The sequence below is a fragment of the Anthonomus grandis genome, chromosome 3, assembly GCF_022605725.1.
Source record: "Anthonomus grandis grandis chromosome 3, icAntGran1.3, whole genome shotgun sequence".
In the NCBI taxonomy this organism is placed as follows: Eukaryota; Metazoa; Arthropoda; class Insecta; order Coleoptera; family Curculionidae; genus Anthonomus; species Anthonomus grandis.
In genome coordinates, this window is record NC_065548.1 from 2,970,805 (window position 1) to 4,124,237 (window position 1,153,433).

The 1,153,433-nt window shown below is 33.0% G+C and overlaps 47 protein-coding genes, 12 long non-coding RNA genes and 1 other non-coding gene across 128 annotated transcripts in view; 33 read left to right on the forward strand and 27 right to left on the reverse strand.

Moving 5' to 3' along the window:
- Positions 1–90,473, reverse strand: part of LOC126734108 (protein held out wings) — a 162,888-nt gene extending 72,415 nt beyond the window's left edge. For all 20 annotated transcript variants that reach the window (XR_007659974.1, XR_007659972.1, XR_007659976.1 and 17 more), the window contains exon 1: positions 90,154–90,473. Coding sequence is in view for 4 of the 20 variants with exons in the window: in XM_050437633.1 (XP_050293590.1) it covers positions 90,154–90,280 (127 nt within the window). In the remaining 16 variants the exon portion in view is untranslated. The remainder of the gene's footprint in view (positions 1–90,153) is intronic.
- Positions 35,543–37,875, forward strand: LOC126734106 (kelch-like protein 10). The gene has a single exon (XM_050437630.1). It carries the CDS (start codon positions 35,692–35,694, stop codon positions 37,729–37,731), a length of 2,040 nt encoding a protein of 679 aa, XP_050293587.1. The 5' UTR covers positions 35,543–35,691; the 3' UTR covers positions 37,732–37,875.
- Positions 78,573–132,522, forward strand: LOC126734109 (ras suppressor protein 1). 2 transcript variants are annotated; one of them, XM_050437638.1, is made up of 7 exons: positions 78,573–78,652; positions 126,840–126,890; positions 126,947–127,186; positions 127,252–127,334; positions 127,416–127,497; positions 127,551–127,716; positions 132,267–132,522. In XM_050437638.1, the coding sequence occupies exons 2-7, from the start codon at positions 126,845–126,847 to the stop codon at positions 132,349–132,351; spliced, it is 702 nt and encodes a 233-aa protein (XP_050293595.1). In that variant the 5' UTR covers positions 78,573–78,652; positions 126,840–126,844; the 3' UTR covers positions 132,352–132,522. The 2 variants fall into 2 exon arrangements, with proteins under 2 accessions (XP_050293595.1, XP_050293594.1); XM_050437637.1 differs by lacking the exon at positions 78,573–78,652 and adding an exon at positions 124,454–124,743.
- LOC126734107 (uncharacterized) lies at positions 86,377–90,207 on the forward strand. The gene is made up of 2 exons (XM_050437631.1): positions 86,377–89,123; positions 89,185–90,207. Exons 1-2 carry the CDS (start codon positions 87,443–87,445, stop codon positions 89,352–89,354), a joined length of 1,851 nt encoding a protein of 616 aa, XP_050293588.1. The 5' UTR covers positions 86,377–87,442; the 3' UTR covers positions 89,355–90,207.
- On the reverse strand, positions 110,091–112,330 carry LOC126734111 (uncharacterized). Its single transcript, XR_007659977.1, has 3 exons — positions 112,091–112,330; positions 111,379–111,959; positions 110,091–111,305 (listed from the first exon to the last, which is right to left on the reverse strand). It is a non-coding gene; the product is annotated as an uncharacterized LOC126734111 (long non-coding RNA).
- A 2,800-nt stretch (positions 132,523–135,322) lies between the features above and the next one.
- On the forward strand, positions 135,323–136,419 carry LOC126734369 (coiled-coil domain-containing protein 89-like). The gene is made up of 4 exons (XM_050437961.1): positions 135,323–135,490; positions 135,546–135,762; positions 135,812–136,095; positions 136,158–136,419. The coding sequence occupies exons 1-4, from the start codon at positions 135,387–135,389 to the stop codon at positions 136,360–136,362; spliced, it is 810 nt and encodes a 269-aa protein (XP_050293918.1). The 5' UTR covers positions 135,323–135,386; the 3' UTR covers positions 136,363–136,419.
- LOC126734368 (nuclear envelope integral membrane protein 1) lies at positions 136,391–143,400 on the reverse strand. 2 transcript variants are annotated; one of them, XM_050437960.1, is made up of 7 exons: positions 143,206–143,400; positions 143,026–143,150; positions 142,599–142,973; positions 142,392–142,542; positions 142,159–142,342; positions 141,935–142,096; positions 136,391–136,617 (listed from the first exon to the last, which is right to left on the reverse strand). In XM_050437960.1, the coding sequence occupies exons 1-7, from the start codon at positions 143,285–143,287 to the stop codon at positions 136,488–136,490; spliced, it is 1,209 nt and encodes a 402-aa protein (XP_050293917.1). In that variant the 5' UTR covers positions 143,288–143,400; the 3' UTR covers positions 136,391–136,487. The 2 variants fall into 2 exon arrangements, with proteins under 2 accessions (XP_050293917.1, XP_050293916.1); XM_050437959.1 differs by having other exon boundaries at positions 142,153–142,342.
- Positions 143,401–144,271: 871 nt separating this feature from the next.
- Positions 144,272–146,250, forward strand: LOC126733944 (guanine nucleotide-binding protein-like 1). Its single transcript, XM_050437433.1, has one exon. It carries the CDS (start codon positions 144,425–144,427, stop codon positions 146,180–146,182), a length of 1,758 nt encoding a protein of 585 aa, XP_050293390.1. The 5' UTR covers positions 144,272–144,424; the 3' UTR covers positions 146,183–146,250.
- A 1,827-nt stretch (positions 146,251–148,077) lies between these two features.
- On the reverse strand, positions 148,078–162,476 carry LOC126734423 (uncharacterized). 5 transcript variants are annotated; one of them, XM_050438044.1, is made up of 11 exons: positions 162,378–162,476; positions 161,984–162,311; positions 157,156–157,417; positions 156,917–157,105; positions 150,440–150,565; positions 150,277–150,386; positions 149,956–150,222; positions 149,664–149,898; positions 149,490–149,619; positions 148,404–148,573; positions 148,078–148,345 (listed from the first exon to the last, which is right to left on the reverse strand). In XM_050438044.1, the coding sequence occupies exons 2-11, from the start codon at positions 161,987–161,989 to the stop codon at positions 148,179–148,181; spliced, it is 1,662 nt and encodes a 553-aa protein (XP_050294001.1). In that variant the 5' UTR covers positions 161,990–162,311; positions 162,378–162,476; the 3' UTR covers positions 148,078–148,178. The 5 variants fall into 5 exon arrangements, with proteins under 5 accessions (XP_050294001.1, XP_050294005.1, XP_050294003.1 ...); XM_050438048.1 differs by lacking the exons at positions 161,984–162,311; positions 162,378–162,476 and adding an exon at positions 161,443–161,599 and having other exon boundaries at positions 148,449–148,573; XM_050438046.1 differs by lacking the exons at positions 161,984–162,311; positions 162,378–162,476 and adding an exon at positions 161,443–161,598 and having other exon boundaries at positions 149,490–149,604.
- An 8,518-nt stretch (positions 162,477–170,994) lies between these two features.
- LOC126734700 (uncharacterized) lies at positions 170,995–266,826 on the reverse strand. Of its 3 annotated transcripts, none has more exons than XM_050438419.1 (28): positions 266,534–266,826; positions 260,247–260,354; positions 251,583–251,661; positions 251,408–251,528; positions 251,139–251,356; positions 244,891–244,987; positions 244,686–244,841; positions 238,133–238,278; positions 237,772–238,074; positions 221,923–222,160; positions 217,047–217,267; positions 216,799–216,994; positions 216,653–216,673; positions 208,965–209,174; positions 208,839–208,912; positions 203,853–203,990; positions 203,702–203,793; positions 197,302–197,457; positions 195,632–195,772; positions 195,388–195,509; positions 189,583–189,694; positions 189,392–189,523; positions 189,220–189,343; positions 185,159–185,283; positions 183,683–183,861; positions 173,342–175,460; positions 171,867–172,157; positions 170,995–171,812 (listed from the first exon to the last, which is right to left on the reverse strand). In XM_050438419.1, exons 2-28 carry the CDS (start codon positions 260,342–260,344, stop codon positions 171,686–171,688), a joined length of 6,036 nt encoding a protein of 2,011 aa, XP_050294376.1. In that variant the 5' UTR covers positions 260,345–260,354; positions 266,534–266,826; the 3' UTR covers positions 170,995–171,685. The 3 variants fall into 3 exon arrangements, with proteins under 3 accessions (XP_050294376.1, XP_050294374.1, XP_050294375.1); XM_050438417.1 differs by having other exon boundaries at positions 208,746–208,912; positions 266,534–266,825; XM_050438418.1 differs by lacking the exon at positions 216,653–216,673 and having other exon boundaries at positions 208,746–208,912; positions 266,534–266,825.
- LOC126734703 (uncharacterized) lies at positions 213,409–215,380 on the forward strand. The gene is made up of 3 exons (XR_007660148.1): positions 213,409–213,475; positions 214,614–214,724; positions 215,286–215,380. It is a non-coding gene; the product is annotated as an uncharacterized LOC126734703 (long non-coding RNA).
- LOC126734701 (uncharacterized) lies at positions 253,321–259,775 on the reverse strand. 7 transcript variants are annotated; one of them, XR_007660143.1, is made up of 6 exons: positions 258,690–259,775; positions 256,988–257,327; positions 256,478–256,647; positions 255,118–255,287; positions 254,098–254,437; positions 253,321–253,416 (listed from the first exon to the last, which is right to left on the reverse strand). It is a non-coding gene; the product is annotated as an uncharacterized LOC126734701 (long non-coding RNA). The 7 variants fall into 7 exon arrangements; XR_007660142.1 differs by lacking the exon at positions 253,321–253,416 and having other exon boundaries at positions 254,044–254,437; XR_007660144.1 differs by lacking the exons at positions 253,321–253,416; positions 256,478–256,647 and having other exon boundaries at positions 254,044–254,437.
- A 1,192-nt stretch (positions 266,827–268,018) lies between the features above and the next one.
- On the forward strand, positions 268,019–273,267 carry LOC126734419 (E3 ubiquitin-protein ligase RNF185-like). The gene is made up of 3 exons (XM_050438040.1): positions 268,019–268,222; positions 268,675–268,850; positions 272,636–273,267. The coding sequence occupies exons 2-3, from the start codon at positions 268,681–268,683 to the stop codon at positions 273,036–273,038; spliced, it is 573 nt and encodes a 190-aa protein (XP_050293997.1). The 5' UTR covers positions 268,019–268,222; positions 268,675–268,680; the 3' UTR covers positions 273,039–273,267.
- Positions 273,268–281,652: 8,385 nt separating this feature from the next.
- LOC126733683 (nuclear pore complex protein Nup107) lies at positions 281,653–310,981 on the reverse strand. Its single transcript, XM_050437055.1, has 13 exons — positions 310,816–310,981; positions 310,370–310,665; positions 310,145–310,313; positions 309,964–310,089; positions 305,314–305,436; positions 305,119–305,260; positions 304,851–305,066; positions 300,897–301,102; positions 300,585–300,845; positions 294,681–294,927; positions 282,986–283,389; positions 281,889–282,120; positions 281,653–281,829 (listed from the first exon to the last, which is right to left on the reverse strand). Exons 2-13 carry the CDS (start codon positions 310,659–310,661, stop codon positions 281,722–281,724), a joined length of 2,526 nt encoding a protein of 841 aa, XP_050293012.1. The 5' UTR covers positions 310,662–310,665; positions 310,816–310,981; the 3' UTR covers positions 281,653–281,721.
- On the forward strand, positions 301,241–303,672 carry LOC126733689 (uncharacterized). The gene is made up of 3 exons (XR_007659814.1): positions 301,241–301,443; positions 301,507–301,815; positions 302,896–303,672. It is a non-coding gene; the product is annotated as an uncharacterized LOC126733689 (long non-coding RNA).
- Positions 306,241–309,189, forward strand: LOC126733688 (uncharacterized). The gene is made up of 4 exons (XM_050437061.1): positions 306,241–308,474; positions 308,539–308,694; positions 308,761–308,817; positions 308,905–309,189. The coding sequence occupies exons 1-4, from the start codon at positions 308,297–308,299 to the stop codon at positions 309,141–309,143; spliced, it is 630 nt and encodes a 209-aa protein (XP_050293018.1). The 5' UTR covers positions 306,241–308,296; the 3' UTR covers positions 309,144–309,189.
- Positions 310,982–311,065: 84 nt separating the features above from the next.
- LOC126733682 (alkylated DNA repair protein alkB homolog 8) lies at positions 311,066–325,550 on the forward strand. 2 transcript variants are annotated; one of them, XM_050437052.1, is made up of 11 exons: positions 311,066–312,905; positions 313,236–313,485; positions 322,654–322,860; positions 322,912–323,317; positions 323,371–323,496; positions 324,127–324,283; positions 324,363–324,419; positions 324,830–324,883; positions 324,939–325,050; positions 325,106–325,218; positions 325,276–325,550. In XM_050437052.1, the coding sequence occupies exons 1-11, from the start codon at positions 311,375–311,377 to the stop codon at positions 325,512–325,514; spliced, it is 3,252 nt and encodes a 1,083-aa protein (XP_050293009.1). In that variant the 5' UTR covers positions 311,066–311,374; the 3' UTR covers positions 325,515–325,550. The 2 variants fall into 2 exon arrangements, with proteins under 2 accessions (XP_050293009.1, XP_050293011.1); XM_050437054.1 differs by lacking the exon at positions 324,363–324,419 and having other exon boundaries at positions 325,276–325,549.
- Positions 313,503–325,896, reverse strand: LOC126733685 (venom acid phosphatase Acph-1-like). Of its 3 annotated transcripts, none has more exons than XM_050437058.1 (8): positions 325,742–325,896; positions 318,641–318,780; positions 314,706–314,813; positions 314,410–314,649; positions 314,167–314,361; positions 313,988–314,111; positions 313,720–313,934; positions 313,503–313,670 (listed from the first exon to the last, which is right to left on the reverse strand). In XM_050437058.1, the coding sequence occupies exons 2-8, from the start codon at positions 318,749–318,751 to the stop codon at positions 313,518–313,520; spliced, it is 1,146 nt and encodes a 381-aa protein (XP_050293015.1). In that variant the 5' UTR covers positions 318,752–318,780; positions 325,742–325,896; the 3' UTR covers positions 313,503–313,517. The 3 variants fall into 3 exon arrangements, with proteins under 3 accessions (XP_050293015.1, XP_050293014.1, XP_050293016.1); XM_050437057.1 differs by lacking the exon at positions 325,742–325,896 and adding an exon at positions 322,323–322,473; XM_050437059.1 differs by lacking the exon at positions 325,742–325,896 and adding an exon at positions 322,127–322,150.
- Positions 325,645–352,262, forward strand: LOC126733684 (poly(A) RNA polymerase gld-2 homolog A-like). Its single transcript, XM_050437056.1, has 9 exons — positions 325,645–325,788; positions 325,894–326,286; positions 326,641–326,863; positions 335,008–335,133; positions 335,188–335,365; positions 335,421–335,589; positions 338,778–339,050; positions 339,123–339,278; positions 349,952–352,262. The coding sequence occupies exons 2-9, from the start codon at positions 325,980–325,982 to the stop codon at positions 350,287–350,289; spliced, it is 1,770 nt and encodes a 589-aa protein (XP_050293013.1). The 5' UTR covers positions 325,645–325,788; positions 325,894–325,979; the 3' UTR covers positions 350,290–352,262.
- Positions 326,770–327,815, reverse strand: LOC126733687 (ER membrane protein complex subunit 3-like). Its single transcript, XM_050437060.1, has 3 exons — positions 327,531–327,815; positions 327,216–327,419; positions 326,770–327,163 (listed from the first exon to the last, which is right to left on the reverse strand). The coding sequence occupies exons 1-3, from the start codon at positions 327,738–327,740 to the stop codon at positions 326,903–326,905; spliced, it is 675 nt and encodes a 224-aa protein (XP_050293017.1). The 5' UTR covers positions 327,741–327,815; the 3' UTR covers positions 326,770–326,902.
- A 12,759-nt stretch (positions 352,263–365,021) lies between the features above and the next one.
- LOC126733889 (bromodomain-containing protein 3-like) lies at positions 365,022–455,600 on the forward strand. Of its 13 annotated transcripts, none has more exons than XM_050437326.1 (24): positions 365,347–365,770; positions 365,840–365,890; positions 374,439–374,562; positions 374,928–375,143; positions 379,427–379,547; positions 379,602–379,781; positions 379,855–380,035; positions 384,611–384,894; positions 390,311–390,445; positions 390,822–390,983; positions 395,040–395,287; positions 399,660–399,813; positions 399,896–400,031; positions 401,779–401,955; positions 409,155–409,388; positions 414,010–414,180; positions 414,645–414,764; positions 425,608–425,727; positions 433,302–433,402; positions 436,619–437,071; positions 439,668–439,877; positions 443,436–444,070; positions 447,760–447,931; positions 453,594–455,600. In XM_050437326.1, the coding sequence occupies exons 4-24, from the start codon at positions 374,941–374,943 to the stop codon at positions 453,657–453,659; spliced, it is 4,263 nt and encodes a 1,420-aa protein (XP_050293283.1). In that variant the 5' UTR covers positions 365,347–365,770; positions 365,840–365,890; positions 374,439–374,562; positions 374,928–374,940; the 3' UTR covers positions 453,660–455,600. The 13 variants fall into 13 exon arrangements, with proteins under 13 accessions (XP_050293287.1, XP_050293284.1, XP_050293283.1 ...); XM_050437328.1 differs by having other exon boundaries at positions 374,932–375,143; XM_050437330.1 differs by lacking the exons at positions 365,347–365,770; positions 365,840–365,890 and adding an exon at positions 365,022–365,336 and having other exon boundaries at positions 374,932–375,143.
- On the reverse strand, positions 424,082–558,370 carry LOC126733898 (uncharacterized). The gene is made up of 3 exons (XR_007659897.1): positions 558,152–558,370; positions 449,412–449,545; positions 424,082–424,178 (listed from the first exon to the last, which is right to left on the reverse strand). It is a non-coding gene; the product is annotated as an uncharacterized LOC126733898 (long non-coding RNA).
- Positions 458,282–462,151, reverse strand: LOC126733896 (solute carrier family 35 member E1 homolog). The gene is made up of 4 exons (XM_050437344.1): positions 461,751–462,151; positions 459,430–459,638; positions 459,251–459,379; positions 458,282–459,195 (listed from the first exon to the last, which is right to left on the reverse strand). The coding sequence occupies exons 1-4, from the start codon at positions 462,073–462,075 to the stop codon at positions 458,758–458,760; spliced, it is 1,101 nt and encodes a 366-aa protein (XP_050293301.1). The 5' UTR covers positions 462,076–462,151; the 3' UTR covers positions 458,282–458,757.
- On the forward strand, positions 465,555–487,599 carry LOC126733892 (polyadenylate-binding protein 4-like). 2 transcript variants are annotated; one of them, XM_050437340.1, is made up of 8 exons: positions 465,555–465,983; positions 471,526–471,835; positions 474,385–474,941; positions 478,588–478,791; positions 481,322–481,541; positions 484,845–484,946; positions 485,006–485,136; positions 487,304–487,599. In XM_050437340.1, exons 1-8 carry the CDS (start codon positions 465,867–465,869, stop codon positions 487,370–487,372), a joined length of 1,710 nt encoding a protein of 569 aa, XP_050293297.1. In that variant the 5' UTR covers positions 465,555–465,866; the 3' UTR covers positions 487,373–487,599. The 2 variants fall into 2 exon arrangements, with proteins under 2 accessions (XP_050293297.1, XP_050293296.1); XM_050437339.1 differs by having other exon boundaries at positions 465,557–465,983; positions 484,827–484,946.
- Positions 485,281–493,950, reverse strand: LOC126733894 (odorant receptor 33c-like). 2 transcript variants are annotated; one of them, XM_050437342.1, is made up of 7 exons: positions 488,802–493,950; positions 488,551–488,754; positions 488,256–488,500; positions 488,092–488,191; positions 487,932–488,036; positions 487,722–487,877; positions 485,281–487,671 (listed from the first exon to the last, which is right to left on the reverse strand). In XM_050437342.1, the coding sequence occupies exons 1-7, from the start codon at positions 489,129–489,131 to the stop codon at positions 487,615–487,617; spliced, it is 1,197 nt and encodes a 398-aa protein (XP_050293299.1). In that variant the 5' UTR covers positions 489,132–493,950; the 3' UTR covers positions 485,281–487,614. The 2 variants fall into 2 exon arrangements, with proteins under 2 accessions (XP_050293299.1, XP_050293298.1); XM_050437341.1 differs by having other exon boundaries at positions 485,281–487,877.
- LOC126733890 (actin-binding LIM protein 2-like) lies at positions 494,085–551,804 on the reverse strand. The gene is given in 16 exon segments (XM_050437337.1): positions 494,085–496,272; positions 496,331–496,531; positions 504,652–504,689; positions 505,021–505,090; positions 514,430–514,509; positions 520,161–520,333; positions 532,543–532,774; positions 533,660–533,902; positions 533,964–534,168; positions 537,811–537,879; positions 538,096–538,251; positions 538,359–538,448; positions 546,132–546,364; positions 546,367–546,604; positions 546,657–546,877; positions 551,587–551,804. Coding segments are annotated over 16 exon segments (2,367 nt in total). The 5' UTR covers positions 551,591–551,804; the 3' UTR covers positions 494,085–496,158.
- LOC126733900 (uncharacterized) lies at positions 546,799–547,980 on the forward strand. The gene is made up of 2 exons (XR_007659899.1): positions 546,799–546,919; positions 546,981–547,980. It is a non-coding gene; the product is annotated as an uncharacterized LOC126733900 (long non-coding RNA).
- LOC126733895 (epsilon-sarcoglycan) lies at positions 552,517–565,373 on the forward strand. The gene is made up of 6 exons (XM_050437343.1): positions 552,517–553,096; positions 557,244–557,483; positions 557,536–557,710; positions 564,573–564,790; positions 564,846–564,977; positions 565,032–565,373. Exons 1-6 carry the CDS (start codon positions 552,783–552,785, stop codon positions 565,132–565,134), a joined length of 1,182 nt encoding a protein of 393 aa, XP_050293300.1. The 5' UTR covers positions 552,517–552,782; the 3' UTR covers positions 565,135–565,373.
- Positions 565,356–594,784, reverse strand: LOC126733891 (zinc finger protein 2-like). The gene is made up of 11 exons (XM_050437338.1): positions 594,551–594,784; positions 594,227–594,337; positions 593,912–594,169; positions 589,570–589,832; positions 585,296–585,554; positions 584,897–585,210; positions 576,435–576,618; positions 576,237–576,374; positions 575,982–576,185; positions 575,661–575,901; positions 565,356–565,643 (listed from the first exon to the last, which is right to left on the reverse strand). The coding sequence occupies exons 1-11, from the start codon at positions 594,695–594,697 to the stop codon at positions 565,444–565,446; spliced, it is 2,319 nt and encodes a 772-aa protein (XP_050293295.1). The 5' UTR covers positions 594,698–594,784; the 3' UTR covers positions 565,356–565,443.
- Positions 566,008–568,004, forward strand: LOC126733899 (uncharacterized). The gene is made up of 3 exons (XR_007659898.1): positions 566,008–566,309; positions 566,677–566,829; positions 566,916–568,004. It is a non-coding gene; the product is annotated as an uncharacterized LOC126733899 (long non-coding RNA).
- On the forward strand, positions 579,237–581,455 carry LOC126733897 (uncharacterized). Its single transcript, XM_050437346.1, has 2 exons — positions 579,237–579,694; positions 580,576–581,455. The coding sequence occupies exons 1-2, from the start codon at positions 579,602–579,604 to the stop codon at positions 581,401–581,403; spliced, it is 921 nt and encodes a 306-aa protein (XP_050293303.1). The 5' UTR covers positions 579,237–579,601; the 3' UTR covers positions 581,404–581,455.
- A 9,553-nt stretch (positions 594,785–604,337) lies between the features above and the next one.
- LOC126733870 (uridine phosphorylase 1) lies at positions 604,338–641,207 on the reverse strand. Of its 5 annotated transcripts, none has more exons than XM_050437300.1 (7): positions 641,133–641,207; positions 626,339–626,450; positions 612,969–613,092; positions 608,625–608,786; positions 608,244–608,571; positions 607,990–608,183; positions 604,338–605,174 (listed from the first exon to the last, which is right to left on the reverse strand). In XM_050437300.1, the coding sequence occupies exons 2-7, from the start codon at positions 626,362–626,364 to the stop codon at positions 604,989–604,991; spliced, it is 1,020 nt and encodes a 339-aa protein (XP_050293257.1). In that variant the 5' UTR covers positions 626,365–626,450; positions 641,133–641,207; the 3' UTR covers positions 604,338–604,988. The 5 variants fall into 5 exon arrangements, with proteins under 5 accessions (XP_050293257.1, XP_050293256.1, XP_050293255.1 ...); XM_050437299.1 differs by having other exon boundaries at positions 641,106–641,139; XM_050437298.1 differs by lacking the exon at positions 641,133–641,207 and adding an exon at positions 633,355–633,506.
- LOC126733876 (uncharacterized) lies at positions 634,222–636,942 on the forward strand. The gene is made up of 3 exons (XR_007659894.1): positions 634,222–635,715; positions 635,848–636,075; positions 636,129–636,942. It is a non-coding gene; the product is annotated as an uncharacterized LOC126733876 (long non-coding RNA).
- Positions 641,208–641,396: 189 nt separating the features above from the next.
- On the forward strand, positions 641,397–646,694 carry LOC126733875 (tetraspanin-31-B). Its single transcript, XM_050437308.1, has 7 exons — positions 641,397–641,650; positions 641,708–641,875; positions 642,113–642,222; positions 642,281–642,386; positions 645,972–646,100; positions 646,173–646,266; positions 646,322–646,694. The coding sequence occupies exons 1-6, from the start codon at positions 641,591–641,593 to the stop codon at positions 646,245–646,247; spliced, it is 648 nt and encodes a 215-aa protein (XP_050293265.1). The 5' UTR covers positions 641,397–641,590; the 3' UTR covers positions 646,248–646,266; positions 646,322–646,694.
- A 6,840-nt stretch (positions 646,695–653,534) lies between these two features.
- On the reverse strand, positions 653,535–654,491 carry LOC126733874 (ribosomal RNA small subunit methyltransferase NEP1). The gene is made up of 3 exons (XM_050437306.1): positions 654,248–654,491; positions 653,944–654,187; positions 653,535–653,885 (listed from the first exon to the last, which is right to left on the reverse strand). The coding sequence occupies exons 1-3, from the start codon at positions 654,392–654,394 to the stop codon at positions 653,563–653,565; spliced, it is 714 nt and encodes a 237-aa protein (XP_050293263.1). The 5' UTR covers positions 654,395–654,491; the 3' UTR covers positions 653,535–653,562.
- A 1,151-nt stretch (positions 654,492–655,642) lies between these two features.
- Positions 655,643–723,658, forward strand: LOC126733862 (nuclear pore complex protein Nup160 homolog). The gene is made up of 23 exons (XM_050437283.1): positions 655,643–655,896; positions 656,056–656,161; positions 656,220–656,427; positions 656,483–656,600; positions 656,657–656,846; positions 656,900–657,087; positions 657,141–657,298; positions 664,252–664,497; positions 664,548–664,702; positions 664,759–664,973; positions 694,784–694,956; positions 695,020–695,228; positions 695,284–695,463; positions 700,716–700,931; positions 701,010–701,131; positions 701,804–701,964; positions 709,968–710,241; positions 710,299–710,546; positions 712,751–712,964; positions 713,075–713,257; positions 714,026–714,192; positions 714,251–714,490; positions 723,464–723,658. Exons 1-23 carry the CDS (start codon positions 655,812–655,814, stop codon positions 723,596–723,598), a joined length of 4,191 nt encoding a protein of 1,396 aa, XP_050293240.1. The 5' UTR covers positions 655,643–655,811; the 3' UTR covers positions 723,599–723,658.
- On the reverse strand, positions 718,259–719,987 carry LOC126733877 (uncharacterized). Its single transcript, XR_007659895.1, has 2 exons — positions 718,882–719,987; positions 718,259–718,822 (listed from the first exon to the last, which is right to left on the reverse strand). It is a non-coding gene; the product is annotated as an uncharacterized LOC126733877 (long non-coding RNA).
- A 139-nt stretch (positions 723,659–723,797) lies between the features above and the next one.
- Positions 723,798–775,127, reverse strand: LOC126733864 (KAT8 regulatory NSL complex subunit 1). Of its 2 annotated transcripts, none has more exons than XM_050437287.1 (11): positions 773,148–775,127; positions 771,459–771,676; positions 763,722–764,093; positions 760,288–760,473; positions 755,939–756,195; positions 751,786–751,922; positions 751,632–751,716; positions 748,982–749,362; positions 741,063–741,252; positions 740,765–740,922; positions 723,798–733,779 (listed from the first exon to the last, which is right to left on the reverse strand). In XM_050437287.1, the coding sequence occupies exons 1-10, from the start codon at positions 774,311–774,313 to the stop codon at positions 740,786–740,788; spliced, it is 3,129 nt and encodes a 1,042-aa protein (XP_050293244.1). In that variant the 5' UTR covers positions 774,314–775,127; the 3' UTR covers positions 723,798–733,779; positions 740,765–740,785. The 2 variants fall into 2 exon arrangements, with proteins under 2 accessions (XP_050293244.1, XP_050293243.1); XM_050437286.1 differs by having other exon boundaries at positions 740,765–740,934.
- Positions 775,128–777,205: 2,078 nt separating this feature from the next.
- On the reverse strand, positions 777,206–779,880 carry LOC126733878 (uncharacterized). Its single transcript, XR_007659896.1, has 2 exons — positions 779,814–779,880; positions 777,206–777,670 (listed from the first exon to the last, which is right to left on the reverse strand). It is a non-coding gene; the product is annotated as an uncharacterized LOC126733878 (long non-coding RNA).
- A 2,996-nt stretch (positions 779,881–782,876) lies between these two features.
- LOC126733865 (aminopeptidase N-like) lies at positions 782,877–805,178 on the forward strand. Of its 2 annotated transcripts, none has more exons than XM_050437289.1 (16): positions 782,877–783,315; positions 784,283–784,501; positions 785,798–785,991; positions 786,044–786,275; positions 786,321–786,526; positions 791,259–791,414; positions 791,494–791,805; positions 796,237–796,420; positions 796,476–796,717; positions 796,771–796,934; positions 796,986–797,186; positions 803,823–804,060; positions 804,121–804,360; positions 804,414–804,584; positions 804,635–804,851; positions 804,909–805,178. In XM_050437289.1, exons 2-16 carry the CDS (start codon positions 784,295–784,297, stop codon positions 805,056–805,058), a joined length of 3,114 nt encoding a protein of 1,037 aa, XP_050293246.1. In that variant the 5' UTR covers positions 782,877–783,315; positions 784,283–784,294; the 3' UTR covers positions 805,059–805,178. The 2 variants fall into 2 exon arrangements, with proteins under 2 accessions (XP_050293246.1, XP_050293245.1); XM_050437288.1 differs by having other exon boundaries at positions 782,879–783,315; positions 785,798–785,980; positions 786,033–786,275.
- A 6,038-nt stretch (positions 805,179–811,216) lies between these two features.
- LOC126733872 (homeobox protein engrailed-2a) lies at positions 811,217–835,762 on the reverse strand. 4 transcript variants are annotated; one of them, XM_050437303.1, is made up of 6 exons: positions 835,695–835,745; positions 835,540–835,634; positions 827,649–827,981; positions 827,360–827,596; positions 817,025–817,215; positions 811,217–811,517 (listed from the first exon to the last, which is right to left on the reverse strand). In XM_050437303.1, the coding sequence occupies exons 3-6, from the start codon at positions 827,974–827,976 to the stop codon at positions 811,287–811,289; spliced, it is 987 nt and encodes a 328-aa protein (XP_050293260.1). In that variant the 5' UTR covers positions 827,977–827,981; positions 835,540–835,634; positions 835,695–835,745; the 3' UTR covers positions 811,217–811,286. The 4 variants fall into 4 exon arrangements, with proteins under 4 accessions (XP_050293260.1, XP_050293261.1, XP_050293259.1 ...); XM_050437304.1 differs by having other exon boundaries at positions 835,540–835,644; positions 835,695–835,737; XM_050437302.1 differs by having other exon boundaries at positions 835,540–835,762.
- A 12,491-nt stretch (positions 835,763–848,253) lies between these two features.
- On the reverse strand, positions 848,254–877,577 carry LOC126734205 (uncharacterized). The gene is made up of 29 exons (XM_050437741.1): positions 877,412–877,577; positions 873,071–873,441; positions 872,773–873,012; positions 871,074–871,385; positions 870,834–871,017; positions 870,621–870,777; positions 868,716–868,797; positions 868,473–868,659; positions 868,232–868,415; positions 867,898–868,175; positions 867,661–867,845; positions 867,434–867,604; positions 867,159–867,384; positions 866,794–867,100; positions 863,051–863,308; positions 862,785–862,992; positions 862,481–862,729; positions 857,121–857,341; positions 856,799–857,067; positions 856,621–856,746; positions 856,446–856,567; positions 856,221–856,395; positions 855,972–856,164; positions 855,658–855,922; positions 855,388–855,603; positions 855,160–855,333; positions 848,676–848,822; positions 848,554–848,623; positions 848,254–848,499 (listed from the first exon to the last, which is right to left on the reverse strand). The coding sequence occupies exons 1-29, from the start codon at positions 877,439–877,441 to the stop codon at positions 848,278–848,280; spliced, it is 5,829 nt and encodes a 1,942-aa protein (XP_050293698.1). The 5' UTR covers positions 877,442–877,577; the 3' UTR covers positions 848,254–848,277.
- Positions 877,578–884,973: 7,396 nt separating this feature from the next.
- LOC126733867 (membrane alanyl aminopeptidase-like) lies at positions 884,974–903,876 on the forward strand. Of its 2 annotated transcripts, none has more exons than XM_050437290.1 (16): positions 884,974–885,133; positions 885,539–885,700; positions 885,754–885,964; positions 886,018–886,257; positions 886,317–886,537; positions 892,201–892,469; positions 892,531–892,656; positions 892,722–892,843; positions 894,745–894,919; positions 894,974–895,163; positions 895,217–895,481; positions 895,537–895,752; positions 902,833–903,006; positions 903,068–903,214; positions 903,266–903,335; positions 903,592–903,876. In XM_050437290.1, the coding sequence occupies exons 2-16, from the start codon at positions 885,547–885,549 to the stop codon at positions 903,832–903,834; spliced, it is 2,823 nt and encodes a 940-aa protein (XP_050293247.1). In that variant the 5' UTR covers positions 884,974–885,133; positions 885,539–885,546; the 3' UTR covers positions 903,835–903,876. The 2 variants fall into 2 exon arrangements, with proteins under 2 accessions (XP_050293247.1, XP_050293248.1); XM_050437291.1 differs by lacking the exon at positions 884,974–885,133 and adding an exon at positions 885,196–885,356.
- A 5,920-nt stretch (positions 903,877–909,796) lies between these two features.
- Positions 909,797–911,978, forward strand: LOC126733869 (methionine synthase reductase-like). The gene is made up of 4 exons (XM_050437295.1): positions 909,797–909,998; positions 910,614–910,748; positions 910,799–911,038; positions 911,089–911,978. The coding sequence occupies exons 1-4, from the start codon at positions 909,945–909,947 to the stop codon at positions 911,932–911,934; spliced, it is 1,275 nt and encodes a 424-aa protein (XP_050293252.1). The 5' UTR covers positions 909,797–909,944; the 3' UTR covers positions 911,935–911,978.
- Positions 911,979–919,451: 7,473 nt separating this feature from the next.
- Positions 919,452–921,265, reverse strand: LOC126733871 (coiled-coil domain-containing protein 130 homolog). Its single transcript, XM_050437301.1, has 3 exons — positions 921,094–921,265; positions 920,347–920,988; positions 919,452–920,001 (listed from the first exon to the last, which is right to left on the reverse strand). Exons 2-3 carry the CDS (start codon positions 920,917–920,919, stop codon positions 919,564–919,566), a joined length of 1,011 nt encoding a protein of 336 aa, XP_050293258.1. The 5' UTR covers positions 920,920–920,988; positions 921,094–921,265; the 3' UTR covers positions 919,452–919,563.
- Positions 921,266–921,396: 131 nt separating this feature from the next.
- On the forward strand, positions 921,397–925,897 carry LOC126733868 (transmembrane protein 39A). Of its 2 annotated transcripts, XM_050437292.1 has the most exons (7): positions 921,399–921,782; positions 923,308–923,447; positions 923,501–923,599; positions 923,656–923,887; positions 923,948–924,274; positions 924,333–924,545; positions 925,556–925,897. In XM_050437292.1, exons 1-7 carry the CDS (start codon positions 921,504–921,506, stop codon positions 925,700–925,702), a joined length of 1,437 nt encoding a protein of 478 aa, XP_050293249.1. In that variant the 5' UTR covers positions 921,399–921,503; the 3' UTR covers positions 925,703–925,897. The 2 variants fall into 2 exon arrangements, with proteins under 2 accessions (XP_050293250.1, XP_050293249.1); XM_050437293.1 differs by lacking the exon at positions 925,556–925,897 and having other exon boundaries at positions 921,397–921,782; positions 924,324–924,464.
- Positions 925,898–931,474: 5,577 nt separating this feature from the next.
- LOC126733863 (tetratricopeptide repeat protein 21B-like) lies at positions 931,475–964,233 on the forward strand. Of its 2 annotated transcripts, XM_050437284.1 has the most exons (9): positions 931,475–931,589; positions 931,801–931,949; positions 937,536–939,694; positions 941,557–942,061; positions 942,115–942,284; positions 942,337–942,441; positions 949,761–949,935; positions 950,023–950,244; positions 963,538–964,233. In XM_050437284.1, exons 3-9 carry the CDS (start codon positions 937,664–937,666, stop codon positions 964,191–964,193), a joined length of 3,864 nt encoding a protein of 1,287 aa, XP_050293241.1. In that variant the 5' UTR covers positions 931,475–931,589; positions 931,801–931,949; positions 937,536–937,663; the 3' UTR covers positions 964,194–964,233. The 2 variants fall into 2 exon arrangements, with proteins under 2 accessions (XP_050293241.1, XP_050293242.1); XM_050437285.1 differs by lacking the exons at positions 931,475–931,589; positions 931,801–931,949 and adding an exon at positions 932,668–932,751.
- A 6,210-nt stretch (positions 964,234–970,443) lies between these two features.
- On the forward strand, positions 970,444–972,338 carry LOC126734095 (tRNA-dihydrouridine(20a/20b) synthase [NAD(P)+]-like). Its single transcript, XM_050437617.1, has one exon. The coding sequence runs from the start codon at positions 970,630–970,632 to the stop codon at positions 971,854–971,856; it is 1,227 nt and encodes a 408-aa protein (XP_050293574.1). The 5' UTR covers positions 970,444–970,629; the 3' UTR covers positions 971,857–972,338.
- LOC126734094 (synaptic vesicle glycoprotein 2B-like) lies at positions 971,978–1,007,799 on the reverse strand. 3 transcript variants are annotated; one of them, XM_050437615.1, is made up of 10 exons: positions 1,007,718–1,007,799; positions 989,914–989,970; positions 980,837–980,998; positions 979,819–979,981; positions 979,398–979,758; positions 979,135–979,340; positions 975,326–975,591; positions 975,114–975,273; positions 972,477–972,604; positions 971,978–972,414 (listed from the first exon to the last, which is right to left on the reverse strand). In XM_050437615.1, exons 1-10 carry the CDS (start codon positions 1,007,770–1,007,772, stop codon positions 972,359–972,361), a joined length of 1,614 nt encoding a protein of 537 aa, XP_050293572.1. In that variant the 5' UTR covers positions 1,007,773–1,007,799; the 3' UTR covers positions 971,978–972,358. The 3 variants fall into 3 exon arrangements, with proteins under 3 accessions (XP_050293572.1, XP_050293573.1, XP_050293571.1); XM_050437616.1 differs by lacking the exon at positions 1,007,718–1,007,799 and adding an exon at positions 995,637–995,885; XM_050437614.1 differs by lacking the exon at positions 1,007,718–1,007,799 and adding an exon at positions 990,043–990,125.
- Positions 1,007,800–1,010,777: 2,978 nt separating this feature from the next.
- LOC126734017 (U-scoloptoxin(05)-Sm1a) lies at positions 1,010,778–1,012,433 on the forward strand. The gene is made up of 4 exons (XM_050437527.1): positions 1,010,778–1,010,970; positions 1,011,167–1,011,322; positions 1,011,545–1,011,688; positions 1,011,830–1,012,433. The coding sequence occupies exons 1-4, from the start codon at positions 1,010,916–1,010,918 to the stop codon at positions 1,012,033–1,012,035; spliced, it is 561 nt and encodes a 186-aa protein (XP_050293484.1). The 5' UTR covers positions 1,010,778–1,010,915; the 3' UTR covers positions 1,012,036–1,012,433.
- Positions 1,012,434–1,012,673: 240 nt separating this feature from the next.
- LOC126734206 (sodium channel protein Nach-like) lies at positions 1,012,674–1,028,163 on the forward strand. The gene is made up of 9 exons (XM_050437742.1): positions 1,012,674–1,012,796; positions 1,012,851–1,013,014; positions 1,013,065–1,013,239; positions 1,013,307–1,013,479; positions 1,019,733–1,020,003; positions 1,020,059–1,020,245; positions 1,020,303–1,020,465; positions 1,027,768–1,027,868; positions 1,027,920–1,028,163. The coding sequence occupies exons 1-9, from the start codon at positions 1,012,674–1,012,676 to the stop codon at positions 1,028,039–1,028,041; spliced, it is 1,479 nt and encodes a 492-aa protein (XP_050293699.1). The 3' UTR covers positions 1,028,042–1,028,163.
- LOC126733770 (ras-related protein Rab-11A) lies at positions 1,028,038–1,048,659 on the reverse strand. The gene is made up of 5 exons (XM_050437166.1): positions 1,048,334–1,048,659; positions 1,047,371–1,047,641; positions 1,043,464–1,043,663; positions 1,028,863–1,029,061; positions 1,028,038–1,028,807 (listed from the first exon to the last, which is right to left on the reverse strand). The coding sequence occupies exons 1-4, from the start codon at positions 1,048,371–1,048,373 to the stop codon at positions 1,028,925–1,028,927; spliced, it is 648 nt and encodes a 215-aa protein (XP_050293123.1). The 5' UTR covers positions 1,048,374–1,048,659; the 3' UTR covers positions 1,028,038–1,028,807; positions 1,028,863–1,028,924.
- LOC126733773 (uncharacterized) lies at positions 1,037,107–1,038,968 on the forward strand. Its single transcript, XR_007659861.1, has 3 exons — positions 1,037,107–1,037,376; positions 1,037,706–1,037,992; positions 1,038,248–1,038,968. It is a non-coding gene; the product is annotated as an uncharacterized LOC126733773 (long non-coding RNA).
- A 1,584-nt stretch (positions 1,048,660–1,050,243) lies between the features above and the next one.
- On the forward strand, positions 1,050,244–1,051,061 carry LOC126733771 (MICOS complex subunit MIC13 homolog QIL1). 2 transcript variants are annotated; one of them, XM_050437168.1, is made up of 3 exons: positions 1,050,244–1,050,409; positions 1,050,549–1,050,705; positions 1,050,762–1,051,061. In XM_050437168.1, the coding sequence occupies exons 1-3, from the start codon at positions 1,050,402–1,050,404 to the stop codon at positions 1,050,966–1,050,968; spliced, it is 372 nt and encodes a 123-aa protein (XP_050293125.1). In that variant the 5' UTR covers positions 1,050,244–1,050,401; the 3' UTR covers positions 1,050,969–1,051,061. The 2 variants fall into 2 exon arrangements, with proteins under 2 accessions (XP_050293125.1, XP_050293124.1); XM_050437167.1 differs by having other exon boundaries at positions 1,050,352–1,050,498.
- Positions 1,051,062–1,051,138: 77 nt separating this feature from the next.
- On the forward strand, positions 1,051,139–1,065,507 carry LOC126733768 (programmed cell death protein 2-like). The gene is made up of 7 exons (XM_050437164.1): positions 1,051,139–1,051,389; positions 1,051,936–1,052,108; positions 1,052,165–1,052,301; positions 1,052,358–1,052,498; positions 1,064,353–1,064,555; positions 1,064,613–1,064,848; positions 1,064,908–1,065,507. The coding sequence occupies exons 1-7, from the start codon at positions 1,051,282–1,051,284 to the stop codon at positions 1,065,167–1,065,169; spliced, it is 1,260 nt and encodes a 419-aa protein (XP_050293121.1). The 5' UTR covers positions 1,051,139–1,051,281; the 3' UTR covers positions 1,065,170–1,065,507.
- Positions 1,051,492–1,051,563, reverse strand: Trnaa-cgc (transfer RNA alanine (anticodon CGC)). The gene has a single exon. It is a non-coding gene; the product is annotated as a tRNA-Ala (tRNA).
- Positions 1,059,935–1,061,340, reverse strand: LOC126733769 (mitochondrial folate transporter/carrier). Its single transcript, XM_050437165.1, has 3 exons — positions 1,060,791–1,061,340; positions 1,060,405–1,060,637; positions 1,059,935–1,060,346 (listed from the first exon to the last, which is right to left on the reverse strand). The coding sequence occupies exons 1-3, from the start codon at positions 1,061,234–1,061,236 to the stop codon at positions 1,060,066–1,060,068; spliced, it is 960 nt and encodes a 319-aa protein (XP_050293122.1). The 5' UTR covers positions 1,061,237–1,061,340; the 3' UTR covers positions 1,059,935–1,060,065.
- A 6,714-nt stretch (positions 1,065,508–1,072,221) lies between the features above and the next one.
- LOC126733766 (endoplasmic reticulum chaperone BiP) lies at positions 1,072,222–1,093,136 on the reverse strand. Its single transcript, XM_050437160.1, has 5 exons — positions 1,092,970–1,093,136; positions 1,092,438–1,092,586; positions 1,085,783–1,086,689; positions 1,078,326–1,078,685; positions 1,072,222–1,073,028 (listed from the first exon to the last, which is right to left on the reverse strand). Exons 2-5 carry the CDS (start codon positions 1,092,557–1,092,559, stop codon positions 1,072,447–1,072,449), a joined length of 1,971 nt encoding a protein of 656 aa, XP_050293117.1. The 5' UTR covers positions 1,092,560–1,092,586; positions 1,092,970–1,093,136; the 3' UTR covers positions 1,072,222–1,072,446.
- A 7,604-nt stretch (positions 1,093,137–1,100,740) lies between these two features.
- Positions 1,100,741–1,153,433, forward strand: part of LOC126733763 (protogenin-like) — a 125,306-nt gene continuing 72,613 nt past the window's right edge. For all 4 annotated transcript variants that reach the window (XR_007659857.1, XR_007659858.1, XR_007659859.1 and 1 more), the window contains exons 1-6: positions 1,100,741–1,101,061; positions 1,145,956–1,146,114; positions 1,146,179–1,146,388; positions 1,146,452–1,146,593; positions 1,153,202–1,153,270; positions 1,153,328–1,153,433. The exon at positions 1,153,328–1,153,433 is cut by the window's right edge and continues 97 nt beyond it. Coding sequence is in view for 1 of the 4 variants with exons in the window: in XM_050437159.1 (XP_050293116.1) it covers positions 1,100,995–1,101,061; positions 1,145,956–1,146,114; positions 1,146,179–1,146,388; positions 1,146,452–1,146,593; positions 1,153,202–1,153,270; positions 1,153,328–1,153,433 (753 nt within the window). In the remaining 3 variants the exon portion in view is untranslated. The remainder of the gene's footprint in view (positions 1,101,062–1,145,955; positions 1,146,115–1,146,178; positions 1,146,389–1,146,451; positions 1,146,594–1,153,201; positions 1,153,271–1,153,327) is intronic.
- On the forward strand, positions 1,132,348–1,135,403 carry LOC126733772 (uncharacterized). The gene is made up of 2 exons (XR_007659860.1): positions 1,132,348–1,135,175; positions 1,135,236–1,135,403. It is a non-coding gene; the product is annotated as an uncharacterized LOC126733772 (long non-coding RNA).

Genomic DNA, 1,153,433 nt, shown 5'->3' on the forward strand with positions numbered 1-1,153,433 from the left:
GAGCTTGATACTGACAATTAATTGTTGGAATAATGGATGAATATTTAATTGCCTGGACTATAAAATTTATGAATTAATACTTAGCTACTGGAAAAAATCTCAAGAACTTGAGAATGACAATTAATTGTTTTAATAATGAATCAAGATTCAATTGCCTGGACTTTAAAATCAATACTCAACTGCTTGGACTGTAAAAATTATAAATCAAAATTTAACCGACTAGTTTATAGAAATTATGATTCAATGCCCAAATGACTGAATTAAACAAAATCATGAGTCACGGACTTGATAATGACAATTAAATGTCTGAATCAATATTCAATTGTCTGGATTATAGAGTCAATACTCAACTGCCAGGAATTAAAAAAATGGGGCATCATGAACTTTAAGACCAGCAAGTAAAGTGTTTGAATTATTAATCATTACTCAACTGTTTGAACTATAAACATTGTGAATCAATACTCAACTGACTGGAATTTAAAAAATCATGAATTTAGAATGAGAATCACGGGTCTAAATAATAAATCAATATTCGATTGCCTGCGTTATAAAACTCAACTGACACTAACGACTCAAAAACCAGGAATTATGGTTTTAAGAAAGTGATGATCAAGTACTTGGAATAATTGCCTGGAATATAAAAGTAACGATCGCATCATCTTGACTTGGAAGACTAACAAAATCTGGATGAAAAATCGATACTGAATTTGATTTCATTGTATTGCAGAGAGTCGAGTATTGATTAAAAATTTGAACATCAATTTTCTAAGGAACTATCAGAGACACGCCACGCATCAACTGCCTGGAACAAAAAAGGATGGACTATGACTTAAAAAGGCAATATATCCTTTAAAAAAAATCCCTGTTAGCATTTTTAAGTGCGCTTCTAATCGCAAATTCCACTTTTATCAGGAAATTTATTTTAAAAAAATCTTTCGTCTAGAACTGAAATAATAACTAGAATCTCTTATTAATTCTTTAAATGCCTGCAACAGAGAAGGATGACGTCTCTCTCTGTCCCTGAGGTATTTTAATGTGCGTTTTTCCACATTTTAACAGTTTGACTTCTAGAACCCATACAGGCAGCTTTCTTAGGCAATTTATTTAAAACAATTTATAAATAGTAACAAAAAAGTCTTCTAGACAATTGTGGAACTACCAAAGACAAAAATTGTATGTTCCTATTTCAAGTTTTGCTGTAAAGAAAAAAAATCAATATACTGATTTGAATTGAAATTGATTCACATGATTCAGGCGGCAATAGAGAAATGAATGATAAAATATTCAATATTTTCGTTCAAATGTCGTTAAAGATATTAATGATATTAAATGCACCAAATTCCATATCAAAAATGTAATTTTAAGATGATTTACGTAAGAATTCGGCTCTTTCTTGAGTTGCTATGTTTTCAAATATTTTATAGCTTTTTATATACGTGAAACAATAAGGGAGCACATAATGAAATTGGTAGGAAAGTGGCATCAAAGTTGTCAGTTCCTATCACAGAATTAACTAGTTTTTAGGAGAAAAATTTGAATTCTACGAAGAAATTTATATTTTGCATCTTTTACACTTTTGAATTTATTTTTCATTTTATTCCAATCATTGGAAGTAATCCCTTATGTCTTCTAGGCATCTGAAATCATTTTTCATTATGTCTGGATATATTTCCAGATATGACTCGTTTTATTGCAAGCTTTTGACAAAGATATTTACAAAATTATAACAATTAATAATTTATTCCAGACATTTAAGGAATTTTGAATGTCCTCCAGGCACTTATTTATTTTTTATTTTATTCCAGGAATTTGGCGTCATTTTGTATCCATTCCAAAGATTCTAAGTAATTTTTCATGTGTTTTTGTTTTTGAAGTAATTATTTATGTAATTCCAGGCATTTAGGGAATTATTTAAATCTTCCAGGCACTTTACGTCAATTATTATTATATTTGACAGGGATTTGAGATCAATCAACTCAGCTGCCTGTGCTATATAAATTAGGAATGAAATAATAATGAATCATGACTAAATGCCTTAATAATAAATCACTTATCAACTGCCTAAACTGTAGATAATCATGAACTTTAAGATCAGAAAATGAAGTGCCTGAATCATTAATTATTAATGCTCAACTACTTGAACAGCTTTAATATGATTCCTTTAATCATAGATTCGAGAAAGTGTTGGTCAAGGAATAACTGAATGGAATATACAAGTAACTGACAAAAGTGCCTGGATAGGATATCAATACTAAAATTTATGCCATTCTACTGCAGATAATGAAATGGAAGTTGTTTACATCCATATTGCTTCTTTGTCAGTAAATGTATCCCTTTTTTTTTAATTCTTTTTTCCTTACAGGCAATTGAGGAACGACCAGAGACATGGCACACATCAACTCCCTGGAATGGAAAATGATGATCTCGATATAAAACCATTATTCTTTAGGCCTTTAAGGAAGTTCGTTCTAACTCAACCTAGGCCATTTATCCTTAAAATTTTTCCTGTTAGGATTTTAAAGGAGGGTTTTCCATATTTCAAAATGTCTTTCCAAATTCCAATCAGGCAATTTACTAAAAAAAATTGTTCTGTCCAGGCAGTTGAGGAACTAGAACAAAAAAATAAGTTGGAACACAAAAGGGATGTTCTTTGATTTTCAAGCACATTCTTTTAAAGTTCAGAAAGAGCAACCAGCTGGACTTGACAGGCAATTTAGAAAAAACAAAAAAAGTAATTGAAGGGCTACTAAAAAGGGAGATTTTCTTATTTAAAACACTAAAGCAAGTCAAGTTGCCCTGTCTATAGTTTACAAGATTCAATGATTTTTATGTGCGTTTATCCATATTTCAACTGTCTGAAAAGGGAAGCACAACGAGCAGGTGTGGTTTTCTTTTTCGGCAAAATAAATGTTTCTTACAGGCAGTTGAAGGGCTACTACCAAAGCGAAAGTTAAGATGTCTCTCATGTGTTTTTCAACTGCCTGGAATAGAACAAATTTTATATTCTATTCTATCGTGACCCTAACATCTAAGGTGCATTTTTCCACAATTCTGGCTTGAGAGGTATTATTTTTCAGACGACCAAATAAATATTCTTTCAGGCAGTTACTATGCTATTTGAACGATACACAATTGAAATCTACAAAATTATAATAGTTATTAATTTGTTCCGGACACTTGCTAAGGAATTTTGTATGTCTTCCAGACACCTATTTTTTTAAATTTTATTCCAGGAATTTGAAGTCATTTTCTATTCATTCCAAACAATCTAAGTAATTTTTTTTGTAATTCCAGGCATTTAGGGAATTATTTAAATCTTCCAGGCAGTTTACGTCAATTTTTAATATATATAATAGGCATTTGAGATCAATCAACGCAACTGCCTGTACTGTACAAATTATGGATCATCTCAACTCTCTGGAGTGAAAAAATAATGATGATTAAGTGTCTTAATAATGAATCAATTAACAACTGCCTGGACAAAAGATAATCATGAACCAGAAAATGAAGAGCTTGAATCAGCTACACAAATCATGTCTTAATAATATTTAACAGCCTAATTCTCTCGTGTTTTTCAACTGCCTGGAATATATTAACGTAACCCTAACATCTAAGGTGCGTTTTTCCACATTTCTTGCATGATTACTATGCTAGTGTTACTATAATAAGACATACAGTGACTATGCTATTTAAAAGTTTCAGTTCTGCTTTTGCAATGCTCCCTAGAGCAATTTCCCTTCAGAACACTATCCATAGACCCGTTGCCATATCGTGCAATATTTCTATAAAGTTCTACGAAAATAACTTGGGAAGGAATTTTACTGAAATGTTGTACTCAAAACCGGTATAGCAGATTGATCGAGCAGCGGCGCTGGCATTTCCTGGAGGCCTGCCTGTTTCTCTTATCGGTTATATTTAGTCTGAAAGCACCACACTCGTGCCCCGAGTGCCGTTTTCTTTAACACATGTCTGCGATAGGCCGATTATAGGCAGACTATATTAACGGTTTTACCTGATTTATCGCGTATCGATGGCTTTTCCCAAGGAGAGGAATTATTCAAGTTTTCTTATAGTACTATATACTGGTTTATAAAGTGGTACTGCTTAGTCTCTAATTTACATAGAATGCTTCATATGCATGTTATGTATTTCCCCCCTTACCTAGGACATGTATGGTAGTATAATTCAAATGAGGTATCAGTGACAACACAGTTACGCCATTGGATTACTAATGGAGAATTAAGGTGGATATCATATTTAAAATATTAGTACAAGAGTAAATATTGAAAAAAATTATACTGCACCTGTTTTCGCTGATTTAAATCATCGCTCGTTTAGCATTCAAGTTACACAAAGCCGGCGAAATGTTCTTTTATTCAAATCTATGGTAAATACGTAATAATGCGTAATGGTGTTTAATAGAGTACGTATTTTGCATTTTAACGAGAAAACCTCAAATAATGTTCATTCCGTTTAATGCCTTCATTAGTCATAAATTATATCAATTAAATTGAACATCATTCTGCTTAAAACTCACAACTCCAGAACGTAGAAGTTCAATAATTCGTATTCATTGATAAAACTTGCAACACTGGAAGTGATATACATGAGTTTGTTTTGTCAATATCGAACGTTAATCAAGAAATCAAAGCTGTCAAGTGTCATTTGTCATGGATGTTGTGGATTAAAAAAAGACTGAAAGTCGAAACTCCCCCAATTTGTTTTTGAAAATTATGAATAAAGCTAAAAATTATATTAATTTCTTCATAATCATATAAAGAACATCCAAGAATTACCAATAACCTCAAACTCTTAGTCACGTAAATTTACACGCAGATCCAATTTAATTTTATGTTCGTTGAACTGTTAAACCGTTGATGATGTTCTTGATATGAATATGAACAAACTGTTTGTTTTAAATTAATTAGTGATGTTTCTCAAAAAACAAAACATGGCGCATGGTAAAGTGTCGCGGATTTATTCAATTTAATTTTATGTTATTTGTTGAACTGTTGCGATGTCAAAACGAGTTCTGCAACTTGTGTCGCGCAATAAGAATTGCCGCGGCAAAGTGCGCCATAAAAACCGTCGCCTAGTTGTTGTGGTGGATTGTTAATTAAATGACATTTTTTTTTTTTTTTGAACTGAAACTGAATGTGAAAATTGTCAAAGGGTTAATAAAAAACGCGTGTAGCTTGGGGTGTTTGTGGTGCAATTTGTCCTGGTAATTTTTGTTGCACAACAGTAGTTACGCAATTTGTTTTGACATCGCAACAGTTCAACAAAAATTAAGTTGAATTGGACATTTTCCATTTGCCTTGTTTTTTTTTAGGAGTGTTAGTTTTTTGAGAAACACGTTTTTAACAATGACGTCATTAATAAACTTAAAACAAATAATTTTTTCATATTCATATCAAGAATAATTAAAAGCCTCAAACCCTCATAGTTCTTTAGGCAAGCTTTGCATTTTTTTTTAAATTTATACGCAGCTTGTGTATTTGTTCCAACTAAATTACGCAGCATTATCCAATTTCATGTTTGTTGAACTGTTGGTGCGCGTATACACGATCCGGTTTCAACGGATGCGGTAGAAACGCAGCGGTACCGCATTGGTACGACAACACACAGGTTAAAATAGGAGGCAATACACGTTCCGGTTGTAACGCGCGTTTTTAGTCATTTTCACTCAAATTATTACATTAAATATCTTGTTTTAACATAGCTAACAATTCGCCAAATCATTTTTTAGAAATTCTTTAATAATTGAAAAACATATCATTATACTGCCGAATATTTGTATAAAAATTGTTGATTTTTCTACTCTACTTTCAAAATATGGATGCCTTCAATGTTTATGTTATATTGGCTCTCGTATAAGATTTTCTGCTTCAAGATCACAAGTGATTCTAAGCAATGAAGACATTATCTCTCTATGAAAGTCTCAAAGCATTTAAGTTTTGGAATTTGTCTTAGTGCATATCCGTTTTCAACGCAGTGTGCATCGCGTATATCCCATGCGGTAGAAACGCATCCGTTTCTACCGCATCCGTTGAAACCGGATCGTGTATACCCGCACTTGCCATGTCAAAACAGATTCCGTAACGTGTGTTGCGCAACAAAAATTTCCGCGACAAAATGCACTAAGAAAACTGTCATTTGACTTCAACATAGGTAAATTTATTACCTCAGTAACATGTCAATCAAGAGTTGGAAGTTTGTTGGTCTTTTTTTTAATTTGACTGAAAAACTTTATGTTTAATTACATGTCAAACTTGTCAAAAAAAGTCAATTTCTTAACAAGGACAGCTCAGAATCACCAATAGCCTCAAAACATTAGGCCGTAAATTGCAATTTCTTGAAAATTTATATGCAAATTTTATCCGGTTTAATTTATTGTTCATTGAACTGTTCTGTCTAATAGATTTGCGCTACTTATGTTGAGCAACAAAAATTGCTCAAACAACTGTAATCATTACTCGAACATCGACTTATTCAACGGATGTGAAATATCGTTTGAAGTTATAGGCTTCCCATGTAATAAATTCCTGAATTTTTACTCTTGGATAGCCAAGACTAACCTCAAACTCTTATAGTTCTTTAGTCATAATTTGAAATTTATACGCAGCATAATCCAACTAATTTTTTATTGAATTGTTCTGATGTTAAATAAATTGCTGCAATTAAGTTGCGCAATAAAAATTGCATAAACTGACCTAATCAGTACTCGCACATGGATTTATTCAACGGATGTGAAATGCCGTTTAAAGTTATGGGCTTGCCATGTAATGGATTGATGAATTTTTAATTTTTTTTTATGAAACTGAGATTTTTGAAGTTGATTTTTAATTAAATCTTAAAGCTGTCAACCACAATCATATCAAGGACATCCAAAAATAACAAAAAAGCTGAAACTCTTATAGTTCAAGAAACTCTTATGTTTCTTGCACTGATGTTCTGAAGTCAAAGAAATTGCCGTGACTTGTGTTGCGCAACAAAAATTAATTTACGGTGTTAATTATTATTCGCACGTCGATTTATTTAACCGACGTCAAATGTGTGATTTTCAAATTGTTTTTCGCGTCTTTAGATGGTAATATAGATAAAATTTAATTAAATCACTGAATTTTTCAAAATTTTATTGACTTGTTAATCTTAAACGTCAAAACTGTCAAGGATCTTGATCAAGATTTGACAGGTGTCATTTAACAATTTTGGTATGTCAAAGGCTTCAATGTCACTTGTCATTACGCACTTTCTAACTGATGATTTTTTAAATGTTTCCACGATTGTGAATGGAAATATCCAAAAAAATAAATTAATTGTTTATGCTTAGAATATTGTATTGTATAATTCTTCCCTTTCTAACATCAAATGTCAAAATAGTTAATTAAGAATGGACAGCTGTCATTTGTCATTTTTTTAGTAAGCGCCACCTATCGATGTGAAACTTTAATTGATAACTGTCAAGTCAAATGTTATTTGACCTTACGCGCTTTCCATGTGGTAAATTGTAAATGCAATTTATTTGAAAGGCGTACGCAGCTTAAGCCAATTCAATTTCATGTCGGTTGCACTGTTTCGATATCAAAAAAAATTCCGAAACTTGTCTTGCGCAACAAAAACCGCCGCGACAAATTGCTCCAATTTAATTTATTGTTCATTGATCTGTTTTAATGTCAAATATAAATTTCCGTGACATGCGTTGTGCATAAAAATTTCACAAACAGCTCTAATCATTACCCGATTTATTCAACGATGGATTGCTAAATTGTTTATTTTTTTTATATTAAACTGAGAAAGTTGATTTTTAATCAAATGTTAAAGCTGTCAACCAAAATCATGTCAAGGACATCCAAGAATAATGAAAAACCTCTAACTTTTATAGTTCTTTAGTTATAATTTGAATTTCCTAAAAATTTATACGCAGTTTTATCCAATTTAATAAAATAAATTGCGCCAAATATGTGTTGCGCAACAAAAATTGCCGCAATAAATTGCGAAATTTCCACAAAAATAAAATAATTGTTTAAATTTAGAATATTATAAATAAATCTATATTTTTAAACAATTAAAGTTTTCGAATGAAAATTAATAAAAAAAAAAGAATTTTTTCATATTAAAAAATTTTTTCCCTTTTCAACATCAAATGCCAAAGCAGTCAATTAAGAAAGGACAACTGTCATTTGTCATTATTTTATTAAGCGCCACCTATCGATGTGAAACTTTAATTAATAACTGTCAAGTCAAATGTTGCGCCTTACGCGCTTTCCATGTGATAAATTGTGAATCTAATTTATTTGAAATGTGTACGCAGCTTAAGCCAATTCAATTTCATGTTTGTTGAACTGTTTCAATGTCAAAACAAATTCCGAAGCTTGTGTTGCGCAACAAAAGTCGCCGCGACAAATTGCTCCAATTTAATTTATTGTTGATTAATCTGTTCTGATGTTAAATAAATTAAATTTTTTGAGTTATGCAACAAAAATTGCACGTGTAAACAGCTTTAATCATCACTCGATTTATTCAACGAATGAATTGCTAAATTGTTTATTTTTTTTATATAAAACTGAGAAAGTTGATTTTTGATAAAATGTTAAAGCTGTCAACCAAAATCATATCAAGGACATCCAAGAATAACGAAAAACCTCTAACTCTTATAGTTCTTTAGTTATAATTTATTCAAAATTTATACGCAGTTTTATCAAATTTAATTTTATGCTTCTTGAACTGTTGTTCTGAAGCCAAATAAATTGCCGTGACTTGTGTTGCGCAACAAAAATTGCCGCGACAAATTGCGAAATTTCCATAAAAATAAAATAATTGTTTATACTTAGAATATTGTAAATAAATGTATATTTCTAAATAATTAAAATTTTCCAATGAAAATTAGTAAAAAAAAATGAATTTTTTCATATTAAAGAAATTCTTCCCTTTTCAACATCAAATGTCAAAATAGTCAATTAAGAATGGACAGCTGTCATTTGTCATCTTTTTATTAAGCGCCACCTATCGGTGTGAAACTTTATTTGATAACTGTCAAATCAAATGTTATTTGACCTTACGCGCTTTCCATGTGGTGAATTGTAAATGCAACTTTTTTTAAAATGTGTACACAGCTTTATCCAATTCAATTAGATGTTTGTGTTGACTGTTGCGATGTCAAAACAAATTCAAAAACTTGCGTTGCGCAACAAAAATCGCCGCGACAAATTGCTCCAATTTAATTTCTTGTTCATTGATCTGTTCTGATGTCAAAGAAATTTAATTTTTTAGGTTATGCAACAAAAATCGCACGTGTAGACAGCTTTAATCATTATTCGATTTATTTAATAAATGGATTGCTGAATTGTTTATTTTTTTTATATAAAACTGAGAAAGTTGATTTTTAACCAAATTTTAAAGCGGTCAACCAAAATCATATCAAGGACATCCAATAATAACGAAAAACCTCTAACTTTTGTAGTTCTTTAGTTATAATTTGAATTTACTCAAAATTTATACGCTGTTTTATCCAATTTAATTTTATGCTTCTTGAACTGTTATTCTGATGCCAAATAAATTGCCGCGACTTGTGTTGCGCAACAAAAATTGCCGCGACAAATTGCGAAATTTCCATAAAAATAAAATAATTGTTTATACTTAGAATATTGTAAATAAATGTATATTTCTAAATAATTAAAATTTTTCAATGAAAATTAGTAAAAAAAAATGAATTTTTTCATATTAAAGAAACTCTTCCCTTTCAACATCAAATGTCAAAATGGTCAATTAAGAATTGACAGCTGTCATTTGTCATCTTTTTATTAAGCGCCACCTACACGATGTGAAACTTCAATTGATAACTGTCAAATCAAATGTTATTTGACCTTACGCGCTTTCCATGTGGTGAATTGTAAATGCAACTTTTTTTAAAATGTGTATACAGCCTTATCCAATTCAATTAGATGTTTGTTGAGCTGTTGCGATGTCAAAACAAATTCCGAAACTTGTGTTGCGCAACAAAAATCGCCGCGACAAATTGCTCCAATTTAATTTCTTGTTCATTGATCTGTTCTGATGTCAAAGAAATTTAATTTTTTAGGTTATGCAACAAAAATCGCACGTGTAGACAGCTTTAATCATTATTCGATTTATTTAACAAATGGATTGCTGAATTGTTTATTTTTTTTATATAAAACTGAGAAAGTTGATTTTTAACCAAATTTTAAAGCTGTCCACCAAAATCATATCAAGGACATCTAAGAATTATTTATAATTTGAGTTTATTCAAAATTCATACGCAGTTTTATCAAATTTCATTTTATGTTTCTTGAACTGTTGTTCTGACGCCAAATAAATTGCCGCGACTTGTGTTGCGCAACAAAGATTGCCGCAAAAAATTGCGAAATTTATAATTGTTTAAAATAGAAATAAGTAAAAATAAAATAATTGTTTATACTTAGAATATTATAAATAAATATATATTTCTAAACAATTAAAATTTTTCAATGAAATTTAGTAAAAAAAAATGAATTTTTTCATATTAAAGAAACTCTTCCCTCTTCAACATCAAATGTCAAAATAGTCAATTAAGAATGGACAGCTGTCATTTGTCATCTTTTTATTAAGCGCCACCTACACGATGTGAAACTTCAATTGATAACTGTCAAATCAAATGTTATTCGACCTTCCGCGCTCTTTCTATGCGGTTAATTGTGAAAGTAATTAATTATTAACGCAACTTTATCCAATTTAATTTTATGTTTGTTGAACTTGTGTGTTGCTTGTGTTGTTGCGCAACAAAAATTGCACGAATAACTGTGGTCATTTCTCGCACATCGTTTTATTATATCCGTCAAATGTTGAATTGGACTGTTTTAATATTAAATTGTTTTTCGCGGCTGTAAGAGACATTTTTTAAAATGTCATAAAAACGCAAAACTGTTAAAGATCTCGATCGAGATTTGATAGGTGTCATTTAACAAATGCGTCAAAATTTGATGTTTTTTAAAATTGACACGCAGCTTTATTCACTTTAATTTTGCTGCATCTTGTGTTGCGCAACAAATTGCACGTACATAACTCACCGACCTGCGGTACACTTGTTGCTTTAACCAAGTGGATGTACTGACCTAAAACAAAAAAAAAACAAAAATTAATTTAATTTGAAAAAAAAAATTTTACTTACAATAAATTAATTGAAATTTACAATAAAATTGGGTCACACTTGTAATATGCATAGATTTTACTTTATACGATCGCCATAAATTCTCTTTCTGGCAATTCGCATTTGACATTTATTATGAATATTAATTGACCGAGTTAAATTGTGTGTCCTTAGATAAAGTTCTTACTTAAAAGGCAAACACCTTATTATTAACAATGTTTATTTTCCCATAACTACGAGTCTGAAGGACCGTTAAGTCCACACCACACTTAAAGACAAACATTGTCTCAATTCATTTCGATGCAATTTAACTGCATAAATGTGTCTAGGCTATTAAAAAAAAATCCCAATAATGAGCCTATAAATAGAGGCCACTAGACACGAAACCCCATTATCGAAGAACCAAAGGTCCTTTACCTTTTATAAAATAGTTATTTTTAAAAAAATCGGGTGCAACAGCCTATAAATCCCGAACCAGATTACGGATTCGGGAAGGGATTTTTGTCTTTGAAAGTTTTATAGGCGAGAAATTCTTCGGATTTTTCAAAAATGTTTTCGATATGTTGAACGTTAATTTTCGTGTTGTTAATCGGCCTCAGGGATTAAATTTATAGCGTCGTTTATATTTTAGTGTGACGACTGAATAATATAATTTGCTTTTGAAAGCGTTGTTTTTCTGGTTTATTTTTGTGGTGAAATCATTTTTTTTAAGTTAAACAAAGTACACTAATAGTGACTTAAAATTGAATTGTACCTTTCTCATTTAGTCGGTTTAACCGAATAACGTCTATAGACTCTAACTCTCATCCCTGAGGATGAGTTCAAAACACGTCAATAAGAGACAAAAATCTTGTTTCTTACAGGCACTCCTGGAATAAAAATTTCAATATCTTGACTTATAGTGCATCGATTTTAGTCATTTCATCAAAAAACACTAAACAAGTCATCAGAGTTGTTCATTAATCAATAATTTCCACATTTTGACTTCTAGAATCCAATATATTCACTTGTCAATAAGAGACGAAGTTTTCTGTTTCTTACAGGCATTCCTGAAATAAGAATTCCAATATCTTGACTTATAGTACATCAATTTTAGTCACTTCATGAAAAAAGACTAAACAAGTCTTCACAGTAGTCCATTAATCAATAATTTCCACATTTTGACCCCTAGAATTCAATATATTCACTTGTCAATAAGAGACGAAGTCTTCCGTTTCTTACAGGCACTCCTGGAATAAGAATTTCAATATCTTGACTTATAGTGCATCAATTTTAGTCACTTCATGAAAAAAGACTAAACAAGTCTTCACAGTAGTCCATTAATCAATAATTTCCAAATTTTGACTTCTAGAATCCAATATTTTCACTTGTCAATAAGAGACGAAGTCTTCTGTTTCGTACAGGCATTCCTGAAACAAGAATTTCATTATCTTGACTTATAGAGCATCGATTTTAGTCATTTCATCAAAAAACACTAAACAAGTGATCAGAGTTGTTCATTAATCAATAAATTCCAAATTTTGACTTCTAGAATTCAATATATTCACTTGTCAATAAGATACAAAATCTTCTGTTTCTTACAGGCACTCCTGGAACAAAAATTTCAATATCTTGACTTATAGTACGTCAATTTTAGTCACTTCATGAAAAAAGACTAAACAAATCTTCACAGTTGTCCATTAATCAATAATTTCCACATTTAGACTTCTAGAATCTAATATATTCACTTGTCAATAAGAGACGAAGAATTCTGTTTCTTACAGGCATTCCTGAAACAAGAATTTCAATATCTTGACTTATAGTGCATCAATTTTAGTCACTTCATGAAAAAAGACTAAACAAGTCTTCACAGTAGTCCATTAATCAATAATTTCCAAATTTTGACTTCTAGAATCCAATATTTTCACTTGTCAATAAGAGACGAAGTCTTCTGTTTCGTACAGGCATTCCTGAAACAAGAATTTCATTATCTTGACTTATAGAGCATCGATTTTAGTCATTTCATCAAAAAACACTAAACAAGTGATCAGAGTTGTTCATTAATCAATAAATTCCAAATTTTGACTTCTAGAATTCAATATATTCACTTGTCAATAAGATACAAAATCTTCTGTTTCTTACAGGCACTCCTGGAACAAAAATTTCAATATCTTGACTTATAGTACGTCAATTTTAGTCACTTCATCAAAGAAGACTAAACAAATCTTTAGAGTTGTTCATTAATCAATAATTTCCACATTCTGACTTCTAGAATCCAAGATATTCACTTGTCATTATGAGACAAAGTCTTCTGTTTCTTACAGGCATTCCTGGAACAAGAATTTCAATATCTTGACTTATAGTGCATCAATTTTAGTCACTTCATGAAAACAGACTAAACAAGTCTTTACAGTAGTCCATTAATCAATAATTTCCAAATTTTGACTTCTAGAATCCAATATTTTCACTTGTCAATAAGAGACGAAGTCTTCTGTTTCGTACAGGCATTCCTGAATCAAGAATTTCAATATCTTGACTTATAGAGCATCGATTTTAGTCATTTCATCAAAAAACACTAAACAAGTCATCAAAGTTGTTCATTAAACAATAACTTCCACATTATGACTTCTAGAATCCAATATATTCACTTGTCAATAAGAGACGAAGAATTCTGTTTCTTACAGGCATTCCTGGAACAAGAATTTCAATATCTTGACATTTAGTGCATTGATTTTAGTCATTTTACTAAAAAAGAGCTTAGACTTTTTAAAACACTCATCAACACCAATATCAGATGCAAAATCCCACTCACACAAAGATATCCTACAAAAGAAAAGAGACATCGCCTCATTGATACCAATACCGATGGGTCATTGAATATTGTAATAGTTTTTTAGGTTCTAGGTTCCCGAGGAGACTGTCCATCACCTGACAAGAGTGTCAATCAATCTACAATCTCCTGACGTAGCACCGGTAGCTTCTGGTCTTCCAACATCGTTTTGAGACACCTGATCAGGTGAGCTGGAGTGTATCTTTTTTTGCTTTATTAAATGCTCCTTCTACCTCAAAGAAAAGAGCAAGTTCCATTTCTTTAGAGCGTTTTCAGTCTTGCTCACTACAGACTGAAGTCCTGTTTCCGTCGACTTCCTTTTCATGTAGGCATGCTGATTTCTATGTAGTGACGATTCTGTTGGATTCTCCTCTGTTCTATAATGTCTATAATCCTTTATATAGTCTTCATTAGAAATGAAGTTAGGCTTATTGTTCTAAAGGACTTTAGTTGGCAGTAGTTTTTCTTGTCCTGTTTTAGGATAAAGACTCCATACTAATGAAACATGCCTTATTGCAATGTTGGCCTCGAAAACCTTTTGAGGTAAGAGAGTGTAGTTTCAAGGCTTACGGATCAGCCGTAAATATTGAGTAATTTGCAAAAGATATAATAAAAATTGATCCGGGATTGGAGAAGGAATGATTAAAGCAACTGGCTAATACAGGGTTTTATAGTATAAGTAGCTGATCCTCAAGGGTGTTAATCCCTAGATGATTTCAAGTCCAAATAAATCCTGTATTACTCTTCAACTTCCAGTTTTATTCAGAGATTTGATAAAAAGGTTTTAAATAGGAACTTATCGCATAAGTAGTTGTGCAATCAAAGATTTGCCATACGAAAGACCTTTTAAAGAAAATGGGCTGAGGAAGTGTTTACAGTGGATGTTAGTAAAGTTAATACAATGAAAGCGGATGATGAGTTAAAAGCTTCTGGGAGGACAAGAGAGTATAGAGAAAAAAGGAACGAGCTATCGATTTTTTGGTTTAATTTCCAATTTTATCGATTCCATCAATTAAAAACAAAGAAATCAAAAAATTTGGTGAAGAAATATTAGATCTATGAATTAAGAAAAAAATTTGACCGGGAGATAAATCATAATATTAATGCTGGAAAAAAATTATTGTCTAGGAAGAAAACAACTATTTGGATCTTTAATAGAAATATTTTATTGATTCCAAGGAGTAGCAATCAAAAATTAACGTGGAATTACATATTTTAAAGTGATCTTCTGAGATAATGATCGATTTCCTTATCCCGTTCAAAGTGGTTTTCAATAATTCATCATTAAATGATAAAAACGAGATGCTATTTACAGGTTTCATACTAATTTTAAGGAGATTTTCATTACAATCGATACCGAAAATGTTTCCCGATATCCTAAATCTGGATGATATTACTGGCTGTCTCAAGGGGGCCATAAAAATGAAGGAAGCAAACCCGGAGGAGGAAGATTATTTTTAAAACCGTGACATCAAGCATCGCTTTCAGTACACAATAAAATATTTATTATTGAACGGTAGTAAACCGAGCGACAGTTTACGGCATCGTCAATATTAATGGTTTTTCTAAAATTACACAAAATATTGTGTATATATATATCCTCTATCTTGAATTTGTTTTAACAAAACGTTCAATTTTTTTTAGGCCCTTTTTTACGACATCCGGTATTTATTAGCATCTAAGTTAACGAAGCAATTGCAACATATCCCGAGATAAAATCATGAACGCGCCGACGGCGGAGGCTTTGGTTTTCGTCATTTCCTCATTTCTTTTACACTGATAGGATCTGCTATGTCTATTGTTTAATTTATTAGTTCGCCTTTTACTGGGGTATCACTTATCAAGCGACCACTTTGGTTACACCTTAGAAGAGGGCAAAAATGAGCACTTCAATCAGTGCTAGTGATTTGTTTTATCATCAACTGATTTTTTCACCATTTCCAAGCGTTTCATCTCTGGCAATGGGCATATTATTGATATAGGTTAATATATCAGTTAAAATTAGTATTTTTTTAGTTCCAAGTGCGATTTCTTAGTTTTTTATTTTTTTTTACTTCATATGTATATCCACATGCATAAATACAAGATCTTCAAAAAAAAGACGGAGATATTTCAATGGGTGATTCCTTGTAAGAAAATATGAAAAAAAAGTTTTTATAAACATGGGTCCGGAAATGCATAGATAATTTTTTTTTAAATATTAATTTTTTATTAATAATAAAAAAAATATTTACTCGATTCTTTTGAAATTTGGCAGTATTACTTGCTGTATTAAGAGGCTAAGTTAGCCTTAATTAGATTAAAATTATAAGGTCCAGTGGCATCCCGGGGGACTTAGCAAATAATATTGGCCTTTTTTCAACTTTAATATTTGCTGTTTGATTAAGCATTTAAAAACACAACTTTTTCGCCTCTTGTATTTTTTCGTATCTCACTTCGTTTTCGACAAAAAAAAAACCATTTTATTGAATGCCGCTGGACAAAATTGGTTTTTGTAAAAAAAAAACGGCAACTTCTTTCAAGTACTTTATTGTCGAAAATTTGGTACATGTACACGAATTTTATTGACAAAGCTTCAGAAAATAAATACAATCAAATCAGACTTTACAAAACAAATATAAAAAATTTATACAACATATAAAATGCCTAAAAAAAAATGCAAGAGAAAAATGTTACAAACAAAATCTTTATAAAACAAAATATATGCATGTAGACAAAGGTAGCAGAGATAAAGGGACACATAAAGGTATGTTCAAAATTAAAATTAACAGATTAAAAGCTTAGCATCTACTACACAACATCCTCAGCCTTAAAAAAGTTTTCAATCGAATAAAAGGCTTTTAGAAGCAAATATGACTTGGCGAAAAGACTGAACACTTCTTAATTCCACGCTAATGTGATTATAAATCATTAAACCGCGATATATAAATGAATCTTTGATAGATGTAAAATGAGGAATAGGAAGGGGAATATTATTAATCTGTCTGGTATGGTCGGATTGGAAAACTGTTCTTATTTTTGAATATTAAACATGCAGTTTCCAAAATAAATAATGATGGTAGGGTCAAAATACGGCTCTCTTTGAAAAGATTACCACAATGCATTCTAGAATGGACCTTAAATAAACTTTTGCAGCACAAAAACAGACTGAAACAGATAATTTGAACATGCACCCCAAAATGGAAGAGCATACCTTAAATGCGACTCGAACAAAGCAAAGTACACATCACGAGCAACATCTCTCCCCAGTTCATGAACGGTTGCCCTAACAGAGAAGCAGCCAGAAGCAAGTTTTTTATTTAACTTTATTATATGGTCAGAAAACTTTAAATCTTTATCAATGACTAAACCAAGAAATGCAGAATTGTCTACCATGTCCAATGCGTTCTCACCAAAATCAAGACTCTCAGCTTGAAAATTGAAACCAATAATATGGGACTTTGACATATTTAAGCAAAGTTGATTGGAATCACACCATTGCTTTAATTTCAGGAGATCGGCTGCAACATCTCTGACAAGCTGCTTGGGATCTTTATTCGACCATAAAACCGTTGTGTCGTCAGCAAACAATGTAAAATGTCCACGTATGCTAAGAGTAATAAGATCATTAATGTATGCAAGAAATAGAAGGGGACCAAGAACTGCCCCTGTGGAACACCACAATCCACAGACTCCCTACCAGAAAAGTCACCATTAAGGTACACAGACTGCTCGCGACCAGACAAATAGCACTCAAACCACTTCAGTGCAACACCCCTAACTCCATAAGCAGAAAGCTTCTGAAGCAGTATCCTATGACTTACACAATCAAAAGCTTTGGACAAGTCACAGAACACCGCCGCAGTCGCCTCTCTTCGGACAAGAAATCAAACATAGCGTCAGAGGTGCTTTTCCCTGATAGAAAACCAAATTGTTCATCTCGAAGAACCCCTTCCCCCAGAAGAAACCTTAAAAGACGATCCTTCATAAGTCTTTCAATTAACTTAGATAAAGTAGACAAAATTGAAATCGGCCTATAGTTGGATGGACTAGAACGATCACCACCCTTATAAAGAGGCAAAATTTTTGCTGATTTTAGGCAAAGAGGAAATGTGCCCGACTGAAATGAAATATTAATAGCATCAGAAAGAGCCTGAATAGCACTCAAAGGAAGTTTTTCCAATAAATTCACTGAAATACCATCGTCACTAGATGCCCTTTTCTTTTTCATCGATCCTATAGTGCAAAAAATCTCCCTGGGAGTAGTGGGGCTGAGGTAAAATGAGTTTCCACTAGTGGTAGGTAAAAATTTGAGAGGGTCATAAGTGGAAGAGAGACCCTTTGTGAGGATATCAGCAACCGAACAAAAGTACTTATTCAATATGTCAGAATCAATCTGCACCTCTTGAGAGCCATTACTTCTGGACACAACCTCATTAACAATTGACCACGCTTCGCGTTGCTCATTGGAGGAATATTTCAAACGTTTGGAATAATAGAGTCTTTTCGCCTCACACACAACTTTCCGGTAAACTTTTCGATATCTCGAGAATAGCGACAATACAAAATTATTTATCGGGTAGAACTTTTTTAAAATACCAAAAAATCTAAGATTACGACCGGAAATGCGAATACCAGGAGTTAACCATCTTTTCCGGTCCCTAAATCGATTTTTTAATGGGTGAACGGGAAAGTATCTATCAACTAACTTTGAAAGAGATGCGTGAAATGCAAGATGCGTGAGCATCCTGCTCACAAAATATTGAGTCCCAATTAAAAGAACGACATCCTGCATCAAAAGACCGGAAGTTCCTTGTGCTGTAAATTCTACCCAAATCTCTAGATTTGTATCTTTTTCTGAATGGCACCTGAGCCAGGATGGCATTATGATCAGACAAAGCTGGATCAAATACATTACAAATTACATTCTCCTGTATATTGGAGGCAACATAGTCAATGGTTGTTGATGTGGTAACTGTTTGACTGTAAACTTCCAGATAGTAAAACGTTTGAAAGCGTAGACCGTAGATTGCGGGAAAGAGGTAAATTTTCTTATTTATTTTTCGTGAAGTTTTTGACAATAAAGTCGCTTAGGAAGTCTTGTCATTCCCACCAATGATAGAAGCCGGCCGAAGTCCGTAAGAACGCCTGAGTTTAAGGAGGCAGTTTTACGTGCTGCCCCGTTTGCAGTTTTGCCTATGGTATTACGAAAAAGCTAATAATAACAGAAATTTTAATAAAACTCGGCTAGATTTCGGCATGATGGTACTGTTAATATTCATAATACTCATGTATGGAGTACAAAACTCTCCATGCTTACGTACAATGTCGCCACCAAGAGCAATTTTCTTTAAATGTGTGGATGGGTGTTGTTGGTGACAATTTAATTGGGCCTTTCTTTTTACCCTTAAGATTAAACGGCGAATCTTACTTGGAATTTCTTCAACAAGAATTGCCCGTACTGCTGGAAGATGTTCCTCTAAATGTACATAATCAAATAACTTTTATGCACGATGGAGCTCCTCCTCATTTTGGTATAGCGGTTAGAACTCACCTCAATAACACCTTTGGGGAAAATTAGGTTGGAAGAGGTGGACCAATTCAATGGCCACCTCACTCCCCTGACTTATCCAAAAGATTTTTATTTATGGGGACACCTTAACAGGTTTATGCTAGTCCCATACAAACAATAGAAGAGTTACAACAATAGAAATAAAATTGTAAATGCTTGCGAAGGAGTGAGAAATAGACCTCGAATTTTAGCTCGAGTGCGTCGTTTAATAGCGCATTTACACATTCGTACGAACGACGAGTCGAATCGCAAGGCGAGCGGCGAGGCAAATGTGTAGTCGGTTCACTCGTTATTCGCCTCGTTAATTGCCTTGTCGTTCGCGTCAAAAGCGGTTTTTTATACACGAATCAAAGGAATCGTATCCACGAGACGACATTTGCTTCTACGCACTAAATTTTCGCACTCCGCAGGCATTTTCGCCGATCCTAATGGGTTCAGTAATGGAAAACGTGTAGGCGAATTTGACTGGTTAAAAGCGATCACGTGATACTTTGTTTTGTTTTTGTTTTGTACTCACTTTGCCGTGCAGGTTATTAGTGTTATTAAAGTGGTTACTGGTTATTAGGTCAGAGTTAAAATTGAAATTGAAAATCTACAGGAGGAAATAATAAAAAATTGACGTAGATGAACATATATTGCTGAATTTACCATTAGGCTATACATATTTAGTAGTGCATACTAAAGGCAATATCGAAAATAATGAGGAAGTGATTAGAATAAAAGAAGTGAAGGATAAGTCTTCTGCTGAGGCAAGTAAACAAATACACTTTTTTTTTTTATTAATATTGTTAATTAATATTTATTTATAATACTGTAAAGGCTCTGGTTCACTAGCAAATCAGTTCAGTAGCAAATAGTGCATTGGACTTAATTAAACACTTTTATTAATTTTTGAATTTTTAAAATATTATACTTTCTATAGGTTTGGCTTAAGAATTATGAGCAACACACGAAAACCAGCTGGAGAAAAGCTGCTACATATCCAAATTGTGGAAAAATTAATATTTACAAGGTTGATCTACGTTGCATTCATCTTACAGATAAGAGTCAAGGGAATAAGATCTATACGAAATACAGATTGTCCAGCAAAGCTTAATATTGTCATTAAAAGGTTTGTAATATTTTAAAGCTAAAATCTTAACTCCATAAAAGTGTGGATGCTTTTACCTATGTTTTTACTATTTTTAGGTATATAGCTAAATCTAGAGCTAAAAATGTAGACCATCTTGTTGCTGAATGGCCAGCTATTGTAACATTTAAGGCTACGCATAATCATTGCATTATTAGTGCAGCAGTGTTAAAATATCGTGACATGTCAGATGAGACCAGGGCAAAACTTCAGAGCCTATATTAACTAAGACATAAACAAATAATCAAACTGAAAAACCTGGATCTACCTATGCAGTGGTGGGTTTTAACGATAAACCTATTTTATTTTAGAAAATTTGATGTTAGAAAATTTAAAAGCAAAATTGGATGAATACACTAAAATATATAATCAAGGAAGAGCAAAGCTTTGCAAAACCAAAGATGATAATCACTATTTTGTAATTTTGTGTACTCCAATTATGTCTCGAACTCATCAAAACATAAGTCAAAATCGAGAGTTGGTAATGGTCGATGCTTCTGGTGGAATGGACAAACAGAGACATCGAGTATATTTATTTATAACACCAACAGTGGCAGGTGGCTTGCCACTTGGAGTCATCATAACTGATACTGAAAAGGAGTATGTTTTTGATGAAGCATTACAGGAAATGAAAAATATATTACCCCCTGACTCATTTTATAAACAAAGATACCCTACAGTATTTTTAACTGACAATGACCTGAAAGAAAGAAATCCCTTAAAAAAAAATTTGCTAGTTCTGTGCTTTTGTCGTGCCAATTTAATTTTTTAAAAGCATGTTGGACTTGGTTATGTGACACCAAGCATGGCATTTTGCAATCAAATCGACAAGAGCTATATTTCATGACAAAAAACATTGTTTATGCTTTAAATGTAGAAGAAGCTTTAAAGCACCATACAGTAATTCTTAACAGTAATGTCTCAATTTGCAAAAAGAGAAACTGGTCTTATTAGTGCATTACATACATTTGGTAAATATAGTGGACTTGTACCTTTTAAAAATGGAAAGAAAACAGCACAAAATAAACAATTAAGAAGAAAACATTCCTCATTTATAGGTGTTCAACCTACAGCAATTGGTCGACGAAAGTGTTTAACCGGAAAAAAGGTAATATCAGCTGGTCGTCCTAGGCAAGGTATAAAACTTGTCAATTTACAAGATCACCATTACATTTAATTTAATTCTTTACCTGTTAACAAAAAAACTCCACACAATTTACAAACTGCAGTTTATTTAAACAAAAGTATTGGTATTACGAAATGTAAAAAAAATTAAAATATATTCGGGTTTTAAAACAACGTCTGTATTGCTGATATATTTTAAACATTGTAACTTTTTATAGAAAAATTTGTAAATTCTTAATGATTAAAGTTTAAGTACACCGGACAAATATATTTGTATTTTAATTTGAATAAAAGTTCCTGGTCTAAAATTTCTTTTATTTGTTTACTTATTTTCAAGAGGATTTTACCCCAAATATATATGTAACTATCTAGGAAGGTAGCTGAGTATGTATAGTAGATATAACTACCGAGGTAGCTATATCTATATCTGTCATTTTACATTAAGTAGCCATATTTTTAATAAGTGCATTTCTCTCGCTAAAATAATAATTATTAAATAATAAAATAGTTCCTAAATATCATGTCAGTACTAAACACATATATTATTTTTTAATACATGTATAATATGTATCCTTACTTGCGATATTTTAGGATTATGAATAGATTTCAGTTTCTTTTTGCTATAAACAACTTAAAATGTACTAAAACGTCGAAAATTCGATTTAAGCAACAAACATTTTCCTAATTTCGTTTTTCTCCGTGCGGTGAATATGCGTTTACTTTTTACCAGTTTATTATCATCTTCGAATTTGGACACACACTTAATAAGAATTACACCTTAAAAAAAACAGCACAAAAAATAAGAATGTTAGATTTATATTTGAGCAAAATCGCAATAAGGGGAGAGGGGTCGTAAACTATAGGGTGTATTATATTGTTCAGTTTATTTTGGCATTTAATATGTCCCAGAGCAATATGGGAACATGATGTGCGAATCTGGTGGCGAATATCGGTGAGTTGTGTAAATGCGATATAATGATTCGTCGAGTGAGAACGTGTACAGAAATGCGGATGGTGGACATTTCCAACATTTGTTGTAGTTGTTGTTGCAATAAAAAGCTCCTAGAAATGTTTTTGATTTTTTGTTTTCTAATGCACTCTAATTAGAGCTAAATTAGCCTATTAATACAACAAGTAAAAAATTTCAAAAGAATCGAGTAAATATTTTCTTTATATTAATAAAAAGTTATTATTTTAAAAAAATTATCACCTTGTATCTTGAAAACTGTGCATTTCCGCACCCATGTTTATAGAAACTTTTTTTCATATTTTTTTACAAGGAATCACCCATTAACTCTTAGCGGCGCCTAATTTAGTTGGTAAAAAAATACCTAGTGGAGCCAAAATATTTTTTTTATGAATTTTTATACATTTTTTAAAATTGTAGTAATAAATAAATACATTAGTAATAATAAAAAAATGAAAATCTGCCAATCAGTTTTTTGTTAAATTTGAATAATTTGGTGGATCATATTGTGGACCGCCGCGACACAAAATAAAAAAACTAAGAGTAAGATAACAAATTTATTTAAAAACTCATACAAACTTGGGTACTAAAAATTACGTTGCATCATAACTTTGGAAACACTCTTTACGTTTTCCCAAGCACAAAGGGACTTTACATATGGAACATACCCAATCCGTCCTTATTTCTCTTTCGATTTACAAGCGTTTCTGAGATTAAACCGTTTATGACACTTCGTCTAAAATCTTTAGCAGACATTTTTGGTAACTCCAACCTATTCAATCTTGTAGTTAGAAAGTCTTTGGTCAAATATGTCGACTCCATTCATATTAGAATTATTGTAATCGATTATAGATTGAGGACATGGAATTTCAGTAATTTGTCCACTTCTTTTTTTTCTTTTTTCTACATCTTCTGGCTGATGAAAATTTGATAACATGTGAACACATCGACGGTCTTTCCATTTTGCAGGTAACAATCCGGTACTGCTTGTAAACCATTGCACATCAACTCGTTTCAAATTCTTGTCTGGTTTAAATTTTGGCATATGACGACGATTAACATTTACAGTTCCAACAGCATGGATTTTTCTTTCTTTCAATAGATCGACGCTAGTAACAAAATTATCAACACATGGTCTTCATTTTCTAAGTGTTTTATCAAATTTGTAATGACTCTTGAACCAAGGCACTTTTCTATCTCACCAGTAGGTGATTTTCCAGTGTACAAATCAAATTTTAGGCAATAACCAGTTTTATCAGATAACATCCACATCTTATACCCCCCCTTTGATTGGTTTTTTGGCATGTACTGCTTAAGGCTACTACGACCCTTAAATTTAATCATTGACTCATCAACTACAATCACTTGATTAGGAATTAGGAATTTTTCAAAATTATGAGTCAACAGTTCTAGCATAGGGCGAATTTTATAGAGCTTATCACAGTCTGGGGAAAATTTTAGAGGCATCAGAGAATTATTATTCAGATGGAGATGACTCAAGAGCCATCCAAATCTTTTTTGGGTCATTACTGAGCTGATAAAAGCATCATGCAATTCGGGAGCAGTTGACCAATAATCCTTATAGCTGGGACTACGTTTAAAACCCATTAAAAAATTTATGCCCAGAAAAGCATTAATTTCACACTGATTTGTAGGGACATTAGAGTTTTTCCTACTCGGCATAAAAATTTGTTTGAAACACTAAAGTATCAATAAATTCCTTAGTAATAAACAGTTCAAAAATCATATACGGTGTTTTAAATAAAAAAGTGTGCAAATATTTAAAATTAGGAGCGATTTAACCTCGCCAACGTCCCCCTCCCTCAGGTTTGGCATTATTTCCGAAAACCGAAACCCATTAAAGTTTGAAGCTTTCAATCACCGAACAGCATTAAACCTGCCGGTAATGTGTTTTTCTATTTTCGAATAAAATAAACAAATGCGTGCATTTGTGAAGGCATGCCTGTTAAATCTTTTGTCGATTTTCTGGTACGAGCCAATAAAATCGGGCTTGGGAGAGTACTAAAATTCACTCTCTAGAGATTCGACTTGGTTTTATGGGTTTCGGATAGTAGTAACCATGTGAGGATGAAGCGACGCTTCTATAATGGGAAATTAGTTGTAAGGTTTCGAGAAATTGGATAAGTTTGGAGACAAAATTCTAAATACACAGAAATAAATAAATGTTGGTCCTTTGAGCCGGCTATTACAGCACATTCTGGTCCTGGATATTCTATAATTATGATTCCTTCCTGCGAGTTGGAATTGAAGTAATGATAGATAATCAATCTAAAAAAAAATAGATTCACAAAACAACAATCAATGAGAATGGATTTTGACTTAAAGAAGAAGAAGATGAACGCGGCACTGTAAATATAATTTTGTTCACATTTTCTTGGTGTAAGCTTAAGAAGAAGATAAATAGACAAAACGATCTAGAATAATCGAACTACAAAGCCTTGTGAGAAGAAGAAGAAAATACTAATTCGACATTTAGTACAGGGAGTCAAGCGTGATGGAATAAAGAGCAGATTAGAAGAGGTTCCATTACAGATCATACAATTTGGAAGGGAGATAGAAATGAGCATATCGGATGACTATTCAATTTGCTTAATTTAAAATTTATACATATAATTAATTAAAATAACATTCTGGTCTTTCGAACAGAAATCCCAGTGATTCATCGAGAGAGATAACAAATCTTGATTTTAATCGATTGTATACTTTATTGAATTATAAGGAATTTAAAATTTATGTGGAGTCAAAATTTGCAATGAAAATTTTGGTTAAAAGTGTCTCAAGTATTAACATTATTTTAAAACCAACATTCATTTTTTATGTGACTTCTTAGAAAGTAAGTACTTAGACCTTATTATTTGCGAGGAGTTCTTGATGCAACTTTTCCTAACAGATGGATTGGATAAAGCGTACGGATTGAGTGGCCACCAAGATCGCCGAATATAACCCGTATAGATTTTTTTCTTAAAAGGCTATTTTGGACTTCAAAGTTTATGTGAATAAACCAAAAATAATGCTGATGATTTAAAGCAAGAAATTAGACTAATTAATTGAAAATGTACATTGGAAGTTATTTACTGACTTCAAAAATGCGCTGAAGTAAATGGATAACAAATTGCAATAAATATTGCAAAAATATTTATTTTTTAATGTCGTATGTTTCATTAGTCTATTACGTGAAATTTGACAAACCAGTTAGTTTATCCTGAATATATCGTGGAATTGTAAAATGTCATGGTATACAGGGTATTCCATTTAAAAAAATTAATTCTTGAGGTATCCTATAAAGAAAATTTTTATTGCAAAAAACGCACAAGAATAACAACGCTAAAAGAAGAAATGAATTTGTTCCTTTCATCTTGAATACACTATATAAAATTGTCTAAAACTACATTTTGGTCCTTCGAGCTAAAATTGAAGTAATGATAGATAATCAATAAAAAAAAACAAATTCACAAAGCAACAATCAATGACAATGGACTTTTGACTTAAAGAAGAAGATGAACGCGGCACTGTAAATATAATTTTCTTTGTGTTCCACCTAATTCTAATACACCGTTTAATACCTGGGCGAGTATTCATCAATCATCGCCAAATTACTCTATTACTTAATGTGATTAGCTCGAGTATACATTATGTAAATCGATCAAGACGAGAGGTGAGATAAATCGCTTGATAATAAAAAAAAATTCATTGTATTACAGCATTTTTCACTTAAAGGAAATTTTGACGCCGTACTGGGGATTTGTTCAAAGATTGTCCTTACAGTCCCTTAAGAGATCCATGGACAAAAGGATCCTCTGGATTGCTACATAATATAATGGTTATCGTCTTCTTCCCGTTTTTTTTTAGGAATTGTCAATCTGTTAACGTATTTATCGTTCAAAATTTTCAAAAAATGATGATGTTCTCTTTTGCACTTGACGGCTTGTTATGTTTGTGACAATTGGGAGTACCGAGTGCAATAAAGAAATATATAAAATGTTAAAATTTCCTTAGACAATTAACGCTAAAAGTAAGCAGCATATTGTAAACATCGAAAAACCAGCTGATCCTCCGCGATTCCAGAATGACACAAGTGAGACACCGCACGACGTTTCTGAACACACGTGGAACGTCAGCGAATCTTCCGGAATCATCATGGTTAGCCGAGTATATAAGGAGCCTGGGAGCCAGTTGACAGTTCAGTCGACGTTCGGTTCGGAATATTGGCGCGAGATTTAAATTAGACATAAATAGTAATAGATTTTTTCTGAATCAATTATTTTAATTCACACCTATCGGACTTCAAGAAATTAATATTCCTGGACTGACTGGACCTATAAAAGACACTAATCATGTGAGATATTTAAGATTTACGAGAGATTTTTGACCTAAGTGGTGTTTTCATGTTCTGTGTAATAAATTACAATTTTTCATATAAAAATGTTAGGGGAGACCGAGGATATAATGGACACCAGGATAGAATGGACATGTTTAAAACTCCCGCTTAATATGTATTTGAAGCGCCCTCATATGATAAATTATTGCAATAACTACCGAACAATCGTTTGGCATTCGCAAGGTAGCAAGTTGAGTGTGGTTATTTTCATCGATATTTTCCTGTTTCAGCCAGTCTGTTTGTAACTTTTACGGTAAGTAATGTAACCATTTATTATTTTCTATGCAACACTTTTTAAAATCTAATTATTTTAGTGGTGATGTGCATTATAGAATATGGTTATAAGAAACAAATAATTGAAATTGCTTGTTTAGTTTCCTAGGAAAAAGAATAATTTTACTATAGGGTCAATGAGGGATACAATGGACGGATGTCCATAGTATCCCCTATTGTCCATTGTATCCCCAGAATGTTTTTATTTTTTTATTTATTTTTTTATTTCAGATGGTGAGAGAGTATAAAAAGAAAACCGACAGGGAATTCCCTGAAGGAGATCTAAGAAGAGCTGTAGAGGATGTCTTAAATAATATTGGTAGCTTGCGAAAAGTTTCGGAGAGGTATAATGTTACTAAGTCTCGTTTAGCTATTTATGTGAAAAGGGCTAGAGAACAGGGGATAGAAAATATATCTTTAAAACCAAATTTTAAACATCGTCAAATTTTTTCTTCAGAAATGGAACAAGCATTAGCTGAATATTTACTCAAATGTTTATCTATGTTCTATGGATTAACTCCAAAAAAAACTAGACAACTAGCATTTCAGTTTGCGTCTCGAAATAAGCTTTTAATCCCGGATCCTTGGGCAACACAAGCAATGGCTGGCGAGGAGTGGTTTGCCGGTTTTTTGAGGAGAAATCCAGAACTCTCAATTCGAAAACCGGAAGCAACATCTCCTGCTCGTATGGCGGCGTTTAACAAAACAGTTGTTGGGGAATTCTTTGGCAAGCTCAAAACTGTTTACAGCCGGCATAACTATGAGGCAAGCCAAATTTTTAATTTAGACGAAACAGGGGTTACTACAGTACCGCCTGTTGAAAAAATTGTAGGAAAAAAGGGAGAAAAGCAAATAGGGCAAGTAACATCTAGAGAACGCGGTGAGCTAGTAACCCAAGTTGGAATAATTTGTGCAAATGGAAATGCATTACCACCAGTATGGATTTTTTCCAGAATACGTTTTGACGAGCACCGCATGATCTCTGGAGCTATGCAAGGATCTTGTGAATAAATCTGGCTGGATGACAACAGATAATTTTATTAAAGTTCTTCAGTTTTTCCAACGAAATATCAGATGTAGATAAAAATAACCCCGTGTTACTGATATTGGATAACCATGAATCCCATTTAAGTGATGATGGCATAACATTTTGCAAAGAAAATGGTATTGAAGTTTTGACCTTACCTCCGCATACATCAAATAAATTACAACCTCTTGACCGATCTGTTTTTGGACCTTTCAAGAGATATTTTTCCGAAGCTGCCAATTCTTGGATGATGACTCATCCAAATGAAACTCTTTCTATTTACTCACTTGCGGAGCTATGCTCAAAGGCCTGGGATCGTGCTGCTACACCCGAAAATATAAAGTCTGGCTTTCGTAAAAGTGGAATTTTTCCTTTTGATCGGGACATATTTCAAGAACACGAGTTTTTGTGTTCGTCAGAACGACCTGCTCCAAATGTCTTTACCAATCAATCTGGTGGAAGCTGAATTTTCGCCGAAACAGAAAACCTAATTCCAGCCACTGACGGAAATCGCGCTGCCGATGAAACCTCAATTCCTAGCACTAGCGTTACTGGGACTGCTAAAAGTCCTTTAAATATATCTAACTTTATTACACCAGACAAAATAAGTCCTTATCCAAAGGCGGAACCCCGAAAACCTATGAGAAAAGGAAGAAAACGAGGAAAATGTATGATAGCTACTGACACTCCAGAAAAAGAAGAATTATTGGCAAGAAAGAAGCCTCCTCCAAAAAAGGTTAAGGAGATTAAGAGAAAAGTTCTAGTAGAAAGTGACTCTAGTGATGAAGAGATAAATGAAGAACTAACAAAAGATTCCTCCTCAGAGTGGGAGGAAGAAGAAGAGACAGTTCAGGATACCCACGATGTAGAAAAAGGCGGTTTCATTGTTGTCAAAGTTCCGGGAAAAACACCATTTTCTGGAAGAAATTATGTTGCTCGGGTGGAACGAAAACTTTTCGACGGATTTCAGGTTCGATTTTTTAAAAGAATGATTCCATCAAATCGCTTCAAAATTACAGAAGAAGAATCTTCTTTTGTAACATTCGGAGAAGTAATAGCTGTGCTTCCAAAAAGTATTGAAGTCAAAGATTCGATTTATTTCAACGCAGATTTGACAGAATTTAGTTTAACTTAAATAAACGTTGAAAATTTGTTGCTTCCTAAATAAATATTTACTTTAAGACTTTTTGTCTTTATTAGTTAATGAATGTCCAAAATATCCCCACATCATGTCCATTATTACCCCAGAGCAGGGGATACATTGGACAAATGACCAAAAATGTTTAAAAATATTTTTAAATTTATTTGGATAATGCTATGTAGTAATATATTGTGACAAAAGTTTGTTTATTACATTAATAAAACCTTATGGATAAAGATTTCTTCGAAAAAAAGTTAGAGATCATTTAATCAAATTTGTCCCATGTATCCTCGGTCTCCCCTATCCGTTGAGAGAAATTTTTAGTACTATTGTATAAATCTTAGTTAAACCTCTAATAAAATAATGTTAGTCTGGAAAGGGGCATATAGCAATCATTTAGAAGATTATATTATTAAAACCTATACTTGAGTTTGAGTCACACTTGCAGGCAACAAAGAAATTAATTAATAAGCAATCAAGCATTTCAAGCAACAAGCAAGCATGAAATAAGAAATGGGCACATTTTCTAAAAAAATTCGCAAGATTGCAAGTAGTAAATCGTACTATGTAGTGCGTCTCTTAATTTTAGTGTCCTCCCCCTTCTTATTTTTTGAATGCGTTTATATAAAAATTTGAAATTTACATCATACTACTTTTTGATCCCTAGCTCATTTTGCAAAACTTCAAAATGGCGTCCCGCCGACATTTTGTTGTTTGTAGAGTTTTTGTGGATAAAAAATACAGACTCTACAAACAACAAGACACCTACAAACAAATTACACCTGAACACGTGTAGTAAAGGAAATAAAAATGCGAAAAGTAAGATTTTGAAAAGCTGCCATCTTGCTATGGGTAGAAGTAATGACTTAATATTCTAGGACCATAAAGCATTCAGTGGGAGCTTTCAAACAACGCATGACTCCCCCTTTCTATTTAATTTTTCAAAATGGCGCCTCGCCGTCATTTTGAAAATTTGAATTGTCGTAAGGGAGAGGGAGAAATAGGGAGATAGCATAAGCAATTATTGTGGTATTCATGCTTTAGGGTTGTTTAGTTTCGCTGGTAATGTGTGCTGGTATTTTTTTTATGTATTTTAAGGCTTTATGCACATATAAGTTTCTACATTTAGATGCATGGCTTTGACTGCACCATGATTAATACCAGTTCCAAAGTAAACGGTTTTCTTGATTTTTTTTGTTAATTTAATCCATTTATTAAGGAATTACGTGCATTTTCACTCAAAAATCAATTCGTTTGGTCCTTCGAGCTGGACATGGCATTTTCTAGGCGATATATTCTCATATGTGAAAATTTTTTTGGTGATTCGAGCCAGAATCATAGTGGTTCATCGAGAAATAATAAATCTTGATTTTAATCGATTGTATATTGACATAGAACTGTCTAAAACGACATTTTGGTCCTTCGAGCCAAGTGATGCATAGATAGAAAAAAAAATAGATACACAAACCAACAATCAACGTCGCATGTCTATCTTTTTTTTCTTCGTCTATTACGTATAAAAGAATACGAGATGGTCACGTTAAAAATAACGAGAGCCATCGCAACGAGTTCCATAATAATTAATATTACGCGCTCATTTGAGCGATTCGTCGCGGTTTTTTCTTCACGTATTCCCCAATGACATAAAATTGTCGATGATATATGACGGCGTGGGCGTCTCTCGATAAATTACGAAGCATTTTTTTTAAGCTCCATGTCAAGGAAACGCTGCTTAAGTATAAATGAGCATGATGACTTAAATAAATGAACGCATTTATGACATTAAAACCTTATGCCAAACCGATATAATATTATATACCTTGACTTCGACCGTTCAGGTGTATTATCCGGGGGGGCGGTTACTCATTGGATTGGCGCTGCGCCAAAATCCGTAAATAGTGCGCCCAGTCACCCACTAGCGTTAATAAATCGAACAAAGACGGAAATAATAGGCGGCAACTTAGGCTACCGTAAATCATCATGGTTGTTTAGAAAGAGAAAGAGGTGAATTAAGGGTGACCGAAAATAGCCGATATGATCGTTTGATGTTCCCGAGGGAATCGCATTAAATCGGGATGGCAAGGAACCCCGTATCTAATTGATTTTCAACGGAGCGCGTTCGTTTTTGAGATTTATGGATGGATATTAATGTGTGTGTTTATTAAAGGCTCTTTGACTAGGTTTCCAGAGAGCTCTGGATGCAGTCAGGAGGTGTCTTGAGGTTATTGTCTAAGCTATAGGAGATGAAAAGGAATGAAAAGTAGCATAGTTGTCTAGCCAAAAATTGACAAACTTAAAGTATTTTTACCTATACAGCATTGGGGTCACAAAAATGATGGATATTAATGTGTGTATTTATTAAAGGCTCTTTGACCAGGTTTCCAGAGAGCCCTGGATGCAGTTAGGAGATGTCTTGAGGTTATTGTCTAAGCTATAGAAGGTGGAATAAAAAGTAGTATAGCTGTCAAGCCAAAAATTGACAAACTAAAAGTATTTTTACCTATACAGCATTGGGGTCACAAAAATGGCTGATAATGGTCACAAAAATGATGGATATTAATGTGTGTATTCATTAAAAGCTCTTTGACCAGGTTTCCAGAGAGCCCTGGATGCAGTCAGGAGGTGTCTTGAGGTTAGTGTCTAAGCTATAGGAGGTGGAATGAAAAGTAGCATAGTTGTCAAGCCGAAAATTGACAAACTAAAAGTATTTTTACCTATACAGCATTGGGGTCACAAAAATGGGTGATAATAGTCACAAAAATGATGGATATTAATGTGTGTATTTATTAAAGGCACTTTGACTAGGTTTCCACAGAGATCTGGATGCAGTCAGGAGGTGTCTTGAGGTTGGTGTCTTAGCTATAGGAGGTGGAATAAAAAGTAGCATAGTTAACAGATGAAAAACAATGAAAAATACAAAGTCACGGTCTCACAACATTTACTTAAAGCTACACGTGTTTCGCTCTATTCAGAGCATCATCAGGCCTTAAAAAGCCACTAACGTTGGCAAATCATGTTGTTGATGATGATGCTGTGAATAGAGCAAAACACGTGTAGCTTTAAGTAAATGTTGTGAGACCGTGACTTTGTGTTTTTAATTGTTTTTCGTCTGTTGTATACGTCGGTCTCTTTGTGAAAAATGGATGAGATTTTCTTAGTAGCATAGTTGTCAAGCCGAAAATTGACAAACTAAAAGTATTTTTACCTATACAGCATTGGGGTCACAAAAATGGATGATAATGGTCACAAAAATGATGGATATTAATGTGTGTATTCATTAAAAGCTCTTTGACCAGGTTTCCAGAGAGATCTGGATGCAGTCAAGAGATGGGTCACAAAAAAGTTATTATTTTGTGATTTTTTGTACATTAGAACATTGAATGCACTAGAATAAACATTGGATGTTTCGGATTGAGGCGGAGGGGATATTTTGTTGATAAACATGTTTAGTATTCCATGTTGTCATTGACTACTCAATTTTAACAAAGGAAAATAAATTGATATAAAAAATTATTGAAATTAGCGGAAACTGAATTGCGTTCTTTATTATAAAAGGCAAATTTGTACTATGTTTATACTAATTAATAAGAATAATTAACGTTTTTAATTCGGCTTTTTTAAATCGCCAAATTTCGCTATTTCGCCCGGAGATATTTTCTTGATAAAGGTATTTGGCAACAACGCTCGTCGTTAATGGTGTACCTTTCGTATGGTGTTATATGCAGACACAAACAACGAAACCCGCAACTAAGCCCAAAAATTTCTTCCATATATCTATTTCACTTTATCACATCCATTTTCCCATACCGACATCCTTTTTTAGCATTAAAGATCAAGCCACTGTAACTAAATCAACGTTGCCAAGATACATATACTTTCTAGCCAATGAATTACCATTATTATTTTTTTTCTTCGTCTTTCGTGCAGTTATAGTTAATGGTAATATTGTTAATGACTTTTCTTGTCCTTTTTTTATATGACAATATTTTATGACACTGTCGCCATTGAGGACAAAATACAAGCAAATAATTTTTTTTTCTGTGTTGTGATTTATTAATGCGAATATTAGGAATAGTCATGGCATTTTGTATTTTGCACTGTTTATATATTATTGTGAGTTTTTAGAAGTTTCCTTTATAAGACACTGTTGTTTGCAAATAATGAAACATTTTGTGCGTAATAATAAACAAAAAATTATAATCCAGACTCTCAAAAGTAGTGGGAAAATTAAATTTTTATGATGCTATTTTCAGCCATTGTCTTTACAAATATCGCTTGACTTATATTTATTTATAAAATTTTATTATTTAAGTATTAATAACCGTGTCTACGTTTTTTGTAGCAGGACTTTAAGGATTTATTTAATTTACTGTAAATTCATGGTTCTTTCTATTAAATTTCATGGTTTCTCATAGCAACTTTCAAATGTGACCATAAGTTTTCAATGACATTAATATCTGGACTTTGCGGTGGACTTTCAAGTACTTTTGGACAGGTATGGAGCAACCAATTCTTTACTTTCTGTGTCTCACGCTTTGGATCATTGTCCTGGTAGAATTAAAATTTTTTTTTTAATTCGGAATTTTCGGGCGCTTGCCTTTAAATTCTGCTATATACAGTTGAAATGCTAAATAAGATATAACTTCAATCCTATAACAAATGCAGTGATGTGCCAGTTTTTTGCAAATTTGGATATATTGCGACGCCACTGAAATAAATAAATATTCTCGTCTTGGAATAAAATTCAAATTTCGCGGGTCAAAATGCCTTTAGCGCCATCTGCGGTCATCTTTGATGACGCTAAAAAAGGATAGTAAGATAGATGGATAATAATTTACTGTTGACTTGCGCGTTTCGTTTCTTATCTCTGTTACTAGTATTAAAGTATACTTAGAAGCGTTTTTTTTTTTAAATTAATAATAACATTTAAAACTTCATTAAGGAAGTCTGAAGTGGGTCACGTATATTGAGAAAATAGAAATTCATTTCGTTGCTCTCACAGCTCACATTCTTATAGGTTATAAGTAATATTATAAAAGACAAACAACATATTTGTAAAGTATTTATTGAGCATTGGACAGCATAATTAACAGGAAAATATTGACACAAATGTGTAATTAAATATACTGGTATAATCTGGCAAATTCTTCGCTTATTAGAACCAGTAAACGCAGCAAAAATAACGCGTGTGAAGCAAGCCTAGGGTTTGATGGATATCATATTTATAGTCCGCGCCCGCTGTTATTTAGCCCATATAACGCAGCAGTAGTAAGTATACAATAAATTATCAGTAAATCTGTTAAATTTATCAATTAATGTCTTTAAGACTAAATTTAAGAAATATTTCTTAATGTTGCAATTTAATGAGGTTAATTTTTAATTGATTTGTTATTTATTTTGCTTGAATTTGAGCTCCCAATCTGAGAAATCTGTTTTAAGTGGTACAGGCTTGGAAAGGAAAGATATATATTTACTTTTATTAATAATATGCTTTAGGTACCTATTTATTTTTCATTCATAAATATTATATGTATTTATTGACAGGTCTTCATGAAGATGTGCTGACTGGTTCAGTGGAGTAGCTATTAGACTGCGCCTGTAATATTTTTATTTTTTAGCTCTGTATGTTCTAATTAAACATATATTATTAAATGCCTTTTATTAATTCCTCACTACTATGATGTTGACAAAATTACGAAGTTGTTTATATTCCCCAAAAGTTGCATCAGTTTTTCCTAACTACTAGTAAGTAGAACTGAACAAAAAATTATAACTGACTAAGCTAACCTGGGGGATTGAAAAAGACTAATGGTACACAAACCTTCAATTTCAATTCCTTGAAAACCGATTCAGTATAAAAAGCTGATGATAACCCTTAAGAAAGCAAATGTACCATCAAACAGTATCGCCCAACTTATTCCCTTAAACCGGTCATACCCTTGAAAAAACCCCCCGATTGCCTGACTTCGCGAAACGTCAAACTCAATCGACCTTTGACATACTTCATCCCCATTAATTTCTTTGGTAATCATCCAAAATCAGTATCAAAATTTTTCCGTGATTTTGTTTCCTTCCCCCTGATTGCTGTTCTTAACAAAAAAGCAATCTGGCCTGCAAAAATGAAATGGGAGAGGCGAACTCGACCGTCTGCTCACCGATGGATCTAGATTCGGGTAGATGTATGAGCATCCAAGCGATGCAGGCCCTGTTCGACCTGAAGGAGAGCAATCAGTTATGTGATGCGACACTTATATTAGACGACGGCTCTGAGATCCCGGTGCACAGAGCGATCCTGTGCGCCTGCAGTCCATATTTTAGGGCTCTGTTCACCACCAGTCTACACAACAACGAGAAAAGTCGAGTCCATTTGCCGGGGATATCCTCGGAAATGGTTCACATGCTACTGGTCTACGTCTACTTGAGGAAGTTACATTTGACCGAAGAGAACGTGTACTCGATCCTGATTGCGGCCGACTACCTGTGCATCCTGGGCGCGTTGGACTTGTGCGGTAAATATTTAGAGACGAATTTGAAACCTACAAACTGTATCGGGATTTTGGCGTTTGCCAAGATTCATTTCTGCCAGAACCTGGCGGACAGCTGCTGGAGGTACATCATGAAGAATTTCTCGCAGATCGCCCTACAAAGCAACGAGATTCTCACCCTGTCGCTTAAGGAGCTGCAAGAGATCATCAATGCCGACAATTTAAATGTTAAAAGTGAGGAGACCGTGTGGGAAACCATCCTGCGTTGGATCGACTATTCCACTGAAACGCGAAAAGTCCATATCGTGGAACTGATGAAGTGTATCAGGCTCGGGTTGCTGGATACGCAATTTTTCTTGGAGAGAGTGAAGGATCATCCGTATGTGGTCGGTTGCGAGGCGAGCAGACCGATGATCATTGAAACCCTTAAATTTTTATACGACTTGGAAATGATAACGCACAGAGACGGCGAGGTGGTGACCCCCGAAATCGCTCGTCCAAGGGTCCCCCACGAAATCCTGTTTGCTATTGGAGGCTGGAGCGGAGGCTCCCCCACTAACTTCATCGAAACTTACGACACCCGAGCTGACAGATGGGTCAAGGTCGAAGAGGTCGACCCTACCGGCCCGAGAGCCTACCACGGCACCGCAGTTGTCGGCTTTAACATTTACGTTATCGGCGGTTTCGACGGCATGGACTACTTCAACTCGTGCAGGTGCTTCGATGCGGTACGCAAAACCTGGAAAGAAATCGCCCCGATGCACGCCAGAAGATGCTACGTGAGTACCGCGGTCCTGGAAGATCAAATTTACGCAATGGGAGGTTATGACGGGCATCACAGGCAAAACACTGCCGAGCGATACGATTACAAAACGAACCAGTGGACGCTGATCGCCCCCATGAACATGCAACGGTCAGATGCCAGTGCTTGTACGTTAAATGGGAAAATATACATCACGGGGGGTTTTAATGGGCAAGAGTGCATGCACTCCGCGGAAGTTTTCGATCCTGAGATAAACCAGTGGTCCCTTATAGCCCCCATGCGGTCCAGAAGGTCTGGGGTGTCGTGCATCTCCTACCACGACCAAATTTACGTTATAGGAGGTTTCAACGGAATATCCAGGATGTGCAATGGGGAAAAGTATAACCCGCTGAACAACACCTGGACTGCCATTCCGGACATGTATAATCCCCGCAGTAACTTCGCCATCGAGGTGATCGACGATATGATTTTCGCTATTGGAGGGTTCAACGGAGTGACCACCATTTACCACGTCGAATGTTACGACGAGAAGACGAACGAGTGGTACGAAGCCACCGACATGAACATTTATAGATCCGCGTTATCCGCCTGCGTAATCGACGGCCTACCGAACGTCCAAGACTACATACATAAACATAGAGATCGCTTAATGGAGGAGAAGCGACAGAAAATGATCGCCTTGGAAAACCAACGGAACATGGCAGGGATGGCTAACAACCAGGCTAATAATGCACAAGAGAACATTGCTGCCGCTGTTAATGCTAATATGCAGCAGCTCAATATTCTTCAGCAACTTAATGCCAACTTGAATCCCGCTTTGATGCCAGCAGCTGCGCCTGCGCAAGTACCTTTGGCGCCGGTGCCAAATCCTCAGCCAATGGACGTAGACAACAACGACGAGGATGGTATTCAGTAGTAGTAGTTTTATGTGATTAAGTCCATTCACATTGTCAAAGAAAAATTTAATTAAAAAAATACATAAAATGTCATATATACTCTTGCCCATAGGAAGTTAGTCAGTAGAATACCTAAGGCTGTCATTAATATATTGTCAAAAAGATTGAGGTTTTTTTTTTATTGGAAATTGAGGGGTGTGGATGGCGTAATTAGATTTCACTGCAAAACATGAACAGTTTCGTTTTAATAAAGTTTCTTTAGTAGTTACTAAATAGAGCGATTTTTAAGTAGGGATGTCAGCATCTGCTTTAAGGCAAGATACCTTGAAAAGGCTTGCAGAAGGGCCTTTGGAGCTTAAACATTATTTTTAGAGAATTTCATTATAAATCCATTGCAATTGGTTTCAATAATTTATCTTAAATAGTTTGTCTATAAAACGAGTTTAAATTCCAGGGAGTCAGAAGGGCTACAAGTAACGTGTAAAGTATTAATCTTTGGTTTAAAGCAGCATACCTTGAAAAGTCTTGCATAAGGACTTTTGGGTCTTAAACATTATTTTTAAAGAATTTCATTCAAAATCCAGTACAAGTTGTTTCATTAATTTATCTTAAATAGGTTTTTTAAAAATCGAGTTTGAATTAAAGGGAGTCAGTAGGGCTACAAGTAACAAAAAGACGTAATCTCTGGTTTAAATCAGGATAACTTGAAAAGTCTTGCATAAACCCTTTTGGACCTTAAACAGTATTTTTAGAGAATTTCATTCCAAATCCAATACAATTTGTATCATTAATTTATCCTTAATAGGTTTTATAAAAATCGAGTTTGAATTAAAAAGAGTCAGTAGGGATACAAGTGACGTAAAGTTTTAATCTCTGTTTTAAAGCAGGATAACTTAAAAAGTATTGCATATCGACTTTTGGACCTTAAACATTATTTTCAGAGAATTTCATTACAAATCCATTGAAGTTGGTTTCATTAATTTATCTTCAGTAATTTTTTTAAAAATCAAATTTAAAATACAGAGAGTCAGTAGGGATCAAGTGACGTAAAGTCTTAATCTCTGTTTTAAAGCCAAATTCCTTGAAAAGTCTTGCATAACGACTTTTGGACTTTAACCATTATTTTTAGAGAATTTCATTCCAAATCCTATACAATTTATTTCATTAATTTATCTTTAATAATTTTTCTAAAAATCGAATTTAAAATACAGAGAGTCAGTAAGGATACAAGTGACGTAAAGTTTTAATCTCTGTTTTAAAGCAGGATGCCTAGAAAAGTTTTGCGTAACGACTTTTGGACCTTAAACATTATTTTTAGAGAATTTAATTCCAAATCCAATACAATTTGTTTTATTAATTTATCTTAAATAGGTTTTTTAAAAATCGAGTTTAAATTAAAGAGAATCAGTAGGGCTACAAGTAACGTAAGTTTTAATCTCTGTTTTAAAGCAGGATACCTTGAAAAGTCTTGGATAACGATTGTTGGACCTTAAACAATATTTTTAGAGAATTTCATTCCAAATACAATACAGTTGGTTTCATTAATTTATCTTAAATAGAAATTAAAATTTTCTATTTAAAACAATTAAAAATTGATCAATTTACCCGTGTCTTGCACTTGGTCTATTGGACCTTAAACGTTATTTGAAGAGAATTTAATTTCAAATCCATTGCAGTTGGTTTCATTGATTTATCTTGAACAGTTTTGAGAAAAAAACGAATTTAAATTTAACAGAGTCAGTAGGGAAATCAGTGACGTAAGGTTTCACCTCTGGTTTGAATCAGGATGCCTTGAAAAGTCTTGCATTTGAACTATTGGACCTTAAACATTATTTGAAGAGAATTTAATTTCAAATCCATTGCAGTTGGTTTCATTGATTTATCTTGAACAGTTTTAAGAAAAAATCGAATTTAAATTCAACGGAGTCAGTAGGGAAATCTGTGAAGTAAGGTTTCACTTCTGGTTTAAATCAGGATGCCTTGAAAAGTCTTGCATTTGGACTATTGGATCTTAAACATTATTTGAAGAGAATTTAATTTATCTTAAATAGAAATTAAAATTTTCTATTTAAAACAATTAAAAATTGATCAATTTACCCGTGGTCGTCTCCATTCATTTTAATTCAGGTAGTAATAGAAGAATTAAAAAAGAGATTAAGAAATATTAAACAATTTAAGATTTATAATAATAATAATAGTAGAGCAATAATGAAATGATGTAGAGAGAAAGTAAGAAAATGAAATTTTTTGCTAAATTTATAAATTTATGAATATGAGGGGTTTTAGTTTTAATATTTCAGAAAAAATACAAATATTATGAGGATCGAGGCAGCAATAGAGCAATAAAGAGAGATGTCCAGACATACTGCCTGTACTAAAAAAAATTAGAAATAATTATGACTATACACCAAATCCGACTAATAAGGCAACTCTATAAATAGGGTTGATATTTCTCTCGCCCCATAAACGGGCATAAATAAATACCTTCCAATTCATTATATTATATCCACGATAATAACATGTAAATTACGAATAATTGATAGCAAATAGACCGTGGCCGGTACGATGTCGTCACGTATGTCGCCAAAAATGGAAGCTCACCATTTCGCCAATCCCCTTGCGGGTTTTATTTATTTATACTGGGAATTTTTTTTTAGACTTCTATATTTGGTAATTGTTGTATAGTTGTTGCCATCCATCCTCCATATAGGGATTAGAGAGTTTAGATAACCCTTGTGGCTTCAATATGGATGGATACGTCACTAGTCGTCTTGGCACCGTTGCCATATTACGCCAAATGTACTTAAAAGTGCTATTTACTTAAAACAATAGGCGAGGGGTTTAACAGGAAAAGGAAGTCTTGTTTTATACTGCTTGCATACTAAATACCATTTTTTTTTCGAGCGTCATAAAATTTTACCTAAAGAAGTGTGATACAGGATGTTTAATGGTAACCTCAATAAATTTAAATTAATAGTTTTTAAATGAACCCCCTGTAATTATATCTTATGATCGTTTATAAAACTACCGATATTTGTAAAGCAATAAAGTTAATCTCTGGTAAATTAATCGATCAATTGACAATTTGGGAGCGGTCGTCGATTATCTCATTGATATAATTGCCCTCCCCATATGAGCAATCCGATAAAAATTATTATTTATAATTTATTTAATTTTTTCCAGTTGTTATGATTTCGCCGACAGATTTCCACGATTTTCGGACGTTTTGTTTGAATTAAAAGTGAAAAAATGAGCCAAACAATAATAATAGTCTCCTCATTTTTTTAACCGAGGGCTAAAAATAGGATATTTTGAATGTGTTTAAGCCGGAAAAATAATAATTTTAAAGTGGGTTATTTTTGAGGTTTTCTTCCATAAATAAATGCGCTGCTTTTTAACATTTCTGCGTGCCAAGGTTTCTTTTTTTTTTGGTGAAATTATGCTGAATAATACTCCCTGTAATTTAAACTCGATTTTGAGGAAAAATATTTGGGATAAATTTGTAAAACCAACTTCATTGGATTTGGAATGAAATTCTCTTCAAATAATGTTTAAGGTCCAATAGTCCAAATGCAAGACTTTTCAAGGTATCCTGATTTAAACCAGAAGTGAAACCTTACGGCACTGATTTCCCTACTGACTCCGTTGAACTTAAATTCGATTTTTTCTTAAAACTGTTCAAGATAAATCAATGAAACCAACTGCAATGGATTTGAAATTAAATTCTCTTCAAATAATGTTTAAGGCCCAATAGTGCAAATGTAAGACTTTTTAAGGCATCCTGATTCAAACCAGAAGTGAAACCTTACGTCACTGATTTCCCTACTGACTCCGTTGAATTTAAATTCGATTATTAGTGAAACCAACTGCAATGGATTTGAAATTAAATTCTCTTGAAATAATGTTTAAGGTCCAATAGTTCAAATGCAAGACTTTTCAAGGCATCCTAATTCAAACCAGAAGTTAAACCTTACGTCACTGATTTCCCTACTGACTCCGTTGAATTTAAATTCGATTTTTTCTCAAAACTGTTCAAGATAAATTAGTGAAACCAATTGCAATGGATTTGAAATTAAATTCTCTTCAAATAATGTTTAAGATCCAATAGTCCAAATGCAAGACTTTTCAAGGCATCCTGATTTAAACCAGAAGTGAAACCTTACTTCACAGATTTCCCTACTGACTCCGTTGAATTTAAATTCGATTTTTTCTTAAAACTGTTCAAGATAAATCAATGAAACCAACTGCAATGGATTTGAAATTAAATTCTCTTCAAATAATGTTTAAGGTCCAATAGTTCAAATGCAAGACTTTTCAAGGCATCCTGATTCAAACCAGAGGTGAAACCTTACGTCACTGATTTCCCTACTGACTCTGTTAAATTTAAATTCGTTTTTTTCTCAAAACTGTTCAAGATAAATCAATGAAACCAACTGCAATGGATTTGAAATTAAATTCTCTTCAAATAACGTTTAAGGTCCAATAGTCCAAGTGCAAGACTTTTCAAGGTATCCTGATTTAAACCAGAAGTGAAACCTTACGGCACTGATTTCCCTACTGACTCAGTTGAATTTAAATTCGATTTTTTCTTAAAACTGTTCAAGATAAATTAATGAAACCAACTGCAATGGATTTGAAATTAAATTCTCTTCAAATAATGTTTAAGGTCCAATAGTTCAAATGCAAGACTTTTCAAGGTATCCTGATTTAAACCAGAAGTGAAACCTTACGGCACTGATTTCCCTACTGACTCCGTTGAATTTAAATTCGATTTTTTCTCAAAACTGTACAAGATAAATTAGTGAAACCAACTGCAATGGATTTGAAATTAAATTCTCTTCAAATAACGTTTAAGGTCCAATAGTCCAAGTGCAAGACTTTTCAAGGCATCCTGATTCAAACCAGAAGTGAAACCTTACGTCACTGATTTCCCTACTGACTCCGTTGAATTTAAATTCGATTTTTTCTCAAAACTGTACAAGATAAATTAGTGAAACCAACTGCAATGGATTTGAAATTAAATTCTCTTCAAATAACGTTTAAGGTCCAATAGTCCAAGTGCAAGACTTTTCAAGGCATCCTGATTCAAACCAGAAGTGAAACCTTACGTCACTGATTTCCCTACTGACTCCGTTGAATTTAAATTCGATTTTTTCTCAAAACTGTACAAGATAAATTAGTGAAACCAACTGCAATGGATTTGAAATTAAATTCTCTTCAAATAATGTTTAAGGTCCAATAGTCCAAATGCAAGACTTTTCCAGGTATCCAGATTCAAACCAGAAGTGAAACCTTACGTCACAGATTTCCCTACTGACTCTGTTAAATTTAAATTCGATTTTTTCTCAAAATTGTTCAAGATAAATTAATGAAACCAACTGCAATGGATTTGAAATTAAATTCTCTTCAAATAACGTTTAAGGTCCAATAGTCCAAGTGCAAGACTTTTCAAGGCATCCTGATTCAAACCAGAAGTGAAACCTTACGTCACTGATTTCCCTACTGACTCCGTTGAATTTAAATTCGATTTTTTCTCAAAACTGTACAAGATAAATTAGTGAAACCAACTGCAATGGATTTGAAATTAAATTCTCTTCAAATAATGTTTAAGGTCCAATAGTCCAAATGCAAGACTTTTCCAGGTATCCAGATTCAAACCAGAAGTGAAACCTTACGTCACAGATTTCCCTAATGACTCTGTTAAATTTAAATTCGATTTTTTCTCAAAACTGTACAAGATAAATTAGTGAAACCAACTGCAATGGATTTGAAATTAAATTCTCTTCAAATAATGTTTAAGGTCCAATAGTCCAAATGCAAGACTTTTCAAGGTATCCAGATTCAAACCAGAAGTGAAACCTTACGTCACAGATTTCCCTAATGACTCTGTTAAATTTAAATTCGATTTTTTCTCAAAATTGTTCAAGATAAATTAATGAAACCAACTGCAATGGATTTGAAATTAAATTCTCTTCAAATAACGTTTAAGGTCCAATAGTCCAAGTGCAAGACTTTTCAAGGCATCCTGATTCAAACCAGAAGTGAAACCTTACGTCACTGATTTCCCTACTGACTCCGTTGAATTTAAATTCGATTTTTTCTCAAAACTGTACAAGATAAATTAGTGAAACCAACTGCAATGGATTTGAAATTAAATTCTCTTCAAATAATGTTTAAGGTCCAATAGTCCAAATGCAAGACTTTTCCAGGTATCCAGATTCAAACCAGAAGTGAAACCTTACGTCACAGATTTCCCTACTGACTCCGTTGAATTTAAATTCGATTATTGCTCTTTTCTTTTCAAAATGTCCTGTTTTAAAACAGGGAGTAAAACTTTCCGTCACTTGTCTCCTTCTTACTGATTCCCTGTAATTTAAACTCGACTTTTGAATTTTTTGATTTGTTTATATATTTTAGTGTATATAGGTTTTTCATTTATATAAATTGTGCTTTTAATAAGTGGGGCAAGAAAATAATGTTTAGGTTAAGTCTAGTTTCAATTTATGGTCTACATTTGACAGGATACTTCTGGAACCGGGATGCTGTTTCTGGATTACCGAGACCATCCATGGAAAAACCGAAAATTTTTAATGTTAAGATTTATTTTTTTTTATATAATTTTGATAAAAATTATTATGTTACTTATTTGGTCATTTCAACATTAAAATCAAGTCGAATTTACGTAGCAATATTTCTTTTTTTGTAGACGAATCTTTTAGAAAAGGTATAGAGACGACCACGAGTCAAAGATTTAAAATTCATAGTTGATGGAATCTTCTGATTACCGGAATGAAGAGGATCACAAGTTAATTGGTCACGTTTTTTATAGAAAAAATGATTTTTTTGTGAGCAAGTTCTGACGAAAGTAAACAAAAAAATAAAATAATAAAATTAAAAGTTTCATAAAATCAAGTCGAATTTACAAGGCAATAAATGGGACTATTTGAATTTTTTTTACTTAATATTGATGTTAGTTAGTTAACGGGTCATTTCGAAATTAAAATCAAGTCGAATTTATATTGCAATATTTTTTGTTTAACAAGGGAAATATAGACGTACGCGAGTAAATTGGTATTCTTGTCTAAGACAAAGTTAGAGTGGACATTTGATAATTTATAATAAAAACATCTTTTGATTGATCGCAAGTTATTTGATAAAAGTATATAACTCGCATTTATAAAAAAGTAACATCAAGACGAATTTACATGGCAATAAAGCCGCTGAAGAAAACAGAAGAGAAGAGTGAGATTTCGGTTAACTGGTCATTTCTAAATTACACTCAAGTTGTGTTGATCGGGCTATAAAGTAGACCGGAGAAAACTGTGAGTTAATTGGTCATGTTAGATTTAAGCTTAAACCCTATTTAATTCGAAATTAAAATTAAATCGAATTAACATGGCAACAACAAAATGTATTGTAGGCGAAGTGGAAAAAAGACGACCACGAATAATTGGACATATTTAAGTGTTTTTTTTATAAAAAATTAAAATCCAGTCAAATTTACACGGCAATAAAGTGTACGTGAATCTCTTATTTAAGTGGAATAGAAAAGATCAGCAGTTAATTGCTCATATTTATTTAGAAATATGAAGTTTACTGCCTGGAAAAGTGCTAAAGATTAATTTACATGGGAGCAAGCAAACTGTACTTTAGATGAATTCTTCACAAATGCATTAGAGACGGCTAGTAGTAAAATTCTTATATCAGTGTACTTTTCCATAGTTAATAAATAAATATGGTCAAATTTACTTGTGATTTTAACCATTTCTTTTGGGTTTTTTTAGAAAATATCACCCCAGTGACACCAACACTCGAAAATTTATAGGTTATATTAATATCAAATTCCTTGAGTTCTATTGAGTTGATCTCCTAATAGAGTGATCACTTTTCAGACAAGTTTAATTGATAAAAAAAGACGGCCTCAAGCTGGGAGGTATCTGAGTAAGAAGCAGAAGGTAGATGCCACTTTACGATCGCATATTTCCAAACAAATCCTTGTTGTTCCAATGCAGTAAATTGTATCATTGAATAAATATGTTCCTTAGGTGCGCCGCCACATCAACATGTTTTATTTTTGTAATTTTATTGGTTGCAGTGTACCACATTTAAAAGCGAATAAGTAATAATATAATAGAGTGATTTATTAGGCATTCAGCGCAGTCTCAGCCTCTGCTACTGGTCGCAGATGTGTTAAATCGTCGACGAAATTAGTCATTAAGTCGGCATCTTTGATTGTATAGGAAAAAATAATAACATCCTGTAAAAATATGATAACCTGCAACACAATACTCCACTCTCTAATGATAATGACAAGTTTTATGAACAATGATCCTAATAGTAAAAGAAACATTACGACATCGGTTATAATAATTATGCAATGGCATGGATTTGCCCATATATGCTCGCTAACTAACGACCGCTAATTTGATGGAAACAAAAAACGAATCTTGTTCTAGTTAACCTACATTTTGTTAAATATAATTTGGCCGTGTAGGCTACAATGGAAACATACATGCTCGACCAAATGTCGCATTTAAGCGTTTTTTAATTTCTTCTCACATTTGATGTCTGTGTGTGTTTTTTTTACATAATTATTAAAAAAAAGTTTCTTGATTTATTATAAAATGTCAAGGAATTGATTAACTTGCACTCCAAAATACTTTAAAACACAAGAGCATATTTCTAAATAAATTTGCTCTCCATTTTTATTATTAGTGAACTTTGCTTTTTGCTAAATAAAATTCGCCTTTTTTGCAAACTTTTTAGCTCCTTCTGTATGCTTTAGAAGGGCGAACACTAGATGAAGGTATGACGGGGAATCGTTCGGTCCAATAAACGCCGAGTACTTTTGGCGCCCAACATTGTGGGTTTTGAATTGAATTCTTTAAATTATAAGGATAATTTCTTCATTTAAAAAAATTCCTGAAATAGTTCTTCAATGATTTTATTAGGAGAAGCTATGTTCCAATTTTTAGAACTCTAGCTCTCTTGGTTCCAGAGGTACAAGCATTTTATCTATAATAGGAATTTGGCGCCCAATATTGTGGGTTTTGAATTGAATTCTTTCAATTACAAGGATAATTTCTTCATTTAAAACAAATTCCTGAAATAGGTCTTCAATGATTTTATTAGGAGAAGCTATATTCGAATTTTCAGAGCTCTATCTCTCTTAGTTTCACAGGTACAAGCATTTTATCTATAATAGGAATTTGGCGTCCAACATTAAGAGTTTTGAATTGAATTCTTTAAATTACAATAATAATTTCTTCATTTAAAAAAAATTCCTGAAATAGATCTTCAATGATTTTATTAGGAGAAGGTATGTTCCAATTTTCAGAGCTCTAGCTCTCTTAGTTCCAGAGGTACAAGCAATTTATCTGTAATAGGAATTTGGCGCCCAACATTGTGGGTTTTGAATTGAATTCTTTCAATTACAAGGATAATTTCTTCATTTAAAAAAAATCCTGAAATAGATCTTCAATGATTTTATTAGGAGAAGCTATGTTCCAATTTTCAGAGCTCTAGTTCTCTTAGTTTCAGAGGTACAAGCATTTTATCTATAATAGGAATTTGGCGCCCAATATTGTGGGTTTTGAATTGAATTCTTTCAATTACAAGGATAATTTCTTCATTTAAAAAAAATTCCTGAAATAGGTCTTCAATGATTTTATTAGGAGAAGCTATGTTCCAATTTTCAGAGCTCTAGTTCTCTTAGTTTCAGAGGTACAAGCATTTTATCTATAATAGGAATTTGGCGCCCGACATTGTGGGTTTTAAATTGAATTCTTTAAATTACAAGGATAATTTCTTCAATAAAAAATATTCCTGATATAGATCTTCAATGATTTTATTAGGAGAAGATATGTTCCAATTTTCAGAGCTCTAGCTCTCTTGGTTCCAGAGGTACAAGCATTTTATCTATAATAGGAATTTGGCGCCCAATATTGTGGGTTTTGAATTGAATTCTTTCAATTACAAGGATAATTTCTTAATTTAAAAAAAATTCCTGATATAGGTCTTCAATGATTTTATTAGGAGAAGCTATGTTCCAATTTTCAGAGCTCTAGTTCTCTTAGTTTCAGAGGTACAAGCATTTTATCTATAATAGGAATTTGGCGTCCAACATTAAGAGTTTTGAATTAAATTCTTTAAATTACAATAATAATTTCTTCATTTAAAAAAAAATCCTGAAATAGGTCTTTAATGATTTTATTAGGAGAAGCTATGTTCCAATTTTCAGAGCTCTAGTTCTCTTAGTTTCAGAGGTACAAGCATTTTATCTATAATAGGAATTTGGCGCCCAATATTGTGGGTTTTGAATTAAATTCTTTCAATTACAAGGATAATTTCTTCATTTAAAAAAAATTCCTGATATAGGTCTTCAATGATTTTATTAGGAGAAGCTATGTTCCAATTTTCAGAGCTCTAGTTCTCTTAGTTTCAGAGGTACAAGCATTTTATCAATAATAGGAATTTGGCGCCCAATATTGTGGGTTTTGAATTGAATTCTTTCAATTACAAGGATAATTTCTTCATTTAAAAAAAATTCCTGAAGTAGATCTTCAATGATTTTATTAGGAGAAGCTATGTTCCAATTTTCAGAGCTCTAGTTCTCTTAGTTTCAGAGGTACAAGCATTTTATCTATAATAGGAATTTGGCGCCCAATATTGTGGGTTTTGAATTGAATTCTTTCAATTACAAGGATAATTTCTTCATTAAAAAAAAATTCCTGATATAGGTCTTTAATGATTTTATTAGGAGAAGCTATGTTCCAATTTTCAGAGCTCTAGTTCTCTTAGTTTCAGAGGTACAAGCATTTTATCTATAATAGGAATTTGGCGCCCAATATTGTGGGTTTTGAATTGAATTCTTTCAATTACAAGGATAATTTCTTCATTAAAAAAAAATTCCTGATATAGGTCTTTAATGATTTTATTAGGAGAAGCTATGTTCCAATTTTCAGAGCTCTAGTTCTCTTAGTTTCAGAGGTACAAGCATTTTATCTATAATAGGAATTTGGCGCCCAATATTGTGGGTTTTGAATTGAATTCTTTCAATTACAAGGATAATTTCTTCATTTAAAAAAAATTCCTGATATAGGTCTTCAATGATTTTATTAGGAGAAGCTATGTTCCAATTTTCAGAGCTCTAGTTCTCTTAGTTTCAGAGGTACAAGCATTTTATCTATAATAGGAATTTGGCGCCCAATATTGTGGGTTTTGAATTGAATTCTTTCAATTACAAGGATAATTTCTTCATTTAAAAAAATTCCTGAAATAGATCTTCAATGATTTTATTAGGAGAAGCTATGTTCCAATTTTCAGAGCTCTAGTTCTCTTAGTTTCAGAGGTACAAGCATTTTATCTATAATAGGAATTTGGCGCCCAATATTGTGGGTTTTGAATTGAATTTTTTCAATTACAAGGATAATTTCTTCATTTAAAAAAAATCCTGAAATAGATCTTCAATGATTTTATTAGGAGAAGCTATGTTCCAATTTTCAGACCTCTAGCTCTCTTAGTTCCAGAGGTACAAACATTTTATCTATAATAGGAATTTGGCGCCCAACATTGTGGGTTTTGAATTGAATTCTTTCAATTACAAAGATAATTTCTTCATTTAAAAAAATTCCTGAAATAGATCTTCAATGATTTTATTAGGAGAAGCTATGTTCCAATTTTCAGACCTCTAGCTCTCTTAGTTCCAGAGGTACAAACATTTTATCTATAATAGGAATTTGGCGCCCAACATTGTGGGTTTTAAATTGAATTCTTTCAATTACAATGATAATTTCATCATTTAAAAAAATTCCTGAAATAGATCTTCAATGATTTTATTAGGAGAAGCTATGTTCCAATTTTCAGACCTCTAGCTCTCTTAGTTCCAGAGGTACAAACATTTTATCTATAATAGGAATTTGGCGCCCAACATTGTGGGTTTTAAATTGAATTCTTTCAATTACAAGGATAATTCCTTCATTAAAAAAAATTCCTGATATAGGACTTTAATGATTTTATAAGAAGAAGCTATGTTCCAATTTTCAGAGCTCTAGCTCTCTTAGTTTCAGAGGTACAAGCATTTTATCTATAATAGGAATTTGGCGCCCAACATTGTGGGTTTTAAATTGAATTCTTTAAATTACAAGGATAATTTCTTCATTAAAAAATATTCCTGATATAGATCTTCAATGATTTTATAAGGAGAAGATATGTTCCAATTTTCAGAGCTCTAGCTCTCTTGGTTCCAGAGGTACAAGCATTTTATCTATAATAGGAATTTGGCGCCCAATATTGTGGGTTTTGAATTGAATTCTTTCAATTACAAGGATAATTTCTTCATTTAAAAAAAATTCCTGATATAGGTCTTCAATGATTTTATTAGGAGAAGCTATGTTCCAATTTTCAGAGCTCTAGTTCTCTTAGTTTCAGAGGTACAAGCATTTTATCTATAATAGGAATTTGGCGCCCAACATTGTGGGTTTTGAATTGAACTCTTTAAATTACAAGGATAATTTCTTCATTTAAAAAAAATCCTGAAATAGGTCTTCAATGATTTTATTAGGAGAAGCTATGTTCCAATTTTCAGAGCTCTAGCTCTCTTAGTTTCAGAGGTACAAGCAATTTATCTGTAATAGGAATTTGGCGCCCAACATTGTGGGTTTTGAATTGAATTCTTTCAATTACAAGGATAATTTCTTCATTAAAAAAAATTCCTGATATAGGTCTTTTTTGATTGACTGATGATTGAGATGATTTTACTAGTAGAAGCTACGTTCCAATTTTCAAAACTATGCCTTTCTTAGTTTTAGAAATTTCAATATTTTTAAGGACAAATTTCTTCAACTACCAGGGATAATTTATTAAATTTTTTTATAAAAGGCAAAAACACAAAATCTACAGCATCACAGAAAGATTTAATAAAACGGCAAAGGTTACACGTTTCGCCTGATCAACATCTTTGGGAAAATGGATGAATTTTTCGAGTTAAAAATAGGGGCATTATATTTCAGGTTAAAAAAATCTATAAAACATACTGAAACAACAGTCTAAATGATATATTTGGTGTTATTATGATAAAGCTCATATTTTCAATATTCAATGCGTTTAAACATGAATGAAACAAATTAACCAAAATGTAGTACTTTTGCCGCCCAACGTTGTGGGAAAATTTTGTTAGGCAAAATTAAGTGAATTTCCTTGGAATTTTTTCAATTTGCAACAAAAATTTCTTCATTATAATAAAAATCTGGAAAAATGCTAAAATAGGTATCCAAAAGTTCTAGCTTTTTTGGTTCCAAAGATATCAGCATTTCGTCTCTAAGATTTCAATATTTTTAAGAAAATGTCTGGACAAAATGCTAAACAAGTGTCTAATTATCAGAAAACTTCTTTCGATATTTCTGCTTAAATAAACTCAAATTTGAAAATTTGATATTGCGCACATCTGGATGACTCTGATGAATAACTAATAAAAGTTTGTTCTTTCATTTGATCAAAGCGTAGCAAAAATAAATCAAAAAATGGAATTAAATTATCCACCGTTTTCACGTTTCAATTATTTAGTATAAGATGGTTTATGTAGAAATCAATATACGCCGCATCGGATCTATTAGAGGGTCAATATTTTTCTCGTATTTATAATAGAAAAAATAGCTTTCAAAATTTCTTAATTAAACTCTGTCTTTTAATCTTAATGACATAAAAGTTAACTTAGATTTAAATTTTTATGAAAACCTAAGAAATATGAAATTCAGAACAAAAATGACCAATTAACTCGCTCGTTTTCCACATATTATAAGGTGTCCATAACATACTGAATTGCAATGTAAATCTAACTTGATTTAAGGGGGCTGAGCATAACAAGCTATATATGTTTTTTTCTTTCGAGGAATAAGAAGGTTGTTAATTGACGTTTCGACCTTCATAAGCCCATCCTCAGAGCCCGATAATGTAATACTGGCATAAATAAACCGATTTTTTTTCGCGTGTTTATTTACGGTTGAATTTTCGTCGATTTGGTACAAAAACGACCATTCGCCAGTAGCAGGTAAGTTAAAAATATGCGAACGATAAATTTCTGCTTGGGACCGTCTGTTCGGATGCCAAAATGCATTTAAATTGTTACCAGATTAAAATAAACTATATAAAATTGCAAGTTTTACGCAAAATAACGCATACCTTTATATTAGATGTATTCACAAGAAATTCAGTTTTTTTTCTATCTCTGACTCTTCTTGTTGACATTTCTTATTGAACCCACGCGTGCAAAAAATAATCAAATTATGATGAAACGGTCGAACAGGTTTGACGTTAATTATTACCAACAGCAAAAGTGATTCACCAAGTGGGTGCGTTCTCAATATAAACAACTAGACTCCCCCCTCCCACCCCATTTTTCGTGAAAATCAAACGATAGTCTTACCATTTTTGGTAAGAACGATGGGTGGCAAATTATTATTCTCTTTCTCTTTATTCGAGTTAATTCATGCGCGGTGCAGCCTCCGCACTTGCTTATATTTAAAATAAAAAAGTGACTTTTCTATTCTTTTATGCAAATTTTATATCTATCGATTCATCATTTACGATATTTTTTTTTGTTTCAAGGTTTCTACCGCTCATGAATTATCCGAAATTAATTAAATTGGGTACAAATTATTTGGCATTTTACCAAGAAAATTTGTGTTGGTGATGATCATTCATGAATCATCTGAACTTTATGGTGAAATTGATTTTGTACAATAAGGCACAAGATATCCGTAATGATTTACACCCGAGGTGATTGCTGATCAAATTGGTAAGTATGATTTTGTTTGTCAAAGCAACTGCTCACGAGATATCGCGCTTGAAAATGTTTGGCAACGTCGCAAATGGAAAAAAAAAAACATTTTTTTTTTGGGAAAAATCTTCTGCTAACAAGTACGAATTGTTGGGCAGTTGCTCCGACAACGCTACTCATCGCCTTATATGTCTTACCAGCTTTGAGACACGGTTTTTGGGGTATCATGCTTCACAGAACCATGATGTGATAAGAGCTCCGCTCAAAATTAAGTATGCTTTAATATATAATATGACTGCAGTTTTACTGAAATCAGACCCATAGGAATAAAGTTTTAATTGTTACGTGACTTTAACCCTTTCGAGACTAACGGGACAATACATCCCAAGGCAGATTTTATTTAGACTAGTGGGAAACGTGTTCCCAAATAAGCGTGTAAAAACGCCAGTTCAGTCTTTTTAACGCCCAGGGTCATTTAGCCGTTGTTTGTTTACAAATAAAACAATATAACCTCAATAGTTTCGTACTCGTGGGTGCACGTGGTGCATTTATTTGCAATTTTTAAGTGTTTTTTTGATGAATACTCTGCTGTATATGGTGTTTAATCATGTAAGTACCTCTATAGTACTGATCCTATCACAATAGTGAGGACGAAGATCCAGACTGGACCTGCGAAAGTGAGTCTGCATTTGAAGGCGATAACCAGTCTTCAAGTTCTGATGAAAGCGTCATCGAGACTAAAGGTAACGAGGATTTTTTTGATAATAATATACCAGATACAGTTATGTCCGACATCCCAAATGCATCAGCAAGTCCTCAAACAGGGCCTTCAACTTCATTTGCATTAGACAACATAATCTGGAATTCAGTGCCCCAGAACTATACCCCAAGGATACAACTTCCTATTGCAAGGAATACTGAAATTCTCTTGAGCTCTATAAATAGTCAGTCTACGGAGATTAATATTTTTCCAAAAAGCTTATATATATTTATATCTCAGTGTACTAATGAAAGATTAACAATTTGGAAAAAAAAACTAAAAAAAAAGTTAAGCAAACTGATACTTCTAAAATTATGATGTTGACTGGTGTTATGATTGTAATAGCTTACAACACGCTTCCAAGTTTGAGTTGCTATTGGTCAAAGCATACCTCCATGGGTAATACTGCAAAAAAAATGCAATATCACGTAACCGTTATAAACCACTAATATCCAAATTATACTTCAACAGTCCGGAGAAACTAGAAGATTGCTCGAAGATTTATTATGTGGAAGAGCTTTTAGAGTGTTTCAAGCATATATATCGAAGTGCAAGAGAGGATTCGGTCTATCAGTCTATAGATGAAAGTATGGCGAAATTAAAAGGAAGATCGAGTCTAAAGCAGTATTTGCCATTGAAGCCCATCAAACGTGGAATAAAGTTATGAGTAAGAAGCGACTCTCTTAGCGGTTATGTATATGACCTCGATCTATATAGTGGAAAGCAGGATGGACAAGCAGATGGAACAGTAGGGGAAAGGGTTGTTAGAAAACTCACCAGCTTAATAATGAAATCTGATGTTGTGATCTGTTTCGATCGATTTTTTACATCGGTGACATCGATAAAAATATTGTCATATGCTGCAGTAGGAACCTGTATTGGTACGCGAAAAAATATACCAAAAAGTCAGGATAAATTAGAAAAAAGTGAAGCAAAATTTTTATGCACGAATGACGCTTTACTAGATGGTAGGATACCAAAGAAGTATTGGCAATTAGTAACTGTAATGGGGATCAGCGTACATTTATTGACCGAAAACAAAAGGACGGCCAAAAACTTACTGTCGAATGTCCCGAGATAATCTCCTTTTACAACAAGTATATGGGAGGCGTCGATTTGACCGATCATTTAGCTGGCCCTTATGAATTCGACCGCAATTCTACCAAGTGGTGGAAAAAAGTCTTCTGCAAATTATTAATGATATTAGCCGCAAACTCATTCATTATTTACAATGAAGTTAGGCGTAAGAAGATACCATTTTAGGAATTTTTGATAGCCCTAGCCGAAAGCCTAATTGACCAAGGGAAAAGCAAAGCCCGGATGACCATCAAAGCGACAAAAAACTATGGTGAATGTTGGCGACCATATGCTGATTGTCGAGCAGAAACGGAGAAGGTGTATAAGATGTTCACAAAACAAGGTAGAAAAACGCACAAGAACTGTTTGCAGGGTATGTAGTGTGCCTCTATGCAATGACTGTTTTACCCCTTTCCATATGTGAAATTATGCAATATTTTGATAAAAACTATTTGTTCTACTTATGTATGTCTTTTATTTCAGAGCTGGTGGGATATATTGTCCCAACGAAATGGACTGATAGGACGATATGTCCCACACTAAAAAAAATTAACGCGTTTGAAAAAAAAATTGAAAAAATGACAAAAATCTCTAAGAACCTTTTACTTTTGAAATATGAAATCAATAAGTAAATTATGCTTTTCATGAAAAAAAATAAAAATCCGTCTTGAAAGGGTTAAAAGCCAATACTTAAAAAACTTGCTAAAAATCAATAATTATTTCCTAAATAAACCCCAGATACCAAACTTCAATCAAATCGGGCAAATACCAAAAAAGTTAAAAAAAAAAAAATTACCACATAAAATAATAATACCCATTAAATCCCGATTAGATTTTTTTTTTATCATTAGGACCCACTGTGTTGTAATTTTTGTCTAGCAAAATGCCTTGTATAGACACTGTGTCGCATGAATATTATATTATATTACATGGAAAATGCTAAAACGTCAAACGTTGCCGAATTATCACGGCTAAAAGAACCCGATTTGGTAAAAGATATGCACATATTCGGATTCTCCAGAGTCTCTTGAATAATTCCGTATCAATTTCAGGAGGTTCTGAGCTATTTTAAGCATTTTATCAATGAAATTAGGAAGCAAGTCCGAGCCGATTCATCCACGTTGACGCCATGTTGTCAAAACCACCGTAAAAGTCGGCATTAAAATCGCGCGTAGACGTCAAAATCGACCATTTTCAGACGATGATTTCGGGTATAAAAAAAGGTTTTTACCTTATGATTTGTACATGGAAAAATAGTATAAAGCCTTAGGAACAGTTTAACATCAATTCTGGACCGATTCCAAACGGTTTTAGTAGTTAAATTTCGATTATAAAAAGGGTCTTATTTTGAGTGGAAACGGGCGAAAATCGCCGGTTTCGTTGCCAGGGAGACGCGCACTTGTTGGGTGCTAGACCATATTAGTTTTTATACCCTGCGAGTTCGGCCCGGGGGGGTACCAATATTCAGCTGACCGATTTTTTGAGACCTTTCATGGAAAATTGCATTTTCTTGGAAAATGGTGATATTTGAAACAAAACGGTATTTAGTGGATCATAGCCAGATAAATTCCGCGTGTTTGAGGGCAAAAATGGTCTTCGTAGGTGGCATAGCCATTGCGGCATAAGGCGTCAAAGTCAAAAAATAGTGTAGAGCAAAAATTACTCTACGTAGATGATTGTAGAGTGTGTCGAAAAATTGCTTTTAAAAGGTTCTTTAAATGCTCTTATTCAATGAAACCTCTAAGTGCCGCCACTAAAAAGTTATTAATATTTGAAGGAAAAAAGCGTAAAAAAGGGTATTTTCAAATGAACACTGCTCACCCTGTATAAACGTTAGCGTTAAACTTAATACACCGTTTTATTCGGAAAGGATGCAGGTTTAATTAATCCAAATGAATTTTTTTTAAATTTTGCACCATAAAAATTTCACAGAGAAAAAACTAAAAAAAGTCAATTTTTTAAGGTTTTTTTGATTTTTCTCCCAAAAAAAAACATTTTTAAAAAAAAGTCCTTAATAAAAATTGTAGTTCTCAATGAGGCGCACCTATCTTCTGTCAGTCATTATTTCCGGAAAAACACCGTTAAACCGTCAGAGGGGCTGGAATATCATACATGTCTGAAACTTTGAGCGTTAAAAAAAAAAACTTCCCATGTGCTGAGAACAACCAAAAACTATACAGATAAGGTTTCATCATCTCATTAACTCTAATCGATCTGTTAAATTTCATAATATTCAAGAAACCGCTGCGCGAAGAAAAATTTTTTTTTGACTTTGTACGCGTCCTAGTCCTAAACAAAAAAACAAATGAAAATTTGTAAATAATCAGCTTAAAGCCCTAAATATCTAGATTATAAAAAGGTAAATATCATTTCTCTAATCCAAATAGAATCAAAGTTATAAGCACTTTTGTCCGCCGAGTCCCGAGGTCGTGCGAAAACTCCCAAAAAGAAGCGGCCCTCCATAAGAGCTTCCCTCTTATAATAATTTCTTTGTCCTCCATTAGGTACAACGTCAGAATTCCCATAAAACAGTCGATTCAACAAAATGCCACGATGAAAACAAAACCGCCGTTATGTGAAAGTACTCACCCGTGAATATTTGCAATGCAAATTTTATCTGTGCAGGAACATTATTGTGTTTTTTTTTTGTTTTTCGTGCTATTGCACCTATATACTGACCTGAAACGAAAAAAGAAGAAATTAATACGAGGGTAATCATTAGAAAACCCCATTTAATTAGTATATGGGTATTTCAATGGACATTGACAGAAATGACAGCTACCTTCAAACACCCAGGTTTTATTCGATTCGTAAGAGGTCGAGAATAGCAAACGTCAATTAAATTGACTACGTGTAAATATTCAGACAAATATTGACAGAACTGTTAAGCAACAATGACAGAGAGAACTGACATTCTGCTTGGCCCATTCAGCGTTCTACATGCACGTAAAAAAGAAGAAGAATGAATGACGTTGATGACGTTTTCATTTGTCCATTAATTAATTTCCTCAAATGTCAAAAATATAAATTCGCTACACCCACGAGTAAATATCGTGACATAATCGACACTCTTATATTTTATGTTCATAACCGTGAACGTCATCGAGGATCGGTTTTGATGCAAGAATTGCAAATCCTAATAAAATTTATGGGGATTTAATGATCATTCCAATAATACTGACAGGTATAAACGCGTTATTAATAATTCTCAATAAAAAAATCGGTTATTATTCCAAGTAGCCGATTAGCAAGTGATTTATTTAAATATTATTAGCCTTCCTGTCTATAGTAACCGAGTTAAATAAGAAATAAACATTAATTTATTTGTTTTGAAATCGAATGTGATGATTATTGGCACTCAAAAGCGATTGAAAGATGCATGTGATAGAGAAAGAAAAATCACTTACTTGTTCGTGCAGCAAACTAACCAATAGAGCGGACGTCGATTCATGCAGCACAACCCTAAGGCTGCACTGTCAACTTCAACCCGTTTGACAATTTAATGCATGGTTACGAGTGAGAGAGACAATAGAGAGTTTAAGTGCAGCGACGACGTAGCCAAGATTTACGCACGTTAAACGAGGTTAACGCACGCACGAGTATAAAAATATTTTCTGCGTGTTGACGTAACGTGACAGAATTGACAGCGACTTGTCATTTGTCAAGTGCCAGGCAGGATAATTTTTATTAATTTGTCTTTTATTTACTATTGTTTTTTTAGTAATAGAAATTTAGGATCCCCATCATAACATAACCTAAAACCTAATCCGCACTGGAATCGAGTCGAATCGTGGATGCTCGGGACGTTCCGCGTATACGTACGTGCAGTAAATTAGTCTCGTGGAGCAACGCAGAATAACGTACACCCGTAGCCCGAATTTCAAGCGAAACGTGAAAATGAGTGAAATGCGCAGGCGCGGCATCCTTACGCACGTAGAATTTGCTGCACTTAAACTCTCTAATAATCTCATATAATTTGGAGGATCTTTTATAGCACAAGACGGGCATTCAGTATATATTCATTATTATTTTTTCATATATTTATTATACAAAAGACGCATTACATACACCCTCAATTAATTAAAAAGGAAGTCGCTTATGGTCTAATAGCCCCGAAAGAATCGATATCGGAGAAAGTCATCGAGAATCGGTTTTGATGCAAGAATTGCAAATCTATGGGGATTTAATGATCATTCCAATAATTCTGACAGGTATAAACGGGTTATTAATAATTCCCAATAAAAAAATCGGTTATTATTCCAAGTAGCCGATTAGCAAGTGATTTATTTAAATAGTATTAGCCCTAAAAAACATTTTCTGGGTCATGCAGTATATATACGAACTAATAGAACGGAGATCGATCCATATAGCACAACCCTAAGTCTGTACTGTCAACTTCAACCCGTTTGACAATTTAGTGCATGGTTACGAGTGAGAGAGACAATAACCTCATTTAATTTCGAGGATCTTTTATAGCATAAAACTGGCATGTCACCCTCGTGTGCTTACATTTAAATAAAGTTCAAACCAGTAGTGAACTTCTGACCCGACATCCATTTTCTTCCACGGTATGCAGTATATAAATGGAACATAACCTTACAAAATTAAAAAAACTCGCTCGATAATAAAGTGCATGGGTAAGAGTGAGACAAATAATAACCCCATTTAATTTGGAGGATGTTTTATGGCATAAAACAGGCATTTCACCCTCGTGTGCTTACATTTAAGTAAAGTTCATACCAGTAGTAAGCTTCTGACATCCGTTTTCTCCCGATTTTATCATTTTTTTACTCATCCATGCAGAAATCTCTTCCTCGGTACGCAGTATATAAATAGAACATAACCTCACAAAAGAAGCATTACATACACCCTCAATTATCTAAAAAGGTCGAAGTCGCTTATGGTCTAATAGCCCCGAAAGAATCGATATCGGAGAAAGTAATCGAGAATTGGTTTTGATGCAAGAATTGCAAATCTATGGGGATTTAATGATTATTCCAATAATTCTGACAGGTATAAACGGGTTATTAATAATTCCCAATAAAAAAATTGGTTATTATTCCAAGTAGCCGATTAGCAAGTGATATATTTAAATATTATTAGCCTTCCTGTCTATAGTAACCGAGTTAAATAAGAAATAAACATTAATTTTTTTTTTTTCAAAGCGAGTGTGATTTTTACCATTTTTATAGCACATGAGCAATTGAAAGATGCGTGTCGTATCGTAAACCAAGAAAAAAATTTTCTTGGTCCAAATAGAACGGACGTCGATCCAAGTAGCACATCCCTAAGTCTGCGCTGTCAACTTCAACCCGTTTGACAATGACAATTAATTGCATGGTTACAAGACTTACAAGTAAGATAGACAATAACCTAATTTAATTTGAAGGATCTTTTATAGCATAAAACAAGCATTTGTGCTTACATTTAAGTAAAGTTTATACCAGTAGTGAATTTCTGACGTCTGGTTTCTTCCGATTTCATAAATTTTCCACTTATCCATCTCTTTCTTACACTGTGTGCAGTATACAAATGGGACATAACCTCACAAAAGTAAAAAACCCGCTCGATAATAAAGTGCATGGCTAAAAGTGAGACAAATACTAACCCCATTTAATTTGAGGGATGTTTTATGACTTAAAACAGGCATTTCACCCTCCTGTGCTTACATTTAAGTAAAGTTTATACCATAGTAGTAAGGTTCTGACATGCGATTTCTCCCGATTTTCGCATTTTTTCAGTCATCCATTGATCATTCCAATAATTCTGACAGGTATAAAACGAGTTCCCAATAAAAAAATCGGTTATTATTCCAAGTAGCCGATTAGCAAGTGCTTTATTTAAATATTAATAGTCCTAAAAAACATTTTCTGGGTCATGCAGTATATATACGAACTAATAGACCGGACGTCGATCCATATAGCACAACTCTAAGTCCGTACTGTCAACTTCAACCTGTTTGACAAATTAGTGCATGGTTACGAGTGAGAGAGAAAATAACCTCATTTAATTTAGAGGATCTTTTATAGCATAAAACTGGCATGTCACCCTCGTGTGCTTACATTTAAATAAAGTTCAAACCAGTAGTGAACTTCTGACCCGACATCCATTTTCTTCCACGGTATGCAGTATATAAATAGAACATAACCTTACAAAATTAAAAAACCCGCTCGATAATAAAGTGCATGGGTAAGAGTGAGACAAATACTAACCCCATTTAATTCGAGGGATGTTTTAAGACTTAAAACAGGCATTTCACCCTCGTGTACTTACATTTAAGTAAAGTTCATACCAGTAGTAAGCTTCTAACGATCCGTTTTTAACATTCTAACATCCATACAGAAATCTCTTCCTCGGTACGCAGTATATAAATAGAACATAACCTCACAAAAGAAGCATTACATACACCCTCAATTAACTAAAAAGGTAGAAGTCGCTTAGGGTCTAATAGCCCCGAAAGAATCGATATCGGATAGTCCTCAGCTGGATCCCAGATGGGACAAACTAACTTAACATTTATGGTTAAATTCTCCAGAGCCAACCGGTAAATAATGAGTCACGGTTGATATGCCAAATTTTAAATTGCAATTTAGTGCGTTTACTGGAGGGTTATGCCACCCTAATTGCATACAGACCCGCATCAGGGGCATTTATGTCTCTATAATTATTCAATTGAGAAGTTTATTGATATAAGGGTTGATTTAAAGTTTTGTATATAATTTATGACCAAGAAAAAATATACGTTTAATCCCCCTAATTTCATAAAAATTCTTTTAAGGCACCTAACGCCTCTTTACTATTCGTTTCAAAGAAGACAACGGTTTAAAAATGGTTATCTTATGGTCACCATCTGTGTAACTTTTGAGCTATGAGACCCGTTTGCTAAAGAAGAATTTCATTAAGAACAATTATATATTCGGCGACGTATTTTTAACTTTAAATATTTGTCAATCACACAATCATTTACATATTGTTTACCTAAGCCACTTATAGCAGTCATGTTGATTAAATTTTATATACAGCAGGGTTAAATTTCACGATTATATACAAGTCTTTATCGGACGTGTTATTTTCACCATAGGTTCCATATGAGGGCATAATGAAAAACGTCTTATGAAAATGGCGGTGTGCTAATGTAAGCCACCGCCATTTTGTTTTGCAAACTAAAAAAAGCGCAATGTATAAATAACCACACATAAGATTAAGGTAGACAAAGACAGAAAGCAATATAGTGTATGTACAATTCAGCGGGCGTGCTACAAATAAACGAGTTTATTTAGTTGTCAATCAGATGTACTATAGAAAATTTTATCTATGGAAGCCAATATTGGTTTACGGTAGGATTATACTTCAAAGATTTGTTTGTTGTACCGAAATGTATGTTTAGTAGAAATCTATACGTCATTGTTACCGTACCGGTGGCATGTAAATAGGACTTTTTAATTATGTATTGAATATATGAATAGAACCTCGCAAATTTGATTAATATAACCTCAAAATATTTCGATATGTCACGTCATGTGTCAAATTAATATAATCTTAAAGTGAAATGACACTCGCATCTGATGCGCAACTGTACAAAAAATCTAATGCTTCCAATGGTTTTCAACTTCCACATGAAAATTCTATTAAATTCAAAAATATTCAACTTATTGGTCAATAGATGGGACGTCGAGTCATGTAGCAAAACCCTAAATCTGAACTGTCAACTTCAACTCGTTTGACAAGTAAGTGTTTGGGTGCGAGTAAGACAGACAACAGAAAAAAAATTTTTTCAAATTTTATTTCGAGGATCTATAAACGTTAAAGGTTACCATTTTTAGACGATGTTTTACATGAAACAGGCTGTTTACAGTGTGCTTACATAAGTAAGTAATGGGTTTACCAATAGAAGTGATAGAAGTTTAGTGAGCCATGTACGCAAAATGGTATGTGTCAAAACGCGGATCAAGCGTCAGTTGTGTTAAGTATACTTTGACATTTCATCATGAATCGTTTAAGTAAAGAGCAACGTATAGCTATCGTGAAAAGGTATTACGAAAATGCGCAAGTGGTTCGATTCCTGCACGTTTGAAGACTGGTTCGAACATCTTTTACTTCCAGTTTTAAAAAAAGAAGAGGGCCCTAAAGTTGTTATAGGTGACAACTTATCATCCCACATAAATTGCCATGTGTTGGAATTATGTGAAGAAAATAATGTTAGATTTGTTTGCCTTCCTCCCAACACAACTCACTTAACTCAGCCGTTAGATGTGGCATATTTTCGACCAATGAAGTTAGCGTGGCGAAAAATTTTGGAGGAATATAAATATAAATATGGATGCGTTGTTAACAAATCCCATTTTCCAAGCCTCCTAAAACAGTTAATGGCCAATCTAAAGGAAACTGGCAAAGAGTCTTTAATATCTGGCTTTCGAAAATGCGGAATTTATCCATGTAATAGACAGCAAGTTATAGATAGACTCCCAAAAAAAGATGTGGACGCACTTAAGAACCAATCTTTGATAAGCGACTCTATTTTAGATTTATTGGAAAAACAAAGATTTGGCAAAGGATCTGCTGAACCCAAATCAAAGAGAACGAAGATTAATATAACTCCTGGTAAAAGCCTTCTGAACGTCCGAACACCTTTGGAGGATCCCACACCGTTGGAGCAACCAACAACTTTTGAGGATCCAACACTTTTGGAGGATGACGAGGAAGATAATATAAGTGATGTTTCCGAAAATAACAATATTGCCGAGCTAGAAGAAATGCCGGGAAGCGTATTCACCGACCATCTAGTGTTAAGACCGTAATAAGGATTCATCGACGCTGATTGGTCAAATTTAATTTGAGATGACGTATTAGACGTATGTCGATACTTAAAACTCTTAAACTCGAACTCGTGTTCGTGGTTCGTTTTTCGTTTGTTTGGCGTTGTAGGGTGTTGTTGTTGTTTTTAAAATCTCAAAATGTATGATTTAACAAATGTAATTACGAAACTAAACGAGACCTTTTGTGTTGTGCTAGAGAAGTCCGAAAAAGCATGTGCTACTTTGCGGGCCAACGTTAATTCTGAAGAAGAGGTTCAAGCATTTTTGTTGGTATTTAGCGACATAACCAAAACAAATTGGATCGTACATCATAATGTACCTTCTTCACAAAGGTAGGTGCATTATATTATTCCTTGTCTATGGGTAGGTGCTTGACAGCATACGAATTAATTTGGCTTTTTGTATTTTTTTAACGATTTTTTTATACGCATTCCTTACCTTACTAATATCCTTTTAGAATGGTGTTTCACAAAGCTTGGTTATGTCATCACAGTTGTAAACATAAGTCCATCCACCAGAAAACAGAAAGAAATACTGGATGTAACGCTGCATTGGATATTAAAATCAAATTGAATACTGTTAACACTCGCCGCAGTGATAAATATTTGGCTAGATCTCCACCACTATGTGCAGTTGTGAGATTTAAAATTGAGCACAACCACAATATTAATACAAGTAGTGTTTTAAGATTACTTAGGGTATCAAAAGAGGTATGTGTGGCAGCTGTACCTACTTAGGTATTTATATAATTATATATATATAATTTTATTTGATTTAATTTTTTTAGACCATTTCTATATTTGAACTGCGGTAGCTCAGGTGTCTCGGAATTTCAAAGGTGGTGCAGCTATTCGCGTTCAACCAACTTCTATTACACGATGAAGAAATGGAGTCACCAAGGGCTCAAATAGCTGCTGGACGCCCTCCAACAAAATTTAAGTCTAACAGAGTTAAAAAAAGGCCAAGAAATTTACATAAAAATATTATGGCAAATTTACCCCGTGCCAAATCTCATGGTAGGTAACTAATCAATAAATTGGTAGATGCTAACCTTTTTGTGTATTGATATTATCTAATTTTTCTAATATGAAAATAAGATTGTTAATCAAACCCAATGTTACCTTCTGTGTTGTTATGTATCTTTGCAATATGCCAGAGTTATCTACCTTATTTTATATTTTATTTTCAATGTATGAAATAAAGAAGTTCGATATTATAACAACTTTATTTTATTTATTCTTTTTACAGTTTCTTACAAGTTTAACAAAATAAATCATTTATTTACTGACAGAAGGATCTTTCACTCGCTTTACAACGTAACATTCTTGATCATTGTCAAACTCAAAATTTCATTCTTCATAAAAAGTTGTTAAAAAACCACAATCAATCAAACATTATATTTTTTATAAAATTTCACAATATCTACATCTTTACATCAAAAATACGGATCACGAGCAGAAAAAAGTAGTACCTAGTGTTACAGTTTTTTTTTATGAATGATTAAATTTATCTAGTTATAGTTGAAATTAAATTGAGTAATGCAATCTTATGCCCACAAAATCATAATAATAGAGAAATAATTATTTAAATTAATTAAACAACCCCTAAAATAAAACTCATACTATTCAATTTGTAAATGTTTATTGATTATAATAAGAAAAAATAAAAGAAACAAAATGTGATTCACCCTAAAACCCAAAATGTAACTAAACAGAACACTTCTCGTCATATTAACACAGGTACACAAATAGTTAATCATGTAATGGGCACAAACACTTTATACGGCACTAAATTGTTTTATTTATAGTTTTATTGTTTTTTTTTTAATTTATCACGAAAATTAGTCCAAAATAGTTAAAATTCAACTATAAAAAACTTAAATTAGATGTTCACTCCAAAATTCATTTACCTACCTAATCGATACTCAAATCTTGACCAATCAGCGTCGATGAATCCTTATTACGGTCTTAACACTAGATGGTCGGTGAATACGCTGCCGGGAACCAGTAGGGAAAGGGCAGAAAAGTTGAAAGGTGTGAAATCAGCGAAGAGGCAAAAAAAAAACCACAAAAAGGTCTACGAATTTTAATGAAGAAAGTGATGTTTCTTCTGGAGGCTACACTTTATCTGAAGCAGAAGGGGAAAATTGGGCACATCTAAGTAGTGATGATGAGGCAGTTGAAGTGGGACAGCTACCGGTTGAAAATTCATCCAATAAAATGTATCAACGTGAGGAATTTGTCATAGTAAAATATGATCAAAAATATTATCCAGGAAAAATAATTTCCATATATAAATAATAAAAATGAAGCATAAATTTCCACGATGATTGAGTCCGGGCCAAAAGGTTGGAAGTGGCCGAAAAACGAAGACGTTCTATGGTACCCCAACATAGAAATAATGGAGAAAATTAAAGAACCCGTTTCTACCACTTCAAGGGCAATTTTTGTGGTTTATTTTTTTAGTTTTATTTATTACCTAGAGTATTATATTTTTAAGTTCCTTTTTGTTACCAAATATTTAGTTTTAGAATGTTATTTTTTAGTTATTTCTTTAAATAGGTACATACAGTGGGTATTTGTAAGTTCTTACCTTGTTTGTTTTTATGAATACTCAAAAGGTTTATTAGTACATTTTTTTTACACTTTTTGTGGCCATAGTCACCCATTTTACGCCTTCAAACAAGCCTATCCGTGTTTTTAAGCGTGAGGCCATAGACACCCCAAAATGCGGGGTGAATATGGCCACCATGTTTTTATTTTTTTTTTCATAGATGCGAATATATATATCATAGTTGACTAATAGAAATTGAAAGTAGACATAGCCTTCAAGGTTTTCCAATATTTACCATGGTAATTAGACGTTACTGGCAAAAGTTACACTCATTTGAAGTTGAAAAGTGGCTCATAGTAACCCCGATTTACGGTATCAGTGGTTTTAAAAACATTAATTAAGTTATACAAACAATTGCTTCCAATCGATATTCAAGATTAATTCATATAGAAGAGGAAAATTTGCCTTACGAAAGTTAGGAGCAGTTTTGCACAACCCAAATGAAGACGATTTTTCTATAATATAAGGAAAGTCTAAGGGTTTGGTGAAGTTTTATCATTAATTTTCTTCAAATTCCATATGGTTACAAGCAATTTTTTTCATGTGAAAAAGTAAAGGGAGTGTTTTCCGATTGAGTGAGTTTTTACTTTTAAATTCTGATAAAAGGGAATAATACACGAAAAAAGTACGTCACACTTTCCAATTTAAAAAAATGTATTATTTCGGATTCTTTCAACTATTTTTAGCCCGATTTGTTGTTATTAACGTTAGTCAGGGAGTGCATACAATGAAAATAAAACTCTGGGGAAAACCAGACGTGCTTTTCTACCGCTTCCTTATGGCTCTCTGGAGCCTTTTGATGTCTTTTATGAAACTGGAAAGCAACAGTGGCGGACCCAGTGATTCCAAACAAATTATCGATATCAACATTATTTCTAAGTGAGGAGCAATCAGACAAAAACCGATAAATCCATTTAAAACAATTTTGAGATATTCGCGAAAAACCGATGGTGCTAAATCTAAACTGTTTTATTGGTAATTTAAATTTGCTTTGGGTAGGTGGTATAATAAACATTTTATAATAGAAAATTTTAGGTTTTTCAATTTATTTATAAAAAAGTTATTGCAATTTAAAAAATGGATTTATCGGTTTTTGCTTGAATGAAACAGATTTGTCTACTTTTGCTTGCCCAGTACTAACCAAAATAAGTCTAATCAAACGTAGCATTTTTTTATATTATTTTTTTTATATTATCTTCTAAAAATTATTTAAAAAAAAAAAGAAACACATTGCGCAGTCAAACATATTTAATGAAAATGTTTTTTACCTAAAAGTTTTTCCATAATTTTAGAAAATGTTAAATAAACAAAAATAAATGCTACTACCCTGATAATGTTTAACAAAGAAAAATAAATGATACGCTAATACAGTCCTTTTAAATTTAACAACAAACTTTAAATCAGCATTCCGGCGTCATCCTCTAGACAGTCACAATGAAATTCTCCATTATCATTTTCTTCAGCATTGATTTCGTTGGGCTCGCATAATAAGTTTAGGTACCAGGTCAGGTCTACTTCTTCTTTCCATGCAGCACCAAACTGTTGTTCCATTAAATGAATTAAACTTTTTTTTTCTTGTCAGGAAATGGACGACCCAGCGGAAGTTCATTTAAATTAAATGGATCTGTCTTTCGCGCTGTTAATAAAAGTTGAGGAGTTTAATTTAAAAGCACTACTTTGTAATTTTGATGGCATTGAACTTTTACAATATTCTCTGTCTTTTTTTTGGTTTTCTGTAAGTGTATCCTTTTAAAGTCGGAGATGCCTCTAACTTTTTTCAAACTTCCCTGCAGCTCTTTAATATTATACAACTTCCAATCAATTCCTAGTTGTTTTACACTACCAAACTGGCAATATATCTCACAATATTCTTATTTTTTTACCACTGTTGTATTTTTTCGCAGACTCTTCCACGCGGCCAAGGACCCTATCGGCTGGAAGGAAACTGTGACCTCTGACAGGAAATGTCACCCTTATTTCTTTAAGTCCCGGGGGGGATTTAACTTTCAGCCAATAGTAAAGGGCATGAACGAAATGAGAATTCTTATTCTGCCCCCCACATCCGTCGCAGAATAATCTTAATACCTCAATATTCTTAAGGTTTAGAGTATCTAGGTGTGTCAAAAGTGCAGAACCAATTTTAACTGAACCTCGTCCAGCCTGGTCTTCTGTCCAGATATAGATCGTAGGATCCTTAGAAGCCATTCCAACGCAGCAGAATACATAATAGCTAACTTGATGTGAGTAGAAGGCGTCCGAAATGGGGGTCTTTATTTATAATTCCGGATCTTTATTTATGTACTTCTGGCATTTCTGTAATTTCTTCTTTTTATCGGCTTTTTTTTTTTTTATGGTAAACACAAGCACAAGAGGAAAGTCCTATGTCACTCTTGGAGTGGTGCTTGCGCGAAGATATTTGTGGGCATTTATCTTGAATCGCTGTAGGTTGTATGCGTCGGGAAATATGTGAGGTGGAAGCCCGTTCCACAAAGAAGATGTTCTCCAGATGAATGAGTCCCGATACAGCGACGTCCTTGGGGTAGGCAGGTGAACTCGATGTTGATGAGCCGCAACTGCTAGACGCGTCCTTCTTGCCGGAACAGCCCTGGGTGGAATCAGGCCTGCCAACTTAGAGGAGCACTTACCGTGATAATAACGGTAGAATAAACAGAGATCAGCCACCTTTCTCCTGTGCTCCAGACTATCCATTAGAACTGACTCCTTGTCAGTTCTGGTTTGTCGATAAGACGAATAGCTCTCTGGGGGATTAATCGATAGACTGTATAATAATTAATAAAAATACCAATAGGTATACTTGACTGGCTAATTATATTAAATTAACATGTAATGACAGTAAAGCTCAAAAGCTATATTAAGACTAAAACTATAACAAAATATTCGCATAGAAAATTCAAGTCATACTAAGCACAAAATAATGGCTGAGCACGACGACGGCGGTGTCTGGACCCCGCCAAATGCAGGGACAACGGCAGCATTGTCGGCTTTATTATTTGAGTCTATTAGACTTAATTTATGACTTAAAGCTCGAATCTGATGCCGCCAGTTTTGCATAACAGCAAATGTCAATAAACCAAAAACTAATAATTCTTCACTCTCTTCTGTATAGAATCCAGCAGGTTTAAACTATGCTTGGGTGCAGAGCTCCAGACATGCGAGCAATACTCGAGGGAAGGGCGTATTTGAGCCTTATATAAAGAGTCAGCAGCTGTTCTGGTGTGTATACAGTTTTTTCGTTTTGAAAAGCACTCCGAGTTTTTTGAAAGCCGCCCTGGCGACCTCGGCGACGTGGTCACGCCAGGACACACTGTTGGTGACCTCGACTCCTAGAAGATGTAAAGATGATTTCATTGGCAACGTTTTCCCTGCCATAACCAGCTCCGGGCCACCAAGGTTAGTCTTCATCGTAAATACTGCAGCCTGCGTTTTTTTAGCGTTAAAATTGACCAAATTGTTATCGCCTCACTCCAAGATTGCTCTAATATCGTTGTTGGTTGAAGCTACTTGTTGCTGCCTAAGATTCTGAGAACTTGTTGAACTTAAATGTGGAAATAAGTGTGCTATCGTTCGCAAAGCTGTAGATTGGATTGACAGTGGTTCCTAGCAAATCGTTGATATATATCAAGAAAAGCGTGGGGGATAGAATGCATCCTTGAGGGACTCGAGCGTTAATGTTAAATTTGTCGGAGAGGTATCCATCGACGGCTACTTGGATTGTTCGTTGTTCAAGAAAACTTTTGATCCAATTCAATAATGAGTTTTGTATGCCGATTGAGGAGAGCTTGGTTAGTAGTCCCTCATGTCATACTCTGTCAAATGCCTTGGAAATGTCAAGAGCGACTGAGCGGGACTCGCCGTGCTTCTCCATGGCCAGAAGATCGCCGGTGGATCTAAGCTTTCGGAAGCCGTATTGATGATCGCTGATTAGTCCAGATGATTCCAGATATCTTAACAGTTGTTGGTTGACTGCTTTCTCCATAATCTTCGATATTACTGGAACTAGTGCAATCGGGCGGTAATTGGAGGGCATCGTCTTCTTACCCTTTTTGGGTACAGCTTGCACTCGAGCAGTTTTCCAGCTTGTTGGAAATTGGCCCTGCTTATACGATGCCGTGAACAGTCTACATAAGGGAGGAGTCAATTCGTCTGCACAACGTTTTAGTATTAGGGCTGGAATTCCATCGGGTCCAGAAGCTTTGTTGGTGTCTACGCTTTTAAAAATTTTATTTATAATTCGTTGGGGAAACGAAATTTCTCCCATCGATGAATTCACCCTTGGCAAATATGGCGGTGTTTTGCCTTGCGAGTGCAGAGTAGAATTGGACGCGAAGAGTTTACCCAGTAAGTTGGCTTTTTCCCTTGCTGTTACCGCGATAGAACAACAACTTTGCAACCTTGATGCGGCTGCTACCTATATTGCCTAACAGAAAACAAAACATGTACATGCATGTGTTAAATAATATTTAACAGATTTTTACCTTCCTTGACAGGTATATCCATCTCCCACATTTTTTTCAGGAAGCTGCTAAATTTAACTAGTAAACTACCGAACCTAACAACCACCCAAGTAAATACTTTATTAAACAAGCAACGAAGACTAAACTTATGCGACAATACTGATACCAAAATCAGTAATGTTGCTACCACAACGTTCCTTGAAATACTGACGATGTGACGAACAAACCGATCTTAGGTAAAAAAAAGTTCTCCCCGCTAAACTAGTCTTAACAAGAAACCTAATAATATTTATTATTCGAGCCAAGAATAGAAAATTACCTTTTAAAATATAAAAATATGCTGCACATGGATTTATCGTATTTTGTATGAAACAGGGTAAAAATATCTTTTTTTCATGGATTTAACGTGTTTTGCTTGCCTTTGGTGCCGATTTTAAATAGGATATATCGGGTTTTCGTTGAATCTGATATGGCCAGTCGATGTATCGGACCGAATGTAATAAGATTCAATGGTAAACTCGTTTTAGCCAAAAAATGGATTTATCGGTTTTTATCTGATTGCTCCTCAAGTATAATTTCGGGAATGGACAATAAACATACGTAAGTACCCTCTTTTCTGCCCTCCATAAAACCCAAGCTCTACTTGTTCTATTAAAAAAAAACTGATGCGCCATTTAAAATGGCCAATTTTACGTCAAATTAAGTCACTTTTTCTGGATACTTTGACCGTGTTATAACGATGGACACAAGGGAGGGGTAAACGTACCTAAACAAATTACACGAAGTAAAAAAAAAAAACACACGAAGGCATACGGGCGCGTCCTTTCGTAGAGGAAAATCGTAAAAATAACCGTATAGTAAAGTCGAGTAGCTAAGAATAGGCCTCGGGTGTTGTGTTTGTTAAAGAAACGGCCTGCGTGCTGGCGTCTGGTGTGCATTTCAACCAGGTGCGTGCAACGTGGGGGAGAAAAACCGATACAGCGAAAAATCTTGAAAAATTTAAAATCAATGTTATTTACTGCTTAATTTTTAATGCTTGCTACAACCATTTAGATTGAAATCGGCTCGAAAACGGGACGATTAATATGCGAACACTCCTCGGAAAACATCTTAATCTCAATTAGTCTTTAATAACATATTAATCGTATGCATCGAATAAAAGCGTTTTTATGGCGTTATAAGAACGGATCTTTTAAAGGGGGGGAGAAAGATATCGATATATTTTTAATAATAAAAACCACTTTGATAACATTAGGTTTTAACACTGATTGGTTTTTGCTATTAAGTCATCTTAGTTAATGTGCCGACGGCAAGGATAATGTAAATTATTTTATTTAAAAATTTTCGTCATCTTGTCTGTTATAGCCTCAATAATATCGAAATTCTTACGTAAGATTCTTCTTGTTTACTACAATATCTGAATTACTGCCTGCATGCTCTGGAACATTTTTTTTTTTTTAAATTCAAACTGAGAGGGAATAATCCATAATATGCTGAAACACGCGGTTATGCGTCTACTAGTGTATACCAAAAACGATTATTGGTCATCTCTCCACATTATCTCCTCCCCACACTCCTGATAATCCTCAATCATTGGTTCGCAAAATAAACGCGTTATCTTCGATAATTCCCAAACTAATATTATCGGTGCTTATCAATCAAATACAGGTACAATATTATCGGATCGGGGTCAGATCAGGTTGATGCGTTTATATCGCCCTAAGCCGATCCGCCTAAAGGTTGAAAAAAAAAAGGTCAGTCGACCAACCACTTCTCCACTTATGGTCTCACGAACGTTGATTCTCGTAGTACCGGTTGTCTCCTTTTACATAATAACCATATTTACTTGGAAATCGGGCTTTCTTTCATATCTCTCTAATAAGGTTCACTATTTTTTTTTTCAGGTTATAACAACAAAACGCACACACATTCAGAAGCCGATTTCTCTTTTTCGCGTTTTATAGCCGATTTATTGAAATGTTCACAAACAAATCACGCGTACGGTTGAGTTATGATTATGAATATCTAATTATCAAATGAGTCAAATTTGGGTTTTTGAGGTCACAACCGGCCATAAACGACCATAAACGTACGGGTGCTGCAGAACCGATTTTACGAGCGGCAATCGTCAATATGTCGTTATTGGTTTTGAATCGATTTGGACCCTGATGGCTCTCTTAGAGTCGATTTATCGCATCTTGTCCGTTAGGGTCAAGAATTTCGATCGAGAAAACACTAAAAACTCAACAGATTTCCCCACAAATCCGATTGTTTGAAAAACAAATGTAATGCTCATTAGGGATGATAGAAAATATTAGGAACAGTTGTTTTGGAACAGTTCCAAACGAGTAACGGCTGTAACAGGTATTAATTTAAAATTTAAGAAAATACTAGTTCCAAGATATCAACTATTCCGGAGTTATAGAATATTTAGAATATAACAGATTACAGACGGAACAGTGGGAATAGCAAAAGAGAGAGAACAAAATACCGAAGGAAACTGCCTTTTGGCGTTCCTTTTTTATTCGATCTATGATACGATAATGCGACGAAACACGAAACTCAAAACGGGGATTGGCCGGATTGGGGATTTATTTAGACGAGTAGACGAAAGATAGAACCGTTGGCGTTTGGCGTATTGGTCGATTTTAGCATCAGCATCATTCTTTTACACCGCAAAATCCAAAACTTTATTAATTTTTCATAACCGTTCCGTTTCCCCTTAAAGTAGGTATTAAATTAAATTTTATATCGTGTCAAAGTTGTTTTAACGATCTCGGTTGGAACTGTTATTAAGTAACAGGTATTTGGAACTGTTCCGGAATAGGAACAGGAACGTAACGGAACAGTTCCAAAAAAATACTAGTCTGTATCATCCCTAATGCTCATAACCTCACAATTTTTAAATGTCAAACGTCAATCTGTCAGCCCTGTATAGGGTGTGGTTCCTGTTTCACATGCGGCTGGGCAACGAGGCAACATAAGGTTTTTTTTGTTAAAGTTTTAATCAAATTGTTTGTTCCAATATAGGATACGTTAAATATTAATCTCATTATAATAATAAATACATATATAAATTATTGAAATATTCTTAAATAAGAACTGTCACTTTGCTGTCTAATTTAAACAATGACATCTGTCAATTATAGAAAAATAAGTATGATACTCATAACCTGAATAACCTCACAATTTTTAAATGTCAAACGTCAATCTGTCAGCCCTGCATAGGGCTCCGTGGTCCGTTTTTCACAGGCTTCTGAACAGAAAAGGCTCTCTCAGTTTTTCATCAGTTTTAGTGCAATTATTTATTTTGAGATACGAGACGTTAAATATTAATCTCATTATATTAATAAATACACGTAGAAATTTCTAATTTTGATCTGTCACTTTGTCGTCTAATTGGAACAGTGACACCTGTCATTTGTCGTAATTTATAGGACTTTTATTATAGGGTGTGGTTCGTGTTTTACAGGCGGCTGGACAACAAGGGGTAACCTAAGGTTTTTTTTAATTTTAGTCAAATAGTTTGTTCCAACATAGGATACGTTAAATATTCATCTCATTCTAATAATAAATACACATATAAATTATTGAAATATTCTTAAATAAGAACTGTCACTTTGACGTCTAATTCGAACAGCGACATCTGTCAGTTGTTTATTAAGTGTGGTCCGTTTTTCATAGGCGGCTGGACAAAAAAGACAACTCAAGTTTTTTTTCAGATTTAATTCAATTATTTGTTCTGAAATACGATACGTTAAATATTAATCTCATTATATTAATCAATACACGTACAAATTCCGAATTATTAACTGTCGCTTTGCCGTCTAATTGGAACAGTGACACCTGTCATTTGTCTTAATTTATAGGACTTTTATTATAGGGTGTGGTTCGAGTTTCACAGGCGGCTGGACAACGAGGCAACATAAGGTTTTTTTGTTAAAGTTTTAATCAAATTGTTTTTTCCAATACAGGATACGTTAAATATTAATCTCATTATAATAATAAATACACACATATACATTATTGAAATATTCTTAAATAAGAACTGTCATTTTGACGTCTAATTCGAACAGTGACATCTGTCAGTTGTGTATTAAGGTTGGTCCGTTTTTCATAGGCGGCTAGACAAAAAAGACAACTCAAGTTTTTTTTCAGTTTTATTTCAATTATTTGTTCGGACATACGATACGTTAAATATTAATCTCATTATATTAATAAATACACGTACAAATTCCGAATTGTTAACTGTCGCTTTGCCGTCTAATTGGAACACTGACACCTGTCATTTGTCTTAATTTAAAAGGGACATCTGTCAGCAGGGTACAGGGTGTGGTTTGTGTTTCACAGGAGGCTGGACAACAAGGCAAGCAACGGTTTCTTTTAAATTTTTTAAATTTTTGTTTTTTCAGATTTATTTCAATTATTTGTTCTGACATACGATACGTTAAATATTAATCGCATTAGAGAGTTTAAGTGCAGCAAATCCTACGTGCGTAAGGATGCCGCGCCTGCGCATTTCATTCGTTTTCACGTTTCGCTTGAAATACGGGCTACGGGTCTATGTTATTTTGCGTTGCTCCACGGGACTAATTTACTGCACGTACGTATACGCGGAACGTCCCGAGCATCCACGATTCGACTCGATTCTTGTGCGGATTAGGTTTTAGGTTATGTTATGATGGAGATCATCCCAAACAAAAACAAAGGTGCAAAAGTTTTGTAGTTTGATTATATTAGTTTTGGGTTTTGGTTGCTTAGTTGGGGTTAACTATTAGGTAGGTATCTATAAAAAATAACAAATCAAAACACTACTAATCAAAAAACACAATTTCCTAAATTTCTATTACTAAAAAGCAATAGTAAATGAAAGACAAATTAATAAAAATTATCCCGCCTGGCACTTGACAAATGACAAGTCGCTGTCAATTCTGTCACGTCAACACGCAGAAAATATTTCGCAGAACACCTAACGTTATACTCGTGCGTGCGTTAAACTCGTTTAACGTGCGTAAATCTTGGCTACGTCGTCGCTGCACTTAAACTCTCTATTATATTAATACGCGTACAAATTCCGAATTGTGAACTGTCGCTTTGCCGTCTAATTGGAACAGTGACACCTGTCATTTGTCTTAATTTAAAAGTAACATCTGTCAGCAGGGTACAGGGTGTGGTTTGTGTTTCACAGGAGGCTGGACAACAAGGCAACCTAAGGTTTTTTTTAATTTTAGTAAAACATACACATATACATTTTTGAAGCATTTCTAATTAAGAACTGTCACTTTGGCGTCTGTCAATTGTGTACGGAGTGTGGTCCGTTTTTCATAGGCTGCTGTAGAAAAAAGACAATTTAAGTTTTTTTTTCAGGATTAAATTCAATTATTTGTTCCGAGATACGATACGTTAAATATTAATCTTATTATATTATAATAAATACACGTACAAATTCCGAATTGTGATCTGTCACTTTGCCGTCTAATTGTAACAGTGACGCCTGTCATTAAAAGTGACATCTGTCAGCCGTGTATGGGGTGTGGTCCGTTTTTCATAGGCTGCTAGACAAAAAAGACAACTCAAGTTTTTTTCAGACTTAACTCAATTATTTGTTCCGAGATACGATACGTTTAATATTAATCTTATTATATATGAATAAAAACACACAAATGATTAAAATATTCCTAATTGTGAACTGTCACTTTGCCGTTTAATTCGACATATTATGTCATTTGTCTTACTTGAAAAGTGACATCTGTCAAAGTTTCCGTACATTTTGCTTACTGTTTACAGACAAGGGATCTACATAACTAATAAAATAATCATTTAAAACGTGTTAATTTTTATGAATTTTTTTATTATGCTGATAAAGCGGTCTTTCATCATCTTTTCGAATTAGACGCTAACGTGTGATATCATATAGCAAATGATCGCTAACCAACGAAAAGAAAAAATGAAAATTCAAAACAAACAACGTTCGGTGCCAGTGACATCTAATATCGAAATTATCGCCAACATAAAATGTTGGTGATGTTCTCATGAATTATTCACTGTATGTACGGATCGAATTAAGCGATGATTTAATGATCAGTTTGTATTTCGTTTTTTTTTTTTTTTAATTTCTAATAAGCGCGCGGTTTTGGCTTTTGACGAGAAACATCTGAGCGAGATTGGCATCTTCACGGGTCTTGGAGGTTATTCATTTATCTTTATTTTGCAGCTGGTTCGGTAAGTCATTCTATTAATGAAGATGTTTAGTAATAACATAATTTAGGTATGCACTGCGGGAAATACAAACAAACTAATTCGTGTGTATTTTTTACGATGTGAATATCCAGCAGAAAAAAAGAGGAAACAATCGGACCGTGGCTCCCTCGTCATGCCCTTGTACCTCCAATGAATAAAAAATTCTATGGGAATTCCTTTAATACCTGTTGATGGCCCTTCCACTCTCACCTGATTGCGTGTTTACCTACATTTACAGGTAGATATCGCTTCCACTTGTTGCTTTTGGGGTTTTTGCCCTTTTGTCTAGCCTATAGAAGGATCGCTTTTGTACCTGTATTTTAAATTCTCTCCGTAGGCTGATGATTCATGTATTTTCTTTGATATGCGTTAAATTCTTTTTAAAAATGCAAGAATCTTTTATGTAATTAAAGGTCAATGCAGCTTCCTTTATAATAATTTTAATGTCAAGGAAATTATTCGATTATGTGGGTATGTTAGCGTAGATTTTTATTCAATATAAACGTCACTTTAATTGTTTTATTAGCGCCTTATATAAGAGGACTTTTTAATTAACAATTACCTACCGATGAAATCTCCCAAGCAAATTACAAATCCAAGCACCCATTACGACGTTAAGCAACGGCCAATTTTAGAACGGAAGTCGCGTGATGTCACTTTTCGGGATTTTAAGATGCCTCCGCGTTATTTACTATGCAATAAATAATGAAACTTGTAATAATCATCGTGAGTGCGGTAATTCCGCTCGTAAAAACACACAAAAAGTAACTAACTTTTAACATTCAAAAACTAATTTACGTTGGGCTTGTTTACATAAGTGTCACGCGATGATATGTCAATGTCAAACTTGTCACTCTCGCATCAAACATATAGGCAACTTATAATACTATTATTTTTCTTGATTTGTCAGGAATTTTAGACATTCGTAGTAGATTATATAACCTTAAAATATTTTAGTTACAATGCGGTTCAATGTGCTATCTACAAACCTTCCTGTTACTTAACCTCACTTCAATGTTGCCAAAATATTTGTTATGGAAATAAAGGCTTATTTGTGACAAATTCTGTGCATAGTTCAATATGCTATTAATAATAAATTTAATACAAAGAGAGACGGCTTTCAAAGTGGGTTTAAACAATATAAACCATTATACTGAAAAACAATGACAATAATTATCTAGGTAATTATTAAAACTGGCCAAAAACGAACATTTAATTTTTATTTAAAAACTATTATCGTTAAAGATGTTTTAAGTGTCTCCTTAATAATATGCCTAATTATGGGCACACGTTAATTACATTTCGTGTGAAACATTTTACTTTAAAATCAATTATTTTTATGGAGAGGCGGCAACGTCGCCTCGTTCAAAATGGGCGTGCCTTCACGGTTTACTGGCTCGCCTCTGCACCCAGCCGACTTCTTGACTGACTTCGGTGCGTTCTCGCGGTTTTAAATATTGTTATTCAATTATCATTTGGCCTCTTTTTCTTTTCCTTCAGTCTGCTGGTAGTCTTGATTCTTGAACCCAGTTATTTCTCTCATTTTTTTTCCTCCTTTATTATCCGAGAGAGTACGCGGAGCGATAATGCCTGCATCGAAACAGCAACAAAAAAAAAAAAAAAAAAAGAAACACCGTCTGTGGGTACCGCTCTCCGCTAATTATACATTGTTTTAAGGATTTTTTCCTGTTTGATATTTAGTCTAGTTAGAGCGTAATAAAAGTGATTAATTGTGCCTGATAAGAAACCCGTTTGTCGGCTATAGAATAGATTGTTAAAGTAGAACTTAAACCCGCCATTTGTTTTGAATTATTATAATGTTATCAAGACGCAACAACCGTAGGACGCCATTTTGGATTTTATGCGGCCACCATTACAAGCCCAATTAAATTATTACATTATTGTAAATTCTTAACCATGTTTAATTTCTTAAGCTTATGTAAAAATTAAGTATTTTTTTTTGAATACGCTCAACAAAAACAGTTACAATGGCACGATTTTTATATAGAAAATAAAAGTGAGGTTATTTTTTAAAATTTATTTACCGCCGGTACATTGACAAATGTCAATGACTTGACAGATGACAGTGCGAATCGGTAAATTTTTAAAGATTGCAACTTTTAATACGAAAACGGTAGGAATTATGCACTAAATGGTAAATAAAAGCTAGAAAATTTAGTAGGGGTAAGTAACTGCAATAATACCCTGCCAAATTAACTCTAGAAAGTTTAATTCTTTCAAGTTTCCTTCATATTCACTCCTTCAAGGCTCTTTCAGACAAAATAGGGCTTTAAATTAATAAAGTGGCGGAATATATTTAAATTAATAAACTGGGAGTATATGTGCGGTGTGATATACCCAACCCAACCCAACTCAATCCAATCCAACCCAACCCAGCTCAATTGCTCAAGCACCTCTCATCAAATTTTGCGTATTTTTACAATTTTTTTTAAATGGCCTAATTTTACCCAAAAAAATTAAAAGTGGCGGTGATGATACGATATAATTCGCCGCGAATATATAAATTTTGATAGAACTTAAAAAAAAGAAATTTTAAAAATAATGTACTCCTAAAAATAAATTTTCAATTCAAACAAATTTGTTTTTATTACATGTAATTGACATTTTAAGTAATATGTAATGAAACTAGTGTATAATGTCATGATTATACACTAGTTTTATTCATCATTTTTTATATGTTATGGTAATGAATGACTAAAAAAATACAGAGTGAATTCTCCACTTTAGAGAAAGCCAGACTGGAGACAAGGCTTCAGCTGCAGAGTGACAAAACGCAACAAAACTGGCAACACCACACCTAATCGCGTCCTATAGTGAGTGATTTAGTGCGTGATAGCACCCTCTTCGTGATAAAATTGGACTTTCCGCCACTCTTAGTGAAAAATATATATCGAAATCTACCTACTTTGCAAAAAACCCGACCATTTTTCGTTAGTTTTGACAAAAGCCGCTAAACTGCAGAATTACCATGTTGCCTATGTCCGGAATGGTTTATCATATGAAATTATTTTATCTGAAAGTCTGAAATGATTTTTTTGAAAGTTTATGGGTAAAAATTTTTATTAGTAAGGAGCCATACATTTTCGGCATAGTCTATAGGCCTCCAAGTTCAAATATTCAGAGTTTTTTTTTAACTTTAGAGGAAACACTAATTGACATTTTTTCAAATTTTAATAATATAACGTGTCTAGGTGATTTTAACATTGATATATCTAAATTAAATTACAGTCATGCAACTCAGCTTATTTCTTTGTGTGAAACTTTCGATTTGAAGCAACTTATAACCGAGCATACTCGTATGACCAACAACACTAGTTCAATTATAGATCTTATTTTTACAAATCATGTTGGCATTTTGAAGTCTGGCATAATAAGCTCTACATTTTCTGACCATTTTGGCGTTTTTTGTGAATTTAATGTGAGGGAGTCTATTGTACAACCGCACATTGTATCTTATAGATCCTTAAAAGACATAAACCTAAACAACTTTCAAGAGGATTTGGAGGCTGTTCCATTTCATCTAATATATGAATTCGAATCCATAGATGATAAGAGAGACATTTTTTAAACAATAACTTACTCAAATTGTTCGACAAGCATGCTCCTATTAAAACTATAGTTGTTCGAAAAAAAAAAGATTCTCCGTGGCTGACAGATAATATTAAACTATTGCAAAAATTAAGAAATAAGGCATTAAAGGATTTTAAAACAACTAAACTGCCAGCTAAATGGAATTATTACAAACAGCAGCGATTAGAGCGGAAAAAAGGGCTTTTTATAGTGATAAGTTTGAGAATTGTACATACAAGGACAAGTGGCGTGAACTAAGAAAAATATTGCCATCAAAGCAGAAGCAAATTCCTAAATCTTTTGTAAATACCAACAATTTTAATTCATATTTTATAGATAGTACCAGAGTGACAAATATTGATAATTGTGATGAGTTAATTAATTTTTATGATCAGAATGCACTACCAACCTTAAATAAGTTTTCTTTTCATCCCACTGATTATAATACTATTTCTGCAATTATATTACGTATTAAGTCTAAAGCATTCGGGGTGGATAATCTTAATATTACGTTAATTCAACTATGCTGTCCTTTTATTATACCCTTTATTTTACATAGTGTTAACGAGTGTATTAATAAAAACTACTTTCCCAAATGCTGGAAAGAAGCCTTTGTGTTGCCATTGCCGAAAGTGCATAATCCAACAGATTTTAGTCAATTTAGGTCTATCAGTATTTTACCAACGTTTTCAAAAATTCTCGAACGCATTCTAGACTCTCAAATTCGTAGTTTTCTTAATAAAAATGATATTTTACCACCTAAGCAATCTGGATTTAGAACAAATTATAGTTGTACTTCGGCTATGGCGGACGTTATTGATGACGTAATTCGGGCTAGGGATGATGGTAAAATTTCTGCTCTGGTGTTGTTGGATTATACTAAAGCTTTTGATTTCGTTAGCCACTCAATTTTAAAGTCTTTGTTTCATTATATTGGTTTTTGCTATTAATTTAATTGCCTCTTATTTAAATAATCGGATTCAACGTGTTAAAATAGATAACGACATATCTGATCCTTTGGAAGTTGAAAGTGGTGTGCCTCAGGGTAGTATTTTAGGACCCTTGTTTTTTATCATTTACACGTCTAGATTTTATCTTCAATTAAAGCATTGTGCCCATCATTTTTACGCAGACGACACGCAGTTATATTATTCATTTTTACCAGGAGATTTTAAAATGGCTGAGTTTAAAATTAATCAAGATTTACAGGCTATTTGTGATGTTTCTTCGAAGCATTTATTAAAATTAAATCCTTCGAAGTCATCTATAATGTTCATAGGTAATCGAACTAATGTAAATAATATTTTAAATGGTATAAACATTAAATTGGGGGACGAAAGAATTCCAGTTGTTGACAAATGTAAAAGTTTGGGCCTTATAGTAGATAATAATATTCGTTTTAAACATCACGTGTCTAATATTCTTAAAAAGGCATATCTTGCTATGAAATTAATTTATTTGCATAGACACTATTTAAGTAAAGATATTAAGAAGCTTTTATGTGATTCATTGGTCCTTTCACAATGTAATTACTGTGATGTAGTGTATGGCTGGTGTCTTGATTATGAGGATAGGGGTAGACTGCAAAAGCTCCAAAACTCTTGCATTCGACTAATATTTGGCATTCGCAGGAGAAACCGCATTTCCCAAAAACTTCACGAACTTGGATGGCTTAATATGCATAATCGAAAAATTGCTCATTCTTTAACATTTTTTTATAAAATTTTAATATATCGTAGTCCGCCCTATCTCTATCAAAAAATAACTTTTAGAAATGATGTACACCATTTGAATTTAAGAAGAAATACTATTCTCATTCCGAGACATAAAACACAGTTATTTAAACGATCATTTTCTTACAATTTTGCTTATCAAATAAATTCTTTAAATTTGGATCTGGACCAATTATCAATTTCTTGTAATACTTTTCGTAATAGGATGATTGTACATCTAATGAATCAGCAGGGTATATAATTTAAGTTCTTCTTTTTTAACTTTTTGAATGGTTGTTTTCTTGAATAATTTATTACAATTTTTGGTATTGGGATCATTTTATTTATTTATTTATTGTCTGCAATAATTTTTTTATTTTTTGTTATTTAACCAAAAAATTTAATCTGTTTTTTTGGGTATTTGCAATGTGTATTGTTTTGCTTAATGTTAAACTGTCAAATTTAGAATTTAGAACTCTTATATGTAGGTTTATTAGGTATATGATTAAAGAAAAAGCTGTATTTAATCAGTTATTAGTTAAGCGTTACTGTTAATGAGCGTTACTGAAATTACCATTTTTTTAAAGTGAGAAGTGTGGTGCCACAATGTTAAAGACCAGAATCTGCCATGGCAGAATTTTGAATTTGTAGGCCTTTTATTTGCGTAAATTTATTGCTAGATTTTGTAAACTTGTATTTTTTTTGTTTCTTCTATGCAAATAAAAAATATTTATTATTATTATTACCAGGGTTTAAATTGGCTTTTTGCAAAAACTACAATAAGTACAGTGTCTGAAAGAGACGAAAGTTTCAAAAATTACTTTTTTTATATAAATAAAATTACGACAAACACCCAAATAGTTTTGAGGTTATGTTTTGGGGTGTCAAAATGTTTCTATAGGCCTATTTTAAGGAGGTTATCTACCCATTAAAAATTAAAACGTTCAGTCAAAATTACATTAAGATTTATAAAGTAGGAAACAAATATACTGTATAATATAAAACAAGAACTTCTCTGGTCCATGACTGTGTATCATGTTGAAAAACAGGGATTTTGCAGAAGAATTTTTTACTGGTAAGTTGTTTGGGGTGGGTGGGGGGTGTAAGCGTAGTGTTAATAAAAAACATTTTTAATGCATAAAATAATTGCCTTAAAAGAAAAAAAATAATTTATTAAGTAATTTACTCTCTCAGGTTACATCAGAAAAATTAACTATAATTTATATTATTCGTTATTTCTAATCACTTATACAGAGTGTTTCAGAGCTATGGGATCAAACTTCTGGGGGTTGTTCAGTGCAACAGAAGAATCCATTTGAGTATAGGAACCCATGTCCGGAAATGCGTCACTACGCCCCTACGGCCCTAAGTCGCGTTAAAATTTATAAAAAAACATTAATTACCAAAATAGGATGTGCTGCATTTATTTTTACCTTTTGTACATGATACCATAACAACAATTGTTTAAAATCAACGCTTATCAATGTCAATTCTCAATGTCATGTTTAAAAATTTTATAGCTTACAATTTTTAAACATTTATTGCTAATGGAAAACTATATGCATTTGGTATACGAAGCAATAAACTGCAATGCACGAGCAGCATCGCGGTTGTATCAGGAACGTTATCCCGAACGACAGCATCCTGGATAAAAAGGTTTATTGCGGTTCATCGGCGGCTCACTGAGACAGGCATGTTTAAGACCAAGATGCATGATACTGGTGTTGCTCGAACCGTAAGAACGGTCGAATTTGAAGAAGAGGTTCTTCAGCAAGTTGCCGATGAACCATCAAATAGCACACGTGACGTCGCTAAGAATATGAATACGAGTAACGCTTCTGTCTGGCGGGTACTACACGAGCAACAACTCCATCCTTATCACTTCCAGAAAGTTCAAGGTATGACTGCAGCCGATTATCGACGATTATTAAGCGACGGTATTTTTAATAGTAGGAATAGCCATGTTTGGGACGAAGAAAATCCTTATGCAATTTTTCCGAGAAAACATCAGAATCGTTGGTCTGTCAACGTATGGGCAGGCATTATTGATGATTATTTAATTGGGCCATACCTTCTACCGAAACGGTTAACAGGACCTATTTATTTGCGTTTCTTGGAGGAAGTTCTCCCAGAACTCCTTGAAAATGGTCCACTAAACGTTAGACAGCAAATGTGGTTTCAGCATGATGAAGCGCCGGCTCACTTTGCTGTACAAGTACGCGAGTATTTGGCTCAGCGGTTAGGGCACCGTTGGATTGCCAAAGGTGAAGCAGTTTCTTGGCCTCCTAGGTCACCCGATTTAACGTCTCTCGATTTTTTTCTTGTGGGGACATGTAAAGTCTTTAGTCTACGAAACTCCAGTAGAATCAGAGCTAGACTTAATTGGACGAATAACAGCAGCATTTGAAACAATTCAAAACGAGGGTCAAATTTTTAGTGTAGTCCGCCGAAATCATGTGCGGCGTTTAAATCGGTGTATTGAGGTTGGAGGAAGACATTTTGAACAATTGTTATGATGGTATTATATATACAAAAGGTAAAAATAAATGCATCAGATCCTATTTAGGTAATTCATATTTTTTCTAAATTTTAACGCGTCTTAGGGCCGTAGTGGCGTAGTGACACATTTCCGGACATGGGTTCCTATACTCAAATGGATTCTACTGTTGCACTGAACAACCCCTAGAAGTTTGATCCCATAGTTCTGAAATCCGCTGTACACAGCATGGAAAGCTTTGTCTAGTTTTTATCAAATCAATTTTTTTGAATCGTATTTTTTTGAATTTCCTTAGTAAATTATAAAGTTTTTCCTCTAAGGTAATTATTTTCTGCAAAAAAACCGTTTTTCATTAACCCTACCCTTACCCCCCCACCCACCCCACACAACTTACCAGTAAGAAATTATTTTAAAAAATAATTGTTTTCCAAATCCAATCTAATAACACAGTTTCTTTATTTAAATTTGATATAATTATATATATTTGTATTAATAGATATTTAATACAAAAACAGTGCTATTAGATTGGATATTATGGACGAAAAATTGTGATTTTTAGAAAAAATTCTTACTGAGAAAATGTTTGGGGTGGGTGGGGGATGTAAGGGTAGTGTTGATAAAAAAACATTTTTAATGCATAAAATAATTGCCTTAAAAGAAAAAAAATAATTTATTAAGTAATTTATTCTCTCAGGTTACAGAAAAAATTAACTATAATTTATATTACTCTTTATTTCTATTCACTTATACACAGCATGGAAAGCTTTGTAGTTTTTATCAAATCAGTCTTTTTGAATGGTATATATTTTTTTAATTTCCTTAGTAAATTATAAAGTTTTTCCTCTAAGGTAATTATTTTCTGCAAAAAAACCGTTTTTCATTAACCCTACCCTTGCCCCCCACCCACCCCGCACAACTTACCAGTAAAAAAATGTTTTCAAAAATTACTGTTATCCAAAATAATACGCATGAATGACAGCTGCTTTCGTCGTTAATATCTAATCTAATAACACAGTTTGTTTATTTAAATTTGATATAATTATATATATGTATATTAATAAATATTTAATACAAAAACGGTGCTATTAGATTGAAATTAGATTATTAGATTGAATTTAATCAAATATTTGAGGTATAACAATGAAGTTTAAAAACTGCATACGTAAATCCCGTGTCAATTTTTTTTAAATGCCGAAATTTTTCTCCCTTTCGTAAACAGAATAGTATATGATATACGTATATTCCATAGTTTAATAAACATATTTAACGATAATAATATACATATGTGTTGCTTGAGTCGTTTGTAGAAAAGCCTGTACATTTTTACGGGCCCGGTTTTTCTTTAGGCGGCCTTCTGTTTTTTTTTGCCTAAAATAGGCCAAAGAAGATTAACTTACAATTTCACGATCATAAATGAAGAGTACAGGGAAAAAACGTGCAAAGTCAGTATTTTATAAAAATTAAGATAATACGTTTATGTGTTTGCTTTCAAAGAATATTTTCATATAAGCAATTAATACCGGCAAGAAACGCACTGTGTCACTGGATGTTTGCAGTTTTTAAATAACTATGCAGGGAAAGAACGTGCAATCATGGGCGAAGTTAGAGCCTCAAAAATGGGGGGGCTAAAGCCCCCATCCAGGGGCAGAGTTACACGAAGAGGTGAGGGGGTGGCCATCAAAGAAATGTCCGCCGGAGGTAACAAATTTTTTGGTGGGCACCTTCATTTTCACTTATAAGTCGTTAAAATTATTAAAAAAAAAAGAATAGTCTTAAACAGCTTCTATTCTAATTTGCTGTACTATATACATAATATCATGAATTTCTTTTACTTTTATTTTCATATTAGGCATCCAAGGAACACCTTTCTGAATTTTATTGCAATATCCATAATGTATGAACTATTCTGTATATGTATTGGAGTATATTGAATACACAGCAAAAGTCAAAAGTCGCTAGTTTTTTAAAAAAATTTAAACTTTCAAGAAAAATTTCAAAGTTCAAAATAATATCATTTTAATATCTAATTGTCGGACTTAATTAATTTAGACAAAGTTAAACACGACGTTTCGGTTGGTAAGTATCTCCAACCATTATTATATAAAAATTTTATATTAAGTGTAAACTAACAGTTTACACTTAATATGGTATTCAATTTTTATGGTAACGGTTGGAGATACTTACCAACCAAAACGTCGTGTTTAACTTTGTTTAAATTAATGACAATGCAAATTCGACAATTAGATATTACTTCTCCATTGTCTGCCACCTTCAAAACCAATATCATTTTAATAAAACGCAATAATTCTTCAAAAATAGTAAAAGCAAAATTTATTAAAAATGTCCTTAAATGAAATGAAATCCAATAAAATTATCTTATAACTACTCTAATAAAACTTTTCGATTTCCTTTTTTTAAAAACTCTTTTAAAATTTCATCTGGCGACAATGACTTTGTTAGACCACTTTCAATACTAAGAGTGGTTAGTGCTAAAGAATTAAATCGATCCTGACCCATCGTTGACCTAAACCAATTTTTAATTCTTCTCATTGAGAAAGAGCGTTCGCAGGACGCTAAAGAAATTGGCAAAACTAATGCTATTTGCATAAGGGTATATGCATTTGGAAAAGTCTCTTTTCTTAATACATCTTTAATATCAGAAATGGTAATGTTGTGGCTCTGGCTTTTATTTATGCAATTCCCAATAACGGTCATTTCAGCTTTTAATAGCTCCCTATCGATTAAAAAGGTATCTCAGATTTAGCTAATTTCTGACTTTCGAAAGAAAATCTTATTTTTAGATGATTTATTATATTGTCGAGAGACCTATAATAAATTGAAATTAGCCAAAACTTTTGTGCCTCATTTTTTATCAAAGGTGAATTTAAGAACGTTTCTTCGTGTACTGCGGAAGTGGAAGCTTCAACCACATATTCTTTAAGTCTTATACTTTCTGTTTTTTTACGTTTTAAACAATTTTTTTGGGGGGGCTAATTTCATTTTAAAGAAGGCTAAGCCCCCCCAAGCCTCCCCCTAACTTTGCCCATGCGTGCAATGTCATCGCGATACTAGAAAAAAACGTGTTAAGTCAGGAAAAAACGTGTTGGGTTGAGAAAATTATATTGTTTTTTTAAGCTCGTAGGTCAGTCTGCCGATTATTTTAACTGAGTGAACATGGCGAGTGACACTAGTGGTGACGAATTAGATAAAAAAATATGTGGACTATCTAAAAAACGTAAAATAACTGGTCGTATGTCTGATGTTTCAAAAAAAATACGCTTACAGAGTCATGAAGTAGGGCCAGACTGTCATTGTAAGCGATTTCAGTGCTTTGAAAAAGTTTTACCTAATGTACGGGCTAAAATTATTAAACATTTTAATGAGTTAGGTTCTTGGGATGAACAAAGTGCCTATCTGTGTGGCCTTATTCTTCTAAGTCCTGTTTTCCAACGAAGAAATCGTCGCCCAGAAGAAGAAAGTCACTTCCGGCAGGCTAGTTACTTTTATAAGGTAAGAGTGCTACGTAATGAAGGAACAGTCGACATTCCAGTATGCCTTAAGGCATTTTGTTCACTTCATGGAATTACACGAAGAAGAGTTCAGACTATTCACACTTCACTTCTAGTCAAAGGAGTTGCTCCTAAGGACAACAGGGGGAAACAATCCTATAAACATCGTGCACTTAAAGAAGATATAAAAAACTGTGTTATTTCTCATATTCGTTCGTTTAAGGGTAGGTCTAGTCATTATAGCAATAAAAAGTCAAAGAAAATTTACTTACCTGAAGATTTGAACATTCGCAAAATGCACTCAATGTGTAAATTAAAACATCCAGATAAATCTGTGTCTTACGAAACTTACAGAACTATTTTTTCGACTGATTTTAATATCAGTTTTGGATATCCCCGCTCTGACACCTGTTCCAAGTGCGATGAATTCAATGCTAGATTAAAGTCGCTCAATTTAAGGCTTACCCAAAACATCACTTTGGAAATAAAAGAGTTCCTAAATCGCAAAATAAGAAAGCTTACATTAGAGAAAGAACTTCATAAGAAAAAAACAGAAGCCTTTTATGCTAGGAAGAGACAAGCTCGACTTCAAAGTAGGAAATCAATAGAGATAGAAGCGGTGGCCATGGACTACCAAAAAAACTTACCAGTCCCGAACATAACGACTAATGACGTCTATTATAAGCGTCAATTATCTTTTTATTCTTTTAACATCCATAGACTTTCAGATGCTGATTCAGTATTTTATACCTATTCAGAAGAAGTAGCTAAGAAGGGTTCTAATGAGGTATGTTCTTTTTTAGAAGATTATGTTACTCATCATCTTCCTAGTAGCGTTAAGATTTTAATAATTTTTTGCGACTCTTGTGGAGGACAAAATAAGAACTTTACAGTGTTTCGCTATTTGCACTACCTGGTCCACCAAAAAAAGAGGTTTCAAACTATCAAAGTTGTATTTCCGATTAGGGGCCACTCATTTATGGAGTGTGACAAAAATATGGGTATAATTAACTGCAAATCCAAGACCGAACTACCTTCAGACTGGGTTCGGGTTTTCAAGGAAGCTAGAGTTAAACCAACACCTTATAAAATAGAAGAAGTTAACGACAGCCTTATAAGAGACTGGAGTGCATTTTTGTCTCCTTTGTATGTAAAGAAGTGTCCGTTTTTGAGTCGACCAATAAGAGAGTTGGAAGTCACTGTGAATCATCCAAGAATGATTCTTCATCGTGAAACCTATAATGGATCTTGGACTACTTCCATCGTAACTAAACCAGTCTCCAAACTCATACGAGGCCCACCTTTATCTGAAAAGGAGTTTCACTATCCACCACGAGCTTATAATGGTAAGTTTGTTTTGTAATTCCTTTAAATAATAGTGTTTTTGTTAATAAAATATTTTTTTAGGTAAATTTCCTATTTCAAGAGAAAAATACAAAGATCTACAGCAACTGAAAAAATTTTGTGACGAGAGCACGTTTTCCTTTTACGACAATCTTCCTGTACTACCCGCAAAGAAAATCCCTAAAATGAACAGAAGAGAAAAGCCCGTTAAAACAACAAAAAATAAGCGCTAAACACCAATATAGTAAATACGGTAACATTTAAAACAAAGTGACTTTGCACGTTTTTTTCCTGTTTTTTTTGTACTTTGGTTGGTTTTGTAATAAAATTTAAAAAACTAATTGATATTTTTTAATTTCATTACATAATTTAAAAAGCTAGTATACGGTATAATAATTGTTTCCAAAATCAAAATTTAAACAAAATTTATAGCGTTTTCAAATTTAAAATTTTATTTTCTCAAATTCAATTAATAGTGACTTTGCACGTTTTTTCCCTGTGGTCTTCAAATGTTAAAAATCGGAGATACCTATAGTCGACTATAGAACCGAAGTTTTATTTGAGACCTTAGGACGCGCCAAATATTAAATCATAATTTTTCCAAAACAAAAGCAAAATATGACCCGAAAAAAAAATCTACCGCACCAAAGTCCGGCAACGTCGCCGTCCATTCAAAGGAATTCGCGAAGCAAGTCATATTTTCATTCGCCTTGGAATGGCAGCGCGCAGCTTTTGGAAGTAAACAAATCCGATTTCGGGTCAAATTTCGGGCGAAAACTGGCGCAAAAAACCGCTGCCAAAAGCGACGCATCCCGACAATTTCGAAAAACAAGAAACCTAAACGGTCCCACGCAAAGAAAATCCGATTTAAATGCGACGTTCGTACGTATATACGTACGGATGAGGTCACGTTATACGGTGATATCACATGTTAGTTATAACGTGTTTATTTTGCAAAAAACGCCATTTAAACGGGGTTTTCGCTATTATTTAGCATAGCCCATACATTAAACTAGCAGTAGAGACGCTTACCTTCATCCAGAAGTCGTTCTACATGTAGAAACACATTGGGAAAAGCGGCCAGTTGCTTCCTGTCTTTCAATAACTGAGCCAGGTAGTCGGCGATGCTCTGCGTCGAGGCAGAATTCTGGTCGCACATTTTATTACACTTTTTTTAATTAAAACGCGTATTATTCGGGATATATATGAAAGTTATTCACAATTTTATTTTTATTATTATTAATGCGGTCATCAATTTATATATTCCGGCGTACCCTGCTACAACAACTCGGAACGACGGTTTAAACGCGACTAATAACGCAAAGCTCGGGAATCTCGAGCGACTGCACACCGAGGAGTCAGTCAGAAATAATTATTGTTCTGAAAAGTGGATGCGCACGCAACAACATACACAAGCGTGCGCACGGGGGGGTTGAGGACTCCTCGGGCCTTTTAGGGGTCCCCCATGAAGACTTTTCTGTCTTTTCTTGTCTGCGGAATATCATCATTGATTTCGTCGTTTAGGTGGTACCCCGAAGTGGTGGGTTATGGTTTCTTTATAAGGGTTGCTAAAGGTACCCATTCACATACAGTTTTCTTTCAATTTTAGGACTGTACGATCTGAACTGAAGATTAGAACTTTCATAGGCCACACACAAACGATGCAGCCTTCAGTTTTAAGACTATCAGTTCTTGAACTGCGTTATTAAACGTTTCAATTTTAGTTGGGACATCTTCAAATTATTTTTATATTTATTTTTTAAACACATCAAAATGGTCTAGGGAACACATACAAATATGTTAATATTTTTGAGAAGATTGGAAAAAAGTTAATTATTGCAATTTTCTTACATTATTCGAATAAAATAACAATATAATTATTAACTTTTTTTTGTAGATTATAATTTACTCATAATTTAAGGTCCAAATAAAAATAAAGAACAAAATCCCATTTATTACCGTTTATTAAAAAAAATTATAAAAATAAAAATTTACCAAATACAAATTAAACTAGTAGCCAGATGGTCCACCTTTATTATTAATAACACTTTGGCATCGCCTAGGCATACTTAAAATTAAATTATTAATTAATTCTTGGGGCAACTCCTCCCAAACATGTGTCACAACAAGACGCAGCTCCAGAGCGCTTTGAAAAAAGTCAAATCGTTGAAGAAGTTGCCTTTTTAACCAATCCCAAACATGCTCAATTGGATTAAGGTCCGGTGAGGTAGAGGGGCAGGGTAGAAGATTGATCTGATTTTCCTCAATAGCGTTTCGTACAAGCCGTGCTTGATGTGGTGGGGCATTATCTTGTTGCAACAAAGAATTTGGGCCCAGTTCGCGTAAATATGGAACAATTACAGGCAGTAGTATATTATCCCTATAACTTATGCCAGTCATTGTATTTTCCACAAAAATGAGGTTCGTTTTTCCGTCAAGTCTAATGCCATCCCAAAAGATTAGTGATCCACCACGTTGCCTTACTACTTCCCGGGCATGACGCAAACGACTTTCATTTCCTTCCTCTCTCCAGACACGAATTCTACCAGAATCAGGATAAAATGAAAATCGAGACTCATCCGTAAAAAGAACTGTAGCCTATCTTTCTTGATTCCAATTAACTTGTTCTTGACACCACGTTAATCTTGCACCTCGATTCCCTAAAGTTAACCGAGGAACCCTTAGGGGTCTTCGGGCATGAAGTCCTCTCTCATGCAAACGGTTTCTAATAGTTTGACCTGAAACCTCGACGTTATGCACTCGTGAGAGCTGCTGAACCAAAACAGAGGCTGTTACCGTGGGATTTCTTTGAGCTTGCAAAGTTATAAAACGGTCTTGGGCAGGTGTGGTAACTCGCGACGGGCCTTGATGCCATTCTCTAACATCATTTGTCTCTCTATATCTTGTCCACAAACGGTTAATTACACTGGGAGATGTATCCAAAGCTCTTGCAACGAATCTCTTTGACTTGTTCCTGCCTCAAGCATTCCGACTGCTCTTAGCATTTCCTCTCGAGTTAAATGTCGTTTTTCCATTTTTATTGAATAAAAACTAAATCACTAATTGTTCGGTTGGAACCACAGAAAATGCGATATTGCGTTAGAATTTAAAAATGATAATCTGCGTTATTTCGAGAAAATATGCAAGTAGCAAAAAACGCTGTTCTGGCATGATTTTTTGTACCCAAATATTTATTTTACTTCGTTGTGTAATAATTAAAACCTGTGAGCGTCATTTAAATAATTGTATAATTTTTAATACGTTAAATAAATTCAAAATAGTCCAAAATAAATCATAAAAATAGAATAAACACCTTGTAAAACAACTGGACGCTTGGGCGACTCCAAAGTAGAGATGGTGACGTGTAGACCTGAAATAATAAAAGTAACCTGAGCATACTTATTCCCGTAAAATTAAATAATAATAAAAATATTAATCAAAACTCATTAATATGAAAAATATGAATTAATATGTTTTAAACTTGCTCAGTGATTTTACTTTTACGATAACCATTTAATTCATGTTCACCAACATTTAACCACTTAACTTAAATATCCCAAAATTCATTATTCACCAACTTATTACTTTTATCCGATTGTTAAATGTCCCAGTAACGACAACGTACTGATATTGAATGATATACAATCGTTCAATATGCCAAAACGTGAGCACTACATTACTCACAAACCGTAGCCAAAATGCTACCAAAAACATTATCATAAAACATGAGATTGAGACAGCAATCTCCGATCTAGACCACCTGACGATAACACACTTTGTACTGAGGGGTGCAATGGACACCAAAACGCGAGGGTCCTCTCCAAATACAAAGCCTTGTTAAATACAACGAGCTGTGCAATGGTCCCAGACCAGCTCAGTATCTTAACAAGAAACAATAAACAATCGTCACAACAACACAAGCAAGACAAACAACAATCGGTCATTAAAATATTTCATTAATCACATTTTTAATTAAAAAGGTAAAATATCGGTGTAATCAATAAGATAGAAATAAGCATACTCTGTGAGAACACTCACCCTTTCTTGTAGTAAAACACTACACCAAACCAACACAGCTTATTTCACGTCGCAACACCCTTTATTGTTTTTATTAAATAACTTCACTCTTTAGTGACCAAAACTCGAATGAATTTTATAAACCAAATATTTATCTCACTCTTTTATCGAAACCCATAAAAATAATTCCCGAGGGGAAACGCTAAGTGTAAACCGTATTTGGTTACTTACGGTACCGCTGAGCTAGCTTTAGTTTTGTAAATATCCTGGACCTCTTTTCGGTCAGACCGATAAATTTCATCTTAATGACTAAGAAAAATATTTCAATTCTTTAGAAAATAAACAGGGTCTTACATTCGGTCATCCTGCTATCAACTCGTCTCGAGTTGATCAGCATCTTCAGCATCAGGATCGGACAGAACTACCCCTTCTTCATCACTGCTCAGATCCGACTCACCAGATGAAACTCCACCAGCTGGTACCCAGGGTCGCATACGATCAACCGCAATAACATTTTCATATGTCGCTTTTCGAGTGAGACGACGTGACCCCATCATATCAACTACTATGTAGCGATCATTTGGTAGTACTGTTTTTATGACCATTGGACCGTCATATGGTGCAGATAGTTTCTTGCTCGTTCCTGTGGCAGGTTGATTTTTCATAATCAGGACTAAGTCACCAACTTTATATCTCTTCGGACGCTTTCTTTTCTTATCAAAATATTTCTTTTGTTGTTCTTGAGATGAGGCTATCTTTTCAGCAGCTTCTCTTCTTATTTCTAACAAATTATTAATAACATCCGGAATTTGTTGAACTTCATCAAGTAAAATACTGTCACTAGATCCTTTTGGTGAATATCCAAATAAAAGTTGACTGGCTGTTTTTCCTGTTGATTTATTTACTACATTATTTATTGCAAATTGAATTTTCTTAACGTTATCATCCCAAGTATTTTCTTCTAAGGTGGAAGAAAGAAGAGCCCCTAATATGGTTCTATTTAGCCTTTCCACTTGTCCGTTGGCACGTGGAGTTGCAACAGCATTGAGTACAAGTTTTATATTATTTTGTAAGCAGAAATTTTTGAAATGATAAGCAGTAAAACAACTTCCTCGATCAGTAATTAATAACTTAGGAGATCCATAGGTTGCACAAATATTCTTGAGGTATTCAATAACATATTTTGTTTTAGTGGATTTGACAGGTTGTAAAAAGCAGAATTTCGTAAAAGCATCAATGCCAACAATCAGATACACATTTGATTTTTTACTTTTAGGGAAAGGTCCTAGATGATCAATATGAAACATATTAAATGGATGACAATCTTTTCGAATTGGATAAAGAAATCCTTCCTTTCTCCCAGAATTACGTTTATTATACAAACATCGAATGCAACAAGCAATATACTGTTCCACGTACTTCTTCATCTTTGGGAACCAATAATTTTCGCAAAGACGATATAAAGTCTTTTCTAAACCAAAATGACCAAGCTCATCATGAGCAGCTTGCACAACTCTATGTCTCATACCCTTTGGAACAACCCATTGTAACCCCTTTCCAGTAATCCTATATACTCGACCATCTCGCAATGCATAATTTTTGTATACCTGTCTATCGTTATCGGTTTGTGGAGGTCTCAATAAAACTTGTTTTATTTCATTAATCTTAGAATCGGTAAGTTGTCCAGAGAGCACCCAATCCGCTTGTTCGATATGGAATATATTTAACGTATTTGGTGATTGTTCAGTAGAAGAAGGGTTACGACTCAGAGCGTCCACGTGTTTCATTCGATTGCCTGGTCTATATTTAACATCAAAACGAAATTCTTGAAGTTGAAGCCACCATCGTGCAATTCTTGGAATAATTTGTTTCTTTTCACTAGTTGCTTTTAAAGAATTACAATCTGTAACTACAGTGAAATCAATTCCTAGAAGATAGCTTCGAAATTTCTTTAAACTTTCAACAACTGCCAAAGTTTCCAACTCGTAAGAATGATAATTCTGCTCTGCCCCTATGGTTTGTCTACTATAATAAGCTACTGGATGAAAACGTTCGTCTGGATGTAATTGTAAAAGAATTCCGGCTAAACCTAACATACTCGCATCGGTGTGAACTTCGGTAGGTAAAGTTGGATCAAACAATGTTAAAATTGGTCTTTTAATTAATTCTGATTGTAATTTTCTAAAAGCGTTCATCTCATGTTCACCCCAATTCCATTTAACAGATTTCTTCGTTAATGTGGTTAACGGCTTTGCTATTATAGCATAATCTTTTACAAAGTGCCTAAAGTACCCTGTCAGCCCTATAAATTGTCGCACTTGGTGCACAGATGTTGGGGGTTGAAATTGTTCAACGGCCTTAATCTTTTCTTTACCTGGGCGTACTTCACTTTGACCCACTTCAAAACCCAAAAATGAAACTGAACTCATTAAAAACGAACATTTTTTTAGATTTAGTGTTAAACCTTCGGCGCGAAATATATGTAGGATATTTTCTAAACTGTGAAGTGCTTGATCTATTGTGCTATTATGTAAAAGAATATCGTCTAAATAAACGGCAGCGTAACTAGCAGCAGGTTTTAGTATTTGGTTCATAAATCGCTGAAAAGTTCGGGGTGAATTCGTTAAGCCAAATGGCATTCGGTTAAACTCGTATTGTCCGGAAGGTGTAACAAATGAAGTGTATCGTTTGGAATTTTCTGCGACTGGGATTTGATGGTAACCTGCTTTCATATCTAAACTGGTAAAGTATACACCACCTTGTAACCTATCAACCTGATCATCAATCCTTGGTAAGGGATGGTTATCCTTGATCGTCATTGCATTTAATTTTCTGTAGTCTATGCACATCCGATGTTCCCCATTCTTCTTCCTTACTAGCAAAACAGGTGAACAATAATTGGAGTCTGATTTTCTTATTATATCATTTGCTAATAATTCTTCAACTATGTCCTTTACACAATCTTGCTCGAATCGTGCCATTCTATATGGTTTGTAGAAAAATGGTTGATCATCCTTCAGTTCAATTTGCATCTCTACTGATTTGGCACTTCCAAGTTCTGAAATGTCTTGCGCAAAACAGTCTCTAAACTCTTGTAATAAATTAATCAGTTTTCTTTTATGATGGTTAGAAACTTCTCCAACTATAATTTGATCTTCTGGTAGTAAAGAAAGTTTACAAACATTTATTTTATTTACTGTTTCAGTAGGAGTATAAATTAGACTATTTTCTACACATGGCCACGCTCTAGCAAATATTTTATTTTTACGAAAAATTAAATCATTGTCGGACAAATTAATACACGGTATAACTACACTATTATTTGACTTTATTCGTAAAACTGTATTTGGAACTAAATACTCCCTTCCTTCTTGTAAGCATAAAATTGTTTCAATAAATAAGTCACCATTATAATTTTCGCAATATACCTTTACGTTAGCAATATGATTTTGAGATATTTTTACGTCTTTTTCCAATTTTAAAATTTGTTTATCAGTTTTAAATTCTATATTAATGTTACTAAAGTCGGTATTAATTAAACTGGATTGACTTGACTCAATAAATTTTATGCTATGATGATCTTTAAAAATTACAATATTTGGCAATTCAGTAAGATTTCGTCCAATGAACATAGGTACATTTTGAAGATTATCATTAACAATGTGTACTTTTATCCTTGCTTCCACTTGATCAATTTTAATGTTTATATCTGCTGATCCGAGAGTAGCTGTACGTCCATGACCATACCCATGTAAAACACTAATATCCTCTCGATCACATGGTATTCCAAGTTGCTTAAAATTACTTATCCTAATCGTTGAACAAGAACTCCCTAAATCTATGTAAGCCTTAAATACTGTAAAATTATTAACGTAAACATCCTTAAAATACTTCCTATTATCTTCATCATCGTGGCTGTATGATAGTCATGCTATCGGCTTAAAGTTGGAATCACTTTTGTTTTCACGTTTCTTTTGAAAACAATTTGCTTCAACATGTCCCTGCTTATGGCAAAATCTGCATTTTATATCTTTATTGCCAGTTTTGACAAGACAATTTTTAGAAATGTGACCAGGCTTACCACACTTGTAACAATTGTTATTTTTTTCTTGTGGATAAGCAGAAGTAAAACTGGATTTAAATCTTTTTAAAGTCGAAAAATGTGTCACGGGTTTTGTAGAAAATTTATTGCCACGATCTTTATGATGTGTTGTTATATTAGGATTTCCCACAGTATTTAAAAATTCATGCAAAGACTCAATAGTTTGATGTCGTCCCGATTTAGCTCCTGTTTTCACAACGATGTCATGAATACCTCCAATTATACATGATACTGCATTAGCTCCGTCTATGTTGCATCTACTTAACAAGGCACACTTCTCATAAAAATATTTTGAATAAGTTTCATCTGCACGTTTATGCCTACGTAACATCTCATTAAGACTATCACAATAATCTTTACGATAAGGAAAAGCCTGCAACAATTTCTCTTTCCATTCAATCCAATTCATTTTGACAGATTGTAGTCCCTTAAACCAAACCTCAGCCAAGCCACGTAGCCTACCTAAAGCAAAATAAATTGTGGCCTCTTCACTCCAGTCAAATACTTCCCGCAACTCATCAACTTTTAAACACCAAGCCTCTATCTCCTGATCATTATCTTCGGGATTAAAAATCGGTATAACATCTCCCCTAACAGATGTTTCCGCTTTACGAGAATTAGAATTGCTCTTAAAAAATTCTTCCATCATGTTAGTGAATCGATTAAAATCATTATTTTGATTTTCACCCTGTCCACTACCAGTACTACCTACGTTATTCATGTCATCAGATAATGAAAGATCACGCGCTCGTTTACGACTCATATTAACCAAGAAAAGTATGTAAATGTATGCGGTATTTAAAAATCGGTACTTAAAAGAAAAAAAAAGAAAAACAAAATAAATACTCGTAATATTCATAACAATGCAATACAAACAAAATATTATTATTATTATTTATTTATTTATTTTTTTCTTTAAACCATAAATGTCTACCAACACCATCAAACCTTAGAGTCACGCCCGGTGTTTATTTGTTCTTAATCCCACTTCTGAAAAATTCTGTAATAATTAAAACCTGTGAGCGTCATTTAAATAATTGTATAATTTTTAATACGTTAAATAAATTCAAAATAGTCCAAAATAAATCATAAAAATAGAATAAACACCTTGTAAAACAACTGGACGCTTGGGCGACTCCAAAGTAGAGATGGTGACGTGTAGACCTGAAATAATAAAAGTAACCTGAGCATACTTATTCCCGTAAAATTAAATAATAATAAAAATATTAATCAAAACTCATTAATATGAAAAATATGAATTAATATGTTTTAAACTTGCTCAGTGATTTTACTTTTACGATAACCATTTAATTCATGTTCACCAACATTTAACCACTTAACTTAAATATCCCAAAATTCATTATTCACCAACTTATTACTTTTATCCGATTGTTAAATGTCCCAGTAACGACAACGTACTGATATTGAATGATATACAATCGTTCAATATGCCAAAACGTGAGCACTACATTACTCACAAACCGTAGCCAAAATGCTACCAAAAACATTATCATAAAACATGAGATTGAGACAGCAATCTCCGATCTAGACCACCTGACGATAACACACTTTGTACTGAGGGGTGCAATGGACACCAAAACGCGAGGGTCCTCTCCAAATACAAAGCCTTGTTAAATACAACGAGCTGTGCAATGGTCCCAGACCAGCTCAGTATCTTAACAAGAAACAATAAACAATCGTCACAACAACACAAGCAAGACAAACAACAATCGGTCATTAAAATATTTCATTAATCACATTTTTAATTAAAAAGGTAAAATATCGGTGTAATCAATAAGATAGAAATAAGCATACTCTGTGAGAACACTCACCCTTTCTTGTAGTAAAACACTACACCAAACCAACACAGCTTATTTCACGTCGCAACACCCTTTATTGTTTTTATTAAATAACTTCACTCTTTAGTGACCAAAACTCAAATGAATTTTATAAACCAAATATTTATCTCACTCTTTTATCGAAACCCATAAAAATAATTCCCGAGGGGAAACGCTAAGTGTAAACCGTATTTGGTTACTTACGGTACCGCTGAGCTAGCTTTAGTTTTGTAAATATCCTGGACCTCTTTTCGGTCAGACCGATAAATTTCATCTTAATGACTAAGAAAAATATTTCAATTCTTTAGAAAATAAACAGGGTCTTACAGTTGGTATCTTAATATTAAAGGTAGTATCTATTCCGTATGAAAATATAAATGTATAAAAATTTATAAGGCGAAAAAAACTATTTTTCTAAGTGTTCCTTAGACCATTTTGATGTGTATATATTATGTACGCGACTTGCGGCTTAAAAATCGTGTTTTTTGGCAATTAAAAATTCATATCTTTGGCTGTATGAACGACGAAGCAATAAAATTTGGCATATAGTCTCTCAATATATTGAGCATGATGAAACACAAAACAATAAATTTTTAGAACTTCCCCGAAGGGGGCGGTACTGCTCTAAAGTCAAAATTTCATAAAAAATAAAAATCTCAATTTTTAACGTTTTTAAATAACTTGAAATTTCTAGACCTAAAAGTCTATAACGAATTACATATCTGTATACTTTTTGAGCCAGATCCGTATACAGGGTAAGTAATTATAAGTGAACAAAAGTGAGTAAAAAAAAATTCAAACTGCTTTAGAAGCTAAAAGATATTTTTTATAAAAAAAAGTATTTCGGCGAAAAGACTTAGATTTATAAGGGAAATTACATATTTGGAGCTTTTTTGAGTTCTGGCATTTTCAGTTTTTTTTTAATTTTTCACTAAACGGTACCTATTTCGGAAAAAAAGTTTTTATGAAAAAGAAAGCTTCATTATTTCTCTTTCAAATGCTATATAAACGAAATTTTTGTGAATTATACAGGGCGAGCAATAATTAACTTCTCCCATGAAGGTCCGACCCAAAAATCATATTTTATTTAATAACCTTCTAGTGGCGCCACCTGGACGATTTATTATTGATGATCCAATATGGCCGCCAACAGCAGGTACGTCGACATGTTTTTTTTTTTGGAAGGGTGTCACAGTTTCGTTAAATTTTCAATGAAAATTATCCGGAAGCTGTCAATTAAAGGTACCGTCTAATCAGAAAAACTCTGAGCTTTCCGAATATGTGCATATCATTTGGGAAATTTGTGTATTGCGGCCAGGAAAATTCGGCAAAGTTTTGACGTCTTCGAGAAAATGCCGTATTTTCCACACATTTCAAGGCCAATTCGGGTGGCTCAAAAACAAATTGGCACTTTTTATTCTGTTTTACTGTAATTACTGTTTCTTGCATTGTAGGATGCAATTAATAAATTTTGACAGATAATTGACATTTGAGGTCCAGGTCACGTGACCGTAACTCTTTCGCTATTGATCCTATTGGGATGACATTTGGTATTTGGAGGTTATTTAAGATGCAATTAATAAATTTTGGCGGATATTTGACATATAACACATTATAGGAGCATACAACGCGACTATATACATAAATACATTATGGTTCTTTGAAGTATGATACCCCAAGAACTGGTTCTCTCTTTCCTTGGCATATAAACTTTGACTGACCAGACTTAAGTACACCTGATAATTTGTGTTTTTTTTAAGAATTACGTTATGGCTCTTCAGACAAGTCCCCACGGACCAAAAATATAGGAGCGAATCGACTATACTTGTTTTTAAGGCGGACCACTATTTTTTTGTTTTATTTTTGGTGCCCTAAGAGCGTCGCCTATCGCAACTATTGAATTGAATTGAATTGTCGAAATAGTGGGCTGCCAAGGCAGTTATGCATATAGGTCTCCTAATGGACCCGTCATGCCTCACCGGGGGTTACCAGAGCCTAACGGCCTTAGAGAAACCGATAAGGCTCTCTGGTCTGAAGGACTTAAAGTCACTCGGTACACTGAAAGTGTTACCCAAGTATTTGAACCTGGGCACTCCCCGACTACATGGTCAACGGTTTCATCCTCCTCACAGCACCATCGGCATTCCGGGTCATCCGCAATACCGATAGTATGGAGATGGCTTCTTAAGTGCCAGTGACCGGTTAAAAGACCTGTCACTAGCCGAATTTCGCGTCTTTTTAGGCGTAGTAGATTTTTGGTGAAACAGGCAGAGGGCCCACCTATGTGCGCTTTGGCCTGTCTCATACCAGGGGACTCAGTCCATCTTCGGTGGGTCCACTTGTCCAGCAGACCCTTCATTGAAGCGACCGCAACGCATTTGGCGATACCAACTATGGGTTCCGGCCCCATCGGCACATTCGCGGATCCCAGTCTGGCAAGAGAGTCCGCTTCCTCATTACCTGCGTGGCCAGGTATCCAGACGAGCTGGACCCTGCAGCCAACCTGCACCAGTTTTTTCAGGACTTTTATGCACTCTAGTACAAGCTTGGAGCTTACCTTGGCGGCCGTGATAGCCTTAATGGCAGCTCTGCTGTCCGAGCATATTGATATGACTGTATTGCGGTGTCCGCAGCTGCTTAGGATTTTCTGTCCGCATTTTAACTCTAACATAATTTGACTTGACGATTTGGGTTTATTCATTCTTCCTTGGGGCCTTATTGTTGTTGATGTTTCGGCTTTGAGCGGCCATCATCAATTTGTTTTTTTTAGATGAGGCCCTGTACTTAATATTCAATTTTTTGGAACATCCGGAATCCGTAAAAGCAACGATAATCAAAATGTCTTGGAAAAACATACATATTATCCTATTTTGTATTACACATTGATACTGGCGTAAATCTGTCTCTCTCTCTAACCTATGACAAAAAGAGACAAAAAAAAATTAAATTAAAATCACAGGGCCTGATTTAAAATTAATAAGTTAAACAAAAAGAAATAAAAAACGGTGACCAAATCACAGTCAAGTCGGAATGTAGGCTGATAATGTTCGAACGACCACAAATAAACGTTGTGTGACTATGCTAACAATTAACATATTTGGTCATACGGTTAAAAGAGCTTCGGGGCGTGCGTGGGCGTCTTTACCTGCTCATTATTAAACCACGTCGGCTTTTTTACGTTTGATCTACTCACATTATATACGTAATTGGCGTCGATTCTGCAGAATGAAATTATCCGCAGCGATCAATAAACAAGTCAATAACGAAATCGCGTTTGATCGATGCAAATCAGGTTTGGAGTGCATATTTACCGATCGCGACTTAATTAATATACCTAACACACATTTAGTAGATCTTATATTTGTGATGACTCAACAAATAATAATAATAAGAAATTTCGTACACGTCCAGGAGGCCATATGGTGTTCTTCGATTGATAAACAAATTACTTAAGTTGCATTCGACACACTCCAAGTATATCTGGCGCCCACAAGTGAACTTTTCTTTCACTTACCTAAAATGTACAAGAGGATGACAGAGCGAGTATATGGTGATTTCCGCCAACGGTTTTCTTTTTTCAGAGGAATATCAGTCTGTGTATGTAAAATTTTATTAAAAATGACACCCTGTATATTTTGTCCGAATATATGTATGGACAATTTAAAAGTAGGTCATGAATTGACAGTTTTAACTTAAAAAATGGCGGATGAAATTAAAATGGTGACGTTTCCCATACAGCATCATACGTCCTAGGTACGTAATTTTTATGTCATATTTATGTCTATACGTCGATTGTTATAAAAATAACGTATTTAGTACGTACTTTTGGATACGTAGTTCGTGCGTACATTACTTAGGTCTCGCGGACGTACATACATGGTCCCAAATTCGAGGGTGACCATTGGGTTGGGATCTCGAAAACCGTAAGAGTTACGGGGTCGGTTAAATAGAGACAAAGCTGCGCAATTTGGAGCTTAATAAAATGACGTTTAAAAAATTTTAAAATTCTGGATACTACATGTCCTACAACATGACATAAAAAGAAAATTAATCCGACGTTTCGTTTTTTTTCGATCGTCATCAACTTTATTTTTTCATATGGGTGCCATATGGATTTTCTCATTTTTAAAAAGTATTTTTAATTGCCTTTAAAATGAGGTATCGCACTTACATGTCCGATTATTTCTTCTAGTACTTCCCTGTCATAAAAAAAGCCAATAAGCAGATACTAAAGATTTTTGTATCCCCCAAAAATAATAAATGGGTCAAATTTGGGAATTTCACAATTTCAAACGATGAATATCTTTTCCGCGTTTGATAATCTGGCCGAGTAATCAGCGCCGTTTTATAAAGCGTCTAACGTTCGATTAAATGGGTAACCAGATAGCAAAATAATGAATCGATAACTAATATTTGACAATCTGGCCGCCGTTTATAAAACAACGGATTGTATAATCTGGCCACCACATATAGGGAAGACTCAGGCAAAACCGATATAGTGGACAAAAACGATTACTTAAATAATTTTTACAGATATAGGATTGAAATTTTGCAACATTGCAATTTGAAAACAGGTGTCCGTTTGCCGTTAAAGTTTCACCGATTAGGTAAGTAATATGCCTTTTACTAGTAAAAGTTATGAATGCAGGGTTTAAAATACTTATTAGACTTCTATACAAACACAGATTCCAGTCGAACTATCACATTTTATGCTAAAAAAATTGCTATATTCAAAAGATGAATGATTTCTTATACACATAACCTTAAAAAGTGTTGGCTCTAGAGCAGTGTTGCCACCTATTATATTAAATAGCATAATTAGCGCTCACATAAATAGAAGGCTGTGTTAGACATATTAACTACTTAATATTCTGATAAAATTAATAAAAAATTCGCTGCTTTTGTAAATTTACATTACCTAATGCTTTTGTTTTTTCAGCATTTAGGATGTTTTTTAAGTATAAGCGAAAATCTGACAGAGACGAATCGTGGGATGAAAAAAATATGACTTTGGCTTTAACTGAAATAAATAAAGGAAAAATACCCATTAGGGGTGCCTCAAAGAAATATGGCATATTGCATATCAAATCACAAAAAATCCAATTCTACAAAAAAAAAAGTTCGAAAGATTGTCTCCAGTTTTCTCTGAAGAACAAGAAAAGGATTTTGTAGGTCACCTAAAAGAATTAGATAAACGATTCTATGGATTAACTAAAAAGGATTTCTGTCAACTGGCTTATCAGTATGCAGAAAAAATATTGAGTGAGCAGTGGTATTCCAATTTCATGCAGAGAAACCAAGAGCTTAGTTTAAGAGTTCCAGAACCTACCAGCATCGCACGAGCTTGTAGATTGAACAAATACCAAGTCGAAATTTTCTTCGAAAGTTTAAATAAAGTCCTGGAAAAAGATCATATAACACTGAACAATATATATAACGTTGACGAGACGGGGATCCAGACGTCAGCTAAAAAACCACCAAACTATAGGAACCACTTTTCTATACCAGCCAAAAGTTGGGGCGATTTCATCATCTGAGCGTGGCATTTTGATAACTTCGTTATTCTGTTGTTCGGCGACTGGAAAATTCATTTCTCCAACTTTAATCTTTCCTCGAAAGAAAAAAAAATCCACGATATCAGGACACCAGCTGGAACGTTAATGCTAGTCACAGACAACGGTTGGATTAATTCTGAAACGGAAATGGTGGAAGTTTTTTAAGACCATTACGTGATCACAAATGTCTTCTCATTCTAGACAATCACGTATCCCACCGGTCCTTAAAAGAGGTATATTCAGTGTACTTAGAAATTCCGTCATTGTTTTATAAGTACTACCTTCAGATATTGCTGTCCAAACACAACGATAATTTATTTGGACACGAGCATCTTCATCACCTTAGACTTGAGAGAATAAACAGTTACTAAAAAGTAATCATGATTTTCAATATTTTGTTTACCTTTTTGAGTAGAACAAGTTGCACCGAAACACTATGGTACTGACAAGTGCCTTCCGTTTCTCTTCATTTGAGAAGGCCCAGAGTGAAATTCTGGCTGTGTTTAAATTGCAACTCCATACAAACTTCTGCAAAATACTCTACTTCATCAATTCTGTTACCAGTGATAATTGAAGAATCTGGACGAGGTACTCGTTCAATTTCAACTTTATATGAATTAATTCTGTAATAGAAAATTTATCAATATATTATATATAAGAGACTACTGGTCTTACTCTTCTTGGCTCATGAAAGAGAAACCATTCAATAAACTATTGTCATGAACAGAATCATTCAATGAAAATTCGTTCGTATTTGCCAATGAAATGCTGCAAGATATATTATTTTATTTAAAATAATCTATGATTATATATACTGATTATAATACTGATTTTTCTCGCATACTTATTAATTTTCTCAAAATACGACAATTCAAAAACATCAATTAGACTGGATATATTTGAATCGTCATACATCATTATTGGGAACTCGGGTATATCATGAATCATGGACTCACTAAACAAAAAAAAATCATGTCAGTAATATTCCTTCTGGTTACGTACATTACAACGTCTTCATCATAATGAGAAAATGACAATGGCATTAATACGTTTGACGTTATAGTGGACCCGTGTTCCTCATTAGCCATTCTAAAAAAAAATTCCAAATGTGAAATGAATAAACAAAAACTCTTCGAAAGCTCTTGATGTTGCTGTGTATGTACCATTTAGAACCTATTTTGAAAGAGCACTTGACAAGTAGCAAAAAGCACACCCAGCACAAAGGGTAACCTTTTTTGATATAGGCTCAATATATTTACAGAAGCTTACTTAAAGTAAGCTCAGTATATTTGCAAAATTATTTGAAAAACTTTTATATACATATTTTTTTAAGTTGGTGAAAGGACAGTTGATTTTTGAACAACATGGGTTTTTTGCAAACCGTTCTGTAGACAGCAATCTTCTCACCTATCTTGAATTTTTAAAGAAAAATATGGACAAACGTATTCAGGTTGATAGCGTCTACACGGACTTCAGCAAGGCTTTCGATAAAATTAACATTTCAATTTTGCTAAAAAAACTAGCTTTGGTAGGGATGGGAAGGTTCACAGTCTGCATAAACGGCGTAAACTCCGAAATAGTTAATGTAACGTCGGGGGTGCCCCAAGGATCTCATTTGGGCCCCCTTTTTTTCATAATATTTATAAATGATATATTTAAATGTTTTAAACACTCGGAGTTTTTGCTTTATGCAGATGATCTTAAATTCTATAGACCTATAAAATCACACGAGGACTGCCAGCTCCTGCAAGAGGATATAGAAAGCCCTGTTGAATGCTGTCGGATCAATTGCCTTTTATTAAATATTGAAAAATGTCAGTTTATTTCATTTACTAAAAATAAATTAAAAATCCAATTTAATTATAATATAAATAATATTGATCTTAAAAGGGCTCAAGATGTGAAGGATTTGGGAATCATTTTTGACGAGAAGTTACTTTTTGATAAATATATTAATACCTTAGTGTTAAGTGCGTATAAAATGTTAGGGTTTATTAATAGGCAGGCTAAAATTTTGAAATCCTCTAGATCCTATATTTTTTTGTATTATGCATTTGTTTATAGCAAGCTTAATTTTGGGTGTGTTGTTTGGAATCCGATTTACCCAATTTATAAAGATAGATTGGAATCTGTGCAGAACAAATTTTTAAAGTGTCTTTATTATAGGGATAATTTAAATATTGTTACTAATGACTTAGGTGATATAAGAAAACATTTTGGTATACTTACTCTTGACAACAGAAGTAAAATTTCAGACCTTTTATTTTTGCATAAACTGTTGAATAATAAAGTGGATTGTCCATGTTTGATGCAGGGGTTGAGGTTTAATGTTCCATCACGGCAGTTAAGACTTAGTGATCTTTTTAATTTACCTTTCAGAAATACTAACAGTTGTCAGTCATCTCCACTGTGTAGAATGATGAGATTATCAAATTTTTATAATAACATAGATCTTTTTTTTGAAACCCAGAAAAACCTGAGAGGTGTATTGAAGAGAAAGCTACTATAATTCGTGTCCTAGACTTTGTCTTTTGTGTAGGAATTAGTATTTAAAATTTAATAGTCTTTTTCTGGTTTAGCAATTGTTAAGTGTATTTAACTTTAGTGTTTGCAAGTTTATATTTGCTTCTATATTTATGAGTGGATACTGTAGTGGGTTTACCTGTTTGTATCCTTAAGAAAATAAATAAATAAATAAAAAGCGCCACTCCCAGAAATGCTATAAGTGCATTTAAAAAGACTGCAGGCAATGCAAATTGTGACATTTCTGTTTTTACATATCTTTACTTTGCACCCTTACTTGTGACCGATATTAGCCAAGTCGCTTCCATAGAGACTTCTAGGAGTAACACCTTTTCTACAACAACTGAAGCTGCTGGACCATCCGGGGTACCCAAAGAAGAACTAATTCAAACTACAAGTGGGTTACAAATAATTGTTTCTAACTGACACTGCAAATAAAGCAGCTAACAACGAAGAAAGCCATGCTGAAAGGCCAACTCCATTAAGCCTCAATAAGAACGTTCTTACTCCACCAGAAAAAAGAATTAATGTGATTTCTGATATTTTGAGTTTACACCAAGTTGAATATAAACAAAACACGCGAAAAAGAGAGTCACAAAAGTCGGAAAATTCTAACATCAAGTCGACATCGAGCCAAAAAGTAATAGCAGCGAATGAAAACCCAACAAATAACACTGATTATACACCAGCACTTATTTACCCGAAGCCACCATAGGAAGAATCTCCACAAGACGACGCAATATGTTCAGAATGTGAAGGCCTTTTCTCAAACTCTCGCCCACGAGAAGTCTGGATTCAATGTAATATTTGTCAGAATTGGGCCCACAAATTATGCACCTATTATAAAACAGGCGTGTACATTTGCGACGAATCTAAAGCTAGCTGTCATTAGCAGTCGTCCCAACGAACCCATCTAAAGTTATTTTACCATTCTAGAACGATATTTTACCTTAAAATACCGAATTTTGACTGTTTTTTTTTTACTTTAGAATATAAACTTTATGTTTGTTTTATAATCATTTTATAAAGTATAATACATTTTTTATTTAAGCGGGGGTTTTTTTTGTTTTTTTTTACTATTGGGCCTATTTACCAACTCTTGATCGATTTTGCCCTAACGTGTAATCGCTTTTACCCAGGGGTGCTGGGCAAAACCGATCTTTTGCATGTTTGACAGCTTTCCTTTTGACACCCCTTAAATGTCATCATCCTTTGATAGTTTTCCTTTCAAATATATCTACAAAAAACGTGATTTTACCAGTACACAAAAACTCTATTAAATTCAACTAAGCTAGGGTGTTTTATAGGGATTCAAAATAAGGTGATCGATGCTGCCCGAGTCTCCCCTATATTATGTAATAATTTATACACTTTATGTATGTCTATTTTTTGGTATATAATAAATGATTTCGATTTGATTGATATCCATGGTGGAAACGGACTTTTCCCAATAAGAAAACAATGAGGGTCTTTCAATAATAATTTTATTTGGACACATAAGGAAAAAATGTTGCGTGGGTAGGGTATGTATAGCTTTTCACCTATGGCTGGTTCCACTCTCCTTGCACCTCCGAGTGGTCCGAGACATGAAGAAATTTGGACCCATAAAAATGCTGTTGTAGGACGTACTATCGCCCACTCGGTCCTGAATTTTATATCGGTAGGCGGTTTAATTTTCTTCAGTATTTAAAATGAAAAATTATTTCATGGGAATATTCGAGCAAATGGCGCCTATATAGAGATTATTTGATTTCAGGATTATAGCGGCTCGAGATAACCGTTTATCGGCGGGCACTCGAGTTCAAGTGTATTAGACCAGATTCGGATTTGCTAAACAACTAGATAAAAGGAATTACACTTATAAGCGATTTGATTACTCACTGACACTGATATATGAGTTATTTTGTTCACATTTGAGGCGAAAAGACCCATAAATGCCAAAACGACTGTGATCCCACACGAACTGGGAAAGAGACGCAAAAATGGCAATCGGTGTCCGACATAATAAAATATCTCGATATCGAGAGACGAGAGAAAGAAAAAAAACAGGCGGCATTGGCCGCAACCCATTTTAGTAACCCACTCGAATTGACCTATTTGGGAAATTCATCGGCCCACTGACTACACACAGGTGACCACTCACCACTAACAGTGGCGTACCAATGGTACATCAACAGTCTTCTAAAAATTGCTTTAAATTAGGATCTCGGGAATTGTATTTGAATGTGGCAACGTCGCCGCGATGTCATTTTATGACACATCCATCAAGGAAGCCGTGCAGTCAGCACACCGATCCGCGATATTACCCAGTGTTGCCAAGTTGCAAGTTGTGCTCACCCTTGGTGTAGAGGTTAATAATTAAATAAAATTTCGTATACCAATTAAACCTAAAAAACACTATTTCCAGACAATCCAGACAGGGACGGATCTAAAAAATATTTTCAGGGGGAGTCCATCGAAAAAATCTAAGATTATCCCCTCAAGAATGACCATTTTGTTTTGCTGAGTACAATGTAAGTGCACTGAAAATAATTAGGTAAGAGATGAGTAGTCCCCATACTCCATAGTAACCCAGAGAAAAGTACTATGTATTCTGACACTTCATGGAACACTTGCTATTGTTTGAGGCTGCTGAACTGCCTGAATAATAATCAAGAATATATGTAATAGCAGTCATTTCAACAGATTAAGAAACAAAATGACATTCACTCATTCTGTTGCATTTTCTGTAACTCATTTCTCTGTGTTCAATCTCTGCATTAACCTATAGTTCAGTGGAATGTGTGAAAAAAAATTGTAGAAATATTAAAAATCAAAAACTACTACAGACTACAGTTGAAATTACACTAAAATCATAGTTTTGTATGATACTGCGAAGTACAACAAAATTCGATATATTTTTCATAATTTTATTGCAATGCATAAATCTTCAATATAAATCAGTTTTTTCGATAAATAATTTATGGGTATCGTGACATAAAGGTTGACGTCTTGAGCTTCTAAATCAAGCTTCAGGCCTACGTGAGATAAATAGCTACAATATAATTCAATGATCACCTAGATAAAAATGTCGTCACTCGATGATCATTGAAAAATAAAATGAGTTGTAATAAAATAAAAACAGAGATGGTCTTGTCCAATTCAACCTTATCAATCTCTGCACATTTTGCTGGGATAATATTTTGTTTGTATCTCGTTGCTTTAAAAATCTTGTTTCAAGCTCTTCAGAGTACTTATCCAAAAATGGAATGTAGATTAATCGCCAATAGTACTCTTCAGCATTTCCAGCATATTTGTCCCGATTTTTCTGACGTCCTGCTCGTCGAGGAACCGTCAGCACGGTATCAATCGATTGAGCAATCTGTGTCGCTGATTCAAAAATTTCTCGGAATGTTTCATCTGTCTTTGTAGGCATGTCCTTTATTTCATCATGGACATCCTTCGCGTATTCAATGCATTTACTTAGATCACAATCTTCTTTTTTTAAATTGAGACACAAACTTTTAGTTAATCCAAAGATAGGTTTGAGCACTGCCAATAAAATTACTACTGTGTAAAACTGTGGCGTTCGAATAGAAGCAAGTAGCTCATTTGGCCGCACACCATCCGATTTTACTTTCAGCTCGTCCATTTCGTCCAGAGTGGAATCAATAAATCTTACGCTATGGTAGAACAGGCTAAGTGATGCGAGGTGTTCAATTCAACGCGTTTCGCAAAATTTCGGAAGACGAGTATGCTTGGAGCCAGTCTTCGATTCAAGAATGGTTTTCTTTAAAATTGTTCCAGCCTTGTTACAATTTCGAAAGAAACTGACGGCTTTTTTGACCGTCCCAAGCAGTTGCGAATCGGTGCAATGTCGCATGCGTGACAAATTGTGGTTTGCACAATGAAAATAAGGTGCATCTAAACCTTAATTTTTAACAATAGCTGCACATCCTTTGAACTCTCCACTCATCGCTCGTGCTCAATCATAACCTACAACAAAGATCGTCGTCAGTATTGTATTATTTTCTCCTTTGAAAATTATTTATGACATTGAAGTACACTGAAATGCGAATCACCCTTGCCCTTTCATGTATTGAATCTCAATGCCAAGTTTTTTCAACGATGTTAACAGTGTATTAGCCAGTCCTGCGCCTGTCACATCCTCTACGGGTACAAAATACAAAAAATCTTCTCATATGACAATATGACGTGTTTCCCTGCAACTTTTCATACATACCGGACTCCAATAGAAAATTGTTCTATTCCACTTATATAAGTCGTTTCATCGACAGTGACTGCAAAACACCTCGTCATTCGTAATTATCTCTCGTCCAGCCTCGATAATTTCATTCTGTGTCTTATAGCTTAGATAGTCAAAAAATGTCAGTAATATGTCAGTAATGACATGGTTCTTCTTGTTTTCATAAATAAGCTTGAAGTTGCGCGCATCGGTGTTGGCGTCATCGTGATACTTTGTCGCCGCATGTTCTTTAAACCTGTCTAAAGCCTTTCTCCAATTTTTCCAACCAATTTTGATGAGCGCCTTTGAATTTTCATGGCTGCCTTTCACAACTTGCTCTGTTGCAAATATTATACACGATTTACAATACGTTGCATCTTCAACTGCTGAATATAACAGCCAAGGGTATGTTTGCAACCACGATAGCTGAAATTTGAGATTTTTACGAATGCCGGAAACACAAAAAACGCATCTGGTGTCCATACATTTGCTAGAAGTTCATATTTTTCTACATCGTTCAATGTTCTTCGACGAAACCGTTCCACGTCATTATCTCGTTCTAGCAACTTTTGCGCCTTCTGAAAGTTAACAAGAAATGAATTTTAGACGTTGAGCTCATTATGATTCGGATTTATAATATAAAAAACTCATCACCCAGGTCGAAATATCTCTAGGCATTCTTATACTTCGTCAAAAAATCAATACTAACTTCAAACTTTACTTTATCTGTCTCGTCTTGTTTCGATCTTTTTCCTGGCGTTGATTCTTCGGCTTGTTCAACAGGCTGTTCCGAATTCTCGGATTTTTCATTGGAGGCATTTCTCCAGTAGGAGGAATAGGATTTACCAAGATAGCACGAATACTCCGAAGATTCACACTCAGAAATCACTGAATCGAAATTGCATATACGGTTTACACTATTATTCGATTATTCATTATTTGACTGTTGACAAAACGTAAGGTTAGCGTGGCCTGCCCTGTAAACGTCAAAACCGCAATAGAGGTTACTTCAAGCGCTCCACGCTCGTAACGCCCTCCAGTCTGTTCATTCTTACATGTAAAAGCTTTTTGACATAATGGCTATCTTGCGGACTTGTGTGACATTGGCGCGCTATTCGAATAATGGTATTATAGATAAATCGTAAATTGAGGCTATGAGTGCAAAAACGGACTAACCCCAATATTATTAAGTGCTAAAAAATAGGTTTAAAAAAATACGAAAATGAGAGTGCGCAAAACCCTTTTAAAAAGACATTTTTGTAGATCGGATTAATTGAATGTTCTTGAGTGTTACTTATATTTGCGGAATTTATTTTAAATTTTTGGATATGGCCAATATTCGATTTTTTTATGTGGGTTAGTCCACTCTGCATTTAAAATTGATTGGGTTTTTTAATGGGTTATTATAACTTAAGCTATTATAAGTATTACGTCAAAACCTGTATTACTCGTATTGCCACGAGAATAAATAAAAAAATATAGAAACTTTATTTTTTTATTAAGTAGGTAGTTATTAAATACGTAAAGTTTGTTCTTCTTCAATTGGGCCACCTCCAGTTGCTTGAGCGGATGACCTCAGATTTTTATAAAAATCTTGGTATATACAAGGGATGAATTCCATTAACTCAAGGAGATCTTTATTTTAGCTTCATTAATGGCATTACCATTTGGGTATAAAAGGGGCAGATCCTTAATTTTACTGTGTTAAAATAAACCTCTTCATTATTCGAGTATCCATTTCTATTATAGTAAAAAGATTTTTTTTAGCATGTCTTATGACTGCATGCCAGTCTTGAGGTATAAAGATATGTGGATGGAATTTCTTTTCTTTTTCTATGATTCCGAAATCTTGGTCGGATGGTAAATAGGAATGACCACTTACAAGGAATTTATGATCTATTTCTTCCATGGTAAATAATGGAGATGCAGTAATATAGTTACATATCAATGACATTTTTATATTACGATTAATGTATTCTGACCACCACATTGGTCAGAATACATTATAAGTCTTTTCGATGTAATAAAGTTTTATTGTAATATAAAATACAAAATCCCACCGCTTGCGGCCCCTTCGAAGCAATACTTTCATCCCATACAAACATGAACGAATTATTGCTTCCCATAGCATGTATATTAAAGCAGTAAGTCCATAACTGCCTTTTATAGTAACAATTGCCTGTGGTAAGTACATGTGTAGGAAGAGTCTTCATTAGATCAAAACAGATGACCGCTGCGTTTCCACTTTTTGCCAGTTCAGTGTGTTTTCTTAGGGTGTCTCTAGCACATAAACTTCTTACTTTTAGCAGCACAGTGGACTAACTGAGGATAGTCCACTTTGCTTCTTTAAACTTTTATTAATAATAAAGTTCAATAACTAGTTTAGTGCTGCCATCTCGTAACGAAAGGGAATAGGTCGTTTGGTTCACTGTGCAATAAATAGATTTTAACTTGACGGATAATATTCTATAATACGGTTGATTTTGAATATTTGTGTTCTGTGGTTAGTCCGATATTGCACTCATAGCCTCAATTGTATTCGCTGTATATTATAACCGCTACCTCGTTTTGGAATATATATCTGTATAATAATAGGTATATATCATGGATAAATATTATCATTATTAAAATGATGTAAAAACACCAATGCATGAACACTGAAAATGTTCAGAATGACGAACATGAAAAGGACACAACCACTATAAAAACGGCCATTTGCATTATATTATGTCCAGGTATATTTATACGTTAGTGACACTGTCGCCGACATTCCAACATTTTCATAAAATCTTTATGTATTGTTTTAATGAGCTAATTAGGTCTGGCAAAAGCAACTTTGCCAAGTGGCGACGATTGTCACATAAACAAAAATTGCGTGCAGACAGCAACCTCATGCGACGCTGCCAAAGTTCTTTTTTTTTTTTCGGGTCGGTGGAAAAATTCTCTATAAACACTGGTTACGCGGCGCCGCCCCCAGTAGTGTGGCACGCAGTGTCGAGTCTGTTTCGTCCTGTACCCACTAAAACTCCACCGCTGGGTGGTGCCTTGTGGCTCCCTACACTGCGGTCTGCTAAGAAGCAGTCCTATTGTGTCCCATATGTTTAGTCCCACAGGTTCAATTCTGTAGCTTCAAGGAAGTCCAGGATTGTGCCCAGTGGTAGATTTCTTATACCCTCTGGTGAGGGTTTCTCTTCCCCCAGGAATGTTGCCCTGGTTTGATTAAATGCTTCACAAAAGCACAGTATGTGAAGAGTTGTTTCGTCCTCCTCATTGCATCCCCTACATAGCGAGGTAACTGATTTCCCTAGCGTATGCGGGTGTTTCCTGCTAGACGCATGGCCTGTAAATAGCCCCGCGACCCTTCGCAGTTGTTATCTGGAGAGGCCCAGTATGTTCTCACCCTTCTTGAAGGGTGGGCTGCCTATAAGTTGTTTGGATTGTTCCATCTTTGGCAGCTGTTCCCAGTAGGATTTGTTCTGGTTTGTTAGCCAGTTGCCGATTTCCCTCTTCCAGGTCTTATCGTTGACACAACATGTTGGTTCAGGGCCTACCAGGCTATTGCTGGCTCCCTGAGTTGCAAGTTGGATAGCCCTTCTTGCAGCCATATTCTCTGCTAGGATTATCTCTGGCCTATTTTGCGCTTCGGCGAGGTTCCTGAGATCCTCCCAGCAGCTTTGCACAGTCCTTGACTTAGTCTCGAACTGTTATAGTGCAAGTGTTGCAGCCTGGTCTCCTGTGAAAATTGCGAAGGTTTTGCCTCTTGGCAGCCCTTCTCTCATCAGTTGGACACAGGTTTGTATTCCTATTATGCTTGCCTGTAAATTTGTTGTTTCCAGGCCCAGGTTTAGCATGAGTTGTCTGCCTTGTTGTTCGTCCTCCACCATGCCCACAGCTACCCCGATCTTGGATCGTTTGGTTGCCGTGTGCCATACTGAGTAAACTCTTTGCCTGAGTCTGTCCGCTTCTGTGTCCAGTGGTCCCCTTTTCTCTTTGATGACAAAAGGTTTGTCTAGGTATGTGACCTTGGTTTTGTCTGTTCTTAGGGCCAGGCGCCCAAGGTTCGTGTATCTTGTCAAATAAGGCATTGTGCCCATCTTTCGATAGGATTGTTGCGCCATTTGACAGCAGTCTTTTCGCCCCCGATATAGCTTCAGCCCGTACCACTAAGTGTAGCGGGCTTAATCCTATCAGGTTCTCTAGGGCAGCAGTCGGCGTTGTTGACATCGCTCCTGTTATGCCCAGACATGCTATTCGTTGTGTTTTGTTGAGTATCTGTATTACAGTCCTCTTTTCTGTCGCATGCCACCATATAGGTGCTGCGTATGTAATGATGGGTCTAACCATTGTCGTGTACATCCAATGTACCATTTTTGGTGACAGTCCCCATGATCTACCGAACATTCTCTTACAGTACATAAGAGTTTTCGTGGCTTTATTTGTAGCCTGGATTACATGCTTCTTGAAGCGGAGTTTTTTATCCAGGGTTATACCTAGATATTTGACCTCGTCTTCAAGTCGCAGATTTTCTCCATAAAATTTTATGTTTCTAATGGGCTAACCAGAGTAGTTTTTGTGGGATTTACCCTTAGTTGTTCTTCCTCACACCAGTGCTCGACAGTAATCAGGGCTCTTTGCATTTTTTCGAATACATGAGTCTGACTACCCCCTCGTGTAAGGATGACTATATCGTCAGCATATCCTATAGCGAGGATAAGCTGCCTCTCCAGTCGTGTCAGCAAGCTGTCCGATACAAGGTTCCACAGCAGCGGTGACAGTACGCCCCCTTGCGGTGTTCCCCTGCACACTTTAGCCTTAACCGTTGTGCTGTTGAGATTTGCTGCTACTTTCCTATGATTTAGCATTTGGGTTATCCAGCCGCCAATCATGGGATGTATGCCGAAGTTCTTACACTGTATATAGCCGTGTTTTAATAATAATTCTAATAAAATCCGGATCCGCCACTGTTTTCTTCAACTAATGATAAACAGTATGGAAAACACGAGGGCGTCGCGGTGCTACGTCGCCTACTGGACGAGAACTCCTTTGAAGAAGCCGCCCACGCGCGTGACGTTACCCGAAGGACCCAACTATATAACTTTATCAATGGCGCTACTGCCTATGATTATATTATGCATGTCATAAGTCGTTTCACAAGAAAACACCAACGGCGGATGCTTGAATGAAAACAGATGGTCGTAGATTAATTATTAAATTAAAGAAAAAAAAAACTATTTTATATTGGATTTATCGAGGCCATACGGGTCCGTTTGTTAATAGGAGAATTTTTTTTCGTCTATCAGATATTAATGGCACGCCTACGAGGACGCCTATGTACGAATGTATATAGGCGTCGAACTGCGGCGCCTTTATATTTATTATACATATGCCACTGAAGAAGGTTATTTTGTGAGGTAATGATGATGCTTGCATACGCTTAATATTGGATATGTATAAACTCTTTTAAGAACTTTTAAATTTTTATTTTAAGTAAAATAAATAGATTTGGCAACGCAGTATTCCAAGATGTTTTTGCTGATTGAATGACATTCTGATTAGTTTGCAGCTTGACATAATTTTTAATTGTATGTTTTTAGACAAGGAGACTTTAAATATAAGACAACAATATCATATACACATTACGCATATGATTTGTCGCTATAATAATATATAGTGGTCTCATTTAAAATTCAAATGTTATTTCCCGTAAAACCGGAAGCTACAAAAAACAGCTCTTTAAAATGCATTTAGTTTTTTTTTTTTAATCTGACGTTATAAGGAACTTTTGAGAACCTCCCGGTAAATTGTGATTTATAGAAAAAATATATATTTATAATCAACTAAACCATTAATAACCCATATAAGGTATCCAAGAAAATATCAATCAATCGAATCTAAATTGATTCAATGGCTGTCAGGTTTATTAAAGGAAAACCCCATATCTCTTATATCGATCAAATGAGAACGCCACTCTTATATTGCATTAATTTGCATACATTGAGTAGTACTCTACTTATGAGCTGAGATGCATTTTTGCATTCCATTATATTATTACAAACATGCCATTTAAAACATTAAAAAGCGGCCAAATTGTGTTGCACCCTGCATCCGCCATTTTGAAATTCAAACGTCACATTTACCTTCTGGTAAATTATTAAGCACCCCGACATTTTGTCAGTGATGTCAAAGATGGCGCCCATCCCTTACTTGGACATTAAGATTCTAGACAATTTATTCATAGGTCACGTCCAAATGTCATCAGTTAATATTTATTGGTTCAAGATGACGCACATCCGCCATATTTGAATTGATCCATAAACCTCAAATTTGACGTTTGATCCATAATTGAGTCATGCTCATATTTTGTTGGCCTCCATACGTCATTTTCACAATGGAAACTATGAATTCTACTTGGGATGGGTAAAACTAGCAAGCAAAAATTGCATGCAATTAGAGGTCAATCAAAGTGATTATAACACAATGAATCCTGATGTTAGCGTTTCGAACGTCAAATTCATCATCAGACATTGCTGTTGCTTGGTGTAAAAGATTCTTAAAAATGTTAAAAGGCCGAGAAGTTATGCTCAAAAAATTAATGAAAAGATCAAATCTGATGCCTTTTGAACCTTGGTTGACAAAAATATTAGTAATTGCTCAGACGGTCAGTGGGTGTGAGTGAGTGTAAAGTGAGCATAATTACTCAAAGACTCCTGAGGCAAAAAAAATTTCCTATTTACAACTCAGTCCTAAAGTGTGTCTCAAACTCTCAAGATGTATTCATTGATTTTGCTTATATTGAGAGAGAACATCTTTATTCAGTTAATAAAGAAGCACTTAGAAAAACCTCGCACTATTCATTCCTTACTTTCCAATGTTTCCTTTGAATGTGGAATATTTAGGTGTGATACTTATGTTTTAATACTTTTAATGTTTTTAACACTTTTGGACAAAAAGAAGTAATTTTTCCTCAAAAAAAAAACTTTATACCTGCTACAATTTCATATTCATACATAAAAGTATAATACCGTGCTGACATTGTTACATTTGTTTAATTTAATTCACCTTAAAATAAAATATTTAAAAGACCAAATTAGTCCTTATATCAAATAATATTTTAGTGTGTTAATTCCTGAAGACAATGATAAGGAATTTCTATAATACGGATAATCTAATTCTGTTTAAATTAATCTCTCATCACTTTTCAGCGAACGCATTAACTTCTGTAATTCTTCAATGAATTCAACTTAAAATATCGCGCTTAATAGATCAGGTTTAAATTTCCCGCCGCACGCCACCCAAGTTCGCTCCCCACGTCCTTGTCAACAATGGCGCTGTCAACAGAATTTCTGTCTGATCATTAGGCAACACGCATTTCTGTATATTTGTGTTTTGTGGTTCTAATTACAATTTCGCAATATCTCATGCACAAGTTTTACACATTTTTCATGAGAATTTAAAAACTGTTCAAGGGAATCCAATGAGAGTTTTACCCAAAGTAAAATTGAACTTTGCTGAATGATTTTATATATTAACGAGTCCTGTGAATGCAGGACTTTCAGAGTTAGAAGCATTCATACGCAAACTAGTGCATAAAGGATATTTACAGGAATATCACCGTAGATGAAGGCAAGGAAATTTAAATTTCCGACATTTTGAGCGAAGGAAAATGGAGGTTTAAGAATTAGAACTGAATTGTGAAAACTGTGACATCGATAATTTCAAAATAGAAATGATTGTAATTATACCTTTGTAAAATGATCATCCAAAACACACCTCATTATTAGAAAACACTTCGGTATGTCATAATTGAAATATGTACCTGTCCTCTGCTCTGTTTAGTTGCAGGATAATTGGATGTTTGCACGCTTGTAAAGTAATGATACCTACCGGAAAATCACAAAAAAACTACAAAAAAATATAAAATTAGTTTCAAATTTAAACTAGAAGAAAATCTTGAGGTTTGGCTTGTTTTCTACCCGAAAGGAACCACGTACTTAATAAATATAAATTGAAACTCTATCGTTTATCATCAAAGTTGTATCCTAGATGTTTCAACATTTCTATTTACTGGCAACTAGTTTCGCGACCTAAAGAATACCAGAACAATGGACAATATCCTCTTGCAAAGTCATATTTTATAAGGATATACATATATTTAAGACACCTCCTATAATATACAATATGATTTCATTATTTATGAGTAAATGAAGTGTACGAGTCAGGACTTTTTATTAACTCCATGACAGATCACATGAGGAGCAGAGTTGCAAAACGCAGTTTGTCCAAATTTTCACATTTTGAACTAAAGGTGGCGCAACATTATTTAACCGAATTTCTATCATTTCACATCACTTTGGACGTTTAAATCGAATTTTGTACCATTTAAAATATATTGCAAAAATCCCCTAGACATGCAAAATGCATTTAGTCCATCACCTTTAGACAAACAAAAAGTATTTTGTCCACAAGATAAACAAATCGCGTTTGGTCCAGATGTAAACATGTTTGTTTCATAACCTAATTTCTGTCGGTGTGGTTTTAGTTTAGTTTGGTTTAAGTATTTTGTGTTTGTTTCATAACTTTTTCGTGAAGTTTAAATCACAATGGAGTCTGTAAGATGGTGAGCACATTGTTGGTGATAGTGACCGGGGTAGCCGAAAGCGACAATCAATTTAACAACTAGGGAAAGAAAAAAACAAGTGAGGTGTGAATTTATTTTTTAATACTTATTTCTTTTTGTTATGACTTTATACTATTTTAAGGTATTCAAACCATGATCCCGATTTAGAGCAATTTGATATAGCTTGCAACCATAAAAATAATTCAAATTTAAAATGTCAGCAAGTGAGTCAAGAAGATGTAATTAAACTTCGGGAAGTTTTTTATAGAAAATCCAATAAAACCGTTTAAGATGGAATTTTAGCCAGTTACATTACTTTAGATATACCTAAACGAAAAAGGTGTCGCAAGGCTGATGGAATACCTCACTCTTTTGCAGTAAAATATTGCATAAGTTAAACTAAAAGTGCTCAAATCCCCACGCTGTTATATACATTTATTTTTATTTAAAAAAAACATGCATTTGAATTTTTTTTTACCTATTAAAATTAAATTTTTTTTTAGTTTGAATGTTTCACCAAATTTCTTTTAGGTTTTCGTTAAGCAACAAAAATTGCAGGTTTGTCAGAAGTTTATAATGGCTGTTTACAATGTTGGTCAGAGGAGGGTGAATACCATTTGCAGGAAAGTGCAAAGTGGGGAAACAGTTTTAACAGAAAAAAGGAGAGGGGATAGACGCATTTTTAAGTTTGTGGATAAACTGAATGCTGTAAGATCTTTTATTAGTTAGTTACAAGGAAAGGAAAGCCACTATGGAAGAAAAAAGTCTCGACGGATTTATGTATCATCAGAATACAACATTTTTATACTTTGGCAGTTATACGTATAACAAAAAGGCACCAAACAATCTGAAAGTAAATTACAAATATTTCAGCCGGGTGTTTAGTAAATACTTTAATATAGGATTCTGTCCTGAGTCTCACTACTGATGTCTGTTTAGAAGCTACTGCGTTAGAACACAAACCAAAATTGGTATGTCTCAAATTGCTATACAAAACAAAAGTTATCTACTGAAGGAGTGCATAAATTCCGTGCATCACAATTTCATAAATTAATGAAAGTTGAAGATCCCAATACCATTTCATATTGCTTTGATCTGCAACAAGTTCAGGTATTACCCAAAGTCCAGGAGGCATTTTACGCCCAACAGCTGTCAATATACTTTTTTTGCATTACCAAACTTAATTGTAAAGACCCAGTATTCTATACGTGGATGGAGCACCAAGCAGGTAGAGGGGCGACTGAGGTATCTTCCGCTCTTACATTTCCGACAAACTTACTTCGACGAAAATTTTTTTTGCAGATGGGTATGGAGGACAAAATAAAAATAATCATGTTGTGCATGCTTTAATGTTTTGGCTTTAAACATTTTCATGTGAGCAGATTAGGGACATAGAAATTATATTTCCAATTAGAGGTCACTCTTATCTCCCTGCCGATCGTATCTCTGGATGCATTGAAAAAAGGTTAAGGTCTCATAGTATTATAAAAACTCCAGATCAATATTGGGATATCTACACCAAAGTGGGTGTTGTACAAAAACTTAGAACTGCCTGGCATTTACTTGACATAAAAAAACTTTTGCTGTATCTGAAAAAAGTGACCGGCATTCATTCTTGTCGAAGACTTTTGTTAAAGCAAAAAAGTTCCACCCATAATATTTTGCTGAAAACTGAGTTACTATATCGCAATTCAGTTGAGACAAAAAAGTTTCAATCACTCCTAAAACCACGAGCAAGATTCGATCAAATAGAATTACAGGAATTAGGTTTGGGTCATAAAATAAAGGGAAAAAAAGTTGATAATTTAAAAAATTATTGGCATCATTATCTGGATTAAATTGGAATCAGGATCCAGAATTGGAATGGTTAGTTCCAATTTTAGGAGGCCAGTGTGAGGTTGAAACCAATGTTGAAGAAAGTGAGGACTCTGACTGTAACGATACGGAAGATGTTAATTTCATTTGAGTTTGTTAAAAAATAAAAATACTGCTTAAAGAAAATGGTTCTTCATTTTTTGGTGGTAATTTTACCCAAAAAGTTTTTCCAAATGACAATCAAAAGGCATTTTGTCCACTATAGACATGCAAATAGCATTTTGTCCATATGTTTTTCTAAAATACCAACGTTTCTTTTGCTTCTTCTAGTCTGCCATTCTAGTATTTACTTATCCTAAATTTTCCTAATTTTTTGGTAAAAGCCCTAACTCGGTAAGTAAGACCGATTCGTACCAGTTTTTGATGTTTCCTGAAAATTTACAATTTTGGACAAACCGCATTTTGCAAGTCTGCTCCTCACATGTCAATCGTCAACTTCATTACCTTTATTTAATATATCATTTGTTGGCAGCACTGACAATTTTCAGAGCGACCAACATCAAAAGGTCACAACCATTATAAAAATGGCGGCCACCAGGCAGCGGTTAATTTGGTTATGGTCGCTATTTATTTATTAGCAGTTACCTTTTTTGGTAGCTATTACGTTCCATAAAAAAACAGTCGTCAAATTATTGCAGAATTGTACCAGCACCCATGTATTCTCGGGGAAGGAACAATACTTTTTATGTTTAATGATGACAATGACATGACAACTGACATAATAATTGACGTGACAGATATAACAACGATAGACAGATTACGTGATGGCATACAGGTTTTAAGCAATAACGTGACCATCGAGTATATTCCAAACTTATTAGACAGTTTTCGAAGATGCATATGTTTTGACGCTAACATAGCCATAAACGTTATCTTAGCCGCTGTTTGACAGCTCCCCAAAAAGTGTTTTCGAAATAGGTGACACGTTTACCGCTAACCTAACGGTAGCAAAAAACTTTATTTCCAAGAAATTCGTTTTTTTTGTGATTTTTACTCCTTACGTTTTCTAACCTCATTTTTATTTGATACTAAGCAAACTATAGACATTTTATTAATATTTGGTCTACAATAATTTAATTAGGTAGCCTTATTTAAAAATTGGAAAGTACCTAAAGTTACAATATGATTGACGATTTTGCAGCTCTAGAACCAGACCCCAATTATTATGTATGATGTTTTATTTTGCTGGATCAATATAGGGATGATTTGCTAGGATCTCATCGGATATTTTAATCATTAAATCTGATCCTACTTCTCTTGAATTTTGTCAAGACACTGGAATTTAGATTTGGGTTGGTCGTGGTCATTATTATGCAAAATAAAAAAAAAACAAATTTCTTTTTACTGTTTCCGACAAAAGGAGACTAAATAAACTTGTATTTTTATATATTTGAGAATAATGTGAACAACATTAATGCGCATGCGTTTCACTATGTTTATGTCTATCGTCCGTAGATAGCGGAGGGTGCCGGTAGGGAAATACGTTAAATGACATTTCAAATGTCATACATGTCAATTAGTGGTTACCGGTGATACTTTTTAATGGGGCGCGTTTTTAAATTCAGCAGTCGATCCACCGCTTAAACAAAATTTGCTATTTTCATTTCTAAATTATCTGCTTTCCATCACATAACGTTTCTTTACTATATGATGGGTCCATCAATGATTGGCTGATGGCAATCACTGGTCCATTGTATTTTTGTTTTGGTGGAATGGTGTGATGGAAATTTTGACTTTGACATTTTTTTAACATTTTTTGATTTGACCAAAACAAACAAGATAATTAACTTTTAACTGCATTCATTCAATTTAAGATTTTTTTTACGAAGTGAAGGATGCAAGGGCATAGGGGAAAATATTTTTTCGCACCCTGGCACGTTACGTGAAGTCCTATTAAAACATAACAACAGAGAGGAAATCTAAGGAGAAAAAGTAAACTTGGAAATCAACTAAAAAATCAAATCAAAACAGGAAAACAAAATAACAATACAAAAAAGCGTTACTTTTTCCATCGATTGATCTTCCGTCACAAATCAGCTGTTTTACGTCATCAGTCAAGCAGCTGTCAATCTGTCAACCATATGATGGAATCCATCAAAAAATCCTGCTGAATTTAAAAACGCGCCCATGGTTTTGAAAACTGTCTGACAATACAAATGTCATTAACGTCATTATTGTAAAATTTGATGTACGTCAAAAATCAGCCAATCAGAATCAATCGATCCATCTTGGGTGTCGGACTATTCTGCCCCGCCATATTCAACCTTCATACCGTTAATTTTTGTTTGCCAATATGTGTTTAAGCCACGCCTAAATTTTCTTATACAGTCTTTGCTTGCTCACCGGCAATTTTCACATTTGGAACTGTCATATTTATGCCAATATTAGGTAGTGAATCGATCTACCGCGTTATGAAGATCTTTAGATCCCCTGAATACGTTTTGAATTTCTCATTTATTAAGCGAAAAGAAAACCTGGCACTGGTCCAAACATTCAAAAAAGAAAAACAAAAAAAAATCCCAACCAATCGCGGTAATCCCGTCTTGTAAGCATATCCTCCGTGGAGAAAAATAACGAAAAACCCGCTCATTTCAAACCAGTTCGCGGACGGGTCAACCTCGAGCGCGCGCGCCATTCGCGCTTTTTGAATTTTTGTCTCTTAAAAAACTTTGGAATCGGGTGGGTGCGCGGGCGCCTGCGCCCCTACGCTCCGACAATGGACACCGTCGCGCCTTCAGTTTCCTGTTTGCCCCACAACGCGAAAATGTCGAAGGCGAAAAAAGTGCTGGAGGAGGCCCGGGAAATCCAAAATCCCGAGTTGGATTTGTACGATAAGGGCGTGGCGACCTTCGAGGAGATGCCCGGACTCCGTAAGTTGTCTTTCATTCCTATAAAAAAGCTGGTTTTTACCTTTTTTGGTAGCTTGTTTTGATGTTGTTGTGTAGTCAGACTCTCGAGTGGAAACCGGATGAGTAATGTTTATATTTGGGTTCGGTTGGGTAGGCAACCCGTCGCACACCGTGCTAATTAAATACGCAGTGGTTAAGGCATAGACATTTAATGGCCAAGAATAACATTGGATGTACAGTGGTTACACTATTAAAAATTAAGGACCAAAAAATAACTTTTAAAAAATTAACTTATTTATGTGGGTCGAACAAAGCGTAGTTTTATGATCAGATTTAGTGAACATGATAGGTGCATTAAATTGAAAGTCTCCGTCTCAAAAAATTATTTTATTGTTAGAGTGGTGACACGTGTTTCGCTCCTAAGAGCATCATCAGACCTAAAAATAATGTAAACAAAACCAAATAGAATTACAAAAAGACCTTAAAGTAAAACGAAAAAGTATACCTCAAGAAGGTTTTTTTGAGACTGAGACTTTGTGTTGTTGTCCTTTGATTTATAGGTGCATTAGGTAAAATAATGCTGAGCCGTTATTTGCAAAACACATTATGATAACCATTATGACACCGTTCAAACAATCATATAACAAGTACCATGTAATTTTATACAAAACCACGCCAACCTAAATAACCTAGAACTTTTAGAAATGCAAAGATTTTTTAACAAGGCAAAAGAACATCCAAATTGATTTCCCTGAAAATAATCCTAGCTCATTTTGCGAAATATCAAAATGGCATCCCGCCGCCATTACCATATACTTTGACATTTCATCATGAATCGTTTAAGTCAAGAGCAACGTATAGCTATCGTGAAAAGGTATTACGAAAATGCGCAATCGGTTAGGTTATCTGTTATCGTGCTCTTAGAGAAGATTTTGGCCATCGTGGACGGCCTTCTGAGCTTGCAATAAGGCGCACAATTAATATGTTTGAACGGGAGTACACTCTTCTGGATAATAAGCCACCAACGCGACAAAGAAGTGCAAGGACCGCTGAAAATATCGCCGCTGCAAGAGAAAGTGTTGACGCGAATAACAATGTGTCTGTTTTGCGCCGTTCTCAGCAATTAGACATTTCACCAATGTCTCTATGGCGCATTTTGAAGAAAGACTTAGGCCTACATTCATATAACATGGTTCTAACTCAAGAATTGAAGCCTGCTGACCATGGTTTGCGAAGAACGTTTACCGACTGAGCCCTGTTGCAGTTGGAACAAAATTTCGATTTTGGGAAACAAATCATCGTTTCAGATGAAGCCCATTTTTGTCTTAGTGGCGTTGTCAATACGCAAAATTGCCGCTTCTGGTGTCAGAACAATCCCCAGAAATTAGTACAGGTGCCATTACACCCGTTAAAAGTGACTGCGTGGTGTGGTTTGCATGTCGGTGGAATTATCGGTCCATACTTTTTTGAGGATGCAGGGGGCATACTGTGACAGTCAATAGAGAGCGCTACCGTGACATGATAACAAACTTTCTTTGGCCTGCAATTGATGGTGGAGACTTCGAACAGAATTGGTTTCAACAGGACGGAGCAACATCACACTCCGCTCGAGCCACAATTAATTTATTAAGAGAGAGCGTTTTGAAGATCGAATAATTTCGCGACATGGCAATATCAACTGGCCACCAAGGTCCTGTGATCTTTTTTCTTTGGGGATATGTAAAGTCGAAGGTGTAGTCTAACAATCCTCAAACCATCAATGAGTTGAAAGTTAACATAACTAGGGTTATTCGCAAAATTCAGCCCAACTTGTTAGAAAAAGTGATTGAAAATTGGGTTCATCGTCTAAACGTCTGCCGCCGTAGCCGAGGTGGACATCTTAATGATATTTTGTTCAAAACATAATGTTACATAATAAACTACAACATGAAACATCAATCATAGAAATCAACCAATTCGTTTTTATTTTTCAGCAATTTAAACTTATATCATTCTTATTGGTAGACCCTATATAGATAATCGTGAATCACGTGCAAAGTTTATCTCTAGAAATAAAGTACTTATAACCATTTCTGTATTTTCCTTTTATTTCACATACTATTCGTTTTTTTCTGCAGTTAATATGACCTACATTACCAGACTGACCTTAAGCCACAACCGAATAAAATGTAAGTTATCAACTAACATAATCTATAATAACAAATTTTAAAAAGAGCCTTTCTAGCTGTTCCCCCAGGATTAGCCAACCTCACCAACCTGGAAATACTAAACCTGGCCAATAACCATATCGAAGAGCTGCCCTTATCTCTGTCATCCATGCCCAAATTGAGGATATTAAACCTGTCCATTAACAGGCTGGACAGTTTGCCCAGGGGCTTTGGAGCATTTCCAGTCTTGGAAATTCTGGATTTGACTTATAATAATTTGAAGGAGGACGTGTTGCCCGGTAACTTCTTTATGATGGGTAAATCCGACTAGACATATAGTAAGAAATTTTTATTACTGTGTGGTTTTTTTCCTCTTTTAAAGAAACATTAAGGGCACTGTATTTGGGAGACAATGACTTCGAGAAACTTCCACCTGAGGTCAAAAATTTGAAAAACTTGGAAGTGGTAAGTTGATATAAAAATATATAGACTTTAATACATATATCCTCATCAATGATTATATGATAGTATTTTTTCAATTTTTAGTTGGGTCTTAGGGAAAACGATCTGGTGGAGCTCCCTCGAGAACTTGGTGAGCTTACCAGGCTTCGAGAGCTCCACGTCCAAGGTGCCTGACCCATTGAAAAATCGTAAATTCTTTATTATAAACTCAATTTACAGGCAATCGCTTAACAATCCTTCCTCCGGAACTGGGAAACCTGGATATGTCCTCGAATAAGGCCGCCTTTAGGTTCGAGGGGAACGAATGGGTCCCGCCTATAGCAGATCAACTTCAATTGGGCATCAGTCACTTACAAGAGTATTTGAGGAGCGAAACTTATCGCATGTAAGTTTTATAAGTGTAGATTTCTCTGAGAGAAGTAAAAGATACGAAGATGGTTAAATTGGGTAAAGTTGGGATTTTTGAGCTTAACAATATGCCGTTTAAGATAATTAAAAATTACGAATAGATCTGAAGATATTTGAAAGAATACAAATTTTGCATTATCACTTTTTTCGTGCTATATGATGGGCTTTTTAGTTTTTTTCTTATGGGCATATTATATTGGATTTTAAAATTTGTGCAAAATTACCTTTTTAACGATGTATCACAAATAATATCTATTTTTTGTAAAAACCTATAGTTTTGGAAGAAACTTCATTTTCCGTAGTTGCCTGTGATAAACTGTCATAATTAATATATGTTTTAAATGGATTCTGACTGGCGATCTTAATGTAAATTTTTTAGACCAATCTAATGAATCAAATCGAATGCTTTTTAATCTGTTAAACTCATTTAATTTTAAGATGCACGTGGATCAGCGAACCGGGATTTCAGCATTTTCTTCCTCACTGATAGATTACTTCTGTACGAATTTTAACCAACACGAAAATCAGTGTACAACAATCAATGCCGGTTTGTCTGACCATGAGGCAATAGTGGAATTAGTAAAGCTTAATAGTGCAGCTAATGAGAATAAGTTTGGACGCGATAGACTTTATACTAGAGCTAACTTCCGCAAATTCTTTTTGCTTTGCAATATGTCAAGTTGGAATAATGTATTGACTACTGTTAACCCACTGCATAGCTTTCATCAAATAGTATTAAACAATTTTAACACTGCTTTTCCTGTTGTCAATATTAAGAAACGAAATAGAAAACCTTGGTATACTAAGGGTTTACGAGTATCTGGGAAAAATATGCGCTCCCTTTTTTACATTAGGAAATACGCTATGAACAATGTAACATTTTAAAATTATTATAACAGATACCGCAAGTTTTACAGAAACTCAATCAAAATGGCTAAGTGGACCTACTTTCAAAGGAGGATAAATAATTCCTCCAACAGAGCAAAAGAGTCTTGGAAGATTTTAAATGAGCTAAGGGGCAAAAATAATGTCTTGGTTATTCCAAATACCTTAGATTCCAATGTCCTCAATTCCTTCTACTGTGATATTGCTAGTAACCTTGCAGCCAATTTCTCACAAAAAATAGATCCCAGAAGCTATCTCAGCAATGTGGTAGTAGCCGAATCTTTCTTTTTTTGCCCCCACAAGTGTAGAAGAGCTTAAACAGTTAATGGTTAATATTAAGAATAAAAGTTCATCAGGTTGGGATGGGGTCTCTCTTAAAATATATATTTCTGCTTTACCTCTTGTTGCTTTGCAAGTCTTGGCCGAGTCAATTAACTTTTCATTTATGTCTGGAGTTTTCCCAGAGTGCTTAAAAAGAGCAATGATTGTTCCTCTTTACAAGGGTGGCGATCGCGACTGTCCTTCTAACTTTAGGCCTATAGCGTTATTGCCTACTTTAGCCAAGATAGTGGAACGGCTCGTTAAGGTGAGGATGGTTTCATTTTTAAATAGGTTTGGCCTATTGAGTCTTCAGCAGTTCGGCTTTCGTGAGTCTGTGAGCACAAATGATGCTATCTTTAGCTTTCTAGAGCACCTGTACAACCGACTGAATGTTGGTGAAGTTGCAGCAGCGGCATTCTGTGACTTGTCCAAGGCATTTGGCTATGGTTTCAGAGGAACTGCCCTTGAGTGGTTTCGTTCCTACTTATCAAATCGTGTCCAGGCTGTAAAATTTAATGGTGATATCTCTAAGGAACTTAATATAAATGTGGGTGTTCCGCAAGGATCAGTACTTGGTCCTTTCCCTTTTCTCATTTATGTGAACGATCTGCCACAACTGCAGGTAACTGGCAAATTTACATTGTTTGCCGATGATACCACCATCCTCTGGCACGACTCTGATGTTTCTCAAATGGAGGCCAATATACGTGCAGATTTGTTAAAAAAATAAAAGACTGGTGTGATGCAAATTTCTTGACATTTAATGTTTCCAAAACAAATATCCTTAATTTTAAATGTAATACAAATGACATATGTTTAAATAATGAAGCCATCACCATGCCACCGTTCAGTAAGTTTTTGGGTCTTTCCATAGACAAGTTCCTTAAATTTGAAGATCATATTGTGAATGTATGTAGAAAAGTCTCATCAGGCTGCTACACCCTAAGGGTTATTGCCACCAATCTTAATTTCTCCATCGCCAGATCTGCATACTTCGCGATTATCGAGTCGCACCTTCGATATGGAATTTACTTTTGGGGTTCATGTTCAAATTCACTTTTTAGTTCAGTGTTTGTACTCCAGAAAAGGGCCATTAGATATCTATGTAGGGCCAAGCCTCGTGACTCATGTCGCCCGCTTTTTGTAAGTCATAATATTTTAATCCTGTCTTGTATTTTTATTTTGGAAACAGTTTGCTTAGTTTTTAAAATATAAACAGGAATTCCACTTAGGAAGCCACTATAATACGCGACAAAATTATTTGTTGAGGCTACCCATTCCTCATTTTGAACTTGTCCGTAGCTCTATCATACATGGAGGTAGAAAGCTGTTTAATAAACTTCCACTAGAAATAAGACAACTTAAGACTGAAAAAAGCCTACGTACAAGGACGAAAATATTTCTTGCTAGTAAAGCGTACTATAGTTTAGGTGAATTTTTTAATGATTAGCGTTTAAGTATTTTTCAAAGTTTTATATAATTTCATTTTATTTTAAATCAGTTTCTCTCTATTTTAAATCAGTTTTTATTCCTTTAATGTACAGTCTTTTGGCTTTGTCTACAACTTCTATGTTTGTATTGACAATAAAGCAAATATTTGTATGTTTTGTTAGTATTATAGTACAAAGTGAGAGGTATTTTACTAATAGTTGAAGCAATTCTTTTAATAAGCTTAAAAGTATATATAAAAATGTGTGAGTGGATGAAGAAACTAAAGAAAACTTACCTTATTAGGTATAGATGAGCGATTTTTGCACTACATAAAAAATATTTTGTAGATAAGTATGAACTCTACACGGTAAGTTTCCCACACATACAAGCAACAACTTAGAGAAAGTGAATTTAAGCTATTTAAAATTAATTTAGCTCAAACACTGTATACTGATTATCTGTATACTGATGAAAGTACATTTACGAACTATGGCGTTTTTAATAGGAATAGTAAACGCATTTTAAGCCGAAATAATCCCCGACAATATTGGGAAATTATTATTATTTCAAAAAATTGATCTTATAAGTTTTTCTTTTCAATTTTTGAAGTCCGAATTTATTAAATGTTTGAAATAAATTTTTCTCATATTATTCTAGGCATTTGAAATAACACACCGGTTATCCTTGGACATTAAATTTGTTTCCATACCTCCCGAGTATTTGAAATAATTTTTCTTTAAATTTTATCTTTTTATGGTTTTGTATTTTTTTTAGTTTTAAATTTTTGAAATATTTTTTTAATTTTTCAACTTTTCAACCATTTTGGAATAAGGCTTCCTTTTATTCCATGATTTCGGAGTCACTTTGCACGTCTTCCAGGCGTTTGAAATAATTCTTTATTTAATTTCAGGTTTTTAAGGTAAATTATTGGCGTTTTTAATTTGAGAAATTGACAAGTTTTTCAGGTTTAAGAAGTAATTTTTTAATTATTCCAGGCATTCAAAATAAAGTCTTATGTTATTCCAGGATTTTCGAATCAGTTTTTTACTGTTCAGTTACGTGTGAGTGATTTTTTATAACTTTTAACGTAATTCCGTAGGTTTTCCGAAAAACTGAATTATTTTTCTATTTTATTTTAGACATTTGATTGAAATTTCTATGCCTTCCAAAGTTTTTAATAATTTTTTTATGTTTTCGAGGAATTTTGCGTAATTTTCTATCTTCCAGGCATTTAACGTAATTTTCTAAAATAAATTTGATGTCATCATTATAAATAAAGCTTAGAAAACATAAAAAATAATCCTGGAAAGAATTAAAAACGAACAAAACAAAAAGTCAAAAGAAAAACGTTGATTGTCTGGAAAAACAATTACGTTTATTGCTAATAAATTATGAAAAATTATTCCGTTAACATGAAAAATAATAAAAAAAATACGGGCACAAGTGCGATTTAGCCTAAATGTTTGGGCAGGTATTTATAAAATAACATCATTCCTTGGTTTGTTTTTGAATAAATAGGTTAATTTAGTCTCTTTTGAAATATTTACGGGTGCTTCGAAATCATGAGGGGGTAATCCTGTGCACTATTGTGGTATTGCATTACAAGTATCTCTGTCTATCTTTTATTTATTATTTGTAACATTTATTGACACTGAATTTTCTTGTCAATTTAATAAACAATTTTTAAACGACATATTGTTAAGCTTAATAATCCTCAACTTTGCCCCAATTTAAGCATCTCCAATAGATTCCGAGATCCCCATGTTGAGGGTCAAATTTGAAACCCCCTGTATATAACTTGTTATAATGCGAAGGTATTTTAATTATTTTTTTTATTAATAAACTTTATAGTGTCAAGTTTTGTGTGTATTTATATAATAACGTTTTCAGATTGTATAATCGTTATTTGACCAACAAGCCTCCAGTTCCGCCGCCGTGTGTGGATAAAGCCAAGAAAATTTCTAGGATTCGTTAAAACGTTGCATTTTATTTGTGTTTTTTATTAAAAGTATTATATATATTGTGTAACAGTTGGTGCCTTATGTAACAGTGCCTTAATTGTGTTCATTTTAATTTGATTGTATATTTATTAATATTGTCTATTAACATACATGATTTTTTTTGTAATTAAACAAAATCATTTTAATCTGGTTTTAATTAATTAGAAGTTGAGATCTAATTCCTGGAACATTTTATTAATTAAATAATTTCAAGTGATGTTGTAGCATGCATTTCAAAGCATCAAATTTAGTGACTCTTAGACTTTGGTTGACCAAATTATGCCTCTAACCTAAAAATGTATTGAGGTTCGTATATTAAATTGTTGAGTAAGAAACGCCCCTTTTTGAATTGAACTCTTTGGGTGTCTTTTGGTTTAATTATTTCTTGTAAATAATTGCAGTTAAAGGAAAAGTGCAGTTAAAAAAATTAGCACAAAAACTGTCTCAACAAAACCAGCTTTGATTTCCTTAGTTCAGAACAGCGTGCTTACACTCAAATTCGTCCTCAGAAACTTTTATATAATAAGGTGAAAAAAATATGAAAATATTCCGAGTGTGGTTTCTAAATTATGCCCAAAAATGTTTGGGAATAATTACAAATTTTGATGTTGAAATATGCGTTGCCAAACATCATGTTTGGACTGTGTTTGACTAAATTATCTCTAAATCAAAAAGTTTCTGAGGTCCAACTACAAATGTTGTGTCCACCGTTGATATAACTTAACGGATCGGACGGCAAGAAAAGAAAACACTTTAGTCTCAACAAAACAACCACATTTAATTTATACCACAGGTTGCAAGTGATTCTACCAAATGTTTACTAAAAAACAGTGTAAACAAAAGAATATATCCCGGTATGTAAATGTAAAGAGCTGGTTACGCGAACTTAATAAATATACCTGGACTGCCAATCCATTGAAAAATAAATGACCAGTAGTACTAAGTGGCCGCCATTTTGCGTGATTATGTACTTTCGATGTTGGTCACTCTGACAAATTTCAGTGGTGCCAATTGTAGGGAAACAAAGCAACTAAAGTTTTTGGGAGGTTATGTTTACAAAAACCAAATATAAAATTACATTTAGTTAAAGAATTTAAGATAGTTGCAATTCGTTTACAAATCGCCTAGAACTAGCCAATCCGCTATACTCACAATTGACCATGTTACCTATTTAGAATCAGTCATATCGAGCGATTTTAAAATCCCAATGATGGTTAAAAAACAACGTCAATGAAAAAAATAAATTTAAAAATAATTAAATTAAATTATAATAATTAAAAATAAAAATGTCAGCGTCGTCAACTTCATTACCGTTATTTAATATATTTTTTGTTGGTAACACTGAAAATGTTCAGAGTGACCAACATCACCACTATAAAAATGGCGACCACCAGGCTGAAATTTGTCAGAGTGACCAACATCGAAAAGACACACTCACGCAAAATGGCGGCCACCTAGTAGTGGTCATTTACTTTCCATTGAATTGGCATTCCAGGTATATTTATTAAGTTCGTGGTTAAGTGGTGTCAGGTGTTTACAGGGTAGTTTAAAACCGGATCATCCACTTATTTAAATCGATTAACCGATTTACGATCGCTTAATCGGTTTACGGGTGTTCATACATGTGAATTATGTTAAACCAATTACCACTAAACCACTTTAAGATGCTCGTATAAACTGAATTGTAATTTCCTGTCGTTTAATTTGTTGTATTTGTGAATGTAATGGTTCTAAGGGCTTAAAATTCGTCTATTGCTTCTGCAGGTAGATACTATAAAACTTTCTTATACCCTAGTTCTAAGATTTGAAAAAAAACTATATATTTATGTAAGATAGGTATAATTTTTATTATGTATTATATTATAAAAGTATGTAAAAAATACAGTTAATGCTATCAACTAAATACTTATCTGTGGCTATGTTTATTAGTCAAGAGTAATGCATTTCGATGGGTGTATCATAATCATTACGTGTGCTTACATGTAACATGCATCATATTACGTTTAAACATTGTGTATAATATTTATGTGGTGTAGAATAAGATGATGATGAGTGAGCTAGAAATAGAAATGCATTACTATTGACTTGAAAAGTCTTCCCGCTTTTCCTAACTCGCTATAAATATTGACTTTTATTTTAATAAGATGTAAATCAAAAATATTAGTATAAATGTTTTAAATGAAAGTATATTTGTTAATAAAAAAGATAATCTTAAAAAAAATGTAAGTCATAGCTACGAAACTAGAAATAGAATTAATAATTTTATATAATTGTCTAGGAGTAGTACTACTAATGCTAATTTAAAATCCCTAAATTATTTTGCGTCAAAAATACATAACCTCATACCATATCATAGATCATATATTTTCGAAAATACCCTTATTTTTAATAACTGCTTTTGGCCCTGCTGTCGCCTAGGTGCATCGCTGCTTAAGGATGGAGTCTTCTTGCAAATATTTGTCAAAGTTAGATTGTTTTTAATTCGATGAAATCTATAACTTACTCTGTGTATTTTTCTTATTGTTTTTGTAATCTGACTTTCTTTAATTTTAAGTTTTTGATTTGTAATTGCAGCCCTTAATCCTTAGTATCTGTCAAATCAATCTTGAAAGTTATTATATCTCTGATATGAAAATAGAAAAGTGTACAGTACAAATGGAGGATGCAGGGGTACTGCATTCTCCAAAACTATATTTCCACATCAAATATATCATGTACTAAAAGCATTCATACGACATTTTAAAATGTCTTAAAAACATCCCACATAAGACATCATTGCTGGCCTGTTTCTATTGTCTCAAACGAATATTTTTGGCATATTCCTAGGATGTTTCTGTGTTATTATAAGTTAACTAAAATATTTCAGGCTAAACTAAAACATCTCGCTGGAACACCCTAAATTATATAAAAAACCAAAAAAAAAAAAATACCAGACAGGTTAAAAATGTCAAAACGATCGTGTCATTTATTATGTCCGATATGTCACAACAAGTTTTTCAAAATTTCGAATATGTCCGGGCAAAATTTACGTAGTAGGGACGGACCGAAATCAGCCACGAGTGCGATACAGAAAATCAAAAAAAGCGGAGGCGATCAACTGGAGGCAACTCTCAGGTAAATAATCTCGATAAAACAATAAAAAAATAACCAAAGGTTAATCGTTTTTTAGATATACGGCTCAGCTGGAAAAAGAAAATAACACCCTTAGGGCCGAACTGCACGAATTAGCGATACAAAATGACACGTTACTGCGTGCTTTAGATAAGAATAAGGACGTGTTTGAAAATGACTTTAATAAGCTTCAAAACGAAATAATGGCCAACGAAAAGGAGCTGATCGAGAATAGCAGGAGGTGCGTGCAACAGCAAAAGAAATACCAAGAGGAGGTAAGTGCGGTGCGTTTGTTAGATCATTTAAACCAAAAAAAGTTTCCAGATTGTAAAACTCAAGCAAGAAAACGAATCTCTTATAAACCAAAAATCCCATCTAGAACAAGAACTGACGGAAAAGTTTAAAAGTCTAGAAAGCGAGGTGAAACTATTACAGCTCGAAAACGAGAACTTAAAAGGTAACAATAAAGAGTTCGAGGACAGATGTCTCAGGTACAAGTCCAAATTGAGACAAGCGGTCAAAATTGTAAACGAACTGAACCATATCGTGGCCCAGTACAAATCGAAACCCGAGAATGTATGCGAAACCACTCAGACCGAAAACGTTGTGTAAAAACCCCGATCCGCCCCATCGAAGTCCCCTGTTTTTTAATTAAATAATTTATTTCTAGGATGTACCATGAAAAACCCACCATGGTAAACTGGCCGGCCCAGTGCGGAGACGCCATCAAAACGAAAACGAATTCAAACACGGAAAACATGCTTTTGTCCGACATTTTTTTCAAGCCAAAGTCGTTTATGGATAGCGAGATCGATTTGTTCGCCGTCAAATCGAGAAGCAAAAGCTCTTTAAAAAATAAACCCACTTTACGTTGACTTTATATTGTTTATAGGAACTAAAAAGTTTATTAAAAATATCTTTTATTTCCTTAACTATAATTCACAAATTAGACAGTCTTCAAAGAGAGTATAAATTAAATTAAATATAAAAAAAAGGCTCGCTAACTACTTTCGTCTTCTGACATTTCACTTTCCGTACTGTCGTCGGTCAATTCGCCCCTGATTGACGTTTCGTATTCCAATATTTCTTCGTCGCTTAAGTGCGAGTTTCCCTCCATGAACGATGCAAACCTTAAGAAAAAAAAAACAAAATAATATCATTCCTGGAAATAAACTTTGTTTATCAACTCTTGCTCATTACTAACTACAATCACTTTATAGGGATGTACTTATTATATGCATTCCTCGATATAATGACCACTAAGGAATAAGATCAATTTACTTGAAACTTATTGGAGTTATATAGCATTCTATTGGTAATCGACATGTAAAAACCAAAAGTAAATTGGTCAATTATTTTTGAATTTGTGGCAGTTTTTCAAAGAGTGGTACAAAAGAAATTTACCCTCAAGTTCAAAAATTAATTAAAAATTCAAATCACGACCAATAAACTTGAAACTGACTGGAGTTATAAGGCGTTCTATTGGTAAGGGATGTGCGAAAGCCCTAAGTAAATTGGTCAATTATTTTTGAATTAATGGCAGTTTTTCAAAAAGTGGTCCAAAAAAAATATCCTCAAATTTAAAAATTCATTTAAAGTTTAAATCACGACTAATTTACTTGAAACTTACTAGGGTTATAAGGCATTGTATTTGTAAGGGATGTGCGAAAACCATAAGTAAATTGGTCAATTATTTTTGAATCTATGGCAGTTTTTCAAAAAGTGGTCCAAAAAAAAATTTACCCTCAAGTTAAAATATTCATTAAAAATTCAGATCACGACCAATAAACTTGAAACTTACTGCAGTTATAAGGCGTTCTATTGGTAATGGATGTGCGAAAGCCCTAAGTAAATTGGTCAATTATTTTTGAATTTATGGCAGTTTTTCAAAAAAAGGTCCAAAAAAAAATATCCTTAAATTTAAAAATTCATTTAAAATTTAAATCGCGACCAATTAACTTGAAACTTACTGGGGTTATAAGGCGTTCTATTAGTAACGAATATGCGAAAACCATAAGTAAATTGGTCAACTATTTTCGAATCTATGGCAGTTTGTTAAAAAGTGGTCCAAGAAAAAATTTACCCTCAAATTTAAAAAATCATAAAAAATTCAAATTAGGACCAATTAACTTGAAACTTACTGCACTTATAAGGTGTTCTATTGGTAATGGATGTACGAAAATCCAAAGTAAATTGGTCAATTATTTTTGAATCTATAGAAGTTTTTCAAAAAGTGGTCCAAATAAAATATCCTCAAATTTAAAAATTCATTTAAAATTTAAATCACGTCTAATTAACTTCAAACTTACTGGGGTTATAAGGCGTTCTATTGGTAATAGACGTGCGATAACCATAAGTAAATTGGTCAATTATTTTCGAATCTATGGCAGTTTGTTAAAAAGTGGTCCAAGAAAAAATTTACCCTCAAGTTTAAAAATTTATTAAAAATTCAAATCACGATCAATTTACTTAAAACTGACTGGAGTTATAAGGCGTTCTATTGGTAATAGATGTGCGAAAGCCCTAAGTAAATTGGTCAATTATTTTCGAATTTATGGCAGTTTGTTAAAAAGTGGACCAAGAAAAAATTTACCCTCGAGTTTAAAAATTCATTAAAAATTCAAATCACGATCAATTTACTTGAAACTGACTGGAGTTATAAGGCGTTCTATTAGTAATGGATGTGTGAAAGCCCTAAGTAAATTGGTCAATTATTTTTGTATTTATGACAGTTTTTCAAAAAGTGGTCCAAAAAAAAATATCCTCAAATTTAAAAATTCATTAAAAATTTAAATCACGACCAATTTACTTGAAACTTACTAGGGTTATAAGGCGTTGTATTTGTAAGGGATGTGCGAAAGTCCTAAGTAAATTGGTCAATTATTTTTTAATTTATGACAGTTTTTCAAAAAGTGGTCCACATGAAATTTATCCTCAAATTTAAAAATTGATTAAAAATTTAAATCACGACCAATTTACTTAAAACTGACTGGAGTTATAAGGCGTTCTATTGGTAATGGATGTGCGAAAGCCCTAAGTAAATTGGTCAATTATTTTTGGATTTGTGGCAGTTTTTCAAGAAGTGGTCCAAAAAAAATTTATCCTCAAATTTAAAAATTAATTAAAAATTCAAATCACGACCAATTAACTTGAAACTTACTGGGGTTCTAAGGCGTTCTATTGATAATGGATGTGTGATAACCATAAGTAAATTGGTCAATTATTTTCGAATCTATGGCAGTTTGTTAAAAAGTGGTCCAAGAAAAAATTTACCCTCAAGTTTAAAAAATCATTAAAAATTCAAATCACGATCAATTTACTTGAAACTGACTGGAGTTATAAGGCGTTCTATTGGTAATGGATGTGCGAAAGCCCTAAGTAAATTGGTCAATTATTTTTGAATTTATGGCAGTTTTTCAAAAAGTGGTCCAAAAAAAATATCCTCAAATTTAAAAATTCATTTAAAATTTACATCACGACCAATTAACTTGAAACTTACTGCAGTTATAAGGCGTTCTATTGGTAATGGATGTGCGAAAACACTAAGTAAATTGGTCAATTATTTTTGAATTTATGACAGTTTTTCAAAAAGTGGTCCAAAAAAAAATTTATCCTCAAATTTAAAAATTCATTAAAGATTCAAATCACGACCAATTAACTTGAAACTTACTGGGATTATAAGGCGTTCTATTGGTAATAGACGTGCGAAAACCCTAAGTAAATTGGTCAATTATTTTCGAATCTATGGCAGTTTGTTAAAAAGTGGTCCAAGAAAAAATTTACCCTCAAGTTAAAAAATTCATTTAAAATTTAAATCATGACCAATTAACTTGAAACTTACTGGGGTTATAAGCCGTTCTATTGGTAAGGAATGTGCGAAAACCCTAAGTAAATTGGTCAATTATTTTTGAATTTATGGCAGTTTTTCAAAAAGTGGTCCAAAAAAAATATCCTCAAATTTAAAAGTTCATTTAAAATTTAAATCACGAATAATTAACTTGAAACTTACTGCAGTTATAAGGTGTTCTATTGGTAATAGATGTGCGAAAACCATAAGTAAATTCGTCAATTATTTTTTAATTTAGAGCAGTTTTTCAAAAAGTGGTCCAAAAAAAATTTATCCTCAAATTTAAAAATTCATTAAAGATTCAAATCACGACCAATTAACTTGAAACCTACTGGGATTATAAGGCGTTCTATTGGTAATAGACGTGCGAAAGCCCTAAGTAAATTGGTCAATTATTTTTGAATTTATGGCAGTTTTTCAAAAAAAGGTCCAAAAAAAAATATCCTCAAATTTAAAAATTAATTTAAAATTTACATCACGACCAATTAACTTGAAACTTACTGCAGTTATAAGGCGTTCTATTGGTAATAGACGTGCGATAACCATAAGTAAATTGGTCAAGTATCTTTGAATTTATGGCAGTTTTTCAAAAAGTGGTCCAAAAAAAATTTATATACAAGTTTAAAAATGAATTGCAAATTCAAATCACCACCAATTAACTTAAGACTTACTGAGGTTATAAGGCGTTCTATTGGTAATGGATGTGCGAAAACCCTAAGTAAATTGGTCAATTATTTTCGAATCTATGGCAGTTTGTTAAAAAGTGGTCCAGGAAAAAATTTACCCTCAAGTTTAAAAATTCAAATCACGATCAATTTACTTGAAACTGACTGGAGTTATAAGGCGTTCTATTGGTAATGGATGTGCGAAAGCCCTAAGTAAATTGGTCAATTATTTTTGAATTTATGGCAGTTTTTCAAAAAGTGGTCCAAAAAAAAATATCCTCAAATTTAAAAATTCATTTAAAATTTAAATCACGACCAATTAACTTGAAATTTACTGGGGTTATAGGCGTTCTTTTTGTAAGGGATGTGCGAAAACCATAAGTAAATTGGTCAATTATTTTCGAATCTATGGCAGTTTTTCAAAAAGTGGTCCAAAAAAAATTTATCCTCAAGTTTAAAAATTCATTAAAAATTCAAATCACGACCACTTAACTTTAAACTTAGTGGGGTTATAAGGCATTCTATTGGTAATAGATGTGCGAAAGCCCTAAGTAAATTGGTCAATTATTTTCGAATCTATGGCAGTTTGTTAAAAAGTGGTCCAAGAAAAAAATTTCCCTCAAGTTTAAAAATTCATTAAAAATTCAAATCACGACCAATTAACTTGAAACTTACTGGAGTTATAAGGCGTTCTATTGGTAATGGATGTGCGAAAGCCCTAAGTAAATTGGTCAATTATTTTTGATTTTATGGCAGTTTTTCAAAAAAAGGTCCAAAAAAAAATATCCTCAAATTTAAAAATTAATTTAAAATTTACATCACGACTAATTTACTTGAAACTTACTAGGGTTATAAGGCGTTGTATTTGTAAGGGATGTGCGAAAACCCTAAGTAAATTGGTCAATTATTTTTGAATTTATGGCAGTTTTTCAAAAAGTGGTCCAAAAAAAAATTATCCTTAAATTTAAAAATTCATTTAAAATTTAAATCACGACTAATTTACTTGAAACTTACTGGGGTTATAAGGCGTTCTATTGGTAATGGATGTGCGAAAACCCTAAGTAAATTGGTCAATTATTTTCGAATCTATGGCAGTTTGTTTAAAAGTGGTCCAAGAAAAAATTTACCCTCAAGTTTAAAATTTCAAATCACGATCAATTTACTTGAAACTAAAAGAGAATCATGTTTTTACCCTTAAATTCATCCTCAGGAACTGTCCTGTATTAATGTGAAAAAATTATAAAAATATATTGAATGATCAAAAGTTATGACCAAAAGTATCTGCTATAAAATAAGAAATCTTGATATTGCAAGATGTTTTTCAAAAATTCAAATTTTTTTTTGGACCTTGGCTGACAAAATTAACTCTAACTAAGAGAGTTTTTGACATATAAGAATCGTTCATATCTTAAATTAATGGCAATAAAGTGCCCTTTCTTTGGATCCAACCCTTTTAAAAATATTCAAATTATTTTATTAAAATATTCCCAAGAAAAGTTGATATTTGCTAAGAAAATGAGCCAAAAAATTGCCCTTACCAAAACTGCCTTAGAAAGTAAAATCTTTAACCAAAAATCATGTTTTTACCCTTAAATCTATCCTAAGGAACTCTCCTGCATTAATGTGAAAAAATTATAAAAATATATTCAATGATTTCTAAGTTATGACTGAAAAAACTTTTTTGTTGCAATATGCTCTCACCAAACTGTTTTTGGGGTACAAGAAATGTTCATGTATCAAACCAACCAGCTACCAAAAGGCTTTTAAGAATATTCCAATTATTTGTTTCAAAATAAAGTCTGCTTGAAACATAAGTTTGTCATAACACATCATTGATTTCATATGATGTTTTGCAATAGGGGCACCACCAAGTCAGAAACATCGCTTTCAAGCTACAAAGTCCTATTGAATAAATAAATTTGAAGTCTAATTTACCTTTTTACATCCTTTATTTTCAAGGCAGTCTTCCACTGGTTACACTGGGGACTAGAGCAAAACTCCCTTAATTCAGACAAGGCTTTTGCCGTTTCCCTCACCCCCTGCTCATAGTATTCATCGTTTGAGAGAGGTGTTATTTTTGGTGGAAACCTCTTTTTCCTAAAAAAATTGATTTTTGAGTAGTTTGAATATGCTTGAATTCTTCAATTACTTACCAGTACCTCTTGAATGGCATAACCCACCTTCTAGGCAAATAAGTGAAAATTAAAAGCAATATAATCTGTCCCATCGCAGCTTCTTGATAGTGACTGCTAAAGAATATCATTGCTATCCCTAAAGCTTGTAAGGTCCATTTAATTAGATTTTTTGTTTTTGGGTTTTCTACTGGGCCCCACCTGTAACACACTTAACAACAATGGCTATTATTGATGGGGCGCATTAAAAAAACACTTACAAATGAAACTGAGCGTTCCTGTAAAAACTATGTACCAAATCACATAAATTTGATAAGTCGACATTATTACTTTAAGGTTGTCCCATAATATTTGCAAAAAATAAATTACAATGGTCCAGCCTGCTCCTATGACTCCATACATCAAAGTTTTCTTTAAAAAAAAAAAAAAAATAATAAATACAATAAGAGTAAGTTGGGTTGACTTACCCTGGGAAATATTCGACTAATGAAATAAATCAAAATCAAAAATGAAGCACATATTCCAAAAGACACACCGCATAAATAGTGGAAAATTGTGTTATGGCTCAATGTTGGGGCACTGAGGAATAGACCAACACCAATGACTAAACAGAGCACTTTCCATAAATCAATTCTAATAACTTTTAGGTTTACAGAATATGCATCTCGACTATCAAGTCCAATACAGCTAGTGTTAAACGGGTTCAATTTCATGTTTTTTGATTTTGTAGCAAATAAGTTAACTGACCAGCTGTACTTTTTATCCAAGTATTCTTGGTGGACCTGCTCTGGCGTTGGTCCATCATATTGGTCAAAATTGTCGGTTGGATGCGTTATTTTAAGCTAAAAACCCTTATTTATTAGTGATGAATACTTTCCTAAGAAAATAACTTACAAGGACGCTTTGCCAAATATGTATCACATTTTTTGGCTTGCCCTGGTAACAAAATATTTGCAGTTGCCTGTTACTGTAAGGCGGTGGACTGAATTTGTAAGTTTCGTCTTGCTCCAGATAATGCACTAAATATAAACTTTTATAAGTAAGTTAAACCATTTCTAACCTATTTCGACTTACCGTTATGCGCTCCCAAGAGAGCAGCCCGTGTTAGAATAGGGCTTGTAAGGTAAACTATTAGCAAGGCGTAAGTAAAATTCATTTTTTTTAATTTGTAATCGCGAATTAACGTCTATTTGTTTATAAAATTGTAAAAAATGCCGACTTGTTTGGATTTTTCATTTTGGAAAAATGCCAAAGTGACAGCTGTCAGTGTATTGACGGCAGTGTTGCCAGGTGAAACAAAAAATTTCATGTGGGTAAAGCTAGCGTCCGATCGATTCCAGCAACCAAAATCGAGAACGCAGCATCTGTTGGTTGCCAGCAATTTATTTATAGTCCGCCCTTGCTGTTGTTTAATCAATAAAATTCCCATATCTCCAGAAATTCCCAAGAGGTTTTAATAAGGAACGTTGACGTTTATAAATAACTGTCAAGTTATTGACATTTGACACACACAACCTATTCCGGAGAATCAAACTAATCTCTACAGCGTTGCCTCACTCTCAAATTTTGTATATCAAATGAGGGATCCTTACTAATTAATTTAAAAAAAAAATTAATAAAACTTTTTATTAAAAAAAATTAATATAAAACGATAATGCATGCTAAAATACAAACATTGACCAATAGGAAATTCATTTACAACTTTTATGTTTTCCAAGAAATTCCAAGATTTCCTAAGAGCCGAAACCGAGATTTATTCCTTCCATTAACTTTATTAATAACGGCCGACTTTTACCTAAACTTTATGGACTTTTGTCCAGTATGGCAACACTGCCGCATATCGTCGTACAAAATTGACATATTGGAGAGTTTTCGCATGGCAATGCTTTGAAAATGAAGTCATTTAGTAAAAAGTTTTTTTTTTATTTTTTAGGGAAAAATACGGTTCGTCTAAACATTTTTTTGTTTTAAAATGTTCTATAGACTATATTTAATAAAAATACATAGTCCATATCGTTTCAATTTTAAATATTATTCCAATTGGACAAAAATGAATCCAGAAATCCCCAGATCTAAGGAAGTCTTCCCAAGACTTGACAACACCGACGTTGTCAAATACCAAAAAAAAATAATTGAGGTTATGTTATTATTTATTTACAATATTTAAACGTTCACAGTTGAACATCAGTAACATCGAAACACAAATCTTTTTAAACTCGATCTGTTTAATATCCAACAGTTATTGACTACTTTTATCAGTTTTTATATCATTCCCCGTCTGTGAGTAGCTAAAATGCCGCAAGGACGACGAAAAATGCCGTTTAGCGGCAAAGCAAAAAAAGAGCAAATGAAGGCCCGAAAAGAGAAAAGGATGGTCGGGGGGCGCAAAGTACCGTTTCTGCAAAGGGCGGGGGGCGACAGCGACGCCGAAGAGTCCGCCGGCTCCTCCATTCAGAAGCTAAATTATCAGCCGATTAAAGGCAGAGGTTCCAGACCTAACCGTTATGCACTCCAATTTTTTAAGGAGTCCAATGAGGAGATCAAGCTGAAAAAGGAACAGGCTAGACATAGTTTGAAACCAGTGAAAGAAACGGACCTGGAGATCGATGGAAGTGATTTTTTTGAAGAAAAACTTGAGTTCCCCAAGAGACCTCCGTGGAACTTTAATTTAACTAAAGAAGAACTAGATGGCCAAGAAAACCGATACTTTCATGAATACCTAAAAAACATTGAGGATAATTATGATGTGAAACAGTTAAGCTACTTTGAACTAAATTTAGAAACCTGGAGGCAACTGTGGAGGGTATTAGAAATGTCTGACATAATCCTCTTTATAGTTGACATTCGTTATGCGGGAGCAATGTTTCCCCCTTCATTATACAAATATGTCACACAAGACCTTGGGAAAGATTTTATATTGTTATTAAATAAAATTGATTTGGCCCCAGCGCCCTTAGTAGTTGCATGGAAACATTACTTTGAGGAAAAGTATCCACTATTAAAAATATGTATGTTCACCAGCCTACCGGGGTATAACTTGATAGGGCAAAAGTTGGACAAAGGAGGATTACAAGTGAGGCGCCGTAAGGGAAGAATCCGTATGGCTGCTGAAGGAACACAAAAACTGGTAGAAGCATGTGACTGTTTGGTGGGTGATAAGGTAGATCTCACTTCTTGGAAAAATAAAATTAAAGAAGAGATTCAGGAATGTTTTGCAGATGAAGCTGTAGAAATAAAAGAGTTGCTACACACAAAAAATGAGACAGAGTATTACCACTATGAAAAATATCAGGGTGGAGTTTTGACCATTGGTTGCATAGGGCAGCCAAATGTGGGCAAGTCCTCTTTAATGAATGCCATCATGGGTAAGAAAGTGGTCAGTGTTTCCAAGACTCCTGGACACACCAAACATTTCCAAACCATCTTTCTAACAAATAATGTGAGGTTATGTGACTGTCCAGGCTTAGTGTTTCCTTCTAAAGTTCCAAAACCTTTACAAGTTCTTATGGGAAGTTTTCCCATAGCCCAACTAAGAGAACCGTACACCACCATTAGATATTTGGCTGAACGACTGGACATGCCTATGCTACTAAGGATCCAACATCCCGACAATGACGAAACATGGTCTGCCATGGATATTTGTGACGGTTGGGCTAAGAAAAGGGGCTATTTAACAGCCAAAGCTGCCAGGTTGGATTCTTACAGGGCAGCCAACAGTTTACTTAGAATGGCTCTGGATGGAAAGATTTGCTTGTGTTTAAGACCACCCGGATACACTAAGGAGAAAACATTCTGGCTGCACCATCCAGATATTGAAACAGTAAAGTGGATCCAGGCTTTAACGGATGGAGATGAGGAGGCACACTTAGAAGAAGCTTTAGGGTTTGATAGTGATCATTCGTCCAATGACGAGGGTGTCGATGAGGAGGCACATGATGGAGAAGAAGGTTCCAATGAAGATTCCATCGCTAATGATGATGATGGTGAGGATAGTGTCGATGATATGGCAGTAGTTGCCAACAAGTTTGCTGCTTTAGGTGACTGTAACTAATTTATTATTTTTTTGAGTAGGTACGTATGTTGCTTATGCAGAGGCCTTAATAAATGTTTTTTTGAGAATTTATGATTTTTCCTTAATAGCTCCAGTATGTTTTATGTGAAATCCCTGAAGGTTTATATACAGAACTTTTAATGCCCAGAAAAGTAACTGGTTCATTTGTAAAATCCTCCAAATTCAAATTACGAGTAGTCACAAACAGTTTTTGATTTTTATTAGGATTCATGCTCAATTTATTAGCATAAAACCAATCGGCAACCCTTAACTGCGCTTCCTCCAGGCTCATCTGCAGATGCACAGCCTTTTTCGCCAATGTAGAATCATCCGCAAATAAAATAAAATCAGTACCTGGATCACTACTCTCAAAATCATTGATATAGATCAGAAAGAGTAATGGTCCCAGCACCCATCCCTTGAGGAACCCCATAATCCAAGTGATTGAAATCTTATTGTATACCATTGCAACTTACTATTTGAGATCCACCAGAGAGATATGATTCCATTAATTTAACGCAAGAGTTCTGAAAGAGACACAGTCGAAAGTTTTGGTTAAATCACAAAAAGTGACCCCAGTAAACTCACCATCTTTCATACCATCATTTATTAGATCTATCAATTGCTAATTGCTAGTGTAGTAGATTTTGCATTTCTAAACCCAAACTGTTTAGTACTAAAAAGATTAATAAATTCAAAGTAACCTGTTATTCCAGATTTTAAAGCTTTTTCAAATATTTTTGCAAAAATGGGCACAATTGATATGAGTCGATAATTAGTTAGGTCATCGCACGGACCTTTCTTGTATACAGGTACAACTCTGGAGATTTTGAGCAAACTGGGATAAATCGATTCTTTGATACACATGTTAAGAAATTTGACTAAAGGATACACAATAAGTTTAATTAGTGGGGCATTCATATACCATCAAAGTCCCGACTATTTTTGTTCTTTAAAGATTTAATGAGGTCCCGTAGTTACACAACAGTTATTTCCTTAAACATAAAATGTGTATCAGGCAGATTTAAGTTAGATATCCAATATTCTTCAGCAGTTCGCTCAGACGGGGGTAGACTATTTATAATGTTGGATGCAATTTCAATCAAAAAAAAGTATTAAAATCTTAAGGAGATGATTGTGTTTCTCCTTGTTATTTACTTTTTAAAATATGGCAGTTTACACGTACTACATCCCAGACAGCTTTTGGATTGTAATTTTGAGGTAGTTATCATAGAGGTATCTGATTTAGCTTTCTTTAGACTTTTATAATATGAGTGCCCTAGTTGTGTTTTTAGGTCTTTTAGTAGATCACAGTTATTTTGATTTGCTTGCTCTGATACAAGATTTAAAACCTCCCTTTGGTTTCTTAATATAGCATTAAACCAATTAAGATTCAATTCAGAATTCTTAATATTGAACTGCAATACTTGGGAAAGCTAAATTAATATTATTTTGAAGAGAAGTGACAAATGAACGTGCTTTATGTTCTCTTATGTTAAAATCCTTACATACAAAGAGGCTATATTTAAATGAGATTAAAATTTGTAAAATAAAGACATAAACTGATCAAAGCTATCAGAAGAAGGTCCATAGCAAGTTAAATTACAATTTTAAGCCTGTCATATTATACAGCACACATTTCACATTGCATTTCTAATGGTAAATTACAGATATCACCCCGAGTAATGAAATCTGTTTCATGTTTATTTTTTGCTAAGATTACCACTCCACCATGTATATGAGTACATCTACTAAAATGTGAAAGACAAATATAATTGCGTAATTTGAAAATACTGATTTCATCATATTTCAGCCAGTACTCACTGTGACAGATTAAATCAAAATCAAGACATAAAGCCTTAAACTCAAGATATTGGGTAAATGATAGATAAAAATACAAAACATGTTTAATACAATTTTTCTATAAATGTGTTTGGCGTACAGGCAAGATAAAATCTACAATAAATAAATAAATAAATATAAGATTTCTTAGTTGTTAATATTTAGTTTTTTGTCCAAATCCACTGATGTCCTCATCAGACTGAGACGTCTCCTCTTCTTGGGAATAGTCCTCGTATTCCCCCGACTGTTCTTTGCTGCCAACATCTTCTTTCCCATCTAAATTACCCTCTTCTGGCACATAAATAGTATCCATATCATTATCTGAAATAAAAACAATAAATATTAATGTGTTAACAAGGAGCAACATTGCACATCTTACGCTTTTCTTCAGCCCTGATCTTCATTAAACTACTGTTAACTTTACCTGCTGCTTGCAACTTCGCCAACCTATCAGCAGCCTCTTTATTAGGCAACGAACTGTAAAATGGTTCTTCCTTTTCAGAGCCAGAACCACTAGGCTTGGCATCTGGTTCCACATTATTCTCTGATCTAAAAATGGCAAACATTTAGCCATGTAGCCAGTTGCATTCTTGCATCAAAGTCTATCGATTTCAACAATAGTTGAACAAATTGGTAACAATAGTTGAAATATATTAGCCTTGGCTTGTATTGAATATTTACAGTATTCGATTCAAAAAACTCCATCCATGTTTTAAAGAGTTGTAGCATTCAGAGAAAGTAAATGCATGACATTAACAGGGCATTCTACTTTCCATTCAATTATAAGATTCAAAAACAACACCTAAATTGCTGGGATACATACAATAACCGGCAGGTCCAAATTTCATTCTAGCTATAAAATGCCTGGACACGTTTAGGTCTTTATGCCAATAATATTAAGGTATCTTAGGTACTAAATGCCAATATTTTGAAGGCCTACAAACACAATTCAGTTTGTAAATATTATATGTTTTATTTTTGCCGTTACATCACTAGATCCAAGTGAGTCTAGCATAGGAATTCCATTAATAATACTATCTTTTGCTAGCAACTGTATTTCCTGTGATGGCTGTAATTATGCTTTTTTTCACAGATATTAGAATATATTTTTTTCATTTCCCATATGATTGGATCAACTTTATACAATACTCTTTTCTCAATAATTTGTAGCACAAATCCCGAGTCTCTAACAAAATTCTTCTTGTCATTGTATTGAAATTTTGTATGTACGTATAAATTTATATTAGCATTTTATAAAATGTAAAATTCTGCTCCATTGCCTTCTGCAATTTTTAAGGCATTAATATAAATATGCAAACGGTCATAAGTAATTACTGCTGATTTAAGAATGGTTCTATTCTAAGTTAATTTATCCGTGAAGTCAGGAGATTTTATCGAAACTTTTTGTGTGGAGTACAATCTACTACAGTTACTCGTTTCAACTAAATTCATCTATAAGACTTACCTGGTGTCAAAGTAGCTTTGGATAATTTGGGATTGAGTTAACGGATCTACAGAAGAACTCCTGGAGTTGATACCTTGTCCATTACCAGTTTTCTCTACACTCCCCAGGGAGTATCCTGCTGTAACAAGACCTGCAAAAACGCATAAAGAAAACCAAAAAACAACTCCTAATTACCTAATTTTGCTTGAGCCTGATGCGCCTGCTCGTCATAATTAAAAGAATGATATTCTGGCTCCACGTTTTTATTATTATCATCATGTTTTTCTTGATACTGGTTCACGTAAGCGTTATCAGACTTGACAAACTGGTTGAGGCCCTGAGGCTGTTGCTGCTCATAGCTGGACTGTATGGCTTGTGTGTGTAAATTTTGGCTATTGGGTTGTCCGGTCGAAAAGTGGGCGTTTACCACCTAAATAGCGAAAAAAACACACAATAAACCCAGATAAACTCTCTGGATTAAACATACTTGGTAGTTTTGGCTGTTTGAAAAGACCATATCCTCTCCGCGTTGCTCCAGTGGACTTTGATGGACAAACCCGATATTGATACCATGATTCCCGGTTTCCTGCATCGTCACCCCGAGATTGTTTTGGGCAAAGTAAGTCGTTTGTAAATTCTGGTAAGCCTGAGCGGTATTTTGATTGTTGTAGTGAGTTTGGGCGTTTATTTGGTCCCTATGGGCTGGTTGAGGCGCTTGGTCTGTTGCCTCCGACACTTGATAGTGATGGTTCTCCTGCAAATTGTCGACTAGCATTGCTGTATGAATTTCATCAAATTTATTACTTACCGGTTGGAATCTCACTTCCTGTTGGTGCTGATAATGTGGCTTACGGTACTCCAAGTTGCTAGGTTTGTCTGCTGGGGTGAGGTTTGGGGCTGGAATAGTGTGGATGGGGCCTAAAAAATGATGAGACACTATCGATCTGCTTTTTACTTGTGAGGTTTCTTACCTTTTTCACCCACTTGCTTTATGGTGTTTACAGTCATCGGGATGTTGTTTGTTTGGACGTGGTAGTCGTGCTCTATGGCAGCTGGAATGCTTGGGGACGAGTGGAACATTGGTTTTTCTTGTTTATCTACAATTGAATATTAATTTAATTGCACGACACGAACTATTCATAGGCACACAAACAAGTGACCATTTTCGGTAGAAATAATAGTCAAAATTAATTGGGAAAAATAGTGTCTGCTAGTTTGTGAGTGTAATATTTAGAAATTATACGATATTTTGAACTGGAATTTATCGGTGTGGAAAATTTCGTTTATATTTTTATTTGGCAACTGCGTACCAGATCACACTTTGAAAGCCTCTATACTTTCGGTCAAGTGTATAACACGGTTTTGCTTTTTGCTGAGCTGACTAGGTGGGTGTAGGACATTTATTGTTATTACTGCAAAAAAAGTGGTTGATGGTGTCGCTTGCTCTATTTGCAAAACTAATTATTATCAACAAGTGAAAAACAGTGTATCCAGTGATGATGACCAGTGAGTGACTATGAAGGGACTGGGGAAGCTATATATGGAATTTTTAAGCGATAGCTTTGATGCTTAGACAAAGGAAAATCAACATGTTTCAAAAGTGCTGAGGGGTACCAATCAAGAAAATGCCCCTCTCCTTACAAGAGTTTCCGAGGCGGAATAAAGAGTTTCGAAGAAGTATGCAAGCGGTGTAGAGATAATTAGAACCCAAATAACAACCGAAAAACCTGCTGAAATACTGAAATCATAACAAAATTTAACAATATAAAAAACAAATTTTTGACCTCACGGAATATAAGGGTATTCGAATCAAATATGTTTAAAGTTATGTTAAAGTTAGGTATTATGAATAAACTTAACACACTTAACATGTACATCTTGTAAATTAGCCTTAACAAACTTGACAGTACGGAGGAGGCGATTTAGAGCGAAATTTTTTAAATTACCCGCTTTCATGACGTCACAAACCCATTTCCACTCCCGGTTAGTATTACTCCTCGACATTCAGAGGGGGCAACAGTCAATCGACGTTCAGTATTTTCTATTGGCTTTTATGAAGGTCTCCTATCTAAGAAGTCTATTACCAAATTTATATGAGCAATTAAACCAATTCAGCAGCCAAACTGGTTTAGAGATAATTCAGTTTGGTTAGTGTTTACTTGACACGATTATGAAAGGGATTTCACTTTCACCTTTGCCAACCTAGGAATTAAAAAAAAATGGTTGAGCTGACTAGTTAGAACTAGTTTATTACTTATTACTTACTGAGAAGTTGACTAGTTTAACAAGTACTAAAAAATGATTTTGCAAAAAATTGACGTTTAACCTTAAAATATCTAAACTACTCTAAGGTGCTCATATAAACTTGTAGCTAAACGTGTGGCAAAAGTGTCGAAAACCTTGTATAATATAGTATAAATAGAGTAATTAAGTCAATAGCGAGTGTTTTATTGGTAAACCACGAATCCTAGAGCCGAGTGACGTAGGTATATGTCGGTTATTTATTGAGTCATCCTGAAAATTGAGAGGATTAGAGATAAAATAGCCAATAGTTATTAAAACAAATAATAAAACTACATTAATGTTGAACATGGCCATAAACTTAAAAAAAAAACAAAAAAATGATAACTTCTTATGGGTCCCCCGTTTAAGATTCTGGTCTATCATAATACCCCGGTACTTAATTCCTTTACATGAGTGAATGACATCTGTATCATTTATGTTTATGGAATTAAAAGGTGATCTATTTAGTTTAAAACTAGCTAACCATTCTTTTACTTTCTTAAAGCCCTGACTTCCTGCCATATTCTGCCTTTAAATATTAAGGTTGTATTCACCCTCAGTAGCGGGCTTAGTAAAGTATTTATAGATAAGATGAACAGGATGGGACCAAGAATTGTAGGTACCTTGTGGTATTCCGGTTTGGACACTTTTTGGACTATTTACGAGATTCTTAATTTTGATCTGCTCTAATACCTCAAGAAGTTTTTAATTCTAATTTTTGAGGATATAATTTTAACCTTGGTTTTTTCTTGACGCCTTAACCCTTTAAATTCAAAATACTTAAGACATTAAAAAACTCTACAAAACAGAGCCATAAAGAAAATGTTTTAAGTCCCAAATCTTTATCCCACTTCTGAATTGTTTAAGGCAAACAAAATCATGGACATATACGTTTTTCAAACTTCTTGTTTTATACATAGAACTAGACTCTCGTATTCATACTATGATCACATTAGCTATCTTTCAAGAAGTATACAGCTACAATATACCAGATAAACCAATATGCTTGACTGAGCTGCTGAGAAGATCTGGAGGTCAAAGAAGCCTGCTATCAACAGGACTACAGTTATATAAGCTACCTCAATACCTAAATCATAATTTATTTAAGGGTCAACTGAAACCCCTTCATTTTTAAGGGGTTTTTCTGATAAGAATATAATCATGTTTTATTTCTGACAATTTTAAAGATTAATTACGAACCTCTAAAATTTATTATACTATGTCGTAGCCAGGTTGTTTTATAAACGGCGACCAGATTATCAAACGCAAAATTCATTACACAACTTTCAGAGTCAGAATCAGAGATCTTTAACATTGATGACGTAAATTGTCTTGTAGCATATTGTTGTGAGAGAAGGAGGTAATATTAATGGACATCAAAAGATTTTTAAAGAGATAGTAATGGATCAGGACAAAGAGAATGATAATTTTATTTCACAGACAACGCATGAAATAAATGAGGATGATAACTTTCCAAGTTTTTTGGATAATGGATCTTCTTTAAATATCTCTCTTATTAAATAAATACTTTTAAATACAATTCGTATTTCACCTACAAGAATTTTGAATGATAAAAACTTCACCGTTTGGCTGAGTAGTCACGGTTGTTTTATAAAATGGCTACCAGTGGCGTGTCCAGACTGAAGTCCTGGGGGGTACCATATTACATTCCCACTGTTTTCACCGGTAGTCGATGTAACAGGCACAAATTAGACTCTTTTACAGTTTTATTTTTTAAGTACCTTACACAAATCGCAAATTGCTCAATTTTTGCGACATTGGTAGTTTCGTCTGCCAACACGAAAAAAAAAATGGTGCACTCTTTATATTAGAAATCACTTTTTTTTAAATAATAATATTTCATGCAGATATAATTTCGTTTTATGTTATTAAACTTATTTATGTAGCATTTTTAGCGCAAGTATTAATAATAATAATAATAATAATAAATATTTTTTATTTGCATAGAAGAAACAAAAAAAATACAAGTTTACAAAATCTAGCAATAAATTTACGCAAATAAAAGGCCTACAAATTCAGAATTCTGCCATGGCAGATTCTGGTCTTTAACATTGTGGCCCCACACTTCATTAAAAAAAAATGGTAATTTCAGTAACGCTCATTAACAGTAACGCTTAACTAATAACTGATTAAATACAGCTTTTTCTTTAATCCTATACCTAATAAACCTACATAATACTACATAAGAGTTCTAAATTCTAAATTTGACAGTTTAACATCAAGCAAAATAATACACACTGCAATTATCCAAAAAACAGATTAAATTTTTTGTTAAATAACAAAAAATAGAAAAAATATTGCAGACAATAAATAAATAAATAAAATGATCCCAATACCAAAAATTGCAATAAATTACTTAAGAAAACAACCATTCAAAAAGTTTAAAAAAAAGAACTTAAATTATATACCCTGCTGATTCATTAGATTTACAATCATCCTCCTACGAAAAGTATTACAAGAAATTAATAATTGGTCCGGATCCAAATTTAAAGAATTTATTTGATAAGCAAAATTGTAAGAAAATGATCGTTTAAATAACTGTGTTTTATGTCTCGGAATGAGAATAGTATTTCTTCTTAAATTTAAATGGTGTACATCATTTCTAAAAGTTATTTTTTGATAGAGATAGGGCGGACTAAGATATATTAAAATTTTATAAAAAAATGTTAAAGAATGAGCAATTCTTCGATTATGCATATTAAGCCATCCAAGTTCGTGAAGTTTATGGGAAATGCGGTTTCTCCTACGAATGCCAAATATTAGTCGAATGCAAGAGTTTTGGAGCTTTTGCAGTCTACCCCTAACCTCATAATCAAGACACCAGCCATACACTACATCACAGTAATTACATTGTGAAAGGACCAATGAATCACATAAAAGCTTCTTAATATCTTTACTTAAATAGTGTCTATGCAAATAAATTAATTTCAAAGCAAGATATGCCTTTTTAAGAATATTAGACACGTGATGTTTAAAACGAATATTATTATCTACTATAAGGCCCAAACTCTTACATTTGTCAACAACTGGAATTCTTTCGTCCCCCAATTTAATGTTTATACCATTTAAAATATTATTTACATTAGTTCGATTACCTATGAACATTATAGATGACTTCGAAGGATTTAATTTTAATAAATGCTTTGAAGAAACATCACAAATAGCTTGTAAATCTTGATTAATTTTAAACTCAGCCATTTTAAAATCTCCTGGTAAAAATGAATAATATAACTGCGTGTCGTCTGCGTAAAAATGATGGGCACAATGCTTTAATTGAAGATAAAATCTAGACGTGTAAATGATAAAAAACAAGGGTCCTAAAATACTACCCTGAGGCACACCACTTTCAACTTCCAAAGGATCAGATATGTCGTTATCTATTTTAACACGTTGAATCCTATTATTTAAATAAGAGGCAATTAAATTAATAGCAGCATCAGAAAAGCCAATATAATGAAACAAAGACTTTAAAATTGAGTGGCTAACGAAATCAAAAGCTTTAGTATAATCCAACAACACCAGAGCAGAAATCTTACCCTCATCTCTAGCCCGAATTACGTCATCAATAACGTCCGCCATAGCCGAAGTACAACTATAATTTGTTCTAAATCCAGATTGCTTAGGTGGTAAAATATCATTATTATTAAGAAAACTACGAATTTGAGAGTCTAGAATGCGTTCGAGAATTTTTGAAAACGTTGGTAAAATACTAATAGACCTAAATTGACTAAAATCAGTTGGATTATGCACTTTCGGCAATGGCAACACAAAGGCTTCTTTCCAGCATTTGGGAAAGTAGTTTTTATTAATACACTCGTTAACAATATGTAAAATAAATGGTATAATAAAAGGACAGCATAGTTGAATTAACGTAATATTAAGATTATCCACCCCGAATGCTATTAGAAAATGATTTTTTAAAATAAGGTCTCCTGCGTCAATTCGTAGTCTTAGTAAATCCCGAAGGCCATTATTGCGACCGTAAAATATTATTATAGTAGTTGGATTATAGTTAAGATAACTACCATAGTTACTTATAGTAGTTATCTTAATCTAATTTTTGTTGCTTGTATTTCGCAAACAAAATTTTTCAAAAAACAATTTTATCTACTGATTGTTGAACATTTTGCATAATTTTTTTTAAATTTAAATATTTTAAAACTGATTGTTTGTGATATTCAGTCTTTTCATGCAAAGAAAAGCTTTCCCCGCATTTTCCATGAGCGTAATGCGTTCTTAAATACTTTATACTCTTATACATAACTTTGTCGGCTTGTGTGGCCTACCTATCCCTTTTTGAATAAAGAGCACAAAACTTGCATTATACGCCATCTTCTTGTTCTGAACACACAAGATACTTCTATTGATCTAAATATTTTTGGTTAAATTTTCTTAAATATGTTCATTATGGTTTGGCTGGACCTAGTAGTGGAACCCATACGTTATTTACTGCCTAATTTTTTTTCTTGATTTGGCAATATTCTTTTAGAAACGTTCGTTTAAAGGACAACATGGATTATTAGATGTAGAAACCGATGGTTGTTACTCGAAGCTTAAAGTTACCGATAAATCAATGAGCTCTAAATGGTCATGAGCCTGAGTCGAAGTAGATGGAGCATTAATATTTGTATTACTTGCTGCATTATTTACTCTCTCATTAGTCTCAATTTATTTACTTTTTTTTACAAAGCTCAATAAATTACTTCGGCAAGTAGGGTCCATTCTTTTTCATTAATCGGTTAGAAACTCCAACCCTTAACATGGAAAAAAATGGAAACGGTATATAGTTTAGAGATGTTTTTCAGCGGTCTAAGACTAAAAGTAATTAAATACCAAATAAAATTATTATTTTATTAATACGGTGTGCCTATATTGTAACAAATTGCGACACTATAAACATTGCAGTAATTTATTATTCGCAAGCTTTATACCGTTTATATAATTTTTTTAAAATATTGATTAAAAAATTATAACAGTGGTATTTGTTCTTTGCTCTTCCCTGGATACTCCACCGATGGCTACGACATATAAATAAAAATTGCATATAGTAAATTTCTCTTTTTTTTTTTGTTTATAAAATACTTTTGTAATATATCTCTTTTTTTGAAAAAAAAATCAAAAAGATTTATATTCAATATACTCACGGATCACTTTGGAAGGAACCTGATTTTCTATTGGAAACTGAACGAATTGTTGCGCCTGATGCAGTTTATTTGACGGTGGTTTCTTGTAAAACTCTTTAGGGGGCAATTGAGGAGGTTTTTGGGCTGCCAGTGAAAACTGTGGATATTTCGGTCCTGATACCATTTGGTTTTGCATGTAACCGTTAAAACCTACAATTATAGCTTCGGTAAGTTTAAATCGTAGATTAAAGTAGCCATACCTGGTATGATTTGGGGTTTGTTAGGGACCGGTCTGTTTCCTCTCATAGGCTGTTGCTGCTGGAACATGGGCCTGGGCTTCGAGTGAATGAAGTGGGGCATAGGTTTTTGCAGAGGTTTCCCCCATTTTTTTCCAAATTGGTGCGTAGGGGGTGGCGGTAGGCGAGCCGGTGGTCCGTTTTGCACCATTCCTTTTCTTTTGAACCGTGGGTAATCGGATCTTACGATGCTTAGATATGTTGATAACAGAATCATTAAAATGATCTAGAAAAAAAAGTGAAATTTATATAATAAGTTCAGCATTGATATGGGGGTTATAGAGTATTAAATATATATGTAAGGGTGAGTAAGAAGTCTTCCATTATTGCGTTGCAACCCCACAAAAAGGCAGGATTTTTTTTTGTGTTTCATCATTTTATTCTTTATTTACGGGATCAACCCCATTACAAAACAAAGAAATTCAAATACAAAATAGTATTTTAGCCTAACACCCAATTTAACACTCCATGACTAAAATAATGACTGTATTATTTATATGATATGTTGCTACATTCCAACAAGTAATATAAACTATTAAAACAATAACAAATAACAATCCATATTAGCCCAATAATTGAATAAAATTAACAATAAATAAAAATATGTATATCAAATCATTTACTATTAATTAAAATCCGACATTAATCAATAGCAATTGACTAATTCGCATTATAACAACCAGGTTATAGAAATGACAAAAAAACAGTAATAATAATAGAAATAATAATAATATTACCTGATGACACTAATAGATCTTTGAACATTGAAACTAGCTTAAACTTTTAACTTGCCTCTTAAAACTGGGTAAAGAAATGCCCAATATTTTAACTTCATTAGAATTAATAAATTTAAGTGTCAGTTCAATAGGGGGAGTGGGATGCATAATTAGTATGCATAATGAAATGGTAGTGAGAATAATCTATTATGCCTAAAATTTCTAGATGGTATATTGAAAGAAATTGCACTAAGACTGACCATTCACCAATTTATACAAGACCACCAAATCAGCGTAAACTCTCCTTTGCAATAGCGTTGATAACAACAACCTCCGAGCATCATCAAAAATGTAATGTTGGGAATCCTCACACCAAGCTTAGAAGCTTATATAAACAAAATCGAATAAATTTATTTTGGACCCTTTTTAGGTCAGTACAACAATTTGTGTAAAAAGGCGACCATACCATTGATGCATATTCCAACTGTGACACAACAAGAGACATATATATCCTTTTACAGGTCTCAACAGAAAATTCCCTGCAATTATGCAAAACAAAGAAAGAAAGAAAGAAAGAAAATGTGCTATATTACGTAAGAATAATCTTGTGTACAAGCATCCTACAAGCTAAAAAAACAAAACACAAATACAATTTTAAAAATTGACAAAATAATGAACAAAATTAAACACAAGAAGACAAAACTTTTTGAACATACTTGAATTAAAAATAAAACAATCAATTACTAAATAAAGGTAAACTTGTTGACAAAACTAGAGAAGAAAAAAGGAAAAAAAGAAAACTTTCCAACATGTCCAAGGTTAAAACCTATCATTAAAAAAGTCATCCAGGTTATAATATGCCTTAGCCAATAAAAGCGACTTTAATTCTCTTTTAAATTTCTTAACATCCGATATATGTCTAACACATAGAGGAACATGATTGTAAATTTTTTTACTCATATAAATTAATGAGTTTTTGGTAAGGGAAGACGTAGGAATAGGTAGGAGAACATCATTTACACGACGAGTCAAATGGCCAGTGTCAGAGGGTAGTTTGGGAATTTTGTGAATAAGAGCAGCTGTTTCTAAGATAAAGAGTGAAAAAAGAGTTAGGATTTTTTCAGAAATGAAGAGGGGTTTGCAAGAATCTCTTAACTTAGCAGAACACAGGTATCTAACTGCTTTTTTTTGAATAACAAAGATAATGTTAAGTAGCCCCTTATTGGTTAAACCCCAAAAAGGCAAGCCATACCGAATCCTAAAACCTTTGAGGAGTTAAGAACCAGATTAGTTTATGTTTGTTAAAGTTTAGGTGCTCATCAAACCATCAAGTTAATAATATTACATGACCGAAGAGAAACGCCCTCTACATTGTAAAATGAGTCTAACCTTTTATTTTTCTTGTAGGGAAGAGTTAATGAAAAACGATTTTTTTCGCAGAAAATAATTGCCTGAGAAAAATATGTTTTTTAAGAAAATTATAAATGATAAAAAATCTATGGTTTTTGTATCTATACTTTTTTCACATAACCTTAAGGTTTTCGAGTAAAACTTGAAAAAAACCTATTTTATTTCTTGAAAGTAAGACGTATCGCTATGAAAATTGCAGCAGTTGTGCCATTTTTTATCGCAAATAAGTGGAAATTCAGTTTTTTTAAGATTAGTCTGAAACAATGGCAGGTTTTTTGGTTCTAGACAACTTTTTCATTATCTAGGTTCAAAAATACAGTTTTTAAATTAAAACTATTGGTATATTTATCAACCGTATATGGTCAAGGTATATTTATTAAACTGTAGAATATACGTAGATCATATACGATTCTGTCTACAAAATTTCGGCATTTAAAAAAATTGACAAGGGATTTACATAGCTAGTTTTTACACTCGATCACTACATCTCAAATATGTGATAAAATGTCGCCCACATTACATCTATGCCTCTGTGTAGGATACGATATACTTTTCTTAAACGTATATATCTTATAGTGTAGTAATAGAATATCATACACAAAGAAATTTAGAAAAAAATAGGAAACGCATTAACGTGTATGAAACAATAATTAAACCAAATAAAATATACAAATAAATAGAAACTGAAGAATACAAATTTGCTCAAGACTAACAAGGATGCAGTGGTGTACCTCTTTTTTATTAAATAATATTTACGATAAATCCCTTATGGATACCATTGGTAAAAATTAATTTTTTTCTTTTTACGTCAAAAAATGCCCCCTGATGCATAAAACACATCTACATTAAAAAATCTACATTAGCAGTAAACGTATTTAAAAAAAAAACGCGGGCATTTTATCCGATCTTTATAGTTGAAGTACATCTAATGTAAACCAAAAATAAACGTTTATTAAACCATCGTGTGTTGCTCGGGGTTCATTTTTTGTTCATTTAGTGATAAAATATTTCTTTGAAGGTAATAATGGAGTCTGGACATTTACAAACAAAAAATTGTCCTCTTTTACTGAAAATTGATTAAAAATTAGTCTCTCCCACATAGCAAACAAAAATTATATGTAAATGCTATGTATATTCATAATATCCTGACGTATATACATACATACATACAATGTCTATTTTTAATGCTCTGTTTATTTTATGGATATGAAATAAAGATACATTTGTCACACACTAGGTAATACATGGAATATACTATTAGTATGTACAGTGTATATCCTAAAAACACTAGATATTTAAACTATATCCAAGAGTTATATTCTATAGATGTCTCATAAATATCTATTATATTCTATGTTTCTGTTACATGTATCTTTATAGAATATACAAATGCATTTATAATATTCCAGGATATATAATAAATATTTCTAAGGTATATACCGGGTGACACAGAAAAAAGGGAAGACTAAATAACTTTGTTACTTTTTAAGATAAAGAAATGAAATTTGGTAGATCAATAGAATAGTTGATGTTACTGTAATTTACAATGATACTGTGTTTTCTACTTTTTGTTTTATATTCACAGAAAAAATATTTTTTTTTATATTTTAAAATAGGGTGCCATGCATTTATAGTTTTAATCAAGTAATCACGGAAAAATAGTTTTCATTGTAATATAATAATGGCATCTACCTACTTAATTTTTTTTAAATAGCACATTATTGGGAACAACCACTTTTGAAATGCGGTTTCTTTTTCCCAATAATTTGATATGATTATCTTTTAAATCGGTTGATAAATAAGTCTATAAGGAGAAAAAAACTAAGTGTTGAAAACTATTTCTTGTACAGCAAATACGATGCAGGTGATCCTGGGTTGAATTCTCGACATTGTCATGTCGACAAGAACATGTCTGTTCTTTTTATTGTCTGTTCTTTTTTATTTTTTTACTACTTTTATTACTTTAAAATTTTGTTTTGACCAATCAGGACGACATAAAGACACGTCAAAGTGGCCTTGCTAAAATGACGCCAAGAGACGTCATTGTCAATTTGCACAAAATATCTTATTTATACTTGAACATAAAAAAATAAAGTTAATCTCAATGTGTAATATATATACCTACATAGAATATACACGACATTGTTTGCACTTTCTGGACTTTATAAGTATATACAGTGGATATCGCATAGTGATCGGGTAGTGATTTGAATAGGGCCGACGATCATGAACCGGTAAATAATTTCTCCGAACAATTTAAATAAGATAAATCACTTATTTTAACAGTGATTAATGACGTTTGACGACCTAAAATGCGATTTTACATTTCTCTTTTAAGCGATATAAATAATTTATATACCAGGCCAGTGATTTTATCGGATAGAACATAAGAAATCGGTCGTTTTTTGTTCCTTTAATAATAAAGTAGGTATTTCATTTTTCTGATTGATTTGAATATGGTTTTTCTCTAAACGGTTTAAATATGATAAATCATTTATTTCAACAGTGATTGACCACCTGAATTATGCTTTAAAATTTTATCTCTTAAACGCAATAATTAATTTATCTCGGCAGTGATTTAATGGGGTTAAAAAATCAAAATCCGTTATTTTTTTATATACTTCCGACGATCAAGAATCAAGTGAAGTTATAGAGATTTTACGTACCTTCATTTTAAAACCTCAAATGGCCCCCAAAAACACTCAACAAAAACACAAATAAATGAATCACCGCGCACATTCGTTTCCCACTTTTCTACTCGATCATATTATTCTCCTCTCGAGAAAATTCACACTCGATCACAACATATAGGAAAACTAATGGAAAATAGGTCACAATTTCGGTATTTATATGAAGACGTGAAGAAGTCGCTCCGGCCGGTACTCTTTTACCATTACCGTTCGGTCGTTTGGCAGAGAAAGAAAGAAACACCGCAGAGGAGGGATCGCTATCACTTTACTATCCTTTTAAAGCTCTCGTAGAGAGTCGTTAAGCCTACGGAATATTTTGTTGTTATTATTTATCGCGGACAATGCCAGTGCATTAAGCTAATTGGAGTACCTTCTCTTCGGTACTATTTTTAGTGAGAAGTGAAATTTACAATCATTTCATTCTATTTTGGTAAATAAACCTTCTTGGGAACGACATTTTTTGACGTAAACGTGACAGTTTCAAAACGGCCCCATTTTGGGCAAAAAATTTGACATTCAAGATGGCGTCCAGTATAGGAGTGGCACTCCAAAATGACGGATAGGCGCCATGTTGTAAAAAAAAAATTGATATCGATGATGGCGTCCACTACCAGGAACGTTTCCTCTTTCCACTTGAAATTGTCTTAGTATAAAAAGACTATTCTGAAAAAAAACCCTAGTAACTAATTAATCTATATGACTATATTGCTGGAATTATTTAAAAATAAATGGTAATAATAATGAAAGGATTCATGTATCCATTTTGCTATAATCCTGATTTTTGAAACGACAGATTGGTGCCATTTAGTAAGAAGCAAATTTAACATCCAAAATGGCGTCCATTACCAGGCACGTTTCCTCTTTTGACACGAAATTGTTTCACTATAGAAAGAATATTTGAAAAAAAGAAAAAACAATAATAATTCATTGATCCCTATAAGGATTTTGCTACAATCTAGTGACAGTTCAAAAATAAGGTGATGGGCGCCATCTTGTAAAAATAAGTTGACATCCAAGATGGCGTCCATTAAATGGGCGTTTTCTATTTAAATGAGTCGTACAATATGATAAAAAAATCCTTTTCGCTTGAAATCGCGCTTCGAATGAATTCAAAATAAATAATAATTTAAGAATTCATGTTTTACGAAAATCCAGTGACCTTATTTTTAAAATGACAAATGGTCGCCATACAAGATGGCGTCCATTACCAGGGACCTGTCTCCTTTTCACTTGAAATTATTCTAGTACGGAGAATATTATGAAAAAAAAAATTAATTTATAATAAAAGAATTCTCTTGTATGTATTTTGCTATAATCTAGTGACCTTGTGTTTAAACTGACAGATGAGCGCCATCTTATGAAAATAATTTGACATCTAAGATGGCGTTCATTACATAGACGTTTTCAATTCAAATGACCCATAAAGTATGATAAAAAATCTCTTTCTCATGAAATCGTAGAATTATTTTAAAACAAATGATAATAAATAAAAAATTCAGATATACATTTTGCTATAATGATCTAGTGACTTGATTTTTGAAATGACAGATGGTCGCCATCCAAGATGGCGTCCATTATCAGGGACGTGTCTTCCTTTCACTTAAAATTGTTCTAGCAAAAAGAATATTATAGAAAAAAAAATTAGTAAAAGGATTCTCATATATGCATTTTTCTATAGTCTAGTGACCTTGTTTTAAAATTGACAGATACGAGCGCCGTTTTGTAAAAATAATTTGACATTCAAGATGGCGTCCATTACATGGCCGTTTTCAATATAAATGAGTCATACAGTATGATAAAACATCCATCTCATTTCAAATCATGGCATTAATTCAATACAAATAATAATAATGAAAGGATTCATGTCACTATATTAAACATTTCACCATAATCTGAACACCTGATTTTTGAAATGACAATTGATCAATATAAGTATATAACTGTAATCTAGTGACCTTGTTTTTAAAGTGACAGATGGGCGCCATCTTGTGAAAATAATTTGACTTCCAAGATGGCGTCAGCCATATTCAGAGACGTTTTCGATTTAAATCAGTCACATATCAGTGCAATAAAAAATGAAATTATCTTCATTGAAAATCGTGAGAATATTTCGAATAAAAACAATAATAATTCATATCTGCATTTTATTACAGTCTGGTGACCTTCTTAAATATTTAACCTTGATTTCTATAATCGTCTTTGGGCATACCGCTCGCTTTTACTTTTTGCCTAAAGGCACTTAATGTTCGCACCGTATTTTTGAGGTGAATGTTCGTTATTTTTATGCGGCTTTTATCCATAAAAAGTTATTTAAAATTTTAACAAATTGAGTATATTGTAAATAAAAATGCGGTTGTTTTATTGTAAGAGTGGACATATGTCATTCGTGTCAAAATGACGTTTTATATTTGTTGCCGTTTTCTAGGTAATAGGAACGTCAAGGGAACTGGAAAATTTGGTTCTATATCCGCATTTAAAACTCGACAAGTCGTTAACATTTTGAACTTTTATTTAAATCGAGACTATTCGGTATGCTCTTATCATCACTCAGAAGATTTTGGGTTCTAGTGGCTAAAATAGAACATCTATTAATTCCTGGAATACTCTCAGCAATTCTTGAAAAAATTACGTAAATCCATTTACTAAAAATCGAGATATTGACATTTTTCTCACTGGAGTGGCTGGAAGAAATAAAATAATTTGATACTTATTGGCAACTGAATATCTGGAGTTCTAGTGGCTAAAGTGTTCTAACTATTAATTCCTGGAATACTCTAATGGCTCTTTTAGCACTTTTTAAAAAAATTACGTAAATCCATACACTAAAAATCAAGATATTGACATTTTTCTCACTGGAGTGCCTGGAAGAAATAACATAATTTGATACTTATTGGCAACTCAATATCTTAAGATATAACCGTTGATTGAGAATATGGTATAGAATACCATATATTAGGGACATAATACCATATATTAGAGAATATAGAATATCATATATTCAATCAACGATATAACTATTGATTTCTGGGATACTGGCTTTTAAGTTTTAAAATTGGTGTATGATATATAATAGTCAAAATATATATTAATTGCTCCACATGTATTTAAGAGAGAAATATAACGAAAAATTCTTTGAATCACTTAAAAGAGGCAAATTTTTTTTTATTTACATATAAATAAATTAAGTATTTCAATTGTCTGAATATTTCGATATATCGGAATGGATCTTTCGCATGACAATATTTAAATTGGAGTTAAAATTGTTTGGTAAAATAGCAGGTGTCACCACTCTCGTTTTTGAAGACTCATTAATTTTATATGTCTTATATTATGTGTATCATAAACCTCTTCTTTTTAAAAGAAATTTTTTTTTACCGTAAATAATTATTTTCCTAGATATAGGAAAATATAACCATACCCTAGTCAGCCAAAACATTTAACCATAGTTTTAATTAAAATATTTTTGTCATAACAATTCTTATCCTAGATCTAGTGAACATAGATAAAGATAAAGGTTATTTACAAATAGATCGGAAAAATAAAACGAACGTTGTATATTGATGTTCAGGTGCTATTTTAAAATCTAACTTTTATTAGAAGGTGTATTTAATTTGACCAATAATGTATCAATACATTTTGAGTCTGGCAATCAGCTGAGTGTCATATAAAAAATCATTTTCTCCATATATTATAAGAACAGATTAAAAAATGCGTTAAGTAATAGACTTAAATCATTCATACTTTTGAATATAGAAATATCCCTACTTAATTAAATTCTAGATAATAAATAAATATATTATTTTACCTTTATCAAAGAATGGACTATAGACTTAATGCAGTTTATGTTTTATTATACAGTGATAGGCAGCTAAAACGGTTCAAAAGTAATTGATGCTCAAAACCCCTAATTGAGTAGACACCATCAATCTTAAATGATCCGTTGCACAGATTCAAGTTTAGTAATACGAACATTATTAAGTAAGGAAACCACAAAGGAGCAGCATAAAGTATACAAGCATATGAGCACGAAGAACTTGCCTCAATCGAATTTATTGAGGTAAGAAATAGAAAAACAACGAAAATATTTGATGCAGATCAATAAATAATTTGAAGCGATGGAAATAGACGTGTTCAGAATATCTCGTCAAGGAAGAATCAGAAATGTAGATCTAAAACGATGAAAGCATATTATGCTATGGACCAGAGAATACCAGATATAAGATTACCAGAAAAAAAACATTGGAGTGGTTACAGAGGGTCAAAGAAACAGAAGAACAATTAGAAGGAAGGAGACACAAGTGCTATAAGTGAAAAAATCTTTCAGAATACCTGTACAACGACGTAAGACGTACAAATAAGATGTTTTATAGGGTGATTTAAAAGTAAGCGGCATCCTTCCGGGGGCGCAATCCTTGCATAAAAATATGACAACATATAATAAGATAATGCTTAGCCACAGCGCTGGATAGGTCGTGAAGATCCAGTGTTATGGCCAGCATGGTTTCCTGACCTAAACCCCCTTGATTTTTAATTATGGGCACACATAAAACAGCTCGTTTATTCGCGCTCAATACCCAATATTGATGTTCTTAGGCAAAGAATAGAGGAAGGATTTTAAACAGTTAAAAACAATCGAAGAATTCTTCCACTTTTCTCCAATTTATTATTTAATTAAAATGTTTTTATTTTTTTTTTATATGAAAATGCAGAGTACCTAATTTTTATCAGTAAACATACGCAAATTAAAGTTAGTCAATTTTCAAAATTTTATTGTGTACGGTTTTAAAGTTATAGAGAAAAAATCGTCTTTAAGGTGTCTTATTAAAACGGGAATCCTTTAGGAAGCGTTTGCATGTTATTAAGAATTTTTGTCTTATTTTTACACAAGAATTACGCCCCCGAAAGGATACCGCTTACTTTTGAATCACCTGGTATATATTAAATAACTATGTCAGTTCCGTTTTTACATGGTTGCCTTATTATAATAGTAAAGTTTCGCTTTCTTTAATTATTATATTTTCTAAAGAATTTTAAGAGACCAGAAGACACGGATATTTGTGTGCTCCTTTCAACTTGATTTAACTACTGGCGTTTCACACGCGCAAGATAAACAACAACAAAAAAGGATCCCACTATATTTACAGCTTAATATGTCCCGATTTAATAAAATCGAAACGAAATAAAACGGTTTAAAATATGTGTTGGCCGCACTTACAACCTGTCGGATGAGAAGGTGTCGTTCAAGTTAGAAATCTTCTATGTAGGTTTTTAGATCAGAATTTCGCTTTACTGTCGTCGGTCAACGAGTCTTGGGTGTTTGGAGTTCGTTGATTTAGTTTTTGCAAGTTTCATGAGCAATTTAAATATGATTTTTTTTTATCAACGTCTTGCAGGCAATTGAAGTTATTTTTTAATCTGTAAGGGAGCGTAGAAGTACCAAGTTACCCATTCGAAGATTTCTATAGTGGCAGATCGAATATCCAAAAGAAACTAGGGGGGGTGAATAAATCTGATGCTCATTTTCAAGTCTTTGCCCTCTTCATTATAGAAATTAATAAATGAAAACTTACCAGTATACAATAGAGGCATGGTAGGAACTCATAACCTACACTTGTGAATATGGAATATATACTGCAGCAAAACCTAATACAAGCAAAGATTAAATAACTACACACACAATCATAGCCATCAGATTCAGAAGAAATATACATGGCCATCATAACAGACTCACTCAGTGCCCTAGCAAGCCTATTAAATATAGGAATCTACATAATCAATAGCACCAAAGAATATGCAAGGTAGTGGCATCAAATTAGTATAAACACCAAGCCATATACAGGAAGATAAAGGCAAAAGGGCAATATACAACACCAAATAAAATCCATCAATCTAAGCTTCTTAAATTAATAAAGAGGGATTTATGGAATAAGTGTGGTACTAAAAAAAAATTGAAGCAGGGTATAGGTCAGAACTATGCCCAAATAAAAAGTTAAAAACGACTAATCTAGTACAGAGTTAATTCAGAACTGACTTTTTAAAACAATTAATATAAAAAGGTTAAATCAGGTAAAATGCTGAAATGTTAAATATAAAATAATGATGTGGTAATATAATATGATTACTATTTAGATTTATAAGGAATATGATATATAACTTGCATGCAAGTTGAGATGAATTGTTTCCTATGTTTTTTGAACACCATACTTATCAGTTAGTCACCATGCCGAATGATGACATTATATCATCTGCAAACGTGCTAACCTTTCCTTTTATTGGGATCAAAGGAATGCCATTAACAGCTTTACCACATGGCTCTAGAGTCCTCTACATCTGAAGATCACTGAAGTATTCCTATCAGTTTTTGGTTCAGCACAATTTTTACTTTTTATAAACGATATTATATTTTTTGATTAACACCTGATTTGCAGATGACACTGCAATTTTATGGCATTGCCCTGTCCAACTGTTTAAGTCTTAAAAAGACGTTGATCTTCAAAAGCTTAAGTCCTTGTGTAATTTAACACTGAATCTACTAAAAAAGTGCTTATGCAAAATTTTAATTACACTAAGGGAAAACATAATTATAGGATCTTAATCGTCCCTTTACACTGATTTAAGATCAAATTAGGATCTCGAGGGTATTAGGACCATTAACTTGAAAGGTACAGGGAAAAAAACCAGATATGTCAAAACCAGAAGACGCTTATTTTAGAGTACTAAAACCGGGAAACAAACACCGTAGTCTTGCGTAAATTAGTATCTAAAATATAGCGTACCGAATAAAAACCAGCTTAGTCCAAACGTCCAGGGTGCAATATCAATCGTGCAAATCCAGATGCAATATTCATTTTTAAAAAACGTGCCAGTATTATTGTAACCGCAAAAGTGTGACTTCTTGTTTGTCTGTGTGATTAATAATAAACCATTATGGCTAATAGTGATTCGGAGGGATCCGTTGAGAACAAAATTATGCCTTCAAAAAAAAGAAAGAGAACCGGTCGGATGTCAGAGGTCTCTAAAATGTTAAAGCTATCCACTCATGAATCCACTGGACAGCCTTGTAATTGCTTAAGATTAAAGTGCTTTGAGGTACTTAATGAGGCGCAAAGAGCAGAAATATTGAGACATTTTAATGCTCTGAGCTCTCACGATGAGCAAAATTATTATTTAGCTGGTTTAATTACAGTCTTACCTGTCCAGCATAGAAGACCTCGTCAAAACGAGAATACTGCCAGTTTACATGATGCAAGTTATGCGTATCGAGTTCGCGATGGTGATATTCCGGCGTGTGCCAAAGCTTTTTGTTCCATTCATGGGATTACAAGAAATAAAATAAATTATATAAAGGAAAGCCTCAAACGAAGTGGTGCAGCTCCAGGACAGACGTGGAAAGCATAGTGCAACTCACTGGAAGCTGGACGACTTAACAAAGTTTTAAGGATCGTCAGAGCCACTATAGTCTAAAAGATACAAAAAAGACCTATTTACCAGAAGAACTTACAATCAAAAAGATGTTTAACCTCTTTAAGGAAAAGCATCTAAATGCTAAAGTCTCGTATGAGACGTACAGAACAATCTTTAATAAAGAATTCAAAATTGCTTTTGCATACCCTAGAAGTGACACATGCGCAACGTGTGATGAATTTCAAGTTAAGCTTAAAAGTTTGACTGATACTGATGAAATTAGAGAATTAACCGTTATGAACGAGTTGCATAAAAGAAAGGCTGAGGCGTTTTATTCAAGGAAAAGGCAAGCCTAAAAATCTTCAAAAAAAGCAACAAAAAGGAAGCCATCTGCATTGATTTTGCAAAAAATATTTCAATTCCTAAAATTGCCACTAACGACGTGTATTATAAACGCCAATTGTCTATGTACGCCTTTAATGTACATGTCCTCTCTTCGGGTCAATCTATTTTTTATACCTATCATGAAGGAGAGGCTGAAAAAGGCTCAAACGAAGTTGCATCTTTTCTTCTCCATTTTATCAATAATTATTTAGAAGACGATGTTGAAGAACTGCAAATCTTCTGTGACTCTGCCGGAGGACAAAATTAAAACTTTACTATTTTTCGATTTATTAATTTTGTAGTAAACAACAAAATTCATAATCTGAATGAAATAAAAATCACATTTCATTCAGTTAGTACAATAGGATTGTGGGATTTGAAGAGCCCCTTTGAGGTCCCGGAAGAGTTCGAAGAAGTCATTAGGCATTCCCGCTCCAAACCATCGCCGTTTGTTGTAGTGAGTGTGTTATAAAATATGATGCTGGATTGGAAATAATTTTTAGACACAATATATTTACAAAAATGCCCATTTAAAATCCAAATTTTGAAGGAAATAGTGGCATCATCTGATCATAGCCGCCTTATCTAGACCAGTTTTGTCTGGATTAATACGAAAACGCTTTGACCGAAATTCAGCTTTAAGATGCGGAGAATTTTTGCTGCCCGTTCCGGTATACGCTCGTATACCGGTATATAAGAAAGTTTTAAATAAAAATGAGATTTTGGGAAAAGGAGTATTAATTTTTGTAATTTTTTTACAGGTTCATTACCCATTCCAAAGGCTAAGTTTAACGACCTAATGAGCCTCATGAGGTTTTGCAGTCCAAAAGCCGTGACATTTTTTCAAAATCTGGTTCATCTCTAACTTACTTTATTGTTTTTTTTCCTGTACCCTTCACTTTAAATCAAGAGTAAGTAGTAAACTGAGTCTTAGGCCAATAAATTTAATTTTCTATTAATGTTTTTATGGCAGAACCATAGGTATAGCAACTTATTAATACAGTAATTTTTTTCTTTGACAGCAGATAAGTAATATTTATTTTTTTGTATATTCCAGGGTGTTTTATAGGATTTTGCTGTAAGTGAAGTCTGTAATATCTAAAGAATACTACAAACGTTTTATAGTAATATTAAATGTCCTAATTGCGGCCGAAACACGCGTGTCATTAGTTAAATGGTGTTAAAAATAAAACAATTAATTGACTTTTATAATAATATAATTTATTGCTTTTTATAAAATCACAAACGTTAACATACTCTACATAACAAGTTCACACAGCAAACTCAAAAACCTTTTTCATATTTTTTTTTAATAAATTAATATTTTGCAACAATATATTCCTTAAATTACAAATAAATATATATCTTTGATGAACTTTAACAAAATCAATGATAAATATGAACTTATAGACCTAAAAATGTGTCAGTTTTAAGTCTTCTTTAACGGTTCGTTTTAGAAAACCCATGATTATATTGCAACAGGCCTAAATACATTTCTTATAAACATGAACAATAAATAAACGTGAATAGTCTTGAAATTGATTGAGATTCATGATTTATACACTAAATAGGCTTAAAAACTAAGGATAAGCACCAAATTGTTTGCCCAATTTTAACAAAATGTGTTAGTCAAAGTAAAAAAGAACTATTAAAATCGAGCAAAAATGAGCTATATAGTAACAAAACAGGTTTTACACCCGATTATTACTTAAAAAATATATAATAATCATAAAGCAGTTCGTTTTTGTCGTAATGTCGTATTTCGCCTTAAATTCTAATTTGTATTATTTACTACCCCCTAATAAACCTCTCGGACACAAAAAAAAATTAGAACTGAATAAATTAATATCTTGGCACTGTACTAATGAATAATGAAAACAACAAATTAAATTAAACTGGCTCGGAACTAGTGGGAGACTGTAAAACAGACGAAGAAGCTCCTCTATCGGTAAAAAATTGTTCTCCAACTGTTGGCGATACTGAATTCGATGCTGGTCGATGAACAAAAGGACTGTGCCTACCAATAAAATAAGAACAAAAAACTTAAAACTTAACAACATTCGCGGCTTACCTTTTGGGTATTGCACTGGTCAGCAAATCACTCAAATGATTATCGGAGTCCGAATATTTGGTAACGCTCCGGGGCCGTGAGATTCGACTGTTTAAAGTCTGGTAAGAGCCCGGTAAGTTTTGGTAAGAGTGGTGCGAACCGCCTGCGGGCACGTTCTGGTACGAATGCGTGAAATTCTGCGGATTCGCTGGGACGTTTACGTAGTCGCTTAGGGCTGATGCGCTCCGGATGTAGGGCCGGTACTCTTTTTTCGCGCTGTTTTGTTCTGGGACGTAGGACGTGAAGCTCGTTCTGGAAAATTATCAATTTATTGATATGATCGTATTACATATTTTACAATGTTGTTCGGACTGCCTTTGAAACATCTTTCTCGGAAATATCAAACCGAAAAGAAAATCCTTAAACAGTTGGATAACTCCTGAAATATCATACATTTCTAGCAAATTAAAGAATCTACACTGGATGTACCGAATTAGTAAGAATTCTATCGTTAGAATTCGATATAATGAACTTTTAAAAAATACAAAACAGGATCACAATAACAAATTTCTGCATGACCAAAATGACGCCTGGCGATCACGTAACTTACATATATTCAATTTACATACCAATAATGACATAAATCAATTTAAATACAAAAATTCTTCCAGGCAGTTGATTTTTTTTAGACTAAAATGGATTAGTATGAGGCTGAAATGACGTCGTCATTAGTTACTTTTTGAGCCACTCTTGTAAGGCTCAAATCAAGCCACACACCTTCACTCATTTGACAAATGTCACGTGATGGTGCTGTCAAACCCAAGCTCCTCCTACAGTTTGAACAAGATGGCCGCGGAGAATCACGTATCGGGGAAAAGCAAAAAGTTGTCAAATTCTTAGGTTGATAAAATTATTTTGGAGGTTATTTTTTAATTTTCTTCTTTTATATCGCCTGTTGCAGACGATATAACTTACCCAAGCGTATCTGCTATACTCACATTGAGAATGTTATTTAGAATCAGTCGTATTGAGTGATCCTGTCGAGTCGTGATTTTAAAATCCCAATTACGGTTTAAAAACAATGCCAATAAAAAAAATTAATTTACTTCGTGACAGGTCACACGTCAACATTACCGTTATTTAATATATTTTTTGTTGGCAACACTGAGAATGTTCAGAGTGACCAACATCCACTATAAAAATGGCCACAACCACTATAAAAATGGCGGCCGTCAGGCAGTGGTCATTTTTGGGTCAGCCCAGGTTATTTATTAAGTTCGTGAGGAAAACGAATAGTGGTCGACGTTTTCAATTGTCATTTAAGAATTACATTTATCCACTTAAACATATGCTCAGAGAAAGAAAAATATCCACAGGTAAAGGCATTAAAGTACTTAAACTTTTTTCTTTTAATAAAATAGAATAAGAAGTTCCTTTTGCAACTGTCACTTTTACACCCAAACGAAAAACTCTTAACAAAATAAAAACTAACTAACCTTCTGGTCAAACTGGGGCTTCGATACCTATCCAAAGAGCTATAATCAGGCTTCGAGTACTCTCTCCCGTATTCCCGAGGGTAAAGGTCTAGATCCTTGTACGTCCCGGCGGTAAAACTAGGTTTCCTAGGGCGTTTCTTTTCGTTGAACCTCGTGTAAAAACTCTTCCTCCTTATCCTGTCTATGACCGACTCGTTTTCATCTCCCGAATAGAGGACGTGCCCGTTATGCGACTGAGGTGAATGCAAATCGCTGAGATGATGGAAATCCGAACAGGCGGACCAAGAGTCGCACGAAAGATAGTCGTCCGTAGGCGAGAGGATCGTCGAACTGTCGTCTGTGGTGGCTAAAGAGTGTCTATTCGAACTGGGATCTTCTAATCCGCTTGGACCAGGTTCTGCGGTGGATATTCGACTAAAATCTAGTTTCAAATTGCTCCTGTCCGGCTTTGGATCTTCCAGTTGGGGTTTTGGTTTGTGAGGCTCCTGTTCTAGGTTCAGACTTTTCCTAAAAGAGTTCACCGGTAACTTCGACTTGGCCTTTTCCGGTATCGCTTGTTCGGACGGTTGTTTCGCCACTTTGTCCAAGGTCAACGAGGCGGGACGCTCTTTTTTGGCATCCGCCTCGCTGTTTTCTGTTTCCAGTTTCTCTTTCGATTTCGTTTTATTACTTTTCTTCGCCGGTTTTTTCTTGTCCTGCTCCTCGTACTTTTTATTGAAAAGTCCCAGGATTTTCGTGACGCTTTTTCTGCTCGCTTGTAGCGGTTTCGAGCCTACGGCCAAGTCCTCGACGGATACGGCCCGTTTTATAAGGCCGCTCTCCGTGCAAGAGTCTAAGTGACGCGGAACGCTTTGCTCACGCAGTTTCCGGATCGCGCTGTCCACCATCGAACGTTTCTCGAGCAACGCTTTCGCTTCTTCCGGATCTTTCAAGGCGATATTGTTGTTCCGGAATTTTTCCAGTTTTTTCTCTATGGATTGTAACAGTTTGTTTTTGTGGGCTTTTTCTTCGTCGTTGATCGTTTTGTTGGCCTCGTTTTTGTCTTCTTTGGTTAGTTTGTCTTTTTTGCCGAAGCCTTTTTTGAGTTTGCTTATTTTTGAGGTGGGTTTCGGCTCGCTGCTTGTATCACTTTCTTTAGGAGTTGCTTCCGTGGGAGCGGGGATTTTTTCGGTAGTGTTGCCGTTAGGGTAGCTTTTGGGTCTGGCTAAACGGGAGATTTTACTCTCTTTTTTTACGGGGGGTTCCGGTTCTGGTGCTTTAACATTGACATAGTCGTGTAAAAGTTTATTCGGTGGTTCAGTTACTTCTTTGGCTGGTTCTACGTTGACGTAGTCATGCACTTTTGGCTCTTTGGGTTCCTCCTTGGCTTCCTCCCTGTTTCTAGATTGGCTTCTCAGCCTGCTTTTTCGTTTATCTCTTATTTCTTTTAGCACTTGCTGAGTTTCTCTTTCGCGTTCCTTTTTCTCTTTTAAATAAACGTTATCGTCTTTTGGCTCGTAAAAGTCGGGCCTTAGGAACCTGGAAATCCTCCTGCCGGACGGTTTTCTGTCCACTTTAGGTAAATCAGTGGGTGACAGCTGGTTTGAACTGGAATATCTTGTGTATTTTGAGCTGTAGCTGTCGGTGTCCTTCCTATAGGAGCTGGATGAATCCTCAGTTTTCGATAAGCTCTCGGTTATGCTGCTTTCCGGGCTGTTACCAACCCGAGACTTTCCCCTGGGATAACCAAACTTGTAGCTACCTTTAGGCTCTGCCCCTATGCTTGAAGATCTCACATTGAACTCATAAGAAGGGATATTCGATTTCCTAATGAATGGCTTTGAATCAACGACATCTTTGTCAACAGAAGTCCTACGAGGCAATGTAGAGCTTATCCTATCCACAGATCTACGTTGCTCCACCACAGGTCTTTGAATTTCCTCGCTACTTTTTGAACTTATGGTACGTTTTAATTTCCGGATTTCCAAAGGGGTTAGTTGGGCTAAAAGTTGCTTTTGTATCCTACGTGATAGGCCTGGGGTTAAATAGGATAACGCGCGCTGATCCTCCTCGCTCAAGTTTAATTTTTTCAGATCTAACTCTTCCAAGTTGATATTTGTTGCGTCATCGGTTTGATCATCTGAAACGAATTACCGCGCTTATTATTGATTGTCAATATAGTCTTATAGGCTACAGCATGCAGCAAAAATTCAAAAATAAAAATGCACGTATGTACCTACCTTCGCAGTAATTGTTAGTGTGTAAATTTTTGGCACAAGACTTCAGCTGCGGCATGAAAAAGAAAACAGAAAAAACAATAATGAAATTAGTTGAAAATAAAAAAATCAAAAAAAAAAACAACAACGCATACACACGCACACAGTCGAGTTAGTAGAGCGGACGTTAAACAAAAGAAAAAATAAAAAATAAATGGAAATTTAATGAGGTGATGATGATGATGAAGCGAGTGAGTGGGTCACAATGTGTGGTGAGTGGAGAGTGCCAAGTATGAGGGGTGTGTTTTTGTATTATTTAAAATAATTATTTTTTTGATATAAAAGAAAAGGTTTTTGAGAATTTTCGAAATTTGACATTGACAGTAATTTTTGCAATATTTTAAATAAACTGTATGTAAAAAGAGATAATAGAGTCAAATTTTCCCAAGTGAGCCACTCAAAAGTGAGTTTTGGATTTACATGTACCTTTCGATTTCAAATGATAGTTCAAGGGACGAAAAATTATGCCTTAAAGTGGTTTTGCAAAATATACATTTTTTTATTAGTTATAAGCAATTGAAATTTTTTAACAAAGTTTTTTATTTTGACAATATCTTGGTTGATACTTGAAAAAGGTGAGTAATCTTACACTCTTCACGTTCTAAAATGTTTTGCGCATCATGGGCTTTGTAAATTTAATTGTTTATTCATCACAAAAATTAATTTTACAATAAACTAATACAAAATTATACATGTTCTCATATGTTAAAGGAAAGAATGAAAAAAGAACATTGTTCAAATATCCATAATGAACATTTAAGCAGAAGAAAATTTTTGCTAAGTATGAATAAACAAATACGCCGAGCGTTTCTTTATTGACATTCGAGCGCTCGAATCCCCTTATGTACAGACGCATTACGTGTTGCGGTCTAGACTAACGCAAGTCACTTAATTCCAAGATTCTGCACAAAATCTGAATACTTAAATACAGTTTTACACTTTGATTTGCTGAATATCACTTTTTGTGCAAAGTGAGAAAATTTTACATTTTACTTTGTTTTCATTTACAGGTTGATAACATTGATACTGTCGTGTTTGCTTTATCGTTTTCGTTTCAGCAAATCGAGATTCCAATTTTTTTCGGTGTGTCTCATACTCGACTTTCGTACAAAAATCGAAGTTGATTTTCTTAAAATATCCCCTTACCCAATCATAAAGTTCTTTGGTCGTCGTAATTCTTTCGGTGTTTTTTTTCTGTAAACTAGCACGATATGCGCACCTTTTCACGGTGCCGCCAATACCATCGCACGCCCCTTTGCCGTGTGCAGTGGCGAAAAAGTGCCACTCTGCCGGCATACCAAAATCGCTTTGATGATAACACACATTGATAAAATTGTATTTGTTTTTATACTGGGACCCTGCGCCATCGGAAAAATAATAAATTTTCTTAACACCAATTCGGACGAATTTCTCTTCCAAAAATGCGATAAACTTAGTGTTTTATTCAGATTTTGTGCAGAATCTTGGAATTAAGTGACTTGCATTAGTCTAGACCGCGACACGTAATCCGTCTGTACATAAGGGGATTCGAGCGCTCGAATGTCAATAAAGAAACGCTCGGCGTATTTGTTTATTCATACTTGACAAAAATTTTCTTCTGCTTAAATGTTCAATATGAATATCTGAACAATGTTCTTTTTCCATTTTTTCCTTAAACATATAAGAACATGTAAAATTTTGTATTTGTTTATTGTAAAATTAATTTTTGTGATGAATAAACAATTAAATTTACAAAGCCTATGATTCACTTGATGCGCAAAACATTTTAGAATGTGAAGAATGTAAGATGAAAAATGAAGAAGAAAGAATGTACTCACTTTTTTCAAGTATCAACCAAGATATTGTCAAAATAAAAAACTTTGTTAAAAAATTTCAATTGCTTATAACTAATAAAAAAAGTTATATTTTGCAAAATTATTTTAAGGCATCATTTTTCGTCCCTTGAACTATCATTTGAAATCGAAAGCTACATGGAAATCCAAAACTCACTTTTGAGTGGCTCACTTGGGAAAATTTGACTCAATAGTAATAACAGCATATACGTTGGAAGTTTTGGATCTTCGGTTTGATCAATGAACGAGGTGCACTATCTAGATGCGGAAAAATTAACCGCATGAATAGCTTTTTCAAACGACAAACAAAATGAAGTTGGACATGGATCAGCCCAGATTCAAATACACATCTAGAAAATGCATACAGGGTGTCCCTTAAAGAATGGTAAAGTTAAATTTTGGTAGTTAGAAAGTCAAACACAACCAAGATACAGGGTGATAAACTTAAATGTAATTTTATTTAAATTTGGATATAAATTTAATATTTTCTCTTCGTTTTTAACAAAATTTGGAGAATAGTTTTTTTATGTGGCAAATATATTTATTTATTATTTATTTTCTGCAAAAACATTGTTTTTCATCAACACAACCCTTACCCCCCACCCACCCCAAATATTTGCCCAGTAAGAAATTCTTTTGAAAAATCACGGTTTTTCGTTCATAATATCCAATTTAATAGCACTGTTTTTGTATTAAATATTAATATACATATATATATATAATTATATCAAATTTAAATAAACAAACTGTGTTATTAGATTAGATATTAACGACGAAACCAGCAGTTATTCATGCGTATTATGTTGGAAAACAGTGATTTTTGGAAACGATTTCTTACTGGTAAGTTGAGCGGGGTGGGTGGGGGGATAAGGGTAGGGTTAATGAAAGACGTTTTTTTTATTTCATAAAATAATTGCCTGAGAAAAAAATGCTTTTTAAGAAAATTATAAGCGATAACAAAAATCTATAGTTTTTGCATCTATACTTTCTCAGATCCTTAAGGTTTTCGAGTACAACGTGGAAAAACCCTATTTTATTGTATCGCTATGAAACAAGGCGTTCCATAGGGTTCAGTTCTTGGATCAGTTACATTCATGGCCAATCTTGGAATATCGGCGAAATTTATTCAGTTTGCGGATGATGATGCAACAATTTTGTGGCATGACATAAAAGCAATAACTCTAAATATCGTAATAAACAAAGATATAGTTGAAATTAAGAAATGGTGTGATTTTACCAAACTGCGTTTTGTGTTTGTGAAAAATCAGATTCTAAACAACTTGGATGAAAAAAACTTTTTACATTCATTTATTGACAATAATCTAAAATTTGAAAATCATATTACACAGTTGTGTCGAAAAATATCGATAAATTGTTACGCTCTTAAGGTGCTAGCAGGAGGGGTTGATTTTGAGACGGCGAGAAATGTTTCTTTATATTTTTTTAACTGAACCCTTCAATCATTTCAGGTATACTTTGTATTTCTGCGATACATGCACACATTATTTATTTAGTAGCTTAGTTCTTGTTCTTTCCTTCGTTATTTATATAGCAATCTGTTTGTCTGGTTTACAAGAAATTGAGAAATATGAACACAACAAATAGGAATGAATCAAGCGGTCGACGTGTTCTTGCTTGTGCCTACAAGTTAATTAGAACATTCATATTTGATGGTAAAAAACTCTTTAATCATCTTCCAGCAGATTTAAAAGCTTGAAACTTATTAGAAAATTTATTAAAGAGCTCTTAGATGCAAAAGGCTATTGTGAAATGACTGAATTTTTCTCCGATGGATTTTATTCAAGACTTTTTTGACTTTTTTCTTTTGCATCAATTTAGATATGTTTGTCCAAATAGATATTGGCATTTTTCTCATAAAATAAACGGTTCGACGTTAACGTTTCCGATATCTCAGTTTCTATAGCTTTAAACTTAAAAAAATGATTGACAACACTACGTCCTCCTAAGCAACTTTTCCTTAAAACCAAACGATTTTCGAAAATTTTCAAAAATTCATATTAAAATAGTGCTCGCGACGGCCGCAGCGGCGTGTTGTGAACTACTGACTAAAACAAGGTTATTTTAACAGAAAACGCACACACCAGCAACAACACTTTAATAAACCACAAAATGAAAATTAACACAATTGACATAAAAACACGGTGAATATGCGAAGACACGCCGCCGAGCCACTCGCCGCTGCCCCTATAGTGTTTTTTTTTTTTAATTTCGTTCTTAGGTTACAAAACCTTTTACATGAAAAAAAAGTGCGTATGGATATGAATTATGATGTTGTTTTTTTTTGTGAAAATTAAGCATGAAATTAAACTTCAACGGCCTAGCAAGTATATATGAATGTTTTTCGTTTGACTTTGCAATAAATAAGCGATATATTGACTAATTAGGTGACTGCAGCTTAAATTTAGCATTAATTTTTTTAAAAGAAAATTGTTCTTTTTAACAAAAAACAACCATATAACAACGTCGTGCATGCATATTAACAGTTCAGTAACGGCCTACCGAATAACCTCGAGATAGGGAGTAGTAGTAGTAGTAGTAGTGGTAGTTTTTTTGAGTGTCGTAGGGTGGTTGTTGCGTGGCGGGGCAGCCGGTAGCGGAGGAGAGGAAGGTTTGGTTGGTTAGTTGTGCTGCTGCCGCTGGATGGCAGCAGGTGGCGGCGGCGGTCCGCAGGGCACATGCACCGTCACGCGCACGCGCGCTGCAACACGCAACACCACGGTCATGCCGAGAGTGATTGATGAGGAGATAATTGTTTTATTTTTGAATAATGAATTTTGAAACGATTAACGCAGAACAATTGTCTCGATTTTACCCAAAACTAACAGTAATATAAATAAAGCAATAAAGGAACCTTGTTTCAAATCGGCCTAGCCCCAGCCGACTTTCAGCTATTTGTTTCACTCTATTAGTCTATTAGAACATTGAAAAGCTAGAATTAGCCCTGCCGCACAGTGGAACGGCGTAATATAAAATCAGAAACATACAGAATAAAATTATGTTTATTTTTTTTACGCTTTAATTTGCATTAAAATTCATAGCAATCACCCATTATTATTATTATCGTATTGAAACTTTGGGGTATTGGTATCTTAATGCAGCAAGTTTTTGCTTTAAGTGGAAGCTATCACGAATTTCGATATTTTTTAAATGTGCTCTCAATCAAAGTCTTGGAAGCTAGAAAATTTAAGATGTCATAAAATTTAAGGTCATGCCGAGAGTGATAAAGAGAGATTTTTTTTCTGCACGCGCACACAACCAGTATTGCCAATCCTAACCATTTCGAAACTAATCTATTGGTATTTTCGAGAATCGAATTTATACTTTTTAATACGTATTTATCATTCTCCCTAATAAATGCCAAACAGGCCAAATAACGGTTCTTTACGTGTATCATTATCAGGACTAAGGCAGAATATTAAATCAGCTAAACTAGGTTCTCATTCTAGGTTTAGTCTGGAGTAAGACAATACTTCAAAAGTAACTTCCCAAACAGCATTATACGTCCGATATACCTACATTTTATTGTCATAAAATGTACATATAAATATGTAGAACATTTTTGGATTACTAGACTAACAAACTATACCAAGAACACACGACATAATATAATGTAGTCATAAAAGGATTATTTTATTAAAACGAAATACATTTTTTGCTCATATTCAAATATAAATTGCTTTTCATTTAAATATGGAGCAACATCCTAAAATTTAAAACTGGTGACCAACTGTCAGTTGATAAGGACACACCAATTTCTTCTATAAAGTCCTATAATCTCAAAAGTTTTTGAATGAGTCTTAAATAAGCAATCTGATAATTTCTAATAACCGAATAATTGAGGGTTTTGAGAGGGAGAAACTTTGGTCCCCCCTTAGTGATCAAGGCTTTCGACACTGTGTCGCATAGTAATTTGATTGATAACCTCAGATTCTGTAGGTTGTCATGGGGCCAGTATAGGCCTTATTGCAGGTTATTTGACAGAAGGCAGCTTACTTCTCTTCAGTCAAGACTTTCAGAGGAGAGCTCGGTGTTATGTGGAGTGCCCCAGGGATTTATATTGGATAGAAATTTAAATTTAAACAAGAGCAAAAACATGATTTTGGCGTGTGTGGTTAGAATTATCACAAATTTAAAAAAATTGTTAAGCCCCTACATCAATAATACATACATCAAAATGGTCTAGGGGACAAAAGTATTAAAAAGCAGTATTCTTTGATTTAAAACATGCCTTTTCAACATATCCCAAGCATGCTTGATAAGATTTAAGTCAGGGGATTGCAATACTTGAATATTATGCTGCTCCAAAAAATTTGCTTAAAATTTTTCATGGAATAAGATTAATGTTTCCCAATATTTCAACAGTGATACTAACGCCATGAACATTTAGAGTTCACTTCTTAGCTGCTTGACAGTAATTTTACTGTTTCGTAATGGTTGAAGGCGATTAAAATATAATGTATAGGTTCATTTGCTCTTGCTGAACTAGTATGTCTTTCACACCACCAATCTCTTCGAATCTCTGCCAGAACCTCACTATAGTGCACTTGGTTGAACGTCGCGGATCTTTATACCAACCTGTATCACACCAACAGCCTATAGCTACGATCCTTGGCATATTGACTAGGTTGCAGGCACAATTAAAATAAATTTTTAGAACACGGGCAGCAAAAATTATATGGAATACATTTTTCAGTCGGACAAATACGCCTTGAAGAATTTAAACTATTTATCAACACCAACAAGAATAACTTGATATGACGAATGTGATAAGTCGACCATAGGCAAAATTTGTCACTGACGAATACTTGCCGTATCGTGGTCAGAGTCCCGCCCTAGGTCGGTAAAATTAACGCCAGTCAAAGGGATTATCATTATAAGTACACTAGACCAGTCTATGCATGTATATACTTGTGATTGTGGTCACACGAACTGTAAATGTAATTCTGTCTTTCGGCTAATAATATGTATCGTAGGTAGTAGGCCAATTATAAACCGCATTCAGCGTTTGAAATTTGAAAATGAAGGGGTCAAATGAAGGAGTAAAGTTTCTGGCTTTATATGAAAACAAATCCGTCAGATGATCCACAAAATATTCGGAACATGAAAGCTGCAATGAAGAAAATGATATTTGAAAAGGAAACAGAGAATCGAGTTCGATACTCATTAAACACCTATACCAACTACCACCAACATTTAACTGCAACATTAACAGACATTCTGTGAACGCCATGGCTTTTGTATTAGCATGTTTAGATGAGCTACTTCATATTAGCGTACTTGACTACCAAGTTCGAAGGAACGTCCAACAAATAGTAAACACAATATATCTTTTCACTAATTTTTTCGTTTAGAAATAAAACAGCTTTTTTTCCTTGTCTCGTAGACCATTTTGATGATTTTTTTTCTGTTTGTGAATTCAAAAAAAGTCGACAAACCAAAAATCATCGAAAGGCAAATTTTTAATATAATCCAGAATTTGAGCATAGTATTGTGTGAAATATATTTACGCAAATAATTACCAACCTCTCTGAGTATTCTTAAACATTATTGGATAAAAAGTATTTAAGAAAAAGAACAATTTTTTTGTGGAAACAACTAAAACAAAATACACGAGAAAAAAAATTGAAGCTTTATCAACCGTATAACGAAAACTTGGCATTGCAAGCATATATTTGCATTTTTTTCTTATTTTAGTGAGTACTATCACCCCCGTGACATATCAGTATGAAAATTAAAACCCTATATATAAAAGTTTTGGTGGTTATACTTTTGACTAACAAAATATAAAAAATAAGACAATAATCAATACAATTTTGGAGGGTATGTAAAATCTAAAATAGTTTCTATAACATTGGCCACTATTGTATATATACTACTCTCGGTGGTACTTTTCTTATTCAAATCTCTTCAATCATTAGAATTTAATGCCGACTTTTATTTTCGTAATAAAATCCCAGCTCAGTCACTAAATCTGTTTCAAAAAAAAAAAAATAATAACAAACCGATAACCATCTACACTCTAAAATATCAAACAAAATGCTCTACTAACACAAGTTTACTTAAAACACTCCTCCTTTCAAGTGTTTTAAGTAAACTACTGTGTGTGTGACACACCGAACACTACTTCGTTCACAAACACAAACTAATCTACGTAACAAAAAAAAAAACCCAATTGGGGCCCTAAAAAACAACATTTTCATGAAATAGTAATCATAAGACGAGGGGACACTTACCACCTCTTGGTACCCTAGCGGTGATGGAACCTCCACTGTTTTGGTCGTTAAATACGCTCTCGATGTCTGAGGCGAGGTCTTTGCTTACGCTACGACGCCACGGGGGTCCGTTGAGGCTCGTCTTCGATTGTGTCGATAAGGCAGAGGGACGACCGAAGGTTCTACTTAATGACGAATGCCTGTAAAGGTTTTTTTTCGTTTTACAATATTAAATATACAGGGTGTCCGGAAAAAGGAGGCCAAGAAAGGAGGAAAAAGCCGGCCACGTATAGGGTGGACCAAAATAATGCGACTTTCGTTATGCCATTTTTTTAATTGTAATGCTAAATTACTTATTATAATAAAAATCATAAAATAATAACCCTAAATTATTTGTTCTATGTAACCTCCATTCATTTGTAGAGACATACGAGCCCTCTTTATTAAAGAAAATCTAAGGCTTTGAAAAATATTTGGTCTCAACCTGAAATGCTCTCCAGCTGCAATAATTCTTTCCCTTAAATGATCCTCGTTTAAAATCGACACAAAGTCTTTTATACATTTCCAGACTGAAAAATCCAAAGGTGTGAGGTCGGGCGAACGGGGTGGCCACGGAACAGGAGCATTTCGACCCCGACCAATCCAGCGATTAGGAAATACTTGATGTAAATAGTTCCTAACATTTATAGCAAAATGAGCCGGAGCACCGTCGAGTTAAAACCAACGACTTTGTCTTAAATTTTATATTTATTATCTTTTATAAAAAAAAGTTTTATCCAAATCCTTTGGGAGTTAGAGCCTTTTTCATTTTTTTACCATTTGACTTTTTAATTAATTTTCACAACAAAACCTTAGTTTGTAGAGGCTTGAGACCATCGTCAGTCGATTTAGGTAATCATTGTTATTATCTGGACAAAAAATTATTAAAATCCCTTGGGAATTTCAGGAGATACGGGCATTATATTGATTAAATAACAGGGAGCGCGGACTATAATATATTGGTCGCTGGCAACCGGCATATGCTGCGTTCTCGATTTTGGTTGCTAAATTTCGATCGGACGCTAGCTTCACACACATGGGTTGAATTTCATACTTTAAAGACGCTTCTCCATCACATTCAACAGTGGAGTTATAAAGTTAATAAAGGATATGATTTAACGCTTTTACCAAATGATCTGTGCAATCTTTGGCAATTTGATTGGTGCTTATAATAAACGAACAACCGTAATTTGAATGCGAGTCTAAATCTTTGGCATCATCGAATAAACATTCGAAAGGAAAAAAATCGTTTTTAAATAAAATAATAAAATAACTGAAAAATAGATTAAACCTACCGAAGTAATCTACTGCTTTTACTACGAGTCACTTACGTCGCATGTTCTACACGTCTCCTGTATACAATTTGACAATGCGTGCTTGAAACAAATTAACGAGGTTCGAGTGGTGACAACGCTTTTAAAAATGAAACTATGCCTATTTTAAAGTTTAAATTATTACCTGGTTAAAGGGTTTTCCATCCTATTCCAAAAATTGGTGCCATGATCGAAATTCAAAAGTCTCGAGCTCGGGAAACCTGGCCTCATTCCATCCTCTACGTTTAACCTTTGAGTCAGATCTTTTACCTAAAAAATTTGTTTTAGTTATTTAACATTGTCTTCAGAAGATATTCATTAAAAAAATAGAATAGGAGATATAAAATAGATTGGAGTAAAGATGTATCTATTTAAAGGACAAATTTAAATTTATAGCTAAAAACGGGCTCTTTCAGCAGCAACGAGTGTAATGACTGAAATTAAAAATAATTTTTATGTATCCAATACTTTACGTTATTTTGAAATATTGTAGCGTTTTATTTTTCTATTCCTTATTTTCACTAACGCTCCATTGAAATTTCATTAATTTCAATAATTATATTAATAATTTCAGTCAACTTCTTTTATCGATATTTCTTTAAATTCACACTGTCAATGACACATTACTACTGTAACGCATCACTCTCCTGGTTTTATTATTCATGCTTTCTGTTGACGGTCCGTCACTCTTTTGGTTGGTCTTAATTAATGTTTTCTCTGATTGGATTGACATTGACAGTTCAGGCGAGAGGTGGGGTCGTAACTTATTTAGTCGGTACTGCATCCATTTTTCGAGGACTTGTTCCCGTGTCGCAGGTAGAAGCGCACGTAAAAGGCCAGTTTTTTATTTCCGAAATTTGTGAAGCAGGAAATGGCCAATATGGTTTATAATTTATAGTCCTTAATCTTGTTCCTTTAGGGAACTGTTTATTTCATAATTCGTGCAGGATGCCCGAGATTTTGATGGATGGATAATGAAACTTAGCAAGGTGAGTGTGTCACATTTTGAACGCCATTCAATTTTTATCGACAGTGAATACAATGGCAACCGTTGTTTTAGGGTTTTACTTTTCCGTTTTCCTCTTTATTCTTCTTCAATTGTTGATGGCTGCAGGCTTTTGATTTTCCCGGGAAATTGCTGAAAGCGGTGGAGCTGGAGTCAGAGCTAGAGCTAGTATTAGATATTCCCAGTCCAGATAGCTAAGCTACAAATGGCATACATTCACAGCCTCGATTTTGAAGGCCAGCCGTTCATTTCTTGGAGGAATATACAGGCCAGTCTATTCCATTTATTTAAATATTTCTAACCATAGATTTGTCTCACTTATTTACATTTTTATTAATACATCTTTAAAATCAATTTATTGCTACAAATATTTAATCAACATCATAATTTAATATGTCAATTTCTTATCTATAATTTTAGTTATTTTTTGTTCAGTATTTTTCAGTACCTTTTTTGGTAGTTAAGTAGATATAACTCGGTTAAGGCTGATATGCCTTAGGTAAAAAGGTTCATGAACTTTTCCCTGCGTAAAACAAATATTTACTAAAAACTTGTTACTATAATTGAATTAAAATATTTACTAATAATTGCAATTTATTTTCCAAGTGCTGAAATCTACCTAGTAGTGAAATCATAATTTAAATGTTACTTTTGTCAAATTTATTTTAATCATGTCAACATTATTCATATTTCAATTCATAATAAATTATTAACATTTAACAGATTAGAAAATGAGGTGTATACATAACTTTGGTGTAAATATAATTTGGTTGTATTGTTAAGATATTTTTTTTGCCTCTTTAAATCTACTTTATCCAGGGTCATTTAATTGTTAATTGAAACCTATATACCAATTTTTTTTCTTAGTTTTCTTTCATTCATAAAAAAAAAACTAAGTGGCGCCCTCTTATTTAATAGTTATAATCAAGATTATATTTTTTAATAGCCTATATAATATAAGTGAATAATAATAAGTGAACCTTCGAACAATCCCAAGCCTCCAATAATTCTGAGCTACCGTCTGCAAACTCTTGGCAAAATAGTAACACTGTAAAGTTAACGCCATATGTACATCAAAATATTTAAAAACGATACCTCAAAAATTATTTTGCAATCCAAGCGAGTGCAGAAACATTCTGAATCGATTATGTATTGATTATGTTATCACCAAAATGAAAAATTCTAAAACATGAAGATTGCCAACTAAAGCATCTATTTACTCGAGATCTTTGGGAATTATTAAATTCTGTTTAGAATCTCTAGACTACCACAAATGTATAATTTTGTCAAATAATTATAAAACTACTCCTTCTGCCAATTATATTATAACGCAAATATTAAATACCTAACAATCACTAAAGGTTTAAGATATTAAAGTATTTGAAAAACTTGAGACAACTAAGATGCCCAAAATAAACGTAGTTAACTAAATCCCTTATATTTAAATTACCATGGCTAAAAACGAATGAAAATTAGCACAGGCAGTATAACCAATGTCCAAAAGGCATATTGTATAAGAAATCTTTACGACACAAGGGTGAATTTGGCTATTCTTACATTTCTTTCGGTTTGCCTAGTTAATACCTCAGATGCTTGGAAAAAATCCATATTTTAGGTTTCTGGCCCAGATTCAGAGTCGAGACACAGTGGTCTTTTTAAATGACGCATATTCTCTCTTTCTAAAAATGTATTAAAACAGATTGCTGCTATATCGACGAATTCAGACAGTAATGTACTAATGAAATGCGGTAGAAACACAAAAACGGACTTTTGACCCATTATTTCACATGAAAGTTCATCTCAGACCCATGAATCGTTGGCAATCGTAGTCAAATATTGTCTATTATCTGTAGATTGTTCAACTACGTAAGGAAAATCACTTTTCAAGGCAATTCAGACTGTAATTTACTAATGAAATGCGGTAGAAACACAAAAATTGACTTTTGACCCATTATTTCACATGAAAGTTCATCTCAGACCCATGAATCGTTGACGATCGCAGTCAAATGTGTCTATCGTCTGTAGATTGTTCAACTACGTAAGGAAAATCACTTTTCAAGGCAATTCAAACTGTGATTTACTAATGAAGTGTGGTAGAAACACAAAAATGGACTTTTGACCCATTATTTCACATGAAATTTCATCTCAAACCCATGAATCGTTGACAATCGTAGTCAAATGTGTCTATTGTCTGTAGATTGTTCAACTACGTAAGGAAAATCACTTTTCAAGGCATTTCAGACTGTAATTTACTAATGAAATGTGGTGGAAACCCAAAAATTGACTTTTGATCCATTATTTCACATGAAAGTTCATCTCAGACCCATGAATCGTTGACAATTGTAGTCAAATATTGTCTATTGTCTGTAGATTGTTCAACTACGTAAGGAAAATCACTTTTCAAGGCAATTCAAACTGTAATTTACTAATGAAGTGTGGTAGAAACACAAAAATGGACTTTTGACCCATTATTTTACATGAAAATTCCTCTTAGACCCATAAATCGTTGACGATCGCAGTCAAATGTGTCTATCGTCTGTAGATTGTACAACTGCGTAAGAAACATCACTTTTCAAGGCAATTCAGACTGTAACTTACTAATGAAGTGCGGTAGAAACACAAAAATGGACTTTTGACCCATTATTTCACATGAACGTCAATCTGAGATCCAAAAATCTTTGACGACCGTTGTGAAAGTAAAGAAAATATTTTTTCAAGGTGAGACTGTAATGTACTAATGAAATGATAATTCTGAAAAGGACAAGAGACTTCAATAAAGTTCTGGCATTAAAGTTCTTGAAACCCCCATTCCTTGAAACTTAAAATGTTCCAATTAAGCTTGGATTTCATTGGATAATAAAAATAATCTTCTTCTATTTACTATATGACTATCTGAATTATCTAGAAATTGCATTTTTTTCTAATGATCTTGGAGACTGACGATATAACCCGGAAAAGTGAAAACGGTTTTACTGTAACTGTCTAGATCTTTCGGAAATTGTGTTTCTTTTGCATTATAATTTACCAAATTACGTAGAAAAAACATAATTTTATTTCCATCCGTAAGCTATATAAGAAAGTGGAAATAACTAAGAAATCTTAAATTAACAAAGCTTCATCAGGCCATAATGCTCCTAGGAGAGTCACAAACTTGCTATTCACAAATTTGACCATATAAATCCCTAGTTCTATTGACTTACCCTAGACAACAACGTAGAAAACAAACTTTCAGCCGTTAATATTTCAAATCCGTCGTCGTCGTCCTCCTCGCCCGAACTGACCGAATCGTTGTGGTCCAGGGTGGCTTTCTTAGGCCTTATCCTCCTAAAAACCTCAAATTTAATATATTAAAATTATCCAAAAAAAACGTACCTTAGCCTATGCATATGACGAAAACCGTCTTTTTTCGAGTCTTCCGTGTCGCTATCCTTGCCGAAGGAACTGTGCCTGTGCAAATTGGCGAACGGCGATTCGTCTTCGGAATCTCGATCGCTCAGCAGGGAGCTTAAAAGGGATTTAAAAAATGAAAATTTAAATAATTTGCATAAAAATAGAATTCTTACTTTAGTCGTCTAATGCCACGTCCAAATTTGGGTTTGTTTCTGTTGGTCATTGTGCTGTTTGTACTTGCCGTATCGCTCGGTTCTAAGCTGCCCGCCCTGGGCGTTACATAACCTGTAAATATCGAGATTCGTCATAAATGCTTAGGCTTCTAAAAAAAAGTTACTCCCTACAATTGTTGATGAAATATTCATCATGAGACATTATAACCTCTTCAGACCCCAGGTATCATATATGATACGTTGAGATTTTATTTTCTCAAACAACAAGACGTATCAGTGGCGATGCCCACTGGCAATGCTGTTTATATTTTTTTCCGCACGCGATTTTGACATTTTGAGGTTATAATTTTATGCGGTTTGTTTACGTTTGGACTTGTGTTTCTTGGACCATGGTTTTAAGTAGAAATAAACGTGTGAAATAAAGTATAAAAAAATTAATTATTTTGTTTTGTTTAAAATATAGTTTGTAGCTTGCAGAATTACGATTTAATAAAAAATTGTGAAAAAAGTTAAAATTTCGGATGATTTGGAGAGTTTTAGTTAAGGTATCATTGGTGATACCTTGGGATTCTACCGATTCAGATATATATTATATTATTATTTTTTAGTTGATAAAAACTACTTTTAGTTTTTATTTTTTGATGATAATATTTTTGTTTTAGGACCTTTAACACAAAAGGAGCTTCAAGATTTAGCAGACATCATTGATTTGAACCAGTCGGATATCGGAGAGCTGTCATCAGAAAATGAAGAGGAGGACCTGACAACGCATTTTGCTGAAGATGAAGAAGATCAACAAACCGACTCTTCATCATCAGACGATGACCTACCTTTGTCCCATTTTCTCTCAGCAAGAAAAAAAAGTTGGGGCCGAACTGCTAAGCTAGAGGTACATTCTTTTCCATTTTTGAACGATGCTGCTGATACAAGTACGTAGTAATAAATTACAAGTAAGTAGTAAATAAAGAGTTAGAGTACCCCATCAATTATTTAGAAAAATACATTTCAGACGACTTTTACGAACATATTGCACTTTACACAAACATGAGAGAAGTAAAGGATAAAGGTCCTTCTTTCGAGACTATTTCTGATGAAATAAAAATGTTTTGGAGTGTCGATATTAATGGGAATTTACGGACTTCCAAGAATTCGGATGTTTTGGTTCAGAGAAATGAGGGTTCCCATGATATCTGATAATATTACCAGAGACCGATACTTTGGTTTGCGCTGTCCTCTGAAACTTGTAGAAGATGACAAGATATCAAGGGAGCAAAGGAGTTTAGATTGACAACACCATTTTGTAATGACAACACCAACTGGAATTCCTTTGGATTTTTACTTGTACGAAGGAAAGGGCTCATCACTAGAGTCAGTGCTCACTCCTGTACCAGAGAAGCTTGATATAGGTGGCAGAATAGTACTCAAACTAACTGACACTTTACCAGCTGGTGTTTCAGTTTACACTGCCAGATATTTTACATCTATTCCACTAATAGATGCATTATTGTCCAGAAAACTAACCCTAACAGGAACCATAATGCTAAATAGGCTTCCAAAATTTCTGGTGAAATTCATAGATACTATGAAAAACCAGTTATTGGTGCAAAATCTGAAAGTTTTAAATTTCTCATTGTCTCAGAAACTGAAGTGTCTAAATAATTAACCCAAGTCAAGAATACGGCTGTTGGTTCTGATGGAATACATGTAAATTTTTTAATACTTTGCTGTCCTTTTATTTTAAAATATATTTGTCATCTAATAAATAATAGTATAGCAAATTCTGTTTTCGATATTGTGCCAATACCAAAAACGAATATTGTAAAGGGTTTCAATGACTTAAGGCCCATTTCCATTCTTCCTATATTGTCTAACGTTATTGAACGAGCCCTGAAGAATCAAATTGTAGACTATGTGGAGTCTAAATAGTTCGCAATCAGGTTTTCGAAAAGGTTAGAGTTGTGCTACGGCTCTTCCTAATGTAACGGATGACATTTTTAGATCTATTGATAAAGGTAATTGTACTATTCTGATTCTACTCGATTATTCCAGGGCATTTGATACTATAGATAATATACATACCATAGTATACGTCATTATTAGTCTTGGAATATCTTGTTTTTCATCAGATTCAATCAGATTAATTCAGAATTATCTTATGAATCGCCAGCAAAGGCTGGTTTTAAATGACAATAAATCATATTATCTTGGTGTTAATTCAGGTGTCCCTCAGGGGTCAATTTTAGGACCAATTCTTTTTATTCTATATACTTCCCAATTTCCTAAATTTTTAAAATACTGCAAAATACAAAAGTATGCAGATGATACTCAAATATATTACTCTTTTTCGCCCTCGTTACTGGTTCATAGTTGTCTCTCTGTAACTGAAGATCTAAACACACTATACAAAATTTCTAAAGACCATGCTCTCCACTTGAACCCAAGTAAATCCTTTGTGATGTTTTTTTGGCAGACCTATTGATGTAAAACATCTGATTAAAAGAGTTATATATAAAGATTGGCGATGAGATTCTTTGTTCATATTTTTTCTTTATATTTCTATTATTCTTTTTTCTTCATATTTCTATGTGCATTCAAAAAGGTATAGGGAATCTACGTGCCTTATATAACTCCAAACATTTCCGTAATCAAAAAAAAAAAAAAAATGTATGCGATTTAATGGTTCTCTCTGTTTTGATTCATTGTGATGCTGCTTATGGACCTTGTTTAACTGCAGAGTATTGTGAGAAAATAGAAGGACTTCAAAAATATTGTTTAAGATTTATTCATGGTATTCGCCGTAGACAACCAACAAGTCATAAACCGGAGGCCACCGGGCGGGTAAATATGAAACAGAGACGTTTTATTCATAGATGTGTATTGTATCATAAAATAATAAAGTTAAAGTCTCCTCAATACTTAAAAAATCCAATTCAAGACAAATGTTAATACCCTTAATTTGCGATTCAATGGAATCATCATACCTAGAGATCAATCCGCAAAATTCGAGAGATCTTTTACATATGACCGGGCTAAAGTCTTTAATAGTCTACCCTCTGCTTTATCTCAGCTTTCTCTAACCATATTAAAAACTATGTCTCGTCCTGGCCCCAATCTTCTTGATTTAATAGCTAATTCCGCCAATAATCAAATCTTGTATCCACACATCATCTAGTTTTATGATAGACTATAAAAAATAAATTTTTCTTCTTGAGTTTGTTAGCTTTAGGATCTTTTTTTATTTTACTGAAGGAGTGTAAGTCTACTTCTCCTTTACTAAGTGTATAAATCAGCTGAACAAATTATGTTCAAATGCACTCTTGCATTTTCATTGTATATGTATATACTTATACTTGAATAAAGATTATTATTATTTTAAAAGAGATGAAGTTGATTATGAAAACCATAAAAGAAAAAATTAAATTTAACCTTTAACTGCTCGCACTGGTGTAAAAAATACACCAAATTGGCGCCAACCGCTGCCGATTCCATACGATCACCTTTTTCGGCGTCACCGAGCTAGCTATGCTTCGCTCGATGTGTCTTCCAAATGCAGTGCCAATACGGTTTTGATCGCCTAAGTAGAAGGTCGAATATCCCGAGATTTTTGTCGTGGTGTACAGAATACACCAACGCGAGTAATTATGTAAGTACATTAAAATAATATATTTTTTAGTTTTTCAACAAAAAAATCGTTTATTTTGAAGTGTGTGCATATGTAAATATTATTAGTAATGGATTTGTTTTGAGTATGATTAAATAAAAATTTAAATAAGTCGAAAGTAAAAATCTAAGTGGGAGTACAAGATTACCTCTGTTGGTGCCACGAAGGTGCCTATACACGTTTGTATATTTAATTTATATATTTTTTATTTTCAGGCATCGAATAAAGATAAAAAATCCGAAAAGCTTAACCCAAAATGAATTGGAAGCTGTGGCCCAGGTTATACGTGATACGGATTCCGAAGAAGAAATTGGCGGGGAAGGTGACATATCTGATGAAAATGAAGATATAGAGGAAGTTAAACACAATTCAAACTCCGAACAAGAAATAAGCGAGCAAGAAGAACAAGATGAAGTGGAAGATGATCAAAGTTCAGGCTCCGAAGATGTTCCTCTCTCCGTGTTAGTGGCCAATAGAGAAGGTCAGTATGTTGGCAAGGATAAAACAACTATTTGGTATAAAAGTTACCCTATGTGTAAATCTACTAAACCCAAAAGCAAAAATATAATAAAAATACTACCAGCGCCAAAGCAATGCGCCCGTGACATAACTGATGAGATGAGTGCTTTCTCAAAAATTGTTGATGATGAAATGATTGAACATATCATTCAGTATACTAATTTGGAAATTTCAAAAGTTCGGGCAAATTTTAATCGAGAAAGAAACGCAAAGGACGTTACAAAAACAGAAATGCTTGCTTTTATCGGGTTATTGTTTTTATCTGGATGTAAAAAGCAAAATCACACCAATTTTTTGGAATTATGGACCAAAGACGGAACCGGATCAGAAATATTTCGAGCTTGCATGAATTATCAAAGATTTCTTTTTTTGCTTGCAAATATTGGATTTGATGACAAAGGAACAAGGAACGAAAGAAAAAAACCGATAAGCTGGCCCCGGTGCGATTTATTTTGGACAAATTTGTTTATAATTCAGGAAAAAACTACTCTCTTGGTGAATTTATGACCATAGATCAAATGTTGATTGCATTTAGAGGGAGGTGCAGCTTTGTCCAGTACATAGAGCTCTACTGTGGAAAACAACCAGACGGTCAATACAATCAATTAAACTGGCCAACTGCCATAGTTCACCGATTGTTGGAAGACCAGAAAGGAAGTAACCGGAATTTAACTTGCGACAATTGGTATTCAAGTTACCCTTTGGCACTGGAGCTGTTACAAGATAAAATAACGTTTATCGGGACTCTAAAAAAAAAAATAAACGGGAGCTGCCAATAGAGTTTTTGCCAAATAAAAATAGATTGGTTGGGTCATCCATTTTCGGATTTCAAAAGGATGTAATAGTTTCAAGTGTCCAAAAAAAAATGCGTTGGTTTGATTTCTACTATGCACGACGACTCTTCCATTGACCCAGATACCAACAAACCTGAAATTATATTGGATTATAATATCACAAAGGGGGGTGTGGACACAGTGGACAAAATGTGCAATACGTTTTCTGTTGGAAGAACAAGGAGATGGCCATTGGCTTTTTTCTTTCAGTTACTAAATATAGCAGGAATCAGTAGCCAAAATTTATATAACGCCACTCATCATTATTCTCCTCACAAATACAGAAGACTTTTCCTATCTAGGTATAGAAAAGCTCAAGTAAACGACGCAGAGGAAGAGCGACCCAGAAAAATCAGAGAAAGATGCTTCATCTGCGGCAGAAAAAAGAATAGAGTTACTACAATTACACGCAATACAATACAGTAATACTTTTTGTGTAATATTATTTCTGTTCATAATCATTGATTGTTTGCCAAAAATATGCACTTAAATTAGGCAATTATCTATTACACGTATATTTATAATTCATAGAGTAAATAAAATAAAACAAAAACAAATTTAGACCATAAAATGCAATGGTGTACAAAGTACACCGCGCGAGTAGTAGCGTGAAAAAAAAGTGCGCGAGTAGTTAAAGGTTAAAGATGTAGAGCGAAAGAGATTATAACCCTCTCAAGGTAATTATAATTATAGTAGTGTAATGTTTGAAACATTCAACGAAATTAATGTTGGTATTTTTCAGCAATAATCTAATACTTAATAATTGAACTTGAGGTAAAAAAGGTTGTTTACCTCCACCCTCAACAGCGATCGGTATAATATACTCCCTGGCCGACTTCTTAATGGGATCTCCGATAGCGGATGTGGTTTCTGAGTCGGAATCTTGGGTAGATTGCCTTGAAAGACTGTTGGACCTAACAAGAGAATTAGGACATAAAATATTTGTGTCAAATCTAATTAAATTGATGCAAAAACTCGGTATAAATATAAAGAGTGCTGTTATTATAGTGCAATAATTATTATCTATAATATTTACCTAAGGGATATGTTTGATTTTTGAGTCTGGAACGGTCTGGGCACCGGAGGTTTAGCAGGCGGTGATTGTACTGTAGTTTCCTTACCATTATCGAACGCTATCGGAATGATCCTTTCCTTGGAAGATCTATCGTCGTTACTTCTAAAATAAATAAAAAAAAAAATCAGTGGTGCATTTGACTTATATGTAAATGTGTATACATACAGGGTGTCATTGAAATGGTGTAAAAAAATTCGGGGGGTGATAGTACTCCTAAAAATTTAAAAAAAAGTTCCTATAACTATAGGGTGGAAAATGCATATTAAGGGAGTTAGGGGCACTGAAAGGGTAAATTTAAAAAACGGTTTTTTGAAATTGTAGGCTTAAAAAACGAGATAAAATTTCGAAAAAAATCCTCTGCCATAAATTTTGACCCAAAATCAAATGGTGATACTGAAAAATAATTTGGAAAATCGGAAAGGGTAGTTTTTGCAAGGGTAGGGGGTTAATTCGTGAATAACTTTTTTTAGGTTATTTTCTTCGCAACGTGGGTTCATTTTTTAAAAACTACATACTTTTTCCTACAAAAAAGGTACTCTTGTTGCACATCGCCCAGAACGATGGTTTTCGAGAAAATTGAAGGCAAAAAGTTTGCTCTGATGGGCTGCTAACTGTAAACCAAGTTTTTGAGAGGCGTTGGATAGGACGTGGTGGTCCACAAGCTTGGCCAGCAAGATCACCAGATCTTAATCCATTAGATTTTTACTTCTGGGGCCACTTGAAAACTTTGGTTTACTCAGTGCCGATTAATACTGAAGAGCAACTACGTCAACGCATTATCGACTGTTCCAATCAAATTCGTACAACCCCAGGGATATTCCACAGGGTACGCAGATCATGGAGAAGAAGAGCAGATGTCTGCATTGAAATGAATGTTGGTCACTTTGAACATTTACTATGAATGAATTAAGAAATGCATTATTTTAATAAGGAATTTTGGTAATTGGTTTATTTCATTTTTTAAAGCAATAAGATGTTTTAAAAATCATAAAATTTAGATTTTTCAATTAATTATTTAATAACTACGTGTTTACTTTTGAAACCCCATAACTTTCATAGGTTTATGTTGTTTAACCAGTTAGCAACCCATCAGAGCAAACTTTTTGCCTTCAATTTTCTCGAAAACCATCGTTCTGGGCGATGTGCAACAAGAGTACCTTTTTTGTAGGAAAAAGTATGTAGTTTTTAAAAAATGAACCCACGTTGCGAAAAAAATAACCTAAAAAAAGTTATTCACGAATTAACCCCCTACCCTTGCAAAAACTACCCTTTCCGATTTTCCAAATTATTTTTCAGTATCACCATTTGATTTTGGGTCAAAATTTATGGCAGAGGATTTTTTTTCGAAATTTTATCTCGTTTTTTAAGCCTACAATTTCAAAAAACCGTTTTTTAAATTTACCCTTTCAGTGCCCCTAACTCCCTTAATATGCATTTTCCGCCCTATAGTTATAGGAACTTTTTTTAAAATTTTTAGGAGTACTATCACCCCCCGAATTTTTTTACACCATTTCAATGACACCCTGTATATGGTGCACTCAAAGATATACATATAGACAACATCAAACATATAGACTATTATGTAGATGTGCGATTTGAAAGATAAGACAGGGATCATTAAAAATATGTACCTGGTATCCGGTGTGGCCGCACTAACAGGAACAACCACCTCACTACGTACTTGCGGTCTTGCGGCCTCCACGTTATGCGCCGATTCAGTGTGGAATTCCATTTGAGCTGGTTTCGGTGTTGGGTAATTAATTTGGATTTGGGCTTTGGTTGTTTTCCTGAAAAATCACCAGTTAATAATTATAATAGTCTGTTTATCGGATAAAACAATGTTGAATAAACGTTACCCTTGTTAGTTGGACAGTAAATTATATAGGGTATCCCGTAAGTAATGGTAAATAATTTAATAGCAGAGTCCTTTAAAAAAATAGCATATCAGCTTAGTAATATCAATGCAGGATTGTTTGAGCAATCGATTAAGAAAAATTCATGTATTAGTTTAAAAAATTATTTGGTATTTATTTTTAAACACTTTTTTATTTGTTTGTTGTTTGTAAGTAGTTGAATTTATTTATAAAATCGCTAAATGTAAAGTAATGAAATTTGGCATGGTGGCGTATCTTACTCGCACCTTTAAAAAAGTCTAATACAGTTTTTCTGTAAAATATACAAATATTTGAAAGTATCATAATTTATATGGGATTTTTTATTGCCAGCTTGGCGATGCACCACCCGGTAGTGGACGCCACAGCACAGCAGTTTAAACTTCGTAACTTTTTTAGGGTTGACATAATTTAATTTTTTATTTAAAATATGGATGTGCAAACAGTTTTGGTTAATAACAGTACACTTCAAAATATAAAAATATACAAATATATCATTGTCACAGTCAGGATTTAGGTTCTTGTCAGTTAATTTGATGAATGGTTATAGAATTCAACCTCACACATTTAGAAACGCTATCTATTATCTTTTATTGCGTTCTTATTTCTAGTTTTGTTGTTTACTGTTATTGCGTATGACATGGAAGTCGAAGACTTTGGCCCGCACGAAGTCCAGACTTTAACCTATTAGATTTTTTGCAAATAGCGGTAGATGAAATTAATGGTAAAAATATTAACTCATTTCGAAATGAGCAATTATTTTTAAGATTCGGTGATTTTTCAATAAAAGAATTTTAAAATGTATTGAGACAAATGGAGTTCGTGTGTCAATTTATCATTCGAAGTGTAATAAAGCAATTTAAATAGTTTATAAATGTAGTATTTTTAAGTGCATTGAAAACTTTGTGTAAATATTTCGAGGGGGTTAATTGTGGCTAGATTTTTGAAGTGTACCTTTTTCAAGCAAAACTGTATGCACAATGCAAATTTTAAACAAAAAACTAAATTATTGCCAAGCCAAAAAAAGCTACGCTGGTGGCGCTCTCTATGACATAATTTTAAAGATTTGTCGTTTAAAAAAACCATTGTCCAAATTTTCTTAAAAACGTAAAATTAATGCTAAATTTATGGCCTTAATTGAAAAAAAATTACATTAAGTTTATCATTTCTTCAAAGTCACTGAAAAAACACCCATACTTCTCATGAAATAAGTATTCCTATTAATTGTGATTCAGATCTTAAGTGTGACGATTATTCTTATATAATTACTATTAATCACCTTGCTACCATGAATTAAAATATGGCTTTTGATCAGCATGATATTAATAAAGGCAATGATATTTTCTACAATAATCTCTATTTTGCTATCAAAATGTTTGTTCCGATTAAACATCTTAAATCATTCAAATTTCCTACTTGCATCTTGTTCTTTAAAAAAATACTGATTAACTGATTCTATGGATTATGTTCATGTTTCCACTTTGAGGAATCAATGTAAAACTTTTCGTGATGAATATTTTAGGTCGTTTATAGAAAGATTAAATATTGAAGTTCTCATGAACCTTCTTCATTTTGGATATAGACTAATGAAATACTATCAATAAAATTACCTCAGAAAATTAAAATAAAAATAGCTTCAAATGCCTGGAAAAATGTATATCTTCCAGGCATCTGGACATGTTAATCGTCAGATTTCCTCAGTAACTTTTAAGGAAAAATATCTTCGAGTGACTGAACGAGTTTAGTTGTTATTTCAGGCAACTGGTAAACAGCATTTTCAAATTTTCTCGGAAACTTCATATATAAAAAATATCTTCAACTGCCTGAAAAAATGTATATCTTTATTCCAGGCATCTGGACAGGTTAATCATCAGATTTCCTCAAAAACTTGAAAGGAAAAATAAATTTAACTTGCCAGACGAGTTTTTATGTTTAGTAGGTTTGATTCATACTCTTACGGCAAGTATATGGAATCCGAGGATGCTGGTAATGCTTAAGGTATCGTGAACTTATTTGCCGGGTATTTTAAAACAACATACAGGCAACTTGTGAGCAAGGCTCCTGAATCTATAAGTTTGATTACAGTCTAAATTTAAACTGCTTTCCTTATTTGTTGTTAGACATATATGTATATTTAAATAGAAACTCTTTTTGCCTTGATGGTTCCCATGTGTTTTTCTTAAATATTGTCTGTTTACTCTGAGTAAGTCTTTGCATCACGTTTTCAATCTTTTTTAAATTCCTGATTATTGTATTGTAAGCTTTTTAACACCGATTCATAAAAATGTCGATAGAACTAATATTGCTAACTATCGACATATACAGACATATTCAGTCTGTAATTCTTAAGCTGTTCAATTTTCATGGGACTGTAAGCGTTTTTTTAGTTATCATTAACATGGTTTTTCTCAGAGTAGGTCTACAAAGGCTAACTTTTTGACATATCACTATGATTTATGCTCAAAATAATCCATCTAAAACCTGGAAATCTCTATCCAACATTGGCGTTACGACTTCCAAGATCTACAACTTGCCTTCTCATCTATCCAACCCTGATTCTATAAATAATTATTTTGGATCATTTCTACAGAATGTTTCTACCAAAGGTACTGAAAAAATCAACTTTTACAAAAATAATACATGGAACGAAAACTTATCTTTTAATTTTACTCTTTCCACTACAGAAGCTATCCATAAAGCTATACACTCAATAAAACCAAATGCGCAAGGTACGGATTATATATCTGTTTCCATGTTAAAGTTATGTAGCCCCTGTAACACATATATTTTACATATAGTCAATTGCTGTATTGAACAACAATATTTTCCCAATTCTTGGAAAACAGCAATTGGCAAACCATTAGCGAAAATTAGGAATCCAGCAGCTTTATCGGATCTTCGAATTGTAATCATTTTGCCAGCACTTTCAAAGGTATTTGAAAAAATCTTATACGATCAGATGTATGCGTTTGTGACCGATCATCATATTATTCCGGATAACCAATGTGGCTTCCTTAAAAACTCTAATACATCTACTGCCCTAGCATTGGTTACAAATAGCATTATCGAGTCAAACGATAAGGGACTGGCCAGCCTTTTGGTCTTATTAGACTATTCAAAGGCTTTCGACATTCACTTCTTTGCGCCAAACTTCACTATTACGGGTTTAGGGATGAGTCTGTAAACATTATTTCTTCTTTTCTGAGTGATCGATCCCAAAAAGTTTCGTACAATACACGTTGCTCTGAAACAATGAAATTTCGATCTGGTGTGCCCCAAGGATCAATTCTGTCTCCGCTACTTTTTATATTATATACTGCTGATATTCTTCAATCTACTAGTTACTGCACAGTCACTGCTTTCGCTGACGACACACAGCTTGTATACAATTTTGACACATCTAACTACGTCGATGCGGCGCAGAAGGTCAATCTGGACTTGGAAACTATTAGAACATTATCTTATCAGCATAATCTGCAACTTAATTCAAGCAAGTCAAAACTTTTATGTATTGCCAATAATAAAAACAGCAACATTATTAAGAAAAACGTTGATATTGTCTTAGATGGCTCAAAACTCCCTTATGTTACTTCAGCTAAAAATTTTGGATTAATCCTCGATCAAAATTTACGTTACAGCGAGCACGTTAAGCATTTAAATAAAAAAATCTTTCCTTTCTCTTAAATTAATATACATTCAAAGACATTCGCTTAATTTTAGATTAAAAAAAATACTGTGTGATCTGAGTCTCGTCCTGAGCCATTATTCGTACTGTGATTTTATATACATGCCATGTCTTCGATTAGTAGAAAAAGAAAGAATCCAAAAAATGCAAAATTCTTGTTGCAGATTAATATATGGTATTAAAAGGAATGAACATATGTCACATAAAATAAAAGAAACTAAATGGCTTAACATGTCAAATAGGTGCAAGCTTCATTTAGCAAATTTTGTACACAAGATTGTTACAGTACCAGTATCAACTTCTTCAATAATAAAACTAAAAAATAAGTTTATCCCTAGGGGTAAAGTACATAATTTGAAGATAGGAAATAAAGGATTCTTCACCATGCCTACATTTAATTCTACTTTTTACAAAAAATCTTTTCTGTTTAATGCTATTGAATTATATAATAATATACCTAAAGAGTTTAAACTTTTAAATGTAAATAAATTTAAATATAAATTTAGGGAATATCTATTTCAAAAACAACCGTAGGAGGGCATGTCATCATGTACATTGTACATACAGTCCTTTAGCCTTAGATTTTATATGAACAAACAAGATTCTTATTATTTCATAAAATTTATTGTTTAATCATATTTGATTTTAAATGGGCTCCTGCATCTATAACCTTACATATTGTTTATATATTCTTAATATTAAATTAAAATACGTACTACTTTGTTGATCTCTCCCGGCAAGACTCATTATTGTTATGTTTAACCTATAAGTATTATATTATAGTTTTATGGAATTTTAATTTTATTATTGTTAGTTTAGGTAATTAAAAAAAAACCATATGCTATTTTTTCTTTTTGTGGTTAAGTTAGAGTAGCCTTTAGGGCTAGACTTCGCCATTACTTTAAAATCTTGTATTTATAATGTATATTTATTGAAATAAAAGTCTTTATTATTATTATTATTATTTGTTTAATGCTTTTAAGAGGTCTGTATAGGATGATACAGACTTCTCAACAACCTTTGAACATGGTCATGGCCATCTGCTTAGGAAGATTGAGGTTATGAGCCTTGGTGAGACTTTGGTCGAATTTTGTAGCCGTTTTTTGACTGGTCGCACACAGTTAGTTCGGATAAATAATTATATTTCTAATGGCATTGAAGTATCTTCAAGCGTGCCTCAGGCTTCGCATATTGGCACTATATTTTTAATTGATGCTAATTACATTTGAATAATTTTGGCCAGTGATGTAATAGCAACAGTCCGGAATTGAAAGTGTGCATTTATTTCGTTTGGTTGTTCTAATAAAATTATTAATATACAATTAACAACGATGAACTTAGGTCAGTTAATACAGTTAAAGATTTAGGTGTTCTTTTCGATGCCGAATCAATTTTTTACCGCACATTTTGAAAATGATTAGCAGGAGAGTATGCATAGTCTTGGATTTATTACTAGAAATAGTAGAACTAAAGTTATTATTCTTCATAATTATTACATCAACTATAATGCTATCAGTGTCCAGTCTGATGTGCCTAATCTTGAAATCAGACCGCATTAATCATCGGATATCATTGTAGAAGCAATTCTTTTCAATATCTGTCAAAGAAAGATTAACTCCCAACTAAGAGTTTTTTTCCAGTCACTAGGATTTTGTGTTTCTTTAATAAACATAGCTTGGATCCATTTTCCAGCGGCCTGCGCTCCTTGTATAGTGTTAAAATATTTTTGGGTGAATTTTTAGCTTTATTAATGATTATTTGTTTTAGTTTAGGTTTCGAAGTGTTTATCTTGATAGTTTTTTCGTAATTCTTGTATTAAAATATTATTTTGCATTATCCAATATCATTTCTGTAAACTGGCTGCATATTTAAATTTGTTAATACGCCAAAGGTTCCTTTTAAAGACTTGGTAATATTTAAGGGGGCGATTTTATGATTAATTTAAAGAAAAAAACATTTCTATAAATGATTGTCATAAATGTAACTTTTGAGATACAAATGAAACGATGATATAATAAAATAAATGGAAAAGATTATTTCAGTCTAAAAAATACAAGAGGGTAGAAATAAACTGATGTTTTTCTTGTATAATTTGACAAACTACCCTAAAAAAACACTATTGCCAAGACTAGTCTTGCGTTTTTCAAAGTCCTACCTAAAAATCGAACAAATGACGCTCTGTATCTTTATCGCGCGACTGATAAAATTATCTTTTCATAAATTCTTAAATAAATCAATCGTCCTTTCGATTTCATGGTTAATTACTGTATTCTCAGTTAATGTTAGATTTTTTTTAATATCAACTGATTCTGGTCCTAAACACGTCAAAAAATTAAAATAAAAAGCACAGAAGATCGACTTAAAAAAACTTTTCATCAATACCTGAGAATACAGTAATTAACCAAGATTGATTTTGTAATAATACATTTTCCAAAAATAAAATATGCAACAAACCTTCTGGGTAAAGTTGCGCTCTTCAACGTAATTTCCGCGCTACTGGTTTGTTGTTGTTCCTCCGGCCCTTGCTGTTGTGGCTCTTCTTCAACCTTTTTTTAAAAAGGGTCATTTTAGGACATAATTTTATGATAATTTTAACGGTCCTTACTTGTTTCACCTCAGGCGCAACGGATTTGTTAGTTTCAAAGCAACAGGTGCGCACAAACGGTTTGGGGCCCATGGTTTGGATCGGCGGACTCAGTGGGGCAATCGTGCCGATGTTTCCGGAGGCCGATCTACCGCTCACCTGTAATTAAAGAAGCGGCAACCGTGAAATAAAAGATCGTCGATATCAATTTAGAAAATACATATTTAGGAGGAAGGGGTGTTTGTCTTTTTGTTATTGTTTAGTAAGGAAGTGAATTTGTAGGTAAGGTTATATATATGAGAGTAAATATAACCCTAATCGTTTTTTTTTTATTGCGGACGTTTTGGAAGTTCTTCGATCCATCATTAGGGTACTGTAAGTGTCTAGTTTGATGAACGAAAGCCATATATAGGGCAATAAAAATATCTTAGTTATATGTACAAAGGATTTGCCTGTAACTTAATTTGATCTTCGGATTAATTTGCACAAGAAGTATCAAACAGCTGGTATTTTAAGTGGCGCTCTAAATTGCTGTTTTTAAATATTTTGTTTCAGATCACGTCTAAACTGTTACTGGGCTAAGGGAGATATTTAAAAAAATTGAGTTTGAGAACAAAATCGGTAGACAAAAAGGCACTTTTCAAGGAAAATAATTTTTAAGAAATTTTTACCATAATCTTTGACAAACTGTGACCAATTTTCCAATTAGAGTATCAACTTGAAATATCTTTAAAAATATAAAACGGAGTTTTCTTTATGATTTAGTGAAACTTTGGGGAAATTTGGACGACTTTTAACAGACGTTTGAATTTTTTTGTACTGAAAATCCAAAAAAATGAGCACATTTCTTTGACATCATCTTTGCCGGCCTGTAAAAAATTGTCCAATTAGCATATCGACTTGAAATATCTTTAAAAACCTAAAATGAAGTTTATCTAACGATTTATTGGAACTTTGGGCAAATTTGGACCTTTTTTAAGGAAGTTATGGATTTTTTTGTACAGGAGCTCAAAAAATTGGGAAATTTTTTTGATCATCTTTGAGAGCCTATAAAAAATTATCTCTGAATACTGAACTCTTGAACTCTCTGAATTGAACTCTGTGGAAATTTGGACCATTTTAAAAAAAGGTATTCATTTTTTGTACTGAGAGTCTGAGAAAAAATGGGAAATTTTTATCAACATTTTTGAGCGCCTGTAAAAAAATTTCTAATTAAAATGTCGACTTGAAATATTTTTAGGAACATAAAATAAAGCTTTCCTAACAATTTAGAAGAACTTTGGGCCAATTTGGGCGATTTTTAAGGAAGCAATAGATTTTTTTATACTCAGGATCTAAAAAATTGGAAAATTTTTATCATAATCTTTAAGAGCCTGTAAAAAATTATCCAATTAAGATATCGACTTGAAATATCTTTAGGAACATAAAATAAAGTTTTTTTAACGATTTAGTGGAACTTTGGGCAAATTTGGACCATTTTTAAGAGAATTGTGGATTTTTTTTTGTACAGGAGCTCAAAAAATTGGGAAATTTCTACAATCATCTTTGAGAGCCTGTAAAAAATTATTTAATTAAAATATCGACTTGAAATATCTTTAGGAACATAAAATAAAGTTTTCTTAACGATTTAGTGGAACTTTGGGCAAATATGGACCATTTTTAAGAGAATTGTGGATTTTTTTGTACAGAGGCTCAAAAAATTGAAAAATTTTTACAATCATCTTTGAGAACCTGTAAAAAATTATCCAATTAAAATATCGACTTGAAATATCTTTAGGAACATAAAATAACGTTTTCTTAACGATTTAGTGGAACTTTGGGCAAATTTGGACCATTTTTAAGAGAATTGTGGATTTTTTTGTACAGAGACTCAAAAAATTGGAAAATTTTTACCATTATCTTTGAGAGCCTGTAAAAAATTGTCCCATTAAAATATCTACTTGAAATATGTTTAGAAACATAAAATAAAGCTTTCCTAAGAATTTAGAAGAACTTTGGGCGATTTTTAAGGAAGTAATAGATGTTTTTATACTGAGGATCTAAAAAATTGGAAAATTTTTATCATAATCTTTAAGAGCCTGTAAAAAATTATCCAATTAAAATATCGACTTAAAATATTTTTAGGAACATAAAATAACGTTTTCTTAACGATTTAGTGGAACTTTGGGCAAATTTGGACCATTTTTAAGAGAATTCTGGATTTTTTTGTACAGGAGTTCAAAAAATTGTGAAATTTTTACCATTATCTTTGAGAGCCTGTAAAAAATTATCCAAATAAAATATCGACTTGAAATATCTTAAGGAACCTAAAATAAAGTTTTTCTAACGATTTATTGAAACTTTGGGCAAATTTGGACCTTTTTTAAGGAAGTTATGAATTTTTTTGTACTGAGAGTTCAAAAAATTTCGAAATTTTTATGATCATCTTTGAGAGACTATTAAAAATTGTCCATTTAAAATATGGACTTAGGAACATAAAATACAGTTTTTCCTAACGACTTAATAGAACTCTGCGGAAATTTGCACCATTTTAAAAAAAGATATTGATTTTTTGTACTGAGACTCTGAGAAAAAATGGGAAATATTTATCAACATTTTTGAGAGCCTGTAAAAAAATTTCTAATTAAAACATCGACTTGAAATATTTTTAGGAACATAAATCAAGTTTTTTTAACGATTTAGTGGAACTTTGGGCAAATATGGGCAATTTTTAAGGAAGTAATAATTTTTTTTATACTGAGGATCAAAAAAATTGGGAAATTTTTATCATAATGTTTGAGAACCTGTAAAAAATTGTCCAGTTAAAATATCGACTTGAAATATCTTTAGGAACATAAAATAAAGTTTTCTTAACGATTTAGTGGAACTTTGGGCAAATTTGGACCATTTTTAAGAGAATTGTGGATTTTTTTGTACAGGAGCTCAGAAAATTGGAAAATTTTTACCATTATCTTTGAGAGCCTGTAAAAAATTGTCCCATTAAAATATCTACTTGAAATATGTTTAGAAACATAAAATAAAGCGTTCCTAACAATTTAGAAGAACTTTGAGCCAATTTGGGCGATTTTTAAGGAAGTAATAGATTTTTTTACACTGAGGATCTAAAAAATTGGAAAATTTTTATCATAATCTTTAAGAGCCTGTAAAAAAATTTCTAATTAAAACATCGACTTGAAATATTTTTAGGAACATAAATCAAGTTTTTTTAACGATTTAGTGGAACTTTGGGCAAATATGGGCGATTTTTAAGGAAGTAATAATTTTTTTTATACTGAGGATCTAAAAAATTGGTAAATTTTTATCATAATCTTTGAGAACCTGTAAAAAATTGTCCAGTTAAAATATCGACTTGAAATATCTTTAGGAACATAAAATGACTTTTTCTTAACGATTTTGTGGAACTTTAGGCAAATTTGGACTATTTTTAAGAGAATTGTGGTTTTTTTTGTACAGGAGCTCAGAAAATTGGAAAATTTTTACCATTATCTTTGAGAGCCTCTAAAAAATTGTCCCATTAAAATATTTACTTGAAATATGTTTAGAAACATAAAATAAAGCTTTCCTAACAATTTAGAAGAACTTTGGGCCAATTTGGGCGATTTTTAAGGAAGTAATAGATTTTTTTATACTGAGGATCTAAAAAATTGGGAAATTTTTATCATAATCGTTGAGAGCTTGTAAAAAAGTGTCCTAGTAAAACATCGACTTGAAACATCTTTAAGAACATAAAATAAAGTTTTCCTAACGATTTCGTAGAACATTGGGCAAATTTGAACCATTTTTAAGGTAGTTATGGATTTTTTTGTACTGAGGATTAAAGAGTTTCCAAAATATACAGGGTGTTCAATGATGAGATTAAGAGCTCGGAAATATGTCTTTTTTTAATATAACTTAAAGAGGATGGTAGCATTTTCGGTTATATCGGTATAAGTGGATGCTAACTAGCTTATTTTAAATAGGACATCCTATATATTTTTATTTTTTTATATTATATAATCTGAGGTATACTTTGGTGAAACAGTTTTTGAGATATTGACAGTTAAAGATGTTTTTTATTTATTTGAGGGGCCCTAGACACAAGCCAAATCTTATTTCAGAAAACTATTTAATAAAAGTTAAAAAAATTATTATTACTATTTAAAATAGTATGTGAAATCCCTTTAAATTTTACGTAGAAACTGAATATTTAATAATATATATTGTGCCCCCATAAAATAATGCTTAACACCTATGTAAGATTTAGCAGAAATGGATATATAAAAAGTCTTAAAAAAAGAATCGCCTTCTGCCGCATAAAATCAAATTCCTACTTTAGATACTCCTACTTTTTCTTTAAACACTAAGGAGATAATTTCATTATACAGCTGAGATTTATAATACGGTGTACTATTACGGTAATAAATTGGGAAGCATTTGTATAGTAAGTAAGTCCTTTTCCTTAAGAATTTTTCCATAAAAGATAAGTCCTCAGATATTATTTCAAGTAATTTCTCTTGGCTTCGTTTTACGCTTTTTGGATCGTGGAAAGATTTGTAATTATTATTCCCGGATATAGGAAAAAAGGGTATCCAAATAAGGGCAGCTTCAGTTGAAGCAAGAAATTCAAAATAGCTTTTAGTGCCTGGAAGAGCTAATTTATTACTTAAATTGTCTGTAAGGATTAGGGTGAAATATCACGAAGTAATTTAAAAAAATTAGCCCAAAAAGCCTAAAATATTTAAGAAGCTATTTTAAATGCCTAAAAGAAATAAATTCGATAATTCAAAAACCTTTGTGATGAATAAATATATTGACCACAAACCGACGCCAAAAAACGTTTAAAATATAGCCACCTTACCTATAAATCCACTTTTCTAACTTGTATTTTGCCCGACATAAATAACATGGACGAAAACATTGAACTAAAATACTTACTCCGAACGGTACCGGCGGTTTTCTCATAATGCAGGGCCGAGATTTCGATTTTCTCGCTCCCTCTTTATCTAAAGCGCTCGAAATTATACTCACTGCGTTTTTCACCCTCTCTTGTCGACTCTCTTCCTTGGGAATCTCTTCTTTTACCGATTCCGCCTTGACCGGTTCTATTATAAAACCCAATTAGTCACTAATATAAACCGTAATACCTAGTAGTACCTTCAACTTTATTAATTTTAGGCTTTAAGTCCACTTTTTTGCTGCTCTCAGCCACTTTAGGAGCTTCTTCCGGTTTCTTTTCCTCCTCGGACTTTTGTTTGTCGATCAGGGTCCTCTTGGGGGCCTCGTTTAATTTCGTTTTAATTGGAGCAGTCGACGTTAGGCTCGATTTCCGTTCAAACTCCTTTTTAAATCCGTCTACAGACACACCTAAAATGTCTTATTTTATTAAAAGGGTAATAACAACGAATACATTGAGTGATTTAGTTGTTATATTTGGTTTAAAATTGTTGAAGCAATCGTTAAAATAATGCAAAAAGTATTATTATAGCGGGGTTAAGATGATTATTTAAAAGGTTTTTTTTTTAATTGTACGGTATTTTCTTGAATAAACTTGATCTGTTTTTCACCGCTGTACAGGGTGTATTTCCCAGAGTGTATAGCCCAAATTCAGACTCAACTTTGAGGCAAGATTAACGTTATCTGGACCGCTTTCTGTATAAAGGAACCAACCCACCTAATCACATAACTGAGAAAAATTGGGAAAACTTCTGTATTCAAATAAAAATTCTAGGTTAAAGTTAATTTCTTAATGACTTATTTTATGCTTAGATATGTTTTATATTTACTAAGTTCTGTGGGTTGCTTAAGTTTTTTTTTATAATATGGCAGAAAATAATTATGTTTTTGTGGGTTGGTTCTTTTTTGCAAAATAATAAAACCATATGTTAATTAAATATTTATATTAATTATTCTTAAGAATACATCTTATAATTGCCACAAATAATTTTGGTTAATTACTATCTGTTTCCTCTAAATAAAAATCGACAGACCCACTAAAGCCATCTACGTCGTCATCTATATCTTTGCTCCTATTAAGGTTTTTATAAAAATTTTTGCAATCCTGTGGTATAAGATGTAATACAGATTTTATATCTTGTAGTTTTGGAGCAGAAATTTCCTTACCATTTGCCCACATAGGTATAAAACAAATCTTTAAAGGTATTGGTGTTAGGTCTTCCAACTTGCCTTTTTTTATGTCTACTTCAATGTATACCTCGTCCTCAAAACTTTCTTTAAAAAAGATAGAATGTCGTTGGCTTCTTTAAATTAAAATTTCTCGGGACTTAAGCCAGCTTATTTTTTGTTTGTTAATATCCGTTTCTCTGTTACAAATTGTTTTTTCAATTTCTGAAGTTGTAAAAAAGTCTAAGGATTTCATACGTGTGACCACAAAATTGTTTTCCGTGCGACATTGTTCCATAACTGGAATATAATCATCGGGAAGATACTGAACCGCATGGAAATTTTTCCAAGAGATGTATGAGTCTCTAGTAAAGTTTTCATTATTAAAACCATCTTTATGTTACGGTTTTGCCCTCCGCAAGAGTCGGACCAAAGAACTAATTCTTTAACATTAGGGCTGACTTTTTCCATAATATGCTTAAATAAACAGGAGCCTATTTCCTGGGCTCCGCGGCCTGCTTCATTTTCCAACCAAACGTAAAAGTATCCTTTATTGTCGGATCCACTGTGCACACCTAAATTGTATAACCATAGCTGCCTTTTACAGAATAAAATACCCGTTGGCAATCTTGGTAAAGGTAGGGTTTTTTCAAGGTCAAAGGTCAAACACTCAAACCAATCGGTATTTTTTGCTTTAAGCATATCCTCTTTCATCCATTTTCTTGCATTTTGCCAATTTTTTATATGTAATTCATGTTCTGCTTTTAATTCCTCCTTTTTTTTACTGTCTAAAGAATTATTTATGTTTGCCTTAAATGTATCACAAGAGTTACATGTATCTTTTTTTAAAGGCTTAAATTTTAAAGTAAATTCAGACAAAAATATACAACAAAACTAATTTCTCGGTATTTTTTATACATCAATGGAAGTGTCATTTCTGGAGGCAAAAATTCAATATTAGAATTTGTTTCTCTTCTATAATGACTTTTGTATTTTGGTATTGAATTTTGTTTTTTCCTCCTTGTTCTGATCCTCTCTTATCAGTAATACTACCATTAGTTCTTAATTTTTCCAATGCCGTGTTAACTCTCTTTGTTGAAATGCCTAACGTCTTCATAAAGGTCTCACGATCACGGATCTTTTCAAAAAAAGAATATTTAATCAGTAAAAAGGAACCAACCCACTTGGAACTGTTTAGCAGATTTCTATATTTGGAATTTTTATTTGTTGGTTGGTACGGCCGCGATTAGAGGTCACCACTGCACTGAGGGTTGGATCGATTTTGCAGATTATTTTTAGGTGGATCAGATTTTTAAATATCTCGATTTTTTTAATTTTGTGGGTTGGTTCCTTTTTGCAGAAAGCGGTCCATTTAATATCTAATAAAATGCTAGTATTAAGTTAAATACTTCAGAAAATATAACGATAAAGCTGGAAATTGTAGGTTTTGTTTTATTTTTTTTTTATATAATTATATCTTTGTAGAGAGAGAAATTTAAGAAGACTTTCCTCCTTTTAAAAGAGAGTCGTTTAAAAAACCTGTTTTTCATACAGACCTCTATTTTATTGACCTATATTAATTAATATTACATATTTAGTTTCATTTTTTAAATTAATTTTTTTACACTGGAATGATCACTATAAAAATCAATATTCATATGCCTGGACTATAAAAATTATTAATCAATTCTTAGCTACAAGAAATATTAAAAAAAAACACTAATTCCAGACTTGAGAATGACCATTAAGTATCTAATTAATATTCGATTGCCTGAACTGTAAACATTATAAATCAACTCGACTGATTGGACTGAAAAAAATAATAAATCATGAGCTTAAAAATTATGATTGAAGCGTCTTAATGATGAATCAGTATTCAACTGCCTAGAATATGGACATCAATATTCATATGCCTGGACTATAAAAATTACGAATCAATAATTAGCTACAAGAAATATAAAAAAATCACTAACCACAGACATGAAATTGACCATTAAGTAGTATGTAATTAATAAATCGATATTTATTATTATATTGTATAATTTTGAAATTTCGACTTTTTGACTCAATTTATTCATCTTCGGGCAACATTTTTCACTACTACATTTCAAAACCCGATATATATATATATATATTGATTGTCATGAATATTAATACTATATTATACTATTTATACAATGAATTAAGCATTTCTACGTCGAAATTATTTGCAAAATCCGCGGAGAATCTTGGAAATATTTCTTATAAGAAGCAAGTTGATGATGGTCTCGGAGAACCAAAACGTTGAATTTAAAAAATCCGAAAAATGTAAAAAAGGTTGTGCCAGTATGCTGGTAGTAATACAGACCTGTGTTTCTTATTCATTAAAATTCTTTAGTTTTCAGGCAACTGTTTTTTGAAAGTCTTTTACTGCTTCAGATATGTGGTTCTCTGTTTATTATCCTTTTATTATATTTTTCTCAAATCTATTGAACTCACTTTCAGTCTCATTATTCTCTATCCTTTAAATACAATCTACCTCGTTCTTTAATTTTGTCAAGGTACGGTCTGACGTAACCCAGAAATGACAGTTATTCGAGATAAATGAAATTATTAGGAGTTACTTCCAGGACTTCGAAATTATTCCCTACATTTTCCAGGCGTATTTAAATAAATAAATATTTACCCCAATACATCCTACATATAATTCAGAAATTGATATGCCAATATTTGGGAATATGAATGTAATGTTCCTAAAATATTGGATTGATATATCCCTAAATAGATTCCAGGTAAAACTGCCTGGAATATGAAAAAAAATGGACATCAACTGCTTGAAAAAATTATATATTTAAATAGCGAAGAATTTTAATAGGAAGAGCAACCATTTTCTTAATAGGTCAATATTATCAGGATTTTTAATGATTTTTAAAAACTAAACTAAGTAAATTAAACATGTGCAATGCCTGGAATATAATTTACAAAATATTGTTGATAGAATAATGTCTTATTTCTTTCAGGAATATTAAAAACACTCGAAAACCCAGAATGGTATTATCCAGGGCCATTGAATATATGAAAACATAAATAATATCGTGTTTCCAGGATATTAAGGACGTTTGAAGTCCAGGCATTTGTGTGCCTAGAATAACTCTTTTACTACCTATAAGTCTCTCACAGGTATTTGAGTTACATGGAAAGCCTGGAATAATAATTTAAATACTATTGTGCCTTTTTTGGTCATTTGGAAGTAATCTGATAAGAGGTTTAGACTTTTGTTTTAATTCTATTAATTCTAAAGTAATTCCAGCATTTTATTCCAGGCGTTTGTGTGTCTGGAATAATTCTTTTACTACTTATAAGTCTCTCACAGGTATTTGAGTTACATGGAAAGCCTGGAATAATAATTTAAATACTATTGTGCTTTTTTTGGTCATTTGGAAGTAATCTGATAAAAGGTTTAGACTTTTGTCTTAATTCTATTACTTCTAAAGTAATTCCAGGATTTTATTCCAGGCATTTGTGTGCCTGAAATAATTTTTTTACCACTTATAAGTCTCTCACAGGTATTTGAGTTACATAGAAAGCCTGGAATAATGATTTAAATACTATTGTGCCTTTTTTGGTCATTTGGAAGTAATCTGATAAGAGGCTTAGACTTTTGTTTTAATTCTATTAATTCTAAATATTCTAAAGTAATTCCAGGATTTTATTCTAGGCATTTGTGTGCCTGGAATAATTCTTTTACTACCTATAAGTCTCTCACAGGTATTTAAGTTACATGGAAAGCCTGGAATAATAATTTAAATACTATTGTGTCTTTTTTGGTCATTTGGAAGTGTCTGATAAGAGGTTTAGACTTTTGTTTTAATTCTAAATATTCTAAAGTAACTCCAGGATTTTATTCCAGGCATTTGTGTGTCTGAAATAATTCTTTTACTACTTATAAGTCTCTCACAGGCGTTTGAGTTCCTTGAAAAACCTGGAATAACGATTTAAAAACTCTTTTGGTCATTTTGATGTAATCTGATAAGAGTTTGAGAATTTTGTTTTAATTCTAAATATTCTAAAGAACTCCAGGATTTTATTCTAGGCATTTGTGTGCCTGGAATAATTCTTTTACTACCTATAAGACTCTCACAGGTATTTGAGTTACATGGAAAGCCTGGAATAATAATTTAAATACTATTGTGTCTTTTTTGGTCATTTGGAAGTAATCTGATAAGAGGTTTAGACTTTTGTTTTAATTCTAAATATTCTAAAGTAACTCCAGGATTTTATTCCACGCATTTGTGTGTCTGGAATAATTCTTTTACTACTTATAAGTCTCTCACAGGCGTTTGAGTTCCTTGAAAAACCTGGAATAACGATTTAAAAACTCCTTTGGTCATTTTGATGTAATCTGATAAGAGTTTTAGAATTTTGTTTTAATTCTAAATATTCTAAAGTAAGTCCAGGATTTTATTCCAGGCATTTGTGTGTCTGGAATAATTCTTTTACTACTTATAAGTCTCTCACAGGCGTTTGAGTTCCTTGAAAAACCTGGAATAACGATTTAAAAACTCCTTTGGTCATTTTGATGTAATCTGATAAGAGTTTTAGAATTTTGGTTTAATTCTAAATATTCTAAAGTAAGTCCAGGATTTTATTCCAGGCATTTGTGTGTCTGGAATAATTCTTTTACTACTTATAAGTCTCTCACAGGCGTTTGAGTTCCTTGAAAAACCTGGAATAACGATTTTAAAACTCTTTTGGTCATTTTGATGTAATCTGATAAGAGTTTTAGAATTTTCTTTTAATTCTAAATATTCTAAAGTAAGTCCAGGATTTTCTTCCAGGCATTTGTGTGTCTGGAATAACTCTTTTACTACCTATAAGTCTCTCACAGGTATTTGAGTTACATGGAAAGCCTGGAATAATAATTTAAATACTATTGTGTCTTTTCTGGTCATTTGGAAGTAATCTGATAAGAGGTTTAGACTTTTGTTTTAATTCTAAATATTCTAAAGTAACTCCAGGATTTTATTCCACGCATTTGTGTGTCTGGAATAATTCTTTTACTACTTATAAGTCTCTCACAGGCGTTTGAGTTCCTTGAAAAACCTGGAATAACGATTTAAAAACTCTTTTGGTCATTTTGATGTAATCTGATAAGAGTTTTAGAATTTTGGTTTAATTCTAAATATTCTAAAGTAAGTCCAGGATTTTATTCCAGGCATTTGTGTGTCTGGAATAATTCTTTTACTACTTATAAGTCTCTCACAGGCGTTTGAGTTCCTTGAAAAACCTGGAATAACGATTTAAAAACTCTTTTGGTCATTTTGATGTAATCTGATAAGAGTTTTAGAATTTTGGTTTAATTCTAAATATTCTGAGGTAAGTCCAGGATTTTATTCCAGGCATTTGTGTGTCTGGAATAATTCTTTTACTACTTATAAGTCTCTCACAGGCGTTTGAGTTCCTTGAAAAACCTGGAATAACGATTTTAAAACTCTTTTGGTCATTTTGATGTAATCTGATAAGAGTTTTAGAATTTTCTTTTAATTCTAAATATTCTAAAGTAAGTCCAGGATTTTCTTCCAGGCATTTGTGTGTCTGGAATAACTCTTTTACTACCTATAAGTCTCTCACAGGTATTTGAGTTACATGGAAAGCCTGGAATAATAATTTAAATACTATTTTGCCTTTTTTGGTCATTTGGAAGTAATCTGATAAGAGGTTTAGACTTTTGTTTTAATTCTAAATATTCTAAAGTAATTCCGGGATTTTATTTCAGGCATTTGTCTTAAGTATAAACATAAGTCTCTCACAGGTTTTTCAGTTATTTGGGAAAATTCAGTTGCTTGTAAAAATGATTTTCAATTTCCATTTCTTACATATTCCTTCCAGGCCTTTTAAGCCACTTTCCAGCCTATTCCACGGATTTGAAGTATTTTTTTAAAGCCTTTTTAGAATCTATTATAATTTTTTATATTTTCCAGACATTTAAGGCACTTTTATATTTTTGCCCTTGCACTTCAAGCCACTCCCTTTGGGCAGTCGAGTTTTACTATTGTTTCCAGATTTTAAACCCATTTCCGATCTCATTTGAAGTATTGAATGCTACTTCCAGGAATTATTCCCTATATATTCCAGGCATATCTACTCCAAAACGGTATTAAATAAATACGAGAGTCTCACTATTACATTCATATGTTAAAAACATGTAAATTTATAATATATATCCTATTGTTAATTCATGAAGTATTTTGTCAATATTTAGGAATATGAATAGAACGTACTTGGGATATTGGTTTGAAATATCTCTGAATAGATTTAGGTGAAACTGCCTGGAAATAATATGTATTTTAGTAATTGTTCCAGGCAATTGAAAAGCATTTTTGTGCCTGTTTCAGGCAATTATAGAAATTTTATGTTTCGTTCAGGATTCTATTGAAAAATGTAAATATATCACTTGTTTTAAACAGACTTTCAAATTAATTAACAATAGGACAAAATTATTAACTTTTTTCTAATTTTTTCACCCCAAAAACTCTCTTTTTCTTGAGATTTTCTCCCATTAACAATCCTTATTCTGCCCACCAAAAGTATTAAATGGAAATTTGAGGTAAGAGGTGAGTTTTTTCTCTAAACTAGTTAATATATTTGATATTATGAGTTATTATAGTAAGATGATGAAACAATGAACGTTAACAAAAACTGATTAATAAAATCAAGACGAATAAGCGCAATATGTCACATACCTTGCTGCGTAACCATGCTGTCTATAAAAAAAAAAGAAATAAAAAAAAAGAGTTTTGAGAAAGGAAAATCATAAAAATTATTCAGTTATTTAGAAATGGTGCAAATAGGTTTAAAATAATTCTTTTTTTTTTTTAAGAGGACTTACCAGGAATTAAAATCTTTTTAGGTTTTTCCACTGGGACGGGTTTGGTCTCGGTGGGACTTATCAAGTTTTGGAACTTTTCAGCCGCCTCGAATATTCTCGATTTTCTCCTTTCCACCGGTTTCGTTGGGGTCTCTTGCTTCTCTTGTTTGGCACATGGTTTTTCATGCACCGGGGTTACAGTACCGTTTTCTTTAACCTGAAAATGAACCTTGAGCTTTAGGTTTAAAGGTTATTATTGTTATTAGTACCACCGGTTTTTCCTTTTCTTTCTCGTCCTTTTTAATAATCTCCTCCAGCTTGACGGGTTTGTCGTTGTCATTTTTGTCAGTCAAAATCTTCTTTTTAGGAACCTTTTTCTTTACCGCAGTTTTTTCTTCTAGAGACTTTACTTCTTCTGTTTTATTTTCTGGAGATTCAGCCTTGTTTTCTTTGTCGACTAGGTTTTCTTGACTAGGTATTTCATTTATGCCTTAAAATACGTCTTTTAATTAAAATTCATGTTATTAAAATCTAAATATCTAAACCATTGATGAGTTACTTATTTTGTTGGGTGTTATAGTAAAAATCAATTTAGAAAATACTATCTCGTACGCGGAATTATTGAAAATAAGAAGGAACTATATTTAATATATCTAAATAATCATTATACCAAAATACCTTTCGTTATATTTAATTTAATTTAAAGTTCAACAAATCTTGACTATAATAATTTACTTGAGGTATAATAGATTTTTTTTTTATATACCCAGCAGCTGAGGTTTTATCTATCGAAAGCTTTCAAGACCCTTAAATCTAATAACACTATTAAAATTCTTTCAGTAGATAAAGATAATGCTACTGTTCTTTTACTATTAACACTGATGAAAATAAATTAAATTTATTAATTAATGATGATATGATCAGATTTATAATTTACATAAGACATAAAAACCAATTTTCTGACACTGACAGATTTAAATTAACTCCACATAATAGTAAAACACCACATTTTTATCGTTCACCAGAAATACTTTTTTTTACAAATACATAATCCAATTTATAAAGACCATAAATTAGGCCTGTGTTCAAAATTTTCATTCATTTCTACATTGATACAAAAACAAAAAAAGAATCTTTTTCTTTTATAAATAAATAAATATATTATTCTACTTGAATATGTACATAAAATGAATGTTCCCTTAAAAAAAACATATAGTTAATAATATAAGTTCACCTACTCAGCCTGTTGCAAAATATCTTTTAAATATTCTATCTCCATACACTAATAATGCTGATTCATACATTCCAAATTCTCAACACTTTTTAGAAAAACTTTTTACAATTTCTTTACCCCCATGATTTTTTGGTAAGTTGTGACGTTGTCAGTCTTTTTTACTAATGTTCACAAAATTTTAAATATTGTTAAAAATTAATTAGAGAATGATAATAATTTGGTAGAACGAACAACACTAAGTTAGTACAATTATAGAACTTTCAACCTACTAGGTAAAAACTACTCAATTCCAATATAATAATGAATTTTATCATCAACTTTTTTCAAAAGGTTCTCCTCTTTCACCAATTTTAAATAATATATTTATGGAAAATTTTGAGTCTAAAATTATTAATACATTCGATAAAGAAACCTAAAATATAGTGGCGATATATTGATGATATTTTTTCAATATATCACCCTAACGAAATAGACCTTAATATTTTTTTAAATTACATTAACTCCAAAGAATCCAGTAGAAAATTTACTCTCGAAAAGGAAACTGATGGTCAGGTTCGTTTTTGCTTTAAATCGCAAAACATATTAAGATATCTATTAACGAAAACTAATCTTTTAATGAAAATGTAATATTTAAAAGTCCTGGCACTTGCGGTAAATGTTACACAGATAGAACGTATGTAGATGTAGATCATTACCAAAAACAATTACTGAACATAAATCTTACATATAAAACACCATGATTTTCAAAACTCCAAAATTACACAACCAAAATAACCCTTTCGGCCCCAATGGGACAAATTAATCCCAACATACATTTCTTAACATCTGCGGGGCGCTATCTGTCCCTTTTTTAAGGGAAATAGTCATTAGCGGGTATTTTAAGGTTTTAACAATTTTTCGACAGGCAGCGACACGCTTTTTGGAGGTCATTCTGATTGTAAACGCCGAAAAGCGAGCACGTTGTTGGTTTTTGACACTGTTTTTTTACAAATTTGATAGTTTTTGTGTGGTTTTTGAAGCAATCTGTTTAGGTAAGTTCAGCATATATAATAGCAAAGTATTTTGATGGTTTTTTTGTTTTGGTTTTTGCATTTTGGGTGTAATATTTGGCTATGGGATATATGTGTCCCAGTGGGTTTTCTTATAGGGTGATTTATATCCCAATGGTATTTTACAGTATGTCAAGAAAGAAGTTGACTAGGGCAGAGCTTCAAGATCTTGCTGACAATTTAGAAGAGTTGTCATCCAGAGAAGAGGTGCAATCCCCATATGAAGACTCTTCCTCAGAAGAAGACCCATTCCACGAGTCCGACGAGTTGTATCAGCCCTCGGATACTTCGGACGAAGATAGTGGAGACATTGAAAGTGATGCACACGAGAACCTAACCCAACCCAACGACGGCGTTATTTCTGCTGAAAATTCAGATCAAGAGGCTGAAACTCCTGTTACAACTGGTAATATAATTTGGTCATTATTTACAAATTCCTATGTCCCAAGATTTAGCATTCCAAATGAAAGTCAATTTCAATTGCTGCAAATGCTAGACATATTCACTAACATTTGTCCTCGAAGTTTATTTACTTTTATTGCTGAGTCTACAAACCAGCGAATCAAAATTTACAAAAAAAAAGCAGGTGACTTTCACTGATGCAGGGGAGATTATGATTACTATTGGCTGCACATTAGTTATGTGTTTCAATAAGGTGCCAAAACTTCGCCATTACTGGTCATCGAATACATCTGTGGGAAACAAGGCCATCAAATCGGCCATAACCAACCAAACAAACAGGTGTTTGTTTTTAATATCCAAGCTTTATTTCAATAATCCAGTCAAGCCAGAAGGGGCCAGTAAGATTTACTATGTACAAGAGCTTCTATCTTGCTTCAAATATACGTTTCAGAAATATCGATCCGACAGTACAAGTCAAAGTATTGACGAGAGCATGGTGAGCTTCAAAGGAAGATCTTCACTGAAACAATATATGCCACAAAAAAATAATTTTATGCCTGTGAAAAGAGACCATAATTTTATGGTCTAGATGATGATGCCAAAACAGGATATACATACGATGCAAATGTATATTGCGGCAAGGACGACGTTGAAAGGAGCGGAACTTTGGGCGAAACTGTTGTAAAAAAATTATGTGAAACTATACAAAATCCAAACGTAGTTCTGGCCTTTGATCGATTTTTTACATCAGTCCGTTTGATGGATTCCCTCCAATACCCAGCTGTGCGAACAGCCATTATTACAAAAAAAGACATGCCAAAAAAATTAATCGAAAAACGAAAAATGTCTAGGGATGAATGTGAGTTTTTATCAAATCAAACAAACTCTATCGCGATCAAATGGCAAGATACAAAGCAGGTTATTCTTTTGAGTAACTGCCATACCCCTGATATGACCTGTGTGAAGAGAAAAGACAATACTGGGCAGAGAGTTGACGTACCATGTCCCACTGCTATTGCATACTACAATGAAATCATGGGTGGTGTGGATCTGGCTGATTAGATGAGTGGTGTGTATGACTTTGGCAGAAAATCATGCAAATGGTGGAAAAAAGTATTTTATCGACTTTTGATGATTGCTGTTGTTAACAGCTGAGTAATATATAATGACTTACGTCGTACCCAAAAAAAGATACCCTTACTGGAATTTTTATTTACCTTAACAGAGGACCTAATCAAAGAAGGACAACAGCAAACTTCAGTCAAACTTCGAAGAAACAGTTGTGGAAGGCTGTCAAAGAGATCAAAAGTAATGAAAAATGTGGGTAATCACCTTCCAATAGAAACATCGAAACGGCGAAGATGTGCTCGTTGCGCTCTTCAGAAAAAAGAACGTAGAACCACTACTATTTGTGCAATGTGCGATGTAGGGTTGTGCAAGCATTGTTTTGCGCTTTATCATTCGTCCTAAAATAGTTACCTTTGCGGGTTGTCTTTTTGTGAATAAAAAAAATAAAAATTCTGAAATAGAAAAATGTGTTTTTTTTGGCCCCTAGGGATATTTATAATCCACCTAAAAATCCCGCTGGGATATATTTGTCCCACAATTTTTTGCTCTCCCTGTATAAATATTTTTTATTTTAACTAGTATATATTGTCAAATGATCTCTTAAAATACCATAACTCGCAAAAACATCCTTAAAATTATTAAAAATAAAATTGGGTCCCAAAGGGTTAAAACCATAGAACAAACGAGGCTGCCTCCTCAATTTTAGCAAAGAAACCAATTTCAAAATTACGTCAATTAAAGAAATGTGCATTTATAATATTAAATGAAGACAAATGTATAGCGGTTGATTTTAATAATAATTCATTCTTAAAATTAATTGATAATTTGAAATATGTTTTATTTGTATATTTTCTTATTAAATTATCCAATAAAATAAGTAACTCATTATGAATTCGTCATAACAATAAAGATTCATTATTTATCTCTTAATTTGAGGAATACTGAATGTCACCTTAAATTTGGGAAAAAATTAAAGACATTATTACAAAATGAAGCTTTTTACTCAATGGATGAATTTTACGCTAGACACTTTTAGTCATATTGTTTTGTTTTATACGTAATTTTTATTATTGTTATTCACTGACTAGTTTTGATACATGTATTTTATAAGTTTTAAAACCTTTACCTGTAATGTTTCCTTATTTTGTTTTATAAATATTGCCACTATTTTCTCCTTTTTACAGCTTTGTTAACAACTTTTAGGTTTATAACAATAAAGCAATTTTTGAATTTGATTTTACTTAAACCATTGGTGACACAAAAAGGATTTTTTTAATCTTGCAAGCTCTTGCGAAGTTGCCAAGACTAAGCAAACTCTTTTCAAACTAATAAAACTATTGCGAAACGCTCTAATTTCCCAGTTTTAGTGAACAAAAAAAAAATTTTGCTTACCTTCTAAAAGCTTACCCCCAAGACTCGACTGTGTCCTCTTCACTTTCGAAACTGATGGTGACTTCTTAGCGTTTTCCTTTTCCTTAACTTCTTCCATGATTTCTTGACACGCGGCCCCCTCTATCGAAGGATCGATGTCCATCTCCCTCGTTATCGTTTGCGTTGAAGATTTGTTTAGGGGCGTCACTTCGGACATACTTGCGTCCTCTTGAACCTTCTCTTTGATCGTTTCATGTACCTATAAGAAAAATATGTTAATTCGCCTTAATAATAACACGAATATATTTCAATTCATCAAGAATTTTAAAGGAATCAACCGAGATAGTCTGTTGTAGTATATTTCTTTATACAATAAATATATTATTTTAACTATTAAAGCAATAGAATGAAAGTAGTGGGTGTAAGTGAGTCAGAATAGAATCTAACGGATAAATTAACATTTTATTAAAATTGACAGAATAACTCGCAAAATCCGATGGAGAAATGAAAATCAAAAAGTTGTAAGCGGCAATCTTTCTAGGGCTTACAGTGGATGTCATTACATATAGTATTTTCATAGAAATAGAAAGATTGAATATATGATGTAATCGTTGTGTAATCTTTAATGATTATGGTGAAAATGCAGTGGAGTCGTAGGTTAAGGTAAAATGAAAATCCTGCAGTCTCCCTCCACTTATTCATTAAACATTTAGTCATTTAAAATTCCCTACATGGTTCGGACACAGTGGTGTCCGTCATCAGAGGATAAAAGGTTTAAAATTGGTATTAGCCATACGCCCCAGGGTTTGATTCCATGTCAAAAAAACCCTCTATTTATTATTATTGTTTTTTTTTTATTTTATTATTTTTAATTTTATTTATTTACATTCTGTTGTTGACAAGGACAACACTCGTAAGACTAATATGCTTACCTTTAGGTGTGACCTTACTGGCATTATTCTTGACAGAAATAAATTAAACAATACAGAAAGTTTAAAATTCTTTGGTATCAAAATGGACAGAAAACTAAATTTTGATTATCACATAGGCGCTCTATCTAAGAAACTGTCTTCAAATTGTTACGTTTTAAGAGTTATTTCTAGAGAGTTGGATCAAAGTTCAATTAGAATGGCCTATTTTCCCCAAATTAAGAGTAATTTAAGATATGGTCTTCCCTTTTGGGGAACCTGAAGTGTTTATCTCTTTAAGTCTTTGTTTGAATTACAAAAGAATGTTGTTCGAATTATGTACCATCGTGCCGAAAAAAAACTGGGACATTAAAATTAAGGTAGGGAATTGTCTCCTAATCTCTCCTGTAAATCGCGTTCCTTATGTATATTATGCATATTTACGCATTATGAATTTTTGAAGTCTTATTAAATACATATTTAAATAATAATATTGATACAAAACATTTTTATTTTTCGATATTTATTTTTATTTGGAACACATTTTATAAATAAACCAAAAGTAACTATACTCTATTTCAGAAGTGTATAGAGCAATAAACTGGGGAATTCCGTTCTGTTTGGCTACATTTCGTGGTAGTTCATAGGCGCAGGTACTTATAATATTTATGAATTTAATTTTCATGGATTAAATGCCTTTATTTTGAAAGAGATTAAATACTAAATAAATACTTTTAATCCTTTTGTATAGGTACCTATCTTTTAACTCTTTGTAACATGCAAAAATGGGGTCAGGTAATATATACAGACTATAAATACTTTTAAATCATATTTTAAACGTTAGTAGTCACTGCTACGCTGTAGTGTAATCACAATATTATTATCCCAATATTTAAAAAATGGAGGTATTCAGTCCAACGAAAAGATGTACTAAAAATTCTCCACTATCACTGAGTGAAAAAGTTATTATTTTAAATGTACATGATTGCATAAAACACGATTACCCTAGTTTTACTGTGCAAGAAATTGTTGAAAAATGTTCTCGAATGAGTGGAATTGGAAAGTCCACCATTTTCAAATTGTTGCGGGAAAGAAAAGTAGCAGGTCAAGTGGAATCTCCCAAGCAAAAGCCAGGACGACCTACAAAAGTCCTTGATGAAAATGCTAAATGTATAATTCGAAGAAAAGTTCACTCTTTTTATTTTAAAAAGGAAATACCCACCCTAGACAAAATTTTAATGGAGCTTGGCCGAGATGACAGTATTCCGTTGATAAGTAGAAAACTTTTATGGAAAACTTTAAAAAATATGGATTTTGCCTGGGAAAAGCATAACCGCAAAGCACTTTTACTGGAGAGCGACGAAATTGTTTGTTGGAGACGACAATACTTGAGAAGTATCAAGCAGTACCGCAGGGAGCAAAAGAAAGTTTTTTATCTTGATGAGACGTGGATTAACGAAGGTTATATAGTCCAAAAAATGTGGCAAGACAAAAATATAACCAGTGCTCGCCAAGCTTTCATAGAAGGCCTGTCTACGGGTATTAAAGTACCTTCGGGAAAAGGAAAAAGACTTATAATCACACATATTGGAAGCGAAGAGGGATTTTTAAAAGAAGGTCTGCTAACCTTTGAGTCGACTCGCACAGGAGATTACCATGAAGACATGAACTCAGACGTTTTCGAGGACTATTTTGGTGAAATGATAAAATTTCTTCCGGCTAATTCGGTGGTGGTTATGGATAACGCAAGCTATCATTCACGGCGAATAGAGAAGACGCCAACTTCAAGTTGGAGAAAGCAACAAATTATCGATTGGCTGACTGCAAAAGGTATTGCGTTTGAAGCAAATTTGATAAAAAAAGAACTGCTGGCAATAGCAAACTTACACAAAACTCGTTTCATGAAATACGCCGTGGAAGATATAGCCGAAAAATATAATATAACTGTACTGCGCTTACCGCCATATCATTGCGAACTAAATCCTATAGAACTGATATGGGCGCAGGTAAAAGGATTTGTAGCAAGACAAAACACGACTTTTAAAATGAAAGATGTTAAGCTACTGTTTGATCAAGCCTTTACGGAAGCGACACCAGAGAATTGGCGAAAAGCAGTCCAGCATGTAATTAAGCAAGAGGACAAAATGTGGGATCTTGACAACCTCATCGATCAGACAGTCGATCCTTTAATTATAATGTCAAGAGGTGATGACAGTTCGTCAGATGACGAAGAAGACTGCAATCTATTATAATTTAAAATTGTTATACACTGTTCAAAAAGTGCCAGATCCAAAAGTGACATTTTCAACTGTTTTACTCTACATATTATGTTCAATAAATTTGTGAAAAAAATATATTATTCCATTTAAACAAAAGTAACTTTCTAAAATAAAATAGCATTTAAGTACATTAATTATAAGGTAAAAGGCAAGTCCCAGTTGCACGCCTTTGGCGAACCGTTTTCAATGTTTATCAGTATAAAATATTGGTGGATCACCAGGTACCACTTTTGCATACCTAATGAGGTTTTATTGCTCTACACACTTCTGAAATAGAGTATAATATCTTTTTTGATAATATGGAATAAAAAATTATTAATACTTAGTAAGCGCATCGTCGTTATCAATTACAGCGTGCAAACGTCGTGGCATACTTAGAATTAAGTTTCTGGTATATTCTTTGGTTATTTGGTCCCATGCGTCATCTATCTTTAGGCGTAATTCATTCTGATTTCTAGGGCTAATAGTACTAGCGGTACGCCAAAAGATACTGCATTTTTGATACCAAGGTGCCACTTGGCACAGATGTTCCTTAAAACCATTTAGACGATTTGGCCCGAAGAACACTCGAGATTTTCCGTGTGGGTAGATTTTAGGGGAGTGGGGGTAAAAATTAAGAAAAAAACAAATTGAAAAAAATAAATTTATCCTAGCGGCGAGATCTGGGTGTCAATTTCATATAATTTGGACCCAAGCAATTTAATGGTCTTGCCAAAAATGTAATGCAGATACTGGAAGTCTGTCATAAGTAAGATTGAATTTTGTCTTTAACCAAAACCGGGTCGTGTAAGGTGTCTAAACTTATGTTTTCCGGGTCAAGGAGGTATATAGAAGCCGAGATATAAGCCTTCAAAGTTTGGGTTTTTTCGTTTTTCGGGTATACCCCACCGTATCGATTTTTTTCAAAAAAATATATTTTTTTCGAATTCGAACTAACTATACCAGCACATATCATAGAACAATCCGTTCTCATCAAGTAGATCACGAAAATACCGGGTTATAAGGGAATCCGAGCAGAACTAAGAAATCGAGTATTTTTTCGACCTCGTTTTTGAGGCCAAAAATGGGCATCAAAAATGCCATATCTCGGCTATTATACAAGCTATGACCTTGCGGAAGGTCTTGTTGAATTCAAAATGACAAAACTAAGACAAATCCGTTGGAATTTTCCCGATAGCTCTTATAGAAGCCGAGATATAAGCCTTCAAAACCTTCGGGTTCCTGATAAAATTTAATATTTTGCATTGGTTATAATGCATGAGTTATCTATACTCTATTTCAGAAGTGTGTAGAGCAATAAAACCTCATTAGGTATGCAAAAGTGGTACCTGGTGATCCACCAATATTTTATGCCACTACCTTAGTTGGGTATTAGTTTCAATGTAAAATTCTTTCTTTTCGTTGATTGCAGGTAGTGCCACCCGGTTTTGGGTCAATTTATGAGTTTTGCCCATTGTTACCCACTGATAAACATTGAAAACGGTTCGCCAAAGGCGTGCAACCGGGACTTGTTTTTTACCTTATAATTAATGTACTTAAATGCTATTTTATTTTAGAAAGTTACTTTTGTTTAAATGGAATAATATATTTTTTCACAAATTTATTGAACATAATATGTAGAGTAAAACAGTTGAAAATGTCACTTTTGGATCTGGCACTTTTTAAACAGTGTATAACAATTTTAAATTATAATAGATTGTAGTCTTCTTCGTCATCTGACGAACTGTCATCACCTCTTGACATTATAATTAAAGGATCGACTGTCTGATCGATGAGGTTGTCAAGATCCCACATTTTGTCCTCTTGCTTAATTACATGCTGGACTGCTTTTCGCCAATTCTCTGGTGTCGCTTCCGTAATGGCTTGATCAAACAGTAGCTTAACATCTTTCATTTTAAAAGTCGTGTTTTGTCTTGCTACAAATCCTTTTACCTGCGCCCATATCAGTTCTATAGGATTTAGTTCGCAATGATATGGCGGTAAGCGCAGTACAGTTATATTATATTTTTCGGCTATATCTTCCACGGCGTATTTCATGAAACGAGTTATGTGTAAGTTTGCTATTGCCAGCAGTTCTTTTTTTATCAAATTTGCTTCAAACGCAATACCTTTTGCAGTCAGCCAATCGATAATTTCTTGCTTTCTCCAACTTGAAGTTGGCGTCTTCTCTATTCGCCGTGAATGATAGCTTGCGTTATCCATAACCACCACCGAATTAGCCGGAAGAAATTTTATCATTTCACCAAAATAGTCCTCGAAAACGTCTGAGATCATGTCTTCATGGTAATCTCCTGTGCGAGTCGACTCAAAGAGTCGACAAAGTCGACTCTTTTAAAAATCCCTCTTCGCTTCCAATATGTGTGATTATAAGTCTTTTTCCTTTTCCCGAAGGTACTTTAATACCCGTAGACAGACCTTCTATGAAAGCTTGGCGAGCACTGGTTATATTTTTGTCTTGCCACATTTTTTGGACTATATAACCTTCGTTAATCCACGTCTCATCAAGATAAAAAACTTTCTTTTGCTCCCTGCGGTACTGCTTGATACTTCTCAAGTATTGTCGTCTCCAACAAACAATTTCGTCGCTCTCCAGTAAAAGTGCTTTGCGGTTATGCTTTTCCCAGGCAAAATCCATATTTTTTAAAGTTTTCCATAAAAGTTTTCTACTTATCAACGGAATACTGTCATCTCGGCCAAGCTCCATTAAAATTTTGTCTAGGGTGGGTATTTCCTTTTTAAAATAAAAAGAGTGAACTTTTCTTCGAATTATACACTTAGCATTTTCATCAAGGACTTTTGTAGGTTGTTCGTCCTGGCTTTTGCTTGGGAGATTCCACTTGACCTGCTACTTTTCTTTCCCGCAACAATTTGAAAATGGTGGACTTTCCAATTCCACTCATTCGAGAACATTTTTCAACAATTTCTTGCACAGTAAAACTAGGGTAATCGTGTTTTATGCAATCATGTACATTTAAAATAATAACTTTTTCACTCAGCGATAGTGGAGAATTTTTAGTACATCTTTTCGTTGGACTGAATACCTCCATTTTTTAAATATTGGGATATTAATATTGTGATTACACTACAGCGTAGCAGTGACTACTAACGTTTAAAATATGATTTAAAAGTATTTATAGTCTGTATATATTACCTGACCCCATTTTTGCATGTTACAAAGCGTTAAAAGATAGGTACCTATACAAAAGGATTAAAAGTATTTATTTAGTATTTAATCTCTTTCAAAATAAAGGCATTTAATCCGTGAAAATTAAATTCATAAATATTATAAGTACCTGCGCCTATGAACTACCACGAAATGTAGCCAAACAGAACGGAATTCCCCAGTTTATTGCTCTATACACTTCTGAAATAGAGTATAGCTGAAAATCGCTTATGGTACATAGCGTCCATTTTCGATAACCGTAGGTTATTTTTAATGCCATAAATGAATTTCCTTACCCCAAAAACATAAGTCTAGGCATCTTACACGACCCGGTTTACGTTAAAGATAAAATTCAATGAAAAGTCGGCCATTTTTTTAAAATGGCGGCTTTTGACAGACTGCCAGCATCTGTATGGCATTTTTGGTACTACCATTAAATTCCTTCGGTTCAAATTATATGAAATTGACACCCAGATCTCGCCTCTAGGGTAAATTTAATTTTTTGATATTTTTTTTTTAATTTTAACCCCCCACCCCCTCTAAAATCTACCCACACGGAAAATTTCCAGTGTTCTTCGGGCCAAATCTTTTAAATGGTTCTAAAGAACATCTGTATCACAAAATGCAGTATTTTGCAAGAATTGCCGTTATACCGCTAGCACTATAAAGTTATCTTTATACATATATTTTGCCACTTTACCGTTAAACGTTTTCAGTTGGGTTGATATCAGGGCTTTTCGAGGGCCACGGTAAAACTTGAATTCGTTTTTCGTCTAGATAGTTTTGAACTATACGGGCTGTATGTATAGGAGCAACATGTTGGAAGATAAAATCTTGCCCATAGACTACACCAACCGATGGCATCATAACATTGTTCAGGTTATTGCAATATCCTAGGGCATTAAGCCTTCCCCGCACTATTTGACAAACGCCTGGTCCTCTAAAACTAATCCAGAACCAAATGATTAGTTATATGTGTATTGTTAAGTTTTCATTTAATTTTCATTTAGTTTATTTAGTTCATATTAATTCATGTTCTTTTATCACTCGGTATTTTTTCTTTAGTTAAATTTAATGCCTTTGGTTGACTCACCTTGTTAAGGAAGTATTTTATTTGTTTAAATAATTTAGTTTTTTTTTTGTTTTGAGGCCTTAAACAGTGCGCGTTTCATATTTATTCGAGCTCTAATCGTCAAACAAGCGCAAGTCACCGATCTAAACACAAAATTGGAGGAAAGTCAAAATAAAGTTTCGGAGCTGCATTTAAAGGTAGACAATTTAGAACAAAATTCGAAAGCTAAGCAGCTTAGGCTCTATGGATTAAAGGAATCCAATGGTGAAAAACTAAAAGAAAAAGTCCAGCAAACCCTTGCTGTTAAATTGAAAATAGATGATTTAGATATAGATGCGTGTCATAGAATAGGACAGAAAAATCCGACTGACAGCAAACCGCGGCCGGTAAGAATGTTTTTTAACTCCGTGGCAGCCAGGCAAGAAGTTTTTTTCAAGAAAAAAATACTTAAAGGATCCAATATGGTCGTTGTTGAAGAACTAACAAAACACAAATACCATCTGTTGCAGCTAGCTAAAGAGAAATTCGGAAAAGAAAACGCCTGGTCAAAAAGTGGGAAAATTTATGTAACGAAGGATGGAAAGAGTGAAATAATAAAAACTGAGAAACAATTGGAACAATCATTGTAATTTTTTAGGGGTAAAAAGGTGAAATGCGTTAACTTAGTAAGAATTTTTTATTTCTTTTTTTCTTTGTCACTTTTGTTCATATCCTGTTTTTTTTTTATATATAAGCTTCTGTTTACCTTTATATACTAGATCCCTAAGTTTTTGATTTCGATTTTAAAATTCGTATCAAGTTAGTAGAGTACCTATCCTACGTAGCCAAAAATCTGTAACTTATATCAACCTATCGTTTTTTATTTAAGGGAAAAAAAGAAAAACACTTTTTTGTATTCTTCTCTCATTCTTTGCATAAATACGTTACTGAAGTACTCAATTTAATTAACAAATTTAACTATTAACATGATTACATTTGCCATTTTTTGAAGAATTTCCAAGAGTTAATCGGACTTAGTGGAAAAAAAATGAAAGGATTCTCATTCGCATTTTATAACATAAGATCATTGGTACCTCACTTGGCTGAATTTAAAACATTTTTGTTGGAAAAAAAATTTGACTTTGTTGGTCTGAGTGAGACATGGTTGCATTGTGGTATACCGGACGATGTTTTAAATGTTGATGGTTATAGATTTTTAAGATTAGATCGCAGTGCAGGCAGAGGCGGAGGTATTGGTATATTTATTTCAAATTCAATTGAATTCGAGCAGCTACATTTAAATTGTTCGCCAGTACTAGAGGAGGTATGGCTTAAAATTAAACTTCAAAACAAAAACGTTATAATAGGCACTGTATACAGGCCTCCTTCAGGCTCTGTCTCAGATTTTCTGGATACCCTTGAGAATAGTTTATCACAACTTTATACAAATTGCCATGATATTATATGTGGTGGAGATATAAATATAGACCTGCTAAATATAGAGGACACAAAATCACAGAATTTCAGGAAAACAATAGAACTCTTTGATCTAAAACAAACAATTAATAGTCCGACTAGAATCTCAAATAATAGCTCAACACTAATCGATATTATTTTGGTTTCTACGCAGGAAGCCAGGCAAGATTTTTACGGTACTAATAAAGTAAATAATCTCTCTGATCATTATTTAGTATTTGGTCAGTCTTATTTTAAAAATGTAGTAAACACCTACAAATCTATAAGGTCAAGATGCTTAAGTAAAATAGATAAACAAAGCGTGCTCAACTGCCTGGCTGTATCTCCTTTAAATAATACTTATTATATAAATAATCATGTGTTGAAAGTTGATTTTTTTACTAATACAATACTTAACTTATTTGATCAATTAGCTCCCTATAAAACAATTAACTATAAACATAGAAACCAGCCATGGTGTACTTATGCTGTTCAATGTTTTATCAAGCGAAAGGATCAGGCTTATAACAAATTTAAAAAAAAATAAAACCCCTCTAAATTGGAATTACTAAAAATACATTAAAAACGAAACTACTAGTATTATAAATAGAGAAAAAAGAGCCTACCTAGAACACTTACTAGAGAATAACAATGGCAACGGAAAGATTTTATGGAAAACTCTCAAGAATCTTAATATTTTAAACAAAAAGTCCGGTGATACCATTCCCAACAATCTTAATAACCCGAATGAAATAAACAACTTTTTTCTTCAATTTTCTCAACTTGAACCGCCAGATCCGGACTTGATTTTATTATATACTACTAGTACGGCAAAAAACTTTATTGAGCCTTTTTCTTTTAGATTGACGGATGAACAGGAAGTTTACACTGCCTTATCATCAATAAAATCAAATGCCGTTGGTCCGAATGGTCTAAACAGTGAAATGCTAAAATTATGCTGCCCTCAGATTCTAAATATTTTAGTTAATATTTATAACTCGTGTATTCTCGTATCTAAATTTCCAGACTCCTGGAAAATTACTAGGGTTTTTCCGTTGCCAAAAACTAAAACCGAGCCCACAAACCTTTCAGAATTAAGACCCATATCTATTTTATCACCCTGCTCGAAAATATTTGGAAAAATCTTAACCGCTAGAATAATAGAACACCTGAATAAACACAATATCCTTCCCTTGAGACAATCGGGATTTAGAAAAGGTTACAGTTGCTGTACAGCATTGTTGGACGTGGTTGATTCAATAATGTCAAATATAGACTCTGGAAACTCATGTGTTTTGATATTGTTAGACTACACAAGAGCGTTTGATAAGGTAAACCACCAGGTTCTGTTCGCTTTGCTATTGCATATTGGATTTTCACAGAGTGCTGTCGATCTAATTAAAAGCTATTTATCTAATAGGGTTCAATATGTAGAAACTGATAAGGGATGTTCGGACAAAGGGTCGCTTCACTGTGGTGTTCCACAGGGCTCCGGGCTATCCCCGTTACTATTCTGCATATACACCTGTTATCTCACACATGCCCTTGAACACTGTATTGATTATAGTTTTGCTGATGATAAACAATTATTATACTCTGTCACACCTAATAGCATAGCACAAACTCAACTTAACATAAATAAAGATTTGAATCAACTAGTTCGAAACTCAGAAAAACACCAGTTAAAATTAAACCCTTTAAAAACTAAAATACTTGCTTTTGGAAAACAAAAAATTGACTTAGAAAACCAACTTAAAATTAATTTAAATAACTCAGAGCTTACCTTTGAAAAAAAATCTAGGAATTTGGGGGTAATTTTAGATACAGATTTAAGATTCAGCGAACATGTATCTGCGTGTGTACAGAGGGCGTATGCAAATTTAAAGCTGTTATATCCACATAGGCGTGCACTAAGTCAAAAACTAAAATTAACATTGTCAGATGCTCTTGTGTTAAGCCACTTTAATTATTGTGATGCATTGTATGGTCCATGCCTAACCAAACAGGATAGGGACAGGATACAGCGAGTTCAGAGGTCGTGTTTGCGGTTTGCATTTGGCATAAGGAAGTTTGAGCCAGTAATTCACAAACTCAAAACTTGCAATTGGTTGGATATGGAAAATCGCCGTACATTTCACTCCGCTGTCTTATTCCACAGAATAATATTTAATAAAAGTCCACCATATTTGTACAACAAAATAAAGTTTAGAACAGATGTTCACAACTTAAACCTAAGGTATAGGGGCTTAATATCTCCTCCTTTCCATAAGACTGCCTTGTTTGCAAGATCTTTCTCTTATAATGTTTACCTAATATACAATCATATTCCTCTCGAAATGAAAATACTCACGCCAACAAAATTCAAATATCTATATAAAAATAACTTGCTAACACACCACTAAGTCTTGTTGTTTTTTATTTATCTTTTTTTTTCATACGGTATAGTGTACTTGTGTTTTGGATAGGTACAAACGTCTACTATAAGTATAAGAACTAGGAACTATTAGAATGTTTTAGGTAAAAACAGTGTTGTAATTTACTTGTGTTGAAATTATAAAACTACATACTACTTATGATTTGCTATTGTGCTAACATTGAATCTATATATTAATTTAATATTCTTTGTTGTTAGTTACAGTTACAAAATTTTCACGGAGTTTATTCAATATCAGTTTTACTGCCTTAAACTCCATTTTGCAGTAATACATTTATCATGTATGAAGAATGTATACCAATAATGCATTGTAAACTTGTACTATTACTGGCAAATAAATTTATTTATTATTATTATTATTATATTATTAAACAGTTTAGAGTCGCGACTCAACACCGAAAAATCGCTAGCGTGAAAGTGTAGATAATTCGTAAATCTCGGCCACCGATAATAGAAGGTAAGGTCTCACAACAGCTTTTTCCAAGTTTTTAGTTAATCTCATTAAGTGTTTACAGTCCACTAAATTACCTTTTTTTTCATCGTGAGTTAACTAACTTTTTACTTTTATTTTTTTTAATTGAACTCAGCGCAATTAATCAACATGTATATCTTTCATCACATCTGGTATTAGAAGGCCTGTAAATGCGGAACGTAAAGGTTTTTTTCATTTGAAAATATTACCGTTTCCCATGTTGTTTTGGTGTGCATATTGATGGGCAAATTCTAATCTTCTCTGTTTGTTTGCTTCAGTCAAAAATATTTTATGTGTTGCACAGCAACTTTTAATTTCCGAATTTCTTATCCTACTACGAGCTGTATTAGCAGAACCAGGAAAATGCGTGTCTTCTTTCGCCTTTATTGCTGTTTCAAACGGATTGTTTGTTAGAAAGCCAATTAACTCTCTATCTTGAATGTCGTTTGAAATTTTTGGTCGACCAGGACCTGGATTTCTTACAATAGCTCCATATTCTGTAATTTTGCCTTAGCTAAGGAAACGGTATTTTTACTAATGTCCAATTCTTCTTATAAGAACTACATCCATCAGACGAGTGTATATTATTGCTTTTTGTTGAGGAGAAAATTCAGGCATTTTGAAAGAACGATTTTGTTGACGCGGCTGTCACAAAATTAAATTAACTTTGAAAACATCAAAATATATTATTCTAATAGACCAAGAGATTTAGGAGATTTTGCTGTCCCAGTTTTTTTTCGGCACGATAGTACAATGTTGGATTAAGGGAATCATGTAGGACGGTATTTTTAAATAATAAACTTATGAACTTGCCGTGTCTGATTATTCTTGACAGTGTGTGTTTAGTTCATAGAAAATATAGGCATCTTATTACACAAGGACAATATAATACTCGTCAAGAACAACATGTACCTTTACCCATACCAACAAATGCCCTTGTAAAGGGATCATTTATCTATGATGCAAAAAAAATGTATCACCATTTGTCCTCACGTCAGTGAGGTGTTCCTAATGTCAGTGTAAAAAACTTTTGATTAGTAAGGCTTATTACACCTTACGATGAATTTCTTAATGATCGACTCGTATGAGTAATGTTAAGATTTATGTACCCACCCTATTTTATTTTTCGTTTGTATCAAGTGCTTTATTTATATGTTGTGTCAATTTTGTGTTTATTTTTATTTGTATTCCGAATTTTGACCTATGTACTTAGATAATTTTATAATTTATTTTAGCTTTGTCATTGAGATGTTAATCTTTTAACAATAAAACATGTTTTGACTTTGACTTAATATCACACCTGATTGGGCTTGGACCAGCACAACTTTTACCTCATTTAACCGAAACTATATCTCTTACAGTTTACGAAATCCCCATATATAGCGTTTTAACTGGGACACCCTGTATATCGAGCAAGATTGCGTGTTAATCGAACATACGGGGACAATTTTAAGGAATTTTTGTGAAAACGGTTACCATTTAACTAAATAAAGAAATAACTCTCGTATTATGCCTAGGGTTTCCAGACCGGGATCCCAGGGTCCCGGGACATTTTTAATCCCGAAAATCCCGGGATTGCTGTAGGTCTCGAAAATCCCGATTTTTTGTGACATATAGTTATGAATATTTACTGATAGTACCGCCAACAAGTGTCGAAGCTGAAAGAGCCTTTTCTTCGGCGGTCACATTTGCGACTAAACTTATAGTTGGATCAATGGATCTTTGCGTTCACGTCACTAAACTATCATTCAACTCAACACAATTGTTTCTCTTCCGCTCTCTTTCTAATTTAGACAAATCAAATGAGAAAGAACACAGAACGTAAGTCTTCAAAATACTCGACCTACGGTCGGCGCAACAGTTATGAGTTAGACAAGGACAAACATCCGATCGCATGTCTATGATAAACTTTCAACATCATTGGCTCCCCGTCGGGTTTTAAAATCGATTATTTCCTTCCAGGAGGGTGCCCGTTTTCGCAAAAATGTACTAAATATAATACATTTTTTATATAGAAGTATACTGATATAATATACCGGGTGGCGCATCGAAAACGAAACAGAGCCAATAACGGGCAGTCCATTAACTTTTTAAAAAAACGCTCGGACCCGTCGATTTTATTTTCGAGCGGGACACTTAATAATCACAAAATCACTTTCCCACCTACAAGTGATGGGAAATCTTAAATGGGAAGGGGGGTCGAGTGATACCTCATTGGAAAAGTCTTTTAATTCTCTTTACAAGGGTACTTGGTTTGACGCAATTTAAGTAAGTACTTTTTAAAATTTTCGCATTTAAACCTTAAAAGATAATTTTCAATATTTTTTACTTTATCATAGACTACTAAAGGTACTTTTAAGAAAAACAATGCCAGGCAGTAGGACAAAACCATCAAGTATTATGAAATTATGAGACAAAAAATTAGATCGTATATTACAGAATATTTTGACTTTAAGTCTAGTCATTCAAAAAATTATCGCAAAAACAGATTTAAAAAGAATTTGCTTAAGTGTTAGCTTATAATAAATGTTCAAAATGGCCACCTCCATTCTCCATACAATAAAAAAGATTTTGCTCAAAGCGTTGTCGCACGTTCTGCAATACTTCAGGCGTGATTTGAAGACACTCATTTACAATTCTGCCTTGTAAATCTTCTAACGAAGTGGGTTCAGTCGCATAAACCTTGCTTTTTAAGTGACCCCAAAGAAAAAAGTCTAGAGGTGATAAATCTGGCGATCGTGGAGGGCATTCAATAGCACATAATTATGTAAAAAGAAAAATTTGAATGGAGGTACAAATGTTTTTTGTTTTTTGTCGATAACTTGTTTTTAGAAATAGGACTGCAATAAAGTAAATAATAATTGTTTTGTTTAAAACGCTCATGAAAACATTATAATTATGTCTTAAACCTTTATACAAAGTGTTAAAGCTTTTCATGAGCTTTAAAGGAATAAAGTTCATGGAAATTTATTGTTATATAATATGTATACTGTCTATTTTCGATGAAAATCTTTCTTTATTAAAAATTGTTATTAATATTTTATTGTGAAGTAAAAAAAAACTTATGATAACTTTTATGAGGTCCTAAAAGACACTGTGTATGAAGTACCTTATGTCAAAAACTTGGAATTAAAAATAAATATGTATCTCAAAAAATTCTATGAAGTACCTATTGCATTTATAAGTAGAAAAGACGTGAGTAATTTAAAGAAATATTCTACCAGTAATAAAGAACAGCAGGTTGAAATAGACAGCAAATAGCTATAAATAAATTAGCTGCCCTAAAAGTGACAATATACTAAAAACAAATTTCAAAGAATCGCAGATTTCATCTCTGGCGAAAATCGCCGCCACGGAAATTGGGCATAAAAACCTATTATTTTTTTTAAGTTTAAAAATTAAATGCCGCCGCCACTGATGCTGGTTTGACAACTGATTGATTCATATAAACATCCACCTTGAAACGTGATGACGTAAACGCAAAGATCCACTGATCCAACTATAGATCTCGTTTAGGTGATTTATCTTTAGATACCTTAGTGTTTTTAAGAGCATATTTTATTTTTTATAAACAAAACTAACTGTTTAATTTAAAAATTATTTTGTATTTTTTTTTTGAAGGATGTGTTTCTGTCTCATGTTTGTTTTTAGACTTTTTAGTTAGGTTGTTAGGTAGTAGGTACCTAGGTATGTAATATGTAATACGTAATGTACAAATGTACTGAAAATGTTTTTAGTTCTGAATTTTTAAATAATTTGTTTTCAGTTAACTGCATTTTTATTTGCTCGGGATACTGTTATTACTGTTAAATATTTTATTCAAAATATAATTAGGATCGGTCCCGGGATCCCGGGATTTGGATTTTTATCGCGGGATTTCAAAACGGGCTCCCGATCCCGAAAACTGGAATTTCTAATTATGCCACTTCGTTTGACAAGTTCTACAAGACCTTAAAAAAAATGACTTGACTTTGAAAACCCCTCGGATAAGAAAGAAAGAAGAAAACCCCTTTGGTCTAGAAAACTATAAAACAAACTAAAAAACTTCTATAAATTATTCACCCGCATATTAGTGAATTAAAAAAAAGGAACTGCAAACCCAACTTACGCTAATATCGGCGACGGTGTTCTCCTTAACAATCTTCTCGCGTCTCTTATCGATATTCGCCCGATCGGTACTGACGGTGTTCTCGAGTTTCCTCTTGGGCGTGACCTTGTCCTCGTTAATAAAATCGATAATCCGCCTCTCGGGTGCACTCAGTTCCATTAAGCTGCCCGCGCTCTGCGATCGTACCGGTGCAACCGCCGATTCCGGTTTGGTTTCGTCGGAAACGTCGCCGGTCACGACCAGTTTTTCGCTTTCTAATTGCGGGGCGGGCGGTGCTAGCGATAGTAAAACGTCCAATCTAACCTGGAATTGGTTCGAATTAATTAGGCGTTGGGTTGTTATAATGTCGTTGAATAGTTACGGGTGTTTGGTTGGCCAGTTCTTCGCTGATGTCCAGGCAGCTTAACTCGTAGGTCTCGTTGACCCACCAGTGTGAGCAGATTTTTTCTATGTCCGATCTCTTTTTTGGGTTTACGGTTAGCATGTCGCGTATTAGGGGTGAAGCAGCTGAAACATGCAAAGTCATATTATTAGGCTTTATGGTTTAAACACCGAGATGCTATTAACACAGCTGTAATGATTAAAAATAGATCTCTTTTTTTCAATTTCTTTAAGACCCGCAACCGAGAAAATAATCGAAAGGTACTTTCAATAACTTATAAAATATAAAAAAAGATAGAAAGATATTTTTATTGTGAGGTTATGTCACTAGTTTATTCAGTCTCATACTTTATTTGTTTAATTAATAGCAAAAATGGGGTATTTCGTTAATATACAGCCGTTTCACTTACAAACTAATAATCATAATCAACATTTAGTGCAAAATTACCTTCGAAATAGGCCTATTTTATCCAGTTTACAGACAGTCAAGTGAGACTGATCATGCTTTTTATTTTAGATCAATAATTATCTAAATGACTTTTAAGGATATTTAGACCTAAGCATGTGTAAAGTCGCTTTTGGCAAGAACTAATTGTCTTTCATACATGGGAACTTTAAGCAAGTACTATCACTTTCTCCAATAAAATTTGTAAAGTGTTCCCATCAAGGGAGGTTTCTCTACTAACATCACAACAAGGATCAAACCTGACTTTATATAGGTGAAGTTGCTGGTATTGTAGAACCTCAAACACGTGTCAGGAACGGGAAGAAACTTGGCAGAGAATCAAAAAGTTAAAGGCATACATTTTAAAAGTTTATTTTAATTTCATATATGAGTTAGATTAAAGCGAGATTAAGCGAAAAAAAAAGGCCTGAAAAGAGGCTCCAGTGAGTAGGGACTTCTCCGAAATAGCCAAAGGTGACTAACTTTTATCATTAAATAAACATATTTTTTACCATAAAACCACCGAACAATAACAAGACTAGAAGTCCCACTCTCGGTCGGGTGTTTGAAGTAGCGCTCTCAAATACGAGCCGCCGATCGCAAAAAAACTACGCAAGTGTTCAGCTGTGTCGGCTCGTACGAGGGTAATGCAGACAGTTAACGGCGCATTGGCCATCAAAATAAAATAAAGGTTCACTTACCGGGGTGTTTCAAAAAAAAATCAAACTATGTAATTAATATTATTGTGACCCATTCTGTTTTAGCTGTAGGTATTTAAATAAAAAAGAAAATATTTTAAACTGTTTAATTGATTGAAGATCATAATTATAACATATCCTAAATTATTATATTATACATTACATGCATACATGTAACTAAAAAATAAGAAAAACGACATTATCAGTAATCTTAATCTGTTTCATTGCTGAATAATACTTGTTCTACACTTGTTTGTGTTGCTTTTGTTTCTTTTAATCTTCTAGCCTCACCTGAAATATTAATTTTTTTAGTTTATCTTAACAATAATGTTTTATAACAAATTGTTACAATTCATGAAATAAATCAAGGTAAATTTATCTGTATAAAAAATGAACACACTTACTAGTTTCTCCGCTATTTTGCCATACATTTTTTGACGGGACAGCGTTCTACAGCAGATTTGTTCTTACGGTATTACGCATTAAGGTTTCCTGAGGAAAATGTAATTCGCAGACTCTTAATTTATTACTACATTTTTCTGGAGTCATATTGGTATACCTATGATTATTAACGAATCCCAAATCCTGCTTCCAAAGTTGACATTTAGAAATATCATTTACAATTTCTTTTATACTAATGAATATGGAAAAAAATTAATATTATTATTATTATTGTCTCTCATTTTAATAAAATTATTACCCTCTATTATGCATAAAATATAAATATTAAAAAAATTATCATTCAAAACTATACGATTATATACGATTATACTAAAACGATTCTATAAATTCTTACCTATGTTCATCCCTGGGCCACCGAAACAATGATATTTCTGTCCCTTCTCTAGTCAAACATCCATTAACACAACACATTCGTGGCATTTTATCAGAATCCTTAATAAAATCCCTAATAAAACCAAATCGCAAAACAATCGCTATAACGTTCTAGCACAGTATAGTTCTACCTATAAATAGCTACTCTGTGAGACAACTGTTATACTACTTTAAATATGCTATATCAGACAGCCGGTATATGCATTTTGCCTGAGAGCGACTTCGAGAGACTTAAAAAGAGTAGCGTCCGATATTCGAGTGAGATAGGCATAAGAAGAGGCGGAGCGTTAAGTGAACCTTCTAGTCTTGTTATTGTTCGGTGATAAAACGTATGCAAATTTGGTGAAATTAATTAAACAAAGCACAATAAAGAAATAGTAAGAAAATCTTGGGACCAATGTAAATTGGCCTTTTTCCAGATATTGACACAAAACTTAAATGCTGGATAAACAACACCTTTTTAAATCTGCACTAAGGCAAGATCGTACTTAATAAAAACAGTTTACTTTTTGTTCCTTTTATATTCAAAAAAAATTAGTTTGTTTTTTTGTCCCCATGAATATTTTGATAAATTTAATAGTATTTAAATCAATTTATTTCAAGTCGAAGTTGACCAATTTTTCTAAAAAATTGTGCCATAAATGTGCTTTCCATGAAATTTAGTTTAAATTAAAGGATTTTTTAATGGAGAAACAAAAATTTTTCTTATGATAAAATTAATAGTTTTTGAATCAAGATATTAATAAAATTAATAGTTTTTGAATAAATTTCTTCCAAGTCAAGGTTGGCAAACTTTCCAGAAAAAATAGCCATAAACATGCAAATTTTCGCCTAATTTTGATGAAATTTAGTCTAAATTAAAGGGTTTTTAATGGAGAACAAAAAAGGTTTCTATAAAAAATGTTAATAAAACTAATGGTTTTTGAATGAAACTATTAATGACATCGATAGTACCCACCTAGAATATGGATGTCAATGTACATTCAAGACTTCAAAAGCCAATTGGAACAAGCTAAATAGGGTACAATACATGGCAATCCGAGTAGCTTTAGGACTTATGAAATCCACACCAATAAAAACAGTTCTGTCTGAAGCAGGGAAAATGCCATTGGAATTGAGCCGCAGATGGATATCTACCAAATTTATATCAAAACATATCAACATACTAGATGAAATCATTTACAACATGATCAGCATATATACAAACATTAACAATGGATCCAACTACTGGAAAAATGTCCCACCCACAGCACTAATACGACTAGACCTTATGCTGCAGCACATACAAAGAATACACAAATCGCATCTACTCCCATGCTATGAATTTTCAAGGAATGAGCAAATTGAAACAATACAGTTTATTAAAACGAATCTACGTAAAGAAGAAAACAATAAAAGGAAATTTTTACAAATAATAGAAAATTACACTGACTATACCATATGCTACACTGATGCGTCTGTTGACCCAGAAACAAAAACATGCGGGATAGGAATAGTATGTGAAGATCCGCCTCTGAAAATACACAGAAGATTAAGTGACTACACTCCTATATCTACTGCAGAAACATAGCAATCCGGGAAGCAGTCAGAACCTTAGCCCATCAAAGTAGAAAACTAATAATAGTCACAGATTCTCTTAGCGGAATTCAAGCCATAACAAGAACAGGCATAAATAAGGACACTGACTACATAACCTTAACAACAAGACAAGAAATTCTCAAGAGCAAAGACACAGACATGAGGCTACTATAGGTACCAAGTCATACGGAAATTAGGGGCAACGAAAAGGCAGATGAACTGGCCCAATCCGGAAGAAATCTGGCACGAGTAAACCAACCAAACCTGATTGACTCAAGACGATTTACCCAAGATAGAAGGGTAAATCTTCTAATATATGTGGGAAGAGGAATTCAAGAAGTGGAGACAAGAAAAAGTAAACAGTACATATACACAAATGGAGCAGAAGCCTCGAAAACAACCATGGTTTAGTGATATTGAATATCAAAGTAGGGACATGATAACAACAATGACTAGAATGCGGACCAACCACTGTATGACACCAATTCATTTAAATAAAATAGGAGTAAAAGACAGCCCAAACTGTATATGCGGACAAATTGGAACCCTTAACCACTTAATATTTGATTGTGATATGGATGTGATAAATTGTAAGCTAAGATACGATATGGCAATAAAAAACTTGAATGGCCCTGTAAATATTGAATGTATACTGGCTAGACCCAATTCTAAGACCACTCAAAGAATTATTGAGCACTTATCAAAGACGACATAAAACTGTGAACTAAACCCACATAAAGCACTTTAGTTGATGGCTTAAAGCTGATAGCATGTAACATGCTTGACGCGTGAGAATTTATTTAATCTTTCTAACTAATCTAAACATTTCCATTCCTATTTCCTTTAAAGTTCCCACGAGAGGCATGGACAATTCCAGACGTGTCGGAGAAGTGACACACCTTTCATAAAGGCATGGGCTTGGGCGGCTGTCGAATAACGACATGGTAGCGAGGAAGAAGAAGAAGACATTGATAGTTTTAAAATGAATTTGTTCCAAATCAAGGTTGGCTAATATACCAAAAAAATTGCCATAAATATGCCAGATTTGACCCGATTTTCATGAAATTTATTTTAACTTGAATAGTTTTTTATTGGAAAAAAAGTTCTCTATGAAAATGCTGCTGTGTTTGAATACGAATTTATTCCAAGGCAACGTTTTCTTGACTTGGAATAAATTCATTCGACAATTTTTAAGGGGGAACAAAAAAGGTCCTTATAAAAATGTTGATAAAATCAATACTTCTTAAATCATCAATGTCTGTTTATACCAAGACAATTTCCATGAAATATTAAAAATGAATTTTTATTGCTATGAAAGCTTAAGTAAATTAAAAGTCTTGTACAGTGAAATAACATTATTGTGAAAATCTTTTTTTCAGTTTACTGCCAACGAGGTAACAAAATCGATGGGTGGTAATTTGAATTTGTGCCTACTTTTTTTACTTTTTGTTCCTTTTATATTCAGTAAAAAATTATTTTGTTATAATTGATAGTTATACTGGGTTATTATGTATTTTATTGTATGACCCATCTACAGAAATATTTTTTTTAGTTGTTATTTATGTTTAAAACCTATAATAAAAAAAACCTATATATCTATGTTTCATTTATTTAAAAAAAATTCTGTCGACCTCTGACTTGGACTTTCGACTCGTTTCAAATTTCGTTTCTATGGAACTGAGTCAAAATCGTATAAAATTAACGATCCGTACTTCAGAAAGTTTATTTGGATGGCAAATGTTTAAGCAATTTTTGACTTGGTTTCCATACGACGATATTTGAATGAAGTCGAAAAGCCAAACCCAAATACCATTTAAATACATTTCAAATGAATATTCAGTAAATAAAACACTTGTATTTAAACAATTATAGTGCTTTAAGACAATAAATACTACATCAAATTAAATCAACTGTGGGTTAAGGTTGTTTAAATAAGACTCTTTAATAATAATTTTTGTCACAAAAGAAAATTTTTGAAAAAGTTCATATTAATGTAATTTACACCTAATATTCAGTCAAGATTATACCCATTTTTAATGACTAGGACCTTTCATTGCATTTAACATAGCGATTAATTAAAACCAATGTAATTCAATCATTTCATATTTTAGTTTAATAAAATGTTGATAGTGTTTAGATAAGATCACAATTTACTTCAATGGTTCTTATGTTTGAAGTAATTTTATGTAATTTTTGAAGTTAAGTTGTTCATTTTGATCTCGAGCAGGACGACCAGATTTCGGCAGATCTCTAACATGACCGAATTCTCTAAATTTAGCCTCTATTCTACTCACCACCTTTTGACATATCGGAGGACGATCAGGATGGATTTTATTGAATAATTGAGCAGCTTCTCTTTGAGTACGTGTTCTACCACCAAACCCAACCATGTACAGAATTTCTATTTTTTCTCGTTCCGTTAACTTTACCATCGTGAAAACCGCAACTTTGCTCGTACACTTCACACTTGACAATATCTGTTTGGCGTACAACTGTCATACAGTTTCTATGAAAATACACGGTCACCGGCCAACAATAAAAAAACACGAATGAATGGAATTTTGCTCTGTATAAAAATTCTCAGAGATAAAGTGACTCGTAAGGTGAACTTCAATAATAATGTTTGGTCGTCTTTTTTTCGATAACTGTTGACTTTAGGTATAGGACATGATGCATGAAACATACGTAAAATTCCACGCGAAATTCAACGATGAAATAAAAAAAAGGTGCGTTCATTTGAAAAAATGAAGTTGATGGTCGTAATTTATTTTTGAGCAACGCTGTATATACAAACTTCACGTACAAAAATGCGCAACTTGAAATAAAAATCGACGGGTCCTAGCGTTTTTTTTTTTCGAACACACCCCTTTAAATGGAAGCGTTTTCTGTGTGCAAGAAGTAAATTGAAAATACATCAGAGATCCCTTTAAATATATCGTAACTTACACTACTAAGTAAATAACATAAATAATACATACGGCTCGGTTTCGACGGCTCGTAATAGTCTCCCTGCGATATCTGCTTGACCAGTCTTTTAAAGTTGCTACCGTCGAAAGGCATAGCGCCGTAAACTAACGTGTACAATAAAACTCCCAGCGACCAACAATCCACTTCCGGGCCATGGTACGGGGTACCTAAAAACCTTAAATTAGCTAAAAAAACAAAACTTATATGCTAACGTACCTTTCACGATTTCCGGGGAGGCGTACAGGGGCGACCCGCAAAACGTATTGAGCAATCGGCGGTCGTCGAACACGTTTGATAAACCGAAGTCTGCGATCTATAAGAGAAATAACATTAGAAAAAAATTAATCAAAATGAGAGGCTTGGAGTGGGTGGTTACCCGAAAAAGTACCTTTATTTGTAGAAGTTGGAACAACGGGTCTGAAACGCTTTTATTTTCAGTGATTTTTTTGTTGATTATTTTTATAAAATGATTATCGATTAGGAGGATTCATTCGTTCATTATCAATTAGGATTAATAATTATCGATCAGGAGTGGTTTACTTTATAGGGAGATCCGAAAAGAACTTTAAATTAAAAAACCTTAATTTTTAAAAGTGGACGCAAAACTGAGATTGGAAATTATAGGGGTGTTTCCTTGCTTTCAGTTTTCTCCAAAATATTTGAATCAATTTTGATTGATGAAATATTCAACACCTTCAAGTCCTATTTTTCTCCGAAACAACATGGCTTTTACAAAAGTAGTAGTAGCGGATTTTCAGGATTTTTTAAGTGAAAATATCGAAAAAGGCTATCAGATTGATGTTGTTTACACCGATTTACAAAAAGCATTCGACAGTGTATGCCATAGTCTGTTGACAAAAAAACTTGAAGTATTGGGAGTACATGGATCATATCTGAAGTGGATCAATTCATATTTGGAATAGTCGTACTCAACAAGTCAAGCTAAGGGGAGCAACTTCAAGGGAAATTCGAGTGACTTCTGGAGTGCCTCAGGGATCACATCTTGGGCCAATTTTGTTCCTTTTACATATAGTTTTCCATATACATTAGACGGATGTTTGCTGGAAAGTGTAGACACTTTAAAGGGTTATAGAATGCTAGGTTTTATTAGGAGACATTGTGATCAAATCAGTGATATTAGAACCATAAAATGTTTATACAATAGTTTAGTTCGTAGTAGTGTTTTAGAATCCAACTGTATTGTCTGGTCACCATTTTATAACATACATATTAATCGTATAGAAAGAGTTCAAAATAGGTTTTGCAAATTTTTACTTTATAAAGATAGGTTCCCTTACGAAACTATTTGTTATAACGTTAGATGTCAGCTAGTTGGGCTGCAAACTTTGGAAATTAGAAGAGAAATAATGCCAGAATCTATTTTTTGTTTAAATTACTTAACGGTAAAATGGATAGTTCTTATCTTTTAAATAGGATATTATTAGAAGTCCCAAATAGGGTTACACGTCAAAGGATCCTTTTCTATGAACGACCTCACCGTACCAATTATGGATTTAGAGGGGTAACAGACCAACTAATAAAATTGTATAATACGCACTATAGTTCGTATGATCTATTTACGGGAGAGTCTTGTAATAGTTTTAAAAATAAGGTTATAAGAGAAACAGGGGGATAAGTTAAATAATATATGTAGCTACTTTATTTTCTTGCTTTTTTTGTTTGATTTATAAGCTTATTGCAAATTATTTGTGTTTTTTTTAAATGTTTACATCTTTGGTGGTTTTAAAGTAATTTCCTACCTGTTTTAGTTATTTGGATTTATAATTAGTTTTAGTTGAGGCATTTGAAGTAATTTTTATGCCACCTTTATGTTTGTTCTTTCAGGCAGGTTTTATGTGTCCGAACTTGATTTTTACTTGATGTATTAATCATTAAATGTTTTACACTCAGGAATCTTCGTTCTTCACCAAATTGGTCAAAATTAGATTTTTCTCTTTTTATTCATTTCATTTATTCAAAATGGGTACAGAATAAATTTACAATATATAACACAGAGCACCTAGATATTTTCTGTGTTGACAGTTAACTATAAATAAATAAATACTTATAGGAGAAATATAAGTCTAATATACAAATAATGAGGCAGTCTTTTAGATATTAAATTCCCTAAAAATTGAAGAAAAAGCCTTCGAAGTTTCAAGGCATTTTTCAAAATTTTATTTTATTCAAATTAGAATAGACATTTTATTTTAATTCCTCTATCCTTCTTCTAGTCTTAATTGTAATGAAGTTCGAACATATTTTTAACTGTTAAATTAAAAGAAAGTTTCAGTCATTAATCATTTTATTCGCTTATGTAAAATTTGTTGGAATTCTAATACAAAATTCTCCAAAGGCATAAAACCTTCCAAGGCACCTTCTAAATTGTTATCTATACAATTAGCTGTATAATGTATAAAATAGATGTAGAACTAATGTTTTCAGTTTATAAAATAGTAGAATTATGATGTATTTCCTATTCTGAATTAATTTATTATAGATGCCTTGAAATCAAAGTTTTCCCCTTCAAGTATGTATTTCATGCAAATATGCTCCTTTCAAAGCCACCTCTGGTAAGAGAAACGGTCCTTCCAAGGAATATTCTAATCCAGATGTCCAGGGCTGCATTTTTTAGTAGGCACAACATAACTTTTCACTAAAACTATGCAAAAACGTTCATCTGTAGATATTTCCAGATGATCTTGTACTCCGAGTTTTCTGGAAAAGCCCTTTAGAGTTCTCTAATTTGATTTATTCAATGTAGAACTGAAAGTTTGTTTAAACTTCTGTGTTCTTTTAGTGTTATTGATAATAAAGTTTTAAGTTATTTTCAACTGTAAAATAAAAGAAAATATTTTCTACTAGTCACTAGAGTATTTCCTTTATATAATTTTTTTCTGTAGTTTAAATATAAAATACTCATTGTTCTTTATAGACAAAAAAAATCTTACAAGACCTCTTATTTTGGAGATATATCTCTTTTTAGGAAACATCTGGTAAGCCAAGCGGTCTTTGCAAAGAATATCTTGATCCAGATGTCCAAGATATTATTTTTCAGAAAGGACAACATAACTTTTCTATAGAACCATCCAAAACAGTTCATCTATAGACATTTCCAGATAAATTTGTATTCCCAATTTTCTGGAAAAGCCCTTTAGAACTGTCGATTTGATTTATTAAAATTAGAATGGAAATTTTATTTTAATTCCTATATTCTTTTAGTCTTAATTGTAATGAAGTTCGAAACTATTTTTAACTGTTAAATGAAAAGAAAGTTTCAGTCATTAATCATTTTATTTATTTATGTAAAATTTTTTGGAATTTTAATTTTTTAGGCATAAAATCAGTCATTTTCGTTTCAGACTTTTAAAGGCATTTTTAAAAATTCTGTCACAGGCGTTCAATGGCTTCCAGAATTTTTCCCTATTTCCAGGTTTTCAGGTGTAATTTTTTTAATGTTTAACGTAGTTTTTACGGTCGTAAAAGTCATTTTGGTTTCAGTCATTTTTTATTTTGTTCAGGTATTTAATCTTTCGCGAATTGAAAATAATGTTTCATGTCTTTTAAAATTTAATTCCGTGAATTGGCAATCATTTTTCCTCATTTCCATGGCTACTAAAGTTCTTCATTTGTATTGCCGTCCAAGGGTCACCTAATTCATGTTATAACCAGATAATAAACTAATTATTAAGTTGACAATATTCAGTAATTTTTTAAGTTTCTATATATGCAACATGAGAAATGTTTACACATAAAAAAATATAAATTCAACTGATCTCGGTCTGGAAAACCAACTACACTTGCAGCAATCTAACGACTAGTTAGTTAAAATAACTGTGAAAAAGTAATTAATTAATTACAATATACATGGATTAAAAATAACATTAAAAAAAAATCCAAATTCCTACTAATATGTATATCGCTTACTAATTATAAATAAAGGCTTTTTATTATATATATATATATTTTTTTTGGCACCAGGTAATAGTAATATATTATAGATCTTAGGACCAAGATAATCAACTGATTTGAGATTCAAATTTGTCAGACTATTTGGTATTCTTAAGTTTCCATGTACATTAGTCCTAGTTGAATATAAATGACCAACATAGTTTTTTAACAAGGGTTTTTGATACATGACAGAACAAACATACAATGATCTTACATGTAGGATTTTTTCGCTATAAAGTTGAAATTAAGGTGTTCGTTTATCTTTTCCATATTTATAGCAAAATAATCAAGCCAATCTTTTAGCTTTGCAAGACCTATAGCAGTTTTTTTCTTTAACTTCACTCCAAGTATCGCCTACAAAGACCACAACCATGTCATCAACATAGGAATATTGTTAAACTGAATAGTGATTTGTCCATAAGATGTAATCATCTTTTGGTAATAAAAGCTTATTTTGAACTTGAATTTGAAAATCACCGTATTTCCCTCCATCATTATATTTGTTAAAGCATTTCTATGAAGTGTAAAAAGTAGTGGTCCTAGAACGGTGCCTTGAGGTATGCCCATAAGTAGTTCTGATGGTTTACTACAAGTATATTTTGAACGAATTTTTCATACATTTTAAGCGTTTTAGATTTAATTCCTAGCGTTTTATGTAATTTTTTTTCTTGGAATTAGTAAAGCCGTTAAATCAATTTTCGCATTTTTTAGGCTATACTTCTACGTCTATGGATTGTAAATATTTTTTCGCTTTTTTCAGGCTGTTTTTTCATACCTTTTAGGCGTTTAATGTTATTTTTATGCCTTCCAGGAAATTTTCATACCTTGTCGACATCTTAAATTTAATACCAGGTAATTTTATTTGATCTAAAATCAATTTTTCTAGGCTTAGGCAATAATTTTACATGATTTCCTGAGATTGTAAATATTTTTTCACGTTTTCCGTCATTTAAGAGTAGTTTTTTATACCTTGCGGACATTTGACGTGATTTTTACATCTTCCAGGTATTTTTCAAATATCTTTTAAGCATTTTAACTTTAATTTTTGGCACTTGATGTTTTGGAGGAATTGTCGAAACTGCTGAAAGTTCATTAGGTTCAATTTTACAACCATTCATATAAAAGGAGTATTTATCCCGCCTGTTGAATATACTAGAAATCTGGGCCTTGTAATGGATGTTGCGATGAATTTTCGGCAGTATGTTTTAAAGAAGCTGTGCTCTGTTTACTTTATAATTGAAGAGCCTTAATTCTTTTAAATATGTTCTTCCTGACCATATTAAATACCTCTTGGTGGAATCCTTAATCCTGCCACAGCTAGAACCCTGTAACTCAGTTTACTACAGCTAAGCGTTTTGCTTATGGAGGTCGTAAGTTTGACCACATCACTCTATTATATGTCAATAATTTAAAATACAAACATTTAAAATACAATTTTCGTGTTGACCTCCACTTTGCTATGTTTGTATATCGAATTGTAAAACACAACTCTCCATTTTATCTTACAGAATACTTGACTGCAAGGGGGCACTTTACATAACCTCAACCTTAGAAATGTGGCAAATTTTGATATTCCCTTTTATCGCACAACAAAATTTTAAAACTGTTTTGCTTACCGTGCGGTGGAATTTCTCAATGCAAATTATTTGCTGGTCAGTATTCTTTTAAAAATTAATACACCAAGTTTTTACAACAGATCATAACTTAATTTGTCTGTATATTTATTTTTATTTAACTGTTTACTTCTTATTATTGTTTTTTTTTAACAGTACCGTAATTGTATATGTAATGTATGGTGTTATGGAAGATCGTTTTACACGAATAACACCTTTTGTGTATATATGCTATATTAATGCATAATAAACTTAATTTTGACTTTTTTGAAATCAATTTTCGCAATTTTTAGGAATTTAGAATATATTTTTATGTCTGTTATTTTTTATGTTATTTTTTTTTAATATTTAAAGTAATTTTTCATTTTATTCCAGGCGTTTAAACCTTCCTATAAAAGCCGAATTTTTATGCTTTTCAGACATTTGAAGCTTGTCCTATCTGTCTGTATCTTTTGTATTTCTATAGTAAATACAGTTTTTAAGCAATGATTCATTTAATCCAATGATTCATATTACTACGGAGAAAAAGCGAGAATTCAACTTATAAACCAGCGTCAACGATTTACAAACTTCTACTGAATCAGCATATATACCAATGACGATTATTACTCCATTTGAAGCAATTTATAAATCCACTATAAAAACACTTTATAATTCTATTTTCTGCTAAATGGTGTTGAGCATAAAGAACCAGAACTTATTTATTACTGACCCTAAATTATTATTTGATTTCATATGTGAACTATTATTAAGAAGCCTTAGGTTTATTCCCTTGTCAATTTACTCTAATGCTGTTTGATTCCTACTGACAAAGGCTTAAAACTAATCTCTGATCCTATATGTTTTTATTAAAATTTATGAAATGTTCTTGAAATAAATAATTAATTTATAAGTACATACTTTGGCATTATTATTCTCGTCCAACAGAATGTTTTCCAGTTTCAGATCCCTATGGCAAATTTTGTGTTTATGACAGTAATAGCAGGCGGTAGCGATTTGTCTGAATATCCGACGTGCCTCATCCTCTTGTAAAACCTTCCGTTCGGATAAGTAGTCGTAAAGTTCGCCGCCTGCGGCATACTCCATTACCAGCACCATTTTTTCTCGATTTTCAAACACTAATAGAAATAAACGTTAAAATTCAAGTGTTTGTTAAATCCTCGCTTTACCTTCGTAAATGTGAATGATGTTCGGATGTTGCACCGAAGACATTATCTGAATCTCTCTCCTGATCCTAATAAGGTCCGCGTCCGATTCGATTTTTGATTTCTTTATTGTCTTAATTGCTACCTGCAATAAAAACTAGATTTACACCACACATTATTGGAAGCGGCTTGTTCTTACCTCTTGTCCAGTCTCTTTGTTAATACCTAGCTGCACTTTCCCGAAGGTTCCTTGTCCTAATTTCTTAATAATATCAAATCTGAAAGTAGAAATATTGCAATTAGTGAAGTCACTAGTGAATGATTCTTTAAAACCCTTATAATTTTTGGTTTTATGAGTAGTAGTACCAAGAGTTGATTTTGGGTTTAGATTTATTTTATTCCAAGGCCCGTGAATCGTACAAAATTATCCCGAAAATCTGGAAAAACTTCAAAAACAAATTGAAGCCCTAGGATCTTTAACTACCTACCACTTAAATCGTAAAATAACCTCAAAGGCCTTAATAAACATAAGATAAGAATTATACATCTCTGGCATTCAAGACATTCAAACATTACTTCTGGAAGCTGTAGAAAAATATTTCATTTTCCTTTCCAAGGGAGAGATACTAATTAAATTCAGATACCTGAAGAGGATTAAATTATCTGGAGTAAAATTTAAAATTTTTAGTCTAGAGGGTCTAGCAAAAAGTCCAATTATTCATAACCAGGCAAATATTAAATTAGTCCATACTTGCAGTGCAGTCGTAGACGAACGTAAAATAAAAATCCTACGGTCTACCTCTACTTGTTTATTAAACACCATTCAGTTTTCTAAAGCCCAACATTTTTGAATAATAAATAAAGGGTTTTTCTTGACATGGAATGAAACCCTGGGGCGTATATCTGATACCAATTTTAAACCTTTTATCTCCTGATGATGGACACTGGAATTATAAAACTCTGTTTAATAAACAAGTGGAAAGAGACTGTAGAGAATGCGACTTTTCCACCTTTTTCTATATCATCGCTTTATGTTTTTAATAGTGTATGTATCACAGGGAAATAGTGTTTTAATCTCAAAATTTGTCAAATTATACCCGAAAAACATCACTTTATTCCCATACTCCTCTAATTTTCAGACTGAGATAGGGATATATGAATGAGAGGTCGACTTTTCCACCTTTTCCTATATCACTGCTTCAATTTCTTACTAGTGTTCGGATCGCCTGGAAATAGTGTTTTTATTTCGTAATTGGTCAAATTATACCCGAAAAACATCACTCTATTCCCATACTCCTCTAATTTTTAGAATGAGATAGGGATATATGAATGAGAGGTCGACTTTTTTCACCTTTTCCTATATCATTGCTTCAATTTCTTACTAGTGTTCGGATCGCCTGGAAATAGTGTTTTTATTTCGTAATTGGTCAAATTATACCCGAAAAAACATCACTCTATTCACATACTCTTCTAATTCTCAAACTGAGATAGGAATAAATGAATGAAAGTTTAACTTTTCCACCTTTTCCTATATCATCGCTTCAATTTCTTACTAGTGTTCGGATTGCCTGGAAATAGTGTTTTTATTTCGTAATTGGTCAAATTATACCCAAAAAACATCACTCTATTCCCATACTCCTCTAATTTTTAGAATGAGATAGGGATATATGAATGAGAGGTCGACTTTTTCACCTTTTCCTATATCATTGCTTCAATTTCTTACTAGTGTTCGGATCGCCTGGAAATAGTGTTTTTATTTCGTAATTGGTCTAATTATACTCGAAAAACATCACTTTGTTCCCATATTCTTCTAATTCTTAGACTGAGATAGAGATATATGAATGAGAGTACGACTTTTCCACCGTTTCCTATATCATTGCTTCAATTTCTTACTAGTGTTCGGATTGCCTGGAAATAGTGTTTTTATCTCGTAATTGGTCAAATTATACCCAAAAAAACATCACTCTATTCCCATACTCCTCTAATTTTTAGAATGAGATAGGGATATATGAATGAGAGGTCGACTTTTTTACCTTTTCCCTATATCATTGCTTCAATTTCTTACTAGTGTTTGGATCGCCTGGAAATAGTGTTTTTATTTCGTAAATGGTCAAATTATACTCAAAAAACATCACTTTATTCCCATATTCTTCTAATTCTCAGACTGAGATAGAGATATATGAATGAGACTTCAACTTTTCCACCTTTTCCTATATCATCGCTTCAATTTCTTACTCGTGTTCGGATCGCCTGGAAATAGTGTTTTTATTTACACATCTCGTGAGAGTATACTCGAAAAACATCACTTTATTCCCATATTCTTCTAATTCTCAGACTGAGATAGAGATATATGAATGAGAGGTCGACTCTACCACCTTTTCCTATATCATTGCTTCAATTTCTTACTAGTGTTCGGATCGCCTGGAAATAGTGTTTTTATTTCGTAATTGGTCTAATTATACTCGAAAAACATCACTTTGTTCCCATATTCTTCTAATTCTCAGACTGAGATAGAGATATATGAATGAGAGTACGACTTTTCCACCGTTTCCTATATCATTGCTTCAATTTCTTACTAGTGTTCGGATTGCCTGGAAATAGTGTTTTTATTCGTAATTGGTCTAATTATACTCGAAAAACATCACTTTGTTCCCATATTCTTCTAATTCTCAGACTGAGATAGAGATATATGAATGAGAGGTCGACTTTTCCACCTTTTCCTATATCATTGCTTCAATTTCTTACTAGTGTTCGGATCGCCTGGAAATAGTGTTTTTATTTCGTAATTGGTCAAATTATACCCGAAAAACATCACTCTATTCACATACTCTTCTAATTCTCAAACTGAGATAGGGATAAATGAATGAGAGTTTAACTTTTCCACCTTTTCCTATATCATCGCTTCAATTTCTTACTAGTGTTCGGATTGCCTGGAAATAGTGTTTTTATTTCGTAATTGGTCAAATTATACCCAAAAAACATCACTCTATTCCCATACTCCTCTAATTTTTAGAATGAGATAGGGATATATGAATGAGAGGTCGACTTTTTCACCTTTTCCTATATCATTGCTACACATCTCGTGAGAGTTTCGGATCGCCTGGAAATAGTGTTTTTATTTCGTAATTGGTCTAATTATACTCGAAAAACATCACTTTGTTTCCCATATTCTTCTAATTCTTAGACTGAGATAGAGATATATGAATGAGAGTACGACTTTTCCACCGTTTCCTATATCATTGCTTCAATTTCTTACTAGTGTTCGGATTGCCTGGAAATAGTGTTTTTATTTCGTAATTGGTCTAATTATACTCGAAAAACATCACTTTGTTCCCATATTCTTCTAATTCTCAGACTGAGGTAGAGATATATGAATGAGAGGTCGACTTTTCCACCTTTTCCTATATCATTGCTTCGATTTAATACTAGTGTTCGGATCGCCTGGAAATTGTTTTTTATTTCGTAATTGGTCAAATTATACCCGAAAAACATCACTCTATTCACATACTCTTCTAATTCTCAAACTGAGATAGGGATAAATAAATGAGAGTTTAACTTTTCCACCTTTTCCTATATCATCGCTTCAATTTCTTACTAGTGTTCGGATTGCCTGGAAATAGTGTTTTTATTTCGTAATTGGTCAAATTATACCCGAAAAACATCACTCTATTTACATACTCTTCTAATTCTCAAACTGAGATAGGGATAAATGAATGAGAGTTTAACTTTTCCACCTTTTCCTATATCATTGCTTCAATTTCTTACTAGTGTTCGGATCGCCTGGAAATAGTGTTTTTATTTCGTAATTGGTCTAATTATACTCGAAAAACATCACTTTGTTCCCATATTCTTCTAATTCTCAGACTGAGATAGAGATATATGAATGAGAGGTCGACTTTTCCACCTTTTCCTATATCATTGCTTCAATTTCTTATTAGTGTTCGGATCGCCTGGAAATAGTGTTTTTATTTCGTAATTGGTCAAATTATACCCGAAAAACATCACTCTATTCACATACTCTTCTAATTCTCAAACTGAGATAGGGATAAATGAATGAGAGTTTAACTTTTCCACCTTTTCCTATATCATCGCTTCAATTTCTTACTAGTGTTCGGATCGCCTGGAAATAGTGTTTTTATCTCGTAATTGGTCAAATTATACCTAAAAAACATCACTCTATTCCCATACTCCTCTAATTTTTAGAATGAGATAGGGATATATGAATGAGAGGTCGACTTTTTCACCTTTTCCTATATCATTGCTTCAATTTCTTACTAGTGTTCGGATTGCCTGGAAATAGTGTTTTTATTTCGTAATTGGTCTAATTATACTCGAAAAACATCACTTTGTTCCCATATTCTTCTAATTCTCAGACTGAGATAGAGATATATGAATGAGAGGTCGACTTTTCCACCTTTTCCTATATCATTGCTTCAATTTCTTACTAGTGTTCGGATCGCCTGGAAATAGTGTTTTTATTTCGTAATTGGTCAAATTATACCCGAAAAACATCACTCTATTCACATACTCTTCTAATTCTCAAACTGAGATAGGGATAAATGAATGAGAGTTTAACTTTTCCACCTTTTCCTATATCATCGCTTCAATTTCTTACTAGTGTTCGGATTGCCTGGAAATAGTGTTTTTATTTCGTAATTGGTCTAATTATACTCGAAAAACATCACTTTGTTCCCATATTCTTCTAATTCTCAGACTGAGGTAGAGATATATGAATGAGAGGTCGACTTTTCCACCTTTTCCTATATCATTGCTTCGATTTAATACTAGTGTTCGGATCGCCTGGAAATAGTGTTTTTATTTCGTAATTGGTCAAATTATACCCGAAAAACATCACTCTATTCACATACTCTTCTAATTCTCAAACTGAGATAGGGATAAATAAATGAGAGTTTAACTTTTCCACCTTTTCCTATATCATCGCTTCAATTTCTTACTAGTGTTCGGATTGCCTGGAAATAGTGTTTTTATTTCGTAATTGGTCAAATTATACCCGAAAAACATCACTCTATTTACATACTCTTCTAATTCTCAAACTGAGATAGGGATAAATGAATGAGAGTTTAACTTTTCCACCTTTTCCTATATCATTGCTTCAATTTCTTACTAGTGTTCGGATCGCCTGGAAATAGTGTTTTTATTTCGTAATTGGTCTAATTATACTCGAAAAACATCACTTTGTTCCCATATTCTTCTAATTCTCAGACTGAGATAGAGATATATGAATGAGAGGTCGACTTTTCCACCTTTTCCTATATCATTGCTTCAATTTCTTATTAGTGTTCGGATCGCCTGGAAATAGTGTTTTTATTTCGTAATTGGTCAAATTATACCCGAAAAACATCACTCTATTCACATACTCTTCTAATTCTCAAACTGAGATAGGGATAAATGAATGAGAGTTTAACTTTTCCACCTTTTCCTATATCATCGCTTCAATTTCTTACTAGTGTTCGGATCGCCTGGAAATAGTGTTTTTATCTCGTAATTGGTCAAATTATACCTAAAAAACATCACTCTATTCCCATACTCCTCTAATTTTTAGAATGAGATAGGGATATATGAATGAGAGGTCGACTTTTTCACCTTTTCCTATATCATTGCTTCAATTTCTTACTAGTGTTCGGATCGCCTGGAAATAGTGTTTTTATTTCGTAATTGGTCTAATTATACTCGAAAAACATCACTTTGTTCCCATATTCTTCTAATTCTCAGACTGAGATAGAGATATATGAATGAGAGTACGACTTTTCCACCGTTTCCTATATCATCGCTTCAATTTCTTACTAGTGTTCGGATTGCCTGGAAATAGTGTTTTTATTTCGTAATTGGTCTAATTATACTCGAAAAACATCACTTTGTTCCCATATTCTTCTAATTCTCAGACTGAGATAGAGATATATGAATGAGAGGTCGACTTTTCCACCTTTTCCTATATCATCGCTTCAATTTCTTACTAGTGTTCGGATCGCCTGGAAATAGTGTTTTTATTTCGTAATTGGTCAAATTATACCCGAAAAACATCACTCTATTTACATACTCTTCTAATTCTCAAACTGAGATAGGGATAAATGAATGAGAGTTTAACTTTTCCACCTTTTCCTATATCATCGCTTCAATTTCTTACTAGTGTTCGGATTGCCTGGAAATAGTGTTTTTATTTCGTAATTGGTCTAATTATACTCGAAAAACATCACTTTGTTCCCCCATATTCTTCTAATTCTCAGACTGAGATAGAGATATATGAATGAGAGTACGACTTTTCCACCTTTTCCTATATCATCGCTTCAATTTCTTACTAGTGTTCGGATCGCCTGGAAATAGTGTTTTTATCTCGTAATTAGTCAAATTATACCCAAAAAACATCACTCTATTCCCATACTCCTCTAATTTTTAGAATGAGATAGGGATATATGAATGAGAGGTCGACTTTTTCACCTTTTCCTATATCATTGCTTCAATTTCTTACTAGTCTTCGGATCGCCTGGAAATAGTGTTTTTATTTCGTAATTGGTCTAATTATACTCGAAAAACATCACTTTGTTCCCATATTCTTCTAATTCTCAGACTGAGATAGAGATAAATGAATGAGAGTTTAACTTTTCCACCTTTTCCTATATCATCGCTTCAATTTCTTACTAGTGTTCGGATTGCCTGGAAATAGTGTTTTTATTTCGTAATTGGTCTAATTATACTCGAAAAACATCACTTTGTTCCCATATTCTTCTAATTCTCAGACTGAGATAGAGATATATGAATGAGAGGTCGACTTTTCCACCTTTTCCTATATCATTGCTTCAATTTAATACTAGTGTTCGGATCGCCTGGAAATAGTGTTTTTATTTCGTAATTGGTCAAATTATACCCAAAAAACATCACTCTATTCCCATACTCCTCTAATTTTTAGAATGAGATAGAGATAAATGAATGAGAGTTTAACTTTTCCACCTTTTCCTATATCATCGCTTCAATTTCTTACTAGTGTTCGGATTGCCTGGAAATAGTGTTTTTATTTCGTAATTGGTCTAATTATACTTGAAAAACATCACTTTGTTCCCATATTCTTCTAATTCTCAGACTGAGATAGAGATATATGAATGAGAGGTCGACTTTTCCACCTTTTCCTATATCATTGCTTCAATTTCTTACTAGTGTTCGGATCGCCTGGAAATAGTGTTTTTATTTCGTAATTGGTCAAATTATACCCGAAAAACATCACTCCATTCACATACTCTTCTAATTCTCAAACTGAGATAGGGATAAATGAATGAGAGTTTAACTTTTCCACCTTTTCCTATATCATTGCTTCAATTTCTTACTAGTGTTCGGATCGCCTGGAAATAGTGTTTTTATTTCGTAATTGGTCAAATTATACCCGAAAAACATCACTCTATTCACATACTCTTCTAATTCTCAAACTGAGATAGGGATAAATGAATGAGAGTTTAACTTTTCCACCTTTTCCTATATCATCGCTTCAATTTCTTACTAGTGTTCGGATTGCCTGGAAATAGTGTTTTTATTTCGTAATTGGTCTAATTATACTCGAAAAACATCACTTTGTTCCCATATTCTTCTAATTCTCAGACTGAGATAGAGATATATGAATGAGAGGTCGACTTTTCCACCTTTTCCTATATCATTGCTTCAATTTCTTACTAGTGTTCGGATCGCCTGGAAATAGTGTTTTTATTTCGTAATTGGTCTAATTATACTCGAAAAACATCACTTTATTCCCATACTACTCTAATTTTCAGAATGAGATAGGGATATATGAATGAGAGTACGACTTTTCCACCGTTTCCTATATCATTGCTTCAATTTCTTAATAGTGTCTGGATCAGGTGGAAATAGTGTAGAGATCTACTGATCGAACACAAGCTGTTAGAATTTTTGACTATAAGTCACATGAGATTTCAGTATGCTCTAGTGTTCTACACAAGTCTCACCTGGAGCCTCTGTTGTTTAACCTCTATATAAATGATCTCTCAAACTGCTATTCTTTTTTGATAATAGAGATTCATTCACAGATGACTGCTTCAAGCTTCAGTCAGATTTAGTACAACTTAACGATTGGTGCTTGTATATAATTTAAATGCTGGGAAAAGTTATTTCATATTCTTTTATAGGTGTAGAGAACCTTTGACTCACTCTTATTTTATAGGTGATACCATAATGCTACGGCATTGTAAGTTTCAATTCACATATTCAATGTATTAATTAATTAAATCGTTTCAAATGGGTGGTGTTGTTGAGAGGTATTCTCATACAATAATGAACATGTCCATAAAATTGAAAGGGTGCAACAGAAATTTCTAAGATATGTGGCTTTTCAACAAAATGGATGGACTACCCTATTAATTATCTAGATGAGTTTTATTACCAACCATTAGAGTAATCTGTGATTGACACTGAGTGAATACAATCAAAGGTTCATTAAAACCATAATAAGGTTTCCAAAAAAAAAAAAAAATCAAATAATGCTAATAAATATCCCCAATTGGAAATCGGCCAGTAACTGTTTATGTAAACCGCGAGTGCCAAATATATTTAAAAACGACGTCGTTTTGCTGTTATCCGCGTTATAATCTCGTTACGAGACCTTTTTCTCCTTGTTACACACCTTCCTAATGAATTTTGAATTTTTTCCACGTCCACGACATGAATCACGAAATATAGACCACTCTTTATATATATTCGTACGATTTACCTAGTTTTTAATGATTATTTTTAGAAATTTTGCTAATTTTAGTATTCTAGTTCATTGGTGACGTAGAACACTATTGTTTACAGACGCAGACACTATTAATGAGCTTCTTAACAATATCATAGCAAGAGCTTTTACCTTTGTCTTAATTTCTTCTTATGGTTGTGCTGTTTAACTCCTCCAGTATTCTCGATACCGCTCATGATGTTGTTCAAAGCTGCCTCCTCGACCCCCATTTTGGATTTTCTGAAAATAAAACCATCAAACTTCACTAAAACGCTTCTTAAGTAATTTACCGAAAGTGATAAATGCCAGTATTGCACAGCTTAAGTTTACAGCAAATTTTATGGAAAATATTCTTTGTTTTGCCCTTATGGTACTCGGCCCATTCGTTTAAAAAATATGGGGGGCTTAACATTTCAACAATGGAGCTAAAGTAGTAAATATTTAAATTTGCATAGTAATGATTCGGACAAGTAATTTGAGGAAATGGTCTACACCATCGGGTTCTCAGAATATGGTAAATGTAAATAAGTGTGTTATTTAGATAGAAACTTTTTGCAAGTGTTGTATAATTGACAATGTAGTCCAGGCGCAAATGGAAGCAGCATAATTTTCTCAAGTTCTACCACATTGATGGTCTTGATGTATACTGATTATAATGACTACAAACAGAAACCTTATGTGAGTGTTGATTGTCCATGAGACTAGGTTATGTGCTTAAAAAATTGTCATAAACATGATTGTTTTGATGTGGCATCTGGACTATTATAATGTGCACATCTTTCGCAGCAGAGGTTACTTTAAAGTGTTAATTAGTAATATCGCAATAACGTGCTAAAAACTACAATTCTAAGACAGCTGATTACAATACCTATATAATATGAGTTACACAAGTTTAATATGGTATTGGTACTTGCTTTTTTACATAGTGATTATCTTTTATTTGTAAATTATCAGGTTGTTCAAAAAGCTTCTAAATGATTATCTTGCTGTTTTTCTTACCATAGAATTATTTTTGCCCATTGTTATTGTTTAGATTGTCTTACCAGTGTCTTGAACAGTGTTTTATACACCTTGTGATACTATTGTTATAAAATGTTAGGTATTACTTTAGGTTAATTTACTTTTATTTTATTTAATGGACTTCCAAGAATATGGACTTAAATATTAAAGAATGTCACTCCATGATTTTCAGTCATAGGTATTCTATTAATTTAGAGTTGTGTCTAGTGCGACGGAGCTGGAAATTACGTTGGATTCCAAGATTAGTGTTTCTTCTCATATAATGGTACTGTGTGAAAGTCCATAAAAATGCTAGGTTTCATAAAAAGATACACAAAAGACTTTGAAAGTTGCTTTACTACTACAACCTTAGTGTGTCCTCCAGTGTAATAACTATATTCAACTAATTGAACAGGTCCAACCCAAGTTCCTAAGGTAACACTGCTTTTAAGAGAAACATTCACTTTCTATAATTTAAGATGTATTGAATAATTCCTACAATATGAATTGAAATAAATCCTTTTTTCACTAGGGTAAACTTGCAAACAAGTACTTGGCTCAGTTGGAATGCTTTATTAATCAAAATGAAATAGTGCTCTATAGACTTCTGGATTAGTTGGGAGTTCTTGAATGATCTCATATTAAATTATATTCCTATAGTAGTAATTGATTGTGATAATAGGTACTTCGTATTGTTTTGTTCCTTCTATAGTATAGGAAGAGAGATATTTTACTTCAATTAATGCTCCTTGGTAAATAAATAATTACCTTTTAAAACAAAAAGATAAAACTCCTGACTATCACGGTGTAGGTTCATTTAAGCGGCTGAAAAAAAAATCTAAAGGCTAATGTCAGGTCTTACTATTGGTAAAGTGTTATTTTTAGCCAGGCGTTCACTCGCACCCGTGAATACTTTTCTTTATTTGTATTTGACGCTCGATCGAAATTAAAGATTGTCTGTCTGGATGTATTGTTTCAATCATAAAAGTTACCTACAGGGTTGAAATAAAACTCACTCTCCCCCGTATAAACCCCTATGGCAGCAGATGGTTCGCTGTACCATATTTATGTCCTCAGAATGACTCAATAAACGAACCAACATAAAATAAAAACAGGTTTTCATGGTTGGGACCCTGTTATGACCATTAAGCTGTAAAAATTGTTGCAAGAATCACATGGAACACAATGTGTTTAGTCATTTTTGTAAGTGCTTATACATGCACATTGTTATGAGGATATCAAAATTGATTTTAATACAAGAAAGGCTTTGTTGATGACCTAATAAAATCTGTTGGGTTATCTTGGGGTTAAATATGCATTGAAATTATTTTGTGACACACACTGATGGGTAACGAATATTTCGTCAATGTTTTAACAGCATTAAATTGAATTTTTGATTCATTTTGCAAGAGGCTGATTATCCAACCGAGACTGCCAAGGGTGCTTGCATGGAGAATAAAAATGGAAAACTATTATTGCCTTAATTATTTTCTTTTAAAAACATGTCTTGTGTAAATGCATAGTTATACAATTTTTAAGTAGGTCTATGCATAGATAATGCTGTTTTATAAATCATGCATAATAAAATAAAATATAGTCATAACTGAATGGGGAACTAAGGTTGTGCCAACTGGGGGTAGTGTTTGGGTCTTTAAATAACTATATCTGTATTGAAAGGGTATTTTATTTGCCGACAGTATAGTTTTCAATAGGCCGGATGAGACATTTATTACTAAAGTACCCAGCTAGCACAAACACTAGTAGGAGAAACTATTGAGGAATCTATTATACTATCTAAATCTATCTAAAAAGAAGTCATTTACTTCATAGTAGCCTCTTGCAACCAACAATTTTTTAACCCTTTTCCTAAAGACTCCTTTCCTATTACTTTGCACTTCCTTAATATCCACTGGAAGATGATTAAAAACTTTTTTACCATCAAATATAAATGACCTTTTTATTAATGAGTTTGAAGGCACAGGCAAAATCACATCATTAGACTTTCTGCTGCTATAATGGTGCTTATCTCCCACATTGAGATCTCTGTACTTTTTGTGAATTAAGCACACCGTTTCCAGTATAAATAAAGAAGGCAACGTGGAGGATTTTGTGAGTAATAAAAAGTTCTCTACATGAATCTCTTATACCTACTTTGCAAATATATCTGATAGCCCTCTTTTGCAAGATAAAAATACTCATAAATAATTGATTGGTACATGCACCCCAAAAACACAAACCATACCTCAGATGTGACTCAATCAGTGCAAAATAGGCATTCCTGGCCATACCAAACTCTACTTCTGATGATTTTAAGGGCATAACAATTATACGCCAACTTGTTGCACAATAATCTGATATGACTTTCAAACTTCAATTTGTTGTCAAGACTTATTCCCAAGAACTTATTCTCATTTAAATTATTTAAATCAATGTTTCCAAGGCAAACTCTGCTCAAACTGTATTTAAAGTTCATGACATTTGTTTTAAGAACATTTAAAGTTAGCTTGTTGCAGTCACACCATTTAATTTTGGCTAAATCCCTATTTACTGTATTATTTAGGTTTTCAACACTAACATCATGCCAAAGTACCATTGAATCATCTGCAAATTGAATAAATATACCTTGTATATCAAGGTTTGCCATATCATTTATATATATCAGAAACAAAATGGGACCCAACTCTGATCCCTGTGGGACACCATGTGAAACAGGCTGCTGTTTTTAGGAGGAACCACCTGAGGAAACACTTTGATACAACAAGAAACACTATAAAAACAAAATTTTATGATTAATTTCTTCACCCAGTTATTTTCAGCAGTTATATGTTAGATTTCTTATTTACCCTTATTATATACAGGGAGTTATAATTTTATTTCAGTAATGGGTGGAAAGAATCATTTTGAAACATATTTGAGATTTTATCATTTCATGAACTTATACTTCAAGAAAAGCTGTAAGAATTGTAGGGGTATAAAATGATTGCAGGTCAGCATTCATAAAACTTAATATCCAACCTTGCCATCAGTTTGCATCAAGGAATCTGTTCTTTATCTTAAGAGATTACAAGTTGCATTTTTATTTCACAGTGATATTCATGTGATTCATACGCATTCATTATGAGAACTCTCAAACTAGACACTGTAACAGCATTGTACCATCTTATTGCTGTCCATCAAGGTTCCAAAGTCGACCAGAATTTATAGCTGTTAAATTATTAAATAAACTGGCAAAAAACATAGAATCCTTGCAATACAGCTTTTTTAAAAATGCAGTTAAGAAAAAATTATGCTCCAAAGCATTTTACAGTTTACAAGAATCCCTACAACTATAGAAATCTGCTATTAGATATATATTGTACCCTTTTTATCATTTGTGTCATTGTTTGTATGTTGCGATTGTTAGAAGTTTGTAATTTTATTTTATTATTTGCCAAATTACATCAACATGAAACAGCAATAAAACGGGTACACACATAAGCTGCACTAATTTCCCACTTGTTTGTGAAATTGTTGTCACATTTCAGTAGTAAAAGTCACATTCAATAAAACAGTAACATTTGGGAATAGGACATTTTTCAATACTATAGTCACATGTGAATGACGAAAGTTTTTTTGTCAAGTTTTTGACATCCTTTTTACTCTTTACTAGTAACACTAATACAATAAATAGGCCTAAGATTTTATTTAAAACTTCTCGTTTGGTTATTACTATGGAATATATTTAAAATATCTTTGACCAATAGCTTTTTTGCTTTTTGGCATGTTTATTTTAATTTTTTCTGGTGGTGTAGGGATGTGCTATAGATACTACTACTTATTTGAACTTTATTCTTTTTTACATTCATTCATACTTGTGTGAATACTTTGTATCTTGACATTAATAAATTACTTTACTTTACTTTAAGTGTCAAATGGATTCATGTAATATTTTGAAAGATACACTCCTCGCCAGTTGAAATTCCAAAACAACTTTTAATAAAATTTAACATTTTCAAAAATTTCAGTCTTTTATTACAAATTATGCAGTCAGCTCCGTCATTAAAAATATTTGTATTTAAATTAAAAATAAAATGATCAGAAAACAAAATTAGCTGTAAAATGAAGCAAATTTGCTTTTGAACCCCTCTTATTTCCTTATGTATCTCTCTAAGAAACTGCACAGAGCCTGTGATTTGCACAGGATAAATCCGATTACTAAGTACATATACCTATGAATATAACACATTTTGATGCATCTTTGTTCACTTTCAAAACAAAGATTAGATGGCAGCTTCTCAATGTGGTTTTTGATGAGTATTTGTAACAGAGAAAAATAGTTATTATAATCATACTTAATTTTTTATAATCTCAACCAGAGCTTACCCCATAAGGGACAATTTTTTTTAACTATTCTTATACTATCTTATGTATAGTAGAAACAACAGTCACCCTAAATTAGTGTAGGTTTAAAAGCAATATATTTAAAACCCTTCAAACTTACTCTATGCAAACAATCCCAGGAATATGTTTGTTAAAGTTAATATGCAGGTCCATATACTTTATCCAATTTTCCAGTCCCTTTTTGAAATCTGTATAAATGACATCTATTTGACCACTTTGATTTCTCAAATATTTTGGGTTATTTGCGTTAAGTTGCTTACATTCATAAAACCGAGCTGATGGATTGAAATGGTTTATATACTGCAATGAGATGATAGTTATTAATTACTCTTTATAGTCACCTGTTCTCTAACAGGACATACTCAAGCCTTTTTCCACCTCTAAGGAAATGTCATCTAAACCCTCAAATATAAATGTAATGTTCCATATAAAATAGGCGGTTCTACTCAAGGCATTACATAAAGGGAATTGTACAAGGTGATTAAACAAGGCCAGAAAAAAAAATGTAGGGCATGATTCTTCAATTTGCATGGTGCCATACACACATACCTAGCATATATATATAACCACTTTCCTTACATAAACTTGACTAGTTTCCTTAAATGGCAGTTTTACATGTGCAATGGGTGATTAATTCAATATAGCTGGAAGTCAATACCCACAAACACATACACATGTACACCCACATGTGATAATTTTTCAGTGGGTGGAGACCTATTTTTGCCACTTTAGAAAAAAAAGGTAGATAAACACATAAACTTGGGGTTAAAATTAGAGAATACACCTAATTATTTTAGGTTATATGCTAATAAAAGGTCCTAAAATGGGTAATTTAAGGGTAGAAACGTTAAGCGCTTAAAGGGAACCTCCAAGTTAAAAATCTATTGCTAGAAGTTAGCAGAATCTCCTAACCTAATTTTAAACCTTGATTTTTAAAATTAGAACTGTTAATATGGTGGGTGAAGCCTTTAGTTTGGGAGTTTTTTTTGTTACTTCCTCGGTACAGTCTGGCAATACGTAAAATGTAAATAATTACTCACCAAATATAGATTGTAAAAAAAAAGGTAGGTAGGCGCTACAGGATTCCACCCAAAAGGAACAAAACTGCTGAAAAGGGCACTAAATATTAACTAGGGTAAAGGTCCGGGGTTGTAACTATAGTCCGGGGGAACAGCCGAATGTTTTTGTACGGTTTTTCACCTCACATCACCCTTTTAACAGGCGAAAAATCGAAATTTTCTCAAAGAAACTCTGTGCGGACTGCACGGCAACCGCCATGTTTCTTTACTCGCGTTTAAAAATAAATCGACGATCCGCGACTCGCGACATAAAATTGGAATGTAGTGATTTTTTTATTTCTGTTCAGTATTTATGCGCGTAAGGCGTAATCGGGGCTACTTTTTATTTAATTTTAATTGTTCCACTTAATTAAAATGCACAATGATGTAAATATCCTGGATGGTCAACAATAGTTCTATTTAATAATTAGTGGTGGCAATGAATGAGTTTTTTATCCGCTGAAAATTGTTCGTTACCTTATGTAATTAAGTCTAAATTATTCCATGTGGACTAATTTATCTTGTTTCATTTAATTTTTTTTATTAAAGGGCACCTTTATAGGTGAACAACATAATTATTCAATATCAATAAAGAATTTTAAATTTTCCGCTTTATATTTGTTTTTGTTTTGACAACATTGACATGTGTCAACTGTCAAAAATAATTTAAACAGCTGTTTTTTAAGGTTATACATAGGTATAAGGTGAATAATTTTTATGATATTTTACAAAATTTGGATCATGGTAGAATAATTTGAGTTTTAAATCATTAAAGAGTCCTTTAAATCTGTTTTTGTTGGACAACTTTAACATATGTCAACTGTCAAAAATAACTTAATCAGCTGTTTTTTTAGGGAAATAGAAAGGAGGTGTAAGGTAACTAATTTTTATAACATACGGAAAAATCTCGAGCTAAGGAATAATATTAAAACTTTTAAATAATTAAAAAGCCCTTTATACGTCAAGAACATAATTACTTCAATAAAGAATTTGAAATTTTTCCCTTTATATTTGTTTTGATAACTTTGACATATGTCAACTGTCAAAAATAATTTATTCAGCTGTATGTTATACGGAAAAATCTGAAACTTTGGAAGAATAATAAAACATTTAAATCATTAAAAAGTCCTTTATTGCTTAACGACATATTTACTAAGTCAATTAAGAATTTTAAAATTTCCGCTTTATTTCTGTATTTGCATAGAGAGTTTTGACATGTGTCAAATGTCAAAAATAATTTAATCAGCTGTCTTTTAAGGTTACACAATATGTATAAGGTAAATACTTTTTATAATACTCAGCAAAATCTGGATCTTTGGAGAAATAACTGAACTTTTATACACATTAATATAAATAAAAATCACTTGAATTGATCCCTTTGTGAAGTATTTTCCTAGTTACATCATTACCCTCGCTGATACGTGAGACGACAAATTCTGTGGTAACGTCATGTATGTCATATGTCACAATGACATACTGTCAGTCGGTCACCTGATTATTTACGTTTTTTAGATCCTTGTTTATTCTTTAATAAAATATTAAAATTTGCAGGAAAAACGTAAATTATTGTGTCGAAGCCCAAGAACGTCGCAGAATCGTAATATTGATCTAATTTAAATCGGGTTAATCAACTATTATAAGACACGTCAGGTATTTGAAGCCAACCTAAAGGTAAGTGCCAATCTACATTAAAAAAAATTTATTGGGAAACATATTTTACATATTTTTAGAAGGTTTCTTCCAGATGTTCGGCTTGGTGTCCAAATTAAAAGAAAGTGATTGCTTTTTTAAAAATTTTCTATAAATTTCCTTGTTTTTTAAATATTATTCAAATGTCGATTAATCAGAGTTAGCAAAACGGAGGGAAAGGATTCCCAGAGCAGAGGCCCAAAAGAGTCACAGATTGATTGCGCAAATTAGATCAATTTATATGAGCCGTATTAGACCAATGAGTCACATATAGTCACTGGAACAAATCTTTTAATGCCCAAACTTTAAACACTCAAACTACACAAGGATATTCCAGTATATAAATATCCAGTATTTTATTACAAAAATGTATACCTAGATTGATCTAAAATGCAAATTTACAGTGTTTGATTGATTTAATTGAAATATTTAAGGACATTATGGCGGCGAGTACGTCATCGTCAGCAGATGCAATTGCAGAAAGCAGAGGCGATGAAGGAAACCAAAATACCAGTGAAGACGAGAAGAAAGAAGAGAGTCTTCTAGAATGTAACATATGCTTGGACACTGCCAAAGATGCTGTAGTTAGCTTGTGTGGGCATCTTTTTTGGTAAGGAAACAAGAAAACAACTTACTATATCATCCTTTTGTCTGAGTTAAACTTTTTGTCTGTCCTGATCTTTAGATCTTCAATGTTTGTTTCTCTTAATTAGTTTATCAGATCATCAGTACAAAAATCATTGTCTTAGTAAAATTATTTCAGGCAGAGAAGTAGATATATATATGTTAAAAAAATTGGTAGAAACATTAGCCATATACATTGTGTTTTAGCCACCAAACATTTGCATAAATATAAAGAATTAAAGGATTATAATTTTAAAAGGGAGGTAGGGATAACACAAGGTCACTCGCTTCTCCCAAGGATGCTGTTAAGGCATTTATATATAGTACACAGAAAAAAAAACATTTATTACTTAATTTATTTATGGTTTTTAAATTGATATTTGTAAATCTTTAAAAAAAATGTTAATTTTACTAAATATTGAAGAATCAGTGAGTGCCAAAAGATATTGTATTTTTAAAGGACTAGGATTGTTTTTGCTATAAAGGAATTCATATAGATTATCTGTGTGCAAAAAGTTGAGAGAACACTTAAAAAGAACTGGATTAATATTACCATATTCTGTGACCCCAGTGCTGGCCTGGTTCTTTTTGCAGACTATCACCAGGAAAAGTAAAACACTGAGCGATTTAGAAGGAATTATGAGGGAGATACAGTCAAAGGTTATAGAGTGGTCCACTGCTAATCAATTGAATCTTAATTGTTCTAACACAGAAGTCCTTTATTTTTCCTTACGCTCAGCTTTAGAGAGTGCAAAAACCGTAAAATTTTCATGTTCACACAAAACTTCAGTGGAATGTACATACTGATGAACTGTTTGAAAAAATGGCTTCTCATATGTATGCACTGAGAACTTTGGCTGACATAGTTTCTGAAAATGTACTTGTAGCTGCATAAAGAAAGGCTATAAGAATGATTGCAAAAATTCATTATATAGCAGACTGCTGACAATCTTTTATTAACCTAAATATCTTAATGGTCCCCTGTCTTTTACTACCTATGCTATGTAAAAAAATAACCTAACTTCATATGATACTCACAGAGCTATCCATGAGCATTTCACTAGAAAAAGAAATAACTTATGCACTGAATTTCACAGAATTGATAAAATTAAAACTGCCATAAGTTTATGTGCTCCAAAATTTTTTAATTTGCTGCCGCCTTCGCTAAAATTGCTAAATATAAATAAATTTAAATCTGTTATTAAAAATTATCTAATTAAAAAATGTTTTTATTCACCAGATGAGTTCTTCAGCAATAGTTTCTCAGGCATGGTGTAATTTTGTTTCTTTTGCTAACTAAAATTGTGTATCTTCTTATTCCTTTATATACAGTGTGTCCCACTTAAGAGTTAGCCACCCCTCTAAAATTTTTGTTTCTTGACCAATTTTCAAAAACTTTTTTTTGTTGAATAGATGGTCAAAAATGGAACTTATGAGCCAAGTTCGACATTTAGAGACAGCAGGTCATGGCCTACTGTATTCAAGTTTGAAGTGCGAAAAATCGAAAAGTAGTATTAGCGATATTTATTTTTGAAAAATGGTACTGGATTATTGTTCAGGACCACTTAAAACATAAGTGTACCAAATTTGGTTATGATAGTATACAGGGTGTTGAAATAAATTGGAGACAAATTTTTAAAAGGCGCAATAACATTCTTAATCAAATACGAATATTTTTTAAATTTTTGGCTAATTGGCATGCGTCTTGAGAACACAAAGGTTGGAAATATCCTTCAATAAACAACAATCAATCATATTATCATACTATTTTGGGCTTCACAATAATACAACTTTATCTATACATTTTTTAGTTTTATTTCATTGTTAGGTTGCAATTCACACTTCACTAGTTACTTGATAATGTAATGTAGGCTAAGCAGCAAAAACTTAAAATAATTACCTTAAGGAATTACCTAACACCAAGGATAATAATACTACTAGTATTTTATCATTGCTAAGACTCAAATTTAAAAATTAATGCCACAAAACTAAATATTAGTTCCTTCAATATGTCCTCCATTAATTCTTATACATTTTTCTATGCGTCTTCTGTTGTTTACTACCACCCTTCTTAACTGTACCCTGCTTATTTCATTACACTCTTGTCTAATGCGCTCACAAAGATCATGTAGAGTTTGCGGTCTTGATTTGTACACTTTGTTTTTAAGGGTTCCCCAAAGAAAAAAATCCAAGGTAGAAAGGTCGGGGGAACGTGCTGGCCACTGAATTAATGCACTGTTTCGTCCTATCCATCGATTCGGATAATTCTGATTTAGCCAATTCCGCACTACCACTGCATTGTGGATAGGCGCACTGTCAAATTGTATGTGTAAGTTTCTTGTTTCGGCTAACGGTAAATCATCGATTACGTCACTAAAATCACCTTCCAGGAATCGAAGAAAATTAAGTCCATTTAGATTTTCATTAAATAAAAACGGCCCGATTATACGTTCGTTCAAGATATCGCACCATACGTTAATTTTCTGCGAATACTGCCCTTTACATTGTATCACCCAATGGGGATTTATGTTACTCCACATTCTAATATTTTGAGATGACACAATGCCGTTTGTAGTAAATGTTGCCTCATCGGTGTATAAAATATTTTTCAAAAATGTAGGGTTAACCAAATACTCGCCTTGTAACCACAAACAATATTCCATCCTGCGTTCTTCATCCCCGTGTTCCAAAGTATGAAGGAATATAGGCTTGAAAGGCTGCTTGTTATTTTTCTTCAAACACCACCATATGCAATTTTTGTAAATATTTAAGTTGGCACTAGCAACTGTAATGCTAGATTGCGGATTAGCATTAAAGTATTCAAGAATTATTTGCTTAATATTATTTGCTCGATTACGATGTAAATGAGGACGTACTCCGCCTACTGAACCAGACTGATCAAACCTGTAGTTTATTCTGGCTGTTGTTAAATGGTGGATGTTTTTACTAGGATGTCTCCTGTTAAATTCCGCCGCAGCTTCACAAAATGTTCTAACTCCATCGCCAACTAGCCGCACTACTTCAACTCTTTCGACAAGCAGTCAAAATGAACTAAATGCATGAAAACTTTGACAAACTGTCAGGAACATTTTCTTTCATAGCATACTTGGGTAAAATTCCCACAAATTTTTTTACAATTTTTAACCAGACACAATCATATCTTTGGAATTTAACAAACAAACTCATAAAAAAACAAACAAATTGAGCCCAAAATAGTATGATAATATGATCGATTGTTGTTTATTGAAGGATATTTCCAACCTTTGTGTTCTCAAGACGCATGCCAATTAGCCAAAAATTTTAAAAATATTCGTATTTGATTAAGAATGTTATTGCGTCTTTTAAAAATTTAACACCCTGTATACTATCAAAACTAAATTTGGTACACTTATGTTTTAACTGGTCCTGAACAATAATCCAGTACTATTTTTCAAAAATAAATATCGCTAATACTACTTCTCGATTTTTCGCACTTCAAACTTGAATACAGTAGGTCATGACCTGCTTTCTCTAAATGTCGAACTTGGCTCATAAGTGCCATTTTTGACCATCTATCCACCAAAAAAAAGTTTTTGAAAATTGGTCAAGAAATAGAAATTTTAGAGGGGTGGCTAACCCTTAAGTGGGACACACTGTATCTATCTGTGGATTTATTGATTTTTTATGTGTGTACCATTTGATAAACATTATTCTATTCTATTCTATTCTATTCTATTCTATTCTATTCTATGCTTCTTTACTGTAATAAACACTTGATTTTGTTACTTTTAGCTGGCCATGTTTGCATCAATGGTTGGAAACCCGACCGAACCGACAAGTATGTCCCGTATGTAAAGCGTCAATCAGCAAAGACAAAGTGATCCCACTTTATGGCAGAGGAAACACCAAACAAGAAGATCCAAGAGAAAAAGTACCGCCAAGACCAGCCGGTCAAAGGACGGAACCGGAACCGGGCAACAACTTTTCCGGTTTCGGGTTTGGGGATGGCGGGTTCCACATGTCGTTCGGTATCGGGGCTTTTCCATTCGGATTTTTCACGTCGACTTTTAATTTTGGCGAACCCAGACCGAACATGGCCCCCCACGGTACACCGCAGTATCTGGAAGAGCAGTTTTTATCGAAAGTCTTTTTGTGGATAGCCCTCCTCTTTATCGCTTGGCTCTTGCTTGCCTAGTATCAGGCTCTGGATCTCTAATGTATCCCTATTTTATGTATGTATAGTGATTGTGGCTAAATAATTGAAAATGAACTAGTCAGTAATATATTATTGTGGTGGTACTCCTGGGCATATTTACGCGTTGCGGTTTGGTTCTGAAATAGCAAACGGTTTTTTTTCTGCATTCTAGTTATAGCCTAAATTGTAGTATATGGATGTTATATCTTAAATATATTCATTAAATTTGTTGTGTTTTTATTAAATTGAGGACAGGTTCCGTAAAAATCTAGACTTAAGTAAATCGAATTTGTCATTCCCCTGTTAAATAAGTTACTTTTAAATTAATTATGTTAATCATTGAATGTACTTTAAGGTAATGTGAAAATTGCAAAAATAAAAGCTCATATTTCTTTTATAAAATTATATTGATTCCTAAGTTACAAATGCACCCTATCAAATATTCACAAAAAAGATTGTATCTTTCCTAGCAAGAAAAAAAGAACATTCTTGCTAAGTTGTTGACCTATAGGTAAGTAATATGCATTTTATTTAAGGTTTTTTTACTTTAGATCAACTTAGTATGTAACCCACCAAGCAATTCATCCCATTAACATATACCAATGAGCCAGTTTTAATTTTTGTGTCAAAACATGCCTTAACTTAGGAAGGAATTTGCCCTGTCTAAACAATAGTTAATCTTGGTTAAGTCTACATCCAAAAATAAAACCGGAGCAAACCTTAAAAGAAAATGGTTCAAAGACTATACTAATATTAATCACTAATCACTACTAGTACTCTAATTCTTGCAAAATCATAAGTTTTATTAATTCAGATATACTCTTACAAACACAATCATAAGAACAAAATGACTTAAATCAAAGATATGAATAAAACAATGCCAAAATGGACCACACAAAAAAATGGTGCATACAATACCAACAACACTTAAAGCTACAAGCACCTAATGCCTTTAAATGAAAATCTAGGTGAGAAAGTATATGTCTTTGATCTTATATTTGTCAAATAAATCAATATTGAAAGCTTCCAGTAGCATACACACATCGGTATCTCCACTTTTATGTGTGTTCCGTTGTTTTTGACTTTTTTATGGACATTTTGTGATAATATCATGTAAGTTTTACTATGTTTTCAATTAATTTAATAACACCTTTTTATATTTTACTTACATAGTTTTCCCCACAGATGTAAATAGCTCCGCACGCTAGCCAGTGGCGAAGCGTACGAGTAGACAAGGTAGACACTGTCTACCCAAAATTATCCAGTTATTTCTCATTAATTTATTAGTTAAATTCAAATTTAAAAAAAAAAAAAACACAGAATGTGGTCGCTCTCCTTACTATTATTATAATAGTATCTAAACACCTCATAGGCCAAATGGCGTAACCCACAAAAGTTATATTTTACAGGAGGGTCAAAAAACTTAATAAAGTAATAGTAAAATTTTAGATTTTTGTTGCTAATTTTGTTAAGAAAAAGTTTTATAACGCAAATCCTAATAAAACTAATATTAATAAATAAAAAATTAACAATATTAAAAAAAATGCGGGTTACATTATTTGGCTTATCAAAAAGTTAAGAATATCATCTGATACTTTTTTAGAAAAATTAAAAATATCAGCAAAACAACAAACACAGATCACTCCTTGAGTTCTTACGCTAATATACATGTGAGCATGTGTGGGTTACGTTATATGGCTCCTGACGATTTTGCGCATTTTTTTTTACCTTATTTTTGAATAATATGGCTTACTGCATTTGGCCTTGTTCATGTTAGGTCAATCCTTTAAGAAATAGGGTTACACTTGGGGGATACATCAACTGGCCACTCTTTAAAACGGTTACTTCAAACTTGGAGATTTTATGTTTTTAAATTTTTTTGATAATTTAGTTTTTCTTGTGGGTTACATCATTTGGCCAGCTAATGTATTTTTCGGAGAAGATATGTACTTAACTTAAATTCGGCTATTTTGTAGGTTACGCCATTTGGCCTATGAGGTGTCGATATCTATCTATCTATAATATCTAAAGCGCGCCCGACGCACCAATTAAAATAAAAATGCAGGGCTGACACCCAATTAATGTATACGAGCTCCAGGAAGACACATTGATATTTGTCTTCCGAAATTTGGAGCATCTAATCGAACCATATACGCATCAAGCAGGTGACAGAGGTTCAGCCGCATCAGTATTCAGCCTATTACGTATGCAAAATTTACTCGCAGGAAAGACATTTGAGCTTTTGTCTATCGAAGTCGACCAGCTATTTTATTATGCTCTTGAGGGTTATTGTTTGTGGACACGCTTGATCTGGTCGGCCGCAATACATCTTCAATTTTGTTTTTTGGTGAATCTGCATTTGGCATTTGGTGCGGGCGCGTGCTATTGTAATTTAATAATTAGTATTTTTATTTTTGGGTGTATAGAAAAGATTTTTTTAGTGGATATTTTAGGGGTTATTTATGAACGACTGTTTGATATTGGCAATTGTATTTTAGTTGTGTTTTTTTTGTAAGTAGTATTTATTTTTATCTATCTATCTTTTTATGCTAGTAGTAATAATTTTTTTCTTTTTTATATCACTACATATTTTTCTCTTTGAGTTAATATTTCATTCTCTATTTCATTAAAGAGAATAATATTGAATACACATTCTTTTCTAATTAACAATTTTTATTGTTTGTCTACCCGAAAGAAAAGTTCACGCTTCGCCACTGACGCTAGCTGTGCGGAGCTATTTACATCTGTGGTTTTCCCTTGGCAATGGTTTTTTAACAACCGAAACGCGTCGGGATTTTTGAAATAAAGATTGTGAAGTAGGGGAGACTGGGGTCAATTGTAACACGGGTTAATTGAAACAGTAATCAAAACTTTCTCCGCTACAAGATAGAAACAAATCGCGCGCGTAATATGACCATAATATCGACAACCATTTTCTGGCAGTACGCCGCGGGCCATTAAACAAAGTATACGTACCTAGTGCGAGATTTTGTGTTTTCACGTATCCAAAGTAAGTATTTGCTATATTTCTTATGCATGTGTAAATGAGTCTGTATGTGTATTTGGTTAGTTTGTCGGTTTTCATTAGTTAGGCCATTAACTTAGCTTTATTTTACTTTGGTTTAAATTTGAAATTCATTTTGTTTGTAGTAAATATGGTGTCATTTATTTAAAAAAGTCGTTTGGGGTCAGTAGTAACGGGGACGTTTGTAACGTTTTAACTGACCCCGCCGTTCATTTCTAAAATGAAATAAATTGTAATTGAGTCTGTAGTGTTTTTAGTTTGTTTGTCAGCTTTCATTAGTTAGGACATTAATCTAGTAAATTAATTAGTTTATTTCATTTTAGATGCCCCGTAAAAGAGTCCCGAAAACTGATCGTTCAAGTCGAGATATATCTTTATATGAATCTGCATATGCAGAGCTCAAAAATGGAAGTTCTCTACGCTTAGCTGCCGACCAATTTGGGATCTCTCATGTGTTTTTGTTGAGATACAAGCGAAAGAAAGAAGCTGCGGGGAATACTGAAGGTCAACCACCTGTTACAATAGGCTATAAACCTGCAAATAAAGTTTTTAGTGAACTTCAAGAAACCGAAATGGTAAAGTACATAAAAAGAGCTGCAGACATTTACCAAGGTCTGTCAACCAAAGAAATTCGGAGATTTGCGTTAGAATTAACCATTAAATATGATATATATAAACCGGACATTTGGATTAAAAACGGCCTGGCAGGAGAAGACTGGTTTTCCGGTTTTATGTCAAGACACGTGACTTATCAATAAGAGCACCACAAGCAACTAGCTTAGCCAGAGCAACCAGCTTCAATTGTGCAAATGTTTCTGTATTTTTTAATAATAATAATAATAATAATAATAATAATAATTCGTTTATTAGGACCAACAATATTAACCAAAAATACAGAAATTTCAATGTAATATGTCCTAAAAGGCTCCTCAGACACCTTACAATAGAAGTGTTGTAAGGCACTGCTTAAGCCCAAACACAAATAAATTAAAACTTTTACATTTTTAAATATTTAGAATCTAAGGTAATCATTACAAAATAAGGTAGAGTAACAAAATTGAAATAAACATAATTAAAAATAAATGCAAAATACAAAAATACATAATGGCCAAAGCAAACACATAATTTAAAATCATAGAACCATAAAATACTTAGAATAAATTTAAAATGTAAAACAGAAATACAGAGATATAAATAGAAACACAAAGCAAAAACAGCAAACAAAAACACAAGAAATCAAAAAAAAAAAAAATACAATAACTCAACACCTACCTGGTAAACAGCTATTTAAGAGATCCAATTAGACAAGCTTACCCCTATAATTCAGTTAGAGCCCATTTGTTCAACAATCAGAATTTGTTTAAGTCGTTTTTCAAATTTCAACAGCGAAATGTTTGAAAATGACGGTGAAAATAGGTTTATAGTTTTAGCCGCACAATATGAAAATGATCTTTTAAATATTTCTTTTCGATGTCTAGGTATGGACACTTTATCATTAAAACGCAAAGGTCGATTACAAGCATCAACTCTAAATTCAAGTTTCTCAAAAAGATATCCTGGTTTTTTTGTTTTAAGAATTTTAAAGCAAAATGTATTCATGTGTAGTTTTCTACGATTGTACATGTTAAGCCATTTTGATTTACGTAAAAACGGTGAAATGTGTATAAATTAAACGTAAACATGAATTTTGTACTTTTTGAATCCTTCTAGATTCAAAACTATCAAGACAAGGCCCATAAATAACATCACAGTGATTGAAATGGCTTAGCACTAACGAATCACATAGCAATAATTTAATATTTTTTTTGTAAAAAATGACGACTAGAATAAATAAGACGGAGAGTTGAATAAGCTTTTTTCAATTTTGAAGTTATATGTTCCCGAAACCGCAAATCACCATCTATTTCCAATCCCAAACTCTTGGCATGTTTTATACAAGGTATATTCATATTGTCAATTTTAAGACTTAGGCGCTCCTGGGCAACTTTTTTTGACACTTCATTACCAAAAATAATAAAATTTGATTTGGCAGGATTAATTTTTAAATTATGATCAGCGGAGGTTTGACAAAAATCTCTGAAGGTCAAGGTTTATATTCTCGTTAGCAATGTCGACTTCACTTATATTAAAAGAATAGTAGAGCTGAGTATCATCAGCGTAAAGATGGTAATTGCAAAACTGAAGACTGTCAATAAAATTACAAGTATAAATTGTATAAAGGAGAGGACCCAATATGCTTCCTTGTGGTACCCCAGCAATAACTTGAAGACAGTCAGAAAGCTTGTCCCGATAAATAACCTGCTGTGATCTATTTGCAAGGTATGATCTAATAAGCCGTGCAGATGACATACTAAAACCCATGTAATGCAAAATTGATATGAGAATATGATGATTTACCATATCAAAAGCCTTACTATAGTCCAATAGGATTAAAGCACTTGTTTTCCCGTCATCAACCGACTTAATCGGATCATCTGTAACAGCTGCCATTGCGGAGGAGCAGCCAAATCCTGGGCGAAAACCAGATTGCTTTGAAGGAATGATATCAAACTCACCAATAAATGCTCTCACTTGACCCTCAAGTACCTTTTCGAGGATCTTCGACAGGGCCGGAAGAATGCTTATAGAACGCAAATGATTAAATTCAGTTGGTTTATTAACTTTAGGTAAGGGAATTACATATGCATGCTTCCAACGCTGTGGAAAATAGCCAATTTCAATGCAGACATTAATAATATGCGTGATGTAAGGAATAATACGAGGGCAACAAAGTTGAATTAGGTGGGCATTTATTTGATCAGACCCAAAAGCTTTGCTTTTAATGTCATATATAATTTTAGTGACTTGTGCCTCTACTACCGGTTCAAAAGTTAATATATTTGTTATACCTTCCTTAATGTGAGTACTATAAAAGTGAATTAGATCATTATTTAACGGATGAGTAACCTGTGTTGGATTAGCAAAAAACGAATTTATATTGTTTAGGTTTTCAGTTAAATGTTTAGGAATTCCATTATTATTCTTTGATCTTGTTAAATTAAGTTTCTGCAGCTCTGCCCATTTTTCCTTCACAGTTGAAATTAAAAATTTATCCCTCAAATAAGCCCTCTTCTCAGCTCAGAGGGGCTATAAGCCCATGTTGTATAATTTCTCAATTCTTTGTAATAAGAAAAATGTGCTGGTAATTTTGATTTTTTATACATCTTAAGGCAGTGTTACGTAGGTTCTGTAGGAGTTTAATATTTTCAGTTATCCATGGCGCATAATTTTGTTTATTGCTAGTTTTAAAGGTTTTTATGGGAGCATGAATATCAAAAAGGTTTAAAATAAGAGAATTCAGATATTCTAACTTATCATCCACGTTTGGCATATATAAAATTTCATCCCAAGGACATATAGACAAATCACGACTAAAATCATTTAAATTAATATTCTTTAAAGGTCTATACTTAATAGTTCTCGACTCACATGCTTCTTTTGGAGTATTTATTTCTAAATAGGTGGCAAAATGATCAGCAATCTGAACTGTACTAACGCCAGAAGATTTAACAATTTTTGAATTACAAAATATAAGATCAATTAGAGATGCAGATCTTGCTAAAGTTTTGGATCGAGACAAATTTGAAGCAAAGGATATTTACAACGTAGACGAAACTGGTGTGACAACAGTCCAGAAACCAAATCGAATTGTAGCAAAACGAGGCATGAAACAAGTGGGTGCAATTACCTCACAAGAACGTGGTACACTCGTAACAGTTACGGTGGCAATAAACGCACTAGGAAATTCGATTCCGCCCCTGTTTATTTTTCCTCGACTGTGGTTTCAAAATCATATTATTCGTGATGGTCCACCAGGGTGTATTGGGGCTGGAAACGGGTCAGGATGGATGCAAGAAAAAGCGTTCGTCTTGTTCTTAAAACACTTTCAAAAGCGCACAAATTCTTCACAAGCTCATAAGGTTCTACTCACACTGGATAACCACTCATCCCATATTAGTATAGAAGCTCTAGACTATTGTAAAACTCATGGAATAGTAATGCTTTCTTTCCCACCCCACGGCTCGCATAAATGTCAGCCCCTCGATAGAACAGTTTTCGGTCCTCTTAAGAAAGCAATAAACTCTGCTTGTAGTCACCCTGGTAAACCGATGTCTATATATGATTTACCCGGAATTGTCGCAACATCATTGCCCTTAGCTCTTACACAAAGCAATATCCAAGCCGGATTTAAGTGTACAGGGATATATCCTTTTAACAGAGATATTTTTACGGAGACAGATTTCTCGCCATCTTTTGTCACAGATAGGTTGCCTTCAATCGAACCTTCAGTTTCACCTGCTTTAGATCCAGGCAACAATCTGAATCTGACAGATCCTACTTTGGAAGATACATTTGATAATCCTACCTCATCTACGTCTGTTACCAATAGGTTGCCTTCAACCGAACCTCCAAATGATCATCCTAGTTCAAATCCAGGAAACAATCTGACTGTAACAACCTTAGAAGATGAGTTTTAAAACCCAACGCCATCAACTTCTCGGGGCCTAAAAAATTGTGAAATTTCCGAAAACACCCAAAATAACACGTTATCACCAGAAGTTGTTGGGCCTTTCGGAAAAGCTTCACCAAGAAAAATAAACGCAAGACGAAAGAAAAAGAGGAAGTCAACCGTGTACACCGATACACCGGAAAAGGAGGAAATAGAGAGAGAAGCTAATAAGAAAACACAAAAGGTCAAACGGAATCTGGAAACCGAAAAGAAGGGTCCAAAGAAAATCCCAAAAAAAAGCACCCGTGAGAACAAGAAAGAAGTCATCTGAAAATTCTACCGACGACGAAAGTGAATGTTTTTGTTTGGTGTGTGTTGAACCATTTAATAAAAGTAAGCCAGGTGAACAGTGGATCCGATGTACTAACTGCAAAATGTGGTCGCATGAGGCATGCACACAAGAGCTCACATATTATGTTTGCCATAATTGCCAAAGTTGAACTGACCAAAAATTGAAAGTTAAGCGTTACACATCTATATTATAAGAACCACCAGTTGTTGTTTTTTGTTTTTAAACTTTTTCCTAAGTTTTATTTTATGTTCCTACGTTTCTGTTTAATGTTCCTCCTCATAAGCAGAATATTAGCTTCTGTTATTTTTTTGTTGTTGTTATGAGGCATTTTTTACAGTTTCTATATGATTTTGAGTCTTTTTTGAATAATAAAAGAAAATAAAAAGAAATGTGTTTTTTATTTAATCTATATCGCTTTTGTTACAACTATCCCCATAATGTGTTTCAATTGACCCTTGATCGGGGTCGTTTGAAACATTATGCTCCATCACTTATTTTTATTTGCATATTTTTTTTCGCTTATCTATAGTCAAATTTAACTACTAGGTCAAGTATGTCAAGTTCCCAGCTATATGTTACCTATTTTTTTGATCATATTATAATATTTATCTAGCCAGAAAAAAAATATTTGTACAAAATGGTTCAATTGACACCAGTCTCCTCTAAACCAGGACCCTTCGCCTATTATTTTGCTTTGCATAATGGTACTTCACCCTGGAGCAATCTATGGTAATCACAGACATATAGGTTTCTTAAAAAAGTTATTTATTTCACTTAAAAAGACTAAATTAATAACAAAAAATGCTACACTCTAATCCTAAGCAGATTTTTCATATCCAAAAGGGTCCTTGCCACGCTCTATGAGAGCCATGCTAGCCTCAGTGATCTTCAACAGGAAATCTTGAATTTGCTCTTGAGAAAATTCCTATAATGATTTTTTTATCATGTAAATCGACTTAAAACAAATAAAAATTAAATATCTACCTCGTATAACCGATACCTTTCGGCAGCAATAATATCGGCCAGTTCAATACACTTTTCATACATTTCCGTTTCGTATAAAACCGAGCAAAGCAAAAAAGTGACTTTAGGCAGAATGGTTTGTCTTAAATGGTCGGGTTCCTTAGCTCCAATGAGCCAACCTTCGGGGAACAACAGTACGTTGTACAAAAGACTTTGGGCTGTTTTCGCTAAATGGGTTGTCGTTAGTTTCCACCTAAAAAAGGCACAGGGCTTAAAATAAGACTAAGACAACAGACTCTTTAACGTCCGACTTTCTTGTGAAGCTTTTAAAAAAGAATTCCTTTTTCATTAAACAATTAGCAGTCAATAACTTTTTCCCTCTTATGTGAACAAGTATAAATTATCATTTAATTTACTTCTACAACACACAAACTATATCAATACTTTTAGGTCGTTTACTTATTTTGGACCAATCCCGCTTTTTTTCTCCCTTTGGCATAACCCCACCTTTTAAAACCAATAATTCATTAAAAAGCCACCTAACTAAAACGTGTGCTCTGCAGTTTACGTCGGCCAGTCTGGTAAAAAGATTTCTACTAAGATTAGTGAACACAAGGCCCAATACAATAAATTTAAAAATACCGATATCACAGTGACCGGGTTGGCTTTTGCTAATCACCTCCTTCTGAAATGGAAATCACTGATGAAATATAAAAATACTTCATCAGTGCAATAAAAGTAAAAAACTAGACTTGCTGGAGACAATAGAAATTAGTAATGACTCTCAAATGATTGTTAGATTTCTGGAATGTATAAAGTGATTTGATTGTTTAGTTAAGTTCTTCGTACATACTACATAACTAAACAATTTAATACGAATATTTTTTTATTCTGATTTTGTAAAAGCCACGGAGTTAGAAAAAAATGAGTTTAGGTCTACTGCATTATTTAGTGTTTCTGGTAAAGGATTGTTTTTAGTTTTTGTAAAATTAAGTTTTTTAGCGGTATTCCAAAAATCTTTACCTTTTTTTACGGAAAATTGTTTGAAATATGCCGTTTTCTCTCTACTTATGGCATGTTTAGTGAAATTTCGATATTATAATTACTATTTTTATTACCTCTCAATTTCCGCCTTATACTGAGAAACTTTATGCTGGTACGCGACCTTCTCAGGAAACTGCGCACTTTCCGGCAGCTCATCCGGTTCCGCCGGTTTACACTTAATCTGTTGAAACCACTCGTTAAACGCCTCAGTCGCCTCCAAATACGCTTTATAACTGAGATGCTCCTTTACCACAGCCTTAATTTCCTCGTTACTATCCTCGGATTCGGCTAAAACTTGCGCGACAGCCTCGCTCGGGATTTTACCGAAAGCGAGTTCGGCCGCGTCCACTTTTTCCATAACAAGGAAATTGAAAACGATCTGGTTCGTTTGCTTTAGGAGGTCCAGACGTTGGGATTCGTAGTAGACCAGCCAGTCTATTGCTGAGATTTTGCGTTTATCTGTTTCCGTTAGTTTATGCTAAAATTTTTATGGAGTTTTATACCAGTTTCAAATGCTGATGTATCTCAGAAACTAATAATCGTAGAACCTTCAAACCAAAAAATTTTGTTATAAAAGCGGGCAAAAAAAAATGCTGGAAAATATTTTTAAGATCATTGGTTGGCCCCTAGACGACGTTACAGCTACTTTCAAATTTAAAATTCAATTTTTTCCAAAAACGTACATATTAGTGTACCTTATACCGAACACTTAAGTGCTCACTAGTGTCCATTTTTTAAATCTCTAACCACAAAAAATGCCCTGAAAATAGAGACCTCTTTAATCTCTACACTTCATTACATTAATTAATAATCCCCTTGGACAAATCTGTCCATATCTTGAAAAATAGTCAAAAATCTTTAAATATAATTTAGTGCAACTTGTACAGAACACTTAAGTGCTCACTAGTGTCAATTTTTTAAATCTCTAACCGTAAAAAATGCCCTGAAAATGGAGGCCTCTTTAATCTATACACTTTATTACATTAATTAATATACCTCCTGGACAAATCTGTCCATATCTCAAAAAATAAGCAAAAATCTTTGTATTTAATTTAGTGTAACTTGTACAGAACACTTGAGTGCTCACTAGTGTCCATTTTTTAAATCTCTAACCACAAAAAATGCCCTGAAAATTGAGGCCTCTTTAATCTATACACTTTATTACATTAATTCATATACCCCCTGACCAAATCCGTTTGTATATCGAAAAATAGTCAAAAATCTTTAAATATAATTTAGTGTATCTTGTAAGAACACTTGAGTGCTCACTAGTGTCCATTTTTTAAATCTCTAACCACAAAAAATGCCCTGAAAATAGAGGCGTCTTTAATCTCTACACTTCATTACATTAATTAATATTCCCCTTGGACAAATCTGTCCATATCTTGAAAAATAGTCAAAAATCTTTGTATATAATTTAGGATAACTTGTAAAGAACACTTGTGTCCATTTTTTAAATTTCTAACCACAAAAAATACCCTGAAAATAGACAGCATTTTCAATCTGTGCACTTCATTACATTAATTAATATTCCCCCTGGACAAATCCGTTTATATCTCGAAAAATAGTCAAAAGTCTTTGTATATACATTTGTGTTACTTGTACAGAAGACTTGAGTGGTGCTCACTAGTGTCCATTTTTTAAATCTCTAACTAAAAAAATGCCCTGATTATAGAGGCCTCTTTAATCTGTGCACTTTATTACATTAATTAATATTCTCCCTGGACAATTCTGTCCATATTTCGAAAAATAGGCAAACATCTTTGTATATAATTTAGTGTAACTTGTAAGAATACTTAAGTGCTCACTAGTGTCCATTTTTTAAATCTCTAACCGTAAAAAATGCCCTGAAAATGGAGGCGTCTTTAACCTATACACTTTATTACATTAATTAATACACCCCCTGACCAAATCCGTTCGTATATCGAAAAATAGTCAAAAATCTTTAAATATAATTTAGTGTATCTTGTAAGAACACTTGAGTGCTCGCTAGTGTCCATTTTTTAAATCTCTAACCACAAAAAATGCCCTGAAAATAGAGGCCTCTTTAATCTATACACATTATTACATTAATTCATATACCCCCTGACCAAATCCGTTTGTATATCAAAAAATAGTCAAAAATCTTTAAATATAATTTAGTGTAACTTGTAAGAACACTTGAGTGCTCACTAGTGTCAATTTTTTAAATCTCTAACCACAAAAAATACCCTGAAAATAGAGGGCTCTTTAATCTATACACTTTATTACATTAATTAATATTCCCCCTGGACAAATCCATTCATACCTCTAAAAATAGTCAAAAATTTTTGAATATAATTTAATGTTTCATGTACAGAACACTTGAGTGCTCACTAACCATTAAATTACCATCCCAAGATATTATTTTAATAATCATCAAACATTTCCACATATATACAAGTGTCAATAAGAATTTCTGTCACTTGTCAAATAAACTGGTGAAGGGAGTTTTTAGCTTCAGTGAGAGAAACAGCTGAAAGTCGGCTCTGGGTGTGCCGATTCTTTTGCAATAAGTTTTTGTTAAAAGTCTCGTTACTGCTTTATTTTTATATCAAAAAATATATAAAATATATTTATGCTGTTAAAAGCAGGGAACAAAACTGAACAGATTGGTGGAAACCGCATTCCGATATCACTACTCAAACTAAAGTTATGAAAAAAAATGTAACCATTAAAAAATTTAAAAAATCGTCGTAAATTCCCATTGCCTTAGTTGAGTTGAGAAAACTTGCTTTCAAATGAATATTTATTTAAAGAAAAAAACTAAAAAGAATAGTTTTTCGAAAATCCCTGAAGCGGCGTTGTTTTATACATTTATTTGTCCAGGATCAGGGATCGATCGATCTAATATGAGAAAAAGTATGCACAAGAAAGTATTTGGCAGAGTATTTTGATAATTAAGACACTTTCGGTAATACCAAAATTAAATATCAATTTGTTTCTTTTAAATAGAACACCCTATATATTATTTTATTTTTAGATTCTGTATGAAATTCCAATATAATTATTTAGAATAAAACATGTCATACTTTATTCGTATGGTTAACGAAATTTTGTTTCCTTCGAGAGGTTTAAACATGTTTAGATGCAACTAAAAATGTAAGCACTAAATAGATTCTGAAGAGCCCAGATAGGAATGTAATCATTCTATATCTGATAAATAGTGTTGGCTTTACCATAATAAATCTTAATAGTTTTTTTGACCAGAGATATTAATCGGACACCATTGCTTATACCATGCACCTTAACGTTTTTTAAATTTAACGAATTCTTTTAAAAGAAATTGTGGCTTTGAAAAAGACCGTTTTTTTAAACGTTGCTCTAGTGTCTTCCTAGATGTTCAAAATGGGCGCCATTATGTTCCACGCTGAAATCTTTCCCTTCTAGAGATAAAGGCACATTCGAAATTCCTCTCTAGGCAAGCCATGAATCGCATTTTGAATTCTGAGAATTATATTTTCCCTGGTTGTAGGCCAAGACTGAAAAACTAGATCTTTTACTCTTCCCCAGAGGTGAAAATCTAAAACGGTCAAGTTTTCTCAACTCGACAGAGACATTTTTGTGTTCGGAGATTATTACAATAATATTTTAAAATGCCCGTTGTTGCGAGGTTTTTAGAAATTATTGAATTTTAAATTTGGAAGTAGCTGTAACGCCCTTCAGCGGCCGACCAATAGACTTAAAAATATTTTCCAGCATTTTTTTTTGTCCGCTTTCATAACAAAATTTTTTGTTTGAAGGTTCTACGATTATTAGTTTTTCAGATACAGCCGCTTAACCCTACAGTAAACGCGTCGGGTCTAATAGACCCAGACAAAAATATTTGTTTCTGTAATTCTGAAAAAAAAAGCGCGCCAATTAGTGCGCGCTCTAGTACCTTTTAGTGCTGCACCGCTACGCATTTATCAGTAGTTTTGGCCCAGTCAAGTGAGAAACAACAATTTTATAGTTAATTTCGGTCTCGCAGACCCAACGCGTTCCTTTTGGTAAGTTTTATTTTTATTAATTATTTTGGTTTATTTTAAGATTTGTTTGCTTTTTAGAAAAAAATATGAATGATATTTACGGCTTGTTTGTTTTTACAGAAAAATGGATCTTTATGAAAAAGAGGTACAAAAATTTACCCAACTTTATGAAGAAGTTCCATCTGATCCTGAAAATTATTCAGATTCTGAGGCTTCAGAAGCGGATCCACAGTATGAAATCTTCAGTGATCACCAGTCTGATAAAGATAGGGAAGTCAGATAGAGTAGCCAGTCTGCAGGAGATAGAGGAAGATGAACTTATTGAAGAACCACTTGATGAACCGAGAGTAGGTGGACGTAGTCATTTACAATTAAGTTCAAAAGACGGAATGAAGTGGAATAAAACATGCTTACCTAAAAATGTGAGAACGCGGCAAGAAAACATAATTGTAAGATTACCCGGAGTAATTGGCCCTTCTCAAAGTGCGCAAACTCCATTCGAAACGTGGCAGCTTTTTTTCGACGATGATATCGTTATGGATTTAGTAAACAGCACAAACATATACATATATTGAAAGTATCTCTCAGCGATTCAAAAATAAATCTGATGTACGACCGACAGATGTAATTGAGATGCGCGCACTAATTGGTCTACTTTATCTAGCTGGAGTTTACCGTGGAGTAAGGACATCAATTTTTGAATTTTGGTCGAGGGATGGTACAGGAGTGGAAATTTTTTCAGCAACAATGGCTCTAAGAAGATTTCGTTTTTTACTAAGGTGTTTGCAAATGGATGATATTCATACAAGGGAAGAGCGTAAAAGTGAAGACAACCTAGCTCCAATTCGAAAAGTTTTTAAAGCAGTGGTGCAAAATTGCCAAAAACATTACTCTGTGGGAAAACATACAACAATCGACGAAATGCTGTGGCACGGCCGTCTCTACCTTCAGGCCGTGAAATAAAGAGATCCGGCAACACGGCATAGTTGTCTATCTCCCGGCTCCGTTCCCCACTATTCAGTGTTATTATTTTGGTTATAATAATTTATCGGGTCGAGAGCCGGGGATTCTGCTGAAAAACTTGTTGTATTTTGAAAGTTTTATTTGTCTTTTAATTGTTTAATACTTTAATATCGGTAATAAGTGTTTGTGATCTTTCGCGGTTACCTCTAATCAGCTGTGCATGTGCAATTTCAACAGTAAAGTCCCATTGTTTTGTTTACCTTCAAATAGGCTTATTTACATTTGTTTTTCTTTGGTTTTTAGTGCGGTTTTAAAACATTACCCCTTCCTAGTTACCTACCTAAGTGTTGCTTAAAGCCGTGTACTTATACCTACCCATTCCTAGTTTGCATTCTTTGGTGTAGTCATATTTTAGGAAAACATTGGCAAAAGAAAGTATATAGGTCAACTTGAACTTGAGGTGAAGTTTTATTATAACTAGGTCAGTGTGTGTATTAAAGTTAAAAAAGGCTAAATGGGTAAAAGCCATTCACCGAGCTGACTGGTCAATATAAAAGTTTGCATTTTTTAAATGAGGCATCCAAAAAACTGGTTGCAATTTCTGATATTCAGTCAGATAGCTTTAATTCCGACTATGACCAACAAGAGCGGACACAGGAGTGTAATAATTTAAACAACATTTTATCAATTTTAATTAATCAAGTTAAATTAGTAATTTTAAAAAGGAAATGATACACCTCTGATACTATAATAAGTGCATATAATTTAATGAGGGATTATTTTAATTTACCCACAAAAAGATATCTTCAATACCTCTCTTCCAGTTTAGATATGGCCCCAAATAGTTACTCTAATCCGACTGAAAATGATAAAAGTACCAATGGGTATTTGAAATATTTATCTGGCTTTTTAAAAGATCAAGAAAAAATTGTTTTTCTCTTAGTTGATGAGGTATATGTTACTAAAAGATTAGATTATAGAGGAAAAATTTTAATTGGTGTCGCCTCTAATGACAGTTCATTGGCAACAACTATTTTGACCTTTACGATATGTTCTGCTTTTGGAAATTTTTGTGAAGTTGTTAAATTATTACCAGTACACAATATAAAAGGTTCTGAAATGATACCAGTCACCAAAAAATTTCTTTAGTACAAAAATGTGGTTTTACTGTTTTAGATATAATAACAGACAACCATAGAATTAATCGGTCAATGTTTTCAAATTTAACAAATAATTTAACACATTTTCCGAACCCTGACATTCCCCAAAATAAAATATTTGTGAGCTATGATTTTGTTCATATATTTAAAAATATTATAAATAATTGGAATAGTCGGAATAGGCGGAATTTAAAAAATGATAAGAATACTTTTGTATATCCCGAATTTGACAATTTCAATCAAATAAAGTATGCTAAATTTCAGAACATTAAAGACATCTACAATAAAGAACAAAATCTAGTAATAAAAAAGCATTTAAACTTAACTATAAAACAGTTTATCCTAACAATCTTGTACTTAGCAGACAATATTTGTGATTATTCTACTATTTCTTCATTAAAAGAATATAATTTACATGATACTGCTTCTTTTTAGAGATTATAAGACATTGATGGGATATTGTTAATAATACAAGTACAATTAAAATAAGTGGTGTGCTCCTTTTTATAATATGAATGATTTTCGCATTGAATTTTTTTAAAAGTTCATCTTATGGTTAGATACATGGCAAAAACTTAATTTTAATGGTAAATTAACAAAAGATACTTATTCAGCCCTTCGGCATAGCACTTGTGTTTTGTTAGAAATAATGGAGTACTCCTTTGAAAAGTTTGCAATCTCTTATATTTTACCTGGCAAATTTACAACTGAAAAATTAGAAAAAAGGTTTGGTAAATACAGGCTGTTAGGTGGAAGTAATTACAATATCAGTTTCGATGAAATAAATGCAGAAAAAAAATAAGACTTAAACATATTTTCCGGAAGGCTACTGGTAGCTCATTTTCACTCTCCGAAATACAGAAACATACTGAAAACTGCTGCAATGAAAGTGATCTTGATTGGTCACTTTCACAGAAACTGACTGTGTCAAGTTTTAACATATACTTTTTTTTAGATTTTTACTTTTTTTCTGCCAACCACCATGGGCTAATCAAATTTAAATCCTTTAGATATCTTATTCTGAAAAATTCTTAGACCTCTATCTTACACTTGGCAACACTGCATAAGAGAGCTGTTCACGGCCTGATAAGTAGAGGAGGCCGTGGCTGTGGGCTTTTAGGGGCCGATGTCGTTTTAGGATGTATATACCCAATAAGCTGGCCCGATATGGACTCAAAGTATTCTCACTGACAGACTCAAAGTCTTTTTATACTCTAAATATGGAAATGTATTGTGGCAAACAACCTGCAGGGCAGTATTCAGTAAGTAACAACGCTTCCGATGTGGTTGAAAGGCTGTGCCTACCAATATCGACATCCCGAAGGAACGTGACAATGGATAATTGGTTCACCTCGGTTGAAGTGGCCAACAGATTACTAAATAATCATCAGTTGACCATAGTGGGCACCCTTAGGAAAAATAAGCGTCAAATTCCAAAAGAGTTTTCCAGAAAAGTCAAGTATGTTTGGCTTTACTAAAGATTTGACTATTGTATCGTAGATCCCAAAAAAAACAAGCAGGTGATATTGCTATCGACGTTACATCATGACGATTCCATTGATGCTTTATCTGGAGCAGTCGAGCCAGAAATCATTACTTTTTATAATTCTATCAAATGAGGAGTCGATACTGTCGACCAACTTACCGCAAACTATAATGTTGCTAGAAGTACGCGTAGATGGCCCATGATAGTCTTGTATGGGCTGCTCAATGTTGCTGGTGTTAACGCTCTTGTTATATATAGAAACAATAATATTAATAAAAGCAGCATTGATAGAAGAATTTTGTTGAAACAACTTGGTATGGAGCTCATATTGGACTACATGAAGAGTCGAGTAACCTCGCAATACTTGCCACGTGAAATTCGACAACTCGCTGCGAGGATTAGTGGTACTGAGTTGGTGGAAGTTGTCGAAAACGTTCAAAATAAACGGGGAAGATGCAACTTCTGTAAAGATCGTAAAACAAAATATACCTGCCGTTTTTGTAACAAGTATATATGCCTCGAACATACTGTACCTATTTGTGAAGTTTGCAAAGAAAAAATTGCCATATAAATATATATAGAGGGCGTGTCAGTGAGACGGAGCCTAAAATGTGTCATAAGTTTAATTTTTCCTTCTTAGGTTAACTAAGTAGAATATTGCGATTATTTTCTGTTAGAATATTACCTTTTGTTTGTTCTATTAATATCTCTAACAAAAATTCACAGATCTTGCACCATACGTAGGTATCTTAGGTATTGAAAATACCTGACGCAGCTTATAAATTTTAATTTTTTTCCATGAATGATTTAAAAACGTAAGAATATCAAAAATTTAATAACAGATATGAGTAAATTTAATTATTACTATTTTTAACCTTATTTTTTGGTGTTTACATAACTTTTGCAGCAATCGGAATGACATTTGGAACAATAATAAGGTCTTTTGATTATTATTATTATTATTATTATTATTATTATTATTCGATATCTCTAGACAAAATAGTTATTTTTTCAAACAGGTGATATAATCAAGTGTATAAAAAACTGTCTGAAGCAGATAATATTAAATATTTATTTTTATACCGCATGGTTTTGTTTTATGTAGTCGTCGCTTAAAATAATATTAATTAAATAATTTTATACTTAATCCAAATATCTTCAATACCCCGTTTCATAAACACCATTGGTCGCTGAATACCTTGACGTAGAATATCCAGATATTCATCGTATGATTCTATAAAAAATGTTTGAAGAAAATTTTCGAAACTTATAAAATGAAAATCCTCTAGAGCCTGGTGCATTTTCTGAAATAATATACGTCTTGAATTGTCCCTATTAACTGGCAAAACTGGCAATAAAATCCTGATTTTGTCCATAGGCCAAAATGGCGCCCCAAAACGACATTTTTTGGTATTCTTTTTATAACAGGTATGAGTATGAGTATGAGACTGTAAATCCCTAGAACTGTAAAGTAAGATTTCTTCTGCAGAGGAAATAGTATCAATTAATGCTATCGTCTCTGGTAAATCTTCCCCATTGAAGAATTTGGTCTCACTAGAAGATGGTGCATTTTCCAACCATAACAACATATGAGTGTGTGGACTGCCTCGATGTTGAAATTTAATTCTAAGAAAATAATCTTTTAAATAATATTTTTGTAATGGACCATTTTTCTTTAATTTTAAAGCTGATATGATATTATTTACAAATTTATCAAAATATAAACAACAAATAACAGGATCATTGTTAACTAATTCCGCTTTTGCAATATTTGTCATTGTACCAAAGATGGAATCATCAATTTCATCTTCATCTTCCAAATTTTCTCTAAATTTATAGACACATTTTAATAATGCTTTCCAGTGTATTTCTGAGGCACTGAGTGTTAGAAATACCGTCGGTTTTCCTAATTCCAATACTGCATGGAGTTAGGAATATGTTTGAAAAAAGACTCGCTTCTTTCCATGCTTTCTTTAATAAATTCGCGATCCGTTATATTTTCCCGGGTAATATTTTTCACTCCATCGTCATTGTTCCGGAACATCACCTGAAATGCCTCAATAATTTTTAGGCGCATTATCTTCGCTGCCATATACAAAATATGATTGGGAGTAACACCTCGTCTATCTCTTCGACGAAGTTCGCTAGTCGCCATCATAAATGGAGTAACCCTAATTTGAAATCGTCTTTCATGTCCATAATAAATTGCTGGGAATGATAATTCTTCCGCATGTGCATCAAAAGATAATGCGAAAGGTTTATTATTCTGACCCGGTGCTAGATGTAAGACCATATCCTCCCCCCAAAATAATGTTTGTTGTTGTGTATTAAGTAGTTGTTCAGGAGTTAATAATCTCTCTTGTCCTGTAGATATCATATCTACTTGATTTTCACACGCTTTAATTTCAGACTGATGTTGTGTAAAAAGTAACTCATTTTCGTCTGCAAAACAAAAGGATTCCTGTAAACCTAAGAAGTTCTTATCAATCGTTATATTATATTTTTTATATAATGGCGTATTTGTTAAATATAATAGCCATCTCCGTAGAACGCTTTTTTAAACACATCCCAACAGATAGGCTCCCTTTTGAAGAATGTGACGTTTTATTATTACTGTAACTGCATAATCATCATTAACATTCCGCGGCAGTGATGTTACCATATTATTCACATTGACAGGAACATTTATTATCTGACCAATTAATTTCTGACTACCAGAAAAATATTGCATCCTACGTATTTGCATAAAATGTAAACGAGGTGAAATCAACCGTTCACCAATAGGATTTAATGACGGAAGATCCGGCGGTACGGGCGGATAAATAAATCCGTTTACAGTAGCCAATTGTGGAATTTTGTTTTTTTGACATAGGCTTGTATAACAATTTCGACAGCATTTATAAAAATTACATTCACTTTCTATTTGTTCAAAAATTTTTGAATATCCAGCTTCATAAAGAAAAGGAAGAGCTTTTGCCTGAATTACGCGAATATCCTTAGTCCGCCATATTCTATTACATATACGACAATACTCATTTAGTTTATTACTAAAAAAGATAAGATCAAGATAATAATAATAATAATAATCAAGATATAATGTTCTTTTTTGAAACGCTTTTACATTGATTGCTGTTAACTTAACTAAACTTACGCTATCCGACAGACTATTTTTCTGGAGAGTACCACCATTGTCAGTCGTCTGGAGGGCAGCACCATTGTCAGTCGTGTGCAGTTAAGTCTTCTTCCTATAACGTCGACATTTTAAGGCATTCTTGGATTCAGATTTTTCAACAACTGGATCATTAATTACAGTATCATTATTATTTATCAATAAATTAGCTGGATTGATTTTACCGCGCTGTCTATATTTACGACATTTATTTGCATTTGAGATCCGCCGTTTTATTTCTGCAATTTTTAATTTTTCATTCTTCTTTTGTAACAAATTAGCGGCATTTTCCTGTAGCTTACGTTGCCTATATTCATGAAATTTTTTTGCATTCGATAAGCAACTTTTGGATTGTTCGGCATTTTTTACCTTTTTTTTGTCGCCGTTATATTTTCCACGTAGTTTGATGTTATATTAGAAGAAGTTTCTTCAGAATTATTCTTATTTTCTTGTAATTTTGGTATTTCTTCCGAGCATCTTTCACAATCATTAAGGTTTGGTTTTTTTTTAATCACATTTTTATTTTCTGAAATGACTAATTTTCTTTTTTTATCTAGCTTATTTTGCGGAAGGTCTACAAATGTCAATTCTTTTTCCTTCATCTTCTTTTCCTCCATGCTTGACAAGAACCAACGATATCTTGCCTTACGCCTTATGATAACTTTTATAATCTGCACGAACTCACGAACTAATCCGCTTATTCTTATTATTTATTAAAATAATAAATATGAAGCGATAACAGAGTCTCGGCTCCCGGCAGGCGGTTTCGGATTACGGTGTCGCAAAAAGCGGTGTCGCGACCGACACCAAATGATAATTTTGCATAAAAGCGATCCCAGTAGTATTTTCAATACTAAAAAATTAATTTTTGGATGTACTTACTACACTGTAGTTTTTTTCCTTTGTGGGTATATTAGACCCAACGCGTTCCTTAGTGGTAGATTTTTTAAGACGCGTTTCCTCAAGGGTTAAGTGGGCGCCCGGTACAATTTAATATAGCCTTACCTGTAAATTCCCTGTAAGATCCAACTCTTCGGGTTTATTTCGGATATTTTCGACGATTTGTTTTGTAATGGCCAGGACGTCGAGGCCGCAATCTTCGGCGTATTGTAGCGCGGTCTTTCGCTCGTTTTGATCGGTAATTGTTTCCAAGTGTTTTGCGTATAAGTAGACTTGATTACTGGTACAGAGTTTGCTTACGTAAAATGCTACCAGTTGAGTCTCGTTCATCTCCATTAGTCGTTTTATATACCTTGAAATTATAGAAAGATTAAAACATTGTATAAAATAGAAGTCTTTATGTGCTAATTACCTAATCATTTCAATTGAGGAATTGTACAAAATGTATTCGTTTATCAAGAGTCTAACATTTTTGTTATTTGAAATCTCTCTCCGTAAAAATATATAGTAATAATAATAATAATAAATGGTCTTTATTTTATATTTGATGCAGCCTAGGTGTTTGGCTTAACCAAGTATTCACTTCAAAAAATTACAAATAAAGATTGCAATGAAAATGTTGCATGTAAAATATTATGTAAACATAGCTAAACCTAAAACTATAATATACCATTATTATATCAGCCAACCTACGTGGAGTGTATTTGAGGCATTTATGTTTAAAATGATGGCTGAATAGTAAGTAACTCAATTTTATGGCAATGTATACAGATGGGTTGGAAGTTTTAGAAAAAAATCAACTTTCTGGCAATCTTGTTTTTTGGAATATTATTTTCAAGGTTGCCTCCTAAACAAATTGGGTTGAAATACTACAGAATTTAAAAAAAGACACTAATTTTTTCAGTATGATATAAAAGCTTAACCGCCCAGCAAGGATTACTAAACCATGGGCGCCCTAGCTTTCACCAAATATTAAAGTTTTTATGCGACAAAGAGACGCAGCGCTTCGAGAATTCAAGAGGTCCCAAAATGTACACGTCTATGGTACGAAGGGAAAAAAAACTATATTTATCTAATATATGCGCTGAAAAAAATATTTAAAAAACCTGGAGGACTCTTAAATCATTTAATGTTTGTTCAAATAATGATTTGAATATTCCGGATTATTTACTTAATCCCAAAGAGACATAAACTCATTTGTCAGTGAATTTTTGCAGAATACGTCAAACTGTTCTTCTAAAATTAACTTTTACAATCAAAATATTTTCAACGACAATATTCAGTTTAATTTTAATTTAGCTAGTGTTGCTCAAATTAATAAAATACTAAATGGTATAAAAACAAATGCTTCGGGGGTAGGTGGAATTAGTGCCAAATTACTTAAATATTGCAGTCTCTTCTTGGATGTTTACATTACACACATAGTCAATTGTTGTATAGAACAAAATTATTTTCCTGATCAGTGGAAATTATCAATAGGTAAGCCCCTTCCGAACGTAAAAAATCCAACTAACTATGGTGATCTGACAATAATTAGTATATTGCCGGCTTTGTCAAAGGTTTTCGAAAGGGTTCTGTATAATCAGTTGATTGAGTACTGCGGTGTGAATAAAATTATCCCGGAGACTCAGTGTGGCTTTAGAAAGGATTTGAGTACTGATGTTGCCCTAATTGGAGTTACTGATGACATAATAACATCAATAGATAAATAGTTGTCTACTGCTTTGGTTCTGTTCGACTTTTCGAAAGCGTTTGACACGATCAACCACGAACTTTTAATGGCGAAACTGAAATTTTATGGACGTCTGGATGGTTCGGTAATGTTGATTAAATCATATTTTCATAACAGATTTCAAAAAATATTTTCAAATAATTCTTTTTCCGAAGAAGCTAGAATTTTATCAGGCGTACCTCAAGGGTCAATCCTGGGACCATTATTATTCATAATCTACACCTCAGATAAACTGAGAGCTTTTGCCGATGATACCCAGGTTTATCTTCACTTCAATCATCAGGATTATTTGCATGCATCTTCTTTAATAAACCATGTCCTCACCAGCTTTAATAATCTAATCTTGCCATAATCTAAAACTTGACCCTCTTAAATCAAATGTTATGATTTTTGGACCTAATAAAGATTTTCTTAAAAATAATTTAAATATCTTATTAAATGACGTTTCTCTTCCCAAGGTGGATCGTGCAAAAAATTTAAGCATTGTCCTGGATACTGAGTTGAGGTTTCGTGAATATGTTAAATTGTTAATTCAGAAGTCATTTTTATCGTTGAAATTTTTATATAATAGTCGTCAAGTTCTTAGTTTTCATTTGAGGAAAATGCTTTGTGAGTCTCTGGTCCTGTCCAACTTCAACTACTGTGATTTATTTATGGTGCTTGCTTAGATATTGCAGATAAAAATCGTATTCAGAAAGTTCAAAATGCTTGCTCACGGCTAATATTTGGATTACGAAAATACGATCACATTTCACACACACATTTAAAGAGCTTAACTGGTTGAGGATGAACAGGCGCAGAGAGTTGCACTTAGGTAATTTTTTATTCAAAGTTTTATTAAACCCCTCCCTTCCCTCCACTTTACAGAATAAATTTGTTCCTCGTTTAAACATTCACACAAGAGTGATCCGATTTCCGGAGAGGATGACACTTCCTCGTCATTCGACTGCAATGTTTCAACGTTCTTTTACGTACAATGCCATTAAACACTACAATAACCTACCAACTGAATTGACAACTTTAGATCAGAAGTCATTTAAATCAAAGTTTAAGAAATATCTTTTACATTTAACCTTAAACCCGTAATTTACGCCTTTAATTATTTATTTTATTTTTGGCAATTTTTTATATTTAGCTATTTAATATTTATTTAAATTATATATATATATATATATATTGTTCTTTATTTGGGTATTTAATGAATTTAATAGAGTTAATCTTTATATTTTAACTTAAGTTTATGTGCGTTGAGTAGCGTTCAGTAGAGTAGCTGTCTTAGCTAGACTGCTTCTCGGGTACTTAATTATAGAATGTTATTATTGTTAACTACATTTTTAATAAAAGACATTTTATTATTAAATTTACGATTAAATAATTTTTACAAGCCTTTTCAAAAAAGTTTATACCAACTTTCGATTGTTTTGATTGCTATTGGCAACATATTCTATCTGTTTAGACCATTAAAACATAGTGAATTTTGAGCACGTTCTTGAGAAACTTTAGGTATTGTACTCGATCGCGTGTTATGATCATGTATTTCGGCAGAGAATGTGACTTTACTTAACAGATACTGTGGACCATGACCAATTTTAATCTTATAGACAAATGTCAGTGTATTGAGTAGAAGATCGGTCTCTGACTGGTAACCATTCTAAAGTCTGTAACATGTTTTTTATTGGGTCAATCTTGGCTTACCTAGTATTATGCACATGAAGTCGAGACAACTCATTTTGTTTTAATAAAAAATAATACACTAGAACAATAATTAAAGTGAGGCAGGATAAGTAGATTGTAAATAGTTTTTTTTTTCATAAGCTTAAGAAAGGTAAACATCTAGATAAATAATAAATCCTTTATGAAATCTTCTTAATAATCTCAAGTGCATAACCTTTAAAATTTAAGTCCCGATCTGTCCGTATGCCTAAGTATTTCATTTTTGTTACACAATCTATCGAATGTTTCCCTATTTTTATATTTAACTGTGCCGGTAAGTGTCTGTAAAAACATTCCTTTGCTATTATCATATATTTATTTTAAAGATGTTAACCTTTAAATAATTTAAATTACACCCCTCATAGACCGATTTTAAAATATTATTTAATTTAAGTTGAAGCTCATGTGTGTTTAATGTAGTAAAATAAAATAAAGCATCATCTGCAAAAAGATAAGTCGTGCATTTTTTAACATAATCTATTAAATCATTAATATATATTACATGGTCTTATATATTTATTAACGGAGTCCTATTTATTTTATCCAATGTTTATTTATTAACGGTTCTGCTAAAATATCATTAGATTTTATTACCTGTTTTCTATCTTTTAAATACATATTAAACCACTTCAAAACAACCCCCTCTAAACCTATAATTTTGTTATTAATCTCTTTCTAAATTCTCTATTGAAGGTTTCAAATGCTTTTCTTAAATTCAGAAAAATGGCACTTTTTAATTCGTTTCTTCCCTTTTCCTTCCCTAACTGTAGATTACATTTATTCTATAACTGTTGAATTTTGTTTCAGCCTATTGTCACTTATTATCAATCAGATTCTTCACCTCATCAAAATGCTGAATGAAAGTTCGCACATTTCCTTCTTAACTTGTCACAAATGATTTCCTTTCATCTATATCCTGCATTTTCACGGCTACTCCACCTGTGGGTACTGATTAACAACAAATTACTATTTCCTCAAGCGGCATTGCTACAATTAGCAATGACACATAGACTCTGTGTCATTGTAAACTGCACAGAGTCTACAATGTCTTCTTTTGGCAATGTTTACAGAGTTTTACAGACATAATCCTTACTAGGAACAGCACTACTAATTTTCCTGATAAAGTCCAAGCAAAACCCAAAACGTTCAATTAAAAAAAAAACAGCACAACTAACTAAAGCTCTTTTAAAGATAACTGAGAACTTAATAAGAAACTTAAACTTTCTAGTATTACGGTAACCTTTGATTACTTAAAGGCTTTTGATTTTTTTAAGCCATGACTTACTCATTGCCAAACTCGGTGTTGATTAGTATTTATCATAACTTAAAAATTAATTAATTTTCTCCATAAATATCTTCGCAACTATGTTTAATATTTTGAAAAAGAAAAAATTTAAAAGTTAACCCAAATGCCTGGAATAATTAAATATTTTTTATTTTTTACGCTACTTGGTGATAGGGTTTATCCAGGTATTTAAAGTCAGTTTTATGTTACGCAATATTTTGTGTTCAACCTCCTGGAAAAACTTAAAAATGTTATTTTCTTTTCCAGGCACTTTCTTATGCTTAAATTTTTTTAAATTCTTACTAAACAATTGACCCAATGGGAACCTACGTAGCCCAATGGAATTCTACATAGAATTAGTTCAGAAATCCACTGAGTGCGCATGTTAAGTACATAAAAATCTTTCAAACTACATGAGATCTGGAAATCTTATTTTTTATGAAACTCGAAATGCAGTTAAATTATACATCCCTTTTACCCGGTTGTCGCAGGTACAGGATGGTCCGGAAATTACATCTCTCAAAATTTTTAATCATCTCCCATGACTTGAAAAAGACTTTTCCAACTTTTAAGAGGGCTCTTAGGACCATGTAAGCTGACTGTCCTTTTTATTCGTTGACAGAGTTCTTTAACTGTAGATTTATTGAATAAATTAAGTTAAATTTGTTTCCTTTCATATCTTTGTAATTTTATACTATTTTTATGAGCATTGTAGTTTTTTATTGACAATTCCTATACATTGTTACGATGTCGATGGAAATAAATGATTTGATTTGATTTTTCCTAAAAGGTCCCCATGATTGATCCGATCAACACTTTTACAGAAATCTGTATAAATCAATCAACCTGGATTCTCCACTTAACCACTTAAGTAGCTTTTTTGAATGAACACAACATGAATTATTGAAATGCATTAAAAATAATCCATCTGGTCCAGACCACATCCTATTCTTAGAGGAAACAATAATATCATATATCTCTTGTAGCAATAAAGATACACTATTGAGCTCTTTACCTAAGTAAGCAAATAAATAGCATTCGACAAACATTCTTGCTGCGTCCTTAATATCCAAACTAACCTTGTCATAATAGGTCATCTTGGAAGAAATATTAAATTTGACTGTCTTACTATGAAACAGTTTTCTTATTTTGTCCCTTTCAATATAAGCCCTAAATATTCAATATTGATGAACATTATGCTATCCCCAATCGGTAAATATAAACCTACTATACCTTCCTAACCTAATATTACTTATATAAACGTAAAACGAAGACTTACATTTCTAAAACCCGTTCAACTGCGTCCCTTTTATTCACCTGCCCGATCTGATCCAAAAACAAAACTAAATGCGAGGAAAACCTTAAAAATTGCGTGGATACTGTCGGACTTTCGGACCACTCTTCCAGTTCCTTCAATAAAGCGGGCACATCGTCCAGGATAATATACTTCTGGATAATACGTTCTGGTTCTTTCGATTCGTCACGTACAAACTTATTTTTTGAGGACTCTAGGTTGGTAAAAACATCATTCAGTGACATCCTAAAAAGAACCACATTAAAAAATTATATAAAACTAAGAATATCAGGTTACCTCTGCAACCAATACTCCTCTGGAAGTGGTAAATACTGATTATCTTTGCTACAACAGTCTCTAATTTCCGACTCGACTCTGATATCGATAACAGACTTCATGTAGGCCCACAAACTGTCCTGCCAATTATTGCAAACGGGTAAAATGGCGTTTAAGTTGCCACAAAACGTTCCCACCGATGCCCGGTCATAAGAACTTATCCATTCCTTAAAAATGAAGCAATGAATTTAGACAATAAAGGTATAAAGCCGGGCTCAAACGACTCATACAAATAATTGAATATTTGGCAAGTATACGAGTAAGCAGGTAATTATAATTCACACGACTTGGTAATTGAAGAAATATCAGAGCCAAGGTTACTCGTCAATTTTCAGTTAAAAGTACAAAACGAGCGGGTTTAATTCGTCTGCAGTCATCATGGAAAGTGATACTGACAAAGTTGTTACTTGTGCTGCGTATGTGGTGCTTATTTAAAATTACAACAAAAAATAAAACAAAAAAATAAGAGGCGATGCTGGATGGTGTCTTTAAATAAGAGTAGAAACAGGTACAAAAATAACTTACTTCTTTATACTTTAAAATAGTGAAACTCTACTGTGTGTTTTTTTAGATACAACGCTTCTGACATGTTGCAAGATTTAATCCGCGAACCTTCTGGACAGTTTGAAAATTTTTGTAGGATGTCCGCAGATGACTTCAACTTTTTTTTTAATAAAATTGGTCCACTGATAGTAAAAAAAGATACGAATATGAGGAAAGCAATCCCCAAGAAAGATTTGCTGTTGCTCTTAGGTTTCTAGCTTCTGGAGAAAGTTTTAATAGCCTTTCCTAACTCTTCAAGTTCTCAGCACAAACAGTTTCAACGCGCGTATTTGACGTATGTAATGTTTTGATAACTGTTCTACAGGATGAGATAAAGGTAAGTAATTTTTTTTCGTAATAATTATAAACTATTTTTTTTTTTTAAACTATATTTAAGTTCTCCTGTTGCCATTATTTATTAATCCTGTTTTATTCTATGACTGTGATAGTGATGAGTTGTGAATATCAAATGATAATTATATAAAATAATACTAAGTATAAATTGTTTGAGGTTATAAATTATTGTTATTGTAAATTATGCTATTTCTGTAAAAATGGGTAATGCCCGTAAATAAATAAATAAAATAAAATATGAATATTTAAATTTTTAATGTCAAACGACAGAGAAAATCTTCAATTTAAATCAAATAAGTAAGATTATTAAGGTTATCGTTATCATACTGAGTCTGATAAAATTGTGTCGGAGCTGGTAACAACCCTGTTGATTGAGTGATACACTGTTTGGTTTCTGTATGTATTCCTCCTAGTGGAGATGGCTGAGGATCATAAGACATTGCCGGTGAGTTGGTTGTGAGAATGAAGTTGACTTTAAACCAGAATTCGGTCTGGTCACTGACATAAGCATTTGATCCTGAAGTGGCTGAGAATAGGTGGTTGGTGAAGGTGATTGTGAAGTATAACTTAGAGGGGATTATTGTGGAGGGGATATCATGTAATGTGGCTGTTGACGTAACTGGTTGGTTAATCTTGGCCCGAAATAAAATATTGTCAATATCATGCATGATAGTGACGCGTGTACATTCATCGAAGCCTTCCAACTTCTCAGCTACTAGTTGTCAGCAGACACTGATTTGGTTTTGACTTCTTAGCATTACTGACATTTTTCATAATTTTGTATGCCTCATCCATACGTTGCTCTACTATATCCAAGGGCCTCTTCTTTGAATTTTTGCCTTTAAATGGTTCCTTGAAGGTTTCCTTCTGCAAACTCTTTCTTGAGTTTCTGAATGAACTTGACTTTGTTTATTAGAAGATTCAGCTTCCTCATAATCATTCGTTGAGTTTTCTCCATCTTCAGTAGTAATAACAATCGCCTCTATTTCCTGAAAAAAAATATATATATTTAAAATTGATATGTTTTTTTTTTAAGTTTTACTATTAATGTAATTTTTTTTAGATGCCTAAAACATCGCAAGAATGGAAAGCAATAGCTTTCGAGTTTAATAAAAAATTGAACTTTCCCCACTGCTTGGGCGCCTTGGATGGGAAACATATAGTTATCCAGTCTCCTATGAATAGTGCATCTGAATTTTATAATTATAAACACAATTTTAGTATAGTTTTAATGGCCTTAGTAGATGCTAATTACTGCTTTACATTTGCTGACATTGGGTGCCAAGGACGAATTAGTGACAGCGGTGTTTTCAGAAATACGATTTTATTTAAGAAATTACACGCAGAAAACCTAATGGTTCTCGAAGATGAGCCACTGCCTATGACACATATACCCATTCCATATTTGTTGCAGATGATGCGTTTGCATTAGGACCTCATTTAATGAAACCATTTGCAGGAATTTATGAAAAAGGCACCAAAGAAAGAATTTTCAATTATCGTTTGTCGCGAGCTAGGCGAATAGTTGAAAACGTTTTTGGGATAATGGCAGCGATATTTAGAGTTTTTGGAAAACCAATGCAACTCGAACCCGAAAAAGCTTCAAAAGTAGTTTTGACTTGTGTTTTGTTACATATTTTTTTAAGAAGAAGCAGATCCTCCACACACGTATATACTCCACCAGGAACTTTTGATACGGAAAAGGATGGACATACTGTTCCAGGATCATAGAGGCAAGACCAAAGGCTGGATTCATTTTTTTTGTCACTTTAAAAAATACCAAGAAAAGCTGGCCGCCAAGCGCAAGACATAGGAAATTCATTTTCTGATTATTTTATAAGTGTTGGAAAAATACCATGGCAAGTCAATTACTCATAAATATAAATAAAAAAATCTACTTACCTCTGTGTTTTCTGTAGTCCTAGGCTTATAAGTTCCATGTAAAAAACTTTCCATTTTTTCATAGCCAAACCATACTGGCTTAAAAACTTGAGAAGCTCCACTACCCGTTCCTGAAGTAGCTCTTACTTTACTGAATAAGGGCCGAAACGTGGCCATTAATGAATCTTTCTTTTGTTTTAAATCTTTTACTGAACACTCAATACTAATTTTTTCCTCAATTCTTTTCCATGCGTCCTGTACTTCGTTGCGATTTTTATGTTGTGGGTGTTTGGAAGACCATATAACTGGTTCTTGCTCATAAAGATCAAGAAATTCCATTATTACTTCGTTTGGCTTCCATTACTGAATTCGTATCTATTGGTATCCGCAAAAAGACTAAATAGTAAATAATACCAAAACTAACGTAACCACTTGTCGAAGCGTACAAAATTATACGGCTTAACAAGTCCGGATTCGTCAAAAGCCGAAAAAATACTAAATAATAAATTAATACCAAAACTAACGTAGCCACTTCTCGAAGCGTGTGAGTGCTTAACTAGTCCGGACTCGTCAAATAATCGCGTTTCTTTTGACTCGTAGTATTTTTACCGATAGGCAGCGGGAAAAACACGAGTGCCGAATAATTGTCCACGTAAACTACTCACACGACTTGGCAAGTATTCGCAAGTGACAAATAATTGCCAAATACGCGAGTCGTTTGAGCTCGGCTTTAGAGAATCAAGAAAAGATATGTGACATACCTCTTAACTCCACAGAAAAAACCCTCTCATATATTAAATAATAAGGCTTTTATTGCTTGCTTTTTTCTTTATCCAATCAATATTAAAGTTTATTTAATTAATTATGTTTGAGATAATTAAGGAGAAATAATTGATGCTATTACAAGTATTATATTCCGACCATATCAAAGTAGTGTTAAATGAAAATATCTTATTATTATGTAAATGATTATGCTATATATTTAAAACTAAGGGAAATCTGTACTTCTTTGAAAATGAGAGAAATTATTGTGTCTAAAGCTTATGTAAACTTTGAAATTTTTATTGAAATAAAAGCTTGAATAAGGTTAAATTAATAGTGTCATACGGTGAATAGATGGAGAATCAAAGTTAGTACCTGTTTTGAGTATCTCAGTGCCATGATCTTCCAAATGTCTCTGTTACTGTTCCCTTCGAGGTCTTTTAATTCATTAGAATCCATCTCTTCATACCCATCGTCTACTTCGGACCCTCTATCACCATCAAAATCGTCTTCTTTAAGGTTTGGATTATGAAATAAGCGCCAACCTTCCAAGATTGCCGCTTTCCACGAATGTCCACTCTGTCTTGCCAACTTAAAATAAATTATTGCACAATTTGATCATGTTTATTACATGTCTTTGTACCTTTTGGGCTTCTTCTAGCTTCCCACATCTGATTTCCGTAAATATTTTCTTGCTTAAACGTTTTTCGTCTTCTGTATCCAAATCATGCAGGGATCTCTTTTGGTAATGCGGAGCATCTGGGTCTAATTTATCTACCGTTGGTCTAAAACATTAGGATGAGCAAATGATGGATACATTTTCTTTATTTTCAATAACCTGGAACTTTGAAATGCAATGCTATCAGGTGTCTGTAATTGGTGCAAGGTATTCTCCCAGCCTACAGTGGCATCAGAGAAATGTAATGTTTGGTCATCTTTTTCACAAGCACCCGCCTCTAGCCTAAATTAAATTGATAAATGACTGTTAAACTAAGAATGTGTCTTCTTAAGTGCAAGAGAAGGACTTGTATTCTAGTAAGATTTTAGCTACTTCTCTATTTAAAGGGCCATACAATATAAACATTGCACAGTTAAATGAATTAATAAAAAAAATTCTATGTAGACACACTATTCAGATCGATAAAGGTAGATATATTAATTTAATTACGAACATTTTGGTCTCAAAATTAAATTATAAATGTTCTGAAAAGAAATTATTTAAGATTAAAATTAATTAAAGTAATTAAAATTCTAAATTATTTTAATTAATTTGTTCTAATTAAATTTCTAAAACCACAGGATTAAAATAACAAATTGCACCTAATTTGACTATAACAATCAAATTTAATTTAATTAATTAAGACTTTTTTTAATGTGATCTTTATTAATATACTAAGATCACTTAATCAAGGAAATTTATGTTTCGAATAAAAAATGGATATATATATTAATATATATTAAAACCCTAAAATGCAAGTAACTTAAAAATCCACAGATTTACATTTAATTTCATATGTCAATAGTTAATTAAGAAAATTAAAACCTGATTAATTAAAATTTAATAATAAAAATTGTAATAAATATTTATAGGGTCGCTTAACCAGCGAATGAACAGCACCCAATCAATGAAGAGTGAGTTTAATTTCTTGAAAAATAAGAATATTCGATGGAAAAGCTCTATTATCTCTTTCTAACACGTTGCGCACACATCTTCTTTATAGCGTTCGTTCACTAGCCTCCATTAGGCATTGGCAAAACAGTTTAAAACAAGCGACTGAAGTGTGACTGTGTCACCGCGTGACCATTTTGTGTCTCTATTTTATAATATTAAGGTAAGCATATGTTTTTTTCTAGGCGTCATAGCTATTATATTTTATAAAATAAGTATAAGAAATGCACTTTATAGGTTAATACACACATAATTGTTTTCTTTAAAATAAGTTTATACCTAATACTTTTCTATTATTGAATAATTCCTGCATGTTCAATTACTGGTTTAAATTTTTTTTTAAATATAGTAAATGAACAGTGTGTTCATTTACTGGATTTTACTTAAAATAATTTTTTATGCGAATTTCAACCTTAAACATATCTTACATAGAACTGAACTAACTTGAATAATAGCATTTATACCCAAATGCAGTTAAACCAGTAAATGAACGTTAATAGAAAACGTTCATTTATTGGACGACAAATATTTTTCAGATGGCTACAAAATATTCACGTTTTAAATACACGGAGGAAGCTTTGGATGCAGCAATTAGTGAAATTCAAGCTGCAACTATTTCATTAAATAAAGCTTCTTCTAAATATCGCATACCAAAGTCCACTTTACATAACAAATTAACGAAAAAGGTGCCACATATTCGAAAAATGGGCCCCTCTACAGTTTTGAGCGCTCATGAGGAAACTAGATTAGTTAATTGGATTTTGTCAAAAGCCAAATTGGGATTTCCGATGCATCCCAATGAGGTTAAGGACTCAGTACAAAAAGTCCTTAAAGATTCTCAACAACCAAATAATTTTACTGATGATAGTGCGGATGAAACCGGTATAAGAACGTGTATGAAGTCAGGTTTGGTTCTAGGGCCCTCCAAAAAGTTTAAAAACCTTTACGAGATTGCAGGCGGAAACGAAAAAGAGTCAATTACAGTGCTGTGCAACTATGCTGCTAATGGTGTGGCAGTCCCACCAATGATTGTTTTCCCATACAAAAGAATTCCTAAAGAGCTAGCTCTTTCGGTGCCAAAAGGTTGGGCTATTAAGAAGGTCCGATTCTGGGTGGATGACCAGTGCAATGTTTTTTGAATATATTTTATCCCTGGCTTTTGGAAAATGGCGTTATATTTCCAGTAATTCTTTTCATAGATGGACATAAGTCCCACTATAATTTGGACCTGTATGAATTCTGTGTGGAACACAGAATCATCCTTTATTGTTTATACCCGAACTCGACACACATACTACAACCTTGTGATGTCAGTATATTTAGACCCCTAAAAGTTGAATGGAAATCTGTGTGCCGACTTCATAAACCAAAGAGTTGTACACCAATTACTCGGCACAACTTTAGCATCCTCTTTAAAGAAGCTTTTGATAAGGCTTCTAAACCAGAAACCATTATAAATGGATTCAGAATTTGTGGCCTTTATCCATTAAGCCCTGACTCAGTTGATTATTCAAAGTGTATTTCGACCCGGCGTAATGAAATCTTTAAGAAAAGACCCAGTACCGAATTATGAATAGAAGACTATAAATGTTCCTTGAAAGTATTGGACCATTATTTAAAGGTCAATAATATCACAAATTTGTCCAACAGTGTAGATTCTTTTAAAAAATTTTGCGAAAAAAACGCAGGTGACTCAACAAGTTTTAATGACAGTAGCGATAATGTTGACCAGTTATTTAGCGAGTCTGAGAGCGATATATTTACAGATTCCTTTTTAAACGACTTGCCCCTTGAAATTGACGGAGTTTTATATGAGCCTCCAACTTATCAGACATCACCATTACCAGAAATTGATGTAATTACACCTATTTTATTACCTGGTGTGCATTTGAATTCCCAAATAAAATCATACTGTTTAGAAATTCTTGACACGATTATCGACAATGCATTTATTATTATAGAAGACAGAGAATTCCAATCTGAGTGTATGGCTATTCCAGCCAAAACTCTCCCTTGCAGCGAATCGAAGATTAAAATATTATCCAATATTGTCATTAATCCAGGAAATAAAAGTTTAGATAAAGTTTGGGAAAATCATCTTCACTGGCCAAAGCAAGAGGGTGTATCAAAAAAGAGAAGCCAACGTATTTAAATGCCCTACGCAATAACATCCGATAAGTGGGTGAAACATCATTCTGAACAAGAAAAAAAAAGAATAGAGAAAGAGAATATAATAAAGAAAAGAAAACTGGAAACGACTTTAAAGAAAACGTCAGCTGAAACTAAGAATAATTCAAAAAAGTTGATAAACGGAGTTCGAGAAAATCAAGGTAATTTTAACTATACCTAATAAGAATTTAGAATAAAATGAAATTTAATGTATTATGCTTTTAGTTAAAGAAAAACAAAATGATGTGGAAGCAACCAAGATCCAGGATGTTGATGATGAAAATAAAAAGTTAGCCAGACAAGAACAGAACAAGAAGTTAAAATTGGCTGTTAAAGAAGGGGAATCAGAAAAGTTTATTGATGGAGTTCGAGAAAATAAAGGTGAGTTTAGTAATTATAAAAAAATGGATTAAAGAAATTATAATGTTGATATTTATGTGCTTTTAGTTGTTAAAAAAGAAATAGACGTGGAAACGAAGAGGCCTGACAAAACAAGCAGTAAAAGTAAGTAAATAAATAATGTGTCTGGTCATATATCATATAGATACATGGAAAATATATTTTAATCATATAATGTATTCACATTTGCAGCTTTTAATATTGGAGACTTCATGGTTATAAGTTACCAAAAGAAGAGGTATCCAGGTTTAATAAAAAATATAGATCAGGGTGCCCAAGAATATGAGATCAGCGTTATGGAAAAGATAAAACCAAATTTTTGGAGATGGCCCAAAAATGTGGACCAAATTTGGTATAAGAGAAAATTTGTTTTAGAAAAAATTTCAGAGCCAATATCATCCAAAGGCAGTATATATAATTTAAATATTTGAAAATTAAAAAAACCTTATTAATAATAAACCTTATGTTCATTTACTAGTCTTATAATTTTCATTTATTGGAGGAGTTTGTTTATTTACTGGGATTTTGCGCATTTGTTATAAAAATCGGCAAAATTTTAAAAAAAATAAAGGGTAACGTATCTCTTGTTGTTCATAATAAGAGAAAATTGTCGAGACTTTTGCCTTTAAAAATGTTATAGTACTTAAGTAAATGTATAACTGATTTGACAGGTCCTCTAACTCAAAACTTTTCTTATTTGTTCATTTACTGGTCTAGTGACCCTATATTGGGTAAATTAGAAGTCTAAAATGAACAATGTGGGTAAAATCCTGACATTTATACCCAAGCAAAAAATGCATAAATTTTAAATCTGTTTTTAGTCTTTAGTTAATTAAAATTTAAAAAAATTATATATATTATATTATCAACTTTAGCAAGTAGATTCCAAGTAGGTGTTAAAAATCTACAATTTCCAAATATAATTTCGTTTAAAGGCTACAGTTAATTAGGACACTAAAGTCTAAATTTAATTAATTAAGATTTTAATGACTTTTCACAAGAAAAATAATATATTGAAAAACATGTAAAGCATACAGAGTGAATAAATAGTATTCTTTGAATTTTCTGCTCCAAGAAGCTATGAATGCCATATTTTCAATTATTTAATAGCAAATGTTCCCAAGAACTCATTCAATACATATAGTGAACCTAGACAATACTCTAAGATTACCATAAAACTAGCACTTATAGATACTTGAAAGTCCTTAACTTGACTTAAACCTACACAAATTTTTAAAAAATCTTACTTACCAATCAATAACTAACTGACACTCCCTTATAAGATTATCTCTTTTAAACAACTCTTCTACACACTTCTTCTCTGACTTCCCAAAGTACTGAAACTGATCATCTTCCATATTATGTTGACTTAGAAGCCTGAAAAATTCACCAACACTGATAGCCCTTTTATCCAGATATCTAACAAACTTACCTATCTTGATACAAAATAAAAAGGAGCCTCCATGTGTCCTTTTCTTTTTCGAGCCATTTTTCTTCATCAACTGCATTAACAGCCACTTTGGATGTTAAGCCCTTGACAATTTTTAGGGCATCAGAGCAACATCTAGCGAGTTCAGAAATTGTTTCTAATGTATCTTGACCTGGGAGGCAAAAACACAAAAAAATATGCAACATGGTTTCTCATTAATATCCTTACTAGTTTGTCCTTGTATAATTCCAAAAAACTCAAAATACAGGCTATCCACAGCAGCTTTCCAAGGGTTTTCATTCTGGATAACCCCTCCGGCAATTGTGTCGTCCATAAGTAAATCATTCATAAACTGGCTGCTCTGAAATTGCTGCAACTCGTGGGCCGCTAACGTGATACTCACATTAAAGTCCGGCTCTTTTTTATTAATGGGTTTTTTATATAGGCCCCGGCTGGGAGTAGATAATGCATCCTCAAGTAGACGAACTGATCTACTGAGGTCATCTTCCATTAGGTCCATGATTCTGTAGATGAAATACAAGCCATAGAGACTAGAGTATTAAATTGTAGTGAGTATTTAAGTGGAATTATAGAATAAAGAAAGATTTTGGCAATAATTGGTTGAGGCGTCCCTAATGAATGCAATTTGTTACAATATCTAGAATTTGACTTACCACAATTATAGGCCTAGGATTTAGGCAAAATATTTACTTAAAATATGAAAAAACAAACCGGAGATAAGGTTTTATTCTTTTCAAAGGCCTTCTAACAGAATCAAATCAAACATGAAAAAACGGGTAGAATACATAACCTCACAAAACATCCTAACCTTAACGTCCTTAACCTTAAATAGGAGTACTGTTCATTGTGTTTTTTAGGCTAACGCTTAAAGTTACGGAACACATGATTTAAGTTTGAAATTGGATAGATAACTAAAAAATAAATATACCCGCCAAAAATTGCCCTAAACCGTTGATCTTATACAATCAAAGTTGTAACGCTTCCCTTGTTAGAATACCTTGTTCTAATACAGTCATTGAGCGAAACAAGAGAAATAATAAAAGTACGAACTAACGTATCACTCTAACTTGGCCATTACCATTTAAACTAACCTCGAAAATGGACATTTGTTGTTAGTACAGTTTCAAACATTATTGCATAAATAAATAGAATAAACCTATTTGTTACGTAGACAGAGACAGCATAGGATTCCCGCAACGTCAAATTAAAACCATGTCTCTCTCTCAACAAAAGAAACTGACAAAAAAGCTCCTCAAACTTCAACATATTTTGGAAAAAGAAACAGGAATTCAAAAGTCTTTAACTTCTACAAGACACCTTGCGATATGCAATGCGGGACTAGTTAGTGGGCTAACTGAAGATGTAATATTCGAGCATTTCAGTAAGCATGGCCCCATTAAAGACATCATAATGCTTCCAGGGAAATCCTGCTGTTTTGTATCCTATGAAACCCTACCGAGTAGCGAATCTGCTTATGACACCTTCAATGGTAAATTAAACATTGCTCAAGATGGTAAACCTATTTTTCTACTTTATGTGGAAGAAGTGCCTTTAAATGGAGATCAAAAGGTTTGGGGTGAAACACCTCCAGGTCTAATAATTATAGACAATTTCATTGATGAATGCAAGGAAGAGTTATTACTAAATCTGTGTCAGTTTAACAGTGGAGCCTCTGGCGAAATGAAACACAGGCAAGTAAAACATTTTGGATATGAATTTAGGTATGATATAAACAATGTGGATAAAGATAAGCCATTATCTGATCCTTTACCTAAAGAAACTGATTTCTTATGGACAAAACTAGGACATCTTAGTCCAGAATTTTCAACATTTAAACCTGACCAGTTGACAATTAACCATTACTGCCCTGGTCAAGGGATTCCCCATCATATAGACACCCACAGTGCATTTGAAAACCCTATTGTGTGCTTATCACTGGGTTCACCAATAGTAATGGAATTTAAAAATGGACAAAGTCACATTTGTTCTTTATTACCACAAAGATCTCTGCTAATTATGTCAGGTGAAAGTAGATATGAATGGACTCATGGAATAGTCCCTAGGAAATTTGATGTAGTACGAAATAATAGTGGATCAGGTTTCACATGTTTAAAAAGGGGCACCAGAGTATCGTTCACTTTTAGAAAAGTGCTGCAAGGTGAGTGTAAATGCATTTATAAGACACACTGTGATTCTCATAACAAAGAAACATGCTTAGATGATACCACTGCGTCTCGCCTTGAAAGTTTACATGTTCATAAAGTATATGACAGCATAGCAGACCATTTTAGTGATACTAGACACAAGCCTTGGCCCAATGTTTTAGACTTTGTACAGTCTTTTGACTGTGGTCATGTTATCGTTGATGTTGGCTGCGGCAATGGAAAATATTTAAGCCATAATAAAAAAATTTTTGATGTAGGATGTGATTATAGCTCAGGATTAATTGAGATATGCAATAAAAGGAATTTTAATGCTTTTATTGGAGATTGCCTATCCATCCCTATAAAAGATAATTTTGCAGATGGAGTAATAAGCATTGCAGTTATTCATCATTTGGCTACAGAACAGAGAAGGTTAAAAGCCATTCAGGAAATTTTTAGGATCTTGAACGTGGGTGGTAGGGCTTTGATTTATGTTTGGGCACATGATCAAATTAAGAATGACAAGAAGAGCAGATATATTATGCAGGATAGGAAAAATAGGAAAGGGGCTGATGGTGGGAAGAACAGTTTAGTTAATGGTAAGAGGAATTTTTTATATCTCAGCAGAGTTTTTTGGTCTAATATTTATAACCCTCTGAAATAAGATTTCAAAACCAAATCTTTGGCATGTTTATTGATCAATCTCTGCTTTCATGGTATAGTGAATTGATAGTTTCTAACAATAAACCCTGGAGCTTAAGAAAATTAATTTAAGATTTTAAAACCAAATCATTCAAACACTGATGGCCTATCTACTGATCTATGCGGTCGTGGTATAGTGAATTGATAGTTGCTAACAACAATAGACCCTGGGGCCTAAAAAAATTAATTTAGCTCAAATTCGCAACAAAATGCCTTTTTTTTTCCAGGTTCAACAGACATAAATGTACTAAATGGTATGTTCTCGTTGCCAGTCCATAAAAATCGTACAAACTTCCAAGCGAAAGACGTCCTGGTGCCGTGGAAAATGAAAGATGAGAACCAAAGCACGTTCTTCAGGTTCTACCATGTGTTCCACGAACACGAACTGGAAAACGTGTGTCAAAAAGTGCCGGGTTTAGAAATTTTAAAAAGCTATTACGACCAGGGAAATTGGTGTGTCATATTCAGAAAGTTGAGGTAATAAAACTTGTATAGATAGGAATTGTTTTTTATTTTTTCATTGTGTTTCCATAACATTCCTCATCAGATGAAGGAATAATGCTTTGCAGTATTGCAGTGAATTCAGTTATAGGACAGAACTCGTCACAGCCGTCGATTTTTAATAGTTTTGGCTCATCTTCTGTATAATCTTGATAGAACAGCTGAAATATTTAAACCATTAAGTGAATTATAATGAATATACTTGCAAACCTTCATTCCATAAACATCATCGATCTTATGGACCTCCATAAGCACGTAAGATCCATAAGGGGGCACCTCTGTTATTTTGTGTGCATTTATCGACAATAACAAGCCGGCGATATTAGTTTCATGAGCGGCATAAAGGAACATTTTTTTATGTTTATAATTGGATTCGCCGTTTATTTTGTTTTGGGTGTCTGATATGATCTTTTTCATGAAGTAGCCTTTGAAATGTAATGGTTTTTTAGCAGGAGAATGTTGTATTAGAATAGATTACCTGAAAATATTGTTCTTAGTTCGGTGGTATTTGTTTCAAGGTAATAGTAGTCAATGGCAAGGGAGTGTAATGGTTCTGGATATACTGCTGAGGTCCACTCTTCTAAGGGCAGATTAAGTTCTTCCTAATAAATTGTCTGATAAGTGAGTTAAGTTTGTTCAAAGGTAAGTGAAACATACCTGTATTAAAAACCCAAAATACAAAAGAAAAGCTTTCAAGTATGTCATTTCCTCTCTAGAATAACCCGTATTATTAACGAGGATCTCAAGTGTTTCATTATAACGTGAGGATAAATAATTTTTTATTCCTGGCTCCTCGACCGCTTTATCAAAAGCTTCATTAAAACGGGTGCATCCGATGTAAGAAACCAGCTCCTTAAAATGGGAAATTTATTATTTGAAAGCCGTGAAACATAAACTCACCTTATCGTCAGCAATTTTCTCGTAGTTATAAGGTATGGGTTGCCAATGCAAAACCGGGTTCCATATATTTAAACAACTAGGGGGCCATAGGCCGGCGGTTAACAGTTCCGAAGACATTTTGGTTCTATTATAGTCGGTACTTCTTACATCTATAATGCTCATATTGAAGTTTTTCCCTAAAAAATTAATGTACCTATTTCGCAGGGCAATTCCTAGTTGGTATTCACGTAATTTCCCTTCCTGTAAATTAAAAAAATAAACACACTAATCGTAATTTTCTTAGGGGTTCTACTTACATTCGTTAACTGTCCATATCCGTATGGGTAATAGTTACTTTCTGCATAGTACGGGTTGCTTGGGTATAACGTCGTGGTTTCAGGAGTTCGGTCACCATGCCGGTATAACTAGATCGATGGGATAATGCATTTAGATTCAACGTTAAGGAAATCCTGGGATCGATTTAAGGGTAAAAACGGTTTCTTAAGTTAAGTATTTAGGTAGGTTTCATAGAAAAATTGTACTACTCTTGAGTATCATAATAATATTCTTAAAAGGGACTGAACCAATATATTTTAAGAATATTCCAGTGTCTAGATTTGTAAAATGTTAGGGATTTCATTTATTTTATTTTTTCGCCAACGCGGCAACAACGATTCAAGATTTCCTGGAACCGCAAAATCGTGCCATCGGGACCGTCTCCGTCGTTCGTTTGTGCGATGCCGCCACTTGACTTTAGCCTTTCCATCTAATCGCAGGAAGAGGTTTTCTTTTGGTTCGCGTCATTTACGCACGACGATTTACTTTCGTATTTTTTAATTACGCCACCACCTTGGCATTTTTACTTTATTTTAATATACATATTTTATACAGTCCACTGAAATAAAAATCTTTGATTTAATAATTACACGCGACCTGTAGGTCCAATTACATACATCCAGTGTTGACATTAGTGAACTTTTCTCAAAATATTTTAGTGGATTATTTGAACCTTCTGATACACCAGCTTTAATTAAACCTAGGCAATGTCAGGAATATTTTGTAGTCACCAAAGACGTTAAATCCGCACCTATATCTATGGATCCTAAAAAGCTGTTCCAGATGGATTTCCTTCATTTTTCTTACAGTACTTTTGCGAGCCTTTGAACACCTTGTACAACCTACGTTTGTCCAGCGGCAACAGCTCAAATTGTGCCTGTATTCAAGTCAAATTGTGTTAAAAATTGCAGCCCAATTTCCTTACTTAGTCACTTTGGCAAGCTATTCGAATCTTTACTACTAAAGCAACTATTTTTTAGGGTCAAAGAAGTTATCGACGTTAACCAACATGGCTTTTTCGAAAAAGCTCGGTAATAACCAATACCATTGAAAAGGTCTGGAAACATGTCCGTGTACCAATCGACTTTTCCAAGGCTTTTGATATGGTCCTTCACTAACCGACACTTTTCATAAAGTTGAAGGATTTTGGTATGCACGGGGCACTCCTCAACCTCATTAAAAATTACCTAACGAATTGCTCTCAGTATGTTGCCATAAATGAAGTAAAGTCTTCTTGCACGATCGTAACTTCAGGAATACCGCAGGGTTCTCATTTGGGACCGATATTGTTTTCAATCTTTTTAAATGACATTCGTCAATGTTTCTCAATTTGTAAATATCTTGCATATGTATAAAATTCTTCAAAACAATTAAGCAGGTATCAGATTTCTTTGTCGTGCAATCTGAGCTTTCTAATCTTGAAAGGTATTGTACCTTAAACAAATTATTTATTAATCCAGAAAAATGTTATTCGATACTCTTTAGCAGTAAACCAGTTCAAACACAAATCAAATGTAATGTCAATCTTGGGGGCACTACCTTAACATATGTGGACTGTATTAAGGACTTGGGTGTGGCATTGGATTCTAAACTGCTTTTCAACATTCGTATAGAAAACATTGTTCTAAAAAATCTAGATTTTATATCCCGAATTACAAAGGGTTTCAGCAATCAAACTATGTTATACAATGCAATTGTTAAACTAACCCTAGAATATGCGACAGTAGTTTGGAATCCGATGTATCACAAATATATTGACCAAAATTGAAAAGGTACAACCACAGATATAACTAGCTAACGCAAGTACTACAACTAAATTGCGTTAGCTATTAATATCTGTGGTACAACGCAAGTTTGTAAATATACTAAATTTCCGCTTGAATAAGACATATGTATACATTTTTTCAACTACAGTGATAACGTAAAGTTTTATGGTCTTAGATCCTTAGAGAGTTGTCGAAACACTTCGGATTTAGTTTTAATTTATAAGGTCATTAACAATCTAGTGGACTTGTATCTTCAATTAATCATTCTTTCAATAATGGCCAATTTCCCAATTGTCTTAAAGTAGCCAGAATCATGCCTTTGTTTAAGGGAGAGCTTCAGAATCAACCTCTTCTTACAGACCAATAGCATTGCTTTCCACCCTCTCAAAAATCATCGAGAAACTGGTTAAAAAGAGACTTATGTCATATTTAGCTGAAAAGCAAATTATAAGATCGGAGCAATTTGGGTTTCAAAGTGCCAAGGGAACATCGGATGCAATCTTTTCATTCTTTGAGTCCTTATTTTTGAGCTTGAACAGTGGTGATATTGCTGCAGCAGTGTTTTGTGACTTGACCAAAGCATTTGACTGTGTTAGTCAGGAAATACTGCTGTGGAAGCTTGAGCGGTATGGATTCAGAGGTCTGGCTCTTCAGTGGTTTGGGTCTTATTTGCATACTAGAATGCAGAGTGTTTCTGTGGATGGTGCCCTTTCAAGGGAGCAGCTTGTAACTCATGGTGTTCCTCAGGGTTCAGTTTTTGGGCTTCTATTCCTCATTTATATTAATGACATGGCCAATCTTAGGATCTCAGGTAAATTCATTCAGTTTGCGGATGATTCAACAATTTTATGGCATGACACGAGTGCGATGAATCTAAATACCACAGTTAACAGAGATATTGTTGAAATCAAGAAATAGTGTGATTCCAACAAATTGTGTTTAAATATTTCAAAAACCAGTGTTATGAATTTTAAATGCAATTTAAATAATGTGTTTTTGGAGAATCACATTCTGAACAACTTAGACGAAAATAATTTTTTAGGTTTATTTATTGATAATAAACTAAAATTTGAGGGCCATATCACGCAATTGTGTAGAAAAATATCAGCAAATTGTTATGCTCTTAAAGTGGTCGCAGGAGAGGTTGATTTTGACATGGCGACAAATGTTTATTTTTCTTTAATTGAGTCCCATTTAAGGTATGGTTTGTGTTTCTGGGGTGCATGCACACATTACTTATTTAATAGTGTTTTTGTTTTGCAAAAGAGAGCGATCCGACGTCTGTGTAATGTGAGTATGAGAGTATCTAGTAGAGAAACAGCTATTTATTACTCATAAAATCTTAACCCTTCCTGCCTTATTTATATTGGAATCTGTTTCCCTCGTTTATAACAAATTTTGAAATGTGAACTAACTAATAGGCATGAATATAGCAGTCGACGAGCTAAAAAACTCTTAGTTGCAAAGGGCTATTATGAAATAACTGAATTTTTGTCGGATAGATTTTAGTCATTTTACCTTTTTCTTGCAGGACTTTAGGTATATTCTTTATATTTTTTACACCATATCATTTCGCTAAATTTATTTCTGTGATTCAATTTTTTTTTACAGTTTTACATTTAATAAAATTGTATATTTCGGGAGTAAATAATATCTGTTTGTGTTATACATATTGATACTCTTGACATTACATTAGCTTTGTATGTTTGGGTTCAGAGAGGAACTGAGTCTGTCTAGAAAATTTAAATATTAACGTTAATCCTTATATTTTGCGTAATAAATTAACCTTTAGCATCTCGAGATATTCTTCAAATCATTTTTGTCTACCATAGTTTTAATAATTCTCAACAAACTAATTTCAGTGATGACATATTTTTCACCCGTCTGGCGTCATTTAAGTGCCACTTAAGGGACTCTACCTAATTTGCAAGGAAATGTATTATATTGTCCTCATCTTCTTAGTTAGGTTTATTTCTTGGTGTATTTGTAAGGTTTAGTGAAAGTGTAATAATTTGCAAAACGCTTACTTGTAGTTTGAAATTCACTAAGATATTTTGTGCGTTCCTGTTATTGGATTGCTTAGTCTATCTGTAGGAGAGCCTTGTACTTTCATCTATGAATATTCATGAAATATATTGGGACATACTTACGACATGAACCAATTCCAAAGTAGACTCGTTAGCATAATGAAGCCTCATAGGAAATGCTTGACTATCATTCCAGCTTAGCGCAAAAAACATTACAAGCAGCCAAAAATTCATGTTTTAGGGTATTACGAGTAATTGCTTATCTAAAATAGTTCTATATTAATATTTAGAATATGTGTCATGCCTAGAATTTAATAAGGGGAAAATCTTATATACTTATTTAAACCAGGTTAATGCCAATGAGCGTTAGCCCTTAGCAACCGTCCATTGATCATGAAGAGTTTGTTATTTTAAAAGTCAATAAAACCCTTTCATTTTAAACTTAATAAAATTTGTGGACCACAATATGCAGGCTGTAACATAAATGATGACTATAATTTTAAGAGATGATTCCTTGTAATTTTTTAAGTAAAAAAGTTCACATAAGCTTCGTTTTCGAGATGAAGTCTGTTTTTTTTTTAATAAAATAACTAAAAATCCCTCTTTTTATCGCTTTTTGCGTATCGTGTTCTTCGTTTTCATATGATTTCATTCATATCTCAGCACGTTTCTGACTAAAAAAACTGGAAAAAAACCTTTACCTGAAAAATTACCAGTATGTTTATTATTTAAAAACTTCCAATAAACTAATTGATAAGATGCTATTATTGGAGAATTTTAAGTAGCTATTGCAATGGCGTCGCAAATGCCCCCATTTTTTCTGTGTTTGACATTTGAATCAAACTAAGCAATTAAAAATTTAAAAAAACGTCTTTCAGACATTAGTAAAAAAAAAGAAAATTAATATCCTGTATCTCGAAAATGGAGCGTCTCCGTATATATAATGTTATGAAATTTTACAGGTCGATTAGAGTTCAGGTGGACCTTATCCCTATGGTTTTTGGTTATTCTCAGCATACGGAAAATATTTTTTTTTACGTCCAAAGTTTCAGAAATTTTTGATCTTCTAGCCCTTTTGACAGTTTAACCGTTGATTGAATATTAGGATATTATCAATCAACGGTTTAACGGTATCTTTGCGGAAATAATGACTCCTAGAGATATGTGCGCTTTATTGAGAACTACAAATTTTATTAACAATCTTTAAAAAAAAAATATTTTTTTTTTGAAGAAAAGTAAAAAAAAATGTTAAAAATGCATTTTTTTAGTTTTTTCTGTATAAAATTTCTATGGTACAAATTTTAAGAAAGTTTCATTTAAATTAATTAAACCTGCATACTTTCCGAATAAAACGATGTATTAAGTTTAACGCTATCATTTATACAGGGTGTGATTTATACCCTTTTTTTACGCTTTTTTTCTTCAAATATTAATGACTTTTTAGTGGTTTAGCACTTAGAGGTTTCATTCAATTGGAGCATTTAAAGAACCTCTTGAAATCAATTTTTCGACACACTCTACAATCATCTACGTCAAGCAGTTTTTTCTCTACACTATTTTTTGACTTTGACGCCTAATACCGCAATGGCTATGCCACACACGATAACCGTTTTTTCTCTCAGACATCCGGCATCTATCTGGCTATAATCCACTAAAAGCCTTTTTTATTAACATATTACCGTTTTCCAGAAAAACGCAATTTACTATGAAAAACCCCCCTACAATCATCCAGTCATACCCTCGACACCACGGGTTGACGGATTTACTTCAATAAGTTAGTGGTCCAGCACCCAATGTAAAAGTATAGGGAAAAGGTCTGTGTCAACAAGCCTATGACCGCGTCTCCATGGCCACGAAAACGCCGAAAAAAGACCTTAATTTCTTTAATCGAAATTTAACTACTAAAACCAATTGGAACCGGTCCAGAATTGATGTTAATCTGTTCCTAAGGCCTTACACTATTTTTCCATGTACAAATCATAAGGTAAAAACCTTTTTTATACCCCAAAACATCGCCTGAAAATGGTCAATTTTTACATTTATATGAACTTTTTTACTTAAAAAAAATTACAAGGAATCACCCCTTAAAATTAAAATCCTCACTTATGTTACACACTCTATATTTAAATATATAATTTACTTTCCCCTAATATCAAGATAACTGGATTAAGCCTGAATAAACCATAGAATGGCCACTAATTATAATAGCGTGTCAGCAATTGCTGGACTTAATCAAAATAACGATCAAGTTGTAGCATATGTAGATCTGATTAGAAATGTACATTTAATTGTAACTAAAAACTCGAATAAAATGTCAGTTTATTATTTAGTAAGGGTTTGTGTACACGATGTTTTACGTTCCATATATTTTGGAATTTGCCAGAAGTAGCACCATTCATGGTATCAAGTACACCGCAGATGAGTCCACCAGTGTATGGGAAAGGTAAAGACAAGAAAAATAAATGTTCAGAATATTAACGAATTAATGGAAATGTTCACTAAAAGAACATATACAGTGCGGCTCTTAATTGTCCCCTCTTATGTTTTGAATGCGTTTATATAAAAATTTGAAATTTGGCACACATTATTAGCAACCTAAATACTACCTTTTGGTCCCTAGCTCATTTTGATAAACTTCAAAATGGTGGCGGGACGCCATGCTTTATGGCCTTAAAAAATTAAGTCATTACTTCTACCCATAGCAAAATGGCAGCCTTTCAAAATCTTATTTTTGGCATTTTTATTTTCTTTACAACACCTGTTCATGTCTAATTCGTTTGGAGGTATGGTGTTGTTTATAGAGTTTAAATTGAAATTTGACACGTGACCTTACTTAAACAGGTTGGAAAATGCAGTAGAACCACTGATCCTTAATCCTCATGAATTTGAATTGGAAACAGTTTTTCAACAAGATGGGGCATCGTCTCACTTTAGCAGAAATGTTAGAGAATATTTAACTCAAACTTACCCTAACCGGTGGATTGGTCGTTGAGGGCCTACCGAATGGCCAGCCAGGTCGCCCGATCTTACATCTCTGGACTTTTTTTGTAGGGCTTCTTGAAACAAAAAGTCTACGTCACCCAGCCAGAATCTATCTTCGATCTACGTCAAAGAATAATTGATGCATGTCGCAATATTGATTTTGCCACTTTCCAAAATGTTCGTGAAGAGTTTTCAATGGATTATTTTACTGTCTTGAAGTTAATGGTGCATCATATATTCAACATCTTTAAGTGAAATATGTCGGTGCTATCTAAAGTTTAATTATTTTAAATGGATTTTGAAAGGCTGCCATTTTGCTGTGGATAGAAGTAATGACTTAATATTCTAGGACCATAAAGCATTCAGTGGGAGCTTTCAAACTATGCATGACCGCCCTTTCTATTTAATTTTTTTTTTCAAAATGGCGTGCCGCCGCCCTTTTAAAGTTTTTCAAAATGAGCTAGAGTCAAATAAGTTGTATTTAGGTTTCTAATGATGTGTGGCAAATTTCAAATTTTTATATAAATGCATTCAAAAGATAAGAGGGGGGAGACAATTAAGAGCCACACTGTATATCGTTTAGTCAAAAAAAAAACAAGTTATACAACGAGATGACTTGATAATTACCATATTACATATTACATAAAAAAATTGAATAAATAATTTAATGTATATATTATTCAGTCACCTATGCACTACACATTTATCACAAACATATATAATATATTATACAAACAAAAACGAGAAATTTACAATTAAATGATTTTTACAACATATACTGAAATATTCTTATAATAATAGCTATTATACAATTTTGACTTACCTATGCCTGATGTATGAATAAGTACATATAAGTAATTTTAAAAGGCCCATAAATAAATTTGTTACACTCGCATGACAGTATAATTATTTGATAATATATTTATTTTTTATTCGACTGCCATAAATAAAAATCAGTAATTTCCTTAAAGGCTTAAGGTAGATTAATATGTAATAAATCATTAGATTGAATTGCCTTTGAATCTTCAAATATTTCATCGTCACTTTATAACGCGGTTAGCAATCAATTACATCTATTATCTAGGATTAATTTTCTTTTAATATGTTGGCACTATTATGGTTTAAAAAAAAAAAACGAGGTCTATATTTTACAGGATGTTCTGGGTTCTAGTAATAATATCGAGCCTATCGGTATCGATCTATTTAACGACGTTATTTTGGGCCCGATATAATGACAACCCCACACGGACCCTGATCGAATCAACTGACGCCCCATTGTCGGTTATTCCGTTTCCGGCGGTCACCATTTGCAACCTAAATCCAGCGATCCATTCGAAAGTAGATCGATTTTTGACAAAACTGTAAGGATAATGTCCGTTTGGTGATATTCCTTCAACATGTATTGGTTGTAGGGATGGTGAGGAGGACGCCCTGCAAACCACCAAAAAAGTCATCCTGAAAATGATGAAAACTGGAACTTTTACAAATGGATCCCCTCAGAATTATAACATGACCGAACTGGATGTTGCCCAGGAGGTTTTGAATAGTAACGGTTATCCGGACCTCAATATGATCGTTAAAAGAATTTCTCAAAAGTGTGAGGATATGATTCTAAGGTGTGCTTGGAACAAACAAGTAGTCAATTGCAAGGACATCTTCGAAGAAACCTACACTATCCAAGGGAGGTGCTGCTCCTTTAATTACATTAAAAAAGACTCTTTCAAGCGCACCCTGTATGCGATTTTTTATGGTTTAAGCACAGGCCTAAGGGTTTTACTAAAGCCCGAGTATAATAATAGAAGTCTGGCAGGGGTTACGGTGATAAAGCAACACTATTGGAGAGATTGGTTTATAATTTTAGTGAGTTACAGGTGACCATACACAACCCCGAAGATTTTCCAGGGGCGGACCATAATGAAAAAAAGACGTTGGCTTTGGGGAAGGTTAATTACGTGGAACTGGAAGGTTATAAAAGAAAATGCAGTCCACCAGTGAGGGTAAGATTGATAATAATAATATATAGATGTTTGGGTATATAAATTTAAGATGGTTATCTAAAGTTATTAGTGGCGCAGTCGGTAGCATTCGTCATGGGGAAGTTTGGTGCCCAACTGTGTTGAATATCAAAGATTTCCGTTGGAAAGTGTAACTGTCAATATTTGAAGTGGTTTAACTTTAGAAATATTGACCAGTTGTCAGACAGCCAATATGGCAAGGTGAAAAAGCAAACACATCATAAGAAATTGCCTTTTTTACTAGAAATTATGAAAAGGTGTTATTTACAATAGTCATGATAAAGATAATCATTTAGGGTAATAGTAGGGTATAAAAAAGTCAATATCTCTAAAAGTCATTAGACATGCAAGATTCTGCGGGAATTTCAATTTACTGAGTGTATAGTTTCACATGTGCAAAGTGAAATTATACACATAAACTACGTGTGGTTTAAAAATTTTAGTGACTTGTAGACTGAATTTCCCTAAAACTTTTCTACCATTTAGGACTAAAAAAAAAACGTTCAAAATCACTAAATTTAATAAAATTTTATCAGACCTGGTAATTGGTTGACTTATGGGTGGCTCTAGTGAATGCTTGAATCTATATAATCTCTTCCGTGCATTTTTTAGGAACTATCCATAGAAAAACGACAATGCTTGTTCTCAGACGAACGACGCTTAGATTATTTCGGCAAATACAGTTACTATAACTGTTTGTTTCAATGCGAAGCATTGGCAGTCGTGGAGCAGTGCCGATGCGTCCCATATTATTTCGATTTCATTTACGGTAAGTCAATCAAAAGTGAAAGGAAAAAGCATTAATTCAAGAAATAAAACTTCTCGCATCTAACCGGATTATTTTCCAGATATCGCACCGTGCGTTTTAGGAAATTTACCATGCCTAGAACCGATTTCGAAACATGGTAAGTAAGGTTACAGGCATTATACAGAGTTAGCAAGCATTCCTTGCATTAAGCTTACTTTAATTTTTTTTCTTTAGAAGTGTCACCATATGATTGGTTATATAGTATTTTTTTGCCAAATATATTGTAAGTTACGTCGAGTCATAGACCTTATTGGAATAGTGTTTGGATCGACTGGAAATAGTGTTTTTCTGGCGTAAAGTGTCTAATTATACTCTCTTAGAAGAATATAATGAAAATAATATTCCTTTAACATTATACTATAGAAACTTTACAAGCATAATTTCTCCTGTGCTATTTATGTATTGCTTTGAAAAATTAAGTATAGGGAGAAGTTTTATTTCTTACCTTATGAAATTAAAATTTCCCTCACTCCCAACTATATATATATGTATATGTATTTTTTGCAGAAAAAGCGATATGTAACTCGAAAAATGCCCAGTGTGTGCAAAATATAACATTTGGTAAGCAAATGTACTACTTATAAGGGTGTATTAATATAACTCTCGAGTTTTACAGATCCTTTTAAGGAGTGTGATTGTCAATCAGAATGCGAGGAAGACTCTTACGATATTACACTGGCCTCGGTTAAGTTTATTAATGATTCTTCGGTTTGGATGATGAACACTCTGTAAGCCTTTTGGCACTAAATTAATAATGTAATAATAATTTATCATTTGTTGTAGAGATGGTGAAAATATTGATACAGAAAACTCGATTTTACTTAACGTTTACTTTGCTAGTAACAGGCACACTATTTGGCTTAGAAATGTTATTACGACTGGACTATATTTAGTTTGTAAGTCTGTGTCATATTTTATTATGTTAGTGATAGGTACTAACAAAATGATTTCAGCATCTTTTGGGGGCATATACTCCTTATTTCTCGGTTGCAGCATCATAACGGTCATAGAGATTTTCTACTATTTAATAGGGAAGATTTTTATTCGGAATATGTGCACTGCCAGGAAAATAGATCAAGTTAAGGATAATAAGATCACCGTGAGAGTTTACACTTTGGACGGCGTTTCAAAGAAAATTAGAACTCCTCTAAATAATACCAATCAAGATCCTATATTTCCTTTTATTAATTAAAATTGTGCACTTGCCTATTGCGAAATATATGCGTGTTTATTGAAAAATTGAAGTTTGAAAATACCGCCAGAATCATCTTATGATGTTTACCAAACGTCAAATTGACAAAACGTCAAGTTGACTTTGACGTTTCATCATTTATATTTACTTTTTTATTTTCGTTAGTTCGTGGTTTTTCAAAAAAGAATCCAATAAAATGTTTTATTAATTAATAAATAGATACTTGCCGTAAAACAATAAATCAGCAGATTATACTTAATCGCACCATTTAGTAGTAAGTTTACACTTGAATAATGTAAAAACAGTCGCGGAATTCGGTCCTAGACAAAAAAAATTATCAATTGAATTTCATTTTGCATTCCTGCCGGTTTTTTTTCAGGTCGACCGACGCCTGTAAAATACGGAACAAAATGAAGGTTTAAAATTGCTACAAGCATTTTTTACACGTTAATATATTATAACAAGATGAATATTAAAAATAACATGAATGGCACCGCATTCTTTGATTCAGTAAAATCAAAAGACCAGAAGGTGTCTGGCTTGAAAAAAGGCGAAATAATGGATTCTAAAATGGTTGAAAAAGGCCACTTTAATAAAAGCAGTACCATAATGGGAATGCCATTTAATTTCCTTCCAATCGGTTGTTCAAAAAGTGGAGATGATTACAAAGAGGCAAGTAAAGGAGGTGGGGTTTATCGGCCCATACAGGATGCACAGGAGGAAGAATTGACAATTTTTGAATTTAGGAATTCTCCTTCTCCCACAGAAGATGGTAAGATTAAGGATTTACATAAAACTAGCCAGGTTTTTAAGCAAAATTGTGATCTTAATTAATCTGGGGTAACAAACATAATGAGTAGTTTTCGTAGATTAAAATTCCTTTATTCTTATCGGTGCAGCTAGTGGACTCATAATCTCATTGTCTTATAATGTTCAGACAGTACGGTAATCTTAATTAGTCCATCTTTTTATTAAAAGTAGTGCTAAAAACAATGTTGCTCATGAATGCCTAATAAAATTAACAATTATATAGAAAAATCCTAGGATTTAAATAAATTGTACAACAATTATGTTAGTAATTATTTTTATAAATATTTACAAAATCTTAAACAGACTTTTTTTTTAGCATTGAAATTCCTGCAAGGAAACTATGTAGACCTGAACTGTCAAAGAGTATTTTTCTCAAGCTTCAGTGAAATTCCATCAGAGACTTTTACACCAACACACAACAACTCTTGCCACCAGTCTACTAATGGAAACTTCAAATATCCCTTTAATAACAATTACAGAAATCACAATAATAATAATGTTAACAATAATAATTATTCTGGACACTATACAAAGAACAGGTAAGTCTTATTGATTTTTATATGTGAAACTTACTCTATTTAACAATGTTCAAACAAACAAAATTTGTGTTTTATAATCTGCAATGAATTATAATCCTCTTTACAACTGACTTGTTCTTCTGCAAAAACGTCCATGTCAGAAATCGGTGGATCTTCAAAAAATATATTGAGGAAGTTTCTTAATCCAAATATGTTCAATAGGTACCATGAGCAGGACGATACCCATGAAGGATTCAGGTACTGCAGTTCAATATTTTGTTGTAACATCCATTTAAATGAGAATGTTAGCGGAAAGGGAATCTTAAAAATTAGGCTTTCATATTATAAATTCAAAATAATGGAAACATCTTACCTTAGTGCATATAAATCCACTAAATGTATAAGACACCCATGCTCCAGCAATAATCATTGGAAGATGATTTGTAAAGTGGTCCTTGATTGTGTTAAGAATTTTTTCAGGATGTTGTAGTTCTAGAGGATTAACATGTTCTTGCTGTGGTGGTTTATTTAGAAATCCGGTTTCTGGGTTGAAAGCTCTTTTTCTAACCTCAAAGGCCTATATTATAATAAGGGTATTAAAGCATATACGATTTAAATGTAAATGTCCAGTTACACAAAGGCCTGTTGAAGTAATTAAATTATATGATAAATTAGAAATATTTCTTACTGATTTTGTGATATACTGGTGGTTTTTTAGTAGTAATCTGATTCGCTTATTAGCCTCACTGTCTTGGATCTCCTCTAGAGTACGAACTTCATCATTAATACCTAACGCAATCACATAGTATCGCAGGATTTCTATAAAAAATGTCAGCAAGACTATGGGCAAGAAGACCCACAGCCTGATTTTCGAATCCAGCAAGAAATCGTCGGTCATTTCGGAGAATTTTGAATTTTAATTCTGTTAAAATCAAAAAACTAGGCTGTCAAATTTTGACAGACATGCTGACGTTACTGGTCAGTAGGAATGTTTCTATCCTTGTCTTTTGTATGAGAAAAGACATACTAACAGGCACAATGTTGTTTGTCTCTGTTATTAAATAACTCGAACTCAAATTTATTTATATTGGTATACAATACATCTTGTTTATAAATTAAAGGTTAAATCACTACCTAAAACTCTTTTATACAATATACTAATGGTATTTATCAACACAATGGGTTTTAAAAATCTGTGCAGGTTGGTTATCTACCTATTCTAGTTAATTTCTTCTTATATTTAAAGTTACATCCTATCTCATACATAATATTTGTACTTTTTTTGTATTAAACATGTAAATATTATTAACATTATTTATTAGCAATTAAAGAAAATAGTCCAAAAATTCAAGCACAAGCTACTTTCTAATATCCACTGACCTATTTTGTGTTTTCAACCTTAAATGGTTTATTCCTAATGGAGTCAAGCAATACATTGTAAACCGCAGGACCAGTAGAGTTGCAGAGTTTCTGGAGAATGTCAATGTTAGATTTTGGTTCTTAGCATTATGATTATTTTGATTATATGTTATTCTTTGTCTGTAATACTGAGTACTAAGCATAAAGGGTATTAGAGCCTTTATGTATAACTGTTCTAATGTCAACAGTTTACTCTCCTGGATGAGTCTTTATACTCATGATCTTTATAATGTATTTTTGAGCTATAAAGAAAAAACTTAGAATTTGTTATTTTACTTGCACTGCCCGATATTATTATTTCATAATTTATAGTTGATTCAATCAATGAATAATAAATCATTTTTAATATTTTAAGGGTCAAAACATTTCTCATAAAATAAGCTCATAAAATTTATAAATGAGTAACAACATAATCGACATGTGTTTTCCAGTTAAGCCTTTCATCTAGAAAAATGCCTAAATATTTTAAAGACATTACCCTCTGAATTTTGGCACACTATACATAGGAATGTAAATCCTAAGAGTCTAGTAGAGTAGGAAGAGTTCTTGCAGTTAACCCAAATGTGATGAACTTTCTCTTTTTACTGTTAAGTGACAATAGGCTGTGATCTAACCAACATTTGGTTTTTGTAATAGCAGCTTCTGCATTCTTCACCACAGCTTCCCATGACTCCATCCTGCACTATTATTGCAGTATCGTCAGCAAAACAAAACACTATACCCTCATTGCTAAGAATAGACAAAATATCATTTATGTAGATATGGAATAAGAGATTGCTTTGATGTGGCTTGAGTCATATCTAGCCAATAGAAGGCAGGTGGTTAAGGGCCAACACAGTACTTCATCTGTGCAGAATATCGTCCGGTTCTTGGCCCTTTATTGTTTCTCATTTACATCAACGACCTAGCGTCTGTATATCAGTATTAATGGATCCTTTACGTTATTTGCCGATGACACTACTATTCTGTGGCTAGAAACAAAGAACAATACATTGAAAGAAACAATAAACAATGATCTTAAACTTGGTGTGACGCAAACAAGCTTTCTTTTAATATTTCCAAAACGAATTTTGTGACATTTAAGGGTATTACTACAAATCCGTCGTTGAATGGGGAGCCTATAATGAATAGAGATTGCTCCAAATTTCTAGGAGTTTTTATTGACTCAAAATTGAAATTTAAGACCCACATTTTGCTTTGAAGATTGCCTCTGCATGTTATGCTGTTAGAGTGGTCCGCATAGAGGTGGCTCGAAGTGTGTACTTTGCCCTAGTAGAGTCCCACTTAAGATATGGAATTCAATTTTGGGGCTTCGCTGGGCAGGGCTCACATTAACTTGTATTTTCATACTGATGACGGTAGAAATGATTTATAAAAAATACAAGAGATTAAAAAAGTCATCCATTTTCTCTCTAAGGTGCTGGTATAATATCAAAAGCAGGAACGAAAAACTCTCAAAATCTACAGCATCTATATAATTTAAATAACGGTTACATATGTTTCACCCGGTTAGGGCATCATCAGACCTTAAAAAATTATTAATTTAAAATAAAATTACAATAAAAAATAAGGTTTTCCCTTACCAAAAATAGGACGATACACATACACACACGTAAACGAACTCTAATAGTATACAAACGAAACATTCCAAATAGGTACAAAGATTAAAAATTTTATAATTAATACACATTGTGACATCTACAATAAAACACATTAATTTACTAGAGTGAAGTTAAGTTAGTTGCAAATTTTTATATTCTGATGGTACGGAGTTCTATAGTTGGTTATTGGATGGCGCTGCGTCTGTAGCAATGGTACTCGTTGTAGGCGATGGAGATGTACAGTTAATATTGTTAAAAATAAAATGATTCTGTCCCGTAATTTTGTCGTTCACACATACAAAATCGGGACTTTATTATCTTATTATATATTATTTTATTAATCTCCGTCGTCTCTAAGAGATCGAGCTTTCTACCTTTATCACATTTATGTAGAATTCTGATATTTTCTTCGGGCGGGAAACTGTGTCTATTTTCTAATAAGTGGTTGGCAAAAGCTGACTTGCTCTCTACAATATCGGTGTTAATATGTTTATCAAACTGGGATTTATGTTCTTTAATACGCGTTGCTACTTTCCTGCCAGATTGTCCAATGTACACAGTGGGGCATTCAACGCATTTAATTTCATATATCCCCGATGAAGTGAGCGGGTCCACCTTATCCTTAACCTTAACAATATGACTTTTAAGTGTGTTACTAGTTTTTAATGAGGTAATTACATTATATTTTTGGAAAAAACGGCCCAAGATATCAGAGATTGTACCAAAATATGTCAAAGATCTGTAGGTAACATTAGCTTTAATATTTGTTTGAATAAAATTAAATGAAAGCTTATATTTATTAACAAATTTATTGTATAATTTATGAATAGATTTTAACGGAAAAGAATTGTTTAAGGCAATTTGTTTGATAATATTAAGTTCTTCATTAAAGGCGTCCCTGGAAAGTGGGATGTTGAATAATCTATAAAACAGAGAATTAAAGCCAGCAAATTTGTGGGTTGTAGGTGAATTTGATTTTTCTAGTACTAATAAGCCCAACATATATCTAACAAGATTTAATACTGCCAATCTACGTCTATGCGCCCCAAAGAGTACCCTTACAAAATACTCAATTATATATGAGAGTATTAAAATGTATAATCACTTGCCCCTGGAATGCAAAGTCATGAGTAGTGGCAAGCAGTTTAGCTGTTCTGTGAAGGATTTATTAATTAAAAAAGCATATTACTGCCTAGAAGAGTTTTATAGAGATTTTGTATGTAAGTTTTGAATATTTGACATGTTACTGTATCCATGACATTTTGTTCTTAACTGTATCATTATATTTTTTTTCGATATTATTAAATTTTTGCTTTGTTTATAACTCAATGTTGAAAAACAATAAAGCATATTTGATTTGATTTGAGAGTGGACCCAACACCGTCTCCTGTGGAACACCACTTACAGCATCTCCAATCTTAACACGTTTTGTTCTATCTTTTAAGTAACTTTCTATTAATTTTTATGCAATACCTATTTTATAGTATTAGAGGTAGTGCATATGTGAGTCTCTGCAGTGTGATGTGCTACAGTGTCAAATGCTTTCTTTAGATCCAGGAAAATCCCTAAAACTCTTTCCATCATCCAAGCTCCTAAGGATCAACTCTGTGACTGCACTCTAATTCTTTTTAAATGCATATTGATTCCTGTAAAGTAAGTTTTTATCATGGAAAGACTGCAGTTTGACTTTTATGCATTTTTCAACTAAGCTCCCTAAAAAATAACTGCTCCCCAGGTAAGGATGGAATAACATCAAAAGTAATAAAGTCAGAAAGTCTCTTCATTCATACCTATTAGAACCTCTAGTACATATTATAATATTTCAGACTGGAAAAGTACCACACCAGTTCAAGGTATCCACCGTGAATCCCATCTTCAAATCAGATAAGAAACAACACATGGAAAACTACAGACCTATAAGTACCATTTCTAATTTTGCCAAAATCTTTGAGAAATCTCTGAGAAAGAAAGACATCCTATCTTAATTATAACAATATCAAAGAACCAATTTGGGTTTACCTTTGGTATGAACACAGTGGATGCCATGTATGAACTTGTGGGTACTATAACTGAACATCTAGACAATAATAGTAAGTGCTTTGTGGCATTCCTGGGGCCGTATTTTTGAAACCATTCGACTTTGATTCGCATACGAAATTAGAGGATTTCGCACGAAAAATCGATATTCGTATTTTCGACCGCTTGGTATGCGAACATTTTCGCATGCGGTGTCTCGAATGGGTATATACCATTCGAATTTCAAAGTTCGTGTGCGATTCTGCCGCTTGTCTTGTTTTGATTTTAAACTAGCTTTGTTTTTTTTCTTAATTTGTGAGTTGGTTAAGTTTTTTTGTAGTGTTTTCTTGTTGTTTATTGAAAAAAAAATAAGAATAATCAAATAGCAAGATTAAACAATATTGTGCAAAGAAAAGTCGTCGATGCACTGGAAGAGACTAAAACTCTGGCAGATAGAAGGAATAGGATGTACTCTTCATTTCTTGACCCATTTGAAATGTATTCAGATTCTCAATTTAATAATATAGATTAAACAAGCCTATTACGATGATGTGCTCTTTATGTGCTCCAGAGACTGTGTAAGTGTGTAATATGTCCGCTAGTTTTATCCACAAGGCTTGTGCAGTTTTAGCCGAAAAATGTTGGGTGAATTTGCCCGACTTTAATTCCGGATACTCTTCCATAAATGAAATTAGTTCTTTCTTTCGATCGCTCGACACAAAACCGCAATATTTTTTATTTTTTGAATTCATTTAAAAAAAAAGTCAATTCGCAAAAACTCAAGAAACGCCATGAAAAAACCTCAAAATTCCCTGATGTTTTTAAACTTAAATTTTAGGTTAGGTTAAATCTTTATCGTCTTCATCCCGGTTGACACGGCCTCCAATAGCACTCGACTTTGCTACGTTGCCACTACATTTCATGTTCGCATGCGAATCAAATTTCGAGTGCTGTTCAAAAATGCACTTTTTAATTCGTGTGCGAATTTTGCCGCTCGACTTTGTTCGCATTCGAAGATTCTCGCATGGTTTCGAAAATACGGCCCCTGGACCCTTAAAACGCATTTGATACAGTCTGCCATTCAATCTTATTGGAAGTTCTGGAAAAATATGGTATACGAGGAAACGTTTTGTTACTCTTAAAGAACTACCTGTCAAATAGGGTACAATACACCAAAATTCAGGATACTATTAGCGAGCCAGGGATTGTAAGGACTGGGGTGCCACAGGGCACTGTGCTGGGACCCATACTATTTAATATCTACATGAATGGTATAAATGAGATAGATTTACGTGGGGAGAGAGTATCCTACGCAGATGATACTTCTGTGGTTTTCATGGGAAGATGTTTAATCAAAATTTCATTATGGTCTGGCCTTAATAAAAAAATTTTAGACACCTTTAAACTCGCTCTAAATAGCAAAAAATCAAAGTTCATTATATTTTCTATAAAGGACACCGGTAGACCAGATTTCCAAAATATTAAAGTCAACCATATAGAAAATTCTATTGAACAGGTTGATTCAATTAAATACTTAGGTGTATACATAGATAAAAACTTAAAATGGGATCATCATGTAATATATTAAAAAAAAAAATCGGAGCACTAATCCATAATTTTTATATTCTTAGAGAAATTGTTTCAAGAAAAATACTGATTTTGATATATAAGGGTTTAATTGAACCATTACTAAGATATGGAATATTGCTCTGGGGCGCAGCTTACGAAAACAGTATTGGTGCACTTAAAATTGTACAGAATTCAATCATAAAAATAATGTTTAAAAAACCCAGATTGTTTTCAATTAATGAATTGTATAAAGGTGATGTTCCTATATACATAAACATCATTCTAAACAAACAATTACTAATCATCATCATCAAACCAGGTGCAATTTAAATAAAAATATACTCCTACCTCAAGTAAACCGGACATTAAGTCAGCAAACAATATTTTTCTTGGGCCCCAAATTTTATAACCTATTGCCAAATGAAATTAAGCAAGTAAAATTTTTAAAAAAGTTTAATGTCTTAGTTACTAATTAGAATTGTGAGCTAACATATACTTTATTTAATATCATTTTTTTCTAGTTAATTTCTTGGTTTTTGTAGGATAGATATAATGATCTACATATAATGAATATTATCTAAAATGTGATCTAGGGCCAATCTCTAAAGCTCATTATATATGCATTATATATTATTAACTTAGTTCTGTGTGATATACCTATATATTATAAATTCAGTATTATATTATGTAATTATTAGATACCTATACTAACTACTCCATAGAGAGAATATTTTATGTATATTTAAGTTAATTTATTATAATTTATATTTAAGTAATTGTTTTGAATCATGTGGCATACACAGATACCTCTGTATCTAGGTGTCATTTATGTCTATTGTATTTATATAATGTGCATTATTACCTAATAAATTGAATTGAATTGAATTTACTTATCGTACTTATTAAAGCAATTGGAAACTAATTCCCTATTACGACTTTTAAAGACTGGGACTATATTTGCTTTTTTTAGCAAACTTTGGAAAGACTCCCATACCAAGAATGCAATTAATGCAAACATGCAGCAAAGGTGAAATCAAGTGATTGTGATTCTGTTTTAAGACTTCTGAAGTAATGTGATCCTCACCGCTCTTTACATGATTTGTTAGTGATTTGATTATGCCCATTGGCTCATTTGCGGTTACTGGTGTAAAATAGCAAGACTCTACATGTGACTTGGTGGCTACATGAACATTTATATCGGGAGGTTTTATTTTTTCCGCTAACTCGGGACCTATGTTTTTAAAAAAATTGTTAAACTCTTAAGTGGATATTAAGTAAGGATCTCGGATGGTCTCATTTTTTTTGTTTAGTATTGCCTTAAGGTTATCTTATATATTAGTCACTTTTTTCATTATGTCCCATATTTTCTTGGGATTAATAATGTTATTATGCAATTTAACTTTATAAAAATCATGTGATGTAATCAAATAATTTTATGCCAACCCCAAAAAGGCCGGAATAAAACTTAAAAAATAATTTCTGATAACGCTTGGAAGATAAAGAAAACCTGAAATAAAATCAAAAAATAGTCCAAAAAGTCTGAATCTTATTCTCTTTTAGATATAGCAACAACACCCAATCAAATAACCCATCAAACAATGGCCGACAACCTCACAGAAGACCTTTGCCACAATACAAAAACACCATAGATTTCCTTACTAATAGGGTCAATGGCATCTCAAACAGGTAATAAACGACCTTTAAAAAACTAAATTATCAATAAACCTTAGATCATTTAAGATTTAAAGCTAGAGCTGAAATAATGAAAATCGATCCGCATCCACCGCAATTACTAAACGGAGGACCATACGATAGTCTTAGCACCTCTTTGTATGACGTATTCAAAGTCAAGGCTCAAACAAAAAAATCTTTCGAGAATAAAATTCAAATATGGAAGGATTTGTTCCTGTATATAAGGGTAACATTTCGGCTTTTAGATGGTAAAAACATCAAATTTATTACGTGTTTTTTAGGGTTGTTTAACCAATTACGCTTTATATATTGTGGGGTCGACGATGACGGGTTTTGGGCTTGATTCCAGCGACATTGACATGTGTCTTCTCATTAGGCCGTTTACGGAAGATCCACGATTGGATGCTTTACATCAGTTATATAATATTAAAAATTCTTTGATGAAATGTGGTAAGTTGATTAACAGATAATTAATAAATCGTCACTTTAAAGTTATACTGTGTGCATTAAATCCTTTGGTGCTAAAGATAGATTTTTAAGATATTTAGATGAGTTAGGTTTCAATGCAACTTATTAGGATGCATAAACAAAACTTGAAAAAAAAAGTTTTGTGCTAAATTATTAGGCATGAAAAAAACATACCACTTTGACATATTAACAAAAAATTTTATGTAACAAACAACTTTATCTTTTTTAAGCACTAAAAAAATCATCTTAACACTTTGTTTTTATGAAAGTAAAAACGATATTCTTAGAAATACCTCTAATAAAGCAAACTTAAAACCAAAGAAAAATTATTTTGGAAATATTGCGGTATAAAAAGCTTGGTCATATTAGGGCATCCATCTATACATACTTTTAGTAGCTTGTATTTTATTTCGGGGAATAGATTTGTTACAAGATATACGTAATGGAAGTTGCATTTTATTGCTGATTTTTTTAGCATCAGATCTTTATATTCGACTTCAAATTGAGATTTTGTGAATTTTAAGGCAACGACCTGGCTAAAAGGAACAGATTTGTAATTGTACATGCTTTATAATCTTTAAAATCAGCTTCCTTTAATTGTATAATTTTATATGGTTTCTTAGCATTCACTTTTAATAGAATTCGCAACAAAGATAAAGGTGAATAATATTCAGTTTTTTTTTAATACCCTTTCTATGCAACTATGTACCGAATCAATTTCTTGGTTGCATGAGTAGAGAATTTCATGGTTATGGAATGAATATGTGGATGCTCGTTTATGAAAATAGAAATTGCAGCTGACATTAGAGAGTTCCTGTTTTGCGGAACGCAGCATAAAACCAAAGTACTTAAACCTGGATTATCCGCAAAAACCGCCTCCAAAATTTTCATTAAAGCACTTCCATTAAGCCAAATCATTTCCAGTTCTTCCCATGAGGCCTTCATGCCACAAGGAGCAGTATATTTGCTTGGTGGATGATAAAAGTGCAGTCGGGTTATAGACATTTAGTTTGCTGTTGTAATAAAAATTGCTTACTTCCGCATGAGGACAGCTCAGAACATTCTGTAAGTCAAAGACTAAAAATGTTGTATTTGTATCTCTGTCACTTTTCTTCTTGTTGCGGCATGCATTTTTTTTTAAGATGTTTCTCGTAGCTATTTTTTTTCTCTTTCGTCAACGCATTATTTTGTATTCGCATTTTAACTTCCTCGCAGAGATCGCATTTTTTCGTGAAAAGGGAAGCATTTTCTTCACATCTAAAACCCATTTGAATCTTTAATTTAGGGATAGTAAATGCACATCCTGTGCCCTCTGCAGTCTTAGAACCATCTGTGTAAACCTGTAAGTAGTTTTGAAACTTGTTAAGAGTGTTCATATATTTTTATTTGCCATAAGACAATCTGCAAAGTTTGGTATTAAAATAAGTGGTTCAAAAAGATTGATTCGGTAATTATGGTAATCTATAAAACCAATACCCATTATTGAAAAAAATAATAGATTGAGAAAAATATTTTATATTTGAGGAAAAAACAGTGGCTTACCATTTTTTTCACTAGGTTCTAGGACGCCACTGGTAAAATAAAAAATTAAATTATGTATTAAAAAATAGTACGAGATGAATAGAAACTACCTACTAATTTTCAGAAAAATAAGATTTTTCCTTAAAATTATATCTCAAAATATAATGATTTTCGGATAGGGGTTCATTAGGCAAGCTTGCTTATTTGGAGGCCCCCTACAACTGATATTTTTTAGTCTTACCGATTTGAATAAAAGCTTGCTTGTTAAAATGCATAACAAAACCATAGAACAAAATAAGGTTGTCAAGTACTTAGGAATATTAATCGATGAACAACTTAGTTGGTCTTATCATGTAGATATGATTTTAAAGAAATTATCAATTTATGCCTATGTGATCTGACAGTTACTTATTACTATCGTTATGTCCAGTCATGTTTGTCATATGGCATAATGTGTTGGGCTAACTGTTCTATAAGTGGTGAGGTTCTTGCGGCCCAGAAAAAAATAATTAAAACTATTTTATTTAAGCCTTCGGTCATACATATAAAGCGTAACCTGTCTGATTATTCTTTGTCTAGAGGTACCCACTATGAACTCAGGGTTAACTTAAATTTAGATTTACCCAAACATAAATTAACCAAAGCGGCAAACAGCCCAGTAGTTTTACCAATTAAATTATACAATAATCTTCCCATTGAATTAAAAAAAAATTGAGAAGCTAAATAATGTCAAAGCTTTATTGAAAAGAATTTTAATTAAAAATTCCTTTTATACGGTAACAGAATATTTAAATTGCAGCGTCTCATCCTTACTCCCATAATTCGTATTTGTTTGTTTGTTAAAAGCTGTAGTTTTCTTATTTTCTTAGTCTTTAGTTAATTGTAGATTTTTTATTTGTTTTTTCTTAAGGCCTTTTTAAAAGTTGTATGTTTAGGTCTTATAATTTTATTTAGGACGCATACAGTGTAGAGTAGTAAAATTAGGTAAACAATAATGTAGATATCCTTAATCCGATCCTTATATGAGAATCCTTTAAACCGTGGTCAAATTTTTTTTTGTTGTTATTCAAAGTCGCTCTGAAAGACCCCAGAAGCGCGAAGAGAGTGTCCCCGTCTTAAATTTTCAGATAATTAATATTTTTGGTTAGTGGTTTAGTTTACAAAATACCTTACCAATTTTTTATTTATAAATTTTATGCACAATATCATAGTGTTAGTATTTGAAACATAATAGGAATACCTCGGATTTCAGACACATTAAAAGAAGAGGAGTTGTTGACTTTCAAAGACTACATCCAGCTTATTTAAGAACGTACTTAAACCAGAAGTGGCAAAATGCTTCGGCACAGCCAAAACACCTAAAAAAAGGAAAATTTTTGTTAACAAAGATACAAACTAATGAAATCTTTCATCTTTCTTACTTAATAACTTTATAATTTAGGCTTTCCTCGTGTAATACAATACATTATTTATTGAAAATTAAATTAGAATACGACAAGGGTTGGTACTGATTTGTATGAGTCTATGGAAATAAATATTTGAGTATTGAGTACAACCCCTCCAAGTTTGTCTGACTAATTATGAAACACCGTGTATATAGTAATTTGACCCTTTGGTTGCACCTTAAATCTTTTTATCCTAATTTCCAGGTTTTATAGTAAATCCCGAGCTAATCTTGGCCAAAGTCCCAATACTAAAATTCCAAGTGGCATCAACCGGATTCGAAGTAGACTTAAACTGTAACAATTCCGTTGGAATATTCAACAGCCACCTGTTGTACTGTTATGCGAGATGTGATTGGCGTGTACGGCCTCTGGTTATTATCATTAAATTATGGGCACAGGCCAACAACATCAACGACGCTAAAAATTTGACGGTGTCCAGTTATTCGTGGACGTTGATGCTCATACACTATTTGCAATGTAAGAAAAGTTATTCGACTTTTTTGGGGTAATAATAACGGGTGTTTATAAAAAATTATAATTTTTTTTTAGGTGGAGTTTCGCCCTCGGTGTTACCGTGCCTTCATCATCTGTATCCGGATTATTTTAACGCCGACAAGAACAATATTTCGGATTTTCTTGAAGATTTGGACGTTATGGGGGACTTTCAGTCTTGCAACACCCAATCTTTGGCGGAGCTTTTTATTGGTGAGAATCAATTCATTTAAAAGATCAGTTGAAAATTATAATATTTAGATTATTATATATAAGTTACTGAGAAGTGCCCTCCCTCAGAACCATCTCTTATAAATCTGAGTGTAACTCTGACAGTTTTTGGGCTATAAAAATTCTTCTTATATGAATTTGTTCCTTGGAAAACGCTTGAAAGCTATCAGTAAAAACCTTATAAAGATCCTTAAAATAGTTTTTGAATTATTTAGGATGGAAATTGAATTTTTGGGGAAAAAGTGACTATTAAACATGGTACACCAAGACTGCTGTATCTTATTCAATTTTTCACCTAAATTTATTTTATATATGTACATGAAAATCATTTTGAAGGCTCTCGCTACATTCTCCTCATTTTTTTAGAATAAAAATTAAAACATTAAATTTAGCAAAAAACTCATTCAAAAAGAAAAAAGCTGTAAAAATTACATTAAAACCTACCAAGTAAAACTGATTATCGGCACTTCATTTTTTTCATCCTGCCTGTATATTTAAAAAAAAACGCTGAAATAGGTGTCCATCATTTTAATTGAGGAATCTTTGTACAAATTTTCAACGTTCTAACTTTATTGGTTTTTGAGTTATGGGCATGTTGGTAGGATTTTTTTCAAAAAAATCACATTTTTTCAGAATTTTCTTTTTTTTTCATCTTCTTGTACATTTTTTAAAAAACGCTGAAATAGGTGCCTAATCATTTTAATTGAGGAATCTTTGTACAAATTTTCAACGTTCTAACTTTCTTGGTTTTTGAGTTATGGGCATGTTGGAAGAATTTTTTTTAAAAAAACATATTTTTTCAGAATTTTCTTTTTTTTTCGTCTTCTTGTACATTTTTTAAAAAACGCTGAAATAGGTGTCGAATCATTTTAATTGAGGAATCTTTGTACACATTTTCAACGTTTTAACTTTCTTGGTTTTTGAGTTATGGGCATGTTGGTCGGATTTTTTTTTAAAAAATCAAATTTTTTCAGAATTTTCTTTTTTTTTCATCTTCTTGTACATTTTTTAAAAAACGCTGAAATAGGTGTCTAATCATTTTAATTGAGGAATTTTTGTACAAATTTTCAACGTTCTAACTTTCTTGGTTTTTGAGTTATGGGCATGTTGGTAGGATTTTTTTCAAAAAAATCACATTTTTTCAGAATTTTCTTTTTTTTTTCATCTTCTTGTACATTTTTTTAAAAACGCTGAAATAGGTGTCTAATCATTTTAATTGAGGAATTTTTGTACAAATTTTCAACGTTCTAACTTTCTTGGTTTTTGAGCTATGGGCATGTTGGAAGAATTTTTTTTAAAAAAATCACATTTTTTCAGAATTTTCTTTTTTTTTTCATCTTCTTGTACATTTTTTTAAAAACGCTGAAATAGGTGTCTAATCATTTTAATTGAGGAATTTTTGTACAAATTTTCAACGTTCTAACTTTCTTGGTTTTTGAGTTATGGGCATGTTGGAAGAATTTTTTTTAAAAAAATCACATTTTTTCAGAATTTTCTTTTTTTTTTCATCTTCTTGTACATTTTTTTAAAAACGCTGAAATAGGTGTCTAATCATTTTAATTGAGGAATTTTTGTACAAATTTTCAACGTTCTAACTTTCTTGGTTTTTGAGTTATGGGCATGTTGGTAGGATTTTTTTCAAAAAAATCACATTTTTTCAGAATTTTCTTTTTTTTCATCTTCTTGTACATTTTTTAAAAAACTCCGAAATAGGTGTCTAATCATTTTAATTGAGGAATCTTTGTACAAATTTTCAACGTTCTAACTTTCTTGGTTTTTGAGTTATGGGCATGTTGGTAGGATTTTTTTCAAAAAAATCACATTTTTTCAGAATTTTCTTTTTTTTTCATCTTCTTGTACATTTTTTAAAAAACGCTGAAATAGGTGTCTAATCATTTTAATTGAGGAATTTTTGTACAAATTTTCAACGTTCTAACTTTCTTGGTTTTTAAGTTATGGGCATGTTGGAAGGATTTTTTTTAAAGAAAATCACATTTTTTCAGAATTTTCTTTTTTTTTTTTCATCTTCTTGTACATTTTTTAAAAAACGCTGAAATAGTTGTCTAATCATTTTAATTGAGGAATCTTTGTACAAATTTTCAACGTTCTAACTTTCTTGGTTTTTGAGTTATGGGCATGTTGGTAGGATTTTTTTCAAAAAAATCACATTTTTTCAGAATTTTCTTTTTTTTCATCTTCTTGTACATTTTTTAAAAAACGCTAAAATAGGTGCCTAATCATTTTAATTGAGGAATTTTTGTACAAATTTTCAACGTTCTAACTTTCTTGGTTTTTGAGTTATGGGCATGTTGGTAGGATTTTTTTCAAAAAAATCACATTTTTTCAGAATTTTCTTTTTTTTTTCATCTTTTTGTACATTTTTTAAAAAACGCTGAAATAGGTGTCTAATCATTTTAATTGAAGAATATTTGTACAAATTTTCAACGTTCTAACTTTCTTGGTTTTTGAGTTATGGGCATGTTGGAAGGATTTTTTTTTAAAAAAAATCACATTTTTTCAGAATTTTCTTTTTTTTTTCATCTTCTTGTACATTTTTTAAAAAACGCTGAAATAGGTGTCTAATCATTTTAATTGAAGAATTTTTGTACAAATTTTCAACGTTCTAACTTTCTTGGTTTTTGAGTTATGGGCATGTTGGTAGGATTTTTTTCAAAAAAATAACATTTTTTCAGAATTTTCTTTTTTTTTTCATCTTCTTGTACATTTTTTAAAAAACGCTGAAATAGGTGTCTAATCATTTTAATTGAAAAATTTTTGTACAAATTTTCAACGTTCTAACTTTCTTGGTTTTTGAGTTATGGGCATGTTGGTAGGATTTTTTTCAAAAAAATAACATTTTTTCAGAATTTTCTTTTTTTTCATCTTCTTGTACATTTTTTAAAAAACTCCGAAATAGGTGTCTAATCATTTTAATTGAGGAATCTTTGTACAAATTTTCAACGTTAACTTTCTTGGTTTTTGAGTTATGGGCATGTTGGTAGGATTTTTTTCAAAAAAATCACATTTTTTCAGAATTTTCTTTTTTTTTCATCTTCTTGTACATTTTTTAAAAAACGCTGAAATAGGTGTCTAATCATTTTAATTGAAGAATTTTTGTACAAATTTTCAACGTTCTAACTTTCTTGGTTTTTGAGTTATGGGCATGTTGGTAGGATTTTTTTCAAAAAAATCACATTTTTTCAGAATTTTCTTTTTTTTTTCATCTTCTTGTACATTTTTTAAAAAACGCCGAAATAGGTGTCTAATCATTTTAATTGAGGAATCTTTGTACAAATTTTCAACGTTCTAACTTTCTTGGTTTTTGAGTTATGGGCATGTTGGTAGGATTTTTTTTAAAGAAAATCACATTTTTTCAGAATTTTCTTTTTTTTTTCATCTTCTTGTACATTTTTTAAAAAACGCCGAAATAGGTGTCTAATCATTTTAATTGAGGAATTTTTGTACAAATTTTCAACGTTCTAACTTTCTTGGTTTTTGAGCTATGGGCATGTTGGTAGGATTTTTTTTAAAGAAAATCACATTTTTTCAGAATTTTCTTTTTTTTTTCATCTTCTTGTACATTTTTTTAAAAACGCTGAAATAGGTGCCTAATCATTTTAATTGAGTAATCTTTGTACAAATTTTCAACGTTCTAACTTTCTTGGTTTTTGAGTTATGGGCATGTTGGAAGAATTTTTTTTTTAAAAATCACATTTTTTCAGAATTTTCTTTTTTTTTTCATCTTCTTGTACATTTTTTTAAAAACGCTGAAATAGGTGTCTAATCATTTTAATTGAGGAATCTTTGTACAAATTTTCAACGTTCTAATTTTCTTGGTTTTTGAGTTATGGGCATGTTGGTCGGATTTTTTTTTAAAAAATCAAATTTTTTCAGAATTTTCTTTTTTTTTCATCTTCTTGTACATTTTTTAAAAAACGCTGAAATAGGTGTCTAATCATTTTAATTTAGGAATTTTTGTACAAATTTTCAACGTTCTAACTTTCTTGGTTTTTGAGTTATGGGCATGTTGGAAGGATTTTTTTAAAGAAAATCACATTTTTTCAGAATTTTCTTTTTTTTTATCTTCTTGTACATTTTTTAAAAAATGCTGAAATAGGTGTCTAATCATTTTAATTGAAGAATTTTCGTACAAATTTTCAACGTTCTAACTTTCTTGGTTTTTGAGTTATGGGCATGTTGGTAGGATTTTTTTTAAAAAAACATATTTTTTCACAATTTTCTTTTTTTTTTCATCTTCTTGTACATTTTTTAAAAAACTCCGAAATAGGTGTCTAATCATTTTAATTGAGGAATCTTTGTACAAATTTTCAACGTTCTAACTTTCTTGGTTTTTGAGTTATGGGCATGTTGGTAGGATTTTTTTCAAAAAAATCACATTTTTTCAGAATTTTCTTTTTTTTTTCATCTTCTTGTACATTTTTTAAAAAACGCTGAAATAGGTGCCTAATCATTTTAATTGAGTAATCTTTGTACAAATTTTCAACGTTCTAACTTTCTTGGTTTTTGAGTTATGGGCATGTTGGAAGAATTTTTTTTTTAAAAATCACATTTTTTCAGAATTTTCTTTTTTTTTTCATCTTCTTGTACATTTTTTTAAAAACGCTGAAATAGGTGTCTAATCATTTTAATTGAGGAATCTTTGTACAAATTTTCAACGTTCTAATTTTCTTGGTTTTTGAGTTATGGGCATGTTGGTCGGATTTTTTTTTAAAAAATCTTATTTTTTCAGAATTTTCTTTTTTTTTCATCTTCTTGTACATTTTTTAAAAAACGCTGAAATAGGTGTCTAATCATTTTAATTTAGGAATTTTTGTACAAATTTTCAACGTTCTAACTTTCTTGGTTTTTGAGTTATGGGCATGTTGGAAGAATTTTTTTTTTAAAAATCACATTTTTTCAGAATTTTCTTTTTTTTTTCATCTTCTTGTACATTTTTTTAAAAACGCTGAAATAGGTGTCTAATCATTTTAATTGAGGAATCTTTGTACAAATTTTCAACGTTCTAATTTTCTTGGTTTTTGAGTTATGGGCATGTTGGTCGGATTTTTTTTTAAAAAATCAAATTTTTTCAGAATTTTCTTTTTTTTTCATCTTCTTGTACATTTTTTAAAAAACGCTGAAATAGGTGTCTAATCATTTTAATTTAGGAATTTTTGTACAAATTTTCAACGTTCTAACTTTCTTGGTTTTTGAGTTATGGGCATGTTGGAAGGATTTTTTTAAAGAAAATCACATTTTTTCATAATTTTCTTTTTTTTTTCATCTTCTTGTACATTTTTTAAAAAACGCCGAAATAGGTGTCTAATCATTTTAATTGAGGAATCTTTGTACAAATTTTCAACGTTCTAACTTTCTTGGTTTTTGAGTTATGGGCATGTTGGTAGGATTTTTTTTAAAGAAAATCACATTTTTTCAGAATTTTCTTTTTTTTTTCATCTTCTTGTACATTTTTTAAAAAACGCCGAAATAGGTGTCTAATCATTTTAATTGAGGAATTTTTGTACAAATTTTCAACGTTCTAACTTTCTTGGTTTTTGAGTTATGGGCATGTTGGTCAGATTTTTTTTTAAAAAATCAATTTTTTTCAGAATTTTCTTTTTTTTTCATCTTCTTGTACATTTTTTAAAAAACGCTGAAATAGGTGTCTAATCATTTTAATTGAGGAATCTTTGTACAAATTTTCAACGTTCTAACTTTCTTGGTTTTTGAGTTATGGGCATGTTGGTAGGATTTTTTTTAAAGAAAATCACATTTTTTCAGAATTTTCTTTTTTTTTTCATCTTCTTGTACATTTTTTAAAAAACGCCGAAATAGGTGTCTAATCATTTTAATTGAGGAATCTTTGTACAAATTTTCAACGTTCTAACTTTCTTGGTTTTTGAGTTATGGGCATGTTGGTAGGATTTTTTTTAAAGAAAATCACATTTTTTCAGAATTTTCTTTTTTTTTCATCTTCTTGTACATTTTTTAAAAAACGCTGAAATAGGTGTCTAATCATTTTAATTGAGGAATCTTTGTACAAATTTTCAACGTTCTAACTTTCTTGGTTTTTGAGTTATGGGCATGTTGGAAGGATTTTTTTAAAGAAAATCACATTTTTTCATAATTTTCTTTTTTTTTTCATCTTCTTGTACATTTTTTAAAAAACGCCGAAATAGGTGTCTAATCATTTTAATTGAGGAATCTTTGTACAAATTTTCAACGTTCTAACTTTCTTGGTTTTTGAGTTATGGGCATGTTGGTAGGATTTTTTTTAAAGAAAATCACATTTTTTCAGAATTTTCTTTTTTTTTTCATCTTCTTGTACATTTTTTAAAAAACGCCGAAATAGGTGTCTAATCATTTTAATTGAGGAATTTTTGTACAAATTTTCAACGTTCTAACTTTCTTGGTTTTTGAGTTATGGGCATGTTGGTCAGATTTTTTTTTAAAAAATCAATTTTTTTCAGAATTTTCTTTTTTTTTCATCTTCTTGTACATTTTTTAAAAAACGCTGAAATAGGTGCCTAATCATTTTAATTGAGTAATCTTTGTACAAATTTTCAACGTTCTAACTTTCTTGGTTTTTGAGTTATGGGCATGTTGGAAGAATTTTTTTTTTAAAAATCACATTTTTTCAGAATTTTCTTTTTTTTTTCATCTTCTTGTACATTTTTTTAAAAACGCTGAAATAGGTGTCTAATCATTTTAATTGAGGAATCTTTGTACAAATTTTCAACGTTCTAATTTTCTTGGTTTTTGAGTTATGGGCATGTTGGTCGGATTTTTTTTTAAAAAATCAAATTTTTTCAGAATTTTCTTTTTTTTTCATCTTCTTGTACATTTTTTAAAAAACGCTGAAATAGGTGTCTAATCATTTTAATTTAGGAATTTTTGTACAAATTTTCAACGTTCTAACTTTCTTGGTTTTTGAGTTATGGGCATGTTGGAAGGATTTTTTTAAAGAAAATCACATTTTTTCAGAATTTTCTTTTTTTTTATCTTCTTGTACATTTTTTAAAAAATGCTGAAATAGGTGTCTAATCATTTTAATTGAAGAATTTTCGTACAAATTTTCAACGTTCTAACTTTCTTGGTTTTTGAGTTATGGGCATGTTGGTAGGATTTTTTTTAAAAAAACATATTTTTTCACAATTTTCTTTTTTTTTTCATCTTCTTGTACATTTTTTAAAAAACTCCGAAATAGGTGTCTAATCATTTTAATTGAGGAATCTTTGTACAAATTTTCAACGTTCTAACTTTCTTGGTTTTTGAGTTATGGGCATGTTGGTAGGATTTTTTTCAAAAAAATCACATTTTTTCAGAATTTTCTTTTTTTTTTCATCTTCTTGTACATTTTTTAAAAAACGCTGAAATAGGTGCCTAATCATTTTAATTGAGTAATCTTTGTACAAATTTTCAACGTTCTAACTTTCTTGGTTTTTGAGTTATGGGCATGTTGGAAGAATTTTTTTTTTAAAAATCACATTTTTTCAGAATTTTCTTTTTTTTTTCATCTTCTTGTACATTTTTTTAAAAACGCTGAAATAGGTGTCTAATCATTTTAATTGAGGAATCTTTGTACAAATTTTCAACGTTCTAATTTTCTTGGTTTTTGAGTTATGGGCATGTTGGTCGGATTTTTTTTTAAAAAATCTTATTTTTTCAGAATTTTCTTTTTTTTTCATCTTCTTGTACATTTTTTAAAAAACGCTGAAATAGGTGTCTAATCATTTTAATTTAGGAATTTTTGTACAAATTTTCAACGTTCTAACTTTCTTGGTTTTTGAGTTATGGGCATGTTGGAAGAATTTTTTTTTTAAAAATCACATTTTTTCAGAATTTTCTTTTTTTTTTCATCTTCTTGTACATTTTTTTAAAAACGCTGAAATAGGTGTCTAATCATTTTAATTGAGGAATCTTTGTACAAATTTTCAACGTTCTAATTTTCTTGGTTTTTGAGTTATGGGCATGTTGGTCGGATTTTTTTTTTAAAAAATCAAATTTTTTCAGAATTTTCTTTTTTTTTCATCTTCTTGTACATTTTTTAAAAAACGCTGAAATAGGTGTCTAATCATTTTAATTTAGGAATTTTTGTACAAATTTTCAACGTTCTAACTTTCTTGGTTTTTGAGTTATGGGCATGTTGGAAGGATTTTTTTAAAGAAAATCACATTTTTTCATAATTTTCTTTTTTTTTTCATCTTCTTGTACATTTTTTAAAAAACGCCGAAATAGGTGTCTAATCATTTTAATTGAGGAATCTTTGTACAAATTTTCAACGTTCTAACTTTCTTGGTTTTTGAGTTATGGGCATGTTGGTAGGATTTTTTTTTTTTAAATCACATTTTTTCAGAATTTTCTTTTTTTTTCATCTTCTTGTACATTTTTTAAAAAACGCTGAAATAGTTGTCTAATCATTTTAATTGAGGAATCTTTGTACAAATTTTCAACGTTCTAACTTTCTTGGTTTTTGAGTTATGGGCATGTTGGTAGGATTTTTTTTTAAAAAATCACATTTTTTCAGAATTTTCTTTTTTTTTATCTTCTTGTACATTTTTTAAAAAATGCTGAAATAGGTGTCTAATCATTTTAATTGAAGAATTTTCGTACAAATTTTCAACGTTCTAACTTTCTTGGTTTTTGAGTTATGGGCATGTTGGTAGGATTTTTTTTAAAAAAACATATTTTTTCACAATTTTCTTTTTTTTTTCATCTTCTTGTACATTTTTTAAAAAACTCCGAAATAGGTGTCTAATCATTTTAATTGAGGAATCTTTGTACAAATTTTCAACGTTCTAACTTTCTTGGTTTTTGAGTTATGGGCATGTTGGTAGGATTTTTTTCAAAAAAATCACATTTTTTCAGAATTTTCTTTTTTTTTTCATCTTCTTGTACATTTTTTAAAAAACGCCGAAATAGGTGTCTAATCATTTTAATTGAGGAATCTTTGTACAAATTTTCAACGTTCTAACTTTCTTGGTTTTTGAGTTATGGGCATGTTGGTAGGATTTTTTTTAAAGAAAATCACATTTTTTCAGAATTTTCTTTTTTTTTTCATCTTCTTGTACATTTTTTAAAAAACGCCGAAATAGGTGTCTAATCATTTCAATTGAGGAATTTTTGTACAAATTTTCAGCGTTCTAACTTTCTTGGTTTTTGAGTTATGGGCATGTTGGTAGGATTTTTTTTAAAGAAAATCACATTTTTTCAGAATTTTCTTTTTTTTTTCATCTTCTTGTACATTTTTTAAAAAACGCCGAAATAGGTGTCTAATCATTTTAATTGAGGAATCTTTGTACAAATTTTCAACGTTCTAACTTTCTTGGTTTTTGAGTTATGGGCATGTTGGTAGGATTTTTTTTTAAAAAATCACATTTTTTCAGAATTTTCTTTTTTTTTATCTTCTTGTACATTTTTTAAAAAATGCTGAAATAGGTGTCTAATCATTTTAATTGAAGAATTTTCGTACAAATTTTCAACGTTCTAACTTTCTTGGTTTTTGAGTTATGGGCATGTTGGTAGGATTTTTTTTAAAAAAACATATTTTTTCACAATTTTCTTTTTTTTTTCATCTTCTTGTACATTTTTTAAAAAACTCCGAAATAGGTGTCTAATCATTTTAATTGAGGAATCTTTGTACAAATTTTCAACGTTCTAACTTTCTTGGTTTTTGAGTTATGGGCATGTTGGTAGGATTTTTTTCAAAAAAATCACATTTTTTCAGAATTTTCTTTTTTTTTTCATCTTCTTGTACATTTTTTAAAAAACGCCGAAATAGGTGCCTAATTATTTTAATTGAGGAATCTTTGTACAAATTTTCAACGTTCTAACTTTCTTGGTTTTTGAGTTATGGGCATGTTGGTAGGATTTTTTTCAAAAAAATCACATTTTTTCAGAATTTTCTTTTTTTTTCATCTTCTTGTACATTTTTTAAAAAAACGCTGAAATAGGTGCCTAATCATTTTAATTGAGGAATCTTTGTACAAATTTTCAACGTTCTAACTTTCTTGGTTTTTGAGTTATGGGCATGTTGGAAGAATTTTTTTTAAAGAAAATCACATTTTTTCAGAATTTTCTTTTTTTTTTCATCTTCTTGTACATTTTTTAAAAAACGCCGAAATAGGTGTCTAATCATTTTAATTGAGGAATATTTGTACAAATTTTCAACGTTCTAACTTTCTTGGTTTTTGAGTTATGGGCATGTTGGTAGGATTTTTTTTAAAAAAACATATTTTTTCACAATTTTCTTTTTTTTTTCATCTTCTTGTAGATTTTTTTTAAAAACGCTGAAATAGGTGTCTAATCATTTTAATTGAGGAATCTTTGTACAAATTTTCAACGTTCTAACTTTCTTGGTTTTTGAGTTATGGGCGAATTGAATTTTGGTGATTATTTTCTTAATAGTATTTGTTTATATTGTAGGGAAAAAAAGACACAGAATGTAGTTTAGGTATGTGCATTTATTTAGGCGTTTACACTATTTAGGGATTTATTAGACATTATAGATTAACTGAACAATTGTCCACTCGTGAATTTGACTCTTGTGGGATAAGTTGTATTTATTGAATGGTTCTTTGATTTTCAATATGTTATTAACAAGTTTTGCATTTCAACAATGCTTTATAATACTAATAACTTTCTTCTTCCCAAAGGTTTCTTCGGTTATTATTCAAACTTCGACTTTGGTCAGTTCGCGATATCGGTGCGTGCAGGTGGTCGCCTACTAATCGAAGCCTGTAAACAAGTGAAAGCACCCAAAAACGACCCGAACCAATGGAAGTACCTGTGCATCGAAGAACCCTTCGATTTCACCAACACCGCGCGCTCCGTATACGATATCACCGCATTCAGACACATCAGAGATGTGATTATGGCATCGTATGCGGAATTGGTAAGAACCAAATTATTGAGCAGCGTCTTACCGGTCAAAATGGAAAGCGATTGTCCCCTTTTAAGTTACGAAGGGTTAGATTTTGGCAGTGTGGGTTAGGCAGAAGATTTAAAAAACGAAAAATAGTGTTAATTTTGCTCCTCTTTAATAGGTGCAATATATGTTTAGTGGTTGTGAATTAACTTGTCAATTTTAAGCTCAGAGCACCTTAGTTTATAATAGATTTACTTAATCATCTGGTATCACTAATGCGTTAATACAACTGAAGTTGGGTGTAACTAACTATTTTGCGTTATTAGGAACAAGAGTTTTAGCCAAAAGTAGTCCACTAACTCTTTTTTAATGTGTAAATCTCTTTTATGCCTGATTTCACAACTTAAACTGTTTAAAAGATTAAAATAAGAAACCCTAAAAAAACCGCCCTGTCTTGTGGGATAAAAGAATTAATTTTTTCAAAAATATGGCTTTTCGTGCTCGAGTAACTGAAAAACAATATAATTATAATTATTTTATTAGTGATACCAGTATGAAGAAAAAAATGTTAGTGCCATCATGAACTAGTCCACTGAATAGTCCATAAAGATTCCAAGAAAAAAAATGGGTTATTTCGTACACGTTTGGGTTTCTCTTACTATAATTTAAAAAGTTCCTACAAAAAAAAAATACTAAAAACCGTTAAAAATCCGACCCGTCGGTGAAACATTTATAAAAATTCACTCATCGGGTTATCAAAAAAAAAATTATTAAATAAATATATTTCCATACTTAGGTACTTAAGTCTTGTTCTAATTTTTGTGATCGTATCTTTAAGTGTTGAAACATGTCCGGATCTGTTAAAACATTTTGTGCCCGATTTATTTTTTTATGTTATATTTTTTTGTTACTATATGAATTAAGTGAGGGCATACGATTATGATACATCCATCATACATCAGTTGCAGCAGATTCCTCGGCTACTTGTTTCAAGTGGTTTCTCAAATGTTTTGGACCATGTAATCAAATAGTTATGAAATAATAATATATCCTCGAAAATGTCCTTTTGTCCTTTTTCATCTCCTGTGCTTAAATTATGTGTCCTTTATTATTGATCAGCTTACAGCGGGGCTGTGCTGTAACTTTATATTTTTCTCTCTTTTTGAAAAAAACAACTACGTACATTTAAAAGTTGGACGTTTTCTAGATGGACTGGAATACTTTTTAACGTATTTTCTACCACTTTAAAGAAACCACTTGAAATTACCTTAAATAAGAATTCTTGCAGTAGCTAAAAAAGACCAAAGAAAAACTATAAAAAGAATCTTGAATATAAACAAACATACCAAAAAAAAAAACAACTATAAATGCAGGGTGTTAAAAGGCTTCAAGATTGGTAATTTTAATCCTTAAATTAAATTTAAAATTAAAAAATCATGTAAAAAGTAATACAAGGTAATTTATAACTATATTAGGGTAAGTCCGGGATAGATGCCCTACTTTTTTTGTTAAGTTAATATCTCAAAACTTTTTTTTATTAAAGAAAAGTTATCTAATGTGTGAAGACTGTTATACTAATTAGACACCTTTTCCGGAATATAAAACTAAGAATATAAACTCCTGAGTATCCGGGAGTGTTGCCCTTCAAGACTGGTAGTGATGCCCCACCAAGAAAAACAAGATAATTGTAAACATAAACATTTGTTTTCTTTTAATAAGTATTTTTCATTACACATTTAATTAAAAAATAATAATTAAACATAAAAGTATTTCGAAAAAACAGGGATATAACATTAACAAAATGTTTAAAAAACATAAAAATATAAGAAACTTTTATTTTCTCGGGTTAATTACTAAATTAGAAAAGCAGTATTATTTCTTCTTAGACAAAAGCTTTCCACAAAGATCGCAAACGTTAATATATTTGCTACAATTTTCATGATACCATGTTTTGCAGTACAAACATTGTATCCAATCGTCCTTTTTTTTAGTGGCAGAATATTCTTCTCCGCATCCGGTACAGCATTCATCTTCGCTTTCTTATTCATCAGAATCTTGATATACTATTTCTTCACTACTGATTTCTGAGTCACTGTCACTTTTTTTTTTTAAATCGGTTTTCTTTTGTTTTAAGGCTTGTCTTTTTTTTTTTTTTGGCATCTTATTATCCGGAAGTTGCAAGTATTTAGTTTTGGTCCTTTTTTGTTTAAATTTTCCTTCGAAGTAAGAATTGCAGCAACATTTTGACCACGTTTTCGTACTTTATTTACAGTACTGCAGTCTGGAACAGGAGATAACTCCTGAAGTAGTTTGCCTGGAGTTATTTCAGATGGTGTTTCATTTATGGTTATAGGAACGTTGTGTTTGCTCTGCATCTAATTCCCACAAAACTTCGTTTGGAAAAGGATTATCTGGTCGAGAAGAAGGGCCAGCAATGGGTTCAGCTAACGTGCTTGGAACAAACGGCAACTCCGGCTGAGTACAAACTCTTGCTTCGTCGGATTTTTTTTTAATTTCAGCAGGCATACCGTCATGCTGACGGTTCTCTGCATTTTCATCAATCAAGTACGCATAATCCTGTATGATATCGGGATCGTATGGGCATATGCCTGTACTTTTAAATGCAGATATTGCATTTGAGGTTGTTGCTGCTTTTGCCCAAGCCTCTGATATTAATGTACCAAATTGTAGCCTGCTAATTTTTCGTGAAGGATTTGATTTCATCCATTTATTGCACACGTTGTTCCACGCTGATTTTAGAGATTTAAAAACAGCTCGGTCCAAAGGCTGTAGGAAATGAGTTGTATGACTGGGTAAGCTTAGAATTATAACGTCATTCTCATCAGCATACTCAAGCGTTTCTCCAGAACTGTGATGCGAGGCATGCCCATCTACCAAAAGAAGAACTTTTCCTGGAGGTTTTCTAGGTAAAAACTGCTCTGTTAGCCAGTCACGAAAAATGTCAGAGTTTATATAGGCTGATTTTGCAGACATGTAAACATAAGATCCTGGTGGCATACCATCTTCATATTCGGCTTTTTTATTTTTTCCTTTCATAATAAAAAACTGGCGGTAAAAATGTTCCTTCGGCATTACAACATGCAATCACTGTAATAGTCTCACCCTTTTCACCCGAGGTTATAGAAGAGACCTGTTTGGATCCTTTAGTAGCAATAACTTGTGTTGCTTTATTGCAGAGCTGCAAACCAGATTCATCCATGTTGTATATGTGCCCAGGTTTAGTCATGATATCATTTTCCTGCAAAATGGAAACCAAAAGTTCAAAGTACTCCGTTACACGTGGTCTTGACATTCCCACGCAACAGACACGCCTTCAGATTTTGAACTATGATGAACCGATAATGAACTATTTCGCCTCAGAAACGAATTGAGCCAGTCATAACCCGCTCTCTCACTGTCTACGTTAAATCTATGGTCTATACCAAGGGCTGTGGCAAATTTGTAAGCAATATGTCTTACATCATCACGTGTAGGTGCAAAACCCCTTGACTGAATTTTTTTAATATGCAATACCAACTTTTCCTCATTGTGCTTGCCTAGTATTGAAGATGGTCCTAGGCCTTTTTTTTCGGTATTATTATTTGCCCGTCGGCGGCGCAATGTTCTTGAGGGAATTTCAAAGTTTCGAGAGGCTTGATTGATACCCATTTCACCACTTTCAATAGCCTGTAAAGCCGCAACCAACTCCTCTTTGGTCCAACGAGCCCTTTCTGAGCATTTGCGCTTGTATTCGGTAGGCATTCTGCAAAAAAGGCATACAATGTTTAAAACATACTCTTTAAAAATTTCAATGGGGCATCTGGGATAGATGCCCCACCCCATAGTTTGCGACTACGGTATAAATAAGTTTAAATAGTCTCTTTGACATGCTATTATACAAATACCTTCTAAAATTTTGAAAACGCTTACAAAAAATAAATATTCACAAAATATTATACACTACAAAATAAATATTAACATACCTTAAAAAAAATATACGTAAACAATTTCGGCGATGTTATTACCGGCACTGACTTTCGACATCAACTACACGTGGTCATTGAAAACCCAATCGTTACACACTAAAACAACGCGCCTCTAGCGGAATATATGCGAACCACGAGCCGTGGCCATCTCTCCCGATGGGGCGTCTATCCCGGACTTACCCTATACATTTCTTCCTGACCCTTGAGTTATTATCCTAGAACACCCTGCATAGTGAGATCTCAAGTGATGCATTCACCATTTTTCGGGTGCATTTTATATAATTAATTACGCTTAGGATTTGCAAGCGTTGTGCTTGTTAAAAACTCATCGAAACCTGATACATATCATAAAAGGGGCCGTAATAGTTATATTCTATAGGTAATCTTATAAATAATAATAATAATAATGTTAATTATCGAAGTGATAACTTTTTGCAGCGATATGAGTTGTTCAAAGGTGTTATATGTGATTTTTTTTCTGTGAAGGTAAAAATAATTTAAAAAAAACTAAAAAAAAACCGTTAAAGTTAAGTCAATAATATACTCTTAGTTAAGATGTTTACTTGATGTATAGATGATAATAAAACATCACTTTTTGATAATAATGTGGTAACAATAATATTAAAAGCGTAGGTTTATATTTTCGAATCGGATATGTAGGTGTAGTTAGGTACTAAAAGTGATTTGTTTCTTGATTTTTTGTGATATTTTGTTACAGAGCTATTAGAATTTTCAAATATGTACACCTTAAAAGCTTACTGGGTCACACGTGCCAAAAATACAACGTAAACCCTATTATAATTCGCTCTGGAGTATTTAAGAGAAAACTTAATCTTAAGCAGGTTACATGATATATAATACATATTAAGACAATATTTGTAAAAAATGAACAATAATATTTACAATAATCGAAAATTTATTACTTGTATTCATCTTGGATTACCTTGTTAGTGTTTTTTGAAGTATTTTATTACAATCAGGGGTTTTAGAAACTGAATTCAAATAGTCTATGTTAGCGAACAATTTTACTAATTGCACACCAACCCCAGTTTTTTTTTATTGAATCAATTGTTACCTACGACTTTCTAAAGTATTTAAACGAATTTTCTAAGTTCACTGTATCACAAAAAACATTTTTCTTTAAGTATTAAATTTTGCATTTCTTGCTCTCTAAATATATTAATATTGTTTCCAATGACTGACTATAATAATTAAAGTATTTATAATTTATTTAACACGACGATATTTTCAACAGTATTCGCAGTAGTAGTAGAGTTTAGTATCCCATATAAAACTCTTTTCTCTCGCCTAATATAGTTATTTGCCATTATCGAACTTTTGGGTATTATGTTACTATATGTTAAATAATTTTTACAGTGTGTTTTTTTTCAATAAAGGTCAAAAATAGTATCTGGTTGTTTTATTTTTATTTACGGAATCCATTTACAAAAGTGTTACATAGCATACCCATACAAACATATTCAATTCAATTCAAAACGTTTATTTGCCAATATCAAAAATTACAAAACAGTTGTACTTATGATGTAAGTAAAGTTAGCAAATAGGAATGCATCACGATTATAAAAACCGTTTCTCAAAAGTACCTCTGCAAGAGGCACTTTTAAGTGATACATCCTCAAGAAAAAGCAACAAAAAAGTGAAGACTTGACCCAGTACAGCTACATGAATATGACACAACCTGAATGAAAAGAGACTGGAAAAAAGTCCTATTGACATTCATTTCAATACATATTTAATTGTTAGGCATCATACTGCATAAGCATATTTCTTATGTACTTCTTATACTTATAAAGAGAATAATCTTTAACACAATGAGGCAAATTGTTCCACAAATGAACTGCAACGTAACTAAATGATTTTTGAAAAGCTCCTGTTGTATGCTGAGGAACCCTAAAAATATTAAACCGTCTGGTATTATGGTTGTGTTCATGCACATTGAAGAGTTTTCTTAGATATGGTGGGTTTCCCGACTTTAAAATTCTGTATATGAAAGAGTACATGTGATATTTGCGTCTATTTGACATTGAAAGAATAAATGAAAGAATAAAATGATTGTTAAGATATGGGGTAATATGACTTCTGTAGCAAATATTAAAGGAAAAACGCATACAGGAATTCTGCACTTTTTGAATAGAAGATGAGACTGCCGAAGTAATTGCATCATTGTAGATTACATTACAATAATTAAACAATGATAATATTAAAGAGTTGCACAAAAAATGCTTGGTTTCACTCGGTAAGTGACGCTTTAGATTATTTAAATATTTTAAGCGCATATAAGCAGTGGCAATTTTTTTGTTTATGTGGGCTAAAAAAGACAAAGTATTATCAAAAATAATACCCAACATATACAGGGTGGCCCATCGAAAACGTACCGCAAGGCATTACAGGGTGGGAAAAAACTTTTCGACAAAATCCAAAAATACGTCAAGTATGTCAGGGGGACAACTTTTGACATAAAAACCATTTCAAAAAACTCAACCCTCTAAGCGGGGGTGACATCCCCTAATTTGTTTTCAAATGGGACGGGGGTCAAGTGGTATCTCTTTAAAAGAATCTTGTCATTCCGAGTCACTCGTTCAAGAAATATGGGCTCTTGAAAGTTAAACAATAATGTGTCACGAAAAATGCAAAAAGCGATTTAATGCTTACCATGTTAATCAAGTAAATGCTCGAAGTGCTGTCCGGCAACGTTCATACAGTGATTCAAATTATCTTCAAACCGTTGCCGAACGTTTAGAAGCATTTGCGGTGTCACTTAATCGCGACATACGTAAATAATTCTTCTTCGCAACTATTCTAATGTAGCGGGTGGAGTTTTGGAAACTACGGATTTTATGTGTCCCCACAAGAAAAAATCTAAAGGACCACTTAATTGCGCCCCCTCGTCCTATCCAGCGTCCTGGAAATCTGTCATTTAAATAGTTGCGTATATTTAGTGAGAAATGTGGAGGAGCTCCGTCTTGTTGGAAAATCATTGTATGCGCGGTCCTCTTCTATGATATCTATTAGAGCTGGGTCGATGGCACTTTATAACAAATCTAAGTACATATCGCCTGTTAAATTTCCACAATGGGATTTCCAAAAATACCAGTCCTTCCAGCCTCTATACAACTTCTGTTGTATTAATTGTTGTCAGCCGAATAACGGCAATTGTGGCGATTTACTAAACCATTTATATCGCATTTACACGTTCGCATTCGTGTTTCGCCTCGCAACTCATCGATATTCGCCACCAGATTCGCACATCAGATCCCCAACGCGAAATGACCGTTTCCACATTCGCTGCGAAGTGCGAAAATTTAGTGCGTAGAAGCAAATGTATGATGGATGACTTAGAAGTAGTTACAGCATGTGCTCTGCATCTAGCAAGTATCGATAGATATCTTCATATTATTCGTGAAAAACTTGAAAAAAGACATCGTCGTAGACGATGGTGGAAGATAGCCATTCATCGCAACATCAGATCTATGTAAGTATAAACAATTTTGTAAATCTATTTAGACATTTATTAACTGAAAATAATAGTGCAGTTTGTTTTCATTTATTCAGTTACAGCCAAAGTATTAACTACCAATTAAGTTTTATATTAGAGGTTTTTTTTCAGACAAAGTATGGAAAATATGTTTCTAGAAATGATGTGTGAAGATTCTGGAGAATTCTCAAACTTTTGCAGAATGTCGCCAACTGATTTTAATTATATATTGAGTAAAATTAAACCAATGATTGAAAAAAAAGAAACTAAATGCAGAATACCTATACCTACCAAAGTCCGCCTAGCTGTAGCTTTACGATTTTTTTTTCAAGATTTCAAGTTCGATAATATCCAAAATTGTCACAGCGGTATGTCAAGCAATAAACATCGCTTTCAAGAATACGATTAGTTAAGTCACAAATAGAAATATAAAGTGAACAACAATCTTGTTTTATTATAATTTTTATTACTAATATAATAAAACAAATTACTTACATTATCAGCGTCCAAGGTACTTGTAGTCTGCGCACAGTCATACACAGGCGCCAAAAATTCCGCCATTTTTTGGTAAGCAAACCATATTGGTTCTGGAACCGAACTGCGAAACGTAGCCATTAACGATTTTTTTTGCCTTCAACTCATTAATAGATACATGCAAACTGGACGATATTCGAGTCCATGCATCGTACACTTTTTTCTTGTTTTTATGCAATGGATGCTTCGGATTCCAAATAGCCGGTTCACAGGTTGGTACAGTTCCAGAAACTTAAACACTTCAGCATTACTCCACTCCATTTTTACTAACTACTACTAACTGAAAACAATATAATGTGTTGAAAATAAACGCACTCTTTGCGAACAGAACAGCGATTGTGTAAACACACGTTCGCCTCGTGGATACGATTCCTTTGATTCGTGTCTAAAAAACCGCTTTTGACGCGATCGCTACGAACGACAAGGCAAATAACGAGGCGAATAACGAGTGAACCGACTACACATTTGCCTCACCGCTCGCCTTGCGATTCGACTCGTCGTTCGTACGAATGTGTAAATGCGCTATTAGCAAGAAACACTCGTCCGAAAAACACACATTAAATATGAAATTATTATTGTTTAACGCTCGCTCACTCATAACTTCGCAAAACTGCAAGCGACGATCAAAGTCGTCTTCATTCAATTCTTGCACTAAGCGAATTTTATAGGGATGGAACTTGTATTTTTTTCAATACCCTTTGGACACTTATTCGAGACACACCTGTTGCAATGGCCAATTTTCTTGTTTTTAGCGTACTATCCATTGCAACTTCCCCCAATACTGCAGTCTACATAGCTTCATGCATTTTCAATATTCCTTTTTTTTTATGAACTGAACCTGTTTCGCGAAACTTTGCAACCGAACACAATTCCCGAACAATTTTCCCAGAGAGATGTTTCTCAGGATGCCGTTCATTAAATAAATCCGCGACCCGATTTCCACACTCATTGTTTTTAAAAAAAAGCTCAATAATCTCTCCTCTTTCTGCAATTGAGTACACCATAATTGATGATAAATTTAAAGGTTCAACAATTGTTAAACACTTTCTAACCACAAAACAGGTATTTAGCAAAACTACTTGACCTAATTTAAAGGGGAAGAAAGAAGCCGGATATTTTTATTCACTAAATGTGAAAGAAGAATTTGCCGCAAAAACGACAAGTTCATTTAAAAGGCAAAAAATTGTTTCTCGCATCCTTATCGTTTGTTTACTTGAAATGATTAAATTAGTGTTTCGACTTAAAGATGTGTTCTATGTTCACTCTGGGTTCAGTCTCACTCTCTCAATAAATTTTAATGATATCGTTACACTGTAACATATCATAACACTGTGATATCGTTACTGTTCAACTTTCAAGAGCCCATATTTCTTGAACGAGTTACTCGATTTTTAAAAACTAAGCAGCGTTGTATAGGGAATGGCAAGACCTTTTTAAGGAGGTATCACTTGACCTCCCTGTATATACAGATACAAAGCTATCAATCTATCTATAATGAAAGGTGTAGATGAATTAATTAATTAAAGACCCTATGAAATAATATTTTTTAACTGCCCCTTAAAAGTTGTAATCTTAGAGTCAAAAAAGCTTATCTGTCTCGACAGGCCATTAGCACTTCGAGCCATCCGTGTAATTGGCTCATTAATACCATAATTGGTATGGTAGAATGGGACTGAAAATATTCTCGATTGTCTATTCAATCTGGAAGGCACCCTAAGTTTAAAAAGAGACAATAACTCGGGACAATCTATAGTAGCATTTAAACCCTTATGCATAAAACATAAGTCGAGTAATGACTCTAATGTGGGTAAGTTCAGGTTAACCCACTGATAGTAAGTCCTGTCTCCTGTAACCACTATCTAAAACCAGCCACCCTTAAAAATTTATTTTGAGTCTTTTCAATCTGCTCAATGTAGCAATTATCAAATCAAATAAAGCTTTATTCGTCTAAAACACCAAGGGGTTGTTAACAAAGCTGTGGTAAAAAAAATACATATATATATATATTTCTTTTTGAAAACAATCAACAACTGAGACAATCAATCATTAATCTAAAACATATTAGTGTAACATCAAAATAAATAAATAATAAATAGCACAACACAAATATACAAGTAAGAAATCAAAATCTAAAATATGTCCATTATTATTGCTTAAACAGTACTTACGTTTCAAACTCAAACAATAGACATCACATAGTGTATATTAAAACATAACTAAGTTCAAAAATGCTCTGTGAAGTATTCCTCCAAGCTATAAAATGCCCTTATGAAGCAGGATAGTTTTTACCTGCTGTCGAAAATGTTTATATGTTTGAATCTTCCGTAATGACTGGGGAAGATGATTAAATATTTTTTTGCTCTTGTAAAAAATTGAATTTTGTGTCAAACTAGAAGTAGGTATTGGTAAATTTATGTTATATAAGATGACCTGGTATTATTTAAGTTAACATAGTTAAATACAGAGTAATATTTATTATACATTAAGCAAGCAGTCTCAAGAATAAAAATTGGAGGGAGAGTCAATGTATTTTCCTTTATAAAATAAGGCCTCCATGAGTCAATTCCACCGAAACGCACCCTCTGACACCTATTAGATAAAAAGGACTTTATCCAATTTAGTATAGAATCTCTAAATCCATAAAATTTCAATTTTTGTAGTAGAATTTCATGTGAGACAGAGTCAAAGGCCTTTGCCAAATCGCAAAAAACCACTGCTGCACCCCCAACATTATTAAGTCCCAGGTAAAGTTTTTCCCGCTTTATACATGGCACAATTCCATTTTTTACATAAAGGGTCTTATTAATATCATACTTACAGTTTACAGTATTTAATTTAGAATATATTGTAACTATTTTTATGCGTTTTAAAACCCTTTGTTAAATTTATTTTAATTCATCTGCCAATTTATAATTTTTGGTAAGTGTCTATATCTAAATATTTTAAATGTCCTAAATAAGAAATATCTTGAGAACTAAATTTAAATCAAATAATATTTTAGTTGATGCGTTAATTCTTGAATAAAGTGATGAGGGATGTCTGAGATGCAATATTTTTTTTTCAGCATTTAAGAAAGAAAGAAAGAAAGAAAGAAAGAAAATGTGCTATATTACGTAAGAATAATCTTGTGTACAAGCATCCTACAAGCTAAAAAAACAAAACACAAATACAATTTCAAAAATTGACAAAACAATGAACAAAATTAAACACAAGAAGACAAAACTTTTTGAACTTTTTTAAATTAAAGATAACTAAATAAAACAATCAATTACTAAATAAAGGTAAACTTGTTGACAAAACTAGAGAAGAAAAAAGGAAAAAAAGAAAACTTTCCAACATGTCCAAGGTTAAAACCTATCATTAAAAAAGTCATCCAGGTTATAATATGCCTTAGCCAATAAAAGCGACTTTAATTCTCTTTTAAATTTCTTAACATCCGATATATGTCTAACACACAGAGGAACATGATTGTAAATTTTTTTACTTATGTAAATTAATGAGTTTTTGGTAAGGGAAGACGTAGGAATAGGTAGGGGAACATCATTTACACGACGAGTCAAATGGCCAGTGTCAGAGGGTAGTTTGGGAATTTTGTGAATAAGAGCAGCTGTTTCTAAGATAAAGAGTGAAAAAAGAGTTAGGATTTTTTCAGAAATGAAGAGGGGTTTGCAAGAATCTCTTAACTTGCAGAACACAGGTATCTAACTGCTTTTTTTTGAATAACAAAGATAATGTTAAGTAGCCCCTTATTGGTTAAACCCCAAAAAGGCAAGCCATACCGAATATGAGATTCAATAAGTGAAAAGTACACTGAACGTGCAACCACCCCTCCCAGCTCTTGTTTTGCCATTCTTACTGCGAAACATCCAGAAGATAATTTCCCAGCTAAATGTAAAATATGATCTTCAAACCGAAGGCGACCATCAATGGTAATTCCTAGGAACTTGCAGCACTCTTTATTCTGCAAGAGGGAATTTTCGTCAAACATCAGACCCTGAACATCGCATGGGAAATCTGAAGGTCTTCAAGGATACAAGTCTTAATATAGTCAGAATTTTTATGGCTCCATAGTATGGTGGTATCATCAGCAAACTGAACCACCTTGCCCTGCAGTTTCAATGAACTCAAGTCATCCACATACAGTAAAAATAACAGTGGTCCCAACACTGAACCCCTGGGGAACGCCGCATTTTAGGGATCTAGAAGCAGACAAACGCCCAGACACTGAAACCTTCTGAGTACGATTTGATAGATAGGACTCAAGCCATCGCAACGCTACGCCTCTAAAACCATATTTATCGAGCTTAGATAAAGGTATTCCATGATCCACACAGTCAAATGCTTTGGATAGATCACAAAACACTGCCGCCGATGACTCTCCAGAATTCAAGGACACATAGACGCTCTCCAAAAAGCTAAAAACAGCATCATGAGTCCCTTTACCGGCTTGAAATCCAAACTGATTTGCAGACAAAATGCCATTATGATGTAAAAAGGACAAAATTCCGCTTTTTGCAAGTTTTTCAACTATCCTAGAGAGGGTAGACAAAATAGAAATGGGACGGAAATTACAAGGCTGATCCAAATCTCCACCCTTATGAAGAGGGATAACCACTGCCTCCTTTAAACATGAAGGAAAAATGCCAATATGTAAAGAATTGTTTATGGCAGAAACTAAAGCATTTAAGGCTGAATCAGGCAAAAAGAGTAACAACCTCGAAGATATCCCATCAGCTCCAGATGATTTATAGTTTTTTAGGCGTTTGATTTCATTTTTTACTTCGGTAAGTTCGACAGGATGAAAGAAAAAGTCTTTCTGTACAGACTACGGTATTTCTGATGATATACAAGGATATTTTCATTTGTGGTATATTTGCACAATTTGGTCAAAAAACGGAGGTTTTTAGCAGAAATTCTAAGGCCTCTTGTAACCCATGGTTTTCGTTTCTTAGTTTTAAGCCTCATTTTAGGAAAGCACTGATTGATCTTATCACACAGAACTTGAAAAAATAAAGTAAGTGGGTCAGAAGCCGTTTCAAGTGCATTCCAATTTACCGAAGCGGTAGCAGCAGAAAAAGCATTGAAATTTCTCCTGCTGAAAATTCTTCCCATATAATGAGATGAAGATGATACAGTATTATATGGCATTTTAGCAAGAATAGCTTCATGGTCGGAAATACCAGATGGGAGTACTGTGCATAAAACGTCATCAAAATTTGTACAGAAATAGTCAATTGTAGTTGCAGATGAAGAAGTTATTCGTGTGGGAGAAAGAAGGTGCATTTTCAAGTCATAAGAATTTAAAATACTTAAAAGAGAAGTACGTGGCAAGGTTTCATCAGTGTAGTTGATATTAAAGTCACCAGCCAATATAACCTTAGAGTGTAGGGACAACTGGGATAAAATAGAATCAAGTTTGTCCAGAAACATAGCAATATCTCCTGTAGGTGGCCTATAAACACAAAGAATATATAAATTAAAACGCTTACAAAAAGAAAGAGAGAATTCAAAAACATTCTCTAACAGAAGATTATCATACTTATCAATATTACAAAAAATCGTTTCAATTGTTTGCCTAGCCAAGATCATGGTTCCTCCATGTATAGATTGTTGACGACAAAAATTTGATATAGGAAGATAATCAGATATTAAAAAACATTCACTAGGCCTCAACCAGTGCTCAGTCAGAAGTACAATATCAGGAAAATTACATGTGTCCAGCAAAAGATGAAGCTCATCCATCTTGTTTCTTAGGGATTGTATATTAAGAATAAAGATACTTAAGTTTTTCGAAGAGCTAATTTCAATTTTACTAGTAGAATATGAACATGAATGAGATTCAACTTTCGTGGACATGTCTATAAAAAAGAAGAATCCAATTCACGATCAGTAACTAGTTCAGACTCATTAATTTGATGATTCAAAGACAATTTATTCGATGAAATATTAATTTTAAAATATTTGAAAATATGTGCATGTAATAATGATGCCAAGTCTGAACCAAAGTTACTGGCGTGATTAGACTCCAAAATCCCACACAGATTAATATTATTCTCATGAAAAGTACGATAAAGGGCCTTATTACTATTATAGATAACATTATGGTTTAAATAAGTATAAGGGCTTGTCATCACTAAAGTGTTTGTATCAACATGATTTTGAATTAAATTTTTTAAAACATCAGATGAAGAACAAATTCCATTTAACATTACAATTAACAATTTTAATAAAATGTGGGTATTTCTAAACTGATAAGCGTATTTTAATAATTTTAAAATAAAATAAAATTCTATTTAAATATATCTCTCATCACTCGTCAGTTAACGCATCAACTTCTGCAATTCTTCAAATTGAAATATTGCGCAATAGATCAGGCTTAAATTTCCCGCCACACGCCACCCAAGATGGTTGCCTCCGTCTATGTCAACAACGTCAATGGAATTTCTGTCTGTTCATTAGGCAACACGCATTTCTCTATATTTGTGTTCTGTGGTATTACCCATAAACCGTTCCGGACTAAATAGCATATAACATAAGTGAACATATCCGAACAAATAGAAAATGCTATAAGTAATAAGTAGCTCCTCATTTTCGGTTGCTACTTGATTGACGAGTGAAAGCATCGGTTGCTAAGACGCCTTACAAAGACCCGATACGAACCAACCCGATGCTTCCCGAGTGTAATTTTTCTGGAATTTTAGAAATATTATCGGAATGTTAGGAAATGTAAGGGAAAATGAACGACGTAGGGAATAATTAAACTGTTCTGTACATCAGACAACCCCTAAAATATTATAATTTAATTTAATAAAATTATAGTTTGTATATTTAAGTGGGCTCGAGAGCTCAGTGCGCAGGCGTATTGGGACTAATTAAAACCCCATTTCCCCAAATACACAATATGCCGTAATAATTCCGGCATTTTGATTTTTACCTTGACCGAGAGTAAAAAACAAGACAAAACGCCGCGTAAATCCGTTTAAAATTGAGTTTTCTTGGACCGAAGCGATTTAGTGGGACAATCCTGTGAATTGCCATGTATGCAAACACCAAAATAGGACCCGGTTTCCGACAACCGTTGCGAAAGTTGTGAAATTGCCAGTTCTGATTGACACAACGAACCAGGAACGAAAAAAACAGCCGGAATTTAGGAAATTGTTAGTTTTAGCGTAGAATATTAAAAGCTAACCGCATAAAACGGGAATTTAACAAACAATTCAGACCCAAACGGGGCAATTTCGCGTTAAATAAACGTTTAGCAAACCTTTGCGGCAGTAGCAGCCATTATTTAAATCCGAGGGCATCCGCAATAAAACCCAAGGAAACGTACATTTTATGCCTAAACTGCATAGAAATTATCACTTAAAATGCAATTTTATCAGTATTTCCTTAATTTTAAAGGCTAAAGGGCCGTAATATTGAAAAATTTTCATGTCCGATGTAAAAGCGACAGTCCGACGTCCGCCATCACGGAGTCGTCGCGAGTCAGTCGAATCGAACGAAGCTACTTCGTGAACGTGAAAAGTGAACTGTGTTTTGTGTCTTCGTATTTTACGTGATTCTCATGTGGATTATTCGTTAAAATACGTAGGTAATGTTATTTCGACTATTTGGAAACTTTATTTATCGAAAAGAATGTTATTTGTTTATAAAACGGCAGGTTCTGTGCGAAAAAAAGGAAAATAAATGTAAGCTTTTCGGCAGTGTTAACGTAAGTACCCGCCATGTTGAAGATCTGCTTTTAGAAACGAATTTCTCTTTAGATTCGGGGAAAACTGCCCGAAAATGCGGTTTTTCTCGTCTAGTTTGACGTCTATTACGCTTTTCTTAAGTAAATAAGGCTCGATAAGTTGTTTCCCGCCTTCTAATGCCAGACCCGTTAGCAGCGACCGTTGTTTCTCTCTGATAACAAGCTGCACCTTCTAGTTAAACATTAAACCAGTGCATTCTCTACTTTCTTTGTGCTCGATTTATTCAAAATTTCACTTTTACATTTATGTAATCAACGTTTTACCCAAAAATGCCATCCTAAATAACATTTATGCCAAGCATAGTTTTCAATGCTATAAATCCCATTACTGGGTCAGTATCCACTAGTTTTTATGGCACACTCAGGGTTAATCCATATCAAATATGGAAAACCACTTGGCTTCACCAAAAAAAAAAAACTTAAAATTCATCTATATAAACTTATTGTTTGTATTTACATTAAAAGGGGGAGTGGTCCCATTTTTGAATGGCATTGAATTAGGAAACAATTTATTACTACACAAGTAAACATTAGTGCTGCTGTTATCCTTTCTAGTTGCCAATAGTATTCCAAAAAAAAACATGAAAATTGTACCCTTGTATAAAAAATTTCTTCTAATCCCAATATTTCTTTTAATAACAACAAGCACAGTATCAAATATTATGCTATAGTATTAGGAAAACATTATAGCTATGTTTACAATGGGGGTACCAAATATTTAATACTTGGATCAAATGACATCATGAGGACTATTTTTTTGGTGTAAATGGCAGGGCACTAAAATATGATAGGCGAATTTGATGCTTGCCAAACATGGTTGATTAAAGTTAGTTTTTTTTTTGGTGTAAACACCTAGGACCCAGTGGCGAAGCGTCCCCTTTTTTTAGGTAGACAAACATTGAAAATCTTTAGTTAGAAAAAAATTTGTATTCAATATTATTCACTTTAATCAAATAGAGAATGAAAGCGCATGAAATATTAACTCAAAGAGAAAAATTATGTAGTGATATAAAAAAGAAAAAATAATTACTACTAGCATAAATAGATAAAATTAAATACTATTTATAAAAACACACAACATAGGTATAACCATAACTCCATAAATATCCACTATTTTAAAATTAATTATGGACAAATAAAAGCACAACTAAAATACAACAATGATATTAACTTCACTGATGTAAGCTTGCCATCATATCATACATCCCTTTAAGTATATTGGAATCTTATGACTTGAAGATGCATGTTCTTTCACCCACATGTATAACATCCTCATCTGCAACTACTATTGATTATTTGTGTACAAATTTAAATGATGTGTCATGTAGAGTACTCTCATCTGGTATTTCTGACCATGAAGCCATTCTCGCTAGGATTCCATGCAACACTGTATTTCCTTCATCTCATTATATAGGAAGAATTTTCAGCAGAGCAAATTTTAATGCTTTTTCTTCTACTACAGCTTTGGTTAATTCCAATGCAGTTGAAATGGATCCTGACCCGTTTACTTTGTTATTTCATGTGCTATGTGACAAGATCAATCAGTGTTTTCCTAAAAAGAGCCTTAAAATGAAAAATAGAAAACCATGGGTCACAGCAGGCCTCAGAACTTCAGCTAAAAACCTCCATTTTTTGGCTAAGTTGTGCAAGTTTACAACTAATGCAAACATTATTCTTTATCATCAGAAATATCGTAGTCTATATAGAAAGAGGATAAAAGCAGCTAAGGTTAAATATTATAGTGACCTCTTGAATATGTCCTCAAATAGGCAGAGAGAATGTTGGTCAATTATAAATGACTTCAGGTATTCTCACAAGAAAGTTTCAGAACCAGAAGTAAGACCAAATAGTTTAAATGATTATTACTGTAATATTCCTCATTTATTGCTCAAGGATGTGAATACTAATATTGATCCTCTGCATTATAGTCAACAAGTGTCAGTTTAAAATTCTTTTTTCTTTTATCCTGTTAGCCTTACTGACGTTAGAGATGCAATTAAAAGCTTAAAAAACCATAAATCAGCTGGAGCTGATGGAATATCATCAAAATTACTACTCCTTTTGCCTGACTCAGCATTGAATGCCTTAGCTTCTGCCATAAACAATTCCTTTCATAATGGCATCTTTCCAGCATGTTTGAAGGAGGCAGTGGTTATCCCTCTTTATAAGGGTGGAGATTTGAGTGAGCCTTGTAATTTCTGTCCAATTTCTATATTATCTACCCTCTCCAAGATAGTTGAAAGACTTGCAAAAATCAGAATTTTATCTTTTTTGCAACATAATTGCATTTTATCTGCAAATCAGTTTGGATTTCAAATGGGAAAAGGGACTCATGACACTGTTTTTGGCTTTTTGGAGAGTGTCTATGTGTCCTTAAATTCTGGAGAGTCTGCGGCGGCAGTGTTTTGCGATTTATCCAAGGCATTTGATTGTGTAGATCATGGAAGACTGCTGTCTAAGCTCAATAATTATGGCTTTAGAGGTGTGGCATTGCAATGGCTGGAATCCTATCTGTCTAATCGTACCCAAAGAGTTACAGTATCTGGATGTTTATCCGATTCCAGATCCCTTAAAACTGGAGTACCTCAGGGTTCAGTGTTAGGACCACTATTATTTTTGCTCTATGTAAATGATTTGGGTTCATTAAAACTGCAGGGCAAAGTGGTTCAGTTTGCTGATGATACCACCATTTTATGGAATCATAGAGATTCTGATAATGTTAGAGCCCAGGTTTTTAACGATCTTAAGATTTTATCAGAGTGGTGTGCTGCAAACAGGCTTGTATTTAATGTAGGCAAAACCTTTATTATGGGATTTAAGTGTGACATTCAGGGCCTTATGTTTAGTGAAAACTTCCCCTTGCAAAACAAAGAAAGCTGTAAGTTCCTTGGTATTACCGTTGATGGTCTCCATCGCTTCGAAGATCATATCATAAATCTTGCATCAAAATTATCCTCTGGATGCTTTGCAGTAAGAATGGTGGGGCATGAGCTGGGAGGGTTAGTTGCACATTCAGTGTACTTTTCTCTTATTGAGTCCCACCTTCGTTATGGCTTGCCTTTTTGGGGTTTAAGCAACAAGGGATTATTAAACATAATTTTTGTGATTCAAAAAAAGGCAGTTAGATACCTATGTTCCGCTGGGTTAAGAGATTTTTGTAAACCTCTCTTTATATCTCAAAAAATCCCAACTCTTTTTTCTCTTTTTATCTTAGAAACAGCTACTCTTATTCATAAATGTCCTAAACCTCCCTCTAACACTGGTCATATGTCTCGCCAGGTTAACGATTTTTTCCCTTACCAATCCCTACATCCTCCCTCACCAAGAACTCACTTATATACCTTAGCAAAAAAATTTACAACCATGTTCCTCTATGTATCAGACAAATTTTAGAAGTTAAGAGATTCAAAAAGGAGTTAAAATCACTTTTATTATCCAGGGCATATTATAGCCTTGACGATTTTTTTAATGATACCTTTTAACCTGTGCTCTGACATCATTTTAGTGTTTTAGTTTTGTTTCCTGTTAAATAATTTAATTTACTTCCTCTAAATTCTGTTTTATTGACAGCTTTACTTATTTTTTAATGAAATTTATCAAAAAGATGCTTTTTTTTTCTTAATCTGTTTTGTTATGATTAATTTTGGTAATGTGTGTAAATTTTATGGTAAAGTGTTTTAGATGTTATGTTTGTTTGAAATTTGAAATTTAAACTGAATTTGGAATTTTTTAGTTTTTAGGATGCTTGTACACAAGATTTTGTTGTCTTACGTAATATAGCACATTTTCTTTCTTTCTCTCTTTTAATTGCCAATTTTGAACAGTCATTCATAAATAACCACTAAAAAAACCTTTTCTATACACCCAAAAATAACAATACTAATTATTAAATGCAGATTTATCAAGACAAAACTGAAGATGTATTGCGGCCAACCAATTAGATGCTCCAAATTTTGGAAGACAAATATAAATGTGTCTTCCTGGGGATCGTATACATTAATTGGGTGTCAGCCCAGCATTTTTATTCTTAATTAGTGTGTCAGGTTGGCGTGTCTTAGATATAGCTGTTTAGATACTATATAATAATAGTAAGGAGAGTGATTATATTCTGTGTTAATTTTTTTTTTTAATTCAATTCAACAAATTAATGACAAATAACTGGATAATTTTGGGCAGACAGTGTCTACCTTGTCTAATTGTATGCTTCTCCACTGCTAGGACCTATTTTGAAGTACCAAAATGACATTTTATTAGATATTGGCTTACCAGGTTTTTATTTTTGTACACAAAAATAAAGAAGAAAATACAGAGGACAAGCTTAAGTCTTGAGAAAGAAATTATTAGTTTATTTTTATTATCTTTTAACAATAATACTTTTAAAGATTTACAGGTTATGTCCTTTACATCGAGAGTGTTCAGAGAAGGGTTTTAAAGTTTCTTATGCTTCATGAAGATGGAATATATCCTGTTAGGGGACATGATCATGATCTGATGTTAGGTAGATTTAATCTGCAATCTCTGGCCATGAGGAGAACAATTAATTTTGTAACATTCTTATGGAAGTTGGTCAATAATCAAATAAATTCTCACACTTTCAAAACATTAATTGTAGATTTTTCTGTAACTGGGCTTTGCCTGTTGGAAATAAACTGCTAAATAAATAAATAAATAATTGTTCGTCTAAACTCACTTCAACTGACAATTTGATGCTAGAGATAATCCTGGACTCAAAATCCATCCTTGTAAATAGGGCTGTACTAAATAAAAATAGTCTGTCATTTGATCCATGGACCTAATAGATCCGCGTGTTGTAAATGTTGCTTATATCTGCCTACAGCTTAAGCAATATAGTTTTTCATGTTAAAATCAAAATCATTGGTCAGATTTCTGCAGAAAATCACGTAAAATAATTACTGTTGAGCATCTTTTTATTACCTCCTCATACTATGGCTTAAAAGTACTTTTTTGAATAGTATATTTTCCACCAAAATCACCTGTATGAAGAGTTCTGTAACTTCTTGGAAGATGCTACCACTGTTGCTGACTAAAATTATTATGTAGATCAACAATCACTAATCTAAATAAATAAAATCATTTTTGCGGAAGGCATACAAGGCAAATACCAACTTGATGTAATTTACCCAAAAAAGCAAATGGTATTCTACTTGCTGATGATTTCAAGTGCTTTTTACAGATTGCCTGCATTGAAGACTGTCACAACTTACAAAATGATTTCTCTGATGTTGCTCACTGATGTGACATTCATAGCTTTAAATTAATTGTGAGTAAGTGTGCTTGCATGTCATTTACCCTCAATAGTAGCCTTATTGCATATCTTTAATGATGTGGAACTAAAAAGAGTAAAAGACCAGAAGGAGTTATTTTTTGAAGTAATTTATTTACTTGTCACATTTTGTCCAAGATTGACAGTGCTCAAAAGATTTCCGGCTTTATTGCTAGAACCACTAAGGAGCTTAGCATTGATGTCAGTCTCTGCCTTTTTGATACTTTGAAGTATGGCTCCATGATATGGTCTTCCCAATATAATGTTTGGATAGCTCTGATTGAAGGGGTGCAAAGGAGGTTTCTGAAGTGTATGTACTACAGGAAATTTCATGTTTATCCCCCTAGAGGTTGTGACAATGAACATTTATTGTCAGTTTTTGACAGGCTCTGTTTGAGTAAGAGGAGAATTAAGTAATTCCTGTTAACTACTTATAAGATATAAAATTCTTGTAAGTCCAGAATGTTTTATTTAGTGTATCCAAGTACAAACCTTTACAAAAATTCACCCATTTATAAACTCTGCTATTATTTTAATTTATATGCTTCAGATATAGATATTGACTCGGCAAGCCTCAATCAATTTAGGACACTCATCACAAATAAACTTAAATCAACATCCTGTTTCTCTTAAGTTTTTTTTTCCTGTTGTAAGAGAATTCCAAGTGGCCCTATGTTTTTTGTTTTAACTTTAAATACTCTTAATCTAATTCTAATCATGGTTACCTTAGTATTTTAATATGTGTGCTGTTATGTAGTTAGATATGACTTAGTTGGTACATTTTACTGCTTTAGTTGTTTTTTTTGTTATTAAACTCAAAGATAATTATCTTAACATACCTAGTTGTTGAAAAAGCCATTTGGTAAAAAAAAAAAATTATGGTAGATATAAGATATAAATTATAATACTTTTAATAGGAACCAAGAAGTACAAAAAACTTAAAAAAATATGAAACATAAAAAATACAATAAAATTTAATTCTTATCACATAAGTAACCTAGGTGTAATAAAAATGAAATTTTGTCAATGATGATAAACAGAAATATTAAAAGAAGCATCAGGTTAAATTATCTGCACAAAATTCCTCGCAAGCTATAAAATCGCTTATTTACCAAGTGTCCTTGCTGCTCTCTTAAACTTTTTTGTGCACTTTAGTTGTTTTATATACTGTTGTTTTTTATATGGTTAAAAAGTTACTACTACCTTCAAATACAACAAGTATATTAACTTAGTATACTTTATATTACTTAGTATTTAGGTTGGTATCTGTAGATTTGGCTGTTGATAACATGATTAATAAATAAATAATTAAAAAATAAAGATTTTGCTAAGGCCAATGATAGGTTGGACCATGGAATTAGCTTTATGTTATGGGCTCTCATGAACATCTAATAAAGTTTTTGATTTCCTACCTAGTAGCAGACAGACTTCAATTTGTGGACTGGGATTGGTTTATATATTATCTAATTACATTGCCTTAAGTGGTTTGATTTTTATCAATGACATTTCCAGGAGTTTTGGCAGTGAGTCTCTACTATTTGCGGATGACATGACATTTTTTGGTCTTGTTAAGAGTCACCGTGGCTGCATGCAGCTTCAGGCTGATTTTGATAGGGTTTATGAATAGTGTGAAAGTAAAAGACTCCCATTTATTCCTCATAAATATAAGAAGATGTCAATTCCCAAAAACAAAGCTAAAAAAATATTTACAAATTAAAAGGGTGAAATTAAGACTGGCCTGTCCTAAAAAACCTAACACAACTTACAAATAATGGTGCTATAACAGTCCTACATTTTTTTTTTTGTAAAAATAATTAATATACAAAACAATACAAAAAAACTTGCAGTCAACAATAAAATACTTAAACTAGAAGTAACATACCCACATGAAAACAGTAAACACTTGACCAGAACATATACTGTAGTATTAAAATTGGTTATTATAATATTCCTGAATGTCATAATAGGCAACCTTTTAAATTCCTTTTTTCTCATAAATCTTTCTGATTTTACTTGATAAATGTTATGTTATAAAAAACCTAATAAACCTATAAAGTTTTGCCAGTCAGTAGTTTCTTAGGTTTATGTTTAAAAAGTTCAATAGATATAGCCTTATGTCCCTCCGCAAATGATTAAAGATTTTAATTCCTTCATAAAAGATTGATTTGTGAATTAGAGTGCTAGAGGTATATGGAAGTATTTTTAAATTTACCAGAACCCTTAAATTAGAAAATGATTACAAGTATGTTGGGGCTGTTAGGAAACAGTGTTCAGAGGTTCTCTTCATAAACTCAACACTTTCTTAGTTCTCAATTGGTCTTATATTCTGTGAATCTTCAATATATCTGGCTGATATGAGATTTTGCATTGTTTCTAAAGAAAAAACCCCAATGATGGGTCAGTATCCACCAAAAAATCACTTGATTTCAGGTCAAATGCTTCATTGTGACAGTTTCTTTTTATAACTAATCTTGTTGGAGAAGATTTACTACCTTATACTTATAATTGTATTTTTGGTACCCGTAGTTTATTTCTTGTCTAATACTGGAGCTTTTACCATAGATTTGTTTAGATTCTGTGAGAATAATTAGGCAGTCACTGTAGTTAATAGCTTCCTTACCAGCCAATTTTCCCTTTTAGGTCTACACATTGACATATTCAATACTTTTTGTTGATTTTAATTCTAAATTTATGATTTTTCTAGCCCACAGTAAAACAGGCTTTATTTATTCAAGAAAATCCCACTGTTGTTAAGAATAAAACTATTTTGTCATTGATAATTTTATAAGCAATGCTTTTAAAGAAGTTGTAACTTAGTGGTGAAGAAGGTGAAAATATTTGGTTTGACCTTAAACTTCCATAAGAGTTTTTGTCCTAACCTATCATTGGAAATCAAAATGGAGGAGAGGCCTTAATATAATCCTTTAATGCTTTCGTTCCAAGACTCCAAATAAATAACTTAAATTTCAATCTAATCTCTACTACAACAAAAACCCCTTGATAGGAATAAAATAAAAAATATTGATAATTTCTAAGAAACCTCAGCAAAATCAAATAACATGATTGCCAAACAGAATGTATGAATCATCACCATAAAAATTTTAAAGTAATGAGATTTTTGATAAGATATGGGAACCACAAATTAGTTTTGTGTTTGCATATTTAAATTTAATTTTAAGAAAAAAAGAAACTATGAGTTATACATATTTATTTTTTAAATTTCAGAAACAAGATACCATGAACTTAATTTATTGAAACTTACTCGCTAAGCATGGGATATGCCGATAGTCTGCCGGGATTTTTCCATTGTTCATGATAGAGCCAAAGGGTTGCCTGCTTTGCTGAACTGGTGAGGTTATTTTCAACAACATACATTCAATGAATATGATTTCTGGGCATCTATTCTTGATATCTACAAGAAGAGGCAAGAAAAGTGAACCGATAATCTGAAAAACTCACAAAGTATTTTTATTATTTCAGTTGCTTTGTTTTACTGTGAATAATGTTATAATAAATGACTCTCTTCATTCTTTTTAAACTCATGAGAATCATTTGAACCTAATTAAGTGATAATAATAATAAAGCCTACTGTTGCCACTTTCTCTGATGTTCAAGAATAGATGTAAATATTTAATTTTCATGAAACTTATTGTAACCAAAAGTTTCGGTTAGAAAAATTGAATGATTTTAAATTAACTTGACCCTGTCTGTCAGGTAGGCTAAGGCGATGCAACAGGTTGTCACTGCTGCACAAAATCAGAGTGGCAAGATGAACGAACAAGCCGCCGCGGGCAACGGGGCGGCCGCCGCCCCCGCTCCCTCTGCTACTCCCGCGAGTCGCGAAAACCGCGAACCGCCCCCCAGAAACGAGACTCCCGTCGAACCGGTCAACGGGGTGGTTCAACCCCATGTTGCTCCTCCTCCAGAAAGGTAAGTTCTTTTTTTATCAGTATCATATCCACACATAAGTGTCTTATGTGTGGAGATCTAATTCCTAGTTTTTTAGCTAAGGACTGCTCTGTTGCACTTACAGATCCTCTGGTCCACATTTTTCATCTGATCCTTAACTCTAGTATTTTTCCCAATATCTGGAAGCAAGCCCTATCTTTAAAAAGGGCAATGCTGGAACAATAGAGAATTACCGCCCTACATCCATTCTGTGCAATTTCTCAAAGTTATTTGAGTTGGCTCTTTATAAATTAATTTTTCCCAAGGTTCCAAGGAAGTTCATGCTGGCCAACGATCAATATGGCTTTGTTTCTGGTCGATCATGTACTACAAACCTAGCATTCTTCTCTCAGTTTGTGTGTGAAGCACTTAATGATAGAGGACAAATCGATGTTATCTACACAGACTTTCAAAAGGCTTTTGACCAGATTGACCACTTCATCCTATTAAATAAGGTTGAACTCCAGTTTGGATTCTCCGATCTCTTGATAAAGCTCCTACTTCTATTTAGTTGACCGCTCTCAGTTTGTAGTGGTCGAAGGCTTTAGATCTGCTTATTTTTCACCCACCTCTGAAGTTCCTCAGGGCTCTAACTTGGGCCCCCTTCTCTTTAACGTTTTCGCTAATGACTTGATCTCCACCCTCAATTGCTCTCGGTTAGCATATGCTGATGAGTTAAAGATTTTCCATAGAGTTGACTCTATAACTGATTGTAGTCAACTGCACTTTGATCAGCCTTAACCTTAATGTTTCCAAGTGTAATGTGGCCAGCTACTTTTCGAATCAAAAGTCCAGTTGTCTTTAACTACTCAGTTATTGGAGAGTCTCTGGCAAGGTCTACCTGTTTGAAGTCTTGGAGTCACCTTTGACCAAAAATTTTCTTTTATCCCTCACAACGAACATACTGTTTCTAGAGCTACTCGCATGCTGGGCTTTATTATTAGAAATTGCAAACTTTTTTCAAACACTGCCACTGCCAAAAATCTCTACTATGCATTTGTTAGATCCAGGCTGGACTACAGCTCGATCATTTGGTCTCCCATTTACAACCAGCACATTCACCTATTAGAATCAGTCCAACGGCGATTCCTTAAATGTTTGGCATTTAAGGATGATGGAGTCTATCCTCCAAGGGGTTTTGACCATAACCTGCTGCTCTCTAGATACACTGAACGGTCACTTGCGAAAAGGAGAAAAATGCAGTTGGTGAAATTCTTGTTTAATTTACTTAACCATAAAATTGACTGTCCATCCCTTTTGCAAAGGAATTGCTTTCATATATCCAGCCCAGGATCTAGACAGTAGCTGGGTATATGTAACCTGTTGGAAATAAAGCCTATTATTATTATTATATCCAATCAATGGTTTATTTCCCTATATCAATCACCTAGAAAGCACCACTGAAAATTGCTTCTTGTGTTTATCTTAATAATAACAAATCTCTCAAATTTATTCTGAGCTGAGTACATTGGATGCTTGCAAGGGTCCTGGCCCCGATGGGTTGCCTCCTATCTTACAGCATTGCAGCTTTATTATCTCAAGACCTTTGTTTATATTATTCAATTTATTCTTAAAGACAGGTGTTTTCCCTGACTTTTGGAAATCAAGCTTTGTGACGCCCATCTTAAAGTCTGAATCTGACAGCACTTAGGTTAAGAATTATAGACCAAAAAGTATCCTTAGTTTTATCCCAAAGGTTTTTGAGAGGATTGTTTATGGTTTTTTGGTGCGTCATCTTAGTGTTGTAATTTATGACAGACAATTTGGTTTTATGTCAGGACGGTCTACTGAGCTGAATGTTCTCACTTTTACTGAGTTTGTTATCCAGTCTTTTGAGGAGGGTTGTCATGTACATGCAGTGTATACGGACTTCAGTAAAGCTTTTGACCGCGTCAATCATGCAGTTTTGTTAAGCAAACTAAGCAGTACAGCCTTACCTAGAACCTAGATTACATTAATTAGATAATTTACTAAATTAAATTGTGGTTTGACTTTTGATTACATTTCATTTAACTGTGTGTTGTAACTTATATTGTAAGGTTGTTTGAATAAAGAAGTATTTCATTATCTTGGTGCCTAGGTATTACAAAATATTTGTTTACATCTGCACTGGTGAAATAATGATGGTTTATGAATTTTCAAAATTATTTATTCCTCTGAAAGTATGACTTGTGTACATACATACATTCAATCTTTAAAAGTTCTGCATAAGATCACTTGCAAATCTTTAATTTTGCAACAATTGAATCATCATCCTCTTCATCTAGCATAATTCTGTTAAAGTCACTGTTTTCATTTATTAATGAAAAAGGCGTAAAATTGGTTCCTGACAGATTCAGAGATAGTTTGTTGGAGCTGTACCACCTCTTGGCAATACTAAATCTCTTGAGAGATACATGTACTTCTAGTAAAAGAATTGTATCGTCCGCATAAGATATAATTTTACTACGGATAACTAGTTTTAACAATGAGTTTATGTATGTAATGAAAAGTATGGGTCCCCATATTTGAATTCGTTTCATTTACCCTCTATTAATTTCTATCATTCTAACATTGTACCCCAGACTCCATAAAGTAAAAATCTTTTGGTGAGGAACAGTACCACACACCACAGGCCTTTGCAAGATCTAGGAGACTGCTTGAGAGTTTTTATTGTTGTTAATACTGTCAGCTATATCTTCAGCTTTTTGTAAAGCCAAATTGATTTTCTGAAAGCACATGGTGATCTTTAAAGATCAACTCTTATAGATAATTCTTTAAAGTGGGTTGGTGTTTTACTTGTGTCAACAATTTTATTTATAATGTTATTAGTTTTGCAAAAATGCTATGTAGATAATAAGCTCTTTTTCTGGCAATTTTTTCTATAGTATTTTTTATTTCTTTCAGACAATCTGTATTACTTCTAGGCTGTTCAAACTATTTTCTGTGTAAATTAGAGAGCAAAAATAATTTAAGAAAAATGTCAACGCATTTGAAGTCATTTTATGTTTTTCTGTGATTGGCAATTGAAACTAACATTATATCTAATTCATGCAGTTTTTTTTGCCGTTAATTCAGATAGTCAAAGTTTCAAGCTCTGGGGAATTTATTTTTTTTTATACCTTCCAGGCAGTTGACCCATGGATTTAGAAGCTATTTTCGATTTGATTAGCGCCATATCTATTCAATGATCGGCAGATATATGCGTTTCGTTATATCCTAGTGACAATTTAAAAAAACCTGTAAACAAAATATTTTAATCCAGATAATGCTTAGCACCTCTGTGGCTTACCATGGCATTCTGTGACTTCTTCAAAGGAATAGAATCGTCTATGGAATAAGAGGAAATTCATACAATATTATATAGGGTTATATTTCTCAAACGTACACACTCGTTGAAAGCAAAGGTAATAAATGTGATGTCTTAAAATTAAAATAGGGGGTTCAATTTTGTCACCATTATTATTCCTGTTCTATATGAATTATTTGTCTCTTCAATTAAATTTTGTAACTATATTTCAATGTGCCCATGACATCATATTTTAATATTCTCATGTGGATTCTACATGATAAAAAAGTCGTTTAGTGCAAATTCGTTATTATTATTAAATCTAAAAAAAATCTTTAATTCTCCTTAAGACCAGATAATAAGATTTCTCGGAATGATATTAAATTTCTTGGTATCTACCTTAATAAGGATTTAAATTTTAAACACCAAGTAGAAAAATCTTTGAGGCTTGCAAGTGTAACTTTTTTAATAAGAAAATTGACATATTCTAGTAAAGGATTGTGATGTTATTAATATGGAAAGGATGTTATTAGGACAATATTCATTGAGATGTTTCAGAGTTAATTTTGAAAGAAATTACTTTGTTTTCCAATGTTCATTAATTGCTTATATTTATATTTTTCATTTGACCTGTTTAATAAAATTCTTCTTTTTTTCTTGTGATAACACTAAAAACTGTATTCTTTTACTTAGTGTGTTATTCTTGTTCTGTGCTGGTGATTTCCCAAACGTTTTTGTATATTTACTAATAGGCAGTGATAATATTAATTAACTTTATAATATCCATACAATTTTATTTGAAATAAGTAAGGTTCTACTGTAATATATGATGGTATAAATTGGGATTTTGGATAATACCATTAAGATGAACGTTCCTTATTAGAACAGTGTGTTCTAAGGGTTTCAAAATTATGCTAATCTTTTGGGTGTATTTTATGAAAAAATAAAGTTGAAACTACTCTGTTATTGTATAACTTACACGCAATATTTGTGACAGGCCTGGACGCGTAACCAATCAGTTGCAATTTCTACAAAAAACGGTGCTTAAAGCCGTTTGGAAGCATCAGTTTGCTTGGCCCTTCCAGCAGCCAGTGGACGCTAAAAAACTAAACCTACCGGTAAGCGTTTGTTTACTCGCTATTCGTCATTGATTTTATTTCTTAATCGCTTAGGATTATCATAAAATCATCAAACAACCAATGGACTTGGGCACGATCAAGAAACGCCTGGACAACAACTACTATTGGTCCGGAAAAGAGTGCATTCAAGATTTTAATACGATGTTTACGAATTGTTATGTTTATAATAAGCCGGGGGAGGATGTGGTCGTTATGGCGCAGACTCTAGAAAAGGTGAATATTGCCGTTTCGTTTAAAGCACGACTTGTTTTAAATTAATAATTTTAATTTAATTAATGTTTTCAAGGTGTTCCTTACAAAAGTAGCTGACATGCCGAAAGAGGAGCTGATCGTAGAAACCCAAACAAAAGGTGGTAAAGGGAAAAAGGGGCGAACCAGTGCCGGACCGTCGTTGGTCACCGGTTCACGTGGTAGACCGCCCTTGTCCGTCTCGTCGACGGTCGCAAATCCCATTGCCACGACAACTGGTAAGTTATGACTTCCCGAATTACCAGAAAAACAGACCGTTCACCGTATTTAACATTTTGTATGTCAGTACAAAAAAAAATATTTTATTAATAGCACTAGGCTAGCCTCAATTTCATACGTTGGTTTAACTATATAACAAATAAAGTTTTAATATATTGCTTACATTCCATAATAATTTTTTGGATGCATATAATAATTTTTTAGTGTGAAAAATTGTTTATTATTAATTAGTTTAATATAAAGTTTATTATTGATAAGGGTGTTTGCTGCCACTGATTTTCTACTGGCAAAATTAAAATTTTACAATATCGAGTATAAAAGTTTTTTTGAGAGTTACTTGACAAAGAGAAGCCAGGCTGTTCACCTGCATGATGAACTGGGTAATCTGCTTATGTCCAATTTTCAGCTTGTGGAGACTGGGGCTCCATTCTTGGACCTCTTTTTGTTTTCAGTTTTCACCTCTGATATGGAAAATGTTATAAATAAGTGCCTGTACCATATGTATGCTGATGATATTCAATTATATCTCCCTTTAAGTGAACCTAAAGATTTGATCAGAGCGATTACAAAAATCAATGATGACTTGACTGACATTAATAATTGGGTGGAGCATAACTCTTTGTTGATTAACCCTCAAAAAACACAAGCAATTTTATTTCCTCAAATCAATATAGAAACTGATAATCTCATTATACATGTTAATGGGAGTGTGGTTGATTGGCAGAAAAAAGTAAAAAATCTTGGGTTATACATGGACCAACCAATAAAATTTGATTTTCATATTAATAATGTATGTAGACAGGCCTATTTTAAATTAAAATCAATTCACGAATACAAAAACATCCTCCCTGAAGAAACCAAAAAAAGACTTACAGAATCTCTAATTCTTTCAATTCCTAATTACCTAAACACTGTCTATGGACCATATCTCACAGACTATAATCAATTTAAATTACAAAAAATTCAAAACAGCTGTGCCAGATATGTCAGATGAGCATGTCAGTCAGCATGTTGTGGAACTTTTCACAACCAACATAAAGCAACGGCAATTAGAGCATAAAATCATTATTTCAGTTAAACCAAATTATTTAGTATAAAATATAGTTTGAATATTGCCAGGCATAATACAGAGTTTTTCAGATCGTGTTTCATATATCAAGCAGCTAGTTTATATAACAATATACCTGAGAATCTTAAAACATTAAGCTGTCCCTGTTTTAAAAAGAAACTAAAAGATTAGATCAGGAGTGGTAAGCTGTGATGAGTCAGCCTGTAGTAATTTAGTGATATATTATTTTAAGATATGTTATTTTTTTTTTAATTTTTGTACTGTGCTCAAAGCTTTTAACACTTTAACTGCCATGTGTATCCCATATTATACACAATAGATTGTCCCATATTGCCACGTGTATATTCTGGTATACACATACATTCAACAAATTTTTGCCGCGTGTATCCTCGAGTAGCACGCTTTACGTGCATTTCTTATGGGATATCGTTTAGCATGGCGTGGGGCAATGACAAAATGATACAATATTTTTTTTTTCGATTATTGTATTATTTTTTTTATTGCTTTGAAATAAAAAAACAGTTTTTAGTTTTGACAGTGGAACTTTATTTGAAACATTACATAAAAAACGAGAAAAAAAACACAGAAAAATGTAAATACACTACTGTGAGCCTAATTATTTATTTTAGGCAAAATATTGTGCCTGTTGAAAAAACATTCTAAACACAGAAACTTTTCAATGCATGACTCACATTTAGTTGTAACTTGCTTGGTTTTAGTTATAGCATATTTTCTGTCATGACTATTTTTATTTTTTTGATAGCATATAACACAACGGCTTTTTTTTCTACCTGAATTAGTTTGTGTACTGATGCAGATGGCTGATTAGGTGGAGCAATAGCTTTTCCCATGAATAACATCTTTAGGCACAATTTCGCCTTGAAATCGATAATACCTTCTTTTTTCATCCACACTCATATCAGAATCTTCCTCCCACATTCTACGCAACCTAGCTTGTTCTTCCTCGTATGTGTCCATTTCAACAACAAAAACACCGTATGTGGTATATGCGACACAAGAACTACAACACTGCACCACGTTCCAGACAAAAATCATGAATATTTGCGATTCGCAAAGACAGGATTTTTCCTGTCTAAACCGTGTATATCGCCGTATACACGCGGCGTAGAAAATATATATATATATACATATATATATATATATATATATATATTTAAAATTTCACTTCTACGCCACGTGTATATATTTTATACACTAGCACTAAGGGCATAATAATAATAAAACTAAAATTTATAACATATGAGTGGGTGTTACAGAGCCATTTTAAATAGTTTTCTATGAAAAAATAACCTTGGCGCACGTGACCCTTCCATTGAATTTGGCATGGCAGTTAAAGTGTTAAATATTGCCATGTATTTTAAAATTTGTCAGTATATTTGAAAGTGGATATTTTATTTGTTATTGCCTAATGGCTAAATCTTTATTGGTAATTGTTAAAATCCGCTCTGCGGATCTCTTACCTTTTGACATTTTTGTTAATAAAAGATATTTTATTTTATTTTTTATTGAAATCAGCTAAGCTCTTTGGATTTGATAGACCATCCTCAAGAGCTGCCCTGTGAAAACAAGTAAAAAGATTATGGAGTGACCAAATAAAAAAAATAACAATTACAGACTTGTCAATGATTGAAAGAAGATAACTGGCTAACGATTAAAATCAATTAAAAACTGAAATAAGACATAATAAATCACACAAGTATTGGTAGACAATATTAAAATGTCTCGTCTTGATATTCATCTCGGAAAATTAAGATCATGTTCTCGAAATGTTGTGGTCTATTAATTTTTAACTATTATATTAATGATATCTTCCAAGCAGTTGAGAAGCCTGTTTAATAATTAGAATAAGCAACGTTTTTATTTCAAGTGGTTTTTGAATTCGTCCAGGCAGTTGAGACGTTAAATTAAAACTTGTCAATAACTAAATTCAAATTCTCATCTTGTGGACAAACCATATTCATAATTACAAACTTAAAATATACAGACATTAAATTAAAACTTGTCAATAACTAAATTCAAATTCACATCTTGTGGACAAACCATATTCATAATTACAAACTTAAAATATACAATCATAAAGTTTCAATATGGTTCTATAGATTATGGTCAAAAAAAAATCAAAAACCAAAATAAAACTTACTAATATTTATTTACTAGAAAAACTACAAACATTTTATAGTAATTACATGTAAAGTAAACAATAATTAAAAGAAAGAAGAAAAAAAATTAAAACAGGATATAAAACAAAACTAAACCTAAGTACACTTTTTTTTATATTGCAACCTAAACCATGTCCTGATGCTCAAGCAATTTACCAATTTATTTGGCCTTATACTAAATATGTCAACATCTTCGAAGATACCCAAGACATTATTATAAATCCGTAACATATTATTTTTTGGAGACGTATTACAATTATTTATATAAAATAAATCCTTATTAGTTATTCTTAATCTAGTCTCTTTGGCACCTCAAAGAGAATATAATCAGTTAATTCATAATTTTTGTATTTAATACTGTTCACAATAAAAATATGAATAATACCGCCTGATTCTGTGTTCTAGTGCAAAGCACTTGGATCTCAAAAGTCTCCAACATTGCCCTGTATCATACCATGTATGGATACTACCTGACATACAAAAGTCTCAAAAAACGTTTCTGTATCTTTTCAATCATGTCCGAGTGGTCTCACAGGGGCGTTATAGAGTTTTATTATCGTGCCAATTTTGAAATACCTACTGTTTCATGTCACAAAACCCAAGGCACAGTAAGTCTTATTAAACTATTTCAGTGTAGTGACAGTTAAATCTTGTATTGCTCTTAAATATTACTCCCAAACCTTTGACAGCATTTTTTTTTCAATTTTGAAATTATCAAGGTAGTAATCTTTAATAAAATAGATTGTTTTGCGAGTATAAGTGACCACTGCACATTTTTTTCACATTAAGGGACATTTTGGTATGGAAAAAATGTTATATATTTGGAACTAATTGTAATTTTAACATTTAGATTTATTTTTATCTAAACATAAATGTAAAGAAATATTTACATGGCTAACGTAGTAAAAATTAAACATAACAACATGTATTTTGGTGGAAAATTAAAATACTTTAGATGCATTTATTATAGTGGTTTTATAAGGTTCACTTCCCTTTTTCTTTCTATTTTGGGAATTTATTAGTCAGCAAGGCTTGGGTCATATCCAATTGGTAAACACGATTTGTTTCATTGATAAAATCTGTTGGGCTCATTGGAATATTAAGTAAACGATTAACGTAACAATTAAATATTTCCAGAATAGTGTTTTTCTGTTTGACAAGTAAGTAATTTTTTATATTCGGTCACTCCATAACCATTTTACATGTTATCACACGACGGCTCTGAGGATGATCTAAAAGATCCAAAACGTTTAGCTCATTTAAATTAAAAATTATTACAGTGACATGCGGAACAACAATTAACTGGGATTTTTTTCCTGTAAAAGGTTCTGTAGGCCTGCCTTTGGGTACGGCCCCCCCGGTCACTGTACCCGGTAGTACAGCGACGACAACGATCGCTGCCGCCCCCAATAGCGTGCCCGCGTCCCCGTTGGCGCAAAGTACGACCGTGGGCGCGGCCGCCTCCGCTACCGCCGTCGCCGCTCCCACCGCCGTCGCCGCCGCCGCCGCAGCCCCTCCCAATTACGCCGCTCAGAGTATAGAGACACTCGGGGTGGTGCCTCACGCGCAGCCCGCCGTCAAAAGTAAAAAGGGCGTCAAAAGAAAGGTAGTAAGTCTGGCCATAGTTTTTTCTTCATATTTTATTAATTTTTCTTTGTTATTTTGGTTATTCATCGGTAAATTGTGCAAGCATCGTGTTTCATCATGATTTTGGATTTTTTTTAGAGATGCCTTTTGTCTTAATCTTGATTTGCATATTGAAAGTCAAATATATTTGTTACTTTTAATGAGATACCTAATTAAAGAAAAAAAATCCAATAAATTGTCATTATGCTGAGCAGTTCAGAGTGTCCCCGATTAAGTCGACACTATTGGAATTTTTGTTAATATTAGAATTAACCGATCTTATATCGTTTCTTTTTCTTACTATACTACGAGACGGAAATATTGGTCATTGACATCACAAACGACCAACAAGCAACACAACTAGAGTGGCTAGAAATAATGTTTAATTAATTCCCACTATACAAAATCGCAAAACAGTGACCTCGCTGATCTGGTCGAACGTTGTACTTAGTAAAACTTTGTGCGGCGCGCCGGTGCCAAGTTTATTACTTGTCTTTTTCTCTCGCGGTAAATGGAGCAGCAATCCGACGACCCTTTAATTTTAGCAGAATGGCAACGCCTAGCCAACATACCTGCATTTGTTGCTCTTTCATTCCATAGACGCGTTTGGGGGTTTTATTCTAATAAGACGAAGCTTCGTCAAGTTCTGGTCCGCCTGCTAAAAAAGCAAAAAGGAAATATTTGACTTCTGGCGAACATCAGTTAGTGAAAACTGTATTTATGAAAGCGTTCGTGCTAGAAATCCAGATTTGTCTGTTGAGAACGCGGCAGAATTATGCGGGAATTTAACAAAATTAAGTTCCAGGACAGTTTTTAGATGTCTTAAAGCTAAAGAAGAAAAGCAAGTGGAGACAAGAGGCAGAAAAAAGATTGTGCTAGATGATTACGTAAAATATGTCATTCGCCGGAAAGTGCACAGTTTTTATCTTTAGGAACAAGATACCAACAATAAAGAAAATTAAGACAGAACTTATTCGGGTATACCCCCCCGTATCGAATTTTTTCACCAAAAATTGATTTTTTTCGAAATCAAACTAAGTATACCAGCGTCTTATTTGGGTCACCTAGATTACGAAAACACCGGGTTATAACAGGATCCGAGCAGAACTAAGGGAATGAGAGCACTTTGAAAATCCTGAAAAAGTCGTTTTCGACGTCCGTTTTTGAGGCCAAAAATGGGCATCAAAAATGCGATATCTCAGCTATTAAAAGAGCTACGACCTTGCGGATGGTCTCGTTGGATTCAGAACGACGAAACTAAGACAAAACCGTTGGAATTTTCCCGATAGCTGCAATAGAAGCCGAGATATCGACCTTCAAAGTTTGGAATTTTTCATTTTTCGGGTATACCCCCCCGTATCGAATTTTTTCACCAAAAATTGATTTTTTTCGAAATCAAACTAAGTATACCAGCGTCTTATTTGGGTCACCTAGATTACGAAAACACCGGGTTATAAGAGGATCCGAGCAGAACTAAGGGAATGAGAGCACTTTGAAAATCCTGAAAAAGTCGTTTTCGACGTCCGTTTTTGAGGCCAAAAATGGGCATCAAAAATGCCATATCTCAGCTATTAAAAGAGCTACGACTTTGCGGATGGTCTCGTTGGATTTAGAACGACGAAACTAAGACAAAACCGTTGGAATTTTCCCGATAGCTCCCATAGAAGCCGAGATATCGACCTTCAAAGTTTGGAATTTTTCATTTTTCGGGTATACCCCCCCGTATCGAATTTTTTCACCAAAAATTGATTTTTTTCGAAATCAAACTAAGTATACCAGCGTCTTATTTGGGTCACCTAGATTACGAAAACACCGGGTTATAACAGGATCCGAGCAGAACTAAGGGAATGAGAGCACTTTGAAAATCCTGAAAAAGTCGTTTTCGACGTCCGTTTTTGAGACCAAAAATGGGCATCAAAAATGCCATATCTCAACTACTAAAAGAGCTACGACCTTGCGGATGGTCTCGTTGGATTCAGAACGACAAAACTAAGACAAAACCGTTGGATATTTCCCGATAGCTCCAATAGAAGCCGAGATATCGACCTTCAAAGTTTGGAATTTTTCATTTTTCGGGTATACCCCCCCGTATCAAATTTTTTCACCAAAAATTGATTTTTTTCGAAATCAAACTAAGTATACCAGCGTCTTATTTGGGTCACCTAGATTACGAAAACACCGGGTTATAACAGGATCCGAGCAGAACTAAGGGAATGAGAGCACTTTGAAAATCGTGAAAAAGTCGTTTTCGACGTCCCTTTTTGAGGCCAAAAACGGGCATCAAAAATGCCATATCTCAGCTATTAAAAGAGCTACGACTTTGTGGATGGTCTCGTTGGATTCAGAACGACAAAACTAAGACAAAACCGTTGGATATTTCCCGATAGCTCCCATAGAAGCCGAGATATCGACCTTCAAAGTTTGGAATTTTTCATTTTTCGGGTATACCCCCCCGTATCGAATTTTTTCACCAAAAATTGATTTTTTTCGAAATCAAACTAAGTATACCAGCGTCTTATTTGAGTCACCTAGATTACGAAAACACCGGGTTATAACAGGATCCGAGCAGAACTAAGGGAATGAGAGCACTTTGAAAATCCTGAAAAAGTCGTTTTCGACGTCCGTTTTTGAGGCCAAAAATGGGCATCAAAAATGCGATATCTCAGCTATTAAAAGAGCTACGACCTTGCGGATGGTCTCGTTGGATTCAGAACGACAAAACTAAGACAAAACCGTTGGAATTTTCCCGATAGCTCCCATAGAAGCCGAGATATCGACCTTCAAAGTTTGGAATTTTTTATTTTTCGGGTATACCCCCCCGTATCGAATTTTTTCACCAAAAATTGATTTTTTTCGAAATCAAACTAAGTATACCAGCGTCTTATTTGGGTCACCTAGATTACGAAAACACCGGGTTATAACAGGATCAGAGCAGAACTAAGGGAATGAGAGCACTTTGAAAATCCTGAAAAAGTCGTTTTCGACGTCCGTTTTTGAGGCCAAAAATGGGCATCAAAAATGCGATATCTCAGCTATTAAAAGAGCTACGACCTTGCGGATGGTCTCGTTGGATTCAGAACGACAAAACTAAGACAAAACCGTTGGAATTTTCCCGATAGCTCCCATAGAAGCCAAGATATCGACCTTCAAAGTTTGGAATTTTTCATTTTTCGGGTATACCCCCCCGTATCGAATTTTTTCACCAAAAATTGATTTTTTTCGAAATCAAACTAAGTATACCAGCGTCTTATTTGGGTCACCTAGATTACGAAAACACCGGGTTATAACAGGATCCGAGCAGAACTAAGGGAATGAGAGCACTTTGAAAATCCCGAAAAAGTCGTTTTCGACGTCCGTTTTTGAGGCCAAAAATGGGCATCAAAAATGCCATATCTCGGCTATCGTAAAAGCGACGACTTTGCGGATGGTCTCGTTGGATTCAGAACGACAAAACTAAGACAAAACCGTTGGATATTTCCCGATAGCTCCAATAGAAGCCGAGATATCGACCTTCAAAGTTTGGAATTTTTCATTTTTCGGGTATACCCCCCCGTATCGAATTTTTTCACCAAAAATTGATTTTTTTCGAAATCAAACTAAGTATACCAGCGTCTTATTTGGGTCACCTAGATTACGAAAACACCGGGTTATAACAGGATCCGAGCAGAACTAAGGGAATGAGAGCACTTTGAAAATCCCGAAAAAGTCGTTTTCGACGTCCGTTTTTGAGGCCAAAAATGGGCATCAAAAATGCCATATCTCGGCTATCGTAAAAGCGACGACTTTGCGGATGGTCTCGTTGGATTCAGAACGACAAAACTAAGACAAAACCGTTGGATATTTCCCGATAGCTCCAATAGAAGCCGAGATATCGACCTTCAAAGTTTGGAATTTTTCATTTTTCGGGTATACCCCCCCGTATCGAATTTTTTCACCAAAAATTGATTTTTTTCGAAATCAAACTAAGTATACCAGCGTCTTATTTGGGTCACCTAGATTACGAAAACACCGGGTTATAACAGGATCAGAGCAGAACTAAGGGAATGAGAGCACTTTGAAAATCCTGAAAAAGTCGTTTTCGACGTCCGTTTTTGAGGCCAAAAATGGGCATCAAAAATGCGATATCTCAGCTATTAAAAGAGCTACGACCTTGCGGATGGTCTCGTTGGATTCAGAACGACAAAACTAAGACAAAACCGTTGGAATTTTCCCGATAGCTCCCATAGAAGCCAAGATATCGACCTTCAAAGTTTGGAATTTTTCATTTTTCGGGTATACCCCCCCGTATCGAATTTTTTCACCAAAAATTGATTTTTTTCGAAATCAAACTAAGTATACCAGCGTCTTATTTGGGTCACCTAGATTACGAAAACACCGGGTTATAACAGGATCCGAGCAGAACTAAGGGAATGAGAGCACTTTGAAAATCCCGAAAAAGTCGTTTTCGACGTCCGTTTTTGAGGCCAAAAATGGGCATCAAAAATGCCATATCTCGGCTATCGTAAAAGCGACGACTTTGCGGATGGTCTCGTTGGATTCAGAACGACAAAACTAAGACAAAACCGTTGGATATTTCCCGATAGCTCCAATAGAAGCCGAGATATCGACCTTCAAAGTTTGGAATTTTTCATTTTTCGGGTATACCCCCCCGTATCGAATTTTTTCACCAAAAATTGATTTTTTTCGAAATCAAACTAAGTATACCAGCGTCTTATTTGGGTCACCTAGATTACGAAAACACCGGGTTATACCAGGATCAGAGCAGAACTAAGGGAATGAGAGCACTTTGAAAATCCTGAAAAAGTCGTTTTCGACGTCCGTTTTTGAGGCCAAAAATGGGCATCAAAAATGCCATATCTCGGCTATCGTAAAAGCGACGACTTTGCGGATGGTCTCGTTGGATTCAGAACGACAAAACTAAGACAAAACCGTTGGAATTTTCCCGATAGCTCCCATAGAAGCCGAGATATCGACCTTCAAAGTTTGGAATTTTTCATTTTTCGGGTATACCCCCCCGTATCGAATTTTTTCATCAAAAATTGATTTTTTTCGAAATCAAACTAAGTATACCAGCGTCTTATTTGGGTCACCTAGATTACGAAAACACCGGGTTATAACAGGATCCGAGCAGAACTAAGGAAATGAGAGCACTTTGAAAATCCTGAAAAAGTCGTTTTCGACGTCCGTTTTTGAGGCCAAAAATGGGCATCAAAAATGCCATATCTCAGCTATTAAGCCGAGATATCGACCTTCAAAGAATTGCTTAAAAATGAATTTTTTTATGGTCCACCCTGTAATAAAATTAACAAAAACAATAGACTTAAATTTAGAAAAAATTTGCTTTAAATCGAACCGGACTTTATACGAGTGTGATGTATGGTGTGTTTGTTGTGTTCCAGGCTGACACGACAACTCCGGCGACGACGTACGACTATTTACCATCTGGGGCGGATTCGAACTCCTCGTCGAACGCCAGTAAAATATCGAAAAGGCGGGAGTCCGGACGACAAATTAAAAAACCCCTTCGCACCCAGGTAAGTAATAATTTATAATTTACCTAAATCCACCAATTTCACTTTGTTGGCCAATTAATGGGCAAAACCAGAAGTAAGAATTTTAATTATACGAAATATACAAATCATGAGGACACAAATACGGAAAAGGGAGTCGTATATGTAAAGCGGGAGCTGTGATTTTAAGGCAGCTCCTATGAATTGTTACTTACTGAAAACCATAAGTAATGATTAAAAAAAGAAATAAATAAATTTGTTAACATGATGAACTTTATATATAGTGAGGCAGAAACGCCTGTGATAAAACTTAAACGAGCTTTTTAATACTGAATTTATCAGCGCTAATTCGATTAAATACATTTAAAAAAAATCGTGTATTATTTTTTTTTTTCTTTAGGAAATGGATGGTATGGGGCCCTACGGAGGAGCGGCGGCGTCGGGGGTGGCCCCATCTCCTGCGAGTCAAGCGGCAGCCGCCTTAAAATCTAAAGAGAAACTGAACGAAGCACTGAAGGCTTGCAATGAAATCCTTAAAGATCTCTTCTCTAAAAAACACTGTGTAAGTATCAGCATTAATATATTATTATAAAGTATTCAAGGTTTTCAAGGTTGAAATTCACGTTTTCTAGCTGCAATGAACCAATTAACCTAAATTCTGTTATTATTTATATGGTGTGTCCAGCGTTGCTGAGGAATGTGTTAACGGTTAAATGAGAAAAGTTTTAGGCAAATTGTATTTACAAATAGGCTTTTAAGATGTGTTAAAACGATCAAGGTAAATTTCTGTGGCATTTGGGAGATTTATGTTAACTCCAAAAAATGTTTTTCTTTGTTAACTTCACTAATAGAAATAATTTTTTATAAATTTTTATTTGATCCAACCATGATACGTACAGCATTACTAGTAAGTCGGTTATACTTTGGTAAAATATCGATAAGTCCTATTTGCTTAATATTTGTTTGGTATAATCATGTTTAAACCAAATATCGTAAAAATTATTTAGATCATTTTGTGTTATTCCCACTTACCATATTTCTACCAAAAAAGAAAAATCCGTTTTAATTAGTTGTTTTGTGAATTCTTCTATGTAAGTGGGATATAACATAAATGTAAAGTCCAGTGCAACGATATATTAGAATGGTCACCCGTCAAAACACCAGCATTTTACTTGTCAAACAATGTAAATAGAAGGTGGACGACATTGTTTGGCAGGTGGAATGCTGGTGTTTTGACGGGTGACCATTCTAATATATCTATTTATTTATTTATTTATTTATTTATTTCAATATACGGCAGAGCCAGTTTACAAAAACAAAATAGATAATACAAAATACTAGACAATATAGCAATATAAATACAATACTAGAATCAACAGGGCTAAAAACTTAGCACTATCCAAGGAATGTAGGTTAAAGTGTAAGATTATTTATTTTTGATTTGAATGACCGTGAGCCGCCGGAAAATGGATCCAAACTATTTTCATTAAAGAAACGCAAAGTCCTAGTCGGTGGAGAAAAAAACCCATAGTTGGCCGAATGAAAGGGTAAACGAAACAAAGAAGAGTTGATCCTTCTTTGATAGGTGTTAAAAGGAATTGCTTCCAAGATGGTAGGACAATGATATAAACCATTTAAGATCTTATAAAACGTTAAAGCATCAGAATAATGTCGTCTGACTTCAAGATTAGGAATATTAAATTGGACACTGATAGCATTATAGTCGATGTAATAATTACGAAAAATATTAACTTCAGCTCTATAAGCAAGGGATCTTAAGAATCTTCTTTGTACAGCCTCAAGGTGTTCAATATGAGAATCATAGTAAGGGGACCAAGTTACAGACGCATACTCAAGCAAGGAACGTACCAAAGAGTAATAATGTAATTTGAAACAATAAGGTGAAAGATGTACACTATTTCTAGTGATAAAACCAAGACTACGCATACTCCTGTTAATAATATCCAGAATGTGCGGCAAAAAAGTTAGCTTGGTATCAAAAAGAACACCTAAATCTTTAACTGTATCAACTGACTTGAGTTCGTTATTGTTGATTGTGTATTGATAATTAATAATTTTATTAGAACGACCAAACAAAATACATACACACTTCTTTACATTCAGTTCCAGACTATTGCTATTACACCACTCAGCAACACTATTTAAATCCAATTGAAGTAGCTCAGCATCAAGATATGACTCAATGGCTTTGTACAGTTTAAAATCATCAGCAAAAGCAAGATGTTTTGAATGAACAATTACATCACTCAAATCTTTTATGAACAAGTTAAAAAAGACCGGTCCAATATGCGAACCTTGAGGCACGCCTGAAGATACTTCAATACCATTAGAAATATAATTACTTATCCTGACCAACTGTGTGCGACCAGTCAAAAAACTGTGACAAAACTCGACCAAACTCCTACCAAGGCTCATAGCCCCAAACTTCTGAACCAGATGTTCATGACCAACCCTATCAAAGGCCTTCGAGAAGTCTGTGTACACACTATCGACCTGTACAGACCTCTCAAAAGCACCAATCAAATCATACTGGTAAGTCAACAGGTTAGTCACCGTAGATCTACCCTGACAAAAACCATGCTGATGATCACTAAGCAATCGTCTACAGTGCCACGAAAATCGCACAGAAAACAACCTGTCAAACAGCTTAGGAACTACAGACTGAATACACACACCTCTATAGTTACAAATATCAGTTCTATCCCCATTTTTACGAATTGGCGTTAAAAAGCTTACCTTCCAATAATCAGGAAATTTGCCTGATGTCAAGCAAAGATTGAAAAGGTGATGCAGAGGCTTACTCAGAGTGCACACACAGTTTTTAAGAAAAACAGATGGGATACCATCAGGGCCAAAAGAATGTTTGTTCGGAAGGCGTAAGATTTCATCAAATATGTCCAATAAAGAAAAAGAGATGCGATTAAAACCAGACTGTAATCAAATTTATAATCAGGAGCCTTGCGGACAGGTTGCCTGTATGTAGTTTCAAAATACCTAGCAAATAAGTTTACAATATCTTGACCATTACTAGCAACCTCGGCTTCCATATGCATGCTATTGGGGTATGAATCAGACCTACGTTAATCTATTGATGTGTTTCCAAAATGAAGAAGGATCATGAGAAATTTCAATATTTAATCTTTCAATATATGACCTAAAACATTCATCACGAAGAGTTTTACATTTATTCCTCAAATTTGAAAAATTAACATAATCCATGGGATTCTTACTATTTTTGAATTTTGTGTGAGCAATCTTTTTTTGAATAACAAGATTCTGTAATTTTCTACTAAACCAAGTGGGAAAATTAGATGATTTAAAATGTTTAATTGGAACAAACATCTCAATAGCAAAATAGAGAGCTTTGTAAAAAATATCAATGCATTTATTAATATCCTTCTGATTAAAAGCAGTATCCCAATTCATGCAAGCAAGGTAATTATTAATGGCAACAAAATCACAGTTTACAAAATCATAATAATAAACATCATACTTAAGACTAAAATCACAATTAATAGGAATACTTATTTCATAAGCAGGATGGTGGTTTAATGCCGGTGATAAATTTTCAGTAGCATATGTGACTAACATTTGACAAACTTGAGAAAAACAGATCAAGAAATGTACCAAACAAATTTGGCAAGCCATTCACCTGCTGTAAGATTAAGATAGTTACAACAATTACATAGCACATTTGCAGATGTTATAGACTCAGCCGTCTCAACATGCAGTCCGTTCACAGAGTTCCTCCATACCGCATGTGGCAGATTAAAATCACCACAAAATAGAATATCACAACTAGTATGAACACTCACAATTCATGGATGTAGAGGCAAATTCCTCATAAATTGATAAAGGAGAAGCAGCAGGGATGTAGACAGCACCAAAAATGATATTCTTGTCACTGCATGATACAAGCACAAAGATGTGTTCCAGGGTTGAATCACTGGTCTGTAATAACCTGGCTTTAAAACATTTACGAACAGCAATCAAAGTGCCACCACCCCTTTGCCTCCCTGTATTTGTGTAACTTCGATCCTGACGGAAAATATTGAAGTCATTGAAGTCATTGAATATATCGTTGCACTGGACTTTACCAAATTTTTTTTCCAGTGTATTTGTACTTATCATAATGACTCGTTTATACTCGTTCGTCGTCGATTGATTTGTCAATTGAGACTTCTACCCACACAATTGTTGTAAAAACAAGATCTAAAAAGTGCCCATATGACTTAGGAATATAATTTATTTGTGACATGTTAGCATAATTGCAAACTATGCACAGACAATTAGCTGCGGTTGCTGATTGCAAACTGTCTACACATAACTCTCCAATACACTTTCCCATTCTATATGACCAGAAATTAATCGACAATAAATAAAGTATTGTCTCGGGACAGTCTGATATGATCACCTTAAACTAGTTTAGACAAAATTGCCTAAAACTTGCTCGAACAGTCTCCGAGATCCTATATACTAACATACCAATTCAATACAATTTTTTTTTTAATTTTATAGAAATTCTTATACAATTAGTCGTTGTTGGGGTTCCCTGTAGTAAAATATCGGTTTTTCACCGTTGCGGGCTCTTTTACAGAGTTACGCGTGGCCGTTTTACAAGCCGGTGGACGCGGAACTGCTCGGCCTCCACGACTATCACGACATCATCAAGAAACCGATGGATCTCGGCACCGTCAAGCGGAAAATGGACTCGCGCGAGTACCGTTCCGCCCAGGAGTTCGCCCAGGACGTCAGACTCATTTTTACGAATTGCTATAAGTACAACCCCTCCGATCATGACGTGGTCGCCATGGCGCGGAAGTTACAGGATGTCTTTGAAGTCAAGTGAGTTTTACGGTCGTTAGTGTTTAGCGAAATTAGACGTGGTCTTTTAGAAGCATCTACCAGTTCTAATTATGTACTTTTAGTCATATATTACGCACATTTGTTTACACAAGTCAATTAAATTTAAAGAATTTAATTGTATAAAACTTTAATTTCGAGTATCGATCAAAGTATGTCACAAATCTATATCGCAGTATTGCTATTCACCTCATTCATTAATTTTAGTTCACTAATTTTACATTGTAGACGTACATACTCTAACCACATACAGTACAAATATAAGCATTAATTCCACCATATAAAAACGAAAAATAAAAAATTAAATCGAGCGCCTCCTCATGATGCCACATGCTAGGCATGGATAACTACAGATCCATTCAGAAAATCCTCCATTTTATAGATTGCACTCTTGCATGAGGCAGATTTAATTACCTGGACAAATCTTTTAAACTCAAGCCTTTGAACATTTCTGGGTATTTTATTGAAAAAAAAAGAGGCAAGATAGTCGACACCGATATCCCCATCATTGGGGATAAAATAGGTGTGAAAATAAATTCTCCAACTTACTCTTTATATATTTAATACATATTAAAATGTATAGAGCTAGCAATTTGAATATTCTTTCTGTGTTTGCATAATGACCCCTGAGTTGTAATGAGACATAAAGAAAGAGTGGTGTGCTAATAAGAGTGATTGTCTAGGTTATTCAATTTAGAAAGTCAAGAAATTATTGCGACTTTCCCATAACAAAATTGAGTCACAACTAATGTCTCTTGCCTGGCATATTTCTTTATATTGCTAAACATTCTTTGTGTTTTAGTATCATTCAGTGACATTTCATTTGTGACAGACCGCTCACTTGCCAAATGGTGTCTTACGTCTGTAATTGGTCTAGTAATGTCCAAAAATGTATTTTTACAAAAAATCCAGTTTGTTTCTGTAAGGTGAGATCCAGTAGAAATTCTAAAAATTGTCACGGCACTTTTGACCCGAAATTGGTACAAATGTCACATAGATCGTTATGAAATGATGTCTCTCGTCCGTAATTGGTCTAGTCACGTTCAAAAACTAATTTTTTCAAAAGATCTAGAATGTTTCTATAATGTGGGATATGGCAGAAAGTCAAAAAACGCACTTTTGAGCCCTAAATCAGTATAAATGTCACTCAGAGATCCAGAATTCATAAACGATCGCTATGAAATGATATCTCGCGTCTGTAATTGGCCTAATCACGTCCAAAAAATAATTTTTCCAAAAGATCCAAAATGTTTCTAGAAGGCGAGATGTGGTAGAAAGTCAAAAAACCCACTTTTGACCGCCAAATCGGTATAAATGTCACTCGGAGATCCACAATTCATGGACGATCGTTATGAAATGATGTCTCTTATCTGTAAGTGGCCTAATCGCGTCCAAAAAACAATTTTTCCATTAGATTCAGAATGTTTCTGTAAGGTGAGATGCAGTAAAAATTCGAAAAAGGCACTTTTGACCCATAAATCGATATAAATGTCACTCAGAGATCCAGAATTCATGGACGATCGTTATGAAATGATGTCTCTTATCTGTAAGTGGCCTAATCACGTCCAAAAAATTATTTTTTTAATAGATTCAGAATGTTTCTGTAAGGTGAGATGCAGTAGAAATTCGAAAAAGGCACTTTTGACCCATAAATTGATATAAATGTCACTCGGAGATCCACAATTCATGGACGATCGTTATGAAATGATGTCTCTTATCTGTAAGTGGCCTAATCACGTCCAAAAAATTATTTTTTCAATAGATTCAGAATGTTTCTGTAAGGTGAGATGCAGTAGAAATTCGAAAAAGGCACTTTTGACCCATAAATTGATATAAATGTCACTCATAGATCCACAATTCATGGACAATCGTTATGAAATTATGTCTTCCGTCTGTAATTGGTCTAGTCAAACCAAAAAAAAAAAAAAAAATCCAAAATATGCAGATTCTTTCTATAAGGTGAGATGCGGTAGATCCCGTCAAAAAAAGTACTTTTGATCCTCAAATCGGTATAAATGTTACTCAGATCCACAATTCATGGACGATCGTTATGAAATGATGTCTCTCGTTTGTAATTGGCTTAGTCACGTCCAAAAAATAGTTTTTTAATCCGCTCACTTGCCCCTTGCTATACTTGTTTCTACTTCTTTACCATTCGGATTTTTCATCAAGATTGTAGCATCATCAGCAAATTGTACTAAGTTCTGCCTCCGCCCTAACTAAGATCATTGATATAAATAGCAACCGGCATGAATGTAACACTATTCATGCCAGTTACTCAAATAAGATATAAGAAGCTTGATACTAACAGGATCAAAATTATATTGCTGAAGCTTTGAGATAAGGAGACCATGGGATAAACAGTCAAATGCTTTTGTTAGGTCGCAGAAAACTGCACCCACAAGGCCTCTACATTTAGTGCCATTTATAATCTTTTCAACTAAATAAATAAGGGCATCGGTTGTGGATTTTTTGTCTGACATAAACAGTTTGTGTGTTTCAAAGTGTGCCACAATCCGCAATTTCAAAATCAACTTTCTTCATTAATGGTATTGCTTGGGTCATTAACATTAGAATTTTTTGGCAACGGAATTACTTAAGCAATTTTAAGGCTCAAAAAAAAATTCCTTTTCTTAAGCATTAACGTCAGTCGGTTACACAGCCCCTAACCTCATTATATCTTAGTAAATTGAATGAAAAAGGAGGTTTATTTTTTTAAAATCTTGTGAGTAGATGATTTAATTTTGTGTTTTTATAGAAGTTGCTGAAAAAACCTTGTTTTAGTTTTCTAAATCAAACATCACTTTGGAGTGATGTTTTATTGCAACATGTATTTTTTTTTTCATTTATAAGAAGACCCAACAAGCAGGTTTGAGCTTTTGCCAATAATATTTTTGTTATATGCTAATTTATACTTTCTCATTTTATTTTTATACTTTTTCCTTTATGCCTTCCTCATATTAATAAGGTAACCGGAGGAGAAATTCTGACAGAGTTCAGACAGAAAGTGTAATTTTTTACCCATAGATGTGTGATAGTGAACCAGGGCTTCTTAAGTCCATTAAGATTTATCTCTGAGTGTCTGAGAGACTACTCTAGTCTTTTTCACAAACCTGTTTATAAAAGTCAGCAAAACCTTTCTGTGTAAGGGTAAATTTTACCTCCTTTCCAATACCATATTGCTTGATATCTAATTGCATATATAAAACCACTTTTTTTTAAATTGCAAACCACTACTGTATCTCATACTTCTTTGATGTTCTAATTAAAAAGTTGACCAGACAAATGTTTCTACATTTTGGTTCTTTTATTGTTGTTTTTGTAACTAAATAAATGTATTAAATCACGTAAAATGTCCACATATCAAAGCATCATGAGGAGGGGCAGGACTGTTTAAATTAGCAAACTAGTAGCATTTTTAATGCTGGTAAAAAACCTAAAATTTTAAACAAAAAAGTTCATAATGACTTCTCCTAGGTTACAAATTAATGAAGGTATGACACCAGAAGGCAAACAATTAAATTCTATCGAAAAACTTTATTATTTTTAACATCAACTTATAATGTTACAAAATAAAAATAAAATAATTTTGGGCACGTTTTTCAACTGCTCGAACTGTCTTTTAAGTATGGCCCTACCATCTATTTAGGTTATCTTTTTCCTGACTGCAGTCTTTAAAGCGTCGACGGTATCCTACCTTCGCTTGTAATGTGGTCCTTTAATTAAGCCCACAAGAAAAGATCAAGTGGAGTTAGATCTGGCGATCTGGGAGGCCACTGGATGGGGCCATATGTTCCTATCCAGTGATCATTAAAAGTAGTACTTAAAAAATGATAAGTACCTGAAAATGCAGATGATGTCTACGTATAAGATCCAATTCGTGTAAAAAATTATTCAAGATTTCCATAATAAATTCCACATATCTTTCACCAGTTAGGGTGAAGTACAGGCCAACAATTTTTGAACCAATTATATCGCACCAAACGTTGAAACTGAAAGGGACTCGTTGGATGTACTAACATGTTGGACTTTTTGGATGTACTAACAAACGATTTTCCCTTGATCAATAACGGTGGTGTTCTCTATTAAGCATTCCAGAATTTGATTTCAACAGATTTCTCGCCAATTATTTGCACATTAATATGCATTATTTTGAAGCCAATGATACTAGTTCTTTTGTGTTTCATCGTGGCCCACTTGTCCAATTATCTTGCTCTACTTACTTTTTTAATTTAGTAACTTAACACCTGAATATAAAACATCATAATTTGAAACGTTTTCACAACTGTTCTATAGCACCTGACCAGTTTTCCACGACTAATTGAAATGTTTTCATAAATATTTTTTGGTTTAGATTCGCAAAAATCCCTGACGAACCACTGAACAGGATAAGCGGTACTGTTTCGCAGGAATCCAGCTCGTCCGGATTAGAATCTGAAAGCTCCAGTGATACGGAGGATTCGGAAGAAGAGCGACGGAATAAGCAATTAAAGCAACTCGAAAAGGAGGTGAGCTATAGTTTTAAGTTTAGTAAAAAAAGTGTACGAGAAACGCTCCAAAGGTTTACTTGAAACTAATCGGGTGTTTCAGTTGTCGGCCATGCAAGAAAGGATGAGAAAATTAGTGGAGGAGAGCACCAAACGGAAAAAAGAAAAGAAGAAGCAGAAGATCGAGAAGCCTAAAAAGGGATCGATGCAACCTTTGAATTCAGTTCCAAATAGTACTGGTAAGGTTTTTGTTCATTCTTATTTTTTTAGTTGTATGTTACAAAGTATTTTTTAAATAGTTAGAGAAACTTAGTTCTTGGGTTTATTAATAAGTAAGGAAACTCCTTAAAGTCAGTATTATTTTTAACACTTTTGGGCCTATAATTTGCTTAAAATTGCCCTTACAGTTAAGTGTTTTTCACACTTAAAGTGGGTTTTTAAACCGGATATTTAAGAAAAAGTTTCATTAACCGGGGAATTTCTCAAAAACACTCCACTCAATCTAATCGCACAAATTCGTTAGAGCTGAATGTCAGGATGATTTTCGTTTCTTCAGAATCTGCCATCAAATATGCGAATTTCCAACAGTGTGTCTGTTTCCTGGGTGTTCACCTTGATTTGGGGCCGACATGTCTAGGAGCTAAGTAAAAAAGCTCGGTCTTATTCTGAGTTTAGTGTGTACTCTTGAAAGTATATTCTAGAATGGGGACATTCTTTTTGCCTTATAGAGAAAATGTTTCAGGAGTCTGGGAAGTCTGGAATACAGGCATGAATGCTGTCAGGTTTTTGTTCAGCTGATATTGCCTTGTACTTGGTTTTTCAGCTCCTTCCAAAGGTTTTCAATAGGGTTAAGGTCAGGCGATTGTGATGCCCATTCCAGAACCGAAACCCTATTTTGTGAAAACCATTGTTTAACAATCCATGGCGTACGTTTAAGGTCCTTATCTTGTTGATACATCCACCTTTTAGACATATTTTCTTCGGCATATGGTAGCATGACTCTATCCAAGATATCCAAATAACTTTCTTTTGTCATGGTCTCTTTAATCCAAAATATGGGACCTACTGCATTGTAGGAAAAACAGCCCCGCAGTTTGATATTTCCACATCTGTGCTTAACTGTGCCTATTGGTTCCTAGGATTATATTGTTCTTTCTTCCTCCTTACGAAACTCCTAACGAATATTATTTCATCTGATGCGAATAAGTTGATCTTCATCTCATCACTAAAAAGACTGTTGCACCAATTTCTTTGAAAATTTTCATTAAAAAATATTCTTAATAAATGGCAGTCTTTGTTTTATAGTCTTTTTGCTTAGAAATGGGACTTTTCTGGCCACTTGACCATATAATTTTTGATCTTGCAAACGTCGTCTTCTTATCGTCCTAGTGTAAAATACTTAGGCTTAAGTTTCGCGTTATAGAGGTAGATGTGGCAAAAGGTTGTTTACTGATTTCGCGTACAATAAGCTTATCAGTCTTCCGTGTGGTTTTTCTTGGACGGCCTCGATTTTCAGGCACATTTTCTGTTTTTTTTTTGTGTTTTTTAAACTCTGGAGACTACACAAGGTGATCTTTTAAGCACATTTGCAATAAATGCATAGGATTTATTTTCTTGACTTCTCAATTGCAAAATTAGACGCATATTGACCCCTATTTACCAACGCGATGCAACGATCTTGTTGAATCACAGATTAAATGCCAGAAGAAAATGCGTAGTATTTTATTTGGAAATTCCAACATATAGTAAAGCTAATTCAGTTTGATGTGGAATTTGATATGCACTCTTATTTTTTTGGCCACAACTGTATAATGCTTTCTCATAAGCCTTTTACCGTAAAAAATTACGAATTTCGCGTATACACATCCATTAAATCCTTTTTTTTTTTAATTCGGCGTTTTATTTACCTCCTTTTGTAAATATCGTATTTAAACACAAAATAATGATCATGTAACGGTCGAAATCTGAAAACGAAGCAATAATTAGGCGGGAAGACGTCGACGAATCAGGGACCGGGCGGCATCGGCGGGGGCGGCAAACAATTGCCGACCGCCCCGGATAGCGTCGGCGCAGAGGACGGCGTGTCCGAAACTAAAACGGGCGGCGGGGCGGAACGAGGGGGCGGCGCGCAGGCCGCCACCGCCAAGACGCCCAAAACTAAAGGTAAGGTCGGGTAGAAGGAGAGCCGAAACTGGGTTGTTGGTTGAGGTTTTTATTATTATTATTATTATTATTATTATTATTAAATTAGATTTTTATTTTTACGTTGTTGTCGCATTTAATGTTTTTCCATGGTGGCCACTAGGTGATTGAATAAACCGAGTTGATGGCTATCTTAGAATAACATTGGATAAGCGAAAACTAAATTTTATGTTATTGGCATGGATTACAGTAGTCTTGAATATGCGGAAACGATAATTATGGTATTGATGCATGGAGTCTTGTAGATTTTTATCGATTTCTCTTAATTATATTGAAATAATTTAGCAGTGACGTTGTCTCGATACCAACGACCACGTTTCTAGTGCATGTGACTAGATTAACGCCCCAAAATCTTTCAATTGTAGGCCTTTGACGCTTAGTGTAAACGTATTTCAAGCTTTAAGTGAATCAAAACATGTAATTCTAGCACCGCTTTTATTTTTAATCCAGTCGCACGCACCGCTTCTTCTGTTTGACCTTACTTTCGTAAATTTTGGTTGATTTATACACTAGTGTACTGGTTTCAGTAGTTATTATGTAAAACTTATTGATTTTTAGATGTACGGAGGTGAATGGAAAATATTAATCCCTCAAATCTCTTGGAAAATAAAACATTTATTAAAGATTAATTAAAAAATCGTTACGCAATTGAAGCCTATTTAAAAAATATCGCATACATTCAGAGCAGATCTCGTTTTAGTTCACATAGAACATTGAAAGCTTTTAAATGTTCTAAGCGTATCGATATTCAATTATATGCGAATAGGCGCATCACTTATAATATTGCACTTACAGTAACCAAATTATTATTTTACAGTGTGTATTAGACAAATAGAATAAATTGCATAATAAATAAATGGGGATATTCTCGAAAAAACCCGTCAGACACGTCGATAGGTATTTTTATTTGTCTATTTTTTTAGCACAAAAAAATTGTACAGGGTGCCTCATTATGTAGCAGTGGACAATATCAACTTTCTTATTTTAAATGCGACGCCCTGTATAATTTTTGGATTCTTTGGAATCTTAAATCATTATAATAAAACAGATAAAGTAATCGTGTTCTACAGAAAAACCACTATCAAAATCATGTTTTCCTTTTTATTGTATTAAATAATAACGGAAATACAGGGGGCGTCCCAAAATCCAAAACTTTCAAAATCACTCGGTGGATTGAAAAACTATGACTGTAACACAATTATGCGAAAACCGCAAGGCTCGAGCTCCTATAGCATCCGAGATAACCTTCAAAAGTGTCCAAATTTGGATACCCTGTGCATGAAATATGACCACTGTTACATTTTTTTTTTGTTAAAAAAATAGGTAAGTAAAAGTACCAATCGATGTATCTATGAGCGTTTTTTTTTTTTTTTTAAAAACGTCCCTATTTATTTATTATGGAGTTTATTCCATTTAGCTGATACACACTGAATACTATATTTCTATCCATAAATCACACACACAAGTTTGCAATTTTTACTCTTTAAGAATTGATTTTCTGAAGAGCCATATCAGAGTACTGTCTCAAGTTTGACAAAAACAAAACGATGTTTATTATATCGAAAGCCTTGGAAAAGTCACAAAAATTATACATAAGTGAATCAAACAGCTTTAGAATGCTGTTTGCAGACACTTCTGTCACTTTTATATATTTCCCGACTTAATAACAGGAATCAGGAAACTGTCCTGAAAACGGTTTTCATAGTGACGACAACTCTGGCTTCTTACAGTTATTACTATTATACACTTCCGCGCAACATTAACCGGACAACGAAAATTTGGTTCAAAGTCAATCGCTAATCACATTTTCAGTATTGCATCGATTTTGATATAAAATTTTTTGCCGAGTTTTAGGCCGTTTTTTCGTCATAATTTTTTCATATCGAAACTTCCAAGATTCTCTATTGATTTGTTAATTGCAAGTGGAATTTTACTCTAAACTTTTAAACACCCGGTGGAGAAAATTTACAACCTAATAATGATTCTGTTTGCTGCATTTTCAGGCCCCATCTTAACAAATTGTTTTTTGAAACGAAAAGCACTGCAAGCTTGAAGGAAACAATACAATAATGCTTTAGTAGCAAAAATTTCCTTTTAAAAATATTGCAAACTTGGCTGTTCTGACAATGGAAATATGCAGACACCGTGGCATGTCACAAATATTATTGTCAACGAATTACAGATTTAATTTTGCTGTACATTTTTAGTTTTTTTAAGCGTTTTTTAAGTTATTTTTGAATGTGCGTTTCGGAGCTGTTGCGTAAGCCCTAGGTTTAAAAATGATGGGCCCAAACTGGTTCTTGTTCAAGTAGACCTGAACAGGGAAGACGAAGGGCCACAAACTAGTGTTGTAAAAATCCGGATTAATTCAATATCCGGACAGTATTGATTCGGATGAATTGAAAATTCGGTTTTTTCATCCGGATTAATTCATCCTCTCGATGTCTCGCCCGTTTGGCAAATTATGTCATGTTTCTGGCTCGATGTTCGACCGTCCGGATAAACGTTTTTTATAGCTGTTTTTCGAATATAAGGTATGCATTATGCAACCCATTAGACATTTCGTTTTTACGGATTTCTACATGATGTTAAAACTAAAATAGCCAATTATGTATGTAATAAATGAAGTGTATTTTAAACGATGCAAAATATCAATACGAAAATACTTTGTTGCCGATTGCCGGGTTATTTATCCGGACGATTTAATTCGGATTCTCTTAGCCGGTGAAACGTGGAACTTCGTGGGCCTCGTGCAAGCTCATACAATTATTTCATCGTCGGGCTAACGGACGACGGGTGGCGTGTGTCCGGACGATTTAGATATCCGGATTGATTCGGAATAATTTGATATTCGGATTGAACGGACGATTAATCCGGACTCTTCGCATCACTACCACAAACGCAGTTGAGGATCGATTTCTTCGTCTTTAAATTCTTTGAGAATGAACAGCCTCTGCTCCCGTTAAGGTAAGAAGGCTGACAGATGTTCACGGTACCTTGGTTTCACCTGATACCGTACGAAAAAAGTCAGCGAATCAGAATTTAACATCTCGTGTATCTGCTACAAACAGGTCAGAGAACATTTTATCTTGGTGCATGATAATGCTCGACCTCACATAGCACAAATAACAAGGCAATATTAAATCGACGGTCGAATACATGAACGAGAAAGAATGAATGAAAATGTTATTCAAGCTCGTGTATTTTATTACGTTCTTGACTTAAAACTTCTTTTGCTAAGACAAAAATACATAGTAGACCTTTGCTAGCAGCTTTCTCCAAGCAATGTGTTTCCTCTGAACTCCTTTATACGGTCTTCTAAAGCATTTTGAGTAACTTTAAAAATATCTGCGGATTTTTTTGTACCCCATAGTTTCACTTTGGACAGCCTCAGTTGCTCTTAGCATGTCATTTTCCAACAAAAGGTTGTGCAAGGTTTTATTTCAAAAAAAATATTAAAATGGAAAAAATATATGAAAAATACCATCCCTAGCCAGTTTTGCCGCAACTGTAGCTCTAAGACAAATCTGTCAATAGATTAAAAACATAACTTACAATTCAATTACTTTATAAAAATAAATTGGCTACAGATACAAGCGTTTCATGCTAAATCTTTTGTTAACCTGGTTATTAGTGAACTGTAGAAACGATGAAAATATATAAAAATAAAGTCACGTACCTTAAGAAACACGTTTTCTAAAAAAACTCGCGAAAGCTTCAATATTGGCGCTATACAATTGTTTCACCGACTGGTGAGGGCGCCACCGGATATGAAAATAAGGGAACTACCCGGTTTTGCCTCGCTACCTTTAAGCCAGTGCTTTTTCTTTAAGAATACAGATATCGAAATGAATCAAAGAACAAGTTGTTAAGAGAAGATGGTGCTTGAAAATGCATCAAAAATAATCATTATTCGGTTGTAAATGTGTTTAAAAGTTGATTTTTTATTAACCCCTGTATAATAAAAAATCTGTTGGAAATTTTTGTAAGTTCGATATGAAAAAATGATGATCTTTATTGACTTACCCTCAATATTAAGACGTGGGCAGTGTACCTCTTTTGATGATGATACCACCTTACTATGGCATGATACAGATGCACAATTTCTACTCATGAGGATTTATGCAGGATCAAGACTTGGTGTGACTGTAATTATTTGTCCTTTAATGTAACCAAGACAAATGTTTTAAATTTTAAGTGTAGACTAGAGAATGTGCTTTTAAACACAAATAATAACAAGTTTCAGGGTCTAATAATCACTGCACAACAAATCGAAGGTTATTTTATGTTGACTGAAATATTTTTATTGTTGTTTACTAATTCGAGGCATCTGATTTCGAATCTGTCATCAGTTTTACTCTAACAGCTCGAGTTGTTTAGATATAGCTACGTTCTTCTCATTTATCTTTATTTTTGGTTTTTTATCTATTATAGTCGCGTTTTAGATAAATTATTGTAATTTTCATCATGACTTCGCTAAGAAGGGTCTGCATTAACGATCCGAATTGTTTTTGTTATATTTGTGGTGAATATGTTTTTCAAAAATTTCGATTGAATATGTCAGACTTTGTGAAACGAGCGTATTTAGAGTGTTTTGGTTTTCCTTTGGAAACAGATAACAAGTGCTGGGTGCCCAATATTGTGTGCAAAATTTGTGTTGAAGAATTACGTTTATGGGCCACTAAGAAGAGACTCTCTTTTAAATTCCAATCCCCAATGATTTGGCGTGAACCTTTAAATCATCACGATGACTGCTATTTTTGCGTTGTTAATATAAAAGGAATCAACAAGACGAACCGCTCCAAATGGATTTACCCCACATCAACATCAGCTGTGAGGCCTGTAAGGAGCTCAAAAGATACATCTTTACCATTACCATCTACATCTACAGAAAGTTCTGATGAATTGAATGAACTGAGTAGCATGAGCGATGACGAGTTTGTTCCAGAAAATCTCTTTGAACCAAAACCACTCGATCAAAGTGCACTTGATGATTTAATTAGAGACCTTGGACTATCCAAAACTTCGTCTGAATTATTGGCCTATCTTTTAACTAAAGAAACTAAAGTTTCTTATTACCGCACTCGAGAAAAAGACTTACTTCCCTTTTTCGCTGAGGAGGATAATTTTGTATTTTGTACTAATATTTCTGGTTTAATGACTGCCATGGGCTTGCAGAAATATGAACCAATCGATTGGCGTTTATTTATTGACTCGTCAAAACGGAGTTTGAAGTGTGTACTATTGCACAACGGAAATAAACTAGGCTCCATACCAATAGCACATTCAACTAAAGTTAAGGAAGAATACCCCACAATAGCACTGGTCATGAACAAAATCAAATATAACGATCATAAATGGGTGATTTGCGTTGATCTTAAGATGGTGAACTTCCTTTTAGGACAACAAGGAGGCTACACTAAATATCCTTGTTTTATGTGTTTATGGGATAGTAGAGCAAAATCAGAACATTGGTCAAGAAAAGAATGGCCCTCTAGGGAAGCACTACTTCCAGGTAGTCTTAATGTTATAAATGAACCTCTAGTGCCACGAGATCGTATCATATTGCCACCCCTGCACATTAAACTAGGTTTAATGAAGCAATATGTTAAGGCATTAAATAAAGATGGTGAATGTTTCAAATATATTTCAAGGAAATTTCCAAGTCTAAGTTCAGAAAAACTCAAGGCAGGTATATTTGATGGTCCACAAATTCGCAAGTTGGTAAACGATCCTAATTTCACCAGCTCAATGTCAGAAATTGAGAAGAATGCATGGGATTCCTTTGTTTGGGTTATCCAAAATTTCTTAGGTAATAGGAAGGGTGATGATTACATTGCGCACGTCGAAGAGATGTTGTCACACTTCCAGCGACTTGGATGTAACATGAGCATCAAAGTGCACTTCCTACGCAGCCATTTACACCATTTTCCTGAAAATCTCGGTGACATGAGTGAAGAACAGGGTGAACGATTCCACCAAGATCTTCGAACCATGGAGGAACGATTTCAGGGTCGCTGGGATGCACATATGTTGGCCGATTTTTGCTGGAGTATTCAGAGTAGCAGTTCATTCAAAACTAGTAGAAAATCATATAAAAGAAAATTCCTGAGTGTATAGTTCTTGTAATTAAAAATGTTTGTACGTTGAGTGTATTTTTAATTCCCAAAAATACTCCCTCCTTTTAACTCAAAAACTAGAGCTGACACATATAAACTGATGACATTATTTAATATCAGCATTAAAAATAAGCCTAGAATCATAAAAATATTCCATGCAACATACATGCTGTTGGGCGGTGTAATAGATGACAAATTAAAGTTCGATAGACATATAGAGCAATTATCGCTAAAAGTTGCTTCTGGTTGCTTTGCAATTAGAACCATTGCCAGTCAACTTAATAAACAAACATCAAAAAGTGCTTATTTTGCCTTAATTGATTCCCACTTGAGGTATGGTATCTGCTTTTGGGGATCAGGTTACTTGTTTTGATCTATCTTTATTTTGTAAAAGCGCGCCCTAAGATACCTCTGCAATATTCGATATAGAGAATCTTGTAAAGCATATTTTATTTCTGAAAAAAATTTAACAGCCACCTTACCATCAATATTTAGACTCGAATCTGATTGCTTAATGCATAAAAAATATTCGACAGCAATTACTTCTCAGAATACTATTGTTACTCACTCTACATTTAAAATAAACCTTCCTATACCTAGATCCTCCATGAGCTATCATTCTATTATTTACTTTAGTAAGAAACTATTTAACCATCTTCCATTAGAAGGATTTCTAATTATCTTAAATTAAAAAGGAAAGTTAGGAAAATACTCAGATGAGCTTATTATAGTGTGGATGATGATTTGAGAACATTTATAGCTGTATTGTAATTTTATTCAGTCTCTTACATTTATAAGTTTTATTTTATGTAGTAGATTATTATAATTTAATATGGAAAAGCTTTGTGGAATAGAAAAGCCTAAAATTCGGCAAGAAATTATCAAAACCGATGTAAAACTGAAAAAGTTAATAAGTATTGAATTTTAACCGAATTTTCGTTGTCCGGTTAATTTGACGGGTCAGTGTATTTTACACAAACGCCTTTTGAACCTGTACCCTCCTTAAGAAATGAAAAGGGTGAAAATGAGAAATTCTTTCAGGTATTCGTGGTCCGAAACCGGCGGCGCCAGCACCGACGGGAGCAGCAGCGGGCGGTCCGCCGGCCAAACGGGCGAAAACCGGTCGCACGGGACCGGGGGGCGCGGGGCCCGGCCGTAAGAAGGCCCAACCCGCCCCCGTCGCTCCCGCCTTCGATAGCGAAGACGAGGATATCGCTAAACCGATGTCTTACGACGAGAAGCGGCAGCTATCGTTGGACATCAATAAGCTACCGGGTAAGTTGTATTCATAATAACCTGAAGACTTATTAGACAGTTTTTGGTAGAACAAGACATATTATCGCAAACGCTAATACACATCCTAATTGACCGTTTAAAATAATAGTTTTTGGGACTTCTTAGATAGCGATTATGAAGATCTATTTTTACTCAATGTTTCGTCAAAATGTAGTAGTAACAGGTAGAGTTGTATGGTGCTTTTAATATGACCAATTTTACGGTGGATTTTTTTGCCATCTTACAAATATGGCATTTTTCGTTCAATTTACATCATATTCGAATGCAGTTCACGAGCGAAGAGCCCCAATTCCAAATTGCGGGAATTTATTGATGGTACTGTAGAGGCTATATTATGTAACCCAACAGAAATTTATGAAATATAATACTAGGGATACAAACGCTATGATTGCATTAAATATCAAGAAGTTACAGGTCTAGATGCACTGAAAAAAATATGTAAGAATAATTTTTCTTTATAAAAAAAACATACAAATAGGGACGTTAACACATTATCAAAACAATCTTTATAAAACTATAATTGAAATAGTGAAGAAATAGTCCATACTTGCAGTGGGGTCGTAGGTTAAGGTAAAATGAAAATCCTACAGTCTCCTTCCACTTATTTATTAAACATTTAGTTATTAAAAATTCCCGACATGTTTCGGATAGTGGTGTCCATCATCAGGGGGTACGAAAAGGAAATAGTTCCGAACAAAAGACAAACAGCCACAGAAAAAACTTATCATTTAAAAAATTAATCTAAGGTACACTTAGAAAGGTTTAAAATTGGTATTAGATATACGCCCCAGGGTTTGATTACATATCAAAAAAACCCTCTATTATTATTTTTTATTTTTTTTTATTTATTTACATTCTGTTGTTGACAAGCACCTAACAGTATGCTAAAAAAATTATATTCGAAACTCAAACGTAGGTAACATCTATGGGAGAAGTTGTAAAAGTACCGTGACACCTGATGGTGTGTTACTACAATTTTTTTGGTAAAAGCAAGAGGAAAGTAGAAGGTTCATAGAAAACATATTAGACGGCGCCGTTAACATAATGACTCGTACGTTGTGAAGGAGGAAAGCAACGGATAAGTACTATGTAAAAGAAATTGTAAACGGTAAGAACTATGTATTAAGAGACTATGAAGAGTTAAGAACTTTGCAAGACATATTTATACTATCAACCACAGTTTTAATCCAGCTACTGACTTAAAGCTATTACATTTTTGCCGGAAAAGCAATAAACTTGATCTATTGGAAATACTCGAAATAAATAAAGCTACACAAAACAACCACCATTACTGTGTAATGATCAAGTACATCATTCTGGTACTCACTTTTTCAACTCGTTGTGTCTTAACTCTTCATAGTCTCTGAATACATCGTTCTTACCCTTTACAATTTCTTCTATATAGTACTTATCCGTTGCTTTTCTCTTTCACAAAGTACGAATTATTATGTTAACCGCGCCATCTAATATCTTCTCTATGAACCTTCTGCTTTCCTCTTGCTTTTACCAAAAAAATTGTAGTAACACACCATCAGGTACCATGGTACTTTTACAACTTCTCCCATAGATGTTACCTACGTTTGAGTTTCGAATATATATTTTTTAGCATACCGTTCGGTGCTTGTCAACAACAGAATGTAAATAAATAAAATTAAAAAAAACAATAATAATAAATAGAAGGTTTTTGACGGAATTTTTTGGTAGAGATATGAAGGGCTTTTGTTGAAAATTAAAGCATGACATGAAATAAAATCGCTGCGTGAAGTTTACGACGGTTTTTCATGTCAAGCCAATTTGAAGGTTTCAATTTGTGAATAACAGGGTCGAATTTTCTGATACCATATACAAATCTCAAACAGGCTCTCTGAACTCGCTGCACTCTAACTTAATCCTGCTTGGTCAAACAGGGACCATAAACCGTATCACAATAATTTAAAGAGGCTCAATACAAGTGCGTCTGTTAAAGTTAATTTTAGTTTCTGATCTAATGCATGCCTATGCAAATACAGGATACATTTTAATTCAGTATCTAATACAGGGTGTCAATTTGAAAACTTCCCACCCCTATTATCTCGAAACGGGTTAGGTTTTTATAAAATCGCTAGGACACGTCGATTTTATTATCGAGGGGGAACAATTTTTATGCAGAAATCACTTCGCCTCTTTCAACCCCCTACCCCCCAGAACCTCCCTCTCAAAAATCTTAAATGGCAATAGGGGTTGAGTGATACCTCATTTGAAAGAACTTTTTATTCTCTACATTTTGGCACCTTATTTTTTAAATTTGAGTGCTGCGTTGCCAAGTTAGGGTTATTTAAACATTGTTAAATTACTTATTATTAAACATTATTCCTGTAAGTGTTTTAATTACGTTAAAGCTATGATTTGCATTGAAACATGTTATTTAGGTTAATATTACATTGAAACATGTTATTTAGGTTAATATTATTTTTACTAAACATTTGCATAGCCGTTACAATTATGGTCTTTACAAAAGCACGCCTAAAATTTATTTTATTAACACATCTACTTTAAGAGGTGTTCAAAGTGTTCTCCATTGTTCTCCAAACAAAAATAAAGTCTATTCTCAAATTCTTCCCGAACATTCTGAAATACCTCTTCTGGAATAGCCCTACTTGCCTCTGTAATTCTTCTTTTTAAATCTTCGATATCATCAGGCTGAGTTTTGTAAACAACCGATTTTATGTGCCCCCATAAAAAAAAATCTAACGGCGTTATGTCTGGTGACCTAGCAGGCCATTCTATCGGTCCCCTTCTACCAATCCATTGGTTAGGGAATCTGTTATTCAACCACTCCCGCACTGGCCGAAAATAATGCGGCGTAGCTCCATCTTGCTGAAAGTGTAGTTCGTTTTCTTGCAAAATGTTACCAACTTGATTTTCCAGTTCAGTTGTTATCAAAGGATCAATTACATCTTCAAGTAGGTGTAAGTAGAGCTCTCCAGTTAAGTTTTGTTCAATAAACAACGGTCCTATAACAGAATTTCCAAGAATACCGGCCCAAACATTAATTTTTTGTGGCCGCTGTGTAGCACCCTCTCTGAAAATGTGGGGATTGTCCTCACTCCAGTATCGACAATTCTGTCTATTGACATGGCCGTTTAGGAAAAAGGTACATTCATCACTGAAGCAAATGTTGCTTACCACAATTGCACGAGTGTTTATTAAGTTGGACATAATTTCGCAAAACTCTATTCTCCTATCAAAATCGTCCTCATGAAGTTCCTGTAAAATTTGCATCTTGTACGGATGATATTTATGTAACTGTAATGCTCGTCGTACAGTTTCATGTGACATTCCAGTTAGACGTGCTACTGTACGGAGAGAATTGGTGGGTTCTGCAACGAATGTTCCCAAAATCTCTACTTGAGCATCTTCGTTTAAAACACGCCGACTTGCCCTTTTTTTGTTTCCAACTGAACCCGTTTCATTAAATTTAGCTACTACGTCCAAAATGTATCTGTGACTTACATTACAATTAGGATTTCTATTATTAAAAACTTCTGCCGTTCTTCTTGCGCATCTTCCTTGCTCGCCATAAATAAAAATCATTTCAATTCTTTGCCTAAGCGTGTATACCATAGTAACTAACAATAACACACAAATTATCGAAATAAATTTTAACTGATTTAAATACCTAGTGACATTGACTGGTAGGAAAGTTCACTAAATACTATTTTAAATTTCGGATCATATCATCGAACTGTATTGAGACGAATTCCATTGCAAACGAAAATAAACAAAAAAGAAAAAAAATTAAATGTTTATCTTTCATGACCAAAAGAATTTGTCGGATTGATAAACACTTTCAGTGAGAAATGCACCGGTTCGCTTTATGGTCAAACACGTTCCAATAGAAATCATAGCTTCAACGTATTTAAAACACTTACAGGAATAATGTTTAATAATAAGTAATTTAACAATGTTTAAATAACCCTAACTTGGCAACGCAGCACTCAAATTTAAAAAATAAGGTGCCAAAATGTAGAGAATAAAAAGTTCTTTCAAATGAGGTATCACTCAACCCCTATTGCCATTTAAGATTTTTGAGAGGGAGGTTCTGGGGGGTAGGGGGTTGAAAGAGGCGAAGTGATTTCTGCATAAAAATTGTTCCCCCTCGATAATAAAATCGACGTGTCCTAGCGATTTTATAAAAACCTAACCCGTTTCGAGATAATAGGTGTGGGAAGTTTTCAAATTGACACCCTGTATAACTTCCAGGTTTCGTGCTCTTTGAACACAGCATAATTGTGAATTATTTAATTTTAGTTTAAGTTGGTTTTTTATATCGGTTTTATGCTTCCCAAAAATTAGTACCTTAGTTTTTGTAAACCTTGGGGGCGCCACAGTAGAGAGTGCCTTTGTCCGAGCAGCCTTTATCTGTTTGCACATATTGAACTCTTTCAGATAAATAACTTTATTGGATAACTTTATTTTTATAAGATTTATCTTATCTAATAGTATAAGAACACAAGAATTTCCAGCATCCATTACCGTTAACCGGATCACATTTTCGACCTACCAAAAACTGTCTCTTGGATTATTTGGAACAATTTGAACATGTAAATGTAATTTTTAGGTGATAAACTTGGCCGGGTGGTGCATATAATCCAATCTAGGGAGCCGTCCCTAAGAGATTCCAACCCCGACGAGATCGAAATCGATTTCGAAACGTTAAAACCGTCTACGCTCAGGGAACTGGAGAGTTACGTAGCGTCCTGTCTCAGAAAAAAGCCACGTAAGCCTTATTGTAAGTTCCATTGCCTTGCGTCTGTTTATTACTCCAACGTCTCTTACCACCATAGAAGCACAAGTCTCCTCTTTATTTTATTTTTTGTCTTTGTTATTACGATCCCAACCCTTTTGTGTATAATTGTGTATAATTCGGTCACGGAATTAACTTTTGAATTCAGTCAATACCGTGACGATAACAGACGTATGTAATTGGAACTAATAGATTTCTAAGCATGGTAGAGCTTTGACATAACTTTCATGTAATTAAAAGAAACAATAGTATTTCGTTCGCTTCTTTCATCGGTATGTTCCTTTAAGCTTTTAACAACGAGACGATTTACCTTTGAAGCGTTTTGTTAAGTTTTGCTCATTTTTTTTAAAATTTCATTTTGCATAACATGGTGTTGGATTTTCGTAGGAATTAATTATAATAGGGATTATTGTTGTCGATTAACGTGTGGGTTTCGCGTTTGTTCACAGATAAAAAGTTACCGGGGAAATCAAAAGAAGAACAAATCGCCGAAAAGAAAAAGGAACTGGAAGATCGGCTGCTCGACGTGAACCACAAGATTGGGCCTACGAAGAAAGCACCTAAGAAAGGTAAGTGATTATTGTATCCAATGATTGAAATAGGTATCCAATAAAGGTTTTCAGAATTTTATTTTTATTGGTTTTTGAGTTATAGGTATTTTGTGAAAATTAAAAAACAAAATTCAAAATTCTGTAGTTTTTTAAAAACGTTTGAATCGGTGTCCAGCTAAATTAAAATTTTATTTCCACTGGTTTTTGAAAAATAGGCATTTTGAAAAATTTTCAAAAAAAAAATCTACCTCTCGAATAAATGTTTTTTTTTTTCAAAATTCTGTGAGTTTTTTGGTAAATGCTGAACTAGGTATCCAGTTAAATTATCTTAGGAATTTGTGTAAAAATTTTCAAAATATTATTTGTACTGGGTTTCGCGATATGGGCGTTTTCTGAAAGAGTTTGAAAAAGAATTTTTTTTTTCTGAAAATCCTCGACATTTTTGAAAAACGCTGAAAGAGGTGTGCAGTCAAATTACTTCTGGAATATGTATAAAAATTTTTAGAATTTTATTAGTACTCGTTTTTGAATTACGGGAATTTAGTCAAATTTTTTAAATAAATCGTTCTTTAAAAAAAATTGTTTTTCTCAAAACCTTGACTGAATTTTTTTTGAAATACTGAAATATGTGTCCAATCAAATAATCCGAGAAATTTTCAGGATTGTCTTTTTATTGATTTTTGAGATATGGGCACTTCGTTAAACTTTGGAAAAAAATTGCAAATCTAAAAATATCTTTTCTCAAAATTTTGTTGATTTTTTGAAAAACGCACACGTGTGTAGTTAAATTCTTCCAGGAATTCGTATAGAAACTTTTAAAATGTAATTTAAACTAATTTTTTGAGTTATGGACATTTTGTATATTTTTGAAATAATAAATGGATTTGTTCAAAACTTACTTTTTTAGAAAATGCTAAAATAGGTACAGTATCGGACAAAAATTAAGCGACGCTATAATATTCCTAAAAAACTTTGTGACTGTACCTCGTATAATTAAGAACAATTTTGTAGTATCCGTACATACCCTTGTTAATCGTATTTAAACATTCTTTGCCTCTTGTGATGAGTAAATTGTTGTATGTTTTTATGCATTTTTTCATGGACAAAAATAAAGCGACTTGATCGATATTGTTCATACCATTAGTAGATAAACATCGGTTTTGGTCGGCATCAAATCTATATTTTGTTTAAAAATGCCTTGTGGTAAAAGTTTTTCTATTGATCTTAAAGAAAGAATTATTGCATCGTATAAGATGGGAACACCACAATACGTAATAAAACAAGAACTAAGGGTTTCAAAATCTGTTGTGTCGAGGACCATTCAGAACTATCGAATTAGAGGAAAAGTAGTTAACTGAAAGCAGACGGGTAGACCGAGAAAAACTTCAAAGAAACTTGATACAAAAATTAAAAGGATCTCTCAGGCAAATCCTTTTCTGTCAGCAAAGCAAATTCTGGCTGAAGCTGGGGGGCTCTAATGTTTCCTCTCGAACGATACAGCGCAGACTAGTTGAAGCAGGCTTAAAAGCATGCAAACCTGCCTAAAAACCGCTTCTTAGTAAGAAGAATATTAAAGCACGCCTTCTGTTTGCAGAACAACATGCTCACTGGACACCAGAGCAATGGAAAAAAGTACTTTTTAGTGATGAGTCAAAGTTTAATTTGTATAAAAGTGATGGTGTTCTTGAGATATTGACAAATCTCGGTTTCACCTGCATAGGATATGCTGATGATATCGTTATTATAGTCAAAGGCAGGTATAAGGGCACTTTATACGACCTCATACAAAGAAGCCTAAGCATCACGGAAGAATGGTGCACATCAGTGGGGCTGAGCATAAATTCAGCGAAAACTACTATCGTACCATTCACTCGTAAAAGGAAAATGCAACCCACCAGGGACATCCACCTGGGCGGACAAGTTGTACATACATCGGATGAAGTAAAATATCTAGGAGTGACACTGAATAGTAAGCTTAGTTGGAACAAGCATCTAGAATTCACAGTAAACAAGGCCACTAAAGCCATTATGATCTGTAGGAACCTAGCGGGTAAAAACTGGGGATGCTCCCCAAAAATACTGCGATGGATGTACACCATGATGGTTAAACCCATAATCACATATGGGGCAGTGGTGTGGCATGACACTACAAAGTTAAGTACAGTAAGGCGTAAACTTGACAAGGTTCAAAGACTTGCATGCGTATGCATCACAGGAGCTATGAAAACATGCCCCACAGCAGCACTGGAGGTCATAGTTGACCTGGCACCTCTTCACCTGGCAGTAGAGGGAGCTGCTAAAAGGGCCATGTTCAGATTAGCAAGGGATAAAACGAACAGTAGGGACATTGATCAGAGAGCCTGGGTATCTCAAACAAGATCCATTCCCCTGTTTGATCTTCCCAAGGACGATATAACTCGGGAATATCACTTTGTTAGGAATTTCAGTACAAAAACTGACAGCAAAAGTGACTGGGAAAATGGATCTGTCGCCCGCTCACTTAAACAGAATACTATCAAATGGTACACAGATGGTTAAACTAAAACTAAAACCGAAAAAGGAACAGGAGCTGGAGTATTTGGGCCTGGCACCAAATACTCAGAGCCACTGGGAAAATACACCAGTGTCTTTCAAGCGGAAATACACGCTATAGAAAGATGCGCTCAATTAATCCTGAACAAAGACTACCTCAAGCAGGACATCGCAATCTTCACCGACAGTCAAGCAGCCATAGCAGCACTGAGTTCACATGTCATCAGTTCTAAAATGGTAAGAGACTGTTTGGGCAAACTTAATGAGGTAGGAAAGAGAAATAAAGTCACAATATTGTGGGTACCTGGACATACAGGCGTGCAAGGTAACGAAGAAGCCAATATTCTGGCAAAAAAGGGATCTGGTTCTCAATTTGTAGGACCGGAACCTTTCTGCGGCATAGGAAAGAATACTTACCTATATGAGCTTACAAAAATGGAGGATCAACTCAGAGAAAGCCTCTGGGATGATCATCCAGGGTTGAGACACTCCAAGATGTTCCTTGGAACCCTCGACCCAAAAAAATCTAAAGCTCTAGTAAGTTTAACTAAAACTAAACTACGGATTGTAACAGGATTCCTAACAGGGCACTGTCACCTTCGAGAACACCGCAGGAAACTAAAACTAGAACAGACAGGTGAATGCAGATTCTGTGGGGAAGAGAAAGAGACCCCAGAACACCTAGTAACTACATGCGAAACAGTTGCCGAAAGTCGTGCCATGCACCTCGGTAATTATGAAATTCCAGAAGGAAATATCTCATTACTGGAACCGTCACAACTACTAGCCTTTATTAAAGCCATAGGATTGTACGAAGTAATTTGACTTGAGAATAACATCAAGCAGTAATTAGAAAGGGGCACACAATAGATCTTTTAGGTCGCAGTGAAACTTCACCCTTATTTTAATCTAATCTAATCTAATCTGATGGTGTTCAATATATTCACAGCATAAAGAAACCAGCAGTCTCACTCCGCTCGAAAATGTAAGCGAACTAATAGCATCCTTAGCCATGCCGCAGCCATGTTCTCCGGATGCCGAGCTCACTGTTTATCGAACTGTGTTCATAGGTGTATCGCCTAGTTCAGCGCCGTACTTAGTGACTATTTTAATAGCATTTTTACAAAGCGTAGCGTTTTTTATAAAAACTTTTGTATTAAAAGAGGGGTATGTCAAAAATTATTAATGAAGCAAAATAATTGACTTTGCCAAAGTTTTTAATAGCTGCAAATTTGGCTGTATGGCTTAAATAACATAATTAAGCATCAATTAAAGTTGCAGCAATGTAATATTTTTTTTTTGGATTTTTAAGGACAGTATTTATATTTCTGCCATTTTAACAGTGTTGCCATATTTAAAAGAGTTGTAAAATTGTATAATTTTACTTTAGTTGGTACTTAATAATATAACAAAAATTCGCAGATGTTAGAATTGTTTTGAATTGTTGCCAACTATTTGTCTTTATTTATTGGCCTAAGAGTTTTTATTTGTTTTGAAATATTACTTTATTTGTATAATTAGTTATTCTTAAACTACTATGTAGTCAGATGTTAATCTAAAAGCGTTACTATACAGGGTGTTAATTAAGTATGTACCATAAATTATTTAACAGGCGATTGTTTGAGTAATTTTAAGACAAAAAGTTCATATGAACATAGGTCCGCATGTTCTCTGGCGGTGTTATTTATAACATTAAGGAGCTAATTTACCCCTAACATGATTAAATTTATTAGGTTCAGTGTAATCTCGAACGGGACCTGAAGAAATATTTGTGGCAAAAAAATTGGGGCACCTGAATTTTGTGCCATTTTTAATATCTTATTTGATTTACTCAAATACAAATACAACTTTTTCGTATCTCGCTTATTTTTCGAGAAAAAAAAAAGTCCACTTAATTGCATATCCCTGGATCACACAAGGAATTTGGGGAAAAGTTTCATTTGGAATTCATTATTAACTAAGCAAGATACGAAAAAAATTCAAGAGACAGAAAAGTTTTATTTGTATAATCCACAGAACATAATAAAAATTGCACAAAAGTCAGTGGCATATATTTTAGTTGTTGTTAAATTTTAACACCCTGTATATTGAGAACGAAGAATTTCTGGACATATGTTTATATGAACTTTTTGTTTTAAAATTACTCAAAGAATCGTCTCTTAAATTTATGGTACATACCTAATTAACTTCCTGCACGTATTCTTCTATATCGTCGTTGTTAGATGTAGAAATGCGATGTTTATTTTTGTTTAAATATTTTGTTAATGTATGAACTTTATTTATATTAAAAAATCAATATTTGTACTATGTAGGTATTTTTATTTTACAAGATAATAACATCTAAAAAAATGTTTAAGTCCGGCTCTAGCCAAGGCAAAACCCACGTGGATCGTAGCGAGTGTCAGCGGCATCCCTACTATAAGCAAAAATGCCTCGCCTGCGTTAGTACACATGCACCGAACTCGCTTATTCAAGCCAATGTATTTTTATTGAAGTGCGACTGCTGGTTTCTTTATGCTGTGATATATTCGTCGGTAAAAGACTTGACCCAAGGCAGTAGCGGCTCGTCAGGGGACGCGGGTGAAGCGCCGCTTCACCACAAATTTTAAAAAATTTAAGAGTTTTAAAATCGACATCTTACAATTTAGTTTCTTTTATATTTTATAACAAATTAATTCTTTATTTTATTTGATTTATCAAAATTAGTGTAATCCTATAAAGAATATATTTGTAAAAGTATTCAGAAACCCGAGCGCGCTAAACATATTCTCATAAGAGCAGCGGCGACCGCCACCGCATGTGTCAATGCAGCACAATTAGCAGAAACAATAATCCGCTGCAACACCTCCCCCGCGCTTACGACGGTTGCTATGGCAACGGACGGACAAACACGCGGGGTAATTTACAGAACGGCGCTGCGTATGCATGCCGCTGCCAGGTTCTTATTCTATTGACTTAGTTCTTGTTTATCGGAAGTAAATTCCATCGCGTTCGGGAATTTTTTTTATAAAATGTTGCCGTTATATGACCCAATTTGCATCTTGATAGAAACACCGTTTTCTAGGTGGAAAAACGATGATAAAAAGGACTTTTTAAATTCAGAGGGACCTAAGCCTTTTCTCGATATAGAAAAGCAGGGAAAATCAAAAGATAGAACCTTCGTTCGTAGGTTTAGAAATCAGTGGTACTCTGACTATAAGTGGTTGTGCGGTAGTGTTTATTTAAAAAAACTATTTTGTCTGCCCTGTCTGATTATTGGTGTGAAATCGAGTGTATGGAATAAAGAGGGATTTAATAATTTTGGAAATGTGACAAGAGGTTGTAGTAGACATGAAGCATCTTCGGAGCACATTCAATCTGCCTTGTCCTTTGTGAATTTAAAAAAAAACCTTACAACTATTGAAGACGCTCTGAAGGAAAATTCCAGGTTATGTATAAAACAATTTAACGATAAAGTACTATTAAATAGAAGGTTTATGCAGTTACCTATTCGTGCTACTGTGTATTTAGCCAAGCAAGAGCTAGCATTTCGGGGGCATGATGAAACTTATTCTTCGGACAATCGTGGTAATTTTAAAGAACTTTTGCACTCGTACATATCGATTAGTAACATAGATATTCAAGAGCATTATACAAAGGTATCATCTATTTTCTCTGCCAATTCAAAAACTATTCAAAATTAACTAATAGACTGCATTTCCGATTATCTCGATGAACATATAGACCGCGAAATAAAAGAATGTAATTTTTTTTCTATTCAAGTGGACGATTCAACGGACATTCTTCAAAAGTCCCAATGCAGCATAATAATTAGATTTGTTAATAGTGCAGGGAAAGTGGTCGAAAGATTTTTAGGATTCTTCGATGTAAGTTCGGACCGAACAGCTGATGTTCTTTTTAACTTAGTTACCAAAAGAATAGAAAAATATGATTATCGTTCGAAATTAGTGGGGCAGTGTTTTGACGGAGCTAGTGTTATGTCTGGACATCTAAATGGTCTGCAATCAAAAATTAAAGTTGAAGCTCCACAAGCCGTTTTTGTACACTGTGCAGCCCACCGTTTTAATTTAGTACTCCAACAGAGTTGCAGTACTATACCACAATGTCGTATTTTTTTTGCAAATGTGAATAGTTTTCCCTCATTTTTTCATCATTCTTCAAAAAGAACTTATGTAGCTGATCAGATCATTAAAAGAAGAATACCTACGTCAGCAATAACGCGATGGACATCTAACTCTAAGATTGTAAATGTTATTCATAATGAATGGGATGTTTTAAAACAAGTATTTGCTGAAATTAGAGATGACAAAACTTCGGATCAAACTTCAATAACTCAAAGCGTTGGTTTCTTGAACCACCTCCATGATTTTGAGTTTGGTCTTTTCATCAGCATTTTCAGTGACATTTTCGAAATTACTAATATTCTTTTTGACACGTTACAGAAACGTTCACTAAATATTAGCCTTTGCATGTCACAAATTCAGAACACCCAGCAACTTATTAAAGAAAAGAGAAATGAAAACAGTTTCCAATCATTATTTGATTTCGTGAGTTTGAGAGTGTCAGTGCCATCGAATTATCGTCATGGACGAAAAACTTTGACGACCAAAGAACTTTTTCAAAAGTACAAAGTTCTATATTATGAACTTTTAGATACAATATTAGGACAAATTGATACGAGGTTTCAAGATTTGGAAAAAATTGCTTTTGTTTCGTTGATAGATACAACTAAGTTTGAAGAGTATTCTAGGGATTTTCCCATTGAATCATTAAATAATTTAAAAGACTCTTTCCCTAATATATTTACTGATTTGCCACGGCTAAAAAATGAATTAAACTTCATCTATAATGACGAAAATAACCGCAATATTCAGTTAGATAAACTGTTGGAACAGTTACACGAAAATAGTGACATTTTTAAAGAAGCTGCAAAATTAATTCGTCTAATTGTGACCATTCCTTCTACAAGTGTTTCAGTTGAACGAAGTTTTTCTTGCTTAAAAAGAATTAAAACATACCTACGGAATTCAATGACAAAAAATAGGCTTACTAACTTAGCAAAGATTTCTATTAAAAAGGAACTTTTAAATGAACTTATAAGTGTAGAACCATTTTATGACGATATCATCGATAAATTTGCAGCTTTAAAAGACCGAAGAATAGACCTTATCTTTAAAAAGTAAATAAATACTGCCTCGGATGTAACAATAAGCGTGGGTAAGTGTCTCTCTAATATTAAGTTTTTATTGTGTTTTAAAATTTTGTTTTTGCTGCTTATGGTATATTTTAGGTTTTGCGCTTCACCTCTTCCTAAAGTCACGAGCCGCCACTGACCCAAGGTACTGTAAAACATGGAGGTGGCAACGTGTTAGTGTGGGGTTGTTTCTCTGGCTATATGAAATGGGACCAAATTGAGGGCATTATGGATAGGTTTAAGTATAAAATATATCCTTGAAAATGTCATGCTACCTTATGCGGAATGGAATATGCCACTACGTTTTGTTTTCCAACACGACAATGATCCAAAACATACAGCAAAATGTATAAAAGAATGGTTAATTGAAAATAAAATAGCCATTCTTAAATGGCCAGCCCAATCGCCCGATCTTAACCCGATCGAAAACCTGTGGCAAATTGTGGATAGGCAACTTAGAAGTTAAACCTATAAAAACAAAGAGTACATTTTTAAAGAAATTAAAAATATTGATTAAGATATAATTGATAATTTAATTTCTTTCATGCCTCAAAGGTGCCGCCAAGTAATCGCAAATAAAGGCTTGTGGACTAAATATTAAGGGCGCAATCTGATAATGTTTTCTTTTATTTTTATTGTAAGCGTCGCTTAATTTTTGTCGTATAGAAATATTTAACTTTTCTTTCTCTTTTTATGATCTTGTTTATACGGAAGAATTTTAATGAGTGTATTTGTTTTATTGAGTTTTAATTCTTCTTGTGTTTTTGCTTTTTTAATAAATGAAAAAAACTGTATCGTCGCTCTATTTTTGTTCGATTCTGTATGTAGTCAAATATCCTTGGAATACGTGGAGTCATTTTTAGCACTTTGTTTCTACTTGTTTTTGACATATGGGCCTTTAGCGAAAGTTTGAAAAAAATCAAAAAATTGTTTTCCTGAAACCCTGTATATTTATTGAAAAAAGTAAATTTAAAATTATAAAGTTTGTCATAATTATTTATTATACTATTGTGACATTTTCATAGCTATAACTAAGTAATTTACAAAATAAAAATATCTAAAATTATCAAATTTCACGAAAATAAGTACCTATTTATTTCTAAAACGCAGCTATTTAGGTATAAGAATAAGTTATATTAAATTAAATTTTTCCTTGTATAATGCTGATTAAATCAAGCTACGGGAAGTTAATCAAGATGGTCTCTTAAAATCAGAACTGTGAACTCTAAAAACGACTCAAAACGAAACAGGAAAATTTTTAAAATCAAAGGTGTTTCTAATTATCTTTATAAGCGCCAACGCTGCAGTACTGAAAATATTCTAGACCGATAGAGCGTTGTCTGTTATCATGGTTACCAAATTTTCAAAAAAATGCTACGTACCATGGGTCGTCAATCGCTCTATTTGTAGCGTAATTGAGATTCTATAACACTTCTCTTCAGTGGCGTATAATTACAAATAAATAACCTCAATCTTCTTAAGTATTGCACTTTTTCAAATAAACCCATATAAACCGAACGTATTATTTACTACTCTTTATATCTCAAAAAATCCTAACTATTTTTTCTCTTTTTATCTTAGAAACAGCTACTCTTATTCATAAATGTCCTAAACCTCCCTCTAACACTGGTCATATGACTCGCCAGGTTAACGATTTTTCCTTACCAATCCCTACATCCTCCCTCACCAAGAACTCACTTATATACCTTAGCAAAAAAAAATTCCAACCATGTTCCTCTATGTATCAGACAAATTTTAGAAGTTAAGAAATTAAAATCGCTTTTATTATCCAGGGCATATTATAGCCTTGACGATTTTTTTAATGATACCTTTTGACCTATGCTCTGACATCATTTTAGTGTTTTAGTTTTGTTCCCCACAATTCTGTTCGACTTTGTTATTTAATCTACCTCAGTATAAAATAAACCAAATGGAGAAAATACAAAATAGAGCTATGAGACAAATTTTAAAATGTAGTTGGTGTACGCCAATTAAATGTATGTTGAATGTTTTGAATATGTTGTCTGTGAAGCAAAGGGTTTTATTTAATGTGTATCTGTTTGTTTTTAAACTTAAACATAATTTGTTACCTAACTATTTGTGTAATCGATTGAAGGTATTTAGTGATATTCATAGTTATCATACAAGAAATCGTACAGATTTTATTTTATTGGAACGGTGCAATTCGACCCAAATGCAAAACTCGGTTTTATATAAGGGATTATCTGAATTTAACAAATTACCTGTGATAATAAAAAACTGTGATAATCTAAACCGGTTCAAAAGGCTCCTAAGAAAATGTCTTTTAGATAACTGTTAGTACAGATAGTTATGATTGTTTATTTTAATTTAACAGATTTTAGCCCGTTTTTATTTATTTTATTTATACATCTTAGCACTGTAGGTTTATTCTCGTTTCTTTTGTTTCTCGTCCTTAATATAAATATTTTACATGTTTATTTTTAGTTTTACACATTTTAGCCCGTTTTTAATTATTTTATTTATTATTTGTTAATAAGTTAAGTTTTATCTTTGTTTAATTTTATTGTTGCCCCCTGGTATTTGTATTTGTATTAAATTTGTATTTGTATTAATAATGTTTTTGTTAAATTAGGTACTGTAGGTTTATTCTTGTTTCTTTTTGTTTGTGTCCTGTACATACATTACACTTTTTATTTTTATTTAATTTTCACATATTTACAAATGTTGTTTTTTTTTTTTTTTCTTCTATTTCTACTATTGTAATAAGACTAATAAGGCAAACTTGTACTTATATGTAGCTTTTTTATGTTAAATAAATGCTTTATTACTATACTTTCCTATTAAATATTTTAATTTACTTCCTCTAAATTCTGTTTTATTGACAGCTTACTTATTTTTTAATCAAATTTATCAAAAAGATGCTTTTTTTTTCAATCTGTTTTTTTATAATTAATTTTGGTAATGTGTGTAAATATTATGGTAAAATGTTTTAGATGTTATGTTTGTTTGAAATTTAAAGTGAATTTGGATTTTTTTAGTTTTTAGGATGCTTCTACACAAGATTTTGTTTTGTCTTACGTAATATAGCACATTTTCTTTCTATTTGATCTAACGTATTATAACTGATCGCGTCTCTTTATCTTCGTCTTGCAGATGCGAAAAGTGAAGCGGCCGGTGCCGGTCGGATGTCCTCGTCCAGTTCCAGCTCGGACAGCGACAGCTCGTCCTCGTCCATGAGCAGCAGCTCTAGCGATTCCAGCGACAGTGAAGCAGGTTAGCTCCCGCCTCTTAAATTATCGTTTTAAATTTTTTGGACGCTCTCACTCTCTCTCTCTCTCTCTGTCCGTCTCTACCAACCCTCTCGACTTAATAATACGTGGGGACACTGGAAATACCGGATTCGTACTAAGAAATGTTAATATTGAAAGAGTTTCCTCGGTGCATTATGGATGTTTTAAAGAGAGATATGTACTGTATGACGCGATTTTAAAAAAAATGCTTTTTGGACTTTGCCGTGTATATAATATTATGTAATGGGACGGTTTTAGGTGTACGTCGGTCTGTATAAAAGTGTAGTGCCATTTCGTTCTTTTAAATTATTGATTGTGAAACTGGGAAATAAAACCCGGTTCTCAATATTAGTCTGCGGACTTTTTTTTTTTTTTTAATATAATTTTGGTTGTGAACCAAGTCTTGAGATTGCAATACGTTCGACGCAAAACAGCTAATTTAAGTGGCACACTTTTGTTTTGTCTGCCCAGGATGACCCCAAGTAAAATAAAAGCGATTACATATTATTTTGCTTAAACGACCATCCTGCACAATAAATGCAATAATTTATGAGACAAATCGAACAAACGGTCGTATCCTTTAATGATATTAGCGACGGTAATAATCGTAATATTACCCTAAATTATAGAGACACAGTCTTAATTTCTCGTTTTTTTTTTTTTTTAAGTTAGTTAAGTGACAGTATTGTAAATATCCATCAAACAAATTCGTTTTATTTTTTTTTTATATTATGGATCGGGAAGTGAACATTGGCGTTAAGGTAGGTTGAAAAAGATCTGTCCGGAGATTTATTTGGAACTTAAATTCAAATACTTGCTTGTAAGATTTGTGCACCTTCATTCTCAGCCTCCATTACTAGCTTTGGCACATTTGCATTCGAATTTCTTTATAATAATTGTATTTATGGCCCTTGGGCACCAATTGGTTTTGAAAAATGATTATTTTTCTTCAGTGCACATAAGTTTAAAACATAAAAGCTTAAATCTTGTCTAAAATGAGTGACCAATTAAGGAGTGGTTGACAAAACATGAACATATCCCAAGAAATAGTCATTTCTTACTTGATTGTCAAATATTTTAAGCCAGGTATTCTTCAATTTAATTGTCGACCAATATCTGCAAACTATAGTTCACTTTTCTGTTTTTGTTTTGCTGAAATTGACTACTGGTTACATTTTTCATAAGAGTAATAACAATTCCCCAATTTTTTTTTGCAACAAATTCTTACACTTCTTTAGTGAACGCAGATTTAAAATGTTGTAAAGACATGGAACATTTAAGAAGAGATAATTGATCTTAAATCTTGGACTTCAAATAAGAAGCAAAAAAAGTTCAATTTTTATTCAAGTCCCAAGATCAATATTCATTATTTTGGTCCTATAATATTGCTGAGTAATTTTCATGTAATTTAAGTATCGCAGTTCCATAAAGGGCACAGATCCTATTTGTATACTGCCCTAAGAATATTTCTTGTGTATCTCATTTTTTAAATATAATTTTTCGAAAAAGCGAACACAAATCCACTATTCTTCAACCTATGGTCATTTGGGACATTATTTGGATCTTTTTTCCAGTAATTCTTCCTGATTTTCATACTTCCTGGAAGATGTTTGTGATTTATTTTTCATTTTGCAGAAAGAAACACACAAACACCCACAGTCAGTCAGAGATTTTATCTCACCACTATTCTACAACTTTTGATTCTTTGGGAATCATTTAGGACCTTTTCTTAAAAGCTTTTCGTGTCTCATTTCTAAATTTTGACCAATTTTGCAAAAAGAAATACACGAATATCCACAACAAGTCAGAAGATTTCATCTCGCCACTATATCAAAGCACCCAAAGCTATTCTACAGCTTTAGGTGCTTTGGGAATCATTTAGAACGTTTTCCTGAAAGCTTTTCGTATCTCACTTTTAAATTTTGTCTAATTTTGCAAAAAATAAACACACGAATATCCACAGCAATTAGAAGATTTCAGCTTCTAAACTATTCCTTAACCCTTAGTCCTCATTTGTACCAGAAGTTCACGCCGCATTCATATCACCTGGAAGATTTTCAATCACTTAATAAAACATAGGGACTACAATAGAGACCTCTTACTGAAAAAAGAGTTTCACCCTGATCCAATGCAATATCCAGTGTTTAAATGTGTTGGTCGTCTGGAACGACAAGTCTTTTTCAACCTTAACGCCCGCTACTACGTCCATTTCAACTTAGACTGGAACAAACCCGATTTGTTTGGTGGAACCCGTTTTTTTTCTTCTCTCCTTTAGTTTTAGAATTTGAAACGAATAACTTTAAAGTGTAAACAAATATTAGTTCCCTCGATGGACCGGTACTGAGTGCATTCGAGTGAGTTGGAGAAGCAACGAGCACATAACCAGCCATACAGGTCTTACCGCAACTATCCTACTATTTTTTTTCTCTCTCGTAACGTATAGTATTATTCTTGTCTTTAGCTAAGTTTATTTTACAATTTGCCGGAACGCTACATTTTACTATGCAGACAATGTGTGTGGCGGCTGCTAAGATTCTTGTTTATGTAAATTTGTTTTAATTGGTTATAGCATACGCAGGAAATTGATTATATTATTTTCCAGTAGGGATATGACTTGATTAGAAGCCAAATAAGTTTCTTCTTTAAAAAAATAAATCCTACTTTCCTTTTTTTGCTATAACCAAAAGAAAAAAACTTACATATTTACATCCCAGTTTGTATAAAGCATTGATAGTGGTAACTGTATGGTTAGTAATTGCCAACGCTGGCCTTCCATTCACATTGTTTGCACTCAGGCAGGCTGATATTGCACAGAAATGAAACCCCTAAGTTGGACAAATAAATTTTTGTCGATATAATTATTAAATAATTGTTGCTTTCGTGTATATTATGGTAACGGCTACAAATGAATACTTAAAGACGTCATGGATACGAAATGGTCCATATCAAAAATAGTATTACGTACGGCCGCATAGTATGTATTATATTTTACGTAAACAGCAGTAAGGGCAAGTTTTAAATGTATGTAAATTGTTATTAAACGTTTCGTATTGTAATAATTTATCGAGCAAGGGCGGGTGGGCTTAGAAACGGTTTTGTAAATACGTTTTTTTTTGTTTTGTAATTCAGGGGATTTTTCAGAGGAAATTGAAGCAGTAGTGGACCTGTTAGCCTAAAAGAGCCCAAAAGGGAAAAAAATATGTTAAAGCTTATTTCTTGGCTCATTCGCCGCTTGCTTTATATCTATAATAGTAAGTACAGGTTTAAATAGCTCAGTATGGTTGTACATGCTGTCCATTCACTGTATTCTCGATTTCGTTTTTTTTTTATATAAATATTTTTTATTATGTAGCACTCATTCAAAACTTTACAAATATAATAATATATTATTAATTTTTTCTTTTTTTTTTCTCTCTCTCTCAATCGCTAGATTCCCGTTATTTTTGGCGATGTACATAGTTCTATTGCGCAGTTTATATCCTTAATATCTTGCCTGCTAAATGTAGTGTTCTCGCTGCCGCTGACATTTGTTGTGTACTTCATTAGCTAAAGACAAGTCTGTAATATAAATCTTACTACTCAATATAAGAGTGTTAGTAGTAACTATTGTCTAATAAAATTTATTATTAAATTTATTGTAAGTGGTGATTTTGTTGACCTTTATTGCGGTAAGACCTGAGCACTTTCACTTTTGTGGTTGCCAAATTGGTTACACCTCAAATATTATACATAACATACCAGGGTAACGCACAAGGGAATTTGAGAAGCCGAATTCGGTCAGGTTTGAATTGATTTATACAATAAACGGCAAAAATATGGGACAAATTCAATAAAAAATAAATGAGGGCTGAAAACGCTCACACATGAGGGGCCTAGTATCAAAGATGGCAATCTCCATCATTTTGATTTTTTAGCAAAGCACAAAATTTTGCTATACTTTTATTCTTCTGGATATTAAAGCAAAAAGGCTTCATATAACAGAAAATGGCGAACTACGGCAAATTGTAAAGAAAGTTTAGCTAAATTCCTAACCATTTTAAGAAAAAATAGGCAAAACTGATGGAAAATGCCGTTTTTGATACCAAAACTAGTTGAAATGAAATGCTAAATCTTATATAGTATTTTGAAGAGTTTTTACAAATAATTTAATTTATTATATAATTAAAGAAAACATATTTTTATCAAAATGATGTAACTAGAAAACATTTTGAAACATGAATGAATGAATTATATCAAAATAGAAGGAACTTCTTCAATAAATTCACAGGTGGCTTCTTCAGTTTCTTCATCAACTGTTAACGTAATATTATCTTCTCCTTCTTTAACTACTAGCTCCTCTTGTTTGATATCATTAGAGAGAACATCTTTATAAAATCTAAGCTCTTCCAGGGACCTCCAATTATTACCAAAGTGCTTAGTAAGTAGTTTATCGACATCTTTAAGTTTCAGCGAATTAACTTTTTATAGACCACTTTCTATAATAAGAGGGTCAATCATATTATGAAGACTACATCCTTTCTTTAAAACACTTTTAAATGTTTGCAAATTATTTTTGTAACGTAATTATCCTCTGATGGTAACATTTCCAGTTTTACATTTTTGTAGGATGAACCGTTTTGTATTTTTGAAAGAAAAATGCCATATACCGGTTGGTCCTAAAACACTCGAGATTGTTTCTTTCCAATTGAAAACCTTACAATTTTGACCTAAGTGACTAACTGTGGCGTTTTTTGAAAACAATTCCAAATAGGTTGTTGGCTGTGTTAAAACTTCCAACTTTTTTATCTCTTTTTCAATATTGCCAAGGACCCTATCAGCTGGCAAGAAGGAATGACCAACTACCGGAAAAATTACCTCTATGGTCTCAACATGTTTTGGCCCTTTTGACGAAAACCATTTGCAACACATACGGATAAGAGTAGTATTCTTGTTTTGGCCACTACAACCATCTGCCATTAATCTAACGGTGGTGTCTTCTTATTGGTCAAAGTGGAGAACGACTTATGGAGATTGCCGCGTTTGATTCTTATGCCATGATTGCATGCTATTTTATATGCGGATAATGCCGCTTTTGATTCTCATGACCACCTTTTTTATAGAGAGCTAAGAGTTTGATGTAACTACCTTATTTTTGGTAAAACGTGGAAATTGCCGACTTTGATACTAGACCCCTCACATGTCGATTAATATTTTTGGTTGTGCATTTTTTTTCGACAAAAATTGTGTATACTAATATAGTCAATACCAACTTTCTTATTTTAACACCCTGAATGTGATTACATTTTTGGATTCTACATAGAATCATAAACATTCTGGTGTATGATGTGCCATACTTTTATTCGACTGTTTCTAAGATACGCGGTTTTGAAAATTGCTGTTTTTATGAATTTAAAAGCCTCTAAAACTTATTCTACTAAAAATATTTTTAAAAAAACGGATGTTTCTGTTCTTGCTTTTTAATTCCTTTTTTCTGAAAACATACATATACATGTCAAAAAATATGTAACAACAAATCCACTTAAAATTCTTATAGAAAAACAAGCACTACTTAACTCTGTCTAAAATTGTAAATTGAGCTTCAATATATTCAAATCCTTGAAGAATTATTGAAAAAAATCTAAAATGACAGTAATGGCAAGAGTTGAAATAGCTTGGTTATAGTTATTTTCTATAATTGAGGCGCCCAATTCCAAAACTCTTTAGATCCGTGCTAACCAATTTTACAGGAGAAGAGAAAAACTTCGGATTTCTTGTAAGAACAAATTTTTGTGGTTTAAAATGAAAATACACATTTATGACAACTGTTTATTTAAATATTTGTTACTAAGTAGTAAATTTTTGTTTAAAAGAAGTAGTTATGGACAAAAATAATAGGGATATAACAAGTTTTGCTACCGCACCATGTAACTAAAAAGTTTTGTTTCAGTATCTGTAGGATTTAGGGAGTTTTAAATAAGTAAAAGTTTATAATTTAAAAACAAATATTTTTTTTAATGAAACTTAAAAATTAAATTCTTAGTCCATCGTCTTCTTCCATGGGTTCCATTCCTTCTTCTTCTTCTTCAACTTCTGTATCATAAAGTGATTCAATGGCGTTGTCAATTACTTTTTTATAAAATGTTAAATCGACCTCTTCAATGTTTCTCCACTCTAAACCAAAATGTTTTTTTTAATAAAGCATCCACATCCTTAAGCTTGGCTGGTTTTACTGCACATTTCTTAGGAAGAGGCTCTAAATTTAAGGTAGCCAAGGTTTTTCCTTTTTTCAAAACGGACTTCTATATCCCGAAATCGCTTTTGTAATTTACTTTCCCCTTTACGAACACTGCGAGCAAATCATACACAACATCCGCAAAAACTAAATATTTGGGCAAGCATTTTAAATAATAATATTATTGGACCTTTTTTTCGATCGAATTTTTACTGGAGACAGGTATTTAGAGTTACTTTAAAATGACTTAATTCCAACTGTCACAATTTCTTTTCCAAATCAGCTTAATATGCCAAATAGATCTGTTTGGCTTCAACAGGATGGTGCCTCACCCCATTTTGCTGTTTTGACAGTGGATTGGTAGGAGGGGTCCTACGGAATGTCCTGCAAGATCCCCAGATTTCACACCTCTGGATTTTTTTCTTTGAGGGTGTTTAAAATCAAAATTTTATAAAGAAAGGCCACGCAATTTAGATGATCTAAAATTTAAAATTAGATAAGAAATTAACGAAAAAACTCTTAGCAATGTTTCGGATGAGTTTTCAAATAGACTAGCATTTTGCCAAGAAGTGAATGGTGGGCATTTTAACAACACTTAATAAAATATTTAATTCTTTGAGTTTCTTTTATAATTTTACGTATTACGTATACGTTTTCAGAAAAAAAAAATTAAAAAGTTAAAATAGAAAAATTAATTTCGTTTTCTTCTATTTTTAGTAGAATAAGTGTTAGAAGCTATTAAATTCATAAAAAGCAGCAATTTTCAAAACCGCGTATCTTAGAAATAGTTGAATAAAAGTATGGCATGTAATACTTCAAAATGTTGCTAATTTTGTGTATAAGCCAAAAATGTAATCACATACAGGGTGTTTAAAATAAGAAAGTTTGTATTAACCACGGCTACATGAGACAAATTTTTGTTGAAAAAAAAGCGGAACCAAAAATATTAATCGACGCGTGCGAGAGCTTGTTCGAACACGCTCTCATTTATTTTTTAATAAATTTGTTCCATATTTTTGCCGTTCAATGACGTACGTTTTTGCTTGAAAACACATCAATTGTCATAAAATCGGTTGAAGGGATAAATAAAAAGTAAACAACTTTTCCCTTTGACGTGCCTTTAGTAGATGCTTTTAAGCCTTATACTCATTTCAAATCTGTGTGGATTCTGACATAGGCCTAGGGGTTCCAAGCAAAAAAGTATAATATTCTGGATTCGACGGTGGAATAAATTTAAATCCGGAAAGTGTAACTGGAAAGTCCGCACTCACGCTCGTTGCACTCTCTGCCTGGTTCACAAGGGGTGCGAAATCAGCAGTTCTTTGAGAGCCAAAACAAATTTTCAGATGTCCCGAGTGGTAAACAGACAAAAAAGTCCAAGTTAACCAATTCAAAAAAGTCTCCTAGTTCGGCTGTGAATCAAGGGAATATTGGAACTCAGCTTGTGGTAAGTTTCTTCTCCATTTTACATAATTATAATTTACATACAAGGTTTAGTTAATATTCGGTCGGCAACGGCTTTATTTTTTATTTTTATCTGTTATAATTATTCTATTTGACAATTATTGACATGACAATTATTCTAGTGGAATAGTGCTTTTATTTATTAACATTTTTGACCCTGATGTCCAAGAGAAAAAACAATTACAGGTAACTCAAGTCATACCTCCACTTCTGGTGTTCAGATTGCTTTGATTTTTATTTTAAAAGTTCCTCTGAAACGTTCCTTAGCTTCTATTAAAAGAACCATGAAGCTTTTTTATTCAAACTTTTACAAATTTCCTTTATTTATTTAGAATCTCGTCAAGATAAGCAGGAACTTACACATCACTCATATAATATAATAATTGTATACAACAGTGACTCTAATATTCTACATTTTTGCATAAAACATTTATTAAAACCTATTCATTACTTTGGATGTGTTGTATGTTGAAGTGGTACATTTAGATTTCTTGTTTGTTTTGTGGTGTATGAGTAGAAACTATTTTTTAATAAAATATGACAGTAGCATGAAAATAAAGTAGACGTACATTTAAAATTGAGTTGCCACAATATAAACGTTCAGTGGAATAAATACTCAATATATAATTTTGCATTACACTTAGTGTGTGAAGATAATAATCATCTAATGCACCCCAAACAAGAATACCATATCTAAATATTTTTAGAAATTTTCTCAGCTTATAAAATGTATGAAAGTATCTAAACATCTTACTGAGAACCACAGGCTCGGTTATTTTATATACCTCCTTTATATTAAATACACTATCATTAAAAAATCATTCCTGATAAGGGAACATATTTTTTAAAACACATTTGTAGTGTGAGGAAGCTGATCAAGGAAGCAATCTTCTGAATATCTTGCCGAGCCAAAAGTTCTTAAATCAGCTATAATAAAATGGTTAGACAAAGGTAGATCAGGAAACTGATCTAAGCAATTATATTTCTTGTTAAGCACTGTAAGTAAATTATCCGAAAGGACGTTTGGTTAATTTTTTGTCTAAAGTCTTGTCTTGATTTAAAGAACGGGTATCAACAGGAGATGCTTTGATAAATTTAATAGGGTCACTGTATTGCTCAGTGGACAAAGGTGAACAAGTTCTTTGTGCATTTTTGGATGTAGCAAAGACGTTTGACATTGTCGATCATAAATCATAGTTATGGACCTTTTGGAGAGGAAAGGGCACGATTGAGAAGGAATTTTAAATAAGAATAAATTTTATATTTTGGATGCACTTTTTCAAAAAAGTGGTGTATCTAGCAATTATTTATATGGCATAAGGCAATTATATTGTTAATCTAGAGCCATAAGACTTTAAAAAATGAGATACGCTTAAGGTCATTAGCCACACCTGCTCCAATTGATCAAAGGATTTGGTTGGTTCGTTTCTAAAGATAAACCAAAAAAATCATTTTGACCTTAAGACTGTGAATATGAATATATCGGCAAATTTTTCTTTCGATTTTAAACCTATTCCCAAGGTCTGCATTTTAACAGATTTATAGACTTTGCTAATTACTTAAAGAGCTTAAAAAGCCTTAACCTGAGTCTTATTTTGCTCAAAAATGTATCACTCAACCCTGTCAATTTTTTCAAATTGTGTCCCTTTGTGGAGTATGTAAGTTTAATATTTATTTATATTGTTGAGAGTCCAAACAGTGTGATTGTTAATTTATATGGTTGAGATACTTTTGTCATCTTCTTTTTTTTTAAGTTCTTTGTTTGTTTTTTAGATTTTTTAAAAGGATAACCCAACGTGTACCATTTATTGTAGAATGGATCAGACTTAAAATCATACCAGGAGGCTCTATGTGAATAATTTGTAAGATAGTTGCAATTTTCAGAACATTTTTGAAAATATCATTCGGAGGATTTGGAGCGGCTATAATTTACAATTTATATAAATAATCTTCTAAAAGAAAACTGGAAAAAGAGTATTGTTAGTTTTGCTGATAACACCGCAATTTTTTACTCCAGAAAACTTAGTCGCATGTTAAAAACAGAGACAAATATCAATGGAATTTTTGAATGCTTTTGAAAGAACAAATTAGTGCAAGTAGCCTACCGGAATTTCAATTTTTGCGGACATGAAATGTCACATAAAATGTCATCTCAAGATTAGAAAACATTAAATATCTAGGTATAATAATAGATCAGTATTTTCGTTGGGATCAGCAAATAGAATATAATATCACCAAAATGAGATTTTGGACTCGACTTTAAATCTCTACAAACATTTTTAACGATTGAACTTTAGATCTTCGCTGTTCTTTAGAAAACTTTGTACTAGTTCGTATAAAGTTGTAGCGTCCATAACTATGATTTTATTGCATAAAGTTAAAATGTGAATAGGGTATGGCTGATTAAACTATTTCGTTTTGCTTAGGAATTTGAACTAAGCGAATAATACAGGGATAAATATTTGGATTCTAATGTTTGGAATATATTCGTCTACTATTGGTATTTAGTGTTAGTTTTGCATCATATCTACCATCTGAGCTATGCCCCCATTAATGCATAAATGCATTCACTAAAGTCAAACGAACATTATCAACAATTAATTTTAAAAAATGTTAGACGCGCCGAGCATCGATCATTACATAACTTAAAGGTTTTCTGAACTAGATTGTTCCAGTACCATTTTCCTTATGTATTGGAAATTTTTTTATTAGTTTATGTAATGTATATTATTTATTTATTTATACATAGTTCCGTGGTTTGTTTTCTTAAAATGTATTATATCCAATATCAAATCTGATGCCTCTATTGCTGCCCTTATTTCTTACACTTTGTGCTTCTTTAGGCTTAATATTAATTGTAGCTAATGGTGGATTCATAGTGACACTTCAAGTGCGAATAGGTTAAGTTTTCCGAACATTTGCACATGAAGGTATTTAAGATTTTTTTGAGTCCCTATAAATAAATGTATTTTCTCTTCAAAGCTGAGGTGATAAATCAGGGTTTTGACATTGATCGCCACAGCTTGAGTCAACTGCTATATTCTCTTTTGCGCTATAATGTATCAATTATATTTGTTTTCTATCCACTATTAATAAAATTGTCGCCACATTATTTTATGAACAACTCACACAGATGCATGTAAGATTATACTTTAAAGAACAGGGTTTCAAATTAATCTTGGACCCGTGTATTTCACAGCCGTCAACAATAATCCAAGTACCGCCGCGAAAACCGTCATCGCATCCTACCCCGGTGGCGGTCGTGCCGCCGGTAGTGACGACCACCGCCACCCCGACGGTGAACGCGGCGGTGCCGACGGTGGCGTCCGCCGCCCAATTACCAACCAGTAAACCGGTGTCGGTGACGACCCCGATCGCCGCCAACGCCCACAAACAATCGACCAACGATAAACCGCCGACGATACCGTCACCGGCTCCGGCCCAACCGCCCATCAGCACCGCCGGCAGGGGTACCATGATGCAAACCACGGTCGCCTCTCCCGATAAACCGAAATTGAATATTTTATCGCCGTCGATGGTCGAGGGCGGATATCCGGACCCGTTGGAGGAAAGTCTCGCCAATTTGGAACAGGAAATGGTCAAGAGCGAACCGATGGAGATGGAGTTGGCCGCTATTACGACCATGGCACAGGTAAGAAGCGATTTATTAATTTTTTGTTTAATAATTAGCCAGAATATTTATTTATTTATCAAACATTGTCTAACAGGAAATTCCTAATAAGACAACTTATGCTTGACATATTCAAACAGATGAACTTATATTTTTAACTACATATATATAACTCGAAAAATTCATCCATTTTCCCAAAGATGCTGGTCATTCGTTTCTATAAAAGGCAAAAACACCGTTTCGCCCGACTCGATCATCATCAAACCATAACATACACAAAACACCTGACATATAAATAAACAAAGCTTACAATTGTACTTTACAACTGTACTGTACAACAACACTGTAATTCTTTTTACAATTGTTTTGTTTATTTATATGTTAGGTGTTTTGTGTATGTTATGGTCTGATGATGCTCTAGTCGGGCGAAACATGTAACCTCTGTCGTTTTATTAAATGTTTCTGTGATGCTGAAGATTCTATGTTTCTACATATATATGTTAGGTAGCTTAAGCAGATAAAAACTTAACAGTCTATAAGAACTGAAATGATTCAGAAGCAACCGAAATCCCAAGCTCACAACTCCAGAGTATATAGAGACAGGCAAAAAAAATTGAATGATGGGTTTATATAGAAAGAGAGATTTGATGGTTACAAGGATCATTGGAGTAGTTTTGCTATTAAAAAATGTAGCTATAGTGTCATTGAACAGGTTGATATGATTATTGCTGACTTGAATATTAAACCGTGAGCTTAGAACATTGAATACACTATAATAAACATTGACTGCTTTGGATTGAGCGCAATATCTACACAGGGGATATTTTGGTTGATAAACATGCGTATTATTCTATGTTGCCAGTGATTACCCAATTTTAACAGAAGAAAAATAAAGTGATATAATAAATTATTGTAATTGGCAGAACCTGAATTGTATTCTTTATTATAAACCAAAAGAAAGGGTGAAATCCGTTTAATAATCCAAACTATTTTGTACTATAATTATACTATCAGTAATAATAATTAAGATTTTTAATTTGCCTTCTTTATGTCGCCAAATTTCCACACAGAACGACAGCGCTGTAAATTTTGCCTGGAAATATTCTCTCGATAAAGATATCTGGCAACTGCGCTCGTTGTTTACGTTTGGTTGGTTTTTACCTTTGGTATAGTTTTAGTATTAAAAAGTGTCTGTATTAAAGTCTGAAGTGGGTCACCTATATTAGAAAAAAGGAAATTCAAATCGCCCCTTTCACAGGCAAGTGCGGCGAAATTTAAATTAGCAAGGATGACACCTATGTCATTGCTAATTTAAACTATGATTCGATACAATTATTGGTTTTCTATTACGATAAACAATATTTAGATTACTTTCTCCTGGTGCTGTTTCTGTGTTCTATCCTGACTAATCGAAAGATGTTTTCAATTTGTGTTCTCTCTCAGTTGTTTAGTATTGGGTATAAGTTTGCGTTCGATGTATTTGCATGTCACCTTAAGAGCTGTACTTTAGTTCTCAGTTCGCTTTTCCAAATGCAAACGCTGGATATCTCCATCGATGATTTGGTATACACAGTATTCAATGACCTGGACAGCAATCTCTTTTACTTTACTTGTGGTGTCAGGGCGATTGAATATAATAAAGTTTTTCGAGTGATTTTTTGGAATTCCTAGAGGAAGCAAACAAATTATTATGATAAAATAAAATTATGATAAAGGAACACTAAGTAAGTAAGAACACACGAATCGCTTCTCTAAGGAACGATACTGAGCTTGATATTTGAGTTAAATTCCCATTTAATTAACTTCTAAAGTATAATATAAGTAGAAAAAATAATAAGGAAAACTTATTACTATATTATCCATACCTTATTAAATGTGCAATAGAACTTTTTAAATAGCCATGCAGATTTAAAATTTTGAAATTATCTTAAACGAATAAAGAATTTGTATATTGTATAAAGGGTTTTTTAGATTTATTTCGGTACTGTATACTCTTAGTTTTTTTAAAACTACTTTACATTCCTATGAATTTTTCCATGAATTATACAGGGTGTTCGGCACATAAATCGACAAAAAAATGTTTTGCATATTCTTGGGGTCATTTCAAAGCTTTTTACTCTAATACCTTGGGTCCTAAAAGTTACTGTTACGAAGATATGAATTTTTTAATGTTTTTTTCCTCAAATTACTCGCCTTTAAAACCATATAACTTTTTTATTAGTGACAATAAAATTACGATTTTTGAAAAATAATATTCCCTAATCTATGGTATTTGAATAGTTAACAGCTTTTGTTTCGACTGATTGTCCTAAAGGGACATACGAGGTTTTTTATTAAACAAAGTCGGTTTTATGTGCCGAACACCCTGTATATATGATATAACAATATACTTAATGTTTCTGATGGCTGTTGGGTTGCGTTGCCTATACTGCCAGAGACTTTTATAGGTTCCATCTCAGCCACCATTGAGTCGATTCTCTGCTTAAGAAGCTGATTGTTTTCTTCAAAAATTTCATTTTTATCATCAGTCTCCTTGTTTAGGAATTTTAAATATGTTTTCTCAACTTCGTTAGCCCTAGCAGTATAAACATCCATTATATTTGGATTTATTTTCTAGGCAAAACAACAAATTCCCACCTTAAACACGGTACCAGCGACGATGCCTCAGCATCTCATGTCGATGCCGCCCAATCCTTTGGTCGGAAACGTAAACATGAAACCGTCTTTGGGCGGAATGGGCAGTTTGCCGCCCAATATGAGCGTGCCGCCCCATCATAATCTGCATATGGATCAAGATATGCAGAGTCTGATGCATCAGGTAGGACTGGTATGTATATGTTTGTTACTAACTAATAATATACGGGGCCGGTTCAGAAAAAGATCCTTAGATGTTTTGTAGAAGCAAAGTTCATTAATACTCAGAATCGTTGTTGAAATTCACATCTTCAGTAATTTTCAATGTACAATTTGCATCATCTTCGTTCTGATACTTTATCGACTAACCAATGTGACTAATACAAGCTGTTGTGTCTGGATTGGCAAAAAAAATTCCATAAACAAACTTATTAGATAAAAATTCATATTTATCACTGGAACTGGTTGTTACCTGTTTTACCACTAAATATGGATTTTACGTAGGAACAATAGTGAGAAATTATCACAAAATTTTTCGTCTCGCATTTGTTGAAGCAACGATTTCATAGACCGGGAGATTTTTTTTTAACGAATTAACAAAAAAGTAATAAATCTTTTTTATTTAGTAACTATTCTAATTTTACTTAAATATCAATGATCTTAGGTATTAATTTTATTTTATTTAGGATTGCATTGTTAAAAATCTATAAAATTGTCATTCACATATTATGAAAACCTAAAAGTGCGATTATTTCGAAAATGGTTGCTCCTAGCGACTTTAATAATACAAGGAATTTATTTTGATACTTTTTAAACCGATATACGGGGCTGAACAAAAGTTAGCGTCCTCTACCGAAAACTGTATACGAAATTTTATTTTTCTTTTTAAAAGACTCGTATGTTTTAAATCTCATGTCAGTCAGTATGTCAATTGGTTCAGGACCTATGAGAAAAAAACGATAAATCAAATAATACTTTGACATAGTGTATTTCAGTTACTATTAAAGTTAGGATAAGGCAAGTTGACCTCAATCACATTATTTTGACGTAAGGAATCTACTGATGTCCCATTACCTTTGGGACACTATATACACACTAGGTAGTCCAAAAATATTATTTCAACCTTAGAACATTGAATACACTAGAATAAACATTGGCTGCTTTGAATTGAGCGCAACATCTACACAGGCGGCAGAGGAGATATTTTGTTGATAAACATGCTTAGTATTCCATGTTGCCAGTGATATAATAAATTATTATAAATTAGCAGAAACTTGGACTTGCATTCTTTATGATAAAGCAAAAGAAAGAGTGAAACTCGTTTAATAACCAAAACTATTTAGTCCTATATTTACACTAAACACTAATATTAATTAATATTTTTAATTTAGATTCTTTAAATCATCAAATTTCCACACACAGCGGCAACGCTGTAGATTTTGCTCAGAAATATTCTCGCAATAAAGGTATTTGGCAACTGCCCTCGTTGTTTACTTTTGGATGGTGCACCTTTCGTACAGTATTAATATTAAAAGGATGTTTTGAGTGGTTTCCGTACGTTCTTTTAATTAGTATTAAGACTCCCTTTTTACTAAAAAATGATATAGAAGTATTATTATATAATAATATATAATATTAATAAAAATTTGTAATTAAGTATATTATTATAATCTAGCAAATTTATTGCTGATTCGAACCTGAAATGCCGCAAAATTAATGTATGCAAAAATGAAGGTAGTATCTGGTCGATATCCAGCAACCAAAATTGAGACGCAGCATATGTCGTTTGCCAGCAACATATAGTCGGCGTCCATTATTATTTAATCAATATAATGCCCGTATTTCCCGGAATTCAAAAGGAGTTTTAATAATTTTTTGTCCAGATATTAACAATGTATAACTAAATCCGTTTATAGTGGGTATAAATTGCGACAAACTAAGGTTTTAAAATTATTGAGTTAGACGTTATAAACGGCTATAACTGCCAAAGGATATGGATAAAAAAAACATTCGACTTTTTAAGTAATTTTCACAAAAAAACTTTGTAGAGGTTTATAACCACTATAAATCGATTTAGTTATTAATTGTTAATATCTGGACAAAAAAATATTTAAATTCCTTGAGAATTTCAGGAGATACGGTCATTATATCGATTAAATAGCAGCGGGCGCGGACTATAAATAGGTTGCTGGCAAAAGACATATGCTACGTTCTATATTTTGGTTGCTGGATATCGATCGGGCGCTAGCTTCACAGATATGAAAAAATATCTAGAAAAACAACACAAAGTGGCAACTTCGGATAGATGTATTGTAACATATTGTATTCTACGTTGCCAAGTTGCTTTTTTTTTTCATTAACTTTTTTGTCAGGAATCTTTTTTTATTCTGAAAAATTTGTTGATTACTCTCAAAGTATATATTATTAGTCAGCAAATAAACGAACCTTTTAAAGAGTACATTTTTTTACCTGTTACAAAATGCAACACATTAAAAAAATATGTAGTGGATTAAGAAAATTATATATTGAATGAAAAAATGAAAAGTTGATTTGACATCGTTGTTTGAGATGGTGAACTCAAACAACCTCGCCTATCGTTTGCAGCTACGCTTATTCTACACATTCAATGTTCCAAGATTTCAACTACATATATCGTGGGCTTACTGCAAAAACCCTCTAAGTCCAATTTTGGTCGATTTTAATATAAGAATGCAGCTAAGTCCAAAGTGTGATTGAGAATAGTCTGACAAAATCCTGTAAGTCCATAAAATTTCTTAATGGCTTTTTTCTATACCTCACAAATCGTTTAAGTCCAAAAACCAAAATTTAATACAGCTAAAATACTGTAAGCGCGCTTAATCGATTTTTGCAGACTTTTATATTAGCAGTTAATTAATCTTTAACAGCAAAACCCTTTAAAATACTTCAATGGGTTTACAACACACAACAGATTTATCCCAAAATATAATAAAAAACAGAAATAAGAATAATGAAGGAGAAACTGTCAATTGGCTTAAAGTAAAATGCTTCAGATATGAGAAAAAAAGACCAGGGGTTATCTTGTACAGATACGATCATTTCTCTGAATTTAAAGAAATTAGTGTTTCTGGTAAAGGACGGCCAAAGATGTTGGAAGAAATAAATCTTAAAGATTTATATTCAAAAAAACTTTCAATAGTTCAAAAGAAAAAAAATTGTTTACTGCAGTTATGTAAAAAAGGTGACATACCTGAAGAATTTCATGGTTGGTACAAATCATTGCCGACATCAAAGACCGCAGTCGATTCAGTTCCTGGCTTTGAAAGTGAAGAGGAAAGTGATGATGTTTGAGTAGATTTCATATTTTTCTCCTTTATTTTATTTTAAAGGACTTTTTAATTTGTACCTTTTACTTGTATTTTGACTAAGGAATTAAATCTTATATCTTGAATAATTACTGATATTTATTCTGCAAAAAAGCTCTATTTTTTTCTTCATTTTCTTATATTTTCTGGTAAAAAATACGAATATTTTAAATTGTTTATAGGTTAAGTTTTAGCTTTTATTAAACCACATCCTAAATTCCCAGTTCCATTTTTTTAAATTATTTACTGATTTTTCCATTTAAATATAAACTTTAAACTTAATTTTCTCAAAACTATCGTATTGGGACTTAGAGGGTTCTTGCAGTAAGCCCACGATATGTATTGTAAATCGAGAAATAATTTTTCTTTAAACAAGTATATTTTGTTGAATATTAAATTTTTTAAAGGGTCATCCGCACTCTCAACATCCAACCCATTTACAAAACAACGGCTACAGTATGAAACACGAGTTCCACGACAATCCGCTCACAACAAACAATAACGGCATGTCCGGCATGGGTCTGCCGATGGAAGTATCGATATCGTCGATATTCGATCCGTTACCGAACCATATGAATAACGCGCACATCAAAAAGGATCCGATGATGAAACACGAGGGCGTCTTCGATTTACACGATAAGAAACAACCGTCCCACGGAATGGGCGGCGGTATGATGGCGGACGGACAGAAACCCTCAAATATCGCTTCGTTTGGTGGCGGTGCTGGAGGAATAGTAGGCGGCGCACCGCCGCCCGGTTACAAAATGAAACCGGACGTGAAGAACGCGAGTTCGTGGAGCAGTTTGGCGAGGGCGGGTTCGCCGCAGAACAACGCCGCCGGTAACAGTAGCAAACAACAAGTGATGGACAGTTTTAAGGCGTTTCAAAATAAGGCGAAAGAAAAGGCGGACCGCGAGAAACAGAGATTGGAGACGTTAGAGTTGAAGAGACAGCAGAAGGAGCAGGCCGATAGGGAGAGATTAAGGCAGGAGATGGAGAGACGGAGGGAGATGGAGGAACAGGAGGCCTTGGAGAAAGCTAGGTAGGCAATATTTCATTTTGAATCTATTTTCAAATTGGAAAAACTAGGTTTATTATCAAAAACAGAGTTGTTGACAAAGCCTATATAAAATATGTCTTAATTGCCAATATTACAAGTAACCCCATGTAGTAAACATATGAATATAAATTATTTTACAGACTTCTGCAGAGTGTTTCGAATACAAAGAAGTATTTCTTTATATTTTTATTCTCATACTTCACCTTCTACGGTAAAGTAAAAAAAAAAAAGTAAAGCAAAAATTTTACTCTAGTATATTTATTAAATACTAATTATATACAATATACAGTGTGGCCCAAATTGGGTGTACATGAATAGGTATCTTGGAAACTATGAGAGATAGAAAATTGGTTAAATGGGGAAACATTTTGGGCATTTAGTTACCAATTTAGTGCCGATTTCGGAACGATTTTATCTTTTTCCGATTTTGAAATATTTGGAAAAAATCAAAAAGTTGCATTTTTGAAAAGGGGCTGTATATTTTTTTTTATTTCAACGTATTTTTAAAATCTGTAAAAACATTATTAGGACAACTTTTTAAGGATAACGCATACCTGAACTCAGTTTTTGTTTTTGACGTTCCGGTTCTGAGATTCCACCCTCAACTTCTTTTTTTCTTATGGCGGTCATTTTGTTTTTTTTTCCTAAATTAAAAAAAAAATTCCCTTTAAAATGATGTATAATACTCTGAAAATATTTAATGTTTACGTCAAAAAATTAAATAGTTTATTTTTCGAGTTCGACCATGAATACGGAGGCCATTTGTCGTATAAACAATTAATATCTCTGAATGATTTAGCGTCATTTACTGACAATTCTGCAAAAGATTATTTATTTGATTTAACTCTTTATCTTGTTTAATAGATCTTGTTAATTTTTTGTTCTTGTTAGTGTTAAATAGTTTTTTCGTATCTAGTTGTTTTCGTTTGTATTTAGTAAGTTTTGTTTAAATTTTTAATTTCCGAAAATGGCCATGCGATATATCAGTGAAGAAAAATTTGATATATTGGAATGTTATATTACATGTAATAGGAATGCAAATCTTGCAATCGCCAGATATTTGGAACTGTATCCTGAGAGACAACAGCCAGGTTCATGACTATTCGCTAGACTTGTCACGAACCTTAAAACTCAGGAAAGTTTTGAAATTCCAAAGCCCGAAAATTATCAAAGAGACAATGCAGCTCGCGAAGAAAACATTTTAGACCATTTTAATGCGAACCCAAAACTATCGACTCGGAAAGCTGCAACTGATATGAATATACCAAGGACTACCATTCAAAGAGTCCTTAAAAAAATAAATATCTTTCATATAAGCCTAATATTGTTTAAAGTTTAAGGGATACAGACTACCCAAGACTGAGGCTGAACGTAGGCTACAAGTAAAATTTGGATTTAATGTATGGTGTGGTATGTACGGTAAGTTAACCACTCCACTCCCACTTGTTCTTAGATAATCACCTTATTGGGCCCTTTATTTATAACCAAACACTGACAGGTCAAAGATATTACCTGTGTGAGAGCTAATACCTGAAGAACAAATACGGAGTGATGTGTGGTTTCAACAGGACGGGTGTCCCGCACAAAATACTCGGGACGTTCAAAACTTGTTAACGCAAGCATTTAACAATAAACTTATCGCCAACGCTGTAAATTGGCCCGCTAGGTTTCCAGATATTACACCTATAGACTATTTTACCTCTGGGGATATGTTAAAAATGAAGTTTATGAATTTGAACCTCCTGCGACTCTTGAATAACTAGAGGACAGGGTTCGGAATGTCTTAAATAATAATCCGATGCAATGGCACTACGTACAACAATTTCCAACGACTTGGTCTTCATTAAATCGTGGTCCGATTCCAATCTTTTATGCCTAAATCTCTCAAAAACTAATGTCTTATCATATAAAACGACCATTCCTCAATTTATTCTAAACAATACCGGTTTGGAAGTTGTTGAGTCTGTCAAGTTCTTGGGTCTTGTTGTGGACGGCTCTTTGAAATGGGATTTGCACATAGATACGTTATCTAACTAAGCTAACTAACTAAGCTCGGCATGTTTTGCCATAAGATCAATCTCAAGAGAATTAGGCTTTTTCACGGCCAAAACAGTTTATTATGCTCTTTTTGAGTGACATCTTGGTTATGCCCTTCCATTCTGGGGTACATGCTGCAAGACCCAATTTGAGCGTATATTTAAACTTCAAAAGAGAGCGCTTCGCTACTTATTAGGACTGCCAAGTTAATTTTATAAAATATAAGATCCTTACTCTTCCCTCTTTATTTATATTTGAATCTATCCAGAAAGACCATCCCACGGCTATTCACTAAGGAATGTTGATCATAATCTTAATCTGCCAATTCCACGGTCGGAATTAGTAAAGAACTCTACTTTATATCTTAATACTTTACTTAATACTTTATGCAGCAATAAAAATGCACAACCATCTGCCTTCCGTAAAAAAATCGATGACTACTTTTAGTTGTTTTCGCAATGCCCTAAAATCTTTACTACTGCAAAAAGCCCTATATACAGTAAAAGACTTTTTTAATATTTCCATTTAAAGCACACACACTGGCGTTATTAGCTACCTATTTATTTGCAAAATGTTTGCCTGCTTTTTATTGTATGTTCTATTTTATTGTATGTTTTTTTTTTGAGACTAAGGTTTTTGACAATTTTATACATTTAATTGTGTGTATATTTGTATATAAAAATTATTTTATTTATGTATTTCGACCAAATTGGACAATTTGATAATTTGAACAGTATTTTTGTTTTGTTATGTACCTATTTACTTTGTGTGTATTTTGTATGAGTATTTTTTTTATGTTTATTTGTTTATATTTGTATTTTTTTTCCTTTAGTTTTGTCGATAAAATGTAAATTTTCTGACAATACAGCATTTAATAATAAAATAATAATAATAATAATATAAATAGAAACACCCTGCGCAAGGTAACTAGAAGTGTTTTAAAGAAATGTAAAAAATGTTTTAACTAAAATGGCCGTCATTTTGAATAGTTTCATTTAATATTATTGTTACAAGTAGTTAATTGTTTTATTTAGAAATTACGTAAAAGTATAAGTTAGTAAGTTAATAATAATTGTGTGTATGACAAAATGCCAATGAAAGTCATGGTCAACTCAGCGAAAAATAAACTATTTAATTTTTTTACGTAAATTTTAAATATTTTCATAAAGTATTATACATCATAAAATAAAGTATCATAAATCATTATACATTTTAAAGGAAAAAAAGATCTTTTCAATTTAGCAAAAACACAAAACGGCCGCCATAAGAAAAAAAAAAGTTAAGGATGAAATCTCAGAACTGAAACGTCGAAAACAAAAACTGACTTCAGGTATGCGTTGTCCTTAAAAAGTTGTCCTTATAATGTCTTTACAGATTTTAAAAATACGTTGAAATCAAAAAAATACAGCCCTTTTTCAAAAATGTAACTTTTTGATCTTATCGAAATATTTCAAAATTGGAAAAGGATAAAATCGTTCTGAAACCGGCACTAAATTGGCTAACAAACTAAATGCCCTACAACTTCAAACATATTAATTCAAAGTTTCAAAAACTCAGTGCAATTGATCAAAAACAAAATAATGAAGTGAAACAAACTATATAAATAAAATATTAAAATGAATGTTTTGTCTTAGGCAAGCGGTAGCAGAAAGGGAAAAGCCGCAACAAGCCGCAAGGGTAGAAGAGCTCCGTTCTTCACCAGGGGAGGGCAGTAACTCGCCCGGATCTCTCAGTTCTGGATCGGACCGATTGTCGGATCGGGAGAGGCAAAGGCTGCAGGAACAAGAAAGGAGAAGGAGAGAAGTGGTAAGTTAGAATTTAATCATGTTTATCATCATTTAAACAATTTAACACTCTTTTGTTTATAAGGGTGTTCAAAACTATTGAGTTTCTATTAGAAATTCGTAAATGGTTATTTTAAATTTTAATGGTTATTTTAAAAGGTTAAAAAACCATAAATCAGCTGGAGCTGATGGAATATCATCAAAATTACTACTCCTTTTGCCTGACTCAGCATTGAATGCCTTAGCTTCTGCCATAAACAATTCCTTTCATAATGGCATCTTTCCAGCATGTTTGAAGGAGGCAGTGGTTATCCCTCTTTATAAGGGTGGAGATGTGAGTGAGCCTTGTAATTTCCGTCCAATTTCTATATTATCCACCCTCTCAAAGATACTTGAAAAACTTGCAAAAATCAGAATTTTATCTTTTTTGCGACATAATTGCATTTTATCTGCAAATCAGTTTGGATTTCAAACGGGAAAAGGGACTCATGACGCTGTTTTCGGCTTTTTGGAGAGTGTCTATGTGTCCTTAAATTCTGGAGAGTCCGCGGCGGCAGTGTTTTGCGATTTATCTAAGGCATTTGATTGTGTAGATCATGAAATACTGCTGTCTAAGCTCAATAATTATGGCTTTAGAGGTGTGGCATTGCAATGGCTGGAATCCTATCTGTCTAATCGTACCCAAAGAGTTACAGTATCTGGATGTTTATCCGATTCCAGATCCCTTAAAACTGGAGTACCTCAGGGTTCGGTGTTAGGACCACTATTATTTTTGCTCTATGTAAATGATTTGGGTTCATTAAAACTGCAGGGCAAAGTGGTTCAGTTTGCTGATGATACCACCATTTTATGGAATCATAGAGATTCTGATAATGTTAGAGCCCAGGTTTTTAAGGATCTTAAGATTTTATCGGAGTGGTGTGCTGCAAACAGGCTTGTATTTAATGTGGGAAAAACCTTTATTATGGGATTTAAGTGTGACGTTCAGGGCCTTATGTTTAGTGAAAACTCCCCCTTGCAAAACAAATAAAGCTGTAAGTTCCTTGGTATTACCATTGATGGTCGCCTTCGCTTCGAAGATCATATCCTAAATCTTGCATCAAAATTATCCTCTGGATGCTTTGCAGTAGGAATGGCGGGGCATGAGCTGGGAGGGGTAGTTGCACGTTCAGTGTACTTTTCTCTTATTGAGTCCCACCTTCGTTATGGCTTGCCTTTTTGGGGTTTAAGCAACAAGGGATTATTAAACATAATTTTTGTGATTCAAAAAAAGGCAGTTAGATACCTATGTTCCGCTGGGTTAAGAGATTCTTGTAAACATCTCTTTATATCTCAAAAAATCCCAACTCTTTTTTTCTCTTTTTATCTTAGAAACAGCTACTCTTATTCATAAATGTCCTAAACCTCCCTCTACTCGTAACACTGGTCATATGACTCGCCAGGTTAACGATTTTCCCTTACCAATCCCTACATCCTCCCTCACCAAGAACTCACTCATACACCTTAGCAAAAAAATTTACAACCATGTTCCTCTATGTATCAGACAAATTTTAGAAGTTAAGAGATTCAAAAAGGAATTAAAATCACTTTTATTATCCAGGGCATATTATAGCCTTGACGATTTTTTTAATGATACCTTTTAACCTGTGCTCTGACATCATTTTAGTGTTTTAGTTTTGTTTCTTGTTAAATAATTTAATTTAAATTACTTCTTCTAAATTCTGTTTTATTGACAGCTTTACTTATTTTTTAATGAAATTTATCAAAAAGATGCTTTTTTTTTCTCAATCTGTTTTGTTATGATTAATTTTGGTAATGTGTGGAAATTTTATGGTAAAGTGTTTTAGATGTTATGTTTGTTTGAAATTTGAAATTTAAAGTGAATTTGGAATTTTTTAGTTTTTAGGATGCTTGTACACAAGATTTTGTTGTCTTACGTAATATAGCACATTTTCTTTCTTTCTTTCTTTCTTTCTAATCATTGTCTCGCAAATTACCCTCGTGTTTTTGTTCAAAAGGTAAATTAGAGTCAAGATTTGACATTTCATCCAATGCACTAATTGTCTCCTAAGTTTGAATAATTATCGCTGAAAATTGCTGACCAAGGCAGAATTCGAAAAACCCCTAACTACAAATTTTTGTGAAAAAAAGTTAACTTTTGTTAAAGTTATTGGGGAAAAACAAAAAAAAAGTTTTAAGTTTAACACCCTGTATCTCAGTTAATATCAACTTTTGGATATAGGTAAATATAGTTAAATCGTAATATTTTTACATCAGGAGTCTGTGGTTTTTCCATGTACCATTAATTAGCGGACACCCTGTATTTTCATATATTGTCTTAGTGATTAGGATTAGATTCCTGTTAGACAATAAATAAATTTGAATTTTGTACTATAACACTTAGTAATATACAGTATGGACATTCTTATTTTACAACTTCTGTGTGAAATATAAAATAAATTGAATGTATAATGTATAGGTAGAAAAGTTTATAAAGAACCGGATGCTCAATATGCGCACAAACCCATTTTTCAACACAAAATCGATAGAAAATCCGGTGGCAGAGAGAAAAGACGACCGCAATATATTTTCTCTCGCTTCTTATTAAAGAAACCGCAAGAACAAAGCAGCCGCCGTACTTCGTTTCTTTGTACCTGCTGGGGATTTAAAGCCTATGACGTAGAGATGGGTCAAACCCGCTATTTTTGTATAGCAGTTGCTATTGCTACTGCTCAACTGAAATAGCAGTTAAATATAGCTGCTATTTAAATAGCAGTTATTAAATCAGCTTTATCTGACACGTTACGTATGTGTATGTATGTATATTTATTAATACATATACATAATTTTAATTAAATAAAGTTGATTGTTCTTTTTAAGAATGTTTTTTGTCCCCATTGGTTACACAACTTAATTTTTTGACTTAAATTTTAATTAAAAATTAATCTACGAAAATACGATACTGGATTCAGGATTTTTCCAACGAATTTTAATTCGCACTTACAAACTTATTATACATACAACTGTTAAAAGAGAATATAATTCGAACTTTTTTAAAATTAAATTTTCGGTTTACACGATTATTACATTATATTCGTTTAAAACGGGCTTTAGAATTTGAGAAATAAATTACGGGGACCTAACTGAAAATCTCGGCGATATATTATAAAATATATATTATTATTATTATACATATATGTAATATGAACGTCCTCCTGGCTTTACGATATTAAATATTTAGATATTCCTTGTCACCCAATAACCACCTGTTCCATACCATCATTAATTTCAAAATTTACTCCATTTCGCGTGGAATATGTACCATTTTTCTCCCATTATCTGGGCGCGATGTGCAAGGTCGAAGGCGAAGCACTTGTACGAAAGCAACGACGGCGAAAACAAGAAAATTTTGGTGTCGATACTAAGTCAGTTGTTACAATCGTTCAAACAATTTAATTAATTTTCGGTTTAAAAACCATTGTGTGATAGTGGTGACCCTGGACAGCAACTAAGAGGATCCCCTTTAAGAAGACCACAACTATCTTAATCGGTAAGTGCCCATTTGAGTAGTGTGGTACATTCGTTTTTTACAATTTTCTTACTTAGCAATTACTTACAATTTTCAAATACAGTCCACAACCTTTTCAATTTTCTATTTATGCGTTGACACCACCTCTTTTCCTACCAATAATTGTTATAAATTGCTTTAAACAGAGAAAAACAACAATAAAACACATTTTGTTTTTTAAAAACAAACCATATAAAATAATGTGACCCGAATTCCTGTTCCGGTATATTCCGGTCGTAAAGCCTGCTCTCTCCACCTTACTTGCTAAAAATGCAAAATATCCGTAAATAGTGGAAAATCGCCGAATTGCGTCTCGCCGTTCAGTTTTGCTAATCTAACCAAAATCGCCTCGCTCATTTGCTCATTATTATTTTGCTATTACAGCTGCTACAAAAATAGCAGCTATTTTTTGGGCTCATAGCAGTTACAATTATTTCAAACAAGATAGCAGTTATAAAATAGCAGGTTGCTATTTAGCAACCCACCTCTACTATGACGTAGCCTGAAGGCTTACTCAGTGTCGTTTCGTACGGGAAGTGAGTTAATCGTGTTATAAGGTATTTAAAATCTGTTGTGTGTGTTTTTTTTTTAAGTATAATAGTGAAATAGACTATAGTTTTTTTAGTTAGACTATCCGATTTTTATTGTAAAAGGTAAGTAAAATTGGTTTAAATTGTTCAATTGTCTAATAATTTAAAAAAATAAATGAAAATTAATTACTGTTAAAAATTATATTATTTAAAATATACTTTGATTTTAAGTGACAAAATAATAGGTATTTAACTTGTAGGTATATAATATGTACAGCCTAGAGTGTGCATGTGTATATTAATTTTTTTAATTCCGTCCTAGTATTAGACAATGCAGCTTATCACAATGTGCCTGTAGTCAAGAATGTTACATCTGGAAGTAAAAAACAGGAAATAGTTGACTGGCTCAAGGAACGTAATTTTACATTTGATGCAAAACTCACCAAGACAGAGTTATATGAAATAGTGTCTGAAAATAAAAAAAAGTATCCTGTAAAAACCAAGTTGGACGACCTAATGGAAAAGCATAGACACATTATGTTACGTTTGACTCCATACCACCCAGAGCTTAATCCGATACAAAAAATTTGGGCAAGTGTTAAGAATTGGGTGGCAAGCAGAAATTCCACTTTTAAATTGGCGGATGTCGAAACTTTGACAAGGCAGAAATTTGCGGGAATTTCGAATGATGAGTGGATCAATATTTGCAACTATAGACAACATAGAAAAACAATATTTCGAAAGTCATCACCTTTTTGATGAAGGTTGTAATGTGATCTGTGTAGGTCTAGGCCTGATGATGCTCCGACAGGAGCGAAACACGTGTAGCTTTTAAGCTTTTTTAAGAAATTATATAGATTGGATGAGACCGTGACTTTGTGTCCTTACTTTTGTTTTTGTTTTCGTTTGGTCTCTTAGAGAAAAATGGATGATACGTTTCTATTTTTGATGAAGCATTGGATTCTTTCAAATTTACAGTAAATACAGGCTCATCTGATGAGAAGAGATCGACTGGTCTTCATCGGATGAATCTGATTAAGGTTGTAATACACTATCTGATAGTGAATAAAAATATATAATATGTAAAATAATGAAAAAATAAAACTTTAAGCTTATACCAATTTGTTTCTTTACACAAGTCGTTTAAAATACCCAATCCTTAAAAAAAATGCGAATAAATAATAATTTTCAGCTACCTATTTGAAGTCCTGTTTTAAAAATAATTAGCGAACTGCATCCTCCTGTAAAACTATTTTTTATTAGATTTTTTATGGGCACATCACAATGCTAAAAAATATAATTTTAATTTATCTACATTTTTTTAAACGAATCTCGGAGCAATTAAATTCAAATATATGCATTCTTAGTTGGTATTTCCACTAAATCAAACGCACTTATAAAATCGCTAGCTATAAATATTAATAATTTCAACAAGTGTGCCGCCTCCACTGTCTTCAGACCTCGACCCGATCAATAGAATAACGAGATGCGCGGATTTTGCCACCTGTTGATGTCACCGGTTCTTTATAAACTTTTCTAACTATATTGGCCCAACGTTACCTCTAACCTCCAAAATTAATTTCCAGATGGCCAACAAAATCGACATGAACATGCAGAGCGACCTGATGGCAGCTTTCGAGGGCTCGTTATAGAGTGAATCCAGTAGGTGTTTTGTGGCGTATTTATTTGTAGTATGCTAGGAGATAAAGAACAATGGTGTTTTATATCCGGACTCGTCCGTAGTCGAAGAGTAATTTATTTTATGTTTGTCGGGTTCGACTGGAACCGGGCGTAGGCATGCAATAATTATTGACGTTGGTTCTTTTTTATTATAATTTGACGTGCGAGCTCTTTTTCGGTTGGCGTAAAGCTAACATGCGGTAGCGTTGGCTAGAATATTTAAAAAAAAAAAATAAAGTAGAGCCTAATAAATTATACTATATATTATTATGTTAATATTTAGTAAACTTTGACACTTAACCGACACACCGACTACTAGCTTATATGTGATTATAATTTTTTTACGTAACCTCATTTTTACTTACATTATGTTAATTAAAATGTGCATTCATTTTTTTTAATTGTTATTATTTTGTAAGTATTTTCAAATAACTTATTTTTTTGTTGTTACGAATTTATTTATGGAAACTATTATTATTTATCACGGGGTAAATCGTATTGTACATATTTTCTTTTATTTTTAGTAGTTTAATTGATATTATATTGTATTAATTGGGTTTGCAGCAGGCCCATATATATTACACGTTTCAGTTCATTTATCGGTAAAGTAGCGAATGAAATTAATTAAAACACACTTGAGATACTCAGAATTGAGAAGGGTGTAAGTTATCAAAAAGAGTTTTACTATGACAACTTATTAATACCTACCAATTGCCTTGTAATTCAGTCAAAATTAGTGTTTTAATTAAATTTGTCTGCTACTTTACTCTTGGATAATAATCCGTTGCTTCATCACAAAATCGCGATTGTTCGAAACCGATTTTCCTTTTACAAAAATCGACTGTTTGCCACAACTAATTAACCCGTGCCTGTTGCAGCCCGTTTTATTATATATTTAGCACAAAAAATTGTATAAAAAATATTTGATTATCATTGTAAAAAGTTACTATTAAGGTTAGTTAGAAAAAAAAAACCTTTACTCTTCGACTACTCTCTATTAGGAGCTCAAAGGTAATCACCCAAACGTTTATACTTCCATTTATCCTTGCGTTTGGTTAAACTTTTTTTTTATATTATGGAACATAATAATTTGTAGATTTTACTTACATTGTATATATAAAATTAAAAAAAAACATTAAATTAATATAAATCGACGTTATATGTGTACATACATTTTCTTGGGTTTTAGGTTAAGTTCTTGAAAGAGGCATGTGAGTGGTTTCGGACTGGATATCAGGTTGTTTGTGAACCTGTCGGGGTTTCTTTTTTTTCGAAATGAAGGGATATCTATCTTTATCCAGTATTAAGTAATAATTAAATATAGAAGTAAAAAAAAATAATTAAAATTATGTACTTTATTATACGGCCGCTTTAGTTCGACTGGCTTAGAAGTAAAAATTCAATTTTTTTCGATTTTCTTTTAATTACTAACAAATTACTACCTAGTAGCGCTTTAAAAAAATGAAATTATTTAATTGTACAGGGTTTTCCGTCTAAACTGCATTTACTTCTGTATTTATTATTTAACAAATTCAAGTATCTGTAAAACTACACTAAAAAAAAAGACATTAATATAGAAGTAGATGCAACAAGTAAATAAATGTCATGTTATATAATAAAATTCCTTTTTCAACTGAAACTGGAATGAACATTAATTTTCAATGTTGAACCTGATGTTCGTGTGTCTATATTAAGCCATTAACGATGTAATTTTTAATTGCGGGTTTGGTCGAAAAAAACCAACCCCGCAAACAGAATCATTATAATTCTATTTCTTTTATGTAATTTCTTTAGTTTTTCCGGAACAACCAGCTCGGAAGAATTGTTAATTAATTTTTATTGTCTTTATTGTGAATTTGAAGCATGGGTACAAACGAATTTTTTATTTAATAAATATATTTACATTACCTCAGCTTCGTGTCTTTTATTTCTTATCAAGATATGGCTGACAGAACCCAGTCAGTAATAATATAATGAAGCTTCAGTTATGTAATTAGTGGAATAATAAATCCATAGCAGTGATGTTAACTTTCGTTACTTTTAGGTACTTGTAACGATTCGTTATTTTTGATACAAGTATTCGTTACTTTGTATTAGTGATTTCGTTACTTTCGTTATTTTTGATATTATGAGTATAATGATTAAAATTCATTTAATTTTATTGCTGTTTTAGATATAAACTTATGTACGACGTATGTTCATGATATTGGACAATCAGTTATAGAAATTTTTTTTGCACTTTTAAATCTCCTAATTTTTCCGAATATGCAGTGTTATATTATGATTGTTTAGGTATATTTTCTTTATAGTATAACGATTACGATTAAGCTGTTTTATAATCGCAAAATGATGTATTTAGACCGTACACAAAATGATAAACATTTATTTTATATTTTTTCCTAAGTAGGTATATTTAAAAAAATAAATAAGTGAACGCATACATAAGACAAACTTATATTCATTTAGGCAAATTACTACAAATCTAAACAAAAAAAATAACAAAATGAATGTGTTGGTAAACTCACTTAATATTAAATATAAATTTAATACCATACATTCAATATATGTATAACAAATTGTAACTTATTTCTTAGTAGTCTTGCACAAATTGCATTTGGCTTGTCCTTCGGAAATGACTATGTAATGCAACCAAATAGCACTACGGTTTTGTATTTTCCCTTTTTTTCCATTTCGAAAAATACGCTATTACGTTTCACAGCAAAATAAACAACATGATATTCTTTCTCTTTAGAACGGGGAACGGAGAATCCCAAATACTATAGCCTCCGGCTAATCATAGCCCATATACGAAGTAGGTGAATCCCAGCCAGCAGCAAAAAAAGAACCTTAGACATCACCGGCATCGGCAATCTGCATGGCATTATAATTATATTCTCTTTGGACTGGACCCCGCAACGCAACCCGTTACATTACATAGACCCCCCGTTCTCTCGTCGTAGTCGGTCGTAGTTCATAAAATTTTTTAGACTCTCTTGCATCTCGCTGTTCGGTTCGCATAAATTTGGCTTTTCGTGATTCGTTGTTTGTGGTTAAAGTAGAAAAAATCAGTCAGAAACGAAAGTAACGACATAACGAATAAAAATTAGCTTTTGTATTCGTCACTATAAGTACATCTTAAGTAACGAATACATAAATTTTTGACATCACTAATCCATAGTAGTATGACTGAGTACTCAAACTATCCACTTCACAATTTTTTTTTGAACGATTGTAAACGGTTTTATTAAAAATGAGTTAACAAACGAATTCAATTTTGGCCTGGACAAAATTTTGAGCCTGTATTTAGAGAAATTTGATTACAAGTCTTTTTGATATCTTAACATGTCCCTACAATGTCCAACTATCGAAGGGGAAAAAAAAGGATTTTTCAAATTCGATACATTGCTGTTATACTAGACGTAATAAGTCTTGTGGCAAATTATTGAATGTAGCAAATATACAGGGTGTTTCACTTTTTTGTAGCAGGACTTTAACAGTATTTAGAAAAATTAATTTTAAGGTAGGTTTCTCATATAAATATTGATCGTCAAACTTTTTGTTTCTAAGATACAGGGCGCCAAAGTTTCCCAAAAAAAAAAAGTTTTTATTTTTTAATATCCGAACTTTCAAAGATATTGAAATCAAAATTGGTATAAACAATTCTAGGATGAAGGGTCATAATCGTAAATAATGTCATGTTCCTACGTTGGCCAGTGGCGGAGATATGACTAATTAATAATGTTAATGTGACTAAAAAAGTAGCACGCCACTGGATTAAGTCGATTAAACGATCATTTCTAAATAGTGCATTTAATTGTAAACAAAAATGCCCTCTTGATATTTTTTCGTATCTGACTCCGTTTTCTCCTCAAATTGGGTTGTAAAAATCACTTAAGATTTGAAGATAAATTTATTTCAAGCGTCTAATAAATCGCAACATAGAACAATACCACAAATACTTATAACTTATTTATAACAAACAACAGATTACAAGAACACAACAAACAATTAACAAATTTAAAGAAGGTGTTCGAAATGTGAACCATTTTTTGCAATACATAATTCACATCGACGATAAAAGATTCCATTCTAACTGAGTAAGATTCGTGAGGAGTTTTCCTCCATGCAGTTGAAGACTCCTGATTATCTCAACTCAATTTGTTAATCTTCAAACGGCAAGATCTAGGTGCTATTTGAATTCCTATGCTGAACACAGCAATAATGTGATCCGGCATATGAGTTAGGTTTGTTGAAATGATAAAACCTTTGTGAATATTTGGGTAGACTTAATTTGAAGGGTATGCAATCGTTGGGTTACTGTTACTCAACCACATCTGTGAAAAATGACACTTTAACCAAAAAAGAAGAGGGTGTAAGAGATTCTACAATAGTTCACTGAAAACTTTATATAGAATTGACTAACTTAATGATTTAGGAGTGTATGAAAAGTGAATTTACATGGTAGGAACTAATTCTTACTGAATATATATTTTTTACTTGACAGTCTTACAAGAATATCACCTTTCCTATCAATAATTAATTCATCCTGTTGATATAATGAGGAGAAAGACATTTACTTAAATAAAATGCAGTGTACAGTACTAAATTTATTACAATAATATTTACATAGTTGTTTAATGAAAAGTTCAATTTTTATACAGAAAGTTTTAATTGCTGCAAAAAATATTGCATAAATACTGTTAATATACATAAATGAATAATTTTTTTGGTATGCTGTACAACCTTTGTAATCAAATATAATTAATTATTGTATGTACAATATGGTCACTCAATCATGAATAAATTATATTATAAACTTTCACAATTCAATTAAAAGCAAGATCTGAATTTACTTACCTATCACACTTTATTTGAGCATATTTTGATAAAATACATAATTTCATTTAGTGTCAATATCAATTTGGGATTCAAGACAGCATGCAAAAAAGGTTTACTAATTATTTTCAACCAGTTAAACAATTTCATGTCACAAAAAATTAACCAGATCCAGAAGTTCAAGCTTGTTAAAGCCGAGGCCTTCCTTATCAGTACCTAAAAAATGAAAATTCCTTATGAAAACAACAAATTCCCTTTTGAACGTATAGTCCGTGAATTATAACTGTAATTATTGTTAACACCATTGATATCACTATATCCATTAGCATATCCTCCATTCGTACTATAAACAATCTTGTCCGGATTTTTGATTTTTTGTGACAAAGGCAGTACAGTTTCCTTCATTTCCGAGTGTCTTTGGTCGTATTTTGCCTTATTATAAAACAGGACTCCAAATATTGCCATAAGCATACCGACTACGTTCATGGACGTCACCGGATTTCCGAGTAGAAACAATGAGGCCCCAATCACAAAAATTCTTTTACTACAGTTTGCTACCGCATAGGTAAGTGGGGTGACTAAATGTAGCAAACTGAAAGCTATGATGTTTTGTAGCCAGTTTAGTAAGCCATCTATAAACAGAAGAGCCATGATCCTATAATCTTGATGAACCTAAAGAAGTTTTGTTAATGCTTATCATAATTCTCAAACGTTTTAACAACCTTACCAATGCCTTTTTATTTTGAGTCAGAGTCCAAAAATCTGTATAGAGCCACACAGGTAAGAACATAAATAGTGCAAGTCTTCCCAAAATGTGTAGCAATCTTAAGTGGTGTACTGAAGTGTCTTTTAATACCTGTAGAAGTATTTAAATGATCTGTTTGGGAATGTTTATTGGTTACTTACTTTTTTGGAGAAAATATGTTGTAAAGAAAATCCCGCTGTAGAGACTAGAGCACAAACCAAGCCCACCATATCAAAACTGATTTCTGTTAAGGTAGCCACTGCCACTCCAGAAATTATGGGTACAAGACTCAAGTATACTTTATAAGTTTGTTTTTCACCCATAATTACCCTGGAGAGGATCACTGTGAACAGGGGCATTGTTGCCTTCACTGAAAACAGTTTAAATATCTTAGTTAAAGTTTATATAAAACCCAAGCTCATAATTCCGGAGTATATACAGGCAAATGAAAATTGAATGAGGGGTTTCTATAGAAAGAGATATTTAATGGTTATAAGGTCATAATCATTAGAGTAATTTTGTTCTTAAATGTAGCAGTGCCATTAAACAGGCCAATTTCATTATTGTTGTGTAAAATATTAAACCATGAGCAAGCTCGATATAAGGGTGCATTTGAGTGAAGTTAGTAAGTCTATTTTCTAAATAAAAGTGAATGTGTTTTCTAGTGTGTATAGGAGAGCAAAGAATGTCCTTAAAAGATGGATGCATCAATTATGTCAAAAATTTGAGCTGCACATATTTGAGTCTGTCTATATAGACATTACAGTTGCGGAACCACACAATTGCTGCATAAAATAATTTAGATTTAATTAGGCTATTATACAGGGTGTTTCAGAACTATGGGATCAAACATCTAGGGGTTGTTCAGTGCAACAGTAGAATCCATTTGAGTATAGGAACTCATGTCCGGAAATGCGTCGCTACGCCACTACGGCCCTAAGACGCGTTAAAATTTATAAAAACATTAATTGCCTAAATAGGTTCTCCTGCATTTATTTTGACCTTTTGTACATGATACCATAACAACAATTGCTTAAAATCAACGCTTAGCAACGACAGCATCCTGGATACAAAAAGTTTATTGCGGTTCATCGGCGGCTCGCTGAGACAGGCATGTTTAAGACCAAGATGCATGATACTGGTGTTGCTCGAACCGTAAGAACGGTCGAATTTGAAGAAGAGGTGCTTCAGCGAGTTGCCGATGATCCATCAAATAGCACACGTGACGTCGCTAAGAATAGGAATACGAGTAACGCTTCTGTCTGGCGGGTACTACACGAGCAACAACTCCATCCTTACCACTTACAGAAAGTTCAAGGTATGACTGCAGCCGATTATCATCCTAGAGTTCAATTTTGTCTATGGCTTCTGGATCACATCATTGCACAACCAAATTTTTTACAATATGTTTTGTGGACCGATGAAGCCTCTTTCACAAGAGACAGTATTTTTAATAGTAGGAATAGCCATGTTTGGGACGAAGAAAATCCTTATGCAATTTTTCCAAGAAAACATTAGAATCGTTGGTCTGTCAACATATGGGCAGGCATTGTTGATGATTATTTAATTGGGCCATACCTTCTACCGGAACGGTTAACAGGACCTATTTATCTGCGTTTCTTGCAGGAAGTTTTCCCAGAACTTCTTGAAAATGTTCCACTAAACGTTAGACAGCAAATGTGGTTTCAGCATGATGGAGCGCCGACTTAATTTGCTGTACAAGTACGCGAGTATTTGGTTCAGCGGTTTGGGCACCGTTGGATTGCCTGTGGTGGAGCAGTTTCTTGGCCTCCTAGGTCACTCGATTTTTTCTTGTGGGGACATGTAAAGTTTTTAGTCTACGAAACTCCAGTAGAATCAGAGCTAGACTTAATTGGACGAATAACAGCAGCATTTGAAATCATTCAAAACAAGGATTAAATTTTTAGTGTGATAGACCGCCGAAATCATGTGCGGCGTTTAAATTGGTGTATTGGGGTTGGAGGAAGACATTTTGAACAATTGTTGTGATGGTATCATATACAAAACGTAAAAATAAATGCATCATAATTAGTAGTTAATATTTTTTCTAAATTTAAACGCGTCTTAGGGCCGTAGTGGCGTAATGACGCATTTCCGGACATGAGTTCCTATACTCAAATGGATTCTACTGTTGCACTGAACAACCCCTAGAAGTTTGATCCCATAGTTCTGAAACACCCTGTATAAAGTAATATACATGACAACCTCTGTCAATAAGGGGATATCAGAAAATACAACACATTAAGAGACAATTAAAAAAAATGAAAATCTCACAATGGAACAAACAGGTGAGATCTTGGAAAAGATCATTTCATTATTTGCAGTGTTTAACACCTTAGGAATTAAATCTAAGATTAAAGTATGATAAATTGTATATAATTAGTATTGCGCCTCATGTGATTTTGATTTTTTCTTAGATATGTAACTTAAAAACTAAATTAAATAGTACAATATGTCTTACCAGTATGCGCATAGGACACAGGAACTTTCCAAATACTGACATGACTAAATACACTTGCCATAAACTTTCCAAAAGCCAAAGGCAAGATTAATTTACAATAATAATCCCAAGGTATGTCCACGAACCTTCTGATGCCCCACATATCAAAGAGGGGCCCGCTTAAAACTGTTATGGTAAGCAACTGGACCATGGTCATGGTCATTGGGTAGGGAAAATGGGTTAACACCGTTTTTCCTATGATGTTGTTTGTAGAACTGACTAAGTACCACGATATGCATAATAGCAATACTTTGCACAACCCTTTATTTTGCGTCCAACTTGCCATATTCCGCAAGGGTTGGCTTTTGCCTGTTTTTGTTTTGTTGGCAAGTTGTCAGATTTCGCGAAAGTGAGGTTACGTGTGGCGGGTGTGTTGTCAACTCGAATAAATGTCAAGGTCAGAAAGAACAAAGAAGAAGGGGAAAATGAGGAGGCACAGGCGTGAACGAGACCCTCATATGGAAACAAGTTTTATACTTCCTAAATCAAATGAAATTATTTGACATTCAATTATAATAAAAAAGAACTGATGATATTTCAAAATGGCAAAGGGACGACGTCTTTGGAAAAACTAATTTTTCAAATGGTGTTAAGGCACGTACAGACATAGAACAAAACTTCGTTTCGTAACATTGTTGCGCAACATTTCTTTGTTACGCAGCGAAGTTCGGTGTTTGGATAAACTATCGTGTAACACAGTCGTATAATCTATAGCAGAACATTCTGCCGCTCCATCTTTTTTTATTACAATTTCAATTTGTTTAAAGTAGTTGAGTAGTATCGAAGCAGCAATAATGGAAATTGTTGCAGCAGCATATATTGTTATGCACTATCATGTTAATAACGTAGACAAAAACGACGTTGGTGGCAAACGCAGTTATAGGCTAGTAGTCAAATATTTTTTATCGTATTATTTTCGTCCCATAAAAACAGTAGACTTTTAAGAGCAAACCAGTTAGTATCATAAACATCTGCTGTTCCCCAAAAAAACATTTATGGTACTAGTGCAACAAAATGAAGAAAAATGAACGATCTGATACTAATTAAAATTCTTTTATTTCTAAGCACCTGTACCCGTACCTCGACTTTTCTTAATTTTAGTTTTCTGTCGCGTGAGTGCCGTTAATAGAGAATTTAATTTTTTTCGCACTCATCTACAGAAATGTGAAAATCCTCTGAAAGTATGTGCAAAGTATCATTTCTTATAATTTCAATACACAAGTCTCTGCAGATGCTTGGATTTATCAAGAGGTGCTCAAGGGACTTTTATAATATTTCATCTATTTGTTTGCTCTATTGTGCACTTGTGCGTCCTCATCTAGAATTCAGTTCCTGTGTTTGGTCTCCATACTATAATAATCATATTCATAAGATTGAAAGTGTACAACATAAATTCTTAAGATATATTGCCTTTAAGCAAAATGGAGTACCTATAAATTATCAGGATGAGTTGGACTATCAGCAAATGGAAGCCTCATTGAATTTGAGAAGTCTTGAAACTCGTCGTAGACATAAAGATTTGAAAGTATTTTACAACATTCTTCACTCTCAAAGCTTTTGTCCTGCACTTCTTAATAAAATAGGTCTTTATGTTCCACCTAGGTCAACAAGGCAAGTTACTTCTTTTTACAGCCAAACACACCGCACAAATTATGGTCACAATTCTTTTCTGGCAAGGACTGTTAGGCTGCGGCTAATCAGTATTCTGATGTAATTGATTGCTTTGAGGGGCGCACAGGGTTCATTAAGAAATTAAATCTTATTAATTGATAATGCTGTCTTAAACTAGAACTATAAGGTGTTCTGAATTGTGATGGTAATTGTACCTTTGTGTTAACTATAAGTATTGTCTTTTTCTTTTTTTTTTCTCTGAACTGATTGTTCCAAGTTATAGGTAATCTTTATATTCTAAGCTTTAATTGTATGTTGGGTTAGGTTAGTTTAATCATCCAATTATTATTCTTGTATTTTTTTGTAATATTGGGCCAAAGCCCGTTGATATATTAAATGAAATGAAATAAAAATTACGAGACAATTTTACCACTAACCTAAACTCTTTATTTTTACTCTCGACACCTGTTTCGCTAACGAAAACTTAACTTCTTTTCCCGAAGATGCTAACATCGTTAGCGAAACACGCGTCGAGAGTGAAAATAAGGAGTTTTGGTTAGTGGTAAAACTGTCTCGTAATTTGAGTGTCACACCAAAAGGGTTCCAACCATGGGACTAATTTTATTATATCTGGGATTTTTTTGGGCCCCACAGATGTCTTTGCTTCGGTCACTTTCTATAAAATTAAGAGTAGCTTCTTCCGACCACTCCATATTAATGTTTTAAATTTATTTAAGATATAAAAATAAATTTATTGGCGCGCTCTTGCTACGCATTTTGTTACAGGCTTAATCTCCAACAGATATATTAATTGATTTATTAATTTTTTTTTTACCAAGATAAAGTAAATCTCAACCATAGTTTCATAAAATAATTTATTTAAAAATCATACATAAATATACATACTACACAGATATGATACACCGTTAAGATGGTCCCTCCTAACATACCCGATCTGAAAAGCAAGGAAAACCATTATTGGATGAGGAAAGTAAATAATAATATGGGATATTGTTTCATTGTTTTGTTGATTGAATAGAATTAGGAACTGCCATTGATTTTGCATTGATTTTACCTTGCAGGTCAATTTGGCCTATTTTAGATTTTAATGAATACTGAGCACTTATTAACTAATTGTTTATGTTGTTCAAATCATAAGGATCAATAGTGATAAGAATGTTAATGTCAATCTGGTCTGTCAGTTTTTTTTTTGTAAATTATTGTTGCTAAACCATGGCCTCAAGTTATAGATTGCTCCATAGTTGCAAATTACTTAAACCAATGTTGGTACCAGATAGTACCCAGTAGTTAAACCCAGCAAGTCAACACCTAGGTACTTGACAGATAAATGCATTCCTTAAAATTTGGAGGGAACTGACAATCCTATTTTTAATAGATTCATTCTTTATCTGGTTCTAGAGTATGACAGATAGTTTTGCTTAATGCGGATGTGAAAAGGTAGACCCTATCTTAGCCTAATTTTTTTGTAGTTACTAGTATGTGCTAGGATAGCTTAATTGCTGATTTTCTAAGTAGGCCTAAGAGTTTATAGGGCTCCTTGTTTTTGTTGTGTTAAATAAACCCCAGAAAAGGCCACATTCCATCTTCGGTAAGTTAGCACATGTTACATGCCTAAGTCATTTTCCTATTTTTTTCATCTAATTAATTTCTTATTTGCATGCTTTTCGGTTTAACTCAAAAGAACATCAATGCATCCAACTTTTCAGAGAGCAATTTTATAAAATTTAACTTATTTACCCACACACCTACGCATTCCCGTTCAAACTTGCAAACAGGCGACGCAACATCAGCCCGTATCATATCTTTGAAATGACGCTGAAAAACCGACAACTGATGAGACGACGTAATATTGTTAAGGAATTACGCTGTTACGATGTACCGTCCACACATGTTACGGCAAACATGATGAATATGTATGTATGTACGCGGCTTTATATTATTTCACATAATCGTTGTTTTAAATTTGGCGCTAATTTAGTGATTTCAATATGGCCGTTACGGCTCCTCATTTCTTGTCGGTGTTGCCACATATACATTTATATATATATATATATGCGTCCATTTGACTCAATCAAATCTACCGCTAGGATGCGCACCATGAATCGCAAAAACCCAACTGACGAGACGGCCGTTTTTAGCGGGAATACAATTTCCTGATCTTTCACAACACCGGGAAATAAATTATAAACGTGCGATAAGCCTTACCTCAAGTTCCGAAATAGCTAAAATCAAGTTTCCTTCGGCCGGTTGTGTGATGTAGTTGCCGCGAGCAACGAGAAACAATCTCATACCCAAACGGTAATTTTTGTTCATCCCCAAAAAAAAAAAATTGCGAAAAAAACCCTAAAAAAAGTAGTAGTGTTTTGTGAGTGTAACGTAGTGATTTAAGCAGAATCCGTTTAAGTGTATTTGTTTAGTTGTAATAAAGTTAAGAAGAAAACCGACATGAATAACATCCCGCCGCAAGGAGTCATGTTTCCCATGGGATCCCTTTACGTGGGCGATTTGCACCAGGACGTCACCGAGGGCATGCTTTACGAGAAGTTTTCTACCGCCGGACAGGTAAATTCCTTCAGTTTACACTCACTAAATCCCGAAGATTTTTAATTAATTTTTATCTCAAAGAGGAATTATTATATTTACACCTTGAGCAATTAATAATTGTTTACCTTTGACCGGGTACCAGTAAGTTTTCAAAAGTCACGTGATTTCGGTGTATATCATATAAGGGAGTCGTCACGTGACCGCCGTCATCTGACATTTATTTTAGCAGGTGCACAATTTTGCACCTTTTAATTTAAATTACGAATCTTTTAATAATTTTTCGAAAATATTACGAATCAATAAATAATTTCCAATATTAGCCACAGGTATGCAAGAGAAAAATTTATATATCCATTTGATGCCCCCCTGTTTGGTCCTAAAGACTATTGATATTTTTCATTTTTCATTTGTCAGTTTGTTTTTTTAGGAATTTTTCAGTTGGGGTTGAGATAAGGCATGTGTGTGATGTTGTTGGGGCCTCATCTTTACAGTTTTCCTAATCGAACCATATAAATCCAATATATGCCTTTCACATGTATGTGGTGCCCATTTCCGAGCCTTTGAAGGTCTATACCTTTATTTAAAAATTAAATTTTGGAAATAGATAGGGTGCTCTATGAAAGATGCTTTAGCTCCACAAACAAAAATGTATTATAAGATTCTATTCATGTCCATATAAAGATTTGTAATTGCCGAGGTCTAAGAATATTAGTCTGATATGGTTAATATTTCAACCGAGAACTAACTACTTTTAGCACATGATCTTGTCGAGGTTTAAGGAATGTTAAAAAGAATAAAATAATTTTTTATATCAAATCTTTTATTAAATCCATAAAACATGTAGTTACAACAATACACATTTTTTATTACCTATCTGAGGTGTGGATTTTGTCGGTAAAAAAAATTCTAACTTAGTTAAGTATACAATTAAAATATTTATAAAATTTAAAGCATTCAGTCACTTATCCATTCATGTCATGATTTATCAAAATATTAAATTTAAATATAAATAAAAAGGCAAAACGCGAGTACACAAAAATTAAATAACAAGAAAATATAATATTCATTCACAAATTAACTCATGCACTAATACACAATACTAGATGAGAGTTTCATTTAAATTTTCTCCATATACTCATGAAGAGAATAAAAGGCCTTTTCTTGCAGATATATTTTTAGATCTTTCTTTATCTCTTTATCTGATTTTTCTCTGAAGTTTATTGGGAGTTTATTCCAGACATCTAAGATACTATGTACCACATTTTTCTTAACAAATGTAAAATTTGGTTTACAAGTCTTGAAATTGTTTTTGAACCTAGTATTATGCGGATGTTGCCCTTTCAGATTCTCAAAAAAGATTTTATTGTCAAGGATAAACGAAACACATTCATAGATATAAATACAATAAAATGTTAGGATGTTATGATTAATAAAATATGGTTTACAGGATTCTTGATAGGGTAAATTAAATATAGTTCTCAAGCACCTTTTTTGCAAGATAAGAACTCTTTCAGAGTCCCCCGAATTCCCCCAAAGAATTATACCATATCTGACTCTGGACTGTATATAGGCATGATATGCTGAAAGGGAAGCCACTGTACCCACCTCCTGTGTTATTAGTCTCAAAGCGAAGCAATATCTGGACATATTTGCTGCCACCAACTCAACATGGGCACCCCAATCCAATCTTTCATCCATCATTACCCCAAGGAAGTTAGCTGACTGCTGTGTTCTTTGTCCTTCCAATTTGCACTAGAGAGCTTTCACTAGGCCGTTGTTTAAAGTTTAATATTTGCCCTTTGTTGACATTCAGCAGAAGATTATTTATGCTAAACCAGTCTTCTAGCAATCCAACAGTTTGGGCCACTTGATTTGCATACACTCCTGATCTGTATTTTTGCTGCATATAAGACTTGTGTCATCAGCAAACATAACCATATCATCATAGACATTGGTGACATCATTGGTGTAGATTATATACAGCAATGGTCCCAGAACGGACCCCTGAGGCACACCTTTTTTTATTTCTTTGTAACCAGACTTGAACTGTCTACCATCACTCATTCTGTCAACTACACACTACCTACGGTTTGACAAATAGGACTCTAGAAGTTTAAGGGTAACTCCTCTGATTCCATAGGCTTCTAGTTTTTTAAGCAGTATTGAATGGTCAACACTGTCAAAAGCCTTGGATAGGTCAAGAAAAATTGCCATTGTAGCTTTTCGATCATTCATTGATTTAATAATTTTCTGCAGTGCTTGATATATAGCCCTAACTGTTGATCTGCCTTTTCTAAACCTGTTCTGTAATTCTGTCAGTATTTGATGTTTCTCAAGATAAGTTTCAAGCCTGGTGTATATAATTTTTTCAAAAACCTTGTTTATATTGGGGAGCAGTGATATTGGACGGTAGTTTTTAGGTTCAGAGGGATTGTCTTTTTTGAAGACCGGTTTAACTAGAGTAATTTTGAGAAGTGTTGGATAGGTACCCTGTTGAATTGATAAGTTTATGACATGAGCTAGTGGCCTTGCCAATTGCCCTGAAATCTGCTTTAAAAATGAAATATGAATGTCATCATGACCTGTTGATCTCTTATTTTTTAGTTGTTTTATTGTGTTCTCTACTTCAGTTGGATTGGTAGGAGCCAAAAAAATGCTGTTTGGATGTCTCTTTATTTTGCTTAGATCAATATTATTGTTAAAGTTAATGTCAGGACAGATATTTAAGAAGTAGTCATTAACAGTGTCAAGAAAATCAGATTTAGTATTTGAACATTCCAATAATGATTTTTTTTTGAGACTTTTTGTTTGTACATTTTTTAATTAAAGACCATGTAGCCTTCCCTTTATTCTCAGATATTTTTTATAGTAATTTTTGCTAACATGTCCAGAAATCATTTGATGAAATAAATTGTGTTTCTTTTTTGATGAGATCTTGATGCCTTGTGTTAACCAGGATCTATTCTTTCAGCTTTTTGATTTTATTTTTTTATTGGAAATATTTGGTTGAGCTTAGTATCCAAAATACCTGCCCGCTTATTAAAAGCTTTTTCAGCATCCGCCTCCCCCAGCACATCATCCCACACACAGCCAGTCATTTCAGAACATAAAGCCTGTAATTTAGATTTTGAAAATATTCTCCCCATTTTCCATGCACCAACTTCTTTGTCGGTGTTTAGACTTGTATTAATTGAGATCTGTATTGCATGGTGATCAGAAAGGGCTGTTTTCAATACTTCAGCATTGCTAAAATCAAAAAAGTTAATGAAAAAATTATGTATACATGATATTTTATTTAATAGATTTGGTGTTGTTGTATCAAATATTGTTTGATTAAAATTATAAGAGTGTAAAAGATCCAAAAATTTCTGCTTTTCCATCCCACTCTCATTTAGATTTTTTTCTGGCAATAAATTGACATTAAAATCACCTGTCATCATAACTATCCTAAAATTCTTGAAAGCTGAACATAAACTCTGACACAATTCCTCAAAGACATCAAGAAAAACATTAAAGTCACCAAGACATGACCTATATACACACAGAATCAATAATTGTTGATTTTTATTTAAAATTCCACATACTTCAATTTGTCCTTCAATGCTGTAGTTCTGTATATTAAGCATCTCACTATAATATTTTTCCTTCCCATCTTGGACAAGAACGCAAACACCTCCGTGCTGACTGTGTATTCTCGTATAACAAGCAGTTGGTACCCATCAATGTGGATGAAATTCTCCTCCCCTGGCCTGAGCCAGTGCTCGCTCAGGCATAAAATTTCATAATTTTTGTTAAGTTTATCTAGAGTGACTTCTAAGTCTAATGTCTTATTTCTTATACACTGGATATTTTATGTAAATATTTGAACGTCTGGGTTTATTTTTTATAGTAACTATTTTATGTACAATGAAAAAATTAAAATATTAGAAAAAGGGTGGAAACTGCATTGATATTAATACTATAGTCTTAGAGAACTTATATTTGTTCTATTGACCAAACTTGTTTTGACAGTATCTTCCCACAATGAACTATGAACTAACAAATCATTTCTCTCCTTTCCATATTTTCCAACATTTTTGGATCAATTTGAAAATATCAATTAAATATCTATTTGCAGACACCTAATTTGGTTTTCACAGAAGCATGGGATTTGGGTATGGATTCATTGACTTCTTTTTATGACCTCGCTCAAGTATTTGATTGTGTCTCTTATGTAAACCTTATCTAACAATTAAAACTATACCATCTGGATGTTGATGGTGTGAGACTACTTGAGGTATACCTCAAGGGTTGCAGTCAACATGTTGGTTTTATGAATTGTGTGTCAACTGACAGAAACCTACAAGATTTTGTCCATGTCCTTCTGCCATCACTCATTTACATTAAAGATCTTCTAAATGTTTAATACCTATCTTTTTGCAGTTGATACTAGTATTATTATCCAGTACTCTGCTTCTTATTCTATGTTAGACATGATAGATGATGGCCTTGGAAAGAGCATATAAATAAATCACCTATTAGCAATACTTTTCATTATAAGATCTTCAATAGTCCACACATTTTGTCTGCCTATCATGGTTATTTTTGTCATGCACAGGAAATCACATTAAAGAAATAATTTTTTTTTAAATTATTAGAAATGAGGCTGGTTGGCACAATTTTATTTGAAATCAACTATTCAAAGCTGGAATGATTAGATCAAGAAAGTATTTCTACTAGTTATGTTTTGGACCTACAGGAGATATTTGTAAATTGTGAATGTTGATTTTGTGTTAATGAAACTATGGTATGTAAAAAATGTAAAAAAAATTAAGTACTTTACCAGGATTAACAATTTTAAAATGTAAAACTCCTTTAGGTGGGAGGGACCAGGTAAAAGTTAGATTACGCTCTATCAAATCTTTCATTTTATATAAACTTTACATTTAAGTTTCATTAACCGGTAGTGTACTCTGAAGTTGTCAGCTTAGTATTTAGTATGTTTGATGCTCTTTTTATCTCTTTCCTTATTTCACTCTCAAATATATTAAGACTGACAGTTGCTCCAAGGGTCAACTCATGTCTGAATACTGCTATACTCTGTAAGGTCATAGAGGTACATATGTGGTAGTTGAACTGCAAAGGAGCGTTGTGAGATTGTCGATTGATCTACAGAGTGGATTACAGAAATGATTTTGATAAACTGATGATTCTTAACTTATCTTTTTTTTAACTTTATCTCTTTATTCATTATGAGAAATTAGGTTTACTGCTCAGGGGAGCTGCACTCTTATTAAACACAAAGTGGAAAAAATGTAATATGTACCAAATTTTTGTAAACTTTAAAAAAGTCACAGCAGATTAGAATGCATGGCTGCGGAATATTTTAATAAAATACCTCTAAATATTAGAGTGCTACAGCCACCATAATTTTTATTTAGTTAGCTAGTTTAGTTTCTGAGATCCTTGTTCTAAACATATAAGCTTAAGTACTCTTTTCTAGGGTTTGTAAACTGTACAAGTATTTGCTCCAAAAAAATGTATATTACGGTAATATCTAATAGTCTTTTCTGTATTGCAGGTTCTTTCACTACGCATATGTCGCGACGCAAGAACCAAACAATCCCTAGGCTATGGCTACGTGAATTTCAATAGTCCGGAGGACGCGGAAAGGGCCTTGGACACGATGAACTTTGACCCCTTGAAGGGTAAACCGATTAGGATCATGTGGTGTCAGCGCGACCCCTCCTTAAGAAAATCTGGCATCGGAAACGTCTTCATTAAAAACCTGGATAAGAACATCGATAATAAAGCGATGTACGACACGTTTTCCGCTTTTGGTAACATTTTGAGCTGCAAGGTGGCATTGGACGAGGCGGGTTATTCCAAGGGTTTGTTACAGTTTATTTTTCTTTAGATACATACAAAGTAAGAAAATTACATAAACTCAAAATGTTAGCAAAGGCATAGCTCGATTGTAGAAGTATAAAAGGAAATTTTTAGGTTATTTTGGTACTAAAGTTAATGAAATAAACAGTTCTCATTTTAGTATTAATTCAATTCAGTTGATATCAAGAATTTTCAACCCTTATGGTGAAACTCGAATTATTAATCATAAAATTATTTTTTTTTAATTGTTTTGATTTTATTAATGTCAGAAGTCATATCCTAGTCAATAAGATCCCAGCTCATTCTTCTATATCCCCACTAAAAACACTTCTGGTGCAAAAATCTTTGACCTCTAGGATTCCTGAAGAACAAGCCTTTGAAGAAGGTTGATTTCTTCGTACTTTTACCAGTTTCACTCCCATTAAAAGTTGAAAACTCACCTTTTTGTACCATAACTGCATTAGTGCAGGATTATAAGTGGCATTGGGTTATATCCCAACTTTTTCAAGGTTCTTTGTTTAGTGTCTGGGTTTGTGTTCCCAATAAAAGGCTTAAGATTTTCATTTGGCATCTTGGTTTATGATACTCTAAGACATTACACATGTAATTTTATATAAATATATTCAAGCATACATTGAAGTTTAACCATCATTATACAGGGTATTCTGTTGATCATGTTACAAACTTCTAGGGCAGATGGAAAATGTCAAAAGAAAAACAAAAGTTCATATAAACATGGGTCCGGAAAAGCTTCTAGCAGGGAGCTAGAGCTCTTTGAAAATAACCTTTAATAACTAGTTTTTTTTAATAGCTCCGGAACTACTTTAGCTACCGCAACCAATTTTGGGAGGTAAATTATTGTTAGTACGTTTATTCTTTTGAACCTACTAAATAAAAAAAATATTTACCAGGGGCTTCAGAATCAGGGGGTATTTGGTAAATTTAGGCCCATTTCTTTAAGACTTTAATTTCTGCCCGTTTGGGCATTAGATTATAATGTTCCTATGCTTTTTACATAAAAAAGGTGCTCTTAGTAAAAGTCTGGGTATTCTTCTACTTTCAGGCCTTTTTTTTTCTTGGTATGGTTTTGGTCTACTACTATAAGAAGTAGAAATCTTGTCTCATCTACTTCAACATCAGCTACATTGACATCTACTGTTAAACCAATCCACCCGGGTCCTCTGTTTCAATCAAGCGGCCATCTTAGAGCCATGTTTGTGATGTACAGTGGACCATGCAGTCAGTAAACCATCTAACCAGTAAACCAAAGTTCTATCGATATTTGTTAGCTTTACTGTGGTATATTATACTAAATACTAACTTTAAAAATACACTTTATCACTCTCATTTTTAGATTTCACTACTAAAGTGTTGTTTTGAATATTTTCATAATACTTAAGAGTATATTAGTTATTTCATTATAATAAACCGTATAACTGGATAAATAGGTCTATTTCGAAAGTACTTACGCGAACTTTTATCCCCAAATGACAATATATGAGATGTTCCCATTGTTATGGAACATGTTTTTTACATGTAATATGTATAATGTATAACTTTCAAAGTTAAACAATGAACTTTAGTAACTGAACGAACTAGTGTAAGCCTGAAAGTTTTAATTGCTCTCACACTAAAGCTTGTAATTTAATAGTGGCTAATTGAATAACCAAAGCAACGGTTAATATTTATTTTATTGCTAATTTCTTTTAAGTAAATTATTAGTTACACCATAATGCTTGTACATAGTCTTAGTATGGATCAATATAATTGATTGTATTTATAAATTTCCCTGTCTGTTCTTCCTTGTAAGATTTTCTTTTAGGTTTATGGGTATTGTTAGTGCTTTTGGTAATTTCCTGGTTTGTTGATCGTCGGGATCATTTTACCGAGAAGATCCCTGAAGCAGTCACCTCTATTAAGTCTCCCTCCTCTCTTTCTCTTGGTTTCCTTGTACCCATGTTTTGGACCCACTTTCCATACTTTTACCATCCCTTTTTCCCTCCTGTTATTACCCATTCACATGCAGTATAATAGTGCGTAAAAAGTAATTTGACGTTTATTTCACGTTTAATTAATAATTTGTCAAAAAATATTTAGGCCTTTTTTTACCGTAAAGTAATTTGGTATTTTTGATTTTTAATGCTTTCTTCGGTAGTAGGAAAAATTTTGTATGTTACACGTGTGTAAAATCGCCTTTTTTCATTCATGGGAACCTGATTTAGGGATTTTGAGGGAGCCTCGAATAATGCAGATTTAAGTTCAATGATTTCTAATAATGAAAATCTATTTAAACCCGTTGGGAAAGAAAAAAAGTTGTAAGAAATATTTGGAAAACTACCTGGAAAAGTAAAGAAAATTTAAATTTAAGAGAATTACTCGTTAAATATTAACTGCGTTCAACTGCTTGGACAAATAAAATTAATTTCCAGTGTTTGAGTTCCTGAGTTGAGAACCGTAGGCGAGTGATTTTATGAATGACAAATTTCTTATTCATAAAAAAGGATTATTTTAACATTTTTATTTGTTTTTTTTTTTTTTTTAAATTTAACAGGTTACGGATTTGTGCACTTTGAATCGGAAGAAATTGCCAATCGCGCTATCGAGAAGGTAAACGGCATGTTACTGAATGAAAAAACGGTGTATGTAGGCAAGTTTGTGCCGCGGATTGAACGGGAAAAGGCTTTGGGGGAGAAGGCGAAGCAATTCACTAATATTTACGTGAAAAACTTTGGGCAGCTGATGTCGGACGAGCAGTTTTTCGAGATCTTTTCCAAGTTTGGTAAGGTGACCAGCAGCATGGTGGCGAGGCATCCGGATAAAAGCAGCAAAGGTTTCGGGTTCGTCGCCTATGAAGACCCGAAGGCTGCCGAGAAAGCCGTACAGGAGATGAACGGGAGCGAATTTGAAGGGCGCACCCTGTACGTGGGCAGGGCCCAAAAGAAGGCCGAACGAATGAACGAGCTGAGGAAGAAATATGAGCAGCAACGGATGGAGAGATTTAGCAAGTTTCAAGGGGTGAATGTCTACATTAAGAACTTGGACGATTCTTTTACCGATGAGAGGTTGAAGTCTGAGTTTGAATGTTTTGGGAATATTACTTCCGCTAAGGTAAGCACGCACGATTATTTTTTGAGAGAGCTTTACCGATCCGAAAGCTCATATAACCAAATGTTCATTCATCCAAATGTGTCGGGCGTTTTCGATATCAATTTTCTAGGGAATATTCATGTAGACGCAGTAAATATTGGCAAAGTCTCAATTTCATTTAAAGCGGAAATTTTGTCCAAGCAACATCAGGCTGAGTTACCGATTGGAAACGCTATCGATGTTTATTTGTTGGTTTATTTATTGTACCTATCGCGCAGTATTAAGAAAAAAATAGGTACAACACTTTAAAGTGTAGAAAATTAAATTTAAAGTTTGTTTTTTGATATTTGTTTATAATATCTAATAACTGAAAATTGAGTTAAAACCCATAGTAAGTTAAAATACCTACTGTAGGTATTTATAATACCTACCATATAATAGGTAGGTAATTATTGCGAGTTAAATAACAAGATCGACGGAGCTTCTTTTAAAAAACATTTATTCAAATAAGGTTAACTAGGTTTGCAAACGTATGGTGAACAATAATCCCGAACAGCGAGCTTTCACACGGAACTAATACTAAACTTAACCTAACGACGATCGTATATATAGAGACAATTTACATACTATACAATTTACATACTTACATACATACTATCATGACTATTCTAGGGATGTGACTCCTCAACCCTCAGATTTTTCAACGTCCTCGTTGATGATCTGCCGAAACGTCTTCACTGGAATGACCTTCAGGGAGCTGTATTTCTTCCACTGGTATAGTGTTATACATATACTAGATACTAATATGATACATACAACTAAAACTATAATATAGTGAGTTTCTTTTTGCGGGATAATTTCATCAAAATTAACAGATTCTAAGTCAAATATTTGCATTAATAAAAGACAGCATACGAGTTTTCACCAGTTTTTCTATGATTTTTGACATGGTGGATAGAAGTGATATTGGCCGAAAATTAGAAGGATTCTCCATGTCTTCTTCTTTGTGGACTGGAATGACTTTGGCTGTTTTTAGACAAGAGGGAAATGTTTCTGTTCCCATGACTGGTTAATTGCTTTTACCAGGACCGTTAAGGCTGAATCAGGAATATTGAGAAGAATGTTTGCAGATATGCCATCCTCACCCGAACTGTTTTTGTTTTTTATCGATTTTAAGACGCCTTTTAATTCTGTCAGATCAGTTGGAAAAAACAGAAAGGAGTCTGAAACGTTGACAGCTGGCAAGTAAGTCATTGGATCTACTGATGGAGTCGAGCGTTGTTGGAGATTATCTGCTATACTGCAATAAAAGTTGTTAAGCGCGTTTGGGGAAACATTGGGAACGGAAGCAGGGCAATGAAAGTTTTTATTGCGTATGTCGTTTATAATATTCCAACATTCCTTCTGCGAATTTTGGGACTTGATGAGCCTGAATCTAAAAGATCATCTTGGATTTTTGCAGGGTTTTCCAAATGTTTCAATGGCAAATGAATAGAAAAAATTGATGGTTGCAACCTAGTGGCATCTGGAAGTTGTTTTATAGATACGTTATTTATAGCCAAGGCATATTTGTGATGGTTAATAATTACATCGCACTGACTTTGTATAAGAGAGCAACCTACTATATTTAATTTTTGGAACTGGAAACAGTTTTCGTAAACAATTTCTTCCTTCTTGGCACAGAACAGTAAGGACCTTTTGTACGTTATCGTATGTACTTGATAGTTATTGAGAACAGTCACATATTGACAGTTTTCTGGTAATTTACAGTTAATAATAAGAGGATTTGAACATAACCATTTTGAATTAATTTCTATACAGTTTTGGTACCAAAGGTCTTTACAATAACATTTACTAGGACTAAATAACATTTTTGATTGATTATTTGGGATCGGGTATACAAAATTTAGATTACATGCGTTTTTCTCAAACATTGGGATTTTTATGGCTAAAATTGCCATTTCGTCGAATATTAATAATCCGGTTTTACAAATAAGTGTTAATTCCGAGAGATGTTCAATGGACCATAGGGCATTTTCAGGATAGTGTAAATTTAAAAATTCCCAGATTTCCTTTATTTCATTTACTGTTAAAATCTCTAAATCAAGTAAAGTGTGTGTACTAAGTGTTTTCAAATGTGCAAAAGAAAAAAATCTTGACAATTTTTCTAAAAAAATATTTAACGATGTTATTTGGATGTATTGATCTTGAATGGACAATATTAGATTAGAATACCAGTACCAAGGAGGTTCATTAATCCTGTTCGCAGCGCCAGTTAAATAACAAAATCGACGGAGCTTCTTTTAAAAAAACATTTATTAAAATAAGGTTAACTAGGAGTGCAAACGTATGGTGAACAATATTCCCGAACAGCGAGCTTTGACACGGAACTAATACTAAACTTAACCTAACGACGATCGTATATATAGAGACAATTTTCATAGTCAGCTATAATGACTATTCTAGGGATGTGACTTGCGTTTGAGGTTTAATTTTTGGTTTTAAAGAAAAAGAATGTGTTGATCGAAAATGTTGAAAAGTATAATGTAATGAAGTAGGTATTTGAAGGTGGTAGACAATGGTACGGTGAAAACATCTTGTCGGACTTGCATTGTCTTATTTATTTAATGTAACACGTGTTTTGTGTAAACCAGTTTACACTTGATAACGGTTGGAGATACTTACCAACCGAAACGTCGTGTTACATTAAATAAATAAGACAATGCAAGTCCGACAAGATGTTTTCATGAAGTAGGTACCTACCTAAATAAAAAGATATAAAATTTCATGTTATTTATTATTGTTATTTATCATTTCAAATATATGAACAAAGATATATAGCATATTCTTCAAATCACAAATTTTTCATTTTTCCCCTGTATAGGTCAAAAACTACGGGGGCTATGCAAAATCTGATTACACCATTTTTCGTGTCTCCAAAAAGTCGGGTAGTAATGTGCAAACGGCATCCTCGTATCTATTATAATAATGGAGTTTTCCATTTAATCCCATTAAAAATGGGACACCTTGTATATTGGTTTCTGGAGCAGACAGAGAGATGGACGGCAGATGTCAGGTTCATGTTAAGGCTGTTATTATTACATTACTAACCCATGGACTCAAAAAAACCTAAAAATCTTGTGACAAATTATAATACTGAAACTTTGGTGTTGTGTTGTTCTTAACAGATAAACCATATAAATTTACTATATTACTTTACTATAATATATTAAACCATATTTTTATGTAATATAAAGACGTTTATTATTATTATTATTATTATTATTATTATAAAATATGTTAAAAACGTCTCCTTATTTTATTACTATTTTATACAATGAATTCTCTACATATCTCCCTTATATCATTCAAGTGCTTCTCGAGCGCAGAGTATCGTTCCACAACAAGTCATTGATTACCCAGGTCTGCAAACTGCTTGCAAGTGAAACACACTCATAATATGTATAATAATCCTAATTGTGTAAAAATATATGGGCCGCGGGGTAAAAAAAAAATACGGCAATGCTGCATTTACAGTTCGTACCTGGCGTGTCCATAATTTGTTCCGTATCCCTTTCGAGTTTTGGATGAATGAACATTTTTGGGATCAACGTGGCTTACCCCTATTTTTTTTTGTAGCCATCTTAATTATCTTTTCTTATTACAGGTGATGACCGAGAACGGACGGTCGCGTGGCTTTGGTTTTGTTTGCTTTTCAGCCCCCGATGAAGCGAACAAAGCGATACACGAGATGAATGGAAAAATTGTTGGTTCTAAGCCGTTGTATGTTGCTTTGGCCCAGAGGAAGGAGGCTAGGAGGGCCCTGCTTACTAGTCAGTATGTCGCTAGGGCCCAGGCAGCTAGACAACAAGTAAGATGTTATATTTCAGTTTTAATTCAACAATTTGCAATTTTTTTTATTTTAAAAGTGAGTTAATTAATATGATTATTGTTACTGGAATTTAAAAACATTAGTTCAAATGGTTAGTAAATATGGCCTCTAATATTTTTCAATGCTTGGAAGATGTTAAAAAAATGCCTGGAAGAACTTAAAGACCTGGAAAAGGCAAAAAAAGATTAAAAACGAGAAACGACTTTAGTTGCCTAATATAAATAATTCTGGCACTGAAATAAAATGAAAAATTGCTTCAAGTTAAGCACGTAAAGGCAAACAATTATTTCCAATGAACATGTATCCTAAAATGCGTTCCCTCAGAGCTGCAGCCCGCGCAAATTAAAGAAAATCGATTATTTGGAACTATAAATACAGTTATGCGAAAAATCTTCTGCAATTTTTTTGAGTGCTGATTTTATTTTCTGTCCCAAAGATGGTGTAAATCCAATTTTAGGGGATGATTCAGGAGAGCTTACCCTTGTGATGGCACCTATCTTATATTTTTGATAAAAAAAAATTAAAAATCTAGTCTAGTAGTAACACCATCTAGTTAACCTTAAAAAAATCTAAAATTTTCGTCTCTTGCTATTTTTCGATATAATTAAGCGTTTTCGAGAAAATCACTGATAAACGAAAAGGGAGCATTATTAAACCCGATGAAACTATCAAATTAGAAAAAAACGAAGTGGGTTGTGACTGCTTTCATTTTTATCAAATCAATTTTATCGAAAAAATGCAAAAAACGATAATTTTAGATTTTTTCATGGCTAATTAGATGGTGTTTTAGATTTTAAATTTTTTTATTGCAAGCAGGGTATACGGGCCATCATAAGGGTAAGCGCCTCTAAATTCTTTTCTAAAATTGGATTTACACCAATTTCAGGATTGAAAATGTCAAGACGATCCAAAAAAGTGCGGACTTGCAAATTTTCAAAAGATTTGACGCATAGAACTGTACAGGGTGTCCCATTTTGGGTACTTTTGCGGGATATCTCTGTTATTTTTAGAGACAGAGAGTTGCGGTTTTCGCGACACTGTGCTACTTTTTCGTAAAACTAAAGATGCTGTTAACAAAATTTTCATAGCCCTTTTATTTTTTAAGATACAGGGCATTTTTGAAATTTTTGCATTTTGGGACCTCCGTCGTATCTCCGTTATTTTTACAGTTTTTGTAAAAGTAAAAACTCATTCTTATAGATTTTTTTTCGTAAAATCTAATGGTGTAGATATATATTTTTTTTTTGATTAATAGTTTTTGAGTTATAATCCAAACATGTTTTTTTAAATGGAACACTCTATATATTTATAGTTCATAAAATTGGTCTTTTTTTTACCTTTTCAAAAATCTATAATAGTATGGACTTATTTTTAAAAATACGCAAATAACTAAGAATTTTCTAAATTAAGAATGATTTAATTATCCTAAGATTATAAGTAATTTACAATAAATTTTCAAAATGATTGCCATTGACTTTTAAGCACTTGAAAATCCTGCGTTGTACAGCGTGTGTTGTCGCTGCTTGTATTTGAGAAGGATTTTGTTGACCAATGAAATTGATAAGTCGTTGACGTAGTTACTGTTTACCGGTGTCTTGTATACCATTTGCTTCAAATTACCCCAAAAGTAAAAATCAAGTGGTGTAAGATCAGGTGATCTCGCAGGCCAATCCCATGGTCCCAAACGCCTAAACCAGCGGTCATCCAATTTCTCAAATGACTCACGTGTCACCTCCTCAGTGCAACGAGCGGGTGCCAAATTGGTATTAGCAAGTGCGATTCAAGCGTTAAATTATCCAGAAAATCTTCTACTACTGAGCGCAAAATCTGAAGATATTTATGGGAGTTTAATGACCCGTCGTTACAGAAACTTGCTTTTATTTTAGAAACCGAACTACTTAGATACAGGAACATGATACCTCGTTAGAAAGGGATTTCAATTTCCTTTTAGACTATGTTATAATATACAGGGTGTTCCATTTGAAGAAATGCATTTTTCACGATTTTTGTATCTAGCGGTAAAATCACTAATTTTGACCAACCCTGTATAATGTAGAACAAATTTTTATAGTGAAGACTAATGTACAATACATCCGTAAATTACGCTCATAATTTCAATTTTCTGCGCGTTCCAGTGCCGTAGTAATAAAAATTTATTTGGAGCTATGTTTTGGTCACAAAATAAAGAAAATTATTAATTTCTCGAAAACCACTAAGAATAGGAACACCTTATATAAAAACAATCATAAAGCGATAGCGGATCAGAAAATAAAATAATATACTGGGTATTCCATTTAAAATAACCAAGTTGCTACTACTTTTTGGTATAAGCGTCAACGCTGTATCGCTAAAAATATTTTTAATCGTTAGATCAATAGTTGGAACTCATAATGCCAAATTAAAAAAAAAATCTATTTCCCGTTCTCCGTAAATGTCTTAAGCTACCAACAACAACCATCAATCACCCTGTATATATATATTTTTTAACGGCAACTTTTTGTTTTTCTAGGGTTTACAGTTTGCTGGCGGTCCGCCATTTCTTATACCCGCCGTGGCTCAGACGCCCCGCATTTACGGCCCCACGCCGGCATTGAGACCCGCGCCCCGTTGGCCCGCTTTGCAAACGATGCCACGCCCGAACGGCGCTTTCGGGTTACCGCTGCTCGGTACCGCTTACAGGGCTCCGGCCAGACCGGCACCGATTAGACAACACGCCCGCCCAATCACAGGTACTTGTTGTCTCTATAGGGTGTCCCCTTTCAAATAAGGTCAAAATGCTACAGTATATACCAGTGGCGAAGCGTACGAGTAGACAAGGTAGACACTGTCTACCCAAATTTATCCAGTTATTTGTCATTAATTTTTGCACGTAATTATTTCATGTAATTGGTGAATTAAAATTTTAAGAAAATTAACACAGAACGTAGTCGCTATCCTTACTATTATTATATAGTATCTAAACATGAATAATCCGAAGGCGCCGCACCGATTAAGATAAAAATACAGGGCTGACACCCAATTAATGTATACGAGCCCCAGGAAGACACATTGATAATTGTCTTCTGAAATTTGGAGCATCTAATCGAACCAAATACGCATTAAGCAGGCTACAGAGGTCCGGCCGCATCAGCATTCCAGCCTATTAGGTATGCAAAAATTAGTCGCGGGGAAGACATTCGAGCTTTTGTCTATCGAAGTCGACCAGCTATTTTATTATGCTGTTGCGGGTTATTGTTTATGGACACGCTTGATCTGGTCGGCCGCAATACATCTTCAGTTTTGTTTTATTTATTTATTTATTTATTTTACAATACAAGCCTTACAGGTAAATAAATACCCATCTACAAGGCAGGAAAGACCTTCAAATACATAAATATAACTTATGCTAACTAAGAAAAATGTATATATAACTTGTTACAAAAATCTTCTAAGCTAACTAAAACTAACTAAAAAATTACATAAAAAGTAATAAGAGGCATAGAAAATAAGTAACAAAAACGATCAAAACCTAATGTGCTGACTATAAACCTCAATTTTTATTAACGGAAATGGCTATATTATTTACAAAAAAATAGCTTAATACAAACTCAGGTTACTTGTGGCTTAGTGTTCAAGTGAGCGACATAAGGCTTCCTTTGTAATATTGAAAATGTCAAAATGAGCATCATTATTGTAAATACTACACATGGTATAAATTGGTGAAAATTTAAGTAGATTTGTTCTAGGAGTAGGGAGATGAAACGTGGTATGATGTCTATTATTGAGACGAGGCACAAAAAAATATAATTTTGACACTAATGGCGGACTATCGATTAGATAATTAAGTAATTTATGCAATGTCATAAGAGCAGAAAAGGTTCGTCGAGTTTCTAGGGAACAAATATTAAAACGTTGGAGCAGATCATCATGTGGAAAACCCTGAGGTGGGTATACATTATCACACTTAAAACATAAGTATTTTAAAAAGCGCCTTTGCACTTGCTCTAGATTGTTAATGTGTACATTATAAGCCGGCGACCATATCACCGAAGCATATTCCAATCGCGATCGTACATATGCAAAATATAATGTTTTTATGGCATCTGGATTTCTGAAATCCTTAGTGCTTCTATAAATAAATCCATATGATTTTGACGCTTCTGAGAGTACTGTATCAATATGGTATGAGAAAGACAGTTTGGTATCAAAGTACACTCCAAAGTCTTTAAAAGAATTTGTGCGTATTAATGTAGTCGTATTTAAAGCGTAGTTAAATAATAACGGTTTTAATTTGTTGGTATATGTCATAACATTACATTTAGAAACATTCAACTTCAGACCATTTTCTACACACCAAGCATTTACCAAGTCAAGATTATACTGCAATCTATGACAATCTGCGAGATTTCTTATTTTATTATATAACTTGATATCGTCTGCATAAAGTAAAAAATCGCAATCCAATTTATCACCAATATCGTTAATAAAATAGTTAAACAGTAGCGGTCCAAGCACAGATCCCTGCGGGACACCAGAATCTACATCATAGGAGCTTGACCTTTCGCCGTATAACTCCACGTACTGACTTCTACCACATAGATATGAGCGAAACAATTGAAGAGAGACAGCTGAAAATCCAAAATTACTAAGCTTATCAACAATTAAACTATGATTCAATTGATCGAAAGCCTTGCTAAAATCCAGGTATATAACATCCATCTGTTCCCCATTATCAACTGCCTCAGCAATATTCTGAGTTATAAGCAAAAGGTTTGTGCTCGTAGACCTTCCTTTAAAAAATCCGTGCTGTTGGGGAATAATAATATTTTTGGTTAACGGAAAAACTCTATCGTGAATTAAAAATTCAAAAACTTTACAAAAATTGCAAATTATAGATATAGGTCTATAATTACATATATCGGACTTATTACCTTTTTTAAATACAGGACAAACCTTGGAAACTTTCCATAATGCGAGAATAGACCCCGATAAAAGACAGTTGTTAAACAAAACAAGTAAAGGCTTTACAAGTATATGCCTACAGTCCTTAATAATAAATGAAAAATTGTTTTGTTTTGATGAATCTGCATTTGGTGAGGGCGCGTGCTATAGTAATTTAATAATTAGTATTTTGATTTTTGGGTGTATAGAAAATGTTTTTTTAGTGGTTATTTATGAACGACTGTTCGATATTGTTAATTGTATTTTAGTTGTGTTTTTTTGTAAGTAGTATTTATTTTTATCTATCTATCTTTTTATGCTAGTAGTAATTATTTATTTCTTTTTTACATCACTACATAATTTTTCTCTTTGTGTTAATATTTCATGCGCTTTCATTCTCTATTTTATTAAAGTGAATAATATTGAAAATACATTTTTTTCTAATTAACGATTTTTATTGTTTGTCTACCCGAAAAAAAAGTTCACGCTTCGCCACTGGTATATACGAGAAGCATAAAAAAAGTAAGGACATTGATAGTCGGAAGTGCCTCGTTTCCAAAATACAAGGTGTTGAAATTTTTCAAAAAAAAAAAATTTTTTCTCTCTGTATTAAAAACGCTCGAAGTGATTTAAAGGAACTTTTTTAGGTTTTAAATGATAGGAGGCGGTGAAGATACTTTTTGGGGATTGGCAAGTAATTTTACTATTATGTATAATTATAGATTTTTTTCACTAAATATGCCCCGAAAAAAAATTAAATCGACGAGTCCGAGCGATTTTAAACAAAAAATTTCACGAGATATCGAATTTATTTCTTACTTTACGACTATCTTGTAGAAGAAGTAGCAATTCAAAAAGAATGTTGCCTTTCAGCATCTCCAGGATGTGAATGTTGCATAATATTAATTTTATGGGGATTAAATTTTATTTTTTGGGATTAGAGCTTTCGAGTGCCTTGAATTTTCCTACTAGTAGTTTCAACAAATTCAATATTTTCATCATTTTCCTTCTTTTATAAAGAGAGTACCAAAATGAGAGACACAGTGGTAAAACGGACTCGCTAAGATGAACGTAATTGTTTGCTAACTTTGTAGGTGTGTCCGGACCGACAGCCCGTCCGAATTCAAAGTATACGACCAGACACGGCCCGGATTCACCCATGCCGGACTCGAGGATGGTGCACGCCGCGCCCCAAGAACAAAAACAGTTATTAGGTAGCAGTATTATTTCAATATTATAATGTGTACAGTTTGTTGTATATCGGTGGTTTTAGGGGAGCAGCTCTTTAGGATCGTGGAAAAATTGCATCCGGAGATGGCGGGTAAAATCACGGGGATGTTGCTGGAAATTGACAATTCCGAGTTGTTGCATATGATTAAGAATCAGGAGTCGCTCCGTGCCAAGGTAAAATAAGTTTATTAAAAGTACAGGGCAAAAGTACCATTTTGGTTACTTTTGCGAGGTATTTTTTATTATTTTCTAAATATTGAAGAGTTTTTTTAAGTAACAAAATAACAAACACAAAAAATACTTTATTAAAAAAAAAAAGATAAATAAAATAATTCTTTATTTGCCAACAAAATGATTACAAAAATCACACAGCAACGTCAAACTGAAGTGGCTATATGCTGCCTAATTTAGAAAATAAATAAATTTATTAGATAAGTAAAAATACGAATTGACTAAACTTAACAGTTCAGAAAATTTAGAACATGCCAATAATTGAAAAATACATATAGACAAATCAATAAACTCTTTAAGTGATACAAACACTTAGGTAGGATACACCTAAAATAATACATACATACATATACAGTGCATTTTTTTATCTCGGGTCATAGGGTTTTACGTGTAATATTTTCAACCCCATGTCAGAACCTGTTCTATTTAATCGATAGGATTGAAACTTTGAACAAGTGAAGTTTAAGTTAACAGACTTTAAAAAATCCCATTATTTTGCAAAAAAAATTGCGAGAAACCTATTTAAAATACGTTTTTCTGATGAAAAAGTTTGCTTTTTCTGTACCTCGTAACCTCAATTACCTTTACACTTCAAAGCAGGTAGACAAATATTTGACAGTGACAAAATAATTTCCTCAAAATCTCAAAAATCAACAATAAACAAATAAAACCTTTCAAATAAATTGTTCAAAGTGACCACCAAATTGAGCCAAACAAAAGCCCAGACAGTTGTAGAAATGTATAAACTATTTATCCGCCAAACTAAAACATGACACTGCAACTCCGAAGCGTCCTCGTATTGTAACTATTCAAAATGCTCGAACTTGAAAAAAGCATTCGTCTGACAAGATAACAAGTCTTCCAAATAAATCGATAGCATCGTGTTGCTGCAAATACCACTGCCAAAACAGTTTCATATAGCTATTCCATATGAAATTTGTACGGATGATGTCTTTCCTTTCCGTGTTCTCTTTGTTGTATGTTTAAGAACGAAGGTGAACAAAAAATCCGTGGTCATTTAAATTTGCTTTAAACAAACAGTTCTTCTTTTTCCGGTTATCTAACAATCATAAACTTATATTAGAGATTTTTATAGGCATAACAACTCACTTAGCTTTGGAAACACAATTCCAAAGCTTCTCTTACACATTTAATTTTAGAAAATTGTCATTTATTTGAACAGTAAAACAATACAAATTTGATAGTCTATAAATATAGAGGGTGTTTCATTTAAAAAACTATAAGTTTGGTTTATAATGTTGAGGTGTAATATGTAGGTCATAATTATTTAATCTTTATAAATTAGTACAGAACAAGGTTTGTAGATTAATAGGTTAATAATTTCTTTAAGAATATCAAGACAATGCCAAAAATTATTATAATTTATATTGTTGTTATTCCCACATAAAAACAGCAATATAGTATAAATTAATGATTTTTTTAACGTTATTTTACACATCTTAAAGATAGCAGAGGAGAGAGCATTTTTCTTGTCAAAATTTTCAGAATTAATAGCAATTTTGTCAACCAAAATGTATGTTTTGGGGTATATCATTTATTAGCGAACAATTTTGAGCATAAATTAAGAACCAATCAAAATATGTTTATATTTCCTTTAGATTAACTGAGGGGATTTACCGAAAATATTTAATAACGCTTTTCTGCTTTAACGATTTCCCTAATTGAGGCCATGTTGCCGTTTTTTAATATTCACTATTTTAATAATTCAAAGAAAGAACGATTTTTGTTGCTTAATAATTTCATTTAAAAATTGGCAATGCTCCGGAGTTTTTTTGCACTTAATTTAGGAACCACCGTAGTCTGATGATAAAAAGTTAAAGTTATTATCATGGTCTATATGAATACTGAATGAATTTTTTCTATTGTTGCTACTTTTAGGTAATTTTCAAGGTGAATCTTTATATAGAAAATTACCCTTTAATAATCATGAACAAGTTGCCTCAAGCCCAAGTTTACCTAAAAAGTTTCATATTTAGAAATTGAAAAATGGAATTGAGGAAAAATTGTAGAATTCTTAATGCATTGAATATTTACACTCAAGGAATATTTATACTACTGGCCACGAGTATTATAACTTGTATATCCATAGGTTGAAGAGGCGATAGCGGTGTTGGAAGCCCACAAAGCGAACAAAAAAGGAATGGTCATTCAGGATTAAAGGGGAACCCGCTGGGAACATTTTATTTGATGCCGTCCATCTGTGTTTTTTTTTTTGTTTGCTGTTTTGTTGCGGATGTTATATCATTAATTTATAAGGATTTTCGTTTTTTAGAATTATTACAATGTTATCTTTTTTATTTGGATGACAAAAAGGTCTTTTTTTGTTGTTGTTTATAGAAACAAATGTAAGCCTTTGCTCAATAAATTTTATATCCACTTTAATAATACATTTTTTATTGGTTATTTGTGCTGCGAGGTGTAGATGAGGGTGAAGTATGAATAGCTGGCCTGAAGTATCTGAAAATAAGTGGATAAAAAATGCTTGTTTTGATCTGAGAGAGTCTTACAGAGAGAAATGTCGACAGAGTCATTTTTCCAAAAGATCCAATTGTTAGTACCAAGGGAGTTCGACATTTCAGTATGAATATTTGCATCATATATTTGACTCTTTTTGGTTGTTGGTACCATTTGCTTTGCCATAGCGACAACGGTAAGGTCTCATTCTAAAAACGCTTTTAATAAATGGAATTTGTTCAAGTCTAAACTTATTTACTTACCAAATACATAATTTCATTAGCAAAATAATAAAACATATAGAGCCTGTACGTTGAACTTATTAAGAAACTTACAGCATAACAAACGGTCATCACAGTTAAATCCATCTGAAACTTATTGTGTTTTAAAAGTGGGTTTAACTTAGGCGATCAAATTTTTTACCAGAATAAATTCGCTCATTATTGAGGCCAACTGCAGCGAAGTTTGCAGAAAATCGAAAACCATGAATACGCTCATGCCTGCATTAAAATTGTCGATGTATCTGTTAATAGGAAACGATAAATCTCCACTCTTATGTTTTCTATAGCATTTAAAATCGTCCTTACTTGATAATAACCCTGTGCATGTTAATGCACTTTTTAAAAGTCAATACTGATAACAGTTCATCATCAAGAAAGTTTCCCATCTCTGGTCCAAATTTCCCTTTAAATTCATCAAAATTAATTAAAATATAATGTAAGATTTTCAATTGTCCCACAGCGTATGCTATCAGTGAAAAAATGAGGGCATCAATGTAAGTCAAGAAACTTGCTCCATTCAAGGCCATGGAACTGGAGAAACAAAACGCTCCCTATAAAATGTGAGCGTTATAAACCATTTTATGAATCTTGTAGCTTATACCCAAAAATTACGTTGTACATCAAAAGGTAACGCGACTGAAACCGGAAAAGTCCATAGAGCTACGGTTTCGTTACCGCGTTTCACTATATCTACGACGAAAAAGGGCCTTAGATGGTGCATCAGGCACATTATAACCACTTGTACATACAAGAATTTGATGTTTCTTGCTGTATTAGCCGCCACTCCGCGATATATATCTAAAATCTTTTAAAAGCATTATTAGGGCCTTAAGACCAATTTAGACAGCTCACCGTCTCGTCATTGCTAGAAGTAAAAATCTCATGTTCTTTATCAATAATTTCTTGAATAATATTCCTAAAATGTGGCTTCACTCTCATTATCACCACACGGATAATGGTCACAGTGCACAGCAGGGTCACACAAAGGTTTCTCATTATTTCGTCAATCCTCAGGGTTTCTTCGTGGAACAAAAACAGCAGTTCCACATACGCTCCAAAAATAAATAGGGCAAGATAGCTTAAAGTGACGTTGGAATAGTATTTATAAGCTTTTTGAAAAATCGGGTTTTCAGTGAAGATAAACTGCCACGGAAAGATTCCCAGGAGTGAGCAGCAAATCATTGAGAGGCGGAGCTGCACGCATTTAGGATAAATCTAAAAACGTATGAAATGAGCGATTTTGTGCTGGATTGGATAGCGGAATAGCATATTTCCTTCTTATAACTTACCTTCATTTTACGGTGTATATTAATTATTAGGCCTCAATCAAGCTTAATGAGAATACTGTTTAATATTAGCTAAATTTATAATAAAAAGCCTATAATTAACTTTTTAACCCCAAACTTAATTATTCACGCATTATTTAATATTAATTTAAAAATTGTAGGATTAAGCTTTAGCCAAAAAACTTCCCAATTTAATATTAATAAAGATAAATAAATAATAATGCCCATCTAAGGGCAAAGTTAATTTTTTAATACAGAAAATAAATTATACACATAACACTTTGGAAAGTTGGGTTTTCAGTGAAGATAAACTGCCATGAAAAGATTCCCAGGAGCGAGCATTCATTTAGGATAGATCTAAAAACGGTTTAGTGTAAAATAAAAGATTTTGTGTTTAGAGGGTGCTGAATTGGATGGCGGAATGGCATAGTTCCTTCTTATAATAACTTACCATCATTTCTACAGGGTATATTTCGGTGACACTTAAATTGAATAGTTTTTATAGAAAAAAAATATAGACATTTCTTTCAAGTTTAAATGATGTAGTTGTGTATTAACTAAATTTATTATGAAGACTCTATAATTAACTTTTTAACCAAAACTCAATTATTCACACATTAATTAATATTAATTTAAAAATTGTAGGGTTAAGTAGAGATGTTGTTGAAAAAGTAACTATTCGTTACAGGAGTACTCGTTACTCATTGATATCCGAAGTAACGAATACCGAATTCAAAAACATATGTTTACTTTGATTACTACCTAATACGTATACTCTATACTATTTATACAGCATCAAGCGCAGACCACCGTACGTATGTATGGTGTATATAATCAAATGCGAGTTATACGAAAACATAGTATAGATACGAAACGACTAACAAATGATGACGCCGGATGCGTGCGACGGAATACGTGCAGCAGGTTTTAAAATTTGCCTGTTTCTCTCTCTATCCCTGTATTGCTATTCTTTGAAGCGAATAGCGGTAATTCCCCGAGTTTGTGTATGTATGTAGTCGATTTTAGGTTATATGACGGGTGGTTTATTGTGGGCATTGTAGATTGTGGCTATTGTGATGTGATTTATTTTATTTTATGATTTATTTCTTCTGTTTTGTTTATTATTAAAAGAAAATTGATTTACCTCCATTGTAAATAAAAAAGGTAAGACTAATTTAACAAAGTTATACAATTTTATCATATTTTTTCTTGCAAACATTTTAGATTTAGTTAAGTCAGTACTCAGTAGACTTTGAAATGGAAGGAAAACGAAGCGGGATCTGGCTTCATTTTACAACTCTTTTTGAAGGAAATACAAAATGTAATATATGCGGCTCCAAATATTCTTATAAAGGGGGCTCAACATCAAATTTAAAGAAACACTTGCAATCAAAACATCATACCTTTTTAGAACCACGGCCAACGAGTCAAGGTCGAAATAATAATTATTGTGGTGGTTTTTTGGGAAAGTAATTTATTTTAGTTTATACTTATTATTTTTTAGAAAGCAGCACGTCTACGTCGTCCGCAAAGGGTGCTTCGATAGTATCTGCACAATTACATCGATTGCCAGTAATACCAGAAACTGATACTAAAAACAATTATTTAAGTGAACCTGAACAGGTACAGGATCTTCATGAAACTTTTTCCTCAGCAGGTACATCTATTTCCGGCCAAATAACCAATTTATCGTCCTCAAAAAAAAAGAAAAACTCAAACTTCATTGGTTGGTCATATTATTAGACCTATTCCTCTTTCTAGGCAGCAGTAAATAAATACCCTAATTTTAAATTTAATAGTTGAGGATTTTCAACCCTTTTCAGTTGTAGAAGACACATGTAGGTTTTAGGGAATTAATTAATGGACCTTAGATGGGCATTATTATTTATTTATCTTTATTAATATTAAATTGGGAAGTTTTTTGGCTAAAGCTTAATCCTACAATTTTTAAATTAATATTAAATAATGCGTGAATAATTAAGTTTGGGGTTAAAAAGTTAATTATAGGCTTTTTATTATAAATTTAGCTAATATTAAACAGTATTCTCATTAAGCTTGATTGAGGCCTAATAATTAATATACACCGTAAAATGAAGGTAAGTTATAAGAAGGAAATATGCTATTCCGCTATCCAATCCAGCACAAAATCGCTCATTTCATACGTTTTTAGATTTATCCTAAATGCGTGCAGCTCCGCCTCTCAATGATTTGCTGCTCACTCCTGGGAATCTTTCCGTGGCAGTTTATCTTCACTGAAAACCCGATTTTTCAAAAAGCTTATAAATACTATTCCAACGTCACTTTAAGCTATCTTGCCCTATTTATTTTTGGAGCGTATGTGGAACTGCTGTTTTTGTTCCACGAAGAAACCCTGAGGATTGACGAAATAATGAGAAACCTTTGTGTGACCCTGCTGTGCACTGTGACCATTATCCGTGTGGTGATAATGAGAGTGAAGCCACATTTTAGGAATATTATTCAAGAAATTATTGATAAAGAACATGAGATTTTTACTTCTAGCAATGACGAGACGGTGAGCTGTCTAAATTGGTCTTAAGGCCCTAATAATGCTTTTAAAAGATTTTAGATATATATCGCGGAGTGACCTTCTTATATCATGCCCAGTCGCTTTACATTTACAAAATCATTTTTACCTCAACAATACCAACAAAAAAGGGAGAAACTGAAAGCCTTAATTTCTAAATCCTTTTCAGTAGCTTTAACTACAGACGCTTGGACTTCTCAATATGGTCAACTTAGCTATATTTGTTATACATCACATTTTATAACGGAAAATTGGCTTTTATATTTTTGTTTATTAGAATGCGGAGAGTATGATCAAAGTCATACTGCTGAACATTTAAAAGAAGAGCTATTTAGAGTTGCTAATGAATGGGAAATTACAGAAAAAGTTTGTACTGTAACTACGGATAATGCTGCAAATGTTAAAGCGGCTGTACGATTGACGGAATGGGGACAAATTGGTTGTTTTGCTCACACGATAAATTTAATTGTTTAAAGTGGACTAGATCTTAATGAAATTAAATTTCTGCGCAAAAAAGTAAAAACCATCGTCGAATTTTTTCACAGGAGTGTAAAATCAAATAATAAATTTATCGAATTTCAAAAACAATAGATTGATTGTTGAATCACTCGTTGGAATTCGACATTTTATATGTTTGAAAGATTTTTGAAGGTTCGAGAGCCGCTAACGGCCACGGCCACCATGGGTATTCTTAACCTTAACACTCCTGTCGAAGCGTTGTCCGAAGCTGAATGGCGTTTACTAAATGAAATATGTACCATTCGAGCAAATCACAGTGGAAATGAGCGCCGAAAAAAACGTAACTCTGTCAAAAGTGATAATAATAGTTTTAAGGTTTAAAATCTGCTTTAAATAGATTTAAATTTACGGCATCAACTTCCGAAGCAAAAATACTTATTTACCATTATGAAAAAAAAAACTTCAACCAGATTTTCAGGCATTGAAAATAATAACTTAATGGCGAAATGTGCTTTGCTGGATCCACGTTTTAAATCAAAAGTTTTTTCATCAGAACATAATTTCAATTTGGTCAAAGAACGGTTGAAAACAGAAGTAGCTCGAATGATAGGTGCAGAACGCCGGGATTTACCACGTGAAACTGAGCATCTACTAGAAGAAGCAGATTCCGAAACGGAACAACAGAAAAATCTAATTTGGGCAGATTTTGATAAAATTGCAACTGCGCGAAAAGAAATTGATGCAAAAGCAGCAGCTATTTTAGAATGTCGCTCTTATATAGCTGAGGATCTTTTGAACAGAAAAGAAAATCCATTAGACTGGTGGAAAGCTAGAAAGGCAATATATCCTCATCTTTGTAAATTAGCAAAAAAATACTTATGCATAGTAGCAACATCAGTCCCATCTGAAAGGACATTTTCCACCGCAGGACAGATTTTGTCACAAAGGAGAAACAGGCTAAAAGGTGAAAACGTGGAAATGATCATTTTTTTACATAATAACCAACATTTTTTAAAACAATATATTTTAATTAATAGGTAATACCAAATCAGCATTTTTATTTTTAATTAAATTTTTATTTTTTTTTATATTTGTTATTAATTTTTGTACATGATTATTGTCAATCGATACCGATAGCGGTATTTTACATGCAAATACCAATAAAAGTAACACAATCAGTATAGTAATCATAGTAATCAAAGTAACGAATACTTTAAATGATTACTTAATAGTCGAGTAACGATTAGTAACGAGTAATCAAAAGTAACGAAAATCAACATCTCTAGGGTTAAGCTTTGAACCCTTATTAAGGTCTCCAGAAACTTCACAATTTAATATTAATGCAAGTAAATAAATAATAATGCTCAAGTAAGAGTAAAGTAAATTTTTAATACAGAAAAAAATCAACAGAGCAGTAAATCCTTGAAAGGTGGAGCTGCACGCATTTAAGATATATCTAAAAACGGGTTTTAATATGTCAAACACTATGAAATGAGAGATTTTGCGCTTAGAATAGTGCTGAATTGGATGGCGGAATGGCATATTTTCTTCTTATAACTTACCATCATTTCTACAGGGTATATTTCGGTGACACTTAAATTGAATAGTTTTTATAGAAAAAATTATAGACATTTGTTTCAAGTTTAAGCGAGACTAAACTCGGAGTCGAGTATCACCTAAATTTATTATGAAGACTCTATAATTAACTTTTTAACCAAAACTCAATTATTCACACATTAATTATTATTAATTTAAAAATTGTAGAATTAAGCTTTGAACCCTTATTAGTCTCCAAAAACTTCACAATTTAATATTAATCCAGGTAGATAAATAATAATGCTCCAGTAAGAGTAAAGTAAGTTTTTAATACAGAAAAAAATCAACAGAAGACAAAGAGTAAATAAACGAAATAAAATACATAATATATATAGAACACATTTTTACATCTCGTGACGTATAAATACACCTAAGTAGGCATTAAATGCAAATTTACCACCTTCACAAATAACCTTTCCTTTAAATAGTCATATATTATAAACAAGGAGAAGGACATATTTATGACTTATATCTCTTTTAAACGAACAGATAAACCGCAAGAAGTTAGTGCACCTGGCTTTAAAAAGATATAAAAATATAAGCTTTCATTTGGAAAATAACATTAAAGGTTTATAATTTTACCTGTAATGAAAATTATAAAACTTTACGGTTAAATCGAAGACTAGTCAATTCAAAGCTCTCTAAAGCATCTACATTATGTAATTATTGCCTAAATTTAAAAATAAACCTATTTGCTACCAATAAATTCATTAATTAGGGAAAAAGTAGCTCGGTGGAAAGTGTCTTTTTTTTTCTTCCTTTTTTTTTAAATACATTATTTTGATTAAACTTTGTGAAACAACCTTTACTAGCTGCAATAGTAGTTATTACATAAAAAGCTGCTTATAGATAATTAATATTTAAGGAACTAAAGAAACGGCATCAAAACTAAATTTTTAAATGGCTTAATAGCACCCCTAAGTAATTTTTCTAACACCAAAAAAAATATAAACGAGTAAATGCCAAAATTACTTAATAGAAAGACAGTTAACGTCCATAGATGCTAAAGAAATTAGGCTCTTAACAGTATTAACAAAAAAGTATTTTTTAAACTAGTCGGCAGCTCACATACAACAGTTTTCCTTGTTTAGAAAGAAAATTTGACCCTTAAGTGCGAATTTTTATTAAAAACATATGTAGAAGTATCTACATATGTTTGGATTTTAACTAGTGAGTTTCTGCCGACTGGAATCATCAATTTACAAAATTAGACATTTTGTCAACAAATATAAAATGTATCCGTTATTTCTGTAACAGTTAATACAGAAAAAAAAGAGTTTAATTCTTACAACTAGTATAAAGCTGCACCGTGGAATATCTGAAGCTATATCAAACTCGGCTGCGATCGTTAATAGTTTAAAATGTGAGTATGTTAAACACAAACACTGGTCTCAACTGGGCAAGGAGTTCAGTTTGTACCAAGGGCCACCCCCTTGCTAGTCTATACTTAATCAAATATCATAGATACCGGGTGGTGCATCGCCGAGCGGAACATTCGAAAACCCATGTAAATTTTAAGGGGTCAATTATTGGCTTCCCTGCACATTTTATAGAAAAAATGTTAGATAACTTTTTGAAGAGACCAATTTGGAAACCCTCGTGCAAAGTTTCAAAAAATTTTAATGAGCGAATCTTGAATTATTCAATTAAGTGTAATTGCAAAATGACCAAATTTTCGGTTCAGGTAAAACCAAACGGGCACCAGTAAAATGAATATTGTCACTGACGTGAGGAAAAGTGTCAATAAATCAGTGACAGTCGATATTTGAAAACAAGTGTGAATTATTCAATCGACGAAAAAATAGATATAAATATTTAATATAACTTCATCGTTATATTAAATAAAAGTTTAGATAAAAAAGTAATGTTAACGTGTCTTACTTTGAATGTATGGTTGTGAAATTGATAAAACGACAAAAAAATACATTTCTTGTATTCGGCTGTACGTCAGATTTGACAAAGCCTTATAACAAATTGTTTGTTGGTGGCTGGTATCTGGTTTTACTTGAACCAAAAATTTGGTAATTTTGGAATTACATTTAATTGAATAATTTAAGATTCGCTTATTAAAATTTTTTTAAACTTTGCACGAGGGTTTGCCAGATTGGTCTCTTCAAAAAGTTATCTTACATATTTTCTATAAAATGTACAGGGAAGCCAATAATTGACCCCCTTAAAATTTACATGTGATTTCCTATGTTCCGCTCGGCGACGCACTACCCGGTATATTTTTTTAATATTCCGTCATTTCTGTACCGTAGGTGGCCCAGCAGTCAATTTATTAACTTTTGTTTACTACTTAACTAGAAACGATTAAGTTATATTAGAACAATCGCGCCCTACGTTTCAATTCGTTTCTACGCCACTGGGGTAACCTATAAAAGTCCGCCCTGGGCACCTGGAAGATCGCCTCGAATTCTTGGTCCGAAAGATGGCGCTGAAAATGTTATTTTAGACGTTGTTGCAAACGAAATGACCGAACGTTATCATCATACCTCTAGATTATGCCTATCAACATCCGCCGGAAGTCGATAATTGGTAGTGAGGAGCAGATGGTAAGGGTAAATCTTCGCCGGCTCGTTTATTAGCATTTGATGGGCCATGTTGGGGAGGCTGCGTCTCACGTGGGATCCCCCGTAACTCCCTGGGAGCCCGTAACGACCCACCGCGTACGACACTGGTCCCAGTTCCGAGTGCTGTGGATTTATTTAAAATGGAAAGAGGTTATTTTTTTTTATAATAATTTGTTGACTAGTATAGAAACGATCAAGGGGGTGGCGTTAAAATACCACTAAGAATGGATGTTTTTTTATAAATACAGGGTGTCTCTAAAAGCTCTGTACAAAATGTTAGGACATATATGCCTGAGGTCAAGATAAGCCGATTTAAAGCAACCTAACTTAGTCGAAAGTTGCTTCGTTTGTTAGTTATAGGCTGTTAATTTTAAAAATAACACTTTGAAAATGGTACCTAGGGGTTTTTTTGTATGACAAAGTCAAAAATCTTTTTATAGGCCGTTTTCATAGAAGGCGCCCCATACTGCACCGTCGATGGCCCTAACTTTTTTGCAAGTTTGGCTTTTATTTATTTTATTGTAAAAGAAATAATTTCCCTAACGTTTTTGAGTAAAAAGGGTACTCTTGTTAGAACCCGCTAAAATTAACCGTCACCAACATATTTCGTGTTTTAGTCTTTGATGCCGCACCGGAATAATAAATAATTGGAATTAAATCTTTTGTGTTGTTACTTTTAACGTAGTTTGCAGGAAGATTTTTTTGATTTAATAAGAAACAATAATTTATTTAAAGTGATTTTAATTATTATAAACTTTTAACAATGTATTATAAAAACACGGTTTTTGTATAGTTTATAATGATATATTATATTTTATTTAAAAGTTTTTATTTTATAATGTAGGGTTACAAAAGTCAACTTAACTCTCTGAACGAGAACGGTCGAATTAATAATAATATCTAACACGTAAGCGATCTCACATATAAACCTAAATCTGCTTAAATAACACTTATTCTTTACTATGGATCAGCACAATATTGTTTATTATTATTCATACCGGCGGCAATCGAACAGCCGATGATGTCACGCACATCAAACTCAGGCTCCTATTCCTGCTTATAACAAATGGTTCAAAATGACCTCCATGGGCAGATTTCCAATATAATACATATTACACCGGCATAAAAAGTTAAAAAGTATAACTTTTCTTTTGTATTAATTGCTCTACAATATACCATCGTTTAAAAAAAAATCTAAGGAAGTCAAGTCCGGTGAGCGAGGTGGCCAGTTAACGAAATGACGCTCCTCATTTCCTCTTTCAATCAATCTAGGGGAAAGGCGGGCAAAATGGAATAGTTTGTCTCCAAATAAAGATACTTTAGTAATAAAGATACTAAGACTTTAGTATTAATTGACACAAAAACTTTAATTAACGAAAAAATAATTTCTACATATCGTGCCTAAGTTACAAGAGCATAAAATAAAATAAAAACGATACAAGTTTTTTGTTACAGTAATTTTAGCAAAACAATGCTAATTGCCCTGTTTTGCCCACACGGTCGGGCAAAATGGGATTGGACCTTACTTGCATAACTCACAAACTAAAACGGCTTCGTCATCTTGGTCTTCACATCCTGCGCATGAGTTATGGACCCAGTGGTGACACATTGAGCATGCTATCCATCCTTCCGTTGACGAAGAGTAAAAATGTCAGTAGAGGCACTCCGCATCACTAACTTCACTGTCACTTGAGTCATTATTTTTCAGAATAGTGGAGGCTTTAGTAATTTTTTTCTTTCTTTGGTGATGGTGCAAGGTTTTTCTTCACAAGAGTTTTCCCTTTAGAATTTTTATTCTTTTTTTGCTCAGCTTCCTCTGGCTCGTTTTTGTAAGGCGAAGACGATAAAATAGCAGTATTTCCTCTTTTACGAGAAACTCTTTAGGGATTGGAATTATACCCTTAGGACTAACAATCTTAAAGCTTACCTCTGAATCTTTTGATGTAGCTGGTTTAGAAATATCAATTGGTTCTGGAGTTTTTTCTTTAACTAAATTAATTTCCGATAGTTGTGTTTCATTCATAGTTTCACTATTATTGTTTTTAGGTGGTAAGTTTTCATTTTGTTCAATATTTGTTGTTTCGGAAGGCAAAAAGTCTGCATCAGTGAAAACATCCTTATTAACTGGCCAAACTCCAGTTTTTAAAAATCCATTCATGGCAGTAAGCGGTGTAGCTGCTCTGAGGTAAGCTACACAAAATAATTTAGTTTTTTGTTGTAAGGTAACTACACGATCAGGATTAGCTCTAAGCCATTTGCGTACTTCTTCAACGTAATAGGTACTTATTGGTTTCATTAAAGCTACATCTAGGGCTTGTAGCCGATGGGTGCAATGGGGAGAGTAGCAGATCAAAATAACTCCATGTTCCCTGGCGTAATTAATAACTTCCAGGTTTTTTGTGTGGGATGAATGTCCATCCAAAAGAAGCAGAAATGGTCGGTCTTTTGAGGGCTTGGCAAATTCAACATATTTTTTGAACCAAATAAAGAATAAATTTTTATCCATCCACCCATCATTTAGCTTTACCCAACCGCCAGGGACAATTCCATCTATGAAAGCTTGTTGCATTTTTTTTCTACCAAATATAAACATGGGAGGCATGTATGCTCCTGAAGCCGAAAAGCATATTTCAACAGTGACGGTCTCGCCCCTCTTCCCTGACGTCAAGGCTCCGTCTTGTCTTTTCCCTTTAGTGGCAATAATTTTAGACATTCCCTTTGGATTAACTGACACTTCGGTTTCGTCCACATTATAGATTTTATCGGCTGTCAGTTGATATTTATCTACAGTTTCGATAAGTAAGTTAAAAAAAATACCTACAGCCACTTTATTAAACCCCATTGCTCGAGCTCCAGATGTTGCTTCTGGTGTTCTGATTGAAAGTTCTGGATGTCGACGCAAAAAACTCTGAATCCAATCCTTCCCAGCCATGGCAAGTTCTTTATTAAACGGATGATCAAGTTCATTGAACTCAGCTAATTGAAATGCTAAACGTCTGCATTCAGTCATCGTTAATCCAAACAATCATTTTTCCATGTGCATTAAATAATTTGCAAGGTCTTGTTCCTGTTCAGGAGTGAATATTGCCTTAAATCGTCCCAAAGATTTAGTAACAACATACCCGGGATGGATTTTCCCTAGCTTTTTTAACGTGGCGCTCTAATGTAGATTGAGGCACATTAAAACTGGTAGATGCTCTGTAGTACCCCATTTTGCCATTTAATACTGCTATTACAGCATTCTGCATACTGTCCGCGGACCATTCGTGTCGGTCAGAATGGCGGTTGTACTTAAACACCATCTGAAAATAATAATTATTATTATTGTTTTATATTGGGCGGGTAAAATGGGGTAGTACCCCGTTTTGCCCAAATGCACATTTTGAGGTTAGGTATATTTTTCCCTGTTCGATTAAAACATTACTAAACATTTTTACACAGATATATCTGTGCCTAAATGTATATACTTTTCCATAAAGAATAACAATTAAATATAAATTACAATTATGGTTCACTTACCTTTTATTAAATTATTGACGAAAATATACCTGCACCTCTAAAACAAATGGTCTTAACCTAAGCTGTACGAACTTTCGGATAGACGGATGTACTAAAAATAATCACGGCACCTCATCTTGCCCGCCTTTTCCCTATTTGGAAATTGTTGATGCAAATCATTCCCATCATTTAAAGTGAAATGCGGTGGAGCACCATCATGCAAGAACCACATATCTTGCTGGATTTGTAATGGCAATTCTTCTAATAAATCTGGCAGCGTATTTTGTAAATGTTCTCAATAATTCACACCAGTTAGCTTTGGTGGTAAAATGACACGATTATAAAATTGACAATTATTCCCACCCACACAACCTAAACCCATGTTGAACCTAAACTCATGTTGAAAATGAGTTACTTCAGTGGTATTGGGATTCTTATCAGCGTAAACATGTTCGTTATGAAAATTAGTTACACTACTTCTCGTAAATCATGCTTCATCTGTAAACAAAAATTTGCTTAGCAAAATTTAAATTTCCTTGTCTGTTTTCATTGATAAATTGACAAGTCCAAACGTTGTTCAAAATCCGTAGGCAAAAGGTCTTGTACCTTTTCGATGTGGTATGGATAAAGCTGCTGTTCTTTCAACGTTCTTTAAACCACATCCTTAGATGCTCCTACTTCTAAACCTAAGCGTCTGCTGCTTAATGTAGGATCTTCATCGATTCTTTAAAATTTGTGCCTTCATCTGAGCAGTCCTCACAGTTACAGAATTAACACTACTTTTGGTATACGCCGATTTGGAAATCTTTGCCCATATACCCGGCTTCCCCGGCCATTTCCTTTACAATACTCAAAAACTAATAACATATCCGTCATCACTGCAAAACTGTATCTTTCAGCCATTTTAACAAATTAGAAATTTAATTTTTACTAATAGGCTTAAAACACCCTATTTATTTTCGCACTGGCAAATTCTCACGGAAACACTTTTTTACAGTAAAAATATTTCTTTATTATTACTTTTCTACGCATACATACAAGACTTAACTTGTAACGGTTAATTTTAGCGGGTTCTAACAAGAGTACCTTTTTTACTCAAAAACGTTTGTTTCCTTTACAAAAAAACTACACTTGCAAAAAAGTTATAACCATTTTACACCACCGACAATGCAGTATGGAGCCCTCTATCGGCCTCAGTAAAAAGATGTCCATTCTCGAGTTTCCCAAAAAAACCCCTAGGTACCAATATTCAAAGTGATATGTCCCAAAATGTTAAAAAAATTAAATAAAATCGATTTTTGATTTTTTAACTTAACACCCAATAACTAAGAAAAGAAGCAACTTTGGACTAACTAAGTGGCTTTAACCCTAGAACGGTAGCGTACGTAAAATTTACGTGTCGATACTATTACGCGAATATTATTAGCCGACATTTTTACGTGTCGATACCAATAACGGGTAAAATGTCCAAAACGTGCAAACATTGTCAAATGTTTGGAGTGATAGTACAGAATGCAACGATTGCCCTTCAACTTCAGGTGGAATCACGAAAAAAAGCAAAAGAAAGTGAAGCGTTAAAAATAAAGAAAACAATGATGTTTTCCAGGTAATAAGTTACTAGGTAATATATCATTTAACTATAACCCATTTTATCTGTCTGTTTAGGTTTTGAAAGAAGATGGAAGTGATATCAAAAAAAACCTTGTGGTGATTGCTAACACAGATGTTTTGATCCAAAAAAATGGCTACACGTGGCATTCTAAACCACTAAAAAATGATAACGGTAAGACAGCATCAAAAAACATAGTATACGTTAAACCCGACCCATCACCTGAATTACGGAGAATTCTCGATCCTTTGCGAGCTTTTCAATCATTTATTTCCGACGATATTCTTAATCAAATAGTAGAATTTACTAATCAGCAAATCAATTTAGCGAAGCAGAAATACGGTGCTAATGATGCAACTTTTTCCGAAACCAATTTGGAGAAAGTAAAGGCACTAATCGGTTTATATATTCTTGCTGCAAATTTAAAAGATAATCACCTTAGTTCAACTACCATGTTTGACACATCTTTTTGTGGTTTAAGATATCGTGCTACAATGAGCCAAAAACGATTTGAATTTTTAACAGCTTGCTTACGTTTTGACGACAAAACAACCCGTGAAGAAAGAAGAACTGCTTTCAGATTTGCACCAGTGGAAAATATTTGGAACGAATTTATAACTACGTTCTACACGTAGTTATATAAACCAGGGTCTTACGTCACTATTGACGAACAGTTAGTTGGATTTCGTGGCAACTGTTCGTTCAGAATGTATATACCTAACAAACCTGCCAAATATGGCATAAAGCTTGTTTTGTTATGTGACGTTTCGACAAAATATTTGATCGACGCATCTCCCTATATCGGAAAGTCTACCCAAACTAATGGTCTTCCATTAGCGAAATATTTTGTAAAAACGTTGACAAAATCCATTCATGGATCAAACAGAAATGTGACGATGAATAACTGTTTTACCAGTATGCCTCTTGCCGAAAAGTTGCTAAAAGATCAATACAACAGTAGTGGGCACTTTGAGGAAAAATAAGCGGAAAGTTCCAGCAGAACTTATAGAAAATACCAAAGACAAGAAAGTACTCACGTCAATGTTTGGATATTCTGAAAAAGCAACAATAGTCTCGTATAAGTCTAAAAGCAATAAACATGTTTTATCAACTATGCACGAAACAAGAGCTATCAATTCAACAATAGGTAAACCAGAAATAATTCACACATACACAATAAATTCATTTGTTATTTATAACCGAAGCCACCGTAATATAGAAAGCCAGAAACATCATCCCACTCTCCAGCAGCTACGTCACGTCGAACGTCTATTGTCTATTCATGCATTAGGTATGCATTTATACGCTATACGGGGTATTGGACGAAATCATGTAAAATCGAGCCCTCGTTTTCCTGTACAATAATAATAATTAATTAAAATTTTACTTAGATTTTTGAATAGAATTACCGCAAAGGTGAGATTAAATTATTAAATAATTATTGCTAGTAGGTATAAACTGCTAACTAATCTCTTTTAGATGCCAAATCGTTGCTGTGTTTCTTTATGTAATAGCAATTATGGTTGCGGCGTTTTAATTTATTATAAATATATATTTCGGGAGGTATTAAAAGCTTGTATGGGTTATTTGCCTTATATTTATACCTTGTTAAAGAATGTTATATTTTTTTATGATATTTTTGTTCTAATAAAAAAATACGATTTTATATATTTTGTACTACTACCAGCACACTATCAATTTTAAACAATTATTTAGTATTTTATTAAAATTGTTTTAAACAATCTTACATTATATTATATTTATTATTTTCCTAAGAGTTTTGTATTTATGTTTCAATTTATTCTATTCTATATATGTGCATACATATAATATACTTTGGTAGCTATTAAAAACTTGTATGGGTTATTTGTCTTATATTTATAGCTTGTTGAAGTATTTTAGATTTTTTTTATGTTGTTTTGTTTTAATAACAAATATTATTTTGTTTCTTTTGTGTTACTACCAACTATCTATCCATTTTATTAAATAATTATTTAGTATTTTATTAAATTTGTTTTAAACCATCTTACAGTGGCTATATTTGTTATTTTTTTAAGAGTTTTGTGTTTGTTTTAATTAATAATTATAAATATATATATGTTTCAGTAGTTATTAAAAACTATTGTACCATATAGGCCTTATTTGCCTTATATTTATAACTCATTAAAGAATTTGTTGATTTTTATATCATTTTTGTTTTAATAAAGAATATGTTTTTATTATTTGTACTTCTTTCTACTAACACACTATTAATTTTATTAAACAATATTATCATTTAAACGAGACACAATGATAATATTATGATTTTAACAGCGGTAGTATTTAATAAATACGGCTATAACATACGAACGACACGGGATACTCAAACGTTCGACGTGACGTCACGACTCGAGGGTTCTGGCTTTCTATATTACGGTGGCTTCGTTTATAACCACAATGTTATAGTACATATTGGTAAACCAGTGCAAAGGAATCAGTACATGAAGGATTTGCATATGGGATTAACAGGGCCCTGGCAACAATCTCGTTTGATGCAAAACCCACGTTTTAATCGAGGTCTACGGTCTATAATCGAAACAGTATTGGAAGAAGAACATCCAGAACCGTAACAAGAAGAGGGACTTGAAGTAACCCAAAAAGGACGCCGAACGTATTGCCATATGTGTCCGTCTTCAAAAATGAGTATGACCACAACGTACTGTTTAAAATGCCAGAAAGCCATATGCGGACGACACCAAAAGAAAGTGTGCACTAAGTGCATCTGATTATAAAAAAAAAACTTTGAGTTTTAAGTTTATAAAGTTGTTTATTTTTATTATTATAAAAATACATGTATTTAAGTTGTCTTTATTTGAATATTATATTTCAGTTTAAATAAAAATAACATAGTTTTATTTAAAATTAAGTAAATTTACTTTTAAATGGGGATAAGTGGATCTAAAAACATAATACGTAAAGTTTACGTATCGATACCAATAACGTATGCAAAATATCGATACCGTTGTAGGGTTAAATCGGCTCAGATTGACCTCGGAAATATCTTTTAGATACACTCTGTATATAGATAAATATACATGTTAGGGTAGCTTCCTAGTTAGTTTACGTGCAAAAGGGATATAAAGCATTAACTACATACCATTCGCGCCTCCACATCCGTGATGGATCCCGTTGAAACTGCAGAAGAAAGCAATATGTTAGGGGAATTCTGTACAGGCAATCACTTGTATATTTAGAGATTATTTTTTATGCAAGGCTTAAGGTTCTTTTATTCACTAAAATAATGAAATTTGCAAAGTAAATAATAATATACAATATATATATATATACAGGTAGCTGTAAGTATAAAGCGTTGGGTTCGAATTTAATCATTTTTTTGAAAATTTGACTAAGAATGTTGGCCCTCACCTTAAATACAAAAATCCATAACCTTAACCGATCGATACTTACCAAAGTGTAAAGGCATTACTACCAATAAAAAAGCAATAAAGAAGCACGGAATACTTACTATCAGACTTTCCCGAGCTAAAATCGGTGCTGTGGGTTTTTACGCCCATCCCGGCAAACGAATAGTCGCCCTGTGGATAAATATGTTAATATCAATACCGAAACTACTCTACTTTAACCGAAATACATCGAAAGCTTTTGATTAAAGTGAAAATAACGTCGAAACTATTTTTTTTTGCTCCTTTTACGTATACATGGCCCACGTTAAGGACTCTATACTTATCATCACCCTTAATTCCTTAACATGGACACTGTAACAACATATTTTTTCTACGAAACTAAATTAAACCCTAATTTAAGGCTAAACATTCACAAAACATACCCGTTAACATGCCGTTTATATAAAATCGTACTAAAATATTATTAACGTGAAACACTCGATGATATGTATGTGCGTTTTTAGGAACCTATGACGTAATTTTATGGAACGACTGGGTGCTAAATATCAAACGGGGTGTGGACTCATGCAACACAATCACCCAATTATACAGGGTGTTTAAAAGGTGAGTAGCCAAACGGAAATGGTGAATAGGTGAGGCTATTTAAAAGGCATAGTATTTTTTTGTTTTTCCTCAAATTTAAGGAGTAATATATTTTTTCCTTTTTTTATTAGATTTTCCCCGTTTTTTTATTTTAACCTTCAACTTTTTTTTAATTTTTAGCCAAAATGGCGCACAATTAATTTTATCTTAAATACTAATGAGACAACTAAATGTTGTCTCATTCAGATTTAGTTAATAACTGAGAAAAATATTTAAAGAGAAACTAATAGTGGAGTAACAAACTTCCTCAAATCAATAGAAAAAAAATGTTACGTCAACTTTAGAATGGAAAAAATAATAAAAAACAGTTGTAGGGTTTTAAAATGTGTTAAAAAACTTCTCTAGTTAATAGTCTTTCTAACGATATGCCACATGTAACAAAAATAATTAGGTAACTTACGAAAAACAAATAAGTTTGTCTTCAAGAACGCGTGAACCAATTTCTTGAAAGCAACCTAATTGAGCAGGTATAAACTTATGCCTCTTTCTAACACAGCTAAACCTGTTACGCTATAATCTCCTCGGCGACACTCCCTTTGTGCCTCGCTACCTTAAACTGTTACCTGTCACTAACAATAATACGAGTATTATTTATTCGAGACTTGTCTTTCTCCGCTACTTCACGTTTTTTTAACTCCGCTCTACGCATATTGTTTTTGTTGTTCATTTTCGTTAACTTTGTTTTATTGTTACTGTTGCCTACTATGACTGGTGCCTTTACAAACGAGGAGTAGGCCGATATCCTAATGGCATATGGTAGAGCTGATGGAAATAGACGAGAAGCAAAAAGAATTTACCAAGAGCGTTTTCCCAATAGACGCCAACCTAATCGTCATACTTTTGAAACGACCTTTAGACGCTTAAGAGAAACTGGTAGTCTAAATCGCGGTGAACCTGGAGTTCGCAGACAACGTAATGTTGCTGATGACGAACGAATTCTGGAAGCTTTTGACGAAGAGACCACAGCGAGCATCCGGACTGTAGCTGCCAATCTAAACCTAATTGTATGGAAGGTCTGGTCTGTTCTTCATGCCAACGGAAAGCTTCCCTTTCATTACACTCCCGTGCAAGATCTTGAAGAAAACGACTACCAAAGACGCATTCAGTTTTGCCACCTCCTGCTACATATGGACATGGATAACCGTGATTTCTTGAAAAACATACTGTGGACAGATGAATCCAAGTTTTCAAGTGAGGGAATTACCAACTTTCATAATTTGCATTATTGGGCCCCAAAAGAAGAAATCCCAAAAATGAAGAAAGTCGTGTCCTTTCAAAGGAAATTCTCTTTGGTCCACATTATTTACCGCCTAATTTGAATGGGGATAATTATCTAGATTTTTTATTAAATGATCTCCCCAAACTCTTGAACGGGGTTCCAAATTTTCTCAATGAAGAACTAATGACGTTTCAACACGATGGGTGCCCAGCGCACTGGAGATTGGCGATCCGAGAGCACCTAGACAATTTCCCAAATTTTGGATTCATTTCCCAATATTTGGATTGGCCTATCCCATAGCCTGCAAGATCACCGGACTTGACGCCGCTTGATTTTTACGTCTGGGGCCGTGCAAAAGAACTTGTGTATTTTGAACCTATAAATACAAGAGAACAATAGATAGGAAAAATTAATGACGCTTTTGTAATAATGAGACGGGAACTAACATTACAGTATACCAAAAGAGAAATAAGAAAGCGATGTTACGCGTGTATTAGAAATAATGGCCATCAATTTGAGCAACGATTTGAAGTAAAAATATTTTTTTTTTAATCAACCTGTAAAGGAAAGGGTCATTGAAACGAAAGTTTACAATAGGTTTAGCTGTTTTAGAACGGTGAAAGAGATAGCGCAGCAGATTTAGCAGTGTTAGAAAGAGACATAAGTTTATACTTGCTCAATTAGGTTGCTTTCAAGAAATTGGTTCACGCGTCCTTGAAGACAAACTTATTTGTTTTTCGTAAGTTACCTAATTATTTTTGTTACATGTGGCATATCGTTAGAAAGACTATTAACTAGAGAAGTTTTTTAACACATTTTAAAACCACACAACTTTTTTTTATTATTATTTTTTCCATTGTAAAGTTGACGTAACATTTTTTTCCTATTGATTTGAGGAAGTTTATTACTCCACTATTAGTTTCTCTTTAAATATTTTTCTCAGTTATTACCTAAATTGAATGAGACAACATTAGTCTTTAAAATAAAATTAATTGTGCGCCATTTTGGCCAAAAATTTAAAAAAAAATTGAAGGTTCAAGTAAAAAAACGTGGAAAATCTAATAAAAAAAGGAAAACATATATTACTCCTTAAATTTGAGGAAAAACAAAAAAATACTATGCGGTTTAAATAGCCAGTAACCTCACCTATTCACCATTTCCGTTTGGCTACTCACCTTCCAAACACCCAGTATTAAATGATAAAATATTATCACAAAACAGAAAAAAATGGGGATCTGGATTAAGTGGAACTATAAAAATAAAAGTATGTATGGTTTGTTAACTATTTTATTGGGTATTAGCTCTCAGATGCTTAATTATTTAAAAGAAGAAAAAAATTGGCTATTTGGGAGTAGTGGACCAGGAGTAAGGTTTCATGTATCTCTCAAGTACATTACTGTTCGAAACACATGAATAAATCTACCTTTTTTTCAATTCAAAATTTTCTAAATTCAAATAGTGACCCAATAAAATAATTAAAAACGCATCACTACAATATGCAAGGTGTCCCGTATCGTTATGTTCAGAATTTGAATAATATTAAAAAAATTAAAGTAAATAAAGAATGATTATATTTAAAAAAAAAAAGTCAATTAATAATATTTTCAAAATGTCCACCTCCTTGTTGAACGCAGCATCATAGTTATCCTGTTTTGTCGTACTGTTTAGCGGCCTGCTTAATACGCTCCAATAAATCTTCCCGTGTATTTGAAACTTGAGCATATAGACTAAATCGAAAATGTTCCCTCGTTAATAAAAATGAAGGCAATTATGATCCGGTGATTGTGGAAGAGTGATTGTCAGGAGCGCACCAAATGTATGGCCTCCACGTTCACCAGACCTGACCACATGCAACTTCTTTTTATGGGGTTCAATGAAAGCGCTTGCGTACGACACTCCAATTCAAACATAGGAAGGATTGTTGGGACTACTGCTGAAATTCAAGAAATTCCGGAAGTTTTTCAACGTGTGCAGGAGAAAACGGTAGGACGCTGTCACGCCTTCATTGAAGCGGGTAGTCATAATTCTGAACTTCTTTTAAATTAAAACATCCTTTTTTTTAATAAACTCTCCCAAATATTCCTTGTGTTTTTATGCAAGCAAGCATATATCAGGAATTCCTAATAGACCATCTCGCAATTATCCACTTCGAAACGCAGAGCATGATCTTTATGTGCCAATCCCAGGGTCAGAATTAATAAAAAGCTCTATTCTTTACGGAGCTAAAAAAAATGCACAATCATCTGCCTTTGGAAATTAAATCATTAACATCTTGTCCCCGATTTCGCAATGCTTTGAAATCATATTACTGGAGAGAGCTATATATGCAGTGATTTTTTTTTATATTAATTTTTGAGTATCATGCACGCACTGGCTAATTATTAAATTTTTTACGATGTAGAATAGCAATATTTTGTATTGCTAAATTTCTATAAAATTTTTTATGACTTTTTAAACAATGTATTAATGTTTTTGACTGTTTTTGTTACTTTTTTTATTACTTTCCTTACTTTCCTATTTTCTTACTGTTTGCATTTAGTATAAGAAATTTGACCAGGTACATGTATGTCTTTTTTACCCAGTCTTGTATATATTTATTTAGTACTTGTATTTTGGTTTCTATATTTGTGTTTTGCTTTTTATGTATAGCTTTGTCTACAAAATTTTTTAAATTTTTTGACAATAAAGCATATTTGATTTGATATGTCATTTACTAACACGGTTTCCGGTACAAACACGTTTCCCCGTGTTCGAGGTTGGATACCACTGCGCGAACCTTAATGTGCTATTATCATTGAACGCGTACGCCTATGAGTTAATAAGTAAAAAAACGTTTATTTTGGCGAGATCTATCCACCCTTACATTTTGGCACAATAGTTTCGGAACACCCTATATGTATGTGCGCCACGGCCGACCCTAATTTTCGGGTTTTTTGGCATATAAAAATTCATATCTGATACTGTATGGGTAGTAAAACGATGAAATTTGCCATGTCACCTCTCAATACATTGAAAATGATGGACTCGTAAAGAATTTTTTTTCCGGTACCCCCAAAGGGAGAGGCATCCTCTTAATGTCAAAAATTCGTAAAAAAATGGGTATAATTCCTAAAATTTTCAAGACATAAGGGTTCTTGGAGGCGTCATGTCTGTAGTATACTTTTTGAGCCAGATCCGTACACAGGGTGAGCAATTATAAGCGAATAAAAGTGAGTAAAAAAAAATCAAGCAGCTTCAAAGGCTATAATTTGAATAAAAAAACGTGCTTCGGTGAAAATGGTTGGTTTTAAACTAGAAATGACATATATGGAGCTTTTTTGAAAAAATTAATTTTTTTCTGGCATTTTCAGTTTTTTTTAATTTTCCGGTAAACGCTAGCGTTTAAAATTTTTATGAAAAAAAAGCCTTATTTCGTTTTCAAATGCCATATAAACGAAATTTTTGTGAACCATACAGGGCGAGCCCATGAAGGTCCGACCCAAAAATCATATTTTATTTAATAACTTTCTAGTGACGCCACCCGGACGATTTATATTTTTATTTATTAAATACTAGAATAAGCCGATTATTTAGGTGTAATCAGAATTACACCTTTAGGAGGATTATAATATGTTACACCATAGGTGTAACATTAATAATTTTTGAGATACTTGAATTTTACATCGCATACTAAAATTTCAGAATTTATCTGCATTAGAAGACGTACCAAATAAATGCGTTTTTTAAAAAAAAAAGTCCATTTTTCTCCGTTTTTTTCGTTAAACGTCACCGCAAGGGTGAAATAATCAAATATGGCCGCCAACAGCAGGTGCGTCGGCATGTGTTTCTTTGGAAGGGTGTTACAGTTTCGTAAAATTTTCAATGAAAATTATCCGAAACCTAAAGGTAATCAGAAACACTCTAGGTTTTCCGAATATGTGCAATCATTTAGGAAAACTGTGTATTTCTGCCAGGAAAATTCCGCAAAGTTTTGACGTTTTAAAAAAATGCCTTTTTTTGAATAAAAACAAGGTGAAACCGGGTGCCTCAACAACAAATTGGCATTTTTTAAGCATTTAAAAATAATCGGATTTATACACGACGGATCGTATTGATTTATTAATTTAAAAAATGGATTTAGGTATTAGGTAAGTTCATTCAATTATTGAAAAAAAATTATTTGAAATTATACAAATTTGGGTATACGGATTTCTTTAGAATTAAATTAATTAATTTTGAAAATAAATTTTCAAAGATTGTTTGTAAAAATTGACATTTAAGTTTAAGGTAACGTGCCTACCTCAGCTTCTTTGCTATTTGTCTGATTGCGTTGATATTTGGCGTTTATTTAGGATGCATTTAATAAATATTTTGACAGATAATTGACATTTGAATTTCATGTCACGTGATTACCATAACTTTTTCGCTATTGGCTGGAACTAATTGAAGTATTATATTTGAGATCAATAGCTACGTTTAGAACGCGCGGATCTTTTGGGTCCATGGATCAAAAATTATGTCTATGACTATTTTTATTTAGTAAACAGCCCTGTTTACAAGGATTGATTTTGAGGGTTACATTAGTGCTAGGATCAAAATGTCAATTGAAGTGAGTTTAGACGAAGAATTATAGCACATAACCTCTAAATCTTTAAAATTGTTTAAAGATAAAAAAAATAAACTAATAATTTCTTTTTAAAGGCTTAAGCTTGTCCTCTGTATTTTCTTCTTTATTTTTATGTACAAAAATAAAAACCTCGTAACCTAACATCCAATAAAATGTCAAACTTGTCATTTTGGTACTTCAAAATAGGTCCTAGGTATTTACACCGAAAAAAACTAAAATTTAATCTACCCTGTTTGGGAAGCATCAAATTGGCGTATCAAATTTTAGTGCGCTGCCTTTTACACCGAAAAATAGTCCTCGTGACGTCATTTGATTCAAGTATTCAAAATTTGGTACACGCGTTGTGATGGAAATTAAAAAACGTGTTTTTCGGACTAAAATCGGAACTATTAAACCCTTATATAAAAATGGCGATAAAACAGAAAAATCAAATTACAGACCTGTCTCACTTTTGTCAACATTTTCAAAAGTTTTTGAACGATTAATTAAAAAAAGAATGACACATTTCTTAACTAAATCTAATGTATTATCAGACTTGCAATTTGGTTTCAGGGAGGGAAGATCTACGCAGGATGCAGTTAAACTTTTAACATCACAAATATCTGATGCACTAGATAATAGTGAAGCTTGCTTATGCCTGTTCGTGGATCTTTCTAAGGCATTTGATACTGTCTGTCATGAGATACTCTTAAAAAAACTACACTGCTGTACGAGCTGTGAACTCCGAGGCAAAGTTTTCGATTTGCTTAAATGCTACCTTACAAATAGAACGCAGCGTGTTGACTTTAATGGAATCATAAGCAGTGAAAGAGATGTTAGGTATGGAGTACCCCAGGGAACTGTGTTGGGTCCTTTACTTTTTACGATTTATGTAAACGACATGCTTAAGCTTAAACTAAATGGAACGCTGGTTAGTTTTGCAGATGACGCCGTTTTACTCTGTAGATCAAAGTCTTGGCAAATTATAAAAACCCAAATTAAAAAAGACTTTGTGGAATTAAAAAACTGGTTTCAACACAATAAATTAACTTTAAATATACAAAAAATTAACTACACGTCTTTTGCAACTTACAGAAGTTTCCTTCAAAGGCTTGGCAACATTAAGATTGGGGATTGTGAAATACCCGAAGCAACATCTTTTAAATATCTCGGTATTAAAATTGCCAATTTGTTGAAATGGGACCTTCATGTCGATGAAATGGTTCAGTTAAAGTTAAGGGGACTTCTCTCAAAATGTATGTACCTTCCGAGACTTTTTGACTACCGAACATCTAAAAATTGTATATATGTCTCTTGTACAAAGTCATTAAGTTTATGGTATTTTGGGATGGGGAAGCGTTTATGAAACACATATACAAAAATTAAAATCAATTCAAAAATGGTTTTTAAAAATCATTTTTGGCAGAGACAGAATATGTCCCACTGATAACCTCTTTTCTGAAAGTAAGATATTAGATTTGCGTCAACTCTATTGTTTAGAAATCCTTAAATATATAAATAAAAACAAGATAGTGTTAAATATCAACCAAAATTCATCTACTAGACAAAACAACTTGGCATATCCAACCACGACTCGTAAAACTCATGGACAGAAGAGCTTAAAATATTTTGCTCCGAGATTGTATAACATGCTCCCAAAAGATATAACGATGGTTGAAGATGGTTTTAAACGCAAAGCCAAAAACTGGATATTTTTGAAGGGTAGAGAAGTTTTTAATGATTTAATAAATCTTAAATACATCCAAATTAAGATGCTTTTTGTTTCAGGGTGTTTTGAAATATCAACTTACAGGTTTATATTGTTCTGAGTGTACCCTGAAACGAACTTTCTAACCCGGTTATAGTCTGTTTACCCAATAAGGACAAAATTACCTAAATTTGACATTTACCCGATTATGTAACCACAAATCACGCACAAGTGCTTATAGTGTGCTTCAGTGATATTTCTAAACGTTTATATTTTTTATTCATTGTATTTGTTAATAAGTATATTATATATATCGTTTAATAAACGTTATTATTATTAATGTGTTAGCTTTGAAGGTTATTTCTTAAGTCTTTTTTACTACGTAACTCACTAATAGCGCAGCGACTAAATGGTTCTTTAAAACACGATACCTTAAAAACTGATCCTGTCTTTCCTTCGCGTATAAACTTTGTCCCTTCGACCAGACCTGACATTGACTTATTTATCATAAAACAGTTTCGTTTGTATTTGTGGTCTGCGAAAAAAAATTTAGTTACTTTACGAACTTATTTTTAGTATTATCTTCAAATAGCATTCATGGGCGCATAAGTTTGAAATAAACAAAAATGGACATACAAGTTTTGCGTTGTTTTTTTAACTTGAAAAGAAGTGCACATTAGGCTCCCAAAATTTGAACATAACGAGACGGGACACCCGGTAGATTTTACTTTGTTAAATGGTGTCCCACAATTTCTTCCCACAAAGATTTATTATCCCCTAGAAAATCCCGTTATAATAATCCTCAGAAATTGCGAAACACCCTTCGTTACGATAAACCCGAAATATTAAAAAAAAAAACATAAAAGGATGGACAATTAAAGGACACAAAGCGACAAAAGAGCAACTTACAGGGATATGAGAGTAGCTACCGGCGGACGATGAGAAAGTATGAGAGCGAGGGGCCAAACCGTATCCAGGTTTCGGAATGTGTCTCAAAGCACTCACCACTGACAATAAAATTTACGACGTTAGCCTCAAGCGGGAAATACAGGAACAAATATGTGTACACGGTTTAGCAGTGAACCTTTATTTTCTAAACCCTGTACGCATTTTTTTTTCTCTAAAAGTGTACCTGACTATTACATTCACCAGCATTCACACGAACAGTTTATTTTTTATTTAAAGGGTTTTTTTTTATAAATTATAATTAAGTAGTAAGCAAGTGACTATGGAAGTAAAGTTTAGTTATGAATATATTTCAGAGCAAACTTTCGCTACAACCCAATAGGCAATCAATTTAATAACTCTTGCTTAACGACCATAAAACCAAAAACTAACTAACCGAATTATACTTACTCCGTATCCATTTCCAGTGGGCAAGGTATTGGCTTTTAATCCGTAACCAGGTCTCGGTACATTTCTTAAGGACGACACTACTATACGGCACACGAAACGAAAAAAAAATGCAAAATAAACAAAAACGTTACAGAAAAAACAGATGCAAATTATAGAATAAAAAAGGAGCCGAATAAAACTGGTCAGGGAAACAACGAAAACTACTTCTACGATATACCTACCTGTTAGGATTAAATTCAAGTGTTGTTTCTTTCTCAATTATGAAGTGTTGATTTCAAAATCGCTTATTTATCGAAACATCACATCTAAATCGATCTATTTGGTGCATAATTTAGAACCACACAATCCAACATAGAAACGTGGCATGCACTCTTATCTAAGGTAAGTTTAATTTATATGTCCCAGATAGAGAGATTTTTTTAATTTTGAATTTGATTAAGGGTGTCACTTAATGTTTTGTTATAATTTTAAAGGGACATTTCTGGGCCAATTTTAAGTTGTTTCGGGAATTTCTTCTGTAAATGATAACATACCATTAAGTAACAACATCTTGTAGGAATCTTCAGTCAAACATGCCAATAAAGTCACATGAACACACAGTAGTGTTGCCAAGCTTAGCAGAAACGCCATACGTACAAAAAAAAATTGTAAAATGAGTTTTTCATAGATTCTTTGAGTAATTTATGTTTCTTGTATATTAATTTAGGTAAGAACGCCAAAACAAAAATTTAGTTGCATACCTAGTAAAACCATTCTTGTCTGTTAACCCATTAGTGCGTAGAGTCCCTTATAGGGACGCCACTGGTTTCAAGCACATGCGCACTTCTAATGTTTTCATAACCTCGTGCATTTGTCTAGACGTTCGCTATTTGTTGTAAAATAAGTTCATGTGCAGAAATCGGAGATAGCGTTTTGATTTTGTATTTTTATGTGACCATGGATCCGGAACTTTACTCTACTGGAAATGGAGGGTAAGTTTTAATTTTTTATATCGATAGGTTTTGAAACCAGGGTAAAGAAGGGGTCTCTTATAAGTGACTCTATGCAAAATAGACAATCCTCAGTATAATTCGTAATTCGTATTTTGCAGATTATCTCTGCATGAATTGCAGACATTATTTGAAGAAAATGACGGTCAAGTCCAACAAAATCTTGATGCTTACATTGGAATTCCTGATGACGGCGAAGACACAGAAGAAGAAAGCGACAGCTCTGATGATGAGCATATCGGAGATGTAAATCGCTTATGCCGTGGAATACTTCAGCAGAATTGTGAAGTAAAAGCCAGAAAACAAAATGATTTTGACGAAGAACATCTAGATCCTCTAGCCCAACTATTTCCAAAGTCTAAGGGTTTATCTCGTCAAACCTATGAAGCCCCACCTAATGAACAATATGATTTTGATGAAGAAGATCTAATACCTTTAGCAGATCTGCTTTCTAAACCTGGGTCAAGTATAAGTCAAGGCAATTTTTCAACCCCTAAACGTAGAAAGCTATACGAATGGAACGCAGATCACCCCATTTTTTCTATGAATACAAACTGTGTGCCACGAGAGCCATCTCAAGAAGCAAAAGAAGCCCAAAATCCGTTAGATTTTTTAAAACTGTTTTTCGATGAAGATCTCACATCGAAAATTGTTGAGGAAACCAATAAATACGGCAAACAAAGTCCTCGTACAGCGTACTAGCTCCTGAGGGCTGGGGGCATTATGTATTTATTGCCGATGTTTATTAAATTTACTTGTATTTCTTTTGTTATATTGCATTTGAAAATAAACATTATTATTATTATTATTATTATTATTAACAAAAAAATAAGGAGCTAAATTTCACAAAAGAAGAGTTATATGTACTACATGGAGGAATGCTTCTTACAGGTTATGCAAAATATCCGAACAAGAGGATGTTTTGGAATCCAACAGAAGATATACCAAAAATTTTAAAAAATAGCATGCGACTAAATAGATTTGAAGTGTTACTTCGCCACATCCATTTCAACGATAATGCTAATATTGATCGCAGTGACCGGCTTTACAAAATTCGCCCTCTACTGAACTCACTGAATGAGATATTCAAAAAACACGGAGGTTTGGATGAATACCCTACTATGCCAAACAGTACATCAAGGGCAAGCCGATAAGATTCTTCTTCAAAAACTGGGCTCTATGCAGTAGTAATGGGTACATGATTTCTTTTGTGATTTACACTGGCAAATCAGATGCAGAAAAAGTTTTTGGTCTTGGTGGAGACGTGGTTATGTCCTTACTACATAAATCGGAAGTGCCTTCTAACCAGGGATATAATTTTTTTTTTGATAATTATTTTACAAGCCTGAGTTTACTGAACCGTCTCTCGGAAAATAAAATTTGTGCAACAGCAACAGTAAGAGAGATTCGAACGGAAAAGTGTCCATTTTCTGAAAGTACTTCATGGAAATCAAAACCAAGGGGAAGCCACAGTTTTGTGTCTTGTGGTAACGTTACTTTTGTACATTGGGTACCAACTTCAAAAGTAATGACATTGTCACCACATCTAGATGGTGTAAGGAAACTAAAACTAAAAAACAAATTCCACATCCAAAAATTATAGCTGGATACAATAAACACATGGGAGGAGTTGATAAAATGAATGGGCTGATTGCTTTGTATAGGACAAGAATGCGACAGCGAAAATGGTATTGGCCAATAGTTTCATAATTATTAGATGCAAGCGTCTCAAATGGCTGGGTAAGACCAAATGATGCAAATTGTGCCTCCTTACTAGAATTTCGGAGGTATATCGCCCTAAGTTTTTTACAGTCCTATGGTAAAAAACCAAGTAGAGAAAAAACTACGCTTTCAGTTCATAAAGCCTCTAGATTTGATAATATAGGACATTTGATTCGGTACAATGAATCTGATCGAAGGTGCCAAGTATGCAAGAAGAAAAGTAACTTTATATGGGTAAAATGTGACTGTAGATTTCATCCAAAAAATTGTTTCGAAAATTACCATATAAACTAAATAATATTAATTTTATGCATGGAGTCCCTTTTGAGGGACGGATCATAACACACTAATAAAAAATAATATTTGATTTTTGTATTTTTTTTTATATCTTATTTAAGTCATTTACCTAATTCATAAAAAACAATTTTTATAAGTTCATGCACTAATGGGTTAAATTGTTTGTTTTAGCTTGTGCAAATTTAGAAGTGATTTCTTTAGTAATTTTTCCTTATGTCCATTAAAAAAAAGGCTAAGAATGTAGTTACAATTCACCATTAATTTGTACAATTATGGGCCAAGAAATGGTGCTGAAATTTAGAATGATGGTATAAAATTTCAGATAGGCAAAAATTAAATTAATCCGAGTCTAATGACTTGTCACACTTTCGCAGATAGTCAGCCACGGAACAGGTAAAAGATAAAATACAAATTTGGGTATTATCACACATATTGCTGATAATACAGTTCTGACGATGCGTCACGTACGTGTATTTATGACACGCCTTTAATATACGATTCTCTTGAATGTTTTGAAGATATAGGGTTCAGTAAAATCCCTGCTGTTATAGAAGCCGACATTAAAATAAGTGAGGTAAATTTTTAAATTAATATTAAGCATTTTGGGGGTGAAAACATGCATAAAACGGGAAAGTCTGAAATAGTAAATTGTCGAACAAAGATGACCAAGGTTACTTTGCTCTTTATAATGAAGTAATAAGTTATCGAAATGCGTCACTCTCGATAAGATTTTTGGCAATGAGTATAATATAAAGGAAAAACCACTTTTATAGCATTTTAGGAACCGGTTTTGGGAACTTTGAGAATAACAAATGCATGTTTTGCATTTAAAGAAAAACAAAGAGACTTAGGCAGAATTATTAATTGGCTAGATAACTACTTAAGCCAAGACAAAAATAGGTGCCTATTAAGTCTCCGTCTTTGAATGTTTTAAATTCAAGTGAAATGAGTACCAAGTAAATTATAATTAATTATTTTGAACCGAGACATACATACAGTAACGAGCAAAAGTCGAAAAACATAAAAAAATATTTGCATATCTTTATTTTATAAGGTGCAAAAATAGAGATACTTTTATGAAGTGGCTTATTGAATGCAATAGACAATAATATTTGGTTAATTTAATAAAGCATAGCCTGTAAATACGTCTCGAGGTATTAGTATTGATACTATCAAAATACCAATCGGATGTTAAAAAATTAATAATTGCCAATCATTTAAGATTAAATCAGTCCACCGTTTAAACAATAAAGTTCAAAGCTGCAAAGGTCAGGGATCCTAAAAATAAAATATTTGATCCAAACTAGACCTTGGGCTTTGATAAGTACGGAGGTGGAAATGTACAAGTTTGGGGTTGTTTCTCTGTTATGAAAAGTGTGTTATGAATCGATATAAATAATATGTTGCAATATCCTAAGAAAAACATGGCATTGTAATGGCGATTTCAACGCGACAATGATCCAAAGTATACGGCTAAAATCATCAAAAAATTTAAGGACCAACAATTGTTTTTCTAGTTCTCTTATAGAGTTCCCATAGAGAACCTTTGGCATTCATTAAAAAAAAAATCGTAGTAAACATCCCGAAAATTGTTGAAATTGAGCCGAATTGTTTGAAGCTGCTTAGGACCGTTCAGCCAAGGAGATCTTAATGGATCTAATTAGATCTATGAAGAGAATATGCCTTGCAGTCATCAAAAACAACAGATATGCAAATATATATTTATTTTTAGCTATATGTTTCATTTTTATATATGTTTCTCTATTTTTGCTCCTGGTGTTATTAAATTAAATTACAGATGGCTTTATAACAAGTAGAATTATCTTTTTCATCTTTTATTATCTACTTTTGGTATAGTGTCAAAGGATTTTTTTAGATATCTGTAAAAAAATAAAGAATTTGTTAAAAAATGGCCAGTTAATTGTTCAGTTAATCGTCCGCCGAGGCGAATATAATCTTTTATTTAAAACATCATATACAGAATGGGAGCCAAATAATTGTTTATATATAATATCAATTTTCTTCAGTCTAAAGCAACTAAGCCAAATAGTATAAAATTGCCAGAACCATTACATGAACCCCGCCGGTTTTCCTTTAGAGAAAAAGACAAACATTTTAAAAAAATTGAATGCCTGTAAAATAGCCAAATAGAAAAGATTATTGACACTAATTATAAAATTGTACTTAAGTATCTGATATAAATATAAAATCAGTGATTTCTTGCTACAATTGTGCAAAAATCGATTTTTCTTATCAAATATAATTAGTTACTTAATTAAAGGGTAGCAAACGAAAAACACTATTTTCTCCATACTTTTTTTGTAGATGTGGCGTTATCGCTAAGTACGGCAGAGTGGCAGTACAATATTAAAAAAAAAACGTTTTTTTTTTGTACAAATGATACACAGTCTCTTTATAAGAAAAACACCATGCCTCTCACCTTTACTTTTACTTTATGGCCGATAGAAGCTAGAATGTCAAAAAAACAACTTATGTACGGGTTAAATGTAGCTGCCAACCGACACTAAAACATTAAATTTTTTTAAAAGAATCATAATCATTCAGTCTTCATTAAAATTTCAAATGTTCAAAAAATCTTTGAAAAGTGAAGAACTGAACTTAAAGACACCACTCCGTCCTCACACACCAAAAATTAATCTATCGAAAAACTACCGACCAGTTTAAGAAAGATTTACAAAAAATATATAATAAATCTACCATACCGTTGTAGTTCCAGCCGGACGGCCTGCTCATGGACGACGATCTACAGCTCAATGATCTGTCGAACTCTTCGTCGTCAAAAGGCCTCGAATGATCCAAGTTCCGCGACGGACTCGCTCCTATCGGATTGTCGTAACGCAGCCGATATGTCGGTTCTTTGTTGGCCGACGGAGTTCTATCGCAAAAAATTCATTATGATAAGTTATTATGATATTAGTAGTAGTAGTTTTTTGATTTATTGAAGCTTACATTCTTAAACACAGTCTCCAGAGCAAAAAAAAATCATTAACATACCTATTCCTAAAATTGCTTCTAAAAAAGTTGGAATGGTAACACCGCGAGCAAGAGCTGATGTCATCTTGTCAAACAGCTTTGTGCTTACATTCGGCATTTATGAAGTTTAGTGTTTTTTCTTTAGTTTTTGGTTGAATGAGGAAAAAGGTCTCATTTGAGTGTTTTTGTGAACTGTTAGGATGGTAGCAAGGCGATTCAAGCCAATCTTTTCACAAGTAAATAACGATACTGTATAATATTATATCAAGGGGGAACGGGTCATCATAACGGTAAAATAGGGGATCATAGAAATAAACCAAGACAAAAACTTATTAAGAAATCTATAATTCATTTAATTTCCATAAAACTGCTTTTTATTTGTGCTTCGATATGACTCGGCACACCATAAACATCGACGGAGAAAATCTTTATTTCCTCCAGAGTAAATTCCATAGGTCAGTGAAGGAAAAGAAAAGGCCTGTTGACTTTATATATTTTAATTAATATATATTCTAGATTATTCAACAGCCTATGTACAATGCCTTAAACTGTAACAACATCTATGATTTTCTTTTATTATAAATAGGATATACAAATAAAAGAGACTAATTTAAAGAGAGAGAAATTAATGAGCGTTGCTTGACGAGAGTTGGAGAGAAGAATTATTAAGTTCGGAGATCTAAACTGAGAGAGAGTCGTAACGAGAAATGCTTTTATGTTATTTTACATTTTTGTCAAACCTCTTAAAAAGTAGGTATATTTGCCACCCAAGGTTGCGTTCCTTTTTCTGTTCCCAAGAATTTTGATATTTTCAAGAGAGCCAGAAGAGAAAGTCGAACATGTGCGACACACTTGAAATGACGAAAAGGCACAAAACCTTTTAAAAGAAATAAGAATGGTTCAATTGATGTTTGAACAATTTGATAGGTACCTTTACTCTAATGAAGTACCTCAAAAAAACGCTTAAAAAGTTCATAAACGGTAATATTGTTTATAATTTAAAGCATAATCTATTATTAATAACGTCACTGGTAAAGATTCCTGAAGTAATAATAATAATAATAATAATAATCCTTTATTTAGCACCTGGCTAGTACATAATACTATAACAAACATTTAATATACTTGTGTGTAATATAATAAATTCCTTAAAATTAAATTATAATTGATTCTTTAAGAAATTAAACACCTTTCTATTAAACATTTTCAGTGATGTTGCTTCTTTAATCTCTACTGGTAGGTTATTAAACATTCGAATTCCCTCAAAAAACAGTGATTTTTGTAAAGCAGTGGTTTTAACATGTTGAATATTATAGTTCTGCTTTGACCGAATGTTGTATTGATAGAAATTTTCTCTTTTTTCCAAAAACGTTGATAAATAGTTTGGTAAAAGACCATGTTCGATTTTAAAAATTAATGTTAAATTTGCCTTTTTAATATTTTTTTCTACCGAAAACCAATTTAATGTAGAAAGCATATATTCAATTGGTGTATATTTACTACAGTTCAAAATAACCCTCATAGCTTTATTTAGTTGTAATTGAAGCCTATTTATGTTTTCTTGTGTACAGGATATGAGTAAAGCAGAACAATAATTAAAATGAGGCAATATAATAGTGTTAAATATTAACTTTTTAGACCATAATGACAGAGAACTTGAAATACGAGATAAGAATGAAATTTTTTTACCTAATTTTCTACAAACATAATCTATGTGCAATGAAAAATTCAACTGTGGATCAATAACTATTCCTAAGTATTTAATTTCCGAAACAAAATCTACTTGATCTCCGTTTATATTTACTGTACAGCCTGATTCATAAAATTTATTACAATTTGTCTTTGACCCCAACACAATACACTTTGTTTTCCTTATATTTAATTTTAATTTATTTTTGCACAACCAATCATACAAAATATGCATCTCAGAGTTCATTATTCTGGTAATATTTTTGAAGTTCCTACCTACCACGCATACTACAGTATCATCCGCAAACAAGTATAGTCGCTTCGCTCCTATACTTTTGGTCCGTGGGGACCAGTTTGGAACCTCTAAGTCCTGTCAGTGATGGGCCTTAGAGGATTTCTTAAAACAAAACAAAAATTATCAGGTGTACCAACGTTTATATGCCAAGGAAAGAGATGACCAGTGGTTGGGGTATCATGCTTCAAAGAACCATAATTTGTTATATAGTCGCGTTGTGTGTCGATATACTGTCTTATAATTCAAATATCTGTCAAAATATATTAATTGTATTCTAAATTAAGCCTGAGTACCAAATTCCAACAGAATCGGACCAATAGCAAAAAAGTTACGGTAGTCACGTGACCTGGGCTGAAACTCAAATGTCAGTTATCTGTCATAATTTATCAGTTGTATCCTAAATAAACCATAAATACCAAAATTAGAGAGAAGTTCCCATAAGGGTCTATTTATTGAAATAGAACAAACGGGATTTTACGTCGATTTGTTTTAATTTTTCTTTTTATTTTGAAAAGTAATAGTAATAAAATATCAAAAGAATTGACAGGAGGAGAACGAGAAATAAAAGAAACCATCAACGAATTGAATCGAAGCTTTAGAAGTCGAGATATTAGTAAAAATGTGGGAAAAACAAAAGGAAACTGGTTTTTTCACACGGTATAATTTATTTTTCTTAAAATGATGACCGACAAATTATAATGTAAGTCCTAAGTTGGCAATTTCCAGAAAAAAAAACCCAAGAAAAAAAAAATTTTTTTTGCTCCAAAATCGAAAGGGGTATAGCCATGAAAAATTGCGAAAAAATGGTTTTTATTTTTTTCTAAATAAACTATAACTCTGACAACTTTTTCTCTTAAACAAAAGTTCTAGGGAATGTTACGAGGTATTTGAATGTTAAAACTAATTGATTATAGCTATCACAGATTCGGAGAAAATTGTAAAAAACTATTAATCATAAATATCGAATTATCAAGAGCCCTATGGAAAAATTTCAACTTTTTATTTTTCTATCTTGTACTACTTCAGGATACCTTTCAAAAAGGTTATTATCGATTTGACTCTAAAATGAACAGAAAACCTATTTATTTGCATTTATCGATTTTCGAACAAAATCGGGCCCAAAATGAAAATTTTTTCAAAACATGCTCCAAATTCAAAATTTCTTTTTTCTGGCTAAAGACCACTCAAAAAGTAATAAAAAAGCTTTATGACAAAATTTTTCAAAATCTATAATAATGCCACAATATTACGAGAGAACATAAGTTCCCTTTAAAGCCTATGTATTCGAACCGATGATTTCTTAATTTTTTTTTTAAAGGCAAATTTAAGAAATAATTTAACAAAATAAGATAAAAGGAATAGGGTAATACAAAATATTATCTACAAATATATACATATCATCTAATAGCCAATTTCAATCAAATAGGAAATTTTGATAGTCACGTGACCCTAGAACTCAATATTTTAAAATTTTGTAAAAAATCAACAATTGCATCTTAAATAAACCCCAAATTCCAAATTTGAACCCAATCGGATCAATAGCAAAAAAGTTATGGAAGTCACGTGACTTTAAAATTTAATATGTCAAATTTCTGTCAAAATGTATTACTGGCATCCTAAATAAAGCCCAAATACTAAATTTCAACCCAATCGGATCAATAGCAAAAGAATTATGAAAGTCACGTGACTTTAAAATATAATTTGTCAATTATCTGTTAAAATTTATTAATTGTGTCCTAAATAAAGCATAAATACCAAATTTGAACCCAATCGGACTCATAGCAAAAAAGTTACAATAGTCACGTGACCCGGAAGTCAAATGTCAAATATCTGTCAAAAATTAATAATTGCATCCTAAATAAAGCCCAAATACCAAATTTGAACCCAATCAGACCAATAGCAAAAAAGTTACAATAGTCACGTGACCTGGAAGTCAAATGTCAAATATCTGTGAAAAATTCATAATTGCATCCTAAATAAACCCCAAATACCAAATTTCAATCAAATCGGACAAATAGGAAGAAAGTTAAGGTAGTCACGTGACCTTAAAACATAGTCATGTCAAATATCTGTAAAAATTTATTAATCTTATCCGAAATAGGTACTAGGTACCAAATTTCAACCAAATCGCACCAATACCAAAAAAGTTATGATACTCGACTAACCTTAAAAATCAATAATTTCAAAAAAATTTTATTTATATCCCAAAAGCAATGTTTAAGAATTATTAACATATATTAATAATAAACTAAATAGTAAAAACTCACCTAATATCTAAATTTTTATTTTAAATTAAATAGATCATTACGACTGACCCGTGTATATATTCAAATAATTTTAATAAAATAATCGGGCAAATTTCATTTCGTCTCACCCCGGTATAAAACCACTGACATTTCAAAAAAACGGCATTTTTCGAAGACGTCAAAATGTTTGCCGAATTTTCCTGGCCGCAATACACAATTTCCCCAATTGATATGCACAGATTCGGAAAGCCCATTCATTTTCTGATTCGGTGCTTCCTTTCCCTGATCGTTTCCGGTTCATTTTCATTCATAATTTTACAAAAAACCCGACCAAGTCCCGGCCACCTGTCACGAGCAAAAAATTTGTATCCACCATGCGTCAAAGTATTGTTCCCACTAGCCATTTCATCAGAGTTTAGGTTGACACCTCCAATTACCTGCAAAAACGCAAAAAAATGGACTTTTTTCATAAAATCGCATTTTTCGGGTACTTGTACTATCGCTGGAATCCTGAAATTTTAGTATGTGTTGTAAAACAAAATTTCGGATCCTTTAGATGTTGTTTGATCCTTTCACCATGTACAGGGACGCGGCAAATGAATTAAACGCAAAAATTCGAATTGCTCAGAACCTATTAAAGTTGGAAGATTGTAATTTTACACAAATACTGGGGTTATTAAAGTATTTAATGCCTGAGAATATAAATGGTCCAGATGCCACTACGAAAAAGTTATTAAATAAAATGTGATTTTCGGGTCGGACCTTCATGGGTAAAGTTCATTATTGCTCGCCCTGTATGGTTCCCAAAAATTTCGATTATATGGCATATGAAAGGTAAAGGATGAAGTTATTTTTTGAAAAAAAAATTTTTCCCAAAATAAGTATCGTTTGGCGGAAAATCCCAAAAAACTGAAAATGCCAGAACTCGTAAAATAAATTTTTTACAAAAAAAAGCTCCAAGTATGTTAAATCTCTTATAAAACGAAGTCTTTTCGCCGAAACACTTTTTTTATAAAAATTTTTTTTTAGCCTCTGGAGAAGTTTGAATTTTTTTTTTAGTCACTTTTGTTCGCTTATAACAACTCACCCTGTATACCGATCGGGCCCAAAAAGTATACAGACATGAATTACTATAAAGTCTTTTATGCCTAAAAATTTCAATTTTTTTGACAGCGTTAAAATTGAGATCTCGTGCAAAAATGAATTTTGACCGGTTTTTTTACGAATTTTTGACTTTGAGACAGTACCACTCCGTTTGGTGGTACCGGAAAAAAAATTCGTTTACGGATCCATCATTCCCAATGTATTGAGAGACCCTATGCCAAATTTCATCGTTTCGCTAGCCATACAGCCAAAGATATGAATTTTTATTTCCAAAAAAACACGATTTTTCGGACCCGAGGTCGCGTGCATAATATAGTCGCAGACGCTCCTATATAACAAGTATAGTCGCTTCGCTCCTATACTTTTGGTCCGTGGGGACCAGTTTGAAACCTTTAGGTCTTGTCTGTGAAAAGCCATAAGGTAATAAAAAAAAAATCAAAAACTATCAGGTGTACTTAGGTGAGTCGGGGAGGCTAACGTTTACCTGCCAAGGAAAGAGAGGACCAGTTGTTGGGGTATCATGCTTCAAAGAACCATAATTTGTTATATAGTCGCGTTGTGTGTCAATATACTGTCTTATATTTCAAATATCTGTGAAAGTATATTAATTGTATTCTAAATAAAGTCTGAATACCAAATTCGAACAGAATCGGACCAATAGCAAAAAAGTTACGGTAGTCACGTGACCTAGGCTGAAACTTAAATGTCAGTTATCTGTCATAATTTATTAGTTGTATCCTAAATAAACCATAAATACCAAATTCAGAGAGAAGTTCCCATAAGGGTCTATTTCTTGAAATAGAACAAACAGGGATTTTACGTCGATTTGTTTTAATTTTTCTTTTTATTTTGAAATGTAATAGTAATAAAATATCAAAAGAATTGAGAGGAGGAGAATAAGAAATAAAAGAAACCATCAATGAATTGAATCGAAGCTATAGAAGCCGAGAGATTAGTAAAAATGTGGGAAAAAACAAAAGAAAACTGGTTTTTTCCCACGGTATCATTTTTTTTTCTTAAAATAATTATTGACAAATTATAATGTAAGCCCTAAGTTGGCAATTTCACGTAAAAAAAACCCAAGAAAAAAAAAATTTTTTTTTGGTCGAAAATCGAAAGGGGTATAACCATGAAAAATTGCGAAAAAATGGTTTTTATTTTTTTTTAAATAAAATATAACTCTGACAACTTTTTGTCTTAAACAAAAGTTTTCGGGAATATTACGAGGTATCCGTGCGTTAAAACGAATCGGTTCTAGCTATTATACAGTCGGAGAAAATTGAAAAAAACTATTAAACATAAATATCGAATTATCAAGAGCCCTATGGAAAAATTTCAGTTTTTTATTTTTCTATCCTGTACTACTTCAGAGTATCTTTAAAAAAGATTATTACCAATTTGACTCTAAAATGAACGGAAAACCTATTTCTTTGCATTTTTCGATTTTCGAACAAAATCCGGGGTCAAAATGACCATTTTTCCAAAATATGCTCCGAATTCAAAATTTCTTTTTTCTGGTTAAAGACCATTTAAAAACTAATAAAAAAGCTTTATGACAAAATTTTCCACGATTTATACGAGTGCCATAATATAAAGGGAAAAATTAGGTTCCATAAGAGCCTATGTACAGGGATAAGACAACCGGGCTTTTACGTCGATTTTTTTAATTTTTCAGTTTTATTTCGAAAGGCAGTTGTAATAAAATATAAAAAGAATTAACAGGAGGAGAATAAGGAATAATAAAAACCATCAACAAATTGAATCGAAGCTCTAGAAGTCGAGATATTAGTAAAACTGTGAAAAAAAAATAAAAGAAAACTCGTTTTTTTCCACGGTAGCATTTTTTTTCTTAAAATGATAACTGACAAATTATAATGTAAGCCCTAAGTTGGCAATATCCATTAAAAAAAACCCAAGAAAAAAAATTTTTTTTTTGCTCCAAAATCGAAAGGGGTATAGCCATGAAAAATTGTGATTAAATGGTTTTTATTTTTTTCTAACTAAACTATAACTCTGACAACTTTTTGTCTTAAACAAAAGTTCTAGGGAATATTACGAGGTATTCGAATGTTAAAACTAATTGATTACAGCTATCACAGATTCGGAGAAAATTGTAAAAAACTATAAATCATAAATATCGAATTATCAAGAGCCCTATGGAAAGATTTCATTTTTTTATTTTTCTATCTTGTACTACTTTAGGATACCTTTCAAAAAGATTATTATCGATTTGACTCTAAAATGAACAGAAAACCTATTTCTTTGCATTTTTCGATTTTCGAACAAAATCCGGCCCAAAATGAAAATTTTTTCAAAACATGCTCCAAATTCAAAATTTCTTTTTTCTGGCTAAAGACCATTCAAAAAGTAATGAAAAAGCTTAATGACAAAAATTTTCAAAATCTATAATAATGCTACAATATTATGAAAGAAGATAAGTTCCCTTTAAAGCCTATGTATTCGAACCGATGATTTTTTTATTTTTTTTTGAAAGGCAAATTTAAGAAATAATTTAACTAATTAAGATAAAAGGAATAGGGTAATACGAAATATTATCTATAAATATATACATATCATCTAATAGCAGATTTTAATCAAATAGGAAATTTTGATAGTCACGTGACCCTAGAACTTAATATTTTAAAATTTTGTAAAAAATCAACAATTGCATCCTAAATAAACCCCAAATTCCAAATTTGAACCCAATCGGATCAATAGCAAAAAAGTTATGGAAGTCACGTGACTTAAAAAATTCAACATGTCAAATTTCTGTCAAAATTTATTACTTGCATCCTAAATAAAGCCCAAATACTAAATTTCAACCCAATCGGATCAATAGCAAAAAAGTTATGGAAGTCACGTGACTTAAAAAATTCAACATGTCAAATTTCTGTCAAAATTTATTACTTGCATCCTAAATAAAGCCCAAATACTAAATTTCAACCCAATCGGAACAATAGCAAATAAGTTATGGAAGTCACGTGACTTAAACATTCAATATGTCAATTATCTGTTAAAATTTATTAATTGTATCCTAAATAAAGCATAAATACCAAATTTGAACCCAATCGGACTCATAGCAAAAAAGTTACAATAGTCACGTGACCTGGAAGTCAAATGTCAAATATCTGTGAAAAATTAATAATTGCATCCTAAATAAACCCCAAATACCAAATTTCAATCAAATCGGACAAATAGGAAGAAAGTTAAGGTAGTCACGTGACCTTAAAACATAGTCATGTCAAATATCTGTAAAAATTTATTAATCTTATCCGAAATAGGTACTAGGTACCAAATTTCAACCAAATCGCACCAATACCAAAAAAGTTATGATACTCGACTAACCTTAAAAATCAATAATTTCAAAAAAATTTTATTTATATCCCAAAAGCAATGTTTAAGAATTATTAGCATATATTAATAATAAACTAAATAGTAAAAACTCACCTAATATCTAAATTTTTATTTTAAATTAAATAGATCATTACGACTGACCCGTGTATATATTCGAATAATTTTAATAAAATAATCGGGCAAATTTCATTTCGTCTCACCCCGGTATAAAGACACTGACATTTCAAAAAAACGGCATTTTTCGAAGACGTCAAAATGTTTGCCGAATTTTCCTGGCCGCAATACACAATTTCCCCTATTGATATGCACAGATTCGGAAAGCCCATTCATTTTCTGATTCGGTGCTTCCTTTCCCTGATCGTTTCCGGTTCATTTTCATTCATAATTTTACAAAAAACCCAACCAAGTCCCGGCCACCTGTCACGAGCAAAAAATTTGTATCCACCATGCGTCAAAGTATTGTTCCCACCAGCCATTTCATCAGAGTTTAGGTTGACACCTCCAATTACCTGCAAAAACGCAAAAAAATGGACTTTTTTCATAAAATCGCATTTTTCGGGTACTTGTACTATCGCTGGAACCCTGAAATTTTAGTATGTGTTGTAAAACAAAATTTCGGATCTTTTAGATGATGTCTGATCTTTTCACCATGTACAGGGACGTGGCAAATGAATTAAACGCGAAATTTCGAATTGCTCAGAACCTATTAATGTTGGAAGATTGTAATTTTACATAAATATTGGGGTTATTAAAGTATTTAATGCCTGAGAATATAAATGGTCCAGATGCTACTACGAAAAAGTTATTAAATAAAATGTGATTTTCGGGGTCGGACCTTCATGGGTAAAGTTCATTATTGCTCGCCCTGTATGGTTCCCAAAAATTTCGGTTATATGGCATATAAAAGGTAAAAGATGAAGTTATTTTTTGAAAAAAAAAATTTTCCCAAAATAAGTATCGTTTGGCGGAAAATCCCAAAAAACTGAAAATGCCAGAACTCGTAAAATAAATTTTTTACAAAAAAAAGCTCCAAGTATGTTAAATCTCTTATAAAATGAAGTCTTTTCGCCGAAACACTTTTTTTATAAAATTTTTTTTTAGCCTCTGGAGAAGTTTGAATTTTTTTTTTTAGTCACTTTTGTTCGCTTATAACAACTCACCCTGTATACCGATCGGGCTCAAAAAGTATACAGACACGTAAGCCCCAAGAACCCATATATCCTAAAAATTTCAATTTTTTTGACAGCGTTAAAATTGAGATCTCGTGCAAAAATGAATTTTGACCGGTTTTTTTACGAATTTTTGACTTTGAGACAGTACCACTCCGTTTGGTGGTACCGGAAAAAAAATTCGTTTACGGATCCATCATTCCCAATGTATTGAGAGACCCTATGCCAAATTTCATCGTTTCGCTAGCCATACAGCCAAAGATATGAATTTTTATTTCCAAAAAAACACGATTTTTCGGACCCGAGGTCGCGTGCATAATATAGTCGCAGACGCTCCTATATAACAAGTTAATAAATGAATTTCGCAGAACTGTGTTTATATCATTTACGTAAATTATAAATAATAAGGGCCCAAGAACACTGCCCTGTGGCACACCCAGTTTACTTGGAACCTTATTTGAAAATCTATCACCTACTTTAGTTCTCATACACCTGTTACTTAGAAAATCCTTAATCCATTTTAAAACAATACTCTTAACTCCATATAACTTTAATTTCTTAAAGAGGATATCCCGATCTATAGTCTCAAATGCCCGTTTTAAGTCAATAAAAACACTAAGCACAACATTTTCATCGTTTATTTCTTTTCTCCACTTCGCACAAATATACTGTAGGGCCGACTCGCATGAATGGTTATTTCTAAATCCGGATTGTCCAACATAGAGTAAGTTGTTTTCCTCAAAGTAGTACCTAAGTTGCTAACACACAATTGTTTCGATGATCTTATCTACAACAGGGAGTAAATTAATGGGTCGAAATTCTTCTGGGATGGTTGGTTTTGACACTTTAGGGATGGGAATCATAACACTTGTCTTCAGATCATCTGGGACTCTACCAGTTTCTAAAGAGGTATTTATTAGATAGAGTAAAGGATATCCCAACACACAAAACAAGTCTTTAATCAACTTAACACTGAAAAACTCATCACTGGTACTTTTGTTCTTAAGTTTAAATATAATAGATCTTAGTTTCTGGAGAGTGAGGTTTTTAAAGTTTGCTATTTCTGAGTCCTTCTGTTCACTAACTTTACAGTCCCATTGCCGTTTCTCTATATTTTCTGAAATTTCCTCGACACTATCTGCATAATATTGGTTAAAATTTTCTTCTACGCTGGTATTATATGGACCAAAATCAATATCTCCAAAATCTGTCGGCTGATTTTTGCTTCCTATCAAACTTTTTAGAGTACGCCACATTTTTTTACTATCACCCCTACACATATCTATGTTTTGTTCATAAAATGTTTTCTTCTCCTGTCGTATCAGTGAAGTCACATTATTGCGTAACCTTTGGTAAGTGTACCAATCAATTTCATTTTTGGTAAGACAAAATCGTTTGTATGCGTTGTTTCGTTCTGTTTGTGCTCGTTTTACAGTATCATTCACCCATGGATATTTTTTTAGTGTCCGTTTTTGTTTGGGACTTACTCTATCCACTGCAGCTCTTACGATCTCTATTAAATCAGAATATATCATATTTACATCAGTGGAGGAGTAGTTCCAGTCAGCACCCACTAGTTCCGTCCTAATTTTCGACATTATTTCATCATTAAGATTTCTATAACATATATCTCTAGGATTGTTACTAACTTCTTCAAATGGCATATTTACCCCTATAATCTCATGGTCGCTTATGGCGGGAAAATTCCTAGGTAATTCGGAGATATTATAGTCGTTTGTAATAATGTGGTCGATTAATGTCGCAGAAGTATTGGTGATTCTTGTTTCCTTCTTCACAATCTGACGAAAACCTGCTGCATCTATAACTGTTTTTAAGTTTTTTGCTCTATTGTCATTTTTTTGTAGGTCAATATTTAAATCACCTAACAACACAACTTTTTGTGTGTGGAGTGTCGATGGAATTAATCTAATATACGTAATATGGATTAATTTAACTTTGAGTATTGACTTATCATATTTTATTTAAAAAATACTTCATATTTTATTAAAGAGGACCAATAGTATTGTCTTGTGCCTGTCATAATAAGTGATAAATTTTTATGACATTATAAAGTATTTTTCTTCGGTGTGTCCTAAATTCGACGTTGATCATTGAGATCTCGAAAACCGTACAAGACAAGTAAATAAATTTAATTAGCATTAAATTGCCATAGATTTAGTGATCCAGACTTTATACTGTTACAATCAGTAAATAGTTTTCTATTAAAAAGAATATTTTTAAAAGTAAAACTTACCTAGACGCGTTCCTAGGATCCAAATTAGACGCCTTCCATTGCTTAAACTTCTCCCGTTCCTTCACGTTCTTCAAAAACACTTTTCCGATGCCGCTGCCCAGTTTGCTCAACTCCTCTTCCTCCTTTTTCAGCTTGATATCCTTAATTTCCTTCTCGGTTAGGCCGTCTAGCTCGTCCTCGTCGGAGTCCGCCGGTACACCTTTATAAGAATCCGACCATCTCTTCCTACGTTCTAAAACAAACATAATCGTCATTATCGTATCATTTGGTTTCCAAAATAAATCTTATGCAAAGGTTCCGACATGATATGCACACGAGCTACTAATGATCGTTCTAACACATTGTTACATGTTTTGGTATGTAGTGATATAACCTTAGTTAATGAAACCAAAATTCTTGATATGGATCATATTTCAGATCATAAGTATCATTTAAAATAAAATGTTTTAAAGGGAAACCTAGGCAAATGTATAAAAGTTTTCGCGATTAAAAAAATTTTAATTACACTGATTTTACATTGTCTTATTGATTTATTGTCAATTAATTTTGATTACATTTTCTCATGTTCCAATACTAATGCGATGGTCAGTTTTTTTAATGAAAATATGGATGAATTATTTAATATACATGCGCCCTTTCGAACGGTTATGATTACTAAACGACGAGCACCTTGGCTTACTGATAACTTTAAGTTTATGATGAGGCTTAGAAACAAGGCCCTGTCACGCTATAAAAAACTTAAAACTGAAGCTATTTTGAATGAATACAAGTCGCTACATAATCATGTTAATATTGCAGTTAGGACTGAAAAAAGGGCCTTTCCCAGACATACTTTTAAAAAAGATCAAAAAAATGTTTGGCGACCGAATAAAATGCGATATTTCTGCGAATCAATTTAGTGATTTCTTTATCAGTTCCCCAAACTTTAAAGGATAATACTTCATTTGTTAATGATAACTATATCAACAAAATATTTCATGACAATGATTTACTTAATTTTAGTCCTACATCAGCCGAAGAGGTGGAAAAAATTATTTATAGTTTAAAATCGGGTTCTGTTGGGTGCGATAGTATTTCTTTAAAAATGTTGATGCTTATTAATTGATGCCTAACCAACCTGGATCAGTATAGGGATAAGGCGGGGCCGGAAAATCATCTCTTTCGATCTTCGGAGGCTCTCCGGGCTGTGGAGGCTTCGCCCCCGGATAGTGGCTCAGTTCTATCGGCTCCTCGTTGTTCATGTGGGGAGATTTGGGTCGCGGGGTCTCGCTACGGATCGAATCGACCAAAACCTTCATTGCCGATCTGGAACCGGAACGTTTACCGCCGGCCCCAGTTGACGATCTTAACGAATTTTGTGCTGAAAACCGCAGATCGTAATTATTCAGAGGCTGCATCTGAAACAGTGAAATTAATCTTACAAGTAGGTCGGTGAAAGTGAGGAGAGAAATGGGGCGGCCTATCGTAAGGCTCGATCGGTTTCTTTAAATATCCTAAAGTGGGCTCGTCGGTGAGGTAACTGTACGTGTGTATCCGAGAGATGTCGTCGGCTATCGTGCCGGATTTGCTGTAGTCTCGCAGGATTAGTCCTGGTGATGGGGTTCTGTACGTGGTGTGGCTGTAATGCTGTGATAAAAATGTCATTAATAGTAGAAAACAAGTTGAACCTTTTAATCGTTAAAGTACATATAAAACTTCAACTGCCTGGGCGAAATAACTCCCCTTCCTCTTTTCAATACACAAAAAGGTTCCCTCAAAGGTAATCAAAATGATTTCAACGGCCTGGTAGTAATGGATAACTACGTACACTGAGTGAGAATTATTTTTCCAGGCAGTCCCGGTAAATTTACAATTCTGGTAAAAAAAAAACGATTCTTCCAGGCAGTTAGGGTCACTCTTCAAACTTTTTCAAATAAATAGAGGACTTCATAAAAAAAAATTCACATATTGACTGAAACTATCCCATTGGATCTTCCCAGGAAAATCTTCCAGGGAGTTAGAATACTCAGACTTTCTTTAACGACTCTATAAAATTTCACTCAATTTCCCTTGAATGGTAATTTTTTTATTTAAGTTTTTGTAGGTGGCGTCCTAGTATAGCCAAAACTAGAAAAATTGTTTCGGGTTTACTAGTCTGTAATTCGCATTTTATTGAACCAATTAATTTGACTGTGGTATTAAAGGAATACTGGGACTTTCCTTGGCGTCTCTATGAAATTTCATTCAAATCCCTTGAATAATAAATGTTTTATTCAAGTTATTGTAAGTGGCGTCCTCGTATAGCAAAACTATAAAAATTGTTTTGACTTCATTAGCCTGTAACTCGCGTTTTAATGAACTGAATTACTTGACGATTGTCTTAAATGAAAACTGCGACTCTCCTTAACGTCTCTATGAAATTTTATTCAAATCCCTTGAATAGAAAATTTGTTATTCAAGTTTTTGTAGGTGGCGTCCTCGTATAACAAAAATAAAAAAATTGTTTTGACTTCATTAGCCTATAACTCGCGTTTTAATGAACTGAATTACTTGACGATTGTCTTAAATGAAAACTACGACTCTCCTTAACGTCTCTATGAAATTTCATCCAAATCCCTTGAAAAGAAAATTTTTTATTCAAGTTTTTATAAGTGGCGTCCTCGTATAACAAAACTAGAAAAATTGTTTTGACTTCATTAGCCTATAACTCGCGTTTTATTTAAATGATATACTTGATGATTATCTTAAATGAAAACTGCGACTCATCTTAACGTCTCTATGAAATTTTATTCAAATCCCTTGAATAGAAAATTTTTTATTCAAGTTTTTATAAGTGGCGTCCTCATATAGCAAAACTAGAAAAATTGTTTTGACTTCATTAGCCTATAACTCGCGTTTTATTTAACTGATATACTTGACGATTATCTTAAATGAAAACTGCGACTCTCCTTAACGTCTCTATGAAATTTTATTCAAATCCCTTAAATAGAAAATTTTTTATTCAAGTTTTTATAAGTGGCGTCCTCGTATAGCAAAACTATAAAAACTGTTTTGACTTCATTAGCCTATAACTCTCGTTTTAATGAACTGAATTACTTGACGATTGTCTTAAATGAAAACTGCGACTCTCCTTAACGTCTCTATGAAATTTTATTCAAATCCCTTGAATAGAAAATTTTTTATTCAAGTTTTTGTAGGTGGCGTCCTCGTATAACAAAACTAGAAAAACTGTTTTGACTTCATTAGCCTATAACTCGCGTTTTAAAGAACTGAATTACTTGACGATTATCTTAAAAGAAAACTGCGACTTTCCTTAACGTCTCTATGAAATTTTATTCAAATCCCTTGAATAGAAAATTTTTTATTCAAGTTTTTGTAGGTGGCGTCCTCGTATAACAAAACTAGAAAAACTGTTTTGACTTCATTAGCCTATAACTCGCGTTTTAATGAACTGAATTACTTGACGATTATCTTAAATGAAAACTGCGACTCTCCTTAACGTCTCTATGAAATTTTATTCAAATCCCTTGAATAGTAAATTTTTTACTCAAATTTTTGTAGGTGAACATAAACTACCAAAATACTCAGTCCAGTCCCAGGAAAATGTTCCAGAAAGGTTTTTTTTTTAATTATTGGGAGAAGATTTGTACTTGGAAGTAAAAAAATTGAATTTACACTGCCAAGAAGTAAAATAATTGGGTAAATCGACTGACAAAAATACTCCGTGAGAAGTGCCTCTACCAAAAGAACATATAAAAATTCTTTCAGGCAGTTGAGGTCACTTTTCTAACTTCTTAAAGTAGATATCGTATCTCAACTGCCTGGATGAAATAACTGGACAAAATTCCATGTACAAAGAAAATATTAAAGTTAATTTCCGCACATAAACCCCAAAAACTACAATTTTTACTTTCGGGACACAAACAATTCCCTAGAAGGTATTTAACATGATTCAACTACCTGGATTTTTGTAAATGGCGTCTCGTTATTGCAAAACTAGAATACTCAGACTTTCCTTGACGTCTCTATGAAATTTTATTCAAATGCCTTGAATAGTAAATTTTTTATTTAAGTTTTTGTAGGTGGCGTCCTGGTATAGCCATAGTAAAACTAGAAAAAGTGTTTTGGATTCACTAGCCTATAACTCGCGTTTAAATGAACCAATTTACTTGATTGTCGTCTTAAAAGAATACTGGGACTTTCTTTAACGTCCTTACGAAATTTCATTTACATCCCTTCAATGATAATTTTTTTAATTCAGTTTTTATAGGCAGCGTCCCGGCATAACAAAATTAAAAACGTTGTTTTCTGTTCACATACCTATCACTCGCATTTGAATTAAATGGATAATTCCGGAAACTGACCGAGAATTATTTTTTCAGACAGTCCAGGTTGTTTCTCCAACCAATAAAGTTAATATAGAACCTTAACTGCCTGAACAGCAGAATTTAAAAAAACTTCATATAAAAACTAATAGAAATAAAAGAGTACAATATCCCATATGATTTACATTAACCGCCTAAGCACATAACATGAACTACCAAAATGCTGACAAAAATTTCAGGAAAATCTTCTTATTTATTTTTGGGAGAATAATTATGCCTGGGAGTAATAAAATATACTTTACAATGCCCGGAAGAAGTAAAATAATTCGGGAAACTAATCCAATAACTCTTCCAAGCAGTTAAGGTCACTTAACTACCAAAATCCGTATAAAGGGAACACATTAACAACGAATTTTCCCACATAAGCCCCAAAAACTACCCTTCTTACTTTCAGGACAAAAAAAAATCTCTGGAAGGTTTTTAGCATGATTCAACTGCCTGGAAGTAATTAATAATTACGTAAACTGATTGACAATGGAATTAATTTTTTTTTTAATGGAATCCTTTAAACCGAATAATTTTGAAAATGATGTGAATATTAAACAACTATTAATAACATACAAGAGCACAGGTCAATAAGTCTTTAGAAAAATAATATTTTTTAGGTAATTTTTTAACATAGTCCACTACAATGACAGACGTCCCACTGTCGACGTATGATTGATGTGGTTTCTCAATATAAGTGATTCATTTAACCCAAACCGTTATCAGCTGATTTTTTAAATTCAGTAAAGCCATTCCTCAATTTTAAACACTGATACTGCCCACGTACACCATATCCCGAAGAAAAAGCACTTTTTTCTGTCAAATTAACACAATTTTCTCACTTAAAAGCCTTATTGATCTGCCCCCATACTAATTAAAATATTATACCAATAATCAAAATGTAAAATACTGTACAAACCTTTCTGTGCATGCTTGTGGGACTATACAGTGATCCATTTAAGCTAGGAGTGCGGGATCTCATTGAAAACTGAAAATAATCCATGCAAAATAAAATAATAATAAAAATAAAATAAATGTTCATTTAATGCATCCTTTTAAGGTTAAAGGATACAATGTTATATAGTGCACGATTTTTGGCAAAGCCTAGCGCAAAACTAAATAAAAAAAAAATAAACTAAAAAAACTCCTAGAGCACAAGAAAATAAATGAAAGTTTCGAGCTAAAAAGCGTGTGTAATTCTTACTTGCAACTCGCTAGCGCCGCTAGTACTATGTCTATCGTAATCTTTTGTACTAACATCCGTATCGGTGACGTTTCCGTTTTCTTGCGGTCCATTGAGGATTCTTCCGTCTTCGGTCTGAGGACCGGGACCGCATCTCGGATGCCATACGGCACCGCCCTGGAATAATGCATTATTTATTTACTTATATCATTCCACAAAAAAAAAACAATAAAAAATATTAGTAAGATTTCTATTCACGAAAAAACTGAACAATTGTCTCTCACCTGCAAATACATTTCCTCGCCATCTCCGAAGGGATCTCCGCATTTCGAACATCGGGCGCAAGTGGGGTGGAAATGATGGTTATCACCGGCCTAAGAAATAAATATCTATTAGGATTAATAGATAGGGACTTTATTTGTACATTCACATTTCAGATTACAGATTGCAGATTGACAAATCAAAATTAAAAAAAAAGTGAACTATTCAACTAACCTTAACTCTAATACCTAATATAAGTATACAATAAAAAGAAAAAAGAAGATTGCTATTTATAAACTCTTGTTAAATACATATTTTTTGAAATTAACTGTAGACATAGCAAGTAAAACTACAGGAAAATCATTTAGATGTTCACAATAAGATATGAAAAGGTGATCGTTCGAACAGGGAAGTAAAATGCACTGGAATTGTTAGCTTACCCTTAAACCTTACTTTTATATGATGGATATCAGTTCGAAATCGAATCAATAAGACATTATGATATAAACACACCATATGTAAATATCTTCTCTCACTCATAGGCAACCACCCTGATTGGTTGAAATCCGGACTAATAGGTTTATATTTGCGAATGCATGAATTTTGTAACTTCTATATTCGACTCGATACAGCTGCCGTTATATAGGGTCCGTGAACAATATCACAGTAATTTAAATGTGATAATATTAAGAAGTCGCATAACAGAATTTTAAGTTTTCTCTTGAAAATATGCCGTTGTTGATAAAGTAATTTTAAATAGAAATATGCTTTTTTTAGGGACTGATTAACATGATCAATAAAGCGTTAAGTTCATGATCCATATAAAGGCCTTAAATTCTTCGTAACTGTTTGAATTTCCAAGATGTTATTTCCTAATTTTCCCAATTTACCAGAAAGCATAGCTAAAGATTTTGTAGGATTAATTATGAGGTTTTGATTTTTTGCTTCGTTAGAGAATTCATTTAACACTTTGACTGCCGGACGTATATCAGAACTTGGGTCAGGTGCGCCGGGAGTGCTTTATTAATTTTGTTTTCTAATAAGTAGATTTTAGATCCAAATATAGTAGCAAGAGACACTTTTTTTTGTATTTGACCTTGTTTAGAAGAATGTATAATATGTATACACGCGGCGCAGTATTATTTTTTATCAATCTGCGCCGTGTGTGTAAATACTATACACAACCGCTAAAATTTATACATATGCCTGTCCAGGTAAACCACCAATATGTGTTGAATGTTTTTTTGGAATTCATAAAGCCAAATTAAAGTAATAAAGAGGTTTTCCATATTTTTATCAATTATGCCATTTTTTCCACAATGTTTTAAATATTTTGTGTATTTTTCCATTAGTTTAGAAGTAATTTTTAGTTATCACCTATTTTTTTTTAATAAAACATTTTCCAATTTACTTTATGTTACATTTCCTAACCTAAAATGCGGTATTTTCTTACTAAAAAACAAAGAAAATCCAACTTAGACCCGCATTATTGGGCACTTTTTTGCAATGCAAAATTTAAAACAGCTATATTTTCAAAAAATAGAAAAATATTTTCACGCCAATCACATTGTATGTTAATCCTACGCCGGACAAATAGAGAACCCATAAGAAATACACGTAATGTGTGCGTAAATCGTATACACGTGGCCTGCAGTCGTCAATAGAACTATGTATATATTTTATACACATGGCGCCAGTGACACACACGCTGTGTATAATATATATACACATGGCAGTCAACGTGTTAAGTCAAAATTAAGTGCTGCCACGGCCTTATTACTTTCGCTTGGAAAGAAAGACAAATATATTTCGAGTATCGTGGGCGTATAGATAAAAAGGCTTCAGGGAGCTTAGATACATACACGTTTGGCGAGTTGAATCTTACGGATTGAGTTTTAATGTATTAGACCTAATAGATAGAGAGTAGACAGAGAACGACTGCATCGGTAACCTCCCACCGATAGCGACGCCGATTCTCCGTACCGCTCGCAATGTGAATTTAATTTCGGCTTGCTCGCAGTGATGTTTAGCAAGCGCTTGGAAATGGGTAGGTTAGCCTCGAATCAAGTATTGGAATTTTACGCGCACACGAAAGATATAAATTTATGTTGTTTTTTAACGTGCTCATAATCGCAAGTCAAAAAAACAACTTTAATATGCTCAAATCTTAAAAACCTTTGGTGAAAACTAAATACAATATTCTAAAATAAATTGAAAAATAACTCTTAAACAAAATAATAATTCTAATTAAATGGATTATTTAATAAGGTGTTCGAATACACCTCCTTGTTGGGCTTCGCAGTATCCCAACCTGTCGTAAAATTCTCTACGTACATTGGCTAACATTTCAGGTGTAATGGACCTAGAAATATTAATAATTCTAAGTCGCAATTCGTCCAAATTAACAACTCTTTCATGTCGGTGTTGGTAAAGAATTTCCGTCAAATAGCCCCATAAGAAGTAGTCGCAAGGTGTCAGATCTGGAAATCGTGGAGGCCATGGTATGGTACCTCTTGTGGAAATAAGCCGTTCAGGAAAAGTGTTTGTTAAATAGTCCTGCACTTATCTAGCGTTGTGAGCGTCTTGTTGAAACCAAATTTCCTCAAAATTAACATCCAAGTTTCGTACAGCGGGTATAATATTTTGTTGCAATAAAAGTAAATATCTCTCAGAGTTTAAGGTACCATCAATAAAAAAGGCCCTACAATGTGATAAATACTAAGGCTAAAATACCAGCCCAAACATTTACCTTTTGCGGGTATTGAGTTCGTAATGGTACACTCAAATGTAGATTTTCCCGAGACCAATATCTCACTACCGAAGAATTATGTCGACCTAGAAGAGAAATCAATTTTTTCTCTTAAGGTTTCACAAAACTCCAAGGGTTTTATTTGATCTTCTGGAAAAATTTCTTGAGTGTTTTTAATTTTATAGGCTTTGTACTTATTTCTTTTCAAAATATCACGCACTGTACGACTTGAAATATCAAGTTCTTCAGAAATTTGGGAGCTAGAACAAGCTTCACTTACTTCCACAAAAGCACACACCTTGACCTCCTTTTCAATCCTAGCGTCAGGTGTTCGACGAGGTTCCTGATCGCCACTAGAACATTTTGCACACCGATTTACACATCCCGACTTATGCCAGATATTATAAATTGTTTTAGCAGTAGGGACTTGCTGATCAGGATATGCAAATATAAAACGGCCGACAACTTCTTCTGCACTATCCGCATGACAATACCATTTAATGATATTAATCTTTTGATCAACAATGAAAACCATTTTTATTTTATTACTGTATCCGTCTTCGTAGCAAAGGTTGAAATAAATTGTAAACATGATCGGCTAACACGTACATAGGTATGAGAGGAATTGCAACCGAACTTTAACCACCGGACTGATAAGCGCAACGACGACGCGATAGCCGCCGAGGGTGGAGCCAAATTTGTTCTCGCTCTACTCCATCTCTTTCTTACACATTACGCAAAAATCATATTCGAAATTTTTCAACCGCCGAACGTGTATAAGTTAAATAAGAGTGGGCCCCTGCGGCATACCGCTCGTAACAGATTAAAAACTAGATAAATTTTAATTGTAGGAAACTGCCTGACTTCTATCTTCAAGATATTCAGATAGCATTATTTGTTAGACCAATATAACGTAAAATACCTAATAAAACTTTATGACTTAGGGTGTCAAACGCCTTGCAAAAGAACTAGTAAAGTAATTTTTCCCTTATCCCACTGATCTAAAATATCATCTGTGATACTCAAGACAGCCGTACTGCAACTATGACCTTTTTTAAACCTAGACTGAGTCAAAGGAATTACTTTTTTTTAGGGAAAGATATTCACTTAATTGATTGTATAGTACCCTTTCTAAAATCTTAGAAAGCGTAGGTAAAATACTAATAGGACGCAATTGCATGATACTTTCAATAGAACTACTTCTTGGTAATGGTATAACAAGTGCTTTCTTCTATATGTTCGGAAATATACCTTCTATAATAATAAAGTAATAACTTCTATAATATATAAGAGTATTAGTAACTGGTTCAAAACCTATAGAATGTCATTAAATGTTAAAAAATGTTCTTTAGTATCATATACAAGAAAAATCAATCTAGTCGAGTATAACTATCATAATATTAGCGGCATTAAATTAAACCGTTCCACTGAAACCAGAGACTTGGGTGTTGTTTTTAATTCGAATTTTAAGTTTAATAATCATTTCATGTACATTATACAAAAGGCTCTTAAATCTTTGGGTTTTATAACTAGAAACAGCAAGAATTTTGAAATACCAACTATAATAAAATTATATCATGCCTTGGTGAGACCGCACCTGGAATATGCGTCACATATCTGGATGCCTATGACAATAACACATATTGATCAAATTGAAAAGGTTCAAAAAAGATTTGCCAGGTATCTCTATGTTAGAAAGCACAATGAATATCCTTATATGATCTCATATACGAGTATGTTTAAGACTTTTATGATGGAATCTCTTTTGGATAGGAGAAAACAACAAGAGGTGTATATATTTGTTCTTTATTATAAATAACATTAAATATTGTAACTGTGATCTTCGTCCTCATTATAATAAATGTACCAAAAGTCAATTTAAGGAATCGGAATCCACACAATTTATTTTGTGTTATTTCTGATAGTGTGTCTCCAATGAATAATGTGATGGCAATTACGAACCAGTTCCTTAATCAAGTTCATGTGGATTTATTTAATATGTCTTCTTCAGATCTAAGGCTGACCCTTAAAAATAGATATAGGTATAATATAGATTTATAGATACAGTGGTATCCTGCTATATATTTTTTTTTATTACAAACCATGTTATATTTTTATTTATTTTGTTTTTCGTTGTATCTTGTAGTATTTTAAGGTTTTAATTTAATTGTTGTTGCTGCCTTTACATGTAATTACTGTCTGCTCAGTGTTTGTAAAGAGAATCATAAATAAATAATGGCGTAGTTAATAAAATGTGTTAATAACATGTAGGGTAGGATAAATGGAATGCATAATTTCAGAGACGGAATATTTAGTATAGACGGAATATAAGTACTTGAATATCATTTATTGGATGAAAAATTAATCTTGGTAGATAATTATTTTGGTAATAATCTTGAGGACAGTAGAGAAAACTGGGAAAATTAGTTTTTAGATAAATAATAAGTTTACAAAATTATGTCATGTACCATTTGAATGTACTGTAAAGGGTCATCAGTGATATTTTGAAGCTATTTCATTACTTTAACAAAACAATACTGATTTAGGCTCTAACCTATATATAAAAATATTATTTACTCGATAAATGCTGCTTTTAACTGTTTCCTCATACACTTTAGACAGATGTTTTTTTCCAGACTTTATAGTTTAATTAAGACACAATAATTTAATATTTTTTTAAGATATATAGTTTTTATAAAATAATTATTAAAATATGTATTATATTTGGGTAATTGGTCACTATAAACAACTAAGTTTATGCTTATTATTTTGTATTATGCAAGTTGATAACTGAGTTGAATGAGGGAAAATATCAAAATAGACATAATGGAATCAAATATTAACCTAACTTATTTTATAAAATTTCGATAAGTATAAACTTTTATTTAAAAAAAACATGTACGCAACTTCTGTAAAGAACTGCGAGTGACTGTTAGTTTTTTCTCTATTTGTGGTACCCCTGAATTATTTAATTCTTTCAATTTGTGTTAAAAAAAGTATTACTATAATGCTAAAAGCGGGACACTTAAATTTTAGATCTTTGATTAATTCTTTTGATGCTGCAAAACACATATTTTGCCTTGTATGTATCACAGTTTTGCAATTACTGAAACATGGCTCTCTAATAACACTACTAGCAGTTTAATAAACAATCGATGCTAGATACCATCTACTTAGACAAGATAGGCTTACATGAGGAGGTGGAGTTGCTGTTAATATAAAAAAATATATCTGGTTTTTATAAGCAAGAGTCCTTTATTGTTATAAATAATAGGCTTTTTTTTGTGGCTTTTTACAGATTCTAATGAAATACTAGGCTTGGGTGATGTCAATATTAATTTTTTAAATGTTCACTGTTCAAATGCCTTAAAACCATTTTGGAAGCTTTTTATCTCAGCCAGAATATTTCTGAGCCAACTAGATTAACTATAAATAGTAAAAGTATCATTGATCTGATTTGTTATAATAGTGATCTGGAAATTCATATTATCAATAAAAAAGACGATACGCCTAATATGACAATAGTTTATACAAGCTTAAAGAAAATTAACTTAGTTAATTTTCAATTGGATTTGGATGCTATACTTTGGTACTATGGACGATAAAGTAAATTTTATTACCCCTTATTTAACATCATTAATAAAAAAGCATGCTTCTCTTAAAACAAAAAATTAAATATTAGTAATAAACCATATTGCCCCTGCTTTACCGACAATCTTAAATTATTAAAGTTTTGAGTTCACTAGCATATAACTCGCGTTTTAATGAACTGATGTACTTGACGATTGTTTTAAATGAAAACTGCGACTTTCCTTAACGTCTTTATGAAATTTCATAAAAATCCCTTAAATGGAAAATTTTGTATTAAAGTTTTTGTAGGTGGTGTCCTGGTACACCCAAAACTAGAAAAATTGTTTTGAGTTCACTAGACTATAACTCGCGTTTTAATAGATCAATTGACTTGATTGTGGTTTTAAAGGAATACCAAGACTTTCCTTAACATCCCTATGAAATTTCATTCAAATCCCTTGAATAGAAAATTTTTTACTCAAGTTTTTGTAGATGGCGTCCTGGTATAGCCAAAACTAGAAAAAGTGTGTTCAGTTCACTAGCCTATAACTCGCGTTTTAGTGAACCGATGTTATCTGTAAATCTTAAATAAGAATCCAAGACTAGGCCTTAGCACTTACAGGACTTTAAATTTTTTTTACATATGAAAACCTGATTACAATTGCCAAAAATTCAATCAGATGATTTAATGGGATTATCTTTAAGGAAATAATCATTGGAGGTATTTGAAAAAATCCAAATCCAAAATATCCAAAGGTTGTTTTAGCACCTTACAGGATGATTCTAAAAAGTAAATTATTTCTGCAATATCTTTGATGATATTTGAGCAGCGTTTTTTTTAAATAGAATTGCAGTTTATGTATAAATCATGGAAATTATTTCCATTAAAGATTTGTCAATTTTTTGTCAGCAAGTAATAAAGTTGAGTGTAATATCAATAGATATAGTACATACATAACTTACTTAGGTTTCCACACTTCTGACCAAGAAATATTAATTTAGTTTCATCTGTCTAATCAAAATAATACATCAAGTAACTTTATCAAAATGCTTCAAGATTTATTAAAATAAAAAATGAATAAATTAATCCACCACTCTCAAGTTGATGATAATTTCTCCATGTACAATCTGCTAAAACCGTATTTAAATGAATGATTGCATAATAAACTACATCATTCTCCTATAACACAAAATACAAACATAACCGATGTATTCACATTAACCTTTGTATGTAAATAAATTGACCCCACAAATTACATAACGTTAAAAATGCGGTAGCACCTCATTAAATACGGTACGTTAAATCTAAAACAATTAAAGTAGTGCTCTCGAGTTAAATTTACACGGTGACATCATCCACCTTCCAAAGTAGGTTCAAACAGTAAATTGCGTTATTTATAGATGGTTACTCAGAATTATGTAAATTTTATAAGCAATTATTAGAAAATATCCCTTTTTTAAATTAATTTTACATTACCTGCAAAACTTTACCGCTAATATAGCGATTACAGTAGGCACACTTGACTCCGAACTGCTCCTGGTAATCCCTTTCGCAATAAGGTACTCCATCTTTCCCCATATACTCGCCATGTAGTACCGTGTCGCAGCGGTGACATTTGAAGCACCATATATGCCAGCTTTTATCCAGAGCCACCAGTACTTGACCTTCTTTCAGGTCTTCCCTGCAGCCAGCACACTCTATCGAAGAAATTGGACGTGAATAAGGTGTTTATTATTAACGCCCCAAATAAGTGAGTTACCGTTTGTTGATGGACTGGAGGTGGTAGGAGTGCTTTTAGGGGTGGAATTTCGTACAGGGATCTGCACACATTTCTGGCAAAGCACCTCTTTACCAGTGTAGGTAACTTTTTCACCGGAAGGGAAAGGCTGCCTGCACCTGGCACAGGTAAAACACTTTTGGTGGTAGGTCTTTCCTAACGCGGTAACAACCTAATAAAAGCATATATTAATAACTTTGACTCCATATTAATACTCGGCTTACTTCTCCCTCAACATAATCACCGCATGAAGCACACTTGGTTCCAAAATTCTTCTGATAGTCGGCGGTACAATAGTAAGCGCCGTCCTTGCTAAAGAAGCCCCCTTGGGCCAACGAGGAGCTGCACACTTTACATTTGAAGCAGCTCGTGTGAAAGTACTTGTCTTGGACCCGGAGGACCTCTCCTGAACATTTTTTTCTGCAGGATTGGCAAAAGGTTTTGCCTAAAACAATTTGAAACTAGGAGAAAAGAAGGATTTTTCAAGGTAATGTTGCTCGTATGTACACGCAGTAACAAAATTTCTTAATAATTATGTTGCTAAAAAGGGACTTTACATTTAGCGTCGTTAAACGCAACACCGCACGACATAAATACCATTTTCGGTGCCGTAGCAGACTCGTCAATTATTAGATGTTTTTTATGTGGAACGTTGTTGTATACTCACCAGACGGAAAATTGTAAGATGTTTTAAAAGTGAATTTGGCCTTGGTCAACAAAAATAATTTGATTTTTATTGTTTTCTTTTGAATCACCTTGTATAGCCAGCCACATTAGTGTAATCATGTCCTCAATTTTAAATACTTTTTTGCTATCCATATTTTATCAATATGTTTTATTGCTTTGAACTTTATCTTAATGAGGCTGACTAATGTACATATTTATACTTTGTTAACGCATTTATAAAAAGGCACATCTTTTCAATCAATGAAAACTTCCTTTATGTTATTATATCAGGTTTGTATCTTAATAGATACAAGCACTCATGCAAAGTAGTGCAATAAAATTTGAATATTCAGTTGAAAAGTGATATTCATAAAGAAAAAACTTATAATGAACACATACTTCTAAAATGTGTTTTTTTTTTATAAAAACAAGAATTTACACATACTAGACAAATATCCAATGAAAACTTAGTTTTTCCCTTCGATAATAAGGATAGTAATAAAAAAATGTTGTGTCAGTCCCAAAGACCACAAAGGTGTTGTAAAAATATTAAAAATTATAAAAGATTTTTAAAGTTGAAGAAGTAGTCCATTCTTGCAGTGGAGTTAATAGGTAACTAAAGATACTTCGGTCATCATCCACTAAATTTATTTAAAAACATTAATTCCGACATATTTCATGTCCGTCATCAGGTATAACAAATTAAGGGGTTCCGTCAATACATCTTATAGATCTAGTGCCCCAGACAAGGTTAAAATAAATTAAGATACATGAGAATGGGACCAAACAGGACAATAAGACAACAGCTATTAAATTGTCAGACATGTTATATGTCCGAAACATGTCAGATTAATATTTTTAAATAAATTTAGTGGAGAATGATGGAAGTATCTTTAGTTATCCATTTATAAAAGATTGGCCAAAAGGTGTAAGCAAGTTATATTTGCTGACTGTATAGGACATATCTTAGTTTACTTTGAATTTTCATTTCATTTTGTTGACCTTTAGTTATTTCTGAATGCATATTAAGTTATTATATATATTTTTTTAAATAGTCTGATAATTTCATCTTTGTATACATTGGGTGTAGGTACCCGTGAGTAGCCTTTGTTATCATTATGATTGTTTCACTTGATTCTTATGTTTCTCTTTTATTCACTAAGTACTTTAATTATATGTACTGTTAATTTCAATTTACAGCTATTGGATTTTTTTCCTCTTCCACATACAGATTCTAAATAACTTAGGTGTAATTATATAAGTTTTATAGTCATATTGTATTACTAGAATGCTTGAATTTTTGCACTAAAATATTAAGAGAAAGCCCATTTTCTATAAGTTCCCTAATTTTAGTACATATATTAATTCTTATAAGTATTTTATGTCAATAAGCTTTGATAGATAATTGTCAGTATAATCTCCAATTAATGAATACGAAAACCATGCATCAGGTTCAGATGCTTATTTTAGTATTCTCTTGATAATCATGTTTATCATGTCACATTGTTTTATTTAGGTACACTGAGTAATAAATTTTATCTGTATCTTAAAAAGTTGTATTATATAAATAAGAGGCTGGTGCATTGTGTATTTAATACAAATTATTATAAGTTTAATTAATTTTTTTCACAATTTTTAAAAGTGCAGTGTTGTGAAATTTAAAACTGCAAAATTTTTTTGAAAAAGATCAAATCAGCACAGAAAACTGTCAATTTAATGGTCTGTTTTTTTTTTTTAAATTTCCCTATTATAACTGGACTTCATCCTGCAGCAGAATTAGCTGTGTTTGCCCATAGCAATATGCATTAAATAATAATTTAATATTATATAAATTGGGACAAGCGTTTAAGAGTCGGGAAATGCAGTGACAAATTAATTAGTACAAAGTACTTATACGAAAATACAGATCCTTAACATAACAAAAAGGTCAAAACCCAATTTCATAAGTACAAAGCCTACAAGTATCAGTCATTGAAAAAAACTCCACTAAGGAGTAACAATTCCATTTAAGTAAATAATGCTTCAGCATTTTCTTAAAGAGAAATATATTTGGCTGTCTATGAAACTATGACTTAAATGGCTAAAGTTTTACAGGGATTATAAATAATATTTTTTCGATAGAAGTCTGTTTTGTGAGTATTTGGTAAAAGAAGCTTGCACCTATGTGTATTATTGAAGATTTTTTAAGGGTAAAGACTTAATATTTTGGGATACCCTCTGCTTTACTTAATAAATACTTGCTACCTGTTTTCAGAAAAAATCCTAGAAGAAATAACAACAGGCATATTGATTCCAATACCAAAAGTATCCAAACCTAAGGTTCCGCTGGACTACAGGCCCATATATTTACTTCCAGTCATTGATAAAATTATTGAGAGCATTGTTGTTAGCAACTGAGGACCTATTTTGACAAAAATAACTGACTTTTTACCAGACAATCTGGATTTAGTAACCGTTCCTGTAAGTTCTCTTTACACTATGTTTGTGTAAAGTGAAGTGAAAATCAACATCATTCATTTGCTTTCATTAACATTTACAATATTTACAAAAAGGTATATTTTAACAAGTATGAAATCAAATATATCTTTATTAAGTAGGTACATCTAATATACATAAAAACAAAACTATACTAAATAAGTAACTTAACTAGGTAACAAAAAAAAGAAAATAAACAAAAAATAATAATAAGCACAATTTCACCCTCTTGAAAGAAAAACAAACAAATAAATGAATTTCCACCAACCACATTAGTTTATTGCCCTAATTCGCCAATTTCCAAATTAATTTATATTATTCAAACTAATTTATATTGTTCATATAATTCTTTAGAACAGTTTTAAACCAATCAAGAGATTGTGATTCCTTTATTTCTCGAGGAAGACTATTATATTTTTGAAAACCCTTAAAAAACAAAGAATTCATGGTACTTCTAAAATTTGCTATTGGAATAAAAATATCATCACTATTTCTTGTAGGGTAATCATGGACATTTCTATTAAAAGTAATGAACTGTTTGAAATAAGGTCACGCTAAATTATTTACAATCCTATATATAAAAGTCATAGAAAGAAAGCAAAACCTTCTCTCAACAGAAAACCAATTTAGAGTGTTGAGCATAAAGGATATTGGTGTAAGGCGGTGTGCATTTAATATCACCCTCATGCCCCGATTCTGGTTTATATTAAATAAATACTGGACTGAGGCACAAAAGTCAAAATGTGGTTCAATGATAGTATTATAAACCATTAATTTAGATTGATAAGATAGACTTGTTGATATTCTACTAAAAAAGAACATTTTTTTTGCAATTTTCTTTTCAATGTAATCACAATGAGTTTTAAAGTTAAGCAAAAAAGTTAAAGAAAAAGGAAAAGTTAAGTAAAGTATACATTTATTACTTAAGATACTAAACTTTACAACTAACTTAAGATTAATCTAATTGTTTTTTAAAGGACTTAAATGAGCAACAGAAAAAATCAATATTTTCTGTGTTTCTGTTTCTGTTCACTGGAAACAATATCTTATTCGGCAGAAAGAGATATCGAGAAGTAAATCATATTTATTTGACAGTAGGAGAAACTTAATATTAGAGACATATACAACAATTTAATTGCAGTAAATTCTCCCTACAATTCTCTGGAAGCCAGTGACTATAACCATAATGCAAAAATGCATTATAGTTGGGGTAGTACAATGTTAAAAGCACCTGCTTACTACACTGATGTGAGATATATGTATTTCAAGACATAACAACTACCTCTCAATTTGTTACATATAACACTGGCATTTAAAGTCTTGATCAAAAGTAATAGCTTCTAGTTTGGAACAATCCATCGGCAACAACTCATTTTCTGTATCCCTAAATAAAATAACATCGTCGAGAGCATGTTCAGCATAAGGAACTAATTGACCTCTGTATAAAAGGACTGAAGGAGGAACAGTTAAGGGAAGAATTACTTATGTTTAAAAAAAAAGGGGTGACAAAATGAAAAAACTCTTTCTTATTGTAGTTATGATTGGTCTTTTGGGTGTTTACAATCAATATTTTTAAAAACTCTTATTATCTTCTGTGCCTATCTATTATATGTGTCTTATAACAAAATTAATTGCTTCATTTATAAATCAATTACTTAATAAGGTGATTAATATACAATTTTGTCCATTAGATATGTATATAAATGAACCTTGCCAACATAATTCCAAGGTGAACCTGCATAAACTTGCTCAACTTTTTCAAATTTTAGCATGCCCTTTGAACTTATGCAGAACCCAATCAAAATTCTACATAAAAAAAACCACAAAAACTCACAAAATTAAACTTAGGATGGTGCCCTACATACATGATACAGCAAATTTTGCCATTTTATTACGTGGATTCGCCTACCAATAAATTACTTAGCGCTAATTGAAACATCTCACCATCACACAGTGGAAAAAATGTAGACATTCCAAATTTTTTGGAGCACCGGTACTGTATGTTCGACTTACCCATTGTTTAGCTGGAAAAATTAAGGGTACGGGGGCACTTTAGAGGAGCACTGGAGCGACACAATCGAAGCACCACGTATTAACTACCGAAAACCGTAATTATCGCCCGAATTTGAACAAAACAATAGGAATTTGACTGGCGAACATCGGGAGAAACACAAAATTACAAATGGGCGAGACCAGTTTGACAGATCCCGGTTATGTCACCGATTGCCGCTGTGGCGCTGCCAACGCCATTTTCAATGACGTTCTCGTCAATGTCAAAATTATCATTCCCGATGTGTGTGTTATAGTCCGCGCTCGCTGTTATTTAATCAATATAATGCTCATATCTCCTGAAATTCCCAAGGGATTTTAATAATTTGTCCAGATATTAAAAATAAATACCTAAATCGAATTAAGGTAGTTCCAAGCCTCTATAAACGAAGGTTTCCTTGTGATAATTACTTGAAAAGTCAAATGTTAAAAAAAAGAAAAAGACTCTACTCCCAAAATTCCCAAAGGATTTGGATAAAACTGTTTCCTATAATAGATAATAAATATCCAAACCGATTTCAGATGGTTGCAAATCTCTATAAACGAAAGTTTTTTAGTAAAAAATTATGTCTTTAGATATTCATTATTTATTACATAAAACAGTTTTATCCAAATCCTTTGGGATTTTTGGGAGTTAGAGCCTTTTTCTCTTTTTTTTAATTTGACTGTTTAATTAATTTTCACAAAGAAACCTTAGTTTGTACAGCTTTGGAACTACCATAATTTGATTTCGGTACTTATTGTTAATATCTAGATAAAAAATTATTAAAATCCCTTGGGAATTTCAGGAGATACGGGCATTATATTGATTAAATAACAGCGAGCGCGGACTATATATAATAGGGCTGGCAACGGACATATGCTGCGTTCTCAACTCGGTTGCTGAATATCGATCGGACGCTAGTTCTAGTTCACACACATTATTCCCGTCAATATATATAGTTGTTTTTTTTTCTGTTATTATTGATTCCCCTGGAGTCAGCGTAATACGAGCTGAAGTAAGTTTCTTAATCATCTAATAGAGAAAATACTAAATAATTTAGCAAAAAAGAACATCCCATCTGCCTATAATAGCAGTCGCTCAAACAAATTTCCAAAAATGTTGGCGTGGACCTGAACTTGAATTATTGATTTCCCAAACAACTAAAAAAAACCATATCATGGGTATGATTTTATTAGGACTACTTCCAATACTCCTAATCGCTCCCCAATGCCTTGCCAAAGACCACAACGTCTTAAAAACCGAAGTGTTTGCTATAGCAATTGACCCATTAATGTTCAATTGGTCTTACGAGGGCAGGCGAGATCAATTTTCTTACAAAGCTGCCCTAGTGGATTCACCAGATTTACCTTCTTGGATAAATTATGTTTTTAGTGAACGTTATCATTCAGGGTTTTTGTATGGGGTGCCTCACAGTAAGGCTGTGGTTGCCTTAGAAGTAGTTGGATTGAATAAAAAGAACTATGAGACCAGGTTGGTATTTTTATTTTTATTTATTAAGAATTATTATTTACAATTTAACGATTAAGACCGGTAACAAAATAAATTTTAAACTAAGCAACAATGCATATATATCTATTACATCATTAAATTTTTGCTAATTAATACCCACTACTATAAACATATTCTAAATTAATGTCTCGGAAAGGTATTCACACAGCACTTTTTTAAATTTTGGAAATTTAGTTTATGGTAGTTTATTGTACTCTTTTGTAGCGTGGAACATGGGGTTTGTAGAGGCCTTTATTGGTTCTAACTAATTCTTGGTAGATATTATCATGGTTTCTTGTTACATGATTATGAACATATTCTGTAGATATATAATTTCTGAATTGGTTTATCATTTGTTATGTGTAATTTTATAAATAAATTTACATTGTTCAAAATATCTTAAATTATTTAGTGGCGATAACAGAAACTTTATACTCCCTGTATAAAGTTTCTGTGTGCATCAATCGATTATAACTAAACAATATTTTTAAAAACCTATTTTGTAGAAGTTAAGCTCTTTGAAACTCTGTTAATTGCACACAGGTAGTATAGGTATCAAAACTATGACAAAAAATAAGAGTTGTAAATATTTAATTTATTGTTGTAGGATAAGTAATGTCTGCCTCTATATGTATGTAACTGAGTTATGCAATAATTAAATAAGTTATCTCAAAAATAACTTCAGATAAGAGGTTGAACTGCTCAGAAACACCAGACTTTTGGTATTTATTGAAAAAGTAATTTTTGTGCATCGCCAATCATTGAAAATAATTTTTTCGGCACTTAGGTAACTTTTTATCTCTAATTCCAGTCATTGAAAATTCCTTCTAAAAAAAGTGATTTTTATTCCATACCTTTAAAACATTTTATTTGGTTCCCATGTTCATCCCATAAATGTTTTATGATTTATACAAGATATTTCGAATGTTCAAGTAGCAAAAATGCATAATCCTGGAATGTAAGTAATTTTTTCCCTGATAAAAGACCTACTTGTTAATTTATGGTAATATCTGATAAAAATTGGAATACTGTTCTACTAAAACTTCTCTTATCTCCTCAGAAAGTTTGTACAGCTTTTGCTTGAAAGAAGCCTTTATCAACAATAGAAGTAATCTTCATGAAAGTGGGGCTTCATCAAGAATTTGCATTAACCATTGTCTTTTAGCCCTTTTTATATAATATTTAAGGCCATTATTTGCAAAACTTGCTTTTTGCTCGTAAGCCTTTTTTTGGGAAATCGAAAAAAACGATTAAAGGCCCTGTAATATTTTTCTCGCAATTGAAAGGTTTTTATAATTGTTGCTTATGACTTTTAGAAATGTAATTTAGGAGATTACAGCCTAACATAATTGCAAAGTTTTTAAAAAACAGGGTTTTTTATTTCAAATAACCAGTTTTGAAAATACATTGGTACCTTAAATTAAAAAAAAAATAGTAATTGGTTCAATAAAGTAAGTTATTTTGTCATACAAATAAAACATTGAAATTCGCATTTCTAATGATACTTATTTAAAAAAACATATTTACTTAAAGAAATTACTTTACTTAAAGAAAAAAACAGAAAAAAAATCCTAACCATCAAGGGTTTCTTCTGGTGAGGCAGAATCTTTTTTTAAGTGTTTTTTATAAAATGTTAGTTCCGGAAGGCTTCTCCAATTTTCTCCGTAGTGTTTGGAAAGGAGACCATTAATAGTTTATCCCCCTTAAGTTCTGTTCCCAGTGGTAAGTTCAGAGGGGCCATTGAAGAAAGGCTAAATTTTTTTTTTACAAACACTTTTAGCTTTTCCAATAGCATTGTTGTAATTCGGCTCACCTCGGGTCAGAACATTTTTATCTTTTTTTACAAAAATAAACCGCTTTGCCTTATTAAATTCAAAGTGCCATGAACTAGGCAGCTTAATAAGACGTTTTGCTTGTGTTCTCCAATCAAAGACATCCCAATTGATACCGATTTTCCGTATAGTGGAATGCTTTCTAATTAAATCATCGTAGTCACTAATTCTGACGATAACAGGCATTTTTTTTAATATCTTTTTCTATAAGGCCGAAGATGCGATCAGGCGGAATAAAGGAATGACCCAACGATCGGAAAAATCAGTTCAATTTGTTTAATATGTTTCGGCGCTTCTTCTAGAAGCCAATAAGCCAACATTGCCATCATATTCGTGTTTTTGTTTTGTCCACCGCAACCATCAGCGAACAAACGAACTGATTCTATACTGGGATCAAAATCAAAATTATTTAGAGCATGTTGCAAAGCTGATGCAATTGTATTAGAATCTTTGCGGGAATCAATTTCTGTCCACAAGTAAGAAAACACATTGCTTGGCCTTAATTTATCTTTAGAAGTTCCAGCGACAATGGTAAAATTATTATTGTTGATTTGCTGTCTAAAATATGCTGCTTGATCAGGTAGTCTAGGCAGTGCCAATTTTTTCTGGCAGTCAAATGAAAAGTAAGTTGTGTTGGGTTCAGGATTTTTAAGCAGTTTGAAAAAAGCCTTTGCCTTTGCGATATGAACATGATGCTGAGTGACTAAGTTTTGTCGAACATCTGCTTCTTTGTTCTTAAGCAAGTAGAACAACAGTCAGTTAGCGGAGTTCCAAAAGCGATATTGTACTTAGCATTTACATACTTTCGAAAATAAGAAATCTTTACATGCATAGGCTGTGGAACTTTCTGACGATAATGGTTGAAAAGTTTCTTAAAATTTAAGTCACATGGCAAGTAATGTTTCTCGTCTTGTTTCTACAGTAATGAGAGTCAGTACGTGTAATGGATTCTATAAATTGTTTGATGCAGTTTCGTTTTTCGTAATTTTTTGGACCCACTCTATCACTACCCCTACGTTCCCTTGGTATCTCTCCTGTTACAACAAAATTTCTTACAATTCTTTGTATGCGGTCCTTGCTTGAATTTGTAATTCCTAGAAATGACTTGGCACAAACTCTAATCATCTCTCCTTTACCCAGACGAACGTGGTATTTTATTAACACTGCAGCATGATTAGATTTCCCCCTTTTTGGTTTTTCTCCCTGACAACACGCTAATATCAAAAGATCTTGGCTAATTTTGTTTTTTGACTGGTAAAGGTAGGCATGAAAATCCTTAATTTGCTTCATTGTGAGTGTGGAACAATAATATGGTAATCCGGGTCGTCCATTATGTCCACAAATTGGAAAAGCCGGAAGAGCTTTTGATGTATTTCTGTAACAATATAAATTGACAAAAATTACACAATAGCTGCATACATAAAACATAATATCAATACAACTCATGACTCACGGCTAGTAAACTTTTTGTTAGCCCTATTCGACTTTAAAAAAAAGACAAAGAAATTTTTTAAAAAATCAACTGACACTGCAATAAAACTCAAACGATTACCGCACAAGTTCAAAATCATAAGTTTAAGATGAAGTACTTACCTAGCAAGTTTAGCAACATTCCTTTTATGCATTTCTGGCTGAAGAAGTTTTTTGCGTCCTTTTCCCTGCGGACTAGGTTTAACAGACATAACATTTTCACCAACTAACTCCATATTAATAAAAAAAACTTTTTCTTATTCGCCAAGAAAACACCTGTGTAGTTGCTTGAAAAAAAAATACTTAAATGCCGTTCCGAAAAAAGTTTTTGTAAACAACCCTACAACAGCTGCTGCCGCATGTTAATCACGTAATTTAACAAGTTAATTTCATTGGTGTCAGAACAAGGAGCGAGTTTTGTAAGCAAAACGTCAAAGCAAAGAGCTAGTCCTGCATATAACTGTAATTTTCTTCTCAGTATTTACATGCTAAAAAGAGACTTTTGAAAAATTCTGATTTTGTCATTTGATTCCCCTTCAAAATTTAAATAAACTTAGCAAAAAAAAAGAAATTCCATGATTTTGTCGATTAGCAAGTTTTGCAAATAATGGCCTCATTTAGTGTATATGTCAGTGATTATATTAATAAATAACTATTACATTGTATGATCTGACTGATACAACTGCATGTTTCCATCCATAATTAAATCTCCAATATGTGTATGCTTGGTCTCTTATCAATTAGAAAAATGTAGACCTAATCAACATAAATTGTTAATAAAAGTGAGTCCGTTATTCTTAAAAAAATCTTTTTTTTCTGCCTTTCAGGGTAGAGCCACTTAACATAATAGTACAAGACAAATTAAAACTGGCGAAATATGAAGTCCACATGAAAATCGACAATTTGAATGTGGTGGATATGTTCGATGTGGAGCGTATGGACAGTCTAAAAGAGATTTTCACCAGTTACTTATGGAAAAATTCCGAAAGTGATTTGTATGTCACCTTTTTGGAGAGTGCCGTCGAGATGGGGGCTAGAAAGCCTTTAAACCCCAACGAAGGTGAAGGGTAAGTGACCAAAAACAATAAGGTCTATTTTTTTTCAAATATAATTCTTTAGGGTTATTGTAAGACTGGGCAGTGAGTTTCCATTTTCGCAAGAACTCTTGGAGCTTCAAGTCGAGGTGAAACCTTTATATAAAATTTCTCCTTGTCCCAGGGATTTTAAGCGTACGTCAGTTGAGCGATACTTTAGGGACGCCGGGTTCGCTTTGGATTGGTGCTCTTTCCGCTTAGTAAGTATACCTTCGTTATGGCTTGCCTTTTTGGGGTTTAAGCAACAAGGGATTATTAAACATAATTTTTGTGATTCAAAAAAAGGCAGTTAGATACCTATGTTCCGCTGGGTTAAGAGATTCTTGTAAACCTCTCTTTATATCCCAAAAAATCCTAACTCTTTTTTCTCTTTTTATCTTAGAAACAGCTACTCTTATTCATAAATGTCCTAAACCTCCCTCTAACACTGGTCATATGACTCGCCAGGTTAACGATTTTCCCTTACCAATCCCTACATCCTCCCTCACCAAGAACTCACTTATATACCTTAGCAAAAAAATTTACAACCATGTTCCTCTATGTATCAGACAAATTTTAGAAGTTAAGAGATTCAAAAAGGAATTAAAATCACATTTATTATCCAGGGCATATTATAGCCTTGACGATTTTTTCAATGATACCTTTTAACCTGTGCTCTGACATCATTTTAGTGTTTTAGTTTTGTTTCCTGTTAAATAATGTAATTTACTTCTTCTAAATTCTGTTTTATTGACAGCTTTACTTATTTTTTAATGAAATTTATCAAAAAGATGTTTTTTTTTCTCAATCTGTTTTGTTATGATTAATTTTGGTAATGTGTGTAAATGTTATGGTAAAGTGTTTTAGATGTTATGTTTGTTTGAAATTTGAAATTTAAAGTAAATTTGGATTTTTTTAGTTTTTAGGATGCTTGTACACAAGATTTTGTTGTCTTACGTAATATAGCACATTTTCTTTCTTTCTCTTTCTTTCTTTAATCTTTATGTCAATAGGCTGGAACAAATTGAAAAATTACTTGAAATGCTTAAAAAATGATTTCTATCCATTGAGCTGCTAATGCTTAACATGTCAACCTTTTCTGATGAAAACATACGCTATTTTAACAACTTGTTGTCCAAAGAGCAATGGCTGTCAGTTATTGCGACTCTGCATTGCTTTGCGACACATTTTCCAGTTTATTTAATATGAGCTTTCCTTATGTAAACAAATCGAAGCCATATCACAAAAAGTCTCATCAGTGGATAACACCATTGATAAATAATTAATGAGGGCAAGCAATTGAGGCTACTTCATACCCAACTAAAGACCGTTCATGACCATGAGTTACTGACATCCTATAGAAGGAGATTAAAGGTACATAGAGAAAATATCGTAAATGCTAAAAAAGCCTATAATTCAAAACAAAGTTTCTTACTTCTAACAATATAACTCGAGCCTCATGGGAAATTATTAACTCAATCAATCACGAACTTTTCAAATCGCGGAACAAAGTGTGTTCCTAATTTGGTTACTGATAATGGAACGAAAGTTACTGGCAACCTCAATATTGCTAATACATTTAATAATTTTTTTGTACAGTCAGTGCGAAAGATCATAGATAATTTTCAGGCATCCATGGAAATGAATGTGCCTTTCAACAGTTTATCCCAATCTCTTTTATCCCTCTCACTGAAGGAGAAACACTTGAGATTATAAAATCCTCCTCCAGGAAAAAGTCATCCGGTGTAGACGAGGTACCTTGTTACTTATTGCTAGCATGTGCTGAGCATATTACCTCTCCACTTATCTATCTTCTAAATTTATCATTTCAGTTTGGCTATTTTCCTAAAGAGCTAAAATCAGCTGTTGTCATACCTCTTCATAAAAAGGGGGAGACAGCAGAAGTGGGTAACTATAGGCCTATTGCTCTCCTCTCTGAATTCTCAAAGATCTTGAAAAATCTTTTAAAAGAAGACTTATTGCATTTTTAGATTCTTTTGCTATACTGTCATGTCATCAGTTTGGATTCAGGTCTGGACTCTCTACATCAGATGCTATAATATCTCTTTATACAAATATATTGAATAATTTTGAATTGAAAATCTGTTGGTATCTTTTTTGATCTTACTAAAGCATTTGATACTATTAATCATGCTTTACTATTAAATAAGATCTTTCATTATGGTATAAGAGGTCCGGCTTATAAATGGCTTGAATCATATTTGACAGGTAGAACCCAGGCTGTTAGATTGAGAGTTAGTGGTCAGGTGACCATATCTGATTGGGCAGCTGTCGTCACTGGGGTTCCACAGGGTAGTGTTCTTGGGCCCATTTTATTTTTACTTTTTACTTTTTATTAATGACTTGGCTAGTTAATGACAGCTACATAACACTTTTTGCCGACGATACATCAGCAGTTGTCTCGGGTACTGACTATCAGTCTATCCACTTAAAAGCCACCAAGTGTATAGCTGATATTGCGGGGTGGTGCCAGAAAAATGGTCTTTGTTTGAAAACCAATTTCATTGTTTTCACTCCGATTCGAGCTATTCAGGACCGGAGCTTACTCCTTAGAGAGCAGTCATCAAGTAGCCTCATCCAATAACACTCCACCAAGTTCTTGGGAATTGTAATTGATAGACATCTATCGTGGGATCCTCAGGTGGAATCTGTGTGCAATAGATTGTCCCGCAGCAATTATGCCATCTTGCAACTTCGAGACTATGTGGATGCATATACACTTAAAAGCTTTTATTATGCCTCAGTACATTCCACTCTATCCTATGCCTTATTAGCTTGGGGTAATTCCTCCAGTATTGGGAGACTGCTAATAAATCAAAAGCGCATTGTACATACGATGTTTAGACTTTCCTTCAGAGAAACTTGCCGTGGTACTTTTAAAAAAGAAAAATTCCTAACTATAATTAACATCTATATCTTGGAGTGCGCATTTCAAGTACATAAAAATCTTTCAAACTACATGAGATCTGGAGATCTTAATTTTTATGAAACTCGAAATGCAGATAAATTATACATCCCTTTTACCCGGTTGTCGCAGGTGATGGCCCGAAAATTACATCTCTCAAAATTTTTAATCATCTCCCATGTAGAATAAAGAGAGCTAAGACTTTTCCAACTTTTAAGAGGGCTCTTAGGACCATGTTAGCTGACTGTCCTTTTTATTCGTTGACAGAGTTCTTTAACTGTATATTTATTGACTAAATGAAGTTAAATTTGTTTCCTTTCATACCTTTGTAATTTTATACTATTTTTATTAGCATTGTAGTTTTTTATTGACAATTCCTATACATTGTTATGATGTCGATGGAAATAAATGATTTGATGTTAGTGCATCTATTTAATGTAAGGAGTGCTCGGTACCCAAGCAGGAATCAGATGATTTTGCACCTTCCTCGACCTACTTCAGCTTTAACAAAAAAATCATTTTTTTACGACAGTATTTCTATCTTTAATCATCTGCCTATCATTATTAAAAACTTAACTTCGCCTAGGAGTTTCAAAAAATATTTAAAGAGATTGCTTGCTGCTAAGACCTATTACTCTGTTGAAGAATTTTTTAATGATATACTTTAAGTGACTGATTATATATATAAGATCAATGGTTATATTTTTGTATGTATGTTCGTATTTTATATTTGTGTCTTAAATATTTCTTTTTTAATTTTAAATTTTATACTTGTAGTTTGTAAGTTTTAATTTCTCTAGCTTTGTTAAAAACATTTTAATGTTATAACAATAAAGCAATATTTGACTTTGACTATTTGACTTAAGTTTTTCAATCATCAAATTAAAATTTAAAATTCATGGTTGACCAAAGGCTTCAAATTCATATATAATTTTGACAAATTGTTCCTCAAGTCACTAAATAATACATAAAATCAAGCATAAAAGTTAGTAAAACCACTTATCATTAGCAAACAACATAAAATTAAAATACATACATTTAAAATTTATGCTCATGACACAATAAACCTCACTAAATTAAATGTGTAGATAGATATAAGTTAAATGTTAAACCTAAAATAGTCCTATACTTACATTAAAATTTAAAAAATCACTAAAACTATAGAAGCTATTTCTGAGCAAAAATTTCTGAGATCCCTAATTGCCGCAGGCAGTTTATTAGAAACGGATGCAAATTATTTTTTTTAAGAACTATGTACAATGGAATGGTAAATCCTTACTGCAGCACCAATGCGGCGAGTACTTCTAGATCTTCTAGATCTATCTTCTGTAACGGCTCTCATAATCGCAGGTTCTTGTCTCCAGTTTTCCCACAGCGTCTGAGCACTTCTGCAAATGTACTTCTATGGGGTTCTATTAGGAAATCGCAGCGGATACTCCCTTGTTGCCTTCCGCGAGTTTCCATTTGCGACACCGCAAGTAAAGATGTCCCGATATTCAATGTTTGTAAAACTAGGCATTATTTTTTAAGCACGTTTAAATCAAATTACTTATTTAACTACTTTGAGTCGAAGTGAAAACTTAATGACAGTTCTTGTCAAATTGTAAATATCTATCTGCTTTTATTTCAAAATCAAGTAATACATGGTTTGTGAATTTCCTTTTTTTGCGGATTCATTGCCATTTACAAAAGGTGGAAAACCTGCCTTTTTTCTTAAAGAATGAATATCGCGATATGTTATTTGTTTACGGCTTCTCTAACGGAAATTTGTGGAGTTGTTGTGTTAGGGAAGACAGATCTACAAGTATTCACCGCATTGGTGCTCAAAAGATCAAGAAATATAAAATTTGAAAATTTTCAATTTTTGTGGTTTTCCTTCTTTTGCCCATGATACGAGGGTTGTCTTTTAAGTTTTGCATATGCAGCTGGAATAAAACAAAAAATAACTTTTAACGACTTTATTGTTTTTCAAAGTATTCTCCACGAAATTTAATGCACCTTTGCATGCGCTCAAACCAGTTGTCAAAGCTGTTATTCCACTCGTTTGTGGGTACTGTCAAAATTGCATTTTTAAAGGCGTTAACTGCTTCCTCTGGCGTCTGAAACCTCTGACCACGCAGTTCATTCTTGATTTTTGGAAAAGTATAGAAATCGTTGGGACTTGGACGGAGGATGATCCAATAATTCGACGTTTTGATAAGTTAAAAATTCAATAGTTTTCCGGGCTGTGTGCGAACTTGCATTGTCTTGGTGGAGGATGATTCGTCGTTGTGGGTTCGCTTTTCGAAGCTCAGCGATGACTTTCGGCAAACAAATGGTAATGTACCAATCGGCAGTAACAGTTCGTTGATTCTCCAGAGGAATTGTTGCAACATGACCTGCTTTTGAGACAAATGTTGCAACCATCTTTTTGGATACACTTCGAGAACGAATGACTTTTGTTGGCTTTTCTTCATCTTGAAATACCCATACAGACGACTGACGTTTATTTTCAGGTTCATATGAGTAAATCCATGATTCATCACCACTGACAATGCTGTACACATTTTTAGAGTTTCCTGCCTCAAAGCGGTCTAGAGTTGTTTGACACCACATCACCCTAGCTTCTTTCTGTTCTTCAGTTAACAGATGCGGTATCCAGCGGGCAACTAATTTTCTTACCCGTAATTCTTCATGCAAAATTTTTTGAATTGAGGTCTTTGAAATCGCCAATGAAGCCTCAATCTCACGATACGTCACATGTCGATCTTCCGTGATAAGCATACGCACAGCATCGATGTTTTCTTCGGTGACAGCCGTTTTTGCTGCACCTGACCTTGGATCGTCGCTAAGACTAACCCGTCCACGCTTGAATTCTGCATACCAACGAGAAACTGTCGACTGATGTGGTGCTTCATTACCGAAAACAGAAATCAACTCAGCACAGCATTCTTGTTGAGATAATTGCCTTCGAAAATTGTAAAAAATGATAGCCCAAAAATGTTCTCTGTTTAATTCCATGGTATGCGCAATTTGCTACCTTTAAAAATTCACTGTAGCTGTAAAACTATATGTATCGCACTGACGTTTTGAATTTAAGAAAAGTAAAGTTTGAGGTTAAGTTTGACTAATGACATTTGATTAGTGACGCCCTCTATGTTTCTATATGCAAAACTTAAAAGACATCCCTCGTATTGCTGTGAAAACAAATAGCTATCACAAAAGTAATTATATCATTGGAGAGCATATTAAATGCAGTAGTTTTTCCTGAAAAAAAAACATATCCTTATTTACCAAATTTTAGAAAACCGACAACGAAGAAGATACCACTAATTTTGCACATTTCACAAATTTAACTCCCATTTAACTTCTGATAATACCCGGTATAAAAAATTACTCAAAAACTTAAATATACCCATCTTATAGCAAATTTAATTCTCTTTCAGATGGTATATCTAAATTTTATGTGGTGGTAAGAATAACGGAGATATTCTTGTTTATATGAAAAAAAAAACAAAGAAATTTGATAAGATCAAAAAATGTTAAATACCAGAAGAACTAACAACTTTTCGAAAAAATGTTATGCGACTTTTTTGTTGCAAATGACTTGTTTAATCACCTCTTAAAGTTTGGCGGTTTTTAAAGTAGACACCCTGTATAATACCCGAAGCCCCAAATATCCGTATAAAAAACTTTTTCCTAGAAATCGAGTACATAGTCGAAATTTTAGAGATAATACCCTCACTATGCCACACCGTTCAACTGCTCTGATTACCTGTTCTTAATAATCAAAATCCTATGTTTAATGACAGTTTGTATACATTTAAAAGAAATTTTCGAGATTTATTTTTGGAAGAATCAATGGGATGAGGTATCTTGTTTTATGGTTTATTGGGAGACTGCTAGTATGGAAGTTGGTTGTTGTACTTATGGTGAACTATAATGTATAAGTATAGTTGCAATTATTATTTATTTAATTAATTAATTTGTTTTTTAGTTTTTTTAATGAAGGTTAAGAGTAGCTTGTAGCTAATCTATGCATTTGTAAGCAAATAGGTATTATTGTAATATTTGCTGAATAAAGACATTTTATTATTATCTCTTGTAGTCATTGTTTATGTATTTGTATCACATGCTTTTATTACTTGTAATAATTAATCTGCTTAATATTGATTTAGCCCCAAAGAGACCTAAACGACACCCTAAATAAGCCAGAAGCCGATAAAATCGAATCTTCAAACGACCAAACCGAGGAGAAAACGTTCATGTACAGAGATAACATTCCTGTAAGAACTTATCAAAAAGCACTGGTCACAGCCATAGCGTTGCCCATGATGATTATGACGTTACTCGTATTAGGACTGACGTTTATACTGTGCTTCGAACAAGGCGATGTGTAATATTTCAATAAATATTAATCAAAGACATGTTTCCATTGTGACTCGTTTCAGAATAATCGATCTTACTGAAGAATTCGCGTCTTCGTCTCAAGAGGAAAGTAGTCCTCAAAGGTTTTTGGATGCTAATAATAGGACCGATACCATGGGGAGTTTGATTAACGATGGGGAGAAGGATACGTTGGGGTAAGCAGCTAAAAATATCATAAATAAAAGTTCTTGAAAAACGCCCTTTTTTAGTCGTAATTATATGGAAAGTCCTAACTCGACAATGACTAGAGGAGTCCATTGTAGACCTAGCCCACCTCCATACGTAAGGCCCAAATATAAGCCTAATATATGACAGTATGCGGAAGAAAACGGTGTTAAAGTAAACCCGAGTCCGATCGTTGAAAACGGCGAGGATAAGAAGACGTGGTACTGTTAAAACAGCTTCAGAAGTCGTTAATTTAGTTTCGATTTCTCTTGTTGAAGGAATGTTTTAGAAGATGCTTTTAGATACATACGTAGTTACGCTAAATTTCCATGTAGCAGTGCTATTTAAAGGATACTAATAAACTCGTGTAAAGACTATAAAAAAAAGTTTTATTTATTCTATATACAGACCTTCTATACAACCTCTAATCATAATATTAAATATAACAAAACGTTTTTATTCAGCTTCAGTAGAACCCTGAGAACTTCTGTGACCACCTTTTCTTTCATATTGCTTAATTGGGCTGGTCTTTTTGATTTTATCGCCGTTTATTAGATTTTCAATGTCGCTCTGTTGCACCGGCTTAATTTTTGCGTTGATTATTGGTTGACCTGGAGTTTTCATTATTACTTGGCCGTTTTTCACTTCCAAAATACCTGAAAGACAAAAGGTATTAGAATCATCAAAAATGTACGATTTTATAAAATATCTGCTCTCAAAATAGCAATGCGTGGAACGCCATGAGTCACAAGAAGCTGCCTTGAAGACACTGATCTCTATTAAATGCAAATCACTCAAGTTGCTGACTAACACAGTCAAATGCCTTGGTCAGGTCACAAAACACTTCTGTAGCCGAATCACCACTGTTCAAGGTTAAAAATAAGGATTCAAGTAATTAAAATCTGATTTGCCCTTAGCACTTTAAATGGCTGCGACCTATAGTCGGCGCGCCGAAAAGATGCAGTAATCACGTGAATAGCACGCGACAGTTGAAACGAAATGCGTGTTCGAATACCAGTGAATACTGGAGAATTTTAGAGCAGGAGTTTTGGCGCGCGTATACGGTCTGATTATTTTTTAATTTATTTGCGTCTCTTTTGTAAGTTTATAATCTGTTTATCTTTTGTGTGTATTAGTTTGTTTATTTGTTTTGAAAAATGGATGACGTAGCTGTGGGCCATCTTTTGAATTCACCCCCTAAAAAACGAGCTTGTAAGAAACATTTTACGGTTTCTGAAAAGGAGGCAATTATAAAGTATGTGAAGTAAATCATCCAGGTTATAGCAAGACACAAAAAGTATCTTTTACAGCTGTTGCAGCAGGTATGATATAATAAAATAGTCTTTACTTACCTACATAATTATAAAAAACCTGTAAGTTAATTTTAGCTTAACTAAGCTAAAATAAACTTACAGGTAAATTAAAGCTAAAATAAACTAAGGTATATTCTACACACATTGGGCAAACGAACATTGAAAACAGCATTCTAATATGTCTCACGGTGTAGAAAATATTAAAAGTCAAAAATACTCCAAAAAAAAACTAAATTCGTTTCAATTGACCAGCAGTTTTTTTACAATGTTTTTTATATTGTAAATACACTCACAAAAGTAAATGGTTTTATGCCGTTTGAAAAAATAAATAAATTAAATTAATTACAAAATTAAAAATGTAATGTAATTTCATCAGGTGTTTCCAAAAGGAGTATCTATAATATAGTCAAAAGTTATGAAAATACTCATACCTTTCAACCACCAACAAAGTATCATAGGGCGAGAGCTATTTTGGATAACATTGATGACAAACAACTTTTCGACACTTACTCAGGGAAATTGGTTTTCGGTAAGTGGCAGATTGCCATATAATGAAGATTTAAAACAATTTGAGTAAAAAAAACCCAAAAGCTCACATATTTTTTTTCGTTACAGCTTTGTAAAAGTCGAAATAGTATGCTTAAAGAAAGGGATGAAATAATATGCTGGAGGCGACGTTATTTACGATCCATAAGAAAGGCTCGACAAGAAAATAGAAACATTTATTATTTAGATGAAACATGGGTGAACGCGGGTCACACGGTTTCCAAAGTATGGACAGATACAACCGTAACCACCGCTAGAAACGCTTTTATCAATGGATTGTCCACAGGGCTAAAAGCTCCGGCAGGAAAGGGGAAACGGTTGATAGTTCTGCATATTGGGTCAGAAGATGGCTTTGTTCAGGGTGATCAACTAGTTTTAGAATCAAAATAGAAGAAAGATTATCACGAGGAGATGAATGCTCAAGTTTTTGAAGAGTGGTTCGAAAAAATTTTACCTAGCTTAGAAAATGGCTGTGTTATTGTGTTGGATAACGCATCCTACCATAACCGAAAGCTTGACAGAACCCCGACATCTGCCACAAAGAAAGGGGATATTCAAAACTGGTAAATGACCAAACAAATTCATTATGAACAAGATATGATAAAGGCAGAACTTTTGAAATTAGTAAAAGAAATCCGACACGGAGACACATTTGTAGTGGACGAAATGGCTAAAGCTACCGGCCGAACGGTCTTAAGATTGCCACCATATCATTGCGAGTTGAACCCAATCGAATTGATATATGCGCAGATTAAGGGTGAAGTAGCTCGGAAACATGTCACTTTTAAATTTGCAGACCTTAAACCACTTTTTGATCAAGCAGTGTAAAATGTCAATCCACAAAATTGGAAAAATGCTGTTGCTCACATTATCAAAGTAGAAGAACGCATGTGGACTCTGGATGATTTAATGGAAATTCAGGTGGAACCATTTATTATAAATGTTGGTGAAGATGACGATACAACTTCTTCAGATTCTGAGAAAGATTAGTTTTTTAAAGGCCTGTGTACCTAACTGTGTTTTTTTTTTGAAATATGAAATTTTGATTTATTAAAAATGTTAACGCCCTTTTTTTTAGAGAGAAAGCATTTTCAAACTTATGTTGATAATTAGTTTATTTTTTACATATATTTTTGTAAAGAATCCACCCTTAAAATTTTTGTGCAACAATAACGAATTACCCTGTATCATTACATTTGAAATATTATGTATTTACTGTAAATAGTTAACAAATTATAGTAAATTCATATTATTTACAAGGTATAGGGGTGAGCGTAAATCAAAACTCACACGGTGTTTCATAAGAAATTTTTAAAATAAGCCCTTCCAGTGACCTAAATATCCATAATAATAAATTTCTAATAATAAAAAATAAAAATAATACAAATCGATAAAAATACATTTATCGTATAATTATAAAGACGTAAAAACCCGCTCGAAATCTACTCGTCTAATACAACAAAATGGATCGCGCATCGAACACTCGTTGATCACGCGCCAACCACGCGTTTTCCTTGGTGCATCTATTCGGCGCGTCAACTATAATTATTTGCTTTCCCGTTAAGAGTGCGGTCCACCACGTGACAAAATCGGTTTCGAAGCGCGACAGTAATTTCGTGGCCGGTGCAGTTTTCGCTGAAAGTAGCAACACTGGCTGCCATAATTACCCACTCCACCGTTCCCTTCTCCCTGATATATCGAATCTCGATTACCAGGGACGCAAGTCAACTGGTCTTACTTCTTGTTAGGTTTATTAACTACTTTTTATGTTATAAAGTCTTACATATGTACATACAGGGTGTTTCGGGAGGAAAAGGAAATATTTTGGGAACATGTTCAGAAGGTCAAAATAAGATAAATTAACTTACAGATCCCAATATGTTCTAATCCGATTATCGACCGTTTCAGAAATAATCGGTTCTGAAGTTTATTTGTAAGATTGTTGGCCGTTTTGTTCAAACGTGGCATGAGGATTTTCATCTGACTACCGATGTTCATTGTGTCGGTTATTAATTCCATTGCGGGTAAAAAAAGCTTCATCGCTAAATAAAATGTAATTATGTAGGTCTCGATTTTGTGGGATCCATTCACAAAATTGAACCCCTAAGCCAAAATCACCTTCTTGAAGATGTTGAACCGGTTGAATATGGATAGGCTTAAAACCGTTTTTCCTAAGTGTCTTCCAAACGTCTACATGTGATGCTAATCGAAGTTCTTTTGTAATCCGCCTCGTACTAACACTCGGGTTCTCTTCAGCCATATCCAGAACATTTTCTTCATTTTCTACATTTAGTCCGCCTCTCGTTCAGAATTAATTCTTATGCTTGGAAACATTCCTGTTTCCTGAGCGTTTGCAAAAACTGTCTGAAAAGCTTTTCGATTAGGAATTCTTCGATTTGGAAAACCACGTCGGTTTCATCAACAGAACGTAATGCGCTACCATTACAGAAACCATACACGAATAATACTCCCTATGGGTGAATGTGTGAGGCATTACGTAATGGAACCGTTTGCAACGAGGTTTCAGGCTAATCACGCGCAACTGGGATATACACTAAACTAGTTTCAAACCATTCCAAATATTGTGCTAGAACAAACCTAATGATTATATTTTATTATAATAATATGTTTGATTCTTCTGCTTTGTCTCTAAGTGGTATTCCTTTTGGATAAAGTGGATCAACTTCCGGTAAAAGGTAATGTTCATAAAAATATTTTAGTTTGGGCAACATTTTAACTCTCCAAAATGCTTCATTACGAGGAATCTTCAAGAAAAACGACTATTAAAAATTATAAGGCATAGCTATAATGAATAATGGTGATGTTTCATATTTTAAAAATCATAATACATTTTTCAAAAAAGAAATACATTATGTAGTATGTAGTTAAAGTAAGAGTTAAAATTATACCTTTATCGCAATATTATTGATCTTATAACATTTTTTTGAAATGTCCTCAACGAAAGTTAAATTTTAATACTGTTAAAATTACGGATTATCGGTTGAATGAGAACTTATTAATACAATGATTTACCTTCTATACAATTAATCCAAGAGGGCTTTATACTACAAAGAAACAGAATTTTCTTTTTGTAACTTGCAACTGTCCCTGGATTTGATAGTAATAGTTGTGGTTCCTTTTTAGATGTAAGGAACCATTTTCAATGATAGCCAATGTAAGTTTTTTTCTCTAATTCCCATTTCAGTACTAATTTTTGAAATTACAAATGGGCATTAAATTTTAATAATTTGAACGGAGACTCGTACTTAGAGATAAACCATTAAATGTTAAGCAGAACATGTATTTTATGTAAGATATATGTTCGCGCATTTTTCTCGACAGGTACGTAATTATCTTGACGAATAATATCCCGAACGTTGGATTGGCCGTGGAGGACCTTTGCTTTGGCCTGCGCGTGGTCCAGACTTAAACCCCATGGACTTCTGTATTTGGGGATATTTGAAATAAATTGTTTATGATAGTCCTATAATTAATAATCTAAATGAACTAAATGTAAAATCTGTAAATATGTTAAAAATATCTTCTTTTTCATCTTCTTTTTAAAATACGGCAGATATAAGAATTAACAAAAGTCGTAATATTTTTTTAAAAATAATCTTAGGTATTAATTTTATTTTATTTAGGATTGCATTGCTAAAAATCTAGTAAATTTAAGTCATTCACATATTATGAAAACCTAAAAGTGCGATTATGTTCTAAAAAAGTAAAAACTAACGCGACAAACGCCCTCTACCAAAAACACGGAAACTGTATAAAACTCCAAGTCACCGGTCTCAAATAACTTTAAAATTGTATAATAAATAAAATCGGTTACATATTTCGCTCTTATTACGAGCATCTCTAGACCATATACTGGGACACCTTGTACACTTATTAATTACAAAAAAAAGCATTATATTTATAGTTTAGGTGAAGTTACTTGGACAAGTATAAAAACTAAAAACGTTTAGCACGCGGCGGTTTCTTTATAGGGCATTGGCGTGCATATAACGTGTTGTTCTCTGGCTTAATATATATAGTAAAAATTTAGTTAAAAGTTATTTTACAACCAACAAAAACATTTATCAAGTCACGCAAAAGTCGTAGTTAGATTTAATGAAATATACACAGTTTTTTTTTTAATTATTAAAAAAAATTTCAAAAAGTTGGGTGGTTTGTTGTTACATAGGTATAAAATAATGTCGTGGCCGTGCTGCAATAGAATATTGTTATACTTGCCTCCGCTGATATTTGTTTCGATAAGCCCAAAAATTTCCGCTGAACAATGAATTTTCATTGAAATGAAATTGAAAATGAAATTTTTGGGCTTATCGAAATCAAATATAAGTGAAGTTAACTATGTATTCATAATTTTGCACCCACATTTTTTTACGTCCAAAAATGCTTATCTATTTAGCATCACTATCCATCTCTTCAGAACTGGATTCGTCATTGGCATGAATTATAATTGGATTCATTCGCGGTATCTATTATATCTATTTAAATTATTGTATTTAAGACTTATTGAACTTACATTAAAGTAAATATAACGAAAGGTTTTGTTAAAAATTTAAATTCAAATATATTTTAAATATGTGAATAAGTCTATTTTCTTCTTCTTTTCAATATTTGAGCGTATGAGATAGTATTTTCTAAATTGATATTTAATATAAGTGACATAATACCCAAAATAAGTGACTCGTTAATTTTAATGTCAAAAATTTAATTTAACCTTGAATTTTTATCTTAAAAAAACAGTACTGTATTTTTTTTGTTAAGCAAATATTAATGATATTTTTTAAAGTACATTATGTTTAAAAATTATAATTCAGGTTTAAAATATATTCAGGTCAAAAATGACACGTGTTAAAAAATTGATGCTCTCTTAAAATTTGATCGGTAAAGCGATCATAAACTAACAGATTATGAAATGCCTAAAAATACCTATTTACCACAACTATTCGATTCATTATCACTAGTATTAAAAGGCCGCAAAAATTTCATTTTTATTGTTCAAAAGTTGAGACGAAAGTAAATAAAAGAAAACATCAACAGTATATAACAAATAGAATAACAACAAGAACTACAGTATAATATAAACGCGAAACCGATTTTAGGGTGAGCCAAGTCTTCACCATGCTAATTTTAACACACTCACAAAATTCAAAATTGTTTTAATTATTACCATATACAGACCTATATATTATGGCAGGCATCTTAAGAAATGGTTGATTCTTCGCAACATTATTTCCACGTACAAAAGGGGTGGTCCAATAGCGCCCCAACAAGAAATATAAATTTAAATATTTTTTAAACAAATTTTCAAATGGCACATTTTTAGGCTCAAAAATGCGAAACTTCGTCCTAAATTTAACCATCTTCGTAACTCTTATATTTACCGAGATCCCAATAGTGAGCTAGGAATTTGTAACACGTCGTATAATATATAATATCTAATAAAAAATTACGTTTATAAATAACTTTTATTGTGTAAAAGTTAATATTTTGCTTACATTTGTTTAGTTGAAGAAAACTGTAAAATAAAAATAATGAAACGTATAAAATAATTGCATTTCCTATTTTTGAGCGCGCGACTGTGTTTCCTATTTCCGGCCCGTCCACAATTCAATCCCAGCAGCATCGAGAAAATCTCGTATCTTCGTCTGTTTCACGTTATCCGCGCCGAACTTGCCTATCTTTATCTGACAAATATTGATTGTTGAACGGGCCGCCGCGCCGGAGGCTGTGCTGGAAAGACTCGAATCCACCGTAAATATATACGGGAATCGATCACTAAATATCGTAATATATTTTGCAGTTTATTTTAATGCGTATATGCAGTATGTTGATTGTATTTTGTACATACTCAATTTTGGAGTTTGACCAAGTCACTTCACCTTAACTATACCAGACGTTTTTTGAAATACGTTTTTTACTTTTACGAAAAGTGGCTAAACCTAAATGTTTTTTATCCACAACGTTTCGTTTATTACGACCCATAACGAAAATTTTTAAACAACGACGAAAGTACACAATCACGAAAGTACAAAACACAATGCACTAATAAAATAAAGGAAAATAATAATTGCGAATATCACTTAGAATAAAATCAAGACTACTTAGCACTACCCGTTTATCAAAACCGTTTCGACCAATGAAAGCTGACCGGCAAATATTGCGGGTCCTAAGAAACAAGAACGGTGTTGCCAGATCTGCCTAGATATCCTATGGAGACCCAATTTTTAGCCAAAATTATTATTATTTTTTGGGTTAGGTTTTAAAAGAAACCAAAAATGTTTACAACATATATATTTCGTGTGTTATGTTTTATTAGATTTAAGGAACAGGGGATGGTCAATTTTACATTGTTTTAATAAAAAATAAAAATTTTCAACATTGTTTTTTTTGATTTTCAAAATTTTAAATAGCATCCCGTCTAGATAATCCAATAAACAATCCCTACACAAAATTTGAGCTTTCTAACTTTTTTTGTCTTGGTACAGGAGCTAACCCCGTTTTACGCAGGTAGACCTCCCTCTTAATATGACATACAGTGCATTCCAAAAGTTATGTCTAAATTTATTTAAAATTCAGGGGTGTGATTTTTCAGAAGAATTTCATCAAATATTTGAGGTGTAGTAATCGATTTTAGAAACTAGTTATGTAAATCCTCTATCAATTTTTTTAAATGCCGAAATTTTCCCATTTTTGTAAACAGAATAGTGCATGATATGCGTATATTCTACAATTTAGTAAATATGATTTTTTTAATTATAAGATTTTTTCTAAAAGTTTAAATTTTATCAATACTTGGTATATTAATTAAAAAACGCTGAAATTTGTTAAAATAAAAAAAAATAAAGAATTAATAATTATAATTAATCAATAAAAATTTATTACTTTAATATTGCTTTAATTATACTTGGATTAAATAAAATTTGAATGGAGGGATGGGGAATAACAGGAAGGAAAAAGGAGAGTAAAGATATTGGGGAGTGAGGGTTAGAAAGCGGGTACAAGGGAACCAATGGAAGGAGGGAGACTTACTATAGGCTATAGAGACAGCTCAGGGGTTCTTCTCAAAGGAAAGCCGACTAGCACTGACCACTTTGGTAGAGTGGCGTGGATTCAACAAGAGATCAATAAAATATAAGCGCCACCTGTTTTATCCCAGATGAATAAGAAAATCCCGATGACGAAGAAAACAGGAAATTACTAAAAGCACTATACCTATAAACCTGAAAGAAAATCTCACAAGGAAGAACAGACAGTTTTAAGTGAATCTATATTAAAAGAAAAATTAATAATCAAATTTATTATTTTAAAAACAAGTTATGTTGCCCTTCCTAAATATAGTGTTTATATTAAGACTAAAATCTTATATTATGTTGTTTGGGGCTAAAAGTTCGTGTAATGAGAAAGTTCCTAAAATGAGTACTTTCGAAATAGGCCTATTTATCCAGTTTACAAGATCTATACGGTCTATTTCAATAAAATAACTAATATGCACCTAGTTATTATGAAACTATTCAAAACAATGGTGTGGTAGTAAAATCTAATGATGAGAGTGATAACAATGTAATTTTGAGGTTAATATTTAATTTAATATACTACAGTAAAGCTAATGAATGTTGACAGGACTTTGGTTTACTGGTTAGGTTGTTTTACTGACTGCATGGTTCACTAAACGTCACAAAACATTGATCAAACCTGGCTCCAAAAGGGCTGCATGATTGCGATGGGGGACCTGGGTGGATCGGTTTAACAGTGAATGTCAATGTAGATGTTGTGGACGTTATTGGAGTAGATGAGTGGAGATTTCTACCTCTTATAATCGTGGATAAACCATACAATGGAATTGGCCTTTTCTCGGGAACACAAAACTGGACACTTAAACAAAGAACCTTGAAAAAGTTGGCACTTAACTACACCACTTATAATCCTGCACTATTGCAGTATGGCATTTAGTATCCACAAACTAAAATACCCAAAAGGTGAGTTTTCAACTTTTCATTGGAGTAAAATCGGCAAAAATACCAAGAAACAACCTTCTTCAAAGGCTTGTTCTTCAAAACTCCTAGAAGTCAAAGATTTTCGCGCCAGAAATGGTTTTAGTAGGGATATAGGAGAATGAGCTGGGATCTTATTGGCTAGGATATGACTTCTGACATTAGTGAAATCAAAACAATTAAAAAAAATTAATGTTATGATTAATAATTTGAGTTTCATCATAAGGGTTGAAAATTATTGATATCAAAAATAGAATTAATACTGAAATGATAACTGTTTATTTTATTAATTTTAGCACCAGAATAACTTAGAAATTGCCTCTTAAAGTTCTATAATCGAGCTATGCTTTCGCTAACATTTTAGATTCATTTTATTTTCTTATTCTTTATGTATCTGGCGAAAATAAACTGTAACAAATTGACGTACAATGAAATTAATGAGGGATTTTATGTGCAAAACTTCAAATTTGTAGATATCTTGCTTTTGGAATTATGAGGACTTGGTGATGATTCTTAGGAAAAAAATTGAATTTCTCCGAAAAGTCAGGATGTTCTTAACACCTTGCACTTTAATTGAAAAATCTCGAAATAGGTGTCTAATGAATTTAATCAGAGACCATATACGGTAGATAAACACGCCAAAACGAAAAATTTATTTAAAAATCGTTGAATAAACATTAATTTAGCGATAATAATATATGATGTGTCGCTTGGGATAATGTGGTTTTCGTTATACAGTTAAGTGTCTGTTTATTAGGAAGGACTCCATTCCAACAATCCTCCTTACAAATAAAATATTCCTTACCCATCTTGGCCATCTGTTTCATCTCCTCCTTACTAATAATAAACTTCTGCACTTTCACCACCTGATCGCCCACTTTTACGTTGACCGGCTTCTTCGAGGGTAAACTGCTCAACGCGTCCGGCGTGATCGGCCCCAATCCCGGTTTTGCGTCGATTTCTTTCAGATCGGCCGTTTTTACCGGTTGGATTTTCGGTTCGACCCGCGGTACTTTTCGTTGCACCGGCCCTTTACGTTGGTACATCTAAAATTACAGCAGTATCTTTTTTTCACTCTCTCACACTAGAAAATGAATTTAAAAAAAAATAATAGGAATGAGATTACCTTGGTGCCCTGGGTTCTATAAACGGGTTTAATAACGTCTTCCCTTGTCAAATCTTCATCTTCGTTAATCACGTTGTGAGGTTCTTCTTGTGGCTTCTCCTCCTCTAATTCATTAACAAACAGATGATCCGGATCCTGAGCTAATTCTTTTTTCGGTTCCACATTTAAAGCGCCTTCGTTATTGACTATATGGAATGTAGATACCTGAAAGGAGTTGCAAATATTTTTCGAATTTTAACTTGTTATATATATTACTTCGCCACCCTGTTCTTGCTCTAATACCATCTCATACTCCTCCAGGGGACTTTTATTATTAAATTTACTAATTTTTTCTTCCGTACTTGACTGGCTACAAGTGTTGTCACACTTATGGTTTTTGACTTCCGAAATTACCTTAAAATGTATTACAATTATAATGTGAATTCGCCATTAAAAAAAAAAACGTAAATTTACCTCTTTTTGTATTAGGTCCTCATATTCCATTTCGGCATGTTTAACCTCATGGGCCAATAGTTGTTTTTCAGTGTCGAAACTGTAGTCGCATTTCTCGCAAGGGAAGGGAAGCTCGTGTAAGTGCGTGGTTATGTGCTCTTTTACCATTTGGGCCGTTTCGAACGACGTATCGCATATTACACATCTACAAACGGGATCTTTTGATAATTTTAAGATAGAGAATTTGTTAATAATTCAAAAAGTATTGCCAGGTAAAACAACATATGTCCACGGACGTTTAATACTCATTTGCTCTCAAAACAAACTGCCTTATGGCTAGTACAGTGGTACATCTTCTAGGAGTGGGTTTAACTGTTCTTCAAGGAAGTTTAAATAGAGGGACCCATTCAGATTAGGAGGAAGTTCAAAAGGACCAATAAAAAAACCAGACATCACACCACACCAAATATTTACTAAATTTAATTACTGTATTAACCTGCAATATTTGTATAAGACATGTTAAACTCAATCGCCATATCTTGGTGTGTAGTATCTCCAGTTCAGAGATTGCCCATTCTTAATGAATCACCCTGTATATCTTTGATTTAAACTTTTGTGTCTTTTTATAATTTTTATTAACTTAAGGCAGGAACAGACTAAGCAAACATTGTTGAGCAACAGCTGAACAAGTGTTGAGCAAGAGTTGATCAACTGTTGGCAAACAAACGTCGATGATTGTTGGAAAACATCGGCGAACCTTGTTGCTGAAAAGTTCGTTCAGTCGAGCCAAAATGTGCGACGAAGACGATGCTTTACTCGCATGGTGCACGTTTTTATTAATGAAAATTAAAAAATCGCGTAACTGCAGAAAGCGACGGTGGTGGCAAAGAAGTATATTCGCAAACAGAAAACGGAAGTTTTTACCAGAACTAAGAATGGAAGACCAAATGCTGTTCAAAAACTTTACTCGAGTTAATGCAAGCGCATTTGAAAGTCTCATCGTTATGATTGGACCTAAAATTGCAAAAAAAAAATACAAACTTTCGGCAAAGTTTACTGAATAAAATACAAGTTGCTTCACTCGGCTCCACGCGCCGAATTACCTATTCACCGCCCCTCACTTCATTTGCCGGGCGACGCTCCTACATTCGAATCTGTTGGGTTACACAGTGAGTAGAGTTTAAATCGTTTTGATGTGCGAGCGTTTTATTACTAGTTGTACCGGGTGGACTCAGTGGACTGCCAAATTATTATAATCTATTATATTAAAATGTCGACTTATTGTTCGGTAGACAGTTGTTTTACAAAGCGTGGAAGTGGTTTAATGTTTTTTAGATGTCCGAAAAATGAAAATATTTATATAAAATATATATTTATACATATTAACAAATAAGAAATAAGGGTAACCAATTACATGCCAGGTTATAGTACCTCTCTGTCTTGAGAGGGTGTGTTGTGACCAAAATAACGTGCGTAGTTTCGTTTTCACATAAAATAAAATATGAAAGTTGGATTTTGGTCAACTTCTTATTTTATTCTTATATTATTTTGCTATATAAATGCGTTATGGAACTTTTGTACATTTAACTCTTATTTTATTTTTATTTTATTTCTTATTTTACTTTATTTGTCTGTATAAATCCAGCTTAAGAGACTGCATTGTTTACATTTTAAAATGGCAAAATATATTTTCCTCTTATTCTTTTGTCCTTCTTTTACAATATTGCACTTTTGCCAGAGCTATTTATCCGCTTTTTAAGTATTAAAAAATGTAATACCTTTTAAAGGTTATTTGAGTCGGAAACATAACTGAGCTTATAATGAAAAAAAACTAATCGAAAATTAATAAAATTCATAGAAAAATCAACTTAATTTAAAAGCAAAAATATTATTAAAAGCAGCAGTCCAAACAAAAATATCTTGGGGCATTAAAAAATTTAGTCACTTCGGCAACGTTGCGCTACAGTCTTACGCACGTTTTACTATTTTTCGAGTTCTGTCAAAAATTATGAATGAATGAATCTCGAGCGATGTTACCAAGGAATTAAAACAAATAAACGCTTTAAATTATTGAGTCTAAGGGCTTGTTTTGTGTTTAGAGTGTGTTTTATCAGTTTTTTGTTGTTTTCATACTTTTTTGGAGAAAATTAATGCCAAAATAAACGATCACGGTGCATCGTAGTAAAGAGAGTAGAGCATTAAAATCCAAATTTCATCGGTAAGTTTATTTGTTTACGTTAAAACAGCAAAAGACTTTTGTATTTTTACCACCAGCGTCGTCACAAGAAAAATATTACAATTAATTGATTATTACAATTATTTGAATTAAAATTGCACAAGAGCGACGAAAACAACACGTATAGATATAGAAAATTATTTGTACACTACACAATCCTTTTCTCCATCCTTTTCTCTCTCACTACTAATTTTAAAACAATAAAATTCCACATTATTGGGCTGGTTATGAATGAAACATTACGTTTATTACTTATAATGTCTTTGGTAATGCTATTATTAGTCTGACAAAATAACAAAAACGTCAAAAAGTGTAGTAATCAATCATTTAAAATTCAAACATGCCATTACTTAGTAGTTATGTCTATCTTTAGTTGTTAAGTTTAGTAACAGTAATATATGCATTTTTTCACACAAACTTTTGACTTTGATTTAAAAATGAATCCTAATGAAACCAGTCGTACCAAAACAACCTTTAATAATATACCTAAGTACCTAATTATTAACAAAAAAAAATTTACCATTTAGTTCTTGAATTAGGTAAACTTTGATAATGTAAAATTTATTTAGTTTGGTGGTTATAAAAACGAATAATTTATAGTATTATCAATTTACATATTTTTCCCAAGTAGGTACATTAAATAATAATTTTATTCCAGATAATAAAGTTATTATAAAATCGTGCTCCGTCTTCCCCTACAGTTCGAATTAGACGAAACTCGTAAAATAATAGGTATCTTTTACCAGAATTCCCCTTTACATTTTTTGCTAGTTCCCCGTCGGCGAGGAGCTCGGCGGCCTGCCTTTGAGATCGAAAGATAAAAGGTTTTTCGCCGAGTGAAGCAACTTGTATTTTATTCAGTAAACTTTGCTTTCGGGAAGCCATATGCGTGAAAACAAGATTAATGATAACTTAAAGGTTTTTAGCCACTGGAGATTCATATGTCAGTCTAATGTATCTATTTCAAATTTCTAAACAGCTAATTGGTACTATAGTTCCCGAAACTTGCGAAGCCTTTATAGAAGCATTGGCAGATCATATTCAGGTAAGAAAAGAAATCAAATTCTTTTTTCCTTATTTAATCAAATAAAAACATATAAGAACGTAATATAGTTTTTATGAAATGTCCGTAGAGTTATCCGCTTGGGATCCAATTAGGGCGTCAATAAAGCTATGTTCATTTGGACTATCTTGATCAGAAGGATGTTGAATGCTTGTTGATGTATAATAAGGAGATGGAGCTGGTGCGTAAGAAAGCGAACTTGAGACAGGTGATACAGTTGGTAGTGGCAAATTCGTTGTTCTTGTAGTAAACTGCCCGTGTGAATGATAAATTATTCGCATATCAGCATCATGGAGAACGCAATTAATTTTATGTTCTACATCAGCTCGAACAAATGCATCTTAATTTATTTGCCACGTATTCCCCATATACTTCAAAGCTATCCCTTACTCTTCGATTTTCTGTAAGTGTTTTTATTGATTTAAAAGCTTCATCCATTTGAGGATCAGACAAATTTGGGCGCTTTCCCGAGGTTTTTTTTCCTACTGGAACCAACTGCCTTACGGTGGCTCGTTGTGACGGTTCTGATCTTATTCCAATATTATGAGAATCCAAAGGGTTTAACTGCTTTCCAGAATTGTTCTTTCTTATTGTTGCCAACTGCTTCACTGTGTCATGAGGTGTTTCTGCTTGCTGTAATTGAAGAATGCTTGAGGAACCTTCAGTAAGGATGGTTTCTGATGAATCCTCGTATTGCGTGTTTTCCAAGTCCTGAAACAAAGTATAAATGCCTATAGTATGGGTATAATAATAATAATATGCAGAGTACATATTTAGATGTTGGGAGGTCATAGGGCACTTAATGAACAATTGCGGCCTTAGTTGGATATCCATCCTTTTTTTAAATAATGTTTTTTTTTCAGTTACCAGATTCACCTGAAGAGTGGCTCAAAATTTCCGATGACTATGAAAACTTATGGAATTTTCCTCAATGCTTAGGAGCCATTGACGGTAAACACGTCGTACTACAATGCCCCTTTAGGAGTGGAAGCGAATATTATAATTACAAGGGCACTTTCAGTATTGTCCTTATGGCAGTAGTAGATGCAAAGTATCGATTTTTATACGTAAACGTGGGATGTCAAGGACGAATTTCAGATGGTGGTGTTTTTAAAAATACACTCTTCGCGAGAAAACTAAATGATGGTACTTTAAATTTACCAGCTGAAAAACTCCTGCCAGGACAACAGGACGGAACAACACCTTTTGTATTTGTTTGCGACGATGCGTTTCCTCTACAGGAGAACCTGATGAAACCATTTCCCGGCGAACATTTGAAGGCGACGTTCCAACGCTCATTTAATTACAGATTATCGCGAGCAAGACGAGTAGTGGAAAATGCTTTTGGCGTTATGTCGTCTGTATTTCGAGTTTTGCGAAAGCCCTTGCTTTTGCAACCTACTACTGCTGAAATAATTGTTCTTACATGTTGCTACTTACATAATTTTTTACAAAATACTAAAACAATCATGGGCTGTTATGCTCCCCCTGGAACCTATGACAATGAAGATGTTTCAACGGGCATTTTGGTTCATGGATCTTGGCGAAACGAACCAGAAACTTCATCTACATTTATGAAGTTAAATAGAATTGGTAGAAAATCAACCAGAGCAGCACAGGAAGTTCGAGAAAAATTTGCACATTATTTTTCAGGCCATGGAAGAGTGCCTTGGCAAGACAGAATGGAATAAAATAATATGTTTCATTATAAAGAAATAAAAAAGTTTACTTACTTGTTCTTGAGTATCTCTTGTATGTTTTGGTGTATTCTTGTCTTTTAAAAACATTAAATATTTATATCCAAACCAACGGGACATGTATAATTCATTTGTTCATTGGCCAGATTTTGTGACGCTTTTGCACATTCCCGTCTAAACTGGGTTTGCAGAACTTTCCATTTCCTCTCAATTTCTTCTCGGGATACTTCTAGAACGGTCGCTATAATATTGAATGCGTCAGTTCGTTTATTTTTGTTTTTATAAGCTTCATTTTCGGGATTCCATATATTTGAATGTTCCCTTATAAGCTCTATCAAATTTAGAACTTGGTCTTCTGACCAATCGTGCGACATTTTCAAATGAATTGAACGTTACTCGGCCGATGTACCGCTCTCGAATGCCTGCATTAAACTAAACGCATATTGACAAGTTTGCGCACGTATACGCCGGCGAAGCTGTTGACGCACTGTTGGTCAACATTTGATGTACCGCCTCGGGAGCGAACATGATGCAACAGTTTGTAAACAGTTGAGCAACACGTATAAATTGAGCCAACTCACGAGTTGATCAACTGTTGCTTAACAATGTTTGCTTAGTCTGTTCCCGCCTTTCAATGTTCTAAGTTTATTACTTATTTAAAAAGACTTTTATTTTCAGCTGTAGAATATTTATAGATAGAAAATTTATCGGTATAATATACAGTGCGAACGTAAAGGTTGGAATAAATTCATTTAAAATTCAGGGGTATGTTCAAAAAAAAAACACTCGGACATGTCGATTTTTATTTTTAACTGCGGGTTTTCTTACTATAATTTTATGTATACAGGGTGGCCCAAAAATAAGTTACGGTTATCAACGTAATTTTTTAAAATGTAAACACCTATTTTTTATTTTAGATTTAGGTTCTACATCAAATTCTAAGTACATTTCATGTACCATGTCCTATACCTAAACTCGACCGTTGACGATTGAACACAATAAAAGGCTATTTTTGGAAGAGTTATTTATATCAAGCAACCTATCAGTTATTGTTTGGTTATTTACATTTGTTGTTGGTGTTTTTGATTGTTAACTTGTCACAATTTGTTGACATCAAATAATTTTGAGTGAATTTAGTTTGATTTAGATGCCTAAGCAAAGTTTTGCTTGTGTTAAGTTTATCAAAAGATAAAATTAAAATTTCAAAAAATGGTACGTCTTAGTGAGCGAGAGCGAATAGAGATTTTGATGATGATTGGTTATGGAAACAGGATGCGCACTCAGATGGAAGTCTGTGAAATTTATCATGCCAAGTATCCTGATAGGCCACGTATATCTCAAAGTACTGTCAGTAAAATAGAACAGAAAAATCGGGATTTGGGTCATGTCAGGGATAATTATACGAAAGGTCGGTCAAGTATATCAGAAGAGAAGCAACTAAATGTTTTGCTGGCAGTTGAAGAAGATTGCCATAAAACGACTCGCAATATTGCGTTAGAAAATCAGATATCCCAGACATCCGTCGTTAAGTATTTAGGTATAAATAAATGGCACCCTCACAAAGTTCAGTTGGTTCATGAACTAAATGAAGATGACCCAGATAGGCGTTTAGAATTTTGTGAGAGACTTATGGACTTGTGTCATGCTAATCCACAATTTTCAAAAAAAATTGTATTTTCTGATGAGGCAACGTTTTGTCTTCATGGTAGTGTAAACCGGCAAAACTGCCGATATTGGGCTACTGACAATCCGCACTGCATGATGGAGTGCCACAGCCAAGTCCCTCAAAAAGTAAATGTTTGGGCGGGGGTGATTGAAAACAGGGTTATAAGGCCCTTTTTCTTTGAAGGATACTTGAATGGTGAGAGGTATTTAGAGTTTTTAGAAAATGACTTGGTTCCATGCCTTGCCACTTTATACCCCGATCCAGAAGACTCGGATATATTAGATAATTCCTTATGGTATCAGCAAGATGGAGCTCCAGCCCATTACACTCATCCCGTGCGCCAGTACCTGGATACCGTTTTCCCTGGACGTTGGATTGGTCGGAGGGGTGCAATTGAATGGCCGGCCAGATCGCCGGATCTGACTCCTTTAGATTTTTTTTGTGGGGGTATCTTAAGTCCAAAGTTTATGTTAATCGGCCAAACAACATTGAAGACTTAAAAATTAGAATAACGGAAGAAATAAGATTGATAGAACCTTCTGTTATCGATAACGTTTTACAAGAATTTCAGCATCGACTGGGATATTGCCAAGAGGTTCGTGGCAGCCATTTTCAACACTTAATAAATTAATTAAAATATTTTTATGTATTCTTGCTTGATATAAATAACTCTTCCAAAAAAAGCCTTTTATTGTGTTCAATCGTCAACGGTCGAGTTTAGGTATAGGACATGGTACATGAAATGTACTTAGAATTTGATGTAGAAGCTAAATCTAAAATAAAAAATAGGTGTTTACATTTAAAAAAATTACGTTGATGACCGTAACTTATTTTTGTGCCACCCTGTATACATAAAATTATAGTAAGAAAACCCGCAGTTAAAAATAAAAATCGACATGTCCGAGCGTTTTTTTTTTTAACATACCCCTGAATTTTAAATGAATTTATTGCAACCTTTACGTTCGCACTGTATACAAATTCAGTACTTATAAAAGTCAAATTCAATTAAACATATTAAATGACACAAATAAAATTATGCATGAATATTTAAAATAAAAATTTTAATGCTAAATATCTTGAACCATTTCTGGATCTAACCAGACAACCAAAGTCAGGTACAAGATTACTGTTGTTTCTTGTGGAATAGGTGTGAAAATCTTTATAAGAGTTTGGTTAATGTGCAACAAACACTGCATAATATACACACAGTTTTTTCTATTTTGCGTCTTTTTCTCATATCCGTCGCACCCTGGTCCCGACGCCTGACGGATAACCGAGGTCTACCTGTACCTCCTATAATATATAATTCTAAAGGGAGTATTGTACTAGTTTATATGAGCTGCATATACCCAAATTGGAGATAATGGATAAATTTAATTCAACGAGTCTGGAAAGGCTAAGAAATACCAATGGCATGTCTGACATTTTTGTCCAAATTAATAAGAATTAGAAGATTTAAATTTGTTGGGTCTGATAGCTTTTAATGTACCTGTTTACCGGACAAGATGTCCATTGCTATTTAGGGTGGAACGTGCTCGAATCAACTATCACCTAAATTCTCCTGTAATATCCATGTGTCGCCTCTACAATTATTTAGAGAGTGAATATGATATTTTTAATACATCAATTATTTATTTAAAGCAAATAGTACAATACGTCAAACTTGCTTTATAGCCAACTTTATAATTGGTTTCTTACTGTAGACTTTGTAAATAAAATAAATAGCCAACATTTTGCAAACAATTAAGGTAATAAATTCCTATTTAAACGAAATGCTACCTAATAAACGAATTTCATACTATGGATAAAAAAACGACTTACTTCAAATTAACCATGCTATGAATAGCGGTGTGATTCAGCAAACTGTCCATCCTCTTAAACGACATGCTGCAGATGTCGCAACGGTGCCGACCGAGTGTATCCACCTGAGGTCCATAATGGCCCTTCATGTGTCTCGTCAAATGGTGACTGAGGAGAAACGTTCTTCCGCATATTCTACACGGATAAGGTCTAAGGCCCGCGTGGTGGGTAATATGACGCGTCAGTCTGATCAGGGTGCTAAAACCTGCCTCGCAGTAGTTGCACTTGTAATGTTGTGCTTCTTTGTGGCTTGAGTTTATGTGACGTTCTAATCCCTTAAAAAAAACACACAGGCACACAAATTAAAGAAACGTAGAAAGAAATGAAAGGAGACATTCGTCTTTTCGGTTGATTTCTAACCTGCTTAAATACGAAACTCTTGTCGCACTCCTGACACTCGAACGGCCGTGATTTTTCGTGTTTCGACATATGCCGCTCCAAGTCGGTTTCTTGTAAAAAGGTTTTGCCGCACTCTTGGCACACGTAGTTCGGCGTCTCCGGGTGGGTTTGTTCGTGACGTCTTAATACTCCTTCTCGGGCAAATTCCTTGTCGCACACCGAGCATTTGAAGGGTTTTGTGTCCGCGTGGACTTGTTGATGTTTTATCATGTCTGATCTTCTACAAACGGAGTAGTAACTTTGACATAATGTATTCATTTTTGAATGTTAGAATTTTTTTGAAACTCATTAAAACTAAACGAACTCGAACATTAATCATTTTTATACACAGATAAAAATGACTTCTTATTACAAGAAAATATATTATCTTGGCTGTTAATTATCTTTAATTAAGGATATACATTTAGTTCAAACTCACGTTATCTTGTCAAAAGAGAATCCACGTTCTTCGCATTATTTTCTAATTATCTTAGCGAATTAAATCCTTGCTATTAGACAACTGTCTTTAAGAATAAAATTGTGAATTTATCGATACTTGTTTAGAGTACGTTCTTGCTTTAACGTCACAGGTGCTTTGCGTTGGGTCGCGTAGGTATAACCCCGGTGTTTTCCCTTTGTCGGAACTTTGTCCTTTGGTCGTTCCAATCATTAGCAAGTTAGACGCGGCATTGTCAACGCGACACGATGTATAATCGCATTTTTGTGTGTGAATTTGGTTTTTTCAACATGGACAACATGAATTTTGAAGTTGAAGTAAGTGAAGTTTTCTCTTTTTTAAAGCGGAATGCTTTGGAACACTTGTGGCCTGTTTTTGAAGGTATATTTATATTATAAATATATGTGGTTTTTCAGGTTTTTATTTCTTTTTTTAAATTATACCGGTACCTATATATGCGTGTGTAGGTTTAAAATACTCAGTAGGGCTATAATGCATTTTTTACTTTCTTATAGGTATACCTAGATTAGTTTATAAATAACTAAATAAGCATGCATTGATTTTTAAAAGCTTTTGTGTAAATTATTATTGTATCTTAAACAAAATGGTGGACGTTTGCGTTAAAATATTCTTTAGAAGCTAATATAGCTATATAGCTATTTTCACAGGGCAATCCTGAACTAGTCCGGGATTGTTTTCCTAAGTTTCGATTGGCCGATGATAAAAGGCCGATGACCCGTTTTTTTTTCAAACTCATCTCATCGGGGTGACGTTTTACAAGAAATCATAAATAAAAGATTACCAAGAGCGGTTGTTACTAGATGGAACTATAATATTCGCACAGTTAATTTTGTTTATGAAAATCGCGAAAAACTTATAGAAGTGTTTGAAGAAATTGAAAGTAGGTGTGAAAAAGGCGTTACGTCAAATGAAGCTTCCGGTCTACGAAGAGCATTGGAAGATCCAGAGTTTGTATTTTGGTTAACACTTTTTCACAGAATTTTACCACACGTTGACATACTGTACAATCAACTTCAATCTAAAAATAAAGACAGCGTTCAGTTGCAAAAAGAATTGTTAATTTTTGAGAAAAATATTTCTAATATCCGAAATGAAACTGATTCGATTCAAAAGATTGTCGAATCCGAATTTCCTACGCCTAAGAGAAGACGAACCGATGATAATTTTCGAAGTGTTATTGCCAAAGAAATTTGTGATACAATTACAACTCAAATGAAGGATCGTTTTTCCTATCGGGGTCATTTGCAAGCCGCTTACTGTTTAATACAGAAAAATATTCAGAATATTCAAAAAAGTTTCCTGTAGCAGTTTTAGATCATGTAGCTTCATTTTATCCAATGCTGACCAAATCAAGGCTAAGAACAGAATTAGAGGTAATCTATTCGAGAGATGATTTAAAAGAAATTGTTGGAGCAATGAATCTTCTTTCATTTATCATGGACGATACCCTTCATGAGACGTTAATTGAAACATCAAAAATATTAAAAATTATAGTGACAACTCCAATGACCACGGCAGAAGCAGAACGTACTTTTTCTACGCTTAAACGCATAAAGACATTTTTGCGAAATACCATGCTTAATGATAGACTAAATGCTCTGGCTATGATGTCCATTAATCGAAATTTGGTGCATGAAATAAATAATTTTGATGACAAAGTATTAGAAAAATTTATTTCCATGAAGCGCCGTAGAGCGGATTTCTGTTTTAAAAAATAGCTCCTCTCGCTTGTTTATAATGTGTAAATATGTTATTATAATAAAATGATCTCGAAATTGGTATTCTAAAATATACCTAAACATAACAATAATCCATGTAAATAGTAAATACTTACCTTATTTTTATGGTTCCTTTTTCGTACTAAGAAAATGCCTTTATTCTTAGTGAACTGACTTATATGATATTAAAAGACTACTCTGATATTACAGTTTTTTTTTTCGTTGAGTTCAATCGATCCTGGATTCAATTTAGGTAAAAGAGATAGGTAAATTTTTATTCAAAACGTGCCATTGTTTTCGTTTTTTTTGTTTCATATGATATCATTATTAAAAAAAAGAGACCATTTTTTAACGAGTTTTAGGCGTGGCGTTGCAAAAATTTATTTTTTTACTGTGCCCCTCCTGGCACAAACCTCACGACACGCCACTGTTATGTACTTTAAATAAGATAATTATTTCGAGCTAAGAATCGTACCATTTTAGGACAAAATAAATATCCTTGGCGCAAACATTTATGTAACTGTGAGAAGTAATCCTTTTTTATAAAAATATACGTTTAATTTTTTCTCTTATATCGAAAAATATATGTATAATATACAGTGTGATCGTAATAGTAAGGAATAAATTCAATGTTTTATTGTCATTCATCATGTTAATTTTTTCAGGATATTCTATTAAGTTATGCATAGGTGGTTAGTCTGGTTAGCAGATATTAGCTACAAGTAATAGAGTTTTGGAAATGTAAATAACTTAGAAACCATAAGCCTAGACAATAGTTATTACCTTCTGGTTTCATAAAATAATTTTAAAAAATAAGACTAGTGCAATAAGTGTTACAGATTTTTAAAATTTTTTTTTGATGCTCATAGCATAATAGAGTTTAATTTTGCGTTGACGTTAAATATTAACGATATAATATTAGTATATGTATTTTGTGAAACTTATGACTTCCATAATATAAAATAAAAGTGTGTTATTAATATTTTATCTTCTTTTCTTTTTTATATCCTCGAAAAAACCTCGTAACAAGCTCTATAAATTTTTATTGAATGCGAAAACTTATTTAAGTGAATAAAATATAAAAAGTAAAATCAAAAACAGTTTATGAAAAATGAAAACATAAGATACATTTTAATAAAAAAAAAACATAATTATAAAGGGGCTTTAAATACAATAAAGATATTATATACTCGTATACGTATGTGGTTGTGAACAGTCGTAATCCACAAAAAAATGTAAAATTGTGTGAAGCTGTCTAAGTACCTTTATAATTAATATTATAGTGTTTTCTGATAGGCTTAACTTAATTTTATATTTTTTTGTGAGTTATATTACGAAATTTCGAAAAGTTATCTTCCGAAACCGAAATAATAATTTTTGGGTCAAGTAAATAATTTCTAAATACAAGATATTTAATATTTGACGTAAGAACTTAATGATCTTGTATCCATTAAATTTTTAGATTTTAAGCCATTCATTTATTTCCGTCAAAGAAATGTCTTTCAGATAAGTACATTTATGTACATATGAGAAGATAACACGTTTTGAAGTTAAGATTAAGACTCTTGTACCAAAAACATAATGACCTTGGGGAGAGAAAATTATTATTTTTTTCTCAGACCAAATAACTAAATAATTTGCTGTTCTTACAATTAGGACATATTTACTTAACAATTCAAAATAGTAGTAGACTAAAGCTAAGGATGTGGTAAGTTTTTCCTAAGGTAATATTCATTTGGCTATATCGAAAGATATGGCGGCCTTGGTTTAAACTCGTTTTACTTTATGTTAAGAGATCCTTTTTATCTGTGTACACACATAATTTGTTATTTTCTTTGTTTTCTTTCCTGCTTTGCATGTGCTGAAGTACCAACTTCAACATATTTTTATTGTTTCTCTTTTCGTTTTTCAAATCAAATTTTTTCCTGTAATTGGGTAACAAGCCTGTTGAAAATAAATGACTTTTTTTTTATCTCCCAAAACAAAAACCAATTTAACAAAATAAAAACGTAAAATAATAAAAATAAATTCAAATAAGCTTTTCATAATATGCTACTTACGAGAAAAACATCAGATCGCACAAATTACAAGCAAAATTTCTCTCTTTAACATGATTGACCAGATGAAGATCGAGCAACTGTTCCAATGGAAACGTCTTCTCACATATATTACATGTAAAGATAGCCGTTGCGATTTGTTCCACTTCATCTTCTTCTCGTGCAGGAGGAAGATGTTCGAAAACCTCCTCTTCTTGTGAAATATCAAACTTTAAGCTGCTGCTGCCAACGGGTTCCTTGGGTGCTACTGAATCCTGGCTGGTTTCCTTTAAATAGGAATTATTATATTATTACATATTTCTTCAAGTCAGTTTAATATACACGCGTCCCGTAGTTATTCTCTTTTTTGCTAAGTTTTACTGAGATCAAATTGACCTATATAAGTAATTTTTGTTATACAGTATTTGTAAAGTTTGTTCTAGTGAATGGTTAACTTGAAATTCAGGTCTAGCTTCTAAGTTTCAAGTAATTAGAACATTAAAGATAGTCAATGGATTCCCATTGTATTCCGATATACTGATATACGTACATACCTACAATAATTATAACAATACATGGGAATTTTTTGGCCGTCTCGTCGCATCGCACACCTGTAGAATATCGAACTGTAGTGCAGTGGTTTTTTGGATTTCAAGGTATTTATTTTGGTTAACTCTAGTGCGGTATATTTGGTTTTTTGGTTCGATATGCCTTCTTCATCAGACGATTGTGATATTTGCCGTAAGAATGTGGGAGACAACGATGAAGCTCTCTGTTGTGACCATTGTGAAAAATGGTCACACAGAGAGTGTTTAAAGCTAAGTAAAACGGCTTTCAAGAAGGTGGAGCGATCTAATTCCTTATGGAAATGTAATAAATGTTCAAACCAGTCCAGAGATGCTACAGAGTCTAAAGACACATATACAATAGCCAACGTAATGGCTAAGCTCTCAGAAATGGAAATTAAATTTAACAAGCTATTTGATAAATATGAAGAGCAGGTTATTATCAATGCAGAACTTAAAAAAGAAATCTATATCATAAAGAGGCAGTTGAATAAAAGAGAGCAACATGAATTAAAGAATAATGTTGTTATACATGGAGTTCCCTTTAAAAATAATGAAAATGTCGCTGAGATTGTCAAGAAAATTGCTAATGTACTAAAAGTCCCTCATAATAAAGTCCAGAAAGCCTATAGATTAGGAAGTACCAAGCAAGAGAGAAGTTCGTTACCAATTAAAGTTGTTTTTGATGATCCAGAGCAAAAAAAAGAATGGATGATGAATAAAAAAAACACAACTGTAACGACTGATAAAATAATTGGACAAGTTAATCAGCCGGAACCTATATATATAAATCATGACCTCACAAAACAAAACTTTGAACTGTTTAAAAAGGCGAAACAATTTAAAAATTCTAATGGTTATAAGTATTTGTGGGTTAGCCAAGATGGAAGTATTTTGATGCGTAAAACTGATAACAGCAGCATTAAATTGATCGAAGATGAATGTGATTTAAAAAACTAATTAACGAAGACAATAGTATTAACATTGAATACATGAACATCCAAAGTGTGCGTAATAAAATTGATGATTTGAGCTGTTCAGTGACAAGTGATATTTTATTGTTAAGTGAAACATGGTTGTATTCAAATGAAACTCCACATTATGAAATTGATGGATATTCATCAATACATTCTTGTAGGGAAACTAGGGGAGGGGGAGTAGCTATTTATTTTAAAAAAACTATAAAGTACACCCTGATTGAAAAGAGTGACAGTAGTAAAGTGTGTAATTGGATTTGTATTGCTGTGGGTAACAAAGATCTTAAAATTAGTATTATATATAGACCTCCACAATACCAAACTAACGATTTTCTAAAAGAATTTGAACAAATAATAAATAAATATTCATCTAATCATATTATTGTAGGAGACATGAATGTTGATTTACTCGAATCTTCTCACTATGCAACAAAAAATTATAAAGATTTAATTTTATTGAATGGATTGGTAATAGCAAATAAAATAAATAGAGAAAATGCTACTAGGATAACTAATACAACACAAACACTTATTGATCATGTAATATGTTCCTCATCATTAAATTTTAGATGTAATGTAAAGTTACATCTAAATTCTTCTGTAATGTAATGTAAGATGTAAGGGTACATGATAATCTCCTCTCAGATCATAGAAAATTATCAATTAATGTAAAAATTAAAATAAAACAGAATAATATAAAGATTCACATTCAACATAAAGGAGTTAACAATGAGAAATATAAAACTAATTTTATTAGTAATTTTGATAATCAAGATTATACAATAAATTCATTTTCAGACTTAATTAACCTTATTGATAAATCAAAAACTGCTGCTCAGTACACTAAAACGATTAAATGCCATCAAAATAATAATTGGGTTACTCCCGAACTTTTGCAATTGATTAAGATAAGAGATAAAGCTTATATGGCTTACAAAAAGGATTCTAATAACATAAATCTTAAACAAACCTTTCAAAAACTTAAAAATTCAGTAAACAACAAGATTAAAACTTTAAAAAACATGTATTTTAAAAATAAATGGTTAGAAGCAGGTAATAATTCAATAAAGCAATGGAAAATTATAAACTCATTTATAAAAAATACTCCAAATAAAGAAGCTATATCTGAACTAGAAATTGATGGAAATTTAATTACAGACCGTGTAGAAAAAGCAAATTCGTTGAATGTGTATTTTTCTCAAATAGGCTTAGAAATAGTTAAGGAAGTTGAAACGGAAAAAAATAATGTCAATGGAAATATTATGTTTAACGAAATAGTAAATAATCAAAGTCTATTTTAAAGTCCAATAAATGAAAATGAAATTAATGATACGTTGTTGCACCTTAAAAGAAATGCTTCTCCTGGGCATGACAATGTCTCAGTGCATGATCTGGTTAGTGTTAAAGAGCACATAATTCCCATATTGGCTAAACTAATAAATCAAGTTTTTATTACTGGTGAATTTCCTGAAGACTTGAAAATTTCCAAAATTTATCCAATTTATAAGTCGGGGCAAAAATCTTCAAAAAATAACTATAGACCTATTTCATTACTTAGCATATTTTCAAAAATAATAGAAAAACTAATAAAAAAAAGAATGCTCTCTTTTATTGAAAGATTTGTAAAGTATGATTTGTTTCAGCATGGATTTCTAGATAACAGTAGTACACTTAGTGCTACTTTTGACCTAACCAATTTCATTTTACAAAAACTAGATCAAGGAAATATGGTAATTGCGATTTTTATCGATCTTCGGAAGGCATTTGATGTTGTTAGTAATAACATATTAATTAGTAAGCTTGAACAAATGGGATTTAGGGGTACTGTGCTTAATTTAATTAGAACATATCTAGAAAATAGAAAGCAATATGTATGTGTAGATACTTGCAAAAGTGACATAGCAATAAACAATTGTGGAGTGTTGATAGCATAAAATATTTAGGACTCTTTTTGGATGAGCAACTAAGTTGGAATGAACATATTAAACACATTAATAGCAAAATAATATCATTGATCGGAGCACTTAATAAATGTAAATATTTCTTAACTGACAATGCTAGGTATAAAATTTATTATGCGTTCTTTCTTTCAGTGGTCAGATATCAAATACCAGTATGGGGAACATGTTATAACACAAATTTGATTAAAATAGAAACTCTGCAAAGAAAAACCTTAAAAATTTTATTTAATATTGATTATTTGACGCCAACAAAGATCATTTATCAATCCTTATCTGTTCAACCAATAGTATATTTATTAAATTTGGAACAATGTAAATAAATATATGAGATAATAAATCTTAAATATAAATCCAATACAGAAATAAAGTATGTTAATGAAATTCATAACCATAATTTGAGGAATTATTCAAATATATGTTTGGACAATGCTAGAACAGATAAGGCACTGAAAAGCCCACTGGCTGCAGCTACACAGGTTTATAACAGATTACCATCAGAACTAAAGAATTTAAAATCGTACAATTTGTTTGTAAAAAGATTAAAATTATTCCTGGTTAATTGGGACTATGTATAACTATTTTTAAACATTTAAATTGTGTTGGATAGGGTTTTTTTTTGTTTTTTTTTAAGCTTAAGAGAGTATATGTTTTGTTATTTTTATTTTTGATTGAAATTATGGGCGTCATCTCCGGTACCAATACTATAAGTATTGCTTAGGAGATTACCTTAATTCGGATTTTATATTATAGTTTACTGTATATTGTTACCTATTATAACTTGTTAATTGTTTTGATTTCTAAATAAAGGATTTAAAAAAAAAAAAAAAATATTGGGGGTTTTTCAACATTGGTATAAGCTAACCTCTTGTGATTGAAACTCCTCAGAAATGCACAAAGTTATCACTTCAGTGCCATCTTCCAGTCTCATTCTCTTTATATCTGATGGATCCTGAACAGGGTCTGCTGCAGGAGCATCTCTTTTGAGCATTGTTTTCATATCTGTGAGTGGAGGTGGTTTTCTAGCTGGTGTGTTGCTAGGAACGGTCTCTTTTAGAGGTTCTTGCTCCACTAGGATTTTTTTTAAAGTTGGTTTCACTAACTTGCCAGTTATTAGGTAACTCTAAAATAAATGTCTTAGTTATTAAGAGTTTCTTATTGATAAGTAAATTAGTTTTACCTTAAGAGCCTCATCGGATTTTTTACAGTTTGCTTTAAATGTGTAAGACTTATGAGTTTGTTTTTTGCAGTCTTCACAGATGAGCTCGGGAAGTCCATCCCCAGCGAATACCTGAATGCAGGACAAATTAAATTCTTATAGGGAGGAAGTGAAACTTGAGTGTCCTGAGGTGTACAAGTACAAATTGTTTACATAACACTATTATATAAATATTTACATTTTGGTTTGAATTATTATTGGTAATTCCCAGAACATATCTTATTAGCAGTAATCTTCCGTTTAGCAAAACTACAGTTTAAAACCATAAAATTACAGATTTCCTACCTCGATTGATAAACAGCTCATAATTTGTATCGGTAAGGGCACAGTTTTCGGCTCTTTCCGGTAAATGCTGCTCAACTTTGACTCGTCGCCACTCAAACAGAACCTACAAAGTTTCATTTCCTTCAGTTTTCCCTTGGAAATTTCCATTTTTCCGGGGAAAATTCACAACTAGAAACCAGCGAAAAAAAAAACTCAAACAACGCGCAAGATGGCGGACTCGAACGAGGTTCGCGAGGGCGAGTCGTTTCACAGTTCACCTAAAGAGGGCGTCCGGGGTAGTTTGATTATTTGCTCACAGGTCGCGCCTAAATCTGTTTTTTTTTAAGTAGACATCTGTAATTAAGACGACGTTTTTAATGGTCGGAGACGGCGCTGAAGTAAACTTTTAAAGCGCCAAATTTAAAAAGCGACGCGTCTTTTTTTAAAGGAAAATTCTCTTTCGCCGTATTTTAGATGGTCGTACCATTTGAGAAAAGGGGCTGAAGTTATTATAGTTATTGTTGTATTTATGTGTAAATAGGTCTCTCTTAAAACAAAAGTATGTCTAGTCAGAGCCCAAAACCCAAGAAAAATTTCAGGAATAAATTAAAAATATTGTTATGGGAATGGAATTGCAAAGCACTGCCAATGTCTGGAATACAGCAAAAGTGACTTAAAGAACTGTTTCAAAAATTATGAGCTGTTTTGGGACCAATCTTATTTACTATCTATATAAAATAATTTAATTATAGGCGATTGGAGAAGTTGGCTGATTCGGATCCCACAATAATATATTTAACTGGTTGCAAATTAATATTGAATCAAAACAAAATACATGCCCTGCGTATCGTACTCCGATGACTTATCCTATTTTCAGTTTTTAAATACCTCTAAACCACGTTAGAGCACAAACAGATAATATCAAATATCTGGATATAATAATCGATACACATTTATGATGAAATAAGCAAATAGATCATATAACATCCAAAAAAATATATTTGATTTCACGCTTTTCTTTTTTGAAAAATGGGTTTTAAAGATTATTTTAGATAAACCAAAATTATTTTCGACGGAACTATTATAGTATATAGAGAAGCAAACATATTTGATGCATTGCATCAGCAAAATATTAGGTTTAATAAAAACTGTATGATAGTTCCCTTAATAAAAAAAAAGAGATAAGGCAAAAATCCAAAAATTACTTAGCGCCAATATTCTTTAAATCCTTGCCTAATGAGTAAAAAGATGTTGTTTGTGAGAAAAATCAGAGAAGATATTCATGTTTTTTTCTAAAAATCATTGGTATTTAAAAAAATAAGAGTAGGTAGATACTTATAAATGGTAGGTAGGTAAAGCTTATTTAGGTAACAGGAAAAATTGTTTTGTGTAAAGGAATCGTTTGTAATGACTTAATTCTGATTGTGTCGTGAACCTGGAATTGACTTTATAACCCTGAATAGACTCTATAGCTGGATACGACTACTAAAAGACTAACAAGCGGCGTCTATGTTGCTTCAGTGTCTTATCTATTTATTTCATTTACCTGTTTAATTGTAACTTTGGAATATTTTTCATTTTTTGAAATAAACTTTTTCATTTATTATTATTATTTAGTTAAAGGCTAGGAAGAATGGAATTCTACTGAAATTGATTGCAAATGCATGGAAGATGTGAAACATCGTATACTTGCCTGGATTAAAACGAAAATGACTCCCAAATATCTGGAGCAAATAAAACATAGTCTTAAATTCTAAGGATATCAGAAAAAAATCTCAAAAACCAAGAAGAAATTAACACTATAAAATGAAACTTAAATTCCTTTATTTCAAGTCTCATGTTATTATTACATAAAAAATGTTTGCATGCGTCCAAATGAAATTCAGTACCCATGTTCTGAAACTTACTACTACACCTACTCTATGAAACTATACTTTTTAAATTATACAGTTTCCCTCCAAAAACTCATCCGTGCTGTAACTGCCTTACTAGTATACACTCTGACCTCTCCCGCTAACGTGTAATATTTAACAGTAAAAAAACCATTTTGGCATTTTTTAAGTCTTTGGTAGGGTGGTACCGAGTGCTCTTTACTGCCATGAAAAGTTACGCCATGGATTTTTCTATTTGTGGGATATTCGCTTTTTTTCTGTTCTAATAAAGCTGTTTTTGCAATCATCTGTATATTTTGATCTTTTTAAAATTTGTGCAAAGGCTCAAATTAAATGTGAATAAAAAAATGGATCGTTCTATAGATAGTTTTTAAATTTTGGAAAGCTCAGATAAATTAGTGCGTAGTCATAAAACTGTATTTCTTTGCATATTTCAATTTTTATGTATATCCGCTGTAGTTTTAAAGTTACCATTATTAAACTATACAAAAACCCATCCTATTTAGCTATATTATTTTAAATCTTTCCAATATTTTGTTTTTAAGTGGTTTATTTTTAAAATCAAACCTATATTTGACAACGTTACTAATACAAATTGAAAATCTTGGGAATGTTACTAAAAGTGTTGAGTAGAGGTAGGTGCTAAACACATGTTATTGTTTAGTAAGTTTAGTTTATTTGGTTATTAAAATGCATTTTCCCTAGTACTTTTATACCAATTAATTTGATTTGCTTGATTATTTGGTTTTAAAATTTGATATACCCCGTTACAGCACTGCAAAGGTCATTTTCTTTCTGTGCATCAAAGCTAATAAATACATATAATATTAGTGACTATAATAACAAGTCTTTTCAAATCTTCAAAAACAGATTAAAAACAGTATTGGTTGAAAGTCAATAATAAAATAGAGTACTTAATGACTGTGTTCAACTTAGGAACAATTTTAATTTTATTTCATCAATTTATTTGTTTTTAGGTAGTTCTTCTCCTTTTGTTTTATTTATAGTGCCATTATTGTAGAATATCTTTAATTTTTTAAAAGTATTTGTATTGTTAAGTCAAGTCGGTCATGCGCTAGGTGAGTTTTTTTTTCTCTTTTTTTAAGTCTAAATTTTTGTTTGTTTTTTTGTATAGGTATTAAGTTAGTTAAATATTTTCTGTATGTTTTATATTTGCTTTTTTAAAAGTAGTTATAATAATATTGTAATTTTATATGTACTCGGTTAAGTTAACAGCATTCGCTGCCCTTCGCCGAGTATAAAATAAAGGCCTAATTGATTTATTTAGGTATTTCTTTTTTATTGCCCAATCTACTAAGGAACATTACTGGTACAGTAGGGAATTTTATTAAATTTTTATTAACCTTTAGAAATTTACTGCCTTTAGTAATACCACAGCATAAAGAAACCAGCAGTCTCACTCCGCTCGAAAATGTAAGCGAACTAATAGCATCCTTAGCCATGCCGCAGCCATGTTCTCCGGATGCCGAGCTCACTGTTTATCGAACTATGTTCATAGGTGTATCGCCTAGTTCAGCGCCGTACTTAGTGACTATTTTAATAGCATTTTTACAAAGCGTAGCGTTTTTTATAAAAACTTTTGTATTAAAAGAGGGGTATGTCAAAAATTATTAATGAAGCAAAATAATTGACTTCGCCAAAGTTTTTAATAGCTGCAAATTTGGCTGTATGGCTTAAATAACATAATTAAGCATCAATTAAAGTTGCAGCAATGTAATTTTTTTTTTGATTTTTAAGGACATTATTTATATTTCTGCCATTTTAACAGTGTTGCCATATTTAAAAGAGTTGCAAAATTGTATACTTTTACTTTAGTTGGTACTTAATAATATATCAAAAATTTGCAGATGTTAGAATTGTTTTGAATTGTTGCCAACTATTTGTCTTTATTTATTGGCCTAAGAGTTTCTATTTGTTTTGAAATATTACTTTATTTGTATAATTAGTTATCCTTAAACTACTATGTAGTCAGATGTTAATCTAAAAGCGTTACTATACAGGGTGTTAATTAAGTATGTACCATATATTATTTAACAGGCGATTGTTTGAGTAATTTTAAGACAAAAAGTTCATATGAACATAAGTCCGCAAGTTCTCTGGCGGTGTTATTTATAACATTAAGGAGCTAATTTACCCCTAACATGATTAAATTTATTAGGTTCAGTGTAATCTCGAACGGGACCTGAAGAAATATTTGTGGCAAAAAAATTGGGGCACCTGAATTTTGTGCCATTTTTAATATGTTATTTGATTTACTCAAATACAAATACAACTTTTTCGTATCTCGCTTATTTTTCGAGAAAAAAGAAGTCCACTTAATTGCATATCCCTGGATCACACAAGGAATTTGGGGAAAAGTTTCATTTGGAATTTATTATTAACTAAGCAAGATACGAAAAAAATTCAAGAGACAGAAAAGTTTTATTTGTATAATCCACAGAACATAATAAAAATTGCACAAAAGTCAGTGGCATATATTTTAGTTGTTATTAAATTTTAACACCCTGTATATTGAGAACGAAGAATTTCTGGACATATGTTTATATGAACTTTTTGTTTTAAAATTACTCAAAGAATGGTCTCTTAAATTTATGGTACATACCTAATTAACTTCCTGTACGTATTCTTCTATATCGTCGTTGTTAGATGTAGAAATGCGATGTTTATTTTTGTTTAAATATTTTGTTAATGTATGAACTTTATTTATATTAAAAAATCAATATTTGTACTATGTAGGTATTTTTATTTTACAAGATAATAACATCTAAAAAAATGTTTAAGTCCGGCTCTAGCCAAGGCAAAAGCCGCGTGGACCGTAGCGAGTGTCAGCGGCATCCCTACTATAAGCAAAAATGCCTCGCCTGCGTTAGTACACATGCACCGAACTCGCTTATTCAAGCCAATGTATTTTTATTGAAGTGCGACTGCTGGTTTCTTTATGCTGTGGTAATACCCCGTAAAATTCAACTGATGTAGAAACTCTGCTCTTCATACAACAAAGTTCTTAAATAAATTAAGTTGTAAATTTAAATATTGTGGAATTTAGACGAATTTTGATATTTTAACAAGCGTGTATAATTTTGATTGTATATAACTTGTGATTTTTTTGCTTTATAATATAGTAATACATTTTATGAATATTTTTTGTTTTATTTCTAAAACCCAGACCTAGATATCCAGTGGGAAATGTATATATGCGCCTCTATCGTTTATTATATCGTGTTTTTTAGTTTCTTTCTCATAATTTAAATCATCGAATATAAAGAATTTATCCTCCGCCAAAACTTGACCGCTAATATTATGTAAATCATTATCATCCAGAGGCGGATCCATCTGTGAGCTTAGTAAATGACATACTCCTCTTCCTTGCAGTTCCTTTCCGTCAAAGAATAATTCTGCAGAAAGTAGTGACTCGGGAGAAGAAACTGAAATACTCTCTACTAAAAACGCTCAAGAAGACAGCCAACCTGATGTGGAATTATCACTTACCGGGATTACTCTCGGGAAAATCGTCCTCGCAGAAATAAAGAAAATGAATCTCAACTCAAAACACTGCGTTGCAATAGGAACTGATGCGTGTGCTGTGATGCTATCAGATCGTGGAGCTGTTAACGAAATCCGGAAAGAAGCGGAAAACGCTGTTATTTAACACCCTGTTATTCTCACAAACTAAACAGCACCATATCATATCTAAATCTACCAAAATTCGAGTGATTGAATTGGTATGCAGCACTATACCTATACGTGAGGTTAACAAGTTCTTCATGAAGTCCTTTCCTAAACGTACGACTGCATTGGCAAAGAAACTTGGAGGAGGAGGACACCTAATACAGTTACACGAAACAAGGTGGGTTCAACGTCATGATGCTGTTATTCAATTTGCCTCCAAAATGTCGTTGATTGTAGTAGCCGAGATATGGCATTTTTGATCAAAAACGAGGACGAAAAAATACTCGATTTCTTAGTTCTGCTCGGATTCCCTTATAACTCCGTATTTTCGTGATCTACTTGATGAAAACAATCCGCTGGTATAGTTAGTTCGATTCGAAAAAAAAAAAATTTCTGGAAAAAATCCAAACGGGGGGTATACCCGAAAAATGAAAAAACCCAAACTTTGAAGGCCGATATCTCGGCTTCTATGGGAGCTATCGGGAAAATTCTAACGGTTTTATCTTAGTTTCGTCGTTCTGAATTTAACGAGACTATACGCAAGGTCGTAGCTTTTACGATAGCCGAGATATGGCATTTTTGATCTCAAAAACGAGGTCGAAAAATACTCGATTTCTTAGTTCTGCTCGGATTTCCTTATAACCCGGTATTTTCGTGATCTACTGGTTGAGAACAATCCGCTGGTATAGTTAGTTCGAGTTCGAAAAAAAAATTTTTTCCTGAAAAAAATCCAAACAGGGAGGTATACCCGAAAAATGAAAAAACCCACACTTTGAAGGCCGATATCTCGGCTTCTATGGGAGCTATCGGGAAAATGCTAACGGTTTTGTCTCAGTTTCGTCGTTCTCAACGAGACTGTTCGCAAGGTCGTAGTTTTTACGATAGCCGAGATATGGCATTTTTGATGCCCATTTTTGGCCTCAAAAACGAGGTCAAAAAGTGACAATTTCCGAATTTTCAAAGTGCTCTCATTTCCTTATTTCTGTTCGAATCCTGTTATAACCCGGTATTTCCGTGATCTACTTGATGAGAACAATCCGCTGGTATAAGCTTTGATAAAAATCAATGAGTGGAAAAACAAGGAAACAGCCAGAAAAGCAACAGTCCTAATAGCAGCTTTGTGCAAATTTGAATTTATCGTTGGACTTTTCTGTCTTTATGACACTTTATCATTGACTCATTCACTCAGCGTACTGCTTCAGAAAGAGTCCATCGATAATGCAAAAGCATCAATGATGATAGATACGCTGCTTGCAAGATCGGAGAGAAAAAGCTGATGCAAATTTCAGAAGTATTTATTCAGATGCGAAAAAACTAGCACAAAAACCGAGAACTTGTGGCCAACAAACGAAAGGCGATAATTACAGCGTTAGCAGTTGCGAAGATTACTACAGGGTCTCGGTATACATTCCTTTGTTGGATACCATCTGCGAAGATCTGAAGACTCGTCTTTCGAAAGAAGTTCTAAACGGTTTTCAATTGAGTATGCTGCTGCCTACGAAAGTATGTGAGCTCAATCCAACTGAAAGCGAAAATCTTATCAGCTGTTTGACAGAAAGATTCAAAGGACTCCATGTGAGCTCAATCCAACTGAAAGCAAAAATCTTATCAGCTGTTTGACAGAAAGATTCAAAGGACTCATAACTGACGACAACATCGTGCAGCGTTTTAAGTTCAAAAGCGAGTTGAACCACTGGCAGCAGAAGAAAAAAACTTCAGCGAATCCACTTCCAACTACTGCATTACAAGCTTTGGAGAACTGTGATGTTGAAATATTCCCGACTATCAATGCTTATCTTCGTATATTTTGCACACTGCCTATGATAAATGCGAGCTCTGAGCGCTCTTTTTCTACTCTTCGCTGCTTGAAAACATATGGCTGAGGTCAACGATACTACAAGAAAGACTGATTGGATTGGCTTTGCTATACATACAGCAAGACATTGAAGTCAGTCCTAAAGAAGTCATTGAACGATTCGCAAAACTGGGGCCTCGTCGTTTTGTTCTATGAAATAATTTTTCTATAACATTTGCATCAATCACAAGGATTCCCAATAATTGGAAGGGGATAAGAATCTTTTACCGTTACCTTATTTAAAGCTCGATAGTCGACACATAATCGTTTTTCGCCACCTTTTTTATTGACCAGTAAAACTGGGCTGGCATACGGGGAGCTTGACTCTCTAATAACTCCATTTTGTAACAACTCAGAAATAATCTCCCGAATAGCCTGACGTTCCGGCTCCGGAAACCGCCTTGGTCTACTCACAACAGGACGTTGTTAATTTTAAAGTCATACATGCATTTTTAACATTGCCTACCTCAAAAAGACAAATTTGTTGCAATGCAATCCGAATACTCACTAAGAAGTGCCAAAAGTGAGGTAAAAACTTGGTGATCATCAACTCCTATGTTAACGAGTATGATCGAGTAGTTGCATTAACATTTAATTGTTTATTATCATTAATTTGCGAAAATAAAAGCAGGTTACCAGACTTAAAATATTGTATATCAGGTAATTCTGTAAAATTTTGCCCGATAAGAACCTCGACATTCATGACACATTTTTCGACAATACGTAACGAGAACGCGTACTAATGCCTTGGGTTTAATGCATGATTCACCGAGACTAGTTAAAATAACAATGGTAAGCTAGGCAGTTTTAAAGAGTTTACAAGTTTACTTGAAATTAACGAACACTGACTTCCAAAATCAAAATCAAAAAAATATTTTTGACTAGGGCAGTCCTTAGTTCCAATAAAATGTACATGTTTGTTTTTAAATTTTGCACGTTGGCCTCTTTGATTATTTTTAAACATTGTATTTGTATTATTTTGAGGTTGATGACAATCCCGTCGCAAATGTCCGTAATTGTGGCAGCGATAACATAAAATCGAGTGACCGGATGGTGTAGCCGAACTTGGTCCTGCCCTAACATTTTTATTAGTGTTAATTATTTTTCCTTTTTCGTCAATAAGTCGTAAGTGGTTTGCCAAAACATGAGGATTTGTGATGTTAGCGGCTTCGACAGTAAATTTAATTTGAGCATCATCTATGCCCCCGATAATTAAATCAACGCGATCTTCGTAAGTTAGCGGAATTTTTAATTTATGGATTAAAGATAATTTACGGTAAACATATTGATAAAGAGATTCCGTAAGTATGGGTTTAGAAAACATCACATCTTGTAACAATTTAAACAAACTTCTTGGCCGAAAATTATCTTGCAACATAACACTCCATTCTTCCCGCTTAAACAACCTCGTTGGAAGACCCCTGTACCAGATTTCAGCAGTACCCCTTAATTTTGATAAGGCCAAGTGAGAAGTTGTTTTATCATCCCACCCATGGATGGATGCGTATTCATTAACTGAATTTAACCATTCGTTAACGTCATTTACCAACGGATCGAATTCAGCAATAATGTTGTTATTAATGGAAATGTTACTTACTCCACCTCTTCGGCTTACCAACAACCTGTCAATTCCAGCCACTACGGTCTCACTCATTTTCGAGATGCTTTCAGCCAAAGCACTCGAAGATGTTCCAGATGAGGAGTACCTTCTAGGGCTGCTCCTAGAGCGGTGATGTCTATCATGCTGCTGAGGCTGACCGTCTCTTCGAGAACGCCTTCCGCGAGCCACCCTCGACCCAACGCCTTCTCTACTAGAAGAGCGGCTTGAGCCTCGACAACGATGACGTACCAGGGCTCTTTCTTCACGCCGAGATTCGCGTTCTCGATATTCGCGGCGCTCATAGTCTTCCTCGTAACGCGGCATTTTCATACACAAAGTTTTTTTAATTTTTTTAGTTTTTAAATAAACTTAAACTAACTTAAATAAACACGGCGCGCAAGCGTATAATCCCACTTCTGATGTCAGACATATAGAAAAATAAAACCCAACTTTAAAAAAAAATTACTATTTTAATTACAATTTAAGATTTAAAAATAAAATGAACGAAAGCAAACAAAATATAAAAGTCACCGGGATCGACTTAAACTTTCAATAATCAAAGCCAATCTGTCCTTCCCTTCAATGCCCGCGTGTATTTCCTTTTCCCAAATTACGCTGAGATCGATATTCCTTTTGATAATATACCATTGACCTGGACCACGATGACGACGGTACCAAGCAAGGCTATATATGCACGTGATCCGAGACGTGGTCCTTATTCGGCATATTTCTTACAGGATAAATACCAAGATTCTAAATAAAATTCCTGTATTTAAATAAAACTTTTTATTCGGTTTTTAACAATACATGCCTTAACTATATGATTCTTACGCTGCGTATTAAACCAATAATAAAGCTTATAAAATGAATACCTTCATGTTCATCATAACACCAAATTCATTATTTAACAATAATAGTTTAAATACAAGACACAAATACTGCTGACATGACTAACTGGAGAGGTTTTTCGAGAAGGCGTCTCTCGGCATTTATATTGTTATATTCACGCTCGTTGTAAGACTTTCTCACTTTTATTATATTATTGACAAAATACAACTTACATTTAATATTGTACCATATATATATTATGTTATCTACGCCAATGATAATGAAAAAAAAAATGGTGTACTTCTAGCCTGATTACATCATATTGGTCAGTACAAAAATGTTTTTGTTTCTCTTAAAAAGCAAAACAATGTTCTACTGAAAGTGCATTTAACATATCGTTTGTTCTCTTATATTACAATATTGATATGACGTAGATTTGATAACAACATTACTATTTGCCCCTATATAAATAACACGATATTCCATACAAATATGTCATAACATTTCTTCATATTCATTATTAGCATAAAAATTCAACAAGAAGAATATTATTATAACGCCCGAGAATAATAATTTAATTTGGTGGGTAATTAATTATTCGAAAGTTTGAGATTCTTGCTGAACCAGTTTGAATCTGCGAGGACTTTTTACCGCGATCGAGCCGTGACCTTCGAATGAATTCAAGCGGCCTTTGTTCTGGAGGTACCTCTTGATGTACTTCGCCACCAGTTTTTGGGGTCTCTCTTGGTACTCGTTCATCACCTCCTTAGGAGCTGCCACCTGAAAATATGTATTTAACTTATTATATCCTTAATGTATCAACGAATTTGGTCAATAGGGATTCAGTTGGATGATTGTTTTTGTCCATCAATAACACCTTGGGAAATGGTTTTGGTTATAAAAAAAGTTTACTTTTAGAGGTATTTTTTACATGTTTTATAATTAGTGTTTGGGTTTCTTCCTGATCCCACTTGAAGATATGTTACATACTAAAATATGAAACAAGTTTGTTTAAAGAAAGTTTACTATTTGAGGTCAAGTAGATAGGTAAAGCTCCATAAAAAATTAAATATTTTATTACTCATTAGTGTAATGTCAACTGAGTCTATGTTATCAAATTGTAAGACCAAACAGCCTGCATAGTGACCTATTTATAATAATTATTGTATACTTTAGTCAGAATAAGAAGATTATATTTCTTTAAAGTGTTTTTGTGGATCAAAGTCAAAGTCAAAAATAGCTTTATTGTTACGTAACATCATCTGTTGTTAACAAAGCATTATATAAAACCTTAAAGATAGTTGACAACATAATCTTTTACAAAAATATAAAAATTTTAACAATTCTTACATACATAGAATATAGAACACACACAAAGAAAAGGTAGTAAGAAGTCATATTACGCCGCGCAAAACTCTTCACTGTCAAAAAATTGTATTTAAAAACTCGTCTAGTGAATAAAATGCTTTAGCAAGCAAAAGTTTCTTTATATTTTTCCTAAAACGTTTTTCACAATTTATTAGCCTTATATAAAGGGGTAGGTGGTTAAAAAGCTTTCTGCCCCCGTACACAAAAGAGGCCTTAATCTGCTCACTTTTTGGGATAGGCAGAGGTAAAGAGAAGGTTGTTCGGAGATTGTAACCCGAGGAGGGCGGGCCAAGCTGATGGCGATATATTTTGTGGATAAGACAAACAGTCTCTAAAATAAAAAGGCATGGCAATGTCAGGACAGAGTGTTTTAAAAATAATGGCCTACAGGGGCTACGAAAGGGAGCTGCACACATGTAGCGTATGGCTCTTTTTTTGCAAAATAAATAGAGAGCTGAATAAATACTGAGAGCACACACCCGAAAACACAATACCGTATCTCAGATGAGACTCAATAAGAGCATGGTAGGCAATTTTAGCCACATCAAGTCCCAGAGAATGTGTTATTACTCTAATAGCATAAGAGTTGGATGATAACTTCCCTATTAACGAGGATATATGATTTTCAAATTTTAATTGCTTATCAATCGTCAGGCCCAAACATTTGCATGTTTCAGAAGGACTTATTGTTTCATTTTGCAAAGTGACATTTAAAAGTTAAAATATTAGTTTTAGAAATATTAAAAGTTAATCTATTAGATTCACACCATGACTTTACAATTAAATCTTCATCAACGATATTCTTTAACCTCTTGGTGTCAGTGTCATGCCAAAGTAATGTTGTATCATCCGCAAAGATAGTAAATTTGCCCCTAATTGGAATTTGAGAGATATCATTGACATATAGCAGGAACAATATTGGTCCAAGAACAGAACCCTGGGGTACACCCGCATCCATATCCAGACGGGATGACATATCATTGTCAAAGAATACCCTTTGCGTTCTTCCAGATAGGTAAGAAAGAAACCAGTCGAGAGCAACTCCTCTGAATCCATAGGTTTCTAGATTCTGCAGCAGTATTCTGTGACTTACACAGTCAAACGCCTTAGATAAGTCACAGAACACTACTGCCGCACTATCCCCAGCGTTTATCCCCATGTACAGACTCTCCAAAAAATTTAAAATAGCATCAGATGTACCCAGTTTCATCCATAATCCAAATTGCTGATGGTTAAGAACATTATGCCGTTTCAGAAATTCCATCATCCTAGTTTTTACCAATCTCTCTACAAGCGTGGGAAGCAGGGCTATGGGTCTGAAATTTGATGGGTCATCATAGTTTCCACCCTTAAATAATGGTATAATCAAGGCATCCTTGAGTAAATGTGGAAAGGACCCACTTGTAAGTGAAACATTTATCACCTCAGCCAAAGAATCAAGGGTTGGTAGCGGTAGCGCTATCAGGACCTTTAGTCAGAGCCCATCCCATCCAGAGGAGTTCCTATTTTTCATTGAGGATAGAGCTTCCATTATTTCACTAGAATTTGTTGGTAGAAAAAAATGGTAGGTAAAGAAAAATGTTTCAGGCAACTTAATGTTGTGTAAGTATAGACCCAAAGCAACACCCTGGAAAAAATGATTGAGTGTTTCGAACGACACCGTGCTATTAGAAACAGAAGGGTTCCCACGTTCGCCTCGTAAGTCATTAACAATTTTCCAAGACTCTCTAGACTTATTTCTTGATTGGTTTATTTTACTTGAGTAGTATAAGTTTTTTGCCAATTTCACTGTATCGCGGTAAATTTTGCGATATCTATTAAAGTAGGATATGAATCTGGAGTTGTCTAGGGCAAACTTTCTTATGGAGTGCAAACACCGAAGATTTTTATCAGAAATTAAGAGACCCCCTGCTATACCAGGGTCTTCTCCTTTTTTCCCTAATTGTCATCATGGGGAAAGTTGACTCAAAAACATTCACTAATGTTGAATGGAAACTCTCAAAAGGATCACCGTTGTCTAGTATGATACCATTCCAGTCTGTTGAATTACAACATTCTTTAAATTTACAAAAATTTGTTCTAGTGAACAACCTTCCGCACTTTTTTTTCTTGAGGTACACTTTTTTTCACTTAGAAGAAAGGAACATAATACGGCCTCATGATCAGACAACCCGGCATTTACAATTCTACATGCAACTTGCGTTTAACATAAAACGATGTATATTACCTGATCTCCTTTTAATCTGTTTAATAAAGTGACGCAAACGATGGCCGCTTTGATCCCTGCGTGATGCGTGAGGGCAGCAAAAGGCACTGCTTCCATCTCAATATTTTTAACCCCTTGCTTCATCAAACCCTCTAAGTACTCCATCTTTTCGGCCTCGGTGTAGTCGCAAAACGCCCCATCCACTCGCCCCTGACCTAGAAAACGAACCGTGGTATACCCCAACCTGATCCTGCGTAAACGCAGTTTATTCTCACCTTCGTAGAAATCTTCCGCGCACATGGTGGTCCCCACGGTTGTTTCATAGGGGTATTCTTCAGCATTTGCGAGCACCTTTAGCTCCCGCACCAACTTCTTATCGAAATGCGCCGGTCTTTTTACTATCTTTCCCAATATCGGAACCGAGTAATGATGATTGCCTAAACCATCAATCGCATCGTCAGATATTACCACCGTCCCAGGTTCGAGTCCTAGGCCTCCGCACGTGCCTATTCTGAAGAAAATCGGATCTTTGACCTTCGCGTGGTACATCAGCTTGATCATTTCGTGCAAGAGGATTCCGATTGAGGGAACACCCATCCCGTGCTACAAGTTTAACTCTCGCTAATAAATTGTATGTTTGTTCACGCGTTACTTACGCTAACTGAGATTACTGGTCCCACTTTGTACATGCTGTATCTATAAGAGTACTGGCTGATGTCCATTAAGGTTGTGCCAGTGGGCAGCTTGTAGCCGATTTCTTTCATGATGTAGTGGGCGAAGCCTTCCATACGTTTTGGTGTTCCACCCATACAAACGAACTGCAACATAAAGTTTTTTTGTCAAGTGAATGATGTCGGAATAAGGATCCAAGGCAAAATCAAACGGATTTAAGTAAATTATTTCTAGTGGTACTAATGTATTCTAGGACATTCTAGGTCCTATTGAATTAGGACGAAACTGAGATTAACATAAAAATAATTAAAACATGTAAATATATTGGCAATGTATCTTTAACCTCTTGACTTTTGCTAGGCTTAAGCTTAGTATAATAATAATAAATAATAAAGTAGACACTCTCAAAGGCTCTTAATATCATACATATCATAACTACAGTTATTCAAGATCTTGTATGCAAAACACACATTGAAGCTGATCAGAGTTTTAATAAATATAAAGTTCAGTAAATACCTCTCTATTATTATTCATTAATTTATCATGTAACAATTCAGTAAAAGATGCCATAAGCTCGTCTAAGTTCAGATTTCGGGAATGGTCATTTTCAAAAACCACGCGTCGCATGCAAAAATCATGACTCTGGATTTCATTTCCGTAACTAACATAAATGTATAATGCATAGCATAGATGCATAAGGCCGTAACGAACATAAATATATAAGATTTATGTTCTGAGTTTATATGAGTCAAAAATTGAACACTTGGTAAAATTGAAAAGATTTTAAACTCACGAAAGAAACATAAAAATACCACCAATCACGATTAAATATTATAGCAGCTGCGCATTAAAATATACAAAGGCCAAGAGGCGGCAAAATTAAAAAAAAAACGTATCATATTAGCATAACCTCAAACTTAACTACAGCTCCAAAATATTTTTTTCTTGTTATATTTGGACGTTGTACTTCAAATCATAATAATTGATCTGATATTTTCTGCCATGATAATGATATTTTCAATGGTTTGTACCTGATTGATAATTTTGTAACCTAATATTCCGATATAATGAATATGTTTTGGTAAGGCTACTCTTATCTACTCTATCTTAGGCTACTTGAACAAAGCGATTAGAACTGCTGATATTATTAAGTCATATATAATTAAGACATTATTCCAAACATGAATCATGCCTCCACTTGAGTGAGAATATATATTTTTTACAGCTATAAGACACTGATTTTTTTAGCCTTGATTCTTGAATCCTTGGAATTTCGGACGCCGAGACTAATTTTTGAGTTTTAGTCTTGGCTCCACGAATCCTTGGATGCCAAGGATAATTTTTTAATTCGATGTAGCCTATTTTTTTTTTAATTTTGGATTTAAAAACTCAATTGCAATGTTTTGGCACTTAAATCCTTGCATTATTGCACTTCAAGACTAATTTTTTAAGTATTCTTAAATTTTTAATGTTATTTTTTTTAATTCTTCGAAACAAGTCATTTTTTGATATGTCCAGGCAGAAGGGAGTCATTTTTCGGCACTTTCAGGCAGTTGAAAGCATCAATTTCTTCCAGGGAATTGCCTGGAAGAATTTTTAAGTGCCTGGAATAGTCACTTGAATTTTACGTAATTAAAACAACTCTTCAAGGCATTTGAGGCAATTTTGAAGTAATGGCAGTCATTTTTTGATACGTCCAGACAAATGACACTATTGAGAGTCATTTTCTGGAAATTTCCAACAGTTGAAAGCATCGATTTCTTCCAGGGAATTACCTGGAATAGTCACTTGAGTTTCAAGTAATTAAAGTACCTTATCAAAGACATTTCACGTAATTAAAGCAACTTTTCAAGGCATTTGAGGCAATTTTGAAGTAATGGCAGTCATTTTTTGATACGTCCACACAATTGACACCATTAAGAGTCATTTTCCGGAAATTTCAGGCAGTTGAAAGCATCAATTTATTCCAGGGAATTGCCTGAAATAGTCACTTGAGTTTCAAGTAATTAAAGTACCTTATCAAAGACATTTCACGTAATTAAAGCAACTTTTCAAGGCATTTAAGGCAATTTTGAAGTAATGGCAGTCATTTTTTGATACGTCCAGACACTTAACACTATTGAGAGTCATTTTCTGGAAATTTCAGGCAGTTGAAAGCATCGATTTCTTCCAGGGAATTGCCTGGAAGAAGTTTCAACTGCCTGGAATAGTCACTTGAGTTTCAAGAGGTTAAAGTAACTTTTCAAGGACATTTCACGTAATCAAAGCAACTTTTCAAGGCATTTGAGGCAATTTTGTAGTAATGGCAGTAACTTTTTGATACGTCCAGACAATTGACACTATTGGGAGTCATTTTCCGGACATTTCAGGCAGTTGAAAGCATCAATTTCTTCCAGGGAATTGCCTGAAATAGTCCCTTGAGTTTCAACTAATTAAAGTACCTTATCAAAGACATTTCACGTAATTAAAGCAACTTTTCAAGGCATTTGAGGCAATTTTGAAGTAATGGCAGTCATTTTTTGATACGTCCACACAATTGACACTTGAGAGTCATTTTCCGGAAATTTCGGGCAGTTGAAAGTATCAATTTCTTCCAGGGAGTTGCCTGGAATAGTCACTTGAGTTTAAAATAATTAAAGTACCTTATCAAAGAATTTCACGTAATTAAAGCAACTTTTCAAGGCATTTGAGGCAATTTTGAAGTAATGGCAGTCATTTTTTGATACGTCCACACAATTGACACCATTGAGAGTCATTTTCCGGAAATTTCAAGCAGTTGAAAGCATCAATTTCTTCCAGGGAATTGCCTGGAATAGTCACTTGAGTTTCAAGTAATTAAAGTACCTTATCAAAGACATTTCACGTAATTAAAGCAACTTTTCAAGGCATTTAAGGCAATTTTGAAGTAATGGCAGTCATTTTTTGATACGTCCAGACAAATGACACTATTGAGAGTCATTTTCTGGAAATTTCCAACAGTTGAAAGCATCGATTTCTTCCAGGGAATTACCTGGAATAGTCACTTGAGTTTCAAGTAGTTAAAGTAACTTTTCAAAGATATTTCACGTAATTAAAGCAACTTTTCAAGGCATTTGAGGCAATTGTGAAGTAATGGCAGTCATTTTTTGATACGTCCACACAATTGACACCATTGAGAGTCATTTTTCGGAAATTTCAGGCAGTTGAAAGCATCGATCCAGGCAATTCCCTGGAAGAAGTTTCAACTGCCTGGAATAGTCACTTGAGTTTCAAGTAGTTAAAGTAACTTTTCAAGGACATTTCACGTAATTAAAGCAACTTTTCAAGGCATTTGAGGCAATTTTGAAGTAATGGCAGTCATTTTTTGATACGTCCAGACAATTGACACTATTGAGAGTCATTTTCCGGACATTTCAGGCAGTTGAAAACATCGATTTCTTCCAGGGAATTGCCTGGAATAGTCACTTGAGTTTCAAGTAGTTAAAGTAACTTTTCAAGGATATTTCACGTAATTAAAGCAACTTTTAAAGGCATCTGAGGCAATTGGGAAGTAATGGCAGTCATTTTTTGATACGTCCAGACAATTGACACTATTGAAAGTCATTTTCTGAAAATTTTCAACAGTTGAAAACATCGATTCCTTCCAGGGAATTGCCTGGAAGAAGTTTCAACTGCCTGGAATAGTCACTTGAGTTTCAAGTAGTTAAAGTAACTTTTCAAAGACATTTCACGTAATTAAAGCAATTTTTCAAGGCATTTGAGGCAATTGTGAAGTAATGGCAGTCATTTTTTGATACGTCCAACAATTGACACTATAGAGAGTAATTTTCTGGAAATTTCCAACAGTTGAAAGCATCGATTTCTTCCAGGGAATTGCCTGGAAGCAGATTCCATTGCAGATTTGCCCGATAGTGGTAATTTTGGCACTACCGCTCTATTTTTTTTTATTAGCATTTAGCGGTTACTCATATCTGAGAGTTGGCAACCCTGGTTTAATGTACAATGGTTGCCAAGGCGAAATCTCTCTTACTGTTTCACTTTGACATAGTTTTGTTCTTTGCCATGGTCATTTGAAAGAATGCATTAAACGTTATATCGATATAAAAATTTAAAAAAAAATACGTGCATCTGCAACCTTGAAAGCTGTCATTATCAAATTCGTTGCCATTTGCATTATTTTTTTTACAAAATGGTGGACGGGCGCCATTTTGAAAATTCGACAAAAGAAAAATTTGGGCGTGAGTTACTTTCACTAGAAGACGATAATGACAAAGTTTACGGAATAAAACATTTTTAATATTTTATCCTGTAAAATCTGATAATGAAAAAAACATCGATTTATTTATTACCTTGACGTCGCCGAACATTTCGACCAGATCGTGGGATTCGCTTCCCAGGGCGATATGATAAAGGATGTCTTGGTCCATAAGTTCAATATGGGGGTTCCGCAGTCGCACAGTCCCATCGGAATACCTATAAAAGATCATTTGTACCCCCATAATGCAAGAAAAAACTTCAGGGTGAGTTTGGTTGGTATACTCGTATATAATAAATAATAAGGGATGTTGATAAATACCTTGTTTCCCCATCGACGCCGTTCTCCTCGCACTTACTTTCACGTTTATTTGGACAATGGCAATTAGACATTTCAACGTATTAAAAAGACTATTATAGCAACTATTCTGCGTACCAATATTCGGCTAAAAAACACCGTTATCATTGACTATTTTAATAATAATAATAATAAGGTTCTCTTGAATTGGTCATGATCAATCAATCGATAATTTCAGTATGACGTAATTGGGTTTGTATGGCAAAACAAAAACGTTAAAAAATGTTGCGATAAGGGGGATTAAGATTTTGTAAGTGTTTATATTACTATTGCTACTTACATCGCTATTATGAATTAGGAAATTCCTTTTTTTTGTTGTAAATTAGGTAGGCGAACTGATTGCATATATCCATATATTGACCTTGTAGTTATCAGATAATATATCAGTGCATAATAAAATGATTCATTTACATATCTATATACGGTCTGTATATAAATATTACATAATTTACATGAAAAAAATATATTTTTATTAAGCTCTTACCTTAAAAAATCACTAAAATTTGCCAATCTCTGTCAAATAGACATTTTTAAATTTCTCCAGCTGACAAAGAATATAATATATACCTTCACCACCTTAATTCCTACCATAACCGACATAAACCACATATACAATGAGCGTATTATGCTGGTCGGCAAATATGTATAACGGTCGAGAACAAGTTTAATAAGGCAGATGAAATAATGAACCATTGGCGTGGTACACCGCATCCTTTTTTTTTAAACGATATTTAATATTAAAAGCGCACTCTCAGGTCTGTTTGGTTATGTGAATCTGGGCCACACTGTATATATATTTTAATAAGACAGCCACGATCTTATTTATCGGAATCAGAAGGACAAAATAAAGAAACAACCGTTGGAATTTTCCCGATAGCTCCCATAGAAGCCGAGATATCGGTCTTCAATGTTTAGGTTTTTTGATTTTTCGGGTATACACCCCCGTATCGAATTTTTTCACCAAAAATTGATTTTTTTCGAAATCAAACTAAGTATACCAGCGTCTTATTTGGGTCACCTAGATTACGAAAACACCGGGTTATAACAGGATCCGAGCAGAACTAAGGGAATGAGAGCACTTTGAAAATCCTGAAAAAGTCGTTTTCGACGTCCGTTTTTGAGGCCAAAAATGGGCATCAAAAATGCCATATCTCGGCTATCATAAAAGCCACGACTTTGCGAATAATCTCGTTGGATTTAGAACGACAAAACTAAGACAAAACCGTTGAAATTTTCCCGATACCTCCCATAGAAGCCGAGATATCGGCCTTCAAAGTTTGGGTTTTTTCATTTTTCGGGTATACCCCCCCGTATCGAATTTTTTCACCAAAAATTGATTTTTTTCGAAATCAAACTAAGTATACCAGCGTCTTATTTGGGTCACCTAGATTACGAAAACACCGGGTTATAACAGGATCCGAGCAGAACTAAGTGAATGAGAGCACTTTGAAAATCCTGAAAAAGTCGTTTTCGACGTCCGTTTTTGAGGCCAAAAATGGGCATCAAAAATGCCATATCTCGGCTATCATAAAAGCTACGATCTTGCGGATGGTCTTGTTGGATTCAAAATGACGAAACTAAGACAAAACCATTGGAATTTTCCCGATAGCTCCCATAGAAGCCGAGATATCGGCCTTCAAAGTTTGGGTTTTTTCATTTTTCGGGTATACCCCCCCGTATCGAATTTTTTCACCAAAAATTGATTTTTTTCGAAATCAAACTAAGTATACCAGCGTCTTATTTGGGTCACCTAGATTACGAAAACACCGGGTTATAACAGGATCCGAGCAGAACTAAGGGAATGAGAGCACTTTGAAAATCCTGAAAAAGTCGTTTTCGACGTCCGTTTTTGAGGCCAAAAATGGGCATCAAAAATGCCATATCTCGGCTATCATAAAAGCCACGACTTTGCGAATAATCTCGTTGGATTTAGAACGACAAAACTAAGACAAAACCGTTGAAATTTTCCCGATACCTCCCATAGAAGCCGAGATATCGGCCTTCAAAGTTTGGGTTTTTTCATTTTTCGGGTATACACCTCCGTATCGAATTTTTTCACCAAAAATTGATTTTTTTCGAAATCAAACTAAGTATACCAGCGTCTTATTTGGGTCACCTAGATTACGAAAACACCGGGTTATAACAGGATCCGAGCAGAACTAAGTGAATGAGAGCACTTTGAAAATCCTGAAAAAGTCGTTTTCGACGTCCGTTTTTGAGGCCAAAAATGGGCATCAAAAATGCCATATCTCGGCTATCATAAAAGCTACGATCTTGCGGATGGTCTTGTTGGATTCAAAATGACGAAACTAAGACAAAACCATTGGAATTTTCCCGATAGCTCCCATAGAAGCCGAGATATCGGCCTTCAAAGTTTGGGTTTTTTGATTTTTCGGGTATACACCCCCGTATCGAATTTTTTCACCAAAAATTGATTTTTTTCGAAATCAAACTAAGTATACCAGCGTCTTATTTGGGTCACCTAGATTACGAAAACACCGGGTTATAACAGGATCCGAGCAGAACTAAGTGAATGAGAGCACTTTGAAAATCCTGAAAAAGTCGTTTTCGACGTCCGTTTTTGAGGCCAAAAATGGGCATCAAAAATGCCATATCTCGGCTATCATAAAAGCTACGATCTTGCGGATGGTCTTGTTGGATTCAAAATGACGAAACTAAGACAAAACCATTGGAATTTTCCCGATAGCTCCCATAGAAGCCGAGATATCGGCCTTCAAAGTTTGGGTTTTTTCATTTTTCGGGTATACCCCCCCGTATCGAATTTTTCACCAAAAATTGATTTTTTTCGAAATCAAACTAAGTCTACCAGCGTCTTATTTGGGTCACGTAGATTACGAAAACACCGGGTTATAACAGGATCCGAGCAGAACTAAGTGAATGAGAGCACTTTGAAAATCCTGAAAAAGTCGTTTTCGACGTCCGTTTTTGAGGCCAAAAATGGGCATCAAAAATGCCATATCTCGGCTATCATAAAAGCTACTATCTTGCGGATGGTCTTGTTGGATTCAAAATGACGAAACTAAGACAAAACCGTTGGAATTTTCCCGATAGCTCCCATAGAAGCCGAGATATCGGCCTTCAAAGTTTGGGTTTTTTCATTTTTCGGGTATACCCCCCCGTATCGAATTTTTTCACCAAAAATTGATTTTTTTCGAAATCAAACTAAGTATACCAGCGTCTTATTTGGGTCACCTAGATTACGAAAACACCGGGTTATAACAGGATCCGAGCAGAACTAAGGGAATGAGAGCACTTTGAAAATCCTGAAAAAGTCGTTTTCGACGTCCGTTTTTGAGGCCAAAAATGGGCATCAAAAATGCCATATCTCGGCTATCATAAAAGCCACGACTTTGCGAATAATCTCGTTGGATTTAGAACGACAAAACTAAGACAAAACCGTTGAAATTTTCCCGATACCTCCCATAGAAGCCGAGATATCGGCCTTCAAAGTTTGGGTTTTTTCATTTTTCGGGTATACACCTCCGTATCGAATTTTTTCACCAAAAATTGATTTTTTTCGAAATCAAACTAAGTATACCAGCGTCTTATTTATGTCACCTAGATTACGAAAACACCGGGTTATAACAGGATCCGAGCAGAACTAAGGGAATGAGAGCACTTTGAAAATCCTGAAAAAGTCGTTTTCGACGTCCGTTTTTGAGGCCAAAAATGGGCATCAAGAATGCCATATCTCAGCTATCATAAAAGCCACGACTTTGCGGATAATCTCGTTGGATTTAGAACGACAAAACTAAGACAAACCGTTGAAATTTTCCCGATAGCTCCCATAGAAGCCGAGATATCGACCTTCAAAGTTTGGAATTTTTCATTTTTCGGGTATACCCCCCCGTATCGAATTTTTTCACCAAAAATTGATTTTTTTCGAAATCAAACTAAGTATACCAGCGTTTTATTTGGGTCACGTAGATTACGAAAACACCGGGTTATAACAGGATCCGAGCAGAACTAAGTGAATGAGAGCACTTTGAAAATCCTGAAAAAGTCGTTTTCGACGTCCGTTTTTGAGGCCAAAAATGGGCATCAAGAATGCCATATCTCGGCTATCATAAAAGCCACGACTTTGCGAATAATCTCGTTGGATTTAGAACGACAAAACTAAGACAAAACCGTTGAAATTTTCCCGATACCTCCCATAGAAGCCGAGATATCGGCCTTCAAAGTTTGGGTTTTTTCATTTTTCGGGTATACCCCCCCGTATCGAATTTTTTCACCAAAAATTGATTTTTTTCGAAATCAAACTAAGTATACCAGCGTCTTATTTGGGTCACCTAGATTACGAAAACACCGGGTTATAACAGGATCCGAGCAGAACTAAGGGAATGAGAGCACTTTGAAAATCCTGAAAAAGTCGTTTTCGACGTCCGTTTTTGAGGCCAAAAATGGGCATCAAAAATGCCATATCTCGGCTATCATAAAAGCCACGACTTTGCGAATAATCTCGTTGGATTTAGAACGACAAAACTAAGACAAAACCGTTGAAATTTTCCCGATACCTCCCATAGAAGCCGAGATATCGGCCTTCAAAGTTTGGGTTTTTTCATTTTTCGGGTATACACCTCCGTATCGAATTTTTTCACCAAAAATTGATTTTTTTCGAAATCAAACTAAGTATACCAGCGTCTTATTTATGTCACCTAGATTACGAAAACACCGGGTTATAACAGGATCCGAGCAGAACTAAGGGAATGAGAGCACTTTGAAAATCCTGAAAAAGTCGTTTTCGACGTCCGTTTTTGAGGCCAAAAATGGGCATCAAGAATGCCATATCTCAGCTATCATAAAAGCCACGACTTTGCGGATAATCTCGTTGGATTTAGAACGACAAAACTAAGACAAACCGTTGAAATTTTCCCGATAGCTCCCATAGAAGCCGAGATATCGACCTTCAAAGTTTGGAATTTTTCATTTTTCGGGTATACCCCCCCGTATCGAATTTTTTCACCAAAAATTGATTTTTTTCGAAATCAAACTAAGTATACCAGCGTTTTATTTGGGTCACGTAGATTACGAAAACACCGGGTTATAACAGGATCCGAGCAGAACTAAGTGAATGAGAGCACTTTGAAAATCCTGAAAAAGTCGTTTTCGACGTCCGTTTTTGAGGCCAAAAATGGGCATCAAAAATGCCATATCTCGGCTATCATAAAAGCTACGATCTTGCGGATGGTCTTGTTGGATTCAAAATGACGAAACTAAGACAAAACCATTGGAATTTTCCCGATAGCTCCCATAGAAGCCGAGATATCGACCTTCAAAGTTTGGAATTTTTCATTTTTCGGGTATACCCCCCCGTATCGAATTTTTTCACCAAAAATTGATTTTTTTCGAAATCAAACTAAGTATACCAGCGTCTTATTTATGTCACCTAGATTACGAAAACACCGGGTTATAACAGGATCCGAGCAGAACTAAGTGAATGAGAGCACTTTGAAAATCCTGAAAAAGTCGTTTTCGACGTCCGTTTTTGAGGCCAAAAATGGGCATCAAGAATGCCATATCTCGGCTATCATAAAAGCCACGACTTTGCGAATAATCTCGTTGGATTTAGAACGACAAAACTAAGACAAAACCGTTGAAATTTTCCCGATACCTCCCATAGAAGCCGAGATATCGGCCTTCAAAGTTTGGGTTTTTTCATTTTTCGGGTATACACCTCCGTATCGAATTTTTTCACCAAAAATTGATTTTTTTCGAAATCAAACTAAGTATACCAGCGTCTTATTTGGGTCACCTAGATTACGAAAACACCGGGTTATAACAGGATCCGAGCAGAACTAAGTGAATGAGAGCACTTTGAAAATCCTGAAAAAGTCGTTTTCGACGTCCGTTTTTGAGGCCAAAAATGGGCATCAAAAATGCCATATCTCGGCTATCATAAAAGCTACGATCTTGCGGATGGTCTTGTTGGATTCAAAATGACGAAACTAAGACAAAACCATTGGAATTTTCCCGATAGCTCCCATAGAAGCCGAGATATCGGCCTTCAAAGTTTGGGTTTTTTGATTTTTCGGGTATACACCCCCGTATCGAATTTTTTCACCAAAAATTGATTTTTTTCGAAATCAAACTAAGTATACCAGCGTCTTATTTGGGTCACCTAGATTACGAAAACACCGGGTTATAACAGGATCCGAGCAGAACTAAGTGAATGAGAGCACTTTGAAAATCCTGAAAAAGTCGTTTTCGACGTCCGTTTTTGAGGCCAAAAATGGGCATCAAGAATGCCATATCTCGGCTATCATAAAAGCCACGACTTTGCGAATAATCTCGTTGGATTTAGAACGACAAAACTAAGACAAAACCGTTGAAATTTTCCCGATACCTCCCATAGAAGCCGAGATATCGACCTTCAAAGTTTGGAATTTTTCATTTTTCGGGTATACCCCCCCGTATCGAATTTTTTCACCAAAAATTGATTTTTTTCGAAATCAAACTAAGTATACCAGCGTCTTATTTGGGTCACCTAGATTACGAAAACACCGGGTTATAACAGGATCCGAGCAGAACTAAGTGAATGAGAGCACTTTGAAAATCCTGAAAAAGTCGTTTTCGACGTCCGTTTTTGAGGCCAAAAATGGGCATCAAAAATGCCATATCTCGGCTATCATAAAAGCTACGATCTTGCGGATGGTCTTGTTGGATTCAAAATGACGAAACTAAGACAAAACCATTGGAATTTTCCCGATAGCTCCCATAGAAGCCGAGATATCGGCCTTCAAAGTTTGGGTTTTTTGATTTTTCGGGTATACACCCCCGTATCGAATTTTTTCACCAAAAATTGATTTTTTTCGAAATCAAACTAAGTATACCAGCGTCTTATTTGGGTCACCTAGATTACGAAAACACCGGGTTATAACAGGATCCGAGCAGAACTAAGTGAATGAGAGCACTTTGAAAATCCTGAAAAAGTCGTTTTCGACGTCCGTTTTTGAGGCCAAAAATGGGCATCAAAAATGCCATATCTCGGCTATCATAAAAGCTACGATCTTGCGGATGGTCTTGTTGGATTCAAAATGACGAAACTAAGACAAAACCATTGGAATTTTCCCGATAGCTCCCATAGAAGCCGAGATATCGGCCTTCAAAGTTTGGGTTTTTTCATTTTTCGGGTATACCCCCCCGTATCGAATTTTTCACCAAAAATTGATTTTTTTCGAAATCAAACTAAGTATACCAGCGTCTTATTTGGGTCACCTAGATTACGAAAACACCGGGTTATAACAGGATCCGAGCAGAACTAAGTGAATGAGAGCACTTTGAAAATCCTGAAAAAGTCGTTTTCGACGTCCGTTTTTGAGGCCAAAAATGGGCATCAAAAATGCCATATCTCGGCTATCATAAAAGCTACGATCTTGCGGATGGTCTTGTTGGATTCAAAATGACGAAACTAAGACAAAACCATTGGAATTTTCCCGATAGCTCCCATAGAAGCCGAGATATCGGCCTTCAAAGTTTGGGTTTTTTGATTTTTCGGGTATACACCCCCGTATCGAATTTTTTCACCAAAAATTGATTTTTTTCGAAATCAAACTAAGTATACCAGCGTCTTATTTGGGTCACCTAGATTACGAAAACACCGGGTTATAACAGGATCCGAGCAGAACTAAGTGAATGAGAGCACTTTGAAAATCCTGAAAAAGTCGTTTTCGACGTCCGTTTTTGAGGCCAAAAATGGGCATCAAAAATGCCATATCTCGGCTATCATAAAAGCTACGATCTTGCGGATGGTCTTGTTGGATTCAAAATGACGAAACTAAGACAAAACCATTGGAATTTTCCCGATAGCTCCCATAGAAGCCGAGATATCGGCCTTCAAAGTTTGGGTTTTTTGATTTTTCGGGTATACACCCCCGTATCGAATTTTTTCACCAAAAATTGATTTTTTTCGAAATCAAACTAAGTATACCAGCGTCTTATTTGGGTCACCTAGATTACGAAAACACCGGGTTATAACAGGATCCGAGCAGAACTAAGTGAATGAGAGCACTTTGAAAATCCTGAAAAAGTCGTTTTCGACGTCCGTTTTTGAGGCCAAAAATGGGCATCAAAAATGCCATATCTCGGCTATCATAAAAGCTACGATCTTGCGGATGGTCTTGTTGGATTCAAAATGACGAAACTAAGACAAAACCATTGGAATTTTCCCGATAGCTCCCATAGAAGCCGAGATATCGGCCTTCAAAGTTTGGGTTTTTTCATTTTTCGGGTATACCCCCCCGTATCGAATTTTTCACCAAAAATTGATTTTTTTCGAAATCAAACTAAGTATACCAGCGTCTTATTTGGGTCACGTAGATTACGAAAACACCGGGTTATAACAGGATCCGAGCAGAACTAAGTGAATGAGAGCACTTTGAAAATCCTGAAAAAGTCGTTTTCGACGTCCGTTTTTGAGGCCAAAAATGGGCATCAAAAATGCCATATCTCGGCTATCATAAAAGCTACTATCTTGCGGATGGTCTTGTTGGATTCAAAATGACGAAACTAAGACAAAACCGTTGGAATTTTCCCGATAGCTCCCATAGAAGCCGAGATATCGGCCTTCAAAGTTTGGGTTTTTTCATTTTTCGGGTATACCCCCCCGTATCGAATTTTTTCACCAAAAATTGATTTTTTTCGAAATCAAACTAAGTATACCAGCGTCTTATTTGGGTCACCTAGATTACGAAAACACCGGGTTATAACAGGATCCGAGCAGAACTAAGGGAATGAGAGCACTTTGAAAATCCTGAAAAAGTCGTTTTCGACGTCCGTTTTTGAGGCCAAAAATGGGCATCAAAAATGCCATATCTCGGCTATCATAAAAGCCACGACTTTCCGAATAATCTCGTTGGATTTAGAACGACAAAACTAAGACAAAACCGTTGAAATTTTCCCGATACCTCCCATAGAAGCCGAGATATCGGCCTTCAAAGTTTGGGTTTTTTCATTTTTCGGGTATACACCTCCGTATCGAATTTTTTCACCAAAAATTGATTTTTTTCGAAATCAAACTAAGTATACCAGCGTCTTATTTATGTCACCTAGATTACGAAAACACCGGGTTATAACAGGATCCGAGCAGAACTAAGGGAATGAGAGCACTTTGAAAATCCTGAAAAAGTCGTTTTCGACGTCCGTTTTTGAGGCCAAAAATGGGCATCAAGAATGCCGTATCTCAGCTATCATAAAAGCCACGACTTTGCGGATAATCTCGTTGGATTTAGAACGACAAAACTAAGACAAACCGTTGAAATTTTCCCGATAGCTCCCATAGAAGCCGAGATATCGACCTTCAAAGTTTGGAATTTTTCATTTTTCGGGTATACCCCCCCGTATCGAATTTTTTCACCAAAAATTGATTTTTTTCGAAATCAAACTAAGTATACCAGCGTTTTATTTGGGTCACGTAGATTACGAAAACACCGGGTTATAACAGGATCCGAGCAGAACTAAGTGAATGAGAGCACTTTGAAAATCCTGAAAAAGTCGTTTTCGACGTCCGTTTTTGAGGCCAAAAATGGGCATCAAGAATGCCATATCTCAGCTATCATAAAAGCCACGACTTTGCGGATAATCTCGTTGGATTTAGAACGACAAAACTAAGACAAACCGTTGAAATTTTCCCGATAGCTCCCATAGAAGCCGAGATATCGACCTTCAAAGTTTGGAATTTTTCATTTTTCGGGTATACCCCCCCGTATCGAATTTTTTCACCAAAAATTGATTTTTTTCGAAATCAAACTAAGTATACCAGCGTTTTATTTGGGTCACGTAGATTACGAAAACACCGGGTTATAACAGGATCCGAGCAGAACTAAGTGAATGAGAGCACTTTGAAAATCCTGAAAAAGTCGTTTTCGACGTCCGTTTTTGAGGCCAAAAATGGGCATCAAGAATGCCATATCTCAGCTATCATAAAAGCCACGACTTTGCGGATAATCTCGTTGGATTTAGAACGACAAAACTAAGACAAACCGTTGAAATTTTCCCGATAGCTCCCATAGAAGCCGAGATATCGACCTTCAAAGTTTGGAATTTTTCATTTTTCGGGTATACCCCCCCGTATCGAATTTTTTCACCAAAAATTGATTTTTTTCGAAATCAAACTAAGTATACCAGCGTTTTATTTGGGTCACGTAGATTACGAAAACACCGGGTTATAACAGGATCCGAGCAGAACTAAGTGAATGAGAGCACTTTGAAAATCCTGAAAAAGTCGTTTTCGACGTCCGTTTTTGAGGCCAAAAATGGGCATCAAGAATGCCATATCTCAGCTATCATAAAAGCCACGACTTTGCGGATAATCTCGTTGGATTTAGAACGACAAAACTAAGACAAACCGTTGAAATTTTCCCGATAGCTCCCATAGAAGCCGAGATATCGACCTTCAAAGTTTGGAATTTTTCATTTTTCGGGTATACCCCCCCGTATCGAATTTTTTCACCAAAAATTGATTTTTTTCGAAATCAAACTAAGTATACCAGCGTCTTATTTATGTCACCTAGATTACGAAAACACCGGGTTATAACAGGATCCGAGCAGAACTAAGGGAATGAGAGCACTTTGAAAATCCTGAAAAAGTCGTTTTCGACGTCCGTTTTTGAGGCCAAAAATGGGCATCAAGAATGCCATATCTCAGCTATCATAAAAGCCACGACTTTGCGGATAATCTCGTTGGATTTAGAACGACAAAACTAAGACAAACCGTTGAAATTTTCCCGATAGCTCCCATAGAAGCCGAGATATCGACCTTCAAAGTTTGGAATTTTTCATTTTTCGGGTATACCCCCCCGTATCGAATTTTTTCACCAAAAATTGATTTTTTTCGAAATCAAACTAAGTATACCAGCGTTTTATTTGGGTCACGTAGATTACGAAAACACCGGGTTATAACAGGATCCGAGCAGAACTAAGTGAATGAGAGCACTTTGAAAATCCTGAAAAAGTCGTTTTCGACGTCCGTTTTTGAGGCCAAAAATGGGCATCAAGAATGCCATATCTCAGCTATCATAAAAGCCACGACTTTGCGGATAATCTCGTTGGATTTAGAACGACAAAACTAAGACAAACCGTTGAAATTTTCCCGATAGCTCCCATAGAAGCCGAGATATCGACCTTCAAAGTTTGGAATTTTTCATTTTTCGGGTATACCCCCCCGTATCGAATTTTTTCACCAAAAATTGATTTTTTTCGAAATCAAACTAAGTATACCAGCGTTTTATTTGGGTCACGTAGATTACGAAAACACCGGGTTATAACAGGATCCGAGCAGAACTAAGTGAATGAGAGCACTTTGAAAATCCTGAAAAAGTCGTTTTCGACGTCCGTTTTTGAGGCCAAAAATGGGCATCAAGAATGCCATATCTCAGCTATCATAAAAGCCACGACTTTGCGGATAATCTCGTTGGATTTAGAACGACAAAACTAAGACAAACCGTTGAAATTTTCCCGATAGCTCCCATAGAAGCCGAGATATCGACCTTCAAAGTTTGGAATTTTTCATTTTTCGGGTATACCCCCCCGTATCGAATTTTTTCACCAAAAATTGATTTTTTTCGAAATCAAACTAAGTATACCAGCGTCTTATTTATGTCACCTAGATTACGAAAACACCGGGTTATAACAGGATCCGAGCAGAACTAAGGGAATGAGAGCACTTTGAAAATCCTGAAAAAGTCGTTTTCGACGTCCGTTTTTGAGGCCAAAAATGGGCATCAAGAATGCCATATCTCAGCTATCATAAAAGCCACGACTTTGCGGATAATCTCGTTGGATTTAGAACGACAAAACTAAGACAAACCGTTGAAATTTTCCCGATAGCTCCCATAGAAGCCGAGATATCGACCTTCAAAGTTTGGAATTTTTCATTTTTCGGGTATACCCCCCCGTATCGAATTTTTTCACCAAAAATTGATTTTTTTCGAAATCAAACTAAGTATACCAGCGTTTTATTTGGGTCACGTAGATTACGAAAACACCGGGTTATAACAGGATCCGAGCAGAACTAAGTGAATGAGAGCACTTTGAAAATCCTGAAAAAGTCGTTTTCGACGTCCGTTTTTGAGGCCAAAAATGGGCATCAAAAATGCCATATCTCGGCTATCATAAAAGCTACGACCTTGCGGATGGTCTTGTTGGATTCAAAATGACGAAACTAAGACAAAACCGTTGGAATTTTCCCGATAGCTCCCATAGAAGCCGAGATATCGGCCTTCAAAGTTTGGGTTTTTTCATTTTTCGGGTATACCCCCCCGTATCGAATGTTTTCACCAAAAATTGATTTTTTTCGAAATCAAACTAAGTATACCAGCGTCTTATTCTGATCATCTAGATTACGAAAACACCGGGTTATAACAGAATCCGAGCAGAACTAATGGAATGAGAGCACTTTGAAAATCCTGAAAAAGTCGTTTTCGACGTCCGTTTTTGAGGCCAAAAATGGGCATCAAAAATGCCATATCTCAGCTATTAAAAGAGCTACGACCTTGCGGATGGTCTCGTTGGTTTCAGAAGGACGAAACTAAGACAAAACCGTTGGAATTTTTCCGATAGCTCCCATAGAAGCCGAGATATCGGCCTTCAAAGTTTGGGTTTTTTCATTTTTCGGGTATACCCCCCCGTATCGAATTTTTTCACCAAAAATTGATTTTTTTCGAAATCATACTAAGTATACCAGCGTCTTATTTGGGTCACCTAGATTACGAAAACACCGGGTTATAACAGGATCCGAGCAGAACTAAGGGAATGAGAGCACTTTGAAAATCCTGAAAAAGTCGTTTTCGACGTCCGTTTTTGAGGCCAAAAATGGGCATCAAAAATGCAATATCTCGGCTATCGTAAAAGCTACGACCTTGCGGATGGTCTCGTTGGATTCAGAACGACGAAACTAAGACAAAACCGTTGGAATTTTCAAGATAGCTCCCATAGAAGCCGAGATATCGGTTCAAAATTAGGGTTTTTTCATTTTTCGGTCACCATGCATTTTTTTTCGCAAAAAAAATTTTTCTTCATGACTTACTTAAGGAACTATAGGTACAAGTAACCAACCAAACCGTCACTAGAATTTAATGTTGAAAAACTCACTCGTCTCTCTCCTCTTCCACCGACATTCTTGCAGAGAAGTTGAACACGTTGTCGAGCACAATTTTGAATGAGGATTTGAATTCGTAGAAGAGAAATAGGTTCGGGATTGATCCTGTAATTTAAAAAAAAAATATATGAATTTTTAGCAATATGGTATAAATATATTTATTGAACTTAGATTAGTATTTTCTAAATTGATTGTTACTATAAAAGTGACGTACTACCCAACAAAATAAGTAACTAGATATGGTATAAATCACTTTCGATTTGACCAGAAAAGACATGACAGACCAATTGAATACTTAATTAAAAATTAGTTACTTTAAGGCACTGGGCATCCTACAGAGGTTTATAGTGGATATCATTACACTCAGAATGTCAATTTCTACCGAATTACTATAACAAGTGGCACAGGAATACACATGTAACAGGCTCCAATTTTTTAATTTTTTTTTATATTTTATAATATGTATATGCCTAATTTACTTTTAAAAAAATAAGGAAGATAGTGTCTCCTACAGACTCTGGTCATTTCAGATCAATTAGTTCCCGACACTACCACAATAATACCAATATTATATCTAATAAACAATCTCGATTTCGTAGTGACAATAGTTCTAATAATGCAAAAAAAATTAATTAAACATTTTAAAGAAATAAACCTAATAAGCAAGTAATTTATGATGCGCACAAAAAGTGAAAGTAACTATAAGCGCGCAGCACACTTTAAGCGTTCACCGAGATCGTCGAATCTCGGTGGCGTTCGGATGGGTTCTGGGGGAGTGGGGGGCGAAGGAGAGGGGATTGAAAGGGTGTCTTGGTACTCTTGTCTTGTTACTTAGTTCAGTCTTGTCGGAACAGCCGAAGCGCTCGGTTCAAAGGAAGTAGTACCCTACGGGTCAGTTTTTTGTGGTAGTGTTGATGTGTGTACGTGTCACTTTTTTGTGATGTGATGTGTGTGTGAAATCCGCTTGTGTTTGCAATTGCCACGTAAGTCTATATATATTGCCAATATATATTATAGTTTTGGGTACTTGCTAGTGATTTTTCTTTCTTACGATTGGATATTCAATTCATATATTTTTTTAAAATTCTGAAACAAACGTGAATTTATTCGCTACATTCACATTTTTTAATGGGCAAGTAAAGACACTCTCTTTCAATATTTCTTGTGAATTTATTCGCATTTTTTAGGGGACAAACAGTAAACACACTCTCTTTAATAAAGTATTTAATATTTAAAGGGTAAACATTAAAGACACTATTTCACATTTTTCTGTGAATTTATTCGCTAAATTCACATTTTTTAAGAGGCAAACAGTAAATACACTCTTTTTCAATATTTATTTAAAGGGTATATTTAATATTTAAAGGGTAAACATTAAAGACACTATTTCACATTTTTCTGTGAATTTATTCGCTAAATTCACATTTTTAATGGGCAAACAGTAAAGACACTCTCTTTCAATATTTCTTGTGAATTTATTCGCTAAATTCACATTTTTAATGGGCAAACAGTAAAGACACTCTCATTCAATATTTCTTGTGAATTTATTCGCTAAATTCACATTTTTAATGGGACAAACAGTAAATACACTCTCTTTAATAAAATATTTAATATTTAAAGGGTAAACATTAAATACATTCTCTTTCAATATTTCTTGTGAATTTATTCGCTAAATTCACATTTTTAATGGGCAAACAGTAAAGACACTCTCTTTCAATATTTCTTGTGAATTTATTCGCTAAATTCACATTTTTAATGGGACAAACAGTAAATACACTCTCTTTAATAAAATATTTAATATTTAAAGGGTAAACATTAAATACATTCTCTTTCAATATTTCTTGTGAATTTATTCGCTAAATTCACATTTTTAATGGGCAAACAGTAAAGACACTCTCTTTCAATATTTCTTGTGAATTTATTCGCTAAATTCACATTTTTAATGGGCAAACAGTAAAGACACTCTCTTTCAATATTTCTTGTGAATTTATTCGCTAAATTCACATTTTTAATGGGCAAACAGTAAAGACACTCTCTTTCAATATTTCTTGTGAATTTATTCGCTAAATTCACATTTTTAATGGGCAAACAGTAAAGACACTCTCTTTCAATATTTCTTGTGAATTTATTAGCTAAATTCACATTTTTAATGGGCAAACAGCAAAGACACTCACATTCAATATTTCTTGTGAATTTATTCGCTAAATTCACATTTTTAATGGGCAAACAGTAAAGACACTCTCTTTCAATATTTCTTGTGAATTTATTCGCTAAATTCACATTTTTAATGGGCAAACAGTAAAGACACTCTCTTTCAATATTTCTTGTGAATTTATTCGCTAAATTCACATTTTTAATGGGCAAACAGTAAAGACACTCTCTTTCAATATTTCTTGTGAATTTATTCGCTAAATTCACATTTTTAATGGGACAAACAGTAAATACACTCTCTTTCAATATTTCTTGTGAATTTATTCGCTAAATTCACATTTTTAATGGGCAAACAGTAAACACACTCTCTTTAATAAAATATTTAATATTTAAAAGGTAAACATTAAAGACCCTATTTCACATTTTTCTGTGAATTTATTCGCTAAATTCACAGTTTTAATGGGCAAACAGTAAAGACACACTCATTCAATATTTCTTGTGAATTTATTCGCTAAATTCACATTTTTTAGGGAACAAACAGTAAATACACTCTCTTTAATAAAATATTTAATATTTAAAGGGTAAACATTAAAGACACTATTACACATTTTTCTGTGAATTTATTCGCTAAATTCGCATTTTTTAATGGGCAAACAGTAAAGACACTCTCATTCAATATTTCTTGTGAATTTATTCGCTAAATTCACATTTTTTAGGGGACAAACAGTAAATCCATTCTCTTTCAATATTTCTTGTGAATTTATTCGCTAAATTCACATTTTTAATGGGCAAACAGCAAAGACACTCTAATTCAATATTTCTTGTGAATTTATTCGCTAAATTCACATTTTTTATGGGCAAACAGTAAAGACACTCTCTTTCAATATTTCTTGTGAATTTATTCGCTAAATTCACATTTTTTAAGGGACAAACAGTAAATACACTCTCTTTCAATATTTTCTGTGAACTTATTCGCTAAATTCACATTTTTAATGGGCAAACAGTAAAGACACTCTCTTTCAATATTTCTTGTGAATTTATTCGCTAAATTCACATTTTTTAAGGAACAAACAGTTAAAACACTCTCTGTCAATATTTCTGAAAGGAAGTACGTAAAGTAAAGGTTAAATAAATAGTACAAGGGTTTATAAGTAAAGTGGTAAGGGATAAACAGTAAATACACTCTCATTCAAAATCACCACTCTTGTGTTTTCTTTTATGATGAGGTTGGGTCTTTTTTATTTAGCAGATTTATGCGCTAAATCTGCGCATTTAAGAACGGGTATAAAAGTTAAACTCATTTTAAAATCTTGGGGTTTACTAGAGGAAATTTATGCGTTAAATTTCCTTTAAAATTAAATCCGTTAAAATTGCTTTCTCTTGGTTAAGGGGGGGCTTAGAAGGAGACTCTTATAAGTAATATTCAATATGAATGAAATATTTTCAAAATTATTGAATATCCAATCGCAGGAAATTAGAAAGATATTGTAAAGTATTACTTTTGTGCTTTGTATTAAACTTTGGTTGTTTACTGATATGTTGAAAAAGGGCTTAAACCCTTAAAATATTGACAAAGCATGTAACCAGTGTGCTCTTTCCCTTGAAAAATTGACCAAGCATGTATCAGTGTGCTTCCCTGAATAAAATTGACAAAGCATGTATCAGTGTGCTTTTTCCCTTGAAAAATTGACCAAGCATGTATCAGTGTGCTCTTTCCCTTGAAAAATTGACCAGGCATGTATCAGTGTGCTTCCTTGAATAATATTGACAAAGCATGTAACCAGTGTGCTCTTTCCCTTGAAAAATTGACCAAGCATGTATCAGTGTGCTTTTTCCCTTGAAAAATTGACAAAGCATGTATCAGTGTGCTTCCGTGAATAAAATTGACAAAGCATGTAACCAGTGTGCTTTTTCCCTTGAAAAATTGACCAAGCATGTATCAGTGTGCTTTTTCCCTTGAAAAATTGACCAGGCATGTATCAGTGTGCTTCCCTGAATTAAATTGACAAAGCATGTAACCAGTGTGCTCTTTCCCTTGAAAAATTGACCAAGCATGTATCAGTGTGCTTCCCTGAATAAAATTGACAAAGCATGTAACCAGTGTGCTCTTTCCCTTGAAAAATTGACCAAGCATGTATCAGTGTGCTTTTTCCCTTGAAAAATTGACAAAGCATGTATCAGTGTGCTTCCTTGAATAAAATTGACAAAGCATGTAACTAGTGTGCTTTTTCCCTTGAAAAATTGACCATGCATGTATCAGTGTGCTTCCTTGAATAAAATTGACAAAGCATGTAACCAGTGTGCTCTTTCCCTTGAAAAATTGACCAAGCATGTATCAGTGTGCTTCCTTGAATAAAATTGACAAAGCATGTAACCAGTGTGCTTTTTCCCTTGAAAAATTGACCAAGCATGTATCAGTGTGCTTTTTCCCTTGAAAAATTGACCAGGCATGTATCAGTGTGCTTCCCTGAATTAAATTGACAAAGCATGTAACCAGTGTGCTCTTTCCCTTGAAAAATTGACCAAGCATGTATCAGTGTGCTTCCCTGAATAAAATTGACAAAGCATGTAACCAGTGTGCTCTTTCCCTTGAAAAATTGACCAAGCATGTATCAGTGTGCTTTTTCCCTTGAAAAATTGACAAAGCATGTATCAGTGTGCTTCCTTGAATAAAATTGACAAAGCATGTAACTAGTGTGCTTTTTCCCTTGAAAAATTGACCATGCATGTATCAGTGTGCTTCCTTGAATAAAATTGACAAAGCATGTAACCAGTGTGCTCTTTCCCTTGAAAAATTGACCAAGCATGTATCAGTGTGCTTCCTTGAATAAAATTGACAAAGCATGTAACCAGTGTGCTTTTTCCCTTGAAAAATTGACCAAGCATGTATCAGTGTGCTTTTTCCCTTGAAAAATTGACCAGGCATGTATCAGTGTGCTTCCCTGAATTAAATTGACAAAGCATGTAACCAGTGTGCTCTTTCCCTTGAAAAATTGACCAAGCATGTATCAGTGTGCTTCCCTGAATTAAATTGACAAAGCATGTAACCAGTGTGCTTTTTCCCTTGAAAAATTGACCAGGCATGTATCAGTGTGCTTCCTTGAACAAAATTGACAAAGCATGTAACCAGTGTGCTTTTTCCCTTGAAAAATTGACCAGGCATGTATCAGTGTGCTTCCTTGAATAATATTGACAAAGCATGTAACCAGTGTGCTTTTTCCCTCGAAAAATTGACCAAGCATGTATCAGTGTGCTTTTTCCCTTGAAAAATTGACAAAGCATGTATCAGTGTGCTTCCGTGAATAAAATTGACAAAGCATGTAACCAGTGTGCTTTTTCCCTTGAAAAATTGACCAGGCATGTATCAGTGTGCTTCCTTGAATAAAATTGACAAAGCATGTAACCAGTGTGCTTTTTCCCTTGAAAAATTGACCAAGCATGTATCAGTGTGCTTCCCTGAATAATATTGACAAAGAGGAATGGTTTTTAGTGGGTCGGGGCTGGAAAAAGCCTTAACCCCACACTATCCCAGGCCGGCCTGGGGTGTCTGTTTGCAGATTTTTTTAACCTCTTTACAAAAAAAATTAAAAAAAAAAAAAAGATGGTAAGTATTTTTAGGATTTGGTTAAAATGTTAGTTTTTATCTAATTATGAGGAATCTTTAATAACAAATTTGTGCGTGGTTCCGTACAAGGATTATTCAACCGTTTAATTATTTATACTTTCACAGGTAACGGATACAAAAGTCGTTTTTGGCAATCGTCAAAGTTGGAAAAATATTTATATGATGGTGATTTCGAAATGTTATGTTTCGTATATATGTATATGAAATGTATAAATACATGAAAAATGTTTGTAAATGTAGTAAATTGGAAAATATTTCAACAATTGCATACCTTAAGTTGAAGAGTTTAAATGTTTATTCGCATTTTTTGTGTCATAACTATGAAGAATTTTTCAGCAAGGAACAAAATTAAAAAATTGTATGAACAGAATATTTTCCCCATTTAGAATCTGCTTCTCTCAACTCTTACAAGTGTATCATCCAAATCCCAGTGATTTGAAAGGAATAAATGAAAAATTCTTTGACAATGTTGAAAGACCTTGCGACAAAGTTCTCATTTCGATTAATCAGCATCGTTTCTTTAGAGACCAATGTTATCCTGGCATATATATAATAAACAAGAAACAAGGATCAAGATGACAATGTTGGATTGGAAGAAAAATGGATTAAATTGCCACCATAATAAGTGGATCAAGTGTGAAAAGGTATTCCTTTTTAAAAATTAAAATTAAAACGGATTTTAATAAAGATTTTGGCAGTATTATTTTACGTAGAGAACGACGAGTTGCATTTGCTTCTACGGTAACTTTAGATGAAGAAAAAAGGAAAATTTCAGCAGTAAAGATGAAATATTTAACACAGGTTTGCAAAATTTTTAGTCAGAAAATTGCCTGGTATCGACGAACTTTATGAAAAAATGTGTGTGAAGTTCGATAAAAAGCATCTTTTGTCAACGTTTCTCTAATTTTTTTTTGCTAGTTGACACCCTCTTTAAAATATCACGAGACGCCACTGCATTAGACTAAATTTCGTAGCTTTATTTACTTGAAAATCTTTATAGCATGCACAATCTGTTCTTCGATTTTTAATTAATAGTTTAAATTTTTAATTATAAGTCCAATCGATAATTATTATGTGCCTTACTATGCCGTCTTTCTAATATCAACCGTCCTGCTTATCTTTAAACTGAATTATCATAAAAAAAATCAGGAGTTCAACTGTTGCTAAGCCCCTTAAGTCACACTATAGGTACATGATATAAAAAGGGTCTAATTTAATTAACTGCTTTTTTACCTGTTGTCCCAACAAACGCGTATATAAGGAAAAAGTCGGCACAAAACACAGACACACCCGTATAGGAAATCTAAGGGTGGAAATTCGGTACGTTTTAAAGGGAAAGTGGAAACTGTATATTCCTCGGGAACAACGGATGGAAGGGAAATCGACCACTCCGGATCGGTCTGCGTGGAAAACCCGTTTCTGCGATCTGCGCCAAATCATCAAATACCTACTCTCTTGTTAACACAGTTTCACAATATGCACATTGTATTATCGTTTTTCTCTTTTGTTATTTATTTGCGAATTTTCCCGTGTTAATAAAAGTATATTATATACTAAAGTTCAAAATGGTGGATAATGGATCGATATGGAGAAGGAATTATTCAGTCAAAATATTTAACAATTCGTTGTGTATATATATACTTATATCTTTTTTTTTTTAAAACATAAGTAGTTTTAATATACTGTCTATTTTAGGTATCTGATAATTTAATTTGTTCCAAAATGGCGTGCGATGTGCTATTTTGACCCTGTTATATTGGCTTATTACTTTAGAAGGTATTGAATTTTAAGTGGGTTTCTCTAAAATGATATTCTGAGTTTTGATATATTTGTCTTCAAGTAATAATAGTAATAAACGGTTTATATATCTCATATCAAAAGATTACAATAATAGATTTTATTTTACAACGATCTATAATTAAATAAAAGGTTAAATCAGCTTGTTTCGGATGAAGCAGTTGCTAGAGCTTAGAAAATGTAGTATCTTTCAGTTTAAATAAAGATAAGTAATGCGTCCAGCTAGCGTATTTATTACGACATACCGCACATTGTAGCGAAAAATGCGGCAGAGCAGTTGTACTCGGGTCATAAGTTTAACAAAACGTTGTGGTAAAAGGAATTTAATAAGTTATTAAATAAATAAGCAGTTAGTGTTATTACCGTTGTTTTATTATAGTTAAATACTAATCCGGAACATTATAGTGGCGACGAGGATTTTCACTGTTTGTTATTTTTCTTTAAAAAAAATATAGTGTTTTAAAATAAACATTTACAAAGAAAAACGTTTGATATTCCATGAGCAGTACTTGAGTGCGTTAGGGCAAAAGTTTGCAAAAAACAATAATTTAAACTATGGCGACAGAAAATGTAGGTCATTTACGCGAATTTGATCCGGCAAGTTCGGATTGGTCGATTTTCAAAAAAAGAATAGAAAATTATTTTGTAGCTAATGATATTAGAGATGAGGGTCGAAAAAGGGCAATCTTGTTAAATATATTAAGTGAGGATGCTTACAAATTAGTCTTTGACTTATGCATTCCCGAAGAGCCTGAAAAGAAATCATATACATCTCCCATAGACCTTATGACCGAACATTTTAAGCTAAATGTCTCAGTATTCGCGGGACGTTATAAATTTTATACCGCTCGAAAATTAGTGACTGAAAGTGCTAAAGAGTGGGCAGCCAAGCTTCGAAATTTGGCTTCAGTGTGTGATTTGTTTGCTATCAAGCTAATTTTTTTTTTAAATTAAAGTCAAATTAACGTTTACCCAATTTTGTTTTTTTTTATTTGTTAAATAATAAGAAACTAAAACTTGTTATTTTCAGAAGCATAATTTTGAGCAATCGACAAAAAAGTTGATTTATGAAAATTTGTGTATACATGCAGCGTATGAAATGAAGCCAATAGTTTATAAAAGTTTAAAAAAAAATTTTTTTTTAAATATCTTTGATAGTATTGAGTCAGCGAATTTTTTTTTATAGGCCAGAGTTGAGCCCTTCGCTTTGGCGCTGCCGGCGGCGGCGGCGGGCTATAAATAGTATTGCAGTATTATTGTATTATTCGTAGGCGCCTGCAGTATTAATCGAAAGTAATTTCTACTAGACTCAGTTGTTTCATGTTTGTGTTATTATTTACTTTTGCCCAAGACAATGGAGTGCATTATATGTAAGAAAACTGTGTATAATAAAAACTGTGTATAATAGTGACAAATCTGTGATACAGAACCCAAGAATACAAAGTTTGGTGTCTTTAATATCAAGTGCAGAAAAAAAGGCAAGATAATATTGGAAAAGAAATTCTGGCAAAAAAAATCTATCTTAAATGGCACACTAACAGTAAAATATCATATAGACTGTCGTAAATCTTACACGAGTTTTCAAAATATTGATAATAATAATAATAGGGACAAAGTATATAGATTTCAAGTATATAGATTTGTTAGACTGTGATAGGGAGTTAGAAAGTGGTGTCGGTCCTTCGAATTATTCCGCTAAGCGTTTTAGGTCCGATGGTTTTGATGTTAGGAAAATGTGCCTTATTTGCAACAGTAGTGGAACTAAAAAAAAGAAAAACTTGGTTGCCGTTCAAACAGGTAATATTATGCACCTATAAGTTATTTTAGTTATTTATAGGATTTTTTCATGGTACATATACCTCTTTTTTTTGTAGTAAAAAAAATTAGGTTGCGTTATTTATTTTATACCTAATAGTTCAATCTTTTTAGGCAATGGAAAAAAAATATAATCATTCTTCAAAAATTGTCTGATTTGCCATTGCTATCTAATGAAGAGGCATTAAAGATTGTAACAAAGCTAGTCCTTCTATTATATAGAAATAAAGATAAAGATATCCAGAAATTAATCGATCTAAGGGTTAAGCTAGCGACATTAACAAATAAACCATCATCGGAACTTCCTCCAACTGAAGGCGCTTTTTATCAGCATTTTTTAAGGTAAACAAGGTAATAATATATATTATAATTTAATATGCATAAATTTCCTGCAGGTGTATGTATCAACTTCGAATATGGTATAGCAGTGATATCCCAATGCCAAGTATAAATACAAACGCGTCAGGATGGAATTTAACTGAAGATGTATGGACTCTAGTTTTTTCGGATGATAAGCCAATTCCAGATTTTGTTCGAAAATCAATAAATATTTATTGTTCTGATAAAAACTGTAACAATAAAAAATGTACTTGCATCAAAGAGGGTTTAAAATGTTGTATCGAGTGCAAATGCCGTTTTTATAGTAACGTTCTTGAAAATATCGAGATGGATGCGGATGATAACAACGAATTAGAATATTATTAGTGTAGCGTTTATTAAACAACCACAACATAACCATTATATTTAGCTATATTTATTTATCCAAATAAGAGTTTTATTTCAAAAAACTTGTTTATACTCATTGTTACTTCAATAATACATGTAAGTAGGTATGTACCTATGTGTGAGGCAATTAATCCATTTATTTATTTAGCAGTAAATTATCATTTTTAATTTATTATAATATAGATCGGTACCTATGTATGTATATATATGGGTATATTATACATATACAAAGCCAACTAAATATTTAAAATGAAACACATCAGTACGTACTTATTATTACAAACTTTGCGCCATCATGCGTCAGTCACTTCGATACCCAATCGTTGCAGCGGACTCGACATGATAGCCGCGCTAAGCGCGCAAATCCAATTTTGCCCATAAAAAAAATTCACTGACTCAATACTATCAAAGATATATGAAAAATGTTTTTTTCAAAAACTTTTATTAACTATTGGCTTCATTTCATACGCAGCATGTATACACAAATTTTCATAAATAAAGTTTTTTGTCGATTCCTCAAAATTATGCTTCTGAAAATAGCAAGTTTTAGTTTCCTATTATTTAACAATTAAAAAAAAAAACAAATTTGAATAAACGTGAGATGTTGTTTAAAGCGCTGTTGTTACAGCTTTAATCTAAAAAAAAAATTACTTGATAGCTCAAGTACTTTCAGAGATAGAGTGATGGAAACACAAAAAAACGTGGATTTCATAAAATCAATTTTTTTGAATTTCTTCCGGATAAAAAATATCTCGACCACCGGAAAATGTCGAAAAACACGATTTCATATGCCATGTAACATACCTAATGAAACCCAACATGTTTCACCTGGTTGTACTTCCAAAAAAAAAAAATGACACTCTAGACCCCAGAGTTTACTCCACTAAACCTTTTATGGTGCACGATAGTCCAGGTACAAGTTATATGAAACAAGAGGCAGAATTGCATTTTACTGGAACCAGGCCGGGTACAACATTTTTCAACATTCTACTAACCCTGCAATGACTCGAAATTCGAGTGAGGGAATCAACATCAGTGCTTAGTTTGTGGACGTAAAAATCACAAATCAGAATTTTGTTCTTTTAGAGAGTGTTTTTGCCATATTTGTGAAAAAATATACTTAGAAAATTTTAGTAATAGGATTGTACAAAAAACTAATCATGTTTTTAACCTCTATAATGGAGATCAAATTATCCCTTTAGGTTTTATTAAAAGCAATGTGTTGTATGATAGTCAGGGACATGATTTGGTTTTTTATATAATTAGAAACGCAGCTGGACCACCTCTGTTAGGACGTGATTTTTTTAATGTTTTTAATTTAAATTTTATTGATGTGCCATTTGATATTAATAAGTTAATAAAGCAATATTCTAACGTTTGTTCTCCTGGAATTGGAACTTTTACTAGGGGTGTTATATCAATCAAATTAAAGAATCAAGATGTATCCCCCAAGTTTTTTAGAGCTCGCCCCTTACCGTTTGTAATGAAAGAGAAAGTAGAACAGGAACTTAATCGTTTGGAATCGTTGGGGGTTATATCTAAGGTAGATTATAGTGAATGGGGAACACCAATTGTACCGGTGCTTAAAAAAGATGGCTCGGTGAGACTTTGTGGTGATTTTAAAGTCACAATTAATCCAGTTATTGAGATTGATCAGTACCCACTTCCACGAATCAATGAACTTTTTGTGAAATTACAAGGGGGGTGGAATTCATTAAGTTGGATTTATCTAGCGCATATCAGCAAATTTGCTTAGATAGCAGTTCAAAAAATCTAACCACGATTTCCACACATAAAAGCTGTACCAATTTAATAGAGCACCATTTGGTATAGCAAGTATTGCCTCAGAATTTCAGAAAATCATGGAATCTCTTTTTGAAGGCGTAGAGGGGGTAGTTGTGTTTATCGATGACATTTTAATTACGGGAAAAGATCGTTTGCAACATTTTAAGCGTTTAGATACCGTTTTAAAAATATTGGATAGGGCGGGTCTAAAAATTCGCTTAGAAAAATGCAACTTTTTTATGAAACAAGTTTCATATCTAGGATTTAATATCAATAAAGATGGTCTTACGACGTGTAAAGAAAAGATTGATGCTATTATAAATGCACCCATTCCAACAAATGTAACCCAATTAAAATCATTTTTGGGACTAATAAATTATTATGGCACTTTTGTTCCCAATTTGGCAACAGTGCTGTTCCCACTTCACCAGCTTCTTAAAGATGATTTAAAATGGAATTGGACCAATGAATGTTCTGATGCATTTTCTGTAATAAAAAAACTTATGACTGCGGCTTCAATATTAGTGCATTATATTACAAAAAATTATTATAATAACTACTAATATTACTATTTGTATAATATCATAACAGAATGGTATAATAAGAATTGTCAAATAAAGACAAGAGAGAATTTAAAGTGTAAAAGAGACAGATAAAGGGAAAGTGAGAGAAAAAAAAACTTGAAGCAACATATCGTTAATTCCTTTTTTTAATAGAAACTGACAAGGAGAAATACAAAACTTTTTATTTATTTATATGAAAGGCAAATGATTTTTTAAATGCTTCATCAGTTCTATGAACAGGTTTTAATCTACGAACATTATATATATAACAATATGGACATCTGTTCGATATGTGAGCTTCTTGCAAAGATAGGGAGGAACATTCATATTTAATAAATTTTTAAAAAAAGACAACAAAGTGCGAGGTAAGTCGGTCAGCCATGTATTATTAAGCCACTTTAAGCCACTACTCAGGTAATTTATGAAATATTCTTTCTCTATACGCTTTATACCAAAGATCAGTCAAAGACAATAAGAATTTTGCGCGTTTTTAACTCTTCTTTTATCCAGGCCATCTAATACATGATCTGAAAAATTGAAGTGAGATGACACTAAAGCATCGCCTTGATTTCCTGGGACACGTAGTATCTATGGGTTTAAGCACTGAATAGGCCCTTTTTAGCATAATTATGATCCTTAAACTTTAATTTCAAGCAATAATCAAGCCTAGCTTTTTTACCGCTTCTTTAATTTATATTATATTTGCCCCAAGTTTGAGTGTATAGAATTCTATAGTTGATAACTCTCAATTTTATTGCAATAATGAATACATGTAGATTTAACAGGATTTATTTTTAATAGATGATCATCTGAACCTTTAGAAAAGTATTTCTTAGTCAAGGAGGCCTGGAAGAATTAAACTCATATTATTATATCTTTAAAAAAATATATATATAATGTAATATTTAATTTTAAAATTTGAATTTCGCGCCTTTAGCTAAAACGTCATACGTGTTGACAGTTAAAGTTACGTTTTGTTAGGTTGGCATGAGTGATGTGAAATGACAAGTAGAGATTATGACGTGACTCGATTATGGCGAGACGTATTAATTTATGTATACGCATTTATGGATTTATAAGTTGTGAGTGTATTTGTTTAACCGAATAAAAAAGCCATTCTACAATAATAAAGATATTGTGTCAAACTGTAATACGTCATTTGCTTCATTCTAGCAGGCCTTTACCTTTTTATTTAATTCCAAAATGGAGTCCCATTCGCCATTTTGGGTGCCTTAAAATGACATTCTGACTATAAAAAGCCTTTTAAATTTCTTTCAAAATGGCTTCCTATCCCCCAATTTAAAAATTTCATTAAACTGTGTTATACGTCATTTATTTGAATTTAATATGCCACGACTATACGTTGAAAGAGTACATTTTTAGTCAAGAAGGCTTGGATAAATTAATTAGCCTTTTCAATTTCTTTTAAAATGGTCTCCCACCCGCCATTTTGAAAATCTGATCAAACTGTTATACGTCATTTACTAAGTTTACACGTGACATTAATGCGAATTAGCGGCTAATGTGGGCAAAAACGCTTTTAAGAAGAGGTTTTAACGTTACCGTTAACCAGCTGTTTTTTTATTGCCAACCTAAATAATATTTTGATAATGAAGAGATTAAGAAAAAATATAGCTAATAAAACAATATAATTAAATTAAAAGCGAAACTTAAAGAATTATAATATTCTTTAATTAGATATATTTTTACTCATTCTCCTCCATATAAGTAATTTATTAATAAATTATTTAGGTTGGCAATAGAAACCTGATCATTAACGTCAACGTTAAAGTCTCTTCTTAATACTGTTGTGTAAACAGTATATTGTCACGTGTAAACGTAGTAATTGTTTCATTCCAAAATGGCGTCCTCACTTCCTGGCCGCCATTTTGAAATTGAAAAAAGCTCTTTATCATAATTACTGTAAAATCTGCAAATTCGATGATGGATGTTCTGTCAATTAAAATGGTGATGGACAAACTGAATTATTCTTATTATTATTAGGATTGGCCCGGATTGGATAAATGAAGATATACTCGTCATTAATTGGCGTTTTCACAAAATGCGCATGATAAGTTCAAAATTTCAATTAAAACCAGATGCCGCTATAACTTCGTTACAAGTGTTAATTAAAGAGATTCGTTATCCGAAATGAAGAAAATGTTAACAATATTTTCTATAAAACGTACGTGTACATCATCTTTAAACCATTTTAACTTCGCATGATATTAAGACGCATTAAATGTGATGTCAAATTATATACGAAAGAAACTAATATTTATGTAATAATTAACTTACTAAAACGATCAAATAAACTTAACACACCTTTAAATGCTAATTGCCCTTTAATTACTACACCTTGTTTTTTTAGAAATACAAGACTTATCTGATAATAGAACTAAGATAATACGTTTATGAAGTGCGTTACAAATTTCTGGAAAAAAAATCAAATATGTAAGTAATAATTCCTGCGTTCTAAAACCTCTTTATGACGTCATCGGATCATCCTTGGCTCCTCATGTTTATCACACGATATGTCATTAGCGTGTGACAACTATGACAGTTATGACACATCCGGTATTATTATTATTATTGATTTTTTGAAAACCGACTTGACGTTTTTTGCTGGAGCAATTTTCCCCTTTATCATATTCAAATTTAAAATTAACTTTAACGCGATTAAATAAACATTCACTTCCACGCGACCGTACCATGCTCAATTAAATAATACTCGGACCGAAAGAGCGTTTTATTCACACCAGGCCGAAACAATATCAGTGAAGATGTGTGGAGGTTTTACTTGTTCGAAAAATGCCCTAATTGCACTTAATGTGCTCTATATTGTAAGTATTAACGTTTACTTATCGTAGCCGGTTAATTTTGGTGATGAAATGTCCTAGGTGGTGGCTTTCATACTTATTGGGGTGGCTGTTTATGGCAGGGCGGCCTCCTTGGTTACCAATTTGCCCATAATCGGAGGCATTTTGGCATGTGGTGTCATACTTATTCTCATTTCAGTTTTGGGGCTTATGGGGGCGGTAAAGCATCACCAAGTCATGCTGTTTTTTGTATCCTTTTTATAGCAAATCATGTTCGTACATAGTGTGACACAAATGCACTATAAAAATTACTAAATAGTTTCCTTTTTATTATCTTGATAACTTTCAATACCCATTGTTTTAAAGTAGATAAATATGACTACCGTTCTATTTAATACATTATTATTGTATCATATTATTGTGGACACAAAATGGCAGTAAATTTCATTTCCTTTAAAACATGTATTTTCTTAACAGTGATTTTAGTACATGCTTATCCTATTTCTGCTCTTTTTAATTCAATTTTCTGTAGCCTGCGCCTGTTTGGGTGTAAACGAATCCCAACAAGAACAACTTGCTGAGCAGGGTTGGAATAGGTAACCATTTAATATATTTAATTTTTTATACTCGTTAAGATGAATATTTCTTAATTAGGGTCAATAATGCCACCAGAGCTGATGTGCAGAACACATTTACTTGCTGTGGTTTTGATTCGGATGTGGACAAGATGGTCTTACCACCGTCATGCGAAGATGTTGTGGTAAGCCTAACTTCATATTAGATATAATTGAATCATTGGTATAAGAAAAAAGGAGATCCTATTTTTTCTTTAGTGATTTGAATAGAAACAACCCACTAAACACATTTCTACTTTATTCTATCACATTTTGGTTACTAATTTAAGGTACAGATGTTTATAAATGAGAGTTTTACTAAGAGTATGTACATCTATTTTGGACTTTTTTGAATGAAGTGATTAAATTACTCAATATGCAAGTAAGTTCCTTTAAGTTTTGGGTGTAATTATTTAATTTGAAAGAATACAAATTGTTTATAAATTAAAATTTTAATTTTGAATTCTATAAATGTATACCTATTTGGATCAAGTTACAGTTTTCCATTTACCAAAAATATTTTCTGAAGAGTGGCATATTACTAAAGAACTGGACACAATAGTAGTCAGGGCCCCATCTGGTTCTAGAGAGCCTATGATAATGTTCTTACTATGCCTGTTGTTGTAATAGTGTATATATGAATAAGTTCTAAACTGCAAGATGTTATTAACAATGTAAATTAAACACTGATAGATGCAAGCTCCAGGAAATGAATGTATATAAGCTATCTGAAGTATGCCTACAATAATTTCTATACCCGGGCCAATCATGGTCCTGATACATCATTGTTGAACTTTAAAGATTGTGCATGGCCCCAGTTCTGAATTGCATAGCACATATTTGCAAAAAAATAATTAACCATGGTAGGCAGACAAAGTAGTAGACAAGGATAGACCTTAAGGATCCTATTATGAAAGGAATTCTACTCAGTTTACTTAACATCTAATCTGAAAGTTTTCCTATTTGTGATTTAAAATTAAAATAAATGTACATCTTATTCCTAATAAAGTAACTAGTGCTTTTTAATTACATTGCCAATTATATTTTCAAGTTTCACCAATTTGTGAAGCTGCACAGAGGTTTTTATAAAAATCCTTAACTGAACTGAATCTTTTCACTTATTAAATTTTCTATGGAAATTCAATAGAATCAATCAACAGTGTGGCAATTGTCTGGATTTGTATTTTCAAAGGTAAATGATTTAAAAATTGCTCTTTTTTATTGATTGTGATATATATTATGTCATATACAGTGAAATCTCCCATTAGCGGACATTGACGGTACCAAGTTTATTGTCCGCTAATAAGAAAACCCAAATATGTAAATGTATGTACATAATTTTTATTAACTAACATATGTTTTATTAATAACATAATTTTTATTAACTAACATGTATTGATGAAAATTACAAGTATAAACAAACATAGGTACATTGCTACCTTAAATACCAGAAAAAGAAAACTGAAATTTAAAATCCTTAAAAATTTGTTGCAAATTTCAGATCTTATACCTTCAAAACTTTGCAAAATTGTATTTTGTACCTCACCAGCAATGGTTTCTAGACCTCCTTCAAATGTTTCCTCTGTATGAAGTTTTTGGTCCAATATAATAAAGTCATTATCTGATGCCTTAGAAATTTGGCCAACTTCCTGACAGTTTTTCCAGAATTCCGCTAAAGTTACCAAAGGAAAGTCATCTTCTGGATCGTAGTCTTCTGCTTGAGTATCTCCTTGAGGTGATTTTTGGAAACCAGCTTTGACAAAACAATTTTGTATAGTGCGTGGGGTAACCTTATTCCAGGCGTTCTTAATAAAATATAATGCCTCCAAAATGTTAATCGATTTTGATAAATCTGAAGCAGACGATACATCATCCATTTTTGATAGGTTGTGCTTTAAAATCTGGCTTCTATAAAATAATTTAAAATTTTGTATTATACCTTGGTCCATGGGCTGACATACAGAAGTTGTGTTGGGAGGTAAAAAAAGTATTTTAATATTTTGAAGGTTAAGTTCTCTTGGGTGTGAACCGGCATTATCAAGAAAAATTCTTGTCATCCAAGCTTTTTTATTTGATGTCCCTGTAGCCGGCAAACTCTTAAGTGGTAAATTTTTTTTTAAAGGCTCGTGGGCGCGCAGCTTTTCCCATAACCAAAAGCTTTTCCCATAACCAAAAGCTTTTCTTTGTCACCGGCCATATTGGCGTAAAATAGTATTGTTAATCGTTCTTTTGACATTTTGCCCCCTGTGCACTCTGGCAAAGCTCTAAAAAATAAACCGTTCTCATCTGCGTTATAGATGTTCTCTGGCCTATATCCTAGCAACATTCCTGGTAGCCTCTCTAAGAACTGATTCACATCTTCTTGGTTTACATCTGCCGACTCCCCTGAGATGCACTTAAAGCTTATATTATGCCTTCTTCTCCACTTATTCAGCCAACCATCAGATGCGCTGAAATTGCGATGCCCCAATTCAATTGCTACTTCTTTCGCCTTCGTTTTTATTACGGGCCCTGAGATGGGAATTTTTTGATTTCTTGCGCGGGCAAACCACTTAAAACAAACTCGGTCTATTTGGGCAGCTTCACCTTTCAATTTTGCTGATTTCTGATTTAAATTTTCTCCCGATTGCCATTGTCTTCGAATAATTTCTTTATTTTTTACAATCTCCGCCGCTTGACTTTTACTTATATTAAACCTAGAAACAATATGTACATTGTGATCACAAAATACAAAAATTAAAATCCTACACCCATACCTTTCTTAGGCGCCATGTCACCTGCTTCAATTACAAGACGGTAACGTAACGGTCATTTTTGTCCGCTTTCGGAGATCCGTGTCCGTTGTTGGGGAATTTTGCGCGTTTTGGGGTTGAAAATGTTTGTCCTTGTCCGTCCGCTAATGAGAATTTATTTTATAGGAAATTGTTCTTTAAAATCTCGTGACAAAAAATACTGTCCATTAATAGGACATGTCCAGTATTGAGAGCTGTCCGCTAAGAGGAATTTCACTGTATATTAGATTGACTATGGACCTGTGCAGTTTACTTTCCAGTATGGTTTAATATTTTGGGGCTCATCAGCACATATCAATAGAGTCTTTCTAATGCAAAAAAAGATTTTGCGATGTAAGGAAAATATAAAACCAACTTTTTAAAAAATACAATTTTCTTACTCTTCCTTGTTTACACATCCACCAATTAATATGTGTTAAACAAAATGAATCAAATTTTGATAAATATTGCACTAGTCATCAGTATTCAACAAGGGAGGCACAGAATTTGGTTCTTCCGTACTGCAGATTCACTGTAAGCCAGAACTCACCTTTATGTATAGAGGTAAAATGTGTGAACCAAATGAAATGCATATTGAAACAATAGTACAACTCCAACAAATTTTTAATTAAATCTAAAGAATTCTTGATTGGGCATGCATTTTATTTGGTTCATAGTGGACATTAAAACCCCCATTGTCTTGTTTTTTTTAATGTATTTTCTTTGTTCTTTGCTATGACTAGTCATATAAATTGCTGTTAAAGTTCTTTGCTGTAGTTTCATTGATGAATAGACATGTTTTTTTTTTGTAATGTGAACCATTTGAAAGTGAAGGACCATGATTATCTTCAAACTTAAGATCAGGTAGCTTTTAAACACTGTGACCCACTTCGAAATTCCTGTGAATTAGTTCAGTGCTTGTTACAATTTAAGATAATGGCCCTATGAAATTCTCTTTAGATGAGGTGTTGTACTGACTCAGCACACTTAAACTGTGTCTGCCCGGGCTGTTTGGACAAACTACAGAGTACAATAAACTACGCCTTTAAATTGTGCGGCTGGATTGGACTATTTTTCAGTTTCACTGAGGTAGTATCATCCCAATTTTTATAGTATCAGATTTACAGTTATAATGTTTAAATTCATTCTGTACTTTTTCAGTTTATGGGGGTACTGTTGACGGTAAGGTACCGTAACCAGAAAGATCCCAGAGCAAATCCAAGTGCTTTCCTATAGTACAGTTCTGGTACTCCAGGTATAATTCATTTTCAAAGACAATTCATTTAGTTTTATTGAAAAACTTTTTACAGATGAAGGCATTGAGGAAACTCAATCTTAAAAGTGGAATTATTAATAAAAAAAAAGTCTATTTTTCCTAGTCAAAGACATTACACATAGATTTTTCTAGTCGATTTATTGTAAGAACAAATATCGCCTATTTATCCTGCTTTTCCTACTAATGCCATAGCGAGTTGTTCTTGATCTCAACCAGCAGTGTCGTAGATGTAAATTGTATTATGGCTAAATCATTCCATACAAATGAAAGACATTTTTATTGTATATGTTTTACTTATTGTCTGTAACTTTTGTGCATTATTTTAGGTAATTTTATTTATACATATTGTATGTAGCTTTAGATTGAATGGTAGATTTACCAATAAACAATATACCAATTAACAAAAATGTGTGTTCTTATCTCAATGCAAGTTGATATGAATCCTAAGACAAAACGAGAGCAAAATGAGAGGTAAGTTTTTTTTTAAACTTATTGACAGTGTTTTGCATAATATTGAATATTCTAGATACAAGAATAAAAGTTTTCCGAAGTATCCAAAATGTAAATACGCGACAAAATCGTATCGTTGCAGTTCATTGTCAATGTACAATGTTTCAAATTTTCATAAAACTTTTTATCTTCACAAAACTAAAATTGAGCAAGACAACCTAATTTTAAAGCACTGCCTGATTAGAGATATTAAACGCAAAAGGACCCAAAATGAAAAGGGCGCGTTTAAAAGAAGTTTTTCAGTTGTTTATAATATTCCCAGGGCCAATACTTTAAAACTGGTTCCAGTTTGCAGGAATGCATTTGCTAAAACTTTGGCAGTTTATAAAGATCGGATTAATGGGATTTTAAAGAGGTTTAAAGAATCCGGGAAAATGGCGTCTGAAACAAGGGGTGGCGACAGAATTTCTGGAAAATATAGTGCGAAAAAAGAGTCAGTAATGAAATTCATTGAAAATTTCAAAGTAATCGAGTCTCATTATTGCCGAAACCGAACTAACCGCAAATATTTACCCTCAATACTTAGCATTTTAAAGATGTGGAGACTATACTGTCAAAAAATTAACGAAATACCAACCCTCCTTGTTAAAAAAAGTTATTTTGCAATGATATTTAATACCAATTACAACATTGGCTTTGGTTCACCCCGCACTGATGTGTGTTCCGTGTGTCTCCAATTAACAGAAAAAATAAAAAATGAGAGACGAAAATAAAAAAAAATAAACTAATGATGGAAAGACATGTACATAAATTACGCGCCAAGGCTTTCTTTGACTATTTAAAAGAAGAAAAACCTGAACTAATTACAATATCATTTGATTGCCAGAAGAATCAGGTCCTACCAAAGATTCCTGACCAATCAGTTTATTATAGCCGCCAGCTTTATATTTACAATTTTACCATTGTTACTGGCAGTTCACACTCACCCCTCACTAAAAATAATGTGTCAATTTATGCTTGGACTGAAGACGAATACCATAAGGGATCAAATGAAATAGCAAGTGCTGTATTTTACAAACTTTGTCAACTAGACCTTGGAATAAAAATAAAGTACGACTTGTTGCTGACGGATGTGCAGGTCAGAATAAAAACTCTACTTTAATTACAATGTGTACCATGTGGCTTGGTCAGAAGGTTCCTCAGTCAGTCTCAAAATTAGAAATTATCTTTCCAGTTGTTGGGCATTCTTTTCTCCCTGCAAATCGTGTGTTCGCTCGAATTGAAAAAAAAATATAAAAAAAGAAGTCTTAGTCTCCGTAAAATAGTACCTAAATATTTTTGCTGATCACGGTAAAGTTTATCGATTTGGATCTGACTTAGAAGTGCACAATTCGAAGAAAGCTTGTAAGGAAACAGTAAAACCTACTGGACAATGATACTTCTCATTTAATGCATGCAAGAGGTACATATTGAATCGCACTAGTTCTGGACAGGTTACGATTCGAGGAGAGCAGTCCTATAAATCAGATCTGGGTGTTTTCAAATCAGTCTTAAAAAAGGGCAAGCCACCAACCGACATAAAACCAGTATTAGTTCAAAATGGTATACAGCCAAATCCTATAAAGCTAAAGGATGTCCAAACACTCCTCACCAAACATTATGGAGATAAATGGAAAGAACTGAATGAATTGGAATACTATAAGAATATTATTGGAAAATCTGGAGAACATAGAAATTCCAGAAAATGAAGAGAATTTGTGTGAAAACATGCCTTATTTAAGTGATTTGTTAGTTTAAACTATTTTTTAAATAATGTCGGTATAAGTATCTATGTTTGTTGAATTTTTCCGTGATAAAATACGTATTTGAAAAACAGATGTTTTTTTTTTTACAAAATACGACAAAACCACTATGGTCAGTTTCAAAATCCGACAAATGGGTTCGTTAGTTTCAAAACCCGACAAAAAAAAATTTCAAATAACTTTACACTGATGGTTTTCCAGGTTGAATTGTTCAAAATTAGATGCTTGATGACTTGCTCTATGTATATAAAGAAACTTAAAAAGATATTGAGCTTTTAACTTCCCCTTATCGTTTTTTCACATTTTCCAAAATTTTCTAAAAGTGGATTTGTCGGATTTTGCTTTTATAGGATTCATATGTTCATAAAAATGCCTATTGAACTATCTCAAGAATAATTGAGAAACTAAAGGTTAGAATAGAAAAATGAGGGTAAGAATTGTGGAGGCCTATCTTAGGTATGGCATTGTTTTCTGGGCTAGCAGTGTTTACTAGAGCCCTTATTTATCCTTCAAAAGGGGGTTGGTAGGTATGAATTATGATTGTTGAACTCCGGGGATTAGTACAGACCTATATTGACTGTTCAAGGTCTTTGGGGCTAGATAGAAAATTGTATGTAATCTTAACTGTTTATATTTTCATCCATATCAAATCTTTTCTTAAGCTTTTATGTTAAGATAAGATGTTTATTGGTGTTAATACTACATAACAGAGTTTACACAAGTCAATATTAAAACCTTGAACAATCAATATTAGCCATTAATTCACAAGATCCATAAAACTATGATTAAGATATTCATTAATACTAAAAAAATCTTTAGATGGAAGATACTGCTTTAATTTTTGTCTAAACTCGTTAAGAGGCAATATTTATGTGAAGTGTTTATGTGTATTTATGTGAATTTTTTATTTATATGAATATTAATGTGAAGTGGCAATTTATTGTAGAACAGTGGCTCATAAAAAGGAGGACCAGTTTTGTGGGTAACTATAGGCCTATTGCTCTCCTCTCTGTATTCTACAAGATCTTTTAAAAAATCTTTTAAAAGAAGACTTATTGCATTTTTAGATTCTTTTGCTTTACTGTCATGTCATCAGTTTGGATTCAGGTCTGGACTCTCTTCATCAGATGCTATAATATCTCTTTATACTATACAGGGTGTGCCACCAAGGTGTACGGCTAAGATAGCGCTTTAACTATACGAGGTAGAGCAAAAAGTTCTACAGCATAGTTGTAGGGTTGACAAAAACCTACGAACTAAAAATATTTTTATGTATACTGGGTGTGTCACAAAAAAGTTACTATAAAATATGATTTTTTTTTTAATGGTACGCCCTGTATATTATGGTACTAAAATGTGAGACAAAAAGAGTACTTTACTTTGGTATAACGTTTTTTGAAATTTCCGTGCGGCGTTGCAACGTAATTAATTTTTTTATGTTATTTTTTGCCTTTTAGAGGGTTCGTTTAAAAAATCATAATTAACTTAAAAGTTATTCTGCACCTATGAAACTTGTACCACAGTTAGTCTAGGGTACCTCCTCTAGGCTGACTATGATAATTTGTAATTTTTAATACAGGGTGTTTTTAAAGAACTTTCACACTTGCTGAAATTAAATACGCAATATCTCAATTTTTTCAAATGGAACACCCTGTATATTTTTATCTAATTAAGTTTGTCCCTCAAATACCTTCATTTTTTATTTAATATGTCCTATAGCTAAACCAAGTACTTTTTGAGATATTTTAACTTTTCTGTAAAATACTATGCATAAAACGGGTATTCTTTAAGTTTTGATCAAGATTGCTTAGAAAAAATTATTGAAGAATTAGAATTGTTACTTTTCCTACAATTATTATTATTATTACATACTTGAAAAATTAACCAACCCAATTATTCACCTAAACTGCTAAAAAAAAACAGCAAAATTAAATTACATACTAGGTAGGTACTTACGTATTTTTGCAAAAATGTACATCGTTACACTAATTTTAAATTTTAAAGATCAATTACAATTATTATAAATTGTATTCAATATGACCTCCTAAATTTTGTATGCAAGCGTTTACCCTTTTTGAGAATGAGTCATTAACCTTTTCCAACATAATTGGCGTGACTGTTTGAAAAATCTCCCGAATTTTATTTTTTATATTTTTACTTGTGGTAGGAGTTGTTTGAGAAGAAAAAATCCAGTTTAGTTAAATCTGGGGATCTTGCGGGCCAAGGGACCGGCCCACCTCTCCCTATCCACCGGTCATTAAAATGCTTATTTAAAAAATTTCTAACAGCATTGAAACCAAATCCTATCTCGAACATGGTCAGGCAACGTTTGAGGAAGGACATTAAAATCGTTTTGTAAAAAGTTTAAATACATTTCACCTGTAAGATGTCCATTAAAAAAGTGCGGTCCAATAACGTAATGTCCTATTATTCCTGCCCAAACATTAAGCGACCATCTATATTGATGATGAATTTCTCGAATTTTATAGTAACTTTTTTGTGACACACCCAGTATACATAAAAATATTTTTAGTTCGTAGGTTTTTGTCAACCCTACAACTTTGCTGTAGAACTTTTTGCTCTACCTCATATAGTTAAGACGCTATCTTAGCCGTACACCTTGTTGGCACACCATGTATATATTGAATAATTTTGAATTGAAATTAAAATCTGTTGGTATCTTTTTTGATCTTACTAAAGCATTTGATACCATTAATCATGCTTTACTATTAAATAAGATCTTTCATTATGGTATAAGAGGTCCGGCTTATAAATGGCTTGACTCATAATTGACAGATAGAACCCAGGCTGTTAGATTGAGAGTTAGTGGTCAGGTGACCATATATGATTGGGCAACTGTCGTCACTGGGGTTCCACAGGGTAGTGTACTTGGGCCCATTTTATTTTTACTTTTTATTAATGACTTGCCTCTCCCGGTTAATGACAGCTACATAACACTTTTTGCCGACGATACATCAGCAGTTGTCTCGGGTACTGACTATCAGTCTATCCACTCAAAAGCCACCAAGTGTATAGCTGATATTGCGGGGTGGTGCCAGAAAAATGGTCTTTGTTTGAAAACCAATTTCATTGTTGGAGTGCGCATGTCAAGTACATAAAAATCTTTCAAACTACATGAGATCTTAATTTTTATGAAACTAAATGCAGATAAATTATACATCTCTTTTACCCGGTTGTCGCAGGTACAGGATGGTCTGGAAATTTGCATCTCTCAAAATGTTTAATCATCTCCCATGTAGAATAAAGAGAGCTAAGACTTTTCTAACTTTTAAGAGGGCTCTTAGGACCATGTTAGCTGACTGTCCTTTTTATTCGTTGACAGAGTGTTTTAACTGTAGATTTATTGACTAAATTAAGTGAAATTTGTTTCCTTTCATATCTTTGTAATTTTATACTATTTTTATTAGCATTGTAGTTTTTTATTGACAATTCCTATACATTGTTATGATGTCGATGGAAATAAATGATTTGATTTGATTAATGCTACATATTCTATGAAATGCAGTGTGTGTCTTCGAAAGCTTCATATTTATGGTTGTTTTAACATTTAAGAGACAATGAAATATATAAAGGCTAGGAACAGTCAATCTATTAAGCTTAGAAAAATGTGCTCTAGAGTCTGCCTTGTAATTTAAATTTAAAAGAATTCTGATTGCCTTTTTTTGAAGGGAGAAAATGAATACTTGTACGATTCCAAACAAGAATTCCATATGATATTTTTGAATGAACACATGCAAAATAAGCTGACAAAGCATAGTAGATACACTATGGACTAAGTTTTGAAGAGCAAAGACACCAGAAGCCACCTTCAGACATAAGTAATCAACATGTGCATCTCAGTTAAGTCTCAAATCAAATGTAATGCCCAAAAAAGTAACTGGTTCATTTGCAAAATCCTGCAAATTCAAATTACGAGTAGACACATACTGGTTGGTCTGGTAAGAAAAAAAAGAACTTTCTTTTTTTTCTCTTTTGTAAAGTTGTTTCTTATCTTCCGGACTGTATTTGTGTAATTAAAAGTAAATGTGGAAAGGTCGAAAAACCAGCCTTTAAAGATCCTTATACCTTAAGGTGTCTGTATCCAGCTTCAGCAGGCCTGCTTTGGACTTATTGGGTCTTCTAATTCGGGATGAATCCCTGAGAGTGGTTGCGGGTTTGATAAGTAAATCACGATCTGTGATGCGGTAAGATTAAGACAACAGTTAAACGTATAGATCACGACACTGGAATCAATGCGCGATGATAAAAGTGCTAACATGGAAGTCGTCTTCTCTCTGGTGTCCGTTCAGCACAAACCAAAGGAATTTAGAAGTTTAAAGGCTATCGTACACGCGCAGATTTGTGGTTGTTAAGACTTAATATAAAAATATTAATTAAATTGGTTATAATAAAAGGAGAAAATTAAATTAAATGAAATGGTAGTTTTAATTTGGAGAGAAAAACAAAGAAATATTATAAAAAGAAAATATTTAAACTATTTGGACGTTCACAAACTAAATGTGGGCGGACCACATACAGTTTTTGATTTTTATTAGGATTCATACTTAATTGATGTTTAAAAAACCCTCAAAAAACATCGTTTAATAAAAAGTAGTAGGATTTCTTCTTAAAGCTCTTGGGATGTGAAAATTTAAAATTTCCAACAAGTGGATTAGATTGTTTACCAATTTTTACAAAAACTGCGGATCAGCTGACTTGCGTTGGTCATTAAGCGATTGTATGGAAAATCTGTTGAGTAAGACTTAGTGTGGAAAACTGATATCTGGATACACTCTGTCACACTTAAACCACATATATTTTAAAACTGTACCTTGTACATTTTTGATATCTTGAATATGACACTGATAAAAAGGCGAGTGTGTGAGTAGTAGTAGTGTTACTGTTTACTAGTCAAATACTTACTTGTTACTAAATTTGTTGTTGATGCTATTAGTGCATGTTTTCATGTGATTTATAAAAGAAAAAAATTACTACTTAAAAATTAAACACTATATTTATTACATTAAATTACACCCCAAACCTCTTCAAAAGCTGAACATAACTTGCTACAAGTCAAAGCAGCGGATAAAGGATAATTACTAATTGATATTGTATCTTCTACATAATCAACATTTAAACTGCCCCTGGCCATAGCTCCTACGACCATTACAATTGGGTCTTCCGTTGAAGGCACTAATTCCCTTGGATTCTTAACCACTTTAGACGAGAATGACATGGCAATCTTCTGCACTCCTACAGGGAGATGTGAGGTGATGGGATTTTTTATCACTTTAAGCAGTTTAGGACCGTTTTCTGCTCGAACAGAGAATCTATGAAGCAGCTGAACTAAAAAAATCAACATTTAAAACTATGTATGAAAAGCTCATAAATTACTACTACTCACCCATTAGGCCAGCAAATCTCTTAAAAGTTCTAGGTAGCCTGGTTTGTGGATTCACTTCTATGAGGACATTATTGTTGGTGTGTACGTAAATCTGAAGCAGCCCCGCCCTGTTCAAGGGGCTGTCAAGTAACATCAGTAAACTTTGATGTGTTATATCGGGCCGGCAAGAGCCAACGTCTCTGTTGTTGCTTTTTAAAATGTGTGCATGGTCGTCGCAGTTTAGCAGTTCAAATTTATTACCTACCTTGAATAAACATTAAGGAATGTTAATATTGCATTATTTAAAATGGGTGGTTTAGCTTACTTTTACTGTTTCCAATTGGGCATCTTCTAGGATTACTATCAAACGTTTCTCTTGATTTTTTAGATGGTCGGTGACCAAGTGTTTCGGGACGGGGTCGAACTCGTTCTCATCGTGTTTTCGGGTTTTTAATTTTCTTTTGTTGGTCATTTTTTGCTTTAATTACACTGTTTTGGTAATATAGAACAATCAAAATAAATGTGGTGACATAACCTCAAATGCGACACGTTTCTTTTGACAGCGCAGACGTTCTGACGTAGCGTATTAATTTAACCAATAGGGTGGCCAGTGCGAGATCACGTGACTTCGTGATATCAGCTGACAAGCGCTGAGTCGTTAGCTGACTAACGAATATTAAAGGCGCGTTCACACGAAAAACAAACTATCGTATCGTAACAGCGCAACATCAACATCATTGCAGCATAACATCGAAACATCACGGCGTTCATTTAAAGACATAGGACAGGCTGATGTTGACAAAAATCCCAGATATTATAATAAAATTAGAAACTATAATACTTGGCACGAGTTTAATATTTCTGGAGATAAGTGAGAAAACTGCGACAAGAAAATAAATTCTCCATTAACGGCACTCACACGAGAGGAAGTTAAAATTAAGGAGAGTCGAGGTACGGGTACAAGTGAGTGAAAATAAAAGAATTTTAGTTAGTAGAAGATCCTTCAATTTTATTCATTTTGTTGCACTAGGACAATGAATGTTTTTTTTTTAGGAACAGCAGATGTTTATGAAAGTAACTGGTTTGACCTTAAAAGTCTACTGTTGTTTCTATGGGGGAAATAATCCAATAAAAAACATGTAACAATAATCTGTGTAAATAATTTCCACTGTATACATTTCTACTAGTGTTTTGCCACCAATGTCTTTTTTGTTTACGTCTTTTTTTGTTTTCAATATGAGTGCATATAAATATATGCTGTTGCAGCAATTACCATTATTTTTGCTTCGATACTACTCGACTACTTTGAAATTAGGTTACTATAGGTTATACGACAATGCTCTGTTATCGGACAGCGAACTTCGCTGCGTAATAAAAAATTGTTGCGCGACGATGTTACGAAACAAAGTTCGGTTCCATGTGTGTACGCGCCTTAAGACTTTGTCCGATAGTTAAATTTTTAAAAATTGACATTTAATATTCGTAACATATTCATTTAACCAATCGGTGGAAAGTATCGGGATATTACATGATAGCGACGTTTTTATTTACTATTGAACGGGTAAAATTTATGAATAAACAACTTAATTAAACTACTAACGTTAAACGTCGTATAACACTCGACCTACCAGATTGGTTAAACGAATATGCTACAACCGAAAATGAGGAGTCCGCTGACCGTAATGACATTGACAGATGTTGCTACTAACCTGTCAATGTTAAAAATGTTGAGGTTATTTTAACGGAAAATGTAAACAACATGCCAATTATTTTTGGCCGGTAAAAAACCCTTTTTTTATTAAAATACAGTCAGTTAGCGAGTATTTACTTATAAAATATAATTCTATCTGTGTTAGTAGTTAGCCCGCCAAAGATAAAACTGCCCTAATATGGCCGAGTTTACCTTGGGATATAGGGAAGTGATACCAGATCAAGAGCTGGAGGATAAATGGATTGATATATCTTTGACTACAGGTAAACAGCACCATAGCTTTGTTAAATCCTAATACTTATTAGTAGTAGTCGTATATAACTTTTCAACTAATATTTGTGGCAACTTCTATGATTGGACACATACCCTCTTATGAAACTTAGTTGCAAAATTACAAGCGTTAATTAAAATTTTTTCCTCAGGAGGAATTCAAAGCACCCTACAGGATATTAAAGCAACAGAAAAAGCATCTGGATACAGCTATTTAGACTCAACACAGTATTACACTAGAAACAGATTTATTTATTGGTACCTAGTTTATTATTTTATAAAGAAACAGTAAATTATTATTCTGAGGTAATTTTAGGAGAATATTTCTGGACTCTCTTGAGTTAGTAGAGCATAGCTTAGATGTAAACTTAACAGGCAACAAAGTAAGATATAGGTTCATTGACAGCCCAATTATTGATGGGGTTTCTGTGCAAGAGACTCATGACAGTGTGGTTATTTTGGTGCCCACACTTTGTAGTGTGCATAGACTAATTTTTCCCCACCCATCCAGGTTTTATAAGCAGGTACATACATGACATCCAGGGCAAAGTATTTAATTTTGATTATTACCGTTTATAGGATGAATTGCTTGGGATCCACCAAAATTTGGCTACCCCCTCTATATTCTCCAAAGCGAGCAGTTCTGATGCCAGAAACCCAAACAGTTTTTATGTTTTTAATAACCCAACAATAGCTGGTAACTAAACATTTAACTAGGCACTGTAAAACTTACTTAATGTTGTATTTTCTTAGTTGATCAATTACCCAATTCAGCAAGTGCATTTTATGACGCTGATTCTGGTCAATCTATTTTCGTTCTGTCTTATCCTAACTCAGAAGCAGTTTTAATTAACTTAAATCCAGACGGACATACAATATGCCAGGAGCTTAAGGGAGAAACCCTGATGCCAAGGTTTTTGTCTGGGTTAACTGAAAAATTCAGGTAATATTTGTGTAAATGACTTGACTATTTTTTTAAATGAGACTATTGTCTAGGTCTAAAGGTGGTGATGAACAGCAAGTGGTTGCTACTCTGATTGAGGTGATCGATTATGAAATATACATATTGACTCTGACAAGGAATGGATTTTTGAAATTTTGGAATAGTAAAAATGCCCAATGTGACGCAGCCATTGACATTTTAACAGAACCTGGGAAGTTTGAAAATCACAGAATTCAAAATGGTACAGGGTAACTTCTAATTTGTCTCCTTCTACATAAATAAAATTTTTTTTAGCTGCACTGAGAAAATGCATCGGGAGCCCCGAAAGTGATGGTCGTTTGGCTCTGTTTATAAGTTTTTCAGTTGGTTCTCAGTTTCTTATCATAAATCCTGTTGTTAGTGATAACCGGCAGATCCAAATTGAAACTTTGCACTCCTTAATGTGCATCGAGGTAAGAGTTTTGTTTGTTTTAAGAGAGGAAGGGTTTAGTATGTAGAAAAATTGCTATAAAAAGGATATCACGACTTATCTCAGCTTTAACATTAATATTACAGAAATATTTATTTCTTTTAATGGTATTGATATAAATGACTTACTTTACCTAGCGAACTGCCAGGGATTTCATCTTGGTTATTCATTTATGGCACTGCCATTTTATAATAAGATAAAAATCACACAATCACTATTAAAGCTTAACTTATTCAAATCACACATACATATTTGATAATCAGGACAAAACACTCATTTAGAGTATAATATACCTTAGTAACTAACAATGTTTTCAAATCTAATCTAAGAAAGTTTAGATGAGATTTCCAAAACATAAATAGATAAGAAGGTTGATATCTTTTGATTTAAGAATAAAGGGCCCGAAAGATTCTCTCTGGTTTTTATTACCAATTGATCTAGCTGCTTTTTTTGTGAAAGAAATGCTATATTTATTTGACCCTGATTAGCTCAACCCAAGAATGAACCCCCTAACAGCCAAACATCCCAATGAAAGTTTTCTGCTTGAGGTCAGAAATTAGTCAAAAATTAGAAAGTGCAGTTCACCACTTGGCACTTATTAGTATTCCAAAAAAATTAAAATATTGTTAAAGTAGTTCAAACTTTAAAATTTAACTAGGCAATCTTATTTCTAAAGTATTTAATAAAAATTTAGATGAAAGTCTACATTTTCTGGACATCAGGTCCAGAAACTGGAAACAAAACCAATTACAAAAATGCCAAATTATCAATTGAAGAGCCGGTTATTTTTCTTTCAATTATAGTATAAAAAAAGTATAGTACAAGTATAAAAAATACATTTTATTAAAAAGAATTAATTTTTACACATCAAAATATACAGTGTGCTTATATTATGAATGTGGTTATTTATGTTAAAGATAATATAGAGTTTAAGAATATGAATATTTCTGAGGAACAGGTTTGTCAGGTCTCAGTTTTTTACCCAGGCGACTTTCTCTAAGAACAATAATTACAGGAGATTTTAATGCACATTTTAAAGTTATGTATACTCCAACACTACTATAGACAACTTATCCTGTAATCCTTATGATTTGTTTCATCTCTTAGACTACAAGGCCATAATAGGCTTTTCGAAATGCCTTAAATACAAAACAAATTAAGTTAGGAATAACTTACAGGCCAATAACACAGGAAAGCCTATTTTCTCTTTATAACAAGGTTGAAAGGTTTGAGTGGGATATTTTATCTGGAAATAATTCAAATAGTAATGGAAGTAAACATTTTTTTTTAAATTTATAACTGGTTTAATGTGTTAATGTGCCTCTTAAAAAATGGATAGTTGATGCAGGACATAAAAAAAAAAAAATAATAATAATAATAAATATTTTTTATTTGCATAGAAGAAACAAAAAAAAATACAAGTTTACAAAATCTAGTAATAAATTTACGCAAATAAAAGGCCTACAAATTCAGAATTCTGCCATGGCAGATTCTGGTCTTTAGCATTGTGGCCCCACACTTCATTAAAAAAAATGGCAATTTCAGTAACGCTCATTAACAGTAACACTTAACTAATAACTGACTAAATACAGCTTTTTCTTTAATCATATACCTAATAAACCTACATATTAAAGTTCTAAATTCTAAATTTGACAGTTTAACATCAAGCAAAACAATACACATTGCAAATACCCAAAAAACAGATTAAATTTTTTGTTAAAAAACAAAAACAAAAACATTATTACAGACAATAAATAAATAAATAAAATGATCCCAATACCAAAAATTGTAATAAATTACTCAAGAAAACAACCATTCATAAAGTTAAAAAAAACGAACTTAAATTATCCTATTCCAAAAAGTATTACATGAAATTGATAATCGGTCCGGATCCAAATTTAAAGAATTTATTTGATAAGCAAAATTGTAAGAAAATGATCGTTTAAATAACTGTGTTTTATGTCTCGGAATGAGAATAGTATTTCTTCTTAAATTTAAATGGTGTACATCATTTCTAAAAGTTATTTTTTGATAGAGATAGGGCGGACTACGATATATTAAAATTTTATAAAAAAGTATGAGCAATTCTTCGATTGCAATTGAGCAATTTGATTCTTGAAGTTTATGGAAAATGCGGTTTCTCCTGCGAATGCCAAATATTAGTCGAATGCAAGAGTTTTGGAGCTTTTGCAGTCTACCCCTATCCTCATAATCAAGACACGGCCATACACTACATCACAGTAATTACATTGTGAAAGGACCAATGAATCACATAAAAGCTTCTTAATATCTTTACTTAAATAGTGTCTATGCAAATAAATTAATTTTAAAACAAGATATGCCTTTTTAAGAATATTAGACATGTGATGTTTAAAACGAATATTATTATCTACTATAAGGCCCAAACTCTTACATTTGTCAACAACTGGAATTCTTTCGTCCCCCAATTTAATGTTTATACCATTTAAAATATTATTTACATTAGTTCGATTACCTATGAATATTATAGATGACGTCGAAGGATTTAATTTTAATAAATGCTTCGAAGAAACATCACAAATAGCTTGTAAATCCTGATTAATTTTAAAATCCAGATTGCTTAGGTGGTAAAATATCATTATTATTAAGAAAACTATGAATTTGAGAGTCTAGAATGCGTTCGAGAATTTTTGAAAACGTTGGTAAAATACTGATAGACCTAAATTGACTAAAATGAAAAAAGATGGATTATGCACTTTCGGCAATGGCAACACAAAGGCTTCTTTCCAGCATTTGGGAAAGTAGTTTTTATTAATACACTCGTTAACAATATGTAAAATAAAGGGTATAATAAAAGGACAGCATAGTTGAATTAACGTAATATTAAGATTATCCACCACTAATGCTTTAGACTTAATACGTAATATAATTGCAGAAATAGTATTATAATCAGTGGGACGAAAAGAAAACTTATTTAAGGTTGGTAATGCATTATGATCATAAAAATTAATTAACTCATCACAATTATCAATATTTGTCATTCTTGTACTATCTATAAAATATGAATTAAAATTGTTGGTATTTACAAAAGATTTAGGAATTTGCTTCTGCTTTGTTGGCAATATTTTTCTTAGTTCACGCCACTTGTCCTTGTATGTACAATTCTCAAACTTATCACTATAAAAAGCCCTTTTTTCCGCTCTAATCGCTGTTGTTGTATAGTTTCTAAGCTGTTTGTAATAATCCTTTAATGCCTTATTTCTTAATTTTTGCAATAGTTTAATATTATCTGTCAGCCACGGAGAATCTTTTTTTTTCGAACAACTATAGTTTTAATAGGAGCATGCTTGTCGAACAATTTGAGTAAGTTATTGTTTAAAAAATGTATCTTATCATCTATGGATTCGAATTCATATATTAAATGAAATGGAACAGCCTCCAAATCCTCTTGAAAGTTGTTTAGGTTTATATCTTTTAAGGATCTATAAGATACAATGTGCGGTTGTACAATAGACTCCGTGACATTAAATTCACAAAAAACGCCAAAATGGTCAGAAAATGTAGAGCTCATGATTCAGCTCAACAATTTGAGTAAGTTATTGTTTAAAAAATGTATCTTATCATCTATGGATTCGAATTCATATATTAAATGAAATGGAACAGCCTCCAAATCCTCTTGAAAGTTGTTTAGGTTTATATCTTTTAAGGATCTATAAGATACAATGTGCGGTTGTACAATAGACTCCGTGACATTAAATTCACAAAAAACGCCAAAATGGTCAGAAAATGTAGAGCTCATGATTCAGATTTGTAAAAATAAGATCTATAATTGAACTAGTGTTGTTGGTCATACGAGTATGCTCGGGGTTATAAGCTGCTTCAAATCGAAAGTTTCACACAAAGAAATAAGTTGAGTTGCATGACTGTAATTTAATTTAGATATATCAATGTTAAAATCACCTAGACACGTTATATTATTAAAATTAGAAAAAATGTCAATTAGTGTTTCCTCTAAAATTAAAAAAAAACTCAGAATATTTGAACTTGGAGGCCTGTAGACTATGCCGAAAATGTATGGCTCCTTACTAATAAAAATTTTTACCCATAAACTTTCAAAAAAATCATGACTTTCAGATAAAATAATTTTATATGATAAACCATTCCGGACATAGGCAACAATACCACCACCCCTAAGATTTTGACGATCATTTCTTATCAATTGATAATTACTAATCTGTATTGCACTACTATCAATATTAAGACTAAGCCAACTTTCGGTGACTGCAATCAGGCTAAAGTCCTTTTTACAATAATCATTCTTAAAATCCTCAAAATGAGCCAGCAGGGATCTACAGTTAATATGTGCTATTTTTAACGACATAAAATATTGCGATGAGTTATAAGTTTTTAGGAATAATATATACTTAGTTGTTGCATATTTAGGTACTTACTAGTTATGCACTTGTAATAAATTGATATATCTGTATAAAATAAAAGCTGAAGTTCTCTGGTTATAAAAAAGTCTTAGCCAAGAAACTATGTAACTACGTATATGCCTAAGTATAAAAAGTTAGTTTAATAATAAAGAATAAATATAAGGATTATACCTACACCCACACCCAAACAAAAAGAAAAAAAGCTAGTTTGTCGTAAAGTTAAACAAAAAGAGTTTAGTAAGCCAATCAGATATAAAAAAGTACCTGATGTTTTGAACTTGTTCTTAGGTTATTCAGTCCCAACATTGCTTATAAGGTCGATTAAATCACTTTCCGAGACTACACGATGCATCGAACCGTCACTTGTTTTGACATAAACATTGCCACTAGAACCCACGCAAATTTGTTTGTAAAAAGGTTTATTGCTCGGTTTAATAAAGTAAGCCGTAATTGAGTGAGATCCTCCTTAATGTAAACACCGGTGTTTTTTAAACATTTTTCTGCTTTTGAGTACCGACAAACGAATATCAGCAGTAGAAAACCGTACAAGCACTGCCGGCGGTTTACGGCCCGGAATTTTTGGTGAAATTCTGTGACATTTTTTTATTTCGCTACCGTTAACCTGCAATTTTAGTTTATTATTTAATATAGATAGTACGGTTTCTCGGACATTTTCATTTCGGTCATGTTTGATGCCGAATATACGGACATTGTTGCTGCGCATTGTTTGTTCTTGATTGTCTAGTAGAGTTCTAAGTTGACAGTTCTCTTCCTCCATCCGACTTAACCCTACTTTAAGGGCTGCGATTTCTTGGTTTTGAGCTTCTAGCTGTTCATCAAATTTTTCTCCTACTAATGCAGCTACTTTCGCAGCTATTTCAGAGAGAAATTTATCGTTAAACACACTAGAAATGATGGATTTTATTTCTCTCACATCTGTTGTTGAGAAACCCATTTTGGCGGGAAATGACAGTGGATGCCTTAAATGCAGTTAACTATCACAAACACTGGACACAAACACTCAAAAACAAGTCAATCGTATGAAAAGGCTACTGCTCACCCCTAACTGTATTATCTTGTAAAAAAAACAACTTACTTAGTTAAAAACACTATTTTGAGGGGATTTTTGAAGAGCGACAAACACTACTTTCTCTCTACTCGAGCGCCATCTCTGTTTTACACAATTTAGTTTATTTTATTTATATATATTTTTTTTACAACATTAAATGAATGGTGTAACGATAACCAGCTCATTATTATTATTATATTAGGCATGAGTAACAAGTTACAGGCTGTATTTATTTAGTGAATTACAGTATCAACAGCCATAGAGGCCAATTACAGATACTACCTATAAAATGTACTTACTACTCTAAAATGAAATCCAAATATAATATTAGCATATAAATATACAATGCACCTAATAAAAAGTTTAAAATATTTCTTATAATCTATAATATATTTAAGTATTTACAACCACCCACATTTATATTATCACATATCAGGCCTGAAACTGAGAAGCAAAAAGTCTAATGTCAATAATTTTAGTAAAATGTCTTAAATCTGTAATAGCAATATCAAGGTCAGAGGCATAAATTTTAAAATAATCACATGTTCTATATATTGGTAAATTCTTGTATATATTTGTTCTAGAACAATCAAGATGAAAAATTTGTCTTTGTCTGGTATTACCTAACATTAATGAAGAACTGCAACATTACCATAATTTGAGGAGCATCAATCTTATTTGTCAAAATTTTATAAATGTACACTAGGGATGTTTTAATGCGCCGATTTTCTAGGGATAATCTGTTAAATATTTCCAGAAGCAAATTATGGTTATAACCTTGTTCGGGATAATATCCAAATCTCTTAAAAAACATATATTTTAAAAATTTGCGATGTACACGCTCTATGGTTTTAATCCAGACGTCATATTATGGAGACCAATTTATGCTTCCATATTCTAACCTCGGTAGAACCAGACTATCAAACAGTTTTAAACAACACTCAACATTAAAGTTTTTGACAGTTCTAATAACGAAACCCATTATTTTGTGTGCCTCATTAACTGTGTTAATAATGTGATTAACACAATTAATCAGATTATTAACATTATTATGTGTTAATAATGTATGATAGGGTCCATCAAGGAACACTTAGACAGTTATAAAAACCTTTACAGACAAGCAAAAATGAATTAATAAATTATATTTTAGAGTTAAACATTAATAGTTCAAACATTAGTAATAATTTAATTTCCTTTTTATTTCCACTTTTTTATGTATGTTTCTAGACATTTTGACTTGTGCAAACACATATTGTGTAATGCATTACTAGTATTTGATTTGATGTAAAAATGACATCACAACTCATCTACACTTTAGATAACAAACTGTCTGCGACATATTGATGTTTACATTCAAGCACTTGGACATATAAAATGTACCTCCTTAACCTCAACCTCCAGGTTGTCTCCCTCTAATATTATTACACTGCATGATTGATTTTTCCTATTTAGACAGACCTAATAGATTTCTGCCTGCAACCAGAGCAAATTTGGATGGCTTGGAGGGAAAGCGAAGACGATTGCGTGATACAGACAATGTCACTGCAAACGAGAATTTGGACGCCAGTCGTAAAAGCGGTTATCAACGACACCCAACTAAACAGAGGCAATTTACAGTGTGACCCCAGGGAAGTTTATCTGCAACATTTGTTCCATCCGGGCAGATTTCCTATGCATATCATCAATAAATCTTTGGGAGTAAGTGATTAATTTAATTTAATGGGCCTTTATATAAAAACCGCGGGCAGATTTACAGAAAGTCCAGTATGATGGGCACGGAGATTAATTTAACATCGGTGGCTGCACTGAAACAAGCGATTTGTTTAGCCATCGAGAGCGATATTCAGAATTTCTTTTCTGAAGGAGAAGTGACTGATGAAGAGTATTTAGAGTATGCAGAATGGTATGAGTTTTTATAATTAGAAATAATTAAAGTGTGATATTAATGAGCTTTTTAAGGTGCTGGAGAAAGTTTTACTCCTGTTGTATTCAGTATCATCAAGTCAGTTTGAGACCGCTAGGGTTTATGCTGTTGCCCCAAAGTTGCGGCGCTATACTGTTAAAGAAGGGGACTTTTTCGTTTTTGAGACCCATGGAGTCTTTGGAAAATATGGCTTTGTGTAGTGATTTCATTAAAAAGAATCAATTTACTAACGTAGCTCCTTTGGAGGAAGGTAAGTTTTAGTAATATTCCTTGTTAAAAAGTCAATCTTCAGAAAGATAACCCTTTAAAACATTAAGACAGAAATTATGTGTAGCAATTTCTCTTGGTTAATTGATAAGTTTTAATATTTTTTGAAAGCCTTTGCATTCAAATCTCAACAAGCCTTGAATTTTAGTCCAATATAAAAATGTTATCCAAATCGATTTATGATATTGATCCAAAGGATAAAGATTGAACGAGAGTTCACGAACGCAGTCTGAGCGGTATTTAAGATTATGTGAGCCTCAAATATTCACATAGTTTTGTTGTTTTGATTTCATATTAATACTTTAAATTGGGTGTATCTCGTTTTTAATATGGCTCAGTGTCAGTAATTGTTTTAATTAGGAGATTTCCGTTGTTTTAGTAGAAGAACATAGACGTCGATTCATTCCTGCAACTCTTTGGCGCCAATTTTCTGTTTACATTTTTACGGTGCAGCTTCGTTCTTAACTTAACATTATCGATAAAAATGGGTAGAAACTTTAAGTACTGCAGGAATAAAGATTTTTCAAATTTTGTGTCATATAAATCGATTTTTTAGCCAAGCTGTTTTGACCGCCTTTCTGACGTGATAAAATCGGGCGGATATACGAAATATTATGTGTTAATAAATGTCAACTAAATGTTGACGAGGAAGAAAATACAAAGAAGAATTATGAACTTAAAATATCCGAGTTAATAGTTGAACTAAAGGATAAACGCATAAAAAGATTATGAAGAAATAGCCTAATTGTTGAAGACATTTCACTTTTTTCTATATCATCGTTTTCTATTCCTAAATAGTGTTTGGATCGACTGGAAATAGTGTTTTTCTGGCGTAAACTGTCTAATTATACTCGAAAAACATTACTTAAGTCCCATCCTCTTCTAATTTTTAAACTGAGATAAGGATATATAAATAGAAATTTGACTTTTTCATCTTTTTCTATATCATCGTTTCATTTTTTTAATAGTGTTTGGATCGACTGGAAATGGTGTTTTTCTGGCGTAAAGTGTCTAATTATACTCGAAAAACATCACTTTAGTCCCATTCTCTTCTAATTTTTAAACTGAGATAAGGATATATAAATAGAAATTTGACTTTTTCATCTTTTTCTATATCATCGTTTCATTTTTTTAATAGTGTTTGGATCGACTGGAAATGGTGTTTTTCTGGCGTAAAGTGTCTAATTATACTCGAAAAACATCACTTTAGTCCCATTCTCTTCTAATTTTTAAACTGAGATAAGGATATATAAATAGAAATTTGACTTTTTCATCTTTTTCTATATCATCGTTTCATTTTTTTAATAGTGTTTGGATCGACTGGAAATGGTGTTTTTCTGCCGTAAAGTGTCTAATTATACTCGAAAAACATCACTTTAGTCCCATTCTCTTCTAATTTTTAAACTGAGATAGTGATATATAAATGGAAATTCTACTTTTTCATCTTTTTCTATATCATCGTTTAATTTTTTTAATAGCGTTTCGATCGACTGGAAATAGTGTTTTTTTGGCGTAAAGTGTCTAATTATACTCGAAAAACATCACTTTAGTCTCATTCTCTTCTAATTTTTAAACTGAGATAAGGATATATAAATAGAAATTTGACTTTTTCATCTTTTTCTATATCATCGTTTCATTTTTTTAATAGTGTTTGGATCGACTGGAAATGGTGTTTTTCTGGCGTAAAGTGTCTAATTATACTCGAAAAACATCACTTTAGTCCCATTCTCTTCTAATTTTTAAACTGAGATAAGGATATATAAATAGAAATTTGACTTTTTCATCTTTTTCTATATCATCGTTTCATTTTCTTAGTAGTGTTTGGATTGACTGGAAATAGTGTTTTTCTGGCATAAGGTGTCTAATTATACTCGAAAAACATCACTTTAGTCTCATTCTCTTCTAATTTTTAAACTGAGATAAGGATATATAAATAGAAATTTGACTTTTTCATCTTTTTCTATATCATCGTTTCATTTTCTTAGTAGTGTTTGGATCGACTGGAAATAGTGTTTTTCTGGCATAAAGTGTCTAATTATACTCGAAAAACATCACTTTATTCCCATCCTCTTCTAACTTTTAAACTGAGATAAGGATATATAAATGGAAATTCGACTTTTTCATCTTTTTCTATATCATCGTTTCATTTTCTTAATAGTGTTTGGATCGACTGGAAATAGTGTTTTTCTGGCGTAAAGTGTCTAATTATACTCGAAAAACATCACTTTAGTCTCATTCTCTTCTAATTTTTAAACTGAGATAAGGATATATAAATGAGAATTCAACTTTTTCATCTTTTTCTATATCATCGTTCTATTTTCTTAATAGTGTTTGAATCGACTGGAAATGGTGTTTTTCTGGCGTAAAGTGTCTAATTATACTCGAAAAACATCACTTTATTCCCATCCTCTTCTAACTTTTAAACTGAGATAAGGATATATAAATGGAAATTCGACTTTTTCATCTTTTTCTATATCATCGTTTCATTTTCTTAGTAGTGTTTGGATTGACTGGAAATAGTGTTTTTCTGGCATAAAGTGTCTAATTATACTCGAAAAACATCACTTTAGTCTCATTCTCTTCTAATTTTTAAACTGAGATAAGGATATATAAATAGAAATTTGACTTTTTCATCTTTTTCTATATCATCGTTTCATTTTCTTAGTAGTGTTTGGATCGACTGGAAATAGTGTTTTTCTGGCATAAAGTGTCTAATTATACTCGAAAAACATCACTTTATTCCCATCCTCTTCTAACTTTTAAACTGAGATAAGGATATATAAATGGAAATTCGACTTTTTCATCTTTTTCTATATCATCGTTTCATTTTCTTAGTAGTGTTTGGATCGACTGGAAATAGTGTTTTTCTGGCGTAAAGTGTCTAATTATACTCGAAAAACATCACTTTAGTCTCATTCTCTTCTAATTTTTAAACTGAGATAAGGATATATAAATGGAAATTCGACTTTTTCATCTTTTTCTATATCATCGTTCTATTTTTTTAATAGTGTTTGGATCGACTGGAAATAGTGTTTTTCTGGCATAAAGTGTCTAATTATACTCGAAAAACATCACTTTAGTCTCATTCTCTTCTAATTTTTAAACTGAGATAAGGATATATAAATGGAAATTCGACTTTTTCATCTTTTTCTATATCATCGTTTCATTTTCTTAGTAGTGTTTGGATCGACTGGAAATAGTGTTTTTCTGGCGTAAAGTGTCTAATTATACTCGAAAAACATCACTTTAGTCTCATTCTCTTCTAATTTTTAAACTGAGATAAGGATATATAAATGGAAATTCGACTTTTTCATCTTTTTCTATATCATCGTTTCATTTTCTTAGTAGTGTTTGGATCGACTGGAAATAGTGTTTTTCTGGCGTAAAGTGTCTAATTATACTCGAAAAACATCACTTTAGTCTCATTCTCTTCTAATTTTTAAACTGAGATAAGGATATATAAATGGAAATTCGACTTTTTCATCTTTTTCTATATCATCGTTTCATTTTCTTAGTAGTGTTTGGATCGACTGGAAATAGTGTTTTTCTGGCATAAAGTGTCTAATTATACTCGAAAAACATCACTTTATTCCCATCCTCTTCTAACTTTTAAACTGAGATAAGGATATATAAATGGAAATTCGACTTTTTCATCTTTTTCTATATCATCGTTTCATTTTCTTAATAGTGTTTGGATCGACTGGAAATAGTGTTTTTCTGGCGTAAAGTGTCTAATTATACTCGAAAAACATCACTTTAGTCTCATTCTCTTCTAATTTTTAAACTGAGATAAGGATATATAAATGAGAATTCAACTTTTTCATCTTTTTCTATATCATCGTTCTATTTTCTTAATAGTGTTTGAATCGACTGGAAATGGTGTTTTTCTGGCGTAAAGTGTCTAATTATACTCGAAAAACATCACTTTATTCCCATCCTCTTCTAACTTTTAAACTGAGATAAGGATATATAAAATGGAAATTCGACTTTTTCATCTTTTTCTATATCATCGTTCTATTTTCTTAATAGTGTTTGAATCGACTGGAAATGGTGTTTTTCTGGCGTAAAGTGTCTAATTATACTCGAAAAACATCACTTTAGTCCCATTCTCTTCTAATTTTTAAACTGAGATAAGGATATATAAAATGAGAATTCGACTTTTTTATCTTTGTCTATATCATCGTTTCATTTTTTTAATAGTGTTTGGATCGACTGGAAATGGTGTTTTTCTGGCGTAAAGTGTCTAATTATACTCGAAAAACATCACTTTAGTCTCATTCTCTTCTAATTTTTAAACTGAGATAAGGATATATAAAATGAGAATTCGACTTTTTTATCTTTTTCTATATCATCGTTTCATTTTTTTAATAGTGCTTGGATCGACTGGAAATGGTGTTTTTCTGGCGTAAAGTGTCTAATTATACTCGAAAAACATCACTTTAGTCCCATTCTCTTCTAATTTTTAAACTGAGATAAGGATATATAAAATGAGAATTCGACTTTTTTATCTTTGTCTATATCATCGTTTCATTTTTTTAATAGTGTTTGGATCGACTGGAAATGGTGTTTTTCTGGCGTAAAGTGTCTAATTATACTCGAAAAACATCACTTTAGTCTCATTCTCTTCTAATTTTTAAACTGAGATAAGGATATATAAAATGGAAATTCGACTTTTTCATCTTTTTCTATATCATCGTTTCATTTTTTTAATAGTGCTTGGATCGACTGGAAATGGTGTTTTTCTGGCGTAAAGTGTCTAATTATACTCGAAAAACATCACTTTAGTCCCATTCTCTTCTAATTTTTAAACTGAGATAAGGATATATAAAATGAGAATTCGACTTTTTTATCTTTTTCTATATCATTGTTCCATTTTCTTAATAGTGTTTGGATCGACTGGAAATGGTGTTTTTCTGGCGTAAAGTGTCTAATTATACTCGAAAAACATCACTTTAGTCCCATTCTCTTCTAATTTTTAAACTGAGATAAGGATATATAAAATGGAAATTCGACTTTTTCATCTTTTTCTATATCATCGTTTCATTTTTTTAATAGTGCTTGGATCGACTGGAAATGGTGTTTTTCTGGCGTAAAGTGTCTAATTATACTCGAAAAACATCACTTTAGTCCCATTCTCTTCTAATTTTTAAACTGAGATAAGGATATATAAAATGGAAATTCGACTTTTTCATCTTTTTCTATATCATTGTTCCATTTTCTTAATAGTGTTTGGATCGACTGGAAATGGTGTTTTTCTGGCGTAAAGTGTCTAATTATACTCGAAAAACATCACTTTAGTCTCATTCTCTTCTAATTTTTAAACTGAGATAAGGATATATAAAATGAGAATTCGACTTTTTAACTTTTTCTATATCATCGTTTCATTTTTTTAATAGTGTTTGGATCGACTGGAAATGGTGTTTTTCTGGCGTAAAGTGTCTAATTATACTCGAAAAACATCACTTTAGTCTCATTCTCTTCTAATTTTTAAACTGAGATAAGGATATATAAAATGAGAATTCGACTTTTTTATCTTTTTCTATATCATTGTTCCATTTTCTTAATAGTGTTTGGATCGACTGGAAATGGTGTTTTTCTGGCGTAAAGTGTCTAATTATACTCGAAAAACATCACTTTAGTCCCATTCTCTTCTAATTTTTAAACTGAGATAAGGATATATAAAATGGAAATTCGACTTTTTCATCTTTTTCTATATCATCGTTTCATTTTTTTAATAGTGCTTGGATCGACTGGAAATGGTGTTTTTCTGGCGTAAAGTGTCTAATTATACTCGAAAAACATCACTTTAGTCCCATTCTCTTCTAATTTTTAAACTGAGATAAGGATATATAAATGGAAATTCGACTTTTTCATCTTTTTCTATATCATCGTTCTATTTTTTTAATAGTGTTTGGATCGACTGGAAATAGTGTTTTTCTGGCGTAAAGTGTCTAATTATACTCGAAAAACATCACTTTAGTCTCATTCTCTTCTAATTTTTAAACTGAGATAAGGATATATAAAATGAGAATTGGACTTTTTTATCTTTTTCTATATCATTGTTCCATTTTCTTAATAGTGTTTGGATCGACTGGAAATGGTGTTTTTTTTGGCGTAAAGTGTCTAATTATACTCGAAAAATATCACTTTAGTCTCATTCTCTTCTAATTTTTAAACTGAGATAAGGATATATAAAATGAGAATTCCACTTTTTTATCTTTTTCTATATCATCGTTTCATTTTTTTAATAGTGTTTGGATCGACTGGAAATGGTGTTTTTCTGGCGTAAAGTGTCTAATTATACTCGAAAAACATCACTTTAGTCCCATTCTCTTCTAATTTTTAAACTGAGATAAGGATATATAAAATGGAAATTCGACTTTTTCATCTTTTTCTATATCATCGTTTCATTTTTTTAATAGTGCTTGGATCGACTGGAAATAGTGTTTTTCTGGCGTAAAGTGTCTAATTATACTCGAAAAACATCACTTTAGTCCCATTCTCTTCTAATTTTTAAACTGAGATAAGGATATATAAATGAGAATTCAACTTTTTCATCTTTTTCTATATCATTGTTCCATTTTCTTAATAGTGTTTGAATCGACTGAAAATGGTGTTTTTCTGCCGTAAAGTGTCCAATTATACTCGAAAAACATCACTTTAGTCTCATTCTCTTCTAATTTTTAAACTGAGATAAGGATATATAAATGAGAATTCAACTTTTTTATCTTTTTCTATATCATTGTTCCATTTTCTTAATAGTGTTTGGATCGACTGGAAATGGTGTTTTTCTGGCGTAAAGTGTCTAATTATACTCGAAAAACATCACTTTAGTCCCATTCTCTTCTAATTTTTAAACTGAGATAAGGATATATAAAATGGAAATTCGACTTTTTCATCTTTTTCTATATCATCGTTTCATTTTTTTAATAGTGCTTGGATCGACTGGAAATGGTGTTTTTCTGGCGTAAAGTGTCTAATTATACTCGAAAAACATCACTTTAGTCCCATTCTCTTCTAATTTTTAAACTGAGATAAGGATATATAAAATGAGAATTCGACTTTTTTATCTTTTTCTATATCATCGTTTCATTTTTTTAATAGTGCTTGGATCGACTGGAAATGGTGTTTTTCTGGCGTAAAGTGTCTAATTATACTCGAAAAACATCACTTTAGTCCCATTCTCTTCTAATTTTTAAACTGAGATAAGGATATATAAAATGAGAATTCGACTTTTTTATCTTTGTCTATATCATCGTTTCATTTTTTTAATAGTGTTTGGATCGACTGGAAATGGTGTTTTTCTGGCGTAAAGTGTCTAATTATACTCGAAAAACATCACTTTAGTCTCATTCTCTTCTAATTTTTAAACTGAGATAAGGATATATAAAATGGAAATTCGACTTTTTCATCTTTTTCTATATCATCGTTTCATTTTTTTAATAGTGCTTGGATCGACTGGAAATGGTGTTTTTCTGGCGTAAAGTGTCTAATTATACTCGAAAAACATCACTTTAGTCCCATTCTCTTCTAATTTTTAAACTGAGATAAGGATATATAAAATGGAAATTCGACTTTTTCATCTTTTTCTATATCATTGTTCCATTTTCTTAATAGTGTTTGGATCGACTGGAAATGGTGTTTTTCTGGCGTAAAGTGTCTAATTATACTCGAAAAACATCACTTTAGTCTCATTCTCTTCTAATTTTTAAACTGAGATAAGGATATATAAAATGAGAATTCGACTTTTTAACTTTTTCTATATCATCGTTTCATTTTTTTAATAGTGTTTGGATCGACTGGAAATGGTGTTTTTCTGGCGTAAAGTGTCTAATTATACTCGAAAAACATCACTTTAGTCTCATTCTCTTCTAATTTTTAAACTGAGATAAGGATATATAAAATGAGAATTCGACTTTTTTATCTTTTTCTATATCATTGTTCCATTTTCTTAATAGTGTTTGGATCGACTGGAAATGGTGTTTTTCTGGCGTAAAGTGTCTAATTATACTCGAAAAACATCACTTTAGTCCCATTCTCTTCTAATTTTTAAACTGAGATAAGGATATATAAAATGGAAATTCGACTTTTTCATCTTTTTCTATATCATCGTTTCATTTTTTTAATAGTGCTTGGATCGACTGGAAATGGTGTTTTTCTGGCGTAAAGTGTCTAATTATACTCGAAAAACATCACTTTAGTCCCATTCTCTTCTAATTTTTAAACTGAGATAAGGATATATAAATGGAAATTCGACTTTTTCATCTTTTTCTATATCATCGTTCTATTTTTTTAATAGTGTTTGGATCGACTGGAAATAGTGTTTTTCTGGCGTAAAGTGTCTAATTATACTCGAAAAACATCACTTTAGTCTCATTCTCTTCTAATTTTTAAACTGAGATAAGGATATATAAAATGAGAATTGGACTTTTTTATCTTTTTCTATATCATTGTTCCATTTTCTTAATAGTGTTTGGATCGACTGGAAATGGTGTTTTTTTGGCGTAAAGTGTCTAATTATACTCGAAAAATATCACTTTAGTCTCATTCTCTTCTAATTTTTAAACTGAGATAAGGATATATAAAATGAGAATTCCACTTTTTTATCTTTTTCTATATCATCGTTTCATTTTTTTAATAGTGTTTGGATCGACTGGAAATGGTGTTTTTCTGGCGTAAAGTGTCTAATTATACTCGAAAAACATCACTTTAGTCCCATTCTCTTCTAATTTTTAAACTGAGATAAGGATATATAAAATGGAAATTCGACTTTTTCATCTTTTTCTATATCATCGTTTCATTTTTTTAATAGTGCTTGGATCGACTGGAAATAGTGTTTTTCTGGCGTAAAGTGTCTAATTATACTCGAAAAACATCACTTTAGTCCCATTCTCTTCTAATTTTTAAACTGAGATAAGGATATATAAATGAGAATTCAACTTTTTCATCTTTTTCTATATCATTGTTCCATTTTCTTAATAGTGTTTGAATCGACTGAAAATGGTGTTTTTCTGCCGTAAAGTGTCCAATTATACTCGAAAAACATCACTTTAGTCTCATTCTCTTCTAATTTTTAAACTGAGATAAGGATATATAAATGAGAATTCAACTTTTTTATCTTTTTCTATATCATTGTTCCATTTTCTTAATAGTGTTTGGATCGACTGGAAATGGTGTTTTTCTGGCGTAAAGTGTCTAATTATACTCGAAAAACATCACTTTAGTCCCATTCTCTTCTAATTTTTAAACTGAGATAAGGATATATAAAATGGAAATTCGACTTTTTCATCTTTTTCTATATCATCGTTTCATTTTTTTAATAGTGCTTGGATCGACTGGAAATGGTGTTTTTCTGGCGTAAAGTGTCTAATTATACTCGAAAAACATCACTTTAGTCCCATTCTCTTCTAATTTTTAAACTGAGATAAGGATATATAAATGGAAATTCGACTTTTTCATCTTTTTCTATATCATCGTTCTATTTTTTTAATAGTGTTTGGATCGACTGGAAATAGTGTTTTTCTGGCGTAAAGTGTCTAATTATACTCGAAAAACATCACTTTAGTCTCATTCTCTTCTAATTTTTAAACTGAGATAAGGATATATAAAATGAGAATTCGACTTTTTTATCTTTTTCTATATCATTGTTCCATTTTCTTAATAGTGTTTGGATCGACTGGAAATGGTGTTTTTTTGGCGTAAAGTGTCTAATTATACTCGAAAAACATCACTTTAGTCTCATTCTCTTCTAATTTTTAAACTGAGATAAGGATATATAAAATGAGAATTCGACTTTTTTATCTTTTTCTATATCATCGTTTCATTTTTTTAATAGTGTTTGGATCGACTGGAAGTGGTGTTTTTCTGGCGTAAAGTGTCTAATTATACTCGAAAAACATCACTTTAGTCCCATTCTCTTCTAATTTTTAAACTGAGATAAGGATATATAAAATGGAAATTCGACTTTTTCATCTTTTTCTATATCATCGTTTCATTTTTTTAATAGTGCTTGGATCGACTGGAAATAGTGTTTTTCTGGCGTAAAGTGTCTAATTATACTCGAAAAACATCACTTTAGTCTCATTCTCTTCTAATTTTTAAACTGAGATAAGGATATATAAATGAGAATTCGACTTTTTCATCTTTTTCTATATCATCGTTTCATTTTTTTAATAGTGTTTCGATCGACTGGAAATGGTGTTTTTCTGGCGTAAAGTGTCTAATTATACTCGAAAAACATCACTTTAGTCCCATTCTCTACTAATTTTTAAACTGAGATAAGAATATATAAATGAGAATTCGACTTTTTCATCTTTTTCTATATCATCGTTTCATTTTTTTAATAGTGTTTCGATCGACTGGAAATGGTGTTTTTCTAGAGTAAAGTGTCTAATTATACTCGAAAAACATCACTTTAGTCCCATTCTCTTCTAATTTTTAAACTGAGATAAGGATATATAAATAGAAATTTGACTTTTTCATCTTTTTCTATATCATCGTTTCATTTTCTTAATAGTGCTTGGATCCACTGGAAATGGTGTTTTTCTGGCGTAAAGTGTGTAATTATACTCGAAAAACATCACTTTAGTCCCATTCTCTACTAATTTTTAAACTGAGATAAGGATGTATAAATGAGAATTCGACTTTTTCATCTTTTTCTATATCATCGTTTCATTTTCTTAATAGTGCTTGGATCCACTGGAAATGGTGTTTTTCTGGCGTAAAGTGTGTAATTATACTCGAAAAACATCACTTTAGTCCCATTCTCTACTAATTTTTAAACTGAGATAAGGATGTATAAATGAGAATTCGACTTTTTCATCTTTTTCTATATCATCGTTTCATTTTTTTAATAGTGTTTGGATCGACTGGAAATGGTGTTTTTCTGGCGTAAAGTGTCTAATTATACTCGAAAAACATCACTTTAGTCTCATTCTCTTCTAATTTTTAAACTGAGATAAGGATATATAAAATGAGAATTCGACTTTTTTATCTTTTTCTATATCATTGTTCCATTTTCTTAATAGTGTTTGGATCGACTGGAAATGGTGTTTTTTTGGCGTAAAGTGTCTAATTATACTCGAAAAACATCACTTTAGTCTCATTCTCTTCTAATTTTTAAACTGAGATAAGGATATATAAAATGAGAATTCGACTTTTTTATCTTTTTCTATATCATCGTTTCATTTTTTTAATAGTGTTTGGATCGACTGGAAGTGGTGTTTTTCTGGCGTAAAGTGTCTAATTATACTCGAAAAACATCACTTTAGTCCCATTCTCTTCTAATTTTTAAACTGAGATAAGGATATATAAAATGGAAATTCGACTTTTTCATCTTTTTCTATATCATCGTTTCATTTTTTTAATAGTGCTTGGATCGACTGGAAATAGTGTTTTTCTGGCGTAAAGTGTCTAATTATACTCGAAAAACATCACTTTAGTCTCATTCTCTTCTAATTTTTAAACTGAGATAAGGATATATAAATGAGAATTCGACTTTTTCATCTTTTTCTATATCATCGTTTCATTTTTTTAATAGTGTTTCGATCGACTGGAAATGGTGTTTTTCTGGCGTAAAGTGTCTAATTATACTCGAAAAACATCACTTTAGTCCCATTCTCTACTAATTTTTAAACTGAGATAAGAATATATAAATGAGAATTCGACTTTTTCATCTTTTTCTATATCATCGTTTCATTTTTTTAATAGTGTTTCGATCGACTGGAAATGGTGTTTTTCTAGAGTAAAGTGTCTAATTATACTCGAAAAACATCACTTTAGTCCCATTCTCTTCTAATTTTTAAACTGAGATAAGGATATATAAATAGAAATTTGACTTTTTCATCTTTTTCTATATCATCGTTTCATTTTCTTAATAGTGCTTGGATCCACTGGAAATGGTGTTTTTCTGGCGTAAAGTGTGTAATTATACTCGAAAAACATCACTTTAGTCCCATTCTCTACTAATTTTTAAACTGAGATAAGGATGTATAAATGAGAATTCGACTTTTTCATCTTTTTCTATATCATCGTTTCATTTTCTTAATAGTGCTTGGATCCACTGGAAATGGTGTTTTTCTGGCGTAAAGTGTGTAATTATACTCGAAAAACATCACTTTAGTCCCATTCTCTACTAATTTTTAAACTGAGATAAGGATGTATAAATGAGAATTCGACTTTTTCATCTTTTTCTATATCATCGTTTCATTTTTTTAATAGTGTTTGGATCGACTGGAAATGGTGTTTTTCTGGCGTAAAGTGTCTAATTATACTCGAAAAACATCACTTTAGTCCCATTCTCTACTAATTTTTAAACTGAGATAAGGATGTATAAATGAGAATTCGACTTTTTCATCTTTTTCTATATCATCGTTTCATTTTTTTAATAGTGTTTCGATCGACTGGAAATGGTGTTTTTCTGGCGTAAAGTGTCTAATTATACTCGAAAAACATCACTTTAGTCCCATTCTCTACTAATTTTTAAACTGAGATAAGAATATATAAATGAGAATTCGACTTTTTCATCTTTTTCTATATCATCGTTTTATTTTTTTAATAGTGTTTCGATCGACTGGAAATGGTGTTTTTCTAGAGTAAAGTGTCTAATTATACTCGAAAAACATCACTTTAGTCCCATTCTCTTCTAATTTTTAAACTGAGATAAGGATATATAAATAGAAATTTGACTTTTTCATCTTTTTCTATATCATCGTTTCATTTTCTTAATAGTGCTTGGATCCACTGGAAATGGTGTTTTTCTGGCGTAAAGTGTGTAATTATACTCGAAAAACATCACTTTAGTCCCATTCTCTACTAATTTTTAAACTGAGATAAGGATGTATAAATGAGAATTCGACTTTTTCATCTTTTTCTATATCATCGTTTCATTTTTTTAATAGTGTTTGGATCGACTGGAAATGGTGTTTTTCTGGCGTAAAGTGTCTAATTATACTCGAAAAACATCACTTTAGTCCCATTCTCTTCTAATTTTTAAACTGAGATAAGGATATATAAATAGAAATTTGACTTTTTTATCTTTTTCTATATCATCGTTCTATTTTTTTAATAGTGTTTAGATCGACTGGAAATAGTGTTTTTCTGGCGTAAAGTGTCTAATTATACTCGAAAAACATCACTTTAGTCCCATTCTCTTCTAATTTTTAAACTGACATAAGGATATATAAATAGAAATTTGACTTTTTCATCTTTTTCTATATCATCGTTTCATTTTCTTAATAGTGCTTGGATCCACTGGAAATGGTGTTTTTCTGGCGTAAAGTGTGTAATTATACTCGAAAAACATCACTTTAGTCCCATTCTCTACTAATTTTTAAACTGAGATAAGGATGTATAAATGGAAATTCGACTTTTTCATCTTTTTCTATATCATCGTTTCATTTTTTTAATAGTGCTTGGATCGACTGGAAATAGTGTTTTTCTGGCGTAAAGTGTCTAATTATACTCGAAAAACATCACTTTAGTCCCATTCTCTTCTAATTTTTAAACTGAGATAAGGATATATAAATGAGAATTCAACTTTTTCATCTTTTTCTATATCATTGTTCCATTTTCTTAATAGTGTTTGAATCGACTGGAAATGGTGTTTTTCTGCCGTAAAGTGTCCAATTATACTCGAAAAACATCACTTTAGTCTCATTCTCTTCTAATTTTTAAACTGAGATAAGGATATATAAATGAGAATTCAACTTTTTTATCTTTTTCTATATCATTGTTCCATTTTCTTAATAGTGTTTGGATCGACTGGAAATGGTGTTTTTCTGGCGTAAAGTGTCTAATTATACTCGAAAAACATCACTTTAGTCCCATTCTCTTCTAATTTTTAAACTGAGATAAGGATATATAAAATGGAAATTCGACTTTTTCATCTTTTTCTATATCATCGTTTCATTTTTTTAATAGTGCTTGGATCGACTGGAAATGGTGTTTTTCTGGCGTAAAGTGTCTAATTATACTCGAAAAACATCACTTTAGTCCCATTCTCTTCTAATTTTTAAACTGAGATAAGGATATATAAATGGAAATTCGACTTTTTCATCTTTTTCTATATCATCGTTCTATTTTTTTAATAGTGTTTGGATCGACTGGAAATAGTGTTTTTCTGGCGTAAAGTGTCTAATTATACTCGAAAAACATCACTTTAGTCCCATTCTCTACTAATTTTTAAACTGAGATAAGAATATATAAATGAGAATTCGACTTTTTCATCTTTTTCTATATCATCGTTTCATTTTTTTAATAGTGTTTCGATCGACTGGAAATGGTGTTTTTCTGGCGTAAAGTGTCTAATTATACTCGAAAAACATCACTTTAGTCCCATTCTCTACTAATTTTTAAACTGAGATAAGAATATATAAATGAGAATTCGACTTTTTCATCTTTTTCTATATCATCGTTTCATTTTTTTAATAGTGTTTCGATCGACTGGAAATGGTGTTTTTCTAGAGTAAAGTGTCTAATTATACTCGAAAAACATCACTTTAGTCCCATTCTCTTCTAATTTTTAAACTGAGATAAGGATATATAAATAGAAATTTGACTTTTTCATCTTTTTCTATATCATCGTTTCATTTTCTTAATAGTGCTTGGATCCACTGGAAATGGTGTTTTTCTGGCGTAAAGTGTGTAATTATACTCGAAAAACATCACTTTAGTCCCATTCTCTACTAATTTTTAAACTGAGATAAGGATGTATAAATGAGAATTCGACTTTTTCATCTTTTTCTATATCATCGTTTCATTTTTTTAATAGTGTTTGGATCGACTGGAAATGGTGTTTTTCTGGCGTAAAGTGTCTAATTATACTCGAAAAACATCACTTTAGTCCCATTCTCTTCTAATTTTTAAACTGAGATAAGGATATATAAATAGAAATTTGACTTTTTTATCTTTTTCTATATCATCGTTCTATTTTTTTAATAGTGTTTAGATCGACTGGAAATAGTGTTTTTCTGGCGTAAAGTGTCTAATTATACTCGAAAAACATCACTTTAGTCCCATTCTCTTCTAATTTTTAAACTGAGATAAGAATATATAAATGAGAATTCGACTTTTTCATCTTTTTCTATATCATCGTTTCATTTTTTTAATAGTGTTTCGATCGACTGGAAATGGTGTTTTTCTGGCGTAAAGTGTCTAATTATACTCGAAAAACATCACTTTAGTCCCATTCTCTACTAATTTTTAAACTGAGATAAGGATGTATAAATGAGAATTCGACTTTTTCATCTTTTTCTATATCATCGTTTCATTTTTTTAATAGTGTTTGGATCGACTGGAAATGGTGTTTTTCTGGCGTAAAGTGTCTAATTATACTCGAAAAACATCACTTTAGTCCCATTCTCTACTAATTTTTAAACTGAGATAAGAATATATAAATGAGAATTCGACTTTTTCATCTTTTTCTATATCATCGTTTCATTTTTTTAATAGTGTTTGGATCGACTGGAAATGGTGTTTTTCTGGCGTAAAGTGTCTAATTATACTCGAAAAACATCACTTTAGTCCCATTCTCTTCTAATTTTTAAACTGAGATAAGAATATATAAATGAGAATTCGACTTTTTCATCTTTTTCTATATCATCGTTTCATTTTTTTAATAGTGTTTCGATCGACTGGAAATGGTGTTTTTCTGGCGTAAAGTGTCTAATTATACTCGAAAAACATCACTTTAGTCCCATTCTCTACTAATTTTTAAACTGAGATAAGGATGTATAAATGAGAATTCGACTTTTTCATCTTTTTCTATATCATCGTTTCATTTTTTTAATAGTGTTTCGATCGACTGGAAATGGTGTTTTTCTGGCGTAAAGTGTCTAATTATACTCGAAAAACATCACTTTAGTCCCATTCTCTACTAATTTTTAAACTGAGATAAGGATGTATAAATGAGAATTCGACTTTTTCATCTTTTTCTATATCATCGTTTCATTTTTTTAATAGTGTTTGGATCGACTGGAAATGGTGTTTTTCTGGCGTAAAGTGTCTAATTATACTCGAAAAACATCACTTTAGTCCCATTCTCTACTAATTTTTAAACTGAGATAAGAATATATAAATGAGAATTCGACTTTTTCATCTTTTTCTATATCATCGTTTCATTTTTTTAATAGTGTTTGGATCGACTGGAAATGGTGTTTTTCTGGCGTAAAGTGTCTAATTATACTCGAAAAACATCACTTTAGTCCCATTCTCTTCTAATTTTTAAACTGAGATAAGGATATATAAATGAGAATTCGACTTTTTCATCTTTTTCTATATCATCGTTTCATTTTTTTAATAGTGTTTGGATCGACTGGAAATGGTGTTTTTCTGGCGTAAAGTGTCTAATTATACTCGAAAAACATCACTTTAGTCCCATTCTCTACTAATTTTTAAACTGAGATAAGAATATATAAATGAGAATTCGACTTTTTCATCTTTTTCTATATCATCGTTTCATTTTCTTAATAGTGTTTGGATCGACTGGAAATGGTGTTTTTCTGGCGTAAAGTGTCTAATTATACTCGAAAAACATCACTTTAGTCCCATTCTCTACTAATTTTTAAACTGAGATAAGAATATATAAATGAGAATTCGACTTTTTCATCTTTTTCTATATCATCGTTTCATTTTTTTAATAGTGTTTCGATCGACTGGAAATGGTGTTTTTCTGGCGTAAAGTGTCTAATTATACTCGAAAAACATCACTTTAGTCCCATTCTCTTCTAATTTTTAAACTGAGATAAGAATATATAAATGAGAATTCGACTTTTTCATCTTTTTCTATATCATCGTTTCATTTTCTTAATAGTGTTTGGATCGACTGGAAATAGTGTTTTTCTGGCGTAAAGTGTCTAATTATACTCGAAAAACATCACTTTAGTCCCATTCTCTTCTAATTTTTAAACTGAGATAAGGATATATAAATGAGAATTCGACTTTTTCATCTTTTTCTATATCATCGTTTCATTTTTTTAATAGTGTTTGGATCGACTGGAAATGGTGTTTTTCTGGCGTAAAGTGTCTAATTATACTCGAAAAACATCACTTTAGTCCCATTCTCTACTAATTTTTAAACTGAGATAAGAATATATAAATGAGAATTCGACTTTTTCATCTTTTTCTATATCATCGTTTCATTTTTTTAATAGTGTTTCGATCGACTGGAAATGGTGTTTTTCTGGCGTAAAGTGTCTAATTATACTCGAAAAACATCACTTTAGTCCCATTCTCTTCTAATTTTTAAACTGAGATAAGGATATATAAATGAGAATTCGATTTTTTCATCTTTTTCTATATCATCGTTTCATTTTTTTAATAGTGTTTCGATCGACTGGAAATGGTGTTTTTCTGGCATAAAGTGTCTAATTATACTCGAAAAACATCACTTTAGTCCCATTCTCTTCTAATTTTTAAACTGAGATAAGGATATATAAATAGAAATTCGACTTTTTCATCTTTTTCTATATCATCGTTCTATTTTTTTAATAGTGTTTGGATCGACTGGAAATAGTGTTTTTCTGGCGTAAAGTGTCTAATTATACTCGAAAAACATCACTTTAGTCTCATTCTCTTCTAATTTTTAAACTGAGATAAGGATATATAAAATGGAAATTCGATTTTTCCATCTTTTTCTATATCATCGTTTCATTTTTTTAATAGTGTTTGGATCGACTGGAAATGGTGTTTTTCTGCCGTAAAGTGTCTAATTATACTCGAAAAACATCACTTTAGTCTCAGTCTCTTCTAATTTTTAATCTGAGATAAGGATATATAAAATGAGAATTCGACTTTTTTATCTTTTTCTATATCATTGTTCCATTTTCTTAATAGTGTTTGGATCGACTGGAAATGGTGTTTTTTTGGCGTAAAGTGTCTAATTATACTCGAAAAACATCACTTTAGTCTCATTCTCTTCTAATTTTTAAACTGAGATAAGGATATATAAAATGAGAATTCGACTTTTTTATCTTTTTCTATATCATCGTTTCATTTTTTTAATAGTGTTTGGATCGACTGGAAATAGTGTTTTTCTGGCATAAAGTGTCTAATTATACTCGAAAAACATCACTTTAGTCCCATTCTCTTCTAATTTTTAAACTGAGATAAGGATATATAAATAGAAATTCGACTTTTTCATCTTTTTCTATATCATCGTTTCATTTTCTTAATAGTGTTTGGATCGACTGGAAATAGTGTTTTTCTGGCGTAAAGTGTCTAATTATACTCGAAAAACATCACTTTAGTCCCATTCTCTTCTAATTTTTAAACTGAGATAAGGATATATAAATAGAAATTTGACTTTTTCATCTTTTTCTATATCATCGTTTCATTTTCTTAATAGTGTTTGGATCGACTGGAAATAGTGTTTTTCTGGCGTAAAGTGTCTAATTATACTCGAACAACATCACTTTATTCCCATCCTCTTCTAACTTTTAAACTGAGATAAGGATATATAAATGAGAATTCGACTTTTTCATCTTTTTCTATATCATCGTTTCATTTTTTTAATAGTGTTTGGATCGACTGGAAATGGTGTTTTTCTGCCGTAAAGTGTCTAATTATACTCGAAAAACATCACTTTAGTCTCAGTCTCTTCTAATTTTTAATCTGAGATAAGGATATATAAAATGAGAATTCGACTTTTCCATCTTTTTCTATATCATCGTTTCATTTTTTTAATAGTGTTTGGATCGACTGGAAATAGTGTTTTTCTGGCGTAAAGTGTCTAATTATACTCGAAAAACATCACTTTAGTCCCATTCTCTTCTAATTTTTAAACTGAGATAAGGATATATAAATAGAAATTTGACTTTTTCATCTTTTTCTATATCATCGTTTCATTTTCTTAATAGTGTTTGGATCGACTGGAAATAGTGTTTTTCTGGCGTAAAGTGTCTAATTATACTCGAACAACATCACTTTATTCCCATCCTCTTCTAACTTTTAAACTGAGATAAGGATATATAAATGAGAATTCGACTTTTTCATCTTTTTCTATATCATCGTTTCATTTTTTTAATAGTGTTTGGATCGACTGGAAATGGTGTTTTTCTGCCGTAAAGTGTCTAATTATACTCGAAAAACATCACTTTAGTCCCATTCTCTTCTAATTTTTAAACTGAGATAAGGATATATAAAATGGAAATTCGATTTTTCCATCTTTTTCTATATCATCGTTTCATTTTTTTAATAGTGTTTGGATCGACTGGAAATGGTGTTTTTCTGCCGTAAAGTGTCTAATTATACTCGAAAAACATCACTTTAGTCTCAGTCTCTTCTAATTTTTAATCTGAGATAAGGATATATAAAATGAGAATTCGACTTTTCCATCTTTTTCTATATCATCGTTTCATTTTTTTAATAGTGTTTGGATCGACTGGAAATAGTGTTTTTCTGGCGTAAAGTCTCTAATTATACTCGAAAAACATCACTTTAGTCTCAGTCTCTTCTAATTTTTAAACTTAGATAAGGATATATAAAATGGAAATTCGACTTTTTCATCTTTTTCTATATCATTGTTCCATTTTCTTAATAGTGTTTGGATCGACTGAAAATAGTGTTTTTTTGGCGTAAAGTGTCTAATTATACTCGAAAAACATCACTTTAGTCCCATCCTCTACTAATTTTTAAACTGAGATAAGGATATATAAATGAGAATTCGATTTTTCCATCTTTTTCTATATCATCGTTTCATTTTTTTAATAGTGTTTGGATCGACTGGAAATGGTGTTTTTCTGGCGTAAAGTGTCTAATTATACTCGAAAAACATCACTTTAGTCTCATTCTGTTCTAATTTTTAAACTGAGATAAGGATATATAAATGAGAATTCGACTTTTTCATCTTTTTCTATATCATCGTTCTATTTTTTTAATAGTGTTTGGATCGACTGGAAATAGTGTTTTTCTGGCGTAAAGTGTCTAATTATACTCGAAAAACATCACTTTAGTCCCATTCTCTTCTAATTTTTAAACTGAGATAAGGATATATAAATGAGAATTCGACTTTTTCATCTTTTTCTATATCATCGTTTTATTTTTTTAATAGTGTTTGGATTGACTGGAAATAGTGTTTTTCTGCCGTAAAGTGTCTAATTATACTCTAAAAACATCACTTTAGTCCCATTCTCTTCTAATTTTTAAACTGAGATAAGGATATATAAATGAGAATTCGACTTTTTCATCTTTTTCTATATCATCGTTCTATTTTCTTAATAGTGTTTGGATCGACTGGAAATGGTGTTTTTCTGGCGTAAAGTGTCTAATTATACTCGAAAAACATCACTTTAGTCCCATTCTCTTCTAATTTTTAAACTGAGATAAGGATATATAAAATGGAAATTCGACTTTTTCATCTTTTTCTATATCATTGTTCCATTTTCTTAATAGTGTTTGGATCGACTGGAAATGGTGTTTTTCTGGCGTAAAGTGTCTAATTATACTCGAAAAACATCACTTTAGTCTCATTCTCTTCTAATTTTTAAACTGAGATAAGGATATATAAAATGGAAATTCGACTTTTTCATCTTTTTCTATATCATTGTTCCATTTTCTTAATAGTGTTTGGATCGACTGGAAATGGTGTTTTTCTGGCGTAAAGTGTCTAATTATACTCGAAAAACATCACTTTAGTCTCATTCTCTTCTAATTTTTAAACTGAGATAAGGATATATAAAATGAGAATTCGACTTTTTTATCTTTTTCTATATCATCGTTTCATTTTCTTAATAGTGTTTGGATCGACTGGAAATGGTGTTTTTCTGGCGTAAAGTGTCTAATTATACTCGAAAAATATCACTTTAGTCCCATTCTCTTCTAATTTTTAAACTGAGATAAGGATATATAAAATGGAAATTCGACTTTTTCATCTTTTTCTATATCATCGTTCTATTTTCTTAATAGTGTTTGAATCGACTGGAAATGGTGTTTTTCTGCCGTAAAGTGTCCAATTATACTCGAAAAACATCACTTTAGTCTCATTCCCTTCTAATTTTTAAACTGAGATAAGGATATATAAATGGAAATTCGACTTTTTCATCTTTTTCTATATCATTGTTCCATTTTCTTAATAGTGTTTGGATCGACTGGAAATGGTGTTTTTCTGGCGTAAAGTGTCTAATTATACTCGAAAAACATCACTTTAGTCCCATTCTCTTCTAATTTTTAAACTGAGATAAGGATATATAAAATGGAAATTCGACTTTTTCATCTTTTTCTATATCATTGTTCCATTTTCTTAATAGTGTTTGGATCGACTGAAAATAGTGTTTTTCTGGCGTAAAGTGTCTAATAATACTCGAAAAACATCACTTTAGTCTCATTCTCTTCTAATTTTTAAACTGAGATAAGGATATATAAAATGGAAATTCGACTTTTTCATCTTTTTCTATATCATTGTTCCATTTTCTTAATAGTGTTTGGATCGACTGAAAATAGTGTTTTTCTGGCGTAAAGTGTCTAATTATACTCGAAAAACATCACTTTAGTCTCATTCTCTTCTAATTTTTAAACTGAGATAAGGATATATAAAATGGAAATTCGACTTTTTCATCTTTTTCTATATCATTGTTCCATTTTCTTAATAGTGTTTGGATCGACTGAAAATAGTGTTTTTCTGGCGTAAAGTGTCTAATAATACTCGAAAAACATCACTTTAGTCTCATTCTCTTCTAATTTTTAAACTGAGATAAGGATATATAAAATGGAAATTCGACTTTTTCATCTTTTTCTATATCATTGTTCCATTTTCTTAATAGTGTTTGGATCGACTGGAAATGGTGTTTTTCTGGCGTAAAGTGTCTAATTATACTCGAAAAACATCACTTTAGTCCCATTCTCTTCTAATTTTTAAACTGAGATAAGGATATATAAAATGGAAATTCGACTTTTTCATCTTTTTCTATATCATTGTTCCATTTTCTTAATAGTGTTTGGATCGACTGGAAATGGTGTTTTTCTGGCGTAAAGTGTCTAATTATACTCGAAAAACATCACTTTAGTCCCATTCTCTTCTAATTTTTAAACTGAGATAAGGATATATAAAATGGAAATTCGACTTTTTCATCTTTTTCTATATCATTGTTCCATTTTCTTAATAGTGTTTGGATCGACTGAAAATAGTGTTTTTCTGGCGTAAAGTGTCTAATTATACTCGAAAAACATCACTTTAGTCTCATTCTCTTCTAATTTTTAAACTGAGATAAGGATATATAAAATGGAAATTCGACTTTTTTATCTTTTTCTATATCATCGTTTCATTTTTTTAATAGTGCTTGGATCGAGTGGAAATAGTGTTTTTCTGGCGTAAAGTGTCTAATTATACTCGAAAAACATCACTTTAGTCCCATTCTCTTCTAATTTTTAAACTGAGATAAGGATATATAAAATGGAAATTCGACTTTTTCATCTTTTTCTATATCATTGTTCCATTTTCTTAATAGTGTTTGGATCGACTGGAAATGGTGTTTTTCTGGCGTAAAGTGTCTAATTATACTCGAAAAACATCACTTTAGTCTCATTCTCTTCTAATTTTTAAACTGAGATAAGGATATATAAAATGGAAATTCGACTTTTTCATCTTTTTCTATATCATTGTTCCATTTTCTTAATAGTGTTTGGATCGACTGGAAATGGTGTTTTTCTGGCGTAAAGTGTCTAATTATACTCGAAAAACATCACTTTAGTCTCATTCTCTTCTAATTTTTAAACTGAGATAAGGATATATAAAATGAGAATTCGACTTTTTTATCTTTTTCTATATCATCGTTTCATTTTCTTAATAGTGTTTGGATCGACTGGAAATGGTGTTTTTCTGGCGTAAAGTGTCTAATTATACTCGAAAAATATCACTTTAGTCCCATTCTCTTCTAATTTTTAAACTGAGATAAGGATATATAAAATGGAAATTCGACTTTTTCATCTTTTTCTATATCATTGTTCCATTTTCTTAATAGTGTTTGGATCGACTGGAAATGGTGTTTTTCTGGCGTAAAGTGTCTAATTATACTCGAAAAACATCACTTTAGTCCCATTCTCTTCTAATTTTTAAACTGAGATAAGGATATATAAAATGGAAATTCGACTTTTTCATCTTTTTCTATATCATTGTTCCATTTTCTTAATAGTGTTTGGATCGACTGGAAATGGTGTTTTTCTGGCGTAAAGTGTCTAATTATACTCGAAAAACATCACTTTAGTCTCATTCTCTTCTAATTTTTAAACTGAGATAAGGATATATAAAATGGAAATTCGACTTTTTCATCTTTTTCTATATCATTGTTCCATTTTCTTAATAGTGTTTGGATCGACTGGAAATGGTGTTTTTCTGGCGTAAAGTGTCTAATTATACTCGAAAAACATCACTTTAGTCTCATTCTCTTCTAATTTTTAAACTGAGATAAGGATATATAAAATGAGAATTCGACTTTTTTATCTTTTTCTATATCATCGTTTCATTTTCTTAATAGTGTTTGGATCGACTGGAAATGGTGTTTTTCTGCCGTAAAGTGTCCAATTATACTCGAAAAACATCACTTTAGTCTCATTCCCTTCTAATTTTTAAACTGAGATAAGGATATATAAATGGAAATTCGACTTTTTCATCTTTTTCTATATCATTGTTCCATTTTCTTAATAGTGTTTGGATCGACTGGAAATGGTGTTTTTCTGGCGTAAAGTGTCTAATTATACTCGAAAAACATCACTTTAGTCCCATTCTCTTCTAATTTTTAAACTGAGATAAGGATATATAAAATGGAAATTCGACTTTTTCATCTTTTTCTATATCATTGTTCCATTTTCTTAATAGTGTTTGGATCGACTGAAAATAGTGTTTTTCTGGCGTAAAGTGTCTAATAATACTCGAAAAACATCACTTTAGTCTCATTCTCTTCTAATTTTTAAACTGAGATAAGGATATATAAAATGGAAATTCGACTTTTTCATCTTTTTCTATATCATTGTTCCATTTTCTTAATAGTGTTTGGATCGACTGAAAATAGTGTTTTTCTGGCGTAAAGTGTCTAATTATACTCGAAAAACATCACTTTAGTCTCATTCTCTTCTAATTTTTAAACTGAGATAAGGATATATAAAATGGAAATTCGACTTTTTCATCTTTTTCTATATCATTGTTCCATTTTCTTAATAGTGTTTGGATCGACTGAAAATAGTGTTTTTCTGGCGTAAAGTGTCTAATAATACTCGAAAAACATCACTTTAGTCTCATTCTCTTCTAATTTTTAAACTGAGATAAGGATATATAAAATGGAAATTCGACTTTTTCATCTTTTTCTATATCATTGTTCCATTTTCTTAATAGTGTTTGGATCGACTGGAAATGGTGTTTTTCTGGCGTAAAGTGTCTAATTATACTCGAAAAACATCACTTTAGTCCCATTCTCTTCTAATTTTTAAACTGAGATAAGGATATATAAAATGGAAATTCGACTTTTTCATCTTTTTCTATATCATTGTTCCATTTTCTTAATAGTGTTTGGATCGACTGGAAATGGTGTTTTTCTGGCGTAAAGTGTCTAATTATACTCGAAAAACATCACTTTAGTCCCATTCTCTTCTAATTTTTAAACTGAGATAAGGATATATAAAATGGAAATTCGACTTTTTCATCTTTTTCTATATCATTGTTCCATTTTCTTAATAGTGTTTGGATCGACTGAAAATAGTGTTTTTCTGGCGTAAAGTGTCTAATTATACTCGAAAAACATCACTTTAGTCTCATTCTCTTCTAATTTTTAAACTGAGATAAGGATATATAAAATGGAAATTCGACTTTTTTATCTTTTTCTATATCATCGTTTCATTTTTTTAATAGTGCTTGGATCGAGTGGAAATAGTGTTTTTCTGGCGTAAAGTGTCTAATTATACTCGAAAAACATCACTTTAGTCCCATTCTCTTCTAATTTTTAAACTGAGATAAGGATATATAAAATGGAAATTCGACTTTTTCATCTTTTTCTATATCATTGTTCCATTTTCTTAATAGTGTTTGGATCGACTGGAAATGGTGTTTTTCTGGCGTAAAGTGTCTAATTATACTCGAAAAACATCACTTTAGTCTCATTCTCTTCTAATTTTTAAACTGAGATAAGGATATATAAAATGGAAATTCGACTTTTTCATCTTTTTCTATATCATTGTTCCATTTTCTTAATAGTGTTTGGATCGACTGGAAATGGTGTTTTTCTGGCGTAAAGTGTCTAATTATACTCGAAAAACATCACTTTAGTCTCATTCTCTTCTAATTTTTAAACTGAGATAAGGATATATAAAATGAGAATTCGACTTTTTTATCTTTTTCTATATCATCGTTTCATTTTCTTAATAGTGTTTGGATCGACTGGAAATGGTGTTTTTCTGGCGTAAAGTGTCTAATTATACTCGAAAAATATCACTTTAGTCCCATTCTCTTCTAATTTTTAAACTGAGATAAGGATATATAAAATGGAAATTCGACTTTTTCATCTTTTTCTATATCATTGTTCCATTTTCTTAATAGTGTTTGGATCGACTGGAAATGGTGTTTTTCTGGCGTAAAGTGTCTAATTATACTCGAAAAACATCACTTTAGTCCCATTCTCTTCTAATTTTTAAACTGAGATAAGGATATATAAAATGGAAATTCGACTTTTTCATCTTTTTCTATATCATTGTTCCATTTTCTTAATAGTGTTTGGATCGACTGGAAATGGTGTTTTTCTGGCGTAAAGTGTCTAATTATACTCGAAAAACATCACTTTAGTCTCATTCTCTTCTAATTTTTAAACTGAGATAAGGATATATAAAATGGAAATTCGACTTTTTCATCTTTTTCTATATCATTGTTCCATTTTCTTAATAGTGTTTGGATCGACTGGAAATGGTGTTTTTCTGGCGTAAAGTGTCTAATTATACTCGAAAAACATCACTTTAGTCTCATTCTCTTCTAATTTTTAAACTGAGATAAGGATATATAAAATGAGAATTCGACTTTTTTATCTTTTTCTATATCATCGTTTCATTTTCTTAATAGTGTTTGGATCGACTGGAAATGGTGTTTTTCTGGCGTAAAGTGTCTAATTATACTCGAAAAATATCACTTTAGTCCCATTCTCTTCTAATTTTTAAACTGAGATAAGGATATATAAAATGGAAATTCGACTTTTTCATCTTTTTCTATATCATCGTTCTATTTTCTTAATAGTGTTTGAATCGACTGGAAATGGTGTTTTTCTGCCGTAAAGTGTCCAATTATACTCGAAAAACATCACTTTAGTCTCATTCCCTTCTAATTTTTAAACTGAGATAAGGATATATAAATGGAAATTCGACTTTTTCATCTTTTTCTATATCATTGTTCCATTTTCTTAATAGTGTTTGGATCGACTGGAAATGGTGTTTTTCTGGCGTAAAGTGTCTAATTATACTCGAAAAACATCACTTTAGTCCCATTCTCTTCTAATTTTTAAACTGAGATAAGGATATATAAAATGGAAATTCGACTTTTTCATCTTTTTCTATATCATTGTTCCATTTTCTTAATAGTGTTTGGATCGACTGAAAATAGTGTTTTTCTGGCGTAAAGTGTCTAATAATACTCGAAAAACATCACTTTAGTCTCATTCTCTTCTAATTTTTAAACTGAGATAAGGATATATAAAATGGAAATTCGACTTTTTCATCTTTTTCTATATCATTGTTCCATTTTCTTAATAGTGTTTGGATCGACTGGAAATGGTGTTTTTCTGGCGTAAAGTGTCTAATTATACTCGAAAAACATCACTTTAGTCCCATTCTCTTCTAATTTTTAAACTGAGATAAGGATATATAAAATGGAAATTCGACTTTTTCATCTTTTTCTATATCATTGTTCCATTTTCTTAATAGTGTTTGGATCGACTGGAAATGGTGTTTTTCTGGCGTAAAGTGTCTAATTATACTCGAAAAACATCACTTTAGTCCCATTCTCTTCTAATTTTTAAACTGAGATAAGGATATATAAAATGGAAATTCGACTTTTTCATCTTTTTCTATATCATTGTTCCATTTTCTTAATAGTGTTTGGATCGACTGAAAATAGTGTTTTTCTGGCGTAAAGTGTCTAATTATACTCGAAAAACATCACTTTAGTCTCATTCTCTTCTAATTTTTAAACTGAGATAAGGATATATAAAATGGAAATTCGACTTTTTTATCTTTTTCTATATCATCGTTTCATTTTTTAATAGTGCTTGGATCGAGTGGAAATAGTGTTTTTCTGGCGTAAAGTGTCTAATTATACTCGAAAAACATCACTTTAGTCCCATTCTCTTCTAATTTTTAAACTGAGATAAGGATATATAAAATGGAAATTCGACTTTTTCATCTTTTTCTATATCATTGTTCCATTTTCTTAATAGTGTTTGGATCGACTGGAAATGGTGTTTTTCTGGCGTAAAGTGTCTAATTATACTCGAAAAACATCACTTTAGTCTCATTCTCTTCTAATTTTTAAACTGAGATAAGGATATATAAAATGGAAATTCGACTTTTTCATCTTTTTCTATATCATTGTTCCATTTTCTTAATAGTGTTTGGATCGACTGGAAATGGTGTTTTTCTGGCGTAAAGTGTCTAATTATACTCGAAAAACATCACTTTAGTCTCATTCTCTTCTAATTTTTAAACTGAGATAAGGATATATAAAATGAGAATTCGACTTTTTTATCTTTTTCTATATCATCGTTTCATTTTCTTAATAGTGTTTGGATCGACTGGAAATGGTGTTTTTCTGGCGTAAAGTGTCTAATTATACTCGAAAAATATCACTTTAGTCCCATTCTCTTCTAATTTTTAAACTGAGATAAGGATATATAAAATGGAAATTCGACTTTTTCATCTTTTTCTATATCATCGTTCTATTTTCTTAATAGTGTTTGAATCGACTGGAAATGGTGTTTTTCTGCCGTAAAGTGTCCAATTATACTCGAAAAACATCACTTTAGTCTCATTCCCTTCTAATTTTTAAACTGAGATAAGGATATATAAATGGAAATTCGACTTTTTCATCTTTTTCTATATCATCGTTTCATTTTCTTAATAGTGCTTGGATCCACTGGAAATGGTGTTTTTCTGGCGTAAAGTGTCTAATTATACTCGAAAAACATCACTTTAGTCTCATTCTCTTCTAATTTTTAAACTGAGATAAGGATATATAAAATGAGAATTCGACTTTTTCATCTTTTTCTATATCATCGTTTCATTTTCTTAATAGTGCTTGGATCCACTGGAAATGGTGTTTTTCTGGCGTAAAGTGTCTAATTATACTCGAAAAACATCACTTTAGTCTCATTCTCTTCTAATTTTTAAACTGAGATAAGGATATATAAAATGAGAATTCGACTTTTTCATCTTTTTCTATATCATCGTTTCATTTTTTTAATAGTGTTTGGATCGACTGGAAATGGTGTTTTTCTGGCGTAAAGTGTCTAATTATACTCGAAAAACATCACTTTAGTCTCATTCTCTTCTAATTTTTAAACTGAGATAAGGATATATAAAATGGAAATTCGACTTTTTCATCTTTTTCTATATCATTGTTCCATTTTCTTAATAGTGTTTGGATCGACTGGAAATGGTGTTTTTCTGGCGTAAAGTGTCTAATTATACTCGAAAAACATCACTTTAGTCTCATTCTCTTCTAATTTTTAAACTGAGATAAGGATATATAAAATGAGAATTCGACTTTTTTATCTTTTTCTATATCATCGTTTCATTTTCTTAATAGTGTTTGGATCGACTGGAAATGGTGTTTTTCTGGCGTAAAGTGTCTAATTATACTCGAAAAATATCACTTTAGTCCCATTCTCTTCTAATTTTTAAACTGAGATAAGGATATATAAAATGGAAATTCGACTTTTTCATCTTTTTCTATATCATCGTTCTATTTTCTTAATAGTGTTTGAATCGACTGGAAATGGTGTTTTTCTGCCGTAAAGTGTCCAATTATACTCGAAAAACATCACTTTAGTCTCATTCCCTTCTAATTTTTAAACTGAGATAAGGATATATAAATGGAAATTCGACTTTTTCATCTTTTTCTATATCATCGTTTCATTTTCTTAATAGTGCTTGGATCCACTGGAAATGGTGTTTTTCTGGCGTAAAGTGTCTAATTATACTCGAAAAACATCACTTTAGTCTCATTCTCTTCTAATTTTTAAACTGAGATAAGGATATATAAAATGAGAATTCGACTTTTTCATCTTTTTCTATATCATCGTTTCATTTTCTTAATAGTGCTTGGATCCACTGGAAATGGTGTTTTTCTGGCGTAAAGTGTCTAATTATACTCGAAAAACATCACTTTAGTCTCATTCTCTTCTAATTTTTAAACTGAGATAAGGATATATAAAATGAGAATTCGACTTTTTCATCTTTTTCTATATCATCGTTTCATTTTTTTAATAGTGTTTGGATCGACTGGAAATGGTGTTTTTCTGGCGTAAAGTGTCTAATTATACTCGAAAAACATCACTTTAGTCCCATTCTCTTCTAATTTTTAAACTGAGATAAGGATATATAAATGAGAATTCGACTTTTTCATCTTTTTCTATATCATCGTTCTATTTTCTTAATAGTGTTTGGATCGACTGGAAATAGTGTTTTTCTGGCGTAAAGTATCCAATTATACTCCAAAAACATCACTTTATTCATCATTGATTAAAAACAAATATTGCAATTACCAATAAGTTCAATATATTTATCTTAATTAGTTCAAATTTTAAACACTTTTAATTTAACAAAATTATTTTATAGAAGAAAAATTGTTATATGACCTCCTGGTGCTGTTCGAAACCTTGGCCTACATCGACAAAGACCTAAACAACACCTTTAAAACCGCATTCGAGACCCAAGTTGGACTTACCTTGGAACCTGACACGGTTATTCTCGACTTACTGACTAACTTACAGTCAGAAATGAAACAAGAGGTAACTCTAGTAAAGTAAAATGTAAAGCTGTGTCTGATCCGGTTTGTTTTTTTATTTTTTTAGTACGAAAACTTATGCGTACAAATCTCATTAAACTTAGACCAAATGACCGACCCGTATAAGGCCATACACCGACTTTTAGAGCTCCTAAGGCAAGACAACGACTCAACCCAACCGGAAAAAGCGGTAAACCCGAACGCTGTTCATTTATTCAGTAGCGCCCTGGGAATTTCGTTTGTGGCATGTTGTTTAAGGCAACAGTGCCAAAATCGGTAGGTCTCGTAGGCTAGTTTCTGGAACATTTTACTACAGCTGTTTCTGTTGCAGATTTTCGATTTGCAGGAATCTCTTGATTCTTTGCAACATTTTACTAAAAAACCAACGGCTCGAAACCACCGTTTCTGCGGCGATTCATTCCGTTTGTAAGCCGGAAATCATTTATCTGGCTCAGGCGAATTACGTGATGTTGTGGGTCTCGAAATTGCCTGCCCTTAATAATATGCCACAGTAAGTTTGAATTAGGAGTGTATTATTTTTCTTATTATATTTAAAATATAAATAGAGGAAGGACAACAAATCGAACCTCCAGTTTTTAATTGGACGACGTTTTGACCTTGTTTATTTTTCGTCTTTACCAAGGCAAAAGAGAACAAAAAATTCTACTTTGTTGGTTTCATTGACAATAAATTATTTAACAGATATGGAGTTAGTAAAGAGAACCAAAAATTTAACAAAAATTAAAATCATCAAAACACTTTATACTTTAGGTACATTATTTATATAAAAAAAGAAAACAAATACATAATAACTAAATAAGATGGTAGGCTCAAGGTAATTTTCAATCATATTTTAGTGCAATTTAATTAAAATAAATAAAGAAAATACATATACCGGGTAACAGAGAAAAATGAAAACACTTAATAACTTTTTTACTTTTCAAGATAAATAAATGAAATTTGGTATATATATCATATGTCAAGGAACATATGTTAGTGTAATGTAGTCAAATTTTCATAGGTTTGAAACAAATCTCAAAGAGGCTTTTTGAGCTAATTGACTCCTATTTTTTACCTCAAGAGAGAGGTATTTGTAAAAAACAATGTTGCAGTAACCTAGCTGTGACAAGCATTAATTTGAATGTCTGATGTATGCTGTAGGCCTGGATGTAGATAAATTCAAAGACAAAATAAAGAAATTTTTTTGATGAGATCTTCTCAATTGGAGAGTGAGATGCATAATTAGTGCCACGAAAAGGCAGGGAAAACAAACGATTATGTCTTAGGTCACTAGTTGGCACATTAAAGAAAACCTCATCAGAAGTTCAGGGCAATTTATCTGACCATTTAACAATGAGAAAATGAGATCTGAATGTAAACGTCTTTGTTTTAAAGTTTTTAGATTTAGCATCTCCAATGCATGGTCATATATATGATTATCAGGAATTCTCATATTTAGCTTAAACAGACAAAGCTCCACAAGTACCACGAAGCTCTAAAATATATTGGTACCACAAATCTGTAAAGATCTTTTAAATATATTAAAAAGAGAGTAAGAAATAGTACAAACACATTTTGACAAAAAATAATTGGGAACACCATCCGGACCTGAAGTTAGCTTTGGCTTTAGCTTAAAAATTTTATCAAATACCAATTCAAGTGACAAATTTACATTGGGAATGAATGTTTTATTTACCCTAGTCTGATCGCAAGCACTAAGATTATTTGGGTATTCTATTCATATACAATGGAAAAAAATTGAGCAAAACCCTCTGCAATTTTCTCACATTCGAAGAATTCATTATGCCTGTAATTCATCAAATTGGGTATTCCATTTTCTTATTTAAATTAAACTAAAAACTTTTAGAATCATTATAAAGCTGCTGATCTAACTTCAAAAGGTGATTTTGATAGCAATTATCACTCAAAGTTTCCCATCTCTTTCTGAGATTAGAAAATATTAAATAGTCAGCTGAGTCCCTTTTTCAACTTAAAAACCAAGAAGGAAACTGAGAAGTTTTATTTATTTATTTTATTTATTTATTTATTTTCTTAAGGATACAAACAGGTAAACCCACTACAGTATCCACTTATAAATATAGAAACAATATAAACTTGCAGACACTAAAGTTAAATACCCTTAACAATTGCGAAACCGGAAAAGGACTATTAAATTTTAAATACTAATTTTTAAATACTAATTCTTACACAAAAAACACAAAGTCTGGGATACGAATTATAGTAGCTCTCTCTTCAATATACCTCTCAGGTTTTTTTGGGTTTCAAAAAAGAGATCTATGTTATTATAAAAATTTGATAATCTCATCATTCTGCACAGTGGAGATGATTGACAACTGTTAGTATTTCTGAAAGGTAAATTAAAAAGATCACTAAGTCTTAATTGCCGTGATGGAATATTAAATCTCAACCCCTGCATCAAACATGGACAATCCACTCTATTATTCAACAGTTTATGCAAAAATAAAAGGTCTGAAATTTTTCTTCTGTTGTCAAGAGTAAGTATACCAAAATGTTTTCTTATATCACCTAAGTCATTAGTAACAATATTTAAATTATCCCTATAATAAAGACACTTTAAAAATTTGTTCTGCACAGATTCCAATCTATTTTTATAAATTGAGTAAATCGGATTCCAAACAACACACCCAAAATTAAGCTTGCTATAAACAAATGCATAATACAAAAAAATATAGGATCTAGAGGATTTCAAAATTTTAGCCTGCCTATTAATAAACCCTAACATTTTATACGCACTTAACACTAAGGTATTAATATGTTTATCAAAAAGTAACTTCTCGTCAAAAATGATTCCCAAATCCTTCACATCTTGAGCCCTTTTAAGATCAACATTATTTATATTATAATTAAATTGAATTTTTAATTTATTTTTAGTAAATGAAATAAACTGACATTTTTCAATATTTAAAAAAAGGCAATTGATCCGACAGTATTCAACAAGGCTTTCTATATCCTCCTGCAGGAGCTGGCAGTCTTCGTGTGATTTTATAGGTCTAAAGAATTTAAGATCATCTGCATAAAGCAAAAACTCCGAGTGTTTAAAACATTTAAATATATCATTTATAAATATTATAAAAAAAAATATATATAAGTATTTATACCTTTTTAATGGCACAAAGAGTGCTATAGCCCTTCCTAAAATATGATAAAATTGAGAGACTATGACATTAATATCGTTTGACACCAATAAAGCATCCCAGATAACTGCACCTAGATAATTATTGATACCACTTTAATTGGCCATTTTAAAGTCATAGTAAAAATCAACAAATTTAATGCTTTTTGATATAATAGACTGTATAATAAATGTAATCAATAAAAATACCAATAGGTACACTTGACTGGTTATAATATTTATTTAATGAATATATGACAGTGAAGTTCAGAGGCTAACTTAAAACTAAAACGTTATATTTACGTACGTACGCGCACACAAAATTGTCCGACATCTATATTTAGCACAAAAACCTACTACGATGGAATTTGGTGCCCGCCACACGCGATAAACAACGACAGCGTTGCCGGCTTTAATTCTTTGACAATAAATCCGCCTGATGCCGACAAACCTGCAGAATACCAGCAACTACAAACTAATAATTCTTCAATCAGCACTACTAGGGACTATTGAAAAACAATATACTTTGTGATGAATACACTCGATATATTAATTAGATATATTAGAGAAAATCAAATATAAAAAGACCAGTTTATTGTTAAGTATTGTTATCTGCTGATAAACATTCAGGTATGAGTAACATTGACCTAATATTAACCCTTGTGAATTCAAAGGGCAACCTGGAGTCACCATGCCTCCAGCTGGCTTCAGGTATTAATTAAAATACATCAAATTTCCTTTGTGCAAGTACATATATTTATAAGCAGTTTATTCACCCTATATTATACAGGGTGTCATTGAAATGGTGTAAAAAAATTCGGGGGGTGATAGTACTCCTAAAAATTTTAAAAAAAGTTCCTATAACTATAGGGCGGAAAATGCATATTAAGGGAGTTAGGGGCACTGAAAGGGTAAATTTAAAAAATGGTTTTTTGAAATTGTAGGCTTAAAAAACGAGATAAAATTTCGAAAAAAAATCCTCTGCCATAAATTTTGACCCAAAATCAAATGGTGATACTGAAAAATAATTTGGAAAATCGGAAAGGGTAGTTTTTGCAAGGGTAGGGGGTTAATTCGTGAATAACTTTTTTTAGGTTATTTTTTTCGCAACGTGGGTTCATTTTTTAAAAACTACATACTTTTTCCTACAAAAAAGGTACTCTTGTTGCACATCGCCCAGAACGATGGTTTTCGAGAAAATTGAAGGCAAAAAGTTTGCTCTGATGGGTTGCTAACTGGTTAAACAACATAAACCTATGAAAGTTATGGGGTTTCAAAAGTAAACACGTAGTTATTAAATAATTAATTGAAAAATCTAAATTTTATGATTTTTAAAACATCTTATTGCTTTAAAAAACGAAATAAACCAATTACCAAAATTCCTTATTAAAATAATGCATTTCTTAATTCATTCATAGTAAATGTTCAAAGTGACCACCATTCATTTCAATGCAGACATCTGCTCTTCTTCTCCATGATCTGCGTACCCTGTGGAATATCCCTGGGGTTGTACGAATTTGATTGGAACAGTCGATAATGCGTTGACGTAGTTGCTCTTCAGTATTAATCGGCACTGAGTAAACCAAAGTTTTCAAGTGGCCCCAGAAGTAGAAATCTAATGGATTAAAATCTGGTGATCTTGCTGGCCAAGCTTGTGGACCACCACGTCCTATCCAACGCCTCTCAAAAACTTGGTTTAAATGATTCCTCACCGCTAGCGGAAAATGAGCTGGTGCACCATCATGCATAAAATACGTGATCTGCCTCTGTGCTATGGGAACTTCCTCCAAAAGTGCTGGTAGATCATGTATTAGAAAATTAGGGTAACTTTGACCATTTAGCCTAAAATGTTTATTATTATAAATAACAAGCGACTTTTCAAAAGGTGTCAAATTAACCTCAGGGGTAGAAAAAATGGTCCAATAAGTCTATCGCCAAGAATTCCCGCCCAAACATTAACATTTGGTACTCGCTGTGTAAACTAGGCTAATGAATCAAATAAGTATGCATTTAATAAGGAATTTTGGTAATTGGTTAAAAATCATGAAATTTAGATTTTTCAATTAATTATTTAATAACTACTTGTTTACTTTTGAAACCCCATAACTTTCATAAGTTTATGTTGTTTAACCAGTTAGCAGCCCATCAGAGCAAACTTTTTGCCTTCAATTTTCTCGAAAACCATCGTTCTGGGCGATGTGCAACAAGAGTACCTTTTTTGTAGGAAAAAGTATGTAGTTTTTAAAAAATGAACCCACGTTGCGAAGAAAATAACCTACAAAAAGTTATTCACGAATTAACCCCCTACCCTTGCAAAAACTACCCTTTCCGATTTTCCAAATTATTTTTCAGTATCACCATTTGATTTTGGGTCAAAATTTATGGCAGAGGATTTTTTTCGAAATTTTATCTCGTTTTTTAAGCCTACAATTTCAAAAAACCGTTTTTTAAATTTACCCTTTCAGTGCCCCTAACTCCCTTAATATGCATTTTCCACCCTATAGTTATAGGAACTTTTTTTAAAATTTTTAGGAGTACTATCACCCCCCGAATTTTTTTACACCATTTCAATGACACCCTGTATATGATGGAATATTTATATCCCTTAGGGAATCAACGTTACAACGTCTAAACCCAATCAAACTGAGACCGGCCTACAATATCCGGGCGCAGGGAATCCTCTTTTCGCTTTTAGAACTTTTCGTCGCCTCCACCGGGGGTCAGGACGCCCGAAAAATGTTCTCGAGGGTGCATTTGAATTCCGGCGTGTTGGCTCATTGGCGCCACAGTCTTTTACAATACACCGCCGCCTTACGTCATATACTGTATCCTTTTTTTTTTTTTTGAAAACATTGTGAAATATAGGGTGTAAAAACAATGTTTCCTTAACGGAAACACCTCAGGTGGCCCCTGAAAACTAGCACAGTTCTACCAGAGTGGCTGGTAAGCAGCGGACAGCACGTGTGGTTGCAGCAATACGTCCGATTAATCGATGGTATATGTTGCGGTTTTAATATTTCAAGCTGTAAGTGCGTATTTAAATACCGTAAATCTAATCACAATATATAAATTTAAATTTTTCCACTATATATTATGTAAACAGACCTACAGGGCGGTCTACAGGATCTTTATATGATGGATTATTATAGGATATTATTGAAAAATTGGCAACGCGGCAATATACCACAAAATGTTTTAATAGTTTCAGATAGATGTCAAAGAAACTGTCAACGAAGTTCTTCCTGAGTGTGTCCAACCAACACTACCAAATTTTCAATATTCTCCTATAATTAATTGTTGTATTTCCCTGAGGACACCCTAAGAGCTGTATAAAATAAATATTTAAATTATTACTTATAATATGGTTCTTATCGACCAAATTTAGTACTACTAAGAATGAGAATATTCCTTGAATCTATTTAACCTACTCCAATATTGTGGAAAAGTGTTAATAATAATAAATATATAGAAGATACTATTTTTTTTGGTGTTTATCCTAAGTGAGACTTTGTCAGTATTCAGACCTTAAAGATAAAAGTAGATAGTGAAGTATAGTAGTATCGAATAAACCTACAAATAAGATTACATAGTTATACTAGCTAGAAACAAAATAGATTAAAAACTTAAGTTATTCTTAAATATGTAACTAAGTGTGTGACACTTTGAAGAACTTGTTATTAATGGTTTTTTTTCTTAGGTAACTTTTTGTTGGCAGTATCGTTCCTAACCAGTGCGGAGAACTACAAGGCGTTGGACTTGTTTAAGAAGGCCGCGAAGTACGTTTTAAATGAGCCTTTCTTGCAAAAGTTAATTAAGGACCAGAAGGGCAATCAAGCCCATACATCATACTACTTAAAGGTAAACATTTGAAGAGTTTTAACGTAATTAATGAGACCCAAAAAGTGTCGAAACCTAGTGTTATTGCCGCTCAAGTATAATTCAATAAACACACATTTATTCTAATTATGTTCCAAGAATATTCCTTTGGGTATCAGGAAAGTGTTAAAAATAATGGGAAATAATATTATTGAGGCGTGGACTATCAGAGAGAAATTGAAAATTCCAAGAAATAGTCCATCTTTTCTCAAAGAGACCGGCTTATATTAAATAGTAATGAAAACAAACTCCAAATCACAGGTCTCAAATTTATTAAATTAAAGTAGGAGGATTACACGTGTTTCGACTATACTAGGCATCAGCAGATCCACTTGTGTATTCACTAATAAAAAAGGACAAAAAAGAAGCAGAGAACTACATGATACAAATCAAGGGTAGAAATTAAGTTCAAATTGGTATAAACAATACAAAACAATGTTTTTATAATTTTAATATGTAGTAACTAGTCTCCGTCCGATTTTACCGATTTGAACTTAATTTCTACCCTTGATTTGTATCATGTAGTTCTCTGCTTCTTTTTTGTCCTTTTTTATTAGTCAATACACAAGAGGATCTAATGATGCCTAGTATGGGCGAAACTCGTGTAATCCTCTGACTTTAATTTAATAAATTTGAGACCTGTGACTTGGAGTTTGTTTTCATTACTATTTAAAGAAACCGAAAATGCCTAGACTGAGAGGGTAAGGAATGTAAAATGAATCCAGATACCTGAAAAAAAAATTGAATTTAATCCAAGGGTAGAATAAAAACCATCCTAGTTTGGTACATCTACGTCACACGCAACAAAGAGAAAATATAGCGCGATGTTTGTTTAGTTGTGCTAAGCTGGATGCGAAATAACTCCACAGGCGTGCACTGCTGTTTTGTATTAGTATTGTCACGCAAATGAATGTCGAAATAAGCTGGCAACGCCGATGCTCAAATATCATAATATTCAACGCTCTCCGCAGAACTGCGTGAGAAATCGTTCGGTCAACATCCATAAGGATATTGCTTCCGTTATTTTAAGCGTTGCCAGTTGTTTTGTTCATGAAAGATCGCCGGCGTTTTATCTGTTTGTTTGTTTTTTGGTATTAATTTGAAATTATTTGTGACTATTCATTTAAGATATTATTGTGTGTGTGTGTGTTTATATTGATAATATTGATATGGCACCTAAAAAACTTGGACGGGGTCGTGTTTTACACAGCCAAAGCTGTGAAATTGTGAACAATATTATTCAGTTCATGAAAAGGGAGGCTGAAGAAATGATTACCATTCCTTTAACAAATTACAGGTATCTACGGTAAATAAATAAGAACACACAATTCTTTGAACATTTTCAAGAAAAAGAACAAAACAAAAACCTGTTTAAAAAAAGAAGGGTTATAGGCTGAAATTGATTAAATTGATTCTCAAATCGATTTTCACATAAAATAAGTCAAAAAGTTAAAAGTCTTTTCAACCAACTTTTGTTTTATTTCACTGAACTTTCATATTATATTTCTTATTTTATTTTATATTAGGTATAGGTATGTTATGTAGAGCAGAAACCCACTTTAAATAAAACAAAATTATTGTATCTATTAAATTATCATCCCGAACTAAACTCCATTGAAAAAATATGGGTTTTGGTAAAGAATTGGTTTGCAGCGCAGAATACTACGTTTAGATTGCCTGATACTGAGGCGCTGGCAAGACAAAAATTTGAGGAGGTGACAGAACAAGAGTGGTTCAATATTTGCCAACATGTAAGAAAGTTTGAGAATGAACTCATAGAAAAAGAACAAGTTTTAGATGAAGCAGTGGAAAATTTAGTGTTCACTCTGTTAATACAGGCTCATCTGAGGAGAGTGAAGAGGGTTGGGATGACGATGAGACGGCATCAGAGGATGAACTAGGGTGTTTAATCCTTGAATCGGACAGCTCTGAACAGAATGACGATGTGGTGTAAATATGTAATATTTTAATAAATATTTCACTATACTTTTTCCTACTTATGTAGATGCTTTGTAAACTTGTTTATTTTTGTAAATATTTCACCTCGTATTTCACTAAACTTTTTTGTACTTATCTACCTACTTTGTAAATTGTAAATACAAATGCAAATGCAAAATTTAAGAAATTATTAGAATCTGCCTGAATATTATAAAAATATAACAATTAAATTTCACCATTTTATAAAATCCATATTTATAAAATCAACTATACCACTGGAACACCCCGAATAAAACCCGTTCTCTCTCTTTTACCGCTTGATATGCGAAATACGTCTCGCTGCAGCGCTGACGTAGGCTGTAACGTAGGTGTACCAAACTAGGTTGATTCATACTCTACACTAGTTACCTCAAAAAAAAGAAGACTTCAAAAGCCTGGAATAAAATAAAAAATTTAAATACCTGGCAGAAATAAACCAGAATTTTAACTGCGTAGAAAATTCGCTTCAAATATCTGGAACATATTTAAAATGGCTTCAAATGCGCAGAATTTACTAAGTAAATGATACGTTTATTTTAAAACTTGCACAAGAAAATTCGTATCAATACTAAACTGAACAACTTGAATACAATAGACGGATATAGTCTTTGAAGCTCTTTCACAAGTGCTTGTGGAGGCATATAAACCCAACTAGCAATTTTAGTTACGGCTACAACATTGTTTGACTATATTACTTTACTCAAGTAATAAATCGGTAACTGGTACCAAAAAAATATCTTATAAGTTTAAATAACTGCCAAGTAAAAAATAGTAGTAAGAAATACGTAATATTAACTTAATACTTGACTATATAGTAATTATTACTTTGCGGTAACTCTGATGGTAGCTGATACCGCTTAGCGACCTGACCTAATTACCTTTACAACGTCGTTACTATAAAGTAGAAAATATTGGTCGGTGGGACGATTAAATGGGAACTTTTAAGTAAGCGCGCTTACAAAGTTAAATTTCAAGTTCTTGCGACTACATAGGAACATCAAAATATTACCACGCAGTAATACACTTTGAAGTAATATTATCAGTAACAAGACCGAAATAGTTACCCTTATTTCATCTTTAAAGTAATATTTACCACCTTGGCTATTAAAGCAAATTACCTTTAAGTAATTATTTCTATAAGTAAATTATTATTGAAATATTTTTATAAATATTCCTAAGTCATTTTTACTTTGAATTAACAAAAGAAACTTCTTGGTAACTCTAACAACAATTCGCCATATTTTTTTAAATTATTTGACTCCATTTTGTGAAAAAGTATTGCACGATTTTATAAATTTGCTAAAATCGGAATACTTCTACATTTTATGCAATTTTTATTCAATTATAGACTTCTTATGTTCATAGGAGTAAAGAGGAGTGAAAAAAATTATCTACCTTCTTTAAAAAATTAAATTTAAATATTTAGACTTGGTATATTTTTTTGTTAAAAGTCATTATTTTAATGAGGCGTTCTTTATTTTCGTCCTATATTTGCCTATGTTTAACAGTAAAATTTGCTTCGTTTACATTTTTCCACTCCGGTAAGCGATAATATCAGCTATATTAAATACAATATGAAGTAGATTAACCCCGATACAACGCCATCACTTAGAATAAAGACGGACATATAAAATTATTTGTGTTGACAAAGAAAGAAAATCAAAATGTTTGCATAATATTGTCTCAGTAACTTCTTAGTAACTAGCACTGCACAGTTTTATTACTACTTTATGACATCCCGAAAACCACTATGGGACGTTAAAAAGAAGTTCCCGGGACGATAGAATTACGTATTTGCTACAGCAAAATCATTCCCAATTTTGGTAAAAAAGTGGTAACAGAACGGTGCCTAAACGGTTCCCGCGACTAGTAACCACAATTTTAAAGTATTCTTTATAGTCGCATTTATGTAGCTGTTGCCAAAAATGCTAGTTGGGAATTCAAAGTAAATAAATGTATAATATAAAATACAAATATAGGTATACAAAACTTAAGTAAAATATACGCTACAAAACAGCCTGAATTTAAACAAAAAAGTAACATAAAATCCAAAATTGTCCCTATCGGTGATTCATGTCTATTCCGGTAACAAAAAAAGTCCAATTGGGTAATTTTAAAACTTTTCCCTTTATCAAATATCAGAAGAAAAAAAACTATATCGCATATGTTTATTTAAGATATTTAAGGTTTAATTAAATCATTAAAAATATGAATACCTTGACTCAAAATCCATACTTGTACCTCGTTTTTAAACTTCTTCATACTTTGGATTTCCTTTATATGATCATGAATAATAAATAATACAGCGATCGTTGCCCATGTGTTTTCAATGCAATAGTTGAATATGCACCTCTGCTTTTTGTATTTAAATTATGGCTATTTAACTTTATATCTATTTTATTTTTCTTAAAGTTTTTCAATATCTCGAAACAGTACAGTTGACGCATATCCAACAGCTGAGTCGCTAAAGTTCTTAAATAATGCAATTTACAAACTCCTCCCCATTCGATCAATCCATATGTTAAGTGACTTTCAACAAATGCTTTATAGAGAGCGTGTAATTGCTTAATAGTCAAAAAATCTTTAAGGTACTTAAGTTTAGTTATAAGTCCTCTAACTCTAGTTGTAACAGCTTTAATATGAACATCCCATTTTAACTGACTATGTGAACACCAAGATACCTTAATGACTTCTAGACAGTCTTAGGCATTTTGCTGTCGCCCAATTTTATATTTTTCGGTTGAAATAAAATATATTTAGTTTTATCCATATTTAAAGTTCAACATATCATTAATATATATGGTGAACAAGAGAGGACCAAGTACAGAACCCTGTGGAACATCATACTGTACCTGTGCCTGCTCACTCAAAACTCCATTAACATTTACCTGCTGTTTTCTACCTGTTAAATAGCTACTAATCAAATCATAAGTTAACCTCTTATTCCGTTACGTGTTAACTTAGACAATAGAGTTTGACGACATACCGTGTCAAAAGCTTTTGACAAATCTAAAAAAACGCATAATGACGGCTCAGAATTATCTATCAAGGGCGGAGTAAATATTAGAAACTAAGTTTTGATTAGCGGACATTTTCCTTCCTTAAAACCAAATTGGATAATTACTTCGAATGAATGAGATAAAAAATTAAATGAATTCAAAAGGAATGAAAAATTACTTAAAAGTTTTAATGCCTCAAAGAAATTAATTATAGTTTTACTGTCTGAAAATATTAGCTTGAAATATTTGGAAGAAACAAAAATTGGCTTCAAATGTCCGAAATTAAATGAAAACGATTTGAAATGCCCGGACTAAAATGGAAAAATTACTTAAATACCGGGAATTACGTGGAGAGATACTCCAAAAGTCTTTAAAGGCCTGGAAGAAATAAACCACAAATTAAACTGCCTGGAAAATCGACTTGAATTATTTGGAAGGAATGTAAAATAAAAAAAATTAAAAATCAGTGCCCTGCAATATATCCTCAACGAAGTAGCCTTTACTGAATCGAGACGGTTTACATTTAAGCCCATACATCATACTACTTAAAGATAAAGAGTTTTCATTTGAAGAGTTTTAACGGAATTAATGAGACCCAAAAAGGTCGAAACCTAGTGTTATTGCCGCTCAAGTACTATCCAATAAACACACATTTATTCTAATTACGTTCCAAGAATATTCCTGTGGGTATCAGGAAAATGTTAAAAATAATGGAAAATAATATTATTGAGGCGTGGACTATCAGAGAGAAATTGAAAATTCCAAGAAATAGTCCATCTTTTCTCAAAGAGACCGGCTTATATTAAATAGTAATGAAAACAAACTCCAAATCACAGGTCTCAAATTTATTAAATTAAAGTAGGAGGATTACACGTGTTTCGACTATACTAGGCATCAGCAGATCCACTTGTGTATTCACTAATAAAAAAGGACAAAAAAGAAGCAGAGAACTACATGATACAAATCAAGGGTAGAAATTAAGTTCAAATTGGTATAAACAATACAAAACAATGTTTTTATAATTTTAATATGTAGTCCGATTTTACTAATTTGAACTTAATTTCTACCCTTGATTTGTATCATATTGTTCTCTGCTTTTTTTTTTTGTTCTTTTTTATTAGTGAATACATGAAGTGGATCTAATGGTGCCTAGTATGGGCGAAACACGTGTAATCCTCTTAGTTTAATTTAATAATTTGAGACTTGTGACTTGAATTTTGTTGTCATTACTATTTAAAGAAACCGAAAATGCCTAGACTGAAGGGTAAGGAATGTAAAATTAATCCAGATTATCATAAATCTCTCCAGGGTGAAGTACCATTATGCAAAGCAAAATAATAGACAAAGGGTCCTGTTTACTTCACAATCTTTATTCCAAGAATCCCGACGCGTTTCGGTTGTTAAACCATTGTCAAGGGAAAACTATGTAAGTAGAATATAAAAGGTTGTTATTAAACTAATAAATTAATTAAAAACATAGTAAAACTTACATGATATTATTACACAATGTCATGACGTTTATCTTTTATTATGCGACTCTTGTCCAGCCAAATATGCTGGTCAAACCGGCAGAAATTTCAAATTAAGAATTAAAGAATATTTAAATTCTCAGAAGTCGCCTAATGATAAAAGATCTGCCTTTGGATTGCACCTAAGAGAAACAGGTCATACATTTAATACAGACGACAATTTCAAAGTTTTGCACAACCTAAATAAAAGCAAAAAATTAAATATATTAGAAAATCTAGAAATAGCAAAACTAGAAATAAATACACAAGTTAATTGTCTGAACGAACCTATTCGCCCACTACCGAGAGGCGGCCAAAATTGTAAATTTATTTAAGTAGTTTCCACATTCCTGCGAATTTACTGTTTTTTTTTTTATGTTCTGTTAACCGCATTTAATCCTAGATGTCCCTATTAGTAATAGTATTAAATACTGTGTATAATGTAATACCCATGTAAAGTTTTTTTAAAAACCAAAATCCGTTATTGTTTGTAAATACGGTGTGTTGACATGTTTTTAGATTGATATATTGTCATGTTATCTGTGTGCCGTTTTTTAACCTTTTTATGGACATTTTGTAATAATATCATGTAAGTTTTACTATGTTTTTAATTAATTTATTAGTTTAATGACAACCTTTTATATTCTACTTACATAGTTTTCTCTTGACAATGGTTTAACAACCGAAACGCGTCGGGATTCTTGAAATAAAGTTTGTAAAGTAAACAGGACCCTTCGTCTATTATTTTGCTTTGCATGAATCCAGATACCTGAAAAAAAAAATTAATTTAATCCAAGGGTATACTAGTTACCTCAGAAAAAAAAGACTTGAAAAGCCTGGAATAAAATGAAAAATTTAAATACTTGGCAGAAATAAACCAGAATTTTAACTGCGTAGAAAATTGGCTTCAAATATCTGCAATAAATTTAAAATGGCTTCAAATGCGCAGAATTTACTAAGTAAATGATACGTTTATTTTAAAACTTGCACAAGAACATTCGTATCAATACTAAACTGAACAACTTGAATACAATAGACGGATATAGTCTTGAAGCTCTTTCACAAGTGCTTGTGGAGACATATAAATTCAAAGTAACATAAAATACAAATATAGGTATACAAAACTTAAGTAAAATATACGCTACAAAACAGCCTGAATTTAAACAAAAAAGTAACATAAAATCCAAAATTGTCTTAATCGCTGATTCATAAAAAGTCGAATTGGGTAATTTTAAAGCTTTCCCTTTATCAAATATCAGAAAAAAAAACTATGTCGCATCTTTTTATATAAGGTTTATTAAATCATTAAAAATATGAATACCTTGACTCAAAATCCATTTTTGGTGCAACTACAAAGATCAACTTGTGGGACTTTTGAACTAAAGCCTCTCTTAGTTCGTAAGGAGGTATTGAATCACATCGCTAAAAAAATAGGAACGTCCTTTTTGCTCACCTATTACCCGAGAATTATTTTTTGTAACCACGTTTTTACTGCTTGCAGGTAATCCAACTATTCGAGCTGCACAAAGCCAGAGACTGCGCGATCGAAATGGCTGACGCCGCTTTAAAAATCGCTTCGGCCGACAATCCCTTGGTGCCGACGCTGTACTCCATCAAATTCAAACATCACTTGGCCCTGAGACATTACAGGAAAGCGTTCTACACCCTGGAAGCGAACCCCGACATGGAAAGGAAAAAAGATAACTTGAGGGATCTGGTTAAAACTTTACTCGACGAGCGAAAGTTCGACGTATTATTGTCTTTCACCTATGCAGGTAAATAATTTCCATATCCTTTTACGAACTTTATTCGGTCATTTAAGGGTTTTTTAGATATGGACGAACTATTTACAAATATATTGCTTACGAGGGCAAGGGCCACAGACGCGTTGGACAATGTCTTTTATGACTTTCTCTATGCCTATCAGATCAGCAGGGGCCCATTGTCCTTTAGGTTGGCCGCCTCGGTGATGTACGAACACGCGTTTCGTTTATCGCAATGCGACAGGGTCGAATCGTTAGAGAAGCAAGTGAAATGTTTGTTGGCTGCGAAAAATATGTTGCAACTTGTCAGTTCACAGGTAAAAATTCACACACCTATAAATTGCAGATATACTCGGTTGACATAATAATAATAATAATAGATCATACAACTAAATATATGTAAAAAAACAAAAATAGGTGGTAGGACATGAAAAAAGATCATAAGAGCTTATCTATTTAATACAAAGAGTTGTCTGTTAAAATAATAAAAATTGTGTTTATAAAATAAAAATAGCTAAGGCTAATGCGAATTTATATACACAATACACTCATACAATATGGCACATACTCAAACTTGACACACTTGATCCGCCAACTTCTAGTAAACTACTCTCTATTAAATATTGCTTAATTGATTTTTTAAAAAGGAGAAATTTTAGCATTTTTTGTTTGTTTTCCGTAGAGACCGTACCTCTAAAGGTAGCTTGTCTAACATTTTTATCAGATCAAACTGAAGATTCTATTTAATGAAACTAAAATTGCATTTAATGACAATGTTTTTTGACATAAAATAAGGCCTCCAGAATTTGAGGTTGATAATAGTGTTAAAATTTTACTTACCTGCAATTTTCCATTGTTTTAAGGTTGTATACGGGATGTCCCATAAATAATGGTAAATAATTTATCAGGAGATTCTTTTAAATACAAAAAAAAAATACTTCTAATTTTCCTAGTCCGCAAGTCAAAGACAACTAACATACAGGGTGATAAACTTAATGTAATTTTTTTGAATTTCGACCAAAAATTTAGCATTTGTTCTTTGTTTTTAACAAAATTTAGAATACAGGGGTCGGCATAAGTCAGTTAACTTTAAAAATAGTGCGAACGCGGCAACGGTGCTTGCCTTACCGAATTTGTGCGATTTTTCTGTATCGTTTTTTTTTTCTTTTTGTTTCGTATGCAAATTGGTTAACTGACTTATGCCGACCTCTGTATATCGCCATTTGCAATATTTTGATTTTCTTTTTAAACTTTCCGTAACTTTCTTAGACTTGATTTAATTTTTCTTATTTAAAATATGCATTGCGCAAACAGTTTTGTATAAAAAAGGTATATGTATGTACTTCAAAAATCATCACTTTCGAGATATTTACATTGAAAGTTTTCAATGCACTCAAAAAACATTACAGCCATAAACTATTTAAATTGCTTCAAATGAATGATAAAATCATAAGATAAATAAAAAATAAAATTAGGAATATTTGCCAGTTAATAATTGCTCTCTTGTGTTTATTTACATAAACAATTAATTTTATGTATCCCTCATATGCAAAAAATCTAATGGGTTAAAGTCTGGACAACGTACTGGCCAAAGTCTTCGACTTCTTTATAATACGCAATTATTAACAATAAATAACAATCTAACAACTAACAATAAGAACGCAATAAAAGGTAATAGATAAAAATAAAGTTTTATAATCACATAGAAATTAATTTTTAACAGCATAATAGAGTCGCATTTTGACTAATGTGGATCACTGTTTTATTTCGGAAAAAAAGCCTTATTATATTACAGTATTAAATGATATTGTAATATATGAGTTGGGGTAGTTACCTTTAAGTATATTCTTGTAAATGATTTATAGGATATGATTTTATCTAATTGAGGACTTCAGCTTCAGATTTTTCTTGTTATCAAACTTTACATTAATGGTATTTGCCAAATAAATCATTACTGCTACTATTATTCAGATTATTTAGTGTTGCAGCATTTAAGTTGTGAATTACTGTATATCCTAGGACAAAATTTATTTGCTAATTTTTTTCCAAAAGTGAACTAAAATAGGTCCATCGTTATTATTAATCAAATATTTAGATTTTATTTTCTAGGATTCCTCATCAATTTCTTTTATTATTATCAGCATATCATTTGAGTTTATCTTTTTCGTCGTTAGGGTAACTAAAATAGTTTCGGTCATCCTCCACTAAATTTATTTGAGAAATCATCTATCCTACATGTTTCGGACATATAAGATGTCCATCATCAGGGATATACAATGAGGGTTTTCGTCACAACACATAAAAGGCCACAGTGCTTCTGGCAAGGTCAAAGATTAAAATTACTAACAATAAATAAAAAGGTCATATTAAGATACATGAGAAAGTGACCAAACCGGTTCCACACAAACATTAAAATCACATAATTACCACACTAGGATAATCTTCAATTATTTATTGACATATTAACTCCACTGCAAGTATAGACTACTTCTTTAACTTTAAAATGGTGTTTTTGTTTAAGTATGCGTGGGTGGTTCGTCCCTCAGACCCGGACGAAGACGAGATAGAAGTGACCCTGGAATCGGCGGCCGGTTCCCAAAAAGACAGCGAAATTTTCCGCATTAAAAAGCAAGTGGAAGTTGTCACCATTGACACCATTAAGAAGGAACTGACTTTTTACAGTGCCAAGCTGAAATTAGCCCGTTTCGATCCGGGGATGTCCTCGAACGTTATTGGTAAATATTTTTTTTTTAAATTGCCATCAAATCTTTTCTTAATAAAAACGTGTGTACTATGCCTCCAGTTTTCAGTATATTTTCATTAATTTTCCTTTGCTGTTTTTTAGCTCCAGATGAACTGGTGACCCTTCTAAACTGTGCCGGTTTATACAAGACCGCTTTAGAAGTGTGCAGCACTTACGCGGTGTCTTTTGTGCCCGTATTTGAGTCGCTTACGCTTCGGTGTATCGCCCTAAGCGAAGACGAGAATCCGGACGCGTGGAATTGGTTGGTAGAAAACGATTTACAAGGTAAGACATCGCATTTTATACAATTGTTAATCTTAGCAAATTTTATCACTGGAAAGTATATAGTTTTTTTTAATTAATTTTACTTTTTTTTACACTGTTCTAAAATCTATCCTAAACTAATTCAAATTATAATAATCACATTAAAAATTTCCAAATATTTATAAGGGGAGACTTTAAAAACCGATAATTGACCTCCAGTTATCAGGAATTATACAGGGTGTTACAGAATATTCTGATCCTTAAAGGTTTTAATACTTAAGTGATTTTAAGAAAAAAAGTTTGTCCTAAACCCTTTTAACTTTTGTACTAAAGGGCGTTTCTTCATCATAACTTTATTAACTTCCTAGATTTGTTTATGAAATTTAGCACACACCCTCTGAGTATCAACAGCAATTTTTTGATGTAGATTCTTTTAAAGTTTAACCAGTAACGTCCATACAGGAACATAGACTTAATATTTTTGAAAAATATTATGTACGACTATGATACACCTTGTGAACAAAAATGAAAATAGTTTAGATGAGCTGTTGAAAGTGGCCACGACAACACTTTAACACTCTTAAGGATCAGCATCTTATTCTGTAACACCCTGTATATCAATCTAAAAACATTATAGAAAATCTAGTTTTTATTTACAAATGAAGGTAACTGAGGTCCAACCACTTTAACCTTGATTTTTGAATAGAAATGTGTGTTTTTAGGTAACGTGAAGATCAAACAGGTCTTCATTAAAGGTTGAGTCATTCTATTTCCTAATTTTTTTCTTAGATTTGCCGGCGAACCGTGAAAATGTCTCCACAATAGTCTGGGAGCTCCTGCAAACGTTCCTGAAAAAATACGAACAGGCCAACGCGACCCTCCTTCACAAAGCCGTATGCGAAAAATTCATATCGATGAGAATGTACTTGCCGTTCTGGCTAATCGCTTCCTATAAAGTAAGGGTTGTTTTGCACGAAATAAACGCATTTTTAATAAAACGTTTTTCTTTTTAAGGAAAAAAACCCCGCCGAACTGCTAAGGCTGCTCCATCGCTCGGGCCGTTTGGAAGAAGCCTTCGAGGTGTCCCACGAGTATCTTTTAGCGGCCTTAGGTTACGGCAAAGAGTTGTATGGGTTTAAAATGCCTTTAGCTCCGAACTCGCAACCGTTTTGCCTGCCTGTCTATGAAATTCAGGCTTTGGTGGTCGAGTTACAGATGCAAAACGAGAGCGATCTCAATAAACCGTTCGAAAAGGTTAGTACAAATTTATTTTATGACTTTGACGATGTTATATGGAAGTTCCTGGTTCGATTTTATGATTTTTGTTTAGACTAATGGTATTAAAGCACTCAGTCATTTTTCTGCCATTATTCCTCTAAATTAATAATAATAATAATAATAATAATAATAATAATAATAATAATCTTTATTTAGCATAAATAGCTACATACAAAAACAACAAATTTCCCAAAAAATTAATAAAAATAAAAATACATATAATATTGATAATAATGTTCATAAACCTAATTCAACAACATATTTAGTCAGCAAGAGTACATATAAACTTGCGTGCATAGAAATCGGCCCACTGTAAACTTTTGACTTTAAATATATTTTTTTTTTAAATTATCCATCAGATCAAAAAAAGAAATATGCTGTTTGAAAGACAATTTAATATCCTTTAATATGAGTAGAAATTTATCAAGAAGGCTTATCGTTTATATGCGTAGCAACCGGTAAACAAATGAACCGTGTTTATGTGGTGATTGTAACGAATATAACAAATTTGTCGAATAATAAAATTATTGCGTTTGCAACTAAAATTTGCATATTATTCGATTTTCATAACCTCAATAGTGTTCAAGTGTGTTAATTTAATGCATACTACACCACAAAAAGCCGCCCAAGTTATTGCTTTAATCGAAAATGGACTTAGTCAGCGAGCTGTTGCTAGACAATTGGATTTGACTCGCGCAGCGGTTCGAAGAGTGTGCCAACGTTATGAGGAGACTGGATCCTTTCATAGGCGACCTGGAACAGGTAGGAAGCGATTTACAACCGCTTGTGATGACCGCTTCATTGTGTCAACAATATTAAGAAATCGTCACCTTAATGCCGTTCAAGTGCAACGACAGCTCCGTGAGGTGCGAGGAGTGCCTATTACTCGGTGGACAGTGAGACGAAGACTGCAGGAAAATAGCCTGACCCCTAAAACACCTGCGATTGGTCCAAAACTTACTCCAGCTCATCGGCAAGCACGCCTGCGTTTTGCAAGGGATCATCTGAATTGGACGTTGGAACAATGGGGATCTGTTCTGTTCTCAGATGAGTCCAGAATATGCCTCCATGGTAGCGACCGAAGAAGGAAAGTGTACCGAAGACCAAGAAAGCGATTTGCAGATTGCTGCTTTGAAAAGCGAAGTGCTTATGGAGGTGGTTCCTGCATGATCTGGGGTGCAATTTCTATAGAAGCACGAACCGACCTTCAGTTCATTCGTAGGGGCGACCGTGTTCACGGAAGAAGAGGTTTAACGGCTGCTAAGTATATCGAGGAGATTTTAGCAATTCATGTGGTACCTTACGTCGACTACATTGGAGATGGATTTACCTTTATGCATGACAACGCAAGGCCGCGCACCGCAAGAATCGTGCAAGATTACATTGCAGAAGTCGGTTTTCGGGTTATGGAGTGGCCAGCATACAGTTCTGACCTAAATCCGATCGAACATTTATGGGATGAGCTAAAACGAAGAATTCGAGCTAGACTTCGTACCCCAAACTCGATCCCAGAGCTTATTGTTGCAGTAAAAGAAGAGTGGCTAAACATCCCACAAGAAACAATAGCAAACTTGATTAGATCTATGCCTAATCGTATGAGAGATGTTATTAGGGCAAGAGGAGGTCATACCCATTATTAAAAAAATAAATGTTAAGTTTTAAATTGTCAATAACCCTATTTATATTAATAATAAAAAAGCCTAATTTTCTTAATGTATTAATTTCACTAGGTTAAGAATAGGATGTTCAAATAAGTTTTCATAAATTTATACTCATATTAAAGGATATTAAATTGTCTTTCAAACAGCATATTTCTTTTTTTGATCTGATGTATAATTTAAAAAAAAAATATATTTAAAGTCAAAAGTTTACAGTGGGCCGATTTCTATGCACGCAAGTGTATAAGTAAGCAATAAATATCAATTGCTGGGTACCCCGATCCCCGACACTTACAACGCCCCGGCTTTACCAGGAACAGCAGCATCCCGGTTAATCCAAGGAATACCGCAATATTCCGGTCCGTCTAAACATTGCCATATCGGCGACCTAAGCATCCCGCCACCAAAACTGGTTCAGAAATTTTTTAAAAATTACCACATACATAAACCTAAAGCGCTCTTACTAACTTTACAATAATATTATTAATTAATTAATTATGAATATACCCTTATAAATTAATCCATATACGCTTATTGTGTAAAAAATAAAATATTCATATGTACTTAAGGTTACTATTAACATGTGGATCTAAACAAAACAATTGATGTAATCAAAATTTGCAGTGGTCGCTAATAACCATAAAATTTTACGCCAATAGGTGAATCTCGGTCATGAGGTTAATTACCTATGAGCTGGTGAAATAGATCGAATACAGGGTGTCCTGGTTTTTTTGGAGAGACCATTTCAAATCCCGGTTAATCCATGAATAGTTTTTCAGTATCCCGGTTGTTCCATGGATAGCAAACACAGCTCTTCTGCCACCCACAAACACCTCATCATTGTTCTCACTTCACTACAATATTTATGTGCACATATATTTACTATGATAATTCAAGCCACACACTAAAATTAAACTTAAAATAAGTGTTAAACTAAAATAGTAATCCTAAACAACATACTATAAAAAATAAACAAAATGGAAATAAAAAAACAATTAGGCAAAGGTAACAAAATCCTAGGACAATATATGTGCCCTAACCAGCCTTTTAAAATTATTTACAGAATCACAGTCTCTTATGCTTGCTGGTAATCTATTAAAATCTTGTAAGCCTCTCTGTAGGACAGAATTTAACATCTGGTTAGAGTTACACCTATCGATTAGTATGAAATTGTTACAGTTTCGAGTTTGATAATGATGAACATCTCTAAAAAACTTCACCTTCTTACAAATATATGATGGTAACATATTATTTTTAACTTTATACGAAAAAACATAGATGCGAAACATAATTTTTTGTTTAACAGACAACATATTCAAAACGTTATTAACTTTCTACTACTTTATTAACTGGCCTACTACCACGGTGACTGTAAATGGTCTGATTCAAATACCATCACATCTTTTTTTGTGACAAATCAGGATATTTAGGCGGCCACCTAATAAAACACTAATAAGGGGTTAGGAAAGGAACTTGTTAAAAGTTCGTTTACTCTAACCGCATTATCACTCAGCACGACGCGTATTTCCAAAGTAGAGGGTGGCTCGAATTCGACGCGCATCATTGGGATTTCGGAAACCGTAAGAGATAGAGGGTCGGTTAAATAGAGCCAAAATGGCGCAATTTTATGCTCAATACAATAAAATGCCGTTTTACGTTTTTTTAAAAATTCCGAAAATATTCGAAATAGACTGGAATTTTCTTTTAAGCCAACTCAAAATGACAAAAAACTAATTTTCATGGCCACTTTTTCTGCTCTATAACTCAGTATGATTAAATATTTAATCTGACAGTTCGGCTTCTGGCGACAATCAACTTAATTTTCTTAAATACAGACCTAATTTTTTTTCAATTTAATTAAATCCTTTCGTCACGCTTAAATACAACAATTTACTTCAGATATAATAAGTTTTTTATGTTTTACCTATCTATTATTGATTTATAATACCTTAGAAACGGAATATGTTATGGTAGCAATAATACCTGCTATCACACCTAGGGCATTATAAGCGGGCATTATGATAACGCCCGGAAATTTTATTGCTTATCCAATTTTATTTCTCTCATAATAAAGAATAAACATCCATTTTATACAAAAATAATTTTAATGGACAATTTACAAACTATACAAAATAGCGTTAGTGCTGCCACCTCTACCATCACAAAAAACACCGACCATTCTATAGTGGGATCAGCTACATTTTCCGGGACATTTCAAAATTGTAATTTTTATTTTGGAAATAAAGTTTTTTATTAAATTTAAAGCGCCTAAATCTTCTTCAATGATAGTAAAACTTTTTGAAGTTGAAGTTTTAGTTTCTGGTACCTTTATAACCAAGACCGTTCCTCTATCTTCAATATCATCAATGGTCATTTTGACCAACTCATCTCGTCTTAAACCTCCAAAAACACCCATTACCAATATGACTTTGTGTACCAAGTAGATATCATCAGGAGCCTTCTTAATAAATTGTATTATTTGTTCTCCTTCCAAAACTTTAGACTTCTTCGGGACATATCCTTTCGACTTAACTTTTAAAAAAGATATGAGACGATGGTATTGCGAGATGTCTATATTTTTATAGACCATTAACGAGGACCTTAGGGTAGAATACTTGGTCCAGAGAGAGTTCGGACTGTATTTTTCCGACTAAAAATATCAAAATTGGTTAAACATATGTACCTATTAAAATAAAATCAATAACTTACCAGTTCCTGAAAATATGCCATTAGAACGGTTTCGGTTATTTGAACAATTGCGTTGGCATCTTTCCAAATACCAAATATGCCATACTCCCGATCATACTGTTGCCTTGATTTAACTGGCAAAAGATTTTCGGTCGCTTTTATGGCCTTTTATATTTTGTGGAATTTTTTCCATTTTAAGCAAATATTTAAACAAAAAATGCCAACTGACTAAGTGACAGAAACATCAAAGTCAAACTTAAATAATCACTGCAAGTCACTTAATAAATTTCTGTAGGTAGGTATGTACGTATACCTACCTACCTGTACAGGTAGACCCTATTTTTTAATTAATATTAAAATTATTTTTGTTCATAATTATCAATTTTTAGGTAAAACATAAAGCATTGTATGCACCACGGGCATTGTTAGACTCTAATGCTCATCAGGCCTAAATCTACTATTTCCACCTTCCAGGCATTATCGTCCTTACAATGCCCTTGATACATAAATAGCTATTATTATCCTGTGCATTTTATACTCTGAAGGAATACTTTCAGTTCTTTTATAAAAGGTAAAAACACAAAATCTACAGCATCACAAATACACTTCATAAAATGACAAAGGTTACATGTTTCGCTCGATTAGAGCATCATCGGACCTAAATAATAATTAAAATTATGTAACCCGAAAAAAGGAAAATTGAACAAAAACTTACCATGAATTTTTCGAGTTATACTTTCAGTTCGATTTCACTTGATTTTTGACAGTGATATTTGGATAGTGTTAACGTACAAAGAACCAAGCGCCAAATTTTAAAGTCGAGATTTTTAACGAAATAAGTTTATTGCACATAAAAAAGTTATAAACAATTATGATGGTATTTTCCTAAAAGTAGAGTGTCTGCGTATATAATGTAAACTATCTATAGTCAAATAAAGCTATATTTGTAAAAAAAATTTGAAAACTTGGATATTTTACGGATGGTTCACTACTATTATTATTATAATGCGATAATAAAAAGGGAACCAAACGCCTGGTTCCTTTGCAAAAACTACCTTTTCTGAAAAATTTGGTTTTTAAATCGCATGTTATTTAAATGCCGTAAATATTTGGTTCTTTATTATTAATCTTAAATAGGCTATTTCTGGATTTCTTTCGATTAAATTTCTCAATGTACATTAATGTTCCTTTTTTAAAAACGAGAAAATACATAAAAAGCATTTTTGAAAAATGGTAAAATGCAAATAATTCAAACCCTCAAATTTCTCTTAAGCGGGAAAAATGGTTAAAAAAATAACAGCTTGCTTTTTATGAGTATAATTTATACAAAAATATTTAATTGTTATAACAAAATTTATTTGGCATTTTCTTTGGCCTGATATGTAAAAAAAACATTATTGCGTTAAAAAAAAAATAGTCAAAATTATTATACAACAGCAGTATTGTTAGTCTTCTTGATATTGGAAATCTAAATATGCATTGTATCCATCAATATCGTCAATAATTTCTTCGCCAGCTATAAGCGACGTATAAAAACTCTGATCTGCCTCGGGAATAAGATGCATAACGGATCTTATATCTTTAAGTTTAGGCGTTGAAATTGGTTTGCCATTAGGATAAAGTATTGGCAATTGTAAACTAAATACTTCTGTCTGTTTACCCTTATGTTTTGGTTTAATATCAACCTCTACAAAAGAATCTTGATCATGTCTGAATGTAAAAAATATACTATAAGGGGAGCTTTTATTAAGTTTTATTTGCCGGACATCAAGCCAGTCTATTTTTTCCCCAATAGTTTTTCTATTAATATGTTTTTCTAATACTTCGGAAGAGATAAAATCATTCTTAGTCATTGTATGTATTATGAATGGACTCTTTTTTCTTGAGTTCTTCATGACATTGGCGTAATCCTGTGGCGTATATAACCTTTGCTGATATTTTAATGCCTTTTCAATGTCCCCAAAATCCGAATCGTTGGCTAAGAAACCCTGGCCTGATACCAGAAATTTCATGCTTATATTTTGCAAAGTTGAAGAGTTATTTAGGATATAATGGATATAATAGGAATATATGTTTTAGTATTAGGCAAAGTTTAATATTACGGTTCTGTCCACCACAGGAATCTGACCATAAATGTAAATCTGTTGTTTTTTTCCAAAAAATATTCGCAGTATTTTTTTATGCAAGATCCCACTTCTTGCGCACGCGACCAGCAGTACCTTTTGTCCAGAGAAAACAGTAAGATTTTCCTTCTTTTGCCGATTGAATACCCAAATTATAAAGCCATAACTGGCGTTTATAAAACATGATGTTTGTGGGGATTCTTGGTAATGGCAAAGATTTCTCTAGGTCAAAAGAAATCGCCTGTACATGAACATTTTCTCTTGCCTCTTTAAAATCGTTATTAATTTTTTTGATGACCGCATCATATAAAAAACATCTTATTATTAAGGATTGAAGATAATGTTATTATAAATCTTAAAAACAAATTTTTTTTTTAAAAAGAACCAAACGACACCTAAACGGAACCAACAGCCATATATATCAAATTCTCGGTTTTAAAGAAGGGACCACAGATATACACAGTTTTAGGTTATAAAGATAGAATAATTTTCTTGAGCTTTTAGCATTTCCAGCGCCTGCAACATCTTTTTACCCCGAGACATAACTAGTTTTTTGATATTTCCTTAAAAAATTAACTAAAAAATATCATTAACCGGCACTGCAGTAAACAATACTTGGTTCTTTCTTTTAAAATGGAATTTTAATGATGGCTGTCATTGTAAACGGAACTTTTGTCACTAGATGGCCGCAGTTGTATTTTCAAGAATGTTTAGTAATTAAACCTGTAGACAAAGTATTTATTCACCCAATTTTCTTAGTTTTTTAGTGGTGGTTTTTTTTTGGTTTTCTTAGTGGGTCAAGTACAACAGATGCCCTATATCAACTTACTAAACAAATAACAGATAAACTGGAAAAGAACAAGAAATGTATTACAGTATTCCTGGATTTGGCAAGGGCCTTTGATACTGTGCCCTATGATCTTCTCTTGGATGTTTTATCTTCAAATGGAGTTAGGGGCCCAGTATTGGAGGTTTTTCAAAGTTATTTAACTGGAAGGCAGCAATATTTAAAAATTGAGGATACATTAAGTGAACCATTAGAAATAAAAATAGGAATACCTCAGGGAACCGTGTTAGGACCTTTACTGTTCATTACATATATTAACTCACTAACAGAATTAAAAATTAAAGATGGTGCTGTTATATCATACGCAGATGATACGGCAATAATTTTCTCTGGAACAACATGGGAAAATGTGAAAGACAGTGCAATAATCGGAATACGTAAGATAAAAAACTGGCTAGACACTTTTAAATTATCACTTAACATATCAAAAACTCACTATATTGCATTTTCATTAACTGAAGCAAACCGCCCATCATTTAATTCTCTTGATATAGAAAACAATACACAACAGGATAATATTATTAAAGAAGTTTACTTCACTAAATATTTGGGTGTTACTATTGATAAGCATCTAAAATGGAATCACCACATTTTAAATCTAACCAAAAATATTCGAAAACTCTTACACAAATTTTACATTCTAAAACAAATCTTAAGCCGGAAATTGTTGGTTGCAGTTTATAGGGCATTGGTTGAGTCATTGATTAGATACGGTATTGTTGCATGGGGTGGACTGTACCAAACTTCTTTGAAACCCTTAAATGTGGTACAAAATTATATTTTAAAAATCATGTTTGGGAAAAATAAACTATATTCAACCAATTTATTGTACTCATCTGATATATTTGATGTCCGATCACTTTATGTTTTGGAAGTTTGTTGCTTTGTTCATAAAAATCCTGAACTGAATATTGCTGTAACACATACCTTTAATACTCGCAATAAGATTAATGAACACTTAAAAACTCCCAAAAGTAATACAAATTTAAATAAGCGTTTTATAAATTATTTTGCACCAAAAATATTTAATTTAGTTCCAAAAGATATAAGAAAAATAGCGAATAAAAAAAAATTTAAGAAATCTTGCAGACATTATATTTATACAAATAATAAAAAAGTTAAAGAACTATTTAACAGCAGTTAAAATTATAAATTGGAATTTATATAGGTTAGGTTTAAGTAACCGAATATGTAGTTTAGGTCTTAAGTGAATATAAATTAGCATCAGATGGATTTATTGATATTTTGTAATATAAAAAATCTTGTTAACAGGCTCATTCAGGTTTTAAGTTACCTAGTTGCCTATGAGTATGTTCCTACATTCCTACATTCATGTAATTTATATTATTATGTATTGATGTATGAATAAATAAATAAATTTGAAAAAAAAAAAAAAATTTTTTTTAAAAATTGTCCAGAAAACTCGATTTCTGCCAAATGGCGCTTGGTTCCTTGTTCGTTAACACTATCCATTTATTGTAACGGTATTTCAACTTTTGCTTAATAGTATTCTTGTTTTTTTTTTGAGTGAAAAGTATTGTTTATATCTTGTTGTTATGGTACATAAATATACATTATGCGCTTTATTGACTGACTTACTAAACCCTAATATGTTTATCTTTTTTCTTTTCAGGAATATCAAATCCTGAATGAACTTTTCCAAAAGTACCTTACGACCGCCTCGAGAATATCGAACGAAAAGTGCCAATTACTGATGCCTTCTTTCGGTTCCATTCAAGGTGCAGTAGCCAGTCGCATGATATTTTAATTATTAGTTTGTAATACAATTTAAAAAAAAAAATAAAACGTGGATCAACAAATAAAACAACTCCGATGGTGTTTCACCAACATGGCCATCAAAAACCGATTTATTCTTACACAACTAATGCTTATAAAAGTGTTTCAGAGACTGAATTTATTCAGAGGCGTTTTGGCGAGCTGAAGCGTCCGAAAATAAATACACTCTATTTAAATCTATTAATTTTTTAAAATTTTTTATTTCATTTTTTTCAATATTATTTATTATACACAAGTAAAATTTTCAATAAATGTAACTTGAAAAATAATTTTAGTACAAATTTGAAAAATAATAATCGTAGCGATCATTTTACATAATAACTTTGTTTTTCATTTTATGTTACACAACTCTTATAAAGAGTACCGGGTCACATTTTTGCTAGAAATGTTTACTCGGGCCAGTGTCGGATAAAAGAAAAGCACTAACCCAAGCCTATTTAACGCTAATTTTAATACAAGGTTCTTCACAGTAACATTTGAACCATGCCAGTAGATATATGAACTAAATAAACCAGGGTGTTGATAACATTTTTAACCGGAAATGATTTAGGCTCCTCAAAAAATATTATCGCAACCCTAATATTTACAAAATCGTGAATTCGAGAAGGAAGGAAACTATATGAGGTTGTTTTTTTATAATGGTTATATTATTGATTATGTACTGATAACCGAAATAAAGAGTTATCCGATGAATATGACTAAGAAAACAAACTTACCTAAAAGCAATGGAAACAAACAAAATGAATGCGAAGAACTGACTTAACCTATTTGATTTACTGGTAGCATTAAAACGCCTTTTTTTAAATTTAAAAGAGTGGGTTTATCCTTTGTCTGATGCATAAGTATGATCGTTTTTGGTTGTTTAAATTCTAAAGCAGCCAGAGAAAAATGTATAGAAATGGTTTTAAATATGTATTATGGTAAATTTAACTCATATTATTTTCCAGGCACTTAGCTTCAGTTAATGATTGACATGTAGTTCGTAGACTGTAAAATCTCCGACAGGCAGTTGGGTTTGCTTTAGTTAAGACACCCAGAAGTGTTCACTGCTTTTAAGGTCTTTCTAAAGAATGGATCATAATATTCCAGGGAATTTAATGATATAACTGGAGGCACCAGAGTCTTCTAAACCTTATTTCCATCATCCACATAAAAGAATCGAATGGATTTCCATGAAGTTATTTTTAATTCTGACCAGTTTTTCAAACTTGCCTTTGTCCAATGGTTTTTCAAGAAATTAAAATTATTTTCCTATTAGTTAGATTGTATTGAGTTGAGAAACTCCTAACTGCTTGGAAGAAAACTCCTCGTGAGTAATATTACACAGTTTTAATGGAGTCGTTCACTGCCTTTAAATTCTTTCTAGAGGATTGATAAGAGGCACCAAAGAGTCTTCAACTGCCTGGACTTAAAACATTATTTCCATCATCCACATAAAGGAACCAAATTGATTTCCATGAAGATTTTCCAATTTTGTCTTTGTCTAATTATTTTTCGAGAAATTAAAATTATTTTCCTGTTCCAGTTAGGTTAGATTGACTTAAGAAACTCGGGAGTCTTAACTGCCTGGCAGAAAAGTCCCCATGAGTAATAAATAGGGTCGTCCACTGCCTTTAAATTATTTGTAAAAGATTGATAACAGGCACCAAAGAGTCTTCAACTGCCTGGAATTAAAACAATATTTCCATTAATTATAGAAAGAAATCCAATTAACTTCCATGAAGGTATTTTCAATTTTTCCGGCCAGTTTTCTATGGAAAAATCCAGTTCATTTCAATGGAGTTTTGCAAATTTGTTTTCCATTTTAAACATTTTCTAGGCAGTTGCGTTCATAATTGGTACGGAGTTTTTTAGACTGCCTGGGATTAAAACAATATTTCCATCATTTGCACTAAGAAATCCAATTGATAATCATGAGGTTTCTAAGTTTTCCAGGCAGTTTTACCAATTTTTTTTCTCAATGAATTAAAATTATTTTCCAGGGAGTTGGATAGGGTTGATCTCATTTCGAAGATTGAAAAATCTCTTCCAGGCAGTTGGGTTTGATTTAATTGAGACATGCAGAAGTCTTCACTGCCTTTAAGGTCTTTCTAAAGAATGGATCATAATATTCCAGGGAATTTAATGATATAACTGGAGGCACTAGAGTCTTATTAAACATTATATCCATCATCCACATAAGTCTTTGTCCAATGGTTTTTCAAGAAATTAAAATTATTTTCCTATTAGTTAGATTGGATTGAGTTGAGAAACTCAGGAGTCCTAACTGCCTTTAAATTCTTTCTAAACGATTGATAAGAGGCACCAAAGAGTCTTCAACTGCCTGGACTTAAAACATTATTTCCATTATCCACATAAAGGAATCAAATTGATTTCCATGAATATTTTCCAATTTTGTCTTTGTCCAATTAATTTTCAAGACATTAAAATTATTTTCCTGTTCCAGTTAGGTTGGATTGAGTTGAGAAACCCAAAGAGTCCTAACGTGCCTGGAAGAAAACTCCCCATAAGCAATATTACACATTTTTAATAGAGTCGTCGACTGCCTTTCAATTCTTTGTAAAAGATTGATAACAGGCACCAGAGAGCCTTCAACGGCCTGGAATTAAAACAATATTTCCATTATCCATAGAAAGAACTCCAATTAACTTCCATGAAGTTATTTTCAATTTTTCCGGCCAGTTTTCTATGGAAAAATCAAATTCATTTGAATGGAGTTTCGCCAATTTGTTTTCCAAACATTTTCTAGACAATTGGGTTGATAATTGGTACGGAGTTTTTTAGACTCAACTGCCTGGAATTAAAACAATATTTCCATCATTTGCACAAAGAAATCCAATTGATATTCATGATGTTTCTAATTTTTCCAGGCAGTCATTCCGATTTTTTTTCACCAAGTAATTAAAATTATTTTCCAGGAAGTTGGGTTAGTCTGAGTTCAAAAGTTCAATTGCCTATAAGAAAACCACTCATAATTGATATCTAGTTGAAATGAAGTATAATCTGAATGAAGTAAAATAAGTTAAAAATTTGCAACTTTCCATTTAGCGTTTTCTGGAAATCAGTTCAGGGAATTTCGAGTTATTAGCTGCAGCTTTTCAGATAGCAACACGAAGTATGCGCATTTCAAGTAAAAGGTTTTAATGTCAGTGGATTTTTCTGATTTTTTAACTGTTCAATAACTTCAATTTCTATATAATCTACTGGACAAAAGCAACTTTTACGAATATATGAATAATTTAATTACAAAGGCAGTCAGGTAGCCTGGAAGAACACATTATGTGAATGTTACCTTTTATGTAATATTTTGTCATTTCATAATAAACGTTTATTTATTTAAGACTGAAATTCAGATTAACGAAGATAAAACACAATTTAGTTCTTTAACATTTGACAACAATTAGTATATTTAAGCTGTCATTGCAGCATACCTATGGTAATCTGGCAGGTAATTAATATTTGCTAATGCTACTTGTATTTTTGATAAATAAATAATTTAAGATTTTCTCTACTTTTTGTCTGATAAGTCAACATTGGCGAGAGTGAGTAAGAACTCCAGACAGTAACGGAATATTTGGATACCAAATAATTTTTTTTATATAAATGGAACTTCGGATGGGAAATTCATTCAGCAATTATTTGGCAAAGTTTACTTCCTGCAAATTTCCAGACATTTATACAAATAGACTTTGATAGGAATCACTTACCATTTGGAAATTGCCAAATTCTCCAGCTATCCAGACAGACGATATCAACATATTATTGCTTTTTAAAATATTTGGTATTGTAACGTGTGGTTCAGAAAGTTGTTCATTTTTTGACGCTTCGTATAAAATTTGGTAGGGGGGCTAGAATCGTGCGCGCGTGCTCAATCGATAGCTTGGTTCGGGGAAATTTAGTCACCATGCAGCGCTATACGGGAGAGCAACGCTCGTTTTATGTACGAGAGTATTTCCGTAACAACAATTCGGCCACCGTTGTGCGCCCTAGATATCGGGCACATTTTGATTTGCATGACATTAACCAGTGCCCCCCAAGCCCACAGCTGATCGTAAAATGGGTACGTAAGTTTAACGACACCGGTTCGACGTTAAATAAACCAAATTTGGGTCGGTCAAGGACAACGAGAGTTCCCGAAACGGTTGCTCGGGTGAGAGGGTCTATACGCCGAGAACCGACCTTGTCTTCTCGCAAGCGCGCGGCGGCATTAAATGTCTCCAGATCGTCGGTGCTGCGAATTCTTCACAATGATTTAAAAATGCATCCTTACAAAATTCAATTAGTGCAGGAATTAAAGGAAAATGACCCTCCTGCAAGACTTTTGTTCGCCAACGAAGTAATGAATCGATTTCAGCGATTCAACAACATTTTTTTCTCCGATGAGGCTCATTTTTAGCTAAATGGCCATGTGAACACCCAAAATTGTCGCTACTGATGTGCAACAAACCCGCAGCAAAAACATCGGTAATTCTGCAGTTTAGCGGCTTTTGATAAAACTAACGAAAAATGGTCGGTTTTTTGCAAAGTGGGTAGATTCCGATATATATTTTTCACTAAGAGTGGCGGAAAGCCAAATTTTATCACGAAGAGGGTGTTATCACGCACTAAATCACTGACTATAGGATGCGATTAATCATTAGAATAACCTTGTATACCATTAGTTTTGTCAACAAATAGGTGACAATTGAGTTGAGGTTAGGCGTGGTGTTGCCAGTTTTGTCATTCTGCAGCTGAAGCCTTGTCTCCAGTCTGGCTTTCTCTAAAGTGGAGAATTCACTCTGTATTTGTTTAGTCATTCATTATCATAACATATAAAAAATGATGAATGAAACTAGTGTATAATCATAACATTATACACTAGTTTCATTACATATAACTTAAAATGTCAATTACATGTAATAAACACAAATTTGATTGAATTGAAAATTTATTTTTAGGAGTACATCATTTTTAAAATTTCTTTTTTTTTAAGTTCTATCAAAAATCACATATTCGCGGCGAATTATATCGTATCATTCCGCCACTTTTAATTTTTTTTTGGTAAAATTAGGCCATTTAAAAAAAATTGTAAAAATACGCAAAATTTGATGAGCGGTGCTTGAACAATTTAAGAACCAATCCAACCCAACCCATCCCATCCCCTCCCATTCCCGTTGGGTGTTGATGAACTCTTGGGTGTTAATGAACCTCCAAACCAAACCAACCTCTGAACCTAACCAAACCTTAATGGGTAAAATGAATCATTTAAGTGTCGCTGTAAATTTATGATTAAATTTTTTAGAACTTTTTTTTTAAATAATTTTTTATATAAGAAATATTTTTTTATTAGTTTTGGTCTTTTTAGCATGCCGAGAATTTACAAAAAAAAATTGGGGCCGCAGGGAAAATGTAACTACGATCAAGAATATGTTCGTCGAGCAGTGGCAGCGGTTAGACGAGGTGATATGTCCATGAGACAAGCATCTGAAAGATTTGGTGTACCTTTCAGTACCATTAAAAGAAGATATCATGGCAAACATTCTTTAAAATATGGTCGACAGCCTGTACTAAGTGGTGAGCAAGAGCTAAGACTAAAGGAGACAATCAAAATTTGCGCCGACTGGGGATTCCCATTAAAAAGTACAGATGTTAGAGCAATTGTGCAACAATATCTAAATAGACTAGGAGTAAGGGATTCCAGATTTAAAGAAAATATGCCAGGGATGGACTGGTTCAAAAGTTTTATGAGCAGAAATAAAGACCTTACCGTTAAGTTGGCTGAAAATACAAAACGCGTTAGAGGTGCATTAACCCGCGAGGTTATTCAAAAATATTTTGAAAACTTGCAGGTCACGTTGAAAGACGTCCCTGCTCAAAATATTATCAATTACGACGAGACCAATTTTGTGGATGATCCCGGGTCGGCTAAAGTAATTACAAAAAGAGGTGCAAAGCATGCCCATAGGTTAATAGACTCCTCAAAGACCAGCACAACTGTGATGTTTACAATACCCGCTGATGGAACATTACTGCCTCCATATACGGTATACAAGGCAAAACATTCCTATGATGGTTGGACAGAGGGAGGAATTGAAGGAGCAAGATATAACAGAAGCATGAGTGGATGGTTTGACTCTGATATATTTGAGGACTGGTTTAAGACAATTGTCATGCCTTATTTTCGAAAGCTTGCTGAGCGTAAAGTTTTAATAGGCGATAACTTAAATTGCCACATTACCACTAATGTCGTACAGCAATGTGAGAATAATGAAATTGATTTTGTCTTACTCCCTCCCAATTCAACTCATTTGCTTCAACCGCTCGATGTCGCGTATTTTAGGCCTTTAAAAGCTGCATGGAGATCCACCTTGGAACAATGGAAACTAAAACACCGTGGAGTCATTCCTAAAACGGAGTTTCCAAGGCTGCTGAGACAGAGTGTGGAAAAGGTTGGCATAAAGTCGAAAGAAAATTCCTTTGCTGGTTTTAAGGCATGTGGAATTTTTCCGCTCGATCCCAACAAAGTTTTAAATAAAATTCCACGAAATTTACACATCGATGAAAATGGTGAGAATAATGATCAGGCCTGGAGTAACACAATAATCAGTCACCTAAAAAATTTAAAAACTACCCCGAATCAATCAACAAAGAGAGGAAAAAAAATTATTATCGAGGCTGGCAAAAGTGTGTCAAGTCAAAGTTTATTATCAACGATAATAGATAAAACACCCACAAAAAAATCATCTAAAAAAAACATGAAAAAAAACGAAAGAAGAGCCCTGGAAATATCGGATGATGAGTTAGATCGAGAGTTAGATAAAGAAGTTTCCCTAAGTGATTTCGAAAATATTGTTGAAAACTTTGACGAGTTTGATCCAAATCCGTCGACATCGAATGATGATACTTACATGATCGACACAGACTTATCCATGGAGCCAAGGATTGGGGAGTTTATTATTGCAAAGTTTCCAACCGAGAAACGAGATCGATTGTTTGTTGGCAAAATCGAGAATTGTTCAAAGAAAAAAGAATTTACTATAAATGCCATGAGAAAAAAGGGAAACTCGGAAAAGGGGTATTTTGTTTATCCAGAAATACAGGACCTTTGCCTAATAAGCCAAGACCAAATTATTAGAAAACTGCGTCAAAAGTCTTTCAAGAGGGGTAAATTTGTTTTTAACTTAGACAACGACGAATTTAAAAAGTTGGAGTAATTTCTTTTTTGTTAATTTTCCTATGTTTTGTATGTAGACTTAAGTTTTTTTTACCAAGTGCCATTTTTGTTTAAAGAAAAGTTCCTAAGTTTGTTGTTTTTATAAAGCCTTAATATTCTGTGATAGAATGTGTTATAGAATAAGACTTTGTTACTTAATCTTACTTTTGTTACCTTTAGAATAAAGAATTTGTTTTTTTTTAAGTGTTTTTTTCCGTTTAAATCTTCTTTTTTTATTTTTTGTTGATTCATTTTACCCACATTATGTTTAAAGTGAATTTTACAGCACTTCTAATACATGATTCACTTTACCCCAAACCGGAGGGTAAAGTGAATCAGACTTTATCAAAAAAAATGGAGGACTTCCCATGCCTAAATGCTTACAAGTTTTAATAAAATCTTTTAAGACATTTACCAGAATCTACAATATTTTTTACATATTTTTTAATTTAATACTTTGGCAGAAAAACGAAAAAAACCACTTATTTTGATTCACTTAACCCCATTTGACGGTACCTAAAAATACGTAATAATAAAAAAAATAAATAATATTATCTTGTAAAATGTAAAATATTAGGTCCCGCGGTATCTCCACTTAGTCGTTCCACTGTACGGCGTGCGCCACCAAATCTCGGCTTCAATTTTGACGCCACGAAACCAGTATCACGGCTAGAACTCTCGATCGCTACGGTTTGGGTTTGGGTTGGGTTGGGTTGGGTATATCTATGGTCTGTGCGCAGCGCCTTATGTTTACCTCGCGGTGATAGAGAAACGGAACAAACCAAAACACTGCACACATACTCCCAGAGTCGACAACCCATTTGACAGATAGCGACTGTCATTTAATTTATGCAAAAAGAACAGCAAAAAATTTAAATAAATCAGTTTACCTTTATTTGTGAGTACTTCACTTTGTTTATAAAGAAACTATTTGCAAAATACACCTTCCGCCACTTTATTAATTTTTTCCAGATAAAATTAAGCTATTTAAAAAAGAAAACCGGTGAAAATACGCCAAATTTGACAAAAGCCGCTAAACTGCGGAATCATATTATTTTTAATTTGGACCAAAATCTAAAAATTAGCAAAATAATAATACATTATGGGTGTCTTCGGTATGTTTGTTGCACGAAAATAACAGATTTAGTTACAAGAAAAGGTAAAAACAGTTTTTGTTTTACGCATATAATACAAAACGCAGTAGACGACAGAACTGGCAACACCACACCTAACCTCACCTTAGTTGTAACCTATTTGTTGTCAAAACTAATCGAATACAAGGGTTATTCTAATGACGTTATTCTATTTATGTCCCATAGTGAGTGATTTAGTGCATGATAACACCCTCTTCGTGATAAAATTTGACTTTCCGCCACTCTTAGTGAAAAATATATATCCAAATCCACGCATTTTGCAAAAAACCCGACCATTTTTCGTTAGTTTTAACAAAAGCCGCTAAACTGCAGAATTACCAAAACATCAAAGGCCCCTGCATAGCCCAAAGGTCACGGTTTGGGCTGCAATGTCGGGATCAGGAATAATCGGTCCCTATTTTTTCGAAGACGCTCGAGGCAACGCAATTACCGTAAATTCGCAGCGTTACATGGACATGCTTCAAACATTTTTCGCTCCCGCCCTTCAGGAGTTTGAGGGATACAATCGAAACACTTGGTTTCAGCAGGACGGTGCCACCTGCCACATCTCCAACCTGTCTTTGCCTGTCGTTCAGGCGCTTTTTCCAAATAAATTAATCTCCCGAAGAGGGGACATTCAGTGGCCCGCCCTGCGATTTTTTTTTTGTGGGGATACCTTAAGAGTAAGGTGTACAGCAACCGACCCACCACCCTGAATGATCTAAAGGCCAATATCCAGCAAGAAATTGAAGCGATAACTCCAGAAACTTGCCAACGCGTTATTGAAAATTTTAGGGCTCGGCTTGAGGAGTGCCAGGAAAGAAATGGGGCACATTTGGACAACTTAATTTTTAAGACATAAATTTCCCAAGTTTTCTGTAAATTTTATGAATAAATTTGTTACAATTGATCAACGGGTTTTTTTTTCATTTAATTTTTATAAAATTAACAACTTTCTGGACCACAGCTGTTTTTGAAAAAACTTGACCAAATAACGAGGCGAATGATGCATATTATAGTATAAACAATAAATTATTAGTTTTACAGTCCAGTTACATCGAAAAACTCTTTTAAAGCATTTACTGGGTTCTTTAAACAAAAGGAAAGTCAAGTTTTATGAGAAGAATGTTATGATACAACTTGAGCAAAAGTATATTAATTTTTAATGGTCTTAATTAGAATAGTTTTACCTGGAAAGTTTCACTTACTAATCTGGCAACTAGAATTTAAAAATGAGAATGCATTGGCCTCTCTGTTTCTGGTGCATTCTTCATAAACCACCATTTAAAGTTTAAAAAAAAAACGTTTTAAAGCTACCCATCCCTGTGATTTTAATCACTGCCATAATATCGGACAAAATATACACGTTACTAAAAAAAGAATGAAATATTTGCAAATATCCAAAACGATTTAGACACAATGTATTTACTGTAATAACCGATAAAACTGTCGGCAAGTGTTTACCGGGGGAGGGCTACATAATAAAAAGTAAAAAACTAATTAACAAGCCTACACGGGATAAAGAAGTAACCGATCTGAAAATCATTTACAATGTACAAATTAGAGAACAGAAACTTTTAATTAATTAATTAATTTAAAAAAAAAAACAACTTATCGAGTGTATCATAAGCAACTTCTAACTAAACAACTTAATCACAGAATTGCTGGTTACGATAACAAGTTAACGCAATTTTATATAGCTCGGAAAAATAAATCTCTTAACCGAAAAAATTTCTTCCAAAGCTAAATTAGTTTTACTAATAATAAGTTTAATTTTCTCTTCTTCATATGCTGTACAAAAATATTGGTGAATTTGGTACGCACTACCTGAAACCAATAAGAAAAGTTTTATTAGTAAAAAAAAGTGTACAGGTTTGTTGGATGGGGATCGACAAATATAGGCATGAGTAAATTGTATTTTAAAATAAAATTAAAGGTAGTAAGAAAAATGGTACTATTTGGTACGTAATTTTTTCTGGTTGACCTCGAAACCCATTTTTCGTTTCGTTTCTAAGTAAAATCATGTTTTGTTTAACTTTTTCATCTCTTTAAATAAATTTTTATTCAATGATTATTTTATTTATTTATTTACTTCACTCAACAGAGAAACTCTAATAATAGAGTGGAAACGATGTATGTAGTAAACATTTATTTATTTATTTAGCAGTTTATTTCCAACAGGCAAAGCCCAGTTACAGAAAAATCTACAATTAATGTTTTGAAAGTGTAAACAAGTATTAAATTATTATAAATTAAATAACAAAAAGAAAAATAAGGAAAACTTAAATTAACATCATGTATATATCAAAATTAAAGGAGATGTAAATTAACATTAGAATAAACAAAGAAAGGGATTCGTGGGACAAGGGAAAAAAGGAAGAGAAAAGGAATTATGGTAACTGTTGGTTTGTCAGAGACAAAACTAGATCCTTTATGGAGCATACAAATACGTCACAGGTTGATGATACTGAATTAAAAATTCTGCACATTTGATATACGGGATCCTGAAACCTAATATTAGTTCTGGCGCGATCTAAAGCAAAAGTGATATTTGCTCTCAACTAAAGTCAAACGTTAGAGGCGAGGCGTCAAAACAATGATCACCGCGTGATATGCGCTGACAGGCACAAATGCTCCATTGCTATTGGTCAAGTTGCCCACGAGACGGCCAACAGCTGGGTCCTCGATATTGGCTCTTTAAATCAGGGCCGCACTGGCCCTGCGGCAACATCCCGTATATTTGCTGCGACACGCACCACGCGCTTATATCGATGTCCTTCTCTATCTTATTGTACGCTGCGGCGGATGCATTTTTCCGGGTAGCAGCGCGCAGATATCGTCGATATCGATAACGAATTTTATTGACGTTCGTCGTTCATATTATTTCACATTTTCGTCCTTGTGTATCTTATTGCCGTGGTCGGTCTTTTGAATCGTTCTTGCGTGTGGTGTTTAAGTATTGCTAATAAATTTATATTCATTATTTTTTATTAAAAAAATTTTGTTGAACATTTAAAATGTCCAGTACGGAGTCTGAAGCAGAGTTGGGGCCATTGGGATCGCCAGAGAAGAGACTGAAAAAGGGCCATTTCAGTGCGGACACCAAACAACTTATTTTAAATGTTTTTAAAAGGGAAACAATAGATAATCCAGCAGTGGTTTTGTGTGACATTTATAACAAAGTGGCTGAGAGAACGGGGGTTGGAAGCAAAAGTGTGCAGCGTATAGTGGCAGAATACAAAAAAGCCGGCGTAGTTTCAGAGCCAAAAAAACCAGGTAAAACCACCACCATATTTGAAAAGTTCTCGGATATGGAGAAAAATATAATCAAAAGAAAAGTCCATGGTTTTTTCTTCCGAAATGAACTACCGACTGTGGAAAAAGTTTTAAGGGTGGTAAATGAGGACAATGATTTACCTGATTTTAAAAGGACAACGTTTTTTAAAATTTTAAAAAAATTAAATTTTAAATATGCAAAAAGGGAAAGAAACAGTTTTCTAATGGACCGGGACGATATTAAATGTTGGAGAAGGGAGTATTTGACAAAAATAAAAGCGTATAGAAGGGAAAATCGCAAAATTTATTTTTTGGATGAAACGTGGTTGAATACGGGACACACCAAATCCAAAGTGTGGACAGATACTGCAATAACCTCTTCTCGCCAAGCCTTTATTGAAGGTCTGTCTACAGGCTTAAAAAATCCTTCAGGTAAAAAACCTTTTGTATTTTTTTTTTTTTTACATTTAAGTATAATGGTAAGAAATTATTTAACAATATATACTTACATTACTTGTATGTGGTCCACGGAATACAAAGTAATGTTTCATTTGACCTTAGAGGGTGCATTTATTTAAAAAAAAAAACTTTTTAAATGAACAATTATTTTTCCGATTTATGATTCATTCAGAAGAATTTATTATTTTTTGCTATTTTTGTTTTTAAATGACCTAATCAACAATTCCTATAACATTTAAGAGATATGACTCGAAATACCTTTAAAAAAAAAACTATAAAGTACAGAGACAAGTTCATGGTACCTATTTACCTTAAAAAAAGTTTTTTTTTATTATGAAAATTCCATAAATAAATTATATGAGCAAAAAAAGTAATATGTTTTTAGGAAAAGGACAGAGGCTGATTATTTGTCACATCGGCAGTGAAGATGGATTTGTTCCTGGTGGTCTTTGGGTATTTCAATAAAAAAAAAACTGGGGATTACCATGAAGAAATGGACGGTCCGTCTTTTGAAAAGTGGTTTGAGGGAGTACTTCCTAAGCTGGAGAAAAATGCCGTGGTCGTATTAGACAACGCTCCCGACCACTCCAGGAAGTTGGAGAAGGTGCCTACAACAGCCACCAAAAAAGGAGAAATCCAAGAATGGCTTCGCTCAAAAAATTTAAGCTATGAGGAGGCCATGATTAAGGCACAATTATTAAAAATTGTCAATGAAAATAAAAGTCAGTTTAACCTTCATATAATTGATGAAATGGCCAAAGCGAGCGGCAGAACTGTCTTGAGGCTTCCGCCTTATCACTGTGAGCTCAATCCAATTGAGCTCATTTGGGCAAATATTAAGGGCTATGTGGCATCCCACAATACAACTTTTAAGTTTGCCGATATGAGGAAGATATTTGAAGCGGCAGATTCAAGGATAACTCCAGAAAATTGGCAAAAGTGTATCGAACACACAAATAAGGTTGAAAACAAAATGTGGGACCTTGATAACATTATGGATGTGCAAGTTGAAAGACTTGTTATTCCATTGAATGGCAGTGATACCTCATCCAGTGGAAGTGACACTGACTAATGTGTTTCTGCCCACACATTTTTTGGCTCCGACAACCACCAGAGTGTTTGGTTTCTCCCTTTTTCCAAGGAGAGATTGATGCTTTTTATTATGGTAAGAAAAAGAATTAAAAGAGTTGAATCAGTTCATAATAATGATTTTTAACTTTTCAGTGTTTGTGCCCACACATTTTTTGGCTCTGACAACCACCAGAGTATATTAATAAGTAGCAATTTTCCATTTTTTTTTAGTGTTTAACATTTTTCATCCAGAAAGCCAAGAGTGATTGCTTCATCAGCTTTTCCAAGAAATTTGAATTTATGTTTTAATTTCTTTATTTTATTTAAGTGCCTAAATTTATTAAAATTGTGTTAATAAAATAAAAAGGAGTTTATCTTAAATAAAATAATATGTATTTTTAAAACGTTTGATTAATTTATTATCCTCCTATTTACCCACTATATTAACCAACATCTATCCATAATGTGTACATGGTTATAAACATATTAATTTAAAAAAAAAAATGTTATTAATGTTCAGTCAAAAAAAAGTCTTAAAAAATTTGTATATTATTTCACCTGTACGTCTTTTTGCATTATTATTAAGTATTTTACTTCAAAAATTACATAAAGAAATCCAACATTTATTTTTAAAGGCTTTCAAGATCATTTTTATAGGACAATATCACTTAAAACACAAAATTATAAATATGAGTATAAATCAAGCCAGTTAAATCATGTTTGTTGAATCATCCTCATTAATCCATCAATATTTACTTTTAATCTATAAAAACGCTAAAATTAATAAAAAACCAATAGAATATAATATCTAAATTCAATACTAAAATAATATAAAATCAATTTTTAAATATTATTTCAAAAAAAAATTAAAAATTCATATTTATGGGCTGATTTCGACCCTGGCTACGTCAACTGTCTGAGGCGTCCCTTTAAATATCACGTGCGGATGACGTGGTTTTGTTTTGACGCTTCGCCTCTAACGTTTGAATATGGTTTAGAAGCAAATCGTGATACATGAAATAGAATATCGTTCAAGAGAGGCGGAGAATTTATTTGATTATTGACCAACTTCCATAAGAATATTACAAAATGAATTGTTCTCCTTATGGCCAGAGAATGCAGATTAAATCTACCTAACATCAGATCATGATCATGTCCCCTAACAGGATATATTCCATCCTCACGAAACATAAGAAATTTTAAAACCCTTCCCTGAACACTCTCGATGTAGCCAACATGGCATTCATAGAAAGGACACCACACCAAGGAACCGTATTCCAGTCTTGATCTAACCAAGGAAAAGTACGATAGTTTTATTGAGTTTGAGTTGTTAAAGAGTCGGCTATTTCGAATGACAAAACCCAGAAGTTTCAACGAGGAGGTCACTGTCTGTTCAATATGTGACACAATTAATGTGAGCCTATCGTCGAATACAACCCCTAGATCTTTAATAGAAGTACTTCTACAGAGGATTTGATTGTCTATATTGTAATTGAACAAAACAGGATCCTTGGTTCGGTGAAAGGAGATCACACAGCATTTCGAGATGTTAAGACATAACTGATTTCGACTGCACCACCCCCTAATTAGGTCCAAGTTACTCTGTAAGAACAAGCAGTCCAAGATACTATTGATACACCAGAATATTTTCAGATCATCAGCATAAGCTAGTCTAAGGCAGGAAATCAATTCTATAAGATCATTAATATAAAAGATAAAAAGAAGTGGGCCGAGATTGGATCCATGTGGGACTCCAGAAGTTGAAACAAAGGTATTAGATCCTTCCACCTCAACAAACTGTAGACGGTCAATAAGGTATGACAAAAGCAACGAAATTAGCCTTTCTGAGAAGTTGAATTGCTTGTTCAATTTTTCCAGCAGAATGCTATGATTTATCTGATCGAAAACCTTACTGAAATCAGTATACACCACATCAACCTGACTTTTTCTATCGAGGGCTGAAGAAATAAAATGAGTCACATTACAGAGGTTAGTGATGCACGACCTTTTAGGAATAAAACCGTGCTGATCTATAGAGAGTAGTGATATGGGGAAGAATTCTGTTATAAACAATAGTTTCAAAAGTTTTGGAAAAATTGCAAGGTATGGAGATAGGTCGGTTTAGTTGTCGATTCTGTTTATATCGTCTTTCTTGTGAATTGGTATTACTTTAGCACATTTCCAGACGCCTGGAAATTTGCCAGTTTTCAAAATAAGGTTAAAAATATGACATAAAGGCTGACAAAGGACAAAAATGCAGTCTTTAGCCACAAAACTTGGAACACCATCTGGACCGGCTGTCAACTTGTTTTTTAGCCTCCGACTAGCAGCAATAATTTCCTCAGTGGTAACTGATGGAAGAATGTCAATGAGGTCTGAGGAATTAGAAGGAGGATAGGTTTCTGCGAGGTTGATTGGATCTTTTAGGCATTCTGAAAACGTTTGGCAAAAGCTGGCACAATATTTTCTGTTCCTTGAAAAGAATTACCATTGGCATCGCACATGATAGACGGAAGTGAAGAGTGACCTTTCTTAGCTCTAACAAAAGACCAAAACGATGAGGGATCAGTGACAATGTTCTCCTCGGCTTGGGTCACAAATGAGTTATAGGCCTCGCGGGCTTATCTATAATCACAATATGCTTTTTCCTTCTTAAAGATATTAGAAATAATTTGTTTTGAAAACCATACTGGAAATCGCCGTCGTCTTCGTTGTTTTAAAGGTGCTGAAGCAGCAAAAGCTGAATCAAGTCTTTTGTAAAGTTTCTTGCAAGCGATGTCAACGTCAGAAGACTGCAAGACGGACAACCAGTCTGCATCAAGCAACAAATTATACAGGAGTGGAAAGTCTGCTTTTCTGAAGTTAAACTGCTGTAGATTATTTGAACTTATAGAAGGATTATATTTATGAGGGGAAGGCGATTTAAAAGAGATTGTCAAAGCAGGATGATGCAAATCTTCGTCAATAAGCGGTGATATACTTTTGATGATACTGACGTCGAAATTTTAAAAAACCAAGTCAAGGAACCATATTATTAACCTTTGGAATATTGTTAAACTGCTTAAGACCAAGGATCTCGCATAGGTTGGTCAAAAGCTTGCACTTGACACTGCTAGCTTCGGTTGTCTGATAAGACGGAACATTAAAATCTCCAACAATCATAACGCGTTTTGTGTGAACCAGATCCAGTGACATAATTGTTTCACACAAGGTCTAAAAGTCTCTCTCGGTTGTGCAAGGAGGGGTATAGATTACAAATAAATAAAATACAAAATAACCATAAGTGAGCTTACAACTTAAAATATCTATAAGTGGTGTGGAGTTAAGGACGTCTTCAAAGTTAACTCTCTCTCGGTGGATGTTGTGAGAAGCTGCGACCAAGCAGCCACCACCACGAGTAGCTATCCAGCTGTCTATCAGATCTGAGCACTCTAAATGTTTCTGGACACAATTCAGAGTCGAGAATAAACATTTTTACTAAATAACTCCATGACTGATAGTTCTGACCATTTAATTTTTTCGACGTTATACTTTGCACTTTCCGCCATTATTCCGGCTTTCCACAAAACACGAATACTACCCGCGATTGTACACTTTTTATTATCTTTATACGGGTGAGCTAACGCGACGTATTTGGGCCCATAACTTGTTCGTATTTAGTCTGTAAGTTTATAAGGTTGAAATAACATCTAAATTTCTTTGTATTATACAATATATTCATTTGTGCCTTTTATTATCTTCTAATTCGAACAATTTTTAGGGATACTGTGTAGGTATTTTTTCAAAACAAAATTCCAAAATTTGTTTACAGGGGGTTATTTACAGTATTATCAAAATAACACCCATTATGTAATTGGTTGTAATGAATCGTTTTTATAAACGGGCCTTTAACTTGCATTCCATTAAGTACAATTTTTCTTTTAAAACTTTTTTTATAAAACACAAAAGGATCCTTCCCCATCCACAAACAAAAATGAACAGTTTAATAATCAAACGAAAATCTCACCTTGGCTATAGGTAAGTAAGTCTATCTCCTGTGGTGCCTGTCCCTGTGACCGGACTTTTCCGCATCGGTCCACTCCGGATCGTTGGGATCCTCCTCGTCGTCATCCTCCTCCTCCAGAAACCGCTCGTCCTCGTCCTCCATCATGATGGCATCCTCGCCTAAAGCAAAACCTTAATCAAGCGTTAGAATTCGGAATATGACATTGTTAAATACCACCACATTAACCACTAGCGGACAAAACAAAAAAAAAAAAAAGGCCAGAAGAAACTATTAAAAAAAAAGTTTTAGCGTAGCTCACCTATGGCGGATTCGGTCGACTCGCTATCGGCAGAATCGACGATTTCCGATTTGTTGGGCAGATCGTCGCCGGTGTCTTGGGCGCGATAATTCGTCCGCACCTCGCCCCGATGAGGGTCCGGCATGTCCTGGATCATGTGCTCAAAGTCCGACTCGGACAGTGGGAAGTTTCGCGGTTCGAATGGCGCTTTCTGGAGAGAAAGAGAGAGATTTTAAGTTTCGTAAAGACGCATCAGCATCTGAGGCCATTTAGCGCCCTCCACGTTTTTTTTTCCTATACTTATAACATTTTCATATTTTATTATACAGTGCACAAGTAGCGGATAAGTATGGTAGCACCGCAGCTTTATTATTTCAAGACCTTTGTTTATATTATTAAATTTATCCCTAAAGACAGGTGTTTTCCATGACTTTTGCAAATTAAGCTTTGGTGACGCCCATCTTAAAGTCTCGTGACAGCACTCAGATCAAGAATTATAGACCAATAAGTATCCTTAGTTCTATCCCAAAGCTTTTTGAGAGGATTGTTTATGGTTTTTTGGTGCGTCATCTTGGTGTTGTAACACAGCATAAAGAAACCAGCAGTCTCACTCCGCTCGAAAATGTAAGCGAACTAATAGCATCCTTAGCCATGCCGCAGCCATGTTCTCCGGATGCCGAGCTCACTGTTTATCGAACTGTGTTCATAGGTGTATCGCCTAGTTCAGCGCCGTACTTAGTGACTATTTTGATAGCGTTTTTACAAAGCGTAGCGTTTTTTATAAAAACTTTTGTATTAAAAGAGGGGTATGTCAAAAATTATTAATGAAGCAAAATAATTGACTTTGCCGAAGTTTTTAATAGCTGCAAATTTGGCTGTATGGCTTAAATAACATAATTAAGCATCAGTTAAAATTGCAGCAATGTAATATTTTTTTTTTTTGGATTTTTAAGGACATTATTTATATTTCTGCCATTTTAACAGTGTTGCCATATTTAAAAGAGTTGCAAAATTGTATACTTTTACTTTAGTTGGTACTTAATAATATAACAAAAATTCGCAGATGATAGAATTGTTTTGAATTGTTGCCAACTATTTGTCTTTATTTATTGGCCTAAGAGTTTCTATTTGTTTTGAAATATTACTTTATTTGTATAATTAGTTATCCTTAAACTACTATGTAGTCAGATGTTAATCTAAAAGCGTTACTATACAGGGTGTTAATTAAGTATGTACCATAAATTATTTAACAGGCGATTGTTTGAGTAATTTTAAGACAAAAAGTTTATATGAACATAGGTCCGCAAGTTCTCTGGCGGTATTATTAATAACATTAAGGAGCTAATTTACCCCTAACATGATTAAATTTATTAGGTTCAGTGTAATCTCGAACGGGACCTGAAGAAATATTTGTGGCAAAAAAATTGGGGCACCTGAATTTTGTGCCATTTTTAATATCTTATTTGATTTACTCAAATACAAATACAACTTTTTCGTATCTCGCTTATTTTTCGAGAAAAAAAAAGTCCACTTTGCACATTGCAAATCCCTGAATCACACAAGGAATTTGGGGAAAAGTTTCATTTGGAATTTATTATTAACTAAGCAAGATACGAAAAAAATTCAAGAGACAGAAAAGTTTTATTTGTATAATCCACAGAACATAATAAAAATTGCATAAAAATCAGTGGCATATATTTTAGTTGTTGTTAAATTTTAACACCCTGTATGTTGAGAACGAAGAATTTCTGGACATATGTTTATATGAACTTTTTGTTTTAAAATTACTCAAAGAATGGTCTCTTAAAGTTATGGTTCATACCTAATTAACTTCCTGCACGTATTCTTCTATATCGTCGTTGTTAGATGTAGAAATGCGATGTTTATTTTTGTTTAAATATTTTGTTAATGTATGAACTTTATTTATATTAAAAAATCAATATTTGTACTATGTAGGTATTTTTATTTTACAAGATAATAACATCTAAAAAAATGTTTAAGTCCGGCTCTAGCCTAGGCAAAAGCCGCGTGGACCGTAGCGAGTGTCAGCGGCATCCCTACTATAAGCAAAAATGCCTCGCCTGCGTTAGTACACATGCACCGAACTCGCTTATTCAAGCCAATGTATTTTTATTGAAGTGCGACTGCTGGTTTCTTTATGCTGTGGTTGTAATTAATGACAGAAAATTTGAGCTGAATGTTCTCACTTTTACTGAATTTGTTATCCAGTCTTTTGAGGAGGGTTGTCATGTACATGCAGTGTATTATAAGGACTTCAGTAAACCTTTTGACCGCGTCAATCATGCAATTTTGTTAAGCAAACTAAGCAAGTACGGCCTTACCGGCCCCCAATAGATGTGGCTGAAAAGCTACTTATCTAACCGTAGGCAGATTGTTAAACTGTGCAATTAGGAATCAATCAGGTGTTCCCCAAGGCTCCCACCTGGGGGCGTTGCTTTTTAACATCTTCATCAATTTAATGATATTAAGTTGTTTCATGAATATCTACTGTCTGAAATTTGCGGATGACCTTAAGGTTTACCGTAGAGTCTCAAATTTGGATGATTGCCTGAAACTTCAGCTTGACTTAAATAGGCATGGTCTTGAATACCAGTAAATGTCATTGCATACTTTTCTCTCGAGATACAGGCCAGCTTAATCATATTTATACTATTAATGGCACTCCTCTGGCAGTGTTATCTAGTGTAAAAGACCTCGGTATAACTTTAGACTCCCAGTTAAATTTTTCCCTTCACAACTGTCTTAAAGGCTATGCAAATGCTGGGTTTTATTAAGAAGTGCACCAGAGATTTCCAGGACATTACTTCTATTAAGCTTTTTTATTGTGCACTAGTTCGTCCTCACCTACAGTATGGTTCATGTATTTGGTCAGCTCATTATAACAATCACATTCAGATGATTGAACAGGTTTAGCACACATTTTTAAGATACATTGCGTTCAAAAGGAATGTTCCACTTCCTATTATCTACCACGAGTTTGAGTCTGAACTTAATATCCGTACTCTCCAAACCCGTCGTAAACATCGTGACCTGTCAGTCTTCTATGACATTCTCCATTCTGGATCTTGCTGCCCAGATGTACTCGGTAAAATTGGCCTACATGTTCCTTATAGGCAGACCCGTCAGACACTCTCATTCCATCCCACCGAACCAATTATGGAAACAATTCCTTTGTTACCAGGGCAAGCAAATTTGCTAACCAGTATTCGGATCCGGTGGATTATTTTACTAATAGAATAGAATTTTTAAGACTGTTGAAAGCCAATGTTCTGTAAATTTATTCTGTGATGTGAAAACATTTAAGTCAAATCGTACCCTATCTATTTTTAAGGTTTTTATCAGGTATTATTATGATTTTTGTGCAATGTGTAGTGTAGGTTAGGTTTTTCTTCTCTTGTAAAATGTTTTACATTGTTGTAAATTGGGCAATTGCTCGTTGGAGGAGAAATAAATAAATAAATTAAATAAAATTGAAGAAATGGACCGTTTCTGAAAAAAATGCCCGAACCCGTCGATTTTAATATTTGGTTTACAGTTTTTCTACGTGGAAATTAAATATACAGGGTGACTCAAAAAAAAAGATATGACGTCATCAATATGTTTTTTAAATGGAACCACCATTTTTTAATGCAAAATCAGAATGAACGCATTTTTTTACAAATGATATGGTACAAATGAATAGTGGCTACATAAGCAATTTTGAACGAAAAATGATAATAAAATATAAAATTAAAGAAATACCTCTCTATCCTCTATTTCAGAAATGTATAGAGCAATAAAACCTCATTAGGTATGCAAAAGTGGTACCTGTTGACCCACCAATATTTTATGCCACTATCTTAGGTAGGTATTAGTTTCAATGTAAAATTTTTTCTTTTCGTCGAGTGCAGGTTTTCAGGACCCGCTTTTGGGTCAATTTATGAGTTTTGCCCATTGTTATCCACTGATAAACATTGAAAACGGTTCGCCAAAGGCGTGCAACTGGGACCTTTATATTTATACTTGTTTTTTTATGAGACTTAATATTATATTATTTATTTGAATGCTATTTTATTTTAAAAAAAAGTATAAATGTAATTTAATACGTATGCACCGGGTATCTCAAATTCTTGGGTCAACATCGGGAACTGGGTAACTTTTAGAGATACAGGGTTGGTTCAATTAGTAAAAAGTTGCGCAACATCATGCATAACAAAATGCCTGCCCCATGTTGGCCGACCAATTTGGGATACTCTGTACATGGTATAATAAATACATAGATATAAAAGTGTCCCAAAGAAAGTTTTTAGACATCTTTTAGATCTATATTATAAAAATATTTTTAGGTATAGCCTTACAACAGGTTGTCAAGATCCCACATTTGTCCTCTTGCTTAATTACATGCTGGACTGCTTTTCGTCAATTATATGGTGTCGCTTCCGTAATGGCTTGATCAAACAGCCGCTTAACATCTTTCATTGTAAAACTCGTGTTTTGTCCTGCTGCAAATCCTTTTACCTGCGCCCATATCGTCGTCAATATCACGAAGTGGCGTAACTCGAAAAAACGCGAAATTGAGTTAAGCCCGTTTTTACATACCACATTACATGGCGCACAATATCACGAAGTGGCGTAACTCGATCCTTTCTACGTTCTGACTTACAGCATATTAACTGACAGGCGTATCTAGATTTATTATCAGGTACAATTTTACAAACAGACTTAACTTAAGTTACGCCTCTTTGTAAAATTTAGAATTCTCCATACTGGTCTCTAATAAAACCATTACTGGTCATTCTAAGGCGTATCTCAGTTAAGCCACTTTGTGCAATTGAGTCGACTTACACTATTCGGCTTATCTCAGAATTTTCTTGTCAATACTTGCATATTTTTGTTTTCCTAGTAGTGATCGAAGACGCAACGCGCTTAGTTCGATTGAGTATGTGCTTGGTTACGGTTTAGCGCTAGATAAAGGGTTTTCTTTAGTTAACGTGTTATTTTTTGTGTAATATTCAAAATAAAAAGTACGCTATGGATGTACTCGTGCAGTGGAAAGATGGTACTAAAAATACGGTGCGATCTAGTGAGCTTAAGATTATAGGCAACAAAAAAATGAAAGTGGGAAGTAAAGTAAAAATGTTTTACGTGAAAAAGTGGTACACCGGCACCGTTTTGGATATGGAAACAGAAGAAAGTTTGGATAGTGACGATTATTCTGAAAACATTCCGTTAGCAGAGTTAATGAAACAAGGACGTGAAGAAAGTGATAATAAAAAGGATGTTCCTGTACAATACGTAGTAAAACACACCCGTAATTCGGATCGAAGAATATAAAAAGTTTTATTTGAATATTCCTTATGTAGAGTGAGTCCTAAACCCAGCCCGTTATTATTACGTATGGTTTCTTTTATTATATCAATGTATTTAAATTAGATTTTTATTAACCTGAGTTTATAATGTTTTTTTTATGTTATATTTGTATTTAGATCTAAAAATTACTTTTTCTCATTTATTTTTATAATAATATCTTTATTAAACATTTTGGTTTAGTTTCTTTAAGCACAATGTTTACTTATTTTGTCGCTTTTTATGTTTTCTTATAAACTGATTAATAAAATAAAGTATATTTGTCATTTTAATTATGCGGTGTCTCTTTTATCTATGGTAACGTACCTAGATGTTCAGAGGCGTAACTCAAGTTTTGTCTTATCAAATTATATTTATCAATTTCACAAACTGGCGTGTCTATTTTTTTGCTAAATAACTTAAAGTATAAAATCTAATATGCGTTTTGGTTATCATGAATAAATAGTACTTATACATATATAACTACTGTCCAAAACAAAACACTGTGGCTGTAATGAATTTGCGTTAGCATTGAAGCAAAGATCGTGAAAAACTTTAAAAGCATCTCCTGAAAAATGACAAAAAATTAGTTAAGCCACTTCGTGATATTGACGACGATATCAGCTCTATAGGATTTAGTTCGCAATGATATGGCGGTAAGCGCAGTACAGTAATATTATATTTTTCCGCTATATCTTCCACGGCGTATTTAATGAAACGAGTTTTGGGTAAGTTTGCTATGGCCAGAAATTTTATCATTTCACCAAAATAGTCTTCCTTCATCTCTTCATGGTAATCTCTTGTGCGAGTCGACTCAAAGGTTAGCAGACCTTCTTTTAAACATCCTTCTTCGCTTCCAATAATATGTAGGGTATATATTAGTCTTTTTCCTTTTCCCGAGGGCACTTTAATACCCGTGGACAGGTCTTCTATGAAAGCTTGGCGAGCTCCGGTTATATTTTTATCTTGCCACATTTTTTGGACTATATAACATTCGTTAATCCACGTCTCATCAAGATAAAAAAAAAACTTTCTTTTGCTCCCTGCGGTACTGCTTGATACCTCTCAAGTAGTTTCGTCTCCAGCAAACAATTTCGTCGCTCTCCAGTAAACGTGCTTTACGGTTATGCTTTTCCCAGGCAAAATACATATTGTTTGTTTACAGTTTTACATATACAAATTGTATTGTTTACAGTTTTCTATAAAAGTTTTCTACTTATCAACGGAATACTGTCATCTGGGCCAAGCTCAAAACAAAATTTTGACTAGGGTAGGTATTTCCTTTTTAAAATAAAAAGAGTGAACTTTTCTTCGAATTATACATTTAGTATTTTCATCAAGGACTTTTGTTTTTTCTGGCGTCCTGGCTTTTACTTGGAAGATTCCACTTGACCTGCTACTTTTCTTTCCCGGAAGACAATTTGAAAATGGTGGACTTTCCAATTCCAATCATTCGAGAACATCTTTCAACAATTTCTTGCACAGTAAAACTAGGGTAATCGTGTTTTATGCAATGATGTACATTTAAAATAATAATGTTTTCACTCAGTGATAGTGGAGAATTATTAGACTTTACATGAGTGATTAACATCTTTTCGTTGAACTAAATACTTCCAATTTCTTAAATATTGTTATAATAATATTCTGATTACGCTACAGCGTAGCAGTGAATGCTAACGTTAGTGAAAAGTATGAAATTAGTATTTACTTTTAAAATAAAGACATTTAATTCATGAAAATTAAATTAATTAATATTATAAGTACCTACGCCTATGAACGACCACGAAATTTAGCCAAATAGAACGGAATTCCCCAGTTTATTACTCTATAGATTTCTGAAATAGAGTATATAACTTTATCATACAGGGCTACAAAAAATTTTTGGTATTTTTAACACATGCAATATACCGCAGGTGGCGCCTTCTGCAAGGGATAGCGAATCCGCGAACGGATTTTAATTTCTCGTTCCAAAAAACCCCTTTACACCGAATTTTAATTTAATATCTTATGCAACACTCGACTTACTTAAAAAAAAAACATTTTATGTTCCTCATTTTGACGCCCTGTATATTAAATACCGAGCGCCCAATTAAAAAATGCTCTCTTTTTGTTCATAAGCAATTTTATGGAAACGCTTAATTTATATCAAAAAAATGCAAGAGACAAAAATTTAGATTTTTTTATGGCTAACTAAATGGTGTAGTTAAATTTTAAATTTTAAATTTATTTATTGGAATTAAATAGGGACTTATTAATTGGAATTGGATAGTTTCTTTTTGGATCATTCCCTAAAATTAGATTTACACCATTTTTGGGACGGATTATGAAAAGAACATCTAAAAAAGGGGCGACGTGCAAGTTATTAGAAGATTTGACGCACAACTGTAGCCACGATTTCAAATAATCGATTTTCTTCAAGCAAATTACGCGGGCTGTAACTCTGAGGGGACGCATTTAGGACACATTTGTTTATAAGAAAAAAAAAGTCTTATTTTGACTCCAACAATATAGTCTTAAAATATTTGCACCGAATTTTGAAACACCCTGTATAGTCGCTGATATTCCTATATTAAAAATATTTAAAGCCAACAAACCTCGACATAATCGACGGGCGGCCCGTCGTCCTTGAGGATCTCCCGGTACCGCGACTGGGAGACGGTACGTCGGCGCGCCATCGCCTCCGCGTACTCGGCCAGTGAGGAGGAGGAGGGAGGCGAGCCCAAAGGCGCCGCCATCAGACCGTCCGAACCGACTTTGCCGCCCCCGGCGGCCCCACCGCCGTCCGTATGATGATGGGGACTCGCGGGATCGGGGGTGTTCGCCCCCGAAGACTCCGCGAGGCTGTCGTGCCGTTTGTGCGACCGCTGTCTCCCGTAACCCGGCGGCAGTTTCATGTAACTGAGGAACCGTTTCTTCTCGTCGAGTTCGGCGCGGTCGTGACGCCCCGTCACCGCCTCCTCGCTTATATCTTCGAACTGCAAAAATTGAACGAAATAAATCGGTGGTGTTGAAGAGCTATGAAGACTAATGAGTAACCGCGGAGTCACGGTCTTCCTTCACTCAATAATATAACAAAAAATATAGTTTGTTATAAGATATATATATATTATAGTTTGTTATCAAAAACACGGTTGTAAACATAGTTTTTGCAATACCCTCAAGAAAAAAAGTGAGTGGAATGTTCGGCGAACAAGGGGGATCCGGAATTGTTGAATCTGGTCGATAAATACTCGCGTACGATTAGGGCATTGTGCGCGGAAGCACCATCCTGCTGAAATCAACAGTCTCTAACCTTTAGGTTTTTTAGGCATATCTCCAAAACTACTTGAAATTTTAAAACTTTTTAAACGGTACATTGAATCTGCGCAACTTTTGTTTTCCAAGATCCACATGATAGACATCCATATCTTGGACACACTGTATGATACACATCTCGTGAGAGTGAAAAGAGAGACGGGCGGCAGGCAGCTTATATTGGAAGGTATTGGCAATGTATTGTGTATATATACATTAACCGAAACTTCTTTTCAAATAAACTTTTTTTGTGTTGAGGGGGTGTTCTTAAGTATAGGTCGTCAGGCGTGATATCTGAATTTAACTATTTGGTGTAAATACCCTGGACATTTCTTCAATAAAATTTTGTTAAAATATCAAAAAAACTATGTTGTGACCTCCTTTTAATCATATCCAACCACTTCATCTCACGCATTACTCACACCTCTATCGTGCTTTCTCAATCTTACGCAACAATTCTGGATGCATTAAATCGATTGCCAGAAGACCGCATACAACATAACAAATCAAAATATGCTTTATTGTCATAAGATAATCTTGTCAACAAAGCTGTATGGGAAGAATGGCATTACCATATATAGGTACAAACAAAAAAAAAGAAAAAACACACATATGTGGTGCCATCAAGGTTTGTTATATTATGTTATATTATTATAACCTCGATTATAACCTTGTTCCGAGGTTGTGTTATTGTTATAATGCGTCACAACCAAACTGTATTCAGAGGAATCAAGCATACAATAAATCAGTCTATTACCAAACCTTGTTATGGTCTTATTTCATACACCCTATGCTAACTACCTTCCACACATACAATACACAAATCATACATAAGTATAAAATAGCAACTAAAATAATGCGCAAAAAAGAAGATCTCTTGCAGCAAAACTCAAGTACTACATACACATTTCTGACAGCGCACAGACAAATATTCGTCAGAAAATATAAAATATATAATGTCATATGTTAAAATCTATCTAAAAAGAAGTAATTTACTTCATAGCAACCTCAATTGCAACTAACAATTTTTTAACCCCTTTCCTAAAGACTCTATTACTTTGCACTTCCTTAATATCCGCTGGAAGATGATTAAACAAACGTTTTTTTGCCATCAAATATAAATGACCTTTTTATTAATGAGTTGTTGAGTCACAATAAGTAAAGTGGGATAATACAAGCCCCGAGGCCTTTGACTATAAAGTAGTGTAAATATGTTCACGAAATCTTAAGTTAATATCCAACAGTACACCAAGATTTTTAGTGAGAGTAGTACATTTTATCGTTTCACCATCTACATCAATTTTACCGAGATTTTCATTCTTGTCTCTACACTGAATCCCACCAAAGAGAAGAGCACGACATTTATTTGGATTTAAGCTTAAACAGTGATCTTTGGGGGCTCTAGCAATCAGAGCAGCTTTTAAAAAAAAATCCATGCTACTTAGGAGATGGGCTTTTAGTTACTAAAATAAATTGTTGGACACACAGACCTCAAAGCAGCATTCCAAAAGTTGCTCAAAGTCGACATTGGCCTATAGTTTTCAACTTAATTTACAGACTTTGAACATCTGAGAAAAATTTCTTGTGAAAGGGTTAACGGATATATTTTATGTGCTATTACTTTCACTAGCAGTTAGAAGAATCAAGATATACGCATCTTTGATGCATTACCAATTTAAACCTCTTACTTTTAAATTCAACAAAAGTGTAGGAGAAAAGAGCGTTGCAGGGTTTAATTTTGTGCCCACGTGGCAGAAAAGAAAAAGAAGATCCGCTAAAAAAGCAGCAGCTTATCTTAATCGCTGTGGATTTAAAAATTTCATAAAAGGACTTGGACCCGAGATATTATTATTTCTAAATTAAAACTACACCAAAAGTTGTATATTATTAATTTCAAAATATTCAAAATAAAAGAGTATTGAATCTCTCAGTTCATTTCAAAATACTTACATCACTATCTTCCGCGACCTCACCGACGCTGCCGTTATTCTTCTCACTTTTAGTCGGTACACTACCGTCACCAGCCATCCTCCACCTGTAAAATGACAACTTATTAAAAAAAAAGAAAACACTTTGATCGAATTTGAGGAAAAAAGATGCGTACTTTGGCGTCAAGATTTCCTTGTACTGCAGTTTCTCCACCCTGGTGGATGCCGCCACACTATAAGGTATCACAATATTATCAATGTCGTAGGAGCCGATTCTGCTGGCGCGATTATTTTGCTTGTAACCCGATATCGACTGTAATATAAAAGAAAAATATTTATTTTTACACAGCCTCAAACATATAATAAAGCTAAGCCTAACGACATACGTGAGGCTCTATTATACAGATATAATCATTCAAACCTCGCCTATAGGAAATAGTCTATGAGCGTAAGCGAGAGGGGACATATGGAGTCCGCATGAGACAGATAGAGGGCACAATACATGCCGTTTCCAAATTAATACGTTTGGCAACACTGATATTTCTGCCGCACGGTTCTCCGCTCGTTCATCGAAAAATGAGACTTATTATTCTTATCCCCACCACACTGCACCGCCAATATGAGATTGGATTTTAAACGTTTAACGTTATTTTTATTCCTAGCTTCCTGGTTAATCAGCAAAGATTAAATTTAAAACCGTTCGCTATTTTCTTGTTAAAATGTGTTCTCTTGAGGAAAAAAAGCAAATTATTAAGTGGTATTATGCCGGCAGTTCTGTCGATGAAATATCAGGCAGAACTGTTGCATTCACGTTCGAAAATCGGCCCGTACCCGTACGCAGCACAATTTTTGCAATTATCCATAGGTTTGAGACCTTTGGGTGCTTGCAAAATTGTAGGAAATGCTACGCAAATGAGCAACCACCTGTTGTTAGACCGCTAGGCGAAGAAAGGGAGCTTCGAGAGGTTAATGTTTGTACTGTTGCTGAAATTAACTTTCCTTGCAATAGTACAACCATTGCCAAGAATTGAATTGAAGTATTGGAAAGGGCAAATCGGGACGAAATGTTTATTAGTAACATTTTGTTTTCAGATGAGTCCTCTTTCTTTATTTGTGGTAAACATAATCCGTCTATTAGAGTGGGTTATTCGAGGGAAAATAAACACATAAGCATACCAATACGTCCACAATACCCTCAAAAGGTTAATGTATGGGCTGGCATTTTAGGTGATTCAATTATAGGCCCTTTTTTTATCGATGGAAACCTTAATGCCAACAAATACCTTAATCTTTTGTGGGATGAAGTTCTTCCTGCTATTCGAGGGCTCAATATCAATTTAGTACAAGTTTGGTTTCAACAGGATGATTGTCCCGCTCATAACGCATTAGTGGTACGTCAATTTCGACAAACTTCTTTCCCTGATCGAACAATCAGTGGAAACCGTACTGTTAAATGGCCCGTCAGAAGCCCCGATTTAGCCCCCAATGATTTTTTTTTTTTTGGGGATACCTAAAAGAACAAATTTTTAGGCACGAAAAATGAATGGGCTACTAATTTAGAAGAGCTTTGTGTTAAAATTAGGTAAGCATTTAATAGTATCTCCATTGAAATGTTGTCGAACACGAGAAGGTCGTTTTATGATCAATTGACGTACTGCACTGCTAAACAGGGTGGCCTTTTTAAACCTGACACAAGATAATTTTAATTTTTATTTAATATTATCAAATTAACTTAATTTTTTGCTTTATTTTAAAGTATTTTTTTTATTTCCTGTCCAATATTTAGTTAATTTATGTTTAAAACATTATTGCAGTCGGTTTTTAGTTTATTTTTTGCTGTTAGGACAGGCAGTAGCAAAGACTCAAACGAAACATTTTTTTTTTAATTTGCCACAGAGCAGTGCATCTCCGCTTAAACGCCTTAAGAATACTGAAAGGTTTCGGGCTTCGGCGGGGTCCACTGCTTCGAGTATGTTGTCAAAACGTTGCCAGATCTACCGCGATATATAATTCCTATAGGCGAAGAATGATCATATCTGTATATAAAAGTAAAGCAACACTTTGAGAAAATGTACAAATCCCAATTTTATAATAATATTAAATGTATTGGCATCAAAGCAAGATAATGTTACGATGATTTTAATCTCATAATATAAATTAGCAATGTGTCAAAAGTATATATATAACATTTTCATTTATTCATCAATTTCGGTAAAAGCAAAGACAAAAATCGTTGTTGTGAAATTTCGAAGATTTTAGTGCTGAATTAATCATGCCAAGAGGTGTTCAAATTTCAAAAGATTTAAAGCAGAAAGTTGTGAATGCGTTTAAGTGCCCAGATAGAGTGCATGTAAAATAATTTAATCTTATAATCGAATAAGTCGAAGAAAAACGACAATATGGACCGAGAGACTTATTAAATAAAAGTTCCTCAAAAGGGAGCTCTCCGGGGACTCTTAAGAGAAGGTTGGTAGTACAAAGTTATTTAGTTTTTAAATTTAATTAAGCCTAAAGGTTTCGGGAAGAAATTGAGCATCCAGACTTGTATTTGCACATCGGCATTTACACCTGAAAGTGGACAATTGGAAAAAAGTTCTCTACATTGGTTACACAGACAGTTAAACATGGTAAATAAGATTTTTTATTTTTCCATAATAAGTTTTATCAACAGTCTTGGCAGATGTTTTCATGGATTATTTTGGATCAAATTTTATAATAACTGACAACAAAGAAATTATGAATTGGTAACGATTGTCCCTGTTACTTAAATTGTGATATATTGGGGAGCTCAATTAATCTAAAATGAATTAAACCAAATAAATATTATATTAATAAGGAAGTACTAGAAAGAGTAATCGGATATGCAAGTGCGATACCTCATTTTAGAGGCAATTAAAAATACTTTTTTAAAATGAGAAAATCCAATATGGCACCCATAAGAAAAAATTAAGTTGATGATGATCGAAAAAAAAAACGAAACGTCGAATTAATTTTTGTTTTGCGTCATGTTGTAGGACATAAAAAGTGGCAATGAAAAACTGTTTTTAGTTTTCCGATGTCTCTTTAAATAAAGTCGGTAGAAGGTAAAAACGATTTTGACAATTTTCGGATAACTCCGGAAGTATCCGGAATTTTAAAAGTTTTTAGACGTCATTTTATTAAGCTCCAAATTGCGCAACTTTGCTTCCATTTAACCGACCCTAGAGTGGGCAAACAACTGAAAAATCAAAATAAATAGTAGGAAAACAGAGGCCGTTCTAATAACAAAAAAGCATGACTGCAACATTCCAAATTTGGCAATTTCAGGCACCTGCTGTATATTTCGACAAAAAGAATAACTTCAACACGCACATTATAAAGCAAATTAATTCATGCAATGGAACCATTCATGGGCTTTACTCCTTTCTCTGCACGAGCAGTAAGCTTTCTTTGACTAATAAACTAATGGTCTATAAACAGGTTCTGCATCCTAAACTGCTTTACGCCTCAAACATTTTCTGGAAAACCACGAAGACGAACATCAGAAAGCTTCAGGTGTTTCAGAATAAGCGTTTGAGGGCGTTCACGAATGCACCCTTCTTCGTAAGGAATGTTGATCTGCACTCTCACTGCAAACTTGGAACAATACAAGAATACATAGTTAAAAACCATTCCAAGTTCAAGGAAAAAGTCAGAAGTGTAGAAAACTCCCTAATAGGAGAATTTCTCCTGAGACCAAGAGAAAACCGGCCATGGAAAGGCGTAATGTGATATTAGCCGCCGAATTCAAATATGACTAAAATAGTTCTTTTAGTATCTAAGTTGAAATCAAAGGACTTAGATCGCTCAGTCCTCCGCCCGACTCACTCAGGCTTTGTTTTTTCTGCGAGGAGTGGGGCTCGGGCTCTGGCTCCGCCCAAAGATAACTGGCAACCTTTTCCCGACGCTTAATTACTCTTCCTGATCCTGAAATAAGTTAAATATCCTTTAATCCAACCTCAGCACCCAGATGCTACAGAGAAAAGTAGTATAGGAGCCAAAAATACCATAGCACATAGTTGCAAGTGAGAAGACCGGCAAGAGCAATAACAGCTACTCCGGAAGAAACCAGTTTAACAAAGGATAACCGACCCTGTAACTCTTACGGTTTCCGAGATTCCAATGTCACCCTCGAATTTGGAACACCCTGTACAATCAAAATGGATTCTGTATCCTGTTTTAAGTTTAACCAAATAACTCTTAGTATTGTAAATTCTAGATTAGGGAGCTTTTAGTACAAGTTTGTAAACTTAGTAAATAAAGTATATTAAAAAAAAGAAAAAAAAAGGTCTAGACTAAACGATAAAGTACCTGCATATGCAACAACGGCGACCCGCCGGGAGAATCGAACGGGGCGGAGCGGGTGTGTTGGGAGACGCTGCTCGTCCCCCCACGGCCTCCTCCGTCCAACAATTGAGATCCTCCTTCCAACGTTTGTTCGACCTCCGCGTCCTCCGAGCCGGTCGCCTCCAGATTTTGCAGGTGCTGACTCAAACTGGCCAAACTTTGGCGTTTGCTTAGTTTTATCGGGCGACCCGCTTTACGCCCGCGCAGTTTCTTTTTTATCTCTGTTAAAACACGAAAACGATTAATTTGTTTATAATAAAACAACCGGGTTTAATAAGATTTAAGGGACTCGCACTCTTTTTTCTACTATCGTACGTAAAGTAATCACTTTAGGCATTCATCGATAAACTTAATTTAGTCAAATCGAGTCATCACCTTCATTATGAGTAGGATATATAATACCCCAAGTTGGACCCCGTTTAAATATTTAAAAGGGTATACAAGGACTTCAAGTAGAGGAATTAAATATAGAGGTAAATTTAAAAAGTCCTAATTTTTGTTATTAATATTTAAATAAAATGGGATTTATATGGGAGATTTTTTAAAATAAATAAAATTAAAAGCTCAAATTATAGATTTAAGTCTTAATAACATAGCATCGAAGTAACAGAATAAGAGTATATTCGATTGAACCATCAACATCGAATTATGTTGCACAAGGAATTGTTTTAGGAAATTACTCCCTGCACGGTAAATTGAAAACTCCTGGACAATCTGAAGTTAACTCAATAATATGAAGCCAAAAATAAATACTATTTTGATTAGAAGTGTTCATCTACACTTTAGTATAAGATGGTCAAAAGATATATTTATTTTATAAATTACTTATAAATGTACACTTATGTTGTTTTTTTAGTTAAAAAGCTTTTATAAAAAAGTAACCTATTTAGAATAAAAAAGTTTTAAACAAAATATAGACATTTTTAAATAATTGAAAATATACTTTTAAATGTTTACTTCATTATTTTCGAATTTACAATTAATATCATCAAATCTGCGTAGAAGTATATTTTAATTTCAAATGTATACACTATAAAATTAATAATTAAAACATCACTAATTTATACAATTAAATAAAGCAAAGATACTATTGGAGGTATCAAACACATATTCTTAAAATCTGAAGAAGGCAAATTTAAGAGTTTCCTTTTTTTTTGTGTACGTTGGTGGTGGTGCAATAAATAAATCGTACAGCCATTTTTATCATACATTTTCAAACGTCCCAATCCCGATTATATTACTTATGTACTTAAGTAAATTGTATGCCTTCCCTTATTTTATTATTGATATAATATGCCACTTTATTATCACAGTTGTTTGATTTTTTGAAAACGCTGCAGAAATATGTATTTATCTCTTCCACATTTAACAATTCAGGAGGTCTCTGAATAACTGTATTTGTAGGAACATAAACATTGAGGTCTCTTAAAGTTTGCCAAACTTTTCATTGATCCTTTTCGGTCTCATTCTCTTTTTCCTTACATATAGAAGTTTTAGTAATATTTCGAAAATTTTCTGTAAAGTTGTTTAATTTACATTTGAGCCTAGCCTTGTCCCTTTCCCTCATTAAACCTCTTATTGCATAAGTCAAAGATGGTCCATAAGGCTTAGTCACTCTAATGGACCTTAAGGGAGCATGCTTATCAAATAAATACTTTACATTATGAGTCAGATACTCAACTTTACTATCTATATCATGAAAGCAGAACAATTCTTCCCACCATACTTTAGACTATTGATATTGACATTGAATGGTACAGTTTTCAAAATATCATCAGGGCAATAAAAAATACCATTAATGAAATGTGAGTAAATCTGATCGAGTAATCCTTGCTTTAAGACTATCAATGTTAAATATTATATCGTCTATTATCTTATAATTAATATGAAAATTCTCATAAATATTAATGTCAGTCTTGAAGGCTAGGGAACGAAGAAATGCTGTTTGAATGGTTTCAATTGCTTCTACATGGTTATATAATAAAAAGGTGACCATATACAGTATTGGCCATAATAGTTGGAACTTTTGAAAATTTATTATATTTTGTGTGCCTTTTAATTAGCATTTTATTTTCTTTTATAAAGTTGTTGTACAAGAAAAACTAGTGTTAATTAATTTAAATGTTGACAAAAATTCAGCACCAGTAGCAGTTCGGAATAAAAATTGAAAAAAAGCTGGACAAAATACTTGGAACTAAATGATTTTTATTCAAAAACTACATAAAACATAACTTATTGAAACCATAATATTATAATTAATATTTGGTATGGTAACCCTTATCATTTATTACTGCCTGCATTCTTCTGGGCATTGATTCAATCAAATTTTCAATTATTTGTCTAGTCAATGTGAGTCCAGGCTTCAACAAGCTTATGAAATAGTTCATCAGCACTTTTGACTGTTCCAAATGCCCGAATTTTGCGATCCAGATGTTCCCATAAATTTTCAATCGGGTTTAAGTCTGGACTCTGGGCCGGCCACTTTAAAACTGTGATCTTTTCTTGCTCCAACCATTCTTTTACCAATTTTGACGAATGTTTTGGATCGTTATCATGCTGGAATACAAAATTTACTGGCATAGACTCAAATGTGTAAGGCTCCATTATATTTCACAAAATATCCCGATACATAAATCGATCCATTTTCCCCACAATTTTATGTATTGACCCAGTACCATACCAAGAAAAGCATCCCCATACTATCACATTACCACCTCCATGTTTAACCGTATGTCGGATAAACTTTTTCTTGAGTCTTTCACCTTTCGGTCGTCTTACATGAAGTATTCCATCACTGGAAAACAGATTGAACTTAGATTCGTCACTGAATAGCACTTTTTTCCAATCTTGTACAGTCCAGTTAAGATGATCCATTGCAAATTGTAGGCGTAACTTGCCATTTTTCTTCCGCAGCAAAGGTTTTTTAGCAGGTCTGTAGCTGTTAAGTCCACCAGAACACAATCGCCTTCTTACCGTTCTTGCAGAAATATTGGAAGGCTCATCTTCATTTAATTTTTGTAAAATTTTGGAGGATGACAAAAATTGGTCATTCTTGGGAAATATTTCAAATTCGCCTATCTACACGGGCAGTCGTGGCTTTAGGTCTTCCAGTGCTTTTACCTGGTACCACATTTCCAAATATATGGATATTTCTTAATTATCCGTGACACGGTGTTCTTAGGAACGTTTGGTCTTTGAGCAATATTACGCTGCCTAACACCCTGATTGTAAAAATCTAAAATTTTAAATTTTTAAAAGTTCCAACTTTTATGGCCAATACTGTAGGTGAGACATATTCAAGCCCAGACCAAACAATTGAATAGTAGAGCATCTTGAAACAATAGACAGACAATTTACTAGAGTAACGCACAACAAAACCAACATTACATATACCCTTATTGCCAATCTAATCATAATATGCTGGGATATGTTGAACATGTGTTTTCTACATGGTGTGCTCAATTCTTGTATAGATTGTCCTGAGATTCTGGGCAACATAAACTTTAATGTTGCGACCAGGCAAAATCGTCACACTTGCATCTTCAATATCCCCTTCCATTCAACAAATTATGGGCAAAATGAGTCCCTTACAAGGATTTTGCATATATAAGGCAAATAACTTAACTTTAGAGAATAAGTGTTGCCTTTTTGATTCATTCCTTTGCCATCTTAGGTGTATATTGAAAAATAACAATACAATAAGAAGTGTGATTTTTGCCCTCTTCTTTTAATCTAGGTATTTTAATATTTTATTTAAATTTAAGTGTGTATGTGATGTTTTAGGATTTTAAATGTACTTGTATGTATATGGATATGTGTATTTATGATTTTAGTCTAGATATAAGCTAGCTATTTTTGATAACTTTGTATTGTAAATGGATGAACGGCAGATGAATAAATAAATAAATAATGAGGCACAAACGTCAGTCAATTTCCTGTCCAGTAACACACCCAAGTCTCTAACAGTAGTAGCGAGATCGACCAAAAGAGATGCTCAAGCATTTTTTAATATTAAGCTCCAAACCATTATTTCCTGACCATAAAAAAACACTATTCACATCATATTTAAATCCCGGAGTTTTCATTGGCATTTATTATCTTTCGGGTTTCCTAAAAGATTTCGTAACTTAGCCGAACTTTGATAGACCACTCTTAGATCTATAGGACCATATGGTATTGCAACGAAAGTTTGCTTAGTTTCATCTTTTTGAAATGTGGTAGAGTTTTTAAGATTAACTTTAAACCTATGTAAGAGTTTTGGTTAGTGGTAAAACTGTCTGGTAATTTGAGAATATTAAGAGACAAAAACTTACTCTCAGACAAGACAGACTTGAGCCTATTATACTTCTTCCTATGCTCCAACTTCTTAGAGGCGTGCTCGTACGAGCCCATCTCCTTCTCCGTCTTATGAAGCACCTTGGTGGTCTTCATTTTCAAACTCCTCTGCTGCCATTCGGGCATTTTCATTATAGCCTCCAGATGCAAAGCCTGCGAAGTATCTAAAAAAAAAAAAAAAACAAATTTCAATTTTCTTGTTTTTAGAAAACGCCACGACGCACAGTGTGGCTTTTTACCATTCTAGCTTGCATCACCAAACACATTTTTTGTGTTAGATATAAACTTGCAATTTTGTTGCAATTTAAAGAAAAAAAGAATTAAATTTAGATAGCAGATAAGAAACTCAAATGCTTTTTTTGTTAAATTGTTTTAACGCTTTTAATTTTATTTATATCGGTGTCTATTCGCACATACTATGAAATTTTTAAAATTTCTCGGGTAGTACTTTGTGTTATAGTTTGACCATCGGATCTGTGTCTACGAAAAGAATGCGGGCGAAATTTTGAAGCGTTGTCACGTCTTACTGCAAAAATGAAATAGTATTGAATAAAAAGTAAATATAATGGTAAAATTAAGCTATTTATTCATAAAAAAGATAATAAATAATGTAATGCAGTTTTAACCATACTTGTTAGTTCTATTTGCTATTTAAAACTAATGTTTTGCATATTATAAAATCCAATATTGACCAACATTTATCCGAAATTCCTAATAAAACTTACAAAGCCGGCAACGTCGTGCTTTCGCGGAAGCATCTCGCTATTTGGGGACAGGTGATTGGTTGATGACATCGCGGCCATTAATTTATTATTTTTATGCGGCTCTCTGTCTTTCTCTATCTTATTGGATCGCATCGTACCAGGTTTTGTGTAATTTTTGTAATAATATCGATTTCTTGCGGATTCAGTGGCGGCGGCGTATGTTAATACTTTTGAGCTATTAAACTATTTTTACTGTTGTATTTTTAGGTACCTACTTAATTTATGACCTATGACTTTTGAGTGGTGTAGCATAGTTTAGTATATTTGTTATTATTGTTGTTGCTGTTTTGTTTCTTTGTTGTTAAAGTTCATAATTTTAAACAGTTTTTATGTTATTTACGTTAAAATGAATAACTTTATTCATAGAAAGACAATTCATAGCCAGGCAAGGAAAGGGATTGCGAATGTTTATAGGTAAGTAAAATGATAATAAGAGAATTATAAAGCCTAAGCACAGTTATGAAAAAAAAAACATTAAAATAAAATCATAATTTATGCGACACTAAATTTCAAAAATTATGTACCTAATGTTGTAATAAATAAAAATCATATTCAATGAAATAAAACCAAGCTCGATTGCTTTACAAACAAAAAAGATTTAAAGTTAATGTTGGTTATTTTGAATATAAAATGTCTATAAATATAAGTAATATGAATCGGAATGACGACTAAAAAAAATCGAATATCAGGATTATATACTTTTTGTACAAATTTTTAGGGTTTGCGATGAAGAAGCTACTAATAACTTCGTTAATCTACCAGTAAAGTGCAAACTTGAAAGAGTATCTCAATATACTGGCGTAAGCATTTCAATGGTAAAAAAAATTCACAAAGAGGATGAAGAAAGAATGCGGACGGACCCCAACAAAATGCTTTCTAGTCCCGGCAAAAAAAGATCGCGAATGACGAAGGTGGAACAAGACGAAAACTTTCATTTTCAAAAAGTTAGACACCTAATAAATCGATTTTATATGGAGTTTAAAGTTGTGCCCACTACCAGAAAGCTGTTGCAAAAATTGCCAGAAGAAGAAAATTTTCCTTATGGCCGAGAAACTCCTAGAAACTTATTAAAGGAAAATGGCTTTTATTGGGAAAGTGTCAGAATAAAAAAAAAATGTTAATGGAGCGACCCAATATTTTATCTTTAATAACATGATTTCTTAGATACTTTAAGGTTTTACCAATAACATGTTTAAGGTATAAATACCTAAGAGAAATAAAAAAACACCGAGCCGAAGGTCGCAATATTGTCTATTTAGATGAAACTTGGATAGACAATGACCTAACGTTTAAAAAATGCTGGCAGAGTGAGACTGTTACTGGAGTGGTTAGCAATCTTCAACAGGTACAACTTGATTATACTTATTTAAATAATAATTTAAATTATACATATTATGTAGTAAATTCAATGGTTAAACAGCATAATTCGGATTATCTGCCGTGCTCTTTCCCTTGCGATATCCAGGCATCGGAGTACGGCACTCTTATTTTAAGTGAATAAACTAAGTAGGTGTATTACAAATTTTGTGTTTTCTTTACTTTTCTTTTATCTCAAACTTCCCTAATCTTGTCTGTCAGGCGTAATCGAGGTGGGTTACGAAAATATACGAACCATATGTACATATATCATATCTAAAGCATTTTTTTATTACATATTTACAAATAAAATATTTTAGAAGACCTTAATTTCCAAATTAATATCTTACCTACAAATACCTATTTTAAAATTAAAACCAAACCATATTTTTTAATATTTAATACATTCAAATCTGTATAATCGGTTTATAAAATTTCGCACGTCACTGGCCATTTCATGAATGAAATGAGGCGGGTCTAGTCTACAACGACGTTCCCCGCACCGACACCGCTTAGCTACAGATTGGTTGGGCAGACTTTAGTAATTATTGTGTTATTTAGAGAGAAACAAAAGTTTTAGTCTTTGTGCTTCTTCTTTTTCAGGATTCGTTCAGATTCGGTTTCAAATCTTTATAGATATTTAGTCTACTACATTTAGACTTGAACTCTTTGAAGTTTGGTAGGAAGGAACGGATATTTCAAACAAAAACCAGTCGGTTGTAAATTATGTGTTAAATACTTTAAATTTTAAAAACGATGAGGAATCTGGCAATGAAAAAATTATTACTCTTAACAGCAAATTAAGCCAAAAGTCGAAGAGCTGTGACCGTTCTAAAAATAAAATTGTTATTAAGTACAGGGTTAATAACAAAGGTTGGCTTAGATGAAAAATATTGATTTTACGTGTAACGAAGAGACTCAGGAACCAGAAAAAAAGAAAGGACGACCATCAAATTACATTTTACGGACGTGCCCGTTTGGTTTTACCTGAACCGAAAATTTGCTAATTTTGCAATTACATTTAATTGAATAATTCAAGATTCGCTTATTAAAATTTTTTGAAACTTTGCACGAGGGTTTGCCAGATTGGTCTCTTCAAAAAGTTATTCCTAAATTTTTTCTATCAAATGTACAGGGAAGCCAATAATTGACCCCCTTAAAATTTACATGGGATTTCCTATGTTCCGCTCGGCGACGCACCACCCGGTATATCGCGATAGATTTATTACCAGTTAGATTGTGAAAAAGCCACATTGTGCGACGACGGTTCGATTCTTCGCCGAATATCTTACCTTCGAACAACGACAACACCGGATGATAAGCCGGATCCAACAAGGCGACCTTCTCGGATTTCCCCAGGGTTTCAGGTGAATCCCGGGGATGAGTGGGATCCACCCGGCCCGTACAAAGGGCGCAGGGCGCATTCGGTATCACGCAGTTGCAACGGACCGTGCTCGGTCGCGCCGCCTTTTTCGATACCGCGTGCAAACCGGCGATTTGTAACAGTCGTCGCTTCCTAAATCCGGTCAACGGTCTGGTTCTGGCACAATATTGACAGTCGTCCGGTTCCGGATGTTTTTGGGGACTTGAGGCGCCCGGCAGCTGACCCACGTAACCGTTGATCGCTGTCGACGCGTCGGTGGAGATCGGAGAAACGCCGTAGTCTAAAATTCAAATTCAAAAATTTATTTTTATTTATTTATTTATTAATGACGGGATACCCCATTATAAAGACAAAGAACGTTATTGGTGCTCACACAAAAGCTTACACAAGTCAATGAATTACATATTAGCCAAAAACAAATGCACACTTACACAAGCTTAAATCCAATGTGCATAGTTTGAAAAGTTTTGTGAATAGTTTGATACTAAAAAAACTCTTAGCCACAATATATTTTTTTAACACTACTTTAAACTTATTGAGAGGCAACATTCTAATTTGAAGTGGAAACTTATTATAAAACATGGGGGCCATAAAAAGATACCCCCGTTTGTATGCGATGAATTCTATACAATTCTGTATAAATATTACTGTTGTTTCTAGTGAAATGTGAACGTACATCAGGTTTCATAGTTATTGATATTGGCCCTGACATGCGATAGACAAGAGTAGATATATAAACAGGGCACAGTTAAAATATTGAGTCTTGAGAAATGCATTCTACATTCGAGAAAATACGGCCGACATTGGTTGCATGCCCCCAAACTAGAATTCCATAGGAGATTCTTGAATGGATACCCCCAAAGTAAACAGACGGTGCAACTTTAAGAGACACTCTCTGCATCAAGCTCCAAAGTGCAATAATGCCAGAGGCGATTCCAGGGCATCAAGAAGTTTGGAATCAATTTTGACCCCAAGAAAGATAACCGAAGCATTGCCAGCATTAGCCAAATCTAAATTGCGAGTAGATATGTACAGTTGTTGGTTTTTATCTGCATTTATATTTAATTGGTTTGAATAAAACCAATCTGAAAACCTTCGATTGTGTATGCCTTTTTTATTAAGGTTGTGTAGTCGGCAAAGAGAATAAGATCAGCACTAGGATCACTGCGTTCGAGAACACTAATGTATTTCAAAAAAAGCAGAGATCCCAGCACCGATCCTTGAGGATCCCTAAATTTTAATTCTGCAAAATCAGATTGTGAGCCATTCAAATTAATCACTTGAGATCTACCAGAGAGATAGGATTTTATTAATTTTATACTATAGTTCGAACAATTATAATATCTTAATTTCATTGCAAGAGTTTTAAAGGAGACACAATCAAAAGCCTTGCTCAAATCGCAACATGTTGCTCCAGTGAATTCTTCTTTTTTTAAGACAATCATTTATTATTTCTATAAATTAGATTAATTGCCATTGTTGTTGATTTAGCACTTCTAAAACCAAACTGTTTATTACTAAAAAACCATTGGATTCAAAGAAGAGAATAGTAATTCTAGATTTTAGGACTTTTTCAAAGACTATTGATATAGGTCTATAGTTTGTCAGGTCATTGCAAGGGCCTTTTTTATAAATAGGTATAACTCTAGAGATTTTAAGGACAGTAGGAAGAACGAAGTCACTTATACACAAATTAAGAAGCTTTACTACTGGATATATAATGATACTCACAATATGTTTAATCAACTTAGTATTCATTCCATAAAAATCACGACTGTTTCACACTGACTGAACGATGGGGTAAAATGTTTCGCAAAAGATCGGAAAATTAACCTTTAAGTTTTATGAATTTATTACCATTGATAACCCTTAGAATAATTTACTGTGCACTTGTTGAGTCTGTAATTTCTTATGGGATTCTAGTTTGGGGTAATGCAAGACCTACAGTAATTTCCCAATTACAAGCTGTACAAATGTCGATATTTAAAATAATGCTTTTTAAAAGCAAAAGGTGCCCATCTGAACTGCTGTTTAGAGAAAGTAGTTTATTAATTATTAACCAATTAATATTTTTTATATTATTAAATATAACGGAAAGCGATAGTTTGATTTATGCTGAAATCAAATTACTATAAAGAAAAGTTGAGCTATTTCAAAAACATAAGAAATGCCGCACAACAAAAGGTGGCTCTGCAGAATCCCAAGCATGCTCTCTGTCAGAATCATATTATTGTTTGGGGCTAAAAATATTTAATGATATCCCAATTAATATTAAGACCAATAAATATTATAAAGTAAAAAAAGAGATACATAAATGGATAATTAATAATAATTATACAATATCTTATTTAATATAAATAATAGAAAATATAATATCTAGTTATGACTAGAAAGAAGTATATTTTATTTATTTTTTGTTTGATTTATAAATGATAATTATTATTAACTAAACTCAATTAGTTAAGATAATAACTTGAATGTTTAAAGGTGCGCACACAGTATTTTTAATACCATTGCACATCGAGTGGTTAGCAAAAACACAGGGTATTAATATTAAAAAATCAGTTAACAATATAATAATTTTAGCATTCTCAAAGCTAATTTAAAGTTATTCAAGATAAATAATAATCCAAAAACCCAAAACTAATCCTCTGTACTAAAAAAAAAACAAATCAAATCACAAAAATATGTAATATATAAACCGAGATATATACTTAAAAGGTTCAAATCATTAAAACTAAATAACAGAATTGACCAATTGCTTCTTAAATAAATTCACTGACAGGCCAAATACTTCAATGTTGCGCAACTATACGAAGAATGATGTTGTTGTTGTTTGTCTTGATTTTTCTTGTACACTGTCATCTTTTTCCCAAATAAAATCCTTGCTATCAATGGGCAGGATAACTAATGTAATTGTTTGTATTAAATGCGATTTTAATAAGTGCTCAAAAAGCAGATATTACAATACAATTCATTTTATGAATTCTTTCATCTGTAACCGTAACTTTTCTGTGAGAATAATTACTGATGTCAGACAAAATTTTAGGTACCGTCACTCTGCCAAATCTGTGTACAAACTTTTACCTTTATATGTTAAAAATACTTTTCTGTCATCCAAATTAGTATTAGCAATAGTGGGATAATCAGCGATACACCCTTGATCGAAGGTAGGTCTTCGGTTACGCCTCAACTAGACCAATCTATAGACACCCTTGCTATTGGATCTTCTTTTTTAATAGAAACTCCCACCATAATCAAGTTGCCCTAGCATTTCTAAATGTTCAATCTGTGCGTTCAAGAGTTAGCGAATTGGAACTATTTTTAGAATCGGTTAACTTTCCTAGTGTGTTAATTCTTGTTGAACGCTGGTTGAGGTCTGACGAGCCTATTGATATCCCTGGTTATGTACTAATTTTCAAATTTTCACACAAGCAATATACACTTGGTGGTACTCTTATTATGTTAGAGAAAGCTTTTTTAACTAAATTTGTGTCTATTACTATTGACAGATTTGATCATCTATTGATTGAAAAGGTGTGCGAGTTTTCTATTGTATTTAGCAGTAAGTTAAATTTGTATAGTTTAGGATTGTATCGATCTCCATCTGGTAATTTAGATTTGTTTTTAGAAAAGTTGGAGATCCTCTTAAGTGAAATTTCGGTTAATGCGATGTTGATTCTGACTGGCGATCTTAATGTAAATTTTTTAGACAAATCTAATGGATCAAATCATTTAATTTTAAGATGCACGTGGATCAGCCAACCCAGATTTCAGCATTTTCTTCCTCACTGATAGATTACTTCTGTACGAATTTTAACCAACACGAAAATCAGTGTACAACAATCAATGACGGTTTGTCTGACCATGAGGCAATAGTGGGATTAGTAAAGCTTAATAGTGCAGCTAATGAGAATAAGTTTAGACGCGGTAGACTTTATACTAGAGCTAATTTCCGCAAATTCTCTTTGCTTTGCAATATGTCAAGTTGGAATAATGTATTGACTACTGTTAACCCACTGCATAGCTTTCATCAAATAGTATTAACACAATTTTAACACTGCTTTTCCTGTTGTCAATATTAAAAAACAAAATAGAAAACCTTGGTATACTAAGGGTTTACAAGTATCTGGGAAAAAATATGCGCTCCCTTTTTTACATTAGGAAATACGCTATGAACAATGCAACATTTTTAAATTATTATAACAGATACCGCAAGATTTACAGAAACTCAATCAAAATGGCTAAGTGGACGTACTTTCAAAGGAGGATAAATAATTCCTCCAACAGAGCAAAAGAGTCTTGGAAGATTTTAAATGAGCTAAGGGGCAAAAATAATGTCTTGGTTATTCCAAGTACCTTAGATTCCAATGTCCTCAATTCCTTCTACTGTGATATTGCTAGTAACCTTGCAGCCAATCTCTCACAAAAAATAGATGCCAGGAGCTATCTCAGCAATATGGTAGTAGCCGAATCTTTCTTTTTTGCCCCCACAAGTAGTGTAGAAGAGCTTAAACAGTTAATGGTTAATATTAAGAATAAGAAGAGTTGATCAGGTTGGGATGAAATATTTTCTGCTTTACCTCTTATTGCTTTGCAAGTCTTGGCCGAGTCGATTAACTTTTCATTTATGTCTGGAGTTTTCCCAGAGTGCTTAAAAAGAACAATGATTGTTCCTCTCTACAAGGGTGGCGATCGCGACTGTCCTAACTTTAGACCTATAGCGTTATTGCCTACTTTAGCCAAGATAGTGGAACGGCTCATTAAGGTGAGAATGGTTTCATTTTTAAATAGGTTTGGCCTATTGAGTCATCAGCAGTTTGGCTTTCGTGAGTCTGTGAGCACAAATGATGCTATCTTTAGCTCTCTAGAGCACCAGTACAACCGACTGAATGTTGGTGAAGTTGCAGCAGCGGTATTCTGTGCCTTGTCCAAGGCATTTGACTGCGTGAGTCACAGAGTGCTGCTGATGAAACTGGAGCTCTATGGTTTCAGAGGAACTGCCCTTGAGTGGTTTCGTTCCTACTTATCAGATCGTGTCCAGGCTGTCAAATTTAATGGTGGTATCTCTAAGGAACTTAATATAAATGTGGGTGTTCCGCAAGGATCAGTACTTGGTCCTTTACTTTTTCTCATTTATGTAAACGATCTGCCACAACTGCAGGTAACTGGCAAATTTACATTGTTTGCCGATGATACCACCATTCTCTGGCACGACTCTAATGTTTCTCAAATGGAGGCCAATATACGTGCAGATTTGTTAAAAATAAAAGACTGGTGTGATGCTTAATTTTTTGACATTTGATGTTTCCAAAACAAATATCCTTAATTTTAAATGTAATACAAAAAATATAGTAGCCAATTAAATAATGAAGCCTGCCATCACCATGCCACCTTTCAGTAAGTTTTTGGGTCTTTCCATAGACAAGTTCCCTAAATTTGAAGACCATATGGTGAATGTATGTAGAAAAATCTCATCAGGCTGCTACGCCCTAAGGGTTATTGCCACCAGTCTTAATTTCTGCATCGCCAGATCTGCATACTTCGCGATTATCGAGTCGCACCTTCGATATGGAATTTGCTTTTGGGGTTCATGTTCAAATTCACTTTTTAATTCAGTGTTTGTACTCCAAAAAAGGGTCATTAGATATCTATGTGGGGCCAAGCCTCGTGACTCATGTCGCCCGCTTTTTGTAAGTCATAATATTTTAACCCTGTGTTGTATTTTTATTTTGGAAACAGTTTGCTTAGTTTTTAGAAAATATAAACAGGAACTCCATTTAGGAAGCCACTATAATACGCGACAAAATTATTTGTTGAGGCTACCCATTCCTCATTTTGAACTTGTCCGTAGCTCTATCATATATGGAGGTAGAAAGCTGTTTAATAAACTTCCACTATAATACACAGAAATAAGACAACTTAAGACTGAAAAAAGCCTACGTACAAGGACGAAAATATTTCTTGCTAGTAAAGCGTACTATAGTTTAGGTGAATTTTTTAATGATTAGCATTTAAGTATTTTTTAAAGTTTTATATAATTTTATTTTATTTTAAATTAGTTTCTCGTTTTTATTCCTTTAATGTACAGTCTATTGGCTTTGTCTACAACTTCTATGTTTATATTGACAATAAAGCATTTTTGAGTTTGAGAGTTTGAACTATTTATGAGTTTACAGTAATGATCTATGAGACAATTTTGACCATAGTTATAGTATGATGAAATTGAAATCCATCTCTTCTAATCCTAGCTAGTAAATCTAAGTTTATGCACTACATAGATGTATGCGGCGCAAGTTGCTACAATCTATGTAACCATTAAGGGTGTTCTATTTCAGTTTAACTGAAAGTTTAATAGTTTAATTTCTCCATCATTGTAAAAAAAGCATTGGGTTTTCTTATCCTCAATAGTAAGCACTTCAAAATTGCTACAATAGTAAGATTATAAAATGCAATAGTTAGACCTCACCTTGAATATGCCTCTCAAATATAATCTGTGCATATAAATCAAATAGAGAAAGACCAAAAAAGGTTTCTGCGCTTTCTTATGTTTTGAATAATAACTCTTATCCATACAAAGTGTCTTATAAAAGTATGCTAATTTTCATTTAAAACTCTTTAAGATAGAAGAAAGATACAAGCTGTGGTATTTTTTATACAATATATTAAATAACTTTAACTTGGTCAATTATATTCTACTAAATGTACCAAAATTTAATCTTAGGCTTCCAAATGATCAAAAATTCTTTAAGGTTGATCCAAATAACAACTTATCCCCATTCAACCGAATGATGACTGTTGCAAGTTTTTACTGAAGCTAAGATAGACATTTTGAGTAGGTACTTCTTTAAAAGATTTGAAAGTTTTACTGTGATTTTCCATTTAACTATTATATTTGAGCTGGGAATACTATACCAGGTTAAGACCCCTTTTATGATTGTTCTTGTTGCATTTTATCTCTGTTAATTATTTTTAGGTTTTATATTTCTCGGATATTTTCTTTAGAGAAGCTAGATTGTTGCAAGTAAATCAAATTTACTTCAAAGCAGTAAGAATCCATACTATTTGCATTTCATATCTCACAATCAGAACACTAGACAAGCTTTAAATAAGAATGTAACTATCCCAAATACCACAAAAACTAAATGTCAAAAAACTTTAACATATACCTCAGCAAAAATCTATAATCAACTTCCTGTAAACTCAGAAATAAACCCTATAACAAAATTAAAAGTAGAATCCACGACTGGATATTAGATGATAACGTCACTTGGTTAGTATGATACACATAGTACTGTTTATTTTTCTTCATGTTTTTTTCCCTTAATTTAATTTTATTTTTTGAATCACTTTTGTTTATATACTATTTTCTTAAAAATTGTTTTTATTTTAATTAATTAATTTGGATAGACAGGAAATGCACACACACAGTATTTTTAAAATACCATTGTGCATTGGGTATTCTTAGCGGTTAAGCAGTTGTTATTTTGTAATGTTATAATGTATGAATGTATCTGCTGAATATATATTATTATATTCTATTCTTATTATAATTTATTTATTATCTTCTGTTTTAAACTTAAGGCTTAATTAATCAGTAACAAAAAACAAAAATATTTTTTTCAAAGCACTTTTACTTCCTTACCATGATGTCCAGCAATTTCAGACTCAGATTGAACAGGTGGGGAACGGACAATGACCTCCCCCAATTTGACAGCACCCTTGGCAGCCCTTATCTTCTTGTGTAGTTCCGTATGTTGCCTGATCCTGTACTCTAAATCGGAAATCTGAGACTGGATCCATGTCCATCGGGAGGCTATGGCTGCTCGGTCTGTTGAATATTTCCAGAGTGCCCTTTTTTGACTGAAATATAACATTTTAGTTAAACGACACCTATTAGTTGATGTATTATAGGCATTTAAAAATATCACAGATAAATATTGTTTTGATAAACAGGTTTTGAGACATGTTGAGTCACTATCAAAAAAACAACAAAAATAATCAATAATCAACCATAAGTTTTGGGAAGCAAGTCAAGGCTGGTCAGTCTAAGATAAACAGGGAAATAAAATCAAATTTGACTGTTTCTTGGATCACTGGATCATTACCTCGAGCAATTGCCACCTTTTTATTTATTGTTAGGTATCTAAAAAATTATGAAATTTGTAGGAGATATTGGGAGGAAAATCCATGCATTATATTAGTCAATTTATTGATAGTTCTATTGTATTATAATTATCAAAGTGATACATTTTGTGAAAAAATTATATGTAGTATATAGGTTATTAAAATTTGTTATATTGTAAAAAATAGATATATATATTAAAGTAATTAGATACCCTTATACACACACAGAGCTATGCTCCATTTTGTATAATGTGAAGTTAGTAAAAATCAAATCAGAAAACTTTTATTTGCTTCAATTACAAGTTTACAGCATTAGCATTATCAAAAAGAAAAAAAAAATAAGAAACTAATTGAACAGGCCTATAATATTAATCTATAAAAATAAATATTAACACAATTAATGAATATTGGAAGATAGGTTTAAGCAAAGCAATTTCTTTAAAAATTATTAAATTTTCAGTGGTTTATCCATAAATTTTTGTCATGTGTAAGAACACATTAATATTAATGTTCGGTATTCTTATTTTAAATTTTCTCAACTGCATAAGGTTAATGCTGTCTGGAAGAAGATTATGTAATTTAATAGAAGTAATTACAAAAGTACTATGTGCTTTATTTAAGCGATGTTGAGCCTAAACTATTAAAAACTTGGTTTTTCGCAAATAGCAAACTTTCAAATTAAAAAATTCAAACACTACCATAGTATGTAAGGGAGCTAGAGTCTAATCAGGCCTTTTATCCATTTAAGGACTATCTCCAAAATGATTTTTTCTTTGACCTATACATTTGGTTTTAAAGCTGTTTGTTGGCATCATTATATTGTTGTTGTAAGTGCCTGTCATAATTTTATGCAGATTACCTGCAGATATCAAAGAGATTCATAATAAAAAGCTCTTTCAACAAAATGTAAAAGGATTGATTGAAGGCTACTATAAAATGAAGAGAGTTTTTAGCAGAGAGACTTTAAATGTAGGTACTATTTTTTTAGCATGCTTTAATATTGTAATTTATTTATTTGTATTATATGTTAAATCTAGTTTTATTGTATTCTTTCTATATTATGGTTTGTTCATTTTTGTGTGTTTTTTTTACAGCTTTGTCAACAAGATTTCTTATGACAATAAAGCTTTATTGATTGATTGATTGATTTAATTCAATATATGTAAGTGTTTCTATAATTAACCTAAATAAGATATGAATATCTTACATGCTTAGATACTGCTGGTGTGGATTGTTATAAGTCTGAGATTCATCACAGCTCTCTCCTCCGGAACTACTCTCTGTTGCCTCCGAATCGACCTCATGCTGCACCACCCGAAGCTGAACCTGCAGCTGATCACTCACCCTCTTCAGCTCCTGCTTATGTTCCGCCGACCAGTGGGGAATTGTTACTTGCCCGCCCGAACTGCTCCTAAACATTGCCGGCTCGATTGAGCCAGAGCCAAAATATTTTGGGATATTCTTTTGCCTTGCCGAGTTGTTTGCTTGGAGAACTTTGGCCATTTCCAGTTTCCTGGCAAGGACTTTGGCCGACGAGGCGGAGAGGGGTTTCAGTTTATCCGTGAGGTCACAATATTGGTTTAAACCGAAAGATTTCGAGTTGTCTTGATCTTTGGGTTTTTTAATGGACCTGTGCACTTGTTCGAATACACCTACGACTTCTCCACTGATGTGTTGCCCGATGTGTTTCGATTGGAGCTTAAAACATCTTCTCCTGAGAAAGTCTAACCTCCTTTCAATCCTGGAATGTCTGCTTTCTAAGTCAGAGAGTAGAGCTGCCGCCTGGTTTTCTTTGATTTTTTGAGCAGTGTCTAGATCATCTGACTGTTCATCAATAGAGATATTCATCATGTTATCAACATGGTCTAAGAGATCCTTATCGATGTTCAAATCGAGATCAGTGAGGTCACTCGAAGAGTTATTTAATTGGTCAGTACTGCCAATGGATTTAATAACTTGTTGCATAATGTCCTCGACATTTGCCTCAAGCAAATTGTCCTCTTCTCCGGAACTTTTAGACTTGTTCAGACTAGTCCCTAATAATTCATTCTTTTGGAGGCCCATGGTATCGTCTCGGTCACCCATAGGTGATGAACTCATATTAAGCTGGGAGCCTCCGTTGAACTTGGCCAAATAATCGTAGGAAATGCTTAAATCATCGGTGTTTAGTGGACTAGGTGGTTCACAAGTTGGTTTTTTCACGGCGGTAGGCGAGAATTTGTTTACGTCGAAAGTGTTTATTGGCGACGCCGGTTCCAGGTGACCACTTATCGAGGGCAAATTAAAATTTTTCGAGGCTTGGACCGCGTCCGTTAGGGCTGGGGCCATGACATCCGATTCGGGACACCTCACCGAGGCCGTACGCAATCCCATTCATCCAGTTTTTTTCACAATACGTAACATTATTTTATATTAAATAAGTCACCGATAAAAAATGGCACTTTGATCAATAATAAAACACACTGAATCACTCACGCTTGCCGGCATATGAAAACATAAAAGTTTTAAAGGGCGGCAATGATGGTCGGCTCTAGCGCGCATAATGTTCGTTTAATAACTGGGAAACTGACTGGTTTATCGCCTTTTGATGGTACGGCCACATTTTCACTATTATATCAATTAGGTACAACACGTAACGAGTTTAGTATTTTTAAAGAGAACACTCCCACGTGACGAGGCGAATCTTACGAAACGCAAAAAACGAGAACCGCCGCTGCTGCTGCTGCTGCTTTGGCTGGGTTATAGCGGAAATATCGGCGTACAAAAGGACGACACGAAAAACGTTGCGCCACTTTAATTAACGTTGTCTCACCGTTTAAAACGGCCCGAAATACGGACGATTCTTCGCGTTGTTTATGCGTAATTTGTTTGAACAGATGAAAACAAGAGCCCTCGCGACCGCTTCCGATTTATTTTATACCGAACAATGGCGACTTCCTAAAAACACGGCAAAAGCAACAACGCACTCGTCGACGACGACTCGTCCATCTTTTGGCTTTTTACACATTGAATGAGAGTGGCGGCGCGCGACGATTCCTTCGTCCCGCTTATTTCGTTAATAATTGACGGTCGGGCATTTTATTTACGCCTCCCGGTTTTCTTTTCCTGGCATTTTTTTCGCTTTTTTTTAATACTTTTCGCATTTTCCTTAATTTTTCATCATGAATCATGAACATTATCGAGACAAGACTGACAAAGTGACAAGTGACGTCACCGTTGCAACGCTACCGCGATTATTTGTTTGTCGTGGTTTTGGATGCACGTCGTTTGCCCGTTTCTGTTTCTGTCTTTTATGTTAGGCGGAGAAGAAGAGGGAAAATCTGACAGGTTTGACAGTTCTTAAGTTGGGGAAATATAGGGCACTTTTCAGAATTCACCATTAATCCACCGGTTAAATTAACCGAAAATTGAGCAGCATCAAATTTACAAAAACTAAACCGCTAAATACAAAATTAGGTTAGAAATCTTAGGAAGAATCTGTTTGACCGAGATTCCACCGTAAAATCCAGGTTAATCCGATGCCTCGTCGGTCGCAACCAGCTGTTTTACCGGTTAATTTTGAAACGTGTTTTTTTTGTACCGGGTTAATTATGAAACGCCTCGGTTACTGCTTGAAAGATAATCATAATAATTTAATTTTCATTTATTTATTTGTCTTTTCCTGTATTTTTTTTACTTTATTCATTTTAGCATTTTTTGTCAATAATTTTGAACATTATCGAGACGAGGCTAACAAAATGAAAAGTAGTGTCACCGTTGTAACGCTACCGCGATTATTTGTTTGTCGTGGTTTTGGATACACGTCAGTTGCTGTCTTTTATGTTAGGCCGAGAAGAAGAGGGAAAATCTGACAGGTTTGACAGTTCTTAAGTTACGCAAACAGGCGTGCGTTCGGAAATCGTTAGACTGGACTGAAGCTACCACAACACCTGGTTGCAAATAACCGGTTGTCGGTCGCTACCGATAATTATTTTCGGTTACTTAATTAACCGATTGATTAATTAATTTCATTGTTTTACAACAAAAACGTACAATATTATAGGGTTAAGTGGGCTTTTGGGGATCAGGACTGTTTATGTAATTTATGGTCATTTGGAAACAGTGTCGTTACAAGTTAAGGATTGTTCATGGACCTGTTGAATGTGATATTCAGTATTATTTCATTTAGAAATATTAATCTATGTACAATTCTCAAAGGTGGAAAATGCAAGAGCCGTTTCAAGTGGAACCACTGCTTCTTAATTACTAATCGAATGTTTATTTATTTATTTTACTATTTTCTTGTAAATTTCCAAATTCGTCGATTTAGCATTTTCCTTCATTTATGGGCATAGTCCATGAACATTATTGAGACAAGACTGAAAAAATGACAAGTGACGTCATCGTCGCAACGCCACCACGATTATTTATTTACTTATGTTTGTTATGGTTTTAGATACACGTCATTTGCCCCATTCTGTTTCTACCTTTTTTTAGTCTGAGAAGAAGAGGATAATTCTGGCAGCTCTGCTTTGACAGTTCTCAAGAGCCCTTTCAAGTAGGGATGGGCGGTTATTAAAAAATAACCGGTTATCAGTTAACCGGTTAATTTGAGACTTAGGTTAAACCTTGAACGGTTAACCGTGCGTAAAAAACCGGTTATTGTAATAACCTATTCGGTTACTTAATTACTATATTCGGTTAATTAATTAACCGATGGATTAATTAATTTCATTTATTAAATTTTATTTAGAAATATTAATCTATGTACAATTCTCAAAGGTGGAAAATGCAAGAGCCGTTTCAAGTGGAACCGCTGCTTCTTAATTAATAATCGAATGTTTATTTATGTATTTTGCTATTTTCTTGTAAATTTCCGAATTCCTCAATTTAGCATTTTCCTTCACTTATGGTCATGGTCCATTAACATTATTGAGGCAAGACTGAAAAAGTGACAAGTGACGTCATCGTCGCAACGCCACCACGATTATTTATTTATTTATGTTTGTTGTGGTTTTAGATACACGTCATTTGCCTCATCCTGTTTCTATCTTTTTTTTAGCCTGAGAAGAAGAGGATAATTCTGGCAGCTCTGCTTTGACAGTTCTCAAGAGCCCTTTCAAGTAGGGATGGGCGGTTATTAAAAAATAACCGGTTATCAGTTAACCGGTTAATTTGAGACTTAGGTTAAACCTTGAACGGTTAACCGTGCGTAAAAAACCGGTTATTGTAATAACCTATTCGGTTACTTAATTACTATATTCGGTTAATTAATTAACCGATGGATTAATTAATTTCATTTATTAAATTTTATTTAGAAATATTAATCTATGTACAATTCTCAAAGGTGGAAAATGCAAGAGCCGTTTCAAGTGGAACCGCTGCTTCTTAATTAATAATCGAATGTTTATTTATGTATTTTGCTATTTTCTTGTAAATTTCCGAATTCCTCAATTTAGCATTTTCCTTCACTTATGGTCATGGTCCATTAACATTATTGAGGCAAGACTGAAAAAGTGACAAGTGACGTCATCGTCGCAACGCCACCACGATTATTTATTTATTTATGTTTGTTGTGGTTTTAGATACACGTCATTTGCCTCATCCTGTTTCTATCTTTTTTTTAGCCTGAGAAGAAGAGGATAATTCTGGCAGCTCTGCTTTGACAGTTCTCAAGAGCCCTTTCAAGTAGGGATGGGCGGTTATTAAAAAATAACCGGTTATCAGTAAACCGGTTAATTTGGTTGGGAACTGAAACGTAAAAAACCGGTTATTGTAATAACCTATTAAATTTCAACATTTAGGACATTAATTTTGTATTTATGTAACCAAATTCGAGGGTATAGAGATTGGTGAGCACAAAACAATCTGATATTTGGTTACACATAATAAATAACACCTCACATAAAATATTGATGTCAATAAAAAAAAAATTTAATAATTTTGGGATCATTTTTATTAATACTTAAATTTTCCAAAAACTATCTTCTAGAGAAACTAAAAATACTAATTGATTGGAGTATTCGGGTGTCAATCTGCTCCTATGGTCTGTGCAAATATTATTTAATAATGAAACCACCACACAATCCTGCTGGTTTCAGGAAACGCCCCTTTGTTTTCTATCTAATAGCGGATTGGATCACTATTTCTTGATATTAATGGCTGAGTCAAGTATAGTTTAAACTCTGTTAGCAAACCTCCACTTGTATAATCCTCATCCATAGAAAACCTTACTATTTTAGCATCATATTCCTTTTGCTCTTTTCCACCTAAATTTTTATTTTTTCATTTGATGCTTTTACACCTTGTAGTTTAATATTTTTGTCAACCTGTAATTTATTATGTCTAATGGCATTTGCAGCATTAAGTGGAGAACTGAAATTACATTTTTTGAATCTTGGGTTTCCGGTTATTGCTTCAATTAGTCGGTTATCAGGTTTAACCTAAAGACAAGAATAACCGGTTAATAATCGGTTATTCGATATGAAAAAACCGTTTATTGCAAAAACCGGTTATTTTTGTCCATCCCTACTTTCAAGTGGAATCGGTTGTAACGATAGTCAGGCCCGCAATTAATTAATAAGATAAGTTATTGAATCTTCATTTATTTATTTTGCCTTTTTTATTATTTTTTTTTAATCTTTTACTATAATTTTTTCTTTATTTAGTCATTTTAGCATTTTTCGTCAGGAATCATGAACATTATGGAGACAAGCCTGGTCAGGTTCCAACACTACCGCGATTATTAATTTTAAAGTTTGTCATTGTTTTGTATACACGTCAGTTATCTATAAGCGGCTCTTAGGTTAGACTAAGAAGAGAAAAATTCTGACAAGTTTGATAGTTCGTAACTGTCACGGTAATGAAGGCAGTAATTATTTATTTTAATATCTGTCATCGATCTGTACTCACATTATATCACATGTTATATGGTTATGTATTTTTTAATCTTTGCCCGGTCGCCTAGGCCGGCCCTGGCCTGGTTGGAGCCGTTTATATAACATCCTTTTTCCGGTTACTAACCTTAAACGTCTATAATATGTGGCGCCATTCATTATTCAAACCGTAAACCGACCAAAAATGCAGATTTCTTCAGCATTGTTTGCAACAATTCCAATATTGTATCATAGAGGGAGCCAATAAATGACTGAACTTACGCAAAATGTACTTTACGGCATTATTGAATTTACATTATTTAAGTAACTTATTTATTTAAAATCATAAAGTTCGTACCGACTTAATTGCGTCGAATCTTAATTAATATAAATTCGTAAATGACGGATTTCGTGTATATTTCAAGAGAGCAGAAGACATTTTCTCCCTTCTGGGCCTATTTTAAGTAAAGTATACCAACACAAAAATGGGACTTTGATCCATAAACTGGTCAAGCATTATTAAACAAAAAATAAACTTTGCCGCTTGTAATTAAGAGCGAGCGAGCCCACGTGAAAAAAAATAATCACGGGCAATTTGCAAAAGAATTTTACGCTTATAGGCGCCGATATGCTTGACTTGCTTACCTACACCAATTCAATAACAAACATAATAAGACCTTACATAGATGTAAATTTTTTCGTTATCGTGGTAGCAAATCCTTGTAAACTGATACATATCAAAACGTCAATTAAAGGCCAAAAATCAATTCCTAAACCGCAGTTAAATGGGAAAAATCTCGGTGAAACCGTTGAATGAATAAATATACAACTAAATGCAGGTATTAAGCTCTTTAATAAAGGATATTTCAAGGGCGATATTCTAATTAAAATCATTAAATCACTTGAATGAACATTACGCAATTATTTGCTCAAAGAGAGTTTTTGTAGTTGATACATTAATGTTGGGCGAATTAATCATTTTTATTTTAAACACGTAATAAAATCATCAAAATACTCACTTTTTATAAGAAAGACCATTTTATGCACTATAAATAATATTTTTAATATTTAGAAGTTCCATTTTACATTCATAACCTAACCTAAACGTCAGTCATCTGTCACCTGTCAGGTTATTTATTGCAACGTTGCCGCATGCAGCTTATACCAGTTTTCGCCGCCATGATTAACATTATTGTTTATAATAAAATTATTGTTTATAATAAAATCATAAAAATAAACACTTTTTTACCCGTTGGATACATTTTTAATACACGTTTCATATTAAAATAATATTTTTTTAAATTTAGAATTTTCATTTTACATATTCATAACCTTCAACAAAAAATCTAACCTAAACGTCAGTCATCTGTCACTTGTCAGGAATTCTAATGGCGACGTTGCCGCATGCATCTTAGCAGTTGTCACCAGCATGATTAATATAAAATTATTAACCGATTCCAAGCGGTCTATCGATAATAACCGTTCCTAAATGGTATTAACCAAACACGTCCAAGCGGTTATAGTTATAACCCTGTTGACATATGTGACGTCACCGATTAGCCCTTATACGTCATCAATTTGGAACGGTAATTACCGACGTCCGGAGCTGTTTTCTAAACGTCAAATGTCAAAGATATTGAAATAAGCGCGGGAAAAAACAAACAACAAATTATTTCCTTTTTAAAGATCACAAAATTTATTATGGCTAATAAGTTTTCTTTTTTGATATTTATGTTTAAGAACTAATTACATATAACATTACTGGCGCGTCTGGGGTATTATTTACAAACAAACAAAATGATGACAGCGACAGCTGACAAATTACGAAATTTCTTCAACCAAACACGTCCAAGCGGACACGATTGGTTATGTTATAAAGGGACTGTTCAAGGTCAACCAAGGGCTTAACCGCGGTTAAAACCGATAGATCGCTTGGAATCGGTTAATATAACACGCGTTGACGTTGACATTAGTAATTGATCTAGGCTGCGTTCATCAGAACAAAGCGATGCAGAAGCGCTCGAAGCGCAGAAGCATCCTTGAAGTTCAGCAGAAAAAATTGCATCGCTTTAATAAGCGCTTTATTCTGATGAACGCGACCGTATTGGCGCTTTCTCAAGTGACGAGCGGGTTGCCTAAAATGATGTTGCCAACTGATGCGCTTTACTAAAAATTTTGAAAATAACAAAAGTACCATCATTTTGCAAAATATCTTATTTTCACTAAAAGTTCCGCTAAAAAATTTCATTTCCACTAAAATTTCCATCATGGTGGATTTTGATAACGCCATTCCACTAAATGACTATCAAAACCACTAGATCTAGTGGAAAATCTACTGTGTTGGCAACACTGGTTCCATTTTACATTTATAACCTAACCTAAACGTCAGTCATCTGTCACCTGTCAGGTTATTTATTGCAACGTTGCCGCATGCAGCTTATACCAGTTTTCGCCGCCATAATTAACATTATTGTTTATAATAAAATTATTGTTTATAATAAAATCATAAAAATAAACACTTTTTTACCCGTTGGATACGTTTTTAATACACGTTTCATATTAAAATAATATTTTTTTAAATTTAGAATTTTCATTTTACATATTCATAACCTTCAACAAAAAATCTAACCTAAACGTCAGTCATCTGTCACTTGTCAGGTATTCTAATGGCAACGTTGCCGCATGCATCTAAGCAGTTGTCACCAGCATGATTAATATAAAATTATTAACCGATTCCAAGCGGTCTATCGGTAATTACCGTTCCTAAATGGTATTAACCAAACACGTCCAAGCGGTTGTTGTTATAACCGTGTTGACATATGTGACGTCACCGATTAGCCCTTATACGTCATCAATTTGGAACGGTAATTACCGACGTCCGGAGTTGTTTTCTAAACGTCAAATGTCAAAGATATTGAAATAAGCGCGGGAAAAAACAAACAACAAATTATTCCCTTTTTAAAGATCACAAAATTTATTATGGCTAATAAGTTTTCTTTTTTGATATTTATGTTTAAGAACTAATTACATATAACATTACTGGCGTCTGGGGTATAACAAAATGATGACAGCGACAGCTGACAAATCACGAAATTTCTTCAACCAAACACGTCCAAGCGGACACGATTGGTTATGTTATAAAGGGACTGTTCAAGGACACATCTCGTGAGAGTCGCGGTTAAAACCGATAGATCGCTTGGAATCGGTTATTGTTTATTATAAAATCATAAAAATACTCACTTTTTACAGGCAAGACCATTGTAGACAATTTTTTATACACTAAATAATTTTTTTTTAATTTGAACTTCCATTTTACATTCATAACCTTCAAAAAAAAAATTTTTAACTAAACGTCAGTTGTCACTGTAAACTGTCAGGTTATTAACTGCAGCGTTGCCGCATGCAGCTTAGCAGTTTTCGTCGCCATGACTATTAATTAATTATTGTTAGTAGTGTAAAATTATAAAAATATTCACATTTTACAGGAAAACCCATTGGATACAATTTTTATGCACGTGTCATAACTAACTGAAGCTTAAAGTTTTTAAGTCAGTTTTTTTACTTTCAACGTTGCCGCATGCATCTGGGCAGTTTTTGCCGCTATATTTAAGATTAATTCCCTTTAAAAAATTTTTTTAATTATTTTACACATACATATATTGTAAAAATTATATCACTCTTTCGTTAATATTATTATCTAGTAATTATACGAACACTTTTACAAAGCTTGGCAACGTCGCTATCACCTGTCACTGTCACCCGTCAGTTGTACGTTTTCAAAATGACAAGACAACATTGCCCTATTCATTTTAGTGGTTTGATAATTTTCCTCATTGAATTATCTGTTGCTTTAGTGTTCATTTAAAATCAATTTGAGTTTATGTTCATCATTTTGATCAAGCGTTTTAAATTAAATAATTAAACCTAATATTATATGCACAGCTTGACAACGTTTCGTCTAACTGTCAAAAATGTGTCATTAAATCACAGAGCTTCAACTATAAAATAACGAACGGGTTTCATAATTTTTTAGCTATTATAGTAGTGCTCATAGATTTAGCGTAAAATATGATATACGTGACCTTCGTTATTTATTTAATAAAACGATATATGGGACACCTGGTATACGCAAACTGCGAGAATGCCATAGAAACCCAAATATAGGTATCACATAGAATGCCCACCTACCGCGCAAAAACTACGAAACAAAATAATAATATCGCAGGTTATTATCACGTGCAAACATACCATGACCAAAATTAGTTTTACCCACCAAGTGGAGGACCATCACCATCATCTCTTCGCTTAAACCCGTGGATAGCGCGCGTTTCGCTAATTAATTTCAATTTTTCTATTTATTTATTTTTATCACCTCGGGCTTTTGTAAAAGTTTGCACCTATACGGAATTTTGACCATGTGAATACATTATAGAATATTCGTTCCGATTAGAAGTTACTGGGGTTTTAGAGAGCCATTCTAGTATTAATTATTGTTGGGTGTGTATCTTGGGATAGTCTAAGGTAAGCTACATATCTTTTATCTTTTACATTTCTCTTATTATATGCGTGGAGCAATGGTAACGGTTAACTTTGCTTTATGCTCTACATCGATCCAGGAACGGGCATGTTATCCCTAACCTAACTTTGTCTTACTTCTATCCCAAATTGATTAATTAATTAATTTGGGCGTGGCTTAATGCATTTTAGCTTAAAAAATTATCATTTTCCTTTTAAAAGTGGGCAATAGGCGTCATGTTGAAAAATATAGTTTAAAAAATACTACGTCGAAAATCAGATCTAAAACAACATGGCGGGAATTTTTCAAACATCCACGCCATTTTGGTTTGAGCCTAAATAGTGACGTAATACATATCTTGAAACGGCATAGAAAAATTAAATGTCAAAAGTGACAGCTGTCAGAATATCCATGTTTAATAATTAAATAAAATAGAGGGAGCATTTTAAAAATTTGGAAAAAGTCATTTTTTAACCTCGTTTTTGGGCCCAAAAATGGGTCCTAAAAATGCGATATTTCGGCTAATATGAGAGCTACGACTTTGATGATGGTCTCGTTGGATTTAGAAGGACGAAACTAAGTCAAAACCGTTGGAATTTTCCTGATAGTGCCCATAGGATTCGAGATATCGACCTCCAAAATTTGGGATTTTTAATTTTTCGAATACAATTTAACTTTCTAAAATTTCGTTTGTGTAAAACATAACCTCTCAAAAAATTTAATGGTTTTTTCACCCTATAATTGGCACCACTGAAATGGGTCAGAGTGACCAACATCGAAAAGACACCATCAGACAAAATGGCGGGCACCTAGTAGTGGTCATTTATTCTTCAATGGATTGGCAGTCCATATTTATTATATTTCATATACATATGAAATGTCAAAAGTGACAGCTGTCACAATAATAATAAAATATAATACAGGGTGAATCTTTTCTCTTTAATTAAACATTCTTATTCCTGACATTTTAAGAGTGAAGAAAAAATGGTGAAGGGCACCGCGGGGCCTTTCTCAAGCAGAACCGAATTCATAACGGATGATACAATCAACGATGGCCTCAGATACAGCCGTAACGGGGGATGTTTCGTGACCACGAAAAAAGCAATCGCTTTCGTCGTTTTGGCCTTACTTTCCTTATTTATTGTTATCGTACTCATGTATTATTATGGACCAAACACCAAATTGCAACTGGTAAGTAACCCTTTACTTTTCACTAAAAAAAGGGAACAATTCACTCCACTTGACAACAGCGCTTCCATTCAATGATAAACCTTTTACAAGCGGTGAGATGTTGGAGTTTCAGGCAAACGCGCAATATTCTGCGCCGATAGGTGGAGCTTATCAAACATATATCTCAACGTTAATGAAATGAAAAAGTAGAAATTTACTAGGAAACTGTACAGAGTGTCCCAAATTCGAGGGTGACCATTGGGATCTCGGAAACCGTAAGAGTTACGGGGTCGGTTAAATGGAGGCAAAGTTGCGCAACTTGGAGCTTAATAAAATGACGTTTAAAAAATTTTAAAATTCCGGATACTTCCGGAAAAAAACCGAAATTTGTCAAAATTGTTTTTCTTTTCTATCGACTTTATTTAAAGAGACATTGGAAAACTAAAAACAGTTTTTCATTGCCACTTTTTATAACATGACGCAAAAAAAAATTAATCCGACGTTTCGTTTTTTTTTCGATCATCATCAATTTATTTGGAAATCCCATTGATATTTCTTTCTCTCTTGCACTCGTGGAGTTCTTATGGGAAGTAATAGAAGGAGTAATCGGACATGCAAGTGCGATACCTCATTTTAAAGGCAATTAAAAATACTCTTTAAAAATGAGAAAATTTAATATGGCGCCCATAAGAAAAAATAAAGTTGATGACGTTTCGTTTTTTTTTCGATCATCATCAATTTATTTGGAAATCCCATTGATATTTCTTTCTCTCTTGCACTCATAGAGTTCTTATGGAAGTAATAGAAGGAGTAATCGGACATGCAAGTGCAATACCTCATTTTAAACGCAATTAAAAATACTCTTTAAAAATGAGAAAATTTAATATGGCGCTCATAAGAAAAAATAAAGTTGATGATGATCGAAAATAAAACGAAACGTCGGATTAATTTTTTTTCTTGCGTCATGTTGTAGGACTTGAAAAGTGGCAATGAAAAACTGTTTTTAATTTTCCGATATCTCTTTAAATAAAGTCGGTAGAAGGTAAAAACGATTTTGAGAATTTTCGATTTTTTTTCGGATAACTCCGGAAGTATCCGGAATCTTAGAGTTCTTTAAACGTCATTTTATTAAGCTCCAAATTGCGCAACGTTGCCTCTATTTAACCGACCCTGTAACTCTTACGGTTTCCGAGATCCGGACACTCTGTACAGGGTGTCCCAATTATTTTAAGTAATTTTACAATGGATTAGAAAAATTGATAATCTCAACTGCTCTACACATAAAAAAATGATCTGTCCCTCCCTGTTTTCTTGTAGCTTCGCACTGAAATCAACGATATCGAACAACTGCTAAATGAGACCATCAATGAAGAAATTGCCAAAGAAGACTTAAGGTTACCAAACGATTTGCACCCGATGCATTACAAGTTAAACCTGTTTCCCATCTTAGATGAACCGAGGGAGGATAATTTCACTTTTACCGGTCAAGTCAAGATTCTTGTAAGTGCCATGTAAGTTTCCCCTGACGTTCCTTCATTGTTTACTTTAATAGATTAACTGTAGTCAATCGACTAACAAAATAGTCCTTAACTGGGATGAGGAGCTGCAAATCATAGACTCTGATATAAAAGTGACTTTAGTTACTGAAGAACCAGTTGATAATAAAGCACACAATATCACCAGAAGACAAGCTGATGTTACAGAAGATATTCCTGCACCTGAAAGTGATGACGAATCAATCACTACGACCACCGAAGAAATCGTTACGACTGAAGCAGCTGCCAAAGAAGAAAAGGTAACTGTTGCCCGTTCCAAAACTTTTCTAAATGCAATTTTTTAGGCCTCAGAACCAACAGCTATGGAACCCCCGTTAAATATCGAAGCAGTAGTAAGAGATCCTGAAAATTTCAAACTAAAAATCCTCCTGGAGGACTCGCTAAGAGCAGGCAAAACTTATGTGGCTGATATCAAGTTCTCCGGCAACATCACCAATAATTTGGTGGGATTGTATCGGACTAGTTATACGGATCTGGCTGGAAACGTCAAGTAAGAAGTGGAATTTTTAGTTATCTATTTTGTGGGATGTTGGGTCACTGTTTCAGTAACTGAGGGGCTCAATTCCAAAAGTTTTTTTTGAAAAAAATTGGATAAGTGTCTATAGCTTCAGTTAATAGGCCTCTATAATACATTGAACGATTTAAAACGTGCCAAAAATCACTTTAAATGAGAAAAACAAATTACTCAAAATAGAGGCTGTTATAGAAAAAAAAATCCAGAGAATTAGTAATTTATAGAATAATTATTGTTGAAGAGGGTGAAGTCATTGGAAATATATCAGGTTTTTTTAAACTCAAAGAAATATGTACCTTTAAGAAAGTATTTTTTTCGAAAATGCTTAAAACGCTTTAAATGCTTAATTTTTTTATCATGGAGTCATGCCAAAACTTGTTTTGTACCTACATTTTATTTTAATGAACTTTGATACCTACCCTTCGTTATTTAAAGAAAATCTAATTTAAAGCAACGTTCTTTTTCTAAATGAACCGACCATCTACTTTACAATGCAAATATAAATCAAGAACTATTAAACGTAAATAATAATGATTTTATGAATAAAAGTGCTATAAATTAATAAATAAAACACACTACTTACTTGTATTTAGCGTATAATTGAAATTGAAAATTGCGGTTTAGCGCACGGTACATAACATAATATTTGCCTATGGTTTCTTACCAAATTAGTACTAAAAATTAAAGAAATTTAGTATTTAACAAACGATCGAATTTTATATGAAACAGAAAACTTTGTTCTTTCTAAAGGTCTTAAATATTCAATTATTTTAAAAATTCTGCCTAAATTAAACATAACATTACTATCAAACTATCAAAAGCACTATCAAAATGCTTTCAGCTTCTTCTTTTTCTTCAATAATTGAGCTTATGAAATAGTATTTTCTAAAACGATATTTAATAAAATACTGCCGTAATATCCAACAAAGTAGGTAACTAATTATATGAATTCGTATTTACAATACCATAGATTTTCAGTGGCGAAGCGTACGAGTAGACAAGGTAGACACTGTCTACCCAAAATTATCCAGTTATTTGTCATTAATTTATCACGTAATTATTTCATGTAATTGTTGAATTAAAATTAAAAAAAAAAATTAACACAGAACGTAGTCGCTATCCTTACTGTTATTATATAGACCCGCCTGCCGCACCGATTAAGATAAAAATAAAGGGGTGATACCCAGTTAATGTATACGAGCCCCAGGAGAACACACTGATATTTGTCTTCCGAAATTTGGAGCATCTAATCGAACCAAATAGGCATCAAGCAGGCTACAGACAAAGTGTATAGATTTCAATTTTTTTAGACTGTGCTACAGAGGTCTGGCCGCGAATTCGGCTAGTTTTTGTTTGCAGAATATATATTATTGCATTATAACATGTCATAAATGTACCCCTCTTTAACTTTCTTGTTTGACGTTTTCGGTAAATAGAAATTTAAATTTTATTTGATTTTTGGATTCTCCTTAAAATTCTCAACATTTTGGCAAATACATAACTTATAATGTACAGTTAAAAAAACTTTTGATTAAAGTATAATATTTATATTTCAAGTCCTTATGGAAATGCTTATCAAATGGGGTAATTCAAGAAAATTGTTGCACACTTAAAGACATAAGAACTAAAAACATAAGAACTAATGTTATTATGAACCTAAGAACTAAAAAATCTCTGTAACATGGGTATTTACTAATATTACTTACTAAATTATTGAACAGAGTTAAGTTAGTGTTTTTTTGCACTATAGACTCGTTTTGTTCTATGCTTAGACTAATGTTGTGAGGTTTCTTCTTCTTCTTTTTTTCCAGAGTGGTTGGTCTTCCAGACCGTATGCGATTCTGACCTTTTAGTCCCCTTTTCTTTCTTCGAGCTATAGCTGTAGGTTGTACTCGAATTTTTCGGTTCCTGGAAAATCGAGTTATGTGAGAAAACATAGATACTATTTGTGACGAAGTCTGCATGTCCTCCAATGTTGTCACAAATTTTTTTAGCACTGTGATATTCGAAGGACAATGATCTTTTTTTAATATATCCGAAAGTCTTATAAATTCGGCTCGCATTCTATCAATAGTTTCGTTGTGATTAAAAAATAATATTATTTTCTGGGTTTTAACACGTTTCATTACTTTCTTCGGGATGGTATAGGATGGGATGATATGGATGGATTTCTTGTCATAGTTTATGTCATCAATATCATCGTAAAAATTGGATGAATACATTTCTCCTAAGGCAATTTTAGTAAAATCTTGCCGATCACTTTTAGTCAACAACAACGATTTTTTTTAAAGAAACTCCATATTTTTCTTCTACCGCACATAAATGCTTGCAATATTGCCCTCCTTGACCAAAATAACAATCACAACACTCAGTTTCAATATTCACTTCGTAAGAGTTACTTTTCGATGTAACACGGTAAGTTAAATTACTGATCTGTGTTCCTTCCTCGATATCTTTTAAGCGTCGAAGAAACTTATTATAAGCTAGAGTTAAATGTCGTCCTCTTCTGTTAGCAAATTTTAGAAGTCTATTTTTGTGATAGTGTACAAAAATTCCAAAAAAAAATGCACACATGTTAAATACTTTACATTTTTGCAATATAATGTCCTTGAAAATTCTGATGCATGCTTCACAATAATTATTTGTATTATTGCCCCTATGCAAAATGTCACTACGAAATGGTAAATACCATTCTTCTCGACGGCCCCAAATGAGTTCTAAATGAGCTTTGGCATTCTTGTACTCGTTTAGAGTCTCGTTATTTAATGACTGAAACATAAAGCTCTCTGCATCTAAAGTAGTCTTAGCAAATGCAAACATGTCTTAGCAAACATGGCGGAATAACGTCATCAATGTCCCATAGCAAGCGCCACAAAGCTTGTGTAACATGAAATATACACAAAAGCAAGCGAGCCTTTGGAAATATTTCTTTCTGCGGAGTCATGGTCGGTCATAATAATTTGTGGCTCAAATAGTTTATCACATGTAGCTTCTAAGTATTGCTTTGCAATTTTTAGAGCATGTAAATAATCATTTTCTGATTTATTTTTATGAAGAATAACAGCTATTGGCAATGCTCCTATTTTTGTTGCTGCAAAAATAAAAGTTAGAGAGGAGCTACTTTGATCACAAGAACCAATAGTGTCAATGAAGATCATCTCATCTGCATGGCCCGCATTAAAAGCTCTTTTCATAACTGGCGTTATCAAAACAACAAGAAGAAATGGATTTTCGTTACCACATAACTGGATATCCTGTTTTTGTAACTCTTCAACTTTATTCTTAATTCTTTCATCATCCCTTCCTCCGAAAATTTCAGACCTCCATTGTTGATAAAAGTAGGCTACTTGTCGGTCAGTTGGGTTAACTTGTGCATTCGCTAGAAGTACAGGAATATCACCATCACAATTTTCAGATAAAGATAATTCATGATAAGTTTTGGCTGCAGAAGCTGTCATTCCAGGCTCAAAATAAGCACGAAAAGTTGCTTTTGTGTCTTCATTACATCGCAATAAACTAAATGCTTGAGCAACCTGAATTTGATGAGAATGTTCATAATTTATATTGATCACTGCATTTAAACCTTGTTTTAATAAGTTAGATCTTCTCAAAATAACTTTTGAGAAATTTCATATTTATACTTGACGAGCACCCATTATTTCTTGTACTTCCTTTTTTCTTAATTACACGTTTATTCTTTTTGGCTAGATGACACACATATAGTTTGCGAAATTCATAACGAACACAGTTATTAAACACTTTGCTTACTATCCAATTAGTGTTTGTGTCACATTTTTCCTGATAATTTGTCCCTTTTGTTAACTTGCACTGGAATTCAGTCAAAAATTGATCTTGATTTTTCTCTTTTAATTCAAGATAGTGAATTTCACTATCCACAATACCACTCAATATTGTTTTAATCATTTTGAAGCACTACAAATATGTTAAATTAAGGTAACTACACTGTCATAACCTAACTTAACGACGCGACGCCGACGTGGCGCGGCGTGACAACGGATACAAACAACGGAGTAACTAACTGACTGATATATACCGTTTAAACAACAGATTTTAAAAAAAATTTAGACCGGTTAGACTTTGTAAAGATAATGGCGCACAAAATAAACTTGCAAATTCTATTCTAGTATGGTCAATTTCTGCACCGTAATAAATTAGAAAATGTAACTAATATTCTTCAAACAAAAACTATTCGAATTCAGTCACCCTCGTGACTGTAATGGTAAAGGAATTGTAAATTCGCGGTCCGCGAGCGTCAGCATTCAGCCTATTACCGTTGATTGAATATTTGGGTCCAAATATTCAATCAACGCTATTACGTATGCAAAATTTACTCGCGGGAAAGACATTCGAGCTTTTGTCTATCGAAGTCGACCAGCTATTTTATTGTGCTCTTGAGGGTTATTGTTTATGGACACGCTTGATCTGGTCGGCGGCAGTACATCTTACAGGTTTTTTTAGTGGTTATTTATGAACGGCTGTTCGATATTGGCAATTGTATTTTAGTTGTGTTTTTTTGTAAGTAGTATTTATTTTTATCTATCTATCTTTTTATGCTAGTAGTAATTGTTTTTTTTCCTTTTTTATATCACTACATATTTTCTCTTTCAGTTAATATTTCATGCGCTAAAAAAAAGTTCACGCTTCGCCACTGTAGATTTAAGTGTGATTTTAATATACTCCTTTTTAGGTGGTTGGCTACCACCCAATTTGGTTCAGTCTATGCCAGAACGGTATTCCCGTGCTTCGACGAACCCTCGTTTAAGGCCCAATTCGAAATCAGCATTGCCAGAAAAACCAACATGACTGTACTCTCTAATATGCCCCTAAAACTTACCGAACCCATGTAAGTATAATACATATACCTAATATATTAAGTATTATATCATTGTTTTGAATGAAGCTTTAAACAAGTTTTTTCCCAGAAACGACACCGATTGGATCTGGGACCACTTCAAAGTCACCCCTTTAATGTCAACGTACCTGGTGGCTTTTACGATTTGCGATTTTGGATTTATCGCCGCCTCCAACGGCACCGCACAGCGGCCGCTGATAAAAGTGTGGGCCCCAAAAGACGACCTACCGAAGGCCCAGTTTGCCCTCGAGGCGGCCCAGGAGATTTTGCCCTTTTTGGAGCGGTACTTCGAGATTAAATATCCGTTGCCCAAGTTGGACTTGGTCGCTATTCCTAGTTTTGGGATGGATGCCATGGAGAATTGGGGGCTTATACATTTTAGGTAAGTTAGCTAAGGGATAGGTCATAGGTCTACAGTCAAGGATTTAAAAAACTATTCGAAGTAAAAAACATAAATTTAAAGGACCTGGAAGGCATTATTTTAACTTGAGTTTTAATGCAAAAAAGGGTCCTATAATTTATTCCAAGCGTTTGAAGAACTAAAAGATAACAGTTCAACTGCATAAAAACAATCCGAATCCGAATCTTTCCGAATGTTAAGATTTTAAAATATTTAAATAATTTTTTTTACGCTAAAGTTTAGGAATCCCTGAGAATGGATTTGAGAGTGAAAACGTGCTTTTGTGTCCAGTAATTGGGTGGTTAGGGCAGTTTTTGTTGGGGCAATTTTATTGCAATTTTTTTTTGCATGTTTTCCCTTTTCTCCAGAATATTTTCACAAAATAATTGAAATATTCTTAAGAGTTTTACTCAAAAAAAGCCCATTTCTTTCTAAATAATTTCATATATGAACGATTATTGTACCTCAAAAACTTTCTGAGTTGGAGATAATTTTGGCCATCAGGGTCCAAAAATTACCAGATTTAAGGTTTTTGAAACGCAAACGGCCATGTTAAGATCTTCCATATTTAATGAACATTTTTGGGTATAACTTCGGAGCTACTTGGAATATTTGCATAATTTTTTTACGCTAATATATAGGACTCGCTATACATCAATACTAGGAGAATTTTCTGAAAAAAATTAGAATTTCTTTTTAGCTTGACGGTTTTAAAAATTACTTTAACTGCCTGGAAAAAAGTTGTGGGAGAAACCCAAATAGTCGATTCTTGACTCACTTTTTAGCATGAAAACCCAGTATGAGTTCCAGGAATCATTGACGATCGTAATTAATTCATGCTTCACGTCTGTATTTGATTCAGTTACATACGAAAATTAATATTTCAAGTTGATACAAGTCATATTAGAGTCGTGAGATGCGGTAGAAACCCAAATAACCGACTTTTGACCCACTTTTTCGCATGAAAACCCATCTGACACGCAGGAATCATTGACGATCGCAATGAATTGATTCTTCACGTCTGTTATTGATTCAACTACGTACGAAAAGTAAAATTTCAAGTTAATTCAAGGCATATTAGAGACGTGAGATGCGGTAGAAACCCAAATAATCGACTTTTGACCCACTTTTTAGGATTAAAACCCATCTAAGGCTCAGGAATCATTGACGATCGCAATGAATTAATGCTTCACGTCTGTATTTGATTCAATTACATACGAAAAGTAACATTTTAAGATGATTCAAGGCATATTAGAAACATGAGATGCGGTAGAAACCCAAATAACCGACTTTTGACCCACTTTTTGGCATGAAAACCCATCTGAGACTCAGGAATCATTGACGATCGCAATGAATTGATGCTTCACGTCTGTATTTGGTTCAATTGCGTAGGAAAAGTAACATTTCAAGTTGATTCAAGGCATATCAGAGGACGTGAGATGCGGTAGAAACCCAAATAACCGACTTTTTACCCACTTTTTGGCATGAAAACCCATCTAAGGCTCAGAATCATTGACGATCGCAATGAATTGATGCTTCACGTCTGTATTCGATTCAATTACGTACAAAAAGTAACAGTTCAAGTTGATTCAAGGCATATTAGAGACGTGAGATGCGGTAGAAACCCAAATAATCGACTTTTGACCCACTTTTTGCCATAAAAACCTGTCTGAGTCTCAGGAATCATTGACGATCGCAATGAATTGATACTTCACGTCTGTATTCGATTCAATTACGTACGAAAAGTAACAGTTGAAGTTGATTCAAGGCATATCAGAGACGTGAGATGCGGTAGAAACCCAAATAATCGACTTTTGACCCACTTTTTGCCATAAAAACCTGTCCTGAGTCTCAGGAATCATTGACGATCGCAATGAATTGATACTTCGCGTCTGTATTGGATTCAATTACGTACGAAAAGTAACAGTTGAAGTTGATTCAAGGCATATCAGAGACGTGAGATGCGGTAGAAACCCAAATAACCGACTTTTGACCCACTTTTTGGCATGAAAACCCATCTGAGTCTCAGGAATCATTGACGATCGCAATGAATTGATGCTTCACGTCTGTATTTGATTCAATTAAATACGAAAAGTAAAATTTCAAGTTGATTTAAGGCCTATCATAGACCTGAGATGCGGTAGAAACCCAAATAACCGACTTTTGACCCACTTTTTGGCATGAAAACCCATCTGAGGCTCAGGAATCATTGACGATCGCAATGAATTGATGCTTCACGTCTGTATTCGATTCAATTACGTACGAAAAGTAACAGTTCAAGTTGATTCAAGGCATATCAGAGACGTGAGATGCGGTAGAAACCCAAATAACCGACTTTTTACCCACTTTTTGGCATGAAAACCCATCTGAGTCTCAGGAATGATTGACGATCGCAATGAATTGATGCTTCACGTCTGTATTTGATTCAATTAAATACGAAAAGTAAAATTTTAAGTTAATTTAAGGCATATCATAGATCTGAGATACGGTAGAAACCCAAATAACCGACTTTTGACCCACTTTTTGGCATGAAAACCCATCTGAGGCTCAGGAATCATTGACGATCGCAATAAATTGATGCTTCACGTCTAAAATTGATTCAATTACGTACGAAAAGTAACATTTCAAGTTGATTCAAGGCATATTAGAGACGTGAGATGCGGTAGAAACCCAAATAATCGACTTTTGACCCACTTTTTGGCATGAAAACCCATCTGAGGCTCAGGAATCATTGACGATTGCAATGAATTGATGCTTCACGTCTGTATTCGATTTAATTACGTACGAAAAGTAACAGTTCAAGTTGATTCAAGGCATATCAGAGACGTGAGATGCGGTAGAAACCCAAATAACCGACTTTTTACCCACTTTTTGGCATGAAAACCCATCTGAGGCTCAGGAATCATTGACGATCGCAATGAATTGATGCTTCACGTCTGTATTCGATTCAATTACGTACAAAAAGTAACAGTTCAAGTTGATTCAAGGCATATTAGAGACGTGAGATGCGGTAGAAACCCAAATAATCGACTTTTGACCCACTTTTTGCCATAAAAACCTGTCTGAGTCTCAGGAATCATTGACGATCGCAATGAATTGACACTTCACATCTGTATTCGATTCAATTACGTACGAAAAGTAACAGTTGAAGTTGATTCAAGGCATATCAGAGACGTGAGATGCGGTAGAAACCCAAATAACCGACTTTTGACCCACTTTTTGGCATGAAAACCCATCTGAGACTCAGAAATCATTGACGATCGCAATGAATTGATGTTTCACGACTGTGTTTGATTCAATTAAATACGAAAAGTAAAATTTCAAGTTGATTTAAGGCATATCATAGACCTGAGATGCGGTAGAAACCCAAATAACCGACTTTTGACCCACTTTTTGGCATTAAAACCCATCTGAGACTTAGAAATAATTGACGATCGTAGTGAATTGATGCTTCACGTGTGTATTTGATTCAATTAAATACGAAAAGTAAGATTTTAAGTTGATTCAAAGCATATTAGAGACGTGAGATGCGGTAGAAAACCAAATAACCGACTTTTGACCCACTTTTTGGCATGAAAACCCATCTGAGACTCAAATATCATTGACGATCGCAATGAATTGATGTTTCACGACTGTGTTTGATTCAATTAGATACGAAAAGTAAAATTTCAAGTTGATTTCAGGCATATTAGAGACGTGAGATGCGGTAGAAACCCAAATAACCGACTTTTAACCCACTTTTTGGCATGAAAACCTATTTGAGACCCACAAATCATTGGCGATCGCAATGAATTGATGTTTCACGTCTGTATTTGATTCAATTAGATACGATAAGTAAAATTTCAAGTTGATTTCAGGCATATTAGAGACGTGAGATGCGGTAGAAACCCAAATAACCGACTTTTGACCCACTTTTTGGCATGAAAACCCATCTGAGACTCAGGAATCATTGACGAGCGTAAGGAATTCATACTTCACGTCTGTAATCGATTTAATTACGTACGAAAAGTAACAGTTCAAGTTGATTCAAGGCATATTCTCGACATGAGATGCGGTAGAAACCCAAATAACCGAGCGATAAAAATTTGCTCAACTGCCTGGAAGAAAATTTCAACTACTTGTGATTTTTTTCTGAAGTTGTTTCTAGGCAGTAGATAAGAACAAAAACTATCATTAACGTAGAAAAATTATTAAATATATTTTATTTCATAGGGGAGATTTGATGGGGCATAGACTTTTTGCAATATTTTAAGAAATAAACTTGAAAAAATCCTTTCCAAACTAATATACAAGTAATCGACGCTTATTTGCTTTTAAAAGATCTCTCACATTCTCTAATCCGGTTCGAAGGACCATGTAACATCTCAATCCGGCTGGTAAACTCGCGATAAAACGTGTAATTCTACATTTTAGAAAACTGACCCTGCTGTTCGACCCAGACTCCCGCAGTATCAAAACAAAAAGCCTGGTATTCGCCAAAATAGCCCATGAACTAGCTCACCAGTGGTTCGGCAACCTGGTCACTATGGAATGGTGGTCAGATCTTTGGCTCAACGAAGGATTTGGTACGTTTATGGCCGAGGAAACGTTAACTGCTGTAAGTAGCTAAAAACGGTTTTTTCGGACATAATTTTATAATTATTTTCTGATAGTTAAGACCGAGATGGCACGTGTACATAAGCCTACAGCTTCGTAACGCTTATACAACGTTATATTATGACAGTCTGAAGTCTACTCAGAGTATTGAGAGTAACGTGAGCAGTAACGCCCAGATCGAGCAGATTTATGAGACCTACATAGTGACAAAGAAGGGGAGCAGCATATTGAAGATGCTCAATTACACGTTGACCAAAGAGGTGTTCCAGAAGGGTTTGCACAATTATTTGAAGAAATTGTAAGTGCTTTATATGGAAATATTTCGTAAATATCAACATTTTGCTGCTTCAGCTCCTATAAGTCGACCAATCAAGATGACTTATGGGGTCTTTTTACCAAACGGGCTCACAATCAGAGTATCATTCCCGAGAACGTGACCGTCAAAGCCCTTATGAACTCCTGGACGTCGCAGAGTGGTTATCCATGCATCACAGTTAATAGAAACTATTCCACAGGTGAAATTAATTGAAAAAACTATTGAAAGTCATTGTAAATTTTTTTTTCAGGTATTGCAACGATAAATCAGACTAAAATGACCGAAGACTTGAATGTAACGTCCAATGAGTTATGGTATGTCCCGATAACGTATACGGTCAAAGACGAGAAGGAAGTAAGCAGCATTTGGTTGGAAAATGTGAGGGAAACCGAGCTGAATTTGAGTTATGCCGGAAACGACACGTGGGTTTTGGTTAATATTGATGAAACAGGTAAGAGGAACTAGACTTAAGTCAAAGTTTATTAAAATGACTTTGGAATTGATTGACATTATAGGTAGCTTGTGTTGTGGCAAGGAAGTCTGTTTACTTTTATGACTTCGGTAATAAGTCTTAAATTCATAAAAATCAATTAAACGTTTTAATTGTCATTTAACATTGACAGCCGCCAAAGTTACATTTGGCAACGTCGAGACATCATTATGATTTAAGTGACAGCTCTGAAACTTCATTTTATTCTGACAATTGACATTGGTTTGATCTGACAATTGACAGGTTTTATTCATTGAATCAGTCTGCGGGATTTAAATTCAAAGTCAAATAATGACGTCACAAATAAACTTAAATTCAAGTGCTTGGAATAAGTTTCAGTAATTAGGAGACTCTTACAGGCAGTCAAACTGACTCAGACTCTTGGAATAGACCGTCCGAGTACCTGAAAACTCTTGGAAGGAGTTTATGGATACTGAGGAGACTTACAGGCATTCAAACTGACTCAGACTCTTGGAATATACCCACAGATTACCTTAAAATGCTTAGAATAAGTTTGAGTTTTTAGTGGACTCTTACAGGGAGTCAAACTGATTCAGATTCCTGGAATAGATCCTCCGAGTACCTGCAACTGCTTGAAAGAAGTTTATGGATACTTAAGAGACTCTTACAGGCAGTCAAACTGATTCAGATTCCTGGAATATATCCTCCAATTACTTTCAAGTACCTGGTACAAGTTTTTGAGTACTAAAAAGACACTTACAGGCAGTCAAACTGACTGCGACTCTTGGAATATACGTTTACATTACTTTCAAATGCTTAGAAGAAGCTTATGGATACTTAGGAGGTTTCTACAGGTAGTCAAACTAACTCAGATTCCTGGAATAGACCCTCCGATTACTTTCTAGTACCTGATAGAAGTTTTTGAGTACGTAAAAGACACTTACAGGCTGTCAGACTGACTCACACTCTTGGAATATTCCTTCAAATTACCTTCAAGTGCTTGGAATAAATTTCAGTGTTTAGGAGAGAGACTCTTACAGACTGTCAAACTGACTCAGACTTTTAAAATATACCTTCAGATTATCTTCAAACGCTTGGAAGAAGCTTGGGGATACTTAGGAGACTCTTAGAGGCTGTCAAACTGACTCAGACTCTTGGAATAGACCCTCCGAGTACCTGCAACTGCTTGAAAAAAGTTTATGGATACTTAAGAGACTCTTACAGGCAGTCAAACTGATTCAGATTCCTGGAATAGATCCTCCAAATATTTTTAAGTACATGGAAGAAGTTTTTGAGTACTTCAAAGACTTTTACAGGTAGTCCAAGTGGTTCAGATTCCTGGAATAAACCCTCAGATTCCCCTTAAGTACTTGGAATAAGTTTGAGTACTTAGGAGACTCTTACAGGCAATCAAACTGAGTCAGACACTTGGAATATACCCTTAGATTACCTTTAAACGCTTAGAAGAAGCTTATGGATACTTTACAGGGGTCAACTTGACTCAGATTCCTGGAGTAGATTTTCCAAAAACTTTGAAGTATCTAGAAGAAGTTTTTGATTACTTTAAAGGCTCTTACAGGTAGTCAAAGTGGTTCAGATTGCTGGAATAAACCCTCAGATTACGTTCAAGTACTTGGAATAAGTTTGAGTACTTAGGAGACTCTTAAAGGCAGTAAAACTGATTCAGACTCTTGGAATAAACTCAAAAAGTACCTTCGAATGGTTGAAAGAAGCTGATATGTACTAGGGAGACTTCTATTGGCAGTCAAACTGACTTAGATTCCTGGAATAGACCCTCTAATTACGTTCAAGTACTTGGAATAATTTTGAGTATTTAGGAAACTCTTACAGCCAGTCAAACTCACTCAGACTCTTGGAATAGACCTTCAGTCTGTCTTCAAGTGCTTGGAAGAAGATAAAATCGGAAAATACCCTTAAATGAGTCTAAAGAATTGAATTCAAATTCAAAGTCAAACAATGACGTTACAAAAGGCCTTATTGTAGCATAATGGTACTTTTCTATCACGATGTCATACCAGTCAATGTCAATTTCAACGTCAATAATTAATATTTCACAGCTCTCAAATGGCATTTGAATTCAATCTCCCTTTGGCCTGTCAAAGTCTTCATCTGACAGCTGTTGAGTCAGAAATCAAGTGCGCCATTACAGGTAGTGAAAGTAGTTCAGATTCCTGAAATAAACCTCAGATTACTTTCAAGTGCTTGGAATACTTAGGAGACTCTTACAGCCAGTTAACCTCCTCAGACTTTTGCAGTAGACCTTCAAATTACCTTCAAATGCTTGGAAGAAGCTTATGGAAAATTAGGAAACTTTTACAGGCAGTCAAATTGACTTAGATTCCTGGAATAGACCCTCCAAATACGTTTAAGTACCTGGAAGAAGTTTTTGAGTACTTGAAAGACTCTTACAGGTAGTCAAAGTGATTCAGATTGCTGGAATAAACCCTCAGATTACGTTCAAGTACTTGGAATAAGTTTGAGTACTTAGGAGACTCTTAAAGGCAGTAAAACTGAATCAGACTCTTGGAATAAACTCAAAAAGTACCTTCGAATGGTTGAAAGAAGCTGATATGTACTAGGGAGACTTCTATTGGCAGTCAAACTGACTTAGATTCCTGGAATAGACCCTCTAATTACGTTCAAGTACTTGGAATAATTTTGAGTATTTAGGAAACTCTTACAGCCAGTCAAACTCACTCAGACTCTTGGAATAGACCTTCAGTCTGTCTTCAAGTGCTTGGAAGAAGATAAAATCGGAAAATACCCTTAAATGAGTCTAAAGAATTGAATTCAAATTCAAAGTCAAACAATGACGTTACAAAAGGCCTTATTGTAGCATAATGGTACTTTTCTATCACGATGTCATACCAGTCAATGTCAATTTCAACGTCAATAATTAATATTTGACAGCTCTCAAATGGCATTTGAATTCAATCTCCCTTTGGCCTGTCAAAGTCTTCATCTGACAGCTGTTGAGTCAGAAATCAAGTGCGCCATTACAGGTAGTGAAAGTAGTTCAGATTCCTGGAATAAACCTCAGATTACTTTCAAGTGCTTGGAATACTTAGGAGACTCTTACAGCCAGTTAAACCACCTCAGACTTTTGCAGTAGACCTTCAAATGCTTGGAAGAAGCTTATGGAAAATTAGGAAACTTTTACAGGCAGTCAAATTGACTTAGATTCCTGGAATAGACCCTCCAAATACTTTTAAGTACCTGGAAGAAGTTTTTGAGTACTTGAAAGACTCTTACAGGTAGTCAAAGTGATTCAGATTCCTGGAAGAAACCTTCAGTATACCTTCAAGTATTTGGAATAAGTTTAAGTTCTCAGAAGACTCTTACAGGTAGTAAAACTGGTTCAGACTCTAAAAGTACCTTCAAATGGTTGAAAGAAGCTGATGTATACTTAGGAGACTTCTATTGGCAGTCACACTGACTTAGATTCCTGGAATAGACCCTCTAATTACTCTTAATTACCTGGAAGAAGTTTTTGAGTAACTGAAAGTCTCTTACAGATAGTCTAAGTGGTTACAGATTCCTGGAATAAACGCTTAGATTACGTTCAAGTACTTGGAATAAGTTCGAGTATTTAGGAAACTCTTACAGCCAGTCAAACTCACTCAGACTCTTGGAATAGACCTTCAGATTATCTTCAAGTGCTTGGAAGAAGATAAAATCGGAAAATACCCTTCAATGAGTCTAAAGAATTGAATTCAAATTCAAAGTCAAACAATGACGTTACAAAAGGCCTTATTGTAGCATAATGGTACTTTTCTATCACGATGTCATACCAGTCAATGTCAATTTCAACGTCAATAATTAATATTTGACAGCTCTCAAATGGCATTTGAATTCAATCTCCCTTTGGCCTGTCAAAGTCTTCATCTGACAGCTGTTGAGTCAGAAATCAAGTGCGCCATTACAGGTAGTGAAAGTAGTTCAGATTCCTGGAATAAACCTCAGATTACTTTCAAGTGCTTGGAATACTTAGGAGACTCTTACAGCCAGTTAAACCACCTCAGACTTTTGCAGTAGACCTTCAAATTACCTTCAAATGCTTGGAAGAAGCTTATGGAAAATTAGGAAACTTTTACAGGCAGTCAAATTGACTTAGATTCCTGGAATAGACCCTCCAAATACTTTCAAGTATCTGGAAGAAGTTTTTGAGTACTTGAAAGACTCTTACAGGTAGTCAAAGTGATTCAGATTCCTGGAAGAAACCTTCAGTATACCTTCAAGTATTTGGAATAAGTTTAAGTTCTCAGAAGACTCTTACAGGTAGTAAAACTGGTTCAGACTCTAAAAGTACCTTCAAATGGTTGAAAGAAGCTGATGTATACTTAGGAGACTTCTATTGGCAGTCACACTGACTTAGATTCCTGGAATAGATCCTCCAATTACTCTTAATTACCTGGAAGAAGTTTTTGAGTAACTGAAAGTCTCTTACAGATAGTCAAAGTGGTTACAGATTCCTGGAATAAACGCTTAGATTACGTTCAAGTACTTGGAATAAGTTCGAGTATTTAGGAAACTCTTACAGCCAGTCAAACTCACTCAAACTCTTGGAATAGACCTTCAGATTATCTTCAAGTGCTTGGAAGAAGATAAAATCGGAAAATACCCTTCAATGAGTCTAAAGAATTCAAATTCAAAGTCAAACAATGACGTTACAAAAGGCCTTATTGTAAAAGCATAATGGTACTTTTCTATCACGATGTTATACCAGTCAATGTCAATTTCAACGTCAATAATTAATATTTGACAGCTCTCAAATGGCATTTAAATTCAATCTCCCTTTGGCCTGTCAAAGTCTTCATCTGACAGCTGTTGAGTCAGAAATCAAGTGCGCCATTGCTCAATTTTGATAGTTACTAAATGACAAGTGACATTTGACAGATGGCGCACTACGATACATAAGTCGCTACGATACATATTTTGTCAGAGTTAGTGGAATCAGAAAGGAGAAAGGTGATTCTAAATTTCAATCGTCGGCTAAACTCGTTTTATTCGATTTGATTTAGGTTTCTTGATATATATTTGTTATTTCCCCTAATATTTGACAGATGGAAGACTTATAAAACCAGGGAAAGTGGATCAATAAATCACAAATGTTAATTTATTAATTTGTCTCTCATCTCTTATATTTGGAAAATTAATGAATCGATCAGCAAGGTGATTGTCAATAATTTCAGTAATTTTTTGGATCCAACGACTTGCAGTAGTTTCGCTAATTCCAAATTTAAAATCTTGTCCAATGCTTCTTTGGTAACAATCTGTGACATAAAATCTTGACATACTAAAACTGGTAATTTAATGCTAACTCTATTTCTTCTGCCTCTATTATTAACAGAAGGTTGTGGAAAATAGGGTCGAATTAGATCTATTAGTTATTTTTAAGAAAGCTTCTTAATAATATACTAATGGAAACTTGGTATGACTATTGGTAAACAATCAATGCAACAAATACGTTTAAAAAAGGATGCTGGCACATTATGCACGTATTAAATAAGGAAGAAGCTATATCGTCTGGTGCGATTGAAAATTTTATTTAGAATCAGTCATATCGAGTAATCGTGTCGAATCGTAATTTTAGAATCCCAGCCGTGAAATCAAGTGCGCCAATGCTCAATTTTGACAGTCATTAAATGACAAGTGACATTTGACAGATGACGCACTACGATACATAAGATTTCGTTAGTGGATGAAATCAACTGCGCCATTGCTCAATTTTGACAGTTACTAAATGACAAGTGACATTTGACAAATGACGCACTGCGATACATAGCCATATTTTAGCGAGTAAGCGTCTTACTGGGTTGCCTTACAATGTCTTAAGCGTTACGTCATTATCTGGTTGCGCTCGAATGACGTCATGTCTAACAGCTGTCAGAGTCTAAATATTAGTAAATATTAGCTATACCTTTCATCAGTATTGCATTCGCTTTGGAGGACTGACCTAAACCATGAAAACACCCATTTGTCTAAGTTTTCAAAACGTTTTCAGTCTAAATACCAAATTAACTAAATCCGATCTCATACATTTTAAGGATCAGATCAAGAGGAAATACAATATACAAAAAAGTTACTGGGTTAAACATAACCTCACTCATATTTTTTTTCACACAGAAATAAACCCAAACTAATCAAAAATCAATTTAAAAAAAATACCCGCAACCTCACCTTTACGTTCTTCACTGTATTTTTTTGCAAATCTATTCGCTCTTTTGATTATTTATTATTTTCTGCATTTTTATTTGGTTTGGATGTCTTAACTGTTAATATATATGAGACATTAATATAAAATAAATAAAACTATAATATACTATTATATACTAAGAAATATAATGCTTCTACTCTAAAAAAATTTCAAAAAATTGATATAAATATTTATTGTTTATTATTGTTTGTATAGCTTCCCTTTGACTTTGACATATCGAGTTTATTAGCGGTCTCGGGAGACCGCTAACAAACGCTTAAAGCGCCTTATACGGTGACGTCATGACTTGATCGCTCGAATGAGATGTCTTAAAGACGCTTAAAGCCGCTTAAAACCGCTTACTCGCTAAAATATGGCTATAAGCTTTCGTTTTAATTAGCGTAATTTGATAATTATAGGCTTTTTCCGAGTAAACTACGATATACACAATTGGAACCTGCTCACCCAGCAACTGAGACGAAACCCGAACAAAATATCTGTATCGAACCGCGGCCATCTTATAGATGACGCCTTCCAGTTGGCCAACGTTGGGTATCTAAAATACACGGTCGCGTTTAATTTGGTCAAATACTTAAACATCGCCGAGATCAACTATATCCCTTGGTACGCCGCCTTGAGGAACTTGGAGGAGTTACGGTAAGCGCTCTACTAAAATCCACAAGAACATCCACTCAAGCTGCTTCGATTCGATTTTAGAGTGATAATCAGCAATTACGAATATTCCGGTTTATATGACGATTTCATTCTGAAACTGGTGAAACCGATGTTCGAAGAGTTGGGCACCATCGAGAAACCGAACGACACCCAAAACGAGAAACTGCTGAGATTGCTGGTAGTTACTTTGGCATGTCAGCTTAGATACTGGAAATGTACGGTCTGGACGAGACAACTGTACGAGCAATGGATGAAAATGGAAAACCCTGACACCAAGAACATGTAAGTACCTAACCCAATAATTGGATATTTCAACAATCTTGTTGGTTCTGCAGCATCAACGTAGACTATAGACATTTAGTCCAGTGTTCTGCAATCCGCACCGGCGGGCCGGAAGAGTGGGATTTTCTCTGGAACAGAACACTGTCCCCTTCAATATCTCCCGCCGATTTGGAAACTGCTTATCTGAGCTTGGGTTGCACCTATGACCCCTGGCTGATCAACAGGTACATTGGAACACATAGTGACTTATGGATTGAATAGCGACTCATTTTAGGTATTTGGAGTATTCTCTGGATGGAAACATGACTCTGGAGAACGTTCAGAATGTGTGGCGGTCCATTAATCATCCGGTGGGAGCCCGGACAGGCTTTCAGTTTCTACGATTGAACTGGGACAGGATCTTTGCCACTTACGAGGATATTTATCCGGTTTTTACCACGATTTTTCACGATTTTGTCTCGCAGTTGTCTACTGAAATCGATTTGGAGGATGTGAGTTTGCGGAAATGTGTGGATGTGGCTGTTCTTTTTTAATTTAATTTATTTTAGCTGACCACGTTCTATAAGCTGCATCAAAATGACTTGAAGTCCGTCGCAAATATCTTGCAGAGTTCGGTAGACCAGATGAAGGTTCGCATCAAGTGGAAGAAGAAACATCTGGATTCAGTGGTCGGCTGGTTAAAGGATAATAAAGTTTAGTTTTATTTTATAATGCTGATGTCAGTATTTTATGTTTGTTTTTGTATATTAGACATTATAGCGCATGTTACCGCAACTTTTAGCATTTATGTAATATATTGTTGTTATTTTTTTATGCAACTAGATGGATTTTTAATACAATGGTGTTTTTTTGCCTTCAAGACGTATGGATGAAAACTTGTAGTTTAGATTCAATTTTATTACTAGGGGATTAGAACATTATTTATTTTTTGAACTGTAACATGAATTTTTATGGTTCGATGTTCGTTTTATTTTGACGGTAACGTATATTTTGAAACTCCTAAATTTCTTACATATATTTTTACATACAGACTACAGAGTATTGATCAGAACAAATTTCAGTCTGATATGGCATCCAATGTTTAATATGAATGAAGTCAATTACAAAGTAGTTTTTTCATTAGACCTGTGATAGAAGTCATAAATTTACATGTTTCCCTTTAATCCCTAATATAAGACTGATGCAAACACTCAGAAACAAGGCTTTAAATAAATATAGAGACACACAAATGAGAGGATTGAAATATTTATAAACCAATACCGAAATCTTACAACCAGTTCAATTAGAGCAAGAAAATAAAGCTTATTTATCATATAACCTTAAAAATTGTAGTAGTAATATACAACTTCCTATGTCCTTGCAAGACATGGATGAAGTTAACACTTTTTTTACTTCTATAATTACAAGCAACAATACTCCAGATGAAGAGTTTATTAAGCATTATAATAATTAAATGTAATTCTATTATTAAACCCCCATAGCAGCGACAGAAGAAGACATGGTAGAACTTTATTTCTCAATTCAATTTAAATATGATTTTCCCAAAATATAAAAATGATACTTGTTAATGCTCTTCTCTTCTCTATTTTTTATACGGTGCTGAAACTTAGACTCTTTATGCTTCTGAAGGTCATAAAATTGACGCCTTTTAAATGTGGTTTTAATCTTCAGTTTAAATCTGTTAATCAGTCAATTTAAACAGTTTTAATCGTTAGCGAAACACGTGTCGAAAGTAAAATAAAAAGACTCTGTAATATATTCCTGGTGATGTGTCTCACTTTATGCTAGAGCCACTATCAAACATAGATAATAGAATTCCTGATCAATTTAAAATATTGTCTTTACTAAAATTTAAAGAGGAATTACCGAATTTAGCAGATTATTTCCAACAGACAAAGCCCAGTTACAGGAAAATCTACAATTAATGTTTTGAAAGTGTATATAAACAAGTATTAAATTACTATAAATTAAATAACAAAAAGAAAGAAAAATAAGGAAAACTTAAATTACTATAGTAACATCATGTATATATCAAAATTAAAGGAGATGTAAATTAACATTAGAATGAACAAAGAAAGGGATTCATGGGACAAGGGAAAAAAGGAAGAGAAAAGGAATTATGGTAACTGTTGGTTTGTCAGAGACAAAACTAGATCCTTTATGGAGCATACAAATATGTCACAGGTTGATAATACTGAATTAAAAATTCTGCACATTTGATATACGGGATCCTGAAACCTAATGTTAGTTCTGGCGCGATCTAAAGCAAAAGTGATATTTGCTCTAGAAGCAAATCGTGGTACATGAAATAGAATATCGTTCAAGAGAGGAGGAGAATTTATTTAATTATTGACCAACTTCCAAAAGAATGTTACAAAATGAATTGTTCTCCTCATGGCCAGAGATTGCAGATTAAATCTACCTAACATCAGATCATGATCATTTCCCCTAATAGGATATATTCCATCCTCACGAAACATAAGAAACTTTAAAACCCTTCTCTGAACACTCTCGATGTAGCCAACATGGCATTCATAGAAAGGACACCACACCAAGGAACCGTATTCCAGTCTTGATCTAACAAAGGAAAAGTACAATAGTTTTATTGAGTTTGAGTTGTTAAAGAGTCGGCTATTTCGAATGACAAAACCCAGAAGTTTCAACGAGAAGGACACTGTCTGTTCAATATGTGGCACAAATGTGAGCCTATCGTCGAATACAACCCCTAGATCTTTAATAGAAGTTCTTCTACAGAAGATTTGATTGTCTATATTGTAATTAAACAAAACACGATCCTTGGTTCGGTGAAAGGAGATCACACAGCATTTCGAGATATTAAGACATAACTGATTTCGAATGCACCACCCCCTAATTAGGTCCAAGTTACTCTGTAAGAACAAGCAGTCCAAGATACTATTGATACACCAGAATATTTTCAGATCATCAGCATAAGCTAGTCTAAGGCAGGAAATCAGTTCTATAAGATCATTAATATAAAAGATAAAAAGAAGTGGGCCGAGATTGGATCCCTGTGGGACTCCAGAAGTTGAAACAAAGGTATTAGATCCTTCCACCTCAACAAACTGTAGACGGTCAATAAGGTATGACAAAAGCAACGAAATTAGCCTTTCTGAGAAGTTGAATTGCTTGTTCAATTTTTCCAGCAGAATGCTATGATTTATCTGATCGAAAGCCTTACTGAAATCAGTATACACCACATCAACCTGACTTTTTCTATCGAGGGCTGAAGAAATAAAATGAGTCACATTACAGAGGTGAGTGATGCACGACCTTTTAGGAATAAAACCGTGCTGATCTATAGAGAGTAGTGATTGAACTTGGGGAAGAATTCTATTATAAACAATAGTTTCAAAAGTTTTGGAAAAATTGCAAAGTATGGAGATAGGTCGGCATAGTTGTCGATTCTGTTTATATCGTCTTTTTTGTGAATTGGTATTACTTTAGCACAATTCCAGACGCCTGGAAATTTGCCAGTTTTCAAAATAAGGTTAAAAATATGACATAAAGGCTGACAAAGGACAAACATGCAGTCTTTAGCCACAAAACTTGGAACACCATCTGGACCGGCTATCAACTTGTTTTTTAGCCTCCGACTAGCAGCAATAATTTCCTCAGTGGTAATTGATGGAAGAATGTCAATGAGGTCTGAGGAATTAGAAGGAGGATAGGTTTCTGCGAGGTTGATTGGATCTTTATAGGCATTCTGAAAAAGTTTGGCAAAAGCTGGCACAATATTTTCTGTTCCTTGAAAAGAATTACCATTGATTGGCATCGCACATGATAGACGGAAGTGAAGAGCGACCTTTCTTAGCTCTAACGAAAGACCAAAACGATGAGGGATCAGTGACAATGTTCTTCTCGGCTTGGGTCACAAATGAGTTATAGGCCTCACGGGCTTGAGATTTTACCGTCTGACGAAGCCTGTTGTATCTGGAAAGATTAAACTCAGTTGGAGAGGATCTATAATCACGATATGCTTTTTCCTTCTTAAAGATATTAGAAATAATTTTTTTTGAAAACCATAATGGAAATCGCCGTCGTCTTCGTTGTTTTAAAGGTGCTGAAGCAGCAAAAGCTGAATCAAGTCTTTTGTAAAGTTCCTTGCAAGCTCTGTCGACGTCAGAAGACTGCAAGACGGACAACCAGTCTGCATCAAGCAACAAATTATACATGATTGGAAAGTCTGCTTTTCTGAAGTTAAACTGCTTATGATAACCACTAAATTTTTTAGAAAATTTAGGAAAGGTTTTTTTAGAAAATCTACTATTCCAAGATTTTCGCACTTGTTGGTTTCAACTTTGACGGAGCCCCCACCTCACTGTGGAGATAGTGTAACAAGAAAACTGTACGACATGTTTGATGATAGATGGTTTAGGCGTATGGAATTGGCCTGCGAGATCGCCAGATCTGACACCCTCTGATTTTTATTTCTGGGGTAATAAGACAGGAAAGAAGAGCTTCGTCAGCGAGTTATTACCTGTTTTGAAGAGCTAGATCAAAGCAAAATTTGAAGAGCGACGAATATATTTGATGTATACCTTTAGATCATGAATTGGAAAATGGAGAAGATAAAGTTATTGAAAGCTATTTAAATAAGTTTGTATATTGTGGATGTACTTCTAAGGCAAGTTTAAAATAGAACGTTTTTACCAAACACTTCAAATTCGTTTTCTTCCAGAGGTGTGTTAACTGCCTCTGCAATTCATTTTTATTAATTTTAATTTTGACTCCTTTTTTGCCATTTTGATACTTGATCTAAAGTTTTAGCACTATTTTATATGAAAGACAAGGCGGTTATGCAGTATTAAAAACAGATATATAATGTGTTTAAAATATTTTGTAAGATGCTTGGGTTTTAGACCGCCGTCAATTTCTCGATATTATTTTCTTTCTAAAAATAGACATTTTTGAAAGAAAAATAAAAAATAATGAAAAACATGGGCATGATTTCATAGATTAACTATATAAAATTTTGCCATTTAAACATGTATATCATGCTACAATAAATACGACATAGGCGCACGGATTAGTTAGTGCGGCATCTGCGACACATCAAAGATTCTAATAGATCTCTGAACTGGACTTTACCAGGCACATTTTCTCGACTAGTTAAGTTTAGAGGACCGTTTAAGATACTAACCTGCTTTTAAATGACACAAGTTCAGGATATGAGAGAGAACTTTCGAAAGAAGACCGTGCATCACATTAAAAGGTCAGAATTTTTATTAAAATGGAAAAGGAATAGTAAATCGTGAAAAATAAGTACCTACTATGAGGCACCAAGTTTCTGGGATATGCACTGATGAATGAAAAAGCACGCAACATTAAATAATGGCTGATACATCATGTGGGGTGTTATAATAAAGGTACATATTAAGAGATGAGGTTATACTTGTCAAATCAAGGAAAATTAGTATAGCTACTCTGCTCACTGTCTCTGGATCAATATAGGTGGATGGGGAATAGAAGTATCTTCACCATGTTTTACATTTGGCAAAGTCTATTCTCAAATGTTACATAATTGCCCCACAATTCCATCATTGGTATTTGTCTATACCAGTGTCTAATTCTGTTAGAAATCGCAATCCAGGACTAAATTTAGAGAGTGAATATTAGATCTAATCTAATTAAATCATTAGCATTTTATTCTGTAGCCATAACCATAGTAGATCAAATATTTTAGATACAAAATGCACCAGAATTTTGCAAAGAATCTTGGACTTGTAATTGATTACAAGTATAAAGAGTACGTTAGCCTTTAGTTGAAACATGGATACTTTTGTTCATCATTTGCTCGCAAAATTGGTTTCTTCGATCACGATCGTCCTCATTTAATTCGTGCATTAGTATAATTTTATAAGGGTGGTATTCATTTGCTTTTAAGATGCGTCTTACTGACGTTCCGACTATATTATTATCAACTGAAATTTGTGAAGTTGTTTGGATTTTCTTCGACGGAGAGCAGAATGTTTAATTTTGCTTCTTCAGAAATTTTTGGACGACTTGATCTTGGCAAATCCCTAACATGACCTGAAGTTATGAATTTGTGCTCTATTCCACTAACTGTTGACTGAGAAATAGGATGATTTGGGTATTTGGCATTAAACACTTCACTTACTTCTTTTTGCGTGCGCACTCGATCCCCGTACCCTAGCATCATCAAAATTTCAATTCGTTGGGCTTCCGTTAAATTAGCCATCATTTATTCTGATAAAAACTATTAATTTTCGAACTGACAGTGACATTCGAAAATGGAGATTCTTCTCAAGTGCAACCATGGAAATAGAAATAATTGGCAGTGTTTATAACATTATTTTTATCCTCGATTTTACCTTAATTTGTAAATAAACGTACTTATTGATTTTCTTGTTATTTAAATGTAAATATTTCGGAAACAGTTGAGTTTTGAGATAAGGTGTGTTATACGAAACTTGCTTGGAATTTCGCCTATATTTCATAAATGCAATAAAAAATATAGCATTCCATTAAATAAAATGACCGATGACGTGATCTTTTTTTTGTTCCACCCTGCATACAAAAATTTATGTGAAATAATGCGCAACTTAAAATAAAAATCGACGGGTCCGAGCGTTTTCTCAAAAAAATCATGTCTTTAATTTATGCGGAACTTTAGGCGGTCACTGTATGTAGTTTTAAGTATACATAATTTTTAGATCCTTATTTTGATATATTCTATACCATTTAAAATTTGGAAGACAGCGTCTTGGAACTTTGATTTCAAGGCTCATTTGTTACCATACTAAACATGTAAGTTAGGCTGTTATTGGTAGCTAATAAACGTCTTATTATTATGTCGGACAAAGAACACCAAAAATATACTCAACCTGCCCTATTTATTTTACACATCAATAAATACAAATAATATACACAATCATTCAATTGTCCTATCTCCGAGAGTTTTCCTGTGTTGTACTGGTACTTTGGCCGGATATCGTTTCGTCAACTGTGCTGGGTACTGCGAACGTCATCAGTGAGGAGTAGTAGGCCGGAAATAGAGCGGAATATTGCTGAGGAGAACTGGTGCCGGGAGTGAAATAGTGAGGTGAAAATAGGCCTTGCCGTTGCGCCATTTTTAGTCGCGTCGTCAGTTGTTTTTTCCATTTCGTGCGACGGTTCTGAATTAAGAAAAAGAAAAGTTAATACCTTATCATCGGCAACAAATCATCATCGATTGAACCATAAGATATAATAATGAGTGGAAATGAAGAACGCTTAGAACATTGAAAAGCTCGAATTAGTAAACAATAACTTTGAGTTCATCATGTGCACAAGGGCAAGGAGGGTATTTTGTTTACAAACATATTCATCAATTATCTATTGTTATTATAAGTTTAGATACATTTTCAAAAGAGAAAATTTTTAGCTATATATTAATACATATAATAATGTTAATTTAACTTATTGATGTTAGATTTTGAGTTCAAAATAAAAAGTGGAAATAGATCTATGTTATTCTGAGCGCAAAAATAACACCTTCAAAGGAAAAAAAATGATTGACATTCTAATTCCTAAAACCTCTTCTAAAAAATTTGAACTGTCACCACCGCAGGCAAGAGCTGATGTCATCTTGACAAACGGCTTTGCTTTTACATTCGGCATTTGTGAAGTTCTGCGTTTTTTCTCTAGTTTTTGGTTGAAAATGGTCGAGTCATTTCAGAGTTTTTGTGAACCGTTACGATCGTAAAAACTTGTGCCGAACTATGGGAAAAAGGCCGATTTTGTCATAACATCATATCAAGGGCCAACCATCGTCATAAACGTAGAATAATAAAAACTTATTAAGTTTTAAGTCTATTATAATTATAAAATATTTAATTTCCATAAACATGATTTTTATTGGCTAAGTACCTTTACTCTAGTGAAGTATGTACGTTAAAAAACGCATAAAGAGTTCATACACACACGGCAATATTGTTATATAATTTTAATTTAAAACATAATCTATTAATAAATATTTATCATGTAAATATTTTCTGACGACTTCACTGGTAAAGATTACTTGTGTCGGTGGAATCAACAATGCGATCGAGCGGCGTTGCAATGTTGTTGCCTTTTTCTCTAATATACGTTATATGCGTTCATTTAATTTTAAATGTTGACTTCTTTATAGAGTATATCATCATAAATGCTTCATATTTTATTAGAGAGGAATAGTATTGTTTTACGTCTGTCAAAATAAGTGACAAATTTTTATGAAATTATAAAGTGTGTTTTTTTGCCATTTCTACGTAAGCATTTGACATCATTGCATCAGAGATGTTGCAAGCTAACAAACTGCCCATAGTTCCACTTCTTAATTATAGCCTAAAATTAAATTGACACGGTAATTTTTTCATGAAGTTGAGATGTCAATGTAAAGTCGAAATTATACCCATTTGTAGTTACGTCATCCAGGTGAGAAAAAACGTATGGCGTAGATATTTTTGCTAATCAATATTAGGTTAGAAACTTTACCATCGCCTTCAGAAATTAATAGTCTGCTATGTATTTTTATACGTTCAGAAATTAACAAATGATTTATTTTAGCAGCATATTATTATATTCGTGTATATACTTTCATTCCCAAAAAATGTAAAAAAATCTTGTAGTATTTATTGTATTATTAACAAACTTAACAATTAACAAATAATATTATAATTAATCATAAATAATGGGACATAAACAACAAGTCCGAAACGGAATTGCACTTCAAATTAAGAATGTGATAGAGCGAGCCGCAGATGCAACAAAATTGAGCACAACAACGATCGCAAATATAAAGAAGAATGGGATAAAATCAGATCAGGATTACGCTGCTCATATATTTTCCAAGCAAAAGACCGCAAAAACCAAATCTACAACATATTTGAAAAGTAGAATTCGGCACGAGCAATAGACGTAACAAAACCGAGCTTACAAAAATTGTGAATAATGGTATAAAATTATTTTAACTCACTGGGAAAAATTTAAATACTGACAATTTAATTTACTTGTTCATGAAAAAAAATGCTGCTTGAAGGAATATGTTAACACATTAAAGTGAAAATACCATTCCAAAAAATAAAACATACAAACTCAAAAAAAAACACGCCATATTGCATTACCAAGTTAATGAAATTGCAACGATATGATTGAATACTTAAACGACGATCATAAAATAAAATTTTCTAGAACAAAAAAAGCTTAATCAATCTCGTCAGTATTGTCAGAGTCAGAACTGAAATCAGAGATATTATCTTCGTCATCGTCGCCTTCGTCAGTCGTAAGGCAGAATGTCATAGGCATCACACACTTGTATTGCCTCCCAAGCCTTTTCAATTACCTTTTCTGTATGAAAAACATATTTTTGCCAATGATCTATAGAAATTTCGTTTATTACCCTTTCCCATGTAGTCAAAACTTCTGAAGGTGACCCCTTAAAATTGGAAATATATTGATCATATTTTCGTTTACATTCCGACCATACCATTTCAATTGCATTAAACTGGCAATAATATGGTGGCAGTCGCAAAATTTTGTGTCCTAAAGGTTTAACATATTCATTAAGGAAGTACTTTTTTCACTAGGGCAGTTTCTGCGTGCAATACTCCATATTTTATCTTTCATGGCTTTTTCTGGAAAGCCAATATTTTTTTTCTTCAACCATTCGGTCAGTCTCTGCTTTGTCCAAGATTTTCTCGGGATTTCTTCTAATAAACCAGAATGGTAACTTGCATTGTCCATGATTATAAATGACTTTGGGGTAGGATTTGGAACCAGCTGAGTTTTAAACCAGTTTTTCCTGATCATATTGTCATGATAATCTCCTGTCTTTAATCCACTCTTGAATATTAAATTTGCACCCTTGATGAAGCCATCTTTGGTTCCGGCATGGACCACCATATGTATAACGATGACCTTAAAAATAAAAGATAATTCAATTCTCTTCTTTTAGAAATCATTCTTCAAGAACATAAATTTAATATAATTAATAAGTAATGTTCCATGCACATACGAGTAGTGTATGGAGGTAAATTCCCTTATATTGTCTTAGAGAGAAATTATATGAAACTATGAAACAGATGAAATTATGAAGTTAGAGGGCCCTTACAAGGGCAATAGTTTTTATTCAAAAAAAAATTTAAAAAGACAACCAGATAATTTTTACCTTCACTGTTTTTCCTTGAATCCGTGTACTTGGTGTCATCTTGCCAGCTACTACGAAATGATCCCTTGCTAAAAATCCTCGTCAATGAAAACTGGAGTAAAACCTTCCGGACCTACATTTCTATTTTTGATATACTCCCTTAAAAAATTAATTCTTTTATGAACAATATTTGGCAAGTCCATCAAATATTTTCTGTTATTTGATTTTTTCCACTTGAAGCCTATACTATTGATCCATCTTCTTAAGGAGTCAATGGAAAACTCAAAATATTCAATTTCTTCCCTGAACTTTTCTCTTATTGTTGTCAATATTACATATTCTCTTCTGGCGTACATAGAATAAATTGTGTCCCGAATTCTATGTTTCAAATATGTTGTAATTTTGGTTTTTGCTGTCTTTTGCTTGGAAGATATACAGGCTGCGTAATCCTGATCTGATTTTATCCCATCTTCTTTATATTTTGCGATCGTTGTTGTGCTCAATTTTGTTGCATCTGCGGCTCGCTGTATTACATTTTCAATTTGACGTGCAATTCCGTTTCGGACTTGTTCCTTTTCCAGTTGAAAAAAGCCAATATATTTAAAATCATCAGCTGCGTTTATTCATTATACCTATTATATCTTTTTTTAGGCATTATCTAACACTTTTCGAAATACCTTTCAAAAACAAGTTGACAAACCATTATTTTTGATTGACAGTGACGGATATTTCACATAACCTAGTATATAAAAGATGAATAATCATCAGACATCAATTTTTTTCAAAAGTTTCTTGTCGCCGCTGTTTGGAATATGCTAAACAAAGATAAACAAAAATGACGTCATTACAAAAATTGGTATAATTTCGACTTTAAATGTGTACATCATTTTGTAACTTTCGTTAATAAAACTTGAGTCTGAGCTGGGTTTTCATGCCAAAGATTGGTCTTAGGAAAAGTTGATTTTTTTGCAATTTCCTGAGTTTCTGTCGCGTTTTATTTCTTATTTACACTTAAAAAAATATAATTTTAGCAGAGTTTCTCCTGCCTTTCTTTGCAATTATTATGGAATTAAACGTATATGGAATACTTTAAAATTAAACGCATCATTTAGTAGCTACTAATTTTTCTGTCAAATTAGTTTCGAATCCGCACTTAACATTTATGCCTAGAAGCCAATTTTTCGGTTAATTGATCCGCATTTCACTTTCTAGTGACGCCTTGAATGAGTTTAAGATATTATTTCTCTTTTGTAGTTAAACACACTACAGACACAGACGAAAAACATCATTTCATTCATATCGATCGTCAAGGAAATTTGTGTCTAAGATGTATTTTCAAGTCGAAAAATGGCCAAAAAAAAAGATCGATTTTTAGCCATTTCCTGAGTTTCTACCGCATTTTTAATTCGAAATGAAATCGCTGACTAAACTAAGGAATTGTAGATCTTAGAAAGTAATTTATTATTAAATAATTGAACTACTGACCAAGACATATAGGAACATGACCAACATCCCCAAATAAACTGAACTCTTTTCAAAACCTAAATTGCCTGTAGATACGACCCAAAACCAAAAAAAATTATTATTATTATTCTTTATTTTTATCTATGTTTATTATTATTATTATTAATAGGCTTAGGTGCCATGAGTTATCACGTTCAAGTACTATATATTAATACTTCTGTGACTATGTTATTTATTTACTAGTAAATTGAATTAAATTATTTTCTAATATTTTTCCATTGTTGTTTTATGCAGATTGAGTCATCTCATCTTTGTGTTGAAACCGTTTAAAAAATCCTTGATAAGTTTCGAAAATATTCGATTTATTACTTATTTATTATTATTATTGTTTCCTAATTCCTATGACACCTGGTATACCTCTTGAAAATGCACTTACACATACTAAAAATCACTTACCTTTTTAACATATGGAAACAGCCGTAAATACTAATACTAATAGAGTTTTTTACAAGTAAGTCTATTTTTTATTAAACCTTATCCATAACGTATATTTCCTGGTTTCCACGATTATTTACTGAGCGAGTATATCTGGGTTTTTTGCAGGGAACTTAAAAACACTTATAATATTGTTCTTTTCTTCACATTATTGCAATAAACATAAACGGAAACATTCGTTTTAAGTGGCGACATATTAAACAAATTTTAACATGTTAAAGAAAATATATAAAAAAATCCTAATTTAACAATTTAGATCTGTGAGCAAGAAGACAATAACATGATATATGAGGTTTGAATAGTGCCATCTATGGCGGTCCCTTTTAGTGGCATGATTTTGCCCGTAAATTTGCGTATCTTCCCATATTCTCATTGAAACAATGAAATTTCATACCGGTGGTCAAGGAAATTTGGGTCTACGGTGAATTTTCATTTCTCAGTTATTGCCTGAATCACGAATAACGAACACTAGGACTAGAAGAAACTTAAAGAAAGTCTATCTTTCTCAATATAAAAAACCGCAGCCATGATTAAGCGTTTTAATTACACTTAACTTACTTGAAACCACGTTTTGATTTGAACCTCGGTGAGATTCAACGCTTTGGATAGTTCCATCCGTTTGCTGACACTAAGATACTTGTCAACTTTAAATTCGCCCTCGAGCCTTTCCAGCTGTTTGGCACTATAAGCTTGCCGTGGTTTCCTATCCAAACCTTGTTTGCGAGATCTCCTATTGGCCGGTTTAGGACCTAAAAAAAAACAATCGAAATCGTAATTATACCCAAAAACTTCAGTTATTCAAATAAGGAGATTTATTAGTTATTCGTGTCTCTAATAGTACTGTTATGAAAAGCAAACATTCAGCTTATAACTAACTAACCGGGTAAGTTTTATAGCTTCGCACGTAAATAGCGTGTTCTAAGAAGCGCGTTTAAGATATAGGTGTCAAATCGTATTGTTTGTGATTTATACGTTTGCTTTGGTACTAAGACAAACTCTCTATTAGAGATGCTAATTTTCCTATTTTGGTGTATTTTAAATTAACCAACCGGTGGTCTCCGGGTTTCTGTTTGAAATATTTAAGGGTGCTAAAGAGTCGGTCAACACTGGTGCCATCGGTAGGAGACTCTACGAATTCTACAGATTCTTGGTAAAAGAAATTAGGGTTTTGTGTGCTGAAGTCGTTAGGTGGTAACCAAGAGGGTGTTTGGGTAAACTTTAATAGCATAAGGGTATTTATGTAATATATGCTTCTCTAATTTTGGAAATAGGGTCTTAATTTATTGCAATATTATTTTTATGAGGTGAAATGGATTAAAGATATTTTTTTTTGCTTGTCTTTTGGGTTTCTACCACACTTGATCTCTCAATTCAAACTGGACGTATACTAAATAAGCATTCCATAGGATTAAAAGGAATATTTTTTAAATATTGAGTATAACTGAAAATAACTTTTCATCTAATTTACTTTTAGTCGGGATTTAATGATTTAAAGGTGGCTTCGTTTAATGGCGATTTTTGGAATTTGGTGTTGGCTGATTTCGCCGTTGGTATTTGCCACTAGATTTTGAAAAAGATATTCTCTCTCAACCTTACAGTTGAACGGAAATAACATATCCAGGCATATTTTCCAAAAAAGAGCGCCATCTTATATAATAATATTTGAGTCATTAGTGGTATGCCGCCATTTTGTTTTGTAATACTAAATAATTTTGATGTAATATTCTGCACCGATCTCATGACCACGAAGTGCAACGCTCCTAATAAACATTATTTCTTTTAAATATAAATAAGACGTAAAAACACAATAATGATGGAATTTTTTAAAAGCACCAAAGTTTTGATTTGAATTTCGCGCCATTTTCTAATGTTTCTTTTAAAAAAAAAAACCGTTTCCGGTTAACTTTATTTTCCAAGATGGCGCGCATCGGCCATTATGACATGATAGGCCACGCCCAAATTTACTTTAAAAAAAATCCCACGTAAAAGATGACTTTTTTTTCAAGAAGACTACCGTAAACCGGGGTTACTTTGTCACCTTTTGAACACACTTTTACCTGTAACTCCGGTATCCTTCGGAATTTGGGTGACCAAAAATTATGAGTATACCGACGAAATCATCCTCTACAACTACAACTATGCTAATTTTTTTTAAAAAGCGATTTAGCTAAAAAAAATATATTGATGGTGACAAAGTAACCGCGTGGTTGGGGCTACTTTGTCACAAAGTTTTATTAACGTTTAAAACACCTTAAACGACTTTATACTGACAAAGAAACCCCAGATATGGGGCTAAAATATATTGGCGTGTGTCATATAGGTAGGTACCTATTTTTTTTTTAACATCCAAATGGTGAAAAACTCGAAAAATAAACAACTTGCTTATACAAAAGTTGAAAAATATTTATTTCTAGTAAACAAACCAGAAAACAAAACAAGAAAATAGAAAACAAACTTATACATACATTTTGGTATCGGTAGGTAGTAGGCAATTAATGCCTAAATAAACAGGAACTTTGATACACAACCTTAATGCTGTAGTAAACATACAAAAATATTGAACTTAATATAAACTCAACAAAACAAAAAGTGAAAACTTGACTGAGGTTAATCAATACGGCACCAAACGGCACTAGACTTTAGTTAGGCACATATTCGTCTGTATGATAGGGATCTTCATCCGAACTATCTTCACATCTATCACAAATGAAATAGGGATCCCTACTATCATTATTACAGATGCCACAAATCCATTTTTGGCATTTGCAGCATTTTATCCATTCAACTCGATATTTGTAGTTTTCCCACAAACACTTAAAGATGCCACATGTGTTTGAATTATCTATTTTTCGTGTCGATTTTCTTAATGGGAGATTTTTTTCTTTACCCTTAACACCCAATTTTGATTTATTTGTTGCGCTCTTCGAATTTCCTTTAGAGGTGGATGGTTCTGCATCATCATCGACAATATTTATGGCGCTCTCGCCTACTTCTGAGGAGGTGATGGACGAAACATTTTGCCCTGGTTCTATCTTTTTTCCTCGTTTTCTTCTCGGGATTTTCAACTCCCCTATGTTCTTTTAACAACTCAACTAAACTTTCGTCTAATGTTCTCCCAATTTCTTTTTCCTGAACAGCGGTATCGGGAAGTTTTCGTAGAACCTCTTGCGCATATTGATGATATAAGCTGGTGGTGCGAAATCCTGATATTAAATTTTGCGACACTACGTCACTAATGGCCACCCAAAGTCTGTTCAATAAAATGGGAGATTGTTCTTTTGGAATTGACCCAGGATATCGACTTTCTCTTCGCCAGCTTTCGAAAATATCACGCCATCTCTTCTTCATTGGTCCGAATACCGCCACATCTAATGGTTTCATTAGATGTGTGGCATTGGGAGACACATCTCGTGAGAGTATATACTCTTTTTCCAGGTTCTCTTGTTCTTAGGACATGTGGAAATAAAATTTCCTTAAACCATATCTCGAATAAGTTGGCGTCAAACCAGCCACTTGGACTATTTTTGTAAACTGTTCCTGGTGGGCCGCCTTTACACCAGTTTTCATAAATATTATTGGCTTTATATACCACCATGGGCGGCAACAAGACTCCACTGGCGCTACCGCAGACCATTATGCTAATGGCTGTCCTGGAATGATTTTGGACACGTTCGACCCTTTTCGAGTTTCGTGGAACAATGACTTTTCTAGCACCGGGGTCATCAGTGACGTTTGTTTCGTCATAGTTATATATATGATCCCCACTAGAGTCTCATAATGCAGGTGTAATATTTGCAAAAAACATCAAAACATCCTCTTGGTCCACTGAGGATCGGGATCTTTTGATATTCGAGGCTATTCGAACAGATAAATTGTTTCGTTTGATGAAAGCACTAACCATATCATCCCCAGGGATGTTGACTTTTAATACAAGGTATTTTTTAATAACAGTCTTTATATCTGCCTTTGTTAGTGGAAATCCTCAGTCTGCCACGACTCCCAAGGATCTTGATATTAACCCTTCTTCTTCCTTACTGAGGACTGTCGGATGTCCAACAGACTTTGGGTGCCTTCCAAGGCATTTATAGACTAGAGTCTTAGATCCTATAGGTTTGGACCGCTAGTTTTTTGCTCATAATCAAGGTCGATTATGAGCAAAAAACTAATAATAATAATAATAATAAGAAACTAAAACTTAATCAAGGTCGATCTTATAACGTGTACTCCATATTTTGCCCATAGGTTTAAGTTGTTATTTAACGATGAGTGCAACAAAAGAGCATGCAACCTTTTTTCCATTTTGTTGTGTCACTTGATTAAAAAAATGTTGTACCTGTCTGTAGTAATGTAAGTGCACCTCTACCTTTGACTTATTATTTTATTGAAAGTTTTCAAATTTTGGGTTATATGTTCATAATGTGTAACTGGATGTAGAAAAATTGCTGGAGAGTTAAAGAAAGAAACAAAAAATGATTATAATTTTTCCAAGCAATTGAATTAAGGCCTTTTCCTACTGATCACCCCGTATCTAAAGGTCTATTGTTCAGAACGTAAAATCGACCAATAAACAATCTTTTAGCCCCCGACAGCCTCCGTTCTATTAAACGCCCTTACTGCCACTTGAAAGGTGCAAAACGATCTTATTTTAACGAGAACTTCGCGTGCTACGGACAAAAATTATGGTTTATATCTTCGCCTTCCGTCGGCTTAGTCATCCCGAAAACGAGGCGATTTCTCACCACTTTCGGTGCAATTAATTTTGGGACGGTGAAACGATTTTCGTTCGGTTTAATGGACATTAGTGAAAAAATTTGAAGTTTCTTCTTCTAACAGAGAAAAAGTTTCTCCATTGAAAACAAATGAAACTCTGCTAGGGACAATGTTCTTCTGGTTGAATTATCATTTTTAGATCCTCATCTAAGTCTCTTAAATAAAAGAGTATAGTAATAAGGTGATGTTTTTCTTTTATAATTTGTCAAACACTATTTCCAGACAATCGAAACACTATTTTAGAAAAAAAATTATATAGAAAATGCCAGTCGTTGGGCGCCAAAAATTAAGCTATTTTTCTACCATTTTTAAATTGGATTTTCTACATCATTTGCTACTCAACACCAGGAATAAAACAAAAAAATAATTCGTAAAAGTTGCTTTAAATTTCTGTACTGCAATCATATTGAACGAAATACCTGGACGATATAAGGAATGACTCCAAACTAGCCTGGAAACCGTTAAATTAAAACAAAAATTGATTTCAAATGTGCAGAATTAAATAGTAAATTATGTTAAGTTAATTAATAATTTTAAAAAATTACTGCAACACGTAAACTATTAAAAATAACCTTCAAAACTTCTAGAATAAATTATTTTTATACATTTCTAAGTTCAGGCCTTAGGTAAATTACACATAAAAATATCGGTAAGTATACAGCACTATGCAGCAGTACGATCATACGAAGCCTGGCTATTAAATAACGAGACTGGTTACGAAAAAGGGTTTTATTATAAAATTTATTATACATTCGAATGCTTCCCTTCAATATACTCCCCTCCTCTTGCCACACATCTTTCCATTGATCGAAGCAGTGCTGGAAGTCTTCTTTGGTGAGGGCCTTTAGGAGCTCTGCCGTTTTTTCCTTTACCTTCCATCGACTCAAATCGGGTCCCTTTCAAAGCAGATTTTATCTTCGGAAACATAAAATAGTACGGGGCCAAATCTGGCGAATACGGCGCGTGTTCGAGCACTGGAGTGCGTTTATCGGCCAAATACTGCTTCACAGATACCGCGTTATGGGCAGGTGCGTTGTCCTGGTGCAAAATCCACGAGTTGTTTTTCCACAACTCGGGCCGTTTCTTATGAACTCGTTCTCGTTCTGGTTGACAGTCTGACCCTCTGGAACCCATTCAGTCATCACGATACCGTTAATGTCGAAAAAAACGATCAACATTGCCTTGAATTTTGATTTGGACATCCTTGCTTTTTTTTATTTGAGGCGTCTTCCAATGCATCGATTGCCGCTTGGTTTCAACATCGTATTGAAAAATCCACGTTTCGTCGCAAGTAATAATGTTTTTCATCAGTCCGCGATCTTTTCTAACCTTTCAAGGAAATCTGAGCAGACCTATTGACGCAGGAGCTTTTAGTCAGGAGTCAGGTTTTTTGGCACCAACTTCGCATAGACTTTTGTCATGTGTAATTCCCCGTGTAAAATTTTTCTAACCGTTTCTTTATCGGCGCTTACAGCCTGCACGCACAATTTGGTTGATTTTGGTCACTGTTTCCGGAGTTGAAACAGTGACAGGGCGACCTGAGCGCTGGTCATCTTCAGTGCTCTCTCGGCCCTCACTAAAGCGCTTACACTACTCAAAAACACGCGCACGAGAGAGAGAATTTTCCCCATAGGCCTCTTGCAACAATTTATAGCACTCAGTCGGAGTTTTTTTTTCAATTTAACGAGAAATTTAAGATTGATGCATTGCTCTTGTTTTTCGTCACACATGGTTTTCGGCACGAGAAAAAAACACGTTCGTTTCAAACCGCTACTGCACGATTACTATAATAGTGACGAAAACGTGTTTTGGTACGAACACATCTCGTGAGAGTAGATACCCAACGCACTACTCGTTTTTTTTACTCTCTAGGCACGCAGTCTCGTTATTTAATAGCCAGACCTCGTATACAGGTCGGCCAACAAGGATCTTGCGTGCGGCAATCAATATATTAACTTGCAATAACAAGTCTAAGTCATATGTTAAAGAGAGAAAGACAGTTTTTCCCCATACTCTCCCTCTACAAAAAATTGAACGTAAAAATGGCTGAGAGGAGATGCGCATTCGGTTTTTTCTTTCGGGAGGAAGCATTGTCGTCTCTCTTTTTTAATGCTTGTCTTGTGCTAATAGAGTTCTTCTGAGGCACCAATGATTGAGAATAACATGTACTTAACGCCAAGGTGATAAGAGCAAAAATGGTATTGGACTTGACGACTTTTATGGCCAATAAGATCGTCTACTTAAAACCAAGATGATAAAAGTGGTATTAGAGATAAAGTAAGGTTAAAACAATTAAGATCACAAATTAACAGAATATGTTTTTGCATTTCTTTTCCTGTTTTTATTAAACGTACTTATTTACATTTAGACTATTGTAATAAGAAATCGTACTCTTGATTCTACCTTTGTTTTTTTACCAAAAGACCATGTTAAAGACCCAGACTGCATATGAATGAAAAAATCAAAGAAAAATGTTCTCTAACATTTGTTTTTAAATATGTATCTACATACGAGTATCTACTATCACGAAAATTTACTTATTACATTCTTTGCTAAGTTTCGATTTATTTTTTATATCCTTTGCTATATAAAACACAGCCGATTGTGGTGCGTATATAAGTATATAAACAATTTCATATGTATGTTTTTGTAACAACTAGGAATGCTTAGGTCACCTCTGACCCTTGATCCTTATGGATATCTGTATATTCTTGTCAATATCGGGTAAAAATGATGTAAAATTTTGACCTTCTTCTAGACCGTCAGTTGAGCTGAATTTTTTCTCATTTAGACTCTCTTGAGAGCCAGTTCTCATTCCAAGGAGTAAATGAAATTTTAGTCTTTTTTCAAGGTCAGTTTTTCCTGTCTTTCCTGCTACTGACATGACCACCCTCAAAGATTATACGTTGCCATTGATTGGTCACTGTTTTGAGTGGTTTTATTTTACTCTATTTAACTTTGTAAATGGATAGAGATTGTACCAGCCGAGAATGAGGTAATGCCTTTTGATAGTCATTAAATGGTGTGTAACGAAATTGTGGTCTATCATAGTAGCTGTTTCTGAAAGAGGTATTTAGAATCTTTCTTGAGGAAACTCTGAAGGAGTATAAATGACTTTAGGTACTGTACTTGATAAATTTATACTAATAGTACTTAACTTAATAATTTTATACACAGAATTGTTAATTTTATTTGTTTAAACAATCAGGAAAGGATCTCTATGAAATTTGTCAGATGTAGGAACGTGTATTTGCATTATCCTAAGCCCCCATTTAGCAAGTGGGTAAAACATAAAAAATTTTAATATTTCTGACCACTATTATAATATTGCTAATTTGTGTACAAAGAAATAATAATGGACTCGTTGTTTGGTCAAGAAATTCGCGAGTACGGAATTGACGAACATTTATTGTTCAAGTTGGTAATTTAAATTTTATATTATTGGGTGGCATAATATTATTATTATATCCAGTTATTGGCCCAATAGTAGAAAATTAATAACTACTTCTAAAAAAAAAACTGAAGTAACTTCCACCATCCTAAAATTACAGTTTCAATATCAATATCATATCTAAATAATTCCCATAATGCGTATTTGGTACCCGTGTAAACCTACTTAATAATTTATATTTATTTACACCCGTTGTAATTTCAGTTATTTATTGCTAATGCGGACAGTGTAGATGGCTGAAATATCTGAATACCTGATAAATTTTAATGATCGAAAACGATTATGTTCGACTTAAAGGTGGTTGGTACGAAAGGGCCAAAAAGGTACAAAAGAGCTTCTATAATCCTATTATAAGTATAATAATAAAATCTGTAGTACCCTTGGAGGGTCGATGGGCCTTTTTTAAATAATTACCTAATCGGCTATATAAAGGGAGCCGTCCATAAATACACCCACCGAAAGGTATTCGAGGGTCAGTTCGAAGTTGGTTTTGAGCGAGTTTGGTGGCAGTGAAATGGGTAAGTGAAATTTATGTTTTTTTCGTAAAAAAGGGTTATTTTGTATAATAATATAGTGGTTGGAGGGTTATTTCAATTAAAATGCTTAAGATGGGGAATTCCTGTTGTTCCTTGGCCTGTCTAGGAAGCTTATCTTAAGTTAATAATATTAAAAAAAAAATCGTTACCCGAATTACTGTTACAAAAAAAAAACGGAAATTTGCGTAGTAGGTATATAATAGACAACGATTTTTCTATGCTTCCCTTTATATATGGGGCACTGTGACCTGCTATTTATCACTTTTTTACTTTGTACGTTAAATAAATAAATAAATAAAGAATACTTCATTATTTACCTGGGTTGGGCTTGATTAGTTAGGTTAAGTTATAGATATGTTAGGTTAGGTTAGCTTTTACAGGTGGAAATTACAGTGAATTCGAGTGTTTTACCTAAATAGTGTATGGATCGAATGGAAATAGTGTTTTGCTGCTTAAAGTGTCTAATTATACTCGTAAAACATCACTTTAGTCCCATCCTCTTCTAATCTTCAAGCTGAGATAGGGATATATAAATGAAAATTCGACTTTTCCACTATTTTCTATATCATCGTTTCATTTCTTAAATAGTGTTTCGCTCGACTGGAAAAAGTGTTTTCTGGCCTAGAGTGTCTAATTATAAATAGAGTGTAGTTAAGCCGGGTGTAATTGTGAATCATACATAAGTAGAAAATCCTTTATAATTTTTAAAATTTTGCATTTTTTTACTTCATCCTCACTTTTTTATCAATAAAATGTTCAAACTCAACATTCTATGTAAAATTTTTCCAAAAAAAAATCGGTTTTTAGACGTTCCTTACACATGCGAATTACTTAAACCGATTCCCACTAAACTTCTTTAAGGTACTCGTATAAACTTGCTAATAGTTTGACAGATAGTGAACTCAAACACCTCGTCTATGGCTTACAGCTAGGCGTATCAATGTTCTAAGGGTGACACTGAAATCAATATTTATATATTCAATTTACTTTTAGAGTTAATACTAAATAAATTTGTGGTTTTTCAGGATACAATGCCTCCTCAATCAGAAGATTTGTTGCAGACCTGCTCCTTGCTGCTACATTCGTCAGATGAAGACTGACTGTAACTGGATTAACAAACGGAGATTATCTTAAGACTTAAGAGGACTTCAATGAATCTCCAACGAATCTCCATCTTTGATTTAGTCAACATATATCCTTTATCTAATTAATTCGATCATACATTAATTGCTCTCTAATATTCTGGATGGAAAAGTCATCAGCCCTCTGGTGGTGACTTTGCAGAACCGAGTAAGCAAAGTTATTGCAAAACCGCTTTGGGGACATGACTTAGTCATTAGAAAATAGACTTAAAATCATTTTTATTAGTGAAGGGATCAAATTGAGCTTATGGTTCAGCAGTTGAAGCCATTTATTGGTCCCTTGAGGCAGCAGAGACATTTGTGCCAGGCAGTTGAGGCTATTCCTTGGGTTCTTCCACATTTTTGTATCTCAGGTATCAGTGGTCTCATCATGGTTGTTCCAAGTGCGAAGTAGTTCGTAGTTATATTTTACTTTTTCCAGACATTTGAGGTGCGGTTGTTCTTTTATCGAGACATTTATTCGAGTCGTTACTGGGATAATTCTTTGGTTCTTCCAGGGAGTTGATAATTGTATTATATTGGTGCTTAATGAGTTGATTGGACACTTCCAGGCAGTTGTGCCCATTTTATGGTTTTTATGGACAGTTCAGTTCATGCTTTCGAAATGAAAAATCTTTGAGTGTTCTTTTGGCAATTTCTGCCTCTACATATCAAAAATAAATAAAATAAAAACAATAATAGTATGCCCGTTTTCGAAATGAAAAATCTTTGAGTGCTCTTTTGGCAATTTCTGTTGCCAACTAGGGAAAAATTTAAGAGTTAAGCCGTTTTCGAAATGAAAAATCTTTGAGTGCCCTCCCTGTCGAGGGAGGTCTTTAATTCAAAGCGATTTTTCAGGCTGGATTTCTGGCCAAAAAAAAGCGACGATAATCGCTGTTGCTAAACAAACTTTTAAACACGCTCCAGAAATTATTCGGACCAGTCCCAAGCCTGGATAAAGTGTGAGGGAAAGTTTTAAAATGTCAAACACACTCACTAGTGTGTCAAAACTTACCTGATAATCCAAATAAATGACTAGATTTTCCATCGTGGGAGCCATTCAGCCATCCGCCGTATAAAATGGAAGAAGAACTGGATCCGGCTGGAGGTGGTAACTGATATGGGGCAAAATTCATATCTGACGATTGCTTCTGATCGGCCAGGAAAGCCAGGATATTATTTGGAGGTTCTGGAGGAAGGGGATCTGGCCTCGGGAACCTTTGGAAGTCCAGAATTGAGTGGTAAAGACCATCTGCGACAATTACTCGATTAGGATCGATTGATTGAATATTTAAATTAATTACCTGATCTGCTTACTGCACTGATTGGAGTGGGTCTAACGAAATTCAACGGGCGATCCTCCTCACCGTTACATTTACGATGATTGTCCTCGTTATCGCTACTGTCGCTACTCTTGATTTGATCGTCGACACTCTCTTTCTCCTTGTTTAATCCTAATATACTGTCAATGGAAAATTTACTGGTTCTACTATCACAGATTTTGTTTTCTTCTTCTATAAAGGTCTTACTGTCGTCCGAATCGAAGATGTCCAGGCTGCTGTCGTCTTCTGAGCACAGTGGGTCCGATTCATGTTCGGATGGGTTCCGGGATGTTGAGGTGAGGAACTCCATTTTTTCTTTAATAAAAAAATTGTTGTTTTTATTTATTTTTATAGCAATACTGTACCATCTCCTGAAGTTTGATGCTTGGAAATCAAGACTCTCTTGGGATATTCCGTCAATGTTTTTTTTTTTTCAAACATGAAAAAATGTAAATAATAACGTTTTTATAAGTAAAAAATTTGCATATTTTACATGGAAATTTTTGTTATATTTTAATATTAAGTAGTTTATTTAGAAATTTAAGAAAACATCGACAATAAAGTAATTCGTCGTCTGTGATTATTTTTATTTTTCTTATGTTTAGCATAAGATATTAATGAATTAAAGACAGTTGCCTGAAATAAAATGCAATTAATATCATACTATTTAAATTTTCCAGACAGTTAAATATATTGATAATTTATTTTTAACAGGAAGGAATTTTTTAATGCCTGTTATATTACTATTACTGTTTTAAATTTTTAATTAAAGACAGTTCAGTATTCAGTATATATATTACGGTAATTAACCAATTTACAAAATAAATATAGTATATAAAATATTCAACAAAATAAGATTTTATATCGCAATAAAGCACTCCAAGTATTAGTACTATCATTAAATATCTAGCATAAATAACAGATAACAGGTAACATCAATAAAATTAAATAAAATATAAGGACAACAATGGTTTAAAACAGAGTAACTGCAATAGAAAAGAAGACACACTTTAAGCAAAGTCAAGATATAAAATTATATTGCAGATTTTAAAACTCGTTGAAGTGAACTCGGAGAACAATGAAACAAATCTATACTGACACTATTTGAGTTAATCATCATTCTACCTATTGCACAGTTTTCACCATACAGTGTTCGATGTTGTTCAAGGTAGAATAATCTAGTCTGTCTGAGCACTGTAGTAGGAGGAACATTTAAATTAAGCTGACACAACAACTTAGGAGACTGTATTACATTGTTAAGAATCTTGTATGTTATGACAATATCTATACATTTCACTGTAATTAATATCAATACAAGGAATATTAAGCTTGTAAGCAATGTATCTTATGAATTTACGTTGAACTTTATATATTAGACTAGACACATTATATATTTAGCATAATAAGGTGACCATATACATGAATTCGACTCAAGATGACTGCGAACCAATAAAAAATACAGAAGTTTGATGGATCCAATACTGCTGAAATCATAAGTGTGCCTCTTAATAAAACCCAACATTTTGTAAGCCTTATTACACAGGTTTTCAATATTTTTTGAAAAAGTTAGTCTGCAATCAAAAAGCACCCCAAGATCACGTATCTCTGATACCTTCTCAATAAGTGAACTCATTAGATGGTACTGATGAAATGGTGGATTAAAACTCCTGGTAAATTGAATATATTTCCATTTTTTAGCATTTAGGACCATTCTATTGTTCTTGCACCATAATTCAAATTTGTGCAGATCAGAACAAAGTTCATGATGTGCCAAGTTACTGTCTATAATTCTAAAAATCTTAACATCATCAGCAAAAAGCAACACATTACAATAATCAAAACAATGAACAACATCTTTAATAAAAAGATTAAATAAAAAAGGGGCAAGATGGGCACCCTTAGGAACCCCAGAAGTCACTGGAAAAGGACTAGAATAAAAGTTATTTATCTTTACAATCTGTGTTCTTCCAGACAGATCTGACTTCAACCAGGCCAAAAGACAACCACCAATGCCATAGAGTGACAACTTTGTAACCAGGAGAGAATGATTAACCCTGTCAAAGGCCTTGGAAAAGTCAGTATATATGGAATCAACCGACATACCGCTTTCCAAGGCCCCCGACAAAGCTTGGTAAAGCAACAAATTAGTGGTAATGGACCTACCCCTGACACACCCATGCTGCTTAGTTGAGATTATGTTTTTAAATTTCTCTGATAAAAAATCTGTGACAAAACTTTCAAGAACCTTTGCAAAGTGATAAGCCAGAGAAACAGGACGATAGTTTTTAACATCATCCCTCTGACCTGTATTCTTAAATATAGGAGTCAAATAATTTAACTTCCATGAGGTTGGAAATCTACCCGTCTTGAAAGACAAATTATAAATCAGCTATAGTGGACGAGCCAAAGCAAAAGCACAGTGTTTTATGAAGACAGCTGGAATACAGTCAGGCCCAGGGCCCTTATTAACATTGACATTGGTTAACTTTTTAAAGACTTCCGATATTTGTACATGCATTTCATTAATATCCTAAACATATAAATTCCTGAACATCAAATTCATCAGAAGAGTAGACTGAAGAAAAATATTGTGCAAATAAAGATGCTATCTCATGGCCATTTTCACCCACTGCATCTAAATATTTTACAGTAGATGGAATACTGTTATTTTGTGTCTTATCTCTTATATATTTCCAGAAATATTTAGGGTCACCGGAAATAGAAGATTGGGTTTGCTCAATATAGTTTGAGTAACACTAATCGGCCTGATTTTTACAGATTGCTCTAAGATTACTGAACATTTCATAGTCTTCAACGGCCTTAGACTGTTTATACTTTGCATGTGCAAATCTTTTTTGCAAGACATTTGATTTCAATTCTGCGCTGAACCATATTGGAAACTTGAATTTATTGTTAAAGGTACAAAATAGGTGAGAGCGTTGTCCAATGCATTATACAAACAGTCCACATTAGCGCTAACATCAGATGAGAATAAACTATCCCAATCCGCATCAAGAAGGTAGCTGTTAAGACCTGCATAATCTGCATTCTTGAAGTCGTGTAATTCTTCATTACTATTGTTACTAAAAACTAGATCTAGATATACCCCATTTGTATTTTGAATGTTATTAATCTGATACATGTTAAGGTATGGCATTGTTTCTAGTAAAGATTCTGCACAACACCACTACTAAACATTCCAAGAGAGTCATTACACCAAGTCAATTTTGGCAGATTAAAATCACCGACAATCAAATTTGAGCTGTCCCCATAGTCTTCGGCCACCCTCTCGGTTGTCTCACAAAAACGTTGGTAGTCTTCGGGTTTAGAATTGGGAGGTGTGTAAAAGCAACAAAAAATTCGTCTCACTTTACCAAAAATAACGGAAACCCAGATGGCTTCAGATTCTTCATGAGCCATAGGCAGCAATTCAGACTCTAGAGACGAGCGAACAGCAATAAGTACTCCACCATTCCTGGTTTTACCAGTCCGTTTAAGACATCTGTCCCGTCTATAAATAGTAAAGCTATTCACACTGTCCAAGAAGTTGCTGTTCAATGAGTTTCACTCAACATCATCACACCATATACTGAAGTTGAAGCATTTTTGCAAACTTCAACCAACTTTGTTCTTAAGCCATTTACATTCTGACAATAAACTGTCACCTCCTTAAGAGCTATCAATTGCCTTGTATGTGTACATTTGGTCTTTGAAAATTTACATTTGAATTTCTGGGTTTATATTCAAATGGACGAAATACAATTCCATCTCGCCAAAAAGATTGATCAGAAATTATGTCATAATATTTGTCACACTTACACCAACTTTAAATGATTTTATGCCATTACGAGAATATAGCTGATATACAACTACGTCTTTGTTGTCATCTATCTTCGCCTGATTTTTGACAAAGTCAATAATGGTACCCTCACAGACTTCTTGGAAGCCATCAGATGTGACAATTGTACCGGACACCCTTCCAACATATAACCATTTCTTATGAGTCACTGGTACTCCAGATAAATGTAGGTTTTTCCCTGTGCCCCTTGAAACAGCTGGCTTGGAGGCAGTTTTATTGTTAGGCTCCGAAGATGATGTTCCAGGGCTAGATTGTGGTAACTCAGCACTCATTTTAGAAGACCCCGAACAGGTTAGAGAAGATCCCAAGTTGGTTTGTGTAATGGCGAGACTGACCGCTGTCTCCAAAGCCTTTTTTGACACTAATGGCTCGTTATCCTGAGTTCTAGAGTTGTCTAAATTAAAAAATTTTTCACATTTTTCAATTTTATATTTATTAACCGTATATGGTCAAGGTATATTTATTTAACTATAGAGTATACGTATATCATATACGATTCTGTTTACAAAAGAGAGAAAATTTTGGCATTTAAAATTATTTACATGGGATTTACATATAGAGTTTTAACTCGTTAACTACACATCAAATATTTGATGAAATTCTTCCGAAAAATCACTGTTTTTCGTCCATATTATCCGATCTAATAACGCTGTTTTTGTACTAAATATTTATATATAATATACTATTAACTTATATATATTTATATAATTTAATAGTATATATGAGATATTTATATAATATTATATAAATATCTCATTTAAAAAAAATAAAAAAAAAACATTGGCTCGTTTATTATTTTTTTTCTCCAAAACGGTTGATTTTATCGATAATGAACAAGAGTACCTTTTTTTAGCCTTCGGTTCAAGGTATCCAAATTTATTTTTTTTAGACATTAACATAAAGGGTGTTAAAAATATACGCGTTAAAGTGTACAACCTAGTCCGCCCCTGGTAAAGTAAACAAGGTAAATCTATTTTAAGGATGTCATTTTAAGAGGTCCCTAATAATGTCATCACCTAAAATTTTTATTAAATTCTACCGAGTAGTTTAAAAGTAATTTATGAAACCAATTACCAGCAGCGTCCTTTAGGAGGCTGTATCTTCGTAAAGAAGGCCTGTAGGATTTTTTTTATAGGAACGTTCGGTATTATTTTTCGATGTTCTACCTGAATCCGAGAGATATCCCACATGAACCGGGACACCCTGTATTTTTTATTTTCTCGAGGCAATACTTTTTTAACGCCTATAATAATTTCCATATTTTTCCACAATTTAAAAAAAAAAATTAATTAAAAACCGTTGCATGAAAAGGCAGTTTGACTATTTCAGGCAATTGATATTGCCATATATATTTTCCAAGTAGTTGTATTAAAAATAAAATACTTGGGCATCATTATAGACAGACATCTGAAATGGGAAAATCAGGTAGAAAAACTAACATCATATATTAGAAAAATAACTTAAAATTTTAGGCCTTAAAAAATATTTTAAATAAAACCTTTTGATATCTGCATATAAAGCTCTTGTAAAATCCTTTTTAAGAAATGGTATTGCTGTATGGGGTATAAGAGTACATTGAGTTCGTTGAATGTTGTACAACATTTTTTACTTAAAGTAATTTATAGAAAAAATAGGATTTACCCTACGAGGCTGTTATACTCTAAGACTATTTTTAATGTACGGTCTTTATACATCTTGATGATAAGTAAGTATGAAATAAGAAACAAAACTAATAAGTTTATAGAATTACCTAAATTGCAAATTTGAGATTTGTTCATAATTTTGCACCCAAAATAAATAATCTTATTGCCCTTGAAATTAAAAATTGCCAAAAAATTGATGTTTTTAAGAAAAAAAAATTGAAAACATAGAAATTTAAAAAAAACTCTTTTAAATATAAGCTTAAGTTTGCAAGTGTTAATTAACTAGCTATGCAAGTTCATTCAAATCTGGTGGCTTTAGAAATCAATTTTATATATCTTGGGTATTTCTTATCATTTTATTTTATTTATTGTTTATTGGATAACAGTACTACCCATACAGACGTTAAGGTGAGTCGCTGTAATTTATTAGTTTGAAATATTGTAAACTTATCTGGGTATTAAATATTTCATAGTAAATTTTTTGATTGGGATAAACGCTTTGGATATATTAGTTTAGTTAAGCTTTTGTTTTTTTTTTGTGTGTATATTATATACTTAGATAATAAATGGGGTAGAGACAGGTTTACTTTACCTACCAAAAACTTAAATAATTATTAATTTTTTCGAGTTTATAATAAAGCCAATATTGTCCAAATTTTTTTTTATTTTCAAGTAAACAGTGGTTCCTAAACCTCTTTTCATTACGAGTTACCAACCAAGGTCTGAACTTACTGTCAAAAATCGCTCACCTTCAAACTTTAAAATCCTGATGATCGCTTTATCTACATCGTCAACTTAAAAAGTCACTTTTCAATCACGAAACGCACAACTTTGGCACCCAACAACGAAAAAAACCACCGAATATTTCTCGCTTTTACTACGCGTTCCCTTAAAAAGATAAGAAACGGTTTAAAAGTGAAAATCCGCTTCGAAGGACCATAGAAGCAGACAAGCGATTATCTCGAGCCATTACGTGCCATTTAGTGCTCGTGAATGGGCCCCGCCCATCTCATCAAAGGCCACGCCCAGTGGCCAGATATAGGGGGGCCTTTTAGCGCCCGAGATTGGTCTTTCGCGTGCCTTTGAACGCTTTATCGCGAAAGGGTCTTTTGGGACTCTTGTCCCGGATTTTTCTTTTAAATTTTGGTTTTTTGAGGAGGTGGGAGGATGGAATATTTTATAGAGAGTAGATTTACACTGAGTTAAAATGTCTAAAGGAAATTAAAGGACAGGGTGTTTCAAAAGCTACTGAATGAAAAGCATTTTCCAGGCAAAAGAATACTAAATCACCAAACTTTAGTTAAAGATTTTAATTATTTAAGAGAAAACGGTCGGTTTTTCTCTATTGATATTCACGTTGAGAGAACTCTAAAAGAATTGCCCCATATGCAGTGGGTTTCTTCTGGAGGGTACACGGCTTAGTAATGGTCCTGTAGAAAAGTGGTTTGGCATCATAGAAAATGATGATTTTAAGAAACTTACATCGCAAAAATGTGTACTTAGAAACATAAGAAAACGTGTTCTTTTTATTGTAAAAGAGGTAGACTTGTAATTAAAAAAGAGGAGATGTACGAAACCCTACGTTTCCAGTTTTTCGAATATCTCATAGGACAGAAGATTTGATAATAACCAAGGTTTTTTTTCTCAAGAATCGTGGAATAAAAAAAATAAAACCCTGAAATCATCAAATTTTTACCCCAATAATATTAAAAAATTTACACAATCTGCGAATTTAATCAATTAGAAAATGTATTCTATACAGGGTGTTCGAAAAATAGACGGAGATATTTCAATGGGTGATTCTTTGTAAAAAAATATGAGAAAAAGTTTCTATAAACATAGGTCCGGAAATGCACAGTTTTCAAGATACAGGGTGATACATTTTTTTTTTAATATTATTTTTGATAACAATCAATATGCATGATTTTTGTTTCTTAATTTTTTTTAACGTAAGCACATAAAACCCATAATGTAATAAGAAATAATGTCAGTAAAACAAACTATAAATTCTAATAAAAAAAATAATTAAAATACTTATTTTTAAATGCAACTTTTAAAGTTTACGTTATTGCCAAATGCTTACAAGGTAGTTTTGATTAATCACAATAGGGTAAAGATGTCACATTCCAGTGAGGTTGTCTCCGGTAATTAGACCTTGTAAGATTTGCAACCATGATTTTTGAAGATTTTTGTTCTTAAAATGAACTTAGACCTTCTATATTATTAACTGAATAAAGATGTTAATTGAGAACCGTCACATAAATATGACCGAAAAAGGATTGATGCTACAATTATACTTTGAAAAATGATAATACAATCAAAATGCACCTCAACATTATTCCAAAACAATTAGTTATGTTAAACAATTTACCTGTCCTCTGCTATGTGTTGCTCAGCAATGATTGGATGTTTTCACACTTGTAAAATAATTCATCAACCCTTGATACGGGAAAATCACAAAAAAAACTACAAAAAGCTATAAAATTAGTTAAACATTTTAAATTAGGACAAAATCATGAGGCTTGCCTTGTTTTTCAGATTTCCACCCAAAGGGGACATAAAAAAAAGTTATCGGGGTCTTCAAATACGATAGTTAAAATGTCATTAACGTTCTATTTGACAAACGTCAAAAATTAAACATTATTTTCAATTATCATATCATATTCAATTCATCTTCTTTTAAGCTCTATTAACATCAATAGCAAAATCAATTTCTCTAATTCATGTCGCAAATTGGGTCTTATTATAGATATTAAACCTAAATTTACGGAGTAAATTACAAATTTGTATCGACATAGACATTACATAGAGATATTAAAAACACGCTATGTGATACATTGATATTGTCTTCAACTTTGTCGACATAGTTTAAGGGGTGTTTTTGGATTTTGTGGAAACTAGAAGGATCCAAAAGTTGCAGAATTGCTGCATTCGTTTTATATATGGATTAAGATGCCAGGCAAAGAGCTTTGAGTATTAGAATGGCGTAATCCTATAGATTATTGCATTAAAATATTTTAATCGCTCCCATGCCTATATCAAAACATTACATTTATAGAACCGACTTTCGTAGTCTAAATTTACGTAGAAAAATAAGTTTGACGATATTAGCTCATAGAAAACATTTTTTTCAATTGCAAGTCATCTAACTATAATATTGCACACTTAATAAACTTTTACAAAACAAATGAGTTCATGTATTCTGTAATTTCATTTAAACGTAAAATGAAGTCGATTCTTTTAGGTGAAAAAACTCATTATTGCCTATAAATCACATAAATCATGATATAAGGACCTATTTTAGTTAAATTCAACATAGTAGTTATTCTAAAATTCTTTATCTAATTTTATGTCTGTTAGTTATTATAGATTTATGCTTAGGACTTCTTCACTTTTTTTCTATAAATTATTATTCCATGCATAAGTTACTGTATTTAAATATTTATTAGTTTTAAATTAACCAATTTTTTAGGCTTCAACAGCACCCTGCGTAGAACTGAAATTTGCCTTCATTTCCAATTAAAAGAATTTCTGTATTGTATTGTCATGTTTTGAACATTCAAGTGTATTTATGGGAATATAAACTATTTATTATTAATATTATTATTATTGTTAATCGACTTTTTTTTGTTAGATTTTTACCCTCATTTGTATCTGATGCTAACTAACCTATTCTTTGTTTAACTAGCAACTGTGATTTAATTTTTTTAGAAAATGTGTTTAAAGATAGTTGTTTAATGCTGAATGGAATACTATTCCACATTTTAACCCCCGTAAGTTTAAAAGAGCGCTGAAATGATGTGGTTGTATGGCGTGGCACAACAAAAATATCATTGTTTCGCGTCATGTGTTCATGCTCAAAATCCAGAAATTCATCTCGTAAGTCAGCCGATTGGCCTTCCTTTATAATACGATAAATAAAGTTAAACATATGATGCTTTCGTCTGTTTGTCATATTTAATAAATTTTTGTCATTAAGATATGGCGTTATATGGTTTCTAAATTGCGTTTTTGGTACTTGAACGTAAAGAGCCTGGACCATATACCACATCACCGTAATCGAACAAAGATAAAACAAGGCTTTCACAAAGTAAATATTTTTGTTTTGTGGACAGGTTCCGTTTAAATTTAAAAAGGTTTTTCAGGCGTAAATAGGCTGCTTTAATTTTGTTTTTTACATGGGGTTCAAAAGAGAGAGAATTGTCAAATATGATACCCAAATTTCCGATTTTCAAAATTTCACCTTAAATTATTATTCGAACACAACAATTTAGGCTTTAACAGCACCCTGCGTAGAAGGGAAACTGAAATTTGCCTTCATTTCCTACTAAAAGAATTTCTGTATTGTATTGTCATGTTTTGAACATTAAAGTGTATTTAGGGGAATATAAACTATTTACTATTAATATTATTATTATTATTGTTAATTGACTGTGAAGTGCCTGGTTTTAATTTAAAAATCTTATTGAAAAATATCTCATTTGATCGACTGCAGCTTGGTAGAGAGGCTATAATTAACATAAAATTATTACTCTGAGTACTGAATTTATTATTGAATTTTCCAGGCAGTCGAAATATTCCTTAAAGAAAATTAACATATTCTAAAAGCATAAAACTGCTTAAAAAACATGCAATTTCATAAAAAAGAATTAGAAATTCCAGGCAGTTGAAAGAATTATTCATTTTCTCGAAGTATTTGGCATACCTTCGTATTTCTTAATTAAAGTTTGTTTCTTATTCAGGCATTAGACCTTAATTTTGAAATCTTATAACGTATTTTTTTTTGTAATTTTAAAGTGCCTTTAAATTTGAGGCAGTTAAAGTCATACATAAAGAAAATACAACAATTTTCTTTATTTCAGGCAGTTAAATCCATCTTTTAAATTAATTTTAATTATGACGCATACCTGAAATATTCGACATTGATTTAAAATAAAATTATTTTAAATTCGTGGGCAGTCGAATATATTTTTGTTTTCTGTCCTCGAAGACGAATTGATGTTAATATATATTTTTTTTAATTTATGTTTTTCTATTAAGAATTTAGGAAAAAGGAATTTATTACCAGGCAGTTAATATGACGTTAATATTTTCCATGAGTTTTTTTATTCTAAAGAAGAAAAGTTTTCAAGAAAATAAATTTTCTTGACTCAAATATGTACTAAGAAAAAAATTATTATTACAAGTAGTAGTACCATTTAAAAAACTGTCTGATCAAAATTCTTTATGTAATTTATTTCAAAAGGCAATAGCACCTGAACTACCAGAGATATTTTTCCCAGGGAGGTAAAATGCTTCATACTTGTGTAAGATTTCAATTTCCAGCAATCAATTATTTATTTTCAAGCAGTTCCATTCATCGTTTATAATTTTAAAGCAACCATGATCAAACATGCATTAGAAGGTTATTTTATACCGAGATCATGGATATCTGAAAAAAAAATTCAATTAACTTCGATTTTAACAGTATAAAAGCAAAAGTAGAAATCGTGAATCTTATGGTGCTCTCCTGCTGTTGCTACTGCCACCAGCCGTGTCTATTAAAACATTCCCACACTACTCAAAATCGCGCTTGATGTTGAACAGGCCCATTAACGCGCTTTTGTGTTATGGTTATTTAAAAGCGAGCGTCAGGGAAAGGGGATGATTCTGCGGTGGTTAACAAGAATTTTTCGGGGTGTAAAATTCTCATTTACACCCCGGTTTGAGGGTGGTCCGCGGGATAATGAAACAGCTGCTTCTTCGGGGATGTTTTCCGAATTTCGTTTCGTTTGGTTGTTTGATTAGATCCGGGTTTGTCATTACGTGATTCTATTTTTTTTTTCTGTGTATTATAATATACTTAGTAGTCAAGGGATTTTTATTAGGGTAAATTGGATGTAGTAGCAAGGAGGTTTTTTGCTTAGAGAATTATTTAATTTTAAGAATTTTTTAATTTATTTCAAGCAGTTAGGTTCCTCGTTGGAGACGAGAAAAATTGATTTTCTCGCAAAATTCTCTTCTTGAAAATTCTCTTCTGGAAAATTTTATACAAAGCGTTAACCATTATTGGTAGTAAGTAATTGTGCCGTAATTTTTTGTGGAACGTAACCATTAAAAATCTCAGTTTTTCAAAAATTTTCTCTTGAACTTCAAAGAAATTCAAAAAATCAACTTCAACTTAAAGAAAATTAAAATTATTTTATAATTGCCCGGAAATTTAAGATGATTTTATTTTAATTAAAAAAAAAATGATTTACAAGAATTAAAAATGAACTTAACTGCCTTAACAAAATTAATAATGCCTTAATTAATACAGGGTGTTTCAGAACTATGGGATCAAACTTCTAGGGGTTGTTCAGTGCAACAGTAGAATTCATTTGAGTATAGGAACCCACGTCCGGAAATGTGTTACTACGCCACTACGGCCCTACCGCGTTTAAATTTAGAAAAAATATTAATTACCTAAATAGGATCTGATGCATTTATTTTTACCTTTTGTATATGTTACCATCACAACAATTGTTCAAAATGTCTTCCTCCAACCTCAATAAACCGATTTAAACGCCGCACATGATTTCGGCGGACTACACTAAAAATTTGATCCTCGTTTTGAATTATTTCAAATGCTGCTGTTATTCATCCAATTAAGTCTAGCTCTGATTCTACTGGAGTTTCGTAGACTAAAGACTTTACATGTCCCCACAAGAAAAAATCAAGCGACGTTAAATCGGGTGACCTAGGAGGCCAAGAAACTGCTCTACCTCTGGCAATCCAACGCTGCCCAAACCGGTGAGCCAAATACTCGCGTACTTGTACGGCAAAGTGAGCCGGCGCTCCATCATGCTGAAACCACGTTTGCTGTCTAACGTTTAGTGGAACATTTTCAAGGAGTTCTGGGAGTACTTCCTCCAAGAAACACAGATAAATAGGTCCTGTTAACCGTTATAAGCAGTTTTATACTCTACACCTAAATTGAAAAGACTCGTAAAAACAATGCAAGAAACTTTGCTGGAAATACATTAAAGAAAAACAAGGGAAAGAGAAGTCTTATATAAAGAAAGACTTGATTTAATAAGTACATTATTTTCTTTTAATAAATATTATTTGTAATTTAAACAAACAATAAATTTGTGATTTTTTTTTCTTTTACATTCGACTTTTTAATTTTGACCAAAAAACACTTTGTGGAAGTTTTTAACCGCCATAAATCGATTTTGTTATTTATTGTTATAATCTGCACAAAAAAATAGAATGGATGTGTGGATAGGACCGCACACTAAACACATTATCCTAAAAAAATAAAGGAAAAAAGCTTAATTTTGGTATTGAATACTCAATATATACTTAACAAATAGGTCGTTTTTTATAATACCTATGTGGATGTCACTTAACTCGCATTGGAAAGGAACGATTTGAATTTCCTTTTTCCCATTTTATGTGACCAACTTCAGACTTCTTTATCATTTTTCAGTAATAAGGAAGTTTTTAATTTAATTATTAATAAAAAAAACGCACTGAAATTACTCAAAATATTCTTCTAATACTATACGAAAGGTACATCATCCACACGTAAAAACGAGCGCAGTTGCCAAATACCTCTATTGAGAGTATCTGTATTTCCTGGGTCCTGTAACACAACCACTTACAAGTTATACAATTGTAAAAAAATTTTCTACACTTGTAATTTTTCCATAACAGAACAATCTTGTAATTACCTGTGCGGCTCTAGTAATTACGGAAGATTTTTTACATATGTAGACGTATTCTGTAACACAATTTCAGCACTTGTATATTTGTGTTAAAGTATTTCGCACAATTGTAAATAATGTTCTACCCGTTTATATCAGTGGGTAAACGCAGTATTTTAATATCAACTTTCTCACTGTGAACATTAGTTTTCGTTTTCGGTATGTGGTCAAGTGACAATGAAAATGCCCTCCACAGGGAATACCGATTCAACATAAGAACAGGCTTTTAATTTCTTACTCTTCAATTAAAGCCATTCACGAGCTCCCACATAAATTTGAAGTAGTTTCACGTTTTTCCAGGGAGTTTAGGTCATATTTTAGTGCTTTTTAGGCAACTGAAGCCATTCAAGTGCTCTTATACGAATTTAAAGTAGTTTCAATTTTTTTTCACTCATTTCAGGTCATATTTAATTTTTTTCCAGGCAATCGAAGCCATTTAAGAGTTCCTATAAGAACTTCAAGTAGTTTTAATTTTTTCCATGCAGTTTAGGTAATTTTTTATTTTTTTTTCAAGGCAAATGAAGCCATTCAAGAGCACCCATAGGAATTTGAAGTAGTTTCAATTTTTTTCCGGGCAATTAAAGCCATTCACGAGCTCTCACATAAATTTGAAGTAGTTTCAAGTTTTTCCAGGGAGTTTAGGTCATATTTTAGTGCTTTTTAGGCAACTGAAGCCATTCAAGTGCTCTTATACGAATTTAAAGTAGTTTCAATTTTTTTTCACTCATTTCAGGTCATATTTAATTTTTTTCCAGGCAATTGAAGCCATTTAAGAGCTTCTATAAGAACTTCAAGTAGTTTTAATTTTTTCCATGCAGTTTAGGTAATTTTTTATTTTTTTTTCGAGGCAATTGAAGCCATTCAAGAGCACCCATAGGAATTTGAAGTAGTTTCAATTTTTTTCCGGGCAATTAAAGCCATTCACGAGCTCTCACATAAATTTGAAGTAGTTTCAAGTTTTTCCAGGGAGTTTAGGTCTAATTTTAGTGCTTTTTAGGCAACTGAAGCCATTCAAGAGCTCTTATACGAATTTGAAGTAGTTTCAATTTTTTTTCACTCATTTCAGGTCATATTTAATTTTTTCCAGGCAATTGAAGCCATTTAAGAGCTCCTATAAGAACTTCAAGTAGTTTTAATTTTTTCCATGCAGTTTAGGTAATTTTTTATTTTTATTTCGAGGCAATTGAAGCCATTCAAGAGCACCCATAGGAATTTGAAGTAGTTTCAAGTTTTTCCAGGGAGTTTAGGTCATATTTTAGTGCTTTTTAGGCAACTGAAGCCATTCAAGAGCTCTTATACGAATTTGAAGTAGTTTCAATTTTTTTTCACTCATTTCAGGTCATATTTAATTTTTTTCCAGGCAATTGAAGCCATTTAAGAGCTTCTATAAGAACTTCAAGTAGTTTTAATTTTTTCCATGCAGTTTAGGTAATTTTTTATTTTTTTTTCGAGGCAATTGAAGCCATTCAAGAGCACCCATAGGAATTTGAAGTAGTTTCAATTTTTTTCCGGGCAATTAAAGCCATTCACGAGCTCTCGCATAAATTTGAAGTAGTTTCAAGTTTTTCCAGGGAGTTTAGGTCATATTTTAGTGCTTTTTAGGCAACTGAAGCCATTCAAGTGCTCTTATACGAATTTAAAGTAGTTTCAATTTTTTTTCACTCATTTCAGGTCATATTTAATTTTTTCCAGGCAATTGAAGCCATTTAAGAGCTCCTATAAGAACTTCAAGTAGTTTTAATTTTTTCCATGCAGTTTAGGTAATTTTTTATTTTTATTTCGAGGCAATTGAAGCCATTCAAGAGCATCCATAGGAATTTGAAGTAGTTTCAATTTTTTTCCGGGCAATTAAAGCCATTCACGAGCTCTCGCATAAATTTGAAGTAGTTTCAAGTTTTTCCAGGGAGTTTAGGTCATATTTTAGTGCTTTTTAGGCAACTGAAGCCATTCAAGTGCTCTTATATGAATTTAAAGTAGTTTCAATTTTTTTTCACTCATTTCAGGTCATATTTAATTTTTTCCAGGCAATTGAAGCCATTTGAGAGCTTCTATAAGAACTTCAAGTAGTTTTAATTTTTTCCATGCAGTTTAGGTAATTTTTTATTTTTTTTTCGAGGCAATTGAAGCCATTCAAGAGCACTCATAGAAATTTGAAGTAGTTTCAATTTTTTTCCGGGCAATTAAAGCCATTCACGAGCTCTCACATAAATTTGAAGTAGTTTCAAGTTTTTCCAGGGAGTTTAGGTCATATTTTAGTGCTTTTTAGGCAACTGAAGCCATTTAAGTGCTCTTATACGAATTTAAAGTAGTTTCAATTTTTTTTCACTCATTTCAGGTCATATTTAATTTTTTCCATGCAGTTTAGGTAATTTTTTATTTTTTTTTCGAGGCAATTGAAGCCATTCAAGAGCACCCATAGGAATTTGAAGTAGTTTCAATTTTTTTCCGGGCAATTAAAGCCATTCACGAGCTCTCACATAAATTTGAAGTAGTTTCAATTTTTTTTCACTCATTTCAGGTCATATTTAATTTTTTTCCAGGCAATTGAAGCCATTTAAGAGCTTCTATAAGAACTTCAAGTAGTTTTAATTTTTTCCATGCAGTTTAGGTAATTTTTTATTTTTTTTTCGAGGCAGTTGAAGCCATTCAAGAGCACCCATAGGAATTTGAAGTAGTTTCAATTTTTTTCCGGGCAATTAAAGCCATTCACGAGCTCTCACATAAATTTGAAGTAGTTTCAAGTTTTTCCAGGGAGTTTAGGTCATATTTTAGTGCTTTTTAGGCAACTGAAGCCATTCAAGTGCTCTTATACGAATTTAAAGTAGTTTCAATTTTTTTTCACTCATTTCAGGTCATATTTAATTTTTTCCAGGCAATTGAAGCCATTTAAGAGCTCCTATAAGAACTTCAAGTAGTTTTAATTTTTTCCATGCAGTTTAGGTAATTTTTTATTTTTTTTTCGAGGCAATTGAAGCCATTCAAGAGCACCCATAGGAATTTGAAGTAGTTTCAATTTTTTTCCGGGCAATTAAAGCCATTCACGAGCTCTCACATAAATTTGAAGTAGTTTCAAGTTTTTCCAGGGAGTTTAGGTCATATTTTAGTGCTCTTTAGGCAACTAAAGCCATTCAAGTGCTCTTATACGAATTTAAAGTAGTTTCAATTTTTTTTCACTCATTTCAGATCATATTTAATTTTTTCCAGGCAATTGAAGCCATTTAAGAGCTTCTATAAGAACTTCAAGTAGTTTTAATTTTTTCCATGCAGTTTAGGTAATTTTTTATTTTTTTTTCGAGGCAATTGAAGCCATTCAAGAGCACCCATAGGAATTTGAAGTAGTTTCAATTTTTTTCCAGGCAATTTAAGCCATTCACGAGCTCTCACATAAATTTGAAGTAGTTTCAAGTTTTTCCAGGGAGTTTAGGTCATATTTTAGTGCTTTTTAGGCAACTGAAGCCATTCAAGTGCTCTTATACGAATTTAAAGTAGTTTCAATTTTTTTTCACTCATTTCAGGTCATATTTAATTTTTTCCAGGCAATTGAAGCCATTTAAGAGCTCCTATAAGAACTTCAAGTAGTTTTAATTTTTTCCATGCAGTTTAGGTAATTTTTTATTTTTATTTCGAGGCAATTGAAGCCATTCAAGAGTATCCATAGGAATTTGAAGTAGTTTTAATTTTTTTTTCACTCGTTTTAGGTCATATTTTAGTGTTTTCCAGGCAATTAAAGCCATTCACAAGCTCCCACATGAATCTGAAAAGGTTTCTATTTTTCTAGCGATTGCGAGTTCAAGGAACGGTTCCGTCTTAGCAGACAGCAATGTCAAAGTCTTGTTCGGGATATTGGAGCCGCGCTAAATAATAACACAATTCGGTGGTATGGATTGACTCCACAGCAGAAGATATTAATAATTGCTCTACATTGGCTAGGAAATGGAGGTCAGTATCATGGCGTTTGCGATATGCATGGAGTTTCAAAAATGACTGTGTGCCGATGCGTACATGACACTGCTAATGCGGTAAATGATATAAAATTTGACGAAATCGTGTCATAGCCACATAATACATTGGATATTATTCAAAGATTTCATGGCATCGTCGGTTTTCCCGAAGTATGTGGTGCTGTCGATGGAACACTGATAAATATAGATGCCCCGACTATAGACGAGCCAGCCTTTGTAGATCGCCATGGTAAACATTCAATTAATTGCATGGCTGTTTGTGGTCCTGACCTAAAATTCTATTATGTTGGTGCTAACTGGCCCGGTAGCGTTCATGACGTAAAAGTACTTCATAACAGTAATTTATTTCGAAGAATGGAAAATGGTTGGAGACCCCATCCTAATTCGGTGATTCTGGGAGACTCAGCTTATCCGCTAAAACAATGGTTGATTCCACCAACATATGAAAATCCACTAAATCAAGCCCAACAGGATTTCAACAGAGCTCACAAACGAACAAGAAAAGTAATAGAAAATGCGTTTGGGATTTTAAAAGAAAAATTTCCTTGTTTGAACTATCTACGCGTGAGCCCTGTTTTTGCTGCAAATGTTTTCAAATACTGTGCAACATTTCAAAAGGTGATGGGGACGCGGATGATTTCATGGTAGGCGATGGTGAAGAGTTATCAGACAATGAAGAAAATTATGAACATCTCGATGACAATCCCCCCGTTGGAGCGCAAGCTAGATTAGGCGAACTGATTAATTATTTTAACAGAAACAACAGACTCTAGTAGTAAAATATGTATATAGGGTGCTCTAAAATTTATTAAAAACGTGTTTCATTTCTATACTTAAGTACAAAATAAAGACGAAAATATTTATTTCATTTATTAACAACTTTTTTTAACGAAGGATTTAAACTATATCTAAACTATAGGTACTAGATAAATTATTATAAAGATAAATAGGTCTTGGCGTTTTCTGATTTTTCTGAAGTTATTTTGGAACTGCGAGGTAAATTCAGAAAACGGTAACCCGAGGTCCTTTTCTAATTTTAATATTTCCAGCTTGGTTTTATAGTTTTGTAATTTTATATGTTCAATTTGTAGTGTCAGCTTTTCATTTTTATCGTCACTTTTACCCGTGCTTTCGACAACTTTTCTCTTTCCTACAATTGAAAAGTGGAAATTAGAAATGGGTAGATGGATGGATTGGAAACGGATTTGTTATAAAATTTTGCATTTTGTTGTACTTTTTATTTCAAAAGACACATAAAACCCATATACTAGTCTATACGAGTTGATAATAACGAATGACTTACTGGCTTTCCTTGAAGTAAATGGTCCACATTCATGTCCGCTTGGGTGGACAGTTTCACATTGAGCTACCTCGAACGACTCAGAAACTCCAAGTCCACAAATAATTGGAGATTCCTCTCCAACAATATCCAAAATCATCTTATCTATTTCCGTTAACGTGCCTTTCCCACCAGTCCCTGTTTTTTTCGCGTTGTCTATTTTAAGCTAAAATGCGAAATAGTATATTATGTCGTTGTGTATGTTTTATCTATAATGGGTTTAGTACCTAATGTCAAAATTACTTGTAAATAAATTATGTTGATTGCTCAATAACGAAATAAGACTGACCATTGCAGATTCTTCAAATTCTGCCAGACAGTATCTCTTACGTAGGTCCAATCCTTCTCTACTGAAACTAAGCATATACTTTGGGCTATTTCCTTCCGTTTCTCGACTTTGTCTTGCTTTTTAAGTCTACCTGAGAAAGCACCAAATAGAATTCCCTTGTTTTCTTTAATTTTTGTCAAAAACTGCATTTTTCTTTCGAAAATAATTTGTTTAGACGACATTTTTACTAACCGAAATCAGCGTAGTACGCGTAGTCCTACAATTGTAAAAAAATTACAATTGTAGTTGTTTCTGATGCGTTACTGAATTCATCACGACTTGTAGGCACGGTAAATTAATTGTAACTTGTAAACTTGTAAGAATTGTAGTGTTTGTGTTATAGAGCCCTGGCGATATTTACAACGGTGCCGTTCTGTGTGAAAAATTTGGCGATTTAAACAATTTGAATTAAAAGTATGAATTATTATTAATAAGTATAAATATAGTACGAAATAGTTTTGGTTATTAAATGAATTTCACTCTTTCTTTTGCTTTAAATTCTAATTTTGCCTTGGAATATGTAGTTAGCCTCCGACGCTGTGACAGACTTTGATTATTTATCAAGTTTATACGGGAAATTAAAGCGCTTTAGCGTCTTAAAAACCGTTTTAGAGATAATTCAGTTTGTCTAGTGTTTACATGACAGGAGTAAGAATGGGATTCCACCTTAAGATTAAACAGCTGTTCACCATTGCCAACCTAGGAATGAAAAGAAAACGGTTGAGCTGACTAGTTAGTTTATTACTTGAAAAGTTGACTAGTTTATCGGATTATATTTTGTTTTTTTTTATTTTATAATGTTTTAAAATTTGCAACGCTATAAAGCACAACCATAACAAAATTAAAGACGAAAAAGCCTTCTCGGTTTTTGGTAGTTGGCACCACTGAAAATTAATGCGAATTTAGATCTTCTCGCGTACATGCGTAACCTTAATGCGCATTACAACGAGATCATCCACAGATTTAAAACGTTTTAAAATAATGCGAATTAGGAATGCTAAAACGGTTTAAGGGTGTCTATACATGCGTCTTATCTTAATGCGCATTAACGGTTGGTTGTAAACATGCTTATTGTGCTCCCCATAAACACTCGGACATTTCTTCCCAACAATTGAATAAAATTAATTAATTACTCATGACAATCAATCATAACATAATTAATTAAGTAGTCTACGCGGGTACCGTTAAATGCATTGTCCTTTTTTTACCATTAAAAAGAAAACCGGTTTATCACCATAAATGTTAAACCCATCTCATCGGTTTACCATAATATAAGAATATCCATTACTTGTCGCTCTAACCGTATTAAATCCTCATTCAAGAGTGGGTTTCCCCCCCGGTAAAGTAGGCCCTATTGAAACACAATGCCTCGAAAAGGGCATATATAAGGGCTTTTAGCCATGATTTATCTGTTTGCTATTGCTTGTCAGGATCCCGCTTAAAATCCTTGCATAGGTGGTTAAGGGGGTTTTAAACAGATGTATGCGACAGGTATTTTCTCAACCTATAACAGATTAAAAAGTGGAAACGGGATGGTTTATCCAGGATGTTATATTGATTTTCTTTTTGTCTTTTCTAATTTCAAATCAAAGTCATGTATATCTTATAACAAGCCTAACAAGGTCTTTGAAAAGTTTAATTGTTTATTATTCCAGGCAATCAACTCTCCAAAGTAAATTTAATATCTGGAACTAGGAAACTTGATCTCAAATTGAAGCTACAGATATTGACATACTCCTTATAATAAACTTTAAAAAAATCTTCCCACCAGAACACTGAACACCAAAACCACCACAGCCGAAACCTTAAATGCTCCACTCGTATCAGCCTGATCCTCACTGGCCCAATAAGTCCTAAGGTCTTTCCTCACTGTCGTTGCCCAAGCTAGATTACTCTTAGTAGAATTAATGACTCTTTCAATTGTAGCCTTATGACTATCAGACAGTCCCTTTATATTACTTAACGCTTCCAGCTGAAAAAAACATGTATACTTTACTCCTAAATCCCCTTTTTCCTAGCCTTATACCTTCTCCAGCTGGCTTTCCTCGTAAATATAATCTGCTATGCTAGAAATTAAGCTACCAACCCCAGTGTACCTAGAAAAACGAATTTTTTAAAGTGATATGCAGGTGCTGAGCAGATACTTACGAGGCGTTAAGGGCTGCATAGTTTTCACTAATGTAGTCTAGAGCTGAGTTAGTGCCAAGTTTTCCGCTGGTATATACGTGGGACCACACCGAGGTGAAATCTTGTAAACGGATGCCTGAGGTTGAGTTTATTGTTTGGCCGAGGTACCTTAAAGTATATGATTAGACTGTACTAAATAGTAAGAGGGTTTTCTTTGATCTAAGCGGCATAGTCCGGACGAGTGAGAGTTTTTTGTATACTCAATATTTTTTATTAAAAACAGTCTAATGTATTTGTATAGTCAATTTGGAGTTCGTAGTTATTGTTTCCTTCCAGGCACTAGAAAAATCCTTAAATGCCTGGAAGATTTTTTATTTCTTCCTTAAAAGCAAAATTTCTGGACTGCCTGGAATTTTTTTTCCAAAATTATGTATTTCGGGCTAATTAAGTTATTTTTTATCGCAATAGCATGAAAAACCTGACAAATGATGTCCAATCCTTGGAAGAGTGAAAAAATGGCGTTGGATTAAATAAAATTAGTCTACACCTGAAAAATCCAATCTTATGATGAATACAAAAATTCCATAAAAAAATATCTTCCTAGATTATGAATATACCAAGTTAATTATGGTGGAATTTGAAAAAATATTCCACTGACTGTTTGAAAAAATTAGTTATTCTCTTCTAGGCAGGTATAATCACTTTACATGCGTTTCAGACTGTGTAAGTTAAATTTCATTCCAAAATTGTAAAATATGAGTTAGTACCAAGTTTTCCACTGGTATATACGTGGGACCACACCGAGGTGAAATCTTGTAAACGGATGCCTGAGGTTGAGTTTATTGTTTGGCCGAGGTACCTTAAAGTATATGATTAGACTGTACTAAATCGTAAGTGGGTTTTCTTTGATCCAAGCGGCATAGTCCGGACGAGTGAGAGTTTTTTGCATACTCAATATTTTTTATTGAATACAATCTAATGTATTTGTATAATCAATTTATAGTTATTGTTTTCTTCTAGGCACTAGAAAAATCCGTAAAGGCCTGGAAGATTTTTTTTATTTCTTCCTTAAAAACAAAATTTCTTGACTGCTGATTTTTTTTTCAAAATTATGTATTTTAGGCTAATTAAGTTATTTTTTTATCCCAATGGCATGAAAAACCTGACAAATAATGTCCAATCCTTGGAAAAGTGAAAAAATGGCGTTGAATTAAATAAAATTAGTCTACACCTGAAAAATCCAATCTTATGACGAATACAAAAATTCCATAAAAAAATATCTTCCTAGATTATGAATATACCAAGTTAATTATGATGGAATTTAGAAAAAATATTCCACTGACTGTTTGAAAAAATTAGTTATTCTCTTCTAGGCAGGTATAATCACTTTACATGCCTTTCAGACTGTGTAAGTTAAATTTCATTCTAAAATTGTAAAATGTGAGTTAGTACCAAGTTTTCCACCGCTATATACATGGGACCACACCGACGTGAAATCTTGTAAACGGATGCCCGAAGTTGCATTTATCGTTTGGCCGAGGTACCTTAAAAAAGTATATGATTAGACTGTACTAAATAGTAAGAGGGTTTTCTTTGATCTAAGCGGCATAGTCCGGACGAGTGAGAGTTTTTTGTATACTCAATATTTTTTATTAAATACAGTCTAATGTATTTGTATAATCAATTTGGATTTCATAGTTATTGTTTTCTTCCAGGCACTAGAAAAATCCGTAAATGCCTGGAAGATTTTTTTTATTTCTTCCTTAAAAACAACATTTCTGGACTGCCTGGAATTTTTTTTTCAAAACTATGGATTTCAGGCTAATTAAGTTATTTTTTATCACAATTTGAGGATCAAAAAGGTATATAATTAGACTGTACTAAATCGTAAGTGGGTTTTCTTTGATCCAAGCGGCATAGTCCGGACGAGTGATAGTTTTTTTGCATACTCAATATTTTTATAGAATACAATCTATATAATCAATTTGTAATTCATAGTTATTGTTTTCTTCCAGGCACTAGAAAAATCCTTAAATGCCTGGAAGATTTTTTTTTTATTCCTTCCTTAAAAGGTAATTTTCATCGTACTGAACTGCCTGGAAAAATGTTTTTTTTTTAAATTATTTTATATGTATTTCAGGCTGATTAAGTAATTTTTTATCGCAATTGCATGAAAAACCTGATAAATGATGTCCAATCTTTGAAAGAGTGAAAAATTGCGTTGAATTTCTGGAAAACATATAAAATTAGTCCAGACGTGAATAATCTAATTCCAGGATAAATACAAAAATTTTATGAAAGTTCTTGGCAGACATAAAAAAAATATCTTCCTATATTATGAAAATACCAAGTTAATTATGGTGGAATTTGCAAAAATATTCCACTGACTATTTGAAAAAATTTGCGTTTGTCTTCTAGGCAAGTAAAATCACTTTACATGTATTTCAGACTGTGTAAGTTAAATTTCACTGCCAAATTCTAAAAGATTATAAATGTTGCAAAATAAAGAATTTGAAAACATGATTTCCATGAATTCCTGAAAGTTGCACAAAACTAGTCTGTGTCTGGGAGGATAAAATAAATATGTCAAATTATTGGAAGATAAACTTCTTATTTTGCGATTTTTGAAGTATCTAAATGCAAATATAAGATCGGTACGAAAGAATTTAAAATAATTTGCTTTGCTGACGACGCTATGATAATATCGAAAGATGAAGATAATTTGCAAAGATTACTTTATAGATTCGAAACTGTCACAAAGGTGATTTCTGTCCAGAAAACGAAATCCCTCACAATATCAAGAGAACCGAGAATGAGAGCGATCTCCAATAAAAGCGTAGAACAGATCATGTCCTTTAACTACCTAGGTGTTAATATTACAAGTAATAGAAACCTAAAAGAAGAAGTTTGAACACCAGCAATGGCCTCAGCTAGGGTATCAGGATACCTTTGAGATATAATAAATATGGAGGAATAAATTTATGCCCTACGGTGCAGAAACATGAGCAAAAACAGCCGCTACTAAGCAACTGCTCAGAACAACGGAAATGAAGAAGCTAAGGTCAATTATGGGAAAGAAAGGGATAGAGTGAGAAGCAGAGACAGCATCAGATCCCAATATGATATACAAGATGTTATTAAATGTTCCAGAATAAGAAAGAGAGCATGGAGAGATCATGTCGACAGAATGCCTGACTTAGCTAAAATCGCAAAAAAGAGAAACGCAGAACACCAGGAAGAAGAAGAAGAAGAAGAAGAAGACATTCAATTATGAATGCCTGAAAAATATATGGAATTCGTCCAAAAACTTGGAAAGTCTAATTCCTAGAATAACTGTCTGAAATAAATAATTTTTGTTTTTTTCCAGGCACTTGAGGTCATATTATTTAACCGCCTGGAAATATTCCTCAATTCCCTGGAAGATATACAAAATGACGTCGATTGCCTGGAAGGTAGGATGAATTAGCCCAAAAGCTTGAAAAATTAGGTATAATTCAAAAAAATTCTAATTTTTCAACGATTTCCACGGTGAAAATTATTAAACTAAACTGTTTAAAAGAATTAATTTTTCAGTTTCGTTTTTGTGACCCAATGTCTTCAATATTGCGGAAGGTTTTTGGGTGGGGTCAGAAATAAAATAGAAACCTGTTTACTGAAATGTCGACGTTTTGACTTATATTAAGTCATCCTCAGGACACTAGGTGTAGGTTTCTTTAGTTATAATGAAAGCACATTTATAATACGAGCGTTGAATTATTTAACATGGGTTAAATATTGTAAGTGTTATTGTGGGCAAACTAGAATCAAGAATGTTGATTCTATCAATGTTGATTGTTATTATAAGTCACACATTAATATAAGTCGAAACGTCGACATTTAAGTAAACAGGTTTCTGTTTTATTGCTGACCCCACCCAACAACCCTCCGCAACATTAAATTAATTTTTGTTTTCTTTCAGGTATTTGAGGTCATATTAAACCGCCTGGAAATATCCCTCAATTGCCTGGAATATATTTTTTTAATTCCTGACATTGAAGAAACATTTTTGTATTTCAAATATTACTGGACTACCTGGAAGAGATACAAAATGACGTCGATTGCCTGGAAGGTATGTGGAATTAGACCAAAAGCTTAAACAGAATAAAAAATTACGTCGAATTTAAAGAACAATTCGACATTTTACGACAGGGTGAAAATGATTAAACTAAACTGTTTAAAAGAATTAATTTTTGTTTTCTTCCAGACATTTGAGGTCATCTTTAACCGCCTGGAAAAATTCCTCAATTGCCTGGAAAATTATTTTTTTTATTCCAGGCATTGAAAAAACATTGTCGTATTTAAGATGTTACTGAATTGTCTGGAAGTTAAACAAAATGATATCGAATGCCTGGAAGTTATATAAAATTAGCCCAATTAAAAAAATCTAAATTTTCGACGATTTTTAGGGTAAAAATTATCAAACTAATATGTCTGAAAGAATTAATTGTTGTGTTCTTCAAGGTATTTAACGTCATATTTAGTCGCCTGGAAATATCCCTTAATTGCCTGGAATTTTTTTTTCTATTCCAGGCATTGAAGAAGTATTATTGTATTTAAAATATTACTGAACTACCTGGAAGAGATACAAAATAACGTCGATTGCCTGGAAGGTATGTGGAATTAGCCCAAAATCGTGAAAAGAATGAAAAACTACGCCCAATTAAAAAAAATCAAATTTTTCGACGATTTTTATAGTGAAAATAATGAGTTTTTGTTTTCTTCCAGGCACTTGAGGTCCTCATTAACCGTCTGCAAAAATTCCTCAATTGCCTGGAAAGTTTATTTTTTTATTCCAGGCATTGAAGAAACATTGTTGTATTTAAGATGTTACTGAATTGTCTGGAAGTTATACAAAATGATCTCGAATGCCTGGAAGTTATATGAAATTAGCCAAAATGCCTGAAAAACATGAAAAATTACGCCCAATTAAAAAAAATCAAGATTTTCGACGATTTTTAGGGTAAAAATTATCAAACTAATATGTCTGAAAGAATGAATTGTTGTGTTCTTCAAGGTATTTAAGGTCATATTTAGTCGCCTGGAAATATCCCTTAATTGCCTGGAAATTTTTTTTTCTATTCCAGGCATTGAAGAAGTTTTATTGTATTTAAAATATTACTGAACTACCTGGAAGAGATACAAAATGACGTTGAATGTCTGGAAGATATGTGGAATTAACCCAAAAGCGTGAAAAGAATGAAAAACTATGGCCAATTAAAAAAAACAATTTTTTCGACGATTTTTATAGTGAGAATAATGAGTTTCTGTTTTCTTCGAGGCACTTGAGGTCATATTTAACCGCCTGGAAATATTCCTTAATTGCCTGGAATATATTTTTTAATTTCAGACATTGAAGAATAATTTTTGTATTTCAAATATTACTGGACTACCTGGAAGATATACAAAGTGACGTCGATTGCCTGGAAGGTAGGTTAAATTAGCCCAGAAGCTTGAAAAGCATGAAAAATTAGGTATAATTCCAAAAAAGTCCAATTTTTCAACGATTTCTACGGTCAAAATTATTAAACTCAACTGTTTAAAAGACCTCATTCTTGTTTTCTTACAGGCACTTGAGGTCATCTTTAACCGCCTGGAAAAATTCCTCAATTGCCTGGAAAATGATTTTTTTATTCCAGGCATTGAAAAAATATTGTTGTATTTAAGATGTTACTGAATTGTCTCGAATATATACGAAATGATATCGAATGCCTGGAAGTTATATGAAATTAGCCCAATTAAAAAAATCTAAATCTTTTTGTTCTACTCTATCTGCTTGGATCCTCATATATCTCGTTGGTCTCTCTTTCAGCCCTTTTTTTACTCTTTTTCTTCTTTACTTACATATTAAAATTAATGCATACCATTTCAACATGTCAGAATGAATCGCACACCCTAGGTATAAGTTCAATTGTTGAAATATTAAAATTACACCAAATTACCGATAAAAAAAATATTTTTTTTTGGCATTTCTAGAGTAATCTAAACTGTCTGGAAGAAAAAGTTTAAATTTGCTTCTAGGCACTTAAAAGAGATTAAAAGAGAAAAAATATACAAAATGACATCGAATGCCTGGCATATATACGATATATTATTGGTAAAAATTGCGCTTAATTGTCTGGAAAATTCTTTTAAATCCCAGGTATTGAAAACAAATTTTTACGCTTCATTATCGAATTTAAAATGCTAATAAACCATCTGGAAGACCTACAAAATGAGGTGAAATGCCTGGAAAATATACTTCTAGAAGCATGAAACGAATGCTTCTGAAAGAATTTAAAAAATAGGTTATCTTCCTGGAACATATATAAGAATTTTTGAAAAATATGAAAAACCTAAAAAATTATTTCCAATCGCTACAATCTCTTTAGTCCTACTTTTTCTGCTTTTTCACTGGATCACATCGTCCGTCTCTCTTTCAGCTCTTCTTTCACCCTTTTTTTTCTTGACTAATAAAATTAATACATACCATTTTAACAAGTCAGAATCATTCGCACACCCCAGTCCACCGTAAATAGTCAAAATCTCCGATATCTGTTTGGTCTCCTCGTACTTCCTCCATAAAAAGTGAAAATCGCTTATGACGTCGGTACTGTGCCTCAGAGCCGTACAGTAAACGATAGTCCTCAAGTTCTTCGGCACCCTAAAAACGAGCGTGTACCACCCTAACTTTCTTCTCACTCACCAATTCCCTCACTTGACCCCGTTATTTTTATAATTCGCGAACAATTCTTTGGACTTGGTAACGCATCTTTCCTCACCGTACATGCACACCCTAGTGAGGATCAATATTTGTTTCATGGTGTACACCTGATTGGAACTATCGAGGACATCAAACGGTACGGTTTTGTATACGTTCGTCATAAGTTTAAGCATCCAGATTTGAAAGTGCTTTCCCTCTTCACTGTCGTACCTGCAATAAAGGGATAATTGCAACTAAATCTACTGCTACTAATACACTGCTTACCCAATCCTTTGCAAAACATGATTATTACCAGTGATCGCAGCATACCAAGGATAGTAATCTTCTTCGTATTTTAAATAGCTTAGAAGGTCCATAAGTCCAGTATAGTTCCATCCTTGGTAACCACCAGAGCGAGTGGATCTGGCAAAATTGTAGCCGTCACTGATAAGCTGAGCTCTGTTAAGGACGTCTATTGCCAAGTGGTTGGAGTGAAGCTGAGATTTGATTGCTGACCAGAGAGAGCTGTCATAGTCCACCCTGTAGAACCCTAAAGGGATCGAAACTGAGTATGTGTGACGTTGCTTCTATATAGTTACCTGATTGCCTGTTATTGACTATAATCCAATGATTTTCGTTCAAGACCCCAGGTAGCACCACAGTCTGGCCAAGAATAAGCCAAGTTTTCACAGTTGTATTTGAGAACTTGGTGGTATCATTTGAGAGCGTGTAAGTGATTGGAACGTAGTACTTTAGAGAGGCATTATCGTTCTCGCTCAATAAAAATCTTTTCTACAATTGACGAATATGTGACCAGGAGTACAAGAAATATTCTAAGATGCTCTTACTTGCGTTAGGCTCACATGATCTCCACTCTTGGTGACTATCACCACGGGATGTCCATTTTCCTCCACCCAGTTGTTTAAAACTCCTGATAAAGAAACTCCTGAAGGGAGGGCATTTGATGGAGTATATTTTTCAAGGGTAGACCATAAGTTAGCTGGTGTGGTGCTAGACTGGTTGCTAAAATTTACATTTTCTTAAAAAGTTCAGTTCTTCATCAACTGACTTACTAAGTAGAAAGGTAATCTCTGATGCCATGTAAAAAATTGTTTGCTCCCATGATGTTTACTTCTATCATGCGATAGATGGAGGCACCTTTTCCGTAGCTTATGGTACCAAATTTATTTGAAACCTGTAAAATTTTCCTGAGAAATAATAACGATCCTTCATAATAAACCCTCTTACCTCACTAGGGCTTTCAGCTTTGGCAGTCAAGGCTTGGGATCCCAACGAGGAATCCGCTAGCAAAGATAACTGCACTTGCTCAATATTAAAATGCTTCTCAAGCTCCCAGTCTACGAACTGCTTCGTCTACAACGTCAATTTTTAATAACAAGAACTTATTGGGAATTTTCTTGCTTACTGCAGCAGTAGCGAAATACTGATAGAACCTGGCAAAGCCTTCGTTCAAGAAGGTGTAGTCCCACCATCTACAAGTCACCAAGTCACCGAACCACATGTGGGTGAACTCGTGGGTGATCACCAGAGCGATGTCTTTCTTGTAAATGTTCGAGGTGTCTTCTTCGTTGAATAACAAGCGTGACTCCCGGTAGGTCACCAAGCCCCAGTTCTCCATTGCCCCAGCAGAAAAGTCGGGAATGGCCAGTTGGTCCATTTTGGGCATATACGCACCTTGAAACGTTAATTACTTAATATAGTTCTAAATAGTTCGATGATCACTTTACCATATTTTATTCCAGTGATGCTCTCCAAGGTTCTCATCAATGGTGTGCCCACCTCCGCAGCGAATTTTCTATCATCCTTTTCTTCATTTCTGGAGCATACTTGGTGAGGCACACCAGTTTCAATGGTATCCCCCGAAGTACATGTGAACTCTGATATTGTAAATGCCACCAGGTAGGTTGACATCCGGGTGGTCTCGTGGAATTTTGTTTTTTTGTACGTACTGGTTAAGTAAATGATTGGGATCAGGAGGTTGTTTGAATAAGTGCTTATCATAATTCATTTTAGGCAAGTGAGTATGAGAGAGAGGAATTAAGTGCAGTGGAGACGTTGAAAATTGCAGAAGTTCCAGGCATAACAAAGACAATCGTAATGACATGATGTTTAGCATATAGTGAATTCAGTCGAGTACGAAAAGTACAATTTTAAGAAGAATCAGGCAGTGATAGACAGTGACAAGAAGAATTAGGCAGTGACAGAGTAGGGATGTGGAGAGCATTTTTTCAATTTCAGAAATGATCCTCAATCATAGTTTCAAGTATCATGGAGGAACTATGGGCTTAATTCCTGTTTCCTAGACTGTCATAAGACTAATTTAAGAAACAAATAGAATTTCCTCTATGTTAACCTTGTACAAGGCATAGAGTCAAAATTCCTGTATAGTAAATGGTTTAGTTCAGTAGGTTTGAATAAATGCTTATGATAATTTTTTAGTCAACGCAGCTGAATGTGAAAAAGTAATGGTAGAATGATTCAGACGATTGTAGAGGAATGATATGAAGTAGAGACGTTAAAAAGTGAAAACTAGTTCCAGGCATAATAGACCATTTCTGTGCTAAGTAATAAGGAAGATCGTAATGAAATAATACGTATCGTATAGAAAGATCCAAGGATTCAAGGATATTAAAAAGAACGCTATTAAAAAGGAGAAAAAGAGAAGCTTAAATCAATAGAGAATGTAGACAATATAGGGAGGTACGATCACCAAATAGCCGAAACTTCCATGGCAAATATATATGTTATAACCCGGTACAACTAATTTTTTCGAATTCGAACTAACTATACCAGCGGATTGTTCTCTTCAAGTAGATCACGAAAATACCGGGTTATAACAGGATTCGATCAGAAATAAGAAATCGAGTATTTTTTCGACCTCGTTTTTGAGGCCAAAAATGGGTATCAAAAATGCCATATCTCGGCTATCGTAAAAGCTACGACCTTGCGGATGGTCTCGTTGGATTCAGAAGGACGAAACTAAAACAAAACCGGTGGAATTTTCCCGATAGCTCCCATGTAAGCCGAGATATCGGCCTTCAAAGTTTGAGTTTTTTCATTTTTCGGGTATACCCCCCCGTTTGGATTTTTTTCAGAAAAAATTTTTTTTTTCGAATTCGAACTGACTATACCAGCGGATTGTTTTTATCAAGTAGATCACGAAAATACCGGGTTATAACAGGATTCGATCAGAAATAAGGGAATGAGAGCACTTTGAAAATTCGGAACTTGTCACTTTTTGACCTCGTTTTTGAGGCCAAAATGGGCATCAAAAATGCCGTATCTCGGCTATCGTAAAAGCTACGACCTTGCCGATGGTCTCGTTGGATTTAGAACGACGAAACTAAGACAAAACCGTTGGAATTTTCCCGATAGCTCCCATAGAAACCAAAATATCGGCCTTCAAAGTTTGGGTTTTTTCATTTTTCGGGTATACCCCCCCGTTTGGATTTTTTTCAGAAATTTTTTTTTTTTCGAATTCGAACTAACTATACCAGCGGATTGTTTTCATCAAGTAGATCACAAAAATACCGGGTTATAACAGGATTCGATCAGAAATAAGAAATCGAGTATTTTTTCGACCTCGTTTTTGAGGCCAAAAATGGGCATCAAAAATGCCATATCTCGGCTATCGAAAAAGCTACGACCTTGCCGATGACCTCGTTGGATTTAGAACGACGAAACTAAGACAAAACCGTTGGAATTTTCCCGATAGCTTCCATGTAAGCCGAGATATCGGCCTTCAAAGTTTGGGTTATTTCATTTTTCGGGTATACTCCCCCGTTTGGATTTTTTTCAGAAATTTTTTTTTTTTCGAATTCGAACTAACTATACCAGCGGATTGTTCTCTTCAAGTAGATCACGAAAATACCGGGTTCTAACAGGAATCGATCAGAAATAAGGGAATGAGAGCACCTTGAAAATTCGGAAATTGTCACTTTTTGACCTCGTTTTTGAGGCCAAAAATGGGCATCAAAAATGCCGTATCTCGGCTATCGTAAAAGCTACGACCTTGCGGATGGTCTCGTTGGATTCAGAACAACGAAACTAAGACAAAACCGTTGGAATTTTCCCGATAGCTCCCATGTAAGCCGAGATATCGGCCTTCAAAGTTTGGGTTTTTTCATTTTTCGGGTATACCCCCCCGTTTGGATTTTTTTCAGAATTTTTTTTTTTTCGAATTCGAACTAACTATACCAGCGGATTGTTTTCATCAAGTAGATCACGAGAATACCGGGTTATAATAGGATTCGATCAGAAATAAGGGAATGAGAGCACTTTGGAAATTCGGAAATTGTCACTTTTTGACCTCGTTTTTGAGGCCAAAAATGGGCATCAAAAATGCCGTATCTCGGCTATCGTAAAAGCTACGATCTTGCGGATGGTCTCGTTGGATTCAGAACGACGAAACTAAGACAAAACCGTTGGAATTTTCCCAATAGCTCCCATAGAAACCGAGATATCGGCCTTCAAAGTTTGGGTTTTTTCATTTTTCGGGTATACCCCCCCGTTTGGATTTTTTTCAGAATTTTTTTTTTTTTTCGAATTCGAACTAACTATACCAGCGGATTATTCTCATCAAGTAGATCACGAAAATACCGGGTTATAATAGGATTCGATCAGAAATAAGGGAATGAGAGCACTTTGAAAATTCGGAAATTGTCACTTTTTGACCTCGTTTTTGAGGCCAAAAATGGGCATCAAAAATGCCGTATCTCGGCTATCGTAAAAGCTACGACATTGCGGATGGTCTCAATGGATTCAGAACGACGAAACTAAGACAAAACCGTTGGAATTTTCCCGATAGCTCACATGTAAGCCGAGATATCGGCCTTCAAAATTTGGGTTATTTCATTTTTCGGGTATACCCTCCCGTTTGGATTTTTTTCAGAAATTTTTTTTTTCGAATTCGAACTTACTATACCAGCGGATTGTTTTCATCAAGTAGATCACAAAAATACCGGGTTATAACAGGATTCGATCAGAAATAAGAAATCTAGTATGTTTTCGACCTCGTTTTTGAGGCCAAAAATGGGTATCAAAAATGCCATATCTCGGCTATCGTAAAAGCTACGACCTTGCGGATGGTCTCGTTGGATTTAGAAGGACGAAAATAAGACAAAACTGTTGGAATTTTCCCGATAGCTGCTATAGAAGCCGAGATATCGGCCTTCAAAGTTTGGGTTTTTTCATTTTTCGGGTATACCCCCCCGTTTGGATTTTTTCCAGAAATTTTTTTTTTTGAATTCGAACTAACTATACCAGCGGATTATTCTCATCAAGTAGATCACGAAAATACCGGGTTATAATAGGATTCGATCAGAAATAAGGGAATGAGAGCACTTTGAAAATTCGGAAATTGTCACATTTTGACCTCGTTTTTGAGGCTAAAAATGGGCATCAAAAATGCCGTATCTCGGCTATCGTAAAAGCTACGATCTTGCGGATGGTCTCGTTGGATTCAGAACGACGAAACTAAGACAAAACCGTTGGAATTTTCCCGATAGCTCCCATAGAAGGCGAGATATCGGCCTTCAAAGTTTGGGTTTTTTCATTTTTCGGGTATACCCCCCCGTTTGGATTTTTTTCAGAAAATTTTTTTTTTTCGAATTCGAACTAACTATACCAGCGGATTGTTCTCATCAAGTAGATCACGAAAATACCGGGTTATAACAGAATTCGATCAGAAATAAGGAAATGAGAGCACTTTGAAAATTCGGAAATTGTCACTTTTTGACCTCGTTTTTGAGGCCAAAAATGGGCATCAAAAATGCCGTATCTCGGCTATCGTAAAAGCTACGACATTGCGGATGGTCTCAATGGATTCAGAACGACGAAACTAAGACAAAACCGTTGGAATTTTCCCGATAGCTCACATGTAAGCCGAGATATCGGCCTTCAAAATTTGGGTTATTTCATTTTTCGGGTATACCCTCCCGTTTGGATTTTTTTCAGAAATTTTTTTTTTCGAATTCGAACTTACTATACCAGCGGATTGTTTTCATCAAGTAGATCACAAAAATACCGGGTTATAACAGGATTCGATCAGAAATAAGAAATCTAGTATGTTTTCGACCTCGTTTTTGAGGCCAAAAATGGGTATCAAAAATGCCATATCTCGGCTATCGTAAAAGCTACGACCTTGCGGATGGTCTCGTTGGATTTAGAAGGACGAAAATAAGACAAAACTGTTGGAATTTTCCCGATAGCTGCTATAGAAGCCGAGATATCGGCCTTCAAAGTTTGGGTTTTTTCATTTTTCGGGTATACCCCCCCGTTTGGATTTTTTCCAGAAATTTTTTTTTTTGAATTCGAACTAACTATACCAGCGGATTATTCTCATCAAGTAGATCACGAAAATACCGGGTTATAATAGGATTCGATCAGAAATAAGGGAATGAGAGCACTTTGAAAATTCGGAAATTGTCACATTTTGACCTCGTTTTTGAGGCTAAAAATGGGCATCAAAAATGCCGTATCTCGGCTATTGTAAAAGCTACGACCTTGCGGATGGTCTCGTTGGATTCAGAACGACAAAACTAGGACAAAACCGTTGGAATTTTCCCGATAGCTCCCATGTAAGCCGAGATATCGGCCTTCAAAGTTTGGGTTTTTTCATTTTTCGGGTATACCCCCCCGTTTGGATTTTTTTCAGATAATTTTTTTTTTTTCGAATTCGAACTAACTATACCAGCGAATTGTTTTCATCAAGTAGATCACAAAAATACCGGGTTATAACAGGATTCGATTGGAAATAAGGGAATGAGAGCACTTTGAAAATTCGGAAATTGTCACTTTTTGACCTCGTTTTTGAGGCCAAAAATAGGCATCAAAAATGCCATATCTCCCCTATCGTAAAAGCTACGACCTTGCGGATGGTCTCGTTGGATTCAGAACAACGAAACTAAGACAAAACCGTTGGAATTTTCCCGATATCTCCCATAGAAACCGAGATATCTCATCAAGTACACTTGATGAGAACAATCTTTATTTATTACATTAAAGAACAACATTTATTATATTAAACATATAATAAACATTAAATTTAGAGTCAAAACTCCCCAAAAGAACTATCACTTCTACTTACGTCCCATATACAACTACATCAGTCGTATTATCCGTAGCTGAGTTACTTAGGGCAGTTAATCCGGCTGGATAAGTCAAACTAATAAGAAATGTGGCCTTGAGCCATGGCTCATCGAAGCAAGGAAACCCATGCCTTGCATTAGTAGCTTGAAACTGGGTGGTTACCATGTATGTGGTTTGGTTGGTTTCGTTCTTATAGGTGCTTATATAGATGCCTCGCATGTCTTTTTCTTCTAGAATGCCATTATAGCTAAAACCTTGGTAAGAGTAATTTGTTTTTCATTTACAGATCGTTAGGGGCATACCCGATTTTAAGCTGATACTCAATGTTTGGCGATAAAGATTCCGATAAAGTAAGAGTGAGGATTTCTGTGGTAGAGTTATCAGTGGAGTTGGATATAGTTATAATGTTGGATGTGCCGTAGGTTAGCTCCATGGTGGTGCAGTTGACTCTATGGTGCAATTGGATCTCTGATGTGTTCACGTTTACTTTAAAATTAATCGAAACGGTGCCTGAAATAAATTTGCAAGAAAATTAAATAAATAGGGCCTACGTCATGGACTTTTGGACCTTCAAAGGTGCGGTTTTGTCCAGTGAAGACATCTTCAGGAACGAAGAGGTCTACCACATATCTGGACGGTAAAACGGTTTCTGGTAGTCTATAGGTCTGGGCTGCGGCCAAAATGGAATATAAGGCCAAAATATATGATGATACATGCATTTTGAACAACCAACCTGAAAGCCACTGAATTAATACGAACTTAACATGCAGGTTGAATTTATTCAAAGTAATAAACGCGTTATCAGCATCTTTAATACCGTCTAATCCTCACCCTAAAGTAAGTGAGCTTTTACAATGATTTTCGATGTTAGAATCTGTAAGATTTCGTTTATTTATTAGGCATGACCTTAATTTTATCAAAATAAATTGCGTTATTAGGTGAATTATATGAGTCATAATCACGGGAGAAGATTTGACATGTTGACGTTTGGTCTGGCGATTTATAAACAAGAGATTGGCAACGTTAACCAGACTGGGACAAAGTAAGTAGTGCTCACCGTTTTAATCGTTAAAATTTAATTTTTTAGAGACGAGGTTGAGGAATCTGGTGGGAGTTCGTCTTGATGAATTCGAGGATGAAAGGACCATGCGAAAATCCGAAATTGGAATCACTCAGCTACTATTAAAGTTAATATAAAAGAACAAACCAACACAATAAATATTCTTTAAGGAGTTAGTCATAACTGAGTCCTGCTTCTATTAATTTTTAATCTCTACTCGGAGGAAATCTGGAAAGAGTCATTCAGTAGGAAATTAGGGAATCTGGTGAAAAATACGGCTTAACGATAAACCACACAACAATAGATAGAGTAAGACACTTCACCTCTCTGGGAACCATGATCGATGTTAATTGAGACTACTTACACGAGATCAGGTGTAGAATACAGAGATCCCGTGTACAAATTTTTAACTATCTGTCTCATCTGGTTCATTAGTAATGGACATTACGTGATTTTCAAAAAAAAATGATTTTCAAAATTCCTGTTTTTTATTTAATTTCGTACATTTTTCACAAATTGCTAAAAGAAGTGTCTAAAATAAGCGATGAATTTAAATGAGGATCCTGTATACAAATTTTCAACTCTTTATCTGATCTGGTTCATGATTTATGGACATGGTGTGGTTTAAAAAAAATCAAAATTTCTGTTTTTTTTTTTTAATTTTGTATATTTTTTAAAAAATGCTAAAATAGATATCCGATGAATTTACATAAGAATTTTGTGTTCAAATTTTCAACTATCTATCTCATCTGATATCAAGATAATAGAATTCTTATTCTAGGAGTGCCTGTAAGAATTGAAATAATTTGTCTCTTATTAGCAAGTGAATATTTGAAATTCAAATGATCAAAATTTTGGAATTATTAATTTATGGACTATTCTAAAGACTTTTTTAGTCTTTCTTAAGGAAATTACTAAAATCCATCTACAAATAGTCAATATAATGAAATTTTTATTTCAGGAGTGTCTGTAAGAAATGCAATAATTTGTCTCTTATTGGCAAGTGAATATTTTAAATTCAAATGATCAGAATTTTAAAATTATTAATTTATGGACTACTCTAAAGACTTTTTTAGTCTTTGTTAAAGAAATTACTAAAATCCATCTACAAATAGTCAATATAATGAAATTTTTATTTCAGGAGTGTCTGTAAGAAATGCAATAATTTGTCTCTTATTGGCAAGTGAATATTTTAAATTCAAGTGTTCAAAATTTTAAAATTATTAATTTATGGACTACTCTAAAGACTTTTTTAGTCTTTCTTAAAGAAATTACTAAAATCCATCTACAAATAGTCAAGATAATGGAATTTTTATTTCAGGAGTGCCTGTAAGAAATGCAATAATTTGTCTCTTATTGGCAAGTGAATATTTTAAATTCAAGTGTTCAAAATTTTAAAATTATTAATTTATGGACTACTCTAAAGACTTTTTTAGTCTTTCTTAAAGAAATTACTAAAATCCATCTACAAATAGTCAAGATAATTGAATTTTTATTTCAGGAGTGCCTGTAAGAAATGCAATAATTTGTCTCTTATTGGCAGGTGAATATTTTAAATTCAAGTGATTAAAATTTTGAAATTATTGATTTATGGACTACTCTAAAGACTTTTTTAGTCTTTGTTAAAGAAATTACTAAAATCCATCTACAAATAGTCAAGATAATGAAATTTTTATTTCAGGAGTGCCTGTAAGAAATGCAATAATTTGTCTCTTATTGGCAAGTGAATATTTTAAATTCAAGTGATCAAAATTTTAAAATTATTAATTTATAGACTACTCTAAAGACTTTTTTAGTCTTTCTTAAAGAAATTACTAAAATCCATCTACAAATAGTCAAGATAATGAAATTCTTATTCCAGGAGTGCCTGTAAGAACTGAAATAATTTGTCTCTTATTGGTAAATCAATATTTTGTATTCTAGTGATCAAAATTTTGAAATTATTAATTTATGGACTACTCTAAAGACTTTTTTAGTCTTTCTTAAAGAAATTACTAAAATCCATCTACAAATAGTCAAGATAATGGAATTTTTATTTCAGGAGTGCCTGTAAGAGATGCAATAATTTGTCTCTTATTCACAAGTGAATATTTTGGCTTCTAGTGGTTCAAATTTCTAAATTGCTATGAAGAGTTATAATACCTTTATAGGAATTAGTGATAGAAACTGTGAGAAGTTATACGATCACAATTATTCAAGGTCATTCGTTAGCTGTCTCAAACCCACCAGCTAAATAACTCTATAAAAAAACAGGAGTGATATCAAAATAGGACCTCTATAAATGTAACGGCGATCTTGGACTTGACCTTGCACGTTCACTCCAAAGTCATTTTCCTGAATCGAACCTCCAGATAGGAAACGTGTTTCGTTCAAAATAGTATTTGAATTTTTTTTGAGTAACCTTGACAAAGTCAAATGATTAAGCAATTGAAGTTGTAGTTCACTTCCAGGGTCGTTTTTCCAAATGGAACCCATATAAACACTTGATCGGGCAATCTCTGTGGCAATATTTTGTGATTTAAGTAAGACCTTCGACTGTGTCGATTATGAAATTTTGCAACTACTAATAGGTGTATTCAATTACAGGATGCCTAGGATTCGATGTTGGAACCTATTCAGTTCTTGCTGTATATAAATGATTTTGCAGGTTTGGATACCGCAGGAAAAATTACGCTGTTTGCCGATGACAACACTATTCTGGAGAATTGCAAAAATCACTGTGTAAAAACGAGTAATATCGAATCTTGGACCTTAAGAAGGTCAATTGAACGTCAAACCCTACCAAGAATCTGTGCTGGATTACAGATAATCAATTTTTGGTGTAATTAATTCGATTAATGTCGACTCGTGTCCTCGGTGAATCTGTCGTTACTCCGACTTCATATTTTAGACAATAAACAGGTTGAGAGTATTTAATTAACGTAATATGTCATAAGACGTAATATAATGCAAGTCCTAGAATTGAAGATTGTGGTTATATTCATTCATCATAATAATAGTTTTGATCTGAGACGTAAAGGATGGATTAGTCCTTAATCGCTAAATTATCGAGATCATTCATTCAATCATTCATCAATTAAATAAGCCATAAAGAGATTTATTTTATTAACAGATTACAACTCTTAAAATATTAATCCCGTCTCTTATCTTTTGTTTAATTTGGGTTAATTTAAAATGACTGTCGCAATCGCTTCACGTACATTAATAAAAACCTAAATTTATTATAATAATAACAACCATTTCCAATCAACTTCTTAATCCTAAAATCACTGACAGAACCAAGAGGACTACCGCCGGTACGGCCGCCAATCCTGCAGCACCACCTTCTGTCGTAGTGGAAACAGTCGTGGTACTAACATTAACCGGAGGCAATGGACTGGTAGATGTAGTGGTGTTATTCGGCTCTACAGCTTCATCTGGATCCAATTCATAATAAGCGTGCAGTTCAAGCCAATTATCTTCGAGCCATTGCAAGTTGGCTTCGGCTGTAGATACAGCAACTGTGGCCGCCGTATGGAACTCTTCACTCAGCAGACCGGTATCGATAAACGCTCTTAGCTGCAACAATAATCATTCACATCTCGCATGGTATTAACGAAAGCTTTATTATTATTACCTCATCCACTTGACTTCTGTTGGTAAATCTTTCGGCCAATCCAGTGACCATGTTGGTCAGAGCGTTTAGGCTTTGGTACCTCTCGTCGATTAATCGATGATTTTCTTTTAAAAATTTAAATGCCACGGAGATACCCACGGTGCTGCTGGTGTACACTGACGTAAAAGCGGTTATGGCGTCTTGGCTCCTTATTCCAGAGTTAGGATCCAGAGTCAAGTTTAGGAACCTAGAAGCACTCATTGAGGAAAGCATTAAGATGATTTGGAACATGTTACCTTTGAAGGGTGGCTTCGTCCTGGATACAGCCCAAAGCTGACAGAAGCCTCACTTGTTCACTAGCCACTTGGGTGGCACCGAATGCCCTCCATAAAAATTCCCAGTCATCCACGTTGTTTCCATATCGTAAAGCGTTGCAGTAAATGACGCTTCTTAAGTTGGGCGTGGGTCTTCGTGAGAAAACAATTTATTAAAAATCTTATGATGCTCGAATGCACTCTCTCACCTTTCTCCAGTTATTTTGTACATTCCAAATCTCTCCAGAGCATGCTGCCAACAGTTAGGTAACCCTAACCTACAAGCCAACGTTAAAACATCCACTTGCTTCATGGAGTAAGCGTGATTGGTAGTGTTCACATTCGTCCAAGGGACTGAAGCATAAATGTTCGTCAGTAGACGCAAAATGTGGTTCTAAAATTCAACCAAATTAAACCCCTTAGTTTGATAATTGTGCTGATCTTACACTCATAACGTTTCCTAGTCTGGAGTCCTGACCCACCCTCCTGAGCAAAAAGTTAAAAGACTTAATCGCAGGGAACCAGGGATAGTGAGAGGTGTCATTAGCCAGGAATTCGATAATGTCAAAGACCTGGCTGTAGTTCAACACGTTGGCTCTGGCAAACTGGAAAGCGTCATCCACGAAAGTTGCCCTGTTAATATCGGGGATTCCTGAGAAGTTACTGGCTTGTAAGGCGGCTATCAATGGCTCCCAAAGATTATTGTAGTTGACTCTGTAATAACCTAAAAGAGTAATATAGTTGGCATTTATGATTATTGGTCCAAACGCGTTAACTAACCAGTTACGCCATTGTTCAGGACCACCCACTGTTCGTTATTAACAAACGAGATCTGAACAATCCCAAGTGGCTCCAGCCAGTCCATGGCTGTAGTGTTCTCAAAGTTATTATTTATGTTGGTCGAGTATGTGATGGGAATGTACCATCTTGCACTTGCGTTCTCGCCATTGACCAAGAATCTGCCCTAGAGATGAACACCGATGTATCCAAGGAATATTATCGGAATATCAAGGTAACTTACGACTTGTTCCACTATAACAGCGGTGCTGACAAGTCGCACCTCTAAGCGTGGAAACCCAGGGGTTACCACCCAGTTTCGCATGACGGTACTTAAGTTAGTGTTTAATGGTAGTCTAGACCTAGTGGTAACGTTTAACGTTTCATCCAAGGCGTTCCAAAGATCGTCTGGAAGAGTGTTTTGGAAGGCACTAAAACGTTTTTTAATTAAATTGAGTTAAATTGATAACAGGATTGGGTTGGGTACTATTTTGTCAGATAGTTCCTGAGTCCTAGTACGAAGTTCTCTTTTCCCACAATATGTTCGGCCATCCTGAAAATGCTTCCACCTAAAAAAAAGCGGTTGAGTCAGTAACCCAGATGGCACCCAATATATTGCCTGGGATATCTCACAAATATGCCAAACATCGTTTATTCAAAATTCAAATTCAATTGTTGTCCAACAGATAATACAATAAATTCAGTAATAACTGGTACAATATAGAACTAATAGTAGGTGTTACGTTAAATACTTAAACAGCTAACAATTGTATTATATTTAATTTTAAAATTTGAATTTTGCGCCTTTAGATATAATGTCATATGTGTACTTTACGTTTTGTTAGGTTGGGATAAGTGAATGACAAGTAGAGATTATGACGTGACTTGATTATGGCGAGACGTATTAATTTATGGATTTATAAGTTATGAGTTGTAATTTGTGTATTTGTTTAACCGAATAAAAGGCCATTCTACACAATCTAATGCTATTTGTAATAATAGATTTGAAATTATTCAAAGTCATGTTAAACATCAATCCTTAGCTGAACATCATTGAACCAATTGCATGCTCCATATATGGGATCTTTCTTGGCCAAGTTGGTGCCATAAGTGTCAAGATAAAATACACTGTGTCTTCTTGTATGGATGTAGGGAATAGCAAATATCAAAGCTGATAGGAGATCTGAAGCATCAATTTGATTGTTACATAATTTAAATAAAAACACCAAACTCCCACAAAAAGCAGATTGCTGAAACGACAGTGCATCAAACCTTGAAAGCAATAACAATTCTACAAAATTGTCCTGCTTGAAGTATTAGAAAATAGTACTGTTGATCTTATAATGAAGCCTGGGGTCTTTATTATAAGATCAACAGAATGAAATATCTTATCAACAGAATAATAAGATATAAGATAATAAGATGATGATGGTATCTATATGAGTATTGAAGGTGAGGTTGTTATCAACACAGACCCCCAGGTCACGAATAGAGCCACAATTTGGAAGAATTTTTAATTTTTTTACACTTAAATGTTTATTGCTTTTATTTATTACCTGTGTAATGTAAAGCTGATTAAGCGACTAATCAATAGTTTAAATATCTGAAACAAATTTATTTTAATAAATTGTATTTAGAATTATTATGATAAGATTTGTTTTGTTATTCTCTTTTGGGAAGAAATAATAAAACTTGCTATTTGTTACACAGTAGTTTGTTTCTCAATCCTTTTATGTACAAATGTTCCCAAAGTCATTGAGTATTCAGTAAAAATGTAAGAAAAAGGAAGCATGTTAATGGTTTATAATAGCCAATACATCCAGGGTGACAACTTCAAAAAATACATGAGTTGAAATGCTGCTTGGAATAACTTTTAAAGAGCCCAGTGGATCTATAGAACCACCATTTATTGCAACCCCCTTTCAAATCTTCAATTAAAGGTCTCATTGGGTAGTAATAAATGGGACAATACTACTCAAAAAGACCCTTAATTTAAGTTAAGACAAAAGGACGTGGGTCTATTTGAATGTTGTGGTGGGAAGCGTACAGCGTAAAATATGATGGTTCTAGTTTTTCCAACCTCTATGACAGTAATTCCATAGCACATTTTTCCAACTTTTATATTTTGTGAGATATTCGCATTGACACATTTCAGATACCCCGTATAAATAATTAGACATGCCCAGGATATGTCTTAAAATACATACATGCCTTGCATAAATTATAGCAAATAAAAAGAAATTCCTGGACTATGTTTTATGGTGACCTGTGATATCTATGCCAAGTGAGATATGAGATATTATATATGCCAATTAGATATTCTGCGCATATGCAGGCGCAATATGTTTGTACCATCTGAGAAGAATTATAAATAAATCAAAGGGTGGCTTACCTTTTAAATAAGATACAGACGCGAACCGGGCCATCACTTGAGCGTCTGTATTGACGTCCTGCTGTAGAGCCGGTGACGATAACAAGGAATCGCTTTCCAGGATTCTTTGGAACACGCGGTTTATCCATTGTTTGTCCAGTTGCCAGGCGGGGAACACCTAAAATTAATCAAAATCAGCTTTATTTATTCAAACAATCGAATAACCATACTCACATCATGAGTGGTAAAATACTCGAAATAAGTGGCGAAACCCTCGTTCAAAAATGTCTCGGCCCACCACTGCATCGTGACCAAGTTACCCCACCACTGGTGGGCATATTCGTGCGAAATAATTGTGGCGATTTGCTGCTGTTCTGCCGTCGTAGACTCCGCTTCGTCCCATAACAGCAAACGTTCCCTACAAGTTGATCAATGAGTTCTAACCACATATAACCACCTGGCTAATAAATTAACCTATAAGTAACCAAACCCCAATTTTCCATGGCTCCGGCCGCAAAATCCGGAATGGCCACTTGGTCCATTTTCGGGAAACCCATGCTACTGTACGGGTATTCTGTGTAAGCATTCAAACTCCTTAGTAGCGGTACTCCTGCCTCTACGGCAAACGTTCTGGTCGAGTTGGTTTCTGCCGTGGAGCACACCCTGTACGGCACCAAGTTCTGTTCGATGTTCTCTCCCTCGGTACACGTGAAATCCGATATGATGAATGCCACCAAATAAGTCGGCATCTGACCACTGGAATTGAACTGAGTCGTCTTCAATGTTCTGAAATAGCAAGTGAACATTTTATACTTGGCACCGGTGGGCTTTGCTCATTAAAACTCAAGAGGGGAGTTAACGGTAGTACGGAGTAAACGGGTTGAATTCCTAATGGATAAAAGACTCTATAGTGATACGTGAGGCAATGAGGACTGCGTACAGGCTATACGTCCTCGGCGAACTACGTGCTGGCGAGACCGGTCACGCAAAAATTTGGTCACGGGCCATACAGGAATGTGCTCTCTTTCTGATGGGCATGGCTCCAGTGCCTGTGGACTGCGAGGGATTCGTGACGCACATTGCAGGCAGAGAGAAGTGGCAGCATTCCAACAGACCTGCATTGATTGCTAAATAGGAAGAACATCTGGTACACAGATGGCTCCAGAATGACTAACAGAGCTAGACCAGGGCTTTGTGGTGGGATCCCACATACCAGTAGGGCATACTCGCTGGGAGCACGCCACTGTCTTCCAGGCCGAAGTATTCGCTGTATTAAAATGCGGACAGAAAATCCTAAGCTGCGGACACCGCAATACAGTCGTATCAATATGCTCGGACAGCAGAGCTGCCATCAAGGCCATCACGGCCGCAAAGGTAAGCTCCAAGCTTGTACTAGAGTGCATAAAAGTTCTGAAAAAACTGGTACAGGTTGGATGCAGGGTCCAGCTCGTCTGGATACCTGGCCACGCAGGCCATGCAGGTAATGAGGAAGCAGACTCTCTTGCCAGACTGGGATCCGCGAATGTGGCGATGGGGCCGGAACCCACAGTTAGTATCGCCAAATGCGTTGCGGTCGCGTCAATGAAGGGTCTGCTGGACAAGTGGACCCACCGAAAATGGACTGAGTCCCCTGGTATGAGACAGGCCAAAGCGCACATAGGTGGGCCCTCTGCCTTTCTCACCAAACATCTACTACGCCTAAAAAGACGCGAAATTCGGCTAGTGACAGGTCTTTTAACCGGTCACTGGCACTTAAGAAGCCATCTTCATACTATCGGTATTGCGGACAACCCGGAATGCCGATGGTGCTGTGAGGAGGATGAAACCGTTGACCATGAGGTCTCACGCGCGCCAAGTTCAAATACTTGGGTAACATTTTCAGTGTACCGAGTGACTTTAAGTCCTTCAGACCAGAGACTCTTATCGGTTTCTCTAAGGCCGTTGGGCTCTGGTAAACCCCGGTGGGGCATGACGGGTCCATCAGGAGACCTATATGCACAACTGCCTTGGCAGCCCACTGTTCGATAATTCAATTCAATTCAATTCAATAGTAATACGTTGAGTAACATCTAAGAAAGAGAAATATTTCTTTCGGGAGATTGAAAGTTTGCAATGTTGGTTTTTCTTAAGAACCCTCTTCACTAATAAGCCCTAATTGTTGCAAACTACTTACGGATCATTTCCGACCAAGTCACTAGTATTATGAACCGCTCCGGGCATATTAGACCAGGCGACCAGATCTCTTGGATAAGTCAAAGAAATCTCGAAAACTGCCTTAAACGCTGGCTCGTCAAAGCAAGGAAACGCTCGTCTTGCGTACACTGGCTGGAACTGAGTTGTAGCCAAGTACTTACTCACCCCACTAGAGTTATAGCTGCTCTTATAAAATCCAAACATGTCACCAGTGCTCAGCCTAAAAAATCACCCGTATCACCCAAACTGATTTTAAGTATACCACAATTCATACTCACCTACTTTTGAAGTTAATAAACAAATTGCTATTGGATGTAGCAGAGAGATTACCGAAGCCACTTAAAGTAACGATATCGGTACTGTTATCGACCACGATGCTAGAAACGTCATTGCTGCCCACAAAAGCTGAAGTGATCTCGATGAAGTCGTGAGCTGCATGGAGTTTTATGGAAGTGACATTGGTTTGGGTCGCCCTTAAAGTGATAATGACGTAACCTTCATAGTCGTTCGAATTGGCGGTGAAAGCTTGAGCGGAGAGGTTCAGGTGCACCTGGTAGCGCGATGGTAGAACCGTTGTTGGCAGACGATAGGCGTCTGTAGGAGTTAGAAGAGTTGCAGCAGTTAGGACCGCTAAGTGAAGACAAAGCAACTGGAAACAAGTATTTTTTTAAAATCATGTCCATTTAGTACTAGTAATAAATTTGATGTCATGCATGTCATACATTTGATGTCATGCATGTCATATAGAGACAGTTGAAATTTGGTTTCTTTTGAAATTTGAACAGGCTACAGAGCCATAACTACTTGTTATAGAATAAAATGATCTTTATCGTTTCGGACATATAACATGTCCATCATCAGGGATAACAAATTAAGGGGTTCCGTCGATACATCTTACAGATCTAGCGACTCAGACAAGGTTAAATCGAATTAAGATACATGAGAATGGGACCAAACATGGATTTACAAAAACTTTAAAATTACATTATTAATTAGGTTTTTGTGAATTCATGGTTGTTGACAAAGGTAGTACTTACACGCTGTATACCTCACGTGAAACTGGGACGGATATAGTACCTATCTATAAAGCCTTTTTTTGTCAAAGAGTGGCTTCTTGTAAAATAATGCAATATGTCCTTAACCCACTACAAATTATATTGAAGTTTCTGTATTTCCAGTAATCAAAAATTACACTAATACCAAATTATCAATAATTAGTAAAACAAAAATTAATTATCAATTTTCTTGAAATCATGCAATATTTCTCTATTCTCACACTAGAGAATTACAATAGTGAAAAGAGACTTAATGAAATCGTGACATAGGCATCCTCTTACAAGTGGGGAGTTTTCAGTTAATCATTTTGGACTTTAAGGAAACTTTATAGTGGAAAGTTTTCTTAATCTGCCACCGTTTATTTCATTGAGATACGTTCAGTAGTTTTTCAAAAAAATCTTCTTTTATGGAACCATGAGTCTTGATGTTAAACTTCTTGGACTAATCGGTATAAAAGTCTTGATATCTAGGAAAGTTTTTATTTAATCATTTTCCATGACAAAGTTTCCTTAATTATTTTATCAATGTATGCTAAGTAGTAAATTTAACTTTTCATGGAACCAGGAACTCTAAGGTAAAACCCTTCCTCCTGGACAAGTGACCAGAAAAGTGTCGATATCTACGAAAGTTTTATATTAACCATTTTGGACCTTAAGTAAACTTTGTTGAGGAAAGTTTTCTTAATCCGTCACTATTTATTTCATCGATCTACGTTAAGTAGTTTTTGAGAAAAACTACTTTTCTTGGAGCCATGAGCTTCAAAGTGAAACGTCGTTCCTGCACTAGAGGGCACAAAGGTCTTCGTATCTCTTCAACTTTTTATTTAATCATTTTAGACCTTGTACAGAAAAGTTTCCTTAATCCGTCACTGTATAATTTTATTAATTTCTGTCAAGTAGTTTCTAAGCAAATTAACTATTCTTGAGGCCATGAGTTCTGAGGTGAAACTTCCTTTCTGGATAAGGAAGTTTATAAGTCATAAATGTCACTTTTTGACAGTTGACAAATTACCTGTGAGCTGTCAAAAATGTCAATTTTATTAAAACTTTGTAGAGAGGAAAGTTTCCTTAATCCGCTACATTTACTTTATTAATTTACGTTGAGTGGAGATTTAAAGCTAAATTAGTTATTATATAAGGCAGTAATCAAAATTATCGGATAAGTTACTCCTGTCATAAATGTCATTTTTTGACAGTTGACAAATTACCTGTGAGCTGTCAAAAATGTCAATTTTATCAAAACTTTGTATAGAGGAAAGTTTCCTTAATACGCTACATTTACTTTAATAATTTTTCGTTACATGGAGATTTAAAGCTAAATTAGTTAATATATAAGGCAGTAGTCAAATTTGTCGGATAAGTCACTCCTGTTATAATCTTAACAGTTCATTATCAAATTATCCGTAAACTGTTATAAATGTCATTTTTTGACAGCTGACAAATCACCTGTGAGCCGTCAAAAATGTCAATTTTATCAAAACTTTGTAGAGGAAAGTTTCCTTAATCAGCTACATTTACTTTATTAATTTTTCGTTAAGTGAAGATTTACAGCTAAATTAGTTATTATATAAGGCAGTAGTCAAAGTTGTCGGATAAGGCTTCCCTGTCATAATTTTAACAGTTCATTATCAATTCATCCATAAACTGTCATAAATGTCACTTTTTGACAGCTGACAAATCATCTGTGAGTTGTCAAAAATGTTAATTTTATCAAAACTTTGTATAGAGGAAAGTTTCCTTTACATTTACTTTATTAATTTACGTTAAGTGGAGATTTGAAGCTAAATTAATTATTCACAGTAGTCAAAATTGTCGGATAAGTCACTCCTCTCATAATCTTAACAGTTCATTATCAAATTATCGGTAAACTGTCATAAATATCATTTTTCGACAGCTGACAAATTACCTGTGAGCTGTCAAACATGTCAATTTTATCAAAACTTAGTAGAGGAAAGTTTCCTTAATCCGCTACATTTACTTTATTAATTTACGTTAAGTGGAGATTTTAAGCTAAATTAGTTATTATATAAGGCACTAATCAAAATTGTCGGATAAGGCTCCCCTGTCATAATCTTAACAGTTCATTATCAAATTATCGGTAAACTGTCATATATGTCATTTTTTGACAGCTGACAAATCACCTGTGAGCTGTCAAAAATGTCAATTTTATCAAAACCGTGTAGAGGAAAGTTTCCTTAATCCGCTACATTTACTTTATTAATTTACGTTAAGTGGAGATTTAAAGCTAAATTAATTATTATATGAGGCAGTAGTCAAAATTGTCGGATAAGGCTCCCCTGTCATAATCTTAACAGTTCATTATCAAATTATCGGTAAACTGTCATAAATGTCATTTTTTGACAGTTGACAAATTACCTGTGAGCTGTCAAAAATGTCAATTTTATCAAAACTTAATCAGATTTAAAACTAAAGTAGTTATTATATAAGGCACTAGTCAAAATTGTCGGATAAGTCACTCCTGTCATAATTTTAACAGTTCATTATCAAGTTATCGGTAAACTGTCATAAATGTCACTTTTTGACAGTTAACAAATTACCTGTGAGCTGTCAAAAATGTCAATTTTATCAAAACTTTGTAGAGGAAAGTTTCCTTAATCCGCTACAGTTATTACTTCATTAATTTTTCGTTAAGTGGAGATTTAATGCTAAATTAGCTATTATATAAGGCATTAGTCAAAATTTTCGGATAAGTCACTCCTGTCATAATTTTAACAGTTTATTATTAAGTTATCCGTAAACTGTCATTTTTTGACAGTTGAAAAATTAGCTGTAAGCTGTCAAAATTTTGTCTCTAATGGCCGAACTTTACTGACATTCAGTGTGCAATTTTTAAACATTCTCTTATTAAGCTACACGTCATAAATTAAGTTTTCCTTCGATACGAAACTTCAATAAAAACACTATCAATAAAAAAAACACATCGCGAATAAAATTTATATTACCCTCCTTAATCGATGTGGATTTTAATAGTAATCATTTAATTTTACAATATCCTTTATATGATATATTTATTATTACAATTAAATTGGGTTTTTATGAAAACACAATATTAATTGTTCTTTTATTGGAGATTACACTATCACCGCTTAAAAAAATTAAAATCGGATTAGAGATACGAGAAGGTAATTAAATTATGAAATATTGGAGGAAAAAAAAATAATAATTCAACCTGCTGATGGTGGTAACCTAAAGACGAAATGTTCAAATCAAAACAATCGAATATTGAGCCTTTTCTACGAGAACTTTGACTTCAGTTGCTAACTAATGACGTCATTAAACTCTCGAAATTAATTCGTGTTAATAAAATGGCTTTTTTTTACTTACAAACGGACAAAATGAGTTTTTACTGTATGACCAAAAATGTTAAATTAACACTCGATATGGTATCAGAAAAAATCTCCATTGACTTCATTGGTACAGCTCATGAATGATCTCATAGAAAGGATGTACACTTTTGTACAATTGGACGGGACGAACAATTTATTATGTTAAACTCTTATTGTAACACAACTAACTAAAATATTCATGATTTTGTCATCTTACCTTCATTTTCGTTCTATGATTCGGCAGCATGCGACTACTGAATTCGGATCCCGCAGCTTCCGATATCCCTTTCGTATCGTTTTTATCTTATCTTGAAAATAACTCAAGAATCGGGCATAATTTGAATTATGACCCCGACAAGACCTAAATACCATTTAAGCTCATAATACCCCCGGCAAGTAACGTTTTTATAATAACTAATTTCTTGAGATAATAATGTTGAAATTCGACGGTACCGGGAATTTTTCATTTTACCGGATGATACGTTTATTGTTATTGAAATGTCAAAATAATAAGACGAAGGGGGTATTTTCTGGTATTTTTTTTCTCTCGAATTCGATGATTCAGTATCCGTGTTTAAATATAACAAAAAACAATTTATAGCAGTTCTACTAACATTTTTATAATGGATGCTATAAATTACAAATTTGTCATAAGGGTCGTTTAATATGACTTCCCTCTAAGATATCTTTAAAGCCTTGATCTTTGTGCGTCATTTAAGGTCATCATCATATTCGCCATATTATATAAAAAAAGGAGGTTCTTAAGGCCTTATTTTGCTCCCTGGGAGTGTCAATGATTCCAGGGGTCTACGACTAGTTTTAAATTGAAATATGCATAAATACATCCTTAATTGATTTGGCATTTTATCCTTATTATATCTCCTGCAGAAAAGGAATATATCCTTATTACGATCGACTATGGTCTAAGATTGGAGAAAAAATGAAGCTATTGAATTTCTAGCGCATTTTTAATTGCTCCATTACCGTTTTCTGTATCTATTGGAATTTTATATTTATTACGTAATTATGTTCTCTACAGACAAGGAACACCATTTTATAATGATAGTCCAGGATGTTCCAACCGGTTTTTCAGATATTGGATTTTGAAATGAATGATCCTGAGTATCATGCTTCTTGTTTCATGAGAATATTTTAACTAGTTTTTGAGATATTGAACTTTAAAGTAAGTGGTCACCTGGCAGATCAAAATCGTTCATGAACCCTGACCATCAAAAAGTGTCGATAATTTTGAAATTATTCCTTGGACTAGTTTATATCACGAAGAACATTTGCAAAAAATATTCTCCTAAATATTATTCTTTTTATTTGATGAGAATATTCCAACTATTTTGCGAGATATTAAACTCTAAAGCAAGTGGTCACCTAGAAGATCAAATTCTTTAATGAACACCTTACCAGCAAAAAGTTACGATAATTCTGAAATTATCCCTTGAACTGGTTTACATATTAAAGAACATTTACAAAGAATATTCTCCTTAATAACATGTTTTTTATTTTATGAGAATATTCCAACTTGTTTTTGAGATATTGAACTTTAAAATGCATGGTAACCATGAAGATCAAAAATCGTTCTTGGGCAGTATTACCTAAATGTGTCGATAACTGTGATAAATATTACTCCGATTGATATAGATTAAAAAATTCCCTTGAATATTATGCTTTTTGTTTCATGAGAATATTCTAACTAGTTTTTGAGATATTGAACTTTGATATGAGTGATCACTATATAAAGATTAAAACTAGGCACTATCACTTATCAGTGTCGATAATTCGGAAATTATTCCTTCGACTAATTTACCTCATAAAGGACATGTGCAAAGAATGTTCCCTTGAATATTATGCTTTTTGTTTCATGAGAATATTTTCACTAGTTTTTGAGATATTGAACTTTGATATGAGTGGTCACTATATAAAGATTAAAACTAGGCACTATCACTTATCAGTGTCGATAATTCGGAAATTATTCCTTCGACTAATTTACCTCATAAAGGACATGTGCAAAGAATGTTCCCTTGAATATTATGCTTTTTGTTTCATGAGAATATTCCAACTAGTTTTTGAGATATTAAGCTTTAAAATGAGTGGTCACCTTGAAGATCTAATATCCTTTAATGCCATGCTTCTTGTTTCATGCGAATATTCCAACTAGTTTTTGAGATATTGAACTTTAAAATCAGTGGTCACCTTGAATATCGAAAATTCTTCTTGGACACTTTCACTAAACCAACATTTGCAAAAAATATTCTCCTAAATATTATGCTTTTTATTTGATGAGAATATTTCAATTAGTTTGCGAGATATTAAACTTTTAAGCAAGTGGTCACCTAGAAGACCAAAATCTTTAATGAAAACTTACCAGCAATAAGTAACGATAATTCTGAAATTATCCCTTGGACTGGTTTACATATTAAAGAACATTTACAAAGAATATTCTCCTTAATAACATGTTTTTTATTTTATGAGAATATTCCAACTTGTTTTTGAGATATTGAACTTTAAAATGCATGGTAACCATGAAGATCAAAAATCGTTCTTGGGCAGTATTACCTAAATGTGTCGATAACTGTGATAAATATTACTCCGATTGATATAGATTATAAAAAATATTCCCTTGAATATTATGCTTTTTGTTTCATGAGAATATCCTAACTAGTTTTTGAGATATTGAACTTTGATATGAGTGGTCACTATATAAAAATTGAAACTAGGCACTATCACTTATCAGTGTCGATAATTCGGAAATTATTCCTTCGACTAATTTACCTCATAAAGGACATGTGCAAAGAATGTTCCCTTGAAAATTATGCTTTTTGTTTCATGAGAATATTCTAACTAGTTTTTGAGATATTAAGCTTTAAAATGAGTGGTCACCTTGAAGATCTAATATCCTTCATGGGAACAATCACCTAAATATGTCGATAATTCTGACACTATTTCTTCGACTAATTTACATCATAAAGCACATTTGCAAAGAATATTCCCTTGAATATTATGCTTTTTGTTTCACAAGAAAATTCTAACTAGTTTTTGTGATTTTGGATTTTGAAGTGAGTAGTCTCCTAGAAAGATGAAACATTGTTCATGGACACTATCACTGAAGAGTGTTAATATTTCTAAAACTATTCCATGCACTAGTTAACATATTAAAAATATTTTCACAGAATATTCTCCTGAATATTATGCTTTTTGTTTCATGAGAATATTCTAACTAGTTTTTGAGATAATGAACTTTGAGTGATCACTTATAAGATGAAACATTGTTCATGGACACTATTGTTGAAAAGTGTTGATATTTCTTAAACTATTCCTTGTACGAATTTTCACCATGACAAACAATTTCAAAAAATATTCTTTTTAATGCCATGCTTCTTGTTTCATGCGAATATTCCAACTAGTTTTTGAGATATTGAACTTTAAAATGAGTGGTCACCTTGAATATCGAAAATTCTTCTTGGACACTTTCACTAAACCAACATTTGCAAAAAATATTCTCCTAAATATTATGCTTTTTATTTGATGAGAATATTCCAATTAGTTTGCGAGATATTAAACTTTTAAGCAAGTGGTCACCTAGAAGATCAAATTCTTTAATGAACACTTACCAGCAAAAAGTTACGATAATTCTGAAATTATCCCTTGAACTGGTTTACATATTAAAGAACATTTACAAAGAATATTCTCCTTAATATCATGCTTTTTGTTTCATGAGAATATTCCAACTTGTTTTTGAGATATTGAACTTTAAAATGAATGGTAACCATGAAGATCAAAAATCGTTCTTAGGCAGTTTTACCTAAATGTGTCGATAATTGTGATAAATATTACTCCGATTGATATAGATTATAAAGAATATTCCCTTGAATATTATGCTTTTTGTTTCATGAGAAAATTCTAACTAGTTTTTGAGATAATGAACTTTGAGTGATCACTTATAAGATCAAACATTGTTCATGGACTCTATCGTTGAAAAGTGTTGTTATTTCTTAAACTATTCCTTCTACGAATTTTCACCATGACAAATATTTTCAAAAAATATTCTTCTAAATGCCATGCTTTTTGTTTCATGCGAATATTCCAACTAGTTTTTGAGATATCGAGCTTTAAAATGAGTGGTAACCTTGAAGATCGAATATCCTTCATGGGCACTATCACCCAAAAAATGTCGATAATTCTGACACTATTCCTTGGACTAGATTACATCATAAAGATTATTTGCAAAGAATATTCTTCTGAATATCATGCTTTTTGTGTAATGAGAATATTCTAACGACGATCAAAAACCGTTTTTGGGAACTCACTTAAAAGTGTCGATAATTCTGAAACTATTCCTTGGACTAATTTACATCATTAAGGATACTTGCAAGGAATATTCTCCTGAATAACATCCTTTTTATTTAATAAGAATATTCCAAGTAGTCTTTGAAATGAGTGGTCACTTTGAAAATCGAAAATCCTTCTTGGGCACTATAACCCTTACGCGCCAGCATGTCACAATTGTGTGAGTCTTATTAACATGGGATATAAACATCAAAATGATATTTTAACTGTCCAAAACGATACCACACGATTGTGCAAGACACCTCTTTATGCTTTTAACGCACGGGCTGGATTTAGTAGCCATTTTGACCTCGGCAGAGGAGCATGAATTTTCGTTTTTTTTGTTGTGACTTGTAATGGCGAATAATGCTAAGTTTTAACTAAAATTAATTTAAACCGTGTTTTTAATGTTAAATTATTTAAGTAATGCATTGTTTTCCCTAATAAGCTCAAAAATATTTCAAAATATTTTGCGGCCATTTTTAGAAGTGCGTACTATGTCGCTGTATCACAATTGTAACGGCTGGGAGCCAACCAATACAAAAAAAATTCGGTACCGTTTTTTAGTAGTTATGTTGTTTCTAGGATCCAAGAGATTATTGAACTTGGAGAGGCTCGCAGCCAATCCAGATGACGTGTATGAATTCCTTGATGACCTTGAGTCCGATTTCAAGGTGGAAAGCGAAAATGATGATGAATTTTTTGCTCCACCCGAACGCGTTTTATCGGAAGATGAAGAGCAGCAGCGACAGCAGCAGCAGCAGTGATGAGGACGCGCCTAGACCTAGTACAGGCCAAAAAAAAGTCTTCTGCTCCAACATGGGTGAAGCAGCCATTTGAAGGCAAAGAAATCCCTACTATGTTTGATAACCATGAACCTGAGCCAGTTTTGCCATGGAGTTGTTGTAGTAGATATTTCAATGATGAGTTTTATGAAATGGGGGCAGCGTTAACTTCTCAGTATTACTTGCAACAACATGGTAGGTAAATCACTCCAAAATTCACTGATGAAGAAATTAGGCAATTTTCTGATATGCATGCAATTATGGGATGTTTTAAGTTTCCTAGAATTCACCTTTACTGGAGTAACAAATATTGATTATCTCTCATAGCTAATGTTATAGCGCGTGACAGGTTTTATAAACTTCGAACGAATTTTCACGTAGTCGATATTCTATCAGTATCGGATGATATTAAGAAGAAGAATCATCTCTGGAAAGTTCAACCAATGATAGACCGAGTTCGACAAAGATGTTTTGAAATTCACAGGCCAGAGAATGGTTGTTTTTCAATTGATCAGGAAATGATACCCTTTTTAGGACGATGACAATTTGTCAAAAATAAACCAAGGCCGGTTGGACTTTGAATTTTGTCATTACAACGTCTTGTGGTACAATATTGGACTTCGAAATATACCAGGGTTCCTTGACGCCATTGCCAGATAAACAACTTGGTTTAGGGCCATCAGTTATTCTTCGTTTAATACAAACCTTGCCACCTGGAAGCTTTATTTTTTTTGACCGATATTTTTCCACAATACCATTATTTGAAAAATTAAAAGAATTAAAAATGGAAGGAACGGGAACCATAATGACAAACAGAGTAAAAGGATGTGTATTTCAAAAAGATGCTACTATGAAAAGAGGCGACGCAGAAGTGCACGTAAAAAATGATACCAAAGTATGTTTGACAAAATGGAAAGGTAACAAATCAGTCGTCATGGCATCTACGGCTTTTGGAATAGAACCAGTAAAAACTGTTCAGAGAAGGGATAAAAACACAAAAAAACATATAGAAGTATCCTGTCCAAATGTAATTAAAGTTTATAATGAAAAGATGGGCGGAGTTGATATTTGTGATCAAATGACTGAGGCTTATCGGACATACTTTAAAACTCGAAAATGGACATTTAAAACCATTCTACACTTATTTTACATAGCTATTGTGAATAGCTGGATGGAATATCGAAGTGACTGTAAAAAAAATGGATATAGCTCAAAGCAAATCTTAGATTTTTTGCAGTTTCGACTAGCATTAGGAGAATTTATGGTTTGTGGAACAAAAAAAGAAATCTAAACTATGAACACGCTCAAACGGATGAAAATGAAGAACCTTCTGCCAAGAAGGTAAGATATACACCTCTACCTTGTGAAGATAAAAGATTCGTTTGATCATTGACCAGTACATGAGGATCAAAAAAATCCCAACACTTGTCGCCTGGAATCCTCTCAAAGTAGATCAAGAATCAAATGCATTAAGTGTAATGTTTACTTATGTTTACAAAAAAAAACAAAATTGCTTCAAAACATTTTATGTTAAGTAGTGTATTTTCGTAGAAATAAACATTTTCAATATATTTTTCGTTTTTTTCAAATTTGGGCCAGTATCATTTTGACTCCTATCCAACACAATCGTGAGAGTCCCTAAAATCTTATCAAATGTGATTTTTTTTTCTGAAAAAAATTAGGATCTCTAATGAGGTCATAATAAGCATTGGCGTAGAGTTTTATCTCAAAATTCTAAAAAAAGTAGACTCGGGAGCGTAAGGTATAACCTAAAAGTGTCATCAATTTCATAATTCTGAAACTATTCCTTGGACTAGTTTACATCATGCAGAATATGTGCAAAGAATGTTCCTTTAATATGATGCTTTTTATTTAATGAGAATAGTCCAAGTAGTCGTTAAGATATTGAACTTTAAAATGAGTAGTCACCTTAAATATCAAAAATGCTTTTTGTGTACTATAACCTAAAAGTGCCGATAATTCTAAAATTATTCCTTGGACTAATTTACATCATTAAGGATACTTGCAATGAATATTCTCCTGAATAACATCCTTATTATTTAATAAGAATATTCCAAGTAGTTTTTGACTTATTGAACTTTAAAATAAGTGGTCACTTTAAAAATCCAAAATCCTACTTGGGGACTATAACCTAAAAATGTCAATAATTCTGAAACTATCGCTTGAATTAATTTACACCTTTAAGAACATTTTAAAAGCGTGAGAATATTCCAATCAGTTTTTAAGATATTTGACTTTTATTTTGATTTTATATATTTTCTTACATTAATACATAGGAACTCCTGATGATGAATTCAAGGGTAAAAACGTTATTCTATTTAGTTTTTCAGAATATTTTCGCTTGAACTTTACTCCCAATTACAACATTTTACCCTTTATATCTAGGATGGATAAAGGTGATTTAAAAAAAAAACAACAAATTTCTTACTTTTTTAATGAAAAAAATATTACGACCTATTTTCCTTTTACATCAAATACATCATTTTACCCCTCTGACCTTATAAAATCGTTTTTTTTTTAATTAAATAAATAATTTATTACATCCTAAACAAATACATAAATTTTACAATAAACGTCTATAATTAGTACTTAAAATATACAATAAACTAATCAACGAAAACCCATTTTATGCAACATTTCTAAGCAAACACAAAAATCACTGCCATATACACTCGAATCTTAACAGGATTAAGTTTTACAACTTTTATTATTTACGTTGTGAAAACTGAAAGAGCCAATCTCAGTAGTGGGTTGACTGTAGCCTAGTTTGGTGGTGTTTTTCGAAAAAAAAAAACGTAAGATAATTATTGATACAGTTTATTTTAAATATAACTTATATACAACTAAAGCTTTTAATACTTCACTATATTCGGCTTCGTCTCATAAATAAATAAATAATATAAAACAATTAAGTGTAATTAGACGAGAAACTATTCTATAGTCTTCCACATACACACACTAACACTATTTATTTATTTCGACGAAGCCTTTATATAATTAAGATCGAACATCACTAAGGTAAGTTCGTTTGATTAATTTATATTGAATTATTTGGACGTGGCCTTTAGCAGTAAGAAAACATTCTAAGTTGACTTAAAAATTAAATGTAGAAATTCAAAATGGCGAGCGTATCCTAATCAAAAGATTGTTTATTATAGGGGTACAAATAATCAATTAAAACAAATACACAAACATTCTAGGACCAAACATGAACTGGTTACAACCCCTCGTAATGATCTTAGCGATATCAAGTAGCATAGCAGAGGATTACCGATTACCGGCCACGGTGGTACCATCCAGATACACTATAGACCTCTTTGTTCCTGACGGCACATTTACCGGACAAAACCAAACTTTCGAGGGTAAATATTTAAACTTACAATACCATTAAATAATAGTTTCATCCCCCTTTAAGGTGAGGTCACCATAAGATTCACAGTAGCCAACAGTACCTCATCAATCAGCTTCCACCATAGAGTGGAACAACTTACCTCGGTATCTCTGGCCACTGCTTCGGGCGTAAACGTTCCCATTTCCTTCATATCATATTCAAACGTTACAGAAATCGCAACGTATAATGCTAGCACCGCTTTAGTAGTTAATACGGAGTATGATTTGCATATAAAGTAACTCAGTCAATCGATAAATGAAAATATTCGATTAAAGGGTGGTTTTTTAGATATTTTAACAGTTTTGAGACAGACGCCATGGTGGGATTTTACCGGAGTACTTACCAAGACGAAAGTAACCGTACCGCCTATTTGGTGGTAAGCAAGTTTGAGCCTGGTAATGCCAGACATGCTTTCCCCTGTTTGGACGAGCCCCAATTAAAAGCCACCTTTTTGTTAAGCATTACTTACCCTGCCGACCAAAGCGTGCTGGCTAGTACCAACCCTAATTACACCACTGTGGTGAATAGGTAGTGCCCCTAAGTAATCATTTAAGAATGTTTATTAATGAATAAATAACCTTTTGTAGCATCTACAATAAAACCACCTTTCAAGAAACCACCCTGATGTCGACTTACTTGCTGGCGTTCTCAGTGTCGAATTTCACGTGTACCGAGGGTTACACCATTGCCAATGGGGTGACCCATGGGGTGTGTTCGCGTCCCGAATCAGCCCCCCATAGGGGTTGGGCCGTGGAATTCGGTACGTCTGTCATGAGGACTTTGGAGAGTATTACTGGAATTAAATATGGTAAGTGGAAATGCGGTGATAATGTCTGGATTTCACTGCTGGAGGTAAAGCCAGAATAGGGTCAGCTCCCAAGATCTTTAGATGTTGTGGTGCTTCTTTAGGTGCTGTGGAAGGCTGGGGCTTTAGTAGGCTATAGGGAAACCAACCTTTTTTGGAGTGAGTTTAGTTATTCAGTTTTATATGTATTTTTGCACTGTAGTTCAATATTAACTGATTTTTTGAGTTGTTGCTTTGAGTTGTTACGGTTTTTAATAACTCAGGCAATGGTGTCGCATTTTGTAAAAGCTGGGATAAGGTGGGAACTAGTTGTCTGATAATCTATGTTCTTTGATCTGGAGTCAAATATTAGTGATGTAATCAAACATGTTTTCACTGGACTAATATCCAGGTGTTCCAAAAAAATTTACCAGAGATTCAGCAATTAATACCCTAATCTTGAGTGTCTGGATCAAGCCTATGGTGAACTTCACATTTAATTTTTATTTTCTTTTTTGTTGTTTCTAAAGGTAACAAGGTAATTTTTTTTTCAAAATTCTTCTTTCTTTCAAGATCTTGGAGAAATTAAAAATTTTTATATTTTTTTTGACTGGCTAGCTGTCGCCTATTTAAATGTCAAAGTCACGGTTCTTTTTTGGTTGCCAAAGAAATAGAAAAACAAATCAATATTTTCAAAAAATATTTTTTTTTCTCAAATTCTTCTTCGAATTTGGAAAAACTCTGAAATAGGTATCCAACGAAATTGTCCATGGAATACGTGTACAAATTTTCAAAATGATATCGGGTCAATTTTTTGAGTTATGAAATTTATGTCGAAGAAATAAAAAAAAAAATTAATATTTTCAAAAAATATTTTTTTTTCTCAAATTCTTCTTCGATTTTGGAAAAACGCTGTAATAGGTATCCAATGAAATTGTCCATGGAATACGTGTACAAATTTTCAAAATGATATCGGGTCAATTTTTTGAGTTATGAACTTTGTGTCGAATAAATAGAAAAAAAAATCAATGTTTTCAAAAAATATTTTTTTTCTCAAATTCTTCTTCGAATTTCGAAAAACGCTGAAATAGGTATTCAAGGAAATTGTCCATAGAATATGTGTACAAATTTTCAAAATGATATCGGGTCAATTTTTTGAGTTATGAACTTTGTGTCGAATAAATAGAAAAAAAAATCAATGTTTTCAAAAAATATTTTTTTTCTCAAATTCTTCTTCGAATTTCGAAAAACGCTGAAATAGGTATCCAACGAAATTGTCCATGGAATACGTGTACAAATTTTCAAAATGATATCTGATCAAGTTTTTGAGTCATGAACTTTGTGTCGAAGAAATAGAAAAAAAAATCAATATTTTCAAAAAAAATTTTTTTCTCAAATTCTTCTTAGAATTTGGAAAAACTCTGAAATAGGTATCCAACGAAATTATCCATGGAATATGTGTACAAATTTTCAAAATGATATCGGGTCAATTTTTTGAGTTATGAACTTTGTGTCGAAGAAATAGAAAAAAAAATCAATATTTTCAAAAAATATTTTTTTTCTCAAATCCTTCTTTGAATTTGGAAAAGCGCTGAAATAGGTATTCAAGGAAATTGTCCATAGAATATGTGTACAAATTTTCAAAATGATATCTGGTCAATTTTTTGAGTTATGAAATTTATGTCGAAGAAATAAAAAATAAATCAATATTTTCAAAAAATATTTTTTTTCTCAAATTCTTCTTCGAATTTGGAAAAACGCTGAAATAGGTATCCAACGAAATTGTCCATGGAATACGTGTACAAATTTTCAAAATGATATCGGGTCAATTTTTTGAGTTATGAAATTTATGTCGAAGAAATAGAAAAAAAAATCAATATTATCAAAAAATATTTTTTTTCTCAAATTCTCGTACGAATTTGGAAAAACGCTGAAATAGGTATCCAAGGAAATTGTCTATGGAATATGTGTACAAATTTTCAAAATGATATCTGGTCAATTTTTTAAGTTATGAACTTTGTGTCGAAGAAATAGAAAAAAAAATCAATATTTTCAAAAAAAAAATTTATTTCTCAAATTCTTCTTCGAATTTGGAAAAACGCTGAAATAGGTGTCCAACGAAATTGTTCATGGAATACGTGTACAAATTTTCAAAATGATATCTGGTCAATTTTTTGAGTTATGAAATTTATGTCGAAGAAATAAAAAAAAAATCAATATTTTCAAAAAATATTTTTTTTCTCAAATTCTTGTACGAATTTGGAAAAACGCTGAAATAGATGTCCAAGGAAATTGTCTATGGAATATGTGTACAAATTTTCAAAATGATATCTGGTCAATTTTTTGAGTTATGAATTTAATGTCGAAAAAATAGAAAAAAAAATCAATATTTTCAAAAAATATTTTTTTTCAATTTCTTCTTCGAATTTCGAAAAACGCTGAAATAGGTATCCAACGAAATTGTCCATGGAATACGTGTACAAATTTTCAAAATGATATCTGGTCAATTTTTTGAGTTATGAACTTTGTTTCGAATAAATAGAAAAAAAAATCAATATTTTTAAAAAATATTTTTTTTCTCAAATCCTTCTTTGAATTTGGAAAAACGCTGAAATAGGTATCCAATGAAATTATCCATGAAATATGTGTACAAATTTTCAAAAGGATATCGGCTCAATTTTTTGAGTTATGAACTTTGTGTCGAAGAAATAGAAAAAAAAATCAATATTTTCAAAAAATATTTTTTTTCTCAAATCTTTCTTTGAATTTGGAAAAACGCTGAAATAGGTATCCAATGAAATTATCCATGGAATAAGTGTACAAATTTTCAAAATGATATCTGGTTAATTTTTTGAGTTATGAACTTTGTGTCGAATAAATAGAAAAAAAAAATCAATATTTTCAAAAAATTTTTTTTTCAAATTCTTCTTTGAATTTGGAAAAACGCTGAAATAGGTATTCAAAGAAATTGTCCATAGAATATGTGTACAAATTTTCAAAATAACATCCGGTCAATTTTTTGAGTTATGAACTTTGTGACACCTTACTTCCGTTTATTCATCCTTATACTTATCTTTACGACCCAGATTATTATCTTACCACGTCAAGAATCTAATCTTCTACTCATTATTGATTTAGTCAGCGTAGTCAACAAAATAGAAACATTATTATTTATTTATTTATTACATGAGAAAATTATAAAATAATCTAAGGTGATTTGAATAAGCCTCATCTTCATCAGTAAGCAATGGATTATTTTCAAATATAAATAAGTGCGATGTAGTAAGTTTTACACGAAGAAGCACTACCTTAATTGACTATCAGTCTGAAGAGTGTGTCATTTTAGCTCAAAATTTAATTTTAAACTCACATATGACCCATGGGTTTGTTGTGAGAAACTGCAGGGATTGAGAAGATGCAAAACAAGAACAATGCAAGTAATGGCTAACTGTAATGTACCCTTTTAACTTCTTTATTGCATAAATTAATCAACAATAAGATCGACGATTCTCCAATTATCTCGATGTGTAGAATATACATACAATCGCTCAAGAAACCACTGTGATATTCTCAGTAGTTTCAGAAACTTATGCTAAAATAAACATGATAATATGTAATACGCGTATAATTGGGTGTTTCTGTAGCGTTGGTATTAAATAAATCAAAATCCACCTTATTTTAAAACGTAGCCAACTACGGTCCTGACATTTCCTAGGAGCACCACGCGCGACGCAACTAATTTCTGAGACGGATATATAAAATGTGTCCGCGCGAGTAAGATGAAGCATACATAATTTTAACCGCTAAGAAATTGGAATTGTCATACGTCGATTTTTATCTGTGGGCTTATAGGTCAGCGAAAAAGAGATGCAAGACAAGGTGCTGTCTGTTACTAATAAAGCTGTTAGACTGGTCAGGACTTATTAGAGCGAAGCTCTGAAGGAAGGGCGCGGGAGAGTTTTCGCACAAAATTCGGACCCGTTAGATAAAAGTGCTTATAACTTTCTTGGTATTTGGGCTAGAAAAATGAAGTTTACCTATTTATAAGCTAGAAATATGGGGCTACAACCTGATTATTTACAAATTGTCATTTATTTTTTTGTTAAGGAAAAGGACGCCCTCAAAATAAAAAAAAAAATTTGTCCAATTTTTTCAATGGAACTTTTGTCGGGAACGGTATCTTTACGGAAATAATGACCTACAGAAGAGCGCCACATAGAGCCAAATGGCTTATATACGGTTTGTAGCCTATAATAAGGAGAATATTTTTCAATATCAACTGTACTTCTAAGTAGAGCCGTTTTTGAGTTATGAATTTTTGAACATTTTGTCACTTTAAAAATTAATTGTGTGCACCCTATATGTCATAGATGAACCAAAACCAATCGAGCAAATGCGCCATTCATTTTACTATAATATACTAAAATTTCATTTTTTCACCATTTTTACAAGTACTCTAAAAGTTTTTTTTCTAAAAAAGTACCAAGTGCGAAAAATCGCTAAAAGTCACCCTGGACACTGGCGATTCTCAAAGCAAGCCATGGCCGCTTCTCCATGGCAACGGAAAGGGGGCTTTTGGCCGTAAAAAATACCCTCTTTCTAATCGAAAATTAACTACTAAAAGCTATTGGAATCGGGCCAGAATTGATTTTAATCTGTTCATGAAGCTCTCTACTATTTTTCCATGTACAAATCATAAGGTAAAAGCATTTTTTTATACCCTAAAACATCGTCTGAAAATGGTCGATTTTGACGTCTATGCCCAATTTTAATGGCGTCTTTTACGGCGGTTTTGACAACATGGCGTCAAACTGGATGAATCGGCTCGGACTTGCTTCCTAATTTCATCGATAAAATACTTAAAATAGCCGAAAACTTCCAAGAATTGGTATGGAAATATTCAAGAGACTCTGGACAATCCGAATATATGCATATATTTTACCAAATCGTGTTCTTTTAGCCGTGATAATTCGGCAAAGTTTTGACGTTTTAGAATTTACCCTGTATTATCATAAAATTGATGCGACACAGTGGACCATACAAGGCATTTTGCTAGACAAAAATTACAATGCAGTGGGTCCTAATGATAAAAAAAAAAATCTGATTGGGATTTAATGTATTTATTATGTGGGGCTTTTTTTTAACTTTTTTGTTATTTACCTGATTTGAATGAAATTTGGTATTTGGGGTTGACTTAGGGTATTTTTTTGCAAGTATTCGAAATATTAAGTTTTCAGGTGACGTGACTATCAAAACTTTTTTCCTATGGGTCCTATTTGATTGAGTGAAATTTGGTTTTTGACTTTTATTTAGGCTAAAATTCCTGAATTTTAACTAATTTTTGAAATATTGTAATCAAACGCAAAACCCGTAAAAACAAGTATCTAGTCGTTAGACCTCGTTGCCGGGGCATCACCCGTTAAACAATCTCTAGTTAATTTTCCTTTTTTAAATAGTCTCCTCTGACCAAAGGCTTTTCTACTGATCAAACTACGACCTTGATTCGTATTCGTTTAATAAGCAAGTCAGCTTGATAAAAGAAAGTTACGCCATTTTAATTTGCCTCAGGGTTATTGGGGCTAATTATGCATTATAGCCACATCCATTCACAGAAAATAAATTACAATTGATACTAGACAAAGTGCTCGGTTGCACCCTATAAACACTTTTTTAAACAATCTTTCCAGGCACCTATATGCCCAAAATGGATGAGCTAGCCATTCCAGACTTCGCTGCTGGAGCAATGGAAAACTGGGGTTTAGTAGGCTATAGGGAAACCTATCTTCTTTGGAGTGAGGAGGACTCCTCGAACGCTTACAAAAAGGGCATAGCGACAGTAATCGCTCACGAGTTTACCCACATGTGGTTCGGTAACTTGGTCACTTGCCAATGGTGGGATTATTTGTTTTTAAACGAGGGTTTCGCCAGGTTTTATCAATTTTTTGGAGCCGCTGCTGTAAGTTTATTCGTTGGCAATAATTGAACACCTGGACGTGATTTTTTGAATAACTTTAAAGGTCAAGCAAACTTTGGACTGGGAACTGGATAAGTTGTTCAACGTGGAAGTTGTTCAAGTGGCTCTGCTGGCCGACTCGCAAAAGTCCGCTTCAGCTTTGACCTCTTCTGCTGTAACTAGAGCTGAGGTAAGGGTATCAAAAAAAAAAAAAACAAACACGAAAAGGAGAGGTTTGAGTAAATTTTTATTAAGGTTGCAGCAAAATTTGATACGATAACCTATAGTAAAGGGGCCTCGATCCTAAGGATGATCGAGAAAAATATTATGGGCCCTGACAATTTCATTTATGGTATTAGGGATTATTTGACCACGTAGTAAGTCACTCAATGGTAAAGGGGTGTTAAATGTTTCCTTCGTTTGTTGCTTATTGTGTCATTTTACACATAATAAGGCTTTTTTTTTCAAAGGGTGTGATCTCGGAGAACGAGTTTAGTGATGTTGCTAGATGAGAAATTTTAACTGTTTATAATTTTTGCATAGTTACCAGAGACAAACAACGAGACGCGCAACTCAACAGTAAATTATTATCCATGTATCTATCCTTTTTTGTCGTCATCAAAGGTGAACGCAGATGACGCTAGTGCTAGGCATTTTGACAGAACCTGCCCGCGAAATTTAAAATTTAGTTTAAGGCTCTTTAGAATCAGGTGATTCATGATGATTTATGTATACTATTTACGTCTTTTGTAACAGAAGTCTCATAGGTATATGTAGTTGTTTTTTTATTTTTTATTTCTTTTTTATCTAAACAGCATTATTTTCCGAGGTAATTGTTTTCTGCAAAAAAAAAAACTGTTTTTTATTAATTCTACCCTTACCCCCCACCCACCCCACACAACTTGCCAGTAAGAAATTGTTTTCCAAAATAATGCGCATGAATAACAGCCGGTTTCCTCGTTAATATCCAATCTAATAACACAGGTTTGTTTATTTCAATTTGATATACAGTACAATTTGATATACATTGTATATATATATATATATATGTATATTAATAAATATTTAACACAAAAACGGTGCTATTAGATTGGATATTATGTACGAAAAACAGTGATTTTCCAAAAGAATTTTTTACTTAGAAAATGTTGGGGGTGGATGGGGGGTAAGGGTTGTCTTGATGAAAAACAATGTTTTTGCAGAAAATATATATTCAATATTTAATTTAATAACACCGCTTATTTAAATTTGATATAATTTTCTATCTAAACATTTAGTATAAAAATAGTGTTATTAGTTTGGATAATATGGACGATAAACTAATGTTTATCGTCCATAGTAAACTAAATAAATGTTTCAGAAGAATTTTATCAAATATTTGAGGTGTAGTAATCGAGTTTAAAAAGTAGATATGTAAATCCTGTGCCAATTTTGTTTGCCAAATGCCATATTTTGTAAACAAAATTGTATATGTATATTATGATATACGTATATTCTACAATTTAATAAATATACCTTAACCATATGCGGTTGATAAATTTACCAAAACCGAAAAATTTACTAAAAAATCGTTGAATAAATACATATTTAATGATAATAAGATATATGTTGCTTGGGTGGGTTACCTATTACTGTTTATTACTAAGCCCAAAATGACTCATTATTTACAAACAAAAATCTCTTATAAGGATAAATTCTAAAAACTGACAATTCTACACAAACGACTCAATCCAAAATACAAGATGCCATTCCTATTCCTATTATTCCTTTTTTGTCGTAGAAAATACTAAAAATTAAGAGGAAATACTAATGGTAATTGATTTATTTGATTGGTTACTGTGGCTCCACCTTTGCTTACCATCGGTAATGCTAAAAGAAGATATCTGTAAAGGAAAATGGCTGTAATAAAATGAAAGAGATATATTGGCTTTGGTTGCGCGTCTAGTTGCTTGTCTCTGAAATTGCTAGAGATTTTTTTAAATCCAAGAATATACAGAATTAAGAATTTTTTTATCACAAAGCGTCGCGAATAGTCGGGATGCGTACCATAAAACCTGAATAAATTCACATTTTTTGAGCAGTAAGATGTTAGCCAACCATCAAAAAAAACACGCACAATTCTGCACCGTTGGACGGAGTTTGCGCTGTTACCAACTGTGATCAACATCTCACCGCTGGCGCTGGTTTAATCTTCATGATCACGGTGACTGATTCTTCAGTGTTTGCTATCAAATAAGATTAAAACACTGCATCTATTTACTTCAAATTAAATTTCTAGTGCCCAAAAATCTGCAATTCCATCATATTTATGGTCATCGTTTGCCAAATACACCCCATCGAACGTCCTGCCATCTGGGGTTAATTTAAGCGCAACCCTTCATAATTGGGTGGAAGGGTCCGGGCACCCTGTGGTCTTTGTTACGCAAAGTGGAAACGATGTCGTGCTCTCACAGGTATGTACAATATAAATTTAAATATTTTTTTTATTATAAAATTTTGTTGATTAGGAGAGATTTTTACTATCGGGCAACGATACCACTACCCAATACTACGTCCCGATAACGTATACCGTTTCAAATGATATAACCACTTTCTGGAATACCACTGTCAAACAATGGCTGGTTCCTGGTGAAAATTTAATCATTTCTAATGTTTTAAATGGCAGCGATTGGATCGTCCTGAATAACAAGCAAGCTGGTAAGTGCTGAAAAAAATTGGTTATTTCTTCATGCGCATGCTCTGATTTACAGGTTTCTACAGGGTGGAATACGACAATACTCTCTGGTCCGCCATAAAAACTCAACTAAAATCCAACCATCTTAAGATCGACGTGTTGAACCGGGCTCAGCTCATCAGTGACACCTTTAACTTGGCCAGATCTGGCAGTGCAGGTGGTTATGGCAATTGGAGTTACAGTTCAGTTCTGGATCTGCTGAGTTATCTCGAAAACGAAACGGATTATTATCCTTGGTATGCCACCATCGTGGGAAATAATCATTTGCTACAAAGAGTTGGGTGAGTTATCATTTTTTAACTGGAAGTTTGCTTGGCTATAATGCTCCCGTTGCAGATACAATACGACAGTTGGCAACAAATTTACTTCCTGGATGCTGAATCTTATGGATAAAGTATACGAATCAGTAGCGTTTAACACGTTAGACTCGAATAATCAAGTTTATACCACCAAGCAGGCGTTGATATTGTCCAAGGCTTGTCAATATGGACATTCTGGATGCATTTCTAAGTCCAAGCAGTTGTTTGACGAGTATAAAAATAATGGAACAAAGTATGTAAATTGAATTGTTTTTTGAGCATTTCAAAAACATTTATTTTCCAAAGAAAATAACACTAGAAAATGTCAATTACTATATTTACAATGTTAATGTCCTAGTAAGTAGTTATGCATCTCGATTTTAAAAGAACCGATGCATACACCTACTTAAAATATAAAAGGACTGGATGCACCCTTAGAAAATATATTTTAATTTGGTTTAATAGGTTATGTTTAGGGAGGAGTTATTTTTTCTGAGTCCCCCTTCCTGTTCTTTATAATATGGGGACTCAAAAAATTGATCTGCCAGTTCATTAGTGAGTGCTCATTCGAAAATGTTGAAAATACAGGTTATCATGAAACTGTGGGACAATATTCTCAAAATATCGAAGAATTTTTGTAACGTAAAAAAACGTAAAAACCAATAGGACAACCAATTATTATTTTTAACAGTGACTATTGTTGATTTTAAATTTAAAAATAAAATAAAATAAGCATCACTTGTCAGAAAATAAGCAACAAGAGTAAATAGTCGACATACATCAAATATTCATTAAAAATCTACTGCGGAAGTGTAGAACTCAAAATTCCAATGAGAATCCAAGGATCGATTGAACTAGTTACAGACTGATTCTAAACAAGTAATAAGCTCAGTTCAGAACTAGTCACCGCAAACGCTCTTTTTAACAATGCGCATGCAAAGCAATTCTGAACTTGTTCTGAAAATGTCACAGCGAACAAAGCTAATAATATTTGCAGGATTTACTGCCTTGGAGAAGGGGTGTCAGATGGATGTCATCTACACTGACTTCTCCAAGGCTTTTGATAGACTTAATTATAGCATAAATTACTAAGGAAGTTGGAACTGTTTGGCTTTCCTGGGAAATTAGTGGCTTGGTTTTTTGATTTCTTATCGGGAAGGACCCAGCAAGTACCCATTGGTAATGCTGAGTCAGACAACATTGTTGTCTACTCTGGTGTTCCGCAGGGTTGCCATTGTTGACCTCTGATGTTTAATATATTTATTAATGATGTTGCCTCCTGTTTTAAAAATAATAACTTCTTGATATTTGCAGATGATGTTAAATTTTATTGACAAATCATCTTACCTTGACCAGGTTAGGTTTCAGCAGGATTTGAATAAATTGTATAAATGGTGTATTAATAATAATTTATTTTTAAATATTAGCAAGTGTAATATTATGAGTTTTTACAAAGAAAATAAGCGGAAAGATTCATCTTATAGTGTTGCTGGCCGTAATTTTCAGTACAGCAGCACAATAAAAGATCTTGTGATATGGTCTGATGAACAACTATAATACACAACTTTTTTAACCTTTAATACACACATTAATAATTCAATCTTAAAGTCGTCCAGGGTTCTTGGTTTTGTGGTTCGCAGAGTTTATATCTCACTTGTAGTTTCTTTACTTAATTATGGTTCAATGGTTTGGTCACCATTTTACATGAACAGCTGTTTAGCTTTGGAACGGGTTCAGAACAAGTTTGTTAGATTCTGTCTGTTTAAGTTAAATATGAAAATTCCTTATAATAGACCATGCGTTGGAGATGATAAATCTAAAAACTTTAAAACAAAGACATTCAGATCGTATTTTCTTATTTAAGTTGTTAAATGGTCATATAAATTGCCATGAACTTCTGAGGATGATTTTCTTTAATGTGCCAACTAGAAACCTAAAACATAATCTTTGTTTTCCCTGCCTTTTCGTGGCACTAATTATGCATCTCACTCTCCAATTGAGAGGACTTTAAGAATGTTAAACCCGGGTGAAGTGGATATTTTGGGCATTACCTTGTCTCAGTTTAGGCATCAAATTAGAGAAATTATTTGAATATTTTTGATAATTTTTTTTTCAATTTTTTTACTTTTGATTATGGAAGGTATTTTAATTTTTAATATTTGTAATATTAGCTTTTGGTCATTGTTTTTTTTTATATTCATTTATGGGTTGTAGTTATGTTATCAGAGCAAAATCAGTTTTAATGACAATTAAATGGTTAATATGGTTATTAATTCTGTTAGAATTTAATAGTTTATTATTGTGGTTAGGTTAAATGAATTATTATGTTGCATTATTCTTTTTTGTAATGAGGTTGACCCCGTATAATAATAAATAAAAAAATATATATTTCAGGTTAGACAATTCAAGACCGTTAAAATAAATTAAATTAAATTTAATTAATATAAATTATGCACAACCATTGACAAAACAACGATATCAACAAAGCACACAATTCAAATTGTACTATTTTTCATTTGAAAATTTAAAAAAAATCTTATACCAACAAAATAGGGTTTTTCACGTTTTACTCGAAAACCTTAAGGTTGTGTGAGAAAAGTATGAGAAAAGTGTAGATACAAAAACTATAGATTATCTTGTCACCTATAATTATCTTTAAAATCATTTTTCTCTTAGTCAATGATTTTCTGCAAAGAAATTGTATTTCATTAATCCTACCCTTACCCCCCCCCACCCACCCCACACAACTTACCAGTAAGAAATTGTTTTTAAAAATCATTGTTTCCAAAATAATATGCATGAATATCAGCCGGTTTCGCCAGTCATTAATATCTAATCTAATAACACGGTTTATTTATTTAAATTTAATATAATTTTCTATCTAAACATTTAGTATAAAAACAGCGTTATTAAATTGGATAATATGGATGAAAAACAGTGATTTTTCATAAGAATTTCATCAAATATTTGGGGTGTAGTCATCTAGATATGTAAATCTTGCATCAATTTTTTAAATTTTATTAAAAAACGCAATGTGAATGCGAGGCAAAGGTAGCCAACGAACAGAAGAGGAAGGCAAAAAAACTAATGTGTATAATAATATTTCAGGATATACAATTTAAGTTGAAATAAATTAAATTGAATTTAATTAAATTAAATTACCCAAAAAAAATCTAATAAAACCATTATAATTTGTACCACCTATTCTCTCATTACTTTTTATAAACACCCCACTGATAGCGCTAAAAACTAAACTTATTAAATTAAAATGTTTGATTAAACTGATTTTACGTACTTAAATCTTATCTTGCTATCAACTATCCCGAATTTCTAACTTTATAAAACTAAACCCAAAAATCACGAATAATAAAATTATAAATACAAATAAATTTTAAGGTAACTTTTAACGCTTGAGTGGTTTAACTGAGGTCAGACAAAATAGTACGTGAGCGTATGTAGTCAAATTTTACGAATCAAATGTATAATTTTTTTTAAATGTTTAAAACATTTATTTATTTAATGTAATGATTAAGTGTCGCTTAGGATATTACTTTATGACCCTTTCCACATAAAGTTTTGCGATTTAAACATGCATGCCATGTGACAATACAAGCAACACCGGCACACGGACTATTCGCGGCACATCAAAGATCTAATAGATCTCTGAACTTTACTAATATACCTATATCAAGGAACTATGATTGCATATCTTAGTGAAGAACTTCTGTATGAGATTCCATAAGAAAACCTCATTCCGAAATGTTGTATTTTTTGGATAGAATTAGAAAAGGTACTAATAATTGCATTATTATTAGTCAAACAAAGATAGTATTAATGTAATACATATAAAATGTATTTAGTTTTAGCTGGAATGTGACGCTCTAGATTATGCAGACCCCTTAGACGCATATAAGCAATCCTCAATTTATATGGGATAAGAAGCTTAAGCTACTATCAAAAATTACTCCTAAATTTTTGGCTTCATCAACTACTGGTATATTTGCATTCTGAATTTTTAAAATATAGTTATTCCTTGCTACTTCGAGTTGAATTTTATTGGATCCTATAAAAAGAGCACATGATTTATTAGCATTCAGTTTTAGATTGTGATTTTCAGAAAAGTTATTCAGATCATTATTAAATTGTGTTCGGGAAAGAGGTAAGGAATTGGAACAAAACGACGTATACATCTGTGAATCATCAACATACTGCTGAAGTTTCATCTCAGTCAATTTTGTTTTCATATCAGCTACATACAAGGAAAATAATGAAGATCTTAGAATAGAGCCTTGTGGTACTCCAGTTTTCAAATGTACCTACATAGTTCGAGTTTGAAATCGAGTTTTCATTTTTAATTACAACAACACAATGGAATCTATTAGAAAGATAAGGTAAGGTGGGGTAAGTGCGACCAAGAATTTTAATAGTGCCTCTTTACAACTTCATATTTTTTTTAAATATATACATTGCCGAATTCATTTTTGTTTGCGAACTTGTTCAGGTGTTTCCTATAAAGATATAGTATTAAAAATATAAAGACTTTTACAAATTTTGGAAATATAATAATATATATTTTTAGTTGCAGGAGATTGCTCTTTCCCAACCGGAGGGTGAAAGTGCAATCGGACATAAAATAAGAAGTTAAATCGTATTATAAAAAAGAACGGGAAAGAGCATCATATTTCTAGTAAGCTTAAAAAATCGGAATAAATTATATTTTTGATATATCTTTAATATAAAATGCGTACCATCAGAAAAAAAGAAACTTAAACTTTCTTATATTTAAAGTTAATTTAAACTTTCTAAAATTTCATACTTATACACCACTGATTTGTCTTCTACGTCTGAGAAAATAAAAGTATTTTTGGGATATTTTTGCCCTACAGCAGCTTTCATAAATGAACAGTCATACATTTTAAATGGCTCAATTATTTCGGTCACTAAGCCAACGTATATTTTCTCACAACGTCGAGATTTGAATGCCACTTTTATGTGTGTGCCTACATCTAGATCTTTAGGCTGATCCTTATCTGATAGGTTTTTTAATTCGCTCAAAGGTATGTTTTCTGAGCCATCAGATTCTTCAGTAATTTCCTGAACATCACAAAATCTTGAGAGGCTTTTTTTGGAACTATTTGATTCCAAATGTATGTCATCCTCGGTGTCAATATAATTATGTTGGCTCTTCGTAATCTGAAGTTTGAGAACTTGAACTTATCTTCCTGTTTTTTTTAGGTTTCCATTTGTTCATTCCACTAGTGCTTGGAACATCGTTTTGCTCGATAACGACTTTCGTAGTTTTGCTTTCAAGAATTGTGTGTGCCACTGTAGCAGTTAAAACTTCAGCATCTGCTGAATTTTTTTTATCGCTGTCTAATCGCTTGAGGATTTTCCGATTTATTCAATCGTATTGTATCCAATAAAATATTTTTCAAACATGGGTCACTTTGCTCCTGTGTCTTTTCGGTTATAATGTCTGTAGGTTTATCTGATACTGATGGCTTACAGCTTAAACTGATAGCACTTCAGTGAATGTGGTAACCAAATTATTCTTTAAAAAGTTAATAAAGATTTCGCAGTTTATCCAGCCTTTTTTACTAGCAGCAAAAGTCATGTTGGGGCATTTATTATCCGTACTTTCAGGAATCCAATTGGACCATCAGTTTAAGCCCTTAAAAATTACTAAAGGTGGTGCTTTTTCACCACTAGCATTAGCAGCTACCAAACACGTGAAGTTTTCTTTTCCGGTGCCTCCAGTAATTCTACGGAGGACGGTTTTCCCTTTTCTCCTACAACTTTCGTTTTACTAGGATCTGTACATATACTCGTTTCATCCAAATTCCATATGAGATGTGGTTTGTCAGCCAAATTGAACCGTTGAAGGGTTCCCTCAAGTAAATTGAAATATTCATTTATAATAAACAGATCGGTTTGCTTTTTTCGAACGACTGCGGTTTTTTCATTGCTGGGTGATGACGCCGTCTAAAAAGAATAAACCAGCCTTTTCCAGGACGTCTGTTTTTCAAGGGTGTTTGAATTTGACTCCGATTCACATACTGTTGAATGACATCCAAAAGCTCCTTTCGTGACAGACCAAAGCCACTTTTTTGTAAAGTTTTTAGATACTCGACTAGCAATTCTTCATCCTCTTTTTTTAATGCTGTACAAAACCCTCAGGTTTGGCTTTTGTTGCCACGACGACCAGACAGATAGCACTGTAAAGTACTGTATGGAATAGAGTATCTTTTCGAGGCAGCTCTTAAACTTAATAGGTTGCAGTTTATGCTCTGAATCGCAGCCGACCGCAATAGCTTCTTTTGTATAACCTGTTCCTCGTTGTGTCTTTTTTTTATAGCTTCTAACCATCTAAAACCAAAAAACACCCATCGCCCGAGAAAGTGCAATCAAATGATATTTGTATATTGGGAAAGTGCAACCTAATGATTGCACTTTCAAGTGGGCAAGTGCAATCATGTAAACAAACAAAAAATAATTGGCGATACTTATTTAAAACAATACAATTCATACATACAATACAATACCTTATACATACAATACATACATACAATACCCTTATACCCTATTATTTCACCTAAAATAAAACACTTACCTTCAGTTTTTCGGCAAAAGCCAGCAAATTAAAAATACACGTGCTTCGCGTTAATGCAGTCTCTCGCTTTACTGATTGAAATATACTAACTGTGTGTGGCTTGCGTGGTTGCATTTTCCCGCTTTTTGCACTTACCCCACCTTACCTTAATACTTATATCTGAAAAACCAAAATAGTGCAATTTTGCAAGTAACATCTAATGATTAAGTGTATCAAATGCTTTACTAAAGTCTAGAAGACACAGGCAAGTTGTTACATTCTTATCTTCATTATGTCTTATATCATTATTACAAGACAAGTAATGAACTGTTTAAGAAAACCGGATTGACAGCTTGGAATAATATTAAGAGAATCACAAAATTCTATTATTTGATTATAGCTTTTTTCCACAACTCAGGAAATGTACTATTCTCCAAAATACATGTATTAATGATATTTAAAAGTGGTTTTTTGCAAAAAGGTAAACATGAGGTTAAATCTCTTATAGAAAGATCATCTTCCCCAACAGAGTTGGAATTAATTAAACTCATTAGTTTTACTAGAGTTGATTCATCGCTTAATCTAAAACTAAGCTTATTATTAATGACGTTAGAGTTAATATTATTCTGATAAAAATGAATGAGGTCATTTGCGGTGCTATATCAGGTAAACAATTTACAATGAGCGAAGTTTTATTAAGTATATTAGCATCATTTAAATTAAAAGGCATTTCATCCATTTTAGGGTTCCAAAGAACTTGAGAACCATCGTTTATTGTAACGCCCTGAGGTACAGTGACTCGGATGACACCGATTTCAGGTTCTTATGGCAAAAATACACCGAAACCAAGCTGATGACCGAAATTTTAACTTTACTGAGCGGCATGGCATGTTCTCAAAACTCTACCAACTTAAAATGGTATTTCTTACCGACGGTCATCAAAAGCTTTTACTAATTATTTTCGATCATGTTTTTATAGGCTCTTGAGTCAAACGATAAACTCCACATCCGGAATAAGGCTCCAAGACTTCACAACAGTTTGGTCATATGTATACACGAGCAGCAAAGTTGGCACCAACGCAGCTTTGGAATATATCAATGAAAACTACCAAGCGCTCTCCGCTTCGTAAGTGAACACCCTGCATATTCAATATTTATATAATAAACTCCTTTTTAGGTACAGCAGTGTAGGGTCATTAATATCTAATGCTGCCAACTATATAAGCGAAGAGGACCAGCTGGTATATGTAAGTTTTAGTTTCGGATTTACTATATTTTCTTTGATCTGTGTGTTTAAGTATTTTTATGCGCTGTATATTATAGAAAAATCTGTATTGTTGTGACGAATTCATGAGTTACTTATTTTATTGCGTCACTTATAACAAAAATCAATTTAGAAATTTTTATCTCATACGCTCAAAAAATTGAAAAATTTCTTCTTCTTGTAACTCAGTATACACATGTTGAGAATTATGACGAAATAACGTTCTATTGATGTTCCAGTTGGAGGCTCTGGCGAACATTACAGGGATCTCAGAGAGTCACAAAAACACCACCGAAAGTGCCCTAAAATCAGCCCAAAGCAACATTGATTTTGGGACGAAAATCGCCTCAAGTGTATCCATGTACCTGGATTCTCCTAGTTCCGATACAACTTCCGAATCTCCAGATTCCACGTCCGACTCACACGTTTTTAAATCGTCTTACCTTTTACTGATAACATTTTTATTCTTATGCATGAAATGAGTTTTTTGTGTTCCCAAAATACACGGTAATTTATTTAATTGACCACTTGTTTGATTGCGAGCGTTAAAACGTTTAAAACCGCCCACTTTGCCGCACTAAAGTTTCCTATTGGAGCGCAAAATATGCGCGGACTGATTTATACAATTCCTTCCCGGTGGTCTTTTATGCACCCTTGTGGCATTTCTCACGTTGACAGCCATCCCTTATTTGCCGATTTGTCTCCCCATTATTATCGGCGAATTATAAATGAATCCGGACTGTTTCGCGTATTAAATCCGCTAATGGAAGTAAACGGGGGTGCGGGTTTTCTTCTCGTACAATTTTGATTGTAAATTAAACTTTAAGCGAGGTACGAATTTTTTTTGTAAATTGCCTGGGAATTGATTAATGAACCACGAAAGACACCCTGAGAGACAACGATAAAGTTTTAACCCGGTAGTTTTTTAAAAATCTATTTCAGTTGAAATGACCTTAAGGTGCCTGAATCTATATATAACTTCTTGAAAGAAACAGAAATTCATTTAAACTGCCTTAAAAATTAAGTTAAAAAATTACGTTAACTACTTGAACCAGAAAGTGATTTTTCTGTGCTTTATATACATTATTTTGTTATTCGAGGCAGTTGGATAATGAGTCTCACAAATTTTGAATGAAAGTACGACAAGGAGTGAGTGACAATTTCATGAAATTTGATGGGTCACACACCATACTTTGATTCAATAGTTTTTGAAATATAAACATTTTAAAATATCGTTCGTGAGTTTTGAATAAAGAAAATGGATGAAACATGAAAGAGCCATTTGTAAAAATGATATTATTGAAATGAGAAGGAAAACAGACGAGGCTAAGGAGAAGAAACATTAGATACAAAAGGGAAAACTATGCAGAATGATAACGAAGAATAGTATGGCGAATATGATAATTGAGAAAACACAAAAGGAACTTGCAATGGTGTTGATATAAATACTGAAGCTGATGAGCAGTCGTTTATTGCGTTTATTGCTTGCCAAATCAAATGTAGTTGAGATCAAAGAAGATTTCTATATGAAGATAAGTAAAAAATCTACTAATAAATATAAGCAGTTAAGCTTCGTTTTGGAAAGAGATCCCAAGACTTTTGGTTAACATTTTTTTAATTTAAGCTAGAACATTTAAGCTTAAATCGATATTTACAGATTTTCAGTAATTTATTGATATAATTCAAAAAGGCGATTTTGATGTCATGAAGGCAACAAGGATATTATAATCCTCCTACACATTTTCGCCTCCTCACTTCATCCTCGTCCTAATCTTTCAATAGGATAATATATATCGAGCTATCAAGCACTGGACAACTTCCTTCAAGAAGTTCTATCATGTTCTAACTATTATTAAACTCAGTTTTAAACTTCTCAAAAAAATAGAATATTACACAGATCTACGTAGCTTCACTCTTATGTCTGTTTAAGGGTTTAAAAAATCTGAATGTACATTCAAAAAATAATCTAGATATCCCAGCTACAGTACAAGTCCCCGAATCAAACAACTGGACAAATAAGACCGCATTTTACAATTTTTCAAAATTAAATAACGATGTGAATTTCACCTTGTCAATGCAGTCTTTTGAAATAATATAAAAATGTGTTTTTGATATATCTAAAATCAAATGCTGCTGAAAGTGATGACCTGACATAGAAGATACTCAAACAGAGTTTGCCAGTTATATTAAATGACCTGAATCATATCATAAATAGTTACTTGGAGAGGAGATTTTTCTAACCAATGGAAAGAATCAGTTGTTTTTTTTTATTCCCAAAATCAGCCACCCGTACTGTGTTAAAGACTTAATGCTTCTAATTAGCCTATTATCAGTAGTCTCCAAGGTTTTAAAAGCTATTTTATAGGTCGACAACAACGGGTACGTATAAACAATAGATTTTCCTTTTCTGGAACCATCATTTCTGGTCCTCTTTTATTTCTTATTTATTCCTTTAATGCAGTTCAAAACTCGCATGTACAATCCTATGCTGATGATATCCAGCTTCTGCATTACTTTTATCCTGAAGGTTCTGATTTCAGCTATCGATGACCTAAATTCAATTTAGCAATACTCGAATGAATAATTTGAAATTAAACGCTGAATAAACTGAAGTTTTGCTATTTTGTCCAGGAAAAATAAGGGTAGAATTAAAGAGGAGGTAAAACAGGGTTTCCAGGTGTGGCGCTTTTAAATTTCAAATGGCGTGTAAAATTTTGGTACATGCGCCGGGCGCCTAAAGTGGCGCTTTTGTATTTTGTATCGTGCACCTTGATTGTAAACTAGTCAAAAGAAGCATTGGTTTTGGTTGGTTCTTAATACTATTAATTTCATAAACAAATCCAACTACCAAAAGGGATCGTCTGCCATTCGCCTTTGCATGAGCGTGAGCGTAAACTGGACTTGTGCGTAGACTGACTAATATGTAATATTTTTGTTGTCATTATTTTTATGAAAAAAGTTATTTTGTAGAATTCCCATTTATTTTATTCCTATATTTTTTTAAAATAAAGTATATGAGTATTTAAACACATTTGTTTCTAATTACAAAAAAAAAACAAATTAAAATTAGGTAATTACTATTATATTTAATAAAATAATAAATATGTATATCTGTACCGGGTGCTGCATCTCATTACGTACCGTAGGAATTACAATGCAAAAATAAAGAAATAGAAATTCCTGCTTCCCTAATTGCTTTAGCTAAAAAGTTTATAGGACCTTTTTTGTAGCAAATTCATTTTGTTATAAGAAGGTATTTTTATAAAACAAGATATTTGAATCGTGGAGGCAAAATTGTCGAAAATGTTCTTGCCCTTTTCTGTTTCCATCACCTGTTTGCTAATTAAGAAACAAACATTACCTTTTTTGAAACTTTACAGTATCAAATTTCTAAAATGATTTATTCTATACAGGAAAAAGTAGAGATGATAAAACTTTATTATTCTGGAACTAGTACACGGGAAATAAGTGCTTTATTTATAAAATAGTTATGAAATAGTGTAATTATTAGTTTGTACAGTAGTTTATTGCAAATAAATATTGTTGTTATTACATGACTGTTCCAAATTGTGTTTTTTCCTTTGAAGGACCAGTCTGCAGCAGCGTTATAATAAACCTCGGGCAAATAACACAGTTTGTATTTTCATACATTTATTAAAAATACCCAAATAAAACACTACTACAAACACATTTTAAATGAACTGTAAAATTTAATTCTGGTTCAAACAAAGACAAATTATTATAGATTGCCAGAAGCATTCGAAAAGAACCGGCCGTTAATATGTAAATTACGCGTATGTAAAGGTGTGTATCACAGTTCGCAGGGATGTTAAACCGATGAAAACCACGCACTTTTTTTCTTTGACCCAAAAACTCTACTACTTAAAACCTTAAAAACATAAAAATAAAAATCTCTTCTTCTTAAAGGAAGTTTTTCAGAAACCTTCAAACCGGCCGCTTTCTCGGATTTTCTTTGGCGGTGCGCTATAGTACGCTTCACTTCTAAAATCTTGGGTTTTTAAATTAATATTCATATAATACAGTTCGATTCACTCATTACCTAACATCCTCCCCCCCCCCCTTGAGGTAACATCCTCAAGTCTCAGATGGAAATGGACAAAGTTTAGTAATAGGCCTTACCAAAACACTGTTTTCCGTACGCACTTTAACTACTCGCACCTTACCATCTTTTCCGGGAAATATTTCTAAGACGCGAGCTAAAAGCCACTTTAAAGGAGGAAGACCATCATCCTTTAACAAAACAATGTCATTCACTTTCAAATTCTCCTTAGCCGTGAACCATTTACTGCGGTTTTGAAGAGTGTTAAGGAGTCAAACACGAAAAGTCTGTAGCATCAGTCGAAATTGGACACAGTGGTCTGGAATTCAAAATTGACTCGATCTGTGCCAGGACGGTTAAAAGTTCTTCATACGTAAAGCAAGAATTCTTAATTGCCTTGTATAGCAGTGATTTTGTGCATTTAATTCCGGCTTCCCAAAGCCCTCCCCAATGTGGACTGTTTGGTGGAATGAAACGCCACTCAATCTCTTTTGTTGACAAAAAATCAATAATTACATTCTTATTGGAATTTGATTTAAAAAATTTATATACATCTTTAAGGAGATTGTTGGTTCCCTGAAAATTTGTAGCATTATCGCTGAAGATAATAGCAGGATTACCTCGACGTGCTATGAATCGTTTTAAAGGTTAGCAAAAATGCCTCAGTTGATAAGCTAGTTACCAGTTCAATATGCATTGCCTTTGTGGCCATGCAAATGAAAAGAGCTATATAAGCTTTTGATTTGGAAGAATTTCGAAGTCTGGATTGTTTTATTAATATCGGTCCGCCGAAATCAACCCCAACTTTCAAAAATGGTCTCGCAACTGTAGTTCTGTCCGCCGGTATAGCCCCCATAATCTGATTTGATGAACTAGCCCTAAATCGAAAACAAGTTGCACAAGCTTTCAAAACAGATTTTACTTGACTTAAACCATGAACTGGCCAAAATCTTGTTCTTAAATTGGCCAAAACCGTATGTGCTCCTGCATGATATAACTTTAGATGTTCCAACCTAATTAAAAGCTTAGTAACATAATGTCTTTCTGGGAGTATTATAGGAAATTTCTGATCATATGGAATATAAGAGTTTGCAAGGCGCCCATTGATCCTTAAGATTCCGTGCTTATCTAAAAAAGGATTTATAACCTCTTAAGATGACTGCTTTTAAAAACCGATTGATAATTTGCATTCCCTGAATTTGCATTAACCGTTTGTTGTTTAAGATGCTCAATTTCTGAAAGAAAACATTCTTCCTGAACCAATTTAACAATTTTAAAAAGTGAGTTTCTTAGCTCATTAACGGTGAGAGGTCCTCGAATGTTTAGAATTTTTTGGATTTGAATTATTTATGAAACGAATACAGAATGCAAATGACCTCTGTAACCGCGAAAAACTAGCATATCTTGTCCAATCTAGAAGAATATTTTTACTTTGAAGTTTAGTATTGACTAAAGTGACCTTTTTCTGTTCAGGTGGACTTTCCATTGTAGTATCAAATTCGAAAGTTGAAAAATCAAAACTGGGATTTTCCAAAAACTTTGACCCATGCCACCATAGATTATTTGATATAAGGTCTTTGGAAGAGGAACCGCGTGATATAATGTCAGCTGGGTTTAACTCTGACTTTATGTAGTTCCATTGAAACCCATGAGTAAGTTCTTGAATTTCGGAAACTCGGTTGGCTATGAACGTGTTACAACGCGAGGGAGATGAGTTAAGCCAACAAATAACAATTTTTGAATCTGTCCAAAGCAAAACTCTTTTTATTTTAATCGAAAAAATTCTCATAAGTTTATGAACTAATTTGGACAAGAGCAGAGCTCCACAGAGTTCCAAACGTGGCAAAGATATTGTTTTGATTGGTGCCACACGTGATTTTGAACAGACCAGGTTAGAAGAAATGTGTCCATCTGCATGCAATATTCATATTCATATAATACAGTTCAATTCACTCATTACCTAACAATGACAGATTTTTGAAGTTTCAAAAAAGGTAATGTTTGTTTCTTAATTAGCAAACAGGTGATGGGAAGGGAAAAGGGAAAGAGTATTTTCGACGATTTTGCCTCCACGATTCAAATATCTTGTTTTATAAAAATTCCTTCTTATAGCAAAATTAATTTGCTACAAAAAAGGTCCTATAGACTTTTTAGCTAAAACAATTAGGGAAGCAGGAATTTCTATTTCTTTATTTTTGCATTGTAATTCCTATGGTGCGTAATGAGAGCACCCAGTATAGGAAACTGTGAATAAAAGGAAATCCACATTTGTCCAATATTTGAAACTCCCGCTAATTTTTTAATAGTTTTTGCGTCCTGTCAAAAGGTGGCGCTTTGGTGGCGCATTTTAGTGTCAAAACTGGCGCGTGACAGTTAGTAATACCTGGCAACACTGAAAGAAAATAAAAACTTAGAATGTATATATTTGTGTTCTGTGATTTTACCTTTATTTAGTTTTTTTTTATTTATGTAGTTTTACACTTTTCTCATATAAGTAAATCTTTATTTGGTGTATTCCGTATTCAAAACAGAATGGCAAACTATTTAAAAATTACTTACTTACAAGACAAACAAGAGGATCTAAAGGTAATATTCCCTGTAAAAATAGACCTTAAATGAGTATTAGTTTCCCAACATTGCTGTCTATGTCAATACAATTATGAGAATGAATTTGATTAAAATGGATTGAACTTTTGGTTATTATTAATAATCTTATACATTTATTCTGCCTAAGGATATTATTTAAAGCTTGTTCCTTTAGCATTTTATACATATCATCAATGTGGATCTGATATTCAAGATTAAATAGTGTCTCTTAAAAGTTCTCTCTTTTCAACTTTTTTAAAGGTGATTAAGTTGCACATACCCAAACTGAAATAAACTAACATTACAGATAAAAAATTTCTGTATATACAAACAGCCCCGATAAAGGATACTAACTTATTTTTTTTATGGTCTTTATGTTCTTACCTTGTTAGCTCCTCATCAAGCACTATCCATTAATAGATAATAATTTATACTTTTCACTCTTCACAGTTTTATTAATACCTACTTACTTTTTAGTTAAATATCATATATTTAGTTTTGCCTATATTTAGTTTTAATTTATTATTTAACAGGCATCTTTGTATTTATCTAAGTCAATATTTACTAAATTAGCTTGAATATCCCTATGACCTTATATACAACTTCCTATTTTAGGTGAATGATTATCAATTTAGAAACAAACCGTTTCCAATAAGTCCGATATATGAACTCCAAGTGGACACTTTTGAGCTGTTAACACAAGGTGAAAATGTCAAAAGAGTCTATAAGCTGAATTTTCAGGAAAATAAGGTTTGTTCCTACAGATCAATGGACTTGATGACTTAAAATTACACTTTCAGGAAGTCAAACATGACTACTTTCCAGGAGATGTTATAGCTATACTACCTGAAAATGATCAAACTGAAATTAATGAGTTGTTTAAGAGGCTTAATTTAACAGATCAGTGCAATAAATATTGTAAATTAGATCTAACAGATGATGCAGGCAAGAAGAGCATTCCGAAACATTTACCTACACATCATGTGACTTTAAAACAAATTTTTTTGAAATATGTTGATGTAAGAAGTGTCCCCAAAAAGGTATATCAAACATATTTTAGCCATAAACCCTTCATAACTCCTATTTTTAGCTATTTTTAAAAGCCCTAATCAAACACACATCCGATCAACCTGATATAGAGAAGCTGCAACAAATCTGTTCTCCTTCAGGTTCATCATTTTACTTAAAATTTATTGAGGAAAATCGCAGTTTATTGTTTCTATTAAATTGCTTTCCATCTTGCAATCCCCCAATTGAATTAATACTAGAACACTCGACACCTCTAAACCCTAGATATTTCTCTACTGCCACATCACCATTAAACAGGCAACTATCAATTATATTTGACGTTTTAGAACTGCCAAAGGGCTTAAAAGGGATTTGCTCAGGATGGCTTGAAATGATTTTAAAAGAGAATAATAGAACAACAAAAATTCCAGTATATTTCCGCAAACCTGGCAATTTTCGTTTGAAACCCAATATTGATAAACCAATAATGTTAATAGCAACAGGGACTGGATTGGCCCCATTTATAGGATTTCTAGATCATTTTAGATTGATGGGTTCTCATCCAGAGATATGGATGTTTTATGGTTGCCGGTATGTTGATAGAGACTTTATATGTAAGGAATTGTTGCAATCTTATGCAAATGATGGCATCATAAAGTGCTTATTTACAAGCTTTTCCAGGGATAATGAGCAAAAGGAGTATGTTCAGCATAAGATATTAAAAAACAAAGAGGTGGTGATTGATTTTATAACAAACAAAGAGGCAACTATTTATGTTTGTGGGGATCAAAAAACCATGGTGAAAGATGTCAAGGAAACACTAGTAAATTGCTTTATGGACTGTAAAAATGTTGACAGGACTGATGCGGAGAGGGTTTTAAGTGATTTAGTGCAAAACGGGAAGTTTCTTGTTGATACTTGGTCTTAGAAATAAATATATTTCATTTGTGTTAATATATTTAATTATTTTAACTATTTCTTTATTTGTTTTCCCACCGTTTAGTAAAATTTTGTTAATTCAAACAAAAAAATGTTTAATTTATTTTTAACTATTTATTTATAATGTATTTAACCCACATTCTTTGTTAAACTACTAATATATAGAAAATTAACACTATTTTATTATTGTTTGCAATAATATTTAATAAGTTAATTTTACTTATTAGGAATAGTTATTTTAACAATAAGAAACTGCCAACTGTCCTTAGAACATTGAAAGGCCTTTCAATGTTCTAAGCAACTGTCTAATAAAATTTACTTAAGAAATAGTATAATTTAACAATAGTCGGGTTACATAACCATGCTTTTTTGTTAATTGAAACTAAAAAATGTTCAATTTTAATTTTACCTATTCTCACGTGGTAAATTGAACCCACTTTATTCGTAAAGCAACTAGTATTTAGTAAAGCAACAATTTTTTTTGTTAAATCAACCTACTACTTTGTTTGGATAATCCACAATGTTGTTTCAAATTGATTGATTTTACCACTTATTCCAGGTAAATTTACAACGTTTTTCGGTATTCCTGGAAATATAAGTAGCACACGATACATATTCTTTGCTTGCAGTGCATACAGTTTCATTCTTTTCCACGATACGGTTCGCGTTGCACGTTGATAAAATTGCGCGCCAAATAATAGGAATAGGAAATAATTTTCTTCATTTTGTATTATACACTCAGTGTTTTGTGAGTTATTTTTTATATTTTATAAGAGTGAGTAAACAATTGGTGTAGTAAAGATGGATGATGATTTTTCAGTAAGATATACAAATCAGTTTGTAAATTCTCTAGTCAATTCAACTAAAGACAACGAAGACGAAGGTGGTCTCAATTTATTTAGCCTGTCTAATCCTCTTGAATTTTTTTTTTTTTTAAGTACTTTATTGTCGAAAATTTGGTACATGTACACGAATTTTATTGACAAAGCTTCAGAAAATAAATACAATCAAATCAGACTTTACAAAACAAATATAAAAAATTTATACAACATATAAAATGCCTAAAAAAAAAAAAATGCAAGAGAAAAATGTTACAAACAAAATCTTTATAAAACAAAATATATGCATGTAGACAAAGGTAGCAGAGATAAAGGGACACATAAAGGTATGTTCAAAATTAAAATTAACAGATTAAAAGCTTAGCATCTACTACACAACATCCTCAGCCTTAAAAAAGTCTTCAATCGAATAAAAGGCTTTTAGAAGCAAATATGACTTCAGTTTACAACGAAACTGGCGCAAAGACTGAACACTTCTTAATTCCACGCTAATGTGATTATAAATCATTAAACCGCAATATATAAATGAATCTTTGATAGATGTAAAATGAGGAATAGGAAGGGGAATATTATTAATCTGTCTGGTAGGGTCAAAATACGGCTCTCTTTGAAAAGATTACCACAATGCATTCTAGAATGGGCCTTAAATAAACTTCTGACAGCCCTCTTTTGCAGCACAAAAACAGACTGACACAGATAATTTGAACATGCACCCCAAAATGGAAGAGCATACCTTAAATGCGACTCTAATAAAGCAAAGTACACATCACGAGCAACATCTCTCCCCAGTTCATGAACGGTTGCCCTAACAGAGAAGCAGCCAGAAGCAAGTTTTTTATTTAGCTTTAATCCTATTGGACTATAGTAAGGCTTTTGATATGGTAAATCATCATATTCTCATAGCAATTTTGCATTACATTGGTTTTAGTATGTTATCTGCACGGCTTATTAGATCGTACCTTGCAAATAGATCACAGCAGGTTATGTATCGGGACAGGCTTTCTGACTGTCTTCAAGTTATTGCTGGGGTACCACAAGGAAGCATATTGGGTCCTCTCCTTTATACAATGTATACTTGTAATTTTATTGACAGTCTTCAGTTTTGCAATTACCATCTTTACGCTGATGATACTCAGCTCTACTATTCTTTTAATATACGTGAAGTCGACATTGCTAACGGGAATATAAACCTTGACCTTCAGAGAGTTTGTCAAACCTCCGCTGATCATAATTTAAAAATTAATCCTGCCAAATGAAATTTTATTATTTTTGGTAATGAAGTGTCAAAAAAAGTTGCCCAGGAGCGCCTAAGTCTTAAAATTGACAATGTGAATATACCTTGTGTAAAACATGCCAAGAGTTTGGGATTGGAAATAGATGGTGATTTGCGGTTTCAGGAACATATAACTTCAAAATTGAAAAAAGCTTATTCAACTCTCCGTCTTATTTATTCTAGTCGTAATTTTTTACAAAAAGGTATTAAATTATTGCTATGTGATTCGTTAGTCGTTCTAAGCCATTTCAATCAATGTGATGTTATTTATGGGCCTTGTCTTGATAGTTTTGAATCTAGAAGGATTCAAAACGTACAAAATTCATGTTTACGTTTAATTTATGGCGTCCGTAGACACGAACACATTTCACCGTTTTTACGTAAATCAAAATGGCTTAACATGTACAATCGTAGAAAACTACACATGAATACATTTTGCTTTAAAATTCTTAAAACAAAAAAACCAGGATATCTTTTTGAGAAACTTGAATTTAGAGTTGATGCTTGTAATCGACCTTTGCGTTTTAATGATAAAGTGTCCATACCTAGACATCGAAAAGAAATATTTAAAAGATCATTTTCATATTGTGCGGCTAAAACTATAAACCTATTTTCACCGTCATTTTCAAACACTTCGCTGTTGAACTTTAAAAAACGACTTAAACAAATTCTGATTGTTGAACAAATAGGCTCTAACTGAATTATAGGGGTAAGCTTGTCTAACTGGATCTCTTAAATAGCTGTGATTTCTTGAAAAACGGTTTTTAAATTACGTGTTGAGTTATTGTATTTTATTTTTTTTTTGATTTCTTGTGTTTTTGTTTGCTGTTTTTGCTTTGTGTTTCTATTTATATCTCTGTATTTCTGTTTTACATTTTAAATTTATTCTAAGTATTTTATGGTTCTATGATTTTAAATTATGTGTTTGCTTTGGCCATTATGTATTTTTGTATTTTGCATTTATTTTTAATTATGTTTATTTCAATTTTGTTACTCTACCTTATTTTGTAATGATTACCTTAGATTCTAAATATTTAAAAATGTAAAAGTTTTAATTTATTTGTGTTTGGGCTTAAGCAGTGCCTTACAACACTTCTATTGTAAGGTGTCTGAGGAGCCTTTTAGGACATATTGCATTGAAATTTCTGTATTTTTGGTTAATATTGTTGGTCCTAATAAACGAATTATTATTATTATTATTATTATTATATGGTCAGAAAACTTTAAATCTTTATCAATGACTAAACCAAGAAATGCAGAATTGTCTACCATGTCCAATGCGTTCTCACCAAAATCAAGACTCTCAGCTTGAAAATTGAAACCAATAATATGGGACTTTGACATATTTAAGCAAAGTTGATTAAAATCACACCATTGCTTTAATTTCAGGAGATCGGCTGCAACATCTCTGACAAGCTTCTTGGGATCTTTATTCGACCATAAAACCGTTGTGTCGTCAGCAAACAATGTAAAATGTCCACATATGCTAAGAGTAATAAGATCATTAATGTATACAAGAAATAGAAGGGGACCAAGAACTGACCCCTGTGGAACACCACAATCCACAGACTCCTTACCAGAAAAGTCACCATTAAGGTACACAGACTGCTCGCGACCAGACAAATAGCACTCAAACCACTTCAGTGCAACACCCCTAACTCCATAAGCAGAAAGCTTCTGAAGCAGTATCCTATGACTCACACAATCAAAAGCTTTGGACAAGTCACAGAACACCGCCGCAGTCGCCTCTCTTCCATTAACACCCTGGAGAAGTTTGGACAAGAAATCAAACATAGTGTCAGAGGTGCTTTTCCCTGACAGAAAACCAAATTGTTCATCTCGAAGAACCCCCTCCCCCAGAAGAAACCTTAAAAGACGATCCTTCATAAGTCTTTCAATTAACTTAGATAAAGTAGACAAAATTGAAATCGGCCTATAGTTGGATGGACTAGAACGATCACCACCCTTATAAAGAGGCAAAATTTTTGCTAATTTTAGGCAAAGAGGAAATGTGCCCGACTGAAATGAAATATTAATAGCATCAGAAAGAGCCTGAATAGCACTCAAAGGAAGTTTTTCCAATAAATTCACTGAAATACCATCGTCACTAGATGCCCTTTTCTTTTTCATCGATCCTATAGTGCAAAAAATCTCCCTGGGAGTAGTGGGGCTGAGGTAAAATGAGTTTCCACTAGTGGTAGGTAAAAATTTGAGAGGGTCATAAGTGGAAGAGAGACCCTTTGTGAGGATATCAGCAACCGAACAAAAGTACTTATTCAATATGTCAGAATCAATCTGCACCTCTTGAGAGCCATTACTTTTGGACACAACCTCATTAACAATTGACCACGCTTCGCGTTGCTCATTGGAGGAATATTTCAAACGTTTGGAATAATAGAGTCTTTTCGCCTCACACACAACTTTCCGGTAAACTTTTCGATATATCGAGAATAGCGACAATACAAAATTATTTATCAGGTAGAACTTTTTTTAAAATACCAAAAAATCTAAGATTACGACCGGAAATGCGAATACCAGGAGTTAACCATCTTTTCCGGTCCCTAAATCGATTTTTTAATGGGTGAACGGGAAAGTATCTATCAACTAACTTTGAAAGAGATGCGTGAAATGAAGCAAGAGCATTCTGCTCACAAAATATTGAGTCCCAATTAAAAGACCGACATCCTGCATCAAAAGACCGGAAGTTCCTTGTGCTGTAAATTCTACCCAAACCTCTGGATTTGTATCTTTTTCTGAATGGCACCTGAGCCAGGATGGCATTATGATCAGACAAAGCTGGATCAAATACATTAGTTTAAATATGCATTGGTTTAAACTATTCTGCGCTGACTTATCAAGCTGAGTCTGAACCAGAAATCGAGGAAACTTTAACATTAAATCGCCTTCTGCAAAGTTGGGGCTTTGAAAATTTATTCGAAATCTTAAAATGGAAGTAATTTTTCCATTATTACCAATTTAATTTTTAAAGTATATCCACTTATTCCTTGTGCAATACTTATGTATCCACATTAACCTCCACAAAAAAAAAATACCTATATTAAAATCATTACATTTGCTGCCCAACAAACAAGTGTTTTGTTAATTTTCCAGTAACTAGGTTAATACATTTTCCACTTTTGTATTCGTATATTGTTATAGTTTCTTGCTATGAATTAATGAATATTTAACATTTAAATTTTGCGATAGATTATTAAATAAAATCAGCTTAAGTGATGAGCCAGAATTAGAGTATAAATCTAAGCATATCACTAAATCTACTTTATAAGAAATGCCCTATTATGAAAGAATACAAAATTTGGATTTATTTAACGATGCAATTGTAAGCTCAGAATCGTTGATTTTTCTTAGGGAAGTAAAATATAAAAATACGCTGTATAAAGTCAATTTTTTAGTTTTTTTACTTTCAAAGTCATTAAAATTGTATGAGATTGTTCATATAGCTGTGGAAATTAAAGAAAATTTGAAAAATTGTTATCTTGTTTGTGTTGAGCATAAAATTAGTAAAATCGACAATCACTTTCAATCTTATAAAGTATTAAATAAAACCAACAATTTTTTTATATTTTCAACACAGCTTCATGAATTTCACTACGCTCCTATTCACGTATATAAATCACCAAATTGTTAAAGTACGAAAAGAGATGTCAATACACCTTCTAAATTGTTGCTGCAACAAAAATTTTGTTAAACGACTATTATTTAGTTAATTCGCTAAGACCATGTTAAAATCAACGAAAAAAATTGTAGCAGAACAAAATAAATTTAACCATTAAAATTTGGTTAATATAACTATAAAGGTAGTTTGACGCATTTTTTTTCATTTGGTTGATTTTACTTAGGCTTTTTGTTGAGTGTACAAATAATATTAATACACTCCTGGACAAAATTATCGCACCACTTGATTTTCAGAGATTTTTTTTTAAGAAAGATAAAAAAAAATTAATAAATAAACATTCTTAACTATGCATTATTTATTACCAAAAAAAATTATATTCTATTTAACAAAACGAGATTTAAGTAACTAAATTCAATACAAGGAAAAAACATCGATTTTCACTAACTTCAATTTTGATACAAAAATAAAAAAATAGACCCAAGAAAAACAATAATGAATTCTCAATATCGTGTATTGCCACCTCTAGCTGCAATGACCGCTTGAAGCCTTCGCGGCATTCCTCGTATCAAATTTTGAAAACTTTCCTGCGGAATGTTTTCCCACTCCTCACGAGCAGCATGTTCCAATTCAGCTAATGTTCGGGCAGGAGGATTTCTTTGCCGAATGCGCCGTTTTAACATGTCCTAGGCATGTTCTATAGGATTCAAGTCGGGGCTACGGGGCGGCCAGTCTAAAGTGGTAATTCCCACATCATTAATGTATTCAATAACATCTACAGCCACGTGAGGGCGAGCATTATCATGCATAAGTAAGAAATCCGCTCCTATGAATGGCGCAAATGGAACTACATGTTCTTCAAGGACCTCCAACACATACCTACGTGCATTAAGAGCTGGTCTAGGTATGGGCACTAACTCCGTACAGGCATCGTAGGCGATGCCTCCCCAGAACATAAAACTTCCTCCACCAAATGGCTCCCTTGGAGATATGCATGCTTGGGCAAATCGTTCACCCTCTCTTCTCCAGACTCTAGAACGGCCGTCTGGTGATCGCAATGCAATTCTTGTCTCGTCTGTAAACAAAACGCGCCTCCAGTCATTTATATTCTATCCCGAGTATTGTCTTGCAAATCTTAAACGACTAACACGGTGTTGTCTGGTGAGGAGTGGTCCAGTTGCGGGTCTTCTGTTATTTAGATTCGTTTCATGGAGGCGTCTTCTAACTGTACGATCTGAAATATTGACATGGCGTACTTCCCTAATCAAATCATTTAAGCTACGGCTGGTAGATGTTCTGTTTCTTAGAACATTGAGGCGCAAGAAATTGTCATCTCTTTGAGAAGTAACTCTATGTCGTCCTTGTCCTGGTCTTCTTGTGTGGGTTCCAGTCTCCCGAAACCGCTGCACAGCTCGTATAACTGTTGTGTAATGCACGCCTAAAATGCCAGCCGCATAACGGTAACTTCGACCTTCTCCAACTAAAGTTACTGCTTGGACCGCTTCATTTTCAGTTAGATGACGTGCCGCTCTCTCCATACTCAATAAAAAGGACGGTTTATGTTTCACAACAGTTGTTTTAAATTATCACCTTAAAACGTACGAAGTACTACTGAAACTGTTCGCTTTAGGTACATATGTAACGAAAAATGCAAAATAAGGAATTTAAATGTTCAGATAAATTTGACCTTGAATACCAAAATATAGCATAAACATAGTTCTTGTCCAGTTCTGCTTTTTGTATGAGAAAAGATATATAACTGTTTTAACTGATATTTATTTTTATTTACATTTTCTTGACAAAATAATCAGTGGTGCGATAATTTTGTCCAGGAGTTTATACTTTTTTGAAAAAATTTAAACTATTTAATGCTTAATCACTATCACTAGAACCATAATCACCAACTAGAGAGGTTTTGATTATTTTATTTTCTGTAGTAGTATCACAATCACTTATTTTTCTTTTGGCACAGTCTTTCGTGTTCAATTCTGTACTTGACTTTGGTACATTGTCCTTTTCTGTAACAATTTTTTTAACAATACCTAAACTAAGCCTATCACTTTTCAAATATTTTACAGCATTTGACTCTTTTTTCCTACTAAAGTTACTTGTGGGCAAGGAACTTTCAGATAATAACATTTTCCTTCTTTCTTCTAAATTCTCCTCTACACTTCTTATTGGTTTCATTGCCAATAAATGGGCCATTTTTTTATCCTCTTCCTTTTCCTCCAATAGAGGAATGTCTAGACTAGATTTTTTTAATAAGAGTCCATCCTTTGCCTTTTGTGCTTTTATTTCACAGTTTTGTTTCTGAAAATAATCAATGAAATAAGAGTATAAATATTCTGAAGTTTTTAAGCATATCACCTAATATTTTATAAAAGTGATACCAATCATTTAGTTATATAGCAATCAAAATACTTTTAAATGTACTTAGAAATAAAGAGTGCCCACTATAAAAAAAACCTAACCTATGATTAATTGACTATAATTAAATCATATAAAATTATTATATTTTTTTTTTTTGGGTTAATGATTCCATTTTTACAAACTCCTCTATGTCAATCTAATGCAATTAAATAATTAATATGGTAATTATTGTTGAAGTAAGATTTTCAATAAAGCAATAAATATTGAACTGAAATTTCAACTTACTCGAAATTGTGCCCTAAGTTTCTGATTAGCAGTATAGCAATCTGCCCAAGCATCTTCGTTCCTATTAAACAACTTAACCAATTGGGGCTTGACACTTTCCGAGACATTTTTATCTTGCGTTCCGTGCTCCAACTTGTACATCTGATCATCAAACAATCTCTTTTGAGTTTCTTTGGTTTCAGGTACAACTTGTCCATTCTGAGTAGGATCCCAACGGTTCTCCTGTCTTCTTGCCCCTGACTGAATCACATAGTCCAAGTTGGCCGGATCCGCCCTTATAACGAAATGATTATCGCACAGGTGGCATTTCATTTTAAACTCGTAAACCGGAGTGGTGTAGTACATGCCGACTTTAGTCTTTTCCGCATTGTATCTTACTCCCATTCCGATGTGGTTCTTGCAGCCCTCGCACCATATATTGTAGGGCATCTCGAAACGTATGATGATAATGCCCTTGTCGATTTTACGAGCCCTTTCTCGAAGGGCATGGGTTCCCAGAAACTTATTGAGGCCCCCATATTTTGGATCATAGTCTGGCGGATAGTATTTGTTTGTGCCTTTGCGTTCGCCCATTGTTAGAGATTAGCACTAATTGCGCTCGGGAGAAATTAAATCAGTTGAGAAACCCTTATATCAATATGTCTGAAATAGTTTAGAAACTAATTTTTATGCTGCAGAATGTAAACAAGAAACTTGACAATTGAGGTTATGGCAGTTCTAATCTGACAGTGTTTCAAGAGTACCTACCGGAATCAAACAAAATTATTTATCACCTTAGTCGGATGCTAAATGACAGATGACGTTAATTACGCTGACAAATAATATTGTCTTCCTTATAATTAAAAATAAATTTTAATTGTAGGGAATTTTTTAATTTAAAGAAAAATGAATTTGTGAAATATATAATGCTTAGAAACTTTTAGTTTTAATGCTGCAAATATAAACAAGAAACTTGACACTTTAGTGACAGTTCTGGTGTGGCAATGCTTAAAGAGCAGCTACCGGAATCAAAATTATTTATCACATTAGCCGGATGCTTAATGACATTGACATACTAATAATATTGTTTTCCTTATAAGTAAAAACAAAATAACCTAAAATTTTAAAGAGTTTTAACCCCTGAATATCAACTAAAAATACGAAAGCAACCACAAAAAATGCGCTCGGGGGCGCGAAGATTATCAAGGGGTGGCCGTAGCGGTGGCTCCGTCGCACAGAACGAACCCGCCGTCCCCTTAAAGGGCATTTCAGGATTCCCTATGTTCGAAGCCCCAAGTTTACCGAAACATTTTCCGTTTCCCACCATTGTAATGGATACGGACGCTTTTTACGAGTACGTAATGGCTTGTTTTACGATTTTTGGGCTTGTGGTGCAGCTGATGCATTTGTATAGGTCAGTGTGGTGGCTTCCCAACAGCTATATGCCCCTGGCAATGGTAAGTTTTTTTTTAACTATAACTGTCAGAAGAAATGGTTTAAATCTATAATGATGAGCTTCCTCACTAAACACAGCATTTTAAGCAATTGTCATTGGTTGCATGAATGGATGAACAGCTGTGTGGTCTTCTCCAAAGCATTTGATTGAGTGAATCACAGAGTATTACTCTGTAAGGGTGGTTCTAGAGGTGTTGCTCTTGGTTCAAATCAGTCTTGTCTGTATATAATAATAGAAGACTTATTTGCTGTAAGTCTAATAGATCATAGAATTCCCCAGGCTTCTTGGCTTTGTTGTTATTAGTGAACAATTCTGTGGCAGAGGGAGTATTTCCCACAAAATTGAAGTGTTCGAAAGTTATTCCAGTGTTTAAAAAAGGTGATTCTAATAGAATTGAGAACTGCAGGTCTATTTGCCTTTTAAGTAGCTTCTCCAAAATATTTGAGAAGCTTATGTATGATTGATTAGTACAGTATCTTGATGAATATAATATTCGACATTTATTGAAACAGCTTCTATTGAATTAATTCAGCACAGGTATCTGGGATAATTAATAATTTTTCTTCTTTTTTTTTCAAATTAAGTTCTTTCCTGTAATTGGGTAACAAACCTGTTGGAAATAAATGCTTTTTTTTATATTATTGAAAAAAGATTGAATGTAGTGGTTTTTCTGTTTGATTTATCTTGACCTTCTGAAACAATGAATCTGATTTTTATTAAGCATAAATTATAGAGAATAGGTGTGTGAGGTAGAGTATTGGATTGGGTTATATGACCGACAGATCCTTTGTTGTAAAAGTGGGTGATGATTTCTCAAGTCAGTATCAAACTGCTAACTTGAAACTCGACAGGGTGGCACTTTGGGGTCATTGCTTTTCCTATTATATTATGTTAACGATCTGTCAGAATTCATTGGGGATGTTAAATTATTCATATACGCAGATAATACTACCATTATAATTACAGGAAAAGGTATGGAGGAAATCGGATTCAAAGCCTGCTCTATAATAAAAAGCTTAATAATTGGTGTGAGGGAAATCATCTTATAATAAATTTGGAAAAAACTAAATGCATAAGTTTCTCAAAGAATGTGTTGGATGCTCAGAGTTTTTCTGTAAATTTAAATATCATTTCAATTGTCTGCTAATCATCAGTTAAATTTTTAAGATGCATAATAAATGAACACCCATCTTTTTTTTTCTCAAATTGATGAGATATGCAGCAAACTATCTAGATTGTATTTTTCATTGCTTACCCTTAAAAGGCATTTGGGATTGAAGGGTCTATTGAGGGTGTACTATTACATGGGCACTATATATGTGTGTAATTAGGTTTTTTTTATAATCTGTGCTGACATTGTGCTGTTTGTTTATAATGGAAAACAATATGCTTAATTTGTAAAACATAATTATTATTAGATTAAGAACTCTTAACAAAGCTTAGAATAAACCATATGCGCAATTTATGCGCAACTTATGCATGTATTTATGATAATAAAAAATGATTTGATTTATAAACATTTTTAGAACTTTTACCTAATAGACCAACACTTGATTTTGCTCATTGCCTTAATATTACTTAGGAGGGTTTATTACATGACCGGTAGCAAAATAATTTCCAAAATGTATTCACATAAAAATCCTGAAGATTTAAGTTTCTTGTCAAGGTAAGCTTTTGAAAAAAAAAAAAAAATTTTAGTGTATTTATTCTTATTTTAAGGTCCATGTTGTCAATGTTCTATGCGGCAATTATTGGAATTTTGGCCACTATAGTGTTAGGAGACAGAAGTAAAATGGACATAGTCTACTTGTTTTATCCGTAAGTGGTTAATCTGAACAAGAAAGTCTTGGTTGTGATTTATTATTCTTTAATAGCATATCGATTTATATACCAATGTTTGGCATGCAAATTCGCCCATTTTTCGAAATAAGAGCGTGGTGCTCTAATGGAATACCACCATTACATGCCTGTAACACCTCACCGGCAGATGTAAGGCTCGAATGTGAACACTTAAAAACCAACTTCCTAGACAAGCTGAGGCAGATATTCTTTACCGCAACCATGAATGCTTATTATGCCAGTTTTATCCCTTGTTGTTTTGCTCAGGTACTATTTAAAATGACACCTGTTAAGTGACTACTAAATTGAACGATTAATTTCTTTTAGCCTGAACTAGTATACGACAGATGGTGGAACATCGAACTAGGTTTTTTTATATTCGCCAGCGGCTTAGTCCAAACCTATTGTCAACTAATGCCTTTAAGGTACTGCGACGTGTTACACAGAGCGGTCCTGCACTCTGGCATGTGGGAGAAACTGGACGGTGAAAAAAACTTAAGTTCAGGCAAATACGAATTCGCCGTAACGTACGAATGGCGGGAGGACGTCGTTTGGCCCCGCGGGGCCGTAGTAAAGTACAACAAGTTCATGTGGCGCGCAGTGGGCGACTGCAATGCCATTGTTCCCGGAGATAGGGCACTCTCTTGGGGTTATGTAAGTGAATAATGATTTTTTTTTCATTATCTTTTTATTAACAGGTTAGAGGTTTTAGCTATTATTTAAGTCTCCACCTTTCTCAGTCGGGATAGTTACAACTTTTCACGCTATAGTGGTGGTGTACCAGCTGTACAGTGTCATTTATGCCACCCATTGGTATAGAATAGTGGGGATTGGACTTATATTGTTTTTTAACTATTACTCTCTCTATCATGTGTTAAGGGATTTGCTACTTTGTGACCATATTTATAAGCAGAGTGAAGATAGTGTAAGTATGTGTTAGGGAACATGCAAGTAAGTACTAGGTGTAAAAGAGTATTTTTCAAAAAGAATCAATATTAAGTAGGAGTCTGGAACATTTTGTTTATTCTGAGTTCACATTGAAGTGTACAGTATACCGGGTGCACAGGAAAAAGGGAACACCTAATAACTATTTTACTCTTCAAGATAAACAAATGAAATTTGATATATTAATGGAATTGCTATAAGAGCATCTTTTGACGTATCCAGTCGTTTTCCTTGATTTCCTGTGTAACCGGAAGTGACCCTAACTTTCTTGCAAAGCAAAATAATAGGCGAAGGGTCCTGTTTATTTCACAATCTTAATTTTAAAAATCCCGACGCGTTTCGGTGGTTAAACCATTGTCAAGGGAAAACTATGTAAGTAAAAACATAAAAGGGTGTTATTAAACTAATAAATTAATTAAAAACATAGTAAAACTTATGTGATATTATCTGCAACAATGGGATACATATAACATTATAATACCTACATTAATCTAAAAACACCATATATTTACAAACAATAACGAATTTTGGTTTTTAAAAATTCCATATGGGTACTACATTATACACAGATATTTAATACTAGTACAAATAGAGACATCTAGGATTAAACGCGACTAACAGAACATTTAAAAAAGGTTACAATTACAATTTAAAGGTTTGAGTCCTTGATAACAACATAATGTGAATAAATAAAATAAAAAACCGGGGAATTTTTGACATGGAATCAAACTTATATCTGATACCAATTTAAAACCTTTTATACCTTGATGATGGACACCATGGGAATTTTAAAAAACTGAATGTTTAATAAATAAGTGAAGGAAAACTGCAGGATTTTCATTTTACCTTAATAGTTAATCTACGACTCCACTGCAGGTATGGACTATATCTTCACTATAATTGAAAAAAAATCAGTTTTCACAGAGATTATTATACCTTAACGCATCCATATAAAGAAAACCGGGGCTAATTAAGTCAAATTTGCCCTAGGACGACGAAAAAAACAACCAGTTAGACCCGCCCGGTCAATCCTGTTCGAAATCGTCAAAAAGTTCGAAATCGAAGTCGGAAAACTCCTCGTTTATGTTTCCCGCCGATAAACTATTGACCGTGGAGGACAATGTGGAGTACAGGTGACGACGCGTCTTTTATCCGACCAAATGTTACGACTTCATAATATCGCCGACTATCATTTTCATATGGCTTTCGCTAAGCGGCTTCGCCATGTGGATGCTGTGTAATCTCTCCTACGATTTCATTTTTTGTGAACTTTAAGCGACAAGAATCATTGTTAATTCATTATTAGTGTATAAATATCTGTTTTTTAATATACAGGATGTTTTTTTTTAAATCTTTTGCGCTCTGTAGCTCGAAATCGTTCATGACAAATGTACCAAGAACGCGTTCCTGAATTTTGTGGCAACATTCAATCAGCGACGTCCTGTATGTGCGATCTCATTTTGTTGATAGATATTTATGTAGTGATAAGTCATTAAATGTATGTTTTATATGAAAATTGGGTTTTTATTAACCATGGGAAGCTAACTACAAAGTCCAGTGTTTCCTGAAGCCAGGAAGTACAAACAATGAACTGATTTATACTGCATCATCTATGGTTAAGGAATTTACAGAAAATGATATGTTAATTTTAATGTTAAATGGTATTTGCTCATCATTCGATATTTTTAAAAAATTTATACATTTACACAGCAATAGTTTAGTGATGACAAGCCCTTACATGTATCCAAACCATAATGTAATTTATAATAGCAATAAGGTTCTCTATAGAATATTTCACGCAAATAATATTAATCTAAATAGAATTTTAGAGTCTAATCATGCCAGCAACTTTGGATCAGATTTGGCATCATTACTGTATACCCATATTTTAAAACATTTCAAAAGTAGCATTTCATCAAAAAATGTGTCCACAATAAAACCAAGTAATTAACCTGGACTTCTAGATACTGACTGTGATAGGGATTCTTTTTTATAGATAAATACACAGAAGATGAAGCTCACTCACATTCTATAAATAACATTGAAAATAAGCATGCGAAAAGTTTCAGTAGTTTTATTTTAAATATACAGTCTCTAAGAAATAAAATGGACGAGCTTCATCTTTTACTTGATTCATGTGATTTTCCTGATATTATATTACTAACTGAGCACTGGTTAAAGCCTAACGAATGTTTCTTAATATCTGATTATATTCCTATATCAATTTTTTGTCGGCAACACTCCATACATGGAGGAACAGCTATTTTAGTTAAACAAACAATTGAAGCTTTTTTCTGTAAAATTAATAAGTATGATAGCTTTCTGTTGGAGAAGGTTTTTGAATTCTCCCTTTGTTTTTGTAAGCGATTTAATTTATATGTTCTTTGTGTTTATAGACCACCCACAGGAGATATTGGTATGTTCCTGGACAAACTTGATTCTCTATTATCCCAATTGTCTCTACACTCCATAGTTATATTGGCTAGTGACTTTAATATTAACTTCACTGATGTAAGCTTGCCATCATATCATACATCCCTTTTAAGTATATTGGAATCTTATGACTTGAAGATGCATGTTCTTTCACCCACACGTATAACATCCTCATCTGCAACTACTATTGATTATTTGTGTACAAATTTAAATGATGTGTCATGTAGAGTACTCTCATCTGGTATTTCTGACCATGAAGCCATTCTCGCTAGGATTTCATGCAACACTGTATTTCCTTCATCTCATTATATAGGAAGAATTTTCAGCAGAGCAAATTTCAATGCTTTTTCTTCTGCTACAGCTTTGGTTAATTGGAATGCAGTTGAAATGGCTCCTGGCTCGTTTACTTTGTTATTTCATGTGCTATGTGACAAGATCAATCAGTGTTTTCCTAAAAAGAGGCTTAAAATGAAAAATAGAAAACCATGGGTCACAGCAGGCCTCAGAACTTCAGCTAAAAACCTCCGTTTTTTGGCTAAGTTGTGCAAGTTTACAACTAATGCAAACATTATTCTTTATCATCAGAAATATCGTTTTCTATACAGAAAGACGATAAAAGCAGCAAAGGTTAAATATTATAGTGACCGCTTGAATATGTCCTTAAATAGGCAGAGAGAATGTTGGTCAATTATAAATGACTTCAGGCATTCTCACAAGAAAGTTTCAGAACCAGAAGTAAGACCAAATCGTTTAAATGATTATTACTGTAATATTCCTCATTTATTGCTCAAGGATGTGAATACTAATATTGATCCTTTGCATTATATTGAACAAGTGTCAGTTCAAAATTCTTTTTTCTTTTACCCTGTTAGCCTTACTGACGTTAGAGATGCAATTAAAAGGTTAAAAAACCATAAATCATGGAATATCATCAAAATTACTACTCCTTTTGCCTGACTCAGCATTAAATGCCTTAGCTTCTGCCATAAATAATTCCTTTCATAATGGCATCTTTTCAGCATGTTTGAAGGAGGCAGTGGTTATCCCTCTTTATAAGGGTGGAGATGTGAGTGAGCCTTGTAATTTCCGTCCAATTTCTATATTATCCACCCTCTCCAAGATACTTGAAAAACTTGCAAAAATCAGAATTTTATCTTTTTTGCAACATAATTGCATTTATCTGCAAATCAGTTTGGATTTCAAACGGGAAAAGGGACTCATGACGCTGTTTTCGGCTTTTTGGAGAGTGTCTATGTGTCCTTAAATTCTGGAGAGTCCGCGGCGGCAGTGTTTTGCGATTTATCCAAGGCATTTGATTGTGTAGATCATGGAATACTGCTGTCTAAGCTCAATAATTATGGCTTTAGAGGTGTGGCATTGCAATGGCTGGAATCCTATCTGTCTAATCGTACCCAAAGAGTTACAGTATCTGGATGTTTATCCGATTCCAGATCCCTTAAAACTGGAGTACCTCAGGGTTCAGTGTTAGGACCACTATTATTTTTGCTCTATGTAAATGATTTGGGTTCATTAAAACTGCAGGGCAAAGTGGTTCAGTTTGCTGATGATACCACCATTTTATGGAATCATAGAGATTCTGATAATGTTAGAGCCCAGGTTTTTAAGGATCTTAAGATTTTATTGGAGTGGTGTGCTGCAAACAGGCTTGTATTTAATGTGGGCAAAACCTTTATTATGGGATTTAAGTGTGACGTTCAGGGCCTTATGTTTAGTGAAAACTCCCCCTTGCAAAACAAAGAATGCTGTAAATTCCTTGGTATTACCATTGATGGTCGCCTTCGCTTCGAAGATCATATCCTAAACCTTGCATCAAAATTATCCTCTGGATGCTTTACAGTAAGAATGGCGGGGCATGAGCTGGGAGGGGTAGTTGCACGTTCAGTTTACTTTTCTCTTATTGAGTCCCATCTTCGTTATGGCTTGCCTTTTTGGGGTTTAAGCAACAAGGGATTATTAAACATAATTTTTGTGATTCATAAAAAGGCAGTTAGATACGATGTTCCGCTGGGTTAAGAGATTCTTGTAAACCTCTATTTATATCTCAAAAAATCCTAACTCTTTTTTCTCTTTTTATTTGGGAAACAGCTACTCTTATTCATAAATGTCCTAAACCTCTCTCCTAACACTGGTCATATGACTCGCCAGATTAACGATTTTCCCTTACCAATCCCTACATCCTCCCTCACCAAGAACTCACTTATATAACTTAGCAAAAAAGTTTACAACCATGTTCCTCTATGTATCAGACAAATTTTAGAAGTTAAGAAATTCAAAAAGGAATTGAAATCACTTTTATTATCCAGGGCATATTATAGCCTTGACGATTTTTTTAATGATACCTTTTAACCTGTGCTCTGACATTATTTTAGTGTTTTAGTTTTGTTTCCTATTAAATAATTTAAATTACTTCCTCTAAATTCTGTTTTATTGACAGCTTTACTTATTTTTTAATCAAATTTATCAAAAAGATCCTTTTTTTTTCTCAATCTTTGGTTTTGTTATGATTAATTTTGGTAATGTGTGTAAATTTTATGGTAAAGTGTTTTAGATGTTATGTTTGTTTGAAATTTGAAATTTAAAGTGAATTTGGAATTTTTTAGTTTTTAGGATGCTTGTACACAAGATATTGTTGTCTTACGTAATATAGCACATTTTCTTTCTTTCTATTTCTACCTCAATTCTAATTGTTAAAATATATCGTCGTTGAACTGCGAACACCTCCAATATAGCAGATTTTTAGGTAATGGGGTTGTAACATGGGTAACATCATAGCCCAAAGTACCTGTTGGAAATACCTCCATTGTAAAAAATACTAAAGAAACTCCATTTATTTTGCGTGTAAAATTACCAATGTGATCACTACATAAAAAGTAGGATAGTAATATGACCGATGTTTAAAGGTGATACACATAGGTGCAGATACATTGGAGATATTATTTCAACAGATGTTTCACATCGGAGGTATTCGCTTGTAGTTTTGTATGTTTTTCTATTTGTTTTGTTTTTAAAATAATAATAATTTATTCTGGTACCAGGTGTATCAGAGTGTATATCTAGGAATATTTTTGTGTTTAATTAATTAAAAGTTGTGTAAGTAGTCCAAGTTACGTAAATTAGCTCAGATTAAGGTGCCAGGATTTGTAGAACTTTCAGTTCGGCCGGCTTAGGCAGGAGTGGACCATTATTACAAATTAATGATTGCCTATCAATTCGGAAAATACTTTATTATACTCATAAATATGCAGGTGGTCCAGGATAAATGTCATTTATCTTGATACCTAATATAAAATTGAACAAGTTGATTTTCACACAAAAATTTTACTCAAAAATTATGTAGTTTCAACCGAAAATGACAGATTGATTAAAGAATTAAACGTGGTGGATGTCATTAGTGTTACCAAAGTTTATTCCCATTCAACTAATGAGAACGAAATAATATCTCAGAAGTATGCCGATAATACAAATTTATACTCACATTCTCCCCAAAAAACTGCACATAATAAAATTAAAATTATTGATATAACAGAAAATGAAATAGACAGATGTGATGTTTAAAAAGACATATCAGGAACAGGGGTCACTCAAGAAGTAGAATAGTCACAGAAAAGAAAATTAGCACATGCCAGAAGGTTTCGAGGAAAGTCATATATAAGGGATACAAGAGAAATAATGAGAATTATAGATACTGTATATTTATGCACGATTTTTCATAAATATTGTGACTGTGTACCCCTGAAATATTGACAAAGCACTTAGCCAGTGCACCTTCCCCTTGAAAATTTGAAGCGTGTACACAATGTGCCTAAACCTCTTAAAATATTGACTAATCATGTAACCAGTTTGCTTTAACCCTGAACACTTGACCAAAGGAATGGGTTTTAGTGGGTCGGGACATGGCCAACTCCAAGCCCACACTACCCTGGACATTTGACAGGAATCACCCCGTCCAACGTCCAGGTTGTCTGTTTGCAGATTTCCTAAACCTCTTAAAAAAAAAAAAATTAATAGGCCAAACAAGAATATAATAAATTTTACTCTATTACAGGGCACCAACTCTTAAAGAAATTTTACTAGTAGAAGAAGTTGGTGTTGTTAGTTAGGACTGTACCTATAAATTTCTTGTATTTAGTCTATTAGAAACCCTAATGGATTCATCCTAATTGATGCATTACTATACAGATGTTAAACACTATTATTGTGAATAGAAGTTTTGTTAAAGTTTAATCATTTAAAAGATTTTATTGCTTTATAATGAATATTGTTTTATTATATGAATTTTTCTTTTGTTTTCATACTAATACCAATGCAATTACATTCACAGAACACAAATATATAGGGTAAAATTGTAAATAAAATAAACACATTAACCCATGTAAACATAACCCTATTTAAAAATAGGAATCAGCTAATTTTGATGGACTAACGGGCTTTTATTTGAATTACATTGAACCCGTTGGACGGTAAGTGAGACTACCGAAATTATACGTCAAACTTACTATTTGTTTAAATACAAACAAATCCTAAATTTTTACTTCTTATTACTTCATCCAAATAACATTTACTGTAATAGGTAAGCTCTTATCAATTAAAGGCAGCCGTTTATTCAAAAAAAAAAATAGGTTTTTGCTAGCTTATTAGTTGTGCACGGGCACTCATTATTGCACATAATTTTCAGCACCTAACTAGCACAAACACACAATAATTTCAAGTACAAGTAATGCGACTATTCAGGGGGCTGATGAACTCCATAAAAGTTAATCTCCAAAATAAACCGATTGTAGAGCGAGCCAATGAACTCACCATCAAGCTGGACCAAAATGTTGAGGCGTCCATCTCATATGTGAAAGTAGACAATAATACTTATGACTTGGTCCATACACTTATACCGGAAAATCTACAGGGACAGGGTCTCGGGCATTTGTTTGCTGAGGTATTTATTCAACATTTTATAAATTTATATGTAAGTGATATCTAAAATCTACAAAATAAGCATAAGGAATACTAGGTAATTGTTTTTTAACAGAGGACAGTTTAGAGTCAATAAATATCCAAACCATAAGAATTCTTATATTTATCAATTCTATCAAATAACATTCACTATATCGAACATTATTAAGGATGTAATAAATAAATAACACAGCTTGATTTAATATTTTCCAGGGTTGGCAAAACGAGAAACCCATTTAAAAAACCCACAGGGTTTTTGTGCCAAAAACCCACCCAACGACCTATACAAAAACCCAACACAAAAACCCATACAAAAGGCCAAGGAATTTGAGATGAAAAATGAGACAAAATTGAGATACTTTTGATATAGTATTTAATAACAAAATATCAAAATATAATGACATTCTTATTCCTATGTTTTATCAACAAATCAGGTTTCTCACTTTTTCGTAAGGAACAAAAGTAAATAAATAATTTCAATTGGAAACAGAACAGAAAGGTACTAATAGACCAGTCTTAATATTCTTATTCCTAAGTTTGAAAAAATCAATTTTTACATTAAAATATAAAAAACAAAACGCTTTATTCATTATAGGAATCAAATAAAAATAAATTAAACACCTAAAGCAACTTTTTCTTTTTCTCATTTTTAAAATGACTCATTTTAATTATTTTTACTAGCTTTTCTACCTTATCTGGCAGCAACTTATTCCAAAGATCAGTCCACACCAAACCATATGAACTAAAGATTCTTTCCAGAGCTGCAGAACTAGCAGGGCAAGAATGTAAGTTTGCAAAAAATGTGGCCATGTTTATCAAAATATGATCTGAATCTGAATTTTGAGCTATAGAAGTAATCTTAGTTTTTACAATTGACCACCATTTGAATGCAGACATGTTTTTTATCACACTTTCCTTAAAAAGTGATGATTGATAAATATCTTCATCCTTTATTCGGAATAATAGATAACCTTGGAAAAAATCTTCGTGATTCTCAAGTAACCAAGCCTCTGCCTCATCCTGGTTTTTTTTTTCTAGGTTTTTGTCCATATATTTATAAGATCAGTTAAAAAACATAGAAAGTGGAATGGTTGTATTAAGATTTTTTTTTAATGTCTTCAATGTAGGGGCTTAGACATGGTTTGTTTAATAAATCTAGCCAGATGTTGACGGCATCGGCGAGAGTAGTTTGGTCACTCTGGAATTTATCTAAGGCAGTACCAACTGCCTGTAGTTGTTGCTCTAAGTCAAGTGCATTTTTGTATAAATTAATGTCGTCAATTTTTCTTATAATATGCTGATCAAGAGACTCTGGATGTTCTTTCAAAATTTCTCGGTACATTAGGTAGTTAGCATTAAAGGTACTTATACAGGCCAACTGCGAATTCCAACGGGTATCATTAGGAATTTGAGGCATTAAACCCCCTTTAAGTTAAAGAATTCCGTGAGGTTTATGGTGGTTTCTGATATATGTCTGTATTTCTACCAAGTGTTTGAGGACAGTTTATGGCGAAACAATTTTTTCCAATAGATTTAAATAATGTGCATTACATCCATAGGTTAGTATAGAGGAATATTTCTCTGCAACCATTTTTCTAAATTTCTTCATTTTATTTTCATTGTCGGTTACTATTGCAAAAACGTCTTTATTGTATAATTCTTTACATTGTTTAATCGCACCTTCAGCGATTTCAAAATGATATTTACTTAGATGTTTTTTTGTCATCGACGCAATCTAATGAAGATAACAAAAAAGAACTATTTCCGATGTGAATGCTTGTCGATATAATTGGATCGTTTCTAACACTAGACCATCCATCGAACATCAGAGTAACTGGTCTACTTCCCTCGGTCTGCATTAGAACTTCCCTTATTTCTTTTTCATAAACCTCGTAAACTTCATCCAGCAAGTTTCCAGCAATTTGTCTCCTGTTAGGGGGTGTATAACCTGGTCGAAGGGATTGGGATCATCTCAATAAAAGATGGATGTTCAACTGTGGAAAATGAGAGATTGCATGTATAAAAACATTCTGCAATTTTGAGGTCCAACTTATGTTTTTCTTCCTTTGATGTTTTCACGACTACTTAGTTCAAAACTGTTTGTTTTCTTCTTTTTGGAGTCATTGTAACTGTAACACCGTCACTGTCACTCAATTGGGGGGATTCTCTATCTTGTTCTGGCCTTTTCCTGTTATTTTTTTGTGCTTTCTGTTGTAGGGCACGAGGAAAAAGAACTATTGTCATCTTCTGATAATCGCAAAGGAACTTCCTGGCTCTCCAGATACAACGAACACTTTCCAAGATGTGCTTTAATCCTCTCTATTTTTCCCGTCACTTTTTGAGCACAAAATTTGCACTTGAGTGTACCATCTGTCAATCGAATCACATATTCCCACAAAACAGATTTGTGACGATCCCCTCCGTAATAGTTCCCACCTTTTTTAACCCTTCCTTTATTGTCTTGCTTTTTAGCTACCTTTCTTTGCACTTGTCGTAACTTCGTTTTCTTCTTTCTCCAAGTTTTGCTCCATTTCAGTCTCACTGTCTGAAATCTCCGACTATCCATCCAAGATGTTGACGACCTCGTGATCAGCCTCCAAATTTCTAGACACAGAATTCCCTTGTGTTGATGTGGATGGTATTGATGAAAGACTATCAAAAGACTGTTGTGATGGTTACAGTCTTCCATCTTGTCATTTTTATTCATATCGTTTCCTGAGTTTACCACTTCTTCAAGTTGTATATCTTGAACTAGGTTTGTTTTTGTTGTGTTACCATCCATATTTTTCTACCATAAAAGCAAGAAAAACCCATGTTGAAAATGTTTAAAAAAAGTAAAACTCACCTTTTAACTTTTAGTTTACGCATCAAAAAGAAACACACTAAAACACTCTGTTTTATTATTATTACAACACTTTACTAGTGTTGTGTAAAGTTTTAACACAACACCAAAAAACAACCAGTCTAGTCAAAACTTCAAAATTAATGTTATTTTCCTCTAATTTGAGGTTGGAGTTCCGGAAAATGACAAATACCCAACAAATACCCAAGAAAAACACAAAAACCCAGCACAAATACCCAAAACCCCACCCAGAGCATACAAAAACCCAGATTTTTGCCAACCCTGATATTTTCTCAACAAGTGTTTGAAATTTAAAACTGGTTAACATTGCATTATAAGATATTAAATCGGGATAGACTTTATTTTCTCTCAAATATATTGAGAGAATGAATGAATCCAATCGTTTTATAGTGAACAAAGAGACTCAACTGCCTGGACGAATTTTTTAATTACTTAATTACTTAAGGCAGTTGAATGAATACAATCATTGACATAGTGAGCAAAGAGTGTTACTCCCTCAATTTCCTGGACAAATATTTTCATTACTTCTAGGTAGTTAAATGAATTCAATCATCTCATAATGAACAAAGAGAGTAATTAACTCAAATGCCTGAACGAATATTTTAATTACTTTTAGGTAGTTGAATAAATTCAATCATCTAAGAGTGAATAAAGAGAGCAAGTGTCTCAACTGCCTGGACGAATATTTTGATTACTTCTAGGCAGTTGAATGAATTGAATCATCTCATAGTAAACAAAGAGAGTCACTGGCAATCTTAGGAAACGGAAACATTTTCCTTATATCCAAAGATAACCAAAGTTAATCCAGTACATAAAGAAGAAGACATGGATGACCCTCCATGTTAAAAATCGTAGAAACCCTGATGATATCATATGATGTCTTATATCAAGGCAAATAACATTCTCAGTAAGTGTCATCTTGGTTTTTGTCAGCATACCAGTCCAAATGATGCTGTGTACTACAGTTTTCTTCAGGACTTGTACTCTCGTATCAATGACGGGAGACTTTCGGCGGCAGTTTTTTGTGAACTGTTAAAAGCTTTTGACTCTGTTAGTCATGACATTCTGCTGCGGAAACTTTACCGCTGTGGTTTCAGAGACGTCTCTCTATCACGGTGTCCTTCATCTTTCACTCTTATACTTTGTACCTTGTAGGTTTTTATTTTTAATTTTTTAACATTTTGAAAAATTATGTTATACATTATAAAAAGCGATATTTGACAAAAGGTAATAAATTTTATTACCTCCTTAGTTCAGTAAAGGATCCGTAGGGCTATATAAATAAAAGCCTTTAACGATATTAACCTAGTTACTCCTATGCCCTCTTTCCTCCCGAATACCTCATTTCAATTCTCGGCAGTTTATATACCGTTAAGGCGGTAAAATTAAGGCATCCTTTTCGGCAATAAACAAAATTCGTATTTGTTTTATTCGCGACAAATTTATTAAATTCCTTACCAGAGGCGAACTGTACGCGAGAGCTCGAATTCAGAAATGGCGCCGTTACATAAATTTCCTTCTCCACATCTTGATGAGACTCTGCGAGAATGAAACTCGCGTAATTTCGTAAATGCGGCTTCTACGTGGTAGATGCTTATAGAAACAACTTCATTTTCTACATTAATTATGCCCCGGGGTGAGTAAAACAGTACAAATTTAAATGGGAACATATATACATACAATAGTAATAATAACACAGGCATAAGTATCAGAAAGTGTTCTTAAAACAGTGTCTTGGATTTCTCGTTTTTTTTTTTATGGCCAAGTGTAATTATGGTGTCCGTATCATTTGAAACGCTTTTCGTCACCTTTTTGACTACACTTGTTGCATTAAAAAAGCTTGAGAGATGTAAATTCCGTATTTATTGTGTTTCCTTCTTCAAACGGCAAACATAATTAAATAATTGTTTATTTTTGTCAAATTATTTTCTCTCAAATATATTAAGTACAAGTCATTTTGTTGGAAGAAAACTGTTGAGAAACATTGCAAGAGCTACTGCAATTTCATAAAACAATATTAGGCAAATCCAGTAGATAAGACTGGACTAAAAATTCAAAGAATCCAAAGATGAATCCAAAAAATGATGGATCTTGTCGAAAGTTTTGGCACCATCTGTGAACATTATGTCTAACTGTTGTTTATTATTAATTGCCTATAAAATTTGACTTGGAAAGCTCCATGGATTGGTAACTGTTAACTTATTAGTAATAAATCCATGTTGCTGTTTACATAACAACAATTTACAATTACATTTTAGCCAATAAATTAAGAACACTAAACTTGTAAGCCTATATTTTTTACATTATAAAAAGAACCGGACTTATGAATCCGTATAATCACAATATTTTTTAACTTATTTGGAAGAATATTATTTTGCACAGTCACAGAACAACAAGTTCACGATTGTAAAAATCCAGTTTTTGTATTTTGTTGTTGTACCAGGAGTACTCTAGCATAGGAGCTATACTAATAAATACAATAATTAAAAAACTAATTCTTACATTTTTCAATTCAATTCAGTTTATTGATATCAGGATTCAAAGTATTCACATAAGTCAGATCGGATAAAATATAAAATACTTAAAATATTACGGCATTAGAACAATTATTACTTTACTTAATACTTGAGATCTATCTAGGAATTCCATCATTAAAAAAAAACACACATAACACATAAACATTAAGAACTGTCTTTTTATTTGCAGAGAATCTTTGATCATTTGGTAACCAAAGGGACCCAACTGAAACTAAGTTGTGAATTCTTGCAACATTTCTACTCAAAAAACATCTCCAAATACAAAGGTCACGTCATAGAAGACTTTGATCTGCAATAATGGAATTCACCAATATCTTCTACCACTTTTACCATGGCTACTACCACTTAATGCTTAATACTTGCAAGGATGCCATAACCAAAAACCCAACAAATATCACTTATAAATTGTATCATTCTTTAGCATTAATACTCACCAATAGACTGGAGGAAGGTGTTCACGATCTGGAGGAAATAAGTCAAGAAAATGACACTCAACTGGCATCTACTATTGCCTTAATGTACGGTCATAAGTTCCTCGGAGTAGCTGGCAGAGATATCTTTGTTAAATTGGATGCTAAAATGAAAGAGCATAGAAAAACCGCCGAGGCACATGACTATTATAATGCGGCATTTGTATTGGTCACTCTGAAAAAGACTGAAAAGGCTCTTGATTATGCTGACAAAGCTATCTCTCTTAAAAGCCAATCGGAGTTTTTAACTCTAAAAGGCTGGATTCTGCTAATGTTGAAATCCTTAGGCAAAAACAGTGCTGCAAACATAAGGGCCTTGTTTGAAAAAGCTTTACAACTGGACTCCGGTGACTTATTGGCCACCCTGGGCTATACGGAGTGCTGCTTGCATTTGGCTCAATTTCAAGAGGCCTTAAATGTTATTAACCAGGCTGTGGTAAAACATTCTGGCACCAACACGCCATTACTGCAAAAAGCAAAAATTCACTTTGCAGCTCAGGATTGGGAACAAACTTCAGATACAATAAGCAGATTTAGTATGGCAGAGGGCGACATTTTGTATGGCATTAAATTGGAAATACTTGTTGGCCTGTGTCATGGTCAACAAGTCAAAGAAATTTGTAATAGCATTAAAAAATTCTTTGAACTAATAAAGAAGTTTGAGGCAAGCAACGCTTCTTTAGTGGTGGATAGTTCTAAGCTGTTTACAAAGCTTTGTGCAAGGCAAGAGGATGTTATTAAAGAAGTTATTGGTATGTTAGAGGCTACTGTGCAAACTAACATTGATAATGCTGATCTTGTAGTGGAGTTAGGTTATAAATATTTGATGTTGGGCTTGACCAAAGAGGCTGTAAGAATGTTTAAGTCTGCTACCAAGATAGACGAGGGTCGCTTCGAGGCATTTTTAGGCCTATCTCTTTGCGAATACTTGGATAATCCTACAGGCAAACAGCTTCAAAAGCAAATAGATTATTTGCTTGAGCTTAAAGATTCTAATAGCTCTTTACCCTTACACTTATTGCAAGCGAAAACATCAGAGAACTCTTCACAAGTCCTTATTCACCTAAAATTCATCTATGATATAAAGACCCGCTTGCTAAAGTCTGATTATTATTGCGACAAGTATTTATTAAACTTAGACCCGGATTTTACCATTGACGTTATCAAGGAATACTTGCATAGCATAGCAAACAAGGACGCCTTAGATGACGCTTTAGATTTGGTCAATTTGGTTACAAAGGCTTGTCCATGCTTATCTGAAGCATCATATTTACAAGCGAAGCTTCAGCATTTAAAAGGTGACAGCCGTTCCGCCCTAAGAACTCTGGAAACTTTACCAAACTTGTCCAGCGACGCCGGATTGCTTATGGCACAAATTCAAGTGAATAGTGCTCAATATGATCGAGCCGCACAAAGCTTAGAAACTTGTATAAGTTCTAATTTTAAAGTGCGAGAAAACGCGATATTCCATTATATCACCGGATTAGTAGAGAAGCATAATGGTAATTATGCTGATGCCATTAAGGCTTTGACCACCGCCCTCACGTTGAGTAACGAGGTGTCTTTGGTGGATAAAGCGGCTATTTATGTGGAGCTGATCGATACGCTGAACTTGCTGGGGCAAACGGATGACGCCCTAAAGATTTTAGAAGAGGCCACCGAGGATTTGGACGGCACCCCGGAAGAATCCCGGATTGTTTTGCTAAGCGTCGATAACATGCTCGCGAGAAAGGATGTCCAAGGGGCCATAGATTTACTCGGGAAAATCGGCAGGGATGAGAGATGTTATTTGGAAGGAAGAATTAAATTGGCCGATATTTTGCTGACTTATCGGAGAGATCGATTCGCTTTTTTGGAGGTAAGAGATATGTTTTTTTTTGCATTGGTTTATGGTATATAAATAGAGTTAGAACGGCGTTCACTCGGTCCCATTTTTTTAAAAGTTTAGATCAAGTTACAAATCACTTAGACCACACCACTCCACAGAATAAATTCCAATTAATGAGTGGGAAAATTACAACAATAAATTACAAAACATAGGTATCTTAAGAAAATTAAAAAGAATACAATATTATCAATAATTACAAGCAAATGGTATTAAAAGAAATATAGACAAAGTAAATTAAAAGTAAAACATCTAGGAAAAGTGTACTCTTTTAATTTCCGACAAACTGCAATTAAAGATGTCACACTGATCCAGAACAGAGTCATGTATGTTACATGCTCTGCGCAGAGGAGAAAATTTACAAATGTTGGTTCTAGGTCTTGATAGGTAAAAAGTTGATGTATTCCTTGCTGATATGCGAGGCACATGAAAATTTAGTTGCTGCAATAGATCTGGTGAATCAATAATATTATTTACCAACTTAAATAAAAATTGCAAATCAGCGGATTTTTGCCGATCCTCCAGCAAAGCAAACGAAAATCTTTCCAATAAACGCTGATGTGGGAAACCAATTTCTGGGTGCACTCCGTCACTCTTGTACCAAAGATATTTGAGAAATTTTCGTTGAATATTTTCAAGTTCATGAATATGATTTGTATAATATGGTGACCAAACTTAGGATGCATATTCCAATATTGATCTGACATAAGAAAAGTACAGGATTTTTAGACTAAGAACATTATTAAAATTTTGCGAGTTCCTGATGATATATCCCAACATTCTATAACTGCGCTTGACAATATCTAAAATATGCGGTTGAAAAGAGAAAGAGCTGTCAAAGATCACCCCTAAATCTCTAAATTTAGATGATCTAGGCAGAATAACATCATCTATGGTATAGTTGTAAGTAATGAAGTTTTTCTTTAAATGAGACAACATTACATTTAGCCGCATTAAGGGGTAGATTATTATTTTTACACCATGTATTCAAAAGACTTAAATTATTTTGTAGCTGCTCACAATCCAAAATAGAGTCAATTCTAATATATAGTTTTTGTCATCTGCGTACAGCAGGCTATTAACATCAAGTTGGTCAGATATTGTATTAATGAATGATTTGAAAAGAAGTGGTCCCAGACTTGAGCCCTGTGGGACTCCGGAAGTGGCAACTATCTGCACCGAACTACGACCAAAACATTCCACGTGTTGTGGTCGCTCGGTAAGATAGGACTGTAAAAGATTTGACAAAGAAGAAGAAAATCCATAATATTGGTCGAAATTATTAATGAGAATGTTGTGGTCTAGTCGGTCAAATGCTTTTGAAAAGTCTGTATAAATAACATCGACTTGAGAGTTTGCATTTATTGATTCGGTGATATATTCTGTAAGAGAAATCAAATTTGTAGTGGTAGATCTACCTTTCATGAATCCATGTTGTCGAGTATTTATAAGACTCCCCATTTTAGGATATAAAGCAGAATGAAGTGCGCGCTCAAAACATTTGGAGAAGTTATTTATTATTGTGATAGGCCGGTAATTTTCAACCACGTTTTTGTCATTCTTTTTATGTATGGGAACAATTTTAGACGACGACTGTATTGAAAAACCCCTAAATTTAGTAGTACAACCACCAATCTAGCAGCACTGCTGTGAATGAAATCATGATTTAATTAATTCAACTTATGAAACTGTAAGAAAATTCCAGATCCTTTTCTGGTGAAATTATAAAGAAAACGTGTGTATTATGAAATAATATAAACTGGGGGTACATTTTATATTAGTACATATAGAGTCCCTAGATTAAGTAACCAAAAAAAATTTTTTTTTTGCTTTAGATATACCAACAAATAGCCCAAGAGGACCCCTCGGCCGATTCCTTTGTCCTATTAGGAGATGCCTACATGAAAATCCTCGAAATAAATGAGGCCTTAGAAAACTACGAAAAGGCCCTAAAAGAAAAACCGGGAGATCTTTTCCTGGTGACAAAAATGGGCCGAGCCTTAGTCGAAACCCATTACTTTAAACGTGCGGTGGATTATTATAAAAAAGCGATTAAAGAAACCGGCGATGGCCAATTAAAACTCCAACTGGCAGACTTATATTTAAATCTAAGAGAGTACGAGAAGGGCGAATTGTTGTTGTTAGACGAATTGGATAACGATAACAGAAAACCTGCAGAAGTAGACGATATGGATCAATTGTTGTACAGGTCCAAGTTGTACTGTCTCCTGGCACAAATCCAAGAAAAGTCTGGAAATCTTACTTATGCCGTGAAGAGTTTGAGGGACTCGTTGGACAATAAAATGCGCGTAAAAAAGCGGATTATGTTAGAACCAAACGGTTGGTTAATAAAGCCTCTTTGGTTAATTAAATAAATTTTGGTTTTTTTGTAGCTTCAAGTGAAGAAATTGACGAGGAATTAGTGGGTATTTCAATGAAACTGGGCGAAATGGCTGTAGCAATGAAAAATAACGAGCAAGCAGTGAATTATTACAAAGAAGGCTTGCACGTTTCGCCTAATAATGTCGCATTATTGGTAGCCCTGGCGAAGTTATATATGCAGGTAAAAATTGGGTTCTCTAGTGCTTTATTCGGCGTTAAAATGACACTTTCAGATGAACTATTTGGAACTTTGCCAACAAACCTGTGCGACCATTTTGAGAATCGATCCGGAGAATGAGACTGCCTCAGTGATTATGGCTGATATAGCTTTTAGGAAGGTGAGTGAGAAAATCTGTTTATTATGTCTGAAAGTTGACTGATGTTTGAAGATTAGTAAAAATTCACTATTTTTTTCTATAAATAGTAGAGAAGAATAAAAATTGTCTTCCATTTGTTATGATTCTAATAAAATTTCTGGATGATGAAAGCAAAGATCTATTGGTCTAGGAATTTTAAAATATTTAAAAAAAAAATCCCACTGTCTGGTATTTAATCTAATCTTGTTCTTCTACTGGTGAACTATTTGTGTTAGTGCCTCAATTTTTTGTTCTAATCGTTTATTTAGTCAAAAAAAAACTAAACCAAGTTATGTTACAATGAGGTTACCTAATAAATACATACTTATATAATAAATAATTTTAATATTAAAAAAAAAACTGCATATACTTGTCAAAACTTTTACACTACACAATTACCACAAACAAGTGAATCGGTGAGTGAAATAACGATATAACTCCAAAAATGTGCTTTACAGATAATCACAAAAAACTGTTTTGTGGAAAAAGTATTTATTTTACAAGAGTCTTCAACATTGCAAAGTTATATGAAATCGAGTTCTCTAAACGAATATAAAATAAAATATTTTTTAAATTTATTTTTGTCTAAGATGCGGGACAGAAAGTCACTAGGAGTTATACGGTTTTTCCGCTCAACTTTTTAAATTCTTTAAATTGTTAATGTTAATTGATAAACAGAGTTGCAAATTTGTAAATTGTTTATTATTTATAATAGTATCTGACATACATTACAAAACCTGATTCTTATAACACGAAAAACATTAATATTTCAAGGCCATTAGTCTTCAGCTTCCATGTTGGTGGTTTCCAATGACGTTATATGGTAGAAAAATTCCAAAATTTCCCCAGTCATATTGCATGACCTTTTTCAAATTTTCAATTTTTTTTACATTGATCGGTAACATTTATGAGTATGCAGGCGCAGTCGGTAAAGTTGGGACTCCTTTAGGTTTGATTAACTTGAAATTTCTTGTGACAACTCCGCCAATATAGTCGCTAGTTATGACATACCCGGGTGTGGAACTGTCATAAATTAATTGCCTGTAGTTTGATATTGCAAATTTAGCTTTTCTTTCATCGGAAGATTGACAAGTTTTCTTGTAGTGGTTGGGCCACCAGTTTTTGTACTCGATTATATCTGTATACCATATTGTTGTCGTCGTTTTTAATTTGCGACAAGAAAGTATCATGTTTTACATAGATTCTATCATATTTTCTTATAACTCTCTTGAGCAAGCCGAAGTCTCTGTCGCATAGCAAAAAAGAGTGACCACGCACTGGGAAGTATTGATGAATTTTACAAAACCGTTTTGAAGCTGCAAGAGCCAATAAGTATCTCACTACGATGTTGTTACGGTTCTGGCCCGGGCATCCATCTGAGAATATGTGAAGCTCCTGAATCTCTGCAGGCATTTTCTGCACATAATCGTTTATGAATGTACATACTTCATTTGGACCTTTCGCAGCTTGACCTTCATGATATGTATAAAAGTGTCCAGTATCTACTGGAAACACAGCCACAATTGTCTTAAATAAAACATTTCTTGGACGGGTATAACGGGCAGTGGCATATTTTGAATATAGTCAAATACTATTCCACCTACATATATATTCTTATATTCTTATATATATTCGTTTATATATTCTTATAATACAATTACATATACGAAATGTTTATAATATACGAAATAAGCATTTAAGAAACTTAATACTTGTGCATGCTTATGTTCTAATTACAATATCAGAAAAACCAAATTATACTCTTACAAAAAAATGCTTGGATTCCAACTCTTTCCTTAACAATCAAAATAAACTTATTAACAGAATAATATGCATATTATACACAAAAATAAACTAGTAAGAAATATAACAGAATACATGTTTTAAATCAATTCAGTATCAATAATCAAAAACAAAATTGAACCTAAATGAAAATAACGTAATTTCAGATAAATCTGTTACATTTAAAAATATACACTATTTACATTAAAACCACGAAAAGAAAAGATCAAACATAATACGCTGTTGAACCAGTAAATTCAATTAATCATTGGTCTCAATTTATTAAAATTAATATATATGTAGTTTTTTATTTCTCTATTGAATATTCTATGGTTTTTTATATTTTTAATATCAGGAGGAAGTAAGTTATAAAATTTTGGCCCTAAATAATCTATAAAATGAAGGTTTATTTGCTTATGATTTTGTGGTAAATTCAAATTGTTGTAGATATTACTTCTGGTACATTGGGAATGCGTGATTTGTCTCTTTGCTATATCAGTTTTATGTACAAAAGAGCATACGTTTTGTACATACAGATGACTTATATCACTAATATTTTCATTATAAAGTAACTCGGTAGAGCAGAGCTTATTTTTCCTATGAATGACCCTAAGAATGTAGTTTTGTACTACTTTTAAAGGTTGAAGAATAGTTTTATAAGTACCGCCCCATGCAATTATGCAATACGAGAGGAGAGTCTCAGCTAATGATTTATAAACAAGCAAACATAATTTATTGCCCATTATTTCCCGAAGAACATAAAATTTATGTATTAAAGTTCTGACTTTATCACAGAGATAACCAATATGTTGATTCCATTTTAAGTGTTGGTCAATGATAATGCCAAGATATTTAGTTTTATAAGTTTCAGTGATTACTTCGTTAGTTTTATGGTTGACAGTTATATAGTTAAATGCTGGTCTATTTTTATTACATATAGAAAAAGCTATATAATTTGTCTTTTCCATGTTTATCGTGAGTTTTTGGGTACATAACCAATCCCTGACCTGTCCAAAACCCACACACAAAGTCTTTTTCGCTTCTTCCCATGTGTTGCCCTTGAAAGTTAAGGTCATGTCATCGGCGAAACTTATTATATGTCCTGGTATTTTTAATTTCAGCAATTCGTTTATATAGGCCACAAAGAGAATTGGTCCCAAAATTGTACCTTGGGGTACACCTATGTTAATTATTTCAGGATCACTAAGAGTATCATTTAGTTTAAGAAATTGTTCTCTGTTCTCAAAGTAACTCCGAAGTACCTGTTTTGCCAAACCTCTAACCCCATAGTGTTCTAAAGTATTTATAAGGAAGTTGTGTGGCACAGTATCGAAGGCCTTAGCAAGATCTATAAAAACAGCAATACATTTTTTACCGTTGTTAGGGTTATTAGTAACTTCAGATATGAGTTTATAGACTGCATGTGCCGTGCTGATACCCTCTGAGAATCCAAATTGATTATCTGATAATACACCAAGCGAGTTTAGAAATGATTTTAAGCGATCCTTAATGCATTTCTCTAGAATTTTAGAAAAGTTGTTTAATAAACTAATTGGTCGATAATTCTCAATTTTGGATGTGGGGCCTTTTTTATGTATTGGCGTGACAATCGATTGTTTAAAGTACTTCGGTATAGTGCCGCTTGTAAAGGTAAGGTTTATAATATGACTTAAAGGTTCAGCTATGTATTTGTTAGTTAGTTTTATGGCACGTGTTGGAATGAGATCTATTCCTGAGGCAGCGTTTGTCTTTAGTGTTGCAATGTGTTTAATTATTTCATTGTTATGTACAGGTGTTAAAAATAATGAGGTTTTTGCTGGTTCTAGGATATCGTTTATACGGATATTTTTCTCCGGAGGCGAAATCTTATCTTTCATTTTATTTCCAACATTAATAAAATATTTATTGCAATAATTGGCCATTTCTTTATTTGTTGAAAATTTCTTGTTACTTTCGTCCATTATGCTGGCTTCAATCTTCCTATCTATTTTTGTGTTTGTGGCGTCCCTGATAATTTGATAAACTTTTTTTATATTTTTACTATTTTCTGTAATTTGGCTTTTATAATACTCATACTTAGTTTTTTTAATTAAATCATTCACATAGTTTCTAAATTGTTTGTACTCCTCATTAAGCTGTGTACTATAATTTTTAATCAATTTCTTCCTTAGTTTGTCCCTTTTACGGATTGCAATAATTAGTTCCAGTGATATCCATTCTTTTATCTTTCTTACCTTATGTTTAGAGTGTCTTTCTATCCTACATGAATTAAAAAGGTTTATAAATTTGTTTGTAAAGTTTTGGGTTGCCGTGTCAACATCTGCTAATTCTATGGTGTCCGTCCAGTTCACGTTTTTGATTAAATTAAGAAACTTGTCATAGTCTATAATGTGGAATGTATTTGTCTTTTTTCTTTGACTTTGAATAATTTGGGATTCAATTTGCAACATGATAGGGAAGTGGTCTGTTGTGTGTGTGTTCAAGACAAATGACTTAATTAAAGAACCACCCTTACTTTTTATAAAAAAGTGATCAATGCAAGTTTCTGTCTCGTTAGTTACCCTAGTCGGAATCCCAATAAATTGTTGAAACCCAAAAGAATTTAGTACTGACATATACTTATTTACGCTTGTTTTGTCTCTTTCGTTTGTATTATACAAATTTAAATTAATGTCTCCGGTAAAAATTTCAAAATCTTCTGTTACATTGTTTGCAAAAAATATTTCCAACTCATCAATAAAGTCATTCACAGGAATCGGAGGCCCCTTATAGACCGCTGAGAGACCAAAAGGTATATTATTTACAGAAAAAACAAATCTGCCAATGGTGGCCCCAGAAATTAGTAATTTTTGCGTTGTGCATCCAACGTTAACATTAGACTTTATATATACTACAACTCCGTCGTTTTTATTATAATTTCCTTCATTGTAAAATAGGTTGTACCCAGGAATATGGTAAAAATCGGTGTTTTTAATTTGAAAGGTTTCTGTAAAAACCAAAACATCACAATAAGAAAGGTCAAAATTTTCTATAAGCAAAAGAACCTCATTAAAATTGTGTTTTAAACTCCTTACATTAAGTTGTATAAATTTTTAATAATTTTCGATTTATATTAATTTCCCCAGACAATTGACTAAAATTTAGTAACTGACCTAAACTTTCACTTTGGTCTGTTAATGCATCCAAAAGCTCTGGAACATAGGTGGGTCCTTGTCTATGTTATGGTTAATAGGACCACAGTGGTTATTCAAGCTGCAGCAAATCATTGTCAGATCTGATCCAGATGGGTGTGTCGGTACTATGTTTTTTAATGTAGATTTTGCCATTGTAGGTGTATGATGAGTAGAAATTTTTATTATTTTTTAATTCCCTAGCCTTCTTGAATAAAGTTTGCTTTTGCGAGGTTAGGTCTTCATTAAAATATATTTTAGTTTGACCCTGTAAATTGCAGCTATCTGGATTAATTCCCCTTAGTTCTCTGCTCCTTTTCATAAGTTTTACTTTTGTAATACGATCTTTTAATCTTATTAATATAGGGGCATTTGCACTTTTTCCAAGTCGATGACTTTCTAAAATATTGTCTCATCATTACGCTCGTGGCACAAAGCAGTTATTTCTTTAAGTTTGGAGTAAAATTTATTAGCCCTACGCTTATGAATCATTAGCTCGACAGCAGCCACTCTCTTTGCGTTGTCGTTTAAATTTTGGCCTTTAAGTTTTGTACCTAATTCTTCGCATTGACTGCAAACATCAACTTGGGGCCTTCCAAACTTCAATGCAAAATTTTCTTTAAAGAACTTTAAATAAAATTCATGTTTTACTGTATTTTTTAAGTTCGGGTGTAATTTTCCAAAAAGATTATACGTAATATTGACGTTTAGAGCTGAATCAAGATAGTGAACTTCTTTAGAACTATGGTGAGAGATTTTATAGGGAAACGATTCAATATGTTGTTGTATTTTCGTAATAATCTCGGGTTTTAAGACATGTGGTCGATTATTATGTGTACCAGGTGGGTCTCTAGGTGACATCTGAGCAACCAAGAGTTTATTTAGTCGTTGTAATCTAGACTTTGATATTGAATGCAGACTAAGAAAAGCTGCCTTACAAAGTGGTTACCTCTCTAAATTATTATTCCGTATGTAATATGAAAAAGTCACTTCCTTATTTTTCTTACTATCTTCTCCATCTGGTCGCCTCCTGAAAAAATGAACATCCTGTTCATTTTTTGAACCTTCCTCATAAACAAATATTAAGAGTTCATTGTACTTACGTGCAGTCCTCTTTGACAAACTTTTTGTCGACTATTTTGCCAGTTTTAGTTGTATATTTTTCTCCAAGAAGACGAGCTTTCTTTCTTTCATTTCGCTTCCATTTTTCAGGGCATGTTCTTTTTCGGCTACTTTTTCCTCTATCCGTACTAGAACTCTCACTACTACTATAACTGTTAGACATTATGATTTTTAGTGAAATTATCAGCAAGTAGGTATTTACACTCAAAAGTTTAGGATCAATCGAATACAGTGCAAACTGGCCGTGACTCGTGACTGCTAATTAGTAAACAACATCAAGAAAAAAAACAAGATGGCAACTGACAGACTTACCGACTGAAGCAGCTCACGCGCAATATTCCCACATTGGGTGGAAGAACGATATAAAATCTGGAGTTATACTGTTGTTCCACTCAACGCGAAATTACCCCCTTGTCATAAAGCATATAGGTTTCAAAAGTTATATCGTTTTTCGGTCCATCAGATAGATTTAGTAGTTAATACATTTTTGCTATCTTGGTTTAAAATCACTTTTTTTGGAGTTATATCGTTCTTCCACTCACCGATTCAAGTACATTATACGATCAAAAATACAGGACAATAATTAGACAAGCTGACATGAACATTTGTTCAGAATTAAGTAGTTTCATACTAAATTTACAATCAAATGATTTTTGCATGTCCTTTTAAAAATCTCTGTTTCCTATTACCAACCTATTGTATGTGTTCAGACCATTAAAAAATAATGAATTTTCAGCGCATTCTTGAGCAAATCTTGGTATATAAAAATCTTTATATTTATTTCATGCTCATATATCGTATATCGACAGAGAATATGACTTTACTTATCAGATACTAACCAACATTAACATAACCAACTTTAACCTTGTGGACAAATGTCAGCATATTGAGTAGAAGGTGCTGTCTGACTAGTAACCATTCTAAATCCTGTAACATGACTTTTTATTGGGGTTAATCCTGGGTTTACCACCTTAGTCGAAGTCTCTAGGGATAACTCATTTTCTTTTAATAGGAACTTTAATAGATCTTTTAATAGGATTTTTGGATATCACATTGATGGCTAGGAAGAGGAAGGCCTTCACGATCGCCCGATCTTTCGCCATTAGGTTTCTTTTATTGGTGCCATCTCCATAAAAAAGCATAGTTCATCAAAACAAATTTAATAATAAGACTTATATACTTTGTGCTAATCAATAAATAAAAACATATTCATGTATTTCTCTAAAGGTCGATTTTGACATGGCACTGTTTCACTTCAGTCAACTAATAGCCAAACAGCCGACCAATTGGGACGCACTCATTCGCCTAATCGAGATATCTCGCAGGCTTGGACACATCGAGAGTTGCGAGGAATATTTAAATGTGGCCGAGGAGAAGTGCGTGAATCCTTTAAAAGAATCAGGTAAAACTATGTTTTTAGCTCTTTGGTTTGACGATGCCTCATAAAGGGCAAAACACGCTTTAAAAGATAATAATTGTATTTTTATAGGATTCATATATTGTAAAGCGTTCTACCAATGGCACTCGGGCAACTTAAATTCGGCCCTAAGGAACTTTAATCAAGTACGCCAAGATACCCAGTACGGCACCGATGCTCTCTATAATATGATAGAGATTTGCTTAAATCCGGACGGCGAAATGTTGGCCGAACAATTTATGGATAGCGACGATATCGAATATAGGGATTCTCGCTCGCTCGCTTTAAAAACCGGTAAATACCTCTCTATTATGTATACGGGGTGTCCGGAAATGACGCGTCAGGATTTCGATGAACGATTCTACATGAAAAATTAATGCAACAAACTTCTATGCAATTTTTTCGAAAACTCAAAATTAAGGAAGAGACAGGGTGTATACACTTATAGTGTTTATTTGTTATTTACCCTATTATTTTGACGCTAGTCGTCAATGACAAAAAGGATCAGATTATCTTTTAAAAAGGTGCTCTCGTTGCATCATCGTATAATTAACGATTTGCGAGAAAAACGACTTTAAACTTTTACGTACGTTTAATTAGAAATTTTGATTTTCAAAATTAACAAAGCAAGCCTTGAAACGAAACGCTTTAGTTCCAATGGAACTGAGTTATCTCATTGTAATATACATTTTGACGTATAATATTATCTGCAATATTAAAATCAAATAAGATGAATAATAATAATGATAATAATTTGTATTCCAACGCAGAACTACGGGACTGCATTATTATTATGGTGCAGCTGGGGGAAATGCGGTAAGAGCACAACGTTTGTACAGAAAGGCATTTCCGAATAGAAGAATACCACGTGCGCAAATGTTTAGCAGTATCCATCAGAGACTAGGAGAATTTGGAGCATTTAAAATTAGTGTCAAAGAACGGAACTCCGTGTTTTGAATTAGATTGAGGATAACCCTACTCTTAGCGTAAGATCAATTGCAACTCAGAAAAATATTCCTAAAAGAGCAACTCCTACATCCCTTTCATTATCAAAAGGTTCAAGCTTTGAACCCTGAAGATCCAGTGGCTCACCTTCATAATCGTAATCAAAATTTTACACGTTTTATTCTCTTCACCCATGAATCCAGCTTTGGACATGATGGTTTAATAAATGAACATTATTGGTGCGACAAAAACTTTCATAATAAATTTTCCCTCAATGTGTGGGCCGGTATTTAATAGGACGATCATTTAATAGGACCAAATTTTTTCTACTTAAACTTTTTAAGAAATGAGTTACCCAATCTACTAGATGATATTCCTCTTCAAATAAGGCGTGAAATGTGGCTGTTACAAAAGACGGTGCTCCACCCCTTGGAGCAGTGAGAGAACATTTATATCAAAATGTAACCCTGAAAGATGTATTGGACGCGGTGGGTTTGTGCAATGGCCTCCCAGATCGCCAGATCCAAACGCTATGGATTTTTTCTTTTGGGGTTCCTGTAAATAACTTGAAGAGCTGAGACAACAGATTATTGACAATTGTGAAATAATTAGCTCAATTAAAATGATTAGACACCTATTTCAGCGTTTTTCGAAATACGTCCAAGGAGTTGAGAAATAAATATTTTTGGGTGAAGAGGTGATTTTTTTTATAAGAGCCTGATCAAAGTGTACATAACTAAAAAAATAAGAAAGTTACACTTTTGAAAATTCGGTACAAATTGATCAATTAAAATGATTAGACACTTATTTCAGCGTTTTTCGAAATACGTCCAAGGAGTTGAGAAATAAATATTTTTGGGTGAAGAGGTGATTTTTTTATAAGAGCCTGATCAAAAAGTACATAACAAAAAAAATAAAAAAGTTACACTTTTGAAAATTTCGGTACAAATTGATCAATTAAAATGATTAGACACCTATTTCAGCGTTTTTTGAAATACGTCCAAGGAGTTGAGAAATAAATATTTTTATGTGAAGAGGTGATTTTTTTTATAAGAGCCTTACCAAGATGGACATAACTCAAAAAATAAGAAAGTTACACTTTTGAAAATTTCGGTACAAATTGATCAATTAAAATGATTAGACACCTATTTCAGCGTTTTTCGAAATACGTCAAAGGAGTTGAGAAATAAATTTTTTTATGTGAAGAGGTGATTTTTTTATAAGAGCCTGATCAAAGTGTACATAACTAAAAAAATAAGAAAGTTACACTTTTGAAAATTTCGGTACAAATTGATCAATTAAAATGATTAGACACCTATTTCAGCGTTTTTTGAAATACGTCCAAGGAGTTGAGAAATAAATATTTTTATGTGAAGAGGTGATTTTTTTTATAAGAGCCTTACCAAGATGGACATAACTCAAAAAATAAGAAAGTTACACTTTTGAAAATTTCGGTACAAATTAATCAATTAAAATGATTAGACACCTATTTCAGCGTTTTTCGAAATACGTCCAAGGAGTTGAGAAATAAATTTTTTTATGTGAAGAGGTGATTTTTTTATAAGAGCCTGATCAAAGTGTACATAACTAAAAAAATAAGAAAGTTACACTTTTGAAAATTTCGGTACAAATTGATCAATTAAAATGATTAGACACCTATTTCAGCGTTTTTCGAAATACGTCAAAGGAGTTGAGAAATAAATTTTTTTATGTGAAGAGGTGATTTTTTTATAAGAGCCTGATCAAAGTGTACATAACTAAAAAAATAAGAAAGTTACACTTTTGAAAATTTCGGTACAAATTGATCAATTAAAATGATTAGACACCTATTTCAGCGTTTTTTGAAATACGTCCAAGGAGTTGAGAAATAAATATTTTTATGTGAAGAGGTGATTTTTTTTATAAGAGCCTTACCAAGATGGACATAACTCAAAAAATAAGAAAGTTACACTTTTGAAAATTTCGGTACAAATTGATCAATTAAAATGATTAGACACCTATTTCAGCGTTTTTTGAAATACGTCCAAGGAGTTGAGAAATAAATATTTTTATGTGAAGAGGTGATTTTTTTTATAAGAGCCTTACCAAGATGGACATAACTCAAAAAATAAGAAAGTTACACTTTTGAAAATTTCGGTACAAATTGATCAATTAAAATGATTAGACACCTATTTCAGCGTTTTTCGAAATACGTCAAAGGAGTTGAGAAATAAATTTTTTTATGTGAAGAGGTGATTTTTTTATAAGAGCCTGATCAAAGTGTACATAACTAAAAAAATAAGAAAGTTACACTTTTGAAAATTTCGGTACAAATTGATCAATTAAAATGATTAGACACCTATTTCAGCGTTTTTTGAAATACGTCCAAGGAGTTGAGAAATAAATATTTTTATGTGAAGAGGTGATTTTTTTTATAAGAGCCTTACCAAGATGGACATAACTCAAAAAATAAGAAAGTTACACTTTTGAAAATTTCGGTACAAATTAATCAATTAAAATGATTAGACACCTATTTCAGCGTTTTTCGAAATACGTCCAAGGAGTTGAGAAATAAATTTTTTTATGTGAAGAGGTGATTTTTTTATAAGAGCCTGATCAAAGTGTACATAACTAAAAAAATAAGAAAGTTACACTTTTGAAAATTTCGGTACAAATTGATCAATTAAAATGATTAGACACCTATTTCAGCGTTTTTCGAAATACGTCAAAGGAGTTGAGAAATAAATTTTTTTATGTGAAGAGGTGATTTTTTTATAAGAGCCTGATCAAAGTGTACATAACTAAAAAAATAAGAAAGTTACACTTTTGAAAATTTCGGTACAAATTGATCAATTAAAATGATTAGACACCTATTTCAGCGTTTTTTGAAATACGTCCAAGGAGTTGAGAAATAAATATTTTTATGTGAAGAGGTGATTTTTTTTATAAGAGCCTTACCAAGATGGACATAACTCAAAAAATAAGAAAGTTACACTTTTGAAAATTTCGGTACAAATTGATCAATTAAAATGATTAGACACCTATTTCAGCGTTTTTTGAAATACGTCCAAGGAGTTGAGAAATAAATATTTTTATGTGAAGAGGTGATTTTTTTTATAAGAGCCTTACCAAGATGGACATAACTCAAAAAATAAGAAAGTTACACTTTTGAAAATTTCGGTACAAATTGATCAATTAAAATGATTAGACACCTATTTCAGCGTTTTTCGAAATACGTCAAAGGAGTTGAGAAATAAATTTTTTTATGTGAAGAGGTGATTTTTTTATAAGAGCCTGATCAAAGTGTACATAACTAAAAAAATAAGAAAGTTACACTTTTGAAAATTTCGGTACAAATTGATCAATTAAAATGATTAGACACCTATTTCAGCGTTTTTTGAAATACGTCCAAGGAGTTGAGAAATAAATATTTTTATGTGAAGAGGTGATTTTTTTTATAAGAGCCTTACCAAGATGGACATAACTCAAAAAATAAGAAAGTTACACTTTTGAAAATTTCGGTACAAATTAATCAATTAAAATGATTAGACACCTATTTCAGCGTTTTTCGAAATACGTCCAAGGAGTTGAGAAATAAATTTTTTTATGTGAAGAGGTGATTTTTTTATAAGAGCCTGATCAAAGTGTACATAACTAAAAAAATAAGAAAGTTACACTTTTGAAAATTTCGGTACAAATTGATCAATTAAAATGATTAGACACCTATTTCAGCGTTTTTCGAAATACGTCAAAGGAGTTGAGAAATAAATTTTTTTATGTGAAGAGGTGATTTTTTTATAAGAGCCTGATCAAAGTGTACATAACTAAAAAAATAAGAAAGTTACACTTTTGAAAATTTCGGTACAAATTGATCAATTAAAATGATTAGACACCTATTTCAGCGTTTTTTGAAATACGTCCAAGGAGTTGAGAAATAAATATTTTTATGTGAAGAGGTGATTTTTTTTATAAGAGCCTTACCAAGATGGACATAACTCAAAAAATAAGAAAGTTACACTTTTGAAAATTTCGGTACAAATTAATCAATTAAAATGATTAGACACCTATTTCAGCGTTTTTCGAAATACGTCCAAGGAGTTGAGAAATAAATTTTTTTATGTGAAGAGGTGATTTTTTTATAAGAGCCTGATCAAAGTGTACATAACTAAAAAAATAAGAAAGTTACACTTTTGAAAATTTCGGTACAAATTGATCAATTAAAATGATTAGACACCTATTTCAGCGTTTTTCGAAATACGTCCAAGGAGTTGAGAAATAATTTTTTTTTGGTAAAAAGGTGATTTTTTTATAAGAGCCTTACCAAGATGGACATAACTCAAAAAATAAGAAAGTTACACTTTTGAAAATTTCGGTACAAATTGATCAATTAAAATGATTAGACACCTATTTCAGCGTTTTTGGAAATACGTCCAAGGAGTTGAGAAATAAATATTTTTGGGTGAAGAGGTGATTTTTTTTATAAGAGCCTTACCAAGATGGACATAACTCAAAAAATAAGAAAGTTACACTTTTGAAAATTTGGGTACAAATTGATCAATTAAAATGATTAGACACCTATTTCAGCGTTTTTCGAAATACGTCCAAGGAGTTGAGAAATAAAATTATTTAGGGGATAAAAAAATCTATAGTTTTGGTATCTATACTCTACTCATATAATCTTAAGGTTTTCGAGTAAAACGTGAATAAACCCTATTTTATTTCTCAAAAGCGAAATTTCTCAAAATTAATTCAACTGCCTGAAAGAATTAAAAGATTACCTTTATTGCCTATCCAGTATTTTCTTTCCCGGGCAATTCTTTTAATATATTATTATTTCTTTCTTAAATTAAAGTTTAAAACGTCTAAACCCTAAAAAAATATATTTAAACCGGGGGTACATTAATGGATAAACAATAGGATCAGGAGTCTATAAATCATACCCAAATTCCGCCTTTAACACTCAAACACATTACACCTAATTTATAAATAATATCGCAGTGCCACATTCCAAACAAGTTTCTTATTAGCCGCCTACTGAAAGTACGCACCGTAAAAACATACCTACGTATACAATATAATTTGAAATATTTCTAATAAATTTGGCGAAGGTGCCGGGGATATTTCGAGTATTTCAAGTATTTCAAATCGGCTCGAACCCCGGTTTAAGGATTCGGCGAGAATTATTTTACTCTCAAAGCTGAATTTAACGAATGCGTTGCCAATAGAACCGCATTCTTCGGTAATCCAATTATTTTTCACGGTATTATTAGTGTGTTTTTAATAACTTTATATAAAGGGAGTGTATGATGCGGCAACACGGTGTTGTTTCGAGTATGGGTATTCCGTGTTATAGTGTGTTTATAATAGTTTGATGTTTAAGTAGGGTAGAGTGGTGCATAGAAAAAGTCCAGTGAAGTGTTTACGTTATTTTAATTTGTTTCTTTTTTTTTTGTTTGTATGTTATTCCTTACAATTAAATCGTTTGTTTTAATAAGAATTTTCCTAAATTTCTTCTACGATAGGCATTTTTTTAAATCTAAAGCTGAAGCTTTAACATGATAAGGATTTTGTAAGATATTTTTTCTTAAAATGTTTGATTGAAATGAAAATGATTTTTTTTTAATTACGAAGGAATTATTTGTAAGGTTTTCATTTAATCTCTTTTTCATCGAAAAATGAGACATAATATTAACAAGGATTTATTTAGCGTCAATGCTACAACAGATACACAACAATTATAAAGAGTATAAAGGCCACTTAAATATAGGAACAAAACCAAAAGTTATGAATTGTTTGTAAGGGAAAACACTAACATCTAAAACTAAACCTATACTAATAAAAAAAGTTAACAACCCAAGCAACACATCATATATATATTATCGTTACATTTATATTTATTTAACGATTTTTCAGTAAATTTTTGGTTTTTGGTATAATTATCAACCGTATATGGTCAAGGTATTCTGCTTACAAAAGGGGGAAAATATCGGCATTTAAAAAATTGACATGGGATTTACAGAACCGGTTTTTAAACTCGATTATTGGATGAAATCCTTCTGAAAAATCACTGTTTTTCGTCCATATTATCCAATCTCATAATGCTATTATTATATTGAATATTCGGTATATTTTTTGCAAAACTATTGTTTTTAATCAACACAAAGAAATTTTTTTGAAAAATCACCGTTTTTCGTCCATAATATCCAATCTAATAGCACCGTTTTTGTATTAAATAATTATGATATATATAATTATATCAAATTTAAATAAACAAACTATGTTAATAGATTAGATATTAACGAAAAAACCAGCTGTTCTTTATGCGTATTATTTTGGGAAAAGAACGATTTTTGAAAATAATTTCTTACTGGTTTAATTGCGGGGTGGGTGGGGGGGCAAGGGTAGGGTTAATGAAAAACGTTTTTTTTGCAGAAAATAATTTCCTAAAAAAATGCTTTTTAGGAACATTAAGTGATAAAGAAAAATATAGTAGTTGTGCTATTTTTTATTACCATTACATCTCATTCCATTGAACGCATTTTATAAACGTCCTTAAATTGTGTACAATATACTATACTAACATTTTTAATTTTTAAGACTATTTGAAAATTTTCCGCTTTTCGTAAATAAATTTTAAAAATTGTTCTAAAAAAAGTCAAATTATTTGATTTTCGATTATAGGAGTGCCTGTAAGAAACAAACTAAGTCGCCTCTCATAAATTAGGCAATATTTCAAATTCCGGTAGTCCAAATTTTAGAAATTTATAGTTTTTGAGGCTAATTAAAAATGTTTCTATTGTTATTAAATTAAATATTGAATATATATTTGATGCAAAAACATTGTTTTTTATCAACACAACCCTTAACCCCCCACCCACCCCAAACATTTGCCCAGTAAGAAATTCTTTTGAAAAATCACTGTTTTTCGTCGATAATATCCAATCCAAGGTGAAGAGGTGATTTTTTTATACGAGCCTTATCAAAATGTACATAACTCAAAAAATAAGAACGTTACACTTTTGAAAATTTGCGTACAAATTGATCAATTAAAATGATTAGACACCTATTTCAGCGTTTTTCGAAATACGTCCAAGGAGTTGAGAAATAAATATTTTTGGGTGAAGAGGTGATTTTTTTTATAAGAGCCTTACCAAGATGGACATAACTCAAAAAATAAGAAAGTTACACTTTTGAAAATTTCGGTACAAATCGCTCAATTAAAATGATTAGACACCTATTTCAGCGTTTTTCGAAATACGTCCAAGGAGTTGAGAAATAAATTTTTTTTAGGTGAAGAGGTGATTTTTTTATAAGAGCCTTACCAAGATGGACATAACTCAAAAAATAAGAAAGTTACACTTTTGAAAATTTCGGTACAAATTGATCAATTAAAATGATTAGACACCTATTTCAGCGTTTTTGGAAATACGTCCAAGGAGTTGAGAAATAAATATTTTTGGGTGAAGAGGTGATTTTTTTATAAGAGCCTTACCAAGATGGACATAACTCAAAAAATAAGAAAATTACACTTTTGAAAATTTCGGTACAAATTGATCAATTAAAATGATTAGACACCTATTTCAGCGTTTTTGGAAATACGTCCAAGGAGTTGAGAAATAAATTTTTTTTAGGTGAAGAGGTGATTTTTTTATAAGAGCCTTACCAAGATGGACATAACTCAAAAAATAAGAAAGTTACACCTTTGAAAATTTCGGTACAAATTGATCAATTAAAATGATTAGACACCTATTTCAGCGTTTTTGGAAATACGTCCAAGGAGTTGAGAAATAAATTTTTTTTAGGTGAAGAGGTGATTTTTATAAGAGCCTTACCAAGATGGACATAACTTAAAAAATAAGAAAGTTACACTTTTGAAAATTTCGGTACAAATTGATCAATTAAAATGATTAGACACCTATTTCAGCGTTTTTCGAAATACGTCCAAGGAGTTAAGAAATAAATATTTTTGGGTGAAGAGGTGATTTTTTTTATAAGAGCCTGATCAAAGTGTACATAACTAAAAAAATAAGAAAGTTACACTTTTGAAAATTTCGGTACAAATTGATCAATTAAAATGATTAGACACCTATTTCAGCGTTTTTCGAAATACGTCCAAGGAGTTAAGAAATAAATATTTTTGGGTGAAGAGGTGATTTTTTTTATAAGAGCCTGATCAAAGTGTACATAACTAAAAAAATAAGAAAGTTACACTTTTGAAAATTTCGGTACAAATTGATCAATTAAAATGATTAGACACCTATTTCAGCGTTTTTGGAAATACGTCCAAGGAGTTGAGAAATAAATTTTTTTTAGGTGAAGAGGTGATTTTTTTATAAGAGCCTTACCAAGATGGACATAACTCAAAAAATAAGAAAGGTACACTTTTGAAAATTTCGGTACAAATTGATCAATTAAAATGATTAGACACCTATTTCAGCGTTTTTCGAAATACGTCCAAGGAGTTAAGAAATAAATATTTTTGGGTGAAGAGGTGATTTTTTTTATAAGAGCCTGATCAAAGTGTACATAACTAAAAAAAATAAGAAAGTTACACTTTTGAAAATTTCGGTACAAATTGATCAATTAAAATGATTAGACACCTATTTCAGCGTTTTTGGAAATACGTCCAAGGAGTTGAGAAATAAATATTTTTGGGTGAAGAGGTGATTTTTTTATAAGAGCCTTACCAAGATGGACATAACTCAAAAAATAAGAAAATTACACTTTTGAAAATTTCGGTACAAATTGATCAATTAAAATGATTAGACACCTATTTCAGCGTTTTTCGAAATACGTCCAAGGAGTTAAGAAATAAATATTTTTGGGTGAAGAGGTGATTTTTTTTATAAGAGCCTGATCAAAGTGTACATAACTAAAAAAATAAGAAAGTTACACTTTTGAAAATTTCGGTACAAATTGATCAATTAAAATGATTAGACACCTATTTCAGCGTTTTTGGAAATACGTCCAAGGAGTTGAGAAATAAATTTTTTTTAGGTGAAGAGGTGATTTTTTTATAAGAGCCTTACCAAGATGGACATAACTCAAAAAATAAGAAAGGTACACTTTTGAAAATTTCGGTACAAATTGATCAATTAAAATGATTAGACACCTATTTCAGCGTTTTTCGAAATACGTCCAAGGAGTTAAGAAATAAATATTTTTGGGTGAAGAGGTGATTTTTTTATAAGAGCCTTACCAAGATGGACATAACTCAAAAAATAAGAAAATTACACTTTTGAAAATTTCGGTACAAATTGATCAATTAAAATGATTAGACACCTATTTCAGCGTTTTTCGAAATACGTCCAAGGAGTTAAGAAATAAATATTTTTGGGTGAAGAGGTGATTTTTTTTATAAGAGCCTGATCAAAGTGTACATAACTAAAAAAATAAGAAAGTTACACTTTTGAAAATTTCGGTACAAATTGATCAATTAAAATGATTAGACACCTATTTCAGCGTTTTTGGAAATACGTCCAAGGAGTTGAGAAATAAATTTTTTTTAGGTGAAGAGGTGATTTTTTTATAAGAGCCTTACCAAGATGGACATAACTCAAAAAATAAGAAAGGTACACTTTTGAAAATTTCGGTACAAATTGATCAATTAAAATGATTAGACACCTATTTCAGCGTTTTTCGAAATACGTCCAAGGAGTTAAGAAATAAATATTTTTGGGTGAAGAGGTGATTTTTTTATAAGAGCCTTACCAAGATGGACATAACTCAAAAAATAAGAAAATTACACTTTTGAAAATTTCGGTACAAATTGATCAATTAAAATGATTAGACACCTATTTCAGCGTTTTTCGAAATACGTCCAAGGAGTTAAGAAATAAATATTTTTGGGTGAAGAGGTGATTTTTTTTATAAGAGCCTGATCAAAGTGTACATAACTAAAAAAATAAGAAAGTTACACTTTTGAAAATTTCGGTACAAATTGATCAATTAAAATGATTAGACACCTATTTCAGCGTTTTTGGAAATACGTCCAAGGAGTTGAGAAATAAATTTTTTTTAGGTGAAGAGGTGATTTTTTTATAAGAGCCTTACCAAGATGGACATAACTCAAAAAATAAGAAAGGTACACTTTTGAAAATTTCGGTACAAATTGATCAATTAAAATGATTAGACACCTATTTCAGCGTTTTTCGAAATACGTCCAAGGAGTTAAGAAATAAATATTTTTGGGTGAAGAGGTGATTTTTTTTATAAGAGCCTGATCAAAGTGTACATAACTAAAAAAATAAGAAAGTTACACTTTTGAAAATTTCGGTACAAATTGATCAATTAAAATGATTAGACACCTATTTCAGCGTTTTTGGAAATACGTCCAAGGAGTTGAGAAATAAATTTTTTTTAGGTGAAGAGGTGATTTTTTTATAAGAGCCTTACCAAGATGGACATAACTCAAAAAATAAGAAAGGTACACTTTTGAAAATTTCGGTACAAATTGATCAATTAAAATGATTAGACACCTATTTCAGCGTTTTTCGAAATACGTCCAAGGAGTTAAGAAATAAATATTTTTGGGTGAAGAGGTGATTTTTTTTATAAGAGCCTGATCAAAGTGTACATAACTAAAAAAATAAGAAAGTTACACTTTTGAAAATTTCGGTACAAATTGATCAATTAAAATGATTAGACACCTATTTCAGCGTTTTTGGAAATACGTCCAAGGAGTTGAGAAATAAATTTTTTTTAGGTGAAGAGGTGATTTTTTTATAAGAGCCTTACCAAGATGGACATAACTCAAAAAATAAGAAAGTTACACTTTTGAAAATTTCGGTACAAATTGATCAATTAAAATGATTAGACACCTATTTCAGCGTTTTTCGAAATACGTCCAAGGAGTTGAGAAATAAATATTTTTGGGTGAAGAGGTGATTTTTTTTATAAGAGCCTTACCAAGATGGACATAACTCAAAAAATAAGAAAGTTACACTTTTGAAAATTTCGGTACAAATTGATCAATTAAAATGATTAGACACCTATTTCAGCGTTTTTCGAAATACGTCCAAGGAGTTAAGAAATAAATATTTTTGGGTGAAGAGGTGATTTTTTTTATAAGAGCCTGATCAAAGTGTACATAACTAAAAAAATAAGAAAGTTACACTTTTGAAAATTTCGGTACAAATTGATCAATTAAAATGATTAGACACCTATTTCAGCGTTTTTGGAAATACGTCCAAGGAGTTGAGAAATAAATTTTTTTTAGGTGAAGAGGTGATTTTTTTATAAGAGCCTTACCAAGATGGACATAACTCAAAAAATAAGAAAGGTACACTTTTGAAAATTTCGGTACAAATTGATCAATTAAAATGATTAGACACCTATTTCAGCGTTTTTCGAAATACGTCCAAGGAGTTAAGAAATAAATATTTTTGGGTGAAGAGGTGATTTTTTTTATAAGAGCCTGATCAAAGTGTACATAACTAAAAAAATAAGAAAGTTACACTTTTGAAAATTTCGGTACAAATTGATCAATTAAAATGATTAGACACCTATTTCAGCGTTTTTGGAAATACGTCCAAGGAGTTGAGAAATAAATTTTTTTTAGGTGAAGAGGTGATTTTTTTATAAGAGCCTTACCAAGATGGACATAACTCAAAAAATAAGAAAGTTACACTTTTGAAAATTTCGGTACAAATTGATCAATTAAAATGATTAGACACCTATTTCAGCGTTTTTCGAAATACGTCCAAGGAGTTGAGAAATAAATATTTTTGGGTGAAGAGGTGATTTTTTTTATAAGAGCCTTACCAAGATGGACATAACTCAAAAAATAAGAAAGTTACACTTTTGAAAATTTCGGTACAAATTGATCAATTAAAATGATTAGACACCTATTTCAGCGTTTTTCGAAATACGTCCAAGGAGTTAAGAAATAAATATTTTTGGGTGAAGAGGTGATTTTTTTTATAAGAGCCTGATCAAAGTGTACATAACTAAAAAAATAAGAAAGTTACACTTTTGAAAATTTCGGTACAAATTGATCAATTAAAATGATTAGACACCTATTTCAGCGTTTTTGGAAATACGTCCAAGGAGTTGAGAAATAAATTTTTTTTAGGTGAAGAGGTGATTTTTTTATAAGAGCCTTACCAAGATGGACATAACTCAAAAAATAAGAAAGGTACACTTTTGAAAATTTCGGTACAAATTGATCAATTAAAATGATTAGACACCTATTTCAGCGTTTTTCGAAATACGTCCAAGGAGTTAAGAAATAATTTTTTTTTGGTGAAGAGAAGTATTATTCTTACAAAGAAGAATTAACCTATAGCAGTATAAGAGCACCTTTTTAAAAGATATTTTACTAATTTGACATCCAAATTTATGAAAAGATTAAAACAAAAAAGTTCTAAGTAATTTTCCTAAGGTGAAGGACAGTTTAAGCCTTTTGTCATTGACGACTAGCGTCAAATTAATAGGGTGAATACAAAGAAACACTATACCTAAGTGTATACATCCTGTATCTTCCTTAATTTTAAGTTTTCGAAAAAATTGTATATAAGTTTGTTGCATTAATTTTTCATGTAGAATCGCCCACCGAAATCCTGACGCGTAATTTCCGAACACCCTGTATACGGAGTTTTTTTGGTTAATTATGTAGACTGCGCACAGGTTGTGCTTTTAATGTCTTTTTTTTATTTGTTTTAGCCGAAAGACTTATAAAAGAACTGAAACAGCGTCTAGAAACGAACAGTGAAGATCCACTAAAAGCTCGCCTCCTAACCGACTTCCGAATGCTCGCCACCAAAGAAAAATACAACATAGAACGTGCCTTAGAAGATTTCGTGTCCATAGCCTCCCAAAATGGCACCAAAGAACACCTCGGGGCCATTTTGGGCATGGCCACTGCTTACACCCTACTCAAACAACAACAGAGAGCGAAAAACCAACTGAAACGGGTGGTGAAAAACCCTTGGAACTTCGAGGACGCCGAGTATCTGGAACGTTGCTGGCTACTATTGGCCGACCAGTATATACAGTCCAACAAACTGGAGTCGGCCAACGAACTAATTAGCAAAGTGGTGCAACACAATAAGGCCTGTGTCAAAGCGTTCGAGTATCTCGGTTATATTGGCGAGAAGGAGCATCGATTTAAAGAGGCGGCCAATAATTACCAGCAGGCCTGGAATGTCGGACAGAAATCGAACGCCAACGTTGGATTCAAGTTGGCGTATTGTTTGATGAAGTGCAAACGGTATCCGGAGGCGATTGATACCGCTACGGAGGTGCTCAAGTTGAATCCCGAGTTTCCTAATGTGCAACGAGATGTTTTGGATAAGTGCATTAATAATTTAAGGGTTTAGTGTATTTTACGGAGAAGAAAAGTGGAGATTTAGTTGTCAACGTAGTTTTCTTTTAGTAAGCAGTAATAGTACCAAATACTGCTCAAAATAATACTACGATTTAGCTGAAATTTTGACCACAGCTTCGCGATAGTAACTTTTTTCAGGCCGTCCTTGTAAGCAATAAAATAGGCAGTGGCGGCTCCTTCTTAGGGTCAATTGGTCAATGACCCCCCTTAAATAATCTCATAAAAATACCAATTTTATTATAAATATCTTTTATCTAAAACTTCATTGTGAATTATAAAATTCTCTAAGCAGTCTGCATTGGCAAAACAAATAAATATATTATTAACGTCGCGCCTCGCGCGCATCACAAGCCCATGGCTGGGCCGTATTTTAAATTGTCCCTATACAGTTCTAACGGCTTATGAAGAAATGCATGTAAAATAGAACAAAGAAGGCAGATAAGCATTTCGTGAGCGGGAGTGAGAGTCACCTTTCAGTCCTATATCGCTAACGTAGTCGACGGCCCGACTGGATGAATGTTTTCAGTTTTGTTTTAGATAGTTACTGTTTGCCACCCGCACGAAATATGCTGGAACATTAAGTTATGATGTTCCAGCAGATTTTAATTTAAATAATTATGACGGCTTGAGAAAAAGGAAAGTGGTCGACCAAAACCAAATATGAATTTAAAACAAACAACAAAGGATAGGGGTAAAGATATTCAAAAATATTTTAAAGAATCAATGTACAATTTGTGTGATTGGATTTCTGGCTGCAGTGTGAGAAATGCATTTTTTTGCTACCCGTGTTTACTGTTTTCGAATGACGCTGTATGGGCGAAAAATGGAGTAATTGACATTAAGCATTTAAAAGTGAAAATTACAAAGCTTGCTTCTTCCACTACTCATATAAATTCATTCAATAAATTCATTCAATCGGCTGTGTAAAATTTTGCGGAGTTTTCGAAATTGCATTGCGCGTTCATGACGAAAGTATCAGCTCCAATAATCCTGGAATTTTTCTGGGCCTTATCGATTTTGTTTCTGAACTGGATTTAATGTTTAAAGAACATATTGAAAAAAGTACAGTATTTAAAGGAACATCAAAAATAATTCAGAACGATACTTTAGAATCAATGTTAGCCATTGTACATACTCATATAATTAAGGAGATTGGCCAGACAAATTTTGTGGCAATTCAAGTAGATGAGACCACAGACAGCTTCAATAAAACGCAGATGATTGTCATATTGCGATATGTATTAACTGATATTGTACATGAAGGATTTTGGAAATTTGTGAACCCTCCAGGTGCCACAGCACAACATTTAACTAATGTAATATTGGAAGAACTTCAATTATCAAAAATTAATCAAGCACCTGAAAAATTAATTGCCCAAAGTTACGATGGTGCATCAGTCATGAGCGGTAAACTGGGAGGAGTACAAACAAAAATTAAAGAAATATACCCAAATGCACACTTTATTCACTGCTATGCCCATCAACTTAATCTTATCCTGCAAAAAGCGGCGAGTCAACATAAACCGATAAAAATATATTTTGTAAATTTATACGCATTTTCGTCCTTTTTCGGCCGATCTCTATTTATTTATTTTTTATTTAATATTATCATTAATTTTTTAATTTTTTATAATTAATTTTTTATCTTTTATTTAAAATATTTACTCTAATAAAAAGGCAAAGTTAATTTTCGGAAAACGATTTAAGCATTTAAAGTTATTTTTACCCGCTTAATAGGGTAAATATCTCGGTAAATATTATTGAGTTTTATCTAAGTCTGTATTTTTTATCTAAAATATAAATGCTAAAAGATCTTTCAAATACTTTAAAAAATCAAGTTTGATTTGTTTTTTTTCTATTAGAGTAAACTATAAGTTTTCAAACCAAAATGACCCCCCTGAAGATTGACCCACGAGCCGCCACTGAAAATAGGCAGCGTTTTTTAGTGTATTGGTTGAAAATTATGGACCAATATATAAAATCATACATACATACATATCCTCAGTGTTTTTTCTAAGCTGTTTAAAAAGCTTATATAGATTATCTTGCTCATTTTTTTTACCATTGAATTAAGTAACCGACAATGACTTTATAGCAAGAAGGTTCAGTGAGCTAAACGTCTTCAATTTTGTTACACAGATTTTTGAAAAAGATAGTCAAGTACACACAATGAATATGGACTTCTCAAAAGCTTTTGATCATGTGAATCATGCTCTCTAGTTAAATAAAATATCTCAGTTTGTCTTTAGTGGTTCCTCGTAAAATTAGCTTGAACGCCACTTAGTAAGCAGATTGTGAGGCTGGCTGTATGTAATTGCAGCTTTACTGAGATCTCAGTTATGTCTGGTGTTCCAAGGGGAGTCTCCGTTTTACTCTTTCCATTCAATGATTTATAGTCAAAGTGTTAATCCTCTGGGTTATATTTATTCTATTGAAGGTACCCCTTTGGAGGTTGTCACTAATGTGAAGGCTCTAGGTTTTACATTAGATCTCACAGATCAATTTTTCCTTTCATGTTATGTCAGCTGCGTCCAAGTCTCTACAAATAAATATATTAGCCTTCATTGAAAGGTGATATAAATTCCATAAAGCTTCTTTATTCTAATCTGGTTTGTCCTCAGCTTAAATATTAGTCCTATGTATCAAATCACCACCTTACACAAATCATTGAACAAGTCCAGCATAATAAGTTTCTGAAGTATATTGCTTTTGAGAGTAATATTCCTTTACCTATAGTTTGTGAAGAATTTGAAAGTGAACAAATTAATGATGCAGTTCTTTTGTTACTAGGGTCAGCAAATTATCTAACCATTACACAGCAACAAGTTTTTTATGCAGTTAACAAGCAGTGTGATTTAGAATTCCTATTAATCTTCATTGAATCTTCAATCTTTATGGGCGGAGTTAGGGGGGGCTTAGCCCCCTTTAAAATGAAATAAGCCCCCCCCCCAAAAAAATTGTTCAAAACGTAAAAAAACAGAAAGTATAAGTCTTAAAGAATATGTGGTTGAAGCTTCCACTTCCGCAGTACACGAAGAAACGTTCTTAAATTCACCTTTGATAAAAAATGAGGCACAAAAGTTTTGGCTGATTTCAATTTATTATAGGTCTCTCGACAATATAATAAATCATCTAAAAATAAGATTTTCTTCCGAAAGTCAGAAATTAGCTAAATTTGTCTTCAATTTTTTGCAGATGGATTTTGATCGTAGTTTGGAATTCATTAAATTGTATGGAGATACCTTTTTAATCGATAAGAAGCTATTAAAAGCTGAAATGACCGTTATTGGAAATTGCATTAATTAAAGCCAGAGCCACAACTATACCATTTCTGATATTAAAGATGTATTAAGAAAAGAGACTTTTCCAAATGCAAATAGCATTAGTTTTGCCAATTTCTTCAGCGTCCTGCGAACGCTTTTTCTCAACAATGAGAAGAATTAAAAATTGGTTTAGGTCAACGATAGGTCAGGATCAATTTAGTTCTTTAGCACTAACCACTCTTAGTATTGAAAGTGGTCTAACAAAGTGATTGTCGCCAGATGAAATTTTAAGAGTTTTTAAAAAAAGGAAATCGAAAACTTTTATTAGAGTAGTTATAAGATAATTTTATTGGATTTTATTTTATTTAAGGACATTTTAAATAAATTTTGCTTTTACTATTTTTGAAGAATTATTGTGTTTTATTAAAATGATATTGGTTTTGAAGGTGGCAGACAATGAAGAAGTAATATCTAATTGTCGGATTTGCATTTTCTTAATTAATTTAAACAAAGTTAAACAAGACGTTTTGGTTGGTAAGTATCTCCAACCGTTACCAAGTGTAAACTGCTAGTTTACACCACCGAACATAAACTAGAATCTTGTTCTTTATACTGTGTTTACACTTAATATAACATTTTAATATAATAATGGTTGGAGATACGTACCAACCGAAACGTCGTGTTTAACTTTGTCTAAATTAATTAAGTCCGACAATTAGATATTAAAATAATATTATTTTGAACTTTGAAATTTTTCTTGAAAGCTTAAATTTTTTTTTAAAACTAGTGACTTTTGACTTTTGCTGTGTATGCAATATACTCCAATACATATACAGAATGGTTCATACCATTATGTATATTGCAATAAAATTCAGAAACGTGTTCCTTGGATGAAACCTAATATGAAAATAAAAATAAAACAAATTCATGATATTAGTATAGCAAATTAGAATAGAAGCTGTTTAAGACTATTCTTTTTTTTTAATAATTTTAACGGCTTATAAGTGATAATGAAGGTGCCCACCAAAAAATTTGTTACCTCCGGCGGCGCCTGCGGCAGACTTTTCTTTGATGGCCACCCCCTCACCTCTTTGTGTAACTCTGCCCCTGGATGGGGGCTTTAGCCCCCCCATTTTTGAGGCTCTATCTTCGCCCATGTCAATCTTTTGCCTATTATTGTTGTTTAGATTGTTTTATGTGAGTGCTTTCAACAGTGAATTAAAATGTAACTCTTATACTCCTTCTGTTACTATGTATTGTTATAAAATGTTAGCTGTTAGGATAGATAAATTCCTTCTACTTTTATTTTATTGTTATGTATGGGCTTACTGTCCATTGATAAATAAATAAATGGTTAAAATGCTTTAAAAATAAGAAGCACTACTGCAGATTCCCAGAAACAATGAGAAAATTACATGGAATATAATAAGAAATGCCTGAAAGAGATATTCTTTGTAATGCCTCTTTGATTACCAAAACATCACCTATACATACTAATGGTATGACTTAATGTATGTATCTAGTAGGTATCCCAAAGGCTAATATTAAATATTTCTACAGAAAATGGTTAAGACTTTCTGCAAGAATATATTTACATTGTACCTAAGGTCTTTTATTTTTTTGTGATTGAATAAATTTAGGGATAAATAAAAATCATTTCTCGGAACTTGCAAATCCTATATTGAGTTCATACATGTTTTTTAAACGATTCGTTATTGCAAATGTTAAATGGGTCCTAAAATATTTGGCTGTAAGCATAAACTACTGTAAGAAGTAATAAATATAGCCCTCGACCAACATATTGATAGAATATCTTAAAGATGTTTAGTATGCTTAGTCGTAAAATATGTACTGGTGTTTTTTTGTTTTAAATACAAATATATCTAATAAAGAATTTTTTTTGCAATTTTTACAGTTTACACCTATCACAACACTTACAATTTTACTCACATCCCAAATTTATTACTTACTTGTCGACACAAATATTAAAATGATGCTACGGAACTGCAGGTACTGCTACTACGGGTTAATTGCTCTTACATATATATAGAAAATCTATTTATTTTGTTCCTACATTATTAAATAAATAAAATATAAACTAAATTTTATATATAATTGTTTACCAAATCGTCTTGTTATGGAACGTTGACATTTCACTGTCAAATTGTTAACATAACCTATTTTATTGCAAGACAAAACAATTTTCAAAAGCATTTTTGGTTTTGTAGAAAAACTACGGTCTATTGAATATTTTAAAACAAACAAATGTTTGATTGGATTTTATTATGCACTTAAAAATCTAAAAAAATTTTTACTAAATGACGTCATTTTCCAAATCTTACAATGCGAAAACTCTTTGAAACGTCATTATTTTCGACAAGGATGCTGGCACTGTTGCCGTACTTAACAAAATTTAATTCGGTTTAGATAAAGGTTTGGTAGTTCTTATAGTCGTCAATGGTAAATTGTGGTTTTTACTAGGAATTTATTGTAATTGAATTTCCTATTCATCAACATTACTTATATTTAAATTATTACTCTAATTTAACACACAGTAGGTGTTTATATCAGATATTTTTTATAGGCTGGTATGTCTTTAGCCAAACCCAATACAACCCCAATCTTAGACCCTAAAACTTCAGAAGGAGCCAGGACCTTCACTTATAAAATATTATAATAAAGAATGAAACCTCTGGTTTCAAGAGAAAATCACTTGACAATCTGGCAATGCTGTGGTAATTAATTTGATTCTTCTAAATAGGTTATGTCTTTTGTCAACAATTTGACAGTTAAATATAAACGTCAACAATGTGAAAAAAATGTTGTTTATTTATTGGTATATTTTGTTTTTTAGTGGTAGGAACAAAATAAACATATTTTAGGTCAATATAAGAGTAATTAGCCCGTATGGTATTTCACGTTTTCTTAATTATTTGGAAATCATGTTTAGCGCAAAAGTAATACTTGTAATAATAATAAGGCGTTGTTTTATTAGCCATTGCTTTGAGCGCCATCTCGCGGTATTTAATTAATTAATAACTGCCATCTAATATCTGATACTACCCTAGCCACTACCATATAAAACTTTGGTTATGTTTACTATTTACTTACTCAAATTGCACAAAAATTACTTCTAACAAATCTTTAATTTCATTCAATTTAACGATGACACACCCAGAAAAACCAACAACCGACGTCCTAGAACTCTTCTACACAAAAAAACTAGTAAAAGTCTGCGCCCCAATGGTCCGCTACAGTAAACTACAGTTCCGAAACCTCGTGAGTCAGTACTGCGACCTCACCTTCACCCCCATGATCTTGGCCGATTCCTTTTGTAAAAGTAACAAGGCGCGTAGTAACGAGTTCACCACCAACCTCATAGACACCCCTGTTATAACCCAATTTGCCGCAAATACTGTGCATGACTTTGTCGGAGCAAGTTATATGGTGGCTCCCTACTGTGACGGAGTCGATTTGAACTGTGGCTGCCCCCAAAGGTGGGCCAGAGACATGAACTTGGGATGCCAAATGTTAAAGGACCCTCAGAAGATCTTTGAGCTTGTTAGAGAGTGTAGGAATAGAATCGCAAAACCTTTTACCATCAGTGTTAAGACGAGGATTCAACAAGATGATAGGGAGAGTGTCAAGGTTTGTCAAGCTCTGGAAAAGTGCGGGGTTAGTTTTATGACTATACATGCAAGGACTCCGGACAATAATTCGGGGAGTATTAAAGAAGAATCTTTGAAACTCATTGTGGATAGTGTAAATGTTCCTGTCATTGGTAACGGTGGGGTTGTGAGTTTAGACGGGTGTTATGATCTGCAAGAAAAAACTGGTGTAAAAGGTGTTATGGTGGCCAATGCTCTTTTATCTAATCCATTATTATTTGCTGGGTCTAAAAGTACTTCACTTGAGTGTGTGCAAGAGTGGCTCGATATTTGTTACAACAGTACACTAACTTTGGAAACTTATGATGAAACAGTTTGTCGAGGAACAATACCTGAAAGGCCTCCTAACTTAACATTCCAATGCTTCCATCATCATTTAGTTTTTATGCTAGACAAAGTTTTCACTAGGAGGCAGAAGAAAATTTTCAATAATCTTACCTGTTTTAAAGATGCCCTAGAGTTCCTTGATAATACATTTGGCTTAAGGCCCCAGTTGTTTACCAGGGAGCAATTTATGAATTCTGTACCCTTGCAGCCTCAGTATGAGGGTAGAGAATGGGTTTATAAGGAATTAAAGCCTTTTGAAGACAGTAAGATGCATGTAAAGGACTTTATTGAATATGATTATGAGGAAAGTAAGGGTAAGTTGTTTATGGATAAATGTAAGGAGTTGGAAGGTGACTCGGGTTGTGATTGGACAGAAATGTTTTTTGAAAAAGATTGATATTTGTTAAGAGAAAAATTGTTCCTTTTTGTGATTCTCAATTCATGTCTTTACTTGTGTAACAACCCTTAAAAAGACAAAAAAATCTACTTTTATTTATTTTACTTATAACAAATACAGATGCAAGAAGAAATGACATTTATTGCATCATTTTTACAAAAATTACCTAAATCTATTTAATATCACATAGAAGTATACTTTGCATAAAACTAAAGACTTACAACATAGTTGCATTAAACCATTACTGGTCATTTATATAACTGGTGCGAATGTTTTGTGAACTAAAACAGGAGTCAGATTAAGTAAAACTAAAAGTGATTTTAAACTGAACTGAATGGCGACTGCTAGTTTCTCTAATAAATTAATTTCTAATTCCTTAACACATACTGTACAAATTGAGACTTGAGAGTTTAACTGACATTTACTACATACCCTATTATCTTCGAGAATGGCAAATAAATAACATTAAGATTATTCCCTAATTTATGTTATTTTATTGTTTTCAATCTAGGGCACCGCCGCCTGTGTTTGGCAGCAGCAGACATAACAGTCCACTACCTGAAATATTTAAAAGAAAAACACTATTATCACAATTACATCAGATTAAATCATAGACATACCAAACAGCATTCCAGCAAATAATACTATAGGAACCACACAGTTCAAGTCAATCAAGAATCCAAATAGCAAGTTTCCAATTAGGGCCCCACCTCGGCCGAAAGTTAGTGATAGAGCTGCTGCCATTACCCTAAAACAAATATTTATATAACTTGTTAGAGTGACCGTGTATACTTAAAATATCATGACAAAACTTTTTTTTTTACACGAATCATTCTTATTACATTTTAAACACATAATTTTATTAACTGTCTATTCTGTCTCTGTATATAGTCTTTCAAATGATGGTTATTGTCTTTTATGTCTCAACTTTTGTTAATTTTAAATTGTGACGTACGTTTGTTAAAAAAATATATACAGTAGAGCCTTGATAATCCGGACATGCGTTACTCCGGATGCTTCAGTAGTCCGAACACGAATTTTGCCGCTATTATGTACGTTATAGTCCGGATTCGCTTGTACGCGATAATCCGGATCGCGCTGTTTTCAGCCGTTTTGCAGGCTTTGACAAGTTTAAATTGATTGGTAGTTTGCGAAAGTTTAGTTTTTAACGTTACATAGGTATTACAGTCGACACTTATTACTTCCTGGCCTTCCTACACCAATTCTGGGGAATATGGCTCCAAGACGAAAGCATAAAACATTATCTTTAAAACAAAAGCTTGATATACTGAACAGATTAGAACGTGGCGTGAGTGGAAAAGCCTTAGCTAGTGAATACGATGTAGGCACATCCACAATTTCGGATATTAAAAAGAACAAATTGAGCATTAAAAAGAATGTGCCAAGGTTTATAAAGACGTTTTATTTTTACTAATGTTTTGTATTTTATTTTTAGTTTTATTAGCGGTCGTGATAGCGTACCACAAGCTAGGAAAACACTAAGTAAACCTGAATATCCCAGAATGGAAAAGCGATTGTTCGAATGGTTTTGCAGGCAAGGTTCCAGACACATTCCCATATCATATGAAATTTTAGCAGCCAAAGCAAAGCAAATCTACAACGATGTTTATGGAAATGAGAATTTTGCAGCCAGTCGAGGTTGGATCGCAAATTTCAGAAAAAGACATGGTTTGAGAGCTTTAAAAATTTGTGGTGAGAAATTATCCAATGACGAAACTGCTGTCGAGCCTTTTAATAATATGTTGGCACAGAAAATAAAAGACCTGAATTTAATTCCTACGCAGGTTTACAATGCTGATGAATCATCGTTGTACTGGAAAATGTTACCGGAAAAAACAATTGTTCGTTCTCAAGAAAAGACAGCACCGGGACGAAAAATAAATAAGGAGCGGGTTACTTTCCTGGCATGTGTAAATGGATATGGTTCTCACAAATTGAGAATTCTCGTCATTGGAAAAGCAAAAAATCCCAGAGCATTTAAAAATGTACCCATACCCGTAGAGTACAAAAATTCCTGCAATGCTTGGATGACATCTGCAATATTTAAAGAGTGGTTTCATAATTCGTTTATTAGGCAAGTAAAAGAGTATTTAAGAAGCCAAAATCTAACTGAACGTGCTCTTTTAATCATTGACAATGCCTCAAGCCATGAATCGCCAGAAGAAGTGAGGATGGCCATTTCCAAACAATCTTTCTTCCGCCAAATTGCACAGCATTGCTGCAACCCATGGATCAAAATGCCATAAGGTTGACTAAAGTGTTTTACCGTAAGAGCCTTTTGGCGCACATTTTATCACAAAATGAAGAAAATGTTATCCAGGTATTAAAGACCTTAAATCTCAAAACTGCAACATACTTACTGAGCAATGCATGGTCAAAACTTACTGTAGAGGTTTTACAAAAATGTTGAGAAAAAGTAATTCCAAAAGGAACGGTTTTTGGTAATGATTTAGAATACGAAGCCGATGATCTGATTTCGCTAAAGCAATTACAGGAAAAGCTACGAGCTTTAACGGATGTTTCGGCTATGCTCCAAACACTAAGTGAAAACGGAATAAATCCTAATGAAGTGAATAACTGGATTGAAAATGATGACAACTTGGTATTAGATGAGATAGAAAGCAACGAAATGCATTATAGCAGCAGCGAAGAATGTGAAGATGATGACGAAAATCAAGGGAGAGAGAAAGGAGTCAAAAATGATGAAGCAGTGAAGGGCTTCAATTTATGCTTAAAGTGAGCTGAAGAAAATCAAGTGCCATTGCATGATATTCTTGTTCTTCAAAGACTTAAAGAAATGGATTTTATGAAAAACCAAGAAAAAGTAAAGCAAGCTAAAATTACAGACTTTTTTAATTAGCTTAATTATGTACCTACTGCATAGCAAACATGTAATTTAGTTTATCCTTTTAATTTGTCTGTTTTTCTCGTTTATCACATATTTGTAGGTAATTTTTTAGTTATATACATATAATATTCCCTAATAAAAAACATATATGTATGTAAAATCCGGATCACCGTCGTTTGAGGCTTTACTGTATTGTCATGATATTTTATGTTTTGACCCCTTTAGGAAGAGGTTTTTTTTTTGTTAAATTTTGACCCGTATGGTGGCTATTTGTTAGCCGAAAGCCCGTTGCTTGTAATGGTGGAGAAAAATATATACACGTTATATACAAATCGCTTTATTATTATTATTGTCTACTAATTATTTACTTATATGTTTAAACACTTACCTGAGATTTGTAGGGAATAAATCAACCATAACACAGTACACGGTACTGATTCCCAAACTGGTGAGAGCCTCAAAAACGCACGAGAGGGCCAAATTGGAATAAGTAGAATCGACGAAGTAAAGACCGATAGTCACGGAGCCTGCCACCAAAAGGCTAAAAACTGCATTAAATTCGTTAAAAATAAAATTCAACAAACAGAAATAGCGACTTACCCAAAAAGAACTTCGCTCCTAACCGATGCACGCAAAGTGGCAACCAAAAACTGGTAGGGATACACGCGAGTCCAATGATGAGCGTATGTAAGAATACCGAATCCGCAATGGGTTCTCCGCAGAATTCGCCAGGGCCCCCTGTGGCATTTGCCGAAATTACCACCGAAGAAACTTCGCATACTGTCGCTTTATCGTTGGGATGAAGGGTTTCGAACTCTTCGAAGCGGTAGAAGAGCTCAGGAAACCAGATCATTAAAGTGTAGTAGCTACAAAGGGAAAAGGGTGTTTGTAACTTCAGAAACTCTTGCTGTTTTAATGTGAAAAACACAAACAAGTGTTGCAAGGGTCCTTGGTTGGCAAAATTGCCTTTAGCTCACGAAGTTTTTGAGGTACAAGAAATGTTCCGATGTGAAAGTATTTGGAAACTTATCATCAGGGATTGGTTTATATTTGTGTGCAAAAATTATAAGAATATTCCTAATGGTTTACAAAGTTATGCTCAAAAATGCCTGCTAAAGAAGAGAAATCTTGATAATGTGACTTGAATTTCAAAAACATTAAATTTGGTGGTGCTTGGACCTTGGTTGACAAAATTGCCTTTAACTCGGAAAGTTTTTGAGGTACAAAAAACGTTCATATACGAAATTATTTGGAAAAGAATGCTCTTTCTTTATTCATAACACTTTTAAGGATTTTCCGAATTTTTGAGAAAATATTAAGATGGACAAAATTTTGAAAAAAATGGCACCACCAAAACTGCTCATAATTACCTAAATCCTTAACCTAGAACCGTGTTTTTACCCTCAAATTCATCATCAGAAAATCCTTTATATTTGTGTGCAAAAATTATAAGAATATCCCTAGGGGTTCTAAAGTTATGTTCAAAAATGTCCGATAAAGAAAAAGAAATCTTGATAATAAAACTTGAATTTCAAAAACATTAAATTTGGTGGTGCTTGGATCTTGGGTGACAAAAATGCCTCTAACTTGAAAAGTTTTTGAGGTACAAGAAACGTTCGTACATGAAATTATTTGGAAAAGAATGCACTTTCTATATTTATGACGCTTTTAAAGATATTCCGATTTTTCGAGAAAATATTAACATGGACAACATTGGCGCTTGGACCTTATTTGATAAAATTGCCTCTAACTCAGAAGGCTTTTGAGGTACAAGAAACATTCATATACGAAATTATTTGGAAAAGAATGCTCTTTCTTTATTCATAACACTTTTGAGAATATTCCGAATTTTCAAGAAAAATATTAAGATGAACAAAAAGGTGAAAAAACTGGCACCACCATAACTGCTCATAATTACCTAAATCCTCAACCTAGAACCGTGTTTTTACCCTCAAATCCATCATCAGAAAATCCTTTATATTTGTGTGCAAAAATTATAAGAATATCCCTAGGGGTTCTAAAGTTATGTTCAAAAATGTCCGATAAAGAAAAAGAAATCTTGATAATAAAACTTGAATTTCAAAAACATTAAATTTGGTGGTGCTTGGACCTTGGGTGACAAAAATGCCTCTAACTTGAAAAGTTTTTGAGGTACAAGAAACGTTCATACATGAAATTATTTGGAAAAGAATGCACTTTCTATATTTATGACGCTTTTAAAGATATTCCGATTTTTCGAGAAAATATTAACATGGACAACATTGGCGCTTGGACCTTATTTGATAAAATTGCCTCTAACTCAGAAGGCTTTTGAGGTACAAGAAACATTCATATATGAAATTATTTGGAAAAGAATGCTCTTTCTTTATTCATAACACTTTTGAGAATATTCCGAATTTTCAAGAAAAATATTAAGATGAACAAAAAGGTGAAAAAACTGGCACCACCATAACTGCTCATAATTACCTAAATCCTCAATCTAGAACCGTGTTTTTACCCTCAAATCCATCATCAGAAAATCCTTTATATTTGTGTGCAAAAATTATAAGAATAGCCCTAGGGGTTCTAAAGTTATGTTCAAAAATGTCCGATAAAGAAAAAGAAATCTTGATAATAAAACTTGAATTTCAAAAACATTAAATTTGGTGGTGCTTGGACCTTGGGTGACAAAAATGCCTCTAACTTGAAAAGTTTTTGAGGTACAAGAAACGTTCGTACATGAAATTATTTGGAAAAGAATGCACTTTCTATATTTATGACGCTTTTAAAGATATTCCGATTTTTCGAGAAAATATTAACATGGACAACATTGGCGCTTGGACCTTATTTGATAAAATTGCCTCTAACTCAGAAGGCTTTTGAGGTACAAGAAACATTCATATACGAAATTATTTGGAAAAGAATGCTCTTTCTTTATTCATAACACTTTTGAGAATATTCCGAATTTTCAAGAAAAATATTAAGATGAACAAAAAGGGGAAAAAACTGGCACCACCAAAACTGCTCATAACTACCTAAATCCTTAACCTAGAACCGTGTTTTTACCCTCAAATCCATCATCAGAAAATCCTTTATATTTGTGTGCAAAAATTATAAGAATATCCCTAGGGGTTCTAAAGTTATGTTCAAAAATATCCGATAAAGAAAAAGAAATCTTGATAATAAAACTTGAATTTCAAAAACATTAAATTTGGTGGTGCTTGGACCTTGGGTGACAAAAATGCCTCTAACTTGAAAAGTTTTTGAGGTACAAGAAACGTTCATACATGAAATTATTTGGAAAAGAATGCACTTTCTATATTTATGACGCTTTTAAAGATATTCCGATTTTTCGAGAAAATATTAACATGGACAACATTGGCGCTTGGACCTTATTTGATAAAATTGCCTCTAACTCAGAAGGCTTTTGAGGTACAAGAAACATTCATATACGAAATTATTTGGAAAAGAATGCTCTTTCTTTATTCATAACACTTTTGAGAATATTCCAAATTTTCAAGAAAAATATTAAGATGAACAAAAAGGTGAAAAAACTGGCACCACCATAACTGCTCATAATTACCTAAATCCTCAACCTAGAACCGTGTTTTTACCCTCAAATCCATCATTAGAAAATCCTTTATATTTGTGTGCAAAAATTATAAGAATAGCCCTAGGGGTTCTAAAGTTATGTTCAAAAATGTCCGATAAAGAAAAAGAAATCTTGATAATAAAAATTGAATTTCAAAAACATTAAATTTGGTGGTGCTTGGACCTTGGGTGACAAAAATGCCTCTAACTTGAAAAGTTTTTGAGGTACAAGAAACGTTCATATACGAAATTATTTGGAAAAGAATGCACTTTCTATATTTATGACGCTTTTAAAGATATTCTGATTTTTCGAGAAAATATTAACATGGACAACATTGGCGCTTGGACCTTATTTGATAAAATTGCCTCTAACTCAGAAGGCATTTGAGGTATAAGAAACGTTTATATACGAAATTATTTGGAAAAGAAAGCTCTTTCCTTTTTCATAACACTTTTAAGGATATTCCGAATTTTTGGAAAAATATTAAGATGGACAAAATTTTGAAAAATATGTCTTAACCAAAACTGCTTATAACTATCTAAATCTTTAATCCACAATCATGTGTCTACCGTAATCGCATTCATTATCAAAAATTCCTTTATATTTGTATGCAAAAATTACAAGAATATTCCTAGTGGTTATCAAATTGTGCTCAAACATATCCAATGAAGAAAAAAATCTTGGGAAAAAGACATTGATGGATAAAAATGCCTCTAACTCAAAGAGAGTTTCTGCGGTACAAAAAACGTTCTAATACCAAATTATTAGGCAATAAATCCTCTTTTTTAACATTCACACATTATGCTATCAGTATTAAGGATAATAACTTTACGATTACCTTGAGGTGAGCCCAAACTGGATGGCACAAGTAATCACCGTATATCTCAAGTGAGGAGGCTTACACAACGCCTTGGTTTGCTCCCAAATTTCAGCCAATAAAAGTTTCAGTTCCTTCGGTTTACGTATGCGCAGGCTCCTGATGCTCCTCGTAGATTGTTGCGAGACCACACTCATGGTGCGCACTTTTTCGCGAAGGCTTCGCACCTGAAACCATTTTTTTCTTTATATCTCAATATTTAATTCGTTTTAAAAGAAACTTACGGGAAAGTTAGCAGGATCGTCCTTATAGTTGCTAGCGTACATATCCCTTAGGACGTCTAGGGCTGCGTCCGCCTCACCACATTCTAAAAGGAACTTGGGACTCTCCGGGAAGAATATCAGCCATATACCAATGAAAATGCTTGGAACCGCGCATGCCGCCACAAACAGGTTCCAACTGGCAAACTTAAAATGCTCGTACACATACTCGAATTCCATTGGAATGATAATCCAAGCGATTCCGGGCAGCACTATGACACCCAGGGTCCAGAACAGTTCCATCCAGCATAGGATAGTTTCTCTGTACTTCCCCGGCTGGAATTCTCCTAAGTAAGGGAAGCAAATTCCCATTGCCCCTGTGATACTGTAAGAAAAAAAGAGTGAATATAGTGGATGAGAAGATCTTTTTCGAGACAGTACTTACGCAAACCCGTTTAGAAACCGGAGAAACATGAAAAGCCAGTACACTTGAGAGATGCTGGATAGTAATCCGCATATTCCGTCCATCAGGAGGGCGCCGATCAGCACGGTTTTCCTACCCTTGGTGTCAGCCAGGCAACCCCAGAAATACGAGCCAATTACCATCCCTAAAAATTATATTATTAGACGTCATTTAGTTATAGGTATATACACCCATTTCAACAATGCTAATCTCTGGCACATTAGATTGAGAATATAGTTTAAAAACAATGTTAATGAAAATGATCAGATGGTGAATGAACGACATAAAATGATGTAGGTACCTAAAAAGTATGCGCTTTAGGGTTTAGATAACCAAAAAATAAATGATAATTTGAATAAAATTATAAAAAGGGAAATTAGTAATTTAAGAGAGATAGAAAGAGAAGCTCTACAGGTAAATGTTTTAAACAACTGAACTGGAATGGACAGGAAAGAGGTAAAGAGAAAAATGGTATAGATGTTTTAAAATTTCGATTTACTGGCAACTAGTTTCGCGACCTAAAGAATACTATACTCTATAAGCTTTCCAAAACATGGTCAAAATACTCCTGCAAAGTCATATTTGAAGAATATAAATTTAAGGTATTTTAAAATTAAGGTAACTTCGTTAATTTTTAAACTATAATTTTTATATAATATATAATATGATTTAATTATTTATGAGTGAATAAAGTGCACGACACACAAGAGGCGTGAATATTTGGCGCCACTTTTGAATCAAAATAAATACAGCGTAAATAATTATTCTGTTTAACCTATATTAAGTCAGTTGGCTATTTGTGTTTTAATTCATCTCTAAACAAACAGTAAAACGGCAACCGATTACTTTTTACACAATGACCCATTGAAAATAATAACGCAAACCATAACTATTCTATATTATTTACGCCTCGGAAATTTGCTGAGGCTGTGTGAAACGCCATTTGATACATTTAATCCGTCTTAAAGTAAGTTTGATATCGAGTTGTGTGATAACTTACCAAGCATAGGAGCGGCGGTTAACCATCCCTTGTCCGACGAAGACATCTGGAAATCGCATGTGGCCGATGGTAGAACGAATGATATGATCGTGATCCCCACTGCGGTGTTTAGGTATATGAGGCCGCATACTGCCAAAAGGGAGAAGTGAAATCTGCCAAAGCCTAAAATGAAATAGTTGTTAGTAAACTTTATTATTTTGGAAACATCTACATTAATTCTCTATAGTAACTGTGTTATTTGGAAAAATTCAAAAAAGTAGTCCATTTTTCTCAAAGAGACCTCTTATTAATAAAAATTCAGAGATTGGAGGGACACAAAGTCAATGGTCTCAAATTATATTTATTCTTTAAAAACTATCACACGTGTTTCGCCCTAAGGCATCGTCGGATCGGTAAAGCTATTAGATTAACACCACAAACATTTAAGTTGAAACAAAAGTAAATACATAAAAAATAATGCTGACGTTCACATTTAATGTGATACCATAATTTGAGACCATTGACTTTATGTCCCTCCAATCTTTGAATTTTTATGTTATTTGATTGGTCACAAAAAGACGGTTCTCGTTTAGTTTGTGAGATTTTGAAGAAAAGATGGTAAAAGGTCAGGGGTTTTAAGAAAGTAATAGCAGAGTCTACAGTGTGTCCCAGGATAAGCGAATTTATACGTAAAAATGACAAAAAATTTTGTAGTTGAAATTTGACCGTTTGGCATCCAGCCCTGCTTGGTTAAAAAATGAAATTTAGCATTATTTTAATTTTTAAAAATCAAGCATGCTTTGATAGAAGCATTTTTAAAATTTTATGAGTAGGTAAAGTAGTATTTCTAGGCAAGATATAAAAAAAGTTTATAAGAAAAAGTCGTTTAGAATGCAAAATTATCCCCGAATACCGAGTTTCATAACCATAGGCCTACTTTGATTTTTACGTTTAAATTATTTATTAATTAACAAAAACCAAATAAATATTTTACTTTTTACGATCGGTAGGAATTTTTGTCGAACTTTTTAAAATGTAAACATTCTCAATTAAATGTGGCAGCATAAAACATTGTCACCATAACACATTGTCGCTGTCAAAGTTATGCACAAAAAACGTACTTATGTCATGTACTTATGTTATGGACATCCTAGCAAATAATCCCTTTGTTGATCCAGCAAAATGAAACATCATACACAATAAATTATGGTCTGATTCGAGAGCTGCAAAATCCTCAATCATATTGTAACTCTAGGTACTTTCCAATTTTTAAATAAGGCTACCTAATTAACTTATAGATAGATATAATATTGTAGACCAAATATTAAGAAAATCTCTTCAGTTTGTTTAACATCCAATAAAAGTAAGGTAATTTTTTGGGAATTATTTTTTGCTATCGTTAGGTTAGCGGTAAGCGTTTTACCTATTTCGAAAACATTTTTTGGGGAGCTATCAAACAGCGGCTAAGATAACGTTTATGGCTATGTTAAGCATCAAAACATATGCATCTTCGAAAACTATCTAGTATGTCGTTAAAGTACGTTTTGAATCTTTTTCGTGAAAAATATCCACAAGTCGAAGTAACAATATCTTCTGCGAGACGACTAATTAAACTTTTTGAGGCCACGGGTAGTGTTGAGATGAAAAAAAGCAGAAAAAGAGATACTTGCTTTGGAGTCAATTGCTGAGAACCCTCGGATGTCATTAAGAGCTAGGTCGGCGGTGCTGAACATAAGCAAATATGAATTGCTAAGAATTTATCATTGCAACAATATTAAAGCATTCAAACCAAGGTGCTTGCATACTTTAGAAGAGGGGGATGAAGCGCGTCGTTAATTTTTTCTGCTTGGCTAGGCAATAACATTTTAGAAAACAGGGATTTTTATAAAAAAAATATATTCTCGGACCAATCTTCTTTCACGACAAATGGTGTAATTTCATCTCAAAATTGTCGGTTTTGGTTCAATGAAACGCCAAACTTTGTAATCCATGGCAAGAGGCAATATTTTCAAAAAGTCAACGTCAAAAAGCGCCATATCTTACCATTTAGGTATTATTGGACCATACTTGATTGAAGGATCTCTTAATCAAGAAACGTATCTTTAAATTTTGGAAAGATTTTTTGAAGAATACTCAGAACCTTTATCACAGAAACTTGGGTGCTAGGTATGAAGACTACATGTTTTAAGGTTCATCACTATTAGCTCATGTCATACTACTATAGGGATTCATGTGCTAGTGATGTGGCAAAATTTGTCTGATAATTTAAAATGTGCAGGATGTAAATAGTATTAAGATTTTAGTTTGTTGTATATATTAACCTTCTAGCTCTTCTTTTCAAACATTTGAATACTTTGAGAAAATGTTCAAGTTTTTATATAAATTTATTTCCAAATAGCCGTACATATTATTGACGCATTTAGCTTATATAGTCTTAAACAAGTTTTTTCTAAACCTTCTAGGACTCAGAGATCGTTCTGTACCTTGATTGATAATATATTCATTAACGCTGCACTGTTTTCAACTGAAACCTTTGATTTAGCATTTCCAGTTATTGTGCTCAGATTCTGAGTTTGGAAACTCAATTAACTCCGATTTAGGCAAATTTTGTATGATGAGTTCTAGATCTTTTTCTGATAAAACATACATTTGTCCAAAGAACATTGGCTATCAGCTCTTGAGACACTGGATTTTGAAAGTAAATTTTCTTACTTCTTACTAACCAAACGCAAGCCATATAATAGGAAGCCTAATCAGTGGATACCACCATTAATGATTAACGAATTACTAACTGCTTCATACTCAACTAAAGTCCATTCACAATCATGGGTAACTATTATCCTTCAAGAAGAGATTAAAGGTTCATAGAGAAAATATTACAAATTGAAAAAAATTATCAAAGAATAAATCTTTATTTTCAACACGACGGCTGCACGGCGCACTCCACTATTCGAGTAGCAGAATGGTCTTTTCCGAATCAATGGATTGGAAGACGCGGCCCAATTGAGTGGCCGCCAAGGTCACCTGATTTAACCATTTCTGATTCCTATTTATGGGGGCCGGCTCAAGTAAATTATTTATTCTGAGCCATTACCAAATGACAGGGAATTACTAAAACAAAGAATTAGAGATGCTTGTAATTCAGTTTCCATTGAAGAAATTAGAAATTCTTTTAAAATGTTTAGGAAAGATAGCTACATTGAATAAATTTGAAATAAGTAAATAAAATAAATTTTCTTGTTGAATTAGACGTTAGAATATTTTTGAGGATGGTTGGTAACTCTTAGATCAGTGATTTAACTATTAGATAAATAAATAAGTTAGTTTTTCTCTAATAATTAAATATGAATAAAAAAATTAATTGGTACACAAAACGTAAAAATCTAAGCCTATGATTATGAAATTCGGTATTCGGGCATAATTTTGCATTCTAAACAACTTTTTCTTATAAACTTTTTTTATATCTTGCCTAGAAATACTACTTTACCTACCCATAAAATTAAAAATGCTCGTATCAAGGTATGCTTGATTTTAAAAAGATATAAATATGCTAAATTTTATTTTTTGATCAAGCAAGGCTGTATGCCAAACGGTAAAATTTCAACTACAAAATTTTTTGTCATTTTTACCTACACACTGTATATGAAGGGTATAGGAAAATAGCAAAGAATATCACATTTTATTACTTTTGGTAATTTTAAATTTATAGTGTGATTGAATCAGGCCCACCAAGAGGGAATACGGGAGAATGGGGAAAGTTCTCCCGGGCCCTTTATGTTATTATAAGTTTTTAGAGGGACTCGGAATTCTGAGGTGGTGATTTTTTCTTTTTTTTTTAAATGACATGCCCAAGCAACACACGATGTTTAACAATAACGTTTGACAATAAACGTTTATTCTTCGTTTAATTCAATTATAAATGTCGGATAAAATGTCCGCGTGATATACGTTGAGGAATTTAATATTATTTCTATGTTTTATTCGCGTTTAAGTGTGGTGTCTTGTATACTCTCTAAAGATGTTTATAAAATGTTGCTTTTAATGGAATGAGATTTTTTTTTAAATTACTTACTACCCATGTCGATATTTTTTTTTATATGCAGATGTGTTGTATGCATCAGAAGGCGTTTCTCGACGTACAAAGAAAAAAATTAATTTTTACCAGTGGTGTTCATAAGGGATTTATCGTTAATATTATTTAATAAAAAAATACACCACTGCATTTTTCTAAAATAAATTTCATTTTTAAAATCCTTGTTTAGTTTTGAACTAATTGATATTCTTGAGTTTATTTTTTATTTGTATATCTTATTTCGTATAATTATTGTTTCATACACGTTAATGTATTTTCTAGATTTCTTTGTGTATGATATTCCATGACTAGCTATGTAAATCCCTGGTCATTTGTTTTAAATGCTGAAATTTTCTCCCTGGAGTAAACACAATCGTATATGATATACGTATATTCTACAGTTTAATAAATATACCTTGACCATATACGGTTGGTAAATATGCCCAATAGTTTTAATTTAAAAATTGTATTTTTGAACCTAGATAATACAAAATTGTAGAACCAAAAAAAAACTTACATTTTTTCAAATCTTAATGACTTATGTTAAAAAAACTGAATTTCCACTTATTTGCCATAAAAACTGGTACAACTACTACAATTTTCACTCGAAAACCTTAAGGTTATGTGAGAAAAGTATAAATACAAAAACTATAGATTTTTCTATCCCCTATAATTTTTTTAAAAAGCATTTTTCTCTCAGACAATTATTTTCTGCAAATAATTATCACTAAAAAACACTACCCTTACCCCCCCCACCCACCCCACACAACTTACCAGTAGGACAATGTTTTCAAAATTCATTGTTTTCCAAAATAATACACATGAATACCAGCTGTTTTCGTCATTAATATCCAATATAATAACTCAGTTTTTTTATATGAATTTGATCTAATTATATATATATGTATATTAATAAATATTTAATACAAAAACAGTGCTATTAGATTGGATTTTATAGAAGAAAAACGGAGATTTTTCAAAAGAATTTCTTACTGGGCAAATGTTTGGGGTGGGTGGGGGATGTAAGGGTTTTTGTTGATGAAAAACAATGTTTTTGATTGTTTGCAATCAATAAAACTAAATGTTTAGTCCAATGATGATGAGTTATCTTATCGAATTATATGATTATTTATTAAAATATAAATTGTTTATTTTTTTTTATTTCTATGACACTTCTGGATGCAGAAGTCAGTATACTAACTGTGATCAAAACTGTATACAAAGTCCATTAAGAGTCGAATAAAAATGTACAGGGTGTCCCGTAATTAATTGGACATAGGTTAATGTAGGATACCTGACAAGAAAATAAACCGTTTCAGCTCAATATCGCTTAGCCAAATGTTATTGGTTTTTGTTCTACAGGGTGTTAAAACTAATTTTTTGCCAAACATTTATTGAAATATTTTGGAATCCACTCGACAGATTAACCTAAAATTTGGCTCTTATTATTTGGGATGAGGAACACGAATATGATATCTATTTTGCCATTGCCACTAGATGGCGCCACATACAACAAAATTGAGTGATTAAAAAGGTCATAACTTTTTTGACCTCCGTATGTACATTTGCGAGTGAAAATAATAAAACAGCATTTAATTCTAGTCAAAAAAGATACTTCTTTGAACTCCAAAAAGTAGACCGTTTTCGAAATAAACGCATTTTTTTATTAGGTTGCGTATGAACACTTAATCTAAAATTTAATTAACAACGATAAAATTTGAAAAGGCTGTTGATTATAATCGTTCACCATCCACTAGGACACATTGTCTAATTCTTTTATTTAAATTTTGCCCGACTCCAAACATTGATTCTTCTTGGGCCCTGATGGTATTGACTCCTTCCACAATCTTTTGCCACAGTTCCTGACGGTTATTTATTTTATTTTTATACACAAGTGATTTCAAGTAGCCCAATAAATAAAAATCTAAGGGATTAAAATCGGGACTACGCGCAGGCCACGGATATTCACTACCTCTACCAATCCATTTAAGAGGATAAATTTCGTCCAAGGAATTTCTGAGTAAATAATGTGCCGGTGCACCATCGTGCATATACCAATTGTCACGTCTTAAATTTAGGGCACATCTTCTAGATGAATGGGTAGATCATTCCTCAAGAAATTTAGATAACGTTCTCCATTAAGCTTAGCTGGCAATTCAAACGGTCCCACAATACAATCCCCATAGATACCACCCCAAATATTTATTGAAAACTCATGTTGAAAATGGTGTTCAAGGAAAGCATGAGGATTTTCCATCGAATAGATATGATTGTTACGCCAATTAAAAAAACCTCTCCTTGTGAACGTGGCTTCATCCGTAAATAAAATTTTATTACAAAAAAATGGATCATTCAATTGGCGCTCTCTTAAAAATTGACTGAATTGGAGTCTTGCAGGAAAGTCTTGAGGAAGAAGATTTTGAACTGGAGTGAAATGATACGAATACAGTTTTTATTGGCGTATAATTTTGGACACCGAAGATTTCCTTACACCAGTGGCTGCCTCAATACGTCTTGTGCTGGTTTCAGGATTTTCGATAACACGAACCAAAATTTCATCTTCCATATCTGCTCCAATTATCCTTAGTCTTCCCGCATTTACGTTTTTTGAACGAAATCAGCCCGTTTCGCCTAATCTATCGTACAACGCATTAAATGTTTGATGATTTGGCTACCTTCTATCCGGATACAGATCTAAATAACACTGCGCTGCTCTTCGACTACGAAAATTTTCTTGAGCATATACACATACCATATCCCGCATCTGAGCATTAGAAAAATCATTGTGACGCGGCATTTTTAAGCGAAAATAACACAACAAGAACACGAGCTTTAGCCAAATTAAAGACTAACAGTGTTGAAGTGACATGTCGCAGACATGTTCGAAACAAATGTCTTATGAGTATGCGATCGGCCTTACTTATTAATACTTCACCTTGACAGGTCCTAGTTATGTGTTTATCCTACTTTCATCCTACTTTGTAAAATTCCGATAATAATTTGTTCATACGCAACCTAATACAAAAATGCGTTTATTTCGAAAACGGTCTACTCTTTGGAGTTCAAAGAAGTATACCTTTTTTGACTAAAATTAAATGCTGTTTTATTATTTTCACTCGCAAATGTGCGTACAGGTAGGTCAAAAAAGTTATGACCATTTAAATCACTCAATGTTGTTATATGTGTATCTATTGGTAATGGGAAAATTGATATCATATTCATGTTCCTCATCTCAAATAATAAGAGTACGCCAAATTTTAGGTTAATCTGTCCAGTGGATTCCAAAATATTTCAATAAATGTTTGGTAAAAAATTAGTTTTAACACCCTATAGAATGAATACCAATAACATTTTGATAAGCGATATTGAGCTCAAACGGTTTATTTTCATGTCAGATATCCTACATTAACCTATGTCCAATTAATTACGGGACACCCCGTATAAAGGTCTATTTATTTATAAGAAAATGAAAAAAATTAGACAGTGTGCTAACATCAAAAGAAGTATTTATGCTAACATATATTCAAGATGGCAATTCTGGTTATGCAGAGAGTTTTTGTATAGAACACTATATACAAGATCAAGTTTGTCCATATACCTGAATAGAGTATAGTATAGTTTCGTTCTAGTTAGAGCATCATCAGACCTTTTGAAGCCATCCACACACTTTACAGTAAATAAAATCAAATTCAATAAAATCAATTTTTTTTTGGATTTTTTTTTATGTACTGCAAAGTGTGTGGATGGCTTCTAAAGGCCTGATGATGCTCTAACTAGAGCGAAACACGTTTTAGCCCGTATTATTACATGTTGTGAGACCGTGACTCTGTGTTTTTCTTTGTTTTTCGTCAATTTCATCTCGTAAGATGTGGCATCAAAATTTTCAATATTATTTGAAATTTGTCTATTTTTCGTGTCATCTATGATTATTTAATTTTGTAACAGTATTTCCTACTTTTAATATATCAGATTTATCGATACGTTATATAAAATTTGTTACCAAATTGCAACACTTTAAGTCACAATTTTAAAGACATTTCAATTATAATCAATTTGTACTTTTTTTATAAGGAAAATTCCTCTAACTATAGCAACTATTCTTACACATTTTTTTTCAGTGTAATGTTTAAAAAATTATGTGTTTTATATTTATGATATCCCAGTTACCAACTTTTCTATTCCCTTTTCAGACTTAAGTTTTTTGGATGTAGTTGTGCATACTACGCTAGAAAGACTCTGTTTTCCTATACACCCAGACAGTATTTTAGAAATCGAATGATAATACAAGAGAGTAACGTAAATGTTCGATGCATTGAAAATCAAATTACATTACACATGTTCAACTATTGCCATTATGGAAAGGTTTTTTGACCATTATCGATTAATAATCGAGGGTCCTTGCCAGTGAAAAATCGTTATGTAAATCGGAAGAAACCCGTGTTGAATTATTAATTATTGCGCCTAAAGTGGTACCCCAAGGCGACCATAATCGATTACCATACTTACCTTCGACGGGGTCTTTGTCAATTATTATTATATTATTTTCTGTGGCGCTCAGATTTTTGGGTCAAGTGCATGCACATAATATGCATTATAAGATAGTATGGAAATTTCAATTTTTGTTATTGGGATTAATGGTGTTCAAGGCTTTCCACAAAATTTTACAGACGGCAACTACTTCTCAGAATACTATGGTTACTCGCTCTACTTTTAAAATAAATCTTCCTATACCTAGATCTTCCATTATCTATTATTTACTTTATTAAGAAACTGTTTAACCATCTTCCTATTTGTATTAGAAGGATTTCTAATTGTATTCAATTCAAAAGGAACGTTAGGAAAATATTACTCAGAGGAGCCTATTATAGTGTGGATGATTATTTAGTAGAGAATATTTTGCTGTATTATAATTTTATTCTGTCTCTTACATTTATAAGTTTTATTTTATGTAGTAGATACTTTAATATGTAAAAGCTTTGTCTATAAAAATTTTGTATTCTTCAGATAATAAAGTAATGTGGATTACCTGTACTTTCTAATGCCCTTTCGAAGTCTTCTCCTTGTCCTTCAATGAAGTCAAGCCCTGAAAAAGAAGATATTTTTTATTAGTTAATATGTTTTAAAAAAAAATGCTCTTAAGTGGGAGAGGGGTTACCTATTAATTGATCGGAAAATTCCTTCAACCCGGGATTAAGATTCAAACTGACACTTTTACAGCCACCGCTCATCCTACCCCAATGAATTGTTTAACAAAACTGGTCGATATTTTGAGATTTTATTAAATTTAAGTAAATATTTATTTATTTTATTAATAACGTGCAGAATGGCGAAAATTGGATTGGTGCGAGTGATAATTGGATGGCCATGTGGAAACATTTGAGCAGGAAACGTTCGAATATCACGCAAAAAAATGGTCAATTGACAATGATGAAAAGAAAAGTCTAAAATTGGCATGGATGTTTCACGAAAGTTTAGTTTACTGCTGCTGTTTTTCAGTCAAACCTGATATGACTATTTAAGCCTGGTTAATAAAAATACCATGACAGTTATAGTTCAAGTCACATAATAGAATGGGTAGATCACAGAACGTTTATACGTCTATTAATGGAATTTAGTGATTTTGTGATGTATTATATTTAATCAAATATATCTGAACATATGCAGAATCTTAAAAATTCCTTATTTAAAAAGATTTTTTGAGATGAAAGTTCAATAATCAATAATACGTTTATTCTTTTATGTTTTTGCGCTAAATCTTAATACCCAAAAAAATATATAAATTTAAATACAAACCTTGGAAAAATATTCATCTTGACGATCAATTCCTCAAATTGGAATTTTCTATTTGTAATGCAGGATTCAGAAAAAGAAAAAAAATGTTTCGTACAAAATGGTTTTGAATATTTTTATCTAGTGACCTTAACAACGTCAAATGCTTTAGCAATTTACTACTTTGAAGACTTATTTAGTCTTTTTTGAAAAATTGACTAAAATCCATCTACAAAAAGTCTGAATAATAAAGTTCCTATTGCAGGAGTGCCTGTAAGAAATTAAATAATTTATCTGTTATTGACAAGTGAATATCTTGAGTTCTATTGATCAGAATTAAGAAATTATTGATTTATAGACTAGTCTAAAGACTTTCTTAGTCTTTATTGAAGAAAACCACCTATTTTTAAATTATATGCGTAGTATTTTATATTTGTTTGGATTTGGGTTTCAGTATATCGCGTCGTCCGGAAAATCTTTTTAATTTTTTTATTGCATACCAACAGCCCTATTCATGCGCCGAGGATTGTTTGTGTTAGCATTTCTGGGCGTTGCCCTTCGGAGATGTTTCGGTCGCGTGGCGAGGGAACTGCAGAAAGTAAAACCCATCCATCAAGGGTACTACCACAGATGTAAATAGCTCCGCAGCTAGTGTATAGCTGTGTATAGCTGTGCGGAGCTATTTACATCTCTTTCATTACATCTTATTGAATCGTATTTAATTTATGTTGAAGTGGTTTTCTAAAGATTGTCTACAGGTTAGTAAATTTAAAACTTATTAGTTTGCTTTTTTTTATTGGCAATGTGTAAATATATTTTTATTAATGTTTATAAATTTAATATTTAAAGTGATCGACTGAGATAACTTATTTACTGAATTTTAAGTATATTTTCGAAATCAGTTTTTTTTTAAAATTGTTTGTGTGTTTCAAAAGTAAGCTAGAGCCAAAGTATATAGATTTCAACTATCATGTTAGATTCATTCATCATGTTAGACTGTGCTAGAGCCTTGTTGAATCTAACTAACATTTCGACCCCGACTGGGTGAATATTCAGGCGTAAATCATACCACAGATAAATAAATATATAAATATATGTTTCGCGAATGTGCCCGTCTATCTGTGATAATACCTAGAATATTGACTCAACTATCAACTCATAGCTGGGTAACCTCAGTACCTTCTAGTGATGGCTGGATAACTAACCCAACTCTCTTCTGTTTTAAATGAATAGTATGTATGAGGAATTAGAAAGGAACAGCAAATAAATTATTTTTATTTTTTTTTGTAACCGCAGGAAGAACTTATTACTCAGCATGATTCGATTTTTAGGGAATTGAGATCGAGGGTTTCTCTGCCGTGCTCTTTGCCCTCGTGAATTCCAGGCTGAGTACGGCATTATTTTTCTACATAAATAAACTAAGTAGGTGTATTATCACTGCATTTTCTTTAATACCATCCTAATAATTCAAATTTCCCTAATTTTGTCTTATCAAGCGCATCCGAGGTAAGTAAAAGTGAGAGTGATTCTGTTACAAAACACAACGTCGGGAGGGTATTATTGGTTTCTTATTTATTTATTTTTTTCTCGTCCGATCTTTTCTTATTTATTAAAAAAAAAACTTATCTCATCCATTCTTTATGGACGAACCTGGCTTTGTTATACTACATTATTAAAGAAATGTCTATTCACAAATAGTCAAGGTAATGGAATTCTTATTCCGGGAGTGCTTGTTAGTAATGAAATAATTTTTGTCTCTTTGGAAAGTGAATATCTTAGATTCTAGTGATTGAGATATTATTAATTTATGGACTATTCTGAAGACTGTCTTAGTCTTTTTTGAATGAATCACATAAATCCATCCACAAAAAGTAAAAATAATGGAATTCTTATTCCAGGAGTACCTGTAAGAAATTAAATAATTTGTCTCTAACTGGCAAGTGAATATCTTGGGTTCTAGTGGGTAAAATTTTGAAATTATTGATTATGGGCTATTCTGAAGTCTCTTTTAATCTTTTTTTTAAGAATTGAGTAAAGTCCATTCATAAAAAGCCAAGATAATAAAATTCTATTTCCAGGAGTGCCTGTAAAAAATTAAATAATTTGTCTCGTATTGGAAAGACAATATCTTGGGTTCTAGTGGTTAGAATTTCGAAATTATTGATTTATGGGATACTCTGAAGTCTCTTTTAGTCTTTTTTCAAGAATTGACTAAAGTCCATTTATAAAAAGTCAAGATAATGGAATTCTTATACCAGGAATGCCTGTAAAAAATCAAATAATTTGTCTCGTATTTGCACGTAAATATCTTGGGTTCTAGTGGTTGACATTTTGAAATTATTGATTAATGGGCTATTTTGAAGCCTCTTTTAGTCTTTTTCCAAGAATTGACTAAAGTCCATTCACAGAAACTCAAGATAATGAAAGTGTTATTCCAGGAGTGCCTGTAAAAAATTAAATAATTTGTTTCGTATTGGCACGTGAATATCTTGAGTTCTAGTGGTTCAAGTTTTGAAATTATTGATTTATGGGCTATTCTGAAGCCTCTTTTAATCTTTTTTCAAGAATTGATTAAAGTCCATTTACAAAAAGTCAAGATAATGGAATTCTTATTCCAGGAGTACCTGTAAAAAATTGAATAATTTGTCTCGTATTGGCAAGTGAATATCTTGACTTCTAATGGTTAAAATTTTGAAATTATTGATTTATGGGATACTCTGAGGTCTCTTTTAGTCTTTTTTTAAGAATTGATTAAAGGCTGTTCATAAAAAGTCAAGATAATAGAATTCTTATACCAGGAGTACCTGTAAAAAATTAAATAATTTGTCTCGTATTTGCACGTAAATATCTTGGGTTCTAGTGGTTAAAATTTTAAAACTATTGATTTATGGGATATTCTGAAGCCTCTTAATCTTTTTTCAAAAATTGATTAAAGTCCATTTATAAGAAGTCAAGATAATGAAATTCTTATTCCAGGAGTACCTGTAAAAAATTAAATAATTTGTCTCGTATTGGAAAGACAATATCTTGGGTTCTAGTGGTTAGAATTTTGAAATTATTGATTTGTGGGATACTCTGAAGTCTCTTTTAGTATTTTTTCAAGAATTGACTAAAGTCCTTTTACAAAAAGTCAAGATAATGGAATTCTTATTCCAGTAGTACCTGTAAAAAATTAAATAATTTGTCTCGTATTGGCAAGTGAATATCTTGGGTTCTCGTGGTTAAAATTTTAAAATTATTGATTAATGGGCTATTCTGAAGTCTTTTTTAATCTTTTTTCAAGAATTGATTAAAGTTCATTGACAAAAAGTCAATATAATGGAATTCTTATACCAGGAGTACCTGTAAAAAATTAAATAATTTGTCTCGTATTGGCAAGTGAATATCTTGATTACTAATGGTTCAAATTTTAAAATTATTGATTGATGGGATACTCTGAAGTCTCTTTTATTCTTTTTTCAAAAATTGATTAAAGTCCATTTACAAAAAGTCAAGATAATGGAATTCTTATTCTAGGTGTGCCTGGAAGAAATAAAATAATTTGACTCTTATTGACAAGTGAATATCTTGGGTTCTATTAGTCAGAATTGAGAAATTATTGATTTATAGACTACCCTGAAGAGTTCTTTAGTTGTTTTTGAAGAAATGACTAAAATCCATCCACAAAAAATGAAGATAATGGAATTTTTATTTAAGTCTGCCTGTAAGAAATAAAATAATTTTTATTTAAAATCAAAAAAGCGTGACAGAAAATTTTTTTTTTCTTAAATAGACTCTCTGTATATTTTTTCATTTTCGGATTCTCTGGAACCTTCTGGACATGTTTTATGGATGGATTTTCTAAAAAAAAATGTTTATTGAATTTATCTTTTTTTAAATCACGACCCTTTATATATATTTAGTATCAGTGCTATAGAAGTATTAAAAATTGGTTACAAAAAAAAACCTAATGGATAAGAAAATACTAAATTTATATAATAAAAGATTAAAGGATGGATAAGATTAAAAACAAGTAAAGAAGTAGTAAAAATTAATTAGGCTTCTTTAGAAAGGAAATTCTTAAATAAGGTGTAAGTAAAATATCTTTTCTTACTAAATTACTTTATTCATAATATGTGTTAAAATATTAAAAAAATAATGATAAATTGAACTAAAAATACTTCAAAATATTCCTTTTTTTTTCATCCCATAAGTAAGTTCCTTATTTAAAAAAAAAATATATTAAAAATAATTTTCTTTTGTATTAAATTAATTTTTTTCTTCTTAATGGATAATCCAAAAAAGAAAAATAAAAAAAAATACATTTTTCCGAAAACGTATCTCAAGAATCTGTATTAAATTACTGTAGATATTTATGATATTAAAAATTTTATTTGTGTTATCAATAAATACAGAATGTGCTAAAAAGTGGCAAGAAACACCAACGTGAATTTTACGACTAATCGATACCTAAAGTGCTAATGGATGGACGCGTGGAAAAATGATTTTAGCAAAGAAAGATTAAAAGTTCATAATTTATTAATAATTGAAATATAAATAAATAACTGAGTCATCCACTATTTTGGCCAATAATATGATACTGATAGGGCATATTCATAGCACAACTTAAACTGAAAATTTTGATCTTAGTATTGTATAATTTAAAAAAAAAGATGCAAAATTTCCTTATGGGATTTTAAAAGATACATATCCATTAATTTGGAAATTTCTTTTCAGTTTAATTCGTTACCTGGTTTGCTTGGTTTTTTTTTTAATCAATAGACATTTAAAAAATATGTTTTTTTATGTAATCGTGTCAAAAAATACAATTTTCAGTAACAAAGAAACAAATCAGTGGAGTGTAAACCTTAATTAGAATAGTACTTATCCAAAGTATACTATTATTTCAGTATAAAATTGACAGCAAAAATTACACCAAATTTTTCAAACCAATAAAACTCCGATTTTAGAATTATAAAAAAAAAACAAAAAGCTACTAACCCATATTGCTTGTGTCCAAAAAAAAAATGTCTTAAAAAATCACCAAACACACATCAAAAAAAACCGCATAAATCAGTGTTAACTAAACCTAGAAAAACATAAACAAATAATGCCGAACCCGTTGGTTAGTACGATCTAGTAGTTCGAACTCGATCAATACCGAAAATCGAATAACTAAATCTCTTTGGCATGTTTCGGTGTTATACTGGATTGTCAGTAGTATTTCACCTTCGCGTACCTACTGCAGTATGTACCTTGCATCACTTGCAGAGCATTATCGAGCCAGACCGTCTCAAGTTCATTTTTGTATTTTGTTTATTATGCTTACACCGCATGTATGTGAAGAGTTTTTGCACTTTTGTCAAACGAAAGACTATTTTGGGCATTTTCTTACCGAAACGATTCGCTTGGAAAGTTTCCAGTCAAGATCAAATCAATGAAACATTGTATATAAAAATACAAATATAAAATAAGTTTTACAATATACAAGTTTTATGCTGTTTGATATTTTTTGGAGTAGAGAGGACGTTTTTCAGTACTCAGATAGCACCCTTTGGCCAATGGACAAATTAGTCTAATTTATTATTCAGTATGTCCAAGTGCAACGAATATTCTATTGATTGGTTGATCTATTTTCAAACAGTGGTTAAAGCTGTTTGACACGACTATTTTTTTATAATAAATCCTCGGGCAGAAAATTAAATAAATGCATAATTATGATACATCATCTATGTATATTAGAACTGAAAGTACAAGCACAACATGTTTAAAACAAACGGTTAATAATAAGGTACATTAGTGTGCTGTTTCGTGATTAAAGAACCTCCATTGATTCTATAATCCATTCTTGACCAAAGGTAATATGTATAATAATCACTTGTCATGCCAATGATCCAGTATTAAAAACCTAAGGAAACTATTTGTTTAATATATTGTAAATATTCATATACTTGCAATACTCAATTAATTTATTCATAATTTTTTTTTTTAAAATCTTGTTTTTTGCATATCTAGAAATTATATTTACTTGCCAATAACATTTTAGTTACTAAAAATCAAGATATTCAGTTGCCAATAAGAAACAAATTATTTTATTTCTTCCAGGCACTCCAGTAAGAAAAATGTCAATATCTTGATTTCTAGTGTATGGATTTAAGTGATTTTTCCAACAGTTTCTTAAAACACCCTTGGAGTATCTTAGAAATCAATAATTACAATATTTGAGCCACTATAAATGAAGATATTCAGTTGCCAATAAGAGAAAATTATTTTATTTCTTCCAGGCACTCCAGTGAGAAAAATGTCAATATCTTGATTTTTAGGGTATGGATTTCAATAATTTTTTCAATAATTACTTGAGAAGCCCTTGGAGTATCCTAGAAATCAATACCTATTTACAATATTGAGCCACTTAGCCACTAGAAGTCAAGATATAAGTCTGCTTGCGAGAAGACCAGCGATGTGTTTTCCTGAAAATCAATCCTAGGCGTAATTTTTGATTGAGGTCTACGATGTTCCTCGTCCTTGGTGGACTTTTCACTATAACCATCAAAAACTACCCAAGAGTTGAAACCAAAATTTTCAATAACATAATGACAATAGATTTTAAATATATCGCCAAATGTTACTAATTTGGGCCAGACAGTTTTATGTAGTAAGCAACCACCATCAATGACTGAAAGTGGATTTTTTAGTGTGTCGGGTTTCTCAAATTCAAAATTATCTTTACAAAGATGGGAAATCAGAACAGACTTATTCCCTTTGCGGAGTTTTCCTTGCCTAAAGAAATACGGAGGATAGGTACTTAGTTCATGTTCGAAAAACGTCTTCAAATCATTTTCGTTTCTCTTAGTGAGTAATAATCTATTAAAGAACTATTGGGGATTTACGTCAACTGGATTTTTTTACTTTGTATTTTACTGTAGTTTTTTGCCACCTCAATTTTTGGAGAAAAATTTTGAGCCTGTAAAATAAGATGATAAAAGAAAAGTGTATATTTTTTTTTTACTTTTTTTGACAGAAATATAACCTGTCAAAATAGTTTTATATTTTTATTTTATTTTTTAGTGAGAAACAAATATAATGTTTTTTACTTGACAAAAATCGGTTAATAAATAAGAAAGTTACGATATTTTAAAAAATAGTACCATCCGCCATCTTTAATTCAACATGGCGGAAAAAGCAAGCCTCCTAGAAGGTGTAACTTTTTTTTACAAAGTACTATTGATGGGTACTACCATCTGTGAAAAATTCAGCTTGATTGCAAAAACTTCTCCTAAAGGCCATTTTTTGAGCTAACTGCCCTGGCATATAAGAGACAAATTATGTTAGTTCTTACAGGCACCCCAGTAAGGAAAAATGTCAATATCTTGATTTTTAGTATATGGATTTAAGTGATTTTTTCAATAGTTTCTTAAAATACCCTTAGAGTATCTCAGAAATCAATAATTACAATATTGAGCCACTATAAATCAAGATATTCAGTTGCCAAGAAGAGAAAATTATTTTATTTCTTCCAGGCACTCCAGTGAGAAAAATGTCAATATCTTGACTTTGGATATATGGGTTTCAATAATTTTTCAGTAATTGCTTAAGAAGCCCTAGGAGTATTCAAGAAATCAATAGTTACAACATTTTAGCAACTAAAAATCAAGATATTTACTTCCCAATAAGAGATAAATTATTTTATTTTTTCCAGGTACTCCAGTAAGAAAAAATATCAATATATTGATTTTTAGTGTATGGATTTCAATAATTTTTTCAGTAATTACTTGAGAAGCCCTTGGAGTATCCTAGAAATCAATAATTACAACATTTTAGCTACTAGAAATCAAGATATTCAGTTTCCAATAAGAGACAAATTATTTTAGTTTTTCCAGGTACTTCAGTGATAAAAAGGTCAATATCTTGATTTTTAGTGCATGGATTTAAGTGATTTTTTCAATAGTTTCTTAAAACACCCTTGGAGTATCCTAGAAATCAATAATTACAATATTTTAGCCACTATAAATGAAGATATTCAGTTGCCAACAAGAGAAAATTATTTTATTTCTTCCAGGCACTCCAGTAAGAAAAAATATCAATATATTGATTTTTAGTGTATGGATTTCAATAATTTTTTCAGTAATTACTTGAGAAGCCCTTGGAGTATCCTAGAAATCTATAATTACAACATTTTAGCCACTAGAAATCAAGATATTCAGTTGCCAATAAGAGACAAATTATTTTAGTTCTTACAGGTACTTCAGTGATAAAAATGTCAATATCTTGATTTTTAGTGCATGGATTTAAGTAATTTTTTCAATAGTTTCTTAAAACACCCTTGGAGTATCCTAGAAATCAATAATTATAATATTTATATTTATTATTAATTATAATATATATTTGAATAATTTTAGTCACTATAAATTAAGATCATCAGTTTCCAATAAGGGACAAATTATTTTATTTCTTTCAGGCACTCCAGTGATAAAAATGTCAATATCTTGATTTTTAGTGTATGAATTTAAGTGATTTTTTCAATAGTTTCTTAAAACACCCCTGGAGTATCCTAGAAATCAATAATTACAATATTTTAGCCACTATAAATCAAGATATTCAATTGCCAACAAGAGAAAATTATTTTATTTCTTCCAGGCACTCCAGTGAAAAAAATGTCAATATCTTGATTTTTAGTGTCATGGGTTTCAATTTTTTTTTCAGTAGTTGCTTTAAGATTCCCTGAAAATATCCTAAAAATCAATAATTGCAACATTTTACCCAATAGAAATCAAGATATTGAGTTGCCAATAAGGGACAAATTATTTTAGTTCTTACAGGCACGCAACTGAGAAAATGTGAATACTTTCATTTCTAATGTGCAAATTCTAATAATTTTTTCAATAATTCTTGTATGGATAATTAAGTGTATGGATTTAAGTTCTTGAAAAGCCCTTGGAGTATCCTAGAAATCAATAATTACAACATTTTAGCCACTAGAAATCAAGATATTCAGTTGCCAATAAGGGACAAATTATTTTATTTCTTTCAGGCACTCCAGTGATAAAAATGTCAATATCTTGATTTTTAGTGTATGGATTTAAGTGATTTTTTCAATAATTTCTTAAAAAGCCCTTGGAGTATCCTAGAAATTAATAATTACAATATTTGAGCCACAATAAATTAAGATATTCAGTTGCCAACGAAAATAAATTATTTAATTTCTTCCAGTCACTCCAGTTAGAAAAAATATCAATATCTTGATTTCTAGTGTATGGATTTCAATAATTTTTTCAGTAATTACTTGAGAAGCCCTTGGAGTATCCTAGAAATCAATAATTACAACATTTTAGCCACTAGAAATTAAGATATTCAGTTTCCAATAAGAAACAAATTATTTTAGTTCTTACAGGCACTCCAGTGACAAAAATGTCAATATCTTGATTATTAGTGTATGGATTTAAGTGATTTTTTCAATAACTTCTTAAAAAGCCCTTGGAGTATCCTAGAAATCAATAATTACAATATTTTAGCCACGAGAAATCAAGATATTCAATTGCCAACAAGAGAAAATTATTTTATTTCTTCCAGTCACTCCAGTGAGAAAAATGTCAATATCTTGATTTTTAGTGTCATGGGTTTCAATTTTTTTTCCAGTAGTTGCTTTAAGATTCCCTGAAAGTGTCCTAAAAATCAATAATTGCAACATTTTACCCAATAGAAATCAAGATATTGAGTTGCCAATAAGGGACAAATTATTTTAATTCTTACAGGCACGCAACTGAGAAAATGTGAATACTTTCATTTCTGATGTGCAGATTCTGAAAATTTTTTCAATAATTCTATGAACAGCCCTTCAAGTATCCTAAAAATCAATAATTGCAACATTTTAGCCCCTAGAAATCAAGATATTGAGTTGCTAATAAGAAACAGATTATTTTATTGCTTCCAGGCACTCAGGTGAGAAAAATGTGAATATCTTTCTATCTGGTGTATAGATTTTAATAAATTTTTTAATAATTGCTTGAATAGTCCTTCAAGTAATCTAGAAATCAATAATTACAACATTCTAGCCACTAGAAATCAAGATATAAAGTTGCCAATAAGAGACAAATTATTTTAGTTCTTCTAGGTACTCCAGTGACCAAAATATTCAATATCTTGGTTTTTTTCAATTTTTTCAGTAATTAAAGTAAAGCCATTGAAGTATTCTAAAAATCAATAATTTTAACTTTTGAGTCACTAGAAATCAAGATATCCAGTTGCACATAAGAGCAAATGTTATTTTATTTCTTTTACGGACTCCAGTGTTACAGTAGTAGGTACTAATTTATAATTTTAATGAATGTACTTCCTGTTATCAGGACAAGATTAATTACCTCATGTAGGTACATAATCGTCAAATTCCCACTAAAAATAAAGGGATTCTTTGCATAGTATGACATACAGAATACCAAAATGCCTGGTATCTTTTGCTATATTAAAGAACCACTTTTATTCATTTTTTTATATAAAGAATTTTTGTGTAAAGTGTATGATATTATTTATTTTTAAACAAAGATATTGTGATAAATACAATTATTTTTATTTATCTACGCTTTAAATGTAAATACCGTATCCGAGGTTCAGTGTGCTATCTACAAGCCCTTCGTATATTATTGTGAAGTCTATGAAAGCTTGTAGACAGCATACGGTATTGACATCGTAACAAAAATTTATTTGAATCAATTCGATGTTGTGCCCAAGAAAAAGTAATAAAATGATTTGACGTGTCTAGGAATCGAATATTTCAGCAAAACCGAAATTTTTTTGGCTGATAATATGGCAACATCGCGGCTCGCTGTGCTGTCTACAAGCGTTATTTAAAAATTTCAAACGTTATAATAAAGCTAAAGGGAGGTTTAGTTATGTAAATTCACTTTTTACTTAACAAATCTTGTTGCTTAATTTAATTGTATTTTTTACAGAATAACAATAATAATATCGGTAAGCTTAATTTTGCTGTGTATCTGCATGATGCATTATTAAATTTTAGAGAGTTATAATTTTTTTCTCGGCTTATTATGGCTGTTTATACTCCTTCCAAGAGAGCTCAAATTAATAAAGCGTTCGGTTAGATACTAAGAGTTATATAGTATTGCTTTGCACTAGTAGGTGCCAATCGACTTGAATAAATTGAAAACTTCACCGTGGTACAGTGTGCAGGTAAGAGGATAACATCCCCACCAGTCAATGATGGTTTTATCTTGCAAACAGCCTCTGGTTGGTGTTTCAAAAAAATCGAAATGGTTCATTTATTTTTTGAGATAGCAGTCCAGTGACGTACATTTTCTAAGATTTCTATACATACATCTAACTCACACATACACAAGATGAATGTTTCTTACTCAACATTTAAATAAAATATCTTCACCAGAGCACCGAAACGCGAGCAACAAACACCCCCAAACGCTCACGTATTAAAACTGCGACATATCCAATAACAATCGATCTCCAGGCCCTTAATAGAGAAAACCCAATTTCACTACTCGATTATTTTTTTAACGAGAAAAAAAAGGCCGCAAGGTCGAGGAACTAAGGTCGCAACACATCAAACTTTCACGAGTTGATTACCGGGCATCGCTTAATTATTATTTTGTGAAGTTGCATCTTTTTGTTGGTCCAGCACGGGTGGGATTGAAGGGTAAAAATCTTCCCAATTTAATATACCTAAGGACTTTATATAAACCCTTTAGAATTTTTATCTAAATACGGAGTTTAAATTGAGTTTGTTACAGGTGTCAGAAATATTCAAAAGTTGCACTAAAATCCTTGTTTTTCAGGCAATAGAAGTCTTATTTTTTTGACAAAGATGAATTGAGACAGTCAATTACTGAACTGAATACCATGTTAAAACTTTCTAAAAGCACCAGGGTACCTGCTGGTATGTACTTTTATATTTTCCAACAATAGAAAAACAATTTTATTGACCTAAACTTAACTTTTGTGTATGTAACTTGTGCCCATTTTATACATTTGCAAGTGCAACTTATATTAATTGTAAAATCTTTTCTGTGTCTTTTTGTCGTGAATACAAATTTCTTTTAGTATCCCTCTGATGATGGACACAACGAGTGAAGGTGATTGTGTGTTTTTCAATTTATCATAATATGAAGTTTTATATAAATCCCTGTTTGCAGAATTTGCATGTTAATACATTAACACTGGCAAAATTCAAAGAAGTTGAACTTGAAGTTGTTACTTTTCCTCATCTTAGAGTGACGTTTTTTCTAACTTTAACCAAAATAATTATTTTTAATCTATTGGTTGGTGATTCCGCCCCACTGCTTTACACCCTAATATATTTAATGTGTTCAGCTGTATTGATGGTTAATATAACTGAGAGCCGACATTCCTATAATAGAAAAATCGATATATTTATGCGTGTTATTTCATGCTAAGGGTGTACTTAGTTGATAGAGAATAATTCCTGGACGTATGTATTTTTGAAGATATATTACAAAGACGCGATGTCTTATAAACAATACAAAAATGTTTTTTTTTATAAAAAGAATTAAATCTGTTTTTTTTGTCATTTTTCCTGGCGATTCTACCGCATTTTGCTTCTCAATTAAGGCATAAACCGTGCTGAAAAGTACTTGACAGTTTTCTTACATAGTTGTGCTCTCTATAGTTGTATCCTCCTGTGAGATAAATAATTATATCGATAATTTAAAGCAGAGCAATATGTTGAATTAAAAACACATTTTGAAATATCAGATCTTTCTAAAAAATGCTATTTAAGCTATTGTATTCGATGTTCAAAAGTTTCACTGAAAAGGTTATTATTGATAATATAATCGAGAATTTTGTGATCATCCATTGGCCTAAGTAAAGTTAGTAATAAATAAAGTGAGAAAAAATAAATAAAGTTAATAATAAATAATAATAAATAAAGTTAATAAATAAAATGAGAAAAAAGGTATGGTTCGATTGCTATAAGAAGTTTGCTTGCTATATACATATTGCGTTGCATTATGTAAATAAATAAATAGGGCTGGTAATAAAAAAACAGAGTATAAATATTACTTCAAAAGTGTACAACAATGTGAAAGTCGCATACATTATTGGAGGCTCACCCTGGACCCCTTTTTGCATACTTATTAGGATTTATTACTTTCTACCTATTTGAAATAGACTATAGATTTTTAGTACTTTTTATAACATCCCTTTATGTGTGTTGCTTGGTGAATTTCACCAATATTGGTCTAGTTTGTAGACTGCTGTTCTCTCCAACTCTAAAAAAAAGTATTTTTTTTCAATTTTAATATTTTCTTTTAAAATGCAGAAGAGGGAAGTCTGGAAGTCCAAAAATTAATTGTTGTATAGAAAGCTTCTGTTTAATTTTCTGACCGTCAATTTTTTTGATATCAGGTAAAAAGTTGTTTGATGTTCATCGCGATCGTCAGGGGCTCAATTAAGTTTTCATGCCAGAAAAGGGTCAAAAGTTTATTATTTGACATTTTACCGCATCTCAGCTCTCTAATATGCCTGGAATCATCTTGAAATATTACTTTTCATATGTAACTGAACCTATCACAGACGTAAACCATTAATTCATTGCGATCGTCAATGATTCCTGGGTCTCAAATAGGTTTTCATGCCAAAAAGGGGGTCAAAAGTTCATTATTTGACATTCTACCGCATCTCACCTCTCTAATATGCCTGGAATTATCTTGAAATGTTACTTTTCATATGTAATTGAACCTATCAGAGACGTGAACCATCAGTTTATTGCGATCGTCAATGTCTCCTGGGTCTCAGATAGGTTTTCATGCCAAAAAGGGAGTCAAAAGTCCATTATTTGACATTCTACCGCATCTCACCTTTCTAATATGCCTGGAATCATCTTGAACTGTTACGTTTCATATGTAATTAAACCTATCACAGACGTGAACCATCAATTCATTGCGATCGTCAATGATTCCTGTGTCTCAGATAGGTTTTCATGACAAAAAGGAGGTTAAAAGTCCATTATTTGGGTTTCTACCGTATCTCACCTCTCTAATATGCCTGGAATCATCTTGAACTGTTACGTTTCATATGTAATTAAACCTATCACAGACGTGAACCATCAATTTATTGCGATTGTCAATGATTCCTGTGTCTCAGATAGGTTTTCATGCCAAAAAGGAGGTTAAAAGTCCATTATTTGGATTTCTACCGCATCTCACCTCTGTGATATGCCTTGAATCATCTTGAAATGTTACTTTTCGTACGTAATTAAACAGACCACAGACGTCAACCAGCAATTCATTGCGATTGTCAATGATTCCTGGGTCTCAGATAGGTTTTCATGCCAAAAAGGGGGTTAAAAGTTCATTATTTGGGTTTCTACCGCATCTCACCTCTGTAATATGCCTTGAATCATCTTGAAATATTACTTTTTGTATGTAATTAAACCGATTACAGACGTAAACCATCAATTCATTGTGATCGTCAATGATTCCTGGGTCTCAAATAGGTTTTCATGGCAAAAAGGGGGTCAAAAGTCCATTATTTGACATTCTACCGCATCTCACCTCTCTAATATACCTTGAATCATCTTGAAATGTTATTTTTTGTATGTAATTGAACCAATTACAGACGTGAACTATCAATTCATTGCGATCGTCAAAGATTCCTGGGTCTCAGATAGGTTTTCATGCCAAAAAGGGGGTCAAAAGTCCAATATTTGGCATTCTACCGCATCTCACCCCTCTAATATGCCTGGAATCTTCTTGAAATGTTACTTTTTGTATGTAATTAAACCGATCACAGACGTTAACTATCAATTCATTGCGATCGTCAATGATTCCTGGGTCTCAGATAGGTTTTCATGCCAAAAAGGGGGTCAAAAGTTCATTATTTGACATTCTACCGCATCTCACCTCCCTAATATGCCTTGAATCATCTTGAAATGCTACTCTTCGTATGTAATTAAACAGACCACATACGTGAACCATCAATTCTTTGCGATCGTCAATGATTCCCGAGTCTCAAATAGGTTTTCATGCCAAAAAGGGGGTCAAAAGTCCATTATTTGGCATTCTATCACATCTCACCTCTCTAATATGCCTTGAATCATCTTGAAATGTTATTTTTTTTATGTAATTGAATCGATTACAGACGTGAACTATTAATTAATTGCGATCGTCAATGATTCCTGGGTTTCAAATAGGTGTTCATGCCAAAAAGGGGGTCAAAAGTCCATTATTTGACATTCTACCGCATCTCACCTCTCTAATATGCCTGGAATCATCTTGAAATGTTACTTTTTGTATGTGATTGAACCGATCACAGACGTGAACTATCAATTCATTGCGATCGTCAATGATTCCTGGGTCTCAATTAGGTTTTCATGCCAAAAAGGGGGTCAAAAGTCCATTATTTGGCATTCTATCTCATCTCCTATCTTCTAATATGTCTGGAATCATCTTGAAATGTTACTTTTCATATGTAATTGAACCTATCACAGACGTGAACCATCAATTCATTGCGATCGTCAATGATTCCTGTATCTCAGATAGGTTTTCATGCCAAAAAGGGGGTCAAAAGTCCATTATTTGACATTCTACCGCATTTCACCTCTCTAATATGCCTGGAATCATCTTGAAATGTTACTTTTCATATGTAATTGAACCTATCACAGACGTGAACTATCAATTCATTGCGATCGTCAATGATTCCTGGGTCTCAGGTAGGTTTTCATGCCAAAAAGGGGGTCAAAAGTCCATTATTTGACATTCTACCGCATCTCACCTCTCTAATATGCCTGGAATTTTCTTGAAATGTTACTTTTTGTATGTAATTGAACCGATCACAGACGTGAACCATCAATTCATTGCGATCGTCAATGATTCCTGTGTGACAGATAGGTTTTCATGCCAAAAAGGGGGTCAAAAGTCCATTATTTAGCATTCTACCGCATCTCACCTTTCTAATATGCCTGGAATCATCTTGAAATATTACTTTTTGTATGTCATTAAACCAATCACAGACGTGAATCAACAATTTATTTTATGCATTTGCTCTCTTATTTCACGGTATCACATATCATAATACAAATAGTTGATAATAGCTTAATATGCCAGAAAAAAAACGGAATGTGCTATTATACAGTTGGCCCTCGAATTTGCCCTTCAATACGACAATAAATAAATCCCCGTGATAATGAAATTTCACCTTAACTTATTGCGAAATTATATTTAAAAAAAAATAAAAATAAAGAACGATACGGCATTGACCCGGTCACTTTATGCTAAACGGTTTAAATTCATATTCGTTACATGCTCGGATGTGTTTCGTTCTTATTAGTTATCACGGCCGGTAGGGACATTAAAAAAAGAAAAAACGTTTTCGGAATTTCGCTAATAACGACACCCATTAATTTTCGTTTAGGCATATATGATATATGCTTTAGGAATGACCAATTATCTATATCTACAGGGTAAGGCAGTAAATTTTCCTATTCAAGATTCTTCTAAAAAAAATTAGCACGTTTTGATTAACCTCATTTATGACCCCTAAAGCATATATGACCTTTATTTATAAAATGTGGTCAATTTCAGGTTTCTATGTAATTACTTATGTGATAATAACATATCAATTGCCAAGCAAATCCGCTTGTAGCGCAAACAAGTTTCCCTGTAGAGGCCATTATATTATCGCAAATGTACAGGGTGTTTCTTTCACAAACACGTAAAAAGTGATTTGACTTGAACTGTATATGGTATAGGCAATATAAAATAGTGACCTAGGACAACTTCTTCGAGACACGGGTTGTATAGAGCAGAAGGAAATGCATTTTACCGCGACCTCCCTTAGTCGGTCAAGGGTACCAAGTGCGAGCATAAAACAGTATCAGCTGTAAATACCTACTACATTAAATCGGGAAATATGCATTTTAATTATGTTATTTTTAAATAAGAAAAGCCTGTTATGTATAGTAAATTATCACCTAGAGATGTCGTGGGTTTTTTTTTGAAGGTTGTCTTGTGGCTTAAAGTCAAGGAAAAGGCCCTGTTAAGAAGGGTTTTGCTGCATATTAATTATCAATAAAAAGCAAATTATAAGAAAACTTACAAGACTCTTTGTCGATCAAAAACACCTTTAGCTCACAATCGTTCTGGAACCACATGACATTTACCGATGCATATTAAATTTCACTTTAAGTCTGTCAATTATTTTTATCAGTTTTTAATAATGACTATAACTAGCGTTACTTAAAATTGTTTTTAATTTAAGTAAAGTTTACTTAAAATGTATATGTAGATAAGCCGTTTTTGTTCATCATTTACATACACTTCCTGAGGTAAGCGTTTATTTTTTATCGCTAAATAGAAACCACATGGTTTCCTAAATAGGATTTGCTGTAAATAAAACATTTCGGCATAAATCCAGTAATACTGAGTCTAGCAATTTTTTTTTAGCCTTCTTTGTCTTACACATTACTTTTAGTATAAATTTCTTTCTATAAATAAATAAGGAAATACAGGTCTGTATTAAAAAAAACTGGTCCTTTCTTTTTCGAGTAAAAGTGACAATGGTCAAAAAAAATTAAATTTTTAACTATATCTTTCTTTGCCATACACATTGTTTTTGTCATAAGGTTCTTTTTCTAAATTAAAAATAAGAGTTTACTTCAACTGCCTGGAAGGAAAAAATGTATTTTTTTTTTAAATAGTTCTCAAGTTCCTGGAGAAACTCAGAAATGTCCTCAAGTGCCTGAAAATTAAAAACATGATAAACAGAAATCTTTTTTTTAATTTATTTATTTATTCTGATATTAGAATAATAATTCAAACTTACTATAAATTAAACAATAATTAAATAATACCTAACTAAATGCTTAATCAAATTTAATTTTGCACAACATTGAAATCCACGCTAAAACTATTACAATGCAAATTCACATCAGCTTTTACCATTTTTACCAAAGGGTAGTTCTGGTAATAATTCGCTCTACAGTATATATTCAATAATGCTAACATGTCAGCCGTACGCCTTTTTTCAAGTTCTGGAATGTTCGGGATAATGTGTATAGTTGTGGTCCATAATTTGGAAACGAGTTTTGTAACATGAAACTAAAAAAATGTACTCTGGATTTTCTCTAAGGTACTGATGCAAATTGTAACTTACTATATTAGAATAAGAATAGGCGACGTTAAGGCCAACCTTCAAGCAGTTTTTTTCGAAGATAGTGACTTTTTAAATCTACCTGATATTTTAATCTATTAAGTTGGTGTAACTATATTTCTGCGCCAAATACCAATGTTTAATGAAAATAATGCACCAAATTATGAATTCGTGTGCGGATGTGAGTTTGATATTGTGGATTCTAGTATTTCTAACAAACATAAAAATGAGTTTTACACTTTATTGGAAAAATATGAAGACTGCTACCTCCATGAAGGATTTAGGGAAAACAGATGCGGCGTCTATGATTATTCGTACCGTTAACGAAGATCCAATTGTTTATCATCCCACTTCTGAATTGTAAAAGGTATAAAACAACGTGTATTCTTACAATATGTGCAGCGTGAACGTGTCATCATTGTTTTATAATTTTTAAAGTTTGCAAATTAGATTTTTCTAAAACCGAAGATTCTGTTGCAGTCATTATACCTAGCATGTCAATGTGTAGAGAAAAAGTTTTATTTTGAGTCAAATAGGACACCTAGATCTTTTATATAAGATACTCTTTTTAAACACTCACTTCCAAAATTGTAGTTATAATTAATAGTACGTGGTAGTACCCTGAGAAAAAAAATAATATATAGGACACTTATCAAGGTTCTCATTGCAACATTTTATTAGGTAATTGATGCTTTTTTTGAAAGGTTTCACAATTTAAAATGGAATTTATTTGTAGAATAATTTTATGATCGTCCGCGTAGCATGGGAATAGGCAAAATGTAAAACATAATTTTATTAGGTATATTAGCTTAATATAGAGATTTTTTTCAATTTGTGTACTGCCGCTTTCGAAAGAACACTTAATATCTTTCATACTTCCCACTTATTTTAAGCGCAAGGTAAAACAGAGCTAAATTCAAATTCAAAAATTTTTAAATTTTCCGCTATTATGACGTTTTTAGTCCATTTTCTTTTCCGGTTAGTACTACACCTCGACATCCAGAGGGCGCAACATTCAGTATTTCATTGTCGCTTATGGAGGTTTCCTTTCTAAAAATTAGTAAGTAATATATGCTGCATACAAGCAACAACATCCTGTTGACGTCTGTCAGATTTGACATTTTTCATGTCAAAAGCCATATCTTAGCGAGTAAGCGCCTTACTCGGTTGCCTTACGATATCTTAAGCGTTACGTCATCATATGGTTGCGCTCGAATGACATTATGTCTAACAGCCGTGAGAATCTTAATATTAGATATACCTTTCAACGGTATTGAATTCGTTTTGAAGATTGACATAAACCATGAAAACACACATTTGTTTAAGTTTTTAAAACGTTTTAAGTCTAAATCCGATCTCATACATTTTTAGGATCAGAACTAGATCATAACAAAATGTTTATAAAATGCAGACATTTTCCCAAGAGGAAATACAATAAACGAAAAAGTTACTGACGTAAACATAACCTCACTCATATTTTTTTCCATAAAAATAAACACAAACTAATCAAATATCAATTTAAAACAATATCCGTGCAACCTCACCTTTATGTTCTTCACTGTATTTTTTGCAAATCTATTTGCTCTGTTGATAATTGATTTTTTTCTGCATTTTTCTTCTCAACTCTAAAAAACTATAAAAAAATTGATATCAATATTTATTGTTTATTATTATTTGTATAGCTTCCCTTTGACATATCGAATTTATTAGCGGTCTCGGAAGACGCTTAAAGCGCCTTATACGGTGACGTCATGACTTATTCGCTCGAATGAGACGCTTACTCGCTAAAAAGACTCGTATAGAGGGTTCAAATTTTAAATTTCCCGCTATTAAAACGTCTTAAGTCCATTTTCCTTTCCGATTAGTACTACTTCTCGACATCCAGAGGGCGCAACATTCAGTGTTCCATTGACGCTTATGGAGGTTTCCTATCTAAAAATTAGTAAGTAATCTATGCTGTCTACAAACACCAAAGTCACACTGACATATGACGTGTGTCAGATTTGACATTTCTTACGTCAAAAAGACCCGTAGAGGGGTGACGAAGGGAAAGAGGCGCGGTTGATCCGTTTATGTTTTGTTGACAAATTTAACCAAATAAGTTACATTTTAATAATTTGATTTCCTAAACCCCCCTCGAAAACCATGCACTGCAAACATTTATTATACCTGACCACCTTTGTAGTTATCGTTGCAAAATGTGAGTACTCATTTATAAATTTCAGTTCAAAAATTCCTTGTTTGAACAAAACTTCAGAAGAAAAACCCAATTATAACAAAAACACACTCCTAGACCCTCAACAAACACGGTTTAACCTACCCTACAACTAAATAACATCAAATTTCTAATTTAAACTAAGCCAAATTACCATTTTATTTCATATTACTTGATACAGCTACAGCATTAAATTGCTTTCAATGCAATGGCAGCGACCCAACACACCCATTTCAATGCAATGAGTGGCTCGGGTCCGATATAGATCTCACACCTACACCTTGCGATGAAGTTTATGGAGCTAAATATTGTATTAAACATACAGGGCGTTTCGAAGGTATTTTAATCGTTTGAGGGGCATCTACTAATATCAAAAATCATTTTTAACAAGGTGTTTTGTGTTAAAATATACGAATACATTTACTAAACCTACTTACTAATAGTTTAACAGGATTTATCAATCATTAACAACTTATTTCCCATTTTGTAATAAAATAACTTGGATTCCTATTAAATCATTAACCAATATCTAATAAACTAACATTTTCTAACCCATTAGGCGACTCACTAATGTGTTACCAATGTTCTGGATCAGAAACGATGGACTGTTCTGACGCAATGATACACATGGAGGGAATTGAGCCGAAAAGTTGTGACCATGTGTTTGAGGCTCAGTATTGCATAAAAACCACTAGTCTTTATGGTACTTATTTGCCTTTTTGGGATTTTCTGTTGTAGAGGATTTTTTTTTGCACCATCGTCATTTTATATGTAGCACCATGTAACTGCATGATTAACACTTGTCAAGTTGATTACCACATTGAACCACATTTTCTTTAAATAGGAGGGATAGGTACCAAAAGGTTCTGTTCATCCCTGGACCTTGGGAACTACTGCAACTATGTCCAACAGCCCGGTGATAAATTAGAATACAGATCATGTGTCTACACTTGTACTGGGGATGGCTGTAATCCTGCTTCTACAGTGACTTCTCACTTGAGTTTAGTGAGTTGTCTGCTATTGTTTTTTTTTATAGTGATATTTAGTTGATGTGGAAAATAGGACTGAAAGAATCAAAAATTCTTTATTAAATGTTTGCAGTATTTAATATTGTTGACCTCTATTAAATGCCCAATCAATGTTCAAATAGTAATCTGTCCCGTCCAGTCTTAGGTTTAGTAATTGTGACTTCAGGTGATATGATCAAATGACAAAAAAATAAGTTGATATTCAAATAGAATCTCCTGTCCATTATTATTAGGATTTTTAGTTTAGTGACACCCTGTATAGCTGTAATAGTTATGTTTCAATCACAATAAAGTAATTTATATATAAACTTAAACATAGTACATCCCGTCCATTATTGTAGGCTTAGTGATTGTATTATATTTTATATATTATGTATATGTTTTAGAACATACAATTTTAAATAATAATGATTTTGTACATTTCAGGCTTTTTATTTCTTGCTTCCAAACATTAAATAATGTTGAAAGCAAAAGAATCGACATTACAGACTGCGTGTGAAAATACATATCAGATCTCCATGCCTATGTGCATGTAACTGACTATTATCAACATAAAACAACTATATAATTTTCTAATCCTAATTAATTATTCAGTATATAGATTAGTAGATTGTCAGTGTTAAACTGAGGTTTTAGTAGGGAAAAAATCACTTTCCAACAATGTGGAACTACACAAAACAATATCTAGAAAACGCTTATTACCACTGTCAGCATTATTTGGTACGAAAAGGTTTACATTGGTTCGAAAAAGTGTTTTGGGCCATATGGGTCACTTTGGCACTGGTTTGATGCATTAGTTTCTAATTTTAAGAATTTCCAAACAACAATTTCTTACAGGTCGGAGCCATTTTCGTCGTTTATCAGTCGGTCGAAAACTTTTACTCTACCAAGGCATCGATCAGCGTCAAAACGAATTACTTGGACCTGGTGTCACCGTTTCCGGCCATATTTTTCTGCGAAAAACGAGACATGTCTGGAAAAGTTGAAATAATGCTTAAAGGGTACAGGTTTCTTAATTTTGAGGGATGTTGCTACAAAAGGGTGAATTTAGCCTTAATTTTTCAGTCACCACTGAGTTTGCCAACATAGGGAACTTTGCTCGCCACGTAACGTTCATTCAACCTTCCTCGAGCAACCCTTTACTGAACGACTGCGAGGATGAAAGCAATGAATTTTGTGTTTTTACCATGACTTATTACAATAACTTGTCGGTATTTGAGAAATATGTAAGTTTTACTCCTGATAGGTTTTTCTATAGGAGCATTCTATTCGGTTTGTGTAACTCGAAATCAGCTTAGGTCTACCTGTGCGGAAATATTCACCTCTTGCCTCCATAACGGTCAAGAATTCGATTGTTGCGAGCATTTTCTACCTGTGGATACTTTTCAGGGCACCTGTTATGCCATTAATAGTTTTAATGCCATTATGCAAAACAAGCTGAATTACAGCATTCATAACACACCCGGGTAAGTAATTAATCTCCAAAATTGTAAACCCTTTTCTGGTACGTTTATTAAACTTTAATATTTAGCTTACTCTTGTTTGAACTACTGTGAACCCATATAAATTCAAGTATATGATAGTGCCTTTACAAGTATATTAGGAATTTTTTATATATTAAAAAAAGGTAATAATTTGATGATGATTAATGCCCAGAAAGCACCCATTAAGCCATTGGATGTCTCCTTATTTTGGACAAACCAGCTATACTATGGATATCCGAGTATTGTCCAAATGATATCCAATGAATATATAAATTGGAGAATTAAAGGACACACTGTCCATTATTTGTCCTATAATGTACACTTACTTAGCTGTACCAATTTTAGACACTGAGAATTTCGTTGAAGCAATAAAATAATTTGTCTCTTATTGGCAACTGAATAACTTGATTCTTACTGGCTAAAATGTTGAAATTATTGATGTCTGAGACGCTCCAAGGGCTTTTCAAGGAACTACTGAAAAAATTATTGAAATCCATACACTAAAATTCAAGATATTCATGTTTTCCTCACTGGAGTGCCTGGAAGAAATAGAATAATTTGGCTCTTATTGGCAAGTAGATATCTTGATTTCTAGTGGCTAAAATGTTGAAATTATTGATTTCTGGGATGCTCCAAGGGCTCTTCAAGGAACTACTGAAAAAATTATTGAAATCCATACAATAAAAGTCAAGATATTGATGTTTTTCTTTTTGGAGTGCTTGAAAGAATTAAATAAATTGGCTCTTATTGCCAAGTAAATATCTTGATTTCTAGTGGTTAAAATGTTGAAATTATTGATTTCTGGGATGCTCCAAGGGCTCTTTAAGGAACTACTGAAAAAATTATTGAAACCCATACAATAAAAATCAAGGTATTGATGTTTTTCTTTCTGGAGTGCTTGGAAGAATTAAATAAATTGGCTCTTATTAGCAACTGGATATTTTGATTTCTAGTGTCCAAAATTTTAAAAATATTGATTTCTGGGATGCTCCAAGGGCTCTTTAAGGAACTACTGAAAAAATTATTGAAATCCATACAATAAAAGTCAAGATATTGATGTTTTTCTTTTTGGAGTGCTTGGAAGAATTAAATAAATTGGCTCTTATTGCCAAGTAAATATCTTGATTTCTAGTGGTTAAAATGTTGAAATTATTGATTTCTGGGATGCTCCAAGGGCTCTTTAAGGAACTACTGAAAAAATTATTGAAACCCATACAATAAAAATCAAGGTATTGATGTTTTTCTTTCTGGAGTGCTTGGAAGAATTAAATAAATTGGCTCTTATTAGCAACTGGATATTTTGATTTCTAGTGTCCAAAATTTTAAAAATATTGATTTCTGGGATGCTCCAAGGGCTCTTTAAGGAACTACTGAAAAAATTATTGAAATCCATACAATAAAAGTCAAGATATTGATGTTTTTCTTTTTGGAGTGCTTGGAAGAATTAAATAAATTGGCTCTTATTGGCAAGTAAATATCTTGATTTCTAGTGGTTAAAATGTTGATATTATTGATTTCTGGGATGCTCCAAGGGCTCCTTAAGGAACTACTCAAAAAATTATTGAAATCCATACACTAAACATCAAGATATTGATGTTTTCCTTACTGGAGTGCCTGGAAGAAATAAAATAATTTGGCTCTTATGGGCAAGTATATATATCTTGATTTCTAGTGGTTAAAATGTTAAAATTATTGATTTCTGGGATGCTCCAAGGGCTCTTCAAGGAACTATTAATATTGAAAAAATTATTGAAACCCATACACTAAAAATCAAGATATTGATGTTTTTCTTACTGGAGTGCCTGGAAGAAATAAAATAATTTGGCTCTTATTGGCAAGTAAATATCTTGATTTCTAGTGGTTGAAATGTTGAAATTATTGATTTCTGGGATGCTCCAAGGGCTCTTCAAGGAACTACTCAAAAAATTATTGAAATCCATACACTAAAAGTCAAGATATTGATGTTTTTCTCACTGGAGTGCCTGGAAGAAATAAAATATTTGTCTCTTTTTGCAAGTAAACATCTTGATTTCTAGTGGCTAAAATGTTGAAATTATTGATTTCTTGGATGCTGCAAGGGCTCTTCAAGGAACTACTGAATAAATTATTTAAATCCATACACTAAAAATCAAGATATTGATGCTTTTCTCACTAGAGTGCCTGGAAGAAATAAAATAATTTGTCTCTTATTGTGGACTGGTGTGATCCGTTAAGCGTTGTTGCATGTTGAAAACTGGTAAATTTACTTCTTATAACATATGTTGAAAATTCTGCTTGTACTTTGAGGTCCAATATACAACATGAACTATATCGATTCGCAGCCCGATTGGTCAAAATTGTGCATTTTCTGCTCGAGAACTCTTATAAAAATAATATCATTTGAAATTCTAATCAATACACCACCATTGTATATTATTAGAATTTCATTCAATTTCATTAATATGCTATTTACTTTATCATGAGTTAACGAATGACTTGTAGAGTCACTTTGCTTCCAGATAATCTCGATTTTTCCCTATAATAAATGAATAAATAATTTATATCGAGATCAATTAAAATAGATCAACTGCTGCAAAAGCAATTTGACTGCTTCTTTCAACATTGGACAATTATAAAAACACCAATGGATATCCTAAACCGATAATACATTGACGGTCCATTGAATAATAAATATTCATTCTTTGTAATTGGACATAGTGGATAATAATGTTGGACGAACAGTGCTATCTGGGTCATACCAAAACATCGGATTTTATTAAAAAAGAAAGAAGTTCGAAGTTAACCAGTCCCAATTAATAGAATAGATTATTATTCTTTTTTATACTTGCAAAGTATGTATATGCTTATTCAAGTTCGTTAATTAATATTTAAAAATTAAGTAATCTCATAAGTTAGCAATAATTGGATTAATCATAAAATAAGAAAAATATATTACTGTTCAAATTTTTCCTGTTAGAATATAGGGATCTTCTACAGGTCGAGCCCCAATTCGGGTTAATAAAGTTACAATTGAAGTTAATGGGGTAAAATTGACTTCTTTGATAATTTTTGTTATTAGTAAATGGAGAAGTATGTAAAATAGTTATTGGAAGATCTAAAGTCATCATTCCCCTTAATTTATTAGAAATTCTTCGTAGAATTGCACAAGCAAATAAAAAGTATCATTCAGGTTGAATGTGAACTGGTGTTACTAAAGGATTCGCTGGTACACAATTATCGGGGTCTCCTAGTAAGTATAGTGCTTGTAGAGTTCAAATAGTTAAAGCTCTCAATATAATTAAGAATCCCACTAGGTCTTTAAAGGTAAAATATGGGTGAAAGGAGACTTTCTATATTTTTATTTCGTCCAATTGGGTTATTAGATCTAAGTACTAGAGTAATGAAAAGAAAATTAAATGCAAAAAATCGGGTTAGTGTAGTCCCCCCCATAATCATTTAACAATTATTCTTTCTATGTAATGAATAGCTGAACAAGAGTCTACGTAACAACTTTTCAGATAGAGCGCACTGGTATTGCCCCGTCGCCTTATCGCCCTGTGGCCCCGTTAAGCCATCGCTGAAATTGTATTACCTGTATAATAAATAAAACGTTTTTCGAGGCTGAAAGCTGAAATGGTTGTTTTGATTTAGATAGATTTACTAGTGACACGTTAATTGAGTTATTTTGGGTATATTAGTATTAATAAAATCTGTTTTTTAACAGTTTTATTCATCTTTGGCCCGTATCAAAAATATACGTACATTTTGATTGTTTCAAATATTGCATAACTTTTTGACTTGAACTACTTCTACTTAACCGATTGTAACAAAATTTTACACAAACATTGGGTTCTTGTCTTATGACAATACAATATTATTAAATTCACCAACCTTATGGAATTAACCCGGCATCGGCAACCAGCAACCCCTAGGTAGGTACCTTAATAGAGATAGCTTTATGATGAAGAACAAATTTAATAAAATACCTTGTTTTAAAGGTTTCATTCGGCCAGGTGAAATTGTGCAGTCATAGAAGTAATAAAATGCTAATTAAAAGACAAGCCAAAAACCAGAAAATAAAATATAATATTCTACTTTTGGTATTGATATATTAAATATGTAGGTAGTATTTCTAAATAAAATTATGACCTCTGGATCAACTTTTAACACTTTTTTAAAACAACGTGAGGTGCACATTCGCCAAAAAAAATTATAGCTGATGCGCCAACCTTACAAACAGAGAGTCGCCCAAAAAAAGAGGCTTCATACGCCTGCGAAAATTGGCCAAAAAAGGGCTTTTCTGGATAGATGAGATCTAAGAATCTAAAAGGTTTTTTGATATGGGGTTTTAAAATATTTGTTCAGAAAGGACAAAACTAGACTTCTGTAGTTTTATTTTTTTTTATTAGGTTTAAAATCATATAAAAAACAATGCTTAAACATACAGAAAATTAAGGTAATTTTTAACGCTATATTTTAGCTGTTTAGAATTTAAATTTCAAAAAATTGATTCTACAGATATCTAGATTAATCCATTAACTAACAATTTTATAAAAAAATAATATTAAAAAAGCGCTAGTTTCATATACATAACATTATAGTTTTGCACTGTATAGGGAATAAACATAGGCAAAAAATATATAATTTTTATTTAAATAATAAGGGTTTTTAAGGAAAAATGCGATATGCCTTAGTACGAGAAAAAAAAGTACCTACCTATGTATTATTTTTTTCCCTAAAGGGGCGTATATCTCATCAGTAGGAATTCCTATTAATGAGATATAGGTATAGGCCTCCAAAAGACGCTCCTAAAAACATTTTTCAAAAGACAAAATACTGTCCCAAAGAGTATAAAAGTAAATACCACACTCTCGAAACAAAAATCGACGGGTCCGATTAGACTTTAAAAAAAATTGAAACCCCTTATAAGATAGGCATGTAGTAATAAAATAAAACATATTTTATTACTACCAGGTATATCCGTAAAATAACTCAATAAGGTGTCACCAGTATAATTAAATCTATCAAAATCAAAACAACCATTCCGTTCAGCTTCAAAAACCCAATATCTAAATACAATCAGTACAGGATAATATAAAGTGCAAGTACATATTTAAATGAATCGACGGGGCCACAGAATAAACGATCTCAGAATAATTGAGAATTCAGAATAAATGAGATCGTTTATTCTGTGACGGGGCAAAACAGTGCGCTCCATCGGAAAAGTTGTTACGTAGACACTTGTGCTGATACTAAGTTAGTATAATAACTGTTGCCCCTCAGAATATTTGTGCTCAAGGTAATACGTATCCTAAGGATGCAGTAGCTACTTAGAACATTAAAAAGCACATCAAAGCTTTCACTGTTCTAAAGGTAGTAAAAAAAAATTGGTACCCCTGAGATTCAAATTTCAATTACATAATAATAAGATAGTTAAACTATATAATGCACTAGTGAGACCACATATTCTTGAATATGCCTCACAAATATGGATGATGCCTATATCGAGGCCATACACATAGATCAAATTGAAAGGGTTCATCAAAGGCGCTTTTTACGGTATTTGTATTTAATCAAAAATAACCATTATTGTTGATTGAATATTTGGGTAATCAATATTCAATCAACGCCATTATCCATTTATGATCTTTTACAATTCTATGCTTACTAGTGTTCATATTCGGTCACTTAAAAAAAAAAAAGGACAGACAAGCGGTGATGTTTTTGTACTAAGTATATAGTTAATAATGATATAAAATTTAATGATAGTTGTTTAATGAATTATATTGAGGTGCCAAAGAGTAGACTTAGAATCCAATACTATATGGAAAAATATTTTATGCTAGTTCTAGAAATTCATCTCCTTTTAATCGTCTGATGTCTGTGAGTAATCAAGTTCTAAGTGAGATACATGTAGATATTTTCAATGTTGCTCTAAAAGAAATTAAGTTTTTACTACATTAAGAATAATGAAAGTTCTTTTTTTTAATATTTGATGTGGTTTGGTGGTTAGTTTGTTTTAATATAATTATATATTATTTTTTTCTCTTTTCTTAGGTATAAATTTTAGGAATTTCATTTATGTGTATGTACTTTTGCCTTTACTCAACTTTACATGTAATTACCTACTTGATCCTTGTCCAATATGAATCTATAGGCAAATGAAAAAAAAACTGTCATCTATAGGTGCATAAGTGGGAATGATAAGTTGTACTTATACAAGGTGTTACAAAATATAGTCTCTTTATGGTTTAAGGCATGAAAAAGAACATCGAAAAACGGCAATAAAACAGAAAGAAAATAACATCGCGGACGTTAATAAAGTATTAACGTTCATGCTAAAACACGGTCCAGGTAATGATCCGGTTAATCTATCGGTGGAAGTGGCACATCCCGATCTCAGTTTCTGGTACTTAGGGAACACCAATATCCCGTCCAAAATATACCAAAAAGAGAACTACGTCGACCCGGAAAATGTTGATAATTTAATGAAAATCCCCGCGGTGGATATTTATTTAAGGGTCGAAGTAATTAAGTTCTATTATATGCAAATAAATTAGTAAATAAAAGGATTTATTGCAGGAAGTATCCGTCGATCACTCGGTGTATTCCCTCGAGGAAAAACTGAGAAATTGTAACTTTTGGAGTGAGCACCACAGGCTCAAAGGGATCCGGATCTATTCGAACACCGCGTGTGAGATCGAGTGTCTCCGCGAGGCCCAGATGAGGTATTGCGGTTGTATGTTGCACATACTACCAAACCAAAAAGGTCCAAATTATGATTTTTTTTTAGTGAAGAATTTTAATCGATTTATAGGGATTTTAGGACTCGAGGATCGACACTGTAACATATCGGGGATAAGGTGCACGATGAACGGACAATCGAAAGAAAGAATATCCGATTTTCTCACATATAAATGCGACTGTATCACGAACTGCGTCACGTTGTTCGCTTATATGGTCGGTTATGTACCGCACGAAGATGTACGGTAAATATTTTTATAAATTGTGGATAATTTTGTCTTCTCTTAGGTTACCTTTTATTGAAACACAAATTTATGTTTTATATATATTTATTACGAATATAACATCTTTAGGTGCCCTAAAACTTACAAAAACTTTCCTACAACTTTTTCAACATACACAAACCGATTCCAAGCGGTTATAGTTATAACCGCTTGAGATACATGACGTCACCAATTAGCCCTTTATACGTCATCAATTTGGAACAGTAATTACCCACGTCCGGAGCTGTTTTCTAAACGTCAAATGTCAAAGATATTGAAATAAGTGCGGGAAAAAATACAAACAACAAATTATTTCCTTTTTAAAAATGACACAAATTTATTATGCCTAATAAGTTTTCTTTTTTGATATTTATGTTTAAGAACTAATTACATATAATATTACTGGCGTCTGGGGTATTATTTAAAAACAAACAAAATTATGATAGTGACAGCGGACAAATTACGAAGTTAATTCAACCAAACACGTCCAAGCGGACACGATTGGTTATGTTATAAAGGGACTGTTCAAGGTGAACCAAGATAGATCGCTTGGAATCGGTTACAGTTTTTTTTTAACCTAACCTCTTCCACACGTCATAATCACTCTGTCAACTTCAATTGTCACTTTAATGTCACACAACGTCACTCTTACATAGGTATAACCTAGTGCTGGGCGATGTTCCGTGTTTTTGCCAAGCCGCTGCTTACCTTTCGATATCCCATGTTGATAAAAAACCAAAATATTGATTGAAAGTTAAAATTCTAAATGTTCTTAATAAGAAATTAAATATACCGATTTTAAAATACAGAGCAAAAAAAAAAGAATACCAAATCCTAAGGTCTCTGAAAGATATGGTCAGAATCCAGCTTTAGATTTTGATCGATTTTTCTATCTAGGACTCGGTCGATGCAGCGTTAAATCCAGGAAATCCTCGCCAGTCCGGTAACTCACTTTAGGGGAATTACCCACTGAAAAGGCAGCAATGTCAACATCGATGTTTTATTGCGATGTCCCAGCACTAAGACACTGTCAAGCGCACCTCACATTTAAGCTTTGTTTGCACTAATGTCGCTTAGGCTCAGTTTCCGCGCACTACCTAAACCTAAAGGACTAACTACGTAAGATTTTAGTGATATTTAACAAATATTAATTCTCTTCTTAGTTTTTGAAACTAGGGTTGTTCGTTATACATTTTTCCATCTCTGAAATTTTTTTGGCAACTTTGTAGAAATTACATCCTATTATCAGCCATTCATTGTTTTGCAAAAAAACGTTTTTGTTCCATAAATAACGGTAAATAATTTAATAGCAGATTGCTTTAAAAAAAAAGAATGAGGTTAAGTTAAAATTTTTTTCTAGTTCTAAATTTCAATTAACCTTTTTCTTTAAATTAGGTCATACAGGGTGCCACCATTTTGCGGTTGGTAAAAACTCCTCTTAATTAAATTATTTAAAATATGCATTATGCAAATAGTTTTGCTTAAAAAAGATACACCTCAAAAATTTCGCTATGGTTAATCCTGTTCGAGATATTTACATTTAAAGTTTTCAATGCATTAAAAATAAGATTTTAGGACTCCAGGGTTAAAATATTTGTTGTATACCTTTTATTGCATTTTTATTATTAGTTCTGTTATTATTTATGTACTACTACTTCTTATTTATGACATGGCAATCGAAGACCTTGTCCCGCACGGAATCCAAACTTTAACCCATTAGATTTTTGCATACATGAAATTAATAGTAACAATATTAACTGCTTTTAGGGCCAAATTACGGACCAGCTGGTAAAGTTCCTGTGTGTTACCAGGCAGATAAATTCTATCCTCTCCGTAAACCTACCAATAGCTGTAGGAGGAATTATGAACCAAATTTTAAACTGTTGTTAAGTAGCAGAAGGTTTACAATTTGGCAACAACATAATTGTTGTGTTTTATAATAATCTTAATAAAAAAAGTGTTTGGTTTTCAATTTGTGATAATAGTTATAGGTACTTGTTTTGTGCCAAATCCGACATTCTTTCTGTTAGTACTAGTATTAATACGTATTTGCATTTTTGCTAATTGTTTGTAAGTATCTCACCAGAGATTTGCCAGTGAATTACAGTACACAGCTTTTTAGAAACTGTATACTGTGCAGTGAATTTGGTAGAGTTTTAATTTATTTTTTTTTACATTATTTTCTTAGAGGATGTCTCAATAACCTGATAAAAAAAGAGGTCGGTAAACTTTTCTGAAAAAGAAGTTATTTTGCTCTGTAATTTAGTAAGTCAATATGCGGGTACAATTGAATCAAAAAATACTGATGCAACATCTTGGAAAGAAAAAGATCAGGCCTGGGAAAAAATTGACAGCAGAGTTTAATGTAAAAAACCCTGTGTCAAGGGTGGTTCGAACCCTGAATGATCTTCGAACAAAGTATGAGGGTATAAAAAAATCTAAGAAAAAAGTAGCCAAGAACAAACAGGAAATATTTAAAACTGGTGGCTCAAATTTGATGTTCCTATATGGGATTTCTTAGATGTATGTTTTCTTTTCATTTCTCAGTCACATAACAGTGGCATAGCCAGAAAAGAAGGGCAGCTGAGGGAAGGGTGTAACCTTATGTCGGGCATATTAAATAAAGAGAGATGAAAAATAACAATATACTCATACAGATTAAAAACAAAATTTAGAATATTATACACAAATTTCTTGCGAAACTATGCAAGCTCAAACTTTGAAAAATTTGAGGTTGTAAATTTCCTGGTAAACCTTTTATACGCTGCTTTTTCCTGTTGTTAACTTATTCTACTGGTAAGCAACAATTATCCCGCTGGTAAGACAAACAAGAAGTTCAATTTTTAATGTTACCAGCAGGATAACTTTTCCAGACACTTTACCAGCCGGTCCATAATTTGGCCCTTAATCTTCTTAAGTTTTAAACTTCTCCGGAAGATGCTAACATCATTAGCGAAACACGTGTCGAGAGTAAAAATAAAGATTTTTGGTTGGTGGAAAAACTGTCTCGTAATTTGAACATTAACTGCGGCTGAGTCTTTTTTTCTGAAATGAGCAACGAGTTTTTAACATTCGGCGATTTCCCAGTAAAAGAATTTTAAAATGTATAGAGACAAATGGAGGACAGTAGATCTTAGTATTTCAGCATAGAACACAAATATAGAGAAATACGCATTGCTTAAAAATTTCATTGATAGCTCTATTGACGTTCATGATAAGAATGGGGGGGCGATCAACTTGTGTGGCGGAAAATTTAAACCAGATCTATGGCTCGATATTTGAAGTCATTCGCAGAATTACAGAAATTAATGTGTTAAGTAAAGAGCGATGTGAGGTGAGATATATTTAAATTTTATTTTAAAATTAACAATGCGTTTTTCAGCTTAAAAATACTTATTACATTTTACTAAATTGTTTGATTTGAAAGTTTCAAGAACAAAATAAATTTTAATGATATTACATATCGTCGGCTTAAGATGCAAATGGCCTAACTCCAAAATTTTAAATTATTCAGGAGATGCAAAAAATTGTCAGAATGAGAAAATATAATAAAACAAGATAAGTTTCCAAAATATTTTATTTTGTTTAATGCTTGAACATAGAAAATTATTGCTCTTTTCAAAAATAAGCTTTATTCTTGAAATATTAGGCAATAATCTGATTCATTGCATCTTAATTATAAAAAAAACTTTAAAGACGCAAGCAAAAGACAAAAAGAAAGAGGCATTTTACAAATGTGGTAAGGTATCATAAAAAAAATGAAAGTCCTTAGGAATTGAAGATTTAAGGTCCATTAAGTGTTGAAATTTTTCAGATTTAATTGGTATTGGAGTCGGCATACATTAACGGCAACTCTTCTAAATTCCAGATTTTTTTATCTTTTTTCGTCATTCTATAAGGCAAAGGCATCCATTCTTCTGTATGCCTGATTTTAAAGAGAATTCCGTGTTTATTATACTGAAGTGCTGTAATGTTTGTTACAGTAGGATCACCTGACGATCTACCAGGGCGGATGGAACTAATGTATTGAACATCTTGAAAGTTTTTGAAATATGTATGATCCAAGTACTCCACCACGTAGGGTTTCGGATTTATACGAATAGTTTGACAAATATTGACATAGTCTGCTGGGATGTTTATGACTCGGTTTTTTAGTTTCCGCTCGATTGTGGAGTGCATTGAATCGCACTCCATTTGCGTATGCCCTTTTTCTAAAAATTTTTGCTCAATTGTAATCCCATGCTTTTGTGCAAAGTTAAAAAGTGCATTGGCAAGAATTGCATTTCTGTTTTGTCCAGTGCAACCATCACTGTACAAAATGACTTTACTAGTAGAGTTTTTTTGGGGTATAATATTAGTCTCTAAAAACTTGTAAATGATGGTAGCAAATGTGTTGGCAGTTTGTCCGGGATGACCCTCATGCCAGAGGAAACAATATCCATCCAAGGATTTAAAGTCCATAATTGTAAAATTATGGACTATTAATTTTGTTTTATAATATAGAGCGCTGACATTAGATTTTGGACTCAGTAGAACTGATTGCAAATCCATTGAAAAAACTTTCACATCTTTTTTTGTTTTGTCAACCTCTTTTTCCTTTCGTGCCTCCTCCTTTTTCTTCTGATGTTCTTGATAGGTAGCTTCGTCGATATTACCAGTCTTGTAACCCACACACGTATCACATTCATTCTTTTTAGGTGAAAAAAGTGCTAAATTAAAATCGTCGAAACTGTTATTAAATGTTGCAATAGATAGCGGTTGTGAATCGTTTTTTCTACACCAGTCATTCTTATAAAACCGATATAATTCCATTTTTGTTTGCCAAGATCTTTCAAGGTATAATTTCTTTGTGCTCTTTCGACAATAATGTGACTCTAGTTTTGGAAGAACTTTAAAGAAATTGCACAAATTTTCTTTTTGTGTGGCGATTTTCGCTTTTCGATTCACTATTTGGGAGGAATTATTATCACGCGTATCATTAATTAATCATCATCCACCAAATCATTTGCAGTGTGATGTGATTTATTTTTTCAATCAACCAATGTGCAACAGTTCTTGGTGCAATGGAAAGAGTATTGCAAAACATTGTTTTGCACACTCTTATCTTGGATGTTGTATGACGAAAATATATATAGCAAAATTCTCTTCTTGACTCGTTCTCGGTCCCTAGCTCTTGAAGTACTTTTCTTTTCAACCAGCGTCCTTAGAAACAGTTGTTTTTCGTTCCACAAAAAATTCCAAAATCTTGAAAAAATTTCTGTTCTTTGATCTTCTGTTATCTCATTGCACTTCATTACTGGCTTTTATGACTTACCATTACTGCATTTGTATCTCAGTCCTATAGCTTTTGCTTTTTTTTTTTAATATCATAATTCCATTTTTCTTCTTGCTTTTGTTTTCCAAAATTTTCCTTTCCTTCTTGATTTTTCTTCCATTCCTTTTGATCTACATGACGTCTCTTTCTGCGTGTCCGTGAAGGGGTTTCGATTGGAGTGTTATTTTGTAGCTCTTCTAGTACTTAAGTTTCACTTGAACTTGTTTCATTTTCACTGGGTTCATAAGATTTATCTGAACGACTAGAAGAAACTTCAATAACTTCTTCTTCCAAAATTGAGGTTGGGACTTCTGGAACGAAATTCTGACGATCTTCTGGTTCAATGTTGATTGCATCTTCAGGAAAATTTAAGGAGATAAAATTCAGGTTAGCAACTTCTTCTTCAGCCAGGGTGAGTAAATCATTATCAGTAATTAAATTGTCGTCAGCTATGTGGTTATTAGATGCTGAGGAGCTTGCTAGATTAGTACTATCAGTTAAGAGTGTAGATAAATTCTCATTTTGATCGAAAGTATCACAAAATGTTAAGAAATCTTGTTACATCGCTTTGTCTGTTGGGCTTTTCCTGGGTGTTTTGCTTAGCCAATAAAAACATTTTCATCACACGGGATTGCGGATTCATTCTGAAATATACAGCGTTAATTAGAAAGTATACTTTTATGTAGCTAAGCAAAAATTCATAATGTTAGTTTTCAAAAAAGTAAAGCCAAATTTTAAATTAGATTTTTTATAGGTATTATAGGCGAAAAAATATTAATAGGTACTTTTGTATTTATCATCGCAACTATAAATAATGGCCTATCTCCTATCCAAACTAAGTAAGTATAAAATGAAAATTGCCTAACTCCAACATGATATTTTAACATCAGATTTACCCAAGAATGCACAAAATTTAAATACTAAATTTATGTTTAGTCTCTAGATAATTTGAACGTCAAAGGTAATTAAAGCATTAAAAAATCATCGATACTTACCTCAGATATTGTTTTATGCACATAAAATTAATTACAACGACGTTTCACCTGTTATTACCATTACACACTGGGAGTTAGGCCAATTGCTTATTGTTGAAAATTAAGCCGGAGATAGGCGAGTTTCGACTGGTATTTTCTCGCGGCATTTTTGACATTTCGGTTGTTAGGCGTATTTAAGTCGACGCGGTTAATTTTTATGAACCTAACCAACCTAAAATGTTAATTTTAGCTAAAACTGGAGTTAGGCCATTTGCATCTTAAGCCGACGATATGTCAGATCTCCCTGATCTTCAAGAATCAGTTTATTATCATAAAACTTTCATGAAGAATTACCACATCAACTAAAATATTTGATTTATTTAGAACAATCAAGTCTGGACTTACCAATAATTATAAATTGGCACCATAGGTATGGAAGGCAATTTTAAATTAAAAAAAACAAGACTAATTTATTGCCTTAAATATTTTATTTTAAGATGAATTGAAACAAATTTAAGGCTTTAAAACGCATAAAAAACACAATATATGTACATTCTAAATTAAATACTGTAAACTGTAATTATATGGTATTAATAGGTCCTTTAATCTATGAATTGTTGCAGGTAAAAAGATATTTTTATTTATATTTAATTTTTTCCTTAATTTTTATAATTTGAAGAATGAAAAAATTGGAAATATGTTTAAGATATTGATTTTTCGAAGAACATATTTTGTCAAGAAAGTTGATGTAGGTAGACCATAAACAAAGTCAGTATTATTCACATTTTTGAAGCGGCTTATTTAATTATTAGAAGAGGTTATAAGATATAGAACTTTACTTCGCGAATAATGTTATTAATTGTAGACTGCAACATTCATCTCTCTCCTCTTAGTAGTTTTAAGAAGATAATTAAGAACTCACTTACCTGTAAAGAAAGTCGAAATTGCAATAGAAACTTGTGCTAAAAACTTCCCACTGAAGTTCAATTTTTTTAGTTTCAGAAATAATCGTACAACAAAGACGTACAACTTCATAGTACGAGCCCCGACAATATCGTACATCCGACAAGCCAAAAGTGAAATCTTGGACTTCATTGGTCAGCATTGCCCCCACCCCAAAAACGACCCTTCAATGGTTTTTTTTTCAGTATCCATCGGTGGCGCCATCTCGCTCTTCATCGGATGCAGTTTCCTCAGCATCAGTCAGCTGATTTACTATTTCCTGATAAAACCGGCGGGGGAGTATTTCACGCATAAAAACGCCCGTTGAGTTACACGTTTTTCTTTTTATTTAAAAATTAAATTTATAATAATTTAGGTAATATAAGGCCCTATATATTACAAAGCTTGATACGATAATATTTGAACATAAAATATAATTTCTAAGATCCAGAGAGAAAAATTTCATTGTACAATCTACTATACGGTTTGTTTTTTTTTCGTTTACGAACATTGAAAAGCGTGTGAAGGAGGCTTTAAATTAAGTAGTTATTTGGCTAATTAATAGTAAATCTCCGGAAGGGGGGCAAAAAGGGCTTAAGATACAGGGGGTTTTATTACTTTTGAAACATACAGATTGTTCATAAAACAACCGTAAGATGACACCCTGTATATTAACGCCTGTAAAAATTATATTATATAACAGTAACACCTACTTAAAAAAAAAATTGTTCAGAAAATTTACAAATTCCAGAATATAACATAACAAAACGAACGTACGCTAGGCTAAATTCATATAATAAATATGCACCATTAAAATTATACTACATATCGTAATCACAATGCTTCAAGCATGTATTTCCATATAATATACCTTTATATAACCATAATAGGTACTAGATTTCTTTATATATTTATATAACCTGTTCACACGAAAAAATTGAAGTGTAAAATAGCCTATACCGGATTGGGTTAAAGTCATTTTATTTTTTTTTTTAATAATAATCATAATAATAATAATAATAGTAACAAGGGCTAAGTTGCACAGTGCAAGGCCGGCGCATCGTAGTTTTTAAAGTTCCCTTCTACTTGAAAATCTGCAAAAGCGATCGGATGATGAATTTTTATTGTTTTAAGCTTGAGAGCACTTACCGGGTGGTTTTTTTCTTTTGTATTATGTAAAGTACGTAAATATATTGCTAAAAACACATTGACTACTGGCAACACTGTTTGCGTACACTGTCGGAGCTCATGGTGGGTTTCACGTCGATCGGCTCTACGTTTTGTGGGCGGATGGTGTCGCCCTCCGGCGGATCTCTGATTTGTTTTTGGGATACAATCCTGTAGATTTCTGTAAAAAAAAAACAGATACAACCACATGTATAAAGCTTGTATGGTGAAAATCGGAATCGTGTGTCGGCCATCTTGCTTGGCAAAATTGACAGGGAGCTGACAGACAGTTGTTGACATTGACTGATTGGTTTGTACTGCCTATTTTTTTATTTTATTTCATACTCATATCATACCACTTCCTGTGTTCACTGAGACGAGACATAGGTATAGAGACTAAGGGACCTGAGCACCTGGATGGATCAAAGTTAATGTTTTTCTTACAACTTGTGTTTTTTTAAGAGTTTTTTTTTATTTTACAGTATCGGACAAAATTAGAGAGACTCGACTACTTACGTCTTTTATGTAAGATAAAAATGATTAAATTCCTCTTTTTGTGCTGAAGGATGTTATGTTTTGAAGTAGTTTAAAAAGGCACTAAAATAAATTTAAAAAAAAAACATTTCTCAAGATTTATTAGGAAAAATAAAAAAATGCAAAAAATTCTGTGCGACAAAATTAGAGAGACTTATCCTTAAAGTACATTTGTACCCTATACTAATGAAAATAACCTAATACTTTGTCCAGTACCCTTTATTCTGGATAACTTTTTCACATCTATTCGGCATCGATCCAATGAGATTCGAAATTACAGCCGGATCCATTGATTTCCAGGCATTCTCGATTTCTTCAAATAATTGAGCACGATTCCCGATGTTTTTAGTATGAATCTTTTTCTCTATAATCTCCCAAAGATTTTTAATTGGGTTCAAGTCCGGCGATTGCGGTGGCCATTTTAAAACTTGAATTTTGTTAGCCAAAAACCATTCCTTCACAAGTTTGGCCGTATGTTTGGGGTCGTTATCGTGTTGGAACGTGAATCTTAGCGGCATTTCCCATTCGGCGTAAGGCAACATTACATCTTCCAGTATAGTCCGATACATAAATCTATCCATAGTGCCCTCAATTTTGTGGATAGGACCCATTCCATAACCCGAAAAACAACCCCAAACCATTAAATTGCCACCTCCGTGCTTCACAGTACCAGAAACATATTTTGGATCAAGCCTTTTGTTTGCTGGGCGATGTACGAACTGCACTCCATCACTTCCAAAAATATTATATTTAGACTCGTCACTAAACAAAACCTTATTCCAGTCCTTAGCTGTCCAGTAACGGTGACGTGTTGCAAATAACATTCTAGCAGCTACATTTTTTTTTGATAGATGGGGTTTTTTTGCTGGTCTCCTTCCGGGAAGCCCCGCCTCCACTAATCGCCGCTGCACAGTCCTGGATGAAACCCCAGGCGCCTCCAATTCAGCCAAAATCTGTGTTTAAGATAGACGCGGATTATTCTGACTTAGTCGTTTAATTCTCCTCTCCAGCAGTACTGAGGTTTTTCTCTTGCGGCCACCTCTTTTAAGGTTTGACACTCTTCCACGGAGCTGATAATTTTTTATTGTTCTGGAAACCATTTGTTTACTGACGTTGAATTGCTCTTTTATTAATTTTTGTGAGCGACCTGAGTTATAGGCTTCTATAATTTTTTCTTTTAGGTCTATGGAATAATGTTTACCACGAGGCATTGCTAATGATATTCTCAAACTAATAAACAGAAATTAAACTAATCGCGACTTCAGCGAAACTAAATACAAAATGAGTCTTTAATTCTGTCGCAGTAATTTTTTATCAATGTTAAAAACATTCTTTACATGAGCTACAAAAATGAATTGTTGATAATAGAATTGTTGTCAACTCCGGTATACACTGCTTAACAAATATTAATATTATTTCAAGTACAAAAAATTGGAGTTGGCAAATAGAGAAGTCTCTCTAATTTTGTCCGATACTGTATGTAAACATCTGTCCTTGAATTAGATTTTTATTAACCCTGGAACAGCACAGTTATTTTATCTTACGTACACTGCACAGTGGGGTCTCGGAAACCCCACTTGTTTTTTACGTTTAATTAACTATTATTCAATGTTTTTTTTTTTAATGTGTGGATTACATAATAAAAAAACATTGTTTTATTATCAATAAATGTTTATTAAAAGAAAATTCATAGAAGTACAAAAATAAAAAATATATGTAGGCAAGTGCCTTCTCTTGCATTTTTTACAAATATAAAGCTATAACAAAAAAATATCAACAAAGTAACTAGTCTCTCAAAAAACCTTAAAACTAAAGGAAAACCTAAATTTTGTAATGAGAAAAGTATTTTGTTTTCTTAGCCAGGCACTTCAATTTTTGTTCTGACACTCACAACATAGTTCAGCCCTATGCTCAACAAACCGTACTGTTTGTGGCACATTGCACAGGCAAAATTTGTTTTTCGATCTTTACCACGTGGACAAAAGCAGCATCTGACCTTTTTAGGCAAATTAACATCGAAACGTTCCCTTTGAGGTTCATCTACTCCTAATATTCCGCTTATTTTTAGACGTAGCGCGGTTTGCAAATTGGTAACTTGTAAGCGTTCCTTTAGGTGCGGTTCGATAAGTGCCATTGAAAGTTCTTTTAGAAATGTTTTTCTATTGTTTTTTCTTTCTTCTTTCCATTGAGGATTTGCAAGTGAAAATAGTACCATAGCATTTATTCCGCTAGCATCCAACCGCTGGTTTTTCGAGAAGTGGTGTAAGAGTGACACATCTGATCAAAGGTGTCTGTACCACCTTTGGTTTCATTATAGGAATGTATAAGGTTTGGTTTTCCAGTTACAGTACTAAGTGACGAATCAGGATGCAAAGTTGATAAAAGCAGTATCGTTTTATTTTCCTTTGGTGTGTATGAAACTAAGGTTTTATTTCTGTCAAAAGTAAATAAGGATGTGCCTATACATCTTTTTTCTGTATAAACTTCACAGGTATTTCTCTTTTATTTTTTCGCAAAGTTCCAAAGTTTGTTAGCTGATACTGTTCCAACATTTGTTCACTTAGAGGTATTGACGTGAACCAATTATCAATCGTAATGTTACGGTGAGCACCGTGTATTGGTTCATAAAGTTTTCTAACATAATATCACCGAACAATAACAAGACTAGAAGGTTCACTTAACGCTCCGCCTCTTCTTATGCCCATCTCACTCGAATATCGGACGCTACTCTTTTTAAGTCTCTCGAAGTCGCTCTCGGGCGAAATGCATATACCGGCTGTCTGCTATAGCATATTTAAAGTAGTATAACAGTTGTCTCACAGAGTAGCTATTTGTAGGTAGAATTACTATACTGTGCTAGACCGTTATAGCGATTGTTTTGCGATTTGGTTTTATTAGGGATTTTATTAAGGATTCTGATAAAATGCCACGAATCTGTTGTGTTAATGGATGTTTGACTAGAGAAGGAAAAGAAATATCATTGTTTCGGTGGCCCAGGGATGAACATAGGTAAGAATTTATAGAATCGTTTTATTATAATCGTATAATTTTGAATATTTATATTTTATGCATAATAGAGGGTAATAATATTATTAAAATAAGACACAATAATAATAATTTTTTTCCATATTCATCAGTTTAAAAGAAATTGTAAATGATATTTCTAGATGTCAACTTTGGAAGCAGGCTTTGGGATTTGTTAATAATCATAGGTATACCAATATGACTCCAGAAGAATGTAGTAATAAATTAAGAGTCTGCAAATTACATTTTCCTCAAGAAACCTTAATGCGTAATACCGTAAGAACAAATCTGCTGTATAACGCTGTCCCGTCAAAAAATGTATGGCAAAATAGCGGAGAAACTAGTAAGTGTGTTCATTTTTTATACAGATAAATTTACCTTGATTTAATTGATCAATTGTAACAATTTGTTATAAAACATTATTGTTAAGATAAAATAAGAAAATTAATATCTCAGGTGAGGCTAGAAGATTAAAAGAAACAAAAGCAACACAAACAAGTGTAGAACAAGTATTATTCAGCAATGAAACAGATTAAGATTACTGTTAATATCGTTTTTCTTATTTTTTAGTTATATGATTGTATGCATGTAATGTATAATATAATAATTTAGGATATGTTATAATTATGATCTTCAATCAATTAAACAGTTTAAAATATTTTCTTTTTTATTTAAATACCTACAACTAAAACAGAATGGGTCACAATGATATTAATTACATAGTTTGATTGTTTTGAAACACCCCGGTAAGTGAACCTTTATTTTATTTTGATGGCCAACGCACCGTTAACTGTCTGCATTACCCTCGTACGAGCCGACACAGCTGACCGAACACTTGCGTGTTTTTTTTGCGATCGGCGGCTCGTATTTGAGAGCGCTACTTCAAATACCCGACCGAGAGTGGGACTATATGTAGGTACTGGTTCATTATTCTCAACATTAACTTTTCCAACGTATGGGATAGCATTGAGCACATAAAATGTTTTTGAATCGTTAATCATCATCACTTTCATTCCGTATTTATCTGGCTAGCTTGCCATGTATATGCGGCATGGACATTTTCCTCGAAAACTCACAAGCTGTTCATCAATGGTGCAGTTCTCATAAGGCGTATAGTATGATTTGCAGTTATTTATAAAAATATCCCATATTTGTCGAATATGAGTGAACTTGTCTACCAGTTTTCTAGCATTTCTGTCCATTTTATCGTCACATCTTAGACAAAGAGCTATAAACTGAAATCTTTGCTGGGGCATGGTTGCCCGAAATAGTCCATTGCCGTACTTTATTGACAGTGAAGTTCATCTAAATTACAATTTGAGACACGTAACGCACCAGCAAGATACAGTAGACCAATGAATGCCTTCAATTCTGTCGTATTAGTTATTTTTTTGTAACTCTGAGGCAAGCCGCTCTGACATTTCCTACGAATTTCGTCCAAAATCGTCCTCGGTGAACAGTAAATTCCATGATTCGACAAGGCTGTGAACATTTCTTGCCTCTTTCTTTGGGCCGGGCAAATGTAAAACAATGTTATCTCGTCTTGGACGTCCTTGGCGTGCTGGCGCCTGTGTGGTCCAACGATGGCCATTTCTTCCAAGTATACTGGTGACATTTCTTTGTGACGTACTAGGACCTCCTTGTTCTTCCTCTTTATCTTCACTTTGTTCATTATCGGTGTCAGACTGTTGTTCAAGAACATCGTTTTCTTCTTCATCTGATAAGTCTCCAAAAATATCTTCAATGATCCCGGGTTGTTCTTCATTTGTCCACAGATTTTCAGCTTCAAACTCTAACTCTTTTTCCGTTAACTTACGACGATTTTCTCTCTTAGAACTATCCATATTAGGAAATGACAAAAAAATCACCTAGAAACTTTAACAGTCGTTAACTGCACACTGGGGTCTGACGTACTCACAGATCCACTAATATCGTAATTGCAAAGTAATGGATTAACGTATTCGGCGTAGCGACTGGCTCTTAACGCGGTCGGCTCTCTACTAAATTTACGTGAAACGGTTGGTCAAAAAACGCACGCCTGCGCGAGTTACATTGAACAACTTGAGCGCCTGGGTTTTTTAGACCCCACTGTGCAGTACTAGGGTTAATATTATAGTTCGAAGTTATGTTGTTAGTATTAGAAGAGACCAACAAATATATATAATACTATGTAAGTGATATATGTTTATACTAAAAAGTTGTTTTCATTTTCAAAGAGTTTATTTTGTTTTGTAAATGGATATTATTGTTTCTTTAGATAATACTCTGCTATAGAATTTTTAATTAATTTTTAAAATCTGTCTAATTTTTATTTATGAAACCAATACAAGTAGATACTAAATAAGGAACATTCATCCTCTATTGAATCAATGTGTAAATAAAATAAGGATATTATTAACCTAATGGGAATGCCTTTAGATGCCATTTATGTAATATTGGCAGTACAGAATTGTAGTGTTTCATTTTTCAGACTAGTTTTTCTTAATTTATTTTCCCATTTAAATCCTCTACATCCCTACTGTTGTGTTAATATCCAAACTTTCACGCTAACCCAGTTTTGCGTCTGTCCCACTTGAGTCGATTTTCAGCGTTGAACTGGTAAGAACCGCGGTTACTCTTTTGGTTGACAACTTTGACAGGCAAGTGTGACGTATTGTTCCCCCATCACTTAAAAATTCTGATTTAAAGAAACAGTATTAGGAATTAAAGAGTTCGTAACTAGGGAATTCAATCCCGCACCAAAACTTCAATCCCGCAAACCTGCGGGATAAAAATCATCGATCCCGCGGATCCGCAAGAACGCGGGATTGTTAACAATATATATATATAACTTTTTGTAATAAACCTATTAAACATGCTAATTGCTAAGAAAAGGTCTTATGTCTTATGCAATATCAAACAATTATAAAAAATTATGGTAGATGCAAAAAAGTGTTTATTTCATATACAAAATACATTAGTTAGTGGTTCAAGTACTTAGTTTAAAGGTCACTTGTCACATTGAATTTGGAAGTATTTTCGGAGAAAAAATTACATATCCAAGGTATCATTCCCTCCGCATTCAAACAGGGTCATTTCATGTTTTAGTAACTGGTCAAGTGTTACTCGTGCTCGTACAGTCATAGGAGAAGCCTTTGATTTTGATACGCAGGTAGTATGAAGACTACGATTCAATTCCTCTTCTAAATTTAATGCCGATAGTTTACGTCTTGTTGTTAGATTAGATAAAGGTATATTATCCTCTTCATCCTCCTCAACAACCTCAACATAAGTGGTCGGTCTGGGCTTCGGTTTGGCCTTCTAAAGACTTCTCTATTTGCAGCCTCTCAATCAAACTCTTTATTTCTGTTCGTAGTCTTGATTTGCTATGAAGTAAAAATGTATCTTCTTGACCGTTGGTAGATGCTGACTGTTGTTCCAGAAATTCCAGATATTTGCCTGGATTTTCCAAATACAGTAACATATTTGTCAGTGATGAACGGCGCTCTTTTATCCTAGAACGTAAAGCTTTAGCCATTTCTTTACTCAATGCAAAATTATGATGACTTTCCAATTTGCTGATCATGAATCGCAGTGTAGTTTCAGCAGTAACTAGTGTTGCATCTTCGCGGCACAGAACGCTTACAGCCAGCTTAACTGGTTCTAATGCACGTTCAATATCTGTCAACGTATCACATTCATCCTCAGTAAATGAATATGAAGATGATGTAATTTTAAGATCAATGAGAGCTTTAAATAAACACTCTCTGGCGAGGTTTGACCATTTGCAATTCTCTGCCAAATTTTCCTTTAATATAATTTTGCAATAAGTCATTTCTCATGGGAGATTTTGAACTAAAATATTTTATAATTTGTCGTACTTTCTGAATCAGCGTCCTGAAACAAATATATTATTTAAGTTTATTTTAAGTTGAGAAATAGTTTTTTTTTTCCTGTAACTTGGTAGTAAATCTACCTCTGGAAATTCTTGATCTACGGAAAGGAAGTATAGGTAGAAAAGTTTATAAAGAACCGGCTGCTCAATATGCGCACAAACCCATTTTTCAACACAAAATCGATAGAAAATCCGGTGGCAGAGAGAAAAGACGACCGCAATATATTTTCTCTCGCTTCTTATTAAAGAAACCACAAGAACAAAGCAGCCGCCGTACTTCGTTTCTTTGTACCTGCCGGGGATTTAAAGCCTATGACGTAGCCTGAAGGCCTACTCAGTGTCGTCTCGTACGGGAAGTGAGTTAATCGTGTTATAAGGCATTTAAAATCTGTTGTATTTTTTTTTTAAGTATAATAGTGAAATAGACTATAGTTTTTTTAGTTAGACTATCCAAAAAATTGGTTTAAATTATTCAATTGTCTAATAATTTAAAAAAATAAATGAAAATCAATTACTGTTAAAAATTATATTATTTGAAATATACTATATGTACAGCCTAGAGTGTGCATGTGTATATTAATATTTTTACTTTCTAATTTTTTTTTAGATGTCACCTAAGAAAGTAGGTAAACAAGAACAAATAATTCACAGCCAAGAGAGAGAGATTATTTCTAACGTGGCAGCTTTTATGAAAAAAGAAGCAGAGCAAGGAATACTATTCCTTTGAAAAATGTTAGGAAAGTGAACAATATAAATTCATATTTTATCGTAGGGTGTTTTCAAATTTTAATTTTTATTGTATTGATAACTTACAATAATAGTATATAATTATTTTAGACAACGTACGTTAGCTGCCACTCGAGTATCCCAGTCAACTTACAGAAGAGTGGTCCAAGAGTCAGAATATATAGAAAATATACCTTCCTATTCCTTTACGAGTCCAAGGAAAAAAAGGTTAAGAAAATCTCAGAAGATTGGTAACATTACTTTGACCCAAATTAAAGATATAAAACAAATAGTGTATGATTTCTACATATTTGAAAAAAGAAGACCTACTCTAAAATGTAAGTACAGTGTATTTCAGTTGTAAAACCCAAGTAATTTACTTACCCTACATTGCAATATAACACCAGAATATTTTATTATTTAGACAAAAGTGGCACCTGTTAAGTATTTTTTTGGGTTTGACATAAAATAACCATATGGAGATTTATTTATTTACATATTCTTATTTGGAGAGTACCTGGCAGAGTACCTATCTTAATATTCTTTAATTTATTAAGCTTTTTATTTTATTAAGTTACGTCTTTGCTAATTTTATTTTTAAATATCATGAGAAATTTGTTTAATACATTAATATGTTCCTTTAATTACATATAAGTTTTTTTTATAGATGGACCAAAACGGACGATAACAGAAAAGCTCTTATGGAATCTTACGACATACGATTGAAAAGGATCAAATATTTAAAGCAAATTTTAAAATATAAAGAGGAAGGCCGTAATATTGTATATACTGATAAAAGTTACATACATAGCAGTCATACAAAGGACAAAGGGTGGTTTGATGAAAGTCGACATGGAATTAGAAAACCCATTTCCAAAGGACAGAGACTGATAATTCTTCATGCTGGGGGAAGAAATGGTTTCGTAAATAATGGGTTACTGATTTTTCGCTCAGGTAAAATTTTTTAGTTATTTCTATATAAAGTAATACCAAACATGATATTAAAATGTAATACGCAGAAATGATACTCTTAGTTCGTTGATTGGATAAGCGGGTACTTATACTTTTCAGTCCCAGTTCTCTACCCATATTTTCACCTATAATATTTAGCCAACCTTTTACCATTATCAATATTGATATTTTGATAATTAATACCACACTGACAACTTTATACGATTATTTTAAAATCTTTTATTCTTCTCTTTTTAGGGTCAAAAAACGGAGACTATCATGATGATATGAACCATCACAACTTCATGAAATGGGCCGAAAATCAGTTAATTCCAAATTTACTACCTAATTCCGTCCTAGTATTAGACAATGCAGCTTATCACAATGTGCCTGTAGTCAAGAATGTTACATCTGGAAGTAAAAAGCAGGAAATAGTTGACTGGCTCAAGGAACGTAATTTTACATTTGATGCAAAACTCACCAAGACAGAGTTATATGAAATAGTGTCTGAAAATAAAAAAAAAGTATCCTGTAAAAACCAAGTTGGACGACCTAATGGAAAAGCATGGACACATTGTATTACGTTTGCCTCCATACCACCCAGAGCTTAATCCAATAGAAAAAATTTGGGCAACTGTTAAGAATTGGGTGGCAAGCAGAAATTCCACTTTTAAATTGGCGGATGTCGAAACTTTGACAAGGCAGAAATTTCGAATGATGAGTGGATAAATATTTGCAACCATATAGACAACATAGAAAAACAATATTTCGAAAGTCATCGCCTTTTTGATGAAGCATTGGATTTTTTAAAATTTACAGTAAATACAGGCTCATCTGATGAAGAGATCGAATGGTCTTCATCGGATGAATCTGATTTAGGTTATAATACACTATCTGATAGTGAATAAAAATATATAATATGTAAAATAATGAAATAAAACTTTAAGCTTATACCAATTTGTTTCTTTACACAAGTCGTTTAAAATACCTAATCCTTAAAAAAAAAATGCGAATAAAGAATAATTTTCAGCTACCTATTTGAAGTCCTGTTTTACAAATAATTAGCGAACTGCATCCTCCTGCAAGTAAAACTATTTTTTATTTTTTATGGGCACATCACAATGCTAAAAAATATAATTTTAATTTATCTACATTTTTTTAAACGAATCTCGAAGCAATTAAATTCGAATATATCCATTCTTAGTTGGTATTTCAACTAAATCAAACGCACTTATAATATCGCTAGCTACACCTACTAAAAATCTAGGGCTATTTAAACTCTAGTACAAATAAATATTAATAATTTCAACAAGTGCGCCGCCTCCACTGTCTTCAGACCTCGACATAGTCATCTGACCCGATCAATAGAATAACGAGATGCGCGGATTTTGTCGCCTGTTGATGTCACCGGTTCTTTATAAACTTTTCTAACTATAGCACTGTTCTTCATCCTCGCTGTCACTGTTGTCAGGCTTGCTACTACAAGTTAAATCTGATCCACTCTTTTCTTGTAGATATTCTTCCTCTTGATGTGTTTTTTTGTAAAGTACGTCGCAAACAGCTAGCGCTGCAGTCCATGAGCATAGCATAGCAGTTGATGATGTACTGACAACAATCTGCCCACTTTCTTCATGACTGCAGCACCATCTGTCGTTGCTGCGACAATATCTCGTTCAAGGTGGATGCCGAACCCCTTCAGTTTTTTTCCGATTTCTCTTACACATGATTCGGCAGGAAAGCTACCGAGGATTCTCACTAGTCCTAAGTTCCAAAGACTAACGGATCCAGCGTTATAAGCATGCAGATTAAAATTTAAATAGCGCCGATTTCTTAAGGATGACCACTCATCAAATGTTATTGTGAATCGCTGTTTGGATTTTTTTAGAGCCCCGAGTTCTTCCATAGTTTTCTTTTTAATTGATTCTCCGTAGGCCATTACCATACCTTGCACTGTACCGGCAGAAGAAGGCAATTTATGGCCCTCTGATTCAAATAGTTTCAAAAGTTTAAAATAATTCCTGATTGTCAGTCGGGATTTCGAAAATCTTTTAGTACTACAACAAGTCTCATAAGTCTTATTAATGATATTAGAATTAAAGAAGACAAAAAACAGATAACTTGCTTAACCCTACTTGATTTTAGTAAAGCATTCGACACCATTGATCATAAATTACTATTAGCTAAACTACACTATTTTGGGTTGTCTACAAATGCCATTATATTTTTCCAATCTTATCTTGAGGGTCGGTCTCACTGCGTTCGGGTAATCAAAAAGTCAAATTATGAGTTCTCCAACTTCTTGCCTCTTACCGTGGGTGTTCCACAAGGATCCATATTAGGACCGTTGCTGTTTTCTCTCTATGTGGCTGATATGGAAAAATGTCTTCAAAATTCAAAACTCCAACAGTATGCTGACGATTCCCAGGTATATATTTCTTTTGATACTCCAGGTCTGCATGAGGCGCAAAATAAAATAAATACTGATCTACAGAACTTGGCCGTGTTTACTGAGAATCATAACTTAAAACTTAACGCATCAAAATCGTGTGTAATGTTTGTAACACATAACAAGTGTCAGCTGCAAGAGGTTTCAAACAGATTTAAAGTAGTTGTTAAAGGCGAGTCTGTTCCAGTTGTAACTGAAAAACGTAATTTAGGTGTAGTCATTGATTCAAATATTAACTTTACTTCCCATATTAAAGTCAAACTTCAAGCCGCCTACATCAGATTAAAGGGCCTTTATCAGTATAAGAAAATGTTGCCTTCAAAAATAAAATATTGGCTGTGTGATACACTAGTTCTTTCATTACTTGACTATGGGGATATTGTATACGGCGATTCTTTAACTAAATACTTATCGAACAAAATACAAAAACTTCAAAATAGTTGCATGAGATATTCATTTAATATTGCCTCTAGAAACCGCATAACTCCATATTTAAATTCTAATTTAATTCTGAATATGAGCAATAGAAGGAAAGTCCATATGTTTAATTTAATTTATAAAATAATGAAAACCGGACAGCCTGCAAATTTAAGAAATTTATTTTTTAATCAAGATATTCCTTATAATACAAGAAATCCCCATTTGCTTAGAATTCCTTTACATAGAACAGCAACCTTTAAAAAATCTTTTTTATATATGGGCATTCGGATGTGGAATGAACTACCTATTTATATAAAGGAATGTTCGCCTAAAAAATTTATTATAAACTTAAAAAAATATCTCTTAAACACGCAAATTATGGTAACCTAATGTGACCGTATTTTATAAAATGGTATTTTTGTTTTAATTAATGTTCTGCACACCTGATCTTGCTAATTGCAAATATTTACATTAAAATTAAATTCTCACTCGCCTGATATCTACCCTTCGTGCTCGCCCCTATACCGTTCTCGCTCGTCTTTGGATTCTTTTGTTTTTTTTTTGTTTTTCTTTTTGCCCAGCTTCATAGCCACTCGCTAGTTCATTGTAAAATGCATATATTGTCCCTTTTGATTTTGGTATGGACCTTATTGTAAATACATAATATTACGTTTTTTAGAAAATAGTTTATTTAGGAACACGGGTTGTACAGCACATGTACAAGTAATCTATGTACTTGCATGTGTATCGGTTTTTTTTTATAAAAATCGCGTTGCACTCCGATTACCAAACAAATTGTTGGAATTTTGAATTATTTGTATATTCATGGAATTTAGTTTCGTATATTCTGTAATAATGTTTAATAATTTTGAATGGTAATAAAAGTATTTTTTTTTTTTTTTTTTTTTTTTTTTTTTTAAATAGTTGGCGCATATCGATCGATGTGATAAACTTTGCAAACGGTATACCATCTTTAGCTACCATTCGGGACACTCTTTCTTCCATCGACACTTTTTTCTGAGATTGAAAATATTCCGTGATTTTTATTTTCTTAGGTAGCATAGAAAAACTAATATCATCTGAGTCTGAGCGCTTAGAAATAAGGGTAGAACTAGTAAACGAACTCTTCGAGCTACTGGCAGTACTGGCACTATCAATGTCAATAACATCACTCTCGCTGTTATTCTTGGATTTTAAATTCATATTATGCTTCGTTTGTAAGTGGGTGTGAAGACCTTTGGTAGAACGAGCAGAGATTTTAATAATGCTTGGGCATAACTTACATTTAGCTGTAAAACCATCTTCAGATTTTAAGAAATGTTTCCAAACTAAACTTGAGCCTTTATTCTCTTTATAAACCACACTGACACTCATTTTAGCGATTATTAGTTTACATTCGATGTAATACGTAATTTATTTAACTGAAGAAATCGTTTTCAGTCACTAGTTAAACGCTTTCCACTTACGCACATGCGCACACACATAAATAGGAAAGTAAAATAACCTGTTTGTTTTGTTTGACTTATTTCCAATAGCCCAGCGGGAAATCCCGGGCGACGAAGCGTCGGCGCTCGGGGATTCCCCTCGGATTTAAATCCATGCAGTAATGCAATTATATAACAGATGTCCCGATTAGATAAGTCCCTAATTATTTGTGAGTGGTTTTTTTGCTTTCTGGGGCGTTTTAAAAGACGTTTGTAATTTTGCTGTCGAATACGGAATTTTAATATTGATTCCCGCAGATCCCGCAGAAACTTGGAGGGATCCCGCATTTGCGAGATTGGATTCCCTATTCGTAACCGATTTTAGGCGAATAACCACAATTTATTGGCAATTACCGCGGTTATCCGTGGTTTTTACACGCCAAACAACCACATTGACGTCACAACTTGTTTTCGTGTAAACGTCTTGGTTTAATCAGTGTTTAGTGATTATAAATAGTAAATAATAAACTAAAACAACTTTATTTTGTGTACTGTATTCTCATTTCTTACATAATATTCCTAAATAATCATATTTCCTAATCTTGTGTTTGTAGTTCCTATAATTTCTAATTTTGTTTATTTGGAAATTATTTGAGTTTTGTGTTGGAAGTATTTTTTATTACATTGATTTGATCATCCATGATGACCAACTCAATTTGTAATGCTGATATTGCTAATCCAAGAATAATACTTATGTGCTTACTGGCTGTCGATTTTTTTTTAATGAAAATTTCGTGTTGGTTTTAAAATATTTACGGCAGCCACTTTATTCCGAAACTCAAGAAATACTATATCCCTTCTAATAAAGTGCCTTCAACAGAACTTCAGCTAATGGAGTACAACATATGTAAATTCAGACTTTATTTTTTTCAGGATGTTCTGGCATTTCAAACAAGCATCTAACCAAAAATGACAAATTAATAGGGAGTTGGGTATGTACCGCTAATGTCGGTGACAACTTTGACAGTAGATTGATGACGTCACTTTTTGCAAAGTCTTGGTTCCAGTATGCATGTATCTTTTAATTTTCACCAATAAAAGGTTTCGCATAAAAAATCATGAATAACTATTGAAACAAGTAATATTTAACATTGACTATACAAAACAAAACGCTAATAACTAACCTGTGAGTATATTCTGAAAAGCCAAATCGACATTGGTTGAGTCGAGAGCTGAGGTTTCAATGAAACTGAGTCCGTGTCGCTCGGCGAAGGCTTTGGCCTCCTCGGTGAGCACGGCCCTCAGGTGTCTCAAATCCGATTTATTTCCTACCAACATTATCACAATATTCTGATCGGCGTGGTCCCTCAATTCACGTAACCATCTAAAAACAAAGTCAAAGTCAAGTCAAATCAAAAAATCAAAATATACTTTATTTGCTAAGTTTACAAACTTATGCTAAAAGCTTCCTAATCCTAGAATTTATAATACAAGTATTTGTTTGGTTATACAGGACAAAAACAGAATACAGAATCGATTTTGATTGTACATAGAAGCATATTTTATATAAACAAAGAAAAAACCAAAAAAGAAGAAAAGAAAAGGCGAGAACCAACATAAAAAAAATAATAAAAAAAAATAATAATAAAATAAATCTGATCAACAGATATATAAATAATTTTAAATATTAAAATGAATCGTTAAAATACTCTTCAATGCTGTAGTAAGCTTTTGGTAAGATTAATTTCTTTAGTTCTCTCCTAAACTTTTTAAGGTCTGTAACAGTCCTAATCGAAAAAGGAACATGATTAAATATTTTACGACTAATAAATATAAGAGAGTTTCTCGTAAGTGAGGAGGTGGGGATTGGAAGAGATAAGTTGCCCACTTGACGAGTATTATGACCGGTGCAGGATGGTGGACTTACGGACTTATGTATGAGTGTTGCAGTTTCCAATATAAAGAGTGAGAAAACTGTTAAAATTCTTTCAGCTACAAAAAGAGGTTTACAAGAGACTCTCAGACCAACACCACACAGATACCTTAATGCTTTTTTCTGAATAGTAAAAATTATGTTAAGGAGTCCCTTAGAGCACAAACCCCAAAATGGCAACCTATAACGGATATGAGAGTCTATTAAGGCGAAATAAACTGAACGAGCAAACAACCCCCCCAACTCATGCCTGGCAACCCTGACTGCAAAACAACCAGAAGAAAGTTTAGCAGAGAGGCCCAAAACGTGGTTGTCAAATTTTAAACTCTCATCAATGAAGAGGCCGAGAAATCAACAATAATCCCTACCATGTAGTGGGCTCTGCTCATCAAACAAAAAACCCTCTACATTACACTTAAAGCCCAGAACAAAAGTCTTATCAACATTGAATACAAGCTGATTGCAGATGCACCACTCTTTAATTTTGTAAAGGTCCTCTACTATGAGAGATCTGACTACTTTTTGATCTTTGTTATGCCACAGAATTGTAGTATCATGGGCAAACTGAACCACTAGTCCATGCAGTGATAGAGAGCTTAAGTTATTAACATATAATAAAAATAAAATAGGACCCAACACTGACTGTTGAGGTACACCACATTTAAGATGTGCTATCCCTGACGAAAATCCAGATGCAACCACCCTCTGGGTGCGGCCAGCCAGGTATGACTGCAACCACCCCAAAGCCACTCCCCTAAATCCATAAAAATCAAGCTTTGACAGCAGTATTCCATGATCCACACAATCAAAGGCCTTGGACAGATCACAGAACACCGCTGCTGCAGCCTCCTTGGAGTTCATAGATAGATACACACTCTCCAAGAATCTGAAAATGGCATCCTGCGTGCCCTTAGATGACTGAAATCCATACTGATTAGGGGACAGCACATTGTATTTGGTCAAAAAAGAGACAATTCTCTTTTTTGCAAGCCGCTCAAGAACTTTGGAGAGGGTAGACAAAATTGATATGGGACAGAAGTTAGAGGGTCGGTCCAAGCTACCACCCTTATGAAGAGGGATAATCATAGCTTCCTTTAAACAGGATGGGAACTCGCCCTGAAGAAATGACTGATTGATTGCCCAAACCAAAGCACCTAAAGCGCTCGCAGGCAGAAGTAACAGCAGACGTGAACCCGTCGTCATACCATCGGAACCCGAAGACCTATGATTCTTCAAGCACTGAATTGTTTCAAGGACCTCGGTGGCATCTACAGGGTGGAAAAAGAATGATTGGTTAATAGCATTCCGATTAAGATACTGCAATGGATCGCCGTCACTGGGAACTGCTTCCAGTAACTTCTCAGCAATATTAGAAAAATAGTCATTGAAATCATCGGACCCCAAGTCCGATTCAACCGCCGACGAGAAGACTACCTACATTCGGTAATGATTAACCAACTTTCCTTCTGTCTGTTACCAGACGAATTCAAAGGCTCATTGTAATACAGTTCCTTTCTGACTTTTATCAGATGCCTATAAATTTTCCGATAATCCTGAAAATAAGACCTGATGAATTGATTGTCAATAGATTTGCGAAGTCTTGCTAAGCATCGCAAATTTTGGGCAGATGTTTTTAGTCCCGCGGTGATCCATGGTTTTCGTCTCTTGGATTTAAGTCTAACCAAGAGAAAGCAGATATTTATTTTATCTTGTAATGTATAATAAAAGGAAGAAAATGGTTGTGGAGCAGCCAAAATTGCATTCCAGTTAACAGACGAATTGGATTGAGAAAATAAATTCAAATTGTTCCCACTAAACACTCTCCCAATGCGGCGGCCAGATTTGTTTTTAAAGTCTTTAAAGTCACCAGGGAATTGGACATACACCCCCTCGTGATCCAAAATACCCACTGAGTGCACTGAACAGGTAACACCATCCAAATTACTGCAGAAATAATCAATAGTAGTCAATGAAGAGGACAAAATACGAGTGGGTGCATTAACATGCATGGTGAGTGCAAATGATTTAAAAATTCTATCAAGAGAAATTCTTTGCGGTAAGGAAACCTCTGAATAATTAATATTAAAATCTCCAGCCAAGATAACACGCGAGTTAATAGGGAGCTGGGACAGAAGACAATCTAACCTGTCAAGAAACAGACTGATATCCCCAGAGGGCGGGCGGTATATACAAATAACGTACATATTAAACAACTTACAAAAACACACCGAACACTCAAAAACCTGTTCAACTGAGGCATCACTAAACTTATCAACAGTACAAAAAAGTTTTGAAAATGTCTCCTAATTAGATCAGCAGTCCCTCCATGCAGAGAGTTTTGTCTATAATAAACTGACAGTGGTACATACTCATCAATACAAAAACATTCATTAGGTCTAAGCCAATGTTCTGTTAATATAACAATGTCAGGAAAATTAAAATTAGAAAGCAGAAGTTGAAGCTCATCCACCTTATTTCAAAATACATATTGTTGAAAGATTAGCATCTCATTGACATATAAATATAGCACTTGACACAAACAAAAAATAAAATAAAATAAGTAGTGGGTACATAAATCTAAGGTAACTCATGCCAGTCGATCATTAAAAAATTCATCTAAGGTATAATAAGACTTACTAATCAAAAGTTTTTTACAGCGACATTGGAACTTCTTAAAGTTATTTAGATTTCTAAGTTGTGAGAACAAATGGTTATAAATTTTGTTTGCCTCATAGATAAATGATCTCTTTACAAGGACATTTGTTGGTATAGGGAAAGGTATTATTTATTATATTGCCCTTGTGTAATAAGATGCCTTTATTTTCTATGAAGTAAACATACACTGTCAAGAATAAACAGACATGGCAAGATCATAAGTTTGTTATTTAAAAAGACAGGCCTACATGATTCCCTTAAAACAACATGGTACATAATTCAAACTTCCCTCTTTTGTAATACAGTAAATATTTATTAATATAACCTCTATTTTCCCATAATTATGATCCTGGTTATTCAACGATAAATATTAAATAAATTTAACCGAGAACAACAATTAAAATGTAAATAATTTGTAGGAAAATAATAATTTAAAAAAATAGGCCTTTTTGTGCAATATTGCACAAGTGCCAAATTATTAGATATTTACTATCAAAGTTTACCTTTCGACATTCTCATAAGTAAGATGCTTGGCAATATCATAAACTAACAATGCTCCCACTGCACCTCTATAATAAGCTGCGGTAATTGCTCTATATCTTTCTTGACCGGCGGTGTCCCAAATTTGGGCTTTGATAGTTTTGCCATCGACCTGTATGCTCCTGGTCGCGAATTCCACTCCTATGGTCGATTTGGACTCTAAATTGAATTCGTTCCTAGTAAATCTGGACAGCAAGTTACTTTTTCCTACTCCCGAGTCTCCAATCAGGACCACTGCAAGAAAAATGCAGATCCACATAAATACTACATTTATATGAACTATTTTTGTATATTTTCTTATTATGGCCATAAAAAAGGACAAAAGTTGAATTTTTGAAAGGTAAATGAATACTTCTACTGGGTAGAAAAGTAAAAATATAATTATTTGATTCCTTTGTCTTGAACATAAAGAATGTGACCAATCATATTCTAATTAAGGTAATTTCTTTTGTTAGGATCCGAGCCCATGACTTCTTTTATTCAATTAATACCTGCCATAAAGGCAAAAGATAACAGTAAGTAAGTGATATTTAATTTGCTAAATTTGTTGTTGACCTCTTTACACCTTCTGAATACAAATGGCAACAATTGGGGGCGACATTTCACATTCTTTTGTCTGGATATTAAGCAGAATAACTGGAAAATGTTTGTTTAGAAACGCCCCTGTAAATGTTTGTCATTTGTAGGTTTATGAAGCTTAAGTAATTGGAATCATGTTTTATTTATCTAAATATTTATTAGTCAAATTGGCAAGACATGTTTTAAATGAAATAATTAAGATCAGAGAAATGTACTTGATTGATTGATTGATTCCCCTTGAACCCTATGATGAGTTGTCCTATGTGTCATCAAAACAAGTAGTTTTTTTTGTCCTAAATATGTCAGCAAAAGATTTAAAGGGAATCGTGATATAAGTTAAGATTTACCTTTGAACAAATAGTCGTATTCGTCATCCTTAGAACTCATCTTGATTAATAATTGTTCCTCTAGTCTAGTTAGTCTCTTATTAGGTACTTATTCCAACAACAAAAATAATCGGTAAACTATTGCATATCACCTAAAAATACCGCCCTAAACAGCCAGATTCAATAATCACAGACACATTCCGCGGAAAATCCGTTTAAATTACTTAAAGATGCCGCGGAAATACACGGATTTTCAACGGGAATTTCCTTTATAAAATAACAAAATGGCGTAGATTCGTAGGATCTCTTTATTTTTGTCCCGTCGCCTTCGAACGCCCCTTCCTGAACTGTCAAAGTGACAGCAACAACAACAAGAACTGGTCCAATGTTTATCGTTGCCTCTCTCTTTAATTACCGTAATAAGAGGAAGAAGGAGAATCGATAATAAGATTCTAGGGCATAACGGAACAAACCAAGCGAGTGCGCGCGCGTCATTTTTGTCAAAATGACACGTTTGCCATTGACGTCATCAAGAACATTAGTTATTTACAAGTACTACCAGTGGCGTAACACCATTAAATTAATATAAATTATTATGATTATCACTTGGAAATTGAGAATTAGACAGAGTTTCACTGTTTATTTATTCAAGATGATTCCCATTCGCATTCATATTGAATATACCTTATGTCAGAAGGACTGTGTTATTTTATATAATATATTATATCAGAATATTGCGTCATTACTGAAAACAAAATGGCGACAGCTTTTCTAATTGTTGACAGATGGCGCTTATTAGTTATATTAATTAGGGGTTTTTTTATTTAGTTTTAGGTTCGATTATAGAATCAAATAATTCTATGGTTTACTTTATGTACAATGAAGACATTATAAAGCAGTAAGGGTGGAAACTGCATTGATATTAATAATATCAAACTCTTAGAGAACTTACATTTGTTCCATTGACCAAACTTATAAACGAGTGTATTTCTAACAGTATCGTTTTGCGAGCCAGTGTATTCTTAATTAGGTCACGTTTTTAAACGCTTCCATTTAAATTTCGCGGCACTCATCCGCCATCTTGGAAATCAACACTGTCATCGTTCGGCTTAGGTTTGTTTACCTGCCTCCATACGACACGCCTAATTTATTAATTTTTTCTTTTATATTAATTATTTATTCATTCCATGAAGCACAAACCCAAAACATAAAAAAAGGGAAATTAACGTGGCAACAACGGGTTTAGGCAACACAAAGACATTGCGAGTAGCCAATAACAAGCAAATGGAAGAAATTACTTTTTTGCAGTGTTGCCAACTGGGTGTATTTTTCACCAAACTTGGAGAAGTTTAGTGTTTGTTAAGAAACTTTTTTCTAATTAGTTGTCTTTTTCCAAAATCCAATTACTGTTGGAAAATCTTAGAAGAAAAGTTTGTATAGTTTTACATCAAAAGGTTATGAAGTATGTAGAGGCAAATCCAACTGTTTAAAGGGAAAAACCCTTCTCTCTGAAAGTCTAATGGGGATTGTAGGATTCTATTTGTATAGGCGTCGTCCTTGTCACTCTTATGCAATTTTAAGTCGACTAAAGAAAGACAAGATCGGTATAAATCGAATTTTAGAATACATAAACAGAATACCAGAGCTGATTATTTTGAAAAAGATAGTCCGGTAAGACAGAAGGGGGGGACGGAATTTTTATGTCTGTGTTTGATTATTATCTTGTTAATTACTTTATAATTATTTTGGCCTCCTTATTAGTCCTATAGATTCAAAGCAATTTTAAATAAAATCATTGGATAACATATTGCAGGAAAGTTCAGTGGGTCAATGCGAGCTTGCTGATTGGTTCAAATTTGCTAAGTAACCTCCCGTCCACTGACCTGGAGAGTTTTGAGGTTAAGTTTTGGGAATTCTGACATTTCATAGTTGGCAACACTGCTTACTTGTGTCATTTTCTTTTTCTAGTTTGAGGTTATGATCTGTGACGTCATGGTGACATAATTACCTGAATAAAAACAATTAATATATTTAATCCTATTTCGTGAAAAATCACCTGGGTTCCCTTGTTCCCACCTGATTTGCAACAATGATCAAGTAAGTACCAAAAAATCTGAATTGTCAAAACCGCTTGGCTCTCCTTAAACGAGAAAAATGTCCTTTTTGCACCAAAACCTTATAAAATCGTAAATATTTATATAAATCCAACCTTACAACGGACTAATAGATAATTTAGATTTGCAGTGAAAGCAGGCCTGGCCGCTACAGCAGTTTATTACATAAAAGAACAAGGGATATTCAAGAACAGTGATGAAGCGATAGCCAGTGCCCAAAGGCTTAAAACTGCTGTGAATCCTTACATTAGCGAAATCAAGTCACAAATACCAGTGGAGGTTTGTCCTTACATTACAATAAATTAAACATATTTAATAAATTATTAATATTTTAGCTTCCTGAGGTACCACATACAGAAAATGTTGGTCAGCTCGCCAAAGAGTACTGGAACTGTGGAGTGAGGGCCACATTTGCATTTCTCATAAAATTGCCTGATTATACAAAAGAATATGCTAGCAAAGGGGCGGAAAGTCTTATGGAAAATCAAGAAATTAGGAATTTTATTGAGTCGTTTACCAGCGAGAAGCCTGTAGCAAAGTAGACGTGTATATTAAATTTAGTTCAAATTAATAAATTGTGTCACTTTATGGTTGCTATTTGAATGAAAAATCAATAAACTGGGTGAATATTTTAATTTTATTTCAATCAATAAAACAGGTGAATGTTTTAATTGAACCCTAAGTCGGACTTTCGTCTCTGTCCTTTATCACTCTGAGTGCTAAATAAGGATGGAGATATATAACCTCTACATAAATCAATAAACCAGGCTGTATGTTGGGCTGGATACATAACCTGTCTGTGCTGTGCATTTTTCATTGTTTTCAAATGGAAAATTAAGGGATTTTTCAGTAAATATGGCCAAAAACAACAATTCGGTCCTTTTGGGGTACGAAGACGAGGCGATTAACGAGAAACACGTGGGTCAAATTGATTTTTCCGTTAATAAAATCGGCGGGGAACCTGTAAGTTTTAACTTATTTTTATTTAAAAAAAAAACGCGTTTTACTAAAAAAAGTTTATTTGTTAAGTGATTTATTGTTTTAAATAAAAAAAAAAAATTAATTTGGAGGAGCTGGGATTTGAACCCAGGACTTTCCGCATGCGAAGCGGACACTCTACCACTGAGTTACACCCCCGATGAGAGTGAGAACCGAAAAACTGGTTCTTACGTTTAGAGTGTATAACTTTTAGAATATTATAATTACTAATAATAAATATCTAAATGTGTATATTTATCAATATTTAAAAAACAAACGCTGATTGTAATTATTATATAGCGTAAATACAAGGTGATACAAATGTGAGAGAGGAAAATGGGGAGGTGTGGTGCCTATATGACACTTGTTGCCATGACAACCACAAATAAATAAACAATACAAACATGTTTATTCTTTTTTTTGTAACAAGGATGACAAAGATAGCAATAAAGACCTATGGTTGTTTGACATAACTAATTCAATCAAATAATTTGAATATTGGCGCCAATTAGGTTTTTCAACTATTTTAAGGATTTCTATGAGCATGATATCCTGAAATCGGATAGAGTACTTGACTGCAACCTATGTAAACTTCCCACCCGTCTAGTCGTTCAGATTTACGCCCCGTTAGAAAACTCAAAAGACCACAGAACTTTATATTTATTTGCCTGTATAAATCCCCATTGTTGGAACAAAAGTGAAAGGTATATAAAACTTTTATACTTATCAAAAAATGTGTAATGGTGAATGAATATTTTAGCTGGCACTGTTTAAGAATTCAGCAAAAAAATGCTGTTTCTAGTGAACCGACTGAGGCTCCCAAAATGAAATCTTTTGACTGGTGTGAAGACGCTGAGGAATGGGGAGACAGCGAAGATGAAAAAAAAATGAATTTAGGTACTAATTAATAACGATTTCTCCATGGTACTATCAAGAATACTGTGTTGTTTTAGATGAAGAAAACTGTAATATAATAAAGAACAACAACGAAAAGTTGTCAGAAGATGAGGAAAGTAGCAGCTTTGAAGACTCTTTGAGATCGGGCCTGGTGAATTTGTCAATGGATGATAAAAACGCTAATAATGGAGCGCAAGGTAAGTTAATTCAAATATGCTTTATTGTTTGAACAAAATATTGTTATAAACAAAGCTTCACCTAATCCTAAAGAGGCAGAGTTACAAGGTTAAAATTATGTTTAAAAATACAAGTTACAATGACGAATCAAAGTTAAACAGTTAAAATTTAATTTTTTTTTGACTTAATAAAATCAACTATATCTAACTTTTCTTAACTAAGTACAGTTCACATTTAGGGATAAAAAAAAAGAAAAACATTTAAAACAAACAGTTTAGGAAAAGAGCTAGGTCTCCCTTAATTAATTAAAATCTGATTGTGGTTGAAATATTCAGCCACAGAGTAATAAGCTTGACCACTCAGAAATCTCCTCAAGAGAAACTTAAATTTGATGAGAGATTTTGCCCCTCTAATGTCCTCTGGTAGGTGGTTAAAGATTTTTATACCTTCATAAAAAATTGATCTCTTTACCAAGGCAGATGTTGGAAAGGGAAGCCAAGCAAATTATTCCGCTGGCGGGTGACATATTGTGGATTCTGTAGGACAAACCTGTATTGATGGGAGAAAATAAGGCATGCCACCTTCTGTATGTATAGGCAGTAGATTGTAAGAATGCCCTCCCTGATAAAATATGGTCGGCATGATTCCCTAGGTGATATCCCGCATATATAACGCACAGCACGTTTCTGTAGAACAAACAACATCTGTAGAAGATAGTTGCTTGCACTACCCCAAAAGCAGAAACCATACCTGAGATGGGACTCAATCAGGGAAAAGTACACGGCTCTCCCAATCCCCATGCCAAGCTTCCGACAGGCCGCCCTAACAGCAAAACAACCCGCAGAAACCCTATTGCTGATGAGACTCCGTATATGGTCCTCAAACTTAAATTCCTTGTCAATCACCAGACCCAAAAACTTATTGTTAGAATAAGGCGGGACAGGGCAGTTAGCAATAAGAATATTATCAAGACTACGGTTATTTGTAAAACAAATTAGTTTGGTCTTCTCTGGATTTAATGATAGTAAATTTGCCCTGAACCACTCATATATAAGTTGAAGATCAGCCAACATGGCTATTCTCAAAGAGTCGGTATCATACCCATGCCAGAGAACGGTGGTGTCGTCAGCAAAGAGCGTGAATTTTCCCTGGATATTAAGTCGGATGAGGTCATTAATATATAGGAGAAAAAGTATTGGTCCCAGTACCGACCCCTGAGGTACTCCCCAGGCAACAGATTGATATTCAGAATACTCCGACCCCACACACACTCTCTGACGACGACCCTTTAGATATGAACAAAACCAACTCGCCGCCAAGCCCCTAAAACCATAGTGGAAGAGCTTCTGCAGCAGAACCTCGTGACTGACGCAGTCGAAGGCTTTCGACAAGTCACAAAACACAGCAGCGGAAACTCCACCACCGTTAATCTGACAGTAGACATCACTCATCAAGTTAAACATTGCGTAATTTGTGTTTTTATTTTTTTGAAAGCCAAACTGAGAACCACTAAGAATAATCTTTGATTTTAAATAAGACATCACACGTTTTTTAACCAATTTTTCAATAATCTTTGAAAGTGTGGACAGAAGGGATATTGGTCTAAAGTTTGATGGTTCAGCGAGGCTGCCCGTCTTATGAATTGGGATAACCTTAGCAGATTTTAGGCAAGCGGGAAAGGTGCCCATAACCCATGATGCATTTATAGCTTCAACAAGGACACTCAGAGAGATGTCCGGCATGTTCAGGAGTATTTTGGCAGATAGGCCATCCTCTCCGGCTGAGTTTTTGTTTTTTATAGAAGTTAATACCTGCTTAAGCTCAACCAAGTCTGTAGCTATAAAGAAAAATGATCCTTGAATACTGGTGCTTGATAAATAAGTAAGTGGATCTGTTGTTGGGAAACCCAAATCTTTATGGATTTTATCAGCAATTCCAATAAAAAAGTCATTTATATGACTAGCAGAACATTTAGGGACTGCCATGGAATAATTGCTGTATGATTGACGGATATCATTAACAATCTTCCAGCATTCTTTAGACTTGTTTGTGGCCTTATTTAGACAATTTGAGTAGAAGGATCTTTTGGCGATTTTTATTAGTCGCCGATACAAAGACCTATAAGAGTTAAAATATAGATGAAAAGCCGGGCAATTCGTGAACTTTCTTAATGTGTGAAGGGATCTCAAATTTCTACATGAAGTTTTAAGTCCCCTAGTTAACCATGACGTCTTGTTCTTTTTTGGTCTAATTTTCACCATGGGAAAAGAGACATCAAAGAGGGTTATCAATTTCCGGTGGAAACACGACAATGGATCAGTCGAATTCAACACGCTTTCCCATCGAGCAGCCATACACGAGTCATGGAATCTGTCGAAGTAGCGCCTGCTGAAAATTCGACCATAGGAGCACCCAGCAGTTTTGGGGCATTTCCCTTCACTGATTTCACAGATCACTGCCTCGTGGTCCGACATGCCAGAATTCACAACAGTGCAATCCACCATATGTTCGGGATAATTAGTGCAAACATAGTCAATGGTGCTGGACGAGAACGAGACCTAACATGCATTTGAAGGTTAAATGAACTGAGTAAATTACGGAGGGTCAGTGTTGCAATAGATTTCTCATTATAATTCACATTGAAATCACCCGCCAACAGTATGGATGATGAACATGGGATCATAAGCAGGAGACTTTCCAAGCATAAGCAGAATTCAGAGCTATCAGATAATGGTGACCGATAAATACAAATAATGTATAGGTTTAAATCCTTACAAAAAGATGCAGCAAATTCAAAAACAGATTCCTTTAGAAGATGGTTAAATTTATCAATCTTTTGAAAAGTGCTTTCCCGTTAAAAAACTTTTGCCAGCTAAGATCATACATCCTCCATGAGATTAATTCAGTTCTACAAAGGCTAGAAATCACTACATAGTTACTAATGTACATCATTTCGTTCACTTTAAGCTAATGTTCTGTGAGGAGGATAATATTAGGTTCCTTTAGTTCATTCAAAAGTAGAGAAAGTTCACCAGCTGTTTAGGAGAAGGTGAGAGCAGAGGTATGAAGATGGCTGTAGGTGCACCTTGAATGCATTTGTGGAGTGTCAGGTTATGGGATGCAATAATGTTATTAAATGTAGGACGATTAGGTAATGGCATTGGGCCAATCAATGCAAGATTCGTATGCTCAAATAGTCTTATTTTTTCCTTAATGCCGCATTCATCTAGCTCTTTGCAGCTTATAGAAGCTTGTGAACAAGTAAACAAAAATACATAGTCGTCTTTGGTAAACCGACGGCAATAGGGTAAACTGCTGTCTAGCATGTCTTCAATAGTGATTTTTTCGATATTTTGGCTGTTTATATCGTATTTACCCTTGGTGAGCCGTTTTAAAAGTGGAAGATAACCCTGAACATACGAACCCGTAACAAGTATCTTCTTTCCTACCAGAGATCCCACCAAGTTCCTGCTGGAAGCTTTGTCAGTGATTGTGTTTTTGCCTGACGGTTTCGGGGCGTCCAGTTTAGAGACTTGACAGATATTGTTGAGGTTCGAGAAACGCTGACGTAACTGTGAGACCTCTATTACATAAGATTCATTGTTCTTTTCTAAAACTTCAATGGTAGTAATCATCTTTCTATTTATTTCAGTCATTTCTTCTATCGATTTTTTTAGGTTTTCTTCCGTCACTTACAAAAAACTTTGAAGTTTGTCCTTTAGTTCTACTTCCTGAGACTTAAGAAGTGAAATTTCGTTGTATAGTTTCTCAATTGTGTTTTTATTATCGTTATTATGATGATTTGAGTTGGATAATACAGGCCTTTTGAAGCTAAGTTCGTCTGCGAGTGTTAGTGGGGGAGTATCAGGATCATCAGTTTGAACTTCTGTTTCTGTGTATGACTTAAAAACGGTCTCGAGTTCCCAAAGAACATGCTCTAACTTTCTCCGATTGGGAACTTTTTGAAATTTTACCCACAATTAATGTTTGAGTTGAAGTGGAATTACTATTTGCTAACGTTCGGGTTTCGCACTCCTCATAAGTTTTATCCTCGTACTTTTTAATTAACACTTCTTTTTCTTCTAATTGGTTTTGTAATTCCAGAACTTTAGCTTTTAAAGATTCAAGGTCATTCCGAAACTTTGACTCCATCTCAGTTGACTCATCTTCCAATACGGCAGAGTTGCGCTTTAACCGCGTAATGTAATTGTTTTTATGCTCCAGTTCAGCTTGTAGATTTTGTACCATTCCCAGAAAGGTTCTAGAGTCATAATCATTTTCTGTTTAGGAGATTTTAATATTAATCTTTTAAATTTTAATAATCCCCTTACATCATTATTTGAAAATTATAATCTCACTCAAGTAATTGAAGACCCAACCAGAGTCTCAGCTACTTGCAGCACTCTTCTTGATGCAATATTTGTGTCTAATGTGTCTCTGATACATAATAAAGGGGTCATTTGCGCAGACAACGTCTCAGATCACAACTTGGTTTTCTGTGAACTAAATTTAAACAGGGTACCCATAGTTCCTAAACTAATTGAGTACAGGTGCTTTAAAAATTTTAATAACCAACTTTTTTTGCAGGATTTATATTTCCTACCATGGGATAGCATTTTATATCAAAATAATATCGATAGTAAGCTAGTAATTTTTAATAATTTAATTCAAACACTTTTTAATAAACATGCTCCTTTTAAAAAAGCAAGAATTACTAAACCTAAAGCTCCTTGGCTAACATCTGAGGTACTTCTTTTCCAAAAACAACGCAATGAGGCATTAAGGAAATTCAAGGCAACAAGGGATATACAAGATTGGGAGAATTATAAATTTCTGAGAAATCATACTCTGGCTACAATGAGAAGAGAAAAAAAGAAGCACCTTAATCTGTTGAGTAACGAAAAAAATAAACGTCAGCTTTGGTCGTCATTAAAAAAGTTTAACATTTGTAGAGATAAAAATAATACCAATATTCCGGAACACCTGTCTGATCCAAATCAAATTACTATCTTTTTTTCTTAATTTCTTCAAAATTCTGCGAATTGTGATGAACAAGTTCAGTGTTATAATAATGGTGTATTTGATAATAGCCTGCATTTCACACTTAATCTTGCAACTGTTGAAGATGTAAGTAGAATTTTAAATAGTATTAAGTCTAATGCGACTGGTGGGGATCAGATTTCACCAAAAATGTTAAGGTATTGTAGCCCCTTTATTGATAAGTACGCCACATAATAAATTGTTGTATAGAAGCTCACTATTTCCCCGATCAATGGATAATTTCGATTGGTAAACCCTTATCAAAAGTTGCTAGCCCAGAAAATTATAACGACTTGCGCGTTATAAGTATACTTCCAGTACTTTCAAAAATATTTGAAAAGGTACTTTACCATCAGATGGTTTGTTATTTGTTTGTTGTATAGATAATGACATTATTCCGGCTACGCAATGTGGCTTTAGGGAGAACTTTGGTACCTCTGTAGCTCTACTAAACGTACTGGATGATATAATGGACGCTATTGATAAGCAACAGATTGCTGTTCTGGTGCTTTTAGATTTCTCTAAGGCGTTTGATACAATAAATCATGCCCTTTTACTAGCTAAGCTTAAATATTATGGCTTTTCAATTGAGTCTATACAGTTAATTGAGTCTTATTTGAATAATAGATTTCAGACAATATTTACAAATAATTCTTATTCTAATCAGGCTCACATTTTGTCTGGAGTGCCCCAGGGTTCTGTCCTGGGACCTCTGCTTTTCCTTGTATGTACAGCAGACATTCTTAAGTCCTTAAAAGTTTGTAAGGTGCAAGCGTTTGCTGATGATACGCAGATATATACAACTTTCAAACCTGATAATCTTAAAGAAGCGGAGATTGGTATAAACAATGACTTAAATATAATAAATCAATTATCTAAAAAACATAATTTAAAATTAAATTCCTCAAAGTCTTGTTTTATGGTTTTTGGAAATACAAATTACAAATATTAAAAGTGTAATAAATGTTCATGTGGAGGGCTCTAAGCTTTCGGTTGTTGAAACTGCCAAAAATTTAGGCATTGTGATGGACAGTAAGTTGAGATTCAGGGAGCATGTTAAAAAAATTGTTCAAAAATCGTTTGCAGCTTTAAAACTCTTATAGAGTAATAGAGATATTCTTAATCTAAGTCTTAAACGCAGCCTATGTGAGGCCATGGTGCTCTCTAATTTTAACTACTGTGATTATGTTTATGGTTCTTGCTTAGATAATGATTGTAAAATGCGCATACAAAAAATTCAAAATGCCTGTATCAGATTGGTTTATGGCTTACGTAAGTATGATCATATTTCGAAATATTATAAAACAATTAACTGGCTTAAAATGGACAATCGTAGAATTCTTAATTTTTCCACTTTTTTGATAAAAATCATTAGCAGCCCAAAGGCACTAGCGACTATAAGGAATAGATTGTTGTTTAGAGCAAATGTACACGGGGTAAATGTTAGAGCTAGAGATAAGTTAACCATGCCGGTCCATGGGAGTGCTATGTTTCAGCGATCGTTTTCTGACAATGCTGTTCAGTGCTACAATAAAATACCTGCAGAATTTGTTGACCTTCGTGCAGATAAATTTAGGAGGAAATATAAAATTGTTCTTATGAATATTCAAAACAATTCTCTTACTATTTAATATGTATCAAATTTGCTGTTTTTTATAGAAGAAGAAAACTTTTTTTGTGTTATATTATAATTGGGAATATTTCTTTACATATAACATGTTGTTATAATGTTGGTTTATATACTTCAAATACATCCTGATCTGGTTCAGTGGAGTAGCTATATAAAGCTAGACTGCGCCAGGTTCAGGTACTTTGTTTTTTTTTTTGTATCAAGTTTGTAATGAATTTGAATAATAAAAGACATTTATTATTATTATTATTATAATCTTCGTCACTAGTTCTAGATGCCAGATCTCTGCACTCAGTGGAACAGTAGATTAAGTTGTCATTTAAAATTTCGTAGTGTTTAGTTCTTTTCATGCAACTAGGATGGCAGTTTGTTGCAAACTATGCATATCCAATTGGCGTTATATTTCCTACAACATTTGAAAACATCTGCTATTGTAGGAAAAAGGACAAAAAGTCTTTAAAATAGTGAGCAAAATCCGCTCCACTAATATTTAATCGGACTAGAATATCGTAGTATTTCGTCAGTACAAAAGAAATTCCAATGTTTTGCATTTGAACAATGGGTGTTTATTTTTGTAGTGTCACATATATTTTTGTATTTTGTTGATTTTAGGTAATACAATCTTCAGTAGCACTCAGGAACAAAGACAGGGAGAATACCGTACTTTGAAACACACAATTTAACATAAAATTCAACATTCCAGATTTACTTTAACTTATATAAAAAACGCTTTAAGAGCGGATCGACGTGATACTCGACGTGACGAAAAATGAAGATAGAAACACATTTATAATCACAATCATTTTATTCTTAACTAACAATAATCAACTGGTCACAATAATTAAACAAACTAATACACAGCCGCAATATAATTGGTAAAAAAAATATATAACAAAAAACAACAATTTTTTAATTTATCAAGAATCCCTTTTGTCCAGTCTAAGCAAGAAATGTGAAACATTTTCATATACAACAAATGTGATCATTGTGGCAGGTATCACCCTAATCAAGTTCGCTTTCAACCCTTTATAAAACCCCTTCCATCCCTCATATTTTGAAATTTTTAGTACACAATCAGTGGCGTTATCGTAGCAATAGTGTTGATTTTGAAGCCGAGCCCTCACTACTTGATAGGGATAAGTCGCTAGAACTGCTATTAATTTAGAACTGGCTGAAAATGTTAGATATTCCAAAGTGCCTATAAAAAAAATAATAATTTTTATAATTTAAATTGTGTTTAATATATCATGCCTTACCAAGCTTTTTACTGATAGGTAAGCCATAATAATGTTGATACTGGTTTTTCATCTCTTCATAAACCATGAACTGTACAGCCCCATGGGACACCCCAAAAATCCCTGGCACTAGTCCTTTGTAATAACCCAGTACACCTTCGTTTTTGTATATTTTTTTTAAACAATCCAACATTCCAGTATATGTTTGTTGGGGCTTTAAGTGTACATCAGACTCACTAAATTGCAAGCATAACCTTAAAAATAATAGTTTATTTTACACCATTAAGGTCTAAATAGCGATATTGGTGCATCATAAGTTCATGCCTGATGAACTTCATCCTTTAATTTACTACAGTTTTTCCCTGTATTCATCTGTAGCTTATAGTACTCATGAAATTATCCCCTACCTTGTTTTTACCACCCAAAGTGGATTAGTTATAAGTAAAGTGGCTAATCCAGCTTGTGCTGCCGCTAATAAGTGCGTTCCAGGACCAAGTGCGGTATTAACGTTTCCATCCTGTAAAAACTTCTTTAGTCCACTATAAAAGAAGAAGTAAAGTCCCCAAGAAGAGCCTGCACCGCACACATTGGGCAACACTCCCTTGTATAATCCCCGGAAGCCCTCCTTGACGTAAATCGTGGAAAAAGCGTTCCATACTCCAGTATACTTGGGGGTGTTGTGTATCCCATCGTGAACCGCGAACCGGATTTTCACGACATCGAGGGGATGCAATACGAGGGTGGCGGTTACCCCCGCGGTGGTTCCGGCGACAAGTGGTTCATATTTGACCAGGTCCAGTAGCGAATATTGTTTCTTTTTTAATAATTGTGATTCGGGACTTACGGCACTCATGGCTGATAAGTTAAAAATCGCGAAAACCGCTGCATGTTATCAATTATTCAATATTTTGTAACCGATTACACCATTTGTTATTGATAAATGTTTGTGAGGTTATGTCTTATCGTCATGTCAATATTTGATAGGTTCATCGACGTTGCCAGATTTTGTCTGAAATCATCGGGGTTCTATAAATTGAATTATTGATAAATGCTTCTGAGGTAATGTCTTATCTTCATATGTGTAAAGTGAGCAATGTTGCCACATTTTATTGAAAATTATCAGGTTTCGACGTAATTTAATTACTGCTATATGTTTGTGAGGTTTTCTCTTACCATTAACTCTTTAAACAGGTTTTTTAATTTCATCTAATCACATCATCTGCTGAATCTTAACCAAACTTGACAACGTGGGTATCCGTGCTATGTTAAGTGGCTTTTAGACCGAGCGGCTGTGATACTAATACAGTGTTTTCTTTTGTACGCTTATGACTTTGCACGGGAAGTTTAGTTATTTCTTTCATAGGTCTTAACGCAAAGTCACCAGATCTTCGTATTTTTTATAAATTGTTCATCAATCGGCTGGTAAAACTCAAAAAAATCACCAGATTGATGAAATTTGACAAAATCCGACAACACTGTTGTTATTCTAATTTAAACTTACGTCAACATGACATAAAGTCTGTCATCTGTCAACAGCATTTATGACAGCAACTTCTAAGGCGCAATGAATTTTTATTTGAACGTACGTCAATATGACATAAGATCTGTCAAATGTCACTCGCATTTATGGTAGCAAGTTATGGGAAAAATATTGGAACGCGTTTTTTAACCTTAGACTCTCAATGCACTAGAGTACTCGTAAATATAAAAGAAGCAAAAAAGAAAAATTTCATTGGCGTTTACGTGGGGCTATGGCCCATCTTCAATTTCCGATGGCCAATGTATATGCAAATTTCCCGGCTCCTTCGCCATTTTTAATGGGTGAAATATTTACAAACCTGAAAGATGTTAAAGGTCCTGGAAAGCTCCATACGATAGTGATGCAATGTTGTCGGATTCTATTGAAAATCAAAAGGTTTCAAAATGATTGCATCACAATATACCCTCTTTAAACAGGTTTTTTAATTTCACCTAATCATATCATCTGCTAAATCTTAACCAAACTTGACAACGTTGGTATCCGTGCTATGTTAAGTGGCTTTTAGACCGAGCGGCTGTGATACTGATACAGTGTTTTCTTTTGTACGCTTATGACTTCGCACGGGAAATTTAGTTATTTCTTTCATAGGTCTTGACGCAAACTCACCAGATCTTCGTATTTTTTATAAATTGTTCATCAATCGGCAGGTAAAACTCAAAAAAATCACCAGATTCATGAAATTTGACGAAATCCGACAACACTGTTGTTATTCTAATTTAAACTTACGTCAACATGACATAAAGTCTGTCATCTGTCAACAGCATTTATGACAGCAACTTCTAAGGCGCAATGAATTTTTATTTGAACGTACGTCAATATGACAGAAGATCTGTCAAATGTCACTCGAATTTATGGTAGCAAGTTATGAGAAAAATATTGGAACGCGTTTTTTAACCTTAGACTCTCAATGCACTAGAGTACTCGTAAATATAAAAGAAGCAAAAAAGAAAAATTTCATTGGCGTTTACGTGGGGCTATGGCCCATCTTCAATTTCCGATGGCCAATGTATATGCAAATTTCCCGGCTCCTTCGCCATTTTTTAATGGGTGAAATATTTACAAACCTGAAAGATGTTAAAGGTCCTGGAAAGCTCCATACGATAGTGATGCAGTGTTGCCAGATGGCGAATAAATCTATAGAACAACAAAGTTGTCAAGGTTTATTCCAAATAAAAAAAGGATTAGAATTTCGGAAATGTTAGTAGGCATGACAACATTGCCTACGCTTTATAAATCATTCCACAGCAGCATCTTTTTTTATTTTGATAAAGTACTGGATCTCTTTGCGACGTTGCCAGATGGGACTAATAAAACTGAGCTTTTTGTATATCTTTAGAAAAATTCTAGTTTCTGCATATGTTGGATTAACTTAACCTTGTTATTCACTAGGGCAACATTGTATTAATTTTGTGATGTAGCTATTCCACAGCCGCCTAAAATCCATAATCCCTTGTTATTGCGACGTTGCCAACTAGGACTAATAAAACCTAATTTTTTCTTTTGTAAATTTTTGATTTTGCACATGAAATGTAGTTATTCATTCCATAAGTATTATGCTACTCACTATATAGATCTTCATATTTTTTAAAAAGTTCAATCGGCAGAAAAAACTCACCGGATTGCTGAAATTTCGCTAAACTTGACAACACTGCTACACACTTGATTTGAAGTTACGTCAACATGACATAAAATATTGACAGTCTGTCAGCTGTCAATGGCACTCATGGCAGCAAGTTATGAGTAAACTTTTGGAACTCGTTACGCATTTATCGCCTCAGACTGTGAATGTACTAGACTAAATTTGAAATAAGCTAAAAAAAATACTTTTCATTGATGTTAAGGTGTGGCATCAATGGCCCATTTTCAACCTTCGATGGGGTTAGTAGTAACGGCAACATCGTCTCATCATTTAAATTAATCCAAACCCCTCCGGATTTTTATGTCTGTCATGTTGTTGCGACGTTGCCAGCTGGGATTAATAAAACTAAATTTTCTGGTTATTTTTGGAACACTTTTAGTAAGTCTCTGCACATTTTGGATTAATTTTACCAAGCTACGGTAATATTGTATTAATTTTGTCATGTAAACTATTCCACAACCGTGTAAAATTTACATGAGTGCCTGTACATGCGACGTTGCCAGCAGTCGTGACTGTGGCTATTCATGCCACAAGTTTTAAGCTTAACAGAAAGTCACCAGATCTTTTTAAAAAAGTTCAATCGTCAGCTAAACTCAAAAAATCATCAGATCAGTGACATTTCACAATACCCGACAACACTGCCCTAGACTGATTTGACGTTGACATAAGGTCTGACAGCTGTCATGTACGGCAACAATTTATGAGTAAACTATTGGAACGCGCTGAATAATTTTGATAGTAGAGTATGAATGCGCTAGAGTAACTTTGAAATAAATTTATTGATGTTCAGGTGGGGCAATGGCCCGTCTCCACCCCCCGATGGCGACCGCTGAAATAGAAGGTGACGAGGACGGGGTGGTATCGGTGGAAAGTCCCACAACCCCGAAAAATAATTTACAGGCTCTCCTGCACGGTGGGAACAACGATTCGGACAACGTTCCTTTAAACACACCGTTCGTATCGTTCTTTATGAGTGTCTATCCTGAAGAGGAGGTATAAGAATAATAGTTTCATAATTTAATTTCCGTGGTCTATACTTGGGGCTTTTAGGAGAGTAGTGCGCAATGTTCTGTATTGGACAATCACGTGAAGGAACTGTTGAGCGACTATCAAAGAAAAGACGCGGAATTTTCGCCTTTTAGGCAAGAGGGAGGGATGGGGAGAGGCTCAGGGGCTGTCGAGGACATGGGCACGGAGGAGTACGAAAAAAGTCGCCCTCTGCACGGTGACAAAATGTTCCATCACTTTTTAACGAAAGTCAAAGCTAACCCAGAGCAAATACTCCGGTAATAAATTCTAATTTTTTCGCTCATTATTGCTATTTGAAATATTTCAATTTTTATAGATACCATCGTAAAGGGACACCTCTTCTGCTCTACCCTCTTCAAGAGCCAATAAGGCGTTGCAGATATTGCCAGGGGGAGTTGGTATTCGAGTTTCAACTGATACCAACGATTATTCCTAAACTGCGTTTAGAATGTGATACTGCCGACGTCAATAGGATGGATTTTGGCACAGTGCTAGTGTACACATGTGAAAGTAGCTGCTGGGGTCCCCAGGATAGTTGGAAAGAAGAATGTGTTGTGGTGCAAAAGGAGGTTTTGTGAATAAAACCTCGTTTAAAACACAATTTTTGTCAATTATTATTTTGGCAATTGTTAGCTTCTTAGCACCGTAACCAAAGTTGTGAAATGGAGATCAACGAATACATATTATAATTAGAGGTAATGTTAGGTATACTTTGCATGTCTACGATAAATTTTTGACTCATTTATTATACAATGTTTACCAATAGCAATCATTTTACCCTACTTTTATTGAATTATATATAAAATATTCACGTCTTATGTAGCATTAGAAAGGTTTAAATTTTGTAGCAGAAGTGGTAAGGCTTAGGAAGTTAATAATATGTATATCAAGAAGCAAATAAAATCCATCCAAAGAATTTTATGTCTTTTTATTGTATTCCTTGTTTTTGAACACGTGATTGACGTTATTGCAGTTCGATCATGTAAAAAAGGACCTTAACAACAAATGAAAAATGCTATTATAGGTCTGTCAACAGGAAAACGTCATACCTGTCAGTGTTATTAGAGGTAGAAAGGCGGCGTAGGCCTGCTTTTGCCGCTTTTCCGACGTCTAATCCGCTCTCGTGGTTGATCACTTTTAGCATCTTAGAAAAGTACTTAAAAAAAACCTCACATCAGAATGAGTTGAAAATTGGTCAAAGTGTTTCTTATTTTTCTTTAAGTGTTACCGATGGTATTTTATTTACAGTTTATTAAATTTTAAGATAACCAGATCGAATATCACAAAACAAAATAGTGAATCTGAGCGGAATCGAATAAGAAACACTTTGACCAATTTTCAACTCATTCTGATGTGAGGTTTTTTTTAAGTACTTTTCTAAGATGCTTAAAGTGACCAATCACGAGAGCAGATTAGACGTCGGAAAAGCGGCAAATGAGCAGGACTACGCCGCCTTTAGGGTAAAAACACACGAGGCGGTTTGCAAGCGGTTTGCGCCGCGACGGTTGTCGCGCCGTGGTCGAGTTCGGCGCCTCGTTTATGGGACTTGTGAGCTTTGAAACAGACGGCGCCGCCTAATCCCATAAAATGCGGCGTCCGTCGCGCGTACCCTGCTCGATACCATGGGCCGCCGGCACGCCGCTTGGTTTTTATTGCTTTAGCGGCACTACCGCGGCACATCATTTACTTATCTTCTGTGTTGCAAACAACACGTACGGTTTTTTGGTGCGTTTTTTTTTGTGCAGTGTTGAAAATTGTTCATTTATTATGGAAACCAGGGAATTCAACATAGAAAAATTAATTACTGAGGTTCAATTAAGGCCAGCGATTTGGGATATGCGTGATGATAATTATTCAAACAGAATAAAAAAAAAACAGGCATGGGAAGAAGTTACTACAGAATTTCTAAGCGCAGCTGCTTCTGTTGAGGAAAAAAAAATTATAAGTATGTACATATTATATGCTATAAGTAGGTACGTTTATTTTAATAATAATGATATAATATACATATAGTTTATATTGATTCGTTTTGCCACTCTAGTGGATAAATATTAACAAAATAATTTGCAAATTTATCTCGGCCATTTAATGCTCTTGGATTCCCTTTGCTAAATGAATCAACTGTCAAATTGTCATGCGTTGTTCCTGCTTCAATGTTATCGCAACGGTTTCCATCTCTGACTCTTACAAAATTATGAAGAACACAACAGGCTTTAATTATGTCTTCAGCTAGATGAAAAATGCGCCATTTATTAGCCAATATACCAAAAGCACATTCAATGTACCGTCGAGCTCTGGATAATCCATAATTAAAAATTTTTTTGTTGTAAGATAAGTTTGATCCACCATAAGGGCTCAGCAAATTTTCTAATAGAGGAAATGCTTCATCACCTACTATAACAAAAGGATAATCTGTAGTAGCATCTCCTTCTATCACACATTGCAAATAGTACCATCGAAATAATTTTTATAATTATAAAACATAGAACCACTATTAGATGGCTGTATCAGTCTAATGTGTTTGCCATCAATCGCACCTATGCAGTTCGGAAAATTGGAATGTTTCTTGAATCCCTCAGCGATTTCCATCCACTTTTCGGCATTTAAAACTGGAAAAGCCATTTGCCTAACATGCGCCCATAGTGCTTTACAAACTTCTTGAACAATCAAACTTGCTGTAGATTTTCCAATTCTAAATGCATAGAGCAAACCCACAAATGAACAACCAGTTGCTAGGTACCTGAAAAAACATAAAATTTCGTTAATTTTTTTGGTCCTATGCTACAAAAAAAATGGAAAAATGTCAGGGACAGATATTCCAAACACCTTTCTGAAAGTAAAGGCAAATCTGGGCAAGGCCGGAAAGGAAAAACCCCATATATGTTTGCCCAACAGCTCTCATTTTTGTCGGATGTGGTCCAAAGAAGGGCAACAGAGAGTTCGCTCGATGCAACACATGAATTGGCAGCCACAGATGATGAGACTGCAGCCACGCCTCAGGAAGGTACAGATGAAGATGCATCGATAGAGCCACCAGATCAACCAAATACAACCAAGCGGGAATCCCGAAAAAGGCAGCAGCAACAGCATTATGGTGAAGAGCGCATTAAGAAGAAAAAAAATGATTCGGTAGAAACAGTTTTGTGTGAAGCTCTTCAAACACACACCGATATTCAAAAAGGAAAACTGATGAAAGAAAAAGAAAGTGTGGATGATGACAAGCATTTTTTGTTGTCATTGTTGCCATTTTTGAAAAAAAATTCCAGTTGATAACAAGTTGTTGGTCAGAATGGAATTAATGGCTTTATTAAATAGGCATATTTGTCCACCTCCACACCAACATCATGCTACTACATTCTCCGAACCACCTAGTCACTTCCAACCCCACGTTGAACCACCATCATGGTATACACATTCATTGCCTCCACAGAATTCACTACCACAACAACATCAACCAACTTCAACACCACACCTTCAGAATCAGCCAGGGCCTTCTGGGCTACAACGAGTTGCGCCACCCGAATCCCAATTCTCACCATATTCTCTTGATGGTTCAGAGCATATGAGTTTATAGGCATATAAGTTTAATTTAGTTTTTTTTTGTTTGTTTTTGTTTGTGTTTAAATATATTATATCTATATCTAGTTCATTTTTAGGCGTTTTTTTAAGACTTCCATTGAGTTACTACTATTTCGAGTAGATGTGGAGTAGGTAACTAAATTCTCATTAGGCAGGCAAACGGGGTATAACCAATAATTTAATAAAGACAAAAATTGTAGAAATAGGTATAAATTCATCACCTACCTTAAAGTTATCAAAAGCTTTTCTTGCACTGATATGCTATCTCTCATAATGGTATTAGCTTTTGTACATGGCTCTTGTATCAATAAAAGTAACTCCTGGTATGATTCCTTTGACATTCTGGTGAAATTTAAAAAATTTTCCGGATCTTCACAAATCTCCTTATAGATGATATTGAAATATCCCTTCTTGTTTCTTTCCATAACTATGGGATGTATCCATAGCTTACGTTTCGTTCTATTTTTTTTTTTTTTTTTTGGTTTTTTGCGTAATGCCAGTGCCGATGCCGCCAACAAAAATAAAAAATCATCTTCACTGTCGGAGTCCATTTTGCTCACGATAAATAAAAAACTGTAAACTGTACGCAAAGCTTGGCAACATCAAACTGATCTTGTAATTTTTCGTGCCGTTCGTAGTTGCAAAAGCCGTCGCGTGTGTTTTAAGTCGAGCGGCGGTCCACCGGCCGCCGTCGCGGCGCAAACCGCTTGCAAACCGCCTCGTGTGTTTTTACCCTAACTCAAAAAAACTTTCCTTTCACACTTAAAATGTATTAAAAGGAACATACTTAGATATGTTTCAAAATTGTCTGTATTAAGTAACCCCCAGAGCTCTGCCCTATAAAGGTTTAAACTATATCTGTCAATATCTATAATGGCAGATTTTGAGTACTGATTTTGAATAGGATGTTGCCAGACCCAGACGTTCCTATAGTAGTAAAGAAATAATACGCTGTTGTAGATTTCATATTTCACTTTACACAAGACTTATGTTTGCAGTTGGGTTTTTGCAGAGACTTCATTTGTATATATCGATTAAAGGGTATTTCTAAGCGTGAAGCAGTCTAACTCCGATGACAAGTAAGGATTCACCTTTAAACTTGTCAAAAAACCATCAAAACCTTCTAGAACTATCCAGAAATCTCGGATTTTAACAAATAAAATCAATCAATCAATCAATCAATCGGATATATTACATATAAGCTTTTACAAAGTATGTGTAATAAAATCCAATAATTATAATCTATCTCAGTACATTTTAAGGTGCACCTAGGTAACCAAATACCTATATGTGCAAAAAAATCAAAAACAATTTTATAAAAATAAATATTTAAACAAAATATGTCCCATCCACTAACTATTGCAAAGTTTCCATTTAACACCCAATAAATAATTAAACATTAGAAAGCAAAAATCCTTCACGATCATGTATGAATGCCTAAAGCTATGAAATATGAAAATTAATTAACAGTAAGTAGTTTTTTAAATACATGTAAATGATCATAAATGTAATCCCCAGATATTTTACAAAATTTTTTGACAGCTTTTGTATGTCTAATATATGGTGGTAATAAGTTGTACAGTTTGGGTGCGTGGTAAAAAATTGATTTTAATTTCATAGTAGTGGCAACAGTTGGAATTGATAAGTGTCTATTTAGATTTAATCTAGTCTGATACTGATGATTAACAAAGTTCTTAAATTTATTCGACTTGTGAATATATATACAGAGCGACCAACAGTATAATGTGCGTACATCAAAAATATTTCTGGAATAAAGTAATGCAGTAGAAAATCTTTTGTTTTTTTTGAAAATAACTTTTAAAATGTAGTTTTGGGTTACATTTAAAGAAGTCAGTGTGTTTTGGTATATCCCACCCCAAAGAATTAGACCATACCTTAGTAGTGATTCCACAATTGCTTTATAAATCGAAATCAAAAGTTGTTTATTTAATATTTCCCTGAGCACATAAAACTTGTATATTAGTTTTCGAATATTTTTTGATAGTCTAAGGATGTGGTGGTCCCACTTTAAGTGTTTGTCAATATAGATTCCAAGATATTTTGTAGAGTGAACTTCATGAAGTTTATCCATAAGACTATCTATGTAAATACTATTAAATGATGGACGGTTTGCAGCTGTGAGGGAAAATGCTATATAAATAGTTTTAGTGATATTTAATGATAATTTAAATGAGTCTAGCCAGTGTTTTATTTTCTTTATACCGTTTATAGCATGTTCCTTCACCAAATCCCATGTTTCCCCATAGAAAGTTACTGCTGTGTCGTCAGCATAAGAGATAGTACTACCGTTTTGTATTGACATATTGGTTAAGGAATTTACATATGCTACAAATAAAATTGGACCCAGAACAGTCCCCTAAGGGATGCCCATTTTAATTTGAAGGGGTTCACTTATAGTATTTTCAACTTTGACGGATTGCTCTCGATCCATCAAATAATCATCAAAAACGTCTAACACGGTTCCCCTTATCCCATAGGATTCTAGGACTTGGAGCAATTTGTTATGAGGGACCGTGTCGAATGCCTTGGCTAGGTCTAGGAAGACCGTAAGACACTTTCTGCCACCATCCAAATGGTCTGTTATTTGCTCACAAAGCACACAAACTGCATCGGTTGTGCCGAGGCCACTCTGGAAACCAAATTGGTTCTTAGAAATTATATTGTTTTGATTAAAAAATTCCACCAGGCGGTCCTTAAGGCATTTCTCAAAGACTTTAGAAAAAATGTTCATTATACTTATGGGTCTATAATTATTTATATTTGATTTATCACCTGCCTTGTGAATAGGTTTTACTATGGCTTGTTTAAATTTTTTTGGGACCTTTGCAGTTTGAAAAATTAAATTTATAATGTGTGCGAGAGGGGAAGAAATATAGATATGAATATGTTTTATAATATCGGTTGTAATACCATCAATTCCGTGTGCAGAGGAATTTTTTAAAGAAGCAATTTGTTTGATAATTTCATTCTTATTAGTAGGTCTTAGAAACATTGAAGCCTGTGTGGATAGTTTTATTTGCAGGGAATCTGGAGGATTTTTAATTTTATTATACATATTGTAACCGACATCAACAAAATATTTGTTGCAAAAATTTGCCATATCCAACTTATTATTAAAACTAGAATTATTGTTAGTTACGTTAAACTTAAAATCTTGGTTACTGTTTGAATCTGTTACTTCATTTATTATCTTATATATTTTTTTTAGGTCAGTACCACTAGACTCGATTTTGGCTTTGTAATAATCCTGTTTACATTTCTTGATTAACGTGCACAAGGTATTACGGTAACTATTAAAGGCAGTTTTGTTTTCTAAATTGTTATGAATTAGTAGTGTTTTTTTCATTTTGTCCCTCTTTTTGATACTATTAATTATACCAATTGTGATCCATGGTTTTATTTTTTTATACTTATTTTGACATAATTTTTGGGTTTTTGAATGATTTAATGCTTGTGTAATAGTACTGTATAAAATTTCCAATGCTAGTTCTGGATCATCATTGTTAAAAATGCTTTCAAAATTTTGATTATGTATAAAATTTGTTAATATGGTATAATTTATTCTAACTGTATAAGAATTTACCTCCTCCTTGTTTTTTTGCAACCCAACTGTATCAGTAATATGCAACATGGTGGGAAAATGGTCAGTTATGGCAGATTGAATGACAAAGGAAGAACAATTATTCTTAGAACCATTTTTTCTTCTCAAGAATATATGATCCAGACAACTAGATGAGTCAGTTGTAACCCTAGTGGCTGAGTTTATGGTAGAAATAAAACCGAAGTGGTTCAGAATAGCCTGGTATGTAATAATTTCATTATTGTTTTCATCAAGAAGGTTCAAATTTATATCCCCTAACATAATGGCAATCTGACTGGTAAATGAATCTGTAAAGAAAGTTTCGAGATCCGAAAGAAAATTATGTGTATTAGTAGAAGGTGGTCTGTATATACAAGAGAATCTTGAAACCATCAAAACCTTCTAAAACTATCCAGAAATCTCGGGTTTAAACAAATAAAACAAAATTAATAACTTAAAAATCACTATATTATTTGCAAAAAAAGTGTTTACAACTCAAGTACCCGGCACTTAACTTGCGCAAATAAATAAATTATATCTAACATTTTGATACAAAAAAATCAAAAAAGAAAAACAATTTTTTTTTAAGGACACAAACATACACACTCGCGCACAAATTCACCTGAAAAATACTCAGTACCTATTCAGTCTTTAATCGCGTATTTGGGACTCGGATTACAGTTCGTCTTTTAGTTCGTCGTCGTCGCCGCCGGGCGTCGGTGGCGGCGCGCCGCCCGTCGACTGATAAAGTTTCGCGATGATCGGCTGCACCACGTCCTCCAACTCCTTCTTCTGTTTCTTGTACTCGTCCGCCTCCGTGTCCTGATTCTCCTCCAGCCACTTGATTTTCTCGTCGATCGCCTCCTCCATTTTCGTTTTCTCTTCCGCGCTCACTTTCGCACCGAGTTTCTCCTTGTCGGACAGTTGGTTTTTCAACGAGTACGCGTAACTCTCGAGCTCGTTTCTCGCCTCGACTCTCTCTTTTAATTTTTTATCTTCGTCCGCGAACTTTTCCGCGTCCCTGATCATGCGGTCAATGTCGTCGGGCGTAAGACGGTTCTGGTCGTTGGTGATGACGATCTTTTCCCGGTTGCCGGTTCCTTTATCTTCCGCCGATACTTGTAAGATGCCGTTGGCGTCGATTTCGAAAGTTACCTCGATTTGGGGCACTCCCCTGGGTGCCGGTGGGATTCCCGTAAGGTCGAATTTGCCCAGTAAATGATTGTCTTTGGTCATTGGACGTTCGCCTTCGTATACCTGGAATATGTAGATAAATTTTTTTAGTTTAATGTAATGTATGCATTGTTTATCAAACAGTTGTTTATACACTTTGTAAAAGTAGAATCGGTAACAACAACTTTCTTTGAGTTCAATATATGCTCAAAGGCAAAGAGGTGTTTTTTATACAAACATATTTACCAATGCTTTGTTGTTAATTATTGTTTCAAGTTTTTCAGCTATACTGGGCTATTCAAATAGTCAAAAATGCTACAGTATACCGGGTGACTTACAAAAATGTTTCGCCCCTATAACTTTTTAAGTAAAAAAAAAAGAAATTTGGTACATGGGTGATGATCCCAACTTTCTTATTTTAAATGGGAGTCAGCCCTCAACTTTTTTAACATATTTTGATAAGAAATTATAATCTAAGAAAAATGACCCCCATATGTCAACTTTTGACATCTAACCTTTAAATTATTGAATTTTTTAAATTTGAATCTAGAATGCCATGAATATTTTAAAATCGTTAGTTTTACATCAAGTAGTCCTAGAAAAATATAATTGATTCTCACAGCTTTCCTATACGCGTCTAAAGTTTGCAAAATCGTATTTTCGGCTATAACTCATTTTTTTCAAATGGAACCAGGGTGGCTCATTACCACAATTAAAAAATGTATTTTTTTACAAATAATTTGATACCAGACGATCGATATTTGGTATAAGTCTGAATTTTCAAAAAAAACAGATAATCTACTTGATGACACCCAGTAGATTATCTGTTGTGATATAAAATCAGTGATGTAAAACTGATATCTGTTTAATACAATCAAAATATGTGAAATTTAAAAAAATCTGTATCTTAAAATGGCAATTAATAAGAAATCTATTAAATATTTATTTTAAATAAAAATGCTTTTTATTAAGTACGTACCTATACTCTAAAAAACCGCGTAAAAATAGACGGTAATATTACTTATATTTAAAGCATACTTTATTATTATGATATATATTTATCATGTAAATATTATTTTTTGACGACGTCACTGGTGTTGGTGGCCTCAACTATGAAATCGAGCGGCGTGGCCATGTCATTCCCTTTTTCTTTAAAACATATTATCTACATTCATATTTTAACGTTGAATATCGACTTTATTACAGCGTATCTTATCAAAGGTTATTTAAAAAAATGTTTAGATATTTTATTGAGGAGAAACAATAGTATTGTTTATTGTCTGTCAAATTAAGTGACAAATTTTTATGATATTGATTTAAGTGTTTTTTTGCAATTTCTACATAAGCCTCTGGCATCATCAATCAATATTTGAATTTTTCAATATTTAATCATAAATTCAGTTATGTGCTTATATCGATGACCCAGTTCCATACAGCAACAAGTCCGAATTTTGGCATTTTCGGATTATTACGGAAATAAGTTCTCATTAAGTGGTTTTCTTAATTTCATATGGCAACAACTCAATATGTTAATGTTTTGCCTATTCTAATCGACATGTTTCTTTTTTTACTTACAACCAATTTAGTATTTCTGCAATTCAATACGGCAACAATTTTAAATGTTGCATTATGACACAAAGGTACACGCCTTAGAAACACATAGCAATATTTCGAGTTGTTTCTCTATAAAATTGGCTTTTTTGCGTTTTCTTCTTGAGGTTATGTACTCATAATTTTTCAGTCAGGTCTGTCACATTGATAACAATTTTTAATAATATATGTATTTTTAAACGCATTTTTTGTGATTTTTCTTTATATAAAGTGATTGATAACTCAAAGGATGGATGAGAATACAAAAAAGGGTCTCCGGGAAACACGTGCACAATATGTTTTACGTTTAGCTACTCAAAACAATGAGGTAAGTATTTGTTTATTAAGTTGGTGCTTTAGGTGTTATTTTTTAAGGGACAAACAACTCCACAGCTTTATTTAGTTTTTTACTTTATCTTAGCTTTCTACTGGAAAATAAAATTAATGTGATAGAAGTCAAATATGTTTTTTTTTTTTAATTTGAATTAGCACCAAAAGCGAGCGAACCAAGCATGTTAACAAATATAAATACCGATAACGATGCCTTTGATATTCAAAATAATATTATAATATTATCACCTACGAATGTGGATTTTTCGAGCAATAACCATCCAAATAATATTATTATTGAAGAAGTAAGTCAGATGGATCCTGGGCCTGATGGGCATGAATATGTGAAAACAATATTGGATGACAATGATTTACAGGTATATTTTTTTACGTGTACAATGAAATAGAATTAAAATGTTATTTACATTATTTCTTATTATTTTAGGCAGAGTTGCAGTCTAACGGTGAACTATTGATAATTAATAAATATTGTGAGGGCCAAAATTGTTCTTTGGAGCAAAATGTTATAATAGAGGTAGTAACTAATATTGCTTTAGTTAAAATTTTGTGGTAATAATAAATTATTATTTATTTGTAGGAACCACTACATACATTATTAAACTTGGTCGTTCACAAAATGGATAATATAGAACTTAGTGCTGATAATAAATATTATAATGATTGAAAAAAATGCACTGCAAAATTTTGTTGAGATTCCAATTGAATATTCTTTTGAACAGGTTTGTAAACCATTTTAAATGTGTGTTTTAGTGTTTGACTTATTACACAAAAACAGTAAGTTTCTTACGAAACACTATATTATTATCTTTTAAAGGGAACCAACAAGAATTTTTTCAACACACAAGAACAAGAGGTGAAAGTGAAGTAGATAGAGATAATGAAGATTCTGTGAAGAAACGAACTAGGAAAGTTTAAAGATACCCAGAAACATGGAAAAGATCCATCGCCAAAAAAAGAAGAAACGAGGGGTTAGAATATGTTAATGTAAAGAATAAACTAGTTAAAAGTCGGATTACCTTGCGCGTATAAATGCAGATTGAAATGCAGATATCGGATAAGTCAAGAACAACGTAAGGCAATCCATAAAAGGTTTTGGAAAATTGAAGATATTCATCGCCAGAGAGATTATTTTTTACAATGTATGGACCCAATAACTCCTAAGTATAGAATGCACACCCCTAATAGCAACCGGTCCAAAAATTATGCATACCATTTTGAGATCGAAGCGGAAAGAACCAGGGTATGCAAGTCATTTTATCTGAGTATTTTGGATATCAGCAATAAACTTATTTTCACAGCAACAAAAAAAAAAAGATGGGAGCGGTATTCTGATGCCAGACATGCGCGGAAAGCATAAAAAGGGTGGTAAAAAGGTAACCGACGAAATAAAGGGTGAAATCCGAAATCATATAAAATCTTTTCCAACAATGCCATCGCATTACTGCAGAGTCCAAACAAATAAGAGCTACATAGATGGAAGCCTTAATATTGCGTCAGACTTTATAAGGCAAACTGCGAAGAACTTAATAAACCGTTTGCCAAGCAAAACATGTACGAAACCATCTTCAACACAGAATTTAATATTGCATTTTACATCCCCAAAAAAGACCAGTGTATGACTTGTGAATCGCTAAACAATTGTACTGAGCAAAGTTAGATAACACTAAACAGGTAGCCTGTTTTGATCTACAGGCTGTTTTGTCTGTTCCCTGTGGAGATATTAGTGCCTTTTTCTATAAAAGACGACTTGCTACATACAATTTCACCATTTATGATGTAGTTGGTAATCAAGGTTTCTGTTTTACGTGGCATGAAGGCCTTGGTAAACGTGGCGCCAATGAAATTGGAAGCTGCCTTTATATTTTCTTAAAACATCATGCAAAGGGTACAAATATTACATTTTACTCTGACAATTGTGCCGGTCAGAACAAAAATTAATTTGTCGTTAGTCTCCTGTTACACTGTGTAAATTCAATTCAAAGTATTGAGGAAATCACATACAAATTTCTAGTGGTCGGCCATACCCAAAACGAAGGTGATGCAATGCATGCCTTAATTGAGAGGGAAAAAAAACGTTGTCTTCGAAGTGGGGCCATTTATACCCCCGACCAATTAATTCCCATAATACGACTTGCAAAAAAAAAGGGCAATGCTTATAAATGCATTGAAATGAACTACACTGACTTCTTGGATGTAAAACATTTGCAATCAGAAATTGGTAAAAATTTTAATCAAAACGTTATTGGCGAGAAAGTCCAGTGGCAGGAAATTTGTCCGATAAATGTTATGAAAAGTAACCCTTTTAGCATTTTTTATAAAACCTCGTACACAAAAGATGACTACAAGGAAATTGATGTTCGTTATAAGACTAGGGGTAAATGTAATTCTAGTAATAAGAATTTAATCTAAAGAAGCTTTACTCCAATCCAATAAAAATACCACAGGCCAAAAAAAAAACGACCTTATAAGCCTATGTGATTCTAATGCTATACCAAGTCAGTACTGGAGTTTTTACAAAAATTTGCCAGCTACTTCAAAAGTTTGTAAAATAATGATGTTTAATAATGACCAAAAATAAATTAATAATTTAAGAATTTTTTTATGTTTTAATAATGACCCAGCAGATAGTGATTCTGAATAAATTAGATATTGTAAATAATAATGGTTACTGTTAAACCTGTATTGTAATAAAAAAGTTATGTTAAATCTCTTTTCTAATAACTTTTTTTTAAAACAAAACCAATCCTATATTATTATTTACATTATAATAACTGAAATTAAATCATAGAAGCGAATACATTATCAGTGTCATAAAGCAACAAGTCATCAAAATTGCTTATAATACCATAATTAAAAAAAAAATAATTATTTATTGTATCTGACTCCTATTGCTCAGTGTGTCTTCAATAAATCTCATCACCTACAATTTAAAATATACCCATAGAAAACTTTTTATGGAACAATTAAATGTGCTCATTATGTTTAAGAGATATGTATAAATTTTAGAGATCAATATGTTATAGCTGTGAATATGCACTCATTTTTCAATAAAAAAAATACAAAAATGTGTATTTCCGAATCAGAAGGATATGACACAGTTATGATGCTCACTTATATTCAGCCTTCAAAGAGCAATTTACAAAAATTCACGACATTTATCACGACAGTTTGTGTTGTTAGCTTAAAATTTTTAAATAAATAATGATAAACTTAACAGATTTCCTCGACTCCATTCTACCCTCTTGGTATATTCCCTATTTGTATTTAATTTGCAAAGTCCAAAAAAAAAACTAGTCTCTAGCTATTAAACGTCAAATATTAAATTTAAAATTAATAAATAACTAAATTTTTTTACTTGAAAAATTCCCCTCTGTTGAAAATGGACCCATTATTTGTCAAATATAGTGGTTTATACAAATAACTACCGAACTCGAACTCACCTGAATGGTAACAGTATGTTGATTGTCGCTGGCGGTACTGAAAATCTGCGACTTCTTGGTGGGAATAACGGTGTTCCTGGGTATCAGTTTGGTCATAACGCCGCCCACCGTCTCGATGCCCATAGTCAAAGGATTGACGTCCAAAAGTACGATGGCGTCGGTGTCTTGTTCGCCGCTGAGTACTCCGGCCTGTACGGCCGCTCCGTAGGCGACCGCCTCGTCGGGATTGATGCCCCTGGACGGTTCCTTGCCTCCGAAATAGTCTTTTACCAATTGTTGCACCTTCGGGATACGAGTGGAGCCGCCGACCAAGACGATCTCGTCTACGTCTTTTTTGTTCATGTCCGCGTCCTCCAATACCTGTTAAACGAAGGAAGGAAGAAATGATTAATTTATAGATTTATTCAACATAATTATCTTATGCTTTTATGCCTATATGAAACTCTGATCAAATAATCGGCAAGATACATTAGTAGAAGGAAGTATTTTCTTCACAAAGTAAAATTACAATCTTGTTTCAAAAGTGATGCATTTCAATGAGATAACTCATCACAACTATCGTCATGATTAACGATTAACACTGTAACTAAGTTAAAAAGTATGCTAAATATCTCGACTAAAACGGAATACAATAATAAATTGAATAAAATACAATAAGAAAATAATTATGGGCATATATTAAAAGGTAGCATTTTGACCTGAAGAAAATGATTCCAAATGCCTGGAATACGAGAAATTAAAAAAATTAAAGTGTAAACAACCCAGAAAAAATGAATTTAATTGGCTTAAAGATAGAAACATTTATTTAAAATGTGGAAAGTTATATCATATACTTTACAGACATGACAAATAGCTTCAAATGCCTGAAATAAATATTTAAAACTATGATACAAATTATGACGATAGTTATGATGAAAAGTGCTCGAGAACAAAAAGATCAATTTTACAAGAAACAAGACAAACCATTTAAAACTAAGATATTTTTGCTGTTCGATTTACTCTTTTCTAATTTTGCGTTATGAGTCCCTAATATAAGTGTTAAATTGGCAACAAAAATTTAGATTTTTAATGAACCAATGGCACAAATTTTACTCGTTATTTCATCACATTCGGGACGACTTAGGCAGTTTATAAATAATACCTGATTAATATTTTTTTAAATAATACATACTAAAGAACTAACAACATAAAAAAATATAATTATTACAAAGAAGCATAAAAAACTACTGAGATTACTTGGGAATCGATTTCCTGCAAAGAATTTCCAAAAATATTTCCTTTTTTAGTTAAAGAAAGATACAAATAAAAGAAATATATATAATATTTATTGCAACAAGTAAAAACTCCATTTTTAAAGGACAGTTCAAGTATTGTATTCATGTTCAAGGGAGTCATAAAATGCATGATAATCGTGTACCAGGGTAAATTTTAAGGATTGAAAATGCTCAAAGTTTTCTCGTTTTATTTTTGTATAGTCTTGGAATATTTTTTCCATTAATGTAAATTTTATTAAGTTTTGGTTTATTCTATTCTCAGGTAACATTTGGAGGTTTTCAAAATGTCGCAATTTAAATTCAATTGATATTTCAGGTTTATATTTTAGGGCTCTTAGACCCCAAATCTCGGCATCGCCTTTTTTTTTTTATCCAGGACGGAGTTTATTAAAAAATTTAAGTTAAGAAAAATCTTTAAAAGAACTGCGAGTTAAATATTGAATCTCATAGGGTGGTTTTGGTATTATTCTAGCAGTTTTTGCGTAATAAACGTAGTCTGCTGGTACCGTTTTAATTCTACCAAGAATCCTTCTTTCAATAAACGAGTGCATATAATCGCACTCTAAGTATTTTTTAATAATGCAGATATCATTTTGAAGTGCCAAGTTCAAAAGTGCATTAGCCAAAATACAGTTATAATTTTGTGCACCCGTCAATTTAAAGAATTATTTATATTAGGTTTGTCTTCAGCATACCGTGGGCAAAATTTTTGTGCTTAAAAAATTGCAAATAATTGAAGCAAACCAAAAAAAATTATCGTAGCAAATCTTTGATATAAATATTAAAAACGCGGACTTAGGCAACATTCATGTTAACGTTAAAACCGGTGGACTTGCGCATGCTTCGTTTGCGAGTATTGTGGCTCCACCTATTAACGTAAGCTCAAATCGTTGATACCAAATTATAATAGATACTTAATTGCTTAAAAAGATGGCCCTAATATCTCAATTTCTGAAAAAAGACGCAGTTTTCATATGGGGAGGCGACGATATGTGACTCTAAAATATTCAAAATAATGCATGTAACTAATAACTAATAATTGATTGTTTTTTTTTGTGTAGTACAGTCTTATCAGATCATGAAGCTATTTTATTTATTGTATTCTTAATAATACTAAAATCATACAAAGGGTAAGAATATATAGTAAAATAAATGTTATTGAATTCAAAAGTGATTGTAAAGAAAAATGAATCAGGAGGCAATGAAAAATTCCTCCGATTCTCTTAAATGATTTTAACGTGAAACTCTTTAAATTGTTAAAAAAAATATATCCTTTCAAAATAATAAAACAGCAAAAAAGTCAGGTATTGACTTATCTGCAAAGATTCTTTTTTTTACATACCGTGAGCCTACAGTCCTTCATAGTTTTTATGTAATATTCTTATTATATTATACAGAAAAAATATTAAAAAAGGCAAAAAGGGCACTCAATTATATTTTGTTATTCAAAAAATAAATTGTAAGAAATTTGGCTAAAATAGTTAACAACTTAAAAGGAAGCTGTAATAAAAAGATTGTTTATCAAAGTGACATGGATCCTGATACTCTTAATAACTATTATTGCAGAGAACTTATGGAAAAAAAAAGTGGTAATATTGATCCAATGCCTATTTAAAAAACATATCTAGTATAAGCCTTCTTTTTCAAATACTATACAGATTTTCAAGAGTATTTTCGGAAAGGCTATCCTAAAATCACCTTTTAAAAGGGGAAACTCTACTAATCCTTTATGATTCCCACCTATCTCAATATTGCCAACACTCTCAAAATTTGTTAATATTAGCATATCTTCTTTTCTAGAAACACACAGAAAAACATATAATCTTATAAATAAAAATCAATTTGGCTTTAGGAATTGTTGAGATCCTAATGGCGTTAAATGCCTGAAAAATATAAGAAATTACTTAAATGTCTAAATGATTTGACAAATTATAACAAAATACTTACTGGAAAGATATATAAACGTAGCATTAAATGGCCACAATAAAATGAAAAATAATTCCAAAAATATGGAAGATATCAGCAATAACTTTAGACCAAGAATACAAGAACTGTCACATGAAGTCAAAAGAAGTTAAATATGGTTTTACAATTTCTTCTTTGGCCTTCTTTTATCCTTCTCAGTCAATAGCAGTACTAGTGATGCCACTTTTAGTCATTTGGAAAGACTGTATGTATTCGGATTTAAATAGAGGGATATTTCTAAGATATTTGACTGTGTGGATCGCAGAATACTGCTGCGGAAACTTTCTTGTGATGGATTTAGTGCATATCGTCCCCTCAATACTACAACTAGGTAACTCGAAATTTCACGATTTTGAGTTATCTACTTTTTCCTTTATAACCTTTTACGCCTTTTTTAATGCTACAACTAGGTAAGTTCAACTCCAATACAATTGTGCGCCCGGCTAACTTGACTTATTCGCTACCCCTTGCAGATATTTTTCGAGATACCTATGTTTGCAGTAAATGTCGAGTGTGACATTATTCCTCCAGTTTTTGTAATATTTTTTGTGAAAAAAAGGCGAAAAAAGCGACGGAAGGAAAGAATAAAGCGGAACAACCTACAAGTAATTGTTATTTAAGTTTATTTTATAAAATATTTTTGTATTATTATTGGGCAAGAGCCTTGTAAATACGTAGACTGATAAATACCTTTTATTTTTTAGAAAGTTCCTTTTTTACTTCATGTGGTGATACTACTGTGGCATTTCAAGAATTTACTGTTGGAAATGAAAGTTTAAACGATGAGAAAAGTTTTTAATATCTAATTTTTCTAGTGTTATTAATTTCTAATTTTTACAGTTGAAAATATTGAGCCGGTTCTGGGCACTTCAAAACAGCATCTATATGACTTAAATTCAGACTTTGAGCCATATTCTCCTGAACACTCGGAATATAAGCCAGAGTCTGAAAACAGTGATTTGGATTCCCAAGTTGGCACATTACAAAGAAACAATATTGAATTACACGATATGGAAGAGTTGCCTGTTAGGACAGATAAGTCGAGAAAAAGGAAAAGAAATGAACAAAATTGGAAAAGGAATGTTGCAAAATTAAAAAAACAACGTGACAAGGCATACATATTATCAAGAGGCAAACACGTTCCGGGGGTAGCAATGAAAGATCCGTGTTTAGCTACCTACAAAAGACAGTGCAGTGAAGTTTTTTCTTATGATGAACGATTGTCGATTTTTCGGAGATATTATCACTTAGAATCATACGAAAGAAAGCGGGACTTTATTCACGGTCATACAGAAAAACAAAATAAAAAATGGCATACCAAAGAACAGTCCAGACGACAAAACACCATTTTTTTCTTTTTGCCAAAAAATTCTAACCGGATTCAGGTTTGCAAAACGATGTTTATCAATACCCTAGGAATTAGAAAGGGAGTTGTGGATATTGAGATAAAAGCGAGAACTGAACAAAACACAAGTTTGGAAGACAAGCGCGGAAAATTTTAAAAAAAGGTCACGACTCCTGAAATAATGAATAGTGTTAAAAGTTATATTGAGAAGTTTCCAGTAGTCGGCTCACACTATTGTCGTTCAAAAACGCAACGTAAATATTTGGCCTCTGACTTAAACATAACAATTATGTACTATAAACAAACACCAGCTAGCTCTGCCATTTATAGAAAGGTGTTCTCAGAGGAGTATAACCTTGGTTTTTATCGACCTCGCAAAGATCAGTGTCGGATTTGTATGGCCTACAATTCTCCTTCAAGTGATAAACCATCTATGCAAATTGAGTTTTTGGCTCATATAGCAGCTAAGAATAGAGCGCGCGATGAAAAGCGATTAAGCAGACAGTTGGCGGAAAATTCAAACGGAAGTGCTTCTGGTGCCAAATGATCCAACTAATAATGCTTTATTTTATAAGCAAAGATTTAAAGTATTTAACTTTACCATTTATAATACTGACTCCAAACAAGGTGATTGCTTTATGTGGACAGAAGTTGAAAGTAAACGAGGTAGCTGTGAGATTGCGACCTGTTTATATAAATATTTTGAATCTTTGCCAGAAACTACAGTTCCTGAAGAAAGGGTGATAAACCTTACATCGTTCATGATGTTACACACGAACAAATATTTGATTGGAAAAATCATGCAGATAAAGTTTTAATTTTCCGAACCAAGGACGAAAGTGGAAAGCAAGTTGTCTGGCAGAAAATGTGTTGTATGCGCTTTTCTAAATCAGAACCTTTTATATTAAAATTCAAAGAAAAATTCGATGATGAATTTTTTTGAGTTTAAACTGCAAAAGGAAAACAAAACCATCTCAAATTAATAGAAAAATGCCCAAGTCTTTGTATAAAAGCAGAATACCTATAACTAAGGAAAAATACATTGATCTGTCATTATTTAACACTAAACCGCTCGCAATTCCCATTGAAAATAAACCTTTTTTTTGAAAACCTTCCATTTAAGCAAACAGAAGAAGTTGTACCCGAGTCAGATTTAAGTGACAGTGAGTGACGAAGTATAGTATTTAAGTAATCATGAGTTATGTATTTGGGTTTTTTTTACATTTGACAGAAATGTAAGTATTAATAAAAGTATTTTTGATATTAAAACTTGTTCTTACTGCTCAGTCAACAACTAGATATTTATACTTTTTTCTTTTTGATTTTTTATTGTTAGAACTAGATATCTTATTTTTTAATACCAAAAGAACTGAAAAAAAAGCTGACAATCTCTAAAAATATTAAGTATATATATTTATTCCCCTGAAAAATTACAATTTTTGAGTTACCTAGTTGTAGTATTAAGGGAATGATATGCTCTTGAATGGCTTGAATCACATCTATTGATAAGAAAACAAATAAATAGTGGACGACACAGGGTTCCAGTTGTGAACAGCATTGATCAAGACTTGACTCTTCCTTGTGTACATAAATGGTTTAGCTTTCACCAGCATGAAAGATCGTGTAATGCAAATCGGCTTTCATGTAATATCAGCAAGACAAGTTTCAGAGGATATATTGCAGGCCCTTCATTAAATGGGGAACAAATCGCAAATAAAGACTGCACAAAATTTGTAAGTACTTTCTATTGATTCTGCCTTAAAGTTATTGAGTGAGAAGTATAGGAGGATTAAGAACTCTCACAATCACATACAATAAAACTAATAACATATGTAGATCTGTGCATCCAAAAGAGTGCTTTTATGAAACAATCAGCAGTTTACAATTGACCAAGGCATATTAGATACATTTTATAAAGACTACTGTGATAAAATATTTCTTTATGATGTTTATGTATTATACTGACTCTTTTACTGCCAACTACATTTTATCATACTTGCCTACTTAATATTATTTTTGATAACTCATTTGACTTAATATTTGTTTGTCTTGATAAATTTTTTTTGATTATTGTTTTTTTTTTTCAATTTTAGGGTGGAATACAATAGAGAATGGTGTTTATGCAATAAACCATTTTTTGAATTTGAAAAAAAAATTAATACTTTGGTATTTGATATTGAATTTTTAAATATATTTTATTGATGGTGTTGTCTGGAAAGGTATGTACTATTTGAATCATATTTCAAAATTTATTCCAGGCACTTGAAAAAGTATTTTAAGTGAGAAAAACTATTTTTTTCCGGAAAATCTGAATTTAAGAATGAAAAAGATACTTTTTCAACTGTTTGGAGGCAATTAAAAATTATTTCAACTGCCTGGAAATTTATGAAGTATTTGAATATTAATTTTAATAATATCCCAGGCAGTTAAAATGTATTTTAAATGGGAGAAACTCAGTTTTTCAGAAAACCTCTGTTCAATATATAAAAATATTTTCAACTGTTTGAAAGGAATTAAAAATTATCTCAACTGCCTGGAATAACATATAGAAATATATCAAATGTCAGGAAATTTTTGAACTATTTGAATATTAATTGTTTGTTGTTAAAATGTCTGAGAAATAATTAATTAAAGGCAGTAATTACAGGCTTCTTAAACCATGTACTATTTTGAATATTAATGCATTTTAGAGTCCAATGATGAGTTATCTCATTGAAACGCGTCACTCTTGAAACAAGATTGGCACTGACCTTTGTGCAGTAAACAAAAACCAAACTTTTTTCAAAAAAAGTACCTTCCTTACTAATCATACACTCTACTTCCAAAAACGAACTTCTTCAATAACATCTCTAATAAAATAAATAAAACCGTACCTTTTGAACCGGTTTCAAAGTCGACCTGAACAGATCCATGTTCAACTCCTCAAATTTGGCCCTGGTCAACGTTTCGGAAAAGTCGTCGCCCTCAAAGAAACTCTCGATCTCGATCCTGACTTGATGACTGGCCGACAGCGCCCTCTTCGCCTTTTCGACTTCGCGCCTCAACTTCTGCACCGCCCTGTTATCCTTCCTGATGTCCTTGCCCTTCTTCTTCTTGTACAACTTAATGAAGTGATCCATGACGCGCTGATCGAAATCTTCACCGCCCAAATGGGTGTCCCCGTTGGTGGCCACCACCTCGAACACCCCGTTATCGATGGTGAGGAGAGACACGTCGAACGTACCGCCGCCCAAATCGAACACCAAAACGTTCTTTTCGCCCTCTTTCTTATCCAAACCGTAAGCGATAGCGGCCGCGGTCGGTTCGTTGATGATTCTCATGACGGTCATACCGGCAATGACGCCGGCATCTTTGGTGGCCTGTCTTTGGGCGTCGTTAAAGTACGCGGGGACGGTCACGACCGCGTGCGTCACCTTTTTGCCCAAATACGCTTCCGCCGTTTCCTTCATCTTGGTGAGGACCATCGCGGAGATTTCCTCGGGAGCGAAGATTTTCTCGCCCTGACTGGTCTCGACTTTGATGTGCGGTTTGCTGTTCTTCTCCACCACTTTAAACGGGAAGAATTTGATGTCGTGCTGGACGGCGGGGTCGTTCCAGTCGCGGCCGATAAGACGTTTCGCGTCGAAAACGGTATTTTCCGGATTTGTGGTCAGTTGATTTTTGGCGGCGTCTCCTATGAGACGTTCGCCGTCGGCGGTGAATGCTACGTAAGAGGGGGTGATGCGGTTACCTTGGTCGTTGGCGATGATTTCGACGCGGCCATTTTTGTAGACTCCCACACTGAAAAACAACAATGAAGTAGGATTTTCGTCTTTTTAAGAAGTGTGTGTTTAAATTTATGACATGAAAGGAATTTGACAAATCTCGAAATGACTGCGAACACTGATCTTAAAATAATTAAGGAGTGGTGTGTAAAAAGAGTTTTTTAGGCAATGTTGCAACTTTTTATATGGGACTATGCGATGGACTATGAATATTGGGTTCTCTGGATCCTTTTACATGTGGGAAAAGAGGCATTGTTGATAGGATATATACACTGGTGGCCAAAAGTAGATTGACAACTACTTATTTTTCAAATTTCTTTATATCATGGTTTAGGAAATGATAAATTAGGTGGGACAGTACCTGATTAAAAAACAATGAAGCCTATTTGTAATGTTTAATTATATTTAAACTATTTATTTGTAATACCTAATTTTATTTAAAAAAAAATAAAAAACTAAACAATTTTCAAGTGGCCAAAATTAAATTGACAAATTCAAAGCTTACTAAAATAAAAATAAGTATAGAAAATTTAAAGGGTTTTATTCAATAATGCGTTGCATAGCCTCTATTTCTTCTCACTTCCACCAATCTTTTGGGCATTGACCTAATTAAATTGAAAATATAGGACGTGCATGTCAATGGATATCCAGCATGCCTTCAAAGCTTGAAAAAGTTCTTGTTTATTTATGAAATTTTTACATCGGATGTGACGATTAATGTAATCCCAAATGTTCTCGATTGGATTTAGGTCCGGTGACTGTGACGGCCATTTGATAACATTAATTTTGTCTTGGGTCAACCATTGCTTAACGACCTTGGATGCGTGTTTCGGATCGTTATCATGTTGAAAGTAGTGGTTGAGTGGCATAACTTCATCAGCGTAAGGTACCATAACATCCTGCAGAATGTGTTTATACATGAAACGATCCATCGTACCTTCTATCAAGTCTAGTGGACCCATTCCATTGCCCGAAAAATACCCCCACACCATCACGGAACCACGTGGCTCCATGCTTGACTGTGGACACCGTATATTTGGGATCATACCTTTGGTTCACAGGACGCCTAATATATCTTTTGCCATCCGAATTAATCAAATTGAACTTTGATTCATTACTAAAAATAACCTTTTTCCATTCGGAGACTGTCCAGTGACTATGTTCTCAAGCAAAGCTCAATCGCGCCCGTACGTTTTTAAAACTTAACAGTGGTTTCTTTGCAGGGCGTCTTGTTTTTAAATCACTATATTAAAGTCTCCTTCTAATGGTACGACAACTAACTGAACCCACACCTTCTTCTTCCAAATGCAGCTTGATTTCTTTTGAAGTTGCGAATGGGTCAAGTTTTGCTTTTTTCAAAATTAATTTGTCAACACTAGTGGTCTTCTTTGGTCGGCCAGTTTTTTTTAGAGGAACAACACTTCCACGGAGATTAAAATTTTGTATTATTTGACTTGCTGTTGCCCTCAAAAGAGAAAATTTTCGAGCAATATCCGCCTGTTTAACCCCTTTCCGGTAATCGTCGATTATTCACATCTTAATATTGATCGATAAAGTTATACCACGTGGCATTGTGGATATTTTTCGAAACTAATAGTAAGGAAAGTCAAATCAACAGAAACCAACGCATAAAACTCAGAGACTGAATAAATATGTTGTTTGTCAATCCAATTTTGGCCACCTAGCAGTCAAACAAAATTATTGGAATTTGATAAAAAAAATATTGAGAAAAAGTGCATCAAGGATTAAAAATCTATGGAATTTGTTTCTTCAAACTATGTTGTTTACATTCCTGAACACTAATAAGCTCAACCAGTTTTTCCTTTGCGTCAGGTAAAATATATCGATAAAAATTGAATTTGTCAATCTACTTTTGGCCACCAGTATAGATCACCCAACTCAAATTGCAGACAGTTCTTAAACTACTTTGAACAAAAATTAAATGAGGATCTAATACACATCCTTCCTTGTTCAATTAATTTGTATCAAACCAATAAAATTTTATAATTTATATTTAAATTTAATCATTCAAGTTAAATTTAATCAAAACCTATTTCTATTTCCCAATTTATGCAAAATAAGGTCACTGTAATGCATGTAAATTTAAATTACAAAGAATGCCATACTTATTGTGTCCACAACAACTCTGTTATCTTCAATGTCAACGAAAATTTATCATGCCAACATCATGAGGAAGCGGATACAAAAATAATATACCATATATGCCAAATGGATGAAGATGTATCCGACGTGTTAATAAAAACGTGCGACACAGACGGCAACATGGACCATCTCCGCAATAATCATTTAAAAATCTACATGGAATATGGCACCAACAATTTCAAAAAAATGGATAAATGTTTCTGAATTGTATGAAAAATTAGGACCCTTGGTATGCCAAAGCTTACCAGGATTTCATGCATTGGCCGGTTGTGATTTTAACCCGTCGTTTTTAAGAAGAGGAAAAAAAAGTGTACTTTTAAAATATTAGAAAAATCTCATCAGTATCAAAAGGGTAAGGAAGTTTAGAAATAATAGAGAAGAAAGAAGATGTTTTTCCAATACTTAAGAAATTTGTGTGCCAAATGTATACGGATCAAAATGTCAAAGATTGGATAACGCATGTTATGAGAAGTTCCTTGCCACATATGGCATGAAAAATATCAACATATTTATGCGAAAAATATGTAAGTTATGATTCATCAAATCTATACCTCCTTGCCAACGCGAACTGCAACAACAATTATTAAGAGCTGCATATATTTCAAATATCTGGCGGAATAGTCATTTAAAGAAACCAACGTTTCTTACCCCTGAAAATAATGGTTGGAACTTAATCGATGGTCACTACGATTTCAATTGGTTTGAGGGAGATACGGTTCCTGCGTCTGTATACGACATACTTTTACAAGACCCTACTAATTAAATTTTAAATTTAAAAAGAAAGATAATCTTTTTTGACTCTAGGATAACATCTTTTAAGGGGCAGTTAAAGAATATTATTTCATAGGGGCTTTAATTAATTAACTCATCTACACCTTTCACTGATTTATAGATAGTTTTGTGTCTGAATATATATGTTTGTATGGGTATGCTATGTAATACTTTTGTAAATGGATTCCGTTAATAAATAAATAAATAAATAATGCTGATACTGCCGAAGAACAGTCAACTGAAACTGAAGATTACATTTCAGGTAACACACAGTTATTTGATTTAATAAGATTTAATAAACAGTCTTACGTAATTGAGCGCGATATTCAATTCTTAATAACATTATTAATTAATTAAAATATTTTTTTCTTTTTAGAGGAGGAAAACGATATCGAAGAGTCGGATTATGATGGAAGAAGTAGTAGTGAAGAAGTGTCAGATGATGATGATAATTAATGTAAAAAATAATGTAGATTACAAGACAATTAATAAAAAATATTGCATCTATAATTTTTAAGTTTATTTAATGACATTCACACTATATGCATTCACGCTACGCCTCTTACTCGCACGCTCTCAGCATCTTTCCCCTCGCCTGTCAAGGTCTTATGCTGTTCAGAACCGCCTGTCATTGTACACATTTATTTGAAAAGACTTACTCAAACACATACTTAAATTTCAACTTTACAGGAGAAAGTTTATTTCACCCCCTAAACTATGCACCTTTCAATTCACCTGGTAGATACTTTTTCTTACTAAAATCGCCTGACAATTTTTTTCCATAATTATCAATAAACAAACTAAATTGTATTAAATTTTGAAGCTTACAGAAGTAAGTTTTTTTATCTTATTTATTTTACATTTTAAAAAATAAAAGGGCTAATGGCCTGCAGGGCTGATGCCTGCCAGGTCATTGTTGTTGGCCTTGGTGTACTATGACTCATCACTCCTCAAATTTCTAGCCTTACAGGAAGACCGTTAGTCGGGGGGTACACTAGCTCTCCTACTATAACTACTTGTCTGCTGTACAATACAATCATTTTGCCGCACTTGCTTCAAATATTAAAAATGGCTTCTTGTGAAGAAAATATTCTAAAGGCAAATTTAATTTTAATAATATAAAATAGGCCATGGATTTATGCCATCATATCTGCAACATTTTATATGGTTTATTTTCAACTTTATTGCAGAAATCATCATTTTTTGAAGGGTTTTAACTATCTTTCATTAGAAATGAAAAACACAAGTAATCTTAGATTATTTAATAAGAATGTTAAAAATCATTTATTTAGAAATACACTCGCCGGCACAAACTTCCGCCACCCTGAAATATTGGCCAAGTTTGATGTTTTATAAATTTTTTATTTTTTATCAGATTCTCACGATTTTGCCATCAGTTTTTAGATATATTTGTTGTGATTTTTTAAAATCATTTTGTAAAGTAGCATTTTTCGATTAGGCTATATTATACAGGAGTAAAACAAACTGTTGTTTTTTCTCGTAATTTCAAAAGACCCTGAAGAAAAATTAAGGTGGATAATTCTGTTTACATACTGTTCGTTCTAATCTTTGATGTATTCTAAACATTTTGATTTTTGATTCATTCCATTATCTCATTTCTGCTGCGAGCAGCAAATTTTTTATTAAAACACTGATTTGTCACATACTCAATAATTCTTTTAAAATGGGCATTTTTCCAAAAGATTTTTGGCAGATTTTTGAATGGGGACAAAACAGTACCTCGAGAATCATAGGCCCATCAGTTTATTACCCACATTTTCTAAAATTTTTAAGGTGGCCATCTGCATGAAACTTCTGGAATTCTTTTATGCTGAAAAACTTATTAGTAACTCACAACATGGTAAGTCTATTGAGACAGCAACTTACTTAAATAAATGCCTAGAAAACTTTTATAATATTTAGTATTCAGCCATTGAACTATTTGTAAAGCATTTTAAATCAAATAATTTTCCTTTTTGGTTCAACAAAAAAATGCAACATCTTCTCATTCAAAAATAGATTGTACACTCAAAATATGAACAAAGATCTAAAGTGGATTACAGAACCTTCACACTTTCGAGGGTCCAATGTAAAAAATGTGTGTGTTGACTGTTTTAATTTATATCTAAGATAAGTGTATAATTTTTTGTTTCGATTAACGATTGTGTTGTCGCACCTTTCAGTTTAAACTTTCTATAATTTTTTTTTACAATTATATCATGCTTTCACCTCAATCTTTTTTATGTATAAACTTCTTTCTTAAGGAGAAAACAGCCAAATAAATATTTTTTGCATAAAATCATAAAAACAATCTGTTCATTTACCAGATAGGAATGTCTCAGTATTTCACTTTATGTAATAGGTTAAAATAATAATGTTAATAAAATACACCCTCAGGTTTCAAATATATCAGAAAATGCTTTATGTTTAAAGCTACCTACTACCACAACCGGAATGAACTTTTTATGGAGCACCCATACATTTTTAATATTTAATTTTTATAGGTTTTTTTTATTTCAGTATATAACTTGAAAAATCGAGTAAGTAGTCACTTTGTTTGTTATAGCAATTATTTTATTACATTGACTAAATAGTTGATATGCTCCACAGAGATTAACTAAATATGCCATTTCAGTCTCTAAAAATTACTATAATCCATTGATAGAACAATTTTAAACAGTAAAAGGGGCAATTTTTAAAGTTATACTAGGAGATTAATTATGCCCATATCAACCAGTTTCTGTACATACACAAGATTAATACCCCGAATATTCCCTTACTCATTAATGAAAATTCCTCACTAAATATAAACCATATTGAAGGTACTCACCATGAATAAGTGGTTCCCAAATCAATACCGATGACAGTACCAATATCCTCCTTGTCCTTATCGTCTTTAGCCAGTACACTGGCCAAGAGACATATTGCCCCCAGTGCGAGACACAACTTCATCTTTTCTTTGGTATCACAATACTGCTTCTGTAAAAAAAAATTAACCAATGTCACAACAAGGGCACTGACTGAAGATAAATAAATACCGTTAACGCCCTCAATTTAGGTGTCGCTTAAAATAACGGTATGATGTGGTTGGTATTCCTATGATGGTATGAATTTTTTCAAAGGGACACGTCAGCTGTGACATTTTTAGTGAAAAAAAGCATATTTATTAAACGTTTTATCGGTTTTGAACTAGTGAATCCCGATAATATAGATATTTTTGTTAAAAATAATCGTTTCGTACACGTTCAGACTATTCTGGAAGGATGTTCCAGAACAGTTTTGTCGTGACGTTGACCGGTCGATTGAAAACTCCGAAACAACGTAAATTCTTCATAAATAACGTAATTAAAACGTCTACTTACATATTAAATTATTCCTCAAGTAGAAAAACACTATTTAATTAAAATACTTTAAGGGTTTTCCCTGTAAAATCGCTAAATGAAATCGCACAAGACACACTTGCTTCTTTCTCTGATTTCGCTCGGAATGAAAATGACTGATCGATACCGATGTCACTGCCAAATTATATGTTGGCAAGTCACCCGTGGTCGCCCCGGATTGGTCCGCTTTCAAAGTTCTAGAATTTTCATTGGACGTCGAGAAGCAAGTTGTAAGGTCGCTATTGGTCCACGTCGTAAGGCTCTGGAACTTTTATCGGATACGACATACGTTTCTAGGGCCGCTTTGTCTGACTCGTTTAAGTTGTGTGGAACGTATCGGAATGATTGATTCTCGGGATATGTGGCGGAAAATTCAAAAAGGTTGGCTGATGCAATGCGTATTTAGTAAGCGAATTTTAAACGATTAGATGCCCATGTCTTGCGTTATTGTTTAGGAAGAATGGTTTTTGGCAAAAATCGTCTAAAAGTGGAAATGTCTACTACCCTCGAACAGCCGCGGAATTTACTAAAATATGGTGAATCAGCAGGGGATGTAGAATAGAATGCGCCTCTAAAGCCGACCGAGTAATAAGAGTCTATAGAATCTTCTAGAATCGTTTTTTGTTTAAAGAAATTTAGACAGTTTTCTACTGTGTGTTTTACGTGTAAGGTTTTTAGACGTTTATAGTATTAGAGACGTCTGTACTAGTCATTTATAAACACTCTGACGTAATTCAAGCGTTAAAAAAACCTGTTTGCAGCGAAAACTGTAAAAAAATAATTACATTTTTAAAAATGGCGCCCATCCGCCATTTTGAAGGAGTTTATTTCTAAGTAACATAAATATAATATATATGAGGTTTTCATCAGACACAACTGCCTGGAAAAAATCAATAATTTAACTTCATGTTAAATAAACGTAGTTATTTATAATTAGTTATTATATGTTAAAGATTATTTAGTATAAAAATAAAGGTATTCCATTATTTTTTATATCGTCCTCGTATATTACTGAACAAGGTGTCACGTGACAGCTCCGTCAAAGGACCCATGGTTTGACGTATGTATTCAAGATGGCCGCCAAATGTGGCGTCCATACCGAGGGCAGGCGAAAAGTTGTCATTATTACTTTCAAAAAATTACATATTTCTAAGATAGCGCTACATCCGTCATTTTCAAAGCGCTTATTTATGAGTACTTAATATAAAAATATTATTAATCTTTTTTTTATGCATTCATTATTAACAAATTTACTTATTTATTTGTAATTAGATATAAATTAAAAAATAAATTCATCATTAAAAAATGATATTCTATTCTACAACTTTTCAAGTGTCCTTGTATAATAGAGCCAATGTCGCTTAATTCCTTTCCACGTGGTCAATTATGCGTTATTGAACAAGGTGTCACGTGACAGTTCCGTCAAAGCGCCTATGGATTGACGAATGGCTATCCAAGATGGCCGCCGAATGTATCGTACAGGGGGAAGGCAAAAAGTTGTCACGATTAGTTTCTTGGATTAATAAATCAGTGGTAATTATTCACGAGTTTTCAGTTCAAAATGTTTTTAAGATGGCGCCCATCCGCCATTTAAAAGGCTGTTGTTTTATGAGTAATATAAAAGTAATAATATTTATGAGTTTTTCAACAGATACAACTGCCTAGAAGAAACTAATAATTTAACCTGAATATAAACATTAAAACCGTTCTTATATAATAAAGGGCCAATCTCGATTAATTCGCTTCCACTGTCCGTGGTGATTTATGCATACCTACATATTTAAAGACCAAGATGTCACTTGATAATATTTTTTAAATAATATGTTTTTGATATCCACAACTGCCCGCACATTACAAATTATTTAGTATACAAAAAGATATTTTATTATTTTTTAAATTGTCCTTGTACAATAACGAGCCAACTTCGCTTAATTTGTTAGCATAATCCACGTGGCCATTTATGCATTATTGAACGAGGTGTCACGTGACAGTTCCGTCAAAGCGTCCATGGTTTGACGTCGAATGTAACGTACCGGGGATAGGCAAAAAGTTGCACCATTAATTTCTTATATGAATGAATCACGAGTTTAGAATTCAAATGCCAAAAACCAATGACGTTCATCCGCCATTTTGAAGGCGCTTATTTATAAATATTATAAAAATAATATCTATCAGCTTTTCAGCAGACACAACTGCCTGGAAAAGATCAATAATTCAACTTCATTAATATCAAAAATGTATGTATTTATAATTAGTTAACGCACACTTCATATATTATTATTCATTATAAAGACACAGTCTAACAAATCTATATACATGAAATCTATTGAAAATTATATACTTTGATAAAGATATAGATATTCTGTTATGTTTTCAATTATCCTTATACAGGATGTCCCAACTATATTTACACAGGATTTTTTTTCGTCCCATTATATGATGTGACACAATTTTCAAAACAATTTATTAAAAATGTAAACAATTGTGTTTGAATTTAGTTTTGTAATTTATCGAAGGTTTATTCAGGGTTATATGAAAACAAAGTTGTTAAAAAATTTAAAAAATTGTAACCCTAGTACTAAACAGATCAACAGGGGGTGTCGATTTTCGGGTTTCTATGAATGCCTATCATTTTAGTACTCAAGATAGATCTTTTTAAATATTTTTTTGAATTCCTAAGCACCTGGTCTAATCCTTGTTTCCGGCTTATTGTTGATTTTTGGGACACCCTGTATATTAGACTGTGTTTTGTTTGTCAAAAATAATGAGGATCTATTTAGTGAATCATATCCATAACACATAATAATTACGATACAAGAACGATAAGTACCCTGGTTACACAAAAATATAATTTTTCGTATCTTCAGAAAAATGTAGAATTTTGTATTACAAAGATTTAATAATAGCTGACGAAGAAAAGTGCGAGACCTTCCAAAAAACTCTGAAAGAATTAAAAAAAAAAATGCATTCTATTCTCTGGAAGAGCTTGTGAGAATTAGGTTGTTCTTGTTCATCATGATCGTGTAATGTAATTGTTTTTATCAATTTTTTAATAGTCTATTTAACTTTAAGTAAACAATTTTATCTTACGGGCTTTTGTATATTGATAGGAATTATATTCTATTATTTTTTTAACTGTCCTGGTATAATAAAAAGCCAACTTCCTTTAGTTTGCTTCCACTGCACACGTGGTCATTTATGCATTATTAAACAAGGTGGCACGTGACAGTTCCGTCGAAGCGCCCTTGGTTTGACGTATGCCAACCAAGATGGCCGCCGCACGTAACGTACCGGGGGAAAGCAAAAAGTTATCAAGATTAGTTTCTTGTTTGAATGAATTATTAAAAAAAAGGAAGTGGGTCGATTTCGGTACCTACTACTGTAAGTGCCAGTCAAAAACTGTCATTTTTTTTTTTGAAAACACTTCATATATTAAAGCAATTATCTGGTTACAAAATTGATTTTTTTAAAATTTTTTTTCTTAATACATATTTATAATATTGCCTATTTTATAAACTTAAACACACAAGTCCAATATATGAATAAACTCCTAAGCAATGCTTATATTAGCATTGGTACCGAAGTTACATTTAAAAGAAATATGTTATTGTAACAATGTGGCCATAGAATTACATATTAGTAACTTTGTTAATAGTGTAAGGATTGCTTAACCATTCTAATAAATTTATACTAAGAAACTTCTTGTTTTATTTCGTAAGACAGATCATTATAGGTTTGTGTCGCTGCGTTGATTGGGTTTCTAAGGGCAATGTTTGTTCTAGCACTACTTAGTCGAATATTGTTGTTTCTTAGATTATGTGCATGTATTTCACTAGAATAAACAATAGTGTAATTTGATTTTTGTAGCTTATTAATTATTTTAAATATTAATTTTGCTTGTTCTATTTTAAGTATGTGACTAATTGAGTGGATTTTCAATATTTCAAATATGTCCCCCGCATGCATAAAATAATCAAGATTAAATAAAATCTTGAGTACTTTACTCTGCAAAATTTCAACTCTTTGAAAATTGTACTTACAACAGGTTCCCCACACTGGAATTAGGTACCGCAAGTTTGAAAGAAAGTAAGCATTATATATTTTATATTTAGCTGCGTTACTTAAGAAGTGCTTACATTTATAAAATGCTCCTGTAAAGGGAATTATCTTACTTTTTAAGTAGTCAATATGAGCGTTCCAATTAAGATTCTCATCCAGTGTAAGTCCCAAATATTTTATATTATTTACATTTTCTAAAGTCGCACCATTTAGACATATTCTAACTTGATTTATTGTCTTATTTTTCTGTTTAAATAGGATATATTTGGTTTTGTCCAAATTTATTTTAAGATTATTTTGTAGTAACCATTGACTATATTTAGTTAGATCATCATTTACCCTATTAACCAATCTATCACAATCATTATCCGAATACAATAATACAGTATCGTCAGCAAATGTATAATATTGGGCGTCTAACCCTGCTACCCGTAAACTCAGAACATACAGTGAGTACAGTAATGGTCCCAACACTGACCCCTGAGGGACACCACAGTTAAATGTTAAGATATTACTTTCTTTATTATTTACATGTACATATTGTCTTCTATTAAGTAAGTATAACCCAATCAAGGACAGTGCAGATCCCCGAAAACCCATTTCTTCCAGCTTGTTTAATAATATGTCATGATTAACTACGTCAAATGCCTTTCTTAAATCGACAAAAACTGCTATGACAATTTTGCCTTGATCTAAATTAGCTGACACATAGTTAAGGAGATCTATAGTAGCACTTAAAGTGCTGCTGTTTTTAAGAAACCCATATTGGTATAAATCGTATGAGATATATTTTTCTATAAATGACATCATCCGCCTCTTAATCACTGTTTCGATAATTTTTGAAAAGACACTTGTTATAGATATAGGCCTGTAGTTATTTAATTGGGTTTTAGGACCAGATTTATGAATTGGACATACTTTAGATATTTTGAGGTCAGGAGGAAATTCGCCTATGCTGAATGCATTATTTATAAGTATGACTATGAGATAAGTATATTTAATATGTACTCTTTTATATTAGTTAGATCAAGTATTGTAATTTTATCATGGCCCGGAGCCGCATTTCGTTTTAGGCTTAATATTATGTTGCTTATTTCATTACTGTCTGTCGGCTCAAAAAATATGCTATTATCACATTTAATCTCCTTAAAATCTTGTTTTAATATATTTTTTGTATCAGTCCGCATGTCCTCGATTATGGTCGCACCTACCTCCGTAAAATATTTGTTCAAACTGTCTGCAATTTTTTTATCATCATTTTCTAATAGACCATTAATTTCGATTTGGTTTATATTGCTTTTAGTAGAATTATTATTTAAAAACAGATTTATTGTATCCCACTGTTTTCTTGTATTTTGTGCTGCTTGGGCCCATTTCTTTTTAAAGTACGCATTTTTTAATGCTTTTATTTTATTATTTAGTGAATTTTTTAACCTTGTAAAATTTAATTTGAAGTTATTATTTTTTTGGAGCTTTTTTATATTTCTTATACGCCAATTCTTTTTCTTTAATTAAAATTAATAAGTCTGGTGTTATCCAATCATTGTTTTGTCGACATTTAATTTTTTTATTAATTATTGATTTTATTTTACAATTGCTAATTACGTTAATTAAATTTTGAAATGAATCTATATTTTCTTCTATTAGCTTATCTTGGAGTTTTTGTTTAAATTTTTGTATATTTAGTACGGGACGTTGAACAAATATTCCAGGCTTGAATTTCCTTATATTTGCGCTTATTTCTAAACAAATTTTTCTACGATCAGATAAAGAAGTATCTTCTACACTAATATCACATTCATTTTTTTTGTTAGTAGTACAAATCACATGATCTATTATTGTTCTACTTTGTGAGACTCGAGTGGCGCTGGCAGGACTAATCTCATTGACAAAACAAAAATTATTTAATGCAACCATATTTTTATAGTCTTTAGTAATTATAGAGTCTTGATCTAAAAGATTAATATTAAAGTTACCTAAAATAATATGATTAGACCTATATTTACTTATCACAGATTCCAGCTTATCTAGGAACTCATTTGGTGAATACCATGGAGGTCTATAGATTGCACTCAGTTTAAGTTTATCTAGTTCTATACACACCCAGTTATAGGGTTCTGTTTGATCACTGCAGTCTATTTTGTTAAAATGCACTGTATTCTTAATGTAAATGCTCGCGCCCCCGCCCCTAGAGTCCCTGCAGGAATGAACTGCCTTATATCCATCGATATTATAAAAATGTGTTTCATTTGGATATAACCATGTTTCTACAAGAACAATGATATCGCTTGATATGCTTTTTATGCTGGCTTGGAATTCATCAAACTTATTTCGGAGACTTTGGATATTATAATAAATTATGTTAAGTTTATTTTGAGGTATAATTAGTTTTTTAAGTCGTTGGAGTCCTGCAATAGTTCAACCTTAGTATTATCATCTTTATGCAGCATAATTTTCCCATCATTAATCCATAAGTACTTGTAGTTGTTTTCTTGTTTAAATCGTTTAGCACTTTTAAAAAGATCCAGATTAAATTTGGTCAAATCATGGTTTATGTAAATTGTTTCGCGTTTATCAGTATATCGTTCTAAATCATGTGTTGTTAATGTTTTTGTTTTCTTAGCTGTCATCCACTTTTTCTTATCTTCTCTTGTTCTAAAACTAACTCTTATTGGTGATGATTTGTTGTCTTTTGAAAAACCCAACCTATAAATTTTATTTATACTGTTGGGAACTTGTGGGACATTTAATGCAGATGCTAATTTGTCAACAATTTCCTCTAGCTTCTCATTTTCCTTATATGGTATTCCTTGAATGATAACATTATTATTTAATTCTTGCTGTTCTTTATTATTTAATTGTTTTTTGATACTTTGAATTTCCTCCTTAAGCTCATTATTTATTTTTATTTGCTCCTCATACTTTTGAAATAGCTTGTTATATTTTCCATCCATTTCGTTTAGTTTCGACATAATATCTGCAATAGTGTATTCATCTTTCTTATTATCCTGCTTTTTATCTTTACATTTTTCACATTTCCATCCAGAATTTACATTTTTTTCATAGCGCATATAGGTTGTTTTAGTCATATTAAGACATGTTCTGTGATACCAAATTTCACAGACATCGCAGCAAAGGGCCTGTTCATTTTCTGCAACTTTTTTTTTACAAACGCCACAGTTCTCCGACATCACCTACGCGGTCTACAAATAACCTTTCCTATCAGGAATATTTTATTGTTCCGTCCGGCAACGTTGCGCCTCGAGAGCAATTATTTATAAACAATAGCCCACACAACTTCGAAATTATTACTAAAATTTGTAAGTTACCTTTATACACACGTTGTCTATAAACACTAAATCACCAATACACACAAGTTACACAATTTTCTAAGCCGTTTCCTCCGGATATTTCACAACTTTTTGGAACTAAAGTAAACAGTACCTCACACCATGTTGCCAACTTATTTGCCTTTATAACTGTTATCAAAAGTACCAAAATTTACTTTTCCAGAACACGATCACCGCAGTTAAATTTGTAGAATCCCATTTATTTATATGATAAATAAGCAAAAAGAAAAGTCTAATTTGCTCAGAAATAATGGAAGAAACGGCAACGGCGCTCTAATATTCCGCCGTTCATTTTTTCCGTCCTTCTACGACGACGGATTCCGTGACGGGATAGCCGCCCGCAGAATGAGCAGAGCAGAATCTATTCGCGCTACGATTGTGGCGTTTCAGCGTAGTTCGACATCAGTTCCATTCAGTTCCGAGTTTCGAGAAGTTGCGTCGTTGACTGACGTTCGGCAGGCACTTCCTTCACGTTCTCGTTTGTTGTGTTGTTTTATTTATTACGGGGTGAAAAACATTTTTGAAATCGGGGTGGTGGTGCGAGAACGACGGTGCCCCGATCAAAAAAAAAGCAAGAAATCCAAATGAACACGGATTTATGGCGACGCGGACACTTCAACTCTGCCTTGTGTTTGCAGTAGGATTTTACAGGGGCCCTGTGCCAGGTAGGCGAACAATTCATTTTCATCAATCGAATCTTCATTATTTGTATTGTTTGGCCTCTCTATTCAACATGGCGGTGTGTTTTGGTAATTCGTACACACCGCACGGCGTTTCCGGGGTTATTTGCCTCCCCTTATTTCGGCCTTTTACCTTTGTCGAATTGATTATTTTAGGTTTATTAAGGTATTTTATGTGATATTACGTTGCGGCGTGTATAATATAATCGCCTGTTTTTGCTGTCAAGTCGAAAACATGATGCTACTGTACTAGGTCAGGTTGCCTTGAAAAAGAAAACAAATGAATGAATTCATGATGGCGCTGTTTTTTCGGTTGTTTTTTTTTTATTTTTAAATAATACGCACATTACCATAAGCAGACATGCCCCACAGAGTAAAAACCCCCAATTAAAATTAGGTACATCCCCTAAATGTTAACATTAATTTCTCCGTAATTGCTCCCTAAGTTATGAAAAAAACAATAATGTTTTAAAATATTTTAGAGCATATATGGGTCAAATGTTATTGGTTTTCCTATATAACATGCTATAATCTAGTTATATAACTAATCAATCATGATTTATCAACAATCAAGATCACTAAAATGCCATATCTTGTAAAAACCATTCAGTTAGCAGTAGGTATACCTATATGGAGGCCCTTGTCACCATGCTATTTAGGCCCCTGAATTCTAATCATATGCTAAGAACATTCCTCTGTACATTGAGCGAGTCCTGTGAATATCCTGAAATAGTAATAATATTTTATTCATCTGCCTGGAAGAAAGGAATAATTCCTATATTTTAAATTGAATAAAAAAACAGCAACTAATTTTTGAACAGCCCTTGTATACTAAGCAAAATGAGCTAATGAAGTTTGTACAGTTCATTGAACTCGATCACTCATGAATAAATTAATTGTCACATGACAGTTCTGTCAATTTTGACATTTACCAATCCAAGATGGCTGGCTTATGTCATGTACCAGAAGGTGACATGAGTCAGAATATAATATGTATGAGAAAATGTAAGGTTAGTGTCTTCTTCCAACTGCCTTAATTCATTACCTAACTTCATGACTTTGTTCATGAACTATTTATTTTAGACTTGTAATAGTCACTTTTGTGTGCATTGCCTTTGACTGCCTGGAAAAAATGAATAATTCCTATTATTGTACCAATTTAAATGAAAAAAAACAGCAAAAAACTCATTAAACCGCTTTTGTATGTTGAGTGAATTGAACTGGTGAGGTTTGTACCTACAGTTAGTGCTCTGACACTATTATGCATACAAAAATTGCCAATTTTGACATTTACCGATTCAAGATGGCTGCCAGATGTGGGTAATAATAAATATTTTATGGACCAGTTCCTTAAAATAAAACTCTAAGGCTTTTAGATCCTAAGAGAGTATTTATTTTGTATTTTATTTTACTTCTTTATGAAGGAATGTAATTTGAAAAAATCCTATTTTTTTAGTAAGAAATAAACATATGAACATATATTTTTGTTTTTTATTTTTTAAGGTAAGTAAATGAAAAAAAAACAGTCACTTTCACATTATCAAATCAACTCAAGCAAAATCAGATAAATCCTTTGTTTAATTAAAAACAATTCTTATTTTAATTAATTTGTAATTATCTTTTTTTTGTTTTTATATGATTTATTGGACAGTCCTGTTCTTGTCCCTTATATTTTCATCTTGGTATCTACCTACCTTAAGCCTTATTCTCGATTCCCACAAACCTTCTTACCAAGGCCTCATTCCATATGTTCTTAAAATCACCATTATATGTAATGTGCAATATATAGACTAAAGTTAGTTATTTATGTGATTGTGAAATTTTTATCCGATAAATTTATTTGTTGGTGCTATAATCATATATGTTATTGTAACTTATTTATTTATTTATTAACGGAATCCATTTACAAAAGTAATACATAGCATACCCATACAAACATATATATTCAGATACAAAACTATCTATAAATCAGTGAAAGGTGTAGATGAGTTAATTAATTAAAGCCCCTATGAAATAATATTTTTTAACTGCCCCTTAAAAGATGTTATCCTAGAGTCAAAAAAGCTTATCTGTCCTGACAGAACATTAGCACTTCGAGTCATTCGTGTAATTGGCTCATTAATGCCATAATTGGTATGGTGGAATGGGACTGAAAATATTTCTGATTGTCTATTCAATCTGGAAGGCACCCTAAGTTTAAAAAGAGACAATAACTCGAGACAATCTATAGTAGCATTTAAAACCTTATCCATAAAACATAAGTCGAGTAATGTTCGTCATGACTCTAATGTGGGTAAGTTCAGGTTATCTCTGACCCACTGATAGTAATACTCCTGTCTCCTGTAACCACATCTAAAAGCTGCCACCCTTAAAAATTTATTTTGAGTTTTTTCAATCTGCTCAATGTAGCAGTTATATGACAGGGACCACACAATTGAGCCATACTCCAAGATGGGCCTAACAAGAGAGCAATAAAGTAATCTAAAAGTAAACAAAGACAAATCAGTTGTAGACCGTTGGATAAAACCCAGCATTTTCATTGCCCTACTAGTCACCTGATTGATGTGACTTTTAAAAGACAACCTGGAGTCAATAAATATTCCTAAGTCAGAAACCTCTGTTTTGACACCAATTGCTACATTATTTATTTTATAAAGAAAAGCAATAGGGTTTCTTTGCTTAGAAAAAGTAATCTTATGGCACTTATTGATATTAAGGGACATTCTATTCAAGTTGCACCAATCGAAGAACAAATTGAGGTCTTTTTGCAGGAGCACAGCATCAGAAAGGGATGTGATAAGCCTAAATAGCTTCACATTGGGTTAGGTCTTATTGCCATTGGTTGTGTTAAGTATTTAAATTTGTTTGGATTTTTTTTATTATTTCTTGTTTTATGTGTAAAAGATCTATTATTAGGGTTTTCCATTGGAAATAAAGGCTCTGATCACTTCCTCATATGAGAAAATGTAAGAAAGAAAATTTGCTATATTACGTAAGACAACAAAATCTTGTGTACAAGCATCCTAAAAACTAAAAAATTCCAAATTCATTTTAAATTTCAAATTTCAAACAAATATAACATCTAAAACACTTTACCATAAAATTTACACACATTACCAAAATTAATCATAACAAAACAGATTGAGAAAAAAAAAGCACTTTTTTGATAAATTTCATTAAAAAATAAGTAAAGCTGTCAATAAAACAGAATTTAGAGGAAGTAAATTAAATTATTTAATAGGAAACAAAACTAACACACTAAAATGATGTCAGAGCACAGGTTAAAAGGTATCATTAAAAAAATCGTCAAGGCTATAATATGCCCTGGATAATAAAAGTGATTTTAATTTTGTTACTGTTTTGAATACAGTTTGGAGTGTGAGGTGTGCTGTTGTTGCATTCATTTTCAAAAAAAAATTACACTTAGATTTATACTGTCTTTTTTACAGTTTTTTTTTTGCTTTTTCTGTAAATGAAAAGTTTCTTTAGCAAAATAAAGTGGCTTTAACCAAGAATTGTTTTATGTTTATTTTTTAAGAGGCAAAGTATGGTAAGTATATCATATGGTAAAGCAAGTCTTAAGAACAAACTCACAAATTTGGACTATGTAACAGTGTTGCTTTTAACTGTAAATAAAACTTTGAATTTGAGTTATAGTATCAGGTGAACAAATTGCACTTTTAACCTACAAATTCTTAAAAAGTTATGTTTTTTTAAATGCTTTGCAAGAATAGTACTTAATCTGTATGTGCAGTATCAAATCATTATTTACTTTTAGATATAAACCAACAATTACAATTTACAATCTATTACAAAGCTGAGAAAGAGTAAGAGAGAGTGGGAATCAGACAGAAATATACCTAGTAATTAAATAAAAAAAAAATATGTCACTTAGATGAAAAAGACCAAATCCCAAGCTAAAAGAATAAAACCTACCATAACATTATCTGTGATCAAATAATCAGAATTTGAAAAACCTTTCAAATTGGCGAGTGCTTTCAGAGATTACATTTTTATGTAACAATTTAACATTACTTGGCAAAATAAATTATGTATCTTAGATTGGAAAGAAAGAAAGAAGAAAGAAAATGTGCCATATTACTTAAGACAACAAAATCTTGTGTACAAGCATCCTAAAAACTAAAAAATTTCAAATTCACTTGAAATTTCGAATTTCAAACATAACATCTAAAACACTACCATAAAATTTACACACATTACCAAAATTAATCATAACAAAACAGATATTATTAAAAAATAAGTAAAGCTGTCAATAAAACAGAATTTAGAGGAAATAAATAAAATTATTTAATAGGAAACAAAACTAAAACACTAAAATGATGTCAGAGCACAGGTTAAAAGGTATCATTAAAAAAATCGTCAAGGCTATAATATGCCCTGGAATTTCTTAACTTCTAAAATTTGTCTGATACATAGAGTAATGATACAGTTGTAAATTTTCTTGCTAAGGTATATTTTTTTTTTTTCATTAAATGGGAAACCCCCATTACAAAAAAAACAAATTATAAAATACAGTTATGTCAATAATTAATAATCCTTACTTAAACTATTAAGAGTTAAACCACTTAACTAAAAAAAAGACTCTAAAGTAAATAAACAAAACAAAAAAAATATCTTTGTATTAACTAATAGATTAGGAAGATAAATTCTCACTTGGTTTACCCATCAAACAACATATTAATTGAACAATACTAAGTATTCAAAATTTTCATTAAACTACCCTTAAAAGACCCATATGAATTGCTAAAAACATCTAGCCTCTCCTCCCGATCCAAAAAATCTAGAGATCTCTCCAAAAAAGAGTTTTTACCATAATTGGTTCTATGGAACCCAATATGAAATAAATTATTTTGTCTAAGTGTTCTCTGAGCAATAGAAAATTTAGCCTGGGAAAGTAAATCCGGACAGGATGTAATAGGTACCATTCAACAACTTATAGATAAAACAGATGTCAAACATTGTTCTTCTTTTATCCAAAGACAAAACTTTAACATAATTCAATATTTGGGAATAATCATGATTAGCAATAAGATCTAAATTAAACATGTAGTTTTAATATCTTAAAAATTTGTTTTGCACACTCTCCAGTAATGACTTATAGACATTATACTGGGGAGTCCAGATAGTTGAGCCATACTCAAGCTGTGATTGTACCAATCCCACATATACAGATTTGACAGCCTGCAATGATAACCCCTCACAATTTCTAAGCGTAAAACCCAACATTCTATTAGCTTTTACTACTATTTGGTCTATATGATTGCAGAAGTTTAATTTCGTGTCAAACAGTATTCCTAAATCCTTAGCAACATCCTTTAATTGAAGTTTCTGGCCGTTAATTGTGTAAAATATAGTATCCTACTTTTTTTCCTATGAAATGAAATTTGGAAGCATTTATTAATATTCAAATGCAACAAATTATTTTGGCACCACAGAGAAAGGCTATCAAGATCTTTCTGTAAGAGGCTGATATCAAGTTCATTCATAATAACCAAGAAAAGTTTGAGGTCATCAGCAAACATTAAAAATTCACAATACTCCAAGACATCCCTAAGGTCAGTTGACCAATAAATCCAGAGAGTGAGCTTGCAAATGAATCAAGTTCAGGGTGAGAGTTTAAATAGGCAAGACTACGACAGATTGGAGAATGTAAAGAATAGTTGGAGTGACAGATTGGTAAAGCAAACAGTTCATGTCTCCTTAGGGTGTGTGCAGGGACCTTTAAATTAAAGCTGTTGATGAGAGCAGGGCAATCAATAAGCCCATGAATAACCTTATACATAAAGCTGAGGTCACTTTGAATCCTTCTAGATTCCAACGATTGCAGTCCCAATATTGCCTCCAAGTCAAGTAGGTTATCTTGCATATTCAACTTGTAGGAACAGTACCAGGTAAACCTCTTTTGGATTCTTTGAAGTTGCATTTTGTGACAATTATAAAAAGGAGACCAAATGATCGAGGCATACTCTACATGACTTCTAACTAATGAACAATAAAGTATCTTCAAAGTAGATATAGACATGTCACGACAAGTTCGTAAAACAAAACCTAACATCTGAGAGGCCTTCTTGTAGGTGTTTGTTATTTGGCGGTGGTCCTTTACTGCAGGGTTGAAAAATTAGGAAGAATATTTCAAGAAGATGGTATTCATCAGTTTTGCTCTGACAAAGATATTTACCTATTCATTTATTGTAGAAGTACTCTACAGAAATAAAATTCTAAATGGTACATTTATAATTTCCAAAGTACATGATGAGAGCAAATCAAAAGGTCATTATCAAAACTTACCCCTAAATAATAATAATAATGTTTATTAATGTTTATTAAATAAATCATTGAATAAATCATAATTGTATTGAATTGGGGATTTTTTTTCTTCTCGAAAATGATAAATGTACATTTTTCTAGAGGGCCTAACCTGAAAATTACATTTTGTTTAATTAAATAGTCAGTAATAGAATTTATAGCATAATATAACTTTAAGTGATCTGCATACAACAAAAATAGGTATAAATTTTTTAAGACAATAGACAATATTGTTAATAAAGAATAAACATTAAATAGGTCCCAAGTGGGTACCTTGAGGATCACCAGACTTAACATTCATTCATTTAGACACAGCACCAAATAGTTTTACATATTGGACATAGTCTTTCAAATAGACAATGAATGAAAGGTTCATCTATTCAAAAATACAGTACTCTTTCCATCCACAATGTAGGAAAGTATGATTATTAGAGAATATTAGGATATTTTATGAAGAGGTCTTGGTGCATGTGAATATTGTTTTAAGAAAACAGCAGAAACTAATCTAAATATAAACAAGTATTATGTGTAACGCCAGGAGTATAATTTATTTGTGAGAAAAAACCAAAATGACTGAAAGATCTGAATATATGTACCATTTTTTTTTGTATGTGACAAAATAGACTTCAATATCTTCTAAAGAACTTTGTATTTGTGTTGAATATTTGAGTCAATTAATTTTTCCATTATTCGGCCAAACTTTTTGACTTCCCTTGGTATCTATCATATTAGTGGCCATCTTGGAAAGTCAAATTGTGGAAGGAATTTAATATTTGGCATAGGTGTTAAGTGACTGAAAAAATTTCAATTAAATAAATTATTTTAACACTTTTTGTCACATAATTATCACAGTTTCCTACCATAATGATTTCATCTGAAAGGTCATTTTTGGGGGTCATCTTGGATCAACCCTTCAGTGTTTTGATAGAACAGAACTGTCACTTCAACACTCGGGATAAGTCATCAATGCTTAGAACATTGAAAGGCCTTTCAATGTTCTAAAGCATCAATGATTCATGATGATTATTAACGGATTATACATCTAAAATTATACATTAATACCACGTTTCTGAGCTATCTGGGGCACTATAAACTATTATCATATTATAAGATTTGAATCCTAAATAGCTTCTCATAATATATTAATATTGGTATTTAGAAGAGAGTGGCTAAAAAACTTCTAAGCCTCCTTTCTCTATATCCCACATCCATCGCGCGTCTTATTTATTATACAATAATTTAGGTTTGATTGGCATCTTTCTAGGCAGCAGCAGCAGCAGCAGCATCTATAGCTTTGGTTTTTGTTCTTCGAATAAGAAAATGAAGTAAACCGTGGAATGTAGCAATTTCCTGCCGATGGCCGGCGGCCGACTAAATTCCTAATATGGCCACGCGCAAATCGCCCATTTGTATGTGTTTGCCGTTCCCGTTCCATTCACCTCCATTGTGGGACCGAGAGTACTATCGGAACTTAATATTCTAACAGTTTTCTTTTAATTTTATGCGATAAGTGCCATAGAACTTTTTCGAAAAGAGAAATGGCCACTCTGTAGTGTGGTCCTTTAGGGAATCCTGGGGGTGTATTAATAATAACTTAATGGCACTTCTTTAAAAGATATGGACTATTCAGCCTTAAGACTTTTAGTTCCTCTTAAGTTATCATGTCTCACAAGTGATCAAAAAGTAAATAAAGTACAAAAAAAATGCTTTGCAGCTAAAGAATACAACTAAATAAATATATTCAAAGATAGGAATTGAAGACAGAAAATGAGTATGAACAAAGTCCTCAATGGCAGCTGATTTTATAATATATTCTCTGACTTGTATCCAGTATGATACTCATTTATCATATGGGTACCAGACATAAATCTAAGCTCACTCTAAACATAAAAATCATATTACATACTAACTACCCCCTGGTACATCACATCGGGCAGCCATCTTGGATCGGCAAACGTCAAAATTGACAGAACCGTCACGTGACAGTAAATTTATTGACGCATAAGCGATCACGTGATCGGTGTCGATGAACTGTAAAAAGCTTACCAGATCAATATGCGTAATATACAAGGGCCGATCAAAAAGTTTTTATTTTATTTATTCAACTTAATAAAAAAATAGAAATTATTTGTCTTTTCCAGGCAGTTGAAGGGAATGCACGAAAATGATTATTGCGATTATAAAATTGTTATTAATACTGCAATATTTGATGAGCAAAGTCATCAATTCCTCATTGACAGTGGCAGACAGACACTAACCTTACATTTTCTCATACATTCTGACTTGTATCATTTATTAGATTGGTATCAAGCACTAAACACAAAAATAATATTCTCATTTTAAGAATGCTGTCTTGAGATCTGAAAATTTCATATAGTTTGTCTATAGTCCATAAGACTTGTATGATTATCCTATTACTCGTTCATCACATCAGGCAGCCATTTTGGATCGTCAAATGTCAAAATTCTCAGAACGGTCACCTGGTGATTCATTAATTGATGCTTAAGCGATCACGTGATCGGTGTCAATGAACTGTACAAAGCTCACTAGTTCAATTTGCTTGATATACAATTTATTCAGAAATGCATGCTGGGAAAATGTTGTTAAAAACACTGATTCTGACATTGCTTTAAAAATAGTTTATTACATTATATGCATTTTGTAAAAACAAGACATTATAGCAAAATTGAGCTTTGGGTAACAACTTACTACAAGTGTTCCAAGTTATAGGATATTTATGTCATAAATAAATGATCTCTTTAACTGATTATTAGTGGGTATTGGTATAGGAATATTTGATAACTGTTGAATAAGATTAGATCTATCCCGGAACAATCAAATGCCTATACTTATATACTGTCAAAAGAAGTATCATACTTTATTTCTCAAAAAGACGAGCCTGCAATCGAATTATTAAATTTCTTTTTGGTAAAATAATTTTATGTAGGAATGGTAAACACTGCAAGTATCCCAAAAGGGAAAACCATACCACAGGCTAGCTTTAATCAGAGCAAAATATGTCATTCTCAATACACTCTGATTCAAATTTTAGACTGCTCTGTATTGCTTACCTACATCTGTATCATGAACAATGCCTGCAGGATTACATCTACAAGTAAGAATTAGTATTTGTTATATTAAACATGAGTAAGCTGCTCTCGAACCAAATCCTTACTTTTAGCTACAAGATATTGGTATTGTCAGTAAAGACAGTTAAATGGTCACTAAACAGATGTCATTGATATATAAAAGTGGTTCCAGATTGACCCCTGTTGAACACCACAATTAATAGTCATTTTGTCTGAATCACAACCTGCATAGGAAACACTCTGAACTCAATGTAAAAAAGATATGATCTGAGCCATATAGTTCAAGCTTACAAAGTAGTATTTCATGACTGATACAGTCAAAAGCTTTTGTCAAGTCACAAAACACTGCTCCAAAAACTCGCCCTGATTTAAACGAACATATAAATGTTCCAGAAAAGAAAAGAGAACTAGTACTAGTATCTTTCTTCCAAAGGTAGAAAATAGGTCTTTCCTAAAACCAAACAGGTTAAAGTTAGTATGTTATGTTTGCTCAAAAATCTATGGACTAGTCTTTTTATAATCTTAGAAACAGTTAGAAATACACCAATAATGGAACAATTATAGAATTTTTAGTATATAAGGGAGTCATTATATAAAAAAGAAAAAAATATAAATGAAAACTATTTTCTGAAGGTATCTCATTTGAACAGTAAAAAAAATGTTTGGCAGTTTTCCTTGCAAAGGCATTTGACACAATTCCTTATCACTTGCTATTAAGTTTCCCGAGTACTTAGTGTGTGAGGAAGGCTGTGTTAAATGTCTTTGGAAATTATCTGAATAAATGCAAACAAATCTTATAAGAGTGAGCCAAAAAATATACAAACAAAGGGTCCTGTCCTTTTTTATTGTCTATATAAATTCTTCTACAATATTTACTTCCTATGCTGATGATACTCTTTTTATTTCTAACTATATGGAGGTGTGTGTATTCACTCTTTAGTTTCTGAGCTATTTGACAGGTTGTTTTCTGTTCATCATCAATTTTCATGGTACTGTAAGCCCATTGTATGAATGAATCTTTATTTGCAAAAAATACAACTACAGTTGTACAGTAGAAACTAGAATACAATCTATGTTTGAGCATTGTGAAACTAATGGGAGAAAAACAACTTAGTTTGTTAATAAGATATAATTATCAAACATAACACCAGTAATAAAATGCTAAGTAATAAATTGATTACAAAATATCATGACCTAATCGATAACATATTTTTAGTGATCATCATCATCATGGTTATTCTTAGGGTAGCTCTATAGTGACTAACTCTTTGTTATATCAGTATGGTTTGATTGCTGTGATTTTGAGAAGTACAGATCTTCATATAGACTTAAGGGTCTTAAATAGGGTTGGTTGTGATCATCTGGTTAGGAAGTTTGAAACTATGGGCCTGATTGGTAAGATTTTTGTGGAATGTCATAAAGTTTTGACTGATCGCAAACAGCTATGATAAATAATTGTCACATCCTCAGGGTGTGCATATGGGCCCTGTCTTTTTTCACTTTTTCATATGAGATTTGAATGATGTAATTGTTATTCATTCAAAGTATAGTCTGGAAGGAATTTCAACAAGGTGTAGGATATGTATTTTTGTTTTTGGTCCTTCTAATAAAGTTATTATTTATCAACACACAATCAGCAGTAATAAACTTACATTAAAAAAAAAAAAAAAAAAAACATGCTTTATTGTTATTAACAAAGAAAAATTGTTCTAAACAAAGCCACCTTAAATTACTACCATTAAACTAACCACTACACCCCATACACACTCGAGTTCCAAAACAAACATCAGAAAACAATACATAAGAACAGCAGAAAAAAAATACATAAAAAGTAAATTAAATTCCATAATTATCCCCTCAAGTATAAGACAGCAAAGAATTCTAACCATACAAACAATTCAAATAAAATTCAAATACTGTAAACTTACATTTAGGGAAAATTAGAATGTGTCGACATAGTATTATTCATCCAGTGAATAGTAACATTTTTCGGTCAAAAACGGTTCAGCACGCTTCTGTAAAACAAGCAGCATTTGTAGAAGGTAGGCAGCTGCATTACCCCAGAAGCAAATGGCATGCATGCCTAAGGTGGGATTCAATTAATGAAAAATATACAGATCTTCCAAACTGCATGACAAGCTCCAGGGTAGCCGCTCTGACTGCAAAACGACCTGCAGACACCTTTTTGCAAGTACCGAGGATATGCTCTTCAAATCTGAGTTCTCTGTTAATGAATATACCCAAAAATTTTGTATTATCAAACGGCTGAACTACTGAATTAGAAAAAGGCACGTGGTCTAGAGCACACTTAAAATACAATAATTTGTTTTTTTGAGGATTTAGTGACAGCAAGTTTGATTCAAACCAGAGATTTACTGCTTGAAGATCAGTTGCTAATGATGCGCAGAGTATCTGTGTCTGGGCTGTGCCAAAGAAGTGTGGTATCATCGGCCAATAGAGGAAATTTCCCCCGTACATTAAGATTGGTAAGATCATTTATGTATAGGAGAAAAAGTATAGGCCCCAAAACTGAACCCTGAGGAACTCCCAAGGTGATAGGATGGTAATCAGAGTACTTAGATCCTACAAGCACTCGCTGTTGCCGATCTTGCAGATAGGAAGCAAACCAAAAAGATGAAACTGCCCGAAATCCATAATGATGAAGCTTCCGCAGCAAAATCCTGTGGCAGACACAATCGAAAGCCTTCGACAAATCACAAAAAACTGCCGCCGAAACTCCACCAGCATTTATCTGGGAGTAAAGCTCATGAAAAAAATTAAACATGGCATCATTGGTACTGGTGTTTTCCCGGAAGCCAAATTGAAGTCTGGTGAGGATGTTTTTGGACTTTAAAAAGGACATTATTCGATTTTTAACCAGCTTTTCGGTTACCTTTGATAGCGTAGATAAGAGAGAGATGGGACGAAAGTTGGAAGGTTTATCAAGAGCTCCACCCTTGTGAATTGGGATAACTTTAGCTGATTGTAGGCAAGATGGAAATATCCCCTTGCTCCAAGAAAGGTTAATTGCGTCAACTAGTGTCTTTAGCGCCGTTTCTGGAAGGTTGAGAAAAATCTTAGCTGAAAGGTTGTCTTCTCCAGTTGAATTTTTATTTTTTTCAGTATACAGAATATCCTTGAGTTCGTTTAGGTTTGTAGGTATAAAGAAGAAGGAATTTGGAATATGAATGGCTGGCATAAAGGAAAGAGGATCCACAGAAGGGTTCAAATTTTGCTGAAGTTGTAGAGCAATATTAGAAAAAAATTGTTAAAATCATTGGGAGAGACTTCAGGGCATTGTCTTGACTGCTTACCACAATTGTGAGGAATATCATTAATAATTTTCCAACTCTCCTTATATTTGTTAGATGAACCACTTAAACGGTTGGAGTAGTAAGTTTGCTTAGAGATTCTTATCAGACGACGATACAAGGCTCGGTAAGAATTGAAATAGTTATGAAAAACTGGAGAGTCAGTGAACTTTCTTATTGTGTGAAGAGATCTCAGATTTCTTGAAGATACTTTCAAACCCCTCGTGAACCAAGATTTTATAGGTTTGGATTTCGGTTTGATTTTAATCATTGGGAAGGAAGCATCAAAGAGCTTAACAATTTTTGTGTGAAAGGAAGATAAATCGAAAATAGAATTTCAGGACTCAAGAGCTGAAAGTTGACGAAACTTATTAAACTTATCAATACCAAAAATTCGACCATATCACTATGCAGATACACTACATTCCTTTTGTATATTTGCTATTTTACATAGTATAAACTCATGGTCTGATAAAGCAGAATTTGCGACTGTACACTCCACGGAGTCATATGGAAAATTAGAACAAATATAGTCAATAGTGGAGCTTGTTGACTGTGCTTTACGAGTAGAATCTTTTACATGCATATGTATATTAAATGCCCCCATTAGATGATCGAGGCGCAGAGTAAAGACAGAATTTTTATCATTAAAGTTGATATTAAAGTCTCCTGTAAGAACTACGTAAGCCGCCGATGGAATTTCAAATAAAAGTGCCTCTAATTTTAAAAAGAATTCGCTGCAGTCTTCTAGAGGAGATCTATAAATACAAATTACATATAAGTTTATGGATTTGGAGTAAATTACTGTAAATTCAAAAGTCATTTCCTTTAGGAGATGGTTAAATTTATCTACCTGTTGAAAAGAGTTGTGTTCTAAAAAGTTTTTACATAATAATATCATACATCCACCATGAGAAGACAAAAACTAGACAAAATAACATAATTTGGTAGATCAATAAGCTCACCTGGTTTAAGCCAGTGCCCAGTAAGTAATAAAATACTAGGATAGTTTAAGTCATGCAAAAAAAGTGAAAGTTCACTAGTTTTATGTCGCAGAGATTGAATATTTAACAACATTAGAGTTAGTTGGCTAGGTAAAACATTAGATTAAATGTGTTTTACATTTACATAATTGTTACTAGCTTGTATGTCAACAGTAGAGAGTTTACTATTCCCAAATGTTACATTGGACTGAGATGTTGACAGTCTTGGTGAAAATTCAATTTAATATTATTTAATTGACAGAAATCAATGAGATAATGTACCATGCGCTCCTTATTTATGTAATCACCAACAATGGGTATACAAGCGTAGTTCCATTTAGGGATTCAATGCATTTTGAGATTTCGCGATGTTGTGACGTTATAAATGAATTAAGTATGGGACTATTTTTAAACAGAGAAGGTCCTATTAAAACTACGTTTGTATTATCCATGTTTCTAAGTCTTTTTTGAATATCCCCAATGCTGCATCGTTGAGCATCCCGAGCACTGATTTAAGTGAACCAAGAAACACAAAAACGAAGTCCGAATTAGTAAACCGTTCGGAGAATTGGAAAGTCTCTTGAAGCAGGTCTTCAGTCAGCAAATTAGATGTCTTTTGGCAGTTTAGATCATACTTGCTACCAATTGATTTTTTAAAGAGTGACAGATACCCTCTAACATTCGATCCAATGACCAACATTTTGTTCTTCCTGGGATAGCGTCGTTCTGCTTTGGTATTGGTAAAGGTATTGCTGGGTTTGGGTACATTTTCTGCGGATGTAGGACAGGATTGAACTCAGGTAGCCTCATATTTTAGACTCTCAACTTCCATACGTTGCGCCGCATTTTCCAGTTCTAGTGTACGGATTGTTGATCTCATGTTCTTGCTAGTACTTGTAAGATCTTGTAGGCGCTGATTTAGATCAGTTTCCAAGTCCTTATACTTTTGTATAGTTTCTCTTAGAGTTAGCTCTTCAAATTGGAGTTTTTTAATTTCATCCTGAAGTGTTATAATTCTTTGGCTTTGTTTTTCCAAATCGGAAGCAAATTTATTTTCTGCCTCTGTGACTAGACTGTCATAATTGGCACTATTACGACGTAATCTTTCGATGAACCTGTCTTTAAGCTCGAGATCTTTAGAAAGTGTGTCTATTTTTGTGGTGAAGGTCGCTTTTTCTTCTTCCTCTTCTTGTCGTCGCAGCTGGCAACTCTTTGAGCAAAATTGCTTGAAGTCTTTTTTACAGCATTTAAAAACTTGCTGCATGGTTACTAGATTTATATGTTAATGACTTTTCAAAATTAGTTTCGGAGAGTTCAATAAATTCACGACAGAGGTCAAGTTTAGCAAAACACTCGCGGAAAACGGTTATTATTCTATTATTTTGAAAATAGCTCTAACAACATTAGTTGATAGAGTTAAAGATTTAGGTGTTCTTTTTGATATTAAGCTAACTTTTTAATTAAATACTTTGGATATTATTAACAGGAGTATGCCCAGATTTGGTTTTATCACTGGAAATAGCATACATCTTTTACTTGACTGTTTCAAATTGCTTTATTGCTCTTCTTTCCTTGTTAGGATTGTCATATTGAAGGCCTTGTTAGGATTGTCATATTGAAGGCCTTGATTGATATTGAAGAGCCATTGCTTATAAAGTTCAAGTTAAAATTTTTCATAATTTGCATGGACTATGCTTAATACTATCAGTATCCAGTTTGGTATTCCTATTCTTCAAATCAGACAGCTTCATTTCTTATGCTTTAGCATTTCATAAGATCTTGTTGAAAGAACAATTCCTTTTAACCCATATCAATGAAGGGTTAACTCTGCTATGTTTCCTTTACCTTTTCATTTAGGCAACTAAAGGTTTTTTCTGTAGGAAAATAGTAGCACGCTAAACTTACGGTTATTTAGATAAAAAATTGTTAATCTTACACTTTGACATATAGATAACATGTAAACAGACTCAGATAAGAATCTTTAATATAACTGAAGAATGCTATAAGCAGTGGAAACAAATCAAAATTATTCTTTATTACTAACGTTTTTCACCCCCAATAAAAACCTGCTGAATTTATATTACGAAATGAAAAAAAGTCCAATAAAAAATTTGATTTAATCAGGGCTCGTCTGCAAGATCCGGAACAAATTAAAAAAAAATTAATATAACGTCCTTTATCATCATCATTGATTTTTATCAAAAAAGAAAATTTCCAGTGAACACACTATTGCACATCCACTTTAACAAACGTGACTTGTACTCCGAAATGTCTCTCCTTCTCTTTCCTCCCCGTAGTTGCACCGGGGAGGCCTTCTGCCCTCGTACCCCCTTCCCCCAACCCTCTTTCGGCCTAGTTGCAGAACGGGGTGCGTCGACCTCCGCGCTATGCAGCTAAACCGAGTCGTGTCCTACTTGAGATCTCTCTCTGGATCGATGTCAGGAGGAGAACAGGAAGTTTTTTTTTTCTTTTCTTTGATCCAGTTGGATAGAGTTAAGAGGTTTATCAGTAATGGCGTTTAGGAAATATAGGAAGAACACAGCATGATGTTTATCTGCAACGTTGCTGTAGTATATGGTGTCAATGTACAGGACGGGGTCCAGGTTAATAAGAATTATACTTCATTTGCCTAAATTGCACTTGGAAATGTTTAGCATTATCAAATACATTTTAATCTTAAGTGGGTAGCATATGATCTCATTACTACCAATTTTTGAGAAGTGCATTGCTACGCAGCTAGTAAGGTTTTTTGAGAAAAATTATTTATTCACAACGTGCCAATTTGGTTTCCGAAAAAACAGGAATACAGTTAAGGCAATCCTGGACCTTGTTGCTTTTGTCATGGATTCTTTTAACAAGTTAAATTTTAGCAGTGTCTTGTTCTGTGACTTGTGCAAGGCATTTGATTGTGTGCCCCATATAGTATTCTGTTGCAAAAACTTGCTAAGTATAGTTTTAGTCTATTAGTTAATTTTTCCAGTTTTGCTATACCAGGACGCCAGCTACAAAGCCTTGAATAAAAAATGTATTATCAAAGTGATTTAAATGAAATTTTGTAGGGACGTTATAAAAGGTACTAGTATTATTGTAACGCAAAAACAAAGTAATTCGGTTCATTAAAACGCGAGTTATAAGCCAAGGAACCCAAAACAACTTTTTAAATTTTGCTTCATTGGGACGCCATCTACAAAAACTTGAATAAAAAATTTATCATTAAAAGGATTTCAATGAAATCTTGTAAAAATGTAAAAAAAACTCCCAGAAATAATTTAAGATCAAAAACAAGTAAATCGGAGTATTAAAACGCGTGTTATAGGCAAGTGAACCTAAAACAATTTTTCCAGTTTCGCTATACTAGGACGGCAGCTACAAGGCCTTGAATAAAAAATTTATTATCAAAGTGATTTAAATGAAATTTTGTAAGGACGTTAAAAAAGGTACTAGTATTATTGTAACGCAAAAACAAAGTAATTCGGTTCATTAAAACGCGAGTTATAAACCAAGGAACCCAAAACAATTTTTTGAGTTTTGCTACACTGGGAGGCCATCTACAAAAACTTGAATAAAAAATTTATTATTAAAGGGATTTGAATGAAATTTTGTAGAAATGTTAAAAAAAACCCCAAAAATAATTTAAGATCAAAACCAAGTAAATCGGAGTATTAAAACGCGTGTTATAGGCAAGTGAACCTAAAACAATTTTTCCAGTATTGCTATACCAGGACGCCAGCTACAAAGCCTTGAATAAAAAATGTATTATCTAAGTGATTTAAATAAAATTTTGTAGGGACGTTAAAAAAGGTACTAGTATTATTGTAACGCAAAAACAAAGTAATTCGGTTCATTAAAACGCAAGTTATAAGCCAAGGAACCCAAAACAATTTTTTGAGTTTTGCTACACTGGAACGCCATCTACAAAAACTTGAATAAAAAAATTATTATTAAAGGGATTTAAATGAAATTTTGTAAAAATATTTAAAAAACTCCCAGAAATAATTTAAGATCAAAAACAAGTAAATCGAAGTATTAAAACGCGTGTTATAGGCAAGTGAACCTAAAACAATTTGTCCAGTTTTGCTATACTAGGACGCCAGCTGCAAAGCCTTGAATAAAAAATGTATTATCAAAGTGATTTAAATGAAATTTTGTAGGGACGTTAAAAAAGGTACTAGTATTATTGTAACGCAAAAACAAAGTAATTCGGCTCATTAAAACGCGAGTTATAAGCCAAGGAACCCAATAAAATTTTTTGAGTTTTGCTACACTGGGACGCCATCTACAAAAACTTGAATAAAAAATTTATTATTAAAGGGATTTGAATGAAATTTTATAGAAATGTTAAAAAAAACTGCCGGAAATAATTTAAGATTAAAACCAAGTAAATCGGAGTATTAAAACGCGTGTTATAGGCAAGTGAACCTAAAACAATTTTTCCAGTTTTGCTATACTAGGACGCCAGCTACAAAGCCTTGAATAAAAAATGTATTATCAAAGTGATTTAAATGAAATTTCGTAGGAACGTTAAAAAAGGTACTAGTATTATTGTAACGCAAAAACAAAGTAATTCGGTTCATTAAAACGCGAGTTATAAGTCAAGGAACCCAAAACAATATTTTGAGTTTTGCTACACTGGGGCGCCATCTACAAAAACTTGAATAAAAAATGTATTATCAAAGTGATTTAAATGAAATTTTGTAGGGACGTTAAAAAAGGTACTAGTATTATTATAACGCAAAAACAAAGTAACTCGGTTCATTAAAACGCGAGTTATAAGCCAAGGAACCCAAAACAATTTTTTCAGTTTTGCTACACTAGAACGCCATCTACAAAAACTTGAATAAAAAATTTATCATTAAAAGGATTTAAATGAAATTTTGTAAAAGTGTTAAAAAAACTTCCAGAAATAATTTAAGATCAAAAACAAGTAAATCGGAGTATTAAAACGCGTGTTATAGGCAAGTGAACCTAAAACAATTTTTCTAGTTTTGCTATACTAGGACGCCAGCTACAAAGCCTTGAATAAAAAATATATTATCAAAGTGATTTAAATGAAATTTCGTAGGGACGTTATAAAAGGTACTAGTATTATTGTAACGCAAAAACAAAGTAATTCGGTTCATTAAAACGCGAGTTATAAACCAAGGAACCCAAAACAATTTTTTGAGTTTTGCTACACTGGGACGCCATCTACAAAAACTTGAATAAAAAAATTATTATTGAAGGGATTTGAATGAAATTTTGTAAAAATATTAAAAAAACTCCCAGAAATAATTTAAGATTAAAACCAAGTAAATCGGAATATTAAAACGCGTGTTATAGGCAAGTGAACCTAAAACAATTTTTCCAGTTTTGCTATACCAGGACGCCAGCTACAAAGCCTTAAATAAAAAATGTATTATCAAAGTGATTTAAATGAAATTTTGTAGGGACGTTAAAAAGGGTACTAGTATTATTGTAACGCAAAAACAAAGTAATTCGGTTCATTAAAACGCGAGTTATAAGCCAAGGAATCCAATAAAATTTTTTGAGTTTTGCTACACTGGGACGCCATCTACAAAAACTTGAATAAAAAATTTATTATTAAAGGGATTTGAATGAAATTTTGTAGAAATGTTAAGAAAAGTCTCAGTATTAGTTTAAGACTAAAATAAAGTAAATCGGAGCATTAATACGCATATTATAGGCCAGTGAATCCAAAACAATTTTTCGAGTTTTGCTATAATAGGACGCCAACGACAAAACCTTAATAATCATTAAAAACATAATAATTATTAAAAACAAAAACAGTAAACTTTTGGTGAGAGACGTACCCAAGGGAACATAATTAGGTAAAAAATCAAATACTCTTTAAATTAATTAATTATAAATTATGAAATCATCTTCTATAGGAAACAAGTGTAGATTCTGACAGAGCATTCTGTTTTAAGAACAGAGAGAGGCTTGTCGAGTATGTCACCAGATTTATGGGTTTTAACTATAACCAACATAGAGTCAGTGGTACTGAGGAAGGTCCTGTCTACTCCCCTATCAGATCAAACAGCAAAAAACTCTCTTCCTGGCTTTAAAAGGTTAATAAAGGATTTTTTTGTGGAAATTGCACCATATTCTGTACAAGGATTTCTTAATTATAGTCCTGCTATTCCATATTGACAAGTTAATTTTTAATCTGTTTAAATTTTTTGTTATTATATAGTTGATTTACTGTACACTGTTTGTTTGTTCTTATTGTTAGTCATTTAAAATGTAAAATGTGTACGCTATTATGCGCAACTATATTTTATACACAATTTTTTATAAATAGATTGATTTAATTTAAAACACTATTTTATCTGTATCTTATGCAAACTATTTAAAATGTATTTTTTTATTACCTGGAATTATTCCCTAGTTTTTGTTTATAGCCGTATAGGGGAATTAAAATGGCTAATTATCACTTTATTAATAGGTTAGATAATGCTAATAAACAAACATGTTTACTTCAACTAATATACAGGATGTAACAGGCTTTAGTTAGTTTTTTTTAATGCATTAATAGGCTACTTAATTTCACAAAAATCACTCACTTCAGAAGTAACAGTAATTTCCGTATTTTGAATATAATCTGGTGGACTTTTTACGTCAATAGCTGCACCTTCAAATTCACTTTGATAGATATGTGTGTAGCACATGTTGACGTTTAGTTGACATTTCTGGTTAAACAAAAAATGCTAGAAAAAAAGAAAGACAAATAGCTTAGTTGTTGTGACACTCTGTATAAAATAATATATCCTACTAAAAAAAAAATAACAAATGCCATGAATGGACTTGTTTGACCTTCACATTTGCGCCGTTTACTAGAAAACTGATATATTTTGCCGTTTTTTTAACCGATTAAAGCATGACAAACGACGATAATCATTATTAGATTAGCGTGTAATAAGAACGTGATTTAACCCGACTAAATAACAGAGGGGGGAGGTACATCCCTGACCTGAGCTAAGTCTATAAAGGATGGAACAACAAAAAAAAAAATAACGAGACGCAGAAAAAACCCTTTTGTTGATAAATCCGCGCCCTTTCTCGAATGTCCGTCCTCACCTTTCCCGAAAAAAAAAAATCGATGAAGACAACTCCCGAACACAATGAAGTGGTGCGGTATACACGAGATCAGGTTTTGGTCTCAATGGTCTTTGCAACGTACTTTTTTTCGTGTTTTTTTTTCTTCGGCTACTAGTTTATTCATGTTTGATATTATCGTGAAGGGTTCGGTAGTAAAAAGGCAGGAATCTTCCTTTAGGGCCATTAAAACATTATTATATCGTACAATAGGTATTTGGACCATTGAAGAAAGCCTTGAGTGACTGTGAATGAGGGAAAGATTGTTATAAATTCATTTTTAAATTCAAGAGTACCGGGTGAATTTGAAGCTTCAGAGGAAACAACAGTTTGATATCGATTAGTAGTCGTCGAAATTCTCTCATTGGGAAGTAGGAAGAAATTTTAAAGGAACGGAGAACAACTACGTGTTTACTGGGTGACCCGGAAGTCATAAAATTCCATATTTCTTACCTCTCTGTATATTTATCAAAAAACGCTGAAATAGGTGTCTAATGAATTTATTTATATAATTTGTATAAAAAATTTCAGGAGTGTATCTGCTGTAGATTTTGAGTTATGCACATTTTGTGATATTTATAGAAAAAAAAATCATCCTCCACATATAATTCGAAATTTCTCAACACTCTCTATATTTATCAAAAAACGCTAAAATAGGTATCTAATGAATTTATTTATATAATTTGTATACAAAATTTTAAGAGTGTAGCTGATGTAGATTTTGAGTTATTAACACTTTGTGATAATTATAGAAAAAAATCACCCTCCACATATAATTCAAAATTTCTCAATACCCTCTATATTTAACAAAAAACGCTGAAATAGTTGTCTAATAAATTTATTTATATAATCTGTGTACAAAATTTCAAGAGTGTATTTGCTGTAGATTTTGAGTTATTAACACTTTGTGATATTTATAGAAAAAAAATCATCCTCCACATATAATTCCAAATTTCTCAACACCCTCTATATTGATCAAAAAACGCTGAAATAGGTGTCTAATGAATTTATTTATATAATTTGTATACAAAATTTCAAGAGTGTATCTGCTGTAGATTTTGAGTTATGCTCATTTTGTGATATTTATAGAAAAAAAAATCATCCTCCACATATAATTCAAAATTTCTCAACACCCTCTATATTTATCAAAAAACGCTGAAATAGGTGTCTAATGAATTTATTTATATAATTTGTATACAAAATTTCAAGAGTGTATCTGCTGTAGTTTCCGAGTTATGGACAGTTTGCCTTATTTTAAAATAAAATCCATTTTTCACATATAAATTTTTTATATTTAAACAAATCCTGGTATTAAATACATATACCTGTTTGTTCAACTCAGGTCTTAAGTGCAATACAGTTAGAAGTAAGGATTTCACCGGTATTCAGCTGCTGTTGGCAAAGAATATTGGTTAATATTTTGTTAACTATACTATGATTTCCTTTATTCTCCAGATTTATAAAATCTGGCAATATTGGATTTTAATTGAAAATATGTTCGTCAGAGAAACAAAGTCATAAATAATAATAAAATAATTAAATTTTACATTCCAGGCCCTAAAGCCTATATAGATAAAAAACGGTGATTTAAACATTATGTATTTTGCAAGGAATTTAAGGAATCATATACCGGTCTGGTCAATTCAGGTCTTGAGTGCGACTTGGTACACGTTGTCCTGACCCTAGTACTTAGTCGGTTTTTATAGTGTTGTAGTGCGTAGTTGCTGCTTATAGATGTGCCCAGATCCTTGACGTATGTAGTTTAGGGGGAGATCCTATTCAAAGAACGGTGTGAGATGAGTACGAGGAATATTTGTCATCAAATTGTTTGGCAAACGTTCGCTGATTGTTTTTTTATTACAGCTAAATAGAGCTTTCAATAGGCCACTCTCTGTATAGATCACAATCCTTTATGATCGGAGAAAAGTTTAAAGAACTCTGGTCTTCGTGGATGCGACTTCGTTAATGACTGTATAGGTAGAACTGATTTCTTGTTATACCCATGCCATGTTTGCAGAGTACAGGTATACCCTTGAAGATTTTTCATAAGGTGTGCATTTGTCCAGAGTATGTCACCTCTTATACGTTTTCACAATTATGTGTAAACGTATAAGAGGTTAAAGAAATTTTTGTTCAAAAGTTATGGACGATTTCTATAGTCGTATTAAATCGTCGATTCAATCGAAACACAATTGACAAGACTGTTTCGTACGATACGAATTAATACGAAAAAATGTTTAGAATTCGTACGAGTCGACAGTCAAGTAAACGAGATTCGTATCTATACGAATACGATCCATCTCCACTGTGGATTAAAAGCAGGCCGATAACCTCAAACAAGAAAACCGTCATAAATGAAAAGCTTTACGAAATCCCCTCGGGAGGCCTTAAGTGAGGATAAACTAACGATTTTTACGACACAGAGGTAAAACCCGGGGCATCGAATCGCGCCCCAGCACCTGTGCAATTTAAAATGCAAGCACCGCATCCGCCATGTTATTATTTGTGCAGAAGAGGTTAACGGTAAATAGGCTCAATAATTAGCCGGTGCAGGGATAGTTATTCATTCTAGCAGAACATTGCATTGTGGAAAATTACTGGTGCCTTCGCTACATCCACGGTATGTCATTAATATACTACGGTTGCGATAATGGGCCAAAGGAGAAGACGGTTTTTTTCCCCATTGATAAATTTAAAGAATCGTAAGTTCTAGACAGTTTTAGGTAAGTTGGCAACGTCGCGTTAGGTTTTACGTGGTCACGTTAACATTTGTTCGCTTGACAGGTGTCAATAGGGGCAATACCAACATAAATATTTTTAAAAGAAAAAGAGGGCTTAGAAGTTATACGGATAACTGCAGCAAATATTCACTTCCAAGGCCTGGGAATTTCTAAAATTAAGTGGCTGATGCTAATAAGTCAGTTAAAACTATGTTTTGTGACGTAACCAATCGTTATTCGAGTTTGGTCATAAACTATGTTGTCGTAAAAATGACAAAAATATCACATTCTGAAACGACGGTTGGGCGCCATCTTGGAAAACGTCGAGAAACAAAATGGCGACGCCCTTAATGAAGAGATTAATCGATCGATGTTTAAATGTTTTATCGAAACGTATACGTACATGCCTATACCTCCGAACCGAAAATAAAATTTCCAATCGAATATCAAGAAAAACGATTACGCTCGCCAATTACTTCAAACGGAGATTTCGCCAGATCTACGACGTAATTTGTGCGAGAAGTCGTTGAACCCGTTATTATAGAGGTTGTGTTGATACTCGATACTAGGTGATCATATAAACAAGTTAATTTCAATAAATTCGAAATCACCTTTTACTATTTCGGTATTATTTCCGAGGTTATAAACGAGGCGCGTTATTATGCGAGTGTCGTGAGAAAGTTGACGTTTTTTTTACTCTTCAATGTTTTATACAAATTCCGGTAATTTTATTATTATTATTGTAACGTTTATTTTATACAACGGCAACGCCGTTTTGGTTTTGATGCATGGTGAGCGTATTTTTGAGGTTATAGGACTCGTGAATAACCGTCATAGGGGCGCTGTTGCCAATTAGTGCAACAGTTATTTTTATAGGGTTGGTAAAATCTGCTCACATAACGAAAATAAATGCTTACACATTCACGAGACAGCATAACCAACCAACAATACAAAAGCTTAGAGAAGCGGTGGTTGCCGTCTACACACTGATGCTGACAAATCTGCTAGCGTCTTCTCGCTTGGCAACGGACGCTGTTGTAACTAACTTGACGTGCCTAATTAGACCAATCAAAATGGTAGAAAGGCGTGGCCAAATTACGGCGGGAAAATCAAATTTCATATAATAAGAAATCTTATATTTTTTTTATGTAATTGCAATATCTAAAGGAAATGGATGGAAAATAGGGCCTTTTTGATTAGGTGTTAGCATCAGATATTGATCAGGATAAAATAAAACTTCAGCTTTATTTTATATATCTAAACGAGTTAATGTAGTGCAAAGTGCAATAATCAGTTAATCATAGTGTACTATATATCACTAATTTCCAAATAAAAATAAAACCATGTTTTTCTTTAATACATTTAGTATTAATTTTCCTGAAAAATTTTTTTTAATTATACACATTTTAGACAAGAATTTATTATAACACTGAACCCCAATTTATCAATCTCATTTTCTTTCAATAATTGTGAAAAAGAAATTAATGAGAAGCTAGACCTTTCGTAATATGTATTTATAATGAACAAGTTAAAAATTAAACATTTAAAAGGCGAAACTTCTTGATTGAAACCAACTGAAGTTGATTTAATTAAAGACCAAAAATTGGCAATACAAGAAGATAACAGTAATAAATAAAATGACACTTTCTTACTGGAAACCTGGAAATCAATTAAAACATTACTCCTGACATTGAAAGATACACTTTTTAGCAAAAAAGTAATTGATCATGACAACCTTAAATGACATGACATGACAAATGATGTTCTATCAGTCAATGTCAACAACGTCAGTTCTATCAATTTTGCACATTTGACACACGATTCCGATCATCATCATAAAAGCTTCATACATGTGACCAACAAAAATTTATTCTAAACTTGTCATTGTAGTGATACAACTATGCAATAATATTTAAGTAATCCATAGTGGCCAAATCTTAACATTACTCCTCGATTTGAATTATATACAGGGTGTTTCTTAACCTATACGCATAAACTTGGGAAATTATTGCTGACGGCAAATAATGACTAATAGTGAAAAAAAAAATTAGTAAAATAGTTTTAATTACGGAGATAAACGACTTAATAATTAAAATTTAAAAAAAACGTAAATTCTCCAAAATAAATGTTTATTTAACTATTATAGTAACTGTTCGAAGTTATTTCCATGACTTTCAATACATAATTGAGCACGCCTAATCCAAGAGTTGCAGACAGCAGCTAATCCAGGTTGTAGTCGAACTTCCTCGGCGGCAGCAAATATCCGATTTTTTAATTTTTGTTCATTGTCAACTTCGGTTACCAGAGATTTTAGGTGGCCCCAAAAATAAAAGTCAAGCGGATTAAGGTCGGGTGATCGAGGAGGCCATCCAATTGGACCACCTCGGCCTATTCATCGTTCGGGGCACATTCGATCCAAATGCCGTCGCACTGGTCGCGCAAAATGTAGTGGAGCACCATCGTGAAGAAACCACAAATTCTGCCTAATGTGAAGAGGGACTTCTTCAAGGAGTACCGGCAAATTTTGTCGCAAGAATTGTAAATAAAGAGCACCAGTTAGACGATTATCCAAAATGAAAGGGCCAATAAGTATTCCGTTTACAATTCCAGCCCACACATTTACTGAAAATCGTTGTTGAAAGTTTGTTCGCCGAATGGCATGCGGATTTTCAACTGCCCAAAAATGCGTGTTGCGAAAATTGTGAATACCATTGCGTGTGAAAATTGCTCCATCCGTAGCTAAAATGTTCCTGGTAAAGTTTGGGTTTAACTGCTGCTGATGTAACAACCACTCGCAAAAGTTTGCTCGAGGCGCATGATCCCTTGGAAGTAAAGCTTGTACTCTTTGGACGTGAAATGGATACAGTAATTCATGCCTTAAAATTCGCCAAACTGTGAGTGGTGATAATCCAAATTGTTCTAGTGCTTATGTCAGGTTGCTCTTCGATGATGGAGTCCATAAAATGAGAGAATATGCCGGTGACGTAAAATGCGCACAAACTTAAATTTAAACCAAAAAATCAATAAAGGGGAGGCCCCATATTTCCCTGATTAGGTTTACTTGACCGTGAATACATGCATCTCTCTCTTTCACATCTGCTAGAATTCTACGCTTCTACGCTTAACGATAGCCAGCTTAGATGCGCGAAGTCTGACGTCACCGGCATATTCTCTCATTTTATGAACTCTATCTTAAATCAAATTCTCCAGATTTAAAATGCGCCTAGGTCTAAAGGCTCCACCATGTTGCCCGAACGAAATACGACCACAACTGTATCAACTGATAGCAAAGTAGGTACTACTAAACATAATAAACATCATCCGGACTCGTTTACTTCTTAATTTGAAAACAAAAATTCCACCTGATAAAGTTATTACATTTTTGTGAAAAAAAAAGAACTATCACAGAAACTAAAAATGTTTTACTTAATTTTTTTTCACTATTAGTCATTATTTATCATTAGCAATAATTTCCCAAGTTTATGCGCATAGGTTAAGAAACACCCTGTATAATACATGAAAATCGCTAAACAAGTTTGATTATGCAACTTAAGCTGCACAAATCTTATTCCTTAAACTTAGAAATATCTTTTTACCTAAACATTTTATTAAAATATCTATATATATTAGATACATAGGTACTCCATTTGAACTTCTTTCTTAGAAATTAAATCTTCTAGATAATGATTCTTTGCATCAATATCTTTAACCCTTTTCGAAAATTCATTACTTTTAAATATCAAAATGAAACTTTTGTTATCGCAGAATAAAACAGTTTTGCATTAACTTAAATTAACATTTACCGTACACATTACCATACCGTAATAATACCGTCACTGTCTATGAGATCTTGGTACCGCAGCTACATATTCAGCTTCTACTGTTGACCACACAGGTCTGCTCTTTCCAAAAACCATGATATGGAATTGTTTCCACATAGAATTATACACCAACTGACGCTTTTCCTGTCTCTTTTATCAGTAGCTCAATCTGAAAACCCTTTAAGTATTAATTGACAATGTTTGTTCTTATAATAAGTTAACCCAAGTTCCTTGCAAATATTTTAAAACCATTTTCTAGGCTTCCATGTTTCATTAGTTAAATAATCTAGAAATCACTTTACTAAGTAAGGTATATTACTTAATACTTCACCCTCTATGCTATAGAAACCCTTTTTCCATAGGCGTTTTGTTTGCTTTACATTCCATTATGTTAAAGTGAGTCAATACCTTTGCTAATTAATTTTAATTACGTTCTTTGTTCTAGTAATCTTCGTTCCAAGAAAATATTTAACTTTATTAAAGCCTTTAGCTTGAAAATTACTTTTTAATAAATAAATAATAATACTCAAGCTCTTTTGTTAAAGTATAAACAACACTAATAGGGTAACAGGCACAGTTGTTGGCACTCCGTTAGTTATTGGCACCCATTTCACAAATAGTGTTTTATTAAGATTATAAATAAAAATCTTTAAATCCTTCGAATCTTAATATAATATAATATTTCCACAGGTCAGGCTTGATAGTTCAAATACATCTTTGAAAGTCAACAGCCTATGTCTTGTGGTGTTTAAGATATTGAGCTAAATATTGTTTTGTTAAAGTCTTAGTGATTGGCACCTTGGTGATAAGATATTTAAGGAGGTGTAATACAACTAAAAAGGTAAATGTGAGTTATATGAATTAAACAGACATTATTGTGCTAAAAAATGCATGATGCACTGATTTTTCCCGCGTTTTTCGGTTATTTACTAGGATGCCAATTACTGTATAGAAGATTTGATTAAATGATAGTTATTGGCACTCATATGGCACTAGTGCCAATAACTAAATTTTTAAGATTTGTACTTTATTATATATTTTGTGTTTAATGATAATTTTTTTAAATTATTTACATTTAATTTAAATCATAATAAAGTAAAATAAACCAAATACAGTTGTTGGCACTATGTCAATTATTGTATTTTTGGGTGCCAATAACTATCGATGTTGGCAAATATAACTACATTAGATTGAGATTTAATGGAATAGGTACCTAGGTATTCAGTACTTTTCTGTAACTTACTATTTAACCGGAACTAACTAAGGTTTTATTTTTTTTTAATATTTTCTAAAAATGGGCAAAAGCATACTGGCCCTTATTTATTAATGGGAACTAATAAAATTAAAGTAATTTTCAGAGACAAACCAAATGTCATAATTTGTTAATTTTAAAACAAAAAAAGTTATAGAAGTGAATTGTCTACTTGCGGCACTCACTATATATAATACTATTCTGATACTCATTTACTTACTTAGATATTTTTTTATAGAAAATGCCTAAAGTAAGAGAGGACCTAAAATATAGCAAAAGTTATAATGAAGAAAACCTGCAAAAAGCTTTAGAAGAAATTAAAAATGGGTTACCAAAAAAAACAGCTGCTAAAAAATTTGGTATACCACGTGCCACCCTACAGTTCCGGTTAAGTACAAAATTTTGTAAAACTGGTCATGGCCCTTCTGCAGTATTGACAAAGGAAGAAGAGAATGTCCTAGTTAAATGGGTAACAGAAAGTGTTCGAAAAGGTTTTGCTCAGCGAAAGGAGGACCTTCAGGCCAGTGTCAAAGCATTTTTGGAAAAAAATCCTAGGCCAAACTCTTTTAAGGATAATTCTAAAGATTAATGATCCAGGTGACGGTTGGTACAAAAGTTTTTTTAAGCGTCATCCAGTTTTAACTGAAAGACAATCTGAACCAGTTACTACCGCCAGTGCTACTGTGAGTGAACAGGATATAAAGGGAATTGAAGAATATTTTAAAGAAATAAATGTGATGGACATATTGAACGATCCCCAAAGGGTTTTTAACTCTGACGAGACAAATTTTCAATTGTGTCCGAAAATAATAAACGTCTTAGCTCCCATTGGTACACGAAATGTTTATGAAGTAGATCGAGGTCAAGCAAAGTCAACGGTAACAGTTTTGTTTACTTTTTCGGCTGCAGGTGAAACCACTCTTCCCATGATGGTATTTCCTTACAAAAGATTGCCAGCTGACATTACTATTAATATTCCAAGTGAATGGGGAATAGGCTACTCTCCCAATGGTTGGATGAAAGCTGAGCTCTTTTATGAGTATATTGCCAATGTTTTCTACAGTAACCTTGTAAACTCAAAATTCCCTATCATTTTATTTGTAGATGGACATACTACTCATCTAACATACAAAGTTAGTGACCTTTGCACAAGGTTACAAATTATTTTAGTAGCTTTGTATCCAAACTCAACCAGGATTCTCCAACCTGCAGATGTTTCTGCATTTAAACCATTGAAAGATCTATGGAGAAAAGGAGTTTTAGCTTGGAGAAGGGAAAATCCTTCAATATCTCTTAGTAAAAATAAAATCGCTCCTATTTTAAATGAAGCAATTTTGAAGGTAAAGCCAGAAGTAGTGATTCAAGGGTTTCGAGCTTGCGGCATTTATCCCTGGGATCCTTCAGCCATAGATTATTCTAAATGCTTGGGAAAGTCAAAAAGTCATAAACAAGAATCCCCCAAAATGTATGTAAAAAATAACCTTTCATTTTTAAAATTCAAAAAAATTATTGGGGTTCAAAAAATAGATTTTTTGCAAAATTTAAATAATCCTCCAGAAGATGAAAATTTATGTGCCCTCTACAATATATACAAAGTGTTTATGCCAGATCATATTACTGCAGTATCACTGGAATCAAGAGAAGTTTCCGAAGAAATGCCACTGGAAGAATCTAATGAAATTCAGGATTACAGAGAATTAGAGAAGACAGATGAAAATAAAGACAGCATAGAAGTTAGAATGACAAGTCCTATAGAAATAAATGAAAATCATGTGAGTAATTTAAATGAACATGATGATAACGTCCAGGTGTTTAGTTTGGAGGATATTCCAATTATATTTTCTGCGTCTCCATCAAACGTTTTAATGGAAAAATCGATTTTTTCTCAAGAAGTAAACACAACTGATAATGAGTTGGCAATAAATGTAGATATCAATCAAGCATCTATAAAACAAAGTGAAGCTGGAAAACAAGTTACCACACCGATTGAAAAAGAAACTCCAGAAATAAAGAAATATCTTATGTGACCTGAAAGAAAGGGAAAGAGAAACTCTGAAAAACTACCTTTTGTGCTGACTTCGGAGTAATGGAAATAGATTCAACTAAAAAATTAAATAAAAAAAATCGGAAGAAGAAGCTAAAGAAAACAGAAAAAAATATACCAAAATTATATGTCTAAGTGGAATTTATTATATAATAAATAGCTGTAACACAAAAATATTTAATTTGTGATTTTATAAATTTACACTTTTCGGTTTCAATATTAAAATTTAAATAAAAATAAAGTAAACCCATGTAGGTATACCTAGTTTTCATTGAAATCTCAAACCGTACATCAGGTGCCAATCACTATGTCCTGAGGTGCCAATGATATTTTTTATAGTGTCAATAACACAATGTTTGCACATATTTATATTTTGATAAAAATTGCTTTCTAATCTTATATTAATTATACTTTTACGATTTAATTATTAAATATATTTCCAATACATATTTTATATTTTATACGGAAAATAAAGTATGTCTTAAAGTGCCAATAACTGTACTGTTTACCCTACATACTAAGCTTATTTTCAGTAGGACATTCATTAAATGTACCAGACTTTTGGAGATTCTTTTAGTCCGTCTCTGTTCAGCTTTGATTTCCTTAATTCAATGAAGGATCACTTTCAAGTAACCCATTTAAAAATACGTTTGTTCTTGTGTCTCTATTTTGTCTTATTACCTCAGTTTTTTTTTTGTAATACAATAAGACATAAGTAACTTTATTGTTAAACTTGTAGCTACTGGTGAGTAATTCGGTTCAAGTATTGGTTCTTCTTAATTTGGAACCTTTTTGCTACTACTCTGAATTTGAGAGAACTCCTAAAAGAAACGTGCATCCTATCGAAAGAACGTTGCAGTCTAGTTAAAGGATTGTGCAGGCCATAAGAGGGTCCAAAGAGAGAACTGACATGACCGATTTATAATCAGTGTGACCATTAGCTAATGGAATTTTAAGTTTAAGAGAACATATTCTTAAGAATTTATTTTGGATTTTTTCAATATGCGTTTTATAAGATGGAGACCATATAGAACTAGCATACTCCAAACTAAGACAAACAGTACAGAACTTTATAGACGGAGCATGAGAATCTTGACTGTACCTAGTTATAAATCCTAGATTTCTATACTTAGAATCGAAAATTCCTTTGAGAACCCTAACTTCCGCTTCCCTTTTTAAAATATTGGAACCTATAGTATAATCAAACAATGTAAGGCTACGAATCCTTCCAAAAGTTATTAAATAACACTTCGGCACATTAAAATTGCAATTCTTCCTTTGTCTTAAAAATCCATTTAATTTTAGCTTAATCTAAATCCATGTATTTAATTTTTTAATTGATTCTTTATATTTTATTGCCTCTCCATAGTTTATAGGATCATTTACTTCTACAGATATTAAACCATTAAGATGTAAAGTACGTGCATTACATTTATTTTCACTGCCTTTTTTGACTCTTGTATCTCTTATAATACAATCATTAAAATCTTCTGAGGGTGTACTTTCAGTTATTACTTTTATCTGATTCGTTATCATCCTTCGAATTTCTCACTCTATTTAATTTATTTTTGCCTGTAGATTATTTTCTAAAGTATTTCAGTAATTGTTTGATTTTTCTTTTCCATACATCCACCTTTCACCATTTGGTCATAATTAATCACACCTTGTGCTCTTCTTCCAGTTTATTTTACCTTAATAAAACCACCCTGAGCCTGACTTCCAAACACTTTTAATTTTGATAATTCATTTTTCATATGAAGAGTCGGGGAAGTCCACATTTAACGAAAAATAAAGTATTCAATGCAAAACGATACTTATAGCCTCTATTTTGTCGGGTTACAGTATAAGAAGAAACAAAGATAACAGTCCAAAGTTATAATTGAAATAAAATTAGATGTACTAGGAAAGAACGCTGAAAGTCCATGCGTCCATGAGTCCCATATGGATTTGAAATGTTTTTCTGTTATAAACGAAGAAACGCGTCGTATAATTTTGCGTGAATTCAATAATTCTATATCATCATACAATGAGCAGAACTCGTATCTTGCCGGACTAATTTCCGTAGTGCCCATTCAGCGACGACGACCCCGTAAACCGCAAAATGAAGTCACTAAGTTTAATCAGTCATCATACAAATATAGAGTTAGAGTCTTGGGGCAAGACGGTTTCACATAATATGCTTCAAACCGTTCCTGTCAATTCACGGAATAAGTGGGCGGCGTGTCCAAACAATTCAAAGGTCATTAAAAATGACAGGTGTTTCTCCAGTTGACAACAGAGGTTAGCACAGAAATAGAAAGCATGCTCTGTCCAAGGAAACAATTATTGCGTGTGTAAAGCAGCACATCTCGTCTTTCAAATCCCGTAGCAGCTATTACAGCTTAAGTAAGTCCAAGAAAACGTATCTATCGGAGGACCTAAATGTTGCAAAAATACATAAACTGTTTAAACAAAAACATCATGATATGAAATTATCTTACGACAGCTATCGAGAAATTTTTAACAAGAACTTCAACATTAGTTTTGGGTACCCTCGTTCAGATACCTGTTCTTTCTGTGATGAGATAAACGTCAAAATACAAAATCTTCAATCAAAACTCTCAAAGACGGAAAAAAGTACTGCTGAAATTCTCAGAGAACTGAAGAAACTGCAACTGGATAAAGATATTCATTTGAGGAAAGCAGATACCTTTTACTAAAGGAAAACAGCTGCGAAGAATGAGAGTAGAAAGACAATGGAAATGGAATCAATATGCATCGATTATGCCAAGAACTTGCCAGTTCCAAACATTTCCACAAATGACGTGTATTAATGCCGTCAATTGTCAATTTACACATTTATTATTCACATTATATATTACGCTATTTTCTATACGTATCCAGAAGTAATAGGCAAAAAGGGAAGCTCGGATGTTTGTTCGTTATTGCATCATATGCTGTACAATCATCTAAATCAGCAAACGAGGAAACTAAACATTTTCTGTGACTCATGCCCAGGACAAAATAAAAACTGGACTATGTTTAGATACTTGCATTATGTTATACATTTCCAGAAACGTTTGGACTTTATTCAAATGACATTTCCGATTCGAGGCCATTCATATATGGAGTGCGACAAGGACTTCGCCGCAGTGAATCAAAAGCATAGAGCAGAAATACCGCAAGACTAGATAGAGGCTTCCGAGTCAAGTCGGAATAAACCAGCGCCCTTTAAGACTGAAAATGTTCAACAACCCTTTTTCCGGCAATGGGAAGAGCTTCTAAATACATTTTACAAAAAAGAAATGTCCATTTCCAACTAGAGTTATTAGGGAAATAAAATTTTCAAAGGAAAATCCAAGGCCTGTGTATTTCCGGACAACATTCAACGGGGAGTGGCAGTCAGCTGATATCGTCGGCAAACCATTGGTGCCAAACAATAGGGGGGAGTTTGAATTACCTGGAATTTCTTACGAAGGTATAAATTTGTATGCATTTTCCGATAAGATTTTACCTTATCCAGTTTGTCTTGTTTCAGGTCTACTCCCTTTATCAGGTGCTAAGTTCAAAGATCTAACTAAGCTTGCAAGATTTTGTGGAGAATCGGCACAGGAGTACGTTTGCAGCCTGCCACACAATTGAGAATTTCTATTTTATTTCGTAGTCTCCATTTTGTCACCAAACAATAAAGATTTATTTTGTAAAATTAAGCTTTTATTGGAAAACCCTATAAGTTCTCGATAATAAGAGGAAATATCGATGAAAGTCACTGGACCCTCATCTTTCTTTCTCAGTTTCTTGCGATCTCTGCTAGAATTTTTGGTTTTTTATTGTTCTAGATCCTTACAATTTTTTTTTTCGAGTAGTAACGCCGTTGAACTACCTAATAGAACATATTAATTCATTGAATAGTTTTTACGCTAAATATCGAATGGTTTCAAACTTAATTTTATCGATATTTAGATTTTATGTTTCATGGACTTTCATCCTTATTCCCCCTGGCTCTTCATATACAATCTTCTAGCTGTTTTTTCCCCATTATTGGAGTAGGAGTTCTACTTAGCTCATATGCTGAGCATAAATTAGCTTCTCCCCATAATCTTCTTGGAAGGTTTGTTTCAGCAAACTTAGTTCTTACTTTGTTTACTATGGTCCTATTCATTCTCTTCAACTCTTGTATATTCCAGCTACAAAACTAAGAGACATTCAGAATAATGACATTTTCGATTATTAAAATTGACATTTAAATAAAACAAATTATTTAAAGCATTGTAGTTGAGCTTAATTCAATTTTTATCTGGAATAGCCTGGCTCTTATCCTATTTCTAATTTAGTAAAAGTAACTTTAAAATCTTTTTCTATTAATTTATTTACAGACATCATTAGTGCTCTTATTGAAATTTCTTTACCTTGACACATTTCTCCATACTTGGCCAATAGTACCCCATTAACCAATCTTTACTTCATCAATTGCCTGCTCAGGTATCCTGGAAAAGCTTACACTGAAATACTGTCAGAATATACTAAAAATCAAAGTTCAAACCTTGATGGCACATTGGCGGGTAATTCCAACAACATAAAAAAAGATTTCTTACCCCTCTAGCCTAATAATAGGAATATTCATATCAACTGAAGCGTATTAAGTCAATACTCTTTAAACCTCTCTAATTTCGTTAAATGGGGTTTTCACCGTAAAATTAACCACGCTTTTTTTCATGTACGAATTTAATAGATGATAGAAAAACGCCCTTGACACTCTCTGATACGCTTGTGTTATGTTGCCAGAGTGTAGGTACATGTATAGAAAAAAAGTCGATTGAAATTTTTATTGTTTTAAAAGAGCGAATCGAATTGAGATTCTGATTTGTGGACAATAACAACGCGGCCCGACATCATTGGGTCGCATTCTAGGACAAATTAATGAAACCGAAATGGATTTAAATTGCTGCGAGTTCGAATTTTATAAATAATTAAACGGACTACTCGGAAATATTGAAAATTGTAGTGAGTGGTTCATTTCAACGTGCATTTAGGCATGTAAAACGTTATTATGGCTTTGCTATGCCACCACCCTTTTTGCTTAAAATCAATTGATAATAAACCATAGAAGATACATCTCAACTTAAAGATCTTTCTAATTACTTACCGCGTGTCTCTTTAATCATCTAAAAAAAAAGAATATAAGTAGAAAATTCCTTATTAATAATATACTCCCTTATTATATTTAAAAACCAATACTGCATGAAATATGTATTTGGGTTTAGAACTTTTGCGTGTAGCGGTTCTGGTGTAGCTATTATTATAGTAGCAAATCAAAAAAACATATAGATGCTATATTATTCCATGGGTAATCTGCCCTCAAAATCAATATTAAATATCGACTTTGCATTGACAGCAGTGTTGCTAGATGTCATAAAGAGAATAATCGCATACCCTGATTAAAATTATCGTACATTATCGTACTGAACGTCGATATTTATACCTTTGAAAGTTTAATTAATTACTTTGAAGTCGAAGGTTTAAGGGGAAAAAAATCTGAAAATATTCTTAAATGTAGTTATTTCCTAAATATTACAAAATTTAAATTAAAATTTGGTTAACATTCATCAAAAATGATGTCATCGTCTTTAGATTCTGCGTTAGTTTCTTTCTCTTTTGTCGCAGCTTTATTCTGATAAAGTGTGGCTGACGTCATTCTTCTAAACATTTTTTCACTAGGATTAAATCTAAAACAGTTTTGTTTTAGATGAACTTTCTGGGAAGATAACATACGTATCCGTTATTATTCTATTTCTTGCCTTAGTTTTTATTAAATTCACCTTTCAAAATTGCCTTTTACAACTGACACTTAAATGCGGTAGTGACAACACATTTAGTGCAAACTTGGACAAATCGTGGATTATAAATTCTCCACTAAAGTCTTTTACCTGACTGAAAAAAACTCATCAACTTCCGTCGATTCTGGTAGATCTTCGTAAATTTGTAATTTTCTCCACTGGTCATCAATTTTTTGTAGTTGATGTGTGTTTTGAAGTTCACAAATTTGAGGTAAAGATTTCATCAGCGGTAAAAGTGTGGTCTCATTGCCCTTTTTGGTACTATCTAAAGTTAAGATGGGCAACTTACTTAGCACAGGATCTTCGAAATTATACCGTTTTTTTATTTCTAGACAAGCAGTAATTACGACAGCGTTGAAGAAAATCAATTTTAGCAGGTTCCTCTAAAGAATCTATTTTCTGAACAACCCCAATACCCAATTACATATTTGTTATTCGAAGGAAATATGCATCATCAGTTGGGTCAATTTTACCAATGTCTGTATTATTGATATAGTTTGGTTCCATAAAAGCTGATAAAAAATGTTTGTCACACATAACCATCTTACTGTGTAAATTTAAAATTACCACTTTTTCACTCAAATTTAGGTAGAACCCATTCCAAAAAAATATAAAATATTTTTGTCTCGAATTTATTAAGAGCAATATTTATTTCCTCGCTGGATATAAGACGATGTTCCAGGTAATTTGAAGTGAAAAACAATTTTAAAGTTTTCCACTGTTCTAGGATCCGCTTAACCACCTGCAGTAATGACAACCAACGAGTTTGGGCTGGTCTAAGTATCTTGTGTGGTTCAGTATTACAAAAGTCCTAAAATTCTCTGAACATTGCCTGTCGCTTAGCGCTGTTTTAAAAAAAACCGTAAATATTTCTGGCCAAGTCTTCACACATTCGGGGTAAATTTTTACACGCTTCACTTGCGCATAAATGCAAAGAATGGCATACACATTTCTGAAGCATTAATCCCGGGATATCGTTAGCTAATTTGCTTGCCACGGAGCTTTTACTACCAAACATGGTATTACAGCCGTCCGATGCAAAACCAATCATATTTTTAAGAGGAATACCATTTTGCGATAGGAGTGTTATTATTTCCTCATATAGCCTCTGGCTAGTAGCACATTGATCCAGTTTCTCAGGTTCATCCCCAGAGAAAATTTGCAAAAGTTTGCAGAAAAGAGTATCAACATTACAGATTTTAGGATGGAAAAATCTTACGCATATACATAAAGTTTTAACTGATGAAATGTCAGTAGATTCATCAATAATCAGACTGAATTTAGAGCCCTTTAAATAAGAGATTATTTCTTGTTCGGCACAGGCACCAATAACATTTTTAGAAACTTGAGTCGCTTTAAATCTTTCTAGTGACATTCCCTGGGCAATTTTCGCGTCAGGAAAACAACTTTTAATTAGATTTGTTAAATGATCAGCTGAATTAAAAGAGATATTATGCTCTGTCAAAAATCCTGTTATTTTAATTTCGGCCACTTTGCTCGGAGTTTGCAAAGAACTCTCAGATTTATTAAACAAAGAGGTTATTGTCGTCTTTGGAAAAGCTTTTACGTTCTGAACATGCAAAAATAAAAGAGTTACACATGCGCAAATGAACTTCTAATAATTACCTACAGAGGCGTAGATAAGCTTGTAATACTACAATGTCTTTTGATTGCCTCATTAAAATATCGTCGTTAGCTACTTGTAAAATTTGCCTCTAAGCCGATAACTATAAGTTTATTGCGATTTACAGGCTAAAAAGCCGTTTTACGAAGCAAAAGAAACGTTTTTAATTTAAACACATAACGGGTAGTACCCATGCCATTTATAGCTGGTATTTACATGTTTTTACGATATGTTAATAATAGCTGAAACATTATTAAAATATTGTGAGGTTAGACTAAGGCTACCGTTCGCCATCTGTAAATAAAAATTGGAACACTTATTTCCAGAAGATGGTGCTGAACGTTGCTCGTTTTCTTGACGATCTGTCCATATAAGGTACGTGAAAACCTTATAAAAAAAAAACGTTATATTCCCTGTTATGACAATAGTAATCCTGAATAAACCGTAATTTCCAAATTCCCAAGGCCAACATTAAATAAAAAAAAGCGTCGGCGTTCGACATGGACGAAAAATCACCAAAACAATATCGAATTTATTCGTAATTTTTCGGGCCAGACGAATATTAAGAAGACTTTGGCGGGATGAGCGAGTACGGGTACTTTTCCAGGTGCCTTTAAACCGGCCTATTTATCAAATTCGGCTATTACATATGTATCGTCTAATTTCAATATCAAATCGGTGGCAATTGAATATTTTCGTCTGACCTTCGAGGTTTTTTCGGCAGTCTGATCAAGATTTATATAAACTGTCTAGGCACAAAAAGTCGTCCTCTTCCTCTCTTTGTCATAATTTTTTAATCCTCATTTAAACACTAAATTAAAACCGCATCTCTAATATACCTATGTATTATCTACAAAACGCGGACGCACGCCCCAAAGTCTTTGACTCGTTGCGATCGGAATGCGTCCATTTCGATTTAGTTGCATTTGTAAATAAGAAAACTGGTTTTAGATTCGGATTCCGAACATACCAGTACTGATAACGAGTTACTTTAGTACCAATACCAGGCGGAACAACGACCAACCGTTTTTTCTTCTATGCGCTCTCTCTCGGTGCCCGCCTATATATTGGGGACCCCTCTTACTTAACAGAACCCGGTATGCGATTGCGACCATATTTCATATGAGAATATATATCTACAGTGAGGGACGAAAGTATTGGCACATCATAATTTTATAAAGTAATTGATTACTGTTTACTATATTTATGTAACCCAATAATAACTATCTAACTAAAAACATGTAAAAGATTTAGTACAATAATAATAATGCAAAATAAAACAGATTTCCTTAAGCATAACGAGAGCATAACAAAAAAATAAAAATTACATTCTATTTAAAATGGACATAACTATTGGCACACCAAATAAAAATAAAATTTAATCCCAGTTCTAATATTTTGTAGGACCTCCTTTTCTTTTTATAATACGAGTGAGCCTCCTTTTCATTGAATGGACCAGCTTTTGCGTATAGGAAGGCTCAAAACTATTCCATTCTTGCAGAAAAACACGTTTAAGCTCTTCCTTACCGGAAATATGGTGTTTCCTTATTCGTTTTCCTAGCTCACTCCAAAGATTTTCGATCGGGTTGACATCTGGAGATTGAGGAGGTGTATTTAAAGTATGAGGGACATTAAACGCAATCCACTGCTTGACTATATAGGCTGTATGTTTCGGATCGTTGTCCTGTTGAAATTAATAATCATTTGCCAAATTAAGTTTTTCCGCACTAGCTCTTAAATTTTTTTTAGAATATTTAAATATACATTTTTGTCCATAATACCATCTATAAAAACCAGATTTCCGACCCCTTCCCGATGACATACAGCCCCACACTAGTACACCACCACCACCATGTTTCACAGTCTTATGCAGATTTTGTGCATCTAGTTCACAATTGGGCTTCCTCCACACAGTCACTTTCCCATCTGAATGAAAAATGTTGAATTTACTTTCATCAGAGAATATTATCCCAACTTTTCAATGAACTTTGTCCCAAAATATATTATCTTGATGAAAGTGTGCATTCGCAAATTCAAGACGCTTTTTTTGGTTCACCTTATTAATAAATGGTTTATTCCGAGCTACTCTGGCACTATATCCACCCCTATGAAGAACTCTTCGTACTGTTTTTGAGCTCATGTTGATGCTATCTTCTTCTGTCAATAAAGCCGCAATTTCCGAAGCGCTAGTTCGAGGATTTTGCTTAATTTTATTCACAATTTTTTTTTCTTGCCTCTCCGTTAACTTTGGCGGACGTCCAGTTTTAGGCTTGTTTTTGAAATTTTCCGCAGTTTCAAACCTTTTTAAGACACTACGCACAGTAAATCGACTTTTCTTCACAATTTGGGCAATCGCTGAATACGATTTACCCTCTTTTCGCTTCTGTACAATTATTTTTCGCTCGGATTCCGTCGTTTTTTGGCCTTTGCGACCCATATTTGCAATTTATGCACTTAAAATAAGCACTAAACCTAAAGAAATATTTTATATAAATATTCTGTTGAAAATTTTTTAACATGTGTGCCAATACTTTTGTCCATGGTATTTTTGATAGAATTTTAATATGGGTTCTTTTGTAAAGCCTTTATTTATTAAATTTGTATTAAATATTAAGAAACGAATGCTCTTGGGTATACACTTTAAATTAGAAAATATTTCAATGTAATAGGTCTAGAGGCTTAAGAGGACAGATACGAATTTTAATAAAAATCAATATGTGCCAATACTTTTGATATATATTTATCAGGGTACATATCAAGGAGTAAAAATAAAAATACCATTTTTTAGCCATTTACTTAACTTACGCAGTTGACTTGTTTATGTACACAAATGATGATTGGAAAGATTTTCTTTTTTCAGGTATAAATTGGGATAAAAAGGTGATTGGTTCATTGGGTTCAAGCGAAAGTGAAAAAAATAAGGTGTTGGAAATAGTGCTAAATATAAAAGAAATCTTATTAAGAAAACCAGAGCGCACGGATTGGAATACGTTACTTATTCTGGCAAACAGATCCTGCAAAAGTGGTTGCTGCGGTAATCTATTGTAAAATTTATCAAACCATATTTTTATTATGGTTAAAAATGTTGTGATTTACTTTTAGTTGCCACATGAAGTGTCTGAGCTGTATTAAGTATTCCAGATTAAAAACAAGCTATGTTTAATCTGCTTTATAACATGGAAAGTAAGGACTTGCAAGATTTGCATTTACAAAGGCTTATAGAAATAAGTAATGTTTCTCGGTAAAGATAAGCCAAAAGTCACTGAGTGCTAATTATTTTATTCTAAATGGGTCCAAAAGGGTACATACTTGCAAAAGAGCGTTTTTAGCAGTTTATGATATCTCTAAAATGCGTTGCCAACGAATAGTAGTAAATCTTTTGAAAAATAGCCAAATACCAAAAGATATGCAAGGGAGAAATATTAACGGAAATACAATAAAAGGAAATGTTATTGCAAATATTGAATCATACCCTGTAAAACTGTTTTAATAAATTTTATTTAATACAATAACATTTATTCCTGAATAATTTTCGGAACTTTGGCAACAAGCGAACAGGATTCTAATTTAGAATAAGCCTTTGTATGCATCACTATATGTGTTTAACACCAAAGTGTAACTTAAAACAGCTAAAATAAAACAAGTGTCAAACATTTTACGACTGAAGTTTTATTTTACTGCAGCAATGGGACATATCCATAAGTCAAAAATGGCATTTTCTAAATTTGGAAAGACGCAAATTTAAATTAGGTGATAGTATTTCATTAAACCCACCGGAAAAGTTTTCATTAATAATATAATGAAAACTTTATTATTAAAAATAACAATTACTAAAATTAAAACTATTCAAAGTTGAAGAAGTAGTCCATTCTTGCAGTGGAGTTAATAGATCAATGGGTATAGTTTAGGTGAAGTTACTGGGACAAGCATAATAACTAAAAACGTTTAGCACGCGGCATTTTCTTTATGAGGCATTGGCGTGCATATAATTTTTGTTTCTCTGGTTTAATATATATATATATATATATATAGTAAAGATGTTATTTTACAATGAACAAAAACATTTTTCAAGTCAAGCAAAAGTCATGGTTAGATTTAATGACTGATATTTTTTACACAGTTTTTTTTTTTTAATTATTACAAAAATTGTCAAAAAAATAAAATACTCATTCATTTTAATGTCAATGCTATTTAACCTTGAATTTTTATCTTAAAAAACAGTACTGGAATTTTTTTTTATTAAGCAGATTTATTAATCTAGTCTTTTATTTTTGTTTTACATTTTAAGACATTAGTACCCATTTTATAATTGTAATTATAACGTATATTGTATTTTAAAATTGTAATTCAGGTCGAAAATGACACATGTTAAGAAATTGATACCTACTCTCTTAAAATTTGATCGGTAAAACGGTCATAAACTAACACATTACAAAATGCCTAAAAATATTTACCACAACTTTTCGATTTATTATCTATTGATTTCACTAATTTCCTGGCAGATTACAATTTTCAATTCATCTAATTTACGACGATTATTTTCATAAACTTGAGGTACCGAAGAATCCATAAAACGTCAACGAATCTTGAAATTAAATGGTTGGCAAACAAAGGACGCAAAACAGCCATGGATGCCCTGTGGCGGTGTGTGCTGTGGCTCCATCTTGCTGAAACCACAAACGGTCTCGGTCAATACGTCTTCTTTCTAACTCGGGAATAAAGAAGGTGTTTATACCATATTAACGTAACGTTCAGACGGTACTGAAACGGTAACCCCATTTTCTTCAAAAAAAAATAGGAACCTATCAAGCCGAATTTGAGTTAAATTGAAATGCTTTGAGTCAAGAAGTCACCGATTGTAATCTGACGCACACCCCTCCCTTCTCTAATGGCCAATCGCTACCTGTCCTAAAAACGTTCGCTCTTTGTGCCGCACCCTGTATAATATCTAGTAAAAAATGACGTTTATAAATAATAGAACGCAATACAAGTTAATATTTTACTTATATTCGTTTATTTGAAGAAATACTGTAAAATAACAATAATAAAACGTATAAAATAATTGCATTTCCTATTTTTGAGCGCGCGACTCTGTTTTTTTTTAGTAAATTCTTGGTTATGGTATATTTTATCAACCGTATATGGTCAAGGTATATTTATTAATTGTATAGAATATACGTATATCATATACGATTCTTTTTACAAAATAAAAGAAAATTTCGGCATTTAAAAAAATTGACACGGGATTTACATATCTAGTTTTTAAAATCCATTAATACACCCCAAATATTTGATGAAATTCTTCTGATAAATCACAGTTTTTCGTAAATATTATCCAATCTAATAGCCCTGTTTTTATACTAAATATTTATATATAAAATTATAACAAATTTAAATAAACAGTGTTAATACATTAAATATTCAGTATATATTTTCTGCAAAAAGATTTTTTTTTATTAACACAAACCCTTACCCCCCCACCCACCCCAAACATTTGCCCAGTAAGAACTCCTTTTGAAAAATCACCGTTTTTCGTCTATAAAATCCAATCTAATAGCACTGTTAAATATTCAATAATATACATATATATATATATAATTATATCAAATTTAAATAAACAAACTGTGTTATTAGATTAGATATTAACGACAAAACCAGCTGGTGTTCATGTGTATTATTTTGGAAAACAATGATTTTTGAAAACAATTTCTTACTGGTACTCTGTGGGGGGTGGGTGGGGGGCTAAGAGTAGGGTTAATGAAAAACGGTTTTTTTTGCAGAAATTAATTACCTTAGAGGAAAAATGTTGTAACTACTAAGGAAACTCAAAAAAAACCATTCAAAAAGATTGATTTGGAAGCCTTTTATGCTGTGTATAAGTGATTAAAAATAAAGAATAATATAAATTGTAGTTAATTTTCTGTAACCTGAGAGAGTAAATTCTTTAATAAATTAAATTATTTCTTTTAAGGCAATTATTTTATGTAATAAAAACACCCTTACACCCCCACCCACCCCAAACAGCTTACCAATGAAAAATTCTTCTGCAAAATCCCTGTTTTTAAATTGAGTACGCGTGGACCAAAGAAGTTCTTGTTATGTTATTTACTATATCTTTTCATACCATCAATTTTAAAGTAATGTTGACCGAACGTTTTTAATTTTAATAGGTAGATAAACTCCTTAAAATAATGCTATAGAAACATTTTGACACCTTGTATATTAAAAATTAGAAAAAAACTAGACTAGTCTAAAGTCTTTCTTAAAGAAATGACTAAAATCCATTTAGAAAAAGTCAAGATAATAGAATTCTCAGTGCACGAGTGCCTGTAAGAAACAAAATAATTTTATTTTAGATGTTAACGACGAAAGCAGCTGTTATTCATGCGTATTATTTTGGAAAACAATAATTTTTGAAAACAATTGAGCGGTGGTAAGGGTAGGTTTGCAGAAAATAATTGTTTTTTTGCAGAAACTTTATAAAAAGTGTCCAAAGAAATCTGTAATCCACTAGCATACATTATTAACCTATGTTTTACCACTGGTGTTTTTCCGGATATTCTGAAGACTGGAAGTATAATATCGTTTACGGTCTCTTTGATTTCTAATTTATCTACATGCACAAACAGATGTTTACTTATCTAGATCTATGTTGCGGATAGTTTTTATGACATTTTGCACTATAGGTCTTACGTAATAAAAATATTGTAATTCAATTTTTTTTTAATAAGAATAAAATAATAAATCTTAGAAATGAAAAAATGTACCTTATATATTAAAAAAGAACCTTCTTTCAGCTTCAGCAGGATCAAACAGGGCCGTGCCGATAGAGCCGGCAACAAATCAGGCCAATACCAGACCCAATGTGACCCTATGGTTCTCGGAGGAACCGAGTGACGTCATCGTAACGCGTGGACAGGACGCCATCTTAAGATGCGTGGCAGAATCTACCACAGGTAAACCCCTACTTGATACCCCAAGGAAGTATCTTATCTATCAAATATTTTTGTCCGTTTATAGGAAACGTCACAATTGTGTGGCTCCACGAAAACTCCCCCGTGTCACCGGAGGACCAAAGATGGCTGATCCGGGGCTCAGTTTTGAAGGTGCTGACCGTCAACGGGGGTAAAAGGGGGTCCCTCGGGAAATTTAATACCGGCGAATACAGTTGTTTGGCGAAGAACAGTTACGGGGCGATTTTGTCTAGGGTCGCTAGGGTCAGGGTCGCTTGTAAGTATTTTCCTGGATAATTTTGATGTGGTTACTCTTGAATTTGATGTTTTCTTGCTGCAGCAATAGACAAAGAAATCACCATAAAAGGTGACGATACAGTGCTACAGTCGCAACCGTTGTATCTACAGTGTAACATCCATTCGATCCCCCTAGCGGAGATCCACTGGGAGTTCAATAATCTACCTCTAACGAATGACAAACGGTACGTGCGTAATTTGAATTCTAATAAATTCACGTTTTTTTAACGATAACATCTATATAATAATTTAAAATCTAATTTTATTTGTTTCCGTTTTAAATTAGCAATTAAGATAAAATCGTTTTGTGAACGGTGTTTTTTTTTTGTTTTCGAGGGAGGGGGGATTTTTCCATATCTTAACGCGGTTTTGACCCGTAATTGCGCCCGGTTAATATCAAATAATAAAAATTAAATTTTAGTGCCGCGTATCCGGTTTTTTATGGGGTTTTTATTAATTAATCAACGTTTTAGGCGAATAATGTATTCCATACATTTTTTAGATATTCATCCGTTATTCTCAAAGAGTCTTAGATATATATCTACAGTGTGTCCAAGATAAGGATGTCTATCGTGGGGATCTCGGCAACTATAGGAGACACGAGGTTGATTAAATTAGAGAAACGTTGCGCATTTTAAAGCCTAACGATACGCCGTTAGTTAGTTTTAAAATTTTGAGTAGTTCCAGAGACATTCGAGAAAAACCAAAATTTGCCGATTTCGTTTTTATTTTTTTCTGGCGTTATTTAAAGAGGTGTCAAAATTAAATAAAAATTAAATGTCAAAGTAGTTTTTATTATAATCACTATTTTTTATTCTTTTTATCTTAAGTGAAGTAAATAGTTTTAATTATTTGATAAATTTAGTTGAGTTTTGTCTCCTATAGCTGCCGAGATCTCCGTGATAGACATCTTTATCTTGGACACGCTGTATATACAAGTCAAAGTCTCGTAAATGTACTGTCTATTTATTAAGCATTATCAGACCTAAATTAAAACTAGGTAGCTATGATTAGGCGCTAATTTATAAAATGAAAACATACTTCATGTAAGAACAGTGACTCACACACTTTTAAACTGCGTCCAGGATATAGGACCGGTTTTTCGGACATATCCCTGTCTCAGTTATTTAATATCCTCGGTATTAATTTAAAATTGTGTTTTTCTATTGAGGTTTATCCAAATAAGTATGAAAACACTAATTTTATAATAATTCTTTGCTTATTTTTAAACAGCGTTTAGGATATAGGTCCTAAGAGAGTCAAAATCTCGACTTAGGACATATCCCTATCTCAACAGTTTAATATCCTTGGTATCATTCTAAAATTTTGTTTTTCTATTACACTTTACCAAATTACCTATGAAAAAACTCATTATATAATAATTGTTTCCTGTTTTTCAAACTGAGTTTAGACTATGGGTGTTAAGAGAGACAAAATATTGACTTTTTGACCGGATTTCTAAATTTCTTAACTTTTCAGTGTAAACTTGTTCCTTTAAATATTCCCACTGGAAAAAATCTAGCAGTATTAACTTAGAAGAAATCTAATCTTAACATTTTAAAAGATTTTCTAATTATACAGGGTGTTTCATTAATATTGCGAAAAAAATTCAGGGGGAGTTTCCTTGATTAAAAATAATAAAAAAAGTCCCTATAAACCTATGTCCGCAAATGTTTAATTTCTAAGATACCGGGTGTTAAATTTTTATTTTTATTTTTGTTTTTTCTTAATAATTTTGAAAATTGGCATCTGGGACTTTTTTGATATGGCAAATTCAAATTTAATGTGACGAGAGTTCGCACTGGTAGAGGACGCTACATACATAGTTTTTTATACTTATTTTTTTAAATAGAAAAGTAGATTTATCTATTATTTTTACGGAAAAAAGGTATCTTGGCCGAAGTCGCTACAAGCCACCGTTTTCGAGATATTTAAACTTAACATTATGAATGCATTTAAAAGTCACCATAATTGTTCTTTTTTAAGTTGTGTGAAATTTCTTTAAAAAAATTAAATAATAAATGTATAAGGAATGTTGTGTATAACAAATTCCTAAAGGCAACAGAAATACTAAAAAAAAATGTATGAAAAGGCCTGTAACGTATTGTACAATTGTACATTCCTTTGTGATACTGGAAGAACAACAAACACGAGTAGAAGAAAATGTGCTTCATGAAATTGAGGAAAATCCTGCAACAAGCACTAGAAAGATTGCTTTAAACTTAAATGTAAGTCCTTCTACGGTTTTTAGAATTTTAAAGACTAACTTTCTATACCCTTATTATATCCAGCGGGTTATTATTGAGAAGCCACATGCAATTTTAGAGGGCCGTCATCAACATCAATTTTCTCCTAATGTATGGGTTGGAATTGTAGACCATTTGATAGGCCCATTCTTTTTGCCATTGAGGCTTACTGGAGAAGTTTATCGTCATTTCCTCGAACACGAATTGCCCATACTTTTGGAGAATGTTCCATTGCAGTTAAGATTGCAAATGTACTTCATGCAGGATCGAGCCCCACCTCATTCCTTGAATTAAAATTCAAGGATTGAGGTCAAAAAAAAAATATAAGATAATTTTTTTGGAAAAAACGAATAGCATTTTCGTAATGTATGGGTCGAAATCTATAAGAAAACAAATTTTCAAAAAAATTTGATAGATTTTTTTTTCTTCGAACTTTGAAAAATTTGACGACTAAATGTATGCATTTTTTTGAAAAAAAAATTTTTTTGTTTTTAAATCTTTTTGAAAATTTGTTTTCTTATAGATTTCGACCCGTACATTACGAAAATGCTATTCGTTTTTTCCAAAAAAAATATCTTATATTTTTTTTTTGACCTCAAAGTTTCAAAAATACAAAAATAGGTCAACTTCTGACAGCCATATTTTTTGTTTCTCAACTAGTTGGATGAAGCCAAGTATACTGGCGTGTACCCTTGTCCTTTCACTATAACTAGCCGCAAACCGCATTGCCAAAGTCAGCGATGCAGCTGAGTTATGGCTATCAGAGTGGGACTACTTTTCACCATTTTTTCAAAGCTACAAAAATAGTTCAACTTCTGATAGCCATATTTTTGGTTTCTCAACTAGTTGGATAAATAAAATGTTGCTTAAGGCCGCGTTCACAAAATACAATTTTTTTAGATCAATATTTGTCAATTTTTGAAGTGCAGTAGAGGCCTTGGGTCCTTGAAGTGTTATAAGCGCTTTCTCATGTGGATTGAAAAACTGTATATATATTTCTGCATTGGGATTAGTAAGTTTCTTGTATCTCTCCAAGCCACAACCTATAATTTTTTGGTCTTGTTCCCTCATGACAGCATTAGATTCAATATGGGGATGTTGATTATTTATTTTCGTAACGATTAAATCATCTAAGATTCTTCCATTATTGTCAGTAAAAATAATTATTGCCGAAGTCAGCGATGCAGCTGAGTTATGGCTAACAGAGTGGGACTAGTTTTCACCATTTAAAAAAAAATAGGTCATTTTCTGATAGCCATATTGTTTGTTTCTCAACTAGCTGGATGAAGCCAAGTGTACTGGCGTGTACCCTTATCCTTTCACTATAACTAGCCACAAACCGTATTGCCGAAGTCAGCGATGCAGCTGAGTTATGGCTATCAGAGTGGGACTAGTTTGCACCATTAAAAAAAAAAAATTGACTTTGAGGTCAAAAAAAATTATTTTTTTTCATTTGATAGGCCCTTTTTTTGTCATTGAAGCTTACTGGGGAAGTTTATCGTCATTTCCTCGAACATGAATGGCCCATGCTTTTGGGAGAATGTTCCATTGCAGTTAAGATTGCACGTGAATATTTGAACACAGTGTATCCGAATCGTTAAAAAAGGCCGAGGAGGAACTGAACCTTGGCCTCCCAGATCTCCAGACCTTAATTCCTTGGACTTATTCCTCTGGGGTCACCTTAAGCATTTGGTTTATACAACCCCGTGGAAGAATTACGAAATCGCATTATCGCATCCTGTGAAACAATTAAACACACACCCGGAATATTTGAACGGGTTCGCCAATCGATGCATCGGAGAATAGACGCCTGGATTGCAGTTAGGGGTTTACATTTTGAACAACTGTTATAACTTATGTTCCACCAAGTGGCTTTTTTAAAAGTAGATATTTGTCGTAAGCACTTAAAAATATTGACTTGAAATATTTAAAAAAATAAAAACTGAAGTTATCCAAATGGATTGAGGCAATTTTCAATAAATTCGGACCATTTCTGAGGAAATATGATGGTTCTTGTACTGAGTGTTTCTTTCATTAAGAATATTCCATTTTCCAGGCAGCTGAACCTCCAGAAAAAAAAAACAACTGGCTGGAAAATACAGATTGTCAGAAAAAATTTGAAAATTCAAGCAATTGATTGAATTGTCAGAAAAAAATAGAAAATTCCCAATAATTTATATAAGAAGAATCCTTGGGATTTAAAAACTTCCAAGTAAAAGGGAGTTATTCAGGGAAGTTGTTTTTTTTTTGGAAAGTTTTAACTGCCCGGAATATATAAATAAGTGAGCTATTATTGTCGAATTTTTTTTGTTCTCCCACGTAATTCAAGTAGTTATTGATCTCGTCCAGGCAGTTAAAAAGGTTCAACTGTCTGGAAAAATTCAAAAATGTACTGGAAACTGTACAGGCGAGACATGAGCTTGGAAAAGTGGTTACACTTACTTTTCTCTTATTAAGTCTCATGTTCTGTTTTTCAAGTTCGACTGGTTTAAGAAACGTGTAGACCCCTCTTCATGCCTCAAAAAATATTAACTATATTTATTTTGGAAACAGCAACTTTTATTCATTCATGTCCTAAACCTTTCTCTAATAGGTCATAAGGACTCGTCAGGTAGGTTTTACAGGGTAATTTTTTTTCCTTCGTCCTGATGTCCTTTGAAAACGCTTTCGGTCGTCTGCAAATTGTTAGCGTAATAAAAATTCTAAAATAAGTTGATATGTCATTGGCAAACAACTCGGTATAATATGCAGCTCTTGGGATATACATGAGGTAACTTAAATCTCTCTTGATTGATAGCCTACTAACCTATTTTCACAGTTTGTTTTCGTTGAGAGGTAAATTGCTGTAATGCAGAGGTAAATGTGTATAGTAAGATATTGCATCCACTTTGTCAAAGGCGTTTTTAAAATCAAAATAAAGCACGTTAACCTGGACCTTATCATTTCAGACACAAACTTGAAAAAATGCAGTCAAATTTATTTGGCCAGATCGACTCTTATAAAAACCATCCAGATTTTATCCGATTGTATTGTAAAAGGTCGCTATCAATTCATCATTCACGATCGATTCAAATATGATACTTAGACCGGAGAATTGGCATGCAATTTGTAATATTAGATCTATTTGTGGTAATTTTCCATGTCAATTTGGGGCTGCAATTTTTAAAAAATACAGGCGAAATCTTATTTGATAAGAATCAGATAAGAATTCAATCACCATTCAGTTAAAAAAATTATAATTTTCAAGTTTATATTTGTTTTTATTTTTTATAAAGATATATGTATAAAATGTATCAAATTTTATTAATCAGTGTTTAGAGGTTCATAATTTCATCGATAACGAAACACGATGTTGTAGATAATATTTTTATTTTAACTATATGTTACCATAAGCGTTTTTTTTGTTTGTGTCCTTGTACTTAAACGAGGCATATTTTTCCTGTAAATTAGTGTTTAACTAATAATAATAATATATATTCAGCAGATAATACATTCATACATTATAACATTACAAAATAACAAGTGGTTAATCGCTAAGAAAACCCCATGCACAATGGTATTTTAAAAATACTGTGTGTGTGCATTTCCTGTCTATCCAAATTAATTAATTAAAATAAAAACAATTTTTAAGAAAATAATATATAAACAAAAGTGATTCAAAAAATAAAATAAAATTAAATGAAATTAGGGGAAAGAAAGGGAAAAAAACAGGAAGAAAAATAAACAGTACTATGTGTATCATACTAACCAAGTGACGTTATCATCTAATATCCAGTCGTGGATTCTACTTTTAATTTTGTTATAGGGTTTATTTCTGAGTTCTACGGGAAGATGATTATAGATTTTTGCTAAGGTATATGTTACAGTTTTTTGACATTTAGTTTTTGTGGTCTTTGGGATAGTTACATTCTTATTTAAAGCTTGTCTAGTGTTCTGATTGTGAGATATGAAATGCAAGTAGTGTGGATTCTTACACAGAAGCCTAACCACTGCTTTCAAGTAAATTTGATTTACTTGCAACAATCTAGCTTCTCTAAATAAAATATCCGAGGAATACAATTTTGGTTTGTTAAACATTACCTTCAGAACATATTTTTGAGTAATCATAAGAGGTTTCAGGACGGTCTTGTTCCGCCCCATGCTGTTATGCAATAGTTAATTGATTCAACCAGAGCTTGATAAATGGTCGTAAGGGTCTTTTTTTGCATAAATTGTCTTAATTGACCAAATTTATAAATAAGTTTCCGAACTCGAGTGGAAATATACTCAACATAGTATGGTGGTGCCACTTTAGATTTTTATCCAAAATAACACCTAAATATTTAACCTTGGTCTGCCTTTTTATTTGCTGGGTGCAAGAACAATCCGTTATGCCACAGTCGTTTTCGTTTAATGTGATCTCTTTTAATGTTCTTGAATCTACAAAAAAGCATAAAAAGCTTGACTTGTCTTTACATCCTACCAAACCTACCTAGTTTTAATTTAGGTCTGATGATGCCGAATGAAGGCGAAACGCGTAACCCAATAAATAGACTTGTCCTTTTTAGATATGTTCCTTTGCCTCATGGCGCTTTGTTATTAAGAAACACTAATTTAGATGACTCAGGAAACTATAGGTAAGAAACCCTTTAATTTATATACATATAAAGACACATGACACATTAATATTTTAGATGTGTAGCTACCAACTCGATTCTCGAAAAAAACAAGACTAAAGACTTTCACGTAAACGTCTTAGTACCTGGCCAAGCAGCGATGACTCCCTCTATCATTATAGCA

Coding starts and splice junctions, on each gene's coding strand:
- LOC126733874 (XM_050437306.1), bottom strand. CDS start 654,394: ATGACCAACAAAAGAAAATTAAAAACCCGAAAACACGATGAGAACGAG. Junction 654,188..654,247: donor CCCAATTGGAAACAGTAAAA/GTAAGCTAAACC, acceptor TGTTTATTCAAG/GTAGGTAATAAATTTGAACT. Junction 653,886..653,943: donor GAGATTTGCTGGCCTAATGG/GTGAGTAGTAGT, acceptor TGATTTTTTTAG/TTCAGCTGCTTCATAGATTC.
- LOC126733872 (XM_050437302.1), bottom strand. CDS start 827,976: ATGGAGTTCCTCACCTCAACATCCCGGAACCCATCCGAACATGAATCG. Junction 827,597..827,648: donor CAGTGCAGTAAGCAGATCAG/GTAATTAATTTA, acceptor TAATTGTCGCAG/ATGGTCTTTACCACTCAATT. Junction 817,216..827,359: donor TCATTTATTTGGATTATCAG/GTAAGTTTTGAC, acceptor GTTTTTTTTTAG/GTCCTAAACCGGCCAATAGG.
- LOC126733769 (XM_050437165.1), bottom strand. CDS start 1,061,236: ATGAGTGCCGTAAGTCCCGAATCACAATTATTAAAAAAGAAACAATAT. Junction 1,060,638..1,060,790: donor CTTTGGGTGGTAAAAACAAG/GTAGGGGATAAT, acceptor ATTATTTTTAAG/GTTATGCTTGCAATTTAGTG. Junction 1,060,347..1,060,404: donor ACCTATCAGTAAAAAGCTTG/GTAAGGCATGAT, acceptor TTTTTTTTATAG/GCACTTTGGAATATCTAACA.
- LOC126733683 (XM_050437055.1), bottom strand. CDS start 310,661: ATGGACCTAATGGAAGATGACCTCAGTAGATCAGTTCGTCTACTTGAG. Junction 301,103..304,850: donor CACTGAGATACTCAAAACAG/GTACTAACTTTG, acceptor TTCATTTTTAAG/GAATGGATAAGTTCTTATGA. Junction 282,121..282,985: donor TATAAGGCGGAAATTGAGAG/GTAATAAAAATA, acceptor TGCCTTTTTTAG/GTGGAAACTAACGACAACCC.
- LOC126733684 (XM_050437056.1), top strand. CDS start 325,980: ATGAATATTAAAAATAACATGAATGGCACCGCATTCTTTGATTCAGTA. Junction 335,590..338,777: donor AAATTCTTTGATGAAATGTG/GTAAGTTGATTA, acceptor CCTAATTTCCAG/GTTTTATAGTAAATCCCGAG. Junction 339,279..349,951: donor TTTGGCGGAGCTTTTTATTG/GTGAGAATCAAT, acceptor TTCTTCCCAAAG/GTTTCTTCGGTTATTATTCA.
- LOC126734095 (XM_050437617.1), top strand. CDS start 970,630: ATGACACACCCAGAAAAACCAACAACCGACGTCCTAGAACTCTTCTAC.
- LOC126733875 (XM_050437308.1), top strand. CDS start 641,591: ATGTGTGGAGGTTTTACTTGTTCGAAAAATGCCCTAATTGCACTTAAT. Junction 641,876..642,112: donor ACCAAGTCATGCTGTTTTTT/GTATCCTTTTTA, acceptor CAGTGATTTTAG/TACATGCTTATCCTATTTCT. Junction 642,387..645,971: donor CGTCATGCGAAGATGTTGTG/GTAAGCCTAACT, acceptor AATTCTCTTTAG/ATGAGGTGTTGTACTGACTC.
- LOC126733865 (XM_050437289.1), top strand. CDS start 784,295: ATGGTGAAGGGCACCGCGGGGCCTTTCTCAAGCAGAACCGAATTCATA. Junction 797,187..803,822: donor GGTTAATATTGATGAAACAG/GTAAGAGGAACT, acceptor TGATAATTATAG/GCTTTTTCCGAGTAAACTAC. Junction 804,361..804,413: donor AACCCTGACACCAAGAACAT/GTAAGTACCTAA, acceptor TTGGTTCTGCAG/CATCAACGTAGACTATAGAC.
- LOC126733889 (XM_050437330.1), top strand. CDS start 374,941: ATGCAACAGGTTGTCACTGCTGCACAAAATCAGAGTGGCAAGATGAAC. Junction 380,036..384,610: donor TCCCATTGCCACGACAACTG/GTAAGTTATGAC, acceptor TTCCTGTAAAAG/GTTCTGTAGGCCTGCCTTTG. Junction 444,071..447,759: donor GAGGCCTTGGAGAAAGCTAG/GTAGGCAATATT, acceptor GTTTTGTCTTAG/GCAAGCGGTAGCAGAAAGGG.
- LOC126733944 (XM_050437433.1), top strand. CDS start 144,425: ATGCCGCAAGGACGACGAAAAATGCCGTTTAGCGGCAAAGCAAAAAAA.
- LOC126734369 (XM_050437961.1), top strand. CDS start 135,387: ATGTCCGGGCAAAATTTACGTAGTAGGGACGGACCGAAATCAGCCACG. Junction 135,491..135,545: donor CAACTGGAGGCAACTCTCAG/GTAAATAATCTC, acceptor ATCGTTTTTTAG/ATATACGGCTCAGCTGGAAA. Junction 135,763..135,811: donor AAAAGAAATACCAAGAGGAG/GTAAGTGCGGTG, acceptor AAAAGTTTCCAG/ATTGTAAAACTCAAGCAAGA.
- LOC126733894 (XM_050437341.1), bottom strand. CDS start 489,131: ATGATTTGCTGCTCACTCCTGGGAATCTTTCCGTGGCAGTTTATCTTC. Junction 488,037..488,091: donor TAATGAGCGAATTTATTCTG/GTAAAAAATTTG, acceptor AATAAGTTTCAG/ATGGATTTAACTGTGATGAC. Junction 487,878..487,931: donor CTAATGAAATTATGTATTTG/GTAAGTAAATAA, acceptor AAGCGTTTTTAG/AATGAGACCTTACCGTTGTC.
- LOC126733864 (XM_050437286.1), bottom strand. CDS start 774,313: ATGGGATTGCGTACGGCCTCGGTGAGGTGTCCCGAATCGGATGTCATG. Junction 751,717..751,785: donor AAGGAAATCTTGACGCCAAA/GTACGCATCTTT, acceptor GTCATTTTACAG/GTGGAGGATGGCTGGTGACG. Junction 740,935..741,062: donor GTCGACCGAATCCGCCATAG/GTGAGCTACGCT, acceptor CGCTTGATTAAG/GTTTTGCTTTAGGCGAGGAT.
- LOC126734109 (XM_050437637.1), top strand. CDS start 124,590: ATGGACACCGTCGCGCCTTCAGTTTCCTGTTTGCCCCACAACGCGAAA. Junction 124,744..126,839: donor CGAGGAGATGCCCGGACTCC/GTAAGTTGTCTT, acceptor TTTTTTCTGCAG/TTAATATGACCTACATTACC. Junction 127,717..132,266: donor AGGAGCGAAACTTATCGCAT/GTAAGTTTTATA, acceptor TAACGTTTTCAG/ATTGTATAATCGTTATTTGA.
- LOC126733896 (XM_050437344.1), bottom strand. CDS start 462,075: ATGGCAAGTTGGACGCAAAATAAAGGGTTGTGCAAAGTATTGCTATTA. Junction 459,639..461,750: donor TGTGTCCTATGCGCATACTG/GTAAGACATATT, acceptor AACTGTTTTCAG/TGAAGGCAACAATGCCCCTG. Junction 459,380..459,429: donor AACATATTTTCTCCAAAAAA/GTAAGTAACCAA, acceptor ATACTTCTACAG/GTATTAAAAGACACTTCAGT.
- LOC126733862 (XM_050437283.1), top strand. CDS start 655,812: ATGGCCGAGTTTACCTTGGGATATAGGGAAGTGATACCAGATCAAGAG. Junction 664,703..664,758: donor TATTTAGAGTATGCAGAATG/GTATGAGTTTTT, acceptor GAGCTTTTTAAG/GTGCTGGAGAAAGTTTTACT. Junction 701,132..701,803: donor CGGTTTTAATATTTCAAGCT/GTAAGTGCGTAT, acceptor TTTTTTTCTTAG/GTAACTTTTTGTTGGCAGTA.
- LOC126734419 (XM_050438040.1), top strand. CDS start 268,681: ATGGCGGCGAGTACGTCATCGTCAGCAGATGCAATTGCAGAAAGCAGA. Junction 268,851..272,635: donor TTGTGTGGGCATCTTTTTTG/GTAAGGAAACAA, acceptor TGTTACTTTTAG/CTGGCCATGTTTGCATCAAT.
- LOC126734368 (XM_050437959.1), bottom strand. CDS start 143,287: ATGAATTTTACTTACGCCTTGCTAATAGTTTACCTTACAAGCCCTATT. Junction 142,343..142,391: donor AGGAACGCTCAGTTTCATTT/GTAAGTGTTTTT, acceptor ATTGTTGTTAAG/TGTGTTACAGGTGGGGCCCA. Junction 142,097..142,152: donor ATGCCATTCAAGAGGTACTG/GTAAGTAATTGA, acceptor CAATTTTTTTAG/GAAAAAGAGGTTTCCACCAA.
- LOC126733868 (XM_050437292.1), top strand. CDS start 921,504: ATGCGCTCGGGGGCGCGAAGATTATCAAGGGGTGGCCGTAGCGGTGGC. Junction 923,600..923,655: donor ATAGTCTACTTGTTTTATCC/GTAAGTGGTTAA, acceptor ATTCTTTAATAG/CATATCGATTTATATACCAA. Junction 924,546..925,555: donor ATAAGCAGAGTGAAGATAGT/GTAAGTATGTGT, acceptor AATTTGCCCTAG/GACGACGAAAAAAACAACCA.
- LOC126733891 (XM_050437338.1), bottom strand. CDS start 594,697: ATGGAAATTTCCAAGGGAAAACTGAAGGAAATGAAACTTTGTAGGTTC. Junction 585,555..589,569: donor TGCGATCTGATGTTTTTCTC/GTAAGTAGCATA, acceptor CTCCGTTTGTAG/AAGATCAGACATGATAAAAC. Junction 576,375..576,434: donor AGGACCTAATACAAAAAGAG/GTAAATTTACGT, acceptor ATACATTTTAAG/GTAATTTCGGAAGTCAAAAA.
- LOC126733768 (XM_050437164.1), top strand. CDS start 1,051,282: ATGGCCAAAAACAACAATTCGGTCCTTTTGGGGTACGAAGACGAGGCG. Junction 1,051,390..1,051,935: donor ATAAAATCGGCGGGGAACCT/GTAAGTTTTAAC, acceptor AACTATTTTAAG/GATTTCTATGAGCATGATAT. Junction 1,052,499..1,064,352: donor CGCTAATAATGGAGCGCAAG/GTAAGTTAATTC, acceptor ATTGATGTTCAG/GTGGGGCAATGGCCCGTCTC.
- LOC126734423 (XM_050438043.1), bottom strand. Junction 150,223..150,276: donor AGGAAGTGAGATTCCAACCG/GTAAGTAATAAA, acceptor GACAATTTGCAG/GAGAACCATCACTATCAAGT. Junction 149,620..149,663: donor TCAGGCTCAAGCAAAATTAG/GTAATTAGGAGT, acceptor GCGTTTTTGCAG/GTCTTGTTACAGCAGGATAC.
- LOC126734206 (XM_050437742.1), top strand. CDS start 1,012,674: ATGTGGAACTACACAAAACAATATCTAGAAAACGCTTATTACCACTGT. Junction 1,013,480..1,019,732: donor AGCATTCATAACACACCCGG/GTAAGTAATTAA, acceptor TTATGGTTTAAG/GCATGAAAAAGAACATCGAA. Junction 1,027,869..1,027,919: donor TGAAATCTTGGACTTCATTG/GTCAGCATTGCC, acceptor TTTTTTTTTCAG/TATCCATCGGTGGCGCCATC.
- LOC126733770 (XM_050437166.1), bottom strand. CDS start 1,048,373: ATGAGTTCTAAGGATGACGAATACGACTATTTGTTCAAAG. Junction 1,047,642..1,048,333: donor ATACGACTATTTGTTCAAAG/GTAAATCTTAAC, acceptor TTTTTCTTGCAG/TGGTCCTGATTGGAGACTCG. Junction 1,043,664..1,047,370: donor ACTTATGAGAATGTCGAAAG/GTAAACTTTGAT, acceptor CTTTGTTTTTAG/ATGGTTACGTGAATTGAGGG.
- LOC126733867 (XM_050437290.1), top strand. CDS start 885,547: ATGAACTGGTTACAACCCCTCGTAATGATCTTAGCGATATCAAGTAGC. Junction 886,258..886,316: donor TACACCACTGTGGTGAATAG/GTAGTGCCCCTA, acceptor AACCTTTTGTAG/CATCTACAATAAAACCACCT. Junction 903,215..903,265: donor TACCAAGCGCTCTCCGCTTC/GTAAGTGAACAC, acceptor ACTCCTTTTTAG/GTACAGCAGTGTAGGGTCAT.
- LOC126733766 (XM_050437160.1), bottom strand. CDS start 1,092,559: ATGAAGTTGTGTCTCGCACTGGGGGCAATATGTCTCTTGGCCAGTGTA. Junction 1,086,690..1,092,437: donor TTGGGAACCACTTATTCATG/GTGAGTACCTTC, acceptor GTTGTTTTTCAG/TGTGGGAGTCTACAAAAATG. Junction 1,073,029..1,078,325: donor AACATACTGTTACCATTCAG/GTGAGTTCGAGT, acceptor TACATATTCCAG/GTATACGAAGGCGAACGTCC.
- LOC126733771 (XM_050437167.1), top strand. CDS start 1,050,467: ATGTCCTTTTTGCACCAAAACCTTATAAAATC. Junction 1,050,499..1,050,548: donor CACCAAAACCTTATAAAATC/GTAAATATTTAT, acceptor TAGATAATTTAG/ATTTGCAGTGAAAGCAGGCC. Junction 1,050,706..1,050,761: donor AGTCACAAATACCAGTGGAG/GTTTGTCCTTAC, acceptor TTAATATTTTAG/CTTCCTGAGGTACCACATAC.
- LOC126734107 (XM_050437631.1), top strand. CDS start 87,443: ATGGCGAGTGACACTAGTGGTGACGAATTAGATAAAAAAATATGTGGA. Junction 89,124..89,184: donor TCCACCACGAGCTTATAATG/GTAAGTTTGTTT, acceptor ATATTTTTTTAG/GTAAATTTCCTATTTCAAGA.
- LOC126733688 (XM_050437061.1), top strand. CDS start 308,297: ATGCCCTACGCAATAACATCCGATAAGTGGGTGAAACATCATTCTGAA. Junction 308,475..308,538: donor CGGAGTTCGAGAAAATCAAG/GTAATTTTAACT, acceptor TTATGCTTTTAG/TTAAAGAAAAACAAAATGAT. Junction 308,695..308,760: donor TGGAGTTCGAGAAAATAAAG/GTGAGTTTAGTA, acceptor ATGTGCTTTTAG/TTGTTAAAAAAGAAATAGAC.
- LOC126734094 (XM_050437614.1), bottom strand. CDS start 990,115: ATGAGCGGTGGCTGTAAAAGTGTCAGTTTGAATCTTAATCCCGGGTTG. Junction 989,971..990,042: donor ATTTTCCGATCAATTAATAG/GTAACCCCTCTC, acceptor CTTCTTTTTCAG/GGCTTGACTTCATTGAAGGA. Junction 980,999..989,913: donor AAGGGCATTAGAAAGTACAG/GTAATCCACATT, acceptor ATTTCATTTTAG/GCTTTGGCAGATTTCACTTC.
- LOC126733687 (XM_050437060.1), bottom strand. CDS start 327,740: ATGACCGACGATTTCTTGCTGGATTCGAAAATCAGGCTGTGGGTCTTC. Junction 327,420..327,530: donor ACCAGTATATCACAAAATCA/GTAAGAAATATT, acceptor ATTATAATATAG/GCCTTTGAGGTTAGAAAAAG. Junction 327,164..327,215: donor GTGGATTTATATGCACTAAG/GTAAGATGTTTC, acceptor CTAATTTTTAAG/ATTCCCTTTCCGCTAACATT.
- LOC126733863 (XM_050437284.1), top strand. CDS start 937,664: ATGGAATTCACCAATATCTTCTACCACTTTTACCATGGCTACTACCAC. Junction 942,285..942,336: donor TGGCGAAGTTATATATGCAG/GTAAAAATTGGG, acceptor TGACACTTTCAG/ATGAACTATTTGGAACTTTG. Junction 950,245..963,537: donor CTCGCTCGCTTTAAAAACCG/GTAAATACCTCT, acceptor TATTTGTTTTAG/CCGAAAGACTTATAAAAGAA.
- LOC126734106 (XM_050437630.1), top strand. CDS start 35,692: ATGGGAGAGGCGAACTCGACCGTCTGCTCACCGATGGATCTAGATTCG.
- LOC126733685 (XM_050437058.1), bottom strand. CDS start 318,751: ATGAATTTTTGGCTGCTTGTAATGTTTTTTGCGCTAAGCTGGAATGAT. Junction 314,814..318,640: donor CTTTGGAATTGGTTCATGTC/GTAAGTATGTCC, acceptor CCATCGATCTAG/TTATACCGGCATGGTGACCG. Junction 313,671..313,719: donor ATGATGTTTATGGAATGAAG/GTTTGCAAGTAT, acceptor TAAATATTTCAG/CTGTTCTATCAAGATTATAC.
- LOC126733682 (XM_050437052.1), top strand. CDS start 311,375: ATGTCTCTCTCTCAACAAAAGAAACTGACAAAAAAGCTCCTCAAACTT. Junction 322,861..322,911: donor GATCGATTTTTGACAAAACT/GTAAGGATAATG, acceptor TATTGGTTGTAG/GGATGGTGAGGAGGACGCCC. Junction 324,420..324,829: donor AGAACCGATTTCGAAACATG/GTAAGTAAGGTT, acceptor TATTTTTTGCAG/AAAAAGCGATATGTAACTCG.
- LOC126734700 (XM_050438417.1), bottom strand. CDS start 260,344: ATGGGGGTCGAGGAGGCAGCTTTGAACAACATCATGAGCGGTATCGAG. Junction 251,662..260,246: donor AAGAAGAAATTAAGACAAAG/GTAAAAGCTCTT, acceptor TTCTACTTTCAG/ATTTGATATTATTAAGAAAT. Junction 216,995..217,046: donor AAGAAAAGGAAAAACCGGTG/GTACTAATAACA, acceptor GTTCATTTTCAG/GTTAAAGAAAACGGTACTGT.
- LOC126733895 (XM_050437343.1), top strand. CDS start 552,783: ATGGGTATGATTTTATTAGGACTACTTCCAATACTCCTAATCGCTCCC. Junction 553,097..557,243: donor AAAAAGAACTATGAGACCAG/GTTGGTATTTTT, acceptor TCTGCCTTTCAG/GGTAGAGCCACTTAACATAA. Junction 557,711..564,572: donor ATTGGTGCTCTTTCCGCTTA/GTAAGTATACCT, acceptor ATATTGATTTAG/CCCCAAAGAGACCTAAACGA.
- LOC126733897 (XM_050437346.1), top strand. CDS start 579,602: ATGTATCTATTTCAAATTTCTAAACAGCTAATTGGTACTATAGTTCCC. Junction 579,695..580,575: donor CATTGGCAGATCATATTCAG/GTAAGAAAAGAA, acceptor TTTTTTTTTCAG/TTACCAGATTCACCTGAAGA.
- LOC126734017 (XM_050437527.1), top strand. CDS start 1,010,916: ATGCACTGCAAACATTTATTATACCTGACCACCTTTGTAGTTATCGTT. Junction 1,010,971..1,011,166: donor TGTAGTTATCGTTGCAAAAT/GTGAGTACTCAT, acceptor TACTTGATACAG/CTACAGCATTAAATTGCTTT. Junction 1,011,689..1,011,829: donor AAAAACCACTAGTCTTTATG/GTACTTATTTGC, acceptor TTCTTTAAATAG/GAGGGATAGGTACCAAAAGG.
- LOC126733892 (XM_050437339.1), top strand. CDS start 465,867: ATGAATAACATCCCGCCGCAAGGAGTCATGTTTCCCATGGGATCCCTT. Junction 474,942..478,587: donor GGAATATTACTTCCGCTAAG/GTAAGCACGCAC, acceptor TTCTTATTACAG/GTGATGACCGAGAACGGACG. Junction 481,542..484,826: donor ACACGCCCGCCCAATCACAG/GTACTTGTTGTC, acceptor CTAACTTTGTAG/GTGTGTCCGGACCGACAGCC.
- LOC126734205 (XM_050437741.1), bottom strand. CDS start 877,441: ATGCTGCCGAATCATAGAACGAAAATGAAG. Junction 871,018..871,073: donor TGGGGTTTGGTTACTTATAG/GTTAATTTATTA, acceptor ATCAACTTGTAG/GGAACGTTTGCTGTTATGGG. Junction 856,165..856,220: donor ATCATGTGAGCCTAACGCAA/GTAAGAGCATCT, acceptor CGTCAATTGTAG/AAAAGATTTTTATTGAGCGA.
- LOC126733869 (XM_050437295.1), top strand. CDS start 909,945: ATGGCAAACTATTTAAAAATTACTTACTTACAAGACAAACAAGAGGAT. Junction 910,749..910,798: donor TGAATTTTCAGGAAAATAAG/GTTTGTTCCTAC, acceptor TTACACTTTCAG/GAAGTCAAACATGACTACTT. Junction 911,039..911,088: donor TAAGAAGTGTCCCCAAAAAG/GTATATCAAACA, acceptor TCCTATTTTTAG/CTATTTTTAAAAGCCCTAAT.
- LOC126733871 (XM_050437301.1), bottom strand. CDS start 920,919: ATGGGCGAACGCAAAGGCACAAACAAATACTATCCGCCAGACTATGAT. Junction 920,002..920,346: donor AACTTAGGGCACAATTTCGA/GTAAGTTGAAAT, acceptor GATTATTTTCAG/AAACAAAACTGTGAAATAAA.
- LOC126733870 (XM_050437296.1), bottom strand. CDS start 613,266: ATGTCTAATTGCCATTGTCCAAATAAACGTGAAAGTAAGTGCGAGGAG. Junction 613,093..613,195: donor GGCGTCGATGGGGAAACAAG/GTATTTATCAAC, acceptor GATCTTTTATAG/GTATTCCGATGGGACTGTGC. Junction 608,787..612,968: donor AAATGTTCGGCGACGTCAAG/GTAATAAATAAA, acceptor TTTATGTTGCAG/TTCGTTTGTATGGGTGGAAC.